We start from the raw sequence: 1153433 nt of genomic DNA, 5'->3' as shown, positions 1-1153433 counted from the left end.
TTGAAGGTAGATCTTCCTGTTTACACACATACACACGAGATGGTTCATTGTTATGTTGTGTGGTGCATGATGCAGAATACATGACTCTGAGGGCCAGCTTTACAAGGCCCCATCACCACCGGAGCTTCACTTTTAGCAATGCTCTGGTGGTGCTTCTCAGTGCTCCATTTTTACAAGGAGGAGTTTTGCCACTGTTTGTGAGATTATGCGTCCTTGTAAAAATGGGCCCCTCCAACGCAGTTTTCTGTGTCAGAGGGGTGTGCAATGGGTTTTGCAGTGGCCATTCCACCACAACCTCCAAACATATTATGCTGCCCCAGATTGACAAGAAATCCAAAATTTCTGACAGCGGCAATTACTGACCCCAACCCAGGGTTGGCTTTAACATGGCAAAATGAGGAGGTATACTTTTTTTCATCCTTGTTGTTTGCTTTTTCCATGCGTGCAGCATTCTGCAGCACACATAGGAGAGGCACAACTCCATGGATGTTTGTTCATGTACAGGAAGGTTCCCCTTCCTGCACATAAACAATCAGTCTCCTCAAAGCAGACAACTTTGCACTATGGTGCAAGGATGCCTGCCTTGGCACAAACAGCTTACTTCAGCGCCAGCACAGGAGGAACCGCAGGGGCAAGTCATATTCCTGCAAATAAGGAGCATCCCTCCCATTTCAAAAGTGGCACAGCACAGCACTGCTATTTTTGGTGCAGCCGTGTCATGAATCTGGGTCTAAGTTGCTAGGAGGATGTATGTGGAAAGTCCACCCACTTTCATCACTCTATGAACACTTGTGTGGTGAGAGGCGGGCCTGAAACATTTTGAGGCTTGTTGATGTGTGGATGCATCATGTTGGGACACCACATCGAGGGTGGCATTGTAGTCGTGGTACTGAGAACAGGCGTTGTAGTAATACTATTGTGGACTACTTTCAATGTGTACTGCAATCATCGTCAAAATTTGTAGGTGACAGACATCATCCCTGTTAGTAGATTTAGCAGGATGTGTTCCTTCATTTAGATGTGCATTAGGACAGACAAGAGGGACATCATGCAGGTTGTGTGGCAATGTTGGTAAGGTTCCTCAGATATTTGGGAATTACCAAGGTTAGTATAGGGACGCATTTACTATCTGTGAGAAGCACACATCCCTGGACATTTGAATTGATGCTGCACAGTGGAGCAAACTGAGCTGTTGCACTGCGTGTTTCTTCATCAATGGGTATAAATGTGCCGGACACAGACATCATAGTGCTGTACCCAAGCATCTAAATTTTTGACTTGTACTTGAGTGGTGCATAGTGATAGGTCATACTCAACATGCCAAGGTGAAGCACCTTGCGTTCCTTATCCTGGTGTATTTTCCATGTGTACCTCTCACACCTGGCACTGCATGTAATAGGCATTCCATGTGATCTTCCTATGCAACACATGTGACCCAGCTTATGATGCCTTTGTATAGGTCAGCACATCTGGATTAGGTTTAGTGTAGTCCAAGAACTCATGGTGGTGTGGGAATGACAAGTGGGTGTGTAACAAGTTTGTACTTTTACAGGTTGTAGTTGTTTATTATGTGTTGCATTGTGCATCACACATAGGGCAACCTTTCAAGGTATTTGGTGCATTGATCCCACACCACCATTTTCTTTGCAGGCCACAACCACTGACTCCATGGATGCACGTTATTTACATTACTGTTCACCATGGTGGACACTCCCATAGTAGTCAAATGAGTTTTGTCATTAGTTTTGTGCTTTACTGCATTGGCACCATGAATGGTGGCACTAGGGCACCAAAGCCCTGTCCGATTAATTAGGAGAGTCATTATTACCTGTTTGTAACCTGGAGGAGCAAGGCAAATTATTTTATTTCACATTGATACAGAGAGTGTTCCGTCTAACTAACGGCAAGCATCCCCCTCCTCCTTAATTCTCTGCATTGCATCTCTTAAGGTGTACCAGGTCTTGTCATTTTGTGGCCAGTCTGATTCTGTAGTATACTTATGGTTACACCACACGATTTCTAGCTGCAGTAGGGTGAGCTGTTGGTTACCCTGAAAAAGCCTAAACTGCTCCTGTATTATGGGGTCAGTGCTAAAAGTACAAAACGTAGGAGCGTCTCCTATATTTAACATTATTCCAGAGGCTCATGTGTCAAATAATCGCACTATCTATGTAAGTAATGTTTCCCCAGATCTCTGCCTAAATCTGTCTATGGTATCATTGACTTCCTGTTGTATATAATCTTCTAGGGAGTGCATCTCAACACCCAGGTTTTGTGTGGTGCCTTGTATTTTCCGTCTAAATATAGGCTGTGCACAAACCACTTTCTACGCGTCTGGCTCAAGCTGGCCCCCACCGTTTTTAACCGACCTATCACCGGAATCTAAAAAAATCTGTTGAATCCCTAATATTGGCATCCCAGACTTCGGGGTCTCAATTTAACCCCGCTTTAGCAATAACTAAATGAACTTTCTTTTGATTAACTCTACCCCTATGTTTACTGTATCTGTATTGGGCAATGCGAATGGCTGCCTTTTCTGTGACAGATTGATAAGTATCCACTTTATTATGCAATAACTTATACTCACAAGACAGCATGGTTACATTATTTTTGGCTTCAACTCGCTGCCACTCCAATTGTCAATTTTCTTGTTCTAATTGAATACACTTTTCATGCATTTTTCTATAAGCAGATAACAGGATCCAGCCCCGTTTGCCCAAAATAGATAAATCACATCCCCATTCTGCTGGCACTTTCTGTAAACAGAGTAAAACTGTTTTTGGTTCAGCATTGATAAGACATCTGGCCCAATTTTCACATAACCCTGCTCCACAAGACCATTAATTCGCAAAAAAATCATAAGGTGCCTTTTCCCACCCTGGTTTGTCATTTGGCACCTGGGAAACTGCCTTTGACTTTTTGCCAAGCATTTTCACTTTTACATCTTTCACTTCATATCCTGCAAACAACTACACCAAATGGATCTGCTTAGTTACCAAACTAAGAGGGAACAAAGCTAAAGAATGCAAATAATGCAGCACTCAGTCTGGGTAATGAATTTATTAAGGCACTTCCCAGATCTCAAACAAAAGCATACAAAAATGTTAATACAAGCATTTAACTTGAACGCACTAAAACACATGTGGATACTAAAATAATCACAGTAGTTTAACAACGATAGGCAGAAAAAGTGCAATACAGCAACAATGAATATGTATGCAGTATGTATATATATATATATGTATATATACGTACAGCAAAGCTACATAATTAAGAATTAAAATGCATCACCATGGGGACCAAATCCAACATCATCCTTGCCAACATCAAGCTGTGGAACCCTGGACAGCTGAGACAGGAGAAACACTTCCCAATGGGATTTGGTCTTGAGCACTTAGCCCACCCTAAAAAATGAGTTCCTTCTGTCTCAGCACCAAGTATTCCCACCTTTTATACCTTAAATAAACCCAAGAGGAAGTTCTGGTAACCTTCCCCCTCCCTTCCAGTAATTTGTGAAATTCAAGCGCTGGCTGTACTTGGTCTGTGTCAAAAGCACATAATAGAACTGGACAGGCCCCAATGTGCATTCCCCAGACACAGCTGCACCTTTCTTTGATGCAAACATTCTTATCCTGGTACACTCGTATCACCTCTGCATCCCCCACAACATCTTCCCTGCTCTGGTGAGAAGAGCAAACACATGTTCAGAAATAGAAAACAAGCTCTGCTTGGAAAAATACCTGCGCCAATGATGTGACAGCATTTGAAGCTAAGCTAAGCATAAAAAGTAGTCAGTGGTGAAGATGTAGTCGGTGGTTAAATACTGATAGCATTAAAAATGAATGTGTCACTTTGTCATCTCACTTTAGCAGGCCTCACACATGAGGTAATTAGATGGCACAGTGCAACCTTTATGGATTGTCAGCCTCATTAGTTCTTCCCTCCCTGCGTAAGGGATATTTCCTTGCATACAGCATATCTACCACAGGCATATAGTGGTTTAAGGATGTACCAAGTGGATCATTGCATGCATTGTGTGACTTTGTTAATGTGGCACAATGGGAATGGGCAGCTTGGATCCACATTGGCAACAATTTGTATGATGCTAATGTTGCATTACGGGCCTGTAACATTGGGCCCGTAGTGCAACATTGATGCCACTTGTGACTGTTCTTACGCATGAAGGTGTCCCTTTTTGCAGAACACCAACCATTCCCTCAACACAGGCAACCTTGTTACATAGTGAAACGGGAGCTACTTGTACAGCAGCACAAATGATGTTCACAGACATGCCCCATATGTTGTATATGTTCACTTTTGTGCCCATTCCCAAATGGTGCATGGAGGTGTTTTGAGAGTTGTTGGTGGGAGACCCTGTGCAACTAGCGTAGAACATGTTGCACACTGAGGCCCTCATTCTGACCCTGGCGGATACAATCCGCCAGGGCCAACGGGCGCGGGAGCACCGCCGACAGGCCGGCGGTGCCCCTAAGGGCATTCTGACCGCGGCGCTAACGCCGCGGTCAGACAGGGAAAACTGGCGGTCTCCCGCCAGTTTCCCGCTGCCCTGGGGAATCCTCCATGGCGGCGCAGCATGCTGCGCCGCCATGGGGATTCCGACCCCCTTCCCGCCGGCCTGGCTCTGGCGGTTCTTACCGCCAGAACCTGGCCGGCGGGAACGGGCATCTTGGGGCCCCTGGGGGCCCCTGCAGTGCCCATGCCCATGGCATGGGCACTGCAGGGGCCCCCTAACAGGGCCCAACTAGGCTTTTCAGTGTCTGCGATGCAGACACTGAAAAGCGCGACGGGTGCTGCTGCACCCGTCGCACGCCTTCCACTCCGCCGGCTCGATTCCGAGCCGGCTTCCTTGTGGAAGGCGCTTTCCCCGCTGGGCCGGCGGGCGATCTGAATCAGATCGCCCGCCGGCCCAGCGGGAAAGTCAGAATACCCCTCGCGGTCTATTGACCGCGGGGCAGTATTCAGGCGGCTTCCGACGGGCGGGCGGCAACCGCCGCCCGCCTAGGTCGGAATGACCACCTGAGTGTTACACATGGACAGCTGGATCAGTGGCAACAGTGAAGCAATTGCCGGGAGGGTTGAGAAATGTTTGGTGCATATAGGGAGGAAGGCGTGGGCGCATCTGCAGTGTTGGGCTATTATTGCCCCGGTTTCAAGGGAAATGACGGAGTGCAACGTAATGCCACACTCCGTCATTTTCAATATGCTTGGAAGCACCATTTTAAAGTATATATGGCACAACTCTGTATGGGCCCCTTCATCAGCACAGTATTTGATGCCGAGCGCCAACGCACACAACCTTGCTTCACGGAGCAAGGATGCCTCCGCTGCGGGGTAGATTGTTTTTTGGCAGGAAGGGACACCTTCCTGCAGAAAATACAATCTTCTCTGGGCATTTGCACTTTCTATGTGTGCTGCAGGATGCAGCACACATAGGAAGAGCAATAACACGAGGAGGAAGGAAACTATTTCTCCTTGTTGCGCCATTCTAACACCACCCATCTGGTGGTGTTGGATTTAGTCCCAGCCTCAGTTTTACATAAAGTCTTAAATCTGGGGCAACAGCAATATGCAATTGGTGTTAGAGGCATGGCTTGGTGCTCATGGAGTGAGCAGCCACGAGGAGGAGCTCCGGCCCGGGATCTCCGATAAAGACCCATCCTGACGACGCTGCCCGACCCGCTGGCAGCGAATCCTGCAGGAAAAGGTCTGGAGGACGGGGGCTTGACAACCGGGAGGCTCCTGTTAGCGCATCAGAGCCTTAATAAGTAAACTTCCAAGGAGACGCGTTTAGGTCGATGAACCTTTGGACCACGTTCGGGGACTTCCTGTACGAGATGTCCTTTTGGCATCACAAATCAATAGATCAGTAACCCAATCAATAATCACGATAACTAATCAACAAACTAACCAATAACATTTAATAAGAGTCAAGAAGTTGAACACACCATGACCTTTTAGCCATGAATAACCACACCAATTTAGTAAAGTGTTATGATATTTATTTCCCTATTAGTTACAATATAGTGTCATTTCTGTTAATCTCATTTGCAATTAATCTCATTAGGAACCCAACTAATTAGCAATTAGATCGCAATCAATCAATGAATAGAGAATATTCATTCAGTATTTAGGCTCATCATTAATATGAAGCAACTTAGCAAAGTCTCAGTAATACATGATTCAACAAAGCAAGAACTCAGTCATTTGTCTAATTGTGTAGGATATTTGTGAACACCTTAACTAACCTCAAATTAGCATTAGCATGTTGGGCTTCATGCAAAACATTTTAGCAAACACGAATTTGGAAAACATCTAAACTATGGCCTCTATCAAAAGAGCAGTTGGTACCTAGAAAGAAAAGGCAACAGTCAACTACAATATTTTTTTGCATCAGATAGTTACCAATCCAACGGATCAGCAAATAGCGTCAGTCTTCCTCCTCAGGACATCAGTCGGTTCACCATCAGCAGAGATAGGATGGGGCAAAGTCTCGATATAGCATAGCTAAGGAATAGGATCTTCCCTCATACGGAGGAGAAGTAAGTATCAGGGACGAATGGGTAGAGGATGGTTTAAAGTATCAGTACAAAGCAAAAGAGTGAAAAGTCTCCGTGAGTGAGTGAAGTCTCACCTTCGAGCTCCCGTTTCTCCTTGAGTCACTCCGTTAAATCAAAACTGTCTAATTAGCCCTTAACTCCTCATTGGATAATAATTGGTGCATCGTTATTTCTGTCCAATAATTTTTCATGCATCTTGCCAGAATTTTCCACAAACCACAGTTCTCATGTCGCGGATTGGTCCATGTTATTGACGTCTTCATCAGTTGGAATGTCAGGTAAGAAAAGTTACACTTTGCGCTCCAGTCAATGTCTCCATTGTTCTCTCCTACTACAGCTAACCTTGCACCTGTTACAAATTACACTGTTGCATTCAGCAAGAACGTCTCCTTGAACGGGTCAGTTCTCATGAGAAAGAATTTACTATGGCTACACACACATAACTTCTGGAAAAGTACAGCTTCCTGTCCTTCAGGACAACAGCAGATTACACGTCAGAAAAATACAGTTTAATATGAGACCAGGCAGCTAGGCCCAGACCCTCGCTAAGCTAAGGCCTTCTAACTTAATAAGCAACTCCTAATACATAACTCTAATTATGATGTGCTAATACAAATTCAAAACATTTGTACACAATTAAGTCAGAATTAACAGCTTTCATTAGTCTTCGTATACATTGTAGCCACTCCCCATGGGCACATTTCAAACGTGTGCATTATTTTCTATGTTAACACATTTTCTATGCAGCTTCATCACTCAATATTTTCAAGCTTTTCATGTTAATATTGCTTTTTAAAAGACACACTCCAACTATCCCTCCTCTGATGACTCTTGTCATCACAAAAACTTTCCCCACAAATTTTACATCCTAAAATTCTTTCAACTCAATTTCTTCCCTTATTGGCTTCCCCTTTGATTTTGCCCTATACAAGTTTTCCCTTTGTTTTTCTTCCCTCCTCTTATTATTTTTCGCCATCTTCAATTTTATTCTTTTACTAATTTTACATGCCACCCACAATCCAAATAGGCAAGCTATAACAATCAATATCCCCTGTATTAATTTAAACTATCCCCAAATAATATGTCCCATACCATCCTTTTGGAAGACGGTAATGAGCATTAAGTCCACATATGTAATAGATCCCTGGGATCGCTGGATCCTGTCCATTTAACATGAACGTCCATTTACTCTGAAACAAAAACACATACTTACATTCGCTCATTCCCACAAACACATTGTCATAATAAGATTTTGACCTAGATATGCAAAGCTTCCCTACATGTAGTGCATCTAAAGCTAGCTTCCCTTGTTCTCTAATTGCACCATAACCTTCACTACTGGCAAAAGCCCGCTGCTGCAATCCTTTCTCTAATTTACCCTTTAACGCCCTTCTCCTATCATCCGTGTGATCTAGAAAGCTTTTCTCTACAGGTGTAAGCAAGCATGTCAAATTATTACAGTGTGCATAAGATGTACTAATCATCAATGTCGACTCAAAGAACCCTTTAACTAGCTTTGTACTATAGTACCTAGCTACCCCACTCAGATCCTCTATTATAGGCACATAAGAAAACACAAGGTCATAGTTTGAGTAAAAGTATTGAATTTTTTCCTGATTATAGAATCTTGTTAGTAACAGACTACAACTTATCCCATAAGTTAGTGGCAAACTATGATAGGTAACCCCCTCTTGTACCGAAACAGGAATCTGTGTGCCCACAAAGCAATCCTTTGCATCCATTGTGTCAACATACTCACTCAGCAATCGATAGAAAACGTTAGTGGAAAGTTCCCCTTTTGCGTTAGTTCCCTCATATAAATATCTTGTATCCAACTCAAACCTCTCCCAAGCTGTTAGTGCAGTGGTAGTTTCAGGAATTGTAGCATTGTTAGCATTGTTAGTCACACTCTTATCCATTATTGTCATACCTACAACCATATTGAATATCACACACACAACACCTAAACCAACACCCAAATATTAACAATGCCTACTCCCTCTATTATCCTGTCTAGTGTTAGCCATGATCTGTGAAGAATCAGAAAGTAAAGGATGGTTATTCAAACAACAGAGGATAGTCAGAATGAATTTCTTTTTCTTTCTCTCTTTTTTTTTCTCTCGCAGCAAAGTCAAAACAAGAAAAAATCTTCCTTCGGCAATTATTTACAGCTTTCAGTTTCACTCTCAGGATCCTTGTCAATTCAGGTTAGCAGCTTGTCAAAATCGGTTTTCAAAAGTCAATTCAGGTTTTCAAAGTCTCATCCGGTAAATTCTCACTCTCCTTTTCTCAATTTTCAACTTTAATTCAATCTGTACACCAATTCAGTCTCTTCTACCAGACTCAGGTGCCAAAGTATTAACCTGGAATTTCTCGATCAAAGCAAAACGCCAAGAACTCCTGTTGCCATTCAGCTGTCGTTACATACGCCCATTCAGAACCTGCGTACCTTCTGTTTGCTACTCTTTTTCTTTTCAATTTGCGATCACCTTGCAACTCTCCTTCACTTAGGTCTTCTCTCCTTGTTGTATCAACTTCTTCCTCTATTGCATTTTCAACAACCACTTCTCCCCTTTTCACTTGCAATTCTGGCCACTTGTCTCCTTTCAGTATCTCTCCGGTCTTTGATCTTTCCTGTGGCAACCCTTCGTCCTCTCTTGGCTCTATGGTGTTTTCTCTTGATGGACCTTCAATCTGCTCAGGAGGAGTTTGGACACTCTGACTCTCTTCCACCTCAACTCCTTCGCCTTCTGGGTCTATCAAATGCTCTAGGTCATTCCCATAACCACCTGCTTCTGGGAGAACCTCCCTCTGATTAGGCTCTCCTGCTGCCTCAGTTGAGATAGGCTCACCGTCACCCCTCTGGATCTCTTCTCCCTCGTCTCTTACCGGAGTGACCAAGCCATCCTCTACGGGCTCCCCTTCTGTCTCAGTTCCCCTTCAATCACTCTCCAGCCCTGAGACTTCCTTCTCTGTTGTTGGTACTTTCAACAACTCAACTTCCTCATCAGTTGGACACGTCACCTTTTTCGTGTGACTGGCATGGATCCAGTTCGGAATTCACTTCACTTCACAGCAGTAGTAGTCGTTAGTATCACTTGATACTTGCCAACGTGGCTCCAAACACGTCTTCCTTACGTGTTTCTTGATGACAACCCAGTCACCAGCTCTCAGGTTGTGTCCTGGATCATTTATCGGTGGCAGGGTGGTAGCTTCCACCTGGTGAGAAAAAGAGCGGACCACATCAGCCAGACCCTTGCAGTAGTCCAACACCATACCATCCGTGATATTCACAAGAGCATTCGCAGGCACTGCGGGTAGTCTCATAGCTCGGCCCATGAGAACCTCATGAGGGGACAGTCCTGTTTTTGTGTTAGGTGTATTTCTCATTGACATTAACACCAAAGGTAATGCATCATGCCATTTCAAGTTCGTGGCTGCACACATTTTTGCCATTCTTGACTTCAGGGTACCATTCATCTGCTCCACTAGTCCTGATGCTTCGGGCGGTAACTACAATGCAACTTCTGTTCAATGTTCAATGCTGCACACAATAACTTAATCACCTCGTTGTTAAAGTGACTTCCCAAATCTGATTCTAAAGAGATCGGAAAACTGAAACATGGTATCAATTCCCTAAGCAGCAGCTTCGCTACTATGAGGCTGTCATTCTTGCGTGTAGGGTATGCTTCAATCCAATGACTAAAGATACACACAATCACCAACACATATCTCAAACCTCCGCACATGGGCATCTCAATAAAATCCAATTGCATTCTGCTAAATGGACCTCCAGCTCTCACAATGTGGCTCAAATTCACCACTGTTCCTTTTCCTGCATTCATCTGTTGGCAGATGACACACCTATGGCAAATTACTTCTGCAGGTTGTCTGAACTTCGGGTTAAACCAGTCAATTTTGAACAACCTGATCATGGCATCCCTTCCAATATGTGCTTGACCATGGTAAAACGTTGCAAATTGTGACAAAAGACTGTTCGGCAAGACTATTTTCCCTTCGTCTGAGACCCACGAATCATCTGGCCTTTGTACACATTGCATCCTAACCCAAGAACGCTTCTCATATTTGCTGGCACGTCCCTGCAACAATCTCAACTCTTCTAACGTAACAATCACCCTTAATGCGTAACCTGTGCATGTCTCATTTTCTTTTTCAGGCAACAATTCCCATTGATTCTTAAACGATATACAGTTCAATGCGCAAAACCTTGCGACTTGATCTGCATATCTGTTTCCCATTGAAACAAAGTCTTGTGACTTCAGGTGCGCACTGCATTTCACCACGGCAATCTCATGAGGTAACTGAATCGCGTGCAACAACTCCTTAATTCTCTCATCATTTTTCACTGGCGAACCAGAGGAGGTCAAGAAACCCCTCGGTGACCACAGTTCGCCAAAATCATGGACAATTCCGAATCCGTACCAGCTATCCGTATAAATAGTCACTCTCAGCTGGGCAGAAGCATGGTAAGCTCTAGTAAGAGCGACCAGTTCAGCTACTTGAACAGAATATACTCCTTGAAGCCAAGACGCTTCCAGTATACCAGAAATCGTACATACAGCATATCCAGCTCTCAGCACTCCTACTGAGTCTCTCAAACACGAGCCATCGACAAAGATAATTTGGTCATTTTCTTCCAATTGGGTATCTTTAATATCAGGCCTCGGTTTGGTGCACATTTCTGTTACCTCAAGACAATCATGTTCTACATCTTCTACATTTTCAACCTCTGTTTTTTCACTTGGAAGCAAAGTTGCCGGGTTCAACACTGTACATCTTTTTAGCATTACATTTGGTGACCCCAATATAATCGTTTCATATTTAGTCAGTCTTGCATTTGTCATGTGCTGCGTTTTAGTATGGGTCAACAGGATTTTAACTGAGTGAGGGACCATGACTGTTAGAGGATGTCCCATCACTATGCCTTCACACTGTGTGAGGCTTTGTCCAACTGCTGCTACTGCATGCAGACAACCCAGTAAGGCTGCTGCAACTGGTTCCATCATAGCTGAAAAATATGCTACTGGTCGGTTTACACCTCCATGGACCTGTGTCAGGACAGACAAAGAACATGCCTCACGTTCATGACAGAACAGAACAAAAGGCTTTGTGTAATCAGGCATACCTAAAGCCGGAGCCCTGCACATGCTCTCTCTTAACTCAGTAAACGCTTTCATTCCCTCCTCTCCCAATACTATGACATCCGGCCCCTCTTTGACCGTCAGTCTCACCAATGGCTTGGAGATGACTGAGAAATTTGGGATCCACTGACTACAGTAACCCACCATCCCTAGAAACATCCTAACATCTCTCCGTGTTGTTGGGGGATTCATCTGTAATAGTGCAGTTACACTTTCCCTGGATAACTTACTCGACCCTTTCTCAATTTGATGACCCAAGTACTTCACCTCTCTCTGGCAATATTGCAATTTTTTTGGGGACACCTTGTGTCTGTTCTTTCCCAGGTGATTCAGTAAGGCAATCAAATCATACTTGCTCTCGTCCCTTGTTTTAGATGCGATCAACAAATCATCAATGTACTGCACTAGAGTCGATTGGAAAGGCAGCTCCAATGAATCCAAATCCTTCTTCAGTATCTGATTGAATAAGGAAGGTGATTCCGAAAATCCCTGAGGAATTCGATACCAACTGTAAACCTTGTCCAAGAATTTAAAACTGAAGAGAAATTGGCTGTCCTCATGAAGAGGCACAGAAAAGAACGCTTGGGACAGATCAATTACTGTGAACCATTCTGCATCGCATGGAATCTGGAACATAATCACAGCTCGATTTGGCACCACGGGGCAACATTTCACCACTATGTCATTGATCTTTCTCAAATCTTGGACAATTCGAACCTTCCCACAAGGCTTTCTCAGTTCCATTATTGGTGAATTACATGGACTGCCCATCACTTCTTTCAAGACTCCCTGTTTCACAAAGTCTGCAATTAATTGCGCAACCTTTATAAGGACATCTTACGCCATATGATACTGCAGTATCTGGGGGAACACAGCATTTGGCTTCACACTGACTTTAACTGGTTCTACTCCTTTTATCAGTCCTACTTCTTTCCCTGTCAAGTCCCACACCTTCTCTTGGACTGTTCCCTGCAAGTCTGCCGGGAGATCAGCCACTGCGAACATCGGGAAGAAGTTAATCAGAGGATATTCCTCATCTGTGGTCTCAGTTTCAGGCTCTGAAACCTGTTCCACTCCTTCATCATCACTGTTTGTCTGGACCTCAATCCCCTCATTGGAACAGGTGATTAAACACCTTGTCTTGCACAGTAAGGCCCATATTTATACTTTTTAGCGCCGTATTTGCGTCATTTTTTGACGCAAAAACAGCGCAAACTTGCAAAATACAATTGTATTTTGCAAGTTTGTGCCGTTTTTGCATCAAAAAACGGCGCTAAAAAAGTATAAATATGGGCCTAAGTCTCTTCCCAGTAAGGACACAGGACTTGAATCGCAAACCACAAATTGGTGCAATCCCTGGAAATTTGCAAGCTCAACCTGAACAGGATCTGTGATCGGGTTAGTCAGGAGTTGGTTTGCTACTCCCACTACCTTAACTGTACGTCCCGAAAGGGGCAGTTAAAGAACCTCTGCACTTCTGACCGTAGAGCGCATAGCTCCTGTGTCAACCAAGGATGAAACCTTGTGACCCATTACCTTCCCCTGAACATAGGGCCCTTTCTGATCTACCTCTAAGGACGCTGCAAGCCTACACTCCTCACTATCTGAACTCTCATCCGACCATTCATAGTTTATTCCATTCTCACCACGCAATGGGTACTGTTGCACTGTGTTATTTTGACTCATCCTTTGACCTGTGACCTGTTGAGGAAGCATCACCTGTTGCTGTTCCATTGGCGCTAAAGGCACTTGCATTTGCTGTCTAGGTACCAGGGGAACCTGCTGTTGCACTTGTTGTAACTGCATCAGCTGTATACGCGGCATCTGTACCTGCTGCATAGATTGGAAACCCTGCATTTGATTCGCATTACTCTGAAAATTCATATTAGGACCTCTCAGCCTCAGTCCTTCCACATTTTGGAATGGACTGACATCATTGCTTTGTTGAACAACACCCTCCTGCACCATCATCGGGCACTCCCGCTTCCAATGTCCAACGACCCCGCAAGCATGACAAGGTAAAATCTTCTTCATTCCCTGTACATCATTTTGAACTACTACAGTGTTCAAATCTGAACTTCAGTTCACAAAACCTCCTCGACTTCTACCTCTCATTTGCACCTGAAACATCCCGTTTCCTTGCGGCTGTTCCACCATCTGCTATAGACAACCTCCCTGCATCCCTGACTGTGCTGCCTTAATTTGCATCACCATCGCTTTCTCATTCAACCTTCTCTGCTTTAACTCAATCTCGTCACTACAGTACTTCGCATATTGCAACACCTCGTCAATCGGCTTTGCTTGCCAGCAAATCAAGTGACTCTTAATCATCTGGCTAATCTCAGGTCTCAACCCTTCAACAAATCTAAACACAAGGTGATTCATGTCCTTCACCTCAACAACTTCTGTACCACTGTAGTGCTTGAACGCCTTCAAAAACCTCTCATAATAGGCATGTATCGACTCATTGGCTTCCTGAGCCATCCGATCAATCTTTTGCCAATCAATATTCTTCGGCGAAACTCTCGATTTCAGAAACTCAATCACCTTATAGTAATAAGTCATCACCTCAGGAGACAGTGCTCCTGTGATCCTGTCCCTTGCCGGTTCCTCGGTCGCCAATCCACGCACCTCTTGCACTCAAGCCACAAATCAGCTGGGACTATGATCTCAAAGAGAGTATTCAGGTTTTCCCAAAGGCATATTGCAAGCTTCACAAACCTGTCCGTCTGCTGATACGACTCTATTGGCTTCTCCCTCAGCCTGGAAAGTCATTCGTAAATGACAGAATATCACCTCTAGTCCATCCCCTCCGGCAGTCTCTCTCAATGGTAACATCTTTACCGTACCGGTATCCGGTAGGGTTTTTGCTGGCTGCTCCAAGCAGTCACTCTTCCTCTTGTCTCTTTTCTTCGTCCATCTGCCTTCCCACTTCTCCAAGGCTCCCTAAACTTGTGCACTCTGCAGTATCTCTTTGAGGTGTGCCTTCATCCCAGTAGACCTCATGTGTTCGAAATCCTTAGGCTCGAAATCTAACCTGTAACTCCTCTTCAGATGTTTGGTATTTTCTAAATCTATGCCATATTTATCTGCCAAGTTTGCCAATCTCTGGGGTACCCTGCTCACTTCTCTAGTTATCTTGGGACACAAGTATCTCAATTCTGCTTCCGTGTATGACTTTAACCTGTTCACTCCCATGCTCCCTTCAACAAGTTCATTAGCTTCCATGCCCAACCTCACAAAATGCAGGTGTTCTTCTCCTTCCACTCTCCCTGCAGCTACAGGAGCAGTCTGTGGAGTTTTAAGCTTGTCTAACCCGTCAGTCAGCTGTTGTGCTGTTAAACCTTGTAAGGAGATATTCCCAGCCTGCGCTAAAGGTGTATGCAGTATATACACACTCGAGATCTGCGGAGTCAACAGTCTCGAACCTGTCTGTCTCATGGCCTCTGGAGGAGCCCCAATCGGACTGAAGTCTAACAGGGATCTAGATCCTTCAAATGTCAGTTCCACTGGAGTCAATTCTTGGGAGCTTCCTACGAACCCTCCTCTTGTCATATCTCGTGTCATTACACCTTGATCGCATACAGTAGGCTTCGCCTGCATACAATGGTGCTGGTGGACCAAACCCTGTGGGGGACTGACTCCTGTATTCTGGTTCATCACTGGTGCCATGTTTGACTGCGGTCCCATGACCGAAGTATAATTCGGAATCATTTGCTGCTGTACCTGGGGCAGTAAAGGTAGAGTGGGATTAGTCTGAATCAACTTTGGTCCTCCATATACTCGCTCTGTCTGCACCATCAGATTCATTGTAGTCTCTAAGATTGGGACATCGGGGTAAAGTCTCTGAACCTGTGGTGGTTGCAGCTGAGATTGTTCTGAAACGGCCCTGGAGGGCCCTGGCCCCCCAATCTAAAAACAGGAGAGTGAAGGAGTAACAGTCAGCGACTAGAAGAACTGTGGGGCCACCAGGAGACATACCTTCTTCCCAACACCGAAGGGAGACGGGACTTGCAGGCTGAAGGCCCCTGGTTGTGGCCCTGTGGAGGCCTGAGTGGACGCCTGACTGGACCTAATGCCCGGTGCTGCACTGCCCAAAGGCGGCGCACAGAGGTGAGCGGCGCGGCATCACCAGGTGGTTCTGGTTGGAAACGAGGGACTACGCGGTCTCCCCAAAATAGAGATCCCTCCCACCCCTCCTTATAATGGGCAAAACTGGGAAGAAGACAAAAGCGGGGGTAAGGCGGATGCGCAGCGGACCTGCGCTCCGTCCTCCCCTACTGAGATGCCACGGATTGGCACGGACGGGTGCCCACCAGGGAACCCCTCGCTGGGTGATATCATGCAGGCCATTACATTCACCAGGGAGAGCCTAGAGACAAAGATAGACTCATTAGCGGTTGATATGGGCCTGCTCCGTGAGGACCAATGTCGCTTAGCGGAGAGAGTAACGGCAACGGAGCAGGCGCTGGAGGACCTCGGCCCGGGGCTGACAGCAGCAGAGGCCCGCTTTACCAAGCTGGAGAAGCAAACAGAAGTTCTTGTGGCCCGTGCCGTGCAGAAGATGCAGAAAACAGGTCCAGAAGAAATAATATCTGCATCATAGGCCTCCCTTAGCAGGTCGGTCAGCGCGACCTCCCTGAATTCTTGGAATTTTGGATCTCTGAAACAGTCGCACCTGAGGGCCTGTCGCGCTTTTTTGCCCTTGAGAGGGCGCACAGGGTCCCTATGAGGGCCCCTCCCCGGGGGCTGCACCCCATCCAGTGATAGCTCGCCTACTACACTACAAAGACCGGGACCACATACTGGCACCGGCCAGAAAGACTGGAGAAATAAGGTTGGAAAACTCACTGGTCGGTATCTTTCCTGACTTTTCCAGAGAGGTGTAGAGGCGAAGGACAACATACTCCGAAATCAAAAAACACCTCCAGCAACATCCCCTATGCAATGCTATTCCCGGCCACACTGAGGGTGGCGGATGGCAGGGGAGCGCGTTTCTTCCACAAGCCTCAAGAAGCGAGAGACTGGCTGAAGGAGCAGGGGGGACACAACAGGGGAGAGGGCCATTCTGGAACCCGGACCCAGTAGCGGACACCGAAATACGAGAGGACACAGGCGTGGAACCGTGGCACCCAGGAGGAAGCACAAGCGGAGAGAACACGAGCTGCGGTGGTGGTGGCCTCCTTCAGTCAGTGGGGAGGCAGCCCACGCTCAACTGGTAAGATGAGGGGAACTGAGGGATCGGACTCTGAGGTGGAGTCGGCAGGATCTGCCACGACGAGCCTGGAATTACCTGCGGTGACACCGGGAACCTCGGATTGCATCATCTGATGGATGGCCCTGGCGATCGGCAGCTATTACCCAAACTCTCGCCCGTTCTCTGGACCTTGAGGTTCACGCGCTCTACGAGGCATGTTGCACAACATTTAAATTAGACCCGGGCCACGGACCTGATCCTTCAGATGGCTCGTGAGACCTTACACCTGCCTCTCCACCTAGAATAGACTTATGTTTGGTACGGTTTGGATGGGGAACTGTTCCACCACCTTTCCTAGGGAAGGGGAGTTAAGGGGGTTCTGGTTGTTAATAGAGGGAAATGTTTTCAGCTTTACCTGTAACGAGAAAAAGCCCATGAGAAACGCTGGTCGGGATTGCATGGTTGCGTGCTGGTCACGCGGGAGGGGATGGACGGAGTGCCTCTGCTATGGGTGATCAGCAAGTGTAGGAAGTTGGCTCTGTATGTACTATTTCAAAGTAAGAAATAGTGTGCACAGAGTCCAAGGGTTCCCCTTAGAGGTAAGATAGTGGCAAAAAGAGATAATTCTAATGCTCTATTTTGTGGTAGTGTGGTCGAGCAGTAGGCTTATCAGAGGGTAGTGTTAAGCATTTGTTGTACACACACAGGCAATTCCTGGCCAATGGGTTTTTATATAGAAAAATATATCTTCTTAGTTTATTTTAAGAACCACAGGTTCAAGATTTACAAACAATACTTTAAATGAAAGGTATTTCACTCAGGTATCTTAGGAACTTTGAATCATCACAAAAGCATGTACAGTTTTGGCACAAATGGCAATAAGCTATTTTAAAATTGGACACTGCAAAAATCAACTGTTCCTGGGGGAGGTAAGTATTTGTTAGGTTCACAGGTAAGTAAAGCACTTACAGGATTCAAAGTTGGGTCCAAGGTAGCCCACCGTTGGGGGTTCAAGGCAACCCCAAAGTTACCACTTTGCAGCTCAGGGCTCGTCAGGTGCAGAGGTCAAAGTGGTGCCCAAAACGCATAGGCTTCAATGGAAATAGGGGTGCCCCGGTTCCAGTCTGCCAGCAGGTAATTCCCCCCGACTTCAGCGGGCAGACCAGGGGGGTTTTGTAGGGCACTGGGGAGGACACAAGCAGGCACAGTAAGTACACCCTCAGCGGCACAGGGGCGGCCGGGTGCAGAGTGCAAACAGGCGTCGGGTTTGCAATAGGATTCAATGGTAGACCCAGGGGCATCTGCAGCGATGCAGGCAGGCAAAGGAGGGGCTCCTCGGGTAGCCACCCCCTGGGCTAGGAAGAGGGCCACCTGGGGGTCGCTTCTGCACTGGAGTTCGGTTCCTTCAGGTCCTGGGGGCTGCGGGTGAAGTGTCTTTACCAGGCGTCGGGTTCCTTGAAGCAGGCAGTCGCGATCAGGGAGAGCCTCTGGATTCCCTCTGCAGGCGTCGCTGTGGGGGCTCAGGTGGGTCAACTCTGGCTACTCACGGGCTCGCAGTTGCCGGGGAGTCCTCCCTGTAGAGTTAGTTTTCCGCAGGTCGAACCGGGGGCATCGGGTACAGAGTAGAAAGTCTCACGCTTCCGGTGGGAAACGTGTGGTCTTTAAAAGTTGCTTCTTTGTTGCAAAGTTGCAGTTTTGGTGAACAGGGCCGCTGTCCTCGGGAGCTTCTTGGTCCTTTTAGATGCAGGGTAGTCCTCTGAGGCTTCAGAGGTTGCTGGATCCTGGGGGACGCGTCGCTGTTGCAGTTTTTCTTGAAGTGGGGAGACGGGCCGGTGGGGCTGGGGCCAAAGCAGTTGGTGTCTCCGTCTTCTCTGCAGGGCTTCAGGTCAGCAGTCCTTCTTCATTTTCAGGTTGCAGGAATCTATCTTCCTAGGTTCTGGGGGGCCCTAAATACTCAATTTAGGGGTGTGTTTAGGTCTGGGAGGTTAGTAGCCAATGGCTACTAGCCCTGAGGGTGGCTACACCCTCTTTGTGCCTCATCCCTGTGGGGAGGGGGTCACATCCCTAATTCTATTGGGGGAATCCTCCATCTGCAAGATGGAGGATTTCTAAAAGTCAGAGTCACCTCAGCTCAGGACACCTTAGGGGTTGTCCTGACTGGCCAGTGACTCCTCCTTGTTTTTCTCATTATCTCCTCCAGCCTTGCCGCCAAAAGTGGGGGCAGTGGCCGGAGGGGCGGGCATCTCCACTAGCTGGGATGCCCTGTGGCGCTGTAACAAAGGGGGTGAGCCTTTGAGGCTCACCACCAGGTGTTACAGTTCCTGCAGGGGGAGGTGAGAAGCACCTCCACCCTGTACAGGCTTTGTTACTGGTCACAGAGTGACAAAGGTACTCTCCCCATGTGGCCAGCAACATGTCTGGTGTGTGGCAGGCTGGCAAAACTAGTCAGCCCACACAGGAAGTCGGGTATGTTTTCAGGGGGCATCTCTAAGATGCCCTCTGGGTGGATTTTACAAAAAAATGTACACTGGCATCAGTGTGCATTTATTGTGCTGAGAGGTTTGATACCAAACTTCCCAGTTTTCAGTGTAGCCATTATGGTGCTGTGGAGTTTTTGTATGACAGACTCCCAGACCATATGCTCTTATGGCTACCCTGCACTTACAAGGTCTAAGGTTTTGCTTAGACACTGTAGGGGCATAGTGCTCATGCACCTATGCCCTCACCTGTGGTATAGTGCACCCTGCCTTAGGGCTGTAAGGCCTGCTAGAGGGGTGACTTATCTATGCCATAGGCAGTGTGAGGTTGGCATGGCGCTCTGAGGGGACTTTAATTGTGTGGCTAACCTAAGCATAGACAGGTCCCATCCACCGCTGTGTGAATCCCCAATTAATGCACTTGCTAGAAAATTCACAGACTGGCAGGCAGAATGGCATCTGATAGACACATGGAGAACACTTAACCCTACCTCCAGGGAATACTCTCACTACTCTGCAGTCCATGACCTCTATATCAGGCTCGATACTTTCCTGAGTACCCCAGAGGTGCATGTGCAGGCGCGAGGAGTAGAATATCTGGGGAAATCCATTTCCGACCACAACCCCTTAATGATGTACTTGCCCAGGACAAGAGCCGCCACATGCATACCCACTTTGAGACTTAATCCAGACTTGCTAACAGACCCCGCTTTTCGGGAACAGATCAGGGACCACATAACGCATTACTTTGGGACAATGAGCCCACCTTACCTTCACCACAGATACTCTGGGAGGCGTTCAAGGTAGTGGTTCAAGGCTGTTGCATGGGGCTTCCATTGGGATTAGAGGGTCCCTGCTGCGAGACATCAAGATCGCAGAAAGTGACCTTAGGTCATTGGAGAAACCGACACTGGAACACCTGGAGAGACAAGGGGAAGAGTGTGAAGCCAGGGAAAAAGTAGCAGAGCAGACTGAGACGCTCCGATGCTTCAACTATAAGCAGCACATCGCCAGGGCCCACATTGACAGAGATAAAGCAGAAGCACTGCTGGCATGGTTAGCTAACCCAGCCAAGAGAGGGACCCCTATAATGGAGATCACCACCCCACTGGGGGCCAAGCTCTATCATCAAGCCGACATAAACTCGTATTTCCACGACTATTACTCTACACTCTACACCAGCTCATCTCATGGGATGGAAGCGGAGCTGCAAAATTTCCTATCAGCACTGCCGCCCCGGGCTTTGACCGAGGAGGATCGTGGAGCCCTGGGTGGGGTTATGGAAATATCAGAGATCTGGACAGCTACAGCGGGCTTGGCTCGCGGAAAGACCCCAGGTACGGACGGGCTTCCCATTGAGTTCTATGCCACATATGCACAGACTCTCACCCCCAAGCTGGCGAAGCTATATAATGAGGCGCGCGTGACTGGTCATCTCCCGGCCTCGACGGGCAAAGCCTTAATGGTTCCACTGCTCAAACCAGGCAAACCTCCTGACGAAGGGGGGCGTACAGACCCCTATCCATGTTCAACTCAGACTACAAAATACTGAGCAGAGTACTAGCAACAAGATTATTGCCGCACATGACACAGCTGGTTCATTCGGACCAAGCGGGATTCATAACTACTAGGGGAACCGCCCAAAATGTATGCCGACTGCTGTCCCCCATGGCGTTTGCGACCCCTGATGATCCGGGATCTGCGGTCCTTGCCATAGATATAGAGAAGGCATTTGACAGCCTGGAATGGGATTACTTATAAAGGGTCCTCACTCATATGGGCCTGGGGGAAGGCTCTATTAGCTGGACAAAGCTGCTCTATGCAGACCCCACGGTGAGGGTTAGAACGGGCGCGTGCATCTTTGAGCAGTATTCATTTGGCAGGGACACCAGGCAGGGTTGTCCGTTATCACCACTACTACTTACTATTTTTCTGCGCAGTAGCAGTGGTTAGCGAGCTGGATGGGGACGGCGGCGTTGGGGAAAACATAGAGGGCCTGTTAGTTCAGTCCGCGGCTGAACTGGCCGGAATCTTTGTTAACACCACAGCGCGAGGACTAGCGGACTCCATGGAATCTGCCGTTATCTGCAGGTGCTGGAGGCTATGCCTCTGTAGGACGGGATTGACGGTGCCGTATTCTCCAGATGTACCGCTGTCTTGGCTTCGCTGTCTGCCTGGGGTGGGACTGAGAAGGGGCCTACTCACCTGGATTGAGGCGGGGATCATGCGGCTAGGCGAGTATACAGAGGGGGCAATCTTCTATCCTTTGCAGACTTTCGACATGTACACGACCTCCGCAAGATCATTTCCTACTGCACTGCGCACTCACCTGATCCGTGGGACGACACTGGGGAATGGGAGCTGCAGAACCGCCTCAACATGGCCTCAGTAACTACATGCTGACTACAGGGTGCACACATAAAGCGGTCACTAGGCTCTACAGGGTGATTGCGGAAGTGTAGGAGACCTCCCTTTCAGGATCAAAGCAGAAGTGGGAGCACGATTTGGAGACGCAGATACTGGATGCAGACTGGGCACACATCTTGGAGGGAATGCCCAAAGTATCCAGAAATGCTAGGTTTCAGCTCGTACAATTTTACATACTCCACAGAGCTTACCTAACCCCACTTAGACCACGAGATCACTTTGGAATAAGGGAAGCAAAATGCCCCCGTTGTGATATGGGGGCGGCAGACTTCCTCCACATGCTTTGGTCCTGCCCCCGACTAAAGTCTTATTGGGACTCAGTGATTGCAGAAGTGGCAAACATCACAGAGACTGAAATTACCTGCACACCCGCTAGATGCATACTTCACTGGTTCACACACACACCCATGAATAAGGCCACTAGTAGATTTCAAGACCTTGCGTACGTATTAGCCAAAAGGGAACTGACGAGGCATTGGAAGTCCCCGGGGGCCCCGCGGCTCCGGGACTGGCTAAGGGAGCCTAAGAAATGGGCCGAAAGTGAGGGGACGGCGATACACATGGAACTAAAAAGGAGTCAGGCATCCCCAGAGATGAAGGAGGCTTGGGATCAGATTGTCATAGCATTACAAGGGGAGCACTTGGACGGGGGCAGGGATGCCCCCACGCAGGCTGACACACTGGCGGACTGATGCCCTCGCAGAGGGCAAACCACGCAGTACTTAACAAGAATAGAAAGGGTCACCAGGGGAGCTAACTAAAATGCACCGCACGGCTAGCATGGCCAGGGAGGATCTAGCACGACCAGACGGGATATACCTCAACACAGGTCATAAGCTGAGAGAGGGGATTAGTTACATGTTGTTTGAGCATTTCACACTCTCCTTAAATATCAATAGTTCCAGATATCAGGCGCATTTAAATATTACAGTGTCCGATGCATCACTTTTTCGATTGGATGCCCTAGGTCACCAGGGCCCCCGCATTGGCGGAGGGGATATGATCTCTAATAGGAACCTACTGAAAAAGGACAACATAGTGTTTAAACAAAGACAATAATGCCAATTATAATTAATGTTTTGTAACGAGGTGAATAACTGCTAACACTACTACTATGCAAGTTGAGACTTTAAGATCTAAGCCACTTATTGATGTTAATATGTATCAACATTGCCTATCACGAATAATCAAATGTGTTTGGAAAAAAAAAAAATGCAATTGGTGTTGTTGTGGCACAGCCACAGCAACACTGATTGCACGCACCATTCAGACAAAGTGCTGTGTGTGAAGGGGCCATATTTACAAGGTGGTGTTAAGCCGCAAAAAGTGGCTTAACGCCATGTTGTGAATATGGCAGATTGCATAGCGTCATTAAAATTGAGGCTCCTGTGGCGATAGGGTCTTTTTGTTTCCGGCACAATGCGCCCTGCTGAGACCCTTTTGCATGCATTGTGTGTCCTATGTTCCTCCCCCTTCTGCCATTTGTAAATTTCCAGGTAGTTCCCCACTGCAACTCACCATGCATTTCTGGTACATCTTGGTAGTCTGTGCTTTTTTGTCCTGCTATTCGGGTAACCAGCTCCTCCGGGATGACTGCTGCCCCTCTGCTGCTCCCACAAACTTCCCTTGTGTGGAAAGAAGAGGAAAACACCTCCAGAGATGCTTACTGCTTTGGCTGGCTTTGAAGTATGAATTTAAAGGTAGTATATATTGGTGGTCTTGTGCTTATCGCCAGTGTGCTGAATTTAACTCATGAGCAGACTTTCGGATGCCAGGACCTCATACTCTTTAGGACTTCAGAAGAAAGATCTGCAACAGCAGGTGAGAGGGTTGACACAGCACAGAGATAAACCTAGTTAAACTGTAAGACTAAATGACAAAGTTAAAGCTACTGCCCTTTCTTAAAAGTCAAAGATTTGAACTACCCTATGAGGAGAGAATCTGCCTTAACAAAGAGACTACAGAACCAATGCACAGTTCACTGAGACGTGGAACCATGGGCATCTGCAGCCCAGCTGACCTGGACCCATAGGTGAGTTCGAAACATCACAAGAAGCCAAACATATGCCTGATTTACCAAAGAACTGTGCTCACAGGTAAACATGAATTCCTTCATAGGCCTGATCTACAGCCTGTTCATACTCCTGAAATGTATCACTGTGACACATAGGTGTTTCTGGTTCCCTGGGTGCCACTAATCCTGAAAATTGTTATGAGACATTTCTGTGCTAAAGACACCTGAAGTTTTTGAACACCTTCGGTGTGGTGGGAGTACAGAGATGTCTCTCGCAGGTGGTGGGCGATGCATTGACACTCACCCGCAGATTGGTATAACAGGGCATTTGGGGAAAGGTGACCCTTGAAAGATACACACTGACCCTTTGTAGTGCGGTCTTAGTGGTAGTGAGACGAGACATAGAGGAACAGTGGGGGAGGGCAGACACCCCAACTGTGTAGGACTTGAGATCCAACATGGAGTGCTATAGATTGGCAGAGGAATCCATTTATCGGGAGGGGCTGCCCTCAAAAGCATGGGAAACATGGGTACAGTAGTTGGAACATTTGAAGGAGTTAAGATGGGATACCCACGGCCCCAACTTTTGCTTTAACTTAATGGTGCACAGACAAAGGAGGAGCAGTTTAGCAGGGAACCCAGTGGTACTGATGGGATGGGAGTGAACTGATCCACTTAATACTGAGTAGCCTGCTGTCTTATGGTCTAGACAGGTATTTTGTATTTTCTTTTTGGGTTATAACACATACCATGGCACCTTGGGGAGGGGTGTGCAAATGTGGTTCTTTTTGATTTATTGTATTGAGTTTCACATGTGCAATAAAAGTATTTAAAAAAAATTGTGAAGTGCTATGCCATTTTCAGACACTCCATCAAGGGGAAGCTGCTTCAGGTCCCCCTTCTGGATCAGCTTCAACTGTTCATCCAAGCACCTTATATAGAGTCAAATGTACCAAGAAAGTAATAAGTGAGTCTTTCTGGGAAGTAATATTACCAAAGGCCATTGGACACCAGTGGTAAGAGCCCATCACTGATACTGCCCAGTAACCTCTAGCTGTCCACAGTCCAAGGAAATGGACTTGGATCCAGCCTAAAGTTCTAAGACCCTGTAGACCTACTGACGAAGACCCCAGACCTACAAGGATGATCGCTGCCATGCAGCCAAGACAAAGCCAAATACCTTCTAATGAGCTTGGACTCAGACTCTGCCGAGTGAGCTTCCTCACTAGTGTCAACAACGCAGATTCTCAGTACCCATCCCTACTTGATGTTGGTAGCTAACCCAGATTGTGCAATGCAGGGGTGGCCTGAGGTGAATAAGACTTTATTTTCAACTCTGCCAACCCCCTCAGGTGTTGTGTAAATCTCCATTGACTGAATGTGTCTAAATGAGCAATTTAGGGCACACCAGGAACATCAACGTTCTGCCCCTTTCACTAAGACCCCCCATTGAATGCATATCTAAGGGCAAGCTTCTTACACAACCATTAGAACCATCATCCTGCTACGTATAGTTGCAGATTTATTGACAGACATTTGTATGGTGCCACTATGACCTTAAACTATAGGTCAGTTGGTTCTCTTTACCTATGAATGACACTAGCACTGACAACTCCTGTTGTGATGTATACTTCTAACCACAGATTCCTCACCTTTAGAACATCCACAGGAGCCAGATTAGATCCAAACGTTTTTTTCAGCATAGCCCCCGGGCACCAGTTAAGATGGTGGTTGGGTCTGAGTTGACTCCGCTCCACCCCAGAAGTTATGGCTGGAGCCACATATATGTGCCAGCCCAGCACATTGATATAAATTGCTTTCTTTTCACACTTTTTTACCTGGGTCTTGAGCTAGGACCTAACTTTTTCTTCTTACTGGATGAGTTGTTTCACTAAAACACCTTTCCAGTGTGTAAGGGAAGATCTCTTATGCCTTGTAGGGACTGTCTATGATTTTGGGGCTTGGATTCAGGCAACGACTCTTAGTCATGGGAGGAGTGTGCCCTGATGCACCTGAAGATGATCCGGGAGCAGCATGTCAAGCTCTATGCTGCTGAACACCACAGGAAGACATGTAAGGGTCACTCTTGCTCGAAGTCGAGGATGCATGCTGCATTTCTACTCTCTAGGTCACTTACACAAGTTGTTGTCTCTATCCAAGTCTTTGGGTAAATCAGATCCAAAATGAATCACAAGACATCCAAGCAGGCCACATCCAAGCCTGGTCACCCTCCTTCTCGGAAGTCATGAGTGCGTAAAGGTGCCCTCTCAGCCCTGCTCCTAGTCTCCTACAGAGGAGCTGTTTCCACAGCTGCTCTTGCTGCACCCTACAATTCTGAAGCCAATGGAGTCTCGAGAACAGATTGAGACATTTAAGCAAGCCATGCTTCAAATCTTCAGCACCCTATTAGCTTCGTCTGGTGCACCTCTGGACACCAGAGATTTGAAGAGATATTCAATCAGGTTATTGCAGTGAGATTCACTGGCTGCACATCCTGGACCCACTTTGAGTTCAGCTCTGACTTCAGAGCCACCTCTACACCTGACTCACAGCCCATTGCCTGTTCCTGCCAGATCGACCTTGGCCCTGTCACTGTTGCCATTGCCGCCAGAGGACATTGGTCCCATTGTTCTATATGAGTCTGAACTGAATTCTTCTCCACCTGGGCTGGAGTTGCACCCCAGCACAGTTTTGACATGCTAGCCCCAGTACACACTGGCTCTAATAGGACAGTGTTTTTGCCTAGGAATCATCCTCCCGGACCTCAACAACATTTCAGATCGAACTACGACCAGAGTAAACCAGAGTTTGGTGATGATGGTGGGACAAATTTCCCCACAATAGGATGATAAAAGAATGTATTGGTCTTACAAGAGGCCAGTGGGCTTGACACTTCTCCTCACACGTGGATGGGGTCTCAAGTTTCACATTCCCTGAGCGATACTCTTAGGGACTCTTGGGCTAAATCCTGGTTCCGTCCACCAATGAACAGACAGGTGGCACAACATTACATACCCACTATGGGTAGCTCTGCCTTTCTTAAACATCACCCTAATCATGATAGCCTGTTATAAGGGTTGACCCCAGTGCTTCCCCCCCAACAGGTAGTCAAAAAGAAGTGAGAATTTAGAAAGAGGATGTTTTCTTCAGCTAACCGCCCTTTGGTGAATTAACACCAGCTGTTTCCTGGGTAGGTTTTCCCACACATTATGGGATATGGTCACTAAGATCATGTCTGCACGCACAGAAGAACTCTGCACCAACTTGGCCATTCAAGATGGCCATAATGCAGCCAGGCCTGGACATGACCGTCTGTTCATGTAGAGTGGTCAGCACTAGAGTGGTGATCCATTGCCCCACATGTATGAGATCCACTGGCTTTTTTTTGGTGACATTCAATCTTCACTCATGGATATGCCTTTTGATGAGTCTTGCCATTTTGGTGAGAATGCTGACTGCCCTCAAATGCTTCCAAGAAAGTAGAGCCACTGCCCACTCCCTCAGTCTCTCCACACCCACAAGACAAAAACTCCAACTATTTCACTGCTGTCGAGGCATCGCTAGGTTTTCACCTATAGGCAGCATCAAAGTCCACCACCCAAATAGCAGACACCCCAGTTCTTTCAGGGTTGAGGTAGGTGGATCCAGCAGACAATATTCAGGCTAGCAGGGAAGCCGGGACAGGGAGCCTTCCAGTCGGTAGTCCCTCCATCAGCAGCCTCCAAGTCAAATTTAGTTTGCCCTTAGCCACCCTTTGGGAGGCACAAGGCCACCCTTTGGGAGGCAGAATCAGCCATTTTCTCCATGTCTGATAGGTGAGTCCTACAGATAGATCAACAGAGCAGCTTTCAGAGGGCCATTTGTTCATTTTCCTGAAGGACGTTCAATGTCTTTTGGAGGAAGGAGCCATAGAGAGTGTCCCAAACACGTGGCTCAGAACAAGGTATTACTTGTGCCAAAAAAGGGTAAAGGCCTTCACCTTATTTTAGATCTTCAACCTCTCATTTTCTTCCTGCAGTATAGCAAATACAGTATGTTCATGCTGGCCCAGGTTCTATCTGCCTTGGATCCAGGAGGCCCAATGGTAGCACTAGACCTGCAAGATACCTATGTCCATATTCCCATTTTACAAGTACACAGGCACTACCTGTTGTTCAAGGTGGGCCACACATGTTTTCAGTTTGCCCTGCTTCCTTTTGGCCTTATCAGTGCCCCTCAGATGATCACAAGGTGATGGAAGTGATCAGAGCATACCTTCGTAGGCTGGGAGGACCAGTCTTCTGTATCAGTGAGGGTGGCTGTGAGGCTTCTTGACCCATTGGCCTCCTGCATCTGTTCAACAACCAAGAACACTGGCACATGCAGGGTCTGCAGTAGGATTTGAAGTATCAGTGGGTTCAGCACCAAGGGAACCTGTCAGATTGTATCATGGTTTCAGGGGAATCATGAGATCTGAAGTGGTGATTATCCAACTGCTGTTGGACAAGCAGCATAACCTTCTTCCCACGCCACCAAGAACTGAGGGTGGTGACAGATGAGTCACTGCTAGGTTGGGGAGGCCATCTTGGAGAGATGGAGTACTCAGGTATTCGGCGGTGAACCATCCCCACATCAATCTGCTGGTGTTGTGGGCCATTTACTTGAAGTTTAAACCCTTCCTCCTGTCCATCAAGGGGAAGCTGCTTCAGGTCCTAATGGACACCAACACTACGAGGTTGTATTACAAAAAGCAGGGCTGGGTGGGGTCTTAGGCTCTGTGCCAGGAGGCCCTACAACTCTGGAACTGCTTGAATCTTTGGGCATTTCCTTGATTGTACACTATTTGGTGGAATTTTTCAATGACAGGGCAGACAAACTCATCTGGCAACACCTAGAGGATCATGAATGCCAGCTACATCCGGAGGTGGTACATGGCATCTTCCAGCAACGGTGAGTATCTGGGCTCAATCTCTTCACCACCACAGTGAATATACAATGTCACTTTTGGACATTGGATGTCCCAAGAAGGCTGCCTCTTAGAGATGCTCTCTGCCTAGACAGGAACACAGGATTCCTGTATACCTCCCAATTGATACCTCTCCTGCACCGAGTTCTGAAGAAGATCATTAATGAGCAGGTTTGAGTCATCGTAGGAGTTCCAGATTGGACAAGAAGGGTGTAGTTCATGGAACTCCTGTGAATAAGCATCTATCCTCTGATCAGGCTGCCACTTTGTGAGTATCTTCTGCTGCAGCAGAAGGTCAGGGTTGGCACCCCAGCCTGCAAAAACAACACCTCCATGAGTGGGGAATGAAAGGCGGCAGTTGGTCACTTTCTCTCTCCCAAGGCTGTGGATGTCATCCCTGCAGCCGGGCATCCTTCTACAAAGTCTCTGTACACTGGGAAAATATAGGGCCCAGTGTAGCACCTGTAATAAGACCCCATTGCAGGTCAAACTGCTAGATGTTTTGCTGTTGTTTTGTCTTTTGCCTAGCAAGGACTTGCAGTAGGGATGGTTAAATGCTTTTTGTTGGCCTATTTGTATTTATTGAACTAACCACCCTTGTTCAAATCACCTGTTGTGATGTGATTTCTCAAAGATTTGATCCACATATTTCCTTCTAAATCCTTTTTGATACCACAGTGGGACCTTAATTTGATCCTTATGTTTCTAATTTATATCCCTTTTGAGCCACTGCATAGCTGTTCTCTAAGTCTCCTGATCGTGAAGATGTTTTTTTTCATCATGATCACTTCGGCTCAACATGAGTGAGCGTTAAGCTCTATCAATCCAGCTACCACCTTCTTCCTAGACAAACTGATACTGAGGACATGAGCAGCCTTTATACCAAAAGTTGTGATGCCCTTTCACATTGTGAGTCAATCACTCTTATGACATTACTTACCTCACCTCATCCTTTAAAAGCCGAGGAGAAACTCCATTGCTCAGACCTCAAAAGAGCACTCAGCTTTTCTATTCATCATACCAAAGATCGTCGAGTGGATGATTCGTTTTTTAGAGTTCTCCAGGGCCAAGAAAGGCAAAGCAGTGTAGAAAATGACTTTGTCCATATGGATAATCCTCATAATAGGATCTGCTATGTGATAGCCAAGAAGCAGCCTCCAGAAGAGTGACAGCCCTTCCACCAAGGCCAAGGCTAGTACCACTGTGGTGGACGCCCAGAGTGTCTCTCTTGGAAAATTGTCAGGCAGCAACGTGGGCATCATTGCAAACATTCATGAAGTACTACTGCCTCAGAAAAACAGGTCATTCTACAGACTCACAAACAGAGGGGGGTCTATTTAGTTATCTATTTTAAAGGTGAGGAATCTAAAGAACAACTTATTTACTTCCGATAAGGCTCTTTCTGGTGGATACGCTATAGAACATCAGATTCCTCACCACCCTTCCTCCTCCGACTGGAATGAACTCTTTTCCATCTAAAAATTACCCAAATTAGAGAAATGCGCATTGGCATGAACAATTGGTTTTTAGGTTGTAGGGCGAGGAACTTGTCCAAAAATAAACTTACATCAGAGCACAGGGGTGGTGCCCATATGCATCCCCCTCCATCAATTCTGTGGTGAAGTAAAGTCGACACAGAGCCACACACCACCTACTAGCATGCAGGGACTATGATGTAAACATTTCTAGATCCAGTTTAGCACTGAGAATCTGCTGTTAGAAAGATTATCCACCAGTAAGAGCATTTACAAAGGTAAGTAACTTGCTCACCTCAACAAGCAGAAACAACTGATATTTTCCAACATTTTTGGGTACCAACCATAAGGGTCTACATTGCCTACCTCTAGAACTCACATCATTTACCAGGAAGTGGAAATTTGATGTGAGCCAACATCAATTTTTACTTGTTATAATGATGATAAGCCTACTCTCTCATGTCATTTTTAAAAACTTGGTGCAGCCTTTTTTGTGTTTTTCTGTGGTAATCACATATATTAAGATGTCATCACTGGCAATGATGACACTAGGAAGGCCCACACAATATACGTGTGGTGATACGGTGCCCTTTTTTCATTATACGATTCGGGAGGCATATGTTGCTGTAGACACACACCTCTCCAGATTGTTTTATCTTGCATGATACAGCAATGGAAGGGACCCACAGGTGCTTGCTTTGGCGCTAGGCAGCAAGAGTGCGCTGTTATAAGGAGAGAACAGAAATGTTCCATACCTATGTAAATGGGGAACATTTCTGCTCATTCCCTTTCAGGTAACTCAGCACAGCAAGTTTCTTTGCTACACTACCTTACGTGAAATAATAGTAAATAGTAATAGTAAATATGACGCACTTTTTGGAACTGTTCTAGCATGCCAATTAGCTCAAAGGTCTGGACAGTGCAGGGACAGAATAACATTATTTTCCTTTCTTCATAATGGAACTTCGGGCTTGGACTGGGGAGCTCTCATTTGTAGTGATGGTGATAAATACCCCAGTGAGATCAGGATAGTCAGGAATTCTTTGGTGACATAGCGTTTAAGGAAGAACCTTTGTCACAGAGAACAGTTATTGCATTTTTACTCAAAATCTGAGCCCTGTGGTTATCCACCTCGGGCATATAAATTATATGAATCACCTCAATGGAGCTATATTTGTCTATGTCATTGGCTTATCTTCTGAATTCTTCTGGCTAGGTGGTATTTATGATAGTTTATTGTGCCAACCAATGGACAAGATGTTCTGAGGTTAAATCTTTCGTTTGCCAAATAGGAACAGCACGTGTAGCTTGGCTAACCAGTAGTCTTGGATGAACTAGGGATGTATGTTAAATAATGTGCAAAAACTGGCACAAAACCTCCGGGATCTCTAGGTACAAAACACTAATAAAATGTTTAAAACAGCACCAACAATTACTACAAGTCAACAGGAAAAGTGATATTAAGGTCGGTGCCATGCATTTGACAAAAAGGTAGGCATCGCTAAATTACGAACCAGTGTAAGGGTGAATGGATAGAGGGGTGCACAGCTGGAGAAAAAGCAAGATAATGTATTTCCTGCTTCACGCTAGAAGGGAGAGCACAGACATGCAGCAAAGGGAGGAAGAAATGAAAAAGAAGAGGTGATGGGGTAAATTTTCCTCCTGATAAAGACAAAAAAATAAAAAGAGAAGGGGGGAACATTTAAGTATAGGTGGGTGCAACAAGAAAGCACATAAGAGTGGGGCTAGGGGGCAATGGTAGTGGTGAAAAATAAAAACAACACAAGGGAAAAGGAACAGGAGTGGAGGAGGAAGAGGAGATAAGGGTCCAAATTTACTGATATTTGACTAAGGCAGTGCTGCCTTGAGCGAAAGTGAAAGAGAAAAAATGTGCCATGTCTTTTAAGATATGATGCATTCTCCCACCCCCTCCTTCTCCCCACACTCCCACCGCTCCCTACCCACCCTGTCCCCATTTACTCCCTACTTTTCACCCCATCACTTTCTTCTTCTCTTCTCTCGTCTCCGCTCTTTTACTCTGACTCATTCATCTACAACTGAGGTACCTTAATCATTCACAAAATCAAAAAATGCTCCATCACAATACATACACTGATTAACCTCACCGCGCCATTGCAAACAAATGCACTTATCTCTTCCCTCTACATTTATAAATGTGGAATGACTCCTCATGCTATACCCTAAACTACTGTTCCCGCTTGATTTAATGGTACCATACAATGTATTATTTAACTTCATTTATGTTATTCAATTTTCGTATTGTATAAAATCCCCAAAAAACATTCTTGAAAGAAAAAAAAAGATCTGATGCATTTTTTCTCTTTCTGGTTCAATCTTGGCTGCAATGCGGCAACGCATACACACTTATGCCATACTGCCAGTGTGTTTGTGTCCTCTAAAGCATATAATTTTGTACTGGAAGTGGATTCTTAGACTATAACAATTGTCCTTTAATACTATTCTCACTGAAGCACACATGCAAGGTTGGAAAAACAAGAGAAGTGAAGAATTCTCCTTGCTACACCTGCCTCAATGAGGTGTAAGGTTTTTGTACAAATCCCTGCCTTTGAATCTTAGTAGATAGGGATGTGCGTCACTACCCTTGAGTGGTTGCATGGGAATACCCATAGTGCAACTTTGCATTATTTTGGGATACTTTTCAAAGCCAATCCTGGTTTGCATTGGATAGTAAATCCCACTCCATCATTCCGTGGTGGGTTTGAATTTAGAGTAAAGCACTAGTAGATCTGACTGGAAGTGTATGGAGTTTGGGCCAGGGAAAACATAGAAAGTGGACTCACGTATATAATCAAGCAATAGTAGAAAGGGCACATAGGATTAAATTTGCCTTATCTATAGAAGAAAAAAACATATTTTGCGGATATATTTTAGAATAAAAACTGCATTCACTTTATCGGATTGGAAACTTTAGTGAACGACATTTAACTTGGAAATTTCAAGAAAACAGATTAGATTAAACGGCTACTCAAATTTTTCTTTTTTCGTTCATTATTGGCACAAATCACATAAAACCAGAAGTGCTCCTAGACACCAAACTGTGTTTCAGGATCTATCCAACTCTTCCAGCACCACTAACTCTTGGATCCTACAAAAAAAACGTTCAGATGTGCATGAAATTGGGTGAAAGACATAGCAAAGTAATGTATAAACCTAGGAGGTGGATGCCAGCATCATGTACTGATTTCCTTTCACATTAGTGTCACGAATGAAGAAAATTATTTTCTCTTGCTTCAGCTTTCACAGTCGTAGCTAACATCTCGGTGAGCAAACATCAATAAATCTAGGCCCATATATATACCTTTTTTAGCACCGCATTTGCGTCATTTTTTAACGTAAAAGCAGTGCAAACTTACAAAATACAATCGTATTTTGTAAGTTTGCTCCATTTTTGTGTCAAAAAGCGGCGCACATGCGGCACTAAAAAAGTATAAATATGGGCCCTAGTCTGTGAATTGGGAATTTGCATGCAGTCTATACTTTTTCTAGCACAGGGAAACAAAGTGTTGAGACTCAGATCCCATAAAGATAAAACAAACTTTTAGATGCTACATTTATATTGAGGTATACCAAAATCATTTTCAGTCACAGGTCCTGAAAGCCTGGTGCAATGTGTGCATGACTTGTGATGTTTTTCAAGCAGTCAAGGTATAACAACACTCTGAAAACATGCATATATATTAAAGAACTGGTACCAATAGTGTAGGAAAATGCTACTGTTGGCATGGTTACCACCTAACTTTTTGCCTTTTGTTGATGCCAGCTTTGATTGAAAGTGTGCTGGGACGCTGCTAACCAGGCCCCAGCACCAGTGTTCTTTCCCTAAAACTGTACCATTGGCTCCACAATTGGCACAGCCCTGGATAGTTAAGTCCCTTGTAAAAGGTACTCCTGATACCAAGGGCCCTGTGGCCAGGGAAGGTATCTAAGGGCTGCAGCATATATTATGCCACCCTGGGGACCCATCAGTCAGCATATGCACACTGCCCCACAGCTTGTGTGTGCTGGTGGGGAGAAAAAGACTAAGACGACATGGCACTCCCCTCAGAGTGTCATGCCCACTGCCTGCGGCATAGGTAAGTCAACCCTCTAGCAGGCCTTACAGCCCTAAGGCAGGGTGCACTATACCACAGGTGAGGGCTTAGCTGCATGAGCACTATGCCCCCAGAGTGTCTAAGTCAATTCTTAGACATTGTAAGTGCAAGGTAGCCATACTGAGTACATGGTATGGGAGTTTGTCAAAAACGAACTCCACAGTTCCATAATGGCTACACTGAATACTGATAAGTTTGGTATCAAACTTCACAGCACAATAAACCCACACTGATGTCAGTATGGGATCTATTGGGAAATGCACTCAGAGGGCATCTTAGAGATACCCACTGTATGCCAGCTCTACTGTTAGTGTGTGACTGACCGGTCTGTGCCAGCCTGCCACTTCCAGACGAGTTTCTGACCACATGGGGTAAGCGTCTTTGTGCACTCTATGGTCAGAAACAAAGCCTGTCCTGGGTGGAGGTGCTTCACTCCACCCCCTGCAGGAACTGTAACATGTGGTGCTGAGCATTAAAGGCTCAAGCCTAGTGTTACAATGCCCCAGGGCACTCCAGCTAGTGGAGATGCCCACCCCCCAGACGCCTTTGTGCACTCTATGGTCAGAAACAAAGCCTGTCCTGGGTGGAGGTGCTTCACACCTTTCCCTGCAGGAACTGTAACACATGGCGGTGAGTATCAAAGGCTCAAGCCTGGTGTTACAATGCCCCAGGGCACTCGAGCTACTGGTGATGCCCGCCCCCCATACACAGCCTCCACTTTTGGCAGCAAATCCGGGGAGATAATCAGAAAAGCACCCCTAAGGTGACCAGAGCTGAAGTAAGCCTCTCCATGGAAAATCCTCCATCTTGGTTTGGAGGATTTAGCCCAATAGGGGTAGGGATGGTGCAAAAGGAGGGTGTAGCCACCCTCAAGGACAGTAGCCATAGCTACTGCCCTGTGACCCTAACATACCCCTAAGTTCAATATTTAGGGGCAACCCTGAACCCAGGATTTCAGATTCCTGACAACCTACAAAGAAGAAGGACTGCCTAGCTGAAAAACCCCGCAGAGAAGGAAGACGACAACTGCTTTGGTCCCAGCCCTACCGGCCTGTCCCTAACTTCAGAGAACCTGCACTTGCGACGCATCCTGCGGGCCCAGCGACCTCTGCCGACTCAGAGGACTGACCTGCAACCAAAAACGATCAATAACTCCTGTGGACAGCGTACCTGTCCAACCAAGAAAGAAGAAACCATTTTTAAAGGGACTCTCACCTCACTCCAGAAGTGTGAGTCCCCACCACTTTGCACCTGACGCCCGACGCCCGTGTCCAGAGAAACCTTTGACCCAGAGAGGACCCCCAGGCGACTTAAACGACATGTCCAACCTGAGCTGACCTTTCTGCACCCCCACGATGACGGCTGCAGAGGGAATCCCGAGGACCCCTCTGACTGCGACTCCCCGACGAAGATATCTGACGCCTGGAGAAGCACTGCACCCGCAGCCTCCTGGCCCGCGAGAAACCGACCACCGGTGCAGCAGTGACCAGCAGGCGGCCCCCCTGTACTATGCCTGCAACGTCTGAGGGAACCCCGGGTCCCTCATTGAATCCTATTGCAAACCCGATGCCCTGTTTGCCCACTGCACCAGGCCGCCCCTGTGCCACTGAGGATGTGTTTTGTGTGCCTACTTGCCCCCCCCCCAGTGCTCTATTAAACCCCCCTGGTCTGCCCCCGAGGACACGGGTAATTACCTGCCAGGAGACTGGAACCGGAGCACCCCCTGTCTCCATAGGAGCCCATGTTACTTTGGCTCCTCTTTGACCCCTGCACCTGACCGGCCCTGTGTTGCTGGGTGTTTGGGATTGACTTGAACCACCAACGGTGGGCTACCTATGCCCCAGAGACTGAACTGGTAAGTGCTTTACTTACCGTATTAACTAAACCGTACTTACCTCCCCCAGGAACTGTTGAAAATTGCAATGTCCACTTTTAAAATACCTTATTGCCATTTTATGAAAAACTATGTACATTACTGTTTTGGTTCAAAGTTCTAAGTATTACTATGCAAAGTACCTTTCATTTAATGTACTTACCTGCAATCTGAATCTTGTGGTTCTATAAATAAATTAACAAAAGAAAAATTTTCTATGTAAAAACCTATTGGCCTGGAGGTAAGTCATTGAGTGTGTGTTCCACACTTACTGCCTGTGTGTGTGTGTACAACAAATGCTTAACACTACCCTCTGATAAGCCTAACTGCTCGACCACACTACCACAAATAGAGCATTCGTATTATCTATTATTGCTTCTGTCAAGCCTCTTGGGGAACCCGTGGACTCTGTGCACGCTATATCTCATTTTGATATAGTAAATACAGAGCCAGCTTCCTACAAATAGGTACATCCAACAGCTGCGCTAAATCTATCTGGCTAAAGAGCTTACATTGTTCCAGATTAGATTTGATATTTTATCCAGGGCCGCCTTTGGCTTGCAGTCAAACATTTATAATATTAAAATCACTGTGAAGTTAAAAACCGCGTACCCTTGTGTCTGGGAGGAACATTGCTGCAGAAAAAGGAGCAAAAAGTCACTGCCACACTGAGGCTACACTCACTAAAGAGGGAGGTGTGACCATGGTGACCCCTGACCACCTCACCATCACGTGAAGAAGACTCACCCCAGAATGCAGAAGTCCAGGAATAGACAAACATCCTAAAGGATCCCTTCTGCAGCTGTCCGAGTTCCTCTTTCCCATTGTGAGACTCTTTGCCCCTGTGCCACTGTGTTCAGTGCCATTTCTAATGCCCGGGCCTTCATTACACTGGCTCATAAAGCCATAACCTTACAAATCTTACATCTTAAATCTTACAATCTACGCGCAGAGACTGCCTTTGGAACAGTGTTTGTTGAGATGCTTTGAGTGCTGTTTCAAATAAGAGAAGAAAACTGCATGGGGTGTGAGAAACTCTCTAGGCTATGTCCAGGGATACAGGGAATTAGGCCAGAGTTTATCTTGTCCAAAACCTCCTTAGCCTCACCCTGCCTCCATCCCAGTGAACCAACTGAGAAGAAGCAACTCTTGAATCTGCCTCTCCCTGCCGGTCACTGAGAAGCATGGACACACAACTACAGAGGATTCAGGACCCATGTCATCTGTCCCTCCCTGGCATAGCTCACATAGAGACGAGGGGCATATTTATTAATCTTAAGCCCCTGGTTATTTACCTATCAACCAATAATCACATTAAAATAAGAACAAAAGGAATGTGTGATGGACATAAAGAAATATACTTGCTGAACATACCTGTGGCTCAATCGAGTTCTGCTACGAACTCCACCATTGGCAAAACATTTTTGAAGAACACAATTCCAGCAAGAATGGCATTGTAGGGGCTGTGTAATGACCATCTGATACCACTCCCTCAGAGTCCATTCTGTCCAGGATTCATTATATCCATGAACAGCTGAAGTCCAGAGATGTTGCACAAGGGAAACTTAAGTCAAATTGTTTTCCTAAAGCATGTCCCCGCATTAGTGCTCTGTGGTCTGCTTGATGGATTTGCCTCCGCCCGTCCACTCCAAGCAGTTCCTGCCACAGATACAGAAGCAAATTTGGGGGTCTGTCAAGCCTGCCTAAGAGGTGGACCAATCGAAGATCAGCTAGAGGTATTGTGAAGGGGACTGTAGCTGTGGTGTATCAGCCACACTGTGGACAGCCCCCCAAAATGTAATATAGGCTTCTGAGAAAGAAGGTTGATCATTTGGGAAGGGGTGACCTTAACAACTTAATAATGCACAATCTTTATGATTAACTCCACCTCTACTCAACCCTCAGATGTAAAATCACTCTTGCCCCTTTACCTCTACCCACCCCGAACCCTAAATTCACCCTCACCCATTATCATCACCTACCTTTACCTCTAACCACCCTCAAGCCCTCAAGTGACCCTCACCTGCCTTTCCCTCTGCCCACCCTTGAGCCCTAAAGTCATCCTCACCTCCCTTTACCTCTGTCCACCCCTGACCGCTCAAGTTACCCTCAGCTCCCTTAACCTTGACTCACTCCAGTCACCCTCATCTCTCTTCACCTCTACCTGCCCAGAGCACTCAAGTCATCCTCACCTCCCTTGCAGCAGGAACTGCTGGAAGCCAGGGAAGCAGGAGCTACCTAGATAGAAAAACTTTGCTGCTTCGATTATAAGCAATAAATGATATGAGCACATGTAGAAGAGGACAAGCCAGGCCCCGGCTTGCTTGGCTGGCAAATCCGGCTAAGAGAGGATCAATGATAATGGAACTGCGCAAAGAGGAATCACCACTCTAATTTTCTTGATTCTCAGCAAGTCCTGTCTTCACTTTCTCTTTGTGTACTTGTCCCTACCCTGGAGCATGGCCCAAGTAATGCTTCCCCTGTCCAGAGTCCTTCCACTGTTCACCACTTTCAAAAGCACTTAATTTCCTTTTACTTGCACCGCCTTTTTCCACTCCCCTCTGCATTGTTGCTTGCCCTGTCCATCCACTCTCCTCCTGCATTGTTACTTGTCCGGTCTGCTCCAGAGTCTTCTCAATTGTTGCTTACCCTATCTACCCACCTCCCCCTTCGCTGCTTGCCACCTCCCGTCCCATCAGAGAAAAAGCACCCACAAGTTGTGCCAACGGGTTTCCAGATGCTACAAAGATCCACACATCGCTGAGCTCCTTGCTCTGCATGGTCATTTAGGTCTTATAGGTTCTATCTTCATGCAGAGCCAACATGGCAAAATTCAGCTTGGAAGTAAGATAAGTAAACTTTTTTTGTGATGACAGAATAATTCCATAATAAGAAAACAGATCACTGTCCCTCGCGAACAGCCTGTGCCATGTCATAGCACTTTTGTTCTACCTTTCAGCCATACTACACAGCAGCTGTTCTGCTGTCCAACATAGCTAAAAGAAACTGACAAAACCAATAGCTCTCCCATAGGCAAGACCTTTTGGCTTTGCCAATGCTTGTTTTTTTTTCCTGCAGGGTAAGGCAGGATGAGGGTCAGATGCACTGTTATTGAGCTTTCGCTGACGGCTTCAGTTGTGTTGCAAAAGCTCTGAGGGGGACGAAGCTGGATTTAACAGCTGTCGAGGGTACTTAACTGCTGGGATACATTTGTTAGCTTGCCCTAGTCACAAATCCAGCATTAAGATTTGGGGCCTCATTTCGAGTTTGGATAAGTGGTAGCAACACCGTAAATTACCTATGTTCCTGTCAAGCCAAACTCACAGTGCCCCTATTCTATGTAGAGTTGCAGAAAATACTGTATTAACACCAGAGGACTCTGCTGATTCCAGCGGTGTAAATCGGTTGATCCATTTGTCATAGGGTGAGCAGATCAATGTGACAGTCATCTTGCCCTATTTAGGCTGGGTTACAGTCACTCATTTTCCATGCAAGGCATGGCTGTCCCAGGAAGGGAAAATGCACAATGGACCTACACAAAGGGAAAACATTCCATGCACATCATGTCTATTTTTAGTTTGTTTTCGAAGTATTTAGACTTTGCAAGAGGTGGTTGGTATTAATGGGCAAAATAGGCATCACCCTACCACCCGATTGGAGAGAGAAGGAGAGGATGAAAGAGAACACGGAGCAGCTAAAAATAAATAGTATTTGCTGCTCTGTTATAAACCAGTTTCATCCTGTGTTTTTTTGTCAAGGGGAGAGGAGAGGTGAGGGGTTGGAAGAGTGTCCTGAGGCCTTCCACGCAAGTGTAAGCTGGTTGAGGTCTTTCTCGCCCTGAAGTCTTAGCCCCCTCATTACGACCCTGGCGGCCGGCAGAACACTGGCGGTAACCCCGCCAATAGGCTGGCGGTGTTCCGCCAGTGTATTATGACCGTGGCACATTAGCCGCGGCCATACCGCCGGCCCCTCCACTACACACCAGACTTCTGCCAGGCGGTCATAATCCCCAGGGATTATGAGTCCTCAACCGGGGAAAGGCTGGCGGTAAGTGGGACTTGGGTGCTCCTGGGGGCCACTGCACTGCCCATGCAGCTGGCATGGGCAGTGCAGGTGTCCCCAGGCACAGCCCCATCGCGCGAATTCCGGGCAGTAAAATGCGCGACAGGTGCTGCTGCACCCGCTGCACATCAACATTGCCGCCGGCTCTATTATGAGGCGACTTCAATGTTAATGTGACTTTTCCGCTGGGCCAGCGGACGGAAATGCTGTTTCCGTCCGCTGGCCCAGCAGAAATGTAAAAATAGGGTGCCACGCATACCGTCAGCACTAGCGGTATTGTGGCACCCACGGCTTAAGCGGTCTTTTTTAAGGACCACCGAAGTCGTGATGAGGGCCTTAGTTTGCGGGCTGGTCGCATAGAGACCGTCGGGGGCCTGTGGCTAACACCACCGATGGTGGTGACCTACTGACCATGGAGGGGGTAGGTGGGGACAGGGCCAAGAAAAGGGGACATGGCGATTGGCCGGCATGTTTTAAACCAGCCAATCAGGCACAAAGATGACGGGCTTCATGGCACAAAGTCAAAGTAGCTGCCACACCATTGGAAGCCCTGCAGTTGGAGAACCACATGCCGATAGAGGACCACAGACATGCCACCCCCCCTGTTGTTTTTCCCCCACTGGAGCACACCTACTGCTGGGAGCAAAGGAAAATTACCCAAGGGCTGTAGCCCAGTTGAGGGCTACCAGCCTTGGGGGTGCACCCCCAGCCGACTCAGGGAGTTGTTCTTCAGGGCCTTGCCAGAGCGGGGGAACAGCCGGAGCTGGGCTGCTGAAGTGGCAGGGAGCGTGGGAAAGGAGGTGCAGTGGAATTTTCTGGGGCGGAGGAAGCTAAACGCGGAGCTGCCCACTCCCCACGTATTCCATCGCTCAATTTTCTGTGTCGACAGTGTGGGGGCTGTGTGCCACGCCTGAAGACCTGGTTGCATTCACTAACTTTGCCTGGGAGTCTTCTCTGGGCCCCTGCTGGAGCGGAGAGCATCCTGAGTCCAACAGCAGGAGAGCAACGATGAGGCGGTTGAGCAGTATACCTGCATGCCCCAGACCCTCACAAGGTGAGACAAGGGTTCTATGTCAGGATAGCCTGCAGAGAATTAACCGTGGCGTAGTGGTCACAGTCACACAGCCTCACACTGAGAGACGACGGTTGTGTTACATATGTGTCCAAAGAAGTGCCCCCACATTTAATTTCTTTTCATACAGTGCGAGCCAGGAGCAGAGCACGTACCGTATGCGCCAACGACATGCACAACAAGGAAATCCTTAAAGGGGCACTCCACATAACATTGAATGGTGGACACTGCTTCCCACACCCCACAGAGCTGATTTGTTTAAGTTAGAGGGACGACAGGGAACCAGATAGTTCCTATCACATTAGACCCCCACAATGGAAAACGGCATTACCCTGCACTGCCGGGGAGCATATCCAGGGCAACAGAATTCAGAGAACTCAATCAAAAGTGATTGTGACAACCCCATGAGGATGGAGAACGGGGGCAAGGCAGCAGGCAGTGCATGGACAAGGGGGCCCCCTGCCCATTTGAGGGAGAACACTAATAGCCCGGTATGACCACAGAAGCAGCACTGATGATCCATGGGGAACGGGAGTTGGATAAAGGCTTGGAAGAGCTCTTACAGAAGGCATAGGAACTATTGGCCACGCAACGCAAAGATAGGGGTAACAGCAGGAATCGGAGCCCTCCCACGCAAAGTGTGGCTAAGCAAAGGAGGCAGGCAACGAGCAAGAGAGAATCAACAGAATGGATTAAGGAGGACAAAGCTCCTCCCAAGGGCACAGAGCGAAGGGCAGTTGTGGCCAGAACAGCACCCGCTAGCAAGCGCATAGCAGTGCAGGCACCAAAAAAGGGAAAAACCACAGCAGAGGTCCTCCGGCCTACCAAGGATGTACTTCACTGAGTGAAACAAGCAGCGAGGAAAACTGGGAGTCCGAACAAGGTTGGGTGCATGAAGCCAGCACAATGGCAGCCACAGCAGCATCAGACGACCAGAGGCTAGAGGCACAGCGGGTGCGCAAACAGTGGAGCGTTAGGCACATATGCAATGCAGCATAGGTGCAGTCAGTATCAACACAGCAAACTATGGCACACAGGTGGGGGTGGTGAATGACATTCATCCTCACCCCAACAGGCAGCAGTTCAACAGCAGTTCACCACAGCATGGTCAGCCAGCACTCAAACCCGGTAGTACCTCCATAAGGGAACCAGTGGTGGCCATGGCCAGGCGTATGACCAGCTTTCTCCGCTGGCTATATGCCCTTTTACTATTTTACTGCCCAGGGATGCTCCCATGGAACAGCCAGTTACTGGGAGATGGGCCCGCCAGGTTAGCGGCAGGCGGCGTGGGGCAGAATGGGTCAAACACAGACGGATTCTAGGCCAGTGACAAAGCGAGGCCTGCAGCAGGGGAAAAGCAAAACAAGGATACAAAGGAGATCAGGATAGAAGAGTGGCCAGCCAACATGAAAGAATCCCCAGCAAAGGGCACTGATTACATGAAGGCGTGGGTGGGTGGGGGCATCACAAGAGATGGGAGTGGGGAAGCCGGCGAGCGGATACCTCAGACCATCCCAAGGGGAACCCCGGTAATGACCAAAAAGACAGGCTTGGATAGTCTTATTCCGCTGGCAGTAAAGGCAAGGATATGGCGGAAGGAGTTCATAAACATATTTTCCCTCCTAGAGGTGCAGCTAGACTTGACTGTGCATGATAAGACGGATGAAGAGAAAAGGGAGAAGTGCAAGCCGAGAGTCGAAAGAAGCGTAGAAAACTGTCTGCGCACCTTCCAAACCCTAGCATGTGTTTTTATAGAGAAATTCCAGGAAAGCGTGGCAGGGCTGTTCCTTCATGAGCAGAGGGCATATACAGCGCAGTTGAAATATAAAGGGGACTGTTAGACCTGACAGCCTTAGGGTGGTCACCGTCAACTTTTTGCCTACCTCCCTCCACTTTTTGACACTGTTTTTGCTGGTTTTAGGACTCTGCGCACTTTACCACTAGTAACCAGTGCTATACTCTCTTCCTTAAAACATGCTGACATTGGCTCATACCCAATTGGCTTATTTAATGTACTTATAAGTCCCTATTAAAGTGCACTACGTGTGCCCAGGGCTTTTAGATTAAATGCTACTAGTGGGTCTGCAGGACTGATTGTGCCACCCACGTAAGTAGCCCCTTAACCATGTCTCAGGCCTGCCATTGCAAGGCCAGTGTTTGCAGTTTCACTGCCAATTCGACATGGCATTTAAAAGTACTTGCCAAGCCTCAAACTCCACTTTTTCTACTTATAAGTCACCCCTAAGGTAGGCCTTAAGTAACCCATAGGACAGGGTGCTATGTAAGTAAAGGCAGGACATGAACATGTGTGTTCTATATGTCCTGGTAGTGTTGTCGCGTAGGCTCTCATTATTCTAATGAGACTACTGGATTTAAGTGGTGAATACGCGGTGTGGGAGACTGAGTCCTAAACGAATACAGGTGACACCTGTCACCCCAATCTGGGTTTTGCTCCGGCTAACTAGCAGTGCCTCATCTCTACCCAAGAGCAGGGATGATTGGGCTGCCCAGCGCATTACATAGTTGTTTCGTGGGAAATCGTGGTCTTTCAGGTCTCATCCGTTTCTCTCAGTTACATTAGTCTTACATACACAATGACAAAAAGAGGCAGTATACGTTTCAATAAGGTTTTAATGAAGTGACTGCATCTTGGATAATGAAGCATGTACTGCAATAACCAGGACAATACACCATGACAAGATTAGAATTGTGACAAGGAGAGTGAAGCATAGAAATAACGCTACCATATTGTCACTAGAGTCAATAGACTAATTCCTACTTAGGCTATAATAGAGCACAGCATGTTAAGCTCTAATTCTGTCCTTCAGGTTTCCCTGGGAAGACATCATCCCCCATATCTGAGCAAAGGCCTGAAGTCTGCATAAGCAGCTGTAGCGAAACGTTCAGCAATCAACATACAGTTGTGGTCCTCTGGCTGGAATCACCCTCTAACGTGTAAGGGACAATTAAGTGTTTTTATAATAAAAAAGCTGATGTTCTGAGAAAATGTCCCTATGTAAGGATGTATGTTTTTCTATGAATACCAGAGATAAAACTTTTACCACGTTCACCGGCAACTTAACTTAATGCAGCCTTGAAGGAAGCACAGAGTGAACAAGAATGTCTTGTTTGAGAACGTAGTGCTGGTCTAAGCAAAAACAGCTAGATAGAGAGAAATAAAACAAGACCGCAAAAGTGGCTATTGTTAAAATAACAAATGAAGCTGAATAAAATCTATCTAGGGTAAAGTGCACAACGGCAGTCCTAGTGTGCTAAAATAACGTGCATGAAGCTATAACTAAAATGGCTACACAACACCGTCCCCTTATCGGTTGAAGGTGGTTCAAAGCCTAAGTATATGCAAAAGCTACTAAAACTCGACCTAAGATGTATATGTAAAAAAGTGTCAATAATGACAAGTTAAAAGGACACATGAGCATATATTAAAGGACAATTTAAAAAGGTAACATGTGGCATAAAAAGGGCCGACTTTCAAGAGTCAGAGTCATTTTGAAGGTTGCCAATTGAGTCCGGAACAATAAAGGACAGGAAATCTTCCACTTCAGCAGGTGTTAAAGTTGGAAAGGCATCGCCGAGAAGGACCAAGGAGCAGTTGTGTTCCATAGCCTGAGCCTCAGCCAAGGCAGCAGCATTCCGTGGTGTGCCCAGTAATGAGTTCAAAGCCTCATCCTCCAGGAAGGGCAACTCATAAGCAGCTTCCCGTAGCAAATGCACCTTCAATGCGCATTTGCGGTAATGAACCCTCAGCGAGAACATCAACAGATCAGCGTCCAATGAAAGCAAGCGCTGCCAGAAAGACAAACTTTGAGTGCATGTTCAAACGAGCACCAGAGGCACCGAAACACAGGCTGCACACAATGCAAAACCGGTCTGTAAGACAGAGACCAGTCACACTCCAATTCCTCCAGGAGTGTTCCTCCAAAGTACTGCATCATGTGTTCACAACACATCTGCGCTGTTGAGTGCTTTCATTCCTCCTTGTTGCGGCGGGACAGCTATTGCACATGAAAAGTAGCAACAGCAAAATGCCAGCTATTATAGCCAAAGTTATTGAAAATCCCCTGAAAATATTCCTGAATATTGAGTGGATGGCTAATGGTATTAAACCGAATATGGAGGAGAAGGTGTGAACGAAACTAGAACCAACAGCCTTAAAGAAATTTGCGATTCCAGCAGTACTGTATGCATTAAATATTCGTCCCACGAGTTCACCAAAGTGTCTTGGAAAGTTAATACTTAAAAGGGACTGTATCTCTGCTGACGACCTTGCCACCTGAAGTGCGTAGGTCTAGTGTGCAGATGTAAGGGCCACATGTTTTTGGAACAATAAAGCTTTGAGTCTGCTCAACTTGTCAAAATTCACATTAGAAGTAGCAATATGGGACCAGATATCAGCTACCTCTTTTAGTCTAGTGGGAGGAAAAAGTACGTTTCAGCAGCATGTAACAATCTTAGAGACCGAAACAACATAAACTATTCCGGTTCGCATCCCACAACAGTCTTCACCACTGAGGAGAACATAGCTGCCATTTGAAAGCACCTGGAACGTAGGTCTAATCAAGGGGACTGGAACTCCCTTCAGATAAAAAGCCAAGTTCGCTGCCGAAGCGTTACAAGCCCTGTGCAAGAACAGCTGTTTACAAACCATTGAATGGCTGACAGAAGTCTCGCATCCACTACTGCTAAGAAAGACCTCTTTCATGCCACTGAGACATTTGTACGAGAAGGGCAGCTCCCACACCTCATGGATATAACTATCTCCCAGCCTTTCATATCTGCCTACCGGAATGTGTTTTAAACAAGACGTGAAATATAGTGTGGAAATAGGCATATTAATGACCACATGTATTAACCATTCAGCAGATGGTATTTCAGCCACAGTAAAAGGCAACTTTTCTAACTTTTCGATGTTTAGCATGACATACGTTGCTTCTTTCTTAGCCATTAGTTGTTGTTGTCGTGTTAAATTAAATGTCGAAAATATGTCCCTTGTACTAACATGTTGCCTGGGAACGCGACCTGCCTTCAGTGTTTGAAGTGTCCAACCCAACTGCATAATGGACCTTAATTGACTCTGTCCATGGTATAAAGAAGACATTTCAGTTTTTATTATATCTATAGCAGAAAAGACAATGTTATTTAGAGTGTAAATCTGGTCGGACAGGGTATTAATCCCATTATCTACAACAGCTAATGCCTTCTGTAAATTTTCCTGGTCTATTTGCCTTAACCGGGCAGCAACTTCTTGTTGGGAAAGCTTTCAAATTTCATTATATACCTAATATAAGAAGTGCTTTCTGCGTTGGTTTCTGGGACCCAACACAAAGTCCTGTAAATCAGTATTATTAGACAGGAGATTGAGGTGTTCTCTAACCGCATCTACTGAGGAACTCTTCAACCATTGCTTTTCCCTACACTGTATGTTATTACTATACCCGCATGTTCAGAGGATATATAGTGAGGGCCCGGCCCACTAGTTCTAACACCCCACCGTGGAGTTTATAAAACGTTTATGACACCCATTGGTATCTATTGGCCACAATAACCACCCACCAGGACGTGACAGTGAAGCATTAAACGTGCCATTCTGGACCCATTCATCAAACTGATTTTCAGTTGAATTGATATATTTTTGCCATTCATGAAATTTTGCAGGGCCAGGAATAATGGGCGCATTCAATTCCTTAATCTTAGCTAAGCCTAAACAACTTGTTTGTTGTACAGTGTCATTTAAAAATATCATTTGAACAGGTATCATGCATGCTCTAAACAAAGCTTCCTTCCCCCATATTTGCTAATGTTTAGTTCCCCACACACTTTTTAAGTCAATCGACTTCAGCCAATATTCGTAGCCTTCTATAGTCAACCGGGAAACAAATGAATCCGTAGAAGTAAATTTTGTCAATAATATTCGTACATTTTATATTGATGGCAATTTAAAATAATATGACTCAGCATTTTTAACATTGTGCCCAGAAAAATATGTAAACTTTTCAGAGTATGTTTTAGAACTCCCTTGTGGTGAAGTCGTACAATGTTCCCATTGTGTGAAATTAAAAACAGTCTTTGGGATACTTGCTCTGTGGATGAAATGGTGCCCATAATAATTATAGCAAAACATATCACCATAATTCTCTTTAGTTTGGTAAACATCTTCGTTTTCAAATACAGTGTAATACTGCAATTTAGTCATCATAGAATCAACTGTTTTCATATCCCAATCATCAGAAACAACTCCGGGTATTATTACATTGTTCAGTGAAAGTTTAAACACATAAGGTATTTGAATTACTTCTGTGGGGTCGTATATCTCAAATGTTACTTTATCCCAAACAGTCCCTTCAGGAATTGGTATAGCGGAAATGTTCACAAAAGACAGGTCTCTGTGGACCTTATGAGAAGAAAAATGTGGTTTTAGGATTTCATCCACTAGTTCAACTGTCGACTTTTCAGGAAGAAAATTACCATGTATTAATAAAAAGAATGTTATAACAAACCCAATCCAAAGCAGGAAAGCCAGTACTGTAAAATAAAGCCACAGATAGTTCCATGGAAAAATAAAGTAATTTTCTTTAAGCCAATTTATCAGCTTACGTGTTTGTGATAGTTCCGGAGTAGAAGAGGCGAATGAGTCCGAAACGCTGTTGTGGATATCGGCAAAGTATCCAGAAGCAGTCCGTGCAAAAGTTGGAGCCGTGGTTGTAGGTGGAGTGGGTGTTTCCTGTGGTGGTTCAGAATAAATTACGCCATCCGTCTGTGTTGAAGTTGTGTCAAGTTGATCAATTATTTCTGTATTATTTGTTGAAACAGATGTTAGTGGAACTAATGCAAGATCTTCCACCCTCCCCAAGCTCGGAGAGGTGTCAGTGTTGCTGCTTGCAACTTGTAAAGGAACTTCTTGACCAGTAGTGAGAGGGATTCGGGAACTACTGGCTGTTCCTCTTGGTCTGCTGTGCAGGATCGGCCACATGGTGTAACTTGATATTGTCGATAGAAACAAACCGGTTTTCTTTAGCACCAGCCAACAGTGGTAGAATGACAGCTCTGGTACTGTGTATTCCCAAAACTGGGACCGGTGCACAATAAGAAGGACCAAACTATTTTTTTCACAGCAACTATTTATCATACTAGATCCCCAAATTTTAGGAATCCAGCCTGTATGCGTTACAGGTACATCCTTAATTCCTGTGGAGGCAACACTGGCAGAAGAGTTGTTGTCACGGAACTGTTGTAATTCCTGTAAGACAGTGTCACGTTAATTTATGTCAAAGGGTGTTTCTGCCACCTCCATGCAAGGACCATCAAGATCTAAAACATACATTTGAGTTCCGAACAGGCACTCATATGAAGTACGACCCCCCAGGGACCATCTAGGCAGATTGTTAAGTGCTCTCTAGACTCCATACAGGTGATTAAGCCAACTATGACCCGTACCTAAGACTCTGGCTGTTAAGGACTGCTTTAAATCATGGTTTAGGCACTCCACTACACTATTTAATTCTGGATGAAATGGAGACGAGTACCGGAGGTGGACCCCTAACGAAGCCATGGCATCCCTGAATGCCCTTGAGGCGAAAGCAGGGCCCTGGTCTGAGTGGAAAGCCGCAACTGCATATCTACCAATAAAGACTCGCAAATCTCTAATAACAGTCCGAGCGTCAGCCGAGCGTTACGGCCACACCCATAGAAATCTAGAGCAAGAGTCAACAGCGACTCAGATGTATTTGTATGCACTGTCCAGTGTTAGGGGACCACAATGGTCCAAGTACACACATTGTAATGGTTTGTTTGAAATTAGGAGGGGGTGTCTGCGGTGGGCATTTAGCAGTGGAAACTTTCATTTGATGGCAGATGTCACAACAAGGGACATAGGCCCTTATTACAACACTGGCGGTAAAAGCCGCTTACCGCCGTGCAGAAGACCGCCAACACACCACCGCAGCCGCGGAATTCCGCCACAGCTATTATGACCCACAGCACGGAATCCGCCAAAATTCAGACACCTACACAAGTCCGCCACACCAAAGGTCAGTGATAAACTGGCGATAACAAATCCTCCACCGTCACGCCAACAGAAATACGGCCACACTATCAGGACACACAAATCCACGCGGCGGTCTTTCAACCGCGGTATTCCATTGGCGGGACACACCGCTGTGCTCAAAATACACACACTCTTACAAAACACAGCCACATTGGACAGTTCGAAATACACACACCTGATACATATACACACACCACTCCCACACACCCAATACAATATAAAACACACACCCACATCACCCACAAACCCCTACGATCACAATTACCGAGAGAAGGCCAGAGAGAGACACTACAAACTACTACCAAGCATCCACAGGCACACAATACCATCACCCACAGAACATCCACGCACCTCATACAACACACCACTAAATATCACCCCACTTATCACTACACACACCACCCCACACATCACCCACACCACCCCATGGCACGGCAAAGACACCCCAGGTCCTCTGAGGAGGAGCTCAGGGTCATGGTGGAGGAAATCACCGGGTAGAGCCACAGATATTTGGATCACAGGTGCAGCACACCTCCATAGCTAGGAAGATGGAGCTATGGCGAAGAATAGTGGACAGGGTCAACGCAGTGGGACAGCACCCAAGAAATCGGGATGACATCAGGAAGAGGTGGAACGACCTACGGGGGAAGGTGCGTTCTGTGGTCTCAAGACACCACCTTGCGGTTCAGCGGACTGGCGGCGGATCCCCACCTCTCCCCCACAACTAACAACATGGGAGGAGCAAGTCTTGGCGATTCTGCATCCTGAGGGCCTCGCAGGAGTAGATGGAGGAATGGACTCTGGTAAGTCAAATCTTAACTATTACATCCCCCACTCTACCTGCATACTATCACATACCCCCACCCTCACCCTCACCCCCATCACTCCAACTCCTCACAAATGTCCCAACATCACAACCCACCCATCCCAACACCAAGCCCTGTATGCAACAACAAAGCATGGACACCCATCACCAAAGCATGGCCACTGCGCATACCCATACACCCCCCTAAACCACCATCACACAAGGTCCCACACAGGAATGCAAGCACTGGGGTACACGGTCACCCACCCATTGCACACCATGGCACACACAGATGTAATAAACATCCTTTTATACCCCTGCTGGACCCCTACCCAACGTCACCGGACAGGAGGGTCCACAAATGTCCACACCACCAACAGAAGAGGCCCACAGTGATGACAGCAGCTCTGTCCAACTGGATCTAGATGACCAGCCCGGCCCATCTGGGACCTCGGGACAGTCGGTTCCCCTCCCACAGTCACAGGCCACTACAGAGCTTCTCCCCTCTGGAAACACCAGCACAGCACCCACCCAGCGGGCCCATACCTACGTCCCCAGGACACGTCAAGCAGCAGTGTGTCTACCACTACAGGGAACCCAGGCTAACCCACCACCCCAACAACAACAGGGACCTGTGGGCAGTGGTAGTGGGCCCAGGAGCACAGGGGAACTTGGAGGGCTGCTGTGCGACAGGGGGAGGACAGGCCAAGGGAACCCACTCTCCACGAGGCCCTCTCCTCCATCATGGGAGCCTACCACCACTCCCAGGAGACGATGGCAACGGTACTGGCCAAGTTTCAGGAGACCCAGCGCCTGCAGGAGAAACAGTATTTGGGCTTCAGGGAGGAACTCAGAGCCATCAATTCTACCCTGGGCACCATCGTAGGGGTGCTGAAGGAAGTACTCAACACCAGGAGGGACACTGTGGCACAACAAGGGGCCCCTGACACTAGCATGGACGATGAACTGCCCACCACCTCCGCCGGCGCTAGTGGACAGGACGCCCCACCACAGGACCGCCACACCAGCACCCCACCCCCTGCAGAGGGAGAACCACCCCGCAAGCGGTCCCTCAGATCCAGGACAAAGACAGAGAACGATGCCAAGATCCCCGCCAAGAAATGAGACCACCCTGAATGTCATCCTTTTGACCCACTTTGTCACCCTGTCCATCCTCAAACTGCCCCAGCTCCACTTCCTATGCCCCTTTGGGCAATGCACCTGTGAGGCTAATAGACCGGACTCTGCCATGGACATTCCTCCACCATCACCCCTCACCATTTTACAACCCCCTCCAATACTGAGCACTTAAATAAACACCCTTGAAGCACAAAACAATCTGGAGTCAGTCTGTGATTTCAAATTAGTGTATTAGCAATTACAGTGCCAAAATACTCTTTCAATTGTAATGTCAACATACCTATGTCACACAGCTCTAGTCCATGAGGAATCAAAGCAGATGTCACACAGTGGGACCCACATCTGTGAAATCGTAAGGGAATGTGACAACTCAGTGACCATACACTGGGTGAAAATGACAGACAGTAGAGAGGTAGTAGTGTTAAAGTACATGTAGTAGGCAGGTCTGTATTCTAACCTGTGTCTCACTGAAAATATTGCAGGATCACTGAGTTCCTGTTGTCCATGTCCTCTTCTTCTGCTTCCTCGTCTTCACTGTCCACAGACTTCACAGCTGCAACAACACCGCCATCTGGACCATCCTCCTGCAGAAACGGCACCTGTTGTCGCAAAGCTAAGTTGTGAAGCATACAGCAGGCCACGATGATCTGGCACACCTTCTTTGTTGAGTAGAATAGGGATCCACCTGTCATATGGAGGCACCTGAACCTGGCCTTCAGGAGGCTGAAGGTCCATTCTATAATCCTCTGAGTACGCCCATGGGCCTCACTGTAGCGTTCCTCTGCCCTTGTCCTGGGATTCCTCACTGGGGTCAGTAGCCATGACAGGTTGGGGTAACCAGAGTCACCTGCAAATGGCGAGGGACAACTGTTAGACACACAATAACCTGTAGGGATATCCTCAGACCCAGACAACCATTCCCACTGTCTTGCTTCCAGGTGCTCACCTAAGAGCAACACACGGTGCCTCTGGAGTTGACCCATCACATAAGGGATGCTGCTATTGCGCAGGATGTAGGCATCATGCACTGAGCCATGGAACTTGGCATTAACATGGGAGATGTACTGGTCTGCCAAACACACCATCTGCACATTCATGGAATGATAACTCTTCGGTTTCTGTACACCTGTTCGCTCCTGCGGGGGGGGTACCAAAGCCACCTGTGTCCCATCAATGGCACCTATGATGTTGGGGATATGTCCTAGGGCATAGAAATCACCTTTCACTGTAGGCAAATCCTCCACCCTCCAATTGCAAGGAAATGGAGTACTGACAGCACCTGCACTTGAGGGGGGATTCCTGTGGGATGGCGGATAGCTTACCTCACGTTTGGCTCCAGCTGGGTACACAGTTCCTGGATTGTGGCACGGTCAAGCCTGTAGGTGATGATCACATGTCTTTCCTCCATTGTCGACAGGTCCACCAGCGGTCTGTACACCGGAGGATGGCGCCATCGCCTCACATGTCCCAGCGGACGGTGCCTATGAAGGACAAAAGTGAGCACAGAGTCAACCAACTCAGACGTACGTACCCACAGCTTACACAGAACATGAATCATAATCCAAAAAGTGGCCTGTATGTGTGTTGAGGCTAGGCCTAGGTATGTGTGACGAAGTTAAAAATTAAGCCACGTGGGCCCCTGAAATGGCGGCTGCCTGACCTGTAAAGTGGGACAATGGGATGTGAGGTAACTGCGCTGGCTTTGTACACCGTCATGGTAGGCGGTCGAAGACCTCGGCGCAATGCTGCATTGGTTAACAATGGACCCTATGGGTCCCAGGAGCCAATGACGATGTACGCCGGCGGTGACGGTACGTACTGCCGCGGACGTGACCGCCATTTTCTATCTGTTCAATCACTCGATTCCTGAACTTTGACAGGAGAGGACCTACACTGCAAGTGCTGTTGTGACCTCGGTCTGGAAGAGACAATGGCTCGAGAGTCTGGGGAAAGGGCCACTGCCTTCACATCGGAGGAGTTGGAGAAACTCGTGGATGGGGTCCTCCCCCAGTACACGCTACTCTACGGGCCTCCAGACAAACAGGTAAGTACACTGGGAGCATGCTGTATAGGCTATGTCTGTGTGGAGAGGGGTGGATGTAAGAAGTAAGGGGGGAGAGTGTGGCGTGCATGAAACGACGGTGAGTGCATGTGCCACATGCCAAGGGTAGGGATGGGGGCCAATGACTGTGACGGTGCAGTTGGTAATAAGTTTCTCTTACCCCTGTACAAATCATGTAGGTCAGCGCCCACCAGAAAAAATATATTTGCCGTGCCATTGCCAAGGACGTCCGGACCCTGGGGGTCTACCACAGACGGAGCACACACTGCCGGAAAAGATGGGAGGACATTCGCCGCTGGAGCAAGAAGACGGTGGATGCTCAGCTGGGGATGGCCTCCCAACGTGGGAGGGGTGCCCGTCGCGCCATGACACCCCTGATGTTCAGGATCCTGGCGGTGGCGTACCCGGAGTTGGATGGGTGCTTGGGGGCATCACAGCAGCCACAACGGGGTGAGTACACCCTCATCCTGCTGATTTTGCGCGCAGTGGAGGTGTCTGGATGGGGGAGGTGGGCTGTGGGTTTCCCTAGGCCAGGGCGAGTTTAGTAGGCAAGGTCCCTCCGTAAGGCAGGCCATGTGGAACCCATCCCACCTGTGTACAGTGCCAAGTACACCTAGTCATGCTCCTGTGTCATCCATGTGTTCAGATGTCGTCCATAGCCTTGTAGGCCATGTTCCAGAGATTGAACAGTGGAGCCCAAGAGCACGGCGTAGTGCAGGGGGCTTCCATGTCTGTCGTGTCTGCCAATGGTAGCGGTAATGCATGCACTCAACATGTCTTTCTTCTGTCGTCGTCCCCCTTTTTGTGGTCTCCCTGTTCTTGTGTGCATTAGCATCATCAGGCGGAGAAGCAGTGGCACCGGAGCAGGTAGGAGCTGCATCCCACATGGCCCTGGAGGGCAACACTACAGAGTCGGATTTCACCAGTGGGACAGAGGGCGAGGGGAGCACCACGGCAGGGACAGGAGCTGACACCAGTGACACGGACTCGTCCTCTGATGGGAGCTCCCTTGTGGTGGCGGCAACATCTGTGCCCCTCGCATCTACAGGTACAGCCGCCACCCCCCATACCAGCACCGCCCTCCCAGCAGCCCCTCAGCCTTTGCCCCTTGCCCGCTCACCCAGGAGGGTGGGCATCACCTTCGCCCCGGCACCTCAGGCCCTGCCCCAGTCACCCCTGCTGCCCTCAGTGAGGAGGCCATTGACCTCCTCAGGTCCCTCACTGTTGGGCAGTCTACCATTTTGAATGCTATCCAGGGTGTAGAAAGGCAGTTGCAACAAACCAATGCATTCCTGGAGAGCATTCATTCTGGTCATGCGGCCCTTCAGCGAGCTTTTCAGACTGGCCTCAGCACTGATGGCAGCCATTGTCCCTGTGTCTAGCCTCCCCCTCCAACTTCCTCCACCCAGACCCAATCCCCTGTACCTCAGCCTATCTTCCAGCACCTGCCCTACTGCCCAAGAGGCCACCGCCATCATCCCCGCTGGGCCAGAGAGGACCGCCAGCACCAGTTCCACTGGGCCAGAGAGGACCGCCAGCATCAGCCCCGCTGGGCCAGACACGACTGCCAGAACCAGCCCCGCTGGGCCAGAGAGGACCGTCAGCACCAGCCCCGCTGGGCCAGACACAACCGCTAGCACCAGCCCCGCTGGGCCATGAGGGACCGTCAGCACCAGCCCCGCTGGGCCAGAGAGGACCACCAGCACCAGCCCCGCTGGGACAGAGAGGACCGCCAGCACCAGCCCTGCTGGGCCAGACATGACCGCCAGCACCAGCCCCGCTGGGCCAGAGAGGACCGCCAGCCCCAAGCCCCGCCTGAGGGGAGTGCCATGTCGACTTAGTCATTTTATCCCCACCAGCACACATAAGCTGGCAAGCAGTGTGTCTGTGCTGAGTGATGGGACTTCAGGGTGGCATAAGACATGCTGCAGCCCTTAGAGACCTTTCCTGGCATCAGGGCCCTTGGTACCAGGGGTACCAGTTACAAGGGACTTACCTGGATGCCAGGGTGTACCAATTGTGGAAACAAAGGTACAGGTTAGGGAAAGAACACTGGTGCTGGGGCCTGGTTAGCAGGCCTCAGCACACTTTCAAATCATCACTTGGCATCAGCAAAGGCAAAAAGTCAGGGGGTAACCATGCCAAGGAGGCATTTCCTTACACACAGTCTCTCAAGTCTATACAGTGGGTGGTTTGCCCACTGCTTTATCCTGGGGAGTGCAAAGCCACAGTCTCACAAGTCTCTACAGTGGGTGGGTTGCCCACTGTGCCATCCTGGGGAGTGCAAAGCCACAGTCTCACAAGTCTCTACAGTGGGTGGTTTGCCCACTGTGCCATCCTGGGGAGTGCAAAGCCAAAGTCTCACAAGTCGATAACATTCTCCACTGGTTCTGGGGGGGAATGGTGCCCAGACTGGATGAGTCTCCCTGTGAAAGTTCCTGTCCTGTCACTGTCCCAGCTGCACATGAGATAAGGATGCCTGATGTGGCGGTCTATTCATTCCTACCCGGTGCATGCCCTGTTCAGCGGTCTTCACCATGGCGGTCTTTGCCCTGTTCAGCGGTGCTTTGCCATGGCGGTCTTTGCCCTGTTCATCGGTGCTTTGCCATGGCGGTCTTTGCCCTGTTCAGCGGTCTTCACCATTGCAGTCTTTACCCTGTTCAGCGGTCTTCACCATGGCGGTCTTTGCCCTGTTCAGCGGTCTTCACCATGGTGGTCTTTGCCCTGTTCAGAGGTGCTTTGCCATGGCGGTCTTTGGACTGTTCAGCAGTTCTTTGCCATGGCGGTCTTTGCCCTGTTCAGCGGTGCTTTGCCATGGCGGTCTTTGCCCTGTTCAGTGGTCTTCACCATTGCGGTCTTTGCCCTGTTCAGCGGTCTTCACCATGGCGGTCTTTGCCCTGTTCAGCGGTGCTTTGCCATGGCGGTCTTTGCCCTGTTCAGCGGTACTTTCCCATGGCGGTTCTGGTACGGACATTGGTGTGTGGCATGACGTTCCCTACACTGGGCATTGGTGTGTGGCATGACGTTCCCTACACTGGGCATTGGTGTGTGGCATTATGTTCCATCATAGGCCACCTGGGCTGTGGCAGCCGTGGCCCTCCTAGGCACTGACTCCGGCGGTGGCGGTGGTCTCCTGACCAGTGACGATACTTGGGCCCTCCTGGGCTATGACTCCGGCGGTGGTCTCCTGACCAGTGACGATACCTGGGCTCTCCTGGGCTGTGACTCCGGCGGTGGTCTCCTGACCAGTGACGATACCTGGGCCCTCCTGGGCTGTGACTCCGGCGGTGGTCCCCTGACCAGTGACGATACTTGGGCCCTCCTGGGCTCTGACTCAGGCGGTGGTCTCCTGACCAGTGACGATACTTGGGCCCTCCTGGGCTGTGACTCCGGCGGTCGTCTCCTGACCAGTGACGATACATGGGCCCTCCTGGGCAATGACTCTAGCGGTGGTCTCCTGACCAGTGACGATACTTGGGCCCTCCTGGGCAATGACTCTGGCGGTGGTCTCATGACCAGTGACGATACTTGGGCCCTCCTGGGCAATGCCTGTGGTGGTGGCCTCCTGACCAGTGACGACATTGCTGGCGGTTGTGTCTCGACCGCCGGGAATGATGGCGCCCTTCTCCGCCGTGACACTCACAACAGGTTGGACAGACTTCCTCTGGCCCTTCCCCACCTTTGGGGGAGTCACAGCTGACTCTCCAATCCCCTTGGAACCCATGTGAGTTGTTTTCCCACCAGGAGTCCTCACACGGTCCCGTCGTCCAATCTCTAATTTTAGAGCCTTTACAGGGGGTGGGCTGCCAGTGCCTTGGCTCCGGGTCACACTGCCTGCCCTAGTGGCCGGTGCACTCCACAAACCTTGAACAGGCACCACTGGTATTGGAGGCTTTTTGGCTGAGGCGCTACGACGGGACTGATGAATTGGAGGGGGGGTGGAAGCAAAAAGGTCAACTTTACAGAGGGACAGTTTCTGACGTACACTGGGATGGGTAGTTGGAGGGGGTCTGGGAGTGGAGGAAGAGGAGGTGGTTGTCGGAGGTGTCACTTTAGGTGTTTTGGGTGCAGGTGCAGGTACTGGAGGCTATCGTGAGGTGGATGGATGTTGGGTGTGTGGGTGCCTGCGTTTGTGTACTTTGGGAGGGGGCGTCACAGACACACTGGGAGACGACACAGGGGACGTGTAAATGGGCGTGGAGGTGGTGAGTGCAGGTGAGCGGCTCGTGGTGCTGGGTCTCCTTGTGCGATTCATGGTGCCGGTAGATGTGGTGCATGCAGGTGTGTGTGTAGACGAGACTGGGAGGTAGGAGGGAAAAGAGGAGGAGGGGGACACAGTGGAGGCAGTGGATGTTGCTGTGTCTGTACGTGGGTGAGGCTTGCGTGAGTGCCTGTGGGTTGTGTGGTGCTTATGTTTGCTTGAGCTACTTGTGTGTGCTGACTTGTGTGCATGCTGGTCTGTAGGTGTGCTGGGATGGGCTCGGGTACAGGAGATTGGGTCTGGGTGGAGGAGGTTGGAGGGGGGAGGCTGGACACAGGGACAATGGCTGCCATCAATGCTGAGGCCAGAGATTGCAGGGTTCGCTGAAGGACAGCCTGACCAGAATGAATGCCCTCCAGGAATGCATTACCCTGTTGCAACTCTCGTTCTACACCCTGGATGGCATTCACAATGGTAGACTGCCCAACAGTGAGTGACCTGAGGAGGTCAATTGCCTCCTCACTGAGGGCAGCTGGGGTGACAGGGGCAGGGGCTGAGGTGCCTGGAGCAAAGGTGATGCCCACCCTCCTGATGGGCGGCAACTGGGCGAACGCTGAGGGGCTGCTGGGAGGGCGGTGCTGGTAGGGGAGGTGGCGGCTGTACCTGTAGAAGTGGGGCGCACAGATGATGCCGCCACCACAAGGGAGCCCCCATCGGCGAACGAGCCTGTGTCGCTGCTTGGTGAGCCGGTGGCCGACGTGAAGCTCCCCTCGCCCTCCGTCCCACTGGTGCATTCTGAGTCCGTGGTGTGGCCCTCCATGGCCATGTGGGATGCAGCTCCCTCGTGCTCCGGTGCCACTGTACCTCCACCTGATGATGCTGATGTTCAAAAGGACAAGGAGAGCAGAAAAAGGGGGGGAGACAGAAGAAAGAGAGTTTAAGTGCATGGCATACCACTACCGTTGGCGGACAAGACAGACACAGCAGCCCCCTGCATCATGCCGTGCTCCTGCCCTCTGCACATGCAATCTCTGGGATATGGCCTACATGGCTATGGTGGACATCTGCAAACATGGATGCCACAGGGGCATCTATACCTGTACTTGGCACTCTGCTGAGGTGGGGTAGAGTGCCACATGGCCTGCATTCCGGAGGGGCCTAGCCTACAAAACTCGCCCTAGCCTAGGTACACCCACAGGCCTCCTCCCCCACCCAGACCCCTCCACTGCGCGCAAAGTCCGCAGAATGAGTTTGTACTCACCCCCTTGTGTCTGCTGTGATGCCCTCAAGTGCCCATCCAACTCCGGATAGGCCACCGCCAGGATCCCGAACATCAGGGGGGTCATGGTGCGACGGGCACCCCTCCCACGTTGGGAGGCCATCCCCAGCTGAGCCTCCACCGTCTTCTTGCTGCAGCGGTGAATGTCCTCCCATCTTTTCTGGCAGTGGGTGCCCCATCTCTGGTGGGCTCCCAGGGTCCGGACCTCCTTGGCGATGGCACGCCAAATGTCCCTCTTCTGGTGGGCGCTGACCTACATGACATGCACAAGGAACGAGGAACAGTCATTACCAACTGCACCGTCGATGTGAGTGGCCCCCTCCCTACTCTGGCCATGTGGCCCATTCATTCCCATTCATAAATGTTGTATGAACTCTGCCCCCTTCCCTCATCCAACCAGCCCTCTTCACCCAGGCCTAGCCCATACAACGTGCTCCCTGTGTACTAACCTGTTGTTCTGGAGGACCGTAGAGTAGCGTGTACTGGGGGAGGACCCCGTCTACCAGTTTCTCCAACTCCTGTGCAGTGAAGGCAGGGGCCCTTTCCCCAGACGCAGCAGCCATCGTCGCTTCCAGCAGCACTTGCAGTGTAGGTCCTCTCCTGTCGAAGGTCAGGTATCTAGTGATTGAACAGATAGAAAATGGCGGTGACGTCCGCGGCGGTGCGCATCATCACCACCAGCGCACCTGTTCATTGGCTCCTGGGACCCATAGGGTCCAATGTTAACCAATGCAGCATTGCGCCGCGGTCTACGACCGCCTACCGCGACAGTGTGCAACGCCAGCGCAGTTACCCCACAATCCCATTGTCCCAGTTTAGAGGTCAGGCAGCCGCCATTTCAGGGGCCCACATTGCTTGATTTACCTCTGTGTCACACATAGCTAGGCCTACACTCAACACACATACAGGAAGGGATTTGTGAGTGGTGTAGTCTTGTGTGTAACTGTGGGTACATATCTGGAGGAATAATGACTGATTCGTCGCTGTTGTCCTTCGTAGGCACCGTCAGCTGGGAAATTTGAGAAGATGGCGGAATCCTCCGGTGTACCGACCGCTGGTGGACCTGTTGACAATGGAAGAGCGACATGTCATCGTCACCTACCGGTTTGACCGTGCCACAATCCAGGAACTATGTACCCAGTTGGAGCCAGACCTGATGTCACCAATCCGCCATCCGACTGGAATCCCCGCTGACGTGCAGGTGCTGTCAGTGCTCCATTTCCTTGCAAGTGGGTCTTTTCAGACAACAGTGGCCATGGCATCAGGGATGTCCCAGCCTATGTTTTCCAACGTGCTGTCCAGAGTGTTGTCTGCCCTGCTGAAACACGTAAGGAGATACATCATTTTCCCTGAGGTGGCAGATTTGCCTACAGTGAAAGGTGACTTCTATGCCCTTGGACATATCCCCAACGTCATAGGTGCCATTGATGGGACCCATGTAGCTCTGGTCCCCCCCACAGGAGTGAACAGGTGTACAGGAACAGGAAGAGTTATCATTCTATGAATGTTCAGATGGTCTGTTTGGCAGACCAGTACATCTCGCAGGTAAATGCTATGTTCCCTGGCTCAGTGCATGACGCCTACATCCTGCGGAATAGCAGCATCCCTGATATGATGGGTCAACTCCAGAGGCACCGTGTATGGCTATTGGGGGACTCTGGTTACCCCAAACTTTCCTGGCTATTGACCCCAGTGAGGAATCCCAGGACCAGGGCAGAGGAACGGTACAATGAGGCCCATGGGCGGACTAGGAGGGTGATCGAACGCACCTTCGGCCTCCTGAAGGCCAGGTTCAGGTGCCTCCATATGACAGGTGGATCCCTATTCTACTCACCGAAGAAGGTGTGCGAGATCATCATCGCCTGCTCCATGCTTCATAATTTGGCTTTGCGACGCCAGGTGCCTTTTCTGCAGGAGGATGATCCAGATGACGGTGTTGTAGCAGCTGTGGAGCCTGTGGAGCCTGTGGACAGTGATGAGGAGGAAGCTGAGGAAGAATACAACGACAACAGGGTCATACAGCAATATTTCCAGTGACACACAGGTGAGAACATTTTCATGTTTAACATTACATTAACTTTCACAGGTCTACCTCTATCCTGTCTGTCGGTTTCAACCACTATTTGGTAACTGAGTTGTACCTTTCAATTACTGTTTCACAGGTGTGGTTACCAACGTGTCATCTGCTTGCATCCTTCAAGGACTTGTGATGTGTGACATAGGTATGTTAGCTTTACAATAGGAAACGCATTATGACACTGTCATTGATAATACATATTTACTAAATCACAGACTGACTCCAGATTGTTTTGTGTTTCAAGGGTGTTTATTGAAGTGCTAATTATTGGAGGGGGAGGTAAAAGGGTGAGGGGTGATGGTTGAGGAATGTCCATGGCAGAGTCCAGTCTATTAGTCTCACAGGTGCACTGCCCATCTGGGCATTGGAAGTGGAGCTGGGGCAGTTTAAGTATGGACAGGGTAACAAGGTGGGACAGTGGGAGGACAAACAGGGTGGTCTCATTTCCTGGTGGGGTCTTGCCATCTTGCTCTGTCCTGTTCCTGGATCTCAGGGACCGCTTGCGTGGTGGTTTGGGGTTGTTACTGTAATGTTTGGATATGCATTGGTGTGTGTGTCTGTGTTGGGGTGGGGGTGTTACGTGTGTGTGTGTCTGACTTTTGCCTCCCCCTCCCCTATGTCGTAGGTGCAGTACTCACCGTTTTCTTCGGCGCCGGCGTTGATGATGATCGTAGAGAAGCAGGAAGACTATTGCAGGGGGTATTTGGAGTTCCGGCTCCATGGTGCCCTCGTTCCCCGTGGAGTGTGTACAGGTGAGCGTTTTCCCATTGAAAAGGCTGTTTCTGCCGTGTTTTTATCCACGGAGAATCCGCCCCGGAAAAGGTGGCGGATTGGTAGGTTGTGATACTGTGGGCGGTACTTTGTCTCCCGCCTGTCTGTTGGCGGTGACTGCTGCGCTGCTTGTCTGTACCGCCGTGGCGGTCGGAGTGTTAAAGTGGCTGTCTTTGTTGGTGGTTTCCGCCACGGTCATAATTCCCTTTTTTTTCCGCCGGCCTGTTTGCGGTATTACCGCCGCTTTAACACCGACCGCCAGGGTTGTAATGACCACCTAAGTCGGCATGGCACTCCCCTCAGGGTGCCCTGCCCACAACCCACTACCTGTGGCATAGGAAAGTCGCCCCTCTAGCAGGCCTTATAGCCCTAAGGCAGGGTGCACTATACGACAGGTGAGGGCATAGCTGCATGAGCACTATGCTCCTACAGTGTCTAAGCCAATTCTTAGACATTGTAAGTGCAGGGTACCCATAAAGAGTATATGGCCTGGGAATTTGTCAAATACGATCTACACAGTTCCATAATGGCTATACTGAATACTGGGAAGTTTGGTATCAAACTTCTCAGCACAATAAATCCACACTGATGCCAGTGTGGGATTTATTGAGAAATGCACTCAGAGGGCATCTTAGAGATGCCCCCTGCGTGCCAGCCCAACTGCTAGTGCTAGCCTGACCGGTCCCTGCCAGCCTGCCACTTCCAGACTAGTTTCTGGCCACGTGGGGTGAGTGCCTTTGTGCACTCTGTGACCTGGAACAAAGCCTGTCCTGGGAGGAGGTACTTCACACCTCCCCCTTCAGGAACTGTAACACCTGGCGGTGAGCCTCAAAGGCTCAAGCCTGGTGTTACAACACCCCAGGGCGCTCCAGCTAGTGGAGATGCCCGCCCCCCAGACATAGCCCCAACTTTTGGCGGCATGTCCGTAGGAAATAATGAGAAAAATAAGGTGGAGTCACCCTCCAGCCAGGACAGCCCCTAAGGTGTCCTTAGCTGAGGTGACCTCTTCCTTAGAAAATCCTCCATCTTGCTTTGGAGGATTTCCCCCACTAGGATTAGGTGTGTACCCCCCTCCACAAAGGGAGGAGGCACAAGGAGGATGTAGCCACCCTCAGGGACAGTAGCTATTGGCTACTGCCCTCCAGCCCTAAACATACCCCTAAATTTAATATTTAGGGGCGACCCTGAACTCAGGAAAACAGATTTCCTGATGACCTAAAGAAGAAGAAGGACTGCTGACCTGAAAGCCCCACAGAGAAGATAGAGACGACAACTGACTTGGCCCCAGCCCTACCAGCCTGTCTCCAGACTCAAAGAACCTGCAACCGCGACGCATCCGGCGGGACCAGTGACCTCTGCCGCCTCAGAGGGCTGCCCTGCAACCCAAAGGACCAAGAAACTCCTGTGGACAGTGGCTCTGTCCAAACAACAAGGAAGAAACCATCTTTAAAGGGACTCCCACCTCACTCCCGAAGCGTGAGTCCCCAACACTCTGCACCGATGCCCCCGGCTCGTGTCCAGAGAAACAAACACTGCAGCGAGGACCCCCAGGCGACTACTACGATGTGGCCACCCTGAGATGACCTCTCTGCACCCCCACGGTGAAGCCTGCAGAGAGAATCCACAGGCTTCCCCTGACCGCGACTGCCTGGTAACAAAGAACTCGACGCCTGGAAGAAGCACCACACCCGCAGCCCCAAGGCCAGAGAGGAACAAACTACCAGTGCAGGAGTGACCAGCAGGCGGCCCTCATCATTGCCCAGTCAGTGTCTGGCCCTAGAAGCCCCCCGTGCCCTGCCTGCATCACCGGAGTGACCCCCGGGTACCTCCTTTGATTTCTATTCAGAACCCTACACCTGCTTTGCACACTGCACCCGTCTGCCCCTGTGCCGCTCAGGGTGTATTTTGTGTGCCTGTTTGGGACCCCCCCAGTGCTCTACAAAACCCCACTGGTCTGCTCCCCGAGGATGCAGGTACTTACATGCAAGCAGACTGGAATCGGAGCACCCCTAGTCTCCATAGGTGCCTATGTTATTTGGGCCCTTCTTTGACCTCTGCAACTGACCGGTCATGTGTTGCTGATGCTGGGTGTTTGGGGTTGACTTGAACCCCCAACGGTGGGCTGCCTATGCCCCAGAGACTGAACTTGTAAGTGCTTTACTTATCTGCTAAACTAACTTGTACTTACCTTCCCCAGGAACTGTTGAATTTTGCAGTGTCCACTTTTAAAATAGCTTATTGCCATTTTTGACAAAACTGTGTACATTACTGTTTTCATTCAAAGTGCTATATTTACCTATGCCAAGTACATTACAATTTATATATTTACTTGAATTCTGAATCTTGTGGTTCTAAAATAAATTAGGAAAATAATATTTTTCTATATAAAAACTTATTGGCCTGGAGTTAAGTATTTGAGTGTGTGTTCCCATTTATTGCCTGTACAATAAATGCTTAACACTACCCTCTGATAAGCCTAATGCTCGACCACACTACCACAAAATGAGCATTAGTATTATCTATTATTGCCACTATCAACCCCTAAGGGTAACCCTTGGACTTTGTGCACACTATCTCTCACTTTGAGATAGTATATACAGAGCCAACTTCCTACACCAAGCGTAGGGGTTCGAGAAATTCCCAACAAAAACATAAGATCAGAGTTGATTAAAGCAGTGCATGAAAGGGCAGCATCTGACCATGCTGGTGTGGCGGCTACAATATCATTGTTACAAGCCCGTTTTTGGTGGCCAGGCCTGTACAAAGAGGTTAAACAGTAGGATGGTCATTACAACCCTGGCGGACAGTGTTAAAGTGGCGGTAAGACCGCCAACAGGCCGGCGGTAAAAAAAATGGAATTACGACCGTGGCGGAAACCACCAACAAAGACAGCCACATTAACACTCCGACTGCCACTGCGATACAAACAAACAGCGCAGTGGTCACCGCCAACAGACAGGCGGGAGACAATGTACCACCCACAGTATCACAACCTACCAATCTGCCACCTTTTCCGGGGCGGATTCACCTCGGACAAAAACACGGCGGAAACAGGACTTCGAAGGGTAAACGCTCACCTCTACACACCCCACGAGGAATCCGGACGCCATGGAACCAGAGCTGCAGATCCTGCCAGCCCTGATCTTCTTGCTCCTCTACCAGGAGCACGAACGCCGGCGGCGAAGACCATGGTGAGTACTGCACCTATGACACAGGGGAGGGAAAAAACAGGGACACACACACGCAACACCCCCACCCCCACCCTCACCCACCACAACACATACACTAATACAGCATGATACATTACAGTTACACCCCCCAACCCCCCCGGAGAGAATGCAAAGACAAAAGGAAATGAGTGTAACCATTGTAATATATGAAAATCCAGTACGCAAAAATATACATATATACACTATAAACAAAATATACACCAAGAATAGTAGTCCAGGTAGTGCTCCATTGAAGTCTGTGGAACACTGGGCCCACACGGTATGGGCGAGGCCCACACAAGATCCCCGACCATGACAGAGAGAACACTGCAGGGGCATCAGATAGAAATAAAACAGGCACCTCAGGGGGAGGGAAAGGGGGGGCACCTCAGCCGGTTGAGTGCACGATGCCAAATCCACGAGTGGGCCACATGCCCACTGTTCATGGGGAGTGCAAAGCCACAGTCTCTCAAGTCTCTACAGTAGGTGGTTTGCTCACTGCTTTATCCTGGGGAGTGCAAAGCCACAGTCTCTCAAGTCTATACAGTGCGTGGTTTGCCCACTGTTCCATCCTGGGGAGTGCAAAGCCACAGTCTCTCAAGTCTCTACAGTGGGTGGGTTGCCTACTGTTCCATCCTGGGGAGGGCAAAGCCACAGTCTCTCAAGTCTATACAGTGGGTGGGTTGCCCACTGCTTTATCTTGGGGAGTGCAAAGCCACAGTCTCTCAAGTCTCTACAGTGGGTGGTTTGCCCACTGTTCCATCCTGGGGAGTGCAAAGCCACAGTCTCTCAAGTCTCTACAGTGGGTGGGTTGCCCACTGCTTTATCCTGGGGAGTGCAAAGCCACAGTCTCTCAAGTGGATGGCAGTCTCCACTGGTTCTGGAGGGGGACTGGTGCCCAGAGTGCTTCATCCTGTGCAGGACAGACGGAGTGGATGCATGTCTCCACTGGTTCTGGAGGGGGACTGGTGCCCAGAGTGCATCACTCTCACCGTGACGGTCCCAGTTCCGTCACTGCCCCTGCCGCACATGGGCTAGCGGTGCTTGAGTTGGCAGTGCTTGCCCTGTTCAGCGGTGCTTGCCATGGCGGTCTTTGCCCTGTTCAGCGGTGCTTGTCCTGTTCAGCGGTGCTTGCCATGGCGATCTTTGCCCTGTTCAGCGTGCTTGGCCTGTTCAGCGGTGCTTGACTTTGCTGTCTATGACCTGTGCAGCGGTGCTTGCCATGGCGGTCTTTGCCCTGTTCAGCGGTGCTTGCCCTGTTCAGCAGTGCTTGCCCTGTTCAGCGGTGCTTGACTTTGTTGTCTCTGACCTGTTCAGCGGTGCTTGCCATGGCGGTCTTTGCCCTGTTCAGCGGTGCTTGACTTTGCTGTCTCTGACCTGTGCAGCGGTGCTTGACATGGCGGTCTTTGCCCTGTTCAGCGGTGCTTGCCCTGTTCAGCAGTGCTTGACTTTGCTGTCTCTGACCTGTGCAGCGGTGCTTGCCATGGCGGTCTTTGGCCTGTTCAGCGGTGCTTGACTTTGCTGTCTCTGACCTGTGCAGCGGTGTTTGCCATGGCGGTCCCTTATTGCCCAGCGGGGCAGTGGCTGCCGGGACCCTCCTGGGCACTGACTCTGGCGGTGGTCTCCTGACCAGTGACGATAGGACTGCCCTCCTGGGCACCAACTCTGGCGGTGGTCTCCTGACCAGTGACGATTGGGCTGGCGGGGATGATGGCGGCCTTCTCCGCTGTGCTGCTCTTCCCAGACTTTGGCGCTTTCTTCTGCCCATTCCCCACCTTGGGAGGAGTCACAGCTGACTCTACACTCCCCCCGGGACCCTTGTGAGCGGCTTTGCCGGCTGGAGTCTTCCCCCATCCCGTCGGGCACTGTCAAACTTCTGGTTCTTCACAGGGGGGAACTGGCTGTGCTTTGGCTCCGTGTCACATTGGCTGCCCTGGTGCCCGGTGCACTCCACATACCTCTAACAGGCACCACTGGTACCAGTGATTTTTTGGCTGAGGTGCTAGCACGGGACCTATGAATTGGAGGGGGGGTGGTGGGAAAGAGGTCAACGTTGCTCAGGAAAAGTTTCTGACGAACAATGGGATGGGTAGCTGGAGGGGGCCTGGGAGTGGAGGAAGAGGAGGTGGTTGTAGGAGGTGAAACTTTTGATGATTTGGGTGCAGGTGCATGTTCTGGAGGCTGTCGTGAGGTGGATGGATGTTGGGTGTGTGTGTGCCCGCGTTTGTGTACTTTGGGAGGGGGCATCACAGACACACTGGGAGAGGACACAGGGGACGTGTAAATGGTAGTGGGGGTGGTGAGTGCAGGTGAGCGGGGTGTGGTGGTGGGTGTGCTGGTGCGGGTCCTAATGGCTGTAGTGGTAGTGCATGCAGGTGAGTGTGTAGACGACACTGGGAGGGAGGAGGGAGATGACGAGAAGGGGGACACAGTGGAGGCAGTGGATGTTGCTGTGTCTGTATGTGGGTGATGCTTGTGTGAGTGCCTGTGGGATGTGTGGTGCCTATGTTTGCCTGAGCTTCCCTTGTGTGTTGACGTGTGTGCAGGCTGGTCTGAGGGTGTGCTTGGGATAGGCAGAGGTACAGGGGATTGGGTCTGGGTGGAGGAAGTTGGAGGGGGGAGGCTAGACACAGGACAATGGCTGCCATCAGTGCTGAGGCCAGAGATTGCAGGGTTCGATGATGGGCAGCCTGACCAAAATGAATGCCCTCCAGGATTGCATTAGTGTGTTGCAACTCCCTTTCTACACCCTGGATGGCATCACAATGGTAGACTGCCCAACAGTGAGTGACCTGAGGAGGTCAATGGCCTCCTCACTGAGGGCAGCAGAGGTGACAGGGGCAGGGGCTGAGGTGCCTGGGGCGAAGGTGATGCCCAACCTCTGGGGTGAGCGGGCACGGGGCACACGCTGAGGGGCTGCTGGGAGGGTGGTGCTGGTAGGGGGGGCGGCTGTACCTGTAGAAGTGGGGGGCACAGATTTTGCCGCCACCACAAGGGAGCTCCCATCGGAGGACGAGTCCGTGTCACTGGTTGCTGATCCGCTGACCGCCATGAAGCTCCCCTCACCCTCCGTCCCACTGGTTCATTCAGAGTCCGTGGTGTGGCCCTCCATGGCCATGTGGGATGCAGCTCCCTCGTGCTCCGGTGCCACTGTACCTCTGCCTGATGATGCTGATGCACAAAAGAACAGGGAGAGCACAAAAAAGGGTGGGGGGACGACAGAAGAAAGACAGGTTGAGTGCATGGCTTACCGCTACCGTTGGCGGACAATACAGACACAGCAGCCCCCTGCACTACGCCGCACTCCTGGGCTATACTGATGCAGTTCCTGGGATATGGCCTACATGGCTATGGTGGACATCAGCACACATAGATGACACAGGGGCATGTATACCTGTACTTGGCACTCTACAGCGGTGGGATGGAGTGCCACATGGCCTGCATTACGGAGGGGCCTAGCCTACGGAACTCGCCCTGGCCTAGGGGAACCCACAGCCCTCCTCCCCCACCCAGACACCTTCACTGCGCGCAAATTCCGCAGAATGATGTTGTACTCACCCCCTTGTGTCTGCTGTGATGCCCTCAAGCGCCCATCCAACTCGGGGTAGGCCACCGCCAGGATCCGGAATATAAGGGGGGTCATGGTGTGACGGGCACCCCTCCCACGTTGGGAGGCCATCCCTAGCTGAGCCTCTGCCGTCTTCTTGCTCCAGCAGTGAATGTCCTCCCATATTTTATGGCAGTGGGTGCTCCGTCTCTGGTGGACCCCCAGGGTCCGGACGTCCTTGGCGATGGCACGCCAAATAACCTTCATCTGGTGGGCGCTGACCTACATGACATGTACAGGGGGAGAAGAGAAGTCATTACCAACTGCACCGTCGAAGTAGGTAGCCCACATCCCTACCCTTGCCATGTGGCACATGCATTCACAGTCCTTCATGCTCGCAGAACTGTGCCCCCTTCCTTCTTACAACCAGCCCTCTCCACCCAGGCATACCCCATACAACTTGCTCCCTGTGTACTCACCCGTTGGTCTGGAGGACCGTAGAGTAGCGTGTACTGGGGGAGGACCCCGTCCACGAGCTTCCCCAACTCCTGTGCAGTGAAGGCAGGGGCCCTTTCCCCAGACGCACGAGCCATTGTCTCTTCCAGACCGAGGTCACAGAAGCACTTGCAGTATAGGTCCTCTACTGTCAAAGATCAGGTATTGAGTGATTCAACAGATAGAAAATGGCGGTCACGTCCGCGGCGGTGACGTCCGCGGCGGTGCGTATCATCACTGCCGGCGCACTTCGTCATTGGCTCCTGGGACCCATAGGGTCCAATGTTAACCAATGCAGCATTGCGCCGCCGTCTTCGACCGCCTACCGCGACTGTGTACAACGCCAGCGCAGTTACCTCACATCCCATTGTCCCAGTTTAGAGGTCAGGCAGCCGCCATTTCAGGGGCCCACATGGCTTCATTTTCAACTGCGTCACACATACCTAGGCCTGGACTCAACACACTTACAGAAAACTTTTTGGATTATGTTTCGTGTTCTGTGTGGACTGTGGGTACATACCTCTGAGTAGCTTGACTCTGTGGTCGCTGTTGTCTTTCCTAGGCACCGTCCGCTGGGACATGTGAGGAGATGGCGAAATCCTCCGGTGTACCGACCGCTGGTGGACCTGTTGACAATGGAGGAGCGACATTTAATCATCACCTACAGGTTTGCCCGTGCCACAATCCAGGAACTGTGTACCCAGTTGGAGCCTGACCTGATGTCAGCAATCAGCCATCCCACAGGAATCCCCCCTGAAGTGCAGGTGCTGTCAGTGCTCCATTTCCTTGCAAGTGGGTAATTTCAAACAACAGTGGCCATGGCATCAGGGATGCCCCAGCCTATATTTTCCAACGTGTTGTCCAGAGTGTTGTCTGCCCTGCTGAAACACATGAGGTGCTACATAGTTTTCCCTCAGGTGGAGGATTTGGCTACTGTTAAAGGTGACTTCTATGCCCTTGGACATATCCCCAACATCATAGGTGCCATTGATGGGACCCATGTGGCTTTGGTCCCCCCCGCAGGAGTGAACAGGTGTACAGAAACCGGAAGAGTTCTCATTCGATGAATGTACAGATGGTATGTTTGGCAGACCAGAGCATCTCCCAGGTAAATGCTATGTTCCCTGGCTCTGTGCATGACTCCTACATCCTGCGGAATAGCAGCATCCCTTATGTGATGGGTCAACTCCAGAGGCGCCTGGTGTGGCTATTAGGGGCCTCTGGCTACCCCAACCTGTTATGGCTACTGACCCCAGTGAGGAATCCCAGGACCAGGGCAGAGGAACGCTACAATGAGGCCCATGAGCGGACTAGGAGGGTGATCGAACGCACCTTCGGCCTCCTGAAGGCCAGGTTCAGGTGCCTCCATATGACAGGTGGTTCCCTCTTCTACTCACCAAGGAAGGTGTGCCAGATCATCATCACCTGCTGTATGCTTCACAATCTGGCTTTGCGACGCCAGGTGCCTTTTCTGCAGGAGGATGGTCCAGATGACGGTGTTGTGGCAGCTGTGGAGCCTGTGGACAGTGATGAGGAGGAAGCAGAGGAAGAAGTCATTGACAACAGGGACTCAGTCATCCAGCAATATTTCCAGTGACACACAGGTGAGAACACATTCCTGCCTACTACAAGTACTTTCACACTTCTACCTTTATCCTGTCTGAATGTTTCAAGCAGTATTTGGTAACTGAGTTGTACATATCCATTACGGTTTCACAGGTGTGATCACCAACGTGTGTCATCTGCTTGCATCCTTCATGGACTTGTGATGTGTGACATAGGTATGTTGACATTACATTTGAAAACGGTTTTTGTCACTGTCATTGCTAATACACATTTTCAAAATCACAGACTGACTCCAGATTGTTTTGTGCTTCAAGGCTGTTTATTGAAGTGCTAATTATTGGAGATGGTGGTAAAATGGTGAGGGGGGTTGGTGGAGGAATGTCCATGGCAGAGTCCATTCTATTAGTCTCACAGGTGCACTGCCCATATGGGCATAGGAAGTGGAGCTGGGGCAGTTCCAATATGGACAGGGTTACAAAGTGGGACAGTGGGATGACAATCAGGGTGGTCTCATTTCTTGGCGGGGGTCTTGCCATCGTGCTCTGTCCTGTTCCTGGTTCTCAGGGACCGCTTGCGGGGTGGTTCTCCGTCTGCAGAGGGTGGGGTGCTGGTGTGGTGGTCCTGTGGCAGGGCATCCTGTCCACTAGCGCCGGCAGAGGTGGTGGGCAGTTCTTCGTCCAAGCTAGTGTCAGGGGCCCCTTGGAGTGCCACAGTGTCCCTCATGGTATTCTGTATGTCCTTCAGCACCCCTACGATGGTGCCCAGGGTGGAGCTGATGGTTCTGAGTTCCTCCCTGAAGCCCAAATACTGTTCCTCCTGCATGCGCTGGGTCTTCTGAAACTTGGACAGAACTGTCGCCATCGTCTCCTGGGAGTGGTGGTATGCTCCCATGATGGAGGAGAGGGCCTCGTGGAGAGTAGGTTCCCTTGGCCTGTCCGCCCCCTGTCGCACAGCAGCCCTCCCAGTTCCCCTGTGTTTCTGAGTCTCCGTCCCCTGGACCGGGTGCCCACTGCCACTGCCCCCAGGTCCCTGTTGTTGTTGGGGTGGTGGGTTATCCTGGGTTCCCTGTAGTGGTAGACACACAGCTGATTGACGTGTCCTGGGGACGGAGGTATGGGCCCACTGGGTGGGTGCTGTGCTGGTGTTTCCAGAGGGTGGAAGGTCAGTGTTGGGCTGTGCCTGTGCGAGGGGAACTGACTGTCCCGAGGGCCACGATGGTCCAGGCTGGTTATCTGGATCCAGTTGGACAGAGCTGCTGTCATCACTGTGGGCCTCTTCTGTGGGTGGGGTAGAGATGTCTGGACCCTCCTGTCTGGTGACGTTGGGTAGGGGTCCTGCAGGGGTATAAAAGCATGATTATTGCATCTGTGTGTGTCATGGTGTGCAATGGGTGGGTGAGCGTGTACCCCAGTGCTAGCATTCCAGTGTGGGGGCTTGTGTGATGATGGTTGGGGGGGTGTTTTGGGTATGTGCTGTGGGTGTGCTTTAGTGAGGGGTGACCATGCTTTGTTGTGTCATGCAGGGCTTGGTGTTGGGATGGGTGGTTTGTGTTATTAGTACATTAGTGAGGAGTTGGAGTGATATGGGAGGGGGTGAGGGTGGGGGTGTGTGATAGCATGCAGGTAGGGTGGGGGATATGATAGTTAAAATTTGACTTACCAGTGTCCATTCCTCCACCGACTCCTCCGAGGCCCTCAGGATGCATGATGGTCAAGACCTGCTCCTCCCATGTTGTTAGTTGTGGAGGAGGAGGAGGGGGTCCGCACGCCAGTCCGCTGTACCACAATGTTGTGCCTGGATATCACGGAACGCACCTTCCCCCGTAGGTCGTTCCACCTCTTCCTGATGTCGTCCCGATTTCTTGGGTGCTGTCCCACTGCGTTGACCCTGTCGACTATTCTTCGCCATAGCTCCATCTTCCTAGCTATGGAGGTGTGCTGCACCTGTGATCCAAATAGCTGTGGCTCTACCCGTACGATTTCCTCCACCATGACCCTGAGCTCCTCCTCGGAGAACCTGGGGTGTCTTTTCTGTGCCATGGGGTGGTGTAGGTGATGTGTGGGGTGGTGTATGTGGGGATGAGTGTGGTGATGTGTAGTGGTGTGTGGTGTTTTGTGTGTGGATGTTGTGTGGGTGATGGTGTTGTGTGCCTCTGTGTGGTGGGGTTGTCTATGCTGTGCTCTCTCTCTGGCCTTCGTCTACATTTTTGGTCGTAGGGGTTTGTGGGTGATGTCGGTGTGTGTTTTATATTGTGTTGGGTGTGTGGGAGTGGTGTTTGTATGTGTATCAGGTATGTGTATTTGGAATTGTCCAATGTGGCGATGTTTTGGAGATGTGTGTGTATTTTGAGCGCAGCGGTGTGTACCGCCAATGGAATACCGCGGTTGAAAGACCGCTGCGTGGATTCGTGGGTCGTGATAGCATGGGTGTGTTTCTGTTGGCTTAACGGGGGAGGTTTTGTTTTCGTCAGTTTATCACTGACCTTTGGTGTGGCGGAGTTGTGTGGGTGTCTGAATTTCGGCGGATTCCGAGATGTGGGTCATAATAGCTGTGGCGGATTTCCACGGCAGCGGCGGTGTGTTAGCGGTCTTCTGCACTGCAGTAAGCGGCTTTTACCACCAATGTTGTAATGACCCCCTTAGTCTTTTTCTCGCCACCAGCACACAGAAGCTGTGAGGCAGTGTGCATGTGCTGAGTGAGGGGTCCCCAGGGTGGCATGATACATGCTGCAGCCCTTATAGACCTTCACTGGCCACAGGACCCTTGGTACCAGGGGTACCATTTACAAGGGACTTATCTGTGTGCCAGGTTTGTGCCAATTGTGGAGACAAAGGTACAGTTTTAGGGAAAGAACACTGGTGCTGGGGCCTGGTTAGCAGGGTCCTAGCACACTTTATAACTAGCGTCAACAAAACGCAAAAGGTTAGGGGCGTAACCATGCCAACGGTGGCATTTTCCTACACCAGATATCTTAACCTCAGCAGTTAGGCAGCCTCCCATTTGGTAGAAATATTTAACCGGAAATGCTTTTTGATATGGCGTACCTTCAGCAGTAGCTTTCACGGCAGCCCATATGTCTTTGTCCGGTTTCGCACCTAAGCGGGTTACTGCAGCAAAAATGGCTGTAGCTACTGCTGACTTTGTGGCTTCATCAGCAAGTGTATTCCCAGCAACGTGTATTCCAAAGCACTGGTGTCCAAGTGTATGTACAACATGAACATTTGGTAGTGTTTCCTTCAGATCTGCTACTTTTCCCCACAGAAGTCTGTGTTTGAGGGTGTTTCCTTTAGAATCTCTGAACCCATTCTGGCACCAGTAATGCAGGTATGCATTGAAGGACTGGACACAGTAGTACGAATTACAATCAATCAGTGTTAACTGTACAGGATCTGTATGTTCCAGTGCCATCACCAGAGCCTTTAGCTCTGCTAGTTGTGCTGTGCAATCCCCTAGGGTTTTCGTGAATGTATGTTGGGGACAAAATGTATTATCCTCCATACAGCCACCTACGACTGCGCAAGCAGCAGAGTATTGATGCTTTGTGCCAATTTCAGGTTGCGTTGTGCCATCGGTGTACATGACTCTTTCTTACTGATCAATAGGTAGTGTATTTGCAGGAACTGGGTATTTTTGTTGATATTGCAAAAATTCTTGAGTTTGTAATTTTGGGTCAAAAATGTAGTCTACATCAGTGGCTGTCAAAAACATTGCCCCTTGAATCCAATGGGGATGTAATGCTTGAGCGTTAGGAACGCTGGCTTTGGTAACAGCCTCAAGGGCCAGAATGGGAGAAACAACAATAATGTGTTTGCCTTGGGCCAGAGGTCTTTCTTTAATGACAGCCATCTGCACAGCAGTGAGAATTTTCTCAGTGGGAGCAAAGCGTTGTTCTACTGCTGAATACATATGTGATATGTATGCTATCGGGACTGTCTCACCCTCATTGAAAGTTACATAGGTGAAACCAATGGCACCAGCAATTACCCTGCTGACCAAATGTGTTTTGTTGTCTCATGTGTACATGTTGTGCTGCAAGCATGTCTGTTTGCAAAGCTCTGAGAATGCGTGTGCGTTCGACTGTCCAAAATTTACTTGAAAAGTCAGAACGTATCAAATCATATAATGGTTTTATTCATGATGCATAATCAGGAATTTAAGTTCTGCCAAAATTTAGGAAACCCAATAGGGATTCGAGTTTTTTAATAGTATTTGGATGTTGTAACTGTGCGTATTTTACCAAGAACTGTGGCGCTAGGCTCTTTCCTTCACTCAATAGCTCATATCCTAGAAACAGGACACAAAGGAAGGCTAATTTCTTTTTTTATTGAATTTGTAGCCGAACTCGGCAAATCCTACAACAATGCAGGCTACCCATATTAAATGTTGCAGCAATTCATCATCCGTGAGATAGATATCTTCTACATAGGACAATGCTTCATGGTCAATGTCGTGCAAGATTGAAGTCACACGAGCCGTGAACAGTCCTGGACTGTTCTTGTACCCCTGGGGTAAACAACAGAATTTTTTCTGGGAGCCTAGTGAGCGGAAACTTGTTAAGTCTCTACTCTCAGGTGCTATATGTTGGCAGAAAAAACATTGGAGATGTCCAGTGTTGTTTTATATTTTTTGCGCACTGTGTTGTTCATGAGTAATGTGCTATGTGAGTTATGTATAGCATATGTGCGTGTACGACTGTTTAAATGTCTATAGTCCAAGACTATTCTGTACAAATGGGCCGGTTTAGCTACAGGGAATAGAGGATTATTCATTGGTGAGAAGCAGGGTTCGATTACGCCCTGGTTCTCCAGTTGTGTGAGGATTCCCCTCACCGATGCTTTAACATCATGTTTGATTGGATACTGGATACTGGGGTTGAGGTTGGGGTTGATTTTTAATATGAATTACATGGAAGGGGGAATCTTTGTCCCATCCTACATGGTTGCGATATAATTTGGGTGCCTGGGCCAATGCCCAATAGATGGCGTAGGATTCTGCCGGTTCCTCGGGAACAAGGGGCGAACAAGAAGGTTTAAAAACATCTTCCCCATAAGGGCATGTATGGACAAATTCATGCAGCCAATCTTGTTCAGCCAACAAAATATCATATATGTTTACCACGTGATCCCAAAAGATTGCGTCTATTGTGCGTTCAATGTCTCCTTCTAACTATAACGTTACTTTGTACACCCTATTAGGCGAGGAGGCACGCTTGTCCGCAGTTTCTACCTGTAGGAAGTCATCAGTTGCTTTTACCTCCAGATGCGCTAGAAGATTCCGGCGAATTATTGTGACCTTTGCCGCACTGTCTAGTAACGCTAGTGCCCACTCCTTGTTCTTCAAGAGAACCCTCTTCTCGAGTGGCATATCGAACCGCAACTGCTGCCCCTTTTTTATTTTTAAATTGTGTTTTTTGTTGAGGAGGTTTTTCTTCCTTTGTAACAGAAACCAATGTTGAGCGTTGTGATTCCTGTCTCAGTTTCACGTACTCAGTTCTTCGCTCTGACCGCTAACCTCGCTCACTGCGTTTTTCCGATGAGTCCTGAAAGGAACGAGATTGGCGTGTATCAGTATATTGATATCTGTCAGGCGTTTTAATATTATCTCTATTTCTGAGATTATATCTATTCTGTTGGGTCTCCGTGTGTGGAGATTCTCCCCTTTCTTTTTTAGGAGTTTGTTGTTTTTTATCCCAGCGTTTCTTATTACCATCAGGAGCTTGCTTGGTAAAATCTTTATTAGATTTACCTTGTAATTGTGGTTTTGTTGGTCTGGCCCCCAGACTTTCTCGACCAATGCTAGAGAAGGTCTCAGCAATAATCTTAGGCAGCTCGCGTTCTTGATCCTGTGGAAGAACGTCCCGGAGCTGCATACGAACTGCTAGTGCTACTGCTTCCCCTTTAGCATTACTTAAAATAATTGAGGATGCAGTGGCAAAATTGCCCATTAATTGCATCCCCAAGTCCAGGACCGTGGCAGCCCCATATTCATCTTGAATTTGTTTCAAAACTTCAGGTAAATTGGCAAGTGTCGGTGTACCCTATGCAGTAGTATAGAACATGGCAAGTACTGTGCCCCATGTATTATAGTTATCTACTGTGGGAGCATTCCCAAATGGCAAGCACAGTTAATATTTTATGTTTATCCTGAGGTCCTGTATGGGGAAATACTGCTTCGAGCGCATTTATTTTTTGAGCTAACCAAAATGGAATTTCTTGTCGTTTGGTGGGTACTTTACCCATAATCGAATGTACAGTTGCAGGATTAATGCCTGATGTTACTGCATGTGGTTGCGCCGGAGCAGCACGTGCTGGGTTTGTGTTTAATGTTTGCATTACAAACTGTACTAATCGTCTGTACATTGCCGTCATGATCAGTATATAAGCGACGGACTTCAGCTGTAGTTAGGCTAGCTGCAGCAGGGTGAGGTGTGTAAGTGGCCAATAAAGGCCAGGTAGGACCATCATTACTTAGAGGACCTAACCTAACAGGTAATATTGTGTGGGGTAGGGCGCCATCAAGCCAGTTATTATGTTCTTGATAAGATAAAGGTATTTCTAAGAATGCGTATGCCCTGTATTGTACAGGTATGTTTGCAGGTGTATAAGCTGCATGTGCCTCAACACCAAATGTGACTGGACACCCCTGGGCCGCTAGGCCATATGCCAGTAAATGTGCAGTAAGGGGTTGTCTCATATTGACTGCAATTGCTACTTGTTGCGGATTCGCCATATGAAATGGTAACTTTGTTCAGAGATAAGCACAACAAATGGGGATTATCCTTTTAGAGTTCAAGCTTGAACAACCTCCAGCATCAGATAGGTGTTCCCTACTTAGCGGAGGAGGAAATCCTCAATACCACGGACGTCTCCGTATATAGTACTGAGGTGCCTTTGTATATAGTGAGACAGAGATAGTCAGGAGGACCCGAACATTAGAGCCTGACCAAACGTTGGCGGCGCTATGTCGCTTAGGCTCTTATTATTCTAATGAGACTACTGGATTTAAGCGGCAGAATCGCCTGCGGTGTGGGAGACTGAGTCCTAACCCACTACAGGTGACACATGTCACCCCAATCTGGGTTTTGCTCCGGCTAACTAGCAGTGCCTTATCTCTACCCAAGAGCAGGGATGATTGGACAGCCGAGCACATGACATAGTTGATTTCTCAGGGAAATCGTGGTCACTCAGGTCTCATCCGTTTCTCTCAGTTACATTAGTCTCACATACACAATGACAAACAGAGGCAGTATGTGTTTCAATAAGGTTTTAATGAAGCAACTGTATCTTGGATAACGAAGCATGTACTGCAATAACCAGGACAATACAGCATGACAAGATTAGAATTGTGACAAGGAGAGTGAAGCATAGAAATAATGCTACCATATTGTCACTAGAGTCAATGGACTAATTCCTACCTAGGCTAGGATAGAGCACAGCATGTTAAGCTCTAATTCTGCCCTTCCGGTTCCCCTGGGAAGACATCAACCCCCATACCTGAGCAAAGGCCTGAAGTCTGCATAAGCAGCTGTAGCGAAGCGTTCAGCAATCAGCATACAGTTGTGGTCCTCTGGCTGGAATCTCCCTCTAACGTGTAAGGGACAAGGACTTTTTTTTATAATAAAACAGCTGCTGCGCTGAGAAAATGTCCCTATTTAAGGATGCATGTTTTTCTTTGAATATCAGAGACAAAACCTTACTGCAGCCTTGGAGGAAGTACAGAGTGAACAAGAATGTCTAGTTTGAGAACGTAGTGCTGGCCTAAGCAAAATAAAATAACGTGCATGAAGCTACAACTAAAATGGCCATACAACAGTGTAAAAACCCTAAATTCATTTTACATTGGATAGGCTAGCGTTGGGGCGACCCTCATACTGTTTGAGACGTAGATTCTGATCTGAAAGGAGTAACAAGATCATATTAGGATGGCCAGAATGGTAATACAAAATCCTGTTGACTGGTGAAGTTGGATTTAAAATTACTATTTTAGAAATGCCACTTTTATAAAATGAGCATTTCTCTGCACTTAAATACTTCTGTGCCTTACAATCCACGTCTGGCTGGGTTAGTTGACAGCGCTTTTGGGCATTTCAATCAGACAACCCCAAACACAGGATGCTCAGTCACACCTGCACTTATCTACATACTCAATTGGTCTTCCTGGGCTGGGAGGGTGGAAGGCCTGACACTTACATGTCAAAGGACAGTGGCCTACCTTCCCACAATGGACTGCCAAACCCCTCACTGGGGCCCTGGCAAAGAGGCTGGGACTGAAAGGGGACCTTGTGCACTTCTAAGACACTCTTTGAAGTCTCCCTATTTTCAAAGGCATATTTGGGTATTTAAACCAGGTCTCTGACCCTACCAACTCAGACACTTCTGGACCTGAACCTGCAACCTGTCAAGAGGAACTGCCTGGCTGCCCAAAGGACTCACCTGACTGCTTTTCTGCAAAGGACTGCTGCCCTTCTGTTGCCCCGCTGCCTTGCTGCCCTCTGATTCTGCTGAGAAGTGCTCTCCAAGGGCATGGATTGATATTGCCTCCTGTTTCTTGAAGTCTCAGGGCCAAAAAGACTTCACTTCTGCAAAGAACTCCTTGTGCGTCGTAAATCGACGCACAGCCTGCCAGAATTGATGCACAGCCTGCACTCCAGTGAGAAAATCACCGGACTCCAAACCGGAATGATGCAGCCCGGCTCCCCGAGTGGAGATCGATGCAGTGCCAGTGTTACGACCGGAACTTTGACGCACAGCCCACTGGATCGACGCATTGCCGAGCCGGAACATAGCAGCTCTTGTGACTTCATCCTGCACGCCCAGGATTTCTCTGCATCATCCCCGGGGTGTCCAAAGACCCCACAACCCAAAGAGAATCCAAGCCTGCACACCGGAAATCAACACAAAGCCCTTGCCACGTGGAAAAGCATCAATGTCTGTGTGCGCCAAAAGAAACCGACGCACACCTCCCCGTTTTCCACACATCTCCTCCTCTGCGGTCCCTTGTGGATAATTTAGACGCAAACCAGTTACTTTGTGCTTACAAGAGACACTCATTGCTTTTTAAGAACTAAAGACTCTTTTTATCATTTTCTAAAGTGATATTTCAATGTGTACTTATCAAATCTTGATCGTTTTGACCTGCATTTAATCAGATAAATATTCTATATTTTTCTAAACCTGTGTGGTATATTTTTGTGGTGTATATACTGCATTATTGCATGATTTATTGCACAAATTCTTTACACATTGCCTTCTAAGTTAAGCCTGACTGCTCAGTGCCAAGCTACCAGAGGGTGGGCACAGGATAATTTGGATTGTGTGTGACTTACCCTGACTAGAGAGAGGGTCCTTGCTTGGACAGGGGGTAACCTGACTGCCAGCCAAAGACCCCATTTCTAACAGGGACGCTTGGCTACATTACGATGAAGGGTTCCACAAGAAGATGCAAACTCATCCCATTATGAGTTGGGCCCAACAAGACATGGAAGGGTTTGCAAAGCATATGGTGGCAGCCAGCGAAGGCGTGGGCACAGAGGAGCATAATCTTTGTACCTTCATGGGGAGAGGAAAACAGGAAGGGTTTTCACATGAATACAAAACAAAAGGTCAAGCAGGAAGCAAGCAAAGTAGGCCCGATCAACCACCTGTTAGAAGTATGACAAAAGCACGTGCAAGTGGGGGCAAGCATGTAAATTCAAGCATAACTGCGGGAACTACGGAGGGAGCCACCCAGCAGTTGAATGCAGAAGAACCAAAGGGGTTTGGGAAAGAAAAGACAGCAGCAACAAAAAATAAGAGCAAGGGGACGGAACCCTGCATCCCTCACCACCACAATTCAGGTACACAGGCTGCTAAATCTACTCAGCGCACACCCCAGGAAGACAGAGCAGCAATTATTAGTGGAAGGTTTTATGGCAGTATTTCCCATCCCTTACAGCAGCCCCCACAAACACCACAGGTGCAAAATCTGAAATCAGCCAATGATAACCGGGCGGAAGCCAGGGAGAAGGTGGCTAAAAACTAGCATTAGGAAGGGTGACAGGCCCATTTTCGAACCCCCCTCCCCTTTGAAGACTTCATAGTCTCCCCATTAGGTGTAGTGCCTGAAAAAGAGTGAGGGAAGTTCAAATTAATCCATCATCTGCCTTACCCACCTGGTGAGTCGATTAATGATGGACTGGACCCAGGCAGGTGCTCGGTATCCAATGCCATGGTGGACGATGTAGTTGATCGAATTAAAGCGCTGGGTAATGGCGCACTGCTAGCAAAAACAGATATTGAGGCCACTTTCCACCTCCTGACAGTCAACCCAGATAGCGATCACTTGCTGGGGTTCCACCTGGACGACCAATTCTATTACGACAAGTGCCTACCCATGGGCTGCGCCATATCCTGTGCATACTTTGAGGCTTTCAGCTCCTTTTTGGAATGGGCTTTGCTAGAGAGATGTTCTGGTGAAAGGCGAACGCATTATCTAGATGGCTTCATGTTCATAGGAAGGGTAGGTACTGATGAATGCAAGAAACTTCTCCAAAGGTTCAAAAGGTTAGCTGCAGAGCTGGGGGTTCCGCTGATGTAAGACAAGACAGAAGAGTCAACCACACGCTTATCCTTCCTGGGCATCGAGCTCGACACCATTGATTGCCTCAAACTAAGGTACAGGAACTGTGGAAGGGCATCATGCAGATGCTCTAAAAAAAGGGTACCCTAGGGGAGATTCAACCTTGCAAGCACAGTGATACCATTTACCAGGCAGCTAGCATGATTGAGCAGGGACCTCAAAGGGAAACACCACAGAATGTGCGTCACAGAAGGGGCCAAGAAGGATCTAGAGCAATGGCTGGACTTCCTGGGGTCCTTCAACAGAACCCTAATATAGAGGGAACCCTGAGTCTCTGCTAGACAACTCAAACTCTACACTGACATAGCAGGGGGTGAGGATTTTGGGGCGGTCTTGGGAACAGTCTGGACAGTGGCCCTTTGGCCCACAGCATGACAGTTATCTGGTTAAACCATAGCATAACAGTATTGGTGCTCTTCCCCATAGTTGTGGCTTTCACCATATGGGGTTACAGACTGACAAACAGACAGATTATCCTATCGTCGGACAATCATGCAGTGGTCCAGGCGATTAATCTTGGGACGTGGTTCTCATACTACACCACTTAACTGGTTCTCAACTAAGGAACAATATCACAGTAAGGGCTAGGTGCATTCTTGGTTGCGACAACTCTATGGCTGACACATTGTCCCGTTTCCAATGACAGAAATTCAAAGAACCAGCCCGCACGCAGATCCATGCATGACTACGATACCCGGACAGTTATGGGAGCTGGTGGGACTGGCGGACCAGTCATGAGCATGCTGGTGGACAACGCACTTGCCTCCAAGACAGCAGTGAGATACAGTAAATGCTGGGAGGTGTTTCAAGATGTGACTGGAAGAAAAGGGCATGGTAAGTTTAGCAAGGAAGAAGTGCAGAATTTTATACAATGGACATTTACAGAAGAGAGGCGTGAGTCTTGGGCACAGGATCAGACCCCACAAACACATTTTACTACAGGGCGGCCATGAAAGGATGGGGTAGACTACAGCCCAAGTGGCGTGACCAATGCCTCCCAATTAATTTCCACCTATTGAGGCAGTTAGTTACTATCTCACCACGGATAATCTGGACAGAATAGGAATGCAGGCTTTTCAAAGCAGCATTCACACTTGATTTTTTGGGGGCTTACCGGCCAAAAAAATCGTGGCCCCCTCTATGTCATCCCCAGGAAATCGCTGCCTAGAGGGGCAGGATGTGAGCATGGGGGACAGCTTCATGACCATTTATCTACACAAGTCAAACACGGACCAAGGGGGAAAAGGGAAATATTCAAGACTGTACTGCCTGGATGAAGACACACTTTGCCCAGTGCGCAACATGCAGGAATACGTCAAACTAAGCACCCCCTGAAACATACCCCTGTTTTGGCACGAGGATGGCTCATTCCTCAGCCATTTTGAATTCAATGTGGTATTACAAATGGCCATCGCAAAGGCCGGGCTCTCACTGGGGAGGTTCAGGACACACTCATTTCTCATAGGAGCATTGAACCTAGTAGGGGCCTTAGAGCAGATAGGTTTCCACTAAAGAGCAAGGGGCAGCTGCCTGTGGTCGGATAACCACAGGCAGTGTGGCAGAGCAACACAGCCGGGTGGATAACACCGTAGCCTTAAAGGCAGGAGCTGCACAAGGAGTGTCTTTGGAATGCCTCAAACAGGGACACGAGGGAGCAGCAACATGACAGAAAGGGGGTTAGCAGTGGGCGGACACAGCACTTGCGGTCCTGGCAAGGCCAAGGGACCGACCACTGCGATTCAGTAGCAAGAGAATACTAGCCTCTGGAAGGCAGTCTAAAAGGCCCTTCATTAGAATAGGCTGTGCAAGATCAATGGAAATCAGTGATGTAACAAACACAAGAGAACTGAAGGGTCACAGAAACCTGTCATGGCATTAAAGAATGTTATGGTATGATTACATGTCTGCATTTGTGATGCACGAATTAATAAACGGCAGCCGTTTATGATCCAAATAGTTTTCCCCTTTTCTTCAAATATAACAAAGGGGGGTGCATGGTTCAAGCCGGCCAGCATGGCGGCCGCGTTTCAGTAGAGCTCCGCGGCCCACCAGCCATCCAGCCTCTTCCTACCTGACAAGGGTCCTGGGGGCCACGGCAGAGGAGACAGAAGCTGAGGAGAAGAGGGGAGCTTCCAGGCGCTGCGTGGGAGGTCAGTAGAGCCAGAACGACGCGCCAGCCACTGGCCAGCCTTACCTTAAAATGGCAGGTACCGCATATGGCGTGCTAGGGCCTTGGCGGCCCCGAAAAGTGATCTGGCATGGAGTAGGGGGAGTCTGGGTCCCCCTTCCTGGCCCTGAGATGGAGGGGTGGCTGCCGGGAGGGGGGTTCTGGACCCGGCCGCTGTAGTGAACTGACAGGCGAAGAGGTGCAGCGCCTGCCCGGCCTGCCTGGCCTAGTGATGGCGGGTGCCGCCTGACCCATTCTAGGCCCCAGCAAATGCCAGGCCTGGGGCGCTTGTTGAGGGCCCCGAGGTGCGAGGAGGGCTGAAGGAGGCCACAGCAGCAGAGACGGACTGGAGGTGAGGCGGGGTGGCTGATGCAGGCATGCAAGAGGAGATGGCCCCCTCGTGATCGCAGCAGAGGAGAAGAAGGTGGGGGCGGAAGGTAACTTGGAAGAGGCCTCCCTCACCCCCAGAGCAGTGCAGGAGTGACCCAGAAGCGGGAGACCTCCCAGGCCCTGTGGACTGAGGCCCATGGATATGAGACGGTTGGGTCCGGCAGACAGAGTTGGAGGAAGTGAGGTGCTTGAGGGCTGGCTGAGGATGCAGGGGGGAGGATCCAGGTTCCTACCCTGTGTGAGGAGCGGCCCGTCTTCTGCCTCCTCCTCCCCGATTCGCGGCCCATGGATCTGGACCCCTGGGTGCCCCTTCTGTGACGCGGGGCAACATATACTTGCTGAGATGGGGGTGGCGTGGTGGAGTGGGGGACTGACGGTGGACCACGGGGTTGAGGCCTCCTCCAGCGGACAGCGGGGGCCACTGCTATGCCTGCGGCTTTCCATAACCGTGGCCCTGTGGGGCTGGATGGCCGGGCCGTGGGCAGGCATTTGCAGTGCCGCCGCCCAGGCCCAGACTATGATGGATCAGTACACGGTCTCCACCCCTGCGTCAGATGGTGCAAATGAAGTGGCTGGCCCCTCCCCAGAGCCCGTGGCATCGCAACCAGATCTTGCACGCCATCCTTAAAGCAATCCAGGACTCCCGAGAAGCTGTAGAGAACACGGTCAACAAACTCCTTCTTGACCTTTCCCTCATCTGGCAAGACCTGCAGGTGTTCATAGGGAGAGTCTCCAAAGCAGAGAAATGCATCTCTATAACAGAAGATGAGGTGGCTGTCCTCAAGCACCAGGTTTCGAGACATACCTACTCAGTGGCAGAGCTGTACACGCAGGAAGAGGATGCCAAGGACCAGGCCTGGCGCAATAACCTGCGATTGGTGGGGCTGCCGGAGGCTTTGGACGTCCCAGATCTGGCTGCGCATCTTGAGGCTTGGTTTCGTACCTGGAGGCCTGCTGAAAAATTGTCCCCCACCTGGTGGGGGACACTGGTGCACTGATCGGTAGGCGCGCCACCCTGACCAATAATCCTGAGGATCCTGAACTTCAGAGACCACAATGCAATTCTGCACAAAGCCAGGAATCAGTCAGACCTACGTTACCAGAACACCAAAATCCTGGTCTATCCGGACTACTCCAGAGCGGTGTAGCAAATGCGCAGGTCCTTCGAAGTGGTTAAACAGAAACTGCGTGCGCTGAACTTGCGTTATATGCTGCTTTTTCCCACCCGCCTAAAAGTTATTTTCCAGTCCAACACGTTCTTCTTCGACTCACCGGAGCAGGCCTGGGAGTGGGCTGCTGAAAGACCTGTCCTGAGGCCCCTGGCACGGGGTGGGGGACCAGGGGAAGGAATTGGAACCCTGGATGGATTCCCCCTCCCGGTCCGCATGTGGAGATAGCACTCCGGGAGGTCAAGTCTGGTGGCGGGGGAGTGGAAGAGCGGGCCTGGGCCCTCTCCATTGCCCGGCCATGTTTACATCGGCGGAGGACGTTCTGACTCCCTAGGGGGGATCAGGGCTGGAGGGGAAGAGGCCCAGAATCTGAGACTTAGCATGGAATGCTTGGCTGAGGATGGCCCCGGGCTGGGGATTGACAATAGCTTGAAAGCCTGGAATGGTCTTATTATGTCTTCATAGTGATGGTCAGGTTGCACATCCATGAACATGGCACTGCTACATCTTGAGGACCCTCCAAAATGTTGTTGTTGTACTTTGCTAAGTTGCAAAACTGTTGGGTAGGGGCTACAGATGCTTCAGGGATAGAAGTATGGGGTGAGGGGGATTGTGGGGAAGTGCAATGTGTTGTTACTTTTGTACTAATTTCGTTCTTTTCATGTTAGGCCCATACACAGTGAGTCGCATGCAGGCCAACCCATTACCCCAGAGCATCCACAGCAGCTCTGGTTCTTGGTAGAGAGGATCCGATGGAGGACCAGAGTTGCATTGAATGCCATTATCCCTACCTGTACTATGTCCACAATACTCCCCTGGAGCTTGAACGGTCTGTATCAAGCGAGCCACGGTCCTACATTACATTAAAGATATCGCCCAGGGGTAGTCCTCTTACAGGAGACCCGCTTGGTAGGCCCCCAGTGTTTGTCTCCCGGGCACTTTGGTTATGACCGGGTGTACCACTCTGGTTTCTCCAGGGGCTCCAGGGGGGTGGCCCACATACTTCATAAGACATTACCCATGCAGGTGGATAGGGTTCATACCGACCACCAGGGGAGATATGTTGGAGTGGAGGGCCACCTGGCAGGCTGAGAGATCAACTTCGTCTCATGCTATCTTCCTCCGCAGCTCCTTCGGCCCACTCTGGCAGGGCTGCATGCTCTGCTCCTTTCCCTACCGCAGGGATCTACTATTCAGGGAGTGGACTTTAACACGGTCCCGGACCCGATCCGAGACACTTCCGTTGTCCCAAGTACGGGGCGTCACATGGACTCTACGTGGCTGGCGAACTGGGCAGACTCCTTGGGCTTGTGCGACGCATGGCGGGCCTGGCACCCGCAGACGACGGTGTTCACCCACTGGTTGGCGACCCATCACACAGAAACTTAGATAGATCTAATATGGCTCCCGGTGGCGGCTCTCATAGCCTTGACCTCGGTGCAGATCTTGCATCATGCCCCGGTCCTCTTGAGTTGGGGCGTCCTAGCGCAGAATGTGCGACCCATGTGGCGCTTCAGTGCCTGGTATTTGAAAAACCCTGAATGCTTCAAATTCATTGACCAAGAACTATCGTACTACTTCTGAGACAACTAGGGCTCAGTGGCCTCGGCAGGAACCCTCTGAGCAGCGAGCAAAACTACCTTGAGAGGTAGTATTAAGGGGCAAGTCAGACAGCTGGAGGCCCAGCAGGCACATCAGATCACCGGGTCGATATAGCGGAGCTGTAGCGTCGCGCCGGACGGCCCGGGGTCGGGGAGGATTTGAGGCAGCAGTTGGAACTTCGACATGCGGCGTTCAGACAGGTGTCCCTTGCGGAGGCTCGACTGCATTGGCAGGCCTCAACCCAAAGAGTCTATGAGCTGGGTGAAAATACCGGAAACCTGCTCTACTGGCTGGCAACCCGCGAAGTCGCGGCCCGAGTGGTACCCCTTATCAGGGATCAGGGAGGCATAGCATAGGAGTACCTGCTGTCAAGTGCCCGCACTTTCACCTCTGAGTTCCTGTACGCCTGAGTCCCTCAGCCCATGACAGAACAGGAAAACCCTATCCTGGGTGACATTCCGCTGCCCTCTCCTGTCGTCCTTGGCGGCAGAAATGGACCTAACTCTGTCAGAGGAGGAGGTGGGGGAAGCCATCTCTGCACTTCAGTTTGTGAAACCGCAGGTCCTGGCGGATATCCGGTCGAATACTACAAGCAATTTTGATCGCACATGATATCTCCTCTGGTCAATGCACATGAGGACGCGCTCCATCGCGGTTCCTTTGCCCCAGGTCAGGATTGTGCCACGATTGTGGTCATACCCAAGGACGACCTGCCACGGGACCAATGTTCGTCGTACCGGCTCATCTCGCTAATAAACATGGACATTAAGATATTTGCAAAGGTCCTGGTGACCTGGCTGGTACCTACACTGCCCCACCTGGTGCATCCCGACCAGTGTAGCTTCATGCCAGGAAGAAGCACGCGTTCAGGTGGTGTTGTTGCAGGCGGATCGGCTGGGAGATGAGCTGGCACTCCTCCTGGTGGACTTTTGCAAGGCCTTTGACAACCTGGCTTGGAGCTTCTTGGAAGGGGTCCTAATGTGGATGGGCTTTGGCCCGAAATTCAGGAGCATGGTCCGTCTACTGTATCATAGCCCCTCAGCGCAGATGCGGGCAAATGGCATCCTTTCAGATCCCTTTCCGATCAGACGGTGACACGTCAGGGATGCCCCTTTCCCCCCTACTGTTTGCCCTAGCCATCGAGACACTGGCCTGTCTCATCCGTGGGGACACACTGATTGACAGGGGAAGGTGGACTAGCCCTGAGCGTAGGGTATCCTTATACGCCCCGGCGCTCCAGTCCTCGCTGCCTTGAGCTCCTGAAACTGTATGGTGAAGCCTCAGTGCTATGCTTAAACCCGAGGAAGTCACTGCTGGTGGAGGTGCGGGATGCTGTGGGGAGAGCGAACTGGTGCACGGACATCCCGGTAAAGCGTAACGTCTTCAAATACTTGGGGGTTCATCTATCCCCGCTCCCAGATCTGGCATGGCAGCTGAATTTCCAGCCCCAATCCCACGCACTGAGGGAGGATTTTGCACACTGGTGTTGGTTTCCCCTTGAACCCATTGGCCCTTTTCAAAATGATCTGCCTCCCCCGCTAAATGTACGTCCTGATAAACTCTACCTACTTGGTGCCCCAGGCATGGTTCCGATCCCTCACCTCCAAGCTTACCTCCTTTACATGGGGTGGAGAGTGCCACAGGGGGGCCTTTTGGGTGTGCCGGACCTCTACATATATTACTTGGTGGCTCAGTTGATCCCGATCAATGAGTGGTTTACTGGGGGATGGAACGATACAGCCCACCGCTTGGAGCTTGGTTACCTTGGCTGCCAGGGCCTGTTGGGAGTGTTCTATGGTGATCCTGTCCAGCAGGGGGCCCCTGACTACACGCGGGTGGCGGTGCGGTGTTGGCGGACGGCACTGCGGTTGACGGGCTGGGACCGACGCCTCACCAAGCTGATGCCTTTGTGGCAGGGAACAGGGTTGCAGCAGATATCCCGAATGGAGGGTTTTCGACAATGGGATGCCATTTGAATTACATATCTGGGTGATGTCTCCATGGGGATACCCTGATGTCCTTTCAGCAGGTGGGGGGAGCATTATGCCCTATCCAGCTCCCTGTTTTTCCGCTTCCTTCAGATGCACCACGCCTTGCATACCCACTTGTCATCCAGTTTCTCTCTCCCTGATCACAGCCCGCTTGAGGCGAAGCTGCTTTTGGGGCATTTGGGGAGGGGGGGCATTACCCAGATCTATCGATCTTTGCTTACTAACGAACCTGGCAGCCTTGCCCGGTTGCAGGACAGGTGGGCGGCCTGGGAGGGAGACCTGGACGAGGATGATTGGAGGGAGGCCTACCTAGCACCAAAGGAGATGGCCATTTCTGCCATGTTAAGAATGATTCAGATAAATTACTTCCTTATGTCCCATCTGTTCCCATGGAGACTCCGACATATTCGCCGGGGACCCCCTGCCTGTATGAGATGTGGTCAACTGGGGGTGTACATGTTGCATGGGAGTGTCTGCGGATACGACCGTTTTGGGAAGAGGTGGAACGGGATATCTTGGCGGTCCTTGGCTGTCCCATTGAATTGAATGTGAGGGTGGCACTGCTAGGCTTTCTGGAGGAGTTGGGGGAGGGGCTGAGAGCTGACCAAATATTCATAGGGGTCGCATGTCTGGTGGCTGCACAGCTCTGGAGAGGCCCGACGGTACCGTCACTCTCGAAGTGGCGATACAGAGTGGACTGACGCTCTCAATTAGAAAAGCCAATCTAGGAAGCACTGGACTTTCCCCCCAAATATGAAAAAATCTGGGGGAAGTGGCAGGCCTAAAGGGGGCTGCCTGTGTGGACTAAGTTATCATGCTCTGTTGGGGAGGGTTGGCGACTGCCGACGATATTGACTTGCTTTACTCAACAGGGTCATCATGTTCTCACTGGTATGTAAGTGTTTTTCTTCTGTTTTTCTGCTGCGCTTTCAGGCATATTAAAAACAATAACATTGGTTATAAAGAAAAAAAAAAGATAACAAGGTGGGGTACTGAGGCAATACGGAAACGGCCGGGAAGGGAAGGGAGGCACTTGCCTTTCTGGGTGGTGTTAAGTCAGGGCTGTGATGAAATAGTGATGGTCAGTGTTCTGTTGTAAGTGTAGGAGTGTAGGTTTCTTTTTTGGGCATTGTTGCAATAGCCCAGGGCGTGTTTACAGAAGTGCCATTGACCTAAATGGCCCGGGGTGAGGCAGGCCTGTCGAGGTAATGATAGAGTGGGTGTGTCACTGACCTTGTGAGTCAACCAAGGGAAAAGCAAGGAAGCTGTGTACTATTGTGCACACAGAAGAAGAGAAATCAGCAGGATTTAGGCCCGTATTTATACTCCGTTTGCGCCGAATTTGCGTCGTTTTTTTCGACGCAAATTCGGCGCAAAACTAACGCCATATTTATACTTTGGCGTTAGACGCGTCTAGCGCCAAAGTATGAAGAAAGAGCGTCATTTTTTTGCGTGAACGCCTTCCTTGCATTAATGAGATGCAAGGAAGGCGTTCCCGTCGAAAAAAATGACGGCGACGCAAATGCGTCGTATTTATACTCCCGGGCAAAAATCACGCCCAGGAGGTGGCGGGTCAAAAAAACCCGCATTTGCGCCTGAATTTAACGCCTGGGTCAGGGTAGGCGTTAAGGGACCTGTGGGCTCAGAATGAGCCCACAGGTGCCCTCCCCTGCCCCCAGGGACATCCCCTGCCACCCCTGCCCACCCCAGGAGGACACCCAAGGATGGAGGGACCCATCCCAGTGAAGTACAGGTAAGTTCAGGTAAGTATAATTTTTTTTAATTTTTTTATTTTTTTTGTGGCATAGGGGGGCCTTATTTGTGCCCCCCTACATGCCACTATGCCCAATGACCATGCCCAGGGGACACAAGTCCCCTGGGCATGGCCATTGGGCAAGGGGGCATGACTCCTGTCTTTACTAAGACAGGAGTCATGAAATGGCGTCTGGGCGTCGAAAAAATGGCGCAAATCGGGTTAAGACGATTTTTTAGCGTCAACCTGACTTGCGCCATTTTAAGACGCCCTAACGTCATTTTTTCCCAACGCCGGCGCTGCCTGGTCTACGTGGTTTTTTTCCACGCACACCAGGCAGCGCCGGTCTGATTGCGCCGTCTAACGCCATTCCATAAATACGGCGCCCGCATGGCGCTTCAGAATGGCGTTAGACGGCGCAAAATTTTTTGGCGCTAAACTGCGTTAGCGCAGTTTAGCGTCAAAAAGTATAAATATGGGCCTTAACCTTTTACTCGAGTTAGAAGGAACAGCAGCAAGACAGCTCGGTTTTAATTGAGCTTTGATCAGGTGCCTGGGCCAACCCTGCCCTCCTTCCAGGAGAGGAAAACCCATCAGCTTTGCTGTGTGCTGCTAACATGGACTCGGGGTTTGCAGGAGTTCGAAGCCCATGAGAAGGAAGAGAACCGAGCAGAAATTTCCTTGCCGGCTCAGAACAGCAAGCAAGTCAACTATGAATTTTGATAATTTTGGGCATTTGCTGCCCAGGACCCGGTCCATTTAAAGTGCCATCCTGAGCCAGCACAGCAACTGCAGTCACCACTGACTCCACATCCGAAACCAACCAAGTCAAGGGGCACACAGAGAAGCGGCACCACACTTTCAACCAACCTCCTCCACACTTGAAACCAAGTTTTGAATAGAAAGTTACAGTTTTGAATTCATGTTATTTTCAAAATCACCCCAACTTTGCTAGAACAGTATTGAAAATAACATGCACCAGTCTCCTCAGGAAACTTAAAACACTACCAAAATTAAGAACTACGATGCACAAAATAGCATTCAATCCACAGTAATAATTGTGTGGATTTAAAGTAAACCATGCAGCCATTAAACAAATGTAGAAAACCTATCTATGACATGCCAGATGGAGAAAACTACACACCTTGCACAACTGAACACTTTGGATAGTGCTAACTAATACTCTGAAAATTAATAAAATTAATGTGCCTCTGCTCACTGTTTTCATTCATTTAAATCACCTGCATGTTAAGGCATTCCATGTGATTTTTTTTTCATTACTGTGTTTCATTCCAGATTTCTGTGTGTATTATTGTTCCCAAAAACACTGCAACCTCAGTTGCTTCAATGCACTTTCAATAACAGTAATTATATTACACCCTGCAACAATAACAGTATATTCCACGAAAGAATGAGGGTGGGATCCAAACCTGGAACGGCCAGTTACAAACAGAACTCTCTTGCAAAACCTATACCCACTGAGCTATGTCATTCAAAGGCATCTTCTATGTTAAGTCATATTTCAGTCATTTCTAGGAGGTGAAACATTTCCAACTCTCTCAGGATGCAACCTTAAGTGTAATTTTCAATATGCCAAATGTATTCCAAAAGAAGTCAGACCAAGATATATCCAATGAAGCAGAAGAAAATGTGTAAAGGTCCCAAAGTGCATGTCACTTCACAGGTCAGTCCAGCATGGCACCAAAGACAAAGTCATGGAAGCATTCCCAACTGCAATAAAAGTCAGTCAAGGATGTCTCTGATTGCTTCCCGTCCCGTACTTAGGGCCAGATGTAGCAAACATTTTGCATGGTGCAAACTGCAAAAATAGCAGTTTGTGCCATGCAAAATGCCGATTGCGATGCTCATTCACAATTTGCGAGTCAGTACCGACTCGCAAATTGTGAATGCGACTCGCAAATAGGAAGGGGTGTCCCCTTCCTATTTGCGACTCGCATCGCTATGCTAAATTGCTTTGTGGCCACGAATGCGGTCGCAAAGCAATTCACAGTTACCACCAGTGTCACACTGGTGGTAACCCATTCGCAATAGGGAAGGGGTCCCCATGGGACCCCTTCCCCTTTGTGAATGTTGCCAAAAAGGGGGTTTCAGAGGAGGCAGTGGTAATGGACCACTGCCTACTCTGAAAAACCGAAACCAAATGGTTTCGTTATGTTTTTTATTTTGCAACTCGTTTTCCTTTAAGGAAAACGGGCTGCAAAATAAATTTAAAAACTGCTTTATTTAAAAAGCAGTCACAGACATGGAGGTCTGCTGTCTTCAGCAGGCCACCATCCCTGTGAGTGCAGGGACTCGCTATGGAGTCGCAAAATGCGACCCACCTCATTAACATTAATGAGGTGGGTCTTTGCGACCCCATAGCGGCTCGCAGACGGTGTCTGAGACACCGTTCTGCATCCGATTTTGCGAATCGGAAATCACGAGTCGCACCGACTCGCAATTTCCGATTCGCAAAATCGTAAAATGCTACATCTGGCCCTTAGTTATTTATTTAAACAATGAATGCATAACCATTTTTTAAAATGAAAAGTTGAGATTTCTGCAGTGCAGATGACATGGTACCAGTTGTTCATTCTCTACAAAATTTACTCTCTGCCTTCCAAGACCATTCTCACATGGAAAAAAATGAAAGGCAAATGTCATTTTTATGGTGGGTAAAGTGTATACAAGCCTCTACAGTGCCTTACTGGACCAGGTCAGGGAGGCCGTTCCATTCCTCCAGCTAGTCTGCACTGGGCATGAAATGGCCTTTCTAACCCTGAGGTTTGACCCCCAACTGGACATCCAGTGCCCATCCATCTGATCCTTGACTCTTGGAGTCTGGCTTGCCAAGCCCCAATGCCCTGCCCCTTCCTCCTGACTTGATTGGAATGTAGTCCTCTGCTCAGAGGTAGGTCACCATCAGGAGTCCATGTCCTTGCTGCCACCCACCACTGCATGTAGCTTGGGCTTGAGTGACTTACCTGTACACCAACCCACCACTCCAAAGACCTGCACACACAGCCAACAACCTAGTGAACTGCCGTAGGCACCTGTCTACCTGCCTAGCCAAAGTGTAATTGTAGGAGGCTGGACTGGCTTGTAGTGAGTACCAAGGGGTACTTGCACCTTGTACCAGGCCCAGTTATCCCTTATTAGTGTATAGGGTGTCTAGCAGCTTAGGCTGATAGATAATGGTAGCTTAGCAGAGCAGCTTAGGCTGAACTAGGAGACGTGTGAAGCTACTACAGTACCACTTAGTGTCATATGCACAATATCATAAGAAAACACAATACACAGTTATACTAAAAATAAAGGTACTTTATTTTTATGACAATATGCCAAAGTATCTTAGAGTGTACCCTCAGTGAGAGGATAGGAAATATACACAAGATATATATACACAATAGCAAAAATATGCAGTATAGTCTTAGAAAACAGTGCAAACAATGTATAGTTACAATAGGATGCAATGGGGAAACATAGGGATAGGGGCAACACAAACCATATACTCCAGAAGTGGAATGCGAACCACGAATGGACCCCAAACCTATGTGACCTTGAAGAGGGTCGCTGGGACTATTAGAAAATAGTGAGAGTTAGCAAAATAACCCTCCCCAAGACCCTGAAAAGTGAGTGCAAAGTGCACCAAAGTTCCCCTAAGGACAAAATAGTCGTGTTAGAGGGAAAATGCAAGGAAAACACAAATCAGCAATGCAACAACGATGGATTCCTGTCTGAGGGTACCTGTGGAACAAGGGGACCAAGTCCAAAAGTCACAAGCAGCTCGGAGATGGGCAGATGCCCAAGAAATGCCAGCGGTTGGTGCAAAGAAGCTCTTACTAGGCTGAAGAACTGTGAATACTGCAGGAACGACAAGGGCTAGAGACTTCCCCTTTGGAGGATGGATCCCCCACGCCTTGGAGAGTCGTGCAGAAGTGTTTTCCCGCCGGATGGATGCCAACAAGCCTTGCTACACGCAAGTCGTGCGTTTGGCGTTTTTGGACGCTGCTGGGGCCCAGGAGGGACCAGGAGGTCGCAAATTGGACCTGCAGAGAGAGGGGACGTCGAGCAAGACAAAGAGCCCTCACTGAAGCAGGTAGCACCCGGAGAAGTGCCAGAAACAGGCACTACGAGGATGCGTGAAACGGTGCTCGCCGAAGTTGCACAAAGGAGTCCCACGTCGCCGGAGACCAACTTAGAAAGTCGTGCAATGCAGGTTAGAGTGCCGTGGACCCAGGCTTGGCTGTGCACGAAGGATTTCTGCCGGAAGTGCACAGGGGCCGGAGTAGCTTGCAAAGTCGCGGTTCCCAGCAATGCAGCCCAGCGAGGTGAGGCAAGGACTTACCTCCACCAAACTTGGGCTCAAGAGTCACTGGACTGTGGGGGTCACTTGGACGGTGTCGCTGGATTCGAGGGACCTCGCTCGTCGTGCTGAGAGGAGACCCAAGGGACCGGTAATGCAGCTTTTTGGTGCCTGCGGTTGCAGGGGGAAGATTCCGTCGACCCACGGGAGATTTCTTCGGAGCTTCTGGTGCAGAGAGGAGGCAGACTACCCCCACAGCATGCACAAGCAGGAAAACAGTCGAGAAGGCGGCAGGATCAGCGTTACAGAGTTGCAGTAGTCGTCTTTGCTACTATGTTGCAGGTTTGCAGGCTTCCAGCGCGGTCAGCAGTCGATTCCTTATCAGAAGGTGAAGAGGGAGATGCAGAGGAACTCGGCTGAGCTCATGCATTCGTTATCTAAAGTTTCCCCAGAGACAGAGACCCTAAATAGCCAGAAAAGAGGGTTTGGCTACCTAGGAGAGAGGAAAGGCTACTAACACCTGAAGGAGCCTATCACAAGGAGTCTCTGACGTCACCTGGTGGCACTGGCCACTCAGAGCAGTCCAGTGTGCCAGCAGCACCTCTGTTTCCAAGATGGCAGAGGTCTGGAGCACACTGGAGGAGCTCTGGACACCTCCCAGGGGAGGTGCAGGTCAGGGGAGTGGTCACTCCCCTTTCCTTTGTCCAGTTTCGCGCCAGAGCAGGGGCTAAGGGGTCCCTGAACCGGTGTAGACTGGCTTATGCAGAATTGGGCACATCTGTGCCCAACAAAGCATTTCCAGAGGCTGGGGGAGGCTCCTCCTCCCCTGCCTTCACACCATTTTCCAAAGGGAGAGGGTGTCACACCCTCTCTCAGAGGAAGTTCTTTGTTCTGCCATCCTGGGCCAGGCCTGGCTGGACCCCAGGAGGGCAGCTGCCTGTCTGAGGGGTTGGCAGCAGCAGCAGCTGCAGAGAAACCCCAGGAAGGGCAGTCTGGCAGTACCAGGGTCTGTGCTACAGACCACTGGGATCATGGAATTGTACCAACAAAGCCAGGATGGCATAGAGGGGGCAATTCCATGATCATAGACATGTTACATGGCCATATTCGGAGTTACCATGGTGAAGCTACATATAGGTAGTGACCTATATGTAGTGCACGCGTGTAATGGTGTCCCCGTACTCACAAAGTTCAGTGAATTGGCTCTGAACAATGTGGGGGCACCTTGGCTAGTGCCAGGGTGCCCTCACACTAAGTAACTTTGCACCTAACCTTTACCAGGTAAAGGTTAGACATATAGGTGACTTATAAGTTACTTAAGTGCAGTGTAAAATGGCTGTGAAATAACGTGGACGTTATTTCACTCAGGCTGCAGTGGCAGGCCTGTGTAAGAATTGTCAGAGCTCCCTATGGGTGGCAAAAGAAATGCTGCAGCCCATAGGGATCTCCTGGAACCCCAATACCCTGGGTACCTCAGTACCATATACTAGGGAATTATAAGGGTGTTCCAGTAAGCCAATGTAAATTGGTAAAAATGGTCACTAGCCTGTCAGTGACAATTTGGAAAGAAATGAGAGAGCATAACCACTGAGGTTCTGATTAGCAGAGCCTCGGTGAGACAGTTAGTCACTACACAGGTAACACATTCAGGCACACTTATGAGCACTGGGGCCCTGGGTTACCAGGGTCCCAGTGACACATACAACTAAAACAACATATATACAGTGAAAAATGGGGGTAACATGCCAGGCAAGATGGTACTTTCCTACACAACCCCCCCCCAAACGAAGGACAATAAGACTAGCCATTACCTGATGAGTCTTCATTGTCTAAGTGGAAATATCTGGAGAGTCCATCTGCATTGGAGTGGCTACTCCCAGGTCTATGTTCCACTGTATAGTCCATTCCCTGTAGGGATATGGACCACCTCAACAATTTAGGATTTTCACCTTTCATTTGTTTTAGCCAAAGTAGAGGTTTGTGGTCTGTCTGAACAATGAAGTGAGTGCCAAACAGGTATGGCCTCAACTTCTTCAGAGCCCAGACCACAGCAAAGGCCTCCCTCTCAATGGCAGACCAACGCTTTTCTCTAGGGGTCAACCTTCTACTAATAAAAGCAACAGGTTGATCCTGGCCCTCAGAATTAAGTTGTGATAGGACTGCCCCTACTCCTAATTCAGATGCATAAGTTTGGACATAGAATTTTTTAGAGTAACAAGGGCTTTTCAGGACAGGTGCAGAGCACATGGCCTGCTTCAGCTCCTCAAAAGCTTTCTGACAGTTTGCTGTCCATAATACCTTTTTAGGCATTTTCTTGGATGTGAGGTCATTAAGAGGGGCTGCAATGGAGCCATAGTTCTTAATGAACCTCCTGTAATACCCAGTGAGGCCTAGGAAGGCTCTCACCTGAGTCTGAGTGGTAGGGGGAACCCAATCAATAATAGTTTGGATTTTCCCCTGAAGTGGTGCAATCTGTTCCCCACCAACAAGGTGTCCCAGATAAACCACCTTACCCTGCCCTATCTGGCACTTTGAAGCCTTGATAGTGAGGCCTGCCTTTTGCAGGGCCTCCAAAACTTTCCAAAGGTGGACCAGGTGATCATCCCAGCTGGAGCTAAAGACAGCTATATCATCCAAATATGCTGCACTGAAAGCTTCCAGCCCTTGCAGGACTGTGTTCACCAACCTCTGAAAAGTGGCAGGTGCATTTTTCAGACCAAAAGGCATTACAGTAAACTGGTAATGTCCTCCAATGGTAGAAAATGCAGTCTTAGATTTAGCATCTTCTGACAATTTGATCTGCCAATACCCTGCAGTCAAATCAAAAGTGCTTAGATACTTGGCAGATGCCAGTGTATCGATGAGCTCATCTGCCCTGGGTATAGGGTGAGCATCAGTTTTGGTTACCAAGTTGAGACCTCTATAGTCGACACAAAACCTCATTTCCTTCTTTCCATCTTTAGAATTGGGTTTTGGTACCAGTACCACAGGAGAAGCCCATGGACTGTCAGAGTGCTCAACCACTCCTAGTTCCAACATCTTCTGAACTTCTTGCTTTATGCAGTCCCTGACATGGTCAGGCTGCCTATAGATCTTACTTTTGACAGGTAAACTGTCTCCAGTATCTATAGTGTGCTCACACCAAGAAGTGGTGCCTGGCACAATGGAGAAGAGTTCTGAAAATTGTCCTAGGAGATTTATGCAATTATCTTTCTGCTCAGCAGTAAGACAATCAGCCAAAACTACACCTTCCACAAGAGCATCTTGTTCTGTGGAAGAGAAGAGATCAGGTAGAGGATCACTGTCTTCTTCCTGTCCCTCATCTGTTGCCATGAGCAGGGTGAGATCAGCCCTGTCATAGTAGGGTTTCAGGCGGTTGACATGGAGCACCCTAAGGGGACTCCTGGCAGTGCCTAAGTCAACCAAGTAGGTGACTTCACCCTTCTTTTCAACAATTGTGGGGTCCACTCCATTTATCTTGGAGTGCTCTTGGGGCCACAGGCTCCAAGACCCACACTTTCTGCCCTGGTTGGTACTGAACCAAAACAGCCTTCTGATCATGCCATTGCTTCTGGAGCTCTTGGCTGGCCTGAAGGTTTTTACTGGCCTTTTTCATGTACTCAGCCATCCTTGATCTGAGGCCAAGTACATAATCCACAATATCCTGCTTAGGAGCTTTTAAAGGTTGTTCCCAACCCTCCTTTACAAGTGTGAGTGGACCCCTAACAGGGTGTCCAAAAAGAAGTTCAAAGGGGCTGAAGCCCACTCCTTTCTGGGGTACCTCCCTGTAGGCAAAAAGGAGGCATGGTAGAAGGATATCCCATCTCCTGCGGAGTTTTTCAGGGAGTCCCATAATCATGCCTTTGAGAGTTTTATTAAATCTCTCCACCAGTCCATTTGTTTGTGGATGATAGGGTGTTGTGAACTTGTAAGTTACACCACACTCCTTCCACATGGCCTTTAAGTATGCAGACATGAAATTGCTTCCTCTGTCTGATACTACTTCCTTTGGGAAGCCCACCCTGGAAAATATTCCCAGGAGGGCCTTTGCCACTGCAGGAGCTGTAGTGGTCCTTAAAGGAATAGCTTCAGGATATCTTGTGGCATGGTCCACTACCACCAAGATAAACCTATTGCCTGAAGCAGTAGGAGGGTCAAGGGGGCCAACTATGTCAACCCCTACCCTTTCAAAGGGAACCCCAACCACAGGCAGTGGGATAAGGGGTGCCTTTGGAGTGCCACCTGTCTTGCCACTGGCTTGACAGGTTTCACAGGACTTACAAAATTCTTTTGTGTCCTCAGACATCCTAGGCCAATGAAACAATGGTACCAATCTGTCCCAAGTTTTCATTTGACCCAGGTGCCCAGCTAAGGGAATGTCGTGTGCCAGTGTTAGGAGGAACTTTCTGTACTCCTGAGGAATCACTAATCTCCTGGCAGCTCCAGGTTTAGGATCCCTATGCTCAGTGTACAAGAGGTTGTCCTCCCAGTAAACTCTGTGTGAGTCACTGACATCCCCATTAGCCTGTTTGACAGCTTGCTGTCTGAGACCCTCTAATGTGGGACAGGTTTGCTGTGCCACACTCAGCTCCTCTCTGGCAGGCCCCCCTTCACCCAAAAGCTCAGCAGTGTCTGCTTCCAGCTCCTCTGGTGTAGGTTCTGCACAGGGAGGGAATTCTTCTTCCTCAGAAGTAGAATCCACTGTAGAGGGAGGGATAGTAGGAAGTGGTTTGCTTCTACTAGCCCTAGCTTTAGGCAGCACTTGGTCCATTGTTCCAGGATCCAAGCTTCCCTGTCCTTTTTGCTTTTTGGCCTGAGCCCTTGTCAAAGCAAAAATATGCCCTGGGATGCCCAGCATTGCTGCATGGGCCTCCAACTCCACATCTGACCAAGCTGATGTCTCCAAATCGTTCCCTAATAGACAGTCTACAGGTAAATCTGAAGCTACCACAACTTTCTTTGGACCAGATACCCCCCCCCAGTTGAGATTTACAACAGCCATGGGGTGGCTTTGTGTTATGTTGTGAGCATCGGTTACTTGGTACTGGTGTCCAAGTATGTGTTGTTCAGGGTGCACCAGTTTCTCAATCACCATTGTGACACTGGCACCTGTGTCCCTGTAGGCCTGGACCTCAACACCATTTATTAGGGTTAGTTGCTTGTACTTCTCCAAGTTATGGGGGCAAGCAACCAAAGTGGCTAAGTCAATAGCCCCTTCAGAGACTAAAGTAGCCTCTGTGGTCTCCCTAATCAGACCAACCCCAACTAAATTACCAAAAGTGAGCCCAGCTACTCCCTTGGATTGGCTATTAGTAGGTTTGCTCCCACCACCACTGCTATTAGTAGGGACACTAGGTGTAGCAGTAGGGGTTGTGGTGGTAGGAGCTGTTGTGCCTTTCTTTGGACAACTGGGATCTGTTGTCCAATGGCCTTTTATTTTACATAAGTAGCACCATGGTTTCTTTTCCTTGTTCTGATTAAAGGAGGATTTGGGCCCACCACCCCCACCAGAGTGTTTTTGTGGGCCTGATGAAGACTCATTTTTAGATTTGTCCCCACCCTTGTCAGAAGACTTACCATCCTTCTTTTTGTTGCCATCTTTGTCACCCCCTGTATGAACTTTTCTGTTCACTCTTGTTCTGACCCATTTGTCTGCCTTCTTTCCCAATTCTTGGGGAGACGTCAGATCAGAGTCCACCAAGTACTGGTGCAACAAATCAGACACACAATTATTAAGAATATGCTCTCTCAGGATCAAGTTATACAGGCTGTCATAATCAGTAACTTTACTGCCATGTAACCACCCCTACAAGGCCTTCACTGCCTGGTCAATGAAATCAACCCAGTCTTGTGAAGACTCCTTTTTGGTATCTCTGAACTTTATCCTGTACTGTTCAGTGGTTAAGCCATAACCATCCAGGAGTGCATTCTTAAGAACTTGGAAATTGTTAGCATCATTTTCTTTTACAGTAAGGAGCCTATCCCTACCTTTTCCAGTAAATGATAGCCATAGGATAGCAGCCCACTGCTTTTGAGGGACATCCTGTACAGCACAGGCCCTCTCAAGTGCAGCAAACCACTTGTTAATGTCATCCCCCTCCTTGTAAGGGGGAACTATCTTATGCAGATTCCTGGAATCATGCTCTTTTGCAGGATGACTATGGGGAATACTGCTGCTGCCACCATGGGTATCTAAACCCATTTTCTGTCTTTCCCTCTCTATTTCTAAAGACTGTCTATCCAAATCCAGCTGTTGCTTCTTGAGCTTCAGTCTGGTTTGTTCCACTCTCAATCTATTGAGCTCCCTTTCTAACAATCCGTCATCAGGGTGGGTGGGAGGGACATTTCTAGATACAGAGGTATGATGGGAATGAACAGAAGGAGACCTGTCCCTTACAAGGGGCACCCTAACAGCTTGGCTACCAGTATAATGTGAGAGCACATCATCAGTATGATGTGATTCAACCTCTGTACCAACTATGCTAGACTGTCTAGTAATGGGCAGGCTGAGAAGTTTCTTTCCTGAACCTTTTCCTGGGGGAGTCCCTGGATCAGATTGAGAACCATTAGCTACTTTTTCTACAGATTGGGCACTTATGGCCTTATCCTGTACTCTAAGCATATTAATTAACAGTTCTAAAGAAGGATTCTTCCCTACACTCAAACCTCTCTCTATGCAGAGACTCCTTGCTCCTTTCCAGCTAAGGTGATCATATGCAAGTTTGGACAGTTCAACTTTTTGGCCTGTGCCAGACATTTTTAGAGAGAGTTAAAGTGATAGACAAAGAGAAAAAAGTTTTCAGAACTTTTTGGAAAGACAGAAAAAAACTTTTTAAACTTTTAAGAACTTTTTGAAAGTTTAGAAGTACTTTTCAGCACTTAGAAAAGAGTGAAAAGAGGAAATGCAAAACTTTTTGGCTATGTGTATATACACTGACCTTGTTTTGTATATTTTTCTCTTATGAAAAGTACAATGACAAGAGTGGTAAGTAGTCTCAAACCACTTATCCCACCGCTGCACAACCAATGTAGGAGGCTGGACTGGCTTGTAGTGAGTACCAAGGGGTACTTGCACCTTGTACCAGGCCCAGTTATCCCTTATTAGTGTATAGGGTGTCTAGCAGCTTAGGCTGATAGATAATGGTAGCTTAGCAGAGCAGCTTAGGCTGAACTAGGAGACGTGTGAAGCTACTACAGTACCACTTAGTGTCATATGCACAATATCATAAGAAAACACAATACACAGTTATACTAAAAATAAAGGTACTTTATTTTTATGACAATATGCCAAAGTATCTTAGAGTGTACCCTCAGTGAGAGGATAGGAAATATACACAAGATATATATACACAATAGCAAAAATATGCAGTATAGTCTTAGAAAACAGTGCAAACAATGTATAGTTACAATAGGATGCAATGGGGAAACATAGGGATAGGGGCAACACAAACCATATACTCCAGAAGTGGAATGCGAACCACGAATGGACCCCAAACCTATGTGACCTTGTAGAGGGTCGCTGGGACTATTAGAAAATAGTGAGAGTTAGCAAAATAACCCTCCCCAAGACCCTGAAAAGTGAGTGCAAAGTGCACCAAAGTTCCCCTAAGGACAAAATAGTCGTGTTAGAGGGAAAATGCAAGGAAAACACAAATCAGCAATGCAACAACGATGGATTCCTGTCTGAGGGTACCTGTGGAACAAGGGGACCAAGTCCAAAAGTCACAAGCAGCTCGGAGATGGGCAGATGCCCAAGAAATGCCAGCGGTTGGTGCAAAGAAGCTCTTACTAGGCTGAAGAACTGTGAATACTGCAGGAACGACAAGGGCTAGAGACTTCCCCTTTGGAGGATGGATCCCCCACGCCTTGGAGAGTCGTGCAGAAGTGTTTTCCCGCCGGATGGATGCCAACAAGCCTTGCTACACGCAAGTCGTGCGTTTGTGGACGCTGCTGGGGCCCAGGAGGGACCAGGAGGTCGCAAATTGGACCTGCAGAGAGAGGGGACGTCGAGCAAGACAAAGAGCCCTCACTGAAGCAGGTAGCACCCGGAGAAGTGCCAGAAACAGGCACTACGAGGATGCGTGAAACGGTGCTCGCCGAAGTTGCACAAAGGAGTCCCACGTCGCCGGAGACCAACTTAGAAAGTCGTGCAATGCAGGTTAGAGTGCCGTGGACCCAGGCTTGGCTGTGCACGAAGGATTTCCGCCGGAAGTGCACAGGGGCCGGAGTAGCTTGCAAAGTCGCGGTTCCCAGCAATGCAGCCCAGCGAGGTGAGGCAAGGACTTACCTCCACCAAACTTGGGCTGAAGAGTCACTGGACTGTGGGGGTCACTTGGACGGTGTCACTGGATTCGAGGGACCTCGCTCGTCGTGCTGAGAGGAGACCCAAGGGACCGGTAATGCAGCTTTTTGGTGCCTGCGGTTGCAGGGGGAAGATTCCGTCGACCCACGGGAGATTTCTTCGGAGCTTCTGGTGCAGAGAGGAGGCAGACTACCCCCACAGCATGCACAAGCAGGAAAACAGTCGAGAAGGCGGCAGGATCAGCGTTACAGAGTTGCAGTAGTCGTCTTTGCTACTATGTTGCAGGTTTGCAGGCTTCCAGCGCGGTCAGCGGTCGATTCCTTATCAGAAGGTGAAGAGGGAGATGCAGAGGAACTCGGCTGAGCTCATGCATTCGTTATCTAAAGTTTCCCCAGAGACAGAGACCCTAAATAGCCAGAAAAGAGGGTTTGGCTACCTAGGAGAGAGGAAAGGCTACTAACACCTGAAGGAGCCTATCACAAGGAGTCTCTGACGTCACCTGGTGGCACTGGCCACTCAGAGCAGTCCAGTGTGCCAGCAGCACCTCTGTTTCCAAGATGGCAGAGGTCTGGAGCACACTGGAGGAGCTCTGGACACCTCCCAGGGGAGGTGCAGGTCAGGGGAGTGGTCACTCCCCTTTCCTTTGTCCAGTTTCGCGCCAGAGCAGGGGCTAAGGGGTCCCTGAACCGGTGTAGACTGGCTTATGCAGAATTAGGCACATCTGTGCCCAACAAAGCATTTCCAGAGGCTGGGGGAGGCTACTCCTCCCCTGCCTTCACACCATTTTCCAAAGGGAGAGGGTGTCACACCCTCTCTCAGAGGAAGTTCTTTGTTCTGCCATCCTGGGCCAGGCCTGGCTGGACCCCAGGAGGGCAGCTGCCTGTCTGAGGGGTTGGCAGCAGCAGCAGCTGCAGAGAAACCCCAGGAAGGGCAGTCTGGCAGTACCAGGGTCTGTGCTACAGACCACTGGGATCATGGAATTGTACCAACAATGCCAGGATGGCATAGAGGGGGCAATTCCATGATCATAGACATGTTACATGGCCATATTCGGAGTTACCATGGTGAAGCTACATATAGGTAGTGACCTATATGTAGTGCACGCGTGTAATGGTGTCCCCGTACTCACAAAGTTCAGTGAATTGGCTCTGAACAATGTGGGGGCACCTTGGCTAGTTCCAGGGTGCCCTCACACTAAGTAACTTTGCACCTAACCTTTACCAGGTAAAGGTTAGACATATAGGTGACTTATAAGTTACTTAAGTGCAGTGTAAAATGGCTGTGAAATAACGTGGACGTTATTTCACTCAGGCTGCAGTGGCAGGCCTGTGTAAGAATTGTCAGAGCTCCCTATGGGTGGCAAAAGAAATGCTGCAGCCCATAGGGATCTCCTGGAACCCCAATACCCTGGGTACCTCAGTACCATATACTAGGGAATTATAAGGGTGTTCCAGTAAGCCAATGTAAATTGGTAAAAATGGTCACTAGCCTGTCAGTGACAATTTGGAAAGAAATGAGAGAGCATAACCACTGAGGTTCTGATTAGCAGAGCCTCAGTGAGACAGTTAGTCACTACACAGGTAACACATTCAGGCACACTTATGAGCACTGGGGCCCTGGGTTACCAGGGTCCCAGTGACACATACAACTAAAACAACATATATACAGTGAAAAATGGGGGTAACATGCCAGGCAAGATGGTACTTTCCTACAGTAATGATATGGCTTTGCCTCCTAATCTGTGACCATCACTCTGCAGTGCATTGACCAGCCCTGACTATATATCTCAAGGACAGCCAGCAGGGGAGGGGACCAACACCATTCCTCACACTGTGCAGTAGTCTGCTAGGGTGAGAACCAAGTGCCAGACTATGACATCAAATAGTCATTGTGAGGCTTGCCCAGTCCCCAGGAGACGTGCCTTTATCTGATTGGCAGATTTTCCAGCTAGAGATACGCAGGTGCCAAGCCAGGCTGTACTACACACACTAAGACAGTGACAGCAGTGTCACTCTCTAGCACCAAGACCATCATTTATTCAGGTATGGACAGTGTTTAGAGAGGGGAAGTGTTTGTTGTCATATTGACTGCACAATACACAACTTCTTATCAGTGGATATTTCTTTCAACAATGTTTTGTTTCTCTAGCATAACATGATGGCCCTCATTCTGACTTTGGCTGTAAATACCAAATACCACTGTGTTGCCTTCCGCCAGCATACCGCCGCGGAGGTGGACATCCGTCCGCCACATAATGACACATACTTTCAAAACTGACAGAAAACAGCCACAACCACAAATCTGCCAGACACACTGAACATGATAAACTGTCAGTACTACCACCCATACCGTTACACCACCAACACTACGCCCTCCAAATAATGACCCACCAATCACCACAGCGACATTCAACAACGGTAAACCATTGGCGGCGAACACCGCCGCCACGGATAAGGCCACCCAAAGACAAAACAAGCCAACATTAGCCAGAACAAAAAAACAACACCTGACACAAATACACACACCACACACACCCACCAACAGGACTATAAAACACACACCCACATCACCAACAATCCTTTGCAAACACGACAAGACCGCAATAGCTAGCCACGCAAATCACAGAGACAGCTTCACACACACACACACACCACAACCACCCATTCATCCGTCATGCACCACACACCCCACCACATTACTCAACACCCTCTGCACAACACACACACCACGCAAAACCCATTTCCCACAAAGGCACCCCATTTTCACTGATGAGGAGTTGCGGGTCATGGTGGAGGAAATAGTCAGGATAGAGCCACAGCTGTTTGGAGCACAGATCCAGCAGACATCCATTGCCAGGAAGAAGAAGCTATGGCAGAGGATCGTGGACAGGGTGAACGCCGTGTGACAGCATCCACGAACAAGGGACGACATCAGGAAGAGGTGGAACAACCTACGGGGGTACGTTCCATAGCAGCAAGGCACCAGCTCTCCATCCAGAGGCCTGGTGGTGGAACCCCACCTTCTCTGCTACAGCTGACAGCATGGGAGGAACAAGTTTTTGCAATCCTGCATCCCGAGGGACTCACTGGGGTTTCCGGAGGACTGGACACTGGTGAGCCAATTTTACTACCTATCCCCCCCATACCTGCATGCCACCACCACCCCTCATCCTGAAACCCATCACTCCACTCCATCCACGCAGTGAACCACCACAATTATCTCACCCAAATGCCAAGCCCTGCATGCCATACCCACTGCATGCACATCCCTTCAAGCCCTGCATATACACCCACCACCAATGCATGCACAGCATGCAGAACTAACAATCCCACAATACATCACCATACACAAACAAAGGTGGTATGGCTACAGCAATGATATGGGGGAAGCTAGGGATGCAGAATATGTAAGAAACACGCAGCATAATACACCACTGTCATCCCCACAGGTGTCCCAGTCACTCTCAGCGGCGAGGAGGTGCCATGGCTACCCAATCACCGACCATAAGATGCCCCCAGCGATGACAGCAACTCCGGAGTTCTGGATCTGGATGAACTCTTTGGCCCATCAGGAACCACTGGTCAGTCAGATACCCCAGCCCACACCCACTCCACCACAGAGCCTCCCCCCTCAGCATCCAACACCACAGCAGCCACCCAACGTTCCCTAACCTCTGTCCTCAGGACACTTCAATCAACAGTGTGCCCACCCATACAGGGACCACAGTCGACACCTCACAGGCTAGACAATGAGGGTCCAGGGGTCAGTGGCAGTGGGCACACCGTTCAGGGTACACAGGCACAGGGGACCAGGGACACTCAGAGGATGGCTGTGTGCCAGGGGGAGGACAAGACCAGGGAACGGACTGTCCAGGAGGCACTCCCTAATGTCCTGGGGGCTTACCAACAAAACCAGGACAAGCTGGGTCAGGTGATAGACATCATGCAGGAGAACCAGCGGCTGCAGGAGAAACACCACCAAGAGATCAGGAAAGAATTACAGGCCCTCAACACCACCATGGTCTCCATAGCAGGGGTGCTGGGTGATATGGCCAACATCATGAGGGATTAAACATCTCACCAGCGGGCCCCTTCCACTAGCCAGTCAACTGACCAGCCATCCACATCTGCTGCAGCTACTGGACAGGCGGCCCTGCCACAGGACCCACAGGCCAACAGCACCCCTCCCCATGCAGAAGGTGAACCACTCCACAAACATTCCCTGCGACCCAGACAGACACCAGAGACACTTGCTAAGACCAAGACCACCTCCAGGAAATTAGCCCCTCCTGAATGTCCCCCTTGTGTTCCACTGTGTCACCTTGTCCACTTTGAACTGCCATTTATCCCCTTCCTGTTGCCCCTTGGACACTGGACCTGCTCTACAAACAGACTGCACCACTACCCTGGACTATTCCCAACCATTCCCAACCGTTTTTTACAGTTTTACAGTTTAACCATCATCCCACTCTATTGCACTTCCCATTGTAGAACAATTTTTGATAAACACCCTTGGACACAACTTGTGTAATAGTGCTTTATCTACAGGTAATGTACAATGTAATAAACTGTAATGAACTGCATGATCTTGTGTAAATGTCCAGTAACATGTTGACCCATCCAACATGTGTCTCAGCAGTCTGCACACATCACAGCCGTACACTGTTGGAACAACACCAACATCTGCAATAAAGGAAGATATAAGTGAAGGTCAGGTGGGATGCAAAGGGAATCACTGGCATCATGCTGCAGTCACACAGTACAACAATAAAATGTAGTCTTGCTTAGTTCAACAGTCATTGGAAGTACTGCTGGATCAAATGTGACCTGTTGTCCACATCCTCCTTCTCTTCCTCCTCCTCACTATCCTCAGTGTCCACTGCTGCCACAGCTGCATTGTCATCCCCTCCTCCAGCAGATAGGGTACATGCCATCCTAGGGCCAAATTGTGCAAAATGCAGCACACAACAACGATTCTGCAGACCTTCTAAGGGGAGTAGCATAGGGATCCACCTGTCAGATGGAGGCAGCTGAACCTAGCCTTAAGGAGACCGAAGGTCCTTTCTACAATCCTCTTAGTATGCCCATGGGCATCAATGTACCTATTTTCAGCCCCTGTCTCGAATTCAAAACAGGGGTCATGAGCCAGGACAGGTTTGGGTACCCAGAATGACCTGCAAGAAGTAAGGGACACACATTAGCCCAACGCAATGGCATGGGCCATGACTCCTTAAGGCATCACAAACAATGGGTGGGGACGCAGGCACACCTATTAGCCACACTCTGTGCCTCTGTAGTTGTGCCATCAGTTTTATAAGGAGGTTACTGATGGCCATGTGATAGTGCCTTTTTTACCACCGCCCCATCTGCCTCCATCCTGGTTCGTCTCCCCTTTCTACCCACTCTACCGTCCTTGTTTCTTCTCCTCCCTAACACACTCCTTCCCATCCACCTTTCTTTTCCTCCACCCAGAAGTAAATAAGGCCACTTCATTGTGCTTTTTTAACTGTCCCTTTACCTACAATGCCCCTCTTAACCACCGTAATCCACCCTCTGTGTTATCCACCCCATCCGATTGCCAAAGCCAATAGCTTGCCCATAGGCGAGACCTAATGGCTTTGCCAGTACTTGTTCCAACCAGTCTGTTTTGAGAGGCCAATGCAGAACAAAAGGACAGTAAAGGGGAAGAAATGCATTACATGTGGAAAAGACTTGAGGTGTCTATTTATGTAAGCCTCTAATATTTTCTTGCAACTCGTGTTGCCAAATGTCCTATTTGGATCCCATTTAAAAAAATAGTTGTAAATGTATGCTGTAAAATCTACCTTTTTGAATATCATACTTTCCAAAATATTTCTTGTTGTGGAGAATCTCCCACCCAACCCCACCACCTTTTTCAGTTTAAACTTGCTCACTCCCTCATTATGTTTGGGGGTATAAACAGTACTTGAAATGGAAAAATAGAAATGCAGGTATTCTGTATCAGAGTACCTGCTTGTTTCTGAGAAGTGCCCGTACTCTCTAATTGAAGGTATTACGTCTTTCCCAAGAAGTGCAGGTACTCTCCCTCTCAAAATACAAATGTGCTGGTACTCATTACTGGACAGTACCGGCCCATTTAAAACACTGGGTATAAAATGTATGCCTCACCACTTTTAAGTTTCACCAGCTGCTACAGGACTTTGCATTGACCTTGTTCCAGTTCCCGCCCTACTTTCCTTCCTCTTTAAGGAGAGTTCACTTGATTCTTGTTCCTCTCTGCTTAGGACCCCTTTCTTGTCCCGATTACATCACTCATTTCCTACTGACACTCGTGTGCTTATGCTAGATTTTTACTGGTATTTAAAAAGCTGTTTGCTAAACCTCTCTTGAAGAATTTAACAGCTTGAGCACAATCACTCGATTTAATTCTGGAGGAGCAAGCACAGTTTTGTAAAGGGTTTTGATCAATGACCACTGGGTGCCTTTTGAGATGCATAAACATGCTATATGGATCAGTCACTGTTAGACCTGACAGCCTTAGGGTGGTCACCCCTAACGTTTTGCCTGCCTCCCTCCACTTTTTGGACACTGTTTTTCCTGGCTTTTCGACTCTGCGCACTTTATCACTGCTAACCAGTGCTAAAGTACATATGCTCTCTCCCTTTAAACATGGTAACCTTGGATCATACCTGATTGGACTATTTAATTTACTTATAAGTCCCTAGTAATGTGCACTATATGTGCCTAGGGCCTGTAGATTAAATGCTACTAGTGGGCCTGCAGCACTGGTTGTGCCACCCACTTAAGTAGCCCCTCTACCTTGTCTCAGGCCTGCCCTGTCACCTCGACTTGGCATTTAAAAGTATTTGCCAAGCCTAAACCTCTCCTTTCTCCACATATAAGTCACTTCTAATGTGTGCCCTAGGTAACCCCTAGAGCAGGGTGCTGTGTGGGTGAAAGGCAGGACATGTACCTGTGTAGTTTACATGTCCTGGTAGTGTAAAACTCCTAAATTCGTTTTTACACTACTGTGAGGCCTGCTCCCTTCATAGGCTAACATTGGGGCTGCCCTCATACAGTATTGAAGTGGTAGCTGCTGATCTGAAAGGAGTAGGAAGGTCATATTTAGTAAGGCCAGAATGGTAATACCGAATCCTGCTGCTGGTGAAGTTGGATTGAATATTACTATTCTAGAAATGCCACTTTTAGAAAGTGAGCATTTCTTTGCACTTAAATCTTTCTGTGCCTTACAATCCACGTCTGGCTGGGCTTTGTTGACAGCTCCTTGTGCATTCACTCAGACACACCCCAAACACAGGGTACTCAGCCTCACTTGCATACATCTGCATTTTGAATGGGTCTTCCTGGGCTGGGAGGGTGGAGGGCCTGCTCTCACACAAAGGACTGCCACACCCCCTACTGGGACCCTGGCAGACAGAATTGAACTGAAAGGGGACCTGGTGCACTTAGTAGCCACTCTTTGAAGTCTCCCCCACTTCAAAGGCACATTTGGGTATAAAACAGGGCCTCTGCCCTACTTCATCAGAAACTTGCTGGAGAAGAAACCTGAACCAGAACCTGCATCCTGCCAAGAAGAACTGCCTGGCTGCCTAAAGGACTCACCTGTCTGCTTTCTACAAAGGACTGCTGCCTTGCTGTTGCCCTGCTGCCTTGCTGAACTCTTGCCTTGCTGCTGAAGTGCTCTCCAAGGGCTTGGATAGAGCTTGCCTTCTGTTCCCTGAAGTCTCAGGACCAAAAAGACTTCTCTTTTTCATTTGGACGCCTTGTGCGCCGAAAAATTTGACGCACAGCTTGCTCCGCGGTGAAAAATTCACTGCACGCCGATCCGGAAAGACGCCGCTCAACGCAACACCTGAGGTGCGAGCGGAACTTTGACACACGACCTCGCCTGGACATACGCCGCCCGACTCCAGAAAGGAAATCGGCGCGACGCCTGCTGTGAGGGAGAAGATTCCACGCACAGCCCACCGGAATGACGCGCAGCCGGAAAACAAGCCTAGGATTCCACACACAGACCCTGGGACATCTGGTAATCCCACGAACCACAGAAAGAGACTGTCTGCGCGCCGGAAAACGACGCCCGACTTCCCCGCGTGAAAAATAACGGCGCAAGTCCGTGTGTGCAGGGGAGAAATCGACGCACACACTATTTTTCCACGTATCTCTTCTTCTGCTGCCCTTTGCGGAGATTTTCCACTTTAAACCAGGTACTTTGTGCTTGAAAGAGACTTTTTTTTGCTTTTTAAAGACTTAAGACACTTTATATCACTTTTCAGTGATATCCCTACAATTTCATATTGCATCTTTATTCGCTTTGACCTGCAATTATCCAGATAAATATTATATATTTTTCTAAACACTGTGTGGTGTATTTCTGTGGTGCTATATTGTGCTATTGTATGATTTATTGCACAAATACTTTACACATTGCCTTCTAAGTTAAGCCTGACTGCTCGTGCCAAGCTACCAGAGGGTGGGCACAGGATAATTTTGGATTGTGTGTGACTTACCCTTACTAGAGTGAGGGTTCTTGCTTGGACAGGGGGTAACCTGACAGCCAACCAAAAAACCCATTTCTAACATTGGTGATCAGCGGTGAGGATCTGACTTATATTTGTGCAGTGACATACAGTAGCTAAGTATTTCACTACCTACCCACAGTTGAAGGTCAACTTGATTTTTATCTCTTTTTTGCAAATTTGTTTTTCCTGATAATTTTCAAAAACTAAATCCTCACTCAACATGTCTCTGGCTGGATCTCAAGTAGGAGACTTTGACCTAGCCCTGTTGGATATATATACTGTCAAACAGCTAAGAGGGTTCTGCAGGGTGATGAGAGTACACACCCAAGGGGCCTCCAAAAAGGAGGACTTTCAAGTGGCGCTGAGGGCCTGGGCAGAAGCCCATTTAGAGTAGGATGATGAGGAAGAGGAGCCAGAAAATGTCCCCTCAAAGGATTTGTTGCTATCAGTGGATGATGTTACCACTGCAATTGTGCCCCCTTTCAGACCAGGAAGCAGTGTCTCTGTGCAAAGCCTGACCGCAGAGGAAAGGAGAGAAGAAAGGGAGTTCCAATTGCAAATGGCAAAACTGAAAATTGAGGCTCAACAGGAGGAAAGAAGGGCAGAGAGAGAAGCCAAGCAAGCTGAGGCTGAAAGAGCAGCCAAACAGATTGAAGCTGAAAGAGCTGAAGCTGCAGCTGAGAGAGCCTTGGCTGAAAAGAAACTTTTGTTGGTTCATGAACTGAGCCTCAAGGAGCTGGATCTCAAGGCAAAGCAGTCTGAATCCAGCAGTAATGGTGGCAGCATACAGACAGGACCTGCTGGAGAAAAGAAGGTTTGTATACCCAAAAATGCGGTGCCCAGTTTTGTGGTGGGAGATGACATAGATAAATGGTTAGCTGCTTATGAAGTTGCACTAAGGGCTCATGAGGTTCCTGAAGGGCAATGGGGGTAGCTATGTGGGGTTATGTGCCGCCTTTGGGGAGGGACACACTTCTCACATTGGACAAACCGGATCAAAACACATACCCACTCCAGAAAGCCATTTTACTTGCCGAGTTTGGGCTGACCCCTGAGAGATACCGTCAGAGGTTCAGGGACAGCACCAAACTATCCACACAAACATGGGTAGATTTCTTTGACTTTTCCAGTAAGGCACTGAATGGATGGGTGCGGGGCTGCAAATATATGATTACACAGGATTATATAATTTGATTCTGAGAGAGCATATGCTTGGTATTTGTTTTACGGAGTTGCGCCAGCACCTAGTAGACAGTAAGCTGACTGATCCCAGGAAGCTTGCTGAGGAGGCGGACCTCTGGACTAGTACCAGAGTGTCCAAGAAGGTATCTGGGGGGACACCCACAAAGGTGGTCAGGGTTCCCATCAGAAGAAAGAGGGGGGAGAAAAACTTAAAAACAAGGAGTTCTCAAAAGGCCCCCAAAATAGTTCCCAAGGGAGTAATGGTAACCACTCCCGGTCTGATTCTCAAAAGAAAGGTTTCACTGACCATAAGACAGGGAGGTATGTACAGCACTGTTCAGAGTGCAATAAGTATGGGCACTCTGAGGGCGACTCCAAGTGTCCCAAGAGGGCACAGCCCCCCCAAGGAGGGCAGACACCTGGGTTGGCTAGCGTAGCGCTCGGAGAGGAGATGGTCCCAGACAGTTTTGGGGTACAGACAGAGGTAACCCTAGTATCTCTGGGGGATGCAGAGATGGTGCCAAAAGCCCACATGCCTGCCAATACTTCCAAGTATAGACAGTGGGTCACCATCAATGGGCGAAGGGTGGAGGCTCTGCTTGACACAGGAGCCAGCATGACTACTGTCAAGGGTCAGCTGGTGTCAGCAGAGCAGGTCATCCCCAATACATTTCACCAGGTCATAGTCGCTGACAATTGTGAGAGCCACATACCGGTAGCTCTGGTTCCCTTTGAGTGGGGGGGGGGTCTCTGGTACTCTGAAAGTAGCTGTGAGTCCTGCCATGCCTGTAGATTGTCTGTTAGGCAACGACCTTGAGCACACTACCTGGAAGGAGGTAGAGCTAAGGTCACACTTGGAAATGTTAGGATTGCCTGAGTGGGTCTGCAGGACCACACGGTCCATGGCTGACCGAGAGAGAAGTCAAGGGCGTCTGGAGCCTGTAACAATGGCCCAGACAACTGCCAAGAGGAGGAGCAAGGGGCACGGGAAACCAGTCCCAGAAGTTCCCGCAGTGGTTGACGGGGTTCCTGAGGAGGAGGCCCCTGAGCCAACTGGGGAAGACATTGCCACCCTAGGTGATCTACCGGAGCTTGCTGGCTGGCAAGTTGAGGGTGGACTCACCAGGGAGGAATTCTGCAAGGCGCAGAAAGAATGTCCCACTCTAGAGGGTATGAGGAAGCAAGCCTCAGCCCAGGCAGCAGGTGAAGCCTCTGGCGATCACCACATATATTGGGAGAATGATCACCTCTACAGTGAGCCTAAGGTTCCGACCACTGGGGCAGCGCGTGCGCTGGTGGTCCCCCAGTGTTACCGAACCTTCCTACTGGGTCTGGCTCACGACATTCCCCTGGCAGGACATTTGGGGCAAGACAAGACCTTTGACAGGCTTGTAACCCACTTTTATTGGCCCAGAATAAGAACAAACTCAGATACATTCTGTAGATCTTGTCCTACCTGCCAGGCCAGTGGTAAAACAGGAAAAAGGGTTAAGGCCCCCCTGATTCCACTTCCTGTCGTTGGCACCCCCTTTGAAAGGGTGGGGATCGACATTGTTGGTCCATTGGACCCCAAAACTGCCCTAGGCAACAGGTTCATACTGGTTTTGGTGAACCATGCCACCTGTTACCCAGAGGCAATCCCTCTGAGGACCGTAACTGCACCGGTGGTGGCCAGAACTCTGATGGGAATATTTACCCATGTGGGATTCCCAAAGGAGATAGTGTCTGACAGAGGCACTAACTTCATGTCTGCATACATGAAGTCTATGTGGGATGCGTGTGGTGTAACCTACAAGTTCACCACACCCTATCACCCCCAATCTAATGGTCTTGTGGAGAGATTCAACAAGACCTTGAAAGGCATGATTGGTGGCCTCCCTGAGGCCCTGAGGTGTAAGTGGGACGTCCTCTTACCATGCCTTCTCTTTGCATACAGAGAGGTACCCCAGAAGGGGGTAGGGTTCAGTCTCTTTGAGCTTCTCTATGGGTACCCTGTCAGGGGAACCTTAAGCATTGTCAAGGAGGGGTTGGAGAAAGCTCAAAGGCACCCCCTCAGGATGTGGTCAGCTACATGTTGGCCCTCTGCAACCAGATGAACCGCTTCTGGAAAGAGGCCAAGAGTAACCTTGAGGCCAGTCAAGAGGTAATGAAACGCTGGTATGACCAGAAGGCCAACCTGGTAGAGTTTCAACCTGGAGACAAAGTGTGGGTAATGGAGCCAGTAGAGCCTAGAGCTCTCCAGGACCGCTGGTCTGGCCCATTTGAAGTAAAGGAGCGGAAAGGGGAGGCCACTTACCTAGTGGACCTCCAAACCCCTAGGAACCCCCTAAGGGTGCTCCATGTCAACCGACTGAAGCCTCATTTTGAGAGCTCTGAAGTCAACATGCTTCTGGTCACAGATGAAGGAATGGAAAAGGAGAGTGAACCTCTCCCCGACCTCCTCTCTGCCCAAGAAGGTGATGGATCAGTGAGAGGTGTCATTCTCTCTGACTCCCTGACTCTAAACCAGAGAGGAGACTGCTATGAGCTGTTGGAGCAGTTCTCCCCCCTGTTCTCCCTTACTCCTGGACTGACCCACCTCTGTGTTCATGACATTGACACAGGTGACAGCCTGTGAAGAACAAAATTTACAGGTTATCGGATAAGGTGAAGGCCAGTATCAAGGAGGAGGTCTCCAAGATGTTAGCTTTAAGGGTTATTGAGAAATCCAGTAGTCCCTGGGCTAGCCCTGTGGTGTTGGTCCCTAAGGCTACTGCCCCAGGTACGAAGCCAGAACTCAGGTTCTGTGTGGACTACCGGGGTCTCAACTCAGTCACACGGACTGATGCTCACCCCATCCCCCGAACTGATGAGCTCGTTGACAGATTAGGTGCTGCCAAATTCCTGAGTACGTTTGATCTCACTTCAGGGTACTGGTAGATCGCCCTGACTGAGGGGGCTAAAGAGAGATAAGCATTTTCCACACCTCATGGCCATTACCAGTTCCGGGTGATGCCATTTGGGTTGAAAAATGCCCCGCTACCTTCCAACGGTTGGTTAACGGGGTCCTAGCTGGCAAGGATGCCCTCTGTGCAGCCTACCTGGACGCCATAGCTGTCTACAGTTCCACCTGGGAGGAACACCTGCTCCACCTCAAGGAGGTGCTTCAGGCCCTGCAACAGGCAGGCCTGACCATCAAGCCTAGTAAGTGCCAGATTGGGCAGGGTTCCGTGGTGTACTTGGGACACCTAGTGGGTGGTGGCAAGGTGCAGCCACTCCAGGCCAAGATTGAAACTATCAAGGCCTGGCAACACAGACTGAGGTGAGAGCCTTTTTAGGCCTCACTGGATACTACCGTAGATTTGTCAAGGGCTATGATACCATTGTGTCACCCTTGACAGAACTCAATTCCAAGAAACAACCTAGGTTTGTGAATTGGACAGAGGCTTGTCAGAAAGCCTTTGACTCTCTGAAGGAAGCCATGTGCACGGCCCCCGTGCTCAAGGCCCCTGACTACTCCAAGGAATTTATCGTGCAGACAGACGGTTCAGAGCATGGCATAGGGATGGTCCTAGCACAGCTAAATGAGGAGGGCCTAGACCAACCAGTAGTCTTTATTAGCAGAAGGCTATTACCACGGGAAAAGTTGTGGAGTGCTATTGAGAGAGAAGCTTTTGCTGTGGTCTGGGCACTGAAGAAGCTGAGACCATACCTGTTTGGAACTCACTTCCGGGTTCAAACAGACCACAGGCCCCTCAGATGGCTCATGCAGATGAGGGGTGAAAATCCTAAACTCTTGAGGTGGTTCATTTCCCTACAGGGGATGGACTTTACGGTGGAGCATCGCGCAGGGCTTGACCACGCCAATGCTGATGGTCTCTCCAGATACTTCCGCCTTAGCAATCAGAGCTCCCAGGAGGTTGGGTAGCTCTCTCCACTTTCAGCTGGGGGAGACACATGTTAGACCTGGCAGCCTTAGGGTGGTCACCCCTAACTTTTTGCCTGCCTCCCTCCACTTTTTGGACACTGTTTTTGCTGGCTTTTAGACTATGCGCACTTTATCACTGCTAACCAGTGCTAAAGTGCATATGCTCTCTCCCTTTAAACATGGTAACCTTGGATCATACTTGATTGGACTATTTAATTTACTTATAAGTCCCTAGTAATGTGCACTATATGTGCCTAGGGCCTGTAGATTAAATGCTACTAGTGGGCCTGCAGCACTGGTTGTGCCACCCACTTAAGTAGCCCCTTTACCTTGTCTCAGGCCTGCCCTTGCAAGGCCTGTGTATGCAGTTTCACTGTCACCTCGACTTGGCATTTAAAAGTACTTGCCAAGCCTAAACCTCCCCTTTCTCCACATTTAAATCACCTCTAATGTGTGCCCTAGGTAACCCCTAGAGCAGGGTGCTGTGTGGGTGAAAGGCAGGACATGTACCTGTGTAGTTTAAATGTCCTGGTAGTGTAAAACTCCTAAATTCGTTTTTACACTACTGTGAGGCCTGCTCCCTTCATAGGCTAACATTGGGACTGCCCTCATACAGTATTGAAGTGGTAGCTGCTGATCTGAAAGGAGTTGGAAGGTCATATTTAGTATGGCCAGAATGGTAATACCGAATCCTGATGACTGGTGAAGTTGGATTTAATATTACTATTCTAGAAATGGCACTTTTAGAAAGTGAGCATTTCTTTGGACTTAAATCTTTCTGTGCCTTACAATCCACGTCTGGCTGGGCTTTGTTGACAGCTCCTTGTGCATTCACTCAGACACACCCCAAACACAGGGTACTCAGCCTCACTTGCATACATCTGCATTTTGAATGGGTCTTCCTGGGCTGGGAGGGCCTGCTCTCAAACAAAGGACTGCCACACCCCCTACTGGGACCCTGGCAGACAGGATTGAACTGAAAGGGGACCTGGTGCACTTCTTAGCCACTCTTTGAAGTCTTCCCCACTTCAAAGGCCCATTTGGGTATAAAACAGGGCCTCTGCCCTACCTCATCAGACACTTGCTGGAGAAGAAACCTGAACCAGAACCTGCATCCTGCCAAGAAGAACTGCCTAGCTGCCTAAAGGACTCACCTGTCTGCTTTCTACAAAGGACTGCTGCCTTGCTGTTGCCCTGCTGCCTTGCTGAACTCTTGCCTTGCTGCTGAAGTGCTCTCCATGGGCTTGGATAGAGCTTGCCTCCTGTTCCCTGAAGTCTCAGGACCAAAAAGACTTCTCTTTTTCATTTGGACGCCTTGTGCGCCGAAAAATTTGATGCACAGCTTGCTCCATGGTGAAAAATTCACTGCACGCCGATCCGGAAAGACGCCGCTCGACGCAACGCCTGAGGTGCAAGCGGAACTTTGACGCACGACCTCGCCTGGACAAACGCCGCCCGACTCCAGAAAGGAAATCAACGCGACGCCTGCTGTGAGGGAGAAGATTCCACGCACAGCCCACCGGAATGACGCGCAGCCGGAAAACAAGCCTAGGATTCCACGCACAGACCCCGGGACATCTGGTAATCCCACGAACCACAGAAAGAGACTGTCCGCGCGCCAGAAAACGACGCCCGACTTCCCCGCATGAAAAATAACGGCGCAAGTCCGTGTGTGCAGGGGAGAAATCGACGCACAAACCATTTTTCCACGTATCTCTTCTTCTGCTGCCCTTTGCGGAGATTTTCCACTTTAAACCAGGTACTTTGTGCTTGAAAGAGACTTTTTTTGCTTTTTAAAGACTTAAGACACTTTATATCACTTTTCAGTGATATCCCTACAATTTCATGTTACATCTTTATTCGCTTTGACCTGCAATTATCCAGATAAATATTATATATTTTTCTAAACACTGTGTGGTGTATTTTTGTGGTGCTATGTTGTGTTATTGTATGATTTATTGCACAAATACTTTATACATTGCCTTCTAAGTTAAGCCTGACTGCTCATGCCAAGCTACCAGAGGGTGGGCACAGGATAATTTTGGATTGTGTGTGACTTACCCTGACTAGAGTGAAGGTTCTTGCTTGGACAGGGGGTAACCTGACTGCCAACCAAAAACCCCATTTCTAACAGTCACCAATAGGGTAAACGATAGCAACGGTCTAGGTCAGCACTTTGCTCTAGTACCAATTTTGTTCATCATTTTTCTTCAATGATTTTTTAACTCATTGTCTAAATGCATTGTTTGTACCCTACAACTGTCAAATTAGTGTGGAGTGAAGATTCCACTGAAACATGCGAAATCCACCTGCGGATGATTTACACACCGGGACCAGATTTGCTGAGGGTTTGGTGAAGCTGTTCCGGCAGGAGTCTGCAGAAGTTTGTGGCTCCACTGTTTCAGAGAACATTTTTGACAGCATTTTGTGGTGTTTTGCGCCTTTTGCTAACCATCAAAAAACGCCAAAATATTCACAAAATGTTCCTTTTTGTTGTATTTCCTTGGTGCCTTTTTCACCTCTTTCGAGGAATACAGAAATATAATTCCACGAGTAGTGGTTACATTGGCAATGCTTTCCTATTATAAAAAAAATAACCTAGGCCTATACGAAAGAAGAGTTTCCTGCGCTTTTATATCTATTATGATGCAGTCATTTGTGACTGAATACAGGCAGGGCGGCAGAGTCTGCTAAATAACTAAAGCTATGTATTCAACAGAATTTAATCAAGGAGAATTATTTCAAGACTCAAATCCTGACCGTGAGCCTGAAACTTAGAAAAAGCTCTGTCCATTGTCGCTAGACGTCAGCCATCTTAAGAGAGTCTCCTATGACTGGTACCATAACTGTAAAATTGAGGAACTAACATAGGGCCAGCATAAATAGCAAAACCTCTGGAATAAACAAGTCTTGCTGTCACATGGACTTTTTCCATTGGAGCCTCTTTTGAGCACTGCCAAAGCAAAAAACAATCACTTTGTTGGATACACTCAAGTGAAGGCACATCATCCCACCAAAACACGCAAGTGGAGGATGACACCCAAATAGTGAGAACTGAGACCACACTTAGTAAACGATACCAGCCCAATCGACACGTAAGACCATACTGAAAGGACAACCCCTCCAACCCTAGTTGGAAATGGAAGGACAACCCCTCCAACCCTAGTTGGAAATGGAATACTCAAATGAGCATTTTGACCAACCCCATGAGACACTGTCACTATAAATGGTTTTATAGGACAACGACTTGTAATAATCTTTACATGGTGTATTGTTATACCACTCAATATAAGCACATGATGAGAACATAAATGCCTGTAGTTCTTAAATGCAGGAGCAGCTCACAGTGCTTTGTAGGGGCAGCATGCGGGGTGGGGGGGAATTAATTAAAAAAATTAAAAAACACTTACCTGCATCATTGACACTGCTGCTCCTACCGTGCCACTCCTCTGCTGCGGGTACAGGTTCCCAGCATGCCCTGCAGCCAATCCTGATGCTGCTCATATCAGCGTTAGGATTGGCTGGGAGTGCCCAGCCAGGGTGCTCCCAGGCAGACTGAGAGCCTGTGCCTGCACTCTCCAGCCCGGCAACACAGTGTCGGGCTGGAGAGAGCACAGTGCGCATGTGTGTTTGGCCGGCCCGAGACAGCCGGCCAAACATTCATGAGCATGGATGGGGAGTGCTGTGCACTCTCCCTCAGTGTTCATCACAGCCCGTGGCCCAGCCCCTTTTACTACAAAATGATAATAAACTTAGCTTTTTATTGTTCTGTAGTAAAAGGTTTGCAGCTGCTGCTGTCGGCGGGTGGTGACGCACCTATTTTGCTCACTACCTCCATGTGGGATGCTGAAGTGCTTGTCCACATGAGTACAAATATCATGCTACATGGTGTTGGACTGTTAGTAGCAACCTGTTGTCTTTGCTTTGGGCCTATGAAGGAAGAGTTTCCATGTTGTCCATGATCACCACTGAGGTGCAGTTATCGTGTTATAGAACGCAGCACTTAACTCTGTTAAGGGGAAGGAAGTGTAAGAGACAAACCCACAGTTTTATGCACCTGCACTGATTAGCTCTGCAGGCCCTATGCTGTGTTTGTAGTTGATCATTGACATTCTTGATCCGATTTCCTATGCTGGCTGAGGCAGGATGTCATCTACTTTGTGGTCTTATAGAGCCACAAGAGGTAACAGGTGTCAATAACGACTTAGGGAGATCAGCCCACTTATACTGTGCTACAGTCTTCCTTTATGTGATTGCCATCATAAGACATCAATTGAGGAGATTTCCTAAGGTAGACTGCATTATTTTCATCCTTTTTACCTTTGTTTAATAAATTACCTTCCTTGTTACATCGCTTGCCTTATGAACTGCTAGAAGAGACTCAATTTAATTTGATGATTTTAAAAGGAAGGGAAATTGGAACAAAATCTATCCTATTACTACAAATGCGATTTGGGGGTGATGGATTCTCACATGTTATGTAGAATTGTAAAAGAAATATGTGCACATAAGGCACAAGATTTTTTTTAAATGGGGTTACACAGGCCATGTCGACGAAGTGCGCTAGAATTGTTGGCCTTTTTTTATTATTTGCTGAAATTGCTGCATTTTGCTTCTCAGTGCTAGAAAATTGCTAAATGTTATTGCCTTATGTTGGATTTGTTCCTTTTTGCAGGGACATCACCAATCTTTTTGCCTCCTTCCTCCTAGTTTTTCTGACCTGTTTTTGTTGGCTTTAGGACTGTGGGCACTTTACCACTGCTAACCAGTGCTAAAGTGCATATGATCTTTGTGTAAATTGTATTGTTGATGGGTTTATTCCTGATTGGCCTATTTGATTTAGTAGTAAATCCCTAGTACAGTGCTTTAGAGGTGCCCAGGGCCTGTACATCAAATGCTACTAGTGGGCCTGAAGCAGTGGTTGTGCCACCCACATTAGAAGCCCTGTAAACATGGCTCAGACCTGCCACTGCAGTGTCTGTGTGTGCAGTTTAAACTGCCAATTTGACTTCCCAAGTGTACCCACTTGCCAGGCCTAAACCTTCCCTTTTTATACATGTAAGGCACCCTTAAGGTAGGCCCTATGTAGCCCCATGGGCAGGGTGCAGTGTATGTTAAAGGTGGGACATGTACTGATGTGTTTTACATGTCCTAACAGTGAAATACTGCCAAATTTGGTTTTCAATGTTGCAAGGCCTATCTCTCTCATAGGTTAACATGGGGACTGCCTTTAAATATCATTAAAGCACAGATTCTCTTTGGGAGCAGATAGAAATATGGAGTTTAGGGTCTCTGAACTCACAATGTAAACATATATCTTTTAGTGAAGTTGGTTTTTAGATTGTGTGTTTGAAAGTGCCACTTTTAGAAAGTAGGCATTTTTTTGCTTAAACCATTCTGTGAGTCTACCTGTTTGTGGATTTCCTGTCTGGGTCAGTTTGACAGTTGGGCTGTTTGCACCTCTCCTCTAGACAGTGACACAAAGGGAGCTGGGGTGTAGCCCGCTTATCCTGATGGGCCATCTAAGCTGGAGGCGAGGGGAGGAGTGGTCACTTACACCTGAAAGGGCTGTGCCTGCCTTCACACAATGCAGTCTCCAACCCCCTGGTGGGTGTCTGCGGCCTGGCCTGGACAGGATCTGACAAACAAGAGAGACTTTCCTTTGAAGTTTGCCTACTTCAAAGCCAGAAAGGAGTATAAGTAGTGGACCCAAAACCCCTGAAAAATAGATCACTTCTGGAATCAAGAGGAACCTCTGCCAAGGAGAAGAGCTGAATAGCTGAGGAGAAGTGCTGCCCCTGCCTGTGACTGTGCTTTGTTGGGCTATCCTGCAGTTGCTGCTTCTGCCTGTGAAAGGGGACAAAGACTGGACTTTGCTGTGCATTCCTGCTTGAGAAAAAACTCTAAGGGCTTGAACTGAGCTTCCCTCCTGTTGTTGAAGTCTCAGGGCCATCAACAACTTCCCCTGCCAGCACCTGGACTCTCTGCTGAGACTCCTGCCCTGCCAAGTGGTGCCGTATCCAGTTCCTGGGCCCTTGAAAGGTGAAGTTGGCAGGCAAGAACTAAAAATCCACTTACAGACGGCCGTGCGGGGAATTTTTGACGCACCTTCCGTGACGCAGCTGATGCACGACACGCCGCTGGCTCAGCAGCTGAAATCAATGCTCTACATGCATCGCAGCTGGAAGATTGATGCAACGCAGCTGGAGAAACGGCGCGCAACACCCGCTAAGGGAGGCTGATAACGATGCAAACCCCATGCAGCGCAGTTTCTTGATAATGTGCGACAGGATTTTCCACGCATCATCCCTGGGCGTCAAAGTCAACCCAACTCTTCGCGGATCCGAGGTGCCCGTCCGGAAATCGACACATCGCTCTCTTGCAGGAGAAAAACAACGCATCCCCGACCCGACTGGAGAAGGAAACGATGCACGGCCCCACTAGCGAGTAAGGAATCGATGCATCGCTACCCTTTTCCGACACACGCTTGCCTGTGTGCCTTCATTTTTTACGCTAACCAGGTACTACAACTGCATTCTCACTGTTTTCTAAGGATTAAGACTCTTATTCTTTTGAAAATTCATAACTTGACTTGAGTATGTTGTTTTTTTGTTGTTTTGGTCTTGTTTAGTTTAGATAAATATTACCTATTTTTCTAAATCTGTGTTGTGTCACTTTGTAGTGCTTTCACTGTATTACTGTATGTGTTGGTAAAAAACTTTACACATTGCTTCTGAAATTAAGCCTGCCTGCTCGTGCCAAGCTACCAAGGAAGTCAGCGGGGTTTAGGTGAGGGTGATTCTCCTTTAGCCTGACTAGAGTGTGGGTCCTTGCTTGGACAGGGGGTAACCTGACTGCCAACCAAAGACCTCATTTCTAACACCTTATTATTAGTTTTTATTCCTAATTTTAAACACAGGCTGACAATGTTGACTACCCATTGGTTAGTAGTGGTTAGATGGAATGATTCTCTAAACCGCTCTATCAATCACTTGGTTCGCTAATCCCCATTCACTAATTTAACTTTGCTTTTTATATATTTTGGTAAATTTCTGTACTTCTACCGTTCTGAGCTCACATATACTGTTAGCAATTGTGGTGGGCACCTAAGTGTTTCAATTATTTCACATATTCCATTTGCTTTACCTTTTCTTCATCACAGCTACAGTTGAAATGTATAGTTTCACTTCCATACAGTGGAAATACAAGACAATTTTAGGAATCACTGCAAGAATCCTCTTAGGCATTTCAGAAAAAACAAAGCGCACTCAGGTTGGACTTGTTAAATTGACACATACGTTCTTATTATCCTAATGTGAATACTGGATTTGGGCGGCAGAATCACCTGAATTGTGGGATAGTGAGTACAATCCCACACCATGTGACACCTGTCAGCCTAATCCGGGTTTTCTGGCCAACTAGCACTGCCTCATCTCCACCCAATAGCGGGGATGATTGTGGCAACCGGGCGCATTACGGATTGGACTCCTCAGGGGAATCGTGGTTGATCAGATCTCATCCCCTTCTCTCATTTACATTAGTCTCACACAGGCAAAGACAAACAGAAGCAGAATATAGTTCAATAAGGTTTATTGAAGTAACTGCATCTTACATAAAATGGCATGCCAATGCATTGCAATAACTAAGATGATAAAACATGCTAGAAGTAAAATTGTGACACGGAGAGTGAAACACCAAAACAGTCCCACCATACTGTCACTGGGAATAATATATTTGTTTCCTACCTTAGGTGTGTTAGAGCACAGCATGATAAACCCTAATCCGCCCTTCAGGTTTCCCTCCTGGAAAGACATCACCCCCATACCTGAGCAAGGAAGCCTGTTGTCTAAAAAGTCCCTATATAGACCAGGGATTTGGCAGTCTGAGCAAGCAGCTGTAGCGAAGACGTTCAGCAGTCAGCGTGCAGCCGTGGTCATCTGGCTGGAATCTCCCTCTAATGTGTATGGGACAGAGAAGTGTTTTTATAATAAAAACAATTGATGTTCTAAGAAAAGGTTCCCACTTAAGGATATGTATGTTTCTTTGAATGTCTGAGACACAGCGTACCACTTTTGCCGGCAACTCTATCGGACTGCAGCCTTCCAAGAAAGCACAAAGTGAGATGAATGCTATGCTAAGAACGTAATGCTTTCCTAGGCAAAAGAACAACCAGATAGAGAAAATAAAACAACACCGCAAATGTGGCTAATGCTAGAAAAACAAAGCAATGCTGTATAAAATGTAACTGGGATAAAGTGCACAACAGCAGGCCTCGTTTGTTAAAATAATGTGTCTAAAACATGGCTAGAATACCTATACAACAAAATAATTTTTCATTTTACATTTCTGAAACCCTACCACACCATATTCTACATTTTGATTATTTACTTTTAAATAGCATCTAAAGCTCTATTAGTCCAGATTATTTTGAAATTGTTCTTTTTTATTTTGAACCTATGTCCAAAACTGTGGTATTTACCCTGACATTTCTTTCCAACAAAACCAACCTATTTGAAGGAAATTTATTGTAATCAGTACTACTGTAGGGTTTCAGAGAGATACATATACAGTAATCCTGAGCACCCACTAAGTAATAGGCTATGTCTGGAGAATGATGTCAACATATTACCTGGTGGTCTACAACACAAGGTTCAAGTGACTGCCTTGCATATTGCTTTCAAACAATTGGAGTTAGGAAAGGGAAACACCAATAGCTTCTACTCCAGTACGTCTAAACTGATCATTAGGGACCAGAATAGCACTACAATTTATGGTTACAACTCCCAGGGAACTTGAATAAACTCCAGACTTCCATGGCATCTATCAGGAAATGTATTGGAGCATTCATCAAGAATCATTTCACTTCCATGTGAAAGATAAATATGGAACATGGTCCCTTTGATTCTGTTCAATTCACTCTGTCTTCAAACTCATGGCAATAAAATGGGACCAGCAACGCTTCAGGGTTCCCCGGGACACCTGGCAGACCACTCCAGCTCTGTTCTTCTAAAGTTTGCCAGTCAACATTGTTCCCCTTGTTTTTTATGAGTGCATTCTAAGAGAATGCATTACATAACTGAAGATGTGTTTGTACCATACCTCTTAATTAGTTAAACCATCAAACTGCATAGAGCATTGGTGCAGATCTAAGCACCTCTAATAGGCATAGAGTGCTGTAGTGTGGAAGAAAGTGTGAACTTGTGTTGCAGTTGGAGGGTAGGGTCTTCACACAAAAGTCTGGAACCGCTCATGCATGAGGAAAGTTATTTTTTTCAAGTTACGCCCATAAGTTACAGCCACCTCCAACTGTACGTACAGCCAGGCTTCACCCAGCACAGACACCAACATTCAGTGCATCATCACGTCACTCCACTACATCATCTGCTTTCCTTACACATAGGACAACACAATTGTGCTACATCATTACATCATCCCCTTTTCTTACACAAAGGATAATACAATCACACACTGTCACTGCATCATCTATCTCATTGCCTTACAAGCAGGCCAACACTGTCATGCTAGGTTACTACATCATCCATAGCGCTTAATTTGAAACAGTGATTGCATTTCAGGTCCACCAGCATTTAATATTGGGAACCAGCACTTAATTTTCATCATTATACTTTCACCCAGTGCAAGAGAGAGAAAAACACAAAAGGTAAAAGAAGGAGGACGGTAACAGCAGAAAAACAGTGACAAAGAAAGAAAGCAAAGATGAAAAACCCCAAGATTGTGCTACAAAGTGACTGTGAATGTCTAGTGGTGGATGAACGAGGCATGAGGTGGAATCAATACTATGCAACATTGGTATTCAAGACCCAAGACATTCAATAGCACCATCAGGAGGCTTCTGAGCAAAACATTAGAACCCAGCACTTATTTGTTTACAAATTAGGCACTGACTATCCCCTTTCCTTAGAAAAGTACAGATGTCAAACTGAAGAAACAATCATTCAGATACAGCAAGACAAATTCTCATATCTTCTCCATCTTGCACAAGCAAAGCATACATGCCCACAATGACATTACAATCCATCACAGTCTCTCACACACAAAAAGGCACAGCCCAGCACTACATCACATCCAAGACTCAATCGCACTAGCTAGCCAAACCATAATGGCCAAGTGCCACATAAAGGATAACACCTGCAACTGCCCTCAGCATCACTATGGGCCTGATTACAACTTTGGAGGACGGTATTAATCCGTCCCAAATGTGACGGATATCCTGCCCACCGTATTACGAGTTCCATAGGATATAATGGATTCGTAATACAGTAGGTGGTATATCCGTCACATTTGGGACGGATTACCACCGTCCTCCAAAGTTGTAATCAGGCCCTATGTCATTAAGCAGACTTTTGTAACAATGCTGTGACAAAGATTAGATACCATTATCCACCACTTTCCTATCTATAGTGACAGAGTATGCAGAAGAGGGGAGACTCTTGCAGTTGTCATCAGCTCAGGGGAACGTTGGAATAGGGAGACAGATACACTTAGGATGGTGCCACTAGCTCAATCTTAATTTGGTTCTCATCATTAATCTAGCACAGTAACTCATCTCCAAACTCACATTTGGCACTGGCTTCTCACATATGTGACTCATTAGAAATACAACAAAAGAATGTATGAATTGTTCATTTGCTTTGTTTGTTTTTACTGCCTTGAACCCCCTTATTCCCATACCTTATGCTCTGGTAATGGGCCACTGATAATCGCAGAGAGTTCCAGTAACCCTCCCCAGACTCAGGAGCACCAGTGATACTGCACAATTTTGTATACCTTCAGGCTCTGGTGAAATTGTCAGACGGGTTGCGCCAATGGTCATTTGGTTCCATTCCGAACTGGAGATCCAGAAGTTGTCATTAACCCTCTTTGTGATCACAACTGTTCAAAGATGTGGACCTACACACCAAAGCAATACTGACTAGCAATGTAAATGGAAACTCTGAATTGCTTAGAACCACAGCAAGCTCTCATAAGAGTGACCAATTCACTAACCCGGGCTGAGGTTATATCAGTCAACTAGGAGGCTTCCACTTCACCCTCTAAGATGCAAGAGGCAAAAGCAGAGCTCAGAGTCCCCTCTTACCTCTTAAGGAAGAGCCACCCACAAAAAATACACAATCAGGCTCTGCAAGGGGTCATCTCGGATGCCAAGCCTTGGTTTGGTGCTCAACCCAGTTACATTAAGACAGTCATGGTCAACTTACTCCCCATCCACGTCCGTTTAAGTTTCATGCAATGTTAACAATGTGGCAGGGTTAAAACACGAGCACCTCCTCAATGTGATAGTCTGCCCTGCTGTGGTTAGGCAGGTGCCCAGGCTCTGACTTACCTGGACCAGTCCTTCGACCAGTCACAGCACCTGTGGACCTGTCTCCTGCTCCTTGAGTCTCATGCCTCATACTTAATGCTCCTCACTTACTCTCTTCTGATTCTCTCTCTCTTGACTCTCTCTTTTCAGTACTTTCTGCCTCTTTGTGCTTGCTTTTTTGCCCTTTTTAGCCTCTCAACCCTCTCTCTTTGCAACCTTTTGTGCCTGTTTGTGTGCACTTTTTCACCCTTTTGAGCCTCATGTCTCTCTCTCTCACTCTTTCATGCCTCTTTGTGCTTGCCTTTCACCATTTTGAACCTCTTTAGCTAGCTCTTTCACCCTTTCTGAGTCTCTTTTGCTAGCTCTTTCACCCTTTTGTGCCTATCTTGGTGCCTCTTCTTTTTCTCTTCTTTTCCACCCTTTTATCTCGTGTACTTTGTCCAACTTCCCACCTCCTACCAGCCACGCCCCTTTATCCTCCCCCTACTCCTTACCCGCTTCTCCCATGCTTCCTATTCCTTGCTGCCACTAAGACCTATACACAGCACCCCACATCCTCTCCTAGGACCTACTAAATTGTGGCTGCTGCATGGCCACACCACTGGCACACCAAAGGGAAGCCTGTCTGCGCCTTTCCCTGACTGGACCAAGCCCTACTCTGCTGCTCTCCTGCTATCGCTCAACACTGGCCACATATTCCCCCATCTCTGCCATGCCACCCCACACAAAGTCTTCTCATGCACAAACTGCCATGTCACATGCAACACCAACCCCGCAACGCAAACACCACCTACAGTCACTCAGCCTTCCCACAGCATGCTGACCTGCCTGACCAGCAAACTAGCACCCCAAGAACAACTTTCATGCATGCTACTCAACACTCACTCACAAACATGCCATTCAGATCTTGGACCTACACAGCAACAATGCCAAGGACCTCCTATTACTGACTGAAACCAGGCCGACTCCCTCGGTTATCGCCACAGCAGTCTCTGCAGGATACAAGATTGCAAAGCAGGACCAACAACACAAACCGGTGGGGAGGAGTTTGGATCAACTTCAAGGAACCTCTCAGCTGCATCACAGCCATTGATAACACAAACTCCTCCATGGAGCATCTTCACTTCAAGCTGCAAATTATGGCCAACTGCACCTGAACTGGACCCTCGCTTACCATGAATAAACTTCACTTAAGACATCATAGACTTTGTCACCTCCCTCACCTTGGACTCCAAGGCCTACATCATCCTAGGAGGCCTCAACTTTCACCTGGAAGGCCAAACCGACCCCAGCCCTACAGCACTTCTCGAGAGCCTCTGCATCCTCAGACCCACCCAGCATGTCACCGAACCCACCCTTGCCGCTGGACACATCCTCAACCACGTCTTCGTTACCTTCAGAGTCAAATTCACAAACCTCACTCCATCCTCCACTTCCAGATAATCACCCTCTGGCTCTAGATATCTAGCAACACCAGCCAGACTACTTCACCTGAAACAGCAGCACAGAAGTAGATTGGGCCCGCACAGTACGCAAGACTAGACCCATCCCTACAGAGACATAAACTTTGACACAGATCAATTCAACAATTGGTAAACCAACTATGCCAGCTCCATGGCCCCGCTTAAAACACAGTCACTACAAAAGAGCCAAAAAGCAGGTCAACTGGTACTCAGAAGAACTCAGAGAAACCACAGAGAAACCACACAGCACTGCTGCAAACAATTAGAGAGGAAATTTAGAATCAGCCGAAAAGAGACTGACAAAGATACCTTCAGAGCTGCCAGATCAGGGAAACCAAAAAGAAGGCCCTAGCCGAACGCATAGAGAACATCATCAACAGCAATAAGGAGATCTTCGAGATTGTCAAAGACTTCATCTTACCCTCCTCCTCCTCAAAAAACATCACCCCTCACAGGGCCTCTGTGACTAACAGACTATTTCAGCAACAAAATACAAGCCATCGACAACAACTTCAGCTCTCAACTGGACACTCACAGTCTTCCTGCCAGTCAACCAACCCACCCACCAACTCAGAAGCATCCTGTCCACCTGGAAGACCATAACCACAGATGAAACAACAAGCACCATGAGAACCATCCTCTCCGTATTACCTACAGACCGTGCCTGGATCACTAGCAGAAACTGCATTAATCGCAGCCACAGACAACGTCAGGATGCTCCTCACCCAAGGATAAATAGCAGCCTTCATCCTGCTTCACCTTTCAGCCATTTTCAACATGCTCTCCCACTCCACCATAATCAAAAGACTCCACAAGTCTGGCATCCAAAGCTTCACCCTCAAGAGGATCTGCTCCTTCCTCACAGGAAGAACACAGAAATTCAGCATGGCATTCTATACGTCAGAAGTCAGAAATCTCCTTTGTCGGGTACCCCAAGGCTCATCCTTTAACTCAACCTTGTTCAACATCTACATGAACCCCATGGCTGACATCATCACATCCAACAACATCAACATCCTCTCCTATGCAGATGACAACCAACTCATACTTTCCCTTTCAGACAAGACTCCATTGAAGATGGATGACAAAACCGAAGTGGTGATCTTTGGAAGTATACCTTCCTGTGGGAATTCACCTGGTAGCTGGCAGACTTTGGACCCGCCCAAACCCCTACCACCCACGCCAGAACCTGGGAATCACACTGAACGCAAAAAGTATTCAGGAGGCTATTAGAAAACACCAGGAAAACAGTCACACAAGCCATCATAACAAACCGTCTGGATTACCGCAATGTACTCTAAGCCAGAATCAACAAACAGATCCTGAATAGACTTCAAACCATCCAGAATGCCACAGCAATACTCATCAGCAACCTCCCTCAATGCACCAACACCGCTTCACACCTCAAGGAACCCCACTGACTTCCCATGCACAAACATACTCACTTCAAACTCATCACACACAGCTACGAAGCTCTACACAACATAGGTTCGCTTATCTCAACACACACATCCACTTACACCAACCCTCCAGGCACCTCCGCCCAGCCCATCTCTAACTTATGTACAACCCCCACCACATCAGGTCCTCTGTGTCATTATTTGAATTCTGCAAGAAGCTGAAGACTAGGTTCTTTGGTTAACTCCAGGCAAGCCCCCACAGGCAAGCACCTGGATACATGTGTGGGTGATTAGCGCACTATAAAAAGCTACATAGCATTGCATATTATAGTATAGTGGTGAAGCGACTATTTGTCATATGCTTTGTTTTCGGACCACTTAAAACAACCTCCAATCTATAAAGTTTTGAGGACTATCATTTTTTTTGTACAACAGAGTTGGTCTATAATCCAAGTATTAAGATGCCCTCTCCAAGAAACTGGTCTTTTCCCACTCTGATTGAGAAGTCAGACGTATCTGATCTTATAGACTTCTTTCACACCAACCAGTCTTACATCTGCCTATTTTTTTTCATTTCTATTTACACAAAAGAAATGATTTTCGTATCCCTTGTTGGGGTATTGATTTCCACCTGACCCTGTTTATATTACTTTCTTTTATGCTTAAAAATAACAGCTTGTCTGTAGTTGAAACTTAAGCTCCATCTGGGCCCCCTATCCTATGTGTGATGACTCACATGGATACACCATAGGGGGTGTGCCCCTATTGTAACATGCTGATCGGGCTGTTTAAAAGTTTGAAAACCTCCATGGTGCAATTTATTTTTAATATGCAGGGCTTGGAGATAACTTTAGTTTGCACCACCGGGACAGCACCCTTGAGGAAGTAAGATATCACTCCTGTGGAGGGTTGGACCCTATCCTCTACTTGCTGTGGGGTAAGGATACAGTTGTCTAACTTACTATCTGTTTATTAATATCCTTGCAGTGTGTGACTACAGGGTCCACTCGCCTCCATTGCTCCCTCTGGTTCCATTGCGAGGCCTAATTAAGGTACTGACTTTTTCCCACTTTGGCCAAATTCTTTTACTTTATGCATGTACAAAATTACACCAATCTCACCTACCAGTACACTGGTTTGACCATTTTTGACAAAAATTATTTTTTCACAAGTAAATTCTGCTTGTCTTCTGTTGTCCATGCGCCATTCCCTACCAGAGAGGTGTATTCTGCAAATACATAATTATTTTTATGTTAGAAGCTTACGATGTGCACTAATGGTGGAATTGATACATCATCTGGACATGGGTTATGCATGCTTTTTTCATTGGTTATTATCTGTTTACTTTACAGGCTTTTCGGGCTAATGAACCCCAAGTCAGTGTGCTGACATGTATAATATCAATTTGTTTGTAATAAGACAAATATACAACACTCTCCTTAATTCTAGACTAGGGATCTGTTCATTAAGGTCCTGATGAATGCCACGTGACCCAGCTGGGCCAAGGTGGCTGGCACATGTAGACCATGATTGATTAGAGATCAGGGGATCTTTGTGTTACTCCCTCTTTACATCTCCTTTGATTTTAATCTTACCCTTATTCCGGAGGCAAAAAAACAAAAAAGAATCAGAGAAAATGTTATTGACATCTCGCACAGATTGCCCTGAAAACGGTGCACTTAGTAGTGCTTCCTCCTTTCCAGAGGTCAAGCCCTCTCTGACACACTTGGGCCCTCATTTTGAGTTTGGAGGTAGTGGAGGCCACCTGCCAAATTCTTTAGGATGGAAAACTGCCACTCCGGTTTTCCGCCCACTGACACTATAATGAGTTTCCCGCTGGGCCTGCGGGCGGAAAAAAGCATTTCTGCCCATCGGCCCAGCAGGAAGCAGGCCACAACATTGACGCTGGCTTGTAATTGAGTCGGTGGCAATGTTGCAGTGTGTCGGGTGCGACAGCACCTGTCGTGCTTTTCACTGTCTGTAATTTAGGCAGTGAATGGTGGGGCTATCCATGGGGACCCCTGCACTGCATATGCCAAGTGCCTGGGGAGTGCAGGGGCCCCCAAGGGGCCCCAGCACTCCGTCTCTGCCAGCTTTTGCATGGAGGTAGAACCGCCATGCAAAAGCCGGCGTAGAAGGGACTCGTAATCCCCAGGCCAGTGCTGCTTGCAGTGCTGCCCTGGTGGATTAAGACCGCTAGCAGCGGCAGGCTGTCGACTGGTGGCAACATGGAGGTTCCGGGAGTTGGACCATGGCAGCTCCACCACGGTCATAATGTGGAGGCCGCACAGCTGCTTTGTCGGCGGTCCGACTGCTACAGCGAGTCAGGCGCCAGACTCATAATAAGGGCCAAGGTGTCTAGACTGTTGACCCAATGATGAAGCATGGCACTAGTTGATTCCTGGGGTGAAGGTCTCTCAAAAAAAACTTGGAGACTCCCATATACTTCTTTCTCCTCCAATATGATTGTTATTTTTAGTTGCATTCTTGTCAATGGCTGGTTGATTACCTCTAGGCAGTTGAACTACATTATGGGGGTCATTCCAACCCCGGCGTTCAAGTACCGCCGCTGCCGCGGATGCGGGAGCACCACCAACAGGCTGGCGGTGCCCCGCAGGGCATTCTGACCGCGGCAGTTTGGCCGCGGTCAGAACAGGAAAACCGGCGGTCTCCCGCCGGTTTTCCGATGCCCTCAGGAATCCTCCATGGCGGCGCAGCTTGCTGCGCCGCCATGGGGATTCCGACACCCCATACTGCCATCCTGGTCCTGGCGGTTCGCCCGCCAGGAACAGGATGGCGGTATGGGGTGTCGTGGGGCCCCTGGGGGCCCCTGCAGTGCCCATGCCAATGGCATGGGCACTGCAGGGGCCCCCGTAAGAGGGCCCCACAAAGAATTTCAGTGTCTGCTCAGCAGACACTGAAATTCGCGACGGGTGCAACTGCACCCGTCGCACCTTCCCACTCCGCCGGCTCCATTCGGAGCCGGCTTCCTCGTGGGAAGGGGTTTCCCGCTGGGCTGGCGGGCGGCCTTCTGGCGGTCACCCGCCAGCCCAGCGGGAAAGCCAGAATGGCCTCCGCGGTTTTTCGACCGCGGAGCGGCCATATGGCGGTTCCCTCCAGGCGGGCGGCTCCTGCCGCTCGCCGGGGTCTGAATGACCCCCTTTATGTGGGTGGTCGGGAAGCCAGTAATATCTCCAAGAACTCATCACTAGAATCACTATCAATACTTGCCTCAAACTGTGAGGCTATATCACCCTCCTTTTATGCTTATTTCTTCTCCGCTTTGTTATTTATTAATACAGGCTACATCCTATTTCCTTCAATCTTCTTCATGACTATTGTTCGGCATCCCAGATTTCACCCTTCCAACTACCAACTGTTCTTTTACCTCAGGTCTGATATTTCTCTTTCTCTTATGCATGTGTGGCATGCGTCTATGCATTCACAGCCTCATACTTTGCTGGTGTAGGTGGGGGTTTCATGCCATACAGAATTTGCTTCAAATTTCTCAATATATTCAAGATAAAGGTACCATATTGAGGAAACTGCAAAGACCCTTCTTTCTCAGTGATATTGTTCCATTGTTAGGCCAAATACATTTGTGGAGTACAATATTTGTTGCCATGTAATGAACAGGCATGCCCTCAGGAGGAGCTTCCTTGCACTCACTGACACGCACTTGTACTTCACCTCTAAAGAAATCTCTCAATGTGTTACAGCATTTCATGTTTACTTTTGGTTTGGTGTATCAAAAACAACTTCAATTTAAACAAGTTGCGGTTCACAGCTAATCACAATGTAATATATATTAACATCAGTGTGTCCAGTCTCAGTGTTTCCCACTCTATGCTGACCTTTCACAGCACAGCACCTGCTGACACGATTACCAACACCAACGCAGCACATAGACCAAGTGACCAATACCTGCATGGCATCTTATGACGTGGCTTGCAGCATCTCATAGGGGCTCTCCCTTCTTCACAGTTAGCTTCGCACAAGTAATATTTTATGATGCAAAAATGTAAAATGAAAAACTCTTCTCTGTCCTACTAAATAAATTTAAAGTTATCACTCACCGTATGGGATAAATAGATAATAATGCCTTCTAGATGTTATCACATATCCAAGTGAAATCCCAACCAGCAGGAAGTCACCTTAAATAGTGAAGCTTCTCCCCCGTGTGAAAGGATTTACTGATTGCTATTGCTATTAGTACACGCTGACAACAGTAGTTTAATAATTTCCTATCTCAATTGTGCAGCTAATGGTACCTCATGGACCAACACCACAAACCTTAACAAACTAATTAAACAACAATATACTTAATATCTATCCGGGATCTATCCCAGGATCTATGAGTCCGAATACATACTTCAACTTTTCAGCAACAAGTGCATATGAATTTACATGAACTAGCAACATACACAGAGAGACACATTAATCCTCACATCCATCTTCTCACCCTTCTTGGAATCAAAAGTTGGCCCCACACCACAAAACACATGATGTCCCCACAACATCGTAAAACTTGACAGCACACAATTACACCTAGGACACCGCTTCCACTTTCAGAAAAGCTGGAACACCTTTGATACTCCGAACTGGACTGTTAACTTCAGGGACATGGGCTGGGCTGGACTTGGGTAAGTTCTGATTATTTCTGGGGTATTTCCTAGCTCTGTACAATTCAGTAATAAACCATTCCCGTTCACTATCAATTGATACAGCACAATTTTCTATACCTCCTGGCTCTGATGTAATCGTCAAACATATTGCGCCTCTAGTCATATCGACTTTTAGGTATCAACTAAAATGGTATTTTGGGAGCAAACATCAGCAAAACAAGTCAAAATACAGTGAAACACATTTGGCTCTACAAGAACAATAGAGAGGATGGTTTCCACATCATTAAGGTTTATTAGCAGCTGAATCAAAGTTACAGGCTTTATTCATTCATTAAATACATTTTAAGTTTAAGCATACAATTCAGTACAGATTAATCCAATAGTATATATCAGATGATAGTAAAATAAACCTTTCATAGAGTGAAGAATGAAAAAAACCAGAAATGGTATCAGTTCTATAAAGGAACTTCCCGAAACTAAATAAAGGATCTAAGAATATCAGGGGGACATCCTAAGCAGAAGGTGTCAGACTACAATCAACCAAATAAAGGTTCAGGGCAAAGAAGCAGAGGCATTCAAGAGCCTAACTCAAGATACCCGAATATGGAATCTCAGCAGAGTTAGGGAAAGGCCTTCCCAGAGCACAGTCAGGACACGAGCTCCTAACAACCCATCCCTCGTCGACAGTGGAACAAAATCCCCGAAGAGCAACTCTTCTCTGCACTCGCCGCCAACCAACCCACCCTCACCACCGACCCCAACGACGCAGCCCTCAGCCTCACGAACTGGATCTCCAACTGCGCAGACAACCTTGCTCCCCTCAAACGCACGCACCGACAGGCCAACACCAAAAAACCTCTCTGGTTCTCTGACACCCTCAAAGAATCGAAGAAAACTTGTCGCGCCCTCGAGAAGGCCTGGCGCAAGGACCACACCGCTGACAACATGACCGCCCTCAAGAACGCTACCCGCGAACACCACCACCTGATCCGCGCTGCCAAAAGGAACTTTTTCACCGACAGACTGGACAAAAACAGCCACAACAGCAGAGAAATTTTTAGCATCGTCAAGGAGTTCTCCAATCCCAACGCCAACGCCGTCACGCCCTCACAAGATTTGTGCAACTCCCTCGCCACCTTCTTCCATCGCAAGATCAGCGACCTCCACGACAGCTTCGGACACAGACCCAACCAAGCATCACCGAACCCGCACCCCTGGCCATCACCCTCAACGACTGGACCCACATCAACACTGAAGAAACCAAAACCATCATGAACTCTATCCACTCCGGCGCCCCATCGGACCCCTGCCCTCACTTCATCTTCAATAAAGCCGACAACATCATCGCCCGCACCTCCAGGCCGTCATCAACTCTTAATTTTCTTCTGCTACCTTCCCCGAATGCTCGAAACACGCCGAAGTCAACGCCCTACTAAAGAAATCTACGGCTGACCCGAGCGACCTGAAAAACTTCCGCCCCATCTCACTCCTGCCCTTCCCCGCCAAGGTAATAGAGAAGACCGTCAACAAACAGCTGACCACCTTCCTGGAAAACAACAACCTGCTCGACCCTTCACAAACCGGATTCCGAACCAACCACAGCACTGAAACCGCCCTCATCTCAGTCACAGACGACATCAGAACCCTGATGGACAACGGTGAAACAGTCGCCCTCATCCTCCTCGACCTCTCGGCTGCCTTCGACACCGTCTGTCACCGCACCCTAATCCCCCGCCTCCGCTCCACCGGGATCCAAGGCCAGGCCCTGGACTGGATCGCCTCCTTCCTCTCAAACCGTTCCCAAAGAGTTTACCTCCCACCGTTTCGCTCAGACCCCACCGAGATCATCTGCGGCGTACCTCAAGGCTCATCGCTCAGCCCGACACTCTTCAATGTCTACATGAGCCCCCTCGCCGACATCGTACGCAAGCACGACATCATCATCACCTCCTACGCCGACGACACCCAACTTATACTCTCCCTCACCAAGGACCCCGCCAGCGCCAAGACCAACCTACAAGAGGGCATGAAGGACGTCGCAGATTGGATGAGGCTCAGCCGCCTAAAGCTGAACTCTGACAAAACGGAAGTCCTCATCCTCGGCAACACCCCATCCGCTTGGGACGACTCCTGGTGGCCCAGGGCCCTCGGCACCGCACCGACCCCCGCAGACCACGCCCGCAACCTCGGCTTCATCTTGGACCCTCTTCTCACCATGACCAAGCAAGTCAACGCCGTGTCCTCTGCCTGCTTCCTCACCCTCCGCATGCTCCGCAAGATCTTCCGCTGGATCCCCGCCGACACTAGAAAAACCGTGACCCACGCCCTCGTCACGAGCTGCCTGGACTACGGCAACACCCTCTACGCTGGGACCACCGCCAAACTCCAAAAACGCCTGCAACGTATTCAAAACGCCTCGGCCCGCCTCATCCTCGACGTACCCCGCAACAGCCACATCTCCGCACACCTGAGACACCTGCATTGGCTCCCAGTCAGCAAAAGGATCACCTTCCGACTTCTCACCCACGCACACAAAGCCCTCCACAACAAGGGACAGGAATACCTCAACCGTCGCCTCAGCTTCTACGCCCCCACCCGTCTCCTCCGTTCCTCTGGCCTCGCGCTCGCTGCCGTCCCTCGCATCCGCCGCTCCACGGCGGGTGGGAGGTCCTTCTCCTTCCTGGCAGCCAAGACCTGGAACTCCCTCCCCACCAGCCTCAGGACCACCCAGGACCACTCCGCATTCCGGAGACTCCTAAAAACCTGGCTTTTCGAGCAGCAGTAACCCCCCCCCCTTTTCCCTAGCGCCTTGAGACCCGCACGGGTGAGTAGCGCGCTTTATAAATGTTAATGATTTGATTTGATTCTACAACACAACTAAATACATTGCATTCTTTCTTCAGGTCTTCTTTCTACCAACTCCTCTGAATTGGGACCAATATGGTTGTGCTGTCTCCTTGGAACAGGTAAACTCTCCTTGTTCCAATCATTGAACATATATATATATATATACAAAAAAGAATAGAGAACTCTGGGTAGTTCCCAAGTTTAGGTGGAGAGCAGCTCTAGTAAGGAGCACCCTGCAACACCAGCGACACTCTAGATTTGCTCACCTCAAATGTCTGTTTATCTAGCAAAGTCTTTAAGCATTGGATCAACACAGTGCTATCCTCGCCGAGCTAGATAGTGACAAAGTCATTTGTACAGCAAAGTCTTTAAGCATAGGTTTGACACAGTGTCAACCTTGCCGAGCTGTAAAATGACAAAAGCCATTTACCACTCCAGGCACAGTATTACAGCTTTGGACTGGTAAAGTACCACCCAAGCCAACCTGGAATGAGTATATATATATATATATATATATATATATATATATATATATATATATATATATGCGTTAGGTTAAATAATTATACTTCAATTACACAAAGTGTAGCTTCTTTACATGTATACAGCCATACATAAACTTTCAAATTAACATATTAATAATAAAAAATTTAAAGCATGCACCTTTGCTGTTCCACCAGTGGCTGACACTTGTGCAGAACTCCAACAGTAGCAGTAATCATCAGTGAGTCAAAATCCTTGAAGTAATGGATAACAAGAGAAAGAGGGAAAAAGAAGGAGACAGGGAAGTAAAACAAACGAAATGTGCAAGAGAGATGCCAAACGGATGCTGGAAACCCTAAAACAAAAGAACTTGCAAAGCAACTTCATATGATTTGCTGAATGTATTTATGCTTGCCTGGAAGTGTTGACCTAGATTCTCTGGTGTTTATAGTGGTCTTCAACCTGTTTCTGACCTGTCAGGCCCTGCTGCTGTTCTGCCTCCACTGTTTCCACAATCACAGACACCACCTTTACCATTCCCTCAATGACTCTGTCGTACCTTCATATTCTTCTTACTTGGATGTTATACTTAAGTTTCCTTGACTCCCTACCCACTGATAACCTTTCATCTCACATTCCTAATGCACACTCTTTGGATGCTGCACTAATCTCAAACAGAACATCTCCTGTAAACAATGTGGACAGTCTCCAGTGTGCGCAGGCTGACAAACAAAACATTCAAACAACAGTGTAGTCAAGTACTTCTACACACACCAACACATAAACAAGGCAGTCACCAATGTACTACGCCTCCAGTACTACTCACCTGTCAAATCTTTCCATTTGCACAAAGTATATATAGCTAGGTAAATGATTACTTTACCCGACACCACATTTATGTACCTACAGGATATATGTACCCTCAGGGTATGAAGGTGCAGGGTCAATAATACGAAATCTACACTTACCCATGAGCACATTCTAAATGATTTGGCCCTCGATATTTTGACCCCGATATTTTGGTAGTACAATGTTTTTGGAGGCAATATTTAAAAGTACAACCTTTTAATGACAAACACCTGACTCATTAACGTTACAGGCAGATGTTTACAGCCAATGCCTTAGTCCAAAGAGCTTACTCACTGGCTACTTTTACCCAACAGATCTGCTACTCATCATTATCAACCTTTAAAAGATTACAGGCTGTAGGCCATAGTTATGGCAAAGTGGTGTAGCACAGCAAGTCACCTTGCAGCTCTGCACTTTGTCACAGGGAAAGGGAAGGAATGAATGCAAAGTATTTAAGGCATATGGTGCATTCCTGACATTCCCCCTGTGCTGGTGCACAAGGGGATGCTTAGCACCAATGCAGGCACCCTTCCTCCAAAAACAAATAATCCTTAGAGGCTTATTTCTCTATTTGCACCACGCATAGAAAGAGGAAGTAACAGGGAGAAATAAATATATTTTTCCTCGTTATGTCTCTTCTGGGGAGGCTTATCTTTTTTGCACATTCCCAGGTTTACAAGGTCTGGAAAATCTAGGAATGCATCAAAAAGCAGGAGGGTTGCGTGGGAATACCCATGCAACACCCATGTACCGCATCCCTTGCATAAAGTAATGCAACAAAGTGATTTGTGCTGCATTGCATTACACTAGATTTTTTAAGCCATTCAAAGCCATGCTAAGTGGTTTTTTTGTGGCTACAAAAGTCTGACTTAAAGGTTTGTGCACTGCATGTACCAGGTTGCATGGTGCAAGTATGACTCAAAGCTCCCATAAATATGCCCCTGAGTCTTTAGGGTTAAACACTGGTCTACTGGGATTCCTCATTGGCAACAGGTGCCTGTCTGCTTCTTTTTAAGATAAGGCCCATATTTATGGGCATTTGTGGCGCAGGGCAGCGCAGCAAGTCACCTTGCTGCGCTGCCCTGCGTCACCGGGAAAGGGAGGAATGTGCCATATTGATCCAATACTGCACATTCTTGTTTTTCCCCCGTTCTGGTGTACTTTTGGAAGTCTAGCACCAACGCAGGCACCATGGTGCAAGGGTGCCTGCGTTGCATGCAGGATTGTTTCTGTGCAGTAAGGGACACCTTCCTTCACAAAAACAATCCTGAGAGGCTTTTTCCCGAGTTCATCTTGAGTGGCTTCAAAAATTTCACTTAAGATTTGCATCGCTCTTGACCACTTTGCGCAGTGCAAGAGCGATGCAAACCAGGTCGTAAATATGGCCCGGAGTTTCTATCAGAAATGCTTCTACTCGTATTATTTGGCACTCATGATTATCAACCTTTCAAAGAGAAAAGGCTGAGTCATTAAGATTACCCAGATTATCTCTGCAGCAATGCATTAATCCACTGAGAGGCATAATTAAGAAACAATGGCGTACGTGCAGCTCCACAAGTATTTTTGCTGTGCTGCTCTACGCCAATTTGAAAGGGCAGGAATGCACCGTATTTACGAGATGCATTTCTGCCCTTTCAGCCAGTGCACAACTTGGTGCCTAGCGCCAACACAGGCATCCTTACACCATGGTGCAAGGGTGCCTGCATTTTATGTAGGATTGATTTGTGCAGGAAGGAACACCTTCCCCCACAAAAACAATTCATGGAGGAGTTTTCCTCTTTCTGTGTGTGCTGCAAAGATATTTCTCCTGGTTACACCTCCCCTGGGAAGGCATACAGTTTTGACGCATTCCCAGGTTTACAGATCCTTGTAAATCTGTGAATGCTTCAAAACCCATGGTTGTTGCTTGCGGAAACCCACCGCATTGCCCATGGAATGCCCCCTGACGCAATGTAAGGCAACTCACTGACTTGCGCTGTGTTGCCTTACACCATATCTACAAGGCCATGAAAAGCCACACAAAGTGGCTTTGCGTGGCCTTGCATATACGGTCTGCACTCTGCTGCCAGAGCAAAAAATACAAAATAAGGCACCCATTGCGCAAGGGGCTTGTAAATATGCCCCTTAGTTTCTTCGCTGGCTTTGATGTGCAGAACTTATGTGCGGGATTCACTGTTTTACAGTTATAAATAGCGCTCTGACACTGCTGAGCACTCTGCCTGCTGCGGTTTTTGATGACAGACACACGAGCTTCCTGGAAAATATCAGCGCTTCCATTCCCTATAAACCCAGCTAGTGCGAAAGAGCATCTCAGATGAATCCCTTTTGGCCCCGAATGAAGGATGCTTCCGCTCCAGGCATTCCTGACCCTCCTGCTGCTCTCAGGTATGCATGCTGCAGACTTCCTCTGCCAGCTTGGATGGACTGTCCATGGGTGCCTGGTTCCCTGGAGGGACTAAGCGGAGGGCTAAGGAACGACTTCCTTGATAAACTGACTAAGTACATTTATATAGCGCACTCAATCCTTACAAGGGTTTTTAGGCACCGGGGATACATGCAAATGGCTTCCAGCTAGTGAGCAAGTTGGAGGATCATTTGGGGCATATAGGAGTAGCATTCACTACGGGCTTTTGTATGGATTTGTGATTCTGTGGTTGAACCTGACTTCTGACCTTTAAAACAAAGTATACTTTGAGCTTTTACTAGTTTTAATAGCGTTTTTGCGTGTCTGTTATCAATCATAGTTTATCAACACACTGCAGGCTCTCATGTTTAATAAATATTGTTTTTTAAAAAGAAACAGAAAATGGGCGCTCACTGGGTAAACGGGGTTTGAAGATCACATGGATACTTCTTGTGATGTCATTGAAGACATGTGCAGTCCAGCCCTAGAGGGGTCCGGGGTCCTGGGATTCCATGTCTATTGTGAATTTCTACTCAACTGACTGAGAGAAGATCTTTACAGAGCTCTTGCTATGGGACTAGCAGTTCTAGTCATCCATACCTTAGGTGTCCAGAACACGTCCAGGCAGACTATTATAAATAGGATTTTCTTAAGGCCTCGTCTGTGGCCTAAGAGTAAGAGGCATTAATGGGACCAGAAAAGCTACCTCACCCCATAAAAAAAAAAAAATCAAATCTTACATCCAAATTGCAAATCTGGTATTTGTAAAAATAAGAAGTTGTGCAAACTTTTGGAACTAATTTGTGGAATAATGCTATTTTGTGAAATCAACGAACTCAGCCTATTAGACATGAAAAATACCTTGGTACATTTAAGACAATATCAAAAACGTGGATTTTCGACTATTTTTGTTGTAGCCTCTATAATTTCAGGTTCCTTTTTACCCTTTATAATTTTTCAGCACTGAGGTCTTTTGTTAGGTCTGGCCTTTCAGACAGCTTTTTCCAACACTTCATATATAACATACAAACTGAGGGACTTTTAGTCAGCAAGGTTAATCTATTGATCTGTTAAATTGTTATTCACACTTGGCTTCTGCCCACCACAACATACAACACAGGGCTATGGTTCAGCCTACTTTTACCTTTTGGCTCCCTTCACTTTCAGTGGCTGTACAAAGTCTATGCACGTTCTTTACATTCATCTAAAATAGTACCTTTCTCTTTAATGATAAAGCTGCTTTAGAGAATTATCTTTTATTTCTTTTGTATATTAACTTTAACAATCAACTGTATTAACTTTAAAACTATGTATTTGTCTCCAAGTTAGGTGCCCAGTTAGGCTGTGATTTCTTTTCTGTCTCCTTTTTCTTAGGTGCCCAGTTAGGCTGTGATTTCTTTTCTGTCTCCTTTTTCAAAGTAAAAAAAATGTATAAGTAACACTTATGATTGGAGTGATTGATTGTGCAGTGATTTATTCTAGTCTCCTTGATAAATGATAACAAAAAATGCCTGGCACAACAGAAAGGGGGCGAAAAGTCCACATCAGTGAATTATTTTTAAAGGTAACCTTCTTACTGCAAGCATGACGCAGCCCAGTGGTTAATTTGTAAATATAAACGTGCCGGTACACAAAGCCCTCCTCTTAAACATGTGGCTGCTGCAATTAAATGTTGGAACACAGAATACTGAGGCAGCGTAATCCTGCAGCCATCTCGGGCCTGTCAATCCATTTACAGCCACTCCCTGCCCCTTCAGCTCACTCTCGCAGAGTTCTACTTTCTCCTTTTGTGACGCTTTTTCGTTTTTCTCTTCCTCCGTCTTTCCTAAATTGGACTTTTTCTCGCAGCAAATGCTTGAGGCAGAAGACTAAGCGCCGGCCCTCAAAAATAAGTGCTGGTGCTCCCCACCGGGAACAACATGTACAACTTAAGCACTGAGGCAGCCACGTTTTTTAGATGGCATATGCCTGCAATAAAACATACAAAGGTATTCATCTTAGCAAAGCTTGCCAAAGCCAAACTTTTTTTCTTTGCGGATACGTGTGTAGGTCTCCGAAACTAGATTATTAGTTTTTAATGTCCCCTGAGGGTACTAATGTGATTCCTGAAGTCCTTCTTCTCTCTCGCAAAGCAGTGGGGAAGTGTAGGAGGTTGTGAGGCATTATGGGGGAACAGAAGAAATAATGTTTTTGACTAGAATTAAGGGACACAAGTGCTTAATTTGTGCTTATTGTTTACGGTGCTGAGCACGGCACTTATTTTTGAGGGCCGGCACTTATGTTTTTCTGCCTCAAGCATTTACTGGGAGCAAAATACACTTATGAGAAAGACGTAGGAAGAGAAAAACGAAAAAGCATCACAATGGGAGAAAGCAGAAAGCTGCAAAGATAAATTGAAGGGGCAGGGAGTGGCTACAAATGGATCGAAGAGGCCAGTCATGATTACGCTGCCTCAGTATTCCGTGTTTGCACATGTAATTGCAGCAGCCGCGTGTTTCAGAGGAGAGCTTTGGGCACCGGCACCTTTTTAATTACAAAATAAGCACTGATCACTGTCTTGAAAATGTTTGTCATGAAAGAAGGAGATGCATGGCAGGAGCCAGTCTATGGCGAATATGCAGATTTCTGCAAACAATAAGGCATTCTGAAAGGCGGGCTGGAGATTTTGTCTCATAGAGAATTAGAGATGTAAGGTCTTTTATAAATTTGCATTGTATGTCACTACAGAACTAGATAGGATGAAGATGAAAATTAGCCTTTTCCCACCTTTTAGTAATACCTACATGCTTTTTAGGAGGAAGGAGATCAAAATAATGCATGATAAAATCCGCCTCTTTCTATTAGGATTGCGCTCTGTGAATTGTTTGAAAGGATGCCAGCAGATCATCTCTCCAATCGAAGCTGCTGGTGAAATAGCTCACTGGGCTGAGCGTTCCTTTGCATACCTTACATGTCACAGGTGTGAATCTCTGGAGGTCCATTCGTTAACTTTATGAAAATCCCAGAAATCCATAATACCTTAGAGTTTTTCAAATGAAATCAGGATTACTCTTTAATATAACAGCATATTTGGTCTTTTGGTCTTTTTGAGGCTGCTCAAATCAGAGTTTGAGACTTTAAAAGTATCCAGTAAGGAGTGGGTGAATGACCACCAGATGTGCCCGACAATTTGTTTATTAAAACATTTGAATAAAACACTCATAATTTGTAATCCAAGAACAGTCATGTAAACCACACAGAGTCCTGACAGAGCGAGTGTGGGAGGTAATGAGATGTAAGAGAGGCTAATGACACGTGACTATGAGTAAGAGTGCAAAACACAGACTTTCTGTGCTTAAAACAGTCTAACATAAGTCCATTGAACACATTTCAAAAGGGAAGACGCCACATACCCTTCATTACTCCTCCTTTAAATTAGATATGTGTTTTATAACAATCATTGCAAAAACATAGCATGCTTTGTTGTCTATTTTGGGGGTTAGGCAACTGGATAAACAAGAATAAGCAATGATTGAAAAAGGTTTGGAAAACACTGAAAACATACCACTGAAATCCATAAAAATAAACACAGAAACAAGACACCCTAGTTATTATGCAGGTAAGGCTGGGTAAATTTTACAGGAGTAACACATACTTAGCGGACTACACACGGGAAGGTAGACAGAGTGAGTCGCATTGGTAGAGGTCAGGCTGAAAGAGAGCACATCCTTGTAGCCTCGGAGGGGTGGGGCAAGAGAAAATTGAATCTGAACACTACAAAATAAAGAGAAAACCCAAACTAAAAACTCACCCTACAACCTGGACTGGGACAGTCCCAAAGAGAAATGGTGTACAGTAAACAACGATGGGGAGACCCACGCAAGGGATCCTACTTATCTCCTTGAAAGAAAATTTAAACCTGAGAGGATATAGAAATGGTAGATAGGAGAAGCGTGTCAAAACTGTGTATCAGAATAAATGAGTCATAATTATATGATACAACAGGTGGTATATTAAATCAGTGAGTAAGCATCACTACAGAAATAAAGCAATACAGTACCCGTATAAGAAAAATATCAACCAAATACACAAGTAGATTGATAATTATCCTGTTATAACATGCAAAACTATATCCCTTAAAACAAAACCCTATCTCTAAGAAAAAATGAACTACTAAGGATGTTATATATGGGCCTACTTACATTCGTAGGGTATATGGATGGATTTATATATTTCACAAAAAACAATAAAATCATACCAATCCAATTTGTTGTGGAATTTCTGGCAAAGAAACTGGTTTGTGGACAGAATGTGTGGTATAGATGATACACAAAATCAAATCTTCTGAGACAAGTACATTGTTAGGAAGAGTGCAAGTCAGTAAAGTATATACTGAACATGCAACATTTGACAGTAGATGTATATAAGGCGTTGAGAAATTAATGGGGCCAAAGGAATCCCCAATTAACAAGGTCTAAATAATTGGCACTATTACCCACTACGGAAGTATGAGGCAGTGCTTAATTTGTAAATAAAATCGTGCCGGTGCCCAAAGCCCTCCTCTTAAACACGCGGCCGCTGCAATTAAATGTAGGAACACAGAATTCTGAGGCTGCATAATCCTGAAGCCATCTCGGGCTTCTTCAATGCATATACAGCTATTCCCTGCCCCTTCAGTTCAATCTTGCAGCTTTCTACTGTATCCCTTTGTGATGCTTTTTTGTTTTTCTCTTCCTCCGTCATTCACATATGTGTCTTTTGCTCGCAGCAAATGCTTGAGGCAGAAGAATAAGCGCCGGCCCTCAAAAATAAGTGCTGGTGCTCAGCACCGGAAACAACAAGCACAAATTAAGCACTGGTGTGAGGTGAGAATAATATGAATATTTGCAGAACGTAGTGGTTTCAAATGCATTCAGAAGGTATAGGTGAGGATGTGAGTGAAGGGTGTTACCCCATTTTGGATATAGCCAAACGAGAAATCATGGGACATCCTGGATTGTGTTGGATTGCTCCTGGATTTAGGTTTCAGATTTGTTTTCTAAACAGGTCTCTAGATGGGATGGTTCTATGAAAACCATTGTCTTGCCTTTAAAGGTATTTGGAATGATTTGATATTTAGAATTTGGAAGGACAAGTATAGGAATGTGGAATCGATTTTTCAATAAGTTGCTTCCAAAGGGCAATAACATCTTTTTTCTCTAGTAAAGATTTGTCAGGCGGAGAGTCTAGAAAAGTGCCATGTGATAGTTTTGACTTTCCTCATATGAGCCAGAATGAATTAAGAATGTTGGTGTCTTAAGGGTTTGAAAATGAACAGTCTTGGCAAGCGTAAGACCCTGATTTATACTTTTTGGTGCAAAACTGCACTAACGCAGTTTTGCACCAAAATGTTTAGCACCGGCTTGAACCATTTCTGTGCACCAGCCGGGCACCATATTTATGGAATGGTGCAAGCAGGTGCAAAGGGTAGACTAGGATAAAAAAAAAATGACGTTAGTCAGATGGGACTGGCGGTATGGAAGAAGGGGGTTTTGGACCAAGAAATGACGTTAGGCAGGTTAGAGTATAAAAAAATTACTCTAACCTGCCCAGAGTCATTTTCTGACGCAAAACCATCCATACCACATGACTCCTGTCTTAGAAAAGACAGAAGTCATGCCCACCACCCTAATGGCCAGCACAGGGGACCAGGGTCCCCGGGGCATGACCATTGGGGCCCTGTGGCACTTAAAAAAAATACTTAGCTGCACTTACCTATACTTACCTGGGATGGGGTCCCCCATCCTCCGCTGTCCCTCTGGTGTGGGTGGGGATGTCCCTGGGGCTTGTGGAGGGCACCTGTGGGCTTACTCCTTGGTGTTTCACCATGGAAATAGACCCACAGGTCCCCTTACGCCTGCCCTGACCCAGGCATTAAAAAATGGTGTAAAGCAAGCTTTGCACCATTTTTGCACGGGAGGATAAATAAAGCGCCAAGGCATTAGAGTCATTTTTTGCCCGGGAACGCCTACCTTGCATCTCATTGACGCAAGGTATTTTTCCGCAGGCAAAAAATGACTTTAACTCCAATATTTTGGCGCTAGACATGTCTTGTGCCAAAATATAAATATGGAGTTAAGTTTGCGCCGGATTTGCGTAAAACAAAATTTATGCAAATCCAGCGCAAACAGAGTATAAATAGACCCCTAGGTTCAATGCTTTGAAGGAATGAACGCAAAGAGCACGTTCAAGCTCAAAGTCTTTCATGAATTGCTTTTCAGAGTAGTGTAACCAGAATTAACAGAAATCAATTGTTGAGTGAGCTCTGTTTTCGGAGCCCTTTGTTAAACCAAAAATTCTAAGGTTGTTGCTTTCGGTTACAATCTTCCAGGTCTGTGATTTCACATTATAGACCAGCCAGCAGTATATTGGACTTTTGCATGTGCTTTGTGTGTAGATTATTATGGGCCTCAAAAGCACTGATTCTGCACTCAAAATTAGTAATTCAAATGTTGAGGTGCTTAACATGTTTCCTGAATCCAGCCACCTTTACCTTTAGCAAAAACCCTGTTTTTCATAGTGATCTGGCCAAAGCAGTGCACTATGTCCAGTTTCTTTAAGAGAGCTTCCACTGTGGATGAGTTTCCGCCTTTTTTTTAACAAGTGAATCTGGTACAGGTAGTTTCTTCTTTGTTTTTTTCAGATTGCCTTTCATGTCTTTTCTTTTGTGCTCCTTGAAATCCACCATGCTAGAAAGAAGAGGTCAAGCACCCTCTTTCTCAATGCACCACAGCTGAAGGTAGGATACATATAGGTGACACGTATGAACTATAGTGTGGATATACACCCTAAATTCAATGATTGAGGGGCCCCTTAACTCTGAAACAACTTGTGTGGTTTATGTGTGTACAGATGCTGGTCTAAAACTGTGTGCTAAATCAAATGAACAACAACAAAAGGCCTGAAAAGTGAACTTGGAGAGGAGGAGATAGCATGAACAGTGTGGCCATTGAGCAAAGCACTTTAATAGTAGGTTATTTAAAGGCTTCAGGTAATAAAAAGATTAAATAATTAAAGATGATGTGCTTCACACACAAAGCAATTATAAAAAATCCAAACCATAGATTTCTAAGGGCTGCAAGACTGCAGAGCCCGATGGGGGGTGGTGGCTAGAGTTTGAAGCAGCTTGCAAGTCCAGACGGCCGACCTGTCATCACACTCACAAATAAATTATTAATAAGCGGCTTGGCTGAGTGGGTGCCTACCACCCTGATATGGGGTTGGAGCCACTAAAATACTTTGCTGACACTAGTGGGAATGCTAGCTGTTGGTGGGTTGCCTCACAGAAGCTTGTGGAAAGTAGCAGGGACACATGCACCAAGGTAGGCGCATGCACCAAGGCAGGCCCTTCAACTCTGTATACAGTAGGTCAGACTGCCAGGGAACTGCCATTGCTATTGTTTACAAAATATTGCAAGACACACATATTATTATTGTGATGTCAAAAACATTAAGGGATAGAAGGTAAGGATATGTTCAGAGTCTTTTATAGTTTGTTTTAAATATAGTTGTACAATGTGATTTTTATTCATTTAGTTAAGATTTGTTAGTTTTTGTATTACGGGTTGTTTATTATACGTACATATAATATTTTTGTGTGGTTTTGTTTTTTGGTTTGGTAATATAGTTTACTTTTTTCAAACTCTGTTAATTTGTTTTGGTGCGTTGTTGGGGTTGTAGGAGAATACGGGGGGAATTTTGTTTTACATATCTATTAAAAAAATTATTATTGTATTATAAATTTTGATTTGTTAATCTGATAATTAGTTTTGTAATATGTTTTAGTTATTTAATAGATAATTTAAAAACAGTAATATGTTTGTATTATCTTTTAGTTAATTGGATAATTAATAGCATTAACTATTTAATATTCTGAATATTAATTAATGTTATTATGTTTAAATTGTATGCATAAAGATTAACTTTATAGTGCTGTTTAAAAAAAAAACTATGTGCATTGTTTTTTTCTGTAATTAATTTAATTTATTTTTATGGCTTTTGGAATTTTAGAGTAAATGAAGTATTTTTATATGTTAATTTAATGTATTTCGTTTTTAATTGTTTATATAAAATATATATTGTTAAAAATATTTTCATGTATGTTGAAATACATCTATATTTATTTTATATGTATGTAATTTATTTTTAGATAGGAAAAGTTAAAACGGAGCTTTCTAAAGTTTAACATTTTTCCTGCTGTTGCTTATACTTGAGTGGAAATAGTAGTTCTGACCCCTCCAAAGTCCAACCCTTACTTCAATATTGCTTATGCCAGAGTAGCAATAGTAAATCTGGCCCCTCCAAAGTCAAACACTTTCCCTGTAGTTGTTCTTGCTGGAGTGGTCATAGTAAATCCAACCCTTCCAAAGTCCGACACTTTCCTGCTTTTGCATACATTGGATTGGGAATAGTAAATCCGACACCCTTTAACTTCCAACATTTTCCTTACTATTGCTCAGGTTAGACAGGGAATAGCAAATCTGACCCATCAACACTCCAACCTTTTACCTCCCATTGGTCATGTTGGAGTGAGAGCAGTGAATCTGATCGCTCCAAGTCTAATTTTCTTTTCTCTTTTTTCTATTTTTTTAAACTGTTTAAAAAAAAAAAAAATTTTTGATTTCAAAAGTTAGATTAATATATTTTATTATTTTTGGAGTAATATTTGTATTAGTTTATTTTCTATTTTAACGTTTTGCTATATTAGTTTCAAATGTTTAATAGCTAGTTTTTTAAATAATATGTTTGCAAGTTATACATTTTTCATATACTGTTAATATGAGAAGTATATTTGTTATATGTAATATTAGTTGTTTTTCAACTTCTTGGATGAGGAAGCAGTGGCAAAGACCATTGTTAGCTCCTATGCTCTTCTATGTGGACCTATCAAGGAGTACCTGTCTCCCCTGCTCCACTATAGGCGAAGCCAGCTATGTGGATCAACTCGCAGTGCTCTAAGACACATAGAGCTCCTCTCAATGCATTTAAAATAGTACCTGGAAGCACTAATGATGTGCATCTCTCTAGGATGACATATATAATGGATCTTGATTATGGAAAAATCCTATGGATCAGATGTGTCTGAATCCTCGCTAGCAGGACCTGAGAGGCTGTAAGGCTTCCTTATTACAGGGACATCTCAAAGTTGGGCATTGATGCCCTGATCCCTGGAGATGAGTGAGAGACTAATTTTTCTAAGTTTTATTCTGGCACACCTGTAATTAAAGAATTTGTCAACATAAGTGGGGATATCAGGGATAGCGATCCTGCAAGCATGGACGAAAGGAAGGCACACAGCCCTCAAGGGATATCAATAGATCTATTCAAAGATGAGATTTCTCTATCAGTCCCTCTATTCATTAATGTACTGCAGGCCATAGCCAAAAGGAAGGTACTCCAAAATCTTGGTCCCATGGGACTATTGTGCTAATTTTTGAACAAGGGCAATCATTCTTACGTGACATCAGCTAGTATCTTTGATTCAGTAGCAAAAATGATGGGATTTTACTAGATCACCTTGAGAATCATAACCTCTCAGACTTACAGTTTGGATTTTGTGGTGGCCTTGGTACAATCGATCAATTTCTTAACCATTATCTGTTAATCAATAGGCATTCCATAGCCAAACAGGGTAGTTTGTATTTGGTGTTCATTGACTTAAGTTCTGCTTTAGACCATGTTAATGGATCAAAATTGCAGAACATCATGTCCGATATGGAAGTGGATAATCACGCTGTCTGTTTTCTTACACAATGAGGTGACTGTAAGCATTAGATATGGCCCAAAGGGAGAAACCACTAAGCCAATAAAACTTGTCAGGGGAGTGCAGCAGGGCTGTGTGCTCATCCTCATCCTGTTGACATTATGGGGGTCATTCCAAGTCTGGGAACCGCTATGTGGCCGCCACGCGGCCAAAATAGCGCTGCCCCCATTCCGACATTCCCGCCGGCCCAGCGGGAATAAGGGCTGCAACACAGGAGCCGGCTCCGAATGGAGCCGGCGGTGTTGCGGCCGTGCAACGGGTGCAGTTGCACTCGTCGCGCTTTTCACTGTCTGCTAGGCAGACAGTGAAAAGCTGGCCGGGGCCCTGTAGGGGACCCCTGCACTGCCCATGCCAGCGGCATGGGCAGTGCAGGGGCCCCCAGGGGCCCCAAGACACCCGTTACCGCCAGCCTCTTCCTGGCGGTGAAAACCGCCAGAAACAGGCTGGCGGTAAGGGGGTCAGAATCCCCATGGCAGCACTGCTTGCAGCGCTGCCATGACGGATTCTCCCAGCCGGGGCAAAACCGGCGGAGAACCACCGGACCCGGCTGGGTGACTGCGGCTGTACCGCCGCGGTCAGAATGACGATTGAAGCACCGCCAGCCTGTTGGCGGTGCTTCCATCATTCGTGACCCTGGCGGTCCATGACCGCCAGGGTCAGAATGACCCCCTATATGTTAACAGCTCCAGCATAGACCTACTTCAGGTAGACACTCACCCTACACCAGAGCTACTTTCTGATGATGATGATGCAGCACTTATTGCTAGAACTCCACCTGGGCTTAAAAGGTTGTGGAACCAGTTTTCTAGGTTTATGACAGATCTAGATCTGAACATAAATCAATCTAAAACTCACAATATGGTCTATGGTTTGAAATGGGGAAATACAAGGTGTTAGGAATGGGGCCTTAAGGACCCTCACTCTAGTCAGGGTAAAAAAGAGTCACCCTCAGCTAACCCCTGCTTACCCCCTTGGTAGCTTGACAGAGCAGTAGGCTTAATTTCAGAGTGCAAGGTGTAAAGTATTTGTACCAACACACACAGTAACTTAATGAAAACACTATAAAATCACACAACACTAGTTTAGAAAAGTAGAAAATATTTATCTAAACAAAACAAGACCAAAACGACAAAAATCCAACATACACAAGTCAAGTTATGAATTTTTAAAAATTAAACTAAAAAATAGAGCTTAGAAACACAAAATACTTTGATGAGGTGTTTACACGGCGTGGTGACGGAGACGTTCCCAACAAACCGACACCAGCGATGCCGGTCACGGAGTCACGTAGAACCTCAAGTACAGTACCTTTGGTGAGGAGTGAAAACAAGCCGATGCGCGAAGTCGGGGATTGTGGCGTCTGTGCGAAACGTTGAATCCACGCACTTTCAGCGGCATCGGTCACGACGTGATGCGGCGACTTCCACGGAGTCGCGGACTTCAGTGGGGCTGCAGCGGCATTGGGTCTGCGAAGGTCGTCACGTTCCCGCAAAGATCACGGAGATGGTTGCAGGCGGCGTCACCGGATTCAGTAGCGGTGTCGGTCCAAAGTTGTCCGAAGTCGATTTCCTAGGATTTCCACCAGCTTTCCTTTCAAGGGCCCAGGGACTGGATAGGGCACCACTTGTCAGAGCAGGAATCTCTACAGAGACTCCAGGTGCTGGCAGAGAGAAGTCTTTGCTGTCCCTGAGACTTCAAACAACAGGAGGCAAGCTCTAAATCAAGCCCTTGGAGATTTCTTCACAAGATGAAAGGCACACAAAGTCCAGTCTTTACCCTCTTACTCTGGCAGAAGCAGCAACTGCAGGATAGCTCCACAAAGCACAGTCATAGGCAGGGCATCACTTCTCTTCAGCTCTTCTCCAGGCAGAGGTTCCTCTTGTTTCCAGAAGTGTTCTAAAGTCTGTGGTTTTGAGTGCCCTTCTTATACCCAATTTCTCCTTTGAAGTAGGCCTACTTCAAAGTAAAGTCTCTTTTGATTGTGAAATCCTGCCTTGCCCAGGCCAGGCCACAGACACTCACCAGGGGGTCAGAGACTGCATTGTGTGAGAATAGGCACAGCCCTTTCAGGTGTAAGTGACCACTCCTCCTCTCCCTCCTAGCACAGGTGGCTCATCAGGAAATGCAGACTATGCCCCAGCTCCCTTTGTGTCACTGTCTAGTGTGAGGTGCAACCAGCCCAACTGTCAGACTGACCCATACAGGGAATCCACAAACAGGCAGCGTCACAGAAATGGTATAAGCAAGAACATTTTCACTTTCTAAAAGTGGCATTTTCAAACACACAATCTTAAAATCAACTTTACTAAAAGATGTGTAAGGGAATGCCTCCTTGGCATGGTTACCCCCTGACATTTTGCCTTTGCTGATGCCAAGTTATGATTTGAAAGTGTGCTGAGGCCTGCTAACCAGGCCCCAGCACCAGTGTTCTCTCCCTAAACTGTACCTTTGTCTCCACAATTGGCACCACCCAGGTAAGTCCCTAACTGGTACCCCTGGTACCAAGGGCCCTGATGCCAGGGAAGGTCTCTAAGGGTTGCAGCATGTCTTATGCCACCATAGGGACCCCTCACTCAGCACAGACACACTGCTTGCCAGCTTGTGTGTGCTGGTGGGTAGAAAATGAGTAAGTCGACATGGCACTCCCCTCAGGGTGCCATGCCAACCTCACACTGCCTGTGGCATAGGTAAGTCACCCCTCTACCAGGTCTTACAGCCCTAAGGCAGGGTGCACTATACCACAGGTGAGGGCATAGTTGCATGAGCACTATGCCCCTACAGTGTCTAAGCAAAACCTTAGACATTGTAAGTGCAGGGTAGCCATAAGAGTATATGGCCTGGGAGTCTGTCAAACACGAACTCCACAGCACCATAATGGCTACACTGAAAACTGGGAAGTTTGGTATCAAACTTCTCAGCACAATAAATGCACACTGATGCCAGTGTGCACTTTATTGTAAAACTACACCCAGAGGGCATCTTAGAGATGACCCCTGAAAACATACCCGACTTCCAGTGTGGGCTGACTAGTTTTTCCAGCCTGCCACACACCAGACATGTTGCTGGCCACATGGGGAGAGTGCCTTTGTCACTCTGTGGTCAGGAACAAAGCCTGTACTGGGTGGAGGTGCTTCTCACCTCCCCCTGCAGGAACTGTAACACCCGGCGGTGAGCCTCAAAGGCTCACCCCCTTTGTTACAGCGCCACAGAGCATCCCAGCTAGTGGAGATGCCCGCCCCTCCGGCCACTGCCCCCACATTTGGCGGCAAGGCTGGAGGAGATAATGAGAAAAACAAGGAGGAGTCACTCCGCAGTCAGGACAGCTCCTAATGTGTCCTGAGCTGAGGTGACTCTGACTTTTAGAAATCCTCCAACTTGCTGATGGAGGATTCCCCCAATAGGATTAGGGATGTGACCCCCTCCCCACCGGGAGGAGGCACAAAAAGGGTGTAGCCACCCTCAGGGCTAGTAACCATTGGCTGCTATCCTCCCAGACCTAAACACACCCCTAAATTGAGTATTTAGGGGTCCCCAGAACCAAGGAAGATAGATTCCTGCAACCTAAAGAAAAAAAGAAGGACTGCTGACCTGAAGCCCTGCAGTGAAGACGGAGATGACAACTGATTTGGCCCCAGCCCCACGGGCCTGTCTCCCTACTTCGAAGAAAACTGCAACAGCGACGCATCCAACAGGGCCCAGTGACCTCTGAAGCCTCAGAGGACTACCCTGCATCTAAAGGACCAAGAAGCTCCCGAGAACAGCGTCCGTGTTCAAGAAACTGCAACTTTTTGAAACAAAGAAGCAACTTTTAAAGACCACACGTTTCCCACCGGAAGCGTGAGACTTTCCACTCTGCACCCGACGCCCCCGGCTCGAACTGCAGAAAACTAACACTACAGGGAGGACTCTCCGGTGGCTGCGAGCCCGTGAGTAGCCAGAGTTGACCCCCTGAGCCCCCACAGCACACCTGCAGAGGAAATCCAGAGGCTCCCCCTGACCTCGACTGCCTGCTTCAAGGAACCCGACGCCTGGAAACAGCACTGCACCCGCAGCCCCCAGGACCTGAAGGAACTGAACTCCAGTGCAGGAGCGACCCCCAGGTGACCCTCTGCCTAGCCCAGGTTCTGGCTACCTCGAGGAGCCCCCCGTGCTTGCCTGCATCGTTGAAGAGACCCCCGGGTCTCCCCATTGATTCCTATTGAAAACCCGACGTCTGTTTGCACTCTGCACCCGGCCGCCCCTGTGCCACTGAGGGTGTACTTTCTGTGCCTGCTTGTGTCCCCCCCGGTGCCCTACAAAACCCCCTGGTCTGCCCTCTGAAGTCGCGGGTACTTACCTGCTGGCAGACTGGAACCGGGGCACCCCTATTTCCATTGAAGCCTATGTTTTTTGGGCACCATTTTGACCTCTGCACCTGACCGGCCCTGAGCTGCTGGTGTAGTAACGTTGGGGTTGCCTTGAACCTCCAACGGTGGGCTACCTTGGACCCAACTTTGAACCCTGTAAGGGTTTTACTTACCTGTGAACTTAACATTTACTTACCTCCCCCAGGAACTGTTGATTTTTGCAGTGTCCACTTTTAAAATAGCTTATTGCCATTTTTATCAAAACTGTACATGCTATTGTGATAATTCAAAGTTCCTGAGATACCTGAGTGAGATACCTTTCATTTGAAGTATTGTTTGTAAATCTTGAACCTGTGGTTCTTAAAATAAACTAAGAAAAGTTATTTTTCTATATAAAAACCTATTGGCCTGGAATTTGTCGTTGAGTGTGTGTTCCTCATTTATTGCCCGTGTGTGTACAACAAATGCTTAACACTACCCTCTGATAAGCCTACTGCTCGACCACACTACCACAAAATAGAGCATTAGAATTATCTCTTTTTGCCACTATCTTACCTCTAAGGGGAACCCTTGGACTCTGTGCACACTATTTCTTACTTTGAAATAGTACATACAGAGCCAACTTCCTACAAGATGTATTTTAAAATTGTGAGCTCAGAGACCCCAAACTCCACATGTCCATCCGCTCCCAAAAGGAATCTACACTTCAATCAAATTTAAAGGGAGCCCCCATGTTAACCTATGAGAGGGACAGGCCTTAGAACAGTGAAAAACAGATTTAACAATATTTCACTTTTAGGACATATAAAACACATTACTATATGTCCTACCTTAACCATACACTGCACCCTGCCCTTGGGGCTACTTAGGGCCTACTTTAGGGGTGTCTGACATGTAAAAAAAGGGAAGGTTTAGGCCTGGCAAGTGGGTACACTTGCCAAGTCGAATTTACAGTTAAAACCGCACACACATGGCAGGTCTGAGACATGAGTACAGAGCTACTTATATGGGTGGCACAACTAGAAACCCAGAAGCCCACATATAAAACGTAACAAAAATATATAATCATCATACAAGTCACATAATTATTTATCAATTAAATAATTATCAATAAATTGTTATTTTGTAATTGACTTCCCACCCTTTACCCCTACAAACATAGCAACCCATACCTACAATAGAACGAAAATAAATTAGTATTGCATATTTAAAACCAATTACATAATTCATTAAAAATTATTAATTAAATAATAATTAGTTTTTGTTTCATTAACTTCATTCCCTATCCCTTTCGAAAACCAACAACCTGCTACGACACTATAAACAATTAAATAAAAAAATCTACATCACTTAAAATCACTTAAAATGACAAACTTTATTCAAAACAATTAATAACAATCACCCAAACAATAGTAACATAAAAAATTTATATATTCACTAACACACGTTAAAATAATTTAAAAACTAGATTTTTACAAATATATTATTAAAATGATATTAAAGGCAATGATATTCTTACAAATGATATCACTTACCTAAAAAAACAATATTCTTGACAACATTTTTTTTCTGACATTTGTGTGTTCCAACATTTACAACTCACTATTTTGTCCAAACACTGTGACGACATATGTCTAACACGCAATTAAATTGCGGGAAACGTTATGAATAAGGTTTAGGTGACCCCGATTGTTAATTTACGGTGTTTGGAATTGGTTTTATTTAGAGTCTCTCTTGAGGGATAATGTTTTAATTAACACTGTATTGTTTTAAGTATTGTGGATCTATGAGATGTGATGTACTATGTTTTCAAATAATCAATATTTGATGTTGGTGAAGAGTAATATTTTTCAAGTTAATATATTCTTTAAAGTTATTATAGTGTGTAGTAGTTGAAATTCAATATAGTAGCTTATTTTATGACAATACAGTGGACTTCTATATTTTTGTTGTTAATATTTTTGACTTTACATAAAAAGGACCGGATGACCCGTCCACCGAACATCCGACTGGGAGGTTGTCACACACTGGCTGCCTTCCCGCCGGGCCCATTACGACTTTCCCCCTGGGCTGACGGGTGGAAACTACATTTCCTTCCGTCAGCATAGCAGGAAAGTGGCGGCAGCATTGTCACCGGCTTGTAATCGAGCCAGCGGCAATGCTGCTGCCCACATGGTGTACCGGCACCCTCCTAATGATCACTGTCTGCAGAGAAGACAGTGAACATTGCGAGGGTGCTGGGCAGGGGTACTCTTTCCCTGCCCATGGCAAGTGCATAGGCAGTGCAGGGGCCCCTGTGGCACCCTGCACCTGTTCTCCACCAGCCTTTTCAAGGCAGTGAAACAATTGTATATCTGTTAACAATTGCACTGTTTGCACACATTCTTAAGATACAACTTCATGTACTAGTCGGAATAAGTGGTCAGGCTTAACTATGGCCCAGTGCTACATGGCCTATCCCAATGGGTAGAACTTTGGCTGCAACTCCCACTTTCTCTAGCTGGTAGAGCAGCTTTGCTAAAAATGATAATCCTGAGCATGGCGGCTACATCTTGGAAGAGCTCCGTGGCTGCCAGCCAGCCAACTGCAACCTACCTGACCGTGCAGCCCCCCTAAGAATCCTGGGGTCTGTGGTAGTACAGAAGGGGACAGAGGCACAGAGAGGAGCCTCTCGGAGCAGCGGGGAACAATGACAGAGCTGACGGGCAGCGCCTGCCATGGGCCCCCTGACCTTAAAATGGCAGGTGTGCGAGGGTGTGCTAGGGGCTTGGTGGCCCGAACAAGATCTGACACGAGGCCGAGGCATCCAAGACCACCAACCCCGGCCCCGAAAAAGGTGTAGTGGAGAGCAAGCAACAGAATTCGGACCCAGCCGCCGCAGGCTGTGAGTTGCAGACGGGGGTGCGTAGCCTGCCTAGCCTGGTTATGGCGGACACCGGGCCTAGGGTGTACAAGGAGAGCCAGAGAGGGCCAAGGCAGTGGGGCTGACGGTGAAGTGCAGGAGGGGGCCCTCCCCGTGAAAGTAGTGGAGGCGGAAAGGAGAGTGGAGAGAGCCTGGTATCGGGGGGGCCCCCCTGGAGCAGTGCAGGAACACGAGGGGGGAAGAGACCTCAAGACCCCAGTAGACTGTGGCGTGCCCGGGCCCAGCAGACAGAGTTTGAGCCAGGTGTTTGGGGGCCAGTGTGGGTTACGGGGTATGACTCCAGGATCCAGCCCAGTGTGAGGAGTGGCCCTCCTTCTGCCTTCCTCCACCCTGGTTCGTGGCCTGCAAGTCCAGACCCCCTGGGAGCCCCTCTTCAGCAAGCAAAGTGACACGGGGCCACAGGACCTGCAGAGGCGGCGAGGTGGAGTGAAAGAGTGAAGGCGGCCCATGTGGTTGAAGCCTCAACTAGCAGACAGTAGGGGTCGCCGCTGGGGCCACAGCTCTCCATACCAGTGGCCCCGCATGACTGGACAGCGGGGCCATGGGCTGGCATAGGCCGGCGCCGCCGGCCCAGTCCCATACTATGATGGATCAGTACATGGTCCCCACTCCCGCCTCAGACAGTGCAAAAGAAGCAGCTGGTCCTTCCATGGAGCCTGCGGCGTCACAACCAGACCTTGGGGCCATCCTCAAAGCAATCCAGTACTACCGAGAAGCTGTAGAGCACAAGGTCGACGAACTCTGTGTGGACCTATCCCTCATCCAGCAAGACCTGTGGGGGGTCACGGGGAGAGTCTCCGAAGCGGAGAAACATTACCACAACAGAAACTTAGGTGGCCACCCTCCGGAGCCAGGTTTCGAAGCTTACATCTTCAGTGGCGGAGTTGCACAAGCGCACTGAGGACGCCGAAAACCGGGCCCCGTGCAATAATCTGCATTTGGTGGGTCTGCCAGAGGCTTTGGGCGTTCTGTATCTGGCTGCGGTGCTCGAGGCCAGGTTTCGTACCTGGATGCCTGCTGGAAAACTTTCCCCCACCTTTATTATAGAATGGGCTCACCACTCGCTGGCCCCATGCCCGCCAGAAGGCGCACTGCCCCGACCGATAATTCTGATGATCCTGAACCTCAGAGATAGCAACACAATTCTGCATGAAGCCAGAAGTCAGTCAGATCTCCGTTATCAGAACTCCAAAATCCTGGTTTTCCCGAACTACTCCAGAGTGGTGCAGCAAAAGCGCAGGACCTTCGAAGCGGTCACATAGAAACTGCGTGCGCTGAACTTGCGTTATATGCTGCTTTTTCCCACCCACTTGAAAGTTATCGTTCAGTCCAACACATTCTTCTTTGACTCACGGGAGCAGGCCTGGGAATGGATGCCGAGAGACGTGTCCTGAGGCCCCCGGCATGGGAGGGGGAATCAGGGGAAGGAACTGGAACCCTGGGTGTAGATCCCCTCCTGGCCCGCATGCAGAGGAAACGCTCCCGCTCCTGGAGAATGAGGGCAGTGGCTGGGGAGCAGAGGAGCGGACCCGTGGCTTTCCCGTTGCCTCAGCTGCCGGCGGACGGGGTATTGGACGCCACCCTTACGGCCACCCAGGCCCTGTTTGCCGACTCCCTCTGGGTGACCAGAGCTGGAGGGGAAGGGGTCTGGAACCTGAGACTGAGGCTGGCCCTTGGGCCGGGGTTTGGCAGTAGCCTGAGAGCCTGGAAGGTCTTATTTTGTTGTGACAGTGTTGGTCAGGTTGCACATCCATGATCATGGCACTGCCACATCTTTTTTTGTTGTACTCTGCTAGGTTGCAAAAGTGTTGGGGCGACAGATGCTTCAGGGGTAGAAGTATGGGGTGGGAGGAGTTGGGGAGATTAGGGGGAATTGTAGTATGTTGTTGTTGTTTCACTAACTTTGTTCTTTGCAGGTTAGACCCTTGTACAGTGAGTCCCATGCAGACTGACTTGTTATCTCGGATTGTTCACAGTAGCCCTGGATCTTGGCAGCTTGGGCCTGATGGGGTACAAGTGATGCGTTCCATGCCTTTACCCCTACCTTTACTATGTCTACGGTACTCTCCTGGAACGTGAATGGTCTGTTAGATCATATTAAGAGAGCCACGGTCCTAAATTATATCAGGAGTTCCTGGCCGGGGTGGTCCTCCTACAGGTGACCCACTTAGTGGGAACCCAGTGTCTGTTTCTCGGTCGCTTTGGTTACGACAGGATGTACCACTCTGGATTCACTAGGGGCTCCAGGGTGGTGGCCCTCATGCTTCATAAGACACTACCCATGAAAGTGGACAAGGTCCACACGGAGCCCCAGGGGAGATATGTTGGGGCGGAGGGCCGCCTGGCTGGCCGACAGGTCAACTTCGTCTCATACTATGTTTCCCCGCAGCTTCTTCGGCCCACTCTGGCGGGGCTGCGTGCTTTGCTCCTTTCCCTACTGCAGGGAACCACTATTCTGGGAGGGGAATTTAACGAGGTCCTGAACCCGGTCTGAGATATTTCTGCTGCACCAAGTCTGGGGCAGCGTACGGACGCTACGTGCCTATCGAGCTGGTCGGACTCCTTGGGCTTGTGTGACACATGGCAGACTTGGTATCCGCAGACGATTGCATTCATCCATCGGTTGGCAGCCCATCACACAGAAGCACAGATAGATTTAATATGGTTTCAGGTGGTGGATTTCCTAGCCTTGACGTCGGTGCTGATCTTGGCTCGCGGTATCTTGGACCACGCGCCGGTCCTCCTGAGCTGGGGCCCCCAAGCACAGAGCGTGCGACATATGCGGCGTTTCAGCACCTGGTTTTTTAAAAGACCCTGAATGTGTTGAATTCATTAACTAAGAACTAGCAAACTACTTCAGAGAGAACTGTGGCTCAGTGGCCTCGGCTGAGACCCTGTGGGCAGCAAGCAAGCCAGCCTTGGAAGGTAGCATTAAGGGGTATGCCATGCGGTGGGAAGCAAACACAGCGGATCACTGAGCTGGAGATGGAGATAGCAGAGCTGGAGCACATTGCCGGACGGCCCGGGGACAAGGATGCGGGATGGCAGTTGGAACTTTGACGCGCAGAGTTCAGGCAGGTGTCCCTCACAGAGGCTCAACAGCATTGGCAGGCCTAAACCCAAAGAGTATATGAGCTGGTTGACAAGACTGGAAAACTGGCTGGCTACCCGTGAACCCTCAGCCTGACTGGTGCCCCTCATCAGGGTCCGGGCGGGAGTAGCACAAGAGGACCTGCTGGAAATTGCCCGCATTTTCATATCCTACTATAAGTGCCTGTACGCCCGACTCCCACAGCCCACAGCGGAACAGGAAAACCCTATTCTGGGTGACATTCCACTACCCTCACTTCCATTGTTCTTGGCAGCATGATTGGATCTGCCGCAGTCGGAGGAGGAGGTGGGAGGTACCATCTCTACGCTTCAATCCGGGAAAACGGCAGGGCCTGGCGGATACCCGATTGAATATTACAAGCAGCTTCAGTTGCACCTGATACCTCCCCTGGTTGGGGTGTATGAGGAGGCGCTTTGTCATGGCTCCTTCAGGCAGGGGCAGGATTGCACAACAGTTGTGGTCATACCTAAGGATGACCTGCCATGGGACCAATGTTTGTCCTATCGGCCCATCTCGCTGATTAACGCTAACAATAAGATATTTGCGAAGGTCTTGGCAACTCAGCTTGTACGGACACTGCCCCACCTGGTGCATCCTGACCAGTGTGGCTTTATGTCAGGAAGGAGAAAGCGTTGATGTCTCCATCGGGTTCAGGTGGCTCTGTCGCAGGCAGATCGACTGGGAGATTAGCTGGCACTCCTTCTGGTGGATTTTAGCAAGGCCTTCGACACCCTGGCATGGAACTTCCTGGAGGGGGTCCTTAGGCGGATATGTTTTGGACCAAAATTCAGGAATATGGTCCACCTTCTGTATCATAGCCCCTCAGCGCGGATGTGGGTGAATGGCATCCTCTCAGATCCCTTTCCGGTCAGACAGGGGACACGCCAGGGATCATCGAGCTACTGTCCTGCCTCATACGTGGGGACCCACTGATCGACAGTTGGAGGTGGGGAACTAGCCATGAGGATAGGGTGTCTTTGTATGCGATGATGTCTTGGTATTCCTGGGGTTGTCCTGATGTTCTGGCCCTCGCTGCCTTGAGCTCCTGAAACTGTACGGTGAAGCCTCAGGGCTATGCTTAAACCCAAGGAAGTCGCTGCCGGTCGAGGTGCGGGAGCCATGGGGGGAGCGAACTGGTGCCTGAACATCCTGGTAAGGCGTAACACCATCAAATACTTAGGGATTCACCTCTCCCCGCTCTGGCAGTTGAATTTCCAGCCCCTATCCCGTGCACTAGGGGATGATCTGGCCCGCTGGGCTCAATTGCCCCGGAACCCTCTGGGCCGAAATGCCCTTTTTAAAATGATCTGCCCCCCTCTGCTATTTGGACACCCTGACAAACTTTCCCTACTTGGTGCTCCGTTCCTGGTTTCGATCCCTCATTTCCAAACTCACCTCCTTCATATGGGAGGGAGGGCGCCACCCAGTGGCCTTTTGTTCCGTATGGAAATCACCCTATGAATGCGGTATGGGTGTGCCGGACCTCTATGTCTATCACTTGGTGGCTCAGCTGATCCCAATCAATGGATGGTTTGCAAGAGGATGGACTGATCCGACCATTTCTTAGAGCTCCATTTCCTTAGCTTTGAGGGACTGTTGGGAGTGTTCTATGGCAACCCACTCCCGCAGACGCCTATGTGGCAGGGAACATGGTTGCAACAGGTGTCCGGGTTGGAGGGTTTTCGACAATGGGACGCCATTGTAATCACATATCTGGGGTATGTCTGTGCCGCTGATACTCTGATGTCCTTTCAGCAGCTGAGGGAACACTATGCCCTAGCCGGCTCCCAATTTTTTCGTTTCCTTCAGATGCATCACGCTTGCGGACCCACTTGACATCCGGACTCTCTCTCCCAGATCACATCTCGCATGAGGTGAAACTGCTCTCGGGGCGCTTGGGGGAGAGCCATTACTTAGATCTATGGATCCTTGCTTACTAACTCGCCTCATGGCCTGGCCTGGTTTCGGGATAAGTGGGCGCGGCCTGGGTGGGAGAACTGGATGAGGATGACTGGAGGGAGGCCTATCTAGCACCAAGGGAATTGGCCATTTCCGCCAGGTTAAGAATGATCCAGATAAACTACTTTCATATGTCATACCTGTCCCCACGGAGACTCCGGCATATTCACCCGGAGATCCCCCCGGTTTGTATGAGATGTGGTCAACCAGAGGTGCACCTGTTGCATGTGGCATGGGAGTGTCCGGGGATATGACCTTTTTGGGGGAGGGGTGGATCGGGACATCTCAGCGGTCGTTGGTTGTCCCATTGAATTGAACACGAGGGTGGCGCTGCTGGTCCTTATGGAGGAGCTGGGGGGACTGAGGGCAGATCGAATATTCATGGGGCTCGTCTGCCTGGTGGCTAAGAGAGACATTGCATAGCTCTGGAGAGGCCCTACGGTACCGTCACTTTCGAAGTGGCGATCAGGAGTGGACTGGGGCTGTCCCCACAAATAAAAGAAAATTTGGGGGAAGTGAGGGCTTACAGGGGGCTGCCAGTGTGAAATAGGTTTATCATGCTGTGTTGGAGAAGGGAGGTGGGTCGTGGTCTGCTGAAGATATTGCCTTGATTTATTTAGCAGGATTGTCATGTACTCACTGATATGTATGTGCTTTCTTTCGTATCTCTGTTTTGTCTACACGCATTTAGAAAATAGTAAAATTGGTTATATAAAAAAAAGACAATCCTTCCCAAATTACTGCACCCTTTAGCAAATAATATGATACCTCCTAATAAACATTTCTTTGTTATGCTTCGCTTCCTTCTGATCTGGCACCTCTGGGCAGATAAATCTGATCATATTTCCTGGGGCATGCTGGTCCTACCCTACAGATGGGGAGTTTAGCTTCTAGATCCTGAATTGTATTATTATGCAGCACACTGCCACTTCGCTAAGTCCTGGTATCATCCCAATGTACGTATTCCCTACCATGTCTCGGAACATTGCCAGACAGACAGGATTCCATAGGCCTCCTCCCTACCTACATGCCTACTTAAACCCCAGAAGGAAATCCTTACTGCTGCTACAACTTGTTGGGCCTGGTGGACATTATGTTACAGAGTTAGTGGGTCCTAAATTATTCCCTAGCCCCACTTTCCCTCTAATGATCGTGCACACAGTGCAGGATACCCTGTCCAAGATGGCAATGTCAGAAATGGGACACTTGTACATAGACAGCACCTTTATATCTTTGGACCTGTTCCGATCTTGAGGTAATGCTACTGCCCTTGATATTTTTATTTACATTGATTTACACAACTTGATGAAAAACAACCTTCTGGGGTTCCCAAAGGAACCTACCAAATTTTTACAACATTAAATAAGAACCACAGCACCGAATCAAAAATTATTTTCTATATAGCAAGTTAAGTTAATCGTTAAATATATGATAGTATTTAAAAACACATTCTTAAGTGCACAGTAGAAACTGCAGCGCGATATCAATTATTTTTCCTTGTAATCTTCTTGGTTTATTTGTACCAAAAAATTTACACACAGTACATACAGTAACAGCTCGTATAAGGTTCAATAAACAACAGCCAACACGTGTTTCGTCACACAGTGACTTTTTCAAGGCTGCAAATAATGGATACAAGTACGTATAAGAAAACTATATATATGGACATGACAGCACACTGTGCAAATCAAACATGCTGTGCATTGTAAAGGTAATACTATGCACCATGCATGGATTTGTGTGGTACCAAGGGTCCCTTGTTCATGAAGAGGAAAATATAAAAGTTTGCATATAAAGCATGCCAATAGTTATTTGTGAAACCATAACCAAATTGAAGAATGAATAATATGATGCCCGAGGTAAAGGCGATAGCCAGTATGTCGGGGCTAGGTATAGCGTAGACCTAACCGATCAAGCAAAACGTAAGGTCCCTATGTACTAGGATAACGTCAAAGATGAGTAAACTGTAATAAATATTAAGGCAAAGTATTAGCAACCTCTCTTGGAAGTTGGAAGATAAAGATGCTCTGTGGTTAAATACTCTATATTAAGCCAAAAACATATATATATAAGGACACTCTGGTAAGAGAGAAAAATGAAGATCTAATGCAAATACCTGCATTTGGGTATTTTATATAAGCAGCGTGGTTCAATAGTAATGTGTTCTGTAACATTGTGTGCATAAGTAGGATCCAGTGTTCAAAATCTTTAGGTACAAGTTAGTGCAGCAGACCATGATAAGTCCCATTCTCTGTTGGAACAAAGAAAAAAGGCCATTGTGAAGATCGAGCCTTAACCCTACCAGTTATTGACAAACTTATGTTTAAGCAGGTATAAAAACGTCGTAACCTCATAAACTATGAAAGATATGAAAAGATAAATCCCTAGTGCAATGATAAACACATATCAATTGTCTGACGTAAGTACTCATGAATGCGCTTGTAAAGCTTGCATGTAATCTCGGGGAAAGGTTACCCAAGTGCAAATTATAATTAAAGTCTTGCTCCCATATACTGTGTACCAAGCACAAATAGCAGCACAGACAAGCTCAAGGAGTGGCCATGGAGGCCAAATTTTCTCCATCTTACGCAAACCTGTACATTGGACATTTTGAGAAACATCATCTGTGGACAGATTGTCCACTGAATATCTCACAACGCATACTATACTGGGGGAGATACATTGATGATATACTTATCATCTGGACAGGCACTATGTCCCACCTGCACATTCTCATCTGTCATCTAAATAAAAACAGTTACAACCTAGTGTTCACACATCATGTTGGCATAGATCGCATTGAATTTCTGGACGTTATTTTATACACAGCATACAATAAGATCCTGGCTAGAATATACAGAAAACCAACGGCATGCAATTCCATTCTACATGCCCACAGTGCACACCCCTGTGCCCAAATCAATGCCATGCCCTATGGGGAAATTACTAGAATCAGACGTAACTGTAGTGAGGATACAATCTTCATACAGGAACTACATTTATTGGAACAACGTTTTCTCAACAGAGGATATTCAGATCAAGTTATCTCCCTAGCAAAGAAACGCATAATTTCTAAAACACGCAAGACTTTGCTTATCCATAGGAAGAATACCAAGAGGGATTAACAACGAGCCTCCATGAACACCATATATCGTCCTGCCAGTATACTGGTTTTTCGTATACTTAAACAACACTGGCACTTATTACGTTTGGACACCCATTTAAGCAGAATTTTGGGTAAAAATCCATCATTAATACATAGTAGAATATATACTGAGAGAAATATACTGTGCCCCAGATATGTCACCTCACTAACACAGGTTAAACCTACGACATGGTTATCAAATAAACTTACTGGCTTCTTCAAATGTGGGTGCTGCATTTCCTGTCAGTTTGCTCCCAACAGGACGACCACTTTGTCATATAACACATGCAAGAGGCACCAGATAAAAACTTTATCAACTGCAATACGAAATACACTATCTACTGCATTATCTGTGTCTGTGGCCTGATTTATGTGGGCAGTACTATCCGCCCCTTAAACGAACGTATACAGGAACACATAGGAGCTATCAGAAATAACAATCCTAATTACCCACTGGAAATCATAAAGATCAGATTCCATGGCATTGTACAGGTTACTAATCACCCCAGGTCAAGGGACAGAAACAAAAAACTGAGGAAGCGTGAGGCAGGTTTGATCATAAAACTATGAGCTGTGGAACTTGATCTTAATGTAGATAGTGAACTACATGTGTTCCTGGAATAAGTTGATGACTAAAATCACATCATGTTAAGTTAAATACAGTAATGTAGATGATATGTTATAATGTATATTTTTAGATCTTGCACCTACAATCTTGTCACTGTACAATACATCACCTAAGAATGACATGTATGTAACAGCTGTACATTTTTATTGAGTCTGCATAAGTATATGTAGAATTATACATGCACTTATGGCTGTTCGTACGACCAGTCCTAACTCCCTTTAACTCCTCCCTTTTTCACAACTTATCACTGTTCTTCCTTCTTTATTTTTGTTTTCCCTCGTGCTGATGTTCTTCATAACTTTTTCTTTACTATATTATATATTACACATGTTAGTACATATTAGGATTTACTCCTGTGACATATAGGCCCTCATTACAACCCTGGCAGACGGTGCAATGATGGTGGTAAGACCGCAAACAGGCCGGCGGTCATTACAGCCACATTTTGAGATTGGCGGTTTGGCATATGCAAAACCGCCAATGTACCACACTGTCTGCCATGGCGGTAATGACCGCCAGGCTGGAGACAATGGTCTCCAGTCCGGCGGCCGTCACTAGTCCGCCAGTGGCATCAGGACCCCTTATACCGCCATGGATTTCGTGGGCTTGTGAACCGCCACAAAATCCATGGCGGTAGGCACTATCAGTGCCAGGGAATTCGTTCCCTGGCACTGATTGGGGTCTCCCCTTCTACTCACCCCCGAGTCCACCCCCATCACCCACGACCCCCCTACCACCCCTTAAAGGTAATAGGGCCCCCCTCCCCACCACCACCACCACTCCCCTGACCCCCATGTACCCCCACACCCCTTCACGCACACTCACACCACTCACACACATACACACATACACGCACACATACATGCACACATGCACACATACATACACATAAACCTACACACATTACACCTCCCACATACATACAGGCACTCACACACACCCTCAACACACTCATACGCACACCCCCATGCACGCACACACCACACAACACCCCGCCCCCCCCTCCCCTAACGGACAATCATCTTACCTGTTTCGGTGATCCTCCAGGAGGGAACGGGATCCAATGGGGCTGCTCCGCCGCCAGCACCCCGTCACCAGAACACCGCCACACCGGATACGGAGACGTAATTCGGTGGGCGGTGTTCTGATGACGTGGCGGTGAAGGGGGAGCAGCCTCCACTATGCCGACGACCGCCAGTATGGCTGCTGGCGGCTCTCTGTCCAAAAAAGGGCGGAGGGTCGCCAACAGTCATAATATGGTTGCCGGAAGACCGGCAACATTGGCGGTCTTCGGCCTGGCGTAACCGGTGCATAATGTTCGGTACACTTGTAGATGGCTGTCACTCTCGTAGTCCTCCCTTTGATCTCAAAGTAGTAATCCTAGGCGAGTATGACTTACCATTACTAAATAAGATTGACTGCTATACATCATGTGGCACTAGACGTACATCATACAACACTTTGTAGTCCTATACCTTTATCTTTATAGTTCATTGTTTTTTATGGACACTTAACACTCTAATATGGCCGTCAAACAGTTGGTCCTCTTTCTATGTCTGGTTGAGTACACTTAGGCTCGATACTGAATACTCTAATATGGCTACCACACGATTTGTCCTCTTTCTATTTTTTAAATGAGCATTTTCATGCTCTGTTGACACATGTTCCACGATTCTTTCCACCATTTCAACTAGCAACCCCAGGCGGGTCTAATTGACTGTTATCATATAGGATTTACTATTATACACCATGTGGCACTATCTCATACATGAACACTTCGCAGGCCGGACCCTCTAAGTTTAGAGTTCGTTGCATTTTATGGACACTCTACATTCCAATATGGCCGCCATACTTTTGGTCCTTTTTCTATGTCCAGGTGAGTATACTTAGGCTCGATACAGAACACTCCAATATGGCTGCCACACTTTTTGTCCTCTTTCTACTTCCAAATGAACATATTTATGCTTGATTGACACGTTCTCACGATTTCTTCTGCCACACCGAGAGCGTACTATGCGTGGACAACTTATCAGGTAACTGGGCGAAAGCTCACGCATATCCAATGCGGGCCTTTATTAAGCTCTATGACCCCAAATCAGAAGCTTTTTAGTACCTACACACTAACATGCTAGCGACTTTTTACATGCTTGAATATGCGGCTATTTGTGCTCTGTACACAGTATATGGGAGCAAGACTTTAATTATAATTTGAACTTGGGTAACCTTCCCCCGAGATTACATACAGGCTTTGCAAGCGCATTCATGAGTACTTACGTCAGACAATTGATACATGTTTATCATCGCACTAGGGATTTATCTTTTCATATCTTCATAGTTTATGATACTCCAATGTGTGCTCTGGTCACACTACATGCTCATTAAAACTTATTTTTAATTGGACTAGGGTACTCTATTCCCGAGGTTACTACGATTTTATACATGCTGAAACACTAGTTTCTCAATAACTGCTAGGACTAAGGCTCGATGTCACAATGGTCCTTTTTCTTTGTTCCAACAGTGAATGGGATTTATGGTCTGCTGCACTATTACTTGTACCCTAAGATTTTGAACATTGGATTCTACTTATGCAGACAATGTTACAGAAAACATTACTATTGAACCACGCTGCTTATATAAAATACCCGAATGCAGGTATTTGCATTGGATCTTCATTTTTCTCTCTTACCAGAGTGTCCTTATATATTTGTTTTTGGCTTAGTTTAGATTATTTAACCACAGAGCATCTTTGTCTTCCAACTTCCACGTGAGGTTGCTAATTCATTGCCTTAATATTTATTACAGCCTACTCATCTTTGACGTTATCCTAGTACATAGGTACCTTACATTTCGCTCGATCAGGTAGGTCTATGCTATACCTAGCCCCGACATACTGGCTATTGCCTTTGCCGCAGGCATCATATTATTCATTCTTCAATTTGGTTATGGTTTCACAAATAACTCTTGGCATGCTTTATATGCAAACATTTATATAGCTGTCATACTTAGGATTCACGTGTGGAGTTGCTATTTTTGCCTCTTCATGAACAAGGGACCCTTGGTATCACACAAATCCATGCATGGTGCATAGTATTACCTTTACAATGCACGGCATGTTTGATTTGCACTGTGTGCTGTCATCTCCATATATCCTTGAATGTGTTTTCTTATAAGTACTTGTTTCCATTATTTGCAGCCTTGAAAAAGTCATTGTGTGACGTAACACTGATGGCTGTTGTTTATTGGACCTTATACAAGCTGTTACTGTATGTACTGTGTGTACATTTTTGGATACAAATAAATCAAGAAGATTACAAGGAAAAAAAATGATATTGCGCTGCAGTTTCTATTGTGTACTTAAGAATGTGTTTTTAAATACTATCATATATTTAGTGATTTACTTAACTTGTTACATAGAAAATCATTTTTGATTGAGTGCTGTGGTTCTTATTTAATTTTGGACATGTTGTGTATCCATGTGATACATAATTTTTTTGTCTTTTGGTAGTAAAACAATTGGGCCACATTGCACCATCATATACTGATCTACGTTTACTTTCAGACACTAGTGGGAAGTGCACTGTTGTTACCATGACTACCATTTCTTATTGATATCAAATTTTCACCATTAACCCAACTCATCAAATGAGCCAACAATACACAATGGGCTTTGAGGCTCTAAAGTCAGGTGTTGCAGCTCTGAACAACTTAGACTGATTCCGCTATGTAGGTGGGAGACTTTGAGTTAGGCGTACTTATGCCTGCTGACCACTGTAAATATTGTTGTACACAAATTGGACCCACATACAACAACTACAGGCACAATCTATTACATAGCAAATTCCTTCTCAGGGCCTATGTTACACCACAGAAGCAATAAATAATTGACCCCTTGTACCATCACAGTTGCTGGCTCTGCAGGCATTATGATGCCGGTTTCCATCACATTGCCTAGAAATGTCCCCCCCATTCATTCTTGCTGTTGGGAGATCCTTATTGTGGTGATAGCCGATATTACCCAACATTCGCTACAACCAAACCCACTAATACCCCTTCTTAGTTATGTCAAGGATGTCCCCTCCTGGGTTCGAAGACTCACTTAAATTGCACTCCTACTGGCCAAAAAGTAGGGTGGCTCTGACCTGGGAGTGCACCAAAGTTCTGACTGTCACTGACTGGTTGTGTGAAATGGTGGTCCTTAACTACAGGATTGAAACATATGCGCTCTTGCAACCACCTACATCCTGTCACACTGTATCAGACGATCCTCCAGATCCACTCATTGAAGGGCTTGAGTGACTCCCACAATGTCCCTCCCCATCTCCTCCCCCCCCACGTACCACACTCCTCTTTCCTTAGGGTTTGGCGCTTGCATTCCTGTATACCCTGTGCAATTGGGGTAATTTCACAGACCACCATGTCAGTTGTTTATTTTAATGACGCTGTGCCCATTCCTGGTATTTACATGTTTAATACCTATTGTGCTGTAATTGTATGATTGTACCATGACAATAATGGAAATTCCCTTCTTCGTGACATTGTCTGTTGTTTTGTAAGTTTTAAATTTACAAATGCAGATAAAAAAAGGCTTGCTGTACTGTTGGCAATTTTCTGTGTTTGGAATTGGTTATATTTAGAGTCTCCTCTGAAGAATAATGTTTTAATTAACACTGTATTGTTTTATGTACTGTGGATCTATGAGATGTGATATACTATGTTTTCAAATGATGAATATTTGATGGTGGTGAAAGGTAATATTTTCAAGTTAATATATGCTTTAAAGTTATTATAGTGTGTAGTAGTCAAAATTCAGTATAGATACTTACTTTATGTTGATACAGTGGTCTTCTATATTTTTGCTGTGAATATCTGTGACTTTGCATAGAAAGGGTCTGATTACGAGTTTGGCGGATGGAATGACCTGTATGACAAGATTTCCTCCCGTCAGCCCAGAGGAAAAGTGGCGGCAGCATTGTCACCGGCTTGTAATGAAGCCGGCGGCAATGCTGCCACCCGCATGGTGCACCAGCACTCTCCCAATACTCACTGTCTGCAGAGCAGGCAGTGAGCATTGCAAGGGTGCTGGGCAAGGGGGCCCTTTCAGTGCCCATGCCAAGTGCATGGGCAGTGCAAGGGCCTCCTGTGGCAGCCTCCACCTGTTCTCCATCAGCATTTTCATGGCGGTGAAACTGCCATGAAAAGCCTGGCGGAGAACCAGGTTGTAATCAGCAAGGTGGCGCTAAGTTCTGCGCCGCCCTGGCTGATTCTAACCTGCACTGCCGTTAGCCTGTAGGAACATTGTTCCTGGCGGGAACAGCAGTGGTTTAGGGGTCCGATTGCAAAACTCTTCATTTGGTGGACGGACCTCCTGCCATTGCAAGTTTGGCGGTCTGTTGACTGCAAGACTTGTAATCAGGCCCAAAATATGTAAAGTACGCAAAGTCGATATTTGTGTCCTCAAAATGTTTGACAGTGTTTTTGTTGCCAGTATTTCATTATACACCGATAATTTACTTTTTACAGTATTGAACTCTACAATACCACCTCCTTTCCCACATTTGCTGAGATTACAAATACCACCTTTCCACATGAGCAATAAAACTCAAGATTTCAATCGTCTTGAGATAAATTGAATTCCCTTCAATAAAAACATCAAATGCGAGGTCATTCAAAAGTTAGTTCTCACCTCAGTTAAATTAGCAGAAACAATCCATATGCAGATTAGAATGAACATTTCGAAAACACTCCTGTTTCTCTGTCCAAAATTCTGAAAAGGAGACAGAAACAATACAAAGAAAACCTACCGGAAAACAATCTCAATTTGTAAAGAATACAATCAAGTCAACTACGAATATCATTCCCCATATTTGAAAACTTAAAACACTTTTATTACAAAATTATTTTCTGACAATGTGCAAACAATAATATAAACTGCATAAACAGCCCAACTGCAATCATCCTAATATTGTTCCTTATAATCAGGCCATCATCGCAGCTGTAAATTTCAAGGTCAGAGAAGATAAGTATAAAGGGCGATAAATATAAAGGGAATTAGAATTTGGTGGAGCGGGAGCTTTGCCATAAGTTGGTAGAGTTTCCATCCCACCACATTTACAGGAAGTAGAACTACTGGGTTTCTGATAGTGATGCCTCAGCTGTCTCTATCTTTAGAAACTCTTGACCCCTAGGTCCATATACCAGTAGGCTCCAAAATCCTAGCAGTGGTTGACCCGCCTTCTTGAGGGCGGGGTCACCATCACTGGACTTACCCTCCAAGGGATCACCATGCACAGCATGGCAATCTGGGCAGTTTAAATAAATAATGGAAGTTTGTATCAGTAAAACAATAAAGTAAATGCTGAGCAGGAGTAAAAGCATTTCGCCCACTCCGCATTGATCTGTGTCTTCAGTGCATCTCTGGCCATGTTGGATTGGACTGAAGGCACAGTTATCCACATAAGGAAGGCAAGGATCTCTAAATACGGCTGGTGCTCGTTCATCAAGGAGATAGAACTACTCCGCTGTCCGGCCTGGTTAACAGGTAGCTCACCAAACTAAAAAGTACCACCAACCTCATAATTTCTAAAACCAAATCTTAAAGATATGTACTAGCTATTTTGCAGAACATGTTAAAAGATGTTGCTCAAGGCTCTCTAATACCACACTGGAAGAACTCTACAAGTATCTCCATGATGGAAGTCAGGTCACAAGGATTTTCACCTAGAATACCGAAAGTCACCTCCAAGATGATTAGACTATTTCCATTTTTTAAATACTTGAAAACTAAAGTGAAAGAGCATTTTATTTTATATTATCTGTTAATGCACTCTTGTTATTTGTTCCTACAACAATATTAGGTAGTTACTTGCTAAAGGCCTCTAACCTACAACCTTTTGCCCCACATTTATAGCAATTGAAAGTTCCTCGTTTTATTTAGCTTCTCCTTCTCTCCTACATTGTTTCTAGCTCTTATCTTTAAAATGTGTCATTCTTTTCAAGCATATTAAAATCTTAGATGATTTCTACATTGGTTAACAAGACCCTTTTGTCTATTGATTCCACTCTCTCCCTTAACTATTTTGTAAATATTGTATCCTACATTTTGTACAGCATATGATTCCCTTTTTGTAAAGCACTTTTAAATTCCCCTGAGACTATGTGCACTCTAAACAAAAAAAACAAAATGAATAATAAAATCTTTGTAAGATGGGTGGGCGTTTTGGTCATAACTTTCTCACTAACTATCTTGTCCACATTCTGTTCCCAGCAGGATACTGCATGGTCTGTGGTGAGTTTGCTACAGTGGTATCAGCGGTGCCTGGTAGCTGGATCACCTTGCGCTGCCATTATAATCCACAGCTGCACAGCCAAGCAGAAAAAGTGTGGTGTCTGGAGACTCCCCAGGCCGGTTGCCAACGTGTGGTTGCTACATCCAGTGCTCCCATGGCTGTGCTCAACCGGGCCAGAATCCGAGATGATCCATGGAGCGGCACTGTAACAATAATAATGGATGCGCTCCGGAGCCAGGACTCAGGCAGGTACCACTGTCTAACGATTGACCCCACAAATGTCTACATCACCAGGACGATACAACTTGAGGTACAGTCGGGTAAGAGCCAGACAACAATATACCAACTTCAGCATCAGTCTACTACATGAGGCTTACAAGAAGATAAGGTTTGGGAGGGAGTGGAATTATGGAAAATCTGGAAGATGGGGACTGTACCCTATATTCTGTTATTGGTTGTATGTTACAATATCGTCAATAATAATACTGTGAAAATATAGCAAGAATATCAACAAAAATATTTTTAAGACAAATATATTTAGGTAAATGTAGATTTACTATAATGAACTCCAATATACATTTTGACAAGGGACGCAGATATTGAGTTAAGGAAAGTATATAGGAAGAATAGTAAATAGCAAGAATATCAACAAAAATATTGTGAGTGAGGCTTAGTAATTCTAGACTTACCCATCTAATTTCCTTCATAATATTTTGTTGCTATTCTTGCCACAACATTTCCAGGGTCACGGTTGCGTTGAAAGCACCAAGATCAGTCGTCATGGAGCTCCTGGCAGTCCCAATCAGCCAGGGCAGCGCTGCAAGCACTACGACCCCTCTCTCTGCTGGCGTTAACATGGCGTTTTCACCGCCATGCAAGTGCTGGTGGAGAAGGGGTGCTGTGGGGCCCCAGGGGGACCACTGCACTGCCCATGCATTTGGCATGGGCAGTGTGGGGGCCCCCTGGCCAGCCTCATTGCACAATCACTGTCTGCCTTGCAGACAGTGATTTACGTGACAGGTGCTGTTGCACCCAACGCACAAGAGCATTGCCACCAGCTCTATTATGAGCCGGCATCAATATTTTTGTGCATTTCCAGCTGGGACAGTAGGTGGAAACTGTGTCTCTGCCCGCTAGCCCAGCGGTAAACACATAATAGGTCCAGCGGGAAGGAGGCCACACTGACAGTCTCTTGTCCTGCAGGAGTTTGGCAGGCCGCCTTTTCCACCCGCCAAACTCCTAATGAGGGTATCGATGTTATGGAAATGTACCCTATTACCTTGAAGACCATTTTCGGGTGTCTCCGGTTGAATCTGACTCTATATAACTTCTGCAATGCATGTAAATATCATAGGCTGTTACTGGAATTCCCCGTAGAGATTTATATTACATTCTTTGAAACTGCATGTAAAGCTTTTGTCAAACCTTTGTATATTCTCAGGAATTGCATAGAATGTATTTGTCTTGAAACACAGTTCAGTGCACAAAGACATAGGTTTCATGCAGGGTTCCTGAGATGGAAAGGGCAACCGGTAGGACAGATCCAAGTCTAGACAAAACCCCATCTCCAAAAACAGAGGCAACTTCAACACCAACGCCAACTCCAGAGTTCACAGACAGAAGTTTAGGATTTCACAGCTGAATCTTAAGGCAGAGCACAAAGTCTCAGATAGATTCCAGTCACCAGAATAGATGCCAATACCTGAGGCTCAGGCTGACTCTCAAGACAGAGCCCGGCATCAGAGGCAAATCCCAATTACTGAGACAGAGCTAAATTTCTGAGACACAGCCCAACACCTGAGACAAACCCAGCTTTTGACATAGACCGCGTCTCCCTAAATAGAGCCAGATTATGAGAGTGTCCAACTCTCAAGACGGAGCTTATCTCCTAAGATACAGTCTGATTCCCAGGACAAAGCTTAACTCCTGAGTTTAAACCAGACTTCTAAAACAGAGCGTGATGCAAACAGAGCTTGATGCTTAGATCCCTCCACAAACACACACACACTCTGAGGGTGAGTAGGTCCATATGTAAAATGTTCCCAAAGGCAAACAGTAGGGGAGCAGGTCTTGAAGGAACCACATCACACACTGACAGTTTTACGCATGCACATGCTCCTCAAAGCTCTAGCTCATGTATGTTAATTAACTGTGAAATCTAAGGGTCTTTGACCCATAGTCCTGAGTTTCACTGTGAAGTCTTTATATTTGGGAACTCTCACTGTGTGATTAAAAGTATGATAATGTGTTGTGCTATCGCCAAATCTACAACCATTCAGCTTTTAACCCAGTCTCAGAATTTCTTGTCCCATCTAGATACCTATAAATTTTCATTGTTAGTTAAGAGTTATTTCTGAGCTGAGGTGGTGGCTTTTACTGCAGGGTTATTAATGCTCCCATCTACTCTCCATTTTCAGCTCCCAAGTGGATGCTGGTGGCTGAGGGTTCCTCAACATCCATGCAGTGCCACTACAGTGCTACAGACTACCATCTGGTGTCCAGGGTCTTTTGCCGGCTGCTGACAGGAATGGGCTGCCAGTCAATGAGAGGTACTCAGGCCTTCCCCATCTCTGGGGCTACTGAGAGATACACGATTGTTGATGACCCGATAAAGGGCATTATCAAACTTTCCATTGAAGGGCTACTAGTGGAAGACTCTGGATTGTACGAGTGTCGACTTCAGCTCCCAGGGACACCCATGGTAATGAAGAAATTCCAGCTACAAGTGAGTGAGTATGTCTGGCCTTCTACACACCTAGGACCACTCAAAACTGAAACTAGAACCTTTTATAGCAAGTTCAAAATATAAGAATGTACTTACTGGGTGTCTACAATCAGTAAACCCGAGCATACAATAAATACACATATATACAAAACAGGCAGTGCTCTAATTACAGCTAACAAACACCTCCATGCCATAGCACAAAAATAATGTGAAACATGGATTGTTTAAAAAACACAGTCAATGAACTTGTAAATAGAAGACACAAATTCAAAACATAAGACTGAATAAATATATTCAGGCAATACAGAATTTTCGTGTAACAGCACAAGGCGACCTAGGTGTTGGCTGCACAATGTATAGTGTAACAATGTGTAACACAAATTAGAGAAAAGTGAAGTGACAGATGTACAAAGATCAATAGGCCCCATGGTCTTGCTGTTACGGGTTATAAAAGTCTTGTACAGATCCTAAGTATCTCATTGAGCCACCAGTGTTAAGGCTGGGCTTTAAACTTATTGACATCATCCTCAGATGTCCTTCCAGTGATATGACCGTCCTGATGATAACCCATGGAGTAACACGCCTGACATACCACAAGAGGCTTAACAAGGTACTTAGGATCTCTACATGGACCGTTTTATGCCACACAAGACATTGTTGAACTCAGCGCCTGAGAAATGCTCATCACTACTTGCTATTTCATTGTTATGTATTAAAGTATTTCAAAGAGATACTTCTTAAGTTTTACACCATAGGGTGTATCTCTGCTTTCTGTATGGCATACTAATACTCAGGTTCCTCTTAGTTTGTTATTTCGTTCACCTCCCGGTAGCAACTGCTCTGATGTCGGTAACTATAACATTTGACCATAAAATTAAATTTTTGTAATTCTGTGCGAATGTGCCTAACATTGCGCAAACACTAGAGCACACACCCTGCGCATACTTCGTATGCCTGTGATGATATTATCACTTCCACTATGCACACCAGCAGCCTGGGCTGAAACATGTCCATTCCACTCTGGAATTGCAGATCAGACACACATTCATCAAATAATCGTGGTCACTGTCCTCACTCAGAAGAGAACTGATCCTTAGAGGTAAAGTACACAGACATACATAGGCAGTTGTGGATTGTCGGTTGGGCCAAATGTTTTGACAATACAGTAACATATCTTCCTTGTTTTGGGAAGTAGAAACCCCTTTGTAAACTACAGATGCCAAGCATGTCTAAATTATGTTCCTCATCCTTCTATATTCAATGAGGGCACGTTGTCTCACAAGAAACATTAGACCTGTGCATGCGTACGATTACACCCAAGCGAGTAGTCATTGAGATTGTGCATCAATCAATGCATCTGAGATGCTCCCATTATCATTAGTCATAGAACAGCATGCACTGGCAGTAAATGAAAGGAAGGTGGATAGGGAGCAAAAAAAGGAATGGGACTGAGAGCACTGACTGTGGACTAACAGGTACTCCTCTGCAGGAAAGCTGGAGAATTCTGGAAGGCTCCATCTCAACCCTTCTTCCAACTCCATTGATACCAACCTTCCCACAAGTGGCACCCTGGCTGAAGAGAGGTGAGGATGTGGAGGACGGGGATGGGGTGAAATTAGTGAATGTACTACTAAATTGTTTCATTGGAGGGAGATCTTTTAGTTATGGTATTTAAGATCGCATTAACATAATGCAGAATTCACAAAAACTGTTTAGGTTCTTGTGAGCAAATCATGATCTGTAATGTTTAGGTTTTCTGAGCAAAGCACAAGTGCAGTGAGTGGTCTTAGTGTGGAAGATGTGGTTTGTATGGTGGGTGCAAGAGTCTCTTCGGTGGTATTCAGAAGGGCACAGAGAATGGATCTTTGAAAATTCCTCCTAACCCAGGTGAGTGACAGCTGTGTTTTGCTGTATGGGTTATTCTATGTGGGAGGTTCTGGTCTATTGTCCTTCATCAAATGTAGTCTATCATTGCTTAAGTTTAGAAGAATTTGTCTAGCGGACCGTTCCATAAACTCTATGCGCATGTTTGTCAAAATGTTTGTTTCGCAGTGATGGCAAATGATCAGTTTCCTGTCTGGGAGTGTTTTAGTTACATTTCTAGATCCGGTCAGTGGTGATACCATCCATGATGGAAGTCAAGCCTTTGTTACATGTCTATATGTCTTTGAGCCTAATCTGTCCACCATTCTTCCTGCTCTTCGACTGATCTCATGTCCCTTGTCCAAGCATGCCTGCATTACCAGCAGGATTGTTTTTGTGCAGGAAGAACTTCCTTCCTGCACAAAAACAACCTAGAGAGCATTTTTCTCTTTCTACTCATAAAGCAGAGTGCATCATGCATAAAAGAGGACATAACAAGGACAAAAAATATTTTTCTCCTCTTCACTCCAGCCTCCTCGAGGCATACCAATTTAAGGCACCCCCAGGTTTACAATCCTTTGTAAATCTGAAATTGCATCAAATCCAGGTATGGATGCAAAGGAACTCATTCTCCACCCATAAAATGCCTACGAGCACGAAATATAATGTTACACAGCACAATCCACTGCATTATGTTACGTTTCTTTACAATGCCACGCAGAGTGGATCAGATTGCTCCTTACGTCGCTTTATAAATCTCACTCAAGACAGCAAAAAGGATTACGAAATATGGGCCCTATTGTCGGTGAGAGATTTTAGGTCTGGCTGGAAAGTGCAGATGTCAGGAGACTTTAATTGATCAACCTTAAAAAGACCTTTTGATGAGAAATCCAGAGAGGTGCTTTGGCTTTGCCTATGTGTTGGTGGACAGCAGTATGTTTTTTGATTGGGCTGAAGTTCTGTGCTTCTACAGAAAACTTGTTTTCTCTTCACACAGCTCTTATTATTTTGTCTGTTCATCCTTCTGCGTGAGCCAGCAGCAGCTTGGCTGACTCGGGGGCACACCCATAGCACTGTAATGCAGTTAAAGTTTTTAGGGTCGAGCCTGCGTTGCATGCGCTCGCGTATGTATATCACACGAGACGCTTTAGTGTTTAGAAAAGGGCTCGGAGCCCTGTCAACGTCACCTCACTGTTTTTTATTGGTTCGTGGGCTTGCCTAATAAAATCTGCTTGCTTTCATAAGTCGAAGGCACGCATACGTCATGCCTTTTCCGGTGGCTAGCCCTCCTCGGAGCGCAGCGACCAAGTACAGAAAATAGGCGAGGCTCGCTGTTTTCCATCGGGCTCGTGGACTTCTGTTTCTCTAATTTACGAGCGCGATCTCGCTTGGCAGAAGTCGGGCACTTTACATAGTTAATTTCACTCTTTCGGGTTATGTACATAAATGCACTTTTGCCTGATAGGTGAAAAGTCGGGTTAGGAGTTTACAACGCGATCAGCTCTAACATGAGCAAACGCGAGACCCGTTGCATTGCAAATGCTTGTGTTTCAAGTCACAGTCTTTCATTTTTTACTTCACTGGCTCTCATGTTTTAAGTTACACTATTTGATACATGTTCACGAAGCACACTTTAGCGCTGGGTGACTGCTATCTTTCACGCCCTGTTCCATCAGGTCCCTTTAAACTGGTGGAAGCTGCGGATTGGTTTTGGCGTCGGGACACCCCGTTACTCTTTTTAATTTCGGGGGCATGCACTATGAATATTTTCGCGGGTAGGAGCATGAATGGAGTCTTCAGGTATGGTCTACCTGGCGTCATGCTAGATCATCACACAGTAAGCGTTGCTAGTTTGGTGGCAAGTTGCTAATATCGGCACACGGCTGAGCAGACCTCCCAGAGTTTGTTTTCATCACGGGAGTATAAAAGGCACAATAACCTTTGGATTGACGCAAGTTACTACTTCCATTGTGTGAAGTAATTGGGTAATTCTGCATTAGTCACCCAGTTTTCACAGCAGTTTGAGTAGTGGTCACATGTTTTTTGACTTTTTTTTTTTTCACTTGTATATTTCAGTTTTAAACACCTAAGGGTGGTGTATGTTGGTCGCCTGGTTCCCCGAGCCTTACTTGAGCGGTGTCTCACGTATAAAATTGGCAGTCAATCAAACTCACGAGAGCATGCACTGCATGTATTTATTAAGTTAGTTCCTCAAGAAAATTACTTTCCATCACAAACCGGGGAGAATTCACCAGTCCAAAAAAAGATTTGAGCCACTTTCACATATGTTCCTATTGCCAATCTACAATGTTTAAGGCCTATTCAGGTGCTCAACTTGCCAAACTGTTAATGTGCAAGATAACATCTTTCCAAATAAAGAGCCAGCAGTGTTTGCGTCTGTTTTTTCACTTTGATGTCAGAAACCCGTTTTTCCATTACAAATTATGTGCTTACGTGTATTTTACAATTGTATATTTTATTTCTAACTTTTAAAAATGTGCTGTTTATTATTTGCTACTTTTTGTTTTATGTTAATGCTAGTTGCTAAACTTGTATAACTTCACAATGCATATGGTTGTTATTTTTTATTATAATAGATACAGCAAAAATGTCTCTGCGTTATGTACCATTTTTATTTACATAAAGCGCATCGGTGAAAGCGCTGCATTAAAATGGTTAGATAAATAAAAACAACAGGGAACAATTTATAACAGTGTTCCCGACTGTTAGAAAACATGATCTCTGGCAGTTGAAAGTGGACGAGGATAGACATAGGACGAGGTCTTGAGTTAAATTAAGCTAATTTGCAGTTGTTATCTCTCCATTGGTGGGAGATTGTGTGTAGCTTTTTGTGCTCTATGCAGTTTGGTTTTCAGCTCTTGATGTGGCATCTATGTATACCCTCAACCTTGAGTCACAGCCTTCGCCACTGCCTTACCTCACCTCATTTTTAGGGTCGAGCCTGCGTTGCATGCAAAACACTTTAGTAGATAGAAAAGTGCTTGGAGCCCCGCCCATGTTACGTCAGTGCCTTTCATTGGTTCGTGGGCTTGCCTTTCAAAATCTGCTTGCTTTCATTAGTGGAAGGCATGCATACGTCATGCCTTTTCCGGTGGTTAGCCCACCTCGAGCACAGCGACCAAGTACTGAAAACATGCGAGGCTCGCTGTTTCTCGTCAGGTTTGTGGACTACTTTTTATATTTTTTTCTCAGCGTGAACTCGCTTGGCAGAAGTCTAGCGCTTTGCATGACATCGACCCTGTTACATAGTTAATAGCACTTTTGCTGGTTGCGTACATAATTGCACTTTTGCTGATAGGGTTCACTATGAGTAAACTGTAGCAGTGCGATCGCACTCTTTTTTTGCATTTTTTTCTTTCTACCTGCATGCCGTCTTCAACTGCCCGTACGAGTGAACTGTAGCAGCGCGATCGTGCTGTTTTTTCCATTTAATGAGGCAAGAAAAGTCCTGTTGGGAGTTTCCAACTGCTAATAGCTGTAACTCGGAGAAACACGAGACCCTATTACATTGCAAATGCTTGTTTAAATTGAAGTGACTGGATAGATTATCTAATTATAACTTATTGCGTTTGTTTTACTCTGGCAAAAGCACAGATGACAGGAAGGTAGTCATGAGAAATGGATTGTTGTTTTCCAGTCCAAACACACGTCCTTTCTCTTCCCATCATTGACTTTAGGCTTCAGAATGCACTTGTGTCTTTGAGAACAGTATAGGATGCCCAGGGCTACACTAATATATATGAGTTTTGAGGTCTGGCTTGACAGCACAGCTGCCGATCACCATATGTGTTTAAAAATAAGAGCTTTGAGAGTTCTACTGAGAGAAGTGATTAAACTCCACCCACATGTTGCTTGCCTTGAATATAGTATTTGATTGGGCCATGTATGCGTTCTTCTACTAAAGAGTAAAGAGTGCTTGTATTGCTTGTGGCAAAGCGTACTCTCAAAAGAGAAGGACAGGGTTGGCCATGGTGAAAATCCAACGATCATGGCAATAGGCCTGATCTGTTTATTATGACATGCAATAACGGAAGTAGGCCTGACAAATCTATTGTGAAAGGCGTACATTAAAGTCAACAGGCATTTAAGGATAGATTTTTATTATTCTATATTAAAACCTATGATCTGCTTATCATGAATAGCTATTACAAAGTTACTAGGCACAGATTATTGTGAGAAGCATTTGTTAAGACCCACAGGCCTTTAACAGTTGATTATTATCATAATATGTTACAAGCTCTAGACAGGTATTTTATTAGCTTCCCAGAGAAAGTTAAAAGTTCCACCCCATATTGAAATTGGGGACGAACCATTGCATTAAAAGCAGAGATAACCGGCTGGAGAGAAGGACCTCCATATTTACTATTAAATTGTTTTAATCCCCAAACTGAAGATAAGGCTTTATTTGTTAAGGTTTCAGTGTGAACTTTCCATTTTAAATGTGAGTCGAACCACATGCCCAGATATGTATACTCTTTTACCTTCTATATTTTTTCTCCCCCTAGAGTGTATTTAGATGCGCTTTTCTCTTTCCCTATAGACATTATTTTCGTTTTCTCCATATTTTATTACCAATTTTTTCCTTTGACAGTAGGTATAAGTCACCTCTAATTTCCTTTGTAGCCCTAACTCTGTCAAATCCATTATCACTAAATCATCAGCATATAATAGGCAGGAAACATGCACACCATCCATTTTTGGGCTTAGCCCATTAGCCTTCCGTAACAACCCTGGCAGATCTGACAAGAATAATGAAAATAAAATTGGGGCCAACACACAACCAGACGGAGACCACTCTTCATGGGGATCCTTTTTGAAAGTGAGCCACTCATATCTAAAATTACTTGGGCCCAATTTTGTGAATGCAGGCCCTGTAGAAGAAATAGTATATCCAAGTCAATTCTTAGCTGTTTTAACATATCCCATAGCAATTTCCTGTCTACCAAATCAAATGCAGCACGAAAATCGACAAAACAGCAAAATAAACTTCCTCGCAGTTCAACAGATTTTTTTTGCTAAGGCCCACAGACTGAAGCAGTGGTCAATTGTCGAATGCCCTTCCTTAAAACCACCTTGCTCTACTGGTATCAAATCTTTATCATCTGCCCATTCTTTGATTAACCCCAGCAATAGCTTTGTGAAAACCTTTTCCCCTACATCTAAAAAAACTTATCAGCCGATAGTTTTTTGGATGAGTTGGGTCCTCCTTTTTGTAAATCGGTCTTATCATGGCACCCTTCCAACTCTCTGGAAAATGGCCATAATCAAGGATTTTACAAAATGTAACATAGAAGAATTTTGTCCACCAATCAATATTCCTTTTTATTATTATTGGTGGGAGATTGTCAGGGCCTGCTGCTTTAGTTAATTTCAAAGCTGCAATAGTTTCTTTTATTTTCTGTGGGACAAAAGCTAATCTCATCTTCTCACCAAGCTTCCTGGGAATACCATAACCTTCTTCATCCTCAGTACCTTTATATACAGAAGAAAAATATTTATACCAGTCTTCTTCTCCGACCAAACACCGCACAGCACCTACCCTTTTCTCCTCCCTTACCAACTGCCCAAAACCCCTAATATTCTGTGTTTTTATCACCTCCATCATTGTATCCCAATTTTTATTAACGTATTCTCGTTTCCTCTGTCTTATCAGCATTTTATAATCCTGTTTTGCTTGACGAAGCTTCTCTTCTTTAACAACGGAGGGTCTTTTCTTATAACCCCCTAGTAATCTTCGCATCATTTGCTTTCTACATCTACATTCCTGATTAAACCATATTTTACTATTATTGATCATATATGGTTCTCCCTTCCTCTTTCCCTCTTGAGGTATTTTTAGTTTACTTTTGAGGCAATTGACCATTAACGCAATACCCTTATTATAGCCTTTTAATATATCTTTTGGGTCTTCTTCCATATTAAGGATGGGATAGTTTATAATCAAATTATTAAGTACTTCTAGACTGCTATCTGTTAGTCGGGTCCTTCGCCTACGGGGATACTCAACCAGCGCTATCAGTGTCTTTTCTCTTTCTTTTTGAATTTTATCGGCTGAGCGTATTGTTATTTGGAGCGGCCAATGATCACTGCCCTCTGTATGCCCAACCTCAAAATTTTGCACTTCTCCAAAGAACCAGGGGCCATATGTACGAACACATTTTCCCATAGACATAGAATGGGTAAAACCCTTTGCTACATCTGGCCCTAGGTGTTTACAAAAGCAGAGTCAATAGGGCATTCCTGATTACCTGTTCGAAAGGTCTTTTTGGCCGGACGATCGTTCTTCATACGCCCATTTAGGCAAAACATGCCTAAAGATCCTAATGTTCTTACTAAGGACAAATCACGAGCGGAACATTCTACGTTTGGAAAGATACTTCTAGGGATTTGTGCTGCTGCCAGTAGCTCCTTATATAAATTGTCACTGCTATTAGGATCAAGTTTATGATTAAAGTCTCCCAACATTAAAGTCAGACAGCCAGCGTTACCAGTGCATAATAGTTCAAGATCTTCCTCAAACAGCCCACGCTGTATATTAAAATCAAACACGTTCCCCGGTTGTATATAGACATTGAGTATCAAAAGCTGTTTAACACCACCTATTACATTGTAGAGATCTACCTGGCCTGCCAATAGCCAACGACATTTAGTTTTTATTTCTGTGAACTTATTCGCTATTCTGGTAGAGGCTAGGGTTATTAGTCCCCCTGATGGGCGTTCTGACCCTTGCCGAATTGCTCCCCTAAACAGCCCCATGAAACCATCTACTGGTTCTGGATCATCGCACAGCCAAGTTTCTGGGAAACACATTACATCATACTCTTCAAACTCTCCTTTAAACCGCTCTTGTTTAGATGTTTATTATAGCCTTCCAGATTCCAGGATAAAACCAGATGGCTGTGTGCGGGGCTTAATTCCTAGTCCACATCACTCAACTCACCCCTACTATTCTCATCACGGGGATTTACAAAGAGTTCAAAACAATTCCTCCATTGTGGGTCGTTACATTCTGAAACTACAGTTACACTTAAACTACCATTGTTTCTATCCACGCGCCTACTGCGATTTTTATTATATGACAGATTACACTGGACTTGATTTGGGAGCATACCTGCATGGCACCTAAGGGCACGCCTATCATGTATCACATCCTTTGTCCCGTTTCCCTGCACTACTCTTATAACCTCTTTCATCAGCTCCACCTCTGCTTGTAATACCAATCGCCTGATGTAGTCAGAGTAAAAAAGTGCTTTAGTCAGCTCTTCCTCCTCCGGGCTTAATATAAATCCTATTTGTTTTATATCATCTAACTCAATCCCACATAGGCTTGGGCGCGAGGCCATAACTTTTAAAAGACGGGAACGATTTAATGGTTTTAACTTTGTTAGGCGTTTCCTCCCAGTTTCTCTTTTCCAAGGCGCCAAATATATCCACCTTCCTTTACTTCCACCAAAACTTTCCTGCTCTTTCTTATTCTCAGTGCCTGTAGATGAAAATAAGACCCCGATCTTCACTGGGCAAGTTGTGTTAACTACTTCTCTGCACCCCCTCCTTCTTTCTGGTCTCTTAATAACATTCTCTCCCCCAGAACCACTGCTTAGCTCTCTTACTTCTAATTCTTCTACTACTTCTGTTTCCACTTCCACTCCTTGTCTACCCTTCTTTCTTTCCCCTCGCCAGCTCACTTCTTTGATGGGTATAGTAGGCACTATCTGTAGCGTGGCCCCTTGCTTTGCAGATGCGGCTTCCCGACCTTGATCGCAGCTTGGCCTTTCCAGGCCTGGCCTTGAGAAGTTGACCTGATCTGCCTGCACTAACTTCCCCTTTCTCCTTTGTGTTGTTTTACACCCAGCATTACCTTGCTTACTTTGCTTCCTATATTTCAGTTGATAGGGTAGCCTATACAGACCATTACCCTTTCTCCTCCATCTACAATTCCTCCTTATCACTAGCATTGGATCTTTGGAAACATATACTCAAGGGTCATTTAATGTCTGTAATGTCTGCAATATGGCTGTTTCCCCTCCTTCATTATTTTGTTCGGGGTATCAAGAGTATCTGTTTCTTGATCCCTCTTTTCCGAAATAGGTCGTACTAAAGCAGGCATACTACCATTAATACATTTCAACTCCTCGGTAATCCCTTGTAATTGATTCTTGTGGGATTTCCCCAAACTATTATTTGCCGTCAGTACCTCTAGTATCACTTGCAGGGTCTTTTGCATTAGAAACATTACATCTAATAGTGACTCAGTGGGTACGGCGGTGGTATCTAACGCAAATACAGACTGTCTACCCAGGGGTGAAGATGGCAAAATGACATCCTATTTACTCCCCTCTCCGACAGGCCCACCCCACCTCTTAAGTGATCCTCCCTCTCATTAATTCTCTCAAAGCCAATGCTGGACGGGGGTCCCTCTTCTAATCTTATACTATCCATAGCAAGCAACAGGGGGCATGGGGACGAGGATTGCCTGGGCTCCAGTGAGACCTTACGCCCATCTACCTCCTCAAACCCCTCCACCATGAACAAATCCTCTATCTGCAATGAGTCTGAAACTTGAAAATCATTTCTCATAGGACAGCCTATTTCACTCTTCTTGGAATCCAACATGGTATTACCCTCTGACGCTTGTGACATATGGTGCGTCTCTTGAAAGTACTTCCCAACAAACTCTCTGATTGATACCCCGAGAGGGGTCCCTGAGGGTTGTTCACCACTGTCCCCATGGTCCCCATTGTCTCTAAAATGGTCCTCCTGGTCCAACAACTGTGGTATATTTCCTCCGCTGCCACCAGAGCCTTCTTCACAATTTCCATATGGTGTCTCCGCATGCTGGTGTTCCTCCAATGATTATTTTGATCTAAAACCGGACTTTAGACCCTTCCTTACACCGCGTACGCAGGTTTTACTCACCTGCATTTCTGAGCACTAGGTGCTATACTCAGTATCTAATAGGTAGTAAATAAGTAGTAAATGAATAAGTTTCCACAGTAGACCACAATGTTCCACACTGCAGTAACGCAATGTAACGCGAGGTTCCACTTCCGCCTCCACTTCCCTGTGACACCACGTCCTGCTAACCTCTAGCCCCGGTGCGAACCGGCCTTGGCGTGAACTGGCTCCTTACTCTGTCTCAAGTGCTGCTCCAGTGCTTCCCCCGTAGGAACTTAGAGGGGGGGCTCGCCACTTTCCCCACCTCCACTGCCACTGCCGCTGTCCACTGGTTGATTGAAGCTGTCCAAGACTGCCACAAGGGACAGCAGCGTTATTTGTAATGAGGGGAAGTACTCCTCTATTGTCTGGCTATGTGAGGCTGCCTAGGGCTTCTCCTTAAACAAGGGGAAGCGTGGAACTCCTCCTCTCATGCCTTCCATTAAACGTTAGTCCTTCTTTCCCTTGTCCAGGGCACCGCTGGACCGCCAGCATCCAAAGACACCAAGGGCCTCATTCCAACCCTGGCGGTCTATGACCGCCAGGGTGGACGGACACAGAAGCACCGCCAACAGGCTGGCGGTGCTTTAATGCCCATTCTGACCGCGACGGTAAAGCCGCGGTCAGAAAAGGGGATCCGGCGGTTTCCCGCCGGAATACCCCTGCCATGGAGATTCCGACCCCCTTCCCGCCATCCTGTTTCTGGCGGTTTTTACCGCCAGGAACAGGATGGCGGGAACGGGTGTCGTGGGGCCCCTGGGGGCCCCTGCACTGCCCATGCCAGTGGGCAGTGCAGGGGCCCTCTAACAGGGCCCCACCCTGATTTTCACTGTCTGCTTAGCAAACAGTGAAAATCGCGACGGGTGCAACTGCACCCGTCGCACCCCTGCAACTCCGCCGGGTCCATTCGGAGCCGGCTTCCTTGTTGCAGGGCCTTTCCCGCTGGGCCGGCGGGCACTCTTTTGGCGGTCGTCCGCCGGCCCAGCGGGAAAGCCAGAATGGCCTCGGAGCGGCCACGTGGCGGTTCCCGCCCTATTCTGAATTAGGCCCCAAATCATCAACAACCACTGGGGGCCTCTGCCTCTTCCCTCCTGCTACCCTCCAGCCACGCTGACCTCGGATTGGCTGCCTATGCCCAGGCTGGGGGGGGGGGGGAAGAAGCGGGGGAGAGAGTGCGCTCAGCTGCGCTGTCTCGCCGCTTCGTTTGGCACACTTGCGAGACTCCTCCTCCGGCTCCATCACTACCAGCAAATCAGAATTGGAACGGAGCAGACGGAACGGAGCAGACGCCGAGGTCTACTCGGTAAAAGGCCCAGCAGTGTCAGACACACCCACACACCCATCCGCACTGTGTAACAGGGTGCCAAGCGGGGATGCGAAGGGTGTGAAGGGTGTGGGAGGTGCACGGCCGCCTCGGCCGCGGCCTCACTTGATACGGCTAACAGATGCTGATCTCCTCTGACCTCCTCCGACTCCTCTGCTGCCCACTGGAAGTCTCGGAAGTCTTGCGTTCTCTCCTCTCTCTCGCGGCTCTCCGAATCAGCGCCCGCGGCTCTCAGTTCACTGCGTTTCTAAGCTGAGGAGGCTTCCAGCTGTTATGAGAGAGGAGGTAGGTCAGATGCGTATGTGTAATGAAAGTTGTCTGAAAAAGTAATTGAGGCCCTGGAGTATTCAGAATGGCTCTCGTCCATTGTCATTAATACAAGGGCACATAGTAAATTCTATGCTACATTGAGAAATCTCAATCATTTATTGTACTAGACAGTTTCCAGCTGCCTAATATAAATGAAATAGTGCAGATGAATGGTGTGAAGAAATTCACAAAAAATAGTTTTTTTTAAATTGCCTACCAGGTTGGTCTTCGTTATAAGGCAAAAGCACTGACAGCGTTCAGGAACTTGGAAGAGATACTATAATCTCTTAGGCAGCTTATTGTTTTGGCCACAGGGGCTTCCATATTTTAGCATATGGTATAAGTGAAGACTCTAGAAAAAACATAAGAGCTGCAACCATTTCAAAGCAAAAGGGAAAACTAAGGTCATTTATGGGACAGTGGAAAAGAATGACAAGGTTATAAAAAGTTTTGTAGGGCAGGCTATATCATCAAGGATACTTTGAGAAAAGGGTATGAGAAGACATAAAAACAAGTGAGATACTGCTTAATAATTCATCATGAAACTTTTTGGGATACCTTTCTTACTGTTACTATGGATACCAGTACACACCATGAAGATGTGTTGTTAAAGGAAATGGAGAAACTAATCGGAGAAGGATGGAAGAGCATTATAGCAAGTGTTTCTCTTAAATCTTTTTCATTAAATGGTTTTTCTGTTACAGAAACTGCAAAAATCAGTTTAACATGTTTAAGCATCACCACGCACCTACCCCTGTAATTAGACCAGCAGACCAGTACTCACTCTCTTCGCCTGTTTCCTCAGTAACCCTATGTGGGGTTGGTTGCCGGCCATGCTTGACCGGTGCTGTATAGGTATTAGTCCCATGTGATATCTGTGTGCCTGTAATGCTGGTTCTTGGTGGAATTCAAAGACCCACCCATTCACAACCTGCAGCTGAGTCACCCAGTAATACAGTCACATGACCGGGAAAGATGATTCCTGCCTCATAGGGGCCCCTAGCGAGAATTGACAAGACTATACAAGAACACCCCCCCAACCCAGATGAGCAGCCTGGTCATTGCAGCTACTTATTTAGAAATAGCTATGGCGCCTCATGTGGGTGTTTTGGGGCATATACAGAAGGTTGGGTAATCCTTTGAACAGGAAAGATCTGTTCACCAGCGAGAGCGGGATCCTTCGCCAGTGCTTTACATCTGTCTTGTAATCCTGGAGGCTACAGCCCAGATTGCACCTGTGGAATTCTGCCTGATCTAATGTTATGTATGTGCACAGGTATTTAAAGCCCCCCAGTGCCCAGCCCAGTAGGCGTGCCCCAAATGCCGGGCGCTGTCCAGGCGCATCTGAGAACACCACTAATTTCACCCAGTTAATGGGCAAACTTAAGTAGTCTCTAAAGAAACTCAGGATTTCTAAGATACATGGTATGAACTGGTCAGAGTCAGTAATGCAAAATATCGTCAGCAGAGAGTGAGATCACGTTCTCCCGATCTGAGGTCCAACAAAGTCTCCTAATTTGGGCATCAACCCTCACCCAGTTGGCCATTGTCTCTATCCTCAGTGCGAACAACAGGGATGAAAGAGGGCACCTCTGCCTAGTCCCACTGCCAATGTCAAACTATCTGGACATCTCCCAGTTGTTCGAGCACCCCGCAGCTTGGTATAGAGGACTTGGACCCAGGCCAGATATTCTAGCCCAGACCCCATCATTGTTAACACGGGCAAGAGATACCCCCATTCCCAAAAATCGAATGCCTTCTCAGCATCCAACTCTAGCTCCCCGAACACCCTTGTCTCGCTAGTCACGCAAACAGCCTTCTCAGGTTGTGTCACATGGATCTATGGGGAATAAACCTGGACTGGTCCAGGTGTATTAGTTTGTCAATGATCCAGAGCAAGCGATTTACCAACACCTTGGCTAACATCTTCACCTCCAGGTTCCACATGCAATGGGCGTATAGGAGGCACATATATCTACTGGCTTGCCCTCCTTGTGTATCCTCATGATTGTCGCTATTTGAAGATCTCTGGGTAAGCATCCTCTCTTTTTCTCTTCATAAAATATTTCCCTGAGGAGGCCAGTCAGCTTTCTCATTCGACACTTATAGAATTTTGCTTGGAACGCGGGGCAGGGGGGCTTTCCTTCCTTCAAACAGCTAATTGCCTCCTCAGTCTTGTCAACTGCTATACCCCTGTCCAGCAACTCTCTGTCATCTGCATTGGGTACAGACATCAGGATGTGAGCAATAAATCAAAGGCACTGTTCCCTTTCCGTCCCTGCCCTGGACTCACACAACATCCGCATATGCTCACCAAACGCCTCCTCTATATTTGCTGCCAGTTGGGCCATGCCTCTCTCACCTTTTACTACCTCAGGTACCCATTGATACCCTCTTTCCTGTGTGCCCGTGAGAGCAGTAACTTGCCCCCACATTGTAAAGCTTGTACTCCTTGGCCCTGTATTGAGACCATGCCTCTCACTTTACCAACCTGTTGTATTCGTCCCTGGAGAGGACAATTTTATGTGTGAGGTCCAGAGCAGGACTGTCCACGCTGTTCACTTCTCACTGGCATAAGTTTTCCTCCAGGATCAGGACTTCCTTTTCATGCTTTTTATTTTTCCCAATGATGTGCGCTATGATGTGTCTCTGAATCACTGTCTTGTGTGCCTTCCAGACTCTCATTTTGGATTCTATCAAGTGTGTGTCTTCCAGAAAGTATTACTCTGTTGCTGTCCTCATAACCTCTTTGGTATGCTAATTGTTCATCTTCCATGGGTCCAGTCTCCATCTCTGTAAGCCCCAGCTTGCCGGGGCCAGCAACTGTGTAACCAGAGGGTAATGATCCGAGACCCCTCACACCCAATGGCGTGTGCCTCCGAACTTAGACCTCTGGGGTCCTGGCATAAAGAGGTAGTCTATATGGGACATAGACCCAGTTGCACCCAATGCATAGGATATGCTCTTCCTTCCATAGGTCAACCAACCCCAGTGCCTCCATACTTGTGCTTAGGCAGGTGAGGTTGCTCATCTCTGACCGTTGCCCCTTGTGTCTTCTGCTCACTGCTCTGTGGTGTCTTGTCTCAGTTGTGATGTACAACCTCTACCCTGCTGTCCAGTCTCTAATGGTTTCCAGCATTCAGGCTACTCCCAAACCTCCTCCACGGTGTTAAAAAAAGTTAGTACTTTCATCATGCACTGTAGGTTATGTCTCTGAATCTCCCTCTGCACGTTGTTGAAGGATCTACACCTTGCCTGGACCTCCTACGTGTGGTCTGGAAAGATCACCATTGCATGGTTGTCATCTATGGGGCTCTGCTGACAGGCAACCCTGAAAACTGTGTCACAGTCCCAGTAGGTCAGGGTGCAGGCCAGGAGCCATCTCAGCCTGACTCTTGGCTTCAGAGGGGAACCAGGGACTCCTGTACTCATTCAACCGCAAAGTGGGCAGATAGATTCTTTCACCATGTGGCACATTAGGCCTTCCATGAAGTGGTCTGACTCTGTGCCCTTCGTCGGTTCAAGTATACTCCTGCCAGGCGGGCCATGTGGCACACTAAGCCATCCATGAAGCCGTCTGTGTCTGTGCCCTCCATCCACTTAAGTACTCCTGCCAGGAGATATTTTGTTATACCAAGTTTCTTACTGATGGTTTAAGTGTGGGTGGAGGCAGAATAAATTATTCTATGGCTAACACACCACATAATAGAAAGGATGGCCATAGAGGGATTGTGCATGACTACAGGAGAAATCCAGACTCAGTAGAAATGGTGGACCTGGAGTGAAAATTAATGATAATCAAAGGAGATACAAAGGATACCTCAAGGCTTAGCATATGTAGAAGTTGCATTGATTGAATTTCATATATTTTTTTCTTATTCCTATTTTAATTTTTTAAAGTTTATTATAGCATTGGCCCAGGGAAATAATGAGTGGCCGCTTCACTACTTCATTTATACTCTTATTTCTCCATGTTTATTTTATTGTCCCATTTGTATGCCAAATGCCCGCTCACAGTTCTACACATTTTATTATTCACCTTATGTAGAGTGCTCTTTGTAGGACATGACTTTGAAAGCCATTAAGACACAGTTGTTAGATAGGTTCTGCTAATGATATCGCTCATATTCACCCTTTGCTTCGACAGGTCCTCGGGGAACAACCGACACATGATCATGATCTTTGGATGCTCCCTGGCAGCTGCCTTTCTTCTCATCGGCTCAGTAGTTGGCACACTGATATTTATACGGAGAAGAAGGAAAACAGGTAAGATCCCAACATGGACTTAATCCATCTTGGAAAATATCTTTAGTGGTGTGTTTGTGAGCGAATGGAGGTGGATCACTGTGATAGATGCAAGTGCCTGACAGAAAGCACACAGAAAATATGTGACTATGCTCCTCGTACCACTCCAGCTGATCCTCAAACTGTCCGCAGAGAGAATGCTTTTTGAACACAGGGTCACCCTTCCTGTTCAGTGAGAGTTTCAGAAAAATGTACTGCTGAGGACATCATTCTACAGAAGTGGTATGAGTTGGATCATCTGGCATGGTGAGCATCCCTGCTCTCTGCAAAGAGAGCACTTCACTGACAGTTCATTGGCAGATGTTAGCAGCAGGGTGACAGGTAGCAGCTGTTGACATACAAAATCTATGTGACGAGGTATATGAACATTATTCTTAAGGGTTCGGATTAAGACCTCTAATATGGTGCCATAAATGGTCTACTTGATCACTTAAATGTTCTAGCTGGTGTTCATTAATAAAGTTGACTCTGCAGTGCTTTTAGACATATTTATATATTCAAAGAAAATCTTAAGCCCTACCCCTTTAAGTGTGTTTAAAGCCTATCTTTTCTTCACTTAGGGGACCATCTGAGCACCCATTTAAAAGTGCGGGCTTACAAGAAGTGCTCATTAAAAGATGGAAACATTATATAAATTTGCCTAAAAAGTCCAGAACTAAGGAGAGAGGTCAAGACAGGCATGGGCGTGGGTGAGGGAAATGATTTTAGGCAGCAGGGGCTTCTACCAGATCCACACTGCCATTTCCCCAAGCTACATAGGGCTTCCGGGAGCACAGCAACATTCATGCTAGAAGGAGATCCCTCCTCACATGTTGGATTCCAGGTCTTGGAATTCCGCTAGCTAAACCTGGTCTCTGGCTAAGTCTTTAGTCTTTTGTTTGTGCAGTCTTTGTAGTTGGAAGCGTTCAGGCTGCATTGAGGGAGGAGAACAAAGTCCTCAGTTCCTTTTGTGTCAGGGTATCTGAGGATGCTGAGAGTCGCAAGTTACCAAATGCAAAGCTAGAAGAGCAGAAGACACCAATCTGGTAGGAGGAGAGCAGCAGGCACACCGAGTTTCTGTACCAAGCCATTATATTTTAATGGCTAGTGATGCAAGACTGATGTGGGAGAGCCTTGTTTCAAAAGACATATGCCTAATATGCACACCTATCCCTATTCATGCACATAACGAAGCTCCCGAAAAAAGCAGCACCACTTTCCACACCAGCTCTTTGAGATAAACTTAAAATCATCAATATCGGGTCTATCTCCTCACACCTGCTAGCGACAGATTATGGGAAGCGTCTCCTGGGCTTGTAATCAGTGGCTTGTGTCTTAGCACTGGGAGAAAAGAAGGAATGTAAGCCCTTAGTGCCCCCAGGTCCCTATCGTTGAATGAGGGTCAAAAGGTGCTCTTAAATGTTCCATGTGGCACTGGGGTTACGCAACGGGCACCTGATTTGCCTCCAAGGGGGCAACCCGAGGGTGCCCACTACCAGATCCCTCTCCTTTGAAAATACTAAGACTTACACAGCTCTTTGGCATAACTGGTTTCAACTGAGACTGTGTCCAAACTGGAGACAGATTACAGGGTCTTAGGTGAGCCCATTGAACTGGGCAGTGAGGCACAGATGTGATGCATTGGAACTCAGAGTGAAAAATTGCAGAGCTACGTTGTGAGAATAAAGGAAAATTGGGCAGTGCCAAATCTGCAGTCATATGCCAATGATTCTATCAGCAACACTCGCACAAAAACTGCAAATTTTGTGTGACTGCGAACATTGCACTACGGTGCAAGGATAAGGCAGCAGTGTCTTATGTAGTATTTGTACTCGAGGTACACCATTGAGTACAAATTAATGCGTCATTATAACCACCAGAGGATAAGTGGCTTAAGTTACTTCAAGTAAATGTTACACAAAGGAATATCACACTATATTCCTCTTGCGCATTGTTCGTGTCTGGTTTAATTTCACACAAAACCAGATCACGCTATTTTCTTTGATTGGCTGTCTGTCAAATCCTAGAGCCATTTCCTTTGTCTGCCTCCCGTTATACTGCTTGCATGCAAAAGCAGTGCCCCAAAGACTTCTAAGAATACTAGAATGTCTCCAAAACCAAACACATGCTGAGAATCTTTGTTTTAACCACCAATAGGGATCAAATGTACCAACTTCTTTCTCAAGCTGTTGAGTAGGATCCTGCCACTGCCTTCATCGTCATACGGCATTGAACTAACAAGGGCATGACAGTGCGTAACCTGGCTGTACCATTACTTTTCCTAAATTATTAAATAAAGGGTAGTTGTTTTTCTGCCGAATGGAAACAAATGTTTGTTTACCATAGTGCAAGGTATAATATAGGAGTTAAGTACAGAGATGAATGCAATGTTCACGTACACCATAATTTATCATCATTTGAAAGAATGTTTATGTTACTATATTTTAGAAATATATTATTCTTTACAATCATTATATGTTTGACGTATTAGACATATAGGATTTATTTAAACTTGAAAGTGTACTCATGTTTAATTAGTTCGGCCAGACTGAAGGCCCATATAGTTTTCTGTTTTTTAACTTTCAATGTGCAGTTTGCTTTTTGAATGTGTTGTTAAAGCTGCAAGTGTCAGGATCCATGACTGAGTTAATAGGGAGCTTCTTGTTTTGGATGAGGATGTGAGTATTCTGAGCTGGCAGCTGTAACTCTTGTGAAATTCCAGAGCATGAGTGTGTACTGAGGTGAATGCTGAAAATCCAGAAGGTTGAAGTTAAAATTAAGCACCCCATAGTTTGAGTTTCTGCTTTGAACTAAGAAGGAATTTGCTTATGAGACCATTGATGGAAGAACAACATTAAATTATGGTTTAGTTAACGGGCAGACTCAGATTCTCTCTGCCCCGAACTAGTTAGATTCTTCCCATGAACTTTAATTTCTATGTGGCTTCATGCTGCCATACCTCTCTTGATGGAAACTTCTCCTGAAGTTCTGTTGTGCTGACTATCTTCCTGAAACCCTAGAATATTAGTATAGTTAGGATTTTAGATTAAATAGTTAGGCAGGAAAAACTTGGATTCGTACTCTATGAATCAATCGTTTTTCCTTATTTTCTGCATTATGGCTATTGAATTAGTGGTCTTTTAGATGTTAGTTCAAATTCATTTTGTACAACATTTTGATTTGCTTTTGGTAATTCTGTTAATTTATATGATGATTTTGAGACTCATAAATGTAAGTTTGACTTTGAGTCTAAATAAAGACCCTTGAATTATAAATTGGTCTCCCGATTTGAATGTGTGACCATCAAGTTACTCTGTAATTAATTCAAATAGTTTTGAATAATTTTCTCCTTACCCTTCGCAATGAGAAGAAAAATTCATTGGAACCCGAAATTTAGAATTAGGACTCAGAGCTCGAGCAGATGGTAGCAGAGGATGGTCCTCTTTCCGAAATGAGAAGATCTGGAATTAGCTTCTAGAATAGCTAGTCCCAATGCCTAATTTAGATGCTCGTATCTAGACTTGGAAGATCAGCGGAATCATGGTGATTCAGAGGAGGGTTTTATCGGAAGCAGACAAGTGAATATTAACAGGGTTTCAGATTGCGGAAGTTGCATTTAGGTTGCGATGAGTGTGTGAAAAGTTGTGTCTTGCAGAGATGCTTTGCATGTCTGTGAGTACGATAATTTAAAAAGAGGTGAGGAGCTTATTGGGTCAGAGGTGGCCTAAGATCCTGAGATAGTTAAAAAGTTGTAGAAGACATCATAATATAATATCTGCTCTGAGGTTGGGTCATTGTGAGACATCGTCAATGGCATTATTAAGATAGGGGCCTGCTTTGTGTGAATGTGAAGTAATTGGTATAGTGAATGTTAATGCACAGAGTGAAGCTATACTGGTCTTGGAGACACTCCACAGATCGAGGTTTCATCACACATGATTGTGAACTCGCTTGTGTGTTTGAAACTATTCATTTGAGCAGAGCAAAGGTTTTGTATTCTGTGTGTGCGTCACATGTGCAATAGAGTGGGACATTGGAAGTGGGAATGTTGTTTGAATCCAGCTAATCAAGCTCATAATGCTGGATTTGTACCTTCTTAGAATACTAATTCCAATCAGATGCAGGGTGTGCAGAGACCTAGAAGTCGGAATCAATAATGCAAGTTCTTCAACCTCCAATGCCACAGCAAAATGCTCTTGGGTCATGTCAGAATATGAATCAGGGTTTGAGAATAAATACAACTTTGGTGCAGGATAATAATCCCTTTCAACAGTTTCCCCTGTTTAATTTGGATGAAGTAAATGGCACCAATCAGACGGTGCCTGAAGGGGGAAGAAGGCTGTATACTTGGTGCAGCCTTAGAGGTGGACCAAAGCAGACCATTTATAGACAGTGACATCATGTGTCATTCCTGGTTAATACTGGTGCTACCTGTTCTACTTTGAGAAAAGTAGAAGTCCCAAACCTACCCCTCTCGGGAAAAACCAATCCAAGTTGTTGGTGTAGAAAATAAACAAATGACTGCTAAAGAAGCTGCCCCAGTTAAAGTGAAAATAGGCTCTTTTGAGGAGAAACAGAAGGTTAGCATATGTGATTGCAGTCCAGTGAATCTTTTGGGAAGAGATTTACTTACAAAACTAAATTGTGTTTTCTTTTGCACTCCAGCAGGTATAGAAGTGCAAACCCATGATGAGGATGCTGTTTCTAAGCTAATGAAAATTTAACTCTGTTGCATGATGCTGAAGTTGCTAACACTTGATGTTTTACTCCTAGATTTGAGAGAGACTGTCAATCATGAGGTGTGAGATTTTACGGGGAAGGATATGTGATTGATCCAAGGTGTAGAACCTGTCCCAATTTCAATAAAGCCTAATGATGAATTCCCAAGAACTTCACAATACAATTTGACAGCGGAAACGATTGCTGGGATAACTCCTGTGATTGAATCCATGATACAACAGGGAATTCTGAAGGAGATAATGGGAAGTCCTTGCAACTCTCCCATTATGGGCCTTCAAAAACTGAGTGGCAAATATAGGATTGTACAGGACCTGAGGAAAATAAGTAATGTTATTTTTCCTTGCTGCCCCATGGTACCAAATCTCACTTTAATACTGTTCATGATCCCATGTGAGGCTGAGTGATTCACTGTCATTGATTTGTGTCAGGCCTCCTTTTCAGTACCGTTCCATGAGGACAATCAGTTCCTTTTTGCATTCCAACTTGTGTTGTAAAGTGCCCCTTTTTGGATAGTGACCCCCCCCCCCCACCTCTTGCTGCTTGATGCTGTTGTTTTTGACCTCTTAGGGTACTGAGGACTGCTACCCTGGCCTCAGTTCTTATGCTCTTTCTCTTAAACTGTATGTTGAATTGCATAGGCCAATTGGCAAGGACTTTAAATCCCGTGTAAGTCCCTAGTAAGTGGTACCAGTGGTACCCAGGGCCAGAGTGGTAAAGGGATCACCAGGCCTGCAGCACACGGAGTGGCCCAAGTAAAAATGAGTCTGACATGTCAGCCTGCACAAGCAGCCTGCTGCTCGATTGCGACTCTGCCCACACCAAGTGCAGGCAGAGTCCCCTTTACTGTCCATTGACAGGTCAGTCACCCCTAAGGAGTTTACCTCCCCTTTAAGTCCCTAGTAATTGGTACCAGTGGTACCCAGGGCCAAAGTGGGAAAGGGGTCACCAGGGCTGACGCACTGATTGTGCCACCCTGTGTGACCCAAGAAAAAATAAGACTGACATGTCAGCCTGCACAAGCAGCCTGCTGCTCAAGTGTGACTCTGCCCACACCAAGTTCCCTATACTGTCCATAGACAGGTCAGTCACCCCTAAGGCAGGTTTCCTGTAGCCCAAGAGACAGGGCGAACTGTTCTATGATGCACCTATGACACCGTACTGGCATTCAAAACTTAATGCTGTCACTGGTAACCCATCAGTCCATAAGATAACGTGGACTGGCACCTGGACACTGCCCAGATGTCAAGCTCTGTGATGGTCAGGCCAATTACCCCATGTTTGGAATCAAACCTCTTGCTTTTTAACCCTGAGCATGATGCCCATTCTCAGGATTAACTAGCATGTGCCCTGTTTACCAAGCTCTCTGCTGTTTTGGTGTGCTCTCGCAAGCCTCTGCCACCACAAACAAGAGTCTGCCCTCCTGCTGGTTGTGCTAGCACTTCCCCAGGATGTAGCCAAAAGGCCTTGGCAGGCAAGACGTCACACCTCCTCCGTCCCAGGATGGCTAGTGTGAAAGGTAATCAAGGCAGTGAGTCTCAAAGGCTTCCTTTGCTCTTTATAGTAATTACTCATCCCACCAGTGGAGAACAAGCCCTTCCCGCCATGTCCAGCCCGACAGGTGGGAAAATTAAAAATGCAGGATGTGTACACAGTCAAAAGGCTAGCCACTCTTTTAGGGTGGGCTAGGAGGCCTGTACAGCTGAGGAAAGGTTCTGCTATCTTGGCAACCCCTAGGAGTAGTGGGTTCTGGGTAGAAAGTGACTTTATCCCACAAGAAGTTGTCCCTGCAGGGGCGGACTAGCTGCAGGGACCAGTAGCCCATTGACCACTGTCCCCCACACCCTTAACGCCCCCTAACCTAGGATTTAAGACAACAGACCCTCAAGTTGTTACTTGAAAGGAAGAAGAGGCACAAAGAAGACAATGTCACCAACAACAGGACCTGGACTCCAGCCACAGCGTGAAGGGAGGAAATTGAAGTGAAGTTAGGAGACCATCACTGGAACTGAGTGACCGACATTTGCCCGTGGTGAAAGCTCGTTGGTCCCATCAAGAGGGAACCATGTAGACACTGATAAGCCAAGAAAGACTGCCCTGACTGGTGGTACCAGTCCCCTGCAACTTGCAGGAGTAACGCCATGCTGAAGTAGAAGTGTGGCCTGAAGGGCTCTGTGTGAGTGAGCCCAAAGAAACCCGGGGTCCATAATCCAAAGAAAGGGAGTGAGTTTTCTGCCAAGTTTCAATCCTCTACTCCCTGCCGGATGACCTCCAGCTGTCAAAGTGCCAGTGGACCACCTTTGCAGCTACCAAGGCTTGTCTGTCACCAATCCGGAATCTGATGGGCACTCGGACATCACTGACTCCAGAGCAGACCCCCAGCATTGAGATCGATGCTGGCAATTACCTCTCGCCTGTGGTTCTGCATCCTGAAGAGAGGGACCTTGAGAGGAGCAGAAAAGCATTTTTGACACAACCACCTCCCGTGATTGACAGCTAGAAGCCACCTCTGAACCTGGAGCTGCTGGCAAAGTTCAAACTATTGATTCCTGGTCCTACCCCCCAAAGACCTCTACATACAAAGGGTGGAGTGCGCATCCAGTCCCAAGTACCCGTTTGTCAAGACCCGCAATTTTGGCAGGCCCGCAGATCCCGTCAGCACCAAGGACAGCCAAAGCACCTCTGCACCCAGAGTCCCTAGGCAAGGTAATAAGAAACAGACTGTTGTCCTGGTCTAGGACCCCGCAGAACCTTAACTCCAGGTGGGTTCGCCGGAGCTCACCCTGCAAAAGCCCGAGTGCACACTTTGATTTTCCCCATTGAGTTCAATGGTAACCGTTTGACTGCAAGAAATACAGTATTTTCCAAAGCTTCTAAAATTCATAACTCCAGTTATATGTAGGATAAAAAAAAAATTGTTTGGGTGTCTAATGTTATATAAAAATAAGCTTTATTTTCCAAATTGGTGCTGGATTTCTTTCGAGTTGTGTAATTTACTTATTGTCCATGTTGTATTGTGAAATGCTTTACACATCTCCCTCTATTTAGCCTGACTGCTCTCTGCCACTTTACCAGGACTGAGCTACCATTTACTAGTGTGAACTCAAGGTCCACTACTGGGTAATGTGCTAGTATTACATGGTAAGGCTCCCTAGTCATACCACATAATACTGCCATCTTGCTGTAACTCGTAAATAGGGTCTTAACTGGGTATTGGGTCCCTCAGAGATAAACTAAATCTCCATCTATTTTTGATCAGAATTTAAAGAAAAACTTGGAATCTTTAGTCATGCCTTGCAGCTCAGTCTTGATCCAGTATATCAATGACCTAATGGTGGCGTAAAATACCCAGAAGCTTGTAAACCATACACTATTGCTTTGGTGAACTACCTAGCTGAGAATGGACATAAGGTGTCACCAGGAAAGTTACAATACTGTCAAAAAACAGTCAAATATTTTGGACACCATATTGAAAAGGGAGTGAGGTAAGTGTCAAAGGAGGGTTTCAGCCATACTGAAAATGAATCTGTTAACTACATAGAGGGAAGTCAGAATGTCCTTGGGGATGGTAGGCTACTGTAGACAGTGGATACCCAACTTTTTCCTGATGGCCAAGCCTTTAAAGAGGCTGACACACAGGTATGGGCCCAATCCGGTACCGTGGGATAGCGACTGTCTTGTCACATTTCTGGAGCTGACAGAACATCTCTGTCATGCCCGGCTCAGGGGATGCCCAATTATAACAAATCTGTTGCACTTTTCTGCAGTGAGAGGGAGGGTAGTCCTTGGACAGTGCTAAATCAAAATCATTGAAATTAGCCGCAGTCAGCACAAGTATAGAGAGGTGTGAAAATATTGGTATGGGTCACCGATTAACCGTGTATGTTGCCCACTCCGTAGAGCTTTTGTTGACTAGAACCAGGAACAGTATCTCATAAGCAGTCGACTTACTAAGTACAAACAAATCATTCTAGCTGCATCCAACATAACTATCAAATGTTGTGGGATTTTGACTCCTGCCACTCTGTTGCCAGTATCGAATCAAGAAGTTAAAGACTGTGAAGAAGTCCACAAATGTCTTGATGTCACTAAACTGTGCACCAAACCAAGACCAGACATCCAAGATGGACTATTATCCGACTAGGATTATGTCCATGGTTCATGCTTAAGAGACAGTGGAGGAAGTCTGAGAGCAGCCTATGCTGTTTGTACCCTTTCTGGAGTTGTTGAAGCTTCCTGGCTTCATGGAATATTCTCTGCTCAAGTGGCCAAATTGATTGCTTTTACTAGAGCTTTTTGTGTTTCGCATCAATTGAAAGTGAAAACTTTTACTGACAGTCAATATGGCTTTGGCATCGTTCATTTACGACGTCTTGTGGATCCCCAATCTGGAATAGCAAACAAGTGAGAAACCTCCTTGATGCACTACAATTGCCCCAGGAGATTGAAGTGGTTAAGTGCCCTGCACATCATTCTTGAGATGATTATTTGACTCTGGGCAATAAGTACACTGGAAAGATTGCAAAATACTGTGCTCATAATGTTTGCACATTCAATGGTGAATTCACAAATGAAGGAATGGATGGAACTAACTTTACCCTCTTGTTGACAACAGTTGATACCTGGGAAGAGGTAAAGTGGCTTCAGGAGGAAGTGTCTGAGGAAGAACAGTAAGGATGGGGCGGAGCATGTTGTGTTAAGACAACTGATGACATTTGAGTTTCAATGGATGGGCGACCAGTGTTGCCAAATAGTCTGTTACCTCCTACGGCTAGACATTTGCATGGTCCAGATCATATTGGGAGGGATGCCATGGTAAGACTGTCTAGACAAACTTGGTTCAATCCTAATTTTAAGTTGATGGCTGAAGCATTGTGCCATAGATGTGTTGTGTGTCATCAGAACAATGTAGGAAAAAGAACTGCAGTTACCCTGAGTCATAGAAGAAGGTCAGGAGGACCTTTGAACAGGATATAAAAGGATTTTTTGAGATGCCCGTGTGCAAAGGATTATAATATGTTTTGGTTGTGGTGTGTGTCTTTTCCCATTGGGTCGAGGTTTACCCAACTAGCCTCACTGTAGCTAAACTGTTACGGAGATAACTCATTCCTAGGTTTGGCATTCCAGCCTCTTTAGAATCAGATCGAGGAACTAATTTGAACAATGAGGTCCTGAAATTGTTGTGCGCATCTTTGCAAATAGAACAGCAATTACATTGCAGTTACAGACCTGAGGTTTCTGGTTTTGTGGAGCAAGTGAATGGCACACTGAAATCCAGACTGGCAAAAGTGTGTTCTTCCACATCATTGAAATGGCCTGATGCTCTGTCTCTTGTGTTAATGAGTTTGCGGAGCGTAACTGATTGAAAGACTGAACTGTCCAGCCATGAAATCACGGGCAGGGCAGTGAGATTGCAGCAATTCCTGGGAATATACTTGTGAATATCACTGATGATATGGTCTTAGACTTTTGCTAAGGATTTGGAGATGTGGTGTGTTCTGTGCCTCATCAGGCTGGAGTAGCCACAACACTTCTACATCAAGAACAATGCCATGGCCTCAATCCAGGTGACTGGGTCTTAGTGAAGAAACATGTCAGGAAGACGTGATTAGAACCTCGCTGGTGTGGACTGTACCAGGTGATCCTAGTAACGACGACTGTAAAGTATGGAGGTCTCCCCAACTGGATACACACTTCCCATTCCTGCAGAGTTGATTGCCCTCTCAACACAACAGTGCCTATCCCAGAAGAACCAGTTGTACGAGAGAGATGACAAGAACAGGACACATAGGCTGTCAGGGACCAGACTGAGCCACATTTGAGCAAGCGGATGGGGGTCTTGAACAAGTTTTTCTGAGACCGAAAAAGAGACAAGTGAACCTCGCCCTGTGGTGAATGACTCTGACTCAGAATCAGACCCCGAAGAAGGAACTACTGCTGGGAAAAAGCGAGTGGAAGCTGGAGACCATTGGCCTAGAAAGAAGGAAAGTGAGTTTGCCCAAAGAACGTGTGCCACCAATGATTAACGAAGAAGCAGAAAGCTCTGATCTGAGTGAAAGTGCTGATGAAGGTGTGGCACTGAGGAGATCAAAGAGAACAAGGATGCCTAGTCATAAGCATTCTTCACCAGAGTGGACTTACTTTGCAAATGACACAGTCACAGATAAAGAGTTCTCGGAATGTCAGAGTGAACATACTGTTTCCACTGAACTTCCATGAACTGAACGTCATGGTTGAGCTGTATTTTGAATTTTCTTTGCCCACAATGAACTTGGTTCATGTAGATGTTAGAGACATTTTTGTTTATTGGGATAGAGAATTTGGAAGATTTACTATGCCCCAGCAAAAGAAGAAAAAGGGTTGTCATTTACAAAAAAACAGAGTAGGTTAAGGGAAGTCTCACAAAGATTTATACACTGTTGCTCAATGACCTTGCAACTTTGTTGTTGTTTGCATTGGTGAAATCAACAAAGATATATTTTGCTTCTGCAGTATTTACTGTGATAATAGATCTGATTCTAAAGGTGAAATGGAACTAAACAGGAAAAATATGAGTAGATACCTAATAGGTGATTTACGGCTTATTTCCCTTGCAATATTAGTGATGTTATTAATTGGTGTGTTTTCTTCTACACATTCTGCAACGAAGAAGTTACCTCCTAGTGTTTCCCCACAAATTTTTAGTCCTAAAGATAATAATATCTATATGTCAGATGATTAAGAATTACCCTTAGACGAATCTGGAGAAGATTACTCAGATTGTATGAGTCTGCAAATACAATGAATGCTATGTCTGTATGCAGTTACCTGCTTCAGTGTCAGAAGGCATCACAAATCACCACCTTCCATTGACATATACTATTTCTTGTAGTTTGTTGTTAAGAATATTTTACAATGAGATAAGTTTTCAATATTATTTTTCAAATTATGACTTAGTGTTGCCTGAAGTTGCTTTGTTTAAGCACCTGAATAAGAATCCATATTTAAAGGTGCGGAGATTGCAGGAAAATATTTTCTGTCATTAAAACCCTTGGACAATGCATATGCACGTAGTCACAATGTGACTGGTTCAAATTTAGTGGAGGATCAAAGGAGGGAATTAGAAACTGAATCCAAAACAGATAAAGATCTTGCAACACAACATAAATGTAAAAAGGAAGAGATAGAACAACAAGTGCAATGGAATTTGCCGACTTTGAGTTCAAACTGGCAACATAAATGGAAATTGGGTTATACGACGGAATACCGACTTCCGAAACAACGAGTGCCTGAACAACGAGGTCGGAGCACCGACCTCGTTGTTACTACTAATGCCTTTACCACGAATGCCTTAACAATGATATTTCATTGTAAAGGCATTCCTGATAAAAGCATTAGTAATAGGCACCATTGATCCTGCATCCCTCACCCCAACCCCCCCCCCAAAACCTAAAACCCCCTGACCCCCACCCCCTCCCCAAAACCTAAAACGCCCCACCCCCCAACCCAAAACCTAAAACCCCCTGACCCCCTCCCTAAAACGCCCCACCCCCCCAACCCCACCCCAAAACATAAAAACCCCTTACCCCCACCCCCTCGCCAAAACCAAAAACGCTCCACCCCCCAACCCCGCCCCCAAAACCTAAAACCCCCTGACCCCCTACCCCCTCCCCAAAACCAAAAATGCCCCACCCCCCCAACCCCACCACAAAACCTAAAACCCCTGACCCCCCACCCCCTCCCCAAAACCTAAAACGCCCCACCCCAACCCAAAACCTAAAACCCCCTGACCCCCAACCCCCTCCCCAAAACCTAAAACGCCCTACCCCCCAACCCCACCCCACAACCTAAAACCCCCTGACCCCCACCCCCTCCCCAAAACCTTAAACGCCCCACCCCCCCAACCCCACCCCAAAACCTAAAACCCCCCACTTACCTTAGTCGTCCCCTCGTCACCTGCGTCGTCCTCCTTAGCCGACTCCCTTGTTTGTACCTTAAACATGCATGTTCGTTGTTCAGGGCATTCGTAGTTAAGGCACAAAATAACGGAGTTGTGGTTAAAGAAAGCTTTGTTCCGCTTTCGTTAACCACGACTTCATTATAAAAACTTCGGCATAAAGGACGTTTCCCTGGAAATTGTGCATAAACTTTGAACAGAGCTATATAGACCCGCTGTTTATAGGGAAGAGTGACTGTGAGCATGTTTTTGATGCAAGAGGAAAGAGTGAATTCTTGCTGGGGGGAAAGGATCCTGTGATTCATGGAGTCTATTGTATTTGTAGACAGTATACATATTTTAAGTTGCCGAAAGGATGGCATGGTACGTGTTATTCAGCGATAGTATTTCTAAAGATCAATCATGTGGAAACATCTTTGAAGGTGGAACCCAGAAGCAGACGAAGAGCTAGTGCTGCAGAAATAATGGGAGATGTTTTTGGTGCATTGTTTCCATCAATAGGAGTGATTTTGAATGACCTGAAGATTAGAAAGCTGTCAACAATAGTGGATAAACTGGCTACTAGCACAGCAAATTTGCTGTTGTTGGTAAATACTGAGATGGTTGTGCTAAGATCAATGGTTTTACAACATCAGCTTGCACTAGATTTGTTACTCACAAAAGAGGGCGGAGCCTGCTGGATGCTGAAGGTTCAACAATGTTGTACTTTATTCCAATAAAAGTAAAGAACTGGGGAAGAATATTTCAGGACTAACGAAGGAATTGAAAGGGCTTGCAGTGACTGGTGCAAGGGAGGCAATTAGAAATTGATTTTCTCCTATAAGCAGGTGGTTTGGGAATTTGGGAAGTGAAATAGTAGGCTTTGTGTTTAGACCATTGTTGATAATTTCAATAGTGGGAATAGTTTTGTTGATTGGATACAAGGTCTTTCAGAGAAGAAAGATCCAGAGAGGTCAGAAGAGAAAAAGAGCAGAAGTTGAATTGGAAGGCAGTCAGTGTAAATATGTGTAGATATGAAGCATTCAGAGGAGTCATGGCGAAAACTGTTTAAAACAACCAGGTATTAGAGAGTCTCATTCAAGACTGAAAGGGAATTATGATGTCTCAAAAGTCATCAGAGGGAGGGTTGAGAGAGGGTAACCTGGCTGTGCCATTACACCTCTTAAATCATTAAATAAAGGGTGGTTGTTTTTCTACTAACCGGAAAGAAATGTTTCCTTAACATGGTGCACTGTAAAATATACGAGTTAAGTGCACAGACGAATGCAATGTTTCATGTATGCCGTATTTTATCATCATTTCACAGAATGTTCATGTTACCATATTTTAGAAATATTATTCTTTATAATCATTATATGTTTGACATAATAGACGTATAGGATGTATTTTCCCCGAAAATGTACTCATATTTAATCAGGTTGGCCAGAGTGAAGGCCCGTATTTTTTCAGTGTTTTAACTTTCAATGTGTAGTTTGCTTTTTGAATGGTTTCTTAAAAATGCAGGTGTTAGGATCCAAGACAAAGATAATAGGGTGTCACGGTTTCGGGCGGGTCTGATCGGGACTCTGGTTGGGACACCCCTTGAGGTCACAGAATATCCCGAAGAGGTAGTGTAATGGGGCAGAAGAGCAGCTAAAGGCATACACAGAAAGGACAACTATAGACAGGCACAGGAAACAGAAAAGTAAAAGCAGAGTAACCCTTGTATGAACAAACAGGAAACGGATTACTAATGGACAAACACGCTGGGGTTGTACACAGAGTAGGTCGCAGAACCTCCCACAGTGACAGAGAATGTCAATGACTCTGTGCAGTTTGCTCTTACAGATAGTCACCATGCCAGTCCCGTAGAAAGGAGGCAGCAGAAGTGATTCTGGGGGTGATTCTGACCCCGGCGGTACTAGACCGCCGGGGCCAGGGTCGGCGGGAGCACCGCCAACAGGCTGGCGGTGCCCCGCAGGGCATTCTGACCGCAGCGGTTTGGCCGCGGTCAGAAAAGGAAAACCGGTGGTCTCCCGCCGGTTTTCCGCTGCCCTTCTGAATCCTACATGGCGGCGCAGCTCGCTGCGCCGCCATGGGGATTCAGACACCCCATACCGCCATCCTGTTCCTGGCGGTTCGCCCGCCAGGAACAGGATGGCGGTATGGGGTGTCGTGGGGCCCCTGCCGGCCCCTGCAGTGCCCCCGTAAGCGGGCCCCACTTTGAATTTCACTGTCTGCTTTGCAGACAGTGAAATTTGCGACGGGTGCAACTGCACCCGTCGCACCTTCCCACTCCGCCGGCTCCATTCGGAGCCGGCTTCCTCGTGGGAAGGGAGTTTCCCACTGGGCTGGCGGGCGGCCTTTTGGCGGTCGCCCGCCAGCCCAGTGGGAAACCCAGAATCACTGCAGCAGTCTAATGACCGCGGAGCGGTGTTCTGGAGGGGGGAACTCTGGCGGACGGCCTCCACCGCCCGTCAGAGTTAGAATGACCCCCTCTGTCTCTGGACCCTTAGAGCACAAACAAGGATAGTACGTACATACACAAGACAAGCTCTTGTGCGTCCAGCTGGAAACACAGTGGCAATTCCTGGAAAAACAGCAATAGCACACTGTCACTGTTAGGCACTAAAGACAACGTATAACACTAGACAAAGGATGGGGGCTGGAATTGCTTCCTGGAAACCAGGAGCCAACCACTGTACAAAGGAAGACATTTATACACTGGTGAAGACTGTTAGAACACTTACCAGACACAAATACCCGATAGGAAACAGAAACAGAAGGAACAAACTAGGAGGCAGGGGCGGGAACTGGTAACAGGCTCAGGCTGAAGCAAAGGCAGGACTAGGGCTGGAAAACAGGGTGTAAACTTCTGGCTGGAACAAACAGAGACAGGAATGGGAAACAGAACAGGCTCTGGCTGGAACAAGCAAGGACAGGGCTGGAATACAGAGAGTAGGAATAAGCAGTAAACAGGAATGGGAAACAGAGAGCAGGTTCAGGCTGTAACAAGGCAGGAACAGGACAGAGAAACAGGGAGCAGGCTCTGGAAGAAACAAATAGGTACAAGGCTAAGAGATAGGGAGCAGACTCTGGGTGGAACCATCAGGAGCAGGGCAGAGAAACAGGAAACAGGCTCAAGCTGGAACAGAACAGGAACAAGACTGGAACACCATCCGATAAGGGGTCTGTAACACAAAGGAATCGAACTCCAATGCACAACAAAGGTTCTTGAGCAAATGGCTGCTTATATAAGCAGTTCCAAGCTGCAGAAAACCCCAGGTGGAATCACATGACTGGGCTGCACAGGAGAGGTCTCAGGTGTGTGTAGTTTTAGACACTCGCAAGTCCTGGAGGAGAGGATCCGGTAAAAAGGAGCAACTGGATTTCTTCCATAGAAAACAATGTAAAAGAGAATCCAGGCTTTCCTGACTACCAGGCTGTGCTTTATGGGATTTGCAGTCCCAGGAAGCAAATGTAATACTACAAAAGCATACCATGGCAAAAAGAGAAACAAACGGGAGTCAGCAAGGGATAAGTGTTCAAGGTGATTCCCAGGCTTCCGCAAGTCCCCTTACAGCATCGCCTAGAAATGGGACAACAGAGTCGTAACATAGGGAGCTTATTGTTTGAGATGACAAGAAAAGCCAAGTAGAGTGCTTATCGAGGATGTGAGGAGTATCCTTAGCTGGCAGCTGTAACTCTTGAGAAATTCCAGAGCCTGACGGCATACTGAGGTCAACACCAAAAACCCAGAAGCCCGAAGTTCCAATTAAGCAGGCCACAGCTTGTGTTTCAGCTTTGAACTAAGAAGGAATTTTCTTATGAGATCATCATTGGAAGAACAAGATTTAAGTGTGGTTTAGTTAGCGGTGAGATTCAGATTCCCTCTGGTGGACCTACTTAGATACTTCTCTTGAACTCTAATTTCTATGAAGCTACATGCCACCGTACATCTCTTGATGGACACTTCTTTAAAAGTTCTGTCATGCTGACTATTTTCCTGATCCCCTAGAATATTAGCATAGTTAGGATTTTAGATTAAATGGTTAGGCAGGAAAAACTTGAATTCTTACTCTATGCATTCATTGTTTATCCTTATTTTCTACTTTATCGCTATTGAATAGGTGGTCTTTTGCATGTTAGTTAAATTTCATATTGTACAGCATTTGGATTCGCCTTTGGTTATTCTGTAGATTTATACAATGATATTGAGACTCATATATGTAAGTCTGACTGAGTCTTCTTCCTTTTTCTCAGAGCCTTCTCCTATGAGACTAACTCATTCATTGGAGCATTCTGACATAGATGCCTTCAGAAACACCTATCTGCAAAGATGTCAATCACTCGCTAACACAGGCTCTTTGGAAGATCGGTCCTGTCCATGAAGAATTCTGACTACTCTCCCATAGCTAGGAGATACATATGAGTTACCTCACTAGGCCAAGAAGAGTGCCAGGGCTGGTGTATCATTAATACATCTTTAGGCAGTTGTCTTACAGTACCACCACAAAGGCCACAAGATAGTGCCACATTAAAACAAATGTCCCCAGAAATGGGTCTTACTTCCACCGGAGGTTACATATTTAAACTACAAGATTCAGCTTGCATGTGGCTCCCAAAACGTTTGCACCCAAGCTGTACAGTACTGCCACACACATTTTTCTAATAATGATGTCTGCCAATGACCAAGTTAATGATGATACCTAACTGTACTTGAAAGTTTCCTCTGCTTCAGACATCCAGTGCCACAAACACTGCCTGCATATCACTCAGAATTGGATGCTCAGTGCCTACCAACCAAGACAGAATTCCTTTTATTTATTTGCCAAGAATATTAAACTAGAAACAGTACAAACCTGGCTCGAAGCAACAGCCAACTTTCAGAAAAAGACAAGTTACTTAGAATCACCGTGGACACCAGCCTCACTCTAAAGGAACACATTGAGAAAGAAAAGATTGCCTGGCACCAGCCCTCACTTCTAGAAAAAGTAAAACTGTTTCTTCCAGAAAACAACATGAGAGCTACTGCTTAATCCTTCATTCTCCTGCATTTGGATTGTGGTAATACCCTGCTTCATGCCCTGCCAGACTTGACACTGGTACTCTTTAGGGCATTCTGCATCCTGCAATCTCATCTATGGCCTGATAAAATACGGTCAATCATCCCCAACCTGATAGAACTCCATTGGCTCCCATTGCTGTCTGCGACATCTTCAAAAGCAACTCCATCAATTACAAATCCATCACGACTATCAACCCCGCTTATCTTGCAGACAAGCTCACCATCTTTTATGGTTTTCAGCACACCTGCAGTCAGGACACCATCAAACTGCAGACTAAGAAGTGTAAGAAAGAATAAGTGAGGGAGCAGGCCTTTTCTGTCTATGCACTCAGGACCTGGAACAGCATCCCTGTATCCATCAGGACACCCAACATTCTTCCAATTTAGAATATAGTTGAAGACACATCTCTTTAAAGAACACTAAAACACAATGCATTAACCATCCACAAACTAGCTTCCTCTACTATGACTTGTTGACATTATTCTTGCCTCTGACCTTACACAGTAGTCCGCTGCCTTAGGCTTGGCTTGTGCTATAGAAATACCACATACATACATTCTCACTAAGTATGCTTACTTCCTCACTCTGTAAAAACGGGCTCACACAAAAGGAAAGCCCAAGACTGGAATCATGGCAGTCTGCCAACAGGGCATGTCAGCAACCCTGTTGGTAGCTAACTCACTATCGGATGTATTTATTCAGTGGGCCAGTGTATGTCACTCCCAGGATGAATGGCTACCAGGACAATGTATGTGGGGCAGGGATCATGCAGTGTACATCTGATGCATGGGCTCGGGAATCAATGTGTTCATCTTCAGCTGTGGTATGTGAAGCATGTGAAGGGGCCACAGATCTCATTCTTGTTTAAAGGAAGCATGTGGATTTGGTTCAAGAACCCTAAAATCTTAGAGGTGTTGTTTGAGAGAGTTCATATTTTAAGATGTGTTTTAGATATCATGAGTGAAGTTTACTTAACAGAGGACAATGATCTTATGGGTTCTACTTAATTCTATTACAATGCAAATATATATTTAGTGCAATTATATGGTCTATTATACTCCGAACGTTTCTTTCACAGAAGACCTGCACGAGGCTCCAGGATACCCTTCAAGTGTCATGATACCAACATCGGAGGTAAGGGATTAAGCAAGATCTTCAGTAAGTAATTCGTAACAAGTGGAATCTAGATATATGAAGGCACATTAATAACTGTAGATACTTTGTGGGAGGGGGAGACAGAGAGATTTGCTCTGTTTGAGGGAATAGATTGGGAAAAGTCATGATTGGAAGGGACAGGCTCACAGATGTTTTAGCGATCCATTAGCATGAATAACTGAATTCTAGATCCAGTTGTTTGCAGCTCTGAAGCAGCAACAGTGGGTGTCAGATCTTGCTAACCACTCTGCTGTGCCATAAAGGAATTCCAGGCTGCTCTGGCTTAGTTCACTGAGAGCCTGCCACAGTATCACGGGAGAACAGGAAGCAGAGCTTTTGAAGGAAAGGCACAGAGGGTAGTGAGGGTAGGTACTAAGAGGCAAGTTATATATCTTTTTTTACATTTGAGACGGGGAAGACAGTCCAAGCTATGTGTGACTCCCTGATAACTTGTTTGCCTCTGTGTATCAGTTAATCGCAAGAGCAGATGATTTTAGGGTCATAAATAACATAAAATTATAGATGGGTAAAAAAGTAAATAATGGATATATTTCACCTCAAGGTTTCGAGTAACATCACATTTGAGCTTCTCTCTCTTTGTCTATTTGATGAAACATCCCTGGTATTCACTGTTACCCATCAATAATTATATATGTTCAAGATAATTGAAAGCCAGAGAAGTGGGGAGTGTGGTCTGCAGCTCTAGAAGGCAGTCGCCATTCCCTAGCTTTTCCATGCTGGCACCTGTAATCCTACATCATTGTGCTGGTAGTGGTGGGCCACTGCCTCTAAGCATCCGTGGGACTTGGGTGAAACCTGTAGGAGGGCACGGTGCGTCGGAGTGAGCCCAGTGTGCTGACCAAGCCACTGCGAATTTCCTGTTACAGCCTGGCCCAAAAATCATTGGGCCCACTGAGAGCCTGAGTCTTTTCCCCTGATAACGCGTCCCGACCTAGGTACTTTACTTACACAGGGACTCGTTTTAGGCCAATGAACCTTTTGACCCTGATTGGAGACACCTTTAAACAAGATATCTATTTAGCATTTCAATCAATACATCGATAACCTCATCAATATTCACAATAACAAATCAATCAATTAGTTACTTGCATTAGTAAAATTGAAAATAAACCATGACCTCTCAGCCATGAATAACCTTACGAATTTGGTAAGATTATGATATTTATTCCCTATTTGTTACACTCTACTAGCAAGTTTATTAGTCTCAATACCAGAAAACACATCAACAATGTCACAATATGGCAACTTGAATAAGACTTCATCAAAGCAAAGATCAAAAACATTAGAACAAAGCACGACATCAACATGAATTAACTTTAGCTGGATATCATTGGCACGTTATTCAACAAAGCAAGGTTCAGTCACTTATCTATTTGCATCCAAATTGGTGAACTCCTTAACTATCCTCTAATTAGCATCAGCATGTTGGGCTTCATGCAAAACAATTTAGTAACACAAATTTAAAAAACATCTAAACTATGGCCCATATCAAAAGTGCAGTTGGTACCTAGAAAGGAAAGGCAAACAGACAATTACAATTCATCATCTTATAGTTACCCTCCGTAATGGGTCAGCATACAGAGTCAGTCTTCATTCTCAGGACATCAGTTGATTCGCCATCAGCCTGGGCAAGCAGCAAAGTCTCAGCAAGACAGGGCAATAACAACACTTCCCTCTTAAGGAGGGGAAGTAAGTATCAGGCAAGGTAGGAAAGGTGAGGATGGTTTAAAGTATCAGAACAGCAAACATAGAGACGGAATGTCAGAATAACAGCAGGGGTGTCCGTCTAATGGCTGATTTTTCCTTGTACCACGTTGTTAAATCGAATTTGCCAGACAAGTCTCTGATTTCCAATTGGTCAATGTTTTGGTGCATCGTAATCCCTATCCAATGATTCATTGATCACCTTACTAGAATTTTCACCTAAAACAGTTCTCATGCAGTTCATTGGTTCCTGTGATTTACGCCTTTAACGGGTAGAATGTAAGGTAGGAATAGTTACACTCCACGCTTCAGTCAGTAGCGCCATTGTCTTTACCAGTTTGGGCGACCTTGTACCTTTTGCGAATTACACTGTTGCATTCGGCAAGAATGTCTCCTTGAGCAAGTCGGGTCTCATGAGAAAGAATTTACAACGGTTACACACACATCTCTAACTTCTGGAAAAGTACAGCTTCATGTCCTTCAGGAAAATAGCAAGGTGCACGTTATAAAAACACATTTAATATGAGACCAGGCAGATAGGCCCAGACCCTCGCTAACTAAGGCCTAAAGATTAATTCAACAAAACCTTAGCATATAACTGTCAATGCTAATATAAAATCATACATTAGTACATTACTTAATTCATCATTATTCAATTTCATTAATCATCGTATACATTGAAGGCCACTCCCCGTGGGCACATTTCTAACGCATGCATTAATATTAGTCTACCACGTTTTCTATGCATCTTCATTACACATTATTTTGCAAGCAGTTCACGTTAATTTTGATTATAAAAGCTACACTCCAACAATCCCTCCTCTGATGACTCTTGTCATCACACAAATCCCTTCTTTGACAACCTTGTCATTTCTTAATCTCTTTCATTTCAATTTCTTCCCCTGATTTTGTTTTTTCATATTTTGCTCTGAACAATTTTTCCCTCTTCTTTTCTTCCTTCCTCGCATTGCGTTTTGCCAAATTTGCTTTAATCCTTTTACTAATTTTGCATGATAACCATAGCCCAAATAAACAAGCCAGAACAATCACTATTCCGTGTATTGGTTTTCCCAATATCCCATGCCAAATATTACTAAACCAGTTTCCCACATGAGCAAGTCCCTTTCCAACCTTTTCCCAAACACCAGGTTCTTTCAGTTCCTTCAAATCTGCACTATCTCTTGTTAGGTTAGTAAGCATACTTCTAATCTCATTACTATTGTCAGGTATGTAGGCACAGTAGTGATGCTCATTAAGCATCTTACAGACTCCGCCAATTTTCGCTAAAATAATGTCTAAAGCAAGCCTGTTTTGAAGAGTCATAGCCCTCTCCGCAGCAAGTTCAGTATCCATCAGGAGTATAGCTCCTGTGAAATGTGTCAGCATATTGTCCACAATAGTAGACAACTTCCGAATCTATATGGAGTTTAAGATATCCCCTACTGAAGGAATTATTGCTCCAAATATGTCCCCTACTACACCAGCAGCAGTTTCTCTCTTTTGTCTATTACGAAGTAATTCAGTCACTTTGGGGAATTTCTTCAAATCTTCTAGCTGGTAAATATTTGGAAAAACTATTCTCAAATAACGTGTCCCACACCATCCCTTTAGAAGACGGTAATAAGCATTAAGCCCACAAATATAGTAGACCCCTGGGATCGCTTGATCCATTCCATTTAACATGAATGTCCATTTACTCTGAAACAAAAACACATGCTTACATTCACTCGTTCCCACAAACACATTGGCATAATATGACTTTGGCCGTGTTATGCAAAGCTTACCTACATTTCGTGCGTCTAAAGCTAGTTTCTCTTGTTCCCTAATTCCATTGTAACTACCACTATTTATGACGGATCGTTGCTGCAAGCCTTTTTCTAATTTCCCCTTTAATACCCTTCTTCTATCTTCAGTGTGATCTAAAAGGCTTTTCTCTACCGGTGTAAGCAAACATGTCAAATTATTGCGGTGTGCATAAGATGTACTAATTGTTACTCTAGGTTCAAAGAACCCTTTAATCAGCTTTATGGCATAATATTTAGCTACACTATTCAAATCCTCTATGATAGGCATATAAGAGAACACCAAGTCATGGTTGGAGTAAAAATATTGCACTTCTTCTTGGTTATAGAAACGTGTTAGTAGCAAATTACAACTTATCCCATAAGTTAGAGGCAAACTGTGGTATGTAACTCCCTCTTGAACTGAAACAGGAATTTGTGTACACACATATCAAGCTTTCGCATCCATAGTGTCAACATACTCACTCAGCAAGCGATAGAAAACATTTGTAGACAGTTCCCCTTTTGTGTTAGTTTCCTCATGCAGATACCTTGTATCTTGCTCAAACCTCTCCCAAGGTGTTAGTGTAGCAGTCTCAGAAATTGTAGCATTGTTAGCTTCATTCTCATCCACCAATCTCATCTCCACAAACAAAGCTATAATGAATATCACGCATACAACACCCAGAGCAACACCCAAATATTTACAACGCCTACTCCCCTCTCTGTCATCTCCCATACTAGGCATGATCTGTAAAGAATCAGAAAGTAAAGTGCTATAAGTAGAAACAACCAATCGAGGATGGTTAGAGGCTCTTTCTCTTTTTTTTTTTTCTCCTTTTCTTTTTCTTCAGCGACTAAGCAAAGTCTTCCTCCAGCAAATATTTACAGCTCTCTCTCATTCACTCCCAGGATCCTTATCAATTCAGTTAGCAGCTTATCACAATCAGTTTTCGAAAGTCAATTCAGGTTAACAGTGTCACATCCGGTAATTTAACAGCCTCTTTTTCCAGGTTTCTTAATTCAATTTCAGCTTAACACAGTCTCATAGTATTGACCTGGGACTTCTCGATCAAAACAGAATGCCAAGGACTCCTGTTGCCACTCAGCTGGCGTTGCATAAGCCCATTCAGGACCTGCGTATCTTCTGTTTGCTATTCTCTTTCTTTACAACTTGCGGTCACCTTGCAATTCTCCTTCACTCAGCTCTTCTTTCCTCGTGGTATCGACCTCTTCCTCTATTGTTTCATCAACAACCACCTTTCCTTTTTCACTTGCGGTTCTGGCCACTTATCTCCTTTCAGTGTCCCTTTATTGTTTGGCCTTCCTGGTTGCTGTTCAACGCCCTCCTCTTGTGCTATGGTGTTTTCTCTTGCTGGACCTGCAAGCGGCTCTGTAGAAGTCTGGACACTCTGACTTCCTTCCGCCTCAACTCCTTCGCCTTCTGGATCTGTCAGGGGTTCAACTTCAAATCCGTATCTGTCTGCTTCTGGGAGAACCTCTCTTTGGGTCGGTCCTCCTGGTGCCTTAGTTGAAATAGGCTCCGTCACCCCTCTGGATCTCATTTACTGTTTGAGTGAGCCAGCCATCCTCAATGGGCTCTCCTCTAGTATGAGTTCCCCTTTGATTACTCTCCGGCCCGAAGACTTCCTTTGCCGTAGCTGTTATCCTCGACAACTCAATTTCCTCATCAGTTGGACATGTCACCTTCTTTGTGTGACTGGCATGGATCCAGTTTGGAATTCCCGCACATTTCACAGCAGTAGTAGTTGTCAGTATTACTTGATATCACCCCTTCCAATGTGGCTCCAAACACAACTTCCTCACATGTTTCTTGGCAACAACCCAGTCACCAGCTTTCAGGTTGTGACCTGGATCATTTATCGGTGGCAATGTGGTTGCTTCCACCTGGTGAGAGAAAGAGCGGACCACGTCAGCCAGACCCTTGCAGTAGTCCAACACCATATCATCCGTGATATTCACAAGAGCATTCACAGGCACTGCAGGCAATCTCATAGCTCGGCATATGAGTATTTCATGAGAAGACAGTCCTGTGTTCTTGTTGGGTGTGTTTCTCATTGACATTAGTACTAAGGGCAACGCATCAGGCCATTTCAAATTTGGAGCTGCACACATTTTTGCCATTCGGGACTTCAGAGTACCATTCATTTGCTACACTAGTCCTGATGCTTCAGGGCAGTAGCTACAATGCAACTTCTGCTCAATGTTTAATGCTGCACACAAGAGCTTAACCACCTCATTGTTGAAGTGAATTCCTCTAGCTGATTCTAAAGAGATCGGAAACCCGAAACGTGGTATCAGTTCCCTAAGCAGCAACTTCGCTACTGTGAGGCTGTCATTCCTACGTGTGGGGTAAGCTTCACTCCAGTGACTAAAGATACACACAATCACCAACACGTATCTCAGACCTCCACACACAGGCATTTCAATAAAATCCAATTGCATTCTGCTAAATGTCCCTTTCCCCGCATTTATCTGCTGACAGATGATGCACCGGTGACAAATCACTCCTGCGGCTTGTCTGAACTTTGGATTGAACCAATCAATTTTGAACAACCTGATCATGGCGTCTCTCCCAATATGTGCTTGGCCATGGTAGAACCTTGCAAACTGAGACGAAAGGCTGTTTGGCAAAACCATTTTCCCCTCGTCTGAAACCCACGAATCATCTGGCCTTTGCACACATTGCATCTTGAGCCAAGAGCGTTTCTCCTCCCTGCTGGCACGACCTTGCAACAATTTTAATTCCTCCAGAGTGTCAACCACCCTTAATGCGTAACCTGTACATGTCTCGTTTTCTGTTTCAGGTAACATTTCCCACTGATCCTTGAACGATATACAGTTCAAGGCACAAAACCTTGTGATTTGATCTGCATATCTGTTTCCGATTGACACAAAATCTTATGATTTCACGTTGGCGCTGCATTTCACCACGGCAATTTCAAGAGGTAACTAAATCGCGTGCAACAACTCCTTAATTCGTTCACCATTTTTCACTTGCGAACCAGAAGAGGTCATGAAACCCCGCTGGGACCATAGCTGGCCAAAATCATGGACAAGTCCAAATCCGTACCTGCTGTCAGTATAAATTGTGACTTTCAATTTGTCAGCGGCATGGCACGCCCTAGTAAGAGCAACCAATTCAGCCACTTGAGCAGAGTATACCCTTTCAAGCCAAGACGCTTCTAGGATACCAGTGATTGTACACACAGCGTATCTGGCTCTCAGCACTCCCACTGAGTCTCTCAGGCATGAACCATCAACAAAGATAATGTAATCATTTTCTTCCAATTGGGTGTCTTTAATGTCAGGTCTCGGTTTGGTGCACAGTTCTGTTACCTCAAGACAAACATGTTCTATCTCCTCAGCATCATCAACTTCTGTATTCTCATTGGGAAGCAAAGTTGCCGGGTTTAATACAGTACATCGTTTCAGTGACACATTTGGTGACCCTAATATAATTGTTTCATACTTCTTTAGTCTGGCATTTGTCATGTGCTGAGTTTTGGTTTGGGTCAGCAAAATTTCAACTGAGTGTGGGACCATAACTGTTAAAGGGTGTCCCATCACTATGCCTTCACACTGTGTGAGGCTTTGACCAACTGCTGCAACTGCACGCAAACAATCTGGTAAGGCTGCTGCAACTGGGTCCAAAGTAGCTGAAAAATATGCTACTGGTCGGTTTGCACCTCCATGGACCTGTGTCAGGACAGACAAAGAACAAGCATCACGTTCATGACAAAACAAGAGAAAAGGCTTTGTGTAATCAGGCATACCTAAAGCTGGAGCCCTGCACATGCACTCCCTCAGCTCAATGAACGCCCTCATCTCTTTCTCGGACTTAGTTAGGGTATCTGGGCAATCCTTAACCTCCTTAACGGTCAGTCTCACCAGGGGCTTGGAGATAACTGAGAAATTTGGGATCCAGTGATGACAGTAGCCCACCATTCCCAGAAACATCCTAACATCTCTCAGAGATGTCAGGGGATTCATCTGCAGTATGGCAGTCACTCTTTCCTTGGATATTTTCCTCGACCCTTTCTCAATCAGATGACCTAGATATTTCACCTCTTTCTGACAGTACTGTAGCTTCTTTGGGGACACCTTATGCCCATTCTTTCCCAAGTGGTTTTGTAGGACAATAGTATTGTACTTGCAGTCATCTCTTGTTTTGGAAGCAATCAACAAATCGTCAATGTACTGCACTAGAGCCGATTGGAAAGGCAGTTCCAACGACTCCAAATCCTTCTTCAGGATCTGATTGAAGATGGAAGGTGATTCCGAAAACCCTTGAGGGATTCGACACCAACTGTAAACCTTGTCCAGGAATTCAAAACTGAAAAGGAACTGGCTGTCCTCATGAAGCGGCACGGAAAAGAACGCTTGGGACAAATCGACAACTGAGAACCGCTCTGCGTAGCATGGAACTTGAAACATAATCACAGCTGGATTTGGCGCTATCGGGCAACACTTCACCACTATATCATTGATCTTCTGTAAGTCTTGAACAATTCTAACTTTCCCACAAGGCTTTCTCAGACCCATTATAGGTGAATTACATGGGCTGCTCATCACTTCTCTCAGGACCCCCAGTTTCACAAAGTCTGCAATTATCTGCGTCACCTGTATGAGGACATCCTGTGCCATGTGGTACTGCGGTACCTGGGGAAACACGGCATTTAGCTTTACATCGACTTTGACTGGTTCTACCCTTTTTATCAATCCCACTTCCTTTCCTGTCAAGTCCCACACTTTCTCTGTGACTGTTCCCTGCAAGTCCACAGGCAAGTCAGTCACGGTGAACATCGGGAAGAAGCTTATCAAGGGGTACTCTTCATCTGTGGTCTCTGTTTCTGGCTCAGAGATCTGACCATCATCCCCCTCATCATCACTGTTTGTCTGCACCTCAATTCCCTCATTAGAACAGGTGATAGAACGTCTGGTCTTACACAGTAAGTCTCTTCCCAGTAGGGACACGGGACTTGAATCACAGACCACAAACCTGTGCAATCCCTGAAAGGGACCAATCTCAACTTGAACCGGATCTGTGATCGGGTTAGTCAGGAGCTGGTTTGCCACTCCCACTACCTTTATTGTACGTCCTGAAAGGGGGAGCTTCGGAACCTCTGCACTTCTGACCGTAGAGTGTGTAGCTCCTGTGTCAACCAATAATGAGACCTTGTGACCTATCACCTTTCCTTGCACATAGGCTCCCCTCTGATCTTATTCTAAGGACGCTGCCATCCTGCACTCCTCACTATCCAAACTGTCATCTGACCATTCGTTTATTCCATTCTCAACAACTGTTGTACTGTGTTATTTTGACCCATTCCTTCACCTGTGACCTGTTGAGGAAGCATCACCTGTTGCTGTCCCATTGGTGCTAAGGGCAACTGCATTTGCTGTCTAGGTACCACTGGAATCTGCTGTTGCACTTGCTGCATCTGCACTGGTTGCATACTTGGCATCTGCACTTGTTGCATGGGTTGGAGACCCTGCATCTGAACCATGTTGTTCTGAAAATTTGGATTAGGACCCCTCATTCTTGGTCCTTTAACATTTTGGAATGCATTAACATCATTGCTTTGCTGAACAACACCCTCCTACAACATCATCGTACATTCCCGCTTCCAGAGTCCCCCGCAGGCATGGCATGGCAACACCTTCTTCATCCCTTGTACATCATTCTGAACCACTACTGCATTCAAATCTGGACCACGGTGCACAAAATCTCCTCGACCTCTGCCTCTCACCTGCGTCTGAAACATTCCGTTTCCTTGCAGCTGTTGCACCATCTGTTGCACTCCATTTCCCTGCATCCCTGCTTGCGCTGCCTTAATTTGCATCACCATCACCTTCTCTTTCAGCTTTCTCTGCTTCAACTCAATCTCGTCACTACAGTATTTTGCATAGTGTAACACCTCATCAATTGGCTTCGCTTGCCAACAGATCAAATGATTCTTAATCTGGCTAAACTCTGGTCTCAGCCCTTCATCGAACCTGAACACAAGGTGATTCATATCTTTCGGCTCTATGACCTCTGTACCACTGTACTGCTTGAATGCTTTCAACAACCTCTCATAGTAAGCATGTATCGACTCTTTGCCTTCTTGTGCCGTTCGATCAATCTTTTGCCAATCAATGTTTTGCGGCAACACTTTCTGCTTCAAAAACTCAATCACCTTAAAGTAGTACCTCATCACCTCAGGAGACGGAGCTCCTGTTACTCTGTCCCTTGCCGGTTCTTCCGTCGGCCAATCCACACTTCTCTTGCACTCGAGCCACAAATCAGCTGGAACTATGATCTCAAACAATGTATTCAAGTCTTCCCAAAGACACTTCGCAAGCTTCAGAAACCTGTCTGTCTGCTGATACCATTCTATCGGCTTCTCCCTCAACCTGGGAAAGTCATTTGTGAATGACAAAATGTCACCCCTCGACCAAGGTACATGAACAAGAACCCCTCCGGCTGTCTCTCCCATGGGTAGCATTTGTATTGTACCGTTATACGGCGCCAGTTTTGCCTGCTGCTGCTCCAAGCAGTCACTTTTCCTTTTCTCTCTCTTCTTTGCCCATCTGCCTTCCCACTTCTCTAAGGCTCCCCAAACCTGCGCACTCTGCAGTATCTCCTTAAGGTGTGCCTTCATTCCAGTAGACCTCCTGTGATCAAAATCTTTAGGCTCAAAGTCTAATCTGTAGCTCCTTTTCAGATGCTTGGTATTGTCTAAGTCTATGCCATATTTATCTGCTAGGTTTGCCAACTTTTGGTGCACCTTGCTCACTTCTTTAGTTCTTTTCGGGCACAGATATCTCAATTCTGCTTTAGTGTATGACTCTAGCCTGTTCACTCCCTTGCTCCCTTCAACTAACTTGGCTGCTTCCATGCCCAATCTCACAAAATTTAAGTACTCTTCCCTTTCCGACCGCTCTGCTGTTGCAGGGGTCGTCTATGGTGAAGTCAGCTTGTCTAACCACTCATTCAATTGTTGCGCAGTTAAACTTTGCAACAAGATATTTCCAGCCTGTATCGTTGGTGTTTGTGACGCATTCGCACCTAGGAACTGCTGAGTCAGTAATCCCAACCCTGAGTGTCTCACAGCATCTGGAGGAACACCTATCGGACTGAAGTCTAACAGAGACCTCGATCTTTCTACCATCTGTTCCACTGGGGTCACCCCTTGAGAGCTCCCTACGAACCCTCCTCTTGTCATGTCCTGGGTCATTACCCCCTGATCACACACGCTAGGCTTGTCCTGCGCGTACAGTGGTACTGGTGGACCGACCGTAATAGGTAAGGCTATGGCGGCTGGTGTTAGCTTGTTCCCCACAACCTGTGGAACACTGACCCCCGTATTCTGATTCATTATTTGTACCGAAGCTAACTGCGGTCCTGTGACCGAAGTGTAACTCAGAACCATCTGAGGCTGTGGCAGTAAAAGTGGAGTTGGCTCCATCTGCACTAACTTTGACCTCGCGTATGCCTGGTCAGGTGGCACCATTATGCTCGTAGTAGTTTCTAATATTGGAACATCGGGGTAGAGCCTCTGAACTGGTGGTGGCTGCAACTGCGTCTGCATCTCTGGAGCAGTGGACACACTGACACTATTCTGTATCGTGGCTGATGTGGTAACATTATTTGCCTGTGCCGTATTTGTGGTTCCCTTGTTCTGTGTTGAATTTACACGACCTGCACTAGTACTTGGTCTATTGGCATCTATGGCATATGGTGGCGGTCTATCATGCAGCAACTGGTTAAGAAACTCATCATCATCAGAGTCATCTGCATCTGCCCAGGACTTTTTTGTCTCCTTCTCTTTGCTAGAGCCCTTGTCCGTCTTACAAGTGGCCTTTCTTCCCTGCGTATCGGCTTCTTGAGTTATTGCTGGAAACATCCTAGCTTCGTCTATTATTTCTCTTCTCCACATTCTGTGCTCACTATCCCATCTAGCCTCCGCTAGTGTCTTTTCTGCCTTTCTCATCCTCCTCTCAAACGTCTGTTGCCATTGTTGTATGGCCATCAATTCCCAAATCGCTAACGCCTCAAACTGTGCTGGCCTCTGAGGCGGCTTTTGCTCATTTAATGCCTTCCGCAAATTCTCTAGAATGCCTATTTTGAACGACCCATTCTCTGGAAACGCCAAACACCCATCCTTTTAAGTCAATTTGCACCATTACTTTAGCCAAAGACATGGCGTGACTCCCTTCTCCTCCATTACGGCATTAGCCGGAGTATCCTCTGGCGGTGTAGGATCCCCCACACTCGCGGTAATGTGCACATCTCCCCTCAAAGCGCTCCTTAAAGCCTTGAAGAACTTCATTTTTGCGTCTTTTATTTAGTTTATGACTGAGTCAGGAAGTGACTTTAATTCCCAGAACACCCTTTGCTACCTTCTCAACCAATCCCCTCTCACGACGGCTGCCAATCCGTGCGCAACACTTCTCACTAACTGACCTATCCCAGCGCGGCCCCCATGACATCACACTCACACACACTGCTGCTGACAAAGTCTTGCGGCTTGTCTCCTTCACTCTCGATTCACACAAAACTAATGCAATATTGTGAGCACTAACGAACTCAAAGTTGCCGGTTTACTACAGGAAGGCTAACACAATCGCTTCAGAACTTTACAGAGATTTCACTTTAAACCTTGGCCGGTACTTTCTCCTTCTCAGATCCCGCACTCGCAAGCAGAATTCGACCCGCAAATTCTACTCTCGACTTGTCCATGGTTCGTCCTAGTGCACTTTAGAACTTACCAAATCTCCATTGAAGTTTTCATTCACACACTTTGACTCAAACTCGACTCGTCAACCACGCCCGATTGACCTATTAAACAGCGCACATTACAACACAAACTAAGTGTCTCATACACTTAGCACTATACTCCGGAGTCTTAGACCACTCAGGGTCCGTACATCACCAACAACCACGTGGACAATTTTTGAGCACAAAGCGCCACACTCACCTGAAGTTCGCCGACTTCCCTACTCTCATACCGCGGAGTATGCACACTCCTACTAAAACATCACCTGGCCTAAAATCCTCACAAACCTCACAATTCACCTGCGGTATGCATAAGCTGTGCAAGCGCAAATCTTACTTCACTCACACCATCACTAGAACGCCAAGTACAGCCCCAACTCACTTCGGCAGCCTCCGGGGTCCCGGGAAAGTAATTTGGGACTTAGGGGATCATCATCTCTCCAAATTGCATTATTCCAAAAACAATTCTAAAACAATGGTCCCTCGTCCTAGGGCCCCAAAGGGCCGAAACCGTCCTCTGCTACCAGAACTGATAACGCGTCCCGACCTAGGTACTTTACTTACACGGGGACTCGTTTTAGGCCAATGAACCTTTTGACCCTAATTGGAGACACCTTAAGACGAGATAGCTCTTTAGCATTTCAATCAATAGATCGATAACCTCATCAATATTCACAATAACAAATCAATCAAATTAGTTACTTGCATTAATAAAATTGAAAACAAACCATGCCCTTTCAGCCATGAATAACCACACAAATTTTTTTAAGATTGTGATATTTATTCCCTATTTGTTACACTCTACTAGCAAGTTTATTAGTCTCAATACCAGAAAACACATCAACAATGTCACAATATGGCAACTTGAATAAGACTTCATCAAAGCAAAGATCAAAAACATTAGAACAAAGCACGACGTCAACATGAATTAACTTTAGCAGGCTATCATTGGCACGTTATTCAACGAAGCAAGATTCAGTCACTTATCTATTTGCATCCGAATTAGTGAACTCCTTAACTATCCTCTAATTAACATCAGCATGTTGGGCTTCATGCAAAACAATTTAGTAACACAAATTTAGAAAACATCTAAACTATGGCCTCTATCAAAAGTGCAGTTGGTACCTAGAAAGGAAAGGCAAACAGACAATTACAATTCATCATCTTATAGTTACCCTCCGTAATGGGTCAGCATACAGAGTCAGTCTTCGTCCTCAGGACATTAGTTGATTCGCCATCAGCCTGGGCAAGCAGCAAAGTCCCAGCAAGACAGGGCAATAAGAACACTTCCCTCATAAGGAGGGGAAGTAAGTATCAGGCAAGGTAAGAAAGGTGAGGATGGTTTAAAGTATCAGAACAGCAAAGATAGAGACAGAATGTCAGAGTAACAGCAGGGCTGTCCCTCTAATGGCTGATTTCTCCTTGTACTACGTTGTTAAATTGAATTTGCCAGGCAAGTCTCTGATTTCCAATTGGTCAATGTTTGGTGCATCGTAATCTCTATCCAATGATCCATTGATCACCTTACTAGAATTTTCACCTAAAACAGTTCTCATGCAGTTCATTGGCTCCTGTGATTTACGTCTTTAATGGGTAGAATGTCAGGTAGGAATAGTTACACTCCTCACTTCAGTCAGTAGCTCCATTGTCTTTACCAGTTTGGGCGACCTTGTACCTGATGCGAATTACACTGTTGCATTTGGCAAGAATGTCTCCTTGAGCAAGTCGGGTCTCATGAGAAAGAATTTAGTACGGTTACACACACATCTCTAATTTCTGGAAAAGTACAGATTCATGTCCTTCAGGAAAATAGCACAGTGCACGATAGAAAAACACATTTAATATGAGACCAGGCAGATAGGCCCAGACCCTCGCTAACTAAGGCCTAAAGATTAATTCAACAAAACCTTATCATATAACTGTCAATGCTAATATAAAATCATACATTAGTATATTACTTAATTCATCATTAGTCAATTTCATTAATCATCGTATACATTGGTGGCCACTCCCCATGGGCACATTTCAAACGCGTGCATTAATATTAGTCTACCACGTTTTCTATGCAACTTCATTACACATTATTTTGCAAGCAGTTCATGTTAATTTTGATGATAAAAGCTACACTCCAACACCCCCACCTTTGGCTGTGAAGGAATGGGGATCAGAAGGCAGAGTTCTATTCTCTACGGCTCTTGAGCCCACTGTTGCAGGGGACCCACAGCCACTGGGCCCTCCATAAGGCTGCCTGCCCATAGAGAGGGTGGAGATAGCTGTGTCTGGCCCAGAAGAGGTCAAGGCTCCAAGACAAAATGCCCAATTCAAGTGGCCCGTCAACAACCACAGAGTTGAGTGTGGAGGATCGGTAAACCTGGAGAGGCAGGCGCTCCCCTCCCAAATGCCATTTTAAGAAAAAAGGGCAGTGGAGGATGAACGTCACACGTCCCTATCCTGGACTGAGATAATAATCTTTAACCACCAAGACCTTTAGGTGTGCCAGAGGATTGAATGAAGGAGACTGTGGTGCAGCAATTGGAGGGGTTAAAATTCAGGGGGCCGCATAGTGGTGTTGTACAGGAATGCATATGTCTTCATACCTAACCTAGGGCCAGATGTAGCAAGATATGCTTTTGCGAGTCTGAAATTGCGAGTCGGTGCGACTCGCAATTTCAGACTCGCAAAAGCATATGCAGAATGGTGTCTCAGACACCTTCTGCGACTCGCTATGGGGTCGCAAAGACCCACCTCATTAATATTAATGAGGTGGGTCGCTGTTTGCGACCCCATAGCGAGTCCCTGCACTCACAGGGATGGTGGCCTGCTGAAGTCAGCAGACCTCCATGTCTGTGACTGCTTTTTAAATAAAGCAGTTTTTTTTTTCATTTTGCAGCCCGTTTTCCTTAAAGGAAAACGAGTTGCAAAATGAAAAAAATACGGAAACCATTTGGTTTCGTTTTTTCAGGGTAGGCAGTGGTCCAAAGGACCACTGCCTGCTCTGAAAAAATATTTTTGACGACATTCACAAAGGGGAAGGGGTCCCATGGGGACCCCTTCCCTTTTGCGAATGAGTTACCACCAGTGTGACACTGGTGGTAACTGCGAGTTGCTTTGCAACCGCATTCGCGGTCACAAAGCAAGTCTGAATTGCGATGCGAGTCGCAAATAGGAAGGGAACACCCCTTCCTATTTGCGAGTCGCATTCCCAAATTGCGAGTCGGTACCGACTCGCAATTTGGGAATGAGCATCGCGGGAGGCCGTTTGCATGGCGCAAACTGAGTTTTTCGCAGTTTGCGCCATGCTAACGGCGTGCTACATCTGGCCCCTAGTAACATCCAGCTGAAGTGCAAGCTGTGAAACCCGGGAGCTTCCACAGCTACTTACCCTCTGGCACCGCGTGCATGAGGAAAGAAAGCACTGACACTGGCAGTTATAGGAAATCATAGACTCAGCCGCCCTTGAGCAGAGGGGGCACTGGCAATCAGAGGTGCATGGCTTACCTTTGGGCATTCTCTCTGGGCTGCTTGTGATGCCTGTGAGGTGTGGTGCAGGCACTCATGGAATTCTAATGCTCAGTGAGTGCCACAGGAACAGACACCCTGCTTAAACAGAGGAGGACTATATTTCAGGTCATTCGAGGTCCCAGAGTCCTTAGGGCACTTGGCCAAGCAGTGGTTCTTGAACTGCAGCACAGAGGTCATGAGATTCTGCGAAAAATACCACTGGACACCCCACCATCAATGGATGCCCAAATGTACAGTAATTAGATTCTTTCCTAGAAGAGGAAACTCAACAAATTCACAAAAGTTCTTCCCCCTGTTGAAAGTGTGCAACACACTGGCAATTCAGATGATGCAGACTCCTAGGGGGCGTTCACTCCCCCATCAATCTCATCATCCAGACCATTCAATCTTCTGGGCAAGCACTCAAATACAAAATAGATGAGGTTGGTGCAGATGTAGCCCTTTTAAGACAAGACTTACACAACACAGTGAGCCGTGTCTCCAAGCTGAAAATCGCATATCAGCCCTGGAAGACACAGTCAAAGACTTTAACCAGACCATTCAGAAGTCAAAAAGCTCAGCAGGTGAGTTGGTGGTACAGGTTACTCACAATGAAATAACCTATTTTAGGGGGTCCCAGAGAACCTTGAGGGCACACATCCAGAGCACTTTTTTGGGGCTCTCCCTTCGAGCTTTCTTAGATACAGACATCCTTCCTGATAGAGCTGACGTGCCACTTCCTCATGTAAAACCACCACCTAGAGCCCCATCTAGACCAATGATAGCCCGTTTCCTAAATTACGGAGACAGAGATATAATTCTTTAGATGGCAAGTGGGCTGGTGAGGTAATGCATGGCTCACATAAAATGTTAATTTTTCTGGCCAACTTTAAACTCATGCAGAAGCAAAGGAAATCCTATGAGTTGCTAAAGCAGAAGATTTGTGTGATGGAGATTAAACATATGCTTTTATATATGAAAATGAAAAGGTATTCACAAAGGCAAAACACAATAAATTGATCACGAAGAACAGGTCTGGGTGGAAGAATGTGTTCCACCATCTGCTGGATGTTGCCTGGGGTCGAGATAAGACAACACAAGAACTGAAAGATAAATGATTCCTGTATAGCCAGAGAGCAAAACGCAGACTGAACAAGCTGATAGCGACTCGGAGGCACTAGGGCAGCAAGGACCAACAAGGTGCTGAAGATGACAAGATGGCATCCTGCACCTGGTCCTAAAACCAAGATTTGTAGGTGTTGATGTGCAACCAACTACTATGCGGCCGGCCAGACAAGCTAGCGTAATTGGTGCTTCTTGTTTTGTTATAACCCAAGTCTGATGGAGCTGGGAGTGGGTGCCTTGGCTTTTCATTACTAGGGTTTAGCTAACGTTGGGGCAATAGATGTTTCTAGATAGGAAGTACAGAGTGGAGACGTTTTAGATTAATTAGAGTCAATGTAGCAGGTAAAGTTGCTAGAGGCAGAACAACCAAACAGGTTCATAGTAATCACACTGACTTCAAGTACATTCAGAGGTGTTACGGGGTTGTAACCTGGAATGTCAATGGGATCCTAAACAAAATTAAAAAGTCATGTTATACATCAAAAAGAAGTTCCAAAAGTTCTGCTGCAGGAGACACACGTCCTGGGTATGTGACAGTCCTGCTAGTGGTCTCCATAATACATTCAGATGACTTAGGAAAATTTGAAGTATAATAGGGATATTGGAAGGGTCACCCTGGTCCATCTCCAGCGTTTCTGTCTCCTCTACCCTTTTCAACATTATGCTTCAGGCAGTTTGCAATGCCTTATTTCATATAACATTGGGGATGACTGTTGCGGGAAGTGATTTTAACGCCATGACGAATGAACTCCGCACTTGATGTAGACAGCCCTTCCCCGCTGGAAGGGTGGCTACTCTTTGTGTATGAGTGGCCTTTCTGAGACTTGGAGATATATGGCAAAAATGGCATACAAGTCACACATTATTCAGTGTTTTATCACTGTTTCTCACAACCAGGCTATCTGTCTCAGCCGCTAACCTCAATACCACTCTGGGAATCTGCATATTGCTTAGCGGTTTGTATGAAAACAGTTAGGTACAGATACTACTTGCACCCAGAAGGTGACCCCATGGATATATAGCGTCTAAATGTGTGGTGGCTAAAGGATGATACCCTCAGGATTTTTTGTACGACACAAATGATTACTTTTACCTATATGCATACTCAGTATCATCACCAGCAACTGTGTTGGAGGTCTTCATGTCCTAGAAAAAGTAAGAGACAGAGAGCAGGAACTTGACGTTGAGGAACAAATCTTAGAACTATAATGGCGTTCTCTAAATGAACAGACAGAGGTGGGACACTAAAGCAAAAACTCATGGCACAGCAAAGTTGGCTTGGACAATCCCCCAATAGTAATAAAGTGGGCTAGCATATTTACTGGCTAGCAAACAAAGACACCAACTCCAGAATTATCCCCTAAATTGGTAATTCAGAGGGTCATAGACTCGCTGGCAATTGCAGAGTTAATTGCAGATTACAATCTGGAGCTATACTAGAAGTGCTCCTTCTCAAAGTTAGAAGTGCACTGATTTAGTTAGATGGGCCCCCTCCCCATGCTGCTCCCCTCCGGCAGACTAATGTGAGCTAAACCTAACACTTTTTCTTGAGGAAGTACAGTGGGCCATATTTATTGACCCTATGTAAGGAAGCCAGTCAGAGTGCCTTTCTCCCGGAGGACTGGTGCAGTTTAAAGCCCAATAAATCATTAGATTAATGGGATTCCTAGTGGCCCATGGCATTGAGTAATCTAGAAAACAAATTCTTAACAACAATTGTGGACTCTCAGTTACCTAGGTTGGTGCGTAAACTGGTCTACATGAACCAGAATGGTTGTAACCAAGCATGTGCAAAAGGCACTGACTATGTTGCTTGCATGTGGCCCTAGATAGCGTAACTGACTTACAAGGCCCGGCTGTGCTGGTTCTTATAGATTACAAAAAACACTTTTGACATGATTCATTAGCCCTTCCTAAACCAGGTGCTCTGAAAGGAGAAAATGGGCCCTCAGTTCCTTACATATGTCACTGTCCTCTACTATGCCCCCATGACACAGGTTAGGGTAAATGGCACTCCATCATCTCATTCCATCTTGAGCAAGGTACCTTCCAGGGTTGCCTCCCCTCCCTCTTCCTCTTTGGTCTACACATTGAAGGCCTAGCTGTATGGATTAGGAGATCAAATGGGAAGGAGGGCAGGTGGCATGCTGCTTTTCATCCAGAGAATACAGAGCACAATGGAGAGACTAACAGAGTTGTTAGAGGTCTAGGGGGATGCCTCAGTTTGACAGTGAACTGCCGCAAATCAACCTTCGTGCATATACGCAGCGCTCTGCCACAGTGACTTGCACACACTCACTTAAAAGTGGCTGGAGACCATTTAAATATTTAGGTATAAACTTAACCTGGAATCTGCCGAGGAACTGGAACTTAAACATTGCTCCCTTACTATAGCAGAGTAGTAGGGATCTGGGTTCATGGACCTCCTTGCCTATTTCTATCATGAGTGATATATTACTACTGGGCCTCATAGCTCATTCCGATAAACGACTGGCTGTTCAGGGACAGATAGGATTTGGTCTTGTAAATAGAACTGAATGCCCCACAGGAGACAGGTGTTATGCACTTATTGTATGGTGGTGCCCTCCTCTCACGTTAATGCCTACAATTCCAAGGCTGCTAATATTGGGCTCTTAACGGGCCCTAAAGCACATCAAATGGTTAGGTAGGCTCACAAATCAGAAACAACTTTGTTATACGTCTTGGAGCGCACAAACTGCGCAGCTCCCTGGAGTTAGAACTCGGGACCGGATTTGGATTTCATACCTGGGTGATACCTGGAACTACAACCATATCAGATCCTTCGAACAGCTATCAGCAGACTCTGAATTACTTAAGACTCAGTTCTATTTGATGCGTTTAGCTCTGCCACACCCTTATTACATACCAAGATGGTTTAGATGAAGTCACTGACTTTAGCCCCCGGGAGCCCAAGTTGATAACGGAATAACATGGCGGTAAAGGAATTTCAAGAAAACACATGGCCTTGCTCCTCAGCATCCCAGACCCATTGATAGGGTTATGAGTCATATGGGAGCAAGACTTGGGAGAACTAAATTATGCTACACCATCATGTGGAATACCAATGCATATAAGCCAATTGGAGTCAAGTACATGAATCCCCATTACTATTGATCCTAGAGTAACATTATTAGACATAATTAGGACTGGTCTGCCTCACAAGCACAGAGGGCCCTGGTGGGATTAGTCTTTCTACATTGAGCTACGCTAACAAAAGACACCCAAACTCCCCCGACTGAACTAACAGGAATGAACCATTGAACTGCACCTAAAAACGTGATTTACAAATGGAGGGAGGGTGTCAAAAAGCCTTAGGTGATCTGGGGCCCCTAGGTGTCCCAACATAACCCAACTTGATAGACATTGTTGTTTAAAGACTGCCATAACGTGATTGATCCCTATTATTTGAATGACTGCTTGAGCTGCTATGGCCTGCATTTTACAGTTTATGAACCTCCACTGTTTTGGAATTATTCGAAAAGAATAAAAAGATGTATTAAAACAAAGAGGTTGCATTGCCTTACGGATTTCAGTAAGCTACGAAATGTCCAGTCCTCCCAGTCTTTACTTGATGCAAATTCTTATTTTTTGTAAGATGACCCCATGCTTTTTTTTAACACACACATGGAGGACTCCGGGGGGTGGTCCTGAGTATAACGCAAAATCACTCTCAACCACCTCAACCCTAAAGAACTCTTATAATGACAAACATTGGCAAAGCTCTGGCATGGCATTGGCTTCCAGCCTTTTGGTTTTGGAAACGATTGTGTTTTTTCATGTAATCGGTAACAGGTTGTTGTTGGAGGAGCTGTCAGACCCTGGCGAATATAAAACAAATGAGCTTAAGGGGAAATATTTTTGGTGTGCTAAAGCACACGTTGCAATATTAGTCACTGGAACTTATAGGAACTATTTCATGTGCAAATGTGCTTCTTGAGAAAGAGCAGAGTGCCGTCACTCACAATGAAATTAGCTGATGGCTACAGTGGGCTGACCCATTAACCAATGTTCTATGTTTAATTGGGCAGAAGAAAAATGTGAATGGCAGAACAACATACCAATGAATACAGAAGGCAGGCTGAATGACCTTATAAGTATGTTATACATATACTTTTAGTACAATAAATGGTACTTGCTAATGCCAGACTTACAAAAAGGGGGCTTTGGGGTTGACAATGAACTTATTTTTCTTTTAATCTGTTATGGTCCCCAGATATTCCTCTCAAGGAATGACCAGCTGATGAGATACATCGTAACCAGTTTTTTTAGTGTTTACTTTCAGTGCAATTCTTATCAGGCCCGACATGTTCTCCAACCACCCGAATAGGTGAAAAACCTGTTAATTTTCTTACTCTGCGCAGTGACAGTGGATATTTTCATTTCAGCTCTAAAGATGGTTACTTTTACACTTGGGTTTCTGGAATACTAAAACTTGTCAGCTGTTTCCTTATCCTTTCAGGTATCAAAGGAACGTGGGAAGATCGTGCCAAACGACCTGCATGATGAGAATGACTTCATAAAGTACACCACTCTGCGCCTCGAGCCCAAATCAGGGTCACAGGAGACCACCTACGCTAACGTGAGATGCCAGCCAAGAGGACAAGAGACGCCTATATCGCCCTCAATCCTGGCCGTCTCAGGGACAGTGGAGTACGCCACGGTTTTTTTCAGGCCCTCTGGAGCACTTCTCCCAGCAGCTCAGTAACAAACTGAAGAACCTACCAGCCACTGATTAAACCTTCAGTCGCGAGTGCAGGCTGTTCAGCACATGATCAGAAAGTCTTGTGACTAGGCATCAATTAATATGTGTGCGTATCGATTTCACTGTATATGGCTTTGCTCAGGTCCTTAATTTGAGCTGACTAAAATGCTCCTAACCACAAATGACTGCGCAAACACTGGAGAGCTCTACATTGTCTTCTGTCAGTGGTATTATTTTCCTGTGTGAGTTGTTCCTTACTATCAGTTTTCAGTAAGAGCGAAGGACAGGTCAAGTAGTTGTCATCAATGTTGGCACATATCTCAGGTTTTCCTAGCCTATAGCAGTTTCACCCACATGTTTTGCACGTGAAACGTCTTGATGTAGTTTGGAAATGTTTCAGATCATCTTTAAAGCTTCAAGAACGTTTATTTTGTCCTATAAACGCCACATTACATGAACAAATATTAAACGTGTGTATGTTCTTTTCCCTAACTTGTTTTACTTACCTATGTATTTAGATCAGGTTAGGAAAACAACGTGCACACATTAGTTTTCTGCTCTGGTTTGCATATAGCACCAAACAGAACGCTGTTGACGTCAGATGAACTCAGTAGTAAAACACGTCTGCCCTATTCACACAACAATGTAGTGATTCACATCTCAGCAAAATAGTAAAGGAATCAAAATGTCCAGAAAAGCGAGGGGATAAAAGATGAGTCTGATAGGCTAAGGGTTTTATTGGGGAAAGAAAACATTAGATATTGAGATTATCAGTGGCAACGAAAACTATTGGTACTGGTTGAATGGGGATAAGTGAGTACTACTTACCTCATCCTTTGACTGCATTCTGAGTTTCTTTCCACAGAAAAAAACGATTAAACTCTGGATGACATTTGCAAAGCTATTTTAGAGGTGTGATACCGACAGTTTGATCAGATTACTATCTCCCTAAATATTGTAATCTAAATTTCGTCCACAAAAATATTTCCCCATTGGAGTTAATAGCAGAAAATCTACAATCAAAGGGATATTATTTTTGTAAACGATATTTGGCCAAAATATTTGTGTCGCTTGATGTTTCTGTATATAGCAGTTTGACATACAACCCTTCAAAGAATACTTCGAGGCGGGGCCTCATCTTCTACACTATCACACACACATTACTCTTCAAACATGAATTAACTTTGCTAGGCCTCCCAAGACACTAGGCTTCATTTAGAAACCAATAAAATGTTTAAACTCGACCATGTATTCACAGAAAATGTATAATACTGGTATTTTCAGATAAGTAAACGAGCACGACTGTTATGTTTCTTAAAATATTAAATCCATTTCATTCACCATAAATTCAAAATCATGACTTTTGGGATTCCCACAGCTACAAACTCCTTCCACGTGAGCTGTCGGGGGAGGAGCCCATACACACATCGCACAGGTATCTCATCAAACCTGTCTCTGGAGGTCTGGAACTATATAAGAGAAGATATAGAAGATACGTGGTCTCCTCAAGAGCCCCTGCCACTTTCTCTCTGGGGTGTACTGAAACAGGCATAGTGGAAGAAGGGGAGGGAACAGAGAGAGAAGTGATGGAAAGTGAATGGATGGAAATAGAGACAGAGAGCATGGGGAGATAGAGAGAGAGAAAGGGGGAGTGGTGTGGGAAAGAGAGCAGAAGAAAAGAGAGAGGGGTTGAAAATAGATCTTAAATAGATGAGGGAAGAAGGAGGAGAGGAGTAAAGAGATAGAGAATGGCGGCATAGAAAGAGAGAGACAAAGAGCAGGGGAAGGGTGCAGGGCTGGTTCGAACATTTTGTGCTACTACTGCTTTTGGTTTAAAGTCCGGTCCTGCGTACGGACTGAAACACCCCTCACTCATTCCGGGTTTTCTTACACATTCAGACAAGCTTCATATAACCCAGTTTCTTAGCATCTGTGCACTCATCATAGAGCCTTTGATATCAAAGCAAACACAATTTATCAATTTCCCTGTCTCTTTGGACATCCTGAGGCCCAGTTCGAAAACTCAGTGCAGTCTCATTTACACACTACGGCACCACTACATCCAGTCACTCAGATACTAACACAAGTTACATCCTCCGGATGAGATAAAAGTTATACTTACCTGGGTTTCCCAAAGACGGACAGTGTATTATCCTTTCATGGTAGAGACGTCCATGCAGGCTTTGTCATTGCAAGGACATTCTCCCAGACCTCTCAGCCCTCACACAAGTAAACATTAGCCTTAAAACCTTTACCTGGAAGCCAGAGTGGATGCCCTGAGAGCTGGTGTTTCAAAGGGCAAATATGGTTTAGATGACACCCCTGTCTTTAACCTTCTAGAGCCCAAGTTGATAACGGAACCATGTGGCTGTAAAGGAATTTCAAGACTATATAGGCCCTTGCTCCTGTATGGAAGGTCCTGGTGTGACTTATTAAGGTCACGAGACCTGACCAGACTTTCACAACCTCCAAGATCCCTACACTAGTAGATTTTCCTCTGTGGCTTTCACACCAATAAACAACCATCCCAGACCCTCTAACTGCTGGGCGCCCCTGGCCATCTCACTAACCAACACCCCTCACGACTCTCATTGATAGGAACTCATCCAAAGGCCTTCCAGTGCCAGCTGTCAATCTCAGGTTCTCTCACTGTCACACACCTCAGAAGGCTCTCACACCTCCAGGCACCCCTCTCGCACTTTTGACACTGATAGACACTCTTAACGGCTTCTCTCATTGCCGAGCTCTGCCCTGAGGCCCAGGACTGGGTTTGCATTTCCCAGGCTTTTACAGCCTGACACGCCTTTAACCCACTCATCCATATTCTTCTCAAGCTCTGTCATCACCAGTCAGGATTTCACATTCTTTCAATGTCAGATATTCCCTCACTCCCTCCCCCTGCCAGATGCTATTCTTAGACCCTCATTGCCAAACCCCGCCTAGACCCTCTCACTGCCAGGCGTTGGACCAGGCCCTATAATTGTCAGACACCCCACTCAGGATCTGCTACTTCTAAACAACTAGATCAAGAGCATATGGAAGACAAGTGCTCTAATGCCCCATTGTGGAGAAATGGCCACTATGGAAGGCCATATGGGCCCTAAAGAACGACAGGCGAGATGGGAATCATGGGTTATCAGATGATGTCTCCAGGATAGTTATTATGGCCCCTTGATGTATGTCTGGAAAGATGAACACCCAATAGGATGGGCAATGTGCCCCGATGGAAGGTGATATTTGACTTCATGGAAGATTATATGACCCCTCTAGATATGGCAGGTATGATTACCTCCATAAATGGAGCGATTGGGCTTCCATGGAAGGTGAGGTGCTACCAGCCGCATGGTATGTCACTGGAGATCCCCCCTACAGGAAATAAGATAGGCCACCATGGTTGCTGAGATGAGCCCTAAGAAAAACCTGGTGAAATGGCCCAAGTAAATCGTCCACTATAGATGGGTCGCAAGTGCTCGGTCACTGTTATCAGAGATGCTGGCTCATGGAATCCTAGGGGGTATCTAAACAGGTAGGAATTCAGAAGCAGATTAAAGTTTGTGCGTGGCACTGAGTCCATCCTGGAGTCTGGGTCTATTGTAGGAGTTGCAACCACAGGCTCCCCTTTACATGACTCTGCATAATGTGTGAGTGAGAGGGGCGGCATCTACCCCAAATGCACACAGAAGGGTGTGAAGTGACCCTCTTACCCACTGTGTGCCTCTGGTGTGTTTTGAGTTCATAGGACACCATAAAAGAATGAGAAAGTAAGGGTCTTTTGGCCTCATGGACTCCATCACTATTTCATGGGACTTGGAACAGAAAATGTTTAAGGTACCGATCGTGAGGGTGTTAAAGGAAGGGCAGAGGAGTCTCTTAGAGGAACTGGAGACTGGGCCAGATTCATACAAGGCCTTCTCTAGCAACATCCATGTCTGTAGGATATGGATTATTGTAAAACATCCTACAAGCTTTGTTATCCGAGCATTATTGAGAGACTGCGACTTTAGCACAATGAAGCTCTGATGTTGACAAAGTAAAGGACTGTAGTGTAGGATTTCTTTAGCAAAAATGTCAAGGGAGATTCAAAAGCAGCAAGGTTGAATGAATTGTAGAAGATGTTAAGTATAAAGTAGAGGCTTTTTTAGTTCATACACAAGAAATGCATATGTACAGTGATGAGGGAGATTCTAACCCTCCTGGCAGCAACCCCACCAGCAGACATGAAGGACCCAACACCACATAACCCAATGCAGGTGATGCAGTGATGAGAACCACAAAGGTTTGTGCTGAAAGAATGGAGTCAGCAGTTTTTAGCAAAGTATGGGGCACAGGAGGAGCTCAGTAGGTTGTGGAAGTAAATGGGCCATCAGATGACTGTTGCAACATGGCTGCATATTGTAGGTTTATAAAAAACAAACTTGGTGAAATTTAGTGCAATAAAAATTGTAGATAATTTATAGCAGAGCCCGTTTTTTGGAACTCCATATAACATGAAAGGGATGCTCAACCACCAGGCCCAAGTAGTGGGGGTGCCTGGTAAAATCATCGCACCAGACTTTAGATTAGAGCCTATGGCACTGTAAGTGAATATTAAAGACAATATGAAAGACCAAGGGACTGATTTGCTAACCTTACCCGCAACGCAGAGGCGCAACCAAAGTTGCTACACTGCACTGTGTGAAAAGGAGACGGTAGACCAGCACCATATCAGAAAAGATATGGCATGGTTTTACTCTCTCCCAGTGCTGGTGTATTTTAGGCTGGCAGCTGCCAAGGGGGCCCTTCCAATGCAAAAACTAATAATTCAACTTTGCATGTGTGCTGTACACTGCAGTGCAAATGCTAATTTTGAAATATGTGGAGAATTTTAAAACTTGCTCCAGAGGACACCAGCAGCTAATGCAAAGAAAAGTCAGTTAGCTTTATGACTGATTCGAACCCGGTGGGAGTTTACGTATCTGTGGTGAAATTACATCATCCTTTCTTCATACTGGAGTAACTCACCAGCGTTGGATGTGCCGGACGATTAGGATTAAGCAGTGCTGTTCTAGGACGTTGATGCTGAAGCAAAGCAACAATTATTGTGATTTAATCCACTTTGACATATTGTCCTGAGGATGGTCTCATGAATGGTTTGAGCCTTGTGAGACCGAAACGTGGGAGACCGAAACATCGACCTCATACTTTCCATGATGCAAGTCTTCACATGAGCTGGAGTCCATTAGGAATGATTTCTGGTTGTTTGAAAGACTGCATATAGGACTCAAACGTTTTGTGGTTGGAGAGTCAGGAGGGTTGGTGCTCTCCTTCTGTCCTGTGGATGTAAAGGGATTGTGGACTAGAGGAGTCGCCAGTGCATTTGTATAAAAACACAAAAAATTATCTTTGTTGCTTTGCTATATTGATGAATATATTATTAGTCAATATATAAAAATTCTTCATTTTTCCAGAATCAAATTACACTCTATTTGAAGACTTATGTATTTATGGAATTTATTCTATGGTTAATTATAACATAAATATTATTTAATATAATTGAAATATTTGTATGCAAATGATTCCTCCATGAACACTGTGTGCTTTACAGTTTAGATTACCCAGTTCTGTGGGGAATATTGGGTTACCCTGTTTATTTGTAACAATGACAAAAGTACGGCATATGTAATGAAAAGTCTAATGCCCTGATTTAGGAGGGCCTAGCACCTCCTTGCGCCACATTAGCGTTGTTTATTTTTACCCAAATGTGGCCCAACAAGGTCAAAATCGCTGCGTCAGATTTACAAAGTGGTGCAATGCATGCATTGCGCCACTTTGTAACCCCTTGGGCCACATTATGCCTGTGCCAGGCATAATGTATGCAAGGGGGAAATTTCCCCATTAAGGGGGCCGAAAAAATGGCGCAAAAAGATTTCTTTGCGGTATTTTTTGAAGCATTTTTAACGCCTGCACAGAGCAAGCGTCAAAAGGAGGCACACCATTATTTTTAATGAGCCTCTATGTACTAAGCAGGATTAGCGCCAACATTTTTGGCGCTAATCCTGCAAAGCGCCAAAGTAGCATCAAAACCTTTGACGCTAGTTCCCTAACTATCACCATGGTGTGCCGTATGTTAAATACCACTCACACGTAGAGGCATTAGGGGGGCACTAGGGGGCAAAAGAAAAGTGGTGCTGCATCCAAATCAGGCCCTAAGTTTTATGCACTAAGACATTTTCTTTTAAAGAGATAGCACAATAGTAACTTTAAAATTAAATTAAACCACTAGTACATGATAATGGTTTAGATATTAAGATAGGTCCTTACTAACATAAGTTATCTATACTTTTTACTGATATCGGAAGTAAATACCAGTAATAGTTATGATTATACTCAGAGAATAAGTGTTCAAGTTAAGAATACCGTTGTATTAGAAAGAGTATTCATCATTGGATTATCATTTATTACAGCACAAGAGAGCTTGATGGCAATAGAGGCTACAAAAGAGTTGGATTATTAATATCAAATCTGTATTTATATGTTAGTGTTAGCCAATACTGTTTGATCATAAAAAAAGAGTAAAGAAATTGCAAATCACAATTTGCAAGGTTTATGTTGAAGGAGTTGTGTTGGTTATAAACCCATATATTGCTTATTCATGAAACTAGATTATGATATTGCTATTTTTTCCTTTACATTTATAGAGATATAGTGTAACTTTTGCTATATGGCTGTTGATTGCACCAAAGTTGTGAGTCTGTATAAATTGTGAAACACATGTTGGCAAAGCCTTAGCATTACAACAAAAAGCAATATAAGTAAAATCATACCCACAAAACATGAACTTGAATTTGGAACTGTAAACAATAAAAATTCAGTCCATTGAGGATAAGAATAAATACAATTGCAATGGTATTTTACCTTACAAATTTGAAAACTGGTGCAAGGAAGGCCACCCTCCAACATTGAGAGTAACAAACTGCATGTAGCACTAAAGAATATTCAAAGCCTTCAAGATCTGAAGTTTGAGATGATGAAAATGATTGGTCCAAAATGGGTGTAGCTTGGGAGGTAGATTGGCCATTGGTGCTAGAAGAACTCAGATCTGAGAAACGTAGGGCCTGATTTCTTAAGAGAAGTAGAGCTGCATCCACTGCAGCCCCACGCTTTTTGTGCTCCTTAGCGCCCACTAATGACTCCATGTGTGCATTGTATTTAATATGTGGCGCACCATGGCAGTAGTTAGGGTACTAGCATCAAAATGTTTGATGCTAGTTTGGTGGTTTGCTAGATTAGCGTCAAAAATGTTGACGCCAATCCTGCAAGGCACATTGAGGCCCATTATTAATAATGGTGTGCCTCCTTTTAATGCCTGTTTTGTGCAGGCATTAAAAATGCAGCAAAAAATGGCACAACTAAAACATTTAGATTTCTCTGTGTCATTTTATTTGGCACCCTAACAGGGGAACACCAACCTTGCATATATTATGCCTGGCACAGCATTATGTGGCGCAAGGGGTCACAAAATGGCACAGTGCATGTATTGTGCCACTTTGTAAATCTGATGTGGCGATTTTGGCCTCCTTGAGCCACACTAGCGTAAAAAACAAATAACGCTATTGTGGTGCAAGGACGGATGAACACAAGGAGGAGCATTCATGCAGCAATGACATCTGAGGAAATGGAAAGTGGAAGGAAGAAAAGATCAGAGAAACTTTACTGACAAATGTATACACTGGCCACAGTTCACATGGAGGGAACTTTATGTGCAGCATCACGGCTCGCCTGTGCCGGCTGAGGGGCCACACCCCTGCACATTCTTCCCCCGACAAGATGAGTGTCTGTCAGGCTGAGCAGAGGTCAGCATGACAGACAGTCTTTGTGTTCAAGTCAGGCAGCCAAGAACTCTACAGGTGCTTAATGCACAGGGGGCTGGCTGCTTGAGCTGAACTTTGCCATGCTGAGGAGTTCACAGTCCTGTGGGTGTGCCCTCCTTATCCTGGCAAAAGTGCCTTGAGGCCCTCCCCCTCATGATGAAAGGGAGCATCACTGATTGCCTCATATCTGAGCTCTTAGCTTTTAAACCCAGAAGTACCCAAGGCCAAGTTAAAATCAGTAACACCTTATCACAGAGTGGGCTGGAGTCAGCAGTCTCAATGATCCCATCCCAGAATCTCATGAGCGGGGTGGTTGCTGGCGTTGGTCTCTATACTGGGAACTGCTCTGAAGTTGGTGGTGTCCGAGAAGCCATTGGTTAGCAGGATGGTGACTGACAAGTCTTGGCAGCGCAAAAGTAGTCCACAGTTATTCCGTCAGCTGGAGGTCGTTCGAAAGGGGGTAGTGGCTCGAAACTTGGTGAGAGATTCACTACCACTACCGGGCTGCAGGTCATAGATCTTCTTTGGGTTCACTCACAGTTCTTTGAACACAGCATGGCAATTCTTCTTCAGGTTACAGGTGACTGGTCCCACCAGCCAGGGGAATTTGTTTTGGCTTCTCGGTGCCCTCTTGTTGGGACCAACAACTTTTCACCACTGGCACACGTCGATCACACAGTTCCAGTAGTGGTCTCTTCTGGGCACTTATGTGTCCTCTCTTTGCACGGCAGCGGAGTCCTAGGTCCTGTTGTAAGTGACGGTGTCTTCTCTGTGACTCTTCTTGGTTGCAAGAAAGAACAGGGGGTCTGGTGTGAGGGGAGCCCTTAAATCCTAGTTTAAGGGGCACTAAGGATGTGAGCAACAGTGGACAATGGGCTGTTGGTCCCTGCGGCTAGTCTGCCCCTGAAGTGACGACTTCCTATGGGAGTACATCACTTTTATACCCACTATTCCTAAGGTTTGCCAAGAGGGCAGCTGTACAGACCTCCTAGCCCGACCTAAAATGTGTGGCTAGCCTTCTGAAGGTGTATGCCTCCTGCATAGCTCATTTTCCCACCTGTCGGCCTGGATAGGATGGGAAGGGCTTTGTCCTCAAGTGGGGGACAAGAAATTACATATCAAGGGTAGTGAAAGCCTTTGAGGCTCACTGGCATCCTGGGAGGGTGGAGTAAGGCGGTGAGACCTCCTTTCTGCCCAGGCCCTTTGTCTCTATACTGGGAAAGTGTTAGCACAACCAGCAGGATGGCAGACTTTTGTCTGTGGTGTAGAAGGCTTGGGAGAGCATGCCAAAGCAAGAGAAAGCTGTCAACTTGGTGGGCATCCTCCTACGATGCCACTAGGGTACTAGGGTACATGCTAGTTAATCCTGGGCACAGGAGTCATGTTCAGGGTTAAAAAGCATGGTGTTTGATACGAAAAACAGGGAGAATCAGATGGGCCATCATGTAGCTGGACATCTGGGGCCTACCCGTATGCCAGCCATGTTTTCCAATGGACCCCCGGTCACTTGCGATAGAAGTAAGTTTAAAATGCTGCAAGAGGGCCATATATGCTTATGCATATATGTCCACACACATAACACAGTGCACCCTGCCTCCTGGGCTATAAGAGGCCTGCTTTAGGGATGAGTGACCGGTGCTATGGCAGTGAGAGTCTCACTCAAAGAGGCATGCCGCTCGTGTAGGTTGACATGGCAGTTCTGCAGGTGTCCTTTTACTCGGGTCAGGCAGGGTGGCACAATCAGGGTGACTCCTTCATCACCCTTGCCTTAGGTACCACTGCTACCATTTACTAGGGCCTTACAGAAGTGATAAAATCCTTGCTAATTGGACTGGTAATTGTCTCAGTACAAGTTAGGGAGAGAACGTAAGGGTACTGAGGTCAGGTTAGCAGGCCTCAGTACACTAATAGGTCAAATTGCAACAGCATCAAGCAGCAAAAAAGGGAGAGGTGACCAGCCAAAGAGGGAACTTTACAACAGAAAGCAAGAGAGTCTGAGTTTTATATGGATGATCTGTATTACAACCACCCTTTATGTGATTATGATTCTGAGATGTCTGTATTCATTCACACACATCATGACATACTTCAGAGAACTCCACTGGCTGTTGATACACAAATGCTGCCAATTCAAACTCCTCATGCCTGGATACAAGGCGCTGCACAACATAGGATCAACATAACTTAACTGCTGCCTCCACTTCCAACAACTCACCAGACTTTTACGCTCAGGCTCACTTTCCCTCTGCAAATACAGAAAGGGTGGCGTAGCCTTCTCCTACATTGCACTCAAAACATGGAACGACTTACCCCCACACACCAGGTCCCCCTTGCGTCTTGAATTCCGCAAGAGGCTAAAGACCTGGCTTCAACTAACCCCCAGCAAGTAACCTACACACTTGCTCCAAAGCCTCAATAGCCTTTATTGATAAATTGTGCTCTACAAATCCAAATAGCATAACATAAAGTATTGTAACATAACATTAAGGGTGGTATGATGGTCAGAACCTGCAGAGATGAAGCACGGTAGACTAGGTCATGGTGCCTGTTATGTGGCAAATCTTTTTGGCCATTAACTGTTGTTCATTGTTAACTAAGTGAATTATTTAAGGTGGGTTGGTAGAGGTTTTCTTATGCTGCAGCAGTTCTAGTCTGTTCTGATTGTTTCATTAAGACCACCAGGGTGCATACGTGTTACTCAGTCTGCACTGATCGCAATCAGCTGTTATAAAATACAATTGCAATGATTCCTAGGCCGTTTGTGTGCACACTGCTGTCCAGTCTGTACCGAGTACGGTGGTATACATAACACCAATGAGCCAGAAGGCATTGGCAGGAGGAAATTATCATTAATATTCCCTTTCTACTGTACCAAAGCTTACAGGACAACAAACCTACTGCAGTTGTAATTTTTTCAACAATACAACACCGAATAAGACCTTAGGCTTGAGTTTTGCACACTGTGACAATTCAGAAGCCCACCCACTCTCCTGCTTTTTGTTTAATTTTTCAGGGGCTCTAAGCCTCTAAGGCTAGCCAGCAATGGAGATTACTTGGCAGAATGTATTTGGGTCTTGTGGGGGGGGTAATTCAGGGCCCCACTTTGGTCACTGGAAGGTGGCACGGTTGTTTTTTTTCCAGTTTCATGTTAATGACCTTTTGAGGAACCTGATATTCTCAGTTGACAAGACCAAGGCCTCTTTTAAAGCATGAGTCAGAGGAAGGAGTGGATAGGTTTTGGGAAGCTGGATGGGTGCACATGCTCCTGAGCTGGCGGTCCACCTCTGGAAAGCCAAGAAGACGAAGAAAAATAGGTTTGTTCAGCTCTGGGATGGGGTTCTGAAGAACTAGCCCCAGAGGGTAGTTTTTTCATGGGTACAAGAGTCCGGTATTAATATTTCTACAGAATGTAGGGCACATTTGGGTTTGCGGCTGATCGGATGAATAAGTTACCAAGCAGAAAGTGCTTGGAAGAACCCTGTGAGATCTGGTTCGGGCTCGGGCAATGCTGAACCCAGGAGTACTCTGCTAATAATGTGAAGCGGATTTAGCTGTGTTGTCCACATCATTCGCAAGAATGAGGTTGGATTAGTACTCCTTGTTTTTCGGTAAGCCAAGCAGCCTTGGGGACGTGCGTGTTTTTCAATAACCATGCCCTGCAGACGATTTCCTCGCCCTCCTCACTTCCTCCAAGACTTGCTGCTGATTCATGGTGACCAGCAACTTTGGCCCTATCTTTAGTGTACCACCCGCAGAGTAAGGAAGGACTTGGACAGATGCTGACTTTCTAATTATGGATATGGAAATGCTCGAGCACATTTCAAAATAAGGTTAATTCTTGTATTTATTAAATCGTCCGTTTTAGATTTGTTTCCATAATGCAACTAACAATCCTGTAAGGCCTCCTCTGAGTGCATAGCTGCTTAATGCAAGGTGGACGTTCAAACTGCGATAGGGAGAAGAAACCAAACAGAACCACGTTTTTGTCAAAAGAATGGCTGGTCATGGCAGTTTAGATCTCTCTGATGTCAAATAGATCTATTGTTTACAACATGCATGGAGTGGGGTTTGATTCAGCCCCTTTCAGCCACTGGCTTTGTTAAAATAGCTTTTTGGTTTGAGATTTTGTCAATCCTGTCTTGGAGTATCAACTTCTCATCAAATGCTATTGGCTGTTGAAATGTATCTTTCCACCTCCACTCGTGTTTTTTTATTTCACTGTAGGAAGCACTGATTTACAATTATTGTCATCTCTATTCACTCCTTCTGGCTCCCTCCCATCTACCTCGTTCTAATATTTGAAGGGCGCATGTCTTAGCATATAAAACCCAGACCCATCGACTTTGCCAAAGCTTGTTTCGTGCAGCTTTGGAAGAATCTAAGCCCACATGAAGACTGAGTAACGACGTTTATAACCCCCACCCAAAGCGTTGGCAGGCTTTTTTTTCTAGCAGAACTAAATTAAATTCCTTTCCAGTGGGTGCAGAACCATGTATATTAAATACATCTTGTTTTCCTAAAGTGTTTGGAAGATTCATTATGTTACCTAAAAGCTTACTTATCATCAAGTGTTTAAAGAGGTAGCTCCCCTAGGGCTGCGGTATTGGGAAAAGGCCTGGCAAAGACATCCGCTAATTAGTAGGGAAAACAAGCACTGTCGTCTGAGAAATTTGTAGGAGTCCCAAGAAGATTCTTATTGGACAAGTAGTACGTTGATTGCCTCAAAAGGCAATTGCGAGCCATATCAATGGTGTTTTTTTTTAACTCTGATCACTCAAACATCGTTTTTAAGAAAGTGATTTAAATTCACCTGTGCCTGGGCATAAAGTGAGGCATGAAGTGTCAAGTGACTTCCAAATTCAGGGGAATTTAATTTGTGTTTTTTCTTATGGGTCACACCATTAGAAGGGAATGATGTGTCGGTGCTCTCATATCAACAGAAAAAGCTTCTCTTTAATTTTCTGATTATTTTTGGAAGGTGGTGAATAAACCCGAGCTTAGACTCGATTTTTCAAGTTTGTTTCTGTAGAAGTGAAGGCAGTTAAAATCAGGCAATCCCCCCTGCGGCAAGCGTATTTTTACACCGGTCACTCAGGGCCTCAGCTCACAGAGGAAGCGGAGACCCTCTCACTTTCTTGTGGAGGCAGGAGGCTTCCATCAGAAGACACATCACTCCAAAGGCCCTAGCAAGTCATCTTCACATTACACAAGGCCTCCAGGATGTCATGTCTACCCATCTGTATCCTCATTCCCTTCCACAACAGATTTGTAGCAACGATGTCAATGACACTTCAGGGTCAAAAGACCACCCAGGTCTCCCCTGCAATGGAAAACAACATGGAATCTGGCGAGTGTGACACTTGGGCCCATATTTATACTTTTTTAGCGACATATTTGCGTAATTTTTTGACGCAAAAGAGGCACAAACTTGCAAAATGCAATTGTATTTTGTTCGTTTGCGCCGTTTTTGCGTCAAAAGGCGGCGCAAATGCGGCGCTAAAAAAGTATAAATATGGGCCTTGGTCTACACGTGTTAACAATTGCCCTCAGTTCCCTGTTGTTTTGATAAGGTGCTCCAGGAAAGTTCTGCCGCATGTGGATTATCGTTTCGGGCATTGCTCTAATAGCAGGAAGGATGTGGGCAGGGAGCTGCATCCTCAGCCCATCCCAGGGAGGCCAAGAAACATCCACTCACCAAGCCCTAACCCGAAAAGATGAGACGTGCCGCCTTCCTCCTTCTCATGCTCTGGGCTTCAGGTAAGAACAGGCAGGTTGGTCATAGGGAAAGTGGCCGAAAGACGAGGATGCAGAACTGTGCTGTGTTTAGCTCAAAGCTGCATGTTCTTAATTTGAGCCGGTGGCTGCCGATGGGGGGCACGGCACTCAGTTTGGGGGACCAGCAATTATTTTTTGCATCAGACATTTACCAAGAGCAAGAGAAGGAAAAATAAGCAAAGTGGAAACACTGAGGAAAAGAAAGATTTTTTAAAACTTCATAAAGGGAGAAAGTAGATAGGTAGAAAGTGAGAAAAACGGACGAGGAGTGTCTGGAAGTGGATTGAAGAGGCCCGAGGTTGATTTAGGGCTGTGCAGCCTTGTATTCAGCGTGCCCACATTCAATTGCGCCAGCCTCACCAGCACGCCTTTCTGTCGAAATTAAGCACTTGATCCCAGCATAATTTATCTGTGTTCTGAGAAACTGCAAGATGCCGGGTTCCTTTGCAGAATGGGTGTCTGTATGCAGACAGTACAGGCCACAATTGGTTCTTTTCTGCAGAAAATGTGCAGACTTAAAAAGTGACTGAGGAAAGGCAGAATTTCAGTCTCTTTCTGATTTCAACATTATTCTTCACACGATTTCTAGATGTTGTTTCACAATAACATGCATTTTTTTTTTACCGAAGTCACAACATCTGCAGCTAGAAACCACACTGAAATCCATATTTAAACTACGTGGCGTTTGCCTGATACTACTTCAGGGAGAGAGTGGAAAATGATGTATATTTTGACGTCGTGAGATGTATATTTTGACGTCGTTGTGTCACGACGTCAAAATATACATCACAGTTGAATTGCGAAAACAGTGGAATGTAACAGGTGCTGGACAAAGTGCCACAATCACGTCAGAAACAAACCAGTTTGAATTTGGGGAGGGGCCAAATGTCGCCTCCAACAGTAAAAATGATTTTTTATAAGTAGAATATTTATTTATTATCACTGAAGTAGCGTTACACTCGTTTTTCTGTACGGAAAATTATATAAAAATAATTGACAAAAATGGCTTTTTATGTTTCAGCGGTTACCATATACTAAGCTTAGTTAATAAAAGAAGAGGGGTTAAAAAAAATGACCTCCTCTTCTTCTTCCTCCTCGCATTCCTTAAGCGATGAGGAGAGGCCTGCAACCCCAGACTGGCACCCCAAACAAAAGCTCTCTTTTTAGGTCTCACCGACGACAGAGGGTTGTATGACACAACCACTTATGCCTGACCCACGCACGCCCAAACAATGCGGTCTCAACTACGATCGCATCTTTACCATTCATGCCTTTACAACAAATTTCATTGTAAAAGCATGATTGTGTGAAGAAATATGTGTGGTAAACCCCCCTGCCCTGCGTCCTAATACCCAATACCACAGCTTTGCAATCTGCTCCGGTCCAGCCCTTGAAACTGCCACTCCCCCCAACTCTGAGCCCTAAAACCAGCCCGCCCTGCCCTTAAAATGAGCCCTTCCCCACTCCCCTCCCTGAGGCCTAAAACCCTGTCCCCTGATAAAAACGACCTCGATCTCAGCCCTACAACTGCCCCAAGCCTCAAAACTGCCCCTTACCCCCACCCTGAGTCTTAAAACCCAGCCCCTACCCTTAAAACTACTCCTACCCCCACCTGAACCCTAAAACTGACCCTGCCCTGCCCTTAAAATTACCCTGCAACCCCGCCCTGAGCCCTAAAACCGACCCCACCCTGCCCTTAAAACTACCCCTTCCCTTTCCCTGTCCTGAGGCCTAAAACCCTGCCCCCTGATAAAAACGACCTCGACCCCAGCCCTAAAACTGACCCCTTACCCATGAAAACTGCCCCTCCCCCCACACTGAGCCCTAAAAACTGGCTCCAGCCATTTGCTCTGAGCCGTAAAACACTACCTCCTGCTAAAAAAACTACCCAGAGCCCCCCCCTTCCCTCCTTCCTGACCCTGGGCCCTAAAACCACCCCATCACTAAAAAGAACCTCCCCCAACCAGGCCCCAGCCCCACTTACCTTTCCCTACCCTTCTTGTTCCTGATCCGGCCATCCGCATACTAGATCACTCTCTGCCTTAACCATGCATAAGCTTGGTTAAGGCATATGCATGGTTAAGGCAGACTCCAGGCAGAGTCGTGGTTCAGGCAAGTGTTTTTCTGCTTGCGGGGAAACAGCACGAATGGCTCAGCCAGTGTTGTAAAGGCAGTTTCCCTTCATTGGCTTCATTATCACTCTTACTTGCTGCCTCTAATTGGCCTGCGTTTGCCAGTTTCCATTCCTCTTCTTTCTTGTGGAGCATGGACCAAGTACTAATTGCTTCATTTTGAATAGTGTTCTGCCGCTCTCAATTTACATGTTGCTTCTTTCCTCACACCCTACCTAATCCATGTTGCCTCTTCCGTCCCATCTGCCACCCTCCTGTTATCCCTGTTGCTTCTTCCCTCCCACTTCCTCATTGTCTGTGTTGCTTCCAACTCTTCTGCTCTGTGCTGTCTGTGTTGCTTCTAGCCCACCACCTGCCTATTGTCCGTGTTGCTTATTTCCATCCCACCTCCAGTTGTCTGTGTTGTTCCCCACCTGCCATAAATAATGAATTGCTATTAAGCGGCCAGCTCTGGATGCATTATGTTGTATTTTTTACTGTTCTATTGCCCGTTAATACTGTTGTCCGTATTGCCTGGTCCCTACCATTCTCCCTCCACTTGTCCATGTTGCCTACCCCCATCCACCATAAGATTTAAAAAAAGCACTATGACACAGCCAGCATTGGTCTCGTCTTAGCACTTTTTTCAAACTTGTGTGCGAGTGGTTTGCAAGGTGGTTTGACTTAGATTAAGCTCTCTAACTAGTCAGCCAGAATTCTGAAGGAATGAAATATTTTTTCTATGTTGTTTTCGGGGGGGGTCTCACTTCTTTCACTTAGAGGCCATTGGATAAATTCTGGAATATATTTGGATAATTAAGTTGTTTTATATTTTACTGGCATTATTCACAAACAATTTGTAGACAAGTTGGCACCTTCATGAGCTCAGTGGAAGTGCTTTCACGTTTAGTTTCCACTATAGTTTTGATGTGATTGTGGTCTGTGGGAAATGTCTTTGCCCATAGTTACTCTAATATTCTGGCTTTTTTTAAATCATGGAACACCTTTACTTACAGTAACGTAATAATAGAAGCATGGTATTGCATTACTTTAGATTCTTGTATGTCTTATGATCAGATGGGTTGACCACAACAAAGTCTTTGTGCTACGGTACACCCTCATCACTCAAGGAATGAGATGAGAAAGAAGATGAGGATGTAATTTTTAGATTTCTCACCAGTAGTCTTCATTACTCCAATTCTTCCTTCCTCACTCCAGAGCGTATGACCCACCCCTCTCCCACCCAGGTTGAGGCTTCCTTGGGGATGTTGGACCTTTTGCTTCGTATTAACAGGACGTGTTAGTGGTTGAAGGACCAGGCCCTTTTCAAGGGCCACATAAAGCACATTAAGGGAGTGTGGCAAAACTCCCCATGCAAGGGAATACTGTAAAAAGACAGTTTTTGTTTTGGGTGCTAGTCTGGGAGAGGTGGGACTCTCTTCATCAAAAGTACTGAGACTAGGAAGGAAGAATCAGAGGAATGAGGACTACCGGTAAGTGATCTAAACATTCTAAATGCTGGGAGCTGCCCTTTCTGTGACATATTGATACAAAGTACAGGAAAATGTAATGTTTCATGATATCTGCAAATGATCTTTAACTCCTTGGTAAAAGGCCTATGCCTCATTTTGGCATAGTCTGGGAAGGCTGCGCGCTAACCCTTGTGTTATGTTTCTTCTTGGCAGGCTATGGATCTAACTCTGGTGTTTATGAGCTGACAGGCACTCTAGACAGCCACATCACTGTGACAGTTGGGTACGACCCATGGTTGTACAGGAACTACATCAGCTCCTGGTGTCGACAGATGAAAGAGAATCTCTGTGATGATGTGGTGGACAGCAGAGGGGCCACGAGCCGGCGATATAAGGGGAGAGCTACCATAGTGTCCAACAACCACAAAATGGCAACAGTCAGAATCAGGGGGCTTCGAGCGTGGGACACTGGCCTATACTGCTGGAGGATATGGAATGGGAACACATATGAAGTGCTGAATAGGTAGGACCCTGCTGGTGGTGGTGATCGGTAATGTTCTTTGTGAAGATTTTCACTTTTTTTATAGTGCCATCTGGCACAAATGGCCACACTTCGTAACACATTCACCCCCTTGTAAGGCAAAAGGTGATGGCAAAAGGAGGCTGGGATTCAAACCTGATTCTTCATTATTCCCAGCCCCTTGCTATACCTCCATAAAAAAAACGTTGTCTAGAGATTTTCATTTTTGATTTGTATTTTTGGATCATTAGGGAAGTATTTTAGTTTGGGGAGACATTGCTAATCCAGGCTGAATTTTTCTGGACAACATTTTTAAAAATGGTGGATGTGTTGCAGTGATGATGTAATATTTCAGGAACCATGAAACCTATATACTTCATTTTGGTGTCAAAACATAGGTTTTGGGGGTCACGTAGTCTTATAGAGACAGAAAATAACTCCTCAGCCTAACCCTTCCACCATTTTCCAAAATGGCAGCTATAATAAAGGAAGAAGAGACATATATAGAAATGAAACAAATAATAATGCTTTTAATTCTTTCATGTATACACCAAATAATGTTTATGATCTGAATAGGAAAAAAAAAATGTTTATCACTCCTGTTTTAGACACATTTTCATAGTTCACTTTATTTGTTTCGGCAATCACTCATGGTACAGTTGCAGAATGTTCAACAATTGAGAAGAGCATGTCAACAGGAAAATCTGTTTGTAGCACAGGTTTTGCAAGTACATGTATGTGTAAGTTCTATGGGAGAGGCTTTAGAACTTTCATAGGTTTTAACAGCCCATCAATATCTTTCCAACCACATTTCTGTACATATGCATGATCCAAAACATTTACACAGCTTCTGATCAAGTAGAACACTCTTTTAATGTGTCCACACACAGAATATGATGTCAGTGGAAGGTCAATAAGCAGGACTGATCACTTGAACTCACTATACTGAAGACTAAAATTAGTGAAAGTCAGATCTCATTTTCCACATACGCATAAGGTATTTTTCTTCGTCTTCAAAGTCACATTGTTCTTCAGTCTCAGCAAATCCTTTCAGAAACTTCACTGGTTCAGCAGTCAAAGCTCCAAGCTTTGCTCCAATTTTGCTTATAGTGTCACCACCCGTAAGAATATGTGCCTTGATAAGAACAGTGGGCATCTCTAGGTCAAGTTTCTTGCAAAGAATATGAAGCGGGATTAGGTGTTTTTTCTCGCCTGTTCCATAACATATCCATAACTCTGACAATCCTTGATGAACATTGCTACAAATCTAAGAAATCTAAGTAGCACAAAAATAACATGTGTCATTTGACAGTACAGTGACTCGATTGGAACCATTTCGACCAGCCCACTCCACATGTGACACAACACTAAGGTCAGCTTCCTCCAATTTGCTATTAAGTTCTTGAACAATATAGCACATACCTTTTGAATATATCTCTGCAGGCACCAACTCCTCATTGACAATCATTCCACGTCCAATAATTGGAAATTCAGTGTTCACTGAAGCATCAGCAATGTTTTGGTGAGTTAACATCTCCAAGTTCATCTTGCTCAGTGCTGATGACAAGAATTAATCTAGTTGCACAGGTATAGGTGTCAAATTTCCGATGCAGGCAAGGTCAATTGTTCCACTTGTAGACATCCGTGTGATTCTCTCACATTCTTTGACAGATAGCTCAAGATAACTCTCAAAGACAATGTGCAGTTCTTGCAAGGTGCACTATGACTTCGATATCTATAGAACAGTCTGAACGACCTCTCCAAAGATCTGCATGAATTAAATCTTGACCATTCACAACTGTGACATATAGTCCACAGCAACAGTAGTTTTCAATAAGAACACCTTTTCAAATTCAAATTCTTCAGATTAATGTTTTTTTCGAACTCTTGTACGAGTTTATGCTTTACTAGTTTGGTTGCAGCATCTCCATGAAATATGTGTTTTTTGAAAGAAGATCATGCAACAGAGTGCCCTTGATAAACTCACCCCTTTCTTTTACTACCTACATCTTTCCATGTGGTTGCGAAAGTTGTTTTTTTGTAACCTGTTTTGTAGTGGCTGGTTAGACAAAACTCTTACTATGGCAATTAATGTGTGGAAGTTTAGCGTTAGTGATTATGTCAAACAGCGTTTGCACTTTCAATATAAATCTCTCCTGCTTTAGTTCTGTGTATAGTTTTGATCCATGTTCCAGAACATCTAGTAGATGTGTCTTCATATAATTATCCACATTTTGTTTGGTCGCCAAGTTCTGTAGTCGCTCAGGCTCAGTCATTTCAAAGGGGTGTCCTTGCTGCTGCATGGAATGAAGAAGGCTGTCAGCACGTTTATTAAAACGTTCTTCTCTCATTCCCACAAGTTCATGGTGAGGAACAGATATACAATGTTCAATTTGTCATCTCTCTGAAAACATTGCAAATAGAAAGGACTTCATGGTTATCTAGCTGCCATTGAGCAACATATTCACTTTTACATGTCTGACCAACAATTCCCTTGGAGCTTTTCTGTGATCTATGTTCCAGTTTTATATCTGGAGCAATAGCATTGAACCTTCCCTCTGGGTCTTTCACCACAAAATGTCTTTGAATGAATTTTCTGTAGAGGTATGCTTTTTTCACCTCTAGCATCTTCACTCTTTCCAAATACCAGGACCCGTATCTCAGGTAGTTTATGCAATGGAATTAGCAAAACACAGTAATCAGAGACTCCACAGTCTTCATGTGCAGCTCCAAATCACCTTCCAGATCAGCATGTACCAAGTTTTTTCACTTGAGCTATCATGTGTAAAACATTTCCCCAGTACTTGCAAAGTTCTGGTTTTTCTTCACATTTTTTGACAACTCTACAAACTTGGTTTTCAGGTTTTCTGATTTTGAACTGAGTGTATTGAACATTGCCTGGCATTGTGTTATGTCTTTTGAATGAAGTTAACCCTGTGCCTTGTTCACGTCTGAGATAAGATGTGCAAAACCTAATTTGCCATTCTTGTTCCAGAAAGCATTCCAACACAATGTTTCTATAGCCTCAGATATGATGCGAAAACCTTGTAATGAATGAACGTATGGATTTCCAATCAATACTGACTGACCAGTTTTGTTTCCTAAGATTTCAGCCTTTATAAGTGCATTGTTTATGCCTCATCCACTGAGATAACTTCCTGCACACCGCAATGCAACTTTTGTCATGTCAATAACACCCATCATTGGAAAAAGATCAACAAATTCTACTGGATTTCTCCTAAAATATCAGCTACAATACGGAAAACATCTTCATTGCAGAAAATTGGCAGGGTAGGATGGTCTTAAAGCTGAGCACACAGACTTTGGAAAGTAGTTTGTGACTGGGGATGGTACTACTTCTTCAGTGGGAACCCAACCTTCTTCAGTGGGACAGGAGTCTGGGAGATCAGAGCATAAACTCCAGCCCACGTAGGAACCTTAAGTTTGCACCAAATAAGCGATATGATAACTTCAGTTAAATCAGCTTTGAGGACCACAGCATCAGATAGAAGAAGATCCATGTCCTCAGTCACTTTGAAACTTTCTGGTAGAGTGAGACATGTTGATGGCTTACAGTGATTTTGCACATGTTGGCAAGGCAGTGGGTTATAAGTTTGCAGCTTCATTTGTTTATGAATACAGCTGACACAGCTTGTTTTCCGGCAGCTACTTCATTGGTACAGATTTGAAAAAAGCACCATGGCAGTGACATGTATGCTGAATGTTCCAGCCAAAAAGGAGGTGTCTTTAAAATCCAAATTATCAAAAGCAGCAATTATAAATCTTTTCCTGGAAAAGTGACTTGGAAGTGGTGTGCTGTCAGATTCACAAGATTTTACAGCATGAGTTGCTAACAAGTTCCTGCTCTGTACTATGTTATTATAGCTTGTTGATACACCAGTTCTATTCATTGAAGTGATTAGCTCTCCACTTTTGCATTTGTCATAGACTGCATGGGCAGTCATCATGTGTAGCAGAGTTTTCTTTTTGAAATGACGTAATTCATAAAACATGATTTGGAAAAGACAGCACATTTGCACAGCATAATCCTATTGGTTCATGTGACTGTCGTACGCTTTTTCACTTATATCTTCAAAGCCATCATCAATGTTGTCAGCTTCTGTTCTGAACTCAAGAACTTTAGTTTGTAACAGTTTTGCTCTGCTGATATTAAAAACCATGTACAAAAAGTTAAGACAACATCAGGCATTCCTGTTGACTCCCATGATTTGCGGAGCTTTGGGGCATCACAAAATTTGTAAGTAAGTCCAAAATCTATATCTTTCAGGAAGTTTCTTAAAATGATTCCTGCTGATTTTACTGCATCCTGTGATCTTATTTTGGCAACAAGAACTCCAGGAGTCAAATCAGCTGAGAACACCATAAGTGGCTCATTCTTTTTGGTAGACCGACAAAAATTAATTCTGTCATTGTGCATGCTCAGCAGAAACATCTTAATGTCATTATTATGTATCAATACAGTTTCATCCATGTTGACCATTATTTCTCTGATCTTACTGAGTGTGAACCCACAGCCAGCTCTCAAGAGTGGCTTTAAAACTTAATTTCTTTTTTCAAAGAGTGCAAACGTAACTGAATGCAACATCTACATGGCCCCCTCGCATCCATCATCAGGAACCATGGGCTAAACATTGTCTTCTATGCCAACAAGACCCAGCTGATCATCTCTCTGACCAAAAACCCCACAACTGCCAAGAAGAATTTCCACAACGGGATAGAAGTTGTTGCTACCTGGATGAAGGAGAGCTGCCTGAAGCTAAACTCTGACAAGACCAAGCTTCTCATCCTGACACCCTCCACATCAGCCTGGAAGGACTCTTGGTGGCCATCCAGCCTTGGAACCCCTTCACCCCTACAGACCACGCACGCAACCTCAGCTTCATCCTGGACTCATCGCTCACCATGACCAACCAAGTCAACTCAGTTGCATCCCTCCTGCTGCTCTGGAAGATCTACAAATGGATCCCAAAGGACTGCCGCAGAACCATGACCCACGCCCTGGTTACCAGTGGGCTCATCTATGGCAACACCCTTTATACCAGCACCACCCAGAAGAACCTGAAGAAACTACAGCACATCTAAAATGCCTCTGCCAGACTCATCCTGGACATTCCCCGCCGCAAACACATCTCCAGTCACCTAAGCGACCTCCACTGGCTTCCTATTGAGAAAAGGATTAACTTCAAACTCCTCGAACAAGTTTACAAGGCCCTCCACGATCTTGGACCTGCCTATCTCAGCCACCTCATCAACTTCTACTCCCCCATCAGACCTCTCCCGCTCGCTCAACAAGCATTAGCCACTGTACCCCGCATACGGAAGACTTCAACTGGTGGAAGATCCTTCACCTTCCTCGTTTCAAAGAGCTGGAACACCCTGCCCCTGCACCTCAGGCAGTCAGCATTGCTGCATCAGTTCAGGAAGGATCTTAAAACCTTGCTCTTCAACTGAAGCTCAGAGGACAAATCCCCTCAGCACCTTGAGACCCTTACGGTTGAGTAGTTGCACTTTATAAACATTGATTTAATTTGATTTGATTTGAAGGCTGGCGGTTACGTTGCTGATGGGAGCACTTTGAACATTCATATATTCGAAGGTATGCACACAAGCAGTTCAGGTGAGCATACAAATCTACTGCAAATACATTCACCTTGCTGTTTAAATCAGCTACTTGGCTGAAAACTTCATCTTGGAAGAAACTAGTTGTAGATAAAAACATGTTTGCCCTTTGAGACTCACATACTCTGTACTTTGTTCTTCCGTAAATCCCTTTGGCCCTTGTTCTGGCTAAACCACAGATAATTCATTGAAGATCCTCTGCTTTCTGATCAGTTGTTAGAGGTGGACGAGGGGTAGCCATCGATCTTCTAAGTGGATGGGCATTGGGTTTGGTTGTCACCGCTTACTCAGAAGACTCGGATTCTTGTTGTGATTCACTGGGGTCTGCTTTTGTTTGACAAATTGTTTCCAAGTTTTTTTCCATTGTTTAAGACTTGTAGCAGTTGCTGTTACAATGATAAAATATTTGAGCCTCTTCACTCATCAGTTTCAATCTTTTGTGAACTTCGTCTTGATGTATTTCTGCAGCATCTCAAACTCACTTCTGTCAAGCCGCAGTTGATGTTAGCTTTTCTTTCGAATTAGTTTGGCATATGACAACTTTTTCTTTGTTGAAGGAGTTCTCTGATATTGTAGTTAGCAACACTCTGTCATGAGGTAAAGATCCTCTGCTACCACTTGCTTCTCTCATGTTTACTAATTTGAATCAACTGAAAACCTGAAGCAAAAACAATATTGAAATAAATTATCAATATGATGGTTAAAACACACTAAAGAGCCGCCATTTTGGAAAATGGCGGAAAGGTTGCTCTGAGGAGTTATTTTCTGTCTCTATAAGACTACCTGACCCCCAAAATTTAAATTTTGACACCAAAATGAAGTATATAGGTCTCATGGTTCCTAAAATATTACATCATCACTGCAACATATCCACCACTTTTAAAAACGTCATCCAGAAGAATTAGGCCCGGTTTATCAATGTTTACCAAAGCTAATTACTTCTCCAATGATACAAAAACACAAAATAAAAATGAAAATATCCGGTCAACAATTGTTTTACGGCGGTATATCAAGGGGCCTGGACTACATGTTCTCAAGTCAGTAGCTCTGATCACTAGGCCACATCTCCTCTCTTGCAATCACTTGCACACAGTAATCATCTGGATGCACTAATAATGGCAGTGCACTATTCACACTGGTGTTATAGTTGTCTCAGTGCAGTAATCGCATAATAGACATAACTTCCCTGACACACTATTGAACTGGGAATACAGGTGCAAGGAGGAAAGTTACAATACTGTGGATAGCAATCAGTGGAGTAAAGGGCGATAGCAGGAGGGTGGGCTAGAAATAGAGCATTTCACAGCATGAAAGGGACACTGGGGAAGAGAGGGCCACTGAGGGGAATACAGGCTCGGGGTGATAAAGGAAAGACTGACCCAAGAAGAATGACTGGGCCAGGTTGATGGACAGGCCCAGGAAGAGAGGTAGTTCCCATGGCCTGTGATGGTGGACAGGACCATGAGAGTTCCTGCGCGAGAAGAGAAACAGTCCCATGAATAGAGACAGGCCTGGGAGCAGTGATAAGCTCAAAGACTGAGATACAGGTCCGGAGGAAATGCAAGCCCCTGGGGTCAAATAGGCTCATGGTCAGAGATAGGCCTAAGAGGAAAGCAAGACCGGGGTAGGAGTTGGAGCAAGCCCAGGGAGAGAGACAAGCCCAGGGAGAGACACAAGCTCAAGGAGAAAGGCAAGCCAGGGAAGAGACAGTTCTTGTGGAAAAACAGGTCCAGGGGGAGAAACATGTTCAGGCGGGCGAGAAAGGATTCAAACAGACAGGCAAGTCTGTAAAAAGAGACAAGCCCAGGTGGTAACCCGTCATGTCCAGGGGAGGGATAGGCCTAGGAGCAGAGACAAGTCCAGAGAAGTGGGTTGGGCAACAGACAAGTCTAGGGGGAACAACAAAACCTGGTGAAAGGCAGGCCCAAACTGTTAGGCAGGCCCATAGAGAGAGATAGGCTGAGGAGCAGAGACTGAAGTGGGGGGAATGACAATCCCAGTGCATAGAGAAGAGACAGTTACTAGGGAAAAGACACTCTAAGGTGAGTTAAGCCCATGGCATCAGGCAGGCCCAAGGGAGAGAGACGCCAAAGAGCCTAGAAGGAAAAGGAAGGTAGGCCCAGGAATAGAGACAAGTTTGATATAAGAGACAAGCCCAGAAGGAGAGCTAGCCCAGGGGAGAGAGACAGGCCCAGTGGAGAGATGGTGCTCTATACACAGTACTGAGTATTTTACATCACACTCCAAAGATATAAAGTATAGAATATCAACTACACCTAAATTGTCAGGGTAATTAATTATGGATTAACTATTCTCAACTCTTCATCTATATACCTCGACAATATATATGTGTGTGCATGTGTGTGTGTGTGTGTATACATGTATATATACATATATATGTGAGTATATTTATCTATATAAATTGAAAAAAACTAAGGTTAAAGTAACATTATAGTTAGGTGATATGTCAGTGACAGCCTTAAAGTTTTGAACCCAAAAATACACAGACATTCACCAGTTATAGTTAGCAGAGATAATTATAACGTGTGCCCTCGCCATGCACTGCTTATGACCTCACACATTACATCACTCATGACATGTTCTATGACATAATTTATAACTTCACTAATGACATTTCAAATAATATCAATGATGACATCAATCAATCAAAGAAATTTGTAGAGTGCGCTACTCACCGGTGAGGGTCTCAAGGCGCTGGGGGGAAAGCTGGGGGGGTCCAGGGAGGGTCACTGGTCGAACAGCCAAGTCTTGAGGTTCTTTCTGAAGACCAATAGGTCTTTGGTTTTGCGAAGGTCGGTTGGGAGGGAGTTCCAGGTTTTGGGGGTGAGGTAGGAGAAAAACCTGTCTCCTGTGGTGGTGTGCTGGATGCGGGGGACTGTGGCTAGGGCGAGGTCGGCTGATCGGAGGTTGTGTGTGGGAGTGTGGAAGTTTACCCTTTCATTGTGGTAGGTTGGGCCGGTGTTGTGGAGGGATTTGTGTGCATGGATGAGGATCTTGAATGTGATTCTCTTGTCTATGGGGAGCCAGTGAAGAGATTTGAGGTGTGGTGAGATTCGTTTGTGGCGGGGGAGGCCAAGGACGAGGCGCGTGGCTGTGTTCTGGATTATTTGGAGTTTGCGTTTGAGTTTGAGTGTGGTGCCGGCGTAGAGGGCGTTGCCGTAGTCCAGTCTGCTGCTGATGAGTGCGTGGGTGACTGTCTTTCTGGTTTCTGGGGGGATCCATTTGAAGGATTTTTTTAGAGTGCGGAGTGTGGAAGCAGGAGGAGGTTAGAGCATTGATTTGCTGTGTCATGGAGAGGGAGGGGTCAAGGATGATGCTGAGGTTGCGTGCGTGGGTTGCGGTGGTGGGTGCGGGACCTAGGGCGGTGGGCCACCAGGAGTCGTCCCATGTGGTTTTGTTGGGGCCGAAGATGATGATTTCGGTTTTGATTGAGTTGAGCTTGAGGTGGTTAGTGGTCATCCAGTTGGCGGTGTCTAGGAGAGCGGCGTGTAGGTTGGTTTTTGGCGTTGGTGGGGTTGTGGGTGAGGGAGAGGATGAGTTGGGTGTCATCTGCATAGGAGAGGATAGTGATTCCGTGTGCTCGGAGAATGTTAGCTAGGGGGATCATGTAGATGTTGAAGAGTGTGGGGCTGAGGGAGGACTCTTGGGGGACTCCACAGGTGATCTTGGTAGTGGTGGAGTGGAAGGGTGGAAGGCAGACTATCTGGGTTTGGTGGGTGAGGAATGAGGTGAGCCAGTCTAAGGCTTTGTGTCGGATTCCTATGTTGTGGAGGCGTGTGCGGAGTGTGTGGTGGCAGACGGTGTCAAAAGCTGCGGAGAGGTCTAGGAGGATAAGTGCGGCGGTCTTGCCTTTTTCGACTTTGGTCCTGATGTCGTCAGTGCATGCGATGAGGGCGGTTTCTGTGCTGTGGTTCTTGCGGAACCCAGATTGTGAGGGGTCAAGGGTGTTTGTTGCTTCGAGGAAGTGGGATAGGCGGGTGTTGACTAATTTCTCTGCAACCTTGGCAGGGAAATATATAAATATATTTGTTTATCTGGACAGTTGGCTCAGAAGGCTTTTTTCACTTGGGCCAATTTGTTCCCACCTGGAACACACTCCCGCAGGAGTGATCAACTCTAATTGACTGTCTGCAACATGAAGAAAAATGTTGCAGGCAGCCATTACAGGACTCAGGGACTCATCCCCATGTCATGATTTTCATGTTAAATAATAATGTGGGGGCAGGGTAGGTATACCCTGCACCCTAGGCCTGTGAGGAGGGTCCCAGAGGGAGCACCCATGGGGCCAATATACATTTTTTTTAAAAAGAAAAGAAGCGATTCCACAGGGCTTCAGTGGGGCTATGTTGTTTAAAAAAAAAGGAACAATGGCGGTGCTCCCTCCGAAAGATGGGGTTGTAGGGGAGACTAACACAACGGGTACTAGTACGGCATGGTCATTGGCTACCACAGGTGGCTACACTCGAGTATTTTCGGAAGTGGGACTTAATAGGCATCTCTACATTGGGAAACATCATGAGTGGGATGTCCTTAAATCATTTCAGACTCTGCAAGCAGACTAGCAATTCCACTGCAGTCAGTTCCACTGATATGTGCAACTCTGCCAGCCAGTAACCCCTTACATTGCAGATCTACCAAACCTCCCCAAATATAATACTTTGGAAGGTAAAATCCTTATGGACAATCTGGGTGAACGTAAGATTGCACACATTTACCAGACACTCGTCTCTGATCACACAGACACTTTTGAAGGCTCTTCAACTGGCATGGGAGGCAGATGTGGGTGTATTACAGGATGAGGATTTGACTGAGGCACAGGTGATCTTGGTAGTGGTGGAGTGGAAGGGTGGAAGGCAGACTATCTGGGTTCGGTGGGTGAGGAATGAGGTGAGCCAGTCTAAGGCTTTGTGTCGGATTCCTATGTTGTGGAGGCGTGTGCGGAGTGTGTGGTGGCAGACGGTGTCAAAAGCTGCGGAGAGGTCTAGGAGGATAAGTGCGGCGGTCTTGCCTTTTTCGACTTTGGTCCTGATGTCGTCAGTGCATGCGATGAGGGCGGTTTCTGTGCTGTGGTTCTTGCGGTACCCAGATTGTGAGGGGTCAAGGGTGTTTGTTGCTTCGAGGAAGTGGGATAGGCGGGTGTTGACTAATTTCTCTGCAACCTTGGCAGGGAAAGGGAGGAGGGAGATGGGGTGGTAGTTGGAGAGGATCATCATTGACATCATTGATTGCATCACTAATAACATCATGCAAGCTTCTTTTGTACACATTGTTCTATAAACAGGTGTGGCAATAGAGCCATGAAAGTATGTGCAAAATAGCTCAGACTAATATAAAACATACTTAATGCTATCATACATACAATACCTATAGGTGAAACAAGCTTGCTCATAACTTTGGCACCGTTTGACCAATCGTCACAAAACATTCTTAAAAAGTGTTCTTTGTTGCCTAATTTGCCCATGGAAAGTTTCGGGATGATCTGCCAAGCAGGGCAGAGAAAAAGGGGGGGCTCCCAAAACACAAAATCCCTATTCATTTTCCATACTGTTTTAGAAAGCGATATTGCAAAAACTGCTGAACGGAAGTACACCAAATTTGTTGGGAAGCAACTCTTTGTCCAGAAAGTGTGCTTTGTGTGATTTAGTGTGAATTCTGTCTTCAGTTTTTGAGATACTAAGAGATAAATATATTTGTTTATCTGGACAGTTGGCTAAGAAGGCTTTTTTCACTTGGGCCAATTTGTTCCCACCTGGAACACACTCCCGCAGGAGTGATCAACTCTAATTGACTGTCTGCAACATGAAGAAAAATGTTGCAGGCAGCCATTACAGGACTCAGGGACTCATCCCCCTGTCATGATTTTCATGGTAAATAATAATGTGGGGGCAGGGTAGGTATACACTGCACCCTAGGCCTGTGAGGAGGGTCCCAGAGGGAGCACCCATGGGGCCAATATACTTTTTTTTTTAAATGAAAAGAAGCGATTCCACAGGGCTTCAGTGGGGCTATGTTGTTTAAAAAAAAAGGAACAATGGCGGTGCTCCCTCCGAAAGATGGGGTTGTAGGGGAGACTAACACAATGGGTACCAGTACGGCATGGTCATTGGCTACCACAGGTGGCTACGCTCGAGTATTTTCGGAAGTGGGACTTAATAGGCATCTCTACATTGGGAAACATCATGAGTGGGATGTCCTTAAATCATTTCAGACTCTGCAAGCAGACTAGCAATTCCACTGCAGTCAGTTCCACTGATATGTGCAACTCTGCCAGCCAGTAACCCCTTACATTGCAGATCTACCAAACCTCCCCAAATATAATACTTTGGAAGGTAAAATCCTTATGGACAATCTGGGTGAACGTAAGATTGCACACATTTACCAGACACTCGTCTCTAATCACACAGACACTTTTGAAGGCTCTTCAACTGGCATGGGAGGCAGATGTGGGTGTATTACAGGATGAGGATTTGACTGAGGCACTGGGTGTGCGCAGGAGTGCAGCCCTCACAGTTCGGCTCCAACTGGTCCAGCTTAAGTACCTGCCCAGGGCGTACTATATGTGTCGTCCACTGTGGAGGATGTGGGTGGAAGCCTCCCCTGCTTGTCTTAGGTGTATGAAAGAGAAGAGAACCTTTCTACACACAGTGTGGGGCTGTCCTATATTAGATCGTTTTTGAAGAAGTGTAACATCATGTATGGGTGAGGTTCTGGGTTGGTCAATCCTAATCCTGATTCTTCTTCATGTCTCAGACATGCTAAGGGGCAATCAATATAAGTTATCTCTGTTGATTCGTGGCTAGACTCTGGCAAAGTGGGATATAGAGAGGGGGTGGAAGGTGGTGGCCCAGCTGTCTGTGGTAGTGTGGAAGAGTGGTCTGTACTATTGCATGGAGCTGGCAGTGTATAAAGCCCGGGCGTTCCCACAGAAACACGCCAAGGTATGGCAGGCATGAGCAGCATATAGAGGTATGGTGCTGGAACCCATCCATTGTCCATGACATAATGTGAATGATGACACATGTCAGATTGCGGGATAGGGCGGGTCATGGAGGATATGACATGGGTGAATGGGTCTTCAGGCTCTTCTGTACTGTAATTGTGAAAAAGGGGTGGGGCTAGGTCATGTTGTACAGGTGTATGCAGGTGTATGTTTCTTTTATGTATGTACGTTCTTTTTTAACTAATTTGTTGGCCGGCAGGCTTGATGTCTTTGGAAAAATCAATACACTCTGTTCAAAAAAGAAAAAAAGGAAATGGTGGCCGGGGGGGCACAGTAACAGTGAAAGAGGAGGGGGACAAGTGGCCCCCTGTTCCTGAGCCTCATCAAGACCCCGGGGACACCATCCCCCAGGGGTGAGGGGTATACACAAGGGAGGAAGCACAAGGCCCCCCTCCCTAGGACTTTTAGAGTCCCAGGGATGCGATCCCTTGTGGCCAATTATAAAAAAAACAGATGGGCACAAAGCACCGCGCCCCAGGGACCACATCCCCAGGCCAAAATGTAAGTACAGGGAAAGGGTGCATGTGCCCTTCTCTCTGAGCATTGAAAGACCCCAGTACACCATCCCCTAGGAACTGCTCTTACACTAGTTCCCAGGAAGCCAAATCCACAGGAGCGTGAGCAGTGAAAGCTAGTGTACTCCAACCCTGGGGAAGCTTTGAAAATGCTCCCACCGGGTGGGAGCAGACTCTTTCTCCTGCCTCTTGGCAAGGAACCTCAGACTGCCCCCGTCCGACGTGTTAAACAAAGGTTAAAGTGATGTTATAATTAAGTGAACATTTCACTGACAACATAATGTAAACTCAACTCATAAACTCAAAAAACACTGAAATTCATAGTTATGTCTAGTAACTATAACTTATGTGCTAAGGTAACTATAAATTGCACCCCGGCATGCAAAGTCTTGTCATCAATTATGTCATTTCAAATGTTGCAGTGATGTTATCAGTGATGTTACACAATATGTCATGAGTGATGTGATGTTATATGTGAGGGAATTAGCTGTGCATAGCAAAACTCCCGGGCAGCCAGGCCCTGTGGTAAATCTCTCACAGGCAAGCAACCCCACGCCTTTGGTTGTGCGCAACATGGACTTGGTCACAGTGCCTGGCCTGCATCCAATCCCAGAGGGCAGCCAATCCACTGCTGTGCACGGCCTTGGGCTATGCACAGCATGGGTTGGCCTCAGGACCTGGACTGCCAGCAGCTCATGCAGCCAGTCTTCCTGTACGCAGCCAACCTCTCCCAACACTGTGGGTTGGCCACAAGGTCTGGATGCACTCATGAAGACCCCATTCTCCAGGGCCAATTTGTCAAAAAAAGAGGAGGGGGCACGAGGCAGTGTCAGCAGCAGCTATTATTTATGGTTCAGCTCCACCATGTTAGCCTGGCTGATGAAGGGTGATACCCTGAAACTGGTCCCAAGATGCTTGTTTCCGGTCCAAGGAGGACCTGGCCTGGCAGTTCGGGCTGGACTGTTCCCATGGGGACCAGGGTCAAGACTGATTTGCATATGGCTGGGTCCAAACTGGAGTGGCATGCTGAGCAAAAGAATGATGGATTAAACACAGATCTGTGACTGGGGGTGAGTGGTTGGAAAGTTTCAGCACTCCGTCCATCATTCTTTTGTGTTGCATCAGCTGCACCTTTCACACACGCTGTATGTTTGGATTGCAAATAACTCAGGTACCAATCAACAAATTTGTACGACACTTTTGAATTCCATTAGCAAAAATGTTTAATGTTTGGCTGAGCCAAGCATTGACAAATGCAAGATAACACACAGTGATGTGTACATCTCCCCTGAAGAAGGGCTGGGGCGGAAATGCATCAGGATTATGTAATATATTTTCATGGTTCTGATTTACAATTCTGTAATTCAATTCACAAGGCATATTCATCTCAGCAGAAATGTTTTGATTTGGAATAAAACAGAACATAATTTGCAAAACAGAATGATGAATCTATATATAAAAGATACAAAAGGGAAATAACCCTTTAGTTCTCAGTGGAGGCATTTTAGAGTACACAGAAGAGACACAGCTACAGTCCAGGATTTTGCACATTTGTGGATAGTACTTATTTATGCCCAAGGCCAGAGGGAGATGCACCCAGAAGCGTTTCAGAAAATTGGTGAGGAATTTACAATAAATTGAGAAAAATGGACTGTGCTACCCACAAGTTGTTATAATGTTTGGCTTTCTAATTTGTCATGCATACCTGGGTAGTGAAAACAATAAAGGGTATCTAAAAATATGCATTGTCTATTTAAGTTCCCATATGAAATTTGTCTCTCCATTGTAACATAAAGTGCTGAACAGATTTACTCAAAACTAGGCTTGAAAGAAGAACTTCACTCAGAAAGTGTGATTTTTGTGATTTGGTGTTAACCCATTCCTTAAGTTTCTTGAGACATAAGCGTCAGAAAATGTGCTGGGTGGACATGAAAAGATTGAAATTTAGAGATACTGCTTCCATTGTGCCTCTAAAGATAACAACTGGCAAGTAATGTCAGTCACAGTTGAATTACAAGGAATGTGATATGCAGAACAGGGAAGTGAGCATTTTCAAGCTCACATGTTTAAATTCATTGCATGACCTTTGATGTTACAAATGTTGAGTTATGAAAGTCAGTACAAAATACGGTGAAGGTGGTATATATGTAGAGTGACCCTGATGGAAAAGAGATTTGATTTGTTTATGAAAACAAAAACATGACAATGTGCCTACAGTTGTTGGAATACAATAAACTCAAGAGTCTGCAAGAACTAGTGAGCAACTAGACACCATTTTGAGATGAGCAAACAGCAACCATTTTAGGGAACTCATGAATATAATGAAACCCATGAGTTACAAAAAAGAAATAAAAAGTTAACCCTCCCTTCCCCAGACAAACACAATCCTCTGAGTATAAAAGCAAATTAAAGAGTGAGGGATCCAGAGAACACAGTTTTAAAAACAGCTGGTTTGGAAAATGTTCTCTCATTAAATAGGAACTGTCAAATAATATTGAGATGTAATCGAAATGTGGAAGGAGGACTTGCTCATGGAGGAATGGATAACGTGAAAGGCTCCATCCTGTATTCAAATCAGGAGGCAATCAATATTCTCTCTCTTAAAATGGATTACATAGGCAAAAAACAAAAAGTAGCACATTCCAATGCAAGAGTTTTACTCTTCAAAGTAGAGTCTGTATAAGGATGTAGCAGATATCTTTATGCTTACCATCTGCTGTAACAATACATAAGAGCTAATTTTCGATATTGCTATTGTTACTATTGGCACAATGGTGTTCAAAGAAGACATTGTCTATGTGGGTTTGTCAGAGGTTAGGACACAAGATGATTTATACTTGTTGTATTTTGATGAAACAAAAATAAATAGTTGCAAAAACACTGCCAAAACCATTATGTCAGGACCTATAGGTACTATTTGGAAAAGCAAAATTAGAAACAGTGGAATGCAACGGTAAAGGTTCAGTTTGAGATGTGATAGACATTTACAATGGAAATATTAAAAATACCTTGGATCAAAGTTTATACTTGTTGGATTTTGATGAAACGAAAATATGTGCAGATAACTTAAGTCTGTCAGAATATAAAATAGTTAGACATTTAAACACCTAGTAGTAAGTTGCTATGCAAATCTAACAGCAGATCTACTGTTTGCTATAATGGAAATTAAATAAATAGTTGAAAATATGCTGCCTAAACTACTATGTCAGGTTCTATATGTACTGTTTGAAAAATCAAAAATAGAAACAGTGGAATGCCACAGTATAAGTTGAGTTTGAGATGTGATAGACATTTGCAATGGAAATAATAAAAATATCTTGAATGAACAGCAGGGCTCACAATAATGTCTCATGAATTTTCTACAGCATGGGTACTCACAAATATTTTCCCAAGGGCCAAGAATTTTGGTCTGTGATGTGACCGAGGGCTGCACTTATGCCACCAGGCAGGGGCGGTAAGGTGGGTGCAAGAGACGCTAAGCATTTACTGTGCAAGAATTGCATAGTGCGAATCCAGAAAACCTGGATCACTCTTGGCTCCCCCGATTTCCCAAATTGTGTGATCATAAGCCGTTGTTTTATTTCATTTTCTCTTCAATTTCTTTATTATCACATATAAGAGAACTTTGAAATACATGACTTCAGGATGTGCTCCGTAGAAAACCATCTCCTGTTTTTGATTTAATGAACTATAATGTTATTCATGAATATTAGCAACCCAGGCCACCAAAAAGGTGCACAAACAACCAACTTGCCTTTTAGTTCACTCTTAGCTTTGTTGTCAGGGTAGGAGGAAGCATGAATGTATCTGAAATCATGTTTGAAAACTATTACTTAAAAAAACACTTCTCAATGAATGGATATATTCAGATGTACCAAGGTGAAATAGCTCTGCATGTTAATGAAATACTCATTTTGAACAGACTTTATCATATTTTTACACTTTAGCTGAGAGATGTCTTAAAAAATGAAGGTGTCCCATAGTTAAATGGTGCAGGACATCTTCTTTTCTTTTACTTTAATTAACCTATAAATAAATGATTGCCTGTTTATTTAACATCTTTTTGAATGTTAGTGCTGAGTTGAGTAAACAGCAGCCCTGTGCTGGTGTTGCCCAGGGGGGCGCTTGTAAAGGTCAGGCATGCGACCCCTGGGCCGTACTTTGACTGTCACTGTTCTACAGATTACTGAAGAAGATGAAGTTTCAGTGACAAATCTCTCTGGTGTAAACAATACATTTGGAGCATAAATGTACTAAATGTGGGAATGTCCCACGCATGAAGACAACACTATTTGAAAGTTTAGCCAAGAAAGCAAAGGACAAAATGTATTGTGGTGCATGCAAAGGGAAATCTAATTATTTTTATGCTACTTAGATATAATGTTGATGATACAAAGAACAATACCACAGTTTTACATTTTAAATATGAACAAGTAACCTTAGCTGATAAAACATAGCTATTACATAGCATAATAGTAACATATCCATGACAAAATGCTATAATCTACAAAGTCATCAGATCACAAATAGTCTGTGGGCACATTTACTGTAGTGATACAAAAGTAACACTTATGAACATGTTACCAAAAAATCTAGATAGTTTGTAGCTCATTGTTCTAAGGAAGAATTGATTCAGCACAGTAGATAGAAGACCAATGAAGACTGAAACAAATTAACAGACTTGGTAAAAGATTGAAAGGGACTCTGCTATGAGGCGTAAAGGGGAATCAATTTTAAATGGAAGTAACGCCATATTAAAACATCACTATACCTAGGAATGGAAATTATTATTAAAGTGTAAAACATGACCAAAATAATTGTTGCTTATGAATTGTAATTAAAGCAGAAATAATTGAAAAATAGATTAAACAAGATTGATGTAATATAATCTAATTACAATGTTATATTGTATACTAAGGATTTTTCCTCTAACTGGTTCAATAAATCAAAAAGAAGGCTATGGAAGGGTGTTGTATTAAGTTTGGAGTGGACTTTTCCTTCGAATTTTGAAACAGTTCATACACAGAGCACAATCTGAGAACCATTTTAATGTTTTAAAATTAATGTATCTATAATTTATAAAGACCAAACAATGAAATGGCATTTAAAATGCCCTTGCATTAAATAGTATCAAAGCATCGTAGTTTTTTCCAAATTAAGTCTAAGTTTCAAGGTATAAAGTTGTCATGGTGATGTCAGAGGAGGAATTCACAGGCAAGAGCAAATGGATATAAAACATAATTTCAGGCTGTTATTGTGATTATTTAAATTAATGAGTAAACCTAAATACATATGTAAAATAGCTATGCAAATAAGTAAGAAAATGTTAAACTTAAAAAAAAAAGAAATTCATTCAAAAACAAAGTTACAGTACAGTGGTTCACTCTTGCTACCTAAAGTGTGATATATATATATTTTTTTAATTCACTAAAACACGGTTAAAGTAATAGTATGGTTCAAAATGAAAAACCTAAAATTAAAGAAATTCATCAGTTATGGCTTGCTGTGCAAACCATAAGTTAACTTACCCCTTTGTGCTGCATATAAACTCACAGTTGACATTACTGATGACATCACAAGTGACATCATTTATAACCTAACCATTGATGGCATTTCTGCACAATGAGAAATGTTTACAGGAAAGGGTCAAAGAAGTAAATAAAAGCATTTAAAAAATGAAAGAGAAAATGATCAAAAAGACAACAAACATGAAGAAAAAAAAATTGCCTCACAGTGAGATAGAGAATTTGACAAAGAGTGAAAGACCAAGCAAAAGTATCCAAACAAACTGAAGAAGAGGGCAAGAATGAAGAATACAAAAACACAAAAAAAAGAAAACTGGAGTATGAAAATGAATAACAAAGGAAGAGTGAGTGGAAGACAGGACAAGAGAGAATAATAGAAAAAGAGAATTAGGAAAAGTGTGACAAAGAAGAAAAGAGTAGGCTACAGACAGACAGACACATTCCTAAAAATAGAAAGAGAGAAAAAGCACACACAAATTAGATAGGCATAGACAAAATGAAACGAGACAAATAGAGGAATACACAGTAAGACAGGCACATTAAGAAAATATGAGAGAGCCACATCCAAATAGTAAAACAGACAAAAATCAGAAAGAAAATCAAAGAGAAAGTCAGACAGAGAGATTATCACTCAAGGATACATTAAGTAAAAAAAAATATTGACAGCGAGAATGGGACATAGTGAGAAACAAAGAGTCCTAGGACTACAAAAATACAATCAGGCAATGTACCCAGGCCAAGCAGAAGTTAAAAACAATTAAAGACAAGTACATGTGTGGTGCATCATGGACAACATGTAAAACGTCTAACTATGAAAAAAAAGAACAAAAGAAAGAGTAAAAACAAAATAATGTCCTCAAAAGGCAATACCATTTCATAATATGAATGAAAAAGTTAATGAACAACTTGGTTGAAATACCAAAAAAAAACATAGAATCAATTAGTAGCACTACAAACTTTGGTATGCACAAATAAATGCACATGTTGAATAAGGTTACACTAAATAGAAACAAAATGCCAGTTAAACAGAATAAAAAAGATACATACTAACATCAAAGCAAAAGATAAAAATGGCCCAAAGACATCAGAATTTGTTAAATAACAGTTACCTAAAAATACATATTTACTTAGATTGATGGGTGTTCTATCAAAGACAAAAAGGGGTGAAGACAAAGGAAAGGCTGACAAAGATCTATTAGCCCAGCAGTAGAATAATTGTGTTACTGTTGATGCAAATGTATTTTAAAACATTAGTCTCAAAAGATGATATTATCAAATTACTTTATGCCCACCTACATCAAGGATTACATGTTAAATTCTCTTTTCTTCAAATGGTTTAGCCAAAAAACTGACGTTAGGAGCCATTAACAACTGACAAAGCTCTCGGGACCATGTAATAGAGCCCAAATAACAACCTTTTAAATTATGTTGTGCCAAAGCAAAATTATTCCTCTTAAAAAAGTGAATTACTTGCCACAAATTAGAAATAACAACCTAGATTGGTGTTATCATTGGTCTCATTGGCATTGTTATAATTGATGTCATCAATAATGTCATGTATGATATCATATGCATTTAATTAGGTGCTGCTGTGCAGGTGGCTAAATGCCCATCAGCAAACATTGATGACACAGCACAAAGTCTGTGTGTTCTGATTTTGTATACCTTTCTATGTTTTGTAAACTTTTCTATGTTTATGACTTGCCTTGTGGAAAACCTTACATTCAAAACTGTAGGCCTGAATTTGTTATGGAGACAAGCGTTGGTTATGGTGAGAAGCTATAGGCCTGTCTATTGCACTGGGAAATGTTATGACTGATGCCATAGGTCTGAGACAAAAATGGTCTGGCTTATTAATTGTGAACAACATTTATAAACGCCATTAAGACGTTAATGGTTGGTTGTTATCACACTGTGTTACAGGCTATAGACAACTATTTTGTTTTGGCATTGGTCACCCCCTCTGACAATCCCTGAGGATTTTCACTGTGATTATTTTTATTAGGCCCTATTGAGACGAGTTGTATATTGTTTTGCAAGTTCTTTTTTTCTCATTATTTGTAATGTTATAACTGTATGCATAATGGTTGCCAGTTTATGTGTAGTTGAATAAGCTGGTATTAGATAAGGTGTATAGCCAATAGTAAAAAGTATAGGCCTGATCAGTTGCTTGGGAAATGTCATGCTAGATGTCATAGGTTTGATCTGTTTCTTATGAAATGTTATAACAAGGTCGGCAAGCCTGGCCTATGTATTTTGTAAAGCATGTGTTAAAGGGAATAGGAATTTAATAATAATGTTAATAAAATAATATATAGATAGATAGATAGATAGATAGATAGATAGATAGATAGATAGATAGATAGGTAGATAGACAGACCTCAAAGGTCCTGCCACCATACCTCACTTTCCTAAATCTCAGGACACATAGTAGGTTGGGCCTAAATTTATTTTCTTTGTAGCAAAATGGGTCCTGTTCCATTTATAGCCTTAGAAACCACATACATTGATTTAAAGACAATTCTTTCTTTCACTGGGAGCCAGTTTAATTCCCTGAGAGAGCCGGAGGACGAGGTGTGTCTAGATTTTTCCAGTGGAAGTTTTTCAGCTGTCAATTGTGCTCTATATACTTTTTTAATTAGATAGTCTGAGGTGCCCAATAGGAGTGCATTCCAATTCACATTGAAAGGGTAAGAAGCACTCTCACAGTCAATGTGTTTTTCCCTGAACATAGGAACTTCAACATTCAAAACAAAACTTCAGCAGCATACAATATAAAAAGTAAACACGGAGAGGAAATTATAAATATTTTTAAGATAAAAGACTGACAAGTTATCAGTCTTTTGTCTTAAAAATGTTCATAATTTGCTTTGTCCATCCTTTTAATTCTGGATACAAGCAAGAATTAAAGAAGCAACCTTTCTATGACACTTGTTCCTTGATGTTTTGAATTTACATTACTGAAATAGGTTTGATAGTAAATGTTGTTTGATGTAAGAGCGCTTCTCCCCCATTGGATGTAAATTGCTTATATTGGTAAGGTTTTGAAGATTAGCCCTGGGAGTGAGCACCTTTTGACTAACTTACACTGTGGGAATCTAACAAAGTGCAGCAATTTTGTACCATCACCATGATTTTTCAAGAAGTGCATTACAAAAGTATATTCTGCTAAGGGCGGTACACTGAATCACTAGCTTTCTTGCTGATTGAGGCAACAGTTGTTTTCCTGAGGTTGGACTGGATCGGAACACTGTGTGTTAATACCTTTAGGCATGTATTTTGGTACAAGGAATTTTACAGATTACCTTAGTAGGCAATGATTTTGGTAATGGTGATTCACCTTAACAAACAGTGGAGATAGAATATATGCACTACAATAATACTTGCTAGGCTTTTTAGGATAGGTAGTGTTTTGCTTTGCCAAATTTTAAATACATTTGTGCTTTTATGACTGGATCCAGATGGTTGATTTGTGGAAAGCTTACACTCAGTACAGGAGCTTGTGTTGGTTATGGTGATAAGCCAAAGGTAAAGGCTATTGGCCTGGCAGTTTATTATGAAATGTAATGATAAAGGCAGTAGGATTAGTATCTTGATTCTGGGGCATGCATTTTAAAGTCAATAGGCACTCATGGATGAACTGATATTACTCTGACTTAAAGCATTCATGTAGATGTTTTGTTACATGAAATCTCAGAGATTAATTTAGGAGGCAAGAGTTTTGGTGTTGGTTATCCTCTCTGACAAAACGAGAGTATAGAAGATTTGCACAGTGAAAACCTTTGTTAAGCCCTGCCAGAGTCAGGTTTATGCTTAATCAAAATAATAGCTTTGGGCTGAGGCTTGTAGGCTAAGCTTAACAGTTTAGAACACAGTGACCAACATAGATTCAGGAGAGGTAGAGCCACACCAGATTTCCAGGACACCTATGTAAGTCAATTAGCACACAATTAATATAAATGGAAATCACTTACATAGTCAATGTATTTTTCTGACAGCCCAGCATAGATCAAGCCCTCCTGGACCTACATTGCATAGCCCCTGGTGTAAGTATGAGGATGTACTAGAGGTTTAGTATTGGTTCATTAAATTTGATTTTTTAGGATTACAGTTTCAGGGTTATAGTAATAGCTACTTCAACGGAGTGATCAATTGCTGAAGTACAGACCTGCAAAGTACATACTGTGATAGGGCACCTTGCACAAACAACTAGCAATTCAACTGGCGTTTCTAGCATAGCTTTCAAGCGAAACCATGTCACCCTGAACACCCGCAGCCATTTCTGTTTTTAAGCACTAATTACATTCTGGGATTTGTAGTCTCACTTTTAACATTGTATGTTGGGGGGCATAAAAATCACCTCATGTAAAATTGTTTTATTTAAAAAGCCAGGACTGGGATGCATTACTTGGGGCTACATAGCAGCTAAGCTTCGATGCAGCTTGATTTACAATATAATTTACTGTGGGGAAACGGATGTGGCCTAGTAGCTAGAGCTGCCAACTGTGGAACCTGGGGATCCAGCTTCGAGCCTCAGCACTTAGTTCAACATTTTGTGTGATTCTGGACAAATAACATCTCTGTGCCTAAATAGAAACGAGAAGGATTAAGCAAAATGAATCTGTATAATCCCCACTTGACGTACACTATCTTGTAGATAATTTCCCACGCCCCTCTGGCCTTCCAGCCCACATGTGAAGTGTAGCACTCCATTGCTTTCAAGCATATAAATACTAGTACATGAAGGGCTGGCTTTAGGGCATTGCGACTAGTGCGGCTGCACCGGATGCTGACCTGGGGAGGGAGGCACTGACCTCAGGGGGTTGCTGTGATTGGAAATCACTTATGATATAAAAACACTTGCTGCAGAGTTCCTTGTGCATCCAGTGTTCAGGCAGCAGTAAAAATGTGAAGATAACTTTTGTAATTAATGTTCCTGCTAGAGAGAGAAATTTGTGTTTTGTCTAGTAGCAGTTTTGACTTGCCATAAAGTAGCTCAGAGGATTTATATTCCTGCTCCAAAGAGCACATACCGTGCAGATCACAGATCTGTTTCTGATGTGGATTGCTGAGCGGGTTGCTGCTTTTGTCACAGAGGTTCTTTTGTTACCATGTTAACACGTTTTTCTCATCCTTTACAGGAATCAAAATGCTTCACTGAGGTCAATAGATCCTTTGACTCGGTGAGGAGTGTGGTTAACCACATACAATCACAATAAACTTTACTCAACAAATTTAAACACCATGACCAATGTGGTCACGGAAGGAAAACTCCAATCAATGCAAGTTTCAAAGCTTTATTTTACATCAACAAAGCTAAAGTCACATAAATTGTGTGCACAATCAAATTGCAAAGTTAAATAAATACCACAGGTTGCCCAAATCGGTGAGACAAGATTAATCTACTCAGCATCAACACACTTAGACATTCAAGAAGAATAACGCATATCATTCATAACAGAATTTGAGGAACAGAAACAAATTTCAAATCAGACTGTGTAGACATTTGTCAGATTAACTAATACAGAGAACAGAAGTTGGGGTTGGGCATAGAAAGTCCCTATAGCTAACCAAATTAGGACAAGCATGGGTGGAAACTGACTAACACGTGCAGACAAAAGAGAAAAGAAAGACAAAAATAACTTGAAAAACCATCTATCTCATGCATATAAGACTATCTGAAAAAATTAAAATAGGCAGGTGTCAGCATGCTAACTTCTACTAGGGAAAAACATAGGTTAGGGGAAACACAGCATTAGCAAGAAAATATACCTCTCCTAGGTTCAGCATTCAAGAGTGTTTCTTCAGCAAAGCATGTAGATCATCAGCAAAATCCGTTAGGAGCACCACGAGGGAAAGTGCAAGCCATGGGCTCCAAAAAGAGCAGAACAAGCACAACAGCTCGGGGCAAGAACTAAAGAAAGAATAACTAAAACTAGCAAATGTCCGTACCTGACTAGAAATGCCCAACACATCTTGATTAGTCAGTATCACACAAAAGGGGCAATGTCCAGTGAAAGATTAAACGCCCATCAAAGTTGAAACATAGTGCGATTCTCCAGTGCTTAATTTGTGCTTGCTGTTTCTGGTGTGGGGCACCAGCACTTATTTTTGAGGGCCAGCAATTATTTTTCTGCCTCAAGCATTTACTGCAAGCAAAAGACACATATGGGAAAGACGGAGGAAGAGAAAAACGAAAAAAGCGTCACAATAGGAGAAACCAGAAAGCTGCAAGAGTGAGCTGGAGTGGTAGGGAGTGGCTGTAAATGGATTGAAGAGGCCCGAGATGGCTTCAGGATTACGCTGCCTCAGTATTCCGTGTTCACACATTTAATTCCAGCAGCCACATGTTTACAAGGAGAGCTTTGGGAACTGGCACATTTTTATTTACAAATTAAGCACTGCGATTCTCCCAGGTTTGATGTGTAGTCATCTACATCTCCTGTGTGAATCCAATCATCAATAATGATTTACAAAATTTTGGTAACATCTCAAATTCTTCCCATGGGTACACAAGGGTTTTATCAGTTCTGATGAGTGTTTATACTAGTTGAAACAAATTTACTTTGGTTTAGTTTATAGGCCCAAATGTTCCAGAATCAAGGTCACTGGGAAACAAGTCTTGTATATTGAACAATGGGACCTTCCACTATTCATAAGAACAACCTAATGGAAAAATTAATGTTAGAGAAAGAGGAATGATTCATCTTTTTTACATGGCCAGCAAAATACTAGGTCTACAGGCCTAGTTATGCTTAACATGGACGCATTAATATGACAATTAATTAAACATGCATATGATTCAAACTTATAAGTAAACATTAGAATATATCAGCAAAGAGAATAAAAACATTTCATTTAATATTGCAAACTTTCTACAGGCATCACATTAAGTATGACAAAGAAGAGCATTTATTTATATGCACACATCTATTTAAACTCATAAATCAGACATTAAACATAAAAATATAAAATTCATTTTTCTAGTAGCAATTAACCTAATGTTTAAAATATACATTGGCTTCATTTAAATCTTGTTAGCACATCATTAAAACCGGTAGGTACAATTGTGGCTAATCAGCAAAGGAAATCATACATTTTTAAAATGCTGTCAATGCAGATTCCTACATTAGGATTTTAATCATTAAACATTATTTATAATCCTTTGCTGACTTCTAAGTCAGTAAAAGCATTACTAAAATGTACTTTCTAAAAACTGCAGTTCATAAGATACAACCCTAATATAGAACAGTGACTGTTATGAACTGTCATCATAGAGCTGCATACAAACTGCATAAAATAGACTAGGATGTTATATTTTTTCCTCAGTCTTTCATTACCTATTCATATTGTTGCTAGTACTATTTGTTTGGGTAGAAATGCATTCTTATTAGTAAAGCCAGCCTGTACCAGTGCTTTGAAACAAATGAAATGTATGTGAAAGGGGCTATGGAGAGATGAGGGGAACGTTTGCCTGGTGGTAGTGAGGAAATCTGTGGATGAGGTCATGGGGGTAGGGTGCCAAAAATTACTGGCACTAAAAGCCACCAGAGCTAAAGCCAGTCCTGAGTACATACGTATAACATTTCCTTTACAGCGGGGTTCCATGTGCAAGACGAGGCCAGTAGGGTCAGAGCTGGCAGTTCTCAGGACTAAGTGTGTGTAGGGTAGGCCAAATGTGAACAGGGCTGGCATACAACAAAGCTGGTTGGTAGTACACACGGGGTGGTGGATCACAAGGCTGTCTCCAATGATGCCAGCACAAAAGCTTGCATAGCGCTGCTGAGAGAAGGTGTGCAAGGCTGCAAATGCAGAGCACGAGCACAGCTCAAGGTTGCTTTCAGGCCTGGCAGTGCTCAGGGCTGTTTGTGTGCTGGACTGAACGTAAAACCACGAAGCTTCCTTTAGGGATATAGGTGCTAGACGACGATTTCAGGATACTTGGCATGGAAAGCTACCCGATTAACTGTCTTTGCATAGGGCATTGTGTATTGTATTGACATGATGGCAGAAAACCAATGACATATGTCTGAGCATTCTGTGTGACATTCTGGCTATTCATGCATAATAACACCCCATTCATGTCACTTTGTGTGCACTGACTGCAACATTTTTGCTGACCATGGCATATCCCTCCCATGCACCATCCTTGATATAATATGGCCGTTCACCCATGATATACTATGGTCATTCTTGACAATGCAAGCACAACCACACGAAATCCAGAAAATATACGAAAAAAAGCACCCAGATAAACAAGCATTTGCAATGCAATGGGTTTCGCGATTCCTCGAGTTAGAGCTATTAGCATTTTAAATTCCTAACTGGACTTTTCTTGCCACATAAATTGAAAATGAAAAGTAAAACAGTCGACATAAGCGAACCAATTCAAAGTGACATAACCACCATAAGGGTGAATAAAAGACATGAAAGGAAAAAGAAGTTCGCTCGCAGTCAAACATATTGGCAATCATGCAATTATCTATGTAAGAGGGTCAGTGTGCAAGGCGGTAACAAAACCGCTCCAAGGAGGGACAAACATAAAGCATTTACCAATGATAACAAAGGATTCTTGAAAGCTAAGCCCATGAATGAGTGATAGTGATGGGCATGAGGTGGGCGTGGCCAAAAGTCCACAGAGAGATTACAACAGGTAAAAGTGCTTGTGCGCTCAACCTAAAAAAGCACTTTGGAGCCATGCTAATATTAGAATGAACCATAGGACTGCTGATAACATAACACAATGTAACAAATGCGCCTACTGTAACATTCCAACATTTGTAAAAAATTACAGTAGTCATTTAGAATCTGTCAAGGTTATCCATCTATTGTAGGTATTTTTCCACTAATTTTATCTCTCCTTCTTCAAAGGCACGTCAGTGACTCAAGGCCCTTTATCTCCCATGCACCTCCTCCTGTGGTGCGCCTTATTGCTAGTAGGCTTCTGTTAGATGCCTTTTATGTGCATTCAAGGTCCGTCGATGTTGCTTTGCATCTTTGCTGCTATTGTGATTGAGGGTGTCAGGTTGGGAAGGGCTGTTTATTATATCTGCCTATTTATTTCTTCAGTAGTTTTGTCAAGTGCGGCGGGTCGCCTTTTAGTTACTTGTGTGTGCTGAGGACGTGGACAACTAAAGAGCTTCTAGGAGGGTTGAGGTGAGTTTGAAAACAATCTGGTGAGGGGGAACGCTTGTCTGACGTTCTTTGGTGGCAGGCTCTCAGCTCCTGTACTGTGCAGACTTCGGCTAAAAGCAGATCTCATGTTGGTTTGGTTGTGGTCAGCAGTTTGGGTTTCAGGCCATTTCACTTCCTAGACTCTTGCACTCACATGGATCTCTCACATGGATCTGGCTCCTTGGTAAAGGATGATCAAGAGAGCAGTCACTGACTGCAGGTTCGTACAGTGGTGTCATGGATGCTAGTCTCTGCAGGCATTCTGGCCCTATGTCCCAGCAGGTGTTGTGACTCGTGCAAAGCACCTTGACTCCACCTCAACCAGAAACCACTGGAGCACTTATGTGTTTGCACTCATGAAGCGTAAAGCACATTGTGACCGTATGGTTCTGGAGCCTTTGCACAAGTTGTATGTCAGGATATTGATAACAAAAATATCCTCTGATATTAATATCGTGGTCTAAATATTAGTTGCAAAAATATCGTTCTTATGAGGTTAGATTTTCTAGTATTCATCTAAATGGGGTGACATTTTGAGGCACAATATTAGGGACATGATAGGTTTGTCAGGCATAGTTAGGCCACAATACTCTGGTACCATACTTTTGCAGCCTATTACTGAGTGGTATTTGTCAATCATTTGCAAATGATGTTGCAGCAGTGAAGGCATGTCATGACTAGACTCTCATTAGCGCCACCTCTTGGTTGTTTTGAAGGAGTGAGAATATTTTTCAGAGTGAGGAGTGTTGCAGGTTCACTGCCTTCACCTCTATGTATACGTTGAGAGTAAGCCAGGGTGCAAAGTTGAAAAGTACCTCCAGGTTTATTCAATTCAGTGAGGTAGATGGAGGAATTCTGAAGCTTGGGCACATTGCGGATTAAAGAGATACCGCTCTGCTCATCACAAAGAATCTCCATTTTGCCTCTTTTCATACAAAGGAAGCTCTACTTCTTCTAGTGCAACCCTTGGTCCAGGCATGTGGTGATGTGTCCCTGGATCCCTAAAAATGTTCCCGCCCGACGCAGGTGTTGGTATCATCAGTATTTGTTATCATGTTACTAATAGTGTTTAATAATCTGCACAAAGGGGTGCATGTAGCTACTGAACAGCAGATCGATGGCCCCTGAATACTGTCCCATACATTGCATGACAGTGAACATGGGGAAGGCTGCACTGACCAGATTCATAATGTTTGGCTGCAGCATGCACGAGAATATGCTGGATCCATACCTAGGGATATCTGGCTACAGCTGCCTGTTCTTGCTTTTTTCCAGTGTGATTGCATGATCCACCATGTCAAAAGCAGCAGCGAGATTAAGGAGTCGTATGGATGTTTTTCTGAGTTTATCCAGGGTCTACTTTGCTGGCCACGGTTGAGTTAACAACCCCCTGTGCAGGGCCATACCCACGGGGGTTCTGGAGGTGCCTGCCACCCCCCATAATAATACTTTTCTCCCCTCCAAAAGGTATTTTGGGCTGCCTCTTCCTGGCACAAATTGTGCTCTGCACTGCTTTGCACTACTTTGAATTGGAAGTTTTACATGGTGGCACTTGAGTGTTAAAATGCAAGCACCCATGTATTTTGACGCTAGTCCTATCTACAAAGATCGATCCCTCTGTAAAAAAATAATGTCTCCCTGAAGCAAGTGCAAAGTGAGAACATCATTTTTAATTTCTCCAAACATTTCATACATTGCATGTGTGATGTGTTCTATAGCACGTATCAAGTTTGTGGAATGTTATAAAAATTGTCTAGGCATATAAGTTTGTACTGCAGGGGTATACTTCTAGTCAAAACCTATACTAGACATCATACAGGCTCCTTTACATGATGGTGCAAAGTTTTGCGTGTAGGGCACTAGGCAACCTGTGCTTTGCACCAGCATGGAGAAAGAGAGCAGCAGCAAACCATTTTTTAATAAGCAAGGTTCTGAACTGCTTTTCCCCATATGCAACACAGTGCAGCTACTTCGGTTGCTGCAATGTGTGGCGCTAAATTCTAGTAAATCTGCCTCATTATTTTACAACGTTTTTCAAACTATACTACCCGAAACACTCTTCACCCGAGTCCACTCCTTAGAACTCTCCATCTTGATCCTCAGCCCCCAGTGCTCATCCATCCCCTTGGTGCTTTGAAGAGGACGTTTGATGGAATAAATAGTTCATAAGCAAACAATGATATCATATGGGACTCTAATGCTGGATACTGACTGACAGGGGCTCACACAGACACTAAAAACTGATCCAGCAGAACCAACAATGACACAGGGTCACGGACAAGTAGGCACCAACCCTGTAACTTACTCACTGCCGCAGGACCACCAACATAGACATGAGGTGATTGACATGGATAAAGCATCAAAGCAGTCTGACATTAGAAAGGTGACAGTGGAAATTGCAAATAGGCACTGTCACTAGGATAATGACACAGCAAATCAACATAACACTAGGTCACTGACATGGGAACAGTGACACTGAGCATTGCCATGGGCTCAGGCACTAATGCTGTGGGAGCTTCACTGGACACTGCCATAGGGATGCTAAGAAACAAGGATATTGTCACTAGGCCTGGGCAAAATTTAAAGTGTGCTGGCATAATTCATGCAATTTTAGGAATTTCATGTTACACTTGTTATGCAAAACTAACGAAATCATACCATTATGCCACGTTGCATAATTCTGCATCCTTTGCAGTAAAAATGTACCAAAAATGGCACAATTGGCAGTAATTTGTGATAAAATGTTACCACAAATGCACAGGAACAACAGCTGTTGCTTGTGGTGCTCTTCTTTAAATGCCTCCCTGCGCCAAAAATTGACACAAGCATGTATTTTGCACTAAAATAAAGTGTGAATTGATGGCTTTGCATTCTGCATAATTTCACATAATTTGATGTAATATCACATAAGCAAAAGCAAATTACGCACATTTAGCAACCCCTAACTATCACACAATACCAGTAGAGTAACACGATAGAGTAACACACACTTGGAGAATGAAACAATAGAGTACTAACGTGGCTAATGATAGCAGGGTCTAATACAAAGACACTGACATGGAGACTCTCCACTGAGACACGGACACTGAAAAACTCACAGAGGGACCACAACTCTCACAGCGGATTTTGCTATGGGGACTCTGAAACTAGAAAATTGACATGGGTCATAATCATTGACACTTGGACATTGATACAAGGGCAGTGACTTTTGTTTACTCAAGAATGTTTTAATTCGTTTTGGATGTAACTATGCATTCAGTAGATTTGTGGACACAGGTTTTCACAACATTCTACACTGAACAGCTTCTTTTTGTCATTTTGTTACCTCGTGTATCCATTGTCAGTGTGGTTTTTAGGCATTTGCAAACTGTTGAATTCTATTTAGCTGTAGGGTTGCTGGGTTGGGATCCCCCATATTGCTATTTTCAAAAGCATCTTTCACCACCATATCAGAAAGCAATCGTTATTATTTGCACTGCCCAAAGCATTCATGCTTCTTTATTATTTAACCAATGACACAGTTTGAATCCTGAACTATTTCCTCCCAAGCAGAGGAGTGGTGAGTCGAGTGTCTATTCATAATCAGTGTTTCATTGTGATTAGTCATTTATGAACTTAGTGGTATGATTCTTGCCACCGGCTCACTGAGGGATTACAGTGGAGGAGGAAGTGACACCACAGAGAAGTTCAAGAGGACCTGGGGAGACAGCGGATTTATCCTGTAAGTGTCAGAGTACATTTTGAGTCACCGTATTTCTCGTCTCAAACAGTAAAGTTCCCCTGTTTCCTATATTGCACATTATTATGTTCTTGTGGCACTTATTGTGTGAATTTAAAATGAAAGTCATCCCATGGCTGGGCTCTTTTATGGTCAATTATATCCTTCTGTTTTCTATATGTAGGGCTTTTACTTCCAATTTTGCCCACCTTATCTTCTATGTGTCCACTTGGTAACTGAGGATCCTTTAACAACTTCCCACTGTACGATTAAGCAGCATTTACCTATAAGTGTAGCCTGGTGCAGGAAGCCAGGAGTGTTTTTTGTCTTTCGAGATCCGGGCATTAAGACTACAAAGCTACGTTCTCATTTGCACAGGTTTGTTCTCTTGCAATTACCTGTAGGAAGGTTGGTATTCCTGTGCAGTAGTCTTGAATCACCACACATAGTCCGAAAAGACATACAAGATATATTTCTTGTCTTTCTTGCACCTCAGAACCCCAGGTACTTTAAGTGTGCTGGGGGTTAAGAAGGTTCCATGAAGAATATCGTACTGAAGTAACTTAAACCTATCATTTTTGGATACTTTATTGACATAGGGGCATGAGGAATAATGCGGCAATGCTCATGCAAGGACACAGACACAAGAGCATCAACAATGAAATGGGGATACTGGCATGGAAACAGTGACACTGGATTACTGACAGTCGGCACAAACATTGATGCTAGGGGAATGCGAAGTGACATTGGGAGACTGAAAGGGAGGCAGTAAGATATGCACACTAAAATACTGACTCTTGGACACAACACCAGGGCAGTGATATGGCAAAGAGGCACTAACACTTGGGGATTGATTAGGGGACACAAAACTGTGGTACTGACCTCTGCTTGTTGACATGGGTCATTGACAATGGGAAATTGACACATGGTCATTAACATGGAGATACTAACATTGGGACACAAGCATTGATACTGACACTGGGACACCAACATGGACACTGGCACTGCAACACTGCCAGTGGTTACCACCTGAGCCCACAGAGACTGGGACAAGAGGACACTGACGCAGAGACACATTGGCGCATGGATAATGACACAGAAGAACTATCATTGACCCTGGGAACCTGGAACCAGGGCATTGGCAATGCATAGATGGAGAAAGATGGCCAGTGGCCTTGACATTGGAACACTGACAGGGGAAAAGAGTGGGACGCTGGCACATATGCACTGATACTGACATGGTGACACTGGGCCTGATCTAGAGTTTTGCGGTGGGGTTACTCCGTCACAAACATGACAAATATCCCGTCTGCCATATTACAATTTCTAAAGGCTATAACAAAATTGTAATACGGCGGACAGGATGTCCATCAATTTTATGATGGAGTAACCCCCTCCGCCAAACTCTAAATCAGGCCCACTGTCCCAGGAGCATCGACAAGCCTACAAATACAAATGCTGAGACACTGACCCAAGGTCACTAGCACACTGATTAGGATGCTACAACACATGTATACTAACACTAGGAAGTGGCATCTACCAGGGCACCAGCAAAGAAGCACTGATACTGGTGGCTGGCACTAGAGCACTAACATTGACACAACAAAACTAACTGGGGAGACGCACATTGGGTCTTCAGAACATGCACATGAATACTGAAGGCGGGATCCTGAAGCTGGTACAGTGACACAAGAGCACTGATATGGATACATTGAGATAGGAACACAGGGTTGTCACTTTTGACAGCGGAACACTAGTGTGTACATTGCGAAGACCACTGGCACACAGCTTAAGTTAGTGTGAGACACTGAAAGTGGGACAGGTAAAGTTACATGGACACTGACACTGGAATTGTGACACTGGGGCAGTGTCACGGACATTGAAAAGAGCATATTGGCAATGGGACACTGACAGTGGGCACAAACTGGCAAAGGAACATATGGACATGGAGACAGTGGAACTGCTCCTGAAAGAAATGGCATTTAAACAGCGATGTAGGTACACTGACACATGGACATTGTGACTCACACTGACATTAGGAGGCATACTGCAACACTGATACTGGTGAATTCGGACAAGCACAGTTTCACTGTTAAGGGCATTGAAAGTTACACAATATCACTGGTACAGGGGCGTGAGCACACAGGGGCACTCATGTATGCACACATAGTCTAGGCCTGTGAGATAGACAAGGAGACCACAGACTCTAGGACCATGGGCCTAAGAAGACACAAGTCTATGGTCCCATCTAAAAAACACTTTTCTTTAACAGCCATTAGCATCAAGAGGGCATTAATGTTGGCAAATGTTGTTCATCAGAAATACTACTTAAACTCTATTCTAGGGACATTAAGGCAGTCTATTTGCTTCTAAATACAATGTCTCCTCAGCCATGCTTAAAAGACCCAACACACTACCTTAGCCAGTGTGCATTCCTAGAATGCACATTTTTAATTTCCAGCACTTGGAGAAGGCCACATGTTTTCTGCTGTCACAGTAAAGAACAAGCATTTGCAATGCAACGGGTCTCGCGTTTGCTCGTGTTAGAGCTGATAGCGTTGTAAACTCCTAACCAAACTTTTCACCTATCGGCAAAAGTGCATTTATGTAGGTAACCCGAAAAAGTGCAATTAACTGTGTAAAGCGCTCGGCTTCTGCCAAGCGAAATCGCGCTAGGAAAATAGAGAAAAAGTAGTCCACGAGCCGGACAGAAAACAGCGAGCCTCACATGTTTTCTGTACTTGGTCGATGCGCTCGAAGAGGGCTAGCCACCGGAAAAGGCATGACCTATGCATACCTTCAACTAATGAAAGCAAGCAGATTTAAATAGGCAAGCCCACGAACCAATGAAAAACACTGATGTGACGTCGACAGGGCTCTGAGCCCTTTTCTAATACCTAAAGTGTCTCGCTGCGATGCGCATGCGCGAGCGCATGCAACGCAGGCTCGACCCTAAAAAGGGCTTCACTCAGACTAGTCAGACTGAATTTCAGAGGAGCGAGGGTCTTCTTTTTCCTGTTGTTTGAGCATTCTTCATCATTTAAATTAAATTCCCTGTCAATTGCCTAGTCAATTTGCAATTGTGGAATCACCCTACTGGCAGCCACAGAAGGTGCCCAGTTGAGAGTGAAGGTCTGGATGCAAAATGTGTCACTGTCACTCCCTTTAAAAGAAATTTAAAAAAATTAGTGCAGGGGCCTAAGGTGTTTCTTAAGGAACCGCAGAGCAGTACAGAATTCCATGCCTGCCGAATGCCAAAGATGCCTAGTTTTGCTTCCACCTTGTGGCTCTTTCTTCCATCACTCCACATTTTCTGTGACTTTTTCTTACTCTTGCAGGTTCTTTTTCATTCCTTCTATCCACCTTTGTAACGGTGTTCCTTTCTCTTCTACCTTCGGTATTCCATCCCCTCTTTTGGTCTGGGTCAAAATGGGATGATGAGAATTAAGTCTGAGTCTTCAAAAACGAGCGCTGGTGCCCAGCATCTCCAATCACCCGCAAAAAGGAAGCACTGGGTAAGGCTCTGAACCAATGGATGGGCAGCTGCCCATCTAGTGGTAGCTCTTTTTGACTACTGTAAGGGGGCACATTGCTACACTCACTCGCTGACCTAGGCCAATGCTACCCCAACATCCTATGCCTACATTGTTTATCTGTCCTGCTGAATGCACCCCTAAGGTCAGCCTCACACGAGCCAGGTACTGTCAGTGCAGTGTTGACTGGCAGTGGGATCATATCAATGAATGCATTATGCCTATGTACTCATAAATGCCAATGTGTTTAGAACTCCCTTTAAAAAGCCATTTTATTATCAATGGTTGTTAGTAAAATGTGCCTAGGAAGTCAGGCTTTGCCGCCTATTTCATCACATGTTGCGTGATGGAGACTATGCAATACCATGGATAACTGAATTGATATTCTCTTCAGTTTTCAACAATTGTTTTGTCCAGAAGTGCTTGCAAAACTCCATTTGGCACAGATTTCTTGAAAAATTCCCAAATGTTCCTTTCTAACTGTGCTTTTAATTTCATACCACTTATCACAAATTGCTGTCAAGATAGACTACTTTAAAATACTCGTAAAAGTGTTATGTCCTTTAAAATCTCACTATATGATGGTTCAGTAGTGCACATTCGTGCAGTTATTGCATGAGCTCCTGTTCTTTTGTTTTTATAGGTATGGGTAGAGATTGTTCACTAAGTGCCTGGGGTCTTCACTTCTACTGATAGTTTTGTTGGTGGGCCTGGTAATGCCTTGTTTCAGTGCGGCACAGTTAGTCTAGTTAGCAGGGAGACATTTATTATATTTGCACTGTCCATAGTGAGGGTAGAGGCATTTATTAAGGGATGCCCCTTTAAACGGATCCACCAATAAGTTAACCTTGGTTGTCAGAAGTGATGGATGGCACCCAAGCCCAGTTGAACAAGGCACTGCAATTCCAACTGGAAAGGTGCTTGGAACTCTACACCAAAATTATATTGTTTTTTTCCTTTGCATTTCCCAGGCTTGGATCAAGGAAAAGGGCCCAGGATGTTGCGAAGGGTTGTAGGAGAGTCGGTCACACTGGAGTGTGTTTATGACCAGTCGAAGCGCTGGTCTAAAGAGTGGTGTAAACAGACAAGTGACGACTCCTGCGACTGGATCGGACATTCTGATGGAAGCACAAATCCAGACCACCAGTGGGCGAGATTGTCGGTGTCTGTTAATCCTCAGGCTGTCAGAATGGCGCTGACCATCACGGACCTGCAGCTTTGGGACAGTGGTTTCTACCTCTGCAAGGAGTCTGGTGGGTCCACACTCCTCTGCAGCACCATACTTGTGGTCTCAAATAAGGAAAGCGCAGGTGGAGGTGAGATTATTTTTCTAATAATTTAAATGAAGTCTAATTGGCATCTGTTTTAGGGTGCAAGTCATGAGCGTGCTGACCTCACTTAACTCATGGAATCTGCGTGAACCCCTTGAATATTTCTCTTTATTCGTGCCACAGACCCTTTAGTCTGCAAGTTATTCAAAGAAACATTCCTTTCAAGAGCACTATAGCAGATTGCTTTGTAAACGACGCCTATTGCGGACACTGCTTCCTGTCTGCAAAAACTAATAATGAGTGCAAAGCAACTGGGAAGAACGTCCCACGGTCTATAGATCAGGACAAGTAAGGAATTTAAAAAGTGATTCCTTTCCATTCTGAAGATGATGGTCCATACACATAACATAAAACAAATTATCTCCTTGCTGTTTCAACACGTTACAACCAGGCACTCCTCCAATGTAGCATGCTACCTGTCCGATAACGCGCAAATCTAGAACCTACTGACGGAAGCCATATGCCTGTACTGGGCCATGGTAAACCACATTTCCTTTCCCCTTTACCACGATACATGGAATCCACGGATCCATGACAGGCTTCTGGGACCCGTCATTTTACAAACCTGAGGTCAAAAGAAGCCTCTGCAGCTAAAACAACCTCATGCCGAGTTATGCCAAAGGATTTAGGGCCTGATTCGGTGTTTGGCAGATGGGATGGTCTGTCACAAATGTGACGGATATCTTGTCTGTCATATCACAAGTGCATTATATCTTATGACACTTGAGATACTGCGGACGGGATATCCCCATCCACCAACCATTAACAATCCTTTCTTATGGTCCATCTATCAAAGTTTAAATCAGGTCTGTCTTGTGGGAACCGACATTTGAACGACCTGAAGGAGATAAATCCATTATAACCATCGAAGACACTGGATTGTTCAGAACGAGGCAAAGGCACCAGGGGACATATTTTAGAAAGGGTGCAGTGTCCATGTTTGGACCATGGCACACCTTTAAACAGGTATCATATGTAACCGTTAAGCACTTGCCAGCCATGAGAGGAGGAACTACTCCGTTTTACTCTTAAAACACTTGTGTCACATGAATATCTTCCTAATTTTAACACTAGTTGTGTAATAGATCAGCAATAATATGTGCTCTAGAGAGATCTTACATATCCCGAGCATTCAATTACATAATGTTTAGCTAATATGTGGAGATGCACAGCTGGCTTTCATGTATGACACTTCGTCCAGTCTGGCTTTTAAGCTGGCAGCTCTTTACATTCTGGGACAATTACAGATTTTCAATTACATGGAGAGAAATTTGGAACCCATCCTGTACCATGTGAAAACAAATTGCTCTAAGCTAAAATCCAGAGCTGGTTAGAACTGTCATTGGTAAGGTGACATCCTGTACTATATTTGATATGCTGGGGTAGGGTGGTGACATTTGGAAACGCCCCCAGAGGCCATATGAACATATACACATTGCACAAGACTCAGCATCTCATTAAAAGAAATTAAACTTCAAAGTTGAGGAAAAATAACTGAGATTTGGAAATGTTTCTGGCTTTTCAAAGCTATGTAAGATGTAAGTATGTGTGTTCCCAGCAGGTATGTCAGGTAGTTTATGCATTTGGATAGCATATTCCCACCATTTGTTTACTCCCGAAGTTTTTTCAGTATCTCAGCCCACATTAAAGTTATGGGATTCTAGGTGACAAACGTTAAGTGTGCTGTTGACATTGTATGTGGTTGTGCTCCATGTTGGAGTAGGCCTGGCAAGGTTGGAGCTGAATGTATCGTAGAGGCAGGTTACATTTTATAGTGGTCAGCTCGATGAGCTTATAGATCCGAGTGGTACATTATGTGTGTGGATACCTGCTCGGAAGGACACTGTTGTTTGTTTCATTCTTCTATGGTGCATGGCTGTTTATTACTCAGCATCAAGCAGTTATGTTTTCAGATTTTTTTGCTAATTATTTGATTATAAAGATTCTGTGTTTAAGTGGTTTAAGATGTCATTTCAATTTTTTGTGATGGTTGGCATGGAGATTGGTGGTGAGATACAGATGTGGCAGTATAACACAAGTACCATTTATGTGCAAAATGTTTAGTCAACTAGATGTCCTGGAGCTGTGTTGTATGCATGACAGTGCCAGGAGTTATCTAATGTATACTGATGTTGTAGTAGTATTTGTCAATATGGCGCGATCTGGATGTGCTGTAAAGGTTGCAGATGCTGAGCCAGTAACATTTGAAGCTGTGTTGTGCACGTGGTGGTGGCAAGAGTTGTGTCTAATGTGCACTATTTTAGAATGAGTTAGAATATAACTTGATCTAGATGTGCTGCTGAGGAGGCAAATCCTTCTCCAAATGGATGGCTTAGATCTGTGTTGTGCACATATTGGTGGCAGGAGTGCCCAATGTGTGCTGTCATTATACACTGAGGAGTGAGTATTGTTGGTGAAGTAATGCAGGCCCCTTCAGGCCCTGTGGCGCAGAAGGGACCCCATTTTTCAGAGGGCCCTCGTTATTTTAGGGGCCCCTGATTATCTGTGAGATATGGGAGACTAAGGAGCCCCTTATATTATTTTGCAAGGGGCTCCCCCATCAATTTGAGTTAGAGTGTAAGCTTGACCTGGAGGTGCTGGGACGGTAGCAAAAGTTTAGCACGCAGGATGGCATGAAGACATTTTAATGGTACTTGGAGTTATTTCTAAAGTATAATGTTGGTATGGAATAGGTGTTATGCCAAAGAAGATTTGCTGGACACAGGGTAGTCTTGTGTAAGAGAAGCATAAGAAAAAGAAGTGCAAACTATATAGTCAAAGATGTCGCATCATTCATTTGGTAGGGTAAAGAAATTAGCGAATATTGAATGAATATATAAATTGGCACTTCTTGCCCTCCTTTGACTATGATACATCCAAGGCAAGGAAATTCAACATACAACATCACTGTTGGGGGAAGATGCACCAGACTCTTGCCTCACTGCAAGCGCAGCCATTTTGTATCTTCTCATCCCACTCATTTATGGGGCAGTGCTGGTATGATCCCATGAAATTCTAGTGATAAGAAAAACTGTAAGTGTAAAGTGTAGAGATTTGGGTTTAAAAGGGCCAGGCAGGAGCTGCTTGATCTGTGCTTGCCAGGAGAACAGATTGACGAGAGCCTGTCAACACCAGTATTTTCACTGGTGCTCAAGAACCCAAGGAGAACCACTGCCATCTAGCTGAACAAGACCGTCCTATGGGAGAGTGCCACCCGTCCTGAATACTGAGTGCACCAGGAGGTGTGGTTCAGAGATGTGCAAAGGCCAGATGTCGATGTCTTGTAAGCGGTCACATAGCTTCACCCTGACTGATTGTTGAGAGAAGGTTACTTTTCCGCACACATATTTGACAAGTTTACAGGTGAACGTGGAAGCCTTCTGCCTATTTGCAAGAAGACTAGGGGCCAGATGTATCATTTTATTATATTGCGATTCCCTAATTGTGATTCACTGCGAATCGCAACTAGGGAATCACTATTCAAATGTATGAAACTCATGGAGTTTCATTTTGCATTTCCTAATGGGTTTCAAAGCGACCTACCTCATTAATATTTATGAGGTTGGTCGCAATTTGCAACCCATTAGCAAACACTAAAGTCACAAGGATGGTGGCCTGCTGGGCTCAGCAGACCACCATGTCTGTGATTGCTTTTAAATAAAGCAACCTTTTTTTTTTTTTTAAATGCAGCCCATTTTCTTTAAAAGAAAACGGTATGCATTTGACTACTGCCTACTCTTAAAAAATGTTTTTGCATGCATTCAGAAAGGGGAAGGGGTCCTTTGGGGACACCTGTCCATTTGCGAATGGGTTATAAAATGCAAATGTTTCGCGACCGCATTTCGGTCACAAAACATTCTTGCATGCCGCTGCGATTCAGTATTAGGAATTAACACCCTTGACATGCCCCTTCCTAATACCGAATAGGTATTCAGTCGCAATTCCAATTTGCGATTCTACACCAAGTTACCAAATTGCAAATTGGAATTCATATTTACCAAAATGCATTTTTCCTGATCGCAAAATTGCATGATAGATCTTGCCCTAGGATATTTTGGGAAATGCTCTACTATTTTGAGAAAGCTGCAAACGAACCTGCTATGAAGAAACAGCAAGAACCTTACAAACAACCCACTGAAGACAGATCAATAGTTTTAAATGGATGCCTTGCTTGCCAGCTGCTGACTGCAAACATCAATGAACAGATGTTTGCAGTCAAAGGACGCTGTTAGCGAGGTTAAGGCCAACCACTGTGCTCAAAATCACTCATTTAAGCCACTTTATTTATTTCAGTTTGGATAAGTCATTTAGTCATAATCTCTGATCTTGTCAGTGACGTGATGTGATGTGAGGTTTCCGTGATTAAATGAGCAGTCCTGTGAGCATGTGATGTCGTCACAGATAATGCAATATGTTGCTAGTTGGAGTTTTTATTGCTAAAAGGAGATTCTGCCTCCCTTTGTTTCAGGACATTGAGAGGTATGAAGACATACACACATTGAAGAGAGAGACATTCTCTTTTGAACACAGATGCTCTCACCGACTTACCCAAGCCACACGTGCAGCATTTAGCCTTCCTCAACTCATCACTCACTGGCAATGGAACAGGCATGTGACGAGGAATCTCAATTTGCTATTTATAAGAGCATGCCCTGAAGAGATGTTATGGGAGGGTGTGTCAATAAGGCGGGAAGATGGGAAACACTAAGTCAAAACGAAGAATCCGTCTTATGCCTGCTGCCTGCAAAGGAGCTGATAAGGGCCCGTAGGCGGAGTGGAAAGGAGAGAGCTAATGGAGGTATAGGTCAGACCTTCGGACAGAGTCCTATTCAATCTGCAGCATGTGACAGGAGAACCGCCTCCTTAACTCTACCCCAACAGGGTACAATGCAGTGCTTAATTTGTGCTTGTTGTTTCCGGTGCTGAGCACCGGCACTTATTTTTGAGGGCCAGGGCTTATTCTTCTGCCTTAAGCATTTGCTGCGAGCAAAAGACACATATGGGAAAGACGGAGGAAGGGAAAAACGAAAAAACGTCACAATGTGAGAAAGCAGGAAGCTGCAAGAGTGAGCTGAAGGGGCAGGCAGTGGCTTTATATGGATAGAAGAGGCCCGTGATGGCTTCATGATTACGCTGCCTCAGTGTTCCGTGTTCACACATATAATTGCAGCAGCTGTGTGTTTAAGAGGAGGGCTTTGGGCACTGGCACCTTTTTATTTACAAATTAAGCACTGGTAGAATGTCAAATAAGAACAGGACCGGCCTCGCCTCTCGAATATGTAAACAAGGATTGGCTAAAGAAAGAGTAGTAGTACTGCCACCAATGCCACGGCATCTTGACTGGATGCCTCTTCCTCCTGCCAGACCAGGCAGAGGGGACCAGTGCAAAGGCTGGAGGTATGCCAGGCAAGGAGCCCAGCCTGGTTTCATCATTAGAATCGTCTATGGTATCACACTGGTAATAACCATTTATGTACTAATGACTTTTTTTGACAATTGTGCCCATGTTACAAGTGGCCTGGGAAATGGATTTGTGTTTCTCATCTGCCTGCAAAGTTACAGATAACTGGGTTGGGGAAACTCTTGCCCATTATAACTTTGACCCTGAGGAGCCACTAAGAAATGAGGAATCAGGAATACTGCATTTGATATGCTGATAGTTTCTCATTTTCTGATAATGATGAGTGGGAATTGTAAAGTGCACAGATTCTCCTAGGAGTGCCCCGGCGCTAGCCAGTTAGCAATTCAGTTAATACAGGTGAAAAGCCATTTTTAACTTCTTTTTTGATGTATGCTCAGAGCTCTCCTGTCGAAGATGGTTGACAGGGGAAGGAGCCGGTGTGGTGGTCGGCCAGACTCCTCGGGGGTACCTTTGGACACTGGTACAAGGTGATCCCCGTGCTCCTTGCCCTGGTGCACTAAGCCACACTTCGACATTGTGAAACGATGGTGAGCAACAAATGCACAGAACCAGACCTCTTTGCCAGCTGAACAGAATCATCAGCCACACCAAGCACTGCCAGCTCATCCGGTGCCAGTTAATGGCCTGGAAGCCCAAACAGCGGCAATACTTGCAGCTATTGGAGACACCAAGTGGGTGGGCACTTGAGGGGAACATAGATGCAGTAGCTGCAGCCCATGATCGCTAATCACGATAAACAACTGTTAAAGCTGCGGTGAGAGGTGGAGCTGCTCAACGACAGGGCAGAGGATGCGGAGGGCTGTTCCAACCGTAATAATCTATAGCTAGTAGGCCTCCCAGAACACAGCAAGGGGCACAGTATGAGGCTCTACATGGAACAATGACTCCTACAAGAAGTCATGGGTGCAAGACATCCACATTCTTCACTATTGAATGAGCCCACAGAATAGCAGGGAGCCCGCTGAGGCCAGAGGCAACTTCCCGGTATCTCTTTCCCATTATCCGCCTCCTGAAATAATGGGAAAGGGAGTCCAGCGCCAGAGAGAATCTTTTGTGGCCATGAAACAACAACTGCGAACTCTTTTCCCCGCTAAGCTCTGGGTGGTGGAAAAGGAGCGCAACCGTTTCTTCTCAAGTGCTGGAGAGGCCTGAAAGTGTCTGGAGAGCAAGAGCTGTGCTTGCCCATCGGACTGGGATCATCTAGCGTATGAAGAATGGGCGAAGGTCAGACGAAAAACGAAACTCTGCTGTTGGCTGAAAGCAACTGCAATGAAAGTACAGACGGAAGGGCAAAGTTGGTGACAGCTGCAGCGTACATTATCTATCGCAACCAGCTCTAGATGGGCTGAACTGGCACAATACTCCGAGGAACTGGATGACTCCTCTACTGAGTCCCTGCCTAATGGTGAGCATGAGAAAGGACCATTAGTAACTCCAGTGACTGAGGACTTACTCGGATGAAGATGCAACCTAGGTAAGACCATAGGATGAAATCTAGGCATCTTGATAGACCTTATCAGCCAGAATCTAATGGACCTTGAGAGGTAATTGATGGGGGCACCAGGAGGGCTACGCCCTCAAACGTTAATAGAAGAATTGTAACCCTGCCATACATTTACAGTCTTTAATATGAATCATAGTTGGTTTACTCAGATAGGGCGACAGGCATCTCGGGCATTGGGGTGGTGGGTAGCTTTGAGCCCGCAGCACAAGGTGATTGGGAGGGGGAGTTGGGGGTAAGGGAGTTTACCATTCAAGAACATGGGCAGGACAACAGGGGACCAGAGGGGCTTGGACATTACGATCTAATGGGGGATGACATAAGCGGAGACTTGGGCTAAACTCTAAGCCCGGGAGACAAACTAAAATGGGGTGGTGCGGAAATATCTGCTTTGGCAAGACCCAGATATTGTCCTATTACAGGAAACACACCTGCTGGGGAATAATTGTGGATTCCTGGGGAGAGGCAGATATAAGCTAGTGACACATGCAGACTTTACAAAGGGGTCCAGTGGGGTGTGACTCATGATTCATCGCATCCTACCTTTGGAGGTACTCCAGACCTGGGTGGATGACAACGAGTGTCAAGCAGTGATTCACAGCAGATGCTATGAAGGACGCGGTTATAGGTTTGTGGTACTTCCCCAAGGGCCTACAATCTAGTGGACTAGAATGTATGCGGGTGTGGTTGACACATTCCCCAAGTACACTGAGGATCATTGGGGGACCTCAACCTGACACTGCAGGGGAACATCGGCAGGGTGACGACATCAGGGGATTGAGTACAGTCAGACATTAGACTGGCTACATTTGCAGAAGCCATGAGACTCACAGACCTGTAGAGAGCGAGGAACCCTGGCATCTGCTAATATTCGTACAGCGCCACAATACAGGGTCCATGTCCTGAATGGACCATTTTCAGGTACCTACACACCAAGCTGGGTAGACATGCAGATACCACCCTCCTCCCTCAGGGTATTTCGGACCACTTGCCACTGCTCACTGAGGTCCATGTGGGCGTACCCAGTTGGACAACCCTGTGGAGACTTGATGGTTGGGAACTCCAGAATAGGGAAACCAAAACAATGGTGGCTACGGCCACAGCCAGTTATTTTACTCAGAATAAGGGCTCAGTCCAATCCATAAGCAACTTATGGGAAGCAAGACTGTCCTGCGGGGATAACGGATTGCAAAATGGGCCAGCCTCACAAGGGATAGAGAGTACGAGTGTTGGTCCCTTGAGGAGCAACTAAAGCAGCTTGAGGCAGAATATGTGGCTGCCCCTACTAGAGCAGGCCCTTAGAGTGGAGAAGATCAGGTAGGAATATACTGCCCTGGCGAGACAGGAAGCGCAAGCACAATGTCGGGCCACCCAGGCTAGGCTTTACGAAGTGGGCAACAAGGCAGGCAAGCTTCTGGCTTGAGTGGCCTAACAGGAGGAGGGAAAATGGTGGGCCAGCGGGATCCTATCGCAAACTTACATCAGAGAGAGACACCCCAAGGGATTGCAGGGGAATTTGCCCATTATTTGGAACACCAGTATCAAAGTCGAACCACTGTTGACCAGGCAGAACTAGAGACCTTTGTGGGGGACCTCCCGTCCCCTCACCTGGATTCGGACCGGGATGGGATGTTGGAGGGTAAGATCACAGTGGTGATCACCGCCATTTCCCAGTTAAACTATGAGAAACTCTGGGCCCTAATGGTATCCCAGTAGAATTCTTCAAAATTGTAACATCGAAAGTCGTGAAACCTATGCTTGCCCTGTTTAATGCCACAATTGTCCTAATCTATAAAGAGGGAAAAGTGGTTGACAATTGCGCTCCCTATAGGCTGATCTCCCTGATTAATACCGAAATGAAGATTCTAGCCAAAGTCCTAGCAAACTGCCTGACACCCTGATTAACCCTGATCAATCCAGCTTTTTGCAGTATAGAGCCACGAGGGTTAACTTTAGGAGGCTGATGGGTGCACTGGCGAGCAGTGAACGACTGCAAGAACTGGGGGTCCTATTGGCCTTAGACTCCTAGAAGGCCTTCGATTCCCTGGAGTGGCCTTACATGATGGGAGTCCTCTGGAAAATGGGCTTTGGTCCATACTTCTTATCCTGGATTAGTTTACTGTATAGGGGACCGGGCGCAAAAGTCCGGGGTAATGGAACTCTATCATACAGTTCAGGCTGGCTCGAGGCACCAGGCAGGGTTACCCACCCTTGCCCTTGCTATTTGCCATTGCTCTCGAATTATTGGCATCCTGGATTAGGGCAGACGCACAGATCAGGGGCCTTCGATGGGGCCTGGGCTGGGAGAATGTAATGCCAATTATATCCTCCTCTACCTTGCGGACTCCCCACACTCGCTGCTTAGAATTTTAGAAATACTGACAGTGTTTAGATCCTATATGGGGTTTCCTATCAACTGGTATAAGTCATTGACCTTCTCTCTGGGGTAGGAACTCTGGCAGCAGTAGGAGACAGCCTATTACGATGGGTGACACAGGGGCTCCAATATCTGGGTAGCTATGTCACACCCAACCAGGAATAATTTATGCAAGAAAACCTGGAAAAGATTTTAAGGGCCTATCACAATGATGTGAACGAACGGAGAAAGCTGCTGCTTTCTCTCCTGGGCCGAGCAGTCCTGTATAAAATGAACTATCTACCTAGGTTTTACGTGCGTTACAGAATACTCCATACCTCTTCCCGGATGCTTTCTTTCTCAGAGTGGACAGTGTTGCTCTGGGGCGGGGGGATTCCCAGAATCGCCTCCTCCCTACTGACTAGACGGCAGACAGAGGGAGGTATTGCTCTCCCGAACCTCCAGTTCTACTACTGGGTCTCACAACTTCTGACAGGCAACGACTGGCCCTTTCATCACAGCAGGAGCCCTCATGGTGTGCAGATCGCTTGGCTATGAACCCCATAGGGATACCTGCGTTGTGTATCCGAAGGTAGGCATCCCCCCTCCAATCGCAACACAGATGGTAATTACCATATGGAAGAGGGCGACAGGAACACTAGGATGGTGAGGTAGGGTGACATTGTGGACCCCCCTCTGGGACTCAGACTTACTGTATGGCCTAAGTGACATAGAGGGGCATCGGAAGTAGGATCTGTTGGGAATTTTTCAACTGGGGGATATCTAGAGAGAGGGAGAAATAATGTATTTTGAACAAGTACAGGCAGAATACAACCTCTCTGTGAGCCCATTCCTGTGATACAAACAATTAAGGTTCTTACTCACGAAGTCCGAAGCATTGCAGGGTGAGATTGAGGAAGAGTCTCCAATGGAATATAGGGTGCTAGGTTCCTCTCTGGTGAGTCATGCAGTGTCCCATATCTACTTAACATTATTGCAAAATAGTCTTCCCTCAACTGACCCAAAGGGAGGGGTTCTGAACAGACTAGGGGATCATCACTGGACTCAGGCATGTGGGTACTCTACAGACGTAGTGATTCAAGTGGGTTTCTGACTGATCCAGTTAAAAATCCTACATATGGCATATTATACCCAAACTCGCCTGTTTCGTATGGGTTGGGCACAGGATGATCAGTGTCTCAGGGGATGCCATATGATAGGCGCCCTAGTCCACGCACTATGGGACTGTCTGAAGCTGGTGACCTACTGGGAAAGGGTGAACGAATCTCAGAGATTTTGGGTGAGGCAGTGAAGTTTACGCCCCAATTGGTCTCACTGGGAATTTGGAGCAAACAAACCCTGGACCGCTGCGTCCTCCTTTTTTTAAATCTGGCTTTGATGGTGGCCCGTAGGGAGATTTTGAAGCACTGGTGGGTGGCCACTCCACCCACACTGCAGGAATGGAAGGAGGGTTTAAACTGGTGCATGGGAGCAGAAAAAATAGTATACCAGGCGAGAGGATGCCTGTGTAAATTCGAAAAAATAAGGCGCCCATGGAGAACATGGAGGGATGAGGATGGGTGGTGAAGGAGGAAGAGGCCTACCCAGTCTGGGGAAGATCTGGATACCCCCCATAGTAAAAAGGAGACAGAATCTCAGACCTCGGGCCTGACACCCTGGGAGGAACGATGTCTGACTCACCGACGCCTGGCCCTGAACGGACACATACGTTGGGAATTGTTGTAATCAACATGTGTTTTGCCTGCATGTCCTTAGATGGTGGAGGGGGTTTATGTTGTTTGGATCTTTCTAAAAATATATAAAGAGATTTTAAACAAAAAAAAAATGAAAAAGTGCTTAAAAACCTGCAGGGATCCAGAGTTCTGCTTTGCAAGTTCAATGCAACTGTTAGCAGTGGAAGTAAAACTCAGCTATCTTACCAGAATTGTGACTTATGACCCACAGGTTTCAAAAGGATTGCAGTACAAGTGTTAACCTACTGAACTACCTTAGTTATAACACAAACAATTGAACTGACTTTGCATGCAATGTTCTGGAGCAGGCACATAAACCCTCTTAGTTACTTTAGGAGGAGCCAAACCCATGGTCAGGGATTACACTATGAAATCTGACTCCACCGTAAGAAACTTGTTTACAGTGCCTCAGAACTACACTGCAGTATCAAGTACTCCTGTAAATACTAATCATAGGGCAACCAGTGAACCGTAACCTTACTTTTCTAGTTGGGATAAGGCTCATGAATGAGACATTGTCACAGCCTTTACATCACCACAAGGCAGTCCACTGACACACAATTCAGGCAAGGATTTTGACAGTGTGGGAGACCCACAGGAAAGATAGGAGGCGCATGCAGTGCGGTTCAGTGGGGTACTGTGCTGTCGAAGAAAAATGCACTGCAGTGCAGCATCTGCTTTTACACATGTGGCCAGAGTAAACCCGTACTACCATAGGGAACAAACAGTACTTAATTTGAGCCAGTGGTTGCCGGTGGGCCCATCAGCACTCATTTTTGGGGACCAGGGATAAAAAATAACCTGCAAGAATGAGATAAAAAGACATCAAGTGACTGATAGTTGATGAAAGATGCATGAGGTGGAATCAAGACTAGTCAGCATAGATATTTGGCACCCCAAACATTTTGTAGTGCCAGCCAGTGGCGGCTGGTGACCTTTAAAAGTGGTGGGGAGTAATCCTTGCCTCAAATTCCAGTTAGCTTTTTCTTGAAGGGTTCTGTCACACTTTCTTGCACTCACAAGTTTACTGTCTCACTTTGACTCACTCACTTGTTCTCACTAATTCATGCAGTCTCACTCATTCTAGTCTGACCCACTCTTTCTCACTCAGTCCGACCCATTATAATTTATTCAGAGTTACTCAGCCATACTGTGTCTCACAAACAGTAAAACTCAGTTACACTCACTGCCATTCTCCCTTACTAGCTCACATTCATTCTCATACACACTCATCCTTACTGTCACTCATTCTCACTCACTCTGACTCACTCCTTCACTGACTCTCTCTCACTTTAACTCATACACATAGTCACACCGACATGCTCACAGTGATGGAATTTTACCAGTTCTGGACAATATCTCTGATGGCTGGTGGAGGCACCTTCATGCACCTGTGTCATCAATCAAACAATGTGACTAGCTGCCTCAGTTTTTTCTGGAGCTGTATTCTATTTTTATTATGCTAAGAGTGAATAATTATTCACTCTTGATGCAATAAAATTGACCACAAAACTAAGAGGGTGTACTATGGCTCTGGAGCCCAGAAAGGAGAGCCACCATTGGTCCAGGGACACCTATCCATCAAATCTATCCATCCACTCAATCATCCATCCTTTCACTTATCCATTCCCCCTTCCATTCGTCCATCCTTTCAATTAATCATCCACCCTTTCACTTATCCATGCACCCTTTGCTTTATCTATTCATCTTTCACTTTATCTATCCATCATTCTCCCATCGGCTCATCTATCTATCCACCCTTCTACTTAGCCATCCATCCTTACACCCCTCAATCCATCCTTTGTGCCATCAATCCATCCATCCATCTGTCTATCCATCCACCCTTTCACTCAGCCATTCATCCTTTCACTCACTCATCCATCTAGCCATTTGTTCATCCATCCATCAATTCACCCTTTCATGCAGATATACATATATCCTGCCTTTCAATCATCCATCCATTGTTTTAGTCACCCATCTTTACATCCATCCTTTCAATCATCCGTCCATATTTTAATTTCACCCATCCACCCACTTATCCATCCATTTAGACTTAGACTCATCCATCCATCCTTTCACTCATTCTTCCATCCATCCATTCTTTCTCTTATCATCCATCCATCTGTTCACTCCTCCATCCATTCACCCTTTCGCTTATCCATCCATCTATCCCATCCATCCACCCACCTTTCTTTCACTCATACACCCTCTCTCCCTTTCACCCTTCCATTCTTACATCCTTTCACTCATTCATCCATGCGTCTGTCCATCCACCATTTCGTCCATCCATCTGTCTACCCATCTTTCCTTTCTCTCACTCACCCCCCCAAGTTAGTTATGAGCCTTTGTCTGTTGAGCTGCAGACAGAAGGGGCCCATCAAGCACCCCTACCCACTGTAGCTGCTAAAGGGGGGGTTTGTGGGGTTGATGATGCCCCTTAATCAGAAGCTTAACTGAACACTTACCTCTTAGACCACTAGTGTAATAGTTGTCTGCAGCAGGTTCCTTCCTTCTCTTGAGCCTTTATGTAGTCGAGATAAGGAACACTCTGTCTGCTCAGCTCCATAGTGTGTTTTTTTTCAAAGTGAAACCAAATACAGCACCTCCTACAGCCTGCCCCTCTGTCCAATCAACAAATTGTTGCCACCCACTCGTCCTCATCAGTCTGCCCACCCCCAGCCATAGAAGTGGATGGAGTTTTGTTAACTCCCACCAGGGCCACTGTTTATGCACCACAAAAGCAATTGGATCAATGGCATTCTAAATTAACACTCCCTCTCCTATGATGTCATTGCTGTACCTTGTGCCTGCAGGTCAGAGAAAACCTCGCCTGGCTGGTAGTTGGGCAGTAGGACATCTACAAAGTTCACTGGAGTTCATCCAGGAGATTCAGCACAGTCTCGGAGCAGTAATTTCTTTTCACCCGATCTGTATTTATTTTCCCTGTTCTTGACTCTCCCCCGAGGGTAGCAGAGCAACGATGCTTGTGCCTATTAACACCAGTTGCCCCTGGTGCCAGTTATGGGCTTCTGAGCCAAACTTGATGCACCAGCACTTATTCTTACAAATTATGTAATGAGCACAGGGAGCGCATGAAAAGAACTCAACTTCAGCTGGCTGAAGCAGCGTCTCTTGAGTCCCAAACTCGGTGCCAATACATCAATATTAAAGTGAATTATATTTACAAGTTTAGTTAAAAAACAATATTATTTAAAGGAAGAAAAAAAATCTTGTTTTTTTTTATTCTGTCCTATGATACTTTTGAGTTGCCAATATTTTTGGCATGATAATCTTGTATCACAATATTCTTTCCACTATATTTTGGTAATTCACCCTGCAAACTTCACCTTTTTTGAAGGATCGGTCCACTCTTGTGACCTTTAAGGTGCTTGTTGTAAACGTTAATAACCAGGAAGCCCACCTACCACACTTAAAAGTCCAGCCCATTCCATCTGAGTGGATGCCTAAGTACCTAAAAATCCTTATTTTTCATCAAATCCATTCTTATTAGCAGGTTTTAAAATATAAAAGAGATATGCAGCATTCAATAAATAGGATAGTGTGTAGCCAGATGTGGATTAGGGATGATGAATATAAGTGGGTAAATCTCTGATGCATTATAGAAGCCATTGTAATTATTTTCAGTCCCTGCACTGATTAAAAGACACAACCCCTTATTTTAGAAGCAGTGTTCAAACATGCAGTACAAACTGAACATACACTTGAAGGCCGTATTTTGTTTATTCTGTTGTTACTTCGCATAGCGCTTTGAGCCACCTTATGATGATCTCTTTGGAGGAGGACGTGTCCTGCAGCCTACAGCTTGAAGTTCATGACTCCCTGTAGTAATTGCGCAGAGTTACAAAAGATGCAGTAATTCTTTATTCTAAGTATAACGAGTAGTACAATGAGGATAACTCCCAGGTTGCTCCTTCTTCCTCTCCTCCCAAGCTTCTTCTCCCCCAACCTTCCAACCACTGGAATGTTCTTCCACCTCACATTCCACTCCATAACCACAAGCACTTTACTACACTCCCTCTTTTTGATCTCCCTTTTGTCCTGTGTTTAAGATAGAAGAGTAGATGCAGGTTCTTTATTAGAGCTTGGTTTTTCAATTCTCTGAATATTTCACATTCATGAACCCAGGCTGGGTTCTGTTTTCGAAAGTAATGGATGATTGTTTAAAGCATTATCCATCAGATTTACTAGACAAAACAATTTTAAGCTCTTCACTTGTCAAATGGCAACAGGGTAGACCAATACAGTTCTAATTTTCAGTTCCCATAAATTTGCTTTGGTTTTCCAATTGCAAATACAGGACTACAAGAAGCGGAATGCAAAGAAAAAAAATGAACTGGGCAAGCTACTCGCGCCTAACATTGGGCAATTTGGATTCCAATGTCCCATACATGGGCAATGCTGCTTGTTTTAGCAAATGGTACAATGCAATGTATGCACTGTAAGTAAATGTATGTTTACATAGCGTAAACCTAGATGGAAACTTATTGTGCACAGCACTTGGGAAATTGGAGTAGAAGGGTAGATGACCTAAGATGGGGAAAGTGAGGAAATGCTTCAATGAGTGATATGCATCCATTTCAGAATGAAATCCTTCCATTGGCACAAAGACACTGGCAGGGGGTCACTGCCATGACATCCTCCTCTGAATACTTTAAATCCCTGCAAATTAAGTACTGGATCACCGTCGGCTGGCCTGAGGCATAGATCGAGTGAAGGTAGTCAGAGAATGTCAGAAACTGAAATCCAAGTATAAGGACAGAAAACACCATGGTAGCAAGGAGCCTAGTAAGTGACCCAAATATTGTAGCAAAATGGCTAAAGGCTCTGCAATCTGTCCTCTGGTCAAAAGGGGTCTAACTGGGATAGGAACAGAGTGGCTGAAGGTAGAATGCAAGAGTGCCTTTCCATTCCACAGGGCTCTAACATCTGTTTGAAGTGTAAAAAACAAAGGTTACAGGGAAGTTTTAGTTAGGTTCGGAATTTACAAACACACAACCATAGAAATTCAACAGTTATAGTTATACATATCTCAAGAAACTATAACTCATACTCATGCATGATGTTATAGAAGGTGTCATGACTGCTGTAATATGTAGGGTAATTAGAAGTGCATGGCGAGGGAGCAAGTTATAGTTACTTGTTGGATCCAGGTCTATATACATACATAAATCTTTTTTCTTTAATAACTCCAAAACTACTGAAGAGATTTACAAAAAGCACCCTTTCTGGACCAAGATCTAGCTTTCTGTCAAATTTTGTGTAATTCCCTCCAGTGGTTCGGGCTGTAGTTGTGTCCAGATCACCCCGAAACTGTCCAGACAGCAAGTAAAGTAACTAGCAAACTAGTTTTGAAAACTTCATGAAGATTCGTCAAACTGCGCCAAAGTTATTAGCAAAACAAAAAATGCTTTTCCTATGGAACCTGGATTCTAATATATATATATATATATATATATATATATATATATATATATATATATATATATATATTCACAAAGAAAGGTTGTCTTTGGGACATATATATATATATATATCAGATGGGTTTCTTCGTCACAAAAGTGTAGGCTGTCCAGTCTGCTGTATTACAAGTGTCACTGAGTACAATGCACTCGTAATACGGCTAACAGGATATCCATCACAATTGTGAAGGCGTAACCCATCCAGAGAACTTTAAATCAGGCCCTCTGACAAATCTTCACAAAACCTTCCCAAAAAAGTTCATCCACCTCAGCCCATTCCGGGTAAGTTTTCAGGTGATCTGTCAAGTGGGGTCCGAGAAAAAGATGCCCTTTTTCATAGGAAAATTGAAAAGCAATATTGCTAAAATAGCTAAATGAAATTACACCAAATTTGCAAGAAAGCTAAATATTGGTCCAGATAGGGTGCTTTTTTGTGATTTGGTGTAAAAAAAAACATTGTATAAGAGGGCAGGGTAGGGCTACTCTGATTCCCTCGGCTTTTTTGTGGGGGTTCCAGATGGACCCCTCTGGGTTCTAAAATATATTTTTTGCACCGTTTCATGGATCTGCAGATCCATTGTGGGTCTCAGCACAATCCCATGAAGAATTGTGGTGCACTGTTTATTCTTTTGCAAACTACATCACTCACAGCATGTGAAATCATAGCATGCATAAGAACACCTACAACCTCTCAAATGACATTATTTGAAACAAAACAGTACATGGTAAAGTGGTGAGTTATAGTTAGTATTGTCTGGTTAGCGAGCTGAAAAGTGTCTGTGTAATGAGGTCCACTACTTATAATAATTTGAAGGTGGTGGATATATTGTAATTTAAAGTTATATCTAGAACTTTAGAATGTTTAAAGTTTGTGTAGTTTAATTTTGGTTTGTGTAGGGAAAATGTAATTTCCTAAATATAACTAAGCTTTAACCTTTGTTTTTTTCATTGAATTCCATTTGTTTTCACATTTTTAATAAAAATGTGTTTCAAATCGTAGAGTCCAGTGAAGCGAGTGGAGAGTTGTTACGTGGAGTGTCATACAGTACAGTGGAAGAGAGTGTTGTTAAGTGTATTGTTATAGACTAGAGTAGTGTTGGTTGGAAACAAGTGGAGTAGAGTAGAGTGTAGTAGCATGGCATACAGTGTATTAAAGTGTTAAACAGTGTAGTGGCATGGAGTCTTGTATAGTGTAGACAAGTGTCATAGACTGGATCAGTGAGTTATATAGTGGACTGGAGTGTCAAACAGTAGAGTAGGGTGTTGTAGACTGTTATAGAGTGGAGTAGAGTGGTTTAGAGTTCAGTACCGTGAAGCAGAGGGTCACCAAGTGGAGTGTTGTTAAGTAGAGTGTCAAAGAGTACCGTAGAGGAGAGTGTCGTAGAGTGGAGTGCCATGTCATATTGTGGAGTGGTGTATCATAGAGAAAAGTTAGGTTGCGTGTTGTCGAGTGTCATACAGTGTAGTACAGTGGCATGGAGTAGAGTGTTAAATAGTGGCACAAAATGTGCTACAGTATTGTAGTGTGGAGTTGCATACAGTGGAGTAGAGTGTCAGACAGTGGAGTGGTGAAGAGCAGAGTAAAGTACAATGGCGTTGAGTGGGATAATGTGCAGCAGAGTCGAGTATAGTGCAGTGGAGTACACTGGAGTGGGGTAGTGTAGAGTGGAGTAAAGTGTCATAGAGTGGAGTGACTACTAGCGTGAAGTGCAGTAGAGTGGCGTGGCATAGCATGCAGTCAAGTAAAGTGTCCTAAATTGGAGGCATGGCCACGGGAGTCAAGATGGTGGTCACACTCTAAGAGTGCTCCAGACCCCTTCATCATCCGCCTCATACTGCCCTGTCTTCCCTGAGCCCATTCAATCCCTACTTGGCCCCCGCCCGCACGAGAGTCTCCTGAGGTGGTGTGGTGGCCCAGACCCCTGGTAAAATTGCGGCAAAGCCTGGAGAGGGGCTCAGTTGAGCGGAGCCGGCACCTGCGGCCGCCTCTGGGGCCCGCTGAGAGGAGCGGACTCTCTGTGAGGCCGCAACGGCCACCTGGAGCGGTGTGCCGTGTCTGTGGCGGCGCTCCGGGGGAGAGGCGCTGCTGGCCCCGATTACGATCCTTGCCGCGATTCGTGGCGAAGAAGACGAGGAGTGCCCCGGCCTCGTGGGCCACAGCCTGGGACCCGGGTCACGGCTGGGGGGGTTTTCAGCGGCGACGAGAAGGCCAGTGACACGTGGTGCAGCCGGGCCCCGGCGTCCTTGGGGGCCCACACCCTGAGAAGTGCCAGTGGATCTGCTGAGGTGGTGTGGGGACCGAGACCCCTGGTAATATTGCGGCAAAGCCTGGAGAGGGGCTCAGTTGAGCAGAGCCAGCGCCTGCAGCCCGCCTCTTGGGCCCACTGAAAGGACCAGAATCTGTGAGGTCGCGGTGGCCACTTGGAGTGGTGCGCCGTGTATGTGACGAGGCTCCCAGGGGAGAAGCGCTGCTGGCCCGACTATGATCCTTGCCACGATCCAGTGCGAAGATTACGAGGAGTGCCCCGCCCCCGTGGGCCGCCGCCTGGGACCCGTGCCACGGCTGGGGGGTTTCTCAACGGCAACGAGGAGGCCGGTGACACGTGGAGCAGCCGGGCCCAGGCGTCCTTGGGGGCCAGCATCTTGAGAAGTGCCAGTGGATCCTGCCTGGCAGCTGGAGGCGGGGCGGCGAGTTGCACCGGTGCTGATGGCCAGCCGGTGGTGCAGCGGGGGTTGTCAGTCCCGGCTGGAGGTGCGGCGAGTCTGGGCCGTGGGCCGAGGTGACGGTACGACGCACCGAAAGAGGGGTGCTAAGAGACCCCGCGGAGCTGGGGGGACACATAGGGCCCCCGACCGTTCAGGGGCCCCACTGAGCCCAGGGCGGCCCGGGAGAGACAAGCAGAGCATGGGGGCTGGTGTGTGCGGGCCCCAGGGAGGTGACGTGGCCTGAGGCGGGGTGACCTACCCCAGGAAGAGAAGTGTGGGACAGAAAGTAGCCAAGAAGGTGGGCGGCCGGCCCAGGCGTGATCCGATCTGGTGATGTGATACAGACCGGCGGTGGATATGGGGAAAGACAAAACAAGTAAGCAGCCGCCCACATCACAGCAATGCATTGACCAATTCGCTAGGCAATCGCCTCCCACGCGGCTGACGCCCCGTTGCCTGAGCCTACCACTGCAGAAGGGGTCAATATGATCCTACAGGCTATCCAGCCCTCGCAGTTGGCAGCTGAGACTAAGGTTAGTGAGGTGCGAGAGAATGTGGGCCTGTTGTGACAGGATCTGCGGACAGCGGTGGGTCGTATTAAAGAAGTTGAGGACCGAGTCTCCCAGGCAGAGGATGAAATTGCAGACCTCAAGGCCAAAGTCGCCTAGCTTCAGACTCGCACAGGTGAGCTCCACCACAGTGCGGAAGACGCTGAAAACTGTTCCAGACGCAATAACCTGCGTTTTGTGGGTTTCCCAGAGGGGGCGGAGGCGAGCTGCGCGATCGACTTCCTGGAGCACTGGCTCAGGTCGTAGGTCCCTGATCAGCGGCTCTCCCCCTGGTTCACTATTGAGCGCGCTCATAGGGCTTTGGTGCCCCAACCCCCACCGGGTGGCCCCCAGAGGCCAATGATTGCAAGATTCCTCAACTTCAAAGACCAGATGTAATCCTTAGAGAGGCAAGAGCACAACCAAACCTCTGCTGGGACAACCACAAGATCCTCATCTTCCCAGACTACACCCGCGAGGTGCAAGCCAGGTGCCGATCGTACGAAGGGGTCAAATAGAAACTCAGAACAATGCAATTGACTTACATACTCCTCTTCCCCGCACACCTCAAGGTCCTCATGAAGAGGAAAGCCTTCTTTTTTGACTCGCCAGAGGCTGCGTGGGACTGGCTCACTGAAGATCATCAGGTGGCTCGGAAGCCGAGCACCCCCGGAGGTGAGAACACACCAGGTGGCTCTGAAGAGAAGAGACTGGCCCTGGCTCCAAAGGGGGAGCGCCTTAGCCAATCCCCTTGCTCTCCTGAAACTGACCCACGGGAACATTGTGTAGCTAGGGAGGCATGGACAGCGGCGCCCTCCCTGGTACTGGGCGCGGGGCGGAGGAGGGCCGCATTGCAGAACTCCGACTTGATGGAGGGGTCCACCACTCCACACTTGCAATTGACACCTTGTTAGCACAGTTCAGGGCGACAGATGCTTCTGGGTTGGAAGTATGTGGTGGGGTGCAGTTGGGGGGTCTTAAGGGAATGTTTACCCACAGACTTTTATGGCTGGGTTTGTGTTATGCTTTTATGTCCTTGATTAGTTGGTCACGGTGGGACGTTCGGACGGTCACACTCCACACAGTACTACTGATTCCTTACAAATGCCAGAGCAGACTAACCACTCCCAGAACGTAAATGGGCTCCTAGATAAAATTAAACGATCTGCGGTGTTCTCCTCCATCCGCCACTTTGCCCTGTCTATAGTCTTGCTCCAAGAGACACACTTGCTTCTCTCCCGGGGGAGAAGCGCCGCTGGCCCGACTATGATCCTTGCCGCGATCCGGTGCGAAGATGACGAGGAGTGCCCCGCCCCTGTGGGCCGCGGCCTGGGACCCGTGCCACGGCTGGGGGGTTTCTCAACGGCAACGAGGAGGCCGGTGACACGTGGAGCAGCCGGGCCCAGGCGTCCTTGGGGGCCAGCATCTTGAGAAGTGCCAGTGGATCCTGCCTGGCAGCTCCCAGGCGGGGCGGCGAGTTGCACCGGTGCTGATGGCCAGCCGGTGGTGCAGCGGGGGTCGTCAGTCCCGGCTGGAGGGGCGGCGAGCCTGGGCCGTGGGCCGAGGTGACGGTACGACGCACCGAAAGAGGAGTGCTAAGAGACCCCGCGGAGCTGGGGGGGGACACAGGGCCCCCGACCGTTCAGGGGCCCCACTGAGCCCAGGGCGGCCCGGGAGAGACAAGCAGAGCATGGGGGCTGGTGTGTGCGGGCCCCGGGGAGGTGACGTGGCCTGAGGCGGGGTGACCTATCCCAGGAAGAGAAGTGTGGGACAGAAAGTAGCCAAGAAGGTGGGCGGCCGGCCCAGGCGTGATCCGATCTGGTGATGTGATACAGACCGGCGGTGGATATGGGGAAAGACAAAACAAGTAAGCAGCCGCCCACATCACAGCAATGCATTGACCAATTCACTAGGCAATCGCCTCCCACGCGGCTGACGCCCCGTTGCCTGAGCCTACCACTGCAGAAGGGGTCAATATGATCCTTCAGGCTATCCAGCCCTCGCAGTTGGCAGCTGAGACTAAGGTTAGTGAGGTGCGAGAGGATGTGGGCCTGTTGTGACAGGATCTGCGGACAGCGGTGGGTCGTATTAAAGAAGTTGAGGACCGAGTCTCCCAGGCAGAGGATGAAATTGCAGACCTCAAGGCCAAAGTCGCCTAGCTTCAGACTCGCACAGGTGAGCTCCACCACAGGGCGGAAGACGCTGAAAACTGTTCCAGACGCAATAACCTGCGTTTTGTGGGTTTCCCAGAGGGGGCGGAGGCGAGCTGCGCGATCGACTTCCTGGAGCACTGGCTCAGGTCGTAGGTCCCTGATCAGCAGCTCTCCCCCTGGTTCACTATTGAGCGCGCTCATAGGGCTTTGGTGCCCCGACCCCCACCGGGTGGCCCCCAGAGGCCAATGATTGCAAGATTCCTCAACTTCAAAGACCAGATGTAATCCTTAGAGAGGCAAGAGCACAACCAAACCTCTGCTGGGACAACCACAAGATCCTCATCTTCCCAGACTACACCCGCGAGGTGCAAGCCAGGTGCCGATCGTACGAAGGGGTCAAATAGAAACTCAGAACAATGCAATTGACTTACATACTCCTCTTCCCCGCACACCTCAAGGTCCTCATGAAGAGGAAAGCCTTCTTTTTTGACTCGCCAGAGGCTGCGTGGGACTGGCTCACTGAAGATCATCAGGTGGCTCAGAAGCTGAGCACCCCCGGAGGCGAGAACACACCAGGTGGCTCTGAAGAGAAGAGACAGGCCCTGGCTCCAAAGGGGGAGCGCCTTAGCCAATCCCCCTTGCTCTCCTGAAACTGACCCACGGGAACATTGTGTAGCTAGGGAGGCATGGACAGCGGCGCCCTCCCTGGTACTGGGCGCGGGCGGAGGAGGGCCGCATTGCAGAACTCCGACTTGATGGAGGGGTCCACCACTCCACACTCGCAATTGACACCTTGTTTACACAGTTCAGGGCGACAGATGCTTCTGGGTTGGAAGTATGTGGTGGGGTGCAGTTGGGGGGTCTTGAGGGAATGTTTACTCACAGTCTTTTATGGCTGGGTTTGTGTTATGCTTTTATGTCCTTGATTAGTTGGTCACGGTGGGACGTTCGGACGGTCACACTCCACACAGTACTACTGATTCCTTACACATGCCAGAGCAGACTAACCACTCCCAGAACGTAAATGGGCTCCCAGATAAAATTAAACGATCTGCGGTGTTCCACTCCATCCGCCACTTTGCCCTGTCTATAGTCTTGCTCCAAGAGACACACTTGCTTGGTACCAGGTGTCCTATGCTCATGAGGGGGGGCTACAACAGGATTTACCATGCAGGATTCTCCAGGGGCTCTAGGGGTGTGGCTATTTTGTTGCACCATTCCTTACCTTTGGTGGTTGCTGTCTCCCAATTCGGATCCACAAGGAAGATACGTGGCAGTCTCCGGACTGCTTGGGGGGCATCCAATGAATATCCTTAGCATACATGCCCCTCGGGCGCGCACGAGCAACTTCTCACGACACTCGGGGACGTGGTGGCGGGACTTCCCCCGGGCCTAACCATATGGGGAGGGGATTTCTACTCCGTCCTAAATCCGGACATGGACATCGCTGGGCCATCGTCTTCAAGCCGAGTCACCATGGCGACAGGGTTGCATAAATGGGTGGATGGCCTTGGTCTCTGTGATGCATGGTGGACTTGGCACCCTCACTTGCGGCAATACACTCATACGTCAGCAGCGCACCACACCCACGCCAGGATAGACCTTTTCTTTGTGCCAGCCCTTGATGTTCCTCGAGTCTCAGGGGTGGAGATACTCCCTCACAGGGTATCGGACCACGCGCCACTTCTTCTTTGACTAGACGATATTGACGTGATCTGACGCCCGGTATGGCGGCTTAATGCCTGGTACTTGCAGGATAATGAATATGCTCAGGCCCTCAGGGACCGACTCTCTGAATACTTTACCTTTAATCTTGGGTCTGTGACGTCCCCAGGTACAATCTGGGCTGCTTGTAAAGCTACCCTCAGGGGGCATGCCAAACATCTCCTTCGGGTGCGGGAACACGCGCACAATCAAAAAGTGTTGGCACTCGAGGCCAGAGCTGTGCGTCTGGAGGGCCAGCTCACCGACTCCATGCATTCATCGGTCACACGGCAATTAGACTTGGTCAGAGAAGAGATTAGGCATACTACTCTCGAGACAGCGAAGCACATGTGGCAAGCCTCTGCAGCCCGTGTATACGGATGGGTAGATAAAAACGGCAAGCTCTTGCCTCGGCTTGCGATTAGACCAGTGGCAATCAGAGTCGTTCCAGAGGTCGTCGATGACTCGGGATCCATTTGCCGGACGCCTCACGAAATAGCACAGAGTTTCACCAGCTACTACAGGAAGCTCTACGAAGAGCAGCCTAGGCCCCAAGTGGAAAGTGAGGTCCCCTTGTTGGAGGAGGTGTCCCTTCCAAAGATCTCTGTGGTGGAAAAACAGGACCTTGAGGAGCCTATTGGCCTTGAAGAAGTCGAGGCTGCTATAACAGAGCTGCATGTAGGCAAGACACAGGGCCCGACGGTTTTCCGGCTGAGTTCTACACCAAGTTTCACAATATCTTAACTCCCCACCTGCTCACCATGTTCGAGGAGGCTGAGAAAACTGGGAGTTTCCCCCCCGGGTTTAGACCAAGCCACCATAGTGGTGATCCCTAAGACTAACACCCCCTCATGGCACTTGTAAGGAAATGCCTCCTTGGCATGGTTACCCCCTGACTTTTTGCCTTTGCTGATGCCAAGTTATGATTTGAAAGTGTGCTGAGGCCTGCTAATCAGGCCCCAGCACCAGTGTTCTTTCCCTAACCTGTACTTTTGTTTCCACAATTGGCATCATCCTGGCATCCAGGTAAGTCCCTTGTAACTGGTACTCCTGGTACCAAGGGCCCTGATGCCAGGGAAGGTCTCTAAGGGCTGCAGCATGTCTTATGCCACCCTGGGGACTCCTCACTCAGCACAGATACACTGCTTGCCAGCTTGTGTGTGCTAGTGGGGATAAAAAGACTAAGTCAACATGGCACTCCCCTCAGGGTGCCATGCCAACCTCACACTGCCTAGATAAGTCACCCCTCTAGCAGGCCTTACAGCCCTAAGGCAGGGTGCACTATACCATAGGTGAGGGCATAAGTGCATGACCACTATGCCCCTACAGTGTCTAAGCAAAACCTTAGACATTGTAAGTGCAGGGTAGCCATAAGAGTATATGGTCTGGGAGTCTGTAATGCACGAACTCCACAGCACCATAATGGCTACACTGAAAACTGGAAAGTTTGGTATCAAACTTCTCAGCACAATAAATGCACACTGATGCCAGTGTACATTTTATTGTAACATACACCCCAGAGGGCACCTTAGAGGTGCCCCCTGAAACCTTAACCGACTACCAGTGTAGGCTGACTAGTTTTAGCAGCCTGCCACACACCAGACATGTTGCCGGCCACATGGGGAGAGTGCCTTTGTCACTCTGTGGCTAGTAACAAAGCCTGTACTGGGTGGAGGTGCTTCTCACCTCCCCCTGCAGGAACTGTAACACCTGGCGGTGAGCCTCAAAGGCTCACCCCCTTTGTTACAGCACCCCAGGGCACTCCAGCTAGTGGAGTTGCCCACCCCCTCCGGCCACGGCCCCACTTTTGGCGGCAAGGCCGGGGGAGATAATGAGAAAAACAAGGAGGAGTCACTGGACAGTTAGGACAGCCCCTAAGGTGCCCTGAGCTGAGGTGACTCTGACGTTTAGAAATCCTCCATCTTGCAGATGGAGGATTCCCCCAATAGGGATAGGAATGTGCCCCCCTCCCCTCAGGGAGGAGGCACAAAGAGGGTGTAGCCACCCTCAGGGCTAGTAGCCATTAGCTACTAACCCCCCAGACCTAAACACACCCCTACATTGAGTATTTAGGGGCTCCCAGAACACAGCAAGATAGATTCCTGCAACCTAAGAGGAAGAAGGACTGCTGAGCTGAAAATCCTGCAGAGAAGATGGAGACACCAACTGCTTTGGCCCCAGCTCTACCGGCCTGTCTCCCCACTTCTAAAGACACTGCTCCAGCAACGCGTTCCACAGGGTCCAGCGACCTCTGAAGCCTCAGAGGACTACCCTGCATCTAGAAGGACCAAAAACTCCTGAGGACAGCGACTCTGTTCCACAAAGACTGCAACTTTGCAACAAAGAAGCAACTTTGAAACAACACACGTTTCCCGCCGCCAGGCGATGGTTCAGGGAAATGGAGACTGACGCGCTGCAGTTTCTATGGCACAATTCCCACCCCCGGCTGGCATTCCACTCCTGTCAGGGTGATGTGTACGAGGGTGGTCTGGGGATGTCTAACCTCTACCTTTACACCTTGCGATGCATCTACTGGTAATTAATGACTGGTTGGGGGGGCTGGTCAAACCCTGCCTATCAACTAGAACTCTTGACGATGGGTTTTCCCGGTTTGTTTGGGATGCTGTATGGTGACCCCCTGCCGTGTAAAGTCCCGGAGGTGACAAGGGTGGTGCTGATGAGGTGGAGGGCTGCACAGCGAGCGTCGGGGTGGTGGCGCCGCCTCACTCAATGCACTCCGCTGTGGCAAGGATCGTGGCTAGGAGATGTCGCGGCACTTGAAGGGTTTCATAAATGGGACCTCATTGGCATATCACTGCTTGGTGACATCTGGGCGGGATCCCACATGTGGTCCTTCCAGGAGCTTCAGCAGCGTTTTTCGCTCACTCGCACCCAATTCTATAAATATCTGCAACTCCATCACGCGCTGCACGTACATGTTCAGACAGGGACGGTCCTCCCTGAGTTCAGCCCTGTCGAAGCCAAGACATTGATGGGACACCTAGGTAAAGGGGGGGTGTCGCGCATATATCGTACATTGGTCACAAACACAGCACAGACACTTGACAAACTCCGAAAGCGGTGGGAACAATGGGTGGGTCCAATGGAGGCCAAGGACTGGAGAGACACTTTGATGGCCCCGAGGACACTGACCATGGCCTCCCGTCTCCGGGTGGTGCAGGCCTACTTTCTCCACATGGCTTGCCTTACTCCTGACAGGTTACATAGAATGGGCCTCCGGCCCCAAGCTGATTGTCCACAATGTGCAGGCCCTGATGCAGACTTCTTCCATATGGTGTGGACTTGCCCCCACATCGCATTTTATTGGCAGGCAGTGGTGACAGAGATCGCTAGATTACTGCAGGCGGAGGTAGAGGTTGCCCCGGTGCGAGTCCTGTTGGAAGTCCTTGAGGGGGTGGGTTCCAGCTAAGCGGACTGGGCCTTTGAGGGAATGGGCTGTTTAGTAGCCAAGAGGGACATCGCAGCGGACTGGAAAGCAGAGACAGCCCCGCAGTAGCGAAATGGCACAAGGGATTCGACTGGAGCGCCCAGCAAGAAAAACTTGTTTACAAAGCAAGGGGCTGCCCCGCTAAACACAATAGGGTGTGGGGGAAGTGGATGGGGACCTGGGAAAATGGGGCTGCCGATATGTCATTGATATAAGTTTGTCATGTGCTCTGTCCTAAACTTCAATGGCAGTTCTTGACCGTATGCTTCTGCTTTATTTTTTGACTTGTGCAGTGCTATGTGACCTGTTGGGTTCTATGTTGCTATATAAAACTAATAAAAATGCTTATAAAAAAAAAGTGTCATAAATTGGATTTCTGTGTTGTACAGTAAAGTGTGATGGGGTGTCGTACAGTATTCGAAAGTGATGTAGGCAACAGTAGAGTAGAGTGGCATACCATCTTGTTGATTTTTGTAGAGTGGAGTGATGTACAGTACAGTACAGTGTTGTAGAGAGTGGTACAGTGGATTGACATACAGTGTTATAGAGTACAATGGCATTGAGTGGGGCAGAATGGACTGGGGTACAGTGGAGTATTGGAGTACAGTGGAGTATTGTGTGAAAGTAGAGTACAGTAAAGTGGGGTGCAGTAGCATACAAGGAGTTGCGTACAAAATTTGATAGTAGACTAAAGTATTGTAGAGTGGAGTAGAGTGTTGTACAGTGACATAGAGCATAGCACAGTGTTGTATAGTGGAGTGAAGGGGTATAGACAGGAGTAAAGTGTCAGAGAGTGGCATGTAGTGTAGTAGAGTGTTGCAGAGTGGAGTTGCATAGATTACAGTAGTGTGTGAAACAGTGGAACTTCATAGAGTGGAATGTTTTAGAGTAGCTTAGAGTGAGGTAAAGTCTCGTACAATGGAGTAGAATTGAGTGGAGTGGTGTAACGTAGTGTGGAGTAAAGTACAATAGAGTGTATTGGTGTGAAGTACAGTAGAGTGGCATGGAGTGGAGTTTACTGACATAGCGTAGGTCGTAAACTGTTATAAATGGGAGTGGGGTCTCGTACAGAAGAGTGGAGTGCTGTGTAGTGTTGTACATTGGAGTATATGGAAATAGAGTGGAGTATAGAGTTGGTCAGTGGAGTGTACAGGGATAGAGTGAAGTAGAATGTCATAGAATGCCATGAAGTATGGTAGACTTTTATAGCGTGGAGTTACGCAGAGTGGAGGAGAGTGTTATACAATGGAGTGGCATAGAGTGTCATACATTGTAGTGGTGTGAAGTGGATTACTGTAACGTGGAGTAGCATACAGTGGAATAGTGTACAGTGAAATACTTTTCAGTGGAGTGTAGAGGATTGGAGTGGCACACAGTGGAATAGCATAGAGTGGAGTGGTGTATAGTGGAGTGACCTAGAGTGGAGTAGGGTACATTGGTTTGGAGTACAGTGGAGTGGCATACATTGAAGTGGTGTAGCACAGAGCTGTAGAAACTTATAAATTGGAATGGTGTCTCTTGCAGTAGGGTGGAGTGCTGTGTTGTACAGTGCTGGAAACTGTCAAAGAGTGGAGTAGTGTTATAAAATAGAGTTTAGGGAATAGAGTTGAGTGCAAATGTGGACAGTGCAGTGTATGGGGATACAGTGGAGTAGAGTAGCACAGAGTGTAGTAGAGTTTTATAGGGTAGAGTTACATAGATTGGGGGAGAGAACACTGGGGTGGCTTGGAGTGAATTGGCATGGAGTGGCTTAGAGTGTAATAGCATATAGAGTAGTAGCATACAGTGGAATGGCATACCGTAAAGTGGTTTAGACTGGAGTGGTGTATTGTGGGATGTGGTACAGGAAGAGGGTACAGTGGAGTGGGGTAGGGTGAAATACCATACAGTAGAGGGGCAAAGATTGAAGTTGTGTACAGTGTAATAGCATTGAATGGAGTGGCGTACAGTGGAATAGCATGTAGTGGAGTACAGAGGAGTAGCATAGAGTAGATTAGTGTAGAGTGGAATAATGTAGAGTAGAACAGAGTGGAGTGGCATACAGTGGAGTTGTGTGGACTGGAGTAGTGTACATTGGAGTGGAGTAGAGTGCAGTAGCATACAGTAGAGTGGCTTAGAGTGGAGTGGTGTAGAGTGGAGTGGCCTCTAAGGACTAGCATAGAATGGAGTGGCATAGAGTGGAGTGTGTACACTGAAGTGGTTTAGAGTTGAGTAGCGTGGTGTACAGTAGAGTGGTGAAGAGTAGAATAGCGTATAGCTGAGTAGCATACAGTGTAGTGGCACATAGAGAAGTGGTCTAGACTGAATAAGCATACACTGGATTGGGTAGAGTATAGTAGCATGCAGTGGAGTAGCGTAGAGTGGAGTGGTGTCCACTGGAATAGCATAGAATGGAGTGGGGTAGATTGGAGTGGTCTAGAGTGGATTAGCATGCAGTGGAGTGGCATACAGTGGAATAACATACAGTGGAGTGGCATACAGTGGAATTTTGTAGAGTGAAATACCATATACTGGGGAAGGGTATAGCAGAGTGACATACAGTACGTGATGTATACTGAAGCAGTGTAGACTGGAGCTGCATATAGTGTAAAAGCATAGAGTGGACTAACAGAGAGTGGATTTGTGTGCAGTGCAATAGCATAGATTGGAGCAGCGCAGAGCAGAGTGGCATATAATGGAGTGGTGTAGCCTGGAGTGGCATACAGTGGCTTATAGTGGCATGGGGTACAGTGTAATAGCATACAGTGGAGTGCCATACATTAGAGTGGGGTCCAATCAAATAGTGTAGAATGAAGTAGCGTAGGGTTGAGTGCCATACACTGGAGCCGCATAGACTGGAGTAGCATAGAGTGGAGTGACATACAGCGGAATAGCATACAGTGGAGTGTTGTAGAGTGGAGTGGCATACATTGGAATAGAGCAGAGTGGAGTGGTGTAAAGTAGACCAGCACAGAGTGGAATAGTATATAGTGGAGTAACGTCCAGTGGTGTGGCGTACAGTGGAGTGACATAGACTGGAGTGGCATACTATGGTGTTGAATACAGTGTAATAGCATGCAATGGAGTGACGTAGAGTGGAGTCGTGTACAGTGAAGAAGAATAAAGTGTAAAGGTGTAGAGTGGAATAGCACATAGTGGAGTGGCTATAATGGCATGGCATTCAGATGCATGTGAAATTTAGCAACAATGTAGATTATGGTGTCCAGAGTAATGCAAAACAACGAATTGCATTGCCTTGCATTTCTCCAGATTTACCAATTGTAAGGAAATGCCTCCTTGGCATGGTTACCCCCTGACTTTTTGCCTTTGCTGAAGCTAATTTTTGAGTGAAACCCTGCTAACCAGGCCCCAGCACCAGTGTTCTTTCCCTAAACTGTAACTTTGCTTCCACAATTGGCACAGCCCTGGCACTCAGATAAGCCCCTTGTAACTGGTAGCCCTGGTACCAGGGGCCCTGATGCCAGGGAAGGTCTCTAAGGGCTGCAGCATGTCTTATGCCACCCTGGGGACCCCTCTCTCAGCACCTGCACACTGCCTTACAACTTGTGTGTGCTGGTGGGGAGAAAATTACTAAGTCAACATGGCACTCCCCTCAGAGTGCCATGCCAACCTCACACTGCCTGTGGCATAGGTAAGTCACCCCTCTAGCAGACCTTACAGCCCTAAGGCAGGGTGCACTATACCACAGGTGAGGGCATATGTGCATGAGCAGTATGCCCCTACAGTGTCTAAGCAAAACATTAGACATTGTAAGTGCCGGGTAGCCATAAGAGTATATGGTCTGGGAGTTTGTCAAACACGAACTCCACAGTTCCATAATGGCTACACTGAAATCTGGGAAGTTTGGTATGAAACGTCTCAGCACAATAAATGCACACTGATGCCAGTGTGCAATTTATTGTAACATGCACCAAGAGGGCATCTTAGAGATGCCCCCTGAATACCAATCCGACTTCTAGCGTGGGGCTGACCAGTTTCTGCCAGCCTGCCACAACCAGAAGAGTTGCTGGCCCATGGGGAGAGTGCCTTTGTCACTCTGTGGCCAGGAACAAAGCCTGCACTGGGTGGAGGTGCTTCACACCTCGCCCTGCAGGAACTGTAACACCTGGCGGTGAGCCTCAAAGGCTCACCCCCTTTGTTACAGCGCCCCAAGGCATCCCAGCTAGTGGAGATGCCCGCCCCTCTGGCCACTGCCCCCACTTGTGTTGCGGCAAGGCTGGAGGAGATAATGAGAAAAACAAGGAGGAGTAACCCACCAGTCAGGACAGCCCCTAAGGTGCCCTGAGCTGAGGTGACCCCTGCCTTTAGAAATACTCCATCTTAGTTTTGGAGGATTCCCCCAATAGGATTAGGGATGTGCACCCCTCCCCACAGGGAGGAGGCACAAAGAGGGTGTAGCCACCCTCCAGGACAGTAGCCATTGGCTACTGCCCTCCCAGACCTAAACACGCCCCTGAATTTAGTATTTAGGGGCACCCCAGAACCCAGGAAATCAGATTCCTTTAACCTAAACTACAAAGAAGGACTGCTGACCTACAAGCCTGCAGAGACGACGTAGACGACAACTGCTTTGGCCCCAGCCCTACCAGCCTGTCTCCTGAGTCGAAAACCTGCAACCAGTGACGCATCCAACAGGGACCATCGACCTCTGAAACCTCAGAGGACTCTGCTCAACAACAGCTACATCTTTGCAACAAGAAGCAACTTTCCAAGAACTCACTCTTCCCGCCGGAAGTGTGAGACTTCACACTCTGCACCGGACGCCCCCGGCTCGAGATCCAGAGAACAAACCCTGCAGGGAGGACTCCCCGGCAACTGCAACCCCGTGAGTAGCCCGAGACGACCCCCCTGGTTCCCCGTAGCGACGCCTGCAGAGAGAATCCAGAGGTTTACAGCCATGTACCACAGACTAGTTTCTTAAATTTGTGTGAAATTCTGCGAAAGCACCATGGTGATAGATATCACTAAGTTTAAAGGACTTATCACTTAAAATAATCCTAACCTTACTTTTTGTTACAAAAAATGAGATCATTATTTTCTTCCTAATGACAAATTGTCAGGTCCTCCAAATAGTAGTTTGTGTGGCTCATTTTGTTGCACAGGGGTGCATAAGAAAGATGTTTTTTGTTTGGCTTGTTGGGTCACTATATTTTGTTAGCCAGAGAGTATGCAAAGAAAATGTGTATAGATTAAGATATATTCTATGTGTTCTGTATTTGTTTAGAGGTTTCCATTAACCTGTGACCATAAATGGGTCTTTCAGTTTGTGTATTAAATTGGAAACTTTGCAGCATAATTTATTTTTGGGCTTCCTTTCTGCTTTTACTAGGGTTGTGCTACATATGGAGGCCATAGTAAATGAAAGGCATGTGTGAGTGGCTGTGTGGGTCTCTTGAGTGGGTGTGTGAGTCCCTCTATGGGTCTGTGGGTGGGTGTGTGAGTGGTTGTGTGGGTGTGTAACTGGGTGTGTGAGTTGGTGTGTGAGTGGGTGTATGAGTGGCTGTGTGGGTCTGTGAGTGGGTATGTGAGTGGTGTTGTGGGTATGTGAGTGGCTGTATCGGTGTGTGAGTGGGAGTGAGTGGTTGTCTGGGTGTGCAAGTGGGTCTGTGAGTGTATGAGTGGGTATGTGAGTGTGTGGATCTGTGACTGTGTGTGGTAATGGTTTTGTGGGTCTGTGAGTGGGTGTGTGAGTGTGTGAATGGGTGTGTGAGTGGGTCTGTGAGTGGGTGTATTTAATTTTAATTATGGTCTGGATCCACAGATCTATAGTGGATTCACACGGGGGGCCATATTGAGCACCGCAGAGGATCCACTGATCCTTGCACACCCAAATAAATGCTTTGGGGCAATTTGTTGCCCATGAGGGGTCCCTCACAGACCCCTCCATCGGACCTAGGGGGTCAGGATACGGTGGATTCAGAGGGAGTTTGATGTCAAAGCTAGCAGAGCAGGAGAAATGATAGTTCAGGCGAATGATGGATGTGGTGAAAGGAAGCTTAGAAGATTGATCGATTGCAGACAGGTGATTACTGGTTTGTGAGAAGGTAGACGTTTTGTGCTACAGGTCAAAACAGGGTAATACACACAATTAAATGCAGAAACGTAAACCAGAGGGTGTGCGGCTTTATCCAGAAGTCGAAAAAGGGTACGAAGTTAAGAACAAGAGTGCAGTAGGGGAAGAAGGTCATGCAGAGCATTGTAGATATAAAATGGTCATAAATTAAAGTATTTTTTTGTTTTGTGCAGAGATTATGCAATATAGTAGAAGTAAGCTTGTTAGATTTTATTCGGTTTAGCAGCTGGAAATAGAGAAAAGCCATTTTTTGCATGTTTGATAGTACTGTTATTTTACATTTAATTTTACACTGACTGGGTGAGACCGAGATCTGTTAGCGGGTAGGATTGATTGAGTTCTTGCATACGATCTTTAGTGGCAGCTACTGAGCGTAGACAGATCATGCTTTATTCTTGTTGTGTGTGCCTTTTTGTAGAAGATGGTGCACCAGAGAATCCATGATGATCAGGGTTAGGAATAGCCAGTTCTTAACCATCTAAATTACAGTGGCTCTTATTTTCGCTGGAACAGAAGTTCATAATTTGATAGCCCTTTAAGGAGAAAGGAGCACAGCTGACTGTTTTATTTTTGTAATGAGGAATGGTTAATTGTGGGTCTAGCCTGGAACGTAAATTCCTAGGTTGGGAGCATTTGCTGATTTTCACCTGGAGGAGCGCTGGATCTTTATTGTGTATTGCCTGAGTGATACATAAAAGTTTCTTCTTGTGATCCATAACCCGTAGAAAGCCTTTATGGCAGGGGAGATGTGCATGAATGTTGATAGATGTAAAATAATTCTTGCACCTAAGTTATGACTTTGCTGGAGTCGTCTCGGAATCCCACAATAGTGACTATTTTTAAGAGGGTGAGTGATGTGTTTACTTCAATCTTTTGTGGAAATTGAAGATGGGAAATATATAACCAAGTGTATTCCTAGTGTAGAGGGCCGACTTGGTTAGTTTGTCCACTTGTGGAATCATTGAATGTGCAAAAGTCATGACAATGCCAAGGTTTCAAACGTCTTTTAGTATTTATGGCAGTGATCCTAGATTGTTAATGGATTCCAATTTCAGAAGTTAATATTTGTTTTTTAGCACACTTGGTTAAAGATAGTTCCATGTCATCTACTGATTTAAGGCTATGAGTCAGTTGTTGAGTCATGTGTCTTTGGTTTTTCCTGTTTGTGTATTATTTGCATGTCATCCACAGAACTGTAGCAGATAAGGTCAAAAACATTGATAAGCCCCATGCCTATGCATATACCAGAAGAGTGTGCTACTGAGGCGGTTATGCTCGAGGAAAGGCAACGGGAGAGTAAGGTTAGATGTTCTTAAACTCCTATAAGAAGAGGGAGGCATGCAGGTTCCAAACTTCAGAATATATTATCAAATGACACAAATACAGTATTTGGTCCCCTGGTTTCTTGCTGCGGTGACGGATCCAGTGTGTGAGATGTTGCGGCAGCTTGTGCAACGCACACAATTGCTGGCATTTCACTTGTTGACCAGGATAAGGTGTTTGGGTTTAACAGGATACCTCAGGATGGTTCTTCAGCATTGGAGCACTCTCACTAGATCTGAATGGTGTGAGTACACATATGTGCTGCAGCTGATATCTTGGTATGTAGTGCTGTGTTATTATATACCAGAATTATTGAAGAAAGAAGGCGAGAGGTGTGCACCCCAGTGCCTGGGTGATCTGTCTGAGGATGGCAAATTGTTGAGCTTCACAGCCTTATGTAATGAATGGAAGACTAATAATAGATACTTCTTGTTCTATGCCAGAATGTCAGCAGCCATATCGAAAGCATGGCCGACTTTTCTCCGGGAATTTGAAGTGCATGCTGTTAATCGGGTATTAGCAGGCATGCAGGGTGAAAGTAAACTAATTCCAATGTTAAATGCATTACTTTTGCTGCAGAGTGATAAGAAGGGGTAGCGAATATAGGCTGATATTATCAGCAATTGTCAAAAGGTCACCAGTATACAAAATTGAATCTAATAAAGTACAAGTGTGTATAGTGCCACAGCTTCTGAATAAAATGAACCTAAGTCTTACAGAGTGCCCCGAGTGTAAAAGTTGGTACCTTCAAATATGCAGTGGGAATGTCCTGGACCTTCTGGATGGAGGTGATAGAAAGTCTCAGAGGGTTGTTAGACATATAATTACAAACAACTCGATGTGTGTGTCTAGTGGGACTGGCACCTAGAACCAAACGCACCAAATAAATCTCCAAAGTGGCCGAACTGGGCTTAGTTGTGGCCAAAAAGTGTATCACAGCTCAATAGATCAGGAATCAGCTGCAAACAAAATCTCAAATGGGAAAAAGAACTGGTAAGATTGGTATCAGCTGAATGTGGGGTGATACAAAAGTTGACCTATACAGGTGAAAGTCAGAGGGAAGATGTACTCTATGCTAACTACGACTTACCGTGATATAATACTAGATCAATTACGTGGGTTTTTCTGGGAGTGTAAGGAAGGGTGAATCAGTTATATTCTACACTTGACTGACGTAAACAATAAAGATTTTTTTTAAAGTTAGCTCTGGTCATGGTTTCATGTATACATTAAAAAGGAAAGCAGAGATGATATGACCTTGGGGAACACCAATGTTTATTTTCCAAGGTGTTGATGAGAATAGGGAATATAGACATATACTTTTTTTCTCGGGGGAATGCCATCATTTGGTGGTCTTTAAGGAGAAAGTAATGCTGCCAACTATTTTCTTTGTGTGATCAAGGTAAGAGGAAATCAAGCAAGTGATCCACCAATACTGATTTCTTTGAGTCAGAGAAATAAGGTATGATGGTGAACTGAGTCTAAAGCCCTAAAAAGATCCAAGAGAAGAAGTGCTGCTACACTCTTTTTATCTATAGAGTTTTAAGTTATCCCATACGGCAATTATAGCAGATTCACTGCTTCTTCCCAGGCGGAATCTTGTTTGGTAGACTGAGAGTAAGTGGTTGTCTTCTAGGAATTGACAGATGTGTAGAAATGCTGCTCATACAACTAGTTTACCAAAGAAGTGTTCATTAGAAACTGGCCTATAGTTAATAGGGTCATCTGGCTCTAGGTTATTCTTCTAGATTAATGGTTGTATGTGTGCTCTAAGTCCTGTGGATAGAGAAGTACTGATTATATTCAATGCTTGGATAGCCGCCGATGTTGATGGAATAGCCACCAATGTTGACAGTAGAATTTTCTTGAACATTAGTGGCGCGCATGGGTCCGAAGGACAGCTAACTGGACCAGGGACTTTCACAAGGTCATTAATTCTGTCATTGTTATTTCTCAGAAGTGCAATATGTATTCATGCATTTTTTTCTGAAATGCTTATTTTAGGTAGCATTGCAGGGTGACCACTATTCTTCTTGTTTTCTAGATATGAGTCTAAGGTGTTTGCTTTGGGCGTGTAGTGAATCACCGTTTTTTGCAGAAGTCTTGAGAGGGAGAGATAGTTGTTTGAATGCTTCAGAGTTTTGGAATTCCAATATTATTCTATGGAGTTCTCATGTTGGGCACTGGTTTTATAGATCCTGCTTGAATAGTGGATTTTCTTTGGCTTTTTATGTATGCTTTATACATTCTGTTGTAACTATGTAGATACATTCTGTCAAGAAAGTTCTTTTATTTCTGCCTTGAACTGTTGAGATGTGTAATTTTTCTTTTTGATGCATTTTGATGTTTTCATTGGTTGTCAAAGGCTGTGGTGATACAGTCATGTAGCTTCATTAGAGAATTTATTATCTTGATGTGTTTGTGGTTTCGATTCATTTTAAAGTCATCCACATTCAGCCTATGGCAGAGTCTGGAGGATGCTACCAAATGGTATGAGGTTCCCCTCGATTATTAAAACTAATGGGTTGCCTAATACTGAATCTAATGTATGGTCCGCTATGTTGGTAGGCCTAGTGACAATCTGGATTGGGTTGTGTATAGTTAAGCATGATCAGAAGGCATTTGCTTTAGGCATTTCAGGTTTGCTGAACCAGATGTTTAAGTCACCAAGGATGCATACATTGGAGTGAGCTATAGACAAGTCTGATATCACATCTAAATAAATGTTGGAAAAGGCTGTATTATTCGGTGGAGGTCCTTACAGCAGAGTGAAGTTGCAGATTATTGTAGGAGTGGGGTTCCACATAAGAGCTTTGTAGCCATGCATTATAATGTCATCCATTTTTATGGCTGTTATGGTTTCCTTGAAAATGTTTGCAAGTCCTTCTCCTTTTTTACCTGCCAATTCTGATTATAGCATTGATATCCTGGTAGAATTGCTTCGTGATATATTAGAGCTGTATCCTCTCCTTGCGATATTTCTGTAATTAACAGTAGGTGTGGTTTTGAGTCAGTAGTTGAAAGATATTGTTTGTTTTGCACATTTGATCATGCATTGCCTAGTCTATGACTTAGCTGTTGTGGGATATGCATAGGCCTAGTGGGTTAGAGCCAGGTTATTTTCTATATATTCGTTTGTGTCATGATTGGCTGGTCGATCTTATTTTTATGAATAAGTGGGTAATGAAACTGAGTTGGTGGGTGAGATCTTCATGATCAGGTTCTTTGTTGCATCATAACTTTTTGGGCTGTCACTGTCCTCAAGGCGACTTAATAAATATTTAGTGGGATCATGTTTATGGGGTGAGTAGGAGTCTTTCTGTGTCTGTGAAGTCAGTGAGGTAGATAATTGTTGTTTGGTGATGTACTGTGGTAACCCTGGGACTTGTTATGTTATAGGTAAAGAGATCTGACAGTATTTGTGTTTGTGTTACATTTGTTGATGGTGGATGGTGTTTAATTCAGGGGTGGAGTAGCTATGCAACAATCTAACTTAAGATTTTGAAATTCAGAAATTGAGGATGTCTGAGACTGTGTAGCTTAAAATTATAAGTGATGTGTTGATTGCTGTGTGCACTGATAGAGACTGTGATTGTGGTTAATGGGAGGATGAGCGGTGATCTGGGTAAGAGAATTACGCATGTAATGTTTATGAAGTTTGTGTTGGAATCTCTATCCACAGCTAATGTTGAAGGAGGATATGCAGGCTGAATTTGTAGTTTTGAAGTAGTAGGTTTGAGTGATCAAGGCTTTGAGATGGTGTATTGAATTTATTTTTATTTGCAGTGTTTGTTTCAGAAATCCTTGGTGACTGAGAGGGATGTAAGAACTGCAGATAAAGTGAGGAATGCTGGCATCTATGTATGTTTAATTAGTATTAAGCATTGTTGAGGTACATGTGTATAGAGTTGGGGGAAGGGGTTGTATGGGGAAGAGTGTGCTGTACTTAAAGATTTGGGATGCAATTGATATGCAAGGACGCTAAAGGTAATTTGAAAGAGGTATGGTAGTATTGGGGGAAAGAAGGAGAGGAACAGCAGTGGGTAGCAGAGGTTGAGAGTGGTGAAGCAGAGGTAGTATAGGGCTGGGAATGGTGATAAATTGGTTGAAAGGTTGCAGTGATGGGGCATTGGTAGATTAATGTATGAGGAGAGTGATGTGTCCTCATATGACCATGTATGATGGTACTTTGGGTACTGTATTATGGTAATAGATGTGCTTGTCCTATAAATGTCGATGTCTTTGTGTTTTCATTATAGAATTCATTTGTGGTATTATTCATTAACAGTGTTGTATTGTATGTGTGACATGTTCAAAGCTGAGAAGCGTATTTGGGTGTGGGAGTTAAGGTGAAGTGAGTACAGCAGGTGTGCAAGTGAAGATAAATATTATACCCTAACCTCTGAATGTCATGGCTTTTTAGTTTTTATCCCATAGACATTATTTCCATTTCCGTTAATCTTAAATCCCTTGTAACTTTAAATGTCATTGTTTTTTAATGGATGTGCAGCTCTTCTAATGTCTGAGGCTCTCTTCATTTACATTAATGGGAGTATGTTGCCATAGCAGTTGTTATCTTTACCTTCTTCTTCTCACATTACGCATGCGTCTTGCATGCAAGACTCTGTTGGTACAGTAAAGGGCTTGGAGCCTGTCTGTCACTTACCATTTGTTGGATCGAGTAATTTGTCACTGCAGGCCAAGAATCATTTCTGTTCCTCTCTGTAGAGCAGGGACCAAGCACTGATTGATTCAACATAATCAGTGCTCCTCCGCTGTTCCCAACGTAATTGAGGTACTAATGTTTTAACTTCTAGTGCCCTGAAAACAGAAGGCTTGTGACTGGCAAAAACGTGTCCAGCAGGACAAACAAAATTGCAAGGTTTTATTTTGTATAGCTAATTTTCTTTTATATTGCCACATAGTCTTTTCTCACTTTGCACTAATGCTTTCTTTTGTTTTTGCTCGAAAGATGACAATTATCTTGTGCTAAATATTTCACAGCAACTTGTTTCTTTATTATGTGTAACTTCTGAAATCACGCTTTAACACATAATAATGCAGTATACCCCAAACCACCCCACTCCAATCGCCCCACTCCAATCCAGTCCAATCCACTGCACCTCACCCCACACCAGTCCACCCCACTCAAATCCAAACCACTCAATCCAATCCAGTCCACTCCAACCAACCCCACACCAATCTTCCCAAACCACTCCAATCTAATCTGCCCTACTCCAGATGGCCCCACTCCAATCCAAAACAATCCACACCACTCGAAAATAATCTGCCCCACTCCAATCTGGCCAACTCCAGTCCAAAACAATCTGTCCCACTCCAATCCACCCCACTCCAATCTACTACTCTCCAATCCAAAACAATATACTCCATTCCAATCCACCTCACTCCAATTCGGTCTGCCCCACTCCATTCCAACGCACCCCTCTCCACCCTACCCCACCCCCATACAATCCACCCTACACCATCAAATGCACCCCACACCTATCCCCATCCAATCCACCACACACCAACCCAATACACACCACTCCAATCCACCTGACTCAAATCCACCCTAATACAATCTGCCCCATTCCAATCGAAAACAATCTGTACCACTCTGGTCTGCCCCACTGTAGTCCAAAACAATCTGCCCTACTCCCCACTGCCTCACTACAATCCCAAACAACCCACTCTAGTCCAAAACAGTCTGTCCCACTCCAATCCAATCCACACCACTTCATCCTGATTCACCCCACTCCAGTCCACCACAATCCACCCCACTACAATTCAGTCCACCCCACACCAATCCAGTCCACTCCAATCCAGCCCAGTCCAATCTACCCCACCCCAATACAATACACTTAACCCCAATCCAACCCACTGCAAGCCACCCCACTCCAATCCAGTCCAACCCAATCCACTGCTAGCCAACCCACCTCACTCCAATCCAATCTATCCACACCACCCCAATCTACCTCACTCCATTACAATCCACTTTAATCCACCCAACCCAGTCCAAGTTAATCACACTACTCCAGTCCAGTCCATCCCACTCCAAACCACCTTAATCTACCCCACTCCAATCCATTCCACTCCTCTCCAATTAACCCACCACACACCAATCCACCCCACTCCAATCAATCCACCCTCTGCAATCCAATCTACCCCAGTCCAAAGCAACCAATCCAATCCATCCCACTCGTCCTATCCACCACAATCCACTCACTCCAATCCACCCCACTCCAATCCAATCCACTGCTCCCAATCCAATCCACCCCTCCTCAATCCAATCCATCCCACTCTAATCCACTCCACCCCAATCCAATCCACCACACTCAATCCAATCCATTCCACCCTAATCCACTCCACTCAATCCAATCCGCCCCACTCAATCAAATCAACCTCGTTCCCATTAACTACGATCCACCCAATCCACACCAATCTGATCCACCCCACTCCACCACACTCCAATCTGCCTCACACCAGACCAATCCACCTCACCTCAATGCAATTAATCCCAATCCATTCCATCCCATTCCATCCTACCTCACCACACCCCAATCCACCCCAATACAAGCCAATACACCCTTTTTAGTCCACCCACCCAACCCCATTTCAACCCACCCCACCCCACTCCAATCCGCCCCTCTACCCTAATCCAATCCACCCCATCTCATCCCAATTCAGTCCACCGCACTCCAATCCATCCAGCATACTCCATTCCAATCCAATCCACCCCACTCCAACCCAATTCACTCCAAGCCACCTCACTACAAACCACCCAACCCAATCCAATATATCCCACCTCATCCCAGTTCAGTCCACCCCACTCCAATCCACCCCACCTCAATGCAATCTACACACTCCAATCCACCCTGCTCTAATCCAACCCACTCTAATCCACTCCAGACCACCGCCCCAATCCACTCCAACACACTCCAATCCAATCCACCCCATTCCACTCTAGTCCAATCCATCCCACCCACTCCAATCCAATCCATCCCACTGCAGTCCACCACACCCCAACCCACCCCATTTCTATCCACCCCACTCCTGTCCATCTCTCATTCCAATCCACTTCAACCCACTCTATCCCAATCCACCTCACCCCATTCCAGTTCAGTCTACCCCACTCCAGCCCAATCTAATCCACCCCACCTGAATCCAACCCATCCCACCCCGCCCTATCACTCCAATCCAAACCACCCACACTAATCCAATCTAATCCACCTCATCCTATTTCAATCCACCCCACTCGAATCCAATCCACCACACTCGAATCCAATCCACCCCCACCAATCCACCCCCCTCTATCCCAATCCAGTCCTCCTCATTCTACTCCAACCCAATGCACCCCACTACCTCAATCCACTCCAACCCCCTCCACCATATTCAACCCTACCCCACTCTACAACACTCTCTGCCACTGAACCACTGAACTCTACTCCCCTCTATGACTCTCTAATCTCCCTACTCCACTCTATGACACTCCAAGAAATCCACTCTACAACACTCTACTCCCTCAGCTCACTCTGATACTCCACACCACTAACTTTTAGCCATGCTAGACAGCAGCCACACTGGAGTACAACATGGCAAAACACATTGGCAAAGTAAATAGCTTTTGTATAGGTGAGACCTATTGGCTTTGCCCATGCTTGTTCTGAGTGTGTAAGATACTTTTTGGGACAGATGACAGTGTACTAATCACCATCTGCCTTGGCTAGGGATGGGACTTGCAGGGAACAGTTTTTGCCAGTCTTGCCTAATAGCAGTGGAATTCTATGGGCCTTAAGTCCCTCACTTTGGGGAAAAAACAGTCACTGCCTCACCTACCTTCACATTAGCACAGTGAGGATGCCATGGGCCCTGGACCAAGGAAGGAAAATTGCTTCTTTGATTGCTGTTGGAATAGTAAAATCCAGTACTTTACAGGATTCACTGGGCCCCTCACTCTGGGTCCAGTGTAACTAGGCCTGCTGCACCAATGGTGGCTACAGCCCTGCTGCTTTGCTCAATAGAGTAATAGTAACCTTAAGCCCCCCGCATTGTACAGAGACTGGTGGTTTTGCTGGCCTCTCTTCGTGCCCAAGTATATTTGCCCACTATCCCACCTTACCATTTATTTTGCCCTGCCTAGAGATGAGAACGTATTTCATTGGCATTGTAAGGGGGTCATGAAGGGTATTTGTTCCATCTCACCTTGTCTATGGGTTGGGTGTATTTGCCATCCTCTCGGCTAGCCCAAAAGGGATCTTTCATCCCCCTCTCCCAACCATGTAGTGGGTGGCCTTTTTTGCACCCCATCCTGTCCAAGGGCGGGTGGTCTTTGCCATTACTTTCCTGAAGGGTCGGTGAGAATTAAGAGCCTTTCCCCTTAACTTTCCCAAATGTACGGGGATTGCATACCCATTAACTTACCCCAAGGGTGTGGGGTCTTTGAATAAATCCAGTGTGGATATTTATTGCCCCTCCACATACACTGCCTAAGCGTGAGAGATACCAGGAAATCCTTACCTTGATCAAGAGTCAGGGAAGTTCATATTTACATTTCCGCTCCACCTTACCCAGGGGTATTTAATGACCATCCTTAGGCCTTAGTACAGGATGATGGAGATCTCTGCCCTTCCACCTTGCATAAGTGAGGGGTGGATATGTTTACAACTCCCGCCCCCTTTTCAAAGGCAGGGTTGGCTTATCTTAGAATGCCACCTGCGGCACACTTTGCTTGTTATTAGCTAACCCCCGCCATGCCCCCAACCCGCACCTGACAATCTGACCCCACTCAAACTTTCCCACACTTTACAAAGAGGGAGCAAATGAAAAAAAACACATCGGTGATGCTGACCTATTCCACTTTTACAACAAAAATGGATGTCTTCAACAATATTAGAAAAAAGCATCATCTTTGGCCATGCGAGAGGGCCTTGTACTATTAATGGCTACAGCCTTGGCTACTGGTGAGCGGCATTGTGGCCCTAAACCCCCTCATCTGACCCAAAGGCAGGGGGTATATTGTCTAATACCCTTATTCCCCAACTACAAGGGGTTATTAGGATCTTCAAGCACCTGCCCTCCCCAAGAGTAGAATATTAGTGACCTCCACCCAGCACAATGGTATCAGGCCATTCGATGGCTTAACCCACACTGCCTTTACAAGGGCGGATGTGTGTTCTTTAGGCCCCTGTCTCTCACTGACCTGCCCAAGGGGGACAAAGGGTTATACTCGTTTTTTAACCTCTCCTAGCATCATGAAGGATTTTTTTTAAATGTGCCTCATTAAGGGCATACATCTCTGATTTTGTGACAGTTGTCATGCAAAGTGCAATGTACAGAGAGTGCTCAAAGGTGTCTTTGTATGATATGCCACCAGAACCTGGCGCTCAATATCCCAAGCTCTGGAAATCACCCTGACACCATAATATTTAAATATATTTTCATGACATTTTATATCAACAGCTGGACCCACGGTGAAAATGTTGCCGAAAACTGATGTGTTAACTGCACCTTCTACAACACTGCCTGGTCCAACTACACTTCCTTGGGGCAAGAGTAAGATCCCCTTCGGGACCATCGTGACAGGTAACACCAACTGGCCTCTCCTATCGCAAAAAACTAAATGTGATTGAGGCATTAAACTCAGCTCAAGTAAATGATGGTCAATCCAAACAGAAAAATCTAAATAATAGTTTTGACTGGTGTTTTACAAAACAAGAAGGCAAGTAAAATCAAGCATTGGCAAAGCCAATAGGTCTTGCCTTTGGGACCTATTGGTTTTGCCAATTGTTTTAGCCATGCTGTACAGCATCCTAATGCAGTGCAGCATGGCAAATAAACTGAAAAAAATGCCTACACAGCCTGCTGAATCATTTTGTAGGTGCGCACACCAAGCATGCACGTCTACAAGATAATGCAAGTGTTTTTTTTAATTTTCTTTACAGATTTGAGTTGAACTGGTAAACAAACACAAAAAAGTAACAGGAGTTACTCAGGTAAATCGACTGGATCTAGATTAAAGATATAATTGAATGCAAGACCATTTCCATCATCCACAAGTTACTTCTGTCACGCCCCTGGCTTCTTAACCAAGCACTATTAGTCCTCCAAACCTCCAATACAATTATTTACCTCCCTGAAGCTACTGGATACCTACTCAAATAGGCTGAATGACTGGCAGATCATGTATTGATGTACTCTATGAAATGCCCTCCCTCACTCAACAGTCATCCCCATGCCACACACTCCTTCTCCTGTACACGCCCCCTTTTCCTCACCATCACCAATTCTAGCTGTGCTACGTATAAGCAGCAATATCCCCAGGTCTTGGTGTCACTTTCTAAGATTTGGGATAATTTGTTGTGGGAAGACACTCACATCATACTGTGTTTGCCTAGATAGCCTATTGTCATTCTGCACATGACAATGATCCAGATGACTTTGTAAGGATGGCCAGACTGACTCTGTGTATGAACCCCTTTTGGGTTGCGGATCAGTCACCCAGTCAGGGGGCCCATTTTATATATAGTAATAAAAACATCATCCCACTCGCTGAAGCTGGCCATAGGACTGTTGGGCAACTGTTGACTCTTTGCTTTGCCTAACCCAAGCTTCCATTCACTTGTCCTTACAGCACTTAAGTCTTGCGGGGTGGCCTACTTTCTGTTATCACTTTGCAGGACACTTTATACACGCACAGACATTGGAAGACATTTTCTGGAGATTGTGCAACTATTAGAGAATGCATTTTTGATTTAGATTACATAACCACCTTCTCGAAATCAGACCCAATTAAATGACATAGGTAGGCTTACTGAATAAGGTGCTTACTGGATAATATTAATGTGAAATGTTGTACTTGAGTTCCAATACCTTTATCATCCCCTGGAGTAAGCCTTGACTGCTCGCTATTGCCTTTGGAGACACATGTTTCCCAAATGAAAAACCTCTATCAAAATGAAATAGTCTTAATTTCTGCAACAGCAATCATAAACAATGGTTTCCAACACAGATGCTGCTAGTTAGCCAGCTGTTGCCCTTGACCCAGGGTACAGGTCTCACAATATACTTCTGCCCTTTTCTTATTCCATAAAAATATTGGGAAAGCTTAAAAACATGCCCAATACAGATAGCAAGTGCAGTAAAAAAAAGCATGCTGAGAAATGGATAACTCAGTGGAGTGGGCAAATGCCACCAATGCATGTAGCTGAGAGGAACGGTTTGACCACGGAGCAAGGAGGCTGTACATATGATCCTGAATATACCACCTGACCCAAAATTGCTAAAAAATAAAGAACTCTTACAGATGTGAAAATAACCAACCACATGGTGACAATTCCATTGGAGTGTCGTTTCTTTGCCTTGCCACCACGATCACTGTCACCCCAATTGTGGTGAGGAGACATGGTTTGTAATCTCTGCCTGGCAACGTACCCACATTGTGTGCTGTTTTGCAAGCACTTTGAGCCTATATTTCTGCTCCTATTTTGTATCAGGAATGGGCATCCTTATAACAGTCTAAAAGCTAGTAAACGTGTGTGGTGTTAAAAAAACAAACCGGGGTGAATATTAATTTGGGGTTTCATCAGCACCCAATCTCATCACCAATTCAAGAAGAAAATGCAGTAGTGCAATAAAGTTAGAAGCATGCAGTACTGCATTGCAGTCTTAGGTTTCCTTTTTAGGGTCCAGCCTGCATCGCATGCGCTTGCGCATGTGTTTCACTAGCAAGACGCTTTAGGAATTAAAAAGGGCTCGGAGCACCGTCCACGTCACGTCAGTGTCTTTCATTGGTTCGTGGGCTTGCCTTTTAGAATCTGCTTGATTTCATTAGTGGAAGGCACGCACATGTCATGTCTTTTCCTGTGGTTAGCCCTCTTCGAGCGCATCGACCAAGTATGGAAATCATACGAGGCTCGCTGTTTTCTGTCAGGTTCGTGGACTACTATTTCTCTATTTTCGCAGCGCGATCTTGCTTGGCAGAAGTCGAGGGCTTTGCATAATATCGCACTTTTTCTGGTTATGTACATGGTTTATGTGGCAAGAAAAGTCCGGTTAGGAGTTTACAACGCTATTAGTTCTAACACAAACGAGCAAACGCGAGACCCGTTGCATTGCAAATGCTTGTTTTAATTATTTTTAAACTTTTCATAGAAACAGAAAAACATGCGGGATGTCACACCGGTATTCCCAATTGCATAAATCAACAGATATTGTACAAAGAGTTAAAATAACGTGTATCCCAAAGAGAAGTAGTGCAAGAATTACACTTCAAAAGTGCATCTAATCAGGCCATGAGCAATAAACAAGCTGTCAACAGTAAACAATGAATAGTAAACTGTTCCCTCCCCACTTCTACACCATCCCTTTGCTTCAGCGGGGATAGCACATGACACCTTCCATAGCTCCAAGCCATTCATGTGGGCAGACCAGACCCCCATTCCCACTTTCCTTGCACTGTGCTCTAGGGTCATAATGGTTAAGGCTGTCTGAGACACAGTCTCCACCCCCAGAGAGGTCAACCGGACCCTCCTTCTGACCTCTAAGTTTCAACTAAGCCCTGGCTGAGGAAAGAGTTTCCAGATCTGATTGTAAAACGCCATCTGGTCATTCATCCTATAAATGTTTTTTTCACATACATCTATTTGGACATCTCAAAGAGCCAGAGTACCTTATTTTGGAGACATTGGCTTCATCCAAAACTTCAGGATGCATAACATCACAGCTGCCAAGCCCGTTTTCGCTCACTTTTTTCTGTGTTTAGATGTGACCACATTCTCCAACATGTTATGAAGTAGAGCCAGCCTAATGGAGGGGACTAGTGTAATGTAGTCTGGTTCCGAAAGCAAAGGACACACCTTGTTCTAAATGTACACCAGCTTAGGGCAACTCCACACTATGTGGACCATGTTGCACCCAGCTCCTCCACATCTCCACAAGGGAGTGTGTTGCAACAGGCTCGCAGATTGTAGTTTAGTAGGGGACCAATACCAACTATGGAGGAGTTTAATAAAGTATGAACATTTCCATCTGGATTCCCGTAGTAATAAGTCATAAGATGACTTCAGTGCAGACCAGGCCTCTGAGGAATATTTGTGCCTTCCCAGTGCTGGTTGGAGCCTGCAAGAGTCAGCTAGGAGTACAGATAGTCTATGGGGAGTCCACCGATACCCTGATATAACCCCATGTGTCTAGGTGGGAATCGATCGAGGAGACAGTGCAATATCTGAGTATGGTTTCATAACTGCTGTTGCACTATACCATAGTCGGTGCTCAGTTCTGGGAAAGGTTCAATATTGTCCCTGGAAAAATATCTGATAAATAGTGACTTTCCCTTTTCCTTCCCAAGCTCACCACATCACTGTCCTCCTGCCCATGAATAGAATCATATTGCACCAAATGGCAGGCCTGTGCAGTAGCGAGCGTGTGAATGTTTCAACACCAAGTGTGTGTGCTTGCATGCATATAAGGTATTCAATCCTTACACCCCAGTGAATATGCCTTGTTTCATAGCTACCCTCATTAGGGGGTGCTTAATGTTGGGTAAACAACAAGCCACCTGGAACACAGGTGGTGTGCCAGGTAATAGGTGCCTATGTGCCGCATTCATAATCCTCTGGCTTTGGTATGAGCATAGAGTTTCGACATCCTAAGCCTAGGCCTATCCCAACTCCACACAAAAGACTTAGGGTCTGATTTACAGTTTGGTGGACGGGTTACTCTGTAACAACGGTGATGGATATCCTGTCTGCTGATATATAAATCCTGTTATATCCTATGGGATTTATATTTTTGCAGACGGGGTATGAGTCACCGTTGTGACTGAGTAACCCATCTGCCAAACTCTAAATGAGGCCCTTAATCTCCTAATCTATTCTAGGTAACAGGGTATGCGGTGTGAAGATGAATAACTTGCCTATAGCATAGTAGTAACGGTGAGTTGTAACCACTTTAATGACCTGTATCCATAGTGATAACAGAAGTTGTCCCCATTTTTCAAAATTCCATTTGGACTTAGCTAGGAGGGGCATTATATTGCCCTACACCATGTGTGATAGCTTCATGTTGAAAAGAATACCCATGTATTTCATCCATTTGGGGAACCCTGCATATAGACTTGGAGTCATGCATATAGTCTTCCCCTATACAGGCTGTCATTGTCACATCTGACAGGGGCATTACGTCACATTTCCCCCAATTAACTCTCTACCCTGACAACACAGAAAAGATGTCCAGTAGCTCTATCAGGGCAGTAATGGATGACTGTGGGTTTAGCAATGTCTGCATGAGGTAAGGAATGAATAACTCCTGCGTTCGTAGGGACAGCCAGGAGAACCATATGGCCCTTGCGACTGTACCTGGTTTTAGGTCGGTAGAAAGGATGTTTCAAACATACATGGGGTCCTTGGTTTCTAGGACATGTATAGGCTCTCAGAGCAAGGCCTGCTTAACCACTGCACCTGTAGGCAGGAAGGTGCAGCTGACCAGAGCCTGCCCACTCGCCCGATCGGGGACGACACTGAGCAATGTTCAGGGCCAGCGGGTTACTTGAAGGTATACGATCTCTAGACGATATCAGAGAAGGCAACCACCAAAGTCAAAGGGGTGGTAGAATTGGGAATAGCAGCAAAAACATTTGACACCTCTGCACTTTCAGCTGAGGGGAAGGCAAAGATGTGCAGCGTAATGTACTTTCTAACATTAGGTTGCCAGAGTAAGATGCAACTGTCTTCCATTAAAGATATATCCATGTCTGCCTCCCTTCTGGATACGCAGTTCCTCCATGGTATGAATTCTCACCAGAGCGTGGGGCCAGCTGTGTCTCATGCAGCAGCAATTACATCTTGGCTGGCGGGGCGCTCCCACATCGGCCCTATCATGCAGTCCAACCTCCAGCGTCCAGATAAAGGTCACAATCTCAGAGCAGGCCTCCACCAGAGACTCCACCCTCCATGCTCTCAGCCTTGTCACAGGGCAGGTAGCCAAGTCAGTTTAGGAAGCCTCAAGCAGCATGGGACCATATACGTGACAGTACTAGAGAAGGTGGAACAATCAAGTTTCTGTATTACCGCAGCTGAGGCATCTGACTTCCTTTCATACAATCCCCCTTGTGCATCCAGGTCGCCTCGCTCACAGGCCTTCCTCCAAGGTGTTGGGCCTGCACTATCTTCTGGGGCAGTATGCTTTGTCAGGCTGAGCTTACGTTTCCCCAGTGGATCTGTGGCATCCCCTCCACCATTTTTTGGGCCAGGCAGCAGGGCAGGAGCTACGATCTCAAGCTGTATCGCCAGGGTATGGTATGATAAGAAAGGATCCCACTGGGAGTTAGATGCATTGCTTTGCCTCCCGTGGCTCCACCCTCTAAGTAGAGCCCTTTCCTTGGCTCCTCTGAACTCCTGACTACTGTCAGGAGTTCGAGGCCCTTCTCCACCCGTAGGCTTCTGCCTGCACCTTATCTCTGGTGTCTAGTGGGAGAGCTCTGCTTTCCTACTAGGCTGCCTTCTGCCTCTCTCCTTCTTTTGCTTTGCTTTGCTCTCTGCTCCACTACTGTCCCTTAGTGCTTCTTTTCCTTGTTTCTCTCTCACTCCACTCTTTCTCTCTCACTTTTGCTCTCCCCTGCCGCTGCTGCCCCCGCGGCCCACCCCCTTTTTCATCTCCGCCCCTTTTCGGCTCCGCACCCTTTTTTTGCGCCATTTTTCATCTCCCTCCCGCCTCCCAGCTGTCCTCTCCTCCCCCCACCTCCCTACTTCAAGGCAGCCGCTGCGTGGTAGGCTGAGTTATACCACTGACCTGGTCAGTGCATTGCTTTGCCTCCCGTGGCTCCACCCTCTAAGTAGGGCCCTTTCCCTGGCTCCTCTGAACTCCTGACTCCTGTCAGGAGTTCAAGGCCCTACTCCACCCGCAGGCTTCTGCCTGCGCCTCATCCCTGGTGTCTGGTGGGAGAACTCTGGTTTCCTACTAGGCTACTTTCTGTCTCTCTCCTCCTTTTGCTTTGCTTTGCTCTCGGCTCCACCACTGTCCCTTAGTGCTCCTTTTCCTCGTTTCTTTCTCACTCCACTCTCTCTCTCTCACTTTTGCTCTCCCCTCTCTCTCTCTCCCTGCTGGCCCGCCCCCTTTTTCAGCTCCGCCCCCTTTTTCAAGCTGTTTTTTGTTCCCCTCCCGCTTCCCAGCTGCCCTCCCCCCCACCTCCCTACCTAATGGCGGCCGCTGCATGGTAGGCTGAGCAATACCACTGACCTGGTCAGTGCATTGCTCTGCCTCCCGTGGCTCCACCCTCTAAGTAGAGCCCTTTCCCTGGCTCCTCTGAACTCCTGACCCCTATCAGGAGTTCGAAGCCCTCCTCCACCCGCAGGCTTCTACCTGCGCCTCATCCCTCGTGTCTAGTGGGAAAGCTCTGCTTTTCTACTAGGCTACCTTCTGCCTCTCTCCTCTCTCCTCCTTTTGCTTTGCTCTCTGCTCCACTACTGTCCCTTAGTGCTCCTTTTCCTTGTTTCTCTCTCACTCTGCTCTCTCTCTCTCACTTTCGCTCTCCCCCTCTCTCTCTCCCCTGTCGCTGCTGCCCCCATGGTTCCGCCCCCTTTGTCGGCCCGCCCCCTTTTCCGTGCCGTTTTTCGTCCCGCCCACCGCCGCCACACTCGTCTTCACTACGACTACCCCACCCTCCGTGCCCTCAATACTGGCCGCTCTCCCGCCTGCCTTACAACCCTACCCGCAGACCAACCGCGAACCCTTCTCCTGCCAGAACTGCACCTTCACCAGCCTCCACGCCAATGACCTACCCACCAAAGCAGGTCGCAACCATCTCAGATGTATCCTCCTCAACACCCGCTCCATCCACAAGCACGCAGTAGAGCTTTTGAATCTACTCGACTCAGCCTCTCCAGATGTCGCATTCCTGACCGGGATCTGGATGAACCCCTCCTCAGCACCTGACATTGCCATAGCCATCCCCGGCGGCTACAAGATCCCCCACAGGGACCACTCCAACAAACCAGGAGGCGGCATTACCATCATCCACAAGAACACCCTCAGGATCACAACCAACACCGAAGACACCCCGAACTCCTGCACTTCCATATCCACACTGAACCAAACACCACCCTGCTTTGGTGGGCTCCACCCCTTCTGCATGGGAAGACTCCTGGTGGCCTGGTGGCCCCCTGGCCCATGACAGCAGTTCAGCGACTCCATTACCGACATCAACAGCACACACGCTCTCACATCCACTGACTACATACTCCTCAGAGACTTAAACTTCCACCTCGAGAACACCAATGACCACAACACCGCCACCCTGCTCGACAACCTCTCCAATCTCAGCCTCAAACAGCTCGTCACGACACCAACGCACTCCGCAGGACATACACTTGACCCTATTTTCTCCGCCAGCAATCACGTCTCTTTCCGCCACACCACCAAACTCCATTGGACAGACCACCGCTGCATCCACTTCTCCTTCAAGAAACCCACAACACACCACCACCCACAACGGATCCCCCACCGCAGTTGGAACAAGGTCACCGAAGACCAACTTATCGCAACCCTCTCCCAGAACCCACCCATCGACACCACCGACACTGATGCAGGGTCAACACCTGTGCCAATACTATCGCCCCAATCCAGAATCCCTCCAATAGACGCACCAACAGAAAGGCCTTCTGGTTTACCGCCCACCTCCACGGATTTAAGCAAAGCTGCCGAAGACTCGAAAGAAAGTGGCGCCAAGATCAGACTCTGGACAAACACACAGCCTTAAAAAATGCCATCCGCAAACACCACCAACTCATCCGAGACTCCAAAAGAACCACCTTCAAAGACCGAATCAACAACAACGCACACAGCCACAAGGAGCTCTTCAACGTTGTTAAGGAACTCTCCAACCCCAGCTCCAAAGCCAACGACATCCCGCCATCCCAAGACCTCTGCAACTCCCTAGCCTCCTACTTCAACTGCAAGATTGCAGACATCCACAACAGCTTCAGCACCCAGACCCCCCCGGCAACCACCAACACCACAGATTCACCTCCAACCAACCTCCTGCTCTCCTGGACCCCCGTCAACTACACCATCGAAATCATGAACACCATCCACTCCGGCTCTCCATCTGACCCCTGCCCTCACCACATCCTCAACAAGGCAAACTCTGTCATTGCACCCCAACTACGGAAGATCATCAACAGCTCCTTCGAGTCCGCCACCTTCCTGGAGAGCTGGAAACACGCCAAGATCAACGCCCTCCTCAAAAAACCCAAGGCGGACCCAAAGGATCTCAAGCACTTCCGGCCTATCTCCCTGCTCCCCTTCCCGGCAAAAGTCATCGAGAAGGCCGTCAACAGACAACTAACCCGCTTCCTAGAGGAGAACCACACCCTGGACCCTTCCCAATCCGGATTCCGTAGCAACCACAGCATCGAAATCACCCTCATTGCCGCCACCGACGACATCAGAACCATAGTGGACAGCGGCAAAACCACAGCCCTCATCCTCCTGGACCTCTCGGCCACGTTCGACACCGTCTGCCACCACACCCTACGCTCACCCCTCAGCAATGCTGGAATCCGCGACAGAGCCCTGGACTGGGTCACCGCCTTTCTCACTGGCAGAACCCAGAGAGTCCACCTCCCCCCATTCCGCTTGGAGGCCACCAAAATCATCTGCGGCATACCCCAGGGTTCGTCCCTCAGCCGGACCCTCTTCAACGTCTACATGGCCCCACTCGCTAACATCACCCGATCGTACAACCTCAACATCATCTCATATGCCGACGACACCCAGCTGATCCTCTACCACAAAAAGGACTCCGCCAAGACCTACCTTCACGAAGGAATGAAGGCCATCGCTGAATGGATGAAGAGAAGCTGCCTCAAACTCAATTCCGACAAGACGGAAGTCCTCAACTTTGGCTCCACCCCTTCTGCATGGGAAGACTCCTGGTGGCCTGCCAGTCTCGGAACCGCTCCGACTCCCACCGACCATGCACGCAACCTAGCATTCATCTTGGACCCCTCACTATCCATGACCCAGCAAGTCAACGCCATCTCCTCCTCCTGCTTCAATACCCTCCACATGCTCTGAAAGATCTACAAATGGATACCCACTGAAACCCAAAGAACAGTCACCCAAGCCCTCGCAAGCAGCCAACTGGACTACAGCAATGCCCTCTATGCAGGAACCTCAACCAAACTCCAGAAGAGGCTGCAACGCATCCAGAACGCCTCCGCACACCTCATCCTGGACATCACCCGCCACTGCCACATCACAGACCACCTGAAAAACCTGCACTGGCTCCCTCTCAACAAGAGAATCACCTTCAAACTCCTCAAACACGTTCACAAAGCACTGCACAACACCGGACCAGAATACCTCAACAGACGACTCTCCTTCTACACCCCGACCCGGCATCTCCACTCCGCCGACCTCGCAACTGTCCCACGCATACGCAGAACTACAACCGGCAGTAGATCATTCTCGCACCTCTCTGCCAAAATGTGGAACACTTCCCACCCACCTGCGCCAGACCAAAGACCTCCTTACCTTCAGGAAACTTCTGAAGACCTGGCTGTTCGAGCAGTAGCAGCTCCTCCCTCCCTACCTTCTCCCCCATCCCCTCCTCAGCACCTTGAGGCCCTCACGGGTGAGTAGTGCGCTTTACAAATCCCTGATTGATTGATTAAAACTGTCAAGAGGAGTGAGAGTACAAAGAGAGCAGGCACATTAAGGATGGCTCAAAATCAAAAACCTTTGTAAGACACATATCTATCTCAAAACTAAGCCAAATTGTTTACATGGAAAACACAAAAACAGTGAATTGCTGTGGCAGAACTCTGATTGTACGTAGCAGCACACGTGTCCAAAGATATTTTTACCTCTCCTCCAGCCTCTTACTGTTTTTTTATTGATTCAGCCTACTTACATCTATGCTCCACTCTAAGATTTCCTTCTCACCCCACCTCTTGCCCAGCCTATTACCCTCTCTTACAGGTTTGACCCCTCTTGCATCCACCTCACCATACACGCTAATCTCTTAATCTCTAATTTCTCCCAAAACCTCTTACATTCTTTCTGGTTCTATCACTCTTACATCCATCTGACCCTCCGTGCTCTACTCTTTACCTCTCATCATTCCACCCAGCCTCTCACCTTCTCTTTCTGTCCTACCCCTCTTACATCCACATCTCTGTTCCCTGCCCTACTCTTCATTTCCCTTTTATCACTGCCCCTGCCCCTCTTGCACCACCTTTCCCCTTCATGCTGTACTCTTCTTCTCATATCTTCCCCGGCCTTAAGCCATATCTTGTGGATTCTGCCCCTCTTACCTCCATCTCCTCCCTTTCCCCTGGCTTTGTTGCATTTCCTTTCTGACTCTGGACCATTAGCACCCACTTCTCTACTCTACACTCTACAGTTCACCATGTCTCTCTCTCACCCTCCTACCTTTCTCACGAACTATGCCCTTCTACGTTCACCTTTCATCACTCCCTCTTTTCTCTGCTTCAGCTCTCCTGATTGTTCTGCATCTTTTACATCTATATCTCCTATCCATCAACTGCCCATTACCTCTCATCTCTCCCTCCAGCCTCCTAACCTTTATTGCTGGGATATCCCCTTTACATCTACCTCTCCTGTTTGAACCTCCCCAGCCTCTTACCTTGTCTCTCTTAAATCCACCTCTCCCTTTCATTTTTCCCTCCAGACTCAACTCTTTTCACTGATTCTGCCCCCTTCACCTACCCTCACCTACACTCTCCTTTTGCTGGTTCTGCCCCTCTAATATCGACCTCTCCTCTATAAGTGTTGTTATTCACCACAGTCCTCTTACCTTGTTGTAACACAGGCCCCTGCAGATGCTGCATAGTTGGTGGGCCAGCAACACTTCAGGGGGTGGCCAGTCCACCAGGGGGCCTCCATTCATCCCAGAGAAAATAAGTATCTGTGAGATGTGGGAGACTCCGGTGTCCCTCATTCAGCTAAGGCATCCTTTTGTGTTGCACCACTGTTCTTGTGTTCCTTTTCATCAGTCTCTTCCTTTTCATTCTCCCCAAGCCTCTTACATTTCATTGTGGATTCTACCCCTCCTGTATTCCTTTCCTTTGCATGCTATTCTTTTTACTTCATCTCTCTCCCAGACTCTTCTTCCACCAACTCTCCCCTTAAAGACACATCTATGCTTCACTCTTCTCTTTTTCCTCCAGAATCTTCCTCTTTCTTGCTGTTCTGCTTCTTATGTTCACTTTTCCTACTCCTGCTGTACTATTCACCCATCATCTCCCACACCTCATACCTTCTTTAGTTTGTTTTACAGCTTTATATTCACCCCTCCCTTCCTCAATATTTCTACTGAAAGCAAACGGGGAGACCAGACCTCCTTAGTTACCCCGTGAACACTGGGAGTAGGAATATCATATGCAAACATGCATGATGCTGCGAATCAGTGCAATTTTTGCTTCTGTGCACAAAAAGGAATGGTTTGTAGCTTGATGGGTTATAGGCGTTGGGTGTTTCCTTGAAGGCTTCTTGTGCTTCTCTCGGTGTGGAAATGAAGGACGTGGGGCCAATCCCCCTTTCCTTGCCACCCCCTTCGGCTCCATCTCTACTTGCTCTGTTATTGCCCCAGCCGTGCATTATTTATTTGCGTCATGCAAGTTACACAAATGTAAAAGACACTGCTCGCTTATACCCAGCTACAGCCAGGGACATTTTAAGGATTATGGGGGCCCGGGCCCAAACGGATTTTGGGGGGCCCTGTTCAGATCAGTTTTGAATTTATGATGCAATTCCAGCTCTTTTATGGCCTCTTTGGCCAGTAGCTGAGAGTGTTCATGCACACCCCTCCAAATTTTAAATGTGTCTAAATCCATTATTCAGGGATAGTGACTTGTGTTTTCAATATTTAACACAGCAGCAGCTCCCTAATGATACTGCAAACAAACTCTGCGATGCAAATCACTCACATTAAAAATAAATGAAGGAAATGGTATTTAAATTAAAACAACTTGTTTAAGAATGACTCAAGGTCACCATGAAAGGATGGGACCCTGGTCCAAAGCACACTTTGCCCAGGACTTAAAACGTCTCTGGCTACAGCTAGGGCTTTTGTTTAGCGTTTGGATGCACAGGCTTATATGAACAAAACAATAAAAGAGAACTGTAAAAAGTGCCTCTCCCTCAGTTCTCTGCTCTTCTCCCTTTCCCTTCACACCAGGGGAGCAGTGCCTATTATGATACAAGCCATGCTTTCTTCTGTTGTGAGCCCTAGAGGGTAGCCCTGCTTTCCACTCATGCGGGCAGAGCTCACTTCGGAGCTGTAAAGAGAGAGCGGAGAGCCATGCGGGCTCTCCCTGTTTGAATAGCGTGCTCTGCGTGTCCGGGAGGGGCATGGAGCACGAGGATATAAATAAAGAAGGAACTGCGGTGACGCAGTTCCATGCGTGTTGGCAACCAAGCAAGGTCTCCGTGTACTCATTACCATGTTGCTGTTTCACAAACTACATTGGCGACGAGTGGGGATGTCGAGGCGTCACGCAATAAACACGATAAATAATATGTCGATATAGAGGTGACAGGCCCCTGCTGAAAGAAAAAAAAACGTACCGGCGAAAACGTGGTGTGGTGTTGGCCGCTGTGCGGGCGGAGACGAAGGCGACCGGTGGAGCCGGACCGCCTCGTGCCGTGCTGAGAGGAAGTGCGGGTCGGCTTCCCGATCGGGGAAGCCAGAGACGGTGAGCCACGCCCCGCCCCGAGAGGAAAAACCACTAAGCGGAGCGAAACGCTCCGTTCAGCGCTCCGCCTCCGAGCATCTCCTCGCTGCGGGAGAGCAGTGGAAACTGACGCGTGCTCTCCCAGTCGAGCGCTCCACTTCTGAGCGTCTCCATGCTGCGAGAGAGCAGCTGAAACTGACGCGCGTCTTCCCCGAGGCCGGGGATTTCCCAGAAAAGACGCAGGGAAGGCGTGTCTCCACCTCAGAACACGGAGACCGATTTTAAAGCAGGAAGTGTAGCTGGCAGGCGGAGGCCTGGTTGAAAAAAAAAGATTAAAAAAAAGAAATATTAAGCAGAGGGTGATCTGTCAATAAAAGAAAAAAAAGGAATCTGAAGGTTAAGCACTGAAGCGAAAGGAGGGTGGAGTTCAAAGGAAAATAGGCATTCAAAAAAGAAAAAACGTTATCTCTTGTAAATCACTGGAGTGAGAGAGTGCAAATATGATTGCCCCACCACAAGATAATGCCAAACCTCCACCACCACCAGGGAATCCCCAACTCCCAGCACAGTTAAACAATAGTGTTCACTCCTCAATCACTTCATTACCACCGTTTAGCCAACTGATTGACCCGGCTACTGCTGCGCCCAGATGGCGCTTATGGATAAATCGCCTAGAAAATTATTTCTGCGCTACCAGAGAAACGGATGGGGCAGTGCGTAGGTCTGTAATGCTGCTGATGGGTGGAGATGAACTACAGGAGCTCTTTGATTCTCTCCCTGATACAGGGGACAAGTCTGACTTTGACGCAGCAGTAACTGCTTTGAATAGGCATTTTGATCCTCAACTTAACTCTGATTACGAACGTTTCAAACTGAGACAGGCGCAACAGACAGAAGTCGAGTCGATGGACATGTTTTATGCTAGGTTGAGAAAACTGGTGAGCTCGTGCACAGGACTCAACAAACAAGAAGAGATCCGAGCGCAGATCATCCAAGGCTGCCGGTCCAATGCCTTGAGAAAGCTTATTCTTCGACAACAGGGTATGTCCCTTGATGACATTCTGATTCTTGCACGGTCACATGAACTGTCTGCGGTACGAGCAGATGCGATGGCGGCCGTGAGAGGCCAGTCGTTAGCTGCAGCGTCATCGACTCGTGTAGTTCAGATAAAAGAGGAACAAGTGGATGCTGTCCAGACACGTCAGGCAGCACTGCGTAAGCCGAACCCTGCCAAACCCAGTGATAGGGCCTGTGGAAGCTGTGGCTATGAACACCGATCGAACATGGGGTGCCCGGCGAAAGGACAGTCCTGCAACCGATGTGGCAAGCCAAATCATTTTGCTAAAGTGTGCAGGTCCAGGAGGAATAAGCCAGGAGAGCAGAAAGGAAGGGATACGAATGTCAGAGCTGTATCCAAAAGTACGGAAGAGGTAAGGGACCACGGGGCGAGTGGCCCGGTCTTTGAGGAAGACAAAGAAGAGGACATTTTTGTAATATCCTTCACGGGAGGGAGGCCACGAGAAAAGAGACCGCCGCCCATGAGTGTTGTTCATGTCAATGGCACGCTTGTTTCCGTACTCATTGACACAGGGGCGTCTGTCAATGTCATGGATGAAGCTCTTTTCCAAAAATTAGTACCTGCCCCGCCACTTACCCCGACGGCTACCAAGATATATAACTATGGAGGGCGAGACCCTCTTCCCCTCAAAGGAACAGTGGAGGTGGCTGTAAGCAGTGGGGACAGGTCAACAGAGGCAAAGTTCTATGTGGTGGCTGGGGATCGTGGCAGTCTGCTAGGATGTCACACGGCAGAAGAGTTGGAACTGGTGTTCTTTGCACGTCAAGTATACGACACTCAAGTGGAACGCCTTCTCAATGAGTTCCCGCAGCTCTTTGAGGGGTTGGGGCGGTTGAAAGGAAAACGCATCAAACTGCACTTAGACCACAGTGTGGTTCCTGTGGCACTAAGACATCGTCGGGTGCCATTTCATCTGCGACCTGTCGTTGAGAAAGAGTTGCAACTGTTGGAAGACCAAGGAGTCATTGAAAAGGTGGATGGGCCTACGCCATGGATGTCACCGTTGGTGATCGCGCCGAAACCCAAACAGCCGAGAGCGATTCGCCTCTGTGTTGACATGCGCCTGCCGAATAAGGCTATTCGAAGGGAGAGGCACATAACGCCCACAATGGATATCATTGCAGATCTGAATGGGGCACAGTGGTTCTCAAAACTGGATCTTAATGCGGGGTATCATCAGCTGGAACTAGACCCTGAAAGCAGGAACATCACTACCTTCTCGACACATGTGGGGCTGAGAAGATACAAGAGACTAAGCGGGTCATTCTAACCCTGGCGGTCGGCGACCGCCAGGGCTAAAATGACGGAAGCACCGCCAACAGGCTGGCGGTGCTTCCTTGGCCAATCTGACCGCGGCGGTAAAGCCGCGGTCAGAAAAGGGCAACCGGCGGTTTCCCGCCGGTTTACCCCTGGCCCAGGGAATCCTCCATGGCGGCGCTGCTTGCAGCACCGCCATGGGGATTCCGACCCCCTTACCGCCATCCTGTTCCTGGCGGTTTTCACCGCCAGGAACAGGATGGCGGTAACGGGTGTCGTGGGGCCCCCTAACAGGGCCCCACTAAGATTTTCAGTGTCTGCAAAGCAGACACTGAAAATCGCGACGGGTGCCACTGCACCCGTCGCACCCCTTCGACTCCGCTGGCTCCATTCGGAGCCGGCATCCTCGTAGAAGGGGGTTTCCCGCTGGGCCGGCGGGCGGCCTTCTGGCGGTCGCCGGCCGGCCCAGCGGGAAAGCCAGAATGGGTGCCGCGGTCTTTTGACCGCAGTGCGGTCATTCGGCGGTTCCCGCTTGGCGGGCGGCGACCGCCGCCCGCCAATGTAGGAATGACCCCCTAAGTTTTGGAGTGTCCTCGGCCGCCGAAGTATTTCAGAATGCGATTAGAGAAACGTTGTCCGGATTACCGGGAGTAATCAACTTAAGTGATGATATCTTGATACACTCCAGGACGAGAGAGGAGCATCATCGTCATCTAAGAGCAACGTTGAAACGGCTGACTGAAGCAGGGCTAACACTTCACAAGAAGAAATGTGCCTTTTATCAAACCTCGGTAGAATTTTTCGGCTATGTATTTTCGAAAGATGGGCTGCAAGTAGACCCACGGAAGGCTGAAGCAATCCGTCAAGCCCCTGTTCCGCAAAATCCCACAGAAGTTCGTAGTTTTCTAGGAATGGCCACGTATTGTGGAAGGTTCATACCACAACTTGCCACCATGTCTTAACCTCTTCGACGACTCACGAAAGGGCAACACCGTTGGGATTGGACTCCAGATGCACACCAGGCATTTGTGGATATTAAGGATGCATTGCTGGATAGGGCGAGTATGGCTTATTTCAACCCCAGCAGGAGAACAGAAGTGGTGGTAGATGCGAGCCCTGTCGGGCTTGGAGCCGTTCTCTTGCAAGAACAGAGGTATCAAGAGTGGATCCCAGTTGCATATGCCAGTCGGGCGTTGTCGGCGGTTGAAACCAGGTATGCGCAGATTGAGCGTGAGGCTCTAGCCATTCGATGGGCATGCCGCCACTTTCATTTGTACCTGTATGGACACGAGTTTCAAGTAGTGACTGACCACAAACCTTTGGTTTCATTGTTTGCCGGTAGCCCACGTCTTGCACCTCCGAGAATTAAACAATGGACTGTTCTACTGCAGCCTTATAGGTTCACGGTTGTTTATCGACCTGGTGCGAACAATCCTGCAGACTATCTGTCTCGCCACCCTTCCCCGAAGGTATTCGATGCTCATCAAGAACAAGATGAAGAAAGTACTGAAGTGTTTGTCAGCATGGTCGTGCAGTCGGCGTGTCCTAATGCTCTTCTCGTAACTGACATTGTAAGTGCTACCCAGGAGGATGTAATGTTGAGTCATGTCAAAGAAGCATTGAACCATAAAAAATGGAAATATTTTCTAGAGAAGACCCATGTGTCCTGCCCTGATCAGAAGTTGGCTATGCAAAGTATATGGAAGGTGCGTGACAAGCTGTCTACTGATAATGATGGGTTGATTCTGAGGGGAAGAAGAATCGTGCTTCCACAGTGTCTCTGGTCTAGAGTGATTGAGTTGGCTCATCAAGGACATCAAGGTGCTGCTAAAACCAAAGCGAGGTTACGTGCCAAAGTATGGTTCCCGGGTATGGATAGTCAGGTTGATGAAATGGTAGGGAGGTGTCACTCCTGTATCATCACATCGATGGAACCTCCGAGTTGCCCAGTGGTGACCGAACCGGCCACTCTGAAACCTTGGGCCAAAGTGAGCATGGACTTTGGGAGCTTTCCAGATGGAAGGTTGACTGCTGTTTTGATTGATTCCTATACAAAGTTCCCAGTGGTTGAGGTTGTATCGTCAACGGCGTTTGAAAATGTACGGCCAGTTCTGCAAAAGACGTTTGCCTTGTTTGGTCTGCCCGACGAAATTCGAACTGACAATGGTCCCCCGTTCCAGGGGCAAGAGTTTTGGTTATATCTTGATGGTTTGGCAATTCGTCATCGTAAGATAATGCCCTACTGGCCTCAGGCAAATGGGGACGTGGAAAGGTTCATGCGAACTCTGAACAGGGCCCTCAGGATTGGAGTTGAGCAAAAGGAAGACAGTGAACAGTGTTTGTACCAGTTCTTGAGTGCTTATCGTCAAACGCCCCATAGCACCACTGGTTGTGCTCCCTCCTCTTTGATGTTCAAGGTATCTCCACGTGACTGTATTCCATCAGGCCCTAAATGGAAACCTCCTGTGTTGGATGTTAAGGCCACTCAAAAACGACGAGAAGCTACTAATCAGAGGGCTAGTGTCAAGAAGGAGATCGAGTGGTAGTGAGATGTCGGCGAGGAGGAGGGAAGTTCAGAACGCCGTTTGAGCCTGAGGTATGGGAGGTCATTGGTGTAAAGGGATCAATGATAACTGCGGCCAGAGGAAGACAAAGAGTGACACGAAATGTGTCACATTTTAGAAGAGCTGGCCTGAGGGAGTCGGCTGATGAAGAAGGCGAAATAGATGACATAACCGGTGGTCCATCAATGATGGCCGGAGAGATGGAGAGTGTTTCTGGGCCAATGCTGACTGAGCAAACCCGGCATGGTTGTGCTCCTGGGCATGAAGGTTTGCGCACTAGAAGCGCGAGATATGACTTACGCCCCAATCCTGTACCGAGCAGTCAGCTGAAAGACTTTGTCTGTCAAATAGATTGCTTGTAAAATGGGTGTCGTTGTCGTCTTTTAATGATAGAACACTGTTGGAGACGGATGTTGACAGTGTGAAGAGATCTACAGACGTCTAAAGTGGACAGTGTTTGCGATGCTGGGGCTCAGGGTGTTAAGGAGTTGCAATGTTTCTTTGTTATTAGTTATTTATATTGTTTCTTTCAATTATTATTTCTGAAGGAGTCAGTATGGTAATGTTCAATCCTTTGCTTAAGTTTATCCTGTTAATCCTTGTCCATGTGGAGTAAAACATGGGGGGGATGTAAAGAGTGTGCGGAGAGCCATGCGGGCTCTCCCTGTTTGAACAGCGTGCTCTGCGTGTCCGGGAGGGGCACGGAGCACGAGGATATAAATAAAGAAGGAACTGCGGTGACGCAGTTCCATGCGTGTTGGCAACCAAGCAAGGTCTCCGTGTACTCATTACCATGTTGCCGTTTCACAAACTACAGGAGCTAAGGTAACTTCAATTGCGATGGCTACTCGCTGTCCTCATGCAGATTCAGCCATCCTGCCCAGGAGGGGTGCCAGCAAAGCGAGTATGTTGTTAAAAGGGCGATTAAACTGGCAGCTGACATGGAGTTAGGCGATCATTTGCACTTTCAGCCCATAGCTAAGGGCCACGGGGGAAGGGGTGGGTGGGGGGCTCCCTTGGGCCTTGCAGCGCTGCAACATGACTGCAAGACCTAAGGGAGAGGGCTGCCCACCTGGAACTCTTAGCAATGATACTTTGATAAAGTCAGGGAAGTGGAAAGCAACACATGGGAGCATGGGGGAATCAAAACTAAGACACAGCAATGTGGAGGGGTCGAAGCGAACAAACAAGAAAGAGAATAACATGGAGTTAAAGCACAAGGGACAGCAGATCAAATGGCAAAGCCATATTAAAGTGAAAGCATATGTAGGAGCAGCTCGAATGACAAAGTTCTGCAAAATAAAATGTTTATAATGTTACAAAAAGAAATGTTCTGGTAAAAATGGGAAACCCCAGAGAATGGGGGAAAAGCATACAATTTCATGGAGTGTTTTTAGCAAAAAAGACCCCAAAAAGCAGACACTTGTGGAAAAATAAAAGGAGCCAATCAGGGCAATGGTAAATGGGTTAGGCTCCATGGGAGTGACAAAGACTAGATGGACAGGCTCAAACAAATAAAAACATTGAATAGGAAGAAAGTAAATAAAATTGATAAAACATAAAGCCAATGGAAAGCAAAGGACAAAGTTGTTTTCCAGCTAAGCTATCAACGTGTTCCCAATACATCTTTTTGCAAAAGGACAGCTGCGCTGCCTGGCAGGCTTCAACCTAAAACATGAAATAAAATGGACACAAAAAGAATATATGATAAAGCAGCTATTGTAAAGAAGGTTCTAGAAGCTCACACTAAAAACATAATATTTAAAATGAGTAAAACTGTGCAATTTTAGAGAATTCAAGACCATTTTTTGACAAAATAGACTATGGCCCTCATTATGACCTTGGCGGGCGGCCGCACCCCGCCGCGGCCATTTGGAGATCCCCGCTGGGCCGGCGGGCGGAAACCTAGTTTCCGGCCGCCGGCCCAGCGGGGATCTCGGCCGCAACACAGGAGCCGGCTCCAAATGGAGCCGGCGGCGTTGCGGCCGTGCGACAGGTGCAGTTGCACCCGCCGCGCTTTTCACTGTCTGCTATGTGGTTCAAACCGCCAGGAAAAGGCTGGCGGTTGGGGGACTCGTAATCCTCTGGGCAGCGCTGCTAGCAGCGCTGCCCTGGCGGATTACTACCGCCGGCCCCGGCGGTGTGACCGCGGCACTTCCGCCATGGTCTTAATGACCTGAGAAGCACCGCCAGCCAGTTGGCGGTGCTTCCGTCATTACAGCCCTGGCGGTCTTGTACCGCCAGGGTTGTAATGACCCCCAATATATTTTAGAAAATTCAAGTTATATTCGATGCTGGATTTTTCTCCCTCCAACCTGCTTTATGATGTTTTACATAAAAGGTGCGAATACTGCATTTTACATCACTTCTGAACTTATTTTTTGATATTTTAAAGACAAATCTGTTGAAGGTGTTAGGGTGTTTTGAAACAAAAGATTTAGGCTTTATGCAGAGATTGGCAGTAGCAGAGCAACCACCAAAAATTCGTTCCCAGACAGCTCTTATAATTGGCCTTCACAAAAGGCACCACACAAAAACACTCCCTGGGCAGGTACCGCAAAAATCATGAAATTGTTCTCAATAGCCATATATTGCCACCAAAGTATCCCCTCAATTGCTGTATCACTTAACAGGAAATACCCTCAACAGAGCAATGTAGTTTCCCATACGACCTGTATTGAATGTCAAAAAGAACGGCCTCAGCGGTGACATGAATATCATGAAACGGCCTCTGCTTTAGCTGTTAAACTGACTCAACAAGTTGACATTGACTTAACGTCAGCTAAACAATTACGAAATATAAACCTCGAAGTTGTCACCATGAGCGATACAACTGTGATAAAATAAACAATTACAATAACAAAATGTTTGACACTCCATATACACATGTAGGGCTCAACTGACAAAGATATTTTCTGGAGTGTGTCTTACTCATCGAAATTCAAGAGTAAGTCACACAGATTTGAAGTAAGACACAACTACTCAAGCCAAACAATAAGTTTATTAGACAAATGTATCAGACATTTAAAAGAACCATCATTATTTGTCAACAACGTGGTTAAAATTAAATAAAATAACCAGCGATTTTAGCAAGCCAATTGTATTGAACGTAATTAGCTCCCCAGCTCTACAGAGTCATCCAGAAATCGCATTTCCACATCAGTCACGGAAGGGAGTGTGTGCATAAGCACCAAAATTAAAGATGCCTTTGATTTAAAAATAAGGAACAGTCAATCAAATGATGTCCCACGTTGCAACTCGTAATCAAGTCATAGACACAATTTCAAGTATTTGCACCAATTAAATTACACAATTTTGCCTAAGGCTCCGTAACCAGACACCAATCGTAAATAGATATATAAACCCTTCTATATTTCCTAGATGGTAAACAGTGACAGAACTTCTCACAAAAAAGCGTTGTGACTCAGACCTATACACTTTTTAAAAAAGTAGATATTGCCCATGCTGTGTTATTATACATAAAGCACATACATTAAAAATGCAATCATATAAGAAAAGATTAATTTTATGGCATAAACCATCGTGTAATAAGTTATGAGAAACCCCAATAGTCTATCACTGGATGGACAACTCTTATAATGTAGGAAGTTGTATGTACCAAGCATTGATAATATCATGAACTTATTGAGAATTAATAAGGGTGGTTTGCTATGTTTTAAAGCAATTTTGTGAGTTTTTGTATATAGATAGCCAGGTGACCAGGGTGCATGCACAATGGAGCGTCTGCTGCACAACAGCCAGGATGGCGCAGTGGACATCTTGGCTGACACGTGATAGGGGTTGTGATCTAAAACGCGGCATAAGGAATACCAACAAGACTGCAGTACATGTAGTTGCAAGTAAAATGATAAAATGGTTGCAATTCTTTACGAATGTCATAACACTAATGGCTAATTATTTAGTCTGTGTTATGAGTCTAGTGCTGTGCACGATTTGTTAGTTCCCCTGAAGAAGTTCCAAAACGGGAAGTGAGTGACAACGTGTCCTTGAATTAATTGTTAAAGTAATCACGGAGCTACAACTTTCAATATGTAAAGATTAAAGAAGAGACATTTGGGAATTAAATGAGGCTCTAAAGGTGTGAAAAACGATCATAAGCAGGTGCCCCTGATAGAGTTTACTATGTAAGCATTAGTAGTTTACAATACGTTTGGTGGTTCAAAAGTCAAAGGGAGCACCAATGAGTGGCATAAAACTTTAATTTTAAATATGGCGACGCTGGAAGCAAAACCAGCATCGGACAACAATACAGGTCTCGCAGTTTCAATTCCTCTTTTGCCCTGCCTTCAGAATGATAAGTCTGGTGGAATGCAATATCCCTTTTTTCTCTTCAGGACAATAAGTGCACCATTTCCCTTAAGCAAGACCAGTGTCTCCAACTTCCAAGATTCAGGGACGCTCTGTGTTGCATCGATTACTTCAAATGACTGTCTGCGAGTCACACCTACCATCTGCAGTATACTATGGTGGTCATTACAACATTGGCGGTAAAAGCCGCTTACCGCCGTGCAGAAGACCGCCAATACACCGCCGCGGCCGCGGAATTCCGCCACAGCTATTATGACACACATATCGGAATCCGCCGAAACTCAGACATCCACACAAGTCCGCCACACCAAAGGTCAGTGATAAACTGGCGAAAACAAAACCTCCACCGTCAATCCAACAGAAACACGCCCATGCTATCACGACACACGAATCCACGCGGCGGTCTTTCAACCAAGGTATTCCATTGGCGGTACACACCGCCGCGCTCAAAATACACACACATCTCGGACAATTCAAAATACACACACCTGATAGACATACAAACACCACTCCCACACACCAAACACAATATAAAACACACAACCACATCACCCACAAACCCCTACGACCAAAAATTAGAGACGAAGGCGACAGAGATAGCACAGCAATAGGCAACCCCACCACACAGAGGCACACAACACCATCACCCACACAACATCCACGCACAAAATACCACACACCACCACACATCATCACACTCATCACCACATACACCCCACACACATCACCTACACCACCCCATGGCACGCCAAAGACACCCCAGGTTTTCGGAGGAGGAGCTTAGGGTCATGGTGGAGGAAATCGTAAGGGTAGAGCCACAGGTATTTGGATCACAGGTGCAGCACACCTCTATAGCTAGGAAGACGGAGCTATGGCGGAAGATCGTCGACAGGGTCAATGCAGTGGGACAGCACCCAAGAAATCGGGAGGACATCCAGAAGAGGTGGAACGACCTACGGGGGAAGGTGCGTTCAGTGGTCTCCAGGCACAACATCGCGATTCAGCGGACTGGCGGCGGACCCCCACCTCCTCCCCCACAACTAACAACATGGGAGGAGCAGGTCTTGACCATTATGCATCCAGAGGGCCTCGGAGGAGTTGGTGGAGGAATGGGCACTGGTAAGTCTAATCTTAACTATCATATCCCCCACCCTACCTGAATGCTATCACACAACCCCACCCTCGCCCCTCCCCTATCACTCCAACTCCTCACTAATGTACTAATAACACAAACCACACATCCCAACACCAAGCCCTGCATGACACAACAAAGCATGGACACCCAACACTAAAGCATGCCCACTGCACATACCCATAACAACCCCCCAACCATCATCACACAAGCCCCCACACAGGAATGCTAGCACAGAGGTACACGCTCACCCACCCATTGCACACCATGAGACACACAGATGCAATAATCATGCTTTTACACCCCAGCAGGGCCACTACCTAACGCCACCAGACAGGAGGGTCCAGACATCTCCACCCCACCCACAGAAGAGGCCCACAGTGATGACAGCAGCTCTGGCCAACTGGATCCAGATGACCAGCCCGGACCATTGTGGGCCTCGGGACAGTCGGTTCCCCTCGCACAGGCACAGCCCAACACTGACCTTCCCCCCTCTGGTAACACCAGCACAGCACCCACCCAGCAGGCCCATACCTCTGTACCCAGGACACGCCAATCAGCTGTGTGTCCACCACTACAGGGAACCCAGGATAACCCACCACCCCAACAACAACAGGGACCTGGGGGCAGTGGCAGTGGGCACACGGTCCAGGGGACAGAGGCACAGGAACACAGGGGAACTGGGAGGGCTGCTGTGCGACAGGGGGCGGACAGGCCCAGGGAACCCACTCTCCATGAGGCCCTCTCCTCCATCATGGGAGCCTACCACCACTCCCAGGAGACGATGGCTACGGTCCTGGCCAAGTTTCAGGAGACCCAGCGCATGCAGGACGAACAGTATTTGGGGTTCAGGGAGGAGCTCAGAACCATCAGCTCCACCCTGGGCACCATCATAGGGGTGCTGAAGGACATACAGAAGACCATGAGGGACACCGTGGCACTCCAAGGGGCCCCTGACACTAGCCTGGACAATGAACTGCCCACCACCTTCGCCAGCGCTAGTGGACAGGACGCCCCGCCACAGGACCACCACACCAGCACCCCACCCCCTGCAGAAGTACAACCACCCCGCAAGCGGTCCCTGAGATCCAGGAACAGGACAGAGCACGATGGCAAGACCCCCGCCAAGAAATGAGACCACCCTGATTGACATCCCATTGTCCCACTTTGTTACCCTGTCCAGATTGGAACTGCCCCAGCTCCACTTCCTATGCCCATATGGGCAGTGCACCTGTGAGACTAATAGACTGGACTCTGCCATGGACATTCCTCCACCATCACCCATCACCATTTTGCCACCCCCTCCAATAATTAGCACTTCAATAAACACCCTTGAACCACAAAACAATCTGGAGTCAGTCTGTGATTTAGAAAATGTGTATTATCTATGACAATGACAAAATCCGTTTGAAAATGTAATGTCAACATACCTATGTAACACATCACAAGCCCATGAAGGATGCAAGCAGATGACACACGTTGGTAACCACACCTGTGAAACCGTAATGGAAATGTACCACTCAGTTAGCAAATACTGCATCAAATTGACAGACAGGATAGAGGTAGAAGTGTGAAAGTAAATATATCTTTTTAAAAAATTGTTCTCACCTGTGTGTCACTGGAAATATTGCTGTATGACAGAGTCCCTGTTATCAATGTCTTCTTCCTCTGCTTTCTCCTCATCACTGTCCACAGGCTCCACAGCTGCCACAACACTGTCATCTGGACCATCCTCCTGCAGAAAAGGCACCTGGCGTCGCAAAGCAAGATTGTGAAGCATACAGCAAGCGATGATGATCTGGCACACCTTCCTTGGTGAGTAGAAAAGGCAACCACCTGTCATATGGAGGCACCTGAACCTGGCCTTCAGGAGGCCGAAGGTGCGTTCGATCACCCTCCTAGTCCACCCATGGGCCTCATTGTAGCGTTCCTCTGCCCTGGTCCTGGGATTCCTCACTGGGGTCAATAGCCATGACAGGTTGGGGTAACCAGAGTCCCCTAATAGCCACACACGGTGCCTCTGGAGTTGACCCATCACATAAGGGATGCTGCTATTCCGCAGGATGTAGGCGTCATGCACTGAGCCAGGGAACATAGCATTTACCTGCGAGATGTACTGGTCTGCCAAACATACCATCTGTACATTCATCAAATGATAACTCTTCCGGTTCCTGTACACCTGTTCACTCCTGTGGGGGGGGGGACCAAAGCCACATGGGTCCCATCAATGGCACCTATGATGTTGGGGATGTGTCCCAGGGCATAGAAGTCACCTTTCACCGTAGCCAAATCCTCCACCTGAGGGAAAACAATGTAGCTCCTCACGTGTTTCAGCAGGGCAGACAACACTCTGGACAATACGTTAGAAAACATAGGCTGGGACATCCCTGATGCCATGGCCACTGTTGTCTGAAATGACTCACTTGCTAGGAAATGGAGTACTGGCAGCACCTGCACTTGAGGGGGGATACCTGTGGGATGGCGGATTGGTGACATCAGATCTGGCTCCAACTGGATACACAGTTCCTGGATTGTGGCACGGTCAAACCTGTGGGTGATGATTAAATGTCGCTCCTCCATTGTCAACAGGTCCACCAGCGGTCGGTACACCGGAGGATTCCGCCATCTCCTCACATGTCCCAGCTGACGGTGCCTAGGAAGGACAACAGCGACCACAGAGTCAACCAATTCAGAGGTATGTACCCACAGCTACACAGAACACGACACAAAATACAAAAATCTTCCTGTATGTGTGTTGAGTCCAGGCCTAGGTATGTGTGACGCAGTTGTAAATGAAGCTATGTGGGTCCCTGAAATGGCGGATGCCTGACCTCTAAAGTGGAACAATGGGATGTGAGGTAACTGCGGTGGCGTTGTACACCGTTGCGGTAGGTGGTCGAAGACCGCGGCTCAATGCTCATAGGCCTCAGGAGCCTATGACGAAGTGTGCCGGCGGTGATGATACGCACCGCCGCGGACATCACCGCCGCGGACATCACCGCCGCGGACGTGACCGCCATTTTCTATCTGTTCAATCACTCGACACCTGATCTTTGACAGGAGAGGACCTACACTGCAAGTGCTGCTGTGACCTCGGTCTGGAAGAGACAATGGCACGTGCGTCTGGGGAAAGGGCCCCTGCCTTCACTGCACAGGAGTTGGAGAAGCTCGTGGACGGGGTCCTCCCCCAGTACACGCTACTCTACAGTCCTCCAGACCAACAGGTGAGTACATAGGGTGCAAGTTGTATGGGCTATGCCTGGTTGGAGAGGGCTGGATGTAAGTAGGAAGGGGGCAGAGTAATGCGAGCATGAAGGACTGTGAATGCATGTGCCACATGGCAAGGGTAGGGATGTGGGCCACTCACTTCGACGGTGCAGTTGTTAATGACTTCTCTTCTTCCCCTGTACATTTCATGTAGGTCAGCGCCCACCAGAAGAAGGATATTTGGCGTGCCATCGCCAAGGAAGTCCGGACCCTGGGGGTCCACCAGAGACGGAGCACCCACTGCCGTAAAAGATGGGAGGACATTCGCCGCTGGAGCAAGAAGACGGCGGAGGCTCAGCTGGGGATGGCCTCCCAACGTGGGAGGGGTGCCCGTCGTACCATGACCCCCCTGATGTTCCGGATCCTGGCGGTGGCCTACCCTGAGTTGGATGGGCGCATGAGGGCATCACAGCAGACTCAAGGGGGGGAGTACACTCACATTATCATGACTTTGCGCGCAGTGAAGGGGTCTGGGTGTGGGAGGAGGGCTGTGGGGTTCCCCAGGCCAGGGCGAGTTCAGTAGGCTAGGCCCTTCGTAATGCAGGCAATGTGCCTCTCCACCCCACCTCTGTAGAGTGCCAAAAACAGGTATACATGCCCCTGTGTCATCTATGTGGGCAGATGACACTCATAGGCAAGTAGGCCATATCCCAGGAACTGCATCTGTAGAGGCCAAGAGCACGGCGTAGTGCAGGGGGCAGCTGTGTCTGTATTGTCCGCCAACGGTAGCGGTAAGCCATGCACTCAACCTGTCTTTCTTCTGTTTCCCCACCCCTTTTTGTGCTCTCCCTGTTCTTTTGTGCATCAGCATCATCAGGCGGAGGTACAGGGGCACCGGATCACGAGGGGGCTGCGTCCCACATGGCCATGGAGGGCCACACCACGGACTCCTAATACACCAGTGGGACGGAGGGCGAGGGGAGCTTCACGGCGGTCAGCGGATCAGCAAACAGCGACACGGACTCGTCCTCCGATGGGAGCTCCCTTGTGGTGGCGGCACCATCATTGCCCCCCACTTCTACAGGTACAGCCGCCACCCCCCCTACCAGCAACGCCCTCCCAGCAGCCCCTCAGCCTTCGGCCCGTGCCCGCTCATCCAGGAGGGTGGGCATCACCTTCGCCCCAGGCACCTCAGCCCCTGTCCCTGTCACCCCTGCTGCCCTTAGTGAGGAGGCCATTGACCTCCTCAGGTCACTCACTGTTGGGCAGTCTACCATTGTGAATGCCATCCAGGATGTAGAAAGCGAGTTGCAACACACCAATGCATTCTTGGAGGGCATTCATTCTGGTCAGGCTGCCCATCATCGAACCCTGCAATCTCTGGCCTCAGCACTGATGGCAGCCATTGTCCGTGTGTCTAGCCTCCCCCCTCCAACTTCCTCCACCCAGACCCAATCCCCTGTACCCCAGCCTATCCCAAGCACACCATCAGACCAGCCTGCACACACCTCACCACACAAGGGCAGCTCAGGCAAACATAGGCACCACACATCCCACAGGCACTCACACAAGCATCACCCACAGAAAGACACAGCAACATCCACTGCCTCCACTGTGTCCCCCTCGTCGCCGTCTCCCTCCGCCCTCCCAGTCTCGTCTACACTCTCACCTGCATGCACTACCACAACAGCCACTAGGACTCGCACCAGAACACCCAACACCACACACTGCTCACCTGCACTCACCACCCCCACTGCCATTTACACGTCCCCTGTGTCCTCTCCCAGTGTGTCTGTGACGCCCCCTCCCAAAGTACACAAACGCGGGCACACACACACCCAACATCCATCCACCTCACGACAGTCTCCAGAACATGCACCTGCACCCAAATCACCAAAAGTTACACCTCCTACAACCACCTCCTCTTCCTCCACTCCCAGACCCCCTCCAGCTACCCGTCCCAGTGTTCGTCAGAAAATTTTCCTAAGCAACCTTGACCTCTGTCCTATCACCCCCCTCCAATTCATAGGTCCTGTAGTAGCACCTCAGCCAAAAAGATTCCGGTACCAGTGGTGCCTGTTCGAGGTATGTGGAGTGCACCGGGCACCAGGGCAGCCAGTGTGACATGGAGCCAAAGCACTGCCAGTCCACCCCCTGTGAAGCACCAGAAGTTGGACAGTGCCCGACGGGAGAGGGGGAAGACACTTGCCAGCAAAACCGCCCACAAGGGTCCCGGGGGGAGTGTCGAGTCAGCTGTGACTCCTCCCAAGGTGGTGAAGGGGCAGAAGAAGTCTCCAAAGTCTGGGAAGAGCAGCACGGCGGAGAAGGCCGCCATCCTCACCGCTGCCCAAGACGCCACCGCCAGCCCAATCGTCACTGGTCAGGAGACCACCGCCGGAGTCAGTGCCCAGGAGGGCAGCACTATCGTCACTGGTCAGGAGACCACCGCCGGAGTCAGTGCCCAGGAGGGCAGCACTATCGTCACTGGTCAGGAGACCACCGCCAGAGTCAGTGCCCAGGAGGGCAGCACTTTAGTCACTGGTCAGGAGACCACCACCGGAGTCAGTGCCCAGGAGGGCAGCACTATCGTCACTGGTCAGGAGACCACCGCCGGAGTCAGTGCCCAGGAGGGCAGCACTATCGTCACTGGTCAGGAGACCACCGCCGGAGTCAGTGCCCAGGAGGGCAGCACTATCGTCACTGGTCAGGAGACCACCGCCAGAGTCAGTGCCCAGGAGGGCAGCACTTTAGTCACTGGTCAGGAGACCACCACCGGAGTCAGTGCCCAGGAGGGCAGCACTATCGTCACTGGTCAGGAGACCACCGCCGGAGTCAGTGCCCAGGAGGGCCCCGGCAGCCACAGCCCCGCTGGGCAATGAGGGACTGCCATGGCACACACCGCAGCACAGGTCAGAGACAGCAAAGTCAAGCACCGCTGAACAGGGCAAAGACCGCCATGGCAAGCACCACTGAACAGGTCAGAGACAGCAAAGTCAAGCACCGCTGAACAGGGCAAAGACCGCCATGGCAAGCACCGCTGAACAGGTCAGAGACAGCAAAGTCAAGCACCGCTGAACAGGGCAAAGACCGCCATGGCAAGCACCGCTGAACAGGGCAAGCACCGCTGAACAGGTCAGAGACAGCAAAGTCAAGCACCGCTGAACAGGGCAAAGACCGCCAACTCAAGCACCGCTAGCCCATGAGCGGCAAGGGCAGTGACGCAACAGGGACCGTCACGGGGTGAGTGATGCACTCTGGGCACCAGTCCCCCTCCAGAACCAGTGGAGACATGCATCCACTCCATCTATCCTTGGCAGGATGAAGCACTCTGGGCACCAGTCCCCCTCCAGAACCAGTGGAGAGATGCATCCACTCCATCTATCCTTGGCAGGATGAAGCACTCTGGGCACCAGTCCCCCTCCAGAACCAGTGGAGACATGCATCCACCCCATCTATCCTGCACAGGATGAAGCACTCTGGGCACCAGTCCCCCTCCAGAACCAGTGGAGACTGTTATCCACTTGAGAGACTTTGGCTTTGCACTCCCCAGGATGGTACAGTGGGCAAGCCACCCACTGTAGAGACTTGTGAGACTTTGGCTTTGCACTCCCCAGGATGGTACAGTGGGCAAACCACCCACTGTAGAGACTTGTGAGACTGTGGCTTTGCACTCCCCAGGATACAGCAGTGGGCAAACCACCCACTGAAAAGACTTGTGAGACTTTGGCTTTGCACTCCCCAGGATGGTACAGTGGGCAAACCACCCACTGTAGAGACTTTTGAGACTGTGACTTTGCACTCCCCAGGATGGTACAGTGGGCAACCCACCCACTGTAGAGACTTGTGAGACTGTGGCTTTGCACTCCCCAGGATACAGCAGTGGGCAACCCACCCACTGTAGAGACTTGAGAGACTGTGGCTTTGCACTCCCCAGGATACATCAATGGGCATGGAGCCCCGTCGTGGATCTGGCGTGGTGCAGTCATCCGGCTGAGGTGCCCCCCGTTCCCTTCCCCCTGAGGTGCCTGTTGTATTTCTATCTGATGCCCCTGCAGTGTTCTCTCTGTTCCAGGACAGGTATCGTGTGTGGGCCTCGCCCATGCATTTTGGGCCCAGTGGTCCACGGACATTGAAATGTGCATACCTGTACTACTGATCGTGATGTATATATTTGGAATGTGTATATATTGATGTATATATGAGCTAACTGTTTTTTGATACATTACAATGGTTAAACTCATTTCCTTTTGTCTTAGCATTCTTCCGGGTGGGTTGGGGGTTGTTACTGTGATGTTCGGAAATGCATTGGTGTGTGTGTTGTAGTGGGTGAGGGTCGGGTTGGGGGTGGGGTGTTGCATGTGTGTGTCCGTGACTTTTGCCTCCCCCGTCCCCTATGTCGTAGGTGCAGTACTCACCGTTGTCTTCAGCGCCGCCGTTGCTGATGTTCGTAGAGGAGCAGTAAGACAAGCGCAGGGAGTATTTGTTGTTCCGGCTCCATGGTGCCCTCCTTCCTCGTGGAGTTTGTTCAGGTGAGCGTTTTCCCATTGAAATGTCTGTTTACGCCGTGTTTTTATCCACGGTGAATCCGCCCCGGAAAAGGTGGCGGATTGGCCTGTTGTAATACTGTGGGCGGTACTTTGTCTTCCGCCTGTCTGTTGGCGGTGACCGCCGCGCTGCTTGTCTGTACCGCCGTGGCGGTCGGAGTGTTAAAGTGGCTGGCTATGTTGGCGGTTTCCGCCACGGTCATAATTCCCTTTTTTTTTCCGCCAGCCTGTTTGCGGTATTACTGCCGCTTTAACACCGTCCGCCAGGGTTGTAATGACCACCTATGAGTTTTTCATTGGACAGTCCTCCAGACAAATGACATAAGAATTACTGATATCGAAAGTCAGGTGACATCATTGAGATGGAGAAATCCATTCTAGAATTTCTCTTATCTGGAGGAATTGGGTCCACTTTATCAATCTTAGGTTTCTCAGGCAAGTCGTCAACACAACTAATTCTCCACTCTAGCTGTATACTATCCCTTTAACCCGTGGGTCCCATCCTCCAAAATGACTGGACATCCCTTCTCTTTATGATATTGAACGTCTTACCCCAAATCTCAGCACCTCTTCTGCTTCTTGAACTTAAAAAAAAAATGTAAGTACTTGCTATAGATATTCATTTCCATTTTTAAGGATCAGCTTTGGAACTGGTAAATCCCTTTTCATCAAAGAATTCCCTTTATTTACCAACCCCAGTAAATATTCTCATTGCACCATTTTTTTTTAGTTTTAAAAGAGAGATGCTTATATCCCCAGACAATGAACAGAACTATGTTTTCAGGAAACTCTCAAAGTAGGGAGAAATCTTATCCACCTTAAAATTCTCCTACATTAGTTCATAGCAATCCTCTCTTCATACCTTCCCGAGGCATTGGCTCAGCAAGTTAACCAATCAGCATTTCCTAACACTTGCATTCAGCATCCTCTCTGTCTGTGATGTCATACTTCCCTTAGCCCAACACATTAACTTTGCTGCAATGGTCACTTTCCAGCCTTGGTAGGAAAGAGAAATACATAATAAGAAAAGAAAAAAAAAGAAAAAAAAAAATATATATATATATATATATATATATATATATATATATATATATATACAGGAATTGTACTGGACTAGCGTTCATTTGTACCATTCCTAAATGGCACTTGTTTATAGGTGACTTTCCAAATTGGAGGAGCTAGTGAAGCAGGAACTTGTAGTTAAAGGTAATCCAACTCTGCAGAAACATATATAGAAAAATCTGTAAAAGCATGTTCACATTTCTTCTGGAAAAGGAACTAAAATACTGGACAATGACAGTGAAATGTAGCAATAGCTATTAAGTCAGTGAAAAAAATAATGAGAAAAGTGAAGAAAACGGCAGTCCCTGTTTACATTTTCAATATCACTGACTGTCTCAAAAACCAAAAAATAAAGGGTTTCTGTCCCCATATGCATATTTCTCTTCAGCTGCAACTTGATACCTGGTATAAAGGTGTCCATTTGACGTATCTATTCCCCCTTCACAAAATCTCAGCAGCCTTTCTGTGTTCTGATGCCAGGGAATGTGTATCCTCGCATACCTTTCCCCAGCCCCCTCTTGAATTGTTTGTACTCTGCCAGCGCACATTTGCTTACTACTCTCAGTTATAGGTCACAGGAGTCACTGAGTGACTGAGTGATTTGGGATACGTGACTCCTCAGTAATGCTGTACCAGGCAGGTAGCAATTGCTCATACCAGCCTGCAACTCAGTTGTGCTACTATAAAAAAAAATACAATAAGTACCTCAGTCACCACCTGCAGTGTTGCAAATTTATGTTTACACTATAGCTTCTTAGCCTTTCACCCAGAGATTCCTCAATATTTTCTGATATTTCTGCATACTTTCGTTCTAGCTTAAGTTCCAGTTGGAAAGAGAATACGGAGGCGTATGAAATTCTGGTTAATTTCCAAAATGTCAAAAATATGTTGAAAATTTGCAAAATAATGCAAATGTGCAGGGAGCAAAAAAAATCTGCGAGTAGCTAAGAAATCCCGCTTTTCTGAAGGGGGATCTGTACGAGAGATGTGGAATGTCCCTAAACAGAGGCCATAAGATGGCAGAGCAACAGGGGCATAGCTGTCAATAGTGCAGCAGGCGTAGGGCTCAGAGGATAGGGTGCAAGCAAAGTTTGAGCCTGATTCCAAAATCATGTGTAAAGCAGTAGTTTTACACAACCCCGTTTCTCTGCAAGCACATTTTAGTGAAATTTGCACAGCAAAAGAGGGCAGAATGAGGGGAAGGTGTGGATTTCAGGTGTGCTGCTCATGCTCTGTATGCTATCACTCATTTCAAAGTGAATGACTCAGAACTCTGTGGTAAAATCACCCCAAGGAAGATCTGGCATATTCCATTACGGGTTTTACCCTGGGCAATTTTACATCACGTTAAGTCCATCGGGTAAGAAGGAAGCCATCCCTACAAATCAGTCCTCACTGTCCATCTGACAGATTCCGTTCGGGGACCACCAAGTAAACTTGGACAACTGGGCCACAACACTGTGGTTTGGGTAAATTGCCTTTGGTTTCCATTCTATTGCTCTAATACTGGGTCAAGCTCACCCCTCAAATAGCCAAACAATCGATACAAAAATGTCCTGTTGAGTCCAGTTCTTATCTGAGTAAAAGAAATAACTAACTATCACAGCAAAATGGGATACTTCACCGAGTAATGGAGGTTCAGGTGTAGAGTCCTAGCACACTTTAGGGCTCTCGCCAAGTTCTATCATTCCCAGGCAAACTACAGCACTCTAGCACAATTTCTATAATTCCCACCCCATCCCCAATGTCCTAACACCGTTTCTACCATTCCTACACTACCACAAGGTACTAGCAGCAGTAAAAAGGCCTAGAAAGTCCTCAGGAACCCGTGAGAGTTCACTGTTAAGCCTCTGTGAGCAAATATTAGGTTTGCTAAGCTGTGGATCAGTGCAGTCCATATCTTGAATAAAAGTGCTTGAATGCTCTCTTTAAGTTATGTTTGCATCCAAGACACAGTCTAGCTGTTTTACATTCAGGCCTCATGTTCCCTGTGCATTGGGTTACAGTACAGAAGAGGGTGTGGTGCACTCTTCCCAGTCGCAGAGTCCGCATCTCGGCTAGCTGGATCACAGGCAGTGGCCTGCCTCTCAGTTCGCGCCACTGAGGTTCAACAACATGGAAGCCCTCTGCAGCAGTCGCTTATCTTTGGCGGTTGCAGCCTCCAGGGTAGTGGCAGGGTGCTAAGCTATGGTGGTGTAGCCAGGCCTAGCAGGAATCTAAGAACTTTAGGAGAGCCTCAGAACAGGTGCATCTGGTTGCACCGCTGTGAAGCCGGATGACATGATGTCACTCAGGGGTTTGTCAATTCTTCATGCAGTTCTCCACGTGAACCGCACAGAGAAACCTAGTGACCCCCTCACAGCTTGCATCGCTGCCAGTCACACTCACACGTCCACTCTTCTGGGTGCTCCACTCTTCTTTAACATGGCTGGGCTTCTCCTCCTGCAGGGCCAAGCAAACTCTTCATCTTCTTCAAAGTTAAACCAGGGACAATCCTAAATGGATACAGCTGGTCCCGGCAAAAAGACTCTCCTTACAACATGGAGTCTTGCAACTATTGATACCTTACACACATGCACCTGACACGGATTGCCAGTGCATGGATCTGGTTGTCACAAAAAAGCAGAAATGTACACAGTTGGGGCCAGCTGCACTCCATCTAAATCAGAAAAAATATGTTAGTACTATAATCTGCAAAAAGCAGTACGCTGCACACATTGTTATCCCAGGACAAAGGTTCCATTTTAGGACAGAGGACATGATTGGTGAGCCCTTCCTTGTCACAGAATACAGACAGACCGAGGCCTCAGCATATACAGGGAGTGCAGAATTATTAGGCAAGTTGTATTTTTGAGGATTAATTTTATTATTGAACAACAACCATGTTCTCAATGAACCCAAAAAACTCATTAATATCAAAGCTGAATATTTTTGGAAGTAGTTTTTAGTTTGTTTTTAGTTTTAGCTATGTTAGGGGGATATCTGTGTGTGCAGGTGACTATTACTGTGCATAATTATTAGGCAACTTAACAAAAAACAAATATATACCCATTTCAATTATTTATTATTACCAGTGAAACCAATATAACATCTCAACATTCACAAATATACATGTCTGACATTCAAAAACAAAACAAAAACAAATCAGTGACCAATATAGCCACCTTTCTTTGCAAGGACACTCAAAAGCCTGCCATCCATGGATTCTGTCGGTGTTTTGATCTGTTCACCATCAACATTGCGTGCAGCAGCAACCACAGCCTCCCAGACACTGTTCAGAGAGGTGTACTGTTTTCCCTCCTTGTAAATCTCACATTTGATGATGGACCACAGGTTCTCAATGGGGTTCAGATCAGGTGAACAAGGAGGCCATGTCATTAGATTTCCTTCTTTTATACCCTTTCTTGCCAGCCACGCTGTGGAGTACTTGGACGCGTGTGATGGAGCATTGTCCTGCATGAAAATCATGTTTTTCTTGAAGGATGCAGACTTCTTCCTGTACCACTGCTTGAAGAAGGTGTCTACCAGGAACTGGCAGTAGGACTGGGAGTTGAGCTTGACTCCATCCTCAACCCGAAAAGGCCCCACAAGCTCATCTTTGATGATACCAGCCCAAACCAGTACTCCACCTCCACCTTGCTGGCGTCTGAGTCGGACTGGAGCTCTCTGCCCTTTACCAATCCAGCCACGGGCCCATCCATCTGGCCCATCAAGACTCACTCTCATTTCATCAGTCCATAAAACCTTAGAAAATCAGTCTTGAGATATTTCTTGGCCCAGTCTTGACGTTTCAGCTTGTGTGTCTTGTTCAGTGGTGGTCGTCTTTCAGCCTTTCTTACCTTGGCCATGTCTCTGAGTATTGCACACCTTGTGCTTTTGGGCACTGCAGTGATGTTGCAGCTCTGAAATATGGCCAAACTGGTGGCAAGTGGCATCGTGGCAGCTGCACGCTTGACTTTTCTCAGTTCATGGGCAGTTATTTTGCGCCTTGGTTTTTCCACACGCTTCTTGCGACCCTGTTGACTATTTTGAATGAAACGCTTGATTGTTCGATGATCACGCTTCAGAAGCTTTGCAATTTTAAGAGTGCTGCATCCCTCTGCAAGATATCTCACTATTTTTGACTTTTCTGAGCCTGTCAAGTCCTTCTTTTGACCCATTTTGCCAAAGGAAAGGAAGTTGCCTAATAATTATGCACACCTGATATAGGGTGGTGATGTCATTAGACCACACCCCTTCTCATTACAGAGATGCACATCACCTAATATGCTTAATTGGTAGTAGGCTTTCGAGCCTATACAGCTTGGAGTAAGACAACATGCATAAAGAGGATGATGTGGTCAAAATACTCATTTGCCTAATAATTCTGCACTCCCTGTATGCTACATTAGCGAATAAGCTGGGCCAAAGAAAAATCAGGATACCAGTTTCACACGCAGGTGGGTCACTCAAGGTAGGTGTACGTGCCCCTTTACCATGCATGAGACATTCCTGCCACAACAACATCAATATAGTCAGCCCCTGGTAATTACTGTTAGTCACATCTCTCATATAATGCTAATGCTGCATTTTCTCATTGCTTCTACTAAGCATACATTCTATTGTGCAGGTAATTTTGAAACGATTGTACACCTGCAAGGTCTCATAAATAAACTGAGTAATTATGTTTGACAAAAATAGTGCATGTAATGTAATCAGAGACGGCAGGTAAGTGTATGATAATGGCACAGGGTTGCATTTCAGTACTTGGGATGATACATAAGTCCATATCCAGTTAGTCAAACTAATTTGAACTTGTTTCAGATTTCCAAATAGGTTAGAAATTGAATCGAACAGATTCAGCATTTTATTCTTGATTAAATATTGCACTCCATTACGTTCATCTAACTATTCTTGCAATGTGTGATCGAATCAGGAAATAATAAGCAAAGACACTACTCCATTTGAGCCCTTTCAGCTGTTACCTCTTGATCAGCACTGGGTTTCAAGTGCTGTGAGCCCAAATTCACTTTTTTTTTTTTTAACTTGCTTGACCTTAAAATTGGAAATAACAACTTCATAACCTACTGAAAGGATGTTTGGTACTGCCCAAATGGGACCGAATTACCTATCAGGTGCACTGTCTCAGTTTGTGAAGTGGAGCACCTTAATCTAGGTGGTTCTTTGTTGAAATAGTGGGCAAAGAAGAAATATGAATCGTTTTAGAAGAGGTGGAGCGAGGAACTATAGCTTAGAGGAGAAAACTGATGAGCTTTATTGGAGCATTCTAAACCACTGCCAAAGGGTAGGCCAAGCACTAAGGGCCCCCGCATGAGTTAAAGGCCATAGCTAGCCGCAGGCAAGGGCTATAACGAATGAGAGGGCATTTAACAATCGACATAGTTTGAGGTAGAGGTACTGTAAATCTTTTAGAAGATTCCAATCACTGTGGGTAGAATGCTTTAAAGTAAACAGAAAAAGGTGCAGCCTTGTGCTGAAAATCAGAAAAACATACATGGGCAAGTTGGAGCCAAAGGTCTATACCAGCGATTATTGATGCTCTCCAGCGTCATTGTCTTTAAGGAAGCTCCTAACTTTTCCAATGTTGTGATGTAGCACAAAAGAGGGACTAACGTCAGATGGGTGTGGGAAAAGGACTGAGCTTTAACAAAGAGCTAGCTAGTGGGACCAGTGGGTTCATATGAGGATCAAACAAGGTATTTGTCAATAGTGACAGGATGTAGCAAACTAACAGAGGTATATTAATGTAATAGGGCTTCGTCTCACTTTTGGAGCAGGGAATAGAACCATGCTTCAGTGGGGACCCTGGAAAGGGAACATATTTGTCTGCATTTGCTAGAGAGGAGTATAGTTCAATGTGTGACCCTGGAAAGGGGCCAGGCTTTATCTTGTTTGCAGAAGAGGCACTGGGTTTCACACTGGGGGGAGGGGCCTGAGCAGTAGAGGCCCTTGTTTCATTGGGTTATCCTGGCAGAGGGGCAGTCATTTTCAAGGGATAGTGGATAAAAGCAAACATGACTGCGGGGTGTGGGCAGAAAAACAATTGGACTTTTCAGGAGCTGCTGGATGTAAAAAGGTTGAGCTTCACTGTGGTTGCGAGAGGTGCATCTCAAATAATATCTCGCCTGACAATTATATTGCATCCATTGTATAGTCATAACAAAACACTGTAAGGTAAACATAGGTAAGTTTAATAAGTGAATACAATAGCTAATAACGTTAGGTCAAAGATGTAACGGTGAAAATATTAGTATACTTCCCATGACAGTGTTATGGTAGGCGATGTATTGGACGCAGTATACCTTTAGGTCAATACACTGGCCTAGTTCCGGTATCACACAACCTCGAGTGAGCTTCCCCGAGGGAGTAAGGGATACTGCTATCTTGTAAAATAACAGGGGCGACAGCCGAGTGACAAAATGTAATTCACCAATGTATCGATAGTCAAAGGCATTGGGTTCTGCACAAGGTGAAAGGCAAAGACGTATTTACTGAGAGATTGGAAGAATAGCAGGGATCAGAGAGGGAAAATTGACATTTACCGCACCTTAATTTGGTTGAAAGTAAATGGATGACTGTTACTATTGTGGCTGTGGGACAGGGTATTGGGAAAGCTTTCACTAGTGAAAGACAAGCATGACTTGTCGTTTCTTGCACTGGATTATAGAAGGGAAAGTCGCATGCTTCCCTGCTCCGGACTGTTACCTTTGGCTCAGTGACTCAAACAGAGATCAACAACTGCACATCTTCTGATGGACCACTTTGTTTCTTGTATTAGAGAAAGCGATGAAGAGAACAAGAGTCACCGCGAGCCACGGCCGATCTCTACCCCATGATGGTCATTTTAACCACAGCACGCCCAGGCCTGCGCCTTCCAGGTAATGCCCTCTCAGGCCAAATGACTGCAGCTTGCAGTCTATTCAACATCTTTCTCTCTCTTCTCCAGCACTCCTTTTCTCGTTTTGAAAATCCCTCCTTAATCTATCTAAGCAGCTCTGCACCCTTACCTCCAATTGCTAATCCTATTTTAAATTATGGGAATCGCCTTACTTATGACAATAACTGTATAAACATATGTTTAATATTAATACAGTATCATCATAGAACATAAAATGGAATATACAAATTCGTTTGTCAATTTTCTTTCTTTATGCCTTTTACTTAATTTAACCCATAAAGCTAAAAAGTCCATACCACACTGCACAACCGGAAGGCATCACAAATTGAAATAAAATCGGCATTACGGCTTTAGGAGAGGTCTGGCAGGCAGACTTGCAAACACACTTTTAACTTGTCGCAGACACAGTTTCATGCTTTGGCCACTTGTAAGACTAGCATTGTGGACTAGCCTGAACATAACTAGTTTGAGGCCGAACTGCTAATAGGCCGATTAGGAAGAGGTGGCATATCACAAAGACGTACTGCACTTTGGTTGCGACCACCCTGGAAAAAATCGTAAACCAAAGCTGGGAAAATAGCATAGGCCCCCTAGATGACCTGGACTGGCGACTAGCCCAGACGACCCCATCAGAGACTGAAATATCCTCAGATTGATTCAACGGAACTATCGTCACACGACCTACCTTACTCCCCAGCGGCTATAGCGTGCCGGCAAACTCTTCCACCTGTGTGTACTTGCCCGGATGCGGACTTCTTTTACGCAATGCCCTAAACTGCAGATATTGGAATCGAATTGAGGGGGGCCTGGTCTGTTTTTTAGGGTGGTTAATCGAGTTTTCACCCAGACGAGCTCTGCTGGGTATACTCGATGTCCTAAGGGGCACTCAAGGTTAACGCTACTCGGTGGGCGTGGCCACGGTGTTTGCTAAACCAGACTTTGCCCATAAATGGAAAGCCTCTAAGCATCCCAGATTAACAGAGTGGTGTGCGGGACTTGATTGGTGTGCTAAGCAGGAAGAACCCATATACTTGGCCAGAGGGTGTCCCCTGAAACATGCTACGATTTGGGGCAAATGGTAGGACTACCACAGACTGGGTTTAATATAATATTGTCAGGAGAGAGAAACGTTATCTGGAGTGACATTGAATATGTGGAGTGTAGGAACTAAGGGCCATATGTATGAACACATTTTCCCATTGACACAGAATGGGAAAAACCCTTTTACTACATCTGGCCCTAAATGTGTTAGTTAATTGTATCAAAAATGGAAACTTGCTTATCCAGATATCTCAAATGTAATGAGTCCAACATTTATATATTGATTTGATAGTCCATCTTCACAAACGCGCACGCTCCTTCTTATCATAATCTTGTAATCCACCTGTCTTCACATCATATTAACCATAATCCACTTTTTTTATATTTCATCGCCAACATGTGTTTCACAGAAAAACGCTTTATCAAGGCTCGACATTTCCTTAATTGCACACCAATTCGCTTTGCATGTCAAAACAGAGCTTCCTCTACTTCCATAAACGTTTAGGGATTAAGGGCCTCATTCTCACCCTGGCGGTAATTACCGCCAGGGCGGAGGTCGGCGGTAGCACCGCCAACAGGCTGGCGGTGCTCCGCCGGGCATTCTGACCGCGGCGGTACAGCCGCAGCCAGAAGCGGAAAGCCGGCGGGCTACCGCCGTCTTTCCGCTGCCCGTCTGAATCCTCCATGGCGGCGGAGCGCGCTCCGCCGCCATGGGGATTCAGACACCCCCTACCGCCATCCTGTTCATGGCGGCTCTCCCGCCATGAACAGGATGGCGGTAGGGGGTGCCGCGGGGCCCCTGGGGGCCCCTGCCGTGCCCATGCCAATGGCATGGGCACGGCAGGGGCCCCCGTAAGAGGGCCCCAAAAAGTATTTCAGTGTCTGCCCAGCAGACACTGAAATACGCGACGGGTGCAACTGCACCCGTCGCACCTTCCCACTCCGCCGGCTCAATTCTGAGCCGGCATCCTAGTGGGAAGGTTGATTTGCCCTGGGCTGGCGGGCGGCCTTTTGGCGGCCGCCCGCCAGCCCAGGGCAAATGTCAGAATCACCGCCGCGGTCTTTCGACCGCGGTGCGGTGTTCTGACGGCGGTACCTTGGCGGACGGCCTCCGCCGTCCGCCAAGGTCAGAATGACCGCCTAAGTTCCCTTGTTCCACTGTCCAAACGCAACCTTCTCACTGCAGTGAGCCTTCATCGACAACATGATTACATTATTTCGGGAATATAACTAATGTTTATACATTATTTATCTATAAAAATGATTTCCCATAATTTGAAATTGGGTCCAAGCTAATGCTGTGTAATTGAACATGGAAATGGCTTGCATTTTTGGCCCGATTTAAACATTATTAAAAAACACTAGTGCAGACCAAAAAAGGTTCCTTTTGTGTACAATGCATCTATGAAATACATAATTTAATGTGTGAGAGTTGTTGTCAACCAACCTTTACTATAAACTAACTGAGAAAGTGCTTATCCAGAAACACAAAGGCCATTGGTAAAATATTAGTGCTTTGTTCTGCAGGGTGAAATATTGAGAAATGGTGTTCTATAATGTCTACATTTTAATGTGTGGCTTGGCAGCTGCTTTCTTTACGCCTGTTACCAATTATTTATGTATATATATAGAGAGAGAGTAGGATTTGGCGCCTCTCATATGAATATGCAATGCCCTCTCACATCTTGCTTTTGGCTGGTTGGTGTATCACTACACCTTACTTGGAGTGCCGACCCTGCAAAGCATGAGAGGCTATTTTATATCTGAAATATATACACTTGTATGGTAACGATAGCAGTGTTAGTGCTTAAAATCCTCTCCTGTTACTACCAATGAGTGTATGCTACCTCCATGTGGTGAGACTGGGAACTGTTTGGCAAATTTGTTAATATGAAATTAATGACCGACCGACCATTCATTTTGAATGTGTGCTCGTCCGCCTGACCAACTCACCTGCCTTTCTTCCGTTCCTCCACAGCTACCTTAGTTGCCATATCTGGATCATTACCACAAGGCAGTGATTTTTAAACTTTTTAATGTAATACACCCCCCCAGTTGAAAAATAAAAATCATCGCCCCCCCCCCTTCAGATTTGTTCACAGTTATTTTATTAAGATAGCTATGTTCAAATATGTCTAGAACTAAGGGGAGATATCAGTGAAGAAGGGTGACGTAGGAAGCTGCACTGGGCCCGACGACAGTAACTTCCGTAAAGCCCTGTTTTAGTCTCTCTCTTGCTCGTAACCAATAGGAGCAGACAACTCCCATCTAAGGAAGGAGTCTGTCGAATGGCTTCCTCAGAGGCTGTTACTTTCGAGAGCTCGTACAGCTCTCGCAAAAGCCGCCCGGCTCAAACCAGAACATGGGGTGCGTTTAGAGGCCAGGTTCTAGCATTTCCGAATAAGTGTGAGATTTATCCTGTTGTTAGTGAGAGTTGAACTTGACCGCCAAGCGTTTGTCTCGCTAAAACGAGTGAAATGTGAGATAGCTGTGTTCATCTGGCGATCACAAATCAGGGACAGCCTGACTCAAAGACTAGCTGGGGTGACGGAAAAGAGCGCGAAGTCTGATACCAGACATGAAACATCCAAGTAAGGTGTTTTTATTTTAATCATGTTATGTAAGGTAGCCCTCCTCTGGAGCAATGCACGCGCTGATTCTGCAGAGCACGTGGACCTACAAAACCTACTGCGTACCACGGGCCCTGAGTGAGTTTCCACATTGCAGTGACATAAGTAAAACGTCACCAAATCAGCGTGCGCTTAGTGATGTCACCAGAAGAGGGCGCAGCGCCCAAGATGAGCTAACGCCCCCTTCTTCCTTCACAGCACAGCTGGCTGTTGCTGCAGCACCTGGAGCTACCAAGTGCCCGTACAATGACGGTGCAACTTGGGCGAAAAGGACCGCGTAAGCAGGGAAGTAGAGGGGTACTAAGGAGAACATAAAGAGTGAATTAAGGCTAGTATTAGCTTTTAATGAACCCTAATACGCGTGTCTTTCCTGGGTGGATGACATGGTTCAGGGGTATAACTAAAAGCCCGGGCAGGGATCGAGCACATAAAGAATAAATAACAGGAGCAAAGGAAATAAAGATAGGACATTCCTACAGCCGAGGGAATCACAGCGAGTAATACTGCGGACAGGGTGATGGCAAAGGGTGCCCTACGTCATACAAATTGGTAAACATGTACTCAAACCTTGAGAGTGGTAAAAAACCTAAGGAAGCCTTAAACATGACAATGATAGTACATGTAATCTGAACTGGATCACCCAAGTAAGCCCACGGTGACATAAACCTTTGTGTTTGTTGATGTCATCACCAGTCACATGGTAGGTTTTGTATTTTATCGCTGACCGGAGGGGAGAGCTGGTAACGCTGAAATAAACCATATATTATTCCATCATACTTGTGTATCTTCAAGTGCACAACCAGCATTAAACTCACAAAGAATCCCAAGTGTAGAAATGTCTACGCGACTACTAGCTGCGGTCCAAGAAGTGAGGTATAATTTAATGGTACCACCAATTCGAACTGTTTATCAGCCAGGTCAGTGCGACAAATATAACATGGGGGAACGAACGAATGAATCCATGACAAAGGATGCATGGCCCAAAGCTGCAGAGTGAATCGGGTTTCGGTGCTTCATGGACGAGTAAGAGGCGGTACAAAGGATAGAACGGATGCATTTTCGGCTTCTGGTGTATCAACAATGGGATTTTATTTGCATTTTAAGATGCAGATTCATTCAGTGTGGATCAAGAAGCCAAGATTGAAGAAAATCAGTGATTAATTGCAGGTTGGCAGGAAGTGCCTAAAAGACAGAGCTGCGTCACGCAAAGTGTTAGAACACAGGGGTGTGTGAAGAGGGACAAGGATAGCAAGTCGTCTGGGGAGGAATGGAGAAGGAACAAGGATAACAAGAGTTGTGTCCCGGGCAGAGACTGTGATTGGAGTGAAGAGAGGCACCAAATGGCCACAAGAGGATTCTAGATTGCAACAAGTGGCATTTAAAGGCTTACTTTCTACAGAAAAGAGAACACTCAAACATTGAATTGTCGTTTTGCTTGTATGTCCATAAGTCCTCGCCCCAGAGCCTAGAGTATCTTGTTCCTTGATATCGAGGAGTAAGCCATATCCAGGTGAGGATAAAAACACAATCATCAAAATAAAATATTAGCGAATTAAACCCACAGCGCTGTCAAGAGAGGTCAATGGGACAAGCATCCACTGCAGACTCAGTTTAAGCCGCAGGCCATGATTTTAAAAAAATCGGGACTTAGGCAGTGCTACTGTGTGCTAAAGAAAAGATAAGGGATGTAGACTACACACACTGTGTGCACTGTCTGCATATTAATAGTTGGGAAACTGGCAGTGGAGACATTAATGGACGTATTACCCTACAGCACACACGCTCATCTTCCTCCCCACGCTCCCTCCTGTACTTTTTGAAGAATGGACAACTTGAGGTCTTCCACCAGTTAAAAATGTCTGTGGCGAGTTTTAATAAAATGATACAGGCGCTTGACAGAAACCTCACCCCAATCACTGCTTGTGTTTGTTGCAGTGACACAGAGACCCCCCACCTTGCCTGGGATATCCTCCGCTGGATTCTCTGCCTGGTGTTGATTACCTGCACAGCTACGGTGAGCTGCTTGGACAAGATGAGCACTATCTTTGCAGGTGAGCATGATGGACAGATTTCAGGAGGGAGGATGGAAGTGTGTGTCTCTCTCTTGACGTTGTGAGCACCTGCTAAAACTGTACCCTGCAGAAACACCAAGTTAAATACATTTCAAAAAATGGTAAAAGAAGAAATTGGATTTCTGAGCTTTATTAGTGTCAGACCAAGCAAGTCACAGCAGTCCTAGAGATAATAGGTTAGTCTAGGCATAATGACTCGATCCCAGCTTTCAATGGGGAAGGAATGCATTTTTGCAGAGATAGGTTTGGTAATTGATAGCTACATACTATGCCTGTGAAGAGGTAGACCATCTTCAAAGCTTGTGCGTAGATCCTCCATGAAAGGCACCTGTAAAAAAAATGTATTGTCTTTCTGTTGACAAGGTACAGGTTGTATCTCCTGGTGAAATCACCACTAAGATGTCGATTTCTGTGATCCCACGTTAGGAAAAATTGTAACTTGGATTTCCATTACAGAAGTGACACGATGCAACAGAAGAATACGATGACTGCTGTACCCAAAACAACTCAAGACCCCATAGGTGCTTGGAGTGACTGCCAAGGGGGACTCCTAAACCTGCCATCTACAGCATGTACGACAGTCACCCTTCAGCAAGAACTACATACACCAGAACCTCCAGAGCTAGAACTGCTGCAGGATCGGTTAGTGTGTGGGAGTTCCAACGGATGACCTTTCTTGAGGTGAAACGCCAGAGGGCATGTCTGTGCCACAGACTCATCTACAGATTCCAACACATTCATCACTAGTGAACTCCACTGCAAAGATTCTGTGGCCTCCTCATTTTTTATTTGCACTCAAATATGACGTATGTTCGTGGCTTCTGTAGCTTAGCAGGGGCCCTACATAAACTCCCCATCTTCATCACCCTAAAGGGGCTTCTCTTGTTCATCACTTTAGGCATACTGTCACCTTGAGAAATATATGTGCTATTACCTTCACAGCTGCATGCTTCCACCGTCAATGCTTTGCACGAACCCTGCACCTTCAGTGCTCTAGGCTTGTTTCTACCTGCAGTGCTCTGCCTGTGCTCCATACCCTTCATCGCACTACAGGGGCTTCCGTTTGTCATCGCCGTAAGCATGCTTCCACCTTAAGTGCTCTACATGGGCTGACATGGCAGCGATCCATATGGGCTCCCCAGTTCTTTCTAAGCAATGGAAACTTGCTTAGAAACAACCGGGGAGCCCATGTAGAGCACTGAAACTGGGGAGAGCAGTTCATATGCTGAAGGCAGAGGTTTCCAGATGAGAATGGCCTGTCCATGGTAAGCAGGCAGGTACCCTTGCCCTGAGTGCACACAGCATGAGAAACTGGTACCCTTACTTTACTTTGATCCTGGAATCACATAGTGTGGTCACAGCATCATAGGCTTGTCACAAACAATGCAAGGAGGCAGGGCTGCCTTTACAAATTCACCAAGAGCCTTGTTAGCAAAAGGCTGCAGATTTAGGGGGTTATTCTAACTTTGGAGGAGTGTTAATCCGTCCCAAAAGTGACGGTAAAGTGACGGATATACCACCAGCCGTATTACGAGTTCCATAGGATATAATGGACTCGTAATACGGCTGGTGTTAAATCCGTCACTTTTCCGTCACTTTTGGGACGGATTAACACCTCCTCCAAAGTTAGAATAACCCCCTAAGTCCTCATGAGCACTGCCCTTTCATAGATGGTACAGGTAAAGAATGGAACTGCAGTTTGTTGTTCAAGATGAGGAAGGATATAAGCAGGGCCTGCCCTTTTATCTGTGTCACACATTAGTGTTCAAGAAGGTGATGGCAGCCAGGTGCAGAGCGTTCACAATTCATTGAGCCCATGTTTTTGATACTCCTGCGTGGATCCAGCCCACTTGCTAAGTGCTGTGCGAACCATCACTTTGCACAAAGGCTGTATCTGGAGCATAGATATGATACTTTAAGAGCTAACTCAAACCATTTCTGAAGCACGAGACAGTGGATCCAAATTCACTATCTGGAAAATGTGTCTAAAACTGGGATCCAAACCACCCCACTTTGTTTCAGTTCCAAATCCTCCATGACTTAAGAAGGGAGTGCTCCCTGTGGACATGGAGTATTGCTGTATGATCAGGACTGGTATCTGTACAATAGCCAGTCTCCCACAGGCTGATGTCTGAAACTTACTGGGGATGCTCAGTGTCTGCCTAGGTATCTAGACTTGTGTCTGCTCACAGAGGGAAGGCGGGTACCTGGTCCATGAGGGGGAGGAGAGACTGTCTAGGAGGAGAAAACCAGTGTGTTCCCAGGGAGTGTGAAACCCAGAAGTAGCTGACTGCTGAGAAGCAACAAAGCCAGTCCTGACCAAAGATTGCAGGGTACCCCATTCTCCCATTGAGCACCATCATGAGCTGTGCAGAGAAGTATTCACCAAGGTGTCTTTGTAAGGCTCAGCAATACTGTCATCAACCCCAAGGCGCAAGTGCTACCACTTCCAACAAAGGGTCCTGCCTAAGAGGAGTTGCTGCATTGGCCTCCATTGGCACAACTGCTGAAGACAAGTGTCTGCCTCTACCAGCCCCAAGGTTTGCAACATCTGAAGACAAACTACACCCATGTTGGCCCAAGGCCGCATATGCCAGCAAGCTCGCTGAGCACATTGCTCAGACTGTGATCCCGAAGGTCACCAGACTGCTTTGCTTGGTCTCCCATGCAAGCACATATTTCTAGTGTGAAGACACTCATTGCACCAGTCTGCAAGCAGTGGGAAGCTGTTGCTGCTATCTTTACCGGCACTGACTTGATGGGCCAAAAGACAATTGATCTGACCTACATGTCAGTCTTGGGCTAATCACTAGTAATGTGCACCTGTGTGTAGGCTATGCCTATACCCATATTTTTGCCTAAGTCCCACGAGAGAGATTGGGGAAGGAAGTGGACACTATATGGATATCTGCATGTCATTGGATCCCTTGGGGGTGAATACAACCCTGTAACTGAACCACTTTCTTGAATGTGTAGTATTTAATAATGTTTGAGATAAGGCCCTTTCTTTTACTTAAAAGATAAGTACTGGCTGGACATTAAGCTATTCTGTCTGTTGGTTGGCTGCTGATGAATTCCTTTAGAAGCCTCGCTACCCTGAGAATCAAGTGCAGAAAGAGTTGTTCTTGGGCCAGTGTGCAGAGCCATAGTAGAATGAACCTCAGGACAATAGTGGCAAAGGACCTCAACCACCACGGCTTGGACAATGTAGCTCCTGTCTGCCATGTGGTCCCCCAAGCAAGGTCTGATAAAAGCATGCCTAGAGCACTAAAGCAGGAGAGCCGCTGTAGAGAGCTAAGGGTGGAAGCCTGCCAAGGGGCCTGAAGCTGGGAAGCCCCATTGATTGATGGAGGTGGGGGGCCCTCAAAATGCTGAAATTGGAGAGTCCATGGACCGCACTGATGCTGGCGAGTTCCCTTAGAGCACTGAAGCTCGAAGCTTAGAGCAATGAAGCTGTAGAGTCCCCGTACAGTGCTCCTCAGATTCAGCTCTCTACATGGGCTTTCCAGTTTCAGCTCTCTATGCATGATTCCATCTTCAGCTCTCTACACTAGTTCCACAGTTTCAGCACTCCATCCGGAGTGAAGATGGAGGTATGCTTAGAACGCTCACATTAGGGAGGCCATGAAAAGCGCTGAAGCTGTAGAGCGCCTGTAAAGTGCTCCCCTGATTCAGCATTTTAGGCATGCTTCCACCTTTGGCGCTGTACACTGACTTCCTAGGTTAAGCGCAACAGGCATGCTTCCACCTTCAGCACCTAGGGGAAGAAGTGTTCACCATCCTGGGCAACACCACTAAGAAGGCTTCACGACGCGACAAGGTCACTGATCAGCAGTGAAAAGGTCTACTGCACTGCAAGCAAAGCGCAGAGATGTTTGCAAAGATGATCATACAGGTGTGTGTGATGATCTCGAGCGTGTGAATGTGAGCGTCAGTGACGGCGCGCATGCAGTGATGTACTGTGGTAGTGTTTGCTGTGTGGAATTGTGTCTTGGCTAGTCTTGGTTGATTATGGGTGTGTTAAGTGTCAGTATGACTATGGTGGCCAACGTCCTTTTTCTGTCGGTTTCTTCCAATTTTAAGGCGTCTGTCACGTTTTTCACATTAAGGGGACCCATGCCACCAAATGTCCCACTTTTTGTGGCTGAAACAGAGGGGGACCCAGCTACTACAGACGCACACAACCACAGTAATGCTCCGGCCTGAACTGGTCGAGGCAGAGGTGCAGGCATGAAAGCCATGAGCAGCCCAACAGGGTTTCTGTTCTTACACCACGGACGGCCAGTGGATTTATTATAAGATAAACAGGTGGAAGGCGCTGCTGAGCAAAGAGCAGCTTCAAAAGGACACTCCCCTGAAGAGGCTCTAAACGAGCCGCCTAGAAGGCCCAGAGCCTTTAATGGATTGCTTAAGTGCATATTCTAAAATGTAAACTTATGGACGACCAGCAAAGAGGATTTTTATTTTTGCAATACGGGTTTTGAGAACCACATTTCCTCAAAATGTATAATGCTTCAAATTAATATGGTGAAACTTTTGAAAACTGAAGATTTGCGCCAGAAATTCTATCACTGAGATTAACAATTGTGTAGCTGTTACTTTGGGACCAGTGTACAGATCTGTTGCAAGAAGTGAAATCTAGTTTGATTGTCTTTACAATAAGTGCGTTATAATTGTAACCATTTGTAGTCACTAACACACTACTGCTACTGCTTAGCATTAAACCAATGGAGTTAAAGACAAGTCAGCCCCCACAACACACACCGGATATTACACTTGAGAAGCAAATTCCAGTCACACGGTCTGTTCACCAATAATGGGAATACTGGCAAAATAGAGGGCCTTGGAGCAAGCAGTTCTGTGTTGCTGCCTCGGTTCTCCTAAGCAGCCAAATTGTTTCCAACTTTGATACATAATACCGGGCATGTAAGAACTTCAAAACAGGGTCGTCAATAAAGTATATGTGCTCCGAGGACATGTAGGCAGGGCCCAGAGACTGTTACTGCCGAAGGAAAGGCCAGTATGCAGGTAACTCTGGCCAGACTATTAAAAACGCATGTTCAAGGATTAAAGGTTAAACTCCACAGTTTCATAACTCAAACATATCCACTGGACAATCTAGTGGTGGAGTGCTGGTGTCTGCCCATGCCAGTGAATTCATCAACTTGTGCGTGGGCGTGGGTAAGGGAGCAGGGTTTTTCAAGCATCTACGCCTGGGAATTGAGCCTGTTTTAAGTGCCCCCAATGTTTGCAGGTAAAGAAATAAAGGCAGAGAGAGAGATTGTGTGGCATTTCTCTAGGTTCTGGCGCAATAGAGGTTACTGGGCAAACCATAGTAGATGAAATGTATATTGCAATTGGGTAACCAATTTATTAACTCTCCAGTGGTCACAATTGCTACCAGTTACTGCTAATGCCAGGAGATTGGACCACACTTGATAATCTCTCTCTCTGGTCAGATCAATGCATTTTTTTAAAGTCTAGGGATATTAAGGAAGGCAGGTTGCAATAAACAAGATTGGCAAAGGCATTAATTCCCACCTTTGGGGCCTATTGGCTTTTAGCCGTGCTGCTCAGTGCCTGCAAGATGCTGTAGTGCATGGAGAAAATGTAATAAGTTACTACAAAAAAAGGTGTCATGATACACCTGCATCATTTTGTAGAGGTGCACATGCTTTAGCTTTTATGCATGTGCATGTGCACCTACAAAATGATGGGGGTGCCATTTTTTAAATGAACAAATCCAAAATGGTTGATAAAAAAATAAAGAAACTGAAGTAGGGCAAGATCACTTTTTAAGTTTAATGCAGACGGGTCAGCAGCAATTTGCTGCCTGGTCCTACAAATAAAATACATTAATTAATTCATAGAAGAACGTGGGAGGAGAGAAGGGGCAGCAAAACTTGAAGAAACATACATACGAGAAAGCAGTGCAGGGGGAGAAGCACATATGGGCGAGTGCAACATAGAGGCAGTCGAGGGAGAAGCAATTCAGAGCAAGACGTAGAGGGAGAGACAAGCAGACCAGAGAGACAGCCGGAAAACACATACACTCTGGTGTAGTGCTTAACCAAAAACAGCAGTGCTTAATTTGTAAATAAAAACGTGCCGGTGCCCACAGCCCTCCTCTTACATGTGGCTGCTGCAATTAAATTTCGGAACACGGAATCCTGAGGCGGCGCAATCCTGAAGCTATCTCGGCCTCCTCAATCCATATAAAGCTACTCCCTACCCCTTCAGCTCACTCTTGTAGCTTTCTACTTTCTCCCTTTGTGATGCTTTTTCGTTTTTCCCTTCCTCCGTCTTCCCCATTAGTGTTTTTTGCTCGCATCAAATACTTGAGCCAGAAGAATAAGCCCCGGCCCTCAAAAATAAGTGCCGGTGCTCAGCAACTGAAACAACAAGCACAAATTAAGCACTGAAAAAGAGACAAGTAGTACCTTAAAATTAAGCAGTAGAAGAACACAAGTACTGAGACTATGTTCCAGGGAAGGGGCAAACACAAGACGAGGAAGGAAAGCCCACATAAGCTAACAAACCAAAAGCAAGGAAATAAGAGTGACGCTAAAGTCAAACAGTAATTAGTAATGGGGGGCTCTAAGCCGTCTGAAAGATGACAATAGGCCTTTTCACATACACGATACCTAAAAAGAACACTTAATAAAAAAATGTGTGCCAAGACTCATAGCTCTCCAAATAATCATCTTTTGATGGCTCCACTCACTCATGTCTGTGCACGTGCAGTATCCTGTAAAGTGATAATAGAACGTTTGCCAACCTAGTGTGTCTGTGTGCCATTATTTGAAGTGTGGGCTGGTTTATAATGGGTAAACCGCGCCGTTAGCGCTGCATTTTTGTGCCTCAACTTTTTCTCTGAATTGTGCAGCAGTCTCAGTTGTACAGCTCTAGACCCCCGGCTTCGAGTCCTGTGCAGAGATTTCAGCCGCACAACATGTTCCCCATCGCCCACTAGTGCACAACCTGTGAGCAATGCTGTTGGTTCGAGGCGCTGGGTTCTGACCCTGATGGAGTAACAGGAATGCTGAACAGAAGACACCATTAGGCACCATGCAGGATAAAGGGGTTGGGGGAGAGAGGGTATACATGTGACAAGTTTTAAGGGGGTGGACGTAGGAGAGATAGGATACAGTAGAGAATGGAGGCAAGAAGGGAGGTTATACAATGCCCCTAAACCCAAGAAACTAAGCAACACTGTTGCAGAACAGGCCTATACATACCTTGAAGGGGCCCTGGGCAGAGACAAGAAATCTGAGATCTAAGAAAGAGAGAAGGACATAGTTCTGAGGAAACCACAGCCTTTCTTCTGAAATGATGCCTTGCGCTGGGTAAAGGGACCTATGCACACATCAGTCCAAAAGGATAGCCTTCCTACCAGAGGGCACTCTTCCTCTGTGTGCAGGTCTTAACTCTATGCCACTGAGTAGGGGAACACATTACATGGGATAGGGGAACACATTACATGGGATAGGAGCCAGGCCCCAGCTGGTGTTGTGGAGGTGAGTGGAGAGATACAAGTGTACTAGCGCAGGGCAACATTTCTGGGGAGAAGGGATAGGGGCATATTTTACACCTATTGCAATGCACATAAGCAGGAGGCAAGCAAGAAGGGGGCAAGGGCCTAGCACCAATGGCAGTAGAATGGATCATGGAGGTGAGGGGGTAGACGAATGGGAGCCGTGTGAGGGGGAAGGGTTGAAGGGGCGGGACATGACACAAGCTGGAAGTAGGTGAATACATATATTTTAATCAGAGTTACTTGTTAATTTCTTTCAAATGGGATCTGGTCGGTTTACGGTAAATGCGTTTTTAGGTGCAATTTATCATCAGTGGAAAGGAAATTATCTGGGTATTTTCTATTTTAAGAAAGTTCTGATTCATGTTGTTAAACACTCGTTTATAGAGGAAAGAAGGCAAAGAAAACTACATATGCCTTTCTCTGTTTCCACTGATACAGCTCTGCAGGGGATTTCAAACATAAGGTGGGTATGCAGTGCTCTGTTACTGTTAAATTTCATTGCACAACTTGCTAAGGACGTGCAATCAAGTTCCACAGTTTAAGTCCTATGAAATGTTAATGAGTACCTGATATTTCAAAGATAAAAATACTTATGTGTTCTAATGCATACATATATTTGTATGTAATTGGTGTTGTCTTTACAGTAAAGGTATTTCACTATTTTTGATAGGATTATCAATTTTTTTAGTAACGTTTTCATAAACTGAACGCCAATGCACCTCACACTGGATGAACCTCACTCTATTGACTCAGGTGAAATAACCAATCAACGCAATCATAAAAGAATAAACCATATTAATAATCTTGTTCCACCTAAAATTAAGTACAAATATCCAAATGTTAGTTCACTGTTTAAACAAGGAAATTAACAGTTAGAGAACGAGCTTCTGTTCCACCTCCGAGATGGAGAAGATCCTGCATCTCTCAAAACTCACACCCCTACGTAAAGAAAAGGTAAAGAAAGAAAAACTTACAAAGCTCCCTATCCAGTCGAAGTCCTAATTTTTCAAACTAATGCTTCTGAATCCTAAATACAGGCCCAGGAAGCTTCAACAAAGCATACATGACCAGATGCAGGAAGCCACAAGCCTGCCTAGCCTAAAGCTTCTACCTAGAGGCACCTAGCCAAACACTTTACATCAAAAAATCAGATTAAAGAACAAATAGTCACCTCACACATCAACCAGAAACTGAACAATTTCCATGTCTCCTTCGTGTACTAACCACACCCAACCTCTTTTTCCACACCTGCTGCTTAATACTTATAACAAATGTTTATTTCTTACACCCCTTACTACCATACTGCTGCTCTCAATATGTTTATACAGGCTTAGTCACGACCTACCACAAATATATGTTTCTTTTAAATGCCCTCAGGTTACACAGATGGCAGAATCAAATGTAAATAGCTCTCATTTTCCTAATGCATTTATTACATATTTTCCCTTCCACTTGCACATACTGCTTCAATTTCTGCTGCAACTCAGTCAACACTAAATTAGTCTAATCTTTGCTCATATGTGGGCATACCTACATTGTGCAACCCTTTCCCTAAAATATTAGGTGAGATACTCTCCTTAACTTATTATTCACATTACTTTGGACTGCGTGTACATTGGCTACACAACAGTAAGCATTGGACTAACAACTGAGGAGATGGCATATGTGAATGGAAAACAGATGAAGAAAACATCTTGTAACACTAAGAATTGTTTACAAAATAAATAAAAAACACTGCATAGTAAAAAATAGAAGTATGAATACAAAAGAGGAAAACACTCACTGTTTAACTATGAACTTCTGAAGCTTTAGGTAAAGCGCAAAAACTTACAAGTTTAAAAATGAAAAAACAAAATATCTCACAAAATATTCATGAAGTACTACCACAGGGCCCAAAAACATAAGGAATCAGCGACTCTATAAATATTTTTAAATAGGTGTTTTGAGTACTGGTGTGTGCCAAGCAAGAAGTATAAGCTAAACAATTGCAGTGCAATACGTACCAGTCAGTCTGATGGCTAGAAGGCAACCCAAACGTTCTCATAGTGTGCGGGGAAATTAAGCTATATGATGCTAAATAAGCTCTTACACGACACTAATGTGACTAATAAAAGCAAAGATCACCTGGTCTGGGAACATTTTCAAAATGAGCACCTTCTGCCTTCCCTTTTAAGTTTAAAGAATATTTTCTATTGGACCCCAGAACGGAAGAAGCCCTTCCTTCAACTGGTGAAGATACCAAACGAGTTGGACCAGTGAATGAAGCAGGTAATTAGCAGATATCATCAGTGGGACTATAACGCAAGGATGTAAACAATGTAGATCCCCACAGTAGCTAAGGAAAAAGTTACTTCCCTTCATTGCTCATATATCTGGTCGTCCGGTAGATTATTTTTTTCATGAATATCCTCCAGGCCTCAGAGTGCGCCTGGAAACCTTTCCCTCCAGGAATAACTCTCAGCCACCAGGAGGTGGTGCCCTGCAGCCTCAGCCACGAATTCACCAACTCAGATATGAGAACACTGGAGTATAACAAGCATTTGCAATGCAACGGGTCTCGCATTTCTCCGAGTTAGAGCTCTTAGCAGTTGTAAACTACCAACCGGACTTTTCTTGCCTCATTAAATGGAAGAAAAACAAGCGCAATCGCGCTGCTAAACAAGCGAGATTGCGCTGCGAAAAAATAAAAAAAGTAGTCCACAAACCGGACAGAAAACAGCGAGCCTCGTATGTTTTCAGTACTTGGTCGGTGCGCTTGAGGAGGGCTAACCACCGGAAAAGGCATGACGTATGCATGCCTTCCACTAATGAAAGCAAGATTTTGAAAGGCAAGCCCACAAACCAATGAAAGACACTGACGTGACATGGCCGAGGCTCTGAGCCCTTTTCTAACTACTACAGCGTCTTGCAAGCAATACGCATGCGCAAGTGCATGCTATGCAGGCTCGACCCTAAAAAGTGTCAACTGGTGCACAACTGTCCGTTACTGGTCCTTTCTTCATCCACATAAATTCATGCAGAGAAGACACAAGAGATTCAAAGTCGGCCACCATACAGCAAAACAGGTTTGCATACCTCGGGATCATATTAATAAGATTACTAACGGGGTGAGGGATGCCAGTGAGAGGTATCTGCAGGAAGATATGATTTCCATCAGGAATATCATTACAAAAGGTAAGTAACTTTCTTCTGGTGGATAACTTTCACTAAGATTTCTCTCCTTATCAGTGAGTTCCAAAGCAGTACACTCCGAGTAGTGAGATTGAGTAGTGCCCACCAAAGGATTCAACACAGCCATGGCAAAGAATCAGTCACTGACTGCTTGAGCTGTCAGGCAATAATGTTTAACAATAGTATGTAAAGGGGACAAAGTTGTTGCCAACCAGATGTCAACCACCTCTGATGAGAGGAGTGGATCAATGAAATCAGCCATGCATCAAATTCAAGTTGCTATGTATTGCACATAAGGCTATTAACTCTAAGTGCCTGTCTATGATCAGAGGGCTCCTCTCCCCTTACCTAACGACTAAATTACTAAGATCTGTGCATGACCGCCTACTGAGAATACCAAGAATTAGGAAGGCTAGATGGGGAGGTAGATCATTTGCATATCTGGTTCCCAAACTCTGGAATTCTATGCCCATGAATTGAAGCGGATAGACAAGTAACCCCTCTTTTAAGAAAAGGCTTAAACCCTGGCTTTTTCTTCAGTAGACCGCCAACATCTCTTTCATTGTTATACTGTTCAGCTCATCTCATCTAGCGCTGGGAAGCCCTCAGGCCACGCGCTGTATAAACACTTAAACATAAACATGGCCTTGCAGAGGTGAGCACAAATGCCAGCCAAAAGTATTTCTTGGTCAGAGGATAAAAGATTTAAACAGGTGTGACCCAGCGCAAAATGGTGCGCTTGGTCACCACTATGTCCTTCTTGGATCTGGCACAGCCCATAAATAGCTGATCATTCACTCCACCCATATGAAAGGGAGGTACCACTTTCAGTAGGAATATGTACAGATGCGAAGAACTACTTTATCCCAGTAGAAAAACAGAAATAGTGGTTGAACCAAGGGCCAGATCTTACATGCCGATGTCAATAACTGCGTCAGCTTAAGCAATTTGATTTGGATTTATATAGCACTTACTACCCCTGACAAGGTGTTGAAGTGCTTTACAGTGAGTAGCACACTACTCCGAAACCCAATGATAGTGGTTAATCAAGTGGTTATTGTTGGTTATTGTGATTAACCATTTGCTCTCAATAAAAATTGCATGCATTTACTCCAGTTACTTTGTGATATGTTAATACCAGGTAGTTGTAGTCATTAGTAGGGGCTTTGTGGTTTCAGATGAATGTGTGGTGAGATAGATAGGCTCGTGGAGATTAGGCAATGTTAGGCTATAGGCATATGGATTTAAAGAGGAAAGATTGTGAGCTATGAAAAGTGGTATCATCCAATTGCAGAATTACAAGGATTGAGGTAGGCAAGCAGGAGACTGAGAGGAGGACGGTCTCAGAAATGGAAGTTATACAGAGAATGAAAGTTAAGAAGAATGTCACTCTGAAGAAAGAAGATGAATTCAGCATGAGAAAGCTAAGGTCAGTTTTCCATGCAGGATTTAGGAGCATAGTGGGAGATGACTTTCTGAGTTAGCAAACAATAGGAGAATGTAAGTTGTGAAAAACAGAAACAACTTTATACAGAGTGCTCCATATCTGGGCCAGAGATGCACGTCAGTTGTGTTATATATCTGGATGCAATAACAGAACAGTCAGCAAGGCACCAAAATACCAGTCCAATGGTAAGCATTGTGAATTACAGAAATTGTTTACATGTCAAAACCACGCCCTAAATATACAGACAATGCCCACTTTAGAGACTCCCATCCACCTTTTTCATTTCACTTAAAGTCCTGACCTGGCAGTTAGCGCTTCATTGCCTGTAGGTGCACAGTGGCCCCAACGTCACGTCCACCACTCTGAGCCAGGAGTAGCTACATTCTAAAAACCTATAGTTTTGCATTGCCTGGGGCTGAGGAGATGTCATGAGTAATGTTAACACAAACTTCAAATCCCAGTGAGGAACAATAAATAGAATGGGAAGAAACAAGTACACCTCTCAAGAAACGCGCCAATAGTGGCAAGATTGATTTAGCGGTGAGCGGGCATATGAAGGAGGTAGGGCAGCCAAATAACCTTTCACAGTAGCCCCTTGTGGGTAAAGTGTAGCATGTTGGAAAGGGATGACAGAAAATGGTTCAGAGAGAACAACCTCATTCCAGGAACCGGCATAACTGGATTTCGTGTCAAATTTTCTGGCAGCCAAAATAATGTTTGCAATCTCAGGCACTACTCCATGCATGCAGCTGCAGCACTCGTAGATTAAGATGAAGGACCAGGCTACTCTGCTGTAAGAAGAGAAGGCAAAGTGCTTATTTGCAATGGATAGGCATACCAAGACTTTCCTGTCCAGTCTCTTTGACAGACTTCGGATCCATCACTGAACAGGAGTCCCAGGCAGGGGAGTGTTTTTCGAATTATAGATGCCACATGCAGATGTCAGCTGGGTATAACTGGCACTGCAACAATGTTCAAATCCTGAAATCGTAGGATACAATTGACCTAGTTGATGTTGTAAGCTGAGGAACTTGATCAGCAAAGCATTTAAAAGAGCCCTGGACCAGTCAAAGTGGTGTTGAAAAACAAAAGATGAGGCCAGCTTGCCACTTGGCACCATATACTGGCATTACTTGTGTTCCAATTTAGAGGAGCCCGGGCAAAGCAGATAAAGCTGGACTGTTACCATTAGCGCAGGGCCAAGCATGATTTGTGGTTGGCTGATTCTTGTCTGACTTGGCATGGTGGGCACAAAACGAAAACAAGTATATATGAGTGGCTGCCATTAACTCAAATAATTCACCCATCACTATCTTATTAATTCAAATAATTCACCCATCACTATCTTGTTTTCCCCATAGGTACTGTGAATTGTCACATTCTAGACAGGCGCTGATGACACATGGCTGCACCTGGTGGCACTGGTGAGCCTACTAAGAGGTAAATGTTTCCAGATCTAGTCTGGCACCTGGATGGTATTAGTAAGGTGAGGAAGAAGCATCAGTGAGAAACCAGTTGTGTGTGGTATAGAGTAGGACACATTTCCCTGCAAAAGGAACACAACAAGAACACGCAAACAACACCATGCATTTAAGTAACAGAGCAGAAGAAAACGGGAATTAAGGAGAGCACAGTTTGGGGTGAATCAGTGACTGCTTAGAGCAAAAGCAAAGTATTACCCCCCCCCCCCCCCCCCCCCATCAGGAGTTCGGACTCGCCATAACTAGGAATGAATGGGGCTGAAACGTATGTACATTTGGATTCTTACTATCGTATGTGAAGTGAAGGTATTTCTGGATGCCTTCCTTGTCCTGTTGGACAGCAGGTCAGGCTTGGACGAACTATGGCAAAAGCCAAGGTTTTGAGCAGTGCCTTACTGTCTTTGTGGTTATTTAGCTTTAAGGTGTGTACATTTTAATTCTTGATCCACCTTGGGAGAAGATTGTGGACTTAATGTCTGTGCTGACAGATCTTAATTATTTCACTACTGCCCCCTACCCAAGTTGTCTTCTAGATGCTATGGAGCTAATTGGAGATTGAAGATGGCCCACTGTTTCGAGAACACTTCCGAAATATTTTAATGTGGTCCAAGAACAATGGTAGTTGAATCAGTTACTTACCAACGGTATCGCCTTATCTACTTGAGACTCTGTCTAGCTGCAGATTCCTTACCTTAGAATCAGGAGCGTCTCGCATGGTTTTGTAAGGGCAGGGGGTGCGGGGGGAGGGGTGGTAGGAAGGGGGAGCGGGGAGGGGAAGTTGGGAGGGGGAGTGGGGACAGGGGTGTGTCAGAGGGGCGCGGGAGAAAATTAATAAAACAAAAAAAAAATCATTTACCTGCTTTGCTCTCGTGCTGCTCCTCTCCCGTCGCTGCTGCAGGCACAGGCTCCCAGCCTGCCCTGCGACCAATCCTGACGCAGCTCAGAGCAGCATCAGGATTGGCTGGGAGCGCCCAGCCAGGGCGCTCCCATGCAGACTGAGAGCCTGTGCATGCTCTCTCCAGCCCAGCAACCGTTTTGCTGGGCTGGAGAGAGCCCTGTGCGCATGTGTGTTTGGCTGGCCCGAGAAGGCAGGCCAAACACACATGCGCTCTGAGGGGAGCGCACAGCGCACAATGCCCGCCCCTTTCACATGGAAAGAATAACAGAGTTTATTATCCTTTCCATGTAAAAGGATTTTCTGCGGTTGCAACGGGGTGGGGGGGGTGACGCTGCTCCACCCATACAGAGGAGCTGCGACTGCTTAGAATATTCTGCAGGTGTCAGACTGGATCCTGAAATTACTGTGCAGTACCTCTGCGCACTGGTCAGCCCTCCATTGGCCATGCAGAATGACATGCATAGTGCCTAAACAGGCACCACACAACCACACTGACATCAGTTTCTTTTTAAAACATTTCTGTGATGGAACCATGGAGGAATGTTAAAAAGACGAAGGCCAGTGTGCGGGCACTAAGGACCTAGAAGACAGAAGAAACAATTCGGAGAAGCAGGAAAGTTGGAAGGGTTGATAATGACTCTGGAGTGTCAAACCAGATAAGACATTACTGAAGGTAAGTAAGTTGTTTATCTGCTAGAGACTTCTAGCTGCAGATTCCTTCGCAGAGGAAAGTCTGTGAACAGTTTCAGACCAGGAAGTCCTGAAGGACCGAACAGGCAATGGGCTCATCACTTGGGACCAGACTGTCAAGACAGTAGTCTTTAGTACACTTATGCAGAGAAGCCCATGTAGTAGCCTGACAGATGTCCGACAAGGACTCTGTGAGCTAATGGAGTGGTCGCAGCCTGGCTATGGTAGAATGAGGTTGCAAGCCCTCAGGGGGTTGCTTCTTGGTCATTGTGTAGAACATTTTCAATGCAGAGCACAATCCATCTGGAGATGGTACTTTGTTGCATGGCCCTTCCCTTTTCTTTGCTCCGACGAAGACATGATCACCCATTTGATGTTACTTGGTGCGATCACTGTAGAACGACAAAGCTCTATTTGGCTCCAAGAGATGGAGTCTCCCATGTGGGCCATGGCACCTGCTGTGCTCAAATGCTCCATGATTCACCGGGGGAGGGGGAACCAGTGCAATGGGGAGCCCCATCTGACCACACAACAGCACATACACGATTCCACAGGACCACTTATCTGTCCATGCATATATCAGTAATCACACGAGGCTGTGTAGATGATTATTTCTATCCCTGATAGAGGAGGGGGAGAGGATCGGGGGGACCAGTGCTGCGGGCAGGGAACAGCTCAGGTCAGACGTGAAGCGGACGGTTCCGTAATTGGTTGATTCACGTACATCTGTTTGGATGAGGGGGTATATCCTACTTGTAATGGGGAGGAGGAATTCCATGGGTTCTTCTTATTTGTTTTTGAAGGGGGAATGCTGTGGTGCATCAAGAGGGTGCCAGGCTCTTACAATGAAGAGGGTGGGAAGAGAAACTAAGAGGGATTTCCACCTGCAGTGTATGAGCATGTATCACTTCTCCACCACAGTTCCATGGCGACCTCAAGACCTATAAAAGTATCAGTTGGAACATCCAAGAGATGTGCTCTATTGCTAAGAGATACAAGTTCCACTCATACCTACATCGCAGGGGTCACAGATTACACTCCTTCAAGAAACGCACCTAACTGCAGCAGAGGATCTGACTTTGCAGCGCAGGTGGAGGGGATGGTTCTATCATACAACCTATTTGACCTACGCACGTGGTGTACTGATATGGATTAGGGCGGGAATCCCATTTCAACATACTGGCCAGATTATTGACTCTGGGGGTTGATATGCGATAGTGACACTAAGACTAAATGGGTGTGATATCGTACTGGGCAGCATTTACAGCCCTGAATACCGGCCAGCTGGAGTTTTGGGTGGTGACTACAATTGTGTTGCAGACCTGGAGTTGGACCGATCCTAGCCTCCCATCAGGGAGGCGCCGGCTACACGAGTGGCCCAAACGTTTGCGAGCTGGCAGCGGGAGTGAGGACTCCTCGACTCCTTGCGACAGCAACACCAGCAGGATCGACATTATTCACTTTTGACCAGCCTCCACGATCTTCACGTCCAACCGGATGCCTTTCTCTGCACAGTAGACGTACATGTGCAAGTGACCAATACTGAGTATCTGTTCCACACCATTTCTGATCACTATCCCCTACTAATAGGGTTACTGTGGATAAGGGGGCACCCTGTGATACCGACGTGGCACCTGCACCCGGACACCTTAGACGATCCTGTCTTTAGAGAGACAATCAGAACTGGCATAAAACAATATTTCGAGGACAACACAGGCACCGCAGAGTCCTAGTTACCTAGATGGGATGCCTTCAAGGTGGTGCTTAGGGGACGGTGCATCTCAAAGGCAGTAGGAATCCAACAGGTGCTGCTCCAGGAGACCTTAGAGGCAGAGGAGGCCCTCCGATTAATTGGGAGAAGTCGCTCGGGGCTTTGATTATCACAACTATATGATACAGACACACACCAAACGAGACCGCGCTGGCTACCTCCTGGCGTGGCTCACGAACGCAGCCAAAACGTGTGTGGGTCATTTTGGAATTGATGACCAATGACAGCCGCAGGTTGTACTGTCAGGATGATATTAACAGCGAATTCCACAACTACTATACAAAATTATACAGCAGGGTTGTGGAACCCTTAATGGCCCAGCAGATGAGTTTCTGCACATTCTGTGTCTTCCGACTGTAATCCGAGAAGATGAAGTCACCCTCAGCGAGGCGATCACCATCCGAGAGGTCAAAGCTACTATAAAGGCCATGGTCTGGAATAAAACGCCTGGGACGGGTGGACTAAAAGTGGAATTTTATGCTGCATACTCAGAGATACTGGCCCCAAAATTAGTAGACATGATTAATACCGCCAAAACTATGGGCCACATGTACAAAGATCGGGTTTTGCGACTTGCAATTTGAGAGTCGCAAAACCGGATGTACAACAGTGTACTTTACACTGTTTGCGATTCCAAATGGGGGGGCAAATGACCTACCTCATGAATACCCATGAGGTAGGTCGCAATTTGCGTCTCCATTGGGAATGGCCGCCCTCACAGGGATGGTGGCATGCTGGAGACAGCAGACCACCATGTCTGTGACTGCTTTTAAAAGGAGCCGTTTTTTTTTTTTTAAATGCAGCCCGTTTTTCTTAAAGGAAAACGAGATGCATTTCAAAAACAAAAATGAAACGTTTTCTTTTCATTTTTTCAGAGCAGGCAGTGGTCCATGGGACCACTGCCTGTTCTGAAAAAATATTTTCACTGCCATTGACAAAGGGAAAGGAGTCCCAGGGGGACCCCTTACCGTTTGCGAATGGGTTAGCACCAGTTTGAAAATGGTGCTAACTGCAATTGTTTTACGACCGCGAAAACAGTCATACATACCATTTGGATTCGGTATTAGGAAGAGATGCCCTTGACATGCCCCTTCTGTAGGAGGCTGGACTGGCTTGTAGTGAGTACCAAGGGGTACTTGCACCTTGCACCAGGCCCAGTTATCCCTTATTAGTGTATAGGGTGTCTAGCAGCTTAGGCTGATAGATAATGGTAGCTTAGCAGAGCAGCTTAGGCTGAACTAGGAGACGTGTGAAGCTACTACAGTACCACTTAGTGTCATATGCACAATATCATAAGAAAACACAATACACAGTTATACTAAAAATAAAGGTACTTTATTTTTATGACAATATGCCAAAGTATCTTAGAGTGTACCCTCAGTGAGAGGATAGGAAATATACACAAGATATATATACACAATAGCAAAAATATGCAGTATAGTCTTAGAAAACAGTGCAAACAATGTATAGTTACAATAGGATGCAATGGGGAAACATAGGGATAGGGGCAACACAAACCATATACTCCAGAAGTGGAATGCGAACCACGAATGGACCCCAAACCTATGTGACCTTGTAGAGGGTCGCTGGGACTATTAGAAAATAGTGAGAGTTAGCAAAATAACCCTCCCCAAGACCCTGAAATGTGAGTGCAAAGTGCACCAAAGTTCCCCTAAGGACAAAATAGTCGTGTTAGAGGGAAAATGCAAGGAAAACACAAATCAGCAATGCAACAACGATGGATTCCTGACTGAGGGTACCTGTGGAACAAGGGGACCAAGTCCAAAAGTCACAAGCAGCTCGGAGGTGGGCAGATGCCCAAGAAATGCCAGCGGTTGGTGCAAAGAAGCTCTTACTAGGCTGAAGAACTGTGAATACTGCAGCAACGACAAGGGCTAGACACTTACCCTTTGGAGGATAGATCCCCCACGCCTTGGAGAGTCGTGCAGAAGTGTTTTCCCGCCGGATGGACGCCAACAAGCCTTGCTACACGCAAATCGTGCGTTTGGCGTTTTTGGACGCTGCTGGGGCCCAGGAGGGACCAGGAGGTCGCAAATTGGACCTGCAGAGAGAGGGGACGTCGAGCAAGACAAAGAGCCCTCACTGAAGCAGGTAGTACCCGGAGAAGTGCCAGAAACAGGCACTACGAGGATGCGTGAAACGGTGCTCGCCGAAGTTGCACAAAGGAGTCCCACGTCGCCGGAGACCAACTTAGAAAGTCGTGCAATGCAGGTTAGAGTGCCGTGGACCCAGGCTTGGCTGTGCACGAAGGATTTCCGCCGGAAGTGCACAGGGGCCGGAGTAGCTTGCAAAGTCGCGGTTCCCAGCAATGCAGCCCAGCGAGGTGAGGCAAGGACTTACCTCCACCAAACTTGGGCTGAAGAGTCACTGGACTGTGGGGGTCACTTGGACGGTGTCGCTGGATTCGAGGGACCTCGCTCGTCGTGCTGAGAGGAGACCCAAGGGACCGGTAATGCAGCTTTTTGGTGCCTGCGGTTGCAGGGGGAAGATTCCGTCGACCCACGGGAGATTTCTTCAGAGCTTCTGGTGCAGAGAGGAGGCAGACTACCCCCACAGCATGCACAAGCAGGAAAACAGTCGAGAAGGCGGCAGGATCAGCGTTACAGAGTTGCAGTAGTCGTCTTTGCTACTATGTTGCAGGTTTGCAGGCTTCCAGCGCGGTCAGCGGTCGATTCCTTATCAGAAGGTGAAGAGGGAGATGCAGAGGAACTCGGCTGAGCTCATGCATTCGTTATCTAAAGTTTCCCCAGAGACAGAGACCCTAAATAGCCAGAAAAGAGGGTTTGGCTACCTAGGAGAGAGGAAAGGCTACTAACACCTGAAGGAGCCTATCACAAGGAGTCTCTGACGTCACCTGGTGGCACTGGCCACTCAGAGCAGTCCAGTGTGCCAGCAGCACCTCTGTTTCCAAGATGGCAGAGGTCTGGAGCACACTGGAGGAGCTCTGGACACCTCCCAGGGGAGGTGCAGGTCAGGGGAGTGGTCACTCCCCTTTCCTTTGTCCAGTTTCGCGCCAGAGCAGGGGCTAAGGGGTCCCTGAACCGGTGTAGACTGGCTTATGCAGAATTGGGCACATCTGTGCCCAACAAAGCATTTCCAGAGGCTGGGGGAGGCTACTCCTCCCCTGCCTTCACACCATTTTCCAAAGGGAGAGGGTGTCACACCCTCTCTCAGAGGAAGTTCTTTGTTCTGCCATCCTGGGCCAGGCCTGGCTGGACCCCAGGAGGGCAGCTGCCTGTCTGAGGGGTTGGCAGCAGCAGCAGCTGCAGAGAAACCCCAGGAAGGGCAGTCTGGCAGTACCAGGGTCTGTGCTACAGACCACTGGGATCATGGAATTGTACCAACAATGCCAGGATGGCATAGAGGGGGCAATTCCATGATCATAGACATGTTACATGGCCATATTCGGAGTTACCATGGTGAAGCTACATATAGGTAGTGACCTATATGTAGTGCACGCGTGTAATGGTGTCCCCGCACTCACAAAGTTCAGTGAATTGGCTCTGAACAATGTGGGGGCACCTTGGCTAGTGCCAGGGTGCCATCACACTAAGTAACTTTGCACCTAACCTTTACCAGGTAAAGGTTAGACATATAGGTGACTTATAAGTTACTTAAGTGCAGTGTAAAATGGCTGTGAAATAACGTGGACGTTATTTCACTCAGGCTGCAGTGGCAGGCCTGTGTAAGAATTGTCAGAGCTCCCTATGGGTGGCAAAAGAAATGCTGCAGCCCATAGGGATCTCCTGGAACCCCAATACCCTGGGTACCTCAGTACCATATACTAGGGAATTATAAGGGTGTTCCAGTAAGCCAATGTAAATTGGTAAAAATGGTCACTAGCCTGTCAGTGACAATTTGGAAAGAAATGAGAGAGCATAACCACTGAGGTTCTGATTAGCAGAGCCTCAGTGAGACAGTTAGTCACTACACAGGTAACACATTCAGGCACACTTATGAGCACTGGGGCCCTGGGTTACCAGGGTCCCAGTGACACATACAACTAAAACAACATATATACAGTGAAAAATGGGGGTAACATGCCAGGCAAGATGGTACTTTCCTACACAACCCCCCCCCCAAACGAAGGACAATAAGACTAGCCATTACCTGATGAGTCTTCATTGTCTAAGTGGAAATATCTGGAGAGTCCATCTGCATTGGAGTGGCTACTCCCAGGTCTATGTTCCACTGTATAGTCCATTCCCTGTAGGGATATGGACCACCTCAACAATTTAGGATTTTCACCTTTCATTTGTTTTAGCCAAAGTAGAGGTTTGTGGTCTGTCTGAACAATGAAGTGAGTGCCAAACAGGTATGGCCTCAACTTCTTCAGAGCCCAGACCACAGCAAAGGCCTCCCTCTCAATGGCAGACCAACGCTTTTCTCTAGGGGTCAACCTTCTACTAATAAAAGCAACAGGTTGATCCTGGCCCTCAGAATTAAGTTGTGATAGGACTGCCCCTACTCCTAATTCAGATGCATCAGTTTGGACATAGAATTTTTTAGAGTAACAAGGGCTTTTCAGGACAGGTGCAGAGCACATGGCCTGCTTCAGCTCCTCAAAAGCTTTCTGACAGTTTGCTGTCCATAATACCTTTTTAGGCATTTTCTTGGATGTGAGGTCATTAAGAGGGGCTGCAATGGAGCCATAGTTCTTAATGAACCTCCTGTAATACCCAGTGAGGCCTAGGAAGGCTCTCACCTGAGTCTGAGTGGTAGGGGGAACCCAATCAATAATAGTTTGGATTTTCCCCTGAAGTGGTGCAATCTGTTCCCCACCAACAAGGTGTCCCAGATAAACCACCTTACCCTGCCCTATCTGGCACTTTGAAGCCTTGATAGTGAGGCCTGCCTTTTGCAGGGCCTCCAAAACTTTCCAAAGGTGGACCAGGTGATCATCCCAGCTGGAGCTAAAGACAGCTATATCATCCAAATATGCTGCACTGAAAGCTTCCAGCCCTTGCAGGACTGTGTTCACCAACCTCTGAAAAGTGGCAGGTGCATTTTTCAGACCAAAAGGCATTACAGTAAACTGGTAATGTCCTCCAATGGTAGAAAATGCAGTCTTAGATTTAGCATCTTCTGACAATTTGATCTGCCAATACCCTGCAGTCAAATCAAAAGTGCTTAGATACTTGGCAGATGCCAGTGTATCTATGAGCTCATCTGCCCTGGGTATAGGGTGAGCATCAGTTTTGGTTACCAAGTTGAGACCTCTATAGTCGACACAAAACCTCATTTCCTTCTTTCCATCTTTAGAATTGGGTTTTGGTACCAGTACCACAGGAGAAGCCCATGGACTGTCAGAGTGCTCAACCACTCCTAGTTCCAACATCTTCTGAACTTCTTGCTTTATGCAGTCCCTGACATGGTCAGGCTGCCTATAGATCTTACTTTTGACAGGTAAACTGTCTCCAGTATCTATAGTGTGCTCACACCAAGAAGTGGTGCCTGGCACAATGGAGAAGAGTTCTGAAAATTGTCCTAGGAGATTTATGCAATTATCTTTCTGCTCAGCAGTAAGACAATCAGCCAAAACTACACCTTCCACAAGAGCATCTTGTTCTGTGGAAGAGAAGAGATCAGGTAGAGGATCACTGTCTTCTTCCTGTCCCTCATCTGTTGCCATGAGCAGGGTGAGATCAGCCCTGTCATAGTAGGGTTTCAGGCGGTTGACATGGAGCACCCTAAGGGGACTCCTGGCAGTGCCTAAGTCAACCAAGTAGGTGACTTCACCCTTCTTTTCAACAATTGTGTGGGGTCCACTCCATTTATCTTGGAGTGCTCTTGGGGCCACAGGCTCCAAGACCCACACTTTCTGCCCTGGTTGGTACTGAACCAAAACAGCCTTCTGATCATGCCATTGCTTCTGGAGCTCTTGGCTGGCCTGAAGGTTTTTACTGGCCTTTTTCATGTACTCAGCCATCCTTGATCTGAGGCCAAGTACATAATCCACAATATCCTGCTTAGGAGCTTTTAAAGGTTGTTCCCAACCCTCCTTTACAAGTGTGAGTGGACCCCTAACAGGGTGTCCAAAAAGAAGTTCAAAGGGGCTGAAGCCCACTCCTTTCTGGGGTACCTCCCTGTAGGCAAAAAGGAGGCATGGTAGAAGGATATCCCATCTCCTGCGGAGTTTTTCGGGGAGTCCCATAATCATGCCTTTGAGAGTTTTATTAAATCTCTCCACCAGTCCATTTGTTTGTGGATGATAGGGTGTTGTGAACTTGTACGTTACACCACACTCCTTCCACATGGCCTTTAAGTATGCAGACATGAAATTGCTTCCTCTGTCTGATACTACTTCCTTTGGGAAGCCCACCCTGGAAAATATTCCCAGGAGGGCCTTTGCCACTGCAGGAGCTGTAGTGGTCCTTAAAGGAATAGCTTCAGGATATCTTGTGGCATGGTCCACTACCACCAAGATAAACCTATTGCCTGAAGCAGTAGGAGGGTCAAGGGGGCCAACTATGTCAACCCCTACCCTTTCAAAGGGAACCCCAACCACAGGCAGTGGGATAAGGGGTGCCTTTGGAGTGCCACCTGTCTTGCCACTGGCTTGACAGGTTTCACAGGACTTACAAAATTCCTTTGTGTCCTCAGACATCCTAGGCCAATGAAACAATGGTACCAATCTGTCCCAAGTTTTCATTTGACCCAGGTGCCCAGCTAAGGGAATGTCATGTGCCAGTGTTAGGAGGAACTTTCTGTACTCCTGAGGAATCACTAATCTCCTGGCAGCTCCAGGTTTAGGATCCCTATGCTCAGTGTACAAGAGGTTGTCCTCCCAGTAAACTCTGTGTGAGTCACTGACATCCCCATCAGCCTGTTTGACAGCTTGCTGTCTGAGACCCTCTAATGTGGGACAGGTTTGCTGTGCCACACTCAGCTCCTCTCTGGCAGGCCCCCCTTCACCCAAAAGCTCAGCAGTGTCTGCTTCCAGCTCCTCTGGTGTAGGTTCTGCACAGGGAGGGAATTCTTCTTCCTCAGAAGTAGAATCCACTGTAGAGGGAGGGATAGTAGGAAGTGGTTTGCTTCTACTAGCCCTAGCTTTAGGGAGCACTTGGTCCATTGTTCCAGGATCCAAGCTTCCCTGTCCTTTTTGCTTTTTGGCCTGAGCCCTTGTCAAAGCAAAAATATGCCCTGGGATGCCCAGCATTGCTGCATGGGCCTCCAACTCCACATCTGACCAAGCTGATGTCTCCAAATCGTTCCCTAATAGACAGTCTACAGGTAAATCTGAAGCTACCACAACTTTCTTTGGACCAGATACCCCCCCCCCAGTTGAGATTTACAACAGCCATGGGGTGGCTTTGTGTTATGTTGTGAGCATCGGTTACTTGGTACTGGTGTCCAAGTATGTGTTGTTCAGGGTGTACCAGTTTCTCAATCACCATTGTGACACTGGCACCTGTGTCCCTGTAGGCCTGGACCTCAACACCATTTATTAGGGTTAGTTGCTTGTACTTCTCCAAGTTATGGGGGCAAGCAACCAAAGTGGCTAAGTCAATAGCCCCTTCAGAGACTAAAGTAGCCTCTGTGGTCTCCCTAATCAGACCAACCCCAACTAAATTACCAAAAGTGAGCCCAGCTACTCCCTTGGATTGGCTATTAGTAGGTTTGCTCCCACCACCACTGCTATTAGTAGGGGCACTAGGTGTAGCAGTAGGGGTTGTAGTGGTAGGAGCTGTGGTGCCTTTCTTTCGACAACTGGGATCTGTTGTCCAATGGCCTTTTATTTTACATAAATAGCACCATGGTTTCTTTTCCTTGTTCTGATTAAAGGAGGATTTGGGCCCACCACCCCCACCAGAGTGTTTTTGTGGGCCTGATGAAGACTCATTTTTAGATTTGTCCCCACCCTTGTCAGAAGACTTACCATCCTTCTTTTTGTTGCCATCTTTGTCACCCCCTGTATGAACTTTTCTGTTCACTCTTGTTCTGACCCATTTGTCTGCCTTCTTTCCCAATTCTTGGGGAGAGGTCAGATCAGAGTCCACCAAGTACTGGTGCAACAAATCAGACACACAATTATTAAGAATATGCTCTCTCAGGATCAAGTTATACAGGCTGTCATAATCAGTAACTTTACTGCCATGTAACCACCCCTCCAAGGCCTTCACTGCCTAGTCAATGAAATCAACCCAGTCTTGTGAAGACTCCTTTTTGGTATCTCTGAACTTTATCCTGTACTGTTCAGTGGTTAAGCCATAACCATCCAGGAGTGCATTCTTAAGAACTTGGAAATTATTAGCATCATTTTCTTTTACAGTAAGGAGCCTATCCCTACCTTTTCCAGTGAATGATAGCCATAGGATAGCAGCCCACTGCTTTTGAGGGACATCCTGTACAGCACAGGCCCTCTCAAGTGCAGCAAACCACTTGTTAATGTCATCCCCCTCCTTGTAAGGGGGAACTATCTTGTGCAGATTCCTGGAATCATGCTCTTTCTAAAGACTGTCTATCCAAATCCAGCTGTTGCTTCTTGAGCTTCAGTCTGGTTTGCTCCACTCTCAATCTATTGAGCTCCCTTTCTAACAATCTGTCATCAGGGTGGGTGGGAGGGACATTTCTAGATACAGAGGTATGATGGGAATGAACAGAAGGAGACCTGTCCCTTACCAAGGGCACCCTAACAGCTTGGCTACCAGCATAATGTGAGAGCACATCATCAGTATGATGTGATTCAACCTCTGTACCAACTATGCTAGACTGTCTAGTAATGGGCAGGCTGAGAAGTTTCTTTCCTGAACCTTTTCCTGGGGGAGTCCCTGGATCAGATTGAGAACCATTAGCTACTTTTTCTACAGATTGGGCACTTATGGCCTTATCCTGTACTCTAAGCATATTAATTAACAGTTCTAAGGAAGGATTCTTCCCTACACTCAAACCTCTCTCTATGCAGAGACTCCTTGCTCCTTTCCAGCTAAGGTGATCATATGCAAGTTTGGACAGTTCAACTTTTTGGCCTGTGCCAGACATTTTTAGAGAGAGTTAAAGTGATAGACAAAGAGAAAAAAGTTTTCAGAACTTTTTGGAAAGACAGAAAAAACTTTTTAAACTTTTAAGAACTTTTTGAAAGTTTAGAAGTACTTTTCAGCACTTAGAAAAGAGTGAAAAGAGGAAATGCAAAACTTTTTGGCTATGTGTATATACACTGACCTTGTTTTGTATATTTTTCTCTTATGAAAAGTACAATGACAAGAGTGGTAAGTAGTCTCAAAGCACTTATCCCACCGCTGCACAACCAATGTAGGAGGCTGGACTGGCTTGTAGTGAGTACCAAGGGGTACTTGCACCTTGCACCAGGCCCAGTTATCCCTTATTAGTGTATAGGGTGTCTAGCAGCTTAGGCTGATAGATAATGGTAGCTTAGCAGAGCAGCTTAGGCTGAACTAGGAGACGTGTGAAGCTACTACAGTACCACTTAGTGTCATATGCACAATATCATAAGAAAACACAATACACAGTTATACTAAAAATAAAGGTACTTTATTTTTATGACAATATGCCAAAGTATCTTAGAGTGTACCCTCAGTGAGAGGATAGGAAATATACACAAGATATATATACACAATAGCAAAAATATGCAGTATAGTCTTAGAAAACAGTGCAAACAATGTATAGTTACAATAGGATGCAATGGGGAAACATAGGGATAGGGGCAACACAAACCATATACTCCAGAAGTGGAATGCGAACCACGAATGGACCCCAAACCTATGTGACCTTGTAGAGGGTCGCTGGGACTATTAGAAAATAGTGAGAGTTAGCAAAATAACCCTCCCCAAGACCCTGAAAAGTGAGTGCAAAGTGCACCAAAGTTCCCCTAAGGACAAAATAGTCGTGTTAGAGGGAAAATGCAAGGAAAACACAAATCAGCAATGCAACAACGATGGATTCCTGACTGAGGGTACCTGTGGAACAAGGGGACCAAGTCCAAAAGTCACAAGCAGCTCGGAGGTGGGCAGATGCCCAAGAAATGCCAGCGGTTGGTGCAAAGAAGCTCTTACTAGGCTGAAGAACTGTGAATACTGCAGGAACGACAAGGGCTAGAGACTTCCCCTTTGGAGGATGGATCCCCCACGCCTTGGAGAGTCGTGCAGAAGTGTTTTCCCGCCGGATGGACGCCAACAAGCCTTGCTACACGCAAATCGTGCGTTTGGCGTTTTTGGACGCTGCTGGGGCCCAGGAGGGACCAGGAGGTCGCAAATTGGACCTGCAGAGAGAGGGGACGTCGAGCAAGACAAAGAGCCCTCACTGAAGCAGGTAGCACCCGGAGAAGTGCCAGAAACAGGCACTACGAGGATGCGTGAAACGGTGCTCGCCGAAGTTGCACAAAGGAGTCCCATGTCGCCGGAGACCAACTTAGAAAGTCGTGCAATGCAGGTTAGAGTGCCGTGGACCCAGGCTTGGCTGTGCACGAAGGATTCCCGCCGGAAGTGCACAGGGGCCGGAGTAGCTTGCAAAGTCGCGGTTCCCAGCAATGCAGCCCAGCGAGGTGAGGCAAGGACTTACCTCCACCAAACTTGGGCTGAAGAGTCACTGGACTGTGGGGGTCACTTGGACGGTGTCGCTGGATTCGAGGGACCTCGCTCGTCGTGCTGAGAGGAGACCCAAGGGACCGGTAATGCAGCTTTTTGGTGCCTGCGGTTGCAGGGGGAAGATTCCGTCGACCCACGGGAGATTTCTTCAGAGCTTCTGGTGCAGAGAGGAGGCAGACTACCCCCACAGCATGCACAAGCAGGAAAACAGTCGAGAAGGCGGCAGGATCAGCGTTACAGAGTTGCAGTAGTCGTCTTTGCTACTATGTTGCAGGTTTGCAGGCTTCCAGCGCGGTCAGCGGTCGATTCCTTATCAGAAGGTGAAGAGGGAGATGCAGAGGAACTCGGCTGAGCTCATGCATTCGTTATCTAAAGTTTCCCCAGAGACAGAGACCCTAAATAGCCAGAAAAGAGGGTTTGGCTACCTAGGAGAGAGGAAAGGCTACTAACACCTGAAGGAGCCTATCACAAGGAGTCTCTGACGTCACCTGGTGGCACTGGCCACTCAGAGCAGTCCAGTGTGCCAGCAGCACCTCTGTTTCCAAGATGGCAGAGGTCTGGAGCACACTGGAGGAGCTCTGGACACCTCCCAGGGGAGGTGCAGGTCAGGGGAGTGGTCACTCCCCTTTCCTTTGTCCAGTTTCGCGCCAGAGCAGGGGCTAAGGGGTCCCTGAACCGGTGTAGACTGGCTTATGCAGAATTGGGCACATCTGTGCCCAACAAAGCATTTCCAGAGGCTGGGGGAGGCTACTCCTCCCCTGCCTTCACACCATTTTCCAAAGGGAGAGGGTGTCACACCCTCTCTCAGAGGAAGTTCTTTGTTCTGCCATCCTGGGCCAGGCCTGGCTGGACCCCAGGAGGGCAGCTGCCTGTCTGAGGGGTTGGCAGCAGCAGCAGCTGCAGAGAAACCCCAGGAAGGGCAGTCTGGCAGTACCAGGGTCTGTGCTACAGACCACTGGGATCATGGAATTGTACCAACAATGCCAGGATGGCATAGAGGGGGCAATTCCATGATCATAGACATGTTACATGGCCATATTCGGAGTTACCATGGTGAAGCTACATATAGGTAGTGACCTATATGTAGTGCACGCGTGTAATGGTGTCCCCGCACTCACAAAGTTCAGTGAATTGGCTCTGAACAATGTGGGGGCACCTTGGCTAGTGCCAGGGTGCCCTCACACTAAGTAACTTTGCACCTAACCTTTACCAGGTAAAGGTTAGACATATAGGTGACTTATAAGTTACTTAAGTGCAGTGTAAAATGGCTGTGAAATAACGTGGACGTTATTTCACTCAGGCTGCAGTGGCAGGCCTGTGTAAGAATTGTCAGAGCTCCCTATGGGTGGCAAAAGAAATGCTGCAGCCCATAGGGATCTCCTGGAACCCCAATACCCTGGGTACCTCAGTACCATATACTAGGGAATTATAAGGGTGTTCCAGTAAGCCAATGTAAATTGGTAAAAATGGTCACTAGCCTGTCAGTGACAATTTGGAAAGAAATGAGAGAGCATAACCACTGAGGTTCTGATTAGCAGAGCCTCAGTGAGACAGTTAGTCACTACACAGGTAACACATTCAGGCACACTTATGAGCACTGGGGCCCTGGGTTACCAGGGTCCCAGTGACACATACAACTAAAACAACATATATACAGTGAAAAATGGGGGTAACATGCCAGGCAAGATGGTACTTTCCTACACCTTCCTAATACCGTATCGCAAAACCCAAATTGCGATTCGGTAACAAGTTACCGAATCGCAGTTTAGGCTTTGTACATCCCAAAAAGCAATCGGCCCCTTTGCGACTTGAAAAATGCTTCGTACATCTGGCCTTATATGTCTTCTCCCACTATAGCACCAATAGTACCCTTATTGAAGCCCAGGAAAGAACCCCATGATAAGCAGGCCTACCAGCCGTTATCAATGTTTAATACGGACCATAAGATATTGAGCAAAATTGTAGCAACACATCTTCTGCCACACATGACAACCCTCATTCACAGGGACAAGGCCGGTTTTATCCCGGGGTGCAACACAGTCCATTACATCCAACGGCTGTGTGCGCTCCTAGGGGTTACTACCCGTGAGGGAGAAAGAGCGTCAATATTAGCGATAGATATCGAAAAAGCCTTCAATAGCCTGGAGTGGCAATTCCTCTACGGCGTCATGGAACGGAAGGGCCTTGGAGGGAGCTTTATGGAGAGTATACACCGGCTCTACGCTTGCCCGGTGGCTAGAGTCCATACTGGATGATCGATCTCGGAGAGATGGATAATAGAGAGAGGAACCAGGCTGGGCTGCCCGCTTTTACCATTGCTCTTCGCTCCGGCAATTGAGCCTCTAGCATGTTGGGCCCACGCAGGAACCATCTACAGTGGCCTTTAAGCTGGAGGGCGCACCCATCATATAGCGCTGTATGCAGACTATCTGCTCCTATTCCTCCAAAATGACTTGGATGTTCTGAGGGGAGCCTGCGATATGTTCAACCTCTATGGGTCTCTATCAGGGCTTAAAGTTGATTGTGGCAAGTCTTGCCTGTTCCCATGCACAATTCAAGACAGCCCCTGGAGGACCTGAGACCTTTACTGTGGGTACACGATTCCTACATAAGAGTCAGAATATACCATGATCCAGATGACCTGTTGGAGGGAAATATAGCAATCAGGTCCCTCAAGGCTATCATCGCTTTCTGGACAACACTGCCACTCTCGGTAGCGGGCAGGGTAGCCCCACTGAAAATACTTCTTTATGACGCATCCAGTTTGGATTCCAGCCTCCCACTTTCACGACATAAACAAGATCATAACAAGCTTTATCTGGGGATTTGGCCAATGCAGTATGGCCTTGGTCACCCTGCAGTGTCCTGTAATGGAGGGAGGGCTGGCGGTCCCACAAATTGAGGCCTATTACTTGGTGGCACAGATGCAATGGCTCAAGCATTGGGTGGCTAGAAGGTAGACATCTGTCAGAAAAATACCACCATTGACTCCAGTGGCGACTAAGTTGACTCGATCTCTGCTTGGCTTCGAATGGCCCATCGCCTGGGATGCCATTGAGTTCCAAGTAGCACAACAGTGTTGGACTCTCAGTGTCTGTAAGGTGAGAATCCAGGTTGTTTACTCCCAGGATATTCTGCTCAAATTCCTCGAGAAATTGCTGCATGGCAGAACGTTGAATGGGCTGAGAGCTTGGTGGGAGGCGGGAATGACTACGATGTGGGCCCTCTTCGAGGAGGGAGTGCTCCTTCCCTTCAAGAAGCTGCGTCTGAGGTATGACCTGCCCCATGGACACTTTCTATTACACAAGGCAATAACCGCAGCTATTCGCAAACACTGGAGCTCTGGTATTGCAGAGCCACCGGGAACAGCTTACTACCAGTACATGCTGACGGCATCAGGGGCAGACAAGGCAATCACATGTTTATAAAGACGTTATCAGAGAAATGTAACCACACTGTAGGGCAAATGGGAAGCTTATCTTGACTTAGCCATAGGCAACAGGAATTGGGAGAATATCCTCAACACTACCCTACGGCGACCAGGAAGGCCAGGTTTAAACTTATCAACCTTTGTATATTACACAGGGCATTCCTTACACATGGCAAACTCAATCGATATTTCCCACAGATAGAAACTTCACACCCACGATGAGGAGAGGTCGGAGTGGAATTCTACCATATGTTTTGGGGTTTTCCAGAGCTGGTCGCTTATTGGAGTGCATCACAGAGATACTGTCTACTACCATAGAGCATGAGGTCCCTTGTGTCCTGAGTTGGTTCCCATACACAGCAAAGAATAAAGTCACCAGCCGCTTCTAGAACCTGGTGTTCGTCCTTGCTAAGAGGGAGATCGCTGGGAACTGGAAGAAGTTGGTGTATGGAAGGTGTACAGAAGGCACCTGAAGCTTACTAACCCTCCTGGCTGATGTGATGGCCACTAAGAAGACTGTTTTGATGGTCAAGAGACACAGAGAAAAATTATACATAGGCTCAAACGACAAGCACATCAGAAATGTTAAAACTAAACTGAGGTCACATTGAGGAATAATGAAGGGTTTTGGAGGAAATGTGTTGAAGTCCTTTTAGGAAACAAGCCACAACTGGTGACTTGCACAGAGGGGGCCGAGTCAGCAACTGGCTAGTGATAAACAAACATCACCACCTTGGACAAGGGTGCAAAGAGAGGATCACCAAGCCACAAACTTGTCCCAATAGCAGGCATACACATTCTTAGTTGAGGGACGCCTAGCTGCCAGAATGACTACGCAGACTTATGCAGGGAGGTCAAAGACTATTAGCTGCCACTTCACAATCTTCAAGCATGAAGGCGGAAGGTGCGCAGGTATGGGTGCAGGACCCTACCCTGTTGCTGCAACAAGAGATTCTCTTGTTGCAGCACTGAATTGGAGGCCTGTTGCTCATGCTCAGGAGTTCGGGATACCATACCCTCCGTGCCCAATCCAGAGACACAAGAATGACTTGAGCCCAGTCGCTCCTGATGTTCCTGAGAACTCCGTTACCCCTAATATAGACATCCTAAGCCCAGGAGGTAGGGTTCAGTATATTAAGGGTGTGGACATCTAAGTGCAAGCTTATGTATCCCTATAGTCGCCTTTCCCATTTAAGGCTACTATAAGTGGCCAGCAGGCCATAAATTAAATCTAGGATCTAAGGAGCACCCTGGCACAAGAACTGCAGACTTGATTCAACTTGCAAGTGTCACCCCCTGCTGCCAGTGCAGCAGAAATGAAAAATTAAATAAATTAAAATTTTATTTTTCACTGCTCCCAGTCCAAACAGTGTTTGGTAACGAGGCATTGCTGCTGACTGGCAGCAGGGAAGTAGTGCTCACTTCCCCAGTTTACACTGCTCATGTCCGTTTGGCCAGCTGTCTTGTGACAGCCAACCTGACATGCGCAGTGTAAACCTCTTTGCCTAGCTTTCTTAAACAGCTCAGCTTTAGAGCAGGCACAGCTCCCTGTACCTGCTGGAGTGTCGGGCAGCCCCCATGCTGCTAATCTGCAGGATGAGAGCAGCATCGGGATTTGGAAAGAGGAGCTGGCTGAGGCTCTGTAGGAAAGTACAGTCTTTATTGGCATGGTTACCCCCATTTTCTGCCTGTTGTCAGTGTGTTTGACTGTGTATAGTGGGATCCTGCTAACCAGGACCCCAGTAGTTTTTATCTCTCCTCTAAATTGTACCTTTTTCTTCCCACAATTGGCATACTGGTCACCCCATGTAAGCTCCTAGTATATGGTACCTAGGTACCCAGGACATTGGGGTTCCAGGGGATCCCTATGGGCTGCAGCAGTTACTAAGCCACCCGTAGGGAGCCCATACTAAAGGTTCTGCTGTCCTGCCATTGAGTCTGCAGGTCACTGCACCAGGTCACTGTAAGTCAACCCTATGGTAGACACTCTCAGCCCAGAGGGCAGGGTGCAGGTAACTGTGTGTGAGGGCACCCCTGCACTAGCAGAGGTGCCCCCACAAACTCCAGATCGATTTTCTTGGACTTTGTGAGTGCGGGAATGACATTTTATGCGTGTACTGGACATAGGTCACTACCTATGTCCAGCTACATAATGATAACTCTGAACATGGAAATGTTTGGTATCAAACATGTCGGAATCATACCCCAATGCTGTTGTAAGTATTAGAAGTATGATTCCATGCACTCTGGGGCTCCTTAGAGGACCCCCCAGCATTGCTACCACCAGTCTTACAGGGTTTTTTGGGCAGCCCAGCTGCTGCCACCCCTTAGACAGGTTTCTACCCTCCTGCTGCTTGATCTGATCAAGCCCAGGAAGGCAGAACAAAGGATTTTCTTTGGGCAAGGGAGGTAACACCCTCTCCCTTTGGAAATAGGTGTGATTGGCTTGGGATGGGGGAGCCTCCCCAAGCCACTGGTTTGCTTTGAAGGGCACATTTGGTGCCCTCCATGCATAAACCAGTCCACACAGGTTCAGGGACCCCACTCCCTTGTCCATCACCACCCCAGGGGTGGTGCCCAGAGCTCCTCCATAGGGCTCCTGGGTTCTACCATCTTGTTTCCAAGTTTGGCAGGAACTCTGGGAGAATCTGAGTGCACAGCCCATGCAGGTGACGTCAGAGACCCCTCTTGATAGGTGCTTACCTGGTTAGATGACCAATCCCCCTTTCAGGGCTATTTAGGGTCTCTCTCTTGGGTTGGTCATCAGATTTGGCTTGCAAGATTACAGCAGGACTCCTCTGCAAACTCCACTTCTGGCCACTGGAACTGCGACTGGACCCTCCAGGAACCGACAAACACTGCTACAACAAAGAAGATTCAAAGACAACAAAGAAGACTCTTCTGCAACTTTGTTTCCACTTCTCCTGCCAGCTTTGCAACATTTCTTCAGCCATACATCCTCAGAAGACTGCAACTTTTCAGCATGCAAAAAAAGAAGAAGGAATCTCCCTTGGAGTGAAGGAGTCCACCACCAAGCAGGCACCTACAACAAGCGACGACCGGCTGCATGGATCTCCCCTCATCTTGAGCTGCGTGGATCCTGCATCAAGGGTGGTGGTCTGAAGTAGTCCTCTAGGTCCTCTCTGCCAGCTGTCCAACTTTGGTAGAGGTAAGCCTTTGCCTTCCCACACAGGACAGTACCCCGAGCACAGCATCTCTTGCAGATGCCAATGCTTGTTGCATCTCCTCCAAGGGATCTTCAGGCGACGTGCAGCTCCAGCCTCCAGCACTCCATCCTGCAAAGCACAGCCTCCTGCATGGTTCTCCTGTGGCGTGGGATCCTCTTTTGTAGTACTGCATGGGCGGCTTCTGCAAGTCCTGTGTCCCTGTCCTGTGGAACTCCTGTGGGTGCTGCCTCTACTCCTGTGGACTCTCTGCAATGCTGAGGGTCCCCTGTAAATCCCCTTTCTGGGCTGAGTCCTCCTGGACCTTGCTGGTCCCTGGCAGCACCACTTTGCCACTAATCACAAGTTCACCTCTGCCAAGGCTTGTTGGTGGAATTCCTGTACCGAAACTGCAATTTTCCTTCCAGCATGGGACATCATCTGTATCCATCAGGAACTCTTCTCCGGCTCCAGGGCTGCAGTGCTGACCTGTTGTTCATCATCGTCGACCAACTCCTGCAACTACAGCTGGGTGGGTAGTAGCTCCTACTCCTCCTGGACTCCACTGTGACTCTTGGACTTGGTCCCCTCTCTCCACAGGTCTTCTTTCTTCAGGAATCCACTGCTGGTTTTCCTGCAGTCTTGTCTGGGTGTCTTTTTCTTCTTTTCCTCCTTTTGGGTGGTTTGGGGGAAATCTGGTGATTTACTCCTGCATTCCTGGTCCCTGGTGGGTACTGTGTTACTTACCTCTGTGGTTTTCTAGTGCTCCCAGCTCCCATCTACACATTTTACTTAGTTGGGGGTTGCTTATTCACATTCCATTTTTTTAGTATATGGTTTGTGCTCCCCTAGGGTCACTATTGGTTATTGCTATTTGCACTGTTTTCAAACCTTTTCTGTGTCTGTTTCTGTGTATACTAGTGTATATATTACCTTCTATTGGCGGGTTGCCCTTCTAGTATTTTGTGTTAATTTGTTCCAAAAATAAAGTACCTTTATGTTTGTACAACTGAGTGTTTTCTTTCATGTGCGTAACTATAGTGGTATTGCATGAGCTTTGCATGTCTACTGGATAAGCATTGGCTGCTCATCCACAGCTACCTCTAGAGAGCCTGGCTTCTAGACACTGCCTACACTTCACTAAGAGGGGAAACCTGGACCTGGTATAAGTATCTTGGGTACCTACCACACACCAGGCCAGCTTCCTACATTGGTGGTGCAGCGGTGGGACAAGCACTTGCAATTGCCTTACTATTCTGTCACTTGGTACTTCCCAAAGGAAAGACCACTTACTTGCTATGGATATTCATATACACCTAGTTTCAGGACATAGGGGGTCATTACAACATTGGCGGTAAAAGCCGCTTACCGATGTGCAGAAGACCGCCAACACACCGCCGCGGAAATCTGCCACGGCCATTAAGATCCACAGTTCGGAATCCGCCAAAATTGAGACACCCACACAAGTCCGCCACACCAAAGGTCAGTGATAAACTGGCGAAAACAAAACCTCCACCGTCACGCCAACAGGAATACGCCCACACTATCACAACCCACGAATCCACGCGGCGGTCTTTCAACTGCGGTATTCCATTGGCGGTACACACCACCGCGCTCAAAATACACACACATTTACAAAACACTACCACATTGGACAATTCAAAATACACACACCTGATACACATACACACATCCAATACAATTTAAAACACACAGCCACATCACCCACAAACCCCTACGACAAAAATCCCAAAAGAAGGCTAGAGAGAGGCACTTAAATCTACAACCAAGCATCCACAGGTACATAACACCATCACCCACATAACATCCATGCACCCCACACAACACACCACTAAATATCACCCCACACATCACAACACACACCACCCCACACATCACCCACACCACCCCATGGCACGGCAAAGACACCCCAGGTTCTCTGAGGAGGAGCTCAGGATCATGGTGGAGGAAATCATCCGGGTAGAGCCACAGCTATTCGGATCACAGGTGCAGCACACCTCCATAGCTAGGAAGATGGAGCTATGGTGCAGAATAGTGGACAGGGTCAACGCAGTGGGACAGCACCCAAAAAATAGGGATGACATCAGGAAGAGGTGTAACGACCTACGGGGGAAGGTGCGTTCCGTGGTATCCAGACACCACCTTGCAGTTCAGAGGACTGGCGGTGGACCCCCCACCTCCTCCCCCACAGCTAACAACATGGGAGGAGCAAGTCTTGGCGATTCTGCTTCCTGAGGGCCTCGAAGGAGTAGCTGGAGGAATGGACTCTGGTAAGTCAAAACTTAACTACTATATCCCCCACCCTACCTGCATGCCATCACATACCCCACCCTCGCTCTCACCCCCATCACTCCTACTCCTCACAAATGTCCCAATATCACAAACCACACATCCCAACACCAAGCCCTGCATGCAACAACAAAGCATGGACACCCATCACCAATGCATGGCCACGGCACATACCCATACACCCCCCTAAACCATCATCACACAAGGTCCCACACAGGAATGCAAGCACTGGGGTACACGGACACGCACCCATTGCACACCATGGTTCACCCAGATGCAATAATCATGCTTTTACACCCCTGCACGACCCCTACCCAACGTCACCACACAGGAGGGTCCACACCACCAACAGAAGAGGCCCACAGTGATGACAGCAGCTCTGTCCAACTGGATCTAGATGACCAGCCCGGCCTATCTGGGACCTTGGGACAGTCGGTTCCTCTGACACAGTCAGAGGCCACCACAGAGCTTCCCCCCTCTGGAAACACCAGCACAGCACCCACCCAGCGGGCCCATACCTCTGTCCCCAGGACACGTCAATCAACAGTGTGTCCACCACTACAGGGAACCCAGGCTAACCCACCACCCCAACAACAACAGGGACCTGGGGGCAGTGGGCACACCGTTCAGGGGACAGAGGCCCAGAGAAACAGGGGAACTGGGAGGGCTGCTGTGCAACAGGGGGAGGACAGGTCCAGGGAACCCACTCTCCACTAGGCCCTCTCCAACATCATGGGAGCATACCATCATTCCCAGGAGACGATGGCAACGGTTCTGGCCAAGTTTCAGGAGACCCAGAGGCTGCAGGTGGAACAGTATTTGGGCTTCAGGGAGGAACTCAGATCCATCAATTCCACCCTGGGCACCATCGTAGGGGTGCTGAAGAAAGTCCTCAACACCAGGAGGGACACTGTGGCACAACAAGGGGCCCCTGACACTAGCCTAGACGATGAACTGCCCACCACCTCCGTCGGCGCCAGTGGACAGGAGGCACCGCCACAGGACCACCACACCAGCACCCCACCCCCTGCAGAGGGAGAACCACCCTGCAAACGGTCCCTGAGATCCAGGACAAAGACAGAGAACGATGCCAAGACCCCCACCAAGAAATGAGACCGCCCTGAATGTCATCCTTCTGTCCCACTTTGTCACCCTGTCCATCCTCAAACTGCCCCAGCTCCACTTCCTATGCCCCTTTGGGCAATGCACCTGTGAGACTAATACACTGGACTCTGCCATGGACATTCCTCCACCATCACCCCTCACCATGTTACAGCACCCTCCAATATTGAGCACTTAAATAAACACCCTTAAAGCACAAAACAATCTGGAGTCTGTTTGTGATTTCGAAATAGTGTATTAGCAATTACAGTGACAAAATGCTCTTTCAATTGTAATGTCAACATACCTATGTCACACAGCTCTAGTCCATGAGGAAACAAAGCAGTTGTCACACAGTGGGACCCACATCTGTGAAATCGTAAGGGAAAGTGACAACTCAGTGACCATACACTGGGTGAAAAGGACAGACAGTAGAGAGGTAGTAGTGTTAAAGTACAAGTAGTAGGCAGGTTTGTCTTCTTACCTATGTCTCACTGGAAGTATTGCAGGATAACCGAGTTCCTGTTGTCGATGTCCTCTTCTTCTGCTTCCTCGTCTTCACTGTCCACAGGCTCCACAGCTGCCACAACACCTCCATCTGGACCATCCTCCTGCAGAAAAGGCACCTGTTGTCACAAAGCTAAGTTGTGAAGCATACAGCAGGCCACGATGATCTGGCACACCTTCTTTGGTGAGTAGAATAGGGAACCATCTGCCATATGGAGGCACCTGAACCTGGCCTTCAGGAGGCCGAAGGTCCGCTCTATAATCCTCCTAGTTCACCCATGGGCCTCATTGTAGCGTTCCTCTGCCCTTGTCCTGGGATTCCTCACTGGGGTCAGTAGCCATGACAGGTTGGGGTAACCAGAGTCACCTGAAAATGGAGAGGGACAACTGTTAGACCAACACTAGCCTGTAAGGATATCCCCAGACCCAGACAACTATTCCCACTGACTTTCTTACAGGTGCTCACCTAATAGCCACACACGGTGCCTCTGGAGTTGACCCATCACATAAGGGATGCTGCTATTCCGCAGGATGTAAGCGTCATGCACTGAGCCAGGGAATTTGGCATTAACATGGGAGATGTACTGGTCTGCCAAACCCACCATCTGCACATTCATCAAATGATAACTCTTCCGGTTTCTGTACACCTGTTCAGTCCTGCGTGGGGGGACCAAGGCCACATGTGTCCCATCAATGGCACCTATGATGTTGGGGATATGTCCCAGGGCATAGAAGTTACCTTTCACTGTAGGCAAATCCTCCACCTGAGGGAAAACGATGTAGCTCCGCATGTGTTTCAGCAGGGCAGACTACACTTTGGACAACACGTTGGAAAACATAGGCTGGGACATCCCTGATGCTATGGCCACTGTAGTTTGAAAAGACCCACTTGCAAGGAAATGGAGTACTGACAGCACCTGCACTTGAGGGGGGATTCCTGTGGGATGGCGGATAGCTGACATCAGGTCTGGCTCCAACTGGGCACACAGTTCCAGGATTGTGGCACGATCAAGCCTGTAAGTGATGATCACATGTCTTTCCTCCATTGTCGACAGGTCCACCAGCGGTCTGTACACTGGAGGATGCTGCCATCTCCTCACATGTCCCAGCAGACGGTGCCTATGAAGGACAACAGCGAACACAGAGTCAACTAACTCAGAGGTACGTAAGCACAGCTTACTCAGAAAACCATTCATAACCTGAATTTTTCCTGTATGAGTGTTGAGGCAAGGCCTAGGTATGTGTGACGCAGTTAAAATAAAGCTGTGTGGCCCCCTGAAATGGCAGCTGCCTGACCTATAAAGTGGGACAATGGGATGTGAGGTAAGTGCGCTGGCGTTGTACATCGTCGCGGTAGGCGGTCGAAGACCGCAGCGCAATTCTGCACTGGTTAACATTGGACCCAATGGGTCCTAGTAGCCAATGACGATGTACGCCGGCGATGACGGTACGCACCGCCACGGACGTGACTGCCATTTTCTATCTGTTCAATCACTCGATACCTGATCTTCGACAGGAGAGGACCTACACTGCAAGTGCTGCTGTGACCTCAGTCTGGAAGAGACAATGGCTTGTGCGTCTGGGCAAAGGGCCCCTGCCTTCAGCACGGAGGAGTTGGAGAAACCCGTGGATGGGGTCCTCCCCCAGTACACGCTACTCTACGGTCCTCCAGACAAACAGGTGAGTACATAGGGTGCAAGTTGTATGGGCAATGCCTGTGTGGAGTGGTGTGGATTGGGGGCTGGGGGGAATGATGCGTGCATGAAGCGACAGAGAGTGCATGTGCCACATGGCAAGGATAGGGATGTGGGCCAATGACTGTGACGGTGCAGTTGGTAATAACTTCTCTTTTTCCCCTGTACAATTCATGTAGGTCAGCGCCCACCAGAAGAAGGATATTTGGCGTGCCATCGCCAAGGACGTCCATACCCTGGGGGTCTATCACAGATGGAGCACCCACTGCCGTAAGAGATGGGAGGACATTTGCCGCTGGAGCAAGAAGACGGCGGAGGCCCAGCTGGGGATGGTCCCCCAACATGGGAGGGGTGCCCATCGCACCATGACCCCCCTGATGTTCAGGATCCTGGCGGTGGCGTACCCGGAGTTGGATGGGCGCTTGAGGGCATCACAGCACCAACAAGGGGGTGAGTACACACTCATTCTGCTGATTCAGCACGCAGTGGAGGTGTCTGGATGGGGGAGGTGGGCTGTGTGTTTCCCTAGGCCAGGGCGAGTGTGCTAGTTAAGTCCCCTTTTTCAGGCAGACCCTGTGGCACCCCACCCCACCTGGGTACAGTGCCAACTACACCTAGTCAGGCTCCTGTGACATCCATGTGTGCAGATATCGGCCATAGCCTTGTAGGCCATGTCCCAGGGATTGTATAGTGGACCCCAAGTGTACGGTGTACTGCAGGGGGCTTCTGTGTCTGTCGTGTCCGCCAACGGTAGCGGTAATGCATGCACTGAACATGCCTTTCTTCTGTTTTCCCCCCCTTTTTGTGGTCTCCCTGTACATATGTGCATTAGCATCATCAGGCGGAGGAGCAGTGGCACCGGAGCAGGAGGGAGCTGCATCCCACATGGCCCTGGAGGGCTAGACAACGGAGTCTGAAGCCACCAGTGGGACTGAGGGCAAGGGGAGCTCCACGGCGGGGACAGGAGCTGAAACCAGCGACACAGACTCATCCTCTGATAGGAGCTCCCTTGTGGTGGCGGCCCCATCTGTGCCCCCTGCATCTACAGGTACAGCCGCCACCCCCCTCCAGCACCGCCCTCCCAGCAGCCCCTCAGCCTTTGACCCGTGCCCGCTCACCCAGGAGGGTGGGCATCTCCTTCGCCCCAGGCACCTCAGGCCCTGCCCCAGTCACCCCAGCTGTCCTCAGTGAGGAGGCCATTGACCTCCTCAGGTCCCTCACTGTTGAGCAGTCTACCATTTTGAATGCCATCCAGGTTGTAGAGAGGCAGTTGCAACAAACCAATGCATTCCTGGAGAGCATTCATTCTGGTCAGGCAGCCCTTCAGCAAGCTTTTCAGACTCTGGCCTCAGCACTGATGGCAGCCATTGTCCCTGTCTCTAGCCTCCCCCCTCTAGCTTCCTCCACCCAGACCCAATCCCCTGTTCCTTAGCCAATCCCACGCACACCATCAGACCAGCATGCACACACATCAACACACAAAGGAAGCTCAGGCACTCACGCAACCATCACACACATGCAGACATAGCAACATCCACTGTCTCCACTGTCTCCACTGTGTCCACCTCCTCCTCGTCTCCCTCCTCTCTCCCAGTCCCGTCTCCACTCACACCTGCATGCACTACATCTACAGGCACTACTTCCATCACCAGCACACCCACCACCACACCCCGCTCACGTGCAGTCACCACCCCCACTACCATTCACACATCCCCTGTGTCCTCTCCCAGTGTGTCTGTGACGCCACCTCCCAAGGTACACATACGCAGCCACACACCCACCCAACAGCCATCCACCTCACGACAGCCTCCAGCCCATGTACCTTCACCCAAAGTCACCAAACGGACACCTCCTACAACCACAACCTCTTCCTCTACTCCCAAACCCCCTCCAGCTACCTATCCCAGTGTCCCTAAGAAACTTTTCCTGGCCACCCTTGACCTCTTTCCCTCACCTCCCCCACCCCGTTAGTCTCCTAGGGCCCGACTCTCCAGGTCCCAACCTAGCACCTCAGCCACAACAGCGGGGGGACCAGTGGTGCCAGTAGTCACCGGATTCTGGAGTGCACCAGGCAGCAGGGCAGCCAGTGTGGCAAGGAGCCACAGCACGGACAGTCCCCCACCTGTCAAGCATCAAAACTTGGCCAGTGCCCGGCGGGAGAGGGGGAAGACAACAGCCAGCAAAGCCGCTCCCAGGGTTACAGGTGGGAGTGTGGAGTCAGCAGCGACACCTTCCAAGGTGGGGAAGGGGCACAAGAAACCCGGCAAGTCTGGGAAGAACAGCACGGCGGAGAAGACCGACATCAGCCCAGCTGCCCAGGATCCGGCCAGCAGCAGCCCCGCAGGCCCAGATAGGACCGACAGCACCAGCCCCGCTGGCCAGGAGGTGACCGCCAGCAGCAGCCTCGCTGGCCCAGACAGGACCGCCAGCACCAGCCCCGCTGGCCAGGAGGCGACCGCCAGCAGCAGCCCCGCAGGCCCAGACAGGACCGTCAGCACCAGCCCCGCAGGCCCAGACAGGACCGCCAGCACCAGCCCCGCTGGCCCAGATAGGACCGCCAGCAGCTGAGTCGCTTGCAAGGACACCGCCGCCACCAGCACCGCTGAACAGGACACCGCCGCCACCAACACCGCTGCCAAGGACACCGCCGCCACCAGCACCGCTGAACCGGGCACTGCCGCAACAAGCACCGCTGCCAAGGACACCACCGCAACAAGCACCACTGTCAAGGACACCGCCGCCACAAGTACCGCTGCCAAGGACACCGCCGCCACCAGCACCACTGCCAAGGACACCGGCGCCACAAGCACCGCTGACAAGGACACCGCCGCCACAAGCACCGCTGGCCCATGAGCGCCAAGAGCACTGACGCTACTGAGTCCGCCACAAGCAGGATGAAGCACTCTGGGCACAAAGCCCCCTCCAGAACCAGTGGAGATTGACATCCACTCACACAGTCCTTGACAGGATGAAGCACTCTGGGCACAAAGCCCCCTCCAGAACCAGTGGAGATTGACATCCACTACCTCTGTCCTTGGCAGGATGAAGCACTCTGGGCACAAAGCCCCCTCCAGAACCAGTGGAGTATCACATCCACTCACACAGTCCTTGGCAGGATGAAGCACTCTGGGCACAAAGCCCCCTCCAGAACCAGTGGAGACTGTTATTCACTTGAGAGACTGTGGCTTTGCACTCCCCAGGATTGAACAGTAGGCAAACCACCCACTGTAGAGACTTGTGAGACTGTGGCTTTGCACTCCCCATGATTGTACAGTGGGCAAACCACCCACTGTAGGGACTTGTGAAACTGTGGCTTTGCACTCCCCAGGATTGAACAGTGGGCATGTAGCCCCCTTGTGGATTTGGCGTTGTGCACTCAACCGGCTGAGGTGCCCCCTTTCCCTTCCCCCTGAGGTGCCTGTTTCATTTCTATCTGATGCCCCTGCAGTGTTCTCTCCGTCATGTTCGGGTACCTTGTGTGGGCCTCGCCCATGCACTGTGGGCCCAGTGTTCCACGGACTTAAATGGTGCAATACCTGGACTTCTATTCTTGGTGTATATATTTGTTTATAGTGTATATATATTTTTGCGTACTGGATTTCAATAGATAACAATGGTTACACTCATTTTCTTTTGTCTTTGCATTCTTCCGGGGGGAGGGGGTTGGTGGGTGTAACTGTAATGTATCATGCTGTATTAGTGTGTGTGTTGTCGTGGGTGAGCGTGGGGGTGTTGCGTGTGTGTGTTCCTGTTTTTTCCCTCCCCCCTCCCCTGTGTCGTAGGTGCAGTACTCACCGTGGTCTTCGCCACCGGCGTTCGTGCTACTGGTAGATGAGCAAGAAGATAAAGGCTGGAAAAATGTGAAGCTCTGGTTGCATGGCACCCTTGTTCCTCATGGGGTGTGTAGAGGTGAGCGTTTTCCTTTCGAAGTCCAGTTTCTGCCGTCTTTTTGTTTGCAGTGAATCCGCCCCGGAAAAGGTGGCGGATTGGTAGGTTGTGATAGTGTGGGCGGTCCATTGTCTCCCGCCTGTCTGTTGGCGGTGACCGCCGCAATATTTGTTTGTACCGCCGTGGCGGTCGAAGTGTTAAAGTGGCTGTCTTTGTTGGTGGTTTACGCCACGGTCGTGATTCAATTGTTTTTTCCGCCGGCCTGTTGGCAATCTTACCGCTGCTTTAACACCGCCAGGGTTGTAATGACCACCATAGTCTCTAGGGTTTGGGTAAGACAAGGGTCTAGGCATAGCCCTTGCTCCAAACTTCTCTAAGAGAGACTAGAAGTTAGGGGGCTTAGGCACACCCTACACCACTCTAACATATCTTCAGTACCTAGCACATCTTAGCCCACGGGTTCTCACTATGAGGAGCTTACCTTTCAGGAACTGAGGGAAGTGTGTAAGAGTAGGAAACTTAAGACAGGGAGGAACCTTAATAAGATTCTGCTCCTAGGACTTCTCCTCCAGGATGACCAGGATCAAGCTGGTAGCCAGGAGGAAAGGGAGGAGGATGTAGACTCTGACCCCCCCTTGTCTTAGAAAGAGAGGATCTGGACATTGAGGAGGGTCAGGAGGGTCCCTCCGAGGATCACAGGGTCTCTAGTAAACCCCCAAGTGTAGCTGAGAGCACTACAGGTAGTGCCAACGGTGGCCATGTTAGTAGCCCCCCCCCCTTTGTACCCAGAGGGTTAGTAAGACTAGGGACAGATCCTCACCCTGCCACTCTCAAGTTACCTCAGTATCTGAGGGGACAGACTGCTCAACTCCAGCAGAAGATTCTCTAGACAGGGAGCTCAGGAAACCGGGGCTAGAGGAGGCCAAGCGGAGGCTGAAACAGCAACAGCTAGCCCTAGATAGGGAGGCCGTGGCAGTAGAGAGAGGCAGGGATTGGGGTTAGCACCCCATGGTGGCAGCAGCTTTGGTTTCAGGCAACCTAGAATCAGGGAGGATTCTTTTGATTCTAGAAACCTTAGTAAACTTGTTCCCCCCTATAAGTGGTTCTCTGCTCTGGAAAGGCCCTGCAAAGTTCAGAGGGTCCCGAGAAACAGTGGGTTGCTATCCTTTGGCTGTCCTTCTCTGACAAGGGTAGGGATAGGCTTCTTACTGTCAGGGAGGAGGATGCTGACAATTACACAATTTTAAAGTCTGCTCTTTTGGATGGGTTTGGTCTTACCACTGAACAATACAGAATTAAGTTCAGGGAGACCAGGAAAGAGTCCTCCCAGGATTGGGTTGATGTTGTGGAATGCTCTGTGAAGGCCTTGGAGGGCTAGTTACATGGTAGCTGTTAGACTTGGCATCCTTGGCGTGGTCTTCCTTTAATTTTTGCCTCTGCTGCCCAGGTTGTTGATGTGTGTTGGACTCTGTTTTTGCTGTGTTTGATACTCTGGGCACTTTACCACTGCTATCCAATGCTCAAGTGCAAGTGCTCCTATGTAAAATATATGTGTAATTGGCTTACCATGGTTGGCATTTTTGATTTACTATTAAGTCCCTAGTACAGTGCACTAGAGGTGCCCAGGGCCTGTAAATCAAATGCTGCTAGTGGGCCTGCAGAACTGGTTGTGCCACCCACGAGTAGCCCTGTAAACATGGCTCAGACCTGCCAATGCAGTGTCTGTGTGTGAAGTTTTAAACTGCCAATTTGACTTGGCAAGTGTACCCACTTACCAGGCCGAAACCTTCCATTTTATTTACATGTAAGACACCCCTACAGTAGGCCCTAGGTAGCCCCATGGGCAGGGTGCAGTGTATGTTTAAGGTAGGACATATACTAATGTATTTTGTATGTCCTGACAGTGAAATACTGCCAAATTCGGTTTTCACTGTGCAAGGCATATCTCTCGCATAGGTTAACATGGGGCCCACCTTTAAATATTATTAAAGTGCAGATTCCCGTTGGGAGCAGATAGAAATATGGAGTTTATGGTCTCTGAACTAACAATTTAAAAATACATCTTTTAGTAAAGGTTGTTTTTAGATTGTGTGTTCGAAAATGCCACTTTTAGAAATTAGGCATTTTCTTGCTTAAACCATTCTGTGACTACCTGTTTGTGAATTCCCTGTCTGGGTCAGTTTGACAGTTGGGCTGTTTGCACCTCTCCTCTAGACAGTGCACAAAGGGAGCTGGGGTGTAGCCTGCATATCCTGATGAGCCATCTGTTCTAGGAGGGAGGGGAGAAGTGGTCACTCACACCTGAAAGGGCTGTGCCTGCCCTCACACAATGTAGTCTCCAACCCCCGGTGTGTGTCTAGGGCCTGGCCTGGTCAAGGCAGGACCTTACAAACAAGAGAGACTTTGCTTTGAAGTTTGCCTGCTTCAAAGGCAGAAAGGGGTATAAGTAGTAGACCCAAAACTCCTGAAAATTATAGCACTTCTGGATTCAAGAGGAACCTCTGCCAAGGAGAAGAGCTGAAGAGCTGAGGAGAAGTGCTGCCCTGCTCTATTGGGCTATCCTGCAGTTGCTGCTTCTGCCTGTGAAAGGGGACAAAGACTGGACTTTGTTGTGCATTCCTGCTTAGGAAGAATCTCCAAGGGCTTGAATTGAGCTTGCCTCCTATTGTTGAAGTCATAGAACCATCATAGACTTCCCCTGCCAGCACCTGGACTCTCTGCTGTGAATCCTGCCCTGCCAAGTGGTGCCCTACCCAGTCCCTGGGCCCTTGAGAGGTGAAGCTGGCAGCCTAGAACTGAAAATCTACGCATTGAACTTTGTGCTGGGAAATTTACAAAGCACCTTCCACGACGTGGCTGATAAACGACACGCCACAGGCTTCGTGGCTGAAATCGATGCTCCACCTGCATCGCAGCTGAATGATCGATGCAACACGGCTAGAGAAACGACACGCAACACCCACTTACACAGGCTGATAACAACGCAAACCCCAAGAAGCGTGGTTTTCTAACACTGTTTTGACCGGATTTTCCACACATCGTCCCCGAGCTTCCAAGTCAACCCGACTCTGCACGGACCCGAGGTGCCCCGTCTCTTTAACGCATCGCCGACCCGACCGGAGAAGGAAATAACGCCCATCCTCACTTGCGAGTAAGGAATCGATGCATCGCTGACTTTTCCGATGCACACTCGCCCGTGCGGCTTTATTGTTTATGCTAACCGGGTACTTTGTGTAACAACAGCATTCTCACTGTTTTCTAAGTATTAAGACTCTTATTCTTTTGAAAATGTATATCTTGACTTGTGTATGTTGGATTTTAGTCATTTTAATCATTTTGGTCTTGTTTTGTTTAGATAAATATTACCTCTTTTTCTAAACCTACGTTGTGTCATTTTGTATTGGTTTACTGTATTATTGTGTGTGTTGGTACAAATACTTTACACATTGCTTCTGAAGTTAAGCCTGTCTGCTCGTGCCAAGCTGCCAAGGGGGTGAGCAGGGTTAACTGAGTGTGATTTGTCTTTTACCCTGACTAGAATGAGGGTCCTTGTTTGGACAGGGGGTAACCTGACTGCCAACCAAAGACCCCATTTCGTTGGTTACATGGTAGCAGTCAGTGACTATGAGGGCTTATACAATCTTATTCTGAGGGAGCATATACTGAATAATTGTGTGTCTGATTTGTTGCACCAGTACTTGGTAGACTCAGATCTGACCTCTTCCCAAGTATTGGTAAAGAAGGCAGACAAATGAGTCAGAACAAGGGTGAGCAGAAAATCTCATATAGGGGGTGACAAAGATAAGAAAAAGGAAGCCGGTAAGTCTCAGGACAAGGGTAGGGACAAAAAAAAAACTAAAGAGTCTTCATCAGGCCCACAAAATTCCTCTGGGGGTGGGTCCAAATCCTCTTACCATAGCAAAAAGCCTTGCTGCTGTGCCTGTAGGAGCAAGGGCCATAGGCCAGGAGACAGCTCTTGCCCTAAGAAAAGCACCAAGCCACCTACCACTACAACACCCGCCTCTACCGCTAGCGCCCACTGTAATAGCAGTAGTGGTGGGTCAGGCAGCAATAGCCATTCTAAGGGTGTAGCTGGGCTCACTTCAGGAAGTGTGGCGGGGGCTGGCTTAGTTAGGGAAACTGCTGAGGCTGTTTTAGTCTCAGATGGGGGCACTGATTTTGACACCCTTGCTGCCTGTCCCCTTAACATGGATAAGTACAGGCAGCTGCCCTTGATAAATGGTGTTCAGGCAGAGGCCTACAGGGACCCAGGTGCCAGTGTCACTATGGGACAGGTGTCCCCTGAGCTAAACCTACTTGGTCATCAGTACCAAGTGACTGGCGCCCACAACAACACTGTGTGCCACCTCATGGCAGTTGTTGATTTCAGCTGGGAGGTGTGGGGTAACTGGCCCAAAGAAGGTTGTAGTGTCCACAGACTTACCCCTAGAGTGTCTCTTGGGGAATGACTTGGAGACTTCAGCTTGGGCTGAAGTGGAGTTGGAGGCCCATGCAGCAATGCTGGCCATCCCAAGGCATGTTTTTGCTTTGACCAGGGCTCAGGCCAAAAAGTAAAAAGGAATCTTGGAGCCTGAAACAACTGCCCAAGAGGCTCCCAAAGCCAAGTGTAGAAAGGGCAAAAAGATGCCCCCTACCCCACCCTCCATTGAGGATTCCCCCTTTGAGGAGGAGGAATCCGCTCCCCGGTAGAACCTACACCTGAAGAGTTGAAAGCTGACACAGCTGAACTTGAAGGTGCAGGGGGGCTGCCAGAATGGACTTAAGTAGGGCACAGCAAACCTGTCCCACACTGGAAGGGTTAAGACAGCAAGCTGAACTTCAGGAAGCGGAGGATACCAGTGCCACCCACAAGGTGTATTGGGAAAACAACCTCTTATACCCAGAGCTAAGGGAACCCAAACCTGGTGCTACCAGGAGGTTGGTAGTACCTCTGCAGTATAGAGAATTTTTGTTGACACTTGCACATGACATACCCCTATCAGGTCACCGGGGGCAAAGCAAGACTTGGGACAGAATTGTCCCACACTTTCACTGGCCCCATATGTCTGAAGATACAAAGGAGTTTTATCGGTCCTGTGTCACCTGCCAAGCCGCCAAGCCAGTGGCAAGACAGGTGGCACCCTTAAGGCCCCCTTAATTCCACTGACAATGGTTCCCTTTGAGAGGGTTGGGGTGGATATTGTTGGCTTCCTCGACCCACCCACTGCCTCTGGAAACAGATTTGTACTGGTGGTGGTGGACCATGCCACCAGGTATCCAGAGGCTATACCTCTAAGGACTACCACAGCCCCTGCAGTGGCAACGGCCCTCCTGGGAATCTTCTCCACTGTGGGCTTCCCAAAAGAGGTGGTATCAGACAGGGGTACAAACGTAATGTCTGCATACCTTAAGGCCATGTAGAAGGAGTGTAGTTTAACCTACAAGTTCACCACTCCTTACCACCCCCAAACCAATGGTTTGGTTGAGAGATTTAATAAAACTCTCAAAGATATGATTATGGGACTCAAAAAAACTAAAGGAGGAGATGGGATGTCCTACTGCCATGCCTCCTGTTTGCCTACAGGGAGGTTCCCCAGAAGGGGGTGGGCTATAGACCCTTTGAACTTCTGTTTGGACACCCTGTTAGTGGTCCACTTGCACTTGTACGGGACGGCTGGGAGCAACCTCTCAAGCCCCCTAAACACGACATTGTAGATTATGTACTTGGCCTCGGATCTAGGATGGCTGAGTATATGAAAAAGGCCATCAAAAACCTTCGGGACAGCCAAGAACTGCAGAAGCAGTGGCACCTAACTGTGTACCAGCTAGGGCAGAAAGTGTGAGTCCTGGAGCCTGTGGCTCCCAGGGCACTCTAAGACAAGTGGAGTGGTCCCCATACTACAGTGGAGAAGAAGGGTGAGGTCACCTAGTGGGTGGACCTTGGCACTCCTAGAAGCCCCCTGAGGGTGCTTCATGTGAACTGCCCTAAGCCCTAATACGACAGGGCTGACATGACCCTGTTCATGGCAACTGATGAGGGACTGGAAGAAAAGAGCAACCCTCTCCCTGATCTCTTCTCCACCACTGCAGCTGATGGCTCAGTGGATGGAGTTATCCTAGCAGACTACCTTTCTGAGTCTCAGAAAGAGGACTGCAGGAACCTCCTAGGCCAGTTCTCTGAATTGTTTTCTCTGACACCTGGTCAGACAACATGGTGTGAACACACCATTGACACGGGGGACTGTTTGCCTGTTAGAAGTAAAATTTACAGGCAACCTGATCATGTAAGGGACTGCATCAAAGCAGAAGTACAAAAGATGCTAGACCTATGAGTGATTGAGTACTCTGACAACCCCTGGGCTAGCCCAGTGGTGCTGGTACCAAAACCTCACTCCCAAAATGGGAAAAGGGAGGTGATATTCTGTGTTGATTACAGAGGGCTCAACACAGTGACAAAGACTGCTGCTCACCCGATTTCTAGGGCAGATGAGCTCATAGATACACTGGCATCTGCCAAGTATCTAAGCACCTTTGACTTGACTGCAGGATACTGGCAGATCAAATTGTTAGAGGATGCAAAACCAAAAACTGTATTCTCAACCATTGGAGGGCATTATCAATTTACTGTTATGCCGTTTGGTTTGAAGAATGTACCTGCCACTTTTCAGAGGCTCGTGAATACAGTCTTCCAAGGTTTGGAAGCCTATAGTGCAGCCTATCCCAATGACATAGCTGTCTTTAGTTCCACCTGGGATAACCACCTGGTCCACCACTGGAATGTTTTGGAGGCTCTGCAAAAAGCAAGCCTCATAATCAAGGCCTCTTAGTGCCAGATAGGGCAGGGGAAGGTTGTATATCTGGGCCACCTGGTAGGTGGAGGCCAGATTCAACCATTACAGGGGAAGGTACAGACTATTTTAGACTGGACTCCCCCTACTACCCAAACCCAGGTGAGAGCCTTCCTAGGCCTCACTGGGTACTATAGGAGGGTCATCAAGAATTATAGCCCCTCTTAATGACCTCACATCTAAAAGGATGCCTAAAAAGATTTTATGGACAGCTAGCTGTCAAAAAGCTTTTGAGAACCTTAAACAGGCCATGTACAAAGCACCAGTGTTAAAAAGCCCGGACTACTCCAAGAAATTAATTGTCCAAACTGATGTTTCTGAGGTAGGGGTTGGGGCAGTTCTTTCTCAGCTCAACACTGAGGGCCAGGAATAACCAGTTGCTTTTATAAGCAGAAGGTTGATTCCTAGAGAGAGGCGTTGGTCACCTATAGAAAGGGAGACCTTTGCTGTGGTCTGGGCCTTGAAGAAACTGAGGCAATATCTGTTTGGCACTCACTTCATTGTTCAAACAAACCACACGCCCCTTCTATGGCTCAAACAGATGAAGGGGGACAACCCCAAATTGTTGAGGTGGTCCATATCCCTACAGGGAATGGACTATATAGTGGAACATAGACCTGAGAGTAACCACTCCAATGCAGATGGACTCTCCAGATATTTCCACTTAGACAATGAAGACTCAGCTGGGCAAGGTTAGCCTTCTTGTCCTTCATTTGGGGGGAGGGAGGGTTGTGTAGGAAAGTACTCTCTTTCTTGGCATGGCTACCCCCATTTTCTACCTGTTGTCAGTGTGTTTGACTGTGTACTGGGATCCTGCTAATCAATTCCCCAGTAGTTTTGCTCTCTCCTCTAAATTGTACCTTTTTCTTCCCACAATTGTCATACTGGTGTCCCCATGTAAGCCCCTAGTATATGGTACCTAGGTACCCAGGGCACTTGGGTTCCAGGGGATCCCTATGGGCTGCAGCAGTTATTCTGCCACCCATAGGGAGCCCATTCAAAGGCATGCACCCGTTTTCACTACAGGTCACTGCACCAGGTCACCCCTAAGGTAGGCCCCTATGGTAGGCCCTCTCAGCCAGAGGGCAGGGTGCAAGTACCTGTGTGTGAGGGCACCCCTGCACTTGCAAACATGCCTCCACAAACTGCAGATCCATTTTCCTGGACTTTGTGAGTGTGGGGACGCCATTTTATGCGTGCACTGGACATAGGTCACTACCTATATCCAGCTACATAATGATAACTCCAAACCTGGGCATGTTTGCTATCAAACATGCTGGAATCATACCCCAATACTGCTGCAAGTATTGGAAGTATAATTCCATGCACCGTTAGGGCTCCTTAGAGGACCCCCAGCATTGCTACCACCAGTCTTACAGGGTTTTACGGGCAGTCCAGCTGCTGCCACCCCTCAGACAGGCTCTGCCCTCCTGCTGCTTGATCTGATCAAGCCCAGGAAGGCAGAACAAAGGATTTCCTTTGGGGGAAGGAGGTTAAAACCCTCTCCCTTTGGAAATAGATGTGACTGGCTTGGGAGGGGTAGCCTCTCCAAGCCACTGGTTTGCTTTGAAGGGCACATTTGGTGCCCTCCACACATAAACCAGTCCACACCGGTTCAGGGACACCCAGTCCCTGCTCTGGTTAGAAACTGGACAATGGAAAGGAATGTGACCATTCCCCTGTCCATCACCAACCCAGGGTTGGTGCCCAGAGCTCCTCCAGAGGGTCTTTGGGTTCTGCCATCTTGTTTCCAAGGTTGGCAGGGAACTCTGGGAGCATCTGAGTGCCTAGGCCATGCAGGTGACGTCAGAGCCCCCTCCTGATAGGTACCTTTCTGGTTAGGTGACCAATCCCTCTTTCAGGGCTATTTAGGGTGTCTCTCTTGGGTGGGTCCTCAGATTTGACTTGCAAGATTCCAGCAGGACTCCTCTGGAGAGGGAAGGCCATTCCTCAGAAGATGACCTTGAAGACGTTGAGGAAGCTGTCCAAGACCAAATTGAAAATGATGGGGAAGAAGGTGAAGACCAAAACTCCACACCCTTTCCCAGACCCCCTTCACCAGTGAGAAGTGACAGAAGTCACTCTAGCAAACCCCCTACTGGTAAGGTTGTATGCAGCATTGAAGAAGAGCTTGACCTCTTCTCGCTAGAGGAGAGAAACCATGAACTTGAGGAAAGGAGACTAGCTCTTGAAAAAAGAATAGTCAAGATGGCCTTAAAGCCCAAAGATAATGGTGGCAGCAATGTTTCTATGGAAAAGGAGGAACATTTGGCCCTAAAATCCCCAAAGGGGATGTCCCAAAGTTTAGTGATGATGATATCGACAAATGGTTTGTAGCCTTTGGGGACGAGGGGGGCTGCAAAATGAGAATAGGTCACCAACACTGCCGTTCTCTACTGTGAGAGTTATTCTCAGTGAAGGGCACAGATAGACTTCTGACCCTTAATGAGTATGTGTCAGCATATGAAGGAGACCTTAATAGAAGGATTTGGAATTACCACAGAGAGCTACAGAGTAAAGTTTAGGGACACCCAGAAAGGTCATGATTTTATAGACTCCCCAGGCAAAGCACTGGAGGGTTGAACAAAAGGCAATGAGGTAGGCACTTAGGATGGGCTATATAATTTACTTCTTAAAGAGCATATTTTAACTAATTGTACCACAGAGAAATTGTGCTAGCATCTGGTGGATTTAAAGTTGCCTTCTCCCAGAGAGCTGTGGACAACAGCTGAGGAGTGGGTCAGAACCAGGGTGTCCAAGAAGGCCCATGGCGAGAGTCACCACAAGAATGCTCAAACTTCCCATCAGCTGAAAGAGGTGAGCAACAACAAGCATAAAGAAAGTTCTCTAAAGGCCAACAAAATTATTTTTAGGAGGGTGAGCACAGAGCCTCTTCCCGGTCCAATAGTAAGGGGTACCACAGAAAGAACTGGAATCCAAAGGCAGCTGGGGTATGCTATGACTGTCAGCAGTCTGGGCATATGCAAGGCGATTAAGCATGCCCCAAAAAGTCCCCTAGTGGTGAACAGTCCAAGGGATTGGCTAGCATTAAAGTGTGGATGGAAGTGTGCTCTGGAAAGGTTACAATTACGCTACATCAGTTTCCCTGGGTGGGGGTGGGGGGGTTATTGAAGCCCTGGCAGTCATACCACTAAGCGTGGGGAAGTACAGCCAAAGGCCTATAATCAATGGATCTGAAGTAGAGGCTTTGAGTGATACATGTGCCAGTGTCACTATGGTGGAGCTAGACTGGTTTCCCTAGGCCAAAAAGATACTCGGTGTCAGTCACCAGGTGACCATTACTGACAACGAGACTAAGCTCCATACAATGGCCTTTGTAAGCTTAGGGTGGGGAGGGGTCACTGGCCCAAAGAAGGTGGTTGTGTCCCCTGACATCCTAGTGGAGTGTCTTTTGGGAAATGATCTGGAAACGTCTGCTTGGGCAGAAGTGGAAAGGAAGGCTCATGCAAATATGCTGGGTCTCCCTGAGTGGGTATGTGTCACAACCAGAACACACGCAGCACATCAATGAAGCCAAGGGAGGTAGGAGGCTGAAATAATGACCCAAGACTCCCAGAACAAGAGAAAATGCAAGAAGACTGCAAAAGCAGCTTGAAAGAGGTCACAGGACAAGGGGGGAGTTATCCTCAGGGAGATGCCCCTGGTACCTGAGGAGGAAGCTGAAGGAGCCTGGCATGACCTGGCAGAACTTCTTAGTGCAGGGGGACCCTCCAGAGTGGACCTATGCCAAGGCCAAAAGTCATGCTCTACTCTTGAAGGCCTTAAGCAGCATGCTGCAAGGCAAGAAAAGGGATATGTCAGTGGTACCTACAGGGTCTACTGAGAAGATGGACTCCTGTATACTGAGGTCAAGGACCCCATAACAGGGGCAGCCAAACTAATGGTGATCCCCCAAGTATACAGACTTTATTCTGATCTTAGCCTATGACATCCTCTCACTACACATCTGGAACAAACCAAAACCTGGGGCTGGTTGGTTAACCATTTTTATTGACCCCAGATGTTTGAAAAGGTGAAGAAGTTTTGTCACTCCTGTGTCACATGCCAAGCTAGTGGGAAAACCAAAGTCTCCCTTAATTCCACTTCCAGTGGTTGGGACTCCCTTTGAGGGGGCAGAGAACGACATTATTGGTCCATTTGACCCTCAAACTGCACCTTGGAACAGATTCATACTAGTGGTAGTGGACATGATACTAGGTATCCAAAGGCAATTCCCCTCAGGACTGTCACTGCTCCTGCAGTGGCAAAGGCCCTCCTAGGTATCTTCACCAGGGTAAGGTTTCCTAAAGAGGTTGTCTCGGTAGAGGGACAGATTTCATGTCTGCATATATAAAAGCTATGTGGGATGAATATAGTATGAGTTAAACGTATGCCACCCCTAAGAACCTCATAAAAATGGCTTGGTTGAAGGATTCAACAAAACCAAGAAGGGCATGATAAAGGATCTCCCTGGAGAATGAGATGTGATGTCCCGTTACCTTGCCTTTTAGTTACATACAGAGAGGTGCCTCAGAATGGGGTTGGCTTTAGCCCCTTTGAACTTCTGTTTGGCCATCCTCTAAGGCAGTGGTTCCCAAACTGCGCCGCGGCACCCCGGTGCGCCGTTACAAGTTGCCGGGGGCGCCGCGCGCATTTTGGACAACATTAAATGCCGCACTTCAAAAAAAGATTTATGCGCGCGGACGTTACCTTACGCGCGCATACATTTTTTTTTCCAGCCGGCCGAGTAAAGCATGATTAGCAGCATTTCATGTTGGGGGGATTACATGAGCCCCACCTGCCAACGCCTTGCATATGGTTTCACCCGGTCCCAGCGTGATTACGTTCTTCAAACCTTCGGCATTTACAGGCGCGGCAATTCAGAAGAGAGCACTGGGACTGGGGTGTTATTGCCCCTGCGATCCTCAGCGTTGCGCCTTTGCCGTTCCTTGTTGAATTTCGGCTCGTTAGGACAGGTAATTATTATCACCGGCAATCTTTTTTCCACAAATATAATACTTTGTGTTATTATTGTTCATGTATATTGAGTTTCATTTCTTGATGACTCCTGTCTAACATTAAATGCAGGTTAATATACAGTAAAATTAATAAATTAATGAGTGAATCGCTGATGTATATTGAGTTTCATTTCTTGATGACTCCTGTCTAACATTAAAAGCAGGTTAATATACAGTAAAATTAATAAATTAATGAGTGAATCGGTTAAGAATTCATTAAAAAAGGAAAAAAGGAAAGGAAACAGACTTTCTCCACCAATGCAAACAGAATGTGGAACAACATTCCTGTATCGGCACTAGAGCCCTCCTTCAAATTAGGAAACAGCTAAAGACACACATATTTGAAGAATTACAATGATTATATCAAGGTCACGATCTACGCCTACTCTCAGAATCCGGCCATCTCTCTAAACTCGGGCACTGTACAAATACCACATATTAGCACTAATCCTGGCCTCGGGTCAGAATATAAACAAGGTGACTGCTCCTAAGGAAACTTTGAAGATAATACATTTCACAATGAAAATGGATATCTATAATTTTCAATAGTTTCTGTTATAGGGAGGCTAAGGAAACAGAGCTCTTATTTTATTACCGAGCTGAGTGAGCTGAAGGGGAAAGATATACCAATATGTATAGCTGACTGAAATAAGGACTGCATTTGAGATACATTGTGCACCTCAATATGTGGGTGTGCTGTATGAGCACAGTGGCCTTAAGAGGCTTCCAGAGAGATCCAATATATGGCAGAAAAGCTCGATCCTCACTATATTTCTGAAACTCCAAAATGTACATTTTTTCATGAAGAAATAGCTGCACTTTTTATACTGCAGCGTAGTTTAGAATACTAAATGCCGTTCATTTAAGACTTACATTTTAAGTTAATTCTGGTGGTGGTGTTGGTGGATAAGTAGTGGAGCTGATCGAGCGGTAAACATGGTTTGTAGTTTGTAATTGGGCAGTATGCTGTGATTTTTAGTATTGTGTTTTTGTGCGTTTGTTGTTGGGTAACAACTTTGCCTTGCACCATAGTTGTTAATGCCTTCCCCGATCTGTCCTATCTTGATGTTAAGAATTGCACCCTGCAGAAACCACCCCTTTTCTCAAGAAACTGCAGAGTGGGAGTGTGAACCTCAGTGCTCAATTTGTAAATAAGAATGTGCCAGTGCCCAAGGTCCTCCTCTTAAACATGGGCTGCTGAAATTAAATGTGGGAAAACGGAATACTGAGGCAGTGTAATACTAAATCCATCTCAGGCCTCTTCAATGATTTTAAAACCACTTCCTTCCCCTTCAGCTCACTCTTGCAGCTTTCTGTTTTCTACCATTGTGACACTATTTCGTTTTTCTCTTCCTCAGTCTTTCCCTTTCTTCTCTTCTCTTCTACGTGTGAACTGATTGGCATCTTTATGATTCACAATGAAGAGATTTTTAATACTGAGTTCAAGTTCGTCTGAGCAAAGTGAAGTCTCAGGTTCTTCAGAGAAAAAAGAGGATGGGAAGCGAAAAACCAAGTACAGAAAGTATGATGACAGGTATCTAGATTATGGTTTCACATGTGTACAGGTTAATAATGAGGAGCGTCCTCAATGTGTAATCTGTTTAAAAGTTTTGGCTTTAGAATCCATGCTTCCAAGTAAACTAAAGCGTCATCTTGAAAGTCTTCACCCAAATGTGGTTGGAAAGCCAAGGGAATTTTTCCAAAGAAAACTAACAGAAGCCAAGTTACAAAAGACCACTTTCTCAAAACAAGCCAAAGTTAACAGTAACGCCCTCTTGTCTTCTTATAAAGTGGCCTATAGTGTTGCACAGTGTAAAAAACCACACACAATTGCAGAAGAGCTGATTTTGCCTGCTGCTGTTGATATGGTAACCATCATGCTTGGCGAAGATGCTGGTAAACAGCTGCTCAAAGTGCCTCTTTCTAATAATACTATCAGCCGGAGGATAAACGATATGGCTGACGATATTAACGATCAGCTCATCTGTAACTTAAAAGGCAAAGACTTTGCACTCCAACTGGACGCGGCAACAGACAACCAAAAAGACACCCATCTTATTTGCTATGTCAGGTTTGTTAATGAAAAGAAAATAGTTGAGGATTTGTTGTTCTGTAAGGAAATGAAAGGTGGAACTACCGGTCAAGATTTGTTTGCGGTTGTGGATGATTTTATGGTACAGAATCAGATTGACTGGGAGAGATGTGTTGGAGTTTGTACAGACGGGGGTCGTTCAATGGCTGGATGCTACCAAGGACTTCAAGCTCGCATACGGTCTAAAGCACCTAATGCTATTTGGACACACTGTATAATACACAGAGAAGTACTAGCAGCAGGAAACCTCAGTGAAGAACTGCATAATATTCTGAAAATAGTCACCAAAGTGATAAATTTTATTAAAACAAGACCAATGAAAGCAAGATTTTTTGCTAAGCTGTGTGAAGACATGGGTGCCGAACACTCATGCCTCTTGTTCTACAGCAGTTCTCGATGGCTGTCTCTCGGTAACTCCCTGCTTAGGGTGTATGAGCTTAGGACTGAAATATACTCATATCTACACGATGATGAACATTGTTTTGCTGACAAATTTATTGATGCAGACTTTCTAATACAAATGGCTTTTCTTTCGGATCTTTTTGAAAAACTGAACACACTGAACAAGTCCTTGCAAGGTAATAATACTAACATCTTGCAGCTCTCAGACAAAGTTTCAGGGTTTAAGAAAAAAATCATCCTTTGGAAAGGCAGTGTAAGCAAAGGTGACTATAAATGTTTTCCTTCATTGGACAAGTTTCTGCAAGACAATGAGATGGCATTAAAGGAGGAACTGAGGACAGTTTTTGTTCTGTATTTGTCACAACTGCATTTTCACCTTCAGAAATATTTCCCAGAGGATGAAGTGGAGCCAATAAAATGGGTGAGAGATCCCTTCAATGCTGAGATACCTCAGCATTTCAATAACGAGGAAGCAGAACAGCTTATTGACATTTCAAGTGACTCAACATTGAAAGTACAATTCCAGTCTCTGTCACTGCTTGAGTTTTGGTGCCAAACTCAAGATGAATACCCAGTGATTAGCAAGATTGCCCTGCGTGTTTTGATCCCGTTTGCTACTTCCTACCTTTGTGAAGCTGGTTTCTCAGCAGTTGCAGTGATAAAGTCAAAATATAGGGCAAAAATTCACCTTGAAAAAGAAATGCGTGTTGCGATCTCAAAAATAACACCAAGATTTGAGGAGCTTTGTAAAGAAAAACAAGCACATCCATCTCACTAGGATTTTCCAAACATAGGCCTTTCTATTTTGTTCACATTCAGACTCCCTGGTTTTTCTTGTTAATTAAAAAACATTTACTACAGAACTTTGTTGTGTGGTTAATCTTACATGTGTTCAAAAAAGGTTGCTAATTCGTGGAAACATTTTTGGCTCTTGATATTGTATTGTTTCTGACTTAACTGAATAAAAAAAAAAGTAAACAACTTGTATTTTTATTTTGTTACCAATATGATAATACCTTCATCGCCTACATCCCAATTATTTGCAGGGAGAAAATTTGAAGTACTCCTGAGGCTGGGCTTACATCGCCCACCCGAAAAAAAAAGTAACATAATGGGGAGCCGCGGGCAATGGCCAATGTAGGTGAAGGGAGCCGCCGGTCGAAAAAGTTTGGGAACCACTGCTCTAAGGCATCCCCTGAGTTTGGTGAGGGAGGTTGGGAGACGCCTCTCAAAGAACCCAAGCTAGACATAGTGGACTATGTACTAGGCCTGCGCGCACGCATGGCAGAGTGTATGAAGAAAGCAAACAAGAATTTGGAAGCCAGCCAAGAGCTTGCAAAACTTTGGTATGAACAGAAGTCAACACTGGTTGATTACCAACCAGTTCAGTTGGTGTGGGTGTTAGAGCCTGTGGCTCACAAGGCCCTTCAGGACAAGTGGACTGGGCTCTACTCCATTATGGAGAAGAAAGGAGAAGTAACCTACCTGGTAGATGTAGGCACCTCTAGGAGCCCTCACAGAGTTCTCCATGTAAATCGCCTAAAGCTACACCAAGACAGGGCTGGCATGAACATGCTGATGGTCACTGATGGACAGGAGGAGGAAAGTGAATCCCTCTCTGACCTGTCAACAAACCCTCAAGATGGATAGGTAGAGTGGGTTGTCTTGTCAGATACTCTCCCTGTACAGAATTAGACTGATTGCAGAGAAGTCCTTAACCGGTTTGCTGAGCTCTTTTCCTTGACCCCTGATGAGACAACCTGGTGTGTCCATGATGTGTACATAGATGACAGCATCCCTGTCAAGAACGAAATATATAGAATGCCTGAAAAAGTCAAAACATGTGCCAAAGCTGAAGTAAGCACGTTGCTAGAGCTTGGGGTGATTGAACTCTCTGACCGTCCCTGGGCTAGCCCAGTGGTATTGGTCCCCAAGCCTCACTCAAAAGTGGAAAATCAGAGATGAAGTGTGGATTACAGGGGCTTAAATGCAGTCATTGAATCTGATGCACACTCCATACCCAGGGCTGATGAGCTAATAGTTGATTGGTGCAGCTGAATTCTTTAAGTGCTTTTGATTTAACATCAGGGTACTGGCAGATTGGACTCACCAAGGGAGCAAAGATGAGGTCTGCATTTTCAACACCAGAGGGACACTTTCAGTTTAAAGTGATGCCCTTTGGTCTGAAAAATGCACCTGCCACTTTTCAAAGGTTGGTGAACAGAGTCCTTTCAGGTCTGGATAGATTTAGTGCAGCATAAATGGATGATATTCGTGTATTTAGTGCCACCTGGAAGGTTTCCTGGTCCACCTGAGACACGTTTTATAGGCTCTGCAGCAGACAGGCATAACTAACAACACCAGCAAGTGCCAGATAGGGTAGACCTCCGTTGTCTACTTGGGCCACCTTGTAGGTGGAGGCCAACCTCTCCAGGCAAAGATCCAGACAATTCTAAATTGTGAGGCGCCCAAGAGCCAGACCCAAGCTAGGCCTTTCTTTCGCTTGACTAGATATTACAGGAGGATTGTGAAAGGGTATGGTAACATGGTGGCACCTCTCACTGAGCGTACCTCTAAAAAGCAGCCTTAAAATGGCATATGGACCACAGGATGCCAAAAGGCCTTTGACACCCTGAAAGAAGCCATGGCCTCATCACCAGTCCTGTAAGCACCAGACTATGGAACATAGTCTGTTGTTCAAACAGACGCTTCTGAACATGGGGTTGAGTCAGTGCTGCCACAAACAATGAGGGCCAGGATCAACCAGTTGTCTAGATCAGCAGGTAACTTGTCCCTAGAGAGCAGCATTACAGTGCCATTGAGAGGGAAACCTTTGCTGTGGTTTGGTCCCTAAAGAAGCTGAGGCCCTACCTGTTTGTGACTCACTTCATAGTTCAAAGCAATCACAGGCCTCTCATGTGGTTGATGCTGATGAGAGAACCCCAAATTGTTGAGATGGTCCAACTCCCTACAGGGTATGGCTTTTCCGTGGAACACAGTCCTGGGTCTCACCATACTAATGCAGAAGGCCTTTACAGGTTCTTCCACTTAGATGCTGAGAACTACTAGGGTGGAGGTTAGTTGCTATACACTTTTCATCTGGCGGTGCTCTGTGGGGTCATGTAGGAAAGTGCCTTTTTTTGTATTGTCACCCCCTACACCTTTTGCCCCAATGCTGATGGTTATGACACTGAAAGTGCACTGGAATCTGCTGCCCTCTCCCTAAAACATGGTGACAGCTTTAACCATCTTACGAGTCCCTAGTAAGTGGTACCCAGGACATGGGAGTCAAAGAGGTAATCAGGTCCTGAAGCACTGTTTGTGCCACCCTGAGTGACACAAATAAACAGATGACAGCAGGCCTGCTCCAGTTCGACTTTTCCCTCACCGTGTGTCGCAAGGTCAAAGCACTACCTTTAATATATGCCAGTCACCCCTAAGGTAGACCTTCTTAGCCCGGGAGGTAGGGTGCAGTATATTAAGGGTGTGGATGAATAAGTGCAGATTATGTGCCTATAGTAGCCTTTCCCATTGAAGACTATTATAAGCGGGCCATAGGCTAACATGGACTGGCACCTGGGCACCCTAAGGTTGCCAGCTTCACAATGGCCCTGCTGAAATATGTCATGTTTGATATCAAACAACTTGTCTCATTAAACCAGACTTTATTCCAAAGTTAGGTTTAATGTGACATGCACCCAGGTGGCTCCCTTAGAGGTTGCCCCAGCTTTTTCTGTGCCCAGTCTGGAAGCCTACAGCTGCTACTGTCGAGGCAGGAATCTGACCTCATGCCAGGAAGAGTGATCACTCACAGGAGTCAGAAACAAAGGCCTGCCTGGGCAGGAGGTGCTCCCTCCCCGACAGGATGCCTAAGGAAGTGGCATATCAATGCGGTGAGCTTCAAAGCATTCACCGCCTCTAATATGCAATCAGACAGTGTAGGAAAATTCCACTGTTGGCATGGTCACCCCCACCCCCACACACGAACACACACACGTTTTGCCTAGTGTTGATGCCAGCTTTGATTGGAAGTGTGCTGGGACCCTGCTAACCAGGCCCCAGCACCAGTGTTCTTCCCTAAAACAGTACCTTTGTTTCCACAATTGGCACAGCCCTGGCACACAGTTAAGTCCCTTATAAGAGGTACCAAGGGCCCTGTGGCCAGGGAAGGTTCCTAAGGGCTGCAGCATGTATTATGTCACCCTCAGGGACCCCTCACCCAGGACATACACACTGCCTTGTAGCTTGTCTGTGCTAGTGGGGAGAAAAGACAAAGTCGACATGGCACTCCCATCAGAGTGCCATGCCCACAAACCACTGCCTGTGGCATAGGTAAGTCACCCCTCTAGCATGCCTTACAGCCCTAATGCAGGGTGCAGTATACCAAAGGTGAGGGCATAGCTGCATGAGCACTATGCCCCTACAGTGTCTAAGTCAATTCTTAGACATTGTAAGTGCAGGGTAATCATACAGAGTATATGGTCTGGGAGTCTATCATTACGAACTCCACAGCACCATAATGGCTACACTGAATACTGGGAAGTTTTGTATCAAACTTCTCAGCACAATAAACCCACACTGATTACTGATTTCAGTGTGGGATTTATTGAAAGATGCACACAGAGGACATCTTAGAGATGCCCCCTGTATGTTAGCCCAACTGCTAGTGCAAGGCTGACAGGTCTGTGCCAGCCTGCCACTTCCAGATGAGTTTCTGACCACATGGGGTGAGTGCCTTTGTGCACTCTGCGGTCAGAAAAAAAGCCTGTCCTGGGTGGAGGTGCTTCAAACCTCCCCATGCAGGAACTGTAAAACCTGGTGGTGAGCCTCAAAGGCTCAAGCCTGGTGTTACAGTGCCCCAGGTCACTCTAGCTAGTGGCGATGCCCGACCCCACTTTTGGCGGCAAGTCCAGAAGGATAATGAGAAAAACAAGGAGTCACCGCCCCCCTCCATTTCCCCTCCAGCCAGGTCCACCTCTAAGGTGACCAGAGCTGAAGTGACCTCACTCCTTGGGAAATCCTCCATCTTGCTTTGGAGGAGTAGGACCAATAGGGATAGGGATGTGATCCCTTCCCAAAGGGCTACTGCCCGCTGACCCTAACACACCCTTGAATTTAGTATTTGGAGGCGGCCCTGAACACAGCTCTGCAGATTCCTGAAGACCTCAAGAAAGAAGGACTGCTGAGCTGAAAACCCCGCAGAGAAGAGGAGACACCAACTGACTCGGGCCCAGCCCTACCAGCCCGTCTCCTGCTTCGAAAAGCTGCAGGAAAGGAAGCAACATGTTCTGCAGGACCAGCAACCCCTGAAAAGCCTCAAGGGGACTGCCTGCATCACCAAGGACCTAGAAACTCTTGTGGACAGCAGACCTGTCCAAAAAGAAGATCAAGAAACCAACTTTAAAGAGACTCTCACCTCAATCCAGAAGCGTGAGTCCAACTACTCTGCACCCGACGCCCCCGGCCCATGTCCAGAGAAACCAACTATCCAGAGAGGACCCCCAGGGGACTCCGATGATGTGTCCACCCCGGGCTGACCTCTCTACACCCCACGACGATGCCTGCAGAGGGAATCCCGAGGACCCCCCTGACCGCGACTGCCCAGGATGAAGATATCCAACACCTGGAGAAGCACTGCACCCGCAGCCCCAAGACCTGAGAGAAATTGACCACCAGTGCAGCAACAACCAGCAGGAAGCCCTCACCCTTGCCCAGTCGGTGGCTTGCCCGAAAGGGCCCCCTGTGCCCTGCCTGCAGCGCCTAAGTGACCCCCGGGTCCCTCCATAGACTTCTATTGAGAACCCAACACCCTGTTTGCACACTGCACCTGGCCGCCCCGTGCCTCTGAGGGTGTGTTTTTTGTGGCTACTGGGTGTCCCTCCAGTACTTCTCCAACCCCCCTAGTCTGCCCTCTGACAACGCGGGTACTTACCTGCCAGCAGACTGGAACCGGAGTACCCCCTGTGTCCAAAGGCGTTCACGTTATCTTGGCTCCTGTTTGACCTCTGCACCTGACCGGCCCTGTGTTGCTGGTGCTGAGTGTTTGGGGGGACCTTGAACCCCCAACGGTGGGCTACCTATGCTACGGAGACAGAACCCGTAAGTGTGGTACTTACTTCAGAAACTGTACTTCACTTACCTCCCCCAAGAACTGTTGAAAATTGCAGTGTTCACTTTTAAAATAGCTTTTTGCCATTTTAAAGAAAACTGCGTACAATATTGATTCCATTTAAAGTCCTACGTATTACTATGCAAATTACCTTTTATTTGATGTACTTACCTGCTAAATGAATCTGGTGGTTCTAGAAATAAATTAACAAAAGACATTTTTTTACAGAAAAACCTACTGGCCTGGAGTCATTGAGCGTGTGTTTTCATTTATTGCTGGAGTGTGTACAACAAATACTTAACACTACCCTCTCATAAGCCTAACTGCTCGACCACACTACCACAAATAGAGCATTAGTATTATCTATTATTTCCTCTGTCAAGCCTCTTGGAGAACCCTTGGACTCTGTACACACTATGGCCCTCATTACAACCCTGGCGGCCGGTGTTAAAGCAGCGGTAACACCGCCAACAGGCCGGTGGTAAAAACAAAATCAAATCATGACCACAACGGAAACCGCCAACACATACAGCCACTTTAACACTCCAACCGCCACAGTGGTAGCAACAAACACCGCAGCGGTAACTGCCAACATCCAGGCGGAAATCAATGTACCTCCCACTCCATTACAACCTGCCCATCCACCAGCTTTTCCGGGGCGGTACCAACGCCATCAAAAGCATGGCGGAAACAGTACTCTGAAGGGAAACGACTCACCTCTCGACACTCAAGGAAGAACCAGGACACCATGGAGCCCGAGCTGCAGGTGTTCCCCATGCTGGTGTATCTTCTCATACACTAGGAACATGAACGCCGGTGACGACGAGCACAGTGAGTACTACACCTAGCACACAGGAGAGGGGGGGAGGAAAAAGAGAGTGACACACGCAACACCCCCACACCATACACACAATCACATGCAACAACATTACATATACACCCCGTAACACTCAGGAATAACACAAGGACAAAAGGAATGGAGTCAAATGAGTGTAATATAAGTAATACTTAGAAATACGTTCATAAAGAAAAAAACAGTATGTACAATATATACAATATATAAAAAGGGTGGGAAAATGCCCACTCAAACATTGTCCGTGGCCCACTGGGCCAAAACACATAGGCCAAGGCCGCACTTGACTCCTGCCTCAATACGGAGAGAACACTGCAGGGGCATCAGGGTGAAAACACACAGGCACCTCAGGGGGACTGGGAATGGGGGGGAACCTCAATCAGAAGATGGTACAACGCCACTGCTCCTGGAGGGGGCTCCATGCCCACTGCTTGGTCCTGGGGAGTTCAAGGCCAGTCTCCCAAGTGGGTGGGTTGCCCACTGCTTGGTCCTAGGGAGTGCAAAGCCACAGTCTCTCTAGTGGGTGATTTGCCTACTGCTTGGTCCTGGGGAGTGCAAGACCACAGTCTCTCAAGTGGGTGGTTTGCCCACTGCTTGGTCCTGGGGAGTGCAAGGCCACAGTCTCTCTAGTGGGTGGTTTGCCCACTGCTTGGTCCTGGGGAGTGCAAGGCCACAGTCTCTCAAGTGGGTGGTTTGCCCACTGCTTGGTCTTGGGAGTGCAAAGCCACAGTCTCTCTAGTGGGTGGTTTTCCCACTGCTTGGTCCTGGAGAGTGTGAGGCCACAGTCTCTCAAGTGGGTGGTTTGCCCACTGTTTGGTCCTGGGGAGTGCAAAGCCACAGTCTCTCTAGTGGATGCCTTCTTCCACTGGTTCTGGAGGGGGCCTTGTGCCCAGTGTGCTTCATCCTGGCAAGGAGGGGCTGAGTGGATGCCTTCTTCCACTGGTTCTGGAGGAGACATTGTGCCCAGTGTGCTTCATCCTGGCAAAGAGGAGCTGAGTGGATGCCTTCTACCACTGGTTCTGGAGGGGGCATTGCACCCTGTGATGCAGATGTTTTGGAGTGCTAGGTCACAGTCTCTCACCTGGGTGTCACAACGACAGCTTTTGCAGGGGCCAGGACGCACTGCAGCCCATGTCGTCACCACTACACACTGCTCTCCGGTGGTGACGGCTGCTCAGTGAATCGCAGTTGTGCTGCAGGTGGCGGTGCTGGCAGTGGTGGTGGTGGCCTACAGGCCTTCATCTGCAGCCTCGGACAGCTGCCCACTGGGGCTGCTGCTGCTGGCAGTGGTGCTGCTTGCGGCAGTGCAGGTGGCGGTACTGGCTGCGGTGCAGGTGACGGTGCTAGCTGTGGTGCAGGTGGCGATACTGGCGATTGTGGTGGTAGCCTTCACCTGCAGCCTCGGATGGCTGCCCACTGGGGCTGCTGCTGCTGGTAGTGGTGCTGCTTGCGGCGGTGCTGGCGGTTGTGGTGGTAGCCTCCAGGCCTTCATCTGCAGCCTCGGACGGCTGCCCACTGGGGCTGCTGCTGCTGGCAGTGATGCTGGCTGCGGTGCAGGTGGCGGTGCTGGCCGCAGTGCAGGTGGCAATACTGGCAGTGGTGGTGGTAGCCTCCAGGCCTTCACCTGCAGCCTCGGACGGCTGAAGTGCTATGGTTGGTGTTCTGTGCCCCTTCCTGCCCTTGGCAGATGGTGGTGCCTCCTTGCTTCTGCCAGCTGGAGTCTTTGACTTGGCCTTGCTGGCTGGTTGTGCCTCCTTACCCTTGCTGGATGCGGTCCCCTTCTTGCCCTTGCCAGGTGGCAGACCCTTCTTGGTCTTGGCAGGTGTTGGTGGCACACTGGCTGGGCTGACGGGTGCCTCCTTGGAGCCTCTCACAGCTGCAGAAACCACAGCGGCCTTGGACTGGGTGGCTGAGGTGCTTGGCTTGGTTCTGGCCACACTGGCCCGAGGTGAAGGGGGTGGGGGGGAGTAGAGAAGAGGTCAGTGTTGGCGAGGAAACATTTCTTAGGGACACTGGGGCGGGAAGAGGGTGAAGGTTTGGGAGTGGAGGAAGAGGGAGTGGTTGTAGGAGGTGTCAGTCTGCTGTGTTTGGGTGCAGGTGCACGAGCTGGATGCTGTTGTCAGGTGGATGGCTGTTGGGTGAGTGTGTGCTTGCATTTGTGTACTTTGGGAGGATGGGTCACAGACACAGTGGGAGAGGACACAGGGGACATGTGCATGAATGTGGGGGTGGTGACTGCCAGTGAGGGGCGTGTAGTGATAGGCATGATTGGTGATGGAGGTAGTGGATGAGGATGTAGTGAATGCAGGTGTGAGTGGAGACGCTACTGGGAGGGGGGTGGACAAGGAGGAGGACACAGTGGAGGCATTAGATGTTGGTGTGTCTGCATGGGGATGGTGCTTGTGTCAGTGCCTGTGAGATGAAGTGTGGTGCTTGTGTTTGCCTGAGCCACTTCTGTGTGTTGATTTGGGTGATTGCTGGTCTGAAGGTGGGCTTGGAATAGGTTGGGGTTGAGGGGATTGGGATTGGGTAGAGGAAGTTGGAGGGGGAGGCTGGAGACAGGGACAATGGCTGCCATCAGTGCGGAGGCCAGAGCCTGGAATGCTCTCTGTTGGGCCGCCACGCCATAGGGAATGCCCTCCAGGTATGCATTTGTTTGTTGCAAATGCCTTTCAACACCCTGGATGGCATTCAGTAGGTTGACTGTCCAACAGTGAGGGATCTCAGGAGGTCAATAGCATCCTCACTGAGGGCAGCAGGGCTGACTGGGGCAGGGCCTGAGTGGCCTGGGGCGAAGGAGATGACCACCCTGCTGGGTGAGCTGGCACAGGAAACACGCTGAGGGGCTGCTGGGAGGGTGGTGGATTGGTATGGGGGTGGCGGCTGTACCTGTTGTTGGAGTGGGCACAGAGGTGTCTGCCACCGCCAGGGAGCTTCCATCGGAGGAGGAGCTGCTGTCTGTAGTGTCCCCTCCTGTTTCTATCGTGGTGCTCCCCTCGCCCTCCGCCCCACTGGTGCCCTCACTGTCGGTGGATTCGGCCTCCAGGCCCATGTGGGATGCAGCTCCCTCCGTCACCAGTGCCTCTGCTCCTCCGCCAGATGATGCTAATGCACACAAGGACAGGAAGACAAAACAAGAAGGGGGGAGAGACAGAAGATAAACTTGGTCAATGCCAGCAACAACACTACCGTTGGCATACATAACACACAGGGATCAGCCCTATGCACTAGGCCATGCACTACCAGTTACAAAGCTAGTCACCAGCCCATGGGGTACATTGCCTAATGCCATTAGCTGCACACCTGAAACCCACAGGACCCTACCCAGTGGTAGATGCCCACTAACACTACTGGTGTTGGAGTACTTCAGAGCCTGCCCAACAAGGGACCTACCCTGCCATGTTCGCCCTGGCCTAGGGGCACCCACAGCCCACATCCCCCACCCAGGTAAAACCTTAACACGCGCAAAGGCATGATTCTGAACCTGTACTCACCCCCTTGTGGCTGCTGTGATGCCATCAAGCACCCATCCAACTCCGGATAGGTCACTGCCAGGATGCGGAACATCAGGGGGGGTCAGGGTATGACGGGCACCCCTTCCTCATTGGGAGGTCAGCCCCAGCTGGGCCTCCGCCGTCTTCCTTGCACAGCGGCGCAGGTCCTCCCGCCGTTTGCGGCAGTGGGTGCTCTGCGCATCAAAGACCCCCAGGGTCCGCACCTCCTTGGCGATGGCACGCCAAATACAGTTTTTCTGATGGGCAATGACCTGCAGGAAAATATGCATAGGAAAAAGGATTAGTCATACCGTCTGGACTGTTAAACTCATGGCCCACAATATCCCTTCCATCCCCTTATGCACAGACATTGACCACCAGACATGCAGCACTCTGCCCAGGGCCCCTCAGCCCCCCCTACACGAGCCTTACACACACAGCAATCCATGCATTCATGGCCCACGCATCATGTTCACAGTGTACTCACCTGTTTGTCTAGAGGACCATAGAGTAAAGTGTACTGGGATAGGACCCCATCCACCAGTCTCTCCAACTTCTCCGAAGTAAAGGCAGGGGCCCTTTCCCCAGACACTGGAGCCATTGTCTCTTCCAGACACAGGTCACAGCAGCACTTGCAGTGTAGGTCCTCTCCTGTTGAAGGTCAGGTACCAAGCGAGTGAACAGAGAGAAAATGGTGGGCACGTCCGTGGCGGTGCGTACCATCACTGCAGGCGTACTTTGCCATTGGCTCCTGGAACCCATAGGGCCAAATGATAACCAATGCGAAATTGCGCGGCGGTCATTGACTGCCGACCGCAACGGCGCACAATGCCAGCGGAATTACCTAATTTTCACTTGTCTCTCCTCACAGGGGGCACAGGCCATGGCACCTAACTGCGTCACAGCAGACATTGGCACATCAACTCACATATGTGTGAATATGATCCGCTGAGGATGAATAGGAGATGGAGACATCCCCCTGTATACAGACCCCTGGTGGACCTGGCGATTATGGAGGACAGGCACATTATCCGGACCTCCAGACTTGATAGGGCCACAATCCAAGAACTGTGTGCCCAATTGGAGCCAGACCTGATTTCAGCTATACGCCACCCCACAGGTATCCCCCCTCTGGTGCAGGCTCCATTTCCTGGCAGGTGGTTCCTTCCAAGCGACAGTGGCCATGGCATCAGGGATGTCTCAGCCAATGTTCTCCAAATTGCTGACCAGAGTGTTGTCTGCCCTACTGAAACACATGCACAGCTACATCATATTCCCCCAGGTGGAGGATTTGGCCACAGTGAAGGCTGACGTTTATGCCCTGGGACATATCCCCAACATCATTGATGGTACACATATAGCATTTGCCCCTCTCCCCCCGGAGAAATGAACAAGTGTTCAGGGATAGAAAAGGCTTTCACTCTCTGAATGTGCAGATGGTGTGTTTGGCGGACCAGTACATCTCCCATGTGAATGCCAAGTGACCTGGCTCTGTGCATCTGTGGCTAACAGGATTCCCTCAATATTTACAGGTGACTCTGGGTACCCCAACCTCTCATGGCTACTAACCCCAGTGAGGAATGCCAGGACAAGGGCAGAGGAACGTTACAATGAGGCACATGGGCGAACAAGGAGGATAATTGTGAGAACCTTTGGCCTCCTGAAGGCCAGATTCCGGTGTCCTCCATCTGACAGGTGGATCCCTGTACTACTCACCCAAGAAGGTGTGCCAGATCATCGTTGCATGTTGCACAACCTGGCCTTGAGAAGCCAGGTGCCTTTTCTGCAGGAGGATGAGCCTGGAGATGGTCGTGTGGCAGCGGTGGAGCCTGTGGGCAGAGACGAAGAGTAGGCAGAGGAAGAAGATGCGGACAACAGAAGTACCCTCATTCAACAGTACTTCCAGTGACACACAGGTAAGACACTGTAACTTCACCTTCCATTGCAGTTTTGTGTTTGACATTGAACACAACAGCCTGATTTCCCTATGTCTATGGCCACTTACTGTACCCTTTGGTATCTCTATTTTCAGATCTCTGTGAACCTATGCTCATACCTATGTATATACCTATGTTAATATTACAGTAGATTAGAAATGCAATGTTTACAGTTTGTGAAAATAATATGTGTCATATAATCCACAGACTCCATACATGAATTTGTTCAAAGGGTGTTTATTTTGGTGATAATAAGTGGAGGGGATTTTGCAATGGGCTGAGTTGATGGTGGAGGAATGTCCAGGATAGAGTCCAGTCTATTTGTATCACAGGTGCATTGTCCAAGGGGGCATAGGAAGGGGAGCAATGGCAGTTCAAGGTGGACAGGGTGACAGAGTGGGACACAAGGGTGACAATCAGGAGAGTGTTATTTCCTGGTGGGGGTCTTGGCAATGTACTCTGGCTTCTGCCTGGATCGCAGAGACCGTTTGAGGGATGGTTCTCCTTCTGCAGGGGGAGGGGTGTTGGTAACCTGTGAGTCCTGTGGCGGGCCTCTTGTCCACTAGCGCTGGCGGAGGTGGAGGGCTGTTCTTCAGTGTGGCTAGTGTTAGGGGCCCGTTGGTGTGCCACTGCCTCCCTCATGGTGTTGGCCATGTCTGCCAGCAACCCTGCAATGGTGACCAGTGTGGTGTGGACGTCTTTCAGGTCCTCCCTGATCCTCAGGTACTGTCCTTCCTGCAGCCGCTGGGTCTCCTGCAACTTGTACAGTATCAGGCCCATGGTTTCCTGGGAATGGTGGTATGCTCCCAGGATCCCTGCAAGTGCCCCGTGGAGAGTGGGTTCCCTGGGCCTGTCCTCCCCCTGTCGCACAGCGGTCCTCCCAGCTTCCCTGTTGTCCTGTGCCTCTGTCCCCTGAACCGTGTGCCCACTGCCACTGACCAGGTCCCTAATCGTCCTGTGTTTGTAGGGTTGCCTGGGGTCCTTGTAGTGGTGGACACACTGCTGATTGATGTTTCCTGGGGACAAAGGTATGGGCCCGCTGGGTGGGTGCTGTGCTGGTGTTTCCTGAGGGGGGAGGCTCTGTGGTGGTTTGGGACTGTGGCAGGCCATGGACTGTCCAAAGGTCCCTGATGGGCCAGGTTGGTCATAGTGATCCAGGCGTGCAGAGGTGCTGTCATCACTGTGGGCCTCTTCTGTGGGGGGACTGGATGTGGCTGGCACCCCCTCTTTGGTGACGCTGAGTGGGGGTCCTGTGGGGATGTAAATACGGTGTTATTGTATCTGCGAGTGTCATCTTGTGCACGGATATGTTTCCCTCTATGGCTGTTATTAGCAAAGCAGCTTTGGCTTGTGTGAGTTGTGCTTGGTTTGGCTAAGTGATTGTCACTAGTGTGCATGCTGTGGTGATGGGTGTCCATGCACGTCTGTGATGGGTGTCCATGGATTGGTGTTGCATGCAGGGCTTGGTATTGGGATGGATGGGTTGTGATGGTGGGGTATATGTGAGGTGGTGGAGTGATGGGGGTGAGGGTAGGGATAGGAGTTTGTGACGGCATGCAGGTAGGGTGGGGGCTATAGTAGTAAAGGTTTGACTTACCAGAGTCCAGTCCTCCTGCTACTCCTGCGAGGCCCTCAGGATGCATGATCGCCAAGACTTGCTCATCCCATGTTGCTAGTTGTGTGTGTGGGGGGGGGGGGGGGAGAGAAGATGGGGGTCCACCACCAGTCCTCTGTACAGCTACCTGGTGTCTTGCAACCACAGAACGCACCTTCCCCTGTAGGTCGTTCCACCTCTTCCTGATGTCATCCCTTGTTCTGGGGTGCTGTCCCACGGCGTGGACCCTGTCCACAACTCTCTACCATAGCTCCATCTTCCTAGCAATGGACGTCTGCTGCACCTGTGATCTGAATAGCTGTGGTTCTACCCGGATGATTTCCTCCACCATGACCCTTAGCTCCTTCTCAGAGAACCTGGGGTGTCTTTGTGGTGCCATTGGTGTAGTGTGAGTGGTATGTGTGAGGGTGTGTGGGGTGATGTGCTGGGGTGAGTGCTGTGAGGTGCGTGGATGGTGCATGGGTGATGGTGTTATGTGGCTCCGAGTCAGTGGGTGCTCCTGGCTTGTCTCTCTCTCAGTTGGCAATATTTTTTTGTTGTTGTAAGGGGTTGTGGGTAATGTGAGTGTGTGTTTTACAGTGGTGTGGGTGTGGGGTGTGTATGTGTGTCAGGTGTGTGTAGTTTGAATTGTCCAATGTGGTGTAGTTTTGTTAGTGGGTGTGTATTTTGAGCGCAGCAGTGTGTATCGCCAATGGTTTACCGCGGTTGAATGACCGCTGCGGTGATTCGTGGGTCATGATGCTGTGGGCGTATTTCTGTTGGCATAACGGTGTGGATTTTAGAACCGCCAGTTTATCACTGACGTTTGGGCTGGCAAACTTATGTGGGTGTCTGTTTAGTGGCGGATTTCTCTGTGTGGGTCATAATACCAGTAAAGGTATACCGCTGCCGTCAGGGCGGCAGTAGGTGGCATTTACCGCCAATGTTGTATTGAGGGCCTATATCTCATTTTGATATAGTATATACAGAGCCAGCTTCCTACATACGGCCTCCCAGAGGAGGACAGTGCTGCCCCCCTCCCACCAGGCACATTTGCATCCAGGGAGGTCGGAAAATTAGGAAGTCAGAAGGCTTACACCCCTAGAAGGCAGGCCACACCTCTAGGGTAGGCTCCCTGGTCTGTGCAGCTGAGGATAGGTTCTGTCATTTTGAGAAGGGGAAAAACGAGGGCCCTGGGTAGAAAAGGAGACACCCCCAGATATGGTCACTTCAGGGATGTTAAGCCACTGAGACTAGAAGCCCATTGGTCACTAGCTCCACACCTCTAATGTCCCTAAATCTAGGATTTTTAAAGGGCACCAGAACCTCAGATCTGATTCTACTTGCAACAAAGGACAAAGAAAAGACCCAAGTCTGCAACTTCAGGACCTGCACAAAGAAACAATACAAAACTCTGCACCTGTGGCCGTCACCCAGCAACTGCATGACTGTGACTTGTCCTGGACCAGAGACCGGTTCCAAATGCAAGAGAAACTTCTCTGAGCACCAAAGGGAACTCCAGAACTCTCTTCGACTAGAGATACTACTCCCCTGCAATCCGCAGGCACCGACCACTCTTGGAGCCCAAGTATCACTGACCAGTGGGCCTGTTGAGGGCTTGCCCAAAAGGAAATGGTCTAGTGCATTGTAGGAAACGTAGTTCTGCCCTCCAACAAGTTTCAGGTGGCTATTATTTTCTACCAGACTCCAGGACGTCGAAGTGACTGTACACTGTTTGCTGCTGCCAAAGGTTATTGGTGGTTAGTCAGACTACCACTGCCTTTGGTCGATGCTGCACCTCGAGGGAACTCTGCAGCATCTTTAACTACCCAAACCAGTGGCTCAGTTTTCAAACTTTTGCATCAGTTTCCTCGCAAGGACCAGCTAAGTAGTATAACCAGTACCTGCAACTCCCACGTTCAGCACCAATGACAGCCAGCACCACTCTGCACCCAGCCCACAGGAGCCAGATAAAGTTGTACTGCCTGGTTAATCTTGGACCAGGGATCTTCAAAGCAGCTTAACCTCCAGTGGGTTACCCTGAACTTGACCTGCAAGTGACTGTCACAAGTGTGTTTTTCCAGCATCCATGGCTCCCGTCTTCAGTACCAAGGACACCCCGGACAACTCTGCACCCAGGCCGCATGAGCCATGTAAAATTGTACTGACTGCTGAACCCTGGTCCTGGGACCCGCATCAGCTTAGTCCCCCGTGGGCTCCACTGAACTCGACTTGCAAGTGACCGATTGTCACTAGCTGAATTTTCCAATGACGGCAACCAGCTGTGTATTTTCATTTTAAAATTCATAACTCCGGTTATACATATTTGTTTGTATTCATTTTGGTGTCTACATTTATATAGGAATATGCTCTATTTTTATAAATTGGTGTTGGATTTCTTTGAGTCGTGGAATTTACTTATCGTCAATGTTAGTGCTCAGTAATGCTTAACACGTTCCTATAGTAAAGCCTGACTGCTCCGTGCCACACTAACAGGACTGAGCTAGGGCTTTATTAGTGTGAATCCAAAGGAATCAGTTTGGGGTATTGTGAGAGTATTGCATATTGATACCTAACCAGCCTCACTTCATAATACTCCACTTTCCTACACTTCCCTTGTTGGTAAGAGACATGCCTTCAAAGCCAAACAGATCGCTCAACTTCAACAAGCTGATGTGGAGCGGAGACTCTGCTAGATACTAAAGTCCTCTGAGCTCCACCTCTCCCAGCTTGCCACCCCAACCTATGAATGACACATCAGTCATCATTGTGAGTTCTGGGTGGAGAAAGGAGAGGGGTCTGCCACTGACCCAACAGTGGTTGGTCAGCCACCACCACTGCAGATCTTTTTGAGTACCTTCCAACATATGAACCAGGCTGGAGAAATTTCCCTGATGTTGTGGCACTGGGGCTTTAGGGCTCGCTGCAGAGTCAGCATATGACAGCGGGCATGTGTTACCAGCAGGATGCAGGTGGTCTTGGGGCCCAGCAGAGTCAGTCTTACCGATATTCAGGATTGAGGATGAAACATCAGAATTATAGCCTGAATATCCTGGACTCACCGTTCTTCCAGATTGGCTCAAAATGACACTATGCCCAGAATTGCTCAGATGAAAGGGGACGCCTGAGACAGTTAGGTGTGACTTGGGAATGTTGACAGTGAACCCCAGTAAATCAGGAGGACCACTATAGTCTGGAAGTGGGCAATGACTGCCTGGGGTGAGTCTGCCTTCAGCTGCCAGTTGCAGTGGCAGCAGTAATCCACCACCCAATTACGACACACATTAACAAAATTGCCAGAACAATGCCAAAAATCTGACACTGTCAGGTTTAACGACAGCGGCAGAGAGGCAGTCCCACCACCCACACCGCCACAGCGGAAAAAGACAGTTCCCCAACACGACCCACAAACAGCACAGCTGTCATAGCGCAGCAGTAATCCATTGGCGGTCGGGTCTGCCTCGGCCGTAATTGAACCTCCACTACAACACACCACCACATTGGCCAATTTGAATACTCGCACCTGAAACACATCCACACACCACACCTCTCCGCTATAAAACACACACACAACCCGTGCTACGACAAACAACTGACATACATAGCACGACCACGCTGAAGATCGCACTGCACACAGACACCTGCACACCTCTCATGCATCACACTTCACTCAAAATATTTTACACAAACACACACATCACACTCACCATGTGCTGACAAAAGCACCCTCGTTTCACCGTTGACGAATTAAGGACCATGGTGGACAAAATCATCAAGGTAGAGCCACAGCTGTTCGGGGCACAAGTCCAGCAAACGTCCATGGCAAAGAAGATGGAGTTATGGCAGAGGATCATCGACAAGGTGAACTCAGTGGGAAGCCACCCATGCACAAAGGAGGACAAACTGAAGAGGTGGAACGACCTGAGGGGGAAGGTGCGCTCCATGGTGTCCAGACACTAAATCGCCTGCATGAAGACTGGCAGTAGGCCCCCACCTCCTCCCCTGGAGATCACATCATGGGAGGAGAAGGTCTTGGCGATCCTGCACCCTGGGGGTCTCACAGGAATCCTTGGAGGACTGGAAACTGGTAAGTCATCTATAAACACCTTGTATTAAGAATACCTGTAATGCATGCATCGCCAACACCTGCATGACCACCCTACCTCACTAACACCAATCCCAAAGTCTACACACCCAAATGCACCCAATGCATGTACAGCATGAAGCGCTACAACTCCCACAACGCATCACCCTTTTTCCACCTAACAATGCGCACACACCCTCGCATAACTACACCTGATTACTGAGGCATGACATATAGCACTCATCTTGCTGTCCCTGTAAAGTACATCAGGCAATTGTGAATAACAATCCCTGTCATCCACAGGACTCACAAGCAACTATTGAGCCACCCCTATAGCTGAGGAACCCCACGCAAACGTGGTCGCAGAGCCAGATATCCTGCAGGGACTGAAGCCAAGACCTACCCCACTGCCAGGAAATGAGCCTCTCCAGAACTCTCTCCCTTGGGTGCCACTGAGACACCTTGTTAACTGTCTACTGCCATAGCCCTGTTTTTAAATGCCACCTGAACACTGGACCTGTGCTACCAACTGCTTGACCTTACAGACTGATGTTTTTGAACACCATGGTTCCACTGCTTTACACCCTATTCACCCCTTCGTAAACCCAATAAATACACTTACACACGTTATGGTGTTTTGAGTTTACTCACTGTAATAGTGCAACAAATATATGACATGTCACATAAATTGAGTGTTAATACACAGTGAAGATGTGAATGTATCATCTTGGCATTCAATTCCCTGCGGCAAAGTCAGTGTCCATACATCCATACGTCCTTAGGTAGGGAAGAGTAGTCAAACATCATCCACTGCACTTCTATAATTGATAGCACAGAAGGTACATCACATATTAGTGGCACTGTTGCCAACAGTATGCACCTGCATATACGAATGGTTATACGATTTACACTGTAGATATAGACATTGATAGACAATCCAATGCTATTGCACAAATGACCACAACCCTGTTCGGGTACTAAGAGAAGTTAATTGCATCTAACAGTAATGAACTGGGTAAGACACACTCATTGTAGTTGTACTGCACAGGCACAGCTCACACCCTTGTCTGCCAGGTATTTACATAATTTGAAATCACAAGAAGGAGCAAACTATGCTAATGGACATCCGATACCAGAATGTAGAAGTCACAAATGTGTGAGGAAGTATATAGGATGTCTGAAGTATATGCAACAAAGTCAGATGAACTAGATAACCTCACAGTGGGACTGTTGACCTACTTGTTAGACCACTGTTGTATACACTCATCTCATACCCAAATGTAATGAACACCTACTCATATCAGGAATGGATAAAAATGTACACCCAACCTGTACTCCAACATGAGACATGGTAAATATAAAGATGTACCTGCCAGAATGTTAACTGAAGTACTTCTGGCTGATCTCTGTCCATGTGCCTATATCTTCCTCATCCCCATCTTCGTCACTCATATCTCCTCCCTCCTCTGCCACCACATTGCCCCCAACTCCTCCCTCCTCAAGCAATGGGATATTCCTCCTTAGTGCCAGATTACGGAGCATGCAGCAGGCCAACACAATCTGGCCCTCCTTCTGTGGTAAGTACTGCTGGGACCCCCAGAGATGTGTATACATCTGAACCTTGCCTTCCACAGACCAAATGTCCTTTTAATCACCCTTCTTGGCCTCCCATGAGCCACATTGTATTGTTCTTCAGCCCTGGTCCTAGGATTCCTCACCGGTGTCAGGTGTCAGGAGAGATTGAGATAACTTGAATCACCTGTGGATAGGGTACACTAACATTTACAACCCACTATGTCACATACAGACAGATCAGGTAGCCTGGGGTAACAGTAATCACATATGCACTAATCATACTCACCGATGAGGTAGGCCCTCACTCTTTTTGGAAGCGCCATCGGCCGTGGGACACTGCTATTCCTGAGGATGTACGAATCATGGACAGACCCTGGAAACCTTGCAGTCACTTGGGAGAATTACTGTTCAGCTAAGCAGACCATCTGCACATTAATGGAGTGAAAGCTCTTACGGTTCCTGTATACTTACTCATCAGCCGGTGGTATTAATGCAATGTGGGTGCCATCTATGGTCCCCAATCACATGTTGGATTATAAGTCCCATAACAGAAACCAGCCTTCACACTGGCCAAATCTACAGCGTGGGGAATTTGATACAGCTTTTCATGTTTCACTAAAGCGGACAAGACGTTCCTCAACACATTGCTGAACACTGGTTGAGACATTACTGTTGCCATTCCCACTATCCCCTGGAATAAGCCAGTGGTCAAGAAGTGGAGGATGGATAGTAACTGCACAGTTGGTGGAATGGCTGTAGGTTGTCGAATGGCTGGCAGCAGATCAGACTCCAACTGGGTACACAGCTCCCTGATTGTAGCAAGGTTCAGTCTATGGTGGGAGATGATGTGCCATTCTTCCATCGTTGCCAAGTTAACACAGATGCAAGCCTCACCCTCCACAGTGGTCGGCATCTACACATGGCATACAACACAAGAGTGTCAACGATTACACTTCATGCATCCTACTACATGGTCACAAATGGAGAATCAAAATAACCCTGCTACCACTTGTTGCATGCAAAGCAGACTTCAAAGTGCTGAGCTGTTGAAATGCAAGTTAGTTACACATACATCTGGGATTTACAAAGGATGACATGGGTAAGATGGTTGTCTGTCACTGCTAGTGTAGTCACCATCAATATGTCAGTTTGATTCCAATCTGTCATGATGCCATTTTCTGTATCTGTGCACACTGAAAATGTACACTGCCTGACTAAAATGCACACAGTCCCAGAGTGTAACTAATCACATGTCCAAGATGGAAATGAGTAGCGACACATTTTAAAAATGTTTTATAAACAGTAACAGTGTAAAATAGCTGCTGCCTGTCCTGCATGCAGGGACAGATGTCAGTTAGCTCATTTCGCCAGCATATGCTGTCATGGCGGTAGGAATCACTGTGCAGCTCCTCATATGGCATACAGGGACCAATGACTATTACCGCCAGCTGTGACGGTGCAGCCCATGATCACCATTTTCTACAGTGTATGTGTAAAGAAATGGCTCCCTGTTGCAGTTACCCCCCACTTTTTCCCTGATACTGATGCTGATGCTGACTTGACTGAGAAGTGTGCAGGGACCCTGATAACAAGACCCCAGCACCAGTGTTCTTTCACCTAAAATGTTCCATTGTTTCCACAATTGGCACACCCTGGCATCCAGGTAAGTCCCTTGTAACTGGTACCCGTGGTACCAAGGGCCCTGATGCCAGGGAAGGTCTCTAAGGGCTGCAGCATGTCCTATGCCACCCTAGTTACCCCTCACTCAGCACAGACACACTGCTTGCCAGCGTGTGTGTGCTGGTGGGGAGAAAATGACTAAGTTGACATGGCCCTCCCCTCAGGGTGCCATGCCAACCTCACACTGCCTATGGCATAGGTAAGTCACCCCTCTAACAGGCCTTACAGCCCTAAGGCAGGGTGCACTATACCACAGGTGAGGGCATAGGTGCATGAGCACTATGCCCCTACAGTGTCTAAGCAAAACCTTAGACATTGTAAGTGCAGGGTAGCCATAAGAGTATATGGTCTGGGAGTTTGTCAAAAACGAACTCCACAGCTCCATAATGGCTACACTGAATACTGTGAAGTTTAGTATCAAACTTCTCAGAATAATAAACCCACACTGATGCCAGTGTTGGATTTATTAAAAAATGCACAGAGAGCCCCCTGTATTTCACCCAATTGTTCAGTGCAGGACTGACTGGTCTGTGCCAGCCTGCTGCTGAGAGACGAGTTTCTGACCCCATGCAGTGAGAGCCTTTGTGCTCTCTGAGGACAGAAACAAAGCCTGCTCTGGGTGGAGGTGCTTCACACCTCCCCCCTGCAGGAACTGTAACACCTAGCAGTGAGCTTCAAAGGCTCAAGCTTCGTGTTACAATGCCCCAGGGCACTCCAGCTAGTGGAGATGCCCGCCCCCTGGACACAGCCCCCACTTTTGGCGGCAAGTCCAGGAGAGATAATGAGAAAAGCAAGGAGGAGTCACTGGCCAGTCAGGACAGCCCCTAAGGTGTCCTGAACTGAGGTAACTCTGACTTTTAGAAATCCTCCATCTTGCAGATGGAGGATTCCCCCAATAGGATTAGGGATGTGCCCCCCTCCCCTCAGGGAGGAGGCACAAAGAGGGTGTAGCCACCCTCAGGGCCAGTAGCCATTGGCTACTGCCCTCCCAGACCTAAACCCACCCCTAAATTCAGTATTTAGGGTCTCCCCAGAACCTAGGAAACTAGATTCCTGCAACCTAAGAAGAAGAGGACTGCTAAGCTGAAAAACCCTGCAGAGAAGACGGAGACACCAACTGCTTTGGCCCCAGCTCTACCGGCCTGTCTCCCTCCCTTCTAAAGACACTGCTCCAGTGACGCTTTCCCCAGGACCAGCGACCTCTGAATCCTCAGAGGACTGCCCTGCTCTAGAAGGACCAAGAAACTCCCGAGAACAGCGGCCCTGTTCATCCAAGACTGCAACTTTGTTTCCAAAGAAGCAACTTCAAGACAACTGCGTTTCCCGCCAGAAGCATGAGACTTGCTACTCTGCACCCGACGCCCCCGGCTCGACTTGTGGGAGAACAAACACTTCAGGGAGGACTCCCCGGCGGCTACGAGACAGTGAGTAGCCAGAGTCGTCCCCCCCTGAGCCCTGACAGCGATGCCTGCAGAGGGAATCCCAAGGCTCCCCCTGACTGCGACTGCCTGACTCCCAGATCCCGACACCTGGAAAAGACTCTGCACCCGCAGCCCCCAGGACCTGAAAGATCGGAACTCCAGTGAAGGAGTGACCCCCAGGAGGCCCTCTCCCTTGCCCAGGTGGTGGCTACCCAGAGGAGCCCCCCCCCCTTGCCTGCATCGCTGAAGAGACCCCTTGGTCTCCCATTGATTTACATTGGAAACCCGACGTGTGTTTGCACACTGCACCCGGCCGCCCCCGTGCTGCTGAGGGTGTACTTTCTGTGCTAACTTGTGTCCCCCCCGGTGCCCTACAAAACCCCCCTGGTCTGCCCTCCGAAGACTTGGGTACTTACCTGCTGGCAGACTGGAACCGGGGCACCCCCTTCTCCATTGAAGCCTATGCGTTTTGGGCACCTCTTTGACCTCTGCACCTGACCATCCCTGAACTGCTGGTGTGGTAACTTTGGGGTTGCTCTGAAACCCCAACGGTGGGCTACCTTGGACCCAAACTTGAACCCCGTAGTTGGTTTACTTACCTACAAAAACTAACAAACACTTACCTCCCCCAGGAACTGTTGAAAATTGCACTGTCTAGTTTTTAAAATAGCTAAATGTGATTTATTTGAAAAGTATATATGCTATTGTGATTATTCAAAGCTCCTAAAGTACTTACCTGCAATACCTTTCATTTGAAGTATTACATGTAAAATGTGAACCTGTGGTTCTTAAAATAAACTAAGAAAATATATTTTTCTATACAAAAACCTATTGGCCTGGAATTGTCTTTGAGTTTGTGTTCCTCATGTATTGCCTGTGTGTGTACAACGAATGCTTAACACTACTCCTTGATAAGCCTACTGCTCGACCACACTACCACAAAATAGAGCATTAGTATTATCTCTTTTTGCCACTATCTTACCTCTAAGGGGAACCCTTGGACTCTGTGCATACTATTCCTTACTTTGAAATAGTGCATACAGAGCCAACTTCCTACAGTATGTCACTTGACTCCTGACTCTCTAGCCCTCAAGATCTCCACTGAGTGTGCTGCTGTGTTATGATCCTGGGAGCCACAATGGCACGTGTTACAAGGGATGGGGCCCCACCTTCACAACTGAAGAACTGGAGAAACTTGTGGTTGGGGTCCTTACCCTGTACACAAAGCTCAATGGGAATCCAGAACAGCAGGAAGGTCACATTGTGGTCATTTTTGTCGCTACATGGGTATGTAAGTGTGTTGGTATGTGTATGCAGGATGTTTCAGTGGAGGGTGTACCTACGGATATAACAGCTAGGAATATTGTGGAATTGTGAAGTCATGTACGATGCTGATATGTGTACTGTTAGTAGGCCGATGAATGTCGTAGGTTGTTGGGTCTACATTGATGTGCCTTTCCAGCGTCCATCAAAAGAAGGGTTTTTGGAAAGCCATGGCCAAGGAAATGCAGACCCTGGGGGCCATTTCTGGCGAAGCACCCACTGCAGGAAGCAGTGGGAGGACCTGAGACGCTGGGCCCGGAAGACCGCAGAGGCCGAGTGGAGGACTACCTCCCAATGAGGAAGGGGTGCCAATCAGACCCTGACCCTCTGATGGCCAGCATACAGGTGGTGGCGTACACGGAGTTGGATGGGTGATTGAGGGCAACACAGCAGCCACAAAGGGGGGGCGGGGTGAAGAGAAGGGTTAGAGTACATTTACTGTACAGTTTGCAGTAGACTGGAAAGTGTGTGTTAACTATGGGATGAAGGATGTCTAGGGTAGCTATGACAGTTAATGTAGGTAGGATGCAGTTGTGCTATGAACATAAGTAGCTGTTGCCATGGCATATGTACAGTGCCAAATTGTAGGATATGACATGAACATACAGGAGCTTAAGTTGCTTCAAATACATTTCTATTCATTTCCATTATGGGTGACGTAGGTAGGACAATGTACAACGGTCACTCATGGACTGACTTCTCACAGTAATGATCCTGTATACAAGAGCCATGACAGTGTACAGTAGTACTTGAGTGTTATTGTAGAGGTTTCACGATTGTGTATGCACATCAGTGTGTATGCACAGTGGATGTAGAGAAATGTCTATTGACGTTGTAGAGTATGCATTCACAAATTTACAAAGCGTCATGTTGTTGAAATGCCCAACATGTGCAATGAAGATTGGTATTGACCCTATGCTCCCATCTTTTTCACCCCCCTCCCCTCCTTTTTGTACTATCCTGCTCTTGTATCTACTAGCATCAGCAGGCAAAGGAGTAGGGGCACCAGCGAGTGGAGGCTGCAGCCCACAGGACCCAGGAGGCAGAGACCACCGAAGCCGAGGGGACCAGTGGGTTGGATGGTGAGGGGAGCACCACGGGGAGACTGGAGCAGATACCACCGATGCAGATTCATACTCTGATGCAAGCTCCCTGGCGGAACCTTCTGGGACCACCCCAGCACCATCCTTGTCCGCCAGCCCCAATACCAGCACCATCCTCCCAGTAGCTCCCCACCCAGTTGCCCGTGCTCGCTCACCCAGGAGGGTGGGCACTCCTTCGCCACAGGCACCTCTGCCTCAGTCAGCCCTTCTGCCCTCAATGCTGAGGCTATTGACCTCCTGAGCCCATCTGTGAGACGCAGTCAACCTTTGTGAATGCCATCCAGGGACTGCCATCCCAGATGCAGCAGGGTAATGCCTACCTGGAGGGCATTCACAGTGCCTTGACTGGCCTACAGAAATCATTTCAGGCTCTGTCCTCTTCACAGATGGCAGCCAGTGTCCCTAGTACTTCAGTCCTCCCTCCTGCTACCAGTGCCCCATCCCAAATCCGTCTCCCAGCCAAGCCACACACACTCACCCAAAGCAACAGACAACCTACGCAAAGTCAAAGGCACCACAAATCTCACACACACACACAAAAGCAGACATCAGCCACTACCTACCCTTCCTCCCCCAGCACCTCATCCCTAAGTCACACCACCACTCACACCTGCCAGCACTGTATCCTCACTCCCAGTTCCTGTCACCACTTCTCACTCACCACAACAGCACACTCATACATGCACCCCATCCACACTCACAACCATCAGACACATGCAACACACCCACCTTACATGCAGACACAACCCCAACATACATCCACACGACCTCTGTCCTCTCCCAGCTTCTCTCCCCCAATTTGTCCCAAAACCCAAACACCCACACTCACTCAACATTCCTTCACCTCACATATACATCCTCTGCACACATCTGCACCCATGTCTAGCACACCTACACATCCTACAATCACTCACTCTACCTCCCACTCCCAAACCAGTTTCTTAATCCATCCCCCTTGTTCCTAAGCTTTTCCTTGCCTGCCTTGACCTGTTCCCTGAGCCTGTCCCACCCCGTGTTGCCCCTCGCCGTCATGGTTCCCTCCCCACGCCAAGTCCTCCACCTCAAAGTCCTCCTGTGACCCCCCCTCTCTGCCCCTGCACATGCAAAAAGAGCCTCCCCCCCAAAAAAAAAAACACCTGCCCTACTATATATCTCGAAAGCCCCTGCCCCTCCGTCCAGCTCAAAGGTGAAACCCTCACCCCCTCCCAGACCTAAGCCTAAGGACCCTCTCCCAAGCCAAAGCCCAAGGACCCCCTCCCAAACCCAAACACCCCCCACCAACCTCCTCCCCTCCACACACATTTGAGGTGCCTGCCTGCCCCATTGATGCCCCTAACTTGTGAAGGCCATTAGGAGTCAAGTTGGGGCCTTTGCCAGGCACTTTTATGCCTATTGGACATTGGACTGGCCTACGGGCTTTGGTGTTTTTGTTGCTCATTTGCATTGCATTTGTTTTAAATATATTTCCACAACAGGATTCCTGTTGGTTTACTTACAACACATTTGTCGAGTGTTTTTGTTTACTGGTGATTTTCCATACATCTATTAAGGGCTGTACAATGTGCATTTCTAGGTATTTTTTTTATTCTGATTCACTGTTCTTCCTTGTATTTGGGCATTTTATGCAGTGTTGTGTCTTTGTATTGGTTTGTGTGTCTCTGCTTGTTGGTGCTATTGGTGTGGTTGTGTAGTTTTGATCCGTGTGTGTGTGTCTTGGTGTAGGAAGTTGGCTCTGTATGTGCTATTTCAAAGTAAGGAATAGCATGCACAGAGTCCAAGGGTTCCCCTTAGAGGTAAAATAGTGGTAAAAATAGATAATACTAATGCTCTATTTTTGTGGTAGTGTGGTCGAGCAGTAGGCTTATCCAAGGAGTAGTGTTAAGCATTTGTTGTACATACACATAGACAATAAATGAGGTACACACACTCAGAGACAAATCCAGCCAATAGGTTTTTATATAGAAAAATATCTTTTCTTAGTTTATTTTAAGAACCACAGGTTCAAATTCTACATGTAATAGCTCATTCGAAAGGTATTGCAGGTAAGTACTTTAGGAACTTCAAATCATCAAAATTGCATGTATACTTTTCAAGTTATTGACAAATAGCTGTTTTAAAAGTGGACACAGTGCAATTTTCACAGTTCCTAGGGGAGGTAAGTTTTGATTAGTTTTACCAGGTAAGTAAGACACTTACAGGGTTCAGTTCTTGGTCCAAGGTAGCCCACCGTTGGGGGTTCAGAACAACCCCAAAGTCACCACACCAGCAGCTCAGGGCCGGTCAGGTGCAGAGTTCAAAGTGGTGCCCAAAACACATAGGCTAGAATGGAGAGAAGGGGGTGCCCCGGTTCCGGTCTGCTTGCAGGTAAGTACCCGCGTCTTCGGAGGGCAGACCAGGGGGGTTTTGTAGGGCACCGGGGGGGACACCAGTCCACACAGAAATTTCACCCTCAGCGGCGCGGGGGCGGCCGGGTGCAGTGTAGAAACAAGCGTCGGGTTCGCAATGTTAGTCTATGAGAGATCTCGGGATCTCTTCAGCGCTGCAGGCAGGCAAGGGGGGGATTCCTCGGGGAAACCTCCACTTGGGCAAGGGAGAGGGACTCCTGGGGGTCACTTCTCCAGTGAAAGTCCGGTCCTTCAGGTCCTGGGGGCTGCGGGTGCAGGGTCTCTCCCAGGCGTCGGGACTTTAGGTTCAAAGAGTCGCGGTCAGGGGAAGCCTCGGGATTCCCTCTGCAGGCGGCGCTGTGGGGGCTCAGGGGGGACAGGTTTTGGTACTCACAGTATCAGAGTAGTCCTGGGGTCCCTCCTGAGGTGTCGGATCTCCACCAGCCGAGTCGGGGTCGCCGGGTGCAGTGTTGCAAGTCTCACGCTTCTTGCGGGGAGCTTGCAGGGTTCTTTAAAGCTGCTGGAAACAAAGTTGCAGCTTTTCTTGGAGCAGGTCCGCTGTCCTCGGGAGTTTCTTGTCTTTTCGAAGCAGGGGCAGTCCTCAGAGGATGTCGAGGTCGCTGGTCCCTTCGGAAGGCGTCGCTGGAGCAGGATCTTGGGAAGGCAGGAGACAGGCCGGTGAGTTTCTGGAGCCAAGGCAGTTGTCGTCTTCTGGTCTTCCGCTGCAGGGGTTTTCAGCTGGGCAGTCCTTCTTCTTGTTGCAGGAATCTAATTTTCTAGGGTTCAGGGTAGCCCTTAAATACTAAATTTAAGGGCGTGTTTAGGTCTGGGGGGTTAGTAGCCAATGGCTACTAGCCCTGAGGGTGGGTACACCCTCTTTGTGCCTCCTCCCAAGGGGAGGGGGTCACAATCCTAACCCTATTGGGGGAATCCTCCATCTGCAAGATGGAGGATTTCTAAAAGTTAGAGTCACTTCAGCTCAGGACACCTTAGGGGCTGTCCTGACTGGCCAGTGACTCCTCCTTGTTTTTCTCATTATTTTCTCCGGCCTTGCCGCCAAAAGTGGGGCCTGGCCGGAGGGGGCGGGCAACTCCACTAGCTGGAGTGTCCTGCTGGGTTGGCACAAAGGAGGTGAGCCTTTGAGGCTCACCGCCAGGTGTGACAATTCCTGCCTGGGAGAGGTGTTAGCATCTCCACCCAGTGCAGGCTTTGTTACTGGCCTCAGAGTGACAAAGGCACTCTCCCCATGGGGCCAGCAACATGTCTCGGTTTGTGGCAGGCTGCTAAAACTAGTCAGCCTACACAGATAGTCGGTTAAGTTTCAGGGGGCACCTCTAAGGTGCCCTCTGTGGTGTATTTTACAATAAAATGTACACTGGCATCAGTGTGCATTTATTGTGCTGAGAAGTTTGATACCAAACTTCCCAGTTTTCAGTGTAGCCATTATGGTGCTGTGGAGTTCGTGTTTGACAGACTCCCAGACCATATACTCTTATGGCTACCCTGCACTTACAATGTCTAAGGTTTTGTTTAGACACTGTAGGGGCACAGTGCTCATGCACTGGTACCCTCACCTATGGTATAGTGCACCCTGCCTTAGGGCTGTAAGGCCTGCTAGAGGGGTGTCTTACCTATACTGCATAGGCAGTGAGAGGCTGGCATGGCACCCTGAGGGGAGTGCCATGTCGACTTACTCATTGTGTTCTCACTAGCACACACAGGCTTGTAAGCAGTGTGTCTGTGCTGAGTGAGGGGTCTCTAGGGTGGCATAAGACATGCTGCAGCCCTTAGAGACCTTCCTTGGCATCAGGGCCCTTGGTACTAGAAGTACCAGTTACAAGGGACTTATCTGAATGCCAGGGTGTGCCAATTGTGGATACAATGGTACATTTTAGGTGAAGGAACACTGGTGCTGGGGCCTGGTTAGCAGGGTCCCAGCACACTTCTCAGTCAAGTCAGCATCAGTATCAGGCAAAAAGTGGGGGGTAACTGCAACAGGGAGCCATTTCTTTACACAAGCCCCCCCCAGCCCACAGGCCAGGAGACTCAGCCAACGCTGGAAGAGTCTTCCTAGTCTGTCAGGCGAGGAAGAGTAGAGGAAATGGCTGGTTTGTTGCAGGGCCTACTCTGCCTTACATCCTCCTGTTCAGGTCATTCCCTCTGGGGAACTGACCCACTTCCACAGTGATAGGACCTAGTCTGAACTGCCTCTTGTCTGTGCTTTTTATGTCTTCACCCATTCTCTCTATTTTGAGGTCAGAGGTATCCACCTCTGCTAATCTTATCTTAGCCAGGGTCACCCCTAGCTTACCCAAAGAGGTTACCCAGAGCTGGAGTAACCCCACCATGACCAACAGGGTCAGGGGGCCTAACTTGTTATTTGGCATGGGGTCAGACCACCATGCCAAGGATAGTGCAGCCATAAAGGCTAACACCCAGCAGAGGCCACTGACAGCTGTCAGTGCCCAGAACCACACCTTTAGCTCTTCACCTAAAAGGGAAGGGGCTAAGTTACAGGCTTCTTTGGGTTCAGGTTGCCTGTCTGCTGTATTAGAGTGGGGGGTTACCACATCTTGTAGTAAACACCCTTCTTCCACTCTTTCTTCTGTTAGCTGAGGAGCCACCCACTCAGGTTTAACAGTTGCCGGACTAGCCAGGACTTCTTGTGGGTCAGGTTGGACTTTATCAGGGCCATTTTTGGAGTTCTCCCCTACTGGAGCAGAATCTCCTTGGCTTGCTGTAACCTTGGCTAAAGGTTGTCCACCCTTCCTACTCTGTTTTCTTTTCTTCTTCTTCTGGGGTCTGCTTGCATTTACTGCAGAGGCAGGACTTCCAGAATCCTTGGGAGAGGACTGGCACTGGACCAGTTCCTCTCTTGGGCTCTGACTAACCTCTGGGTAGTCATTTCCAAGGAGACAATCAAGGGGGAGGTCTGTACTGACTACTACCCTTCTCCAGCTAAGAGTGCCACCCACTTCTATGGGCACTAAAGCCACAGGCCTCTTAGTGACCCTGTCTAGGCTAACTCTTACCCTGGCAGTCTCACCTGGGATGTACTGGTTTGAGAGCACCAGCCTGTCATGCACAATAGTGTGACTGGCACAAGTGTCTCTCATGGCAGTGGTTGGGATTCCATTCACCAGTAGGTGGTGGAAATGTCTACTTCCCTCTGGAATCTCCAACCCACCTGTTGGGCCCTGTTTCCAGTTGAAGGCTATGAAGACCTCCTCATCTGAGGAGTCATCTCCCATGGCTACACTGGTTACCCCTGGAATCTTGTTCTGGGGTTTGTTTTTGGGACAAGAAGTGTCCTTGGTGTGGTGCCCAGACTGTTTACAGTTGTGGCACCATGCCTTAGTGGCATCCCAGTTCTTACCCTGGTACCCACCTTTGTTTTGGGTTGTGTCTTGGGGCCCACCCACCTGTTCTGGTTTTTGGGGGCCTACAGAGGACTCTTTTTCTTTGTTTCTAGTGTCACCCACTTTCTCCTGGGGAGTTTTTGTAACCCCTTTCTTTTGGTCACCCCCAGTGGAAGTTTTGGTTACCCTAGTCTTGACCCAGTGGTCTGCCTTCTTTCCCAATTCTTGGGGAGAAATTGGACCTAGGTCTACCAGATACTGATGCAACTTTTCATTGAAGCAGTTACTTAAAATGTGTTCTTTCATAAACAAATTATAAAGCCCAACATAGTCACACACTTCATTTCCAGTTAACCAACCATCTAGTGTTTTTACTGAGTAGTCTACAAAATCAACCCAGGTCTGGCTCGAGGATTTTTGAGCCCCCCTGAATCTAATTCTATACTCCTCAGTGGAGAATCCAAAGCCCTCAATCAGGGTACCCTTCATGAGGTCATAAGATTCTGCATCTTTTCCAGAGAGTGTGAGGAGTCTATCCCTACACTTTCCAGTGAACATTTCCCAAAGGAGAGCACCCCAGTGAGATCTGTTTACTTTTCTGGTTACACAAGCCCTCTCAAAAGCTGTGAACCATTTGGTGATGTCATCACCATCTTCATATTTTGTTACAATCCCTTTGGGGATTTTTAGGATGTCAGGAGAATCTCTGACCCTATTTAAGTTGCTGCCACCATTGATGGGACCTAGGCCCATCTCTTTTCTTTCCCTTTCTATGGCTAGGAGCTGCTTTTCCAAAGCCAATCTTTTGGCCATCCTGGCTAACTGGATGTCCTCTTCACTGGGGTTATCCTCAGTGATTTCAGAGGTGTTGGTCTCTCCTGTGAGGGAACCAGCATCTCTGACTATTATTTTTGGAGTCAGGGTTTGAGGGACCCTGTTCTCCCTAGATAGGACTGGTAGGGGGGAATTGTCCTCCAAGTCACTATCCTCTTCCTCTGAGTTGCCACCCTCAGAGGGGTTGGCCTTTTCAAACTCTGCCAAAAGCTCCTGGAGCTGTATTTTGGTAGGTTTGGGGCCCATTGTTATTTTCTTTATTTTACAGAGTGACCTTAGCTCCCTCATCTTAAGATGGAGGTAAGGTGTGGTGTCGAGTTCCACCACATTCACATCTGTGCTAGACATTATGCTTCTAAAAGTTGGAATACTTTTTAAGAAACTAAAACTGGTTCTAGAATCTAATTAAAACTTTTACAAACTTTTAAACTCTAAAAGAAATGCTAAACAGGATCTAACACAAGGCCCTAGCAGGTCTTTTAAGAATTTAGAAAACTTTTCAAATTGCAAAAATCAATTTCTAATGACAATTTTGGAATTTGTCGTGTGATCAGGTATTGGCTGAGTAGTCCAGCAAATGCAAAGTCTTGTACCCCACCGCTGATCCACCAATGTAGGAAGTTGGCTCTGTATGTGCTATTTCAAAGTAAGGAATAGCATGCACAGAGTCCAAGGGTTCCCCTTAGAGGTAAAATAGTGGTAAAAATAGATAATACTAATGCTCTATTTTTGTGGTAGTGTGGTCGAGCAGTAGGCTTATCCAAGGAGTAGTGTTAAGCATTTGTTGTACATACACATAGACAATAAATGAGGTACACACACTCAGAGACAAATCCAGCCAATAGGTTTTTATATAGAAAAATATCTTTTCTTAGTTTATTTTAAGAACCACAGGTTCAAATTCTACATGTAATAGCTCATTCGAAAGGTATTGCAGGTAAGTACTTTAGGAACTTCAAATCATCAAAATTGCATGTATACTTTTCAAGTTATTGACAAATAGCTGTTTTAAAAGTGGACACTTAGTGCAATTTTCACAGTTCCTAGGGGAGGTAAGTTTTGATTAGTTTTACCAGGTAAGTAAGACACTTACAGGGTTCAGTTCTTGGTCCAAGGTAGCCCACCGTTGGGGGTTCAGAACAACCCCAAAGTCACCACACCAGCAGCTCAGGGCCGGTCAGGTGCAGAGTTCAAAGTGGTGCCCAAAACACATAGGCTAGAATGGAGAGAAGGGGGTGCCCCGGTTCCGGTCTGCTTGCAGGTAAGTACCCGCGTCTTCGGAGGGCAGACCAGGGGGGTTTTGTAGGGCACCGGGGGGGACACCAGTCCACACAGAAATTTCACCCTCAGCGGCGCGGGGGCGGCCGGGTGCAGTGTAGAAACAAGCGTCGGGTTCGCAATGTTAGTCTATGAGAGATCTCGGGATCTCTTCAGCGCTGCAGGCAGGCAAGGGGGGGATTCCTCGGGGAAACCTCCACTTGGGCAAGGGAGAGGGACTCCTGGGGGTCACTTCTCCAGTGAAAGTCCGGTCCTTCAGGTCCTGGGGGCTGCGGGTGCAGGGTCTCTCCCAGGCGTCGGGACTTTAGGTTCAAAGAGTCGCGGTCAGGGGAAGCCTCGGGATTCCCTCTGCAGGCGGCGCTGTGGGGGCTCAGGGGGGACAGGTTTTGGTACTCACAGTATCAGAGTAGTCCTGGGGTCCCTCCTGAGGTGTTGGATCTCCACCAGCCGAGTCGGGGTCGCCGGGTGCAGTGTTGCAAGTCTCACGCTTCTTGCGGGGAGCTTGCAGGGTTCTTTAAAGCTGCTGGAAACAAAGTTGCAGCTTTTCTTGGAGCAGGTCCGCTGTCCTCGGGAGTTTCTTGTCTTTTCGAAGCAGGGGCAGTCCTCAGAGGATGTCGAGGTCGCTGGTCCCTTCGGAAGGCGTCGCTGGAGCAGGATCTTGGGAAGGCAGGAGACAGGCCGGTGAGTTTCTGGAGCCAAGGCAGTTGTCGTCTTCTGGTCTTCCGCTGCAGGGGTTTTCAGCTGGGCAGTCCTTCTTCTTGTTGCAGGAATCTAATTTTCTAGGGTTCAGGGTAGCCCTTAAATACTAAATTTAAGGGCGTGTTTAGGTCTGGGGGGTTAGTAGCCAATGGCTACTAGCCCTGAGGGTGGGTACACCCTCTTTGTGCCTCCTCCCAAGGGGAGGGGGTCACAATCCTAACCCTATTGGGGGAATCCTCCATCTGCAAGATGGAGGATTTCTAAAAGTTAGAGTCACTTCAGCTCAGGACACCTTAGGGGCTGTCCTGACTGGCCAGTGACTCCTCCTTGTTTTTCTCATTATTTTCTCCGGCCTTGCCGCCAAAAGTGGGGCCTGGCCGGAGGGGGCGGGCAACTCCACTAGCTGGAGTGTCCTGCTGGGTTGGCACAAAGGAGGTGAGCCTTTGAGGCTCACCGCCAGGTGTGACAATTCCTGCCTGGGAGAGGTGTTAGCATCTCCACCCAGTGCAGGCTTTGTTACTGGCCTCAGAGTGACAAAGGCACTCTCCCCATGGGGCCAGCAACATGTCTCGGTTTGTGGCAGGCTGCTAAAACTAGTCAGCCTACACAGATAGTCGGTTAAGTTTCAGGGGGCACCTCTAAGGTGCCCTCTGTGGTGTATTTTACAATAAAATGTACACTGGCATCAGTGTGCATTTATTGTGCTGAGAAGTTTGATACCAAACTTCCCAGTTTTCAGTGTAGCCATTATGGTGCTGTGGAGTTCGTGTTTGACAGACTCCCAGACCATATACTCTTATGGCTACCCTGCACTTACAATGTCTAAGGTTTTGTTTAGACACTGTAGGGGCACAGTGCTCATGCACTGGTACCCTCACCTATGGTATAGTGCACCCTGCCTTAGGGCTGTAAGGCCTGCTAGAGGGGTGTCTTACCTATACTGCATAGGCAGTGAGAGGCTGGCATGGCACCCTGAGGGGAGTGCCATGTCGACTTACTCATTGTGTTCTCACTAGCACACACAGGCTTGTAAGCAGTGTGTCTGTGCTGAGTGAGGGGTCTCTAGGGTGGCATAAGACATGCTGCAGCCCTTAGAGACCTTCCTTGGCATCAGGGCCCTTGGTACTAGAAGTACCAGTTACAAGGGACTTATCTGAATGCCAGGGTGTGCCAATTGTGGATACAATGGTACATTTTAGGTGAAGGAACACTGGTGCTGGGGCCTGGTTAGCAGGGTCCCAGCACACTTCTCAGTCAAGTCAGCATCAGTATCAGGCAAAAAGTGGGGGGTAACTGCAACAGGGAGCCATTTCTTTACACTTGGTATGAGTGTTGTGCAGTGTGTGCGCACGTTGGAGTCAGTGAATAGTGTGTATGTTGTGTGTGGGTATGACACTGTCCCTCCTTCCCCCTTGTGTGCTCTGCAGGTGTACTCACCCATGGCATCTGTGGTCAGAGGAGGAAGGATTTCAAGGTGGCAATCCATGGCTTCCTCAGACGTCTGTGTCCCTGGAGGTGAGTGGGTCCTTTTCTACTTGCTGTTTCTGCCAAGCTTTGGGGGGAGGCCGTCCAGCCCCAGAAATCGTGGATGGTCTGCAGTGTCATAATAGGGCGGGCGGTGGAGTGGCTACAGCCGGCCCGAGGATGGCAACTGCCATATTCTGCAGTCTAGCCGCACTGTCTGCAAACTGGCTTTGTTTCAGTCGGTTGACAGCAGTGGTCGTAATATTGTGGTCTGCACTGCCAGCCTGGCGGCAGTCCGACCACCATCACCAGCGTGGCGGGACCGTTACCGCCAATGTTGTACTGAGGGCCATAGTCTGGAGTATTCCAAGCTTAGTACAGGGACTGTATGCTGCACAAGGGGAGTTGGCACAGAAAAAGCAAAGGTCTTATTTGAAGATCTTCTCTAACTATTCTATAAATTAAAGGTTTTTTCACTCATTAAAATGAGTTATTTGGCAATGACTGAGTGCCTCACCAATGAGTAGTTTTTTTGTCACCTAATATCTTCCAAGTGTTTGATGTGAAGGAACTGGGTTGAGATACAAGGGACTACTTAACAGATAATGTGGGCACACTGGCTAAATTTGCTACAAACATGCACGAGTACCGAGGGCGCTGTGCAACAGTCTCCAGAAATTAGAGGCTGAAATAGCAGCGTTGGAAGCCAACTGGAATGAGGGTGGGGCAGGAGGGGGGGGGGGGAGGTCAATAGTCCAGTGCTGCATGCTATACAGGACAGGATGACCGAATTCCAGGAGGTAGCACATGCAGAGGTAATGCACATGGCTAAATATGCAGTAGCCCATTTCTATGGTGAAGGGAAACGACCTGGAGCTACACTAGCATCCACTCTTCCCCCCCCAGCCACAAAGATAATACAATATTGCTAATACTGGACGATGGTGGTGCGTGGAGCGATCCAGTCGGTGGTGCAGCAGTTCCATGATTATTATACAGGTCTATATTGATCACACTCACAGTTAGATGAGACGGCGGTTGAGGACTATCTAGCCCATATCGCCATGTCATGGCTTACAGATGAACATAGGGTTTGAGTGATGGGCCCACTGCAGCCGGAGGAAGTCAAGGTCGCTCTGGCGAGTATGCAGACAGATAAAGCACCAGGCACAGACGGACTAACGGTGCCTTTCTATAAAGCCTATCAAGGCATTCTCATTCCGCACCTGGTGACACGGTTCAAGGAGATGGCAACTGACGGCTGTATGCCTCCTACTACGCGGAAAGGCCCTGTTGGTGGTCCTATTGAAGCCTGGGAAGCCGTTGGACCGCTGCTCCTCATACAGACCACTGTCCCTTATGAATGTGGATGCTAAGCTGTATGCCAAAATCATAGCGAATAGGCTGGCACCTCTTCTTTCCCATGTGATAGGTCGGGAACAGACTGGGTTTGTTCCAGGACAAAGCCTATCGTATAACCTGCAAACTTTCTTTGGTGCAATGCAGCATCTAGATCCCAAAGTTAAGGCAGTGGCGGTGTTTCTACAGATCAAAAAAGCCTTAGACTCCGTGGAGTGGGGCTTCATGCGGGCAGTCCTGCGGTTAGTGGGAGTTGGAGAAATATTCATAAAGCTGATCAGGGTGCTGTATACTCAGCCGGTTGCCAGGCTACGGTTAAATGGTATGGTGACTCCCCCAATTCCAATAGAGAGAGGAACGAGGCAAAGTTGCCCCCTTTCGTCCCAACTCTACGCATTAGTAGCTGAGCTGCTGGCATGTGTACTGCGAGAATACCATTCCCATAGAGGGTTGCATTTTACTCATTACACTTAGGGCCAGATGTATCAAAGGGTTTTTCCCATTCTGTGTCAACGGGAAAATGTGTTTGTACATATGGCCCTTAGTATCTGCGTACGAAGACATTACTATACGTCAGGGAATCAGCGAGGAATCCTGTGCCTGTGCTCCGAGAACTGGTGTTATTTGGAGACCATGCTGAACTCGACGTAAACTGGGGAAAGTTCATGGTGTTACCTCTCATGTCTGACACCAACAGGGTACCTATGGAATACCCACTGCAGTGGTCTGAAGAGTCTGTGCGCTATCTGGGGATTAAAATTAACTCTTATCCAGCTATTATCCTCGAGATTGAACACTGGATTAAACTTCCTCTCTCTCTTGCCGGAAGAGTGGCCATCATGAAAATGGTGGTGCTGCCACACTTTCTCTTTTTGTTCCTTAACATCCCGATCATACTCACCCATTCTATTTTTGATAGGCTACTGGCTCTCGAGTAGATTGGCCGGGGCAGGTAAACATCCCAGGGTGCGATGGCGGACGCTCACTCTCCCATATGATATGGGAAGCCTAAGCGCCCCAGACCTGGAAGCATACTAGCTCACTAATGGGTGCATGGGCCCCCCAGTTGCCCCATCTCCAGCTGGAGCAGGGGATGATGACTTAGTCTACTCTACCCAGAGTCCACTTTGATAAACGAAATGATTTGGGCAACTGGATTCAATAAACGTGACTTTCTATGCCTGGCAGAAATTAATGGACAGGCAGGCGAGCTCCTTACTATATACACCTGAAGCACGGCTAGCCTGGTGCACGTGGTTTCCAATGTCAGAGGAGAGGGGGGTAACTAAGGCGCTCCAGGAGTTGGGCGGCGTCAATGTGGGAGACATGTTTGAAGAGGGCAGGCTTGGAAAAAGTACAAGATGGAAGGGCTATGGTCACACCTATCATCTGGTTTCACTACCACAGGGAATGCGCCGGGATACAGGAATTATTAGATGACCTCCAAGAGCCACATGCAGTCTATCCTCACTACTGTGGAATTCCGTGCCGGGTCATGTTATATCCAGGCTGTACGCCATTACGCAGGAAGCACAAAGACTGGAAATATCTCTAGCGCGATTAGCATGGCAAAGAGATTTGAATGTCAATATAGAAGACAAACATTGGGCATACTGCTGTTCGAGGACCAAGACACACACTCTCTCTCTCCCTCTCTCTCTCAATGGACTTCATTGACTCATACACTTTAAGTATCTTAATCAGGTCTACTATACTCTGTCCAGGTTGTGCAGGTATGGTCTTCGTGACAGTGCCAAGTGCTCTAGATGCCCGGAAGTTGGATTCCTACATATGTCGTGGGGTTGCCTGGGAATTCAAAATTTGTGGCAGGCAGTATTCGGCAGATTGAGTTCAATCGCAGATGAGTGGATAGCTCTGGACCCTCTGCTGGCCCTGCTGGGCGATGACAAGCAATTGCCCCCGACAAATAGGCGATTAATAGCAGTGGGGCTACTTATACCAAAGAGACTGTTAGCTATGTGTTGGGACAGGGGCCATTTACCAACAATAGGGGAGTGGATAAAAGATATGACATATTGTAATTTACAATCGGATAATTATGGAGCACTTCTCCCACAGTGTAGTCGCCCACAGGATATTTTGGGGCCTTTTCAAACCTACTTACAACGTCTGGGAGACAAAGAGGAAGACGGGCACGACTTACACAACACAGTGCAGCTGACCGCGACCCGTTAAGCCCTATGGTTGGCGATGGGTGCCCGGCTGTCCCCCCGTGCAGATAAGAACTATCGTTGGGGGGCTAGGGCTCACTGCTAGAAGTGCAGCTGGTCATTAAGTGCCAGCAACAGGATTGAGGGGGAAAGTTCTGTATTGAGTGGCTGAAAAGGGGCACAGGGAAATGATAACTACATTGGTGTTAGAATGGCTATTTACTTAAAAGGAAAATGTAAGAAAGGTCACTGCCTATATATACTACCATAGGATGAGTTTATGTATTGTCATATGTTGTGGGTTTTTGTATATTTCTAAAAACCTAATAAATAAAAAATAAAAAAAGTGTATGAGGTCTATGTTTGTGCATGCAGGGCCTATATGACAATCAGGCAATGCCCGATGGGCTGGTCTAAAAGATCAGTGTATGGGTCGTCTTTTAGCTGTTTGTGAGCATGTTTTGTGGCCATGTGAAGTGGTTTTTACTGTTGATTTCCCCGATATAACAACAAATGAAGACATGCAGTCTCCCATGCCTTGCAAACTACTCACTCAGCGTTTCACGGAGTTAGAAATATCCCTGATTTGCAAATGTGGGCCATTTTTTTTTTTTAGCTATGTGGTTTGATAATGAGGGCCACTTTTATTTTGTTGCATGGGCCTATTTTTTTTCCCAGTCCAACACTGTGTAGTTAACTATTGTAGTATGTGCATTGTATGCATAAGCAAAGCAGAGTGGCCATCAATTTTGGACGCCCCAGGCCTATTCCTGTGCACTTGTTGGGGCTGATGATGTTTTCCCAGGCAGTGGAAGTGTATCAGCATGCAGGAGGGAGGAGACCTAGACAATGAAGTGAGGACAAGAGAGACAAGGCTGCCACAGAATTTCAATTAGGTCCGTCCTATGGTACTGCCACTCAGTAGATGGTGAGGGTCAAGGGGAGCTGCAGTTTGTTGTTCAAAGCGAGAAGGGTCTTTTAGGAAAAGCCACCCTTTTGTCTCTTTTCTGATCCCCATCTTGTGTTTGTGCATAGCCAGGTGCAGACAGTTAACACCTCTTTTATGCCTACTGTGGGTACTCTAGGATGGAGACCACCCAGCTGGGAGAAGCATCATCCCACATTAAGGCTATGCCTTCAAAGGCCATAAAGGCATCTGAAAAAGAAAGTCACCCCAAAGCAGTTCTTATGCCTGCAAAACTCTGAAAAAATTAATCACACATTCCACACTTACTAGTGTGATGCCTTTATATAGCAGAGTACTGCTTTGTTGGCAAAGCTTGGTTGTTTACCAAGTATCTGCATGATATATATTCCTCCTAAAATAAACCATCCATTACAAAAATTGAAATAATTCCAGTCCATTTTTTCTCTCCTTTGATGGGTAGAGCAACATAACGTCACATCACAAGGTGCTACTCGCAGGCAGCCACCCAAGACCAAATGAACAGTGAGCAAGAAAATTACAACTACACGAGTAGACATTGTCCTCTACCCAAAGGGGGAGGTGGTCTTGTTTTATTTTCATACATCAGCAGGTGGTGGCAAGATGTAAATCCTGCTTGCGAAGGAAATGTCCCAAGCCCCTCTATGGATGTATTAGTTTGCATGCAAAATTTAACAATTTATGTATTATTATGAGAATATATAACCTGCAATGTGATGCAAGTGTTCAGCAAACAGGTGAGTTTACACACGCCCGAAACTACCAATAAAATCCTGCAGCCCGTAGTTGTGGAGTAAGGAAAATGTCACTTACCCAGTGTACATCTGTTCGTGGCATTAGTCGCTGCAGATTCACATGCTGTGCACAGTCCGCCATCTGGTGTTGGGCTCGGAGTGTTACAAGTTGTTTTTCTTCGAAGAAGTCTTTTCGAGTCACAAGACCGAGGGACTCCTCCCATTTCGAGTCCATTGCGCATGGGCATCGACTCCATCTTAGATTGTTTTGCCCGGAGAGGGTGAGGTAGGAGTTGTGTATGCTAGTAATAGTGCCCATGCAATGGAGTGAATGCGTATGTACATAATAAAGTTTTAAGTAATATATTTACAAATGTACAAATGTTTAAGATCTACTTCTAAACGGCTACAGGCTCCCGGGGAGGCGGGTGGGCGCATGTGAATCTGCAGCGACTAATGCCACGAACAGATGTACACTGGGTAAGTGACATTTTCCGTTCGATGGCATGTGTAGCTGCAGATACACATGCTGTGCATAGACTAGTAAGCAGTTATCTCCCCAAAAGCGGTGGTTCAGCCTGTAGGAGTTGAAGTAGTTTGAAATAATGTTCTTAATACAGCTTGACCTACTGTTGCTTGTTGTGCAGTTAGCACATTTACACAGTAGTGCTTGGTAAATGTATGAGGCGTAGACCATGTTGCTGCCTCACATATTTCGTTCATTGGAATATTTCCTAGAAAGGCCATGGTAGCACCTTTCTTTCTGGATGAGTGTGCCTTTGGTGTAATAGGCAGTTCTCTTTTAGTTTTAAGATAGCAGGTTTGAATGCACCTAACTATCCATCTAGCAATGCCTTGTTTTGAAATTGGATTTCCTGTATGAGGTTTTTGAAAGGCGACAAATAATTGTTTTGTCTTTCGAATTAGTTTTGTTCTGTCAATGTAGTACATTAGTGCTCTTTTGATGTCTAATGTATGTAGTGCTCTTTCGGCTACAGAATCTGGTTGTGGGAAGAACACTGGTAATTCTACCGTTTGATTTGGGTGGAACTGTGAAATTAATTTTGGTAAAAATGTAGGATTGGTCCGTAGAACAACTATTTTTGTGTATTTGAATAAATGGTTCTTGAATGGTAAAGGCTTGAATCTCACTCACTCTTCTTAGAGATGTGATGGCAATTAAAAATGCAACTTTCCACGTTAAGTATTGCATTTCACAAGAGTGCATGGGCTCAAAAGGTGGTCCCATGAGTCGAGTTAGGACAATGTTGAGGTTCCATGAAGGAACTGGTGGTGTTCTTGGTGGTATAATTCTCTTTAGGCCTTCCATAAACGCCTTTATGACTGGTATCCTAAACAATTAAATTGAGTGCGTAATTTGTAGGTAAGCAGAAATTGCCGTAAGATGTATTTTAATGGAAGAGAAAGCTAGGTTAGATTTTTACAAATGTAGTAAGTATCCTACTATTTCTTTTGCAGATGCGTGTAAAGGTTGAATTTGATTATTATGGCAGTAATAAACAAATCTTTTCCACTTATTTGAATAACAGTGTCTAGTGGTAGGTTTTCTAGCTTGTTTTATGACCTCCATACATTCCTGTGTGAGGTCTAAGTGCCCGAATTCTAGGATTTCAGGAGCCAAATTGCTAGATTCAACGATGCTGGATTTGGATGTCTGATCTGTTGTTTGTGTTAACAGATCTGGTCTGTTGGGTAGTTTGACATGAGGTACAACTGAAAGGTCTAGTAGTGTTGTGTACCAAGGTTGCCTTGCCCATGTTGGTGCTATTAGTATGAGTTTGAGTTTGTTTTGACTCAACCTGTTTACTAGATATGGAAGGAGAGGGAGAGGTGGAAAAGCGTACGCAAATATCCCTGACCAGTTCATCCATAGAGCATTGCCTTGGGATTGATCTTGTGGGTACCTGGATGCGAAGTTTTGGCATTTTGAGTTTTCTTTTGCTGCAAATAGATCTATTTGAGGTGTTCCCCAAATTTGAAAGTAATTGTTTAGTATTTGGGGGTGAATTTCCCATTCGTGGGTTTGTTGGTGATCTCGAGAGCGATTGTCTGCCAACTGGTTCTGAATCCCTGGAATAAATTGTGCTATTAGGCGAATGTGGTTGTGAATCGCCCAATGCCATATTTTTTGTGTTAGGAGGCACAACTGTGTCGAGTGTGTCCCTCCTTGTTTGTTTAGATAATACATTGTTGTCATGTTGTCTGTTTTGACAAGAATGTATTTTTGGGTTATTATGGGTTGAAATGCTTTCAGCGCTAGAAATACTGCTAACAGTTCTAAGTGATTTATGTGAAACTGCCTCTGATGTATGTCCCATTGTCCTTGGATGCTGTGTTGATTGAGGTGTGCTCCCCACCCTGTCATGGAAGCATCCGTCGTTATGACATATTGTGGCACTGGGTCTTGGAAAGGCCGCCCTCGGTTTAAATTTGTACTGTTCCACCATAGAAGCGAGATGTATGTTTGGCGGTCTATCAACACCAGATCTAGAAGTTGACCCTGTGCTTGTGACCATTGTGATGCTAGGCACTGTTGTAAGGGCCGCATGTGCAATCTTGCGTTTGGGACAATGGCTATGCATGAAGACATCATGCCTAGGAGTTTCATTACCATTTTGACTTGTATCTTTTGTGTTGGATACATGGCCTGTATTACCTTGTGAAATGTTTGAACCCTTTGTGGACTTGGAGTGGCAATCCCTTTTGCTGTGTTGATTGTCGCTCCTAAGTATTGCTGTGTTTGACATGGCAAAAGGTGTGACTTCGCGTAGTTGATCGAGAAACCTAGCCTGTGAAGGGTCTGTATGACGTAGTTTGTGTGCTGTGAACATTGTCTTAGCGTGTTGGTTTTGATTAACCAGTCATCTAAGTACGGGAACATGTATTTGCTGCCTTCTGATATGTGCAGCTACTACTGCCAGGCATTTTGTAAAAACTCTTGGCGCAGTTGTTATTCCGAATGGCAACACTTTGAATTGGTAATGTATTCCTTGGAATACGAACCTTAGGTATTTCCTGTGTGAAGGATGTATTGGTATATGGAAATACGCATCTTTTAGATCTAATGTTGTCATGTAGTCTTGCTGTTTGAGCAGTGGGATTACGTCTTGTAACGTGACCATGTGAAAGTGGTCTGATTTGATGTAGGTATTTAGTGTTCTGAGATCTAGTATTGGTCTCAGAGTTTTGTCCTTTTTGGGTATTAGAAAGTACAGTGAGTAAACTCCTGTGTTTTTCTGTTGAATTGGAACTAATTCTATTGCGTCCTTTTGTAGCAATGCTTGAACTTCTAGTCCTAGAAGATCTATATGTTGTTTTGACATATTGTGTGTTTTCGGTGGGACGTTTGGAGGGAATTGGCGAAATTCTATGCAATAACCATGCTGGATAATTGCTAAGACCCAAGTGTCTGTTATTTCCTCCCAAAGTTTGTAAAATTGGCTTAGTCTTCCCCCCACAGGTGTTATGTGATGGGGGTGTGTGACTTGTGAGTGACTGCTTATTTTGAGGGGTTTTGGGGCCTTGGAATTTCTCTATTTTTTGGGAATTGGCCCCCTCTAAATTGCCCCCGAAAACCTCCCCTTTGATATTGACCCTGGTAGGTAGGCCTTGTTTGTGAGGTTGTGGTTTCTGTGGGTTGACCTCGAAGCCCTCCCCAAAAAGGTGTTTTCCGAAATGTGCCTCTGCTCTGCGGGGAGTAGAGTGCGCCCATGGCTTTGGCTGTATCGGTGTCCTTTTTGAGTTTTTCGATGGCAGTGTCTACCTCCGGCCCAAACAATTGCTGTTCATTAAACGCCATATTGAGCACAGCCTGCTGGATTTCCGGTTTGAACCCAGAAGTGCGCAGCCATGCGTGCCTTCGTATTGTGACTGCAGTGTTTATTGTCCTTGCAGCTGTATCTGCTGCATCCATGGAAGACCGTATCTGATTATTTGAGATACTTTGTCCCTCTTCCACCACCTGTTGCGCTCTTTTTTGGAAGTCCTTGGGTAAGTGTAAGTGTTCGATGAAATGTTGCATTTCATCCCAGTGAGCCCTGTCGTATCTTGCCAAAAGTGCTTGTGAATTGGCAATACGCCACTGATTTGCTGCAACCCTTTTTCCCGCAGCATCAAATTTGCGGCTCTCCTTGTCTGGAGGTGGTGCGTCGCCTGAGGTATGAGAGTTGGCTCTTTTACGAGCTGCCCCCACAACTACTGAGTCCGGTGTTAGTTGTGTTGTGATATATATTGGATCTGTGGGCGGTGGCTTATATTTTTTCTCCACCCTTGGAGTTATGGCTCTGCCTTTAACTGGATCCTGAAAAATTTGTTTTGAATGTCTTAGCATTCCTGGGAGCATGGGAAGGCATTGATACTGGCTATGGGTGGAGGATAGGGTGTTAAAGAGAAAGTCATCCTCAATTGGTTCCGAATGTAAGGAGACATTGTGAAACTCGGCTTGCCTTGCGACCACCTGTGTATAGGATGTACTGTCCTCGGGTGGTGACGGTTTTGTAGGATAAGAGTCTGGGCTATTGTCAGACACTGGAGCATCGTAGAGGTCCCATGCATCGGGATCATCCTGACTCATTGTGGTATGAGCTGGTGAGTGCATCAGTGGTGGAGTTGTTGCTGGTGATGCATGTATTGATGGTGGTGGGGTTGTTTTCCTTGCCACCTTTGCTTGTGGTTGCTTGTCCTTTTGTTGAAAGGCAAGTTTCCTTTTTATTCTGATTGGGGGAAGAGTGGTTATCTTCCCTGTGTCCTCATGAATATGAAGCCTTCTTTGTGTGTAGTCAGGCTCTACAGCTTGAAGCTCCTCTCCAAATCTGTGTAATTGGGAGGTTAATCCTTGTTCCTCTGTATAGGAACTAGTTTTCGGCTCCGAGGCTGGCTGTTTCGGAACCGAAACCTTTTCGGAAGTCTTTTTAGGCCCCGAAGAAACCTTCTTTGTTTTCGGCGTGGTCTCAATGCTGAAATTCTTCGGTGCCGCTGTCTCTGTGCCGAAGTTTCTCGGAGCCGCTGTCTCGGCTCCGAGGTTGCTGTGTGGCGGTATCTCGACCGGAGTCGGATGACTTTGACACTAGCATGCCCTTTTTCGGTGCCTTGGATGGGTCACCTAGTTTTCGGGTTAAGCCATGGCCTGTTGGTGGTGGCGTCTCCTGGGCTTTTGTAGACTTCTCGTGAGTCTTCATTTTCGACGTCTTACTCACGGTTTGGTGTGTTTCTTCGGCGTTGAGTTCTTCAGAATCCGACTCGCGGATGGAGAAAGCTTCTTCTTCCTCCTCGAAGCGTTCTTGACCTGTCGGCGTGGACGCCATTTGCAGTCTCCTGGCTCTTCGGTCTCTCAGCGTCTTCTTCGACCGAAACGCTCGACAGGCTTCACAAGTATCCTCCTTGTGCTCGGGGGACAAGCACAAGTTACAGACCAGATGGTGATCCGTATACGGATACTTGTGATGGCATTTTGGGCAGAAGCGGAATGGGGTCCGTTCCATGAGCCTTGAAGTCGCACGTGGCCGGGCCGACCAGGCCCCGACGGGGGATCGAAAAAACCCCGAAGGGCCACTGGAGCTCTTCAGAATTCGGTGTCGATTTGTTCCAACTAACCCGATACCGAACGCAAACAATACCGACGTTTTTTTCCGAGATTCTAACTAACTTTCCGACCCGAAACACGGAGCGAAAAGGAACACGTCCGAACCCGATGGCGGAAAAAAAACATTCTAAGATGGAGTCGACGCCCATGCGCAATGGACTCGAAATGGGAGGAGTCCCTCGGTCTCGTGACTTGAAAAGACTTCTTTGAAGAAAAACAACTTGTAACACTCCGAGCCCAACACCAGATGGCGGACTGTGCACAGCATGTGTATCTGCAGCTACACATGCCATCGAACATGCTATTATTGTGAGGGTTGGGCCAAGTCACTGAAGTCCCTCAAACACATTACCCCCTTCCGGGAATACCACACACTACCCATGCCCACCCCCCCCCCCACCCCACACACACACAGAATATTAATACCTTGTGTGTGAAGCTCTTTCCACTATGGAGTCTGGGTGTGGGAAGATGGGCAGATCCATGGTTTGATTCATGTGAAAAGGTGAGACTACTTTTAACAGGAACTTGGAATTCGTTCCAAGGACAACCTTGTCCCTACAAACCTGATTGAAAGTCTCCTCTATAGTTAAAGCCTGCAACTCACGGAGGCGAGTGAGGTAGGCGATTGCTATTATAGCGGCTGGAAGGACGGGTGGGCCTTCTTCCTCCTCAGTGCCTAACAGATTTTCTGGGCCGGTGAGGTCAGCAGGATCCTCTTTGAAGGCTTGAAATTGCTTTTATGTTATGCCCAACGCAAGTCAATCAAAAAGATAGTAAAAAGTTGTAGTAATACGGACTAACGGTGTAGTCAAGCACATTGTGAAGGAAAGCCATCAAATAAGATGTAAGCAAATGCGACTGAGAAGAAAAACAACAAAAATTAAGCTAACTCAAAGCCTACTTTACATATTAGTATTGTACAAAATATATCTTTTACAGCATTCAAATAAAAGCGGTCTCTAGGCAACAGCTAAAAAAAAATATCCACTTCTACTAGGATCCGTTCCCTTGATACATAACGATTCTCTGGATAATACGATGGGAGGGCTGGAGATGACAATATCACAGACAGTGAATCAAGAAAACACAAGGTTAGAAACAGTTGGTTTATTAACATTAGCTGGTGGTGTACACAGTACTTAAAGATACAGCTAACTGCATGAAAAATACCTTATTAAAAAAACTATATACAAATGTTTTTGCAAATCAAACTGTAGTACCTTGTACAACCCCCATTCCTTCTCTTGGATCCCTTTCACTTCAGTAAACCAACAGATATGAGACTAGCCTTGCAAAGGTCCTGGTTTAATGCCATACAGGAAGTTCTATGAACACTCTTGTCTCAAATGGTAATGCCATCCTGCCTCCCTCACAAACTCCTTTAGGTTCCTCTTAATTCAGTAAATAGATATGCGACGAACCTTGCAACGGTCTTGGTTTTATTGGTGCAATGGGCTAGTTCCGTGGCCACCCTGTAGTGTCACCTCCATCTAACATCTTCTGTATTCCATTGTTAAACCTCACACAAAACTTTTTACAACTTTCACATTCAGCAAGTAACAGCCTGCCGCAAACAGAAAATATCCCAGGAACAGCATTTCCCCCTCCCTCCCAAAGATTAATGGTAATGCAATGATCAGCATTGGCCCAATGTCTCTACCTGAACAATCTCTCCTACAAAGAGAGGCAAAGTAGACAAATATTCTGGAAACCAAGAGCTGAAAAGATTTTAGTGCTGGGCATCCCAAAGACTGAAGCTTCTGTAGGAATGGCTATTACCCTTCAAAAAAACATTTTCCCTACTGCAAAACATTAAACTACGTTTTCATCCAGTAATTAATAGCCAATACACAACACCTCCGCCACAACTTACCTTTTTCATTCCCACAAATTACAAGCTACAGTTTCAATCCTGGGTCAGAGCAATACAGATGCAGCACAAATTTAGATCTGTATACAGCACCACTGCATGAAAATAAGGTCCTGGAAAATTAGAAGAATGACCAAGAACACCATGGTTGGCAGTTCTCTCAGACAAGCACGCAAACCTAAAAGCGATGTGGACCACCAATTGTCCAGATGGCCTATGGATACCCCAGAAACAGTGCATGAGGGGGATAACAGAAGGAAAGTCAGGAAGGTAAATGAGATTCCAGAGAAGTGCCTGAAATACACCCCGTGGCTAACGAGGCAGGATCTTTTCCTGTTTCCTGTTGCGGCCGACAAGATGTGAAACATTATAGTCATCCATGTTGGGAGCTTTCCTGTGGTGTACAGCTGGATAAGTCAGATGGCTTCAAGCTGAGAGAATGCTCTAATTTGGAGCTGTTCTGGAATCTTAAGAAGTCAAACAGTGCTCTGTGAGATAGAAGGGGCAAGCACTGAGCCTTAACGTAAGTAAATGCTTTCCACCACATCATGGCCATTTGCAGAAGGCTTCTGGGAAATCAGTGCCCACTCCTTTTTAAAAAGCCAACCACATCTCCACAGAAAATCCAAACGGCAAACAGTTGCCTATGTGTTGGAGAGACAACATGATATGCCTTTTTCCATCTGCACAAAACTAGGGAAGCTGTTTAAAGTAGGACAATGATCACTGTCAGGCGTAGAGATTGATCCTCTATCAGTCTTATGATCGGAGAGGTTAAGATACTCGGATCATCGTTGTCATTCCATCATCACTTCCGTGTGAATCCTACAGACAGGAACAAAGATATAAAATAAAGTACCAACGGCTGCAATAGACATGTCAAACACACAACAGAAACACTGCCTGGCCTTAAAAAAAGAAATCAATTACCTCCCAAGAGCAGAAAACCATCACCCTTGAGCCCAGTTGTTTCTTCTCTCGGCCATCTTAAACTGAAATACATTTTTGCACAGGTCTCATATTGTAGAATCCTTGTACGCCACCAGCCGCCCCATAGCCCAATTCAATTGGTGAAAAATCAGTGCTCAAGGAGTATTGTCAATCCTTCCCCACGCAACCGCATCTAACGGCTATACATCAGGTGCCCATCTGGCACTGATCCATTGGCCAGAATACATATAAACCCCACTTCTAACACCAACAGTGCACCCACTCCCTACACCAAAAGTGCAGATATACTGTGCTTCAATACCCATCCCTTCACCCACCGTAGTTGAGTACCTGCACAGCATGTGCCCAGTCTGTCCCTATACCTCTCCTGTGGTTCAGTATACCTGTACTCCAGGTGGCCATCTGCTCCCTGCACCCTCCCACCGTCAGAAAACACTCCTGCGACACTTCAAGCTGTCCATGAAAAACAAAAGGCTAAGGAATGTGCACCTCACAAAATGAGAAATCATTAACATACGTGTCAAGAGGCTAGCCATTTTTAATGTGAAAAAGAGTAAAACCAGCCCCCATTAATATGCTTCTTAAAACTAATTACTGGGCGATCTAATGTGCACTTAAATAATCTGCATACGCTCCAAAAGTGGGGGATGGAGGGACTTAATGGTGAATTGTTTAACAAAGCAATTAAGTGCTAAACAGTTTGCTAGGTCTCGTTCAAGGCTTTATTCTCGCGAACCTATTGTGTCATGTTCACACGTGTGCTCGACCGAGACAGTGCTGCTATGACAAGAACTGATACAGTAGAGATCGCCTTAGAACAGAAATACTGGTGGCAGATCAAACCATGTTCTACCCAGAACTGGCCCCAAATTGATCATAAAGCAAACCAGCCATATGGTTTATGACCAGACTCCTACAAACTGATTAATCTGAGATTTCCCATTTGCCTAAATAAATTTCAAATTTAAGAATTTGTTATTACATGCATATCTGAGCCATCTTTTTCCTTGGGTGAGAAGAAGCGGCCACCATCTCCTCGTTTCCTGGCCATTGCATGGCGATGGCGTGACTCATGAAGGTATTTCTGTGGGGGGAAAAGAAAATCAGAAACCAAAAGTTTAGAGGCAGAAATAGCAAATAAATAATGCACAGAAGTGACCACAAAGCAGACTCATAATGCAAAACCAACAGTGTCAGCCAGGGAAAGGAAAGAATAACCAATGACCATCCTTAGGTCATTCTTTCAGGTGGATACTCTAACAGCATATTTCTTACCTTTTGAGCTCCCTCAGATGACTCACTGGCTCCAGAATGAAAATGTCACTTACCCAGTGTACATCTGTTCGTGGCATTAGTCGCTGCAGATTCACATGTTTGGCACAGTCCGCTGCCTGGTGTTGGGCTCGGAGTATTACAAGTTGTTTTTCTTCGAAGAAGTCTTTTTGGTCACGGGACCGAAGGACTCCTCCCTCCTCGGCTCCATTGCGCATGGGCGTCGACTCCATCTTAGATTGTTTTCCCCGCAGAGGGTGAGGATGGAGTTGTTTGGTATAAATAGTGCCCATGCAATGGAGTGAATATGTATGTACGTTAAGAGTTTCTAATAATTATTTACAAATGTTCAGATGTTTAAGGTTTATGATCTACTTCTAAACGGCTACAGGCTTCCCGGGGAGGTGGGAGGGTACATGTGAATCTGCAGCGACTAATGCCACGAACAGATGTACACTGGGTAAGTGACATTTTCAGTTCGATGGCATATGTTGCTGCAGATACACATGTTTGGCATAGACTATAAAGCAGTTACCTCCCCTAAAAGCGGTGGTTTAGCCTGTAGGAGTTGAAGTAGTTTGGAATAATGTTCTTAGTACAGCTTGGCCCACTGTAGCTTGTTGTGCATTTAGTACGTCTACACAGTAGTGTTTAGTAAACGTATGAGGCGTAGACCAGGTTGCAGCCTTACATATTTCGCTCACAGGAATGTTTCCTAGAAAGGCCATTGTAGCACCTTTCTTTCTGGTTGAGTGTGCCTTTGGTGTAATAGGCAATTCTCTTTTGGCTTTAAGATAGCATGTTTGAATGCATCTGACTATCCATCTAGCAATGCCTTGTTTAGAGATTGGATTTCCTATGTGTGGTTTTTGAAAAGCTATGAACAGTTGTTTTGTTTTCCTGATTAGCTTTGTTCTGTCAATGTAATACATTAGTGCTCTTTTGATGTCTAATGTATGTAGTGCCCTTTCAGCCACAGAATTTGGGTGTGGGAAGAACACTGGCAATTCTACTGTTTGATTTAAATGGAATGGTGAGATGACTTTTGGCAGAAATTTTGGATTTGTTCTTAGAACTATTTTATTGTTGTGTATTTGAATAAATGGTTCTTGTATGGTAAATGCCTGTATTTCACTTACTCTTCTGAGGGATGTGATTGCAATGAGAAATGCGACCTTCCAGGTTAGATATTGCATTTCACAGGAATGCATGGGTTCGAAAGGTGGACCCATGAGTCTTGTTAAGACGATGTTAAGATTCCATGAAGGAACTGGTGGTGTTCTTGGTGGTATAATCCTTTTTAGCCCTTCCATGAATGCTTTAATAACTGGTATTCTAAATAGAGACGATGAATGAGTAGTTTGTAGGTAAGCAGATATTGCTGCGAGGTGTATTTTTATAGATGAAAAAGCGAGATTTGCTTTTTGCAAATGTAGTAAGTATCCTACTATGTCTTTAGTAGAGGCATGTAATGGTTGTATTTGATTGGCATGGCAGTAGTAAACAAATATTTTCCACTTAGATGCATAGCAGTGTCTAGTGGAAGGTTTTCTAGCTTGTTTTATGACCTCCATGCATTCTTGTGTGAGGTCTAAGTGTCCGAATTCTAGGATTTCAGGAGCCAAATTGCCAGATTCAATGATGCTGGGTTTGGATGCCTGATCTGTTGTTTGTGTTGTGTTAACAGATCTGGCCTGTTGGGTAGTTTGACATGCGGTACTAGTGAAAGGTCTAGTAGAGTTGTATACCAAGGTTGTCTTGCCCATGTGGGTGCTATCAGTATGAGTTTGAGTTGGTTTTGACTCAACTTGTTTACTAGATATGGAAGGAGAGGGAGAGGGGGAAAAGCGTACGCAAATATCCCTGACCAACTCATCCATAGAGCATTGCCTTGTGATTCGCGGTGTGGGTACCTGGATGCGAAGTTTTGGCATTTTGAGTTTTCTTTTGTTGCGAACAAATCTATCTGGGGTGTTCCCCAAATTTGAAAGTACTTGTTCAGAACTTGGGGGTGAATTTCCCATTCGTGGACTTGTTGGTGGTCTCGCGAAAGGTTGTCTGCTAGTTGGTTTTGTATTCCTGGAATAAATTGTGCTATTAGGCGAATGTTGTTGTGAATCGCCCACTGCCAAATTTTTTGTGTTAGGAGGCACAATTGTGTTGAGTGTGTTCCTCCTTGTTTGTTTAAATAATACATTGTTGTCATGTTGTCTGTTTTGACAAGAATGTATTTGTGTGTTATTATGGGTTGGAAGGCTTTTAACGCTAGAAATACTGCTAACAGTTCTAGGTAATTGATATGAAATTTTGTTTCGTGTATATCCCATTGTCCTTGAATGCTGTGGTGATTGAGGTGTGCTCCCCACCCTGTCATGGAAGCATCTGTTGTTATAACGTATTGAGGCACTGGGTCCTGAAATGTCCGCCCTTTGTTTAAATTTTTGCTGTTCCACCATAGAAGCGAGAGGTATGTTTGGCGGTCTACCAACACCAGATTTTGAAGTTGACCCTGTGCCTGAGACCATTGTGATGCTAGACACTGTTGTAAGGGTCGCATGTGTAGTCTTGCGTTTGGGACAATGGCTATGCATGATGACATCATGCCTAGAAGTTTTAGCACATGTTTTGCTTGTATCTTTTGGTTTGGAAACATAGCACTTATTACCTTGTGGAATGCCTGCACTCTTTGTGGACTTGGAGTGGCAATTCCTTTTGATGTGTTGATGGTTGCTCCTAGATATTGTTGTGTTTGACACGGTTCTAGGTGTGATTTTGTATAGTTGATGGAAAACCCCAGTTTGTGAAGGGTTTGTATGACAAATGTGGTGTCGTTTGCGCATTTTTTTACTGTGTTGGTCTTGATTAGCCAATCGTCTAGGTAAGGGAACACATGTATCTGTTGTCTCCTGATGTGTGCTGCTACTACTGCTAGACATTTTGTGAACACTCTTGGTGCAGTTGTTATTCCGAATGGCAACACCTTGAATTGGTAATGTATTCCTTTGAATACGAACCGTAGGTACTTTCTGTGAGAAGGGTGTATTGGTATATGAAAGTACGCATCCTTTAGGTCTAATGTGGTCATGTAATCTTGCTGCTTGAGCAGTGGAATGATGTCTTGTAGTGTGACCATGTGAAAATGGTCCGATATGATGTAGGTGTTTAGTGTCCTGAGATCTAATATTGGTCTTAATGTTTTGTCTTTTTTTGGAATTAGAAAGTACAGGGAGTAAACTCCTGTGTTTTTTTGTTGTACTGGTACTAACTCTATTGCATCCTTTTGCAGTAGTGCTTGAACTTCTAGTCCTAAAAGTTCTAAATGTTGTGGTGACATTTTGCGTGTTTTGGGGGGGATGTTTGGTGGGAAGTTGTGGAATTCTATGCAATAGCCATGTTGGATTATTGCTAATACCCAATTGTCTGTTGTAATCTGTTGCCAAGTTTGGTAGAATTGGCTTAGTCTTCCCCCCACTGGTGTTGAGTGAAGGGGTTGCGTGACTTGAAAGTCACTGTTTAGGTGGAGGTGTTTTTGGAGTCTGGAATCTTCCCCTACTCCTTGGGAATTGACCCCCCCCGATATCCCCTGAAACCTCCCCTTTGGAAGGAACCCTGATATGGTGTGGTTCTTGTTTGTTGGCTGGTGGTGTCTGTGGGTTGGCCACGAAACCCCCCTCTAAATGGAGTTTTTCTGAAAGAGCCTCTGCTCTGCGGGGAGTAGAGTGCGCCCATGGCCTTGGCCGTGTCTGTGTCCTTTTTAAGTTTTTCAATGGCTGTATCCACTTCAGAGCCAAAAAGTTGTTTCTCGTTGAAGGGCATATTAAGGACAGCCTGCTGGATTTCAGGTTTGAAGCCTGAAGTGCGTAGCCAAGCGTGTCTCCTTATGGTGACAGCAGTGTTGACTGTTCTTGCTGCAGTATCGGCTGCGTCTAGTGAAGAGCGGATTTGATTGTTTGAGATCGTTTGTCCCTCTTCCACTATTTGCTGCGCCCTTTTTTGGTATTCCTGGGGAAGATGGTCTACGAGAAGTTGCATCTCGTCCCAGTGTGCGCGGTCATATCTGGCCAGCAGCGCTTGTGAATTTGCGATGCGCCACTGGTTGGCTGCCTGTGACGCTACTCTTTTCCCTGCCGCATCAAATTTTCGGCTTTCTTTGTCCGGAGGTGGGGCGTCGCCAGATGTATGTGAATTTGCTCTCTTGCGAGCTGCCCCTACTACCACGGAGTCAGGTGGTAACTGCGAAGTAATAAACACTGGGTCTGTGGGTGGTGGTTTGTATTTCTTATCCACCCTTGGGGTGATGGCTCTTGATTTTACGGGCTCTTCAAAAATTTGTTTTGCGTGCCGTAACATCCCTGGTAGCATTGGGAGACATTGATATTGGCTGTGTGTAGCCGAGAGGGTGTTAAATAAAAAATCATCCTCTATAGGATCGGAATGCAGTTGGACATTGTGGAATTCTGCTGCCCTAGCCACCAGTTGCGAGTATGAGGTACTTTCCTCTGGCGGTGACGGCTTTGTGGGGTATGACTCGGGATCATTGTCCGGCACTGGGGTGTCATACAGGTCCCAAGCGTCTTGATCCTGATCGTCATGACTTATGTTAGTTTGCGCTGGTGAGTGCATTTGTGGCGGTGTTTGTGCCGGCGATGCCTGTGGTGGAGAGGGCGGAGGCGTGACTGTTTTAACCACTTTGGCTTGTGGTTGTGCGTCATCCTTTGGAAGTCCGATCCTTCTTTTCCTCATGATTGGGGGAAGGGTTGATATCTTCCCTGTGTCGTGCTGGATGTACAGTCTCTTTTGTGTGTAGTCCGATTCTACACTTTGGAGCTCTTGTCCAAATCTGTGCATTTGGCCACTTATTCCTTGTTCCTCTGAGTAGGATGAAGGTGTGGTATTTTTCGGCGCCGAGAGAGAATCTTTTTTTGGTTTCGGCACCGACAGAATTTTTGTTCCTTTCGGCATGGATTCTCGGTGCCGATGTTTTTCGGTGCCGGTATCTTGTTTTTGTCTCTCGGAGCCGCTTTCTCGGCTCCGAGGTTGCTCCATGGCGGTCCCTCGACCGGAGTCGGGTGTCTTCGCTATGGGCGTGCCCTTTTTCGGCGCCTTTGACGGGTCGCCAGTTTTATGGGTCGAGCCATGGCCTGTTGGCAGTGGCGTCCCCTGGGCTTTCGGTTTGTCGATGGATTTACTTTTCGACGTCTTACTCACAGTTTGTTGCTGTTGTTCGACGTCGGAGTCTCCGGATTCTGATTCCGGAACCGAGAATGTTTCCTCTTCCTCGTCGAAACGTTGTTTTGTCGACGTGGACGCCATTTGTTGACGCCTGGCTCTTCGGTCCCGGAGTGTTTTTCTGGACCGGAAGGCTCGACAGGCTTCACAGGTATCCTCCTTGTGCTCGGGGGACAAGCACAAGTTACAGACCAAGTGCTGATCTGTATAAGGATACTTACTGTGACATTTTGGGCAGAAACGAAACGGGGTCCGTTCCATCGGCTTCGATGTCGCACGCGGTCGGGCCGACCAGGCCCCGATGGGGGATCGAAACTACCCCAAAGTCTTCCGATGATCGGTGTCGATGTACCTAACTATCCCGATACCGAACGGAACAATACCGACGCTTTCTTCCGAGATTCTGACTAACTTTCCGAACCGAAACACGGAGCGAAAAGGAATACGTCCGAACCCGACAGCGGAAAAAAACAATCTAAGATGGAGTTGACGCCCATGCGCAATGGAGCCGAGGAGGGAGGAGTCCTTCGGTCCCGTGACCAAAAAGACTTCTTCGAAGAAAAACAACTTGTAATACTCCGAGCCCAACACCAGGCAGCGGACTGTGCCAAACATGTGTATCTGCAGCAACATATGCCATCGAACACTCTTTTCTTAGCAAGTGCTCCCACGTACCACTAGGTGAGACTATCAGATTCCATGGCAGCAACATCAGTATATAGGCATCACAAAAGCACGCTGACATCTGTTTACAAACATGCATTCTGCACCCATATATATAAAACGGTAGTAACAGATTGGGAACCATGATAGTATGCAAATCTAACGTAGAACCTTATTAACCCACAGAAAACCATTTTGAAGAATGAGGAAGGCACGTCGGTGAGGAATCGACTGTTAGCTAGAGAATCCACCACAAAGAGCATAGCACACAGCTGATCGACCTAAGAAAACTCCCACCGGTCCTTCACATCAGGTGCCCACCTGGGCATTGCCCAATGTCCAGAAAAGATTGCCTTTGAGGCAAACAGGCTCAGCAGATGGGAGTACCAGATCCACGAAGCCCACTCCTGGGCAATCAGAACGAGCCCTGTCCCCTCATGACAGCTTTCAAAATACGGTGGAAGCAGTGACCGAGGTGGAACATGTAAAGCGGATAGAGTCCTATGGAAGGCAAAGCATTCCTCCCAAGGAACCATGAGGTGAAAACTATAGAGCAGGAAAGCTTGACAATGAAAGTTCTCAGAGGTGGTGACAAGATCCAAAGGAAAGGCACACTGGGTGAATACACCTTATTTAGAGTTTAACCCCTTCGTTGGTCTGTTAGGAACCGTATTAGCGCCGGGAGGCCCCCAGGTAGCCATGCGCTCTACAAATACATTAAAGTAAACTAAACCTTGATAACCTTCAGAGTGGAAGCCTAAGTGGGTCGGTCAGTGCTGAGGTAGGACCCCATCTCCACCCCCCAAAAAACGAAAAAAATAAGACTGGCTGCACCGGCTCCAGCTGTGGAATGGTGTCAAAGAGTTGGACAACTGGCACGAAGTTGGCCTTTACGTTTAGAGTGCAGACTGAATGACCTCTCCCTGGAGCAGGAGCGTTGGGGAGGGCTCTAGAAAAGACATATTGTTTTTGCACTGAGATTTGTCCTTGGACTTCTAAAGACGTACCCGAGGACGAGAGCCTAAAGACTGGGATATGGAACAGGAATAGGCACCCAAATGGGAGTGCGCTCTGATATGTAGAACCTCACCTCCAAATCCTTGATGACCTTACTTCAAGTCACGATTCAACACCAGAGGCAAAGTCACAGAACAATAGGCAAAACATAAGGAGTAGAGGAGAGACATGGTATGCGACACCACAGCCAAAACAGTGCAGAAGCCAAATACAAGACTGGCTCAACACAGAAATATGGATACTTGACAGGAAACATAGAAGAGTGAAATCTCAGTCAGTGCAATAAGCAGTAAAAATAAAAATGCATACTACAAGCAGCACAAATCTTTCCATCAGTAAGAAAAATGATCGGTAGACCTCACTCCCTACACACCTCAGGCAAGTTGTAGTTTTACTAATTACCCATGTTACCTCAAAAGACCCTGCACTGTGCATTTCATCTCTGCATGCAAATCTTACCCTTCTTTCTTTCGGAATCTTGCCTTCCGCCTCGAGCTTGGCACGGGCTTGCCTCCTCTTTAGTATCCGGTGATACTGTTTTGCATTCACATAAAGTGGCTCCTCCTCCAGCAGCTCTGCCCCTGGAAGAGGGATCCTCTGTATGGCTGGCACAGAACCAGCTCCAGGTACCATCTATGACACAAGAGGACATATGTTCTAATCAGTGAGTGCCACTGTTCAAATGCACAGAAAAATACTAAAGCACTGGACGACGAGGAAAGTTCTGTTTCTAGAAGCAGACTGAAGACAACTATAGGTTATTATTAAAGAAAAGGTACAAAATGCTTCTGAGTACATAAAGCTTTGGCAATCAGTATCGTCCAGTTCAGTAGATCGCTCACTCCAATGTTTACCAAGTACCACGACAGAAAGCATAGCAGAGGTGTTACAGTAAAGGAATGATTCATCCTTCCAGTAATCCTTTAGGACACACTGGAAGTCAAAAAGCCACAAAATGCAAAAAAATGTTTAAAAGGTGCTGTTTAAACGCTAACACCAGTTGCAATGTAATTTAAGTGACTTGCAGTCTTCAAATCTGTTACACTGGGTTGAGACACCCCATGTACTCGTGCTACATAAAATACTTACCATCACCATGCCACCAGAATTCACCATGTTGCCAGAGACAGGAAGTGTGACAGTAACCGTGCCTTGCCCACTGGTGGTGGTATTGGTGTTGCCTCCAGCTTGAACAATCTGTGCTCCCGCTAAGCTGGATGCTGGTATGGTGATCATGCCTGTAACAGGGACTGTAACTTTAAGTAACAAAACAAAAGAGAAATACACAAAGAACAGGGGTAATAGCATTAATTCTGTGTCTGTTCCAGTCAACTTTCGGCCTAAATTGGCTTTTGAAAAGAACATACCACCAATACGTCTAGACAAGTTTAGTACAGAACCCCGTTTACAAAATGTCAAACTATAACAGTGTCCCCTGCCCATCTCTGCAGTACCTTGCTGTAGGATGGTGCCATCAGCATTGACTGGCTGGTATACAATGGTCTGCCCTTCTGCAGTCTGTGCCACTTGTTGGCCCTGGACAGTGATCTGCTGTTGACCCTGATGGAACACAACCAGAGTATCAACAACGAGTTCAAGGACTATTTGACAACAGACGAGTGGATGAAAAGTATTTGCCAAACCAACGTAAACACTGGCAAAGTGTCAACTTTCTACCTGGTCTGTATTGTTCTGGGAGACCTACATTCTATCTATGTCAAACATTTTTATAAGGCTACAGAGTTGTAGACATGAACAATGCAGCACTAAGCCTCCAGCAGGTACGAATGGACATACAACGGGAAACACCAACCTACCTCAATAACACACTAAGAAAAAGGAAATGTTACTTACTTGCAGGCCTAGTTACCCATCGTACAACTGTTCAAAGACATCATTAGCACTGATATCATAGCCTATAGTTATGATCCCAGAACCCCCTTGCCCAAGACAAACTGCTCTTAAGTACGTCTATCTCTTTGTGGCATTTTTAAGGTGTCAAATGAAGACCTAAATCACATTTATTTCTGCCTTTAAATAAAAATAAGCAACTATGCTGAGGGGCAGCATGGCTTCTCAAACAGAAATGAAAATGTCACTTACCCAGTGTACATCTGTTCGTGGCATCAGTCGCTGAGATTCACATGGTATGCATGAGCTCGCCATCTGGTGTTGGGTCGGAGTGTTACAAGTTGTTTTTCTTCGAAGAAGTGTTTTCGAGTCACGGGACCGAGTGACTCCTCCTTCTGTGCTCATTGCGCATGGGCGTCGACTCCATCTTCGATTGTTTTCCCCGCAGAGGGTGAGGTAGGAGTTGTACTATAGTAATAGTGCCCGCGCAATGAAAAATGTAAGTATGTACCTATTAAAGGATTAAATAATATATATACAAATGTACAAAATTGAAGGTAACTTCTGAACTGCTACAGGCTTCCGGGGAGGTGGGTGGGTCCATGTGAATCTCAGCGACTGATGCCACGAACAGATGTACACTGGGTAAGTGACATTTTCAGTTCGATGGCATCTGTCGCTGTAGATACACATGGTATGCATAGACTAGTAAGCAGTTAGTTCCCCATAAGCGGTGGTTTAGCCTGTAGGAGTAGAAGTTGTCTGAAATAGAGTTCTTAATACAGCTTGACCTACTGTAGCTTGTTGTGCGGATAGCACATCTATACAGTAGTGTTTGGTGAATGTGTGAGGCGTAGACCAAGTGGCTGCCTTACATATTTCCTGCATTGGGATGTTTCCTAAAAAGGCCATTGAAGCACCTTTTTTCCTTGTTGAATGTGCCCTGGGAGTAATGGGCAGTTGTCTTTTTGCTTTAAGGTAGCAGATTTGGATGCATTTAACTATCCATTTGGCTATACCTTGTTTTGATATTGGGTTACCTGCATGAGGTTTTTGGAATGCAATAAATAGCTGTTTAGTTTTTCTGATGTTTTATGTTCTGTCAATGTAGTACATTAATGCTCTTTTGACATCTAATGTATGTAGTGCTCTTTCAGCCACAGAATCTGGCTGTGGGAAAAAAAACTGGTAGTTCTACCGTTTGATTTAGATGGAATGGTGAAATAACTTTGGGTAAAAATTTTGGATTAGGTCGTAGGACGACCTTATTTTTATGTATTTGTATAAAAGGCTCTTGTGTTGTGAACGCTTGAATTTCACTTACTCTTCTTAGAGATGTAATGGCGATGAGAAAGGCAACTTTCCAGGTTAGGAATTGTATTCCGCAAGAGTGCATGGGTTCGAAAGGTGGGCCCATGAGTCTTGTTAGAACCACGTTTAGGTTCCATGAAGGAACAGGTGGTGTTCTTGGTGGTATAATTCTTTTAAGCCCTTCTATGAATGCTTTGATAACTGGTATCCTATACAAGGAAGTTGAATATGTAGTTTGCAGGTATGCAGATATTGCTGCAAGGTGTATTTTAATAGAAGAGAAGGCTAGCTTTGCTTTTTGTAAATGGAGCAAGTAATTTACTATATGTTTTGGAGTTGCGTCTAGTGGTTGTATCTGATTATGATGGCAGTACCAAACAAATCTTTTCCACTTACTTGCGTAGCAGTGTCTAGTGGATGGCCTTCTGGCCTGCTTTATGACTTCCATACACTCTTGGCTAAGTTGTAAGTGTCCGAATTCTAGGATTTCAGGAGCCAGATTGCTAGATTCAGCGATGCTGGGTCTGGGTGTCTGATCTGTTGGTTGTGTTGCGTTAACAGATCTGGTTTGTTGGGCAGTTTGATGTGTGGTACTACAGACAGATCTAGCAGTGTTGTGTACCAGGGTTGTCTTGCCCACGTTGGTGCTATTAAAATGAGTTTGAGTTTGTTTTGACTCAATTTGTTTACTAGGTAAGGAAGGAGAGGGAGAGGAGGAAAAGCGTAAGCAAATATTCCTGACCAGTTCATCCATAGGGCATTGCCTTGGGATTGCTTGTGTGGGTATCTGGACGCGAAGTTTTGGCATTTTGCGTTCTCTTTTGTTGCAAATAAGTCTATTTGTGGTGTTCCCCAGAGTGTGAAGTAGGTGTTCAGAATCTGTGGGTGGATTTCCCATTCGTGTACTTGCTGGTGATCTCGAGAGAGATTGTCTGCCAGCTGATTCTGGATCCCCGGAATAAACTGTGCTAGTAGACCAATTTGATGGTGGATTGCCCACTTCCATATTTTTTGAGCTAACAAGCTTAACTGCGTTGAATGTGTTCCTCCTTGTTTGTTTAGATAATACATCGTTGTCATGTTGTCTGTTTTGACAAGGATGTATTTGTGGGTTATGATTGGTTGGAAAGCTTTTAGTGCTTGAAAAACTGCTAATAATTCTAGATGATTTATATGCAGTTTTGTTTGATGTATGTTCCATTGTCCTCTTATGTTGTGTTGATTGAGATGTGCTCCCCACCCTGTCATGGAAGCATCTGTTGTTATTACGTACTGTGGCACTGGGTCTTGGAAAGGCCGCCCTATGTTTAAATTTATACTGTTCCACCATAGAAGCGAGAGGTAAGTTTGGCGGTCTAGCAACACCAGATCTAGAAGGTGACCCTGTGCTTGAGACCACTGTGAGGCTAGGCACTGTTGAAAGGGCCTCATGTGCAGTCTTGCGTTTGGGACAATGGCTATGCATGAGGACATCATGCCTAGGAGCTGTAGTATTGTTCTTGCTTGTATTGTTTTGTTTGGAGACATGTGTTGAATGACCCTGTTGAAATTGTGGATCCTTTGTGGAGTTGGCGTTGCTACTCCTTTTGTCGTGTCTATTATGGCTCCTAGATATTGCTGTACTTTGCTTGGCAGAATGTTTGATTTTGCAAAGTTGACGGTGAACCCTAGTTTGTAGAGGGTCTGTATGACTTGATTTGTGTGGTTTGAGCATTGTGTGAGCGAACTGGTTTTGATTAGCCAGTCGTCTAGATACGGGAACACATGTTTTGCTGCCTTCTGATGTGTGCAGCGACTACTGCTAGGCATTTTGTGAATACTCTTGGAGCGGTTGTTAAACCAAAAGGCAATACTTTGAATTGGTAATGTATTCCTTTGAATACAAACCTTAGATATTTCCTGTGTGATTGATGTATTGGTATATGGAAATATGCGTCCTTGAGGTCTAGGGTTGTCATGTAGTCGTGTTTTTTGAGCAATGGTAACACTTCTTGTAGTGTGACCATGTGAAAGTGGTCTGATTTGATGAATGTGTTTACTACCCTGAGGTCTAGAATTGGTCTCAGTGTTTCGTCCTTTTTTGGTATCAAGAAGTACAGTGAATAAACTCCTGTGTTTATTTGTGTGCTTGGTACTAATTCTATTGCATTTTTTTGCAGTAGTGCTTGAACTTCTATCTCTAGAAGCTGTGAATGGTATTTTGATAAATTTTGTGATTTTGGTGGTATGTCTGGAGGGAATTGCATGAATTCTATGCAATAACCATGTTGGATAATTGCTAGGACCCATGTGTCTGTAGTTATTTTGTCCCATGCTTCGTAATATTGACGTATCCTCCCCCCCACTGGTGTTGTGTGGGAGGAGTGAGTGACGTGTGAGTCACTGCTTGTTGGTAGTGGTTTTGGGGCTTTGAAATCTTCCTCTATTCCTAGGGAATTGCCCCCCTCTATACTGGCCCCGAAAACCTCCCCTGTACTGTCCCTGGTAGGTGGGCGGTGCGGACTGTGAGGTGCTAGCTTGTGTGGCCTGACCCCGAAACCCTCCTCTAAAAGGTGTTTTGCGGAAGGTGTTATAAGATCCTCTGCTCTGCGGGGAGTAGAGTGCGCCCATGGCCTTGGCAGTGTCAGTGTCCTTCTTGAGCTTTTCTATGGCTGTGTCGACCTCCGGACCGAACAGAAGTTTCTCGTTTACTGGCATGTTAAGCACTGCCTGCTGAATTTCTGGCTTGAATCCAGACGTTCTGAGCCATGCGTGCCTACGGATGGTAACCGACGTATTAATGGTCCTTGCGGCCGTGTCTGCTGCATCCATGGAGGAGCGTATTTGATTGTTGGAAATGTTTTGACCCTCCTCAACAACCTGTTTTGCTCTTTTTTGCAGATCTTTTGGGAGATGTTCAATGAGATGCTGCATCTCATCCCAGTGGGCTCTGTCGTATCGCGCTAGCAGCGCTTGTGAATTTGCGATGCGCCACTGGTTTGCTGCTTGGACAGCAACCCTCTTCCCGGCTGCATCGAACTTCCTGCTTTCTTTATCTGGGGGAGGTGCATCCCCAGAAGTGTGTGAATTTGCCCGTTTTCTGGCAGCCCCTACCACCACAGAATCTGGTGGCAGCTGAGAGGTGATGAATACAGGGTCCGTAGGAGGCGCCTTATACTTTTTGTCCACCCTAGGCGTCACTGCCCTACTTTTAACTGGCTCCTTGAAAATGTCCTTTGCATGGCGTAGCATGCCTGGGAGCATCGGCAGGCTTTGGTAGGAGCTGTGGGTTGAAGAGAGGGTGTTAAATAAAAAATCATCCTCTACTTGTTCCGAGTGTAGTTCCACATTATGGAATAGTGCTGCTCTAGCCACCACTTGTGAGTAGGCTGTGCTGTCTTCCGGTGGTGATGGCCTAGTTGGGTATGTGTCTGGGCTGTTATCAGACACTGGTGCGTCGTACAAGTCCCACGCATCCTGATCTTGGTCATCGTGGCTCATGGCGGTGTGAGCTGGCGAATGTGATGGGGTGTAAGTTGGCGAAGCCGGAGTTACAGGTGGAGGCGAGGGAGGAGGTGTTACCTTTTGTGCTGTTTGTTGCTGAGGAGTAAACTGAAGCGTTCTCTTTCGTTTGACAGGTGGAAGGGTACTGATCTTCCCAGTCCCCTGCTGGATAAAGATACGCTTTTGCGTGTGATCCACGTCAGTGGATTGCAGTTCTTGTTCAAATCTATGTTTCTTCATTTGTGAAGACATAGAATGCTCTTCAGTATAGGAGCCTGAAACAGGGTCTGATGTCGCTTTTTTCGGCTCCGAAAACCCTGTTGATTGTTTTTTCGGCTCCGAGGTAACCTTCCTCTTTTTCTGTGCCGAAAATTCTTGGCCTCTATGGTCTTCGGCGCCACTGTCTCGGCGTCGATCCGTGTCGACACCGAACTCTCGGTGTCGATGCTTCTGTTTAGCACTCTCTCGGTCCCGAGGAGGCTGCGTGCCGGTGTCTCGACCGAAGTCGGACGATCTCGACACTGAATGGGCCTTTTTCGGTGCCGATTGTTGGTCACCGAGAATTTGGGTGGAGCCATGGCCGGTTGGCAGTGGCGTCCCCTGGGCCTTCTTTCCTTTTTTAAGTTCTGATCTCGACGTCTTACTCACAGTTTTTGTAGAGTGTAGCTCGTCGGAGTCTGAATCCTGGATGGAAAAGGATTCCTCCTGTTCCTCTTCTGTCTCGAACTGTCGACGCTCCTTTGGCGTGGACGCCATCTGCAGTCTTCTCGCTCGACGGTCGCGCAGAGTTTTTCGGGACCGGAACGCCCGACAGGCCTCACAGGATTCTTCGCTGTGCTCGGGTGACAGGCACAGGTTACAGACCGAGTGTAGGTCCGTATAAGGATATTTGTTGTGGCATTCGGGGCAGAATCGAAACGGGGTCCGTTCCATCGGCGTTGTTCTCCACGCGGTCGGGCCGACTAGGCCCCGACGGGGTGCCGAAATCTACCCCGAAGGGCACCGAAGCGCTTCGATGTTCAACGCGTCGTCGTATGTGTCTATCTCGAACCGGATCGCAACGATACCGTCGAAAATCTTCTGGTTTCAGCTATCTTTCCGTTCCGAAACTCGGAGCGACAGGAACACGTCCGAACCCGATGGCGGAAAGAAAACAATCGAAGATGGAGTCGACGCCCATGGGCAATGAGCACAGAAGGAGGAGTCACTCGGTCCCGTGACTCGAAAACACTTCTTCGAAGAAAAACAACTTGTAACACTCCGACCCAACACCAGATGGCGAGCTCATGCATACCATGTGTATCTACAGCGACAGATGCCATCGAACACTACAATTTCCTTTACTGCCTCAGCTTGCTACTGCAATCCCAGAATGCACCACTTTAAAGTTGACTCCGTTCCTTTTGAAACTCAGGTAAAGGCTAAGGATCCTAAGCTCTTAAACTGTCAATGTCCACAATCCTCATTTTCTTGGGAAGCGTATCACTTCGTGATGAAATCAATGAAGATTTGTATGAAGAATAAATAGGATTTTAAGTTAGTAAGATGACTTTATCATGGCATCTTCACCAATATTCACGATCAATAAGCAGGCTCTTGCAGGACACTAATGGCACAGCTAAGAGTACATGGTTTGGTAAAGTATACTTCTTGCCCAGCTTCAGCAGGGTGGAATGCTGTACGTGTGCCTAAATTAGGAGGCTTTAGGGCCGATATGAACGTGTTGAGGACTTCCCAGGAAATTGAGACATGTGTATGAGTTAATACTTCAATTATTTACAGCTTAGACACGGCCTTTACACCAACGTTAAAAGGCCTCGTGTATCTGTCTGATTTTAATTCCTTATCAGTGAAACTACTGATGGATGATATAGAAGGCAGGAAATGACCACCCCGTTGAGAGCACTGGTGCCACTACACGGATACATTCAATAATCTCGGAGACCTTGGGAAAGGCGTTGGCGTCCTCACAATGAGGATTGCCAAGAAGACTAAATGGTGCCACTAGTCACCACTGCCACTTAATTCGGAATAATTTACGTTAAGTGCCCCTTACAGAACATCAATTAGATTTTGAAGTAGACAGCACATATGATGTAGAAACAATGCGCTGAGAATGCCATAAATGGTATGGTACAGTGTTCTACCCAAACTACATTTTTGAATCAATGATCTTTTAAACGTTTAATAAAATTGTTACCCCAGCTGTTACAAAATTAAAAAGGAACATCCTCGCTGCCCAGGTGGGCCGACCTCTCGACTACTTACCTCATTTTTCCACTGTTTCTATTACACCAACACCCCGGGCTACGGACTTGCATTCCAAGTTAGCCCGCTCCTCCCTTTTTTCCCCTAATCCCACTCCTGGTTCCAAAACTGGGCAAACTTCCTCTTTCTCCAAAGCGTACTAATGCAAAATCCATACCGCCCCCTCTCCCCCCGGTCCCCTTTTGCGAACATTTGCTAAGCGTTTATGTCAAAACAACTGCATTAGCTAAATATTCCCCTAAATAGAAGATGCTATAGACATTTCCTCGTTTTCTCCTCCTTGTAACCAGCAAACTCGAACAACATTCATGAACCCTGAGTATCGCTGTATATGCCACCTGTTAATCATGACGACCTTGCGGTTATACCCCACCTGTGTTATTTTTCTGAATCTTCTTGCAGTGCTCAGTCTTGCAATTACATTGATATATGCTGTGCCCTTCCTTTGTTTTTGGATTACATTGTATTGTATTATAAAAATACAATAAAACAGATTTTGAGGGGAAAACAAAATAGTACAATTGTTTTATGAAATAAATGCAGGCTCACCTACAACCTCAAAAGCAGAAAAACACTGTTCGGAGAGCAAAACAATAAAGGCAGCTCTGCATTTTATATTTTTTATTTAAATTACAATAATGTGTGCAATATATATGGACTGAGCTCAAACTGACCGCTATTAAGATTTCAGTAACCGGACCTTTCTGGAAGAAGAAGAAGAAAAAAAAAAAAAAAAAAAGGCTGTGGAAGTTACTCTTTCTTTAGTACAGTGGGTTCCTCACGATAACACCACATTTAGTGCTTTTTGATCAATGTTCTTCAGAATACAATACAGAACATGTTAAGTGACAATTTGCTGTTGCCATCTTTTGCTCCTGTGGAAAACAGTATAGGACTGAGAACAAGGCCTATATTTCACTCTCGGAATGGTAGCTAACCAGTATAGCTATTTTTCATGACACAAAGGCTTAATTAGATTTAGGGAGGGATTCAAACTGTCGGTGTGATGCTTTCAACAGTGTTAAGAGGGAACTGTTTTACTGACTGGAGAAAAGACACGTCCAAGCCCTTTAGGAGAGTTCTTAATTTCCAGAACAGTGAAAAAAAGTTTGAAAAGGATTGTTCTCTGTATTCTGTAATTGTAGTTATTTGCAGTTTTACACTTAAAGGGGTCAACCCATATTCAGACGCACTAAAAGCAAAATCACTGTACCTGAAATATTAAACCGACCATGTCAAAAATCAAGCCGTACATGCTCTGGCATACAGAAGGAAATTAGAAGGCAACAGCGTTAAATTCTGAGTGATCATGTCCTATGCACTGGAGAGTAAACCTAGTCTGCTCTGTAGTCCCACGAGCTTTGGTAAATAAACTGGATCTATAAACCACCAATGACAACTGCTTCAGCTTGATGGCTCTCTTTGGTATGAGAAGAATTAGTAGGAAAGCATTATTACACACACACACACCAGTCCTTGTTTAACGCAGCAACAGTTCACTTCCCTTTACTTGGCTCTTGGTATCGGATTTGAAGGAGAGGCATTCTGTATTTTTTGCTCTGCCAATAAATCTGAGGTTGTTTCGAGATGAACCTCAAGAAATTTGGGCAACTGCAGCACGAAAATCTGTATAAGTTATAAACATGGCACAGATATATGTGCCAGGAGGTACTGTTCGATGTTGTAGTTTGTGCGATCGCAATGTCTCTTATATCTTTAGGCATTACCTAGGTAAATGCATTTGCCCTGGAAATACCTGTGGCACTATATCCACAGCCTACCTAATACACAAGTATGCACTTTCTGCAATTCCTTCAGTGTGAGTGTTTGTACAGAGTGGATACTATGTTTCTAGGTGCTGTTTTCACAGCACACCACTGGCCACAATAGAGTGCATCTAGGTGTTTATTTTCTTGCCAATCTTCTACATATGAAGCGATGAGTTTGTAGCAATATGAGTGAAGCCGGTGTGGATGTTATCATTCATTTGATCATTTGAACATTTGTATACATTTAAAAACACACAAAAAAAAAAATGTTAAAAGCGTATCAGTGCAATGTAAATTAAAAAAGGCTGAGAGTACACAGCCAGGTGCCTAGAGATTGTAAATATAGGGATGTTAAAGCACATCGTATATAACTTTTCAAATTATTAAATCCGTCCACCCAAACATGCTATGTAATTAGTATAAATTAGTTTTTTTTTTTATTCAAAAAGGTCCATGTCCCTGATACCTTCCCGATCTTTTTTTATTTTTTTATAACAGACTATTTATTTTGTCACTGCAAAATGTAGCAGTGGTTGAAACGAAACTGCCAATTCCGATTACATAGCAAGCAGTAAGCAGAAAGAAGATAAAGTAGAATAAATGAGTAACCGCACCTGAGGAATGTGTCTTGCACTCACTTCTCACAGTACTCAGTCCACTCAATATTAACATAGTCCTCATTTTTCTATCCAGTGTTAGCTGATAGCTTGAATCACCAAGTTTCTCTAGGATTTCCTTTTTGAAATCCTGACTGTGACAAGTTTCACACTTCGAGGGTAATGTCCAGCTACTAGTGCTTGGGAAATGATGGGAGTTATTTCTAATAGGGCAGACAGATTTTGGCACATCATCACTGCAGGCATTTGCCTTTAAGAGAAGCTAAGCTGGCTGCTTTGGCATATAAAAGGATTTTAATTGAGTATTTAATAACACAGGAACACATGCCATGAGCATAACAAAATATATGAATCAAAACCTCAATGTCAAACATTTGCAAGAAATACCACGGCGTACACGTACAAAGGAGCAGTAGCTCAAGTACTATCTAAATTCACATATCAATCAACTTAGTTAACGAATCACATTCGCCAACACACTTTGAGTCACTCACTCGAAATTCATTTCTGCCATTAACACATGAAGGCAAAGAAAAGATTAAGGTAATTTTGATTGCCATTTTTTTCATTCTGCGCTTATAACCAATATTTAAGCCTTCCTCCCTCCAATTTTAATTTTCGCCTTAACTGAAGCTTACCACATATGAATATATAGAGTACATTTGACGAGCTCTGAACCTCACTACTAGGTAAAATATGAAAAATCCAGGAGATACCATAAAGGGACCTGCAGAGCTGATCAAAGCTGGTAGCTTACTTAAAACCATAACCTGCGTGCATAGCGCAAGACAATTCTTCACCCATCACACTCCTAAGTGCCGAGTCCCCCGAAAAGATAACCATACCTCAATGGTGTCAGGCCCAATATGAAATTACCTCCCACAAACGAACAAAACAGGCAACATCCTTTCAACAACACACCCCACACAATGTAGTGCAGTGCCCGTGAAGGCAAGTACTTCCACACCCCATACAGTAGTATAGTAAGCACGATAGACATTTTCCAGCACAATATATAAAGACAGAAAGCGGAGGCAGGGTTGAAACAATAGCAATTATTAACATACAGGCTCATCCATATAACCTTTTCCCGGATGCTGAGAGAATTACAATTTTATATATACATGTTTGGGTGTTTTATTGTACAAAAAGTAGAAATATAAAACCCAATAACTCAAAGGTTTATTCCAATCTACAGATTGGTCAGTTTATGTCCACGTATTTGTAAACTTAGTGCACTATGTCCCTGACGACTTTTGGTAACATAGGAGTTAAAGTACTAAGCACTGACCCAGACCAAAAATAGCAACATTAATCCTAAACCAGGTTAACAGTACAGAAACTCTTAACACTTAAATATAATTCTACAGCAACTCATAACACAAAATAATACACACAACTAAAAAGACCGCCACAAAATGGTACACTCCAATATAAAAACAAGACCGGATACCACAACATAGCAGTACAACACAATTATAAAACATAAAATCATAACTAAACACCACAACATGCAAACACCACATCATCTCAACACCCGGGTACTACCAAACAATTTCCCAAGGACCCAAAAGGACAGGTGTGTTACGGCTGGTAGTGTACCAAGAGGCTGTACTGATGCCAGCAGAGGAGTCTGGCTGGGGGAGAATGGAGGTTTAGGTGGCAGTAGGGGAAGTAAAGCATGTATATGGTGTGAGCTGGGAGTCGAGGGTTTCAGTCCATACTGCCTTCTAAACTGTCTCTAGAAGAGTCATACATTTGACAATACTGTGTTATACTGTGTTTAAATTGCCATCCCCAGGGATGTGGAATTTATTTACATTTCTAATCGTCAATTGGGCAGGTTGCTTCTTAAATCTATTAGTCGTGTAAAAAAAAAAAAATATATCTTCTTATCCCTTTGATGCCATGCAGTGCAGTGACAGCAATATCTACGTGAGAGCTCTGATAATAGCCTCTTTGATTATGCCAGAGCTACTACCATAGTAGGGTTTGAATACTTGCAATTTCGATCCCAACTCTTGGCAATTTTCTTATTTTACCTCCTTTCTGCAGATATACATACTGGCGTTGGAGGAAGCAGTAAGCAATAGTTCCAGGGCTGGAATGCCTTTAGTCTGCAAACCTACTAACTTGCATGTTTTAAGGATTTTCACCAGCTCTTCTCTAATCTTTTCCCATACTGAGAAAGGTTTGAAATTAACTTCTGACAATGGCATAAGTAGAAGTTCTTTCAGGGTCAAGAAAAAAGTGGTTGGACGGAAAGTGAACTTGTAAACGTTCAATAGATTTTCACATTGGCAAATCTACACATGGATATTTGCTGGGGCTAAAGTACAGTTCACAAATATTTTCTAGAAGTCCGACTTTCTGGTCTACTTGTGTAAGTTCTTGTGAATTCATGAAAGCCACTAATTAAAAGATATATAGCATGGGTGCACTTTTGTGTCTTTCTTTAAGAACAGGGTCCCTAATTAGGTCTGGCGTTAAAGACATTTTGTTTTTATTAAAATTCTATTTCTATATCATCTGGCTTTACGATGAGTGATCGCATCCGCTTTTCCACAAGGAGCATATATGCACACAAAATAGTTGTATTCAGCGCGAGGAACTACTGTGCAAATCAGTGACGTAACAAACCAGGAGGGGGGGCCCCCATGCAAAGAAGATGGAGGGCTCCCCCCTCCAGACTCACTCAACCCAGGCGCTCTGCTGGGGGGGCCCCTTTGAGGGAGGCTGTGGGGCCTTTGATAAACCACTGGTGGCAATGTGTGGTTTTTGAGACCAAAAACCTTTTTTCTTTTTGCCAGTGTTTGATACAATGGTGAAGGCCTGGCAACTCCCACAACAATAAAGTGTTACAAAAACCATGTCAAAACAAGAAACGCATTGATAAAACCAAAAGACTTGCAAAAAAAAAAAAAAAATAATAATCTTGATCGGTTGGATTTGCTAGTGCTTGTTTATTTTAATGCTTACCATATTGTTGTTGAAAACGGTTACAATGATTTTTCCATTAGGAATATTTTTGGGAAATACTAGCAGGCATAAACACATTTAACTAAGTGAAGCTTCAAAGAAATAGCACCTAAAATTTCCTACTCGCATTTTTTTCTGAACATTTTATTTTGAAAGCAAAGAATCATAACTCCTGCTTACAAGCTTCTGCAAACATTTGCATCTAATCAGAGCATTCTGGGAGCATTAAATTTAACCTCATATTGTTAAACTTTTCGAACGTGTGCACACTTTTTTTTCCCACTTGAATCACTGCCAGTAGTGCAGTGTGACCTTAAAACGTTTATTTACAGTGCTCACCCTAATGAAGGCTTTTCATTAATGAACCAAAAATACAAGTTTGAACCGCATTAACAAATGGACATACATATTACCTCAACTGCACAGTTCCCTTCTCTGTAAAATGGCAGCCAAAGGGTTTGTGCTGCAGGGGGTTGGGCCTACTTGTCGCAAGGACAAAATAAACAAGGGCGTCTGCGATAGGAATTCCACATCACTGCATCCCTCTACAGCACCTTGGGGGTAAGCCTTCTCTACTTGCTATTGCTACCATAGGAGAGTCGAGTGCAAAAAGGAAGTAACTTGAATACTGGAACGAAATATAATTGCACAATATGAAACCAGAAAACCTGGGATCAACCCCAGCTTTCCCACTTGACCAAACTGTGTGATCCTAGGCTATTGTTTTATTTCACTTTGTCTACTTTTTCTTTCTAACCTAAATCATATATGAGAGCATCTTGAAACATCCGTTCAGGATGTTAACTGTAGAAAACCTTCTCTTGTGTTTATTTTAATAAATTATAAAGTCCATGTACAATACCAACTCTGGTGATCCAGAGGGTTCCATTTTTGTAAAGCGAACATCACATTTTATGACCAGACCGGAGGCTCCTATTATGCAATAGACTTTTCTTTATTTTAATAGCAGCTCCAGTCAAGATCAACTACAAGTCCCATAAGGCAAACAACAAACAGCCTATGGGAAAATAAAAGTCGTTCGTAGTAATGCACCAATCACAGCCGTATCCATGTAATAATACCCACCTTGACTGAAAACAGCTCTCTTTTCTTGCTGCTCCTCAGTCAAGATAAGTATTTTCTTCTTGTTTAATTAATGTATTAGCGCGTTTCATTCATGCGCTGGGTGATTGCACGTTTCAAACGTTTAATATGCCTGGTTGTCGGCTCGTCAGGCGCATTCATTGAACAGAGCTTGCGTCGCGCGCGCTTGGTAAATGGTCACTTTGACCGATTTCTCTCTTCAGCGCGCGTAGGCATTTTTAGCCTTCGCGCGTTGAAAAGACACTCGCACATACCTCAGCTCGTATGCTGGAAGTCTCCTGCTGCGCTCCGGACCTCGGTCGTAGTGGTGCTCAATTGAAGCCGGTCTCCTCACTGTTTGCTCTCTGAGCTCCCGGGTCAGATTTTTCAGTAAACCCCGCCTGTAGGCGGAGCCGGACACCTCTTTTTCCTCTCTTTGAGAGAGGCTTAACCCTTGCCTGCCCTATAATAAGTTTGTTGATTTCAGCCATCACCATGGACAGCACTCATTCACACTTATCTCAAGAGGAGGAGGAGGACGTCCCGAAGGAGCATTTAAATGATTTTATTCAAACTTCGGTGGATCAGGCTATGGCTGCCTGTAGGAAGTTGGCTCTGTATGCACTATTTCAAAGTAAGGAATAGTATGCACAGAGTCCAAGGGTTCCCCTTAGAGGTAAGATAGTGGCAAAAAGAGATAATACTAATGCTTTAATTTTGTGGTAGTGTGGTCGAGCAGTAGGCTTATCAAAGGAATAGTGTTAAGCATTTGTTGTACATACACACAGGCAATAAATGAGGAACACACACTCGGAGACAATTCCAGGCCAATAGGTTTTTGTATAGAAAAATATATTTTCTTAGTTTATTTTAAGAACCACAGGTTCAAATTCTACATGTAATACTTTGCATGAAAGGTATTGCAGGTAAGTACTTTAGGAACTTTGAATAATCACAATAGCATATATACTTTTCAAATAAAACACATATAGCTATTTTAAAACTAGACAGTGCAATTTTCAACAGTTCCTGGGGGAGGTAAGTATTTGTTAGTTTTTGTAGGTAAGTAAACCACCTACGGGGTTCAAGTTTGGGTCCAAGGTAGCCCACCGTTGGGGGTTCAGAGCAACCCCAAAGTTACCACACCAGCAGCTCAGGGCCGGTCAGGTGCAGAGTTCAAAGTGGTGCCCAAAACGCATAGGCTTCAATGGAGAAGGGGGTGCCCCGGTTCCAGTCTGCCAGCAGGTAAGTACCCGCGTCTTCGGAGGGCAGACCAGGGGGGTTTTGTAGGGCACCGGGAGGGACACAAGTTAGCACAGGAAGTACACCCTCAGCAGCACGGGGGCGGCCGGGTGCAGTGTGCCAACACACGTCGGGTTTGTAATTGAAATCAATGGGAGACCAAGGGGTCTCTTCAGCGATGCAGGCAGGCAAGGGGGGGGGGGGGGGGCTCCTCGGGGTAGCCACCACCTGGGCAAGGGAGAGGGCCTCCTGGGGGTCACTCCTGCACTGGAGGTCCGATCCTTCAGGTCCTGGGGGCTGCGGGTGCAGGGTCTTTTCCAGGCGTCGGGATCTTAGAGTCAGGCAGTCGTGGTCAGGGGGAGCCTCGGGATTCCCTCTGCAGGCGTCGCTGTGGGGGCTCAGGGGGGACAACTTTGGTTACTCACAGTCTGAGTCGCCAGAGGGTCCTCCCTGAAGTGTTGTTTCTCCACCAGTCGAGTCGGGGTCGCAAGTCTCACGCTTCTGGCGGGAAACGCTGTTGCCTTTAAGTTGCTCCTTTAGAAACAAAGTTGCAGTCTTGGGTGAACAGGGCCGCTGTTCTCTGGAGTTTCTTGGTCCTTTTAGAGCAGGGCAGTCCTCTGAGGATTCAGAGGTCGCTGGTCCTGGGGAAAGCGTTGTTGGAGCAGTTTTCTTCCGAAGGGGGGAGACAGGCCGGTAGAGCTGGGGCCAAGGCAGTTGGTGTCTCCGTCTTCTCTGCAGGGTTTTTCAGCTCAGCAGTCCTCTTCTTCTTAGCTTGCAGGAATCTGAGTTCCTAGGTTCAGGGGAGCACTTAAGTACTAAATTTAAGGGCGTGTTTAGGTCTGGGGGTTAGTAGCCAATGGCTACTAGCCCTGAGGGTGGGTACACCCTCTTTGTGCCTCCTCCCAAGGGGAGGGGGTCACATTCTTATCCCTATTGGGGGAATCCTCCATCTGCAAGATGGAGGATTTCTAAAAGTTAGAGTCACCTCAGCTCAGGACACCTTAGGGGCTGTCCTGACTGGCCAGTGACGACTCCTTGTTATTCTCATTATTTGCTGCGGCCTTGCTGCCAAAAGTGGGGCCGTGGCCGGAGGGGGCGGGCAACTCCACTAGCTGGAGTGCCCTGTGGTGCTGGAACAAAGGGGGTGAGCCTTTGAGGCTCACCGCCAGGTGTTACAGCTCCTGCCTGGGGGAGGTGATAGCATCTCCACCCAGTGCAGGCTTTGTTACTAGCCACAGAGTGACAAAGGCACTCTCCCCATGTGGCCAGCAACATGTCTCAAGTGTGGCAGGCTGCTAAAACCAGTCAGCCTACACGGGTAGTTGGTTAAGGTTTCAGGGGGCACCTCTAAGGTGCCCTCTGGGGTGTATTTTGCAATAAAATGTACACTGGCATCAGTGTGCATTTATTGTGCTGAGAAGTTTGATACCAAACTTCACAGTTTTCAGTGTAGCCATTATAATGCTGTGGAGTTCGTTTTTGACAGACTCCCAGACCATATACTCTTATGGCTACCCTGCACTTACAATGTCTAAGGTTTGGCTTAGACACTGTAGGGGCACAGTGCTCATGCACTGGTGCCCTCACCTATGGTATAGTGCACCCTGCCTTAGGGCTGTAAGGCCTGCTAGAGGGGTGACTTATCTATACTGCATAGGCAGTGTGAGGTTGGCATGGCACCCTGAGGGGAGTGCCATGTCGACTTACTCGTTTTGTCCTCACCAGCACACACAAGCTGGCAAGCAGTGTGTCTGTGCTGAGTGAGGGGTCCCCAGGGTGGCATAAGATATGCTGCAGCCCTTAGAGACCTTCCCTGGCATCAGGGCCCTTGGTACCAGGGGTACCAGTTACAAGGGACTTACCTGGATGCCAGGGTGTGCCAATTGTGAAACAAAAGTACAGGTTAGGGAAAGAACACTGGTGCTGGGGCCTGGTTAGCAGGCCTCAGCACACTTTCAATTCAAAACATAGCATCAGCAAAGGCAAAAAGTCAGGGGGTAACCGTGCCAAGGAGGCATTTCCTTACACTGCTTCTTGGCAAAAAAAACTTTCAAAAAATTTAGAGAACTCTGTGGTAAATATTGTGTTCAAGACCATGCTGGCCCATTCTGCGGGGGAAAGCAGAAAGCGTCAAATCCCAGCAAAAAATGTAAAAGCGACGCTAACTGGAAGTGACAGTGTTTCACACATGGTGGAGAACGTGGTTCCTCAAGGGCCTCCTAACAAGGAGGTGTTAATATCTAAGTCTGTACGGAAATGCATGGCTAAATCTAAACACATTTCGTCCCCTATTAAAATAACAAAAATTTTGGACAAAGATGACGAAATGAACGACCCTGACTCGGATGCGGATAGTTCCGACAAGGACGTTGGAGAGTTGCTCTCCCCTCCTCCACACAAAAAAGCCAAACATTCTTCAGGGTCCAACACGATTCTTGATTCAAAAGGGGTTCCTATGTTTGACTCTTGTGATATTCAACACCCAAATTCCACAGAGTGGGTCCCCTCAGATCATGTGGCGGACTACGTGACTGCCAGACTCCGAACCCCCCTGGATAAACAGGTCCGGGCGAAACTGAAATCAGAGTGTCCCCACCCTGCTTTGTCTTAAAAAATAACAGTGACACCGGCGACTGACTCTTCACTCCTTATGTTTTTTTTTACTAAATACGGCAAAGGACCCCCGTAAAGGGGTAGATAAAGCTTGGTCCACGTGCCAAGATAAGCTTTTGGACATTGTGGGTCCCTTGACCCGCATATTTGATATGGCGGAATCAGCTCGGCTGGAACATGTGTCCATTGACCCAGAGGAACTCTCTCTATGGGCACAGCGTGCTGTTTGCCTGTTGGGGAATGCTAATTCTTCCATTACTCATGAGCGGAGGAAAGGACTCCTACTCAAGCTGGACCCAAAACTGGCTAACCTAGCTGGGTTCAGATCCGGGTGTAAAAGCGGAAGGCTTGCTGTTTGGTGATTCGTTCATCAAGGAGCTCAGCAAGTATGTGGCTACCTTCTCCTTGTTGGACAAGGCGCAGCAATCGTTAAAAAATATGTTTGCTTCTCTGGTTTTCGCCAGGGCCGACAGAGGTAGAAACCACTTTGCCGGCCGATCCTACGCCAACCAAGGTTCCCGCGGTCCCTATCATAACACCTCTCAAGACTACATGCCTCAATTCTATCCCCGAAGAAGCAGGGGCTTCAGGGCTAAGGGAGGCCGTAACACCAGATACGCTGCATAAACCGCTAAGTCAGACTACCTGTACTCCTGTGGTGGGGTGGGGGTGGGGGTGGGGGGGGGGGTCGCATTGCTCAATCTCTGTCAAAATGGGAAGATCTTACAAGAGATCCTTGGGTTTTAAATACAGAACAAGGTTATGTTATAGAACTCTTTTCAGAACCTTTTCAAGAGAATTTTCCTCCTCCTCAATTTTCGCTTCAAATGACAAATTTAATTTCGTTAGAAGTCCAGTCTCTTTTGCAAAAACAGGCGATTATTCCTTGTTCACTAGATTCTTCAGGTTTCCTCAGCTCTGTTTTTCTAGTTCAGAAAAAGAACAAAAAGGTCCGTCCAATCATCAATCTGAAACAGTTCAGTTTGTTCTATATTGTCATTTCAAAATGGAGACCATTCTTCATCTCAGAGATACTCTACTACAAGGAGATTGGTTGGTAAGGTTGGATCTTCAGGATGCTTACCTTTCGGTCCCCGTTCATCCCACCTCGCAGAAGTTTCTTCAATTCCACTGGGCAGGTCAGTACTTTTGTTTCACTTCTCTTCCCTTCGGCCTTTCCTCCGCCCCGTGGTGCTTCACGAAACTAATGAAGCCAGTGGCGGCTTTTCTCAGAGCTCAAGGCATCCGTCTGGTGATTTACTTAGACGACATTCTGATCATGAGTCAGAGTCGCACCTTGCTACTGTCTCAGGTTCGCCTTGCTTGCACTCTGTGGGAGGATCTGGGTTTTATCATCGTAAATTACGATAAATCTTCCTTGGATCCTGTTTAACAAATCGAGTTTCTAGGTTTTTTAGTAGATTCCGTATCAGCTACTCTCCTTCTACCATCAAAGATCAAATCCATAAAGCCCGAAATTCTTCTGATCCTTCGCAGTTCTTGTATATCCCTCAGATCTTGAGCAAGGATTGTGGGTCGGCTTTCTTCCTCAATTCAAGCGATCTTTCCGGGTCCTCTGCATTATCATGCGTTAGAAAGGCTAAAAATGTGTCATATCCAAACGGGTCTAGCTTATTCAGATGTTATAGCTCTAGACCAAGATTCACGTGCAGAACTCCAGTGGTGGATAGACCATTTAGACGTCTGGAACGGCAGGACTATCTTCGCATCAGCCCCAGATCTTGTATTGGAGTCAGATGCAAGTCTGTCGGGTTGGGGAGCCCGGTGTGGTGCAACCTCGACTGGAGCCTCATGGTCTCTAGAGGAGTCAAAATTGCACATACGCTGTTTAGAGATGCTTGCCGGCTCCTTTGCAATCAGGAGCCTCGCAAGAGACAAGATTTCTTGTTCGGTTCTGCTCAGAATGGACAACATTTCAGCGGTGCGCTACATCAATCGGCTAGGAGGCACAAAATCCAAACCTTTAGCGGAATTATCGAAAGGGTTTTGGGAGTTCTGTCTTCAAAACAAAATCTCTGTTCAAGCCGAATATCTTCCGGGCAACCTCAATGTAGTAACGGACTGGTACTCCCGTTTTTTTTCGGGATTCCAGCGACTGGATGCTCAACCTACAGGTGTTCAACGTCCTGCTACACAAGTGGGGACCCTTCCATATAGATCTCTTTGCATCACATCTAAACGCTCAACTTCCATGATTTTTCAGCTGGCATCCGGACCCTCTAGCTCTAGCCTTCGATGCGTTTACTCAGGATTGGTCGTCTTCCCTCAATTACGCCTTTCCTCCTTTTACCTTGATTCCCAGCGTACTGGCACAAGTCAGACGTCAACAAGCTTCTATAGTCCTCATAGTCCCTTACTGGCACTCCCAGGTGTGGTTCCCTTCCCTCCTGGAACTGTCAATCGAAACCCCGATTCTGATACCCTCCTTTCCAGACCTTCTGACCAATCCCCAAGGCCTCCGTCACAGTCTAATTCTTCAAGAGTCCCTGATCTTTTCGGATTGGAAAATTTCGGAGAATCCCGATCTAGCGTTTCTATTTCGGCAGAAGCGGCAACCTTCATTGACCGGGCTACAGCTCCTGGGACAAAGAAGGCTTATAGATCAGCTTGGTCTCTCTGGTGTTGCTGGTGTTTGGGAAGACAAGTTGATCCCTTTACAGCAGATGTGTCTTTGATGGTCAACTTTCTGGCGGCGGAAGCCAGTAAGGGTAAGTCCTTCCGTACTATTAATTTATATAGGTCGGCAATTTCTTCTGCTCACGATTACTTTCAAGGAAAGCCTATTGGTGAACACCTGTTGGTCTGCCGTCTGTTAAAGGGAGTACAATTTTCTAATCCGCCAAAACCTAAATACAGTTCTTTATGGGATGTTAATGCAGTGCTAAAATTGTTTGTTTCTTGGCCTGACAATTCTTTGTTATCTTTAAAGCAGTTGTCATCTAAGCTGGCTATGCTCTTATGTTTAGTGTCTTTCAAACGGTTATCTGATGTTAGAGCTCTCGATGTTACCGCTCGCTATTTTACCCCCTCAGAGTTCTGTTTAATGTGTTGAGAAGTACAAAAACTAACCTCTCTTCAGTTTTTTACCCCCTTTTCCACCCATCATCCCAAACTCTGTGTGGGTCAATGTTTAAAAGTTTATGAACAATGGACAGCCGATCTTAGAAACTCCTCATCTACCCAATTGTTAATCTTCTTTAGGAAACCTTACAATCCTGTGTCTTCTCCTACTTTGGCCCGCTGGATTATGTCTTTAGCTTGTATTGATACCTCTGCTTTCGGAGCGCATTCAGCTAGAGGAGCCATGGCGTCCAAAGCTTTTTGGGCCGGTTCTCGTTAAGAGGATATTCTCAGGTCGGCTGACTGGTCTAATGATAATGTGTTTAAAGTATTTTATTGTAAACCAATTCAACATGCCTCTTTAAATGTGATTGATTTGCTTTAAAATTGCATAATAGGAGCCTCCGGTCTTGTCGTAAAATGTAGATTTTCCTAGTAACTTATGAAGGAAAGTCTTAATTTTATTAAAGACACGGAGGAGAGTATTACCCCGCTTCTACAAATTCTAACTCTGTGATTTTGTAACCCTCCCTTTTAGCTTCTACTTCAACACAGCAAACCTCTTCATAGAGATTCTTTATGTACGGTGTCCTCTCCGGTGTTTCCTTTCAAGGACTGTCAAGGGACGGATCGTCAAAACCTGCCGGTCTTCCTCCAGAGACTTTTGTTCTATTTACAAGAAGTTTTATCGCTCTGTTTGGCTTTTTGTATTTGTTGTGTTATTTTACCATTGTTTAATTCTCATTGAGTTTCGCACAAGAAAAGAGGGCTGTTTTCAGTCAAGATGGGTATTATTACATGGATACGGCTGTGATTGGTGCATTACTACGAACAACTTATTTTCCCATTGGCTGTTCGTTGTTTGCCTTATGGGACTTGTAGTTGATCTTGACTGGAGCTGCTATTAAAATAAAGAAAAGACTATTGCATAATACTCGCATCCGTGTCTTTAATAAAAATTAAGACTTTCCTTCATAAGTTACTAGGAAAATCTACATTTTTGTTTATTTGTTGCAAGAGGTTCTTAAAAGCGAATGTGTTCCTAATGTTAGGTGGTGCAAGACACCTTATTTGCTTCTTTTCTTTTACTTCAGATAGCATGTAAATAAATGTGTGTTTATGTAACATCTTTCGGAATGTTGGTGCTCTCTCATGTAAGCATCAGCCTAGGGCTGTTGTTTGCAAGGGGGGGGTAAGGGGGCACATTTAAAGGGCCAGAAGGCCACAAGCAGTCCCCAGGTCATACTTAGAGTATAACTGACCTTAACAAATATCACATTGAATCATAGCACACAAAAAATATAAGAACATATAAATGCACTACTTAAAACACTGGACTAGAACAAAGCAAAGAAATTCAATACCACAAAGAACACAAGAGTGCAATCACACAAAACTTGTCTACCACTGATCCTCTGTCACCACTAGGTGATTTGCATCAAGTGGACATTTATTAACCCTGAGCAAGAGTTTTTTTTTTTTTTTTTTTTTTTTTTTTAAACATGGAAAAAGTGCATTGTGGAGCTCCATATATAAAAGAAATAAATACAGAGATCCTTTTGTGGGTTCAAGTCAACTTTTGTGTTGATCTGGCTGTGTGTGCTGTCAGGCGGACAGTGAAGTAGATGGGGCAAAAACAGTTTCCTCTAAACCTCCAACACGAAATGTTTCTCATTGCTACAGCAGAGGCTTGCCATAAAACCAAATTAAAAGATAAATCATACTGGTATAAGGGAGCATTTTATTACCATGATTCATAAAACTGGGATGCAGGAAACCTAACTGGCTGGCAACATCTGAAAACTACCCAGACCACATTACACACTTATTTTTCAGGCACAGTGAGATTAAATAATCTGACCAGAATCACAAAATTTTGAGTTGAACCAGGACTTGAATCTGGTTCCCCATTTCCAAGGTTGCCAGCCATGGCTGTTAGACCACTTCTCCTGTGGGAAATGGCAGGCCTCAAGACTAGCGCTCTGAAAAAAGAGAATCATAAGGAGGAGGGGCACGAGGAGAGTTATCTTAGAGGAGCACATACTACTTATTTTAATAAATGAAAAATAAAATAAAATCAGTGATTGCTGCAGTAGTCACAGATATGGAAACAGGTTGACGGAGTTGCTATGAGTTAATACTGAAAAAAGCCAAAGTGTACCTATTCTTGATCAAAGACCAGGTGAAGTAAACACGGTCATCACAGAGGCGAATACTGGGCCTGGCCATAGGCCAGGTTCTCATAGGTCAAGATACTCCGACAAAGGCTGTGACTCCTGGTGATGTGGCACAGGAAGAGGTCACAGATAATGTTAAAAGCAACCTCATCAATGATGCAATGTGTGAGACCAGTACATGGAGATGGTGTGAGTTTTAGATAACCATAATTGGCCTATTTCAGGAACTTTTATGGTTTGTTACCATAGCCATGTATATTTCTCCTGTAAAATTACTGCATGTTCTATCGTGACCAGAATCCCCCATGGTACATGAATATCCGTCACAATCGCAAAAATTCATGAGGCAAATGACTACATTTTTCCAGCGAGACACACACAGGTAAGCCATTCACATGCAGGTACACTCGACCATTCCTCTGGAGTGAATCCAAAGCATGAGTGTGACCATGAAGTGTGGTCAGTTTGCACTAGCTTCAACCTAAATTACCTGGTTCTGTCCTGCAGTGACAGCAGTCTGTGGCTGCTGGATTATGATCTGCTGGGTTTGCCCCTGTTGACCCTGCACCTGGACTGCCTGTCCCCCTTGGATCTGTATCTGGCCCGGCTGTACGAGCTGGATCTGAGAAAACAGAAGAGAAACAGGGAAAAAACTAGAGCCACTGCATCATCGGTTTTCTTAATGTGGACTTATACAACCCACACAACAGCAGAATTCTACTGTAGGCACTCAAATTGCAGCCAACTAATGGCTCAACTGAATGAGCATCCTGTCCACCACCAAAACCAAATAGACCACAACCTGCTGAACCTTTAACTACCAACACCACGCCAATATGTTCCAGTCAAGTTTCTACAAGGTCCTTGTTTAGTGTTCTCACCTGCTGTAGTCCCTGTGCCCCAGAAACAGGCACCTGCATGATGGTTTGGCCTTGCCCACTGGTCATTGCCTGCACCATGATGGGCTGTCCTGTAGATGTGATCAACTGGCCACCACTCACTTGTACCATGAGCGGCTGACCCTGGACCTGCAGTAGCACACAGAAAAACAATGCAACAACATTAGCAATTTCAAATGGTTGAAAAGTGTCAAATAAGGGCAAGTGCATGTGATGACAAAAGCAAAACCCAAAGTTAACCTGCTGAGAATCCTGAATTTGAAAAACTGATGTCCTAAGCTTTAAGCAGAGGGGTTAGAAACAGATATTGCTTCAACTCTAGTGCCGACCAACACAAAGAAAAACTACAATTTTTCAATGTGTTCATCTTCTCTCAAGATCTTAACTTCAGCAAGATCTGAGCTCCTCTGGCTAATGACCCCATTCTACTGATCACTTCAAAACAGGGAAGTTAAAAAACGATATGGTCTTCCTACTATCCAAGCTTCTTCACTCATGCGGAACTGCTTGAGTGTCCTGGTCTTCCTGGTAGAATCACAATTACCTACTCTCCAATCTGTAGAATAGGAGGATTCAAATTAACTCTATTCTCCTAAACCTTTACAACCAGCTCAATCCTGTTAAATCGCCACCAGCTGCAGTGACTGCTCTTTCCTCATAATGGAGATCTTCAATGAAGCACAGTCACAAAATCAATGTACACATTATTTTGGATCACTTATGACATGCCCTATAGACATCTTATAGAACTGAGATCAGCCCCACGTTGCTATTCTCCACCCCACTGATGCACTAATATTTTCACTTCTAAAAGATATGACATCCAGGCAGATCTAAGCATGTGCATGAACGTGTGTGCAGCCAATGCAACATGGAAGACTCAAACAACTTGGGAACAAATGAGGTGGTGGTGACCAAGGCACAGGTTCATGCAATGATCAGACACAGAGCAATCACCACTACCTGCAGAGTCTGGACTTGTTGGCCTGAGGTGGAAGCCACCTGCGCCTCTGTCTGTAACTGGACAGCAGTGACTGCACCCTGTTGCAGGAATAGGAAGAACAACAACTGCTAGAAGCCAAGTCTCAGCAAGAGAGCACAACATGAGTATGACAGAGTAGAAGGTAGGAGAGGAATGAGTTGGAAGATTACAGTGTAAGAACCTAGATGAATACAGGTGGCTTATGACAGATCGGACAGTGAAGCTAAACGTGAATTAAATGTTAAAAGATAACCAAAAATCTAAGTGTAAAGAGAGAAAGATGTCAAGAATAGATTGTCACTCTTTGCTAAACATCGTATACTGGTTGTATCATTATTTATTTTGGGAACTAGCCCTTAAAACTAAACAAGCAATTTAAAAAATTGCATAAAAAGTTATTATACAGTTAATATTCTCTAACACGACCAACAATAAATTATACATTTCCAGCAGTCTAATGAAAGTGCGGTTATACAATTAATAATATAGCAGCAAAAAGATAATTCACAAGAATGAAAAATAATGCACTTTGCAGAGCATAGCACCCAATTTTCCCCCCAAACTGCGAGGATATATAGCAGCAAAAGAGAAATATGTACAGTTTTCAAAACATAACACCCGACTTTTTCCTGAATAATCATACAGCATACAAGTATCGTCTGATACCCAATATTTGTAGCTGACTGGTGTCAGACCACAGAATTTGATATGCCTTCTTATACTAGCTCACGTCAATAGAGATGTACAGTGATTTAATCCACACCCACCTGTGTCTGCCGTGCACAGGACAGAAAAATAGCACGTGTTCAACATCCTCAATCCTATGGTTACAAAATGCATACACTGCCAATGTAGAGCAATGGAGTTTCCAACTATTTATGTATTTATTAAGTTATAGTGTATCCATCCTAAATTTAATAAACAAATTGCAAGCCAAGGACGGTTAGATCATGTCCATATATATTTCCTTTGCAGGTGAACGCTTTAACGAAGGGACATCATGCATCTAGCCCCCGGCTCTGGCCTTCCGGGGATATCTAATGATGTTACTATTCCAAAAGGCTTTTTTAATGTTGCCCTTGGTACCAGGATTAAATAGAAATTACTGAAATAATTGTGAATGAACGGCATTTCTCACAGTGTCAGCCTGCACTTGCCAGGTCTGACAGTGGATGAAACCTATTACAGAGTGAAACAGCAGTACTATACAGCTCACCTGTCCAGTCACAAGGAGGACCACTTCCAGCCTTTGCCCTTGAAAGAAGGGGTTTAAGACGTTTATACAAAAAATACCCCAAAAGAACAATGTTAATGCCCAGTGCCAACGCTCTCATGCTGGTTCCTGGTGCCACAGTAGATTAATCGTTGGGCAAGACCTAGATTTTTACAATACACTACTTTACAATCCCCCTTCTTATGCTTGGCCGAAGGATCAATCCACCCAACCCTTCTCTCAAACAGAATGTCCTCAAATGTATTAATATCAAGGTCTATGTTACAGGACAACCAGTGGCAAACTGTTTTTCAACTGGAGGGTTGGTTCTTCTCTGGCAGGATTTAAATGTGGTACCTAAGTCAGGTATAGCCACGTAGGGGCAGCAATCAGGGGGGAGACTGAGTAGGGATGGATTGGTAATAGATTGCTGCTTAATGCTAGGGCCTTCCGGTTGGATTTCCTAATGAAGCTCTTATACCCCCCCCCCCCCAACTCCCCAACCCTGGCACACCAACATGTGGTGCATCTCCACCCTTATATGTACAGCAAAACCTCCTGCATTGATCGAAAGGGGGTGGGCAGGATCGGGACAAAGGGAGGGCCACCGGACCAGTGTTGAACCTTAGACCGTGGTAGGAACAGAACTCAAAGCTTGTGATATTTTATCTGCCAGTTCAGGGTCCTGAGCAGTGTTCCTGCGGTCCAGCAAATTAGCAAGGGAATTTGACAAATGAAAAAATGCGACTTTCAATTTACATAGTCTAACATCGGAAACAAACTCGCAGACACCATAAGCTGGAATTCACTACAAAAACGAGATCCCAGTCCAGATTAGTTGAACCTATTTGACCACCAGTATTGTAAGGTACAGCTGCAGTAATCAGCGGTGGTAAGGTAGGCGTGTTGTCCTTAGCACAAAACACCCTAGTGGTCCTAGGCAGACCTGTTTGCTTAGCTTTCTTATTTCTCTTACCTGAAGGCCCATCCTCTCTGATGTCTTGGGGAGAAGAGTTCAGCAACGTACTGAATGTCAAGATTGGAGACTGATGGCTGAACTATCACATTCGGTTGAGGACTATGTGGTACTGAAGGAGTCTCTACTCCAGTGCTTCTTTATGACCCCATATGACCCTGCAGACACACTCGCAGCTCCAAAGACAGACACCGTTCTGCTAAAACAATTTTGATGTCTATGATCCCGACGGCTCTCACAGGAAAGAAGTAAAGGGGAGTGACGCCAGGGGTTTTAGAGGTGACAACTTTATCCCCTTGCAATTTGCGTTTCACCGTTGATGCATGACAAGGGCCCTAATGAAACGGAAGACAAGCTCAGGGCCTGAATGGAAAACTCACCTGAGTAAGTTCGACGGTTGCAAAGCCATACATCTTCCTTGCACTGATGGGCACAAATCTGGGGAGCCACATGCTAGCAGTACGTTCAGTACTCAAACCAAGCGTTTTTGCACCTTTGGGTGGGTCTAATGTAGTTGTTCAATAAAGAAGTCTGAATTCCAGGGACCATCGTTGCAGACCCCAAATTGTTGAATCCCTTGTCATTAGACCAAAGAACATCACCAACATTGTTACCTAGGTATTACAGGTCTGACTTCAAGCTTTACAAGGGAGGGCAGAGCGGGGAAACCACCTGTCCCACGAAACTAACCCTCTGCCTCTATAAAGGTGTTCCTAGCCGTGTGGAAAGGTTTCAAATTGATAGGTAAGTGTAACCTCAGCAAGCTGTGCCATGTCTTTCATTTTTCGTTTATTGCTAAAAGCACATGACGAAAGACAAAACATTACGTCCCAGGCCTCAAACACACAACCAGCAGAGCCTTTGAGCAAAGCAATATTCATACCTGCTGCTGGATCTGCCCGGCCTGCACAACAATCTGTTCAGTGGCACCATTGCTGTTAGTTGTGTACTGCTCCATGTCCTGACAATCTCAAGGGCACCCTTACGGTGTTAGCAACAGCAGAGCACCTGAGAAAAAAAAGCAAACCATTACATTATGGGGAGCTCTTAACATTCTGCAAGACAAAATACAAGCCTTTTCATGTTCTAAAACTTACTAGAATTATAAAATCATTGTAAATGACATTACATGACCTTTAGCTCAAGACCGAAAACACATGAAATGAGGCAGCAAGGGCATGTGACCCAGGTGACGCCATGAAAAATAAATGACAAACGAGACCTTGAATTAGGCTTGAGTGTACTGTAACCATTCTCAACCTTTATCAAACATACAAGTGCAACGTTGGCAAAGACTTCAGCAGCTGCAAAAGGGAATACATTTCACAACACTGTGCCTTTTTCAGGGTTTTTCCGCTACAGCTCGAGGAATTGGCGTTACCCTCTAAAACCTAACACTTCATGTTACAGCAGATGCAAGAGAGTTGTCGGTACTACCAACTCAAAAAGCAACGTTTCTTTACAGAATCCACAAAAGCAGTGGGCCTGCTCAGGAGAGTGATGCTCCTACAAAAAATACCGTAACTGAACACTTCAACTGTTAAGGCAATCACGTATTATGTACAGAGACAGAAAGAACTCTAGCAGCACTTACAAGATGCAATGGAATAGAGTCTGTACCGTAAGGACAAAATATGCATTGTGTCCAAAACACTAAGAAAGTGGATGCCACTTCCCAAGTTTGAGGCTGCTCTCTAGGACATCTGTATTCTATAAAGGGCATGTATTGGGGCTATTTTATGCTGGAGTGTGAGGCAGTGTGCTCCCTTTTTGTGTGTGTCTAATTGACGGCTCCTGTGAGCCTACGAGCTCTGGCGAGGCACCTGTTCTCCTATTGAGTTGTGCAAAAACCCGTGAAGACGTTCGGCGGCATTTCAAGCAACCCCTTCAGATATATTTTCTCTCTGCTGATGACAGCCAAAAGCCCGAAACATGTGTCCAGAGATACTGCACTTGCTGCACCTACTTAAGGTGTAAGACTTTTTGAAAAATGTCTCTATCTTTAAATCAAATGACTGCATTTACCATGATGCATTGGGGCTATTTTATGCTGGAGTGTGAGGCAGTGTGCTCCCTTTTTTTTGTGGGACATGGATAACAGTTCTACTACGAATTAAGTGGGAAGGGGTCGTCCATGAATAGTGGACTGTTGGCTTAATAAAGTCTATGTCTGAAATAGTCACACATTGTTTACTAAGAATGATTTTCAGATGTATACTGTGCCTACTACATGTGTAGGCTGCGCAAAGATTATTAATTCTAGACATGGAAAGATGGCCTAGAAAGCCATTGTTTAACTGCTGTAGAATTGCTTGCACGCCCAAGATTTTTTTTTTTTTTTATAAAACACCAAACTTGATGAGTATAAGACACCATATAACATTCAGAATAAGAACGCCTAGCTTGTGCTTAACTGGCGAAACATGAAAAGCATCAGTAAGATAACTCCGAGAAGTAACGTTGTTGCATTGGGGCAAACCTTGTTTGATGACGGGAGGAAACCGGAATGGCAGACCTATCTATTTTTGAACAAGGGATGAATCTGTTCCAATAGCTTTAATTCAGTTACCAGACGTACTGTTCACAATACACATCATTTGAAGTGGAGTCTGTGTCAGACTTTTGGTCATGACTGGATGGCTCTGTTCTCCCTTTGTTTTCTACTTTGATTTGCTAGCATCCCCCCCTTATTTTTTGCGCCTCACCCAGTAGCAACCCAGCAGCATTTCTGGTCTAACAATGGTGCGGCTGAAAGATTGATCCTTCCACTGCATTACCAGGGGGAGTTTTTCCTCCCACTCCCCTTTTCGATAACCTGATCTGCTCTCCTCAAAAGAGCAATGGCAAAGCCAATAGCTTGCTTCTTTAAAGCAAAAGACTATTGGCTTTGCTATTTCTTGTCTTCTTCTATTCGCAATCGTTCATTGCTTTGTCTATATGCACAGTTGAATAGTGTTTTAGCCAATGCTTCTCCAACTCCTGTTGATTTTTGTCTCTATGTAGTCAGTTTAATTTAGTTGAGCTAGTTACCATATTTTTGACTTCAGCTAGGCTGCAGACAGCAAAGAATGTTTGGATGAGGATTTTTTTTTGTCCCTATCAGAGGCAAGTGCATTGCAGAGACGTTTTCCAGGGGGATAAAAAAAATGATCCTGCAAACGGCACTGCGAGTAGGTCTTTCATTATACTTGACATGTTTATTGGGGCGACTCGCCATGTCACCCGCTTAGCTGTTGGTGAAGAAATTTAAATCGGTGATTGTATTTTGTGGGCAGCTGCAGTAGCCTCTTTGGCAGTGGTCACCGAATTGTGCAGAAACCGTCTTTTCAAAGGGTCCTTTGTTAGTTTGGAAAGTATTGACGGTTCAGTGGGGGTGAAGGGGAGGGGGGCCACCCATCTCTGAATAGTGACATCTAGGTGGGATGAGGGAAGGTCCAACTTACACAGTCCAAATTCCGATATGGCTCCAAGGTGAGATTTTGTGACAAAAATCTGTGGGTTTTAGGCTTAATTTACAGCTACGTTTCGCCCTCTATTCAGACTTATCAGGAGTACATCCTGGGAAAGTAAATGGGCTTGTCAATTATTAGGAGCTAAAATTATATTGGGGTGCTGCGCTTCTCTAGCTGCGCCAGTACAATGTTAGTAAATCTGTGGACTCATCTTAGGTGGTTTAAAATACCATTGTTTATTTAGGAGCCTGCAGCATGTTTAACGTTCCCCTTTTCTTCAGACTACAAAGAAGCTAAATCGTAATGTGCAAGCTATAAATCTTTTGTTTTATCCATGTGCGCACTTTTAGTTTTTGAAACTGAAATAAACTAATTGATGACGATTTCTTTAAATAAACACGCAGCTCTACAACATATGATACTGAAGCACTGATATGAAGCGTAGAGAAATTCTGCTTAAGTAACCCTTTCTAAGTGGTAATGCATTTATTTCATGTTAACTGATGCTGCACTAGGAACCAAGATTAACTATGCACTCTGAAACGAAACAATGTCATCTAATAAATACTATTGACTGAATGAACTAAATGTTTTAGCATCTACATCGGACTCCTATATGCGTTTCTTGACTGCCTTCTTTCTGTCGACTGCTCTGCCACAATTCAACCGTCAACTTTCCTTTCCTCGTACAAAACAGTGAATGCGCTGTATCACAAGGTCCAATCACTCTCTTTTTTCAACGTCTGTGGCATCTCTTCTGTGTCATTCATTTCAGATAATATGAATGTCAAATTACACACCAACAACGCAACTGGTTGCGCAAGTAGATGGTTTACAGAACCAATACAGCAATCTGTTTCTGCTTAACGAATATAGACGAATGAATTAATGTTTGGTGACTGCAACTGAACAAGCCAGAGGCCGTCATGTCTGGCTCACAGATTAATCTAATAAAACTGAATATGAAAGCTACCTGTGGGTGTTGCCAAAATGAAAGCAAAGACAAACAAGCATTTGAATGTAATAGGTCTTGCATTTACTTGAGTTGGAGCTATTGGCACTGTAAATTTATAAGTGGATTTCTTTTGCCAAATTTACTGATGAGCTTTATTTTGGTCCTGCCTGCCACATAGTTCCATTGGCCATACCTAAACGATTAGTGGGGCTACTGGAATATTTCTTTCCAACAAGGCCCTTAAAACACAAACTACTCGAAAGCAAAACAAAAGTTCCAGCCACAAGAGAGCTTACAAATATACTGAATGGTGGGATGGGTTGTTATTTTGGGGTCCCCACTAACCTAGTGTGGGCCAGGGATGATCTAGACAGAAAGAGCATGTTGTGGTGAACACATTTTGAAGGCAGTCCCATTGTCCTAGGACCACCACAGGCCGAGTTATGAGCAAAAATGTTTTGTAAAAGGAATGCCCTGCAAAACATTATGAGGCAAGTTTTTGAGTGCTACGAATATTGTAGTATGTTGACTGTAATGCTCAGCCACAAAAAGAGGGACTCTGAATTCCTAAAGGCCACAGGTAAGGGAAAGATACAATTGAAGAATTAAAAAAAGACCACCCTCCCCCTTTCAATCCAACCTGGTTAAAATAAAAATAAAAAAAATAAAAATTAATCATATCACCATACAAGGCTCAGTGGTATAGAGAAAATGTTTGATATTTTGTATTTTTATTAGTGTCACAATTTACAAAACTCATATTCATAAAAATTCCAATACTATGACAACATATTACAACTAGACAATCTCTACTTCCAAACAATCCTTACACTCACACCTTACAGACTCTTACCACCTCATTCACTTAGTACTGCTCGCTTTCAAAGTCATTCACCCAACATCTTACAAACTAACTCCCAACTGTCTAAAATACTTTCATGATTCACAAAAAGTCTTACCTCAACCTAACAAGTCAAGACTAAATATCTATACATAATGTCAATGAACAATTCTCAAGGTGATGTTAGATTCAAATTCAGCAATTGGTCCACCTAAAATACTTTTGATATGGAGTTCTTATAGTCCTGCAATAGAATGCTCAGAACAGCCCAGAAGACACCACAATGAAAACAGCATTTGTAAGAAATATGGTCATGTAACCATATAGTCAGCACCTAGAGGGCATAACCACATGAAAAGAAAATGGCATAAAGTAATGCACTGTAACCATATATTTAGCCCCTAGAGTGCATAGTGCCTTACACATGTTTTGAGCTAACAGGCCTACTGCAAAAATATTACAAACAAGACCCTTAAAACACAAACTACTCCCAGCTGTAAAACAAAAGCTCCAGCCATGCAAGCTTAAAAAGACACAATGGTGGGAGGGGTTGTTATTTTGGGGTCCCCACTAACCTAGTGTGGGAACCCAGAGATGATGTAGACAGAAAAAGCATGTTGTTGTGAACGTTTTGGTGGTGGTCCCATAGTCCTAGGATCACCACAGGCTGAGTTATAAGCAAAATATTTTCTAAAAATAACAGCCTGCAAAGCATTATAGGGTGTTTCCAGCGTGTAGTGCATACTGTAGTATAAGCACTCCTGCTGTGTCTAGAGAGCTGTTTTGAGGATTTCTGTGTTTTTTCATAAAGCATTTATCAATTACAACTGTTTCTGTGAAAACTATGCAACGTGAAGGGGCGAGCCAAAATAAATGTCTGATTCAGTAACAGTGTGAACAATGCTACCACCAATAGTTTGCAGTGTTCTGCGCTGTGAGCACTATGGAGCACGAAAGGAAGCGGCAAAATAAAATTAAAAAATAGATTGCCCACGCTGAAGTATATCAGCAACCTTGCAATAACTCATAACAGGGTCAGTCTGCAAGGGGGTAACAAAACCTCCCCAGGCAGAAGAAACAAAGCATCTATCAATAACATCAAGGAATTTTTGAAAGGCAAGCCCACAAACCAGTTAAAGTGATGGGCGTGGTTAAAACACCACAGAATACTTACAATAGGTCGAAAAAGCGCTTGCATGCTCAATGTAAGAGGATGCAGAGATGTCTATTGAAGGGCTACTTTGATAGTCAGCAGTGGCTAGTAACGGGGTGTTCACTAGAGTGAACTACAGAGATCCTCAGATACACAGGAACCCAGAGAGCCAAGACAAGGAGGCACTGATCAGTGGAGCGGATATAGAAGCCAGGCAGCATAAAGTACTAAGCCACTGAAAAAGAGACTACTCTCCCCTCTTGCAGGAACTACGAGTGAAAGGTAGTCTGGAGTAGTAACCAGATAAATGGTTAGGTGCTGTTTTTGGTGTGGCGTAAGCAACTGGAAAGGGACCAATGTGCATTAGTTTAAGGACAAGTGTAAGTGAAATCACTAGCCTTTTTAGAGGGGTAGGACCTGGGTGATTATATGCATGAAACCCCACCATGCCCAGATTCCTTTGGCTGTCATCTGCCATGTCTAATACAAAAAGGTTCCAAAGGAGGACACAACTCAGCGTGCAGGGAATGCATGCCTCTACTTTATTTGCGGAGCTGTAGAGAATGATCTCACAGGGGCCATATAGGGGGCATGGATAATCTCTTTAGTGCGGTTGATTAGTTACGAGGCCCAGCCGTCAATAAGAAGCTGAAATTAGAAGACTCCCTTTCAATTGAAGGTCTGAGTGTTTTATAACGGGTTCCACTGTCATGCTCCCAAGATGCTGCTCACTGTTGGGAACCCTGGGGTGAACACAGACAGATTGTGTTAGTAGTGATTTCGTAGTTAATCGACTGCAATACCTACGAGTGATAACGAACGATACAAAGCTCCATCGTGTAAAATACGTCAATATGTAACAAGCCATGCAACATTAAAAGTGTCAAACCACCTCAGTCCATGTCTAACTTCATATCGCCTCTACATCTCCACGTAACAGCCCTCACCGGGTGTCCGTTTTACGTCTTAATCCCCGCTTTCCCGTTATCGTTCTGCCATCTCAAACTTTTATGGGAATCTTACACAACCAAATCCCAGAACCTTCACTCCTGTCACAGATCCCCGAATTCTGCGTCTTCGTTCTCTCACTAGGTTTCTTCTCAACGTACGATAATACAATTCCTTCGACTACTTCGGCCATTCAATTCTTCAATCTGTTATGTCCCCAGCTTCGCTATGCTGTCCCTCCTGGTCTTGCTCAGCATTACTCTGACCCTAGCCAAGGCCTCTCCCCTCGGTTTCGGCATCCCAGTCTCCAGTTATGCTTTCTCCATCTCCTTTTTAAAACGTTACCGGTCATGCATGCAGCCTCAATTCCGTACCATCATTATGTCAGTTCACTGAATAGGTTTCTTCACTCCCACAGTGATCTAGCTTCAGGTACCGTCTTCCCATATGGGCCTTTTGGATCTAAGCCTCGCCACTTAAGTCTTTGTCTTTAGCAAACCTATATTACTGAAGCCACCACCTACTGGCCTCCTATGGGCCCGCAACCATGCTTTCAACCTAACTGCCCTCTGTTCCGAGACACCCATTCTGGCTCTCTGTCCACTGCTTGCTCGGTTTGCCTTCCGTGAGACCCTTCCCCGGACGGGCTCGCGCTCCCTCGGCCCCGCGCTCTCCTCCCCGGACTCTGACTGGTCTCCCAGCCCCTCCAATCCGCACCCGCGCTCCCCCACATTGGCCGCTCGCGCTCACCGCTCCCGGTTTCCTTCCCGCTCTGATTGGCTCCACAACCGGACTCCAGAACCCAATCAGAGGCCGATCACCCTGCGCAAGATGGCGCCCGGGACAAAGGAAGACAAACGAGAAACGTTGCGAAGCAGTGCGCGTGCGCAGCTAAAAGCCACGCCCACTAACGGGAGGAACTTCGCTTGCGTAGGCGGTACGTAGACACGGACTGCGGCTAGCCATTAATAATGCCCCGGTGAATGTGGTTCTCATCTTGTAATAGCGTCCCTATCTGCAGAGATACACGCATAAAAATTTCAAAACATCACAATTCCTTTTTAAATCGATTGTATTTTTTAAAATTGAGAGATAAATGTGTCTATTTCAACAATTCTTCAAAGTAACAATCGAATGTATATCTAGTATATAATACTTGCCTGTCTATAAAACGGAACATCTTTAATAATAATTCATGAATTAATGTATTAGTTCACGTGTCAGTGTTATTGTATCTTCGACAATTTGTATAACCTGTCCCTGACACACAGTTAATGTTCACTTTCAGAGGTAAAGAGACTGGATGGATTGCCAATTATCTAGGTTGGTTACTCATTGACGCAGCAGGTTTCAGTCCGTGTACAATGTAGTCTGTAGAAAGAGTTGCCCCAAAACTCAAGTGGTTTAAATTAAAAAACGTAAAATTCCTGGTCTGCTTTTGGAACAGCGACGGAAATTATACTGTTGCGAAATGGTAGCTGTTGAAAAGGTTACGTTGCTTTCTTGTCCTTCGTCTGTTTCAGTCGCGGCCGGTCTCAATAGGGACGGCTAAAGAAGAATGTTCTGGAGGTAGCTGGTGGGAGGGATCAATTGGGGTTCTTGAGCTTCAGACCGTTCCGATGAAACGTCACCTCAAGGTATACATAGTTCCACGTAAACAAATTAAGATAAAACATCTCTCTTATCGAACGACAAGTAAACCTTTGTTATTCAGTGGCTTTTGGATTGTCGCGTAGTAAATGACGAGGACCACTGTTTTTTTTTGTTCTTTTTTTTTTTTTTGTAACAATGATAAAACATCTCAAATGCATCTTTTAGACTGTTCTTAAAAGGAATTATAAACCCAGATCTCTGGGACTTGGGGGGCAAATGTTTGCATTCCTCAGCCTTCCATCCATCATCTGTTCTTTATCCTAAAAGGAATTTTAGGCAGTACTAGGGAAGATGCGTTGCTCCTACCAGCACAATAAAAACCTTTCTAGCATTCGCACCAAGAATGAAACATTTCCTATCTGACGTGATGAAAGTTTCGATTCTGTTAGGGACATGGAGGTGAGGATTATGATTTTCTTCTTTACTTTAATAAATAGCAGGTTCAAACTAAAAGAAAAAAACAGTCACTACTTTTCCGATGAGTATTCCGTCTTAGGTGAGCATGACAACCAATAAACAATTATAATGCAGTCCACAGTGTATAAAGATCCATGATATATTTTCCTCTCCCTTCTTCGTTGTAGGAAGTTAAGGTTCATGCGCCAATAGTCGTTCTCTGAATCCGTGCCTACGGAGGAAGTGATGTTTATTATACGGATTCTGATATGTCTCGAAAACCATAAGAAAGTTATTAAGTCACAACCAGAGAGCGGAAGAATCAGAGGAAGAACCGACTACTGATACTGTTCAATAACATGCTTTCTTATAACAAAGAACATCCAGGAAACTACATGTCAAATTAACAAATGATACATCTACAAAGATACAGTTCAATTCTTATTAACTCATTTCAAGAAAAAACAGTCCAAAGTTCTCATCAGTGCATCTAAACTCGGGTGGGTAAAGTTTTATTTATTTTTATTTATATATATATATATATATATATATATACATATATATATATATATATATACATATATATATATATATATACATATATATATATATATATATATATCCTGGATGGGCTAATCCTCACCTCAGTGTCCTTAATAGGATAGATACTTCACTCCTCGTTAGCTAGGAAATGTTTCTTTCTATTTCAGGACCGGAGGCGAGGATTATGCAGGTTCAAAGCTTAGTTACCACCAGAGATGCCGCTTCATAGACAGGTTTAAAGTAAAACCTTTTGAACGTAGGCTGAGAAGACCAATCGGCCACTTTCATTATATTCTCGAGTCTGCGGCCTACCTGAATGACTTTGGAGCCCATTGTTCCTCTGCGCTGGCAGAGTGAGCTCAAAACTGATGAACGTCAGTGCCTGCCTCCGACATAATCTACCTTACCAACCTGGCAATAAAAGGGGAGGAGGCCGCCTTAAAAGGTTTCTTCAGAAAAATCAAAAGGCCGTCTCTCTCCTGGAGGCCTGATAGCCGCCTTCATATGTCTTAATGCACCTTACCACACACAGTTTAGGAGAATTAGGGGGTGTGGAACTTAATTAAAAGATTCACTCGTCCATCGGACAGGTTGCGTCATAAATTTACTTGTCCTGTAACAAAATCCACTGTCCCTTTGGTGCCATATAGTGTGGCGACAAATTATGGCAGCAATCTCAATATATAATAGCCTCTCTGATTATCCGCAAGCTCCTACTATAGTAGGGTATGAATACTACCAATTCCCTTATTTTGACATCTTTTCACAGATATACATACTGGGGCTGGACGTAGCAGTAAGCAATAGTTCCACAGTTGGAATGCCCTTTTGAATCTGTACAAGCCTACTAACTTGCATGTTTTATGGGGTTTTCACCAGCTGTTCTCTAATCTTTTCCTATACTGGGAGAGCTTGGACATTTATTCATGACAAAGGCAGAAGTAAAATTTCTTCCATGGTTGGGGAAAAAGTGTTTAGAGGGAAAGTGAACTTGTAAACGCTCATCAGATTTTCACATGAGCAAATCTACACATACATATTTGCTCGTGCTAAAATGCAGTTCACAAATATTTTCTAGGAATACAATTTCCTGGCCTGCTTGTGTATATTCTTGATAATTCATGAACGCTGTAAATCTGCACTAATGCATGAACATATACTATGGGTGCAGTGCAGTTTTGTGACTTAATTTAAGAATTGGGTCCCTTATTAGGTCTGGTGTTAATCTTAGACCTTTTGTTTTTATTACAATTCTGTCTTTGTCTCCATCGCGTGGCTTCACTACGCATGACAGAATTGTGCTCTTTCACAAGGAGCATATCAGCACACAAGGTAGTTTTGTTCAGACAGGAACTTCTGTGACAATATGTGCTTTTTGAGACCAAAACATATTTTTGCTTTTTGCCAGTGTTTAATAGTGAAGGCCAAGCAGCTCCCACAATACATTTTTACAAAAAACATGTCAAAACAAGTCACACATTGACAAAGCCACCAATATCAAACCCACTGATTTTGCCAATGCTTCTTTATTTTCATGTTACCCATAATCGTCTGAAACTAGTTACAATGATTTTCCATTCTGAATATTTTTTTTAGAAATACCAGCATGCCTCAACACATTTGTCTAAATGATGCTTCACAGAAATGGTACCTAAAATTTCATAGTTCTTTAGCAAACCGTTTTTTTCCTATTTGCATTTTTTGTGTACATTTTATTTTGAAAGCAAAGAATCCACAATCTTGCTTTCAAGCTTCTGCAAATATTTGCATCTGATCTGAGAGCATTCTGGGAGCATTACATGTAGCCTCATATTGTTAAACTTTGCAAACATGTGTACTAATTTTTATACTGAACTACTATCAGTAGTGCAGTCTGAGTTTTCAACATTTACTTAGGGCGCTCACCCTAACAATAAAGGCTTTGCATGAATGAAGCATAAATACAAGTTCGAACAGCAATCACATATGACATAAATATTACCTTCGCTGCAGACAATGCCCTTCGCTGATCCATAATGTGGTAGTGTAAACTGGTACCTAGAGTGTTTGTGCTGCAGGGAGATGGGCGTACTTGTCCCAAGGACAAAAGGAATATGAAAACTTGTTGTCCTTGACCCCAAACAATATATCCTGGGTGTCAGGTTATAGGAATTTCACACCCCTGGGAAGTGATTATCCTGCCAGCTAAGCAAAAGTCTCAAGACAAGATTGACATCCCATAAGCCAGCGTACCTGGGTTCAGGAGGCTTGGATAGTCTGATACTTTTCATAAGCTTGCACACCCAAGGGTGTTCACCAGCCGGTAATTTGTTGATGGGGCAGTGTACCACCATAATCGCTGACCTGAACGAATTGCAGTTAGCCAAACCAAATTTTGCGAGCTATCATAGGAAGTTCAGATATTCCGTAATTTCTTGATCAAGATGTCTCTCCACACACCAACGCATCCATCGTGTCCAAGCTGATAGATATCTTGATGGTACTGGAGTCCCAGGCTTGTTGAATTAAACGACCAGCGTCGTTCGAAAGTCTTCCATCTTACCAATGTTACCTGAAATTTTCCAAGCCATGAGCTTGAGATGTCCCTGGAGAACAAGAGGATGTTGTTGGCTGTGGGGATCCAGAAGTGTGTCTGGGTAGGGTGTTAGTTCAATCAGAGCCACCCAGGACAGTTCTAGCAGGGAAGGGAACCATGCCTGCGACTTCCATAGTAGGGTTATCAAAATTATCAATACTTTCTGACGCTGGACTTGGGCTGCCAGTCCCGGAATCAGACGAAAAGGAGGTAAGGCATACAATTGTTCCTTTCTCCAATTTTGGAGGAATGCATCCGCTGCCATGGCTCCAGTATCTGGTCACCAGCTGTGTTGGAAATTGGGTCTTTGGTTGGCAGTCAGGTTGCCCCCTGTCCAAGCAAGGACCCTCACTCTAATCAGGGCAAAGGAGAAAAACACTTGCTTAACCCCCACCCACCCCCTTGGTAGCCTGGCACGAGCAGGCAGGCTTAACTTCAGAAGCAATGTGTAAAGTATTTGTACCGACCCACAGTAATACAGGGAAACACTATAAAATGGACACCACACAGGTTTAGAAAAAGTAGTAAATATTTATCTAAGTAATCAAGACCAAATACAATACAAATCCACAATACACAATTAAAAATATGATTTTAGCAATTAAAACCACAAAAATAGTGCCTAGAAGTACCGATGCTGCAATTTGATGTTAAGCGGCGTTGTAACAGAGTCGTTTCCCACAATGCAACGCCAATGGTGCAGTTTACGGAGTCACACGGACCCCCAGGTACAATACCTTAGCGAAAGTGTGAATAACAGGCCGGTGGACAGAGTCGAGGAGCGAGGCGTCGCTGGATCCGATGCGGTGTCGGTTCCGGTGCTGCGAGGCGAAGGAGCGGAGGCATCACAAAGAGGCAGTCGGGTCCTTGCTGCGAAGTAGTGGAGGTGAGGCAGCGTTTGAAGTGCTGGGTCTGCGCACTTCCGGCGGGGTCTCTATCCAACAGTCCTGGCGTGGTGCAACAAAGTCGGGTGTCACTGATGTCGGTTACACAGCACTTTGGGACTTACGGAGTCACAGACTTCAGCGGGGCTGGTGCAGCATCTGGCCTGCGGGGTCGTGGCACTCCAGCAAGGACCACGGCTTCAGGTGCAGACGGCGGTGCAGAATCCGGTAGCAGTGTCAGTCTGGGGTTGTCCGAAGTCGGTACACTTGTTTTTTCTGGACTTTCACCAGCTTCTTCTTTCAAGGGCCCAGGGACTGGATTAGGTACCACTTGGCAGGGCAGGAGTATCAGCAGAGAGTCCAGGTGCTGGTAGAGGAAGTCTTTGATGACCCAGAGACTTCAGAACAGGGGGGCAAGCTCAGTCCAAGCCCTTGGAGATTCTTCTGAAGCAGGAATATACCACAAAGTCCAGTCTTTATCCCCTTTCACAGGAAGAAGGAGCAACTGCAGGATAGCCCAACAAAGCACAGTCACAGGCAGGGGCAGCACTTCTGTTCAGCTCTTCTCCTTGGTAGAGGTTCCTCTTGAATCCAGAAGTGATCTAAAGTCTGGGGTTTTGTGTCCAATACTTATACCCCTTTCTGCCTTTGAAGTTGCCCAGCTTCAAAGAAAGGTCTCTCCCCAGACACACAACAGGGGGTTGGAGACTGCATTGTGTGAGTACAGGCACAGTCCATTCAGGTGTAAGTGACCACTCCTCCCTCCACTCTAGCCCAGATGGCAGGATATGCAGACTACACCCCAGCTCTCTTTGTGTCACAGTATAGAGGAGATTCACAAACAGCCCAACTGTCAGTCTGACCCAGACCAGGAATCCACAAACAGAGTCCCAGAATGGTTTAAGCAAGAAAATGCCCACTTTCTAAAAATGGCATTTTCAAACGAACAATCTAAAAACCAACTTCACTAACATGTATTTGTAAATTGGGAGTTCAGAGACCCCAAACTCCATATTTCTATCTGCTCTCAAAGGAAAACTGCACTTTAAAGATATTTAAAGGCATCCCCCATGTCAACCTATGAGAGAGATAGGCCTTGCAACAGTGAAAACTGATTTTGGCAGTATTGCACTGTTAGGACATGTAAAAACACACAAGTAAATGTCCTACCTTTAACATACACTGCACGCTGCCCATGGGGCCTACCTTAGGGGTGCCTTAAATGTTCAAAAATGGCTTGGCAAGTGGATCCACTTGCTAGGTCGAATTGACAGTTTAAAACTGCACACACAGACATTGCAGTGGCAGGTCTGAGCCAAGTTTACAGGGCCACTTATGTGGGTGGCACAATCACTGCTGCAGGCCCACTGGTAGCATTTGATTTACAGGCCCTAGGCACCTTTAGTGCACTTTACTAGGGACTTACTAGTAAATCAGATATACCAATTATAGAAAAGCAATTACACGTACAATTTCACATAAGGAGCACTTGCACTTTAGCACTGGTCAGCAATGGTAAAGTGCCCAGAGTAACAAAAACAGCAAAAACAGAGTCCAGCACACAGGAACAACCTAGAAAGTAGAGGCAAAAAGTTAGGGGAGACCACGCCAAGGATGCCAGGTCTAACAATCTGACATAGAATGGAAGCTGGGCGTTCAGTCTGGATCTGAACAGGCCCATGCTGCACAGACCCCGTCTGTCCATCAGAGCTCGGAACACTGAAGGGAGTAGTTGCCAGTCGCTAGAAACCTTGATGTAACAGGAGTTCCAGTTCGGCACTGAGTTCTGAGCTCCTGCTAAATATTCCTCCATCACCAGTATCTGGTGGTGAAGGCAGTAGTGCCATAGTCCTTTGCCAGTTCCACCAATGCTTTTGATTTCATGCCTTTCAGCCGGTTGATGTACTGTACCGCCGAAATGTTGTCCATCTTGAAAAGGAGCCTGAGGAGGATAGGGCACGACACTCTGTCCCAGGGAAGGGAGCGAATGGCAAAGAAGCCCATCAGGCAATTGATGTGGAGGTTGAGTTCTCACAACCTCCCCCCCCCCTTCAAACCATGACGACTGGCATCTAATTCTATAACCAGATCCAGGGCCGAGCTGAAAATTGCCCTGCCACTGGATCTCCGTCGTGGCTTTTGTCGTCAGGGAAATCAATTCCGAGTACATAAGGCCCCTCTGTAGGTGGGCGGCCTTCTGTCATACTATGGCCCTGTAGTGCTGAGGACTGGGAAATATCGCCTAGATTCACGATGACAATAATTCAACAATTCTGGCTAGCTGACATAGCAAAATCGTGTCTCTCCTTGGAATCTTGGTCAGTTCCTTCCTGATTTTGTGTATTTTCTGTGCCAGCAAATTCAGGGTTGCCAATCTGGAGTTGCGCAGATGTCCCATTTTGCGCAGACGTCAGCTCTACTTCTGAACATTGATCACGAATCACAGGTTCTGGAGAAGCGTAATAGTCATGGTCAAGAGTGCGAGCATTTGCAATCAAGACTGATCCATAAATAAGGAAGTCATCCAGGTAGATGATCAATTTGCCCCCTTTCGATTGCAGGACTTCCACCACCGGTCAGAGAAGTTTGGTGACGCACCATGGTGCAGAAGAAAGTCTGAACTGTAGCATCTGGAATTTGTGTATATGTTTCTTCGATGCAAATTGGAGGAAGCGTAGGTGGGGTGGAAAAATTGAGGTTCGTGTCAGTGAAGTCTACTCGAACCATCCAGTCATCCTTTAGGAGGAGGTCCCTCAATAGGTGTATCCCTTCCATTTTGAAGTGGCGGTATACTAGCCACTTGTTAAACTGTTTCAGATTTATTACTGGTTGATAACCCTTGTCCTTCCCTACAAGGATGAGGTTGCTGAGAAATCCAGGCGGGTGAAGTAGAGACCATCAAATGGCCTTTTTGTGCAACAGTTCCTGAGCCTCTGAGTTGATGAGATTTGTCTCTTCGTCTGAGAAATAGAAGGAGGAAGGTCTTTTTAGTTGCATCAGAGTCCCGTAGAACTCTATGTGGTACCCTTGTACCGTTTCTAGTACTCATGGATCTGCGGTAATCTCTGCCCATTTGTGAACAAAACATTTCAGTCTCCTCCCGAGGTTTTGAGGGAAAGAAAGGATATACCTTAATGTCGAAACATCTGAGGGCTTTGGCCTCTCCTCTTGCTGCTCGTCTGGCACTGCCTTTATCTCCAACCCAGATGGGGGAAGAAGACACCTTAACGGCCGTCGTGCCACCCATTATTCCTCCTGGATTGGCCTCTGCAGGAGCCTTGGTGGTGTGGATGGATGGAGAAGCGGCCCCTGCCTCTTCCGGCCCCAGCGAAAACCTTGTTCTGGAAAATCTTTTTGATGGAGCACTGGGCCTTATCCAGAGCCGAGATGGTGGCAGGAAATTGACCCAGCTCCTTATCAAAAGGGTCTCCAAATAAGTGCAACTGTGCCACTGCGCCTGCCTCTGATGTGGCAAGTTCACCAAGTTTGGGGTCAATTTTGATTAACAAGGACCGTCTTCTCTTAGCTGAAAGGGCACAGTTGGTGTTCCGCAGGAGGCACATCACCCTCTGCGCCCAGCCAGCAAGTTGCTCACCCATTTGTGTGGAGATTTCAGCCAATTCGATGATCTTGGTAAGGGGTACCAACAAATTGAGCAGTTCACCTTTGCAGCCCGCCAAGATCGATCAATCCCCTTCTTAGGGTCCTTTACTTAATTGGAGAAGAAAGTTAACATTTTCGGATCAGTGTCCAGGGTTGATGCAACCCTCCCGTCAAGAGAGGGTCATGGGCATTCCGCTCGTAGACAAGTGTGTACCTCTATGTCTAAGGGTTACCTGATTTTGCCAGCCATGTAGTCTGCCACTTTCAGGCCAGGGAGCCACCCTGAAGACCTGGGATGAGATATAACTTTTGGTTCAAACATATCCATGGAGCATGCCTCCCCTTCCATAGAACTGGAGCCAGCAGATCCGGGATGCCATAAGCGTCCAGATTCTTGGTCCTCATCAGAGGGGCCACCTTCGTCCATCTCACCCTCCCTTTTTGCAAGTGACCCTTTGCCCGGATCAAAGTTTGGAACGACCAGGTCGCTGTTTTCTCCGGGTGTTTCATTCCCCCGGAAGGGTGCGTGTTTTAACATATACACGCTTATGGAAAGCTTCCTGAAAATGGTCCAAGCCCTCCAGGTGTCACGTTTCTGGGCCTTATGTGTACTCTTTTAGAGTTGTTTGCTGGGCCCCTGGCCTGGGTCAAGCAGAGACCCCAACACCCCAGAAATCTGTGACATCAGCCTATCTACACTCTCCTTCAGAGGTGCAAGTGCTCTGGATATGGCCACAAAAAGAAGCTTGCCTACCTCTGTAGGGAGATGGCTTTGGACTGGCCACTTCTCTTCAGATGTAAACCCAGGGGTATATTCGTGGTCCCTCATGGGTTCCATTGATGCGAGGGTGTGAACACCTGGGTAGAAACACCTTAAAAACACTCAAACTGAGTATATTATAATGGGCAGCCAGCCCCCTCGCAGGTGCTCTGGACTGACAAAATATATGCCAAGTTTGAAATATATGAAAAACTGCTTTAACTGCTGTGAAACACACTTGTAAATCTGCGCGATAGTCAAGGGAAGAAGCAGACTGCACTCATGGTGTAAATGCGGCCGGGAACGGTTAACGTACCACGTTCACGGTGTCAGGCGAGGGTTCATAGGGCTATGAAAACTAGAAGAGATCTACTGTGTAGGCTGTCTGGATTGAGCCCTAACACGTGTCACGGGACTGAGGAGCACAAATGAAGCTGCTCTCTCAGACCGCAATGTGCTGCAGGTACGCTAGTGGCACGAAAGAGTGCCCTCTAGTGGACCCGCTCTGTATTTAGAAATAGAATGCGCTCGGGACAAAGCCTACTGCACAGCATAAGTTGTTAATATAAACAGTGGCAAATACACCGCACAACAGTGAACAAAATGCAGGCAAGCAAAGCTGTTTTATCCTGTTAGGACCGCCCTCCCCCCCCATCTGAAAAAATAGAATCATTCTAATATCGCATAGTCTTTGACTTACAAATATAATTATAGGGTGGGAAACACAATATTAACGCATTCCAAAGAGACTTGATATAGAGTTTTTGAGTTTGGGTTTATTTATAAAGTGAAAGCAAATGCCCAAAGGGCGTCTCGGCGCTGCCTTGTGGAGAAAAGCTGAGAAGAGGAAAGAAAGCGAAAATGAAATACGTAGTAGACCAGAGATCTTCATGGAAAAGAAGGGAGGGATGTAAGCCTAGATAATTCCAATGACAGCAACTAGGGCTGACTAAACTGCCAGGTTTTCAGCAATGTTTTTTAAAAAATGGACAAAGTTGGCTCACTTCTAAGGTGACCGGGCACAGAGTTCCAAAAATGAGAGGTGAAATGGGTAAACCTGCCACCCCATGAGGTTTTAAAAATTCTAGGTGTGGTTAGAAGATTGGCCGTCGAAGATTTAAGTGACCGGGTAGGAACATGCCAAGCGATTCTACTATTCAAAAGAGTTGAACAAGCTGAGTGAAGAAGTTTGCGGGCAATACCAACGGATTTAAAAGCCATTTTCTGCAGTTCACAAGGAAGGAAGGGTAGGATCTTTTTTTATCATTTTAAATGTGAAGAAACATGAAGATGTCGATTGGTTTGTGTGCTCAACAATAGTAAGCCTAGAGTCGAACAGGACACCCAGATTCCTAACTTTGCTGACAGAGGTAGGTGGTGGTCCTAAGCAATGGGGCCACCAATTTGCTCCCCATAGCTTTTCGTAAAGGCGAAAGAGTAAAATCTCAGTTTTGTCGGTGTTCAGTTTTATACAATGCTCACTCATCCACCTAACAATAGCTGACATGCAGCCGTTAAAACAGTAAGCACCTCTTCACCCAGAAGGTGGAGTTAATTAGGGCTTACGCTTTCGAGACCCCGTCACCAGCCATAGCCCCCCCACTATGTCCCCTTCTGTCTCTCCGACACCAGTCCCCCCCCTTGTCTCTCTGTTTCTACCTCATCTATCCCCCCTTTTTTCTCCTTCCGCTTCCATCTTCCCTCTCCCGGCAAGAAGGGCTGACTCACTTAACACCGCAAAGACCTTAGTAAGAATCCTTTCAGTGGCGAAGCAGAGCCACAGCATTACTTCATTATCCATTAGTTTATCCCACAAGATAGTTCGTGGTCTGGGGACGGTTCCTCCAGCATGCCTTCCCACCCTCCCATATCACTTGCATTACCTACCCCGTGACTCCCCCCCCCCCTTCCCTCATCCAGGCCTACTACTGGCTTTCACACCCCTCCCTCTTTGGAGCGCCGCCTATCCGGTACAACCAATCAATGATTTCCCAGACACCCTCTGCAGTCAACAAACTACCCCAGTCTCCCTTTGCCCTCTGCAAACCATACCTTTAACCGTGGGTCTCTTTGAAACACAGATCAATATTGAATGATGGCTCCTGCCTCCACACTGCCCATGGGTGCGTTGCAAGCACGCCAGATACACTGACCCTCAGCGACAGGGGAAGCCACGTACAGGGGTCTTACAGACGTGCGAGGCGAGCGCATCCTGGAACGCAGCTTAACATGGTACACAATGTTATTTTTGGTAGCAGAGTGCCTCATGGCCTGCGCCTCTACCCCCCCCCCCCCATTACCTGTCCCTGTTATTATTATTCATCCTTTCAATAGCCACTGTCTTTTGATAATTGTTTGTAAATGCTGTTTAATGTATTTAGTCTACCCTGTTCCACACGAGATGCAGTTTGTTCGGCTTCCGCAATGCAATGTACAGGGATCATAATCCTTCACCCATCAACACTTTATCAATCCGTGTTATTACCGATAATAAAAAATTACAACACAAAAAAAAAAAACAGTAAGCGGTCTCCTTGATGTTATCCATAACTGGAACAATGATTTGAGTATCAGCATATAAAATAGCAACAAAACCGAACTCCCTGATGAGGTTCAGAAGTGGGGCTATATAGATATTAAATAGGGTGTGGCTTAATGAATAACCCTGTGGAACTTCACAGTGAAGAGTAATAGACTTGGAGGTATAGGCTCCCATAGCAACCAACTGCTCCCTGTCATCTAAAAAGGAGCTTGATAGCATCAGGACTGGACCTGCAAGCCCAGTTTCTCTCAGTCGTTGCTTTATGATCGAGTGATTAACTGTATTGAAGGCAGCAGACAGGTCCAGCAGGACCACTGCTGCCTTCCCGCCTTTGTCTATAATGTCTCTGACTTCTTCCGACACTGAGAGAAGGGCGGTTTTCATGCTATGAGCTTTACGGCAACCAAATTGCACTTGATCTAAGATGTCGTAGAGAGACAAGGGGTGGACTGGTGTCGGAGAGACAGAAGGGGACACAGTGGGGGGGGGGGGGCTATGGCTGGTGACGGGGTCTCGAAAGTGTAAGCCCTAGTTAACTCCACCTTCTGGGTGAAGAGGTGCTTACTGTTTTAACGGCTGCATGTCAGCTATTGTTAGGTGGATGAGTGAGCATTGTATAAAACTGAACACCGACAAAACTGAGATTTTACTCTTTCGCCTTCACAAAAAGCTATGGGGAGCAAATTGGTGGCCCCATTGCTTAGGACCACCACCTACCTCTGTCAGCAAAGTTAGGAATCTGGGTGTCATGTTCGACTCTAGGCTTACTATTGTTGAGCACACAAACCAATCGGCATCTTAATGTTTCTTCACATTGAAAATGATAAAAAAAGATCCTACACTTCCTTCCTTGTGAACTGCAGAAAACGGTAGTCACCTCACTAGTTCATGTCAAATTGGACTACTGCAATGCCTTGTATCCTGGGACCCAGAGTGGGATTCTAAACAAACTTCAGAGAATTCAAACTGTGGCAGTTTGCTTGCTAAAGAAATTGAAAAAACACAAGTCTGTTTCCAAAGCATGGGAAGATCTCCAATGGCTCCCAATCCACAAAAGAGTGGCTTTTAAATCCGTTTGTATTGCCCGCAAACTTCTTCACTCAGCTTGTTCAATTCTTTTGAATAGTAGAATCGCTTGGCATGTTCCTACCCGGTCACTTAAATCTTTGACTGCCAATCTTCTAACCACACCTAGAATTTTTAAAACCTCATGGGGTGGCAGGTTTACCCATTTCACCTCTCATTTTTGGAACTCTGTGCCCGGTCACCTTAGAAGTGAGCCAAATTTGTAAATTAAAAAAAAAAAAATTGCTGAAAACCTGGCAGTTTAGTCAGCCCTAGTTGCTGTCATTGGAATTATCTAGGCCTTCCATCCCTCCCTTCTTTTTCATGAAGATCTCTGGTCTACTACGTATTTCATTTTCGCTTTCTTTCCTCTTCTCAGCTTTTCTCCACAAGGCAGCGCCGGGACGCCCTTTGGGCATTTGTTTTCACTTTGGGTACCAGAGGTACTTACACCTTGTGCCAGGTCCAGTTATCCCTTATTAGTGTAGAAGAGGTGTTTCTAGCAGCTTAGGCTGATAGAAGGTAGCTATGGCAAAGTGGCATAGGCTGAACTAGGAGACATGTAAAGCTCCTACTATACCACTGGTGTCATATGCACAATATCATAAGAAAACACAATACACAGAGTTACTAAAAATAAAGGTACTTTATTTTTATGACAATATGCCAAAAGTATCTCAGTGAGTACCCTCAGTATGAGGATAAGTTATATACACAAGATATATGTACACAAACCAAACTTAGGTAAGTAATAGCAGGAAAAGTAATGCAAACAGTGTAGAATTACAATAGATTGCAATAGGAGCACATAGGTATAGGGGCAACACAAACCATATACTCCAAAAGTGGAATGCGAACCACTAATGGACCCCAAACCTATGTGAGCTTGTAGACGGTCGCTGGGACTGTAAGAAAACAGGGAGGGTTAGAAAAATAGCCCACCCCAAGACCCTGAAAGGTAAGTGTAAAGTGCACCTACTACCCCCAGAGAGCACAGAAGTCATGATAGGGGGTTTCTCCAGGAAGAACAAACACCAGCAATGCAACAACAGTGGATTTACGGACCTGAGTACCTATAAGACAAGGGGACCAAGTCCAATAGTCGCAACAGTGTCGAGAGTGGGCAGGAGCCCAGGAAATGCCAGCTGAGGGTGGAAGGAAGCTGCCACCGGATGGAAGAAGCTTGGAGTTCTGCAAGAAAGAAGAGAGCTAGGGACTTCTCCTTTGGAAGACGGATGTCCCACGTCGCGATGAAGCTTGCAGAGGTGTTCCCACGCAGAAAGACCGCAAACAAGCCTTGCTAGCTGCAAGGGTCGCGGTAGAGGTTTTTGGGTGCTGCTGTGGCCCAGGAGGGACCAGGATGTCGCCACTTGGAGGAGGAGACAGAGGGGGCACCCAGCAACTCAGGGAGCCCTCACAGAAGCAGGCAGCACCAGCAGAAGTACCTGAACAGGCATTTGGAAGTAAAGTGAACCAGAGTCCACGCGAAGTCACAAAAGGGAGTCCCACAAAGCCGGAGGACAACTCAGAAGGTTGTGCACTGCAGGAAGGAGTGTCGGGGGACCCAGGCTTGGCTGTGCACGAAGGAAATCCTGGAAGAGTGCACAGGAGCCGGAGCAGCTGCAAATCACGCGGTACCCAGCAATGCAGTCTAGCGTGGGGAGGCAAGGACTTACCTCCACCAAACTTGGACTGAAGAGTCACGGGACTGTGGGAGTCACTTGGACAGAGTTGCTGAGTTCCAGGGACCACGCTCGTTGGGCTGAGAGGGGACCCAAAGGACCAGTGATGCAGTCTTTTGGTGCCTGAGTTAGCAGGGGGAAGATTCCGTCGACCCACGGGAGATTTCTTCAGAGCTCCTGGTGCAGGGAGGAGGCAGGCTACCCCCAGAGCATGCACCACCTGGAAACAGTCGAGAAAGCCGGCAGGATGAGGCAATACAAGGTTGCTAGTAGTCATTTCGCTACTTTGTTGCGGTTTTGCAGGCGTCCTGAGCAGTCAGCGGTCGATCCTTTGGTAGAAGGTGAAGAGGGAGATGCAGAGGAACTCTGGTGAGCTCTTGCATTCGTTATCTGAAGAATTCCCCAAAGCAGAGACCCTAAATAGCCAGAAAAGGAGGTTTGGCTACCAAGGAAGGAGGACTGGCTACCAAGAGAGGTAAGAGCCTTTCAGAAGGAGTCTCTGACGTCACCTGCTGGCACTGGCCACTCAGAGCAGTCCAGTGTGTCCCCAGCACCTCTAAATACAAGATGGCAGAGGTCTGGGACACACTGGAGGAGCTCTGGGCTCCTCCCCTGGGAGGTGCAGGTCAGAGGGGTTGTCACTCCCCTTTCCTTTATCCAGTTTCGCACCAGAGCAGGGCTGGGGGGATCCCTGAACCGGTGTAAACTGGCTTATGCAGAGGTGGGCACCATCTGTGCCCATCAAAGCATTTCCAGAGGCTGGGGGAGGCTACTCCTCCCCAGCCCTCACACCTATTTCCAAAGGGAGAGGGTGTCCTTTGTTCTGCCTTCCTGGGCCAGGGCTGCCTGGACCCCAGGAGGGCAGAAACCTGTCTGAGGGGTTGGCAGCAGCAGCAGCTGCAGTGGAGACCCCGGAAAGGCAGTTTGGCAGTACCCGGGTTCTATGCTAGAGGCCCGGGGGATCATGGAATGGCATTGGGGTGACAATTCCATGATCTTAGACATGTTACATGGCCATGTTCGGAGTTACCATTGTGACGCTATACATAGGTAGTGACCTATGTATAGTGCACACGTGTAATGGTGTCCCCGCACTCACAAAGTCCAGGGAATTTGCCCTGAACAATGTGGGGACACCTTGGCTAGTGTCAGGGTGCCCACACACAAAGTAACATTGCACCCAACCTTCACCAGGTGAAGGTTAGACATATAGGTGACTTATAAGCTACTTAAGTGCAGTGGTAAATGGCTGTGAAATAACATGGACGTTATTTCACTCAGGCTGCACTGGCAGGCCTGTATAAGAATTGTCAGAGCTCCCTATGGTTGACAAAAGAACTGCTGCAGCCCATAGGGATCTCCTGGAACCCCAATACCCTGGCTACCTCAGTACCATATACTAGGGAATTATATGGGTGTACCAGTATGCCAATGTGAATTGGTAAATTTAGTCACTAGCCTGTTAGTGACAAATTTGGAAAGCAGAGAGAGCATAACCACTGAGGTTCTGGTTAGCAGAGCCTCAGTGAGACAGTTAGGCATCACACAGGGAACACATACAGGGCACATACTTATGAGCACTGGGGCCCTGTCTGGCAGGGTCCCAGTGACACACAGACTAAAACAACATATATACAGTGAAATATGGGGGGTAACATGCCAGGCAAGATGGTACTTTCCTACACTCTCCGACACCAGTCCCCCCCCCTTGTCTCCCTGTTTCTACCTCATCTATCCCCCCCTTTTTTCTCCTTCCGCTTCCATCTTCCCTCTCTCGGCAAGAAGGGCTGACTCACTTAACACAGCAGAGACCTTAGTAAGAATCCCTTCAGCGGCAAAGCAGAGCCACAGCATTACTTCATTATCCATTAGTTTATCCCATGAGATAGTTTGTGGTCTGGGGACGGTTCCTCCAGCATGCCTTCCCACCCTCCCATATCACTTGCATTACCTGCCCCGTGACTTACCCGGCCTACTACTGGCTTTCACCCACCTCCCTCTTTGGAGCGCCGCCTATCCGGTACAACCAATCAATGATTTCCCAGACACCCTCTGCAGTCGACAAACTACCCCAGTCTCCCTTTGCCCTCTGCAAACCATACCTTTAACAGCGGGTCTCTGTGAAACACAGATCAATATTGAATGATGGCTCCTGCCTCCACACTGCCCATGGGTGCGTTGCAAGCACGCCAGATACACTGACCCTCAGCGACAGGGGAAGCCACGTACAGGGGTCTTACAGACGTGTGAGGCGAGCGCATCCTGGAACGCAGCTTAACATGGTACACGATGTTATCTTTGGTAGCAGAGTACCACATGGCCTGCGCCTCTACCCCCCCTTCCGTTACCTGTCCCCTGTTATTATTATTCATCCTTTCAATAGCCACTGTCTTTTGATAATTGTTTGTAAATGCTGTTTAATGTATTTAGTCTACCCTGTTCCACACGAGATGCAGTTTGTTCGGCTTCCGCAATGCAATGTACGGGATCATAATCCTTCGCCCATCAACACTTTATCAATCCGTGTTATTACCAATAATAAAAAATTACAACTAAAAAAAAAACAGTAAGCAGTCTCCTTGATGTTATCCATAACTGGAACAATGATTTGAGTATCAGCATATAAAATAGCAACAAAACCGAACTCCCTGATGAGGTTCAGAAGTGGGGCTATATAGATATTAAATAGGGTGTGGGTTAATGAATAACCCTGTGGAACGTCACAGGGAAGAGTAATAGACTTGGAGGTATAGGCTCCCATAGCAACCAACTGCTCCCTGTCATCTAAAAAGGAGCTTAATAGCATCCGGACTGGGCCTGCAAGCCCAGTTTCTCTCAGTCTTTGCTTTATGATCGAGTGATTAACTGTATCGAAGGCAGCGGACAGGTCCAGCAGGACCACTGCTGCCTTCCCGCCTTTGTCTATAATATCTCTGACTTCTTCCAACACTGAGAGAAGGGCAGTTTTTGTGCTATGAGCTTTACAGCAACCAAATTGCGCTTGATCTAAGATGTCGTTATGCTCCACAAATTCAGTTAAGACGTGATTAAGATGTTTTTCAAGAACTTTTGCTAGAAAAGGAAATCGGGCCAGTAGTTTATTTTCAACCCAAGGGTCTAAGACAGTGGTTCCCAACGTTTTGACTTCTATGGACCCCCACTGTATCATTACTGGAACGCGAGGATGCCCACTAAACCTTAATGGAATCCGAGGAGCCCCCACTGAGTCATTACTGAAAGCTGGAGACGTAATCAGTTAATAATATTTAATTTTCTAAGCAGTTGCGGACCCCCTGAGGAGGCTTCGGGGACCCCCAGGGATCCCTGGACCATAGGTTGGGAACCACTGGTCTAAAGTGCTTTTTTCAGTAAAGATAGACTCTTTTTTCCAATCCAAAGGAAAGGAGTCTGTGGCCAAGATGCTGTTAAAAAAAGTGGTCAAAGTATAGGCAATAAGAGTAGCTAGTTTAGAAAACAAACTTGGCAGGACATGGGTTGGCTGGGGAGCCTGATTTAGTAAAGCCTAAGAACTCTGCTGTCCATTTTGGCAAAATCTCTGGGAACTCAGTAAAGAGAGTATACCCTAACTCCAAAACCCTTGTGTAGGAAGTTGGCTCTGTATGTGCTATTTCAAAGTAAGGAATAGCATGCACAGAGTCCAAGGGTTCCCCTTAGAGGTAAAATAGTGGTAAAAATAGATAATACTAATGCTCTATTTTGTGGTAGTGTGGTCGAGCAGTAGGCTTATCCAAGGAGTAGTGTTAAGCACTTGTACATACACACAGACAATAAATGAGGTACACACACTCAGAGACAAATCCAGCCAATAGGTTTTTATATAGAAAAATATATTTTCTTAGTTTATTTTAAGAACCACAGGTTCAAATTCTACATGTAATATCTCATTCGAAAGGTATTGCAGGTAAGTACTTTAGGAACTTCAAATCATCAAAATTGCATGTATACTTTTCAAGTTATTCACAAATAGCTGTTTTAAAAGTGGACACTTAGTGCAATTTTCACAGTTCCTAGGGGAGGTAAGTATTTGTTAGGTTAACCAGGTAAGTAAGACACTTACAGGGCTTAGTTCTTGGTCCAAGGTAGCCCACCGTTGGGGGTTCAGAGCAACCCCAAAGTCACCACACCAGCAGCTCAGGGCCGGTCAGATGCAGAGTTCAAAGTGGTGCCCAAAACACATAGGCTAGAATGGAGAGAAGGGGGTGCCCCGGTTCCGGTCTGCTTGCAGGTAAGTACCCGCGTCTTCGGAGGGCAGACCAGGGGGGTTTTGTAGGGCACCGGGGGGGACACAAGTCCACACAGAAATTTCACCCTCAGCAGCGCGGGGGCGGCCGGGTGCAGTGTCGAAACAGGCGTCGGGTTCGCAATGTTAGTCTATGAGAGATCTCGGGATCTCTTCAGCGCTGCAGGCAGGCAAGGGGGGGGGGTTCCTCGGGGAAACCTCCACTTGGGCAAGGGAGAGGGACTCCTGGGGGTCACTTCTCCAGTGAAAGTCCGGTCCTTCAGGTCCTGGGGGCTGCGGGTGCAGGGTCTCTCCCAGGTGTCGGGACTTAGGATTCAAAGAGTCGCGGTCAGGGGAAGCCTCGGGATTCCCTCTGCAGGCGGCGCTGTGGGGGCTCAGGGGGGACAGGTTTTGGTACTCACAGTATCCGAGTAGTCCTGGGGTCCCTCCTGAGGCGTCGGATCTCCACCAGCCGAGTCGGGGTCGCCGGGTGCAGTGTTGCAAGTCTCACGCTTCTTGCGGGGAGCTTGCAGGGATCTTTAAAGCTGCTGGAAACAAAGTTGCAGCTTTTCTTGGAGCAGGTCCGCTGTCCTCGGGAGTTTCTTGTCTTTTCGAAGCAGGGGCAGTCCTCAGAGGATGTCGAGGTCGCTGGTCCCTTTGGAAGGCGTCGCTGGAGCAGGATCTTTGGAAGGCAGGAGACAGGCCGGTGAGTTTCTGGAGCCAAGGCAGTTGTCGTCTTCTGGTCTTCCGCTGCAGGGGTTTTCAGCTAGGCAGTCCTTCTTCTTGTTGTTGCAGGAATCTAATTTTCTAGGGTTCAGGGTAGCCCTTAAATACTAAATTTAAGGGCGTGTTTAGGTCTGGGGGGTTAGTAGCCAATGGCTACTAGCCCTGAGGGTGGGTACACCCTCTTTGTGCCTCCTCCCAAGGGGAGGGGGTCACAATCCTAACCCTATTGGGGGAATCCTCCATCTGCAAGATGGAGGATTTCTAAAAGTTAGAGTCACCTCAGCTCAGGACACCTTAGGGGCTGTCCTGACTGGCCAGTGACTCCTCCTTGTTTTTCTCATTATCTTCTCCGGCCTTGCCGCCAAAAGTGGGGGCCTGGCCGGAGGGGGCGGGCAACTCCACTAGCTGGAGTGTCCTGCTGGGTTGGCACAAAGGAGGTGAGCCTTTGAGGCTCACCGCCAGGTGTGACAATTCCTGCCTGGGGGAGGTGTTAGCATCTCCACCCAGTGCAGGCTTTGTTACTGGCCTCAGAGTGACAAAGGCACTCTCCCCATGGGGCCAGCAACATGTCTCGGTTTGTGGCAGGCTGCTAGAACTAGTCAGCCTACACAGACAGTCGGTTAAGTTTCAGGGGGCACCTCTAAGGTGCCCTCTGTGGTGTATGTTACAATAAATTGTACACTGGCATCAGTGCGCATTTATTGTGCTGAGAAGTTTGATACCAAACTTCCCAGTTTTCAGTGTAGCCATTATGGTGCTGTGGAGTTCGTGCTTGACAGACTCCCAGACCATATACTCTTATGGCTACCCTGCACTTACAATGTCTAAGGTTTTGTTTAGACACTGTAGGGGTACCATGCTCATGCACTGGTACCCTCACCTATGGTATAGTGCACCCTGCCTTAGGGCTGTAAGGCCTGCTAGAGGGGTGGCTTACCTATACTGCATAGGCAGTGAGAGGCTGGCATGGCACCCTGAGGGGAGTGCCATGTCGACTTACTCGTTTTGTCCTCACTAGCACACACAAGCTGGCAAGCAGTGTGTCTGTGCTGAGTGAGAGGTCTCCAGGGTGGCATAAGACATGCTGCAGCCCTTAGAGACCTTCCTTGGCATCAGGGCCCTTGGTACTAGAAGTACCAGTTACAAGGGACTTATCTGGATGCCAGGGTCTGCCAATTGTGGATACAAAAGTACAGGTTAGGGAAAGAACACTGGTGCTGGGGCCTGGTTAGCAGGCCTCAGCACACTTTCAATTGTAAACATAGCATCAGCAAAGGCAAAAAGTCAGGGGGCAACCATGCCAAGGAGGCATTTCCTTACACAACCCCCCCCCAAACGAAAGAGGATGAGACTAACCTTTCCCAAGAGAGTCTTCATTTTCTAAGTGGAAGAACCTGGAAAGGCCATCTGCATTGGCATGGGCAGTCCCAGGTCTGTGTTCCACTATAAAGTCCATTCCCTGTAGGGAGATGGACCACCTCAACAGTTTAGGATTTTCACCTTTCATTTGCATCAGCCATTTGAGAGGTCTGTGGTCGGTTTGAACTAGGAAGTGAGTCCCAAAGAGGTATGGTCTCAGCTTCTTCAGGGACCAAACCACAGCAAAGGCCTCCCTCTCAATGGCACTCCAACGCTGCTCCCTGGGGAGTAACCTCCTGCTAATGAAAGCAACAGGCTGGTCAAGGCCATCATCATTTGTTTGGGACAAAACTGCCCCTATCCCATGTTCAGAGGCATCAGTCTGCACAATGAACTGCTTAGAATAGTCTGGAGCTTTTAGAACTGGTGCTGAGCACATTGCTTGCTTCAGGGTGTCAAAGGCCTGTTGGCATTCCACAGTCCAGTTCACTTTCTTGGGCATTTTCTTGGAGGTGAGTTCAGTGAGGGCTGTCACAATGGATCCATATCCCTTCACAAACCTCCTGTAATACCCAGTCAAGCCAAGGAATGCCCTGACTTGAGTCTGGGTTTTTGGAGCTACCCAGTCCAGAATAGTCTGGATCTTGGGTTGGAGTGGCTGAACTTGGCCTCCACCTACAAGGTGGCCCAAGTAAACCACAGTTCCCTGCCCTATCTGGCATTTGGATGCCTTGATAGAGAGGCCTGCAGATTGCAGAGCCTTCAAAACCTTCTTCAGGTGGACCAGGTGATCCTGCCAGGTGGAGCTAAAGACAGCAATATCATCAAGATAAGCTGTGCTAAAGGACTCCAAGCCAGCAAGGACTTGATTCACCAACCTTTGGAAGGTGGCAGGGGCATTCTTTAAACCAAAGGGCATAACAGTAAACTGATAATGCCCATCAGGTGTGGAGAATGCTGTTTTCTCTTTTGCTCCAGGTGCCATTTTTATTTGCCAGTACCCTGCTGTCAAGTCAAAGGTACTTAGAAATTTGGCAGCACCTAATTTATCAATGAGCTCATCAGCTCTTGGAATTGGATGGGCATCTGTCTTGGTGACAGAATTGAGCCCTCTGTAGTCCACACAAAACCTCATCTCTTTCTTTCCATCTTTGGTGTGAGGTTTGGGGACTAAGACCACTGGGCTAGCCCAGGGGCTGTCAGAGCGCTCAATCACTCCCAATTCCAGCATCTTGTGGACTTCCACCTTGATGCTTTCCTTAACATGGTCAGACTGTCTGAAGATTTTGTTCTTGACAGGCATGCTGTCTCCTGTGTCCACATCATGGGTACACAGGTGTGTCTGACCAGGGGTTAGGGAGAAAAGCTCAGGAAACTGTTGTAGGACTCTACTACAATCAGCCTGCTGTTGGCCAGAGAGGGTGTCTGAGTAGATCACTCCATCTACTGTGCCATCTTTTGGGTCTGATGACAGAAGATCAGGGAGAGGTTCACTCTCTGCCTCCTGATCCTCATCTGTTACCATCAACAGATTCACATCAGCCCTGTCATGGAAGAGCTTAAGGCGGTTCACATGGATCACCCTCTTGGGGCTCCTGCTTGTGCCCAGGTCCACCAGGTAGGTGACCTGACTCTTCCTTTCTAGTACTGGGTAAGGGCCACTCCATTTGTCCTGGAGTGCCCTGGGAGCCACAGGCTCCAGAACCCAGACTTTCTGCCCTGGTTGGAACTCAACCAGTGCAGCCTTTTGGTCATACCAAAACTTCTGGAGTTGTTGGCTGGCCTCAAGGTTTTTGGTTGCCTTTTCCATGTACTCTGCCATTCTAGAGCGAAGGCCAAGTACATAGTCCACTATGTCCTGTTTAGGCTCATGGAGAGGTCTCTCCCAGCCTTCTTTAACAAGGGCAAGTGGTCCCCTTACAGGATGACCAAACAGAAGTTCAAAGGGTGAGAACCCTACTCCCTTCTGTGGTACCTCCCTGTAAGCGAAAAGCAGACATGGCAGGAGGACATCCCATCTCCTTTTGAGTTTTTCTGGGAGCCCCATGATCATGCCCTTTAATGTCTTGTTGAATCTCTCAACTAAGCCATTAGTTTGTGGATGGTAAGGTGTAGTGAATTTATAAGTCACTCCACACTCATTCCACATGTGCTTTAGATATGCTGACATGAAGTTGGTACCTCTGTCAGACACCACCTCCTTAGGGAAACCCACTCTGGTAAAGATACCAATGAGGGCCTTGGCTACTGCAGGGGCAGTAGTCGACCTAAGGGGAATAGCTTCAGGATACCTGGTAGCATGATCCACTACTACCAGGATATACATATTTCCTGAGGCTGTGGGAGGTTCTAGTGGACCAACTATGTCCACACCCACTCTTTCAAAGGGCACCCCCACCACTGGAAGTGGAATGAGGGGGGCCTTTGGATGCCCACCTGTCTTACCACTGGCTTGACAGGTGGGGCAGGAGAGGCAAAACTCCTTAACCATGTTGGACATATTGGGCCAGTAGAAGTGGTTGACTAACCTCTCCCACGTCTTGGTTTGTCCCAAATGTCCAGCAAGGGGAATGTCATGGGCCAATGTTAGGATGAACTCTCTGAACAGCTGAGGCACTACCACTCTCCTAGTGGCACCAGGTTTGGGGTCTCTGGCCTCAGTGTACAGGAGTCCATCTTCCCAATAGACCCTATGTGTTCCATTTTTCTTGCCTTTGGACTCTTCAGCAGCTTGCTGCCTAAGGCCTTCAAGAGAGGGACAGGTTTCTTGTCCCTTACACAGCTCCTCCCTTGAGGGTCCCCCTGGGCCTAAGAGCTCAACCTGGTAAGGTTCAAGCTCCAAAGGCTCAGTTCCCTCAGAGGGCAGAACTTCTTCCTGAGAAGAGAGGTTCCCTTTCTTTTGCTGTGTTGCAGTTGGTTTCCCAACTGACTTTCCTGTTCTCTTGGTAGGCTGGGCTATTTTTCCAGACTCCAGCTCTACTTTTTCACCCTGTGCCTTGCATTGTGCTCTTGTTTTCACACACACCAGTTCAGGGATACCCAGCATTGCTGCATGGGTTTTTAGTTCTACCTCAGCCCATGCTGAGGACTCCAGGTCATTTCCAAGCAGACAGTCCACTGGGATATTTGAGGAGACCACCACCTGTTTCAGGCCATTGACCCCTCCCCATTCTAAAGTAACCATTGCCATGGGATGCACTTTTCTCTGATTGTCAGCGTTGGTGACTGTGTAAGTTTTTCCAGTCAGGTATTGGCCAGGGGAAACCAGTTTCTCTGTCACCATGGTGACACTGGCACCTGTATCCCTCAGGCCCTCTATTCTAGTCCCATTAATTAAGAGTTGCTGTCTGTATTTTTGCATGTTAGGCGGCCAGACAGCTAGTGTGGCTAAATCCACCCCACCCTCAGAAACTAGAGTAGCTTCAGTGTGGACCCTGATTTGCTCTGGGCACACTGTTGATCCCACTTGGAGACTAGCCATACCAGTGTTACCTGGATGGGAGTTTGGAGTGGAACCTTTCTTGGGACAGGCCTTGTCTCCAGTTTGGTGTCCATGCTGTTTACAGCTATGACACCAGGCCTTTTTGGGATCAAAGTTTTTACCCTTGTACCCATTGTTTTGTGAAGAGGCTCTGGGCCCACCCTCCTGTGCAGGTTTTTGGGGGCCTGTAGAAGACTCTTGACTATTTTTAGTTTTGGTTGTCTCATCACCCTTCCCCTGGGGAGTCTTTGTGACCCCTTTCTTTTGGTCACCCCCTGTTGAAGTCTTGGACACCCTTGTCTTGACCCAATGGTCCGCCTTCTTTCCCAATTCTTGGGGAGAAATTGGTCCTAGGTCTACCAGATGCTGATGCAGTTTATCATTGAAACAATTACTTAACAGGTGTTCTTTCACAAATAAATTGTACAGCCCATCATAATTACTTACACCACTGCCTTGAATCCAACCATCTAGTGTTTTCACTGAGTAGTCTACAAAGTCAACCCAGGTCTGGCTCGAGGATTTTTGAGCCCCCCTGAATCTAATCCTATACTCCTCAGTGGAGAATCCAAAGCCCTCAATCAGGGTACCCTTCATGAGGTCATAAGATTCTGCATCTTGTCCAGAGAGTGTGAGGAGTCTATCCCTACACTTTCCTGTGAACATTTCCCAAAGGAGAGCACCCCAGTGAGATCTGTTCACTTTTCTGGTTACACAAGCCCTCTCAAAAGCTGTGAACCATTTGGTGATGTCATCACCATCTTCATATTTAGTTACAATCCCTTTAGGGATTTTCAACATGTCAGGAGAATCTCTGACCCTATTTATGTTGCTGCCACCATTGATGGGTCCTAGGCCCATCTCTTGTCTTTCCCTCTCTATGGCTAGGATCTGTCTTTCCAAAGCCAATCTTTTGGCCATCCTGGCTAACTGGATGTCCTCTTCACTGGGGCTATCCTCAGTGATTTCAGAGGTGTTGGTCTCTCCTGTGAGGGAACCAGCATCTCTGACTATTATTTTTGGAGTCAGGGTTTGAGGGACCCTGTTCTCCCTAGATAGGATTGGTAGGGGGGAATTGTCCTCCAAGTCACTATCCTCTTCCTCTGAGTTGCCACCCTCAGAGGGGTTGGCCTTTTCAAACTCTGCCAAAAGCTCCTGGAGCTGTATTTTGGTAGGTTTGGGGCCCATTGTTATTTTCTTTATCTTACAGAGTGACCTTAGCTCCCTCATCTTAAGATGGAGGTAAGGTGTGGTGTCGAGTTCCACCACAGTCACATCTGTGCTAGACATTTTGCTTCTAAAAGTTGGAATACTTTTTAAGAATCTACAACTGGTTCTAGAATCTACTTCAAACTTTTACAAACTTTTAAACTCTAAAAGAAATGCTAAACAGGATCTAACACAAGGCCCTAGCAGGTCTTTTAAGAATTTAGAAAACTTTTCAAATTGCAAAAATCAATTTCTAATGACAATTTTGGAATTTGTCGTGTGATCAGGTATTGGCTGAGTAGTCCAGCAAATGCAAAGTCTTGTACCCCACCGCTGATCCACCAATGTAGGAAGTTGGCTCTGTATGTGCTATTTCAAAGTAAGGAATAGCATGCACAGAGTCCAAGGGTTCCCCTTAGAGGTAAAATAGTGGTAAAAATAGATAATACTAATGCTCTATTTTGTGGTAGTGTGGTCGAGCAGTAGGCTTATCCAAGGAGTAGTGTTAAGCACTTGTTGTACATACACACAGACAATAAATGAGGTACACACACTCAGAGACAAATCCAGCCAATAGGTTTTTATATAGAAAAATATCTTTTCTTAGTTTATTTTAAGAACCACAGGTTCAAATTCTACATGTAATATCTCATTCGAAAGGTATTGCAGGTAAGTACTTTAGGAACTTCAAATCATCAAAATTGCATGTATACTTTTCAAGTTATTCACAAATAGCTGTTTTAAAAGTGGACACTTAGTGCAATTTTCACAGTTCCTAGGGGAGGTAAGTATTTGTTAGGTTAACCAGGTAAGTAAGACACTTACAGGGCTTAGTTCTTGGTCCAAGGTAGCCCACCGTTGGGGGTTCAGAGCAACCCCAAAGTCACCACACCAGCAGCTCAGGGCCGGTCAGGTGCAGAGTTCAAAGTGGTGCCCAAAACACATAGGCTAGAATGGAGAGAAGGGGGTGCCCCGGTTCCGGTCTGCTTGCAGGTAAGTACCCGCGTCTTCGGAGGGCAGACCAGGGGGGTTTTGTAGGGCACCGGGGGGGACACAAGTCCACACAGAAATTTCACCCTCAGCAGCGCGGGGGCGGCCGGGTGCAGTGTCGAAACAGGCGTCGGGTTCGCAATGTTAGTCTATGAGAGATCTCGGGATCTCTTCAGCGCTGCAGGCAGGCAAGGGGGGGGGTTCCTCGGGGAAACCTCCACTTGGGCAAGGGAGAGGGACTCCTGGGGGTCACTTCTCCAGTGAAAGTCCGGTCCTTCAGGTCCTGGGGGCTGCGGGTGCAGGGTCTCTCCCAGGTGTCGGGACTTAGGATTCAAAGAGTCGCGGTCAGGGGAAGCCTCGGGATTCCCTCTGCAGGCGGCGCTGTGGGGGCTCAGGGGGGACAGGTTTTGGTACTCACAGTATCCGAGTAGTCCTGGGGTCCCTCCTGAGGCGTCGGATCTCCACCAGCCGAGTCGGGGTCGCCGGGTGCAGTGTTGCAAGTCTCACGCTTCTTGCGGGGAGCTTGCAGGGATCTTTAAAGCTGCTGGAAACAAAGTTGCAGCTTTTCTTGGAGCAGGTCCGCTGTCCTCGGGAGTTTCTTGTCTTTTCGAAGCAGGGGCAGTCCTCAGAGGATGTCGAGGTCGCTGGTCCCTTTGGAAGGCGTCGCTGGAGCAGGATCTTTGGAAGGCAGGAGACAGGCCGGTGAGTTTCTGGAGCCAAGGCAGTTGTCGTCTTCTGGTCTTCCGCTGCAGGGGTTTTCAGCTAGGCAGTCCTTCTTCTTGTTGTTGCAGGAATCTAATTTTCTAGGGTTCAGGGTAGCCCTTAAATACTAAATTTAAGGGCGTGTTTAGGTCTGGGGGGTTAGTAGCCAATGGCTACTAGCCCTGAGGGTGGGTACACCCTCTTTGTGCCTCCTCCCAAGGGGAGGGGGTCACAATCCTAACCCTATTGGGGGAATCCTCCATCTGCAAGATGGAGGATTTCTAAAAGTTAGAGTCACCTCAGCTCAGGACACCTTAGGGGCTGTCCTGACTGGCCAGTGACTCCTCCTTGTTTTTCTCATTATCTTCTCCGGCCTTGCCGCCAAAAGTGGGGGCCTGGCCGGAGGGGGCGGGCAACTCCACTAGCTGGAGTGTCCTGCTGGGTTGGCACAAAGGAGGTGAGCCTTTGAGGCTCACCGCCAGGTGTGACAATTCCTGCCTGGGGGAGGTGTTAGCATCTCCACCCAGTGCAGGCTTTGTTACTGGCCTCAGAGTGACAAAGGCACTCTCCCCATGGGGCCAGCCACATGTCTCGGTTTGTGGCAGGCTGCTAGAACTAGTCAGCCTACACAGACAGTCGGTTAAGTTTCAGGGGGCACCTCTAAGGTGCCCTCTGTGGTGTATGTTACAATAAATTGTACACTGGCATCAGTGCGCATTTATTGTGCTGAGAAGTTTGATACCAAACTTCCCAGTTTTCAGTGTAGCCATTATGGTGCTGTGGAGTTCGTGCTTGACAGACTCCCAGACCATATACTCTTATGGCTACCCTGCACTTACAATGTCTAAGGTTTTGTTTAGACACTGTAGGGGTACCATGCTCATGCACTGGTACCCTCACCTATGGTATATTGCACCCTGCCTTAGGGCTGTAAGGCCTGCTAGAGGGGTGGCTTACCTATACTGCATAGGCAGTGAGAGGCTGGCATGGCACCCTGAGGGGAGTGCCATGTCGACTTACTCGTTTTGTCCTCACTAGCACACACAAGCTGGCAAGCAGTGTGTCTGTGCTGAGTGAGAGGTCTCCAGGGTGGCATAAGACATGCTGCAGCCCTTAGAGACCTTCCTTGGCATCAGGGCCCTTGGTACTAGAAGTACCAGTTACAAGGGACTTATCTGGATGCCAGGGTCTGCCAATTGTGGATACAAAAGTACAGGTTAGGGAAAGAACACTGGTGCTGGGGCCTGGTTAGCAGGCCTCAGCACACTTTCAATTGTAAACATAGCATCAGCAAAGGCAAAAAGTCAGGGGGCAACCATGCCAAGGAGGCATTTCCTTACACCTTGTATTACCACTAGACAGGCTTGGGGAGATACGCTGATCTAGATCGGTGGTAGCGTCACTGGAAAAGTCCATGGAGAGGGACTCTCCTAGAATCAATATAGACTAATTCAACTCTGGTCTTGAAAAAGGAGGCATGGCTGTCACAGGGATCTTGGGAAGGGAATACTAACTGAGATGTAGGTACAGTTGATAGCTGATGTACAATTTGAAAAGCTCAGGGGCCAAGTTTTCAGCTTCACGAATTCTGCCAGAAAAATATGCTGTTTTTCAGATTTAGGCCCTCATTATGACATTGGCGATAAATGCCACTTACCGCCATGCTGACTGCCGCCACATACCGCTGCTGCGGATATCCATTCACCATATTGTGACACACACACACACCAATCCGTCACTATTCAGCCACACACAAAAATCTGCCACACCAAAGGTCAGTGATAAATGGCGGTATCAAAACCCACACCGTTACGCCAATAGAACAACGCCCACAACATTATGACCCACGAATCACCACAGCAGACATTCAAAGGCAGTAAACCATTGGCGGTACATACCGCCACGCTCAAAATACACACACACTAAAAAACAGCACCACATTGGACAATCGAAACTACACAAACCTGACACCCGTACACACACCACACCCACACCACTATAAAACACCCACCCACATTACCCACAACCCTTTAGGATTAGAAATAATTGCCAGCAGAGAGAGACAGCAAGAGCACTCACACAACCAGAGCCACTTACCGCCATCACCTATACACCACCCACGCACCCTACATCACACACCACAACACATCACCCTACACACCAATCACACTACACTCATGGCACCACAACGACACCCCAGATTCTCTGAGGAGGAGCTGAGGGTCATGGTGGAGGACATCATCCGGGTAGTGTCACAGCTATTTGGATCACAGGTGCAGCAGATATCCGTTGATGAAGATGAAGCTATGGCGGTGAATCATGGCCAGGATCAACGTCGTGGGACAGCAGCCCAGAACAAGGGATGACAGCAGGAAAAGGTGGAACGACCTACGGGGGAAGGTGCATTCCACTGCAGCAAGACACCAGCTCGCAGTGCAGAGGACTGGCGGTGGACCCCCATCTCCTCCCCCACAACTAACAACATGGGAGAAGCAAGTCTTGGCAACCATGCATCCTGACGTCCTGGCAGGAGTAGGAGGAGGAGGACTGGACTCTGGTAGGTCAAATCTCTATTACTATCACCCCTCTACCTGCATGCCATCACATACCCCCACTCTTACCCTCACTCCCATCACTCCACCACCTCCCACACACCCCACCATCACATCCCACTCATCCCAATGCCAAGCCCTGCATGCCATACCTATGCATGGACACCACTCAGCTAGCCCACCAAATAACAACACACACGAGGCAAAGCTGCCAGGGCAATAACAACCATAGCGAGCAACCCACCCATGCACAATATGTCACACACAGAAACAATAACACTCCATTTACATCCCCACAGGTATCCCAGCCAATGTCACCGGAGAAGAGGTGCCATCAAACCAGTACCCTCACAGTAATGACAGCAGCTCTGCTCGCCTGGATCTGGATGACCAACCTGGCCCATCAGGGACCTCCGGACAGTCGGTTACCCAGGCACAGTCTCATACCACCACAGAGCCTCTCCCCTCAGGAAACACCACCACAGCACTCACCCAGCATGCCCATACCTCTTTCCCCAGGACACGTCAATCAGCAGTGTGTCCACCACTACAGGGACTCCAGGGCACCCCACAAACCGAGGACAATCAGGGACCTGGGGTCAGTGGCAGTGGGAACACGGTTCAGGGGACAGAGGCACAGGACAACAGGGAAGCTGGGAGGAATGCTGTGCGACAGGGGGAGGACAGGCTCAGGGAACCAACTCTTTAGGAGGCACTCACCGCCATCCTGGCAGCATACCAACATTCCCAGTATACACTGGGGAAAATCCTGGACAAGATGCAGGAGAACATGCGGCTGCAGAAGGGACAGTACCTGGGGTCAGGGAGGACTTGAAGTCCATTAACACCACCCTGGTCTCCATTGCTGGGGTGCTGGCAGACATGGCCAACAGTATGAGGGAGGCAGTGGCACACCAGTGAGCCCCTGCCACTAGCCAGACTACTGAACAGCCCTCCACCTCCGCTGCTGCTAGTGTACAGGAGGCCCCGCCACTGGACAAACAGGTCACCAGCACCCCTCCCCCTGCAGAAGGAGAGCCACCCAGCAAACGTTCCCTGCGATCGAGGCAGAAGCCCGAGAATATTGCCAAGACCTCCGCCAGGAAATAAGACTCTCCTGAATGTCACCCTTGTGTCCCACTCTGTCACCCTGTCCACCTTGTACTACCATTGCTCCCCTTTCTATGTCCTCTTGGACAATGCACCTGTGCTACAAATAGACTGGACTCTAACCTGGACTTCCCTCCATCACCCCAGCCCATTGCACTTCAACCTTTTCATCAAAGCACTGCAATAAACACAGTTAGAAAAAATACAAGTATGGAGTATGTCAAATGATTTCAAAATGTATTAATTTAACAAGGTTCTTAAATTGCAATTCAACTGTACAGTAATGTTTACATTCGAAAGTCCTGTAGTTGCCTGCAGTGAACACACCAGGAGCAATACTGGGGCACCAACATCTGCAAAAATAGATGCCAATGGGTACAGTGAGTGGCCATAGCAGTAGGAATTCACAGCCTGGAGGTGACAATGTCACACATCAAACTGTCAATGAATTGTGAAATAACACTGTCTTACCTGTGTTTCATTGGAAGTATTGATGAATGACTGCACTTCTGTTGTCCTCATCCTCCTCATCTTCACTGTCCACAGGGTCCACTGCTGCCACAGGGCCATCTCCAGGCTCCTCCTCCTGCAGAAAAGGCACATGGCGTCTCAAGGCAAGGTTGTGCAACACACAGCATGCCACGATGATCTGGCAGACCTTCTTGGGTGAGTAGCACAGGGCTCCACCTTTTAGATGGAGGCACCGAAACCTGGCCTTCAAGAGGCCAAATGTACGTTCAATAATCCTTCTTGTTCGCCCATGTGCCTCATTGTAACGTTCCTCTGCCCTTGTCGTCGGATTCCTTATAGGGGTCAGTAGCCATGAGCGGTTGGGGGTAACCAGAGTCACCTGCAAATATCGTGGGACAACTGTTAGCCACACACTAACCCTTATGTCCCACACCATACCCATACACCAACATCCACTGGGTGGAAACCAGGGCTCACCTATTAGCCACACATGGTGCCTCTGGAGTTGGGCAATCACATTTGGGATGCTGCTATTCCTCAGGATAAAAGCATCATGCAGCGAGCCTGGATACTTAGCATTGGCATGGGAGATGTACTGTACCGCAAAACACACCATCTGCACATTCATCGATTGATAACTTTTTTGATTTCTGAAGACCTGTTTATTTCGCCGGGGTGGGACAAATGGTATATGTGTCCCATCAATTGTACCAATGATGTTGGGGATATGTCCCATTGCATAGAAGTCAGCCTTCACTGTGGCCAAATCCTCCACCTGGGGGAAAACAATGTAGCTGCACATGTGTTTAATCAGGGCAGACAACACTCTTGTCAGCATTATTGAGAACACTGGCTGTGACATTCCTCCTGCCAAGCCCACTGTCACTTGGAAAGAACCTGTTGCCAAAAAATGGAATACAGATAGCACTTACACAAGAGGGGGGACCCCAGTGGGATGACGGATAGCTGATATCAGGTCAGGCTCAAATTGAGCACACAGCTCTGTGATTGCGGCCCTATCCAGTCTATAGGTGAGGATAATGTGCCTGTCCTCCATCAGGGGTCTGTACACGGGGATGTCTCCATCTCCCATTCATCCGCAGCGGTTGCAATCTATGGGGTAAAATATTGAGCAGCTGGTCATTACCTGTACATTGAAACCACTTCAGTTCAATGCATATTGTGATTGTTACAATATTTTGGTGAAATATGTCCAGATTGTGAAATTGTGAACTGTGACACAGTTAGGAGTCCGCCTGTCCAATATGGAGGGACAGGTGAAAATGAGGTAATCCCTCTGACGTTGTGCGGCGTTGCTGGAGGCAGTCAGGAACCGCCGTGCAAATCCTCATTGGTTGTAATTGGGCCCTATGGGGTACAGTGGCCAATAGTGATCTACGCCGGGGTTACGGTAAGCACAGCTGCGGACGTGACTGCCATTTTCTATCTGTTCACTCACTTGCTACCTGACCTTCAACAGGAGAGGACCTACACTGCATGTGCTGCTGTGACCTGTGTCTGGAACCTACCATGGCGCGTGTGACTGGGGAAAGGGCCCCTGCCTTCACCTCAGTGGAGTTGGTGCGATTAGTGGATGGGATCCTACTCCAGTACCGATTGCTGTATGGGCCTCCAGACCAACAGGTGAGTATACTGTGAGCACAATGCATGGGGCCTGAATGCATGGAGTGCTGTGTGTGAAGGCCTCGTGTGGGGGGGTTAGTGGATGGGCCCGGGGCAGCGTGCAGCATGTATGCTGGGCCATGTCTGTGCTAATGGGGATGGGAAGGGGCATGGTGGGCTATGAGTGTAACAGGCAGGACGGTCTGACTAAGACCTTTCCCTGTGTGTATTTCTCTGCAGGTCAGTGCCCATCAAAAGCAGGGTATATGGCGTGCCATCGCCAAGGACGTGCGGACCCTGGAGGTCTACAGAAGGCAGAGCACCCACTGTCGCAAACGGTGGGAGGACCTGAGACGCTGGGCACAGAAGATGGCGGAGGCCCAGCTGGGGATGGCCTCCCATCGAGGAAGGGGTGCTCGTCGAACCCTGACCCCCCTGATAGCCCGCATACTGGCGGTGGCAAATCCGGAGCTGGATGGGCGCGTGGGGGCATCACAGCAGCAACAAGGGAGTGAGTACAGTGCCCTTCATTTCGACTTACGCCTGGTGGGGTGGTATCCGGGTGGGGGATGTGTGTCTATGGGTGCCCCTAGGCCAGGCCTGACATAGCAGTGTAGGTCCCATGTTGGGCAGGGTTCTGATGTGAAATTCCTCCAACCTAGCTAGTAGGCATCCACTAGTGGGCAGGGGTGTGTGGGTCTCAGGTATGTTCCAGTTGGCGGTATGTGTCCCTACCCATGGCCTGGTGACCAGCATTGTAACTGGGAGTGCATTGTCTAGTGCATAGGGCTGTTCCCTGTGTGTGAGTGTGTTGTGTACTCCAACAGTGGTGTTGGTGCCACCATTGACTAAGGGTATCCTTTGTCTCTTCCCCGCCTTTTTGTTTTGTCACCCTGTCCTTTGGTGCATTAGCATCATCTGGCGGAGGAGCAGTGGCACCTGTGACGGAGGGAGCTGCATCCCACAGGACCCAGGAGACAGAGTCCACTGACGCTGAGGGCACTAGTGGGACGGGGGCGAGGGGAGCACCACGGCGGAGACTGGAGGGGACAGTTGGGACACAGATAACTCCTCCGATGGAAGCTCCCTGGTGGTGGTGGACACCTCTAACTATTGTGCCACACTTGTGGAGAAGTGTGGCACAATGGTTAGAGCGGCAGACCCTGATGCAGATATCTGGCCTGGGACCAGGGTTCAATTCCCACCTCGGTGGGTCTTGGGCTCAATTCCCTTGGACCAGATAATTCTCACCTCAGTGCCTAATCTAATTAATGGGTCCCACTCTGTAACTCTGGGCAATACCTTGCTTAACCTCCACAACGGCCCTCACAGCGCTTGGATGCCTGGCTTCACCCTGGGGCTGTCTAGGAGTGGGCGCCTCACAGGGAAAAGCCAGGAGGGGTTCCACAGTGGTATGTGTACAGCGCCTTGAGACCCTAACGGGTGAGTAGTGTGCTATACAAGTGCGAAGTTTACAGTTTACAGTTTTACCTCTGTGCCCACCCCAGCTACAGATACAGCAGCCACCCGGTACCAGCACCACCCTTCCAGCAGCCACTCAGCGAGTTGCCTGTGCCCGCTCACCCAGGAGGGTGGGTATCTCCTTTGCCCCAGGCACCTGAGGCCCTGCCCCAGTTAGCCCTGCTGCCCTGAGTGAGGAGGCTATTGACCTCCTGCGATCCATCTCTGTTCGGGAGTCAACCATTGTATATGCCATCCAGGGGCTGGCAGCCCAAATGCAACAGTCCAAGGCATTTCTGGAGGGCATTCACACTGGCTTGGCAGCCCAACAGAGATCAATCCAGGCTCTGGCCACCTCTCTGATGGCAGCCAATGTCTCTGTTTCCACCCTCCCCCCTCCAACTTCCTTGACCCAGTCCCATTCCCCTCAACCCCAACCTATCCCAAACACACAGGCAGACCAGCATGCACACAGGACAATACACAAGAGTGGCACAGGCAAACATGAGCACCACACTTCATCCCACAGGCACTCACACAAACACCTTCCAGATGCAGACATACCAACATCCACTGCCTCCACTGTGGCCCCCTCCTCCTCGTCCTCCACTTCCCTCCCAATTGCGTCTCCACTCAAACCTGCATACACTACATCCTCATCCACTACCCCATCACCAGCACACCTATCAGAACACACACCTCACTGGCAGTAACCACCCCCACATCCATACACACGTCCCCTGTGTCCTCTCCCACTGTGTCTGTGCCCCTCCTCCCAAAGTACACAAACGCAAGCACTCAGACACCCAACAGCCATCCACCTCACAACAGCATCCAGCCCATGCACATGCACCCAAACACAGCAGACTGACACCTCCTACAACCACTCCCAAACCTTCTCCCGCTTCCCGCCCCAATGTCACTAAGTAGCTTTTGCTCTCCACCATTGACATCTTCCCTACCCCTCCCCCACCGTCCTTCACGTCAGGCCAGGGTGGTCAACACCCGTGCAAGCACCTCAGCCAACCAGCCCACGGGCACAGTAGTGTCCCCACCAACTCCAGGTGGGAAAGGATTCCAGCCACCAGCGAGCCAGATGGAAAGGGTGCCTGCCCCAAGTGCTGGAGGAAGGAAGGGCAAGGAGCCAGCCCCAGCTGGTGCAGGAAGGAAGGGCAAGGAGCCAGCCCCAGCTGCTGCAGGAAGGAAGGGCAAGGAGCCAGCCCCAGGTGCTGCAGGAAGGAAGGGCAAGGGGCCTGCACCAGCAGGCAGTAAGTACAAGGGGCCTGGTGCTGGGACTCAGTCGGAGACCCCACCACCAACCATGGTGATGCAGCCGTCCGAGGATGGGCCGGAGCCTCCCCCCACAACCACCACCACCAGCAGCAGCACCAGTGGGCAGCCGTCCGAGGCTGCAGGGGATAGGCAAGAGCTTCCCCCCTACCACCACCAGCAGCAGCACTGCCCCCACCAGCAGTGGGCACCCGTCTCAGGCTGCAGGGAATGGGCTAGAGCCTCCCCCCACCGCCAGCAGTGGGCAGCCGTCCCAGGCTGCAGGGGATGGGCTGGATCCTCCCCCATCCACCAGCAGCACCGCTACCATCACTACCACCAGCAGCAGCAGTGGGCAGCCGTCCGAGGCTGCAGAGGATTGGCTGGAGCCTCCCCACACCACCAGCTCCACCAGTAGCACCGCCACCAGCACTACCACAAGCAGCAGCAGTGGGCAGCCGTCTGAGACTGCAGGGGATGGGCTGAAGCCTGCCCCCACCACCACCAGGAGCAGCTGCAGCAGCACCACTGCCACCACTGAACAGCTGTCACCGCCTGCGGACATTCTGTAGACCTGCGTCCATGGGCTGTTGTGCGGCCTTCCCCCTGCAAATCCAGTGGGTATGACACCCACCTGAGAGACTGTGACCTTGCACTTCACAAGATCTGCATCACAGAGCACGATGCCCCCTCCAGAACCAGTGGAGATGCCATCCACTCTCCCCATCCTCCCCAGGATGAAGATCACAGGGCACAATGCCCTCTCCAGAACGATTGGAGATGCCATCCAGTCATCCCCATCCTCCCCAGGATGAAGATCACAGGGCACGATGCCCCCTCCTGAACCAGTGGAAATGCCATCCGCTCACCCCATCCTCCCCAGGATGAAGATCACAGGGCACGATGCCCCCTCCAGAACCAGTGGAGATGCCATCCTCTCACCCCATCCTCCCCAGGATGAAGCTCACAGGGCACGATGCCCCCTCCAGTGCCATTGGGTAAGTCACCCACTTGAGAGACTGTGGCCTTGCACTGCCCAGGACAAACAGCAATGGGCATGTTGCCCCCTCCAGGACAAGTGGAGTTGTTCCATCTGCCGGCTGAGGTTCCCCCCCATTCCCCATCCCTATGAGGTGCCTGCCTATTTTCCAAATGATGCCCCTGCAGTGTACTCTCTGTGTTGGTGCAGGAGTGAAGTGGGGCCTTTGACTTTGTAATGTGTCCCTGTGGCCTACGAACATTGAGGACTAGGCAGTGTCCTTACATTTGTAAATATGTATATATATATATTGATTTGGATGCACATATTGCTACTATTTTATTTTATTACACTCTTTTTAATCTATAGTAGTTGTCCTTGCATTATTCCTGATGGGTAAGGGGTTTATACGTTATGTTACTGCAGCTGTATGTGTGTATGGTGTTGGGGGTGAGGGTGTTGCGTGTGTGTGTCGCTCTCTTTTTCCTCATCCTCTCCCCTATGTGCTAGGCAGCTGTACTCATCATGGTTGGTGTTCATAGTGGAGCAGCACGTAGAAGATCACTGAAAAGATATGCAGCTCGGGCTCCATGGCGGGGTGGTTCTTCCCAGAGTCTCCACAGCTAAGTCGTTTTCCTTCTGTGCAGTGTTTCCACCAGGCTTTTAATGTCATTGGTACTGCCCCGGAAAAGGTGGCGGATTGGACTGTCTTAATACAGTGGGTGGAACATTGTCTTCTGCCTGGCTGTAGGCGGTTGCGGTTACCGCTGTGGTGCCTGTTGCTTCTGCCCTGGCGTCGGTGAGCTGCGGTATTACCGCCACTTTATCACCACCTGCCAGGGTTGTAACAGGGATGTGGAATTCCTATCACCCGGGACACCTTGTTTGGGGTCAAGGGCAACAAGTTTTTATGTTTACTTTGTCCTTGGGACAAGTAGGCCCAACCCTCTGCAGCACAAACCCTTTGGCTGCCTGTTTACAGAGTGGGACTCTCTGCAGTTGAGGTAATGTGTTTTCAAAAGATAATGCTGTTCGAGCTTGTATTTATGGTCATTATTTGAAAGCCTTCATTATTAGGGTGAGTGCTGTAAATAAATGTTTTAAGGTCACACTTCACTACTGGCGCTGGTTCCAGTACAAAAAAAAAAACGTGTATACACATATTTGAAAAGTTTAGGCTATGAGGCTAAGTATAATGCTCCCAGAATGCTCTCTGATTAGATGCAAATTAAGTGTCATTTAGTAAAATGTGTTGATGCATGCTAGTATTTCCCAAAAAGATTTCTAATGGAAAATCAGTGTAACCATTTTCAAAACGATTATGGGAAGCATGAAAATAAACAAACACTGACAAAGCCAACTGATCTGACATATTTTTATAAGTCTTTTAGTTTCATCAATGCGTGTCTTGTTTGGACATGGCTTTTGTAACACTTTATTGTTGTGGGAGCTACCAGGCCCTCAACATTGTAACAAACACTGGCAAAAAAAACCCCAAAAGTTTTTGAACTCTAAAAGCACACGTTGCCACCAGTGGCATAACAAAGGCCCCGCAGCCGCCCTCCAGGGGGCCCCTTCAGCACAGCACCTGCCCTGAGTGAGTCTGGAGAGGGGACTACTCCATGTTCTTTGCAAAGGGGCACCCTCCAGTTTCGTTACGTCATGGATTGCCACTGTAGTTCCTGACACTGAACAAAACTACTTTGTGCGCCAATATGCTCCTTGTGGAAGAGCAGAATGCGATCACTCACAGTAAAGCCAGCCGAAATAGAGAGAAATAGAAGTTTAATAAAAACAAAATGTCTTTGTTAACACCAGACCTAATTAGGGACCAAGACCCACATGTAGGTAGCTTTTTGCATGTAGCAAACAGCGACTTCGCTGTTTGCGACGTGCAAAAAGCACATTGCGATGCACAAACCCAGTTTAGCGATTCGGTAACCTCGTTACCGAATCGCAAAAAGGGTTTGCGACTCGCAATTAGGAAGGGGTGTTCCCTTCCTAATTGCGACTCGCAGTGCAATGTAGGATTGTTGTGTGAACGCGGGTGCAAACCAATCGCAGTTTGCACCCATTTCAAATGGGTGCTAACACTTTCGCAAAAGGGAAGGGGTCACCATGGGAGCCCTTCCCCATTGTGAATGTCACTGTAAACATTTTTTCAGAGCAGGCAGTGGTCCTGCGGACCACTGCCTGCTCTGAAAAAATGAAACGAAAATATTTCATTTTTTGTTTTTGTAATGCATCTCGTTTTCCTTTAAGGAAAATGGGCTGCATTACAAAAAAAAAAAAAAAATGCTTTATTGAAAAGCAGTCACAGACATGGTGGTCTGCTGTCTCCAGCAGGCCACCATCCCTGTGAGGGCAGCCATTCGCAAGGGGGTCGCAAATTGCGACCCACCTCATGATTATTCATGAGGTGGGCATTTGGAAGCCCTTGCGAATCACAGATGGTGTCAGGGACACCATCCTACATTCGGATTTGCGACTCGCAAATTGTGAGTCGCTCTGACTTGCAATTTGCGGGTCGCAAATCTGAACCTACCTACATGTGGCCCCAAATTCTTAAAGAAAGTCACAAAAGTGCACCCATGGTATATGTCGTACCCCTATAAAATATTTGTGAACTGTATTTTAGCATGGGTAAATACCATGTGTAGATTTGCTCATGTGAAATTCTATTGAGCATTTGCAAGTTCATTTTCCCTCCAGCCACTTTCTTCCCAACCCTGGAAGAAGTTCTAATTCAGCCATTGTCAGGAGTAAATGTCCAACCTTTCTTATTATGGGAAAATATTAGAGAGAAGCAGGTGAAAATCTTTAAAACATGCAGGTTAGTAGGTTTGCAGACTCAAAGGCATTCCAGCCCTGGAACTATTGCTTACTGCTTCCTCCAGCCCCAGTATGCAGGACTGCAGAAAGGTGGCAAAATAAGGAAATTGCTACGGTAGGGATTGAAACTGCAAGTATTCAAGCCCTACTATGGTAGTAGCCCTGGCATAATCAGAGAGGCTATTATCAGAGCTCTTACATATTGAGATTGCTGCCATAATTTGTCACCACACTACATGGCACCAAAGGGACAAGTAGATCTTTTTACAGGACAAGTAGATTTGAAAAGCAACCTGTCCCCTGGACAAGTAGATATTTTAATAAATTCCACACCCCTGCTGAAAATTGCCAAAGATCTCCCTCCAGCATGAAGGCATCACTCCCTGCATCAAAGAAGCAAAGACCAGTGAAGACCAAGGAAATGGACACAGCAGCCAGACCAAATTCCACCCAACAGACCCAGAAACAAACCCTGCAAGGTTGCCATGGTTGGTGGCACTGCGACTTCCAGCAGCTGAACCGTGCAATAGCTAGGAGTACTACACACACAGAAGAAAAGTCCACTCCGGACTCTCAAAGGACCAGGAGCAAGCCCCAGTCGAGTGACTTCAGGACACGTAGCAACCAGCCCCCAGAGTGGCCCCTGCTGACCTGCAAACTACCCTCAAGGTGACCCGCCTTCTGCTTACAAGGGCACCTTTGCGCACAGTTCTTGGCTCCTCTATCTGCTCTGCATGCGGCCTCCCTGGCCCTTGCACCTTGTGTTCTAAGGGTCCCCCACCCCTTGCGACCTCTACACTCCAAGCGGACCAAACAGGCTCACCTGTGCAGTTCGCCTGTGCATTGCTTTTCCAAGTGGTCCCCGGAAGTGCTCCAGAGACTTTCAGCAGCTGCTCCCACCAAAACCGGGAACCGTCCGCACTTCTCCGGCTGGTCCACAGGACCTCTCAACGTACTCGACCTAAAAACAAAAGGAGACACTGGTTACCGCTTTGCCTGATTCCATATGCATTTTTAACATTTTCACCCATTGATTTCTATGGTGCGCAATTACGCACAGAAACAAGACATTTTCTGAACTTTGAAAAATTTGAAGTATTTTTGTAAATTGGTCTAAAGTTATTCTTTTGAGTGTATGTCCACATTTATGGATCCTGTGAGTACAACAAATGCTTAGCACTTCTCCAAGATTCGCCTAACTGCTTGACCAAGCTACCATAAAAATTAAAGCATTAGGTGGTCTAGTTTTTACCTCTGTAAACCATGGTGAGGTTGCGTGGACTTTCTGCACAGTGCTCATCATTTCTGTACACTATATATACAGACAGCCTCCTACGTATATAAAGAGGTAAAGCGGTGTGAAATCAAGAGATGGTGAGGTAATTATATTTGTTTATATATATATACACATCTATATATATATAAATACATATCTATCTATATATATATATATATTTATATAGATACATGTATAGATGGAGGCACCAAGGTGATATCAGGAAAGAGATTTAAAAATAGATATGTGTTTGTGTGAGAGAGACGGAAAAGTTGATAGAGAAAAGGAGTAATATATTTAGAGAGGAAAAGGAAAGGGAATAGAAATATAGCAAGAGAAATAGAGGAGAAAAGTGGAAAACTAATGGTGAGGTAAATTGAGAGGTTAGATAGTGAGAGGCAGAGTGGTGTGATAGAGAGAGGTAAGGCAGTGAGGGATATGTGAGGTAGAGAAATGAGAAAGGAGTGAAAGGGAGTGGTGAGTTAAAGAAAGGGCTGAGAGATAGGTAGGGAGGAATGGTAGTAGAGACATGGACGAGACTAGGAAACAATAGAGACCAGGAGGTGGAGGAGAGATACAAGGCGGTAAGATGGACAAAGGGCAATAACGTACATATAAAGGAATGAGGTACAGAGAGTTTTAATAGAAGGGGAAGGAGAGTGATGGATATAGATGTAGGCACAGAGTGATATAAAGAGGGCAAGGTCATGAGAGAGGTAAAGAAAGACAAAGTGGAGTGAGGTGTTTTGGATATAATGAGAGGTGAGGTAGACAAAGGTGAAGTAAAGAGAGCTGAAATAGAGAGGATGAAGTTATACAGGGAAGTAGAGATAGAGCGGTTAAGAGAGAAAGTTAAGGTAGAAGAGGTGAGGGAAAGTAAAGAGAAAGCAACAGCATAGAAAACATATTTTCCAATTTAATTACCACCAGCTGCCCAAGAGTGTGAGGTTTAAGGCTGGGCTGTTCCAGGCATGGGCACCAAGAGGCACATTCATATTTTTTACTGTACCGCAGCACAGCAACTAAAATTGCTGTGCTACATTGTACAAGAGGAGGAAAGCAGTGATGGGGCACAAACAAGCTGCCTTAACAACACACACAATCTTTAAACCATGGTACAAAAGAGTTTGTGTCTAGCACAGGACTTGTACTGGAAGCAAACTCCTCCAACACCAAATCTTATCCTAGACAAATTCATAAACACTCCACACATTGTTCATGGGCTGTACAGCGCGGCACACATGCAATGTGGGGGAACGTATGATAAACTAATACATTTCTCCATGTTAGTGCCTGCTTCAAGAAGGTGTTATTTTTTTCAATGCAAAGCCTGGTCTTGCTATCTTAGTAGATCAGTGTTAAAAATGGGATCTCTAGTTGGCAGAGGTATACACCCTTGCCAAATAGGGACCACAATCCTAGTCAGGGTAAGTCACACACAATCCAAATTATCATGTACCCACCCTCTGCTAGCTTGACACTGAGCAGTCAGGCTTAACTTAGAAGGCAAAATGTAAAGGATTTGTGCAATAAATCATGCAATAGCAAAGTGAAAACACTCCAAAAATACACCACACAATTTTAGAAAAATATGAGATATTTATCTGAATAAATTAATGTCAAAAAGGTCAAGATTTGATGATCACAATTTTAAATATCACTTTGATAATAATAATAAGTCTTAAGTTCTTAAAAGCAACAATTGTCTCTTGCAAGCACAAGATACCTGGTATGCATCAAAATTACACGCATGGGGACCGCAGAGGAGGAAACTTATGGAAAACGGAAGGGAAAATGGAAGGGTTTGCGTCAGATTTATGGGTACACACAGATGATGCGTCTATTCTTTTCCACAAGAGTTGGCAAGGCAAGGTCCTTGCACCAAATTCCGGCACACAGGCTTGAATCCTCTTTGCGATGCAGGGTCTTTTGACGCCCAGGGACTATGCAGGGAAATCCTGGGCATGCAGGACGAAGTCACAGGTGCTGCGTCGATTCGGCGGGCGACGCGTCGGAGTTTCTGTCGCACGGCAAGCGCTGCGTCGATTCCTCCCACAGGAAGTCAGACTGCATGTTTATGGCTTGGTAATGCGTCGATCCAGTGGGCTGTGCGTCGGAAATTCGGTCGCAACGCTGGCACTGCATCGATCTCCATTCGGGCAGCCAGGTTCGGCGATTGCAGCCATCTTTTAATTGCTAGGCAAGCTGTGAATTGATTCCGCCCGGCTGTGCGTCGATTTTCACCGCACAAGAAGTTCCTTTGCAGAAATGAAGTATTTTTGGCCCTGAAACTTCAGGAAACAGAAGGCAAGCTCAATCCAAGCCCTTGTCAGCAGAGCCAGAGGGCAGCGTGTCAACAGCAAGGCAGCAGTCCTCCACAGCAAAGCAGTCCAGGTGAGTCCTTTGGGCAGCCAGGCAGTTCCTCTTGGCAGATTACAGGTTCTGGTTCAAAGTGTCTGTCCCAGTAAGTTGGTAGGGTCAGGGACCCAGTTTCTATACCCAAAAGTGTCTTTGAAGTGGGGAAGACTTCAAACAGTGGTTTTGAAGTGCACAAGGTCCCCTTTCAGTACAGCTCTGTCTGCCAGGGTCCCAGTAGGGGGTTTGGCAGTCCATTGTGTGAGGACAGGCCACTGTCCTTTGAAATCTAAGTGTCAAGCCCTTCACCCTTCCAGCCCATGAAGACCCATTCAGTATGTAGATGTGTGCAGGTGTGACTGAGCATCCTGTGTTTGTGGTTGTCTTGGTGAAATGCACAAGGGAGCTGTCAACCAGCGCCCATCCCAGACATGGATTGGAGACAGGCTGTAAGGCACAGAATGATTTTAAGTGTAGAGAAATGCTCACTTTCTAAAAGTGCCATTTCTAAAATAGTAATATAAAATCCAACCTCAGTAGGATTTAGTATTACCATTCTGGTCATACTAAATATGACCTGCCTACCCCTTTCTGATCAGAACCTAAAACTCAAATAGCATATGAGGGTAGCCCTAATGTTAGTCTATGAAAGGAGCAGGCCTCACAGCAGTGGAAAACGAATTTAGGAGTTTTCCACTACCAGGACACATAAAACATACAGATATATGTCCTTCCTTTTACCTACATAGCACCCTGCCCTGTGGGTTATCAGTGGCCTACCTTAGGGGTGACGTGTTGAAAAAGGGGAGTTTCAGGCTTGGCAAGTTTTTTTTTAAATGCCAAGTCGAAGTGGCAGTGAAACTGCACACACAGGCCTTGCAAGGGTTGGCCTGAGACATGGTTAAGGGGCTACTTATGTGGGTGGCACAACAAGTGCTTCAGGCCCACTAGTAGCATTCAATCTTCCTGACTTGGGCACATGTGGTGGACTTTATTAGGGACTTACAAGTGGATCAAATATGCCAATTGGGTATGAACCAATGTTACCATGTTTTAAGGGAGAGAACATATGCACTTTAGTAGTGGCTAGCAGTTTTAAAGTGCACAGAGTCCTAAAGCCAGCAAAACATGAGGTCAGAAAAAGAGGAGGAAGGCAAAAAGTTTGGCGGTGACCCTGCAGAGAGGCCATTTCCAACAATCGGGCTTTGCATCAAAATCTATGGGTGCGCTTTAAGGTCAATTTTGAGAAAGCTATAAGATCAGTTTTGGGAAATCGGAAATACTAAACCTGACACTTGAAAGGGAAGAGTAGGTAGAGCTGGTGCCACAGCACCTCTTCCACTGGATCAAATATTCAACTAAATACCTGGGAGTTCCCCCTAACACGATCCATTGAGGACCTTTTTGAAGACAACTTCCTCTTCCCCCCCTCCCCCCCCCACCCCACCCCGTGGCAGCAAATACAACAGACCAACAATCATGGGAGAAACTGATGCTCTCCTGGTTGGGCAGAATAACTGCCGTTAGGATGAATGTCCTTCCCTGCCTCCTATATATTTTTCACGCCCTCCCACTTTGGCTTCATCCCACATGCCTGAAGAGTATTCCTCATCAACTAATGTCATTCATTTTGATGGGAAAGTCCCCAGATGCCAGCAGAAGTTGATGCCTCATCCCCGAGAGAGAATCTGGTGGTCTTGAGACCCCAAGTATACCTCACTATTATGCAACAGCCCAATTACGTACAGTAGTGAAGTGGTCAATTCTGAGAAGAACTGGAGAGGAATGGACCACATGCTAGTATGGAGTCTCCTTTGGGGACTTAGTGTGTTTGAATAGGCATAGTAGGCACCCCTATGCATACATTAGCACCCCACTGTCTGCAGCCCTCTAGACGTGGTATCTATATGTTGAGTCAAGGTGCAATACCCATTCTCCTATACACCAGTTCATTATAACCCAGCTTTGACTCCCGCCCTCGAGGGAGGGGCTTTTCATAATTGGTGGGGGGGGGGGGGGAGGCTGTACAACAATCTTTGATATGTATGAAAATGGTGGCCCTAAGTCCTTTGCACAGTGCAAACATTTGTTTGCACACCAAGAATCTGTGTGGTTCCGCTATGCTCAGATCCGACACTGGGTAGCATCCCTCCATCCATGTGGAAGCCACCAGAGCTAAAACAACCTTTGAAACAATTTTTCCCACGATCATAGGCATGGGGGTATGATCTCCTCATCATACAAGCTTCTTATAGGGCAGAACAGACCTGAGAAACACAAGAGGGGATGAGAATGGGAACTATCCCAAGGCTTACAGGGCACTACTAAACAATGGGATAGATTAAGCAGTGACATATAAGCATCCTTCAAGGCAACCCTGGGAGATAAAGACACTAGATGGTCTGCTGTGGCTAGCCCTACACTACACTTCCCAGACTACATCACATCTACCACAGCACTTCTCAGTGTTGGAGGGGGTGTGGAGCCCTCGGTGACGTGCTCCATATCTGATGGACCTGTCCAGTTTTCTCCCCTTTCTGGGAGGTAGTCTCTAAATTCCTGCAAAAGGTGCTGACAAGCCTGATCCCTTCTGCACCCAGGGTGATGCTGCTGGGCCTCAAGCCAACAACTCTGAAAGCAATGATGAATCATGAATGTCACATATGCCTCCAGTGCCTGGAAGCCACAAAACTGACCATAGCCTATCACTGGCTGAAAGCATAATGCCCCACACTCACCCAGTGGTATCAGACTGTGGACATAGTGGTCATAGAACGTTTGACAAATAACATGAATGGCGCCCAATCTAAGGTTTGATCTCAAATAGGAGCCACTCTATAAGCAGCTCCGTAGGGGTTCGGCCAATTCAGCCTTCCCACCACACTGAAGAACGCTGGATCTCTTCCACTAGGGTCACAGTGGGAGTCACACACCATTGCACAAGTCTTGAGTTGAGAGGCTGTGGCAAGAATACTTGGGGTCAGCTGAGTAGGCTTTAACCGCATTCTTAAGGGGAGGCACTGTAAGGAGGGTTATTCTCTGCAAGTTGGGGTAGTGCGGGGTCACTGTCTTTTGGCTTCTTGGGGAGTGCGTCGCACACTCCACACAGAAATCGTTAAGCTGGGAAAAGAATTGAGAGTCTTGGAGGTAGCGGTAGCTCAAAACAAGGCACCATTTACAACACTTCAGGCTCAGCGGATGAAGTATGAGGAGGCGGATCTACATCTCTGTCGGCATGACTATAATTACCATCTTATGCGCTTACAAACGGAAGGTGATAGATCGGGGAGACTGCTTGCATGGCTTCTTCGAGAGGACCGCCAGCAGACTCCTATAGGAGCTATACGCTCGGATGATGGAACTATGGCCACCACGCAGGAAGCGATCAATAAAGTGTTTAAAGAATATTATACGGGTTTGTACAGGGGGAAATCGACATGTAATACTCAGCAACTTAGGACCTTCCTTAAGGGGATATCTCTGGCACGGCTGTCACCATAAGATAAGGTAACTCTGGAGGCCCCCCCTTACAGTAGAGGAACTGGAGGTGGCCATGACCCAAATGTCCTGCAATAAGGCACCAGGAATAGATGGCTTGCCAATAGAGTACTATATCACTTATGCACAACACTTGAAAAGCCACTTGATGGCGGTGTTCGAGGAGGCGTGGACTTGCAGATTGCTTCCACCATAGCAAAGAGAGGTGCTGATAGTGGTCCTTCCTAAACAGGGCCGGGATCTCACAGACGTGAGGTCGTATAGACTGCTCTCTTTACTCAACCTAGACTGCAAAATCTTGGGTAAAGTACTGGCAAATAGACTCGCTCCCATGATACACACTCTAATCCATGAAGACCAGAATGGCTTTATTCCAAAACGCAACACGTTCCTGAATGTTCGTAGATTGCTTAGTGTTATTGGGGATACTCCGCCTGAGGTGCATGACAATGTGGCGATGTCACTAGACATCGAGAAGGCATTCAACACGTTAGGTTGGGACTTCCTGTTTGCTACCATGCACGATATGGGGTTTGGCCCCGGCTTTGTACGCTGGGTACAGACCCTATATGCCGAACCCAGGGCTAGAGGGAGGCATCATATCGGATAGCTTCCCCATCAGCAGAGGAACCAAACAGGGCTGCCCCCTGTCGCCCTTGCTGTTCGCCCTCGCGACGGAGCCATTGGCGACAAGGTTACGTGCAGCGGAGAGGCAATGGGGGTGTGCAGATCTGGAACATATCATTATTTCATTATATGGTGATATCCCTGCTAGACGACTATGGGGGGGGATATCGGGGTTGGGGGTCAACTGGGATAAGTTTGCTTGTTCCCTTTGACTGTTTTGCCCCTGAGTGCGAGGGAGAATACTCCTGCGGGACGTCTGAAGTGGTGCTTTGACACATTCAAATACCTGGGAGTCCATATATATCATCGTACGATGGTCAAACTAAAGTGATAACAAACCTCTACAAAGCTTTGAACAGAACTCCCGAAAATGGATTGGAGAACAGAAGAGGGCGGTGGAACGCTGTTCTCCCGAACCCGTTATCTCCGGAGGAATGGTCTCATGCTCTTGGTCAGGCCTGGCAGGTGTCACGGAATCCTAGGTTTCGCTACACACAATTTAATTTCATACATTAGACGTACCTCTTGCCGTCCCGTTTGAGGCGCATGTTTCCTGCGTCCAATCCGTTATGTCCCCGCTGTGGCTCCCCGTAGGCCCACTTCTATTATATGGTATGGGAGTGCGGTCCCCTGGGTGAGTCTTGGCGGGAAGTGGTAGCTGATATATCGGATATTACGGACCATTTGTTCTTGCCAGAACCTAGATCTTGTTTACTGGGTATTAGAACTAGAAACAAACAACACATATACATTCATAGATTTGCAGATCTAGCGCTCATAATGTACAAAAGACTGATTGCAATGAACTGGAAGGCCCCCAGGACGCCAGAGCTTAAGTAGTGGCGTGCCATGACACTACGTTTGGCGTGGACGGAGACTCGAGTATTACGCATGTTGCGAGACAGAGGTCAGACCCCCACGGGACATGACACCTGGGAAGTATTTGTCACTAGACTAGAGGTTAAAAATGACAAGCGCCCGCCGTGAATCTGACAGTGCGGAGCACACGTGTCGTGGAGGGGGTATGTCAGCTGCGCTGCCTGCCCCCACCTTCTGCTCTATTTTCTCTCTCCCTCCTTTGAATGACACACTGTATAGGGGGCCACGAGAAGGGGGGGCCCGGTCACCGCTGCGAGAATACACTGAGACAACCACACATAATACACCCAGAAAGAACACAAAGGGAGACCAATGTTTAGACAGATCAAACCATGGGCTGAATGACAAAGTCGTGATAAGAGATATTAGTCACCAGAAAATAACACAGGGTTATGTAACCATAATAACAGATATGATAGGCAACAAGACAAAAACTTGCACATTCCATGAAAACAAATAGCTGGGATGCATGTCACTGCACTACAATCCACCAGTACACGGTTGTTGGAAAGTGGGGTTAATGGCTCCCCCTCATAGACAAGATTGCAGAAACACCAGCAGTTCTTGGTGCAGTTGTTTAGTGACGAATGGAAATCCTATTATTCGGACTCAGACCTAGTTTGTTATTTTCATACTATGATATCATATAACGGCTGTTATCCTGATGTTCTGCTGCTTGTGTTCACTGTTGAATGCCTGTGCTGAAAACAATAAAATAGATATTTAAAAAAGAATTCTCTGCAAGTTGGGGTTCGCAGAGTGAGAGAGGGATCGAATGGCGATCCTGGGGGCGGAATTAATGTAATCTTATTCTGGCACTCTTACTTATAGTGTTTTCTGTAACTACAACTTGCCTGGTGCCCATGTTGGAACACATCCTTCAGTAAGGGAAGGGCTTGTTTGCTGTCCTTTTGTCTTTTTATAATGTCAATAAAAAGACTTTAAAAAACTCTGGTTGCTTGAGATAATCCACTCAAGTATTGCTCTCGACGCAAAGTAGTGTAAGTATTGCTCTCGATGCAAAGTAGTGTAAAGCAGTGAAAAGTTCTATTTGCGCAAAATATCTTTTGCTCTGGAAAGTAAATACCCTTGCTTGAGTTTGCACTGCTTTGCATTTCTTTGGTAACTTTAATTTTGCGCAGTGACAAATCCTTATTAAACCTGGCCCAAAGATTCTGTTAAGCATACCCAGCTATCAAGTTAGAAAAATAAGTTGTTTTTTATAAGGAACGTATTTATTGCAACAATTTCAACTGTCTTGATCAGTCTATCAACGGGCCTCTTGGAAGGTGGGGGCCCTGGCCAGGTGCCCCCTTTGTCCATGCCTAAAACATCTTTGAGAGAGAAATCTGTGCTTTCTTTAAGAGCTCAACAACGCCGGTTTTCCGTCACTCCTTCACAATGGCTGATGGTGAGACCAGTATGCCAGATGACAGCCAATTTATGGATTTAAATAATAGAACACATAGGGGTCATTCTGACCCTGGCGGTCATGGACCGCCAGGGCCAACGACCACGGGAGCACCGGCAACTGGCTGGCGGTGCTCCTATGGGCATTCTGACCGCGGCGGTACAGCCGCGGTCAGATACGGGAAACCGGCGGTGTCCCGCCGGTTTCCCGCTGCCCAAGGGAATCCTCCATGGCGGCGCTGCAAGCAGCGCCGCCATGGGGATTCCGACCCCCTTACCGCCAGCCTGGTTCTCGCGGTTTTGACCGCCAGAACCTGGCTGGCGGTAACGGGTGTCGTGGGGCCCCTGGGGGCCCCTGCAGTGCCCATGCCACCTAACAGGGGCCCACCAAGATTTTCAGTGTCTGCCAAGCAGACACTGAAAATCGCGACGGGTGCAACTGCACCCGTCGCACCCCTTCCACTCCGCCGGCTCCATTCGGAGCCAGCACCCTCATGGAAGGGGGTTTCCCGCTGGGCTGGCGGGCGGCCTTCTGGCGGTCGCCCGCCAGCCCAGCGAGAAACTCAGAATTACCGCGGCGGTCTTTTGACCGCGCAGCGGTATTCTGCCGGCGGGACTTTGGCGGGCGGCCTCCGCCGCCCGTCAAAGTCAGAATGACCCCCATAATGATGTACGTGAGAAGCCACACATCCTGCTCTATTTCTGCAGAGTCTCATTGTGGAGTTCCCCCTCTACCCCTGCCTTCCACAGATGACCCGCAGCATTTGTTCTCTGGAATCCCACCAACATACCTATCTACTGCGTTGAGTGAGAAACCCTTTGTGCATTTATTGTTGGTGTGCAGCTTGAGCGATGAGCCCAAACTAGCATTGCATGCACCTATCGCTGTATAACAACAGTGCTGTCTAAACTGGCACTAGGGCAGGTGGCAAGACCATAATAATGCCACATCAGTCTTGTTCATGCCGTCGACAGACCACCGTGTGGCCATGGACTTCCAACCCCGAGTAATATGTATCTACTGGTATGAGTCAACCATTCATTCCCCCGACTACGAAATGATGGGTGAGATATATCCTGTGTATTGATCTTCGGTCAGGGTAATTGTTAAAGAGAGTTTATTGTCGTATTTAGGTAGTTAGCTTGGGGACAAGAGAGAGAGCAGAAGCCAACCATAAAGAGTTACCTTGGGGACAAGCGAGAGAGCAAAAGCCAACCTTGAAGGAGCAGACATTACTCACCATGGCTTTTTAAAGAACGCACCAGGGAATGAGATTTTGTATTTAGATGAACGGTGGACAACTATTCAATTGTATGGAAATACAAAAATGTAGGCTACTCTTTTTTATGACTTTGCCTATCCCCCAGAGACATTTCTAGTCTGGCTATGAACCAAAAGCTATTGCAGCAGTTACCAGTGACACAACATTAGCACACTGGCATAATCTGAGGATTCTACTCTTAATCAGCATTACTATCAATTCATGGAAATTGAAAGCAGTTGCATCACCTTGCCGTAGAATTACGATACAATTCTGCAGTTAGATGTGTGAGAAGCTGCTATGCATTGACCAGGTACAGCACTACATCCTTCACCACAGTCCTAGGACTCTTGGATTTCCCCCACCACCAGCTGGGCTTGGATTCCTAGAGTGTACCTACCTGTACTAAAGTTCAGACCCAACAACATTGGTGTTCCAATTTCTTCTGAGATTTGAACTTTGGCAAAACGTTATGTTCATTAACGCTGTGCCTTCTTGGATCGGATTAGATGAATCACTGCTCAAGTTTGCAGCTCTTCAGTACTCGGACATAGTCATTGTACTGCAAGTTCCTGCAATATAGAAGTATTGCCTCTGTAATAGTGACCATTTTGTTTCCACTGATATTAACTTGCCTCCCAAAAATGTTGATGTCCTAAAATAGATTATTCATGCTGCGATTTGTCTCTGGAGCATCAACTATTGGACATGGGCCCTGCGGTCCATAAGTCCAGTGGCACTTCCGAGGTCACTACAACCGAGGTTTCTACAAGAGTTCAATTAGAATGCCAAAAACAGCCTAGATAGATACTGTGAAAGAGTAGCTTATGCATACCTCAAGACTTAGCAAAAGCTTTCTGAAACCCGTATAGAGTTGGAAGACGGACGAAGACAGAATAATGTATGATTTTACAGGGCCCCTGAAAGGAAAATTATTATGGACTTTACATCAAACCTACTGAAAGTAGTAGATTTCTCCCTGCCTCTGGAATTTCAAACAACACAACAAATTTACACTTGCAACGCTGCCAAGAAGACACTCCATGAAGCACCACTGATTGGCTTCCTCTGACATCAAAAAGGTCAACTTGTGAAAATCAGCAAGGACCGCAGACCATATACCTACATTGGCCATGTGAATCACATCACTGTAGATGTTTTTTCGAACACAAATCTAATGATACACAAATTGGCTCTATATTCACTGCTTAGAAAATGGGACATCCGATTTGGTCTTTTTGACCTAGCAATGACCATCCCAATAAATGGCAAGACTAATGATCCTCCGAGAACTTAACGATTCTTAAACTCAATCGAACCCTCTGAAAGGGATACCTCCTATCATCCCACTCGACATTACTGTTGAGATTCAGATACTCAGATGGGTACTGAGAATGTTCCTCAATTCTAGACATTCAGGACAAACTAACAAGCCCCCATCAGCAGGTTGACAAAAATATCTAGAATGACAACGTGGAACCTACAGACAGGTACAAATCTTATTGAAGAATAAGGGGAGACAGCAGTCACGGCCACTGCTGAATTCAGGGCTGAGAAAAAGCCCCTTCTGATCCTCACTGATATTGGATTTAATCCCGCTAATACTTCAGGGCTGATGTCTGTTACTCACCTATTTTCTCATGTAGTTTTATCAAGCCCCCACACTTCTGTCAGTTTAGTAATTCTCTACACTAGGATGCTACCTCATATTCTTTGTGGCACTACTCCACGAGCAGAATGTCTATGGATCCCCAACTTTTGTGCATTCCGTTTTTTCTGCCACCCCCTCGAAACAGATGCTCTCCGACTATCATGGGCGGTACAGAGGGTTAGTCCTTCAGCTTTTTCCTTGATGGTCCAAGGTAAAGGTGACCCCCTCTGGAAGCCGCACTATATTGTCGAGATGAAATATTGGATACAGAGAGGATGCCCCGTGGAAAGTAGTGGCAAACAACATCAAGAGGAAAAAGCCCACAGGCACAAACACCCTCCAAGGTGCTGGTTCCCAATTGTAGGACAGTTCTTGCAAGGGTGAAGTTTTGGATACAGGACAGGACAGTAGAAGAGAAGAAGCTGGAGCAGAGCATGTAATGAAGCATTACACGAGCTGAAGTTAAAGCAGGAGCTGGAGACAGGGCATGCGCTAGAGCTAGACAGAAAAATTGTGGTAAACTAGTGGATTGATCAGAGGCTCTATATAGTGGTAGAACTGGAAGAAACTAGTCTCTAAACAGCAGCCACATGACGGGCAAAGGCTGGCAGTAGGGACACTTACTGGAATGGCATTGATTTCTGAGAACCATCTTGGAATGGAGTCTCCCTAAAGAATAATTGGACTAACGTTTCCCGATTACAACTCTGCCCACTGCGGGTCCAGAACCTTAACACCATCCTTCTTTTAGTCTATACCTGTAGAACGGGAGAGGGGCACAGGTGGTACAGCAGAAGGAACATCTCATCTGTTTAAGCTTTGACAGCGCTCAGTAACAGCAGTGACATTTATTCTCCTAATAAATTCTCGCTTCCACGAGATCTTCTTAGTTCACTGCTAAACCTCTCTCACATTTTACCCCGCAGGACCTGCTGCATCTGGTTTTAGGCATACTGTACCATTGTTATTTTATGCTATGTGTCTCTTACTCATCAGGGTAAATCGCCTGGCAGAGTTTAAAGGTGATAAGAAGGAAACCTCATCAAATTATATCCTTTCAAAAACATTGAAAGCGATGTTACATAGTTACTGGAGTAAAGTCAGATTGGTTATAGCTTTGAAATAAAAAAGCAGAGTGTTCCATATTTTTAGGGCCAGAACCAAAAAACTAAATGTTTCTGCCTCGAATTCAAGCCAGCCTAAAGCAGGAGAGTGCCAAAGACTAGGGCCTGGCTTCAAATTTCTGCTGGAGGTATTCTAAGTCAGCATTTCCAAACAATATTATGAGTTAATCATAAGACTTTAATTCTTTTTTTTAACAGGGAGCCCGATAAGTCCCTTCAGCCAATGTAGTGCTACGCAGCCAAAACACCTCACTAGCAAATATGTGCTCGAGACAGCTTACTACAAGCGCTAATTAAAGAATATTTGGACTACAATGACAGATTACGGCCTATCCTCTGACTAATCACTTTGGGTAGCGGGAAAAACCTACCTGAGGTTGGCAATAATGACACAGAGACAGAAGAGATCAAGAAAGACAGTTTTTCCTTAAAAGGTCTACTCCGGACTTGGCCAAAAATTATAACAGTAAGCCATTAAAGCCGGTAGTGCATGACGTTGAGGTAGCAAAATTTAGACTCAGTACTTGTAGGAAAGTCCTCCTTTTTGCCCTGGTCACCTCCAAACTTTTTATACAGATACTGGTCATTACTGACTCTTGGCTGTGCACTGGGTACTGCTTACCAGTCCCAGGGCCAATGCTCTGTGTAAAGTGGATATGCAAATTAGGCTAATTATAATTGACAATATTAACCTAACTATAAATCCCTAGTATATGGTAGGGCATGTAGGTTTAGGGACCCCAGCATAGGTAGTGCACCCATAAGTGCACTGCTGAGGTGCCCAGTGTCATTTTAAAGGCAGGCCTGCCTTGCGGGCTGCTTTTAAACTAAAGTTATATGCAAGTAAGACTTTGGAATTAAAAGTACTTCCAAAGTCTTAAACTATCTTGTTTTTACAAATAAGTCACCCCTAAGGTGTGCCCTAATTGCCCCTAGGGTTGGGTGCCATGTAACTATAAGCAGATACCTTATAAAAATTGTTTTTTAAGCCCTGGTGAGGTAAAATAGCCAAATTCGTTTTTCCCTCACTGTAGTGAATGGCCTCAATAGGCTAAAATGGGGAGACTTTATTTTAATTAACAAAGTCCTGTAAGTGCTAGATACATCAAGTCTGGTATCAAATTAATTGTTATAATAAACAATATAACAACTTACAATTGTTGGATTTAATATAACTAGTTCAGGTAGAGAGTTTTAAACTTTACCTGAAACGTCAGCTCTGTAGTACCCTTCTCTGATTGGCCAGCCTCTAGCAGCCTGGCCATGCTGCCTTGATGAGGTGTGAAGTGGCCTGGGTTGGACACAAAGATGTGCTTGGGGGAGGAGACCTACCTCAGCAGATGGGAAAGCAGGAAGGCTGCCAAATTGGTCTTCAAAGGCAGGGAAGGACATTTGGAGCAACCCAGCACCTCCCTCAGATCCTGCAACCCCAGACAATTAGCTGCCCTCTTAATTAGATTAGGAGAGGGCAGGCAAGGGGGGTGTTTAGGATTTGCAGCCACAGCAGTAGATGGGCTCAGCTAGATGTAACCTCCAAAAATCAGTTTCAGCCATGATGGATTTTTGAAGGATTTTGTTCCCTGGGAATTGATTTTTGCCACACTACGCAGGAAGTGGTCATGACGGGGGAAGGACCCTGCATCTGATTGGAGAACCAAGACCCCCTGTTTTTCACCCAGGGGCAAGGATAAATATGGCAGGGATGCACCCACACCTCAGATCCCTACAAGGAAGAACATCAGAAGAAGAAGGACTGCCCTGCTGGACCCCTGACCTGGACACTGCACTCTAAAGGACTGCACCACCTGCACCCTTGGGCTTCAGCACAAGAAGGACTTTGCCTGGCTTCAACTGGTTTAAGGAGGGACTCCCTGTTTGATATAGGTGAGAAATTGCTAACCAGAGTCCCCTGTACCAACTCCTAAAGAAACTGACCAGCTGACCACTGCCCACTGGCCAATTTGGAGTTTGAGCCAGGTGCATTCTGGGAGATGTAGTCTGCACCGTCAAGGAGCAACTCAGAGCTTCAGTAACCTTGGGTGAGCTGTGGACTCCTAAAAGACCTTAAAAGACCTTCTGGAAGAAGATCCAGAAATTTGAAGAACTTTTGGGAAAAAGCTCCATATAGGAGCCGACCCACCGCAGCAACTCTAACCGGCTTGCCTCAACCGCGACCTGGCCTGACTTGCAGGTTTGTCCCAGTGAAGAAAATCTCTGAAAAAGTGCTCAAGTCCAAACGTAGAAAGTTGACCAGGACCTCCCGCTCTGGGTGTCCGAAGAGGGCTTCAGGGACGTCGAATCAATATTCAATTTTGCCCCGGTCAAAGGATTTTCATCTCAAAAAGTCATCTAAGTCCAAACATAGAAATCTTCACCGAGGGCTCCCACTATGCAGGACCAAGGACGGGCTCCAGGAGGTTGGATCGGACTGGCGACTTTGTCCCGCTGAAGAAAATCCTCAATAAAACTACTAAGTCCGAAGGTAAACTTTTGACTGAGGGCTCTCGCTTGCTGTAGCCGAGCAGGATTCCATCACGGTCGGCCTTAAACTTTGACTTTACCTCGGTCAAGGTGCGACAAGATAACAAGATTGGCGCTATTCATTTCTATGCACTAAAAATACACTAAGGTGGTCATTCCGAGTTTGGTGGGCTGTACCGAAGACTGCAGTGCAAGCGGCTGCCGAAAGACCGCCAGAGATGGCAGTCTGAAGACTGCCGCATTACGAGTCACCCACACAACACCACCCAAAAAATGACACCGTCAGCCTAAACGGCAGCGTGAAGGAGGGTGCTGCACCACCAGCACTGCCACGCGAGAACATTCCGCCCACCAAATAACAAATCACAAATCAGTACTGCGGTCCCAAAACGGAGGCAATCCCATTGGTGGTCTGAGCCGCCGCAGGAAAAAAAGGCACCACCACCAGGGCACTGCACCACATTGGACAATACCATTACCCCACACCTGAGACACTTATACACACCTGTCCACAGCACTACAAATTACCCCCCCACACATACCCAGAACCCTTTGCAACCAGAAACTTTGACAGAGCGAGGCAAGAGCACACTGAAAGGAGGCACTGCTCCTAGATATCAGAGGCACCATCACACTGAACACACAACACACCACTGCACACAAACACCACAGAACCCAAGCATATGCCACTACCTAAACTCATACCAACAAACAGCACACCCAGCATCCCTGCACAACATACATACACCCCCACCCACAACCCAACCACCATGGCACCACCAAAAAACCCACGTTTCACAGACTAGGAGCTGAGGGTCATGGTTGACAAAATCGTCAGAGTTTAGCTGAAACTGTCTGGAGCACAGGTCCAGGAGACATCCACTGCCCGAAGAATGACTTATGGCAGAGGATAGTCATGGGGAACCATCCACGAACAAGGGAGAACATTAGGAAGAGGTGGAATGTTCTTAGGGGGAAGGTACGGGCCATGGATTCCAGGCACCAAATCGCCATCATGAGGACTGGTGATGGGCCCCCACTGCCTCCCCCAGAATTGTCATTGTGGGAGGAGTAGGTCCTGAACATTCTACATCCAAAAGGGCTGACGGGAATACCTAGTGGACTGGACACTGGTAAGTCAACTACACTCCCGGCCAACATGTTCCCGTGCACAGCATGTACCCACACCACCCTAATGTGAACAAGCCCACCATGGACCCAATACCTAACCTTGAATGCCACAGCTCCCTACATACGCCATTCCCTCACAGGCCCACCCAAGTGCATGGATACCCCACAAGTACCACAACTACCACAATACAATATTCCCTATCCGTGCATGACTGCTACATCCCCTTCACATCCCTGCAATTGCACATTAAACCATGTTACTTCCTATCACCAATAAGTATATGGAATGCACACCAGAATATGACAATGACAGCAGCAAGACAAACACTACCTATTCCCCAAAATAGGCCCATTGCAACATTCCACTGATGGTAACACAAGCAGTGGACTAGTAACTGTCAATGACCTTACTGCCCTGCAGATCCAGTCAATGATGGAATACAACCATGTGTGTTGCTGCTACAATACCATCATCTGACACAATACCTCTCAATCCACAGGTCTCCCAAGTACTGGCACACAGCAGAGGAGGCCAGTGACAGAAAACACAGGCCCGGAAGCAGGTCCAATAGGGGAGGACTCCCTTGGAAGCCTGTATATGGACGACAGACCTGGCCCAACAGGGATGAGTGGTCAGTCCACCACCACCAGCCTCACCCTGCCCACAACTGAAACCACCTCCCCTGTGGCAGCCAATGCACAGCACAGCCCACCTTCCAATACCTGTGTCACTGTCCTTGCTTCCCAGTCAATTTTGGGATTGTGTAACTGAAGCCAGGTATCCCCAAAATGGCTCCAAATACTGGGATATCTATGAGGTCAAACTGAATTGGTTGTGTATGGTTGTTTGCACAAAGTATGGACAAGGGTGTTGTTTGATAAACAATAAGCCTGGAGGACAATTCTGAGCCATCCACGGCTCTGGCTGGTTCAGGTGCATCGTTTCTGACAGTTGTAATATTTAGGGTTTTAGCCAAACCCAAGTCTAAAAAGTTTCCGGTAGCCCCAGAGTCAAGCAATATGGGAATGACTTTATGAACCTGAGGGGACAACACTAACGTCACAATAAGAGTTAGATGTCAAAGTACTGGACTGGTGGTATTAGCCAGAAGATGTGAGACCATATTGAAAGAAGAGCTCAATAAAATGGTCTCAGAAGTTATAGAGCCAGTTAGTTTTCCGCCTGGTCAGGAAGAGAGAATTCAGGCCCTGTTATTGCTCCAATGGCTTTCTTTGGAGCAGTGGGCTTGTTAGGACATTCCTGAGCAAAATGCCCTGCCTTACTGCAGTATAAACACAGTTTACATTTTTTCCTACGTTCCTTCTCTTCCTTAGATAGTGGGCCCTCGTACACTGCCAATTTGCATGGTATAAGGAAATGCCTCCTTGGCATGGTTACCCCCTGACTTTTTGCCTTTGCTGATGCCAAGTTATGATTTGAAAGTGTGCTGAGGCCTGCTAACCAGGCCCCAGCACAAGTGTTCTTTCCCTAAACTGTACCTTTGTCTCCACAATTGGCACAACCCTGGCACCCAGGTAAGACCTTTGTAAGTGGTACCCCTGGTGCCAAGGGCCCTGATGCCAGGGAAGGTCTCTAAGGGCTGCAGCATGTCTTATGCCACCCTAGGGACCCCTCACTCAGCACAGACACACTGCTTGCCAGCTTGTGTGTGCTGGTCGGGAGAAAATGACTAAGTCGACATGGCACTCCCCTCAGGGTGCCATGCCAACCTCACACTGCCTATGGCATACGTATGTCACCCCTCTAGCAGGCCTTACAGCCCTAAGGCAGGGTGCACTATACCACAGGTGAGGGCATAGGTGCATGAGCACTATGCCCCTACAGTGTCTAAGCAAAACCTTAGACATTGTAAGTGCAGGGTAGCCATAACAGTATATGGTCTGGGAGTCTGTCAAACACGAACTCCACAGCACCATAATGGCTATACTGAAAACTGTGAAGTTTAGTATCAGACTTCTCAGCACAATAAATGCACACTGATGCCAGTGTGCACTTTATTGTAAAAATACACCCAGAGGGCATCTTAGATATGCCCCCTGAAAACATACCGACTTCCAGTGTGGGCTGACTAGTTTTGCCAGCCTGCCACACACCAGACATGTTGCTGGCCACATGGGGAGAGTGCTTTTGTCACTCTGTGGCCAGTAACAAAGCCTGTAGTGGTTGGAGGTGCTTCACACCTCCCCCTGCAGGAACTGTAACACCTGGCGGTGAGCCTCAAAGGCTCACCCCCTTTGTTACAGCGCCAAGGGCATCCCAGCTAGTGGAGATGCCCGCCCCTCCGGCCACTGCCCCCACTTTTGAGATAGATAATGAGAAAAACAAGGAGGAGCCACTGGCCAGTCAGGACAACCCCTAAGGGGTCCTGAGCTGAGGTGACTCTGACTTTTAGAAATCCTCCATCTTGCAGATGAAGGATTCCCCCAATAGGATTAGGGATGTGCCCCCCTCCCCCCAGGGAGGAGGCACAAAGAGGGTGTAGCCACCCTCAGGGATAGTAGCCATTGGCTACTATCCTCCCACACCTAAACACACCCCTAAATTGAGTATATATGGGCTCCCAGAACCGAGGAAGATAGATTCCTGCAACCTGAAGATGAAGAAGGACTGCTGACCTGAAGCCCTGCAGAGAAGACGGAGACACCAACTGCTTTGGCCCCAGCCCTACCGGCCTGTCTCCCCACTTCAAGAAAAACTGCAACAGTGACGCATCCTCCAGGGTCCGGTGACTTCTGAAGCCTCAGAGGACTACCACGCATCTAAAAGGACCAAGAAACTCCTGAGGACAGCGGCCCTGTTCAACTAAACTGCAACTTTCCAACAAAGAAGCAACTTTTAAAGACCACACGTTTCCTGCCGGAAGCGTGAGACTTTCCACTCTGCACCCAACACCCCCGGCTCGACCTGCGGAAAACTAACACCACAGGGAGGACTCCCTGGCGACTGCGAGCCCGTGAGTAGCCAGAGTTGACCCCCCCGGAGCACCCACAGCGACGCCATCAGAGGGAATCCAAAGGCTCCCCCCGACCGCGACTGCCTGCTTCAAGGTACCCGACACCTGGAAAACACAGTGCACCCGCAGCCCCCAGGACCTGAAGGAACCGAACTCCAGTGCAGGAGCGACCCCCAGGCGACCATCTTCATAACCCAGGTGGTGGCTACCCCGAGGAGCCCCCCCTGTGCCTGCCTGCATCGCTGAAGAGACCCCCGGGTCTCCCCATTGATTCCTATGGAAAACCCTCTGCCTGTTTGCACGATGCACCCGGCCGCCCCTGTGGCGCTGAGGGTGTACTTTCTGTGCCTACTTGTGTCCCCCCCGGTTCCCTACAAAACCCCCCTGGTCTGCCCTCCAAAGTCGCAGGTACTTACCTGCTGGCAGACTGGAACCGGGGCACCCCTATTTCCATTGAAGCCTATGTGTTTTGGGCACCACTTTGACCTCTGCACCTGACCGGCCCTGAGCTGCTTTTGTGGTAACTTTGGGGTTGCCTTGAACCCCCAACAGTGGGCTACCTTGGACCCAACTTTGAACCCTGTAAGTGTTTTACTTACCTGTGAACTTAACATTTACTTACCTCCCCCAGGAGCTGTTGATTTTTGCACTGTGTCCACTTTTAAAATAGCTTATTGCCATTTTTGCCAAAACTGTACATGCTATTGTGATTATTCAAAGTTCCTAAAATACCTGAGTGAAATACCTTTTATTTAAAGTATTGTTTGTAAATCTTGAACCTGTGGTTCTTAAAATAAACTAAGAAAATATATTTTATATATTATGCTCAAAACTGAGAAAAAGGAGTCTACCATTCCCACTCATGATACACCTGAGCCCATGTGTAGGAAGTTGGCTCTCAAAGTAAGAAATAGTGTGCACAGAGTCCAAGGGTTCCCCTTAGAGGTAAGACAGTGGCAAAAAGAGATAATTCTTTTTTTTTTTGATAAAGAGATTTTATTAAATTTTGCATAGAACAAATATAAATACAGTACAACATAAAGCCAACGGGCCTCAAAACAATAATGGTCCAGTCCTCGGTCCCTGCCGCTTTCATTACTAATGTTACTCACCCTCCCCTCTTAAAGGCCCGCTACATCCTCCCATTTCCCCCATATCTTCTTGTGTTTGTGTAAGCAACCTCTGACCTCGTACACAAGTTTCTCTCGCTGCGCACACCAATCCACTCCCCGTCTCCACTTATCCAGTGCCGGAGCCACCCTGGCCTTCCAGTCTGCCATTATGTCCCTTTTGGCCACCAGACATGCCACCCCTAAGAAGGACCGATCTGCTCTTTGTAGCTCTGTATCTCCCATCACCCCGAGAAGTAGGACCTCTTTACCTCCTTCTGTAGGGTCTCAGATATCTCTTGCACCACCTTTTCCCAATAGGCCACTATAATCGGGCATGTCCATACCATGTGGTAGAAATCCGCTGTATGATACCTGCAGCGGGGGCATTCCGCTGTGGGGCGGAGGCCTGCCTTATGTAACATAGCGGGTGTGAGGTATGCGGCGTGAAGGAAATAGGATTGTATTAAACGGAAGCGTGTGGCCATTGTCAGGGAGCGTGGGGCCATTAGTGCTTCTGTCCAGTCCGCCTCCTCCATGGGTCCCACCCAACTCTCCCACCTATGGCGAAGTTCTCTCAGGGGTCCCCCAGTGGCGGTGATTAAGGTGCGGTAAATCTGAGAAACCCCTCCCCTTCCCAGAACTCCCATCAGTGCCTTGGCTTCCATGGGGCTGTGCTCGGGTATGCTGTCTCCTGTCTGTAGGAGGACTAGTAGGGCATGACGTAGTTGGAGATATCGGTGAAATTGTGTTTTATTTAAGGAATATTGTTTCTGGAGGTCTTGAAAAGATCGTATATGTGTCCCTCTCCAAATATCTCCCAGTGTGGAGATCCCTATGGTGTCCCATTTCTGGAAGCCCTCCAGACCTGCTACATGTATCAGCTGCTTCCCCTGCCATAGCGGGGTTTGTTGGGTTAGGCGTCCCCACCACCCCGTCACTTTCTGGGCTGTACGCCAACCCAGAAGTACCATTTTGGTCACATCTGGAGTATCCCGGGGTATCGGGCTCCCGTAGAGCCTGTCAAGGATCTGTGGGTAGCCCATCGTCTGCAATTCTAGCTGATATGCGGGGTCTGTCCATCCACCTCCCATCCAGTCATTAATTACAAGTATGCGCATCGCTAGATAATAGTATTGAATATTCGACATACCCAGTCCACCCTCATAAACATCCCTCTGACAGGTTTTTAGCGACAGTCTTGTACGTGAGCCACTCCATATGAATTGGCGTGCTAAAGAGTCCATCTCCCTGAACCATCTCACGGGGAAGGGATGTGGAAAATTCTGCAGGAGGTATAAGAGCCTGGGAAGGATCATCATCTTGTACAGCGCTATTCTACCAAGTAGATTCAGGGGGAGGGTCCTCCAGCGCAGAAGGTCAGTTTTGATTTTCTTTGAAAGCGGCGTGACATTGAGTTCCCACGCTAGCTCAGGGAGAAGTGAGATATGTATCCCGAGATATTTAAAGCTGTTTCTTCGTATCGGGATATTCCGTTGCCAATCTATACATTCGTGCGAGCGATGAAGGGGGATCAGTAAAGATTTGGCAGGGTTCAGGGTCAGCCCTGAGGCTTCCGCGAAAAGTCTAAGGATCTCTAGAACGCGTGGGCCGCTTTTGGATGGATTGGAGATATACAGGAGCACATCATCTGCGTACAAAGCTACCCTGTCTTCCGAGCCAGAGGGCCAGTGCCAGCCCTCGATCAGTGGGTCGCCTCTCATTAGTATCGCCAGTGGCTCTATCACTAGTGCGAAGAGCAGGGGAGATAACGGGCATCCCTGTCGAGTCCCACGACCAATGGGGATTGGGTCGGAGACTACTCCGTTCACCCTGATTCGAGCCGTCGGATTAGAGTATAGGAGTTTCACCAGTCCCCGGAATTCAGGTCAGACCCAGTTTTTATATAAGACTTGATTGAGGAAGGACCAGTCTACCGTATCAAAGGCTTTTTCGAAGTCGAGTAAAAGCAGTGCCAACTGCGTATGCGATAGCACTTTGCGGTGCGCCAAAGCAAGGTGTAATCGTCTGATGCAGTGCCTTGTGCTACGAGTGGGCATAAAACCACACTGGTCAGGGTGCACCAGCGTGGGCATTACCTCCCTCAGTCTGGAAGCAAGGATCGAAGAGAGTACCTTGACTTCCACATTTAGGAGCGAGATAGGCCGGTACGCTGAACATTGTCGCGATGGGGGTTGAGTTTTGGGGATCACCACAATAGTGGCTTGATCAATCTCTGTTGGGAAGCGGCCTTGATTTTCCGCTTCTTCGTACATGCTGAGCAGGTGGGGACCCAGAATATCGCTACATTTACTATAAAATTCCGCTGGAAAGCCGTCGGGACCTGGTGTTTTGCCTGATGCCAGTCCCGATATTGCGCTGCAGACTTCCTCAAGACCGATGGCCTCGTCCAGTCTGTCTCTCGCCTCTGGAGTTACCCCGGGAAGGGTAATCTCATTTAGTAGGGGGGACTCTCTCTCAACAGCAGGGCGTGGATGCCTGGCGTATAGACGGGTGTAGTAAGAGGCGAAGCTATGTGCGATTCCCACTGCTGTTTTGACAAGGGTGCCTGAGTCATCTAAGATCTCCGGTATAATACTGTTAGCCATGGGACGGGTGGCCAGCCAATGCAGTAGTTTCCCGTTTTATCCCCCCATCCATAAATTCGGCTTGCTGAGGCTCTCCACATGTGCTTGGCCGAATCTAGCATTATATGTTTAATATCTTCTCTTACCCTGGCCAGTTTCCTCATGTTCGTGGCCGATGCCAAGTTTATATGTTGGCATTCGAGTCTCCGGGCCTTGTTCTCTAGCTCGGTGATTTGGGAATTATGATCTCGTTCACGGGACCGGAGAATGCTTCTGGCATGTCCTCTAATAGTGGCCTTGCAAGCAGCCCATAGCATTCCTGGGGATCGAACCGAGCCTACATTTAATTCGAAATATTGGTTGAGGTGCAACCTGATCTCTTGGGTGTATTCTGTATCTTGTAAGTGCCACGCGTTCAAGCGCCACATAGGCCGTCTGGTAGGGTCTGCTCTACCCAGCCGGATCCGTATTGGCGCATGATCGGAGACCCCCCGTGGAAGAATCTCAGCCCCTGCTACTTTTAAGAAATCTAGGGCGGGCATAAACACCAGGTCTATTCTGGATTGCGTCTGGTGGGCTGCCGAGGTATGTGTGTACTGGCGCTCCCTGGGATGCCAGGTGCGCCACACCTCACACAAGCCCAGGCTTTCCGCCCAACTACTTAGGGCTGAGGCCCGCTTGGATCTATGTATGGTAGCTTCCCCAGAGATGTCCAGCCTTGGGTCAAGGACCGCGTTAAAGTCGCCTCCCAGCAGGGTAGTTCCCTGGGGTAATCCTGAGGTTACTCGGTGGAGCGAAAGTAAGAAGGAGTTGTGATTTGCTGGGGGCGCGTAAGCGCACACCAAGTTTAGCGGTTGTCCGTGAAGAGTCCCCGTGACCACCATGAATCTACCTTGTGAGTCAGATTGCGTGGAAGAGATTACCATGGGCAGAGATCGGTGGAGCAGAATGGCCACTCCTCTACAGCCTCTGGAAAACCCTGCGTGATATACCCTATCGTATCCTCCTCTCGCAAGCATAGGGCATCTGGACCCAAGAAGATGGGTCTCTTGTAGTAAAACTATTGCGGGGGAATACCTGCGGAGGGTGTTAAATACTGCCGATCTTTTGATCTTGTCTAACAGGCCGTTTACATTCCAGGAGAGGACCTGGGTTACTGAGGGCCAAGCGTGAGGTATGACACTGTTGGGCATGTTTGGATGTGCGGGAGCAAGCCCAGGGATGACCGTTTTGGACATGACCATAAAATTTTAAATCTACAAACCAGGCTAACCAACTTGTCGCCTCCTAAACCTAACTTAAACTTCCCGTCCCCCCTAAACTCCCCCCCTCCCCATACTCCCCCCCCGGAAGCATCTGTCGCCCATGTGTACCCAACCAAAACCAGACAGCCAGTAAAACTGTCCTTGGGGTGGAGTGGTGGACCCCTCCTTTCTTTCGGATCAGTTGCAATTAGTAGTCACAAAACAAGCGTTCCACACCATACTCTAGAAAGCCCCCGGAGACATCAATGTTAATCTCTCTAGGGGTCGCCTGAGAGGGTCAGACGAGGCCCGAATCCCCTTACGCCTCACACAGGGGTCCCACATCTCCTGTCAGCCGAGTACAGGAGACTGACTCAATCGCCCATCCTCGGCGGGTTGGGACGGTGTCTGGGACCCCGGAAGAGTCTCAGTGTTAGATTTAGCATGAGGACCGGAGTCCCGGGCTGCTTCGTCCTCTGCAGGAGCGATCGTGTCTTTCTGTCTGCCTCTCCGGGATCTGGTGCGCCGTCTGCTCCTCCGGGGCCCCTCCGATGGCGAGGGCCCGACATATGGGGTGCTTCCAGCGGTCCCGGGGGGACCCTTTCGGGCTCCAATGCCCTCCTCCGTCAGCCAGTCCCAAGCTTCCTCCGGGGAATCAAAAAAGTAAGCTTTCCCAGCCATGAGGACTTTGAGGCGAGCGGGGAAAAGGAGCATGTACGAGAGCTGCATTGCCCTTAGTTTTTGCTTAACCTGTTCGTACGACCTACGGCGGGTCTGGACTTCTCTGGTGTAGTCCGGGAAAATTAGGATTTTGTGGTTTTCCCACTGCGTACCATCTTGCCGCCTCGCTTCCCTGAGGATATGGTCTCTGTCCTTAAAGTTAAGGAATTGCGCGATCATCGGGCGCTTCGGACCGCCCGGAGGTGGGCGAGGCGCGAGCGCCCTGTGGGCTCTTTCAATTGCAAACAAGGGCGAGAGGGATTGGTCAGGCATCCAAGATTTGATCCACGTCTCCAGGAATTCGGCGGCCTTATCCTCCTCTATGCCCTCCGGGAAACCTATGAAGCGTAGGTTGTTGCGCCTGGCCCGGTTTTCAGCATCTTCTGCACGACGGTGAAGCTCGCCGGTTCGGGACTGCAGCTGGGCTACTTTGGCTTTGAGGTCGGACAAATCGGTTTCGGTTTGGGAGACTCGGGTTTCCACTTCCGTAATTCGGGTTACAGCATTTCGAAGGTCCTGTCTGATGAGGCCCACGTCCACTCGCACCTCACCGATTTTCGTTTCCACGGCTATTTGCGATGATTGAATAGCTTGGAGAATGGCACTCACCCCATCAGGGTTTGAACCCCCTCCAGCCACTTCTCCCCCTCCTCGTTGGTCCGTTGCAGTCGTGAACTGGTCGATTTTTTGTTGGGAGGGCGGAGGTTGTTTGTTCGTTTTATCCTTCCCCATCGTGGCACTTGAGGCGGGTGTCAGGTGGGCCACCCCTTTCTTAACGCGGTTTCAAGCCTGAGAATTTAGTGCGTTGTTAAGTACCATGGACTGTGGGGGGTTCGCTGTGTCTGATCACGTAAGGACGGCCGGCGATGATACCGTTGGCCCCTTCTTTTCATCTCCCTTCCTCGCTCTCTCCACCAGTTGGGGGGGACCCGGCCGAGACCCAGACCCAGGTCTCTCCACCTTAAGGGCTCTGCGCCTCCATTGTAGGCCTCGCGCCGTCGCGATCGCGCTCTCGATCTCTCGGGTCGTTCCGACCAGGGTCTAAAGTCAACCAAGCACGACCCGGAACCCAGGATATCCACTTGCCTCAAGGTGTTGCCTTCCACCGCTCAGCTCGCAGTCCAGATGTTGCCGCAGTCCAGCTCGCTCGATTCACTTCCCTGCCCCCCCGGGGCACCCCTCTGCTTTTCAGCCGGGTCCTGGTCCTCAGCACGCCATCAAATGTAAATTCTCCCCAGCAGGGGGATCCCGGGGGCCAGGGCCTCCGCCACGGCCCCAGCCCGGCACCGCAAGCCGCCCAGGCGGTCAGGGAGGGCTCCCGGTCCTCCGGGTCACACTCGCGCCTCTCACGCCGGCGCGGCACCGCTCACCCCGCGTCCCCCTCTACGACAGGAGGGGGGGGGGCGCCGGCGCCCCCGCGGCAGGGATCCATCCCCGGGGCGCGCCCCAGCCCCCACCGGGCCTCTCGCCTCCAAATTTAAATTCCCCCCAGCAGGAGGATCTCGGGGGGCCGGGGCCTCCGCCACGGCCCCAGCCCAGCACCGCAAGCCGCCCAGGCGGTCAGGGAGGGCTCCCGGTCCCCCGGGTCACACTCGCTCTTCGCTCACCCCGCGCCCTCCTCCACCCGCGGGGCGCGCCCCAGCTCTCACCAGGCCTCTCGCCGCCCCTCGACCCGCGGCAGACGACTTCGTCGGGGCCCCAAAGCCCACCTCAGATCCGCCGGGCACAACTCGCAGCAGCCGCCATCTTGAGCTCCTCTTCACGGGAGCATCCGGGTCATCGTATGAGGGTGAGCCGCCGGCTTTTCATCAATTCGTCCCGCCAGACTTCTCTACGGGTCCCCGGGACACCGGGGCACCATGTATAGCGCTTTCCGCTCCCTTGGACCACGGTAATTAAGGGCGGATGACGGAGGGGTCCAGAGCACTCTCAAAGTGCGACCGCCATCTTGACGCCCGAAGCCACGCCCCCCAAAAGAGATAATTCTAATGCTTTATTTTGTGGCAGTGTGGTCGAGCAGTAGGCTTATCAGAGGGTAGTGTTAAGCATTTGTTGTACACACACAGGCAATAAATAAGGAACACACACTCAAAGACAATTCCAGGCCAATAGGTTTTTATATAGAAAAATATATTTTCTCAGTTTATTTTAAGAACCACAGGTTCAAGATTTACAAGTAATACTTCAAATGAAAGGTATTTCACTCGGGTATCATAGGAACTTTGAATCAACACAATATCATGTACAGTTTTAGCAAAAATGGCAATAAGCTATTTTAAAACTAGACAATGCAATTTTCAACAGTTCCTGGGGGAGTTAAGTTTTGGTTAGTTTTTGCAGGTAAGTAAGACACTTACAGGGTTCAAAGTAGCCCACCGTAGGGGTTCAGGGCAACCCCAAAGTTACCACACCAGCAGCCCAGGACCAGTCAGGTGCAGAGGTCAAAGTGGTGCCCAAAACGCATAGACTTCAATGGAGAAGGGGGTGCCCCGGTTCAAGTCTGCCAGCAGGTAAGTACCCGCGACTTCGGAGGGCAGACCAGGGGGGTTTTGGGTCCAGGCGGTGGAGTCTCTCCTCCTCATGGGAAGGATGTGAGGTGCGTAGAAGGTAGGCAAAGTGATGGACTGGCCTACATGAAACGGTGTAACCACCTTAGGAAGGAGGGCAGCTCTAGTGCGTAAGACCACTTTGTCGGGGTGTACGGACATGTACGGAGGCTTTGAAGAAAGGGCCTGAAGCTCACTCACCCTGCGAGCAGAGGTGATAGCAATAAGAAAGACGGTTTTGAATGTGAGAAGCCGTAAGGGACAATTATGCATAGGCTCAAAGGGAGTACACATCAAGAAAGTAAGCACAAGATTAAGATCCCACTGAGGCATGAAGAACGGAGTGGGAGGAAATAAGTGGGTGAGCCCCTTTAAGAACCTGCTTACAAGAGGAGATTTAAAGATTGAGGGCTGATCAGGAAGCCTAAGAAAGGCGGAAATGGCAGACAGATACCCCTGCTAAGGAAAGAATGAATAGAAGAACCTCTGAAAGAGGGGCAGATAGGGGGTTAACAGATTTGTTGGTGCACCATGCCACAAATGTATTCCAACAACAGGCGTATACAGTTTTAGTCGAGGGACGCCTGGCTGCCAAGATAACATTGCAGACTTAGGGTGGAAGGGCAAATGCCGCTTAATCTCCACGCATGAAGGCGGAAGTTGGACAGGTTCGGGTGGAGGACCGTCTCCTGCTGCTGCGACAGAAGATCCGCCCGAAGAGGCAGTCTGAGTGGAGGATCGATGGACATGCTCAGTAACTCAGGATACCACACTCTTCGAGCCCAGTCCGGAGTCACCAAGATAACTTGGGCCCGCTCATGATCTTCTTGAGAATTCTGGGCAGAAGAGGGATAGGCGGGAAGGTGTAAAGGAGGCCGGAGTTCCACTCAAGACGAAAAGCTTCTCCGAGCTAGTGCCGCCTTGGAAATTCCAACGCGCAAAATAGCTGACATTGCGCGTTCTCTGCGGAGGCGAACAGATCTAACCAAGGCTCTCCCCACATGAGAAAGAGACCTTGTGCCACCTCCGGATGGAGACGCCATTCGTGATCGACAGTGCGTCGGCTGCTGAGTTCATCTGCTCTGGCGTTGAGAGAGCCCGCCAGATGTTGAACCATCAGGCTAATGCCCTGATGTTTCAGCCATGTCCAGAGGCGTAGTGCCTCCTGACATAGGGTCCAGGACCCTACCCCGCCTTGTTTGTTGGAGTACCACATGGCGGTAGTGTTGTCCGTGAACACCTGCATCGCTTTCCCTTTGAGAGAGGGAAGGAATGCTTTCAATGCAAGTCTGATTGCTCGGAGCTCCAGCATGTTTATGTGGAGTCCCGTCTCCGCCGGAGACCAAAGGCCTTTGATCTCCGCCTCCCCCATGTGGCTGCCCCAACCCAGAAGCGACGCATCTGTCACTACTGAGAGATCTGGTTGGGGAAGGGAGAGGGATCTGCCAGTGACCCAATTGGGATTCGAAAGCCACCACTGCCGGTCTTTCACAGTCCTGTCCGAGATCTGGACCATGTCTGAGAGATTCCCCTGATGCTGCGCCCACTGGAACTTCAAGTCCCACTGCAGAGCACGCATATGCCACCTGGCATGTGTTTTCTAGCAGGATGCAGGAGGCCAAGAGGCCCAGCAGCCTCAGAGTCTGTTTCACCGAAACCCAAGACCAAGGCTGAAAGATCAGAATCATAGCCTGAATGTCTTGGACTCGCTTTTGGGGAGGATAAGCCCGAAACCACACTGTGTCCAGAACTGCCCCAATGAAAGGGAGCGTCTGAGAGGGAGTCAGGTGTGACTTCCGCACGTTGATAGTGAACCCCAGCTGGTGCAGGAGGTTCGCCGTAGACTGGAGGTGTGAGACCACTGTCTAGGGCGAAAGTGCCTTCAACAGCCAGTTGTCTAGGTAGGGGAAGACTGAGAACCCTAACCTGGGCAGATGAGCTGCAACCACCGCCATCACTTTGTGAACACCTGAGGGGCGCTGGTAAGGCCAAAAGGGAGCACGGTAAATTGAAAGTGCTCGTGACCTACCACGAATCGTAGGTAACGTCTGTGGGAAGGCAGGATGGGGATGTGGAAATAAGCGTCCTGCAAGCCCAACCCTACCATCCAGTCTTCTGGGTCTCAGGCAGACAGAACCTGAGCCAGGGTGAGCATTTTTAACTTCTCCTTCTTGAGGAGGAAGTTCAGGTCCCGAAGATCTAGGATAGGGCGCAAGCCTTTGTCCTTCTTTGGTATCAGAAAGTAGTGCGGATTCGAAAGGGAGGGAGTAGCCCTTCCGAATTATTTGCAAAATCCACCCGTCCGTGGTGATATGTTCCCAGTGGGGCAGATTATGGCGGATTCTGCCTCCTACTGGGCGGGAGTGAGGGGACGGACTAGGAAGGTTTGGAGGATGCAGCGGGGCAGGGGTGGACTGGACAGACCTCTGGTTCCCTGTCCCACGACCTCGTGGGACTCCGCATCCCCGGCCACGCATAGGCTGTCCAGCGTGCATGGCCCAGTGGCTGGTTTGAGGACGCGACAGGGCGCCCCTTCCGTGGCCATGAAAGGGATGAAAAGCAGACTGTTGGGGGCGTGTGGCGGCAGAAAGGCCAAGGGACCGAGCCGTAGCCCTGGACTCCTAGAACCTCACTAAGGCCGAGTTCGCTTGGTCTCCGAAGAGACGGGTGCCATCAAAGGGCATGTCCATGAGTGACTGTTTGACATCCCCCGAAAAACCAGAAGTACGTAACCAGGCATGGCGCGCCTAAAGGCCACTGTCATAGCAACCGATCTGCCCAGAGAGTCGGTCGTATCCAGCCCACAACGAATTGTGAACTTTGCCGCGTCTCTCCCGTCTTTGACTGCTTGGGAGACAATAGCACTGGCCTCCTCCGGTATCTGCGGCAGGACTAGCGCAACCGTATCCCACAGGGAGTGGGAATAACGGCTCAAAAGGCATGCAATGTTCACGGACTGCAGTGCGAGGCTAGAGAAAAAAAAAAACTTCTTACCAAACTGTTGCAGCCTTTTAGATTCCCTATCCGGGGGTGTGGAAGGGAACGTGCCAGAAGAAGAGGAAGCCTGAATAGCAAGACTCTCAGGCGTAGGATGTTGGGACAGGAACTTCGGGTCGTTCGGCGCAGGCTGATGGCGGCAAGCAATCGTCCTGTTCACAGGAGCCCCTGTGTTGGGTTTGGACCACGTACCCAAAAGGACGTCAGTGAGGGCTTCATTAAATGGAAGAAGGGGTTCAGAAGTAGAAGCCCCAGGCTGAAGCACCTCCGTTAGGAGGTTAGACCTGACTTCGATAGTAGGTAGCTCAAGGCCAAGGACCTCAGCCGCCCTACTAACCACCATACCATAGGTAGCTCCCTCCACCGTAGCCACGGTAGGAGGAGCCAGCATGCCAGAGTCAGAAGAAGTATCAAGACCACTGGCTTCGCCCAAGTCCTGTGTCCAGTCCATAGTAGGGTCTTCCTGGTAATCATAGGGGTCCAGGGACCCCTCCAATTCCTCCCCATATTTGTACCCATTGGAAAATGGGTCAGAATCCGACCTCAGGCGAATAGGGGCCACTGAAGCCGAAGGCGGCTTCGGCAGATGCCGCTCTGACTCCGAGTCGTCGGGATGAGAATGGGGTCGACGTCGATAGTGGGCACTACCGACGTCGAGAGCGTCGCTGAACGACCCGGCGTCGGGGAAGGTCTCGACTGTGCGACAGGCGTCGGGGTGGATCCGCGCACGGATCCGGAGGCGACCTCGGTGGCCGGGGCCGAAGCCGCAAGTGCAGAACACGAAGGTCCCTCGGCCAAGCCCCTTGGGCCTGAAGGCGCCGTATCGGGGTCGGCAAGCCCAAAGATGAGGAGCATGGCCTCGTAAAACTCTGAGTTGGGCGGGGGTCGCTCCGGCTCTGGGATACTTGGGGAAGCGCGGAGCCCACCCAGGCGTAGGCTCTGAGGACGGAGGCCTACTTCGTTGACGCTCGTCCCGCGTCGGCCGAGTGACGGGGTGAAGTCGAAGAGCGATGGGACTTCTTCGACGACTTCTTTTTCTTACCATGACCCGACGATTTCGATGACAACGAGTGGTGGTGGCTCCACGACCAATCTTGAGACCTTCCTCTCGAGCGAGATCGGAACTTGCACGACCACGATCAGCAAAATAGCATGTACAGTTTTCACCAAAATGGCAATAAGCTATTTTAAAACTAGACAGTGCAATTTTCAACAGTTTCTGGGGGAGGTAAGTGTTTGTTAGTTTTGCAGGTAAGTAAACCACCTACAGGGTTCAAAGTTGGGTCCAAGGTAGCCCATCGTTGGGGGTTCAGGGCGACCCCAAAGTTACCACACCAGCAGCTCAGGGCCGGTCAGGTGCAGAGGTCAAAGTGGTGCCCAAAACGCATAGGCTTCAATGGAGAAGGGGGTGCCCCGGTTCCAGTCTGCCAGCAGGTAAGTACCCCCGTCTTCGGAGGGCAGACCAGGGGGGTTTTGTAGGGCACCTGGGGGGACACAGGTTAGCACAAAAAGTACACCCTCAGCGGCACAGGGGCGGCCGGGTGCAGAGTGAAAACAGGCGTCGGGTTTGCAATGGAGTTCAAGGGGAGACCCAGGGGTCTCTTCAGTAAAGCAGGCAGGCAAGGGGGGGGCTCCTCGGGGTACCCACCACCTGGGCAAGGGAGAGGACCACCTGGGGGTCGCTTCTGCACTGGAGGTCGGATCCTTGGTGTCCTGGGGGTTGCGGGTGAAGTGTCTTTACCAGGCGTCGGGTTCTTAGAAGCAGGCAGTCGCGGTCAGGGGGAGCCTCTGGATTCCCTCTGCAGGCGTCGCTGGGGGGGCCCAGGGGGGTCAACTCTGGCTACTCACAGGGTCGCAGTCGCCGGGGAGTCCTCCCTGTAGTGTTGTTTCTCCGAAGGTCGAGCCGGGGGCGTCAAGGGCAGAATGCAAAGTCTCACGCTTCCGGCAGGAAACGTGTGGTCTTTAAAAGTTGTTTCTTTGTTGCAAAGATGTTTCTTCTTTGGAGCAGAGCCACTGCCCTCCGGAGTTCTTGGTCCTTTAAGATGCAGGGTAGTCCTCTGAGGCTTCAGAGGTCGCTGGACCCTGGGGGACGCATTGCTGTTTCAGTTTTTCTTGAAGTGGGGAGACAGGCTGGTAGGGCTGGGGCCAAAGCAGTTGGAATATCCGTACTCTCTGTAGGGCTTTCAGGTCAGCAGTCCTTCGTCTTCAGGTTGCAGGAATCTAGTTTCCTAGGTTCTGGGAAGCCCCTAAATACTGAATTTAGGGGTGTGTTTAGGTCTGGGAGGGCAGTAGCCAATGGCTACTGTCCTTGAGGGTGGCTACACCCTCTTTGTGCCTCCTCCCTGAGGGGAGGAGGGCACATCCCTATTACTATTGGGGGAATCCTCCAAAATCAAGATGGAGGATTTCTAAAGGCAGGGGTCACCTCAGCTCAGGACACCGTAGGGGCTGTCCTGACTGGTGGGTGACTCCTCCTTGTTTTTCTCATTATCTCCCCTGGACTTGCCACCAAATGTGGGGGCTGTGTCCAGGGGGCGGGCATCTCCACTATTTGGAGTGCCCTGGGGCATTGTAACATGAAGCCTGAGCCTTTGAGGCTCACTGCTAGGCGTTACAGTTCTTGCAGGGGGGAGGTGTGAAGCACCTCCACCCAGAGCAGGCTTTTGTTTCTGTCCCCAGGCTCTCACCACATGGGGTCAGAAACTCGTCTCTCAGCAGCAGGCTGGCACAGACCCGTCAGTCCTGCACTGAACAAATGGGTAAAATACAGGGGGAATCTCTAAGATGCCCTCTGTGTGCATTTTTTAATAAATCCAACACTGGCATCAGTGTGGGTTTATTATTCTGAGAAGTTTGATACCAAACTTCCCAGTATTCAGTGTAGCCATTATGGAGCTGTGGAGTTCGTTTTCGACAGACTCCCAGACCATATACTCTTATGGCTACCCTGCACTTACAATGTCTAAGGTTTTGCTTAGACACTGTAGGGGCATAGTGCTCATGCACCTATGCCCTCACCTGTGGTATAGTGCACCCTGCCTTGGGGCTGTAAGGCCTGCTAGAGGGGTGACTTACCTATGCCACAGGCAGCGTGAGGTTGTCATGGCACCCTGAGGGGAGTGCCATGTCGACTTAGTAATTTTCTCCCCACCAGCACACACAATCTGGCAAGCAGTGTGTCTGTGCTGAGTGAAGGGTCCTTAGGGTGGCATAAGACATGCTGCAGCCCTTAGAGACCTTCCCTGGCATCAGGGCCCTTGGTACCAGGGGTACCAGTTACAAGGGACTTACCTGGGTGCCAGGGTTGTGCCAATTGTGGAGACAATGGTACATTTTAGGTGAAAGAACACTGGTGCTGGGGCCTGGTTAGCAGGGTCCAGCACACTTCTCAGTCAAGTCAGCATCGGTATCAGGCACAAAGTGGGGGGTAATTGCAACAGGGAGCCATTTCCTTACACCTCCTATTGCAAGACTGGCTCTGGAGAGACAGCTCCTAGCCATAGAAAGGGAAAGACAAGATATGGGCTTAGGTTCCATCAATGGTGGCAGCAACATAAATAGGGTCAGAGATTCTCCTGACATGTTGAAAATCCCTAAAGGGATTGTAACTAAATATGAAGATGGTGATGACATCACCAAATGGTTCACAGCTTTTGAGAGAGCTTGTGCAACCAGAAAAGTAAACAGATCTCACTGGGGTGCTCTCCTTTGGGAAATGTTCACTGGAAAGTGTAGGGATACACTCCTCACACTCTCTGGAAAAGATGCAGAATCCTATGACCTCATGAAGGCTACCCTGATTGAGGGCTTTGGATTCTCAACTGAGGAGTACAGGATTAGGTTCAGAGGGGCTCAAAAATCCTCGAGCCAGACCTGGGTTGATTTTGTTGACTTCTCAGTCAAAACACTGGATGGTTGGATTCATGGCAGTGGTGTAAATGATTATGATGGGCTGTACAATCTGTTTATGAAAGAACACCTGTTAAGTAATTGTTTCAATGATAAACTGCATCAGCATCTGGTAGACCTAGGACCAATTTCTTCCCAAGAATTGGGAAAGAAAGCGGACCATTGGGTCAAGACTAGGGTGACCAAGACTTCCACAGGGGGTGACCAAAAGAAAGGGGTCACAAAGACTCCCCAGGGGAAGAGTGTTGAGACATCCAAGGGAAAAAGTAAAGAGTATTCTACAGGGCCCCAAAAACCTGCTCAGGAGGGAGGGCCCAGAGCCTCTTCACAATCCAATTTTGGGTACAAGGGTAAAAACTTTGATCCCAAAAAGGCCTGGTGTCGTAGCTGTAATCAGCCAGGACACCAAACTGGAGACAAGGCCTGTCCCAAGAAAGGCTCCACTTCTAACTCTACTCCAGCTAACACTGGAATGGCCAGTCTCCAAGTGGGATCAATAGTGTGCCTAGAGCAAATCAGGGTCCACACTGAAGCTACACTAGTCTCTGAGGGTGGGGTGGCCCCCCAATATGCAAAAATACAGGCAGCAACTCTTAATTAACCCCTTCGCTGCCAGGCCTTTTCCCCCTCCTGTGCCTGGCCTTTTTTTGGCTATTTGGGGTAGTTTGCGCTTAGGCCCTCATAACGTTTTGTCCACATAAGCTAGCCAAGCCAAATTTGCATCCTTTTTTTCAACATCCTAGGAATTCTAGAGGTACTCAGACTTTGTGGGTTCCCCTGAAGGAAACCAAGAAATTAGCCAAAATACAGTGAAAATTTCATTTTTTTAAAAAAACAAATGGGAAAAAGTCGCTGCAGAAGAAGGCTTGTGTTTTTTTCCCTGAAAATGGCATCAACAAAGGGTCTGCAGTGCTACAATCACCAGCTTCCCAGCTTTCAGGAACAGGCAGACTTGAATCAGAAAACCCAATGTTTCAACACAAATTTGGCATTTTACTGGGACATTCCCCATTTTTGGCAGAAAAGGCCTTCCTAAAAAATGCCCCCCATTGGGAGCGACCCTTGCCCAAGGGGTCGCTCCCTTATGCCACTTTCAAAAAAAAAAAAAAAATCTCTGGTATCTAGTGGGCGTTTCAAAAGCCGGATTGCAAGCAATCCGGCTTTTGAAACGCTTGGAGAGACTTCAAAGGGAAGGAAATACATTTCCTTCCCTTTGAAGCCTCTCCGGGCCTCCCCCATGTGATCTAAAGAGAAATGCAAAGCATTTCTCTTTCGATCGCGCTGGATGCTGAGCTTCCAGCGCGATGGGGGAGGCCCTGTGACAAATCAGCGCGCGCTCGCACGCTGACGTCAAAGGGGGGGGGGGTCGGGGGTGGAAGGGCTTCCCCTTCCATCCCTACCTTGGGGGGGGGGGGGGGGGGGAGCACAAGGGGGGAGCTCTAGCGCTCCCCCCAGTTCCTGTGGCTTGGACGAGGTGACCTCATCCAAGGCACAGTACCGGTTAATGGGCAAAGTGTAGAAGGCCTGAGGGATACAGGTGCCAGTGTCACCATGGTGACAGAGAAACTGGTTTCCCCTGGTCAATACCTGGTTGAACAAACGTATCCAGTCACCAACGCTGACAATCAGACTAAAGTACATCCCATGGCTATGGTAACTTTAGAGTGGGGAGGGGTCAATGGCCTGAAACAGGTGGTGGTCTCCTCAAATATCCCTGTAGACTGTTTGCTTGGAAATGACCTGGAGTCCTCAGCATGGGCTGAGGTAGAACTCAAAACCCATGCAGCCATGCTGGGTATCCCTGAACTGGTGTGTGTCAAGACAAGGGCACAGTGCAAGGCACAGGGTGAAAAAGTGGTGTTGGAGCCTGAAAAAAGGACCCAACCCTCCAAGAGAAAAGGAAAGAAGACTGGGGAACCAGCTTCAACACAACAAGAGAAAAAGAACCTCTCTTCCCAGGAAGAAGTTCTGCCCTCTGAGGGAACTGAGCCCATGGAGTTAGAACCTTATCAGGTTGAAGTCTTAGGCCCAGGGGGACCCACAAGGGAACAGTTATGTAAGGTGAAAGAAACCTGTCCCTCTCTTGAAGGCCTTAGGCAGCAAGCTGCTGAAGAGACCAAAGGAAAGATCATTGGAACACAGAGTCTATTGGGAAGATGGACTCCTCTACACTGAGGCAAGAGATCCCAAACCTGGTGCCACTGGGAGAGTGGTAGTGCCACAGGAGTTTAGGGAGTTCATTCTAACCTTAGCTCATGATATTCCACTTGCTGGGCATTTGGGACAAACCAAGACTTGGGAAAGGTTAGTTAACCATTTCTATTGGCCCAACATGTCCCAGAAGGTAAAGGAGTTTTGTGTCTCTTGTGCCACCTGTCAAGCCAGTGGTAAGACAGGTGGACACCCAAAGGCCCCCCTCATTCCACTTCCAGTGGTGGGGGTCCCCTTTGAAAGAGTGGGTGTGGACATAATGGGTCCACTTGAACCTCCCACAGCCTCAGGGAACCAGTATATCCTAGTGGTAGTGGATCATGCCACTAGGTACCCTGAAGCAATTCCCCTTAGGTCCACTACTGCCCCTGCAGTAGCAAAAGCACTCATTGGTATCTTTACCAGAGTGGGATTTCCTAAGAATTCATTTGCTGAAATATAAAGAGTAAAAAATAGCTATCAAGAAAACCTTTGTATTTCCAAAATGGGCACAAGATAAGGTGTTGAGGAGCAGTGGTTATTTGCTCATCTCTGAATTCCGGGGTGCCCATACGAGCATGTGAATTACAGGGCATTTCTCAAATAGACGTCTTTTTTACACACTCTCTTATATTTGGAAGGAAAAAATGTAGAGAAAGACAAGGGGCAGTAACACTTGTTTTGCTATTCTATGTTCCCCCAAGTCTCCCAATAAAAATGATTCCTCACTTGTGTAGGTAGGTGTAGGAAGTTGCCTCTGTATGTACTATTTCAAAGTAAGAAATAGCATGCACAGAGTCCAAGGGTTCCCCTTAGAGGTAAGATAGTGGCAAAAAGAGATAATTCTAATGCTCTATTTTGTGGTAGTGTGGTCGAGCAGTAGGCTTATCAGAGGGTAGTGTTAAGCATTTGTTGTACACACACAGGCAATAAATGAGGAACACACACTCAATGAGAATTCCAGGCCAATAGGTTTTTATATAGAAAAATATATTTTCTTAGTTTATTTTAAGAACCACAGGTTCAAGATTTACAAACAATACTTTAAATGAAAGGGACTTCACTTGGGAACTTTAGGAACTTTAGGAACTTTGAATTAGCAAAATAGCATATACAGTTTTCACACAAATGGCATATAGCTATTTTAAAACTAGACAGTGCAATTTTCAACAGTTCCTGGGGGAGGTAAGTGTTTGTTAGTTTTGAAGGTAAGTAAACCACCTACGGGGTTCAAGGTTGGGTCCAACGTAGCCCATGTTGGGGGTTCAGAGCAACCCCAAGGTTACCACACCAGCAGCTCAGGGCCGGTCAGGTGCAGAGGTCAAAGTGGTGCCCAAAACACATAGGCTTCAATGGAGAAGGGGGTGCCCCGGTTCCAGTCTACCAGCAGGTAAGTACCCGTGTCTTCGGAGGGCAGACCAGGGGGGTTTTGTAGGGCACCGGGGGGGGACACAAGTCAGCACAAAAAGTACACCCTCAGCGGCACGGGGGCAGCCGGGTGCAGTGTGCAAACAGGCGTCGGGTTCGCAATAGGTTTCAATGGGAGACCAAGGGGTCTCTTCAGCTATGCAGGCAGGCAAGAGGGGGGCTCCTCGGGGTAGCCACCACCTGGGCAAGGGAGAGGGCCACCTGGGGGCCGCTCCTGCACTGGAGGTCAGATCCTTCAGGTCCTGGGGGCTGCGGGTGCAGTGTCTTTACCAGGCGTCGGGTCTTTGAAGCAGGCAGTCGCGGTCAGGGGGAGCCTCTGGATTCCCTCTGCAGGCGTCGCTTTGGGGGCTCAGGGGGGTCAACTCTGGCTACTCACGGTCTCTTAGTCGCCGGGGAGTCCTCCCTGTGGTGTTTGTTCTCCACAAGTCGAGCCGGGGGCGTCGGGTGCAGAGTGCAAAGTCTCACGCTTCCGGCGGGAAACGTGTGTTGTTTCAAAGTTGCTTCTTTGTTGCAAAGTTGCAGTCTTTGGGGAACAGAGCCACTGTCCTCGGGATTTCTTGGTCCTTCTAGATGCAGGGTAGTCCTCTGAGGCTTCAGAGGTCGCTGGGCCCTGTGGAAAGCGTCGCTAGAGCAGTGTCTTTAGAAGTGGGGAGACAGGCCGGTAGAGCTGGGGCCAAAGCAGTTTGTGTCTCCGTCTTCTCTGCAGGTTTTTCAGTTCAGCAGTCCTTCGTCTTAGGTTGCAGGAATCAATCTTGCTGCGTTCTAGGAGCCCCTAAATACTCAATTTAGGGGTGTGTTTAGGTCTGGGGGTTAGTAGCCAATGGCTACTAGCCCTGAGGCAGGCTACACCCTCTTTGTGCCTCCTCCTTGAGGGGAGGGGGGCACATCCCTAATCCTATTGGGGGAATCCTCCATCTGCAAGATGGAGGATTTCTAAAAGTCAGAGTCACCTCAGCTCAGGACACCTTAGGGGCTGTCCTGACAGGCCAGTGACTACTCCTTGTTTTTCTCATTATCTCCTCCGGCCTTGCCGCCAAAAGTGGGGCCGTGGCTGGAGGGGGCGGGCAACTCCACTAGCTGGAGTGCCCTGGGGTGCTGTAACAAAGGGGGTGAGCCTTTGAGGCTCACCGCCAGGTGTTACAGTTCCTGCAGGGGGAGAAGCACCTCCACCCAGCACAGGCTTTGTTACTAGCCACAGAGTGACAAAGGCACTCTCCCCATGTGGCCAGCAACCTGTCTGGTGTGTGGCAGGCTGCTAAAACTCTGGGGTGTATGTTACAATAAAATGTACACTGGCAACAGTGTGCATTTATTGTGCTGGGAAGTTTGATACCAAACTTCACAGTTTTCAGTGTTGCCATTATGGTGCTGTGGAGTTCGTGCATGACAGACTTCCAGACCATATACTCTTATGGCTACCCTGCACTTACAATGTCTAAGGTTTTGCTTAGACACTGTAGGGGCATAGTGCTCATGCACTTATGCCCTCACCTATGGTATAGTGCACCCTGCCTTAGGGCTGTAAGGCCTGCTAGAGGGGTGACTTATCTATACCTATAGGCAGTGTGAGGTTGGCATGGCACCCTGAGGGGAGTGCCATGTCGACATAGTCTTTTTATCCCCACTAGCACACACAAGCTGGCAAGCAGTGTGTCTGTGCTGAGTGAGGGGTCCCCAGGGTGGCATAAGACATGCTGCAGCCCTTAGAGACCTTCCCTGGCATCAAGGCCCTTGATATCAGGGGTACCAGTTACAAGGGACTTACCTGGATGCCAGGGTGTGCCAATTGTGGAAACAAAAGTACAGGTTAGGGAAAGAACACTGGTGCTGGGGCCTGATTAGCAGGCCTCAGCACACTTTCAAATCATAACTTGGCATCAGCAAAGGCAAAAAGTCAGGGGGTAACCATGCCAAGGAGGCATTTCCTTACAGTAGGCCTAGCACCCGCAACAGGAAATGCCCCAAAACACAACATGGACACATCCCATTTTTTGACAATAAACAGAGGTGTTATTTGCAAAGTGCCTACCTGTAGAATTTGTCCCCTAGCTCAGCCGGCACCTAGGGAAACCTACTAAACCTGTGCGGTTTTGAAAACGAGAGACCTGGGGGAATCCAAGATGGGGTGACTTGTGGGGCTCTGACCAGGTTCTGTTACCCAGAATCCTTTACAAACCTCAAAATTTGGCTAAAAAAAACACATTTTCCTCACATTTCGGTGACATAAAGTTCTGGAATCTGAGAGGAGCCACAAATTTCCTTCCACCCAGCGCTCCCCCAAGTCTCCCGATAAAAATGATACCTCACTTGTATAGGTAGGCCTAGCGCCCACAAAAGGAAATGGCCCAAAACGCAATATGGACACATCACATTTTTTCACAGAAAACAGTGCCTACCTGTGGATTTTGGCCTCAGCCGGCACCTGGGAAAACCTAGCAAACCAGCACATTTCTGAAAAGAAAAAAGATCCTCAGTGCCTAGTAGTTTCTGATTCACCTAAAATCGGCCGATTTGCCTAAGGGGTCGCTCCCCATATCTAAAAAAACTAAACAAAAAAAAAAAATTAGCCCTGGTGCCTAGAGGTTTCTGCCCCCCCCCCGGGGGCAGATCGCCTAATAACAATAGGCCGATCTGTCCCTGGGGGGGCAGAAATGGCCTAAATACAATTTGCCCCTACAGGGGTCGACCCTTACCTAAGGGGACGCTTCCCATCTGTAAAACAACAACAAAAATCCCCGGTGCCTAGTGGTTTCTGCCCCCCATGGGGGCAGATCGGCCTAATTAAAATAGGCTGATCTACCCCCCTGGGGGGCAGAAATGGCCTAAAATAAATTTGCCCCCCAGGGGAACGACCCTTGCCTAAGGGGTCGCTCCCCTTACGTGAAATTCACAAACAACAAAAAAAAACTCCCTGGTGTCTAGTGCTTTCTGCTCCCCCTTGGGGGCAGATTGGCCTCATAAAAATAGACCAATCTGCCCCCAAGGGGGAAAGAATTGGCCTAAATATAATTTGCCCCCTATGGGAGCGACCCTTGCCTTAGGGGTCGCTCCCCACATCTAAAACAAAAAACTAAACAAAAAAAAAAATATCCCTGCTTGAAAAGCCCTTAAAAAAAATGCTCCCCCTGGGAGCGACCCTTGCCCAAGGGGTCGCTCCCTTATGCCAATTTCCTTTTTTTTTTAAACATCCCTGGTGTCTAGTGGGTGTTTTGACAGCCGGATTGCTTTCAATACGGCTTCCAAAACGCAGAGAGAGACTTCAAAGGGAAGGAAATACATTTACTTCCCTTTGAAGCCTCTCTCGGCCTCCCCCACGTGATCGGAAGAGAAATGCAAAACATTTCTCTTCCGATCGCGATGGGAGGAGGCTCTGTGACAATCAGTGCGCGCTCACGCGCTGACGTCACAAGGGGGGTGGGGGGTGGAAGGGGTGGAAGGGGAAGGGCCATCCCTGACTTGTGGGGGTGGGGGTAACCCCACAGAGGGAGCGCTAGCACTCCCTCTGGGCTGTTTGCCCAGGACGTAATGGGTATGTCCCGGGCAGAGCAGCACTGTGCCGCAGGACGTAACCATTACGTCCGCTGCACAGAAAGGATTAAGGAGAGCATCAAAGTAGAAGTCCACAAGATGCTGGAATTGGGAGTCATTGAGCACTCTGACAGCCCCTGGGCTAGCCCAGTGGTCTTAGTCCCCAAACCTCACACTAAAGATGGAAAGAGAGAGATGAGGTTTTGTGTGGACTACAGAGGACTTACTTCTGTCACCAAGACAGATGCCCATCCCATTCCAAGGGCAGATAAATTAATTGACAAACTAGGTGCTGCCAGATACTTAAGTACCTTTGACTTGACAGCAGGGTACTGGCAAATCAAAATGGCACCAGGAGCAAAAAAAAAGACAGCATTCTCCACACCTGATGGGCACTATCAGTTTACTGTTATGCCCTTTGGTTTAAAGAATGCCCCTGCCACCTTCCAAAGGTTGGTGAATCAAGTCCTTGCTGGCTTGGCGTCCTTTAGTGCAGCTTATCTTGATGATATTCCTGTCTTTAGCTCCAGCTGGCAGGATCACCTGGTCCACCTGAAGAAGGTTTTAAAGGCCCTGCAAGCAGCAGGCCTCTCTATCAAGGCATCCAAATGCCAGATAGGGCAGGGAACTGTGGTTTACTTGGGACACCTCGTAGGTGGAGGCCAAGTTCAGCCACTCCAGCCCAAGATCCAGACTATTCTGGACTGGGCAGCTCCAAAAACCCAGAATCAAGTCAGGGCATTCCTTGGCTTGACTGGGTACTACAGGAGGTTTGTGAAGGGATATGGACCCATAGTGGTACCCCTCACAGAACTTACCTCCAAGAAAATGCCCAAGAAGGTAAACTGGACTGTAGAATGCCAACAGGCCATTGACACCCTGAAACAAGCAATGTGCACAGCACCAGTTCTCAAAGCTCCAGATTACTCCAAGCAGTTCATTGTGCAGACTGATGCCTCGGAACATAGGATAGGGGAAGTTTTGTCCCAAAGAAATGATGATGGCCTTGACCAGCCTGTTGCTTTCATTAGCAGGAGGTTACTCTCCAGGGAGCAGCGTTGGAGTGCCATTGAGAGGGAGGCCTTTGCTGTGGTTTGGTCCCTGAAGAAGCTGAGACCATACCTCTTTGGTACTCACTTTGTAGTTCAGACTGACCACAGACCTCTCAGATGGCTAATGCAAATGAAAGGTGAAAATCCAAAACTGTTGAGGTGGTCCATCTCCCTACAGGGAATGGACTTTAATAGTGGAACACAGAACTGGGACTGCCCATGCCAATGCAGATGGCCTTTCCAGGTTCTTCCACTTAGAAAATGAAGATTCTCTTGGGGAAGGTTAGTCACATCCTCTTTCGTTTGGGGGGTTGGGGGGGAGGAATGCAAGGAATGTAAGGAATGTAAGGAAATGCCTCCTTGGCATGCTTACCCCCTGACTTTTTGCCTTTGCTGATGCCAAGTTATGATTTGAAAGTGTGCTGAGGCCTGCTAACCAGGCCCCAGCACCAGTGTTCTTTCCCTAACCTGTACCTTTGTTTCCACAGTTGGCACACCCTGGCATCCAAGTAAGTCCCTTGTTACTGGTACCCCTGGTACCAAGGGCCCTGATGCCAGGGAATTTCTCTAAGGGCTGCAGCATGTCTTATGCCACCCTGGGGACCCCTCACTCAGCACAGACACATTTGCTTGCCAGCTTGTGTGTGCTAGTGGGGATAAAACGACTAAGTCGACATGGCACTCCCCTCAGGGTGCCATGCCAACCTCACACTGCCTATAGGTATAGATAAGTCACCCCTCTAGCATGCCTTACATCCCTAAGGCAGGGTGCACTATACCATAGGTGAGGGCATAAGTGCATGAGCACTATGCCCCTACAGTGTCTAAGCAAAACCTTAGACATTGTAAGTGCAGGGTAGCCATAAGAGTATATGGTCTGGGAGTCTGTCATGCACGAACTCCACAGCACCATAATGGCTACACTGAAAACTGGGAAGTTTGGTATCAAACTTCTCAGCACAATAAATGCACACTGATGCCAGTGTGCATTTTATTGTAACATACACCCCAGAGGGCACCTTAGAGGTGCCCCCTGAAACCCTAACCGACTACCAGTGTGGGCTGACTAGTTGTAGCAGCCTGCCACACACCAGACATGTTGCTGGCCACATGGGGAGAGTGCCTCTGTCACTCTGTGGCTGATAACAAAGCCTGTACTGGGTGGAGGTGCTTCTCACCTCCCCCTGCAGGAACTTTAACACCTGGCGGTGAGCCTCAAAGGCTCACCCCCTTTGTTACAGCATCCCAGGGCACTCCAGCTAGTGGAGTTGCCCGCCCCCCTCCGGCCACGGCCCCACTTTTGGCGGCAAGGCCGGAGGAGATAATGAGAAAAACAAGGAGGAGTCACTGGCCAGTCAGGACAGCCCGTAAGGTGTCCTGAGCTGAGGTGACTCTGACTTTTAGAAATCCTCCATCTTGCAGATGGAGGATTCTCCCAATAGGATTAGGGATGTGCCCCCCTCCCCTCAGGGAGGAGGCACAAAGAGGGTGTAGCCACCCTCAGGGCTAGTAGCCATTGGCTACTAACCCCCCAGACCAAAACACACCCCTAAATCGAGTATTTAGGGGCTCCCAGAACACAGCAAGATAGATTCCTGCAACCTAAGACGAAGAAGGACTGCTGAGCTGAAAACCTGCAGAGAAGACGGAGACACCAACTGCTTTGGCCCCAGCTCTACCGGCCTGTCTCCCCACTTCTAAAGAAACTGCTCCAGCGACGCGTTCCACAGGGTCCAGCGACCTCTGAAGCCTCAGAGGACTACCCTGCATCTAGAAGGACCAAGAACTCCCGAGGACAGAGGCTCTGCTCCACAAAGACTGCAACTTTGCAACAAAGAAGCAACTTTGAAACAACACACGTTTCCCGCCGGAAGCGTGAGACTTTGCACTCTGCACCCGACACCCCCGGCTCGACCTGTGGAGAACAAACACCACAGGGAGGACTCCCCGGCGACTACGAGACCGTGAGTAGCCAGAGTTGACCGCCCCCTGATCCCCCACAGCGAAGCCTGCAGAGAAATCCCGAGGCTCCCCCTGACCGCGACTTCCTGCTGCAAAGACCCAATGCCTGGTAAAGACACTGCACCCGTAGCCCCCAGGACCTGAAGGATCCGACCTCCAGTGCAGGAGCGACCCCCAGGTGGCCCTCTCCCTTGCCCAGGTGGTGGCTACCCAGGAGCCCCCTCCCCCCTCTTGCCTGCTTCGCTGAACAGACCCCTGGGTCTCCCATTGAAACCTATTGCAAACCCGATTGCTGTTTGCACACTGCACCCGGCCGCCCCCGTGCCGCTGAGGGTGTACTTTTTGTGCTGACTTGTGTCCCCCCCGGTGCCCTACAAAACCCCCCTGGTCTGCCCTCCGAAGACGCGGGTACTTACCTGGTGGCAGACTGGAAACGGGGCACCCCCTTCTCCATTGAAGCCTATGTGTTTTGGGCACCACTTTGACCTCTGCACCTGACCGGCCCTGAGCTGCTGGTGTGGTAACTTTGGGGTTGCCCTGAACCCCCAACGGTGGGCTACCTTGGACCCAACTTTGAACCCTGTAGGTGGTTTACTTACCTGCAAATCTAACAAACACTTACCTCCCCCAGGAACTGTTGAAAATTTAACTGTGTCTAGTTTTAAAATAGCTATTTGCCATTTGTGTGAAAACTGTATATATGCTATTTTGCTAATTCAAAGTTCCTAAGGTTCCTAAGTGAAATACCTTTCATTTAAAGTATTGTTTGTAAATTCTGAACCTGTGGTTCTTAAAATAAACTAAGAAAATATATTTTTCTATATAAAAACCTATTGGCCTGGAATTGTCATTGAGTGTGTGTTCCTCATTTATTGCCTGTGTGTGTACAACAAATGCTTAACACTACCCTCTGATAAGCCTACTGCTTGACCACACTACCACAAAATAGAGCATTAGAATTATCTCTTTTTGCCACTATCTTATCTCTAAGGGGAACCCTTGGACTCTGTGCATGCTATTTCTTACTTTGAAATAGTACATACAGAGCCAACTTCCTACAATGGTAACTGCACTCTGACCCTGTAAGTCATGCCTAAGGTAGGCCCTTTAGCCCAAGGGCAGGGTGCATGGTTCTAAGTGTGAGGGTACTCCTGCATGAGCAGAGGTGCCCCTACAAGACCCAGACTCCATTCCATGGGCTTTTTAAGTGTGGGGAGGCCATCTTGGGATATGTAGTGGACACTGGTCAACACGAGTGGCCCAACTACATAATGGCGTCAGACATGTTGGGATCATGCAGCTACACCTATACCAGTGGTAGCTGCATGATACCATATACTCTGGGAGCTTCCCTAGGGGATCCCCCATGTCTGCTTGCACAGCCTTTTGCTGCCGACCCCAGACATTGTTCAGTCCTCCTGCTGCTGAGCCTAACTCGGGCAGGGGAAGGCAAAGGATTTTCTGTGGGACAGAGGTGTGGCCACCTCTTCTTTAGAAAGAAGTGTCTCTGAGCTGGGGGTATGTCTGAGCGGCACTAGACTGCTTTGCATAAACTCCTTGCATAAACCAGTTTGCACTCTGGTGCAAAACCACATAAAGGACAGGGGAGGGACCACCCTCCTGTCCAGCTCCTCCCCTAGGAAGGTGCACAGATCTCTGCCAGGTGGCCACTTGATTCTGCCATCTGGGAAATAAGATGAGCAGAGGCACCTGGGAGCATCTGACTGGTTAGTTCAGCTGGGTGAAGTCCCTGACGCCCCCCTCCCTGATAGGTCGGTCACTGCAGTAAGTGTCCAAACCCCTTCCTGGGTTACTTAAGGGCTCCTGTGAGGCTGGCACCCTAGATTCGTCTGCAGGACTTCAGGAACCATCTACAAGTCTCCTCTGCAACACACTTCTGCAACCTGAACAGCAGAACTGCTGCCGTTCTTTGCTGGAACCAGAAGCAAGACTGTAACCAGTAGGAGGGCTCCTTTCAGGAGATTACAACATAATTCCCTACTGCAGTTGCTTGAAGTTCTATTAAGCCTAAATGAATTCTATTCAGAAAGCCAGTAGCCAGTTGTTGGAAGAAGGAAGAAATTCATCTTCTCCAAAAGAGAAAAAAGTAGCTGGTGTGCACAACGTAACAAGAAAAATAATTAATTACTCAAAACTGGAAAAATTCCCTATGAAACTAAGCGCCTCAGGAATACTGCTCATTCTCCACAGGATGACAGTTGAACTACACAGCTCCCAGAGAGAAACAGCTGGAGGGAAGCTTCAGCACGAGACTAAGGTAGAAACGCTAGAGCGCTGACCTCACAAAGATTTGTGGCCATCATCTTTAGTGGCAGTTAAACCTGAGGAACAGTCTCCGCAAGCGCCACCAGGAGTGAGGTCGCCGCTGCAACCAACATGGGTACAAGGAAAAGGGGAATCATTTTTGCTGAGGGAAGAACCTAACACACTGGCAATAGCTTTCTTGACAATACCCCCCTCCAAAGAACTCCCTGCCACAGAAGGGGTGTTGGGAAAAGTGTTGTGAAATTGCTTTATCAACCTTGGAGAATGCACATTTTGGAAGGCTTCCCAGGACATTTCTTCTGGGCCAAAACGTTTCCAATCAATGAGGTAATATAATGTTCCTGTTTTTAAAAACTTTGAGTCTAAAATTCTATTCACTTCATATTCTTGAATGTGAATCTACGTAGATAAGATCTGGAGGGTTGGTTGTCCTAACAATGGGAGGGCTTCTTTTTAGTAGCGAGACACTGAATACTGGATGACCCCTAATCTGAGGGGGCAAGGTGAGTTTGACTGTTACTGGATTTACAATTTCTTTTTATTTTAAAGGGTCCTACATATCTAGGCTGGAATTTTTTTTGTTCCCTCTTAAATGTAAATGTTGAGTGGATAGCCAAACCTTCTCACCTTCGCAAAAACCAGGGTTGCGCCTCTTTTTGTCAGCATGTTTCTTGTAAGAGACCTTCACCTTGGTCAAGTGCTCTCTAGCATATAGGTAGGTCTTTTGAATTTTCTTACTGAATTCATTCGTAGCTGGGACCAAGCCTCCCCCTTCTTAAGATAATGTTTGGGTGCCTACCAGAGATCAAATAGAAAGGAGAATAACCAGTGGAGGCATGAATAACATTGTTGTACGCAAATTCTGCTGTCCAAATGAAATCTGGCCAATCATTATCTTGGTCCCAGAGATATAAGCGTTGGTACTGCTCTATCTCCTGGTTAACTCTTTCTGGCTGCCCATCAGTTTCCGGATGATAACTGGTAGAATAACATGAGTCTATTCCAAGTTGTTTCATAAAGGCCCTCCAGAATTGGGAAACAAATTGGGGACCTCGATCTGAGATTACCACCACCGGAATGCCATGAGCTCTCGCTATGTGCTGTGAAAATAACTGTGCTAACTGAAAGGCTCTAGGAACCTTCTTCAGAGGGATGAAATAACTCACTTTAGAAAAGGTGTCTACAAAAACTAGGATTGTGTCAAAACCTTGACTTGAACATAAATCTACAATCAAATCCATAGTAATGGTGTGCCAGAGATATGGTGCAATGGGAAGAGACTGAAGCTCACTTTCAGGAGCTAGTCATGTTGTCTTTCCCCAAAAGCATTTATCACAGGTTTGAATGTATTGTCTTATTTAAGGGATCATGGCATGCCACCAGAAATACCTCTTAATTAATTCAGTAGTCTTCAAAATTCCTTTGTGGCCAGCTAAAGGATCATCATGACATGCTTGTAGCGCTAGTTCTTGCAACTCATGAGTTGGCAAATATAATGCATTTTCAACAAAAGGAAGATTTTCTAGAACCTTTCTTCCTTCTTTTTTGTTGGCCAAATCTGAAATTTCTTGGTCAGACATGGATTCTTGACCCTTCCTTTTTATTTTGGAAAACTGTAAGGTACAAACAAACTTGTATACTAGAATAATTGGAATCTTTTCAGCTTCTCCGGCTCCCGGTATATTATTTATTCTTGATAAGGTATCTGCCTTACCATTGGCAGAACCAGGTCGATAGGTAATGGTAAAATTAAAATCTGCAAAGTACTAGGACCATCTCAATTGCCTTGGAGTTAATGTCTTTGCAAATTTTAAAAACTGAAGATTTTTATGATTGGTGAACACAGTGACTACATGACGAGCCCCTAATAAATAATGCCACCATTCCTGAAAGGCATCCTTCACTGCCAATAGCTCTTTGTCAGCAATTGGATAATTTTTTCCTGGATCGCAATGCCACTTGGTGAAGTTGACCTGTTTCTTTGTGCCTCTGAGACAATACACCCCCAATCGCTTGGTCGGAGGCAACAGCTTCCACAAAAAATGGTTCATCAGGGTTAGGATGGAGAAGGATTAGGGCTGTCGTAAAGGCTCTTTTGGGGAACTCAAAAGATTCTTCAGCATCAGTTGACCAATGGAAGGGTACTCCTTTTCTCAAAAGTTTTGTAATGGGGATCACCTTTTTAGAAACCTCTTTTATAAATCGGTAGTAGAAATTGACAAAGCCAATAAAATTTTGCACCTTCTTCACCGTTTCAGGATAAGGCTAATCCAGGATGGTTTGAATTTTAGCAGGATCCATGGAAACTACATTTTCCGATAAGACGAATCCCAAGAATTCTACTTCCTTCACATGAAAGGAACAGTTTTCCAACTTCAGTTATGTAGGTTATTTTCCAACATTTTCTTTAGAACTGTTCTCATGTGGTCTACATGGTCTCGCAAATTCTGGGAGAAGATTAAAATATCATCAATATAGACTACTAACAAATTGATCTAAAAACTCTTAGAACATCGTTCACACAGTGCTGGAAAGTGGCCGATGCATTACATAGACCATAAGGCATCACTTGGTACTCATATAGACCTAACAGGGTGCAGAAGGCCGGTTTCCATTTTTCTCCCTTAGCAACTCGAATTAAATGGTACGCTCCGCAAAGGTCTAGTTTGGTGTAGATTTTTGCGTCTTTTATCTGATCTAGCAGTACTGAAATCAAGGGGAGGGGTTATCGATTCTTCACTGTAACTTGGTTTAACTATAATCGATACAAGTTCTTAACTCTTCATTCTTCTTCTTTGGCACGAAAAAAGGGGGAGAGGGAAAGAGACTAGAGATTGAGAGGGACGATTAAAACAGTTTGCCAAATATTTTTCCAAATATTAATTTAGGAACTTGTTCTTCTTTTCAGTAAGGGCACAGATTCTACTGCAAGGAAGATTCACACCTGGCTCAAGTCTGAACCTGCAATCATAAGATCTATGGGGAGGTAGCTTCTCTGCCTCTGCTTGGTCTAACACTGCAGACAATTCTTTATATTCTGGGGGAATGACAACCTTCTCCAGAGCACAAACCACATTAAATTTAGTAGCTAAAACTTGAGCGGGAGATGGTGCACTACTTATATCTTGAGGACCATAACAATGCTTCCGACAGTAGCTTGAATTCAATTGAACAGTCCTCTTTTCCCAATTAATTCCAGGGTTGTGTTCCGTAAACCACGGTAAGCCCAAGATCAGCTGAAATTGAGGAGCATCTATGAGATTGAAAGATATCTTTTCTTGGTGTCCTAGATGATCTTTCAGAACTACCAGTTCAGTTTCTTCTGTGAAAGGGCCTGAAGACTAGTGTGTTCCATCCACCGCACGAACAGGCTCTGCTATTCTTTTTTTTTTTACAAAATGTATTCCCCTTTTTGTGTCATACTAGATGTCGCAGAAATTTCCTGTAGCTTCCGAGTCAATCAGCACTGAAACCTCCTGCAGCTTCTTTTCTCTGAAGATGAGGTCAAAGGAGATGGTTAGAGGAGGGAAAGCAGACTTTAAGGTGTTTGCCACAAACTGGGATTCAGGAGCTGGTTGGTGTTGTGAGTCAACCAGGGCTACTCTCTTGGTGGAATGAGTTTTCTCTTTGCCTGAATTCTCTTGTTTAGGCTTCTTCTGGTATTCTCTTACAAAATGCCCAGACAACCCAAAATAGAGTCAGATTCTTAGATGTTAGTTTGTCCTTTCCCCCTTTAGACAGGGGGCCTCTAACACTGCCAATCTGCATTGGCTCTTCAGAATAGTGTGTCTCGCAGGTCTTGAAACTTTCCACTTTACTCCTGTCGAAACGTGGTGGGATAGGACAAAATTCTTTCTTGCGTTCAGCTTTTCTTTCAAACAGACGCTGATCAACCTGTAAAACTAGATCAATACATTTTGACACATCAGTAGGTCGATCTGGAATTTTGGCTGCCGCATCTTTTAGTTCTTCTCATAAACCTTGGTAAAAAACAATTGCGGCCCTTTTGCTCTCGGGCCACGCAGTCTCCACAATTAATTTGTTGTACTGGGCCAGATAAGAGATCAAATCCCTATTACCTTGTTTCAAGTCTAGTATTTCATTATCTGTGGCTTGGGAATTGTTCTGCGGTCAAAGATTCAAAGGAATTTGGTTTTAAAGACTTCAAAAATCATATAATATAGGGTAATTTCATGACACCAAAGGAATGGACCATGAAACCGCATCTCCACTCAATTAAGACAAAATGAACGATGTTTTTGACTAATCTGCTGTAAAAATAACGGGATGACACAGGAAGTGTAAGGAGCACTGGGTTAAAAATATGTGCGCCTTGTAAGAACCTCCACTAAAACGTTCAGGTGGGGCCAGGGGAATGATAGGGGAGATGGAATGAATAACTTGTGTGGATATTTCTGAGGTAGAGGTAGGGAAGATTTTACCTGAAACCCCACTAGTCCCTGCGGTATTCCCAGAAGTTAAGTTATTTAATTTGTCAATGAGCTGTTAAATCTCAACATGGGATCTTTTTATTTCCTCTTTCAAGTTTTTATTTTCATCTACGGTAAGGGTTAACTGTTTTTGCATTTCAACCATAAGTGCCACCAAGGCATTAAAATCTAAACCTTCAGCCATTCTGCTCGTGTGGAAATAAGTATTTTAAGGCACCTCAATCTGTCAGGAGATTACCCATCAAATCAAACTTCAACAGGAGCAGATGCCTTTTACACAAAGCCCTCCAACAGATGTGTAATCAGACTTTAACTAATTATCTTAACTCTGCATCTAAGGGGAAAAGGGAATGGGAATAGAAAAAGAAAGACCACCTCCAGATCCAGTTCCAGCCTGTGTTTCCCACTTGAAGATAGGATATTCAGTTTGTGTCTCTGTAACCTGCACCTTTCTTCTTATTGGGATTTCTTTAAAGGAAGGACCTGCAGCCGGGTGATCTTAGATAAATACATTCCTACTGCACATTCAACAGTTCAGCCATTCACATTCACCCAATTCTATTGTTCTCCTAACCTGGATCTTTTGAGAGACTAGCCTCTCTCTCTCTCTAAGAGAACAATGTTAAATTAATATCTTCTTTTCTACAGGAGTCCGAGGTATCCAAGGTTCTTTGGAGAACAGTTCAAAAGTTCACAAATATACAATCTACTAAAGTCTTTTACAGGAAACGAAAACTCCTTCTCAAGGTTCCGTTTTCTCAATCACAGTCTCTAGGAATTAGTCTGAACACTGAGGTTTGTCTCACTGAGGTTTGTCTCTAAGTCTGACAAGTCTGCAAGAAAGCTCACGGACGACTCCTGGGATCCTCCTGCATCACCTGGACTCCACAGCTGCACTTCTTCGTCCACCATCCTTCAGGAAGCATCAGCAAAAAGGGTGGGTATTGCCCTCTTGCACCACCTGGGCACCTCTGGGTAGTCTGGACTCTGTCCCCTCTCTCCTTAGGTCCTCTCCTTCCTAATTACACACCTGGGTTCCACCGACATGGTAAAAAGGACGCGACAGGAGCTGGACAACCAAGATTCCCACTGACCTCAGCAGGAGGTTCCAACACAAATTCACCCCTATGCACCTGGGCTCCATGGTGTAGGTACTCCACTGTTTTGGGTATCCACGGGTGGGAGCACTATCCAACCTCCTTTGCCCCAATATGTTTCCTCTATGTCCTGTCGCAAGGATCCTGAAACGCAAAAACTCCAGCCGCGTCTTCCCCATGTTAAGCTATGGACACTGACCCGAGAATACTACTCTGCACAAGGGCTCCTGGGAATCCTACCTACTTACCTTTGGGGTTTTACTACTTCCCCAGTCCTTAGAATCCTTAGGTGATAGTGTGGGTTGGGAGTGATTATCGCATTCCATTTTTTTAATATATAGTTTGGCGCCCCCATAGGGGCCCGTGTTATTTCATGCCTTTACTTACCTTTAGCTAAATGTATTTTTGTATGACCATATCTCTGGTTAGGAGATATACCAAAGTTAGTTCTAGAGTGTATGTTATAATAAATATTGCATATTTTTCTAACACTGGTGTGGTTCTTTCCTGTGTGTACTTCACTGACTAACCTGTGTGGTATTTGCAACCGCCATACACCCTCTTGGATAAGTCTTAACTGCTTTCCACAGCTACCCCTATGAGAGCTCTCGTTATCTAGAGCCACCTACACTAAAGGTTGCCTGGACTGGGTACCTCAGCCTATAGGTGTACACCATATACTGAGCCAGTCTGCTACACTTGTAAACTATTGTTTGGCGCAATGTCTTACATTTTCTGTAGGAATCTATGGTGGAACAACGCATGCGAGAACCACGCATGCCTGAACAACCGTTACCACAAATGCCTTTACAAAGATTTTTCGTTGTAAAAGCATGCCTAGTAAAGGCATGTGTGGTAAATGGCATGCGTGGTTCTAGCATGCCACCCGTCCTAAGGCCCAAAGTATCCCACTCCTAATACTAAAACTACCCCAACCCCCTAACCCCTTAAAACAAAAGTACCCCAACACCCCCCACTCACCCTGAGCCCTAAAACCTTCCCGACGCCCACTCACCCTAAAAACAACCCTCTCCACCCCTAAAAACAAAACTACCGCAACCCCCACCCCTAAAAACAAAACTACCCCAATAGCCCCACCCAGAGCCCTAAAACCTTCCCTGACCAGCCCTAAAAACAACCGACCCCTCCACCCGCCCCCTAAAAACGAAACTACAGACACCCCCACCCACCCAGAGCCCTTAAACCTTACCCACCCCCCACGCACCCTTAAAACGGACTCTCCACCCCTAAAAACCAAACTACCCAGATCTCTCCACCCCACCTCTAAAAATAAAACTACTTCGACCCCCCCAACCCCACCCCTAAAAACAAAACTACCACACCACCCCTGCCCCTAAAAACCAAAACTACCCTGACCATCTGCCCCTAAAAACAAAACTACCCGACCCTCCCTCCCCGCCCTTAAAAACAAACTACCCCGACCCTCCCACCCAACCCCTAAAAACAAAACTACCCCCACCCACATGACCCATAAAACCTTCCCCGACCCACCATAAAAACAACCGCCCCCCCCCTAACAACAAAGATACCCCGATCCCCCCATCCCACTCCTAAAAACAAAACTACCCCGATCCCGCCACCCCTGCCCCTAGAAACCAAACTACCCTGATCTCCCACCGGCCCTAAAACCCAAACTACCCCAACCCCCTCACCTCTACCCCAAGCCCTTAATCCACCCCCAACCCCTAAAGACTACCCACAACCCCACTTACCCGACCGTGCCCTCTCCCGATCCACGCACATGCGTAGTTCAGCACATGAGTGGTTAAGGCAGAGAAAAAGGCAGTTGTTCCGGCGAACGTGGTTACACTTGCATTGTAGACGTAATCGTTGTTCGGGAGTTCTTGTTTAGGACCTTTCCCTTTCAGTTCCCTTCCTGGTTTGACTCCCAGGCCTACATTATGTTACAGTTGTATTTTCAGGAGTAATCTGTTTTTTCTTTGGATCGGTAGCTATCCGCTGGTAACAAACTCCATTGATCAACTAAAGGCATCATTAAATCACTTATCTGGGAGGAAACTAGGGCTAGATTAGGGTCTACCTGTAATTTCTGATTCTACTGTTTGGTCCTGCTTTGGACAAACTGGAATTCCATGCTGAGTGGCACTGATAAACAACCAAGTTTATTATCTGAAATGTGACATCGAGTACCTTAGGAGGAAGAAAACTGCCAGACCATTAGATAATGCACATTGTCTTCAGGATAAAAAGTCCCATATGTTTTATTATAGTTTGAAATACCAACGTATGAGATGAGTAAAGAAATGTACACTAACAACTTAGAATGCCTCTCATTGTGATCTTTTTTGCAGGGGGTAACACGTTTTCACTCTCTCCCCACCCCATCATCACCTCCTTGCCTTCCTTAGCCCCTCCTCACCATCCTCTGTAACCCAAGACCACCTGTCTAATAATGGTATTTAGGCGCAAATGGTGCCTTTTCTTTACCAGGTTTTTTGGCGGATGTTGGGGCGGGGGGGGGCGTTATAGAAGAAGGCAAATGTGGAGGGGTAGGGAGGAATATGAATAGGCAAAAGAGACAGGAGAAAACAAATGTCATCTCCGCACAGGCCAGTATGTGTTGCCCCCAGGGAGGCCTGGCAGCAGAAAGAGGTGGTTGTGTCTGCAGGGTGACAATGTCAACTTTTACAGAAATGGTCGGAGGAAGCTTTCAACCTAAATAGGGTGGGTTGGCAATAGTTTGTGCAACTCACTGACCCTTTTCTGGTGGTTCAAATGCACATAGGCCACTTTAAATATTTTGAAGTTATATGGTGGTTAGAGGCCTGCAAAATCCAAGTGCTGCATATCATGGATACTATTATTAAAGATGTGAACGTTCCCTTTCAATAGTCTCTCTTTTTTTACCCCTTGGCTTAGTACACCAACTTCTGTCAAAATGACTTACGTATATAGTTTATTAGGGAAATTACGTGTCATTATAAACATAACAGTAATATACAGAGAATGCTAAACAAGAGAAAACAAACGTTTTCATTACTATTTAACGGGCTCAAACATTGCATTTAGCAGCGTCACCTGACAACCGCACCTCAACTGATGAATACATGCAAATAGACGTGATCGAGGTGGGATACTCCCGATTTGTGACGCCAAAAGAGACTTTATTTTGACTGTCTCACCTATAACGGCCTCTGCTTCAAAAGAATTCAATGGAGAGAGATACATTCTCTTGATTATTTTCTTAAAATCTATGGATTTCCACTTCTAAAATACTGGAACGTAATGATATACAGAAAATAAATACATTTGAGTTCTTAAGCCATCCCCAAGCTAAAACCCATCACAAAAATACTTGTGACTTCTGCCTGCCCCTTGATCACATATAAAGCAAGATGGAGACTTTGGCCCAAATCATCTGACACAAATTTTTGTCACCCACGTTTATTCGTATTCCCATTACTGGATTTGGAAGAACAATGTTTTATAATCTAATTATAATGAGAACTCGATTCTCTTTGTCTGTATTTGCCTTTTTTTTTTTTGCTTTAGGCAAGGAGATCCCTAGAACTGCAGCGCATGTTTCTTAGAAGTAATGAAAGTCGCATTGAAATGCACAGGGGTCTCCAAAATAGCACTCTTAAATCGAAGATAGAGTCTAGTCCTGTCTCCGCCAGGTGCTGCCCGTGGATCATACCTTCTTCCATGCAGTGTCTGCCCGGGGATAATTCCAGTTTGGTTGTAAAGTACAAGTTACTTACCTTCGGTAACAATATGGCCCTCATTACAACCCTGGCGATAAATGGCACTTACTGCCGTGCAGAAGACCGCCAACATACCGCTGCGGCAGCGGAATTCTGCTACAGGTATTACGACCCACAGCTCGGAATCCGCCATAATACAGACACCCACACAAGTCCGCCACACCAAAGGTCAGTGATAAACTGGCGATAACAAAACCGACACCATCACCCCAACAGGAATACGCCCACACTATCACGACCCACGAATCAACGCAGCGGTCTTTCAACCGCGGTAAACCATTGGCGGTACACACTGCCGCGCTCAAAATACACACACATTTACAAAACACAATCACATTGGACAAATCAAAATACACACACCTGATACACATACACACACCACACCCACACAACCAATCCAATATAAAGCACACACCCACAAACCCTTAATACCAGAAATTTGAAACCACGCCAGAGAGACACTACCTTAAACAACACCAGCATCCACAGACACACAACACCATCACTTACACAACATCCACGCACCTCAAACAACACACAACATATCCCCTCACACATCACAACAGACACCACCTCACACATCACCCACACCACATCATGGCACCCCAAAGACACCCCAGGTTCTCGGAGGAGGAGCTCAGGGTCATGGTGGAGGAAATCGTCCGGGTAGAGCCACAGCTATTCGGATCACAGGTGCAGCACACCTCCATTGCAAGGAAGACGGAGCTATGGACAGCATCCAAGAACTAGAGATGACATCAGAAAGAGGTGGAACAACCTACGTGGGAAGGTGCGTTCCATGGTCCCCAGACACCAGACTGCTGTACAGAGGACCGGCGGTGGACCCCACCTCTTTCCCCACAACTAACAACATGGGAGGAGCAAGTCTTGGCAATACTGCGTCCTGAGGGCCTCGCAGGAGTAGCAGGAGGACTAAACTCTGGTAAGTCAAAGCTTTACTACTATATCCCCCACCCTACCTGCATGCCATCACATACCCACACCCTCACCCCCATCACTCCAACACCTCACATATGCCCCACTATCACAACCCACCCATCCCAATACTAAGCCCTGCATGCAACACCAAAGCATGGACACCCATCACCAAAGCATGTCCACTACAGATACCCAAACAGACCCCAAACCAAATATCACACAGGGACCAAACCAAGAATGCAAGCACTGGAGTACAGGGTCACTCACCCATTTCACACGATGGCACACACAGATGCAATAATCATGCCGTTACACCCCTGCAGGACCCCTATCCAACGTCACCGGACAGGAGGAACCAGACATATCCAGTCCCCCCTCAGAAGAGACCCACAGTGATGACAGCAGCTCTGCACAACTGGATCAAGATGACTAGCCCGGCCCATCAGGGACCTCGGGACAGTCGGTTCCCCTGACACTGGCACAAGCCACCACAGAGCCTCCCCCCTCAGGAAACACCACCACAGCACCCACCCAGCAGGCCCATACCTCTGTCCCCAGGACACGTCAATCAGCAGTGTGTCCACCACTACAGGGAACCCAGGCAACCCTACTAATACAGGACGATCAGGGACCTGGGGGCAGTGGGGCAGTGGGCACACAGTTCAGGGGACAGAGGCTCAGGAAAACAGGGAAGCTGGGAGGACTGCTGCACGACAGGGGGAGGACAGGCCCAGGGAACCCACTCTCCACGAGGCACTCTCCAACATCATGGGAGCTTACGATCATTCCCAGGAGACGATGGCAACGGTACTGGCCAAGTTTCAGGAGACCCAGCGGCTGCAGGAGGAACACTATCTGGGGAAAAGGGAGGACCTGAAGTACATTAACAACACCCTGGTCACCACTGCCGGGGTGCTGCAAGACCTTGTCAACACCAGGAGGGACACAGTGGCACAACAAGGGGCCCCTGACACTAGCCTGGACTATGAACAGCCCTCCACCTCCGCCGGCGCTAGTGGACAGGAGGCACCGCCACAGGAACACGACACCAGCACCCCACCCCCTGCAGATGGAGAACCACCCAGCAAATGGTCCTTGAGATCCAGGAACAAGACAGAGAACATTGCCAAGACCCCCGCCAGGAAATGAGACCCCCCCCTGAATGTCACCCTTCTGTCCCACTTTGTCACCCTGTCCATCCTTCAACTGCCATTGCTCCACTTCCTATGCCCCTTTGGACAATGCACCTGTGAAACAAATAGACTGGACTCCGCCACGGACATTTCTCCACCATCCCCCCAGCCCGTTTTACAACCCCCTCCACTTATTTGCACAGAAATAAACACACTTAAATCACAAAACAATCTGGAGTCATTCTGTGCTTTCACAAACGTGTAATTGCAATAACCATGGAATATAGCAATGTCAATTTACTTGTGCACATACCGATGTAACAAAGCTGTAGGCCTGGAGGAAATATAGCAGAGGGCACAAAGTGGGACCCACATCTGTGAAATGGAAAGCCAAAGTGACAAGTCAGGGTCCATACACTGAGTGAAAATGACAGACTAATGCTAACTCCAGTAATAGTATGAGATATGGGAGGCAGTGACATCTTACCTGTGTCTCACTGGAAGTATTGCATGATTATGTTGTTTTTTTGTTGATATCCTCCTCTTCTGCCTCCTCTTCTTCACTGTCCACAGGCTCCACAGCTGCCACAAGACCACCAGCTGGACCATCCTCCTGCAGAAAAGGTACCTGACGTCGCAAAGCCAGGTTGTGCAGCATACAGCAGGCCACGATGATCTGGCACACCTTCTTCGGTGAGTAGTAGAGAGATCCACCTGTCATATGGAGGCACCGGAATCTGGCCTTCAGGAGGCCGAAGGTTCGTTCAGTCACCATCCTAGTTCGCCCATGTGCCTCATTGTAGCATTCCTCTGCCCTTGTCCTGAGATTCCTCACTGGGGTCAGTAGCCATGACAGGTTGGGGTAACCAGAGTCACCTGCAAATTTCGAGGGACAACTGTTAGACACACACTAACCCTTAGGGACAACCCCATACCCAGACACCTATTCACACTGTATAGGGTCCTTGGCCTCACCTATTAGCCACACACGGTGCCTCTGGAGTTGCCCCATCACATAAGGGATGCTGTATTCCTCAAAATGTAAGTGTCATGCACTGAGCCAGGAAACTTGGCCTTGACATGGGAGATGTACTGGTCTGCCAAACACACCATCTGCACATTCATCGAATGGTAGCTCTTCCGGTTTCTGTACACCTGTTCACTCCTGCGGGGGGGGGTACCAATGCCACATGTGTCCCATCAATGGCACCAATGATGTTGGGGATATGTCCCAGGGCATAGAAGTCACCTTTCACTGTGAGCAAATCCTCCACCTGAGGGAACACGATGTAGCTGGGCATGTGTTTCAGCAGGGTAGACAACACTCTGGACAACACGTTAGAGAACATTGGCTGGGACATCCCTGATGCCATGGCCACTGTTTGAAAGGAACCACTTGCCAGGAAATGGAGTACTGACAGGACCTGCACTAGAGGGGGTATCCCTGTGGGAGGGCGGATAGCGGACATCAGGTCTGGCTCCAAGTGGGCACACAGTTCCTGGATTGTTGCACGATCAAGTCTGTCTGTGAGTATGATGTGTCTCGCTTCCATTGTCGACCGGTCCACCAGCGGTCTGTACACCGGAGGATGCCGCCATCTCATCACTTGCCCCAGCAGACGTGCCCTATGGAGGAGAACAGCGAGCAGAGAGTCAGCCAACACTGAGGTATCACAAAATGTCATTTGCACACATTTATTAATCCGCAATGTGGCTGCAACTGTGTGTATTCCAGGCCTACATTTGTGTGACGCAGTTATTATTAATGCCATGTGGCCTCCTGAAATGGCGGCTGCCTGACGTGTAAGGTGGGACAAGGGAGATATGAGGTAACTGCGCTAGCGTTCTACACCATCACGGTGGGCGGTCAAAGACCACAGCGCAATTCTGCATTGGATAACATAGTTTCGATTTCACATCTATTGCATGTACTTTAACCACCTGGGCACCTCAACAATACTTTTCTAATTAATCTGTTCTTACTGTTCTGCGTTTAGTGCTCACAAATCTTTTATTGTTTCAGAACACACAACGGTACTATACTCATTCTCTTGTTACGTTGTACTCTGATCACTTTAATGCTTGCAATACTATTTCCACATGGTGGTTTAGCATCCCTACCTTTTGGTGTTTACACTTTTTTGGTCTTGGTTTTTCACTGTCACATATATACATTGCCGATTTCCTCTGTACCAGTGTTTGCACATTATCTATCTAATTCACAGCCTTGACAAAGTCTAGGAGACAAAACACGTGTTGGCTGTTTATCTGACGACTCGTTGTACATTGGATTGTTGCCTGGACATTGGCCTTACCTATGCACATTGTAAAATAAACTCCACTTGCACCTACGTCGCTGCATTCGACTTTGAATTAACGACCACTTGGATTCATTACACAGGACTCCCTCTGGTGTGCCCTGGTATTCTGTATAATCATGTGTGGGCTTGGCCCATGCATTTTGGGCCCAGTGGTCCACGGACAATGATTGGTGCACTATCCGGACTTGTGTAGTTGGTGTACATAATTGTGTTTACTGGATTTTGAACTTTGATAATGAGATTCCACATGATTACATTAGTTCAAATCAATTCCTTTTGTCCTTGCGTTCTTCTGGGGGGCACGTATATGTAATGTTGCTGCATGTATTTGTGTGTATGTTGTTGTGGGTGAGGGTGGGGGTGCTGCGTGTTGCGTGTCACTCTCTTTTCCTTCCCCCCCTCCCCTGTGTTGTAGGTGCAGTACTCACCGTGGTCGTCGCCGCCGTCGTTGGAGCCCCTGATAGAAGAGAAGAAAGACAATCATCGGCAGTATCTGCAATTCGGGCTCCATGGCGTCCTGGTTCCTCGTGGGGTGTGGAGTGGTGAGTGTTTTCCCTTCTGTGTACTGTTTCCGCCATGTTTTTGTTTGTGTTGGTTCCGCCCCGGAAAAAGTAGCGGATAGGCCTCTTGTGATATGGTGGGCGGTACATTGTCTTCCGCTGTCTGTTGGAGGTGTCCGCCGCGCCATTTGTTTGTACCGCCATGGCGGTAGGAGTGTTAAAAGTGGCTGTCTATGTTGGCGGTTTCCGCCACAGTCGTAATTCCATTTTTTTCTCCGCCGGCCTGTTTGCAGTATTACTGCCACTTTAACACTGACCGCCAGGGTTGTAATGAGGGCCTATATCTGGTAGAGACATATTCTGGTTGCAGTTTCCTCACCTTTTGAATTCCCGCAGGTGTCAGACTGGATCTGGAGACTTTCTTCGAGCAGTACCTCTGTGTGCCATCAGGTGGCGTCTGTCGACTCTGAGGGCATCCGTGGTGTTGTGTTCGGTGTGAGGACGTTGCGGTCATATATAGGCACCACCCGGCGCACTAACGTCAATTTTTCATGACTATCCACGCCAGAAGCGAAGAGCCATGAAGAACGCCAACACTCTTTTTGGGTCCAAGCGGTGGAGTCTCTCCTCCTCATGTGAGGGATGTGGGGGTGGGTAAAAAGAAGGCAAGGTGATGGATTGACCTACATGGAAGGGTGTTACCACTTTAGGGAGAAAAGAAGCCCTAGTGCGGAGTACCACTTTGTCAGGATGTACTGCCAGAAAAGGTGGTTTAGATGACACAGCTTGGAGCTCACTTACCCTGCGAGCAGAGGTAATGGCAACCAAGAAGGCAGTTTTGATGGTTAGGAGCTGTAAAGGGCAGCTATGAAGTGGCTCGAAAGGAGTGCACATCAGATATGTGAACAATACATTTAAATCCCATTGAGGCATGATAAATGGGATAGGTGGGAAGAGATGTGTGAGGTCTTTGAGAAACCTCCCTACAATGGGAGATTTGAATAAAGAAGGTTGGTCAGGTAGTCTCATGGAGGCAGAGTTGGCAGAAAGATAGCCCTTGAGGGTGTCCAAGCCAAGGCAGAGCCTTGTTGGGCAAGAGAGAGAACAAAGAGCAGAACTTCAGAAAGAGGTGCATAGAGAGGATCAACAGATTTGTCAATTCACCATTCCACAAATTATTTCCAACAATAGGCGTATACCGTTTTGGTGGAGGGACACCTGGCTGCCAAGATTACATTACAGACTTTGGGTGGAAGGTCAAAAGTTGTAAACTGTCACCGCTCAATCTCCACACAAGGAGGCGGAGAGTGGGCAGGTTCAGGTGTATGACCCTCACCTGCGACAGAAGATCCTCCCGAATGGGCAGTCTGATCGGAGGAGCTATGGCCATGCTCAAGAGCTCGAGATATCAGACTCTTCATGCTCAGTCCACAGCCACCAGAATAACTTGGTCCCAGTCTTGCCTGATCTTCTTCAGAACTCTGGACAGACGTGGTATGGGCAGAAAGGCGTACAGGAGGCCTGAGCTCCACTTGAGACAAAAGGTGTCACAGAGCGAGTGCCGCCTTGGAAACTCCAATTGACATTGCAAGTTATCTGCAGAGGCGAAGAGATCCCACTGCGGAAAGAGACCGTGCGTCACCTCTGGATGGAGACGCCATTTGTGATCGACTATGCATTGTCTGCTGAGTTTGTCTGCTCTGGCGTTCAAAGAGCCTGCCAGATGTTGAACCACCAGGGAAATATGATGTTCCAGCCAAGTCCAGAGACAAAGGGCCTCTTGACAAAGAGTGCACAGCCCCACTCCACCTTGTTTATTGCAGTACCACATGGCGGTGGTGTTGTCCGTGAACACTTGCACTGCTTTCCCTTTGAGAGAGGGAAGAAATGCTTTCAATGCTAGTCAAATCGCACAGAGCTCCAATAGATTGATATGAAGCCCAGATTCCGCCTGAGACCAGAGGCCTCTGATTTCTGCCTCTTCCATGTGGCCGTCCCATCCCATCCCAGAACATGTCAGGGCGATCAGAAACTACAATCTCAGCTACCCGCTGGCTGTCCATTTTAACTATCAACATAATGAATCTGACATTCCTAGGATAGATTTTTCGGCATAACACATATCACTCCATCTACTAGATGGGGAGATAGGACCAAAGAATTGCGTAAGTGTAAGGCCAAATGGATACTCCAACTACGTGCTGTGGAGAAAGGTCTAAATACTGATAAGGAACTTCACGTGTTCCTCACTTAGATGGATTTCTTTCTGTATAGATCATGTTGACTCATTGACAGCGATGTTTAACTAGTTATACATTATAATAACTTGGTACCATTGACTTTACTTACTTAATACATTTTACCAAGTAAAATCGAATATCAGTGGGTATCAATCATGTGACGTAATGTTTTTCTGATCAAAATTATTTTGGTTTACTTAATATATGAATCCTCTATTCTCAAACTTTAACTCTCTTTTCTCTTGGGATTATGTATGAATATATAACATTGCTTGGTCTCATGATTACATGTGACAATGTTCATTTATACTAACATCTCCACTATACTTTTGTTAACGGCTGATCAACTATATGTGACGGACAGTTACTAATGGGTTTACTTCGTTACATTTACCTGTGGCTATCTACTTTCCTAACGGTGTGTAACATTTGTGCAACTATACTTTTTGTGAACTGTCTACTAACAATTTATTTAATGTTCAGGTTTACCTGTTGTTACTATTTTTCTATGGATCTACCTCATGATATTATACAGCAGCTAACCTTTTACCATTTATGTGTGATATTTGTGCCACTTTACTGCGGTTTACTGTCTACTTATAACTTTAGGGAGTGTTAAAGTTCTTCTTGTGACACTCCTTTCATATTTATCGCTTTATAGCTCACACTCTCACTGGGTGACAACTATACTGTCTTCCTCTTGCCCTACTATGGGTCTGTACCCCACTCTTTACCCGGTCGCAGACCGCCTCCGAGTCTCTCCGGGGCGCTAGGATGCCCATTACTATTTAACCACCATCCCTCTCACATACACCGGTTTAGATTTGAATACAACAACGAGCTCCTGTACATCTTCATTCGGTAAGTGACGGCCGTTTGGCCAGCTGTGTCCTTTTTTAAATCTTTTTACCCAACGTTTGTTTTTTTGGTTCTAGGCATACGCTTGCTGCCTTGATCGACCAGATCAGGCACTCAGTCCTCTACGGGACCACTCGTTCTTTGTACGGTGTGTACCTACTTTCCCCTGTATTGATACCCTTTGTTCCTCATCATTCTTTTACCGCGGATGACGATGTTATACTACCTTTACCTTCACTTTCTTTACACAGTAATTGGAAACATTTACATTCAATCAGCAACATACTTACTTTACCATGTTACTATCCACGGCCCTCTCTATAGTTTTACAAACACCACTCTTGGTTGGGACAGTTCTTTTCACCTGAACTTAAGTTTTGAAGCGTCCCACACTCTTTCATATTACTTCACCAGTTAAAGTCACCATTACCCCAATTTCTTGGGGTTTGTTTACACTACCACCATGCTGGTTGATTTTAGCCGCTTTACGTGGATTCTCCAAGCCACCGTCACCATACCTCACATATTACACTTTTTTTTACATGCCTCTTCACCATGCCTCCTTCTTACTTCATTTAGGACTTACCAAGGTCGCTCCACCTATCTGCGTACCTTGGATGTACTTACCTTGTACTCTTGGACGACACCACATTTAGTACAGTCATATGCGGAGCAACATACTTGTTCAGCATCCCTTTTCTACTTTTAAACACAGGTAACCGTTTCCTCTGCAAATTTTTTGATTTCTTTACCCTCTGCCAAACTACAACGGGTCATTCATTTCCTTTTCTTATTATTTCCATGCTCCTCTTTCCCTCGCCCCGTTTTTTCCCTCTTTTTAGTCCCCCAGGTACTACCATAACCTGGGCAGTCTTTGGATTTCCTTCCTCATAATACCAATTGAGTTAGGCGTTTTCACCTTTCCACTTCACCTCTTGACTTTTTTGATATTCAATTGCTCAATAGAACACTTGTTAAGACACTGGAGTGCAGGCTTACAAGTCGCTGCATCTCGTTCACATTAGAATTAGTATAGTTTAATTAGACTCAATTTACTTCATTTGCTCTTCTGGTTTCCACTCCTTTTCACCATAGGACGCAACTTCACTATCACCCTAAGATGTATATGTACCTCACGTTTTCACACTGGTTCTCTTGCCGTGTCTATGCACCTACTCCACTCCTCTTTGCGTATATTTTTATCGTTCCAGTAATTGTGTACATAGTTAAAACTTGGCACGGTATATTCCTTACAGTCTTGATAAAGTCACTGATGTGACGAAACACGTGTCGGCTGTGCCTGTTTGACTGTATTTCTGGATTTACGAAAATTAATCCTAATAAACGACCCTCTGGAACACCAAGAAGAATACCGAATCATTTATGAACTAAGCTGCTATACGCATACTTTCAGCTGTACTTTCTTATTCTGTACATTGTTGAGTGCTGTGGTCATACTTGTTCGTTATATGTTGTGTATACTCATATACACTATTTTGTGCCTTCAGGTAGTAGGGTACTTGGCTACGCGTACCTAACTACACTGTATTACTTTTTATATTCAATACTGCGGACACCTCGGAAGTGCGATACTCTGCCATTTACTACCTTTTCGTTTTGGTTTACCAAGAAATATGATTGCTCGTTGGGCACAACAAGAGAGCACCCCCGGGGAATCAAGGCCCCAGATACCTTTGCGTCTGTTGTCATGTCGACATTTAAAAAAAAAAATGTTTTTAATCAACGGGCCTGTGATATCTAGGAACTTGTCCTGGTATGACCACCAGGAGCAGTCAATGGCCTTCTTAGGGTCCTTGATATACCTGACCAGAAAAGTTGCCATATGGGCTTCTATTTCTGTCCAATGACAGGCGGGGGCATTCAGCCCTAAGGCAGTTTCTGACTTCCTGGTCAAGGGGCAGATCAGGGGAGTATCAGCTCCTCTGGCTCCAACAGATTAGAGTGTGAATCACCAGGTTGCTCAGGGGTGGGGTCTTGGAACAGGGTCTCTAGGACAGATCGTGATCGGCCTCTAATCCTGTACAAGAACCCTCAGAGCGGGGGAGAATGTGGAACAGGGTCCCTCAGGGTCGAGGAGCCCACTGGGGAAGGCAGATGTGGGAGCGTAGAAAGGGTTGGCATCCAAGAATGCGCTCTTTAATCTGTCAGAGGCATTGAGGTCCACCCCTGTGGGTTGTGGCCGATTGTGCAGGTTCTCCGAGGGGGGAGCAGAGTCTGACCCTGGAGGTTGTGGGGCCAAAGGCCCAATGAAGTCTTCCCTCTGAGCAAAGGGTTGTGGGCACCTCTGTGCCATGTCCAGGAGTCTCTTCTCCAGGGGGGCCATTGCTTCACAGACTGCGCAAATTATGGAGGAGTCCATCGTGTCACAGAACTGCTGCGTGATGGGGGGCAGTATGAAACCTCTTCATAATAGTCCCCAGAATCCTCCATGAGGCCTGCTATTTAAGCACACTCGTGGACATAAAGGTAAGTGACTATAGTGTTGGCCACTCACCAGGTAAGAGAAAATCAGCAAGTGGGGAGGTGGCTCCAGTACTGAACTATCGCCTGCTACCTTTGTAATGTGAGAGAGTAGCATAGCAGGCACAGGCTTTAAGGGCCCAGTAAGGAATGTTACAAGTCTTATAGGACCTAACAATAATTGTTGATGGGCCTAGGCGCTGGAAGACAACTTGCCCTTATATCACACGGGCATGTTATTTGGGGAAATCAACTAGCAGCCTGTGCAGTGTCTGCTCTGGAAAAGTCGCCACAGCTCCTACATGGTCCTTCTCCATAGAGTGGTCTGGCTCCAGGCTGAAAGGCTTGTGGCGGCTAGAGGCGTTCAGTCTCTATTTTTACATTGGAATTGACGTGCGCTTCGTGGGCCAACAAGAGTCAGATCATCTTTAAACTGACACGTGATGGGCATGCTCCCTCTAATGGTCGGCAGACCACCATGCGCCCCGGAGTCCTCAGATAAGGGAGATTATCTGCGAAGCAGCAGTGAAAGAAAGTCGAGACATTCCAGCGGCCACTTAAGCAAACGAGACTGAAGCGCCTTGCAAAAAAGTAGAAACAGAACCAATGTCAATCACACAGAAAACAAGCATTTGCAATGCCCTAGGGTCTCGCATTTGTCGGAGTTACAACTGTTCACAGTTGTAAACTCCCAACCGGATTTTCCCTGCATTAAAAGAAAAAAACAGCGCAATCGCGCTGTACAGTTCACAAAAAGTACAATTATGATTGTACGAAGCACTGGACTTCTGCCCAGCGAGATCGCGCTACGAAAACAGAGAAAAAGTAGTCCACAACCCCAGCGAGCCTCACATGTTTCCCGTACTTGGTTGCTGCGCTCGAGGAGGGCTAACCACGGAAAAGGCATGACCTATGCATGCCTTCCACTAATCAAAAGAAGCGGATTCTAACAGGCAAGCCAACTTGCCAATGAAAGACACTGACGTGAGGTCGACGGGGCTCCGAGCCCTTTTCTAATACCTATAGCGTCTCGCTAGCAATACGCATGCGACGCAGGTTCGACCCTAAAAACAACAAAGGGACTGGAGTTCTGACACTTAAATAGCTGTGAGCGGCGAAGAAAGAGGACTATAGAAGAGGGACGGCACCCTTTACGGATATTCACGAAGCCTGATTGGTTGATGGCTTGTTTTATTTGTGACTTTTTTTTTTTACCCTGTGGTTAAGGGGAATGAAGTCTTTGCTGACATGTTTATGTGGCCGCTGATTAAATAAACGGAGAAAGTTAGGCATAATTATTGCCTCCGGGTCCTGACACAGAATGTGTGTATATAATGTGAATATACAATAGCCATATTCTGCTAAATTGTATTTCACGCATCTATGAGGAAGTGCACCTGAGTGGAAGTGAGGCCAAAAATCCCAAAGCAGTTCCTTTCAGCCAAAAGCTATGCTGGTGGTGGCCCTGCCTACTTTGCCTGGCTTTCATCAGATTTGACTTCATTGATTGTCACCGAGCGTTTACCTAATATTAAGTATGGTCTCAGAAGCGGACTGAGTTTCTGTGAGCTGCGCAAGAGACCTAATGGCCAGACCTCGGACTTGTGGTGAGCAGTGTTGCCCGTGAAGGGGCCAAGATATGAAGGTCCAGGGCATGTTGAGCATATCGGCATCATGCAATTAATGGCGTTGGCAGCAGCCCTGAGCATCTGGTAAATACTTATTCAGTTTATCTGGGGTAAGGTAGGCCCTATGGAGAAGGAAAATTTAATTGAGTTTGAACCAAGTGTTTCTGGACCCCTGCGCAGGGTAAGCTAGAAAGTAAGTTCACTCCCTCTCCGAGAAAGCCCTGCCAACTTCTGCCTCCCACTTAGTGTTCACTTCAGGCCAGAAAGGGGAACCCAAGTGTGTTCGCAGAGGCTTCTAGCTAGCCAGCAGATGAGGGGTCTACCCTGTCCCAGAACATGTCGATATTGGAGAACTGCATGTTGCAGTGGCTTCTCCACATCTATGCCCCAGTCCAAGCAGAGCACTCGGGGCAGGGCAATGAATGTAATGAAATGACCCGCAGGTATGCTGTATTGGTCAACAATCTCTGCTAAGGGAAGATACCCCCCACTGTGAAAGATCTCTAAGGGACATCAACTCTGCTACTGTCCAGTGACATAGGTACGGAGCAGCCAGTGCAACTCCATCACAAGTCGCGCTGAAAAGAGGAACAGCTGGTGCACATGGGGTGGTTGTGGCCGTAAGCCATAGTCCTCTCCGAAAGCGCGCATACGTCACACTAAGCAAACGGGAATGGAGTGCCCGAGCCACACCACAAGGTGAGAAGAGTGCCTGTACTGTTTCAAGGGTCAGCAGAGGCCGCAGTATAGTCATGTCTGCGGGACAGAGCATGGCAGGCCAGCGACAAATCCATTTTAGCTTGGACGCTAAATATTGCTCGAAGGCTGGGAGCTCAAAGTCTCCCGTGATCATATGGGCCGCACATCTTTGCCAATGACACCTGGCGGCCATTGCCCCCAAACTAGTTCACCTTGCAGCACATGTAATGTGCGGAAAAATTCCAGGGGAGGAGTAGAGTTAAGTTAGCAAACTAGTATAAGAGAAGGGGCAGCATGGCTATTTATGAAATAACCCTACAAAAAACTGATTGGCCCTGGCCCCTAAGCACTGTGATAGCTGTGGTTATGTTGCGATCTAGCAGATTTTTATCTTTATGATAGATACTGAACCCTAAATAACATAATATGTTAGTTTGCCACAAGACAGGTCCTTCCTTGCAGTCCAGAACTGTTTAATTCTGATGAGGTGATAGCGGAAACGCGCTGGATTTGTGCCATCTGTCACTCAGGCTAGATGCATGGAGGGATGCCCCCAGCGTTTGCATTATGTCCTCTCGAAGATAAAGCAACACATTGTTGCGTAAAGGGAAACAACCTGTAGGCCGTCAAGGGGATTCTCCAAGGCCACCCCCAACAGCTCAGTCTGACGGCCATTGGCTCCACTGCTAAGACACAAATAAGGGGCTAGAGGTGACAACCCTGTCTAGCGCCATGTTGAGCAGCCACGGGGGCAGAGATGAGAAGTCCAGTTCTTCAGGCCATTCGAGGACAAAGTCAAGTGCAAATTCCAGAACCCGGTAGAGCCTACAAAGATTTAGGGATGTTCCCCCCCCATTTTTCAGTAATTGGGTAATTGAGCACCAGAGTGCCCTCCTTGGATAAGGAAGTTGGAATGTGACTGATAAAAATCTAGAAGCAGGTCGTCTGGGCCCAGCACCTTACTTGTCAACAGCGAGAAATAGGCCCCTAGTATCTCCTTGTGTGATTGGAAGTGAAGCAGGTGTTCTAATAAAAATATTAATATGTATTTAGAGTAACAGATTTGCATAGAAAATGTAATAACGTAGAAAAAATAATGCACATTTGAAAGTGTGATCGTGATGAGTAGCCACCAATGTTCACGAAGTGTACTTATTAATGGCTTATTAATATGACAAGTTGAGCATTTGTTTGATTAATGTAGTAATACACCATATTAATGGTTATACATCATGTAATTGCTTTATTAGCTGAAAGCCTTAACTTAGTGGAGGTCTTGGACTAGTTACACGGCCTCATGTCAAGCTACATTTCTTGCAAGTTTAATAAAATGACTGTTTTAGAGAAATAAACTGAGATTTTCCACGCTGCTGACCAAATGTGCTCGTAGCTAAAAGTCTTTCTCATGAGAACCGCTTGCTAGAAGATGCTAGTCTTGCTAAATGTACCAAAATGTGTGTAATGCGTGTAAAACTGACTTTCTCAGGAGAAGAACAATGGAGACACTGATTGGAGTATAAGCTGCAACAATATTTACCTGACGAGCCAGATGATGAGGACATTACAAGAGGAGCCAATCAGCAACATGTGAACTGTGTACTAGTAGAAATTACAGATTTGATATTTTAGTTCTATTGGACAAATTGTGAACATGCGATTCCCTTTACCAATGGGGATTTGGGAAGTAGTTTTAGGAAATCTAATTTAACAGGACTGCACCATGAGAAGATACCACACTTGCCTGCATTCTGCCATTGTGCCTTTTGCCTAGCGCATTTGCCCATTTTCTATGTTGCCTTAAGGCTAGTACTTTACTGAGTGTCTTGACGAGAGACATGCTTACCTTAATGCTTAAAGACTTTGCCCTTTCCGAACTTTGATACTGAATCCTGAATCCTTGCTGACCAGACTGATGTCCTGAGGACGAAGACTGACACTGCTTGCAGATCCATACTGAGGATAGGTACTATGAATTAGAATATTGATTATTATTGTCTATTTGTTTTTGTTTCTAGGTACCAACCACAGTATTTTTATAGAGCCATAGTTAGATGGTTTCCAAATTTGTGTTGACTAAATTGTTTTGCATGAAGTCCAACATGCTAATTCTAATCTGATGTTAGTTAGGGAATCAACTGATGAAGTAACAATTGAAGTCGTTCTTTGCTGAAACTAAATGTATGTGATATCGTATGCGGAGTTATTCTTGCTATTAATTTGCACTGAGTTGGATTTTGTAGTAGCTCAAGCCTTGATTAGATTGCGTTTCTTTCACAGATTCGGATAGCCAGTGATGTTTCTGTATGCTTGTCATTAGATTTTGAGATTAATTTACATGACTTTAGTACTGTTAATATAGGAAAATAAACATTCTAACCTTTACATAAAGGTGTGGTTATTCATGACTGTGAGGTCATGGTGTGTGATAATTACTGACTCCTATTGATTACTAATGTTATTGATCTGCCTGCACTGAATCTATGATGGGAACATCTTAAATGAGAGTCAAAAGGTTCATCAACCTACTCGCGTCCCCTTGTAAGTTTACGTATTAAGGTCTGACGCGCTAAAAGAAGCTCACGATCAAGCTGTTGCTCTCAAGATATGCAAGGCAGGATGAACTCACCCAAGAAAGACGCAATGTCCCCATGGGTGCACAGATGTGAGGGGGGCGTATAATACACGGTCATGGGCAATAAAGGCCTCCTGAAAGTCGCTCTGGTTGTAGACAAAGGATATTAGGAGCAAAACCAATGGAGGTAATAGGGACGCAGGTGTCAGAGAGCCTCATCAACCAAGCCCAACAGGGTTCATCTCACTCAAAGTGAGTTTCGTGGCATTTGCCACATAGTTAAAGCAATGCAGTTTATCAAGTAGTTTGGCATGTCACATACAAGCAGTGCCTAGGGCACGAACGCGGTCATCTGCAGTGGTTGCCTCACTTTCAAGGTGGAGTGAGCAAGGGGTGCTCAAAGGACTGCAGCTCTAATTCAATAGCCTTCCGCATGTCCACTGTTGCAGCGATACAATGACCCAGCATCACCACTTAGAATGCTTCCCCTTTGGAGAACGCTGTGTCAGTTTTTTTTTGGGGGGGGGGAAATGTGTCAGTGTCATACCGTAGGGAACGAAAAAGAGCATGCTCAAAACCCATCCATGTGGCCTAGTCCAGAAATGAAGCATGAGCCCTTCCTTGTTGTGGGAAATATTGGCAGCAGTTTATTAACACTGATTTATAGCAAGACCGCCCTTGTATTCTCTATAAGGGCCATAAATCATTGTGTCAAATCTCTTCCACATTTATGATAGTTACAGACCACCTGGAACTATTAGCTTGGCATAAATCACTCTTGACAAGTATGCTAATTACAGTTCATGTCATAGATCGCTTTGACATTTACGTGAATCCCAGGTCATAAATCATTGTTGACAGGTTTTACCATAAATCGTGCATCATTTGTATGTCACATGCCCATAAATCACTTAGCCATAAATGAATCAAAACGGTTAGTTCTTTGAGTACATTGCCCCTGGCGCTGGAGTTTCTCCGTTCGTGTCGGGGGTGGGGATACTCCTTTTCCTTTTGGGCTTAACTAGCTACCTTGGATTATTCCTTGCGTCCAGCCCTCCAGCAGACCCGGGTTGCAAATGCCGTGTTTTGTGTACCCCCTCCAATGACTGCCTTACCCTGCGTAAGGCATCCCAAGATAAGTATCACTGCTGCCCTGCTGTGCTGGGTATGGCCTCCCCATCTTCCTTAATGTTCTTTGCTGCTTCTTTGTCACTCTCTTCTGTTGCTGCACTCTCACTCTCCCAGCCTGCGACTTCCTGGGTAGCATTCAATTGGGGGCGGATGGGTGGGTTTCTTTGTGCCGTCACTGCCCTGCCGCCGAGGTGAATGGATGGGCTCTGGCCAGGGCAGCCCCTTTTTATGCCCCTGCGAGCCCGGAGGGCATGAGCAGTGAATTCAGATGAATACCTGGCCCCCTAATGGCCCTGGGCATCGTGCCCTTTTGCTGCACAGCACCTTGCCTCTTCATCCCTCCCGCCCTACCCCAAAACCACCATTTGAAACCCTGCAACAAAGGGGGAAAAGGTGCTGCTTTCCCGCTTCTCCTTCTCCTAATTACGTGCCCTTCCTGGTGTCCTGGCATGCTTTCTTGTGGGCCTCGGAGGGGTTTTTGTTCTGACTCCTCTAGCCCCCTTCAGGTGCAGGCCTTCCCACTAAACCCCTCCATGCAGCCTACCCCTGAAATAATAATGATACATGAGCCCTTTCTGGTAGTGGGAAATATTGACCGCAGTTAATTAACATTGATTTTTAGCAAGACCGCCCTTGTATTCTTTATAAGGGCCAGAAATCATTGTGTCAAATCTCTTCCACATTTATGATAATTACAGACCACCTGGAACTATTAGCCTGTCATAAATCACTCTTGACAAGTATGCTAATTACAGTTCATGTCATAGCTCTCTTTGACAGTTACGTGAATCCCAGGTCATAAATCATTGTTGATAGGTTTTGCCATAAATCACGCATCATTTGCATGTCACATGCCCATAAATGACTTAGCCATAAATCAATCAAAACGGTTAGTTCTTTGAATACATTGCCCTATGCGCTGGCGTTTGTCCTATCGGGTGGGTGGGGGTAACTCCTTTTCCTTTTAGGCTTAACTCACTACCTTGCATTATTCCTTGCGTCCAGCACTACGGCAGACCCAGGCTGTGAGCGCCGTGTTTAGTGTACCCCCTCCAATGACTGCCTCACCCTGCCATAAGGCATCCCTCAGCTGTGATGTGTGGACTCCCCATCTTCCTTAATGTTTTTTGCCGCCACAGCATAGGCGACTCCCACCAACTCAATCCCCTCTATTCACAACCCACTAGCTGCATAGGTGCCCAGAAAAACTCTGTCCCCTCATTGGCAGGTGCACTCTGTATCCGCTGAAATATTCCTGCCTCTGTAGGTTGATTAGGCCATGCCAGATGCTTTACCAGTCGTTAGCAATGCAGAAATTCTTCACCGCCACATTGTTTCTTTCTTGACTTGTCTATGTCCGTGGCTACTTGGCTCCCAGCCACTTAAACCTTGGGATGATCTCTGACCAGATCAGTGTTGTGTTACCGAGAAGCCTCGCTGCACAAATGAGATCCCTCCTGATGTGCTCCAGGAGCTCCCTCTTGCCTAGCTGAGCAAGGTCGTTGCCCCCCAGGTGTACAATTATAACGTCCGGCTTATGTCTCTGTGAAGCCTGAAATTCCTCAAGCGTGGGCTATAGATGCTCCCACTTCATGCCTGGCATTACGAACCATTCATTTTCTGTCTGCTGAGGGTATAGCTCCCTTCGTGGCCTCATAGCCTTCCACAAGCTGTCTTGTACCTGTATGCGAAGCAAGTGCAGTGATGTCAGGCTCTAGCTTTTGTCACCACCCACCCACCCCCCAATCTCCTCTTTGTCAAAGTTCTTCTGAGGACGCCATGGCTTGCGTGGCTCTACTACTGCCCTGGTTGTTGCCTTCTGATGTAACTTCTGTAAGTGTTGGAGCGCCATCTCCCAATTGCCTTGATGCCTGCCGCCGGTAGCCTATGCTGGGCCGCTGCTGTTGCTGCCCCTATCTGGAATGAATGCGTGCCAAAGCTGTCTGTAGGCAGTGCCCCAGTGCTTGTCGACTGTAGTTCTTCCTCCACCCTTTCTGGTGATGGGCACCCCTCACTTTACACCTCCACCCTGGCAGATGTGGCCCTCCTGCCCAGGGTTCCTGCTGCGACATTGGTTCCCTTGGGTGTCACTGCCTCGCCACCACTCATTGCGCCGACCCCCCCCCCCCCATTTGCAAATAGCAATGGCGCAAATGACTTTAAACATTCCTGTACAATAGCGCCTGCCTTGCTGCTTATATAATTTCTTCATGGTCGATCAGTTGGATGGTGCCCTGTTCCTCCATGCTGGCAGCCAGGTCGCGTCGCCTTAATGGGCTGTCCCCCTGCTGCTTGCTGTTACTCAACTCAGGTCGTGTCACCCTTTTGGGCTGTTCCTGGTTGCTTCTGCGCTGCGTCGCCCGAGGGCTGTCCCTGGCTGCTCACCCCAATTTATTTGAAGGTCCTGCTGCTCAACTTGGGTTGCGTCATGTCACTCTCATGGGCTGTCCCCGGTTGCCTCCTGTGTTGTTTCTGAAGCCAGGTCGCGTCCCCTGCGGGTTGTCCCTAGCTGCTCCTCCCCAACTTCCTACTATGATCAGGAAGGAGGGGAATGTTTATAAGCCACCTGAAAAAGCACTTCTACCTCTCAGTGTGATCATGTCCTTTAACTTTGCCCAGTGCACTTGCCTAGATTTATGTTTGTTTACTGAGGGGAAACGGTCATGGACACCTGAAGTAGAACTTTATAATTTTAGTGTGATAGGCTGTGGCCTTAGTGATTAGGCCACCAGTGACTACTATGTCTTTAAAATTATGATTGCTCCTGCCCGAGTGCTTATTCCGCCTTTGCGCGCTTAGGAGAAAATAATCAGCAATATTTAGAATGAAATGACTTGGTAGCCCCACTAGTCAAATTGCCCAGCCGCTTCGCATGCTTCAGATTCAGCTGAGCTGCTCAGTTTAAGTGTTTCCTACACTGAAGATGCAGAGGATTGAACCCAGGGCCTCATACATGCAAAGCATGCGCTCTACCACTGAGCTACGTTCCCTGCTGCTGAGCGACCGGTGGTATGGTTTAACCCGAGTGAGGGGGGCGTGGCCACTGGACTCCGTCCACGTTATCCTTCGTTCTGCCGATGGTCTGCTCGATCCCTTCCTCCAGCTCCATAAACAAATCCCACACGCAGGAGTGACTCCGTCACCCATGCCTTTTATGCTGCCTCCGCCGGCTCCCTTCTGAGACTGATACCCTGGAGGACGCAATGCCTCTTCCGTGGGTCTTTTATCACTGCGCGGCCTCCTCCCGTGCCTTGCATGAGCCTCGTGTGGTTGCGGAGTACAAAGGGGCCTGCCACCTCCCCCGGCAGCCTGCCCCGTGCCGCAGCGGCCTTCACACCGGCTTTGCATCGCGACCTGCGGTACCTTCTTGGGCTGCAGCAGTTACTCCTATGCTGTTCCTGCAGGTGGCTTGACTGCACCTTGCTCCAGCGGGCCCGGCAGTGTCTTCTATGGCGATGGAGAAGGGCAGCTGGAGTAGCACTGGGTGTCCCAGTTTCTCAGCATGCAGGTCAGGTTTTCTACCTTGCTGACCACGTAATCCTCTGGGGAGTCCTCACCCGGAAGGCCGCCAAGCTCTGCTTAAATGGTAGGAGATCTTCTTTGTTTTCTTTGCACTGTTGCTGCCCTGCCGCCCAGGAGAATAGAGGGGTCCCGACCAGGGCAGCCACTTTTCATGCAACCCAAGGGCCAGAGGGGTGAATGCAACTCAATATCTGGCCTCTTACTGGCCACGGGCTTCTTGCCCTTTTCCTGCTTGACACCTTGCCCTCGTCCCCTCCTCCACCCACAACCACAATGTTGTCGCCCTGCAACAAAGGGGTGCCGCTTCCCTGCTTCTCTTAATTGTGCACCCTTCCTCAAGTCCTGGCGTGCTTTTTTGGGGACTTCAAGAGGTTTTTGCTTCGACCCCTCCAGGTGCAGGCCTTCGCCCTACAAGAGAGGGTTGCATGTGCCAAGTCGGTACTGGGGCAGGAGTCATGGTTCAATTGGCACAGGTAATGTATATTTGTGAACGCCCTGCAAAGTAAAAGAAGAGGAGAGGATTCAGTTGAGCCAGACATGGGGATCGTGGGGTGCAGAGTAGGATTTGAAGGTGTTAGCCAGTGTGCCAAGAGCTTAGCGATGTTTACCACCAGAACTGTGGCAAGTGGGTGGGGGGGAGATAGGATCGGTCAAGAAAAACTTCCAGTTTGCAGTTGTAGTCTTCCCCCAGAACCCAAGGGACAACAGCCCAGTGTGCTAAGTGAGTGGAGAGAGCAGCAAAGAACGCAGGTTGTTCAGTGTTAGGGGTATAGATACTACTCAGAATCACCACTACTCTGTCCAATCTGCAGCGGACCAGAGCATATTGGTACTCAGGATTGAGAAGTGAAGCCTCAGGTGTGAACGAGTTTTCTGCCTACACCCAAATCCTTGCCCCGATATAAGGTAGAATAGCCAGTCGCAAACACTTGTACCCGCCAACGCCTTTGCAATCTCTGTACTTCTGGATGCTTGCAAAGGTTAGCCAGCGCCAGGTCACACAAAGGCACCTCGAGACAAAGAAGGGTCCCCACAGAAGCAGTGATGCCCCCAGGCAGGCTGCCAGGAGGGCCACGGGGTCGTGACATACAGCAAAAAGCAGAGGGAGGCCCAGTCAAGAGGTACCATCCAGACTGGCAAGGTCCCACAGCATGCCACACCGTGGCCCCGGCCCAAATCGCTCTGGGATGGCATCCCTTGTCCTGGGATGCCAGAGAGCAGCCCAATGGAGACTGGCTGGCCGAAGCAAACTGAATAAAGGGCCTTAGGTGACGGAATAAACAGATTATGCGTCCGCCATCTTAATCTGTGTGGCAACCCCTACACCACTCACCCCACGTGACTACAAATAATTGTTGCTTTCCCTGAGAAATAGTTGTGTCGAGTGCCAAGAGGAAGGCTGACAAGCAGTAATTAGTCCTTCCCTGGGCTCATATGTTCAACAAGAGTCTTTCACAACAAAAACAAATAAAACTTGCACAACAGAAAAAGTTAATTTTGTTTATTCTAAATCAAATATTGCAAATATACAGAAAAAAGTATTGGTACAAAGTTATTACACTCCTTATCTTCACACAAGATCCAGGATTATTTACAAACTGATTTAATTTTCTTGTAAGTATCTGCTTCAGCTCATACCTTTCGGGACTCAGATTTTTTTGACACACAACCAAAAAAGCTTCTTGCTGTAGGCATAATAAATTATTACGAGCATTCTTTTCCTATCCTTCGATTGAACTAGGGAGCAGCCTCTTCTGCCTAAACCTGTGCTGCACTCTCAGAGCACTCGCCTATCATAGGCAAAATCTCCAAAAAACTATCCTTCGTCCCCAACACTTGTGCTGAAATATTCACACAGACCGAACTGCCAAAACACATGCTCTTTGATGGCTACACACAGGGCTCCCTAAAACAACTTTATTTGATGGTGAAATAGTGTTTGACTGCTTCTATGGATACTTTCTCCACAACATTTCCAACTGTGTCTCCTTTACAGTTGCAACACAACAAACTATTGAACGGCATAAATGAGTGCAAAATGTACATGTTGACAACGACTCCATGACTATCCATCCCGCAATCAGATTATGATTCATACATCTTCTGATGTGGCAAATTTGCTACATTTTTGTATCATGAAGGAGTATATATTCCATTTTCTGACATCGTTCAGGCAAGCCCTGCACATTGAGGCACATACCCACAGATGAAGAAATACCAATCCATTCGCAGTGCTAGGTGAGCCAAGGTAATCCGTTCTCTCAGTTACTGCTGCTTAAAATAAACCCATACTGGAGGGGCGGGAAATGTGTTTGTCCCTCAGTAAGGGACAGGAGAAGCAAAGGATTTTTAGTTGGGAGAAAAGGAGGATAAAGGGAATTAAGTGCAACATTACGCTATTTTCCATTTAATATTTATATACAAAGAACAGGCCATCTGAACATGCTGTACAAAAGTGCATCCAATGTTTCTATGATCTGTATCATCAGCATTTGCTGAACGTAGACACGTGCCCTCCACTGTAGAAGAGTGAACACTTTGTGAGGGGACAATGAGTGATGTCTGTACAGTAATCAAAAGCAATGTTTTTTTTTCTTATTTTACCAAGAAAATGAGGTGAACTGCCAAGTTCAACAGTACTGAAGGATGTTTTCAGTAGGTTGTGCTCAGAATTAAACTCGGACTACAGTGGAAGGATTGTTGAAACATATGTAAAAGTTTAAGACTTAGGACATGATTGTACTTAGGCCTCTTAAGTTTATAAAGGACCAGCACAAGAAACCTGCCTTTTTGCTTTTGAAAAAGAGTATATAATTATTAACTTAAAGCATTACCAGATATGGCTTTGCGACCTTGTTCATAATCTCAGAGAATATCTGCATAGTTCAAGTTCTCAAAGCAAAATAACCATTAGCATCATTCTATAACCTTAATTTTCAAAGCAATTCAACTGCTCAGGTTCTCTTATGAATAGACATAGGTAAAGTTGTAATTTCAAGCTTAAATATCTTTTTGCGGGCATAATACCAATTTTACCAAAGGATGTCATGTAGCATAGACAGGAGATTAACTACAGGATCAGTGCATTCTCTATGGGCACAAACAGAAATTGGAGAGAATTAATGAAGTAAGAAAGATCTCCACAGTGGGGTCAGGTAAAGTGTTCGGCATCGGAAGTGCTACAGAGATATAGGATGGGCTTTCAAAATATGAAATAGGTAAACTTAGATTCTGCTGATTCCAAGAAATGCTGAACCTCTCAACTTTCCTTTGCCTCAGGACTGAGTACAGAATTAGGTCAATGAGTTTGCTAAGGAAGGACATATCTTATAAGAAGATCTGTAGTTATCCCATACAATTGAGGAAGGGTTGGTTTTGTCTGCTGAACTGGGTATGATCCTGTTTGGACTGTTCAATCCACCAAAATCCCTGTGTTGAGTTTTTAAAAAGAAAAGTGCCATTAAGCAGCATGCATTCCTTAAAAGTAAATTACAGAGAAAGATAGTCTGCAGGTCTGCACAGCCTAAGACACACCTTGAGACCATGTGTTGAAGTTAGTGGGGACGGCCCATCATGGCTGAAAAGGTTCAATTTCCAGATGCATTTAGCTGAAGAGTTTTGGGGCAGAGTACATCAGCTTCTGAAGCCATGTAATTTCTTGTTTGAAAAACAATCAGTTAAAACTATTCATTGTGGCTGAGTAGTCTCCCATGGCATCTACCAATTCAGATGCAGAAGGGGAAGACATGAGACCCTCTTCAGAGGAAAGCAGAATCATAACATTAGGTTTGTTTCAGTTACAGAGAGGCAGCTCTTACCTTTCCATCTACATTTTAAAGACTGTTATATTTCAACATATTTCTGTCACTAAATACTTGGATTTGAATTCCATCTTAACCACCTTACAACATTGGCAGTTTAGCACTGTTCAACTCACCAGTGCCACATTTATTGAGCAACCCAGAAGAAATAAAGTACCAATCCCCTGAACAGGATGAGGAAATGTAAAAACCAAAGACATATTATTAGAACTAAAACCATAAAAAACAATTCTCTGATGTAAAATTCACTATTACTTTAATTGAAAACATGACTATTCATGAATAAGTTAAGTAGTCATAGGTGGGAAGAAATGGGGGGGGAAAGGAAGATCTGTAGCTTTTAAAGAATATGCAGTGCCACAGAAGTTTAAATGTTTTCCGATCATCCTCCCAAGTAGCGGAGACATCTCAAGCTTGTGAACCCAAAGAACAGCCCATGCCTGTGATATGCTTCTTACAATTGGAACAAAACCCACAATGAACTTAAAGGGCCAATAAAAGAATTTTCAGTCTTGTTCTGTCACAGACCATATGAGGGACATCACACCTCGGACTTCCAATGAAGCAAGACAAGTTAAAAGTCTACACAATAGGAAGGTAAGAATATTCCAAAAGTTCTAAGTGTTAGGCGAGTGTCCTTCACAAACTCATACCACTCAATCCACCCTCGTTAGGGAGTGCAAACACTTTTTGAGAATGAGGGAGAAAAGCTTTAGTGCAAACAGAACCCTAAAAACAGAAAAAACAGACACTTTTGAAAGCCTCTGAAGATCATCAGTTAAACAAATAAACTACCATCATTGGAAATCGGCACATGTGGTGGATGGAGGGTCTTCTATCTCAAATATTAAGGTCTACTGTTATGGATTATACAATAATCGTTTAAACAATTTCTAAGTCGTAATGTTGTACCATCTGCAACCCTTGAAGCTCCAATTGTTGAGAATTTTGCACGTTGTAAATAAAACAATGAAAAGAAGACCAGTCTATCAACTGGACCAGGTCCTATGAAGTAACAATAAAAAAAGTTGACAGAATGGTAGTAAGCTTGAATTTGCACTAAGCAGTAAGGGAATGGATTCTATTAGCATCCAGATTAAACTATTATTATAGATATACAGATAAGAGGACAGAGGTGAAGGAACAAAGGCAAATCCCGATGTAGTCGGATGAGGAAGTAAGTTGAGACCTACATGACTGAATACTGCCATCAAAAAGATATCTTGTGAACTAAGACGCACATTACCTATACAGCAAGGTCAAAAAGAGACAGACTAGGAGACATACAGTCAGCCAGACGAAGAGACTTGCATGACTCAAACACAGAGTCAAACTGGCAAAATCATATGTAGGGCCGAGTACAAGGATCCAATTTATATATCAGTCTTCAATGTCAAGTTCCACATTCTCTTTTCTGTTTGCACTCACATCTTGTGCCTAAATTGGTCGAAATATTTAGGCAGTATAGATGGCGAATTAATGCTTACTTTTTTCCAGGTACTCTTTGCCTCCACGCATGACAAATTCCATGGAACGGTAGTAACATTAAGGGACTGTCCGTGCACTTCTCATTTCAATAACTAAGAGAGCCTGGTGAAAACAGAGTACGGATCAAAGGCAAAGAAGATTGCTGCTATAAGGATGAAAATTCTACTAATGCATAGTGCCTTACATAACTGCAGAATAATCACTCTCCAACCCCTACACAGCTTATTTCCACTGCGTAGCCATCTACCCATCTATTTCTGAACACTGCATCATTACCTTACGTTTTCTGTTTATGCTTAATGGGTGCTTATTGCTCCATTTGTTAACCCAACACCACACTCATGTTTAGTTATTTATATCTAGTTTAGTGTTCCATTTTGGTCAGTTAGGGTGCTCTCGACACCCAGACACATTCTTACTACCCATGTGAGGGAAGCTACATACCACAGATACCATGAAAATCAAATCAAGTTTGGTATGTGAAAACTTTCCCATTAATCAGCGCCTTTCAGAAGGTTTTTTTTTTATTTGTATCTCTAGCTTACATTGAACCTTCAAACCCCATTAACAAAAACAACAGGTGATTTAGGATAGGCATAGATTTCCCAAACTAACTGAACATTAAATAAGAACAGATACAAAGCCTGTAAGAAAAAGAAAACCGCTATTGTATTAGCAAACCTCAAATCACCATCTACCAAATTGTACCCCAAAGCTATCTTTCTCTCACACACCCACTCACCTAAAACACACAGACCAAACATTCCATCTTCATCAGTTGACAAAAGCTGTGTACATAACCATACAGATCTTAACCTCCAAATTCATGCAAGAAACTCAGATCATTGCTGAGCATTAGGTGGACCTGAGTAAACTTCTGAATGAGAGTTTGGGGTGGGTGTCAGTGCCTGAGCCTACCATACAGGTCTAAATGGACGCACTCTGAGCACTTTAAGAGACTATCAGAGCAACAACTGCTCAGTGTCTGGAAAAAAAACAGTCATGGATACTACTGAGCTCCTTCTGAAGGGTCATTGGAGGCTTCGGGTATTAAAGCATCACGAATGTCACAAGTCCCTCTACATCACCTACAAAATGTAATTCTACCTTTCTCCTTGGTTCAGTTTAATTCATGAATTTATAAAAATGAATTAAGTTAAGAAAACATCAAATATCAAAAAGTAAAACTCCAATGATTCCCTCATTGTAGTCCCAAGTCCCACAGACGCTTGCATTAGTGAGCCACCTTACTGTCAAGTGTTTCTGGATGACTATTTTTAATCTGGAGGTGGTACCTAAATCTCATCCCCCCCAAGTACTTCCCCCTTCACCTTTGCCTGTTCTGCGGCCAGGGGCAGCCAAGCTAGAAGGCATATCCGTGGGAGTAACAGGTTCCCATTTAATGCCCCTCAAAAACGGATGGCATTGAATTAGATAGGCATTTAATTTCAGAGGTTTAAAATAAAAAATATTGGATTGAGATGCTCCATTTGCTTCCAAATCGTGTTCACTGGAGTAGTCTTCAGGTCTTGCAAGCTTCCAGGCAACACTAGTCAAGGAGATCCTGTAGGACATCAGAGAGAAAGAAAGAAAGAAAAGGTAGTTGTGAGTGATACACTGATCTCAAACTAATCAGAATCTTAGTTTCTTCTCATTAAATTCTCCCACACTAGTTAAAAGAAATTCTTGCTCCCCCATGCACATGGACACAACCCCATCATCCCATGCAACAGGACTGTGAACGGACTCTTTCATGCATCCCAAGCACACTGTGTGGTTATTTAATTTATCACTTATTTCCCTGCTAACTACCATGGTCCTTCCACACACGACTTGTCAATTACTACAAATGGGGCAAGAGTAGTGCTTATAGCCTTGTGCTCATGGAGCAGCGAGTTGCTAAACCAACCCCACAAGGAAAAAGCTTTTTTATATATTATCTTCAATGAAAGGCAGCCTACTAGCCCTCTTAAGGCAACAAAACAATGGCAGAAACCAAACACTGAGCCCTCATCAGGCATGAATAGCTTTAGTGTACCTCATCCGAATCGTCGTGGTAACCAGTCTGTTTATTTACGTCAACAATACTAGTGTCCAGAGAGTCTGTTCCGGTTGCCTCTGCATGTTGCTGAAGAATTGAGTATCGATGGACCAAAAATCTAGAACACAAACCAACCACACATTCATAAGTGTACTCTGCACCTAGTGCATCAGATGCAGATCAATAGAGAAAGGCTTGCCCATCAACTAGACAGCAGGAAAACGAGAGCTATGTGAATGAGTAACTCATTTGTAACACAAGGTTTGACAGGTTATCCTCTGACATCAGGATAGGTCAAAGGAACAAGTTACCTACCTTTGGTAACGCTCTTTCTGGAGTGTACTCCAACTTCAGATTTTTCACCTTTAGAACATCCTTATGCTCAGACTAAATACAGAAGATTTGAACAGCATTGCTCTATCACACCAGTAGATGGCTTCGCGCAGAGCCACACTGACTGTTTTCATCACAGAAGTGACAAACAAAGCCACATATAACACCAGCCCTGAGAGCGGACATCAGTTTCTTGACTTGACAGGCCAAACAATAATTAGCAATACCATTGAACTGATTCCTAGGTTTGCACATAAAGATTGGGAATGAGACCATTCCACAGAACAGAGTGGAGGGAGGGTGGTGAAGAAGTCTGCAGTCAGATAGAGTATCCATCAGAAAGAGCATTACCAAAGGTAGGTATGTTGTTCTTTTGATGGATACTTCAAACAGCAGATTCAATGCCTTTAGAATAGACATCCAAAGAGTACTTCCAAAGTGGTGGATTGTGGAATGGTTCAGATCAACAAGTCCTGCAGAACCAAACAAGCATGATGCCTCTCCTGTCAGACCTGGCTGTCAAGGCATATTTCTTTGTAAACTAGTGCACAGAGGCCCATGTCGCTGATTGACAGATGTCAAGGACAGACACTCTGCATGCCAGTGTAGTGGCAGCAACATTGACCCTGAAGGAATGGGGCCACATGGTTTTCAGAAGATGCATTTGGGATGGATGCACAGCAGATTTTGATGCAGGGGACTACACACTTTGACTAAGTCCTTTTCTGCACTGCCTAGCCTTTCACTGTCCCAGAGAACCCTACAAAGAGCTAAACGTACCCCCAATGGTCCTTTGTGCAATCAATGTAGAAACTCAAACCTCTTTTAAGATCTAGTTGAAGTCTCATCTCTTTTGAGAGGTAAGGAGGGGGGATGATTGCTGGAAGAGTGATGGATTGCTCACTAGAAAACCACCAACTTCTTTAGGCAAAAAGGTTACCTTGGTCCGTAGTACTAATTTGGAAATACAGATGTGTAAGATTGCTGCACAGAGAGAGCTTGGAGTTCGCTCATGTGACAAGCCGAATTCCCAGTGACCAGAAACTTAGTCTTCAGTCAGGTGACATAACAGACAGCTGTGCGTGGGTTTGAATGACATGTACATGAGCAGAGGACCAAATTAAGATCCTACTGTGGCACTGAAAAGGGTTTAAGAGAAAACAAACAAGCCAAACCTTTTAGAAACTTCTTCACAACAGGTGATATGAACAAGGACAGCTAGTATAGTATACATAAAAAGGCCTTTAAGGATGCCAACAGCAAGTCCCTGCTGGGTGAGGGATGAACAAATTGCTTACCTCCAGTAATGCTCTTTCTAGCAATGTGTAAAGGAAAATGTCACAACCCAAGATGGTAGGTTTTAAACCCTGTAGGGATTGTCACAAGCAAATGTCTGTGCCTGGTTCTCACCATATTTGCCTGTGGTCGAGCCACAAATAAATGGTCTGCAGTGACAGTGCGTTGATGAACCCAAAGGCCAAAGGGGACTGTGAGGCAAAATTGTATATCGCTAATTTCCTCATTGAGATCGGTCCAAGCCCAAAGGTTAGCCACAGTCACATTCTCAGTCCAGTAGTCAATCCTAAGGTAGTTTGTCACTGTGTGCCAAATCTTTGGGTAAATCGAAGAAAAACAAAATCAAAGTGAGACTCTGTCCCTTCCCGCCACTCTTACTCCTGAGAAGGTGCAAGGGTGTCACCATTCTACCCGGTTCCGCTCCTGAAGGTATTCATCTTTGAAGCCAATCCTGCAACTTGTTCCAGCACAAATCGAGTTTCCCTGGCTGTCTGCGACCCCGGCAAATCCAAGAGTTCCACAAGGCTGTGCTCCAACTCCTTCAAACAGATCTAGGCAGTCCCATCCCAGACTTGTAATGTACATGTCTGTCACTTCAGGATACTGACGTCAGTCGTACTTCTGATATCTGGAACCTTTCTATGGATCTCTTGGCCAAGACAGCCATAATGTCCTCTCGTAGCAGTGATAAATTATCCTCTGCCCACCATGGGAATGTTGGTGGAATTAGAGGAGGAAAGGATTGAAAAGGCAGGGCATAGCACTTCCTGGTGATCTGTAGTACCCATGCGTCTGATGTTATAGACTTACAGTCGAGGAGATGATGGTATATTCTCCCTCCAACTGGGCAAGCATGGCCCTGCATATCCAAACTTGGAGGGCTTTGAGGCTGCAGCTGCCGGGGACTGTGTGGTAGACTACTTCTGGCCTGCAGGCCCTCTATGTCTGAAGACCCTTGCCCACGTCCTCGCAAACCCTGAGTTGGTTGCTCAGGGTGGTGGCTGGCATAGGACTGGCGCAATGGGACGAAAAGCAGATGGTGGATGAGGGGTCGCCGAGGCCCAAGGACTTAGCCATAGCCAAAGAGACCTTAAAGCATTCCAGTCTGCCTTCTCGCCAAACAAGTGAGTGCCATCGAAGGGCATGTCCATCAGATGTGCTTGGACAGGCCCCGAAAAACCAGATGTCATCAGCCAGGCATGGTGCGTAAAGCCACTGTCAACACAACCGCTCTGCCCTGCGAGTCAGTTGTATCTAAGCCACACCTGATGGCGAACTTAGCTGCATCTCTCCCGTCTTTCACTGCTTGGAAGAGTATGGCTTGGGCCTCCTCCGGGAACTGAGGCAGCACTTGTGCAACCATATCCCAAATAGTATGGGAGAAACGGCCCAATAAGCACGAAGTGTTTACTGATCTCAGCACCAGGCTGGTGGAAGAAAACAACTTCTTTCCAAGATGGTCCAGCCTCTTGGATTCCCTATCCAGGGGAGCACAAGGGAATGCACCATAGGACTTGGAGGATTGGCCAACCAGGCTCTCAGAGGTGGGGTGTTGGCAGAGAAAGCTGGGGTCGCCCAGAGCGGGTGATGGCGGCGAGCAATCTTCCTATTTACAGGAGCCCCTGTGCTGGGCTTGGCCTAAGTTCCCCGCAGGAAGTGCTTTGTTGAAGGGCAAAAGGGGCTCAGATGTAGAAGCCCAAGATGTTCGCCTTGACAGACACTGAACGCAATTCGAGGATCAAGGACCTCCACTGCCCTACGCACCACCATTGTGTAGGATGCTCCCTCCTCTGTAGCCATAGTGGGAGAAGAGAGAGCAATTCAGTATCTGCAGAGGCATATAAACCACTGCTCTCTCCCAGCTCCTCATATCAGTCCAAAGATCTTTCCAACTGGTGTTTGTAAGGTTCCAGTGATCCATCCCACTCTTTACCCATGCCTGGCTGTGAAAAATAAGGCTCAGGCAATAATCTGCCACCTGTGGGTGCCTTTGGCACCGGAATCTGCGTCAGGCGAAGCTGTTCTGGCTCTGGATCATCAGTTATAAGAATGGGGCTTGCACCACCTGGAGCATCTGTGTTGTGACCGGCACTGGCCTGGATCCAGATTCAGATCCATGAGACTTCGCTGAAGCTGAGGCCGAAGCCGCTGGTATGGGTCCGAGTGAAGTCTCATCTGACCCTGCAGGGCCCGAAGGCAGGCCAGAGGGGTCAGCCCGCTCTAATAGCGACTCATGGCCTTGAAGAATTCCTTTATTTGAGTGGGTGTCGATCCGGCTCCCAGAAAGGGCTGGAGGTGCAGTGTCAAACTGGCTAACGGCTCCGTCGGGTACGCCAATGTTCCCCGCTCGTCTCGTTTGACGGATGAGGTGAAGACGGAGTCCACTTGAACTTATTATTATTATGCCTCTTTTCCGAGTATCCTGAGGACTTCAAATGGAAAGAAGAGGACTTGAAGCTCCAAGATCAGTCCTGCGACCACCTTCTTGACCAGGACGGAGACCATCTCGGAGCTGCATGGGCTGCTCTTGCTGACTGCTGGGCCACAAGCTTCTTTAGGGACTGCACCCTCAAAACCTTTGGTGCCACTGCACAACAGTTTGAACACAACTTTGAGTCATGGTTGCGCTTGAAGCACCAGAGGCAACAAGATGGGGAAGGGGTGTCAGTGACTGACATGGAGCAGTGACATGCGTCACACGATTTAAACGTGGCCTTCCTTGAAGACATCTCAACACATGAAGAAAAAAACCTGACAAAGTCGAAAAAAGATGTGTCAAAAAGTGACAGAGCAGCTCCTCTCTCCAGATCTGCGCTAACTGGTGCAGAATGAAAAGAACTGATGCGCGAGTGCCTGGGTGGCGCCTATGAAGGTGACTGCGAGTTACATCTGGCACAACCGACGCCACTTGGAGCCGAATGGAGCCACCCAAAGGCGCAAGCAAGGGCTATTGCTCAGCAAAAGTTTCCAGATCCAGTCTGACACCTTGGGAAAATAAAAGGTAAGGAATCTGCAGCTAGAAGTCTCTATTCTCGATCAGATTTTCCCACATTTTGTCACCTAGATGAGAACCACAGCCCAATTAGGAACCATTTGTGGCTACAGTAATCTGTGAATGGATAGGACTGAATGGATGACCCACCATGAGGATGGGGGGACAAATCCACCAATCCAATTCAAGAAGTCAGAGTGGAATATCTGCACCCAAGCAGAGGCTCCCTCAAAGCCAGAGGCACTGTCATTTTAAGCACTACTGAAGTCTTGCATATACCATCCGATGTGTGGCACCAACAGGATGGCATACGTCCATGAGGCTGGGCAGGCGTAGGACTTTCAGAAAGAGGATCAGAACCTGATTCAGAAACATCAGAATCACATCCTAAATATCTGTAACCCCCCACACAGGAAGCTGAAGTGAGGAACAGTCAGAGGTTTTGGGGCAGCAGATTCAGCAGAAGACACTGGAGATGTTGCTGTTGTCATCGGTGTCTTAGGTCCACCCCAGTCCCAAAAGGAGTGATATAGGAGCTGCATGTACTGGGCCAGACGGGAAGGGTGCTGTTAGGGATGTCCCCTGGAGAAGCCCTGGAAGTGACATTACTGCTGATGGAACTGTTTCACTGGAGACTTCGAGCCTCTAATCATCTAAGGGCATGTCCATTACGGCTGTCTAGCAACCTCCTGAAAAGCCTACGTATCATCCAGAATCCAGGTCAATGTGTTTGGAAATTTTCAAACCAGCACTCATCTAGTCCGAGACTGACCTCTTGATGTGTTCATTAAAATGGATTACTGCCAATTTTTCCAATTCCCACAAAGCATGGACCGATCGCCCAAGAAGGTATGTGGCTTCTGATGGATACTTCCAACAGCATATTCCCCATCAATTAGCAACAGAAAGGTAACCAGTCAACCTTTGCGAAGGGTCTTCCAGTGCAGTAACATGCAGTGCCAAGTTTTTAGTAACATTTGATCCATTTGAGGTAAATCATTTTGTTTGTTAAAATCTGCAGATAATTCCGTCGATGGCAAATGAAGGAAATCCATAAATATATGGAAAACGTCACAGCCACAATATCACATAGCTCCAGTGGTCCTGATTACAAGGAAGGAAGAGGTTGTCAACGTCTGATTCATTTAGTTCATGAGCCAATAGTCTGTTCTGAAAAGTTCTTCCATCCAGGCAAATCTCCGGGCTGTACACAGGCTTTCTACCAGAAGTATATCAAGTAGGGGCAAACCTTTTCTTTAACCTCTTGGGTAATGACTGAACTCCAAAGGAGTGGCAACAAATCTCCACCATGGGTGGCTGTGACTGCACCAAAACCACAGGGGTGGACTTAGAAGTAGGCAAGGGCTTCCTTGGAAACAGGGAAGCAGCACCAAGGCTTAAGAGTGTGAAAGCATGGAGTCCGGAGGCATTTGGGTTGCAGCCTCTGGAACTGCAAAAACGTGCAGGCACAGGCTCACCCTCAGGGATGACTCCAGATGGTAGCAAGGCATTCCTGAAAATGTCTAGCATGGCCCACTGAAAGATCTTGACCTGAGATGGGTGAGCAGCCACAGATGCAGACTTGAGTTGTTACACAGAATGTTTTTTGGACAAAATACCTAGGAGCACAGCAAAACCTAAAGGGGGGCACCTGCAAAGTATATTGGTAGGTCCTTCCAAACCCCACAACCTAGTAGTGTCAGTACTTCATGAAATGTTCTGACATCATCTAGCGGAGATGCACCTGATGGGGAACCCGGTGGAGAAGTATGAAACTGAATAGGAATCTGTAGTGTCCAAAGAGAACCCTGAGTAAGTTTTCTTTTGATTTTTACTGGTAGAGTATTGTCTTGTGGATGGTCTCTGCCTAACAGCATTACAAATCTTCAGGCAAATGGCCTCTGTGATGCACGAGGGACAGGAGGTCTCTGAAGCTAAATGCTCCTGGTGACAATAGAGGAGCTGAACACCTCTTCTCCACTTGTATTCCTACAGATATTGTCCTGTGCCTCTACATGACTTTAAATGATGTTGGCCAGGAATCTCCAAAAGTTGCACTAGAGTTTGCAGTATTACATAGGATTATTGTTGTAAACATCATTGAATTAAACAAATAAATGCACCGGTTGATGTCTAATGTCTCAACATCAAATGGAGTAATGTCTACCGACCAAAAGCCATTGTATGCCTAGAAGTGGAAGTGGTTGTTGAAAGGATCTCTCATACCCAGGGGTAACTGATTACTTATACTGAGTTCCCTGAAACACGACTCGCAGGGAGCCCAGTTCACAGCAACTGAAAAACTTTCAAAATGAACATTCCCATACACACTGATGCATGCACATTCTGTATATGCCTCTCATACCAATCAAGCTTAGAACATAAAACAACTTCCCCCATATGCAATACATATACAAAATATTCTTAACTAAAGGGTTAAAATTCATAGGCATTCTGAATCCTAGATTTATAAATCTAACCTATACATAATTAATTAACATAAAAAAATAGTTCTATACCTTACCGTACAGACATATACAATACCTCCATGCAATAATTATTTTAATTCATCATCCTATAACTTGAAAGGAAGTGATTGCTCTCTGGACGATTTTCTTGGAACAGTCACAAAAATCTCCTTCCGGCAAGGAACATCCTACTGGAACCCATGTACTCACTGAGCCTCCATCCTTACACTGATGCTATACCCTTCTCTACTAACAACTGATATTCTCTCTCTGATTCAACACCTTTCATCATCCAAAGTTACAGAATGGGTTCCAACTCTTCTAGGGCTGGAAAAACAAGTCCTTTCCTTTTTGGAATGTGGTTTCCCGGCCCTTACCACATCACTAACTTCCACACTCAAACTTCTAGGCACATCCTTGAAATTTATCTTGAGCTGCTTTTCTTTTCTCACTCATACTCTTAAAAAATCTCTACAAATTGCATTTCCTTCCGTTTCCAAATTCTGTTAATTTTTGTACCAGGTACTCTTCTTTTCATTAAAACGAAAGGAGGAACCTTGGTTTCCGAATTCAGTGCAGTGCGATATTGCCAACAAAAGATTCTTCACTTTAAACATCCAATCTAACCCACTCACTAAGGATAACAATGCTCTCCTTAATTACCCTGTTACAACACTCAGCCAAACCATTGCTTCTGGGATGATACAGAGACGTGGTGATATGCTTAATTCTAAATTCTTTGAGAAATTCCTCAGACTCCCCAAAGACAAACTGTGGGTCATTATCAGACACAATTGTAACCGGTGCACCTTCCCTCAAACAAATTCCCTAGCATATTCTTCATAGCAAGAGATGTGATGCTGTTAACAAATGCAATTTCAAGCCACTAGAATAATACTCCTTGACCACGATTCCATAGTCCACCTGTTCATTACCTAAGCCCAAATGACTAAATATGTCCATAGCCAGTTTAGACTATGCTTTGTCCGGAACAGGAACAGCACTGGGAATGGCCACCTGTGTTATCTCTGGCCACACAAAATACACACTGTCTCACATATTGCTCAACTTCTCCGCCCACACCAGGCCCCCAAAACAGATACCTCACTCTCCGCTTTATGGCACGGATCCCAATAGGTCCTGTTTCTGCCAGGCTTTCCATCTTGGATCTCAAATACTCAGGAACAACTGGAACATTTGACCTATGTAGAAACCCTCTAACTACAGAGAGTTCAAAACCAACATTCCTATACACATCCACAGTGGCATCGGACAATTTACATCTTGGCCATCCTTTCACTAAATACTCCATCACTAGCTTAAGACTGTTATCCTGCTCCAAAGCCATTAACCACAGACTCAAACAGCTTCCTTAGCTATGCCAGACAACTCATTAACCACAATTTCATCATCATTCTTGAACGATGTGTGACTTCTGTTCATCACATCGCAATTTCAAACTCAAAAGACAGTCAGCCATTACAGTCTTAACTCCAGGTATATATACACCATCCTATAACAACAATCCTGCAATCTGTAGTGCCATTTAGCAATTCTTGGTGAGGACTTTCCTGCCCCCCTTGTAGTAAACAGATTGACTATACAGCCCACCAACACGCCAAAGCTTCACTTTCTACCACAGAATAGAATAAATCAGGACCTCTGAGACCGTGAATAGCAAAAACAACAACCTCATCCTTCCCGTTTATCCTTTGCAAAAATACTGCCCCAAAACCATACTGGCTAGCATCAGTAATCACAATGCTAGGGTCCTTGGTGTCAAAAGGTTTAATTGGTATGGCTTTAGCTACACCATCCATGATATCATCAAATTCCTTCTTGCAATTAATATTGCACACACATTTCTCACCTTTCTTTAAAAGCGCACACAAGGCATGTGTTCTTTCCGCACATCTTGGAATAAAATAGGACTAACATTCCATAAGACCCATAAAAAAAAAAGCACAACTGATCCTTGCCTTCAGGAACAGGAGCTTCAACAATGGCTTTCACCAAGTTCTCCTTTGGCTCTACAACCTGTACAGATAGTTTGTGTCCTCAATAGTCCACACTCTCCACTCCAAAACCTGCACTTCTCTACTTTCAAAGTAACACCCTTCTCCTCCAAATTGGTTAGCACTTGAGCCAACTTCCTGTCATGACTAGCTGTGTCTTCAGCATACAATAGCAAATAGTCTTGGAAACAAGCCACTCCTACCACATTATTAAATATTGTGTCCATCAAACCATAAAATACAGATGATGCTGAAACTAATCTGAACGTCAACCTCTTAAAACGAAAGGCCCCTTCAGGAGTGATAAAGGAAGTTAAATACCAAGACTTCTTATCCAAGATAATCTGATGAAACGCGGATGCCATGTCCAAAGTGGAAAATATCCTAGCTCCCTTTATTAATGACAGCATCGAGTGATGTTGGGCAAAGGGTGTCTGTCAACCCAAATTCTAGAATTCAAATCCCTTAAATCAACACATAAACAAATTGCCATTTGCCTTGCGTGCTAGCACAATCGGAGACAACAATTCACACCCCCTGAATGGGCCCTATTATGTCCTGCTCACACAACTTGTCTAATTCTTTCCGTAACTCCGGTCTAACCACCAACTGAACTCTTCTTGCCTTATGTGCCACAGGTTCTACCAATTCCTTGAGTTGTAGTCTATGTCTGAACCCCTTCAACCTTCCCAGTTCACCCATAAACACCTCAATTCCCATTCACACCCATGCAAAGTCCACACAGCCACACAATCTTTCTACAACAGAACCGGATCTGGATTATTTGGATATAGTATTATTTACAAATTCCACTGTTCTAACTATCCCTGAAGGATGAACCATACTTAGCAACGTAATCAGTGGCAAACAACGTATTTCCTTTAAATAATACTGAGATATCAAATTCACCCACAACTTCTATAGGTTTCCCTCCATGTGCCACAGGCCCAATTGCTGATTTTGTTTTTTAAGAACAATGTCCTTGGCTTCTCCAGGGGACATCCCTCCCAACATTCCTGTCTGACCCAGAACATGCAGCAGCTACATCACCTTTTTTAGGACAGGGGTGGACCCTAAGGGACACCTATGTCAACATCTCCAGTGTATTTTGCTGAATCTGCTGGTCTTAAACCTCTCTGACTGTTCCTCTCTTCATCACTGATGCTCAATTGTAGCAATACCTATTGATGCAGTGAAATAGCACTGTCCCTTACGACATCCACTCAAGGCAGTTACTTGTCACAACCAGAGCCGGAGTAGCTGCCTGTAAGTTCCCACTGCTTGCCTGTACCCACAAATACAGCCTGCCGAGACAGAACAGTGTCGAAACTGGCTCAAAATGGCCACTTCATGCGTATGTTGCGTGAACGTCGCAAAAGCTGGAATGCTACACATGTTCCATGAATGCACTTAAGATGGCCACCTATGTGACGCAGCTCCTACGTTACCTCCTGCAGGACCGCAAAGAGAAACGCAGCCTTTCTGATTATGAATGTGACCCAAAATGGCCACTCGCAGTGACACAGCAAGTAGACTAACGTCCAAGTTGTCCCACTGATACCCCCAAAATAGCCGCAGAGGAATGAGGCGACCATGCATATGTTGCTGCCAGCCCGGCAGGGGAACCTCACAGATAATCCTCGGCTATGAAACGTCCTCCCTAAAAGAACACTGGATGTGTGAAATAGTAAGAGGGAGTGCCCGCTGACACCCACAACGCCAGCGCTGAACCAGAGTCCACAGAAGCAGCCTGGCCAGGAAAGGACTCCTGAGGACATTTTCTTTGAAGTGACTGCTACACGTCAGGGAGCCTGCCAGTCAACTAATCGCTAGTGAAACGATCTCAAATACCAAGAGGCAGGTGCACAGCAAATGACACAACTCTTTCAAAATTAACATTCCAATATAAACTGCGATGTATGCACATTCTACACTCCTCAACAATTCCAACTAAGAACCTAACAGTTGCAATGCAGTTTACATTTTGACAGCAAACCATTACCGGTCCTTATTTTATAGATGTCAAAGCCATCAAAGTTGATTGGGAATGATGAATATGTCAAGAGTCTAGGTGCTTTTTAGCCTTTTTCCACAACTAATGTTTAATAACAAAAAATAAAGAATGCCAAAGTAAAATGTTTTACAAAAGGTTACATTTATGAATGCTAAGACTTGATGAAGACTAGATGAACGTCATATGTATTGATATGTAAAATGGTACAATCTTAAGAGGGAGTATGTTTTGTTCATAACACACTTCATGTGAAAAAAGTGTTTTAACATCCCACATGTAAGTTGGAATATTCAAGTGTTCAGGACTATCATTAAGTGTCCTACGATGCAGAAGAACACGTTACTTATCTTCAGTAACACTTTTCCTGTTAGAGACTAGCTAACTACAGATTCCTCACCTTGGAATATTCCCCAGGCATCAGGCTGGATCTGGAAAATCTTGATAAGTATTTCTCTGAGCCGGGTTCGAGCCAGTTCCAACATAGGCACCATCCCGTGCACTGCCATCAGTTTATTTTGTGACTAACTCTGCATCAAATGTGCATAGCCATGTAACAACCAATGTTACATTTTCAACCAGTATGCACTGTCTAAAGGGTTCTTTTGGGTAATAATCCCAGTTCGTAGAGCTGGAAGGATTGTATTGTCAGTGAGGAATCTGCCGTTAGATAGAGTCTCTATTAGAAAAAGCATTAATGAAGTAACATTTTTCTTAGACTTCTAATTGAAATTCCTCACCTTACAATAGATACCCAAGCATACCTCCCTGGAGCTGAGTCTGAGAATGAATTTGGGCCAAAAAGTCCTGGAGGACCGGATGGGTGAAATGCTCATCACAATGGACCTGACTGTCCTAGCAGGAGTGCTTCATGAACGGAGGTATGCCCACATGACAGATGTCCAGTACAGGTACCACATGCACTAACGCAATAGTAGCCGATTTGGTCCTGGTGGAGTGAGCCTACAAGCCCTTGGGGGTTGCTTCTTCGCGAGTGCCTAGCAGATGTTTATGCAGAGTACTATCCTTCTGGAGATGGTTTGTTCCTGCAGAGCTGATCATCCACCTGATAATGTTTGATGTGATCAACATAGAATAGCAGAGCTCTTTTAGGGTCCACATGATGGAATCGCTCCTCCCTCTTGGGCAGGTGAAGAGGAGCATAGAACAACCTCAGAGTAATGCTCTGGCCAATGTGAAAGGAGTGACCACTTTCAGAAGCTGGTGTATGAAGGTTGGACTGAAAGAGGCTGAAGCTCACTGAGGCTCTTGGTCAATGTAATGACCACCAAGAACACTGTTTTCTGAGTCAAGAGATGTAAAGGGTAGCTGTGCAGAGGCTCAAATGGAGAACACATGAAAAAGTATGAAAGTAAGGTCCCCATTGGGTGTCACAAAAGGAGTAGGAGGGATAAAAATGTTGTAAACCTTTCAAAACTGAGTCGCAGGGGACAAACAGGCAGGGTTGATCCAGCAGCCTCAAGAAAGCTGAAATGGCTGACAAATAACCTTTAACAGTGCCCAGAGCAAGACCTTGCCAGGCTAAAGAAGGAACAAACAATACAACCTACACAAGAGATGCAGAAAGGAGTCCGCATGGTGTGAAGAACACCAAATCACCAACTTATCCCAATGGCAGGAGCACACAGATTTAGTGGATGGACGCCTGGCTTTTAAGATGACATCACAAACTTCAGGAAGGAGATCAAAAACCCTTAACTGTCACTGCTCAATCTCCATGCCTGACAGTGGAGCGTGCGCAAGTTCAGGTATAGGACCCTGCCCTGCTGCTGTGACAGGAGATTCTCCCGAATGGGCAGCCTGACCAAGGGACAGATGTTCTGGAATTGTGGATATGATACTTTCTGTGCCCAATCTGGAGCCACTAGGATGACTTTGTCCTGGTCAGTCAATCATCTTGAGAACTCGGGCAGGAGAGATATCAGCAAAAAGGTGTACAGGAGTCCAGACTTCCACTATGAGTGGAATGTGTCAGTGAATGAGAGACTGTTTGGAAACTCCAGTGCGCAGAAGTGCGGACATTGTGCGTTCTTAGTGGTGGTGAATAAATAGAGCCAAGGTTTTTCCCATTCTTGGGAGAGACCTTGTACCACCTCTGAATGTAGATGACATTTGTTATCTGCAAGCCATCGACGGATGAGTTTGTCCGCACGGACGTTCAGAGATCCTGCCAAGTGTTGTACGACCATGAAATGTCCCGATATTCCAGCCATGCCTAGAGGGGCAGTGCCTCCTGGCACAGGGTCCATAGCTTCTGTTTGCTGCAATACCACATGGCGGTGGTGTTGTCCATGAACACTTGAATCAGCCTTCCTTTGATGGATGTAAGGAAAGCTTTAATGCCAGATGTATAGCTCTCAAACCCAACAAGTTGATGATGAGCTAGGAGTCTGCCAGAGACCAGAGCACCCCTGATCTCCACCTCTCCTAGATGGCTGCCGCAACCCAGGAGTGACCCATTTGTCACCACTGTGTGCTCTGGGTCGGGAAGAGAGAGGGGTCTGCCACTGGCCCAATCGCGGTTCATCAGTCATCACTGTTGATCTTTTGCAGTTATCCCATATCCGGATCAAGTCTGAAAGATTCCCCTGATGCGGTGCCCACTTGGTCTTAAGGTCCCACTGCTTAGCCTGCATATGCCATTGGGCACATTGTAGGAGGCCATGAGACCCGGCAGCCTCAGACTCAATTCTACTAAAATTCAGGATAAAGCCAAAACATTGGAATCATAGCTTGAATATCCTGAACTTGCCGCTCCGGAGGATAGACGCAGAACCCACTGTGTCCAGAATGGCCGAGGTGAAAAGGAGCGTCTGAAAGGGAGTCAGGTGTGACTCTGGCATGCTGAACCCCAGCGAATGCATAAGGCTAGCTGTAGCCTGGAGGTGGGCAACAACTGCCAGGGTCAAACCAGCTTTCAGCAGCCACTCATCAAGGTAAAGGGAAGACTGGAAACTCTAACCTTTGCAGATGGGCTGCATCAATTGCCATCACTTTTGTGAACACCCGAGGGACACTTTTGAGGCCAAAGGGGAGCACAGCAAACTGAATGCTGGTGGCCCGGTCAATCAATCAAAAAATTTATTAAGCGCACTACTCACCTGAAAGGGTCTCAAGGTGCTGGGGAAGTGGGGGGAGGGTGGGTGGTTTGGGGAGGCTGTTAGAGGGGATGCCGTTTACTGCTCAAAAAGCCATGTCTTGAGGTGCTTTCTGAAAGTCAGGAGGTCCTGGGTCTTGCGTAGGTTGGTGGGGAGGGAGTTCCAGGTCTTGGAGGCGAGGTAGGAGAATGATCTGCCTCCGGAGGTGGTGCGTTGGATGCGGGGGAAGTGAATCGCAGGTGACGCCTGTGAGCCGGTAGGATGGGGATGTGGAAATACACATCCTGCAGGTCCAACGCTACCATCCAGTCCACAGAGAAGACAGAAACTGAGCCACCGTGAGTATCTTGAATTTCTCTTTTTTAAGGAATGTGTTGAGAAGGCACAGATGCAGAATAGGGCAGGGGTCTCCATCGTTTTTCGGGTAACAAAGTAGCAGGAATAATAACCATTCCCTACTTTTGGTGCATGCACCATCTCAATGGCCCTTCCAGCCAAAAGAGCCTGCAATCCATCACGGAGTAAGGGGAGAAGGTCCTCCCGTCAGCCATTCTTAGGATGGTGGGAGAGGCTGAGGAATTTCTACAAATGTTAGCCCTTCTGCACAATCTGAAGCACACATTTGTCTGATGTAATCACCTACTATTGCAACAGGTGGTGTCTGATTCAGGATGACTGTGCTGGATGGAGGACACACTAGAGTGGCTTGGAACCTCGAGGGGCGGGGGACTCGGCAGCACGGTGGGACTGGCCTCTGCGTTCTCTTTGGGTTCTGTAGCTGTGTTCCTTGAAAGGACTGGGCAGTTTGTTGGACTGCGTATATCTGGTACTGAGGACACCAAGTTTCCCTTCCACATCTGTGGCAGGGGCGCAAGGACTGCTGTTGCGGCTGGGTCAAGGGGGGGGGGGAAGGTTAAGGGATCTGGTAGTGAACCTTGCTCTTGCAAAAGCCGCAACAGTCTCGTCACCAAATAAGTGGGAGCCATCAAAGGGAATACCAATGCGTGAAGACTGGACATCTCCTGAGAACCGGAGTGGACCGTAACCAGGTGTGGTGATGCTGAGCCACCATAGAAGCCATGGCTCTACCCAGGCAATCTGTGGTGTCCTGTTCACACCGAATGGCAAACTTCGCAACGTTCCTTGCTGTCGACCAAATACTGTTTGAGCATGAAGCGTCCTTCCTTGGACAACATGTTAAGCAGCTGTGCAATCGAATCCCACAATGCATGGGAATATTGATCCAAAAGGTATGCAGTGTTCATCGACCGTAGGGCAACACTTTTTGAAGAAAAAAGGAGCTTTTCAAAGGTGTCCTGGCTCTTGAACTCCCTATACAGTTGTGTGGTAGGGAACATGCTTGGGGTAGTCTTCGCTGTTGAGGCCTGCATCGCCAGGCTCTCAGGGGAGGGATACTGGGAGAGGAAGGCTGGGTTTCCCAGGGCAGGGCAGTGCCGACAGGCAATCATTCACACAGGCCCTCCAGGAGTATGTCAATGAGGGCTTTATTAAAGGGGAGCATGGATTCAGACAAGCCTGTCCCAAGGTGAAGCACCTCTGTGAAGACATTAGTCTTGACCTTGATGGCTGGCCGCTGGACATCAAGAACTCTGCCACCCTGGGCATCACGGTGGCAAAAGATGCACCTTCCTCCAAAACCTGTCCCGGATGAGACTTGGGAGGAATCTAGGCCGCTGGCATCACCCAGCTCTTAATACTAGTTGTCATAGTCATCATAATACTCCAGGGGACCATACACCTCCTGGAGCATGCCCGAAAGCACAATGTCAAGAAAGAGAAGCCGAAGAGTGCTTTGATTTTTTCTTCTTCTGTTCTTTGGACTTACCAGACTTTGACAAGAGGTCTTGGAGCGGAAGGATTATTCCACAGGAGCAGCATGGAGCATTCTTTTGCTGTGCTGCCAGGAGCTTCACTGAACGCTCTCTAATCACTTTTGGGTGCACCGACTTACACTTGACCTGGGATCATGTCCCAGGCACCAGAGACAAACCAAGTGTGGACCGCACACAGACATCTGCTGTAGCAGTCCCTGTACGGCTTGAACTCTGGGGGATTTGTAGGGGACCTGATGTACTAGCACACTGGGAGCAAAGCTAAAAATGTAGACAAAAGTTGGTCAAAAAATAACCAAGGTAGTGGTAACAATTCACAAATCAACAGAAAAAGATGTAGTAGATCCTTTATTCATGAGCACCCCAATCCATAGGTCTGACAATCTCCAGATCCAGCATCAAGTGACCAGCATGGAACATTGGTCACTTCATTACTAATCTGGAACTTACCAACACTCACCTCTCCTTCCAAAATTCTACAAGGCATCTCCTAAGCTACCACACCCCTCTGCTTTATAAACAAAGATTTAGAACAGTAAAGGATACATTTGCAAAGGTACATTTAAAAACAATAGAGAAAGCTATTGCAGTACTACAATTAAAAATTCTACACAGCCTACATATGATATTTATACAATATGGATAAACATTCATTAGCATGAAGGGTTGAGGAAAATCACTCCAGAGTGTTTCCTCTATAAGTCACAATGCTGTTGAGATTCTACTCTTCCATTTTTACAGCATTGTGGAACAATTTCACAATTTGTGGACTTGAAAACTTTGAAAAATCTTTTTACCTCATAGGTGTTTAACACAAAATCTCCTACATTAAATTTGACTGAATCAGCAGATTTCCTAATATCATATCTCAACTTCCACTCTCTACATTTCTCTTTCCCAAAGTTTCATCATTATCTCTCAAATCCCACTGTACATTACCTTCCTTATCCCATTTTACCCACACAGGAGACAATTCAGTGTTAGCTTTCCGTTCTCTAAACTGTTCAAAAGGTGCTTTCCCAGTTGCAGAGAGGCATTCAGAAATCTTCTCAAACCAGACTTTTCAGGTTTTTCCAGCACTTTGTTCCAATTGCATACACTCTTTGATTGCTCTATTCTCTCAACTGTACTATTCCACTCAGGATGATAAAGTGAGTATAATCTATGTTTTATGCCTTTCCGAATAAGAAATGTCTCCATTTCAGCAGACACTATTTGTGGACTGTTGTCTGTCAATAGTGTGTTAAGTACACCCTCCCTATGAAAAATCTCAAGGAAACTGGTGATTTTTTTTGGTTTTAATTCCATTCACCGTGCCAATTTCAGCATAGCGTGAATATGACTGACCAACACTAACAGGTAATTAGTCACTCCTCCATTATGTATTGGTCCAACAATATCAACAGCAACAACTTCCAACAGTTTCACAGACATATCACCATACCTCATATGAAGATTTCTGACTTTATAGATTTTGTCACTATTCATACAATCTATACACTCCCTGATCTTTCTTTCTATTAAGATGTCCATCCCTGGCCACCAGTAATTCATCCATAGTCTCCTTTTTTGTCTTCCTCATTCATTGATGCCCCCCGTGACCTAGTCTCACAATCTTTTCTCCCAAATTTATTGGTACCGCCAACCTCAGACCTCGCAAAAGTACACCATCTTCACAGGATAATTAATCCCTCACTTTCCAATATCTCTGCATCATGGAATCTTCTTTCATTTCTGAGCTCCATCCATTTTGTATGGCACTTACAACCTTTCCCAAAACATGATCTCATCCTGCAGCATCCAACCAATCTTCACGTAAAATATTCCCCTCTGTAATGCTGCACACCTTCACCCCTTCATCTTCATCAGTCTACCACTACCTCCACACAGTGTTTAACACGGACAATCTGCCATGTTTATATGTGCCTGGAACATAGCAAACTTGAAATTTAAATTCCTATAGCTCAACAATACACTTACTAATGCGCATAGAAATCATCTACCAAGTCTTTAGGAACAAATCCTTTGCAACTCACACTATTAGCCAAATATTCAATTAATTGTTTGGTAAATGCACACTTGGTAAGTTTCAACGTCAACCCATTCTTTTGCAAAATATCAAACACTTGTTTCACCCTGAGATTATGTATCTGCAAAGTTTCCTAAAAAAAAAACCAAACATCAGAATATCATCCTGGAAGCACCTAACCCCTTTTATGCTCCCAAACAACTTGTGCATCACTCATTGAAAAACAGCTCCTGCACAGATTAATCCGAAAGGCGTAAATATGTAGCAGTAAGTATCAAACGGGGTATGAATGTGTTGAGTTATCTTGAGTCCGGATGTAACTCTTTGTGGAATAGGCTACAGTCAAAACTAGTGTGGTAAGGAAAATGTCACTTACCCAGTGTACATCTGTTCGTGGCATTAGTCGCTGCAGATTCACATGCTGTGCACATCCCGCCATCTGGTGTTGGGCTCGGAGTGTTACAAGTTGTTTTTCTTCGAAGAAGTCTTTTCGAGTCACGAGACCGAGGGACTCCTCCCATTTCGACTCCATTGCGCATGGGCGTCGACTCCATCTTAGATTGTTTTCCCCGCAGAGGGTGAGGTAGGAGTTGTGTATGCTAGTAATAGTGCCCATGCAATGGAGTGAATGTGTATGTACATAATAAAGTTTCAAGTAATCTATTTACAAATGTACAAATGTTTAAGATCTACTTCTAAACGGCTACAGGCTCCCGGGGAGGCGGGTGGGCGCATGTGAATCTGCAGCGACTAATGGCTCGAACAGATGTACACTGGGTAAGTGACATTTTCCGTTCGATGGCATGTGTAGCTGCAGATACACATGCTGTGCATAGACTAGTAAGCAGTTATCTCCCCAAAAGCGGTGGTTCAGCCTGTAGGAGTTGAAGTAGTTTGGAATAATGTTCTTAGTACAGCTTGACCTACTGTTGCTTGTTGTGCAGTTAGCACATCTACACAGTAGTGCTTGGTAAATGTATGAGGCGTAGACCATGTTGCTGCCTTACATATTTCGTTCATTGGAATATTTCCTAGAAAGGCCATGGTAGCACCTTTCTTTCTGGTTGAGTGTGCCTTTGGTGTAATAGGCAGTTCTCTTTTAGCTTTAAGATAGCAGGTTTGAATGCACTTAACTATCCATCTAGCAATGCCTTGTTTTGAAATTGGATTTCCTGTATGAGGTTTTTGAAAGGCAATAAATAGTTGTTTTGTCTTTCGAATTAGTTTTGTTCTGTCAATGTAGTACATTAGTGCTCTCTTGATGTCTAATGTATGCAGTGCTCTTTCAGCTACAGAATCTGGCTGTGGGAAGAACACTGGTAATTCTACCGTTTGATTCAAGTGGAACGGTGAGATTACTTTTGGTAAAAATTTTGGATTTGTTCGTAGAACAACTTTATTTTTGTGTATTTGAATAAATGGTTCTTGAATGGTAAACGCTTGAATTTCACTCACTCTTCTTAGAGATGTGATGGCAATAAAAAATGCAACTTTCCACGTTAAGTATTGCATTTCACAAGAGTGCATGGGCTCAAAAGGTGGCCCCATGAGTCGTGTTAAGACAATGTTGAGGTTCCATGAAGGAACTGGTGGCGTTCTTGGTGGTATAATTCTCTTTAGGCCTTCTATAAACGCTTTTATGACTGGTATCCTAAATAATGAAGTTGAGTGCGTAATTTGCAGGTAAGCTGAAATTGCAGCAAGATGTATTTTTATGGAAGAGAAAGCTAGTTTTGCTTTTTGCAGATGTAGTAAGTATTCTACTATATCTTTTGTAGATGCGTGTAAGGGTTGAATTTGATTATTATGGCAGTAATAGACAAATCTTTTCCATTTATTTGCATAGCAGTGTCTAGTGGTAAGATTTCTAGCCTGTTTTAGGACCTCCATACATTCTTGTGTGAGGTGTAAGTGTCCGAATTCTAGGATTTCAGGAGCCAAATTGCTAGATTCAGCGATGCTGGATTTGGATGCCTGATCTGTTGTTTGTGTTGTGTTAACAGATCTGGTCTGTTTGGTAGTTTGACATGAGGTACTACTGACAGGTCTAGTAGTGTGGTGTACCAAGATTTCCTTGCCCATGTTGGTGCTATTAGTATGAGTTTGAGTTTGTTTTGACTCAACTTGTTTACTAGATATGGAAGGAGTGGGAGAGGGGGAAAAGCGTAAGCAAATATCCCTGACCAGTTCATCCATAGCGCATTGCCCTGAGACTGATGTTGTGGGTACCTGGATGCGAAGTTTTGGCATTTTGAGTTTTTCTTTGTTGCAAATAGATCTATTTGTGGTGTTCCCCAAATTTGGAAGTAAGTGTTCAGTATTTGGGGGTGAATCTCCCATTCGTGGATCTGTTGGTGATCCCGTGAGAGATTGTCTGCTAACTGATTCAGAATTCCTGGAATAAATTGTGCTATTAGGCGAATGTGGTTGTGAATCGCCCAATGCCATATTTTCTGTGTTAGGAGACACAACTGTGTTGAGTGTGTCCCTCCTTGTTTGTTTAGGTAGTACATTGTTGTCATGTTGTCTGTTTTGACAAGAATGCATTTGTGGGTTATCATGGGTTGAAATGCTTTCAGCGCTAGAAATACCGCTAACAGTTCTAGGTGATTTATGTGTAACTGTTTTTGCTGCATGTTCCATTGTCCTTGGATGCTGTGTTGATTGAGGTGTGCTCCCCACCCTGTCATGGAAGCATCTGTTGTTATCCCGTATTGTGGCACTGGGTCTTGGAAAGGCCGCCCTTGGTTTAAATTTATACTGTTCCACCATTGAAGCGAGATGTATGTTTGGCGGTCTATCAACACCAGATCTAGAAGCTGACCCTGTGCTTGTGACCATTGTGATGCTAGGCACTGTGGTAAGGGCCGCATGTGTAACCTTGCATTTGGGACAATGGCTATGCATGAGGACATCATGCCTAGTAGTTTCAGTATTATTTTGACTTGTACTTTTTGTTTTGGATACAAGGTTTGTATTACATTGTGAAATGCCTGTACTCTTTGTGGACTTGGAGTAGCAATCCCTTTTGCTGTGTTGATTGTTGCTCCCAAGTATTGCTGTGTTTGGCACGGCTGCAGGTGTGACTTTGCGTAGTTGATTGAGAAACTTAGTTTGTGTAGGGTTTCTATGACATATTTTGTGTGTTGTGAACACCGTTTTAGCGTATTGGTTTTGATTAACCAATCGTCTTGGTATGGGAACACATGTATTTGCTGCCTTCTGATATGTGCAGCTACTACTGCCAGGCATTTTGTAAAAACCCTTGGCGCAGTTGTTATTCGGAATGGCAACACTTTGAATTGGTAATGTATCCCTTGGAATACAAACCTTAGGTACTTTCTGTGTGAAGGATGTATTGGTATATGGAAATATGCATCCTTTAGGTCTAGTGTTGTCATGTAGTCTTGTTGTTTGAGCAGTGGGATTACGTCTTGTAGAGTAACCATGTGAAAATGGTCTGATTTGATGTAGGTATTTAATGTTCTGAGATCTAGTATCGGTCTCAGGCTCTTGTCCTTTTTGGGTATCAGGAAGTACAGTGAGTAAACTCCTGTGTTTAATTGATCTTTTGGTACTAATTCTATTGCTTCTTTCTGTAACAATGCCTGAACTTCTAGTCCTAGAAGATCTATATGTTGTTTTGACATATTGTGTGTTTTCGGTGGGACGTTTGGAGGGAATTTGAGAAATTCTATGCAATAACCATGCTGGATAATTGCTAAGACCCAAGTGTCTGTTGTTATTTGCTCCCAATGTGTGTAAAACTTGTTTAGTCTCCCCCCCACAGGTGTTATGTGTTGGGGATTTGTGACCTTGAAGTCACTGTTTGTTTTGAGGAGTTTTGGGACTTTGGAACTTTCCTCTGTTTCTTTGAAACTGTCCTCCTCTATATTGTCCCCGAAAACCTCCCCGCTGATACTGGCTTTGGTAAGTGGGCTTTGTTTGTGAGGTTGTGGCTTCTGTGGTTTGCCCTCGAAACCCCCCTCGAAATTGTGTTTTCCGAAATGTGCCTCTGCTCTGCGGGGAGTAGAGGGCGCCCATGGCTTTGGCCGTGTCAGTGTCTTTTTTAAGTTTTTCAATTGCAGTGTCCACTTCCGGCCCAAACAACTGCTGTCCGTTGAATGGCATATTCAGCACAGCTTGCTGTATCTCTGGTTTAAATCCTGATGTACGCAGCCATGCATGCCTCCTTATCGTTACTGCTGTGTTGACAGTTCTAGCAGCTGTGTCTGCAGCATTCATTGCTGATCGAATTTGATTATTGGAGATATTTTGTCTCTCTTCGACCACTTGCTGCGCTCTTTTTTGAAACTCCTTTGGCAAGTGTTCAATAAGGTGTTGCATCTCGTCCCAATGGGCCCTATCATATCTGGCTAGCAAAGCTTGCGAATTTGCAATACGCCACTTGTTTGCTGCCTGTGCCGCCACCCTTTTGCCTGCTGCGTCGAATTTTCTACTCTCTTTATCTGGAGGTGGCGCGTCTCCTGAGGTATGAGAGTTGGCTCTTTTGCGCGCTGCTCCAACTACAACAGAGTCTGGTGATAGCTGTTGTGTGATGTACACTGGGTCTGTTGGTGGCGGTTTATATTTTTTATCTACTCTTGGAGTAATGGCTCTCCCTTTGACAGGCTCTTCAAACACCTGTTTGGAGTGTTTTAGCATTCCGGGCAACATTGGCAGACTTTGATATTGACTGTGCGTAGACGACAGTGTATTAAAAAGGAAGTCATCTTCAATGGGTTCTGAGTGAAGGCTGACATTGTGAAATGCTGCTGCCCTTGATACCACTTGAATGTAGCCTGTACTATCCTCAGGTGGCGAGGGTCTTGCTGGATAGCACTGAGGACTATTGTCTGACACTGGTGCGTCGTAAAGGTCCCATGCGTCAGGGTCATCTTGACTCATCCCCGTATGTGTTGGGGATTGCATCATTGGTGGAGTGGCTACCGGTGATAGTTGTGGAGAGTGATGTGGGGATGGTGGTGGTGTTATTTGTTTAGCCACTTTTGCTTGTGGCTGTTTGTCCTTGTCCTTGTTTTGGAAGGCAAGTTTTCGTTTCATTCTGATTGGGGGAAGAGTGCTGATCTTCCCTGTATCTTTTTGAATAAAGAGCCGCCTTTGCGTGTGATCTGGCTCTATTGTTTGCAATTCCTCTTCAAATCTGTGTGTCTTCATTTGAGAGGACAGTCCTTGTTCCTCTGAATAGGAACTAATTTTCAGTTCGGATGCCGGATGTTTCGGCACCGAAACCTTTTCTGCTGCTTTCTTCGGCTCCGACAAAATCTTTTTTCTTTTCGGCGTCGTGCCCTCTCGGTGCCGACCAACTTCGGTGCCGCTGTCTCGGTGCCGAATCTTTTCGGAGCCACTCTCTCGGGCCCGAGATTGCTGCGTGCCTGTATCTCGACCGGAGTCGGATGACTTCGACACCAGCTCGCCCTTTTTCGGTGCCGATGGACGGTCACCTACTTTTCGGGTTAAGCCATGGCCTGTTGGCGGTGGCGTCCCCTGGGCTTTGGCAGTCTTTTCGTGAGTTTTTTGTTTCGACGTCTTACTCACGGTTTTCGGCGTTTCTTCAGGATCGACCTCCTCCGAGTCAGATTCCTGGATGGAGAATGTTTCTTCCTCCTCCTCGAAACACCCTTGTCCTGTCGGCGCTGACGCCATTTGCAGTCTTCTTGCTCTGCGGTCCCTGAGTGTCTTCCTCGACCGAAACGCTCGACAGGCCTCACAAGTATCCTCCCTGTGTTCCGGTGACAAACACAAGTTACAGACCAGGTGTTGATCTGTATATGGATACTTGCTATGGCATTTTGGACAGAAGCGGAATGGGGTCCGTTCCATCAGCCTTGAAGAGACACGTGGCCGGGCCGACCAGGCCCCGACGGGAATCGAAAAACCCCGAAGGGCCACCGGAGCTCTTCTCAATTCGGTGTCGATCTGTTGTAACTAACCCGATACCGAACGCAAACAATACCGACGATTTTTCCGAGATTCTAACTAACTTTCCGACCCGAAACACGGAGCGAAAAGGAACACGTCCGAACCCGATGGCGGAAAAAAACCAATCTAAGATGGAGTCGACGCCCATGCGCAATGGAGTCGAAATGGGAGGAGTCCCTCGGTCTCGTGACTCGAAAAGACTTCTTCGAAGAAAAACAACTTGTAACACTCCGAGCCCAACACCAGATGGCGGGATGTGCACAGCATGTGTATCTGCAGCTACACATGCCATCAAACAGAATTTTGATCCATGTAACAGAAAAATCATCTCACTGTTCGGAAGAGGGAAGATCTACAATCACACCCTTATTCAGCCCCCTCAGGCACACACAATCTTATGTCACCAGTCTGCATGCTCTCCACCGATTCTACAATCCCTTCTTAAAGTTTTTTCAATTCAAGCTCCACTGCTTCCCTCACGGATATGGGTATTGGTCTTGTCGCGTAGGCTCTCATTAGTCTAATGAGACTACTAGATTTGGGCGGCAGAATCGCTCGCACTGTGGGGGACTGAGTCTGAACCACCACGAGTGACACCTGTTGGCCGAATCCGGGTTTTGTTCCGGCTAACTAGCAGTGCCTAATCTCCACCCAAGAGCAGGGATGATTGGGCAACAGAGTGCATGACACAATTGACTCCTCAGGGAAATCATGGTCAGTCAGATCTCATCCGTTTCTCTCAGTTACATTAGTCTCACATATACAAGGACAATCAGAGGGAGAATATATTTCAATAAGGTTTTATTGAAGCAACTGCATCTTAGATAATAAAAGCATGTACTGCAATAACTAGGACGATAAAAAATGACAGGATTAAAATTGTGACAAGGAGAGTGAAGCATAAAAATAACGCTACCATATTGTCAATAGGATTTCTTAAAATAATTCCTACCTAGGCTATGTTAGAGCACAGCGTGTTAAGCTCTAATTCTGCCCTTCAGGTTCCCCCTGGGAAGACATCACCCCTCATACCTGAGCAAGAGGCCTGTAGTCTACATAAGCAGCTGCAGCAAAGCACTCAGCAATCAGCATACCGGCGTGGTCATCTGGCTGGAATCTTTCTCGAACGTACATGGGTCAACGTAGTGTTTTTATAAAAAAAACAGCTGATGTTCCAAGAAAGGATCCCCACGCAAGAGTGTGTACGTTTCTATGAACACTAGAGACAGAGCGTACCACGTTTGTCGGCAACCTATCTTACTGTAGCCTTGAGGAAAGCACAGAGTGAAAGAAATGTCTTGTATGACAACGCAGTGCTGGCCTAGGCAAAGAACAGCTTGACAGAGAAAAAACAAGACCACAAAATGTGGCTATTGTTAAAATAATAAAACAAAGCTCAATAAAATCTACCTAGATTAAAGTGCACAGCAGCAGGCCTAGTTTCCTAAATTAACGTGTACGCAGCTAAAACTAAAATGGCTACGCAACAGTCTGACCTCGGTTGCTACTAGAACCGCACCCTGCTTCAACCTTATTTCATGGACATAACCTCTCAAACGTCCCATTTCTGCCTTAAATACTGCAGAAAGGTATTGTACAAACTTCATACTGACATCATTCTTCCCAACATCCAGATTTTGTATTACATTCATTGGTGCTTCTTCAACATAGTCTTCTCACAACCGGACAGGAGTTGCCGAGTTGGGATCTAGAATTACTCCCAACTCTCTTTGGTGTATCCAACTAAGACCACTATCTCCTTTCACAGGAATGTATTTTCCCAAGAATCGTATTCATTTTTAATGCAATGTCTCCTTCAACATAACCTCTCAGGTCAATAGTTTGCCCTTTGTACCCACCAGGGATAACATCAGGGTCTTTTTAACATTATTCTTTCACTCAACTCTTCGTCATAAACTCCTTTGGACACTAAAGAAAGCCACGCATCTGAATCATTCAACTTCTCAATCTTCACACCATCAATGGATATGAAATCTTTAGCATCATAGGATTATTTTTCATCTCACTGTGAGAACATACTGACAAAATGTAATCTGATCTCCCCCCTTTTTCAGTGACTCCTGAACATTGCTTTTTACTCGAACAACACCACTTAGCAAAATGTCCTTTTTTGCTACAAATTTTACAGATCACATTCATGGTAGGGCTTGTTCTGAATGAATTCCCACATCTGTAACGTACCCCTTTAGCTTTGGATGTGAAGTGAGATACAAGTTTACTCTTACTTTCTTCATCCTTTACTTCAACTTTGCTCACAGCTGCCTTCTTATTCTGGTCTAGTTCTTCCACACAAGCAAGGAATTGGTCTACATGTTTAGCAATGATGATGTCTTCATTAAGCCACGTTTGGCAATGATGATGACTTCATTAAGCGTTGGGTCATCTTTCAACCATAACTATTGCCTTACCTTATCCGAGTTACATCGTAACAAACTGGTCTCTAATACGTTCTTCTAGTGTAGCTTCTATTCTCCAAGATGACGTTCACTTTGTGAGACTAGTAGTGTGAACTTCTACACTTTCCCCACTCCTTTGCTCCTTCATACCAAAATAGTATCTTTCAAAGACTGTACTCACCATAGGCAAATAGTGGAAATCTAGCTGTTTTTTTTATACAAGTATCAAATTCACTTAGTTCTTCATCTTCTTCTATATCAGGTACATTTTCATCTTCACACCCAAAACAATGCATTAATAAATGCGTCTTTCTTTCCGATGTGAAATTCAATTCGCAAACATTTGAATAATGCATGAACGTTTTTCTCCATTTGGACCACTTAACGGGGTTCTCCAGGCGAGGTGATGAAAGATGGTTTGCATATTTCAAGGACAACAGAAATGTTACACAAATAAATTACTTAGAGAGAGGTTATAAATATGTCCCTTATGTAGGAGGCTGGCCCTCTATGTAGTGTGCAAAGCAAAGCACAATGTGCAGAGGGTCCAGGCAACTACACGTTGGTTTACAGGGGTAAAAACGAGATCACCTAATGCTCTAATTTTTAAGGTAGCTTGGTCGAGCAGTTAGGCCAATCTTGGAGAACTGTAAAGCATTTGTTATACTCACAGTATCAATCAAGCAAACCACACATTCGAAGGAAAAAACTTGAGACCAATTTATACAATTTATAAAAACTACTTCAGATTTTTATATAATTTTTGAGACCAAGATTATCAAAATTGGTTAAGTACTTTTTGAGATATGGATTTTTTAAGTTTAATAAAAATAGTTGTTTGCTGCGTAATTATGCACCATTGAAATCAATGGAAAGTCACCTTTAAAAATACATATAAAATCGTACAGTTGACTTACCAAGTTCTTCTTCTGCAGGTTGGTCGAGGTTGTTGGTGGGCACACTGTGCCAGCTGGAGAAGTACGGGTGGCTCCTGGTTCCGGCAGGAGCAGCAATGCAAAGTCTCTGGTGCTGGTGCAGGGCCACTGCGAGGGACCACTTGAAAAAGCACTGCACAAGTAAGTGGTTCCTTGGGGTCCCCTTGGAGTGTTGCAGGACACAGGCCGGATGGAGCACAGCGAATCTGTGAGCCAGGAGCTGTGCTCAAGGGTGCCATTTGGAGCTGAAGGTAAGTCTGTTCAAGGGTCGTTTGCAGGACAACTGGGGCACTCTGGGGGGAGGACTAGGGTGTTCCTTAAGTCCCCCGACTGGGGCTTCCTCCTGGTCCTTTTTCAGCCATGGGCAGGTTCGTTTTTCAACATTAGCTGACCAATACCCAAGGTATTGGTACGGTTTGACCACTGGAGGGCGCAGTTGCACCAAACCTGGCACACTTGCAGGGTTTGTCCTCACAGTCGTCTGTGTGTCATCGGGTTCAGCTGCGACTTCCGGTTTGAGAGTTAGCAGCTGGTCAGTGAACTGACCCTCACTGATTTGCTGGTGTTGTCTTGTTACAGAGTGGTACCTTCACTCTAGTGGGAGTTTTGGGGTGATTTATGAAGCATGGAGGTCCTCTGGGGTTTTTCCAGTGTCCAGCAGCTCCTCAGTGGCGATTCTCAGGTCCTTGGTGCAGCTGGCAGGGATTGGTGCCTTTTTCTTTGTGTAGCAGGTACACAGTTCTCGTGCCTTGGGTCTTCTTTGTGCTGGTCTTCTTTTATCTATCGAATCTAATTACCTGGTCTAGGGGTGCCCACTAAATACTGAATTTAGTGTGGGTTTTAAGGGGAACCTGGTAGTGTCCAATGGGACACTTACCTTTGGGTGGCTGCACCCACTATAGTAACAACTTCCTGTGGGAAGGGTCACTTCCTTATCCCTGAGTGGCTATTTTCCTTCCATTTAAGATGGAGGAAAATGAAATGGAGTGCCCACCTAGCAGGCAACACCTTAGGGGTGGTGCATGCCAGGTGGGTCCACTCCCCATACTCTTTGTGTAGTTTCCCGCCTTTGCTTCAGCCAAAAGTGTGGGTTTTCAAGGGGTTGAGCATCTGCTGCTAGCAGCAGGCCTGGGGGTCGAGTTTCAAATGCGGTTAGCCCTTTGAAGCTCGCCCCCAGTACAGTGCACATTCCCGAGGGAGGGGATGTTAGCACCTCCACCCAGAAAGGGCATTGTTTCATAAACCAGAGAGACGGATCTCTCCTCCAAGGTTTGTAGAGTGGGTGTCTGGAGGTGGCAGGCTGGATAGAACCAGTCAGCAACCATGCCAGTTTAGTTTGCGTTTGCAGGGGGCACCTCTGAGGTGACCCCTGGGTACATTTAGGGTTAAATTCAATACTGGTACCAGTTTGGATTTATCATTCGGAGTTGTTTGATACCAAACAACCCAGGGTTGGGAGTGGCACCAAGTAGCTGGGAAACTGATGTTGACTAGTGTTCAGTACATGTATTAACATGGCTGCTCCGTTCATTCACTATGTCCCAGGTTTGGCAAACACAGTGGGGGGTATATTGCTCATGCAGCTATGCCCTCACATATAATATGGTGCACCCTGCCTTGGGGCTGAAAGGCCTGCGGAGGGGTGTCTTATCCATAGTGTATGTAGTGTATGGTGAACAGGGCACACAGGCAGTGTGCCATGTCGAGTCTGTTTTAGGTTTGTACCAGGACACTCAGCCTGCAATGGCAGTGCTGGGTGTATCTGGATGCATGGCCGTAGAGGGTGGCACAATCAGTTCTGCTGCCCTCAGGGGCCTCCCCTTAGTACCCTCTGCCATGGGTACGTTAAGTACCTTTTACTAGTTAAAGGTGTATCCAATTGTGCCAATGCATCACAACAGTCTTAGGGAAAGAGTTCTGGCCAAGGGAACCTGGTTAGCAGGGGCCCTGGGCGGTACAATTTCTAGGCTACATCACACATCAGGCAAATAGAGGGGGACAACCATGTCAAAAAGAGGCTTTTTCTCGCACCTTAAAACTACTAGCTAGCCAGCTCTTTTAAACGTCCACAATATGCGACTCAACAATTGCCAAATACATATGAATCATAATGGTGATGCAGATAGTCTTTAGGATGACCAAACAAGGAATAACTCGAAAGAAAAAGGAAACAAAGTAACCGAAAACTGGTCTAGTTTAGACTGCCTTGTTCAGACCGACAAAATTGTACCTGAAAGTAACAGATGCATGCAAAACACTACTTAAAGTACACATGGTTGCACCTCTGAACTGTCACCCTTTCCAGTTATAACATTCATATCCTGCGAGCACCAAACAGTTCCTTGCTTCCTCAGAATATAGAAAGGCGAAGCTGCGTCAGAGCATCCATGTCAAAGATGAATAGCCAATGTGGTGACGTGCAGGCGGACTCAGGTTTGAGTTGTCAGGTAACAGTGATGTGTTGGCTGTTCTGCGTTGAAACGCCGATGCTGCTCCTTCTTGATGCTTAACGTTTAAAGTTGCCAGGTAACTCAGTGATGTGTAGACTGTCCTGCATTGATCTCCAACGCTGCGCCTTCTTGATGCATAACGTTTAAAGTTGCCAGGTAACACGCTGCTTCTTTGATGACACCATTATCTTAGTGCAGCTCCTTCCACCATGAGGTTGCCTTTGAATACTGGAGATTTGCTGAGACACGCGCTGGTAATTTCAAATGCGCGTACTAACCAATCCGAATGATGTAGTTGTAAAATCAAATAAGTGAAAACAGCTCCTTGCCACAGAGAAATTTTCTCTTAGAAAGCAAGAATTTCACAGTGGAGTACATCCACATGATCCATACATGGGTAGCTGTAAAACACTCCTTTAGGTACTGCTGATTTAGATAATACTTCCAAAACTGTAGTAAAATTAGTTCCAACTGAAATAAAGTGTTGGGTACTCCACTCCAGCTCGACGCCAATGTGAAAATTCTTGAATCCATAAAAGAAAATGTAGTAGCTCTTTTATACATGAGCACCCCATCTACAGGTCTGACAGACTCCAGATCCAGCATCAACTGACCAATATGGAACATTGGTCACTTCATTACTAACCTGGAACTTACCAACATTCTACTTCCAACATTCTACCAAGTATCTTCCTAAGATACCATAGTAGCTCTCCTAAGGTGTGGAGCAGAACAAACCAAACTGATGTCAGTGTGCTGGGGTGGCACCTATATAGGCACAGCAATGCAGACGGCGTTAACATGGAGCCGAACACCACCATCTACAAGCACGCAGAGGTACTGTTCAAGTTTTCCGGATCCAGTCTGACACCTGGGGAATATTCTACGGTGAGCAATCTGTGGTTAGAAGTCTCTGTAAGGAGTAGTTACTACAGTTAGCACACTTCATAACAAAAACTCACCTTTTGGGTTTTGACTGTAAAGGATAGCAAGCCTGAGAATTCAGCCTTAATTTTGGAGCATGGTGTACGCTTAGAAACTCAAGGCAGGGGCATTCCAAACACACAATAAAAAAAATGCCCAGTCAGCGTAATGCCTTTAAAAAAATACATAATTTTACTCACTAGAAGGGTCAACTGTAGCCCACAGTTAAAGGTTTCTCCCCAGCCTGGGACACACTCCTTCTCAAACAGTTGCACATGTTTAAAAAGGGCCACAGAGAAAACGGATCCTTTGAGAATGTTATGTAGCTGTTTTAATCTCCTATGCTCTTGTAAGGTCAGACGCAGCTCTTCTGCTTATTACACAGGCCTGCAGTAGTGAACATAGAGATGGGTTTACTAAACTCACTTCTGCTTACTGGCCTTTGGTGCATCAAAACACGCAGAGATTTGGATTTACTAAATAATTATTAAAAGGCATAGGTTGATTGACAGGCACCTGTTTCAGCGGGTATGGGAGAGTAGAAGGGAAACCACAATTGCCTGTGAAAAGTCAGGAAACCTGAATTTGGCACTTATCAAAAGTGAAATTAAAAGATTAAACTTAAATTTTTTATATTATAAACAAGTCAAATGTCAAAATTTGAACTAATCAGGAGTACAATGTGGAAGCTTTGTCACTAAACTGTGGGTAGCAGATAAGTGGAACAAAGCACAATATTGGAATTTAAGCTTTTGTCCTCATGTCTTTAAGCCAAGCCATAAAGCATCTGGCAAATTCCCTTCACCACACCTATGATTTAGTCATTGTTTGCATGCTATTCTGTGGTTTTTGTCTCTCCTTACTGCTCTTTATTTAGCTCACTTTATCCACAGCGAGCCTGCTCTATTTACTCAGTCACACAACTCATCTGATGGCCTTAGCCACGTTCGTTATTATGAAATGACACTGGTCCTTTATCAGGGCAGATAATCTCTCTCCACTGCTGCCGGAATGAGACAGTTTGCGGTCAACATTGTGGAGCTGGCCCAAAGTAGAGCCGGGGTTTGGTTAGAATGCAGGTGCTACTATGTAGTGGACATGTGAAAGGCTCTTGTGATGAAATTCGGGGGCCCTGATCGGAACATAGCTTTGGTGTGGGGGGAGGAGAGTACTATAGTGGACAATGGCAGCAGTGATGCTATACTGAAGATATTTTGTGTAGGGCCGTATTTTTTTTCCTATTCTGCCAACACTGATTCGGACACACTGTTCTGGAACAATCTGATTATCTTGATCTCTCCACAGTTCTTATAAGCCAAACGCTTCATTTTATCTTGAAGCCTCCATTTTGTTGCACTGAATTCATTGAAGGATGTCTAAAAAGTTGTACGGAAGACAGACTGACTGATCATGGTCAGGGTATTTCAATCTGGCAGATTGGGCATTTGACTGGTGACGGATAGGTCTGTATCCCACCCTTTGTGATTAATCGTTGATCTATCTCTCTTTATATTTTATGTAGTTGAGAATGAATTCATTGCACATTCTTTCCTCAAAAATAGCTACTTCGTAATTTGGGATTTCCAAAGCACTTATTCCTGCAGCCCCTCTACAGTCCATTTGTAATACTTAATTTTTACCCTTCATGACTCCTCTCTTGCTTAGAGCATTGACTTAAACAGAAGACCACTTTTCCCCCTGTGCTTCCTTAAAAGGCCTTGAAGTAGCGAAGGCACAGAAGGAATTTTGGCTGGTAAGCAGGCTTTCGGACTTGTCTGCCTTTTTTATGCACTGTGGAGATCTTTTCATTAATCATTCATGGGTTCCTTGTTTGTGGTCTGAGATTCAGGACAATTCTACTGCGAGCAGATGTAATGGTGAGAACCCTGATAGAGTCTTGTCTCTCTGGGTCCTTCATGCACTGCATTTTGTGAAACAAAAGAGAAGGCAAGAGACTATTTCTGTTGGATTAACCAACTTTGTTCTTGAACTTGACTTTCAGCTCTACAAACGAACCCCTTATCAAGTCTTATGGATGTTAGACAGGAATAAGACAACCCATCCTAGCAGGGCCTCAGAAAGTGACTGAGGCAGCACAGGTGCCAATTCAAGTAGGAGGATAAAAGACCAGGCAAAGGTTTTGTCAGGCAGACTGCCAACACTGCAGCTAATGCTAGCAAGTGCAGGTAGCAAATGAGGACGACGCTAGGCGCAGCTTTAGATAGGCAAACCACTCTGGAGCGTGTACACACACCACGGATGTGTGCACGCCCTGGCACTTCCACTGCACAGAACTATTCCCAGGTGCATCAAAGTCGGACACTCACACTCTAACAGGGATGCTGGAGGTAGAGATAACAGCAGACAAGCTGGATGGGGTCTTGCACATCAATAAAATACAGCAAGGCCTGTAGTAAAAGGGTGAAACACTGGTCAGGTCAGCAACAAAGAGATGCTAGGGTAGAAGGGGGTGCCAGTGGTGATACAACATTCATGGTTGAACTGGTGGTGCCCACAAAGACCAAGGAGAGGAATAAAGGCTGGGGGAGAAATGGTACTTTGTGCAACTAACAAAAGGCAGTGTTTTCCTCCTCTCTCGAGATTTTCTTATTTACTTTTCACATTCATCTTGCTTTCAGGAATAATAGCAAGAGTTTTAAATCACAGTAGAAATGGTGAGCAAAAGAAAGGGAAAATCTTAATCTCGGTAAGATGCAGTTGGACTAGCTCCTCCTTCTGACAACAGTTTCTCAAAGGAGAGCAGCAGTCTTCAGAGTTCTTGAGGTAGATCCTCAGCAGGCTGGGAAATTCACTTCCTCAAGTCACAAGAGGCTTTCTTCCTCACTCCTAGAGTCAATAACCATATCTTATAGGATAAGATTGCTAAATCTCTAATCTCCTCAGAGTGTGACTACAAGGGGAACCCCCCCGCCCCAGGCACTAGCCAGACCAGAGGCATACCGCCCCCAACCCCGGGGTAAGTCACATTTGCATGCGCGTGTGAGTGAGTGCTTTTTTACATCATCACCTATTGCTGTGTTGTGTGCAGTGGTTTGCCACTTTTTCACTCTGAATAATTTGTGGTTTATTCACTAGCTATTATAGACCTACCCCTCCGTGAACTACTTGTTCAGGTAGGACACACTATTCACTTTGAGCACCTCACTTACTGCATGTGCTCCGATCCTGACGAATGCCCCTGACCTACCAGCACTTTATGAGGGCAGAAACATGTTGGTCATACGTATTTCTTTTTAGACTCCAAGAGACATTATTCTCTAATGAGCCTCTCCCCCCTTGTTCTTAGCCTTACCAGCATGCACCCCCATTAAAACTAACAGTAGCCACTGGTGACATGTTTGTTAATTTTTTTTTTCACCCATTCTAGATCTCTGTAATTATCCAGTCAGTTTAATTTCAGCACTCCCTCTGGTTCTTTTAACCAAGAGGTTGAGTCCGCCCAAGTAGTATCATCTTACTTGGGTGGGGCTAGGTGGTCAAATGATGAAGCAAGACACTATTATGTGTGTGAGACCACCTAGTCCGTAAGGGAAATCCCCCCTCCCCCTGTAGGACAACACAGCACCCCCTTGCTTGGACATTTTCCGAACAATGATTTCGCTGCTTCAGGATCTTAAGCGACTTAACCAATACCGGTTACTGAAGGAAGACGGACCTAGTCCCACCCTCAGTTCCCACTACCCCACACCTTTAGTGATTATACAACAAATAAGTAAACTTGTCTGATGTGGTCAGTATTAAAATGTGAATAATATTTGTAGCTCTGGATGATTTTCATAAACATAAGTGTTTTTTACTACAAAAAAGGTTGGAGACCCCAATAAAACAGTTGGCCATAGTGTAAAGTTTGAAATACATCCTTTTTTGTTCATAGACCAAAAGCATGATAAATAAGACAAGGGTCTAGGACTACATGGTTGTGGCAGACATCTCGGAATACACACATGGGATGAGATTTGGCACGGGGATGTGTGTTTGATCTAGATACAAATTGGCTCCAGACAATGTTTTGTTGATCCAAGCCAATACACACAGCAGCCCTAGGTACAATGTAGGGAGAGGACTGAGCAGTGCAGGAGGAACAAAGCGAGCGAGCAATCACAAAGGCCCCAGACTGCCTGAAAACATGTCAACCCACCTTTCAAAAAGATAATAGGACAGGCTGCAAGGATTTACCAAGAAGGACCTCAACACTGAGTTCTAAGCTTGGAGTGTTGGAAATAAGCCTGCATGTCAGGAATAACTATCAGCTGGTACCAACCCCCCGTCACAGAATATCCTACATATAGCAATGGCATATGCAAACATAACAAGCATTTGGTCCTGTTGAATTTGCCAATGCTGTTTGCCAATGTTGTGCAACAAAGGGGGGGGAAGGTGTGATGGCCAAGCCTCTGTTGCTGGTGTAGTCACATCTGTAGGTCTGTGCATGCATCACCACAAAATCACCTATAGAATGACCAGGGTGGCATTTTCTTTTTTTTTTTTTTATCTCCGATGGCCGACACTACTTAAATAGGTAAATTTAAAAAAATGAAACTGCTTTTTTTGTAGCTGAGTGCATGGCAGCAAACAACAGCTGTTGAGTATTCAAAAATGCACACAAAATTCGAACGCTCACAAGGGGTGAGGGAGGAACCGATGAGCGGGTGGTAGAAGCTACAGGGAGTAAGAAAATAAACCAAGGTGGACAGAGGAGGGGACAAGGCGCACACGAGGAGGAGGAGAGGAACATGGAGCACAAGAGAAGCAAAAGAGATAACAGCACATGATGGAGAGAACAATGCACAGCAGAGGGGACAGGCATTAGGGTGGGGAAAGTTACACTAGGGAGAAAGATAGAAAACACCTGCACGGTCATGGAGTGCTTAATTACAAAGAAATATATATTTCTCTCTCAGGGTATCGCCACAGCTAATCTTAAGCATTGAATAGTCCATGTGTGGGAACCCTGGAGCAGTTCCTTCAGTGTCACAATTTCGCAGTATTTCCGCCTTGCTTCAGAATGCCAGGAAGCACGTGTGATAGAAATGCAGAAACGTGCAACCTAAAGATGGACTATAATGTCAGTTTCATTAAATGCACTTTAAAAAATGGAAGGAAAAATCATACAGCGTTTTATAGTCACTACAAAGAGAAGCATTTTAAAACGTTCTTAACAAAGTACTCTTACATTATTTTAAATTAAATAACAGCGAAGCATAAGGTAAAGTAGGCTGCAGCATTGAAACAAAGTAAACAAACATCGCCTTTAAGGGCCTCTTGGCCCCCAGCGTCCCATCATGCCCTAAAGGTGGCAGTTTACTCATTTTTTGTTACTGGCTCTTGCTGACAGGATCCTGGAGCAGATCTCTGCCTTTTAAAGTTTTTTTTTCCTCTTTAGAAACCCTTTTTAAGTGCCCTTATCTCACCCTCCATGGACTACCGCAGGGTGAGATCTAAAAGGATTAGATCTGGTGAGAAATGGACGTCCCTGTTCAACATTGACAATGAGAAGAGGTATAGCAACTACTTGCTCACTGTCACAGGCTGGTTCAATGTCGAGGAGACACAACGTCGAGGAGAAGGATACCGTCGAGAGGTACTAGACGTCGAGAAATGTCTTTTCACAGGAGAAGACAGAGGAACGGCTTTTGCACGTGAAATCTCAGACTCCCTTCTGAATCGTATTTCAAATATTCTACAGGTTATTCTCCTTTAAGACCGGTTTCCCAGTCTTGGGCGTCTCTAGCGGATTCTTCACCTCTTCTTCCATCAATTACTCCAGCCACTCCTTCACAGTCTCTTGTAGCAGTGGCACCAACACCTAGACATACAAGATCTCGTTCACGTCATACCAGTCCTTGCTCCAACAGATCTAGGTCATCATCGCGCAAGATCTACTAGATGATCACATAACAGATGAATACAGGATTCTCCATTCCCGATCTAGATCTTCAATATCTTATCAAATGACCTTATGTTCTGGTCTGTATTTCCCTAAAATGACAGGCTCACCACCAGCGAGGTTCCCTACTGATGATATCAGTACTTTCCAGGAGGTCCTTATCAGTGGCGCTAACAAATTAAACATTGGCTTGCCGACTACCACAGCTTCTGTGTCGGTCTTATTTAAGACTCTGAACTAACGGTCAGTCTGTAGACCAGGCGTCTGAGGCAGGGCACCCGGCTCTGGCCAAAAGAATCATTATGCAGATACAGTACTTTGTTTTGAGCAGAAAATAATTTATTGCATTGTTAAAAAGGTAACAGAACTTAACTGTAATCTTTAAATAAGTCTAGACATATTTAAACATTGCAAACGTAATAGAATAATTGTGAGAACTTCTGAGGAGGCCCTATGATTTTTTTTCCACCTGGGAGTGGGGGGAAACACATTAAAAGGTTTGAAAAATACTGCTCTAGACCATTATTTGCTCTAGTCCCAGGGCTCTTAGAACTAGCCATGGACGTATTCCTAACTCTAGGATCTGTAAAGTGGCACCATCTCGCCTGTAGAAGAAATGCAGACCGGCAGATCAGGGTCCACTATTGCTTTGTATGGATCCTACATCAAACTCAGTCATTGTGTCAGCTGCCCGAAAGCAACACGCTACAGCTCCTTCTTCTACAGTGCCTCCTGACAAAGAGTAAGAAACTAGATTCCTTGTGCAGAAAAGTGTGCAGCACTTCCGCTGTCACCATGAAAGCTGAGAGGGCGTCTATCCTCCTTGGAAGACATGACAGGTCACTCTGGAATTCAGAACAAGAATTCAAAGAATACCTTACCAGAGACTGATTCCAGGATTTCCAATAGATTATCAATGAGGCCATGATGGTATTGAACCATGTCATCAGTGCTACAGCTGATCTCTACACACCAGCACATGGATACTGCCACGATCTAGCTCTGTGCCGGTCCTCTTGGCTTAGGCTCGCAGGGCTGAAACCTGAATCAGCACAATCTTAAACCTCCAGTTTTCACTGAACCCTTTACTTGACCCTCATGCTGATGAAGAAATGTTCCACATTAAGGGCCTCATTACAACTTGGGCGGTCTTTTTGCAAGACCAATGCAATGGCGGCTGACAAAAGAACGCCATGTAATCCAACCGCCAATTATGACTCGCACTGCAAAGACCGCGAAAAAACAGCCACATTTCTGAATCCGCCAGGATATTGGAGGATGGAAAAGAGGCTGTTCCACCACCAGCCAGCAAAATACCACACATCAGATTATGAGCCAAAAATCACCACAGTGGTAGTTCCATGGTGGAAAACCATTGGCGTGCAAACCATGGCGGTCCCAACTCAATTCTGTCAGAAGACCACACCACATTGGATAGTTTGAATAACCCACACCTGACACACCTACTCACTGCACTATATAACACACCCCTACACAACCCACAGGCCTTTGCAAACAGAATGCCACTCACATCCACTGAGAAGCCATATGTGAAACAAATTCTACTCGGACACAATAGGCACACATACACGTCTCACTCAGCACACACCCCAACACAAAATCCGCAACTACCGGCTCCAACTCATCGCAGCACCCACACCTCACCAATAACCCAACACTGAATTCTTACACTCAACACCCCCACACACTGTCTACACAACGACTACCATGGCCCCACAAAAACACCCACGTTTCACTGATGACGAGTTGATGGTCATGGATGATGAAATTGTCAGGGTAGAGCCACACCTGTTCGAAGCACAGGTCCAACAAACATCTATTGCCAGGAAAATGGAGCTGTGGCAAAAGATAGTTAACAGATTCAATTCTGTAGGCAATCATCCACGCACAAGGGAGGACATCAGGAAGAGGTGGAACGACCTACGGGGGAAGGTGCGTTCCATGGCATCCAAGCACCAGATAGCCATGCAGAAGACTGGTGGTGGGCCAAAAGTTAACATCTTGGGAGGAGACAGTCTTGGACATACTGCATCCTGAGGGCTTGACGTGAATACCTGGGGGACTGGAGTCTGGTAAGTACCCACAACATTCATGTCACGTCATACAACTGATTAGTCCTGCATGCTTCCTCACCACCCAAATCCTCCCTAATTAACTAATTTAGCCACTACACCTCTCACCTAATGCCCCTCTCTTGCATGCCATCTCTCCATTCAGCCCAACTGCCCTCACAGCCTTTGGAAATGGCACGTTAACTACAGGCTGATCAGATCACTACGACTCCTAGAATGCACTAACCCATTATTGTGAAAACCTGGATGGTGCACATCACATGTTATGCAAGTATAACTAAAGTACTAGATTGTTCTAGTGAGGACAAGCACATGGCAAGGACAGCAATGGAAGGGCACACCCACAACAACAACCAAATAAAAATACAGGTACAGCTCAGTGACCATTCCCAATGGCCATAGATCACCAATACCAATCCAAAAATAGCAAGACCTGGGTTGGAAAGGAAGATGGCAGAGTCGATGCACATGCACAACACCTACTTACAGAACAATTACCCCTGCATATCCACATACTGTGTTCCCACTAGGATAGGATTGTGCATTGTGCGACACCTGGCAAGCCTTTCTATACACTAGGCAAAATAGCCGAACAGTCATGTCACATATTGAAAATGTCACTTACCCAGTGTACATCTGTTCGTGGCATTAGTCGCTGCAGATTCACATGTTTGGCACAGTCCGCTGCCTGGTGTTGGGCTCGGAGTATTACAAGTTGTTTTTCTTCGAAGAAGTCTTTTTGGTCACGGGACCGAAGGACTCCTCCCTCTTTGGCTCCATTGCGCATGGGCGTCGACTCCATCTTAGATTGTTTTCCCCGCAGAGGGTGAGGATGGAGTTGTTTGGTATAAATAGTGCCCATGCAATGGAGTGAATATGTATGTATGATAAGAGTTTCTAATAATTATTTACAAATGTTCAGATGTTTAAGGTTTATGATCTACTTCTAAACGGCTACAGGCTTCCCGGGGAGGTGGGAGGGTACATGTGAATCTGCAGCGACTAATGCCACGAACAGATGTACACTGGGTAAGTGACATTTTCAGTTCGATGGCATATGTTGCTGCAGATACACATGTTTGGCATAGACTATAAAGCAGTTACCTCCCCTAAAAGCGGTGGTTTAGCCTGTAGGAGTTGAAGTAGTTTGGAATAATGTTCTTAGTACAGCTTGGCCCACTGTAGCTTGTTGTGCATTTAGTACGTCTACACAGTAGTGTTTAGTAAACGTATGAGGCGTAGACCAGGTTGCAGCCTTACATATTTCGCTCATAGGAATGTTTCCTAGAAAGGCCATTGTAGCACCTTTCTTTCTGGTTGAGTGTGCCTTTGGTGTAATAGGCAATTCTCTTTTGGCTTTAAGATAGCATGTTTGAATGCATCTGACTATCCATCTAGCAATGCCTTGTTTAGAGATTGGATTTCCTATGTGTGGTTTTTGAAAAGCTATGAACAGTTGTTTTGTTTTCCTGATTAGCTTTGTTCTGTCAATGTAATACATTAGTGCTCTTTTGATGTCTAATGTATGTAGTGCCCTTTCAGCCACAGAATTTGGTTGTGGGAAGAACACTTGCAATTCTACTGTTTGATTTAAATGGAATGGTGAGATTACTTTTGGCAGAAATTTTGGATTTGTTCTTAGAACTATTTTATTGTTGTGTATTTGAATAAATGGTTCTTGTATGGTAAATGCCTGTATTTCACTTACTCTTCTGAGGGATGTGATTGCAATGAGAAATGCGACCTTCCAGGTTAGATATTGCATTTCACAGGAATGCATGGGTTCGAAAGGGGGACCCATGAGTCTTGTTAAGACGATGTTAAGATTCCATGAAGGAACTGGTGGTGTTCTTGGTGGTATAATTCTTTTTAGCCCTTCCATGAATGCTTTAATAACTGGTATTCTAAATAGAGACGATGAATGAGTAGTTTGTAAGTAAGCAGATATAGCTGCGAGGTGTAATTTTATAGATGAAAAAGCGAGATTTGCTTTTTGCAAATGTAGTAAGTATCCTACTATGTCTTTAGTAGAGGCATGTACTGGTTGTATTTGATTGGCATGGCAGTAGTAAACAAATCTTTTCCACTTAGATGCATAGCAGTGTCTAGTGGAAGGTTTTCTAGCTTGTTTTATGACCTCCATGCATTCTTGTGTGAGGTCCAAGTGTCCGAATTCTAGGATTTCAGGAGCCAAATTGCCAGATTCAATGATGCTGGGTTTGGATGTCTGATCTGTTGTTTGTGTTGTGTTAACAGATCTGGCCTGTTGGGTAGTTTGACATGCGGTACTAGTGAAAGGTCTAGTAGAGTTGTATACCAAGGTTGTCTTGCCCATGTGGGTGCTATCAGTATGAGTTTGAGTTGGTTTTGACTTAACTTGTTTACTAGATATGGAAGGAGAGGGAGAGGGGGAAAAGCGTACGCAAATATCCCTGACCAATTCATCCATAGAGCATTGCCTTGTGATTCGCGGTGTGGGTACCTGGATGCGAAGTTTTGGCATTTTGAGTTTTCTCTTGTTGCGAACAAATCTATCTGGGGTGTTCCCCAAATTTGAAAGTACTTGTTCAGAACTTGGGGGTGAATTTCCCATTCGTGGACTTGTTGGTGGTCTCGCGAAAGGTTGTCTGCTAGTTGGTTTTGTATTCCTGGAATAAATTGTGCTATTAGGCGAATGTTGTTGTGAATCGCCCACTGCCAAATTTTTTGTGTTAGGAGGCACAATTGTGTTGAGTGTGTTCCCCCTTGTTTGTTTAGATAATACATTGTTGTCATGTTGTCTGTTTTGACAAGAATGTATTTGTGTGTTATTATGGGTTGGAAGGCTTTTAACGCTAGAAATACTGCCAACAGTTCTAGGTAATTGATATTAAATTTTGTTTCGTGTATATCCCATTGTCCTTGAATGCTGTGGTGATTGAGGTGTGCTCCCCACCCTGTCATGGAAGCATCTGTTGTTATAACGTATTGAGGCACTGGGTCCTGAAATGTCCGCCCTTTGTTTAAATTTTTGCTGTTCCACCATAGAAGCGAGAGGTATGTTTGGCGGTCTACCAACACCAGATTTTGAAGGTGACCCTGTGCCTGTGACCATTGTGATGCTAGACACTGTTGTAAGGGTCGCATGTGTAGTCTTGCGTTTGGGACAATGGCTATGCATGATGACATCATGCCTAGAAGTTTTAGCGCAAATTTTGCTTGTATCTTTTGGTTTGGAAACATAGCACTTATTAGCTTGTGGAATGCCTGCACTCTTTGTGGACTTGGAGTGGCAATTCCTTTTGATGTGTTGATGGTTGCTCCTAGATATTGTTGTGTTTGACACGGTTCTAGGTGTGATTTTGTGTAGTTGATGGAAAACCCCAGTTTGTGAAGGGTTTGTATGACAAAGGTGGTGTCGTTTGCGCATTTTTTTACTGTGTTGGTTTTGATTAGCCAGTCGTCTAGGTAAGGGAACACATGTATCTGTTGTCTCCTGATGTGTGCTGCTACTACTGCTAGACATTTTGTGAACACTCTTGGTGCAGTTGTTATTCCGAATGGCAACACCTTGAATTGGTAATGTATTCCTTTGAATACAAACCGTAGGTACTTTCTGTGAGAAGGGTGTATTGGTATATGAAAGTACGCATCCTTTAGGTCTAATGTGGTCATGTAATCTTGCTGTTTGAGCAGTGGAATGATGTCTTGTAGTGTGACCATGTGAAAATGGTCCGATATGATGTAGGTATTTAGTGTCCTGAGATCTAATATTGGTCTCAATGTTTCGTCTCTTTTTGGAATTAGAAAGTACAGGGAGTAAACTCCTGTGTTTTTTTGTTGTACTGGTACTAATTCTATTGCATCCTTTTGCAGTAGTGCTTGAACTTCTAGTCCTAAAAGTTCTAAATGATGTTGTGACATTTTGCGTGTTTTGGGGGGGATGTTCGGTGGGAAGTTGTGGAATTCTATGCAATAGCCATGTTGGATTATTGCTAATACCCAATTGTCTGTTGTAATCTGTTGCCAAGATTGGTAGAATTGGCTTAGTCTTCCCCCCACTGGTGTTGAGTGAAGGGGTTGCGTGACTTGAAAGTCACTGTTTAGGTGGAGGTGTTTTTGGAGTCTGGAATCTTCCCCTACTCCTTGGGAATTGACCCCCCCGATATCCCCTGAAACCTCCCCTTTGGAAGGAACCCTGATATGGTGTGGTTCTTGATTGTTGGCTGGTGGTGTCTGTGGGTTGGCCACGAAACCCCCCTCTAAATGGAGTTTTTCTGAAAGAGCCTCTGCTCTGCGGGGAGTAGAGTGCGCCCATGGCTTTGGCCGTGTCTGTGTCCTTTTTAAGTTTTTCAATGGCTGTATCCACTTCCGAGCCAAACAGTTGTTTCTCGTTGAAGGGCATATTAAGGACAGCCTGCTGGATTTCAGGTTTGAAGCCTGAAGTGCGTAGCCAAGCGTGTCTCCTTATGGTGACAGCAGTGTTGACTGTTCTTGCTGCAGTATCTGCTGCGTCTAGTGAAGAGCGGATTTGATTGTTTGAGATCGTTTGTCCCTCTTCCACTATTTGCTGCGCCCTTTTTTTGTATTCCTGGGGAAGATGGTCTACGAGAAGTTGCATCTCGTCCCAGTGTGCGCGGTCATATCTGGCCAGCAGCGCTTGTGAATTTGCGATGCGCCACTGGTTGGCTGCCTGTGACGCCACTCTTTTCCCTGCCGCGTCAAATTTTCGGCTTTCTTTGTCCGGAGGTGGGGCGTCGCCAGATGTATGTGAATTTGCTCTTTTGCGAGCTGCCCCTACTACCACAGAGTCGGGTGGTAACTGCGAAGTAATAAACACTGGGTCTGTGGGTGGTGGTTTGTATTTCTTATCCACCCTTGGGGTGATGGCTCTTGATTTTACGGGCTCCTCAAAAATTTGTTTTGCGTGCCGTAACATCCCTGGTAGCATTGGGAGACATTGATATTGGCTATGTGTAGCCGAGAGGGTGTTAAATAAGAAATCATCCTCTATAGGATCGGAATGCAGTTGGACATTGTGGAAGTCTGCAGCCCTAGCCACCAGTTGCGAGTATGAGGTACTGTCCTCTGGCGGTGACGGCTTTGTGGGGTATGACTCGGGATCATTGTCCGGCACTGGGGTGTCATACAGGTCCCAAGCGTCTTGATCCTGATCGTCATGACTTATGGTAGTTTGCGCTGGTGAGTGCATTTGTGGCGGTGTTTGTGCCGGCGATGCCTGTGGAGGAGAGGGCGGAGGCGTGACTTTTTTAACCACTTTGGCTTGTGGTTGTGTGTCATCCTTTGGAAGTCCGATCCTTCTTTTCCTCATGATTGGGGGAAGGGTTGATATCTTCCCTGTATCTTGCTGGATGCACAGTCTCTTTTGTGTGTAGTCCGATTCTACACTTTGGAGCTCTTGTCCAAATTTGTGCATTTGGCCACTTAGTCCTTGTTCCTCTGAGTAGGATGAAGGTGTGGTATTTTTCGGCGCCGAGAGAGAATCTTTTTTCGGTTTCGGCACCAACAGAATTTTTGTTCCTTTCGGCATGGATTCTCGGTGCCGATGTTTTTCGGTGCCGGTATCTTGTTTTTGTCTCTCGGAGCCGCTTTCTCGGCTCCGAGGTTGCTCCATGGCGGTCCCTCGACCGGAGTCGGGTGTCTTCGCTATGGGCGTGCCCTTTTTCGGCCCCTTCGACGGGTCGCCTGATTTATGGGTCGAGCCATGGCCTGTTGGCAGTGGCGTCCCCTGGGCTTTCGGTTTGTCGATGGATTTACTTTTCGACGTCTTACTCACAGTTTGTTGCTGTTGTTCGACGTCGGAGTCTCCGGATTCTGATTCCGGAACCGAGAATGTTTCCTCTTCGTCGTCGAAACGTTGTTTTGTCGACGTGGACGCCATTTGGTGACGCCTGGCTCTTCGGTCCCAGAGTGTTTTTCTGGACCGGAAGGCTCGACAGGCTTCACAGGTATCCTCCTTGTGCTCGGGGGACAAGCACAAGTTACAGACCAAGTGCTGATCTGTATAAGGATACTTACTGTGACATTTTGGGCAGAAACTAAACGGGGTCCGTTCCATCGGCTTCGATGTCGCACGCGGTCGGGCCGACCAGGCCCCGATGGGGGATCGAAACTGCCCCAAAGTCTTCCGATGATCGGTGTCGATGTACCTAACTATCCCGATACCGAACGGAACAATACCGACGCTTTCTTCCGAGATTCTGACTAACTTTCCGAACCGAAACACGGAGCGAAAAGGAATACGTCCGAACCCGACAGCGGAAAAAAACAATCTAAGATGGAGTTGACGCCCATGCGCAATGGAGCCAAAGAGGGAGGAGTCCTTCGTTCCCGTGACCAAAAAGACTTCTTCGAAGAAAAACAACTTGTAATACTCCGAGCCCAACACCAGGCAGCGGACTGTGCCAAACATGTGTATCTGCAGCAACATATGCCATCGAACCAGACATTATCAGATTGCATCTGCACTAAAATCTGTACTTAAGTAGTATGACCACTCCCAACATGGAGTAAGGGAAACAAGTCAATTAAGGTATGCTGTGCAGCAGCTGTCAATGTAATTGCAGAGAATCATGTTAAGCCACTCTCTGCATCTCACACAAAAGCAACCAACCACATATTCTAACCTGAACTCTGTATCCCCTTCCATCCACAGGTAACCTTGCCATGTCTGGACACTGAAGAAAACCTGGCCCAGCTGGTCAGTCAACGTCTCTCAGCCTCACCCTTTCCACATCAACACCTCCCAACACTGTTGCATCAACTTCACAGGCAAGCATTCGCCCCCAAACCTGTGTGCCAAGGACTGTTCAATCTGTTGGGTGCCCCACAGTACAGGTACTGAGAGTCTAACTTTGTCACCCCGACAATGACCTGCAACCACTGAGAGTGGGCACACTGTGCCAGGGGCACAGGCATGTGGGGCTAGGGTGTGTGTGAGGGATGCCGTGGGCCAGATGATGGGGCCTCAAAGGGACACAACTTACCAGTAAACCATCTACCAAGTCCTAGGAGCTTAAAGTTCCCAAGACAGGATGGGCCAAATCATAACCATGTTTGGGGAAAATCAAAGGATGCAGAGGAAACACCACCAGGAAGTCATGCAGCAGTGGCAGGTACAAAATGCCCACATGGCTACCACTGAAGGGGTGCTGAGGGCATCAGCACCACCCTGATTACCTTCTCCACACAACAGCAGGTCCCTCCCACTAGCAACGTTACATCTGTTCCTTCAACCTCTGCAACAGCTAGTGGAATGGAGGCCCTGCCAGGGGAAGGCCATGTCTCCTCCCTCTGTAGTTTAAGAACCCACAGCAAACGTGGATGTCCACCCAGACATCAAGCAGAAGCAGATGCTAAGACTAAACCCACTGCCAGGAAGTGAACCTCTCCTGATTTGTCACCCTTGTGTGCCACAGATACACCCTGCTGACTGTTCTGAAACCTAACTCCATTTTTCCATGGTACAAGGACACTGGACTTGTGTAATCAACTGGTGTAGCACCTACCCTAATGAAATTATCCACCATGACTTCACCCAACACTTATGTTAATTTATCTTGTATTTCTGTCACTGATAGTCTTTTGACAAGCACAATAAATCACACTTTAACACAGCAACTGTGTATGTGTCCTTTATAATCCATGTACAATAGCCATGCTTGCCAACTGGGGTCTGGTCATGCCCCCTGTATCAAACAGCCAGTGAAATGTTCATCATACGGAGACTCCCTCAGCAGGAGACACATTACAACAAATATGTCACCGGACAGATGTCTAAGAGGTTGAAATCCAGGATTACACTATTGTATAGTCAGTATTACAATCAGGAAATAGTGCATGACAGAGAGAACCATCTGGATGTATGTCATGGTGTAACAAAAAGCACATACACCGGTTACACAAATCAGGCACATGGTAATCTATCTACAAAGCTGGGGCACACAGATAGGTCCTCTGTATCTCCACGTATAGGCTCTTCGCATACCCATACCATAGCCACTAATTCACATATCACATGAAACACACAAAGAAAATTACAGAGGAACACAGTACTGAAAACATACACTAACATCGACCCCATACCTGTAGGATTGTCACTCACCTATCTCAGTATACAGTTACATGCACCTTGGACTGCAAAGGTAGAACACAAACACAGCTAGGTCCCATGGCCATCATAAAGTACTCCATCCACTGTGAAGCGACAGGCTGTGATCCAACATTCACACGTGCTAGAATTTTCACTTAACACGTTATACACCAGTTTACATCCTCCTGACCTCCCAGGTGTAAGAAAAGGACTAAACATTTACCACCCCACTTTTATGAAGGATGAACTATCATAAACCACACCACTGAAACTAAACTCATATTACCAGGTAGCGGTCAGGTACACCTCTCATGTCTGTCAGAAATTCCCATCGGCTTCCGACACAGTATTCCTCAAGCCTACGTTGCAGAGCCAAACAGGATCTAGGTAAATCAGTGAGTGAAAGGAAAAGAGGATAGGAGATTGCACGAAACATACCTCGCATCTGAGAAGTCTTTACCAGAAGAGTATGTTAGCATCTGCTGTAACAATACCTTGTATCTCACTACAGTCCCACAGATGAAGCACGAAAGGAGGTGTAATGACAGCCAACTACTTCTGGTTGTAAACACTCATCACAACAAAAGGTCCACTTCACATACCTGTATCTCAGATGAAGTACTGATTCTTCCCTAGAGTCACCTGCTCCTTCTTCCTCTGGCTCTTTATCACTTGCCATAACATTTCCACTCACAGGTCCAGTTGCCTCACCCTCACCTGCTATCTATGGTATATGATGTCTCAGGGCTAGATTGTAGAGCTTGCAGCTGGCAACAATTATTTAGCATACCTTGTGGGTTGAGTAAAGGAGGGCTCCTCCCAATCGATCCAGGCACCTAAATCTTGGCTCTTGCCTTCAATTGCCCAAATGTTCACTCTATTACACGCCTTGTCCTCTGGTGGGCCTCACTGTAACGGAGTTCCCCTGGCGTGGTTGGGTACCTCACTGGTGTCAACAGCCAAGAACGGTTTGGATGGCCTGAGTCACCTGTGAACACAATGGTTGAACACCACAAACATGTTTTTGGGACTAGCTGTATTGTGAGGACAGGAGAAATAAGTCGCAAATACACACTACAATGAAAACTTACCAAGCAGCCAGGCCCTCTCTGTGCAGAGTTGTGTTATTAGCTGTTCAGCATGATGAAGGAATCATGCACAGAACCTGTATACTTGGCTGTGACTTGTGAGATAATCTGGTCTGCCAGATACACCACAAGAACTTCGACCAAGTGGTAGTTTTTCCTGTTCCTATACACCTGCTCACTGGCCCTGGGCGGGTCCAAGGCTACACAGGTGCCATCAATGGCTCCTACTACATGTGGAATGTGTCCCATATCATAAAAGTCTGCCTATGCACAGGCCAAATCAGCTCTGTGGGGAAACCTGATGTAGCTGTCCAGGTGTTTTAATACACACAGTACATCCTTCAAATCCAGACTGAACATGGGCTGAGACACCCCCTACTGTTAGAGCCACTGTATTCTGAAAGGAGCCTGTGGCCAGGAAGTGCAGCACTGACAAGACTTGAATGATGGGAGGTATACCATAGGGATTGCGAATGCCAGGCATCAGATCTGGCTCCAACTGAGTACAAAGATCCATGATGGTATGAGGGAGTCCAGGTCTACTAGTGGACGGTACACTCTCTTCATGGCAGTATAACTATGTGAAGACAAGTGAACATAGTATGAGTAATGAAGTATGCACACATCATGTACACTTTGTTCATTTCCTCACACCTAACATCTATAGAGGATGCCTAGCACATCTGACATACAGTACAGCCCATAGATGTGCAACTATAACAATGGAATTGTACATATGATACTACTGTAAGAGTATGTGTGTGTAATACTTAGGTGTCCTGCACTGATCACATATTTTTGGAATCTATCCATATTTTTATGAGGACTAAGAACCTCTGAGTAACTGTACATAGCTATCACCATAATTTCGCACTCAATGCAGCTTTTGCTTCACATAGGCACAATATATGACCCAAACATGATGGCACTACATAAAGATATACAGCACTTTAGGGGAGTAAGTGAATGATGTATATTTGAAAACACTTCCATCCATTAAATGTGCCTAACATGGAAGATGCCTGACCTACTGTACTGGACAGGTGGAAGTGATCTAAGTAAACTAGCGGACGTCATCATTGTAGTAGGTGGTCACAACCGCTGTGTAATTTGCCATTGGAAGACATTGCTGCCTTTGGTACACTTGGGCCAATGGCGATGTCCGCCGGCGGTGACGGTCATATACATGGTGGCCATGACCACCATCTTTTGCACTATTGCTCACTTGACTCCTGACACTGTTGCCAGCAAGACCTCCACGATGTGAGCTGCTGTGTACTATCTCTCGGAGCTATCATGCCACATCCTGCAGGTGATAGGACCCCTGTCTTCACCCCAGAAGAGCTTGATAGGCTAGTGGAGGAGGTCATACTCCTGTATGGACAGCTATATGGGGCACCAGAGGAGCAGTGGGTCCAATGCCCTAGCTATGTGTGATAGGCGTTCTGTGTGACGTTGCACCGGGCATGTGAACTTGTGTAGGTGTAGATGCATGCAGATGGCATAATGAGAAGGCGTGTGTGCAGAGACGATGGGTATTGTGTGCCTACTCGTTGTGACTGTTGTGTACTGTCCACTCCTAATGGTATGGCACATCTGTACATGACTTTCTCCTTTTGTCTGTGTCATCCATGCAGGTCAACGCTCATCAGAAGAAGGGGATTTGGCGTGCCACTGCCAAGTAAGTGCGGACCATGGGGGTCCACAGCCGGCAGAGCACCCACTGCAGAAAGCAGTGGAAGGACCTGAGACGCTGGGCCCGCAAGACCGCTGAGGCCCCAGCTAGGGATGTCCTCCCAATGAGGGAGGGGTGCCCGTTGGACCCAGACCCCCCCCCCCCCCCCCATGGCCCGCATTTAGGTGGTGGCCTACCCTGAGGTGGATGGGCGTTTGAGGGCAGCACAGCAGCCACAAGGGGGTAAGTACTGACTGACTCCATGTACTTTCCTCTGGTAGATTAGTGTTTGCTGTCACACTTTAGTAGCTGTTAAACTGTAGTACATGCTACAGGTATGTTGACCACTGGGAATACATAGCACTCAAGATGTCTTTATAAAAGATGGAGATCGTGCCTTAGGGTTGTGCATGTGGGCGTTTAGATCACCTGTGTCAAGGAATATCTATGACTGCGTGTGGAGATGCACATTTCACAGCACCACATGTGACTCTACTACCCAGCCATATATATGTCTGTAATCTGCTGTATCATCCTACTCATCTAGTATTTCCAGGTCCATTAATCATATCCTATATTAATGTAGCTCCAAGGTGTCAGACTACTCCCATTTGTAAAGATCAGCTCTATGTGCTAGGTAGGGCCTGACATACTAGGTACAGGGCCTAATTACCCTGCATCATGGTACAGATATTGACTCCATGTGAGGCTGGCATCTCATTCAGTCAATAGGTATGGCCAGTTTTGGACTGTCCAAATGGGTTTGTGAGGTGTCTCCATTGTCCCTTCATATTCATACTATGGGGTATGTGAAGGTTGTAACGGAAGGACATCCAACTATGGGGTTCTGATTTTGTCTACCTGCCCTCACTATACATTTCCATGCCACTGACATGTGGACAGATCACTTGCCTCCCAATGCCTTTGTTGTAGAAGAGGTAAGTGAATACGCTGTCCTACCCTTAGACAATGCAAGGTCCACGCTAGATGTGCCAATTCCCTACCAATAAGAGTGCAACATATGGTATTAGTTGCCTAAATCATGTCTCGATGTTTACTTGGGGGCAGATCTCGTATAGTGGGACAATCATTGCTACCCTTAGCCTAGCTGATGTGGGCAGTTTGGACAGGAATTGGTATTGGCTCACCTCATATTTCAAGGTTTCATGGTTTAGCTGTACTACTATTTCTCATACAGGTGTTGTTGTGGGATATGTTGTCAGTGCAATGGAAGTCGTGTAGGTGCAGGTGTACCTCATGTGTACATGTATTTTCATTGGGATGTGTGTGTTGTCTAGCCCTAGGTAGTGGGAATCACATCAGGAATGCTCTGAGTGATGTAGGTGTACTCATGTCCTGTCGTGGCTCTGAATCTGCAATGCAGGTGGAATGTAATGTGCCCTCCTAGAAATTAGTAGGCTGTCCATTGTTTAGTAGTTTTAACTATGCTCTCTGTGATTATCAATGGATGTATCATGTGTGTTAGGTAGGCCACCATAGCAGTACATGCATTTATGGTGTAATAGGGAATGTCTGTGAAAAGTGACTGCAGCTAATCCTTTAAGATTTGGTACATGTATTACATAGGTGTTCTCCAGACATGGAATGTAGAATTGTGATGGCCACTGTACGGGACTGCCACATGTTGTGTCTTAATCAGAGATTGTTTCCATTGTGTCATTTATCTACAGAGGGATCAGATAGGCATGTGATTGAAGTGCCAAGTGCTGTGTCGTTTGTGAAGAGAGTTGTCTTTACTGTCATGAAGCATTACTTATGTTCATTGGTTGGGCAGGTGTGGATTAGGCATGATATGGTGTTATCAGTTAACTGCATTTCTTTAAAGTGATAAGAATATGGAAAGGGATGAGCTGGATGAAGATGATATATTATCTTTAGCCAGGGCATGATGAGCATGCTTTGAGTTACAGGTGATTTGATAGGATGCCCCAGTGGTGCTCCCTTACGTGGATTTGGATGTTGGTGAGAGAGATGAAAATGGCGTAGATTGAAGTATCATGTTTTGACATGATGTAGGACCTGTGGGTTTCAATATGGGACTACCTTGCCAAGAGAAGTATGTCTACAATTGTGCATGTTGTAATGTGTGTATGTGAAGAATGTGAAGATCCTCTCACTCCCTCCCTCCCTCTCTCTCTGTGTGTGTGCATCAGCAGGCGAGTGGGGATGCTGCCTGCCACGAGACCCGGAGTGCTGATACCGACAGCCAGGGACCAAGTGGCCCGGAGGGCGAGGGGAGTGCCACGAGGGAGACCGGGTCCAGCACATAATTTTCGGAATCCTCCTCTAGTGGACACTCCCTAGCGGTGGCGGACCCATCTGGAACCACCCCAGCATGGCTTCTCCCAGCACCTCCACACCCCTCCTCCCAAGACACAAACACCCACACTCACCCACCCACCCAACAGACACCCAGCACCCACAAGCACACCTCACACACATGCACCCAAGACATCCACCAAAACACTTAAGACAACCACTCCCTCTCCCTCCACACCCAACCCCTTTTGCCATGACCGTCCCTGTGTGTCAAATTCAGCTTTCCTCTTGGAGTTACACAAAACACTCTGTGTCCCTCCCAAAGTCCAGCCCTTCCATCTCCAAGAACTCCCCTGCAAGTAACCATACCCCTCCCTCCACCAAGTCTACCCCTCCCAAAAATTCCCAAACCTCTCCAAAAGCCTCAACTTAAGCCCTCCCTCCCAACCCTAAGCCCAAACCCTTCCCCTCAGTGCCCCTACCTTTCCCTACCTATGGAGGTTTACATGGCAATCAGGAGTCAAGTTAGGGGCACATACAAGTGCATTATGTGCATGTTGCACTTGCTGAATTTGGACTGGCCTTGACATTTTGAGGAGGGATATATATTATGTGGCATATTTTTTATGCCACCTAATAAATATCAGGGCCAACCTGTTGGTTCAAAGGTTACATCTTTGTCCTGCATTTATTTTCTTAGGGTAGGGCAGTTCTGGTCTTGGCTGATTTAGTTTGTGTGTGAGTAAGTTTTGTGTGAGTGGTGTTTGTGCTACCAGTTGTGTCTGGGCAGCAAGTGTGGTTGTGTGCATACCATTTGTCCCCAAGAAATAGGTGTGTATTGTGTGATGGGCATGTGTATGTTGGGGACATGTGTTTGTGTTGGTTTTGTGTGGTGTTCGTATTGACGTGTTATTTGCAGTGTTGTGTGTGTGTGTTGGGACTGTGTGCGTGAGTGTGTGTGGAGACTGGTATGTCAGATCCATTGTGATGTGTTTGTGGGGTATCGCGTATGCTGCGTTGTTTGGATGTGTGATTGCGTGTGTTCATTCTCAGGTGTTGGTACGCTGTGTTTTATGTATGATTTATCAAGTGATGGTGTCTATTGTGGGTGCTTGCCAATGCTTTGGTGGGGTTGCAGTTGTGGTGTATTTGTGTCTATTGGTGGTGGTGTGTGTTGTTGTATGTGACTGTGCCGGCGCTGTGTATCTGGTGGTTGGTGTGTGTTTCAGCAGTGTGTGTGATGGCTGTAGTGTGAGTACTATGTATGTGCGTGTGGGTATGTGCCTGTGTGTGAGTGTGCATGTTGGTGTGGGGTTAATGGTGTGCCGTTCCCGATTTGTATGTGGTGTGTGATTTTTTTTTTTTTTTTACAACAGTGACAGGTAAGTGTGTGTACTCATAGTTGCTGTTGTTGTCGTCCCTGGTTCCGATGTTGTTGAGCGGGCAGAAGCAGCGGGAAGACATGTAGTTCTGGTTCCATGGCGGCTCCTGATGAGTATGGCTTCCTGAAGGTGAGTGTCTCCTTTTATTCAATTAGTTTCTGCCAGGGTTTCCGTGGTGGTGATACCGCAGCAGAAACCTTGGCGGTGTGCAGCCTCATATCTGACAGGAATATGGTCTCCCCCGGCCTGCAGGTGGCTACCGTCAGCCGTGGTGGCCTGACTGCACTGGCGGTGCCGGCAGTGGTTTGGCTGTATTCTGTTGGGAATACTGCTATGGTCATAATTTGGCGGTCGTGAGACCGTCAAACTCATAATGACCCCTAAGTCTGAGCTTGGCATTCTTTGGGTAGTCGGATTGGAGAAGAGGAGACATTATATGAAACATTCCTATACACCCTACAACTGCCGCCATTTTCATCAGAGAGTTCAAGCCTCTCAATGGCCTCAAGGATAGCAACATCAGTCTCACCAGAGACAGTTACAACATAGGCATCAGTCAAGAGGCAGAGGAGGCAATGGAAGTCAGCAAATATCTGCTCAAGCCACAAAGCCAACCACAGGCGGCAAACAATAAGATAAATGACGTATGGGTTCTGAATATTGTAAAGAATTGATACTCTCTCACATTCAAGTATCCACCACCAGCCATTCCAAGAAATAAATCATCCCTATTCCAAAGGGAACAACTCCAGCCTCCTGCAAAACATGCGGTGGAAAAACCCCAACCCCTCTCAAAGGCAATGGGATTTATTTTTCTTACTTTCTTGTGAGGACAAAGGGACAGTAGAATGAGTTCAGACCCATTCTAGGCCTGAATACAAAGTTCTCCCTTTCGCTCTCAAATCTTCACTGCAGACTTTTTCAAAGTGCATGGCAGTCACTGCAGCTCACCTCAGTAAAATGAGAATTTTTGTCTATCCATACCTAGACGACTGGCTCATCAAGTCATCTTACCATCAAGAAAACCATCATCATCAGATAGCTGTTGTGACGCCCAATCAACTTGGCCTAAACCACAAGAAATCTATCTTCGTGCCAGTTCAATCCCTCCACTACCTAGGAGCAATCTTGAACACTGAGCATACAAGAGTGTAGCTTTCGGACGAGGCGATAATCTATCCTTCAGAAATGTGGCAATCTGAAGATGATAACCCAACCAATGGTGAGATAAGTAACCTCTCTTCTGGGATCAATGACATCTTACATTTTTCTGGTGCCAAAGGCATATATATACATATGAGACCTCTGCAGCAGTGTCTGCAGTATCAATGGAAGGAGCTATCGGAGAGACCAGAGGACAAAGTGATCCTAACAACTCATGCAAAATAATCTCTGAACTGGTGAGGGCGATTAGAGAACCTCCTGAAAAGGATGAATTTCCACCAAGCTATACCAACTCTGATGATTTCCACCTTTGGGGCACTCACATGGACCACTTTCATATTCAACGCAAGTGGTCTCCGAAGGAACAGTCCTACGATGTCAACCTAATGGAGTTGAGAGCAGTACACTTGGCTCTGAAAGCTTTCCTTCCACCCTTCGAGACAAACATCCATTTTGTTCAAACAGACAATATAACGACCATGAATTGCCTGAACAAGCATGGAGGAACGAGATCCAGACCTCTGTCTCTGGAAACAATTAATCTGGTAACAGTCGATATCCCACAATCTCAGGGCTACAGCGGTCCATCTACCGGGAATCCAGAATGCTCAAGCAGTAATTCAGTAGAACCATTCAGGAGAAATCCGATTGGGTTCTAAACTAGTCCGTCCTTCATGCCATCTTTAACAACTGGGGTTTTCCTCAAATAGATCTCTTCGCAGACAGAGAAAACAAAATAATGCCCAAGCTTTGCATCAAGATTTAACCAACCAGGCACTATGGAGACAGGGGACACTCCATTTAAATCATACGCAAACTTCCTTCCTCACCGATAATTTGGTTAAAAACGTTTCTGTAATTTATCACGTCAAAAAGAACAAAGTAAACTGCTACCTGCAGGGCACTGATGGGACGCTGGGAGGTCAAGATTGCCTTAAAGGTGCAGTTTCAATGCTGCAGCCTATGCATACTAAACTGTTTTATCCTTTCCCGTCATTCATTTTAAAATAGTGTTCAAAGACTTTGAGAAGGACGCTTTTAATAGCCACTATTATTTGTTTGTACTGATTTTAAAAAAGATATATGACTTTTCTTCCTCTTTTAAAAAAAATGAAAAGGAACTGGCATTATTGCCTGTTTTTTTAGGCTGCAAATTTCAACATTTTTGTCACATGTAATTCCTGGCCTTTCAGAAGTAAGTCGAAAATACTTCAATAATGTAGCACTGAAAGAAACGCTTTGGGGTCCCTGAACGTGGGTGGGACTGTTCAGTGCTTATGATTTCAACAGCAATTCCCCTGAGAGAGAACTATAATTACACAACAGAGATCATTCTTCCCTAAAAGTGAGCAGTGGAAGAAGACAAGTCAACCAGGTAAAATGATGGTAAAAAGTCTAATCTCCAGGGGAGGGAGTTCACAAAGGACAAGGCAAGCCAACAAATACGAAGCAAACAAATGAGACAAAAAAGCCAAACAATGGTAAGCAACGGTCAGACTAAGCCCACCAAGTTTTAGTAGCCTACAATAGGCCTTTCACAACCAGGGAGCTTGCTTGGTCTGGTAGGCAAGCTTGAAAAAGCAAGAAAAAATGATAAGGAGCAACAAAGACTCTCTTGTAATTCCCAGACAGTCCTTTAGGTCCCACTGCACCGCCAGCAGGCATGTGTCATCAGCAGGATGCAAAAGGCCATGAGGCCCAACAGCCTCAGAGTTAGTCTCACCATATCCTTGACTCACTGCTCAGGATAGGCCCAAAACTGCACCATGTCCAGAACAGCTCCAATGAAATGGAGCAGGTGCAACTTTGGCATGTTGATAGTGAACCCCAGTGAGTGCAGGAGGTTCACCTTGGTCTGAAGGTTTGTGACAACTGCCTCAGGCGAGTCCACCTTGAACAGCCAGTCTTCCAGGTAGGGTAAGACTGAAATCCCCGACCGCCACCCTCACATCTTGGTGAACACCTGAGGGTCACTGGTAAGGCCAAAAGGTAGCAAAGCAAACTGAAAGTGCTGTTGGCCCACCGTGAACTGCAGACAGTGTTTGTGAATCAGCAGGACAGGGATGTGAAAGTGTGCGTCTTTCAAGTCCACTGCTACCATCTAGTCTCCTGGGTCTAGTGCAGACAAAACGTGGGCGAGCATGAACATTTTGAACTTCTGCTTTTCCAAGAAGAGAAAGAGAAGGAGCAGACCCAGGATAGAATGACGTCCTCCATCCTTCTCTAGAACCAGGGAGTAGCGGGTGTATTATATGGCGTGGTAGTGCGACCTCGCTGTATGGTACACTTACCAACCCCTTAAGGTCCAGTAGTTTTGTCTGTAAAACCCTCAGCCCAATGATGGATAGCTGTGGCAATGAGCAGCAAGGCTTACATGGAGCAACAATTGTAAAGCATTTAAACAGCACCATAAATACTGAAGAAGAAATTGAAAAGGCACTTAAATAATCAGACATCAATTTATAAAAATAGACTTTGTTTTTATAAGAATTTATACACTAGAACGAAAAAGATCTACAGGATGGTTCTGGAGATGTAGATTTTACAAGCACTAATAAATAAAAGCAATTACACTCATCCGCGAACAAGCCTTGGCAAAGTCAACGAATTGGACATTTGGAAACCTTTTCAAAGCAATCTTAGTAAGTGTCAATGCATAGAAGTACTTGGGGCATCCAACTCTGGCAGGGAGCTAGTCAGGGGGACCAGCATGATCCTCAAGAACAGTTACCTTCACAGCAGAAGCAGTCACTCAGCAGTTACAGGTACTTTATCAGCATTCCAATGGATTCTTAGGAATGAATGATGCTGAAGATGCTCCAAGGATGCTGTGGATGCGATGCAGTCAACTGGGTTGTTCCTGTAGGGATTCCTTGGTCCATGAAGATCCGGAGAGGGTCCTGGATGCTGGGTCAACTTCCAACAAGGTCCTCTCGGGTCTGGCCGAAGTCCAGTTGCAACTAGACTAACAGTCCAGCGTCACAGGCCAAACCTTTCTGGGTCGATAACTCACCTTCTAGAGGTCCCAGCAACTCTCTGGACAGCACTCCTGGTGCTGCACGGCAGTGGTAGCAACTGGAAGACTTTAGGCTACCAACTTGCCCCAACAGACTTCTTCAGCTGTGAACAGGAGGACAGTGGCTGGCCCTTAGAGTCTCTTGGCTTGGGTGGGCTCAGGTGTTCATATGTCACAAAAGTCACAAAAGTCAATGATACGTTAATATAGAAGAACGAAATTGCATCGCTGTTGTCAAATTCACCCCTCATGAACTCCCCATCAACCCCGCCTCAGAAGTAGGTGGTCAAGCAGGCTCTGAGACCGAGGCCTGAGGTTACTGAATGACAGGTCACAGGTGGGGTGGCGTGTATCCAGCAGACAAACGCGCAAACAGGAATCTCAGATCAATCCCACAGACAGGCGCAGCAACATCACAACGGTCCACAGAAATTGGCCCCAATAAAACACACATGCCCGCAGGGGTGTGCACATTCCCAAAACACCATATTGGCAGATGGCACATGAATTTAGGAACACTGAGCCAATCAGAGCACAGCAACACACAGCTATCACATGCCCCTCACTCAGGACATCTGGACACGTTACCCACTGGCCCACATTGTGTCCACGCAAGATCGAGGTCCACCTGCATTTGTTATCAGAGCCTTATTTATGACTCCAACACAACAAACCAGATTTCTTACCTAAAAAGTAAGGCTGAAATTGTTTTATGGTGCTTTGAAGCCTGCCTTTTGGGGCTAACACCTAGGTGGCTTCCTGCAGGAAGGAGGTGACACCTTCCTGGCCTGCAATCCCTCAATTTTCTCCTTCCTGAGAGTCATTGGCACATCTCTCCACAAGGGCAGAAAGCGATCTCGTGGAATAGGCCCCATGTATGCTTGGGAAGGCACAGGACTTTTAAAGGCAACAAAACGTTAGCTTTGCTAAAGCTGCACACTGCAACACGTTACATTAATTTTGACTTCAGCTTAGTGTATCGAATTGTTTAATACCTTGCAGTGCCCACTTTGGTTGCAGAGTTCAGGAGTTAGCACAGCTGAGGGGTCAGCATGCAACCCTGTACTCGCCAATTGGGCAACCAAGTTATCTCACATAAAATATATTAGTTTTACATGCTTTACTGTGTGTACATGTCCTGTCTGTGTCATATGTTGCAGCCTGCCTTTAGGACTTGGTAGGCCTGCTAAAGAGGAGACTTACTTACACAAGTCCGGCTGAAGTGGTGGCTTTGCCATTGCTTTCAATGGCAAAAATCCAGCTATCAGAGTACGACTGCTCTACCAGTCTGCAGTGGCAGACTGGGAGACTTGATTTACTTGGAGGGTTTCCAGGGTGGCACAACCAGTGCGGCAAGCCCTGGTGTACTACTCTAACTTGCATGCCCTGGGTACTAGGGACTTAAATGTAAGTTAGCCATTTCCAATTGGGTGCAGTCAATTCGACACACACTTTAGGGTCAGGCACTGGCACTGAGGTCTGGCTAGTAGGCCTCAGTGCGTGCGGAGTCAGAAAACCAGCAGCTTCAGTTGAAGATCTTGGGGGTGACCATACAAAAAGAGGCATTTCCTTACGAGCAGGAATAACAACCACAACCTACTTCTGATGCCGGTCCCCTCTCTATGGCTCCCTTGGCCAAGAGAACCTGCACATCTTGACAGAGCAAGAAGAGATGGTCCTCTGTCAGCCAATCGTAAGTGGGTAGCATGAGTGAAGGTGTTGCCACAAAGGGGAGGGAGTAGCCCATTTGAACTATCGAGAGTACACAATGGCCTCATGTTACTGACTGCCAGTGGATGAGGTGATGGGCATATCCTGCCTCCCACTGGATGCCCATGATGGTCTGACAACAGACTAGTGACACTACAGAGACTTGGAGGCAGCGGCCGCTGGTCACCTGTCCAACATGGTCTGAGGAACCTGAGTCCTTGGCCACGGAAAGGCTGGGAAGCTTGCTGACTGTGATGGCTTGAAGGGTATGGGCAAAGCTGGAGACCGCTTGGGTGGCCACGAAAGAGGAGGAAGGTGGACTGGGGTTAAGAAGGAGGGGTAGACAAGCCAGAGAACCTGGGCATAGCTTTGAAGCGCTACAACGCTGAATCCGCCGTGTCTCCAAAAAGGCAAGAGCCATCAAAGCACATGTCCAAAAGGGAAGCCTGGACATCCCCTGAAAAGCCATCCGTCTCAACCAGGTGTGGCACGGCAAAGCCACTGACAATAAAATTGCTCTGCCCAGAGAGTCAGTCGTGTCAAGTCCACATTTCATAGTGAACTCAGCTGCATCCCTCCCATTGGGAGCAACCTGAGAGAGTATGGCCCGGGCCTCCTCTGGGACAATAGGCAACACTTGCTCAACCGAATTCCATAGTGTATGTGGAAAAATGGCCAATAGGCACGTGGGGTTGACCGACCGCAGTGCCAGGCTGGTGAGAACATTCTCTTACCAAGATGTCCAGCCTCTTGGATTCCCTATCTGGTGGAGTGGTAGGAAATGCAACAGGGTGGATATGGGATGAGGAGGCTTGGACCACAAAGCTCTCCAGGGTGGGGTGCTGTCTAAGGAAACTGGGGTCTCCAGGAGCAGGGCGATAGAGGTGGGTAATCGTCCTATTCACAGGAGCCCCAGGTGCAGGACTTGGACCAGGCCCCAAGTAAGACGTCCATAAGGGCTTCACTGAATGGGAGTGAAGGTTCTAAGGGGGTTGGGGGGAGGGACTCCCAGCTGAAGCACCTCTGTTAAAACATGAGGCTCGACTTCCACTGAGGGCAGGTTAAGTGTCAGAACATCAGCTGCCCCAAGCACCACCATTGCAAAGGAGGCTCCCTCCTCCGCTGCCAAAGTGGGAGGGGAAACCAGGCCAGTGTCAGGTGAGGTGTCCAACCCGCTGGCCTCACCCAGTTCCTCATACCGGTTGTCCCGTTACTCAACTAGTTCATCTTCACAAGGGTCCATAGACCCCTAATAAACATCTCTCTCACCCAGCCTAGCCATGAGGCACAGGCTCCATTCCAGGAAGAATGTCCTCAGTTGGCACCAGACAACACCCATCCGCCTCTGTGTTGAAGTCGGGAATGACGATTCAGACTTTGCTGCCTAGGGGTGTTGGCACCGGAGTGGGCGCCGAGGATCTTATTGGTCTTCTCACCGGCTCCGCTCCGGATCCAGCAAGGGATCCATGGAGCCCCAATGGCACAAAGGTGAACAAAGGCGTGGATCTAGTAGGGGCCCCTCCCGTGCCCAGGGGGTCCTGAGGGGATAGGCTGCCGAAAGATGAGGTGCATGACTTCAAAGTTCTTTTAGTTGGGCGGAGGTCGCTCTGGCAAAAATCAGGGAAGACCGGAGTGACATCAGTATGAGGCTGCGTCGACTCGCTGGGCCTGGACTGCTGACATTCCCTCTTCTCATTGGATGACTTCAAGAGATGCAGTGAAGTCGAAGAACATTTGGACTTTGACTTCTTGTGTTTGGGGGACTTCCCTGACGACTTTGGATGTGAGGATGAACATCGAGAAGGGCTCCATGAATGGTCCCGAGACGACCTATATGAACAGGACCTCACGCATCGTGGAGTCAACCGGCGTTCTAACAACAGAATCCTTACCATAGTATAGCTCCCAAGTGCCAGACTGGATCAGCAGAATTATTTAGTGCTCCCAGGAGCCGCTAGATGGCATACCATTACACATTGGCTCCGCACAACCCCAGAGAGGAGAAGCATATCATTTCCAACTGTGCACATTGATGTCTGTTTCGTCTTTTCCTTACCATCAAATGCCAAGTGCAAACAATTGTTGGCAACAGTGTGCTGAGTACTAAAGTGGGATCTTTTAGATGTTAAAAACAAACCACTCCATAGAATGGGGGAGGAGAGAGGGCAGTGAGGAATCTGCGGTTGGATAGAATATCCAACATAAGGAGTGTTCCCAAAGATAAGAAACTTGTTCTTCTGAAGGATACTTCGAACCCCAGATTCTTCAAATTAGAATAGATACCAAAGCAGCATCTCTTCAAGATGAAGGATCTGTGGAATGAGTTCAGACCAAAAAGTCTTTCAGAATCAAACAGGCTAATTGTCCTTCCTGTCGGAGCTGGCCATCAAGGCAGTAATGCTTGGTGAACACACATACTGATGCCCAAGTCGCAGCTGGGCCGATGTCAAGGACAGGCACTTCCAGTACAAATGAAATGGTAGTGGCCTTATGTAGGAAGTTGGCTCTGTATATACTATCTCAAAGTGAGAGATAGTGTGTAGAGAGTCCAAGGGTTCCCCTTCGAGGTTGATGGGGCAAAATTAGATAATACTAATGCTCTATTTTGTGGTAGTGTGGTCAAGTAGTAGGCTTATCAGAGGGTAGTGTTAAGCATTTGTTGTACACACACAGGCAACACAAAACACCCCATCAGCAGCACAGGGGCGGCCGGGTGCAGTGTGAAATGGTAGCGTCAGATTTGCTTTTGAAAGCAATCAGAGTGTGAAGTCTCACGCTTCCGGTGGGAAGAGTGAGTTCGTTAAAAGTTGCTTCTTTGTTGCAAAGATGTTGCTGTTGTTGAACAGTGCCTCTGTTCTTGGGAGTTTCTTGGTCCTTCGGGTTCAGGGCAGTCCTCTGAGTCCTCAGAGGTCGCTGGTCCCTGTCAGATGCATAGCTGTGCAGGTTCTTTGAGTCAGGAGACAGGCCAGTAGGGCTGGGGCCAAGTCAGTTGTCTCCGTCGTCTCTGCGGGGCTTTCAGGTCAGCAGGAATCGGATTTCCTGGGTTCTGGGTCGCCCCTAAATACTAAATTTAGGGGTGTGTTTGGGGCGGTAGCTAACGGCTACTGTCCTGGAGGGTGGCTACACGCTCTTTGTGCCTCCTCCCTGAGGGGAGTGGGGCATATCCCTAACACTTTTGGGGGAATCCTCCAAACTCAAGATGGAGGATTTCTAAAGTCAGGGGTCACCTCAGCTCAGGACACCTTAGGGGCTGTCCTGACTGGTGGGCGACGACTCCATGTTTTTCTCATTACCCTCTCTTGCCTTGCCCCCAAAAGTGGGGGCAGTGGCCGGAGGGGCGGGCATGTCCACTAGCTGGGATGCCCTGGGGTGCTGTAACAAAAGGCATGAGCCTGTGAGGCTCACCGCCAGGTGTTACAGTTCCTGCTGGGGGAGGTCAGAAGCACTTCCACCCAGTACAGGCTTTGTTCCTGGCCACAGAATGACAAAGGCACTCACCCCATGTGGCCAGAATCTCGTCTGGTTGTGGCTGGCTGGCAGAAACTGGTCAGCCTAGCACTAGGAGTCGGACTGGTATTCAGGGGGCATCTATAAGATGCCCTCTGGGTGTATTTTACAATAAATCCCACACTGGCATCTGTGTGAATTTATTGTGCTGAGACGTTTGATACCAAACTTCCCAGATTTCAGTGTAGCCATTATGGAACTGTGGAGTTCGTGTTTGACAAACTCCCAGACCATATACTCTTATGGTTACCCTGCACTTACGATGTCTAAGGTTTTGCTCATGCACATATGCCCTCACCTGTGGTATAGTGCACCTTGTCTTAGGGCTGTAAGGCCTGCTAGAGGGGTGACTTACCTATGTCCCAGGCAGTGTGAGGTGGGCATGGCACGCTGAGGGGAGTGCCATGTCGACTTAGTCATTTTCTCCCCACCAGCACACACAAGCTGGTAGGCAATGTGCAAGTGGTGAGTGAGGGGTCCCCAGGGTGGCATAAGACATGCTGCAGCCCTTAGAGACCTTCCCTGGCAACAGGGCCTTTGGTACCAGGGGTACCATTTACAAGGGACTTATCTCTGTGGCAGGGCTGTGCCAATTGTGGGAACAAGGGTACAGTTTAGGGAAAGAACGCTGGTGCTGCGGCCTTGATAGCAGGGTCCCAGCACACTTTTAATCATAACTGGCATCAAACAAAAGGCAAAAAGTCAGGAGGTAACCAGGCCAAGGAGGCATTTCCTTACACTTTAGCCCTGGTGGAATGAGCTCTCAAACCTTCCAGAGGCTGCCACTGTATAGCAGATTTCAATGCAGAGGACTAGCCATTTAGGCAGAGTCCTCTTCTCCACAGCCTTCGCCTACTTTGCTCCAGAAAAGACCACAAAAAGTTCACCGTCCACCTGATGTCTTTGCTATGATGATTGCAAAAAGCTTAAAGCCCTTTTGGGGTTTAACACATGAAGCCTCTCCTCCTCTTTCGAAGGGTCCAGGAGAGCACAAAACACTGGTACAGTGATGGACTGCCCAATGTGGAAATTAGTCATTTAGTAAGAAGGTTGTCTAAATCGTCAGGACTAATTTATCCAAAAAACATGGTGTAGGTTGGGTGCACCGACAGTGCTTGCAGTTCACTCACATGTAGAGCTGACAATCGCATTGAGGAAGATAGTGTTCAGCGTCAGGAGACACAGCAAGCAATTATGCATAGGCTTGAAGGGTGCACACATGAGGAATGTCAAGACCAAGCTAAGGTCCTGCTGTGGCATCACAAACTTCTTGGGACAAAATGAGCATCAAACCTTTAATAAATCACATCACAACCAGTGATTTGAACAACGGACTGTTGGTACAGCAAATGTAGAAAGACCAAGAGGGAAGAAGAGACTTTTCACCTTAGGATGCATAGGTCACTCGTGATCTGCCAGACGTCTGCTCAGTTCATGTGTTCTGGCATTCAGGGAGCCTGTCAGGTGGTTGGCAACAAGAATACCCTAATGATCAAGCCACCTCCAGAGACACAAATCCTCCTGGTGCAGGAACCTAACCCAAACCTCTTTGTTTACCGCAGTACAACATGATGGTGATGATGTCCGTGGTAACCTGCACCCGCCTCCCCTTGATAAAATTGCAGGCAAGGGTCAGGGACAGACAAATGAATGGCCTTCATCTCCAGCAGCTCTCTTACTACTGCCAGGTCTGGGTGATGGAGGGAGAGGGGCCTGCTGCTAGATAAATTCTGGTCAGTCAGTCAATACCGCATTCTTGAGCAGTCTCTTCCAAGACCTGGACAGTGTTGGAAAGGCGGCCTTGATGCTGTGCCCTCTGGAACTTTAGGTTTCACTACCTGGGGCTCATGTGCCACCCTGCATCATTGCCAAGGTTGACACACAAAGCTAAGAGGCTAAGAAGCTTCAGAGCCACACTTGCTGTGATCCAGGGTAGAGCCTGAAATATCAGGACCGTAGCCCAGTGGGCGTCGACTCGCTACTGCAGAGGAAAGCACTGAACTCCACTGTGTCCAGGAACACCCCAATGAGTGGAGGCATCTGCAAAGGAATTAGGTGGGACTCCAGCTGGTTTATGATGAAACACAAAGATATCAAAAGTATCACTGTTGTTGAAGGGTGGTCCACAACTGACTGCAGCAAGTTCTCCTTCGGCAGCCAGTCGGGGTATGGGATTACAATGAATTCCAGACCTCCAAAGATGGGGAGCGACTACAGCTATCACTTTTGTGAAGAACCAAGGGACTATGGTGAGGCTGAAGGTGAGCATGGCAAATGATAATCCTCCTAGCTCACCCTGAACCACGGGAACTCCTCGGAGACTACAGGACAAGTATATGAAAATATGCATCCTGCAAGCCCAAGGATCCATCCGCTCGTCCGGATCCACAGAAGACAGATCAGGGCCAATGAGAGGATTGTGAATTGGCCCTGGGGGGGAGAGGGGGGAGAGGGGTGTCAAAGGTCAAAGATAGGCATGAGGCCCCAGTCCTTCCTCTGGAGCGGAAAAAACTCCTGCCTTTTGGACAGTCCAGTTCCCTTCTCTATGGCACCATTTTAGAGCAAAAGGTGTACCTCCTGCAACTGGATAGACAAATGGTCTGCTGGAATCTCATCTGGTGTGGGAGAAATATTCATTAGTAAGGACAGAAAAGGTATGGCCATAGCCTTTTGAAAAAATATGCATGACCCAGCTGGGCTGCACAATACCTGTCCGTTCTGCAACCCTGAATGAACTGGTTTGACTGTTGCATCACTGACTGGGAAGGTGTTCTCGGCCTATGCACCAGCCCTCTAAAGTTGCCCCTAAATTTCCCAATTAGTGTGGAAATTGTTCAGCAAGGGTGATCACCACCAAGGAAAGCGCTGTAGATCTACTGTCTTAAAAGTGTTTCAAAGTGGAGTCCGCCTTCTCTCCGAAGAGGTAAGACCCATCAAAGGGCATTTCAATTAGACAAAGCCTCACATGGGTGGAGAAATCGGATGGCCTGATCCAGGCATGTAGGCAGAGGACAACTCTAGTAGTGACCGCTCAGCCAATGCTGTTCGTGGTATCCAGACAGGCTTGAATAACATACTTGGCTGCGTCCTGCCTATCATACATCATTTAAGGCAAAGAGGCTGAAGGTCCTCCAGGACTGCTGGCAGGATCTTGCTGGCAATGTCCCAAAGGGCTTGTTTGCAGAGGCCCAACTGTCAGACCACATTTACGGATCACAGTGCCAAACTAGCAGAGGAAATAAGGTTTTCGAAAAAGGTATCTATCCTTTGGACTTTAACTGCGGTGGATAGGTTCGAAACAAGTTAGTGTCAACCGTACTGGTCAAGGCCTGTACATTAAGACTCTTGGAGTAGGGTAGTTGATGAGAAAGTCTGGATCACCAAGTACCGGTCTATGGTGCCAGGATACCTGTCTGATATGAGGCGGGCAAAAACATGGTTTCAACCAAGTAGATATCCATTAAGGTATCTATAAGGGCATCAGTAAATGGAATTAAGGGCTCAGATGTTGCAGACCTCCAACTCCCTCGCCACTCACTTCCGTTGAAAGATCGAAGACATCCATAACAGCTTCGCACCCCAGTCCCTTCAGCCAACCACAGACAACCAAAAACCCGACGCATCAAACAACATCGACCCTCTATGCTCCTGGACCCACGTCAACAATGAAGACACCATCAACACCATGGCCTCCATCCACTCCGGCTCCCCCTCAGACCTCTGCCCGCACCAAATCTTCAACAAAGCCAGCAACATCATCACACCCCACCTCTGCACAATCATCAACAGCTCCTTCGAGACAGCCACCTTCCCGGAGAGATGGAAACATGCCGACGTCAACGCCCTGTTGAAGAAACCCAAAGCAGATCCAGAAAACCCCATTAACTACCGACCTATCTCCCTCCTCCCCTTCCCAGCGAAGGTCATTGAAAAAATCGTGAACAGCCAACTTTCCCGCTACTTGGAAGACAGCAAAGCGCTCGATGCCTCCCAATCCGGATTCCGCAAAAACCACAGCACGGAGACCGCACTCATTGCTGCCACAGATGACATCCGGACCATGCTTGACAAAGGCGAAACCGCAGCTCTCATCCTCTTGGACCTTTCCGCAGCTTTCGACCCAGTCTGTCACCACACCCTTCGAACATGCCTCCACAACACCGGGATCCATGGCAAGGTCCTCGACTGGATCTCCTCTTTCCTCTCCGGCAGAACCCAGAGAGTCCACCTTCCATCCTACCTGTCCGAATCCTCCGAAACAGTCAGTGGCGTCCCTCAAGGATCCTCCCTCAGCCCAACACTTTTCAACGTCTACATGGCTCCCCTCGCCAGCATCGCGCGATCCCACATCAACATAGTATCCTACGCAGACGACACCCAGCTGATCACCTCCCTCACGAAAGACCCCACAACAGCAAGAAACAACCTACACAAGGGACTTCACGCTATCGCCGACTGGATGGAAACAAGCCGGCTCAAGCTAAACACATACAAAACAGAGGTTCTCATCCTTGGCAGCAATCTCTCCGCCTGGAATGGCCCCTGGTGGCCTACTTCCCTCGGAGCCGCCCCCACCTCCACCGCACAAGTACAGAACCTGGGCATCATCCTCGACTCAGCACTCCGCATGAATCAGCAGGTCAACGCAGTCTCCTCTTCCTGCTACAAAACCCTCTGCATGCTCCGCAAGATTTTCAAGTGGATTCCCGTTGAAACTAGGAAAACAGTCACCCACGCCCTAGTCAGCAGCCGACTGGACTTCGGCAACACACTCTATGCAGGAACCACGGCCAAACTACAAAAGAAAATGCAACGCATCCAAAACGCCTCCGTCCGACTCATACTTGACGTCCCTTGCCGCAACCACATCTCAGCCCATCTCAGAGAACAACACTAGCTACCCGTATCGAAGAGGATCACCTTCAAACTACTCACCCACGCACACAAAGCCCTCCACAACACAGGTCCGGCCTATCTCAACGACAGACTCACCTTCCACACTCCTACCCGCCTGCTCCGCTCCACCAGCCGTATTCACCGCTTCACCATAGGAGGTAGATCCTTCTCTTACCTCGCCGCCAAGACCTGGAACTCCTTACCGCTCCAACTACGCCAGACCCAAGACCTCCTGACCTTCAGAAAACGCCTCCAGACATGGCTCTTCGACCACTAACTCCCCCCTCCCCCCCCCCGCGCCTTGAGACCCTAATGGGTGAGTAGCAGCTTTATAAATTGATTGATTGATTGACCTGGGCTGTAGAATTTCTGTCAAATGTTTGTTTTAGTCTGAATGGAAGGCAGCTGGAATTGTATTACTTCGGCTGCCCTCCATTGCACTTCTGTTGGTGGTACATAAGGGGAGTCAAGCTGTGTCTCAAATGAGGCATCAAGCACACTGCCATTTGGTAAATCATGTCACAGGGCATCAGTGTAATGAGGTAAGAAGAAGATGATGATCATCATCATTTTTCGTCATCATCAGTATCCTAGGGTGGGTCCTGCTCTGGCACATGATCAGCATGAGAGCCAAAAAAGATAATGCAGCCTCTGCTGATAGATGTGACGTGGTAGACGCAAAGGATTATGGTGTATGACAACTGGTGGCATCATTTTTAATCTCATAGTACAACACTGGTTGAAATTGAGCTGATGTTGGTTCAGGGTCAAACATGGATATCAGCACTGCATCCTAAGGTGCCAATGGCATAGGCACCAGTTTGGGGTAGCGGGAACAGGCATAGATCGTGGAGTATGCATTCTAAAATGAGGAATCTATGATTAGAAGTATCAATCAGAAAGGTGTGGACTTGCCAATGCTTTTTGAAGATGCTGTGGAGTGTAGGCAAAAAAAAAAAAAGAGACAACGGTGCAGAGAAAAAGCAGCCTGGGCCATTGCGCTGGTGCACGATAGCGTGATAACATACTCGCACATGCATCGTCATGCATAATGAAGCAGGCAGAATTTTCTATTTGTTTTTTTTATTACAGATCGAAGTTGGCACATGTCACTTAGATCAGTTAATTAAAAAAAAAAAATTGATAGTGTAAAATCGCTTTGTACATCGTGCAGAGGCTCGGCAGTAAATAGCAGTTGCCGGGAATTTCAATTCTTTTTCAAAGTTTGGGGCAAAGGATGAATGGAAAGTGTCAAGCAACAGGCGGTGGAAGCAATGGGGAATTAGTGGGAGGTTGTAAGCAACAGGGGCGGGTGACGGAAAACATAACAAAAGGGACAGAGCAACACAGAAGATAGGTGGGAAGAACGTGAGAATGCAGGCAGCACAAGAAGAAAACAGCAACACAGAGCGCGGGATGGGGCGGATATTTCTGGGGAGGAAGTACACAAGGGAGAAAGCTGGAAAACACATGCCTGAGTCAGACCAATAAAATGAGGAGCAGGACAGCACAGGGTCACTTCTACGAAGCTCAGACCCAACAGTCACATTGGTATTTGTCACGTGCTCCAGAAAGGAGGTTAGTACAATGTTGTTTTATCAGGGTGATTCCAGGTTTAATCATCATGGAGCAGAGAATATTCAAAGCCAAAAGAAACAGTGCTGGGGTTGTTCCAAGTGGCATGAACAGTGAGGCAAGGAAAATGCGAATGGCTAATACTTTAAGAGCAAATATCCTAACCTTCATCACTGTGACTCATCCTTTCATGGCTTAACATCCCCATCATCACCTATTCCCTCCCTTCCAATCGTCCCCTCCCTTATGCCTCACCTGCCACCACAGACATATTTCTTCACGATCAGCACAGCAGCAACAACTGCAACCAGCAGCACGCCGACCACAGAGAGGATGACTAGGATGTTATTCTGAGAAACCTTGAACGGTAGAAAATAAAGGATTAATACAAAGAAGGGAAGGGATAGTAGGCACCAGCAATGAAAAGTGACAGCAGAAACATGAAATGCAAAGCAAAAGAAGGAAGGGCAACAACAAGCAACTGCAGGCACTCACAGAAGCAAAACAGAAGAGGTAGTGTTGAGTGACCGCAGGCATATGCAATCACAAAGAGTAGGTACAGGGAATTAAAACCAACATGAGGCACAGCAATATCACACACTAGCAAGTAGTCAGGGTATTAGAAATTCATACCAGTAACCGGTGATGGAAATCAGATACCATTAACAAGTAATGAGCACATACATCATAAATAAATGTATAAAGGCTGCTGCATCCCAGTGCCCATGAAACAAATCATGGCCTTCCCCTAAACATTCGGCCCTGGAGCCTTAAGACTGCAAGCTATGTATTGTGCTTTGTGCTGCAAAACTTACTGCGACCTTGGACTGCGCATTAGTTACAATGGCACTGGGCTGCAGAAGATCACTACTGCATTTCGCTTTCAGGTTCTTCTCCTCCCTGCTTGGGTTAATGCCACCTGTACATTGGTCACCAGGTATTTTACGATATCTGAAATTTGAAACACACAGAGAAAAACTATCATTAGTTTGTGAACCCTAGAAGAGGAAACATGTTTGACTAGAGATTCCTCTAGGAAATCGCAAGGGAAATACAAATCAAGTACTGCTTTGGAGAAAAGCATTGACCAATGACTACTGCGGACAAATGGTTGTTAGATACAGTTAAAAGCAGCACTTTCCGAAGCCAATGAGGAGAAATACTAATCATGTGCTGTGTACGTAACTTTTATAACAGTGCTGCAAGAGGGAGGAAAGTGGGAAGAAGGCAAGGTGTACAGATTTCAACCACATATTGCAGTCCCTATGAGTAACGATTACCTGCTTTGGGTATTAGTATAGAAAGGTAACCCATGTGGTAGTGACTGTTCCCAAAAGTATTCATGATTTTGCAGCTAACCATGCAGTTTGTAGATTGACCCTTCGTAGTATGTTATTTTTACCACTCTGGTTACCCTATTCATCGTGGCCATCTTCCAGCTCCTCAAAATGCAAACCTTTGCCACTGTGACTTCAACACAGCGTATCTAGAGGCATGAAGCCTTATCAACCATAGGCAAGTCATTCATGTCAAAAACATTTATCTGAAAGTCATAATTGCTTATGTTCTTCACATTGGTCCAGATTTCTGACCAATAAGCTTAAAGAGCAAGACAGGACCACAGTACATGAATCCAGCTTTACATAGCTGATGGCCCGATCAAGAGATCAGTCGGCATAAAAGCCTAGCACTAGGGAGTACTAAGAAAAGGCAGCCATCTATCTATAAAGTGTGAGCGCCACCTCCCTCACAAGGCTAATGAGATACATATAATATATGGAGTATGTGGAGCATTAATCTGACAAAAAACTAAAAGGGTAGTCCTTGTCCTGGTACACTGAAGTCTAGGAATATCACTTAGACAAACACAGAAATAGAAACAACTCGTGTGCAAGCACTGAGCCTATTTAAAACACAGTTTGTTGAGCAGTAAAATTTGCACTTCAGCTAAGGGTAAAAGGCCAGCACGCATCTCAGGGGTGGAGCTCCTGCATGACAGACGTTGGCATTATGTGGTTTAACTCCTGTGTGTCAGGTTGAGGCTTTGCATCTATTTAAAAGTTTGTAAACTCTGTTTATTCTGCTTTCTCAGTTCCATAAAAATTGAGAGAAATAGGTAATAAAAATAAACACAAACCATTTTAGAGATACAAAGTGTATTAATATTCAACTTCTTAAGCATTATCTCCATATATAAATATAACATAATAAAAAGTTTTACAACACTTTGCACAACCTTATATAATAATTATACAAAAACATTTTGGACTCGGCAACTCGTGAATACTACTCTCCAAAATCACATTCAGTTTAAAGGGCCTAATCAACATAATCTGTATGTAAAACTTCAGTTACAGTATGGCTGAATACTACTTTAGATCTACATTCTTAGAAGTGGAAAGGAAGATTAACATATTATTTCTATTTTTGATTTAATTTTAATTTAGAAAATAATGTATTTATTTCAAAGTCAAATTACAAATTCGGGAATTTTTGGTGGGTGAAAAAAAAGGTGCAAGTAGTACCTTTCCACATTCATTTATTAAAATGATGTACATTTACAGTTTGATGTTTGAAGGACTTTTAGTATGTGAAACAGCTGTATAGAGAAAACAGTAAAAGCTTTACTACTAGCATATGTGCGCATCTTTAGCTACCTACGCTTAAATATTAAATCTCATCCTTTATTTAAATCTGCATGCGGTCATTATGCACAGCTATTAGGTCTGGATGCTATGACTGGCAGCACGTAAAGATTCTCAAATGAAGATTTAACTTTTGCATTTTTTTATATTTTTTTTTTAAGTAAATACAGCCAGGGAACGGGTTCTTTCCCATCCTTGTTTACATGTAAAAATCAGTGAAAGAAAATTCAAACCTGGATTTATAGTCATGTCTGCAAGGCCCAACGAACAGCATTATATCATACGTGACACTCAAATTACACACATTTTAAATCTTATCATGCAAAACTAGGCGAGGCTAACATTAAGTGAGGCTCTTCTTGCTCCTCTGACTACATTAAAAAACAAATCCACAGAGGAAATTTCAATCTCCCGATCAATAATGAAGTGCACTTTTACCATCTTCCAATCCTTGTAACCTCAAGTTTTACCTAATATAAATCAAAGGTATTTTAACATTTAGACTAAAGTATAAAAATATACCACAAGATATTTCAAGAATAACAACTGATTACTACTGACCATGTCTGTCCAGCGCACAATATAGTCTCTCTAAACAGTGAGCAATCCATGATCTGGAGAAGAACTAGAACATGAAGGCCATTAGATATTTCTAGAACCTGCATGATTTGGCAAGCAACAAAGTTCCAGTTGGAGATGGTCAAACTTTATCAATATGGCTGTATGTCAAGTGCACAGGAAAATGTCTTAGTTTTAACAGAAGGAGTAAGGCATGAGGTATTAAAGAAGCTAGGAGAACAAACCTATGTCAACATTCAAAAGCTAGACAGAATTAGGTAAAAAGCCAATCCTTCACTGGTATTAATGCAAATCAATTATCAAACACACCAATGTTCAAAAGTAGCTGAAGTGCTGCATTCTGGGCTAACTGAAGAATGAAAAGGGGGCCCTGGCCTTCCAGCTAAAAGCACAGCGGTTGCCTAAGTGAGCAACAAGCACCCCACGAGAATGAAGTGGCAGCATGAACCTTAATTTGTGAAATTAGGAAAAACAGCTCTTCCCTAAAGCACTACCGCAGGATCCAGACAAATGTTGTACTCCAGAAACAATTTAAGATTTATCAAACTCTCTACGGGAAATATATTTAAGTGAAATAGTGGAAATGTGAAGTATCTCTAAATGTTCTTTTGTTTCTACAGTCAGCTTGAATTGCTTACTATGCTTTTAATTGTGGATGAAGTGAGCTAATGTTAGACTTAGAGAAAAGTCTTCCTTGACTTTCATGAAAAAATGGGTGTATTTAAACTGTTGTAGTGGGGTAAAAGAAGAGATATAGAATAGACAAAACAGCAGAAGTGGATGCCATGCCACAATAGACAGTGACACGTTGGGCCTTTCCAGTCTCAAATGATAGCAAACAGACCAAGATGTATTCCATGCCCTTTGCCTGTCAATTTTAAGGCTTCATCCTAGATGCACAGGAGGACAGTTTTACATACCTGGATATAAACCCAGATAGGCAGTCCTAAGATACGGAGGGCAGTAGGCAGCTACGTTGATTTGAGATAAAATGTTTAAGAAATGTATCTAGTATAAGCAGGCTAAATTCTCCAGGTAGGTCATAAAACAGGCTTCAAGATAGATTTGTTGGACAGTATAAACTGACGGGGTTGGGAAGAAATGGCTGGTGCCAAGCAAAGATGGTGACTCGGGGGACAAGCTCCTCCAAGATGTCCTGACCCAGGAGGCAAGGTGACAAGACGCAAAGTCATGCCATGATCCAGTCACAGGTTGTGCTGGCAGCAGCCATATTGGGCCTTGCAATAGAGCGCAAGTATGAAAATGAAGTCAGGTTCAACTGCCAGATAGCCCACTGCAAGTTTACAGCTGTGGGGGACCTATAGTACTTACGACAGAGCTTATGCAGTCATCTGTCCCACAAAAGGAGCGAATGATGAGTGAGGTGCTGGCCATTAGAACTGTGCTGGTGCTCATTAGGGAAACAATGCATATGAGGATTAAAACCACTCAGCAATGATCAGATTCCATTGGGTCTCCACCATGCCTGTTTGATACAGAGTAAATTTGCATTAACGGTTCTAAAAGTGCCTTCACAACTAAAATTGGTTCACAGAGACAAATAAGCTAGGGATGATGCCTCTGCAACACATGTGGTAAAAATGCCTCACCTATATTTAAATATAACAGATGCCAAGATTGAGGGGAAGGAAACCCCAAAGAGATCTGCACAAGTATTGAGAGGAAGGTGGCAATACACCCAAACACACAACTGATACTTACATAGAATCTACATCACAGTAAAATGGCATGCAGGAAGACAGATAAATCACCCTAGTTGACCTAGGAGGGTTTTAAGCATGTTTAGCAGATCTCCACCAAGAGTTCACAAAGACTTACCACACAACTGCAGGGGATGAGAATGGAAATGGCAAGGACCTTAACAGATTTAGCCAAAAAACATCAAATCAACCGAGGAGCAGCAAATTTAGAAAATATCTCTAGTCTAGAAAGTAATATAGATGTGATCCAGTCCATGTGCTTGTGTCTGGAAGAGGAACTGAAAGACTTGAACAAAAAATGTGAGGAGGATAGGGCCAGAAAAGACATTAGACTTTGCAATGGAAAGGAAACATCAACAGGATGGAATATTGAAGATTTCTGTGCAGACTTCTTCAGGGCAATTGTTCAAGAAAAGCAAAAACAACCCTCAAACAAATTACAAGCACATCAGGCGGGCCCTCCTAGAGAAACATTGGGTGTAACAAAAGGATGTTTTATTGAAGCTTGGCTCAACGTTTCTCAAAGATACAATTGTTTGGGAAACAAAGAAATCTGATAGTCTCGATCAAAGACAGTAAGGTGGTGCTCTACCAGGATATCGCACGCCACCTTGAACAAAAGAGGCATGATCCCAATAACTAAAGAACCAAGAAGATGCCAAATCAAATATAGATGGACTTACCCATTTACTCTAAGTTCCTGATCAACTTCAGAACATTCACAATACGCACTCCACAGGAAGGCCAGAAAGCCTTAGGCAAACCTCAAAGAGGGGCCTTCACTGAGCCAAGAGAATCAAAATCGATCCCCAAGCAAGAAAGAACACTGAGTGAGAACAAGACGTTTGGGGAAGGCAAGACATAAATAAGCCCAAATGGAAAACTCAAGAGTGAACTAAGACTAAGTGTCAGAGAAAGGTACATTTTTGTAGTGGGTAACTCAGCATGGCGGGCTGGAATGGAAACATTTCTTGAGTGAGTACCCAAGAGTAGCCTGTTCTTGTTGGACTAGGTAATGCAAACACTCAGCAGGGAGTATCAAGAGGTAGGCACTTGGCCATGGTGTACTTACCCCTCCAAGATAGGGGTGTTTGCATTCCCTTCCCACTCAGGGGACAAAGGAGTTGAGTTCTATAAGAGGAGTTCACCTGGGTGGGAATGGGTGATACAGTGGGATTGGGGAGAGCGAGACATAAGAGATATCGGACAAAGGCTGAGGGATGCCGTAGAATTACAGGCCAACTATGGAGCTTTAGAGAATATACTTGAGAATCATTCATATCAGTTAAGTAGATGGTCAGATTTATTACCTGAAAAGTCAGGGGGTAGGGAGTGTATACTCCAGTCAAGTGACATAAGCTGTGGCAGGCGATCATAACTAAATCCCCAGATCATAGACTCATTCAGTAAACTCATCTCCTAAAGAAGTATTTTAAATTAATGAAGCACAAGAGATACTCCAACCAGTATGTCACAGTAACCAATATCAAGGGGTGGCCATAACCTCATTTCATAAATACTTACCATTTACAATTCCTAAAGTAATATGCGGCACCCGGGAGGGTTGACACATTATTCTAACAGGTAGTATGGAGCGACTTTCCATCAATGTGATATGAATGCTAGCAAGCCTTTGCCCACTCTCTGTGAAGGCAAATGGAGCAATTTCCCAAGGCGAAGACAATCTTCATAAGTGATTTTCCTAATCCCAGATCGATGCCTTAAAAATTAAGAGGTGCAATCAGAAAAAGGGCCTCTCTGATCTATAGAGAAATTTTCACCCACAGGACAAAACCTACAGTTGCTTCTTACATGTTCATAATTCATACTCAAGGACTGATTTGACATGAGGTATGCATCGCCTAAAGCAAGCCACAACCAGCGTAGATGTAAATTTAATACCATTATCTGACACATGATGGTGGTAAGGGATATGGAATTAAATAAAAATAAAAAGACTGAGGCTATATGAAAGAAGGATAAGTTACTTACCTGTAAATCCTAGTTCTCTTCCAGGGGTATCCTCATCAAAGTCATAAACATTGAATATTCCCGCCCTCGTGCGGGGATCCCGGAGCATACATAAAATACACACATGTATAAGTATGAAATATACACGAAAAATATATAGCATTTTTAGTAGACAATTTTCATACCAAACTCATGTACACATGTGTACAACAGCAATGCAGACTATACTGATAGACAGGCTAAAATGCTTTATTTCTATGGATTTTTATTTTTTATTTTTTTTAAAACACTCCCTTTCAAAATTACCAGAAGAAAAAACTTTCCAAAGACCCATAGCTGGGCCCAGGGAAAGAAGCAGTAGCAACACAAGTGAAAAAAGAGAAAAAACGACATTGAAAACAATGGAGCATTATTAGCCAATAGGCTGCATGCAGGTTAACACAGCAGAACCACAAAATTTGGCACTGTGCCTTTAAGACCCTGAGCACCTCCAGTATCCCACCATGCCTCAGGTGTGAAGAAGAGGTGACAGTTGGTTCACAGTTAGGTCAGTGCTTTTTTACGGTGACAACGTATCCAACAGATTAGAGAGATGGTCTGTCCTGCACTTCTAGGAGACTTGCGTCCGGGGAGGAGGGTGGGTTGTTTATAACTTTGATGAGGATACCCCTGGAAGAGAACTAGGATTTACAGGTAAGTAACTTATCCTTCTCTTCCAGGGGATCCTCATCAATAGTCATAAACATTGAATAGATTAGCAAGCATATCCCTTATCTCTGCGGACTGTCTAATAGAAGTGCAGGAAAAGATATACACTATGCAAACAAATTTCTCAGAGACGCTTGCCCAACTTGAGCGTCTGCTCTGGCATCTGAGTCCAATTAGTAATGCCTAGTAAATGCATGTACAGATTTCCATATAGCAGCCTTACAGATTTCAGAGATTGGAACATTATTAAGGAGGGCAGCAGTATGAAAATGTCACTTACCCAGTGTACATCTGTTCGTGGCATCAGTCGCTGTAGATTCGCATGTTTTGCAATAGCTCGCCATCTGGTGTTGGGCCGGAGTGTTACAAGTTGTTTTTCTTCGAAGAAGTCTTTCGAGTCACGGGACCGAGTGACTCCTCCTTTTGTGTCCATTGCGCATGGGCGTCGACTCTATCCTCGATTGTTTTTCCCCGCAGAGGGTGAGGTAGGAGTTGTATTGTAGTAATAGTGCCCATGCAATGGAGTGACTAAGTATGTACCTATATAAGGTTGAAATGATATATATACAAATAGTTGAAGGTAACTTCCGAACTGCTACAGGCTCCCGGGGAGGCGGGTGGGCACATGCGAATCTACAGCGACTGATGCCACGAACAGATGTACACTGGGTAAGTGACATTTTCAGTTCGATGGCATCTGTCGCTGTAGATACGCATGTTTTGCATAGACTAGTAAGCAGTTATCTCCCCAAAAGCGGTGGCTCAGCCTGTAGGAGTGGAAGTAGTCTGAAACAATGTTCTTAATACGGCTTGCCCTACTGTGGCTTGTTGTGCGGATAACACGTCTACACAGTAGTGCTTGGTGAATGTGTGAGGCGTAGACCATGTGGCTGCCTTACATATTTCTTGCATTGGGATGTTTCCTAGAAAGGCCATGGTAGCACCTTTCTTTCTGGTTGAGTGTGCCCTTGGTGTAATGGGCAGCTGTCGTTTAGCTTTAAGGTAGCAGATTTGGATGCATTTAACTATCCATCTGGCTATACCTTGTTTTGATATTGGGTTTCCTGCATGAGGTTTTTGGAATGCAATAAATAGTTGTTTAGTCTTTCTGATGTTTTTAGTTCTGTCAATGTAATACATTAATGCTCTTTTGACATCTAATGTATGTAGTGCCCTCTCAGCTACGGAATCTGGCTGTGGGAAGAACACTGGAAGTTCCACTGTTTGATTTAGATGGAACGGTGAAATAACCTTTGGTAAAAATTTAGGATTAGTCCTCAGGACGACCTTATTCTTGTGTAGTTGTATAAAAGGTTCTTGTATTGTAAACGCCTGAATCTCGCTTACTCTTCTTAGGGAAGTAATGGCGATGAGGAATGCAACCTTCCAGGTTAGGAACTGTATTTCGCAGGAGTGCATGGGTTCGAAAGGTGGACCCATAAGTCTAGTTAGGACAACATTTAGGTTCCATGAAGGAACAGGTGGTGTTCTTGGTGGAATAATTCTTTTAAGGCCCTCCATGAATGCTTTAATGACTGGTATCCTATAAAGGGAAGTTGAATAGGTAGTCTGCAGGTATGCAGATATTGCTGCAAGGTGTATTTTAATGGAAGAGAAAGCTAGGTTAGATTTTTGTAAGTGAAGCAAGTAACCCACTACATCTTTTGGAGTTGCGTGTAATGGTTGGATTTGATTAATATGGCAGTAGCAAACAAACCTCTTCCATTTACTTGCATAGCAGTGCCTGGTGGATGGCCTTCTGGCTTGCTTTATGACTTCCATACACTCTTGTGTAAGTTGTAAGTGTCCGAATTCTAGGATTTCAGGAGCCAGATTGCTAGATTCAGCGATGCTGGATCTGGGTGCCTGATCTGTTGGTTGTGTTGAGTTAACAGATCCGGTCTCTTGGGCAGTTTGATGTGTGGTACTACTGATAGGTCTAGCAGCGTTGTGTACCAGGGTTGCCTTGCCCAAGTTGGTGCTATTAATATGAGTTTGAGTTTGTTTTGACTGAGTTTGTTTACCAGATAAGGAAGGAGAGGGAAAGGAGGAAAAGCGTAGGCAAATATCCCTGACCAGTTCATCCATAGGGCATTGCCCTGGGACTGCCTGTGTGGGTATCTGGATGCGAAGTTTTGGCATTTTGCGTTCTCTTTTGTCGCAAACAAGTCTATCTGAGGTGTTCCCCAGATCTTGAAGTAAGTGTTCAGAGTTTGGGGGTGAATTTCCCATTCGTGGACCTGATGGTGATCTCGAGAGATTGTCTGCGAGTTGATTCTGAATCCCTGGGATAAACTGTGCTATTAGGCGAATTTGGTTGTGAATTGCCCAATGCCATATCTTTTGTGCCAACCGGCTCAACTGTGTTGAGTGTGTCCCCCCCTTGCTTGTTTAGATAATACATTGTTGTCATGTTGTCTGTTTTGACGAGAATGTATTTGTGAACTATTATTGGTTGGAAAGCCTTTAGTGCTTGAAAAACTGCTAGCAGTTCTAGGTGATTTATATGCAGTTTTGTTTGATGTACGTTCCATTGTCCTTGTATGCTGTGTTGATCGAGGTGTGCTCCCCACCCTGTCATGGAAGCATCTGTTGTTATTACGTATTGTGGCACTGGGTCTTGGAAAGGCCGCCCTTTGTTTAAATTTATATTGTCCCACCATAGAAGCGAGAGGTAAGTTTGGCGGTCTATTAACACCAGATCTAGAAGGTGACCCTGTGCTTGTGACCATTGTGATGCTAGGCACTGTTGTAAGGGCCTCATGTGCAGTCTTGCGTTTGGGACAATGGCTATGCATGAAGACATCATGCCTAGGAGTTGTAATATCATCTTTGCTTGTATCTTTTGTGTTGGATACATGCGTTGTATGATGTTGTTGAAGTTTTGAATTCTTTGTGGACTTGGAGTGGCTACTCCTTTTGTTGTGTTTATTATGGCTCCTAGGTACTGTTGTACTTTGCACGGCAGGATGTTGGATTTTGCGAAGTTGACGGTGAACCCCAGTCTGTAGAGGGTTTGTATGATTTGATTTGTGTGGTGTGAGCACTTTGATAACGAATGGGTCTTGATTAGCCAGTCGTCTAGATACGGGAATACATGTATTTGCTGCCTTCTGATGTGTGCAGCGACTACTGCTAGACATTTTGTAAAGACTCTTGGTGCTGTTGTTAAACCGAAAGGCAATACTTTGAATTGGTAATGTATTCCTTTGAATACAAACCTTAGGTATTTCCTGTGCGATGGATGTATTGGTATATGGAAATACGCTTCTTTGAGGTCTAAGGTTGTCATGTAGTCGTGTAGTTTGAGCAATGGTAGCACTTCTTGTAGTGTGACCATGTGAAAGTGGTCTGATTTGATGTATGTGTTTACTATCCTGAGGTCTAGGATTGGTCTTAGCGTTTTGTCCTTCTTTGGTATTAAGAAGTACAGTGAATAAACTCCTGTGTTTATTTGTGTGTTTGGTACTAATTCAATTGCATTCTTTTGCAATAGTGCTTGAACTTCTGTCTCCAGGAGCTCGGAATGATGTTGTGATAAATTTTGTGCTCTTGGTGGTATGTTTGGAGGGAATTGTAGAAATTCTATGCAATAACCATGTTGGATAATTGCTAGAACCCAAGTGTCTGTAGTGATTTCCTGCCATGCTTTGTAATAATGACCTATTCTTCCCCCCACTGGTGTTGTGTGGAGGGGATGAGTGACATGTGAGTCACTGCTTAGTTGCAGGGGTTTTGGTGCTTTGAAATTTTCCCCTATTCCTAGGGAATTGCCCTCCTCTGTATTGGCCCCGAAAGCCTCCCCTGTACTGTCCCTGGTAACTGGACGGTGTTGCCTGTGAGGTGCTGGCTTGTGTGGCCTGACCCCGAAACCCCCCTCTAAAGGGTGTCTTGCGGAAGGTGCCGTAGTTTCCTCTGCTCTGCGGGGAGTAGAGTGCGTCCATTGCTTTAGCAGTGTCCGTGTCCTTTTTAAGTTTTTCTATCGCTGTGTCCACTTCTGGACCGAACAGTTCTTTTTCATTGAAAGGCATATTGAGAACTGCCTGCTGTATCTCTGGTTTAAACCCAGACGTTCGTAGCCATGCATGCCTTCTGATGGTCACGGATGTATTAATTGTCCTTGCAGCTGTGTCTGCTGCGTCCATGGAGGAGCGTATCTGGTTGTTTGAAATGTTTTGACCTTCCTCAACCACTTGCTTTGCCCTTTTTTGTAGGTCTTTGGGTAGATGTTCAATGAGGTGTTGCATCTCATCCCAATGGGCTCTGTCATAGCGCGCAAGTAGTGCTTGAGAGTTGGCGATGCGCCACTGGTTTGCAGCTTGTGCTGCGACTCTCTTTCCAGCTGCATCGAACTTGCGGCTTTCTTTATCCGGGGGTGGTGCATCCCCAAATGTGTGGGAGTTGGCCCTTTTCCTAGCTGCTCCTACAACGACGGAATCTGGTGGCAGCTGTGCAGTGATGAAAACAGGGTCTGTAGGGGGCGCCTTATACTTTTTTTCCACTCTTGGTGTGATTGCCCTACTTTTGACCGGCTCCTTAAAAATTTATTTTGCGTGCCGGAGCATACCAGGGAGCATAGGCAGGCTTTGGTAGGAGCTGTGGGTGGAGGAGAGGGTGTTGAATAAAAAGTCATCCTCGACCTGTTCTGAGTGGAGGCTTACATTGTGAAATTGTGCTGCTCTAGCCACCACTTGAGAATACGCAGTGCTGTCTTCTGGTGGAGATGGCTTTGTAGGGTATGCCTCCGGGCTGTTATCTGACACTGGGGCGTCGTATAAGTCCCATGCGTCCTGATCCTGGTCACCCTGGCTCATGGTGGTGTGAGCTGGGGAATGTGATGGAGTTTGTGCTGGTGAGACGTGAATTACAGGTGGAGGAGAGGGTGGTGGAGTAACCTTTTTCACCACCTTTGTTTGTGGTGTTTGTTCAGTTTGGAACTCCAGTCTTCTCTTTCTTCTAATAGGGGGAAGGGTGCTTATTTTCCCTGTTCCCTCCTGTATGAAGATACGCTTTTGCGTATGGTCTACATCGGTAGATTGCAGCTCTTCCTCGAACCTATGCTTTCGCATTTGTGAGGTTAGTGAATGCTCCTCTGTATAAGAGCCTGAAACTGGGTCGGTTGCAGGTTGTTTTGGCGCCGAAACCCTGTCTGCATCTTTTTTCGGCTCCGAGCTGACTTTTCTTTTTTTCGGGGCCGAAACCTCTCGGCGTCGATCTTCGTCGGTGCCGCTGTCTCGGCGTCGAGCCGTGTCTACACCGCTATCTCGGTGTCGATGCTTGTCTCCAGCACTTTCTCGGTCCCGAGAAGGCTGCGTACCGGAGTCGGACTGTCTCGGCACTGTTTGGGCCTTTTTCGGTGCCGACGGTCGGTCACCGAATTTATGGGTCGAGCCATGGCCTGGTGGCAGTGGCGTCCCCTGGGCCTTGTCAATCTTCTTATGTGTTGTTTTCGACGTCTTACTCACGGTTTGTGGGTCATCGAATTCCTCGGAGTCCGATTCGTGGATCGAGAAGGTACCTTCCTCTTCTTGTTCCTCGAACTCTCGGTGGGCTGTCGGCACGGACGCCATTTGAAGTCTTCTGGCTCGACGGTCTCGGAGTGTTTTTCGGGACCGGAACGCACGACAGGCCTCGCAGGTGTCTTCACTGTGCTCAGGTGACAGGCACAGGTTACAGACCAAGTGTTGGTCTGTATAGGGGTACTTGTTGTGGCATTTGGGACAGAAACGGAACGGGGTCCGTTCCATCGGCGTTCTTCAGCACGCGGTCGGGCCGACCAGGCCCCGACGTGGGATCGAAAAACTACCCCGAAGGGCACCGGAGCTCTTCGATGCGGTGTTGAATCTAACTACGCCGATCCCGAACGCAACAATACCGACGAAAATCTTCCGAATTTAGCTATCTTTCCGTTCCGAAACTCAGAGCGACAGGAACACGTCCGAACCCGATGGCGGAAAAAAAAACAATTGAGGATAGAGTCAACGCCCATGCGCAATGGACACAAAAGGAGGAGTCACTCGGTCCCGTGACTCGAAAGACTTCTTCGAAGAAAAACAACTTGTAACACTCCGGCCCAACACCAGATGGCGAGCTATTGCAAAACATGCGTATCTACAGCGACAGATGCCATTGAACGCCGATTTTCCTCTTGTCGAATGAGCCTTAGGCCTAGCCAATAACTGTTTGTTAGCCAATTGATATGCAGTAACAATACATGAAACTATCCATCTAGATATGGTTCGTTTTGAGGCTGCATCGCCTGTTCTCATATGAACGTAATTTACAAATAGGTGGTGAGATCGTCTAATCAATTTGGCCTTATCCAAGTAAAATTTTAGCACTCTTTTCAAATCCAGAGAGTGCAAAGCTTTCTCCGCCGGAGTATCCAGATTGGGGAAAAAAGTTGGTAGTGAAATAGTCTGATTAATGTGAAAATCAGACACCACCTTCGGTAAGAATGATGGACGAGTTCTTAGAACCACTCAATTTTCATGGAAAACCGAGTAAGGTTCCTTGGAGGACAAAGCCTGAATTTCACTGACCCTCCTCGCCGAAGTAATGGCTACGAGAAAAGCTGTCTTCCACGTAAGGTGTTGTAAAGAAGCTTTGTGGATAGGCTCGAAAGGAGGGCCCATAAGTCTAGATAATACTATGTTCAGTTCCCATGGAGGAGAGGGCTTTCGAATGGGTGGAAAAACCTTCTTCAAACCTTCTAAGAAATCCTTGACTACTGGCCTTGTAAAAAAGGATTCCTGAGAAGGTGACTTACGATAGGCTGTAATGGCAGACAAATGTACCTTAATAGATGACACTTGCAGACCCGATTTCGCCAGATGGAGCAGGTAAGACAATATGACCTCCTCCTGAGCCAGAATAGGATTCTGACCCTGCTGATGACACCATATGTAGAATCTCCTCCACTTGAATGCGTAAGAGTACCGCGTGGAAGGCCGTCTGGACTCCTTTAAGATGTTCATGCATTCCTGCGAGAGCCCTAGATGTCCATACTGCAGGAATTCAGGAGCCATGCCGTCAAGCTCAGAGAGGGAAGGTTGGGGTGAAGTATCCTGCCTCCCAGCCTGCAAAGGAGATCCGGTCTGCACGGCAGCCTCTTGTGCGGTTGCTCTGATAGGTTGAGGAGATCCGTGTACCAGAACTGACGAGGCCATTGCGGGTCTATGAGAATCATTCTGGTGCTGGATCTGTAGAGTTTGTTTATCACAGATGGTATGAGGGGAATTGGTGGAAAGGCGTAGAGAAATATCCCTGGCCAATCGATCAACAGGGCATTCCCTCGAGACCCCGGACGGTAGAACCTGGACGCGAAGTCTGGGCATTTCTTGTTTACCTCGTCTGCGAAGAGATCTAACTGAGGCCGACCCCATTGAACGAAGAGGTCTTCGACGATCTCGTCGTGAAGAACCCAATCGTGGGCGTCCTCGAGGGTTCTGCTTAGGAAGACGCCTCCACGTTTTGCCGTCCTGGGAGATGAATTGCTGTCAGAGACATTCCCCTCGCTATGAGCCAATGCCAAATGGCCTGAGATTCCCGAGACAGGAGCCGGGATCTCGTCCCTCCTTGCTTGTTCAGATAATACATTGTCGTTGTATTGTCCATTTGTACCAGGAGAGATTTTCCCTGAATTGATGGAGCAAATGACTTGAGAGCCAGATGAACCGCTCTGAGCTCCAGCAGGTTGATATGGTACGCCCTTTCTTTGTTGGACCACAAGCCCTGAGCTTGAAGGGAACCCAGATGAGCTCCCCAGCCATGAAGCGACGCATCAGTTACCAGAGTGTCGGACGGGATTGGCTGATGAAAAGGAACTCCTACTGACAGGTGATGTTTATGCATCCACCATCATAATGATTGTCGCGCTCCTACCGGAAGAAGCATTCTGTCCTCCCAGTGGCCTGTGTGTTGATTCCAGTTTTCCTCCAGAGCCTCTTAAAGAGGCCTCATATGCAATCTGGCGTTCGGGACAATGAAAATACAAGAGGCCATGGAGCCCAACAGAGATGTCACCTGACGGGCCGTAGGCGAGGGGGAACCCAGAAGGTCTTGACACTTTCTCCTTATTGATAACAGTTGTTCCTCCGAAGGATACACTCTTTCGAGCTCTGTATTCAGTATTGCTCCCAGATAGTGGAGGGTTTGTGTTGGGATGAGGGTGGACTTTTGGAAGTTGACTTGTAGACCTAGAGATCGGAAAACACTGAGCACAATGTCCAGATGGTTTTTCGCCTGCTCCGGAGAGGAGGCTTTCAGTAGCCAGTCGTCTAGGTATGGATAAATGAAGATTTTCTGCTTCCTTAAATGCGCCGCTACCGTTGCTACACATTAGGAGAATGCGCAAGGGGCAGATTTTAGGCCGAAAGGAAGCACCTTGAACTGATAGTGTTGGGAGGCTATCACAAATCGTAGGAATTTCCGATGTTTGGGAATGATCGGGATATGAAAATACGCATATTGCAGATCTATGGAGCACATCCAGTCTCCTCGATGCAGTTGAGGGCAAATTTGGTGGAGAGCTAGCATCCTGAACTTTTGCTTCTTTATGTATTTGTTCAGCAGCCTCAAGTCTAGAACCGGTCTGAAAACTCCTTCCCGACCCTTCTTTGCTACTAGAAAATAGCGGGAGTACACCCCCTTTCCTCTTTGTGCGACTGGAACCTTTTCTATTGCTTTTTTCTGTAACAGAGCATGAACCTCTTTGCGTAATAAGCTCATGTGAGCACAACTGGATTTGGTTGGTGGCAAGTGAGGAGGAGGTTGCCGGAAAAGAAGAGAGTATCCACTCTCTACAATGTTCAGCACCCATTTGTCTTTTGATACTTCCCCCAACCGGAGTGGTGTACAGTATTAAGGGAAGCGAATCTTCATTGTTTTGCGGGGGCTTTGGGGGTAGACTGCTGAGGTCTGCTTGTCCCGCGGTCTCTTGTGGCTTTACGAGACTGGAAGAGGGGACGCCCTTGCTTTGTTGTGGTCTCTGGGACCAATGAGGGGTTTGAACCCTCTGTTGGAATGGGCAACTGTCGTAAGGCCTATACCTTCGCCTGAAGTCTTTCCTCCTCTCTAGGCCTACTGCCCTCATGGTGTCAACCTGCCACTTCATACGCGCCATCTCCTCATCCGTGTGGGTTCCAAATAGCGAGTTTCCATTAAACGGAAGATTCAAGATACGCTGCTGCGCTTCCTGCTTTAATCCTGTGAGTCTTAGCCAGGAAGATCTTCTCGCACAAACCCCATGCGCATAACCATGTGCTGCCAAGTCTGCACCATCTGCTGCCACACTGATGATCTGATTGGAAACCAGACTTCCCTCCTGAAGGATCTCCTGAAAATCCTGTCTGTCCTCTCTAGGCAGCTTTTCTGCAAACCTGCTCATTGAGCCCCAGAGTGATCTACTGTATCTGCCTAGGAGTGCAGAGGCGCTGGAGACCATCATTGAAGCCGCCATGCCACACATCTTCCTCCCCAGAGAGTCCAGGTGTCTACTCTCCTTGTCCGGTGGAAGCGTAGAGGATGACGCCACTGAATGTGTCTTACGGGCTGCGGCCAATATGACTGAGTCTGGTGGTGAATCAGCCCTGAGAAACAAAGGATCTTGATCAGGTGCCTTGTATTTCTTTAAGATCCTAGCGGGAGCTGAACTGAGGTTTGCTGGTGTTAAAAAAAAGTCTCAATGGTTGGTTGTAGAAGACCAGGCACCAGCGGTAACAAATTTCTTTGAAACCGCCCTGTGTTGCAGGGTTTCAAAAATTACCGACGAGGAGGTTGAAGGCTCCAGGACCTCAATATTCAGCTTTTGTGCTCCCCTGAGAAGCACCTCGTTGAAAGTTGTGATGTCGTCCACGGGGAAACTCTAGCTGGTGGAGAATCCGTTAAAGTCTGGGAGTACCCTCTTACTGAAGACCCCGACGATGTGGACCAAGAAGGAGACCTTCTGTGACGGCGCGATCTTGATCTTCTCTGGGAGCGTGACCTGCTCCTAGATCTCGTTGTAGTGCGCCGAGGCCTAGTGGCAGACTGGCGAGACGCAGAACGAGCCCGTTCTGTACGCGCTGTTGGCAATGGTGTCCTCGGGAGAGAAGCCAATGGTGAGTACATTCGCGAGTATTGAGAGTCTGGGGAAGCAGGCGTTTTATTAAGACTCTCCAACCACCTTGGCGATAGGTTTATGGGCGAGATGTGCCCAGACGATGAGTCTCTCGACCGCCTAGATGATCCACTCCTTATGGAGACCACTGGACTTGTTGGACCAATGTTCTTATCCGCCGGTGGTAGCTGACGCTCTTCTCCTTGTGAGATAGGCAGCACCTGTGACGACGTCGAAAGATGTACCGACGTCGAAGGGAGTACCACGGACTGCTCAAGTCTTGACGTCGAGCGCCTCAACTGTGACCGGTGGTCCCTTGGATGCGATCTGCTCAGCGTTGAGTGCCTTGCCGTCGAGTGATGGGCCGCTGACGACGGAAGTGTCTGCTCTCGCCGTTGAGGCGATCTCGACGTCGTCTTCCGTGCCGTCGAGGGATGCGAGGCCTTTGACGGCGAATGAGCACGTGGGTGCTGGCTCGACGTCGATCGGTGGGTTGCCGTCGACGGAGATCTGCCCTTATGATGGCTATGTACCTTCAACGTCGTATCCATCGACGTCAGTCTGGTCGCCGTTGACGTCGTCGGGGAACAGACAGGCACCTTCCTACCAGCTGACGTCGATCTAGCCTGTCTCCCGAGAATGGCTAGTTGACTACCTGGGAAGTGAAGAGGACGATGTCTTCTGCCTCTCATGAAGACCATGAAGCCTGATTTTCTCTCTGTCTTTCAGAGTCCTTTTTGACATGTTCTTGCAGTGTCTGCATGTGTCAGGGCAGTGGCTCTAAGGCAGACACACAATACAGATAGAGTGTGGATTAGACTGGGCCTTCTTCTTCCCACAGGAAGGGCACTTCACAAAAAGAGAAGTCATTTTTAAGTGAGGAAAAAATTCCTTGACTCAGACAAAGGTGAAAAACATCGAGTGAAGGTAGAAAAAATGCTGTTTTAAAATATTTTTCTGTGAAAAACTCAGAAAATTTGAGAGCTCAATGCTCCAGGATCCTCTCCGAAGAAGCCGGAAAAAAAGAACTGACCTAACTGTGAACCAACTGTCACCTCTCCTTCACCCCTGAGGCATGGTGGGATACTGGAGGTGCTCAGGGTCTTAAAGGCACAGTGCCAAATTTTGTGGTTCTGCTGTGTTAACCTGCATGCAGCCTATTGGCTAATAATGCTCCATTGTTTTCAATGTCGTTTTTTCTCTTTTTTCACTTGTGTTGCTACTGCTTCTTTCCCTGGGCCCAGCTATGGGTCTTTGGAAAGTTTTTTCTTCTGGTAGTTTTGAAAGGGAGTGTTTAAAAAAAAAAAAAAAAAAAAAAAAAAAAGAATCCATAGAAATAATGCCTGTCTATCAGTATAGTCTGCATTGCTTTTGTACACATGTATACATGAGTTTGGCATGAAAATTGTCTACTAAAAATGCTATATATTTTTCGTGTATATTTCATATACTTATACATGTGTGTATTTTATGTATGCTCCAGGGTCCCCGCACGAGGGCGGGAATATTCAATGTTTATGACTTTGATGAGGATCCCCTGGAAGAGAAAGAATCTATGCTCAAAAGATATAGGAGGGGATTAGAGAAGATTTCAAATTCAATTAGATTATTGAAATCCCACAAAATGGAATGGGATGCCTTAAACAGAGTAATAAGTGGAAGATAATTAGCTGTACAAAAACATGGTTGGAATTTAACGAAAAAGAAACGGGAATCAGAACTTAAAGAAACAGAGGTTAAATATAAAACATGTGACCTCCAGGTTTCAAAAGAAATGACATCCCTCAGGGGCAGTTTAACCTCCTTGCTATGGCAGGATCAAAGAACACACCATTCTGTATAAAAAAAAACATGGATGACCAAGCCAACAAATATTCCTGGTGCGACACCTTCAAATGGCCTCAATCAAAACAAGAACCCCCAATGTGGGAGACTCAAAAGGTGAGCTGCTGCAGAGAAAAAAGGTGAAGAGATAGATATTCCATGATTTCTGCAAAACTCTGCGTAGGGAGATCCAACTGATACTAGATGTTTTGCTAAAATCCAAACATCTTTTACTTACCAATGTTAAAGAATCCTATGAAGAAAGCAAGAGTTGCCAATTACCGAAGCAGTAGCTAACGTAATACCAAAAGGTTATAACTCAATAAAGCCTTTGCATAGATGGCTTAACAAATACATTCTACAAGCACATAGACCAAGGGCAGGAGTTGCTGGTGCACTGATATATAAACCCCTGGAGCGCTGGGTCTCTTAAAGGTCAATCTGTCTACTTAATACAGATCCTGGCTAACAGACTATAATGTCAGATATTCAATTCCTGATACTGCCTGTTCAATCCTGATTTATTCCCCAAAGGCAAACATTCGACAATATCAGACATGTCCTTCACTGGACTGACAAGGATTAGGTTAGTTAACCTGCTTAGCACTAAACATGATCGATCAAACCTGTTTTAAAACTGCTTTTAATTTTTTTCTCGCTGTTTGTACTGTTGAATTTGAATTGCTCTTTAAAAATCCCTGAACCTGCTTTGCATGTAATTCAAAAGGAGGAGGGACCAGCTAAAACCTTTTTTTGTGTCTTAGGACAACTAGAGGCGCCGTTTGTTGGTAGCGGATTATCTAGTTGTTTTTGGGCCATAGGCATTTAATGGGGCATGCTGGGCCTGAAGGTGCGCCAAAGACAAGCACGTTTGCACCCATCAGAGGCCAGCTATGCTGCCCGCCAGCCCTCAGTAAGTAATACATCTATTCAGTATAGTAAAGTCTTACTTCTGAGTCTGCACCAAAGTTAATATGTATGAGTGCAGAGCCTTTGGACTTATGATCCAGTAACCTTCCATGCCCCCACTGCAATTTTCAGTGCACACCTTCACTTGGAGGTGAGGCTGTGTCCCCTTCTCCAAGGCAGAAGAAAGCTAAGGTGCAGTTTTCAGCTGTCATGATTAATGCTTGCTCTATGCATAAACATGCCAATACTATTTACGATCTTCCAAGTGAGGTTAAGCCTGATAAACTGGATATTCTTTTTCTGACAGAGACTTGGCTTTCAGAGTCCTCTAATCCAGTGTATCCCTAATGGTTATAAAGTTTATAGGAAGGATCGCTTAGTGGGCAGGGGAGGTGGCATTGTGTAATTTGTAGGGACGATCTAGACTAGCAAATTTTCAAAAGTGAGAGTCTAAAGGGAGTGGAGGTAATGGGTTTTTATGTTACTCTGTCCCACCTGCACTCCATGTCAGGAGTGCTTTTATATAGCTCGCCTGGGCTTGCTAGCCCTTTTTTTTTTTTTTTTTTTTTTAAATCTCTCGGAAATACAACAGCAGATCTAGCACTGAGATACTCTCAATTTATTCTTCTGGGAGATTTTAATCTCCATATGAATACGATCGATCATAGTGAGGTCCCTGATTTAAAGGAATTGAAGTGATCCTTAGATGTTACTCCATATATATTCAGTCCCACACATCAAGCTGGTCATGTGATTGACCAGTTATTTTCTATTTTGTATCTGATGGTGGCAGACCCACTGCCCCAAGTTTGGTTTGATTATTTTCTGATCAAATTTTATTGGTTGGCCCTCATGATAGCCCCTATTAACACTTTGGACCCCCAGACCACTAGGAGAGATTTTCATAAAAACCAATGGGAGGAATTCAGCTGTATTTTGGGAGAATGTGCTTCTTTTGTGGGCCTAGTGGCTGTCGATTTTCTAGTAGTAGATAATTGGATCAAGGATGCTACGGAAAAACTAACACCGCCTCTTACCTCCAGATCAAAAATAGGTAAGCCCTCTAGTCCGTGGTTTTCGAGCCGCCTTAAAGCTGAGAAGAAAAACTAAAGTTTTAGAAAGGCAGTGGAGGAAAGGCAATAACCTAAAAGATAAGGAAAACAATGAACTGGCACTAAAAAAGTATCACACTGACATTAAAACTGCAAAACTTGAGTTCTTTGAAGCCAAAATTATGGGATTGGGTAACAAAATGAAAGATATTTTTACCATAGTTAAAAGGTTTCTAGCACCTAAAGCGGCTACCAACTTTCACCAACCTTCCAACACTTGGTGTGAACAGCTTGCAAGCTACTTTCTATAAAAAATATTGTCAATTCAGGCTGGTCTCTCCTTTGACCTTCCATAGAAAGCTGAGATTCTGAACATAATACAGAGGTCTAAGAGTCCACTCATTAAGGTGGCACCATGTAACTTTGAGCCTGTTGCACTGGAAAGTTCCCTGACAACACAAAGTATTCTCAAATCAGGCTCTCCATCTGACCCTTGTTCACCCTATGTGTGTGCGCTAGGTGCTTCAGTAATTAACCTTCTAGTAAATAAGGTTTAAAATTCCTCTTTAGAGTCAAGTTGTTGGAAGCAAGAAAACATCAGATCCATGGACACCCTCAAATTACAGACCGATATCTCTGCTTTCAGCTTTTTCAAAGATACTGGAGAAGCATGTTAAGCAACAACTCACCAAGTATCTGGAATCCAACAACCTGCTCCATCCCAGCCAATCAGGGTTTAGCCCTCATTACAGTTCTGAGACTGCTCTCTTGGAGGTTAGCAAATACATCAAAGGCTCTTCGGATGGAGGGGGTAAGACAGTGCTGATAATGCTAGACTTATCAGCAGCCTTTGATTTTGATTCCACACTCCAGCCTCCTTGAGTGCCTGCTGTCGGTCAGTGGGTCAGGTCCTGAACTGGCTTTCCTTTTTTTGTTTTAGAGGGACGCAGCCAGCAGATCTGGATTCCAACACATTCATCTGAGCCTCGCAAGTTGGCAGTGGGAGTGCCCCAGGGCTCTGCTCTGAGCCCTACATTTTTTATGTTTATCTCACCCCTCTTGCTCAGTTAGCGGAATCCCTAGGTGCCAAAGTTATATCATATGCTGATGACACCCTATTACTTGTTTTCTTGGGGCAGGGGTAAAGAGCTCCCTGGGAAATTTATCAAGATTTGTCTAACAGCAGTTTTTCATTGGATGGCAGTAGATCAGCTTAAGTGCAATGCTGAGAAGACAGATTCTCTTTTTTGGCGATATCCCACCAAACAGCTGGCAGGCCATTTGGCTTGAAAATACCTCTCCTTCAGGCCCTCGGAGGGTTTGGTGAGGAATTTGGGGGTGACATTTGTTGACCATCTGTCATTTAAGCCACAAATAAAAATCGGTGGTGGGTACTTTCTTCTGCGTTCTGCGCGCACTGAAAAAGTGATCTCACTACATCAAGATTAGATTACAGCAATGAACTTCACTTGGGCCTACCAGAATACCTTCTACAGAGACTGCAAGTGGAGCAGAATGAAGCAGTTTGCCTCCTTCTGAGACTGCCTGTGAGAATGCATATATCGCCACATCTGCATGAACTGCACTGACTTCTGATCAGGAAAAGAACTGTGTGTTAGGCGCTGGTGCTGACACATAGGGCCTTATATCAATCCAGGGCCGCATACTTTAGCACCAGATTCAGTTTCCATTCTCCCACCTTGATTCAGAGGCCTGACAAATTATTGGCAGGAATTCCTAGAGTGCGTAAGTCTAGAACGGGAGGGAGATTGTTGGTTTTTCTAGGTGCCAGTGCTTAGAACAAGAGATTTGCATGCTGTTTCTAATCACGCTGCTTTTTAAAGAAAAAGCGGAAACATGGCTTTTTAACCAGGTTTGAATGTTGGTTACTTAATCTTTGACCATAGGCTGTTGCGCCGGGACACTCTGATGATTAGCTGTGCGCATTATAAGTCTAATATAATTCATTCCATTCTAGGAGAACAAAAGGAAATTGCAATCATTGGAAAGGGTGGGTAGCTAAAGAAATTAGGACTACAGCCAAAGACTAGGACATTAAAAGAGGCTGCGCCCACAACAAGATTAACAGTCAACTGAGTAAATTCAAAAGTGACATGGTGGTAGCACGCTATAGAAGCAAAATGTAAGAAACAAGGCTAGGACTAATAGAATGGCCACTCATAGGGTGCGGTGGGCAATAACACAAGATTAATTTCTTATCAGAAAAGATGCCACTGACTTGGAATCCAGTAATTTTCAAAACTATTAGAGTAGATAAGTATCTAGTCTCAAAGTAAACCTAGATAAATCTGAGATCATGTGTGTGTGGCTGGACAAAAAAATACAAGAACAATTAGCAGAGACATTCCCATTGCACTAGATAAGAGACAAAATGAAATACTTGAGAGTGTGCGTTACACCTACAGTTAGACCCGACAGCCTTTGGGTGGTCTTCCTTCAAAGTTCTTGCCTACTTTAAATCACGTTTGCCAATCTGTTTTTATTGGCCTTGGGACTCTTGACACTTTTCCACTGCTAACCAATGTTAAAGTGCATGTCTTTACTCCCCTAAAATATAGTAACATTGGCGTATCCACAACTATCATATTTAATTTACTTCTAAGTCCCTAGTAAAGTGCACTATATGTGCCCAGGGCCTGTAAATTAAATGCTACTAGTGGGCATGCAGCACTGATTGTGCCACCCACTTAATTAGCCCTCTGAACATGTCTCAGGCCTGCACTGCAGAACCTGTATGTGGAGTTTCACTGTCAAACATTTGCCAAGCCTTAATCTCCGCTTTTATAACACACAAATGTAGGCCTTAGGTAGCACATAGAGCAGGGCACAGTATAAGTAAATGGTAGGACAAATACATTTTTGTTTTTTCGTATCCTGGTGGTGAAAACCTCCCAAATTCGTTTTTCACTACTGTGAGACCTACCCTTCCCATAGGATAACATTGGGGATTCCTTAATACACCTATTAAGTGTAATTCCTGATTGAGAAGGAGTAGGTGCGACTGTTGCGTTTCGTACCTATGGACTTGTAATTGTAAAGCTGGATTTATTATTACAACTTTAAAAATTCAATTTTTAAGCAATACAATTGCAAATATTCTTAACAAATTCTTATCTTGACTTCTACTTATTGGATTTTTGTCATTTTGGTCTTGTTTTGTTCATTAAAGTGTGATCTATTGTGTTACCATTGTGCAGATTATTTTTGTGTGGTGTTGTCACTGTTTTAAGTGTCACACAAATACTTTACACATTGTCTGACTGCTCTGTGCCAAGCTACCAGAGAGTGAACACCAGTTAATTTAAGGTGTGTGTATAGGACTTACCCTGAATAGGGTTGTGGTTCCTGCTTGGACAGGGTGCATACTTCAGCCAACCAGAAACCCAAATTCTGAACAACTATACTGAACTCTTTATAAGGTACACTAACCCAGATTTTTCAAGGAATTTCAAAAAAGATCTTCAACGCAGACATCCGATTTTTATGTCTTGGATGGAAAGAGTTGCTTGACTAAGAAGCACATACTACCCCCTCTTTCTGTAAATATTCTAAGCACTCCCTGTAATTCTACCTGCAAAAGAAACACATCGCTGCATACAGAAATCAATGCATTTATATGGCCAGGAAGAAAACCTGCAGTCTCTGAACCGTTCTTGGCAGAGGCGGGTGATGTTGACTTTCCTATATTAATTCAATATCATCAAGCAGCACAACTATGTATTGCGTTTGAATATGTCCCTCTGTGAGAGAGAGAACACTGGAACCAAATGGAAGCCCCCCCTTTAGAACAAGTCCAATGGGATCTAACCTGGCTACCTACAGGGTCGAGGGCCTTAGTAGGTTACGTGCCATAAGGAAATGTTGCTTTCATGTAACCTGCTTCTCTTCCAGGAGAATCCTTATCATGGTCATACGCACTGAAGAGTTCCGCCCACAGAGCACTTTAAAAAATACATGTATTCACATTACAAAGTATTTGCAGTCTCTATAAAGGCGGTCACATTTCTTTAAAAAAAGAAGCCAATTGTAAGTCACTGAAACACCTTCACAAACCCTTTTTTTAAAAGGAAAAATGAAGAGAGATTGAAGAACAAAATTAGCCAATAGTCTACAAGGGAAATCTTAGGCAACAAAACTGGCACTGTCTCCTTTAACTTCACAGCACACTCAGCATCCCATTATGCCCCAGAGGTGACAGGTCAGGTACTTTGATAAGGATTGCTTAAGACTATGATAAAGATTCCCCTGGAAAAGATCTAGGATTATAAGTAATTAACCTTTACTTCTCTTCCAGGGGATCCTCATCAATAGTTATAAGTACTGAACAGAATAACAAGCCCATCCCACAAATAAGTGGACAAGACAAATGGACAGTTTCAAAAATCTCACAGAATGATTTGTCAGAGATACCTGTCCTACTTGAGTACTTCCTTGGAGTTTGAACCCAGACAATAATGTCTAGCGAAACAGACCCCCAGGTAGAAGACTTGCAAATTTCTAATTTGGGAACATTCCTAAGGAGAGCTAACTCTGCACGCTGAAGTAATAACAACTAAAAAGAGGTCTTCAATAAAAGGTGTTGTAATGAGTCTTTATGAATGACTTCAAATGGAGGTCCCATTAATTTAGATAAAACAATGTTAGGTTCCCAAGGAGGAGAAGGAGAAAAAGACAGACTACAGGTATGTTAAAGGAGGAGCTTTGTGAAGGATATTTCCTATAAGCAATAACAGATACACCTTAAAAGACGAAAATTGTAAATTAGATCTTTCCAAATAAGGTAGGTAAAGTAATATCAAGGCTTGGCACGTGAATAGGTCATAGTTCTTTTGTGTGTACCAAATGCAGAATCTCTTCCACTCAAACATATGCAATTGTCTAGTGGAAGGACGTTTTGATTCTCTTAAAATGCTCCCCATCCTTTGAGAGAGGCATTTGTGACTAATATCTGGACTGAAAGGTCCTGATACAATGGTATGCCCACGATTACATTTTTTGACCTGGTCCACCATGGAAGAGACTGAATTGTAGATAGTGAAAGAGCTACATCTCGCTTCCCAACTGCCTGAGTACTGCCTCCACTGATCTTCCAGACATTGCTACAACAGTCTCATGAAGTCTGGCATGAGGATCTAGGAAGATACAAGATGCCCTGGACTTTGGTAGAGATGAGATCTGTTGTGCCTCACCATGAGTTTTCAATAAACAGACTCTTCATGTACGTAGTTGAGGGTAGATTTGGAGTATTGCAAGCAATCTGAATTTTTCTTATCTATTTGTTTAATATTTGCAAATCTGGAACAGCTTCAACTCTTCTTTTAGTCCTTTTTTCGAACCAGAAATTACTGGGAATAAATTCTCAATCCTTTTTGGTGAACAAAAAAAAAAACCTGCTCCAATGCATTTTTCTATCGTAATATGTTGACGTCCTACATACACAGAATTAGCACTTGTAGAACTAGAACTAGTAGATACGCTGATGTTCTAGCTGGAGAAATTGACGTATGAGGGGACTTAAAGCGAAGAGAGCATCCATTCTGAACAATATTCAAGACCCATTTATCCTTGGTTATTTTCAGCCACCTTTGAAAATTACTGGTTATGCTTCCTCCTACCAGAGTGTCTGACAGAGGAGGAAAGAGGAAGTCACTGTTTGGCAGGAGGCTTTCCTGCAGGTATAGATTATTGCTGTTACTGGCCTCCTCTACCGCTGGATGATCTTCGAGGATGATGGGATGGTCTCTGTTGTTGCTGGTGTTGATGCAACTGAGGGCTTTGAACCCTATGAGGGAAGTCACACCTACCGTAACGTCTGTATCTTCTCCTGAATTCTTTTCCAGGCAAACCGCTTTTAGAGTTTCCATCTCCGTTTTCACATGAGTTGTTTCGCCGTCCACATGTACACCAAACAGTGTAGTGCCTGAAAAGGGTAGACTTAAAATCTTCTGCTGCGTTTCTGGCTTTAACTTAATTAGCTTAAACCATGAGCTGAGTCTGTGCAGATGCCATCACAATATTCAAGTGCTGCTACATTTGAAGAATCTGCTGCTGCTCCAATGAATTGGCTAGAAACCAACATACCCTCACTGAGGACTTCCTGAAAATCCCATCTATCTTCTTTGGTTAGTTAGTCGCATTACTTCTGGAGAGACCCCCAAAGCGATTGATTGTATTTCCCAAGAAAATATGTAGTCTTGCTGCTTTCATTATGGATGCATATGTTCCGCACATTTTCCTACCCAGAGAATCCATTTGCTTGCTCTCTGTCTGGTGGTACAGAAGATGAAGGAGCTACTGTGTGTGACTTCCTTGTTGCAGAGACAATAAAAGAATCTGAATCAGGAGCCTGTCTAAAGAACAAAGGGTGTTGATCCAGTGGTTTGTATATTTTCAGAAGGTGAGGGAGAGCAGATTGTGTAGATGCAGACGTACAAAACAACTGCATAGCTGGTTCTAGTGGACCTGGGACTAACAAAATTAAGGGCCTTGAAGAGGTTTTATGATGTAAAGTTTCTAGGAAACATTAAGTCTCAATGTTTTTCTCCAGTTTCAATTAAGCCAATTACGTCAATGTTCAATGAAGCATGTTTCTTCACTTTAAATTCGACTTCTTCCAACTGCATCATTAGAACGGGCGCCTATGAGAAAAGGGCAAGCATCAGATCTAGCACCCTTGGATTTCATCATCTAGTACCCAGATACAACGAGGGAACTCCCCTACCCTGGCTCCGTTTTCCAATTAGCAGAGGGGTCTCTGATCAGTATACTAAAGGACTCTTACAGGGGGACGTAGAGGAAAGTCATCTATTATGCTTCTATGCGGATGACATTCTTTATTTAAAAGACCCTTCTGGCAATCTTTCCCCGACAGTGATGGAGCTCATATAATTTGACTGATTCCATGGGTTAACAATCAATTAGAAAAAGTTTCAGGCTATCCCCTTCACCCCAACAATGCCAAAACACATACTAGCTTGTCCTCCAGAGCAGTGTGAACATCCGGTTGCATATATGGGCAAGTAAGTGCAGAAGAATGTAGAACTAGTTCTCAGAGAGAATTATGGGCCAGTAGTAATGAAGATATATGATCTGGTCACCTGATGGAAAATGCTTCCTCTGTCAATGGCTGAATTGTATTGCATCATTGAAATAGCACTTACTACCCCCCTATGTGTGGCGCTGAAGCACTTGCCTACATGGTTAGCACGCTACACCTGTTGGGTATGCGTCTGAAAGGATGTTGCCTGTTTTGATCCTAGGTGGAACATGTTTCCATGTCATGCATGATGACCACTGAGGTGTGGCTATCGTGTTATGGGAAGTAGCACGCAGTTGTGTGATGGATGATGGAGTGTGAGAAACAGGCACACAGTTTGTTTTTTGTTATGCTAGTAGCTTTGCACAGTTCTGTAGGCCCCTTTATAGTAATTCTTATAGTCTGGTCAGCTGGTTACTGCACTGGATTGTCCAATCTGAGATTTTGTGCAAAGCTGTGGTCCTGAGCTGGCATGGTTGGGAAGAGCGAGAAGTGGAGAGATTGATTGGGCTGGGCACTTTTATTATGATACTATATCTGATTATTTTTGTGAGATGTACACAAGCGGACACATTGTATAGAGATAAGGGACCTGCAGTGGTGTACTACATTAAAGTTCTTCTCCTCCTCCTCCTCCTCCTCCTCCTCCTCCTCCTCCCAATTGTCTAGCAACGTGTGATGGATTCTTCAGTTATTCCATGCCTGTTCATTTGGTGGTATATCTGTATTTTTGCCTTATTGTGCTGGCCATGGAAAATCATCACAGCAAAGATGTCCTATGTGAATTTAAGAGGTATAATTTACAGTTTGCTGCTGATTCCTGCATATTATGGTTTTAGTATTACTGTGAAACATACCTGTTATACATGCAAGCATGTAAGTATCTAATGCTACTATGAACTATAGATCAGCCCTTTTTAGCTTACCTGCATATCAAAAGCAGTTTGCTGGTTAAGTTATTTGCAGTTCATGGGTTGTAAACTTGGGATTGCGTCCGAGTATGCAACTGTTTTCAGGGCTCTGTTGCTGTAATAGAGTAGTTATTTAAGTAATAGCCATGATTTCAACTGTTTCTGGAAGTGTATATTCTCCTAGGTGCTTCTAATGTTGGCTGGTAGCGAGTTCCAGAGGCTGGCAGCTTGTATTGAGAAAGCGGTGCCTCCTACAGACTTCTTAAGGTAAGGGGGTATGATAAGTGGTGGAATCCTAGAGCGCAGTGTTATGTTTGGTTTGTACTGCCTGAATTTTACTTGTAGGTATAGTGGTCCTTTTCAATGGGAGGCTCTGTGGACAATGCAAAGTGTCTTGAACATTGCCCTTCTATAGGTAGCTAGTGGAGTGACTGCAGGACTGGAGTCATGTGTTCTCTTGGGTGAAGGCGGAGATGCCATTGTGGTGTGTGTGAGGAGGTGATGTGAAAGGTGGTAGGTAGATTACATGACATCCGAGAGATAAGAAGCTATCCATTTTAAAGCATTTTAATGGATTCAGAGAGCCCGGAGTTTTTGCAGTAGCATGTGCTGGTGGACAGTGTCAAATGCAGCTAATAAATCAAGGACTAAACCGGCAGCTACTCCATTTTTGTCCACTGCAAGTTCTAGATCATCCCAGAAGAATTTTATGGCTGACTCTTAGCCTCTGCCTAGTCTGAAGCCGGGCTGTTGGTCTGACAATTAGCCATATTGTTCAGTAAAGTTAGAGATTTGAGCAAACAGTCTCTCAAAAATGTTTCTTAAGAATCATCCATTTGATAAGGGTCTGCAGTTTGCCGGAGTTGGATAGGGCAGTCGAATGTAAGGGGGATTAAGCTCAGGCATGAATTAACAGTTCAAGGGACTTGTTGAGCAGGCTCCTGGTTACCTTCCATGCACAGGTTGAGTGAAGGTTATCTTTAAAGTTTTTTGTCGGTGCTGGGTCTGAAGCTGATCCTGATGGTCTGGCTGCAATGATAACAGAGGAAATATTTTTGTAACAGGGTATTTAAAGTATGCAATGTTAGATAACTATGGTTACCTCTTTCTATGGTTGTTGGACCAAGTGTTGTTGTGGTGTTCTCCTTAAGGTCATTTTTCATCTTTTTAAATCAATTCATTGGAGATTTTGCTGCAGAAGTCTTGTGATTGTGGTGTTTCTGTGTTTGGGTGTGCTGCATTGTAGAATTCGGTTAGAGTTTTATGGAGTTTTAAGAAGTGCTTCAGAAGGGCTGTCTGTTTCAGTTTGTGTGTGGAGCAGTGGTGTCTGTCTGTGGTTCTGATGATCCTTTTATATGCTTGCGGTGGCATAGCATGCTTTTGTCAGTTTCATCTCCTCATTTTCTCCATTTGCCATGTGGTATGTGGAGTTGTGTTTTCATTCATTTGGTCTTCTCATTAACCTATGTGGTGTCTCTTTTTCTGGTAAACCCGGAATGTGGTTTTTGTTGGTACCTGTTTGTCCAGTGCAGTGGAGATCCAATTACAAAATGTGTTTATGTCTTTCGGCCACGTTTATTAGGGTTCTTTCATTGTGGGTGTTGAATTGCTGGGTGTCTAGTTTTTTTCCCGTTGCCTGTACGGCCCTATGTTGTTTATTTGGTCTTTGAGGTGTTGCATTTGATATGTGAGCTGATCCTGAAAGTGATGTGGGTGCTCCAACTTATGGGGGAGTTGTCTGTAACTGTGGCTTGTTGTAAGGGCTAAAATATGACATCTAGAATATGCCCTGTGCAGTGAGTTGGGACAGAAACATTTTCTTGTAGGTTGAAGTATTCAGGGCTGGTTGTGATAGCCATGGTTAGATTCTTATCAAACCGTATGTTGAGGTCTCCTAGCATGTCTAGATTTGGGAGGTCCAGATGGGTGCTGGTTACTATATCAAGCAGGACATCTTTCAAGTTGGCATTGCTGTGTGGTGTTTATTCATTAAGAGGACGGAATAAGTTATAACTGGAGTGGGGTGACATCTTATTATCAAGGATTCACAGCCATACATAGTGAGGTTTTCAGTTACTTGTATGATTTTGTATGCATGACAGCCAGGCTTCCTCCAATTTTGCCAATACGATTTTTGTTTATGTTGTGAAAATTGGGAGTGATGGTTTTGTAGCTGTTTACTGCTGGTTGCAGAATCTTTGCTGAGGCATGTTTCTGTAATGTAGGTGGGGTCTGGTGTGGTTTCGGAATGTAGGTCAAAGATGCTAAAGTGATTTTTGTTCAAAGATTTTATGTTGAATACCAGGCATTTTAGTTGTTGTGTTTCTTTCGGGACACATAGTGGTTATAAAGAGGATTTTCTTACCCAGCCTATTATTCATATTTATCAACCTCTCCTAAAAGCATACTTTGCCTGCTTGTTTTCTGTATTTTTGAGTAAATATGGATAGGTAAATGTGAGTTGGGACATGTTCATGATTCCATAGTCTGGAGTTGGAGGGGGTTGCTGTTTCCCGGTCTGGAACATTCCTATTGGGTGTCCCAAACTAAATATGCATTTAGCTAGTACTGTCCGGAATATCAGCTCCCTTCCTTCAATAATGAACAAGATCTAGAAGAGACCACCCTGCTTGATTATGGTGGTGAATTGCTGGATGCCACGCCACAGATTAACACAAGTGCCTTTACAGTGCAGGTTTACATAGTGGGATTGGAGAGACTGCATATCCCTAAATTACCTGCACTCAATAACCCGCTAATGTTGGCTACATTGGAAGCAAAAGCCTGGCAAAAGATAACTTTTTTTTTTTTTTATTACGTTTTGTCGCTTAGCACAAGACAAACATAACATGGCAACAGCTGTTGCATACTTAGTACACACGTTATACATAAAAGACAGGTACTGTATATTACGCTGCCCACCTGAAGGTCCCAACTTTCCAACCTCACCATCACACTACCCATCAGGAGGTAGAATATCTGGGTGTTCCGGTAAGTAAGCTGTTAGGGGGGCCCACATAGCCCTCCGTCATTAAGACACCGACAGCTCTTCTGTTTACAGCTCCAGGTTTTTCTGCAGGACACCATGTCCAGTAGCCAGTGATCATATTTGGGTGCAGAGCGCTGTCCCAAGTGCATGGCCGTTCTCCTTTTGGCCAGCAATAGCGCCACCGTTGTGATCTTTCGAGCCCATGGTGGTAGTTTCTGGACCAGGCCCATTAGGCACGTGTGGGGGGTGCAGTCTATTAACTCCAATACCATGGAGCGCAAGGCTCTCATCACCTGCTGCCAAAACCCCTGAATCTGTCCACTCTCCCAGGACAGGTGCATAAAGCCTGCATCCACCCTTCCACAACTGATACACTGCGTATCTCCCCTAAGTCCATATCTGAACAGTTAGGACAGTGTGTAAAACATTTGTTGTAAATACTTAAAATGGATAATGCAGAGATTGCAATTGGAAATAAGAATCCCTGTCAGTGTGCAGCAGAAACCACATTCCTCCTGTCGTCAGTGTGGAGGTGGTCTAATGAGGAGTTCCAGCGACCTAGCGCCTGGCCCGGTTGTGTCGGTCTATCAGCCTGTGCTGTATCATATATCCTGGTAACCAGGTGCCCACAGAGGGCAGGTCCCAGATGCTAGATTACTAGACTAGATTACTGGGATAACATTTTTAGCATACCCTCTATGGGTGATGCATCATCAGCTGACCCCCATCTTCACTCCTTGCCTAGCTGGACTATATTAAAGAAGTTTCAAAGGGAGTTCCATATGTATTCTGAGCTGGCTTGCCTCTTGAGCAAGAAAAGAGTGCCAATACAAAGGGGGAGGCCCCATACCTACACTGGCGGATTGGCTTTCTGATTTAACTAATCGCAACAAAACAATGTCAACGCCTCTGCCCTACCACACACTTCTAGGCCTAAGGTTACCTGGGCTGCACTCAGAGGAGCTATCTTTTGGAGGCAACTCCTGTATCTTAAGGGTACTGTGGATGTCACATATGAACTGCAAAGCGATATTTAAGTGGGGTGACAAACCCCATATGGTGCCAGATGTTTGGATTTCATCTATTGCTGATCCTTACAAGACCTTATTCAATCACAGAAAAGGGACAGATCTGGCAAAGCGCCTTAGTTGTTTCACTAATGACCTTTTGCTGGTGAGGGATCATGGATAGATGTTAGAATTAATACCAGCATCATCAAATGGACAAGATTAGAAGTAATTGTTAAGGAACATATGTTTCCATGCCCTGTGCATGTTATTTACCATGGTATGACCTTGTTAGGTGAGGATTGTGAACTATGTCGACCTAAGTGTGTTGTAATGGTTTCTTTAATAAGACAACTGAAATTAAATAGAAAACAAACAAAAGAGGAAACAGGTGAGAGGAAAGAATGGTCCTACATGACAAAAATGGAGGCAGATCCTGGTGAAAGATATCCCTCTTTCCAGATGGAAAAGACTATGGGGAGATATCCCTGATTGTAGCAGTGTACAAACTGACACCCAAACCAAAATGTATATGTAATGCAAGACAACAGATATAGGAGAGGAGAGGTTTAGGGAGAGGTCGTTGTTGGCAAGGTTGTGGCGCATATGCTGATGTGTAAAATATATGGTGACCAAATGTACCCTGAATATAACAGATTTCTTATCACTTTATTTTTTTTTTAATACTTAAATTCCTTATTATAGGAAAATACCACTGTTGGCATGGTTACCCCCTACCTTTTTGCCTTTTGTTGATGCCAGCTTTGATTGAAAGTGTGCTGGGACCCTACAACCAGGCCCCAGCTCCAGTGTTCTTTCCCTAAAACTGTACCTTTGTCTCCACAATTGGCACAGCCCTGGTACACAGTTAAGTCCCTTGTAAATGGTACCGCTGGTACCAGGGGCCCTGCGGCCAGGGAAGATCTCTAAGGGCTGCAGCATGTATTATGCCACCCTGGGGACCCCTCACTCAGCACACGCACACTGCCTCACAGCTTGTGTGTGCTGGTGGGGATAAAAAGACTAATTCGACATGGAACTCCCCTCAGAGTGCCATGCCCACAACCAGCTGCCTCTGGCATAGGTAAGTCACCCCTATAGCAGGCCTTACAGCCCTAAGGCAGGGTGCACTATTCCACAGGTGAGGGCATAGCTGCATAATCACTATGCCCCTACAGTGTTTAAGCCAAACCTTGGACATTGTAAGTGCAGGGTAGCCATAAAGAGTATATGGTCTGGGAGTTTGTCAAACACGAACGCCACAGTTCCATAATGGCAACACTGAATACTGGGAAGTTTGGTATCACACTTCTCAGCACAATAAATCCACACTGATGACAGTGTGAGATTTACTGAGAAATGCACTCAGAGGGCATCTTAGAGATGCCCCCTGCATGCCAGCCCAACTGCTAGTGCTATGCTGACCGACCCCTGCCAGCTTACCACTTCCCGACTAGTTTCTGGCCATATGGGGTGAGTGCCTTTGTGCACTCTGTGACCAGGAACAAAGCCTGTTCTGGGTGGAGGTGCTTCACACCTCCCCCTGCAGGAACTGCAACACCTGGCGGTGAGCCTCAAATGCTTAAGCCTGGTGTTACAACGCCCCAGGGCACTCCAGCTGGTTGAGATGCCCGCCCCCCAGACACAGCCACCACTTTTGGCAGCGAGTCCAGAGGAGATAATGAGAAAAACAAGGAGGAGTCACCCTCCAGCCATGACAGCCCCTAAGGTGTCCAGAGCTGAGGTGACCCCTTCCTTATAAAATCCTCCATCTTGGCATGGAGGATTTAGCCCAATAAGATTAAGGATGTGACCCCCTCCCCAAAGGGAGGAGGCACAAGGAGGGTTTAGCCACCCTCAGGGACAGTAGCCAGTGGCTACTGCCCTCCAGCCCTAAACACACCCCTAAATCTAGCATTTAGGGGTGACCCTGAACCCAGGAAATCAGACTGCTGACAACCTAACAAGAAGGATTGCTGACCTGAAAACCCTGCAGAGAAGAAGGACACAACTGCTTTGGCCTGTCTCCAGATTCTACCAGAGGCTACCGGCCTGTCTCCAGATTCAAAGAACCTGCAACAGCGACGCATCCTGCGGGCCCAGCGACCTCTGCCGAATCAGAGGCCAGCCCTGCAATTCCAAAGGACCAAGAAACTCCTGTGGGCAGTGGACTGTCCAAAGCAACAAGAAGAAACCCTCTTTAAAGGGACTCACACCTCACTCCTGAAGTGTGAGTCCCCACCACTCTGCACCGGACGCCCCCGGCCCGTGTCCAGAGAAACCAACACCACAGAGAGGTCCCCCCAGGCGACTCCAACGACGTGTCCACCCTAAGCCGACCTCTCTGCACCCCACGACGACGCCTGCAGAGAGAATCCAGAGGACCCCCCTGACCGCGACTGCCTGGTAACAAAGAACCCAACGCCTGGAAGAAGCACTGCACCCGCAGCTCCCCCCAGCCAGAGACAAACCAACTACCGGTGCAGTAGTGACCAGCAGGCGGCCCTCACCTTTGCCCAGTTGGTGGCTGGCCTGAGAAGTCTCCCCCTGTGCCTTGCCTGCATCGTCAGAGTGACACCCTGGTCCCTCCACTGATTTCAATACAAAAACTGACACCATGTTTGCACACTGCACCTGGCCGCCCCTGTGCCGCTGAGGGTGTATGTTATGTGCCTGTTTGGAACACCCCCCAATGCTCTACAAAACCCCCCTGGTCTTCTCCCCGAGGACGCAGGTACTTACCTGCTAGCAGACTGGAACCGGAGCACCCCTAGTCCCCATAGGCGCCTATGTTATTTGGGCCCCTCTTTGACCTCTGCACCTGATCGGCCCTGTGTTGCTAGTGCTGGGTGTTTGGGGTTAACTTGAACCCCCAACAGTGGGCTGCCTATGCCCCGGAGACTGAACTTGTAAGTGCTTTACTTACCCCAAAAACTAACCTGTACGTGCCTCCCCCAGGAGCTGTTGAATTTTGCAGTGTCCACTTTTAAAATAGCTTATTGCCATTTTATGCCGAACTGCGAACATCACTGTTTTTATTCAAAGTCCTATTTTACCTATGCCAAGTACCTTACATTTAATGTACCTACCTGCAAGCTGAATTTTGTGGTTCTAAAATAAATTAAGAAAAGAATATTTTTCGATATTAAAAACCTATTGGCCTGGAGTTAAGTCATTAAGTGTGTGTTCTCATTTATTGCCTGTGTGTGTACAACAAATGCTTAACACTACCCTCTGATAAGCCTAACTGCTCGACCACACTACCACAAATAGAGCATTAGTATTATCTATGATTGCCTCTGTCAAGCCTCTTGGGGAAGCCCTGGACTCTGTGCACACTATCTCTCACTTTGTGATAGTATATACAGAGCCAGCTTCCTACACTTATATTTATTGTTTTATTCAAAAAAAGGTACAAACATTCAGCATACAATAATTAGGATTGAGTCCTCTGTGTACATTGTGCAGATTCAAGAGGAATGGGTATTCGCTCCTTCGCGTTTGGTAATGGGCAGCATCCGTGTGAGAACACTGCTGCATGCTATTTTACGCACATGTACAAGATAGTGTGAGGGTGCACGATGAGCTATAGATGAGCATGCCTCAAGGGGTCAGAGAAATAGGGAGTACCAGGGAAGTCAGACTTTACTACCTTTAAATATACAGAGAGTGACCAGTACTTCGACGCCAATTGCATGTTGTCAATATGTATTTTGCGGGGGTACGAGTAGGGGGCACACTATCTAAGGGCATCTGTACCGGCTACGAGGGGGCGGTCCCCTCCCCCCCAAGAGGCGAAGGCGTATACGCTTTTATTGCGTAGCAGGGAGTGATGTCAGGGGGCCACGAAGGGAAGCGGGCGTCCCGTCTCAAAGGGTATTTTACCTCATGTTGGTCTAGTGTTGTCAGAGGGTGCTGATTGAAATGGGAGAGAATCATCGCCCAGTGGTGCGAGATGGGGTGGCGACAGAGGCCCTGCACATCCTGTACGCAGAGCCTTCTCCTCTGCCACCAATTTAGTCATGGCTCCTCTCCAGGCTTCCACCGGGGGCAGGACAGGTGATCCCCAGTGTAGAGTAATCGTGCGGATTGCTAGCAGGAGCGTTAATGTCACGAAACAGGATCGCACTTTATGCATTTTCTTACGTTTGAAAATGTCTAGGGTGCTGGCCTCCCATGTATTCAGGTCGGGTAGCTCCAACAATTCTTGCAGGGTATCATGTATTATGCACCACTAAGAGTGAAGCATTGGGCAGGCCCAGAGCATGTGTTGGAGGTCTGCCTCTTTAGGGGGCAGTGAAGGCATGTGAGGTGTGCTGTGGGGTAATGTGTGTTTAGATGGGCCGGTGTGAGGTATGCTCTATGCAGGAGGTAAAATTGTATATTCTGGAAACTGGAATTATGGGAGACTTTATTGGCGTGGGACAGCGCCATTTCCCATTCCCGGTCGCTTAGCTCCCTACCTAGATCTTTGTCCTATCGGCGTCTAAGTGAGACTAGAGTTATGAAGAGAACGTCAAATATGGCACTATATAGACAGGTTATAGGTGGCGGCCAGAGCCCATAATATATATTGTTTGTATGACGGGGTGGTGCTGTAGCTCAGTCTCGGTTTGTCCCCATGGTGTCTGCATTGTGGCGCGTAGCTGTCGATGGATGACAAATTGCCCTGACGGTATATTATTATTCACCATGAGTTGGTTGAACGTGAGCAATTGGCCATCTATGTATAGGTCCAGCACTGTACTGATGTTGTTCCCTGTCCACTCTCACTATATAGTAGCCTTGGCGTCGCGGAAGGCCCACCAGCGGGACATTAGGTGCATAGCATGGTCTGTCTTGGGACAGTTGAACAAAGTAACAAAATATCTGGTAGAGACATATTCTAGTTGCAGATTCCTTCCCTTAGAATTTCCCCCAGGCGTCAGACTGGATCCAGAGATTTTTCTTCGAGCAATACCCTTGCGTCGGTATACTCCGCGGGTGTCGTAGTCACCGTGAGGACATCAGGAGTAGTATACAGACGCCGCCCTCACGCAGTGACGCAAGTTTCTTTTAACTTAGGCACGATAAATGGAGTGGGAGGAAATAAATTGGGTGAGACCTTTCAGGAATCTACTCACAATAGGAGATTTAAAAAATAAGAGCTGATCAGGTAACCTAAGGAAGGCCGAAATAGCAGATAAATACCCTTTAAGGGTGCCCAAAGCACAGCCCTGCTGGGCCAAAGAAAGAATGAACAGAAGAACCTCGGATAGAGGGGCAGAGAGGGGATCAACAGATTTGTTGGTGCACCATGCCACAAATTTATTCCAACGACCGGTGTGTACAGTTTTGGTGGAGGGACGCCTGGCTGCCAAGATAACATCGCAGACTTCGGGTTGTAGATCATAAGTCGTCAACTGTCGCCGCTCAATCTCTACGCATGAAGGCGGAGGTTGGAAAGGTTCGGGTGAAGAACCGTCCCCTGATGCTGCGGCAGAAGATCCGCCCGAAGAGGCAGTCTAAGTGGAGGATCGATGGCCATGCTCAATAGCTCTGGATACCAGACTCTCCGTGCCCAGTCTGGGGCCACCAAGATGACTTGGGCTCGGTCGTTCCTGATCTTCTTGAGAACTCTGGGCATAAGTGGTATAGGCAGAATGGCGTAATGAAGGCCAGAGTTCCACTCGAGACGAAAAGCGTCTCCAAGCGAGTGCCGCCTTGGAAACTCCAACGCGCAAAACAGCTGACATTGCGCGTTCTCTGCGGAGGCAAACAGATCTAACTAAGGACCTCCCCACTGCTGAAAGAAACCTTGCACCACCTCCGGATGGAGACGGCATTCGTGATCGGCTGTGCATTGACGGTTGAGTTAGTCCACTCTGGCGTTGAGAGAACTTACAAGATGCTGAACCACAAAGGTAATGCCCTGATGTTCCAGCCATATCCAGAGGCATAGAGCCTCCTGACAAAGGGTCCAGGACTCTTCTCCGCCCTGTTTGTTGCAGTACCACATGGCAGTAGTATTGTCCGTGAACACCTGCACTACTTTCCCTTTGAGAGAAAGAAGAAATGCCATGTGGCCGCCCCAACCCAGAAGTGACGCATTTGTCAATATAGACAGATCTGGTTGGGGAAGGGAGAGGGATCTGTTGTGGACCCAATGCGGATTCGAAAGCCACCACTGCAGGTCTTTTGCAGTCCCCTCCAAGATCTGGACCATGTCGGAGAGATTCCCCTGATGCTGCACCCACTGGAACTTCAAGTCCCACTGCAGAGCCCGCATATGCCATCTGGCATGTGTTTCTAGCAGGATGCAGGAGGCCATGAGGCCCAGCAGCCTCAGAGTCAGTGTAGGAAGTTGGCTCTGTATATACCATTTCAAAGTAAGAAATAGTGTGCACAGAGTCCAAGGGTTCCCCTTAGAGGTAAGATAGTGGCAAAAAGAGATAATTCTAATATTTTGTGGTAGTGTGGTCGAGCAGTAGGCTTATCAGAGGGTAGTGTTAAGCATCTGTTGTACACACACTCAAAGACAAATTCCAGGCCAATAGGTTTTTATATAGAAAAATATATTTTATTAGTTTATTTTAAGAACCACACGTTCAAGATTTACAAACAATACTTTAAATAGAAGGTGTTTCACTCAGGTATTCTAGGAACTTTGAATAATCACAATAGCATGTACAGTTTTGACAAAAATGGCAATAAGCTATTTTAAAAGTGGACACTGCAAAAATCAACAGTTCCTGGGGGAGGTAAGTAAATGTTAAGTTCACAGGTAAGTAAAACACTTACAGGGTTAAAAGTTGGGTCCAAGGTAGCCCACCGTTAGGGGTTCCCAAAGTTACCACACCAGCAGTTCAGGGCTGGTCAGGTGCAGAGGTCAAAGTGGTGCCCAAAACACATAGGCTTCAATGGAAATAGGGGTGCCCCGGTTCCAGTCTGCCAGCAGGTAAGTACCCGCGTCTTCGGAGGGCAGACCAGGGGGGTTTTGTAGGGCACCGTGGTGGGGGGTGCGTGGGGGGGGGACGGACACAAACAGGCACAGAAAGTACACCCTCAGCGGCACAGGGGCGGCCGGGTGCAGAGTGCAAACAGGCGTCAGGTTTCTAATAGGAATCAATGGGGAGACCCGGGGGTCACTTCAGCGGTGCAGGCAGGCACAGGGGGGCTCCTCGGGGTAGCCACCACCTGGGCTAGGCAGAGGGTCGCTCCTGCACTGGAGTTCGGTTCCTTCAGGTCCTGGGGGCTGCGGGTGCAGTGTGGTTTCCAGGCATCAGGTTCCTTGAAGCAGGCAGTCGCGGTCAAGGGGAGCCTCTGGATTTCCTCTGCAGGTGTCGCTCTGGGGGCTCAACTCCGGCTACTCACAGGCTCACAATCGCTGGGGAGTCCTCCCTGTAGTGTTAGTTTTCTGCAGGTCGAGCAGGGGGCGTCGGTGCAGAGGGGAAAGTCTCACGCTTCCGGCGGGAAACGTGTTGTCTTTAAAAGTTGCTTCTTTGTTTCAAAAAGTTGCAGTTTCTTGAACAGGGCCGCTGTTCTCTGGAGCTTCTTGGTCTTTTAGATGCAGGGTAGTCCTCTGAGGCTTCAGAGGTTGCTAGACCCTGTTGGATGCGTCGCTGTTGCAGTTTTCTTCGAAGTAGGGAGACAGGCCGGTGGTGCTGGGGCCAAATCAGTTGTCATCTCCGTCTTCAATGCAGGACTTCAGGTCAGCAGTCCTCCTTCTTCTTTAGGTTGCAGGAATCTATCTTCCTCGGTTCTGGGAGCCACTAAATACTCAATTTAGGGGTGTGTTTCGGTCTTGGAGGGCAGTTGCCAATGGCTACTGGCCCTGAGGGTGGCTACACTCTCTTTGTGCCTCCTCCCTGTGGGGAGGGGAGCACATCCCTAATCCTATTGGGGGAATCCTCCTTCTACAAGATGGAGGATTTCTAAAAGTAAGAGTCACCTCAGCTCAGGACACCTTAGGGGCTGTCCTGACTGGGGGGTGACTCCTCCTTGTTTTTCTCATTATCTCCTCCAGCCTTGCCGCCAAAAGTGGGGGCAGTGGCCAGAGGGGTGGGCATCTCCACTAGCTGGGATGCCCTGTGGCGCTGTATCAAAGGGGGTGAGCCAGGGGTTACAGTTCCTGCAGGGGGAGGTGCAGGGTGGCTTTGTTCCTGGCCACAGAGTGACAAAGGCACTCTCCCCATGTGGCCAGCAACATGTCTGGTGTGTGGCAGGCTGGCAAAAACTAGTCGGCCCACACGGGAAGCCGGGTATGTTTTCAGGGGGCATCTCTAAGATGCCCTCTGGTTGTATTTTTACAATAAAGTGCACACTGGCATCAGTGTGCATTTATTGTACTGAGAAGTTTGATACCAAACTTCCCAGTTTTCAGTGTAGCCATTATGGTGCTGTGGAGTTCGTGTTTGACAGACTCCCAGACCATATACTCTTATGGCTACCCTGCACTTACAATGTCTAAGGTTTTGCTTAGACACTGTAGGGGCAAAGTGCTCATGCACCTATGCCCTCACCTGTGGTATAGTGCACCCTGCCTTAGGGCTGTAAGGCCTGCTAGAGGGGTGACTTATCTATGACATAGGCAGTGTGAGGTTGGCATGGCACTCTGAGGGGAGTGCCATGTCGACTTAGTCATTTTCTCCCCACCAGCACACACAAGCTGGCAAGCAGTGTGTATGTGCTGAGTGAGGGGTCCCCAGGGTGGCATAAGACATGCTGCAGCCCTTAGAGACCTTCCCTGGCATCAGGGCCCTTGGTACCAGGGGTACCAGTTACAAGGGACTTACCTGGGTGCCAGGGTTGTGCCAATTGTGGAGACAAAGGTACAGTTTAGGGAAAGAACACTGGTGCTGGGGCCTGGTTAGCAGGGTCCCAGCACACTTTCAAATCATAACTTAGCATCAGCAAAGGCAAAAAGTCAGGGGGTAACCATGCCAAGGAGGCATTTCCTTACAGTCAGTCTCACCGAAACCCAAGACCGAAGCCAAAAGATCGGAATCATTGCCTGAATGTCTTGGACTCGCTTTTCGGGAAGATAAGCCCGAAAATGCACTGTGTCCAGAACAGCTCCAATGAAGGGGAGCGTCTGAGAGGTAGTCAAGTGTGACTTCGGCACGTTTATAGTGAACCCTAGCGTGTGCAGGAGATTCGCTGTAGTCTGAAGGTGGGAGACAACTTTCTGGGGCAAATCCACCTTCAACAGTCAGTCGTCGAGGTAGGGGAAGACTGACACCTCTAACCTGCGCAGATGAGCTGCAACCACCGCAACTTTCATGAACACCTGAGGGACGCTGGTAAGGCCGAAGGGGAGCACGGTAAACTAAAAGTGCTCTTGACCTACCAGGAATTGTAGGTAACGTCTGTGGGCAAGCAGGATGGGGATGTGGAAATAAGCCTCCTGCAAGTCCAACGCTACCATCCAGTCTCCTGGGTCCAAGGCAGACAGAACCTGAGACAGGGTGACCATTTTGAATTTCTCCTTATTGAGGAAGTAGTTCAGGTCCCGAAGGTCTAGGATAGGACAAAAACCCTTGTCGTTTTTCAGAACCAGAAAGTAGCGGGAATAACAACCACGACCTATTTCGGGCAATGGGACCTTCTCAAAAGCTCCCTTGGCCAAGAGAGCTGCGACTTCCCGGCGGAGAAGTGCCAAATGATCCTCTGGAAAGTGACTGAAGGATGGAGGCATGGCTGGCGGAGCAGATTGGAAAGGGAGGCAGTAGTCTTTTCGAACGATCTGCAAAACCCACCTGTCCTTAGTGATGGATACCCAGTGGGCAGGTGATGGCGAATCCTGCCATCAACTGGATGGGAGCGAGGGGACAGACGGGGAGTGTTTGGAGGGTGCGGCAGAGGTGGACTGGGCAGACCTCTGGTTCCCTGTCCCACGCGGGATTCTGCGGCCCCAGCCACGCAGAGGCTGGACAGCATGGGTGGCACGGTGGCAGACGCGACAGGGAGCCCCTTCCATGGCCACGAAAGGGGCGACAAGTGGACTGCGGGGGTGAGGGGCAGAGACAAGACCAAGGGACTGAGCCGTAGCCCGGAAATCCTTGAATATCTCCAAGGCAGAGTCCGCTTTGTCTCCGAAGAGACAGGAGCCATCAAAGGGCATGTCCATCAGGGACTGTTGGACATCCCCAGAAAAACCAGAAGTACGCAACCAGGTGTGAGGTCTCAAGGCCACCGTCGTAGCAACCGATCTTCCCAGAGAGTCTGTCGTGTCCAGCCCACAACGGATCGTGAACTTTGCCGCATCTCTCCCATCGTTCAGAGCCTGGGAGACGATAGCCCGGGCCTCCTCCAATATCTGCTGCAGGACGTGCGCAACCGTATCCCACAAAGAGTGGGTATAGCAGCCCAAAAGGCATGCGGTTTCACAGACCGTAACGCAAGACTGGAGGAAGAAAACTTCTTGGCAAACTGTTCCAGCCTTTTTGATTCCATGTCCAGAGGTGCAGAAGGGAATGCACCTGAAGAGGAAGCCTGTCTGACACCCCTGTGGGGAGTTAGGACAGGAATTTAGGGTTGTTCGGAGAAGGCCGATGGCGGCATGCGATAGTCCTATTCACAGGAGCCCCTGTGCTGGGTTTGGACCAAGTACCCAAATGGACATCAGTGAGGGCTTCATTGAATGGCAAAAGAGGTTCTGATGTGGAACCCCCAGGATGAAGCACCTCCGTCAGGAGATTGGTCCTGACCTCTACAGTAGGAAGCTCAAGTCCAAGGACCTCAGCTGCCCTACTGACCACCATACCATAAGTTGCTCTCTCTGCCGTAGCCACAGTAGGAGGAGACAGCATACGAGTGTCTGGAGAAGTATCCAGACTACTGGGTCGCCCAATTCCTGAGCCCAGTCCAAAGATGGGTCATCCTGGTATTCATAAGGGTCCAGGGACCCCTCCAATCCCTCCCTGAATTCGTACCCATAGAAAAAAGGGTCAGAATCCGACTTGGGGCGTATAGGCCCCAACGAAGACAAAGGCAGCATCGGCCAAAGAGTCGTCGGGGATAAGGATCGGGTCGACGTCGATAGTGGGCACTACCGACGTCAGGAGTGTCGACAATCAACCCGGCGCTGGGGAAGGTCTCAAGGGTGCACCCGGCACCGGTGCGGATCCGCAAGCGAATCCGGAGGGGACATCAGAGGCCGGAGCCGGCGCGGAACCCAAAGGCCCCATAACCGAACCCCTTGGGCCCAAAGGCCCCATATCGGGGGACAGTCCTCACAAAGATGAGGCGCATGGCCTCATAGAACTCTAAGTTGGGCGGGGGTTGCTCCGGCTACGGGAAACTCTGGAAAGCGCAGAGCGGACCGAGACGCAGGCTCTGAGGACGAAGGCCTTGAGCGTCGACACTCTTCCCGCGTTGCGTCAGCCGGGCAACGGGACGAAGTCAGAGAGCGGTGGGACCTCTTGGACGACTACTACTTCTTCTTACCTGCACCCGAAGATTTAGAAGACGACGTGTGGTGATGGCTCCGCGAACGGTCTCGAGACCTTCCTCTCAATAGAGACCGGGACTTACGCTGAGTCAAGTGGCTGGCCGCCATGAGCTTGAGGAACCGCTCCCTCAAAGCCTTCGGGTGCATGGCCCAACACTCGGAGCACGACTTTGGGTTGTGATCGCGCTCGAGACACCACAGACAAACCCGATGCAGATCAGTTACCGACATTGTGCGGTGACAGTCCTTGCGCGGCTTGAAACCGGTCTTCGGGGACATCCTCAACGCACCAAAAGTGTCACAAAAACTTGACAAAACAGTCAAAATCGGTCAAAAAGAGACCAGGGTAGCTCTTCTCCAGATAAGCGTGTGGCGCAGAAAGAAAATAACTGACTTCACTATGCGAGGGCGGTGTCTATATAATACTCCTGATGTAATCACGGAGACTACAACGCTAGCAACGCCAGTGGAGTCGACCGACGCCACCCACCGACGTGCAAGGGTATTGCCCGAAGAAAAATCTTTGGATCCAGTCTGACGCCTGGGGGAAATTCTAAGGTAAGGAATCTGCAACTGGAAGTCTCTATCAGATATACAGGTGCGGGCCAGCAAGACCTGCAGGGGCCAGGGAGAGGAGGGTATCAGCTTTGGGAATAAGAGGCTGCATATGGTGAGCGACCAGCTGTCCATTGTTTTAGCCACTGGAGCTGCGCCGCTAGAAAGTAAGCCTCAAAGACAGGGGCTCCCAACCCACCCATATCCTGGGGAAGCTGCAACTTTGAAACGGCCACACTATGGCGCTGTCAGCCCCAGATGAGAGTCTTAATTAATAAACCCAGCTCCCTAAAAAAGACGCAGGGGAACAACAGGGAGGTTTGCAAAGAAATAACAGCCTAGGGAGGACAAGCATTTTAGTAAGTGCTATCCTTCTTACTGGGGCAAGGGGGAATCTTCCAGAATGCCATCTGTGCTCTGATGCCTGCCATCATTCTGCAGAGATTACGTTAATAGAGGTCCTCCAGGGTATGATATAGGTGGACTCCGAGGTAATGGACCCCCTGCGGACTCCACTGGAGGTGGGTGGGGCCCAGCTGAACAACAGGGCGTGGAGCTTTTGGGTGGAAAGAGTAGACCACAGGCTTGGCCCAGTTGATTAGGAGGCCCAAGGCGGCTGCAAAATCCTCCAGCGTGTTGTATAGCAGGGTGAGGGGCATTTGTATATTACGATGATACACCAGCATGTAATCTGCATACGAGGTCACGTGTACCCAGTCTGGTAATGGGATACCCCAATGTTCGCCCTCCTGCCACAATCGGATCGCCACTGGTTCCACTGCCAGATTAAACAGGAGGGGGGACAGTGGGAAGCCCTGGCATGTGCCCTTCTAGACAGGGAAGGAGTCGGAGACCAGGTGGCCCAACTGGACCTGGGAAAAGGAATTACTGTAGAGGAGGTGGGTGTATGCCAATAGGTGTTCCAACACCCATACGGGTCAGCACCTGAAATAAGTAGTCCCATTATAGTGTGCTGAATGCCTTCTCCACATCCAGAATGAGAGCCACAGCATGCGGGAATAAGTCACAGATCTGATCCTGGATATGGAACAGGCGGCGGAGATTTTGTGAGGTATTCCACCCCAGGACAAAGACATTTTGGTCTACATGGACCAAGGTAGGGATTACTTGTGAAAATGACTTGTAGGACTTTACCTAATATTTTGTAGTCCGCCCCCAAGATGGACAAGTAGGAACTCAAGGAAGCCAGGTCTCGGTCAGGTTTTAAAACAGAAGTGAGGAGGAATTCCCGAAAGGTTCCGGGTGGAGTACCCAGCTGCAATGCTTTGCTATAGACCGCCATTGACCATGGGACCAGTTGAGATGCAAATGTGGAGTAAAACTCCAACAGCAGGCCATCCAAGCCTGGGTATTTATTACGGGCCAGGTCTTTAATTGCATGACGGACCTCTTGATTTGTAATCGAGACATCCAGGTCTCTTTTGGTAGTCACAGGGATGCATGGGATGCTAATTTGCGACAAAAAGTAGGCAGCAGTCTGGGTAGGGGCTACGGCTGGGGCCTTGTATATTTGTGCGGAGTTGTGTGCAAATTCTAGCAGGATTGAGTCCAGGTCCCTAAGCATCGCCCCTGAATGAGAGCATATTTCTGTGATCGGAGGGGTGCTTGTGTCCAGTCGTGCTAGCCAACCAAGATGTCACCCAGCTTTGTCTCCTTCCTAATGTATTGTTGCTGCATGGGTCATGAAGTTGAAACACCATAGGCGATCCAGATGAAAGGTGAGTGTTTCGTGTGCCTGGATTTGTTGCGTTGTTTTATCTTCTTACCACCTCAATACAAGATGTTACACTAATCCAGGCGCAACTGAATAATCAACTGCCAAATGTGAGGTTGGAAAAAAAACTGTTACTTGGTTTGACTTCCCTCAGAAGGCCAAAACAGGTGCCTGCAAGAGTTCTCATTTGGGTCTCAAATGCATATAGATGATTTAGGTATAGGAGGGGGACCCAGATCTTCCGGCCACCAGTGGTCTCCCTAGATCTGGGTGTATTTTCTAAAGAACATGATCTCTGTCTTACTGGAGTTAAGTTTTAAGCAGTTTATTTTTTTTTATCTAACTGGCCATTGCAAGAAATATACTTCTGGAAATTGACAGTGTCTGTGGAAGCATCAGAGAAGGAAACAATAAGTTGAGTATTATCCGCATAAGAAATGAAAGAAACCCCAAAGGGTTTACAGTCTCTGCCAGTGGCTGACATAGATGTTAAAAAAAAAATGGGGTTGAGCGCGGATCCCTGTGGGACCTTATGCTCCAAGTGGGTCTCTGCTTGGATGAGAAAGGAGGGGATTACTTGAAATGAGTTACTGCTAAGGAAGGATACAAATGACGTCAAGGCCTTGCCATGTATGCCTATATCATAAATTCACTGAGTGCTGCCTTTTATGCCTATCAAAGGCAGCACTCGGGGTTGACTGAGACTTGTGCTACCTTTTGGGGTCCAGCCTTTCAAGGTTAGCTTTGGATGAAGGTGATGGTGTTCAGTAGTATTGGAACAGCTCAGTGGCTAATGGGGTCAATGCCCTAACCTGGAGGGTTGGCCAGCTCTGAAGGTCCTTTCTGGTGCCAAGCAGGAGGTTGGGGGGTGAGATTTGGGAGGGGGCATCTGGCCTTTTCTCTGCATACGTGCACTGTGATCGATGCTCAATTCCCTTGGGAGAAGTGCTCTGCTTCAGCTTGGGACTGCAATATAAACAGAGGAGGAGTGACACTATCTTGTGACTGAAAACACTTCTTAGAGCAAAAACAACTTTCAAATGTCCAAGCCAAACAGTAGATGGCAGGAGTATGCTCAGCATGTGTGTCGACAGCCACAGAGGCTGCAAAACAGAGTGTTACTGAAGGTAAGTAATGTTTCTAACTGCAGACTCCTCACCAAAGAATAGATGATAAAGCAATACCCCCCCTCAAGTGGAAAGTCTGTGGAGTGGGATCAGACCAAAAGGTCTTGCAGGACACATCAAGAAAAATGCTCTTCCTGCTGGTCTTAGGCAGGAGTGCTTCACAAATATGTGCTTGGCAGATGTCAAGAACAGGCACGCTTCATGCCAACGAGGTGGTATTAGCCTTAACCCTTGTGGAATAGGTTCTCAGACCTTTCTGAGGCTGCTTCTTAGCCAGTGCATAGTATATCTTAATGTAGAGGACTATTCATCTCGATATAGTCCTCTTTGTAATGGTTTACCTTTTTTTGCTCTATCAAACCCCACAAAATGTTGATTATCCACTTAAAGATCCTTGGCGCAATCAATGTAAAAGCTTAAAGGCCCTTTTGGAGTCCAGCCCCTCCTCTTGAGGACGGAGAGGAAATCAAAGAATGCTGGAAGAGTGATGGATTACCCACTGCAGAAGTATGCCAAGGCTTTTGGCAAGAATGCCACGAGTCCTCTGCACCAAATTGTCCAGGAAAAAGGTAGGTAGGTGCAAAACGTCAAGAACAGGTTTCCCACTGTGGCATCACAAAGGGTTTGTGTCAGTCTTTAAATAAATGTTACAACAAACAAAATTAAGTTTTACAGCTTTCTCAGCAAGAGGTTATTCTTGCATATACCACATCAGGCCACACATTTGCCCCAGAACCTGGCATAAACTGATTTTATGACAGGGAACATTGCAGCAAGGATGGCATCCATCACTTCAGTTGGCAGATCAAATGTAGTCAGTTGTCACTGCTCAATCTTCACAAATGTAGATGTAGATTCAAGTAGAGGACTATGCATTGTTGCTGGGACAGGAGGTCCTAGAAAAATGGTATCCTGACCGGACAACAGATGCTCCTGCCCAGAAAGTCTGGGTCGATACAACTCCTACACCAGTTCAGGGCCTCTAGGATTACTTTAGCCCATCCGTTCCGGCTCATTTTCAGTCCTCGAAGCAGGAGTCATCTATTTTATTTTCAGCAGAAAAACATCTCTTAACACATGTTTTTGTGGAAACTCGAAATAAAACTTTTGACACTGCATGTTCGACAGTTGTGAAAAGATTTAGCCAGGTGTCTGCTCACTGCTCAAAGAAACCCTGCACCACCTCGGAATGTAGACGCCACTCGTGATCTGCCAAACTCCGCCTGATCAGTTTGTCTGCTCTGGAATTCAGGGACTTTGCACGTGGTTCCCAATCAGGAAAACAGCCTGGCACTCCAACCCTTCAGAAGCAAAGAGCCTCCCAACACAAGACCCACTCTGCCCTGCTTGCTATAGGTCTCCCCAGATGACCTACACAGCGCAGCATGGATGTATCTGTTACCACTGTCAGCTTTAGTGAGAAAGGGAGAGAGGTGTAATTCTGGACCAATTGCATTCAAGCAGCCACCATACCTTGAGCCATCTCCTCTGACACCTGGATGGCACTGGACAGATTGCCTTGATGCTGGGTGTATAGGAACTTCAAACCTTTGCCAAACCTGCATGTGCCACCTGGCATAGCTGACAAGGAGGATGTCTGCAACAGCGACGCATCCAACAGGGTCCAGCAACCTCTGAAACCTCAGAGGACTACCCTGCATCTAAAGGACTAAGAAGCTCCCAAGAACAGCTGCCCTGTTCAAGAAACTGCAACTTTTTGAAACAAAGAAGCAACTTTTAAAGTCCACAGGTTTCCTGCCAGAAGCGTGAGACTTTCCACTCTGCACCCGACGCCCCTGGCTCAACCTGCGGAAAACTAACACTACAGGGAGGACTCCCCGGCGACTGAGAGCCCGTGAGTAACCAGAGTTGACCCCCCTGAGCCCCTACAGCGACACCTGCAGAGGAAATTCAGAGGCTCCCCCTGACTGCGACTGCCTGCTTCAAGGAACCAGACGCCTGGAAACCACACTGCACCCGCAGCCCCCAGGACCTGAAGGAACCGAACTCCAGTGCAGGAGCAACCCCCAGGCGACCCTCTGCCTAGCCCGAGGAGTGGATACCCCGAGGAGCCCCCCCTGTGCCTGCCTGCATCGTTGAAGAGACCCCCGGGTCTCCACATTGATTCCTATTAGAAACCCGACGCCTGTTTGCACTCTGCACCCGGCCGCCCCTGTGCCGCTGAGGGTGTACTTTCTGTGCCTGCTTGTGTCCCCCCCGGTGCCCTACAAAACCCCCCTGGTCTGCCCTCCAAAGTCGCAGGTACTTACCTGCTGGCAGACTGGAACTGGGGCACCCCTATTTCAATTGAAGCCTATGTGTTTTGGGCACCACTTTGACCTCTGCACCTGACAGGCCCTGAGCTGCTGGTGTGGTAACTTTGGGGTTGCCTTGAACACCCAACGGGGGGTTAGCTTGGACCCAACTTTGAACCCTGTAAGTGTTTTACTTACCTGTGAACTTAACATTTACTTACCTCCCCCAGGAACTGTTGATTTTTTCCACTGTGTCCACTTTTAAAATAGCTTATTGCCATTTTTGTCCACACTGTACATGCTATTGTGAGAATTCAAAGTTCCTAGAATACCTGAGTGAAATACCTTTCATTTAAAGTATTGTTTGTAAATCTTGAACCTCTGGTTCTTAAAATAAACTAAGAAAATATATGTTTCTATATAAAAACCTATTGGGGTGGAATTTGTCTTTGAGTGTGTGTACAACAAATGCTTAACCCTACCCTCTGATAAGCCTACTGCTCGACCACACTACCACAAAATAGAGTATTAGAATTATCTCTTTATGCCACTATCTTACCTCTACGGGGAACCCTTGGACTCTGTGCACACTATTTCTTACTTTGAAATAGTATATACAGAGCCAACTTCCTACATCTGGCATCAACAAAAAGCAAAAAGTCAGGGGGTAACCATGCAAAGGAGGCATTTCCTTACACCTTCATATTTCTTAGTTTCTAAAATTAATGTAATTACGCTCACAAAGTGGCATTCAAACTGCCACATGAAGCACACTTCAAACAGGGAAAATAAATGTGAAACAACTGTGTATTATTAGGAGTTCCAGAACCAGCTGTTTGTTTTTAAGTTGCTGCATACCAACTTGTGGTAGTGGCTAAATCAGGGTGAACTGCTCCAGGCATGACGCCTCCTCAAGAGGGACAAGCACTGCAAATTCAACTCTCAGACACCACATAGATACTTTGTTTTCTGGCCTAAAGGACAGCTTGGGCCAAGCCTATCATGGCAGCTGTAAAAGCACATCCTGAAGAGTGAATTATTCCCTGCATCTCCAGAGAACAAGATCTTAAAGATGAGGGGAGCACCAAAAGACAGTACAGCAAAAACAGTAAGCATGCATGAACTTAGGGATAAGTAAGCAGAAGAGATTTCTTTACCCTTTGGTTATCAGAAGCTCTTCTCGGCCAAAGAGGCAGAACTCCAAATCATGACCCTTCAGTTCTGGTTGCTCGATGCACTCAGATTGGTTCTCCACACGGAAAAAGCCAAAATCACTGAAAGCACAAAATATCAATGAATGAATGACCTTCTCCGTGAACGCAACATAATCCTAGCAAGTCCAAGATACACAGAACCAACAACAAATTACGACATGGTCTCATCTACTCACAGTCATGCATGATCGAGACTAATACTGATACAGTAAGGGGGGGACTGACAAGACCAAGAGGAGGTAGTGTGTTCTGGCCTTACACAGAGAAAGTAGGGTGAGACACAGGAGCAAGAAGAGTAGGTCCGCACTCTGCATAAAGAAAAGAGTGCAAAAAGGAAAAAAAGCTACATGCCTTTGCTAACAGTATTTCTGGAGAATACTATACCTTCACGCAGATTCCTCCCCTTTTAATTATCTTCGAGGCATCAGACTAGATCTGAATAAACCTTTCCCCCCAGAAATAGCTCTCAAACGGAGCCAGGTAGGTACGAGAATATAAATATATATTTGATCTAGATATAGATATCTCTCTTTAGCTAATATATATATATATATATATATATATATATATATATATGGAAAATGTCACTTACCCAGTGTACATCTGTTTGTGACATGTTCTGCTGCAGATTCACATGCTATGCATAGTCCCGCCATCTAGTGTTGGGCTCGGAGAGTTACAAGTTGTTTTTCTTCAAAAAAGTTTTTTCGAGTCACGGGATCAAGTGACTCCCTCTTCGGCTCCATTGCGCATGGGCATCGACTCCATGTTAGATTGTTTTCCCGCAGAGGGTAATGTAGGAGTGGTAGAGTATAAAGAAAAGAGATGTCCATGCAAATGGAATAAAGATATATATATACCTATGTACAAATGAATGTTTTAATGTAAACGGCTACAGGCTCCCGGGGAGGCCACATGTGAATCTGCAGCGGAACATGCCACGAACAGATGTACACTGGGTAAGTGACATTTTCAGTTCGATAGCATGTGTAGCTGAAGATACACATGCTATGCGTAGATTACAAAGCAGTTTTGCCTCCCATAAGCGGTGGTCAGCCTGTAGGAGTTGAAGGTGTTTGTAATAGTGTTCTTAGTACAGCCTGTCCTACTGTGGCCTGTTGTGTTGCTAACACATCTACACAGTAATGCTTGGTAAATGTATGGGGTGTTGACCAACTGGCTGCTTTACAGATTTCTGTCATTGGTATATTTCCTAAAAAAACCATTGTTACCCCTTTTTTCCTGGTGGAATGTGTTTTTGCCATTACTAATAGCTGCCTTTTAGGTTTTAGGTAACATGTTTGGATGCATTTTACTATCCATCTAGCTAGTCCTTGCTTTGAGATAGGGTTACCAGTATGTGGTTTCTGGAATGCCACAAATAACGGTTTGGTTTTCCTAAATGATTTAGTTCTATCAATGTAATACATTATAGCTCTTTTATTGTCCAATGTATGCAGTGCTCTTTCTGCTACAGAGTCTGGCTGTGGGAAGAAGACTGGGAGTTCCACTGTGAGTGATATGAAACGGTGATAACACTTTTGGTAGAAATTTTGGGTTTTTTTGAAGTACCACTTTATGTTTGTGTATTTGTATGAACGGTTCTTGAATAGTGAAAGCTTGGATTTCACTAACTCTTCTAAATGAAGTAATTGCAACTAGGAATGCAACCTTCCATGTTAGGTATTGAATCTGACATGAATGCATAGGTTCAAATGGTGGACCCATGAGTCGTGTGAGTACAATATTTAGATTCCACGAAGGCACTGGGGGTGTTCTTGGTGGTATGATGCGTTTTAGTCCTTCCATAAAGGCTTTGATAACAGGGACCCTAAATAGAGAGGTCTGTTGTATGTTTTGCTAATATGCTGAAATAGCAGTGAGATGTATTTTGATGACAAGAAGGCTAAATTTGCTTTTTGCAGATGAAGCAAGTAACCTACAATGTCTTGTATTGACACTGAAAGAGGGGCAATCTGCTTAGGATGACAGTAAAACACAAACCTTTTCCATTTGATCAAGTAACACTGCCTGGTAGTGGGTTTTGTTGCTTGTTTAATTACTTCCATACATTCTGTTGGAAGATGTAGATATCCAAACTCAAGACTTCAGGAGCCAAATCGCTAGATTGAGTATTTTGGGATCTGGATGCCTGATGAGTTGCTTGTTTTGAGTTAACAGATCTGGTCTGTTGGGGAGTTTGATGTGTGGTACTACGGACAGATCTAACAGTGTTGTGTACCAGGGTTGACGTGCGCACGTTGGTGCTATAAGTATGAGTTTGAGTTTGCTTTGACGCAGTTTGTTGACTAGAAATGGAATGAGTGGGAGAGGGGGAAAAGCGTAAGCAAATATCCCTGACCAGCTGATCCATAGAGCATTGCCCTTGGATAGAGGGTGTGGAAACCTGGATTCGAGGTTTTGGCATTTTGCGTTTTCGCTGGTGGCGAATAGGTCTATGTCTGGCGTTCCCCAGTAATGAAAGTATGTCTAAAGCACTTGGGAATTAATTTCCCACTTGTGTGTTTGTTGATGATCTCGGCTGAGAACATCTGCCAATTGGTTGTGCATCCCTGGATTGTATGGTGCTACCAGGTGAATGTTGTTGTGTATTGCCCAATGCCAAATCTTTTGTACTAGAAGGGACAGTTGCAATGAGTGGGTCCCTCCTTCTTTGTTTAGCTAATACATTGTAGTCATGTTGTCTATTTTGATAAGAATGTGTTTGTGAATGAGAAGAGGCTGAAAGGCTCTCAGTGCTAGGAATACGGCTAGCAATTCTAGGTGATTTATGTGAAGTTGTTTGTGTTTGGTGTCTCCTTGTCCTTGAATGTTGTGATTGTTGAGGTGTGCTCCCCACCCAATCATTGATGCTTCCGTCTGTTGTAAGTATGGTCTGAGGCACAGGGTCTTGAAATGGCTGCCCTTTGTTTAGAATTGTGGAATTCCACCACTGAAGTGATATGCGTGTTTGGCGGTCTATCAACACTAGATCTTGAAGTTGACCGTGTGACTGTGACCATTGTTTTGCAAGGCACTGTTGAAAAGGCTGCATGTTTAATCTTGCATTTGGGACAATGGCAATGTATGATGCCATCATGCCCAACAGTTTCATTACAAATGTGACTGTGTACTGTTCGTTTGACTGAATTTGTGCTAATACATTGTGGAATGCTTGCACTCTTTGTGGACTTGGGCTTGCAAGTGCTGTTTGCGTATTTAGTGTGGCTCCTAAATACTGTTGAATTTGTGCAGTTTGGATTTTTGGTAGTTTGTAGAGAACCCTAGAGTGTGTAGGGTTTGTATTACATAATGTGTATGGTTTTGACACCGTGTATGACTGTTGTATTTTATTAGCCAATCGCCTAGATAAGGAAAGACATGAATGTGTTGCCTTCTTAGGTATGCCGCAACTACCGCCAGGCATTTTGTAAATACTCTGGGAGCTGTTGTTATCCCGAAGGGTAACACTTTGAACTGGTAATGTTTTCCCTGTATTGCAAACCTGAGATATTTTCTGTGCGCTGGATGGATGGGTATGTGAAAATATGCATCCTTGAGGTCTAATGTTGCCATGAAATCTTGCTGTTGAAGCAGTGGGACTACATCCTGTAGTGTTACCATGTGAAAGTGTTCTGATAGGATGTAAAGATTGAGAGTTCTGAGATCTAATATTGGTCTCAAGGTTCCATCTTTTTTGTGAATAAGGAAGTACAGGGAGTAAACCCCTGTTCCGATCTGGTTTTGTGGTACAAGCTCTATGGCTTGTTTGAGTAATAGTGATTGTACTTCTTCTTGCAACATGGAGATGTGTTGGGAGGAGAGTTTGTGTGGTTTTGGAGGTATATCTGGGGGAATTAGTGACAATTCTATGCAATAACCATTGCGGATAATAGACAATACCCAGTTGTCCATTGTAATGGGTATCCAATTGTTGTGGAACGTTTGCAGTCTTCCTCCCACAGGTGAGGTGTGATTTGGGAAGAGATGGAGAGAGTCACTGTTTTGGCTGTGAGACTTGTTTTGTTGGCTGATATGTTCCCCTACCTCCAGGGGAATTGGTCTTTATAATTTCCTCTAAACCCACCTCGTTGGTATTGAGGCTGGTAAGATGATTTGGATTGTGAGGTGGATGCCTCAGGTGTTCGCGCTCTAAAACCACCCCTGTATCGAGGTTTCCGAAATGAACCTCTGTATTGCGTGGTATACAGAGCACCCATGGCTTTAGCGGTGTCTGAGTCTTTTTTCATCTTTTCAATGGCCCTATCAACTTCAGGGCCAAAAAGCTGTTTTTCATTGAATGGCATATTAAGGACAGCCTGCTGAATTACAGGCTTAAACCCTGACAACCGAAGCCATGCGAGTCTCTGAATAGTAACAGCAGTGTTAATTGTCCTAGCTGCTGTTGCTGCTGAATCTAGGGCTGATCTAATTTGGTTGTTAGTAATAGCCTGCCCTTCCTCAACTATTTGCTGTGCCCTTTTTTGTTGGTCTTTGGGGAGATGCTGGATGATATCTTTCATCTCGTCCCAGTGGGCCCTATCATACCTAGCCAATAGCGCTTGGGAGTTGGCTATCCTCCCTTGCATTGATTGGCTGCTTGCAATGCTACTCTTTTGCCAGCAGCATCAAATTTTCTGCTCTCCTTGTCCGGTGGTGGTGCATCACCAGATGACTGAGAGTTGGCCCTTTTCCTAGCTGCACTTACAACTACAGAATCAGGAGGCAGTTGTTGAGTAATGAATGCCGGGTCAGAGGGAGGTGGTTTATATTTTTTCTCCACTCTGGGAGTGATGATCCTGGCTTTGAATGGCTCTTGAAATATTTGATGTGAGGGCTTTAACATTCCTGGAAGCATGGGAAGGGACTGGTAGGTAGTGTGTGTGGAGGATAATGTATTAAAAAGAAAATCATCCTCAAAGGGCTCAGTGTGCATGGCGACATTGTGGTATGATGCCGCCCTAGTCAGAACTTGAGTGTATCCAGTGCTGTCTTCCGGTGGTGATGGTTTGGAAGGATAGCAGTCTGGGCGGTTATCCAGAATGGGACCTGGATCATAGAGATCCCACGGATCCACATTGTCCTGTTGTGAATCTACAGAATGTTCAGGAGACTGTGCAGGTGTATGAGTAGTAGGTTGAGAAACAAGCAGGTGAGGAGAATGAGGAGGAGACTGAGGAGGTGAAAATGGTAGAGGTGGAGATCTTTGCTTAGGCCTTGGCACTTTAGCCGGTGGCTGATTAGTGTCCAATTGTTCTTGAAAGGCCAGCTTCCTCTTAGGCTTCAGAGGAGGTGGAGTTATGATCTTACCAGTGTCTTTATGAATGTGAATTCTGGCCTGCCTTTCATCAATGTCCGCCATCTGGGTGAGTTCCTCTGAAAATGTATGGCTTTCTTTAAGTTGTTTCGAAAGTCCATGCTGGGTCTTTTCGGCTCCAACGCCAGTTTTCTCGGGATCGAAAGGCTGGGAGTGGATGTTGGCCTCGGCTCTGAAAGCGATTTTCGAGGCTTCGACTCAAAGGGTCGGTTTTTGCCTGTTTCGGAGCCAGTGCTTCGGCTCGAATCCGAAGGCTTCGGTGGCATGGCCTTTCTCGGTGCTGAAGTTGTTGCTTGGTCACCGGAGGTCTTATTGCGGGTCGAGCCATAGCCTTCTGGCAGTGGCGTTCCCAAGGCCTTATGTTGGGGCTTGGATTGGGCAGGCGTTCTCACATGCTGTCCTGCCGTGACCAGTCTGTCTTCCTGGGACTCCTGCTCGGAATCAGACCCTCGGACGGAGACTGCAGTGTGCATGATCTCCTTTTCCCCTAGGTCAAGAGGTTCGACGCTTTTCGGCGCCATTTCCAACCTTCGTGCTCTTCTGTCTCGTAGAGTCTTCTTCGAACGGAAGGGTCTGCAGGCCTCACAAGTATCCTCTCAATGGTCTGAAGAGAGACAGATTACAGACGAGATGTTGGTCTGTGTATTGAAACTTGGCGTGGCATCGAGGACAGAAGCGAAATGGGGTCCGGTCTATGAGGCTTCCACACGGTCGGCCCAACCAGGCCCGAGTTGGGCACGGGTGCCCCGAAGGGCGAGTAAAGAAGTTGGATCCGATGGTACCGAAGTGTCGAGAGAGATGATACGCAATCTAAACAATTCAGACGAATTAGAGAGTTTTTAGAACTTTTCCGACTCAAACTACCGGAGCGAAAAGAAACACGTCCGAACCCGATGGCGGAAAGAAAACAATCTAACATGGAGTCGATGCCCATGCGCAATGGAGCCGAAGAGGAGGAGTCACTCGATCCTGTGACTCGAAAACACTTCTTCAAAGAAAAACAACTTGTAACACTCCGAGCCCAACACTAGATGGCAGGACTATGCATAGCATGTGTATCTGCAGATACACATGCCATCGAACATATATATAAATACTCCCTCCGTTATGCTTGACGCTGCCGTGCTTCTGACTGGGTGCGCATTGGAATACGGAAGCTAGCACTTGCAGTGAACCATTACGTACAATCTTAGTCAATATCTGAACAAAAGAACTGATGTTGCTGGGTTCTAATGCTCTGCCAAAAGTACAAGTTACTTACCTTCGGTAACGATATATCTGGTAGAGACATATTCTAGTTACAGATTCCTTCCCTTATACGTCAGTAGATGGTGTCGGTCGAATCCGCGGGCGTCATTGGCATCGTAGTCGCCGTGATGACATCGGAAGTAGTACATAGATTCCGCCACAGCGCATTGGCATCAGTTTCTTTTCATGACTTTCCACGCAAAGCCAGAGTCGCGAAGAACACAGATTGGTGCACCAGAGCTAAGGCTCTGAATGGGGAATCCCTATCCCTAGAAATCAGTTTGCAAGCGGGGAGGATGGGTGGGCCGGTAAGGAATCTGCAACTAGAATATGTCTCTACCAGATATATCATTACCTAAGGTAAGTAACTTGTACATCTGATAGAGACTTTTAGTTGCAGATTCCTTACCTTAGGACAGACACCCAAGCAATGCCATCCTCAGAGGAGGGCTGGGAACAAAGATCATACTAGAAAGTCCTGCAGGACTGAACGACTAAAGTAGCCATCCAGACGGACCTGACTGTCCAGGCAGTAATGTTTAGCAAATGTGTGCAGGGATGCCCACGTAGCTGCCTGGCAGATATCCAGGACAGGAACTCAGAGTGCTAACACAGTGGAAGCAGCAGTTGCTCTGGTGGAATGAGCATGTAAGCCCTCAGGGAGTTGCTTCTTGGCCAAAGCGTACTACATCTTGATGCAAAGAAGTACCCATCAAGAGATGGTATGTTTTTGCATTGCATTCCCTTTCTTCGCACCCACATATCCAACAAAGAGTTGGTCGTCCACCTGGAAATCTGTAGTACGATTTAGATAGAACGCCAACGCTCTTTTTGGGTCCAGACGGTGGAGTTTCTCCTCCTCATGAGAAGGATGTGGGGGCGCATAAAAAGTAGGCAAGGTGATGGACTGGCCTACATGAGAAGGCGTAACAACCTTGGGAAAGAAGAAAGCCTTAGTGCGCAACACCACTTTGTCAGGGTGCACAGACAAGTATGGGGGCTTCGAAGAAAGAGCCTGAAGCTCACCTGCTCTGCGAGCAAAAGTGATGGCAACAAGAAAAACAGTCTTGAAAGTGTGGAGCCGTAAAGGGCAATTGTGCATCGCTCGAATGGAGTAGACACTAAGGGCCAGAAGTAGCAAGCAGTTTAGCCCATTCTGTGTCTATGGGAAAATGTGTTTGTACCTATGGCCCTAAGAAAGTAAGCACAAGATTGAGCTCCCACTGTGGCATGATAAATGGAGTGGGAGGAAATAAATGGATGAGATCTTTAAGGAATCGAATGACAAAGAGTGAAGGCTGATCAGGTAACCTAAGAAAGGCCGAAATAGCAGATAAATACCCTTTAAGGGAGCCCAAAGCAGAACCCTGCTGGGTTAAAGAAAGGATGAACAAAAGAACCTCAGAAAGAGGAGCAGAGAGGGAATCAACAGATTTGTTGGTACACCATGCCAAAAGTTTATGCCAACAACAGGCTGTAGGAAGTTGGCTCTGTATATACTATTTCAAAGTAAGAAATAGTGTGCACAGAGTCCAAGGGTTCCCCTTAGAGGTAAGATAGTGGCAAAAGTAGATAATTCGAATGCTCTATTTTGTGGTAGTGTGGTTGAGCAGTAGGCTTATCAGAGGGTAGTGCTAAGCATTTGTTGTACACACAGGAAATAAATGAGGAACACACACTCAAAGACTTACTCCAGGCCAATAGGTTTTTATATTGAAAAATATATTTTCTTACTTTATTTTAAGAACCACAGGTTCAAGATTTACAGTTAATACTTTAAATGTAAGGTACTTCACTTAGATACTTTAGGAACTTTGAATGAACACAATATCATGTACAGTCCTTGTAAAAATGGCAATAAGCTATTTTCAAAGTGGCCACTTAGTGCACAAATCAACAGTTCCTGGGGAAAGTAAGTAAAGGTTAGTTTTGGAGGTAAGTAAAACACTTACAAGTCTCAAGTTTGGGGCATAGGCAGCCCACCGTTGGGGGTTCAAGGCAACCCCAAAGTTACCACACCAGCAGCTCAGGGCTGGTCAGGTGCAGAGGTCAAAGAGGTGCCTAAAACACATAGGCGCCTATGGGGAACAGGGGTGCTCCGGTTCCAGTCTGCCAGCAGGTAAGTACCTGCGTCCTCGGGGGGCAAACCAGGGGGGTTTTTGTAGAGCACCGAGGGGGACACGAGAAGGCACCCGAAGTACACCCTCAGTGTCACAGGGGCGGCCGGGTGCAGTGAGCAAAGCAGGCGTCGGGTTTTAGATTGAAAACAATGGAGGGACCCGGGGGTCACTCTAGCGTTGCAGCCAGGCACAGGGGGGGCTTCTCGGGACAGCCACCACCTGGGCTAAGCAAAGGGTCACCTGGGGGTCGCTCTTGCACTGAAGTTCGGTTCCTTTAGGTCCTGGGGGCTGCGGGGGCAGTGTAGGTTCCAGGCATCGGGTCCCTTGTTACAGGCTGTCGCGGTCAGGGGGAGCCTCTGGATTCTTTCTGCAGGCGTCGCTGTAGGGGCTCAGGGGGGTCATCTCTGGTTACTCACGGGCTCGCAGTCGCCGGGGAATCCTCTCTGTGGTGTTTGTTTTCTGCAGGTTGAGCCGGGGGCGTCACTGCAGAGTGTGAAGTCTCACGCTTCTGGCGGGAAACGTGCAGCCTTTGAAAGTTGTTTCTTTGTTGCAAAGAAGTAGCTGGTTTTGAACAGGGCCAATGTTCACGCTAGTTTCTTGGTCCTTTAGTCCAGGGCAGTCCTCTAAGGCTTCAGAGGTCCCTGGTCCCTGTCAGATGCGTCGCTGGAGCAGGTTTTTGAAGTTGGAGACAGGCCGGTAGGGCTGGGGCCTAATCAGTTGTCGTCTTCCTCCTTCTCTGCAGGCTTGTAGGTCAGCAGTCCTTCTTCTTCAGGTAGTAGGAATCTGATTTCCTGGGATCTGGGAAGCCCCTAAATACTGAATTTAGGGGTGTGTTTAGGTCTGGGAGGGCAGTAGCCAATGGCTACTGTCCTTGAGGGTGGCTACACCCTCTTTGTGCCTCCTCCCTGTGGGGAGGGGGGCACATCCCTAATCCTATTGGGGGAATCCTCGAAACTCAAGATGGAGGATTTCTCAAGGCAAGGGTCACCTCAGCTCAGGACACCTTAGGGGCTGTCCTGACTGGTGGGTGACTCCTCCTTGCTTTTCTCATTATCTCTTCCAGCCTTACCACCAAAAGTGGGGGCAGTGGCCGGAGGGGCGGGCATCTCCACTAGCTGTGATGCCCTGGGGCACTGTAACAAAAGGGGTGAGCCTTTGAGGCTCACCGCCAGGTGTTACAGTTCCTGCAGGGGGAGGTGAGAAGCACCTCCACCCAGTCCAGGCTTTGTTCCTGGCCACAGAGTGACAAAGGCACTCTCCCCATGTGGCTAGCAACATGTCTGGTGTGTGACAGGTTTGCAGGAACTGGTCAGCCTACACTAGAAGTCTGGTATGTTTTCAGGGGGCATCTCTAAGATGCCCTCTGGGTGTATTTTACAATAAATTGCACACTGGCATCAGTGGGCATTTATTGTGCTGAAAAGTTTGATACCAAACTTCCCAGTTTTCAGTGTAGCCATTATGGTGCTGTGGAGTTTGTGTATGACAGACTCCCAGACCATATACTCTTATGGCTACCCTGCACTTACAATGTCTAAGGTTTTGCTTAGACACTGTAGGGGCATAGTGCTCATGCACCTATGCCCTCACCTGTGGTATAGTGCACCCTGCCTTAGGGCTGTAAGGCCTGCTAGAGGGGTGACTTATCTATGCCATAGGCAGTGTGAGGTTGGCATGGCACTCTGAGGGGAGTGCCATGTCGACTTAGTCATTTTCTCCCCACCAGCACACACAAGATGGCAAGCAGTGTGTCTGTGCTGAGTGAGGGGTCCCCAGGGTGGCAATAAGACATGCTGCAGCCCTTAGAGACCTTCCCTGGCATCAGGGCCCTCGGTACCAGTTACAAGGGACTTACCTGGATGCCAGGGTGTGCCAATTGTGGAGACAAAGGTACAGTTTTAGGGAAAGAACACTGGTGCTGGGGCCTGGTTAGCAGGCCTCAGCACATTTTCAAATCATAACTTGGCATCAGCAAAGGCAAAAAGTCAGGGGGTAACCATGCCAAGGAGGCATTTCCTTACAACCGGCACGGAAGGAAAAGAACTGACGTACGCGTGCCGGGGTGGTGCTTATATGGAAGACCGTGACATCACAGACGGCTCCAACGACACCACGCAGAGCCTGACGACGCACGTGGATCCAAATGACGCCACCCAACGGCACGAGCAGGGTATTGCTCAGCAGAAAAATTCCAGATTCGAAGCGGACGCCAGGGAATTCTAAGGTAAGGAATCTGAAGTTAGAAGTCTCTATCAGATGGCGGACTGATGGGGGTGAGGGGCAGTGGAAAAGCCGAGGGACTGAGCCATAGCCCGGGAGTCCTTAAACCTCTGCAAAGCTGTCTTGTCTCCAAAGAGACAGGAGCCATCAAAGGGCATGTCCATAAGAGTCTGCTGGGCATCCCCGAAAAACCAGATGTACGCAACCAGGCGTGGCGCTCAAGGCCACTGTCGTCGCAACTGATCTACTTAGAGAGTCAGTTGTGTCCAGCCCACATCTGATCGTGAACTTTGCTGCATCTCTACCATTGGTGACAGCTTGGGAGACGATAGCACGGGCCTCCTCTGGTATCTGCGGCAGAACCTGCGTGATCGTATCCCACAGAGAGTGGGTATAGCGGTCCAAAAGGGATGCAGTGTTCACAGACCGCAGCGGGAGACTGGAGGGAGAAAACATTTTCTTCCCAAATTGTTCCAGCCTTTTTGATTCCCTATCCGGGGGTGCAGAAGGGAATGCATCTGAGGAAGAGGATGTCTGGATGACAAGGTTCTCAGGCGTGGGGTGTTGGGATAGGAATTTAGGGTCGTTCAGGCTGGGCCGATGGCCGCGTGCCATAGTCCTGTTCACACGAGCCCCTGTGTTGAGTCAGGACCAAGTACCCAATAGGATATCGGTGAGGGCTTTATTGAATGGCATAAAGGGCTCAGACGTGGAAGCCCCTGGCTGAAGCACCTCCATCAGGAGACCTGAACTGACCTGAACAATAGGCAGCTCAAGACCGAGGACCTCAGCCGCCCTACCCACCACCTTAGAATAAGTGGCTCCCTCCGCCGCAGCCACGGTAGGAGAAGACAGCATGCCAGCGTCTGGAAAAGTGTCCAGGCCACTGGTCTCGCCCAACTCGTGTGCCCAGTCCAAATTACGGTCATCCTGGTATTCATAAGAGTCCAGGGACCCTTACAATCCTTCCCCAAATTGGTACCCATAAGAAAAAGGGTCAGAATCCGACCCGGGTGAATAGGCCCCATTGAAGACAGATGGCGCTGGCCGACGCCATTCTGACTCCGAGTCACCAGGGATGAGGATTGGGTCAAAGTCGATGGAGGGCACCGACGTCAGGAGCGTCGGCAATCAAACGGGCGCTAGGGAAGGTCTCAATGATGCAACTGGCACCGGTGTGCACCAGAGGTGGATCCAGAGGGGACCTCGGTGGTCGGAGCTGAAGCCACCGGCATGGAACCCAAAGGCCCCCCGACCAAACCCTTTGGGCCCAAAGGCGCCGGTTAGGGGTCGCTCCGGCTCCCGGAAACTTGGGGAAGCACGGAGAGGACCCAGAAGGAAGCTTCGAAGTCTGAGGCCTCAAGTGTTGACGCTCCTCCTGTGTCGCATCAGCCGAGTTACAGGGTGAAGTCGAAGGGTGACGGGATCTCTTTGACTTCTTTTTACCTTGGCCCAAAGACTTTGAGGAAGAAGAATTGTCTCAAGACCTTCCTCCTCGAGCAACACCGCCACCTACATGGAGTCAAGCGCTGGGCCACCATGAGCATGAGGGACCACTCCCTCAAGGCCTTTGGGTGCATGGCCCAGCACTCTGAGCACGACTTCGGGTCGTGGTCGCACTACAGGCACCACAAGCACAGCAGATGCGGCTCAGTCACCGACCTCATGCGGTGATAGAAATTAATATATTGGTGGTTGATGCTTAAAGTTCACACATCTGAAACAAAAGAACAATGTCCAATAATGGATGCAGCGAGTCCTTGGCAGGGTTCCAACCTGGTAAAAATACCCAACCACCAAGGGTATTGATTGCATAGATCAAAAAGAAGGAAAAACTTCCTTTGAGCTGTGCTGAAAAGTCAAATTCAAAAACAGAGATACCAGGGCACTCCAAATAATAGTCCACAGTGAATAGAAGTCCAAAATCTTTAATTCCTTATGTTGAAAACATGGAAAACATATGTATGCAGAAACAGCCAACACGTGTTTCATCCAACAGGACTTTTTCAAGGCTGAAACAATGGAAAATAGTATTGCTTTATATACATCAATACATCAGTCTCATGTAGACTGCATGAGAGTATCTCAACTTTAAGTTTTTTTGATTTTTTTCTTGAATGTTTCTACTCGTTTTTTGTTCTGTGTGCTATTTAACACTTTTGTGATGTATTGATGTATATAAAGCAATACTATTTTCCATTGTTTCAGCCTTGAAAAAGTCCTGTTGGACGAAACACGTGTTGGCTGTTTCTGCTTACATATGTTTTCCATGTTTTCAACATAAGGAATTAAAGATTTTGGACTTCTATTCACTGTGGACTATTATTTGGAGTGCCCTGGTATCTCTGTTTTTGAATTCGACCTCATACAGTGACAGTCCTCGCACGGTTTGAAACCGGTCTTCGGGGACATCCTCGACGCACCAAAAAACTCACCAAACTCAACAAAAGGCTTGAATTCGCTCAAAAAGAGAAAGCAGGGTAGCTCTCTCAGGATCAGCAAGTGGAGCAGAAAGAAAAGAACTGACGTCACAATCTGAGGCGGCGTCTATGTACTACTCCCGACGTCATCACGGCAAATATGATGCTAACGACACTCCGAGTCGACCCATGCCACCCATCAATGTGCAAGAGTATTGGAAAAAAAAAAATCTTCGGATCCAGTCTGACGCCTGGAGGAAAATTATAAGGTAAGGAATCTGCAACTATAAGTATCAGATACTTTTATTAGTTTACTGCTGCCACCATCAAACGCATTTCGTCTACCTCAGTAGCCCTGCTCACTGATGGAGAAGCGCCATTTTGTGTTTCTATTTTCATTAGTGCATCCACATACACCACAAACAAAAGGCTTGAACATACAAAATAGCAATGTTGCAACTACGAGCTATAGCAGTATATTATACTGATTACAAGATCATTCTTGGCTCATATCACTGTATATAAGTTTCACAAAAAAGCCAGCAATCATTGAGATGGTATAATAAACATATGTCAGTTCCTATTACCAATCATTTGAAATTATTGTGCAAGCGAAGACATTGAGCCCAAGTGGACAAGAAGCACCTGATTTTATCAACACCAATGCATTATACTTTAGGCAATATAAATATTCTGAATACCATTATACCAATGCATTATACTTTAGGCAATATAAATATTATGAATACCATTATATCTGATGCAGGGAGCACTGGAGGGGGGGAGCACTGTCGAGGGTTGTCGCATTTCAGTTGAGCTGGAGCGACTGGCTATTTTGCGTGTTTCCTCCTATACCCTTGATTCCTCTGGTTTCCAGGAAGATAAATAGCCTCGGATTGCCCAAGAGGGGTGTGGTTTACAGGAAGTTGGCTCTGTATATACTATTTCAAAGTAAGAAATAGTGTGCACAGAGTCTAAGGGTTCCCCTTAGAGGTAAGACAGTGGCAAAAAGAGATAATTCTAATGCTCTATTTTGTAGTAGTGTGGGCGAGCAGTAGGCTTATCAGAGGGTAGTGTTAAGCATTTGTTGTACACACACAGGCAATAAATGAGGAACACACACTCAAAAGACAATTCCAGGCCAATAGGTTTTTATATTGAAAAATATATTTTCTTAGTTTATTTTAAGAACCACAGGTTCAAGATTTACAAACAATACTTCAAATGAAAGGTATTTCACTCAGGTATCTTAGGAACTTTGAATCAACACAATAGCATGTACAGTTTTGGCAAAAATGGCAATAAGCTATTTTCAAATTGGACAGTGCAAAATTCAACAGTTCCTGGGGAGGTAAGTGTTAGTTTTTCAGGTAAGTAAAGCACTTACAGGGTTCAAAGTTGGGTCCCAGGTAGCCCACCGTTGGGGGTTCAGGGCAACCCCAAAGTTACCACACCAGCAGCTCAGGGCCGGTCAGGTGCAGAGGTCAAAGTGGTGCCCAAAACGCATAGGCTTCAATGGAGAAGGGGGTGCCCCGGTTCCAGTCTGCCAGCAGGTAAGTACCTGAGACTTTGGAGGGCAGACCAGGGGGTTTTGTAGGGCACCGGGGGGGACACAAGTCAGCACAAAAAGTACACCCTCAGCGGCACAGGGGCGGCCGGGTGCAGAGTGCAACCAGGCGTTGGGTTTGCAATAGGTTTCAATGGGAGACCCAGGGGTCTCTTCAGCGATGCAGGCAGGCAAGGGGGGGCTCCTCGGGGTAGCCACCACCTGGGCAAGTGAGAGGGCCCCCTGGGGGTCGCTCCTGCACTGGAGGTCGGATCCTTCAGGTTCTGGGGGCTGCGGGTGCAGTGTGTTTCCCAGCCGTCGGGTTCTTTGAAGCAGGCAGTCGCGGTCAGGGGGAGCCTCTGGATTCCCTCTGCAGGTGTCGCTGGGGCGGGTCAGGGGGGTCAACTCTGGCTACTCACAGGGTCGCAAGCCGGGGAGTTCTCCTAGTAGTGTTGGTTCTCCGCAGGTCGAGCCGGGGGCGTCGGGTGCAGAGTGGAAAGTCTCACGCTTCCCGCGGGAAACGTGTGGTCTTTAAAAGTTGCTTCTTTGTTGCAAAGTTGCAGTCTTTGTGGAACAGGCCGCTGTCCTCGGGAGTTCTTGGTCCTTTTAGATGCAGGGTAGTCCTCTGAGGCTTCAGAGGTCGCTGGACCCTGGGGGACGCGTCGCTGTTTTTCTCGAAGTGGGGAGACAGGCCGGTAGGGCTGGGGCCAAAGCAGTTGGTGTCTCCGTCTTCTCTGCAGGGCTTCAGGCCAGCAGTCCTCCTTCGTCTTCAGGTTGCAGGAATCTAGTTTCCTAGGTTCTGGGGAGCCCCTAAATAGTGAATTTAGGGGTGTGTTTAGGTCTGGGAGGGCAGTAGCCAATGGCTACTGTCCTTGAGGGTGGCTACACCCTCTTTGTGCCTCCTCCCTGAGGGGAGGGTGGGGCACGTCCCTATTCCTATTGGGGGAATCCTCCAAAATCAAGATGGAGGATTTCTAAATGCAGGGGTCACCTCAGCTCAGGACACCTTAGGGGCTGTCCTGACTGGAGTGTGACTCCTCCTTGTTTTTCTCATTATCTCCCCTGGACTTGCCGCCAAAAGTGGGGGCTGTGTGCAGGGGGCGGGCATCTCCACTAGCTGGAGTGCCCTGGGGCATTGTAACACGAAGCCTGAGCCTTTGAGGCTCACTGCTAGGTGTTACAGTTCCTGCAGGGGGGGGAGGTGTGAAGCACCCCCACCCAGAGCAGGCTTTTGTTTCTGTCCTCAGAGAGCACAAAGGCCCTCACCACATGGGGTCAGAAACTCGTCTCTCAGCAGCAGGCTGGCACAGACCAGTCAGTCCTGCACTGAACAATTGGGTAAAATACAGGGGGCATCTCTAAGATGCCCTCTGTGTGCATTTGTTAATAAATCCAACACTGGCATAAGTGTGGGTTTATTATTCTGAGAAGTTTGATACCAAACTTCCCAGTATTCAGTGTAGCCACTATGGAGCTGTGGAGTTCGTTTTTGACAAACTTTCAGACCCTATACTGAATATGGCCACACTGTACTTACAGTGTCTAAGAATAGACAGACACTGTAGGGGCATATTGCTCATGCAGCTATGCCCTCACCTGTGGTATAGTGCACCCTGCCTTAGGGCTGTAAGGCCTGCTAGAGGGGTGACTTACCTATGCCACAGGCAGCATTTTGTGTGCATGGCATCCTGAGGGGGATGCCATGTCGACTTTGCCTTTTTCTCCCCACCAACACAAACAATCTGCAATGGCAGTGTGCATGTGTTAGGTGAGGGGTCCCTGAGGGTGGCACAACATATGCTGCAGCCCTTAGGGACATTCCCTGGTCACAGGGCCCTTGGTACCACTGGTACCTTTTACAAGGGACTTATCTGTGTGCCAGGGGTGTGCCAATTGTGGAAACAATAGTACATTTTAGGTGAAAGAACACTGGTGCTGGGGCCTGGTTAGCAGGGCCCCAGCACACTTCTCAGTCAAGTCAGCATCAGTATCAGGCAAAAAGTGGGGGGTAACTGCAACAGGGAGCCATTTCCTTACACTACCCTATCTGTGTGTATCTGGAAGAATGGTTCTTCTAAAGTTAGAGCCGGTATTTCACTTCTTAGAGAAGGGATAGCCACTAAAAAGGCTTCTTTCCGTGGAAGAAGTTGTACAGAACAGGATTTCATATGCTCAAAAGGTGGACCCATGAGTCTAATAAGTACAACATTTAGGTTCCATGATGCGATTGGGGGGAACCCTGGGAAGAATGACTCTTTTGAGGCCTTCCATGAAGGCTTTGATAACTGAAATCCTGAATAAAGAGATATTTTGTCTATTTTAGAGGTAAGCAGCTATAGCCCCCTAAATGATGTCTGATGAGTGTGCCAGGTTTGCCTTTTGTAAATGTAGGAGATAATGTATTGAACTGAGGCTCTGAGTGTGTTAATGTGTTTAGGCTGACAGTAGCAGAATTTTTTTTCTCCATTTTGTAGCATAACCCTGTCTAGTTGTAGGTTTACGTGCCTCTCTAAGAATTTCCATACATTCGGAGGGAAGATTCAAATAACCAAACTCTATGACTTCAGGAGCCATATTGCAAGGTGTTTTGGTGTCTGGATGTCTGATTTGACCTTGCTTTTGAGTTAGAGGGTCTGGCCTGTTAAGGAGTTTTTCACTAAGAACTACAGACAGATCCAACAGTGTTGTGAATTAAGGTTGACGACCCATGTGGATGCTACAAGGATCATGGTGAGTGATGTTTTGCAAACTAGAGAGGGACTGAGTGGGAGAGGCGGAAAAGCCTAAGAAAAATATCCCTGACCAATTCATCCATAGAGCATTGCCCTTAGACTGAGGGTGTGGGAATTTGGACGCAAAGTTTGGGCATTTTGAATTTACTGCGGTGGCAAAGAGGTCTATTTGTGTTGTTTCCCTTCTTTGAAAGTATTGGTGAAGTACTGGTGGGTGAAGTTACCATTCGTGGACTTGTTGCTGCATCCTGATGAGGAGGTCTGCAAACTGATAGTCCATTCCTGGAAGATATTCTGCTGGTAAGTGAATGTGGTGGTGAATTACCCATTTCCAAATTGTCGGAGCAAAAAGGGACAATTGAGAAGAACATGTCCGCCCTGTTTTTGTAGATAATACATGGCTGTTATTTTGTCTGTGCAGACTAGAACCTCTTTGTGGGATAGTGTAGTAGAAAGGCTTTGAGTGCTAGAAAGATGGCCTTTAACTCCAAGTAGTTGATGTGAGAAGTTTGTTTAATGGGATCCCACATACCTTGTATTATGAGGTTGTTAAGGTGAGCTCCCAAACCTGTCTGGTAGTTAGAGTGACTTGAAGCAAAGGGTCTTGAAAGGGCTGCCCCTTGGAAAGGTTGGTGTGAATCCACCATTAGATAGAGCGGTGAGTCTGGCGGCTCAACAACACTAGATCTTGGAGATGACCCAATGACTGAGACCACTGACGAGATAGACACTGCTGCAAGGGACGCATGTGTAGTCTGGCATGAGGAACGGATTGCCATGTAGGACACCAAAATCCCTAGTAACTGCATCATTGTTCTCACTGTTTAAGTGTGGTTTTCTTGTAGTTGGGAGAGAAAAGTTTGAATTCGAGCTGGGCTTGGATATGCCAACTCTGACTGAGCATTGAGAAATGCCCCCAGATAGGGCTGTATCTGTAAAGGTTGGAGGTGGGATTTGAGAAAGTTGAGTGTGAATCCCAAGGTGTGGAGAAGATCTACTGTGTGCCGAGAGTGACGCTGACATTGCCGAATGGTACTGGATTTGATGAGTCAGTGGTCCAAGTAGGGGAAGACATGGATGTGTTGTCTTCCGAGGAATGCTCAACTATGGCTAGACATTTTATGAAGACCCTGGGAGCGGTTGTGACCCCGAATGGTAAAACCTTGAATTGATAATGTTTCCCCTCAAAGACAAATCTGAGGTATTTGCGGTGTGCTGAATGAATGGGAATGTGAAAGTAAGTGTCCTTCAGATCTAAAGCGGTCAGGAAGTCGACTTGCTGTGATAGAGGAATTATATCTTGGAGAGTAACCATATGGAAATGCTCTGAGAGAATGTATAAACTGAGAGTCCTGAGATCTAGAATCTGTCTTAGTGACCCATCTTTCTTTGGTATAAGAAAGTATAGGGAATATACTCCTAACCCTTGCTGTGAGATGGGAACTGGCTCTATAGCCCCTTTGAGAAGAAGGGATTGTACCTTTCTTTCTTTTTTTTTTTAAAGAGCAAGATAGGTGTGTGAAAGTTTGTGAGTGCGAGGGGAATATTTGGTGGAGTGGAGATGAGTTTCAGGCAGTAAAAATGTTGGATAATTGATAGAACCCACTGATCTGTGGTGATATTGGACCACTGTTGATAAAATGTATTTAGTCTATCCCTTACTGGAGAGGTGTGAGCTGGTGAAAGGTGTAAGTAGTCACTGGCATGCTAGAGGCAGACCCTCTAGATGTGGACGCCTTTCCTCTACCTTTATTATTTGCACCTTTGAATGATCCCCCATTATAGTAATGGGTACCTTGCTTGGTTTGGGCGGTGGAAGGCTCAGTAGATGATGATTTGAATCCTCCCCTGAATTGTGGGCGACAAAAATGACCCCTTTGTGGTGTGGTGAGTAGGGCCCCTATAGCCTTTGCTGTTCCAGAATCCTTCTTGAGCTTTTCTATGGTGATGTCAAACTCTTGACCAAACACGTGATCCCTGTCAAAAGGCATGTTGAGAACTGCCTGCTGAATTTCTGGCTTGAAGCCTGAACATCTAAGCAAAGCATGCCTTCTAATAATAATACTGGTATTAATACCACGTGCTGCTGTATCAGCTGCATCAGTGGCACACCTAAGAGTTGTTTGAAATAGTTTGGCCTTCTTAAACCATTTGCTGACCCTTTTTTCAATGCCCCTCTGGGAGGTACTGGAGGAGATCCTCCATCTCTTCCCAGTAGGCCCTATCGTAATGTCCCAAAAGCACCTGTGAAATGGCGATACGCCAGTATTTGGCAGATTGTGCAGCCACTCTTTTCCCTGCTGAATCTAGTTTTTTGCTCGTTATCAGGGGAAGGGGCATCACCGATTGATTGGCGGTTAGCATGTTTCCGTGCTGTGCTAACTTCTATAGAGTCAGGAGGTGTTTGTGATCTAATAATAGCGTCTGTAGGAGCTGCCTTATGTTTTTTTATCTACCTTTGAGGTGACAATTCTTGACCTAACAGGTTCTTTAAAAATGTCTGTGGCAAGTCTAAGCATACCTGGTAACTTAGGCAAAAACGGACTTTCTTTATTTGTGGTAGTCAGTGTGTCGAAGAGAAAATCCTCTTCAATAGGGTCAGTGTGCATTTGTACGTTGTGATATGCAGCTGCCCGTGCGATGACCTGCTGATATGAAGTTGCATCGTCAGAGGTGAAGGGCGTGCAGGGTACAGATCAGGGTCATTTGGAAGTATGAGATCTGGATCATATGAATCCCATAGGTCTGTGTCTTGTGGAATATCCCCCAGCTGTGAAGAAAACTGTGGCTCAGTAGTAGGTGGAGGAGATTGTGGAGGAGTAAGAGGAAGCACAGGAGAGTGTGGTGGAGAAGGCTAAGGGTGAACTGGAGCCTTGTCCTGATATCTCTGGAGACCTTTGTAGGTGGAGGAGCAGTATCCAAAGTCTCTTGGAAAGTAAGTGTCCTCTTAATTGGGACATGAGGAGAAGCAATAATTACTCCTGTTCCCTTTTGAATATGGAGCTGGAGCTGACAAGCGTTCATTAGTTCAAGTATTGGCTCCACTGCAAAAGCTACTTCCGAAGAATGACTCAAGTCTCTGGAAGGCAGGATGTTCGGTTCTGAAGGTTTCGGAGCAGAGGTCTTGTGTTGACTGGAAGGTGTCAGCTCCCAAGAGGATGGAGGTGGCTTCTTGCTCGGAGCCGAAGCACTCGGGTCGAAGTTTCGACTCGATCAAGAGGCTGAATGAGAAGTTGTTGAGCCAGAGACTGATGCCTAACATTTTATTCTTGGCTATTTTTGCTGACGAGCCCAAAGGTGGGGCATCCAAATGTAATTTTCAGATCTGACCATGGCCCAAAGGCAGTGGTTGTACGGCAACCTGTTTGTGGGTCTTTTTTTAACTCTTTGGATGGGAGGTCAGGGCTGATGTACTCTCAGGTTGCGCCAAGGTAAGAGGCTGACTTCAGAATCTTCTATGGAGAAAGCCTCTTCGTGTGTGTTCTCCTCCTGTGCACGCTCTTCCCAGAAGATATCAGGAGTGTCGTCCAGTGATTTTGACACCATCTCCAATCAACGCACTCTTCGGCCCCGGAGGGTCTTTATGGATCGAAAAGACCAGCAGGTGTCGCTGATTTCTTCTCTATTGGCAGGGACCAGCACAGGTTACACAGCAGGTGTTGATCGGTGTATGGGAATTTCAAATGGCATAGAGGGCAAATCCGAAATGGAGTGCGTTCCATCAGCTCTGCATTTCTCGACACCACGCGGAGCAGTAGGCCCAAGGCGGGCTATGGCGTCCCAAAAGGTGGCTAACTGACCCCAGATGTAGAAAAGCAGGTCAAGTGCGTTAGAAAGTGAAAATGCAATCAAAATACAATACTGTTGCTGAAAGAAAGACTGAAAAGAAGAGGTTTGAATAGACCAAGCCGAGGAATACAGGAGCGAGAGGAATACACATCCGAACCAGACAGCGGAGAGAAAATCTAACAAAGGACTCAATGCCCACGCGCCGTATCACCAAGAAGAGGACTCACTCGATCTCATGACTCGAAAAGATTCTTCAAACAAAAACAACTTGCAACACTCTGAGCCCAACACTAGATGGCGGATTTATGCAAAGCATATGTATCTACAGCCACACATGCCATCAAACATACTGTTACTGGAGGCAAATACTCTACTGTAGCATATTCCTTCCAGCAGATTCTTAACCTTACAAATTAGTTCAAAAGCAATACTCTCCAGTAGGCGCTATCGAGTAGTGCCAACTGACTTTATCATGCAAGTCATTCAACACAGCTTTGACAAAGTATCTTTCACTATGAGGCAGTATTTTTTTGCAAGAATATGTGAAAAAGATCAAGTGGCTGCCTGGCAAATATCCACCAGAACACCCCTAGTAAGACAAGGAAAAGTTTTTTCTTAGCCAAGGTGTAGCAGATCTTTACGCACCCAACTTGAAATTGTATGTTTAGTGACAAAGTTTGCCAGCTTCTACAAACCCTGCTAAGAATTGATTGCTCACTTGTTTAAGTTTAGAGATGTCAATGTTGGAGGATACTTCACACTTTCAGTCCAGTCTATGTGTCTTCACCTCTTCCCTGGTGGGTACGAGGAGTAAGAAATAAAGGACAGAAGGGTGGTGGACTGGTCCAATTGAAAGGCAGACAGATCGTTGTAAGAAAGAAGGGCGTGTGCTAAGTACCAGCTTCACTGGATAGAAAAACAGTAACAAATAAGTGGCTTGAAAGGGCATGCATTTTGCTCACACTATGGGCCAAAGTTAACCAACCCCCACAGCCATGGGGCCTCACAAAATAAGGTCAAAGACCCCACCTACTGCCCAAACTATGTAATGGACGGCTGTTGTGTTCATACCACTGAAATGATGATCCCTGAGATGGAAGTGAGAAAGGCCTTCAGAACAAGATGAACTGCTTCCAACTGGAGAACAATGTGCAGGTTGCTCTTAAATGAAGTAAAGGCTTTGTGCCGTCATTACACCCAACATGGAGGCACCCGTAATCATGGTGGCCTGCAGCTGCAGAGCGCAGAGGATAAACCCATCATGACAATGGAGGGGCACATCCAACAATGGAGGTATGTGAGATCAGTTGAAAATCTGCACCAAGCTGAGAGGCTGGTCCCTGATGCTGGAGACACACTTGCCTCATTTGCTTCAAGCACCACTGAAGGGCTCTCATATGTCATCGAGCAGAATGAACAAGGCCATCAGGCCCAGCAGGTGGAGGACTTGTAGATTGAGAATCAAAGTCGAATTCAGGAACATTTTATTAATTTCCCAAATCAAAGTTCTTCAACACTAAGTAGGAGAGAAAGCTTTCAAAACAGGTAGTGTCCAACACTGCAACTAAGAAGGTCAGCCTCTGCTTAGGGAGGAGATGGAACACAGTGCATTAATGGAAAAGGTCATGTCGTGCAGAAGGTTCACAGAGGGCTGAAGATGTACAGGGAATAGAGCAGTGACCCCTGCCTTAACTGACCAGTTATCCTGGTATAGAAATGCATGGACTACTGATCCTAAGCGATGTTGCCACCACTACTGCCAACACTTTGGTGAATACTCTGGAACTGGTGGTCAAATCAAATGGTAGTGTTGAGACCGCACAGTAAACTAGAGGAAACAGCAGTGGTTTGGGGAGATCAGCAAAATGTGTCCTGGAGATCCAGGGATACCAACCAATATCCAGCATTGAGGGATAGCAGATCCTGGCTCAGAGGCAGCATTTTGGACTTGTCCTGTCAACAAAATACATTTAGGAGCCATAAGCCAGAATGGGGCCAAGACCAAGAATTAAATGAAGTATAATCCTGTGCTTCTTTCCTCCCAAGGATACCTTCCCTACCAGCCCTTTGTTAAACAGGAAACAAGAACCTCTGCTTACATCAAGCGGTGTGCCCGGACGTACTTCCTGAAAGGAGGAGGTTAGGAGGAGTAAGGCGTAACCTTTACGGATAAGTAGTAACTTTACACAATCTGTCAGAATCACCTTCCAATAGGATGAAAAGTGGGTTACCACAGTGGGGATGTTGGAGGTGGAGGGTGGGACGGGTTAAAGAAGGTGTGAGGCAGCAGATCCAGCATAAGATGGAGAGAGACTGGAGCTACTACTGGTCATGTTTGCAAGCTTGGGCCCACTGCTGCCCCACAAGGAGTTATAAAGATGCAGGGAAGTTTGGTCCAGCCAGGACAGCTGCCACAGTTGTGAGGGTTGCCCCATAGAAAAGTCCCAGAAGCAACAAAACTGGAAATGTGAATGCTTCGCAGGGATAGCAAAGCCCAGACAGCACACTGTGGCTACACTTCAAGATTTGTCTGGAGGCATTCAAACCATAACTGACCAGGTTAAAGAAGGGTTTCTTCATGTGGTCAGGGAGATATGTGGTATTTGAATTGAACACAGCTAGGCTGCCTGAAGCAAAGGCTTTTCAGCCCCAAAGGGCCAAGCTTTTTGGCTCACAATTCGGAGGAGCTGTTGGGAAATTGTTAGAATTTAACTTGGTGGACTAAACGTTTACCATCAAATTCTCCAGTGATGGGTGTGTATGCAAATTTTAGGGTGAGACAATGCAACCACGGCAATACATCTGTAGACTGCAAGTCCCAAGAAGGGTTTCTCCCGGGCAGGAAGAACTGGCGCCAAGAGCATTACATCCAATGGCAATAAGGGTTCTGGAGTTACACAGGATGGCTTCAGGATTTTTTGTCAAGAGGCAGAGCTTTTTAGCAGTGAACAAGGGCAATTACGGTGCTCCTGCTGTTTTCCATACCACAGAGGTAAATAAAGTTATTTTGAAGGTGGGACTGAGAGATAACAAGTGTCCCCTTCTGGCTACATGTCAAGGTCACTTGCATTTTGTAGGTCAAGGAAAACAGGTATCTGAAGTATAAGGAAGGAGGAAGTTTACAGACTTTGGGTGGTCTTCATCCCCACGCCTATAATTTCTACTGGGCATATCCAAAGTATCAGATTCAGATCCAAAGAGTTACTACATCCAGGCGAATATATGGGCACTAGCTAAGTGCTTTTAAAGTTGTTTGTCATGAAAACATATATGAATCCTTTAATTCACCACTCGGATGTTTGCCAACTTTGGTAGAGGAAGTGGTGTAGACACTGTCAGAGGTTGGCACTGGCCCAACTGGCAGTGCTGAAGGCACAACAGCTAGCAATTTGGTAGGGAGCAGTAAGCATCATCAAGGCTGGAGGCTGTGGAAGCATGGAGACAGGTGGCATCTGGGCCAAGGTTGCAAGAATTGCCTAACGGAGAGCTCTTGTAGAGTAGCCCAGAGGTCATGAAATGCCCAAGAGTGCATGGCAAAAGACCTCAGCCTGGGGAGAGTTGGATGGAGTTGTGAACTCCAGCATCACCATCTTCAGACTCTGAATAGCTCCAAGGGTGAGGCAGAGATGGATCGGAGAATGGGAGAGGGAACGTCCATGAGGAAGAAGACCCATTCTTCCTGTGTGTTTTTCAGTGTTTCTATTGTATTATATTGCAGTATGTATGTATGTATGTATGTATGTGGTATTTCTATTGCATGAACTTACCTAAAGGGCGGCGGAGTAAACATACATGAACAAAGACAAGCCTAAAGTGAAAGAGTAAAAGGAGAGGCGAGTCCTCAAACCGTTCCTAAATCAGTACCAATGGAGACAGGGATGTTGTTCTAGATCCTGGATGCATGGTTGGAAAAGGCCTTTCTTTCATAGTTTTTTGCCTGCAGCCTGATGGTTTTGTAGCTGCAGGGGTGCAGGGCTCCAGGGATGGTGAGTTTGTCTGCAAGATAACTTGGGGTGCAAATCGTCTTAGCTTTGTAAATGATGCAACTGGGTTTTTAAGATGGTACTGGTCAGCAAGGAGAGCCAGCTGAGTTCCATCAGGATGGGATGATATAATCATATTTCTTCTGGCCCTGGATGAGACATCCTGCACTGTGTAGAATGCCCCTAAGTGGTGCCACTGTGGTGCCTAGGAGGCCATGGAGCAGGCATTACCACCAGCCAGAGGCCATAGTATGAGGACTCCAACAGGAGTTTTAAAGAAGTTCTCTAGAAGAAATGACCTGACTTTCGTGAGAAGAGAGAACTGATACCAGGGTGTGTTTGTTTTTTGCCAATGTGTTCCTTGAGGGTGAGGTTGGTATCCACAGTGAATCCAAGTAACTTGGCACTCAGTGAAAGTTGGGGGTCAAAACAGTCAAGGTTCATTTGTAGTCCTTACTACGCATGTATGGTGTGCTGAAGCACTTACCCACATGGACAGCAAGCGTCACCACGCAGGGAATGTGGCCGAAGGGTGTTTCTGTTTTGACTCTTAAGTAGGAAGCATTTTCATGCTGGGTGTGATGACGAAATAAGTGTGGTTATCATGTTATGGGATGTAGCACCTGGCAGTGTTATGGGTGAGGTTATGTGAAAGAAATACATATGTATAAATGTAATAAGGAATAAAGCATACAGGTAGCTACACAGCACCAGTCTGGCCCTAGCTTTAGCAGGATGCTCAGTATGTGTCCACCAAAAAGGTGGAAGTAATCATAGAAGGACTGGTGAGCCATATGGCAACATACACCAGGCAGAGATGATGTTGCATGAGGAAAAGGACACAAAAGGGCAAACGGACTTTGCGACAAGAGTAGTAATCATTTACTTTCTTGTATTTAATGCAATTATACTGTCTACTGCCGAACAAATACACCTTATGACAAAAGAAAGAAACTTGAATAGCAATCAAGGCTGGCAACCTGTGCAGAAATGAAAGAATCTTTACTAGGTACAGATTGCACCTATACCTTCTAGGCCCATGGGAGTGAACGTTTTGAGCAGAGTTCATGTCCCAAGCCCCATTTAGGCTCCAAAAGGCAGACCACCAGCAATCGGGGTGAACCCTAGTTGTATCATCGCTCAGAACCTAGACAGACTGGCAGCCTGCGCCAGTGAAACCAAGTGCTTGGTAGGTTGCTGCCTTGACAGAACAAAAGTGGATCGGCCCATCTCATGTCCTCCTTCTGTCCTCACCTCCGTGCTATATTACTTTATTTTTTTCCATTTATTTTTAATTCCAGAAACCCTTGCTCTTCCTAGTTTACATAAGGTGGCATCATCCAGACATTCTAAAATGCCCTCCCAGACAACTTCGACTTTCATTAGTCGTGAATTACATTTCAGGGTGAAAAAACAATGTGGTGAAAGGAGATTTACCCTGATTCCACTGCCAGCTAGGACAGCAGGATGGCACAGACTTAGCACAGCTCTCCTCTGCTCCGTGAGCCTCTCTAAAAAAAAAACACGTTCTATACATGTCTACACAAGATAACGTTCCTTTTGATGATCTTTATCTAGTCTCTTCCCATTCACCCCCCCCTCCATTAATTCTACTCTCACATCTAGCAAGATCTGAAACAGTAGTTGAGCGTTGTAACCGGCAAACCCCCCCCTCCCCCGCCCACACAGCGCCTTTCGGACCCTAACGGGTGAGTAGTGCGCTTAAGAAATTATTTGATATTTGATTCTCTCTCCTGCACAACTCCTACCTCAAAGTATCTGAATACTGGCTCTAGCCATCAAAGTGTGGTGATTCAGCCTGCTGAATACTTAAGCTCAAGTATGTGCTGAGAGCAGAGCCTTTGCTTGTCTTGTTCATCTAAGAACACTGGCCTTGGGCACTGAACCAAAATGTAGCAAGATGTTGCAAGAGGTCTTAACTGAAGGGGGGCCAAGGACTACTTTTTGGTAGTCTTGTGTGCCTATTAAATGGCTAATTTGGCTCTAAACTCACTGGTGACTGCCAGTTGTCTAAATGAGACACAGTCACAGGCTGACAGATCAACATACAGATATCATGTGGATCTGCTATGGACATCATTGTGCAACAGAGTTGAGAGGTGATACCGTATTTATCGGCGTATAACACGCACCGGCGTATAACACGCACCTCTTTTTAAGAGGAAATTTCAGAAAAAAAAACCATTAAATTTTATCGGCGTATAACACGCACACATCATTTGCCCCCTATTTTCAGGGAGAAAAAGTGCGTGTTATACGCCGATAAATACGGTATTTAACCTAGTTGCCATCAAATTTGATGAGAAATTTGTCAGTAAAACAGTGAGAAGAGCTCTGGTCCAGTATCAATAAGAAATGAGAAGAAACATAACTGACACCGGTTGTTAGTCAGTGCCATATATAAATTATGTGGTCACACCCATGGTGGAAGAATCAAACACTGGTGTGGCGTTGCGCTGCTGGGCATTTAGCGGTGGTGGAAAAACTCTTCCAGATACATTCTGGTGCCTGAAGGATAATCGGAAGGTGAGAATCTGCAGAAGATGTATCCACCAGAACTAGGATGTTATGACAGTTCCTGCACAGAGAAAAAGGGGAGGTGTCTGACTGATCACATGGATGTTTGCTCATTACTCCACCTCAAATGTATTTTTTTCTGCAGTGAAGACAATGAATCCCCTGACATGAAGCATCATTTAGTAATCTATCTGGCAACCATTCACCTCTACACCATACCATTCATGTAGGCCGTTGAGTGCAGATGTTTACATAAGTGTAAGGTTATCAGCATCTCTCTTGGTGTGCAGGCAAGTGTATCTATTTTTGATGGTCTGTGTGTATAGCTGCCATTAAGAGTTTTCCTTTATCAACACCAATGTCTGTCTATGCACATGCCTATCCATGCCAGTCTGTTTTCTGCTACTGTAAATTTTTTGTCTATGTGAACATGTATGTGGTATGTGCTTGCCTGTCCATGTGTCTATTGCTCCGTGAGTGTGGTGTATTTTTGTCAGCAGGTCTACTTGCCTGGGTACCGGTATCTCTGTGTGCCCTGTTTAATTATTTTCATGTATGTTATGTTATGTTATTGCCTTTTGTGTCACACTAACTACACCAATGCTATAGAATTGTAGTGCATTCTCTGAGTGGGTGCACTAACAAACGGTTCTGGGAAGATCATCAACTGACTGTCGGTTAGATTATGTGAGGTTAGTAAAGAGTCTGTTTAATGTTTTGTGTACAACTTGTTTGTGTAGATGACTGTTAAGGTAAATCGCATTCAATCTTAACTGACATTTGTATTGTCTTTGGTGAATGGGTGAGTGAACTGAATTACTTTTCAGTTTCCTCTCTTTGGTGGGTGGTTGGCTGACCATTGGTGTGCTGGTGTAAAGTGCTCTCCTTCTACAAGTCACAATCTAAGGAGATAATTAATTATAAGGTAATGTTAATCAAGTAAGAGTGTGGGTTTAACTGAGTGGGTCAAAGGTGTAGGCTGGTGCCTGTATCACAATGGTGATGGTTTGGAAGCATTGTCATTCATATTGCCTTGGCGCCATGTTGTAATTGAACTGTAAGTGCATTGAAATAGTGCTTACTACCCCTGATGAGGCGGTGGAGCGCTTTTCGGCGAGTAGCATGCTATTCCAGAACCCAAAAGGATTATCAGTGGATTAATTACCAGACTCTGGCCAAAAGAAGCATTATACAAATAACAGGCCTTTGTTTTAAGCAGAAGCATGTTATTGCGTTTAAAAAAAGGAAATTGTACTTAACTGCAATGATCAATTAGGTCTAGACATATTTAAATAATGCCATCTTTATAAATAAATGTGAAAAGTTATGAGGGGGGTGCAATTATTTTTATTTTTCAACTGGGGGGAGGGAGAGGGCGGCATTAAAAAGTTTGGAGACCACTGGTCTAGAACAATGGTGCATGATATTAGTGAATGGAGTAGGTCATTGCCAGAATTAATAAAACCCAGATTATATGGCACTGGACACGTTTTGGGAGCATCTAGCAAGGACTGCCTGTAGTGCACAAATTGCTACAGTGGTGTTTCCCTGGGCTGTGCATAGGTGGGCTGCTGTGCTTACACTCTACAAAAGCTTATCCTATTTACAATGCCATTTTCAAGAAAAATATAGTTCATTTCAAATAAAAAAAGAAACTTAAAAATATAAAACTGTCCAAAGCATAGAGTTTAAAAAAGACAAGAATCAAAGTTAACACATCAGCTTTAAATAAAGCAGTTACTTTGTATTGTCTTTTTATGTGGCAGTCACTGTAACATTGAACAAAGTGTAATTACAGTGTGGAGATCACGAAACGTTCACAATCGGCAGGTAAAAAAGGCCCCTTTAATACAAGGTTTTTCTTACTCTTAAGCAGATGGCTAAGTGATAAAAGGGGGTCAAAGAACTCTGTAAGCTCCAAGGATAATTATCTGTAAAAAACACAGGATTTTAACACCGACTGCATGTATCCAAAGATTAAATGCATCATGCCTTTTCTACCAGGAAATGGCATAAGCTAGTGCCTCCTCAATGCAATATACAACAAACATTGGCAAACCCAATATGACTCAGCTGTGAGACCTATTGGCTTTGTTCAAGTTTTTAGCCGTGTTGAACAGCATCAAAGATACTGTGTGCACCAGGGCAAAAAAGGATTAAGATACTTACTTACCCTGTCAGCATCTGTTTGTTGGATGTAGTGCTGTAGATTCACATGCTCTGCATACTCCTGCTATCTAGTGTTGGGCTCGGGTGGTTACAAATTGTTATTGTTCAAAGACTTCTTTTAAGTCAAGAGATCCTGACGACTCCTCTTCAAGGTAATGCATGCTCATCAATTCCATCATCAGATTGTTTTCCAAACATCAAGTGTAGGCATAGTGGAGCTAGAAATAGTCCATGGTGATGATCATGCAGAGCGAATGTAAGGAAAGTGGACATGTGAATTATGTAACTAGTTTCTGAACCAAACAATGACTTCCTGGTAGGTGGGTGAGGGCCTGTGAATTTACAGCACTATATGCAACTAATAAAAGCTTGCAGGGTAAGTAACATAATCCATTGACAGCAGTGTGGCTGTAGAGAGACATGCTCTGCACAGACTGTTAAGCAGTTCTCCTCTAGCTGTGGCTAGTCACTGGGTGTTTAAGAATGTTTTAAAGAAAGTTCAGAGTACCGCTTGCTCCACACATGCCTGTTGGCATGCATGGGTTTTCACACAATAGTGTTTGGTAAATGGTGTTCCCTATTTTGTAGGTATGCAGCAATGGCTGTAAGGTGAAGGTGCATAGATGTGTAGGCTAGACATGATCTTAGCAGGTGTAATAGGAAACCTAGTAGAAGTTGTACTGTAGGTTTGATAGGATCAATGTGCTGTGCAGTACAATAGTAAACAAATCTTTTCCAGTTAGCTGCCTTGCAAGTCCTAGTGGTAGGTCGCCTCACTTCTTTAAGGATGTCCATATACTCTGAGGGTAGGTTTAGGTGCCCAAACTCTAGGACATCAGAGGCAAGTTAGCTAGATTTAATTATCTGGGATCCAGGTGTCTAATTATGCCGTGATTTTGTGTGAGAAGCTTCTGCATGTTGGGAGAGCTTCTTGTGAAGGATTACTGTCATTCTAGTTGGGTGGTGTAGCATGGTTGTCGTGTCCGCTACTAGTATTAGGGTGAAAGGTTTGTCTGAGCTTCCTCACCACATACGGAAGCAGTGGGAGAGGCGGAATAGCATATGTAAATATCCCTGATCTATTCATCCATAGTGCATTGACCTGTGACTGTGGGTTCTGAAAACTGGAGGTGAAGTGTTGGCATTTTGCATTCTCTGCTGTTGCAAAGAGATCTATGTCTGGCCTTCCCCAAACTTGGAAGTACTGCTGAAGAACTTGCGAGTCAAGTTCCTACTAGTGAATTTATTGCTGTGTCCTGCTTAAGAGGTCCACAAAGTCGTTGCCTACTCCTGGGAGATATTCTGGCAAGTGATTACTATGATGCTGTATTGCCCTTTTCCATATGCTCTGGGCTAACTGAAATAGCAGATGACAGTGGGTGCCTCCTTGTTTCTATATGTAATACATTGCTCTAATATTGCCTGCATTTAAGAGGACTACTTTGTGGTGAATGTAAGAGATGATTACTTGAAATGCCAGCTGTATTGCTAGGAGCTCATAAATGGACTACTGTGTCCAAAATGTTTGCCCGGCAACTCGAATGAGGAGTCTGTGGTAATGGTCACCTGTGGGAATGGGTCCTTGAAAACCCTTCCCTATTGCAGGTTGTTGCTGTTCCACCATTGCAGAGTAGGATGAATTGCTGGCTGAATAAAATGTTCTAGTGTTCACATGTGATCACTGTGACACCTAGCACTATTGTATGATTCGCATTTGTAGCCTTGCATGGGGTACAGTGGCTATACAAGAGGCCATTATGCCTAGGAGACGCATTACTGCCCTGATTGACAGGCGGCAATGTGGCTCACCATGCCACCTCAGATTAGACCTAGCTATATGCCACTCAGTCTCAAGTCTGCTCCCATAGGAATAGTCTAGCCTGAACGACCAACTCCGGTCCTCTCTGAACCGTAACACAGGCAGCCCAAGACTGGTTTCGGCCTGATTGAGGCGCTTCAGTCGGGTGTAGCTTGTTTGATGTCCCACCCCAAGTTGCAAGGGTATGCGCAGACATGGGTCTCTCGTTCACTGTACTGTGCTCCTGAAACCAAGCTATACCTGGCTGATAAGCCCCTATTAGGGTGAAACCGGTCCTAGGTTGCATGTGTTTCAGCTCGGTGAGGACCTGGCCCACCAGTTCGGTTTGGACTGTTCCTATAAGGAGAATGGTCCAGGCTGATTTGCATATGGCTGGGTCCAAACTGAGGTTGTATGGTGGGCAAAAGCATAATGGGTTGGTGTCAGGCACATTGTCAAAATCACAAAAAGTGATGAGGAATGCTTGCAAACTCTTTATCAGCCAATTCTCTAGATGGGGGAAGACATGAATACCCTGTCTCTGTAGGCGAGTCCCCCTACTACTGCAAGACATTTTGTGAGTATCATTGGAGCTGTTGCGACTCCAAAGTGTAGTATTTTGAATTGATAATGACAGCCACTTACCATGAACCTCAGGTATTTCGGTGAGCAGGATGGATGGGAATATGGAACTATGTATCTTTGAGGCTGTGTTAGAAATTGGGTTACTGGTTGATGGGGGTGTATGCTCTGGTCAAGCAGCAACCACAATCTTAGTAAGGGGAAAGGCACATTAACCAGTGCTCATCCCCTGGTCACTTAACACAGAGCAGTCAGGCTTAACATACAGGCAATGAGTAAACTATATGTGCAACATTTCCAACAGTAAAACTTTGAAAACGACACACAAAAAGATCCCACAGCAGGTTGGAAAAATAGAGCTTAATTTAATAAATAAAACAAGACCAAAATGGCAAAAAATCCAATTAGAAGAACCAGAGTTCTGAATTTTTAAAGAATAAACTGTAAAACTGTGCCTAAAAGCACAGAGCGTCAACCGCGGATATCTGGTCACGCTGGACCGCACCAAATTTAAAAGCTGGTCAAGCCGACTGCGATGAAGCGCGGGTCGGATACAATCCCAGATTAGTCCCTCTGAAGGTTTACCTTCTCAAGTTTGTGCTAAGATTATCGTTCCCATGAAAAGTGTTAGTTGGGAGCAAGGAGAGCACTGCTGGTGGTTGTCGATGTGGAACGAGGAGCAGGACAGATGTCGTGGATAGGTAGGTTGAGACTCATGTTGGGGTCCAAACGGACGATCGATGCTTGCTGTGTGAAGAGACATAATTGTGGCAGATCGCAATGATTTGCCGTGTGAGCGGTGCGGTTCTGATACAAGCTCAAATTTAACAGCTTGAGAGCCATACGAAGGGCCCAGGACCTGAGAGGTGCCTCTTGGGTGGCAGAAAATCCGTGGTGGAGCCTGTTAGGTCCCTAAGGTTCAGATCAGTAGGCCAGTAGATTAACCTTTTGCGTCACTCCGAGGTCCTGGGTTGAAGATGGAGGTTGCAGGTCCAGTTCTTCTTCCCCAGGCAAGAAGGCGGCGAGGTCGCAGCTCCTTCAGAGTAGTAGTCTAACAGAGTGGCAGCCCTTGAAGTAGCACAGCAGTCCTTCCTGGCAGAGTACCCACAGGTCCAGAAGTGTACTGAAGTGGTGGTGCCTGAGGTCCTTTTATACACAGCTGTACCTTTGAAGTGCGGAGAAGCTACTAGAGGCATGCCTTTGAAGTACACAGATGCCCTGCCTTCCTGGCCCTGGCCCCAGACTCACTACAAGGGGTAGGCATCCCTCTGTGTGGAGGCAGAACACAGCCTATTCAGGCATGAGGCTGAGCCCAGCTCCTCCCTCCCATTCTGCCAGCGATGGCCCATCCAGTCACACCTAAAATCCCATTGTGTGCAACTGTCTAGGAGGAATACACAAAGCCCAACTGCCTACTACACTCATATGACCAGACACAGGCTGCCAACTTTTTAACAGTGCATTTTCAAAATTGTAATTTTAAATCCAACTTCACCATAAATTAGGATTTTAAATTAGGACTCCAGAGAGCCCCAAACATGAACCAGTTATATCGTGCCATTTGGAAATTACACTTATAAACTGTAATAGGGTAACTCCAATGTTATAATATGGGAGAGACAGGGCTTGCAGTAGTGAAAAACAAATTTAAGAGATTTTCACTACGAGGATATGTAAAACTTAAAAGTACATGTCCAACTTTTTAAAGACACTATACCCTGATTTTGGGCTGTCAGGGCCTACCTTAGGGGTGACATATGCAAGGAAGGATTCAGCCTGGCAAAAGGTTTATTTTGCGAAGTCAAAATGGCATTTTAAAACTGCATACAGACTCTGCAATGGCAGGCCTGAGACAAGTTTGAAGGGCTACTTAAGTGGGTGGCACAATCAGTGCTGCAGGCTCACTAGTAGCACTTAATTTACAGGCCCGGGGCACATACAGTGCATTTTACTAGGGGCGTATGAGCAAATTAAATATGCTAACTGGGTATAAGCCAATATTACCATGTTTTAAGTAGAGAACACAATCACTTCGCACTATTCCCTGCTAACCAGTACTAGATTCCTAAGGCCAGCAAAAACGAAGTCAGCAAAAACAGGAGGTCTGAAGGCAAAAAGTTAGGTGGAAACCACGCCAAGGATGCAAAATATCAGGCTGTCATGAGCTCGCCTTCCTGTAAAAGTGGTATGAGATCCTGTAGGATGACCATATGAAAATGTTCTGTTAGGATGTATGGCATGTGAGGCTGTCTAGTATTGGCCTTAGTGTCCCATCTTATTTTGGAATTAGGAAGTAGATGGAATATACTCCTTGCCCTGCTAATGCTTTGAACAGGCTCGGTAGTCCTCTTCCTTCAGGAGATATACATTTTGTGGGCTGAAGATGTGTCTGCATGGAGGTATGTTATGTGGGGTTGAGTTGATTTTGAGACAATAACCATGCTGTACTATTGAAAGTACCCATTGAGCGGAAGTATCTCTGCTCAATATGTCTGCAACCCTGGAAGTCTGTCCCCGACAGGTATTGTGTAGTCAGAGGGGAGCACATAAGTGGAGTCATTGCTTAGTCCTTTTAATTTTTCTTTTACCATTTCATCGGCCTCGGGCGGATAAATGTTCCCCATCAAAAGGGATATTTAGCAGATGTTGTTGCACTTCTGGTTTAAAACAAGAGATGCGCAACTATGCATGTCTTGGCAAAATAAGTGCAGAGTTGATACCTCTTGCTGAAGTGTAAGCTGAATCAAGTGCACATCTAATGGTCACATAAGATAAGAGCTTACCTTTACTTACAAGATTCCCCCCTTCCTTCCTATACTCATCCGGGAGATGCTGGAGAAGATACTATGGTAATTTGTTGTATCATCTTGTGGGGATGGTTTGATGGAAAGTGGTTCTAAATCTGGATCATCCTGTGGGTCAACGTTATGGTTTTCCCAAGGATTATCAGGGCTCTGTGGATTATCTGAAGGCTTCACCAAATCATCCTCTGGGGATAAGGATCTACACTCCCTGTAGTTGAATGTGTAGGGGACTGCAACATATGTGAAAGCATTTGTGAGCTGTGTGACAATAGTAGTAGGGGTGGTGGTGGCTTTGTTGACCACAGGTCTCTTCGATGGCAGAAACAGAAGATTTTCAAATTCTACCCTCCTCTTTTTAGGTACACTAAGTCTCACAGTTATCAAGGATATGATGCAACTTTAAGGATTCAACCGCTTCTTCCTCGATAGCATTATGTTTTGCATCCAACTTAGGTTTCAGTGATGCCCTGACCTTAGGAGGACTTTTTGAGCATCTCTTGACGCAGAGGGTTTCGATGCTGAAGGCCTTGATGCTGAGAACTTCGATGCCAACGATTCTGGTGGGGTATGCCAGTTAGAGGTCTGTGATTATGATGCGTCGGCGCTATGCTTGGACTTGTGGCTAGAAGCGCAATCCGGATTGAGTGGTTTCTCGTCATTTCTCGGCTCCAAAGTCTTATCGCTGTGCTGACCGGAACCAGTTGGCAGCTGCGCACAAAGGCCTGTGTGGTATACTGGGCTACTGGGCCAATCTGCTCTAGGGCATGGCTCTGACAAGTCTTGAAGGCGTGCCTTGTGTGTTGGGGTTGGAGGGACAACAGTACTCATGGCCCTTGGCACAGTCTTCATCTTCAGCTTCAAGGTTGTCTTCGGATTGATGTTTGGACACTTATGGAAGGAGATAGTTGGTTGCCAATTATCATCACTACTTCCAATGTCGATGTCTGAGTCTGCGGAAGCAATGTAGTGCTGTCAAATTGGCTCCCTGCTCTCCCTCCTAATCAGCACTGATGATCTCCTCTCCCTCCAATACCTCTAGCTCAGCAGTGGTCTCCATACTATGAGCAGGGATGTGGGATTCCTATAGCCTGACGCCCAGGACATATTGCTTGGGGTCAAAGGTAACACGTTTTCATGTTTTCTTTGTACTTGGGACAAGTAGGCCAACTCCCGGCAGCACAAACCCTTTAGCTGCCAGTTTACAGAGAAGGGCACTGTCTACAGTTAATACATGTGTCCATATGTTAATGCTGTTCAAACTTGTTTTTATGGTTCAATAAAGAAAAGCCTTTATTATTAGGGTGAATGATGTAAATAAACGTTTTGAGGTCACACAACACTACTGACAGTTGTTCCAGTATAAATATAAAAAATATATATATATATATATATATATATATATATATATATATATATATATATATATATATATATATATATATATATACATACACACACACACACATTTGTACACATGTTTGAGAAGTTTAACAATATGAGGCTAAGAATAATACGCCCAGAATGCTCTCTGATTAGGTGCAATGTTTGCAGAAGTTTGTAAGCAAGAGTGATGATTCTTTGCTTTCAAAATAAAATGTTCAGAAAAAAATGCAAGGAGGAAAAAAAACGGTGTGGGGGCCCCTCCAGGACCACCCCCACCCTCTTTAGCACAGCAATGAGTTTGGTCCTCCATGTTCTTTGCAGGGGGGCCCCTCCAGTTTCGTTACATCACTGATTGCCACAGTAGTTCCTGGCACTGAACAAAACTACTTTGTGTGCCCATATGCTCCTTGTGGAAGAGCAGAATGCGATCACTCACAGTAAAGACAACGATAGAGAGAGAAATGGAAGTTTAATAAAAACAAAATGTCTTTGTTAATGCTAAATCTAATTAGGGACCTGATTCTGAAAGAAAGTCACAAAAGTGCACCCATGGTATAGGTCTTTAAATAAGTGGCTTTCACAAGAACTTACATAAGTAGACCAGGAAATCGTACTCCTCGAAAATATTTGTGAACTGTGTTTTAGCATCAGCAAATATGCATGTGTAGATTTGTTCATGTGAAAATCTATTGAGCTTTTACAAGTTCATTTTCCCTCCAATCACTTTTTTTTTTTGTTTTTTTTTTTTTAAACCAACCCTTAAGGACGAGCAGATGAAAATCCTTAAAACATGCAAGTTAGTAGGTTTGCAGACTCAAAGACATTCCAGCCCTGGAACTATTGCTTATTGCTTCCCCCAGCCCCAGTCTGTACATCTGCGAAAGTTGGCAAAATTAGGACATTGCAATAGTAGGGATTGAAATTGCAAGTATTCAAGCCCTACTATAGTAGTAGCCCTGGCATAATCGGGCTATTATCAGAGCTCTTACATAATGAAATTGCTGCCATAACTTGTAGCTGCACTACATGGCACCAAAGGTACAGTTAAATATTTTTACAGGATAAGTAGATTTAAGAAGCAACCTGTCTCATGGACAAGTAGATATTTTATTAAATTCCACACCCATGTATGAGCGAGTCGTCATGCCGATATCTTAGTCTTTTTGGACCTGAACTGCTGACACGCCACTCTGTCTTGGTTGTTGTGTTCAGGGCAGAGGCACAAGTTACAGACCCAAGAGTGGATAGTTGTGCAGATATTTAGCTTTGCACTGAGCGCACCTTCGAAATAGGGCCCATTCCAACACCCCTCCCAGAACATTCTCTGCTCTGGGTGGAAGGAGCAGAGTAGACGACGAGTCAGGTCTTTGGAAACTCATCACCGATGCTTTGCACGCATTACAAGACAAATCCTCGATGACGAAGTGTGGTTCTCTGGGTCTCAAAAGGCCTTGAGAAAGGATGTAGAGGGCGAGGTTCGATGATCACATGGAAGCCCAATGGCAAAGAAAAACAATCTGAAGATGGAGCCGATGACTACCATGCTTCTTACCACAAAGAGGATGAATCACAAGATCTTGCGACTCTTAAAACGTCTTCCAACAAAAACAAGTTGTAAATGCCCAAGCCTAACACTAGATGGCAGAAGTATGCAGAGCGTGTGTATCTATAGCCACACATGATACGAATAAAGAGGACCTAAAGCTCAACTGTTGCATCATTTAGTAGGCACGCACATGCGTTCAACAAAAGTGCATGCACTTAAAATGGAAAAAACTGTGCTCTTTGTATGTACTGATCTGAAATGGACCAGCAACAAAAAAGAAATGTAGTGTGAAAGCGCAGTTTTAAGCCCTAAGCCCTTTTTTTTTTTAAATAATGGATGAGCTGGTTGTCAGAGTGGGCTGAGTGAAGCAACACAGTGGATGAGGAAAAGCAACAAGTGAGAGAACATGAGCCAATGAGAGCAATGTAGGGTGTGGGAGGGGCAGAACCACACAAAGAGCATTGTGGAGGGCAGGGGGCAGAAGCAAAGGGCAAGAGAGCAACTAAAATGTGGATGATGGCAGAGAAGTACACAGAAAGAGAGTGAGGGGGATTAAAAGCACATGAGGGAGATAGCAGGAAATCACATGCATTTCCACGGAATGCTAAACCAAAAATAAAAGTAGACGATATGACTAAAGAGGGCGTGTTTCATGGCAGGATCTTACGAAACACTGACAAAAAAATAAAAATTAATAAGAAGCAGGTAAATCATGTATTCTCCAACTAGCAGCACAGGCACGCCAAGTTAAGGTGTCCTAGGGAGATTTCAGGAATAAAGCATGAAAAAAGCAAACTGGAGTTGTATTATAGATTGTATTTACATTGGATGCTTCTTTCTTACTGTGACTGGTGCAGTGTACCCCCAAGCTCATAGCTTCCCTGATAAGACACCCTTCACACAGTGGAGTGAAACCTGGCAGTAAAGAGACACATACCAAAGGTAGTCTTCCAAAGTGCAGGCACATGTAGAGGGGTTTTTAGAAACACTGTAGTCCCGGCCGTTCTGACAGTAAGAGGTCTTGCGGAGCCTCCTGTATTGCTCCTTATAGCCCAGAAGGCAGCCATCTGAGGGATCGGCAAGGTTACTGGAGTGAGCCAACCAGGAGATATAATCAGAGTCACCACCTGAAATGAGAGGGAACAAAACTAACTAATAATGGGTAAAACTGAAAAGAGGAAAAGAATTATCACACAAACAGCCAACTCCAGCAGCACACAGACGACTGGTCCAGCCATTAAGCCCTACTTTTGAAGGGAAGGTTTTGGGGTTGCACTAGAGTTCATGTATGTAAGGAAATGCCACTTTGGCATGGTTACCCCCTGACTTTTTGCCTTTGCTGATGCCAAGTTATGATTTGAAAGTGTGCTGAGGCCTGCTAACCAGGCCCCAGCACCAGTGTTCTTTCCCTAACCTGTACCTTTGTTTCCACAATTGGCACACCCTGGCATTCAGGTAAGTCCCTTGTAACTGGTACCCCTGGTACCAAGGGCCCTGATGCCAGGGAAGGTCTCTAAGGGCTGCAGCATGTCTTATGCCACCATGGGGACCCCTCACTCAGCACAGACACACTGCTTGCCAGCTTGTGTGTGCTAGTGGGGATAAAATGACTAAGTCGACATGGCACTCCCCTCAGGGTGCCATGCCAACCTCACACTGCCTATAGGTATAGATAAGTCACCCCTCTAGCAGGCCTTACAGCCCTAAGGCAGGGTGCACTATACCATAGGTGAGGGCATAAGTGCATGAGCACTATGCCCCTACAGTGTCTAAGCAAAACCTTAGACATTGTAAGTGCAGGGTAGCCATAAGAGTATATGGTCTGGGAGTCTGTCATGCACGAACTCCACAGCACCATAATGGCTACACTGAAAACTGTGAAGTTTGGTATCAAACGTCTCAGCACAATAAATGCACACTGATGCCAGTGTACATTTTATTGTAACATACACCCCAGAGGGCACCTTAGAGGTGCCCCCTGAAACCTTAACCGACTACCAGTGTGGGCTGACTAGTTTTAGCAGCCTGCCACACACCAGACATGTTGCTGGCCACATGGGGAGAGTGCCTTTGTCACTCTGTGGCTAGTAACAAAGCCTGTACTGTGTGGAGGTGCTTCTCACCTCCCCCTGCAGGAACTGTAACACCTGGCGGTGAGCCTCAAAGGCTCACCCCCTTTGTTACAGCACCCCAGGGCACTCCAGCTAGTGGAGTTGCCCGCCCCCTCCGGCCACAGCCCCACTTTTGGTGGCAAGGAGGAGTCGCTGGCCAGTCAGGACAGCCCCTAAGGTGTCCTGAGCTGAGGTGACTCTGACTTTTAGAAATCCTGCAGATGGAGGATTCCCCCAATAGGATTAGGGATGTGCCCTCCTCCCCTCAGGGAGGAGGCACAAAGAGGGTTTGGCCCCAGCTCTACCGGCCTGTCTCCCCACTTCTAAAGACACTGCTCTAGCGACGCCTTGCACAGGGTCCAGCGACCTCCGAAGCCTCAGAGGACTAACCTTCATCTAAAAGGACCAAGAACTCCCGAGGACAGCGGCTCTGCTCCACAAAGACTGCAACTTTGCAACAAAGAAGCAACTTTGAAACAACACACATTTCCTGCCGGAAGCGTGAGACTGGGCACTCTGCACCAGACGCCCCCGGCTCGACTTGTGGAGAACAAACACTACAGGGAGGACTCCCCGGTGACTGCGAGCCCGTGAGTAGCCAGAGTTGACCCCCCCTGAGCCCCCACAGCGACGCCTGCAGAGGGAATCCCGAGGTTCCCCCTGACCGCGACTGCCTGCTTCAAAGACCCGACGCCTGGTAAAGGCACTGCACCCGCAGCCCCCAGGACCTGAAGGATCCGACCTCCAGTGCAGGAGCGACCCCCAGGTGGCCCTCTCCCTTGCCCAGGTGGTGGCTACCCCGAGGAGCCCCCCCCCCCCCCTCCCTTGCCTGCATCGCTGAAGAGACCCCTTGGTCTCCCATTGAAACCTATTGCGAACCTGACGCCTGTTTGCACACTGCACCCGGCCGCCCCCGTGCCGCTGAGGGTGTACTTTTTGTGCTGACTTGTGTCCCCCCCGGTGCCCTACAAAACCCCCCTGGTCTGCCCTCCGAAGACGCGGGTAATTACCTGCTGGCAGACTGGAACCGGGGCACCCCCTTCTCCATTGAAGCCTATGCGTTTTGGGCACCACTTTGACCTCTGCACCTGACCGGCCCTGAGCTGCTGGTGTGGTAACTTTGGGGTTGCCCTGAACCCCCAACGGTGGGCTACCTTGGACCCAACTTTGAACCCTGTAGGTGGTTTACTTACCTGCAAATCTAACAAAGACTTACCTCCCCCATGAACTGTTGAAAATTGCACTGTGTCTAGTTTTAAAATAGCTATTTGCCATTTGTGTGAAAACTGTATATGCTATTTTGCTAATTCAAAGTTCCTAAAGTTCCTAAGTGAAATATCTTTCATTTAATGTATTGTTTGTAAATCCTGAACCTCTGGTTCTTAAAATAAACTAAGAAAATATATTTTTCTATACAAAAACCTATTGGCCTGGAATTGTCTTTGAGTGTGTGTTCCTCATTTATTGCCTGTGTGTGTACAACAAATGCTTAACACTACCCTCTGATAAGCCTACTGCTCGACCACACTACCACAAAATAGAGCATTAGAATTATCTCTTTTTGCCACTATCTTACCTCTAAGGGGAACCCTTGGACTCTGTGCATGCTATTTCTTACTTTGAAATAGTACACAGAGAGCAAACTTCCTACAATGTGCACCAGTCAAGCTTTACAAACTGTCTGCACTGAATTAGCAGGTAGCTGCAGGTCAGAACTAAAAACCATCTGCAGACCTGTGTGTTTTGCAAGGCAGGATTGTGGTGCAAAGATGCTGGGCATCTGAGCTGAAATGCACTGACAGAGCTGTTGGTTTATCCTCATACTGGAAAAATAAGGAAGTGCATCAGGTAAAGCATGAGGTGCACTGGCAAAGAGAAGTACAATGAAAGAAGGCAGGAAGAACAGACACTCACAAGGTCTAGTCACTAGATCTTTGAAATCGATGGTGTAGGAGACCCACTGGCGAGAGAAAAAGGACTGGCTGTAGCCCCAGACACTAACAATCATTGCTTTTGCTCCAGGCTCGGTCGCTAGGCCAGTGAAGTAGATGGGCTCCTTAGAGAATGTGAAGTTAGACCAGCACTGACCCTCGTCTGTAGAGAACCTAAGGGTGACAAACAATTAGAATGACAGTGAATATTGGCAGCCAGTTACAGCAAAATATATATATATGTATATATATACAAGAGAACTTCAACAGTCATATCACAGCACAGCAATACACACCTCCAGAGGCAGTTTCATCACATGCCTGAGGCAGCTACTGCAGATCCTACAGAGACCTTTTTCATTCAGACAAGGTTTCAAAGCAGTGTTCGTCAAAATGGACAGGACAAACCACATACTCCGTATTAATTCAAAAGAAACCTTAAAACTAATATATAACCACAATTAAAGAATGTTTTGCCGCTTCCTTTCAAATCATGAAGTCACACTCCTACAAAATAAGAACTTTTTTAATGCATGGAGCCTTGAGAAGAAGAGTTAAAGCTACATATTTTGAGAGCAAAATTATTCAAAGAAAGACACCAGTGTTTCAAAACCTAACCTTAACATGTAGTCACCATTATTGTCAATTTAAAACTGCAGAAATTTAGAAACTCTCATGTTCCACCACTATCGGCAATGGTGGTAGTAGTTTGCAACACATATGGCATTAAGCATATAGACATATCATCTGTAGATATTCACACACTAGGAAAGGGGCACACTCTCTAACAAACTTGCAAGCGCAATTCATGGGCATCGTAGTGTGTGCTTTCTGGTCTGGTGCATAGAATTAATAGAATTGAGTACACACAATCCCAGAGGTAAAAAGACTGGCAACCATACACACAAAGAATGCATCAACAATATTGGAATATGTAAGGGCTCTTATGAAATATTCTCCAAATGAAAAACTTTTATATGTGCTTCTCCAACAAATATATACAATTAACTAATAACATGATTAGGTAACTGTGAAAGGGGGGTGGTCATGAGGTGTGCAATTCCTTATATCCATATATATTTGCACTACAATAAATATCAGAACAGTTAAACTGCAGGTATGGTTACAAATTAAAACCGAAAAACTGCTGAGATTCACAAGTTAAGGTTAGGACCAGGGTCAATAACTCACATAGCTGCAATGCAAAACATAACTTGCACACCAAACAATGCTCACAACCTTACCTTCAATGAAACAGATGCAATTACAAATGTTGTAAATGATCTTAAAGATAAAATTACATAGCACAATACAGTTACCAGTTTGATAGAGATGATTATGACTGTAGTATAATCTTTTGGTTTGAGTATGTGGTATTTAATAACATTTTGCTTTTAGGTGTGGTTATTAGTTGTTACAAATTCTGTTACATAAGCACTGCATTTGGTGAGTGAGTTATGGTTTAAATGGCTTGTGTGCAAGTTATGGGTTGTGGTTCTAAACCTAACTTGTAAATTTCAGCATTTTTTCAGATTTACGTCATAACCATGACTGCACATTAAAAAACCTCAGCAATTCACTTAAAACACATAGTTGAATGCAAGCTGAACAAAGTCAATCATAACAATTTTTACTTTTCTCTATTTCAGTGAAATTTAGTATTTCCCTGGGGTCAGCCTTCTGTGGGCAGCCAACCACCACTGTGCCTGACCTTTTGCCGTGCACAGCAGTGGCTGGCCCCAAAGCCTACACTCATCCCAACATGGGCAGCAGGGGTTGCCTTACTTATGAAAACTCTGAGTCAACTATAAGTACACTATAAGGACTTGCCACCAGTGACTGGCGGTCGCCAGTAGGTATAGTTAGGATCATGTTTCCATAGGAAAAGCATTTTTTGACTTGCCTATATCTTTGGCACCATTTGACGAATCTTCACAAAATGTTCCAATTGGACTGCCACCTCCAAAAGGCTTTCAATTTATTTTATGGGGGGGAGGGGAATCACAACCTCCCCTGGGCATCCTTTTAAAATATGCAGGGGGGGCCGTGGCCCCTCTGGCCCACAGGGACCACCACTCCCCGGGGCTTTGGTTTAAATATAAAACAGGGGTGGGGTGGGGGATTGGGGGGGGGCAGCCGTGGCCCTCCGTGCCCCACCACCCCGACAGCATTTATGAAACTATATGCGGGGGGCAAAGTGTAAAATAAAAAAAATTACAAAAAATAAGGGGGTCCCTTTGAGAGCCTCTGATGGCACTGGGGACCAACCCCCCCCCCAGGGCCGGCTGGGTTGGTTCTGTGGCCATTCGCCTTCACACACGGCCAGAGGCCGTGCGCAGTGGTGGTTGAATTAACGTATACTAATGAAAATTACTATATGTTAAAAAAAACCTAGAAATTCACTGAAAAAACAAAGGTTACAGGGACGTCATAGTTAGGTTCTGAATTTACTCGTGCAAAACTATAGAAATTCAGAATTTATAGTTAGAGTTCTTTCAAGTAACTAAAACCCGAAACCTAAGGTAATTATAACTCATGCATTCGCCAAGCACAGTAGTCTCATCAATAAGTTTACTGCATATGTTGCAGTGAGAGTATGAACGATGGCATAGAATTTATGTCATCAATGATGAAATATGTGGAGTAATTAACTGTGTATGGCAAAGGCGCGAGTTATAGTTACATTAGGACGCAAGTTTTAGTTACTTGAAAGAACCAACTATAAATGCGGAATTTCTATGGTTTTGTACAAGTAAATTCAGGACCTAACTAGAACGTCCCTGTAACCTTTGGTGGTTTCCCAGTGGAAAAAAAACAAAGGATAAATATAAGTTAGTCAGGAAAACTTTATTTTTGCTTTCTATACAAAGCCAACAAACTACACATTAGAAATTCTAAAGTTATAGTTATAACTTATATTTATAATTTACGTCCCACCTTTCAAATTACTATACGTTGCACACCTCCGTACATTGTGCTCACCCCATTCGCCACACTACATTATTTGTAACACATATATATATATATATATATATATATATCTTCTTCCAAACTAATGAGATTTCACTCATCATACGGCTGCACCATAATATGATATTGCAACTGCCACCACGTAAAGAAGCCAATCTTTCCATTCATAGATGTGAATCTGTTTATTCCAAATAAAGTCCAAATACAGTGCTGCTCCCAAACAAAACTGGAATGTCAACATGTTTCGGCTAACACCTTCTACTGGACACTCCCCCCATGATCAAAACCTCCTCAAATATCACAATAGTCCCTCATCTATTCCTACTGCTGCATGGTGCAGATCAATGCAGCCGCCATCTTGTAACGTAAATACTGTCTCATTGATAGTCATACTATATCTTATTTACTCATAATCCCCAAAAGTCACATAATAAATATATCAAATATATTGTGCACATTACTAATAACAAAATGAGTCATGATAAAATGAATACATAAATGAATAAATAAATACTATATAGTCATGTTATAGGTCACATTTAAAATGTCTTCAATTTCTGATCTATCATTTCAAGAACATGCATAAATATGAAATCATCATTTTTTCTTTTCTTTATTCCTTTTTTCCTACATGTATATTTAAATACCACAACGTATTAAAATAAAGTGGCAAATACATAATCTTGAAAATCAAAGGTATACTGACCAATCAATTGCATGGCCTATGGCATTCTATCCTCAGATGGTATACAGATCTCAATATTTTGAAATGTATAGTACATTTTTAAAGTGACATAGTGCCTTTCCTTCAGCAAAGATAATCTCATGCATATATTGCAATATTGCTGATAATACATATCATGTTTGCCTCCCCAATGTAAATAGATTGTAATGGACCAAATCCAATTGTCTGCACCAATGAGCTCTACATACCCTAATAGAAAAATTACATCTAAATTAAAAAATTTAAAAACGAAACCATACTAAATAAAGTGTATATCATAGCATTCATAACAACACTTATGACATTTGAAATTACATGATTTGTGAGAACACAGTATACTTATAGTGAACACTAACTCTAGAGTGGCTATATATTACCTACAGGCGGTCACCAATAGGCAGTTATAGTTTGGACGTAGTTCAATTAGGAAAAGCGTTTTTTATTTTGCTAATAACTTTGGCACTGTTTGACAATTCTTCACAAAATTTTCAAAACTAATTTGCCAGTCACTCAAGCTGCTGTCTGTAAAGTTTCAGGATGATTCATCAAGGCGGGTCGAGAAAAACTGGGGGTCCCAAAACATGTTTTCTCTATTCAATTTCCAATAAGTTTTTTAGACATGGGTACATGGCTGAACAGAATTACACCAAATTTGGCAGACAGCTAGAGCTTGGTCCACAAAGAGTGTTTTTTGTAATTTGTGTAAGTCTGTTCAGTGGTTTTGGAGTTATTAAAGTACAATGACTCATGCATATCTGGAGATGCGGATCCTCCGCGATCCAGGCAGAGTCTTGGATCCATGTGCCAACAGCAGTGCTGTGACTGCCTGGCCACAACCTGAGAAGAAAGTTGTGGCCACCATTTTGGTCACCAGGATTCTGTTGCCTGCTGGGAAAGTAAAATTTAAAAGGGATAGAAGGGGTTAGGGTAGAGGAACCCTGACCCCATTGGACTGATGGACGGGTCTAGTAGGGGCCCCTCATGGGCAAGAAATTGTCATGGGCAATTTTTTTGTTTGTTTAAAAGCATACGAGGATCCACCCGGATGATTCTCACAGATTTTGGTGGATCTGCGGATCATGACCCCAAATTAAAAGAAAAAAAATTAAACACACACAAATCCACTCACACAACCACACACACCGCTCACAACCATACAGCCACTCCCACTCACAGATCCACAAAACCACTCACACACCTACTTCCACACCTGCTCACACAGCCACTCCCACACCCATATACCCACTCTCAAATCCACACACAGGTAGTGATATACTTATTTAAATTGCAATAGCATATGCTTGTATTAGATGTATTATTGATTTAGTATTGAATGTGTGCAATATAATTGGCAGACCCCTTATGTGTCCAAGAATTCTTAACAGATCTGAGATCCATAAAATGAATTTAAAAAAAGGAAAGACTTGGTGCATTGCGCTTATGGAAAGACTACACCGGTCACCTAACCTTAGTTTTAAAATGTGTACTTTTAAAATATATAATAAGAATGAATGAATGTTTCAATAAAATGTATTTATGAATTTGTGAAAATGTATATTAGTAAACTGAACTACTGAACTCATGGGTCAAATCGCAGTACAATTTATAATAAAAAAAAGTTACTGATCAAAGGCACTAAAAAACTAAGGTTTCAAGGACGTTATAGTTAGGTTCATTTTTTACACACATAAAAGCACAGAAATTCAGCAGTTACAGTTCTTTCAAGTAACTGTAACTTCTGTCCTAAGCTAACTATTACGCACGCTCTCACCATGCACTGCTAATTACCCCACATTGCATCACTCATGACATCTTCTATATCGATAATATCACTGCAACATATGCAGTGAAATCATTGATGAGAAAACTGTGCATGGCGTTGGTGCGAGTTACTTGAGAGGACTATAACTGCTGAATTTCTATGGTTTTTATGTGTGTAAAATGTGAACCTAACTATAACCTTCCTGTAACCTTTGTATTTTTCAGTGAAAAGAAAAATGTTTAAAAAAAAATTACATTTGAGAGATATATATATATATATGCATATATATATATATATATAAGAGATATATATATATATATATATGCATATATATATATATATATATCTCCAAAAAAACGAAAAGCCCAGGCACCAGTCCATGTTAAAATCCAAGCATTTAATAGCATTTCTGAGCAGCAAGACAGAAAATCCTGACGCGTTTCGGCAAACAGCATGCCTTGTTCACAGGTAAGTAAGAGCAGGTGTGAGTGAGCCAGTGCTTTTTAAATACACAGTCATGTGACTTCAATAACCAAACTCCAACTCCCATAATGCACTGTTCCATATAAATAACTTCCTGAACTGGAGCGCTTAATTTCCATGTAGCTGCAATAGCGTCACAGGCACTTCAGTTCACCATATAAATGTTCTTGTGTGCATTAGGTATCCAATACTTGATAGTCCACTTGCTTTTACAGTTGCTGCCCAGCATGATAACAGCTATACAAGGAATACATGAAAAGTAAGAGGAGAGGCACTCTGTCTCCCTCCTATCCCTTGCTCACCTCCATCACAATATATTTCTCGGATAAATGCCTTGTTTGCATGAAGGAGAGCGGGTCGGGCCCCTTCCATAAAACTATCATCAACACCTCCTTCTCCGAATGGGGCCACAGACCCTAGGAGGGTTTTGGTTGAGAGGTGGATGTTTCTGATGACTGTGGTCTAAAACCTCCCCTATACTGCAGTTTTTTGAATGTCCCTCTGTATTGGGACGAGTCGAGCGCTCCCATTGCTTTGGCCGTATCCGTGTCCTTCTTCATCTTTTCAATAGCTGTGTCTACTTGTGTGCCAAATAGCTGTTGCTGATTGAATGGCATATTAAGGACAGCCTGTTGAATCTCTGGTTTGAAACCTGAGGATCTCAGCCAAGCATGGCGTCTAATTGTTACTGCAGTGCTCACTGTTCTTGCGGCAGTGTTGGCAGAATCTAATGCAGATCTTATCTGAGTATTAGATATTGCTTGTCCCTCCACTACCACTTGCTGAGCTCTTTTCTGGTATTCCTGGGGAGATGTTGGATGATATCGCTCATCTCGTCCCAATGAGCTCGGTCATTTTGTGCAAGAAGGGCCTGAGTGTTTGCTATGCGTCACTGAATGGCTACTCTCTTTCCTGGCGCGTCGAACTTCCTACTCTCCTTATCTGGAGGTGGTGCATCTCCAGATGACTGCGAGTTGGCTCTCTTTCTCGCAGCTCCAACCACTACAGAGTCCGGGGGCAGCTGTTGTGTGATGAACACTGGGTCAGACGGTGGTGGCTTGTATTTATTTTCCACCCGCGGTGTAATGGCTCTCCCTTTCACGGGTTCCTGAAAAATTTGTTCGCCATGTTTAAGCATGCCTGGGAGCATAGGAAGACTTTGATAGGAAGCATGCGTTGTGGACAAAGTATTAAAGAGAAAATCGTCCTCCAATGGCTCTGTATGCATGCTCACATTGTGGAATGCGGCAGCCCTAGCCAAGACTTGAGTGTATGAGGTGCTATCTTCGGGTGGAGAGTGTTTCGAAGGATAGCACTCAGGGCTATTGTCTGACACAGGGGGATCGTAGAGGTCCCAGAGGTCTGTATCCTCTTGCGACTGCACAGTGTGTGTGGGTGACTGTGCAGTGGGCGTTGCAATAGGTGACACTGTTCTTTGCGGAGAATGTGGAGGAGAATGTTCTGGTGAAAATTGGCGTGACGGAGATTTTTCTCTGGGCACTTTAGCCTTTGGCTGTTCAGTGTCTGACCGTCCTTGGAAAGCCAATTTCCTTTTGAATTTGAGAGGAGGTGCAGTTTGGATCTTCCCAGTATCCTTATGGATCTGTATCCTTGCCTGTGTTTCATCAAACTCCTCCACATGGCCCCTCTCCCTTCTTAAGTTACTTTACAGCCCCTAAGGATGGTGTCCCTGGGGCCTAAGGGCTCCGGGGAGGGGGCTGCATGCCCCCGCTTCATATTCTTATTGAATATGGGGGTCACAAGACATGTTGGAGCCTGTGCCTTTTTAAAAACTTGATTCAAAATCACGGCAAAATCTATTAAAAAATGTTTTTGGCCCCACTGGGCCTTGAGGGAGTGGGGGGGGGGGGGCTCCTTGGGACCAAGTACTTGAGCCAGCAGGGGGTATAAGATCCCCGGGGCCATTAGAGGCTTAGGTAGTGGGGCGGGCCCTTCTTTTTTAAGTTACTTTATAGCCCTGGGGGATGGGATCCTCCGGGGCGAATGGCTCCGGGGAGGGGGGCTGTGCCTCCTTCATTTTCTACCTCAGTCCTGGGGGATGTGGTCCCCAGGGCCTCACCGAGGCTACGGAAGGGGGTGGTCACATGCCCCCCTTGCTCTGGGCCTCCCCACGGGGGGGGGGGAACAGCGGGGGGACGACGACCCCATTGACCTAGGGCAAAAAAAAATAAGTTTTTTTGCTGTGATATTCATTTAAAATACATTTTTAAAAAAAGGAAAACAATTGGTGAGGGGGCAGCATAAGCATCAACCCCCCTCCCCACCCCATTTTGCGGTCCGAGGGACCTAACGCCCAGGGCTGGGTACATTAAGTAAGGGGAAGGGATTGCATTGCCCCCCTTCCCAAACCAATGGCCGTCCCTGGGCCACATGCCCGAGGCCGAAGTGTGGGGGGAAAATGGAGAGGAGGGATGCGCGGCATCCCCTCAGCCTTAAAAACCACAAGAGACCCCATCCCCCAGGGCCAGCTCCATTACTGTGTTCTAGGAAACCTACCCCCGGGACACATTTGTCTAGCTGACCACACCAGGGGCTACATATGTCTGCTTTTACCTGGAGCATTTTTAAACCTCCCACAAAATGGCAGCAAACATGCCATCCATGGCTGAAGGACACAGGTTGGGAAGTCAAGTATGCTCCTACCTGGTTGGAGCAGACATCTGTTTCCCTGCTCACACTCCTGTGGGCAGGGAAACAAATATTGCTCCTTCCTGTAGGATGCAAGCAGAAACAACTGCTACCTATGGCCAGGAGCAATTCCGGCTCCCCCACTAAGTGGAGAGCAAGCTGGAGCCGTGGGGCCCTAGGGCTCCCCCCTGCAGACCCAAACTTGAGGTTTGTGGGTGCCCCAGGTAGGCATTGGAACACCCATCTGTGGTTCTGGAATCCCTGGGGCTCAAGAAGTTAAGGGCCCCCTCCCCTTTAATTAAAATATGGGCCAGGGGACGGGTCCCCGGGGCCAAATAAGGCTTGGGGGGTTGGAGGTCACACTCCCCTTTTTTAATTAAAATATGGCACTGAGGGATGAGTCCCCCGAGGCCATTTGGGCTTGAGGAGGGGAGCAACTTGCTCCACTCCCCAAACAGTAAGGTATGTGGCCCAGTGGGATGTGGTCCCATGGGCCTCTTAAGGCTCAAAGAGGGGTCCATGTGACCGCACCTAACCTCTATAATTAAAATGTAGCCCTGCCAGATGTGGTCCCTGCGGCCTCTTAAGGGCTCAGGGAGGGTGGCTATGCACCCTCAAAAAAATGATAGAAAAAAGCCACAAGGGAGCCATGTGCCACTTCACCTATCATTAAAGTATAGCCCAGGGAATGGTATCTCGGGGGTCTGGGTGGCCTTGGGGGGAGGGGGGGCAAATACCCTTTTTCCCCCCTTATGTAAAGGTATTTGGCCCTGTGAGATGGGGGACACAGGCCCCTATAAGTAAAGTATGGCCCGGTGGATGGGATCCCATGGGCTCATTTGGGCTGGGAGGGGGGGGCCTAACACTCCTCCCGTAATGTAAAAGTATTTGGCCATGAGAGATGGTTTTCCCAAGGGCCACTTAAGGATTGGGGAGGTGGGACCACCTGTTGCCCTTCCTAATAAATACATTTTTTGATCCTAGAAGATGGGGACACCGGGACAATAGTGGCATAGGGAGGGGACTGAGGGACCCCCTCCCTTGGCAGGGGGTTGGCAGCTTGAGGCCAACCCCACACCGCACACAGCATAATGCCGTACAGGGTTCCATGACTGCGAGGGGTTGGCAGCAGGATTTGACATCCGGCCATGCCGTGCAGCTAAAGACATGTTTTTCTAAAGAACACTACATCACACACATTAACAGTTGCTTCTGCACCCAGTACCTTGCTACCTCTTCAATCATTTGTTGGCTGTATCTTGTGGCATGTACAGCATGCCACTGCCTTTTGACTAATTCTTCACAAATCTAACATACATCTAAAGTGATTCACAACAAACTATGCCAAGTAGCAACATATACTATTCATATAAAACATACTGTAAAATATCCAAAGAAACACTGATCTTTGCCTTTAGGTGACTCCAAAGTGACCAACAATACTGCAGGTAAGTCCTTTACAATGTTCTGTAAGAGGCCTCAAAACTGGAGATAACTTATCTAAGGTCTCCTGGATCAGACACAATACTTCAGATGGCCTCCTGAATTGCACACCATACTTTGGCAAATACTCAAGAACTGGGCTCAACACTCAATATGAGGAATTGCAGAAATGGACACAATATGTCACTTGTGGCTGCTTGGACTGGGCACAATACTCAGATGAGGCTTCCTGAACTAAACTCAGTACTAAGGACGAGACCTCCTAAATTGGAGAAAGCTTTCCAGGTGAGGCATTTCTAACTGGACACAGTACGTCAGAGGAGGCCTTCTGAACTGGAGAAACTGTTTCAGATGAGGCCGCATCATCTGGACACAACACCCCATATGCTTTCTAAACTTGGCACATTTTCATAAGCGCAGTTGCACGGTCTGCATCCTACACCCTATTATCCACTACAACTCAAAGCATATCATAGTAGTATAGTAGTATCCTCTCAATATAAGCTACTCAATCTGTAGTATTAAATCAGAGGTACCTGAGTAGGAGGTAAATGTTAAATTTCAGACAGATGCTGCTCAGGCATGTCACCCTAAATCTTCGTAGTAACAGGAAGGTATTCTGGAAATTGTGACTGTGCACAAATTAAAACCAGGAGTAAAAGGGTTTCAAAGGAAAACACAAAGAGCTAAGTATATTATTCACATTCCTCTGGAATGAGGAGGGGAGAACAAAAAATACGTGCCTTGAATTTCTGGACTAGTGGTCCCCAATTCCAAGAAAATTAGTGTCACGTTCGTTAGAGCAAAGATTTTAACACAATAAGAGTTTACAAGCATTTGCAAAGCCAGTGGATCTCACCAGAAAGACCTATTCGCTTTGCAAATGTTTTTAGCCATGCTGTGCAGCTGGGCTAAAAAAAGATGTGATGACACGGCTACAGCATCTTTATCTAGGCGTGCATACGTTCAACACACATGTGCGAGTTTACAAAAGAACACTAATTTATTTACCGATCTGACACGGGTGTTAAAACAAAAAAAAAACAAATTGCTGAAGCGCCTTTAAAAAATAAATAATAATAATTAAAAGATGAGCGGGTTAGGATGGTGAAACAACAATGCGGCCACGGGTAGGGGTGAAGCAAAGCAGTGGGTGGGAGTAGAACATAGGCAAAGGGCAATGTGGAGCTTGAGAAGGGAAGAAACACAAGAGAAAGACAGCAACACAAACACAGGTGAGCTGAGAGAAGCACATCAGCAGGAGAGAGCAACAGGGGGTGGAAAGCACACAAGGGAGACCGCTGGAAAAACCATACACTCTCGTTGAGTGTTAAATTAATAGTTCTCTAAAAGGGCACAGAGGAAACATAGAAGCGGGCCAATTAAAGAGATGGTTAAGAGGCTATGATCCATGGGAGGTACAAACAGGATGGACAGGCTGAAATAAGGATAGCCATCCAATATAAAATAAGGATATAAGAGTGACAGTAAGAAACCGTAAGCTGGTAATATTGGTATAATCGATGTTGATGCACACAGAGATATATCAATATACACAAACTAAGTTGCATCACCATTATTAGATTTCCATGTCGTGAACTCAGTCAACCCCGGCACAAAGGTAAGTAGTCAGGCAGGCGCTGAGGCCTAGGCCCGAGGATGCTGATTGACAGGTCACAGGTGGGGTAACACACAACCGACAGGCAAACACACATACAGGAAACTTAGATTAGATCCCACAGGTGCAGTGACATCACAATGGTCCCAGGATATAGGCCCCAATGACACCCACATGGCCTGAGGGGTGCGTGCATTCCCAAAAACACCATAAAGTTATCAAGGCAACTGTTCGCATTCTTGAACAAGAAAGGAACGTTTTTATTACTTTACGGTTCTCAGAGAAATGTATAAAAATCACCTCAAACTAATGTACATCAAGAGAGTCATCAGACCCCGGTTCTGTAGGTGCTCTCGCGGCCATTATGTTTAGTTAGATGAACTGTTTCTGCTTTGCCAAGATGCCTCTTGCCTTTTGTTTTTTAAAGGTAAATTCCCCACTCTAGCAACTGTCCAGGAGCTGACAGGTCCCTTGGACCTGACTGTGACCAAAGGAAAGGGACCCTGCCCAGACAGATTCACATTTGCGCAACAAGAAAGGTGAGCAGACGCTGGAAACTGAATGGAAGCTCTGCTTAAACTGCAGGGAGGATGTCTGTCTTGAAGCCGTCGTCAGAAGGGTAAGAGACTACATCAGAGCATTAGCCCTAGCATTTGGAGAATGGCAAACTAGGAAAAACCATAGCCCCACAGGAATTCACCTTTTTTTATATTGTCAGCAGCAGGAAAGGTGAATACTGTTTGAATATTGTTTGGGTTGCTGATCGCTTGAACCGCTGGGCGTGACACACATGGTACACATAAGGCTCTGGGGTTGACCCAGGATCAACACCTGTTTTAAGAGGTATCATTCACTGGGAACGTTGGGCGTGACAGATGGTACGCATCAGGTCTGGGTGTGATTTAAGACCCCACCTCGATCTTACTAGGCTAAACGGGTTTTCTCAGTGCTACAGGTTTCTTAACACTGCTAGTATCAAAAAGAAATGTGTGTTTGCTTGGACCGCTGGACAACACAGATAGTACGCATAAACCCTGGGTGTGACAAAGGGTGCAATTCGGACGCTAGGAAATAAGAACAATTGAGATCCAGATTAGACATAGCTTGTGTTTGGCCAAGAAGGGCCTATAATTGCTCAAGTTAGTCCTTTCTTTTGTTCTGATCTTTGTCCCGAGCCGATATCAACAAGATTATCAGGCTCACCTAGTCTTGAGTACTGTGCAAAGCTTCCCCTAGTCACAAAATAGCAAACTAGGGTATTTCTGACAAGGTTGTCCCTTTATTTTTTTTTTGTACTTTGTCAGCCATTTTGTGCCAGCTGAAATGGTGATGTTTTGATGTTGTGACTCTGGTAGTGTAACTTTTTATCTTAAGTGTTGTGTTCTGTGAATGACTTAATATGTTATGAAGACATTGCTGATTCTTACAAATTGCTGTTTAATACCAAGTGAGACTCGCTATTTTGATGCCAAATTTCATGCTGTTTTGAATGAACAATTGCACTTTTTCCCAGGTTGTGATACTTCATATGCATTGATGTTTGCCCTTATGTTTATTTTGACGCATCTGTAAATAACATTGAGCTCATTCGATCTAGTACACCTGTTGTATCCCCACTACCAAAGTAGAACTAGTAATCCCTGTGCACATTGCCTCATTACCAAAGTAAAACTTAAAATTGGCTAAAAAACATAAAAGATAGACGCATATAGTCTGCTAAACACTTTAAAAGCTAGAAATGTAACTGTCCCCTAAAGACTACCCAAATTTATCATGGAATCACCCCTAAAGCATATGCAAAATAAATTTCCCCACACAGGCTACAAAGCTTGACTAGTTTTGCCACGAATGCCATGCACACACCAAGGCGCACACATTCCTCTGGCCCAAAGAGGGAACCCTTGACACCAACATTAGAACAAACATACAAACAAAATACACAGGGTGAAAGAAAGGCAAAAGAAAAGCATTACTAGAATTATGGGCCACCTTTGAGGAGGCCCAGGCCGATAAGACTAACCGCAATCAGCAAGAAAGGCATTCGCACCTCCACAACCATATGTGGGAATGAAGGTGCTCAACCTGATGCCTGCTAACCCAGCATTAGGACACATCAATGCACCACTCGAGGGAGCCGAAGGGGCCCCTACTGAACAACATGCTGTTAGGTCTAGGTATGGCAGACTAAGAGGCCCAGACACTCCCTGCACCACTCCAGGCCTTAAGGAAGCAGTTCCAGAGCTCCCCTAAGTTCGATTTCCCCCCCCCCTCTGCCCCATCTGTCGTGTTCGACCCAACGAACCTCAGCAGCACAGAGAACACGCACTCCGATTGGTGCCAGGGAACCCACCCAAGTGACAGGGAGATTCATAGGAGTTCTGGACCAGGAGACAACTAGCGGGAGTGAGGAGAGGGGTCCCAGGATCCGATGATGAGGGGGAGGGCCACAGGGTAAGCTCAGGCAGCAGAAGAAATAACAGAGCGAGGTTGAGGGCAGGTCCCGACTAAGAAGAACAGCGCATAGCTCCAAACAAAGGAGGCATCCTAGGTGGGATCTAGAAAAAAAGGCATGGAGAGAGAAGAGAGAGAGAGAGAGAGAGCGAGAGAAGAGAGAGAAGAGGGAGAGAGAAAGAAGAGAGAGAGGAGAGGGAGAGAGATTGCACCCTGGAAGCCTAACAAGAGAGTAGAGCAGCGCACCCCTCCACCAGGAATTTAGAGATCAACGTAGCCTGGTGCAAGCTCAGTTTAGATATAGAACTAAGATGGCACACCTTTGCGTGCACACAAGGAGAGCAGTGACGAAGACGTCCAGTGCTCCTCCCGAACACGCAGGACAGGTAAACGAGCCCTGAGGAATATAGTAGCACGAGAGGAAGGAGATAACCTTGCATGACCCTTCTGTTACCTGCTTGCCCGCTGGACTGAAGGGAGCGACCAATATGATAGACCCTGGCTGGAGGAAGGATCCTTCAAACCATATGACATAGTGGATGCGGAAAACTGCATCTGGCACGGGGGAGGAGATCCCAAGTGGAACTTCCCTTAAATGCAGGACTGTCTGAAGATATGGGAACGCAATGTCGAGAGACAACTAGTGGAGCTGCCCAAAAATGACAATATGCCAGAATCGGTGGTACATTGATTCAAAAGAGAAAATATAATTTGACACATTTAACAATAAATAATTTCTTCTCCATTCAGTTGAAACAGGAGCTTACTTGTTCACTGCTGTGGGAGTTTAGGCTTATACTTCCCCCTTATGGGCCACAGTTTTGTATTTTTATTTACTATCCGGGTTCATGGTTACAGGGTTTTTGCCCCGTTGTGATACCTGCTACTACAGAAGGGAATGTCAGGGACCATCTACGTGCCATGGGCTTAGATGGATTATGAAGGGCTGAGAGCCAAATTGCCACGGTTGTTGGATGGGGCAGGGAAATGGATCTCAAGCTTCGAGAAAAACACAGTGGAAATAATCCTAGCAATAGGCGATGTTAAAAGTCTGCTAAGTAGCATTATCAGTGAACAGACGAACACACTGTTCCCTCAAGCCCACATCCCAGTAATCACGCTGACACAAACTGAGCATAACAGGGACGCATTCATTTCATAGAGGGACTAAATATACACCCCCCTGAGGGAAATGTTCCCTGAATGCCCAGATGAAGGAGGGTTGATGGCACAAACCATGAAACCTGGGGATACCATAACAGATTTTCTAGGCAGGATGAGAGAACGGTGGGGACCGGAGATAGGCTAGCCTACGACCAATACGGTCCACCTCTAGGTCGTATTCTTTTACAACATCCTCAAAAAGGGACTGCCCACTGAAATACAAAGTGGACTGGACAGCGTAGTAGGGCTAGACACCACACCCTGGCAGGAGATACAAGAGTGCACATTGCATTTTCACAAAAGAAAACAGGGAAAAGACAAGGAAAAATGGGAGCAAGCCTAGAGGGACACCGCTAAGTTGGTCCAACATAAACTGAGGAAGATCGCCCTCGAGGGGGCCATACTAGCCACAAGAGTGCAAATGGCACCAGTTCTGAAGGGACTTCCACCGCAAGACCCAGGGGGTTACAACATAGCTACAATGATAGAAACCAGGGAGGTTGACAACAGGCAAATCCCATACAATGCTACTATTGCCATAGAATGGGCCACATCGCTGACTGATGCAGACTAAAGGCACACCACGAGCACAAGTCAATGAGCCGAGGCCAGACCCCGCAAAATTGCCATTGGCAAAAATCAAGCCATGGGAAACCTGAATGAACCTTATATTCAGTTGCAGGGAAGTCAGTCCTCTGCTGCACCACCGCGACCGGTGTCAGGTAATTGGACCAACGCATTGCTTCAGCAATCAAAGATAGGGAACCCAGCCCAAAAAGGACTGGGGACACAGCTGCAGCAGGGAGGGGTAACTGTTTGGGGAATTAATACCTTTGTACAGATGCAGAACCCAAATGCGCAGTAAAACTAAGTATCTCCAATGCAAAGCATCCATTTTACAGATCTCAAAATTCACTGTACCCAAAGCTCAAAGAAGGACCAATAAGATAACATCAGAGATGTAAATCTTTACTTGTATTTGGGAAGCTTAGAATTACTGTGAGGCTGTTGATCGGGTATCCTCACTAGAGTTCGCCACTCTGGGTGATGATGGGAGCCTACTCCCCACTCTGCTGCTGGTCCTCCAGGGTGGGGTTGGTTGGCCACACCCCAGAGTGAAGGCAGTCTGATGAAGGGGGCCAGAGCGGCTCCCCGACAAGTGCTTAAAAAGCATGCACCCAGGTCCCTGCACTCACAAGTCAAATGGGATGAGTTCCAATGAGCAAGTCAAAAGATCTCAATTCGAGTCCCAGCCGGGACTAGAAAGCCTTCGGCGCGTTGTCCCAGCAGCAATAGTGCCCTCAGCGGCGCCCTGCCAAATGGGAGCCCAATTTAGTTCCAAAACAAAGCTGTCTTTCAGTGCCGGGATCCAGACCTCCTGTGCGCGTGGGGTAGTAAAGACCCCATAACCCTCACAGCACACGCACAAGTTCCAACAGATTGCGGAGCACCACAGGGCATTGAGTCAGAAGAGGGGGGTTCACCCGGACATCCAGGCATCCTAGTCCATTCCCATCAATCCAGACAAACTGACAAGTTCTTGGCCTTTCTTCAGACTCTCCATGCAGCAATATTTTTTGCCTCCTCCTGTCCCCCAGAGCTTTCCAATAGAAGGCGTGAACCAGAGGTCTAAAAACATATGGTCTGAGGAAAACGCGGTGCCAGGGAAGGGAGTCCAAAACACCTATCACAGCTCCGAGCAGTGTACAACACAGAAATGTGATCACCCCTGCATCAGGCCTAGCAATAGGGCAGCACGCAAGGCCTTACGCACACCGTTTGAAGGGAGCAATAATAAAAAAATCAAACACCCCAAATTAGAGGCACAGGGTGTGGCAAAACAACTTTCTGACCCCCTCCGGTTAATGGCAATGAAAACAACAGATCATGCGAAGGTCTAGGGGGAAGGGCCCAAAGACCAATAAAAAGAAGCTCAAAGGAAGCCTCTGGAAAAAGGCACAGCGAAGACACCAAGCACCACTTGGGAGGGTCACAGTGCACACCACATGCCAGGACTAGAGGGGCACACACAACACCAGGGCATGTTGTGATTGCCTATCAACGTTCAGTGCGACACACCGCCTCATTATACAACCCCCAGGCACGTGTAGGTTGAAAATACGGCCCACACTGATGGCACCTCCATGCGTACACTAAGGTACTGGAGGGCTGACCACGCCGACAGAGCACCAGTAAAAGATTTACATTGCCCAAATGCTCACATGAATCACCCCATAAAATATACACAGACGTTAGAAACGGAGAGAGGGGAGGCCAAACAATCCATAAAAAATGAAAAACGTTCATAACCAATAAGCCACTTTTCCAAACGAGGTATCCAGAGTGCAGCCACATTCCGGGGCTTTACTAAATTGACAGAAAATGCAGAAATTCCTAAGAAATAATTGGCGACATGCAAGGATATCATGTGTTTTTTTCTTTTATAACAACCAAACCTAGCTCTTATCCAACAGGTCTGCAGTCGAGCCGCTAGGAGCACCACCTCTACCCCCAACAGGCTCAAGAGCCACAAACTGCTCCAAGAACTTTCCGCACCAATACCCACAATAAGATCAACAGCTACAACCCTCTCCAAGAACTTTCAACATCCATACCCCTAATGGAATCCGGAACTACACCTTGCTCCAAAGACTTTTTTTCAAACTGTCTACAACAGAAGAACTCCCATCACCAAAGCACTTCGGACATCTCCACTTGAATTATCTCAAGACCTACAATAATCCACAGGTTATGTTTTTGCACATGAACCCATATTATGCATTTCCAAAAAGTTACCCTGTCTATTCAGAAGTCATCACAGCGATTGCGTAGGGATCTCTTCCACGTCACCTCTAACTAAACCGCACCAAACACTGGCATTCTACATGCGTTACACAGCACCCTTTTACACAACATGTGGCATCAGCACATGAATGCAGTGTGTTCCAGGACATCAGCTGGATCATGGTACGTCTTTTCGCTGATACCACATGCAGTAGGCGCAGATAGACTTTACTTATCCCAAGAGATAGCCTCTTAGAAAGCAAAATGCCTTCTCCACCTGTACCTATGTAGCATTAGGGCCAAAATACAACCTAATAGAGTACAGCCCCATAATGTAGTAGTAAGTCTGACCCGCTATGAGGTGAAACCCACAGCACTGTGCCTTCTCACTGAGCCTAGCGATTTCCAAAAGTGAGCTAGACAGGATGCGCAGGAAAGGCGCCATGGGGAGGATGCTGTTTGGCCCGAAGACTTTCCTGAAAAGAGAATCTTGGAGATAGCAAAACCGCCTAACCAGTGCACAAACACATCCACATCCATCTGAGCTCCCAGGGCGGCCCTTAGCGTATCTGGGGACGTTTCCATTAACAACAAGTGTACTCCAGACATGGATTTTCAGTGCAGGGCTATCCACCTCAATGATACAAATGGAAATGGGTGTCATGGGGGTGGGTTAAATAACCACATACATACCCTTTTTATTCCGGACATGTAATGGGGCAGATCCACGCTGATGGACACCTACTGGCAATGCAGCGAGTATGTTTACATCCAGCTCGTCCCCAGAGAGCGTGGCCTATGCTCCCTTCTCATCATATACACCCAACCCTGGTCATTACCGGAGAAGAACTGTCAGAACTGTATCAACACTCGCAAAGGAAGAAGACCACTCTGTTGAATCAGGCTTGAGAGAAAAGAACTTCAGATTATGTTATCAGGGCACAGTACAGGGACATTCCAGAGAAATTTAGACTACTCATTGACACCCAAGTATCAGCGGGAGGGTCCATACCCTTATTCACTTGCTGTAGTGAAATGTGTGTTTTGACCACTGACTTCGTGTTGCACCACTTTGCACTTGGCTTGGCTGTTCAATTTCACTAGTCATCACCAGTTACAGACTCCATTTTGTATTCAGTTTAGCCTTAGCTTCAATCTGTCTATTGACTTTATCGTAGCATTACACACTGCCATGTTAAAGGCTGCCAGTGATTTTCCACATTGTACATTGTGCGGTCTTGTTTTCGTACTTTTTTCCTCACCAAGGGCTTAGGTTGATAAGAATGTACTGAGACTGCAGCGAATAGCCTTGCTTTGACTTGACATCTTGGGATTGTGGCCAAATCCAAACATGTTATTTTCAAAGCATAGCTAAACTACCCAGCATGTTTGAATACTTCTTGCGCCAGGAGGAAGGCTTTTTCCAGAAAGCTCCTTCCTCTGGTTTTTAAGCTATAGAAGAGACCCTGATCCACAGTAGGAGATTCAGAGACCTCAACCAGGATCCAGACGTCGGATGCATGATATAGATTTCCCGTGAGGGTAGAGATCTCTCTTTCTCGCAGTCGAACGGGGTCATCTGATTGCTGGCCAGAGAAAGATGAAGCACCTGACAGGTACTAAGGTAATGCATTTTTTATTCATTATTTGCTTTGCATTATAATATAGATTCATATATTTGCTGTGTATATTGCAGTGGAGAATCATTCGTGTATGTTTTCATTTCATTGTTGTGACTATTTTTAACTGTGTGCTTTCAACATGCTAATCTCCTTTTAGGAACCTTGAGTAGTGAAATAATATATGTCTTCTTTGGACTAAGAAGTGCATTTCAGAGACTTTTTGTGAGCTCGGTCATTAGTGAAAAGTAAAACACTTGCGGACAGAAGCGAATGCCTGCTGGTTGCAAACAACCAGGAGGGAAATGCTCAAAATGATGAACAGTACTGAGCTCTGCCCTAATGCAATCAAGGAAGAACTGAGAGCCAACCACCTTATGGTGTGCAACATCGGTACGTGTTGGACATGTTGACCACTATGAAGGGTGGGGATTACATGAAGATCAGGGTGTCTGGCTGTATGGTCATACCTGGCAATTACATGGACAATGGAACTCTGACTCTCACCATTGAAACATTGCACCAACTACAGACAATGAGTGAAGAGAGAGGTGCCTATGAACAGGAGTGGTTCACAAACTGGTTATCTTGGCTCCCCCAGTGGCTGGCTGGTCTGTGCATGTCATTGTTTCCAGTTTTTATCGTGTTACTGTTTTTGTGAGTTTCCCAAAAAGTGGGATTTCTTGTTGTGAAAACGCAGTCCTCAAATTGGGTAGAATGCAAGTAGCTGGGAGAAGTGGGACAACCAACCTCAAACAATGTGACTGTCATGACGTGTGGGTTTGATGGTGTAGTTGAAAATTCAACTAGAGGGGGGAAATATTAATATTGGTAAAATCAAAGTTGATGCACACAGCGATTTATATATATCACACAGCAATATATATATATATATGGAAAATGTCACTTACCCAGTGTACATCTGTTCGTGGCATGAGATGCTGCAGATTCACATGCTGTGCATTATCCTGCCATCTAGTGTTGGGCTCGGAGTGTTACAAGTTGTTTTTCTTCAAAGAAGTCTTTTCGAGTCACAGGACCGAGTGACTCCTCCCTTTCGGCTCCATTGCGCATGGGCATCGACTCCATCTTAGATTGTTTTCCCCGCATAGGGTGAAGTAGGAGTGGTAGAATGAGGATATTAAAGATGTCCATGCAATAGAATAGATATGCATGCACCTAGTTTGTGGTAAAGGAATATTTATTTACATATATACAATTTTATTGCAACTTGAACGGCTACAGGCTCCCGGGGAGGTGGGAGGGCGCATGAGAATCTGCAGCACAACATGCCACGAACAGATGTACACTGGGTAAGTGACATTTTCCGTTCGATGGCATGTGTAGCTGCAGATACACATGCTGTGCATAGAATACAAAGCAATAATCCTCCCCAAAGCAGTGGTTAGCCTGTAGGAGTTGAAGTTGTTTGAAATAATGTTCTTAGTACAGCCTGTCCTACTGTGGCTTGTTGTGTTGCTAACACATCTACACAGTAATGTTTGGTAAACGTATGACCAAATGGCTACCTTACAGATTTCTGTCATTGGTATGTTACCTAGAAAGGCCATTGTTGCTCCTTTCTTTCTAGTGGAGTGAGCCTTTGTTGTAATGGGTAGCTCTCTTTTAGCTTTGAGGTAACAGGTCTGTATGCATTTGATTATCCATCTGGCTATGCCCTGTTTGGATATAGGGTTACCAGCATGGGGTTTTTGGAAAGCAACGAACAATTGCTTAGTTTTTCTAAATGATTTTTTTCTGTATATGTAATACATTAGCGCTCTTTTTATGTCTAATGTATGCAGTGCTCCTTCTGCTACCGAGTCTGGCTATGGGAAGAAGAGTGGGAGCTCTACTGTTCGGTTGAAAAGGTGAAATGACTTCTGGTAGAAATTATTTGTGCGAAGAACCACTTTATGTTTGTATACTTGTATAAATGGTTCTTCGATAGTGACCGCTTGTATTTCGCTAACTCTTCGTAGTGAAGTGATGGCTATTAGAAAAGCTACCTTCCAAGTCAAGAATTGGATTTGACAAGAATGCATGGGTTCAAAAGGTGGGCCCATGAGTCGTGTAAGTACAATATTAAGATTCCACGAGGGTACTAGTGGGGTTCTTGGAGGTATAATCCTTTTTAGTCCTTCCATAAAGGCTTTAATAACTGAGATTCTAAAAAGTGACTTTGTATGTTTAATCTGCCGATAAGCAGAGATTGCAGTGAGATGAATTTTGATGGAAGAAAAAGCTAGATTTGCTTTTTGTAAGTGTAGTAAGTAACTCACAATGTTTTGTATGGAAGCATCTAACGGTGTGATTTGATTTGCTTGGCAGTAGAAAACAAATCTTTTCCATTTATTAGCATAACAATGCCGTGTTGTTGGTTTCCTTGTCTGTTTAATGACTTCCATACAGTCATTTGAAAGGTTTAGGCAGCCAAGTTCTAAGACTTCAGGAGCCAGATTGCTAGGTTGAGCGATGCTGGATTGGGATGTCTGATCTGTTGTTTGTGTTGTGTTAACAGATCTGGTCTGTTTGGGAGTTTTATGTGAGGTACTACTGAGAAGTCCAATAGTGTGGTGTACCACGGTTGACGAGCCCACGTTGGTGCTAGGAGTATTAGTTTGGGTTTGTTTTGACTCAGTTTGTTGACTAGGAAAGGAATGAGTGGGAGAGGGGGAAAAGCGTAAGCAAATATCCCTGACCAATTGATCCATAGAGCATTGCCCTTGGACTGAGGGTGTGGGTATCTGGATGCGAAGTTTTGTCATTTTGCGTTTTGTTTTGTTGCAAACAGATCTATGTCTGGTGTCCCCCAGCGGTAGAAGTAATCCTGTAGAATTTGGGGGATGTATTTCCCACTCGTGAGTTTGTTGGTGATCCCGACTGAGATTGTCAGCTAACTGACTGTGAATGGCTGGTATATATTGCGCTATCAGACGAATGTTGTTGTGAATCGCCCAATGCCAAATCTTTTGTGCTAGGAGGCATAGTTGTGACGAGTGTGCCCCCCCCTGTTTGTTTAGATAGTACATTGTTGTCATATTGTCTGTTTTGACAAGAATGTGTTTGTGGACTAGAAGGGGTTAAAAAGCTTTTAGTGCTAGGGAGACCGCTAGTAGTTCTAAGTGATTTATGTGAAGTTGTTTTTGTTGATTGTCCCATTGACCTTGTATATTGTGATTGTTGAGGTGTGCTCCCCACCCAATCATGGAAGCGTCTGTTGTAATAATGGCGTGAAGCACTGGGTCTTGAAATGGCCGCCCTTTGTTTAAATTTACAGGGTTTAGCCATTGAACCGAAGAGTGTGTTTGGCGGTCTATCAACACTATGGGCCTGATTCTAACTTTGGAGGACGGTGTTAAACCGTCCCAAAAGTGGCGGATATACCACCTACCATATTACGAGTTCCATAGGATATAATGGACTCGTAATACGGTAGGTGGTATATCCGCCACTTTTGGGACGGTTTAACACCGTCCTCCAAAGTTAGAATCAGGCCCTATATCTTGAAGTTGACCCTGTGCCTGCGTCCATTGTTTTGCTAGGCACTGTTGTAAGGGCCACATGTGTAGCCGTGCATTTGGGACAATAGCGATGCATGAGGACATCATGCCTAGTAGTTTCATCACAAACCTGACTGTGTTCTGGTGGTTTGGTTGTATGCTTGACACTATACTTTGAAACAATTGAACTCTTTGTGGGCTTGGAGTGGCAATTGCTCTTTGCGTGTTGAGTGTGGCTCCCAAGTATTGTTGTATTTGGGATGGTTGCAAGTGAGATTTTTGGTAATTTATAGAAAACCCTAGTTTGTGTAGAGTATCTATTACATATTGCGTGTGACTTTGACACCGGTGTTGAGTGTTGCCTTTTATTAGCCAATCGTCGAGATATGGGAATACGTGCATGTGATGTCTCCTTATATGAGCTGCTACTACAGCAAGGCATTTTGTAAATTCTCTGGGCGCTGTTGTTATCCCGAAGGGCAATACTTTGAATTGGTAATGTTTGCCCTGTATGACAAATCTGAGGTATTTCCTGTGAGATGGATGGATGGGTATGTGGAAATACGCATCTTCTAAATCCAGTGTTGCCACGTATTCTTCCTGTTTTAGCAAGGGAACTACACCTTGTAGTGTGACCATGTGGAAATGATCTGATTTGATGAAGAGGTTTAACGTCCTGAGATCTAAAATTGGTCTTAGTGTTTTGTCTTTTTTGGGAATAAGGAAATACAGGGAGTAAATCCCTGTTCCTTTTTTATGGTGTGGTACTAGTTCTATGGCTTGTTTTGTTAATAGTGCTTGCACCTCTATTTGTAGTAGGTCTAGATGTTGTGCTGACAGTTTGTGCGTCCTTGGGGGAACATCTGGAGGGAAATGTGTGAACTCTATGCAGAAACCATGTTGGATAATTGATAGAACCATTGTGTCCGTAGTTATGTCTGACCAATGTTTGTGATATTTTGTTAATCTTCCCCCCACTGGTGATGTGTGTTGGGGAAGTGTGACATTGAAGTCACTGCTTGTTATTGGGGGGTCTGCATGGCAGGCTGACGTTTTCCCCTTGCTCTTGGGTATTGTCCCCTGACTGAACCACGAAACCCCCCTTTCTGGTATTGTGACTGGTAGGTGGGTTTTGTTTGGGAGGTGGATGGCTCTGAGGTTTGCTGTCTAAACCCTCCCCTAAACTGTGGCTTCCTAAATGTTCCCCTATACTGGGAAGAGTAGAGCGCGCCCATGGCTTTGGCCGTGTCTGTGTACTTCTTCATTTTTTCTATTGCAGTGTCCACCTCCGGCCCAAATAGTTGCTGCTGGTTGAATGGCATGTTTAACACCGCTTGATGTATTTCTGGTCTGAAACCAGAACTGTGTAGCCATGCATACCTCCTGATGGTAACTGCTGTGTTTGCCAATACAGCAGCAAGAACTGTAGAGTCCAGTGCAGAACGGATTTGGTTGTTGGAGATGGCCTGTCCCTCCTCAACCACCTGTTGAGTCCGTTTTTGATGTTCCTTTGGCAAATGCTAAATAATATCATGCATTTCGTCCCAATGGGCTCGATCGTAACAGGCGAGGAGGGCCTGTGAATTGGCAATACGCTAATGGTTGGCCGCTTGCGATGCCACTCTCTTCCCTGCCTCGTCGGATTTGCGGCTTTCTTTATCCAGAGGTGGCACATCTCCTGATTGTGAATTTGCCCGCTTTCTTGCGGCTCCCACTACTACTGAGTGCGGAGGGAGCTGCTGTGTAATGAACACAGGGTCCGATGGGGTGGTTTATATTTTTTCTCCACCCGTGGTGTAATGGCCCTTCCCTTGACCGGCTCTTGGAAGACTTGTTGTGCATGCTTAAGCATGCGTGGTAGCATGGGCAGGCTTTGATATGACGCATGCGTGGACGCCAGGGTATTGAAAAGAAAGTTATCCTCCTATGGCTCTGAGTGCATAGTGACATTATGGAATGTTGCAGCCCTGGCTAGTACTTGTGTGTAGGCTGTGCTATCCTCTGGAGGAGATGGCTTTGAGGGATAGCAGTCAGGCCTGTTGTCTGAAACCGGTGGGTCGTAGAGGTCCCAGGGATCTGCATCGTCCTGTGTTTGCACAGTATGTGTGGGTGACTGTGCAGTTGGGGTGCCAAATGGTGACCTTGCCGAATGTGGAGGCGATATTTCTGGCAAGAAATGTGGAGGTGGTGTTTTTTCTCTAGCCACCTTTTCTCTTGGCTGCTCAGTTTCAGTCTCTGTTTGAAAAGCCAATTTCCTTTTAAATTTAAGAGGATGGATAGTTTGTATTTTCCCAGTATCCTTCTCGATGTGTAATCTTGGTTGACTTTGGTCAAACTCACCCAGATCCAGCTCCTGCTCAAACCTGTGCCTCTCTAAGTTGTTGGGAGAGCCCATGTTCTTCTGTATATGAAGTTTTTTTCGGCTCCAAAGCCCTTTTTTTTTTCGGTACCGAAATACCCATGGTTACAGTTGGTCTTGGCTCCGAAACGCTCTTTCGAGGCTTATTGGATTCGACCAGTCGGTGTCGACTCTTTTCGATGCCGGTTTCTTGACCCGAATCGGAAGACTTAGGCACGATCTTGGCCTTTTTCGGTGCCGAAGATGGTACTTGGTTACCGCTTTTCTTGTGGGTTGAGCCATGGCCCTCTGGCAGTGGCATCACAGAGGCCTTTTGTTTTTTGGACTGACTTTGGGGCTGGATCGGGGCAGGCGTACTCACTTTTTGGCCCGCTGTCAGTGGTCTGTCTCCGTCGGAGTCATCCGATTCGGAACCCTGGATCGAGATAGCCATCTCTTCCTCGTCGAGTTGTGTCGATTTCGATGCCATCTGCAAGCGTCTTGCTCGTCGATCTCTTAAGGTCTTCTTCGACCGAAAAGCCTTGCAGGCCTCACAGGTATCCTCTCTGTGTTCCGGTGACAAACACAGGTTACAGACCCGATGCTGGTCTGTATAAGGGTACTTGGCATGGCACGTCGGACAGAAACGGAAGGGGGTCCGTTCCATGAGGCTTCGACGACGGGTGGGGTCGGGCCGACCAGGCCTCGGTTGGTTGCGGAAGCCCCGAAGAGCCGCCGTAGCGGTTGTCTCGTCGGTGCCGATGTAGCTATAGGAAAACCGATCCCAAACGCAACAATACAGACCGATTTTCGATGATTTATTAAACTTTCCCGATTCGAATCACGGAGCGAAGAGGAACACGTCCGAACCCAATGACGGAAAGAAAACAATCTAAGATGGAGTCAATGCCCATGCGTAATGGAGCCGAAAGGGAAGAGTCACTCGGTCCCGTGACTCGAAAAGACTTATTTGAAGAAAAACAACTTGTAACACTCCAAGCCCAACACTAGATGACAAGAACAGTGCACAGCATGTGTATCTGCAGCTACACATGCCATCGAACATATATGGAAAATGTCACTTACCCAGTGTACATCTGTTCGTGGCATTAGTCGCTGCAGATTCACATGCTGTGCACATCCCGCCATCTGGTGTTGGGCTCGGAGTGTTACAAGTTGTTTTTCTTCGAAGAAGTCTTTTCGAGTCACGAGACCGAGGGACTCCTCCCATTTCGACTCCATTGCGCATGGGCGTCGACTCCATCTTAGATTGTTTTCCCCGCAGAGGGTGAGGTAGGAGTTGTGTATGCTAGTAATAGTGCCCATGCAATGGAGTGAATGCGTATGTACATAATGAAGTTTCAAGTAATATATTTACAAATGTACAAATGTTTAAGATCTACTTCTAAACGGCTACAGGCTCCCGGGGAGGCGGGTGGGCGCATGTGAATCTGCAGCGACTAATGCCACGAACAGATGTACACTGGGTAAGTGACATTTTCCGTTCGATGGCATGTGTAGCTGCAGATACACATGCTGTGCATAGACTAGTAAGCAGTTATCTCCCCAAAAGCGGTGGTTCAGCCTGTAGGAGTTGAAGTAGTTTGAAATAATGTTCTTAGTACAGCTTGACCTACTGTTGCCTGTTGTGCAGTTAACACATCTACACAGTAGTGCTTGGTAAATGTATGAGGCGTAGACCATGTTGTTGCCTTACATATTTCGTTCATTGGAATATTTCCTAGAAAGGCCATGGTAGCACCTTTCTTTCTGGTCGAGTGTGCCTTTGGTGTAATAGGCAGTTCTCTTTTAGCTTTAAGATAGCAGGTTTGAATGCACTTAACTATCCATCTAGCAATGCCTTGTTTTGAAATTGGATTTCCTGTATGAGGTTTTTGAAAGGCGATAAATAGTTGTTTTGTCTTTCGAATTAGTTTTGTTCTGTCAATGTAGTACATTAGTGCTCTTTTGATGTCTAATGTATGTAGTGCTCTTTCAGCTACAGAATCTGGCTGTGGGAAGAACACTGGTAAATCTACCGTTTGATTCAAGTGGAACAGTGAGATTACTTTTGGTAAAAATTTAGGATTGGTCCATAGAACAACTTTATTTTTGTGTATTTGAATAAATGGTTCTTGAATGGTAAATGCTTGAATTTCACTCACTCTTCTTAGAGATGTGATGGCAATTAAAAATGCAACTTTCCACGTTAAGTATTGCATTTCACAAGAGTGCATGGGCTCAAAAGGTGGACCCATGAGTCGTGTTAAGACAATGTTGAGGTTCCATGAAGGAACTGGTGGTGTTCTTGGTGGTATAATTCTCTTTAGGCCTTCCATAAACGCTTTTATGACTGGTATCCTAAATAATGAAGTTGAGTGCGTAATTTGCAGGTAAGCTGAAATTGCCGTAAGATGTATTTTAATGGAAGAGAAAGCTAGTTTAGATTTTTGCAAATGTAGGAAGTATCCTACTATCTCTTTTACAGATGCGTGTAAAGGTTGAATTTGATTATTATGGCAGTAATAAACAAATCTTTTCCACTTATTTGCATAGCAGTGTCTAGTGGTAGGTTTTCTAGCTTGTTTTATGACCTCCATACATTCCTGTGTGAGGTCTAAATGCCCGAATTCTAGGATTTCAGGAGCCAAATTGCTAGATTCAGCGATGCTGGATTTGGATGCCTGATCTGTTGTTTGTGTTGTGTTAACAGATCTGGTCTGTTTGGCAGTTTGACATGAGGTACTACTGAAAGGTCTAGTAGTGTTGTGTACCAAGGTTGCCTTGCCCACGTTGGTGCTATTAGTATGAGTTTGAGTTTGTTTTGACTCAACTTGTTTACTAGATATGGAAGAAGTGGGAGAGGGGGAAAAGCGTACACAAATATCCCTGACCAGTTCATCCATAGTGCATTGCCCTGAGACTGATGTTGTGGGTACCTGGATGCAAAGTTTTGGCATTTTGAGTTTTCTTTTGTTGCAAATAGATCTATTTGTGGCGTTCCCCACATTCTGAAGTAAGTGTTCAGTATTTGGGGGTGAATTTCCCATTCGTGGATCTGTTGGTGATCCCGAGAGAGATTTTCTGCTAACTGATTCTGAATCCCTGGAATAAATTGTGCTATTAGGCGAATGTGGTTGTGAATCGCCCAATGCCATATTTTTTGTGTTAGGGGACACAACTGTGTCGAGTGTGTTCCTCCCTGTTTATTTAGGTAATACATTGTTGTCATGTTGTCTGTTTTGACAAGAGTGTATTTGTGGGTTATTATGGGTTGAAATGCTTTCAGCGCTAGAAACACTGCTAACAGTTCTAAGTGGTTTATATGAAACTGTTTTTGCTGAATGTCCCATTGTCCTTGGATGCTGTGCTGATTGAGGTGTGCTCCCCACCCTGTCATGGATGCATCTGTCGTTATTACGTATTGTGGCACTGGGTCTTGAAAAGGCCGCCCTTGGTTTAAATGTATACTGTTCCACCATTGAAGCGAGATGTATGTTTGGCGGTCTATCAACACCAGATCTAGAAGTTGACCCTGTGCCTGTGACCACTGTGATGCTAGGCACTGTTGTAAGGGCCGCATGTGCAACCTTGCGTTTGGGACAATGGCTATGCATGAGGACATCATGCCTAGGAGTTTCATTACTAATTTGACCTGTATCTTTTGGTTTGGATACATGGCTTGTATTACATTGTGGAATGTTTGGACTCTTTGTGGACTTGGAGTGGCAATTCCTTTTACTGTGTTGATTGTTGCTCCTAGGTATTGCTGTGTTTGACACGCCAGAAGGTGTGACTTTGAGTAATTGATTGAGAAACCTAGTTTGTGTAGGGTTTCTATGACATAATTTGTGTGTTGTGAACACTGTATTTGCGTGTTGGTTTTGATTAACCAATCGTCTAGGTACGGGAACACATGTATTTGCCGCCTTCTGATATGTGCAGCTACTACTGCTAGACATTTTGTAAAAACTCTTGGCGCAGTTGTTATTCCGAATGGCAACACTTTGAATTGGTAATGTATCCCTTGGAATACAAACCTTAGGTACTTTCTGTGTGAAGGATGTATTGGTATATGAATATATGCATCCTTTAGATCCAGTGTTGTCATGTAGTCTTGTTGTTTGAGCAGTGGGATTACTTCTTGTAATGTAACCATTTGAAAGTGGTCTGATTTGATGTATGTATTTAATATTCTGGGATCTAGTATAGGTCTTAGAGTTTTGTCTTTTTTGGGTATCAGAAAGTAGAGTGAGTAAACTCCTGTGTTTAGTTCTTGTTTCGTTACTAATTCTATTGCCTCTTTTTGGAGCAATGCTTGAACTTCTAATCCTAGAAGATTTATATGTTGTTTTGACATACTGTGTGTTTTCGGTGGGACTGTTGGAGGGAATTCGAGAAATTCTATGCAATAACCATGGTGGATAATTGCTAGTACCCAAGTATCTGTTGTTATCTCCTCCCAATGTTTGTAAAATTGGCTTAGTCTTCCCCCCACTTATGTGATGGGGATGTGCGACTTGTAAGTCACTGCTTATTTTGAGGACTTTTGGGGCTTTGGAATTTTCCTCTATTTTTTTGGAATTGTCCCCCTCTATATTGCCCCCGAAAACTTCCCCGCTGATATTGGCTTTGGTAAGTGGGCCTTGTTTGTGATGTTGTGGTTTCTGTAGGTTGTCCTCGAAACCCTCCCCTAAAAGGTGTTTTGCGAAATGTGCCTCTGCTCTGCGGGGAGTAGAGTGCGCCCATGGCTTTTGCTGTATCAGTGTCTTTCTTGAGTTTATCAATAGCAGTGTTGACTTTCGGCCCAAACAACTGCTGTTCATTAAATGGCATATTTAGCACGGCTTGTTGAATTTCCGGCTTGAAACCTGACGTGCGCAGCCATGCGTGCCTTCTTATTGTTATTGCAGTATTTACTGTCCTTGCAGCTGTATCTGCTGCATCCATTGAAGACCGTATCTGATTATTAGAGATACTTTGTCCTTCTTCTACCACTTGTTGTGCTCTTTTTTGGAACTCCTTAGGTAAGTGTTCTATCAAATGTTGCTCTGTCATATCTTGCCAAAAGTGCTTGTGAATTGGCAATGCGCCACTGGTTTGCTGCTTGTGCTGCAACCCTTTTGCCCGCAGCATCAAATTTGCGACTCTCTTTGTCTGGAGATGGTGCGTCCCCCGAGGTATGAGAGATTGCTCTCTTACGAGCTGCCCCGACAACTACTGAGTCTGGTGTTAACTGTGTTGTAATATAAACAGGATCTGTTGGCGGTGGCTTGTACTTTTTCTCCACCCTTGGAGTTATGGCTCGGCCTTTAACAGGATCCTGAAAGATTTGTTTTGAATGTTTTAGCATTCCTGGGAGAATAGGTAGTCTTTGGTATTGGCTATGAGTGGAGGATAGCGTGTTAAACAAAAAGTCATCCTCAATTGGTTCGGAATGCAAGGTGACGTTATGGAAAGCAGCTGCCCTTGCGATCACCTGTGTGTAAGATGTACTGTCCTCAGGAGGGGACGGCCTGTCAGGGTACGAGTCTGGGCTGTTGTCCGATACTGGAGCATCATAAAGGTCCCATATGCATCGGGATCATCTTGACTCATGGCAGTATGAGTCGGGGAGTGCATCAGTGGAGGAGTTTCTACTGGTGATGTGTGCACTGATGGTGGTGGAGAAGGTGGTGGAGTTGTTTTCTTTGCCACCTTTGCCTGTGGCTCCTTGTCCTTTTCTTGAAAGACAAGTTTTCTTTTTATTTTAATTGGGGGAAGAGTGGTTATCTTCCCTGTGTCTTGATGAATGTGGAGCCTCCTTTGAGTATAGTCTGGCTCTACAGCTTGAAGTTCCTCTCCAAATCTATGTTTTTGCATTTGGGAGGACAATCCTTGTTCCTCTGTATAGGAACCTGTTTTCGGCTCCGAGGCTGGATGTTTCGGAACCGAAACTTTTTCGGACGTCTTTTTAGGCTCCGAAGAAACCTTTGTAATTTTCGGCGTGGTGGTGTCTCGGTGCCGAATTTGTTCGGTGCCGCTGTCACGGTGCCGAAATTTCTCTGAGCCGATGTCTAGGGTCCGAGATTGCTGTGTGGCGGTATCTCGACCGGAGTCGGATGACTTCGACACCAGCGTGCCCTTTTTCGGTGCCTTGGCTCGGTCACCGATTTTTTGGGTTAAGCCATGGCCTGTTGGCGGTGGCGTCCCCGGGCTTTTGTTGACTTCTCGTGAGTCTTATGTTTCGACGTCTTACTCACGGTTTTCGGCATTTCTTTGGCCTCGAGCTCTTCCGAGTCCGACTCGTGGATAGAGAAAGCTTCCTCTTTGAAACGCTCTTGTTCTGTCGGCGTCGACGCCATCTGCAGTCTTCTGGCTCTTCGGTCTCTTAACGTCTTTCTTGACCGAAACGCTCGACAGGCCTCACAAGTATCTTCCTTGTGCTCTGGGGACAAGCACAAGTTACAGACCAGATGCTGATCCGTATACGGATACTTGTTATGGCATTTTGGACAGAAGCGGAATGGGGTTCGTTCCATCAGCCTTGAAGTCACACGTGGCCGGGCCGACCAGGCCCCGACGGGGGAATCGAAAAAACCCCAAAGGGCCACCGGAGCTCTTCTAAATTCGGTGTCGATCTGTTGTAACTAACCCGATCCCGAACGCAAACAATACCGACGTTTTTTACGAGATTCTAACTAACTTTCCGACCCGAAACACGGAGCGAAAAGGAACACGTCCGAACCCGATGGCGGAAAAAAAACAATCTAAGATGGAGTCGACGCCCATGCGCAATGGAGTCGAAATGGGAGGAGTCCCTCGGTCTCGTGACTCGAAAAGACTTCTTCGAAGAAAAACAACTTGTAACACTCCGAGCCCAACACCAGATGGCGGGATGTGCACAGCATGTGTATCTGCAGCTACACATGCCATCGAACATATATATATATGAACAAAGTTGCTTCAGCAGTATTATGCCCCCGCACGGAGGTACGTAGTCAGGCATGCACTAAAGCCTGAGGATGCTGAATTACAGGTCACAGGTGGGGGTAACACGTAGCGGACACGCAAATGCACATACAGGAAACTTAGATTAGATCCTACAGATAGGCGCAGCAACACCACAATCGTCCCAAGAGATTGGCCCCACTAAAGCACAAATACCCAGAGGATGCATGCGTTCCCCAAAACACCATAAAGTTGGATGCCACATGTAGTTAGGAACACACAGCCAATCAGAACACAGTACACACAGAGACCACATGCCCCTCAGACCGGGCATCTGGACACATTACCGGCTGGCTCACATTGTGTCCACGCAAGGTCGAGGACAACCTGCATTTATCAGGACCTCATTTTATGACTCCATGACAACTGTTCGCATTCTTGACCAAGATATAAATGTCTATTACTTTATGGTACTCGAAGAAATGTATAACAATCGCTCCAAACTGATGTACACCGAGAGACAGTCCTCAGACCCCGGTTCTGTAACTGCTCTCTCAGCCATAATGTTTAATTAAGCAAACTGCTTCTGTTTTGCCAAGATGCCTCGTGTTTTGTTTCCAAAGGTAAATTCCCATTCAAGCAACAAAGTAAAGGCCGGCCTTCAAGCCTCTCCATGTACTAGGTAGCTCACAATGTGTTTCACAACAAGACAGCTTGCGTGGTTCGTTAGGCTTGAACTGAAAAAAGCCTGTATGCTTTACAATTCTATATTTAAGGCAAAAATGGTAAAAATCTGGAGAAAAGTTTTCAATGATTTCCCCTGACCACCTTGACCAATATGTGTCGCATTCAGGACAAAGTATCAGGTTAAAACAGATCTGGTTATTTCCAAATATGCTTTGGATTCAAGCGTGTCATTAAGTTATTCACAAAAATCTTAACCCACCTTTTATGCAACTATGACTAAACAATAACACAACAAAACGCTCAGTCTATAATAGCAACTCTGTAATTATGGTTGAGACAACATTTAGTTTTATTGATAACAACTTTTGTCTCTTTTGAGGAATATGCACAAACCTTTCTAAAACCCCAAAAAAATGAAACTATGCCTGCATAAAGATTTGACCTACTGGTTTATTGTGCATCCATTCAGTAGTTATTTTTAAATATTAGTGAAAACGGTAGCATTATTCACAGGCAAACTGAAAGATTAATCTGACTGCTTATCAAGAACTTATAGTTTTAGTCTGTTTTCCATTTCTTGCAGTTTGTGGACCCAAAGTAGTAACAAAACTGCTAGAAGTCCTAGTCCATAAAACTATGCAACCTTAGCCCTATCCACCTTTTTTTTCCTGCATTCCTTATGTTTTTCTGTAGTTCCACAGGAGATGCACCACGATTCTGATGGTATCTAACAACAGAGCTTACATAATACAGATCAAGGAGTGGGACCAAAACACATACACTTCTTATACAGTCTCTGGAAAACCTTGGACAGAAGATAACAAAGAAATTAGATAAACTTCAACCTGATTAGATTAGGAGTCCAAATTTAAAGGCAGCTTGCGTTTTCTATGGTCACAGCAGTTGTCCCAATCTTGCCCCATTGAACCAGTAGAAATTACATACATTTGGTAACAACACTTTCTGGTTGATATTATAACCACAGATTCCTCCCCTTGAGAATCTACCTTGATGTCAAACTGAATTCAGACATTCCACGCAGTGTCTGAGGGTGTGAAAAAATAGGGATGAATAAACAACTGACATCAGAACACAGGGTGCTGCCTATCTGCAGCTCTACCCCTGCACACTGATGTCAGTTTTGTCATTGTTCTTTTCATGCTCTCAGGCACGGTGCATACCTGACAAACTGAGATGAAGTCACAGTGTGCAAATGTAACTTAGAACCTTATTAACTCCTAAAGATCCATTCTACATAATAGAGAAGAGGGTACAGGATGCAAGCCAGTATATCCACCACAAAGATAATTATTGAAGGTAACTTATTTTGCCACTGGATAATTTTAACAGATTCCTCACCTTATGAATATCAAAGCAATCCTCTCTCCAAGGAGGTGGATCTGAGAAGTGGACTTCCCACTAGGAAGCCCTGCAGAACTGAGAAGGAAAAATAGACTTTTATAGGGACTTGAGTCTATGCAGTTTTAGCGAGTAAAAGTATGAATGGACTGGATGGAAGCCCAAGTGGGCACCTGCCAGACGTTCACAAAATCAGTGAGGAGGAGTTTCAGAAATCCTCTGGCACAGCACGCAAAACTTCATTCAAAGGGTATGAATGTAGTGACCAAGAAGTGCACAGCCTCTTACCCATAACTTCTATTTCCTCTGAATCTGTCTGGTGGTGAAGTGCGAAAATAATTTGGATTGACTTTGCTCATAGAGGCTTGAATGATCCAACTCAAAGAAGAAGAATGCTATCTCATGAAGGTTGGATTCACCTAGTGCCATTCTATGTCGTAGCACATACACTGCAGGACCAAGCAAGGCCTAGACCAGGCCACTATGAAGGAATTAATCAGGATATTCATTAAATGACAGCAAGAGCTCTGCAGTCCATGGTCCAGGCTGCAAAACATGTTAAAAGGTTAGCCTTGGTCTGCACTGCAGGCAACTGTACATCTTACATCACTGCAACACTGCGTACAATCACTTCAAGAGGCACTTTCTTTTTCTGATTATGTGGCCAAGCCACTTAAATTCTGAAGTGCAAGATACAAGCCAGCATGAGTGGACTGAGGAGAATGCTCAAGGCCCAGAATCAGACCCAAAAAGGGGCTTCCAGCCCCCTGAAATACTGCCTCCCAAGAAAAGTGTACAGGGTGAGAGTCACCCTCCACCTGAGGGCGTGCCAAGGTAATTGTATACTGCATGACATGCGATGCACCCTAACCAAAGTCAGCTCCAATCTGTGATCTGAGCAGAATCTGAAACAGTGCCTCTGGAGCTAGGAATGGTTCTAATAAGTTAACATTCAGCAGAATCTACAGCAAAAAGGTCACAGCGCAGACCACAGGGACTGAACAGGGCCAATTGGCACCAGGGATGGATCCAGCGGCAGTAGACCTGATGGATCAGAGGGTCTCAAAGGCATGCCAAAGGGATCCGGAAACATCCCGTATAGTTGCAGCACTTACTCAATGAAGACCACGTCCTACCAATCAGTCAACACTGGCCCAAGGAAATCAGTGCAAATGAGTTCCAGATTCAGACCAGTTACATGTTGAAGCTCATGTAAATCCCTTTGAGCAAAGACTACACAGCAATTCCCTGGAGGCAGGGGCACTGGGGAGGCAAGGAGCCATGCCTTGACTTTTCATGTTTTCTTTCTGGCTTAATCCTGGACTTACCTGAGAATGGCAAACAATCTCATGACTTAGACAAGGATAATCCCTGTGCCTCTTGTGCTCAGTGATGTAGATCACTTCTACTCACTGATGGCCTACAGGGTGAATTTGTCGCAGGACTTGGAATCATGTTTGGTTTCGAGACACAACAGGCAGACGTTATGCGAGTCCATGACCAACATATGCTTGCGACAAGTGCAGTCTGATTTAAACCCGTAAAATGTGTGCCATCCCTGTACACTGCTAAATTTTTAAAAACTTCAGTAGTATGGACCGAAAAAGGTAATAGTAGTACTTGTCAATGAGCACAGGAAAAAACCTTAGCAGAGTTGGCACCTACATGTGGCTAAGTGTCATCATATCCAGATGAGGAATGGATCACATAGGAGGCCTATAGAACCATCTATCATCCCAGTAAGTAGGAACTACTGTAAAGAGCTTCTGGATCCAGTGTATTCACTAGAGAAACCATTCTGTTCCTACCAAGAAGACAGGAAAGGAGCAGGTGCTTGGACAAAGCCAAGACTTAACTGGCCCAGAACCCTGAAGACCTATGTGTCTCATGAGGGCATGAGCGCCAACGAGATCAAGCATCTCAGCTGGCTAATGGTGACACAAAAACAAGTTTGTTTTAATGGATGCTTAAAAAACATGGTTGCGCCATGAGGGAGGGGAGCTGGGACCCAAGAATGCCTCAGTTCTTTGGACCTCAGAGTTGGGCCCCTGTTCTTTAAGTGCCCTGCGCCTACCGATTTACTGAACGGCTGCCTCACCTGATAACCAAATATGTATGCTTGGAGCCTATTCAGCAGAGGGCATTGGCAGCAACAACTGGTGGCGGCTGCCAAAGTAATATCTCTGCTTAAACTGTGAGCTGTGTGCTACAATACGCTGATGGAGGCAACCTCCTCATGTGAGAATCATGGTGCGGCTAGGGAAGTATCAGCAGAGGTGTCACCTGGGATTCACCGGGGTGCAGAATGTGGAACTGAGAGAATTGCTGGGCTTGTTGATCTCAAACTTTTCACCAAAGATAGTGGGCCAAGGAGGACAAACCCGGGAGGTCTTTCTACCTTGGCCTCACTTCCTGACTGTCATAGGTCAAGCAACATGTTTTTGGCATCATGCCTGCAGTCCTCATGGGACACATCAAAAAGTAATCTTAAGCACCATTTCTAAACACACTGTAATTTGGATGAGAAAAACATTATTGCAGAGAGAAAGGGGAAGGATTTTTTTCAACTTTAAGGAAACAGCTTCAAGACTCTACAGACAGGACGCTAATGAGGAGCCACAAGTGGAAATTCAGCTGTCTGGAGTTGAGCAGGCCCTACAGCTCTCAATTCAGGCCCTGCATGCAGACCTGGGGGGGAAATAACCACGGTGGGCTGTGATGTGCATGAAATTGAGGTGACATTGGAGGCTCGGATGAGCAGAATGTTGACAAAGAAACACACGCTTGAATCAACAGATGGCTGGATTAAAGTTCTAGAGGGGCATAAAGTGGAGTTAGAGACCAGAGATGTCAGATCTTTCAGAGAAAGAGTCCTGGCAGTCATGACCCAGCTACAGGAAAATGTGGAATGGCTGGACATGTGTACATGAGAAAGACAAACAGAGTTAGAAATAAAAAGAAAATAAGAATAGCCAGGATGAGGGGGGAGTAAATGAAGGGAGTGAACAGAGGGAGAGGAAAGCAGTGCACACGCTCCAACATAGTGCTGACTCCCAAAACCAGGGAAACAAGCAGCAAGAAAAATAGCTTTGTGACATTAGCTGTGGAAGGTAAATTTAACCAGTCAAAAACAGGGTGAAACCTTATTGCTGCAGGGACAGAAGAAACAAGAATAGTAAGAAAAGCCTCTAGATCTGAAGCAGGGAACTGAAACAGACAAGCAAGTCATCCAATCAGAAGCAAGGGTAACACCTTATCTGGTAGAGACACTATCTAGTTGCAGATTCCTTACCTTAGACTTTCCCCTCATGTGTCAGCTTGATCGGGAGAATTTTCTAAGCAGTACCACTGCAAACCGTTACGTGGAGTCATTCGGCTCCACATCAGTCTTCTGCATCATCAGACAGGACATCACAGGTCCTATATAGGCGCCACCCCAGCGTGGTGAAGTCAGTTTTTTTTCACAACTTTCCACGTCAGAAGCGCAGTGCCATGAAGAATACCGATTATTTGTGTGTCAAAACTAAGGCCCTGAAAAGGGGGTCCCTGTCCCTAGAAATCAGTTCTCAGAGCGGGGAGGATGGGTTGGCCGGTAAGAAATCTGGAACCAGATATTGTCTCTACCAGATAAGGCGTTACCAAAGCAAAGTAACTTGTTCGTCTGATAAAGACATCTAGTATCAGATTCCTTACCTTAGAATAGATAGCCAAGCAATACCAACCCAAGAGGTGGGTCTGCAAACTAAGATCACACTAGAATGTCCTGCTGGACTGAACGGCAAAGTACCCGTCCCTACGGATCTGATTTTCCAGGAGGTAGTATTTGGCAGACATTAGCAGAGATGACCACGTTGCCGCCTGCCAATGCCAGGACTGGAATTCTGCATGCTAATGCAGCGGTCACAGTTGTAGCTCTGGTAGAACGAGCAAGCAAACCTTCCGGAGGTTGCTTCTTGGCCAGTGCATAGCAGATTTTAATGCAGCGTACAACCCATCTGGAAATGGTCCGCTTCTAAACTGCACGACCTTTCTTCACACCCTCATAATAACCGACAAAGAGTTAATTATCCACTCGGAATTCTTTTGTACAATCAAGAGAGAATGCCAATGTTCTTTTTGGGTTCAGGGGGTGGATTCTCCTCTTCCTTAGAAGGATGTGGGGGGTGTACAAAGTAGTCAAGGTGATGGATTGGCCTACACAAAAGGACCTAACCACTTAGCTTAGCAAAATGGAAGTCCTAATGCGAAGCACCACTTTGTCAAGATAGATGGAAAGGTAGGGTGGCTTAGATGACAATGCCTGCAGCTCACTCACTCTGCAGGCAGATGTAATGGACACAAGGAAGGCTGTTTTCAAGGTAAGAAGCCTGAGATGACAATTGTTGAGTGCACATTAGGAATGTTAGAACTAAATTCAAATCCCTTTGGGACATAATGAATGGGGAAGGAGGAAACATATCAGTAAGACCTTTGTGGAACCTATTAACAATAAGAGACTTAAAGAAGGTTTATCAGGCAACCTCAAAACCACAGGAATAGCAGATAAATAACCTTCGAGAGTGCCCATATAGGAGCCCTGCTGGGCCAGAGAAGGATAAACAATAGGACCTCAGAGAGAGGGGCAGAAAGGACGTCAACAGACATGTCTGTGCACCATGCCAACATTTCTTCCAACAACAGAAGTATACTGTTTTGGTGGTGGGACACCTGGCTGCCAAGATTACATTACAGACTTCAGGGAGAAGGTCAAAAGCCGTCAGCTGTTGCAGCTCAATCTTCATGCAAGAAGGTGGAGAATGGACAGGTTCGGGTGGAGAGCATTCCCTTGCTGCTGCAACTGAAGATCCTCCCTAAGGGGCAGTCTGATCGATGGTCATGCTCAGTAGCTCAGGATACCAGACTCTCTGTGCCCAGTCAGGAGGCACAAGGATTACTTCAGCTTAGTCGTTCTTGATCTTTTTGAGAACTCTGGGCAGAAGTGGTAAGGGCGGAAAGGCATACAGTAGGGACGGTGCCGTCGAAGGTTGAGGCTTGGACCACTAAGCTCTCAGGAGTAAGGTGTTGCATGAAGAAGCTTTGGTCCCCAGGTGCGGGGCGATGGAGGAGGGCAATGGCCCTATTCACAGGAATTCCTGTGTTGGGTTTGGACCAGGTACCCAAAAGGATGTCCGTGAAGGCATGACTGGACGAGAGTTGGGGTTAAGATGTGGAGACTCCAAGTTGCAGCACCTCTGCCAAGAAATTGGTCATAACTGCCATGGAGGGTAGCTGGAGGTCTAGGACCTCAGCTGCCCTCTACACCACCACTGCATTGGAAGCCCTCTCCTCCACAGCTATTGTAGGGGGAGAAAGCATACCAATATCTGGAGAGGTATCCAGTCCACTGGCTTCACCCAGATTCTCACACCAGTCCATGTATGGTTCTTCCTCAGAAGGCTGGTATTCAAAAGGGTGCATCGTCCTCTCCCAGTCTTGCCCACGGCCTAGCCCAAGGAAATAGGGCTCAGGCTCCGATCTAGGAGGCAAGGATCCTGTCCGCTTCAGAGTCGACGTCAGGGATAACAATGGGGATGGCACAGGCCGTGGGCGCCATGGCACTGGGAACAGGACTGGTGCTGGGGTTAGGTTGAGATGGTACAACTAGTGCAGGTCCACATCCTGGATTGGATCCGTGGGAGCTCATCAGCACTTGAGCCAGAATCAATGGTTCAGAATCCTATAGGGCCACGTCGGACCCCTTGGGGCCCAAAGGCGCACCTACAGAGTTGGAGTGCCCAAAAATGAGCTGCACGGCCTCATACAACTCCTTAAGTTGGGCTCGGGTCCAGGCTCTGGCTCTGAGAAACGTGGCATAGAATGCCAATACTCCCTTGTTGCATCAGTCGAGGAGTCATCGAAGACCGCTTTGACTTCTTACGCCACAACTTACCCGATCATCTTGAGGACTTTGAATGGGACAAAAATGACTTTGGACTTAGCCACCGGTCCCAGGACCTTCCCCTCGACTGGGACCTCAGCTTGTGCGGAGTCGCATGCCAGGTCAGTATCAACATTAGGGAACACTCCCTCAAAGCCTTGCAGATGCATGGTCCAGCAATCTGAGCATGATTTCCCATTATGGTTGCGCTCCAAACACCACAGACAGACGAGGTGTGGATCTGTCACCGACATTGTGTGATGTCATGCTCGACACACCCGGAGGAAAACCTCAAAAACTGTCAACACCTAGAAAAGTCCATTCAAAAACTGACTAAAGGGTAGCTCTTCTCCAGATCAGCGCTGGCTGGCACAGAAAGAAAAAGCACTGATACCAGCGTGTCTGGGTGGTGACTATATAGGTACCGAAATATCTCTTCTGGCAAGGACAACAAAGACGACTAACGCGTAGCTGAACAACGTTACCTACTGGTGCACAGGGGTACTGCTCACGCTAAATCTTTCGGATCCAGTCCGACGCCTGGGGAGAATTCTAAGGTAAGAAATCTGCAGCTAGGAGTCTCTATCAGATAGGATATATACACTATTTTGTCTTTGAAATTTTGTCAAAAAAAGTAGTCTACCTTCAGCACTCCTGATGGTTGAGTCCCTTTCCCACCCCCTCTTTTCAAAGTTTCCTCTCATTCACTAAGTCCCCATAGCTTTGGGTTTCTCACTGCATTTTGTTTCCATGAAATCAGAACCCCTTTCAGAGGTCCACAGGGAATGCAGGTGTTACTGGAACCAACCATGGTGATTGAGGCCTTTGACTCATGATGTCACAGGGCCCTGCCAACTACCGATCCTAGTATCTCTTCTGCACTTGACTCAGTGGTAGCTGTGGGCAAGCAGTCAAAGGCTCCCAGGAAGGCAGGGTAGTGTAGCTACAGATTAGTGAACATGACTAAAACAGTGCACAGCAGCATCAGTAACTGACAGCTTTCTTTGCAGTGGCCCTTCTCCTCACATGAGTGTTGCCAACTTAGATCTGCACACTGGCAGCAACCCGATCAGTGCATCAGCAGTCTATCACCTTGCACTGCGAGCCTTCTCCATAGGGCTACCCACTGGACCTTGCTCCCTCCTACACTCCCCTCTTCCTCACAGGACACACTGGTCTTGGCAAGCAGACAGGCACTGGTGCTCCAGGCTCCAGAGTGGTGGTTTTGGTTTCCCCTGGATGATGTCCCCTAGCCCAGCAGGGAGACTGGCAGACCTTGACTCACAGTCTTTTTACAGGCAAACGTCTTGCAGAACTTCCCTTCTCACAAACCCAGTATGGCTGCTTGGCAGATTACTATTTTTTGGGGTCTCAACTTCCCCCTTCTTTTAGTCCATTTCCAGACATCAAATGTGAATTAAGGTCTGAGTTTTGAACAGAGGGAGCTTTTTGCCGGAGATCTTTTTCCTGCTAGCAGGAACCACAAAAATGGAGGGAGTCCTAAAGTATGATATGGTGAGGATCTGGAGAATGTGGGGTTAAAATTGGCTGTAGTTACCGTGGATAGCTTTTACTATAAAAAAAAAAGGAACCTATGTCAAAATTAAAAACAAAGAGGGGGAAGGACCTGGAAGTAATGCCCGACCTTCTCCTAATGAACATCTGTGTATAGAATTGTAATACTACAGAGTGCTGGTCGATATGTTTCATTTCTCAGCTATCCATACGGATCAAGTGGTGTTTCTTCAGACCAGAAACAGAAAACAATGTGACCTATTCCTCCTTACAAAAGAGTAAGATTACTTTTAACTAGGGTGTCTTTACATACTTGTGTCACTTACACCATGTATGCATTCCCTATGTCAGGTAACCCCCTTAAAGTAAGAAACGGGCACCTTGGGAATTAGTGGGCTGTTCAGTTCATACACAATTCTTTACTGTGTGGCCTGAGGTCCACTGACCTACCCGCCGACCACAATCCCAGAAGTACTGGCACTCTGGAAAAAAAACTGAAAAAAAATATAAAAAAAATAATCGCCGGCAAAGAGGATCCCTCTGTAGGGCATTGCAGGGCCGGCCTAACGAGGAGCATGCCCAATGATGAAGCATGCTACCTCTAGTGGTGGGTGGGGGCTCTTGCTCCTAATTAGCTATATGGCTCAGTTGACCTTGTGACCTCACCCAATCGAGTATGAGGAACAATTTACGGAACGGCATACTTCTATATTTTGTTTGTAACTTGGGGGACCGTACACTGGACCGTTAACATCTCTCAGTCCCTCTTTCCTTTTGTGGTGCTCTGGCCTTTATACATATTCCTTAGATGAACTTGCTGGTTTATAACATTTTCCTTTTGCTTGATGGAGTCAGCGATCTATGATTCAGTTGATACAGAGGATTTAGCTAATTTATACAAGGCTACTACCTCCACAAATGACTTGTTTTTCCACTCACTCTAGGGGCTACCTCTATGTCAAGTACTTTTTTCCTCTTTTCTGCCATGATGACCTCTGATTTTTTTTTTTTTACAAAATAGGATCAAAGTTATCAACTTCAGTACAGACCACTGAAGTCTTAAGTAATGTCTTTGTTCTCTAATGTTATTCTATAAATGACCACTAAACATGGCGTTAAGCCTTGCCTTATATCTAATTACTTCCACCCCAGAGCTTGCAGTGCCAGATGTTTAAGCATACCCATGCAGCTCTGACAGAAGGGCATGGTCCCTGAATTTGGTGTGAGCATACTCCTGTAACTACATGCATCTGTGGTCAGTTCTGGGCTGTGCCCAATCCTCCAGCCCCCATATCATGTAGAGCATGCCTTTGGTCGTTCCACATGAGCTCAGGGTGCTGGGAAGCGTCATGGCTAAATTTTAAGCCCTTTCCCCTGCACTCCGTTTAAATTACAACAAATGTAATGCTAACAGATTTGTAATGCAATATGCTTCTATTAGTATGGCTCTGTAGCACATTTCGTTAGTCCCTGTGGTTTGTTCACTAATCAGTCTTGGAGTGAGGTGTGTACAGCAAGCTGTCACAGGTCCTCAGCATTTCATTTTGCTAACTGAGGTCTGATAACCTTTTTAATTAACAAGCAGACCAAAATCGTCAACTGCAGACAGCAGATTTGAATTAAATTCATGCTTTCAAAACTCTGCAAATATTCTCAAAATAAACTAGGCAAAACATATGCACTGTGATAATCACACACCTGAAATTGGGCTATATATATATATATATCTATATATATATATATATATAAAATAAAATGTGTATATATAGATAACCAAACAAACAATTGTAAAGCAATTGTAAATCCGTAGCACTCCAGGAGAGTTGATCCCTTTATTAAGTAATACAATCCCAAATCCACCACCAAAGCGTTTCAACCAGCAGGCCTTGTTCACAGTTTGTGAGTACATTTTCTATGTCTCGCTTTTATACTGTTACAAGTACCTCTGTAACAGTGCATTTTGGGAAACGTAGTAAAATACTACTGAATCTCCTTCAATTGTTTAAATCTTTCCATATATATTCTCCATAGAATCACAACTAACATTTCGTCAATAAACATTAAAAATAAAGTTTAAAAAAAGTCATTTTCAAACAATGTAATCGTCCTATCCTTATTTGTTCTCTCTACTAATTAAATGCCTTCCTTTGTTGGTAATCATACTGTTCTCATGTATCTGGACTCACTGATTTTAAGATATTATTCAATTATACTTTCAGCTAGATTGCCCCATATTATAGCGATAATTTTTTATATATAAAGGGCTCAAAATTACAGTTTATATCAATTTGTTTCATTCACTTATCTATAATAATCAAATTTTTCTTTCTTATATTATTCATAAATGACTGTAAAGTTCTTCATCCTCATTTAGACCCTTCAGGGTCTTAGTCGTAGTCATATAATCAACCGTCATTCTAAGCGTCTTAATTTCAATTCACGGTCTCCTCCTCTTTCACTTTAGCAATACTAGCAATGCTGAAAGCTCATATTCGTCCAGTCTTTTCCTTCATGTGTGGATAAATGTTTTGATATGGCATAATTGAAATCTTTATTTTGGACAGCTCGAATGTGCTCCAAAATTCGTTTCTTCAGAGAGCAGATTGTGCTGCCAACATACCATAGTCCACAAAAACATATATAAACTACATGAGTAGTGTTACATGTGATCCTTTTATTAATCACTATTTTCTTCCCTTTTCGTGTCTTTACATTCTTTATTGTTTATGCCTATGCGACATGCTTTGCATTTTCCACAACACGTAAAGCCATTTCCTTGTGTCTCCAGCCAATTCAGTGGTTTATTAGTTTGAAGATGGCTCCTTATCAGGAGATCTTGTAATGGTGGAACCTTTTTATAAGTAATAGTTGGTCTTGCTCCAAGTGATTTGCCTATGTCCGGATCTTTCTTCATTATACCCCAAAATGTGTTAAGTATATTTAGGATTAGAATATTTTGTTTACTAAATGTCATCACCATTCTTATGTTCGAATCTTCCTTCTTTTTCCTTGCTGATGATTTATTCAATATTTCAGTTCCAGTTAGAGATCTTGATTTTTGTTTACCAGACTTAATGTCTCTATATTTATATTTCCACTGGATAAACTTTTGTTTGGTCTCAGCAAATTTTGTTTCCATTTCTTGTTCCATGGAGCAATTTTGTTTCATTCTAATAAACTCCCCATAGGGGATGCTTTTCTTTAATGCTTTAGGATGGAAGCTTTCTCCATGTAGGATACTGTTCGTTGAAGTTGTTTTTCGATATAATTTAGTTTTCAATTGATTATTTTCTATACATACCAACAAATCCAAGAATTGAACCTTGTTTGTACTTATGCTGTATATAAATTGTAATCCTACTTCATTGTTATTCAGCCTATCAACATATTCCACAAACTCTTTTTCAGTTCCATTCCAAATAATGAAAAGATCATCTATAAATCTTAACCATATTACTGCCTTTTCTGCATAATTATTATTGTCTTCTCCCCAGGCTATAGGTTTATCCCACCAACCCATGGCCAGGTTAGCGTAGCTCAGTGAAAAAGAAACACCCATCGCCGTCCCACATATTTGCGCATAAATTTGCTGATTGAAGAGAAAGATATTATTTAGACACAATTCTATAATTTTTAATAGCATATGAGAGTGTTTTAGCTCTTTTATATCTCTCTGTTACAGAAAATATCGTGTTGCTGTTAGGCCCAACTCATGGTTTATCGATGTATATAAAGATACCACATCAATCGTTGCTAGTCTGTATCCTTCTTCCCATAATATTTCTGCTAGTATTATCAAAAAGTCTCCAGTGTCTTTTATAAACGAGCTGAGGTTGATTACCAAGGGAGCCAAAAAATAATCAACATACTTTGAAATGTTTTCATATAGAGATACACCGCTTGATATTATTGGACGGCCAGGAGGTTTCCTGAGACATTTGTGTATTTTGGGAAGAAAGTATATTGTAGGTATAACAGGGTAGTCATTTTTCAAGAAGGTTCTCTCATCATTATTTAGGATCCCTTCATCATACCATTTGTCCAGATATTCATTTAACTCAATTACTAAATCATTGATCCTAATAATCTTTAGTTTTGAATAATGAGTTCTCACGCAATTGGCAATATGCTTCCTCCATTTATTTTGCTTTCTCCATAATCACTATATTGCCACCTTTGTCAGCTGGTTTGATTTCCAAATTATAATTGTTCATAAGTTTCTTCAGAGCCTCTCGTTCTTGTAAAGTAATATTCTCCTCAATATCAGTCTGTTTCATATTTTCCAAATGTTCAAGTTCTTCCTCACCAAGTCATGAAATAAGTCAATCCTGTTTCCAGGTGATAACGCTGGACAAAATTTAGACGTTGGTTTAAAATTTGTGCATTTATGTCCTTGTGTATTTATTTGTAGTTCTTCCAATATTTGAGTTTCAGACATCTCATGATCCTCTAAACTATACGTCAGATCAAATACTGTCTTGATGTCGGATTTTTGTTCAATAATCAGACCAAGTGTTTGTTTGGGGATTGAAATAAGGGAAGGTCCGTCACTTCCATGTGCACTAGCTGAGAATGCGCGCCACAAGAAGGATCGCGTTGCTTTTAGTAATATACATATATATATATATATATATATGGAAACTGTCACCCAGTGTACATCTCTTCGTGCCATGTAGTGCTGCATATTCACATGCTATGCATTGCTTCCGCCATCTAGTGTTGGGCTTTGAGTGTTACACGTTGTTTTACTTTGAAGAAGTATTTTTGGAGTCACAGGATCGAGTGACTCCTCCTCTCGGTCATAGGGCACATGGGCATCTACTCCTTTGTTAGATTGTTTTCCCGCAAAAGGGTGTAGGAAGGAGTGATAGAGTGCAAGAATGTAAATGTGCTATAAAAGTAATGTTAGTTAGATGTCCAGGAAAATGTAAATGTATATACATAAGTACAAACATGAAAACAGCAACGACTACAGGCTTCTGGGGAGGTGGGAGGGTGCATGTGAATCTGCAGCACTACATGCTACAAACAGATGTACACTGGGTAAGCGTCATTTTCCGTTCGATGGCATGTGTAGCTGCAGATACACATGCTATGCATAGACTAAAAAGCAGTTGTGTTCTGCTTTCCTACATATCTCCTATCAGAGCTTACAGAACCTCTCTGGAATGCACTTCTGAGTTCAAAGAAGACCTTTATTGTTGTTAATTCTCCCCCTCCCACAAGTTCCTGAGAGACGAAATTAGTAGATTTCAAGCACACGTTTAAAAGAGTAGTCGCAGCAATGAAAGCAAAATATATCACAGTACTTCTCAGTTGCAATGTACACAGCATATATATATGATTATAGTATAATATAATTGCAAAGCATAAAAGTCCAAATCCATCACTGTATGGGCAAGTAGGGCCTATATTCAGCTTCATCTTTCTGGGGTCTGCAAGTTGATGACTCCGGTCAACTGCGAGAAAGATTTTCTACCCAAACAGGAGACTGGCAACTGACGTCTAGCTCCAGCCTGAAGTCAAGCAAATTCAAATCCCACTCACTGTAGCCCAGAGTCATCCTTAAAAGCAAACTCAGTGTGAGATCTGAACGACCTTGGAGAATGGCCAGTTCTCCTGAGCCATTCCGCTCTCAGACTGGATTGCGAGGTAAACACAAAATCTATGTGCTCTTATCAGCTAAGGTCTGGTGTGAAGAAAACAGCTTGGTTCATCTTGTGGAAAAACACAGCTTGGAAAAAACACCGACATCTCTGCAATGTCTCAACTGCAATGTCTAACTCCACGTTAAAGCCAATAGGCAGCTAACCTAAATATCAAATGTAATGTCTAATGTCATGTCAAAGCCAATAGGCAGCTAACCTAAATATCAAATGTAATGGCTAATGCCATGTCAAAGCCAACAGGCAGCTGAACTGAATACAAAATGTAATGGCTAATGCCATGTGAAAGCCAATAGGTGGCTAAACTGAACAAAACATATAGGGCCTGATTCTAACTTTGGAGGACGGTGTTAAACCGTCCCAAAAGTGGCGGATATACCACCTACCGTATTACGAGTTCCATAGGATATAATGGACTCGTAATACGGTAGGTGGTATATCCGCCACTTTTGGGACGGTTTAACACCGTCCTCCAAAGTTAGAATCAGGCCCATAATGTGCTACTGGTGAACATTGAGCAACTAATATGCGCAGTGGTGAAACACAAAGTCATTGGTCAAACACAATTAATAGCATCACAAGTTGCTCTCCCCAGAATAAGCAGTGGCTAGCCTGTGGGAATTGGAATAATATTTTTAGGACAGCCTGTTTTCAAAATACATCCACACAGTAATGCTTTGTAAATGTATGTGGCGTAGATCATGTGCAAGCTTTGCATATGTCTGCCATTGGTATGTTTCCTAAAAATGCCATAGAAGCACCTTTTTTCCTAGTGGAATGCGCTTTAGGTGTTATCAGAAGTTGTCGTTATGCCTTAATGTAACATGTTTGAATAAATTTAACAATCCGTCTATCTAATCCTTGTTTAGAAATAGGATTACCTTTATGTGGTTGTTGAAAGGCAACGAAAAGCTGTTTAGTTTTCCTAAACTCTTTTGTTCTATCGACATAATACATTAGAGCTCTTTTAAGGCAAGGAACACAGCTAATAATTCTAAATGGTTTATGTTATAATTTAACTGTTTTGAATCCCATTCCCCTTGTATGGTAAGGTTGTTGAGATGAGATCCCCAACCTATCATTGATGCATCTGTTACTGTGGTCTGAGGCACCGGGTCCTGAAATGACCACCCCTTCATTAAATTGCTGAGATTCCACCATTGAAGGGATTTGTGAGTTTGGTGGTCTAACAACACTAGATCTTGCAATTGACCCTGTGCTTGAGGCCACTGTTGTGAGAGACACTGTTGTAGTGTTCTCATATTTAGTCTTGCATGTGATACTATTGCTGTGCAGGATGCCATCATTCCCAATAGTCTCATGATAAATATTACTGTGTATTGTTGATTTGGGTGCATTTGTGGTATGAGGTTTTGGAAAGCTTGTATCCTTTGTGTATTTGGATAGGCTAAGGCTTTTTGTGTATTGAGAACAGCACCTAGGTAAGGTTGAACCTGTGCTAGCTGAAGATATGACTTTTGGTAATTGAGAGTGAATCCTAAATGTATGTAGGGTTTCTATGGTGTATTGAGTGTGTTGTTGACATTGTATAATATTGCTTGATTTTATTAGCCAATCGTCTAGATAAGGAAAGACATGTATGTGTGTTGTCTTCTTAGGTAAGCTGCTACTACCGCTAGACATTTTGTGAATACTCTTGGAGCTGCTGTTATGCCGAATGGCAGAACTTTGAAATAGTAGTGTTTTTGCAGTATCACAAACCTTAGGTATTTTCTGTGAGCTAGATGGATGGGTATATGAAAATACGCATCTTTAGGATCTAATGCTGTCATGTAATCTTGTTTTTGTAGTAGTGGAATGACGCCCTGCAGAGTTACCATGTGAAAGTGTTCTGACAGGATATATAGATTTAGTGGTCTGAGATCTAGAATGGGTCTGAGAGTGCCATCCTTTTTGGGAATGAGGAAGTATAGCGAGTATACCCCTGTTCTGTGTTGAGATTTTGGAACTAATTCTATTGCCTCTTTTAGTAGTAGCGATTGTACTTCTTCTTATAACAGAACGTTGTGTTCTGGGGACAGCCTGTGATAACGAGGAGGAATATTTGGAGGGGTAGAAATCAATTCTAGGCAATAACCATTGCAGATAATTGAAAGTACCCATTGGTCTGTGGTGATATTTTGCCATTGGGAGTGGAATTACTGCAGTCTGCCCCACACAGGTGGTGTGTGGGGTTGTGGCATGCTTATGAAGTCACTGTTTTGATGGGGTAGTGACACTTTTTGAAGCCTGGAATTTGCCTCTGAAGTGTTGGCCTCTATAAGAGCCTCTAAATCACCCTCTCTGGTATTGTTGTTGTTGACCTTGTTTAGATTGGGAGGTAGAAGCCTCTGTAGGTTGGGGCTTGAATCCTCCTCTAAATTGCTGCTTACGAGAGGAGCCTCTGTAAGGTGTTGTGTACAGGGCTCCCATTGCTTTAGCAGTGTCTGAATCTTTCCTGAGTTTCTTTATTGTGGTGTCAACCTCAGGACCAAAAAGGTGTTTCTTGTCAAAAGGCATATTTAGTACTGCCTGCTGTATTTTTGGTTTGAATCCAGAAGAGCGTAAACATGCATGTCTGCATATGTCACAGCAGTATTTATGCTTCCAGCTGCTGTATCTGCAGCATCAAGAGCAGAACTTATCTGGTTATTACTTATTGCCTGACCTTCAACAATTTGTTGAGGCCTCTTCTGATGTTCTTTTGGCAGGTGTTGTAATAGTTTGTGCATCTCGTCCCAGTGTACTCTATCATACTTTGCTAGCAAGGCTTGTGAACTGGCAATGCGCCATTGGTTAGCTGCCTATGTAGCTACCCTCTTGCCAGCAGCATCAAACTTCCTGCTTTCCTTTTCAGGGGGAGGGGCATCCCCTGATGATTGACTATTGGCCCTTTTTCTGGCAGCACTGGCAACCACTGAGTCTCGAGGTACCGGATGTGTAATGTAACCTGGATATGTAGGCTCAGGCTTATATTTCTTATCTATGCGTGGTGTTAAAATCCTAGCTTTAACAGGTTCCTTAAATATTTTGTCTACATGCTTGATCATGCCAGGCAGCATTGGTAGGTACCGTTAACGTGAGTGTGTGGCTCATAGCGTATTAAAAAGGAAATCCTCTTCTAAAGGCTCACTATGCATAAAAACCCCATGGTATGCAGCTGCCCTAGAGATGACCTGTGTGTATGCAGTTGTATCCTCTGGTGGCGAAGGTTTTGAAGGATGAAGGTCTGGGTCATTACTTGGTATGGGATCTGAATCATACAGATGCCAAGGATCAATTGTATCACCATGAAAATAAGTGTGTGAGTGAGATGGTGAAGGCAATGGTGGTGGAGAAACGGGTGGTGGTGAAAAAGAAAGTTGTGGTGAATGTGGGGGAGAAGTATGCAAGGGTAATGGCTTCTCCTTCCTTTTAAAAATCTTTGCTGGTGCAGCATCGAGATGTTCCTGAAAAGCCAACTTTTTGTTTGTGGTGGAGGTGCAGCAATGATCCTCCTAGTCTCTCTATGGATATGAATCCTTGACTGTCTTTCATTCATAATTTCCAGAATAGGGTGAATGTCAGTGTCCTCAGAAATGTATTCTGATGGTTTTGGTGACTTAGAGGACTGTTCATCATATGTCTTGGAGCTCTGCTGTAATCGGCTCGAAAGTCCTTGTTCTTCGGTGTATGAATACTTTTTTGGCTCCGAAGTTTGCAATTCTTTCGGGCCTGAAAATGCAGCATGTTTCGGCTCCGAGGCAGGACGTCGAGGATTCCACTCCTAACAGTGTGGACGCTGGCTCGGTTCGGAAGTGGAGCTTTTGGTGGATTTGCTCGACTACAGTATCAAAGTTGGTGTGGCCTTTTTCGGTGCCGAACCCGAAGGTCGGTCGCCGAGTATTTTCTTTCGGGTCGAACCATGGCTCTCTGGCAGTGGTGCACCAAAGGCCTTTGATGTTTTTTTAGGAGTGGGTGTAAGGGTAGTCGTACTCATGTGCTGACCCGCAGTGATGAGTTGGCTATCTTCTTCCGAGTCTTCTTTGGAGTCGGTGTCCTGAATGGAAACTGCCATCTGCGCCTGTTCTTCCTCAACGGTGTCGATGTATTTTGTAGTCTTCAACACCATTTCCAGTCCCCTGGCTCTCCGGTCACGCAGTGTCTTCTTGGATCGGAAAGATCGGCAGACTTCACAGTCTTCTTCTCTGTGATTGGGAGAGACACACGTGTATGGAAATTTCACATGGCATCGAGGACAGAATCGGAATGGAGTCCGATCCATCAGGCTTCGGAGCCGAAGGCCTGAACAAGCCTGAGTTGGGCGCTCGCGCCCAAAAGGGCGAAAACTGGTTTTCGACGGTACTATCAGCTCAACTATAGATGGAAACGCGATCGAAACAATACCAACAGTCAAAGAAAGTAATCTAAAGTTTCCAAATCGAAAATCTCCGAGCGAAAGGAAACCCGTCCAAACCAGACAGCGGAAAGAAAAACAATTGAACAAAAGGAGTCGATGCCCATGCGCACTATGACCGAGAGGAAGAGCCACTCGATCCAGTGACTTCGAAGAAGAACAACTTGTAACACTCCAAACCCAACACTAGATGGCGGAAGCAGTGCATAGCATGTGTACCTGCAGCTACACATGCCATCGAACACACACACATACATACATATATACATATATATATGTATGTATGTATACATATATATATGGAAAATGTCACTAACCCAGTGTACATCTGTTCGTGGCATGTTCCGCTGCAGATTCACATGCTGTGCATACGTCTGCCATCTAGTGTTGGGCTCAGAGTGTTACAAGTTGTTTTTCTTAAAAGAAGTGTTTGAGTCATGGGATCGAGTGACTCCTCCTCTTCGGCTCCATTGCGCATGGGCATCGACACCATGTTAGATTGTTTTCCCCCAGAGGGTAAGGTAGGAGTGATAGAGTATGAAGAAAAGAGATGTCCATGCAAATGGAATATATATATATATATATATATATATATATATACATACATATGTACAAGTGATTGTTTAGCTTAAACTGGTACAGGCTTCCGGGGAGGTGGGAGGGTGCATGTGAATCTGCAGCGGAACATGCCACGAACAGATGTACACTGGGTAAGTGACGCTTTCCGTTCAATGGCATGTGTAGCTACAGATACACATGCTGTGCATAGACTACAAAGCAGTTGTTCCTCCCATAAAAGCGGTGGTTAGCCTGTAGGAGCGGAAGTTGTTTGAAATTATGTTCTTAGTACAGCTTGACCTACTGTGGCTTGCTGCGCTGCTAACACACCTACACAATAATGTTTAGTAAATGTATGTGGTGTTGACCAAGTAGCTGCTTTAAATATTTCAGCCATTGGTATATTTCCTAATAAAGCCATTCTAGCCCCTTTTTCCTTGTGGAATGTGCTTTGGGTGCAACTAAGAGTTGTCTTTTAGCTTTAAGGTAACATGTTTGGATGCATTTTACTATCCACCTTGCTAAACCTTGTTTTGAAATGGGGTTACCAGTATGAGGTTTCTTGAAGGCCACAAATAACTGTTTAGTTTTTCTGAATGATTTTGTTCTATCTATATAATACATTAGGGCTCTTAATATCTAATGTATGAAGGGCTCTCTCTGCCACAGAATCTGGCTGCGGGAAGAAGACTGGTAGTTCCACTGTTTGATTGATATGAAAAGGTGATACTACTTTCAGAAGAAATTTAGGGTTAGTTCGAAGTATGACTTTATGCTTATGTACTTGTATGAACGGTTCTTGAATTGTGAAAGCTTGAATTTCACTAACTCTTCGCAATGAAGTAATTGCGACTAGGAAGGCTACTTTCCATGTTAAGAATTGTATTTGACATGTGTGCATAGGTTCAAATGGTGGGTTCATAAGTCGCGTGAGCACTATGTTTAGATTCCACAAAGGCACTGGAGGCGTTCTAGGTGAGATGATGCGTTTTAACCCTTCCATGAAGGCTTTGATAACAGGAACTCTAAATAAAGAGCTGTGCTGTGTATTTTGCAAATAAGCAGAAATTGCAGTGAGATCTATTTTTATGGATGAAAAAGCTAAATTTGATTTTTGCAAATGAAGCAAATAGCATACAATGTCTTGTATTGATGCTGAAAGAGGGGTAATTTGTTTAAACTGACAGTAATACACAAATCTTTTCCATTTGTTGGCATAGCACTGCCTGGTAGTGGGTTTTCTTACTTGCTTAATTACTTCCATACATTCAGTTGGTAGTTGTAGATACACAAATTCTATGACCTCAGGAGCCAAATTGCTAGATTGAGTATGTTGGGATTTGGATGCCTGATCTGCCGTCTGTTTTGTGTCAACAGATCTGGTCTGCTTGGGAGTTTGCAGTATGGTACTACTGACAGGTCTAATAGTGTTGTGTACCACGGTTGACATGCCCACGCTGGCGCTATGAATATCAGTTTGAGCGTGTTTTGACGCAGTTTGTTGACTAGAAATGGAATGAGTGGGAGACCAATTGATCCATAGAGCATTGCCCTTGGATAGGGGATGTGGGTATCTGGATGCAAAGTTTGCCCATTTTGCATTTTAGCTGGTGGCGAACAGATCTATGTCTGGTGTTCCCCATTGTTGAAGTACTTGAGTGTGAATCTCCCACACGTGTGTTTGTTGATGATTTCTGCATGAGAACATCTGCCAATTGGTTGTGTATCCCTGGAATGTATTGTGCTACCAGGTGAATCTTGTTGTGGACTGCCCACTGCCAAATTCTTTGGGCTAGGAGGGAGAGTAGGGACGAATGTGTCCCTCCTTGTTTGTTTAGGTAATACATTGTTGTCATGTTGTCTGTCTTGATAAGGATATTCTTTAGAGTGAGAAGAGTCTGAAAAGCTTTGAGTGCTAGGAATACAGCTAACTACTCTAAGTGATTTATGTGTAACTGTTTGTGTTTGGTCTCCCATTGTCCTTGAATGTTGTGATTGGTGAGCTCCCCAGCCAATCATTGATGCATCTGTTGTAAGTATGGTCTGAGGCACAGGGTCTTGAAATGGCCATCCTTTGTTTAGGTTTGTGGATTCCACCACTGAAGGGACATGTATGTTTGGCGGTCTATCAACACTAGATCTTGAAGTTGACCCTGTGCCTGTGACCATTGCTGTGCAAGGCACTGTTACAAGGGCCGCATGTTTAGTCTTGCATGTGGAACAATCGCAAATACAGGATGCCATCATGCCCGATACTTTCATGACGAATTTGACAGTGTACTGTTGGCCTGTCTGTATTTGTGCTAATATATTGTGAAATGCTTGTATTCTTTGCGGATTTGAGCTTGCTAGCACTCTGAGTATTTAGAGCCGCCCCTAAATACTGTTGAATTTACGCAGGTTGTAGTTGTGACTTTTGGTAGTTTATGGAGAACCCTAGGGTGTGCAGGGTTTGTATTACATAATGCGCATGGTTTTGACACTGTGTATGACTGTTTGATTTTATTAGCCAATCGTCTAGATATGGAAAGACATGAATGTGTTGCCTTCTTAGGTAGGCTGCGACTACCGCCAGGTATTTTGTGAATACTCTGGGAGCTGTTGTTATTCCGAAGGGTAACACTTTGAACTGATAATGCTTTCCTTGAATGACAAACCTGAGATATTTTCTGTGCGCTGGATGGATGAGTATGTGAAAATACGCATCCTTGAGGTCTAATGTTGCCATGAAATCGTGTTGTTGAAGTAGTGGGATAACATCCTGTAGTGTTACCATGTGAAAGTGTTCTGACAGGATGTAAAGATGGAGGGTTCTGAGATCTAATATTGGCCTTAAGGTCCTGTCCTTTTAGGGAATGAGGAAATACAGCGAGTAAACTCCTGTCCTTATTTGATTTTGTGGCACAGCTTCTATTGCTTGTTTGAGTAATAGAGATTGTACTACTTCTTGGAACAGAGCGATATGGTCTGTGGACAGCTTGTGTGGTTTTGGTGGAATATTTGGTGCCGTTTGTGTCAATTCTATGCAACAGCCATTGCGGATAATTGATAATACCCAGCTGTCTGTGGTAATGGGTAGCCAATTGTTGTGGAACCTTTGCAGTCTTCCCCCCACAGGTGAGGTGTGAATTGGGAAGGGATGGCACAAGTCACTGCTTAGTTTGTTGTGAGGCTTGATTTGCTGTTTGATATGTTCCCCTGCCTTTGGGGTACTGGCCTCTATAAGTACCTTTGAAACCATCTCGTTGATATTGAGGTTGTTAGGCCGACTTTGCCTGTGAGGTGGATGCCTCAGCAGTTTGGGCTCTAAATCCACCTCTATACTGGGGCTTACGAAAGGATCCCCTGTATTGTGTGGTATACAGAGCACCAATGGCCTTTGCAGTGTCTGAAACTTTTTTCATTTGCCGTGTCCACCTCTGGGCCAAAAAGTTGTTTCTGGTTGAACGGCATATTGAGGACTGCCGGTTGTATTTCAGGCTTGAATCCTGAAGACCTAAGCCATGCCTGTCATCTTATGGTTACAACAGTGTTGATGGTTCTGGCTGCTGTATCTGCAGAGTCTAGGGCTGACCTGATCTGATTATTGGTGATGGCTTCCCCTTCCTCTACTATTTGTTGTGCCCTCTTTTGCTGTTCCTTGGGGAGATGTTGAATTAGGTCTTTCATCTTATCCCAGTGGGCCCTGTCGTATCTAGCCAACAATGCCTGAGAGTTGATATCCTCCACTGGTTGTCTGCCTGATATGCATCACCTGATGACTGCAAACTTGCTCTTTTTCTGGCTGCACTTATGACTACAGAATCTGGAGGTAACTGTTGAGTGATAAAGACAGGATCAGAAGGAGGTGGCTCATTTTTTCTCCACCCGAGGAGTAATTATTATTGCTCTTACTGGCTCCTTGAATATTTGGTCAGCATGTTTTAACATGCCGGGGAGCATGGGAAGCTGGTAAGTTGCATATGTAGATGAGAGTGTATTAAAAAGGAAATCATCCTCTAATGGTTCAGTGTGCATGGCGACATTGTGCTAGGATGCTGCCCTAGCTATGACTTGAGTGTAGCCTGTACTACCCTCTGGTGGTGAAGGCTTAGAGGGATAGCAATCTGGGTTGTTGTCTGGAATGGGGTCTGGATCATAAAGATCCCATGGATCCACATTGTCCTGCTGTGAGTCAAATGAGTGTGCTGGTGACTGCATAGGTGTAGGACTAGTAGTGGGAGAGATATGTAAATGTAGAGAGAGGAGTAGACTGAGGAGGAAAAAATTGAGGAGGTGGAGGTTTCTCCTTTGTTCTTGGCACTTTAGCTGGAGGCTGTGCAGTGTCCAATTCCTCTTGAAAGGCTAAATTTCCTCTTTGGTTTTGGAGGTGGTGCTGTTAAAATTCTGCCAGTCTCTTTATTGATGTGAATCCTGGCTTGCCTTTCATCCATTGCCTCCATTTGTGAGTCTCTCTCAGTAGCTTTATGGCTTTAAGTGCCTGTGAAAGTCCATGCTCCTCTGTGTAAATAGGCTTTTTCGGCTCCGAAGCTGTTTTTTTTCAGTATCGAAAAAGTCAGGGATGAGGATGGTCTCAGCTCCGAAAACGATTTTCGAGATTTGGACTCGAAAGAGCGATGTTTGCTGGGCTCGGAGACAAAGCTTCAGCTCGAGTCCGATGGCTTGGGAGGAGTGGCCTTTTTCAGTGCCGAAGTTGTCGGTTGGTCACCGAAGGTCTTTTTTCGGGTCAAGCCACGGCCTTCCGGTAGTGGCGTCCCCAAGGCCTTATGTTTGGGCTTGGCTGGGACAGGGGCAGGCATACTCACGTGCTGTCCTGCCGTGACCGGTCTGTACTCCTCAGACTCCTTGATCCTCGAACGGAGACAGCAGTCTGCATGATCTCCTCCTCTTCGACGTCGAGACGTTCAGTGCTTTTGGATGCCATCTCGAGTCTCCGTGCCCTTCTGTCTCGGAGTGTTTTCTTGGAACGGAAGGATCTGCAGGCCTCGCAATTTTCTTCCTGATGGTATGGGGAAAGGCAGAGATTACAGACGAGATGTTGGTCTGTGTAAGGGAATTTAGCGTGGCACCGATGACAAAAGCGGAATGGAGTCCGGTCCATGAGGCTTCCACACGGTCGGCCCAACTAGGCCCGAGTTGGGCGCGGGCGCCTGAAGGGCGAGTAAAGATGTTTGATCCGACTGTACCGAAGTGTCGATAGAAGATGGAACGTGATCGAAACAATACCGACGAGAGAGAGAGTTTTGAAACTTTTCCGACTAGAACTATCGGAGCAAAAGGAAGCACATCCGAACCGGACGGCGGAAAGAAAACAATCTAACATGGAGTCGATGCCCATGCGCAATGGAGCCAAAGAGGAGGAGTCACTCGATCCCGAAACTCGAAAACACTTCTTCAAAGAAAAACAACTTGTAACACTCCAAGCCCAACACTAGATGACAGACTAATGCACAGCATGTGTATCTGCAGCTACACATGACATTGAATTAAAAAAATATATATATTTATAGATATATATATATATAGATATATATATATCTATATATCTATATATCTATATATAAATAAATAAATAAATAAATAAACTTTCCTGCCCAACCTTGAAACTTTCAAGGATCAAACAAAAGAGAAAAAAAAAATTCATTACCTTTGGTAATGTTATATCTGGTAGAGACTATCAAGCCGCAGATTGCTTATGTTAGAATATTCTCAGGCGTCACAGTGGATCTGAAATGTTTTGAGCAATGCCCTTTGTGCGCCGGTAGGTGGTGTGGGTCAACTCCACATAGTCATCCGCGGCGGAAGTGATAAGTGTGATGCCTTTATTTGCTTCACCCCAGCATGCTGACCTCAGTTCTTGAGTATTCTTTCTGCCCCAGAAGTACGGAGCCAAGCTGAGGAGTAATGACTAGTCTGCCTGTGAGGACCAAAAGGATTTCTGAATGTGGGAAGACAGTTCCCAGAAAGGGGAGGATGGGAGGGTCGGTAAGGAATCTGCGGCTAGACAGAGTCTCTAACAGATAAAGCGTTACCTAAGGTAAGTAACTTGGTCATCTGATAGAGAAGTCTAGCCGCAGATTCCTTACCTTAAAATAGAAACCAAGGCAATCTCTTACCGGAGGTGGGTGAGCAGACTGTTTCAAACTAAGAGGTCCTGGAGGACCGAACAGGCAAAATGCCCATTCGTCAAACCGGTCTATGGAGGCAGTGGTGTTTGGCAAACATGCAGCGATCAGATCAAATCAAATCACGTTTATAGAGCGCAACTACTCACCCATATGGGTCTCAAGGAGCTGAGGGGTTTTGTCCTCTGACCTTCAGTTGAAGATCCAGGTTTTAAGGTCCTTCCAGAATTTGAGGTAGCGATGGCGACTACCTAAGGTGCAGGGGCAGGGTGTTCCAGCTCTTTGCTGTGGTGATGTGGTGGTTGAGGTGGAGGACCTTATATGAGTGGACGAGGAGTTTGAAGTTAATTCTTTCTCAACAGAAAGCCAGTGGAGGTCTCTCAGGTGACTGGAGATGTGTTCGTGACGGGAAATGTCCAGGATGAGTCTGGCGGAGGCTGTGCTGTAGTTTCTTCAGGTTCTTCTGGGTGGTTCTGGTGTAGAGGGTGTTGCCATTGCGATGCCCAAGTAGCTGCCTGACAGATGCCCAGGAAAGGGACTCTTCTAGCCAACACACTGGCCTCAGCTGTAGCTCTGGTGGAATGAGCTCTTAAGCCCTCATGGGGCTGTTTCTTGGCTGTTGCGTATCAGATCTTAATACAGAGGATGATCCATCGAGAGATCGTTCTCTTCTGAATTGCCTTCCATTTCCCCCCGTGCAAATACAACAGAGTTGATCATCCACCAGAATTCTTTGGTACAATCAGTGTTGAACAATAACGCTCTAATTTTTAGAGTCTCTTCTCTGGTTTAAGAGGGGGGGAGGTAGGCAGGGTGATGCTCTGCCCGACATTAAAAGGTGTGACCACCTTTGGCAAAAAGGATGCTCAAGTTCTAAGAACCAGTTTGTCTGGGAAGAATAAAGTGTATTGAGGATTAACTGAAAGCACCTGCAATTTGGTAATCTTCCTAGCAGATGTTATCACCACAATAAACACAGTTCTGATCATTAGGAGCTGTAGAGGGCAGATGTTCATTGACTCAAAAGGGGAACACACGGGAAAGGTAAAACTAAATTCAAGGCTGATTGCGGCATAATAGAAGGCGTGGGAGGAAGTATATGCTGCAAACATTTAAGGAATGTAGTCACATCAAGAAAAAGACTTACCAAGCATTTTGAATCGTTAGTGCTAAAGGAAGCTTTCTCTTAGTGCGCACTGTTATAGGAGCAGTACACCTGCTCTTCCATGACTGTTCTGATGGGGGGTGCCTCTGGAAGGGAAAAATGTAGCTTTTGGGAGCAGGCGGCTGTTACCAATGCAGTCTGCTCTGCTGCAGGTGTTGAGTACATTCTTATGTAGATGCACTTAAAACCTTTACAAGCCCTTTCAACCCGGATTCCTTGACAACAAGCTTGCACATGGCTTCTGTGGCGTTCTGGTCAGAGCTGCTGACTTTTGAGCTGGTAAACCCAGTTTGATTCTTGGCAACAGGCTCAACATCCTGTGATTCTGGACAAATCACTTAATTTACACATAATTACAAAATTAAAGTGACTTTGTGCAACCTAACTGGTGCTCATGTAAAATGTGGCAATCATTTGTGCTAAACAAATACCCAGAAAAATGCTTAAAGAGGTTAAAAAAAAAAGCATTAGCATAAACAAGTAAAAACACATAGATAGACATTTAGAGGCTGATTTGCACAAAGCGAAACCATATAACCCAATAAAATGATCACTGCTTTCCTGCTTGACTTGTGCGATCTTAGGCGAACGTTTTATTTTATCAAAACTCAGTTTTCTTCATTTTCGAATATGTGATTTCAGAATACCAGTTGTACAAAGACCCATGGTGACTGATTTAATAAACTATATTGTTGCTCTATAACAATTTAGGCCACCTACAGGGTTTACATGACAACTGTTGCCTCTTACTTCACTAGTGGTTCATGTTTAAAAACTATCAATAAGTAATTCACAGTGCATTGCTATACAGCGACGTACTCATGCTTCCACATGTTAAAGATGTTTGTTGTATGATTTACATAGAAAACATTTTCAGGGCTTGGCTTGTGCATGGGCTTTAAGAGTCAAGCCAGACCCTTTGCTCAGTTCTGGTTTGGCTCGCTCTGTTAATATGTTGGCTTTCCCAACTTTACCTTAAATAGTGTGAAAAAGAGAGGGTCTGTGTAGCCCAACGGAGTTTCTGGCAATATAATTTAAAAACGTGAGTTATCTTCTCATTATTTTAATATGTTAGCCTATCCATCCTAAGAACATAAAAACACACCATGATTGTGTTGAGAAGGAACTTTACTACCGCTAGTTTCAAATAGAAATGTGTGTGCTTTACTGATAGGAAGGCTGCTTTAACTTCGGCGTAGAAAACTGAAGGGTGATGAATTTCTGAGGGCCTAAAAACTTTAGAAAACACAAGGCTCCAGCATTTTCAGAAGCCCCATTATATGTTTGCATTATTTAACCTGTATATTCTCTCATGTTGCATTAATCATGACGGTATTGCATTAATTTAGCATTACCTAAGGTGCTCAATAGTTCCCTATAGATGCTTCCAGCCATTACTTTACACTTCCAACCCCCCAGTTAAATATCTGTCCATGCTGAAGCAGTGGTCTGACAATTGCCTAGAAGTGGACTTACTGTTCACCTGATTCTAGGGTCCATCAAAGGTGCCTAATATTGAGCTATCGCACATGCAAATAATAATGTTTCTTTTTACACTTTGGCATCCTCTGAGTGCATGTTATGTCAAATGTCTACTCTATGTGCCTCAAACCATCCCTGAGAAATTTGAATTTGACTTAAAACTTGCAGTGGTCATCTCTACTTTTTTTTCATCCTAGCAACACCTAATCTGCTAGCTCTTCTACTCATACCACCAACCATCTGCATGAACTCATACTCGCCCTCCCTAATGATCACACCTACCTGATACTAATTTTAATCTGCCTCAAAGACACTGCAGTGTACATGGAGACATAGAATGGTCTCCTTGAGAGAACTAGAATAAACCCTTTACAAAAATAACCACTGGCTTAACCACTTACCTTGGCTCCTCAGCTAAGTGCTGCTTGGCATAAAGCACCTCAACACCTTGTTTAGGGCGAATAAGAGCTATATTGAAAATGTCACTTACCCAGTGTACATCTGTTCGTGGCATTAGTCGCTGCAGATTCACATGTTTGGCACAGTCCGCTGCCTGGTGTTGGGCTCGGAGTATTACAAGTTGTTTTTCTTCGAAGAAGTCTTTTTGGTCACGGGACCGAAGGACTCCTCCCTCTTTGGCTCCATTGCGCATGGGCGTCGACTCCATCTTAGATTGTTTTCCCCGCAGAGGGTGAGGATGGAGTTGTTTGGTATAAATAGTGCCCATGCAATGGAGTGAATATGTATGTATGATAAGAGTTTCTAATAATTATTTACAAATGTTCAGATGTTTAAGGTTTATGATCTACTTCTAAACGGCTACAGGCTTCCCGGGGAGGTGGGAGGGTACATGTGAATCTGCAGCGACTAATGCCACGAACAGATGTACACTGGGTAAGTGACATTTTCAGTTCGATGGCATATGTTGCTGCAGATACACATGTTTGGCATAGACTATAAAGCAGTTACCTCCCCTAAAAGCGGTGGTTTAGCCTGTAGGAGTTGAAGTAGTTTGGAATAATGTTCTTAGTACAGCTTGGCCCACTGTAGCTTGTTGTGCATTTAGTACGTCTACACAGTAGTGTTTAGTAAACGTATGAGGCGTAGACCAGGTTGCAGCCTTACATATTTCGCTCATAGGAATGTTTCCTAGAAAGGCCATTGTAGCACCTTTCTTTCTGGTTGAGTGTGCCTTTGGTGTAATAGGCAATTCTCTTTTGGCTTTAAGATAGCATGTTTGAATGCATCTGACTATCCATCTAGCAATGCCTTGTTTAGAGATTGGATTTCCTATGTGTGGTTTTTGAAAAGCTATGAACAGTTGTTTTGTTTTCCTGATTAGCTTTGTTCTGTCAATGTAATACATTAGTGCTCTTTTGATGTCTAATGTATGTAGTGCCCTTTCAGCCACAGAATTTGGTTGTGGGAAGAACACTGGCAATTCTACTGTTTGATTTAAATGGAATGGTGAGATTACTTTTGGCAGAAATTTTGGATTTGTTCTTAGAACTATTTTATTGTTGTGTATTTGAATAAATGGTTCTTGTATGGTAAATGCCTGTATTTCACTTACTCTTCTGAGGGATGTGATTGCAATGAGAAATGCGACCTTCCAGGTTAGATATTGCATTTTACAGGAATGCATGGGTTCGAAAGGGGGACCCATGAGTCTTGTTAAGACGATGTTAAGATTCCATGAAGGAACTGGTGGTGTTCTTGGTGGTATAATTCTTTTTAGCCCTTCCATGAATGCTTTAATAACTGGTATTCTAAATAGAGACGATGAATGAGTAGTTTGTAGGTAAGCAGATATAGCTGCGAGGTGTATTTTTATAGATGAAAAAGCGAGATTTGCTTTTTGCAAATGTAGTAAGTATCCTACTATGTCTTTAGTAGAGGCATGTACTGGTTGTATTTGATTGGCATGGCAGTAGTAAACAAATCTTTTCCACTTAGATGCATAGCAGTGTCTAGTGGAAGGTTTTCTAGCTTGTTTTATGACCTCCATGCATTCTTGTGTGAGGTCCAAGTGTCCGAATTCTAGGATTTCAGGAGCCAAATTGCCAGATTCAATGATGCTGGGTTTGGATGTCTGATCTGTTGTTTGTGTTGTGTTAACAGATCTGGCCTGTTGGGTAGTTTGACATGCGGTACTAGTGAAAGGTCTAGTAGAGTTGTATACCAAGGTTGTCTTGCCCATGTGGGTGCTATCAGTATGAGTTTGAGTTGGTTTTGACTTAACTTGTTTACTAGATATGGAAGGAGAGGGAGAGGGGGAAAAGCGTACGCAAATATCCCTGACCAATTCATCCATAGAGCATTGCCTTGTGATTCGCGGTGTGGGTACCTGGATGCGAAGTTTTGGCATTTTGAGTTTTCTCTTGTTGCGAACAAATCTATCTGGGGTGTTCCCCAAATTTGAAAGTACTTGTTCAGGACTTGGGGGTGAATTTCCCATTCGTGGACTTGTTGGTGGTCTCGCGAAAGGTTGTCTGCTAGTTGGTTTTGTATTCCTGGAATAAATTGTGCTATTAGGCGAATGTTGTTGTGAATCGCCCACTGCCAAATTTTTTGTGTTAGGAGGCACAATTGTGTTGAGTGTGTTCCTCCTTGTTTGTTTAGATAATACATTGTTGTCATGTTGTCTGTTTTGACAAGAATGTATTTGTGTGTTATTATGGGTTGGAAGGCTTTTAACGCTAGAAATACTGCCAACAGTTCTAGGTAATTGATATGAAATTTTGTTTCGTGTATATCCCATTGTCCTTGAATGCTGTGGTGATTGAGGTGTGCTCCCCACCCTGTCATGGAAGCATCTGTTGTTATAACGTATTGAGGCACTGGGTCCTGAAATGTCCGCCCTTTGTTTAAATTTTTGCTGTTCCACCATAGAAGCGAGAGGTATGTTTGGCGGTCTACCAACACCAGATTTTGAAGTTGACCCTGTGCCTGTGACCATTGTGATGCTAGACACTGTTGTAAGGGTCGCATGTGTAGTCTTGCGTTTGGGACAATGGCTATGCATGATGACATCATGCCTAGAAGTTTTAGCGCAAATTTTGCTTGTATCTTTTGGTTTGGAAACATAGCACTTATTAGCTTGTGGAATGCCTGCACTCTTTGTGGACTTGGAGTGGCAATTCCTTTTGATGTGTTGATGGTTGCTCCTAGATATTGTTGTGTTTGACACGGTTCTAGGTGTGATTTTGTGTAGTTGATGGAAAACCCCAGTTTGTGAAGGGTTTGTATGACAAAAGTGGTGTCGTTTGCGCATTTTTTTACTGTGTTGGTTTTAATTAGCCAGTCGTCTAGGTAAGGGAACACATGTATCTGTTGTCTCCTGATGTGTGCTGCTACTACTGCTAGACATTTTGTGAACACTCTTGGTGCAGTTGTTATTCCGAATGGCAACACCTTGAATTGGTAATGTATTCCTTTGAATACGAACCGTAGGTACTTTCTGTGAGAAGGGTGTATTGGTATATGAAAGTACGCATCCTTTAGGTCTAATGTGGTCATGTAATCTTGCTGTTTGAGCAGTGGAATGATGTCTTGTAGTGTGACCATGTGAAAATGGTCCGATATGATGTAGGTATTTAGTGTCCTGAGATCTAATATTGGTCTCAATGTTTCGTCTCTTTTTGGAATTAGAAAGTACAGGGAGTAAACTCCTGTGTTTTTTTTTGTACTGGTACTAATTCTATTGCATCCTTTTGCAGTAGTGCTTGAACTTCTAGTCCTAAAAGTTCTAAATGATGTTGTGACATTTTGCGTGTTTTGGGGGGGATGTTTGGTGGGAAGTTGTGGAATTCTATGCAATAGCCATGTTGGATTATTGCTAATACCCAATTGTCTGTTGTAATCTGTTGCCAAGATTGGTAGAATTGGCTTAGTCTTCCCCCCACTGGTGTTGAGTGAAGGGGTTGCGTGACTTGAAAGTCACTGTTTAGGTGGAGGTGTTTTTGGAGTCTGGAATCTTCCCCTACTCCTTGGGAATTGACCCCCCCCGATATCCCCTGAAACCTCCCCTTTGGAAGGAACCCTGATATGGTGTGGTTCTTGATTGTTGGCTGGTGGTGTCTGTGGGTTGGCCACGAAACCCCCCTCTAAATGGAGTTTTTCTGAAAGAGCCTCTGCTCTGCGGGGAGTAGAGTGCGCCCATGGCCTTGGCCGTGTCTGTGTCCTTTTTAAGTTTTTCAATGGCTGTATCCACTTCCGAGCCAAACAGTTGTTTCTCGTTGAAGGGCATATTAAGGACAGCCTGCTGGATTTCAGGTTTGAAGCCTGAAGTGCGTAGCCAAGCGTGTCTCCTTATGGTGACAGCAGTGTTGACTGTTCTTGCTGCAGTATCGGCTGCGTCTAGTGAAGAGCGGATTTGATTGTTTGAGATCGTTTGTCCCTCTTCCACTATTTGCTGCGCCCTTTTTTGGTATTCCTGGGGAAGATGGTCTACGAGAAGTTGCATCTCGTCCCAGTGTGCGCGGTCATATCTGGCCAGCAGCGCTTGTGAATTTGCGATGCGCCACTGGTTGGCTGCCTGTGATGCCACTCTTTTCCCTGCCGCGTCAAATTTTCGGCTTTCTTTGTCCGGAGGTGGGGCGTCGCCAGATGTATGTGAATTTGCTCTTTTGCGAGCTGCCCCTACTACCACAGAGTCGGGTGGTAACTGCGAAGTAATAAACACTGGGTCTGTGGGTGGTGGTTTGTATTTCTTATCCACCCTTGGGGTGATGGCTCTTGATTTTACGGGCTCCTCAAAAATTTGTTTTGCGTGCCGTAACATCCCTGGTAGCATTGGGAGACATTGATATTGGCTATGTGTAGCCGAGAGGGTGTTAAATAAGAAATCATCCTCTATAGGATCGGAATGCAGTTGGACATTGTGGAAGTCTGCAGCCCTAGCCACCAGTTGCGAGTATGAGGTACTGTCCTCTGGCGGTGACGGCTTTGTGGGGTATGACTCGGGATCATTGTCCGGCACTGGGGTGTCATACAGGTCCCAAGCGTCTTGATCCTGATCGTCATGACTTATGGTAGTTTGCGCTGGTGAGTGCATTTGTGGCGGTGTTTGTGCCGGCGATGCCTGTGGAGGAGAGGGCGGAGGCGTGACTTTTTTAACCACTTTGGCTTGTGGTTGTGTGTCATCCTTTGGAAGTCCGATCCTTCTTTTCCTCATGATTGGGGGAAGGGTTGATATCTTCCCTGTATCTTGCTGGATGCACAGTCTCTTTTGTGTGTAGTCCGATTCTACACTTTGGAGCTCTTGTCCAAATTTGTGCATTTGGCCACTTAGTCCTTGTTCCTCTGAGTAGGATGAAGGTGTGGTATTTTTCGGCGCCGAGAGAGAATCTTTTTTCGGTTTCGGCACAGACAGAATTTTTGTTCCTTTCGGCATGGATTCTCGGTGCCGATGTTTTTCGGTGCCGGTATCTTGTTTTTGTCTCTCGGAGCCGCTTTCTCGGCTCCGAGGTTGCTCCATGGCGGTCCCTCGACCGGAGTCGGGTGTCTTCGCTATGGGCGTGCCCTTTTTCGGCCCCTTCGACGGGTCGCCTGATTTATGGGTCGAGCCATGGCCTGTTGGCAGTGGCGTCCCCTGGGCTTTCGGTTTGTCGATGGATTTACTTTTCGACGTCTTACTCACAGTTTGTTGCTGTTGTTCGACGTCGGAGTCTCCGGATTCTGATTCCGGAACCGAGAATGTTTCCTCTTCGTCGTCGAAACGTTGTTTTGTCGACGTGGACGCCATTTGGTGACGCCTGGCTCTTCGGTCCCGGAGTGTTTTTCTGGACCGGAAGGCTCGACAGGCTTCACAGGTATCCTCCTTGTGCTCGGGGGACAAGCACAAGTTACAGACCAAGTGCTGATCTGTATAAGGATACTTACTGTGACATTTTGGGCAGAAACGAAACGGGGTCCGTTCCATCGGCTTCGATGTCGCACGCGGTCGGGCCGACCAGGCCCCGATGGGGGATCGAAACTGCCCCAAAGTCTTCCGATGATCGGTGTCGATGTACCTAACTATCCCGATACCGAACGGAACAATACCGACGCTTTCTTCCGAGATTCTGACTAACTTTCCGAACCGAAACACGGAGCGAAAAGGAATACGTCCGAACCCGACAGCGGAAAAAAACAATCTAAGATGGAGTCGACGCCCATGCGCAATGGAGCCAAAGAGGGAGGAGTCCTTCGGTCCCGTGACCAAAAAGACTTCTTCGAAGAAAAACAACTTGTAATACTCCGAGCCCAACACCAGGCAGCGGACTGTGCCAAACATGTGTATCTGCAGCAACATATGCCATCGAACAAATGTAATTGCAGTACAATACTTAAAAGTCTGTGAACTTTCCGTAGTGTCTACTCCTGTTCCTTCCATCCCTTGTCGACTTATCATTAGAAGGCAGCTGAAAGGGTCAGACAAGGGGTCAGCCCTGATGTGACCCCCTTCTTAGGTTAAAGGGTGTGTGAGCTCACTTCTGGCAAATAGCACTGATTCTGGTAGCTTACCCGCTTGCTTAGAGAGTTGCCACGTATCTCTGACACACATGGCCTTGACTGCAGTGTACAGAGACCATTCACTGCCGCACACAAGGAAAATAAGTTAGAGGGAACATTGCCCATCACTTCTGCAGATGTGCTGCAACTAGCAAACTGATAATGCTCATGGCCCACCATGAAGTGGAAGTCCTATCTGTGGGCAGGTAGGATGGGAATGTGAAAATAGGTGTCCTGCAAGCCCAACACTACCATCCAGTCTCCATGGTCGAGGGCAGATAAGACTTGAGCCAGGGTGAGCATCCTGAATTGTTCATTCTTCAAACAGTAATTGAGAGAGCGCAGATGTAAGACTGGACGGAAGCCTCCATTCTTCTTTGGCACTAGAAAGTAGCAGGAATCGCAAACATGACCTACGGATGATGCTGGCACTCTCTCAATGGCTCCTTTGGCCAGTAGGGCCAGTACTTCCCATTGCAAGAGCGTAAGGTGGCCCTCTGTCAACATATCTGCGGACGGGGGAGTGGCGATGGGGTTTGATGAAACAGGAGGGCATAACCCCAATGGACAATCTGAAGCAGCTATTTGTTATCTCCCTCCAGTGGTGCAAGATGGCATTGGATTCTGCTGTCAACAGGATGCCCATGTTGAACTGAGTATTTTAAAGGAAAAATGGCCCCTCATCAGAACACTTACTGTTAATATAATAGAAAATATTGTGAATGTGAATCTCAGCGACTGATGCCACGAACAGATGTACACTGGGTAAGTGACATTTTCAGTTCGATGGCATCTGTCGCTGTAGATACACATGGTATGCATAGACTAGTAAGCAGTTAGTTCCCCATAAGCGGTGGTTTAGCCTGTAGGAGTAGAAGTTGTGTGAAATAGAGTTCTTAATACAGCTTGACCTACTGTAGCTTGTTGTGCGGATAGCACATCTATACAGTAGTGTTTGGTGAATGTGTGAGGCGTAGACCAAGTGGCTGCCTTACATATTTCCTGCATTGGGATGTTTCCTAAAAAGGCCATTGAAGCACCTTTTTTCCTTGTTGAATGTGCCCTGGGAGTAATGGGCAGTTGTCTTTTTGCTTTAAGGTAGCAGATTTGGATGCATTTAACTATCCATCTGGCTATACCTTGTTTTGATATTGGGTTACCTACATGAGGTTTTTGGAATGCAATAAATAGCTGTTTAGTTTTTCTGATGTTTTTTGTTCTGTCAATGTAGTACATTAATGCTCTTTTGACATCTAATGTATGTAGTGCTCTTTCAGCCACAGAATCTGGCTGTGGGAAAAAAACTGGTAGTTCTACCGTTTGATTTAGATGGAATGGTGAAATAACTTTTGGTAAAAATTTTGGATTAGGTCGTAGGACGACCTTATTTTTATGTATTTGTATAAAAGGCTCTTGTGTTGTGAACGCTTGAATTTCACTTACTCTTCTTAGAGATGTAATGGCGATGAGAAAGGCAACTTTCCAGGTTAGGAATTTTATTCCGCAAGAGTGCATGGGTTCGAAAGGTGGGCCCATGAGTCTTGTTAGAACCACGTTTAGGTTCCATGAAGGAACAGGTGGTGTTCTTGGTGGTATAATTCTTTTAAGCCCTTCTATAAATGCTTTGATAACTGGTATTTTATACAAGGAAGTTGAATAGGTAGTTTGCAGGTATGCAGATATTGCTGCAAGGTGTATTTTAATAGAAGAGAAGGCTAGCTTCGCTTTTTGTAAATGGAGCAAGTAATTTACTATATGTTTTGGAGTTGCGTCTAGTGGTTGTATCTGATTATGATGGCAGTACCAAACAATTCTTTTCCACTTACTTGCGTAGCAGTGTCTAGTGGATGGCCTTCTGGCCTGCTTTATGACTTCCATACACTCTTGGCTAAGTTGTAAGTGTCCGAATTCTAGGATTTCAGGAGCCAGATTGCTAGATTCAGCGATGCTGGGTCCGGGTGTCTGATCTGTTGGTTGTGTTGCGTTAACAGATCTGGTTTGTTGGGCAGTTTGATGTGTGGTACTACAGACAGATCTAGCAGTGTTGTGTACCAGGGTTGTCTTGCCCAAGTTGGTGCTATTAAAATGAGTTTGAGTTTGTTTTGACTCAATTTGTTTACTAGGTAAGGAAGGAGAGGGAGAGGAGGAAAAGCGTAAGCAAATATTCCTGACCAGTTCATCCATAGGGCATTGCCTTGGGATTGCTTGTGTGGGTATCTGGACGCGAAGTTTTGGCATTTTGCGTTCTCTTTTGTTGCAAATAAGTCTATTTGTGGTGTTCCCCAGAGTGTGAAGTAGGTGTTCAGAATCTGTGGGTGGATTTCCCATTCGTGGACTTGCTGGTGATCTCGAGAGAGATTGTCTGCCAGCTGATTCTGGATCCCCGGAATAAACTGTGCTATTAGACCAATTTGATGGTGGATTGCCCACTTCCATATTTTTTGAGCTAACAAGCTTAACTGCGTTGAATGTGTTCCTCCTTGTTTGTTTAGATAATACATCGTTGTCATGTTGTCTGTTTTGACAAGGATGTATTTGTGGGTTATGATTGGTTGGAAAGCTTTTAGTGCTTGAAAAACTGCTAATAATTCTAGATGATTTATATGCAGTTTTGTTTGATGTATGTTCCATTGTCCTCTTATGTTGTGTTGATTGAGATGTGCTCCCCACCCTGTCATGGAAGCATCTGTTGTTATTACGTACTGTGGCACTGGGTCTTGGAAAGGCCGCCCTATGTTTAAATTTATACTGTTCCACCATAGAAGCGAGAGGTAAGTTTGGCGGTTTAGCAACACCAGATCTAGAAGGTGACCCTGTGCTTGAGACCACTGTGAGGCTAGGCACTGTTGTAAGGGCCTCATGTGCAGTCTTGCGTTTGGGACAATGGCTATGCATGAGGACATCATGCCTAGGAGCTGTAGTATTGTTCTTGCTTGTATTGTTTGGTTTGGAGACATGTGTTGAATGACTCTGTTGAAATTGTGGATCCTTTGTGGAGTTGGCGTTGCTACTCCTTTTGTCGTGTCTATTATGGCTCCTAGATATTGCTGTACTTTGCTTGGCAGAATGTTTGATTTTGCAAAGTTGACGGTGAACCCTAGTTTGTAGAGGGTTTGTATGACTTGATTTGTGTGGTTTGAGCATTGTGTGAGCGAACTGGTTTTGATTAGCCAGTCGTCTAGATACGGGAACACATGTATTTGCTGCCTTCTGATGTGTGCAGCGACTACTGCTAGGCATTTTGTGAATACTCTTGGAGCGGTTGTTAAACCAAAAGGCAATACTTTGAATTGGTAATGTATTCCTTTGAATACAAACCTTAGATATTTCCTGTGTGATTGATGTATTGGTATATGGAAATATGCGTCCTTGAGGTCTAGGGTTGTCATGTAGTTGTGTTTTTTGAGCAATGGTAACACTTCTTGTAGTGTGACCATGTGAAAGTGGTCTGATTTGATGAATGTGTTTACTACTCTGAGGTCTAGAATTGGTCTCAGTGTTTCGTCCTTTTTTGGTATCAAGAAGTACAGTGAATAAACTCCTGTGTTTATTTGTGTGCTTGGTACTAATTCTATTGCATTTTTTTGCAGTAGTGCTTGAACTTCTATCTCTAGAAGCTGTGAATGGTATTTTGATAAATTTTGTGATTTTGGTGGTATGTCTGGAGGGAATTGCAGGAATTCTATGCAATAACCATGTTGGATAATTGCTAGGACCCATGTGTCTGTAGTTATTTTGTCCCATGCTTCGTAATATTGACGTATCCTCCCCCCCACTGGTGTTGTGTGGGAGGGGTGAGTGACGTGTGAGTCACTGCTTGTTGATAGTGGTTTTGGGGCTTTGAAATCTTCCTCTATTCCTAGGGAATTGCCCCCCTCTATACTGGCCCCGAAAACCTCCCCTGTACTGTCCCTGGTAGGTGGGCGTTCTGAGCCATGCGTGCCTACGGATGGTAACCGACGTATTAATGGTCCTTGCGGCCGTGTCTGCTGCATCCATGGAGGAGCGTATTTGATTGTTGGAAATGTTTTGACCCTCCTCAACAACCTGTTTTGCTCTTTTTTGCAGATCTTTTGGGAGATGTTCAATGAGATGCTGCATCTCATCCCAGTGGGCTCTGTCGTATCGCGCTAGCAGCGCTCGTGAATTTGCGATGCGCCACTGGTTTGCTGCTTGGACAGCAACCCTCTTCCCGGCTGCATCGAACTTCCTGCTTTCTTTATCTGGGGGAGGTGCATCCCCAGAAGTGTGTGAATTTGCCCGTTTTCTGGCAGCCCCTACCACCACAGAATCTGGTGGCAACTGAGAGGTGATGAATACAGGGTCCGTAGGAGGCGCCTTATACTTTTTGTCCACCCTAGGCGTCACTGCCCTACTTTTAACTGGCTCCTTGAAAATGTCCTTTGCATGGCGTAGCATGCCTGGGAGCATCGGCAGGCTTTGGTAGGAGCTGTGGGTTGAAGAGAGGGTGTTAAATAAAAAATCATCCTCTACTTGTTCCGAGTGTAGTTCCACATTATGGAATAGTGCTGCTCTAGCCACCACTTGTGAGTAGGCTGTGCTGTCTTCCGGTGGTGATGGCCTAGTTGGGTATGTGTCTGGGCTGTTATCAGACACTGGTGCGTCGTACAAGTCCCACGCATCCTGATCTTGGTCATCGTGGCTCATGGCGGTGTGAGCTGGCGAGTGTGACGGGGTGTAAGTTGGCGAAGCAGGAGTTACAGGTGGAGGCGAGGGAGGAGGTGTTACCTTTTGTGCTGTTTGTTGCTGAGGAGTAAACTGAAGCGTTCTCTTTCGTTTGACAGGTGGAAGGGTACTGATCTTCCCAGTCCCCTGCTGAATAAAGATACGCTTTTGCGTGTGATCCACGTCAGTGGATTGCAGTTCTTGTTCAAATCTATGTTTCTTCATTTGTGAAGACATAGAATGCTCTTCAGTATAGGAGCCTGAAACAGGGTCTGATGTCGCTTTTTTCGGCTCCGAAAACCCTGTTGATTGTTTTTTCGGCTCCGAGGTAACCTTCCTCTTTTTCTGGGCCGAAAATTCTTGGCCTCTATGGTCTTCGGCGCCACTGTCTCGGCGTCGATCCGTGTCGACACCGAACTCTCGGTGTCGATGCTTCTGTTTAGCACTCTCTCGGTCCCGAGGAGGCTGCGTGCCGGTGTCTCGACCGAAGTCGGACGATCTCGACACTGAATGGGCCTTTTTCGGTGCCGATTGTTGGTCACCGAGAATTTGGGTGGAGCCATGGCCGGTTGGCAGTGGCGTCCCCTGGGCCTTCTTTCCTTTTTTAAGTTCTGATCTCGACGTCTTACTCACAGTTTTTGTAGAGTCTAGCTCGTCGGAGTCTGAATCCTGGATGGAAAAGGATTCCTCCTGTTCCTCTTCTGTCTCGAACTGTCGACGCTCCTTTGGCGTGGACGCCATCTGCAGTCTCCTCGCTCGACGGTCGCGCAGAGTTTTTCGGGACCGGAACGCCCGACAGGCCTCACAGGATTCTTCGCTGTGCTCGGGTGACAGGCACAGGTTACAGACCGAGTGTAGATCCGTATAAGGATATTTGTTGTGGCATTCGGGGCAGAATCGAAACGGGGTCCGTTCCATCGGCGTTGTTCTCCACGCGGTCGGGCCGACTAGGCCCCGACGGGGTGCCGAAATCTACCCCGAAGGGCACCGAAGCGCTTCGATGTTCAACGCGTCGTCGTATGTGTCTATCTCGAACCGGATTGCAACGATACCGTCGAAAATCTTCAGTTTTCAGCTATCTTTCCGTTCCGAAACCCGGAGCGACAGGAACACGTCCGAACCCGATGGCGGAAAGAAAACAATCGAAGATGGAGTCGACGCCCATGCGCAATGAGCACAGAAGGAGGAGTCACTCGGTCCCGTGACTCGAAAACACTTCTTCGAAGAAAAACAACTTGTAACACTCCGACCCAACACCAGATGGCGAGCTCATGCATACCATGTGTATCTACAGCGACAGATGCCATCATACTACTATTTTTATTAACACTTCAAAAATGCAAAACTTAAAGTACTGACCCAATTTTGATGATCTTGGGCCTAAATGTTTTTTTTAATAAAAAGTACTTTTGTAAATTGGTCTCTTTATTCTTTTGAGTGTGTGGTCTCATTTATTGATAATGAGAGTACTGAGGGCACTCAGGTAAGTCACTTGTAACTGGTACCCCTGGTACCAAGGGCCCTGATGCCAGGGAAGGTCTCTAAGGGCTGCAGCCACCCTGGGGACCCCTCACTCAGCACATGCACACTGCCTCACAGCTTGTGTGTGCTGGTGGGGAGAAAATGACTAAGTCGACATGGCACTCCCCTCAGAGTGCCATGCCAACCTCACACTGCCCCTATAGCAGGCCTTACAGCCCTAAGGCAGGGTGCACTATACCACAGGTGAGGTCATAAGTGCATGAGCACTATGCCCCTACAGTGTCTAAGCAAAACCTTAGACATTGTAAGTGCAGGGTAGCCATAAGAGTATTTGGTTGGGAGTTGTCAAACACAAACTCCACAGTTCCATAATGGCTACACTGAAAACAAGGAAGTTTGGTATCAAACTTCTCAGCACAATAAATGCACACTGATGCCAGTGTGCAATTTATTGTAACATACACCCAGTGGGCATCTTAGAGATGCCCCCTTAATACCTACCTGACTTCTAGTGTAGCTGACCAGTTCCTGCCAACCTGCCACACACCTGCCATGTTGCTGGCCACATGGGGAAAGTGCCTTTGTCACTCTGTGGCCAGGAACAAAGGCTGTACTGGGTGGAGGTGCTTCTCACCTCCCCCTTCAGGAACTGTAACACCTGGCGGTGAGCCTCAAGGCTCACCCCTTTTGTTACAGCACCCAAGGCATCCCAGCTAGTGGAGATGCCTGCCCCTCCGGCCACTGCCCTCACTTTTGGCGGCAGGGCTGGAGGAGATAATGAGAAAAACAAGGAGGAGTCACCCACCTGTCAGGACAGCCCCTAAGGTGTCCTGAGCTGAGGTGACCCATGCCTTGAGAAATCCTCCATCTTGAGTTTGGCGGATTTCCCCAATAGGATTAGGGATGTGCCCCCCTCCCCACAGGGAGGAGGCACAAACAGGGTGTAGCCACCCTCAAGGGCAGTAGCCATTGGCTTCTGCCCTCCCAGACCTAAACACACCCCTAAATTCAGTATTAGGGGCTCCCCAGATCCCAGGAAATCAGATTCCTGCAACCTGAAGAAAAAAGAAGGACTGCTGACCTACAAGCCTGCAGAGAAGGAGGAAGACGACAACTGATTTGGCCCCAGCCCTACCGGCCTGTCTCCAACTTCGAAAACCTGCTCCAGCGACGCATCCGACAGGAACCAGCAACCTCTGAAGCCTCAGAGGACTGCCCTGGACTACAGGACCAAGAAACCCCCGTGAACAGCAGCCCTGTTCAAAACCAGCAACTTCCAAAGACTACACGTTTCCCGCCGGACGCGTGAGACTCTCCACTCTGCACCCGACGCCCCGGCTCGACCTGCAGAAAACCAACACCTCAGGGGGACTCCCGGGGGACTGCAAGCCCGTGAGTAACCAGAGACGACCCCCCCTGAGCCCCCACAGTGACGCCTGAAGAGAGAATCCAGAGGCTCCCCCTGACCACGACTGCCTGTAACAAGGGACCCGACGCCTGGAAACAACACTGCACCCGCAGCCCCCAGGACCTGAAAGAACCGAACTTCGACGCAGGAGTGACCCCCAGGCGACCCTCTGCCTAGCCCAGGTGGTGGCTGTCCTGAGAAGCCCCCCCTGTGCCTGCCTGCACCGCTAGAGTGACCCCCGGGTCCCTCCATTGAAACCTATACAAAACCAGACACCTGCTTTGCACACTGTACCCGGCCGCTCCTGTGCCGCTGAGGGTGTGTTTTGTGTGCCTACTTGTGTCCCCTGCCCCCCCAGTGCTCTATGAAACCCCCCTGGTTTTCCCCCCCGAGGACGAAGGTACTTACCTGCTGGCAGACTGGAACCGGAGCACCCCTGTTCTCCATAGGCGCCTGTGTGTTTTGGGCACCTCTTTGACCTCTGCACCTGACCGGCCCAGAGCTGCTGGTGTGGTAACTTTGGGGTTGCCCTGAACCCCCAACGGTGGGCTGCCTATGCCCCAGGACTGAGACTTGTAAGTGTTTTACTTACCTCCTAATCTAACCTTTACTTACCTCCTCCAGGAACTGTTGATTTTTGCACTGTGTCCACTTTGAAAATAGCTTATTGCCATTTTTACAAAGACTGTACATGATATTGTTTCCATTCAAAGTTCCTAAAGTATCTAAGTGAAGTACCTTACATTTAAAGTGTTTACTGTAAATCTTGAACCTCTGGTTCTTAAAATAGACTAAGAAAATGTATTTTTCAATATAAAAACCTATTGGCCTGGAGTAAGTCTGAGTGTGTGTTCCTAATTTATTGCCTATGTGTGTACAACAAATTCTTAACACTACCCTCTGATGAGCCTACTGCTCGACCACACTACCACAAAATAGAGCATTAGAATTATCTACTTTTGCCACTATCTTACCTCTAAGGGGAACCCTTGGACTCTGTGCACACTATTTCTCACTTTGAAATAGTATATACAGAGCCAACTTCCTACACATGATTACAGATATTGCGGGAAGGAATGACAGGTTATAATATTGATGGTGTCTCGGCATTTGTTTGTAGGCTCCGATGGCTCCAAACAAGAATTAAGGCAGTTGATGGTGGCAGTTGGTCGCAAGAAGAAAGAGGAGGGACAACAGGGCCAGAGGACTTTATCGAGAAGGGACTTCTATTGGCTGTTGTCGTTATGAAATGTTTGTTTTTTCCCCCAACTGTTCATGGGAAATTACGCTCTTTGCTGTTTTGTCTTGGCTGCTGTAAAAATAAAGTGAAGAGAGATAAAAGCGTAATCCTTGCCTCCGTGTCCTTAATAGAATTGAAAATTTCCGTTATGTTAGCTAGGAAATGTTTCATTATCCTTAAACATCCTTAAATATCCATGCATTACCCTTGCATTTTATAAAGTACATGTTGAATTGAGGGCTAAACAAAATAAGCTTTGACTGTGTGGATGGTGGGGAGGATTTTGGGGGGGGGGGGGGGGGGGTGGAATACGGGGTCTGGGGCAGAGGCAAATTAAGCAGACGTCTGGTTTTGGGGATTTTGGGAGCTGCGTCCGCAGCCAAGAAAGGACTGAGCCTCCTGGCCATGGTGGTTAGGGAAGGAAAGGACATAGCTGATGGCCTCCACTGTAGCTACGGAATGGGAGCAAGGTGAAATGCGTCAGAAAGCCAAATGACCAAGCAGTGGCCATACTATCCTTAAATCTCTCCAAAGCCAAATAAGCTTGGTCTTCGAAGAGACAGGTTCCAGCAAAGGGCATGTCTATAAGCAAGACATCCTCAACCAGGTGTGACGTTCCAGGTGTGACATTGAGGTGCCACCATAGAAGCAATGCCTCTCCCCATCGAGTTAGTGGTATCTAACCCAAATCAGACTGTGAACTTTGCAGTTACTTGCCTATCAGCAATAGCTTGGGAAGGTTTGGCCTGAGGCCTCATCTGGGACTATAGCCAGCACTTGCACAAACGTGCCCCATACAGTATAGGAATAACAGCCCAATAATCATGCGGTGTTCACAGCCCAGCGTGCCAGGCTGGCTGAAGAAATCCTCTTTCCAAAAGTATCCAGCCTTTTGGAATGCCTATCCAGTGGTGTTGTAGGGAACGCGCCAGGATTGATTCTGGAAGTTAAAGCTTGGACTACCAGACTCTCAGGCATAGGGTGAAAGGAAAGGAAAGGCTGGCTCCCCAGGAGCAGGGCCATGGCGGCGAGCAAAGTTTCTATGCACAGGAGAGCTTGTGCATGGCTTGGCCCATGCCCCAAGCAGGACTTCAGGGAGGGCTTATTTAAAGGGTAGCAAGGGTTCTGATGAAGCATTCTCCTGTTGAGGCATCCCCGTCAAAGCGTTCATTCTGACTTGGACGGTTGACAGCTGTATGACTAAGGCCTCAGCTGCCCTGCAGACCACCATTGCAAAGGAATCCCCTTCCTCTGTAGCCACTGTGGGAGGAGAGAGGAGGCCAGTGGCTGGTGAGGTATCCAGACCACTGGCATCAGCCAAGTCCTCATACCAGTTGCCTTTGGCCATGGACTCTATAGGGATCCTCTCAGATTCCCTCCATCCGTGTTCCTCAGTGAGCACTTCAGTGATATAGGGCTCTGATTCCAATTCAGGCCGAGTGGGCCTTGTCGGCACTGGCCTCATGCGCCACAGGTCCAGCTCTGTATTGGAGTTGGGAATCACAATGGGTTTGGTGGCGCTGATGGGTGTCTGCTACAGTGGGAAAAGCGCCATTGGAATGGCCCCCGCAGGAGGCCGTTAAGTTGCAGCTAATCCAGATCCCCCAGTGGATCCTCATGGGCCAATTGGAGCCAAGCAAGAACCAACTGACGGAGCTCTAGTTGAAGACTTGAACCCATGGGATCTGAAGGTGCTCCAGACGGGTTTGTCTGCCAAAAAATGAAGCTCATGGCCTCATAAAACTCAGAGCTTGGTGAGGGTTGCTCTGGCTCCAAGAAATTTAGGTAAGTGCGTAGCGGATCCAGTTTCCGCTGACGCCTGCATAGAGACCTCCCTCAAGCAAGGTTGGTATTTGTGGCGTCATTCCCTCACATCATCCGAAGAATAGGCGCAACATGGAAAAGTCGAAGAACTTATTGAATGACTTCTTCTGGGACTTGCCAGAAGTCCTAGAGTGAGACTAGGACGGCATGAGCAACTTCTGGAGTGGTTCTGAGACTTCTCACATGAACGGGTCCTGGAGCGGGGCTGAGTTGAGTGACAAGTGGCCAAAGGCTCCATGGCTTGGTCTTTGGGTTCATCCTCTTGCACTCGGCACATGGTATGGACTAGTGGTCCCTCCCAAGGCACCATAGACATACCAAGTGGGGGTCTATCACTGACATCTGTCAATGACAGTTGCTGCAAGGTTTGAACCTGCTGGGTTTCTCGGAGGACATCTTGAAAAAAATACCAAAAAGGCACACAAGTTGTTGACTAAAAAGTCAAAGTCAGTCAAAAAAATGACAGAGGGAAGCTGAGCTGGAGCCACGCTGATGGCATGGAAAAGAAGGAACTGTGGTCAGTGTGTTGTGGTAGCACCCATAGAGGCACTGCGCATGTCACTTCCAGGGCAGACGAAGTAGACAACGCCAGACAAAACTGACCAAAGCCACCTTCCAGCGCACAAAGGGGACGGCTCAAAAGAGTCTGGAACCAGTTTGACACCTGGGAATCTTCTAAAGTAAGGAGTATGCAGCTAGAAGTCTTTATCACATATACGTTTTTTATTAATCAAACAATAGCTAAATAAGCTTTTTGTACAGCTGTATTAAACAGAATATAATTTGTGAAACAAAATCTGTTCACCTTATGTATAGCAAAATCATCTATAAGACAAAAGTACTATTGTCACATGTTTGGTCCAAAGGTAGGAAATGCACACATACTTTATCACACTGATGGGATCGACGCTCTTCTCAATTGCTACAATTATCCCACCAGAGTCCAAGATGGCATAGTGATGGGGTCCCCTTAGAGTCTTGCTCCATGTATAACCTCCGTCATCAGATATGTACACATCTGGGCTCAATACAGAGATGGCATCACCAACACTGCCTGCAAGACAAACCAAGACATCCAATAGATTTACACAGAAGGGATAAATAACCATTATTATCTCATCAATAAAAATATTAATTAATCCTTGGATAGAATTCTACTTTATTTAAGTTTTTTATTTTCCTTTCTTAATGTATGTCTTTTTGCATTACTCCCATATGAATACAATATGAAAACGCAACCAATACCCTTATTTACACACCATATACAAAACGAACAAGTTATTTACCTTCGGTACCGCTTTTTCTGGTGGATACAATAGCTATCTGTGGATTCCTCACCTTATGAATTCACCCTTGCGCCAGCATCTGACGGAAAATCTTCTTCCCAGTTCTCCACGTCGACAAGGACGTCACAATTGCACGGCTCCACGCGACTCCATCTGATGTCACCGTGCCAATAAGAGGTCCTCACCGGCGTGCTGACGTCAGTTTCACCCATTTTTTACGTGCCTTTGAGGCGAACAGGTGAGAACCGACCCCACAATAACTCCAATAGATATATATATACATAAAACTTCCATGATGCAATATAATCAAAACCATCATTTACATATACAAGGAAAATATCAATATATAAATACATCTATACAATCACATATCCTAGTGTAATCAGACAGGCAACGGGGAGGCAGGTGGGATCGTGAGGAATCCACAGGTAGCTATTGTATCCACCAGAAAAAGCGTTACCGAAGGTAAGTAACTTGTTCTTCTGATGGATACAACTACCTGTGGATTCTTCAACTTATGAATATGAAAGTAGTACCACACTCGGAGGTGGGTGCCTGCCTGATTACACCAAGAAATCTTGCAACACAGCTCGTGCAAAATGGCCGTCCCTCCGAACGTCAGAGTCCAAGCAGTAATGGTTTGCGAAGGTGTGGAGGGACGCCCAAGTTGCCGCCTTGCAAATATACACCACCGTAACCCCCCCTTGCCAGGGCCAAAGTAGCAGACTTAGCCCTGGTGGAGTGGGCTCTCATACCCACAGGGGGAACCTTTTTCGCTAATGAGTAGCAGATCTTAATACAAAGGATAACCAACCTGGAGATTGTTCTTTTATGGACTGCTCTGCCCTTCCTCTGTCCAATATACCCCACGAACAGCTGATCTTCCAGGCGAAAGTCTTTCGTCCATTCAATGTAAAAACTAAGCGCCCTTTTAGGGTCCAAACGGTGGAGCCTTTCTTCCTCCTTCGAGGGGTGAGGAGGAGGGCAGAAAGATGGAAGGCTAATAGTCTGCCCTATATGAAAAAGAGTGACAACTTTTGGCAGGAAAGACGCCCTGGTTTTCAACAACACTTTATTCAGGAAAAACAAGGTAAAGGGGGGTTTAGCAGAAAGAGCTTGAAGCTCACTAACCCGCCTAGCCGAGGTTATGGCAACGAGAAAAACTGTTTTTTAGCACTAAAAACCTTAACGGGCAAGAGTGCATGAGCTCAAAAGGTGACCCCATTAAAAAGGTCAAAACAAGATTTAGGTCCCACTGAGGCACATGAAAAGGAGTGGGAGGAAACTTATTAAGTAGACCCCTTAAGAAACCTAACCACACTAGGCGATTTAGGCAATGAGGGCTGATCCGGGAGGCAAAGAAAGGCTGACAGAGCAGCTAAATAACCCTTAACCATAGCCATTGCACAACCCTTCTTTGCTAAGTCCAAAGCAAAAAATAAAAATATCAGAAAGGTGGGCCTTCAAATGATCCATTTGTTTTTCTCCACACCAAGCCACGAATTTTGCCCACCTACCGGCATAAATGGTCTTAGTGGAGTGTCACCTGGCCGATAAAATAACATCCACTACATCTGGTGGGAGAGAAAAGGAACTCAGGTTGCCCCCTTCAATCTCCAGGCATAAAGGTGCAGGCTCTGGAGGTGGGCGTGTAGAACCTGCCCCTGCGACTGCGAGAGGAGGCCTGCCCTGAGAGGGCGACGGAGAGGAGGGCACAGCGAGAGTTGAAGAAGGTCCGTGTGCCACACCCTTCTTGGCCAATCCGGGGCTATTAAAATGACCTGAGCACGATCTTGGAGAATCTTCTCAGAACCAGAGGAATCAAGGGTATGGGGTGGAAACGCGTAAAGCAACTGGTTGCACCAAGAGATCTGAAGCGCATCCCCCAACGCTGCTTGGGCCGGATACTGGAGGCTGCAGAATGACGGGCAGAGCATGTTCTCCCGAGTGGCAAACAGATCTATCACTGGAGACCCACACATCCGAAAGATGTGTTGAACTAGCTCCGGATGAAGACGCCACTCGTGATCGGCCGAAAAATGTCAACAGTGTCCACACGTACGTTGAGCACTCCAGCCAGATGATTTGCTATCAAGCAAATCCGATGGTCCTGAAGCCAGGACCAGAGATACAGAGCTTCTCTGTAGAGAAGATATGACCCTACTCCAACCTGCTTGTTTCGATACCACATCGCAGTAGTGTTGTCCGTCAGGACCTGAACTGACTGGCTCTCAAGGCCTTCGTCCCGTCCCTTGGCGGTCAAACATATTGCCCGCAATTCTAACATATTTATATGAAAAGTCTGTTCCACTGGAGACCAACGACCTTTGATCTCCAGGTCCCCCAGATGAGCACCCCCCCCTAGAGTGGAAGCATCCGTCATGACCGTGGTCACCGGAGGCATCAGTGAAAACGGCCTTCCTTGAGAAAGGTTGCCGTCCACAGCCCACCATCGTAGATCCGCTGCAGCGTGTCTGGAGATCGTTATCGATTCCTCGAGATCCCCTTTGTGTTGAAACCACTGCTTGCGGAGGCACCATTGGAGAGCCCTCATGTGCCAACGTGCATGAGTGACCAACAGAATGCAAGAAGCGAACAGACCGAGCAGGCGTAAGACCTGGAGGACTGGAACAACCGCTCCATTTTGAAACATTGGCATCAACGCCTGAATATCCTGGATCCGCTGAGGCGGAGGATAGGCCAGATTCAATGTTGTATCCAGTACTGCCCAAATGAACAGGAGACGTTGAGAGGGCTCCAGGTGAGATTTGGGTACATTTATCGAAAAACCCAGCCTGAACAACAACTGAGTTGTCCTCTGCAAGTGACAACACAAGCTCTGGAGACTTGGCTTTGATCAACCAATCGTCCACGTAAGGGAATACTGATATCCCCTTCCTTCTAACACTTGCTGCCACGACTGCCATCACCTGTGTGAAGACTCGAGGTGCTGAAGACCGACCAATCTGAAGGACCGCAAATTGGTAGTGTTGCGACCCTGTTTGAGGAACCAATTCAAAATCCTGAGGTCTAGTATTGGTCTCAAATGACCGTCCTTCTTGGGGATCAGGAAGTACCTTGAATAACAATCCTGACGCCTTTCCTGCTCTGGAACCAACTCACCGCACCTTTTAACAATAGGGTCTTAACCTCCTGCTGTAACAACAGGAGACGGGGAGGGATGGGAGGAGGAAACTCCTGAAAAGGGAGAGCATATCCTTTTCTCAAAATATTCAGAACCCATGAGTCTGATGTAACTAACTCCCACTCATGGAGAAAAAGACTTAATTTTCCCCCTACAGGAGAAGTATGGTCGGTAAAGGTGAGAAAACTAGGGCTGCTTCCCTTGCTGTTGTACTCCATAGGAAGAGGATGACGTAGGGTGCTGCTGGGTGGCCCCCCCCTTGTCCTAACCCTCCCCCACCCTCTAAAGAACCGATATGGGAGGCTGGTAGGCTGCTGGACCGAGGACTGGTGTCTCCCTCGATAAACTGCCCCACGTCCAAACCCCCTGAACCTCCGAAACGACCTAAAAGGGGTAGCAGAGGAGGCTTGCAACCCTACAGACTTCGCCGTGGTCCGGCTATCTTTAAAGCACTCTAGGGCAGAGTCCGCTTTATCTCCAAACTGTTTTTCCCCATCAAAGGGCAAATCCAACAAGTTGGTCTGTACATCTGAAGAAAACCCAGAGGACCTCAACCAAGCGTGCCTCCTGGTAGCAATAGATGTACCCATTGCCCTGGCCACCGAGTCCGTAGAGTCCATGCCAGACTGTATTATTTGTTTCGCCGCAGCCTGCACATCAGACAGGAGTTCCCCAAATGGTCGCTGTACATCCTGCGGCAGATCCGGGACCATGGTCTTTGCGGTGTCCATGAGGGCGTGGACATATCTACCCAGCACACATGTAGAGTTTGCAGCCTTGAGAGCCATGCTTCAAGACGAGAAAGTATTCTTTGCGGATTGCTCCATCCGCTTGGGTTCCCTGTCTGATGGATTCACAGGGAAGGAGCCTGGAGCAGACCGTGTAGAGCAAGAGGCCTGAACCACCCATCTCTCCGGGGTAGGATGTCGTGATAAAAACCCCGGATCACCAGGCGCCACTCTGTATTTCCTTGCCACAGCTCTACACTGGCTTCAACACCTGACGTGGAACAGGAGAGGAAGGTTGACTCTGTTCGAATCCATCACTTGGATCCATCGGCGCCGGCTGACGGGGTGATAAAATCGGCGCCATAGATCTAGAAGGCGACGTCATGGGACCCACAGGGACTCGAGGCGATGTCATTGGCACCGGTCCGGTACCCTCAGCCGGATAGAATAGCATAAACGGTGCCGCCTTGTATGGAGCAGGGGAGCCCAACGAAAATGTCAATGGATCTTTGGGACTAGCCGGTGCACCAGCAGGGGCCATGGCACTGAACATAGAGAACATGGCATTCAAAAACGCCACCGGATCCGCTCCCGGAGACGGGAAGGCAGGATACCGCTGGTCTCCCTGTTACACCTGTTAAACATCGGACTCCTGAGGAGCAGGTGAAAATCGAGGACTGTCCGGAGGTGCCACAACCTCAAAGACAGACGGCGTCAGAGAAGCCTCAGGACTCTGGGGTAGAGGGGCCACCGTCAGACTCACCTCCCATGTCACACAGCGCCGACGAGATGGAGACCTCGATCGGCTCTGAGAGTCATGACTGCGCCGTTGCTTAGGCTTCTTCGATAAAAGCAAGGGAAGAGGATCTTCTATGGCTCCTATAAACCTTCTTCGCCTTGGCCAAAAAGAGCTTGGCTTCCCTTTCCTTTAACGCCTTTGGATTCATGCTCTGGGAAGACGCACACTCCTCGACGTCGTGTCTTCAGAGCTAAGGCACCAAAGACAATCGTCATGAGGGTCAGTGACCGACATGCGACGCCCGCACTCTCTGCATTGCTTGAAACCAGACTTCCTAGGGGGAGACATTGTAACTACAAAGAGCAACAATATGAAACCTCCAACAGAAGCGAGAGCTAAGAGAAAACCGTTAGCGTCGAAGGCACAGAAAAAAGGGAATTGAAGTCAGCATGCCGGCGAGGACCTCTTATTGGCACGGTGACGTCATACGGAGTTGCGAGGAGCCGTGCAATTGTGACGTCCTCGTCAACATGGAGAGCTGGTAAGAAGATTTGTCGGATGCTGGCGCAAGGGTGAATTCATAAGGTGAGGAATCCAAAGGTAGTTGTATCCATCAGAAGCTTTTACACATATACTATAACACATAATTAGTGAAATAATTAAAAACAACAATTTATTGCACCGCACTTTTCCGTTTATAGTTCATAAACAAATCCGCTGCTAAGCCCTTTCCTCAGGTAAGCAGTCTTTGGAGTGAGATAGTCCTTATTTTTAGTACTGACTTTAGTAGGATATTACTTTCTTTTGTTTTAAGTCTGGTACTGTCATATTCTTCCTTTTTATCTGATAATTAACTTGATGCTCCTCATTATTGTGGTCGAGGCGTTTCGGCCTACCATCTTAGGGCCTCCTCAAGACATCGGAAAAAGGTGCCTTTATGTACAATATTACACAAATGTACAGAAAATTACATACCCCTATTGTTTTTACAAAGCCAAGCTGACAGTGCCACCAGAATCCATAAGGACTATGTTCACTATAATCAACATGCCACCTCGAGCAAAGCCTCCCACATTTCTCCATAAGGATACTTTCTAGGGTATCCTTAAATGATGTATCTAATTTTCTTAGTAAGGTGACGTTCTTATTCTCAAACTATTTAATCACTATTCGTGAGCATGCATTAGTACTCCAAGTGCTTTAATATTGTTTTCTCTTGTGATTAATCCATATTTGTGAAAATACAGTTATATATATAACCTCTATTTTTTATGTATGTGCATGATTCTCTGGCTGACCTTATTATAGTCACGATAATCCGTTTTGTGTCACAATCCGGTTGACAACTCCTGTGGTGACTTTGTTTCCTTTATCTGTTTTCCACGGGTATTTCATACATTCACTAAACATATATGTAAAAGTACATCATAAGTTCTCTATCTTCATATCTAACATTAAAGTACACTATTGACCGTGTTTGTACTTATGGTTTCCTTCGGTGTAAATCCAAGTTTTTTTCACGCCCACATATCGCGGACTCACTACAACGCTGTCTATGTGTCTGTGTTCTATCTGGACTTCCGGATTCTAGCCTTTTCCTTAGTTACGGAGGGACGCGCTCCTCCCTTTCGATATAAATAGACTAGCTACGTTTTTTTGGGGTGGCCATCTTTGAAAGGCTACGCTTCCTATCTGCATCGTGCTACACTCATGAGCAGCCTCTACTGTTATTCAAAATCTAACAAAGACTTTAGACCATCTTTTTAATATCTGTTATTTTGTCAAACAATCTTACTCTTCAACTTTTTTTACATGTATATAGCCCATCATAACTATTAGTTATTGTCCAGCTACACACACCGTATCAATAGTCCAAATTATCAATTTCTCACTCAATGTTTGCCTTATGGCCTACAATAAATCCAATTCTACTTAACTAATGTTTCCCTTTATTCATCAGTGTTTTTACCAGCCATCTTATCCTTCATACCGGCAAATTTTAACTGCAAATTGTCTTTCTATTCAAGTTACTATGCAAAACGTAACCAACAGGAAGAAGGATCCATCCTACTCTAGGCTTATTTCACAAAGTTTATCCAAATATATATTGACTGTCATAACACAAATCACTATCCAATGTGAAGGGTCTTCAGGCATTAACTTAAAAACTGTATGAGCTTATTATTTACCAATAAGAGCCCACATCTCATTGAGATCATTTAGTCCAAAACTTGCTGTACCATATTTTTCAATAAATCTGGCCTCCATTTTGGCTAATGTATCCTTATTTGTACTTTGTGTTTTTTCCAATACATACAATATTGACCACCATATATCTTCTTCTATATGATTATTTTCTATGTTATGTTCCACCATGGGGGCACCTCGTACCTCGCATCTAATCCTAGACATAGGATGTAAAATCCTCTCTTTTATCGGATGGACTGTCTGTCCTATTTATATCAGTTGACAAGGGCACTTAACGCAATAAATTACATTCTTTGTGTTACAAATAGAGAAACATAATTGTTGGTGTATTTTCCCATTCATTTCTATATTTTTAGTATTCTCAGTATAGTTACAAGCTGTACAATTGTTACATTTGAAGTGTTCTATCAGTGGTGGGAACTCTAAAATGTCTTAGAGCATTTTGTCTCTTTTTTTCAATCAGGGATGAAGAATGTACCAAAACATCCCTTATAGTCTGTCCTCTTTTAAATGAAAAGAGAGGTTTTGGTATCCCCAGTGGATATAAAATGTTCCAATTTTTTTGCTATGATAAGCTTAACCTTATTAGCTTCTGGGTGGTATGTCAGGACACAAGTCAATGGGGCTCCCTGTTCCTTTTGTCTTGGAGTAAGTAAACATTCTCTGGGGGTATACCATGCCTTTTTGAGTGTTCCCTTCACAATCTTTTTTGGGATATCCCCTTGCTAACAATCTAGTGACCAAATTGTCTGCATTCTCAAAGTAGTCTTCCTTATTGGTACAGTTCCTACAGATCCTAAGGAACTGACCATATGGTAAATTGTCTTTCAGGTTGTGTGGATGATAGCTCAAGTAATGTAATAATGTTTTTCTATCTGTAGGTTTCTTATACAGGTTAACCGCAAGTTGGCCTTCTTTAGACTCAATCCATAAGTCTAAACAATTGATCCGCCTTGGAACTGATGTCATTGTGAAATTTAGATCTAAAGTACAATGATTCATCCATTCATGAAATCTACACAAGGACTCCACATCACCTTCCCATATCATAAAGATGTCATCAATATATCGCAACCATCTTTTTATTTTTGTGTGGAAAGGATTATATCTATGGTAGATCCATTTTCTTTCTAAAGTATCTATCACCAAATTCGCAATTTCTGGGGCAAAGCTGCAGCCCATCGCTACACCTTTAGTTTGTAAATACATCTCTTTCCCAAATACAAAAAAATAATTTTTAAGGCATATTTTTGCCAGATCGAAGATAAAATCCGATGGAACTTTATGTGGTACCTCCCAATTTTCTAGACAGATTCTCATAATTTCCAAAGCTTCATCCTGTGGGATATTTGTATATAATGCCTCAATATCTAATGTAACGAGCAACTGTGTTGGTTCTTCAAAACCATTACCCTCTAAAATGTTTATCATATGCATAGAATCTCGTACATATGCTGGAGTCTCCCACACCATAGGTTTAAAAAAAGTGCCCACATATTGGGCTAAGGGCTCCAGAATTGATCCACAGGCCGAAGTAATCGGTCTACCCGGTGGATTTACTGGATCCTTGTGAATTTGTGGAAGAATGTACATACATGGTGTCCGTACATTACTTTGATTTAAGAAATCATACTCCTTTTTACAAATCCACCCTTCTCTCAATGCCTCCTCTGTTAGATCTCTTATCTTGCCTTGTAGTCGTTTAGTGGGGTCTTTGTGATTTGTCGATAGGGTTCTCTCTTACTTAGTTGTCGTATTACCTCTTCTACATATTTTTGTTTATCCAATATTACGATACCTCCCCACTTGTCGGCTGGTTTTAGAATGATGTTTTCATTCAAAGATAAATTTTTAATAGCCGCCTTTTCTTCATTTGTGCAATTCGGCTTGTAAAACGTTTTTTTTCATTCATTATATAGAATTCTCTTAACACCAAATCTGCAAATATCTGTACTTCTGCTGGAAGAGGGGTTAAATCTGGACAAAAAGTGGATTTTACATGTAGACCACTCGCACTTTGTTCTATTATTGTGGTGCTTGCATTTTCCAATTCCTCGCAAAAAAAATTATTTTATCTAACTTTGCGTAGGAACTGTAGCAATTCTATCTTTTAATCAACTGGATCTTGCATTTTAGAATGGACAAAAGAGACCTTTGTTTAATATTGCACATTCACTTTCAGAGAGTTTATAATTGGATAGATTATAAATCGGAATCAAATCCTTCCCTTGGGTACTCATTTGATCTACCTTCTGTAGGTCTGTTTCTTTATTCGGAATTCCCCTTACACAAAAAAAAAAAAAAAAAAATTGCCCCTGTTTTGGTCCCGGAATTGAGCTCCCCCTCTAGGATATTTGCTGTTTCTAAAAGTTGTTTCACATCCTTGATTGTTTGATCTTGGGTTATTTCTAATTCTAAAAACTTAATTTCTTTAAGTTCTGCTTCGCTTATTCTTAAAGCTGTTTCTATTGACAATGCCAACCAGTCATGTGAACATTTTGTCCCTGCTCCACTGAAGTGTAGTAAATATGTTTTATCTAGGATGAAAATAACTGGTATATTCCTAACTTGTAATCCTGCAGGGATAGTGTTGTTTTTGAAGTGTTCAAGGAGTACCTGTGCATGTAACTGGGTTCTAATGTTTTTTTTCTTTAACTGTTTTAAGTTTTTCTACCTTATCTACACTCGAGGGTGTTAATATTGGCTGTTCTCCACTAAGGAGCGATGAATGTCCTAACAATCGATTAATTTGTGCTTCAGTGTAACTTACTGTAAAAGGCTCTGTCATATTTACATATGGTTTATAACAAGGAGTAATTCAAAAAGAGAACACATTCTGCTTATGTTCACCTTTGTACCACAAAAAAACAACTCTATGTTAGCTTGTTGGAGATAAACCTTGCATCAAATGATGCAAATTCAATGTTCATTTCATCTAGGAGAGCCTTTGTAACCCCGCTTCATCAGGGCCAATTCACAATACAACCAATAGATTTACACAGAGGGGATAAATAACCATTATTATCTCATCAATGAAAATATTAATCATTGGATAGAATTCTACTTCATTTATTTTCCTTTCCTAATGTATGTCTCTTTTTTTTAATTACTCCCATATAAATACAACATGAAAACACAACCAATACCCTTATTTACACTCCATATACAAAACACTTTTATACATATACTATAACATATAATTAGTGAAATAATTAAAAAACAACAATTTATTGCACAGCACTTTTCCATTTATAGTTCATAAACAAATCCGCTGCTAAGCCCTTTCCTCAGGTAAGCAGTCTTTGGAATGAGGTAGTCCTTATTTTATTACCGACTTTAGTAGGATATTACTTTCTGTTGTTTTTTGTCTGGTACTGTCATATTCTTCCTTTTTATTTGATAATTACCTTGATGCTCCTCATTATTGTGGTCAACGAGTTTCGGATTTACATTTTAGGTCCTCCTGAGGACATCGGGAAAAGGTGCTTTTATGTACAATATTACACAAATTTACAGAAAATTACATACGCATATTGGTTTTACAAAGCCATAGCTGAAAGTGCCACCAGAATCCATAAGGACTCTGTTCACCATTATCAACATGCCACTTCGAGCAAAGCCTCCCACAATTCTCCGTAAGGATACTTTCTAGGGTATCCTTAAATGATGTATGACATTTTCTTAGTAAGGTGACGTTCACATTCTCAAACTATTTAATCACCATTCATGAGCATGCATTAGTACTCCAAGTGCTTTAATATTGTTTTCTCTTGTGATGAATCAATATTTGTGAAAATTAGCACTTTTTGAAAAAGTTATATATATAACCTCTATTTTTTACGTATGTGCATGATTCTCTGGCTGACCTTATTATTGTCACGATAATTTGTTTTGTCACAATCCGGTTGACAACTCCTGTAGTGACTGTTTCCTTTATCTGTTATCCACGGGTATTTCATACATTCACTAAACATATATGTAAAAGTACATCATAAGTACTCTATCTTTATATCTAATATTAAAGTACACTATTGACAGTGTTTGTACTTACGGTTTCTTTTGTTGTAAATCCAAGTTTTTTTCACGCCCGCATATCGCGGACTCGCTACAACGCCATCTACGTGACTCTGACCAAGACCATATGACAGGAACAAGTTCAGTTCCCCAATATCCTGTAACCTGTCAATAGATGGCGACGCAGAGGAAGAGGTGGGTATCCTAGAGGGAGAGCTCAATTCCAGGACCAAAACAGGGCCAATTTTTTAGAGCAAGGGGAATTCTGAACAAGGAAACAAACCTACAGAGGTAGATCAAATGAGTACCCAAGTGAAGGATTTGATTCCGATGTATAATCTATCCAATTATAAACTCTCTGAAAGTGAATGTGCAATATTAAACAAAGGTCTCTTTTTTGTCCCTGCTAAAATACAAGATCCAGTTGATTCAAAGATAGAATTGCTACAGTTCCTACGCAAAATTAGATTAAAAGCATTTTTTTGCGAGGAATTGGAAGATGCAAGCACCACAATGATAGAACAAAGTGCGAGTGGTCTACATGTAAAATCCACTTTTTGTCCACATTTAAACCCTCTTCCAGCAGAAGTACAGATATTTGAAGATGTGGTGTTAAGAGAATTTGATATAATGAATGGAAAAAAAACGTTTTACAAGCAGAATTGCACAAATGAGGAAAAGGCGGCTATTCAAAATTTATCTTTGAATGAAAACATCATAAAACCAGCTGACAATGGGAGGGGGGGGAGCTATGGTAATATTGGATAAACAAAAATATATATAAGAGGTAATACGATAACTATGTGTAAAGAAATGGCTCCCAGTTGCAGTTACCCCCCACTTTTTGCCTGATACTGATGCTGACTTGACTGAGAAGTGTGCTGGGACCCTGCTAACCAGGCCCCATCACCAGTGTTCTTTCACCTAAAATGTACCATTGTTTCCACAATTGGCACAACCCTGGCACCTAGGTAAGTCCCTTGTAACTGATACCCCTGGTACCAAGGGCCCTGATGCCAGGGAAGGTCTCTAAGGGCTGCAGCATGTCTTATGCCACCCTAGGGACCCCTCACTCAGCACAGACACACTGCTTGCCAGCTTGTGTGTGCTGATGGGGAGAAAATGACTAAGTCGACATGGCACTCCCCTCAGGGTGCCATGCCAACCTCCCACTGCCTGTGGCATAGGTAAGTCACCCCTCTAGTAGGCCTTACAGCCCTAAGGCAGGGTGCACTATACCACAGGTGAGGGCAAATGTGCATGAGCACTATGCCCCTACAGTGTCTAAGCAAAACCTTAGACATTGTAAGTGCAGGGTAGCCATAAGAGTATATGGGCTGGGAGTCTGTCAAAAACGAACTCCACAGCTCCATAATGGCTACACTGAATACTGGGAAGTTTAGTATCAAACTTCTCAGAATAATAAACCCACACTGATGCCAGTGTTGGATTTATTAAAAAATGCACACAGAGGGCATCTTAGAGATACCCCCTGTATTTTACCCAATTGTTCAGTGCAGGACTGACTGGTCTGTGCCAGCCTGCTGCTGAGAGACGAGTGTCTGACCTCATGCGGTGAGAGCCTTTGTGCTCTCTGAGGACAGAAACAAAGCCTGCTCTGGGTGGAGGTGCTTCACACCTCCCCCCTGCAGGAACTGTAACACCTAGCAGTGAGCTTCAAAGGCTCAAGCTTTGTGTTACAATGCCCCAGGGCACTCCAGCTAGTGGAGATGCCCGCCTCCTGGACCCAGCCCCCACTTTTGGCGGCAAGTCCAGGAGAGATAATGAGAAAAACAAGGAGGAGTCACTGGCCAGTCAGGACAGCCCCTAAGGTGTCCTGAGCTGAGGTGCCTCTGACTTTTAGAAATCCTCCATCTTGAAGAAGGAGAATTCCCCCAATAGGATTAGGGATGTGACCCCCTCCCCTTGGGAGGAGGCACAAAGAGGGTGTACTCACCCTCAGGGCTAGTAGCCATTGGCTACTAACCCCCCAGACCTAAACACGCCCTTAAATTTAGTATTTGAGGGCTCTCCCTGAACCTAGAAACTAGATTCCTGCAACAACAAGAAGTAGGACTGCCTAGCTGAAAACCCCTGCAGAGGAAGACCAGAAGACAACAACTGCCTTGGCTCCAGAAACTCACCGGCCTGTCCCCTGCCTTCCAAAGAACTCTGCTCCAGCGACGCCTTCCAAAGGGACCAGCGACCTCTGAATCCTCTGAGGACTGCCCTGCTTCGACGACGACAAGAAACTCCTGAGGACAGCGGACCTGCTCCAAAAAGACTGCAACTTTATCCAAAGGAGCAGCTTTAAAGAACCCTGCAATCTCCCCGCAAGAAGCGTGAGACTTGCAACACTGCACCCGGCTACCCCGACTCGGCTGGTGGAGAACCAACACCTCAGGGAGGACCCCCGGACTACTCTACGACTGTGAGTACCAAAACCTGTCCCCCCTGAGCCCCCACAGCGCCGCCTGCAGAGGGAATCCCGAGGCTTCCCCTGACCGCGACTCTCTGAAACCTAAGTCCCGACGCCTGGAAAAGACCCTGCACCCGCAGCCCCCAGGACCTGAAGGACCGGACTTTCACTGCAGAAGTGACCCCCAGGAGTCCATCTCCCTTGCCCAAGTGGAGGTTCCCCCGAGGAAGCCCCCCCTTGCCTGCCTGCAGCGCTGAAGAGATCCCTTGATCTCTCATTGACTAACATTGCAAACCCGACGCTTGTTTCTACACTGCACCCGGCCGCCCCCGCGCTGCTGAGGGTGAAATTTCTGTGTGGGCTTGTGTCCCCCCCGGTGCCCTACAAAACCCCCCTGGTCTGCCCTCCGAAGACGCGGGTACTTACCTGTAAGCAGACCGGAACCGGGGCACCCCCTTCTCTCCATTCTAGCCTATGCGTTTTGGGCACCACTTTGAACTCTGCACCTGACCGGCCCTGAGCTGCTGGTGTGGTGACTTTGGGGTTGCTCTGAACCCCCAACGGTGGGCTACCTTGGACCAAGAACTGAACCCTGTAAGTGTCTTACTTACCTGGTAAAACTAACAAAAACTTACCTCCCCCAGGAACTGTGAAAATTGCACTGTGTCCACTTTTAAAGTAGCTATTTGTAAATAACTTGAAAAGTATACATGCAATTGAAATGATTCAAAGTTCCTAATGTACTTACCTGCAATACCTTTCAAACAAGATATTACATGTTAAATTTGAACCTGTGGTTCTTAAAATAAACTAAGAAAATATATTTTTCTATAACAAAACCTATTGGCTGGATTTGTCTCCGAGTGTGTGTACCTCAGTTATTGTCTATGTGTATGTACAACAAATGCTTAACACTACTCCTTGGATAAGCCTACTGCTCGACCACACTACCACAAAATAGAGCATTAGTATTATCTATTTTTACCACTATTTTACCTCTAAGGGGAACCCTTGGACTCTGTGCATGCTATTCCTTACTTTGAAATAGCACATACAGAGCCAACTTCCTACACTATGTAAGAGAGAACACTATCGACAAATCACCGAAGACCCCACTAAACGACTACAAGGCAAGATAAGAGATGTAACAGATGGGGCACTGAAAGAAGGGTGGATTTGTAAAAAGGAGTATGATTTCTTAAATCAAAGTAATGTACAGACACCATGTATGTACATTCTTCCACAAATTCACAAGGATCCAGTAAACCCACCGGGTAGACCGATTATATGGGCTGTGGATCAATTCTGGAGCCCTTGGCCCAATATGTGGACATTTTTATGAAACCTCTGGAGTGGGAGACTCAAGCATATGTACAAGATTCTATACATATGATAAACATTTTAGAGGGTAATGCTTTTGAAGAACAAACACAGTTGCTCGTTACATTAGATATTGAGGCATTATATACAAATATCCCCCAGGATGAAGCTTTGGAAATTATGAGAATCTGTCTAGAAAATTGGGCGGTACCACATAAAGTTCCATCGGATTTCATCCTAGATCTGGCAAAACTATGCCTTAAAAATTATTTTTTTGAATTTGGGAAAGAAATGTATTTACAAACTAAAGGTGTAGCGATGGGCTGCAGCTTTGCCACAAAATTGCAAATTTGGTCATGGATAGTTTCAAAAGAAAATGGATCTACTATAGAAATAATCCTTTCCACACAAAAATAAAAAAGATGGTTGTGATATATATCGATGACATCTTTATGATATGGGAAGGTGATGTGGAGTCCTTGTGTGGATTTCATGAATGAATGAATCATTGTACTTTAGATCTAAATTTCAAAATGACATCAGATCCAAGGCGGATTCGTTTTTTAGATTTATGGATTGAGTCTAAAGAAGGCCAACTTGCGGTTAACCTGTATAAGAAACCTACAGATAGGAAAACATTATTACATTACTTGAGCTATCATCCACACAACCTGAAAGACAATTTACCATATGGTCAGTTCCTTAGGATCCGTAGGAACTGTACCAATAAAGAAGACTACTTTGAGAATGCAGACAATTTGGTCACTAGATTGTTAGCAAGGAGATATCCCAAAAAGATTGTGAAGGGAGCACTTAAACGAGCATGGTATACACCCAGAGAATGTGTACTTACTCCAAGACAAAAGGAACAGGGAGTCCTATTGACTTGTGTCCTGACATACCACCCAAAAGCTAATAAGGTTAAGTCCATCATAGCAAAAAATTGGAAAATTGTATATATCCACTGGGGATACCAAAATATCTCTTAATTTAAAAGAGGACAGAATATAAGGGATGTTTTGGTACATTCTTCATCCCTGATTGAAAAAAGAGACAAAATGATCTAAGAGACATATTAGAGTTACCACCATTGATCGGAGACTTCAAATTAACAATTGTACAGCTTGTAAATATACTGAGATTACTAAAAATATAGAAATGAATAGGAAAATACACCAACAATTACGTTTCTCTAATTGTAACAGAAATAATGTAATTTACTGCGTTAAGTGCCCTTGTCAACTGATATATGATACATATATAGGACAGACTGTGCATCCGGTAAAAGCGAGGATTTTACAGCATATGTCTAGGATTAGATGTGAGGTACGAGGTGCCCCAATGGTGGAACATTACATAGAAAAGAATCATAAAGACGAAGATAGATGGTGGTCAATATTGTATCTATTGGAAAAAACACAAAGTACAAATAAGGATACATTAGCCAAAATGGAGGCCAGATTTATTGAAAAATATGGTACAGCAAGATCTGGGCTAAATGATCTCAATGAGATGTGGGCTCTTATTGGCAAATAATACACTCTTACAGTTTTTAAGTTAATGCTTGAAGAACTTTCCCATTGGATAGTGATTTGTGTTATGACAGTCAATATATATTTGGATAAACTTTGTGAAATAAGCCTAGAGTTCGATCTTCCTGTTGCTCATGTTTTGCATAGAATCTTGAATGGAAAGGCAATTTGCAGTTAAAATTTGCTGGTATGAAGGATAAGATGGCTGGTAAAAACACTGATAAATAAAGGGGAACATGAGTTAAGTAGAATTGGATTTATTGTAGGCCACAAGGCAAACATTGAGTGAGAAATTGATAAGTTGGACGATTGATACGGTGTGTGTAGCTGGACAATAACTAATAGTTATGATGGGCTACATACATATAAAAAAGTTGGAGAGTAAGATCGTTTGACAAAATAACAGATATGAAAAAGATGGACTGAAGTCTTTTTTAGATTTTGAATAACAATAGAGGCTGCTCATGAGTGTAGCACGATGCAGATAGGAAGCGTAGCCTTTCAAAGATGGCCGCCCCCAAAACACGTAGCTGATCTATTTATATTGAAAGAGAGGTGTGCGTCCCTTCGTAACTAAGGAAAAGGCTAGAATCCGGAAGTCCAGATAGAACACAGACATGTAGACGGTGTTGTAGCGAGTCCGTGATATGCGGGCGTGAAAAAAACTTGGATTTACAACAAAAGAAACCGTAAGTACAAACACGGTCAATAGTGTACTTTAATGTTAGATATAAAGATAGAGTACTTATGATGTACTTTTACATATATGTTTAGTGAATGTATGAAATACCCGTGGATAACAGATAAAGGAAACAAAGTCACTAAAGGAGTGGTCAACCGGATTGTGACAAAACAGATTATCATGACAATAATAAGGTCAGCCAGAGAATCATGCACATACATAAAAAATAGAGGTTATATATACAACTTTTTTTTTAAAGTGCTAATTTTCACAAATATTGACTCATCACAAGAGAAAACAATATTAAAGCACTTGGAGTACTAATGCATGCTCACGAATGGTGATTAAATAGTTTGAGAATGAGAACGTCACCTTACTAAATAAATGAGATACATCATTTAAGGATACCCCAGAAAGTATCCTTACGGAGAATTGTGGGAGGCTTTGCTCGAAGTGGCATGTTGATAATGGTGAACAGAGTCCTGATGGATTTTGGTGGCACGGTCAACTATGGCTTTGTGAAAACAATATGGGTATGTAATTTTCTGTAAATCTGTGTAATATTGTACATATAGGTACCTTTTTCCGATGTCCTGAGGAGGCCCTAAGATGGAAGGCCGAAACGCGTCGACCACAATAATGAGGAGCATCAAGTTAATTATCAAATAAAAAGGAAGAATATGACAGTACCAGACATAAAACAACAGGAAGTAATACCCTACTAAAGTCGGTACTAAAAATAAGGACTACCTCATTCCAAAGACTGCTTACCTGAGGAAAGGGCTTAGCAGCGGATTTGTTTATGAACTATAAATGGAAAAGTTTGGTGCAATAAATTGTTGTTTTAAATATTTCACTAATTATATGTTATAGTATATGTATAAAAGTTTTTTGTATATGTTGTGTAAATAAGGGTATTTCATTGATGAGATAATAATGGTTATGTATCCCCTCTGTGTAAATCTATTGGTTGTATTGTGCATTGGCCCTGATGCATCGGGGTTATAAGGGCTCCCCTAGATGATATGAACAATATGCAAGACAAACCGAGAGTCATAAACCTCTGCAGCACAAACAGATCCATGCTTAAGTGATTTAAAGCTTAACTCCTGCTTTCTGGTACACTCTTACGTTCTGCCCTGTTGAGCACAGAATTTTTTTAAATGGGCAATACTAAGTAAACACATACAATCGACTGCTTTAAGTTAACTCTAGCTCCCTTGGCTACAGCATGAAAATCACCTCCAAGACAGAGGAAGAAATAATTACCATGAGCTATGACTATCCCGACAGCTTTAGGTTCAGAGAGAGGAGGCATGGGGACATTCAGGTCCTGGGAGATGCTGTATGAAGCGTGAATGTGAAGAGAGCACTGAAAAAAAGAGCAGAAAGGTTAATTAGGCTGAGTGTTTACAGAATATTAAAGCTAAGAACACAGAATAACAGGGTCCTGAAAAAGCAGATTATCTGAAGAAAAAGAACACAGTTACAACAGAGAAGCACTGTAAGCAGGGAGTTAAAAAAGGATAAGGAGGAGCACTAAGATCACTGATAGGGAGCATGGCAGGACAAGCAAAGAGCAAAGGAATCACAATAGAAGTGTTCACTGAGGCCACGGAGAACTGAGTGTTGACAAAAGAGTATAGAAAAAAACAGCAAAGTTAAAATCATACTTTTAGTTACTAATGTAGCCAAGAAGCAGTGACTAAGGGAGGGTACAAAATACAGGCTTGTGTGGAAAAATGTCTCCAGCTTCACGATGCTGGGTCTGTCAGTGCACTCAGAATACCTTCTGGCCATTTGGGCCCTTCCCACAATTACAACATTTGCAGGCAGCATTCCACTAGGTTCACTTTTGAAAACCATCATACAACCACACCATCTGCATAGACTATTAACTGGTAACATGCCTGAAAAGAACATCTCTACAACTACTTCACCTGCAGGGAGTATCCCACAACCAAACACAGCTGCAAGTCAACAGGATTTCTGGTTAGGGTCATGTCACAACTACCATTAGCTGTGGCGCCAAACAAGAATCAGAGTATCAAAGCACAAGCACATTGCCTACAAGCACAACAATGTGTTTTGAACCACCGTCAACTACTGCCACTACAAAATATACTCCACGACCACACAGTTTAGAAGAACCGCAATCCCACCACCAATAAGCATTATCCCAGCTCCCGCCCATCTAGGACTATCATGATACATCACTCGCAATGACAATATACCAACCACAATTACCAGAAAGAAACAATGCACTATTACCATCACCATGGAGGGCCATTTTAGTGGCACCGCCTCCTGCCAGGACCATACCAGACACTCACCTCATCCTTATTCTTAGCAGTGGAATCACAGGTGCTGCGCTCTGGCTTCCTCAGTGGGCTCCACTCCCCACCCCGGTCAAACGTGATCACAGACTGAATGGAGTTATCTGGAGTTATAGGTGGAAAACGAGAATTCGCTGAGTAAGTTAGACTGGACACAGCTTACTGCACAGATAAAGACACCATCTGCGACACAGCCAAGAAGTACAGAGACCTCTTATAGCATAAATAAAGCATTTAGCACTGACCACACAGCTTCCAATATAAGCAGTATGTTCAAGACATTTTAAGGCAGGCAATGGACACGGTATTGGAAAGAACAGACCTCCTAGGAAAAAGTTAAAGCAAATGAAGGGAAAGAGTTAAACAAAAGTCACAAGAGAAAAAAAATAGCAGACAAGGCATGGAATGGAATAAAGTAAAGCAGGAGACATGACAGAGGAAGACGTGGGAAGACAGAAGGGCCAAAAATAAAGGACTGGATACACAAATGGTTTGAACAGGAAACAATAAAATAAAATAATTAGTAGGTGAAAATATACAAAAATGAAACTAGCACAGATGGAAGTCTCAGTAGGAAAACAGTTAAGTCAGAGAGCAGGCAATGTTTGATGACTCCTGTAGAATACAGCTCTCTCTATGCAGTAGCTAGAGATCCATGCAAATCACCACAGGTAGTGCCAAGTCTGTTGCTGTAAAAAAGGATATTACAGAAGGTTTCACACCCTTCAGGCAGTGGTGTGCGATCACATTACTTCACAACATACGCTTTGAGGTGATTATCTCCTGGAAAACCATACCCAGGTCATAACAAGGCCAGAGAAAGGTACCTTCTGAGAGCACACTGGTGATAAAGACCCCGCGCAAAGAAGTCACATTGGTGAAATCAGTATCTCCTCTGGTGGCCGTATACAGGTGCCGCTCCAGGGACTTCGAGTAGAGGATACCTCTTTCATCTGAGGTGTAGATCGTGCCATAACCAGACTCTAATGCAAAAGAAATGTACAAAACCTTACCATAATATGAAAAAGCTGACTAGTCACCTCTAAAAATATTTAGACAAAAATACACAAGTTGGATGAAAGGTGCCCATCACAGCATCCAAGCTACCATCCCCATGCTATTTCACAGGCCTTTATGCTGTTATAGCTCTAGCCTTTTTACCCTGATCAACCGCTAATCCTACAACAGCAGACTATTATCCCCATTCTACACCCTGCAGCTGCAGGTCTGTCATGTATCACTGTCATGGTCATTATTTCCTTCAAAGCCAAGTGCCTACACCATCCCTTTCACACCAACATATTTGAAAACCATGTACTGGTTGCATAGATGTGCATGCAGACCTTTATCCATTCACCATATTCTATTAACCCACCTGCAAATCCCCATGCATCATCACATTTCAAAGACTCTTTGCCACATGAATGAACACCTTACCCCCTTTCTCATCCACATGCATGAACACAATGTCATCATTAGCTGCAAGAATGGAGTAGAACTGTTCATGCCCCACTGCTGGCAATTGTGCCATGGTCCATGTGTCACCGTGATCCTGCGAGACGTGGATTCGTCGTGTATTTCCCTACAAAGAAAAGAAATACTCTAAATGCAATGCCTCTTTGCCTATGCCTATTAAAAAAAACTTTTGCATATGGAAACTGCTCACAGAACTCTGAGCTCCAACAATAGAAGCAGAAACATAGCCTATGTGTATGCTGCTGATGAAGGAAAATGTTACTTATCCTGTAATATTATGTTCACAGCTTATAGTGCTGTAGATTTGCATGCTCTGCAAACCCCTGCCCTATAGTGCTGGGTGCGGATGTTTGCAAGTTGTTTTCCTTTGAAGAGTGTTTTACCTCAGCAGAAAACTAATGTCAGTGGAGTGGAGTGAACTAAGACAAAGTATGTGCTGTTCACTGTAAAAGGCTAGAAAGTGGAAAACATGTTGGATCATTGTTTGCTTTGAGGAGGGGGTAGGGGGAATGTGAATCCACAGCACTACAAGCTACAAACACATGGTTACAGTGTAAGATTTTTAGTTCACAGCATATATTGCTTTAGATACACATGCTCTTAATAGACTATAAAGCAGTACCTCCCCTAAGCAGTGCCTAGAGAGTGGATGATGTAGATATTTGGAACTTCAGTTCTATAAACTGTTTTGCCAACTAAAGCCTTCTGATGTTTAGTAAACATATGGGTGTTGACTAGGTAATAGCCCTACATAGGTCTGCAATGGAATGTTCCCTAGGAAAGCCATGGTAGTTACCTTCTTTCAAATGGACGTCTCGCATACAATTGGCCGAAGCACAATAAATTTGCATGCATTTAGCAATCCGTCTTGCAAAACCACACTCGGAAATAGGGTTGCCTGTATGAGGTTTTTCAAAAGCAACAAGTTGCTTTGTCTTACGGACTGATTTAGATCTATTAATGTATTACATCAGTGCTCTACTGACAAGAGGTCTATGTGTAATTCCCACAGTCTCTGGGTGTGGAAAGAAAATGGGCAACTCAGTCATCAGGGTTACATCCAAAAATTCAACAACTTTAGAAAAAATATTTGTGTTTTTTTTTCAAAACCACTATCTCTTTGCACCAGAAAAAGGGTTCCTCCACACTCAGGACATGCAAGAAGGCTACCTTCCAAGACAAGAATTGCACGTCACAAGAATTTAGAGGTTCGAAAGGAGAACTCATCAGTCTTGTTAGGACTATGTTCAAGTTCCAGATTGGCGCTGGAGAAAATCGTAATCACCTTTAAGGTGCTTCTTGAAGGTCTTGGCTAACAGTATCTTAGAGAGACAAATGTTTGCTGTTTTGCACATAGGCTGCTGCTGCACCAAGTAGTAAGAGAATTGGCAGTACATCAATCACGCTTCTTTGCACATGTAAAAGATAGCAGGTAATGTATTACAAAGATGCATTTCTTTTGTGGGGGAGGCTCTGCTTTCACAAATAGCAATGAACAAATCGTTTCTACTTTGCTGCATAGTAGAGACGGATAAGTTACTTACCTGCAAATCCTAGTTCTCTTCCAGGGGTATCCTCATCAAAGTCATAAACATTGAATATTCCCGCCCTCGTGCGGGGACCCCGGAGCATACATAAAATACACACATATAAAGTATGAAATGTGCACGAAAAATATATATATAGCATTTTTAGTAGACAAAATTTTCATACTAAACTCATATATACGTGTGTAAAACAGCAATGCAGACTACAATCATAAACAGGCTAAAATGCTTTATTTCTATGGAGTTTTTTTTTTTTTTTTTTTTTTTTTTTTTTTTAAATCAATCCTTTTCAAAATTACGATAAGAGAAAAAACACTTTCCAAAGCCCCATAACTGGGCCTAGGGAAAGAAGCAGTAGCAACATCAGAGAAAAAAAAGAGGAAAAAAACTACATTGAAAACAATGGAGCATTCTTAGCCAATAGGCTGCATGCAGGTTAACACAGGAGAACCATAAAAATTCTGGCACCATGCCTTTAAGACCCTGAGCACCTCCAGTATCCCACCATGCCTCAGGGGTGAAGGAGAGGTGACAGTTGGTTCACAGTTAGGTCAGTATTTTTTTACGGTGGCAAGTTGTGCAGCAGATACGAAAGATAGCGTGTCCTGCACTTCTAGGAGACTTGCGTCCGGGGAGGAGGGTGGGTTGTTTATGACTTTGATGAGGATACCCCTGGAAGAGAACTAGGATTTACAGGTAAGTAACTTATCCTTCTCTTCCAGGGGATCCTCATCAATAGTCATAAACATTGAATAGATTAGCAAGCCCATCTCTTAACTCTGCGGACTGTCTAATAGAAGTGCAGGAATAGATATGTATCATGCAAACAAATTTCTCAGAGATACTTGCCCAACTTGGGCGTCTGCTCTGGCATCTGAGTCCAAACAGTAATGCCTAGTAAATGTATGTACAGACTTCCATGTAGCAGCCTTACAAATTTCAGAGATTGGAACATTATTAAGGAGGGCAGCCGTAGCGGCCTTTCCTCTTGTTGAATGCGCCCTAGGCCTAGCAAGTAGTTGTTTGTTAGCCAATTGATATGCAGTAACAATACATGAAACTATCCATCTAGATATGGTTCGTTTTGAGGCTGCCTCGCCTGTTCTCAAATGACCGTAATTTACAAATAAGTGGTTGGAATGTCTAATTAGTTTGGTTTTGTCCAAGTAAAATTTTAGCACTCTTTTCAAATCTAGGGAGTGCAAAGCTTTCTCCGCCGGAGTATCCGGATTGGGGAAAAAAGTTGGTAGTGAAATAGTCTGATTGATGTGAAAATCTGACACCACCTTCGGTAAGAATGATGGATGAGTTCGTAGAACCACTCTATTCTCGTGGAAGACTGTGTATGGTTCTTTGGAGGACAAAGCCTGAATTTCACTGACCCTCCTCGTGGAAGTAATGGCTACCAGAAAAGCTGTCTTCCACGTAAGGTGTTGCAAAGAGGCTTTGTGTATAGGTTCGAAAGGAGGGCCCATAAGTTTCGATAGTACTATGTTCAGCTCCCATGGAGGGGAGGGTTTCCGAATGGGTGGAAAAACTTTTTTCAAACCTTCTAAGAAATCCTTGACTACTGGTCTTGTAAAAAAGGATTCCTGAGAAGGTGACTTACGATAGGCTGTAATGGCAGATAAATGTACCTTAATAGATTAAACTTGCAGACCCGATTTTGCCAAATGGAGTAGGTAAGACAGTATGACCTCCTCCTGAGCCAGTATAGGATTCTGACCTTGCTGACGACACCATATGTAGAACCTCTTCCACTTGAACGCGTAAGAATGCCGCGTGGAAGGCCGTCTGGACTCCTTTAAGATGTTCATGCACTCCTGCGAGAGCCCTAGGTGCCCATACTGCAGGAATTCAGGAGCCATGCCGTCAAGCTCAGAGAGGGAAGGTTGGGGTGAAGTATCCTGCCTCCCAGCCTGCAAAGGAGATCCGGTCTGCACGGCAGCCTCTTAGGCTGTTCCGATAGGTTGAGGAGATCTGTGTACCAGAACTGACGAGGCCATTGCGGAGCTATGAGAATCATTCTGGTGCTGGATCTGTAGAGTTTGTTGATCACCGCAGGTATGAGGGGGATCGGTGGAAAAGCGTAGATATATATCCCTGGCCAGTCGATCAACAGGGCATTCCCTCGAGATCCCGGACGGTAGAACCTGGACGTGAAGTCTGGGCATTTCCTGTTTACCTCGTCTGCGAAGAGATCCAATTGAGGCCGACCCCATTGAGCGAAGATGTCTTAGGCGACCTCGTCGTGAAGGACCCAATCGTGGGCGTCCTTGAGATTTCTGCTCAGGAAGTCTGCCTCCACATTTTGTTGCCCTGGTAGGTGAACTGCTGTAAGCGACATTCCTCTCGCTAAGAGCCAATGCCAGATGGCCTAAGACTCTCGAGATAGGGGCAGGGATCTCGTTCCTCCTTGTCTGTTCAGATAATACATTGTCGTCGTATTGTCCGTTTGCACTAGAAGAGATTTCCCCTGAATCGATGAAGCAAAAGACTTGAGCCAGATGGACTGCTCTGAGCTCCAGCAGGTTGATGTGGTACTCTCTTTCGTTGTCGGACCACAGGCCCTGAGCTTGAAGGGAACCCAGATGAGCTCCCCCATCCGTTACCAAAGTGTCGGACGGGATTAACTGGTGAAACGGAGCTCCTACTGACAAGTGAGGTCTGTGCATCCACCATTGCAACGATTGTCGTGCTCCTATCGGAAGTCGCATTCTGTCCTCCCAGCAGCCTGTGCTCTGGTTCCAGTTGTTTTCCAGTGCCTCTTGAAGAGGCCTCATATGTAGCCTGGCATTCGGGACAATGAAAATGCATGAGGCCATGGAGCCCAGTAGAGATGTCACCTGACTAGTAGGTGCGTCGGACTTCAGAAGGTCTTGACACTTTCTCTTTATTGATAAGTCGTTCCTCCGAAGGATACACTCTTTCGAGCTCTGTATCCAGTATTGCTCCCAGGTAGTGGAGCTTTTGCGTTGGAATCAGGGAGGACTTTTGGTAGTTGACTTGTAGACCTAGAGACCTGAAAACACTGAGCACAATGTCCTGATGGCTTCTCGCCTGGTCCGGAGAGGAGGCTTTCAGTAGCCAGTCATCTAGGTATGGGTAAATGAAGATTTTTTGCTTCCTTAGATGCACCGCTACCGTTGCTACGCATTTTGAGAAAACGCGAGGGCAGATTTCAGGCCGAATGGAAGCACTTTGAACTGATAGTGCTGGGAGGCTATCCGGAAGCGTAGGAATTTCCGATGCTTGGGAATGATCCGGATATGAAAGTACGCGTCTTGCAGGTCTATGGAGCACATCCAGACTCCTCGATGTAGCTGAGGGAAAATCTGGTGGAGAGCCAGCATCATGAACTTTTGCTTTTTTATGTATTTGTTCAGTAGTCGTAAGTCCAGAATCGGTCTGAAAACTCCTTCTCGACCTTTTTTTGCTATCAGAAAATAGCGGGAGCATACTCCCTTCCCTCTGTGCACGACTGGGATTTTTTCTATTGCTTTTTTCCGTAAAAGGGCGTGAGCCTCTTTGCGTAATAGGCTCATGTGAGCCGGATTGCATTTGGTTGGTGGCAAGTGAGGAGGAGGTTGTCGGAAAAGAAGAGAGTACCCATTCTCTACAATGTTGAGCACCCATTTGTCTTTTGTTATGCCACGCCACTCGTGAATGAACGCTGTGATACTTCCCCCCCACCGGAGTGGTGCACGGTGTTAAGGGAAGCGAGTCCTCATTGCTTTGCCGGAGCTTTGGGTGTGGACTGCTGTGGCCTGCTTGACCCTCGGTCTCTCGTGGTCTTACGAGATTGGAAAAGTGGGCGCCCTTGTCTCTGTTGTGGCCTCTGGGACCAATGAGGGGTTTGAACCCTCTGCTGGAAAGGGCGCCTGACGTAAGGTCTATACCTTCGCCTGAAGTCCTTTTTTCTCTCCAGGCCCACTGCTCTCATGGTGTCCACTTCTGTCTTCATACTCGCCATCTCCTCATCTGTATGGGTTCCAAAAAGCGAGTTTCCGTTGAACGGAAGGTTTAGGATACGCTGCTGCGCTTCCTGCTTCAATCCTGTCAGTCTCAGCCAGGAAGACCTCCTCGCACAAACCCCATGCGCGTAACCATGTGCAGCTAAGTCTGCCCCATCTGCTGCTGCACTGATGACCTGATTGGAGACCTGGCACCCCTCCTGAAGGATCTCTTAAAAATCTTGTCTGTCCTCCCCAGGCAATTTCTCTGCGAACCTGCTCAGTGAGTCCCAGAGTGAACGGTCATATCTGCCTAGGAGTGCGGAAGCGCTGGAGACCTTCATCATGGAAGCCGCAGTGCCACACATCTTCCTCCCCAGAGAGTCCAGGTGTCTACTCTCTTTATCCGGTGGAATCGTGGAGGATGATGCCACTGAGTGCGTCTTCCGGGCTGCGGCCAATATGACTGAGTCCGGCGGTGGATCAGTCCTGAGAAACAAAGGATCTTGCTCAGGTGCCTTATATTTCTTCAAGATCCTAGCAGGAGCTGATCTGAGGGTGGCTGGTGCTAAAAAGGTGTCCATGGTTGGTTGTAAAAGACCAGGCACTAGCGGTAGCAATTTCTTTGAAACCGCTCTATGTTGCAGGGGTTCAAAGATCACGGATGAGGAGGTTGAAGGTTCCGGGACCTCTATATTTCGTTTTTGTGCTCCCCTGAGAAGCACCTCGTTAAAGGTTGCGATATCGTCCACGGGGAAACTCTAGCTGGTGGAGAATCCGTTAAGGTGGGGGTGTACTTTCTTACTGAGGACCCTGACGATGACCAAGAAGGAGACCTTCTGCGATGGCGTGACCGTGATCTAGATCGTCTCTGGGAGTGTGACCTGCTCCGAGATGCTGTAGCAGCGCGTCGAGGCCTCGTGGCCGACAGGTGAGACGCAGAACGAGCCCATCCTGCCCGCGCTGTTGGCGATGGAGTTCTCGGGAGAGAGGCCGAAGGTGAGTACATCCTCGAGTACTGCGAGTCTGGGGAGGCAGTCGTTCTATTAAGGCTCTCCAACCACCTTGGCGACAAGTTGATGGGCGAGACATGCCCAGACGATGCAGCTCTCGACCGCCCAGATGAACCACTCCTTATGGAGACCACCGGAGATGTTGGGGTGGTCTTATCCGCCGGCGGACGCCGACGCTCTTCTCCTTGCAAGACAGGCAAAACCTGTGTCGACGTCGACAGCTGCAACAACGAAGGGAGTGACGTGGGTTGCTCTGGTCTCAACATCGAGTGCCTCGACGGTGACCGGCGATCCCTTGACCGCGACCTGCTCGATGTCGTGTGCTTCGTTGTCGAGAGATGGGCCGTTGACGGCGGATGTCTTCGCTCTCGCCGTTGAGGTGATTTCGATGTCGTTTTCCTTGCCATCGAGGGGTGCGAGGCCTTCGATGGCGAATGGGCACGCCGATGCTGGCTTGACGTCGATCGGTGGGTAACCGTCGACGGAGATCTGCCCCTGTGGTGGACATGTTCCTTCGACGTCAGTCGGGTCGCCGTCGACGGCGATCTATGGCGGTGTGACGGTGGCAGCGATGACGTCGACGGGGAACAAACAGGTACCTTCCTACCTGCTGACGTCGATCTAGCCTGTCTCTCCTGAGAATGGCTTGTTGGCTGCCTGGGAAGCGAAGAGCTCGATGTCTTCTGCCTCTCATGAAGACCATGAAGTCTGATGTTCTCCCTGTCCTTCAGAGTCCTTTTTGACATGTTCTTGCAGTGTCTGCAAGTGTCAGGGCAGTGACTCTGAGGCAAGCACACAATGCAGAGAGTGCGTGGATCTGACTGGGCCTTCTTCTTCCCACAGGAAGGGCACTTCACAAAAAGAGAAGGCATTTTTCAGTCAGGAAAAAGTTTCTTGACTCAGACAAAGGTGTTAAATGTCGAGTGAAAGCAGAAAAAACGCTGTTTTGAAGTATTTTTCTGAGAAAAACTGAGAGCTCAATGCTCAAGGATCCTCTCAGAAGAAGCCGGAAAAAAGAACTGACCTAACTGTGAACCAACTGTCACCTCTCCTTCACCCCTGAGGCATGGTGGGATACTGGAGGTGCTCAGGGTCTTAAAGGCACGGTGCCAGAATTTTTATGGTTCTCCTGTGTTAACCTGCATGCAGCCTATTGGGTAAGAATGCTCCATTGTTTTCAATGTAGTTTTTTTCTCTGATGTTGCTACTGCTTCTCTCCCTAGGCCCAGTTATGGGGCTTTGGAAAGTGTTTTTTCTCTTATCGTAATTTTGAAAAGGACTGATTTAAAAAAAAAAAAAAAACTCCATAGAAATAAAGCATTTTAGCCTGTTTATGATTGTAGTCTGCATTGCTGTTTTACACACGTATATATAAGTTTAGTATGAAAATGTTGTCTACTAAAAATGCTATATACATATTTTTCGGGCATATTTCATACTTTATATGTGTGTATTTTATGTAAGCTCCGGGGTCCCCGCACGAGGGCGGGAATATTCAATGTTTATGACTATTGATGAGGATCCCCTGGAAGAGAAGTGTGGTGAACTTATGTGCCTCACTGAGGATTTGCGTACACAACTCTGGAAGTTTAGGGTAACCTAACTCTAAGGCCTCATGTACCAGATTGCCAGACTTATCTGCCTAATGTCTGGGTGTCTGAGCTAACAATGGTGCTAAGTCAATAAATCTGGTCTCGGCTGAAGGTTTTCATGAGAATGCTCAGACATTTCCAGCAACATCGAAAAAGCTGTCTCACCCAAGTGGGTGCCCCCAAAATGAGGGTCATTGATACTCTCCTCCTTTTCCTCACCACATAAGGGGTCATAAGAAATGGAGGAAAAGCATTGGCAAACATCTCTCAACAATTAATCCACAGTACACTCTCTCGACTGTGGGTCCCTTGAGGTGAAGTTCTGACATTTTGCGTGTATCACAGTAGCAAACAACTAAGAGGGTGCCCCATCCGTAAAAGTACAGCTGAAGTAGTTGGGGATTCATCTCCCATTCGTGGACTTGTTGAAGTGTCCTGCTTCAGAATGGCCCAATGCCAAATCTTTTGGACTAGTGCCAATGGATGGGATGAGTGAGTCACCTTTTGCTTCTGTATGTAAATACATGGCTGTTATGTTGTCTGTCTTTACCAAGACTGTCTTGCCGCCGATAAGACAGTAAAATGTTCTGAAAGCCAATCTGATTGCCATGAGTTACAGATACCTGACATGACAAGACAACCCAGTTGGTTGAGCTGTGCGTCCCACCTCAAGAGTGAGGCATCTGTGGTAAAGGTCATTTGAAGTGGTCGGTCCAGAAAAGGAATGCCCAAGCAACATGTTTTTGTTGTTCTCCCCAGAACAGTGTGTTGACTCCTGGGTTGCATTAAAACTTGATCTTCCCATTTACCTATCTGCCTGTGATCACTGCATCACCAGAAACCCTTGCAGTGGGAGTATGTGCAGTCATGTGTGGCACTATTGCTATGCATGAATCCAAATTTCTTTTTACCATCCACACTATCGGAGGAGGTAGTAGTTTTTTCAATGATAGAATATAATACCTCCCCTAGAAAAAGTTGTAACTACTTTGGCACAAGTGCAACTTTATAGTGTTGACTGGGAATCCTAGCCTTTATAATAGAGCCACTGCTGTCTAAGTGTGTGCTACTCTTCATCAGCCAATCGTCGAGGTAAGGAAAAATGTGAAGGGTGTGGAGCTGTAATGATACCAATGGATGGATCTTTGAATTGGTGCACCACATGTATGGGGATGTGGAAGTATGCTTCAAGGGTTATCATGTGATCACCCGTACATAGCAGCGGAATGTCATGTGGAAGTGCTCCAAAAGGGTGTGGCAGTTCACAGGCCAGAGTTAAACGACAGACACTACATTTACATCTTTTTTGGGGAAAAGGAAATACAGAGAATATTCTCCTTGGCCTAGCTGGTGAGGGGGCACCAGCTCCATGGCACCTTTGTTGAGGACCACATGTACCTCCTCCTGTAACAGATTGTCTCAACTCATTACGTGGTGACAAGGGGATAGGTTTGTTGGCATGGAGTAGAACTCTCTGCATTTGATCATGTTTTCTAGCATGGGCAAGTACTAAATAGACCTCTTGGTTCACGAAAGGGTTTCAACTAAAAAGTCGTCCTACTCCTCCTCCATCACGTTGCAATTAACCTTGTGGTGCTGCATTGATCCCCTGGATAACTGCATGGTATACACCATGTTTTTGGGAGCTTTTGTTTTGTGTGTGTGGGGGAGGGGGGGAGTGGTGTGTGTGGAGCCTTCTTCACAGAATAGGGTTCTAGGTAAGGATCCTTCTAGGGGTCCACATGATCAATTTATCCAGGGTCATCCTCGTCCACTTGTGTTCTTAGAATGTGGTACGGATCCAGAGGATCATAGGGGCTTACCTAGATAGGAATAAGAGTGGTCTGCAGGAGTAGACAAAGGTGGCGATTACGGAGGAGATGGTAGTGTGCAAGGTTGAGGAGACGCAGGAATGCATAAAATAATGGCCGAAGGGTTTAGGAGGAAGAGAGTTCCGGTGAGGGACTGTTGCCCTTGTCCCTAACATTTTTGGAAATCTCAGAACTGCATGCCCATCGATAGTTGGTCCCTGAAAGTAAGGGTTTTCCTAGTGGAGGGATGTAGGAAAATTTCCGGGAGCTTAAGGGTGAGCGGAATTTCAGTTGACTTCAATCTCGGCATTGAGGCCCATTTTGGAGCAGGGATGGGGGTGGGTGGGGGTGAGGATAGGGGGCGGGGGGTCAGGAATGTCCCAAGGCTCACCTCAGGACTCAATGCCAGACTTGCTTAGAAGCGGTGCTCAGTCTTGGTGTGAGGACACTTTACAGGAAAATCCCTAGAGGTCAGGGGGTTGTTATTCGAGTCATCATGGTGGAATGAAGGCTCCACGGGTAAAAAAATTTCACAAGGCCTGTACTCTGGCAAAATGGGAGTTTTTCATGCTCAATAAATGATGCATCAGAGGATAAAGCATCCAGTATTTGGACTCTGCACTGTCTGAATACCCAAAGGCCCAGCCGCTTCTTGTTCAGCGGCCACAATATCCTCATATCCAAACAGCTGCGGAGTCGCACTGAGATATCAGTAGCAAATTGTCATTGTGAACAGATCACATCGATTAGGTTGACTCCTCATGCTTTGAAGACAGGAAGAGGTTACAGACCTGATGCTGTTGGGACCATCGTTAACTAGACGTTGCATTTATGGCAAAACTGGAGGGCATTTTCTCCATAACACCTTCCCACAAGAGTCATCCTCAATATAACCGGAGTTGCTTCAAGCACACCATAGCTAACGGTCACCGATCTAGTGGCGTGTTCTACCGTCGCAGGAGGTGAACTCTCAGCAACTGGCAGCAGAAGTCCTGGAGAAGAGGACAATGGTTTCAGAGCTGGAAATGGAATATCCCAATCTGATAGCAGCAAAAAAAAAAAAAAAAAACAATCTGAGAAGTCACAAAGTATTTTGTGAGTTGAAACTTCTTTGAGGAAAAAACAGCCAATGTCCACATCCAACGTAACGGCAGGAGTAAAAAGAGCACATGTATGAAATTAGTTACTTACCTGTAATCCACTCCTCTAAAACTGGTATATTATATATATATATTCACATGCTTGAATCATTCCCCACCGTCTGGCTGGGAATCCCGGATACATGAAAAAATAGCAGTTATACTGTGTAAAATATACAGCATACAATACAGTGTAATATGGCCATAAGCCTTGAACACTGCATATTTTGTAGCACATCCACCTCATTTGAAAACTTCAACAGTTCAGCCAATGAGTTGGAATCTGGAGCTCTCCTACTCCTCCTAGTGGCCGCCATAGCTCGTGTGGTCATTTGCTCTTGCAAAGAAGAGGTGTAAAGTCTGCCCTTCTGCCCAATTTAATTAACACTGGCTCTCAGTTGAGAGCAGAGTTCTGCTGAAGACCCTTTTGCTTTACCCATCAGATGTTCATCTGACAGATCTAAGATACTTCCAAACCAAATTCTTCAAATATCAACTCAAGCTTGGTGCGTTCAGTCTTCAATGCTAGATTAAGTATCTCACTCTACAAAGTTGAAACAAAATGCGGACCGAACTTCTGGAGTCCTAGCAGCAAAGCATTGGAATGCACTCCCTTCTCATCTAGAAGTCTAATCACCTAGGTTTAAAATGGACTCATTCTAAAGATGTTAAATGAAGGAACTTCACACGCTGATTTAGCACAAGGACACCTACATACTTGCACTCTACATATGCCATTGCTGTATCATGCTACTGGAATGGTATGGTATGGTTAACTGTACAATGTTTACTACCTCTGAATACATGATTAACGGACAGGTAGCACTCTATCCTGTGGGGGCTCACAATATTACCGCTTTTGTCATGCAGTTATCATGTACCCTGTGGCAATCCATGCAATTTGTTAAATATGTAAGCATGATACAATTTATCATACAATTTAACTTATATTGGATGCGTCACACTACTGGACTACATTGTGCATATGGAGATCAGCCTTGTCAGCCTTTTTGCACATTGGTATGCTCTTTGAAGAACAAAAATCATTGACCCTTTAAGTTGTGTAATTTGTTGTATGGGACTTTGCAAATTGTCATTTAGAGATATATGTTTCTTACAAGCAATAATGTAGGTTTAATGCTCACTGGCATGCTGGATTTACTGAAGTGGTAAAAAGTATACTTGATTGAACAGGTGTTAAAATTGGAGATCATGATTCGGGTAGAGGAGTAGTGGGACATCAATTTCACATATGCAGTGGAAAGGGTGTAACGTATGAATAATTCATTATTAGCGACTTACAAATGATTGTATTGTTATGCATGGCTTCCACAACTAACCTCTATTGTTCACACTGGATTCGAAATCTGGTAACTCACTGCTATGATACAGCAATAGTTATTAACAAAAACTAATTACCTGCTGTTGCTACATCATAAAGGCCTTCCAGGTGAGGCTGTCAGGGTTCTCGCAGGGCCTGCACTGCTTGACTGCTTTGACAGGAAGCACAGCTGGGGTAAGGAAGGTACAGAAGCTGGTGGGGGTTTGTTAACAATGGCAGATAAGGATTTTGTTTTATATTTGGGCCAGGAAGGAGAGGCCATGTTGTGTGTGGGTCCCACATTACTCCTCTGCCCCTGTGCTAGTAGTTAAAACCAGGGGAGAAGATTTTGGGATTTGTACATAACAGAAAATTATAGATAGTTAAAAAGTGAATTATGGGGAGGTTTTTCACCTCCAGAGTAATAATCTCATTCCACTGTGCTCCTTGGCATAAAGAATAGGTTTTGTACCTTCAATAATGCTCCTTATGGTGGATTTGCAACCAATTCGTTCTTCACCTTTTCAATATATTATCAGGGGCCTGACTAGATTCAGATAGCTCCCCACGTGTCCTGGGATATGCTGCTCAAGCACTGCCTCTGCCCTCGGATGTGATAACATGAAGCCCCATAAGGCACCTCGGGGTCATTACGTCCCCGGCGGTTGGCATTAGTGTGGCGGTAAGTACCACCAGCCTGTTGGTGGTACTTACCGTCATATTATGACATTGGACGGTTGGCTGAAGCCAACCCGCCAATGTACCACTCAGACTGCCACAGCAGTAACAGCTGCCAGGCTGGAGATATCTATCTCCAGCCCGGCGGCCTCCATTGTTCCACCTGCGGGATTATGACCCCGCTTACCACCATGGTTTCCGTGGCGTTCGTAACACCACGAAAAACATGGTGGTAGGCCATATCAGTGACATTCCCGGTCACTGATAGGGGTCTCCCCCCACTCCCTCTCCAGTTACCCCCCCCTTTCCAAACCTCACACACACCCATTCCAACATGCTTACACACATGCATACATTCATTCATTCACACACACACACACCCTCACACACTCTTTTAAACATACACACAGACACGCACTCTCATAACACAACATACACGCACCCACACCTCCATACATGCACACACGCATTCAGCACGCAACACACACCCGCATCCACAGCACCCCCCTCCCCTGTCGGAGACCCGACTTAGCTGGATCCATGGGGTCCTCTGGCAGGAGACGGACGGGGCACTGCTACCGCCAGCAGAACACCACCAGGCCGTATTATTGGTCATAATACGTCTGGCTGCGGTCTACTGGCACGGCGCTGCTGGTGGCAGCAGCCCCACCTTACCACCATCCGCCGGCATGGCCACAGCTGGATCTCCGCCATTCTTGTGGGAGAAATCCGGCTGTGGTCATAATATGGTGGACGGCTGGTAGCCGCAGTGACGATCTTTTGGCGGCGGTTGCTGCAGCGGTAGGCGATTTTTACCACCATAGTTAAAATGAGGGCCTTAATGTACACACTGACATGAGTTTCCCACTTTTTTTGCAGGCTCTTCAAATGGCAAACCAATGGGAAAACCAACCAAAAAGCTTAACATAAAGCATGTTGAAATGAATCAGCCTGCGGGCACTGGAAGAAGCAGCAGAGAATTCTGGCCCCAAATTATCCAAAACCAGAATAAGAGCTCAACTCTGGTACTTGGAAGCTGCACCCCCTCCCGCCCCAGCTACTAAATATTTTCAGAGGGGAGGATATTGCCTTGTTAGAGGAAAGCAAACCTATACATCCTGTGCTGCTCTCATATTGTTTGTGGTAGGAAGATCTCAAAGGAAAAAGTTCACTCTTGAAAGATTTTACTTTAAGTTAGAGGTAAGATTCTCCTGAGGAAACTTGCGTAGGAAAAGCTTGGCCTCCCTGTCCCTGGCTACCTGGTGTGCATCAAAGCCCTTCAGGGACATTATCTGAAGTTGTGGTGGAGGCCCAGGCACCACATGCACTCACTGTGTAGCTCATAAAAAGATATCAATTTCCTAAAGGATAGGCAGGGTCTAACTCCCCCTGACCTTCTAAAAAGAAAGTCCTTAAGAGACTTGAAAAATACACTGCTGGAGAGAATAGGAAAAACATTTCAATATTTGGAAGGGAGGGCACAGTGGACATAAGTCTTAAGAGCAGAGAATAAAAATAAACTGCCAATAGGGAACTATATGTGTCTTCCAAATCACGTCTGCTTGTTGAGGTGTAGCAGAGGCTGGAACCTCTGTGGGAATGCCTAACTATGCTGGGGTGTGCATGTTGTGGAAAAAGATTCCTGATCCAGTCTGGCAATATGGAAAAGGTCAGGAAAGCTTATCCATCAAAACATGATGCTTATACTGTACGGTCGCCTGCAGAACTAGATGAAACATATAGAAAACTATTCTTACTGCTGTGAAGTCTAACACATCTAGGAAATAGATTATCAAGGGTAAAGGCTCCTACCCAGGATTCGAGGGAAGCAACAATCACCCTTAAGCACTGGTGAACCTCAGATTCCTAGAACAAAACCCTGCATCAGACTGAGCAGAGCAGAATGGATGGAAACAGAGATCCAGTTGTCACAGCTCCCCCAAAATCTGGCCTACTGCAACTGGAGGTACATTTGCAGCACTGCCATAAAGGCATGAACATGAGGAATCAAAAAGATGCAGGAAGCCACAAAAACTAAAAGAGAAAGTCTCAAGGAACATGAGCTCCCAAATCATCTTGTGAAATGCAAGGAATCTCTCTGAAGATGGGAAACAATATTACAGGAGAACCAAGACTCCCCAACCACAGAGTGAACTCGCTGCTCTGCGATCTTGCAAACTTTGGGAGACATTAATAAAATGAACATTAGTAAAGCCAATATGTTTCATGTTTCTATGGTGAACCCAGAGCTAGTGTACAGATACAAAGGCAAATAGAAACAAGAGTATCCAGAGACACACATATAAAATAACAGAAAATGCATGCAGGGACAGAAAAATGTAGTAGCATCCTAGGCAAGTACAGATCTAGAACCAATGAAGCAGACACTTCTTTAACTCTAGATCCCAGAAAGACAGGCCCATATGTACAGGCAGCCTGAAGATACAAATTATCTGGAACACAACATTCTTTCATTATTAAAACATTATTATGCTACATGATACATTTAATATCCATTGGTTTTCAGATTTTTATTGCACTTGCCCAGCAACGAAGGCCTCAGTAACCAGTCTCTGGCAAAATCTGAGACCTGCTAATGGACAGTTAATTAGGTATAGAAATCGGAGAATCTGCTTGGAGAGCTTCTCAAACAGGGCATCATTGAAGAAACAATCTTCAGAATGGATTTCACCTATGATTGTCAAAATGAGTAATGGAAGCTTGCATGTGTGTGTGTTCGTACGAGCAATAAATTCCAACGTTGTGATGGACAGGGATCCTCTCCCCAAGATAAATGAACTGACTGCTCTCCTGGATGGGGCTGTCATGTTTTCCACCCTGGACCTATGGCATGCTTATCACTCGGTCGAGCTAGCAGCAAAATCCAGACTCTTGACAGATTTGATTACTTTTTATGGGTTGTTCTAATATAGGAGGACAAAATTCAGCCTAGGATCAGCGTCATCTGTTTTACAGCAGGCAGCGTCCCATCAGTTAAAAAACCAGAATGATAAAGGAAGGTGTTTCCAGGATGACATTCTAGTTTTCAGCAAGGATTTCTAAAGACCATTTTAAGGTTTTGAGAGACGATTTGCTCCAGGTTAGAGGGAGGAGGGTCTCATTTTATCCGCTGAGAAAAGGAAACTATTCCAGACTCAAGTGGAGTAGCTAGCACATTCGATCTCAGAACCTAAAATGCCCACAAAGTCACTAATAAGAGATCGAAGATGCACTATCACCGAACAACAGAGAACAGTTGTCCCTGAGGGTTATGCAAATATTATTCAAAGTTTGTTAGGAAATCTGACACAGGCACGAGTCTTTGCGGAAACCACTTTGTAAATGGGTGGAGTTGAAATGGCACATGGACTAGGAAGAAGCCATAAATGCAGTCAAAAGGCACCAGTCATGCATTGGATGTAAATGCATTATAACAGTCGATAGTAATGCCTATAAGTTTGTGGGCAGTCCTGTCCCAGGCAGTAGGCAGGGGGACGAGTGGGGAGTTGGTTATGTGTACAGAAAAATCAATGATGCAAAAAGATGCTATACTGTTATAGGACAGGGACGGTTAGCCTGTGCTTGGGTCATTAATCACTTCAGGCATTTATTTTGAGCTGATAAGTGTGTGCTACAAACTGATCGCAAAGCAATGGTTCACATTTTGTTCCCTGCGGGGTGGGTAGGGTCTTCAGTTCCACAGCTAGCATAGCACAACTATGCTGAAAACTACAGGAGTATTGTTTTGAAGTGCTGCACGTATCAGAAAACAAATATACATGCAGACTGTGTGTCACCATTACTTTCACAAACCTCCAGGGTGGATGAGTATGTTGACTAGCCACACGAGTCACATGGACATGTTTGCTCTTAAGCACTCGTTAAGGACAGTATTGATGGCCTGATATATACAGGGATGTTGATCAGTTGGAGGAATTGTGACAAACATTTCATGAATTAAATTCCATCTGTGGAAAAAGTACCTTATCCGGAATTTGCATGGCAAATGTTGGGCAGCTTTGACAACGCCCAGGACCTTTTAAAAGGTTGCAACACATACGCAATATGCCATTATTCTCATCAACTATTTTTCCAAATGGTCAGGCGCGAAGTCAGAAGAAAGGGCCACCACGACTGAGGTACTGCAGTTTCTTATTCAAATGTTTAACAGGGAAACCGTTACTGACAATTGGGCACAGTTTACTTCCAAATAATGTCATAATTTCTAAGTGTGCATGGCATCAAACATGTTAGAACTGCACTCTACGATTCCCAAGCAAACGTTTTTCTTGAGCGTTTCAATACCTATCTTAAGTACAGTATGCATCTTGCTCTTCAGAATGGTTCATCATTACTCCAAATAAGGGAGCGAATGTGGGCTTATTAGACTTCCAATTACTCTGACAGTTCATTGGAATTGCCTAAGGGGCTTTCCTCGGATTTGTGTTCATGGTGGTTTATGAGGAAGTTCCCTGAACAGTTTAGACAAAGTGTTAATACTGAACGTAGAAACGCAAGAGCCAGAGAACAAGAACAGCTGACTAAGTCCAAATTGCACAATGACATGATCTACAACGTCAAATCTCCCTAACTCTCCATTGGTGAAGTGGTGCTGATCAGATTACCTCCTGAAGTAGAAGAGGGATGCTACACATTTTCTAGACATATATGAGTGGTAAAGGTCAAAGGAAGTGTTATCCTCCAGGACTGCATGTGCTGGAGTTTGAGTCGTCAGGAGGAGAACCTTTCACTAGGTAGGGCTTATAGTTTGGTTTACGGTTGGTGTTATCCGGAGAGTAGACCGAGTCATTTCCCTCTACTTTTCCTTTACTAAGGACCTTTCCACTTGTCTGCTTTTACAAGTTCACAGTACCAGTGAAAGCTGTGGTGACTGTGGTGGTGAAGGAGGAGGCGTGGAACGGTTTCTAAGCTAAGGAACAGGGCAGGTTTCTTCTGCTTATCTTTGTTGTTGGGAATGTATGCAATTCCTCAGCGAGAACTTCTTCAAATGTCAACTTTCTCAAGATGCATTGGTTCTGGCTCCTGCTGTGAATGGCAAACTTGGATCTTGTCCAACTGAAGATTACTGTAAATCTTCCTTTGCCCGCCAGGCTGTTCCAGGAGCACAATGGCCTATGTTGTGTTACTTGGTGCCGAGATCCGTTTCTGCACCTACATCAAGGTCAACTTCAGAGCTGCGGTTTTCATGTCGTCTCTGTGGGCCAAGAAGGTATGGCTCTGCTTCAAGGCTCAAAGTCTGTAGCTCAACATTCTAAAGTGGTTCCAAAGTGGGCTCTTGATGCAGAGCAGGCTCACAAACAGTCACCAGAGCAAACTGTCAAGGCCTCTTCAATATAGCCTCAAAGCTCGAAGGCCAACATCATAGTCTTAGGGCATTAAGCCAAGATTCCTCAAGAGTGATGCTTGCACTGGATGAGAGACTCTTGTCAAGATCGATCCTCAGACGGCATGTAAAGTGTCAGTGTCTTCAGTGCAGTCTGTGGCGTCATGTGTGGCAGAGTATTTCCATAACACATACCAGTTACATGAAACCCAGGCTTGTTTGTATGTCATCATAAAAGTACAAAGGAATTAATAAATGAATGGGTATTTCTAAAGTGCACTGTCACTCAGAAATGAGCATCCTTGTGCTATACTAAGCAGCAGTATAAACTTTGGCCACAGCCTGAACTGAACAATTAAATAAGGGCATGACAGTGTGTGTCAGAGGCTTGGATAAAGCCACGTCTTCAGAGTCTTTTAAAAAACATCTTTCGCACTTATAAATCGGAGATGAATCGGCAGTTAGTTCCATGCTTTGGTGTCTATTACTGTAAAGGAGCTTCCACTTCGAGTTTTTAGTTTGAAGGAGGGGGGCTCAGCAAATTCACACTGAAGGCTCTCAGTGTTCTCAGGCTCATAGGCTCTTGTGGTGGCTGCCTCTGGCAGATTTTGGGCCTGTGGCCTTAAGGGCTCTAAAGACTAGCAACAGTATCTTGAGCAAGATTTCTTTATGTACAGGTAACCAGTGGAGTCTTTTTAATGCAACTGATGCAGCGCTCAATTTAGGGAACTGTAATAACACTCTGGCTGCTGCGTATTGGACAAACTGAAGTTTACAGATTAGCTGCTATGCACAGCCTGCATATAAGCAGTTGCAATAGTCGAGTCTCGACGTAACGAGGGCAAATGCTACAGTTTTCCTGGCAGAGAGGAAGGAATGAAAAAATGTCTTAAGGGATTTTATCAGGTTCCGTTTTCTTAGAACTGCACTTAAGATGATGTTTTTTATCCATGAAATGACGCTGGAGAGACAGTTTTGGAAGTTCACTTCTGGACCAGTTGAGCCTTTGTCTTGAGAAAGGATCCACTGGGTGTCATCCGTATAACAGGTGGTTGAAATTTCAAAGGAGTCAATTAGAGAAATCAGAGGGTCAATATAGATGTTAAAGTGAACAGGGCTAAGGGATGATCCCTGCGGAACGGCCCCTGTGATCATTGTCTCTTTGGAAGGAAAACAGTTTTTCTATCGGTTAAGAAGGATGTAAGCCAAGATAGGGCTTTCGGGAGACCCCTACGTCTTGAAAACACTGGAGAAGAATGTCATGCAAGATGGTATTGAAAACTGCAGAGAGATCCAACAGTATCAATACAGCATCAATCCCTGTGTCCAGGGTAATTTTAATGGTCTCTGAGACCTCACGTAGGGCTGGCTCGGTGCAGTGCTAACGCCTGAAATCAGATTGGTGTACATGGAGAGAATTAGAACTATCCAGCAAGGTGACGAGTTGCTGATTCACAATTGTTTCCAGTACTTTGGTTAAAGCTGGCAACAGAGAGATAGGCCTGACAGTGGACAAAGTGGTGGGATCTACTAAAGGCTTTTTTTTTGTAACGGCCAAACAACTGCCAGTTTCCATGCCAAGGGAACTTCAACTGTAGCTAAAGAAGTATTAAGAATTTGGGTAATGACTAGATTTACCGGGTCAATGGCCTCATGAAGGATAGGTGGAGGACAAGGATTGTGGGGTAAGCCTTATTTGCAGGAAAGGATAGTTTGCCATGATAGATGCAAGGCAATATCTTAAAATGTGGTCAGAGTGCCTTATTCCCATTATATGGGTACTTGGGGGGGTGGGTGGGTGGGGGGGTGGGGATGTGGGTGGGTGGGTGGGTGGGGATGTGGGTGGGTGGGGGTGTGGGGATGTGGGTGGGTGGGTGGGTGGGGGTGTGGGGATGTGGGTGGGTGGGTGGGTGGGGGTGTGGGGGTGTGGGGATGTGGGTGGGTGGGTGGGTGGGGGTGTGGGGATGTGGGGATGTGGGTGGGTGGGTGTGGGGATGTGGGTGGGTGGGTGTGGGGATGTGGGGATGTGGGTGGGTGGGTGGGGATGTGGGGATGTGGGTGGGTGGGTGGGGGTGTGGGTGGGTGGGTGTGGGTGGGTGGGTGGGGGTGTGGGGGTGTGGGGATGTGGGTGGGTGGGGGTGTGGGGATGTGGGTGGGTGGGGGTGTGGGGGTGTGGGTGGGGGTGGGTGGGTGGGGGGGTGGGGATGGGGGTGGGTGGGGGGGTGGGGGGGTGGGGATGGGGGGGGTGGGGGATGGGGGTGGGTGGGGATGGGGGTGGGTGGGTGGGGGGATGGGGGTGGGTGGGTGGGTGGGGGGATGGGTGGGTGGGTGGGGGGGTGGGGATGGGGGTGGGTGGGTGGCGGGGTGGGGATGGGGGTGGGTGGGTGGGTGGCGGGGTGGGGATGGGGGTGGGTGGGTGGGTGGGGGGATGGTGGTGGGTGGGTGGGGGGGTGGGGATGGGGGTGGGGGGGTGGGTGGGGGGGTGGGGATGGGTGGGTGGGGATGGGGGTGGGTGGGTGGGGGGGTGGGGATGGGGGTGGGTGGGTGGGGGGGTGGGGATGGGGGTGGGGATGGGGGTGGGTGGGGGGGATGGGGGTGGGTGGGTGGGTGGGGGTGGGTGGGGGTGGGTGGGGGTGTGGGGATGGGGGTGGGGATGGGGGTGGGGGGGGGGGGGGGGTGGGGATGGGGGTGGGTGGGTGGGGGGGGGTGGGGATGTGGGTGGGTGGGTGGGGATGGCGGTGTGGGGATGTGGGTGGGTGGGTGGGGATGGCGGTGTGGGGATGTGGGTGGGTGGGTGGGGATGGCGGTGTGGGGATGTGGGTGGGTGGGTGGGGATGGCGGTGTGGGGATGTGGGTGGGTGGGTGGGGATGGCGGTGTGGGGATGTGGGTGGGTGGGTGGGGATGGCGGTGTGGGGATGTGGGTGGGTGGGGGGGATGGGGGTGTGGGGATGTGGGTGGGTGGGGGTGTGGGGATGTGGGTGGGGGTGTGGGGATGTGGGTGGGTGGGGGTGTGGGGATGTGGGTGGGTGGGGGTGTGGGGATGTGGGTGGGTGGGTGGGGGGTGTGGGGATGTGGGTGGGTGGGTGGGGGGGTGGGGATGTGGGTGGGTGGGTGGGGGGGTGGGGATGTGGGTGGGTGGGGGTGTGGGGATGTGGGTGGGTGGGTGGGGGTGTGGGGATGTGGGTGGGTGGGTGGGGGTGTGGGGATGTGGGTGGGTGGGTGGGGGTGTGGGGATGTGGGTGGGTGGGGGTGTGGGGATGTGGGTGGGTGGGTGGGGGTGTGGGGATGTGGGTGGGTGGGTGGGGATGTGGGTGGGTGGGTGTGGGGATGTGGGGATGTGGGTGGGTGGGTGTGGGGATGTGGGTGGGTGGGTGGGGGTGTGGGGATGTGGGTGGGTGGGTGGGTGGGGGTGTGGGGATGTGGGTGGGTGGGTGGGTGGGGGTGTGGGGATGTGGGTGGGTGGGTGGGTGGGGGTGTGGGGATGTGGGTGGGTGGGTGGGTGGGGGTGTGGGGATGTGGGTGGGTGGGTGGGTGGGGGTGTGGGGATGTGGGTGGGTGGGTGGGTGGGGGTGTGGGGATGTGGGTGGGTGGGTGGGTGGGGGTGTGGGGATGTGGGTGGGTGGGTGGGGGTGTGGGGATGTGGGTGGGTGGGTGGGGGTGTGGGGATGTGGGTGGGTGGGTGGGTGGGTGGGGGTGTGGGGATGTGGGTGGGTGGGTGGGGGTGTGGGGATGTGGGTGGGTGGGTGGGTGGGGGTGTGGGGATGTGGGTGGGTGGGTGGGTGGGGGTGTGGGGATGTGGGTGGGTGGGTGCTTGGGGATGTGGGTGGGTGGGTGGGTGGGGGTGTGGGGATGTGGGTGGGTGGGTGGGGGTGTGGGGATGTGGGTGGGTGGGTGGGTGGGGGTGTGGGGATGTGGGTGGGTGGGTGGGTGGGGGTGTGGGGATGTGGGTGGGTGGGTGGGTGGGGGTGTGGGGATGTGGGTGGGTGGGTGGGTGGGGATGTGGGTGGGTGGGTGGGTGGGGGTGTGGGGATGTGGGTGGGTGGGTGGGTGGGGGTGTGGGGATGTGGGTGGGTGGGTGGGTGGGTGGGGGTGTGGGGATGTGGGTGGGTGGGTGGGTGGGTGGGGGTGTGGGGATGTGGGTGGGTGGGTGGGTGGGTGGGGGTGTGGGGATGTGGGTGGGTGGGTGGGTGGGGGTGTGGGGATGTGGGTGGGTGGGTGGGTGGGGGTGTGGGGATGTGGGTGGGTGGGTGGGTGGGGGTGTGGGGATGTGGGTGGGTGGGTGGGTGGGTGGGTGGGGATGTGGGTGGGTGGGTGGGTGGGTGGGTGGGTGGGTGGGGGTGTGGGGATGTGGGTGGGTGGGTGGGTGGGGGTGTGGGGATGTGGGTGGGTGGGTGGGTGGGGATGTGGGTGGGTGGGTGGGTGGGGGTGTGGGGATGTGGGTGGGTGGGTGGGTGGGGGTGTGGGGATGTGGGTGGGTGGGTGGGTGGGGGTGTGGGGATGTGGGTGGGTGGGTGGGTGGGGGTGTGGGGATGTGGGTGGGTGGGTGGGTGGGGGTGTGGGGATGTGGGTGGGTGGGTGGGTGGGGGTGTGGGGATGTGGGTGGGTGGGTGGGTGGGGGTGTGGGGATGTGGGTGGGTGGGTGGGTGGGGGTGTGGGGATGTGGGTGGGGGTGTGGGGATGTGGGGGTGTGGGGATGTGGGTGGGGGTGTGGGGATGTGGGGGTGTGGGGATGTGGGTGGGGGTGTGGGGATGTGGGTGGGTGGGTGGGGGTGTGGGGATGTGGGTGGGTGGGTGGGGGGTGTGGGGATGTGGGTGGGTGGGTGGGTGGGGGTGTGGGGATGTGGGTGGGTGGGTGGGTGGGGGTGTGGGGATGTGGGTGGGTGGGTGGGTGGGGGTGTGGGGATGTGGGTGGGTGGGTGGGTGGGGGTGTGGGGATGTGGGTGGGTGGGTGGGGGTGTGGGGATGTGGGTGGGTGGGTGGGGGTGTGGGGATGTGGGTGGGTGGGTGGGTGGGGATGTGGGTGGGTGGGTGGGTGGGGGTGTGGGGATGTGGGTGGGTGGGTGGGTGGGGGTGTGGGGATGTGGGTGGGTGGGTGGGTGGGGGTGTGGGGAGGTGGGTGGGTGGGGGTGTGGGGATGTGGGTGGGTGGGTGGGTGGGGGTGTGGGGATGTGGGTGGGTGGGTGGGTGGGGGGGTGGGGATGTGGGTGGGTGGGGGGGTGGGGGGGTGGGGATGTGGGTGGGTGGGGATGTGGGTGGGTGGGTGGGGATGTGGGTGGGTGGGTGGGGGTGGGGGGGTGGGGATGGGGGTGGGTGGGTGGGGGTGGGGGGGTGGGGATGTGGGTGGGTGGGTGGGGGTGTGGGGATGTGGGTGGGGATGTGGGTGGGTGGGTGTGGGGATGTGTGTGTGGGTGGGTGGGGGTGGGGATGTGTGTGTGTGGAGATGTGTGGGGGGTGTGTATGTGTGTGTATGTATATATGTGGAAAATGTCACTTACCCAGTGTACATCTGTTCGTGGCATTAGTCGCTGCAGATTCACATGCTGTGCACATCCCGCCATCTGGTGTTGGGCTCGGAGTGTTACAAGTTGTTTTTCTTCGAAGAAGTCTTTTTTCGAGTCACGAGACCGAGGGACTCCTCCCATTTCGACTCCATTGCGCATGGGCGTCGACTCCATCTTAGATTGTTTTCCCCGCAGAGGGTGAGGTAGGAGGTGTGTATGCTAGTAATAGTGCCCATGCAATGGAGTGAATACGTATGTACATAATGAAGTTTAAAGTAATATATTTACAAATTTACAAATGTTAAAGATCAACTTCTAAACGGCTACAGGCTCCCGGGGAGGCGGGTGGGCGCATGTGAATCTGCAGCGACTAATGCCACGAACAGATGTACACTGGGTAAGTGACATTTTCCGTTCGATGGCATGTGTAGCTGCAGATACACATGCTGTGCATAGACTAGTAAGCAGTTATCTCCCCAAAAGCGGTGGTTCAGCCTGTAGGAGTTGAAGTTGTTTAAAATAATGTTCGTAGTACAGCTTGACCTACTGTGGCTTGTTGTGCCGTTAACACATCTACACAGTAGTGTTTGGTAAATGTATGAGGCGTAGACCATGTTGCTGCCTTACATATTTCGTTCATTGGAATATTTCCTAGAAAGGCCATGGTAGCACCTTTTTTCTGGTTGAGTGTGCCTTTGGTGTAATAGGCAGCTCTCTCTTTGCTTTAAGATAGCAGGTTTGAATACACTTAACTATCCATCTAACAATGCCTTGTTTAGAAATTGGATTCCCTGTATGAGGTTTTTGGAAAGCAATAAATAGTTGTTTTGTTTTTCGAATTAGTTTTGTTCTGTCAATGTAGTACATTAGTGCTCTTTTGATGTCTAATGTATGCAGTGCTCTTTCAGCTACAGAATCTGGCTGTGGGAAGAACACGGGTAATTCTACCGTTTGATTCAAGTGGAACGGTGAGATCACTTTTGGTAAAAAAAAAATGATTTTTCCGTACAACTACTTTATTCTTGTGTATTTGAATAAATGGTTCTTGTATGGTAAATGCTTGAATTTCACTCACTCTTCTTAGAGATGTGATGGCACTCAAAAATGCAACTTTCCATGTTAAGTATTGCATTTCACAAGAGTGCATGGGCTCAAAAGGTGGACCCATGAGTCGTGTTAAGACAATGTTGAGGTTCCATGAAGGAACTGGTGGTGTTCGTGGTGGTATAATTCTCTTTAGGCCTTCCATAAATGCTTTTATGACTGGTATCCTAAATAATGAAGTTGAGTGCGTAATTTGCAGGTAGGCTGAAATTGCGTTAAGATGTATCTTTATTGAAGAGAAAGCTAGCTTTGACTTTTGCAATTGTAGTAAGTATCTTACTATATCTTTGGCAGATGCATGTAAGGGTTGAATTTGATTATTATGGCAGTAATAAACAAATCTTTTCCACTTATTTGCATAGCAGTGTCTAGTGGTAGGTTTCCTAGCTTGTCTTATGACCTCCATACATTCTTGTGTGAGGTCTAAGTGTCCGAATTCTAGGATTTCAGGAGCCAAATTGCTAGATTCAGCGATGCTGGATTTGGATGTCTGATCTGTTGTTTGTGTTGTGTTAACAGATCTGGTCTGTTTGGTAGTTTGACATGAGGTACTACTGAGAGGTCTAGTAGTGTTGTGTACCAAGGTTGTCTTGCCCATGTCGGTGCTATTAGTATGAGTTTGAGTTTGTTTTGACTCAATTTGTTTACTAGATATGGAAGGAGTGGGAGAGTGGGAAAAGCGTAAGCAAATATCCCTGACCAGCTCATCCATAACGCATTGCCCTGAGACTGATCTTGTGGGTACCTGGATGCAAAGTTTTGGCATTTTGAGTTTTCCTTTGTTGCAAATAGATCTAATTGTGGTGTTCCCCACATTTGGAAGTAAGTGTTTAGTATTTGGGGGTGAATCTCCCATTCGTGGATCTGTTGGTGATCCCGAGAGAGATTGTCTGCTAACTGGTTCTGAATTCCTGGAATAAATTGTGCTATTAGGCGAATGTGGTTGTGAATCGCCCAATGCCATATTTTCTGTGTTAGGAGACACAACTGTGTCGAGTGTGTGCCTCCCTGTTTGTTTAGGTAATACATTATTGTCATGTTGTCTGTTTTGACAAGAATGTGTTTGTGGCTTAATATGGGTTGAAATGCTTTGAGCACTAGAAATACCGCTAACAGTTCTAAGTGATTTATGTGAAACTGTTTTTGCTGGATGTCCCATTGTCCTTGGATGCTGTGTTGATTGAGGTGTGCTCCCCACCCTATCATGGAAGCATCTGTTGTTATTACGTATTGTGGCACTGGGTCTTGGAAAGGCCGCCCTTGGTTTAAATTTATACTGTTCCACCATTGAAGCGAGATGTATGTTTGGCGGTCTATCAACACCAGATCTAGAAGCTGACCCTGTGCTTGTGACCATTGTGATGCTAGGCAATGTTGTAAGGGGCGCATGTGCAACCTTGCGTTTGGGACAATGGCTATGCATGAAGACATCATGCCTAGTAGTTTCATCACCAGTTTGACTTGTATCTTTTGATTTGGATACATGGTCTGTATCACATTGTGAAATGTGTGAACTCTTTGTGGACTTGGAGTGGCAATCCCTTTTGCTGTGTTGATTGTTGCTCCTAAGTATTGCTGTGTTTGACACGGCAGAAGGTGTGACTGTGTAGTTGATTGAGAAACCTAGTTTGTGGAGGATTTCTATGACATATTTTGTGTGTTGTGAACACCGTCTTAGCGTGTTGGTTTTGATTAGCCAATCGTCTAGGTACGGGAACACATGTATTTGCTGCCTTCTGATATGTGCAGCTACTACTGCTAGGCATTTTGTAAAAACTCTTGGTGCAGTTGTTATTCCGAATGGCAACACTTTGAATTGATAATGTATCCCTTGGAATACAAACCTTAGGTACTTTCTGTGTGAAGGATGTATTGGTGTATGGAAATATGCATCCTTTAGGTCTAGTGTTGTCATGTAGTCTTGTTGTTTGAGCAGTGGGATTACGTCTTGTAATGTAACCATGTGAAAGTGATCTGATTTGATGTAGGTATTTAATGTTCTGATATCTAGTATAGGTCTCAGACTCTTGTCTTTTTTGGGTATCAGAAAGTACAGGGAGTAAACTCCTGTGTTTATTTGTTGTTTTGGTACTAACTCTATTGCTTCTTTCTGTAGCAATGCCTGAACTTCTAGTCCTAGAAGATCTATATGTTGTTTTGACATATTGTGTGTTTTCGGTGGGATGTTTGGAGGGAATTTGAGAAATTCTATACAATAACCATGCTGGATAATTGCTAAGACCCAAGTGTCTGTTGTTATTTCCTCCCAATGTTTGTAAAACTTGGTTAGTCTCCCCCCCACAGGTGTTATGTGTTGGGGATTTGTGACCTTGAAGTCACTGCTTGTTTGGAGGAGTTTTGGGACTTTGGAACTTTCCTCTATTCCTTTGAAATTGTCCCCCTCTATATTGTCCCCGAAAACCTCCCCGCTGATACTGGCTCTGGTAAGTGGGCTTTGTTTGTGAGGTTGTGGCTTCTGTGGTTAGCCCTCGAAACCCCCCTCGAAATTGTGTCTTTCGAAATGTGCCTCTGCTCTGTGGGGAGTAGAGTGCGCCCATGGCTTTGGCCGTGTCAGTGTCTTTCTTAAGTTTTTCGATCGCAGTGTCCACCTCCGGCTCAAACAACTGCTGTCCGTTGAATGGCATATTCAGCACAGCTTGCTGTATCTCTGGTTTAAATCCTGATGTATGCAGCCATGCATGTCTCCTTATTGTTACTGCTGTGTTGACAGTTATAGCAGCTGTGTCTGCAGCATCCATTGCTGACCGTATCTGATTATTGGAGATACCCTGTCCTTCTTCTACTACTTGCTGCGCTCTTTTTTGGAACTCCTTGGGTAAATGTTCAATAAGGTGTTGCATCTCATCCCAATGGGCCCTATCATATCTGGCTAGCAAAGCTTGCGAATTTGCAATATGCCACTGGTTTGCTGCCTGTGCCGCCACCCTTTTGCCTGCAGCATCGAATTTTCGAATTTCTTTATCTGGAGGTGGTGCATCTCCTGAAGTATGAGAGTTGGCTCTTTTGCGCGCTGCTCCCACTACAACAGAGTCTGGTGTGAGCTGTTGTGTAATGTACACTGGGTCTGTTGGTGGCGGTTTATATTTTTTATCTACTTTTGGAGTAATGGCTCTCCCTTTAACAGGCTCCTCAAACACTTGTTTGGAGTGTTTTAGCATTCCGGGTAGCATAGGAAGACTCTGATATTGGCTGTGTGTGGACGACAGTGTATTAAAAAGAAAGTCGTCTTCAATGGGCTCTGAATGAAGGCTGACATTATGAAATGCCGCTGCTCTCGACACCACCTGTGCGCAGCCTGTACTATCCTCTGGTGGCGATGGTTTAGCTGGATAGCATTCTGGACTATTATCTGACACTGGTGCGTCATAAAGGTCCCAATGGTCAGGGTCATCTTGACTCATTCCTGTATGAGTTGGGGATTGCATCATTGGTGGAGTGGCTACCGGTGATGGTTGCGGAGAGTGATGTGGGGATGGTGGCGGTGTTATTTGTTTAGCCACCTTTGCGTGTGGCTGTTTGTCCTTGTCTTGTAAGGCAAGCTTGCGTTTCATTTTGACTGGAGGAAGAGTGCTGATCTTCCCTGTATCTTTTTGAATAAAGAGCCGTCTTTGTGTGTGATCTGGCTCTATTGCCTGTAATTCCTGTCCAAATCTATGTGTCTTCCTTTGTGTTGACAGTCCTTGTTCCTCGGTGTAGGAACTTGTTTTCGGTTCCGAGGCCAGATATTTCGGTACCGAAACCTTTTCGGCTGCTTTTTTCGGCTCCGACGAAACTTTTTTTACTTTCGGCGTCGTGCTCTCTCGGTGCCGACCCATTTCGGTGCCGCTGTCTCGGTGCCAAATCTTCTCTGAGCCACTATCTCGGGCCCGAGATTGCTGTGTGCCGGTATCTCGACCAGAGTCGGATGACTTCGACACCAGCTCGCCCTTTTTTTGGTGCCGATGAACGGTCACCTACTTTTCGGGTTAAGCCATGGACGGTTGGCGGTGGCGTCCCCTGGGCTTTAGCGCTTTTCTCCTGAGTTCTTGGTTTCGACGTCTTACTCACGGTTTTAGGCGTTTCCTCAGGATCGATCTCCTCAGAGTCCGACTCCTAGGTGGAGAATGTTTCTTCCTCCTCTTCGAAACGCTCTTGTCCTGTCGGCGCCGACGCCATTTGCAGTCTTCTTTCTCTTCGTTCCCTGAGTGTCTTCCTGGACCGAAACGCTCGACAGGCCTCACAAGTATCCTCCTTGTGTTCTAGTGACAAACACAAGTTACAGACCAGATGTTGATCTGTATATGGATACTTGTTATGGCATTTTGGACAGAAGCGGAATGGGGTCCGTTCCATCAGCCTTGAAGAGACACGTGGCCGGGCCGACCAGGCCCCAACGGGGATGGAAAAAAAAACCCAAAGGGCCACCGGAGCTCTTCTTAATTCGGTGTCGATCTGTTGTAACTAACCCGATACCGAACGCAAACAATACCGACGATTTTTCCGAGATTCTAACTAACTTTCCGAACCGAAACACGGAGCGAAAAGGAACACGTCCGAACCCGGTGGCGGAAAAAAAACAATCTAAGATGGAGTCGACGCCCATGCGCAATGGAGTCGAAATGGGAGGAGTCCCTCGGTCTTTCTTCGAAGAAAAACAACTTGTAACACTCCGAGCCCAACACTAGATGGCGGGATGTGCACAGCATGTGTATCTGCAGCTACACATGCCATCGAACATATATATATATATAACAACGTGTGGGAGATGGCCATATTTTCAGATACTAATTTCAGAGCTTTAAAAGTTGACTGAATTACCCCCCTTTCAGTAAACTGGCAGGTAGGGCAGCAACGAAAGGACTCCACCTCAGTCTGTCTCTGGCAGGTTTCTGTGCTGTGTCCTATTTGTGGTTGAGTGCCTTCATTTCTGTTTCCACAGATCATCTCTAGGTGTCCTTTGGCCTGCCTCCTTTCTGCTTGCCTTCCAGAGTCCACTGGAGAGCTGTTCTTGTAATGGAGTATTGTTCTCCTCTGAATGTGTGTCCTATTCTGGTCAATCTTTTTCTCAAATTGATGGTGTCCATGCTCTCTTGCTTACAACTAAGGGGCAGTTATCTGCTGCAGACAGTCTGCTGCCAGAAATTGTGCATGATTTGTTTCAGGTTACAAACTGACATTAATAGAGCTAACAAAATAGAGATAGGTTTTGGCTGTCTGAAATGTGCTCAACTACATGCAGTGATTAGAGCTACAAGCTGATCCTGATTCGAACAAACCAGGCTAGATGGAAATAAAATAGCTACATTTACATGCCTTCTGTGTGCTTGTGCAACAGAAGTCCTGTTTGTGTTGCCGAGAAATAAGAGAAACTGCACAGGATATCCTCCACTTCCCTCTCCATATAGGATAATTGGAGGAGAAACTAAAAAGAAATATGAGGATTTGGGAGGGGCACACACAAGGAGTGATTGCGTAGGTGTAGGAGGCTAGCCTGGTTTGTAGTGGGTACCTATGGTACTTACACCTTATACCAGGTCCAGTTATCCCTTATTAGTGAAATGTATGCAGTGTCTATAAGTCAGGCTCTCTAGAGGTAGCTGTAGCTAAGCAGCTAAGGCTTATCTAGGAGACATACAAAGCTCATGCAATACCACTGTACTTACACACATGAAAGAAGACACTTAGTGTTACAAAAATAAAGGTACTTTATTTTGGTGACACAAATACCCCCCCCAAAAAAAATCAGTCAAATAATAGTAACTGTGAAAGGCTAGACAGACTACTACTTGTTAGCCTTCCCCTCTGCATCCCATTCCAGGAATATCTGAGTTATCTTTCAGAGCATTATCCTACAAGTTGCTAAGGCCCGGAAAGAGCAGTAGGGCACATACCCCATTAGACAGATGTTGCCCAGAATCTTCAAATATTTATTTTATTTATTTGCAGTTTTCCATAGCAAATACACGATCCAAGAGGGTAGCTGAGCTCTTAAGATTAAAGTCAACATTTCCCCGAAAAATACAGGACATTTTAACAATTGCGAGGCTATAGCTTGCTTTAAACCAATTGCCCGACACTCCTGTTCTTCCCTTGTCCAACAGCTGGTAGATACAGGTGGAAACTATAATAAAATCAGCCTACGTCTTCCAGATTGCTGGTAAGAATGGGGTACAATTAGTTTTACATGAGGTCAATGCGACTTGGAGCTCAAAAGAACTTGCGCATGTTAAGTCCACGTTTTTAAACACAAGCAGAGATGGGAAAGTATGCGACATCTTTGCTAAATGATTCTGGAGTGACAGGTGAGGATGTGGTGTTGTTAACTAACGTGGTAGAACAGCGGCTCTGGGAACAAGGGTCAAGCCTGGGCAGAGCCAGTGACTTGCCTGAGTGACAACTCAAAGTGATCAGCAGTGCTAGGCAAAATAAGTCGCCTGTCTTGTCTTTGATTAATAAAGGTTGATGTGGCTGAATGGGGTTTGTTCCTCATGAAGCCAATATTTTTGGTAATCAACAGCAAGGACTATTCATGGTTACTCAAGTTAAGTCAATGCTCTCTGGGTTGGTTCTAGAGTATAGTCCGATTCATGTCACATTAGTGCATCTGAAAGGCAGAAGGCTTGGTGGAGTTAGTTGCTTGCAAAATAGATGACTTTACAAATCAATGTCTGGTCCCTGGCTCACCAGCCTAAGCAGAAAATCACATCAGACAGTGCCTCAGAGAGGAAAGTGAGAGGCATCAAGCAGAATGTTATGACCTGTGCATCTCTGAAGGTGGATAGGAGGGGATGAAAGTGACTCAAGAGGCAGCTGCATGTTTTAAAACCACCTTTAAGTATAAAACACTTGCAGGCACCTGTAAGACTTTCATTTCCTGTAGGTCTTGAAGTTATCTATAAGTATTGCAATCTATAGATTTTGGGCTGTGGATGTGTCCCTAAAATGTTCACTCCCTGTTCTTCTGATTTCCTCAACCAATGCTGATAGAGTTTCCTGTGCTCAGGTAACAAGAGAGGGTTTTCCTATTCCTCCCCAGTCTTGGTATAGTGGCCCCTTAGCTGCAGCCAACTGCTTGATTGTTTAACTGCCTGAACTGCCTCTATAGCCCTAGCACCAAACCATTCCACGGTTATGCAAAATTAAGTTTGTGATTAACCCTCAATTCCAGTTCCAACAACATGTATGTAATATATATGTAATATAATGGGCTCCCACAGACCAATCAGTGCTTCACCAACCTAGGGGCTAGACCACGTCTAGTATGTGTTGCCCCAGATGCACCTGTGTGGGCGCAGAGCCCATTCCAGCAGCTTGTAACTTTTTTTTAAAGCAGAAGAAGTTGATTTCTTAACAAATCTCCACCACCCAGTGCAACGGACCCCCCCTCACCCTCTACTGAAGGATGTGAGGTAGCAATTATAACTGAAAAGGAGAACTATTATAGAAAGTGTGTTAGGCATCCTGCACAACCTTACACAAGGGAGTAGAAGCTGTGTTCTAGTTTTAGGAGCTAGGATTATGAAGCTTACTATTTTTTATTTTTAGCATCAACAGCTACTAGGGTATGCTGTTTGCACTGAGGGAAGACATATCACTCTGAATTTGATACACCTTATTTCATAGTAAAACACCATACCAAATTGACTAGCATGCCCTAAATAAAAAGTAGTGAACCTAAAATTCCCCAAAAGCTGCCAAGAACAACCCAATCTTACTCAATCTAGTGCAATGATTGGGGTTTTTATCTCTGCCGAAGATTATGCCCCTTTTTGTATGCATAATAATGAAAATGTCACTTACCCAGTGTACATCTGTTCGTGGCATCAGTCGCAGTAGATTCGCATGTTCTGCAATAGCTCGCCATCTGGTGTTGGGCCGGAGTGTTACAAGTTGTTTTTCTTCTAAGAAGTCTTTCGAGTCACGGGACCGAGTGACTCCTCCTTTTGTCTCCATTGCGCATGGGCGTCGACTCCATCTTCGATTGTTTTTCCCCCGCAGAGGGTGAGGTAGGAGTTGAATTGTAGTAATAGTGCCCATGCAATGGAGTGACTAAGTATGCACCTATTTAAGGTTGAGATGATACATATATAAATAATTGAAGGTAACTTCCAAACTGCTACAGGCTCCCGGGGAGGCGGGTGGGCACATGCGAATCTACTGCGACTGATGCCACGAACAGATGTACACTGGGTAAGTGACATTTTCAGTTCGATGGCATCTGTCGCTGTAGATACGCATGTTCTGCATAGACTAGTAAGCAGTTATTTCCCCAAAAGCGGTGGATCAGCCTGTAGGAGTGGAAGTAGTCTGAAATAATGTCCTTAATACGGCTTGACCTACTGTGGCTTGTTGTGCGGATAACACGTCTACACAGTAGTGCTTGGTGAATGTGTGAGGCGTAGACCATGTGGCTGCCTTACATATTTCTTGCATTGGGATGTTTCCTAGAAAGGCCATGGTAGCACCTTTCTTTCTGGTTGAGTGTGCCCTTGGTGTAATGGGCAGCTGTCGTTTAGCTTTAAGGTAGCAGATTTGGATGCATTTAACTATCCATCTGGCTATACCTTGTTTTGAAATTGGGTTTCCTGCGTGAGGTTTTTGAAATGCAATAAAGAGTTGTTTAGTCTTTCTGATGTTTTTTGTTCTGTCAATGTAATACATTAATGCTCTTTTGACATCTAATGTATGTAGTGCCCTTTCAGCTACGGTATCTGGCTGTGGAAAGAACACTGGAAGTTCCACTGTTTGATTTAGATGGAACGGTGAAATAACCTTTGGCAAAAATTTAGGATTGGTCCTTAGGACGACTTTATTTTTGTGTAGTTGTATAAAAGGTTCCTGTATAGTAAACGCCTGAATCTCGCTTACTCTTCTTAGGGAAGTAATGGCGATGAGAAATGCCACCTTCCAGGTTAGGAACTGTATGTCGCAGGAGTGCATGGGTTCAAAAGGTGGACCCATAAGTCTAGTTAGGACAACATTTAGGTTCCATGAAGGAACAGGTAGTGTTCTTGGTGGTATAATTCTCCTAAGGCCCTCCATGAATGCTTTAATGACTGGTATTTTATATAGGGAAGTTGAATAGGTAGTTTGCAGGTATGCAGATATTGCTGCAAGGTGAATCTTAATGGAAGAGAAAGCTAGGTTAGATTTTTGTAAGTGAAGCAAGTAACCCACTACATGTTCTGGAGTTGTGTGTAATGGTTGTATTTGATTAATATGGCAGTAGCAAACAAACCTCTTCCATTTACTTGCATAGCAGTGCCTGGTGGATGGCCTTCTTGCTTGTTTTATGACTTCCATACATTCTTGGGTAAGTTGTAAGTGCCCGAATTCTAGGATTTCAGGAGCCAGATTGCTAGATTCAGCTATGCTGGATCTGGGTGTCTGATCTTTTGGTTGTGCTGTGTCAACAGATCTGGCCTGTTGGGCAATTTGATGCAGGGTACCACTGATAGGTCTAGCAGCGTTGTGTACCAGGGTTGCCTTGCCCAAGTTGGTGCTATCAATATGAGTTTGAGTTTGCTTTGACTGAGTTTGTTTACCAGGTAAGGAAGGAGAGGGAGAGGAGGAAAAGCGTAAGCAAATATCCCTGACCAGTTCATCCATAGGGCATTGCCTTGGGATTGTTTGTGTGGGTATCTGGATGCGAAGTTTTGGCATTTTGCATTCTCCCTTGTTGCAAACAAGTCTATCTGAGGTGTTCCCCAGAGTTTGAAATAAGTGTTCAGAATTTGGGGGTGAATTTCCCATTCGTGGACCTGTTGGTGATCTCGAGAGAGATTGTCTGCGAGTTGATTTTGTATCCCTGGTATAAACTGTGCAATTAGGCGAATTTGGTTGTGAATTGCCCAATGCCAAATTTTTTGTGCTAGCAGGCTTAACTGCGTGGAGTGCGTCCCCCCCTGCTTGTTTAGATAATACATTGTTGTCATGTTGTCTGTTTTGACGAGAATGTATTTGTGAACTATTATTGGTTGGAAAGCTTTTAGTGCTTGAAAAACTGCTAGAAGTTCTAGGTGATTGATATGCAGTTTTGTTTGATGTACGTTCCATTGTCCTTGTATGCTGTGTTGATCGAGGTGTGCTCCCCACCCTGTCATGGAAGCATCTGTTGTTATTACGTATTGTGGCACTGGGTCTTGGAAAGGCCGCCCCTTGTTTAAATTTATGTTGTTCCACCACAGAAGCGAGAGGTAAGTTTGGCGGTCTATTAACACCAGATCTAGAAGGTGACCCTGTGCTTGAGACCACTGTGATGCTAGGCATTGTTGTAAGGGCCTCATGTGCAGTCTTGCGTTTGGGACAATGGCTATGCATGATGACATCATGCCTAGGAGTTGTAATACCATCTTTGCTTGTATCTTTTGTGTTGGATACATGCGTTGTATGATGGTGTTGAAATTTTGAATTCTTTGTGGACTTGGAGTGGCTACTCCTTTTAATGTGTCTATTATGGCTCCCAGGTATTGTTGTACCTTGCGTGGCAGAATTTTGGATTTTGTGAAATTGACGGTGAACCCTAGTTTGAAGAGGGTTTGTATGATATGATTTGTGTGATTTGAGCACTCTATTAACGAATGGGCCTTGATTAGCCAGTCGTCTAGATATGGGATCACATGTATCTGCTGCCTTCTTATGTGTGCTGCGACTACCGCTAGACATTTGGTAAAGACTCTTGGTGCGGTTGTTAATCCGAAAGGCAGTACCTTGAATTGGTAATGTATTCCTTTGAATACAAACCTTAGGTATTTCCTGTGCGATGGGTGTATTGGTATATGGAAATAAGCATCCTTGAGGTCTAAAGTTGCCATGTAGTCGTGCAGTTTTAGCAATGGCAATACTTCTTGTAGTGTGACCATGTGGAAGTGGTCTGATTTGATGAAAGTGTTCACTACTCTGAGGTCTAGGATTGGTCTCAGTGTTTTGTCCTTCTTTGGTATCAGAAAGTACAGTGAGTAAACTCCTGTGTTTATTTGTGTGTTTGGCACTAATTCGATTGCATTCTTTTGCAATAGTGCCTGCACTTCTATCTCCAGGAGATTGGAATGGTGTGTTGTTAAATTTTGTGCTTTTGGTGGTATGTTTGGAGGGAATTGTAGAAATTCTATGCAATAACCATGTTGGATAATTGCTAGAACCCAAGTGTCTGTAGTGATTTCCTCCCATGCTTTGTAATAATGACCTATTCTTCCCCCCACTGGTGTTGTGTGGAGAGGGTGAGTGACCTGTGAGTCACTGTTTAGTAGTAGGGGCTTTGGGGCTTTTAAATTTTCCTCTATTTCTAGGGAATTGCCCTCCTCTATATTGTCCCCGAAAACCTCCTCTATACTGTCCCTGGTAACTGGACGGTGTGGCTTGTGAGGTGCTGGCTTGTGTGCTTTGACCTCGAAACCCCCCTCGAAAGGGCGTTTTACGGAATGTGCTGTAATTCCCTCTGCTCTGCGGGGAGTAGAGTGCGCCCATGGCTTTGGCAGTGTCCGTATCTTTTTTGAGTTTCTCAATCGCTGTGTCCACTTCTGGACCGAACAGTTCTTTTTCATTAAAAGGCATATTGAGAACTGCTTGTTGAATCTCTGGTTTAAATCCAGACGTTCGGAGCCATGCATGCCTTCTGATAGTTACAGATGTATTAATTGTCCGTGCAGCTGTATCTGCAGCGTCCATGGAGGAGCGGATCTGGTTGTTGGAAATGGTCTGTCCTTCCTCGACCACTTGCTTTGCCCTATTTTGTAAGTCCTTGGGCAGATGTTCAATGAGATGTTGCATCTCGTCCCAGTGGGCTCTGTCATAGCGCGCAAGTAGTGCCTGGGAGTTCGCGATGCGCCACTGGTTTGCAGCTTGTGCTGCGACTCTCTTACCAGCTGCATCGAACTTGCGGCTTTCTTTATCTGGGGGTGGTGCATCTCCAGATGTGTGGGAGTTGGCCCTTTTCCTAGCTGCTCCTACAACAACAGAGTCTGGTGGCAGCTGTGTAGTGATGAAAACCGGGTCCGTAGGAGGCGGCTTATACTTTTTTTCCACCCTTGGTGTGATTGCCCTACTTTTGACCGGCTCCTTAAATATGTCTTTTGCGTGCCGGAGCATACCAGGGAGCATAGGCAGGCTTTGGTATGAGCTGTGGGTGGAGGAGAGTGTGTTGAACAAGAAATCATCCTCGACCTGTTCTGAGTGGAGGCTTACATTGTGATATTGTGCTGCTCTAGCCACCACCTGAGAGTACGCGGTGCTGTCTTCTGGTGGAGATGGCTTTGTAGGGTATGCCTCCGGGCTGTTATCTGACACTGGGGCGTCGTATAGGTCCCATGCGTCCTGATCTTGGTCACCCTGGCTCATGGTGGTGTGAGCTGGGGAGTGTGATGGAGTTTGTGCTGGTGAAACGTCAATCACGGGCGGAGGAGAGGGTGGTGGTGTAACTCTTTTCACCACTTTTGGTTGTGGTGTTTGTTCCGTCTGGAACTCCAACCTCCTCTTTCTCCTAATGGGGGGAAGGGTGCTTATTTTTCCTGTCCCCTGCTGAATGAAGATACGCTTTTGCGTATGGTCCACATCAGTTGCTTGTAGCTCTTCCTCAAACCTATGCTTCTGCATTTGGGAGGTTAGCGAGTGCTCTTCTGTATAAGAGCCTGAAGCTGGGTCGCTTGCAGTTTGTTTCGGCATCGAAACTTTGTCTGCGTGTTTTTTCGGCTCCGAGTTGACTTTTTTCCTTTTCGGGGCCGAAACCTCTCGGCGTCGATCTGTTTCGGTGCCGCTGTCTCGGCGTCGAGCCGTGTCCACACCGGCATCTCGGTGTCGAGGCTTGTCTCCAGCACTTTCTCGGTCCCGAGAAGGCTGCGTGCCGGTGTCTCGATCGGAGTCGGACGATCTCGGCACTGTTTGGGCCTTTTTCGGTGCCGACGGTCGGTCACCGAATTTATGGGTCGAGCCATGGCCTGGTGGCAGTGGCGTCCCCTGGGCCTTGTAAATGTTTCTCTGTGTGGTTTTCGACATCTTACTCACGGTTTGTGTATCGTCGAATCCTTCGGAGTCTGAGTCTTGGATCGAGAAGGTACCTTCCTCTTCCTGTTCCTCGAACTCCCGTTGGGCTGTCGGTGCGGACGCCATCTGAAGTCTTCTGGCTCGACGGTCTCGGAGTGTTTTTCGGGACCGGAACGCACGACAGGCCTCGCAGGTGTCTTCGCTGTGCTCAGGTGACAGGCACAGGTTGCAGACCAAGTGTTGGTCTGTGTAGGGGTATTTATTGTGGCATTTGGGGCACAAACGAAACGGGGTCCGTTCCATCGGCGTTCTTCAGCACGCGGTCGGGCCGACCAGGCCCCGACGGAGGATCGAAAAACTACCCCGAAGGGCACCGGAGCTCTTCGATCTTCGATGCGGTGTTGAATGTAAGTACGCCGATCCCGAACGCAACAATACCGACGAAAATCTTCAGAAATTAGCTAATTTTCCGTTCCGAAACTTGGAGCGACAGGAACACGTCCGAACCCGATGGCGGAAAAAAAACAATCGAAGATGGAGTCGACGCCCATGCGCAATGGAGACAAAAGGAGGAGTCACTCGGTCCCGTGACTCGAAAGACTTCTTCGAAGAAAAACAACTTGTAACACTCCGGCCCAACACCAGATGGCGAGCTATTGCAGAACATGCGTATCTACAGCGACAGATGCCATCGAACTTTTAAGTACCGAATTTTATTTCTGTGACCATAAAGGCCCTTTTTACTTGGAGGCAATTGCCAAGACTGAACTGAATTAATTTTGGTGTTATTTTCTGTGTAATGCTCTATTTGATCCTAGGCCCTTCATGTTCTTAAATAATCCTTGACTTCTCAAATTGGTCAGTTGTCAAACTGGCCAATTGTCAAATGCCTAAAAGGAATAATCGGAGTATCTCCACAGCATACAGCACAACTCTTGATCCTAAGACACCAGTGGTAAATTCTACCCACCATGTACACTCTCTTTTAACCACCCAAAGTTATAGGAGTCAACGACACTGTCTTACAATCACTCCCAATGTTCTTGTGAACCAAAAGACAGTCACTCTTCGTTTATTTGTAGTTTCCCACTTTCAGTCCATTAGGGTTACTATATGTATTCCGATAACGTGGTCTGTAATTGTTCTACCAAGTCGTGATTCGGCTGTCTCGAGCCAATTTAATTTGGTTTTTGATTGATTTTAGGCTTACATTGTTGAAATCCAGGAGACAAAAAATAAAACTAAGTGTGACAAACAAACACGGAATGGTGTGCAAGGATCTGACTGAGGGAGATAAATGTGTTTCTCAATATACTGCACGTTTTTATACATTCCGTGCAAAGTTTTTTTTTTTTTTCAGTCCAATATTCATAAATGAGCAGATATGCACTTGAGGCTGAATTGTTAAAAATATTATTGGTGTCTTTCCAAACACAAATAAAAGGAGCTTTTACACTGCTACTAAAAGGCATTAACTTACTTTCAGAAACAATCTGAAAGAATATGCAAAGACATTCTGAAATCCTTACTAAGCACTTTGAGGAACGGGTACACCTACTTTCAAAAAAGGATGAAAAGAAAATGTAACTTACCTTGTAAGTATCTGTTCCTGATATGTAGTGGTGTAGATTCACATGCTGTGCATATTCTTGTCATCTAGTGTTAGGTCCAGATGTGTGCAAGTTGTTTTTCCATCGAAGAAGTCTTTCAAGTCACGAAATAATGGGATTCCTTCTCTTGCTGGTAATGCACATGGTCATCAGCGCCATTGTTAGATTGTTTTCTGCATGGCAGGTCAGGATGAAATGTGAAGCCAAGTGATGTATAGAGAGATGTCCAAGCAAAAGAGAGAAAAGAAATAGTAAGAGACACTGCAAAGGCCATAGGTGTCCAGGGAGGAGGTTATGGTGCATGTGAATCTACACCACTATATGCAACAGACAGATATTTACAAGGTAACATTTTCTGTTAGAGGCATGTGTGGCTGTAGATACACATGCTGTGCATAGACTGTAAAGTAGTCATCCCAAAAAGCAATGGGTAGCCTGTGAGTGTTTCAGAAGACAGAAAGAGTGTATGGGGCACTGCCTGACAATCATTAGCTTTTTGGCAGGCTAGCACATCCACACAGTAATGTCTTAAGACAGTTTGTGGTGTGGACCAAGTAGCTGCTTTCTATATCTCAGCTATTGGGATGTTCCACAGGAAGGCCATAGAGTCTTCTTTCTTCAGAGTGGAGTGGGCTCTAGGAGAAGTGGGCAGAGTCATCTTAGATGTATCCAGACATGCTATGCTAAAGCTAACGATCCACCTGACAATGCCTGAACTTGGATAGAGCCTTCACTTTATGGGGTTTAGATAAGCAACAAAATGTTTGGTCTTCCTAAATGGCTTGGTTCCTCAATGTAGTACATGAGGACTAGATTTCCTTCTAAAGTATGGAAAAGCCTATTCCACAACTGAATCAGGTTGTGAGAGAAAAAAGACAAAGTTCCACTGGTTGTGGTGGAAGTGAGAGACCACCTGAGGGAAGAATCTGAGGTTGGTGCCGAGAACAACCCTATTCCTATGCACTTCGAAGAAGGGTTCTTCCACAGTTAATGCTTGAAGCTCACGGACATGCATGAGTGAAATGACAGAACCAGAAATACCACCTGCCAAGAGAGGAATTGAAGGGGGGCAGGAGTGGAGGAGCCTAAACAGAGGGCCCATGAGTCTTGTGAGTACAATGTTGAGATTCTAAGCCAACGTAACCTGGGGCAGAATGACCTTTTTGAGACTCTCCATGAAAGCTTCAATGACTGGAATCCTAAAGAGACAAATGCGTTGTGTATTCTGAACGTAAGCAGCCACTGCGGCCAGGTGTAGTTGTATGAAGGCTTAACCAGAAACCTGTAAGAGGAGTAAGTAGCAGACAGTGTCCTGTCTCTCCTGCCTGTACTGTGCACACAAATCTCTTCTACATGGCTGCATAGCAGGCCCGGGTGGAAGGTCTGCCCGCTTTCTTGAGAATACTCATGCATTCAGGTGGAAGATTAGGGTACCCACACTCTATGACCTCAGAAGGAAGATCACAAAGTTGAGACTTGGGGTCTTGGTGCCAGATTTCCTCATGGTTCTGCTTGAGAAGGCCTGGCCTGTTGGAAAGCCTCTTGTACAGAACTAGTGAGATATCGAGCAGAGTCGTGAATCAGGACTGGCGGGCCCATGTGAGAGCCACCAGGATGATAATGAGGACATCTGCCAAAGCCTCCAAACCACAAACAGAAGGAGATGGAGAGCGAAAACACACAGGCAAATATCCCTGACCAGTTCATCCATAGTGCATTGCCACTGGACTGTGGTAATCTGAAGTCAAAGTATGTGCATTTGAAGTGTCCGCTGTTGCAAACATATCTATATGTGGGTAACCCATCTTTTGAAGTACCAGAGGAGGACTTGCGGGTGGAGATCCCACTCATGAAGTTGTTGCTGCATTCTGCTGAGGTCAGCATAATCTTTGCCCATCCCTGGAAATTAATCCACTAGCAAATGGATTTTGTGGAGGAGAGCCCACTGCCAAAGGTTCTGGGACAGCTGTGAGAGTTGTGAAGAGCATGTGCCCCCCCGTTTCTCACAATAATGTACGGCTGTCCAATTGTCTGTCTGAAGAAGAGTAACCTTGCCTATCAGGTGAGGAAGGAAAGCCTTCAACTCTAGGTGAATAGCTAGAAGTTCCAGGTAGATCATGTGGACACCCTGGTGTTTGGCTTCCCACTGTCCCTGGACAGTCACATCCTGTAAGTGGCGCCCCAACCCGTAAGGGAGGTGCCTGCTGTAAAGGTTGTCTGTGGAACTGGGTCGAGGAAAGGTCGCCCCGGCAACAGGTTGTTTGTGTTCCACCACTGCAGAGAGTAACAAGTGCTGCAGCCGATCAATACTAGATCATCCCAACGACCCTCCGCCTAAGACCACGGTTGCACTAGGAGTTCCTGCAACAGAAGCATGTGTAACTTTGCATGGTGTACTGTGGCAATGCAGGAGCCATCGTGCCTAGGAGGCGCATGACTGTCCTGACCACGACTTGTTGATTTCACTTAAAAAAGAGGGAGCATTACCTGAAAAGACTGTATCCTGGCAGGGCTGGAATAGGCAATGCCTACCTCAGAGTTGAGAATAGCCCCCAGGTAGAGTTGGATCTGGAGGGTTTTGAGGTGGGATTTTGTGGTGTTGATGGTAAAATCTAACTGCTGAAGGTCTATTGTGATCTGGGAGTGAAAGCAGTATTGTTGGCAAGTGACACTCTTGATCAGCCAGTTGTCCAGAGAAGGGAAGATGTGGATGCCCTGTCTGCACAGGTGTGCAGTTACCACAGCGAGGCACTTGGTGAACACCAGAGGTGCTGTAGTAACCCTGGAGGAGAGCAATTTAAGTTGGTAATGTTTTCCACTGACCATAACCCTGAGATATCAGCGATGAGCCAGATGTATTGGTATGTGGAAATGTGCGTTCTTCAGGTCAGGCCTGGTCATGAAGTTCCCTTGCTAGAGAAGTGGAATGACATCCTGGAGAATGACCATATCAAAGTGTCCCAAAAGGATATATCCATTTAGGGGCCTGGTCTGAGTCCCCTTGTGGGTCTGGCTCATAGGAGTCCCCATCGGTCACCCTGGGAAGGGATGTCAAATATGTCATCCCATGCCTACTCGGGTCAGTGTGAGAAGACACTAAGGTGTGATGTTAACAGGGAAGCAGATGGGGAAGGTGAAGGTTGACGAACAGGGTGAGGAGATGGTTGTGCATGAAGTGAGGGGATGGTTGTGCATTGGGTAAGGGGTGGTAGGCTTACCCGCTTTCTTGTGTTGCTTTGGTGAAATCACAATGTCCAAGGCTTTCTTGAAGGAAGACTGACGTTTCGAGAGTGAACAGCAGCATGCCCCGAAGGGGAGGCAAGGATTCGGCCCTTATGGGGGTGGACAACCAGGTGCTTCTGCCTTAAATCGATTTTCTCCTGCAGTTTTTGGAGAATCCGTTTAACTGCACCAGTGCCGAAGCCAGTCTTGTTGGTCGATGCTGAAGTCTTCGGTTCCGAGGGTTGCTTCGGTTTTGGTGCAGAGGTTCTGGCCGGCGCCGAGCCAGATGTAGTCTGAGTCGAGGGTCGGCTTGGTACCGGCGTCTGAGTAGCTGGTGCAGAAGTATCAGGTCCAAAAGGCTTCTTCGGCGCCGATCTGGAGCTGGGCAGAGCAGCCAACGTGGTCTGTCGATGCTCACAATCGCTCGAAGGCAGTGGTGGTCCGAAAGCGTGTCTCTGCTGCTCCAGAGTGGCTGAGTGCCCTCTGAGAGCAGTATCAAGAGGTAGGGGGTGCTGTACTCATGGAGTCCTGGGCTGGTGGAAGTTCCTCAATTCCTAGATCCAAGCCAGAGCTGTCTTCTGAGGAGAAAGCCTCATCTGCAGCTGATAGTTGTGGATGATGTTCCCCCCTCGATTTCCTCAGTACCAGAGAGGTCTGGGTCATTGTCCCCACTCTCACGCAATACCCTGAGTCAACATGTTTTGCAAAGAGTACTCTTGAAACGGAAGGAGTGAAAGGCGTTGCTAGGGGCTTCACTGTGTTCGGGTGACAAAGTGCAGAACTGATGGGAGATCGTCCAAGGCTATTTTGCGGGGCAGCAAGGACAATATCAGAATGGCGTCCATTCCATCACCATCGAGGCATGGTGGAGAGATGCAATGGAGAGACAGGAGTAGGCCTTACTGACGAGGCTGAAAAACCATGGTTGACCCGGACCCCACACGAGTGAAGTAATCAAACGTCGACTCGAGACGGAGAGTAAGGGAGATGCAGTCAAATGGAGGGAAGGAAACCGTGTGAATTGAAAAAGAGCACTGAGACTGTGTCGACCCAGAGCACACATCTGAAACCAATGGCGGAAAGAAAACTATTGAGCCGACAACCTCATGCATTACCAGCAAGAGAAGTTACACTACCTCATGACTCTAAAGACTTCTTCGATATCAACTTGCACACATCCGAGCCCAACATTAGATGGCAGGAATATCTACAGACACATGCCTCAAACATATTTTTACCTGCTTAACTGATTTCAGAAAAGACTTGACCGGAGACTGCTTTGGCTTATCTGTACAGCCACATTATAAGCAAACATCCAGATAAGCATGGCAAATATCAGACCCTCACTACCAAAGATTGCATCCAAATGCGGTAACTGCTGGACAAAGGAGCAGCCTTGGGGAACAAAGCAGCACATAGTAAAACAGAGTGTAAGCGCAACTGAGAAATACTAAATCAAGAAAAGGGGAAATAATTGCATCAAGTCCTGGAAGAGAAGGATAGAAAAAAGATATAGCTGGATACTTTGTGCATGTTCATTGATGAGATCACTGCTATTTCTAAAATAAACTTAGTTGAACAGCATCTACACCTTAGCATTCGCCAGTGTAAAACTATCACTGTATCACTACTTTGGGTAGCTTCCCTGTGAATCTTTGCTCACCAGAGCCATTACAGAAAAGTGCTACCCATATTAAATATGCCTAGTGTTTTTAGTTTCACGTATACAATTTTACTTGAATTTTAAGGCCGCACATGTACAATAACTATAACCAACAATGTCAACTGACATAATAAATGAATATAAATCAATGAAATTAAAGATTAAAACATCAACTACAAAGAAAGAATTACAATTGTCGCTACAGCGAGGAAAATAACATAAATACACACATTAACTAAAGAGGAGAAGCAAAAAGAAACATTTAGGAAGTCCCATTATATTATTAATAGTCATCAAAGCTGACCCAAACAGTATCACAAATACAACACTGCCTAGAGCTACATGTTTATTTTGTGTTCATCTTTGTGCTTCTCTGCTCACTCAACCTAAGCCAGCAAGGTCATATGGACTGTTAACAGTATGAGTAAGATGGAGTAAGATAGTGTGTCTGTGTGCATATGTGTGAGAGTGTGCAGATAAAAAGGGGGCTGAACAAGGTGATTGCTATCTCTAATATAATGTTTAACCTGTCTTGCTAAATAAAGCATCTGGTCTTTTTGTGCATGTACCCATCTGAAATCCTGCTGGTTTGATAGACTGTCTAGTTCTCCATGTTCAATTCTTCCCTTCCAAGCATAGCCCACAGGACTTTTTATTTCTAGCTTTCCTACTCATGCACAAGAGCAATTCTACACCACCATGGGAGATACCTGTTCCGTCATCACTGATGCAAAGAGGAAGCGTCCACCTAGACCAAAGGAGTAAACCTGCGATCGAATAGACTTGAAGGTTTTACCCAGGTCTTTGGTTCGTTTCAATTCAAGAGCACCAAGGTCTGCTTCTAAAAGAAAGAACAGGAGCATATTATTGCAGTCTGCCATGAAAACCTAGCATCCTCTGCACTAGGTTTCTCCACTCACACCAAATATGGTCTTATATCCACCTCTGAACCCTACCTACTAGATCGCTGGGCTGCTCAGACATTCCCAATGCCACACCTGCCTGTGACTTCGCCACACCACTCCATCCTGCACCTTCTCCAGCCCACTGTCACTGATCCCTTCTCAAATCTACACCATCTCTGTTCCCCGCGCTTCACTGGTGCTTATACATCCTCAAATTACATTAGAAACACTTTCAATCTTTGGTCATTAGGTCTTATATTAGAGTCTCCAAAATAGCGTCCACTGGGTAAGCATAGGCTGTGAATCCCACCAAATCGGTCAAATACAACACACGTGGATGTGGGTTGAATGACTACTGGGTGAAAAAAATACTAAGTCCATGATAGCAAAAGATTCATGCATTGGAGTTAAAGTACTCCCAAAACATTGTTTTAAACAGCAAAGCGGCAGAGCAAAAAAAAAAAAAAAAAAAAAAAAAAAAACTCCGACATCTTACAGGCATACACATGCCAAATAGTAAAATTAATGAGTATTAAAAATCAGTTCAAGAGAAAGTGTGATGAGTGGCAAATGAATGCTCTCCGCAATAAACGAAAAGAGCCTCCTTCAAATCAGTTCCCAATATAATGTCACAGCGCACAGTCCTCCCTCTAGCATGGATAAGGGGGGGGAGGGGGGGGGACACCTGCTTCAGAGAAAATAGCTACTTATATGCAAATTACCCTAGTATTTTTATGAAGAGAATTTTAGCAGAGTTTCGAAAGTGCTCATTACCACGTGCACAATATGTTTTAACCAAAACATGTCAATTTAATACACTGACAAATGGATTAAGCTGAAAATCAAAAATTGTCACATACGCTGAATTGCAACTGCAGTAGAGAAAGCAAAACAAAAAGAATATGCTGTGCAAAAGGGGGGTGGATATAAGAAAACACCAACTTACTGCAGGAACTGTTCACTGATGTTGTAAAGAAAATGGAATCATCAAGCCCCCTATAAAGAAATGTAGAGAAAACAACTTAACTTAAAATCATGGGTATCGGAGGTGTGCACACAATACAGAATAAAAATACACAACATATGACTGCTTATGTTAAGCAAGCAGCATACCCCGATTACATCATATTGACATAAAAACAGTGTGATTTGACTGCTGGTATATCATTGGTACATCACAGTTAAGACACATCTGGGAGGTCATTTCTAAACTCACACAAAGTTTTCTTCACAGAATTCAATTTGTTAGATTATAACAAGTCAGACAATCCATAAACATTTACAGTTCAAAATTAGACACTTTCTGAATATAATCCCAGGAAGTGTAACTCATTGTTGAGCCCCATTGTTAAAAGCATTTGCAATGCAATATGCCTCGCATTTGTGAGAGTTAGAGCTATTGACATTGTAAATGGTAATGTCTTTTACCAATGTGTTTTGGTTTGAAGTGTGGTGGATGTATGTGATGTGGAGTGGAATTATGTGGGTTGAACTGGAATTGTTAACTGTGGAATTGTGTGTGCTGGAATTGTGTGGTGTGTAGTGTATTTGTGAAGTGGAATTATGTAGCATGATGAATAGACAGGGGGTGAGTCTTGCACAGACTAGTGAGAAAGGAAGATAGAGAGAAATAGGTTGTTTGTGCACAAAGTGGTGAATGAACTCCAGACAGAGGAGCATACAGGGTGTGAGTGAGAGAGAAAGAAGGGGAGAGCAGGCCACAGATGCATAAAGAGGGAGCACCTGTGTAGCAGCAGACACCCCAAGAAGAGGAGGACGGGTGGGTTTGAGGGATGGAAACCTTGAAAAGGCACGGGAATTAAACTGTACTCGAAGACCTGAAGTGAACCACATGACAGAGGCAGGACAGGTTTGTGAGAAAGCGAGAGAGAGGGGTAAGAGATGGTACGATATGAAAAGGGGTGAGTGGGAGGGGCACCTATTGGTAGGGGGAGAGGGGGGTAGAGGTGGACCAGTGCATAGCACGAAGAGGTACAGGAAGGTAGCAATTCATTGAACCCAACATTGTGAAACATTCAAAAGAGTGTTGGGAATTTCCCACCAAAAACTAACCAATTAAAGAAATATGTCATTATCCAGGGCATCCTTTTGAAAAAGTTTGCTTCACACACCTGTCTGCAGAACGTGTGCAGTACAGCAGTACGATCTTTGAGGGCTACGACTGAGCAAGGGAGTGATTACTGGTTGCCACAACCAGCACCCAACCCTGGAACACACCTCGCTAGACATGGGAAGCAGTAGCGAGCTGACCAGGCTGGATCAAAGAACCATGCACCAAACTATGCCTGGAAGGGGTTTCACGCAGTTAGAAAATGGCTTATTTCTTTACAGCTCTTCAAGCCTGCAGCTCAGCATGCGGTCCCTAAACACTTATAGTTATTAAGACCGACAAAGCGTGCACACACAGAGATCAATGTCCTCCCCTCTGAGGGCAGAATTAACAAGCACTTAAGGCTGGTGGGGGCCGGAGGCGAGAGACAATGTCAAAAATATTAAGTACGGGCACTAGTGGCAGGTAAAAGCACTATCTTCCATCAGTTCATCCAAGCTAAGTACGTCAGGCTCAGAAATCGGATAATACGAACTCTTCTGTAAAGCGACCCAACTTTGGAATACTCTTCTGCTGAAGATCACACCAGGTGTAGAGGAGCGCTAGAAGCAAGATGCTTTGGTACCATTCAAACTGATATATAGGCCGTCATTTACAAAAGGTTGACAAAGGTACAAATTCATACTAGATTAGCAGAAACTAGATCTTCGTGCATTTAATATGATTTTTAATTACATGGAAAAGTGGCATAAGAAATGTGATAGGTAATGCCACTACTCTGGCAAAGTTGCACCTATTAGCATCAGTAAATAAAGGTATTAACTGCGCACCACTGAATGTGTAAGTGCTTTAATCTAAATATGCATTTGATTACCACAAACAGCACAATATCCACTAAAGGAGGATCACGTTGTCGTAATAGCCTTTTGGATTTTTTTCTTGGCATTGCCAATATGCCACTATGGTGGAACCCGTTGTACCCAGCAAAAAATGACAACATACAGTGTAGATGCAGAGCTCATATCTTTAGGAAGCTTATGTTCAAAGCTACTTTTCAACTCCTAGATCTTTTTTTCTTTTTTCAATATTTTAATTTCAAGGAGTGCACAAAAGCAGACAGCATAACATTCTAAGAAAAAAGCAATGCATATCTTATCTGACATTAATAAATGAAATGGAATTCCAGAAATATAAACATATCATTCACACTTACCTCTTGTTTCAACTCAGTGGCTTATAAAAAAGAAAAAGCCTCCTCTCATATTACTCTTCATTTATATTTCTGAACGTTTTGTAAAAGGTGAAGTGCTGTGATTAGGGCAGGCAGAAATATGCAGCACTTCACTGGACAGTCTCGCTTTTTGTCCAATGGATGTGGTAATCAACACATGAAACAGGGAATGACGTGATCAATTTTACTAGAGACATTCTGTGTAAAAAATGTGGGAACATTACTGTGTGGTTTCTGTGACACTGTACTTCGCTATTGAATTTTTACTTCACATCCCAGAGTTTTCTGGGAGTTGTAGTCCTGGCTCTTTACAATTGAACTAAAGTTCTGGATTCCCTATCATACAGATACATCATGATGATCTCTAGAGTAATACAGTGCTAGGACAACAAATCAGGGCACTAACAAGTGAAGCCATGTGTTAGAAATGGGGTCTTTGGTTGGCAGTTAGGTTACCCCCTGTCCAAGCAAGGACCCTCACTTTATGGGGAAAACGAGAATCACCCTCAGCTAACCACCGCTCACCCCCTTGGTAGCTTGGCACGAGCAGGCAGGCTTAATTTCGGAGTGCTAGGTGTAAAGTATTTGTACCAACACACACAGTAACTTAATGAAAACACTACAAAATGACAACACAGGTTTAGAAAAATAGAAAATATTTACCTAAACAAAACAAGACCAAAACGACAAAAATCCAACATACACAAGTCAAAGTTATTCATTAAAAAGCAAAAGGAGTCTTACATCCTTTTGTAAACAGGTAAAACACTGTTAGCGCAAAAAAGTACCTGGGTAGCATCAAAATAACACGCACTGGTGAGTGTGCGTCGAAAAAGGTAAGCGGTGTGTCGATTTCTCACCCACAAGCGAGATCGTGCGTCGTTTCTCCTTCTCCGATCGGGCCGGCGTGCGTTGTTTTTCCTCCCCGCAGCGGAGCAATGCGTCTATCAAGGCAGCACTCGGGTCCGTCCAGGTGTTGCGTCGTTTGCAGTGCCAAACAAGGTTTGCGTCAAAAATCCTGCCTCAAGGTGAAAGCAAAACCGCGCTGTGTGGGTTACGACGTTACCAGCCTCCATCAGCAATGTGGCATGTAGTTTCTCTAGCAGCGTGCGTCAATCTCCAAGCCGCGCTGCATCGATTTCAGCCGCGGAGTTGGCGGCATGTCGTTTCTTCAGCCGCTCTTGGAGGTTGCATAGAAAATTTCCCCACAGGGCGGTCTGTGCGTGGATTTTCAAGCTTGGTCTGCCAGCATCAAGGCCCCAGGAGCTGGATAGGGCACCACTTGGCAGGGCAGGATCTCAGCAGAGTGTGCAGGTGCTGGCAGGGTAAGACTTCAACAACAGGAGGCAAGCTCAGGACAAGCCCTTGGAGATTTCTTCACAAGCAGGAATGCACAACAAAATCCAGTCTTTGTCCCCTTTCACCAGGCAGAAGCAGCAACTGCAGGATAGCTCCACAAAGCACAGTCACAGGCAGAGCAGCACTTTTCCTCAGCTCTTCTCCAGGCAGAGGTTCCTCTTGATGTCCAGAAGTGATCTAAAGTCTGTGGTTTTGGGTGCCCTTCTTATACCCATTTTGCCCTTTGAAGTAGGCTTACTTCAAAGGAAAGTCTCTCTTGTTTGTGAACTCCTGCCTTGCCCAGGCCAGGCCCAAGACACACACCAGGGGGTTGGAGACTGCATTGTGTGAGGGCACTCCTTCCCTCCCTCCTAGCACAGGTAGGCTCATAAGGATTTGCAGGTTACACCCCAGCTCCCTTTGTGTCACTGTCTAGAGAGAGGTGCAAACAGCCCAACTGTCAAACTGACCCAGACAACGAATCCACAAACAGGCAGAGTCACAGAATGGCTTAAGCAAGAAAATGCCTACTTTCTAAAAGTGGCATTTTCAAACACACAATCTTAAAATCAACTTTACTAAAAGATGTATTTTTAAATTATGAGCTCAGAGACCCCAAAACCCACGCTTTAATCATATTTAAAGGCAGCCTCCATGTTAACCTATGAGAGAGATAGGCCTCTCTCATAGGTGAATAACGAATTTGGCAGTATTTTACCGTTAGGACATATGAAACACATTAGTATATGTCCTATCTTAAACATACACTGCAGTCTGCCCATGGGGCTACATAGGGCCTACCTTAGGGGTGTCTTACATGTAAGGAAAGAGAAGGTACAGGCCTGGCAAGTGGGTACACTTGCCAAGTCGAACTGGCAGTTAAAATCTGTACACACAGATTCTGCATTGGCAGGTCTGAGACATCATTACAGAGCTATTAATGTGGGTGGCACAACCAGTGCTGCAGGCCCACGAGCAGCATTTGATTTACATGCCCTGGGCACCTCTAGTGCACTGTACTAGGGACTTACCAGTAAATCAAATATGTCAATCAAGGATAAACCAATTACATACACATTTTGTATAGGAGCACTTGCACTTTGGCACTGGTTAGCAGTGGTAAAGTGCCCAGAGTAACAAAAACAGCAAAAACAGAGTCCAGCACACATCAACACCCTGGGAAACGTAGGCAAAAAGTTAGGGGAGACCATGACAAAGATGGCAAGTCTAACACATGCCATCCTGACAATTTACTTTTTCTGGTCTGTCTTGCATACTTTCTTCCATTTAACAGAAAAGCAACCGGCCCTCTGCGTCGGATGCACCATGAATTTTTGTATTCCATCACTAGAGCACTCTTCCCAGGGTGTAGCTGTACTCTAAGTAAAGTGTGGCTCTTGGCACTTCAAACCAGGATATGGGGAGACTGATGGTTGGTGGCAGCTGACATTCCAGTGGGTGGTAGAGGCCAGTTTTCCTGTACACAATCTGATTTCACTAAGTGAAATCAGTTTAGTGCCCCTGGGGTCTTTGTCTGTTGTGTGTTTAGGTTCATTTGTGGTTTGCATGGGTATCACACACACATTAAAAATTATGCCCTCTGCATGGGCAATTTCCATACAGATCAAGATCATGTTTTTATGTGCCAGGTAGTAATTTTCTGCCTTGAAGTAGAAGCTGCAGAGACCACACAACATTTTAATCTTTGTCTAGTTTTGAATTGCAATATAAATGCTGTCAAGAGCCCTGCCTACACACAAATACCAACAGTAACCAGTTGGAGATAACATACCCTACTGAGGCTTAATCCACATCCTGTGGCAAGCAGCTGTACCCCTTTATCCTTCCTTTGGAGAGCGCATGAAAATCAGACCCCAATCAGGTACTCCAAACAGTACCCAGAGCAAAACGTTTCTTTCATCAGTGCTTGCTTTTCCTATGGAAAGCCCCGAAAAGAAGCCTGTGAAGGGTCAGGCTGAAACAGAAAATAGATCCGATTTCCAAATTAAAGGTGGTCCGCATTAGCTAATAATGTGGTCTCCATTAGCACCTAAAAATGTGGCACACATTTGCAAATCAGGGTAATTGTAAATTTGTAATGCACAAACCATTTGGGGCACCCAGCCTGACATCCCAGCATTTAATCAGCCCCACTGCATCATGATAAATGTAGTTCATTAAAATATTGTACTTCATTACTTTTTAAATATTTCACCTCAAATAGGAACAAGGGAAGTATTTGTGTTTTTTTCTATTCCTTAGTGAAAGCTATGACCCGGTCATTTATCTGCTTTGTTTGGGAAAAGTATTATTTCCTTTTCACTTAAGACAGGAAGACACCTCAGTATTTTTCTCACCAGGAGCACACACACAAAATGTAGTCAGACAGTACAAATCTAAAAGTCAGGTTTCCTTAAACAGTACACCATACAAAATACAACTTAAACATTGATTTAAAAAAAAAAGAAGAAAAGAGGCTATAAAGTCCTATTATATTAAAACAAAATAATCTAAACTTCATTAATTGTGTCACGTTCAAACATCCATTCAAAAAGTATGCCCGCATTCAGAAAAGGAATGCCTTTTGATCTGCGCATACTCTGGTCCTTTCTGCCACATAATTCCAGTGGCGCTGTATAGAACTAAAGGGCTAGCAGGACTACCAGAATATTTTTTCAAAGAAGGCCCTTAAAACAACTACTCCTGGGTGCAAAACAAAAGTTCCATCCATAAGAGAGCTTGAAAATACACTGAATGGTGGGATGGGTTATTATTTTGGGATCCCAACTAACAAAGTATGGGGACCCAGAGATGATCTAGACAGAAGGAACATGTTGTGGTGAACGTTTTGAAGGTGGTCCCATTGTACTAGGACCACCACAGGCTGAGTTATGAGCAAAAATGTTTTGTAAAAGGAATGCTCTGCAAAAACATTGAGGCAAGTTTCCGAGTTCCACAAATATTGTAGTATGTTGATTGTAATACTTAAAACAGACCCTAGAGGACACCACAATAAAAATAGCATTTGTAAGAAATAGTCACTTAACTATACAGTTAACCCCTATGGACCATAACCACATGAAAACAGAATGGCAAAAATTAATGCAGTGCAACCATATATTTAGCCCCTAGAGAGTGTAATGCATTGCACATTTTCAGGCCTAGCAGCCCTACTGTAATAATATTACAAACAAGGCCCTTAAAATACAAACTATTTCCAGCTGAAAAAAACATAGGTTCCAGCCAGGAGAGAGCTTAACAAGACACTGAATGGTGGGAGGGTTATTATTTTTGGGGCCCCACTAACCTAGTGTGGGGACCCAGACATGACCTAGACGGAAAGAGTGTCGTGCAGAACGTTTTGGTGGTGGTCTCATTTTCCTAGGACCACCTCAGGCTGAGTTATGGGCAAAAATGTTTTGAAAAAGAAATGTCTGAAAAGCATTATGGGGAGAGTTTCTCAGAGTGCAGTGAATACTGTAGTATTAGCTCTCCCGGAGAACCTCTTTGATGATTTCTGTGTTTTTATTTAGGTAAAGCATTTACCAATTACAAGGTTTTTTTTAAAGCCATGACGCACAAAGGGGAGAGACAATAGCAAAACTGAAATTACTTGGATTAGGTAACAATGGCAACAATGTGATGAGCCCTCCAATACAGCTGATCGAGTACGCACCGTTCTCGCTTAAAGCGCCATAGAGCACGAAGGGGAGGGACAAAAGAAAAGAATGATTCATCCTCCCTAAAGTATATCAGCAATCGTGCAATAATCCATAGAATAGGGTTAGTCTGCAAGGTGTAACAAAAGAGCCTCAAGGCGGGTCAAACAAAGCATTTACCAATGACATCAAGTGAGTGTTCAAAGGCAAGCCCAGGAACTAATGAAAGTGATTGGCGTGAGATGGGCGTGGTTAAAGCCCACAGAATAGATGACAACAGTTCGAAAAGCAGTGCTTGCCCGCTGCTATGCTCGGCCTAAAAAGTGGTGCTTCTAGAAAACTGGCGACTTCTAGTCCTTCCCAGTTTGCAATGATGGCATTGATGACATCAAGTAGGGAACGGTGGTAAAGGCATGTAAAGTCTCCATGGGATTTCTAGATAACTGCAAGGTTGAACATGGAAGTAAGAAATTTCTTGGACAGTCCGAGCCGTGATAAAGGTTGACTTTCCATAGCTGCAGGTTCAAAAGGTGCATATGTGACATTGGTCGCCCTCCTGGGAAGAGTGGGTATAAGGGATGCTTGCCCAGGAGGGTAGGGCGCGGGAGTGGAGGTTAAGGGAGATACTTATATAGAGCAATTTAATTGTTCTAATTTATTTTATTTTAGCCTCCCTTTAATGCTATGACTACAAAGCCACATATCTTTAATGAGGTTATTCCTGGTGAAAGGATTACTTGAAGATGGTATTATTCTAAAATTTATGGGACTTGTACCACTGGCCAAGATGGTGGTAGGCAGAAACGTGTGCAGTTTTTTTTTACCCCTAATAATGAAAATGTCACTTACCCAGTGTACATCTGTTCGTGGCATCAGTCGCAGTAGATTCGCATGTTCTGCAATAGCTCGCCATCTGGTGTTGGGCCGGAGTGTTACAAGTTGTTTTTCTTCTAAGAAGTCTTTCGAGTCACGGGACCGAGTGACTCCTCCTTTTGTCTCCATTGCGCATGGGCGTCGACTCTATCCTCGATTGTTTTTCCCCGCAGAGGGTGAGGTAGGAGTTGAATTGTAGTAATAGTGCCCATGCAATGGAGTGACTAAGTATGCACCTATTTAAGGTTGAGGTGATACATATATAAATAATTGAAGGTAACTTCCAAACTGCTACAGGCTCCCGGGGAGGCGGGTGGGCACATGCGAATCTACTGCGACTGATGCCACGAACAGATGTACACTGGGTAAGTGACATTTTCAGTTCGATGGCATCTGTCGCTGTAGATACGCATGTTCTGCATAGACTAGTAAGCAGTTATTTCCCCAAAAGCGGTGGATCAGCCTGTAGGAGTGGAAGTAGTCTGAAATAATGTCCTTAATACGGCTTGACCTACTGTGGCTTGTTGTGCGGATAACACGTCTACACAGTAGTGCTTGGTGAATGTGTGAGGCGTAGACCATGTGGCTGCCTTACATATTTCTTGCATTGGGATGTTTCCTAGAAAGGCCATGGTAGCACCTTTCTTTCTGGTTGAGTGTGCCCTTGGTGTAATGGGCAGCTGTCGTTTAGCTTTAAGGTAGCAGATTTGGATGCATTTAACTATCCATCTGGCTATACCTTGTTTTGAAATTGGGTTTCCTGCGTGAGGTTTTTGAAATGCAATAAAGAGTTGTTTAGTCTTTCTGATGTTTTTTGTTCTGTCAATGTAATACATTAATGCTCTTTTGACATCTAATGTATGTAGTGCCCTTTCAGCTACGGTATCTGGCTGTGGAAAGAACACTGGAAGTTCCACTGTTTGATTTAGATGGAACGGTGAAATAACCTTTGGCAAAAATTTAGGATTGGTCCTTAGGACGACTTTATTTTTGTGTAGTTGTATAAAAGGTTCCTGTATAGTAAACGCCTGAATCTCGCTTACTCTTCTTAGGGAAGTAATGGCGATGAGAAATGCCACCTTCCAGGTTAGGAACTGTATGTCGCAGGAGTGCATGGGTTCAAAAGGTGGACCCATAAGTCTAGTTAGGACAACATTTAGGTTCCATGAAGGAACAGGTAGTGTTCTTGGTGGTATAATTCTCCTAAGGCCCTCCATGAATGCTTTAATGACTGGTATTTTATATAGGGAAGTTGAATAGGTAGTTTGCAGGTATGCAGATATTGCTGCAAGGTGAATCTTAATGGAAGAGAAAGCTAGGTTAGATTTTTGTAAGTGAAGCAAGTAACCCACTACCTGTTCTGGAGTTGTGTGTAATGGTTGTATTTGATTAATATGGCAGTAGCAAACAAACCTCTTCCATTTACTTGCATAGCAGTGCCTGGTGGATGGCCTTCTTGCTTGTTTTATGACTTCCATACATTCTTGGGTAAGTTGTAAGTGCCCGAATTCTAGGATTTCAGGAGCCAGATTGCTAGATTCAGTGATGCTGGATCTGGGTGTCTGATCTTTTGGTTGTGCTGTGTCAACAGATCTGGCCTGTTGGGCAATTTGATGCAGGGTACCACTGATAGGTCTAGCAGCGTTGTGTACCAGGGTTGCCTTGCCCAAGTTGGTGCTATCAATATGAGTTTGAGTTTGCTTTGACTGAGTTTGTTTACCAGGTAAGGAAGGAGAGGGAGAGGAGGAAAAGCGTAAGCAAATATCCCTGACCAGTTCATCCATAGGGCATTGCCTTGGGATTGTTTGTGTGGGTATCTGGATGCGAAGTTTTGGCATTTTGCGTTCTCCCTTGTCGCAAACAAGTCTATCTGAGGTGTTCCCCAGAGTTTGAAATAAGTGTTCAGAATTTGGGGGTGAATTTCCCATTCGTGGACCTGTTGGTGATCTCGAGAGAGATTGTCTGCGAGTTGATTTTGTATCCCTGGTATAAACTGTGCAATTAGGCGAATTTGGTTGTGAATTGCCCAATGCCAAATTTTTTGTGCTAGCAGGCTTAACTGCGTGGAGTGCGTCCCCCCCTGCTTGTTTAGATAATACATTGTTGTCATGTTGTCTGTTTTGACGAGAATGTATTTGTGAACTATTATTGGTTGGAAAGCTTTTAGTGCTTGAAAAACTGCTAGAAGTTCTAGGTGATTGATATGCAGTTTTGTTTGATGTACGTTCCATTGTCCTTGTATGCTGTGTTGATCGAGGTGTGCTCCCCACCCTGTCATGGAAGCATCTGTTGTTATTACGTATTGTGGCACTGGGTCTTGGAAAGGCCGCCCCTTGTTTAAATTTATGTTGTTCCACCACAGAAGCGAGAGGTAAGTTTGGCGGTCTATTAACACCAGATCTAGAAGGTGACCCTGTGCTTGAGACCACTGTGATGCTAGGCATTGTTGTAAGGGCCTCATGTGCAGTCTTGCGTTTGGGACAATGGCTATGCATGATGACATCATGCCTAGGAGTTGTAATACCATCTTTGCTTGTATCTTTTGTGTTGGATTCATGCGTTGTATGATGGTGTTGAAATTTTGAATTCTTTGTGGACTTGGAGTGGCTACTCCTTTTGATGTGTCTATTATGGCTCCCAGGTATTGTTGTACCTTGCGTGGCAGAATTTTGGATTTTGTGAAATTGACGGTGAACCCTAGTTTGAAGAGGGTTTGTATGATATGATTTGTGTGATTTGAGCACTCTATTAACGAATGGGCCTTGATTAGCCAGTCGTCTAGATATGGGAACACATGTATCTGCTGCCTTCTTATGTGTGCTGCGACTACCGCTAGACATTTGGTAAAGACTCTTGGTGCGGTTGTTAATCCGAAAGGCAGTACCTTGAATTGGTAATGTATTCCTTTGAATACAAACCTTAGGTATTTCCTGTGCGATGGGTGTATTGGTATATGGAAATAAGCATCCTTGAGGTCTAAAGTTGCCATGTAGTCGTGCAGCTTTAGCAATGGCAATACTTCTTGTAGTGTGACCATGTGGAAGTGGTCTGATTTGATGAAAGTGTTCACTACTCTGAGGTCTAGAATTGGTCTCAGTGTTTTGTCCTTCTTTGGTATCAGAAAGTACAGTGAGTAAATTCCTGTGTTTATTTGTGTGTTTGGCACTAATTCGATTGCATTCTTTTGCAATAGTGCCTGCACTTCTATCTCCAGGAGATTGGAATGGTGTGTTAAATTTTGTGCTTTTGGTGGTATGTTTGGAGGGAATTGTAGAAATTCTATGCAATAACCATGTTGGATAATTGCTAGAACCCAAGTGTCTGTAGTGATTTTCTCCCATGCTTTGTAATAATGACCTATTCGTCCCCCCACTGGTGTTGTGTGGAGGGGGTGAGTGACATGTGAGTCACTGTTTAGTAGTAGGGGTTTTGTGGCTTTGGAATCTTCCTCTATTTCTAGGGAATTGCCCTCCTCTATATTGTCCCCGAAAACCTCCTCTATACTGTCCCTGGTAACTGGACGGTGTGGCTTGTGAGGTGCTGGCTTGTGTGCTTTGACCCCGAAACCCCCCTCGAAAGGGCGTTTTACGGAATGTGCTGTAATTCCCTCTGCTCTGCGGGGAATAGAGTGCGCCCATGGCTTTGGCAGTGTCCGTATCTTTTTTGAGTTTCTCAATCGCTGTGTCCACTTCTGGACCGAACAGTTCTTTTTCATTAAAAGGCATATTGAGAACTGCTTGTTGAATCTCTGGTTTAAATCCAGACGTTCGGAGCCATGCATGCCTTCTGATAGTTACAGATGTATTAATTGTCCGTGCAGCTGTATCTGCAGCGTCCATGGAGGAGCGGATCTGGTTGTTGGAGATGGCCTGTCCCTCCTCAACCACTTGTTTTGCCCTATTTTGTAAGTCCTTGGGCAGATGTTCAATGAGATGTTGCATCTCGTCCCAGTGGGCTCTGTCATAGCGCGCAAGTAGTGCCTGGGAGTTCGCGATGCGCCACTGGTTTGCAGCTTGTGCTGCGACTCTTTTACCAGCTGCATCAAACTTGCGGCTTTCTTTATCTGGGGGTGGTGCATCTCCAGATGTGTGAGAGTTGGCCCTTTTCCTAGCTGCTCCTACAACGACAGAGTCTGGTGGCAGCTGTGTAGTGATGAAAACCGGGTCCGTAGGAGGCGGCTTATACTTTTTTTCTACCCTTGGTGTGATTGCCCTACTTTTAACCGGCTCCTTAAAGATGTCTTTTGCGTGCCGGAGCATACCAGGGAGCATAGGCAGGCTTTGGTATGAGCTGTGGGTGGAGGAGAGTGTGTTGAATAAGAAATCATCCTCGACCTGTTCTGAGTGGAGGCTTACGTGGTGAAATTGTGCTGCTCTAGCCACCACTTGAGAGTACGCGGTGCTGTCTTCTGGTGGAGATGGCTTCGTAGGGTATGCCTCCGGACTGTTATCTGACACTGGGGCGTCGTATAGGTCCCATGCATCCTGATCTTGGTCACCCTGGCTTATGGTGGTGTGAGCTGGGGAGTGTGATGGAGTTTGTGCTGGTGAAACGTCAATCACGGGCGGAGGAGAGGGTGGTGGTGTAACTCTTTTCACCACTTTTGGTTGTGGTGTTTGTTCCGTCTGGAACTCCAACCTCCTCTTTCTCCTAATGGGGGGAAGGGTGCTTATTCTTCCTGTCCCCTGCTGAATGAAGATACGCTTTTGCGTATGGTCCACATCAGTTGCTTGTAGCTCTTCCTCAAACCTATGCTTCTGCATTTGGGAGGTTAGCGAGTGCTCTTCTGTATAAGAGCCTGAAGCTGGGTCGCTTGCAGTTTGTTTCGGCATAGAAACTTTGTCTGCGTGTTTTTTTGGCTCCGAGGTGACTTTTTTCCTTTTCGGGGCCGAAACCTCTCGGCGTCGATCTGTTTCGGTGCCGCTGTCTCGGCGTCGAGCCGTGTCCACACCGGCATCACGGTGTCGAGGCTTGTCTCCAGCACTTTCTCGGTCCCGAGAAGGCTGCGTGCCGGTGTCTCGACCGGAGTCGGACGATCTCGGCACTGTTTGGGCCTTTTTCGGTGCCGACGGTCGGTCACCGAATTTATGGGTCGAGCCATGGCCTGGTGGCAGTGGCGTCCCCTGGGCCTTGTAAATGTTTCTCTGTGTGGTTTTCGACGTCTTACTCACGGTTTGTGTATCGTCGAATCCTTCGGAGTCTGAGTCTTGGATGGAGAAGGTACCTTCCTCTTCCTGTTCCTCGAACTCCCGTTGGGCTGTCGGTGCGGACGCCATCTGAAGTCTTCTGGCTCGACGGTCTCGGAGTGTTTTTCGGGACCGGAACGCACGACAGGCCTCGCAGGTGTCTTCGCTGTGCTCAGGTGACAGGCACAGGTTGCAGACCAAGTGTTGGTCTGTGTAGGGGTATTTATTGTGGCATTTGGGGCAGAAACGAAACGGGGTCCGTTCCATCGGCGTTCTTCAGCACGCGGTCGGGCCGACCAGGCCCCGACGGAGGATCGAAAAAACTACCCCGAAGGGCACCGGAGCTCTTCGATCTTCGATGCGGTGTTGAATGTAAGTACGCCGATCCCGAACGCAACAATACCGACGAAAATCTTCCGAAATTAGCTAATTTTCCGTTCCGAAACTCGGAGCGACAGGAACACGTCCGAACCCGATGGCGGAAAAAAAACAATCGAGGATAGAGTCGACGCCCATGCGCAATGGAGACAAAAGGAGGAGTCACTCGGTCCCGTGACTCGAAAGACTTCTTCGAAGAAAAACAACTTGTAACACTCCGGCCCAACACCAGATGGCGAGCTATTGCAGAACATGCGTATCTACAGCGACAGATGCCATCGAACATATAATTAAACCATAGATAAAAGTGAAGGTCATTTAGACTTCAGTGGAAGTTCTGGCCTCCACCCTCCTGGCAAAAGTCCAGCCATCATATTTAGAAATCCCCAGGAGGAGCAGTAGGTACACTTTCATTACTGTTGAATGTTGGGCAGGTAGACATATTAAAATGGCCCACTCAGCATCATCTATTGCTTTGCAGCACCAAGGTCCCAAAAGCAGAGGGTTTTTGCAGTAATAGATGCCCCTCATTAGACGACTTAGCAAAAGCAAAAGACAAATGTCCATCGCATCCAGGAAATATTCTCCCTGTATGCGCAGGATATTTCAATATTTCCTTCCCAAGACCACAACACCTAGAATAAATGTCCCAATAAGGAAAAACCAGTAGTGGTCGCTCCACCCACATTAGGGATCTGGCAGTTCAGTGGTGGATAGACTGTCAGTTCAAAGGTTTCAGCCAGTGAGGCAGCAGAGGCTCTGCTGATGGAGTACCAGCAGTTCCCCTACACCTAAATGCGATGGAGTAAGCACAAGTTTGGTAGAGAGGTGATAACTAAGTTTAGCAGGAAGGGAGCACCACCATTCTTCAAAGTATAAGTGATCCCAACAGGGGATAGCGTGAAGGAGAACAGAGGCTGGTAGCAGTGGCTACCTAGACCATACATCTCATTGCATATGACAGAGTGAATATGAAAAGTATAAAAATATGCTAGAAAATGAAACACGCAGCTGCCTAACATGTCAAAAAACTGAAACCTGGGTTACATTCAGATGATAATATTCACTATACACAATATTTTTAGGCACTTAGGTGTTTGAGATTTAGTAATACTCGATGTGGAACCCAATATTTACCAATTCTTTGCTCTTTGTTTTGTGCTTAAGATATGGGTGCATAACATCAGACAGCCTTCCCTATGACTAGTCAACCAGACTTAAGTGATTCACCTACTTCACCTGCCACTTAGGTTATCCAAAGTAGAGCTGAGGCTCAAGCCTCTCGCTAGAAATTTAAATGTTCAAAGATGCTCTAAGTACTGCTGGGAGACCTATTCAACAATAAATGACAATAACAGCATGAGAAGATCTAGCAACTCTAATAGGGAGAGATGGAATTGTTGGGAAGCAGAAGAAAATTTAAAATAAGCACATGCAGTAACACTTAACCTAAGGCTGGAAAAGAGGCAATGCGTGCACACCTTTATGAACAAAAAAAATTCAGTATGTTTTCCTTACTGTGTTGCTTGAATGAGAATTTACCTTAAAAAACAAAAGAGGCGTCTGGCAGAACAGGAACGATTTGTTTAATTAAACAATACAGACGAGAGAGTAGTTACAAAACCAGGGTCTGAGGACTCTCTTGATGTACAACAGTTTGGAGTGATTTTTATACACTTCTCCGAGTACCATAAAGTAAAAAAAAAAAAAACATTCCTTTCTTAGTTAAGAATACGAGCAGTTGTCAGTGTCATAAATAAGGTCCTGATGACAAATGCAGGTAGGCCTCGACCTTGCGTGGACACAATATGGGCCAGCCGGTAATGTGTCAAGATGTCCACCCTGAGGGGTGCGTGGTCGCTGTGGGTGCTGTGTTCTCATTGGTGAAGTGTTCCTAACTACATGTGGCATCTAACTTTATGGTGGTTTTGGGAACACACGCACCTCTCTTGCCATATGGGTTTTATTGGGGCCAATCTCCTGGGACTATTATGGTGTTGGTGCACCTATCTGTGGGATCAGATCTAAGTTTCGTGTTTGCCTGTCAGCACGTCTTACCCCACCTGTGACGTGCAGGCAGCATCCTCAGGCCTAGGTCTCAGTGCCTGCCTGACCACGTACCTTCATGCCAGGGTTGACGGAGAGTTCACAACGAGGGAATCTAACAATGGTGATTCGACTTAGTTTGAGTATGTGAATGTATCGTGCATCAACATTGATTATTCCATTATTTACATTCCCCTACCCTAGTTGAATTTTGAACTACACCATCAAACCCGAATGTCGCGACAGTCACATTGTTGGGGTCTGGTTGTCCCACTATCCTAGCAACTTGCATTGTACCCAATATGATGACAGCGTTTTTACAGCAGGAAACACCCACTTGCAGGAAACCACACAAAAACAGTGACACAATGAAAACGGGCAACAATGACATGCATAGACCGGTCAGCCACTGTGGAAGCCAGGAGGACCAGTTTGTGAACCACTCCTGCTCAGGGGCACCTTCCTCTTCACACATGTCTTTCTGTAGTTGGTGCAATGGTTGAATGGCAAGAGTCAGAGTTCCATTGTCCATGTCATTGCCAGGTATAAAAGCACAGCAAGATGCATCTAACTTCATGCAAATCCCACACTCCATTGTGGTCATCAAGTCCAACACGTACCAATGTTGCCTCGCCAAGAGATGGATGGCTCTCAGTACTTCCTTGATTACATTAAGGCCGAGCTCAGTACTGTTCATCATTTTGAGCATTTCCCACCTGGTTATTTGCAACCAGCAGCAATTTGCTTTTGTTTGCAAGTTGAAGGGTATGGACCCTCCCGCTAATACTTTGGACATCAGTGAACAGTCTAAATTCCTATTGAATGTCCCTGTACTGAGTCCAGCCAAAATAATCAGTAGTTATTTTATCTCACGCCTGCTGCAACAGAATTGTCTTCTTCCTTAGCAGGTGTTGGTACAGTTCAGACAGATCTTATTCGGGAATGACCAGGGTCGGAGTATGTATGATTACGAGGCAGCAGAGGCCACGCTTTCTGGGGATGAGTTGGGTGTAAGCATACTCGCCGTATTGCCAGTAGGTGTCCATCAGTGTGGAGGTGCTTCATTGCATGTCTGGAATGTGCAGGATTGTGCCTCAATTTTCATTTGTGCCGAGCAGAATGGTTCCTTTGCCTATGAAACATAAGGAATATGGTGTGAGTTTCTGTATAATTAGGGGTTGCCACTTCCCTTCTATCCAAGTACACGTATCTATCTCAGTGTCCCATATTTCCTGACACAGGCTATCTACAGTGTTATTTAACCCACCCCTACGAGACCTATTTCCCAACATATCATCAAGGTGGATGGCCCTACACTGAAACTCCATATTTGGGGTACAACTGTTGTTAATGAACAGAGTCTCAAATAAGCTCAGGGCCAATCTGGGACCACAGATGGAAGCGGGAGTGGATATGTTTGTGTACTTGTTAGGCGGTTTTGCTATCTCCAAGAATCTTTTTTCAGAAAAGTCTCATAGTCAAACACTATCCTCCCCTATGGTGCCTTTCCTGCGCATACTAGCTAGCTCGGTTTGGATATCGCTAGGCTTGGTGAGAAGGAACAATGCTGTGGGATTGGTCTCGTAGGTCAGATTTTCTACTACCCAGCTGGGCTGTACTCCATTAGGTTGTATCTTGACCCTAATCCTATAGGTAGAAAATGCATTTTGCTTTTTCAAGGGCTATCTCTTGGGATGAGTAAAGCTTCTCTGCGCCTACTGCATGTAGTATTTGTGAATAGACTTAACATGATCCAACTGATGTCCTGGAACCCATCATGGTCATGTGCTGATAACACGTGTTGTGTAAAAAGGCACTGTGTAGTGCATGTGGAATGCGGTGTAAATAGAGAGGACGTGAGAGGGGTCTTACACGAGCACTGTGGTGATTTCTGAATAGGCTCCATTAGACAATGCAGCTTTTTAGAAATGCGTAGACGGGATAGCACCTTATGACAATCTGATAATTTTCACATATGCATTAATACACAACTTTTGGACACTGTGGGATGAATCCAGGGGAGATGTCTGCAACCCACTGGTAATGGGAGTTTGAAAGTTTCAACAGTTCAAAAAAGTTTGTGGTGCAGTTCGTGGACGGTTTGTTATAGAAGGGTTCAGCCACACGTCTGGACTCATGTATCTCTCTCTCCCTTCCACCTTGAGGCCAATAGGTGTGGCGAAGATTACTCGGTAGGATCCTTCAAATTTGGTTTGCTTCCATTTTCTTACAAAGTTTTAAATGCAAACTTCTTGTCCAGGTTGAGGTGTTTGCTATGGTAGCTTGGTGGTGGTGGTGGTAGTGCACTGGGCAATCCGATGGGTGAGTTGGGATTGGTTAGTTCTGACATATAATATGCAATTCATCCCCTAATGCTTTACAGCTAGTCTCAGTGCTTAATTTGGTCCATGCTTTGGATGAGTGTCCTCATCAGCCTACCAGTTACGATCTGGTCTGGTGTGAGATGGTTATCGCAGCTGGGTGTGTTCCTCAGTGCAAAGCAAGCTAGGGGCAAACAATGAAGCCACTTCTTGTTAAGACTGGCACAAAGTTTACTTATTTTATTTTTCACTAGGCCTTTGAGTCTTTCAACTACACCGTTGCTTTGGGGGTGATACACGGAGGTTAGTTTATGTGTAATTCCTAAAAGGGTGCAGATGTAATCGAATATGGAGTTGACAAAATGCTTTGCCATCTGACTGGATGATGTCTAGTAGCCCTCACCTGGGTATTACCTCTGACAAGGAGCATGGCCGCTGCGTTGCCATCGCAGTGCACACAAGGACCAGCATCGACCCACCTGCATCACTCAATCATGTTAATGAAGTCATTGTGTAACGCCCTGAAAGGCCCATAGTCTGGTGATAGCTGAGGACATGACCTTGAGAGTAGGGTTTGGTGAGTATAGCTGACAATCAGACCATCTGTTTAAATACACTGTCACTGTTTCAATAAGGTTGGGAATAAAAGTCGCTCTGAAGTTCTGCTATCATGTTGTCTTTGTGTGTGCTGGTAAGTGTAACTGGGGCAAAGCTATGTAGACTAAGCTCTGCAGCATGACGTGTTTTCCTGTGGATGTGTGCCTGTAAACGAGGTTGTGTGCCGTCTGTGTGCAGCCCCTTGCTACCCATCACTCCTTTTCTTCAGGCAATGCAGTTTCCTGTAACTCCCTCAAGTACAATCCTGTGGTTTTTGTGTAAGGCTTGCCCTGATGGAGTTCCGTCTTTGATGCCTGCTGTAGGGGAGTACCCGTGCTTCCACAACTGTACCATAAGCTTCCTTTTTGCAGATTGGTCAGCTAATGCACAGCCCCAGGATACAAATTCAGGGCCACATGTTTAGGCAGGGCCAGCGTATTGATTAGTAACCCTTAAAGGTCCCAGTGAGCACAGGTGTACCGTCTGACATCAGAAACTCTAGCCTTTTCCACCTTCCTATGCTTGAGTGTACAGTGGTGGTGACATAGGTCGAGTCCAAATAAACTATTACCGTCTTACCTGAGCTTTCGGTGAGAGCTTTGATTAGTGCTGTTAAGTTCTGCTGCCTGTACTGAGAGGTGGGGGAGGAGAGTTAGCTGCGCGGTGACTTGCAGTTTTTCTGAGGGCACATGGCCACAAGCCTTTACTACCACTGCCCCCGTATGCCTCACCGCAGTCCCTTGATTGATCATGGAGGAGGGAACAATGAGCAGTGCTTTACTGTCTAGGATGGGACCATCATATGCCTAGCTGATCCTTGCTTTTTTGGATAACCGCGAACACTTAGGTGTTCTGCATATACTGTCACCTGTGCCCCCATCACAATGAAGGTGCTTTTTTTCCAACAGCAAAGGCGGCTGCTGCCAGTGACTGCTCGCCTAGGAAATTACCCTGCATGACTGAATCTAAGAGTCCGCTGTAGAATGCAAGGGGTTAGTGCCCCAGGGGATATTTTTGTGTCAGGACCGCTGACATGACTCGCCCGTTGCTGTGGCTGAATAAGAAGAATTCCTTCTTACAACTGGGCGTTCGTAACACATGGGAGTGCATGATCTCTGTTTTGAGTTTGCAGAAGGAGGCATGCCTCTCGGGCATCCAGGCTAATTCCTCGTGGCCAGCTTACACCTTTTTCATGACCTTGAGTAAGCAGGCAATGAGCGTGCAGTAGTCAAAGACCCACTGCCCGATGTAGCTGCACAGGCCGAAAAAAACTTTGCGTGCCCTTTCTTAGTTTTGAGGGCGGCATAGCCCTGATGGTATCTACACGCGCCGACGTGATCCGCCGATTGGCCACTGATATCAGCTGACCGAGGTAGCTGACCTCCTGCTGTACATACTGCATCATCCCCTTCTCTACTTTGTACCCTCTATCTGCAAGTGCAGTTAGGAGGGCTATTGTGTCCTGATGCCATAGGTCCTCAGAGGGATTGCATATCAAGATGTCATCAGCATTCTGTATCAGGGTGCTATTTGATTGGAAGTTAGCGAGGTCCTTCATCAGTATTCAATTAAAGATACTGAGGGACTCACAGTACCCTTGTGGTAGTCTCCAGTATAGCAGCTGAACCCCTCGGAAAGTAAACGCGGTCAGGTACTGACCGTCGGTGTGCAGCAGAATGCTAAAGAATGTATTCTTGTTGTTTACCTCAGAGAACTATCAGGCTTCTGTGAGTATGTTGGTTAGTATGATGAGGAGTCTGTCACCACAGGGAATTCCTGGTACACAATATCATTTGGGGGGGGGGGGGATGGGGGGTTAGGTCCTACATCAGCCACTAGAACCCTCTCTTAGTCTTTTTCATTGGGAAGATCGGTGTATTTCAAGGGGAAACCCTCATGTGGAGGACCCCCTGTTTGACTAGTGCTTGGATTGTGGTGGCTATACCCTCATTAGCTTCCTTTGTAGAGCGGGTACTGACGCACCCAGGGTAGGACAGCCCCTTCTTGCAAGGTTATCCTTATTGGTTTGGCAGTACTGATGAGCCCCACATCATAAGGACGCTTTGCCCATAACAGTGGTGGTACTGCTGACAAGTCGTGTTCCTGCCCTGTTATCAATGCCGCTATGATCAACAGAGCCCGGTTCCACAGTTCCACCCTAACCTTATCCAAATTGGCAACGACGATCTGTGAGGCTACTGGACACTCAATGAACAGTTGATTAGTCACCTCCTGTACACTGAAACTGGGCGTGATGAAGATGATACATTGCTACATTGAGTCTGCTTGGTCAGGGGCCAGGAGCACCCCGCATTCGGACAACACCTGAACTGCCTCTAAGCAAAGCAGCACCTCCTCTTGGGTTTTCACATCATGGTGACCTTCTCAGCAGAACTCAAATTCAAGGAGCAGCTATAGCCTATGACCCAGAAGTCCCAGTGCATTAACGAGGATTGTGAAGACTGTTAGTGTAGGCAGTCAGGTTGGTGGGTGCTGCGCTTATTTTTCAGACTGTGCAGTGTTGGTGGGTTAAAGACATGTGTCTTGATGTGGTAACTCCGGGGATTGATCAGGTCATTGTCCCATCTTTTGAAAAATTAATGATCATGTTTAGCTTGGCCATTAAGCCTCTTCCTAAGAGATTAGTCTGGGATATAGCAGCCGACCTTTCACGCAGCTGCCACTTATGTCTAACTCCAGGGGTTTTCTGAAAGGGACCCTCCTAACCATTCCAGAGAATTCCTGCACGTCCATTGAGTCTTTGGATAAGGACATGATCCCTTCTTTTGAACATGATTTTGTTTCCCCTGTGTCTAATAGGAAGCGTTAGGGTGTGTTATTTACCAGCGCTGTCACAATAGGTTCCTCAATGGACCGCTGAGTCCCTGACAGTACGGGACACATGGGTGTATGTGTGTGGGTGTATGTGTGAGGTGTGTGTGTGTGAGGTGTGTGTGTGTGTGTGTGTGAGGTGTGTGTGTGTGAGGTGTGTGTGTGGTGTGTGTGTGAGGTGTGAGGTGTGTGTGGTGTGTGTGAGTGTCTGGTGAGTGTGTGGTGTGTGTGTGTGTGAGTGTGTGGTGTGAGTGTGTGGTGTGAGAGGTGTGTGTGAGAGGTGTGTGTGAGAGGTGTGTGTGAGAGGTGTGTGTGAGAGGTGTGTGTGAGAGGTGTGTGTGAGAGGTGTGTGTGAGAGGTGTGTGTGAGAGGTGTGTGTGGTGTGTCAGTCATCCACTGGTCACGCCTTACCTCGTTCTGTGAGCAAAAGTGGGACTGTGACCCAGTCCTGGCTACCATAGTTCCCTGTACTACTTCCTCGAACCCTGCTCCTATGTGCTTTATTCTTTATGAACCGCTGCGGTGGTACCATCATTGGTGCTGCTAACTTCTGTGTCACTGCAGCCACAGCTGTTCAGAACCGTCTGCCCTCAACTCGAGGATTTTACAGTAACGTCCTGGTCCCATCCCAACCACTTCTTTCCCTCTCTCTCTCTCTCTCTCTCTCTCTCTCTCTTCCCTTCCTGCCATAACTTGCCTTCTTTCCCACCTTCTGAGGCACTGCTGCATGTAGCGGAAATTCCAGTCACAATTTCCCCTCCCCTATCTGATGCAGTCCACTGACATAGCCCTATCGCCTTGCTCAAATGAACCACCCCTAGGCCAGGACCAGACAAATTGGTTCCCCTCTCTAGTCCAATCGGCCACCAAGTTGCAGAATGGGCATGTAAATAATTCCCCCTCGTTTCGCACCACTATCTCCTATGGGGTCAGGCTTTAATTGTCATGCCCTCGGACCAGCGGTACCCACACTCGTTGCCGGGTCCTGGAAGACTAGGAACCCTTTTCTCACCCAGGTTAGTTGTCTCATTGTCCAGAAGTGCTATAAATCTCCCTGTCACTCAGGTGTGTTACCTGGCAATCAGTCTGAGTGCATGTTCTCCACGCCGGTGGGGCAAACGCGACTGGGGGTGGGATATAGGGTCGAACTTCGGGGAATCCTAGCGCTGGACTGGGGTGGTGCTGGGAGAGTCTGAGACGGTTAGTCTGTTATGCCTAGATCTAACTGCTTGTTGTTGAGTAGGGGCTCAGTGTTTGTCAGCGTGATTACTGGGATGCAGGCTCGGGTGAAAAGTGTTTTAGACTGCTCACCGATAATGCTATGTAGCAGAGTTTTAACATTGGCAATTGCTAGGGTTATTCCCGCGGTGTTCTTCTCGAAGCACAAAATCCATTTCCCTGCCCCATACAACAACAGCGGCAATTTGGCTCTTAGCCCTTCCTCATCCATCTAAGCCCATGGCACATAGATGGTCCCTGACGTGCATTTCTGTAGTAGCAAAAATCACAACGGGGCAAAAACCATGTACCCGTGGACTCGGGTAAAAAATAAAAATACAAAACAATGGTCCATACAGGGGAAGAATAAGTGTAAACTCCCACAGCAATGAAGTAAGATCCTATTTCAACTGAATAGAGAAGAAATTCTTTATTGTTAAATAGGTCAAATTATATTTTCTCTTTTGAATCAATGTACCACCGATTCTGTAGTAGTAGTAGCATATTCTTGTTTTTCGGCAACTCCACTGGTTGTCTCTCAACATAGCATTCCCATCGCCTCGGACAATCCTGCATGAAAGGGAAAGGGAAGTTCCACTTGGGATCTCCTCTCCCATGCCGGCTGCAGTCTTCTGCAACCACTATGTCCTAATGTTCGAAGGATCCCTCCTCCAGCCAGGGTCTATCATACTGGACACTGCATGACCCTTAAGTCACCTGCTGGCCCGCTGGACTGAATGGAAAGATCTTCCCTTCCTCTCGAGCTACTATATCCCTCGGGGTTCGTTTACCTGTCCTGCGCTTCTGGGAGGAGCAGCGGACGTCTTTGTTGCTGCTCTCCTCGAGTGCATGCAACGGTTTCATCTTAGTTCTCCTATGGCTAAACTCAGTTTGCACCAGGCTACCTTGATCTCCAATTTCCTGGTCAGCCCTTTCCTTTGTTGGTGCTCTGGTGAGGCTCAGATTGCAGTCAAAAGCCTCTGCCCTAAATCTACCTCGGATTCATCCTCAACTAGCACTCTATACCTATCCCCTGCTCTCCTCAGGTGGAAGGTGTGCTGCTCTACTCGATTGTTGGGCTTCCAGGGTGCACTCTCTCTCCTCTTCTCTCCTCTCTCTCACTTTTCATGCCTTTCTTTTAGATCCCTCAACCTCGCTCTCTGTTGTTTTTCCGGATACCTGAGCGTACCCTGTGGCTCTCCCCTACATCATCGGATCCCAGAGGACTGGGACCCCTCTCCTCACCCCTGCTAGTTTTCTGACGGTCCAGAACTCCTATGAATCTCTCAGTCACTCAGGTGGGCTCCCTGGCACTAGTTGGAGTGCATGTTCTTTGTGCCGCTGAGGCTCTGTGGGCTGAACACGACAGGTGGGGCAAGGGGGTGGGGGGGTCGAAATTCAGGGAGCTCTAGGGCTGGACTGTAGTGGTGCAGGGAGTGTCTGGACCTGTTAGTCTGCCATGTCTAGACCTAACAGCCTGTTGTTCAATAGGGGCCACTTGGGCTCCCTCAACTGGTGCATTGTTGTGTCAATGTGGGGATAGCTGGCATCGGGGAAAGCACCTTCATTCCTGCATATGGTGGTGGAGGTGCAAACGCCTTACTTGCTGATTGCGGGTTAGTGTTATCAGTCTGGACCTCCACACAGATGGCCCAGAATTTGAGTAAAGCTTCTACTCTGTCCTCCTTTTGCCCTGTGTATTTTGTTTGTGTATGTGTTCTTGTGTGTCCAATTATATTGGTGTCAAAGGTTCCCTCTTTTGGCCAGGGGAACGTGTGTGCCTTGGTGTGCGCGTGCCATTCGTGACAAAACTGGTCAAGCTTTTTAGCCTGTGTGGGGAACTTATTTTGCATATGCTTTAGGGGCGATTCCATGATAAATTTGGGCAGTCTTTAGGGGACAGTTACACTTCTAGCTTTTTATGTTTTAGGGGATTATAAGCGTCTATCTTTTCTGTTTTAGATCATTTTATATGTTACCCTGGTAGTGGGGAAATATGTACACAGGATCACTAGTTCTACTCTGCTAGTGGGAAATCTATACAAGGAGATCACCAGATCTAATGAGCTCAACATTATTTACGGATGCATCAGAATAAACATAAGCACAACCATCAATGAATATGAAGGATCACAAACTAGGAAAAAGTGCAATTGTTAATTCAAAACAGTATGAAATTTAGCATCAAAATAGCAAGACTTACTTTGGTATCAAATAGCAATTTGTAACAATCAGCAACGTCTTCATAGCACAATAAGTCAGACCAAACACAACACTTGAACACAATAGCATTAATTTATCAGCATCACAATATCAAAACACCACCATTTCAACTAGCAGGAAAAGGCTGACAAGGTATAGAAAAAAAAAAAGGACAACCTTGTTCAGAAACACCTAGCCCGCTCCCAGCGCTTGCTGGACTAGGTCAGCCTGATAATCTTTTTATCATCTCTGGGCAAAGATAACAATTTATGCTGAGAAAGAAAGGAATAACTTCAACAACCATAGACCCTTCTTGGCCAAACAAGCTATGCCTAACCTCCTTGATCCCAACCGTTCTTATTTCCTAACGTCCAACTTGCACCCTATGTCACACCCAGGGGTTATCCGTACCATCTGTGTCACACCCATCAGTCCAAGCAAACACATTTCTAACTTCTTTCCGATACTAGCAGTGTTAAGAAACCGGTAGCACTGAGAAAACCCATTTAGCCTAGGAAGACCGAGATGTCCTCAGAGCCTATGAGTACAATCTGTGTCACACCCAGTAGTACAAGCGAGACGCACCCCTTAAAACAGAGATGTTGGCTCTATGTCAAACCCAGAGCCTTATACGTACCATCTGTGTCACTCCCAGCGGTCCAAGCGATCAGCAACTCAAACAATATTCACATTTCCTGACAATTAAAAAAAAAAAAGGTGACTTTCGTGGGCTTACATTTTTTCCTAGTTTGCAGTGCACCAAATGTTAGGGGCAAAGGCTCTGATGCAGTCTCTTACCCTTCTGAAGGCAGCATCAGGATGGACCTCCGACTGCAGATTGAGCAGAACTTCCAATCAATTGTGGCATCTGCTCACCTTTCTTGTTCGCATATGTGAATCCGTCCAGGCAGGGTCCCCTTTTGTGGCTGCGGTAGGGTCCAAGGTATCAATCAGCTCCAATATGGCTTGCCAAAATGTTGCTCGAATGAGAATTTACCTTAAAAAGAACAAAAGACAAGAGGCATCTGGCAAAGCAGGAACAGTTTGTTTGATTAAACATTATGGCCGGGAGAGAAGTTACAGAACTGGGGTCTGAGGACTATCTCTCAACTACATTAGTTTGGAGTGATTTTTATACATTTCTCTGAGTAACATTAAGAAATAAAAATAAAAATAAAACATTTCTTTCTTGGTTAATAATGCTAACAGTTGTCATGAAGTCATAAATAAAGGTCCTGATAACAAATACAGGTGGGCGTTTACCTTGCATGGACACAATGTGGGCCTGCCGGTAATGTGTCCAGATGTCCAACCTGAGGGGTGCGTTGTCGCTGCATGTGCGGTGCTCTGACTGGTTACGTGTTCCTAACTACATGTGGCATCTAACTTTATGGTGTTTTTGGGAATGCAGGCACCTCTCTGACCATGTGGGTTTTATTGAGGCCAATCTCCTGGGACTATTGTGGTGTCGCTGCTCCTATCTGTAGAATCTGATCCAAGTTTCCTGTTTGTGTGTTTGCCTGTCAGCTATAGGTTACCCGATCTGTGACCTGTCAGTCAGCATCTTCAGGCCTAGGTCTTAGTGCCTGCCTGATTATGTGCCTTCGTGCCAGGGTTGACGGACAGTTCAAGACATCAGACTTACCAACTGGTCCCAGGACCTTCCTCTCAACCGAGACCTCAACCTGGAGTTGCGTGCCGAGCCGCCATCAACTTTAGGTAACATTCCCTCAAAGCCTTCGGATGCACGGTTCTGCACTCTGAGCACGACTTCGGGTCATGGTTGCGCTCCAAACACCACAAACACACGAGATGCAGATGTGTCACGGATATCGTCCAATGAAAATGCTGTCTTCCTAGAAGAAATCCCTTGACACACCAGAATAAATATATATAAAAAAAAAAAAAAACACTCTACAAGACTAAAAAAAAAAAAAAGACCAGTAAAAAAAAAAAACGGGGGTATTTCTCTTCAGATCAGCGCTCGCTGGCATTGAAAGAAAATGACAGCACACCTGGGTCCTCCATTAAGATTAAACTACCTAATTTCAAATCAGACTGGTTAGTCTGGTTTTTCAGTATGAGGTTATAGCTGCTAGATTTACATGTGTTAAAGTGTAGGCCTGGCCTAACTTTTGTAAATGTAGTAACAAATTATATTTTGTACTGTGACAGCTAAGGCCTGTACATTTAAATTGTTGCTCACCCCCTTGGTAGCTTGGCACGAGCAGTCAGGCTCATCTCAGAAGCAATATGTAAAGCATTTGCACATAACACACAGTAATAAGTGAAAACACTACAAAATGACACCACACCAGTTTTAGAAAAATAGCCAATATTTATCTATATAAAACAAGACCAAATACGATAAAAATCCAACATACAGTAAGAAAAATATGAATTCTGCAAGATTTACTCAAAACTACAGTGCCTTGAAAATCAATAGCTCCACCGGGGGCTATAACGGCGTCGTGATCAACAAAACCAACAGTTCAGGCCGGCCGCGGCGTTGCGGGCCAGCTGCGGTGTCAGGAAGACCCGCAAGCAGTACCTTGGATTTGCAGGGCGTCGTGATCCTCGCGGTGAGCTTCGGAGAGCAACGTCGCTGGCGTCGGTTCCGGAGTTGGTGCAGGAGTCGACAGGCCCTTGAAGTCACGCACCTCGGGGATCGAACTCAGAGCTGATGAAATCGGGTGCGCTGGCGTCGGTGAGACCAGTGCTGCGGTGTGAAGCGGGGCAGTGCAATGTGCGTTGTCCACAGGTCATGGTGCAGGCAGCGTCGTCGTTGTTGCTGAAACGCTGTTGTTGGTAGGCCCAAGCCAGCTGTGCGGGACGGTGCTTCGTGACCCTCACAAGCGGTGTCCACAGGCCACCGTGCAGGCAGGATGCCTGGTGATGACACAGGAGTCGATGATGCTGGCGTCGGTGGACCTGGGCTGCAGTCAGGACGGGACGGTGCTTCGTGTACCTCACGAGCGGTATCCACAGGCCACGGTGCAGGCAGCGGCGCCGGTGTCAGCAGGTGCGGCGGCGCCGGGGATGCCCAGGCTGCGGTGTGAGCAGGCGATGCCAGAGTGCGGGCCCACAGGTCGCGGTGCGAGCAGCGGCTCTGTGAAGTCGTCAGATGACGGCGTCCGTGAGACCAGGGTCGCAGTGCGAAGCGGGGCAATGCAACTCTGTGCAGCGGCGGCAGGTCACAGTGCAGGCCAGCAACGTCATTGGTGGCGTCGCAGTGGTTTCTCCTCTTGAACAGCACAAAACACACAGCTCCCCGTGATGCAGGTCGAGGAACCTGAAGTCTTTGGTGTCCCTGAGACTTCCAACAGGAGGCAAGCTCTACTCCAAGCCCTTGGAGAACTTTCTCAAGCAGGACACACAGCAAAGTTCACCCTTTGCACTCTTTTCAGGCAGAAGTAGCAACTGCAGGCCAGTCCACCAAAGCAACACAGCAAAGGGACAGTACTCCTCCTCCAGCTCTTCAGCTCTTCTCCTTGGCAGAGGTTCCTCTTGATTCCAGAAAGATTCTAAAAATCTGGGTTTTTATTTTGGTCTTCTTCTTATACCCAGTTCTGCCTTTGAAGTTGCAAACTTCAAAGCAAAGTCTCAAGTGTTTGTAAGATCCTTCCTTGTCCAGGACAGGCCCCAGACACTCACCAGGGGGTTGGAGACGGCATTGTGTGAGGGCAGGCACAGTCCTTTCAGGTGTGAGTGACCACTCCTCCACTCCCCTCCAGCACAGATGGCTAATCAAGATATGCAGGCTACACCCCAGCCCCCTTTTGTGTCACTGTCCAGTGGAGGTGTGAACAGCCCAACTGTCAAACTGACCCAGACAGACAATCCACAAACAGGCAGAGTCACAGAATGATATAAGCAAGAAAATGCCTACTTTCTAAAAGTGGTATTTTCAAACAGACAATTTAAAAACCAACTTCACTAAAAGATGAATTTTCAAATTGTGAGTTCAGAGACCCTAAACTCCACATTTGTATCTACTCTCAAAGGGAATCTGCGCTTTAAGGATATTTAAAGGCAGCCCCCATGTTAACCTAAGAGAGAGATAGGCCTTGCACAGTGAAAACCGAATTTGGCAGTATTTCACTGTTAGGACATATAAAACACACTAGTATATGTCCTACCTTAAACATACAAGGCACCCTGCCCATAGGGCTACCTAGGGCCTAACTTAGCGGTGCCTTACATGTAGTAAGAGGGAAGGTTGAGGCCTTGCAAGTGGGTACACTTGCCAAGTCGAATTGGCAGTTTAAAACTGCACACAAGGACACTGCGATGGCAGGTCTGAGTCATGTTTACAGGGCTACTAATGTGAGAGGCACAAGCAGTGCTGCAGGCCCACTAGTAGCATTTGATTTACAGGCCCTGGGCACCTCTAGTGCACTTTACTAGTAAATCAAATATGCCAATCATGGATAAACCAATCAACAGTACAATTTCCATAGGGAGAACTTGCACTTTAGCACTGATTAGCAGTGGTAAAGTGCACAGAGACAATAAACCAGCAAAAACAGACCTAAAAAAATAGGAGGAAGAAGGCAAAATGTTTGGGGGTAACCCTGCAAAAAGGGCCATTTCCAACAATATACATAAAAAATATTTTCAGAAACTGTTTAGGTGCCAAGTCACAAGATTGAACTACTTGTAGGTAAGGGTCAAAGAACTACCTGCTGAGTTATAAGTTATTTTGATTCTACCACTTGAGCTCATGCTGACCACTAGCCTTCACCCACATTTGATCTTCCCATTACCAGTCACCTGTGACGTGTGTCTTAAAAGAAACACCGTAGCAGGCACATGTGTAAACTTGCGTTTGATGATAGTGCAGTACATGCTGCCAACAGTTTCATTATGTTGCTCACTATCACTCTCTCAATGAATTGGTATGTTTTGCCTATTACCACTTTCAAGGTGGCTTCTAAGAACGTATCAGTCTGCTGAAGGCAGAGATAGGATATTTTCACCTTTATCTATCTCAAATTTATGGAGGAGGCAAATGATTTCTCATGTGTTCTAGGCAATGTCTATTGAACTTCCTTTTACTAGCCAGTGTAAGTACCAAAACACAAATGTGACTAAACTCAATGTGTTGTTAATACCCTTGAGGCCGTTATAACCTTAAGTTAATGATCTTTGAATTGATACTGAACCCCAGGGTTCTGAGCAGGTAATGACGCTGAGCAGGGTGTTTAGGTAAATAGAAATAGGTGTCCTTGAGAGTAAATCATGTAGTACCCTCTGAAGCAGTGATATGACATTCGGTAGTGTGTTTATTTTGAAGCTATGTCATGAATTGTTTGAGAGGGCAAAAGTCTAGTACTTGGAGTAACATTTTGTTCATCAAGAAGTGGAAATCGTTCACCTGTCCAAACTTGTGGTAGAGCTTCAACATCATCCGCCAAGGAACTGCAATGCCCTCTGATGATGCTGTGTAGATGGGGTGGAATGCTGGGCGGGGTGATGTGAAATTCTAAGCAGTACCCACTGATCGGAGGTTATATCCTGTCACTCAGGAAGGTATAACCTCAGTTGTCCTCAACAAGTATTTTCAATTGGCATATTTATTAAAACAAAGACTGTCTGCCCAATTCCTGGTTAGCTATTCACCTAAACCCCTAACCTTATCCAGGTGAAAGGTGACTGTGCAAACGGAACGTTCCACTCTGACTACAAAGGAAATAGTTGACACATATATCACTTTTTCATTGTATTACTCATACATGACTAGCCAAAACACAAGAGAAGTACGACATATGTTTTCAATACATTTATTGATACAATCGTAGTCTTGCATAGAGAGAATAAGCTGCAATAATTAGGCAGATGAAACAAAGCAAAATAACAAACATTAGGAACATGGAGAAAAGAATGAACAATACAACTGTGGTGAATGATTTCTAGCTATTCCTCCATGACCCTAAGCCTATACTGAGAGCATAGAGAGTGTACCCTCTGCCTTTGCCTGATCTAAGGGATCAGCCTTAGGCCCCTTATCTGGAGAACAGTCAGGAGTCAGCTGTAGTATGAATGACAATCCATTCAGGAAGCAGGAATATTAGTGAAAGCAGAGCTGCATGTCAAACACAGCATTCGTCCCAAGACGGTTGCGGCTGGAGTGGCCCTTTCAGTTCAGTGCATCGTTTTGTAATCAAAGTGACACTGTGGTAGAGGCACAGCTCTAATGTAATGATATGTCTAAGTGCTGGAAGCTGTCTCCGAACGGGCAACGCAAGCACTAGGATATCATGTACTGTTTTCTATCCTTGGACAGAACATACTGATTACATGCAGAGAAAGGCTAATTAAAACAAGCAACTCATATATTCCTAGAATAATTTCATGCAAACAAAGTGTGTAAAATGTTACTGCTAAAAAGACAATGCAGCTGAAACATGTAACATGTAAAATATGAAACAAAGCTGAAATGGGGAACCAATTTAGGTCCACGAGGGCCTCACTACAAGAGGCGTCTCTTCTGTACTTTCTATGCATCAACCTATTCCACAACTGCTGCCATTAAAGCCCTCTAGTGTATAGTGTCCTGCAGCTGCTGCCATTAAAGCCCCCTCTTGTATAGTGTCCTTGCTTAGAAATTTGTCAAACTACCTTGAAAAGCTGCTGTGGTTGTAAGTGCTGTCTATTTGAGGTCAATGCCCCCCTTGCTGCAGCACTTGTGTAAGGTCACTCAAAGCCCTGCTTCTGGTGATGCTGTGAGATCATCATTGCGCTTATAGTGTCTTTATTTTGTTTGATTTTTTCAAGCATTTCATTTATCGGCAAGCCAAAAAGGATGCCTACAAGATGCTGCTGCACTTTGGGGCGAAAGTCCAACACTCAAAGCCATGCATGATGAACAAGAAGAATACTAGTGTTAACTTTCTAGACCCTGTGTTCACCACATCTACAGTGCATGGTAAAACAGCAACGGAGAGGACATTTCCCTCCCCCAAACGATCTTCAAGGCAATTTATTGGACTGTTTCTAGCAGGTGTTGCAACAAAGTTTCCATCACCTACTAATTTCTGTTATATCTTAATAAGAGTATAAAGTACATGAGGCACTCATTATAACATGAAAAATAATAGTACTCATAAGTCAGTATACATAGGTAATGTTTTGTCATATATTTCTGAAAATTAATAGGATTATTTCCAACATAATCCCCAATTACAGTATCACTGTCCAAATCCAAATAGTAGAATTAATTGATCTGTTGTTCCAAGATTGCTATGATCCAAAGTCCAAGTCCAGATTTCTCTAATCAAAGTTCAATCATATTCTTCAAAAGGTGATATAGCTTATTATTTAAACTTTAGCAGCCACATACAAATTGATAGCCAGTCCAGATTTTCTCAAATCAAGGTTCAATCATATTCTTCAAAGGATGATATAGCTTATTATTTAAATTTTAGCAGCCGCATCCAAATTGATAGCCAACACGTGTTTCGTCCGGGAGTTTCCCAATGACTTCATAGGGCTAAACATATATGTAGATGTGTCCTATATCATAAGTATTCCTTACAAGCAAATCCCAGAATAATTCCGTTAAGCAACTTATCTGCTGATATCAGTTATATCAATCCACCTTCCAATGAGTCAAAACGTGAAGCGCGAGTACGCGTGTGTATCGATGAAGTATTTTTGATATTTTTGTATACTTCATCGATACACACGCGTACTCGCGCTTCACGTTTTGACTCATTGGAAGGTGGATTACTTACATTATCTGATGGTGTTGAGTCACTAGTACTTTGGATGAGCGCCCTCTGTGATGCAGTGTGGTTTAAAAGTAAGTCAGGGGAACCATGCCTTGGAATGGATGATGAATCTTGCAGTGCAGGCTTGAATTTCTTTTTAATTCTCAGTGTCACTAACCGAGAATCCGCTACATCTTTAAAGCTCTAATTTGAGCAAACTAACAAACCTTAACCCCTCAGGGGCCCTCAGCTGCTGTGGCACTCAGGCACCAGGAATGTAACCACCTCGTCCACATACAGGCCCTCGCGGGAAGTGCTAGCGCTCCACATGAGGGTTTCGCACCCACTTCCCATGGGCAGAGATGGACGGAGAATCGCTTCCCCTTACACCCCAACACCCCCCAGTGGTGTCCGATGACGTCAGCGCGCGACCTCATCAGAGGCTGGCCCAACCTCGCTGGAAGCTCAGCTTCCAGCGCGGATGGGAAGAGAAATGCAAATCCCCCGGGATGGGGGTAGGACAAATTGTCTTTAGGCCATTTCTTTCCCCCTGGGGGGAGATAGGCCTATTTTTCTTAGGGCAATCTGTCCCCAAGGGGGGCAGAAACCACTAGACACCCGGGATTTTTCTTTAGGTCAATTTCACTCTAGGGGAGCGACCACTTAAATAAATTGGCTCCCCAGGGGAGCAACCCTTGCCTAAGGCCATTTCTGCTCCCTTGGGGCCAGATTGCCCTATTGCCCTCAAAAGGGGCAGAAACCACTAGGCAACAGGGATTGTTTTTTATTTAAAAAAAAAATTTTTTTACAGAAGGTGAGCGCCCCCTTAGGCAACGATAGCTTCCCTGGGGGGCATATTTATTTTAGGCCATTTCTGCCGCCCTTGGGGGCAGATCGGCCTATTTCTTTTAGGCCGATCTGCCCCCTGGGAGGGGGTCAGAAACCACTTAGGCACCAGGGATTGGTGTGTGTGTGTGTTTTGTTTGTGGGGGGGGGGAGGGCAGCCACTTGGGCAAGGGTTGCTCCCCATGGGGGGCAATTTTAGTAAGGCCCATCAGACAATTTAAAAAAAAAAAGTAAAAACAGGGTGGGGGTACCCACCGCCCCAAATAAATGGGGACAAAGTTGTTCTGCCCACCAGTGGGTAGATGGGGCAATTACCAGGAGAGGGAGTGATGGAGGGGTTTGTGGCAGAGAGCCTACTAGATGCCAGGGCAAAAAAAAATAGTGGGGTGGGGTCTACTAACTAGTATGGCCATGGTTATGCCCCCAACCCCAACTGAAGCGGGTAACAGTCTTTCAGCTCCCCCCCCACACACTATAACATCTTATCCCACAGCAAGCAGGAGGCCATTTGATTATTTTGGGTTTTGGTTTTACATTTGGGCCGTGAGAGCTTGTCTAACTCTCAAAATCCTCCCACTTGGAATGGTGAGGGCTGCACTTTTTGGACTTTGGGATGCTGCCATGTAGAAAAATCTACGAGACCTAGACATCTGAAAACTAAACATCTGGGTGAATCCAGGGTGGTGTGCTTCACATGCACCCCACACCATTTTCTTACCGACAATGCCCTGCAACCCTCCAATTTTGCTTGTAATCACACATTGTTCCCGCATTTTTGTGAAGGAATCTGCAGGAATCCAAAAAATTCCGCATTGCCCAACATGGTCATATCTATAACGATAAAAATTATGCCCACTTGTCAGCTTTAAAGTATATATTTTTTTTTCTCCAAACTGCCCTTTTAGACCCACTTTGGTTCCCCCTCAATTTCAACATGTTTTTGGCTCTTCTCTGTCACAGGCACTTGGCCTTGGCATTTCCTGTCGCGGACACAAGTGAGGTACCATCTGTATCGGGAGACCTGGGTGAATGCAGGGTGGAAAGACATTTGTGGCTCCTATCAGATTCCAGAACTTTCTGTCACAGAAATGTGAGGGAAAGGTGTTCTCTGCCAAATTGAGGTTTGGAAAGGATTCTGGGTAACAGAACCTGGTGAGAGCCCCACAAGGCACCCCATTCTGAATTCCCCTAGGGGTCTAGTTTTAAAAAAAATGTATAAGTTTGCGAGGTTTCCCTAGATGCCGACTGAGCCAAAATCCACAGCTAGACACTTTCCAGAAAACACGTCAGATTTCAATGTAAAAATGTGATGTGTCTATGTTGCGTTTCCTGGCGTGGGCATTAGGCCTACCCACACAAGTAAGGTACCATTTGTATCAGGAGACTTGGGAGAATACAGAATAGAAGAACAAGTGTCATTGCTCCTTGTCTTTCTCTACATTTTTTCCTTCCAAATGTAAGACAGTGTGTGAAAAAAGATGACTATTTGAGAAATGCCCTGTAATTCACATGCTAGTATGGGGACCCCGGAATTCAGAGATGTGCAAATAATCACTGCTTCTCAACACCTTATCTTGTGCCCATTTCGGAAATACAAAGGTTTCCTTGATACCTCTTTTTCACTCTTTAAATGTCACCAAATTAATTGCTGTATACCCAGTATACAATGAAAACCCATCGCAAGGTGCAGCCCTTTATTGGCTCTGGGGACCTAAGGGTCTAGATGAACCTACAAGCCCTATATATATCCCCACAACCAGAAGAGTCCAGCAGACTTAACTAATGGTATACTGCTTTTGAAAATCTGACATCGCTGGAAAAAGTAAAACGTGGAGAGAAATGGCTGTTTTTTCACCTCAATTTCATTTTTTTATATTTTATTTCAGCTGTTATTTTCTGTAGGAAAACCTTGTAGGGTCTACACAATGACCCCATGCTGAATTGAGAATTGTGTCTACTTTTCAGAAATCTTTAGCTGTCCGGGATCCAGCATTGGTTTCACACTCATTTCTGTCACTAACTGGAAGGAGGCTGAAAGCACAAAAAGTAGTAAAAATGGGGTATGTCTCAGTGAAATGTCAGAATTGTGTTGAAAAATTGGGTTTTCTGATTCAAGTCTGCCTGTTCCTGAAAGCTGGGAAGATGGTGATTTTAGCACAGTAAACCCTTTGTTTATGTATGTTTATGACTGTTCTCTGCAGCCCTTTTCCCCCATTTTTCTTTTTAACAAATTTTTTGCTGTATTTTGGCTAATTTCTTGGTCATCTCCAGGGGAACCCACAAACTCTGGGTACCTCTAGAATCCCTAGGATGTTGGGGGAAAAAAGGACATAAATTTGGCGTGGGTAGCTTATGTGGACTAAAAGTTATGAGAGCCTAAGCGTGGGGGGAGGGGGGCAACCTGGCAGCGAAGGGGTTAACATTTTAAGGAACTGTTGAATGTGTTTGTCTTCAATAGTTTTTCAGTAAGAAATCCTTTTCCTCTTTATCCTCATGTGCTGGTAAACTGATGTTGTACTGTCCTATGACTGCATGAAATGCAGATGTGCCATTTGGAGGTGACACATACTGGACATGGCCCTAATGTAGGTTTGTCTTATGGATCAGCTCTATAATTATGTCAGGCATCATCCTGCTGTTCTGTGATGTCTGGATCTTCATAAAACTAGTGGCTAGGTCTTAAAATGTTTGAGTGGATAGACTCTGCTGGTGACATTTGTGGTGGTAAGCTGGGTGGTGGTGTTTTCATTATTTGTGTCCTTGGACAGGCTGTATTTACCCTTTCCTTCCTAGGTTAGGGTATTCCCCAATATCCTCACATATATGTTAATCTAAGTTTTTCATGGGTAGGCTTTGTAGAGGAAAGAAGATGTGCTAATATAAGCCCTATTGCTGGACCAAAGTATATGGCTCTTTGCCTATGGTCTGGTGAGTCACACTTCTCTTACATATGTAAAGTGTTTTTGGTGCTGATTTTGGCACTAAGGCTGGTTTAGTGCCCTATCTTTTTCAATCACTCAGGTTCTCTGTGCCGAAACTCTTCCAACATCAAGGGGCATCTTAAAGGTTGAATAGTTATTACTATGGGTAGTTCCAACTACTGTTTTTTTAAGAGGATCCTTCGGAGATCCTGTGGGCTGATTCTAATGTCCATGACAAGGTCTTCACAAGACCTTCACTTCAAGGTGTTGCCCTGTGTACCGGTTTCTGTGGGGGCCTGGAGACTGATCGTCAGAGTCATGGGAGGATACATCAAAGGGACTTCTCCACTGAAGATCATTCGGACAACTGAATGCACACATGCACCCTTCCTTTTGTCGTCGGAATGGAGCCCTTCAATATCCTTGGCGACCACAGCAGATATACACTCAGAGTCTTGGTGCTAAACAGTGGAATGATAACCCCAGCTAAAGTCTTTAGATGCTATCCATTTTATTTAAAAGTGTTACAGGGTTAACAGGCAGCCTCATTGTAGTCCTTCGGTGAGCAAAATTTACAGACCCAAAGCTAGTCTGACCATCAAATTCACTTTTACAGGAAGGGAAAAATTTAAATAGTGTATTCTCCATACTCTCCACCCCACATCAACCAGGCCCCAGGATTGTCAAATGCTTTGAACTTGGCAATTAATAAAGGGATGCTTTCTTGACTTTTTCTCAATCTGTTTAAATTGAGATGTGCCTGTTATCTGGCGCAGAGAGTACTGTCTGTGGTGAACAGCAGTTGCAGACCTGAGGAAACAAGTCCAAACCTGATGGAAAGAAAGGACCTAAAGTGGAGTATGCATTCTGGTGCATTGTGGGTTTCCTGGGCGGATCATAAAAACCAACACTCCTCCTTCAAAAAAAAAAAAATACTACTTACAATGTCAGAGCCCTCTACTAGATGGCAAATGTATGCACATGATGAAAACATAAGTTTACTGATTGCAATTAATGGTAAAAGTGGAACTTATATTCCATAAACCACCCAAACCCTCCCCTTTAGCATGGTACAAACTCCATAAAGCTGCTAATAAATCAATCAATCAGCTCCTTAAAGGCAGACATTTTTCAGAAAATACAAGTACATTCCCACAAAACTAAACTGCACAATCATAATTTCAACTCCATGTCATACATTCCAGAATCATTCAAACTTTAAATATAATTCCCACCTCATAATCACATCTCGTTTTAACAAGTGATGGCAGCGACTGGAGTGAAGGTTCACTTAGTAGAGTGAACCTTAAATTGTGACCGTCTTGCTCTATTCATCGTTGTTTGTGCTGTAGCCACTATTAACATCCAAATCAGTTTTTACATTTAATCTTTTCAGGGAAAGCATCTGGGCAAACACATTAGGATGTGTATGATGATTGGGTTCAAAGAAAATGTATTTTGCACTAAAAGCTCTCACTGAACATCAGTAACATTTTGAACAACTGGACCTAGCTTTTTGGTTATTGTTTAAGTGTTTGTTCCTATATAGGTCTATTTCAGTTCTCGTATTTTGTGGTTTCCAACTTCATATAAGATTTTAGGAACTATTTCACGCCTATGACTTATGTTTCAATGCAAGATTAAGATCAAGCACTTGGAGGGACACTGCATTATCAAACAAAAAGGTAAAGAATAGGTAGACCATGCATTTTATCCTAAATTTCACTACAAGCATCCGCAGCCCCTAAAAGGCCCCTAAAAAAAATAAAAAATAAAACATTGCTCACCAGAATCCCAACAAGCATTTGCAATGTAATGGGTTTGCTAGAGTTAGAGTTGTTAACGTAAATTCATAACTGGACTTTTCTTGGCACATAAATTGAAAACGAAAAGTAAAGCAGTTGACGCAAGCAAGCAGATTGAAAGTGCCACCATGAGCATGAGCGCGAAGGAGAAAGACAAAAGGAAAAAAGTTTGCTCGCAGTCAAACATCTATTTAACACTGTCATTGTCCAAGGAGGTAACCAAATCGCTCCAAGGAAGGACAAACGTAAAGCATTTACCAAGGATAACAAAGGATTTTTGAAAGGCAAGCCTACGAACCAATGATAGTGATGGGGGGGGTGGTGGGAGTGGGTAAAAGCACACAGTTAGATTCCAGCAGGTCAGAGCGCTTCCGCGCTCAACCTAAAAACCACCTAATCACTTCCACCCCTAATGAATTTCCAAGCATGTATTGCCATTTAACATTATCAACAGTGCCCTTTGCTGTCCTTGGTGCAAGAGAAACCAATATGCCCCAGCACAAAGACACTTGCTTTACGGTCTCACCATTTGGCCAGACAGACGTTCTTGTGGATTTCTTTCCACTCCGCCCCAAAGTCCTGAGAGATCCAGAGACTGTACTGAAAAAAAGGATAAAGACAGACATTATTGTCATAATCAAGATCAGGTTTGAGTTGATTGGATGCAGAAAATAAATCTCAGTCTTTTTCCAATTAATCTCCCCCTCCAAATCCTTGAAAAGTACCAATACAAATAATTGTAAAGGCTTTAAAAGGGGAACGCCGCATCAATGCAAAACTATTCAGAAATAAGGAAATGTTCTTACAGTGGTGCTTAGGACAAGCAGGTAATCTTTCTTGGAGTGATGAAACAAGATCTGGGTTAGAGGGTAGAAAGGAAGGTTGGTCGAGGCAAATGATTTTGCAAAATTGTTAGATCTGAAGATCCGCCCATTCAGACTCCCTCCTGAGACATCTGCTGTTAGGATTACCTGTGAAGGAGAAGAGGTTGGCACAGTAAGAAAGGATTGCTTAATACTTGCAACACAATAGTAATCACAACTTAACAATGGCTGTTACGCACGGTGTAAGAAACGGCAAGGAGTCAACAGGTGCAGTCACTCAACCTCTAATGCTACTGGGTGATCTGAACTCCTCACAGCTTGTTCAAGTGATAGCTTTATAGACAGCCTGCAGACCATTTTGTTGTAATTTTAGAGAGCTTTAACAGTGGTTTACTGCCTGGTGAGGGACTCTCCAGAAGGTTAACACAAGCAACCCTGGACCAAGTTTCATTATTAGTCCTCATCAGTGAGATATACCTTGGATCCTGTGGCACAGACAGCAAGGGAATGTCTGTGCACACACTTGGTCACTTAGGGCAATACATCAAACACATGTTTATTTGGTGGTTGTTCCATCTGTCCGTATGGAACTGCCCCAAATCTTCTGTAATTCAGAAAGGGGCTGAAAGTCGACCTCTCCAGACACCGGTAAATCTCCCCACATCAGTATTCACCAAGCACGAAATCACCTGCTCCATTGTAAAATATCCTAAATCATAACCCAGGGCTACTGCCTTGTCCAGGGCTCCAATCAACTCCTCCCTAGCTAGGTTTCACTCTACAAGTATTTAAACATGCATACACACCGTGACACAGTCTAAGTAGAGTGACCTCCGAACTGTTCCTTCTGTGCTTTTCTTGAAGTATGCAAAGAATCAAGATGCATTTTCTCATGAGTGGAGCAAAAATATGAATTTCAAAGAAAAGTGGAATTTTCATTAGCTAAGTGTTCTGTGCCCCGAGGTTTAAAAAAAAACAAAAAAAAAAACACTGGCCCTCCAGGACAAGGACTTTGGCCTTCATTTATCTCCAAGGAAGAGACCATAGACAACTAAGTTCTGGACTTATGACAGATCTTTGTAGCCATCACCTAATTAGAATATAAGTTTAATTACAGAATGAGAACACGAGCAGGACCATGAAAAGAAGAAAATCCTGTACAAGGCCCATCAGACTAATGTGGAGTGTTGATGTAGCCACATGAAAGTGATCTGCCAAGCAATCATGAAAACCTTGTAGCCTAGCAGATCAAAAGCAGCACATCACAACTAAAAAATGACCAAGCATCACCTCGGTTTGAAGAGGTGTCATGCTGGAGTAACACACCTGTGGGCAAGTCTTTATTAGTGCCAGTTCACTTCAAATTTAAATTATGGTAAACCTGAAGTATCCCTGTTAATCTATGTCAGCAAGACTAAGTATAACTGGCCTCTGCACAACTCTGGCCCAGAGTTCATACTTGCGTGGGACATTTTGGTGTTGTGAGAATTCGGCCATATCTCTGCTAGAAAATACCAGCAACATGTTCTCAATCTACTCGACCAACAGAAGCAAAAGTACTACAGTAGAAAGAATACTTAACACAGTCAGATTCGTTGTGCCTCTTCATACATCAACTCTGTCATTCTTCCCCACTCTGAGATAAACACTGTAGTAAACTCCCTCAAACAAGACTGCAAGCCAACAGCTATATAATGTGCCATTTCGGTTTAAGAATTCACTCATTCATTAATTAATAGGGGACAAAGACCTCAAGTTATTTGGTTTAATAGTGCCTAGTACTTACAAGCTGTACATTTGTGTGGTCTTGCATATTCACCCTAAAAGGCGCTGGCATCTTCCAGTTATCTCTGTGTATAGTTTGAACTGCCCAATTATACCCAACTAAAAAAAGTCCTAATCTTCACACAGCATTGAATTGTCATTACATCTCTGTGTAATTTATTGTATGTTCCTCTAGCTGGGTTTCTGTATCATACCACTGCCTACAATGGGTATGACAGGCCTTGATGTAGGGAACCCTCAGCAACATTTCCAATATAAGTGGTGCTAATCAGGCCCTAATGATTATGTTCTTATGCCAGTACCTTAAGTTAAAAAAGTGCACAAGGGGGCCAGAGTACAAGTATATGCAAAAAGCATAATTTACATTTTTAGCAAATAGAAAATAACCATATCAAAATCAAATGAACAAAGTAGAAATAATGCATGCTTTCTTAGCAATATCGTTTAAATTAGTGTATGGAGACATTCTGTTGCAGTGACTACTTTTATTTTTTCATCTTTTAATACAGAGGAGTTGTAACAGCAGATGTTTCAAACTCTGGTGCACAATACCCTTGTGTCTGTCTCAAGACTTATGTCTAGTATCTTTATATTTATTGTTCATCAGAAGGTATGTCCTCAGGACCTCTACATAGGGATGCAGACCATTTGATCATACAGATACATCACACAGGACTCCAGAAGACTGACCAGTAAACATCTTTGTTTCCCACCAGCCAGACCTGAGATTCAGCTCTACCAATTTTGCCAGCAACAATACTTCAATGGTGAAACTGTTACCACAACATTTTCCTCCCACTACAACTTGGTGCATTTCACTTTCTTAATGTTCCAAACACTACCATGTGACATCAAATCTTTCCACTCTGCAAAGGACTGGACTATTGTGACATGCCTTTTTTTTGCAAAGCATTCTAACTTAGCAACTACAAAGAAAAGTTCGTAAAACTAATGAGTGGTAGCCCTTCTTCTCATAAATTTTTCTTAACCGGTTTCCAACGTAAAATTAAACATCCAGCCTACTTCTTGGCAGTTTATAGGGAGTCTCACCTATGATACTGGTTGGTGCTGTCCTATGAGCGCAAATCTTCTCACAGCTGCGCACCAATTACACCCATCACCAAGGGTCAACTGCAAGCCTTCTTTCAAAACCGCTCCATAACAGCATTACTTTGTGGATGTCCTTGTGTGTCGCACTGCTTGAAAACTTTACTGTATCCTTCAACATTAACTGTACCATGTTGTCCATAACAATTTCTGTGAGAATGCCCTCTCTCATGAAGGTCTCCTGAACATGAGTTCCGATCACATCCAGAAAAACATCCACAGCTACTGGCACATACATGCCTCTAGGACTCAAAGTTGCAAAGGGGTCTATAATAACTACAGGTATTTTTTTCAGGGTCCAACTGTTTAATAAACTGTGGCGAATATTACATTACATTTTGAGACTTACTGCTCCAGCCGCAACTCATATCTAACCATTACTTCCACTTCACAATCGCATCAATGCCACCAAAAACCTTGCCTTACGCGTTTTTCATGGCAGTCATTCTGATGTGTCCTTTGTGAGCCAGTTCCAAAACATATTGTCTTAACTTTGCGGGCACCACCAACACATCTCCCCTTCTGATTACTCAAACTAGCCAAAACAATCTCTCATAGAAACATAAGCTTTTATCTCAACATCCAGAACTCTTTTGTGGAATTACCCTATTTTTACATACTGTCCCACTTTTCTTATGTTATTGGCAACTTTAGCATCCATAGCCCAATCATCTTGTGAACCATATGTTTCTATTGTATCAACCACATTAGCAACAGCACAGTCATTACTGGCATCAATCGGATTCTTCTCTAGCAGAGGAAAACGTGACAAATATGCCATCACATTTTTTATCCTGGGCACTTGCACCACATTAAAAACAAATTCCTACAACCTAAACAACCAATGTGCAAAGCACCGAGTGGCCTTGCCCCTCCATTTTGTTGTGAAAACATCCACCGAAGCTTGTGGTCTGATCATACTGAAAACCTTTTGCCCCAAACATGCTGCCTTAAAGTGCGCAATGCTGCACTAACATGCCAGTAACTCTTCCTCAATATCAGACTGTGTTCAGTTTGCCTCAAAACTATTGATGCGTTATGCTATGACAATTTTCTTGCTATCTTTTACCCTGTGACAGCACTGCACCAAATTTATACCTACTCGCATCTGTCTTTATAATAATGGTTAACCGGATATCAAATAGTTTAAGACATGGAGCAGAAGAAACCTCACTCTTTAATCTCTTACTTTCACAACTGATACCATGTAAATCTGACCTTTTTTTTTTCCAGCAACCCTCTCATAGCAGAAAAATGTCAATGAATTTGGCATAGTATCCCACCATTCTTAAGAATGAACAAAGGTGCTCTTTATTTTCAGGGCTCGGTATCTCCTGAATTTCTCTTACCAGGCTTTCCTTGGGCCTTACTCCATTACAATCCATGAGATGGAACAAGTAATCAACCCCACTCATCAAGACTAACCTTAGCGTACAATTGTGTTCCTCCCAGTTTTTTTTTCTTTCATAAATTGATATGTCATCTTGGAATTTTTTTACGTCTTTTACTTCTCCCAAAAACTGATGCATAACCCTTTGGAACACAGCAGACACTGAAGCAAGTCCAAAGGATATGCAACAAAATCTGTAGCCCCCTTCTGATGTTACAAACGCAGCCAAGGGCTTGAATTCCTCATCAAGTGCCAACTGATTATAGGCGGAGGCTAAGTCTAATGATGAAACAGCTGAGGTCTACTTGGTGTGTTCGGCAATTTGTTTAATTTGGGCAGAGGATGGTGATCAATCCACATATTTTTATTTAAATCCCTACAATCAATAAACATTCTTAATCCTCCAACAGCATTCTGAGCTAGGACTTCTGGAGTAAACCACTCAGATGCCTAAATGGGTTCTATCATGCTAGTCTTTCAGAGTTTATCTAATTACATTTTCAATTCCTCTCACTGTCACTGGTCGCACTCAGTTGCTTTGGCACCCCTGAACAATTTTATTTTTTTATGTAATCTTATTAACTATTCAAGTTAATCTTTAATTTCATTACATGAGTTTGTTCTTCTCAGCATTCATTCCTATACAAAATACTTGATCGGGATGGTTGGGATCTAAAGTAATCCACAACTCTCTTCGCTCTGGACCTTACGCAAACATACCTTCCTTTGCCACGTACTTTGGTGCATGTGCTTCTATCCTTGAAAGGTATAGCAGTATCATAATGTTCAATTAGTTAAATTCTTTCCCCCACACCATTGCACATCTATTGCATTAACACTTTATCATGCGTCATATGTTCTCGACCAGGGTAGAGCTTGCTCGTGAACCTACCACAATTTTTACCATTGACCTTCAAATGTACTAATCTTCTGCAGACTTGCAGTCTACCCCAGACATACCTACTTCAGTCCATTCTACATTGACAATTTTCAACGTAACATTAGTCTTATAAACCATTATGCACATCTGTGCAAGGTGTCCTCTTTGCTTGCATTTTCTACACCATCAGCCAACGACTGGATACATCTTCTCATTATCTGAATTTCCCTTGATGCTGCATCGGGTACATCTAGTAACCTTTTTACTTGTGTTCCAATCATGATCACCCTTGCACTTGTAACTAAGATGTGTCATTAGTCCAGATTTCCAGTCTTCTCTGCCTCTTTCTGCGTGTATGTACGTAACATGCTTTGTTTTATTCCAGTTGCTTTATGTCCTCTGACACGCATTCAAATTTCTTGGCTATCTCCACAGCCTTGTCCATTGTAACATACGTCACCATTAACAACTTTTCTTGCATTCTCTAAATGGTTGTCCGTAGCACCAACGGATCACTAAGTATTTTGAAATAGAATGCTTTGCAGTTGCAAGCTGCCAACTGCTCAGAGCGGCTGTGAAATCATCCAATGTATCTCCAGATAATTGTTCATGCATCATGAATTCGATGCCTCTCTATTACCTCATTTCTGTTCTCATATTTAATGTCCAATTTCTTTATAACCCATTCATATTCATCTAGGTCTTTTTCTGCTTCTTCCTCTATTGGTGTTCAAAGGCGTTTCAATATTTCCTACCTTTTGTACTTAAGCAATGTTTGAGAACGGAAAACTTTCTCTTTCCAGCGAAAGTATCCCCTCCTTTGTTTCTAGGTAGTATTGGGCATCCTTCTTTCCACGCCCACATCTAACTCGATGCTAGTCTTTTCATAACTTTAAATTATAATTGAAAAGAAGATACAGCAATTATTTAAATTTTAATTCTCTGCTATAAAAAAAAAAGGAAATGAATTTAGAAAGGCAACAGGAAAATGACACTGTCACTTGAAATCAGAAGGTTGCTCTCCCACTCGCCAGAATGTAGCAACAGTGACCTTTTAGAGCCTGTTCTTTTTCCGCTCTATGAAGCGAGGACTCCAAACGCTGGGCTTAGAAATTCATATACTTAATATGTCATAAAAATATTTTTTTCCCTTTTTAGAAACAATTCTTGCACTGCCGTTCTATGTCCTTAACTTTAAAATAAAGCTATTTTCCATCAAGTATAAACCATGCTTATTTCTTTTCTGTAATTTCAATCATTCCAGGCCTATTTTCAGCAGGATCGGTCACTAGTTGAAAATGATTAAGTAGTGTAAAATGTGCTTCTACTGGGTTATCCGAGTACTGATCAATCTTTTTGCCACAAAATGTGTCATTTTTGGGAACTTTACATCAGTGAGAGAAATTCAATTTTGTTATAATGTACTTTAAAAAAATATATGGGATTTGCCTATAGATAGCAGTGCCTGATTGTATTCACTTGTGCTCTCTGGGCACAGTATGCTGGCTCTGGTCATGACCTGCAAAATCAATCTACCCCAATATCCATGGACAAAGCCTTTTGTCATGGAGATCAGACTTGTGTGCAGTTCCATGGTACAAGCGCACAGGGCACGGCCAGGGACATGCCCTGAAGATCTGACCACATGGTGTTACTTTTCACAATCAAGATCATCATGCAAGGTCCTTCTGAATAGCTGTTTACCAATGCCAAATGTGAGATATTGTAGTAAGGTGCAAACAAAGCAGATGAGAAGTTTCAAGGGATTATTTAGGATCAATACAATAAGTAGACCCCATCCATAAAAAGCAACCGCTTCTCCAAATTGCACCCTTCGACTCACCTCAAACATTCCAAGCAGGCTTGAAGCAACACATACTAGAGTTCTAGAATGCACTGACCACCTAGGATACCGCAAGTATCTTCACTGAGTCCTGTGGTAGGTGGTGGTTCATGGCCAGTGTCCAACGTGTATATTTTTATCTACCACTGGTATTCTAGGTTCACTAATTGCATTGTAGTCTAACTGGATTGTCACATTACTTCCTTTGTCTGACTTAGTCCTGTGACAGTCGAGTCTGTCACTCAACTCGATGGTAAGGGCTAGAAAAACAGGTGCTGGATCAAACAGCAAATAACACATCTTTAACTTATTCAGCAATTCTTCCCAAGCAGTGGTTGCACAGCCTTAAACAAAAGGTTGCTACCTCATGTAAGGAGAGCTTGGCTGAGCTATTGCAGGGTGAGATTAGACCGTCATGTAAACAACTCACCTCAATGGGCTTTCCTTATGTGAAAGGGCCGGTAACATGTTTTGATCTTAGTTCAATTACTTTTTGTGGGCTGTGCATCTATAACTAAATTTGCCGTCAAGCACCACTCAATCTTCCACAGATCATAGAAGACAGATCTCAGGTACATTAAAGGCTGAAGAGTTACGCCTAACTGGACACATTGACAGCAGTCTGGTCAGCCTTGACTCTGGTCAATGAGAACTCCTAGAACTAAGGACTCAGGATAGGCTCTATCAGGCAATAAACAAAATGAACTATTTGAGACCAAATGAATAACCCCAGTGCTTAATCTGAGCTGGTGTACACTGCTGCTCAGCATGGGCATTTATTTTTAAACACCGGAACTAATGAGATTACACTACAAGGTGGTGCTCTCTCACCGTTTTTTTTAACAATGCTCATCAGCATGTTTAACAATTCAATATACTAAAAACAAAACATGTAGAGAACGAGCACTTTAAGGCCCTTGCTGAAGCTTGGGTGACCTGAAATTGTCCAAAATGTTATACTGGTTTAAGCATAAGGATTAATAAGTAAGGTTGGCCCTGCATTTAGCTGCAGTGGCAAGAACTGTGGGCGTTCTCAGCTGAAAAGAAAACCCTTGGGCCATGGCACTTACATTTCCACAAACTAGGCACTGGATTAACCACTTCTCTCTATCTGACCACTACCCAGTAGTGAGCACTGGCAAAGACAATAGGTCTACCCTTGTAGGCCTATTCTCTATGTCAATGATCTTTGTCGTTGCACAGCTTTGGCAAAAAGAAGACAATGTCCAAGTTTAGTCATTCTGTAGGCGTGCATGTGCCTTATAAAAGTATGAATCACTATTCACCATTTTATTATTTTTTCATACACTTATCTAAGATGGTGGATGCCACAGATAGGTAAATTAAAAAAAAATAGAGAGAGAAAAGTTTTAGCGTGTGAAAGAGCTAGGTGCTAAAAAAACAAAAACAAAAAAACTTGAAAAACAATTCAAATGCCCAAGAGAAGTGAGAAGGAAAGCAGCACATAAGGGAGACATAAGGGAGAGAGTAAAATATGGAGAGAGCAACATGGAGCACATGGGATGTGCGGTATGGCAGGGGGAAGAGGTTGCACCCAAGGGAAATAGCAACACCAAGCGCAGATGGTATTTGGCAGGAGAGATGCACTAGAGAGAGAAAGCTAGAAAAATGCATGCACTCGCTCAGACTGCTTAACAAAGAAGGAAGAAAGTAATTCTCGAAAAGAGAGCAGTGGAAAGATACAAATCAGCCAGTTTAAAGGATGGTAAAGAGACTATGCTCCAAGGGTGGAACAAACAAGATGAGGAAGTAAAGTCACTGACTAAGAAGCATATGAGAGTGACAAAGCCAACTAGTGAAATCAATGGGCAGGCTCTAAGCCGGCTGTACAAAAGGTCTTTGGCAATGTGACAGTTACAAGCTGTCTGGTAGGACCTAAAAACCCTAACTGGGGAGTTAACAAAACAAAACGTATCAATGGTAAGACATGCCCTTTATTTAAGTCACCATCCAACCACAAACATCTCACAGCAGGCCAGGCTAACTGAAATCACTGGAACATCCGCAAGTGACTGTTTAAAGTTCCACAATAAAAAGAAAATACCAAAAACAAAACCCCACATGTATTCCCATTATAAACACTTTAACTACTGTAACAAAATGAATAAAAAAATACAAATGTAAAGAAATCGAATACAAAAAAAATAATCTCAAAACAATAACCTTTCAAGCTCAGAATGATGCATAAATTATGCAAAAAAGAGCAGAAAACCCTGGATAGTTCACAAGCTTTAGGCTGAAAGCACTTCCTTTATATGGAATACTCTACAACACCAACAACACTCCAAATCTGCTCATCTCAAATGTATTTTTCTAGCAGAGTTTTTCTGAATAGGATTAGCACAATCCCTAATCCTATACTTACAAACTCCGTTACAAAAACAGGCATTTGAGGTGAGCAGATATGGAGTGCTGTTGGTGTTGCACAGTGTCAAATGAATTGCTCTCTGCCTAACGCAGGGGAACTACCCAGGATTCCCTGCTCTCTTGTATTTGTGAATACATTTTTTATTTAATTTGTATTTTTTAGTCAAAATATGGAAAATGTTACTTACCCTGTAAGCATCGGCTAATGACTTAGTACTGTAGATTCACATGCTGGGCATACTCCTGCCCCCTAGTTTTGGGCCCGGTGTGTGTACTTTTTTTTTTTCTTTGAAGAATTCTTCAAGTCATGAGGAACTGGGATTCCACCTCTCGCATGCAATGCGCAAGGTTATCGTCTCCAGGTTTAGACTGTTTTATTTTTGCTGTCCGGTTTGGATGTGTGCTCTCGTGCTCCAGATCAACACCTTCGCAGTGTGTTTTTTCAGTCTTCATGGTTCCTCTCCCTCTGTCTGTATTGTATTCAATCTCATTTTCCCCTACTCTAGTATTAGGTTGATGCCTTCAGTCTTGTCCGGTACAGTTCTCCTGTCGACTCTGGCACGAGTGGGGCTTTGACCATCGGAGTTTCTTTCCCTTCCACACGGCTCTCAACCATGCCTCGCCTGTGATGCAATGGACACCTTTTCGATATTGCCCTTGGTGTCGCGCAATATCCCCCCTGGGTCAACCTCCACCAGGTATGTAATGTTTGCCTCGCATCCAAGCACAATGAGGAATGTTCCAACGTGTGCCGGTTCTTCCGGTCAACGAAGACTTCCTGAGACCGCAGGGCTCGTTGACCCTAAATGTCGCACAAGAGCAATGGTAGATACACAAGACCTTTTCAGCATCCACAAACTTGAGGGGGATCATCATCCTGAGCCTCCAGCCACCAAAGAAGAATTGTTCACCTGAAAAGAGTTCTAGCTCCAACTTCGAGATCCAAGACCTCCCACTGGCTCAACAGATTAGGAGTACAGCTCCCCCTCGACATCACTCTGATCTTCCACCCTACAAGGGGTGTTCAGCCACTCGGACCATGGTCGGCACCAACCATCAACTTTGGTCACTACGCCCAGCTTCGCTGCCGAAGAAAATATTGAAGCAGTCTCCCTTGGTGCTGTCTATTCCCACCTCAACGCCAACCTGACTGTCAGATCCAAAGGTGTTTCTGTGCACATCGCTTGTGATGTCAACCACTGCCCAGCGTGCCCTCATCACGCCCTGTCATATAAAATAGATTTAATTTTCAGGGACAAGACTTACTCTCTCTGTTCCACCATTCTCAAGGACTACTGCCTACTCTTAAAAAATGAAAAGAAAACTTTTCATTTTTCTTTTTTAAACGCATCCCGTTTTCCTTAAAGGAAAATGGGCTGCATAAAAAGGAAAAAAAGATTGCTTAATTGAAAACCAATCACAGACATGGTAGTCTGCTGAGCCCAGCAGGCCACCATCCCTGTGATTGTAGCCATTCGGAATGGGTCGCAAATTGCTACCTACCTCATGAATATTACTGAGGTAGGTCCATTTGCGAGCCCTTGGAGTTTCATACATTCCAGTAGCGATTAGTTAATAGCGATTCGCAAAAAAACGCAATTTAGTAATTGCTATTGAAAAGAATGATACATCTGGCCCTAAGTTTAGTGTGTCATCAGCTGCAGAGATTTTTCATGATGTCATTAGATGTATCATACATCCAATAGTGAATGCTTTCAACTATAGCGATGACATTAGTTTTTGGAGCTACACAGAAGGAGCAAGATAAAGCTCTCAGGCAAGTGTGTTTACTTATTGATGCAGATTTAATGTTGCGAAGTGGGAATTCAATAAGAAAAAGCTAAAATTCTTTGGCCATGTCTTTTCTGATGGGGGCATGACACCACATCCAGCTAAGGTACAAGCATTGACAACTGCCAGTTCGCAATAAGATGCCATCTTCATCTACACACAACATAATTCTATTGTCCAATTGTTCTGTTTTTCTCCCCATAAGATGTTTCCATGCTATGCTCATTCCTTGGCATGGCCAGTTACTGTTCCAGATACATACAAGACTTTGCCACTATGAGTGTCCCATTGAGAGAGTTGACAAAAAAGAATGTTTAATTTTACTGGTCATGTAAATGTTGTCCCGAGATGTTCGTTTTTGTATCATTAGAGGAGTAATTTAGCTTGGGTAGACATTGCTGATCTGGGCTAATTTGTTCTGTTTCTGGATGACATTTTTAAAAATGACAGATGTGTTGAGGAGATGATGTAATATTTCAGGAACCATGATACTTATATCCTTCAATTTGGTGTCAAAACATAGGTAGGTTTTGGCGGGGTCACATAGTCTTATAGAGACAGAAAATAACTCAGCAACCCTCCCACCATTTTCCAAAATGGTTGCTCTGTAATGATGTGTTTTAGCCATCATATTGGTTATTTTTTTAATATTGTTTTGGTTTCAGTTTTTCCATGGATTCAAATTCGTAAACCTGAGCAAAGAAAGAGGTAGCAGAGGATCTTTACCTCCTGGCAGAGTGTTGCTAACTACAAAGTCTTAGGACTCCTTCAACAAAGAAAAATGTGTCATGTGCCAAACTAATCCAAAAGAAAAGCTAACATCAACTGCGGCTGGAAAGAAAAGTTTGAGATGCTGCAGAAATACGGCAAGACAAAGTTCACAAAAGAATGAAACTGATGGGTGAAGAGGATCAAAAATGTTATCATAGTAACAAGTGCTACAAGTTGTACACAATGGGAAAAACCTGGAAAAACGTAAGCAAAAAAACAGCAGAAACCAGCGTCGACAAACAAACTCAACGCCCATCCACTTAGATCCATGGCTACCCCTTGTCCACCTCCAACAACTGATCTGAAAGTAGATGATATTCAATGTGTTATCTGCAGTTTAGCTAGAACAAGGGCCAAAGGGATAGACGAAAGAACCAAGTACAGAAAATGTGAGTCTCAAAGAGCACACATGCTTTTATCTGGAGCTAGTTTCTCCCAAGATTAAATTTTCAGCCGCATACCTGATCTAAACAGAGAAGTTAATGTATTTGCAGCGGATTAGCATGCTCACCCTTAACTGCATGAGTGCATACATTTGAAAATATGAATGGACAATGAGCATCCAGCAGCAAACCAACTGCCAGCCTTCAGTTAGGTTTGAACTCTTTGAAAAAGCAAATTAAGTTTTAAAGCCACTCAAGTGCTAGCTACTCGTTCAAACTTAGTGAGATCAGAGAAATAATGGTCTCCATTGATGAAACTGTAATGATCCATAATAATGAAATTAAGATTTCTCTGGTAGGAATGTACAATACAATTAATTTTTCCAGTCTTAAAAAAAAAAAAAAGAAAAGAAAAGAAAGAGCCACTTATGGTTTTCTCAGCTGATTTGACTCTTTAAATTCTTGCTGCCAAAATAAGATCACAGGATGCAGTAGAATCAGCAGGATCCATTTTAAGAGAAGTCCTGAAAAATTTAAACTTTGGACTAAATGACAAATTTTGTGATACCCCAGAGCTCTGCAATTCATGGGAGTCAACAAGAATGGCTGATGTTGTCTTAACATTTTTTACATCATTGTTTAATATCAACAAAGCAAAACTGTTACAAACTAAAGTTCTTGAGTTCGGAACAGAAGCAGACAACATTGATGATGGCTTTGAAGATGTAAGTGAAGAAGTGGAAGACAGTCAAATGAACCGACAGACTTATGCTGTGCAAATGTACTGTCTTTTCCAAATGATGTTTTATGACTTAAATCACATGAGAACTGCCCATGCAATCTATGGCAAGTGCAAAAGTAGAGAGCTAATCACTTCAATGAATAGGATTGGTGTATCAACAAGTTACAATGACATAGTACGGATCAGTAACTTGTTAGCAGCTCATGCTGTACAATTTTGTGAATCTGACAATACACTACTTCCAAGTCACTTTACCAGGAAAGGTTTTGCAATTGCTGCACTTGATAATTTTGAAGACAGCTCTTCTTAGTCTGGAACATCCAGCACACCTGATACTGCCATGGTGCTTTTTCCAAGACTGACCCAATGAAGAGACTGCTGGAAAACCAGCTGTGTCAGCTGTAGGCATAAACGAAACTGCAAACTAATAACCCAACTGTTTTACCAACGTGTGCAAAATCACTACAAGCCAGCAACACCTCCCAGTCTACCAGAAAGTTTCAACATGGCTGAGGACATGGATCTTGTTCTACCTGATGCTGCGGTCCGCGAAGCTGATTTTGCTGAATTTATCATATTGCTTATTCGGTCCGGACTGAAGATGAAGAAAAGTCAGATCCTCTGTGAGCTGGAATCATGCTTTAATCTCCCAGAACACCGTCCCAATGAAGAAGGTTGGGTTTTTACCAGTAATAACATCTCCAGTCACAAACTACCTAACAGTATACACAGCTCTAAAAACTTTTCAAAATGTGCGTGCTCAGCTTAAAGACCAGCCTATCCTGCCAATTTTCTGAGAGGAAGGTGTTTTCTGTATTGTAGCTGATATTTGTATAAGCAATCCAGTAGAATAATGATTTTTATCCAATGATGAGTGTTTTCCACATTGGAAAAGTTGTGCTGCGCTGTGCAGAAGTTCTCAGTGGATGTGGCATAGACAATGCAATATCGAGGCTGAAATCTTTGGAAGCAAAACTGTCCAGTCAGTATTGAGTGCAACTCATTATGTTAGTTCATTACAAGGTATGCTCATCATACCAGAGGCCACAGAAAAATTTCGTCAGAATGCTTTCTGAAACAATGACAAATTAGGTTTTGCATATCCTATCTCAGAAGTGCATAAGGCACAGGGTGCACTTTCATTCAAAAGACATAATTGAAAGCCAGTCAATATCCAATACACTCAGTTCTAAATCAGAAAACCAAGTACGTAGAGTTTGTCAAAGAATGTCAAGAAAAATCACAACTTTACAAGTACTGGGAAAATGTTTTACACATGATAGCTCTAGTGAAAAACTTGGCACATTTTAATCAGGAAGGTGATTGGGAGCTGCATGTGAAGACTGTGGAGTCACCGATTACTGTGTTTCGCGAATTCAATTGCATAAACTACCTGATATATAGGTCCTGGTATTTGAAAATAGTGAAGAAGCTAGAGGTGGAAAAACCATACCACTACAGAAAATGTATTCAAATAAATTTTGTGGTGAAAGACAGAGAGGGAAGGTTGATGTTGTGGCTTCAGATATGAAACTGGAACGGACTATCCAGATATCACAGAAAAGCTACCAGGGAATTGTTGGTCAGACACGTAAAAGATAATATGTTACTCAATGGCAGCTAGTTTACCATGAAGTAATTTCTGTTCACAATGTTTTCAGAGAAATGACAAATTAAAAAATAATGGACCATCATGAAACCATTCCTCACCGCAAACTTGTGGGAAAGAGAAGGGAACGTTTTAATAAACATGTTGACAGCCTTCTTCATTTCATGCAGCAGCAAGGTGACTGAGCCTGCGTGACTGCACAACTTCATGACCAAACATCTGGATAATGATAAAGATACAAAGACACGTCTACTAGATCTCCAGGAACATGGATCAAAACTATCCGCAGAACTGAAGCAGGAGAGATTTGTATTGATAAAGAAAAAGCTGTTGACATAATCACTAAAGCTAAACTTCCATGCATCAATTGCCATAGTAAGAGTTTCATCCAACCACCCACCACAAAACAGATTACAAGAAAACAACTTTTGCAAGCACACAGAGATGGATGTAGCAAAAGAATGGGGTGAATTTATCAAGGACATCGTGTTGCATGATCTTCTTCCAATAAACGCATTATTTGATAGAGATGCTGCAACAAAACCAGTGAAACACAAACTCGTACAAGAACTTGAAAAAAACTTTCACCTGAGGAATTTCAATTCGAAAAGGTCTCCTCATTGAAAACTGCTGTTGTTGTGGACTATATGCCACAATTGCAAATGGTCAAGATTTCATCCATGCAAAACTTCGGAGAGGTTGTGCACACTGTTCTACAGATATCAAATTCAGTGTGCACCCTGCAAGAGCTGCACATTGTCTTTGACAGTTATCTTGAACTTTCTGTCAAAGAATGTGAGAGAACCAGACAAATGTCTACAAGTGGAACAACTGACCTTGCCTGTATCAAAAATTCGACATCTATACATATGCAACTTGATAAATTCCAGTCATCAACATCGAACCAGATGAACTTGCAGATGTTAACTCGCCAAAACATTGCTGATGCTTTAGTGAACACTAAATTTCCAATTATTGCAAGTGGAATGATTTTCAATGAGAAGTTGGTGCCTGCAGAGATATATTCGAAAGGTATGGGCAACATTGTGCAAGAACTTAACAGCAAAGTGAAGGAAGCTGACCTTTGTGTTGTGCCACATGTTGAGTGGGCTGCTCGAACTGGTTCCAATCGATTTAAATGAGTCATTGTACTGTCAAATGATGCAAATATTATTGTGCTACTTAGATTTGTAGCAATGTTCATAAGTCAAGGATTGTCAGAGTTATGGATACGCTGTGGAACAGGTGAGAAAAGACGCTTAATCCCGCTTCATATTCTGTACAAGAAACTTGAGGTTAGGTGCAATCCTTGCACAGCACAACAGACAACTAAATGCTCTAAGACATATTGTGGCACATGCAAGCAAACGTTTGAACCATACTGAACAGGCTTTTTCACAACCTGAAAAGTTTAGCAGTGGTGTTGGCTTGCGAACATTTCCATGTTTTCTTTTACAGAAAGCCTTTCGCACTTGTGACAGATCATCAAGCATTACTGACCATCTTTGGCAAGCCAAAAGCCAAGATGCACCCATGCACTGAACTTTAGGGTCTACGATTACAAGAGTACACAATTGTGCACTGTCCAGGGAAAGATCAAACCCTGCTGACTACTGTTCCAGGGTGCGTATACAGTGTCATGGTAACACTAAGACAGCTGAAGCCTACATAAACTTCACTGTGAAATCAAACACACCATCTGCAATTTCCTTGGAACAAATTGTCACTGCCATGAGTCAAGATAGTGACATGTTAAAAGTGAAAGGCTATTACACATCAGTCATGGAATCAACATACTCGACCTCTTACCAGTGACAGTGAATACCAGAAGCATAAAAATTTCAAATACGAACTGTCCGTGACACAAGAAGGTATTAGCCTGAGGAATTCGAGAATGGTCATTCCAGAGAATCTGCAGCAATGGATAATTAAAGTGGCCAATAAAGGACATCCTGGAATCATTGCACAAAACTACTTCTCCGATATAGAGTATGATTTCCTCATCTTGTTGAAAGAGCTGAAAGAGTTAAAGGCCTCTCATCTATGCAACTGCCTGTTATCGAAAACCACTCAACACCCATGAGGCATGCATGGGAAAGAATTGCTGTTGACTTTTTCAGTCCACTTGACAATGGACATCACCTGATGATGATCGTGGACAAATAGTCTTACTTCTTATTAATTGAAGAACTCTCATCTAGGAAGAAGTCATTGAGAGATCAGAAGGCATCTTTGTGATGTGGGGCATTCCTGCAATTAAAAATCTGACAATGTCTCACCTTTCAATAGTCGAGAATTCTGAGACTCTCAATCTGCTTAATCTAAAGCATCAAGAGAGCACACGTCTTGGCCACAGGCTAAAGGCCTTGTTGAACGTTTCATAAGTAGATTAAAGAATGCTGTTCATTGTGCTGCATTAAAAAAGCTCTACCTCAAGACAGTCTTGAATTCTACCCTACAAGCTTACTGTTCAACTCTTCACTCGACCACAGGTGAAAGCCCTGCAACACTGATGCTTGAGGATGACCAAGTTACCTCAATGGACAAAAGACTTGGATCATAAAAAGAAAATGAAGGCCTATGCAGACAAGAGACGACATGCCAAAGACATTGTCTTCACAAGAGGAAACCAAGAGGAAAACCAATTGCTAGTACGTCAGCCGAGAAAATGTAAATCTGATGCTCCATTTGATGCCGAGCCATACCATGTTGTTACCAGCAAAGGACACATGGCGACTGCCCACATGGATCACCCTACTTGAGAGGAACCTTAAATCACAAATCCAAGCTGGAAAGGTTGGCCTTATGCTACCTTCTTCTCGAACCCGACTAAGAAGCATCCAATGGTGGCACAGTTGTTTACCACAGATATCCCATGTCCTCCAAAAGTACTGCATTCCAGCTTAACAGCCAAGTTATATCTTATGTTATTTTGTAAGCTATTTTATAATGTGCTACATGTCATTTAGGTCACTTCACAGCGGTGTTACAAAAAACACGAAAGGACCAACCAGATAAGATTTCGGAAAATATAATAGCTTAAGTCCTGGACCTGGATCTGACATTTTTTGGAGTCAATTTTATTTTATTTTGTAATAAGTTGTTTGCAAGTTTTTGGTTAACAGGTTTCAACACAGATTAGAGTATTGTCAGAATCATAAATATGTCACAGTACACAATTAATCTGCATACACAGCGATGGAGATGGATATTTAACAAATTGTTTAGCCAGTGCATTAATCAGAACCAGCATCACCAGACAGCAACAGTGTTGTTAAACGTCCTAGAAAGTAAACAGATAACAAAAACTACCTGGAAGAAAAGGAAACACAGAAAACAATAGAGGCAAGTCTGGTAAAAGTGGCTTTATGAAGGTGAACAGCGTGAGAGAGTATGAAAATGCTATTCATTGTGTCAAGTTTCAAACTCCTCACAGCCAGCCCATAAGGTGCATCTAGGGCTCAGCATGGCATATATAAAAGGCTGTGTGTGTGCGCAAGTGAGGGGCAGAAATGAAACAGTGACCTGTTCACTCCAGATGGTTTATGGTTACAAATGCCCTTCTCACATGCTTCAGTACTACCTGTATCTGTGTGGGTGAGGTCAGTGTTTGCTAACGCCCCATTTGACTTCCCTGGACACTCCAAATGATGGTTAAAACTGTAAATGTGGAACGTAAATTGTCTGAACTCTCTAGTTAAGGTGTGAAGAGAAGTGAGAGGGGTTGCTCCTGACATCCTGTGTCCACAGGGGAGACACCCAATGAAATATAGCATGTACCCCACACACCCTTTTGAGGCCATGAGTCTTAAGGAAGGCAGAGTTGTGTTTACTCTCCATAAGGATTTTCCCCCTTGAGATACTTAGGTGGTTAGGGACAGCACCGAGGACATTTTATTGAGGGCTGCTATCAGGAGCAATTGTGCAATATATTCAATGTCTATGACCCCAATCAGCATCACAACCACTATTTGGCACAATTTCTGAAGAAGCATGAAAGTTGGGATCTGATTAGTTCGATATGGGCTCTAGATTTTAATTTAGTGCTGGACCTTCTGCTAGATAGACATTTACACGATAGGTAGCTCCAGGGCACTGTCTTACTGTCTTTGTTGCAGGGAATGAGAGACTTTGATCTAGCAGATTTAAGAAGAAGTAACTACACAGATAAACAGGAATTCACCGTTCTTTTTGCATGTGCACAGATGCCTCTCTCTGACTAAGCTTCTATGGGGTACCCTAGATATCCTAATAGCAGAGCCAGTCATGCACAATGCAATAACAATATTGGATCATGCTATGGTTATAATGGGGGAAAGGTGGAGCAGGTGCCCTTGTTGGAACTTTAACAAATCTCAACTCACAGATAGCCTATCCTGTCAAAGGCTGAGGCAGAATCATGCACTATTTTAAGAGGAACAACATAGGAGAGGTTAGCCATAATGTAGTCAGATGTATTGAAGGCCATTTTTTGAGGGTGGTGTATTGTTAAAAGAGTGAGGCAATGCCAGATCTTGGGGATTAGAGAGCATCCTTCAAAACGGAGCCTATGACCAGCCACTGACTACTACAGAGAAACTGGCTCCCTGAAGGACTTGCCTGAGGCTATTTCCCTTAAAAGGAAGATCAATGATCTCACCACAGAGAAATCTTAGAAAGCTCTACATTGCCTAAGGCAGAAACTTTACAAACAGGTCAACAAGACTGGCTCACTCCTGGAGAGAAGATGCCAGGTGCAGACGATCTCTAGGCAAATTCCCTGCTTGTGGGAAAGCTGAGGGGGTGGGAGGTTGGGGGGGTCATCTTGGTGAGAAAGAAGATAAAATGAGGGCCTTCTGAAACATCTTTGTGGCCTCATATCGGGAGGACAATGTTCCTTCGGACAACAGGATGTTTCTTTTCAATGGGGCAGGACTCCTGAAACTCATTAAAACTAATAGTGACAGACTAAAGAAATGAATAACTGAGGAGGTGGTTTCTGCTGCAATTCTAGACTGCCATCTGGATAAGTCCCTGGTTCAGATAGATTTACAAATCGATTTTATAAGCAGTTTGAGGATGCATTGGTTCCCAATTTGACGAGTATGGCTCTTACTGGCCCATTGTTCTGTTAAACTTTGATGCACAAATCTTTACAAAGGTCCTGGCGAAGAGACTTATGCCCCATTTACCTACCTAATCGTTCCAGGCCAATCAGGTTTTCTCCCACAAAAGCATGCGTCAGATATCAGAAGTGTTCTACATCTTATAGGGAAGGCCAAAAATAGAGCTATCCACATGGCGGTCTTGTCACTGAACATCAAAAAAGAATTGAACAGGGTTAAATGGGTCCCCCATGGACTGTCCTGGATAGCAGCTGCTTATAAATTCCCAATAGCACAGGATCTTTTCAACAGGAATAGGTCTGGGGTGATTCCTCTGCTTAGGGGAACACGACAAGGCTGCCCACTGCTTTCTGTATTTGTGCTCGCTGTTGAATAATTGGCTGCAGCTACCAGATGGCATGTGGCTTTAGTGGATATGTCTTTTTGGAGGTGACCAATACACCATATATTTGTTTGCCAACTATATCCCTCTTAAGTTGAGACCCACTGCACTCAATCCCTATGGTGATGGAACTCCTAGAGGCCTATAACAGGATATCGGGGTTCAAGGTGAACCTAGATAAATCGGTAATGCTCAGTGACGGTTTGCCTCCCAAAACCAAGCTGGCCTCTATGCATCCACTCCTATGTGCTGTGAATAATAAAAAATAAAAAAAATAAAAATTAAAAAAAAAGTACCTGTGGCTGTACATCACTCCACAGCATCACTCGCTTTATGTAGCAAATTACCACCGCCTACTTTATACTATGAAAGACGACAAGGCTCCTTAGGTGGAAACCTTTATACACTTTATGGTTACGGAGGGTGGTGGTAATTCAACATAATATTTTACCCAGACCACTATCTTTTTCTCGGCGCTCCCCATCAAGTTTCCAGAGAGTGAAATAAAGGTCATATAGAAGCCCATAGATCACTTTATCTAAGGTGGGAAGAGAGCTCAAGTTTACAGGAACATACTGAGGGCTTGTAAGAGGTCAGAGTGCAGGCTCTTACGGACATTCGAAAATATTATCAGGCAGCTCAGCTCAGAATTCCCCTCGAATGGTTACCGAACGTCACTTGGTACATATGGATGCTGCCATGATAGGCCAGGCACCCTAGGGTATACTGTAGCGTCCAAAATATAGGAGGCTTTCATTTACTACTACTCTGAAATTCTCAAATCTACTTTAGACTTCAACCCAACAGAAATCACAAGTTTTCCACTTTCATCCCAGTTTACCCCTACAGGGAAACAAGGATTTCTCCCTGGGCACTGTAAAGAATGAGATTTTTTCATGTTGGTCTGAAGGTGGTTGTAGGATGTTGCGTGTCTTCTTTCAGAGGGGAAGCATTAAAGAAATTAAACAATGCAAACATGGCTTTGGGGTCCCTGAGGCTGATAGTATGCATTACCTCTAGTTAAGACACTGGATTCTCGCACCTGAGAACAAACTGGCAGTCAACAGATCTCTAACGGCTTGGGAAAAACGGTTTACCACCTATGCTGGTCTTAAAGATCTCAATTTCAACATCTATGGTCTTTTAGCTGAATCTGCATCGGATGAGGAAGGGACTTAGATGAGATGTTGGTCCCAGGCTCAGATTTATTCTATTCCCATGGCGCAGGGGTAAAATCTTTCGGTTGACATTCTCTAAATCTATAAAAGTTTCAACACATGGAATCACTGTATAAGATTATGATGTTGTGGCAAGTCACACCTGCCCTTATTACAAATAATACATGGAACGGCAATAGGCTGTATTGGAGGGGCTGTGGTCAAGACAGAGATGTACTGCATGTGTGAGGGTCATGGCCCGAGTTCACACTTTTCTGGGAAGAGACCCTTAGTCAGATTTGGGGGTAACAGGATATCCACTACTGCCTGACCCAACAAATGTCATCCTGGCTCTTCGACTCGTCGACTATGATCTTATGTCTTAGGGGAAGTGGAGACTTAACATGCTCCTAGATGCAAAGCAGCTATTAGGGCTGAGATAAAGTACACAATTATTCCATCATTTCAAGAATAAGCGGGCAAGCCATGGACACTGCTGTGGAGAAGCTAACATGGGGGCTCCATGTCTGACAGCCAATGGCAAGTTCTGGTTGAAGGACAATGGGGAGGGTCTGGTTGTCCTGGGTCTGTAAGATCTCATAAATTGACAGCTTAATGACAGGGGACCACTTGTAAGTATTATGATGATCTGTTAAAAGCGAAAAAATACATACCTTTGTAATACTGATGTCCGTTGCACCGGATGTTCATTTCTCCTGCGTAATCTTTAAGCAGAGGGATAGGAGGGGAGAAACTTCAAGTTTTTTTTTTCTTCTTTAAAGAATATTGTTCATTTGTCAGTTGATTGCATTAGTTTATGCTAATTATTGGAAGCCCCTTAGGATTTTTCTGCCTAGTGAGTACTCAATAGTACCTTTGGAAAAAAAGGTAACCGCAGCAGCATCACCATCTTAGTGAGGGGAAACCCTGCCTGATACCTTCAGACGTTGCGACCTCCAAAAAGTCATTTGGGCCCTTAGGCAGTAAACAACACACAACAAACACCCCCATAGGAGATGTTTATTAGTGTAATAGATGATAATACCAAGATATCAGAAAGGCGAACTTTCTCAGCTGACTTTATGCCTGTCCACTAGGACTGTTCGTGCAGGGCAATTGGGATTTAGTGGAAATAGGCAAGATTTTGGCCAACTGACCACAAGGTCACTTTAAAGGCAGGAAGTACCCTTGCTAGTTCTGCTGCTTCCTTACTTATGTTGGAGGCACACAAGGACGTCATCAGCATATAAGGATATCAAAGGGCCAAGGGCTCTACCGCCAATGATAATAGCAAGGATGACATTGGGCATTCATGTCTGGTGCCTCTTTTTATAGGAAAGGTGCCCCATATAAGCTCCCCAGTATTTACCCTGACTGAAGGGTCGCATGTACAATGTACAGTAATTTGATTACTCTAATCATCCTGCAGCCAGGTCCCAGGCCCTGTAGTACAGCAAAGATACAGTCCAAATCAAGCATGTGAGTGCCTTTTCCAAATCTAAAAAGAGGCATGCAGCATAGAGTGGGTACCACCATTTGTATTCTAGTTGCTAGTATTTTGCTCAATATCTTATAATTATCATTGAGAATGGCTTACGGTCTATAGAAGAAAACATCCAGGTGATCGCAGCCCGGTTTTGGGAGGGGGGACCAGGTGGACCTCACACATGGAGGGAGACAGTAGGCCTGCTTGAAGAGCAGAGTTATATCATTAATTCAGTCTCAGGAGCAAAAGAGGCAAAACTCAATTGGAATGGCCAACACAGCCCAGAGATTTATAGATGGCATATTCCCAGTTGGAGCCCTAATCTACTGTTCCATGACAGGGATTTTGACTGGTATCTTCACAAGGACGAATACCTCCAGAAACTAAGTAATGTGTGCCTTCGCATTGGAAGGATCAGGACTGTAGAATGAGCGATAATGGGGGGGGGGGAAAGGCAGTGTGGATGGCTGACTGCAAGTGCATAATGCTATCTGGGAAAAGATTAATAGCGGAGATAGTGATCCTGTCTGTGTCTTGTTTGACCAGGCAGGACAGGAATTTCAGCATGTGTACTGTCCGTGTGGACTTTGTAATCAATACATCTCAGAGCTTCAATCAACTGAGCATGCTGCTCCTTAGCAGTAAGTAGTGCATCTTTAGAGGTGGCTGCAGTCAGTGATGCTCTCTCCAAGTCTATGAGGGAGTGTTTCCAATTCAACCTGCAGAGTCTTAAGAGGCCATCATCAATGCTTGAACATAAGGATCTCTCAGTACAGTTTGAAAAGCATACCATTCAACAAGATGAGAAGTTGAGCCACTGTTCTCTGCAAAGTGTTTACTAATGTCCTTTCAAAGTTGCCCCTAAAAGGCAGAGTCATCCAGGACCAAATGTTAGAGTCGCCAGGTAGTAACTGGAGAGGTATATCCACCCAAAGTAAATGCATTATCAGTGAGTTGTGGACTGAGATAGTCTTGCAGAGATGCTCTGTGAACCAGTAGTTGTATAAATATGGGATAGAGGAAACAGTGCAGACAAATGTGGAGATTGGGGGGGAAAAGGTAGGGGGGGGGGGGCTCGGGGTAGTAAGAATTATCCAATATGTGGAGGTAAAGATGTATTTCAGAGACATTTTAATTAGAAGCTGAGTTTTCATGAGGTCTCCAAACCTGAACTGAAGATAACAGTATTATGACTGAGAGGAAGACAGATGCTTTGCATAGTTTCAGACCCTGGGCCCAAAGAGAATTTCCTCCACACAATGGTATTTTTGAGGAAACTTGCTGAATCAAATAAAACTAAGATACAAGCAGATTCAAGACTACCACATAGAAGTGTCCCAATTCCTACTATATAGACAAGACACAAACTCAACGTCTGCTCTGTACTATGACTATTTTTATTTACTTAAAACAGCAATAATACATACAGTAGAGAGAAAACGAGCAGGTGTGGGCCACCTTCTGGGGCAGAGACAGGAAAACATTTTATAGTGATTACCTGTTAGTTACTATAACATTGGTTCTAATGTCACTGGCACTGAATGGGGCTGTGCTTCGTTGAGCTTGGATGAATTCCAGACTTTTCCATTCTTTTTCTACACTGTTCACAATCAGTCAGTTTAGTCCATTTGGCAGGTGAGGGACAAAAATGATGGACTGAACAGGCATGCTATGATAGGTCTCACTCGGTGTCTGGTTTAGAGTATAAGACTGGACAAAGCAATGGGCTGAATACAAGCTGCTTTGTTTTCAGCCACCCACAAAGAAAAGGTAGTTAAAAGCCCGCCATTCAAACAGCAAGGGTCTGATCTAATGCAGTCAATTGAACATTTTACAGTCCGTGTCCAGAGGCATGATAACTTTGCGTCCCGGCTAAAAGTTTTAAAAAAAAATAAAAAATAAAAGTTAAGGTCGATCTGGTTTATAGCCTTTAAAAAGTGACAAACATAACACTTAATCAGCATCCACTAGGAAGTTCTCCGGAGATGCATATCATAAAGGGCTCAGATCTGCAATTACCAATTGTGATCATTTCTTTGTAGCAACCAGGACCCCCCGTAGGACCACCTTCACCAGTTGTCACTTCAAACAAGGATACCCTTGGAAATGTAATGGCTGGCCTGGAACTGAAATGGCTTGAGAAACTGTTAAAATGTTTGCAGAAACTGGATGGTTTACTCTGGCCAAACAGGACCACTCATCCTGGCCCAGGAAATGAAGGAATGGAAGCATGGGGATTCCTTGGCACTTAACATAGAAGGAAAAGAGTGGGTTCACTAGTAGGGATTCAGGAAGGTCTCTAAAGCTTCACGAGTCAGGAAGAGCAGGTCCTTTTCTTTGCTTCAACCAGACCAGCTGGGCTACAGTGATCTTGTGGCTGCTGGGAGATTTGCTTTGATTGCCAGTGTGATTTTTCCAGTCAGCTAGAACTGGTTTAGACCTTCCCAGATCAGGACAGCTTCTCTCTGTATGAGAGCTGTTTTAGCTACTCTTTTTGTAGAGCAGTTCAGCTTCTCTTTTCCCTGAATCATTAAAAACAAGAAATATTAAAGGAGTTGAGACTCACTGATCTGCGTAAGATGTGAAATGCTGCAGCACTCCAGATGCACAAAGTCTCCTTGATGTCCAAATAATGTACAAAATACTGGTTGGCCAAAACACTGGGCAGTATGTATCCCTCTTCTGTGGGCCCAAGGATCCAGCCTTATCCACAAAAGCGCTTGCAGTTTCAAAAGTTCCAAGTGCCTTCCCTCCTGTATAAGTGCATATTCCTCTTTGAATTCTGCATGTTTCAGGAGCAGACAGGTCAGATTAGTCAGCACTGGTCAAGGTGTAACATGGAAAGTCATCAGATGGAGACCTGAGGAATACCAACATTGCTAGCCAATAGTTATTAACATGGGAAAGGGTCAGATATCACCTGACCAGGAGAAAGCTGGGCCTAACTGTTGGTCAGAAAGACTTTCCAACCCCTTCCTTTCATAAGACTTGTTTTGGGGTGGGAGCTCCATGCACCCAAAAAGGCTGATTAGCTTGTTCACCATCTCATGCCACCAAGCACACAGTGTTCCAAATGCACCATGTCCACTTTTACCTGGTGAAAAACAAACACAAAGATAGGCAATGGACCCCATAAGCCATTACGTAGTCTCCTTCCAGGGTACAGGCAGAAATTATTGACCCTGTGAATTAAATTCACTCTGGGTGTCTGACTTGTCTCATGCCTCCCCACCTCACTTTCTCCAGCAGTCGAGCTGTTATCTGCTAATGAACAACACATTATAAACATGGGACATCCGCACTGCACTCAAAGACTTTCAAATTCACTGGAAGTAAAAACACAGGGCAAGGCATGACTAAAAACATACTGGGCAAGATGACGCAATGGTTTTGAGACATGCAGTGGACTTTCTTCTCAAAGCCAGATCTGCATTGAACCAGGCATTCTGTCTCTGATGTGTTCATAACAATGGAGGTCTTAAATCTCTAACATCACAAAAGAGGCCCAGCTAAAAGAATTAGCACAGGATGAAGAGGAGAAATGATTTTTCTGTTAGAAAAACCCTCACCCACCAGGGTTACCCCTTGGTGGCATGCTTCATCCTTGGCTTTCCTCCCTTTCTGCTACAGAGCGGGGCGTGCTACGACCTACGGGATATGTGGGAGCACTGATGTAGTCTCGTCAATGTGAATCATAGGAGGGATAGGAGTGGTGGGGTCTTGGGTTAGTTAAAAATACCTGTCTCTTAGTCACCGGAGGTGAGTATTAGTTAGAGAGCGTGGTTGGTCTCCAGGGGTTGAAGCGAGCACTGGGGGTGCTGGGCCCACAAGGCAGCACCAAACGTACACCCTCAGCAGCATAGGGGTGGCCAGGTGCAGTGTGCCAACACAGCATCTGGCACCCAATGCTATCCAATGGAGACCAGGGGTATCCGCTGCAGCGCTACTTACTGGCAAGTAGAGTGGGATTGGGTAGGATCTCCTGGGGCTGAAACAAGGACAAGGAGGGGCATCAAACTTACAGCCTTAGCAGCATAGGGACGGCCGGGTGCAGACTGCCAACACAGTGTCTGGCTCCCAATTTTAGTCAATGCAGATGATACTTTCAGAAACGAGCTTGGAGAGGTCAACACATAGCTGCCCAGGTAAGTTAAGATGCCAGAGGTCATAGGGACACCAAAAGGTCTACCTCCCCAAGGCCCAGGGACTCTGGGGGTAGGGGTGTTTTTTGGCATCTGAAACAGCTTACCAGGCAAGTCGGGGTCAGGGGGAAGACCTCGACCGCGATCTGCGGCTGCAGGCGTTGCTGTGGAGTCCGGAAGAGGTCAGTTCACGATGGACTAGGTCGGCAGTGCTGGGGAACCTTCACTGGACTAGTGGGCCACTTGGACTTGGGCCGTGGGTGTCGGGTGCAGAGGTGGTTCCAAGCGGCGGTTTTGCGGTTCTTCAGATAGACTTCTTTTGTCTTTGGAGAGGTTTCTTTTGGACAGGTCCGCTGTCCACAGAAGTTCTTGTTCTTTATTGAAGGCAGGCAGTCCTCCCAAGGCTTTGGAGGTCGCTGGGCTGCAGGACAGTCATCTCCGGGGTCCATCTTTCTTAGAAAGCTGCAGACAGGCTGGTAGGGCTGGGGCCTAGTCTGTTGGTGTCTTCAGTCTTCTCTGCTGGGTGACTTCTGTTTTGGCCAGCTCTTCTTAGGTCGACAGGAATCGGATTCTAGGGTTCCAGGGTGCCACCTAAATACTGAATTTAGGGGTGTTACAGGGAGTGCCAGGTGGTAGCCAATGGGCTACTCACCTTTAGGGTGACTATACCCTTCCTATGAGCACTTCCTTTGGGAAGTGGCATAGCCCTAACCCTATTGGCCTAATTCCTTCCGTGCAAGATGGAGGAATTTGGAAAGTAGTGTCCACTTCAGCTCGTTCACCCTAGGGGTGGGACTGGCATGAAGTGGGCACTCCTCCTAATTCACCTAATTTTTCCAGCCATTCCTGCCACCAAAAGTGGGGTCAGGAACTGAGGGTCGGCCTCCTATACCATTTGGAGAGCCCTGAGTCACATTTCAAAGATGGCAAGGCCTTTGAAGCTCCCCGACCTGGAATGTCCATCCTCCCTGTGAGAGGAGGTCACACCTCTGTCCAGAGCAGGCCTTTGTTCTGAGCCCTCAAGACAATTGGCTTGCACCTCAGAGGGCCAGAACTATGTCTAAAGTGGCTGCACTGGTTCTGACCAGTTAGTGCCCACTCTAGGAGTTGGCAGGTTTCGAGGGGGCATCCCTATGGTGTCCTCTCATTGTGTGTATTAATAAATCCATACCTGGATTTAGTGACGGTTTATTAATATGAGATGTTTGATATCAAACATCCCTATTATCATGTAGCTGGGGAACTCCTAATGACTAGTGTCCAACACATGTACTTAAAATGGCTGCACTGTTCACTTACTATATCTGAGAATCGACAGAGGCATAGCAGAGGCATATCTGCTGATGCAGGCATGCCCTCACATGTAAAATAATGGACCCTGCGTTGAGGGCTGGAAGGCCTGCCAGAGGGATGATTTACAAATATTGCATGCAGTGTGCAGGTGATAGGGCACACAGGCTGTGTGCCATGTCGCGTTTTCATTTTAGGTCTGCACCAAGACTCACAGCCTGCGAAGGCAGCACTGTGTGCACTTAGGTGAGAGGGTCTTTGAGGGTGGCACAATCTGTACTGCAGCCCTCAGCAGCCTTTCCTTAGTACTTCATGCCCTAGGTACAAGGGGTACCATTTACTAAAGACTTAGTGGCAAATAAAGGTTTGCCGATTGGGAAAAACAACTGTCAGTTTTAGGGAAAGAGATCAGGCACTGGGGACCTGTTTAGCAGGGACCCAGTGCACTTTCAGTCAAAATTGCACCAGAAACCAATCAAAAAGTGTGTGGGGGGTGGTGACCATGTCAAAAGAGGCACTTTAATACAATGATGAAGGAGGAAACAAATGGGTAAGACCCTTCAGAAATCTACCAACAATAGGAGATTTAAACAAAGAGTTGGTTTAGTAATCTCGGGAAAGCAGAAATGGCAGACAAGTAACCCTTGAGGGTGCCCACTGCAGAGCCCTGCTGCACCAGAGGATCCTCCTGAAGGGGCAGTCTGATTGGAGGATCGATGGCCATGCTCAAAAGCTGGGGATACCAGACTGTGCCCAGTCCAGAGCCACAAGAATTGCTTGGTCCTACATGTTCTTGATTTTCGTGAGAACTCTGGCCAGAAATGTTATTGGCGGAAAGGAGGCCTGAATACCACTCAAAATTAAAAGCGTTACCATCTTGGAAACTTCAACACGCAAAACAGCTGACATTGCGCATTCACTGTGGTGGCGAACAGATCTAACCAAGGCTCTCCCCACTGCTGAAAGAGACCTTGCGTCACCTCCGGATGGAGATGACATTTGTGATTGACTATGCATCGTCTGCAGAGTTCATCTGCTCTGGCATTCAAAGAGTCCGCCAGATGTTGAACAACCAGGGAAATGCCCTAATGTTCCAGCCAAGTCCAGAGACGAAGCGCCTCTTGACAAAGAGTCCACGACCCCACTCAGTCTTGTTTGTTGCAGTACCACATGGCGGTGGTGTTGTCCGTTAACACTTGCACTGCTTTCCCTTTGAGAGAGTGAAGAAATGCTTTCAATGCTAGTCGAATCACTCGGAGCTCCAATAGATTGATATGAAGACCGGATTCCACCGAAGACCAGAGGCCTCTGATCTCTGCCTCCCCATCCCAGAAGTCTCGCATCTGTCACTACTGTGAGGTCTGGTTGGGGAAAGGAAAGGGATCTGCCCTTAACCCAATCTTCATTCGTTAGCCACCACTCAAGATCTTTTGCAGTTCCTTCTGAGATCTGGACTTTGTCGGAGATTCTCCCCTGACGCTGTGGCCACTGGAACTTCAGGTCCCACTGCAGAGCCCTCATATGCTATCTGGCCTTTTGAGCCAGCAGGATGCAGGAGGCCATGGCCCAGCAGCCTCAGAGTCATTCTCACCGAAATCCAGGACAGAGGCTGAAACATTGGTAACACTGAATATCATGGACTCGCTTTTCGGGAGGATAAGCCTAAAACTGCACTGTATCCGGAACAGCTCCTATGAAAGGGAGAATCTGAAAAGGAGTCAGGTGTGGCATGTTTATAGTGAACCCCAGCGAATAAAAAAGGTTTTCAGTAGTCTGGAGGTGGGAGAGGACTTTCTGGGAAGTATCCGCCTTCAACAGCCAGTCGTCGAGGTAGGGGAAGACTGGGACCCCTAATCTGCGCATATGAGCTGCAACCACTACCAACACCTTCGTGAACACCCAAGGGGCGCTGGTAAGGCCAAAAGGGAACGCGGTGAAAGTGCTCATGGCCTACCACAAATCTTAGGTAACGTCAGTGGGCCGGCAAAATGGGGATGTGGAAATACGCGTCCTGCAAGTCCAACGATACCATCCAGCCTCCCAGGTCGAGGGCAGATAAGACCTGAGCCAATGTTAGCATCCTGAACTTCTTTTTGAGGAAGCGATTGAGGGACCAAAGGTCTAATATAGGACGATGGCCCTTGTCCTTCTTTGGCACCAGAAAGTAGCAGGAATAACAATCACGACCTACTTCTTACGCAGGGACCCTCTCTATAGCTCCATTGGCCAAAACAGCTTTGACTTCCTCACGGAAAAGTGACCTCTGATATGTGGTTGAAAGAAGGGGGCATGGCTGGAGGAGAAGACTCGAAAGAGAGGGAGTAGCCCTTCCAAACAATCTGGAGGACCCACCTGTCCGTGGTAATGGATTTCCAGTGGGGCAGATGATGGCGAATCCTGCCGCCAACTGGTTTCCAGGTGTTCCAACGGACTTGGAAGGTTTGGAGGCCGAAGAGGGGGGGGCGGGGAGGGGTCTGGGTGACCCTCTAGTTCCTTGATCACCGAGATCATGGGATCCCACGTCCGCACAGGGGCCGTACAGCAATGCCTGGTTGATGGCTCGGTGGAAAAGGACACGTTTGGTGCCCCTTCCGAAGCCTTGAAAGGGGCGAGAGACGGACTGGTGGGGTATAGGGGCAGGTTCAAGGCCAAGGGACCAGGCTGTGGCTCGGGAATCCTTGAGGCGCTCGAGGGCCAAGTCTGCCTTGGTTCCGAAGAGACAGGTGCCATCAAAGGGCATGTCCATCAGCGTTTGCTGGACATCCCCAGAGAAGCCTTATGTTCTCAGCCAGGTGTGACTTCTTAATGCCACCTTCGATACAACTGATCTGCCTAGAGAGTCGGTTGTATCTAGTCCACAGAGATTGATGAACTTGGCTGCATCTCTCCCATCTGCGAGCGCTTGGGAGAGGACAGTCCTTGTCTCTTCTGGAACTGTAGGCAGCATCTGCGCAACCGTATCCAAGAGAGTATGGGAATAGTGGCCCAAAAGGCATGCAGTGTTCACGGACCGTAGCGCTAGACTGCCAGAAGAAAACATTTTCTTCCCCAAACTATCCAGTCTTTTTGATTCCCTTTCTGGGGAGGTGGTAGGGAATGTGCCAGAGGAAGAAGAAGAGGAAGCCTGGATCACAAGGCTCTCAGATGTGGGGTGTTGGGTGAGGAATCTTGGGTCTGTTGGCACAGGCCGATGGCGGCAGGCAATCGTCCTATTCACAGGAGCCCCTGTGCTGGGTATGGGCTAAGGAGCCAAAAGGTCGTCGTTCAGTGCCTCATTAAAAAGTAGAAGGGGTTTGATGTGGAAGACCCCAGCTGAAGCACGTTGGTTAGGATATTAGGCCTAACCTCCACAAAAGGTAGCTCGAGGTCCAAGACCTCAACAGTCCTTCTCACCACCATGGAGTATGTGGCACCCTCCTCCGTAGCCACGGTAGGGGGAGAGAGGATACCAGTGTCAGGGGAGGTGTCTCGATCACTGGCATCACCCAAATCCTGCACCCAGTCCATCTGGGGGTCAAGCTGGTATTCTAAAGGGTCCAGCAGCCCCTCTGAAGTCTCCCCGTATCCATACCTGTTGGTATAAGGGTCTGGATCAACCTTGGGCCTAGGAGAGTCCATACAGAACTGAATTGGCGCCAATCGATGTCGTTCCGGCTCCGGGTCGTCGAGTATGAGAATAGGGTCGATGTCTATTGTGGCCCAACCGATGTCAGGAACGTCTACATCTGACCCGACGCCAGGGAAGGTCGCAGTGGCAAGACCGGCGTCGGGCAGATCCGAGACTGGATCCGGAAAAGCCCTCCAGAGTCGTGACCGAAGCAGACCACTTCGAACCAGAGGGGGCCCTCACCCATTCACCTGTGCCCGAGGGTGCAGAGAGTGGGTCGGTTTGCCCACAAATGAGGCGCATTGTCTCATAAAACTCTTTCAGCTGGGCAGGGGTGGCTCCGGCTCCCGGGAAGTCGAGGAAGCGCGGGCGGACCCAGATGGAGGCTCCGAGGACGGAGGCCTAGGTTCATGGCCCGACACTCTGAGCATGACTTCAGGTCGTGATCGCACTCCAGGCACCAAAGATACACGAGGTGCAGATCCATCAAAGACATAATTTGGTGACAGGAGTCACAGGGCTTGAAACTGGTCTTGCGGGACATCCCTTGACGCAACCACGACCTCGTCAAAAATAGTTGACGAAAATGTCATAGTAGTCAAAAAGTGACTGAGGTAGCTCTTCTCCGGATCTGCGCGTAGGCTGGCGCTGAAATAAAAACTGATGTCAGCGCGCCGGGGTGGCACCTATATATATGACCACGACGTCATCATGGCGAACACAATGCCACCAACGCCCACAGAGTCGACCAACACCACCTAACCTCCTGCAGAGGTACTGCTCGAAGAAAAAGTCTCTGAATCCAGTCTGACACCTGGAGGAATTCAAAAGGTAAGGAATCTGCAACTAGAAGTCTCTTTCAGATATATTGTTTAACAATTAGGATAGGCTAGGAGGCAGTGGCACTTCTCAAATCTACAGCTTGCTCCAGTACTTATTAGCCAAATGAGTATCTTGCCTTCTACATCTCTTTCCTCCTCCTCTTCGGCAATCCTTGCTCTCTGTAGAGCAAACTGTCTTCCATGGTAAACATTTCCCTCAAGACTTATTTTCAGGGCACAATACTGAAGGTTAAACAGATATCTTACATCTCAAGACATTTTTTTTTGGGGGGGGGGGGAGAACGGGACACACACACACACACCTCACCCCACCCCACCCTTACCTATCTTATAACATTCTGATCAGAGACAATTGTTCAGAGGTTGCAATGTCCAACCACCCTTTCAAAGCACCAGTTTCACTACCTTCTCCCGCTCCTTAATCCCCACCCCTTGCAAGATATTACCTCATAGATCAGATATACACAAGGTAACTGAGGACAGCACAGGATTTCAACTGCCATTCACTAGGGCTGAGCATAAAGTTACAAAGACCACCACACTCCATTTTGGAGCAACCTTCTATCAGGCTACGCACAACAGGCGCCCCAAAAAAATAGAAACAATAATGAATATATAATATGAAACCCATGCCCGCACAGCAAAATGAGTAGTGAATACTGCACTGTACAAAAACTGTGTAATATAACATGAGATTCTGACAACTGGAAAAAAGTTTCACAATAAGCACTATCTCATCTCAACTGTATTAAAATTATGTTTGCAGAGCACTGGGGTAGATCTTACTGCCATTAAAAGAAGTATTTTAAATAAAACTATTGGAGGAAGAGACAAGGAGAGGGTTGTATATTTTAACAGTGTTTTTTTTGTATTGCAAGCCTAATACAATTTTAAACTGCTTGGCGGATACAAAAACTCCACATGGTGGTTGGTTTTAATTTTGGAGTACAACTTTACTAGAAACTAGGTGCCTTTGTGCTAATTAATCTAAGGGAGTACTGGCTGTGGGACCACTTTATATGCAAAAAAGCTAAGTTCTGAAATGCTAATGGAGCACCAACAGATTATTCAATTGTTGCAGATTAACAGGAAGTTCAATTCTAAGGCAGCACTAAATAATCAAATGATCCCCTACCAATATGACCAGGATGAAATTTGAATGCTTGAAGAAAATTACTAGCAGAGGATCTTTGTGAGTGGTGTCATTATTCAAGATAGTGGCCCACAGTTCCTTGAACCTTGACTTACTAATAGTGCTCAAATCAACCAGGACACTTTTTCTTAACTTACTTTTGGAGAATAGCTCTAAAACAGTAAAATGAAGCTCCATACTCAAACTATACAAGTGAAATAAAGGCTTAAGAGAAGAACTGCAGTAGATTTGAAAGAGCAGAACACTACATCTGCCACCTAGAATTAAAACATAATGAAGTTGGTCAACAGGGAGAACGAAGAGTAAAGTGTATTAGAAATGGGCACCAACAGAGTGGGGAGAAAGGACAGAGAAGCCAAAGCACACTGTGTTTTAAGGGTTTTCCCATCCTACGTCACCCACCCTATTAAGACCCTTAGGTAATGCTGATTTCCTACCGTGCCAGAGTTCTCAGGGCCAACAGCAATTCCAAACTCGGTGCGGATAAAAGTGTTGTTGATAAGGGGAGTGATTTCATCAAAAGTCTTCCCAAAATCATTGCTAGAAATTAAACGAATGCAAGCACAAAATGGGTCAATCATCACTGTTGTTTGTGAATGTCAATACCACATCTGTCCTGCCCATTACCACTAGTAGCAATGGTCTCTCCATGCACCAAGTACCATTAACCTTCTCAAACCAGCCTTGACCCACAACATTCATATAGCCCAATGAGTTCCTGCATGGCTACCCAAAATGGGTTTTGGACACAATTCACCTTATCAACAGTTCTCTTCGCACAATGAAATCCAAAACAGAACTTTAACGCATTAATCATCAACCCCTCCCTTCTCAAATGGAAGAAGCCTCTCTCTTACCTGCGGTAGAGTTTGGACTGTGCGAAGCTCATTATCAAGAACGGCACCTGGAATGTGGTCAATACAAGAATTACCTAAAGAAAAAAAGAAAAGAGTCAGAAGCAAAGCACGCATGGAGTACATTAGAATTCAAGACCTCTCAATGTCCCAGTAAATAGGAGTTCAGGGTTTCCTTTACACAAACAATGTAACTTTGTGAACAAAAGTTGTTTTCGGGCATTTGAACTCAACATTTTCAATAAGACTTGCCTGTAAGAAGGGGGGTGTCTGTGTCTGTCCGTAGGGGCCAGGGAGAGGCCTCCCCACTAATTACTCCGCCCACAAATTAATGTTGGGGGGTGATGCTTATCCCCCTTAAAACCTTAATTTTCAGCGACACTCATTTTCTGCACTAACTGGCTTAATGCACCACGGGAAAAGATTAAAAAACAGATTAAAGAAAAGCTTATATACCAGATGAAGGAAAGATGGAAGTTTAAGCTACTGTCAAATGGTAGCATGGGCTCACAAACAAACAGCTTGGAATGACAGAACTGTCTCAACTACTTTAACATAGCATCCAGTGTTAGAGATCTCTAGTTTTACTCACCAAACGTACAGTTCACTCTAGTTGGCACGAATGCAGGTGCATGGTGACACTACTACCTTCCCCTCCAGACTTGCAGGTTAGCAGCAGCTAACCAGGACTATCTTCCTATACTCCAAGCAAGTAAGCTTCAGTGGTCAGGTTCCCTTAGCCTCTGTTCAAGGCCTGTATTTTCTAGTAGACATTTACAGATTCCAGTGCCGTGTATGACGCTTCTTATCATCAAAATCAATCTTCATTAGGCAGGCTGGCACTGGTATGCTGCCATGAGGCTGAGTAAGACCTTCTTCCTTTATGCAATCTGAAGGTTCCCGAAGGGAGTGACCAGTTCAGGCTGACCAGTCCCTTGCTCCTTGCCTATAAGTGTCAGTATAGTACCGCCAGTTTGTTTTGACTGCCCAAGCTGAAATGCCTAATTCACTCGGTGAAAGGTACAACAGGTTAATGAGCCAATTCAGGGGTCTGGTTGGCTGGGAACAATCTGCAGCAAGCTATTCTTACTTTCTCTTCACATAGGGGATAACTTGTAGGCTTAGCTTTCTTGAACACACTAAAAGATTGCCTAATACAAGTGGTCCGAGTCCTGTGCAGCTTGGGCCAAGTCACTAATGCTGTACATGGAAGACTGACATATTTCAAGTGCCCGCCTTTTTATCTTTACGGATTCATTTCCTGTTGAAAAAGGGTTAAAGATCAGCACCTCTGGACCATCACTCTTGACTTTGTAGTAAGAGCAAGCATCGTTCAAAACAATGTTATTTGCCAAGAGCAGTGCAATCTCCTTCACAAAGTCAGACCTCACATCTGAATTTCTTGTAAGGGCAAGATGTTTTGCTTCTCTGCTTCCCCAATAGAGGCTTCAAGACTATAAGCTTCCCTTTTTATAGGGTACTTCATGAATGAATTGACAAAACCTCAGCACTTTTGCATTCCCTTCCCTACTACCCGAGCAGATTCTGATGAAGTTATTTCCTGGATTTTCTTATTGCATGTGGTGATTATTAAGAGGAAGAAGGTATCAATCTTACCCCGACATGAATCTTGCCTGATGAAATGTCTATCCAGTCTAATGCTGCTGTAGCTTTTGGCTGAAATTCCACTGGTGCTCCCTTGTGCACATCTGCCTGCTCATACTGCTTCAGGGCCTCCGGTCTTTCGATTGCAATTCTGTGCCCCCTCTATAGATAATCCAAGGGCCGGTGACCATATGATATGCCCCTGTAACGCCTCTCTTTCCAAGTTGTACCTCTGGCTTTCTCTGCCTTTGTCAACATCAGGGCAGTATGCGCTCTACGGGCGACCAGAATGCAAAAACCTAATGATTTCAAGCTAACATAATTTATGCATTGTGCCAATGTAATGTTGTTTAACTTTTTGCATTGCAGAGGTTCATCCTGAAGACTTATGTTCAGCATGCATATAAATACTGTTCACATGTAATGTACTGTTGCAGGCATTCAGACTGTGTCAGGGTGTGGTCCCCTTCCAGGGCCTTCTAGAAGCTTCCCTGCAGCATGCCTAGGTGTGGTTGGTGGGCTGGGCTAAGACTCTAAAAAAGGGAGCCAGCCCAGTTCCAAGTGCTCACTATTCAGAGGTCCCAGTGCATAGCACCAGCAACTTCCTGAGCTCCTGTTCCGGAGGCCTACTTTGATCTTCCAGGCCTTGCCCTTTCACTCCGTTTGGTGATTCTTGATCAGGGCAGTAAGACAGAGGTCGGGCTGGGCCCTGACCCCGTTCTCGAAGGATTTAGAGTTCTTGGGCCTAATTACTATGAAAAAATCTTTTAACTCTTGTGCGTGTGAAAGTGCTTTTATGTTTGTTGGGCATTTACATGCTGGCATTAGAATCGGCTAGACGCGCGATTCTTTGTTTGTGCTCAATTCATGTTATTCATTGTGCGTTACCATTTCCAGGCATTTATATGGTGACATTCGAATCGGCAAGACGCGCGATTCTTTCCTCGTGCCTTAACCCTTGATATTCAATGTATGTTACCATTTCCAGGCATTTACATTGTGACATTCAAATCGGCAAGACGCGTGATTCGATCCTAATGCTTTAACCCATGATGTTCATTGTACGCTACCATTTCCAGGCATTTATATGGTGACATTCGAATCGGAAAGACGCGCGATTCTTTCCTCGTGCCTTAACCCTTGATATTCAATGTATATTACCATTTCCAGGCATTTACATTGCGACATTCAAATCGGCAAGACGCGTGATTCGATCCTAATGCTTTAACCCATGATGTTCATTGTACACTACCATTTCCTGGCATTTACATGGTGGCATTCTAATCGGCGAAACGTGCGATTCACTTCTTGTGTGTAATTCATGCTGTTCATTGTATGCTACCATTTTCTGGCATTTACATGGTGGCATTCGAATCGGCGAGACGCGCGATTTCACTCTCGTGTGTAATTCATGTTATTCATTGTGCACTATCTGTTTCTGGCATTTTTTATGGTGATATTTGAATCTACAGACAGCACGATTCTTTTCTTGTGTTTAATATCACGGTGTTTATGAGGTGCTACCTCTTGATGGCATTTACGAGGGGGTTTTCTAGTCAGCAGGACGCGTGACTTATTTCTCGAATCTAAACTTATGTTATTCATTGTGCATGATCATTCTATGGTATTTACAACCTTTGTGAAGGTATACAACGTGCACAATTCATGTTCCGACAATTTAAGAAAACAAAATGCTAGAGTTCTAGGTGTGATGTAGTATGTATATAATAATTTCCGATACATATGATGTTTTTCCTGATCCTCATGCAAAAGATAATGTTTGAATCTGAAAGTGCATTTAACCTTCCTTGATTCCTTCTCAGGTATCTAGTAATCTTGAAGCCTAGTTATTAAGTTCATTTTTAGGAGGCCTATGATTTCAGAATGACAATGCTTAGAGTTCTAATCTAGTAATGATTAATGTGATATAATCTTGATATTGTGTGTTTTAACCTTTTGCTCCCTACAGGTCTCCTTCCCAGCTGTTCCCTTCCTAATCCCCTTTTCCCCACTTGGACTCTCTTAGACTCTGTGATAATTCTAATCAGAGTATTGGAGCTGTCTTGTGGTGGAAGTGTTGGAAACGTTCACAGACCCCGAGGATCTGGTGACTCTGTCAGCCTTCTCCCAAAAATCTTTAGAACACAAGTGTCCCCAAGCCAAAAGACCAATCATGTGAGCTTACACATAATGCTTCAATCATCAAATTTACAGATGCACCTTACAGCTTCAGAACTTACAGGTGCAGCTTTCCATTCTGTGAGTTTACACAAACAGTTTATGCCTACAAATTCTTTACTGAAAATGTACATCCAGCTTTCTTAACAACAAAGACAGCTTCCTTCTTGTGATTAGGCACCTTTCTGCTTGTGAAGCTGCACTGTCAACATGTTCATACACCTTCCTTCATGTAACCTTACACGCATGGCTTGCTTTTTGAGATTCTACAGGCAGTTATCTTCTTGAGAACTTATAGATAAGGCTTTAATATATGGAGAGGACCCTTCATACAAACTTTTACACAATGTTCTAATTGTAAATTTTATAGTACCCCTTCAATGTTCATGTGCTTTACTCAAAGCATATACACAACAAGTACCCATAAAAAGTGTGGAACATTAATGAGTCAAGTATGACATTACAGCAGTGGGGATGTTCAGTTAGTACTGGATGCAGAGTCCAGTATATTTAGTAACAGTGGGGTAGAATGAGCTCAGTGAATTCAAGAGCTTAAACAGTTTCAGGTGCCTTAAACAATTTAAATTAGTTTAAACTTTGTTTGTTCAGTGATAGCTGGAAGAGGTCTTTTTAATTATTTCCTGAATGCCATGAGGGTCAAATTAGGTTGAAGATCAACACTGAGGGAGTTCCAGAAGAATGCTTCTGCACCAGAGGAGATGATTACTTTTTGTACTTGAAAGGTGTTACATTTAGGTGTTTCAATGAGCAATGAGGATCCCCTCCTCAGACCTGGTTAGCCTCCTGGGATGCTGAAGAGGGCCACCAATGTATGGAGATGATTTAGGAGGGTCACTGTGTAGGTAAGACATACACTTTTGAATATGATCCTTGTAGGGATAAGCAGCCAACAAAGCTACTCGAGGAAGATTACAATATGGATGAATTTACCCATGCAGCATAGAGAACGAGTGGTTAGGTGAAACACTTCCTTGGTAGGGAGCATTGTGAATTATTGAGTACTAGTGAACACTCTTCCTAGAATTAAGGCAGTACACATAAATATGTGCTGCAGTTTTCACATGAGCCATGTATAAGCGCTTTCATTTTTTCTGTTTGGTGGAGAACATGGAGATTTACTGATTAATTGATTGTTCATTTTAAGAAGCGTTAGAGAAGGGTCAAGAGTAAATGCCAAAATATTTTTACTTAGGAACTGGTGAGATGCAGCAGTAGTCTTCTTTGACTATGTCAGTCAGACTTTCATGAAATGTGTTTGTGTGAAAAAGTAGAAAATACATCTTTCCTGGAGCAGTTTAGAGGCCGACTTTTGTGACATCCAGAATTAAAATTTGATTAGAGCATGGCAGACTGTGAAGATGGCATGCATGAAAGGATCTGCTACAGCGCTGCATATCATTAGCAGACATCTGAATGGATACACCCGACCCCTTACAGAGAGGGTCAGAATACAAATTGAAGAGGGTAAGGGAAAGTAAAGGAGCCTTCTGGTAGTCTTGAGGACACTACAATCCTATTTTAGGAGTGTTTCACTAGCTTCACACTTATAAATAAATAAAATAGAACAAACCATATAACGACCTGGCCATAAAGGACCATGAGATGTTCCAGTGTGTGTGTTAGTCTACTATAGTTGAACAAAAAAAAAAACGTCAAAGGCCACAAAGAGCTTTAGTTGAGTGAGGAAGCAGGTGTCTATCACCCAGCATGCTGTGTACATCATCTAGGATATTTGAGGTTCCTTTTTCTGAACTATTCTGAGCGGACACCTTCTCAGCCTTCTGCCTCCAGGTGTTTGTTTTTACTGTAGATATTGGCTGCCAACTGGTTGGGGACTCTTCTTGCTCTCCTAAGTCAGGTAACATGGCGGGTGGGGGTCTAAACCTTAAAAGAGCATTGGGGTTTAGGCTGGGTTTCTCAAATATTGGAGTGATTAACACGTTAGAGAAAGTGCCTTGTGCTACAGAGTAGCTTATTACTGTGTTCCTCTGACCTTTGACTCCTACGTTGTTTTTTCATCATACCAGGAAGCAGGAATAATATCTTGGTAAATATAGGCAAGGATAAGAGCTTTTACGAGTGTCAACTTTGTGTCAACACAGAACATTTCACGGGGCATGTTAATTTATTTTTTGCAATCTTATAAATTCTTGCAGTCTTAACTAGGTAAAAAACGTTCTTCTTTTGGGGGAGGGGGGACGCAGAAGGGTGTTGAGGAGATGAAAAGAAGTCCTCACTGAGGTGAGTTAGAAATTCACTATCAATATCATTGCAGTAAGAGGACCAACTGGTTTTAGACAGTGTGCTTGTGCTGCTGACGACAATAAAGAGCTTCAGCCACCTTTATGATAATTCACACAAGGCACAGCTGCTCCAGTTCAACAACTCTGGGTTCACCACTGTCCGCGAGGTTAGAGAGCTAATCGTCTTCTTATCCAGAGAACAGAGACCTTGGCAAATTCATAGTAACTTTTCATAAAATAAGCCCTCTTCTGAACCATTTTAGTATGAATGAACAAACAACGTTTTGTATAGCACTGTGTGGTGGCGATGAGGCATATATCCTCTGTAGGCAGATTTTGCCAGTGAGCCTTTTGTTTCACAATGGTATTGCGGAATCTGCTTTGAATTTTAATAGGGGTGTAGAGGTCGAAGGCAATCATCACACCATAAAAGCACGGATGAGGACTGGTGTAAGGACGGAGTTAGATGGGGGAATCAAGAGTTGAGAATGCTTGAAGGACCTTGTCTGAAACAAAAAGGTAGCTTTCTCTGTCACAGACTGAAAATACAAGCCTGATGGAGATGGAGGCTCATCATGGGTAAGAAAATGAGTCGACCAATTTAGATTGTCAGAGGGATTTGTGATGTTAGAGACCGATGAGATACTTAATGTTAAAACAAATTCTTCACCTTTTGTCACGTTCATAAACTTGAAATATACTCAGTATGTGTGGGATCATGCAACACCTTTCTTAAAAGGAAATATCCATTTAAAAATATTTTAAACAATGCACATCTTAAGAAAACATTTTAATAACCACTACATCAACCAAAAAAAGCTTAACATATAACTGAAATTAAAAGTATATTTTTCTGTTTCAGGTGTTACCATTACCCAACGTAATGATACTCAAATAACACACAGGAATCGCAGCAGGCTCTTAATTTACTAAGCTATCTGCAAAGTGGATAGGCATCAGCCTCAATGGAGGAGGCCATGACAGTGGCAAATTAAGTGAGCAGGCAATGCAAAGTCAGCCCCCGTTCTTTAAGACAGCCAAGAGAGGAAGATTCTTGCTCCCCAATGCCTCATTCATTAGTTCTCTAGCATTACTACCCATTCAAATATTAATTTACTGACGACCCCCATTATGGAGACGATTACAATTGTTTAACGTTACCTTCTCTATCAAGGGATCTTCGATAATAACAGAACGTCACACGTATTCCATTTCTATGCTGGATAGGAAGGAGACAAGGATGGAAAATGGTCTACTAAATAAACTTCAATAGAATGCTAACCTAATTCAGTGTACGTTCACTAACGCGAATCTCAGACGCAGCATCTGCCAGTGACACATGCGGACTTCCAAGTGAAAGCTAAGCAAGTTTCAGCAATAAGAACATTCCATGATAACAGCTAGAGCAGACTTCCTTTTGATTATGGGGTTCAGCGTCTATTTGGAAGGGGTTTGTTAGCCTTTGACAAACCTGACTTTATTGTGCTTTGATGAACCCACGCCAGCACGGACATCTACTTTATCAATAAAGACTTGTTGAGCTTCCTTCATGCCTTTGTCAAGGTACTGTTGAAGAGTCCTTATCAGATTTTAACAACTAGATAGATGTTTCTGCTGGAGACGAAATATAAGTAAAATAGATGAAGGAAAAAAAAGTCATTGGATTATATGAAATTACAAAATAATCTCCATAAAGAAAGAAGAGTGACTTATCAGCAAAGCAATATGTACCTTGCTAATTTTTCAGACACATAAAATGGCCACTAATTCCACTTCCTTCTAAAATAGGTATGGAAGACTATATTTTTTCATCAGTTTATGTGTAGTGACCATCAGCTTTAAAACAAGTTGGTTTCTTTCCCAGAAGAGAGCTAGTCTTTTCACTGCTAGCCAGGCACTTTAGTCTCTCTAACTCCTTAATCACCAAAATGGTAAAAATAGAGGTCTCAGAACGACAGATCCTTTAAGGCGGCCATATGAAACTTAAAATGGAATGATTTTAACCCATAAGGAGGCAGTTATGCCAAGGCAATATCACTTGTAGCTGATGATAAAAACAACAAACACAAAACTAACTTTCCACTGAACATTTGTCCCCTTTCAGAATATTAATGCAGCTCAGCCATGGAAGAGTGATAGGACAGATTGTGCAGGCCAACACAGAAAGGCGATCTAGTCTACATGGAATTCTCTTGTAGTCTGACAGAAGGAGGTGATCTTGGTATCAAAAGTACCTAGCAGTAAGACAATATTAGTAGTTGTATTGCAGCCAATGCAGGGTAAGGAGCATCCTGATCCTGGGTTGTTTGCAGTAGAGGAACATGATATGCATGATGGCTTTGAGCCCGTTAGTGAGATCCTTTTTTGATACGGTTTTATTCTCTTTCGACACCAAGTCCTGAGGATGGTCTAGACCCCCCCTTTGGCCAAGAGAGACCGAAACATCGGCAAAGTGTCCTGTTTGACAGAACTCTTACATATGTTGGCTTAGTCCTTTACAAACTTTTTAAATAAGGATGAAAATCGCTGAATTTATCAATATGTTAGGTCAAGAGGATAGGACACCTCTAACGCCTACAAGATTATATCCATATAGGGATCGTGGGAGGTGCTAGTGCGATTGTATGGATATGTTACCGTAAATTCTGATTGTCTGGCTTAAAAAAAGTGTCTTTAAAATGTATTCTGATATATATATAAAAGAAATTGTTTTTTGTCTATAACAATATGCTGCCTTTTGTATTATCTGTATAATTTACTGATGGTTTGCTGCTGGATTTGTATGTTGACCATTAGACAAAAACATCATTTAGAATATAAATAATCCCTCCAAGGGCCAGTTTATCTTGTATAATATAGTACCCAGTTTCTGGGGGAATATTGGGTTGCCCTGTTCACAGTAGTGAGTGGAGCAACAGCGGTTTCACACTCAAGATATTTCTCGAGCAAAGAGATTTGCGAGTCTGTGTGGAAGGAGCGAACAAAGGAGACAGTCTGATTTCTGGTGGCTGCTAACTCTAGGCATTTTTCCTGGGGAGCATTCTTTCCAATACGAGAAATCCCTGGTATTTACTCCCGACTGGGCCACTTAAGATGAGCATTTGACCATGGAGTTTGGGGGCTGCTGTGGTGGACTGCCTTGTAACTAGGAATACTTTCAAGAGAGCTATTTGAAAACATTCAGGACTGAGGTAATGCAGTTGAGTTTGCTAGGGTGCCATTGAGGGGGGTATTGTGAATTTAAGCACACTGAACAGATCATGTTCCTGTCATGTTTGGAACCTGTGTCTAGGTGGGGCTTGATGTTATGAAGAAGTCTAAGCTGGAGTTTGGTATTGTTGGTCAATTTCTTGAAGTACAAGCCCAGACACCTGTTTTTAAAACGTGTACTGTACAACAGTTATTTTGCTCAGTGTATTTGAAGGGTTGTCAGAGTAAGTTCAGAGGCAAGCTACCACCTCCTGCACATCATGATACCCCGCTGATGGGTCACCTTACACAGACAACCTCTCTCTGGCATGTGCTGTGGAGCCATTGTCGGTGTAGGGTGAAACATTCGAGAGGGAGAGAGTACCTCTTTGTAACTGCAGAGACCTCAGATGGCCTTTACTTGGAGGGGGAGGGAGAATGAATTGTGTAATACATTTTGTGGGTTTCACTCGATGACGCCTCAATTTTTTTATTTGTTTCAATCGGGACTCTTTTAAAGGATATCTTGGACAGTTATTAGCCTTATTGAGTGTGATTATTAAGTCATACTACATTTGTGTTCCAATCGCTTTACCATCTCCTGAAATAAGCCTCGACTTCTAGCTTTTGCCACCTTGGAAGAGACAAGGGTGCAGTCAATAGCTCTCTTATACGGCTGGATGAAAATGGGGTCAGAGGCCTTGGAACACTAATGGTAAACCAAATTGTTCACCATAGACAGTGCCTAGTAACCACCTACTGCCCTAGTACCCAAATGACCAGTTACTTCCAGATAAGTGACAGTCACAGCATTGCATTGATATGCAGCATTATTGTATTTTTTTTGTATCATTTGACCAAGAAAAATTTGGCTGAAATGTGCTGGACCCTGCTTCACCCATGGCAAGCGTAGCAAACTCAAATGTATAAACAAAGTGCTGCGACGCTGACTCAGTCCAGTGGCCCTGAGCACATTAAGTGGATTGGAAGAAGAGTAAAGTGGGTGGCTGAGCTTAAAAAACAAACACAAGAATACACACTTCTGAATACACTTACACTCATCCCTTTGAGAATAGGACAGAGAGACTAGCTCAAAAGATCCCCAAACGACAGCATAAAATGCTTCGTTCGCTATAAGTTGTAAAATTCAAACAGAGTGCCCGGTACATCCTCCAGCCCCCTTAAACAATATGCCACATACTCACCCCGGTGCCATCTCCAACCCACGACAGCGAGACTGAGCCACCCAAATCATCAAAGGTGCACTGTAAAAACACAAACAACAAATTACATTAAAACAATTAGTGTGAATTTGCACAAAGACAAGGAAGCAGTGCTAAAATAGCCGGGGTGCAGTAGTTGTGAAATACTGGCAAGAATCAAGTGGTGCGTGTCGGCCCCTTCGCCAGCGCTGACACAGGAGTGAGCAGGATTACGGTGCATTGCCAGAGTTGTGATCCCACTAGTACAGCAATAACACTTTTTTTCAGGGTTTGCCAATTGACCTAACCCACTCGCAAAGGCGTGGCCTATTTACAGGGAGGGAGCATTTTCGAGGCTCCTGGTCCTCGACAGCGAGTAGTTTACAACCGAGACACGGATCACGTATTCGATTTGGCTTCAGTTTCAGCAGGTGGGAGCTGGTGACAGGCACACGCCCTCTTCTGGGAAAGTGGCCGGTCTGCACAGCTTCAGTCACTCTTCAGGCAGCCACACAATTTGCACTCGGAATAAAGATGGCCGCGCTTGACAATGCATAACGTGCTGTGCGCCTAAAGTTCTCGTTGTTGGGGGTGGGGCGGAGTTTGGCAATTTGTACACCGCCACCCGTGCCCCCACTGCCTCACCATGCCGCTGTTTGAAAGGTATGAATAAGCACACTGTTGAAAAATATATCCTAGCATTTTCATTTGGGGAGGTGGACAAGAGAAGGGAGAGAGCAAACTAGGCAGGACGGCAGCGAAAGTGAAAACAGAAACAGGGGAGAGATGAAGGTGCAGAGAAAAGAAATGGTAGAGAAAGAAACCACCACATCATGTTACAATACTAATGAAGCTCAAGGGTCAAGTACATTCGTCACAGATCGAGTACATACGTTAAGGTACTACGTAGAGACGGCGAGGCCTGTCGTAAGAGTCAAGCTGGAGTGCGCAGGCAATCCAGTATGGTCATGGAACCGTGCCGGCCAGCAGTGCTGTGCATTTGCAGAGCTGCTTACACAGTACTAAAACAGCAAGGTGTGATGCTAATAAAGTTTGAAGTGTTTTGGCAAAGCCGTAAGTGGTTCCCATTACTGTTAGATGTTTTATAGGTCAAAGACAGACACATATATGGGCCTGCAGGCTCCAGAATGAAGTAGTGTGACAAAGTAATGAGGAGTGCCAGTGCTGACATGGCGTGGGGTGCTATAGGCTTGTGGTTAAGGTTCATTGACAGTTCTGAATGGGTCTCAGCGCTGAAACAGAAAACGGTGCTGCAGGGCAGGAATGAGGTGTGTAGGCAGCTGTGAAAGAGTTGCTTACTGGCATGGTTTTTTGGAGTGCTGACCCCTCTGTTCGTCCTACACTCAGATCATCCATCCGTAACCGACTCGGATTACTATTTCTACAATATATTTGGCTAATGTTTTAGACAGCGAGTCCTACACTGTGGCAAGGTCTGGATGGTCAGTGGCAACTGATCACAGCAACGCCTTCTGGAAGAAGAGCATAGATTAAAAAGGCAAATATGTGGAATGTGGCACACAAGAGGAGACATAAAAGGAAAAGGAGGATCACATCATAAAGGAGCACACAACATACAGCAAGTTAAAAACCAAGCATTTGTAATGGTCTTGCATTCGCTTGAGTTCGAGCTATTGGCTTGTAAATGCATAACTGGACTTCTCTTGCCACATAAATTAGTCATCACTGCTGCATAATTTGGTCCTCTGTGTTACATAATTCCAGTGGTCCTACATATAGCTAAAGCACTTCCATTTAATGCAGAGAGCCTTGCCCTGATGACCTTGAACATTTCTTATGTTGTTTTTCGTACCTTTTTTTGTAATTTATTTTTAATGTGGGTGATGTGTGAGGGACTGTTACTGACATTTTCAGACAAAATGCTGTGTTTGTTTCGTGCAGCACCCATAAAAACAGGTTAAGATCAAATCAGGACCTCACAAGAGAAATGAGAGGGTGTCTCAAAATGTTATTTTGCAGCAATATTAGGGAGCTGCTGCATGTTACAAGTATTAAAAACACACATCACTAACCTTGAATATTAGATGTAAACACATTAATAATCTGGACGGCTGTCAATGTGCATTGTCACCTGGCCAAAGAAGGTGAAAAATTGCTGGTACTGGATCATTAATTCAAATCGGTTACGAACAGAGATACCCCAAAATACGTTTGGCACAGATCCCCCAAATTCTTTAAGATGCCCGAGGGGAGAACTAGGGCAAAAGTAGGATAAATGTGGTTGCAAAAGTAGGGAAGTGGATTAGGCTGCAATTGTCAGTAGCTGGGAGACTATATCTTATGAAGATGGTGTTCTCCTGAAAAGTGTTCGCTAAAGAGTTTACAACAGCTTTACATGGGGCAAAATTGAGGTATGACAGCTGATATCTCCTCGCTGCTGTTACTAAGAAGAAGTTGGAACTGGAGGGGTGAATTTTAATCAATGTGACAAACACTGATTTGTGTAAACACACATTTTAATCCCACGCTTTCAGTGGCTGAAACATACTATTATATGGTAAACAGGGCACACGAGAGGGGCTTAAGGAGCAATAGAAAGAGGAATGCAGATTTGTAGGTTTAGTATGTAGGATAAAGCACATTACTTTGTGAAATGACCAACATTTTTGAAGTATTTCCAAACAGAGAGGGAGAGCGCGTGGACGCTTTTTTGCATGAGTGTAAAAAATTCCTGGTGAAATCCGACAGACACCGCACCATACCTGACTGAAAGCACCTTTCCATCCCACAAAGGATGACAGCGTATACATTTTAAAGCGACTTCAAGATTGGCATCTATTTGAATTCTTGGTGCTGGACAATTTATGGCTTAAAATCTTCTCTAAAATCACTGCAGTTACTTTGCAGTTTTAAATATTGCAAACTCGACCAGCAGACATCGAAGCGCTTTACAGAAGGGCCAATTATATTACACAAATGCAGATTAATTTTTTGAGGGGCACGGGGAGATTAAGTGAATTGCCCCTAATAACGGGATGGTGAACTGACCTTGTTCCCCAGTTACAAAGGAAGCAGCTTTGGTGCTAGGCCACATTTGAGACCTCTGTTGATGGAGTGTTAAATACAGTGAGAACGCTTTGGATAGCATGGGCCCCAAAAAAAAAAACAAAAAAAAAAAAAAACAAACACACCATTAAGTAAAGAATGCAAAACATAATCAGGAAGAACATGGTTATGTTAACGCTTTTACACTTATAATATCCTGGCTGGAAAAAACCTGCAACTTTTACGGTTCTAATGTGTACGAAGCAAGGAAAGGGTGCAATGTCATAGGTTGTCCCTAGGTGTCCACTGGGACCTCTTTTGGCCAGATAAGGTACTGCATCCTGCAATCTTGAATTCCACACATCCTCAATGACTTTCAGGCACTGTGCTGAAAAATGAAGTGCAGCACCCGTTTTGAGAAAAGTTTTACCCTATGCACTCAGGTTATGAGGAAGGGGAGACAAGAGTAATATACTGGCTGTAAAAAATATATAGCAACATCCCAGAAAAATCAAACACTTAGAGAATACTAGATTAAGTAAACCATGTGAAAGGTAAGCAGGAACAACACAGTTACATTAGCTGAGAGCAAGAATATGCTATAAAGAAAAGTACCCTCTTTTTGGCATGGTCACCCTCCCACTTTTTGCCTGCTGCCATTGTGTTTTTGTCTGTGTTTGCTGGGATCCTGCTAACCAGAACCCCGGTGACTGTGCGCTCTCTCTCTCTAAATTTGGTTGCTCAGGACTCAGCACACCCCACAACTGGCATACTGGTACCCCCATATAAGTCCCTAGTATATGGTACTTAGGTACCCAGGGCATTGGGGCACCAGGGGTCCCCCATGGGCTGCAGCATGTAGTATGCCACCCATGGGAGCCCGTGCAAAATATGTCTGAAGGCCTGCCATTGCAGCCTGTGTGAAAAGGTGCATGCATTCCTTCACTACAGGTCACTGCACCAGGTGGTGGTGGTTCAGAGTGCTCCCCTTGGTCCTCTACCTGTGTCCAGCTACATAAAGGCAACTCCAAACCTGGGAATGCTTGGTATCAATCAAGTCGGAATCCATGTCCCAATACTTTTGCCAGTATTGGCTGTATGATTCCATGCACTTCGGGGGCTCTTAGAGGACCCCCAGCACTGCTCTTACTAGTCTTCTGGGGTTTTCCGCCAGACAGGTTTTTGCCCTCCTGCTGCTTGACCAGCTCAAGCAAAGGAAAGCAGAACAAAGGATTTCCTTTGGGAGAATGTGATAACACCCTCTCTCTTTGGAAATAGGTGTTACATGGCTAGGGAGGGGCAGCCTTCCTGAGCCACGGGTATGCTTTGAAGGGCACATTTGGTGCCCTCCTTGCATAAACCCATTTGCACCAGTCCAGGGACCCCGGGTCTCTGCTCTGGAGCAAAACTGGACAATTGAAAGGGGAGTGACCACTTCCCTGTCCATCATCACCCCATGGGCGGTGCCCAGAGCTGCTCCTAGAGGCCACTTGATTCTGCCATCTTGAATCCAAAGTGGGCAAAAGTCCCTGGAGCATCTGAATGGCCGGGACAGGCAGGTGACGTCACAGCCCCCTCCTGATAGGTGGTTTCCCTGCTAGGTGACCAATCTCCCTTCCTGGACTATTTAGGGTCTCCCTCATGGATGGGTCTTGATATTCGACATGCAAAATTCCAGCAGGACTCCACTGCATCATTGACTTCATCTTTTGGCCACCGGGACTGCAACTGTACCCTCCAGGAACTGAATCTGCAACTCCAGTGACGACTCCGCTTTGAAACAGTTTCTCCGGCTCCTTCCAGCAACTGCAACATTTCCCCGGCAGTGCATCCTCTGTGGGCGATGAGTCTTCAGCCTGCACAAGGAATCTCCCTTGGAGTGAAGAGTCACTTCCCTGCATCCGCAGGCACCAACTGCAACGCCGACTGGCTGCATGGATCCTCTCTCCTCTGGAACTGCGTGGATCCTGCATCACAAGTGGTGGTCTGGAGTGCTCCCCTTGGTCCTCTCTACCAGCTGTCCAACTTGGGAGATGGAAAGCCCTTGCCTTTCCCTGCAGGATAGTACCCTGTGCACCGCGACTCTTGCAGCTACCAGGACTTATTTGTTCCTCCTCCAAGTGATCTTCAGGCTCCATGTAACCTGAGCCTCCAGCACTCTTCCCTGCAAAGCACAGTCTCCTAGCTGCTGCTCCAGTGACGTGGGACTCCTCTCCACGTGTGCTAAGTGGGCCTCACTGCAACTCCTGTGACTGTTGCCTGTGGGGGCTGCCTCCTCTTCTTGTGACTCTCTCAGCTGCTGAGGGTCACCTCAGACTCCCTTCCTTCAGTCGAGTCCCCTGGGTCTTGCTGGTCCTCTTCAGCCTTGCAAAACCTTCTTCACGGATTCTTGCATTTGCCAAGGCTTTTTGGTGGTTTTCCAGCATCACTGACTGCCTGCCTGCATCACGACCACCGACGTGCGACATCACTTATATCACTTGTGGAACTTCTCTTCTGCTCCTGTGCTGCACTGCTGACTTTCTTCATCCACCGTCGACCAGGTCCTGCATCCACAGACGGGTGGGTAGTAGCTTCTGCCACAGCTGGACATTCCAACTCAAACTGGACTGGGTCCCCTTCTTTTGCAGGTCTTCTTCTGTCAGGATCCACCTTTGGTTTCTTCCAATCTTGTCTGGGTCTTGCACAGTCGTTTTCCAAAGTTCTCCTGTGGGTTTGGGGAAAAACTAGGTACTTACCTCTTCTCTTGTTGTCGTTGAGGGGGCAACATGGTACTTACCTTTTGGGGCTCCTAGTTCCTCCTGCTCCCCCTAATGATTCCACTTCCTTGGGTGGGGGACTGCCTTTCACATTCCACTTACTTAGCATATGGTTTGGTCTCCCCTAGGGCCTTCACTATTTGCTATTGGTTTTTCTATTTGCTATTGCTTCCTATGCTAATCACTGACTTCTAATGTGTACATAATAGTGCGTATACTCACCTCCTAGTGGAGTATTGCCTATACAATATTTTAGTATTTGTGTTACTATAATAAAGTACCTTTATTTTTGTAACACTGGGTGGTTCTTTCATGTGTGTAAGTGCTGTGCGACTATAGAGGTATTGCATAAGCTTTGAATGTCTCCTAGATAAGTCTTGGCTGCTTATCCACAGCTACTTCTAGAGAGTCCTGGCATCCTAGACACAACCTACACTTCATTAATATGAGATACCTGGACCTAGTATAAGGTGATAACACCATAGGTGCTCACCACACCAGGCCAGCTTCCTACACTCTGCAAATGAAAAGGGAAGCTTCACCGAACACAAGCAGGAAACTAAGAAAAGAAAAGTCCCCCAAAGGACAGATAAACACAACAAATCCTAATTATACAGTAGTTAGTCCCTGCTCCCAAAAAGAAAAAAGGAGGGACAATTAGGCATGACTGACAACTAGCAAGCAAGGGTTTTTAAATGACACTGAAATGAACAAATGAAATGGCTTTAAGCCCCCAGAAGTGAGGTACACTAGAAGTATACAAGAGACCGTACGCTTATGCTCGACCTAATAAACCTAGACTGGATGCTGGTTTGAAATCTGAGTTTACAGATGCGGAAGAGTGTTGTATATTTTTCTTACAAATGTGCTGTGCAATGGCAGTACTACCGTGATCAAGTGGATTACTCTGTGCTTATCTTACACCCTGTGCCTGTCCTGTGCGCCACAGCATGTTCTATAAAGGCCCATGCACCCATTATACTTGCAGGAAATCATGTCAGAATCAGTGTTGTGAATGCCAGTGATTAATGTATCCCAACGCAATGTGCACTTGAGCTCACCCACAGGGAAAAAAGAAAAAAAACATAAAAGGAGAAGTTTTCATTTTTTACACTGATCGGCATATAAACAAGCAAGGGAGATTCTAAACTTGTGTGTCGCAGTTTCAGAATCCCAAACATATCTTTTGAAGAGTCAGATTGTCCACAACTCCTATTCTAAGTGTTCGTTGATGGCAATAAACACACTGGAACTCACCAAACACACAGCGACATGGCCGATACAGAGAACACGGGGCATAGCGGGCAGACTCTTGCATAAACAAGGGTACCCACCGGGGTTGGGTGTGTAGACTGGTGTCCACCTTTACCCTAGAGCCCTAGAGGAATGAGATAGGCAGTTTTGCAACACTGGCAGAGACAAGCGATGTGCGGGCAGTGCGGCAATTTACACTGGTGGCCCCTAACAAAATTGCCTCCTGGTGCCCCACTTTAGAAAGGAAACTCACAAGGTGACTAACAACATACCCCACTTCCCAATCTTGGCATAGAGATATCCTTTCTGTTGAGCGAGGACGGGCAGCCCCCAGCACGTGCCATCATTTACCCAAGTACTGAGCACAAGGCAGATGAAGCAGTCGCTTGCCAGGTCTGCGGGGCCGGTTGCCAGTTTTTGGTGTTAGACATTGTGTGCCACCCAGACTGGGCCAAGTATAAGATAACCCTTGTTTCATGACAAACAACCAAATATTCTGGATGCGAGATTTTACGAACCATTATTTTAAGGTGGATTATTCCAATGGATTCTACTGAAGCAATCTAATGCTACATCTCCCAGAAGGCTTAAAGGTGTTAAACACCAGCTGAGCTCCGAGCTGGAGCACGTGCTCTCTTCCAGCACAGAGCAATCAGAACTAACACCAGCTGTGTGAGAAGGCTTGGTCTTGCTTGCCTCATGCGGAGGACGGACAACGCGTGAACATGCGTGGTCAGCAGCCATCTGACTTCTGCAACACGTGTGAGACTTAGGGCTGCGAAAACACGTTCATAACCACGGCCTCCCGGTGACACGAGAGTGGACGAGGCAGGCATCACGACAGGCCTGAACGCGGACACCACACATAAACAGGTCTGAGGAGCCAGCCAGGCTCTGTCATGGAGGTAATTAATGGAGCAAGACATAACATAACCGACATAAACACAAACAATATATATCGCCAAGAAGAGCGCGGCGGGATAACAAGCAGCTATTTGTTTCCAGCATGCAAGACACACACTATAAATTAAACCGGAAAGCATGGCACCCCCACCCAGCAAAAGCAAAAAGCACACTATGTAAACGCAACAGCACTGCAGGAAGGGCGAAGAACTTCCAAAACCAACATGCGAACTCACTCCAATTTCCCTTGCTGGCCTCCTGAACCTATCAAAACTAATGTAGAACGTAAATAAACTACCTTAACATCTTGGACTGATGATCCTCAAGCCTGCCGTGTAAATATTGGGCAGTGGTTCCCAAGTACTCATTTATAGCGAATATTTCTCAAATGTTTAGACTCCTGATGCGGTCATCCAGAGAAATTATTATATAGCTATATATACCTTGAAGTTTAGCAACCCAAGTACAAACATAGGCAAATAAATGAAACTGTCAGTGCAAATTATTGCCAGTAACGTCAAGTGTATATACAGTAACACTTTAAAATCTGTTTCCAGTGTGCGTAACGTGGATGCCGCTGTACACAGTAAAGAGCTGAACAAGTGAAAAATTACAGAAGTACAGAAATATACTGCTGGCTGAATCGAAGTATCTGTCGGAGCATGGATTAGGGAGGCTCCAAGACTTCCAGCGTTTTCTCTTTATTCAGCCTGGCTTATCATAGTTAACTTTTCGACCAAAAGTGGCAGAACAAAACGCAGGTCTCTTCGGGACCAAGCTCATCAGTCCACTTTCAAGATACAAAGAGGACAGGAAAGTTGGTGACTGAAAGGGCATTCGAAGATGGAAAATGGGAGCTCGCATGCAATTGCAGATAGCTACTTACCTACTGACTATAGCTTACCTAGGAATTCTGGAAAGACAGTAGATCGGTGTAAAGATGTTTGGTCCCCTTCTTTGCCTATGGATCGAGTTGCTATCTTTTTACCATGTATTTTGTTAGGGGTCTACTATCTTTTGAGAACGCATTCACTTCTCTGGCTGATAAATTAAATTTAGCAAGGATAATCAAATATTACCTGCATGAGCTCCCAAAAACTACAATTCGTATCCTTAAAATAAGTCAAACCTTGAAAGACTTACACCAGCTATAATCATCACACTCAAGCTTATCATCATCAAAAGAAAAGTGAAATACACAAGAAGATGGAAGAACAAATGTTTTTCTAAAAAAAAAAAAAAAAAAAGCTGGCAAATGAGTTGCTCCTTCCAGGAAACAGAACTGCATGCTCTATCCATGCCCACAGCTATAAATTGCCTCATCATAGCAAAAGCAGCTTATTTTCAAATTATTTTCAGGGATTCAGTGACAAAACGGATAAAACTAATGTTTTAAAAAAAAAAAAACCTGTTCCTGGTCCATCAAGCAATTATAGCATCACCTCATGTAGCACCACAAAAAAAGACAACTAAAACAACTATGCTGTGACGGAGTCATTAGTGATCAAACTGCTTTACTCCAAACCGATCCTTTTCCAGGCCACAGTCGGTCCACAGGTCCCCAGGCATCCAGTGCCAGGTCCTCCCATCATAGTCAGGTTCTTTCCAGTGTCAGAGGACACTATTATCATGACCATCAACAAGGTAATACACTTTGAATCACCTATGGGTCAGTATTCTTTAATTCTTTATCAGGCAGCACAGCGGGAGAGGTTGTGGGGATCCTCCTTTGCCAAAAGGTGCTCTGTCTTTGCATACATTGAAATGCGTCTGCAGATTTCTTATGACCTCCACACATCTGTGCTGTATTTCCTTCAAACAACATTGAGTGAGGGAGAACATTTTTTTTGTTGCATTAAAACCTTCATTGTTCTATCAAATGTAGCCCTCGCTCAGTCAGCAAGAGCATTGGGCATAATTACTCTGCATATCCATGATGTGATATTTGGAACTCTGTATGATGCACAGAAGTTTTACTGCTCCACATCTGATGATGAGAAAAGATACAGTTGAATCATCCATGCTCCATTCTCCCCTGGTAGTTGATTTGGGTATACATGTGTGTGAACATTTTTTATACCTTTGTGGAATGAATGACACTTTAGAATTAGCATTTGGGCCACAACTTTACCTAAATCATACTTCATACTGGGCTGGTATGCGTTGCAAATACCACATTCAGATCACTTTAGTGACTGATCCTTTGACTTATGGGCCGAGAATGGGTTCACTGGGTACCCTTAGTACACAAGGGAACAGCATTAAAATAAAATCACTATTAATTGCTTTGAATATCGACCCAATATCAAACTTGTACACTTAGTCTGCTCTGTGGTGGAAAACTGCCAGCAAAGAAACTCCTGCTTATGATAGAAACAGGAATTCAGTACTTTAAATGCCAGTGATAAGCTTGGTGCCAGATCACACACCGCTCAAATTTAAGTTGCAGTCTACCAGACAGCGCAGATGTCTGGTCTGGTCAAGACATCTAGGGGACTTTCAGAAAGTTCACCTAGGAGTGCAGTCCGCCCGTCGATTATCATTGGGTTTGTAAATCAAATTTTCTGGCTTTCTATTTGCTGGTTTCATTTGCTTTAGGCTCTCCGGGTTCAGTTTGTTCCTCCCGTTGCCTAAACCATGATTAATGTATCCTTCAATGAACTACCGTTCTGTAACAGGCATTTACATCTTCTTCCAAATTTGTCACATTTGCTGTTAATTCAGAAACAGAGGTCAAACGTCAGGCACGATCTTCCACGGCACTTGTTTACTTTTCTTTCTCCGAGTTCAAAGTGGGAGGATTAATGTAACAATCTTGCTGGATAATGAGGATACAAAGAGGTTTTTTTCTAGCACACAGCTTTTAAATGAACTCTAACATTTCAGAATATAACAGAATTAGTTACACAAATGAAGCACATTTTTTGTTATTACAGAAGTGTGTTGGGAACAAAGACTATTGAGATCAAAACAAATCATTACACTAGGCGATGCAATTTCCACACATTTTCCTTTGTGCACTGTGTAGTCATTAGTAACACTATATGCCTGTGCAAATGTAATGGTCTTTTCAACTAAAAATGTGTTGTCTATAATGGCCATGCACAACCATACCATGCTACTCTACTCTGCACCACACCAGTCCATGCCACTCACTCTACTTCACTGCAATTTATGCCACTTCATGCTATGCCTCACTGCTCTACCTTATACCACGGTACTCTATATCAATGCACTCTTTGCCACTCTACACCAGTACACTCTTCGCCACTGCACTCTACACCACACTGGCCTAGGCCACACCAATTTACTCTGCCTAACTCCACTCTACACTACTCTGCAACACTGCACTCTGTGCCAGTGCACTATGTCAATACACTCAACGAGAATGCACTTTACTTTGTAATGCTCAACTCTATGCCCCTGACCTCTACGCCTATCCATTATATGCTACTCTAATCTACTCTGCACCATTGCACTCTACACCATTACACTCTTTGCCACTCTACACAACTGCACTCTATCCTGCACCACTCCGTTCTATGCCAGTTCACTCTACTGAGCCACTTCACACTACACTCTACCCTGCACTACTGCACTCTGCCCTGTGGCACTCTATGCTACTCTACAACCCTGCACTCTATGCCATTCAACTCTACTCTGAGCCGTTCCACTTTAATATACCAAACTCGACTTTACTCTATGCTACTCCAGTGTATTATGCTCTATTCAACTCCACACTATGCCACTCTAATACAGGACACTCTCTGCCACTCCACTCTAACACTTTATTCCAAGAAACTCCACAAGACCCTCCTCTACGCCATTAACCTTTAGCCATGCTGAACAGCAGTAATGCTGGTGAACAAGACGGCTAAAACATATTGGCAAAGTCATTCTTTTGCATAGGCAAGACCTATTGGCTTTGACAATGCTTATCTTACTTGTGGTATACGGCAATGAAGAACCAGTGGCCATGTGCGCACAGAGAATACAGGTGTTTCTTGCATTTACTTGAGGCACTGGTTAAGTTGCTTTATTGGCACATACTCACCTCACTATGAATGTTAATGCTTATTCTATCATGTACAGAATGCACCCACTTCTGTAAGAAACGTCACGTCTAGCATTGATGCAGGATGGGTAGTGTCAAATGAACGGCACCTGGCCAAAACTGGACAATGTGTGCTAGTAAGAGCGTGCAGTATTCAGCACAGTGCTGTTAATAGGACACATACTAGCTATCATTGGTGCATCTGTTAGGAAGTACACAATGGCATAGCAAAAGCGCCAAGGGTCCTAGTGAAACGAGGGGAACCATCCCCAAATACCCAAAAATGAGCAGCACCTTACCTTACATTACGTATTTGTCCAATGCCTTGCCTCACATCCTCCTTTTCCCTCTATCTTCTCCCTATCCATATTACTGCTTGCTACTCCCACTTTCTTTTTTACGTCTCATCTCTAATCTCCCCTCTTAAATACCTGCTGTTAGAATACATTAGCTAGACACTGTAATGTAATGGTAAACATGGAACAATCATTGTATGGCTGTCTGCAGTACTTTGCTTGTGACACTACTGCCCAGTCTTAGATAACCTTAAACCCTGCTTGAGCCACTACCACACTGCTTCTAATTTTCAAGGGTCCTTGACCAGTGAACATCCAGCCCAGCACACCCCTAAGATGGATACCATCTTCAAGAGGTAAGGCGGCCACAGGCCAAGCCACTTATTTCCACGTCCCCGCTAGCTTGTTCAATATCTTGTTACGTTCAAACAACCCCAGAGCATACCATCCACTGGTTGGTCAAGGTTACCTACTTTGCCCCATCTGGCCATTTTTCAGGAGCCTCAAATTGAGAAAAGCAATGATGGCATCCACTCCGTCTTCAGTCAAGACAGTCAGTCCAAATAAATAAGTCACAAAATTACACCAGATGCATGTTCATTGTGCCCACCTTTTCCAACTTTGTGTTTTTGAATTAACTTACTTTAGAAATTATCACAGGTCGGATTCTAGACAGAAGCGGTGAAAGGAACTGTGCTAGTCCCAATAGTTCACCTGCCCCACTTCCAAACTCCTAAAACGGTGGCAGTGATCCACGGCTACCATTTTAGACTACAGAAAACAACAGCACTTACCAGGACCTTGTTGCAGACTTTTCAAGCTTAGCCAATAAGCACGTTTACCAAGAGAAGGGTTGCTATCTTTGCGTTCATATTTACTAAAACATTTTATCTCTTTTTTTATTTTACAAGTACTGTTCGCTGTCACACACGTTGTACCATTTACTATTGAACACTGTACGTAACTCTTTCCCACTTATCCCACCCTCTCCAGTTTAGTTGTAAGACAGGTTACAACTCAAGGTAATGGCGTATAACATTCATGGACCACAAAATTAATCCTGCATCTCTCCCAACTAAGGCCTGCCACCCACCAACAGGGAGCCTACATTTCCTTGTAGTAACTCATGCATCTCCCGGCTTCGTAAACAGTTTTCTCCGCCGTTTCAAGACTGTCCATTTCTCTATGCTATTATTTCAGTGTGGGAGAAACTGTACTCCTCTACTCCATTTCTGCGCTCTTGCTTAGCCACTAGGAGTCTTACTTCTACAAGAATCGAGGAGCTCACAGTGCCCTCCCAGTTAGTCATACACGAATATTGCTACTTTAGGGACTGATGTCACTGGGAATCCCACAGCTCCCTCTACTTCGTGATATATTTGATGCCAGTAGCAGTGATCAGCAGGTAATCTCTCATGATGGGTAGAAAAGTGCCCTGTGGGGTCTTCCATCGTAGGTAATTGTGGGATGTGTCCAACCTATCTGCCATAATCCAGTTAGATGAAGGTAAACCTTATGAAGATATTTCAATGAATTTAGCGTAAGACGCGAAAAAAATGGTCCATTTGTGCTGAGCCATTCTTGCGCCAAGAACAACTGTGTGCTGTCCCAGGCCTTAAAAAATAAAAACAAATGAAAAAAAAACTGGCTGGAATGTGTCTACCTTTCACCACTAAAAAAATATCCAGACACCATGTCACAACGTTTCTAGCTGCCATAATTTGCAAAAGAGAAACTTTTTTTTTTTTTTTATATACAGGAACCAATTTCCAAATGACTCCATACTTTGGTGCCTGGGCACATTGTCTGTCTCGTCTATATCGACAATGTTGGCTAACAGGATCTCAACCGCCATATCAGGACACCCAAAGAACTGGATAACAACTTTTCAGTGAAAGTATACCTCACCCACGTTCAACAATAGATGATGTTTAATTCGTTCTTTCTCAATGTAACCATGCAGAGATAATTGTATGCAGATGTGCAGTTCGGCTGGCCTACTACCAAGAGTGCCTTTAACTCTTCCAAACTCCTAAAAGTTTTGTCTGAAACCTGGGGGGTCTTATTCAATACAGATAAGCATTTGCCTCTCAAGCAATGTGAACAAAAGTATGTTCCATCAGCTACGGTACCTCACTGGAATCTTCTAATTTCTCCAGCTCTCTCCCTGTCAAGCATCAACTACAGTAATGAAGCCTTCGGGGTTCCATGGCTAAAAAAAATAAAAAAATGTCAAGTTCTAGAAGCACTACAATATGCTATCAGCATCATTCTCAGCTTAATAAGAAGTTATCACATCTCTTTTCATTTCGCTGGCTACTGGTAAAGGAGAACGTGTCATTCAAAATTCTTTCAAACCATTTCCTCCTCACCTTGAGATAGATGTCAACAAGTACTATAAATGCTTAAAGATCTACTTCATCCGCCAGGGAAAAATCACCTGTTTGTACTTTCTACACTACTTTCTCCCACCCCCTGTAGTATAAGCAGACTCAAGGAACCAACCACTATAGAAAAATGTAATTACAATAAAAGCAAGACAGGTAGCGCAACCATATTGGCTTGACGAACAATGCAGGTTTTAGTCTAGGTATGTGTGTGGATTTGGATACATATCCATGTTTATGTACATCGCCACCCGCTCACCCCCGCCGCAAGCACACATACACACACAACTGGTGACCCTCCAGACCCAAACTGCACTAGTGTGACCAATAGCATTGATATTTGGGCTTAAGTAATAAGCTTGGTTCAACAGAGCCATCAGACAATTAAATATGAACAAGGCATTTATACTCTCTACAGCGGAATCCTGTTGGTTTTTAATTGGGATGAGAATTTCATGCCCAAGCCAAAGCTAGCTGCAGTCATCAGTGAACTCAAGCCTCTTCCTATCCATGTATCGCAAAGGTTCTGGGCTGCAAATCAGCGTGTGACCCACAGCATACTGACTTGTAGCACAGCCACTATAAAACTAACGACCGAATTCCCTCCTCCGCCTTCCTTCCCAAAAGAGGAAGGACCACCACCGCAAAGCTCAACCAGATGTCCTCCACCAACCAATAAAAGAACTGAAGTACAATCCAACCGCAAAATACAGAGTGCCCTCCCAGTATAAAGCAAGACTGCCTGCACTAGTCCATTTTGCTGGAAACACACCAACCATAGGCATCAGTAAGACATGGACAGGTATATAATAGGCACGGGTACCGGAATTGCTTGGCATCACCTCAAGGCTTTATGGGGAAGAGAATCCACCCATTCTTGGTACAGCACTACTGGCGTGTGTTAGGTGCACTGGTAGGCAAACAGCAAGGCCTCTTTGGCAAAGAGACATAACGCAAACCACAAAGACTTGGCAATACCTCTGTGTCTAACAGGATAGGGCTCAGGTAACAGTACCTGCATGTGAGCTAATGGAGGACTCTATCAGTGTGTAAGATCGCCTGAGAAAGAGTTGTTCTCTGTCAGCAGAAGTCAGCCATTTCCCACGACCAAATGGAAAATGGAAAGAAAAAACCTCTTCCATGGATTGGATAACGTTAAAAGCAGCATACAGACAGACCCAGCTCTGTGCAACCATCTGAATCAGCTTCTTTTCGAGGCAAACTCTGGAGTCCAAGCCCACTCTTCAATACAGTTTTACATATACCTGGGAATCAGAGTCAGTCAAACACAAAGCTACAAATCGAAATATCATCCTCACACTGGAATGACGACGAACAAGCATCTCATTCTCTATATTACTGCATGGCAAGTCAAGAATCCAGAATCCCCATGCCCTTACACACATTGCTGTAGACACAGAAACTGAAAAGACATATTACTTAACACAGCAGTTGATTACATTCTCCAGGACTCTATCGTTAATTGAGGTCAACTTGAATTCTCATAAAAAACATTTTTTTCATTACTGCTCTGCATTTTTCTTCTCAGACAACTTCAAACTTCACCTACAGTCCATTGAGGCCACTCTTCGCTTCCTTCCACATACTGAAAACTACTCTCACGCAATGTCCAACCTACCATTTTTTTTTCAATTAACGTTACTTGGATTTATTTATCTCATCAGCCAAACTGATACATCTACTTGTCTTATCATTTCGAGTGTAGGCCACCACATTTTCCCATTTTTTCTGCAACCCCACCCATCTGCACTGTCCTTCTACCCACTGATCTCCTATACTTTTGTCATGAACGTTGCAGTATTTTTCACTCAGCACATCTTAGATATCCTGGCATATTCCCAGGCTAATGCCACTCTGTTTGCAAAACTAGTGCCCGTTTTCGTTTCTTTTTTCAGTCATCATCAAACATGCTTCAGAATGGGGGAGGGAGGCTAGTGGCCAAGTCTGCAATGGAGTAAAACATTTAATCCGGAGCTCCCTCCCAGCCAGAGAATGTATGGGGCAAGAAACCTGACTAAGAGCGGTACAGAGTACTCCATCTGTGGCCTCCAAGTCAGAGCACCTACCTTCAAGGAGGAGCCCTCTGGATGACCCAATCTTTTGCTGTTCTGGTGGGTTGGTCGGGCTGCGGCTGTGCAAGCTCTTGCGACTCAAGCTGGAAGCTGCTCGGTGTCTCTTCAGCGGCCGCTGAGAAGGACCCAGGCTCGGTGCACTGAGTAGTGCTGGCTCTGGCCATGCTGGCCACCCAGGGTCTCAGGGCTGGGATTTTTGGAGATCGATGGCATTCAGGGCTACCTGGTGTTGCTCCGGCACCTGCAGCAGCCCCAGAGGCTGAGGGAGCCCCAGATGACTGGTGCTGTCCCTTTGTGGTGTGCTCCTCGACATACCGTTGCATCGGCCGCGTGGTGCGCTGGATTGCAAAGTGCAGTTTGCTGCGGTTGGAGGTGAAGGGGGGGTCCTCAGAGAGGTCCAAAGGAAGCTTGCTGATCGAGTCAAGGAGACTGAAGGCATCTAGGAGATAATGGTGCTACAAGTGAAAGACCTTAAGCAGAGACTAAGACACAGAAAAAGAATGGAGATCTCTGGCTACTAAACTTGAAGATGCAAAGGGAAGATCTTGTCGACATAATGTGCACCTGGTGGGGGTTCCAGAAAAAGTGGAGGGTCCATCATTGGAATTCTATGTGGAGGACTGGCTTGAATGGTTTTGCGGGGAGCCCTCTCGAAATTCTTTTCCACGAATATGCTCACAGAATCCCAGTGAGTCCCACTCCACCGGCGGAGAACCCTCATCCAATTATAGCACAGTTGATGAACTTCTGGAATACGGACGTGATTCTCCAGGCAGCGAGGAAAAACTGGCTCTGGACAACTGATGGCCGCGAGACCATACCACCTTGGTTCAAAAACAGATTGATATATGTCTGGGTAAAAATGGTTATGCGTTGGCTAAACTTGAAATAGGTCCTCCTCTATCCAGTGAAATTGAGGGTAGAACACGGTGGGAAAGCGCACTTCATGGCTACACCCAAGGAAGCCTGGGACTAGCTTTAAAAGCAGGGACTGCGCCACAGCCTATTGCTGAGCGCTGAGTTAGGGGACAGCTGGGGATAACCTGTGGAATAAGCGCAGGAACAACAGGAGATGTAACAAGACGCTCTGACTCCGAACCAGATGAAAGCTGCGTAGGTCTAAATAGTGTTAGAAATTAAATATAATAGAGGCATCTTGAGCAGTAAAAAGTGGCGCGCCCTGGCACTCGAGGGAAGCGGTAGTGGATCGACCAAACAAGGGCCGATCGAGGCTCTGATGATAAACAGTTGCCGGTTGTGACACCTATGGTGGTGGACCAGTTGGGCTAGGCCAGGTCAGCAAGCGAACAGGACCACCGCAAGTAATTTTGAACCAGACGTGGTCTCCGGCATGGAGGGAATTTGTTGCCCACTCCAGCCTGGGGGACCTGCCTTAAACAGCCCGACGATAATGGCTGCTGGCCACGCCCCAGTGATGGACTCATACACTGCTAGTTTGCTTATTCGGTTTGGGGACTATGCATACCATGTTTTTTTTGGGGGGTGCTTATGGGTTAATGTTACTTTTCTTGTTTTTTGCAGGTCTTCACCATGGTATAAGAATGTGCTTTGTTCAATCGCTCACTAGGTCCAGCGGAAGGGGAGGCTAGAGAATAGAGACATCCAATGGAACAACCCAAACAGTTGTCGATAGTGACATGGAATGTTAATAGGTTGGGCAATCAATCAATCAGTCATTTGTTAAGCGCGCTACTCACCCTGTAGGGTCTCAAGGTACTGGGGGGAGGGGGATTTGCTACTGCTCGAAAAGCCAGGTCTTGAGATGCTTCTTCAAGGTCCTGGGTCAGACGTAGGTTGACGGGGAGAGAGTTCCAGGTCTTGCTGGCGAGGTGGGAGAAGGATCTGCTGCCAGCTGTGGTACGGTGGATGCGGGGGACGGTAGCGAGGGAGGGAGAGGCTGGCGGAGCGAAGATGGCGTGTCGCGACGTGGAAGTTGAGACGCTCGTTGAGGTAGGCAGGGCCGGCATCATGGAGAGTCTTGTGAGCGTGGATCAGGAGTTTGAAGATGATCCTTTTGTTGACGGGGAGCCAGTGGAGGTCTCTGAGGTGGGCTGATATGTGTTCGTGGTGAGGGAGGTTAAGAAGGAGTCGTGCTGAGGCGTTCTGAATGCGCTGAAGTTTTCTCTGGAGCTTGGCCATTGTTCCCGCGTAGACTGCGTTGCCGTAGTCCAGTCTACTGCTAACAAGGGCGTGTGTGACCGTTCTTCTGGTTTCAATGGATATCCATCTGAAGGTCTTGAAAAGCATGCTGAGGGTGTTAAAACATGAGGATGAGATGGCATTGACTTGCTGGGTCATAGTGAGCGATGAGTCCAGTATGAAGCCGAGGTTGCTTGCGTGGGTGGCGGAAGTTAGAGCGGCTCCTAGAGTGGCAGGCCACCAGGAGTCGTCCCATTCTGATTTGTTGGGGCCAAAGACGATGATCTCGGTCTTATCGGAGCTCAGTTTGAGGCAGCTTGCTTCCATCCATTTGGCGATGGCACAAAGTCCGTTGTGGAGGTTGGTCTTTGCAGTGGCGTGGTCCTTCGTGAGTGAGAGGGTCAGTTGTGTGTCGTCCGCATAGGATACGATGTTAAGGCTGTGGGAATGGACGATGTTGGCGAGCGGTGCCATGCAGACGTTGAAAAGGGTGGGGCTGAGGGAGGATCCTTGGGGTACTCCGCAGATGGTCTTGGTGGCTTTTGACAGGAACTGAGGGAGGCAGACTCTGAGTTCTGTCGGAGAGAAAGGATGTGATCCAGTCCAGGGCCTTGTGGCGGATTCCAGCGTAGTGGAGGCGTGTGCGAAGTGTGTGGTGAAGGACAGTGTTGAAGGCTGCCGAAAGGCCAAGGAGGATGAGGGCCACGGTTTCATCTTTGTCGAGCATGATCCTGATGTCGCCGGTAGCAGCGATGGCTCGGAGCGGTCTCGGTGCTGTGGTTCTTGTGGAAGCCGGATTGGGAGATGTCAAGTAGGCTGTTGTTCTCCAGGAAGCAAGATAGTTGGCTGTTGACTATCTTCTCGATGACCTTCGCTGGGAAGTGGTGTAGGGAGATGGGTCGGTAATTTTTTAGGTCGGCCTTGGGATTTTTGAGCAGGGTGTTGTCTTGGGCGTGTTTCCAGCTCTCCGGGAAGGTGGCGGTCTCGAAGGAGCTGTTGATGATGGCACGGAGCTGGGGGGGCGATGATTTGGCTGGCTTTATTGAAGACATGGTGAGAGCAGGAGTCGGCTGGTGAACCGGAGTGGATGGTGCTCATGGTCTTGGCAGTTTGCCTGGACGTTGGTGTGGGTCCAGGCACTCAGGAGGTTGGTCTGGTTGGGTGCGTTGGGGTTGGCGTTGGTTGTGGGGATCGGAGGGCGAATCTGCCGTGGATGTCCGTGATCTTGCAGTCAGCTGAGCAGGACCGGAGGTTGGCGAGTTCCTTGAAGATGCTGAAGAGCTCCTTGCTGTTGTGTACAACAAGGTTAAAAGAGGGCTGGCCCATAAAGCTTTATCTCTACACCAATCTGACATTGTATACCTGCAGGGGATCTTGTGGATGCACAAGTATGGGAAGGGGCAGGTACAATTTAATAAGTCATGCGCAAGACACATCCGGGTCTAGAGCTGCCTTGATACTTATCCATAGATCCCTCCCTTTCCATACACTCCACTCATGGGTTAATACACAATGGAGCTATATAGCGATTTTGGGTGAATATGATAGTGCACCTCTGCTGCTATTTAATGTTTATGTACATCTTGGGCTACAGAGAATTACACTTCAGCAAGTGGGGGGCTGTCCTGGCTGAAGAGGGGTAGGGAGGGCTTCATTTTAGTACTGGACACACACCTGGATAAGACTAGTACAAAAGTGGAAGGGGGGACAACGAGGGGGCAGACTGGAAGGCTTCGTGCAGACACTTGGCTATGTCTGGAAAGCTCTACACGGGCTGGAAAGGGGACATTCCTAACTCTGGCTCCCATGGGGTTCATTCCTAGTTGGACTATTTTTTCACAACAACTGATTTATTGCCCAGCTTTGGGGAGGCAGAGTATCTAGTTCGAGGCATTAGTGACCACTCCCCACTAAAAGTATGGTTGAACCTGGGGGGGGGCGTGCATCCCGGGATGGATGGAGGATAGAGACATGGCATGTCACGAATGAGGAGACTGTTGGGAGCCTGGAGCAGGCCTCTCATCATTACTTTGTGGAAAATGGGGAGTTAGTGCAAAGCTGCACAGTCTTATGGGAGGCATAAAAGGCCACTATTAAAGGGGTCCTCATCGCAGGGGAGGCTGGGTATCGCAGGAAACAGCAATGGAGGCTGACTATGCTGGAAGATGATCTGTTAACACTAGAGAGGGCCTAAGCAGCTTCCCAATCAATCAATCAATCAATCACAATATTTATAAAGCGCGCTATGTACCCGTCAGGGTTTCGAGGCGCTGGGGGGAGGGGGGGGGCGTGGAGCGCTGCTGTTTAGCGGTCGAAGAGCCAGGTCTTGAGGAGCCTTCTGAATGCGAGGAGGTCCTGGGTCTGGCGTAGAGGTGTGGGGAGAGAGTTCCAGGTCTTGGCGGCGAGGAAGGAGAAGGATCTGCCGCCGGAGGTCTTGCGCTGGATTCGGGGTACGAGGGCGAGGTTGGCGGATCGGAGTTGACGTGTTGGAGTGTAGAAGTTAAGTCTGGTGTTGAGGTAGGAGGGTCCGGTGTTGTGAAGCGCCTTGTGAGCGTGGGTGAGGAGTTTGAAGGTGATCCTCTTGTCTACCGGGAGCCAGTGGAGTTCCTTCAGGTGAGGGGAGATGTGACATCGGCGGGGTATGTCGAGAATCAGTCGGGCGGAGGCATTTTGGATACGTTGGAGTCGTTTGATGTCTTTGGTTGGGATGCCTGTGTAGAGTGCGTTGCCGTAGTCAAGTCTGCTGCTGACGAGGGCCTGGGTCACCGTCTTTCTGGTTTCTGTTGGAATCCACTTGAAGATTCTGCGGAGCATTCGAAGGATGTTGAAACAGGAGGAGGAGACGGCGCTGACCTGTTTGGACATGGTGAGGGCGGAGTCCAGGATGAAGCCGAGGTTTCTTGCGTGGTTGGCAGGGGTGGGCGGGGGTCCGAGGTCGGAGGGCCACCATGAGTCGTTCCAGGCCGAGGGAGTGCGCCCGAGGATGAGGACTTCCGTCTTGTCGGAGTTGAGTTTCAGGCGACTGTTGTTCATCCAATCGGCGATGGCTTTTAGTCCCTCGTAGAGGTTTGTTTTGGCGGTGAGCGGGTCTTTGGTCAGGGAGAGGACGAGCTGGGTGTCGTCGGCGTAGGAGATGATGCTGAGATGATGTTGGCGGGCCAGTTTAGCGAGGGGGGCCATGTAGACGTTGAACAACGTAGGGCTGAGGGAGGATCCTTGGGGGACGCCGCAGATGAGGTTGGTCGCTTTGGAGCGGAAAGGGGAGAGACGGACTCTCTGAGTTCTGTCGGAGAGGAAGGATGAGATCCAGTGGAGGGCTTTATCTTGGATGCCGGCTTCCTGGAGGCGGGTCAGTTGGGTGCGGTGGCAGACTGTGTCAAAAGCGGCTGATAGGTCGAGGAGGATGAGGGCTGAGGTTTCGCCGTTGTCCATTTGATGTCTGATGTCATCTGTGGCGGCGAGGAGAGCAGTCTCAGTGCTGTGGTTTCGTCTGAATCCGGATTGTGAGGGGTCCAGGATGGAATTGTCTTCGAGGAAGTGGGTGAGTTGAGTGTTGACGATCTTCTCGATGACTTTAGCTGGAAAAGGGAGGAGAGAGATCGGACGGAAGTTTTTGAGATCGTTGGGGTCGGCTTTGGGTTTCTTGAGGAGGGGTTGGATTTCTGCGTGTTTCCAGCTGTCCGGGAAAGTGGCGGAAGTGAAGGAGAGGTTGATGAACTTGCGGAGTTCGGGGGCGATGGTGGCGTTGGCTGAGTTGAATACGTGATGAGGGCAAGGGTCCGTAGGGGAGCCTGAGTGGATGGTGTTCATGGTTGTTATGGTTTCTGCATCATCCACGTGGGTCCAGGCGGTGAGGCGGCAGTCGTGGGAGGAGACGTCGGGGGTGGGGTCTGGCGGTGGACCGGTGTTGAAGCTGTTGTGGATGGTGGCGATTTTCTGGTGGAAGAAGGTGGAGAGGTCGTCGCAGAGTTTCTGGGAGGGCGGGATGTCGTTGGAGTTGGCTTTTGGGTTGGAGAGTTCCTTCACGATGCCGAAGAGTTCTTTGCAGTCGTGGGCGTTGTTGTTGATGCGTTCGGTGAAGTGGGCGCGCTTGGCGAGGCGGATCCGTTGGTGGTGTTCATGGTTGGCGTTTTTGAGGGTGGCCAGGTTGTCGGGTGTGCGTTATTGGATCCATTTCTTTTTGAGCTTCTGGCAGATGCTTTTGGAGGTGGTTAGATCGTCTGTGAACCAGGCTGGTTTTTTCTTTCCTTGGATTGCAGTGGGTTTCTTGAGTGGGGCAAGGGTGTTGGCGCAGTCGAGGATCCATTGATGGAGATTGATGGCGGCTGTGCTCGGATCGGTTGCGTCGGGTGGAGGGTTGTTGATGAGGGTGCTGGTCAGTTGGTCTTGGGTGACTTTGCCCCAGCGGCGGTGAGGAGGTAGCTGGATGCGGTGTTGCTCTGTGATTTTCTTATAGGTGAAATGGACGCAGTGATGGTCGGTCCAGTGGAGTTCGGAGGTGTGGCTGAAAGAGATGTGGTTGCTTGAGGTGAAGAGGGGGTCAAGGGTGTGTCCGGCGATGTGGGTGGGAGTGTTGACTAGCTGGTGGAGTCCAAGGTTGAGGAGGTTGGAGGTCAGTGATGCGGTGTTGGCGTCGTTGGCGTTTTCCAGATGGTAGTTTAGATCTCCCAGGAGGATGTAATCAGTGGAGGCGAGGGCATGGGTGCTTGCGAGGTCGGCGATGGTGTCGCTGAAGGGGGCTCTTGGTCCTTGAGGGCGGTATATGAGGGTTCCTCTGAGGGTCGTGTTGGGGTCCGTGTGGATCTGGAAGTGGAGGTGTTCGGCTGTCTTGAGGGTGTCGTCCGAGTGGGTGTGGATTTTGAGGGTAGCTTTGTGAGCGATGGCTATTCCGCCTCCGATTCCGTTGGTTCGATCTCTTCTGATGAGTAGCGGATACTGGGGGCGCGGGGGCCATGGAGGGTGGCGCTGGGCGCGGTCCAGGCGCGGACGGGCGCAGACGGGCTTGCCTCTGGCGCGCCTCCGGCGCGGACACGCAGTGCCAGCCATTAAGAAGGGAGGGGGGAGGGAGGAGCAGCTGGGAGGCGGGAGGGAGCGGCAAATGGGGGCGTGAGGGGGGCGGGGCCGCAGGGAGGCAGCGGCAGGGAACGGCGAGCGCACAAGGGGCAAAAACACTGAAAACGAGCAAAAATACAAGCAGTTACAGTAAGAAAAGCACACAATCAGAAATACAATAATGGCACAATACACAATCGGGGAGACAGCAATTCAGGGGGGCACAAAGGGGGCAGAAGCGCCGGCGGCGAGGCGCTGAAAAAGCGAAAAAGCCAAAAAACAACTTACAGGACGGCGGAAGCGGCACACGGGTCAAGTGAGCCCACTAGCCACCAGGGATGAGGCGCAGGAGGATGCCTGCGGGTGGAGGAGGGCCTCGAACACGCAAACGGCAGCGTGCTCGTGGGACAGAGGCAGAGGGCAGCAGGTTGGTGCTGCGGTCGTGGGGGGCGAGCTCAGGACCTGAAACAGGTCAGAGTTCGCTCACTCGCGACGCGCAGCGCCAGACCCTCAAAGAGTAGAGGGTGGTAGCCAAAAAAAACGGTCTCACTCAAACTTGGTCTATTCCCACCTGGGTAAGTCTGTCCTTCTCTTTAGCAATTAACGCTACCTTTACCTTCTCTGGAATATTGATTTATTGCCCTCCTGGTCCTGATAGGAAGTTTCTTCAGGCTTTACAGAAGTGATAGCAGATTTTGCCTGTAGGAATTCTAATTTCACCCTTCTGGGTGACTTCAATATTTATGTAGACGACAAACACAATAATTCTGCTAAAACCCTGCTCATGGATCTAGCAGCCTTAGACTTGACACAGTTAATTATAGGCCCCACTCACATTAAAGGCCACACTATTGATTTGGTGTTCAGTAACCTTTTAAATCTATCAGCCCTGGCCCCGTTCCCCTTGGTCAGGTCTGATAATTCATTTTTTTTTTTAATAAACTTTCGCTCACACTTCCCACAATCTCTGCACCTACACAACCACTATCTAGCAATTCAACTCTGGACCAGTGGTCCAAGTTAAGTTGTAAAGGCTGGACAGACACTTTAGAACACAAGCTCCCTTCTTTTTCTACCAATGAGCTTTGGTCAGCAGATTTATTTAACAAATGTATTTCTAACTCTCGACACCATACTCCCGACTAAGACTGTCCATAAGAATGCCCACACTAAGAAATCTCCTTGGTTCTCTCCCCAGTTGCGGCAGCTAAAAAAGGAATGCAAGCAGCTAGAAAGAAATTGGAGGAAAACCTATGATGATGCCTCCAAACGTGAATAAAGAAGAGCGATTAGATCCTACCATGCGGAAATCAAATCTGCACAGGGAACGTTCTATTCCTCTAGAATAGAACAATCTTCCAACTCCCCTAAAGAGATCTTTTTAATTTTTTAAAAACTGACCCAAGATCCCTCGCTTAGTTTATTTCAAGCCTTTATGGAGCACAGAAACAATTTAGCAAGTTTCTTCCAAGAAAATAATTCTCGATATACAAGGAACTTTCCTTCATAATCTTCCCCCAATAGGCCAAATTGGCAAATCAAGAGGAATTCCATCCTCTGAGAGCCACTTTTTCAGTCTTTCAGCTTGTGACGGAAGTTCTAGTGGGGAACTATCTGTGTACTATAAAAATCAGGTTCTCCTCTGGACCATTCCCCACCATATATATTAGCCTTAGGTTCGGACGCCATAGTGCCTGTCCTAATCAAGGTTCTCAATAACTCTTACATCTGGTAAGTTTCCACAACATTGGAAGCATGCTGTTATCAAACCCCTACTAAAGAAACCTAGGCTTGATCCAACTCTATTGAGTGATTATAGACCAATCACTCTTCTTCCGAAAGAATCCAAAATCATTGAAAAACACGTCAATAAACAAGTTACAGACTTCCTTGAGGAATATTATCTTCTTCATCACACCCAAATGGGTTTTAGACCTTTACACAGTACTGAAACTGCCCTTTTGGTCATCACAGAAGATACTTGTCAACACAGGTGGGTATACAGCAATCATTTTATTAAACCTGAGCGCCGCATTTGATACTGTGGGTCACAAGATATTACTGCATAGAATATCTCAGATGGGATTTGAAGGGACCTCCTTCAAGTGGCTTTCCTCTTTCCTGAAAGAAAAGACCTTTCAAGCCCTGGACCAGTCTTTTCCCCCCAATTCTCTGCCCCTCAGTTGTGGGGTGCCACAGGGCTCTTCCCTGAGCCCCACTCTTTTTAATATTTATATGTCCCCTTTGACAAAAATCATTGAATCCCTGGTATCTTATGCTGATGAGCCGTTTTTTGCTTTTTCCACCAAAGTTAACTCAGAACATGCCACCTTACCTTCCTGTCTTCTAGATGTTGGCAGGTGGATGGCAGTTAGCAAACTCAAGCTTAACTACGAGAAAACAGAGGTAATGATGGTTGGGAATCCTTCCTTACTCAAGTCCCCTCTTCCAACTATGGAATGGTTAAAAGACCTTCCCATGCCAAAAGAAACTATAAAGAGTCTACGTTTTTGGTTAGACTCACTCCTCACGATGGAATGCCATTCCAAGGAACTTGCAGCCACTTGCTTTAGCTTTTTAAGAATTCTCAGGAAAATCTTTAAGCTTCTTCCTTTCCCTGCCAAAAGACTCCTCATCCAGGACCTTATATTGTCATGTCTGGACTAAGGGAATGTTTTGTTCCTGAGCTCGCTCTCTTATGTCCTAAACAGACTACATGTGGTGCAAAACGCTGCCGCCCGCCTACTTACAGACACTCCCAGACTAACTGCCAAGCCAGCCTTAGTTTCTCTTCACTGGCTTCCTACTGAACAACGTACCATCTGTAAAGCCATGTGTTTTGCACACCGAGCCCTTCAAAATAAGGGTCCGGCTTTTCTTAGACAAATGATTACACCCTACATCCTTCGGAGAACACTTAGATCTTCATCAGCTTTTCTAATCAACTCTTTCCGTGCTAAGAAAACCCGACTGGGTAGCAGATCCTTTGCTTGCAGAGCAGCTAACTTTTAGAATTCCCTCCTCTTAGAGTTTCGCCAAGATACTTTCGAAGTCTCTTTTCGTAGAAAATTGAAAACTGCACTATTTTCAGTATAGTCCTATTCTTATCTTTTTGCGGTCCTCTGTCAGCACTAGGAAGCCTTCTGGTAGCCATGTGCTCTATAAATACCATAAACTAAACTAAACATGGCAACAGTTCACAGTTCTACCAGAGCACAGTGGAATGTTCAGCTAGATGTTTACAACCCTGGCAAAGCAACGAGTTCAATGAAAAAAAATTAAAAATACTTTCATAGGTGCAAAATTCTTCCACCAGAACAACAGGCTGCAGAGGTACATATTGCGCTTCAACTCATGGAGACAAATATCAAAATTGTTGCTATTCATGCTGAACAATCCACTTTCAATACACTTGTGGGCCACAGAATCCAATCACGTCCTACCCAAAAATATAAAATGGAAGTAAATGCGTCACTAGACATATTTTTCTCCAGGAATTAGGGCTTGACTGGTAAACGTGCAATACGTTATTGCACATTGCTCTCTATAGCTACTTTGCCTGACTGTACGCACTGTTGCATGTAGAGCTGAAGCATCCACAGCATGCACGCAGGGCTTCCCATGCAGCTTGCATGCATGCATGGCCAGCTGAGGAAGCCAGAGCATGCACAGTTTCCCACACAGCTGACGCTCAAGTAACGGTATGTCTTTGAATCACAGAACCAACTAGCAACTGTTTCCATAATCCTTTAAAACTTAGAGCTTCTTCAAATCACAAAACTTGTAGTTTCTTTAGAGGGCAAGATACCCTTTACCCAACGGGGTGAATAAGATCGAATGAAAGGTAATGTTACCTTTAGTAGAGAGTTCTTACACGTGAGCACCAGGATGTACTTACTGCCAGTTGGCTACAAATGTTGCTCACCAAGTACATCAAGAAAACTGAATTTCAGCCCTCAAATAGCTGACTCCACACACTGCCGGTTTGCTCACATCACGATTGCTGCATTCCTTGTTCATCTGTGCTACTGGTTCATTCCCCACTGGCATATCTTTGCCAAGTGATGAAATTCCCTTTGTACACATAGGTTAGTTTCCATTGTTGCAATCAAACATAAATCCTAGGTAGGCAGGTAACATATGTTTTATGATTAAGTTTAACTGAAGAATAAAGTCTTAGTTTCAGGTGTCAACTCAATGCTATATCAATGCCCCACCAGGAGCTACTGCATAAACATTCCATGACTCCACACACACACCCTGGCTAAGCAGCAGGTATCTGGGAAACTAGGGAGAAAGAATGCATTATACCGAGTTCAGGATGTAATAAGCACTAAGGAGTTAGTGGGCAGTGTCAAGGATGGTGGGTACAGTCCGTTACAACAGCTGTTCAGGGACCACTAACTAAAGTATGCCCACTGGATAAACAACTTATTTCCTTGTGCACTTCACTCACATGGGGCAGCCAAGAAAACGATGCTCACTGCAGGAGGTGCTAGAGATCAGACACTCGGACTCATCATGACCCAGTAAATCTAATGTGTAGTCTTTGTTATAACTTCAAAGAGGAATGGTACTTTTATTGACAGATAAATACGAAATATACAAAAAGACTAGAAAGTGCTTACATCCACAATTGCGTTTATATCATTTAAGCTCTATGCACTACAAAAAAAATTAACATTGGGGTCTTATGGTCAATGCTATCCTATGGGCCAACCCTCAAGGTAGTTGACCACAATGGGACAAAGCCAAATTCCGTAGTATGCACAAATGGCATAATTAGCTATAGAGATTATGGCAGTCCTGCTCAGAAGTGCCTAGAACCACAAAAACAATGCTGATAATTGTCATGTGTTCAGAGACTGATGCCATAAACATATAGACCACTTAGTCAGCCGTTGTAATAGAGCAACACGCACCCAGGAAATGGGATAAAGTATGTCATTTTGTTTAAAAAAGTATCTAGGAAAACCCATTATAACTAGTAAAGTACATTTATCTACATGTGACATAGTTACTGCCACTGAAGCTAAGTAGGGCCTACCCGTGGCACATGCCTGACTGTGCCCACGGTGTTAGGTCTCAGCAGACTTCCTACATCTGATATGGGTTTGACCAGTAAACCAATATTAACACGTACAATTTATCACTGTATGGGAGGACCAAAATTAACTAATGTATATGGACTGCTTACCGAAAAAGAAACTACAGTTAAAATGTGACAAACAAATTCACAAATCAAGGACACCATTAGCTAAGAGGCACATTTTTGTTCTCCACTGTCTAAGCCCACACTCACCTACACAAAAGCTGGGTCAGTGGTAGAAGACAGCCACAAGAAGAAAAAAAAAAGTAAAACAACAAAAATCTTGGAGATGACTGGGCAAAAATGCTCCAAAAACTCATCTACCAACTACATACTGTGACAACATGATCACAGTATGAAAATGTAAACAAACCCCAGAAAAATGAAAATAAAGAGAGAACTACAATAAAATGAAAAAAGGAAAAGACAATGTATTGCAAAGAGATACAGCACAAAGTAGGAAATGACAAGTAGGGCGGATAACCCTGTAGGAAACAACAACACAAACAAAACCAGTGACAATAAGTACACTGCTATAAAAACCTGCAAGCTAAAGTAAAATGTAAATTCATCCAAAAAAACATCCCCTGCAGAGTACAGTGGATCATACAACAAAAATGTACAAAAGAACGAACACTGACATAAAAGAATGTGAAAATAAAACATATTAAACAAGCTTGTAGAAGAAAAGGTTTGTGTAGTAAGAAAATTGTGAATAGGTCGCTGTGCTAAAATGGGACAATATGAATTGCGTATGATGTTACAATTAAATAAAAAAGGTATGGAAAAAAGATAGTTCACCACAATATAATGGCTAAAGGCTTTGGGGGCCTCGTTCGAAGAATTATACTAGGTTTGTAAATATATATTGCCAATGGGGCAGAAGTGCAGGCATAGCAAGCCAAAGTTTCACCTTCCATACAGTGGTGGTCAATGTTTTTAACATTTGTATGCATCAGCAGTTACAAGTAAGTTCAACTATACAGACAAAGATGCTTACATTCAGGCACCAGTACACAAAGGAGAGGCCAAAAAAATGTTAAAATTGGTTATTCATCACACAATCTACATCATCATTTTAATCAGTATAACAAGAATGAAGACCAAGATTAAAACCAAAAATTGAAAGTCACAAATTGAGTGTAATGCTCAAATACTTAAAAAAAACAATTAAATCTCAGAGGACTCCAGGTATTAAAGGACCTCTAAGTTCAGGTCGACATGTTTCACGTCTAGAGGTCCAGCCGGATCCATTGACGCTTCATCAGGACCAAACACTTACAAAAATTAAATCACCTCTTCATCAAAAAAAGAAACAACCACAAATTAGGGTAGATAGAACCGGTCACTTACATTTAAGTAAACTGGCTAAGTCAGGCCCCATCCCCAAGTCGAGAACAGGTTCCTTGGAAGGCACGTTCCAAGGACTCAAATTGACAATATTAGTCACTGGTCCACTGCTATGGATCTACCCTCTGAAACGGCGTACTTTTGTACAATGTTGGTTTCCCCTGGATCAGTAGAGCTCACTTCTGCCGCTCATCTTAGGTTTCCGGCTGTCACCTAGCGACTGCGGACTTTTCTTAGGCTCTGACCTATTTCCACACTGTGATCAAAATGACATCACTTTGAACTGCCTGCTGCAGACATAAAGAAGAAATATGCAAATAAAAAAACCTGAATAAAGTATAACCTGTGGCAAGGGCGCAAAATCCAAGCCAACTGAAACTAAAAAAAATACTGACCTGCTTGAACAATTAACTTGTACATCATCTGGAAATTGAGGAGAGTCAGAGATCGAACTTCTGCTGGGTTGCGATCTTGCCAATAGGCTGCAGAAGCATAGGTGAACTCAAGCAAGCTGTGGGAGAAACTAAAAATGACAGTCAGACTCTAAGAACTGTCAATGTATGGCAGACGTTAGCACTCAAAGTTGCTCCATACAGAAATAAGTCATGACAGGAGCTAAAAAAAAAAAAAGGGTGATGCACCGGTTCTGTTAGAAAAGCGGATGCTAAATTTAGAGATAAAAGAATTAGTGGAGCAGATCTGGAGGACTACCGACATATACAGCTTTATATATTGAGCAGGACAGATACGCCTATATCCAAAATCTTGTGTTTATGGGGCCTGGGTTTCTAAGCTAAGTTTGAAAGCAGAGTCCTCTGAGAGCCATTTAAGATTGTGCAAGAACCGAGGGCCTGCTGGTTGTTGAGATACCCTCACATGAGTTCTATTGTGAGAAGGCCAGAACATTTTTAATAACAAGGTCACAAACACATTTACTCTGGCCTACAAGGTAATAGTCGGGAGAAGCAAAAAAGATCTGTTATCAATATACCCAAACTTAATAGGATACTGGTTCCTCGCAGAAAGGGAACTGTAAAATGAACACCTTTCACTCTCTTAAGATGGAGGGCTAAGTCAATGTAGTCAATGTGTAAAATTGCAGTATCAGTGCTGGACATTTGTTCCTGATTTTTTCCTTTGTATGATATCCACTGAACTGGGGAAGTATATGCCAATTTCTAAATATGCTTTTCTAGCTAGGCTGTTAAAGATGGCTGAAAGCAACAAGTCGTAAACATATCTCAAATTAAATGATTTTGTGGATTGCCAGCAACCAGGTCTTGGAACGGTGAAGGTGACTGGACCAATTACTATGACAGGCTTGAACAACACGAAGCTTGAGGTGGATAACCATTACATGTTGATAAATCGGCTTGCTATGGGAGAAGTGGTGCAGGTGGTAATGAACTGGTGCTATTCTTTTCTCAACTAGAGGCAGTCAGATGTGAAACTTGCACCTCTAATATCCACAGGGATCCTCGTGGTCATCACTACTTTTTATTGTCTACCTACATCTCTCGATTCAGTCAATCAAGTATCTTGGGCTTATTTATGATGCACACGGTTTAAGGAGGGGAGATACAAAGATAAGACCTTCAAAAAAGAAGAGTAAACAACATGAAGCAACTCAAGTTGTAAACCCACAAAGAAAGAAAACTGGTCAAAGTAATGATCCAATCAGACTAATCATGGATTATAATTTGGACACAAAGCAAATAAGATGCTCAACTAAACAGTAGAAGGTTCTATGTATGGACAATATAATTCAAAACCTAATAGTCCACTGAGCAAATATAACATAAAAGAGCTGTAAACCTTAGAAAAAAAAAACATTTGTACATAGTTATACAGGTATCAAAAATAACCACGCTTATCAGGGACAAAAAAAGTTACGATTTCTTTCTGTGTATATAAAAAAAAGAAAGAAAAAGAAGAAATGAAATTACAATATTTTAATACAACATAACTTAATAAAGTCATTATGACTGAGAAACCACTTGCAGAATCAAGCCAGGACGGCATGATAAGAAAAATAATAAGCCAACAGTTGTATGATGCTGTTCAAGAAAAAGTTAAACGTGTTGAGCTGGAAAAGAGAATTTAGGAAATGTAGATAAGGAAGAATATTTCTAAATATCTGAGGATCTGGATAAAAGCATCCGGACAAAAAGCATAAAGAAAAAGCAGCATATGATGGAATATTCAGTTAGAGAGAAGCCCAAAGCAGCTCAATAAGAGTTGGTGTCCAAAGCGACACACAAAAAAAAGTCAGTTTTGATCTGAGAGCGAGTTTACTCGAGGGATAAGGTTGAGATGACAGGATAAACAGTCCATATTCATGAATATATTCTAGATTTGGACTAAAAAGATGGTCTAAAAGAGAAATCTGATGACAGTAATACAAATAAACATAGGGAGTTAAGTAGAGTAGTAGATCAATTGAGTGAAAAGTTATTTGACCCTAAAGATATGAGGAATCCAAGAGGTAAGTACTAGTGGCCTTTAGACCATGTGTCTAATTATGTAAAAACAAGAATAAGGAGACCCCTGGAGGTTGATGAGGAACATTAGGCGAGTAGGGTGCCTTTGTCCAGCGATGGAAGAAAAGGTAACACTGACACCCAAATCTAGACCCTGAGGTGATCATGTATCTCTTTAAGATGGGGAAAGACCCAAAGAAGGGTTTGGGAAAATCACCTAATGCCAGGAAGGCTTCTAGATATCCATCCTGGGTTTATTGTCTACAATTTGCGATACAATAGAAGATGCTTAATTGAAAGAGTAATTAAAATGTTTATTTACTGGGAGGATGGGGTCAGCGTGTCATTTGCTTTTTAGGCAATGCCAATGCAGGCCTTCTTGCAGAAAGACACAGAACAGTGTTTTCGCATATTAACGCTAAACTGAGTGATATAGCCAGAAAGGAGTCTGGTGACGAGACTAAGGGATGGTTAAATCCATGAGTAAATGCATTCAGACATTCACAAGTTTAGATAAGGTGCAATTTTCAATGTGCAGAGTATTTACACGGAACAGTTTATGGGAGGGCTGAAAGGAGAGAGCAACCTTTAAGTCGGGCAAATGATAAGTCCCAATATGAAAATACTGGATACCAGAGTTATCGAAACTGCAGAAGGGCTACAAGTTGCGCCCAATTTCTATCACCAAAGCTTGAGAGTAGGAATAGGTTGATCCAACAGAGGAAGAGGATACAATTCCAATCAGACCCAAGGTAAGAATGAGGGCGGTTTCTGGTTTATCCCAAAAAGGTGGGAGGAAGTTTAAGATTTTTCTAAAAACAATGGAGAGAATTAACAAGGGATACATGGGTGTTACAATCAATAGGTTATCAAATAAAGTTCTATTCAGAACCATACCCGTTGAAAGAACCAAACAAATTAGTCTTTCAAAAAGGTTTAGAACAGATTATACAAGAGGAACTATTCCAAATGACCGAGAAAGAGGCAATAATAAAGATAAGAAAGGAAGAGAAAAAAATGTTAAGTCCATTGTTTCTGGTGGAGAAAAAGGACAAAGGCTGGAGACCTGTGATATACACAGGAAATCTAAATCAGTTTGTCAAATACTGTCACTTCAAAATAGAAGGGATACATTTATTGAGAGACATGTTTCAGGATTTGGATTGGATGGTGAAAATGGATAGCAAAGATGTTTATTTTACAATTCCAATTGTGAACCAAGGTTAGTTACAGATGGGAAGAACAGTTACACCAATTCCAATGTCTATCAGCAGCACCATGGTGTTTTACAAAGGTGTGAAGTCCAATTGAGGGGGGGGGGGAGAAAGGGAAGAGAGAGAGAGAAAGGGAAGAGAGAGAGAGAGAGAGAGAGAGAGAGAGAAAGGGAAGAGAGAGAGAGAGAAAGGGAAGAGAGAGAGAGAGAAAGGGAAGAGAGAAAGGGAAGAGAGAGAGAGAGAGAAAGGGAAGAGAGAGAGAGAGAGAGAGAGAGAGAGAGAGAGAGAGAGAAAGGGAAGAGAGAGAGAGAGAAAGGGAAGAGAGAAAGGGAAGAGAGAGAGAGAGAGAAAGGGAAGAGAGAGAGAAAGAGAGAGAGAGAGAGAGAGAGAGAGAGAGAGAGAGAGAGAGAGAGAGAGAGAGAGAGAATGAGAATGATTATTTAGATAATAGTCTGATAAAGAATCAAAACACGGAAGAGCTGCAGGGACAGTTGATCTTGCAAAGATCTTATTGGAGACATTGGGTTTTGTGAAAAACCCAGAAAAATTAATACTAATACCATCACAAAAGTTGGAATTTCTAGGATTTGTAGTAGACACAGTAGTAAGTCTATGACAATTACAAGAGAAGAAAGATAAAAAGAAAAAACAAACAAAAAAAAACCTCAGGAAGTGAGATTATTATCAAAGAAGGGGGAAGTGAAGTTGAGAGAATTGCACAGATAATCTGGCTGTTTTCATTAATACAAGCTGTATTTCCTGGACCTCTACATTACAGGGCCCTTTAGCATTTAAAGACTTTGGGTCTGACGAAACGTTTGTGGTACGAAGATAAGATACCTCTGAGCAAGCCTGGAACAGATGGGCTATTTTGGGACAAAACCAGATTTCACCCTAGAGTCAGATGCAAACAAATTGGGATGGAGAGCCATATGCTCAGGCCAGAAGACAGGTGGAGTCTGAAATATGGTAAAGAAAGAGGAGCATATACAGGGAGTGCAGAATTATTAGGCAAGTAGTATTTTTGAGGATTAATTTTATTATTGAACAACAACCATGTTCTCAATGAACCCAAAAAACTCATTAATATCAAAGCTGAATATTTTTGGAAGTAGTTTGTAGTTTGTTTTTAGTTTTAGCTATGTTAGGGGGATATCTGTGTGTGCAGGTGACTATTACTGTGCATAATTATTAGGCAACTTAACAAAAAAAAAAATATACCCATTTCAATTATTTATTATTACCAGTGAAACCAATATAACATCTCAACATTCACAAATATACATTTCTGACATTCAAAAACAAAACAAAAACAAATCAGTGACCAATATAGCCACCTTTCTTTGCAAGGACACTCAAAAGCCTGCCATCCATGGATTCTGTCAGTGTTTTGATCTGTTCACCATCAACATTGCGTGCAGCAGCAACCACAGCCTCCCAGACACTGTTCAGAGAGGTGTACTGTTGTCCCTCCTTGTAAATCTCACATTTGATGATGGACCACAGGTTCTCAATGGGGTTCAGATCAGGTGAACAAGGAGGCCATGTCATTAGATTTCCTTCTTTTATACCCTTTCTTGCCAGCCACGCTGTGGAGTACTTGGACGCGTGTGATGGAGCATTGTCCTGCATGAAAATCATGTTTTTCTTGAAGGATGCAGACTTCTTCCTGTACCACTGCTTGAAGAAGGTGTCTTCCAGGAACTGGCAGTAGGACTGGGAGTTGAGCTTGACTCCATCCTCAACCCGAAAAGGCCCCACAAGCTCATCTTTGATGATACCAGCCCAAACCAGTACTCCACCTCCACCTTGCTGGCGTCTGAGTCGGACTGGAGCTCTCTGCCCTTTACCAATCCAGCCACGGGCCCATCCATCTGGCCCATCAAGACTCACTCTCATTTCATCAGTCCATAAAACCTTAGAAAAATCAGTCTTGAGATATTTCTTGGCCCAGTCTTGACGTTTCAGCTTGTGTGTCTTGTTCAGTGGTGGTCGTCTTTCAGCCTTTCTTACCTTGGCCATGTCTCTGAGTATTGCACACCTTGTGCTTTTGGGCACTCCAGTGATGTTGCAGCTCTGAAATATGGCCAAACTGGTGGCAAGTGGCATCGTGGCAGCTGCACGCTTGACGTTTCTCTGTTCATGGGCAGTTATTTTGCGCCTTGGTTTTTCCACACGCTTCTTGCGACCCTGTTGACTATTTTGAATGAAACGCTTGATTGTTCGATGATCACGCTTCAGAAGCTTTGCAATTTTAAGAGTGCTGCATCCCTCTGCAAGATATCTCACTATTTTTGACTTTTCTGAGCTTGTCAAGTCCTTCTTTTGACCCATTTTGCCAAAGGAAAGGAAGTTGCCTAATAATTATGCACACCTGATATAGGGTGTTGATGTCATTAGACCACACCCCTTCTCATTACAGAGATGCACATCACCTAATATGCTTAATTGGTAGTAGGCTTTCGAGCCTATACAGCTTGGAGTAAGACAACATGCATAAAGAGGATGATGTGGTCAAAATACTAATTTGCCTAATAATTCTGCACTCCCTGTAAATTATCTTGAGATGAAAGCAGGTTTGTTTGCTCTCTGCACTGTCAAGAAATAATGAAAGGGAAATTTAGTTTTATTAAAGATGGACAACATAACAGCGGTCACATATAAACAAATTGGGAGGAAGCAGGTCAAAGAGTCTCTCTGATGTAGAAAAAGAAAAGTGGGAGTTGTGTTTGAAACAAAATAGAATTGAAAGCAGAATATGTACCAGGAATGCACAACGTGATAGAGGACTGGAACTCGTAGAATTTGACAGATTACAGCGATTGGAAATTAAGGGAACATATTTTTCAGAAGATTCATGAAATAATGGGACCTTTAGTGGTGGATATTTTTGCCTCCAGATTGACTTTTCAGTTACCACATTATATCAGATGGAGACCAGATCCAGGAGCAACAGTAGTGGATGCATTTACACAGCACTGGAAAGAAACAAACAAAAGGGTATGCATTTCACCCCGTTCTTTATGATTCAGAGAGTTTTAGTGCAGGTAAGGAGAAAGATGTCACATAGTGCTAGTCACACCTTTTTGAAAAACACAAGTGTGGTTTCCAACCGTTTTGGAAATGGCAATAGAAATACCCTATTTGATAAAGTCATGAAAAGGTCTTTTACTACGGGTAGAGAAGAAACAGTATCCTTTAGTCGAGTCAGATTTAATCAACCTTCTAGTATGGAGGATATCAGGTGTTCAGGTATGGGGGGGCGTCGCTGGAGAGGCAACATGACTAACTCGTTTTGAAACTGCTCCACATTGCCAACCCGTTATCCGCCAAAATTATGGTCAGAGTCTGCCATCAAGTAAGCATAATCCTTTTTCTGGTGTGCCTGTGCGGACTGCGCTGTGGTGCGCTACTCATCGCCTAGGGTGGCGGACACAGCTACTGCGGACGTAGAAATGCCAAACAAACAATAGTGACTGCTGAGGACCTGGGAGGCCGCTGATGGTGAGGTCCACACCCGGGAACTACTGCTGTTGAACCCAGAGGTGAGGCGTGCCTGCTGCAGTCTCAGGGGACTTACTGCTGGCGAGCAGAGACTGCTCAGTGAGCACAGGGGTCAGATTCGCACCCAACCCACCTGCCCTTGGTGCTGAAGCGCTGCTGCCCGGGCGAAGTAAGTCAGGCATGTACTGCGTTGGGGGCAGGGCAGCACAACTAACTGGACGTGCCTGTGCCTGCCACTGATTTCAGGCCCTAACTGTAACTATTATGGCGCTGATCGGTCAGCCCTCATTCTCCTGACTGTGCCTGGGCCTCTAGTCCTTTTCACACACTGGGGATTTCAATGCATGGCATAAACAACCGGGTAGGGCCGGACTAAGAATCACTGTAGCGTCTGACCTATCATAAACATTTGCTCATAATATAAGAGAGTCCTGTTCCATAGTACTCCAGTGAAAACTCTTTATCCGTGAAATAAGTGCAGACACCACACTAACGCTATATTGGTCAGACACACACACACACCACATTTACCCGCTGGTTCAGCCTTTTGTTGCAGGAAACTCTTATGTTGCTTGCACAGCTGCCACCAGAAACTCAGACAAGGTAATGGCAGCAGAGCACATCCTTTACACAATACGACCAAAACCCCACACTATGAACTCGTCCCTGCAAAGCCTTTCGGAGCCTGAACACATTCTGGAAAAACATATTGAGGATGCGGAGGCGGGGCCCCACAGAAATAATATTTGTGTAATGGGCCTCCCAGAGGGAGTGGAGCTTTGTGACGCATTAAAATTTGCGGAATCTTGGCTTCGTGAGCTTCAGTCCACAGCCGCATTGTCACAATTATTCGAATTTGAAAGAGCACATCAAGTCCAGTGTGAAGACCCCCACTGGATAATGTCTTTCCCAGACTGTACAATAGTGGTACAACACCTGCGGAACTCCTTCCTAACTGCGAAACGTCATATACAGGAACCGGACTTCAAGTACTCAACTCCTCTTTCCAGCACGTCTGCGTGGTGGTTGTGAAGGGCACTATGCACTTCTTCACTACTCCAGATGACACATGGAAGCGGCTTGAGGCGTCTGGGCTCGATAGAAAAGTCCCCTGACTTTAAGCAACCAACAAAGACATAGTGGAACCCGACCAAAATATCGCCTTTCTTCTCAAACAGCAAATTACTGCAGAACGCCCACAGGCGCTTAAAGAAACTGCTCCCATCACGGACACGCTCCACCGTTCCAGCCCGGAGTTTGAGAGACACCAATAGCAGACGATGAAAGCTGTCATGCTACCTGGCCCTCTAGATGCGACTCAATTCCCCCACCGGAGGTCACCTCACAAGCAGCATATTTTGTCAATTCATCACTCCTTATCTGTGACTCCCCGAATAGTGCCATGTCCCAGCATACGTCCTAAGATAAACTACTCCACTCTAATTAGCCCTGTACTCTCCATACTCTTGTCATAAAGTAGACATTCCATTTGTCTGGACAAGGGCGATAACACGCTCGTTAGACATTGAAGGAGACTGGCCTGGCTTACAGTGGGTACCTAATGGTACTTACACCTTGTGCCAGGTCCAATTATCCCTTATTAGTAGATTAGTAGTGTTCTAGCAGCTTAGGCTGATAGAGGTAGCTATAGCAGAGCAGCTTAGGCTGAACTACGAGACATGCAAAGCTCCTACTATACCACTTATATCATACATGTACGATATCATAAGAAACACAATACTCAGAAGTACTAAAAATAAAAGGTACTTTATTTTGGTGACAATGTGCCAAAAATATCTCAGAGGATATACTCCCTTAGGAGGTAAGTAAAATACACAAAATACACACACAAACCAAAATCAGCTAAGTAAAACAGTCAGAAAGTAGTGCAAACAGTGTAGAATACAATAGGATGCAATAGGCCTAGGGGCAACACAAACCATATACTAAGAAAGTGGAATGTGAACCACGAATGGACCCTTAGGCTAGTGTTGTGTGTAGAGGATCGCTGGGAGTATAAGAAAACACTAAGGGTGTCCAAGATACCCCACCCCAAGACCCTGGAAAGTAGGAGTAAAGTACTACTATTTCCCCAGAAACACACTAAACTTGTGATAGAGAATTCTGCAAAGTCCACAACAGACTGCAAAGCACTGAAGACGGATTCCTGGACCTGAGGACCTGCAAAGGAAGGGGACCAAGAGTCGTGAAAATGTCCAGGGGGGGCAGGAGCTCACTAAACCCCGGATGAAGGTGCAAAATGGCTGCCTCCGGGTGGAAGAAGCTGAAGATTCTGCAACAACGAAAGGAGCTAGGAACTTCTCCTTCGTGCAGAAGATGTCCCACGGAGCGCTGGAGGATGCCGAGTTGTTTCTTTGGAGAAAGTCCGCAAACAAGCCTTGCTAGCTGGAAAGGTCGCGGTTGAAGAAAAAGGGTGCTGCTCAGGCCCAGGAACGACCAGGATGTCGCCACTTGGGAGAGGAGACAGAGGGGGCCCTCAGCAACACAGAGAGCCCACGCACAAGAAGGCACCACCCGCAGAAGTCCTTAAACACAGGTTCAAGAAGACTGAGCACGGCAGTCGTCTCAACACTACAAAAGAGGGTCCCACGAAGTCAGAGGTCAATTCAGGGAGCTGAGCAATGCAGGACGGAGTGTTGGGGACGTGGCCTAGGCTGTGCAAGAAGGATTCCTTGCAAAAGTGCACAGAGGCCCAAGCAGCTGCTGTTCACGCGGTGCACAGGATTACTGTCTGGAGAAGGAAGGCAAGGACTTACCTCCTCCAAATTTGGACAGTTGGACCACTGGACAGTCTGGGTCACTTGGGTCCACCACCTGTGTTCCAAGGGCCAGGCTCGTCAGGATGAGGGGGTCCCAGAGTACCGGTGACGCTGAAGTTTGGTGCCTGCTGGAGCAGAGGGAAGATTCCGTTAACCCACAGGAGATTTTTTCATGGCTTCCAGTGCAGGATGAAGGCAGGCAGCCCCCAAAGCATGCACCACCAGGAAACATTTGAGAAAGCCGTCAGGATTAGGCGCTACAATGTCGCTGGTAGTCTCCTTGCTACTTTGTTGCAGTTTTCCAGGAGTCCTGGAGCAGTCAGCGGTCGATCCTTGGCAGAAGTCGAAGAGAGAGGTGCAGAGGAACTCTGGTGAATTCTTGCAAGTTGTTATCTGAGGAAAAGCCCACAGGAGAGACCCTAAATAGCCCTCAAGGGAGGATTGGCCACCTAGTCAGGTCAGCACCTATCAGGAGGGGTCTCTGATGTCACCTGGTGGCAGTGGCCACTCAGAGGTCTCCATTGTGCCCTCACACCTCTGGATTCAAGATGGCAGAGGTCTGGGACACACTGGAGGAGCTCTGGGCACCACCCCTGGGGTGGTGATGGACAGGGGAGTGGTCACTCCCCTTTCATTTGTCCAGTTTCGCGCCAGAGCAGGGACTGGGGGTTCCCTGAACTGGTGTAGACAGGCTTATGCAAGGAGGGCACCATCTGTGCTCTTCAAAGCATTTCCAGAGGCTGGGGGAGGCTACTCCACCCCAGCCCTTAATACCCATTTCCAAAGGGAGAGGGTGTAACACCCTCCCTCAGAGGAAATTCTTTGTTCTGCCTTCCTGGGACTGGGCTGCCCAGACCCCAGGAGGGCAGACCCTGTCTGTGGGTTGGCAGCAGCGGTAGCTGCAAAGAAAATCCCAGACAGCTGGTTTGGCAGTGCCCGGGGTCCATAGTGGAGCCCCGGGGATGCACGGGATTGGCACCCCAATTCCAGATTTGGCATGGGGAGACAATTCCATGATCTTAGACATGTTACATGGCCATATTCGGAGTTACCATTGTGAAGCTACAAATAGGTATTGACCTATATGTAGTGCACACGTGTAATGGTGTCCCCGCTCTCGCAAAGTCCGAGGAAATTGCCCTGAACTATGTGGGGGCACCTTGGCTAGTGCCAGGGTGCCCTCACACTTAGTAACTTTGCACCTAACCTTCACTAAGTGAAGGTTAGACATATAGGTGACTTATAAGTTACTTAAGTGCAGTGTAATATGGCTGTGAAATAACGTGTGCGTTATTTCACTCAGGCTGCAGTGGCAGTCCTGTTTAAGAGTTGTCTGAGCTCCCTATGGGTGGCAAAAGAAATGCTGCAGCCCATAGGGATCTCCTGGAACCCCAATACCCTGGGTACCTAGGGACCATTTACTAGGGAATTATAAGGGTGTTCCAGAGTGCCAATTAGAATTGTTAAAAATGGTCACTAGCCTATAGTGACAATTTTAAAGGCAGAGCGTGCATAATCACTGAGGTTCTGATTAGCAGAGCCTCAGTGACACAGTTAGTCACTACACAGGTACACACATTCAGGCCACAAACTATGAACACTGGGGTCCTGGCTAGCAGGATCCTAGTGAGACAGGCAAAAACAAACTAACATACATGTAAAAATGGGGGGGGCATACCAGACAAGATGGTACTTTCCTACAGACATGTGGCCACCTTTGGTGACACCAGATAGCAACCGAGCCACTTCTGGCCACACAGATTCCACTTGATGACCAGGCACCTGAACATCTGCAAAGAGCAGTGGTGGGGAGGTGCCTAGCAGGCATCCGCTCCCCCTCAACATCACCTTTACACTTGGTTTGGGCAGCCACTTATTCTAGTGCGCTGCCCTTTTGGTATTATTCATGTTAATGATTGTATATATTGTTATATGTTTGATTTCTTACATATTGCTATTTTGAAGGCAACTCGAATATGTTATCACTTATACTGCTCACACATCTGACAACCTTGTTCTCTTACACCCTGTGGGGCAAATAGATATCCTCTGGACCATCATGGACAAAAATCATGACCTGCCCTGAAATAATTACTTGGAAAGTGCATGGCATTCATAACCCCGCTCAGCATGCTATAAATTCCTACCTCCAATGCCAAGCCATACACATTGCCCTACTACAAGAATCCCACTAGACAACTTTGGAAGCTGACCAACTTAAACAACGCTGGTGTGGCTAGATATACTCCACTAGCTATTCCTTCTATGCCCGTGGGACTCTGATATGGATCCGGCCTGAGGTCTCGTTTGCAATGGAGGAAGAGGTGATAGATCCTGAGGGTCGATATGTGCTAGTAAAGGGATGGCTAAAAAGTAGGCAAATACTCACTGGTAGAATATATGCCCCAATATTGATAAGGCTCTCTTCTTATGTGGATTGTCTTCACTTGGCTCCTGGGAGGCGATTTTAATAACGTTTTAGATTTAACACTTGATTGCGCTCATTCCCTCCTCTACCTTGCACAGCGGCAATTTCAAACGCTCAATCTCTCACAAATTGGCTAGGCAACTGGAACCTACATGATGTTTGGCACTCTTGCAATGTCACCACTAAGGTCTATTCATTTTACTGAGCCACAAACAGTCTACATGTCTGAATGGACAGATTGCTTTGCACCACTTACCTTGCCCAATACATAACACAAACTGACTATCTAGGCCACTCTCATTCAGACCATAACCCACAGTATTTGCAGCTGGATTGGGACACTGGTCCTCCTCCGGTCCCCAAGTGGTGGATACAGTTGGCAGCGATTGAGGACCCTGCGTTTTGGGATCCTGTTAATCACATGATCACTGAATATTTCAAACTTAATGAAAGTTCTGTGAGCCCACTTTCCACTGGATGGGATGCCTTTAAGGTGACCCTTCGCTGTCACTGCATGGGACTTACCTAGATTATACATAGGGAGCTGGATGGGGCAGTTTCGGCGATAGAATGTCTGCTGCATCTTGAAAAAGCATCAATACGAGGACCAGATAGCCCACTGCAGCTCTAAAAGAACAGTCTGAACTCCTAGAAAGGTTACGTTGCCTGAACTATGCAGCAAACTCAGCCAGGATGCACACACAGCAGACCGGGATGGCGTGGCTGATACAACAGGACAGACCTCAGCTCCCCATAGAGGCAATGAGAACAGAGACTGGCCCGTTACTTTATACACAGTGTGAAATACACGACAAATTAGATCGTCATTATAGCACTCTAAATCAATCTGCTACAAAAACCTCCATAGACACCATTGCCACATTTCAGTCCACGCTGTCACTGCATCAGGCTACATCGGACCAAAGGCTAGAACTTAACAAACCTATTACCCTAATGGAAGATCAAAATGCCATTAAAACCCTTGCTACCGGGAATATCCTGGCCCTGACGGACTCCCATCAGAATTTTATAAGGCATATGCACCACTAATCACACCTAGAATATATGCACTTTGTGTAGAGGTGCTGTACATTGCATGCCTCCCAGGCACGCTATGAGACGCATTCCTCAGCTCATTACCCAAACTATATAAAGACCGGACACATCTTCATTGTTGTAGACTACGGGCGCTGTTCTACTCAGACTATAAAATATTGGCCATAATTATAGCAGACCTCATAGGGCCCTTGGTCCCCACTCTGGTCTATAAGGACCAGAATGGATTTGTGCCTGCCGGCATCAAATATGGTATTTTTTCAGTATCCTAAAGTATGCCCTGTTGCAATGGCCTCAGGCCGGCTGCATGGTGCTTAACCAGGAGAGGACATTTAATCTGTTAAAATGGGCTTTCCTGCTCCAGGTCCTCACACAATTTGGACTAGGCCCCCAATTTACACAAATGGTACAACTACTGTATAACTCACCCATAGCTAAAGTAAAAACAGTGCCCTTATATCTACCCCCATCAATATAGAGGAGGCACAAGGCAGGGATGTCCACTCTTCACTTTGCCCTAGCTGTAGATCCCTTGGCGATCGCTTTGTGAGCAGAGCCAAGATTGGGGCATACCTTTGGGTGATGGTGCACATGCACTGTCTTTCTATGCGGACGACCTCCTTATTGATCTATGCAACCTACCCCACCTCCCCATATCCATAATCACCACGCTCTCCACCTTAGCATCAAGGTTGGGCCTTCGAGTCAAATGGTCTAAATCTTGTATTTTCCAGTTTACAGCCTTCGTGCCTAACCCTGACCCGCTCCCTGCCGTTCCCTCCCCACTCTAGCGACCAGACACTTTCAGATATCTTGGGATCCAGATTTATCACTCAGACCTCGATCTACTTGAGGGGACCCTAGTCCAAGCCACAACATTTCTCAAATGGTCTTCTGGACACTACCCTAATCGGTGACAGGTTATGGGGCCCTCCAAAAAATGGTTGCCCTACCTCATCTGTTCTACTGTTTTGCTTCTGCCAATATAGAACCCTGTCACCTTTTTTCATTCACTCAAATGCACTAGCCGTGAATTTATTTGGAACAACCCTCATTGTAGAGTAGCACCTACTAAATTATATAGAGCTGCAGATCAGGGTGTTCTGGCACTTCAAAACTTTGAAAGCTACTACCTTGCGGCCCAGCTACAGTAGGCACTTCGTTGGTTAGCTTCCCAAAAGCTAGCTGACATGGCCACGTTATCCTCACCCTAGAGCCTCTCCAATATTCTTGGAATACTCCACCCTTGTAATAAACCTCCCGTGCCTCAGAGCCAGTTTCTCTACGTAGCACACTGCTGCTTTAACAGAAGCCTACACCTCACAATACCTTACCGTGGCACTCCTGGGGACTCCACATGGCCCTTGCACTCTGTCACTAGCAGAACTGATACCATGGCATGCTGCTGGAGTCCATACTTTGGGCGACTTATATGATAACCATAATCTCCTCACATATGACGCCTTGATGAAAGAGACCCGGGCTACCCCCGGCAGTTTCCTCCTTCACCGTTCACTTATAGAAGCACTGGGACAATCATGAGGTGAAATTACCCAGTAGCCCCACACACATCTTACATTACAATATCTGCATATGTCTGGCACAGGCAGGCACTTAGTGCACTGGCTGGCAGAATCACTGAGACTTCACACCTCCCCATTACTCTGCGACTGTTGGGAGGCCACTTGTAGCACACCGTATACGGGTAAGGAATGGTCTAGACTGCTAGAAAACCAAAACCGGGTGCCAGGCAATGCCAGATTCCAACTAATTCAATACTATATAACACAGTCATTTTTTGTTATAGTAAATTAATAATTTACCAAAGAGAGATGTGATTTTGATTTATTTTGAAGATAACTAAGGGTGGCTAAAGAATATGGTAAAGATAAATAAAGGTGGTTACAGAAGAGAATCAAAAAAAAAAAGAATATGGAGGACAAAAAGTATTTAGGTGACTGAAGATTCAATGTCCCACTGTGATGTGAGAAAATTATCGTTAGGACAATTTTTCATAGAAAAGGCATTTTCTTTTTTACTTGCCTATATCTTTGCCACCGTTTGACAAATCTGCATGAAATTGTCCCGAAAAAGTGTGCTGATGATTTTTGTCGCACATGAAACGTTTTGGGGTGATAAGTCAAGAGGGGGCTTTAAAAAAGTGTGCTTCCCATTTGAATTCCCATAGGGGTTTTGAACACGACTACAGGCCAAAACGTTGGGCGAAATTACACAAAGTTTGGCTAAATGGTAGCTGTTGGTCCGCAGGTTACGCTTTTTGTTATTTGGTGTAAATCTGTTCAGTAATCCAAGAGAAATTAAAGGACACCAAATTTTTTACATCAAGGGCCGTGGTTCACCCCGAATGACTTTGCGAATTACAACAGCGTGCACTCGTGCAAAGATCTGCAGAGCTCTGACTGGCTGCTAACAGTTCAACCAAGTGTTGCCAGCCATCTTGGGACTCTGCTTCAGCCGAGTCCCAGAAAAAAAAAAAAAAAAAAGAGTGGGGAAAAAAAAGAAAAGGGCCAGGGTAGGGACACCCGGACTCCTTAGCTCTGGTGCTGGTGTCACAGAGGGACCGCGCCGGGGCAAAAAAAGCACCCTTGTTTTAAAATGTTTTGACACTCTTTCTGCAGCAAAAATGTTTTAATCAATCCCGAAGGTGGGCCAGGACCCCAGGGCATGTAAAAAAAAAAAAAAAAAAAAAAATATAGGAGGAGCCCATCCTGGGCTTATTTATGCCCTGGGACCACCGCCTCCCCAGGGTTTAATTCAATAATAGTTATAGTTAGGTTCTGCATTTCCTCACACAAAACTAGCGAAATTCAGCAGTTATAGTTAGCTACTTCAAGTAACTATAACTAGTGAAATAAGGTAACTATAACTCACACCCCCACCATCTACAGTTTTGTTTTTCTTCAATGATTTGACTTCTAATGTTTCATTGATATTTTAATTGACGTTATAAAAGTTGTCATCAGTGCTGTAATATCTGGGCTAATTAGCAGTGCATGACGAGGGGGCAAGTTATAGTTTCTTGAAATAAACTAGAACTGCAGAATTTTTCTGGTTTTGTACGAGTAAATTCAGAACCTAATCATAACGTCCCTGTAACCTTTGGTTTTTCTAAGTGGGAGAAATATATATACACATAACAGTTTTTTATATAGAAGCTTTAGAAATTCTCAAATTATAGTTATAACTTAAATTTCTCATGTACACATGACCAGTTAGAACTTAAATGTATAATTTACGCACCACACTCAATTATAAGTCACGCACCTCAATACGCATTCTTGTGGCATCACTCACCACACTACATTAACTATAACCACACTACAATAATTATAACTCGCCACTCTTAACATGCACTGTGTTCTCAGAAATTATGTGATTTGAGATGCAACAAGTGCAATTATGATTCCTAAGATTTTACATGCTTTAAATCATATAATAGGCAGTGTATGGCTAAAGTCTGAAAAGGCCTTAAAAACACTATGGCTGCCTCTAACTTTTGTAAAGGCAGACATTAGCCAATCACATAATGCCTCATCATCCCTTCATTGAAATTTGTGCAGTAATTTTCGCGCTATGCTGAAGTACAAAGTGTATGGAAAAGGCATTGGTGCCAAAACGTGTTTTGGGACACACAACCTTTTTTCTTTCTACCCTCTTGACGAATCTCCATGAAACTTTGCATGTTCCACCAATGTAGAAAAAGAAAAAGGTCTGCAAAGTTTGGCAGAGATTTGTCAAATGGGCACAAAGTTATTAATGGTGAAAAATCCAAGGGATTCCTTTCTCAGATAAGCTTACCTATAACCACATAGAAGAAACACTGAAGTTCACCTGTGATAATTATTTTAAGTAACTACCGCCAGCCCCCGCAAAGCACAGTGTTGTCCCAATGCATCATTTAAGATGTTATCAATTATGTTATAGAATATGTCATGAGTGATGTAATCTGGGAGGTAATTAGAAGTGCATTGCTAGGATGGCTTCTGCCACTCATTTATTATTCTTTTCTTTTTTATTTTGTGGGTGTCCTGGTGCCCATCTGGACACCCACACATTTTTGTTAGGGGCCGCAGGGGAGCTCCAAGACCCTTCCAGCTCCGCTGGCTCCTTTGCCATCCTCTGTGCAGTGGGAGCAGCATTCCTTTTGCTTCTGCAGTTGTGAAGCAATTATAAGGGAGAATCTTTTGTGCTCCAACCAAGTGGGAGCAGCTATCTGCACATAACACTTCCTTGCCTGCATTCTCCTGTCTCCGAGATACAGTAAAGGAGCTGACCCTGGGGGAGTGGGGTTGCGGGCCATACAATGTATCAGGGAGGAGGCATGCATGCCCTCTCCCCTTTGACTATGCACATCCCATCACTTAACTCTCACCACAAGACAGAGGCCAGTAAACTAAGCTTTCATGATGATCCTCCTAGTCTTAATCGGACATAACTTGTGCCACTATACAATATATATTAGTTTGCTACGTGATTCATCATCAGCGGGACATGCAAATAATTTATGAAAGGACTTGGAGAACCTAAATGGCAATTTGGTGTGCTATTGCAGCCCAAATAACATCTCAATACTAACTAGACTGGTCTGTGCAGGCCAGAGTGATCTGTTACACATTGCTGGTTACTGGAGGACTCTAACATAGATCGCCATGCAGGTGCCAAACGATCACGTACTCTTGATCATTAGCATTACGCTCTCAGAATGGCAGCATAAGTCAGTGCATCTCAGCAAATCTACTTACCTAACATCTCATAATGGCAGCTATATAAAGGAGTACTTTAATGCAGTCTATCTGGGCACATCGCAGATTCCACTAACTATTTCTTTACACTTGTTATCTCCTTCCAATCCAATCAATTTGTAATCAATTAATTTTTCGTAAAGTGCGGCTACTCACATGTGATGGTCTCAAGGCACTCGGGGTGGGATAGAGGGGATTGGGGGCCTCATCCGAAGAGCCACGTCTTGAGGTTCTTCCTGAAGATGGTGAGCGATGGGCTTTGTCTGAGGTGCCGGGGGGAGGCTGTTCCGGCTCTTCCCTGCAATGTAGGTGAAGGATTGTCCTCCGGCTGTGGTTTTGCAGATGCAAGGGATGGTGGCCAGGGCCATCTGGGCAGAGCGGAGTGATCTGGTGAGGGTGTAGAAGGAGACACGGTGGTTCAGGTAGGCTGGTCCTGCGTTGTTTATGACCTTGTACGTGTGGATGAGTAGCTTGAAGGTGATTTGCTACTCCACCGGGAGCCAGCGGAGGGTCCTCAGGTGATTGGAGATGTGTTCTCGGTGAGGAAGGTCCAGAATGAGTCTGGTGGAGGCTTTCTGGATGAGTTGTCATTTTTTGATGTTTTTAGTTGAGGTGCCGGCGTAGAGAGTGTTGCCGTAGTCAAGCTCGCCAGTGACTAAGGCGTGGGTGACTATCCTGTGACAGTCTGCTGGGCTCCATCTGAAGATCTTCCTAAGTTTGCGGAGTGTGTGCCAGCAGGAAGAGGTGACTGAGTTTATCTGGCGGGCCATGGATAGGGAGGGGTCGAGGATGATTCCTAAGCTGCAGGCGTGCTCACTCGGTGCAGGGGGGCGTTGAGAGATGTGGGCAATGAGGAGTCATCCCAATCTGAGGTGGCTTTTCCGAAGATGATGAGCTCAGTCTTGTCAGAGTTAAGTTTGAGGCAACTTTCTCTCATCCAGGTGACGATGGCTTCTACTCTGAGTGTAAGTTCCTTTTGGGAGTGTCCGGGTCTTCGGTGAGGGAATGATGAGTTGTGTGTCATCGGCATATGACATGATGTCATACCGTGGCTTTCGACGATGACAGCGAGAGGGGCCATGTATACGTTGAACTGTGTGGAGCTCAGTGAGAGACCTTGGGGGACTCCGCAGTTGACTCCTGTGGGTCTGGAAGTGCAGTGCAAGAGTCTGACCCTCTGCGCCCTCCCAGAGGGGAAGGAGGGGAACCATTACGTGGATTACTATGTTGTGGAGTCTGGTGCGCAGAGTCCTGTGGGAGACTGTTGAATGCTGCTGAGAGGTCGAGGAGTACGAGCGCTGCAGTGTGGCCGCGGTCTAGGAGTAATCAGATGTCATTGGTGGCTGTCAGGAGGACTGTCTTTGTGCTGTGGTTGCTGCAAAAGCTGGACTTGGATCTGTCCAGGGAGTTGTTGGCCTCGATGAAATTCCATAGTTGTGCGTTGATTGCTTTTTCCAGTACTTCGGCGGGGTAGGGTAGCAGCGAGATGGGCCTTGAAATTCTTTAGTTCTGATGGGTCAGCCAAAGGTTTCTTCAGAAGAGGGGGTATTTCAGCGTGTTTCCAGTCCTCGGGGAAGATGTCAGTGTTGACTGAGCAGTTGATTGTGTTTCGGAGTTCTGGGGTGATGGATGTGCTGGCTCGGATGTATTTGTGGTGCGGGCAGAGGTCCGTGGGGGCTCCGGTGCCAGGATTTTCAGGGAGTAAGCCGTTGTAGAGGTCCTGTATCTTGTGGTGGAAAAAAGGTGGCAAGTTTGTCACAGAGGTCCTGTGACGGGGGGATGCCGGTGGCTTTGGAGGTGAGGGGGGAGAAATCTGAACTCATTGATGACAGAGAAGAGTTCCTTAGAGTTGTGTGCGGAGGAGTTGATGCACTCCCAGAGTGCGTCCTTCCTTGTGTTCTTCACTGGTTTGGCTGTTCCTCCATTTTTTCCTCTAAATGTCTGTGGGTACGCTTTGATTCTTGGAGTTCGATGGTGAACTAGCTGGCTTTCTTAGGTATGCGTTTGGCCGATGTCAGCTGGAGGGGGGGTTACAGTGTCGGCACATTCGGTGATCATATGCACTGAGATTGCGCGCTGCTGTGTTGGCGTCGGAGGGAGGGATTTGGGTCACAATGAGGCGAGTTGCTTGTTGGTGATTTTGTTCCATTTCCTGTGGGAGTGTCCTGGGGGTGCAGGTGCGGTGACTGTGAAGCGTATGCAGTGGTGGTCGGTCCAGTCTGGGGGTGGAGATGGTCTCGATGGTGATCCAGTGGCTTGAGGTGAAGATGGGGTCCAGTGTGTGTCCTGCGATGTGTGTGGGTGCAGAGACCAGCTGTCTGAGGCAGAGGGTGGCGAGGCTGTAGTGGTGTTTGGGTCGGCGCATTCCTAAAAGTGTAAATTTAGGTCACCGAGGAGGAGGTAGTCGTCTGACGCCAGGACCTGGGGGGTAGGAATGTCTACAACGTCTATGAAAGCTAGGCGGGGCCTGGTAGCCTGTACACCAGGGTGCCACCAATGGAGGAGTTGTGGTTGGAGTAGACCAGGAAGTGAAGGTGTTACATGGTGGTGCATTGTTCTTCTGGGACAGCCTTGACACGTAGTGAGGACTTGTGTACGATGGTGAGTCCTCTGCCCAGGCGAGAGGGCGATCCCTCCTTAGGATGCTGTATCCGTCTGGAATGGCAATGGCGATGTCTGGTCCCGAGGTGGGGTTGTTCTAGGTTGCAGTAAGGAAGACGATGTCCGGTCGGGCAGTGTCGATCAAATCCCAGAGTTCGGTAGCGTGTTTGTGGAGGCAGCTGATGTACAAGAGCAGGCAGCTGATGGAGTTGTGGAGGTTGTTGGTATCTTTGAGTGCGGGGAGTACCTTCAGCTCGTTGAGGCTGGCGCTGAAGTTCCAGATCCATAATATCTCAGAGTAGACAAAACATTTTCAACTGTGCACCCACATGGTGTAGCATGGTATATGTGTGGATAAGCACTCCATTGCCCTAAAAAGGGGGTAGGAATAATAAAAGCTTCACAAATGCTACAATACAAACATTGCAGTCACTGAGCAATAGCTGGAGTCCTCTGACTTTAGTAGTCTGCACCTCAAAACAATATGATCTGTGTCAAGTGCCTTCCACTAAATCCAAAGGCTTAATATTTCAGTTAGGAAGCAATATAGCTGGAATCATACATGTGAAAGAGATGGTTGTATCAGTTCTGGAACCAGCTGAAAACCACCTCTACTCCACAGAAAGGCATTAAAGAAACTCTGTGTCCCTCTGGAATTGTATGAGAACAGATACTATCTGCTCTGGAAGCAGTTCTGTATGTTCTCACCCACTTGTGAAGATATGCTGGGATGCAGGGATCTTGTGGCTCCTGCGCGATTCCATGCTTGGGTGCCACCTCCATGCAGGTTCTCAACTATGCATTCTGCCACTTTTCTTAGCATTCAGAGTTCAGCTACCATTCTGGCAAAGTCATAGCATTAAGATGCCTTAAAAATGTTTGCATTTCCAGCCCTTCAGTGGTGCATGCGACCAGTAAACTTTACATCGACATGCTGAATGACATTAAAAACAGGCTTTTTTCAGGTTCCAGGCTCCCCTCCCACCCAACACACCTTTGGGGCAAATATCTGGACTTCTAGCAGCCGGATTTTGAGCCTGAAAGTGCACTGGAGTCTGCTAATCAGGCCCCAGTGCCAGTGCTCTCTCCCTAAGTATGACAAATGTGAATTTGTATCCCCAATTGGCCGGGACGCTAACCCCCTTATATGTCACTAGTAAGTGGTACCAGTGGTATCCATGGCATGGGAGCTAAATGGCTCACCAGGGACTGAAGCACTGATTGTGCATCCCTAAATGACCCAAGTAAACAGATGACAGCAGTCCTGCCATTGCAGACTGCAACAGCAGTGCAAAATGCTTAAACTCAACTTAGCCCCCACCAGGTGCAGCAAGGTCAAAGCACTATTTTTAATATATGCCAGTCACCCCTAAGGTAGGCCTCCTGAGCCCAGGAGGCAGGGTGCATTACCTTCAGGACATGACAATGGATCACACCCTGCTCCGACACACCTTGGCAGACTTTGACTCTCAGCTCTGGGTTAACTGGCAGGGCTCGAAAAATCATAAAAAGGTTACTAGACCTGCAGGTCGAGTAACTTAAATAATCTACTCGACCTGACTGGAATGTACTTGACCCGTAAACAGGTCTCAAATTGTGTGATCCTAGGCAAATAGTTTACAGAGTCACAGTTTTCTTCATTCTTAAATATGATGGCACCTTCAAATATGTGAGCTCAGCATTTCTGCAGTACAGAAAAAAAACTCTTTTGTTTGAATAAATAGACTAAAGTTTGCTGCATGCATCACAAGAATCTAGCCCACATACCCATGAGGTCTAGCCCGCATAACCTAAGACTTTTCAGTTTACTATGAAACATTGCCATCAGGGCAGGAGTGTTTCTCTGTTTGTTTAAAAACAAAATTTTAATAAATATTATTACTAATGCATTATGTGGTAACATATTGTCATCTACACACAGTAACTTTCCAAGAAATGTCTAAAACCCTCTCCACTAACTTGCAGCTTTACAGATAAAACTATATAGTGTATTAACAGTCTTTGAAAATTGGGTCCCAGGAAACATATCCTTTGCACATCAACATGAAAAGTATTCTGATGTGTTTTCATCCTATTAAAATATTTTTTTCATCACACAGAAATATATTTTTTTTAAAGGGCTTTCACAACTACTGAAATATATTTTGAAATGCTTGCTCAGTTGACTTAGCTATTTAAATGTTGTTTGTTAGGAACAACCCGACACCCTATATCCTTTTATTTTACATTCTAAGCAGCATGTCACACAGTTCACCTTACAAAGTGCTGGAACTCTGCAGTCAGAAGGAAAATTAATTGTAAGAAAAACGGACTTTGACCTCTGTCTGTGAACACAGAGCAAACCTGACATAAAAACAAGATGTAAAGGCATCTTTTATTGCCCCTCCACTTTTCAACTGAACAGAACACCTGTTCAGTGTCAACTCACCAGAAGGGAGGAGTTAGTATTAAAAATAGCTCGACCTGATCAAATAAGACTCACCAATGCGAGTGGATTTTTCGAACCCTGGCTGGTCAAAATTAGCTGCATATCTACTGTGTCCAGGCCAACAGCCAAGCAAACCGAGTTTAGGTGACACTCAGCTCAACTGCAGCCCACAAGCAGGCCAATATCTCAGAATTTATCTATACCACACGCCAGCTGATCTCTTTGACAGTAATTATTGAAGAGCTTTGATTGGGATCAGGGCCCAAGAACGCTTTTGGAAGACTTTCTCACTGCCACCCATTGACAAGATAGCCCTGGCAAAAATTATCCCCCTACCCAGTCTTCTCTATTATTTTGTAAACCTCCCAATAATGCCGCTGCGCTGCTTTTCTGCAGAACTGGACATTCTCTTAACCACGCTTATCTGGAATAGTGGCAGACACCAGGTCAGCCTTGCTATATTGCAACTGCCGACAGAACTGGGGGCGGGAGGTTCCTAGGGGCTCCATCATTCGAAGGCTACATCTTGGTAGCACAACTCCAATGGCTATCATGCTGTACTGCAGGCCTAAGGAAGCCACCAATGCACAGGGACCTATCCTGATTTTGCCGCTGCGGGGCCTCCCCCTGCCAAAACCTCAACCCTCCTACACACGGCCATTACAGGAGATTTTGGCCTGAATGTGCATGGCCAAAGCACACCACCTGTACCGCAAACCAACTTTACAGCCAGACACCTAAGAACATGGACTGACAACTCAGTACACAATGCAGGTAACCTATTCCTGGATGGACATCTCCTTCCGTTCTCACAGCTGGTTGGCATACCCCCCCTGACAACACTGCGACATGAGTGGGAAGACGATTCTGGACAGGTGCTGCCAGACAAGGAGTGGGACACAGCGCTCCCATTCCCTAAGCTCGTGTACCAACACTCATGCTTTAAGAACATTCAGTTCCTCATAAATAACAGGGCATACGTTACCACAACGCAATCGCAACGCCTTCTCCCGGACACACAGCCAAGTTGCCCTCGCTGCCCGACTCAGGAGGCTGATCTCACACACATGCTCTGGTCCTGCCCAGCTCTCCAAAGCTATTGGCAGTCGGTGCACTCCACACTGCAAAGCATCACAGAGCCCACAGACCTCCACATGTGGGAAGCCAGTTCCCTGGTATTTTTAAATGCACAAAGTGGCAGAAGGTGCGAGCCCACTTTGCATCCTTGACGTTCCTCCTCACAAAGAGAACCCAGACAGTGCATTGGTGCTCACCCGCAGCCCCTCCAATAACCGCCTGACACTGAGCTGCACACAAGTGTGGTGCAGCAGAAGAATGTGCCCTTTGATATGAGGAGGTGTGATGCCCGAGCAGGTGCCCAGTATCCCCCAATGGGCTGCGTTACTAGCACACTTCCAACGGGAGATGAATGACACTGCTCCCACGTCATAACTCCAAGCACATAACACACTGCTTTGCTCCATCACAAAACACTGCGGCTGGAAATACTGCAACACTATCTCACACAAGCACAGCAACCCAACGACTGCTTGCTCCACATGCCGTACTAGTACCACAACCTTACATAAATGACTACTCGCCCCCCATTACCTCACCCATCCATTCCAGTTCATTTTTTTCTCTTTTCTATTCTCCAACTGTCATATCAAAATGCACAATGTTCACCAATAATCTGACACATGCCAAAGTAATTGTAGACCTATCAGCGAGATGCTATTACACCTCCTTCATACATTTAATATTGTTATTGCCTGAACCAGTCTGTATGATATTGTTTTGTTGATTTCTCATTCTCTATTTTCTTTCTCTTTTCTAGGATTGTAAATCGCATTTGAAAACTCAAAAATATTTGCAAGAAAAAAAAAAATCCAGACTATGCCCAGGACAGAAATCCAGCACACGCTAAGAGATAATTGGGTTCAAGACATGGGGTTGACCTTGGAGATAACACCTGGTCCTATTGCTGTATATAAACAGCATGGATATCTGCAAACGACAGGCACCAGCTGGTGCAATTTAAATACATGTACAGGAAACATCAAACTTAGCTTAGTCTGTACAAGAGAGGACTCAAAATGTCAGAGATGTAATGCCCCCAAGGTGTTTTTTTTTACCCACCTGGAATGGGAGTGCGTGGTGGTGAAGTGATATTGGGCCGATGTTTTTGAAAAATTTAGTGATATGACTGGTACTTGGCTGGACCGAACGCTGCTAATGACCATGTTAGACTATATATGGGAGATTTCTAAAACACGCAGAAGATTCACGGCATTGGCACTATTATTGACTAAAAGAAGAGGGGAAATATTCTGGGGTTGGGGCAGATCACTCAGAAGTGAAGACCGGGTACATGATCTCTGTTACACATGTCAGCCTTAGGGTGGTCTTTCCCCAAATGTTTTGCCTTACTCCTTCCTTTTTGCTGATCTTATTTTTGTTGGCCTTAGGGCTCTGTGCACTTTACCACTGCTAAACTGCATGTGCTCACTCCCTAAAATATGGTAAGCTTTGCTTGCACCCACTTGACACATCTAATTTAATTACAAGTCCCTAGTAAAAAGGCTCAGGGCCTGTAAATTGAATGCTTATTGAGCCACCCACTTACGTAGCCTGACAAACATGTCTCAGTCCTGCCACTGCAGTCTATGCATGCAATTTAAACCTTCCTTTTTAATACATATAAGTTATCCGTAAGTTAGGGTCTAAAAAGGCCATAGTGCAGGGTGCAATGAATTTAAAAAGATGGACATGTACTTTTAAGTCTTGCACGTCCTAGTCATGAAAAACTCATTAATGTTTCACTACTGCAAGGCCTACCTCTCCCATAGGATAACCTGGGCTCAACTTATTACATTTAAAAAGTGATTACATTCCTACTTGCTCCCAACTGAAACTTGAGTTTGTAAGTAAAGACCTTCTTTAAATGGTAAAGTCAGATTTTAAGTCACATTTCTGAAACTGCCGCCATTCTCTTGCCTCAACCATTAGGTGCCTGCAGTCTTTATCCTGGGCCATCACCTATCACTAGGTGTAGTTGGCAGCTGGTCTTTGTATGTTACTCCCAGACAGTGAGACAAAGGGGATAGGGTGCTGTCAGAATGGACCTTCTCAGGCTTAGTGGGAGGGGGTCTGTCACCTACCACACTTACACATTACAAAGGCTCTGCCTTGGCACACTCACAAGGGGTTTCACACTAGCCTAGTGTGTTCCAGACAAGCTGGGACCAGGGCAGAGAGGCAGGAAATTCCTAACATCTCTGGGAGTGGGAAGCTCCAGAACCGTTTCAAACTTCAAAGCCTTCACCAAGTCTAAATTTCGGACCCTCAGACCAAACTTCACTCCACCTCTCAACCTGTGGAAGACTCAGGACTGCTATGCTGCAAGACGAACTGCTGCTCTGCTACTCTGCTGCCTGGCTGAAAAGGACTTGACCTCCATCTTGAACCCAGGACCATCAGAGTGACTAAGGGCTAGCTGTCTGGCCTCCTGATCATAGTCTTAAGGACAGAAAAGGTTCCAATCACCTTGCACCAACACCAGGACTCTGCGAGTCTGCCCCTCCTTCCCCTTCCAAGTAGTGCCAACCCAATGCTGAAACATTGGAATTGGGCCTGAAGGTACTCTGCTAGTCCAGCTGTGGTCTCTTGGGCAGAATCAACGCAGCGCAACACTTCACTGGCACCGCTGCTGTGCTACGCAGGACCTCCCACCACAGCTCACAGCTCCTCAGAACCGTGGCTACATCACACATCCTCGATACACGACTTGGCATGGCAAGTCTTTCTCAACTGCACCTGATGACGCAGGACGTGGATTCTCAAGCCCCATCGACAGCTTCATCAGAACCACTGCTGCACAACGCTTCACCAATGCAAGACCTCGTATCGCGGCTCACAGCTGCTTCGGAATCACCGCTGTGTGACAACTTCCACGTGGGATATCACAATGCTCTGCAACCAGGATTTCTTTTTGTTCAGCAGACTTAACTTGGTCCCTGTACCCAATCCACGTGCCATCATGATTGGTCTAGACTTGCAACTTTGTCCCGGTCCGAGCAGACCAGATAACCATATTTGCTGCTTTGTGCTTTTAGACACTATTTTTACCTACATCCTTAAAATTGCACATCTAGGTTCTACTCAGACACCTATGGTATGCTACTGCCATACTAATCCTGACCTAAGGACATCTAAGTTCCTGAATCAATACCAGATAGCAAGAGATGGGAGCTTGAATACTGCTAGCTAGTAATTGCTGACAAACAAGAGATGTTCCATGAAACACTGTCTCTATGGTGTCCTCATATCCAGCTGTATGATTCAATAAGAATCTAGATACGTGGCATGGCACCGACTTTCACTTATGACCACTCTGCTGATGCTATTATTCATGAGTGTGTACGTGGCTGAAAGTGACCGGTATGTCTTAAAAGCATAAATAAAACATTACAAAAGTAACAAAAACAATTTTTTTTAAACTTCAAGAAATGCACAATTGCACTTTGCATTTTGATGCACTGCTTTGTTCATTGTGCCCGGAGATGTAAAAAGGGACATGTGAATTTCTTATACAACAATTAACTTTGTCAAGAAAATTTGGTATTGGAAGAAATGTCAGAAATGTGTTTATATCTATTCTCAGAGATTGAGTTTGACAAGGAGTTGGAATGATTTAGTTAAATTCAATGGAAACAAGAATTTAGGAAAACACTTGAATTGTTTTGTTTGGGTTTATAGCTCTCTGAAAACAAAACGATTCTGCTTAACCACCTGTGTACTTGTGCTGGAAAAATCTACACATTTGCGGATGATTATGTTGAATTACATACACTTCTTTTAACTCAGGTATCAGAATACAGACACCTTCCTCCTACAACAGAATGACCTTCTGTAATAGCTGGTTATTTGAAACCTATTGTCATGCCATCTCTGTTTCAAGGATGCAACTCCAGTATAGACCTTACAGTTCCATCTAACTAGTATCAGAAGTACTCAGTGTTTATAAAATTTGTCCTTCCTCCACTGGCTGCATATTTGATAAATCACTTGACAATGCTTATACTTCATCTAATACATGGACTTCAATGCCCATTCGGGTTATCATTTTCAGTTTGAGAAGGAGTAACATCACTGTTTGGCTGAGGTGTCTTCTTTGGTGAAGAGACATCCTATTGTTAGTAGGGTACTATGAAAAATGACATCTCTAAAGGTGCTGGTAATTGCTGTAATAATATGGAATGACAAAAAAAAAAAAAAAAAAAAAAAAAAACTTATGACTGAGTACAGCATTGTGGGTCTGTTCAGCTATACAAAACTGGTTTTAAAGGCATTTTTAGTATCATGCCTGAACCTTAAGCCAGCAACCTGACATGCTGGCATGAGTAAAACATTAGCAAACACAAAAGCAGCTACCTGCCTGCAGGTTATGCTCGTCACATTTCTAGGTGCTTTCATAAGTTCCTTAAAAATGATTTCCCGTCTTATATAAAACATGCCAGCAACCCTGTAGTTTACATTCAGGCCCAGCACAGCAGCTACTTTAGTGCTGTGTGGTACAGTTAATGTTGTACAGTTGTTAGGTTGAGTATAGCAGGGAACAAGCGCTGCTTTTCCAATGTGTTAGTATCTCTGTGGGCTTTTAGCCACACCCATGTCACACCTATCACTTCCATTCATTTGTAAGCGTGCCTTTTAAAATCATCTGGATTTAATTTGCAAAAGGCATGCAAACATCATGCCTTTTCCTGTGTTTCGCCATCCGAGAGCACCGGCCAACTACTGAAAACCTACGAAGTTCCATGTTTTCCGTATGGGTTCTGAACTGCTTTTTCTTTTTATCCCCTACACAGCACGATCACGAGCAGCAATATTGGAGCAATTTGCATGCCAACCAGTTTACTCCCATTGTTTATTCCTGATTTTTGTTGTTTCTGTCACAGATGAACGTAACGTACGTACGAACGTAAATGCATTTTTAAATGCATATGATTGCTTGTGTTTGTTGTTTTTACACTGTTTTTAGGTAGTGTTTAGTTTTTTTGTTTATGTCACAGTTGTGTGTAAATGTATTTTAAAAACCAACTTTTTGTATGGTTATATGGTAAACAGAGCTGCATAGTGACAAAATAAGCAGTTAAACACACAAAAGGATTCTTTTAAAAACAGCCACTTTAAACCTCTATAGCGGAGTGCTTAATTTGTAAATAACCACATGCGGCTGCCTAGAGCTTTCCTTTACAATGTGAGACTTTTGCAGTTCAATGTGAATACTAAGGTACCATTATTCTAAAGCATCTTGGACATTTATAATATATGTACAGCCACTTTTAACCCCTCTAGCTCGCAGTGCTTAATTCGTAAACAATCACATGCCGGTGCATAAAGTTTTCCTTTGCAACATGTGGCTGTTGCAGTTCACTGAATACTTAGGCACCATTATTCTAAAGCCATCTCAGACATTTTTCATATAGTTACTATCACTTAACCCCCTTAGCTTGCAATGCTTAATTTATAATTGCAGTCCAATGCCAAAGGTTTATTTCTGAAAATGGTTTTTATTGGGTTTATATGGCAATTGTATATGTTTTATTAATCTCTCCTTATAGCAATTATGGCCATGATTCGGCCAACTTAACATCCTTATTACACTCTGACTGTTTGAACACTCAATATGTTTGGGCAACTCTTTTAGTTTATTTCCCTTGTTACTCCTCAGTGGGTGTTTTTGTGTCTTTTTGGGGGGTGAATTATGTTAGCCAGCCAGCAACTCTGATGGTGGGGTGGTGAAAATGGTTTTCTATTTGAATAAGCAGGGCAGACTTAAATTAGGATCCAAAATGACAACATTTTAATGTTTTTCTGCAGATAGAGGAAGAAAGTAAATGGAAGTGCTTTAGTTATATGCAGGGCCATTATGTGGCAGGAAAAGGCCAGTTATTCATTTACAATGCCAACAGCTCTAACTCAAGCAAATGCGAGACCTATTGTATTGCAAATGCTTGTTTTTACTAATACATTGAGCAGCTTTTGTATCAGATACATTTCAGATTTACTCGTGTGTGTATAAATTAGTGCCTTTGAAATATGTCTAAACCAAGGACTTGAATTATAATTCATGCTAAGTTAGCAGGACATTTTTAAAAACATTTTTATGACACTGCCGAAGGTATCCCTAATCTCACATGCAGTGGAATTGGACATGGGGTGGCCACATATTCATTCTTGTCTAATATGGGAACTGTAGTAAAAGTATTAATATTTGTGAGCAGCTCAGGAAGCTTTTCATTGTTCAGATGTAGGTCTTCACCATAGAAAAGGCTGGAAACCCTGGTACAGTGAGCAATGTTTTGCTTCCATTACTCAAGTCTTCATACATGGCTGTATTAGTTTTCCTCACACTGTGCTCTCTACCTCTAACCCCACCTAAACAGATATCTTCTGGCTATATCACCACTGACATTTCCATGAGAAAGCTGATCTTGTGCCTTACCATCAACTACAGGCAAGATGAGGGATGGGTTTTGTATCATTACATTCATCACTGAGGTACGATTCCTTGATAGTGACATTATGACTACTGTGCAGTCTTGAGTGGTCACGAATGAGCCCAATGACCCCAGCTGAGTCCCACAAGTGTACCTCCCCATTATGTACCAGGCAGTATCACTATCGTAGCATGGTCCAAGTCATGAGGAAAGGCACCCCTCTCCAGAGCCTGTGTAGAGACTATAGAGCTGAGACAAAATTATGTCCCGGAATTTACAGTAATATTCTGCTGGGTAGCCATCTTGGCCGGGGGTTTTGCCTGGTCTCAGTTTCGTGATGGCTTCCCCAATTTCCTCTAGGGTTATGGGGACATCAAGATTTTTACTAACTGTGGCCGAAAGGGCCATCTTATCTATTTCATTTAACAGTGGCATCTGCTGTTCAATGATGGGTCTGGGCGCTGCAGTGTACAGGGCAAATCTGTCAGCTATGTCCTGGGGGGCCATATGGGCTGCCCCCAGGTCGTCATTATTTCGGGGATCACCCGCCCCACCATTGGTCTAGTTGGCAGCCAGTAAAGACGCTTGCTGTTCTTGTCCCCCAGCCATAGATCCGGGCCTAGGAGCCCCACCAAATCTGCTTTGCCTCCTCTAGGGAATAGGTTTGGATTTCTTGTCTCACCATCTCTAGGGCTCGCCTGTGTTCCTCCCCCTCAGCACTTCGTGTTCCAACTGGAGTGCCCCAGCCTCAAGAGACAACGTGGGACTGTTGCTACCGCTCCAGCCGCAGTAAAAGGCCTTTGGCATGTCCACAAATTGTGGCCTTGCCCACAGCCCAGAGGGGGCAGAGAACTGTTGGCCTTTTCTGCCCCCCTTGGGGGCAGATCGGCCTATTTTTTTTAGGTCCATCTGCCCCCAAGGGGGGCAGAAGCCACTTAGGCACCAGGGATTGTGTGTGTAGTGGATGGGGGGGCGCCCCCTTGGGCAAGGGTCGCTCCCCTTTGGGGGGCATGTCTTTTAGGGCCATTTCTGCCCCCCTTGAGGGCAGATCAGCCTATTATTTTTAGGCTGATCTGCCCCCAAGGGGGGCAGAAACCACTAGAACGCCAGGGATGTTTTTTTATGTGTTTATTTTTGTGGGGGGGCGTCCCCTTGGGCACGGGGCGCCCCCCCAAGGGGGGCATTGACCTGTTGGCCATTTCTGCCCCCCCTGGGGGCAGATGGGCCTATTTTTCTAGACCCACCTGCCCCCAAGGGGGGCAGAAGCCACGTAGACACCAGGGATAGTGTGTGTGTGTGTGTGTGTGTTAGTGGATGGGGGGGGGGGGCTTGGGCAAGGGTCGCCCCCCACTTTGGGGGCACATGTACCCAGGCCATTTCTGCACCCCTTGGAGACAGATCAGCCTATTATTTTTAGGCTGATCTGCCCCCAAGGGGGGCAGAAACCACTAGAACGCCAGGGAATTTTTTTTATGTGTTTATTTTTGTGTGGGGGCGTCCCCTTGGGCACGGGCGCCCCCCCAAGGGGGGCATTGACCTGTTGGCCATTTCTGCCCCCCCTGGGGGCAGATGGGCCTATTTTTCTAGACCCACCTGCCCCCAAGGGGGGCAGAAGCCACGTAGACACCAGGGATAGTGTGTGTGTGTGTGTGTGTGTTAGTGGATGGGGGGGGGCTTGGGCAAGGGTCGCCCCCCACTTTGGGGGCACATGTACCCAGGCCATTTCTGCACCCCTTGGAGACAGATCAGCCTATTATTTTTAGGCTGATCTGCCCCCAAGGGGGGCAGAAACCACTAGAACGCCAGGGAATTTTTTTTATGTGTTTATTTTTGTGGGGGGGCGTCCCCTTGGGCACGGGGCGCCCTCCCAAGGGGGGCATTGACCTGTTGGCCATTTCTGCCCCCCATGGGGGCAGATGGGCCTATTTTTCTAGACCCACCTGCCCCCAAGGGGGGCAGAAGCCACGTAGACACCAGGGATAGTGTGTGTGTGTGTGTGTGTGTTAGTGGATGGGGGGGGGGCTTGGGCAAGGGTCGCCCCCCACTTTGGGGGCACATGTACCCAGGCCATTTCTGCACCCCTTGGAGACAGATCAGCCTATTATTTTTAGGCTGATCTGCCCCCAAGGGGGGCAGAAACCACTAGAACGCCAGGGATTTTTTTTTTTATTTTTTATTTTTGTGGGGGGGCGTCCCCTTGGTCACGGGGCGCCCCCCCAAGGGGGGCATTGACCTGTTGGCCATTTCTACACCCCCTGGGGGCAGATGGGCCTATTTTCTTAGGCCCACCTGCCCCCAAGGGGGCAGAAGCCACTTAGGCACCAGGGATAGTGTTGTGTGTGTTTTTTTTGTTTTTTTTTTGTTTGAGGGCTGTCCCCTTTGGCAAGGGTCGCTCTCCATGGGGACACAGTACTAAAGGTATTTTTTGGCTTCCTTGGGGCAGATAGGCCTATTTTTTTAGTAGGCCCATCTGCCCCTATGGCAGAATCCACTTAGGCACCAATTTCTAAAATGTTTGATGGTGGGGTGTTTGTCAACTGAAGAAGTCTTTGCATTTGTGATAAAAAATGTTTTCCTCCTTTTTGTTCTAGTTCAAAGCTTTTGCTTTATTTGCTGTGGCTCCTTGCGGTTTTGGCGGTGGTTGACCTGCAGTTTGCACAGTTGCATGTTTTAGGTAAGTAAAAACAATTTACTCCAAAGGAGTATTGTTGCCATGCATGAATGACATGTTTGTAGGGGGTGTACTAAATGCAGGATTGTGTGTGAAATTGTCCTTAGGTTTGTGCACAATGATATTTGTTTTGTCTTATTTCTAATTTGCCTTTCTTTCTTTCTTTTTAGTGGGATATCATTGGTGATTGCTGTGTAGTTGCTGGTGAATCAAGCTTTTTCAGGCAAGTGAGCGGTATAGTTTTTGAGTTTGTAACTCTTACTAACAAAGCTACACTTTGTTACTTGTCTTACACAGTGCTGGTTGTTGGTGGTGAATTTGTCCAGTTAATTTTAGCAGGAGAGATCATGGCTAGCCGCAGGATGACCGCTCAGCAGGTGGTTGGTATGCTTTTTGAGTCACAGTCTGATCATGACTATGAGACGGACTCTGCATCTGAGGCAGAGGAGGAAGTCAGAGATTCTGGCAGTGATGTTTCTGTTGGAGGGGAATCTTCTGATGATGAAGCCACACTCAGTGCAGATGAAGGTTCTGTTTTAGAGGAAGACATTGATGTGCCAATAGTGCAGCAACCTGGGGCTGAAAGGTTTCCCGTTAGAAGACCTGATGTCTGGGTTGCCCCAAACATGGAGCATCTAGAGTTGCCTGCCTTTACTGGTCTACCGGGGTGTAACGCCAATACAGAGAACTTTATGCCTATCAATTTCTTTGAGTTATTCATGGATGATGTGTTTTTGGAAGAGATTGTTGAGCAGACTAATTTGTATGCGGAGCAGCATTTGAGGGACAACGCTGCTAGACTTAGGCCACACTCTAGAGCTGCCCAGTGGATTCCCACAAATTTGGAGGAGATAAAAAAGTTTTTGGGTTTGACTTTTTTGATGGGGTTGATAAGGAAGCCGTCACTGGCTTCTTATTGGTCTACTAGTCCCTTGATGGCAACAGCTATATTTCCAGCTACCATGAGTCGTAATCGGTATTTGCTTCTTCTTAGGATGCTGCATTTTGTTGACAATGCATTAGCCTTGCCACGAGATCACCCAGATTCTGACCGTCTTATTAAGATTAGGCCTGTCCTTGATCATTTTGTAGATCGGTTTTCGGAGGTCTATGTTCCAGGCCAAGAGATAAGTGAGGTTGAGTCTTTGGTCCTCTTCAAGGGTCGTTTGGTTTTTAGGCAGTACATTCCTAGCAAAAGGGCACGATATGGAATTAAATTGTATATGCTGTCTGAAAGTAGGACAGGATATGTGTATAGTTTCCGTGTGTACACTGGTAGGGATTCCAATATTGACCCCCCTGGTTGTCCTCCCACTTTTGGAGTTACTGAGAAAATAGTGTGGGATCTTGGTAGACGACTGTTCAACAAAGGTCACCATTTGTATGTAGATAACTTCTACACTGGTGTGCAGTTGTTCAAGGAATTGTTTAGAGTGGACACAGTTGCTTGTGGCACAATCCGTTCTAACCGGAAAGGCTATCCAAGGGAGCTTGTCTGTAAAAAACTTGAGAGGGGACAGTGCTGTGCCTTGCGGAACGAGGAGCTGCTAGCTTTGAAATTTTCAGACAAGAGGGATGTCTACATGCTAAGTACCATCCATGATGAGAGTACTTCCCCTGTGACTGTTTGGGGCCAGGTTGCTGAAGTGCGCAAACCTGTGTGCATTTTAGATTATAATAAGCACATGGGAGGTGTAGATAGAGTTGACCAGAGGTTGGAACCTTATACTGCTATTCGTAAGTCTTATGTTTGGTATAAGAAGTTAGCACTTCACCTCTTCCACTTAGCAACCTTCAATGCTTTTATTGTGTTTAGGGATAGGTCTCCAGACTCAAAGATGACATTTGTGAAATTTCAGGAGTCAGTGATAGAGAGCCTTATTGTGGTGGAACAGGCCAGAGTTCCTAGAGAAGCAGTGGTGGAGGATGTGGCTAGATTGAAAGATCGCCACTTTGCTGAGCACATTCCTCCCACACCCAAAAAAGACTTTCCAGTTAAGAAATGTAGAGTGTGTTTTCGAAGAGGTATCCGGAGGGAGTCTCGAATGTACTGCCCAGATTGTCCTTCAAAGCCTGGGCTGTGTGTCGGTGCTTGTTTTAAGAATTATCACACCCAGAAGAATTTCTGGGAACAACCATGAGTGTAAACTCATGTCTGTTTTGTATTTTCATGTGTTTAATTTCATGGTTAGCATTTCTGTCATGTTCTTAGTTAGAGCTTTTGTGTTTGTTGTTTTGTAATTCTTTCTACTTAGTTAGGGGTTCCTCTGTTTAAAAAAAAAAAAAATATATGATGCCATTGTGTGTGGAGTGGGGCTTGGCTGAGACTGTACATATTGACTTGCTGTTGGCTACTGCAACACACTGCCAGCCAAACACCAGTCCACACACTCCCATCAGCTGGTGTGATTGTTGTATCAGGCATGTGGGCGTATGTAAGTGATGGGCCCTTGAGTGGCGCTGTCTGTCGATGTGAGTGTTGTAATGTGCTGGGCCCGTGGCTGGCGGTGTGAATGGCCTTGTGTGTGTCATGTATGAAAGTTGTGTGAATGGACTGTAAAGCGGTTGGTGCCTTGTCGCGGCTTTACAGCTCACGAGCTGTGAGTCATTGGTTCAGTTTTTTGCCTTTCAGTTACTAACAGTGCTTTTCATTTTTGTGAAAGCTCTTGTTAGTAAAATTTGATCCACTGAACCATCACTCACCCTCGTGCCAAATCCAACCAGTATGTGTGGTAAAAATGACCAAACCTGCTCCGCTGTAATCAGGCGTCGCAGCACACCTATGACACGCTAGGTGCCTCAGGTGGGACCCCGATGATGAAGCATGCCACCAACTTGGTTGGTGGGTGAGGGGTCTTTTTCACATAACCTAAGTGTGTTTCTTTTCAAAATTTTAGTGTTTGGCACATCACGGACGTATGTGGGCACATCAAAACGATATATTACAAAACTACCTGTGTTTGGGGGGGGGGGAGGGCACCTATGTTTTTGGTCCTGTGTGCGGCCTTCATCTAGGGAAACCTACCAAACCCAGACATTTTTTAAAACTAGACACCCCAAGGAGTCCAGGGAGGAGTGGCTTGCGTGGATCCCCCAACATTTTCTTACCCAGACTCCTCTGTAAACCTCAAAATGTGCTTAAAAAAAGCATATTTTCCTGACTTTTCTTCGTACGATCACCACTCCAGCACAAAATTCCTACTCCCCAGTGTTCCCCTCAGTCTCCCAAATAAAATGACACCTCACGTATGTGGGTCCCCAAAGCAGAGTCAGTCTAAAGATGTATAAAAGAATATGTCCTTATAAACTCGCAGTACTATCCCCTGTATCTCTACAAGTTTTGGGCCTTATTCTGTTGGAGGCACCTGGCCCACCCACACAACTGAGGTATCATTTTTATCGGGAGACTTGGGGGAACGCTGGGTGGAAGGAAATTTGTGGCTCCACTCAGATTCCAGAACTTTCTGTCACCGAAATGTGTGAAAAAAGCGTTTTTTTAGCCAAAATTTGAGGTTTGGAAAGGATTCTGGGTAACAGAACCTGGTCAGAGCCCCTCAAGTCACCCCATCTTGGATTCCCCTCGGTCTCTAGTTTTCAGAAATGCACAGGTTTGGTAGGTTTCCCTAGGTGCTGGCTGAGCTACAGGCCAAAAACTACAGGTAGGCACTGTTTTCAATGAAAAAATGTGATGTGTCCACCCTGCGCTTTGGGGCGTTTCCTGTCGCGGGTGCTAGGCCTACCCACCCAAGTGAGGTATCATTTTTATCGGGAGACGTGGGGGAACGCTGGGTGGAAGGAAATTTGTGGCCCCTCTCAGATTCCAGAACTTTCTGCCACAGAAATGTGAGGAACATGTGTTTTTTTAGCCAAATTTTGAGGTTTGCAAAGGATTCTGGGTAACAGAACCTGGTCCGAGCCCCGCCAGTCACCCCTCCTTGCATTCCCCTAGGTCTCTAGTTTTCAGAAATGTACAGGTTTGGTAGGTTTCCCTAGGTGCCGGCTGAGCTAGAGGCCAAAATCTACAGGTAGTCACTTCGCAAAAAACACCTCTGTTTTCTTCCAAAATTTTGGTGGTGTCCACGTTGCGCTTTGGGGCGTTTCCTGTCGCGGGCGCTAGGCCTACCCACGCAAGTGAGGTATCATTTTTATCGGGAGACTTGGGGGAACGCTGGGTGGAAGGAAATTTGTGGCTCCTCCCAGATTCCAGAACTTTCTGCCACAGAAATGTGAGGAACATGTGTTTTTTTTAGCCAATTTTTGAGCTTTGCAAAGGATTCTGGGTAACAGAACCTGGTCCGAGCCCCGCCAGTCACCCCTCCTTGGATTCCCCTAGGTCTCTAGTTTTCAGAAATGCACAGGTTTGGTAGGTTTCCCTAGGTGGCGGCTGAGCTAGAGGCCAAAATCTACAGGTAGGCACTTTGCTAAAAACAGGTCTGTTTTCTGTGATGTGTCCACGTTGCGCTTTGGGGCGTTTCCTGTCGCGGGCACTAGGCCTACCCACACAAGTGAGGTATCATTTTTATCGGGAGACGTGGGGGAACGCTGGGTGGAAGGAAATTTGTGGCTCCTCTCAGATTCCAGAACTTTCTGCCACAGAAATGTGAGGAACATGTGTTTTTTTAGCCAAATTTTGAGGTTTGCAAAGGATTCTGGGTAACAGAACCTGGTCCGAGCCACACAAATCACCCCATCTTGGATTCCCCTAGGTCTCTAGTTTTCAGAAATGCACAGGTTTGGTAGGTTTCCCTAGGTGGCGGCTGAGCTAGAGGCCAAAATCTACAGGTAGGCACTTTGCTAAAAACAGGTCTGTTTTCTGTGATGTGTCCACATTGCGCTTTGGGGTGTTTCCTGTCGCGGGCGCTAGGCCTACCCACACAAGTGAGGTATCATTTTTATCGGGAGACGTGGGGGAACGCTGGGTGGAAGGAAATTTGTGGCTCCTCTCAGATTCCAGAACTTTCTGCCACAGAAATGTGAGTAACGTGTTTTTTTAGCCAAATTTTGAGGTTTGCAAAGGATTCTGGGTAACAGAACCTGGTCCGAGCCACACAAATCACCCCATCTTGGATTCCCCTAGGTCTCTAGTTTTCAGAAATGCACAGGTTTGGTAGGTTTCCCTAGGTGGCGGCTGAGCTAGAGGCCAAAATCTACAGGTAGGCACTTTGCTAAAAACAGGTCTGTTTTCTGTGATGTGTCCACGTTGCGCTTTGGGGCGTTTCCTGTCGCGGGCGCTAGGCCTACCCACACAAGTGAGGTATCATTTTTATCGGGAGACTTGGGGGAACATAGAATAGCAAAACAAGTGTTATTGCCCCTTGTCTTTCTCTACATTTTTCCCTTCCAAATGTAAGACAGTGTGTAAAAAAGACGTCTATTTGAGAAATGCCCTGTAATTCACATGCTAGTATGGGCACCCCGGAATTCAGAGATGTGCAAATAACCACTGCTTCTCAACACCTTATCTTGTGCCCATTTTGGAAATACAAAGGTTTTCTTGATAGCTATTTTTTACTCTTTATATTTCAGCAAATGAATTGCTGTATACCCGGCATAGAATGAAAACCCACTGCAGGGTGCAGGTCATTTATTGGCTCTGGGTACCTAGAGTTCTTGATGAACCTACAAGCCCTATATATCCCCGCAACCAGAAGAGTCCAGCAGACGTAACGGTATATTGCTTTCGAAAATCTGACATTGCAGGAAAAAGTTACAGAGTAAAACTTAGAGAAAAATTGATGTTTTTTTCACCTCAATTTGAATATTTTTCTTTTTCAGTTGTTATTTTCTGTAGGAAACCCTTGTAGGATCTACACAAATTACCCCTTGCTGAATTCAGAATTTTGTCTACTTTTCAGAAATGTTGCGGTTTATGGGATCCAGCGTTGGTTTCATGCCCATTTCTGTCACTGACTGGAAGAAGGCTGAAAGCACAAAAAATCGTAAAAATGGGGTATGTCCCAGTAAAATGCCAAAATTGGGTTGAAAAATTGGGTTTTCTGATTCACGTCTGCCTGTTCCTGAAAGCTGGGAAGCTGGTGATTTTATCACCGCAAACCCTTTGTTGATGCCCTTTTCAGGGAAAAAACCACAAGCCTTCTTCTGCAGCCCATTTTTCCAATTTTTTTTAAAAAAATGAAATTTTCACTGTTTTTTGGCTAATTTCTTGGCCTCCTTCTGGGGAACCCACAAAGTCTGGGTACCTCTAGAATCCCTAGGATGTTGGAAAAAAAGGACGCAAATTTGGCGTGGGTAGCTTACGTGAACAAAAAGTTATGAGGGCCTAAGCGCGAACTGCTCCAAATAGCCAAAAAAAGGCTCGGCACAGGAGGGGGAAAAGGCCTGGCAGCGAAGGGGTTAAGGGATAAAGAACGCCTGCGGCGTGCATCGGACAGGAGCCCTGTGATTTCAAGGGTCGGGTCTAAGACCGCATTCATATCTCTGCCTATGACAGCAAACCCCATGGGCATCTGGGCTAGCAGAGTGGTAAGAGTATGGAGAAACTTGTTGAGATCCGTGGGGGGGGGGGGGGGGGGGGGGGGGGAGTAATATATACTGAGTATATTGATATTGTGTCCATCTACCCTGCCCGTCACGGCTACGAACCTCCCTTGTTGGTCCAACCATGCCTGTTGTAGCACGAGGGGGTTGTCACGGTATAAAAGTATTGCCACCCCTCTCCCCGTGCGTACTCTGAGTGATATACCGGGTCAAAGCCATAACGGGCCAGGAAAGGGCATGTGGACCCAATCAGGTGTGTCTCCTGGAGGAATAGAATAGAGGGGCAGATGCGTTGCGCCTGGCACAGCACAGCCATTCTTTTCATTTTGTCAAGGAGTCCATTAACGTTCCAGGAGACTACAGTAGTAGGTGCAATATGGTGTTGAGGAAAGATGTGCTTCCCAACGCCACTTATGAGCTGGAGGGGGTGGGGACACAGGACACTTGGGTGGGCCATTGTGAGGGTTGGAACCTACGAATGTGTAGTGTCTAAGAGACCCAAGTGTATCTTCCCACCCGTGACATCAATGTGTAAAAGGGCATAAAAACAAACAGTATAACAATTCAGTCTTACACTAGTAAATTCCTCCCAACTCCCCACTCCGTATACTTCCCCTCCCAACTTGAAGAAGCATCTGTGGCCCCATAGAGGGGCAATAAAACCAAGAGAAGGGTAGGGTAAATCCCTGTTGGTGTTGAGTGGTAGACCTCTCCAGTGAGTTGGATCTCATGAGCACGTTACTGGTGGACCCATGCACAGCCCGCTGCCATCTTGCAGGATAGTCATGTAGGTGGGGTTTGGCATAGTCTCTCACTCTCCTCTGGAGGCATCTGCCCCCGAGGCGGCGACTCATAGGAGGACTCCCTCTGTTGCGAGAGATCATGAAGCCCTCCAGGACCGGCGCCTTCTGCGTCGAGAGCCAGCAAGGGAGGGCCGCCGGACTCCCCCATGGCCATCCTAGATGCACTGGCTGGTGCCCGCTCAGAGGGAAGGGAGGTCCTGCAGCACCTCCTTGGGAGTGGTCGCTCCTCCGTTACCGATTCCCAGGCCACCTCCGGTCTGTCAAAAAAGTGTGTTTTAACGCCATGCAGTACCTTAAGGTGAGCCGGGAAGAGGAGCATATATTTCACATGCAGCACCTTCAGTTTTTGTTTCACCTGTTTGTAAAAGCGTTGTTTGGCCTGAACCTCCCAAGAGTAGCCCGGAAAGATCAAGATCTACACATTTTGAATGCAGAGCTCTGACTGAGCTCTGGCCTCACGCATAATGGCGTCTTGGTCTCGGTAGTTGAGGAAGCGGGCAATAAAAGCACTTGGTGGTGCCCCGGGCGGGGGTCTAGCAGAAAGAGCTCTATGTGCACGCTAAATGGCAAACCATGTGGACAGTGTGTCAGGGGCATCCATGATTTAAGCCACGTCTCCAGAAACTTGACAGGGCCAGAGCCGTCGGTCACCTCCAGGAATCCCACAAAGCGCAGGTTATTTCGTCTTGAGCGGTTCTCAGCATCAACAGCATGCTGCTGTTGCTCGTGGGTGCGAGTTAGGAGACAGGACACCTTGGTCTTAAGATCGCAAACCTTGTCTTCCACTGTGGATATGTGTGTTTCTCTCCCAGTGAGCCGTACCGAGGCATTTTAAAGGTCCTGTCACAGCAGCGCCATGTCTACACTCATCTCTCCGATTTTGTTCTCGACCACTTCCTGAGAGGACTGCATGGCTCATAGGATCTGGTCCGTGTCCCCATTGTTCTCGTCTGCCTGGGATGGAGCCCCGGTGGCGTCACCCCCCCGGGGGTCCAGCCTGAGTGGTAAATTTATCGATGTGAGTTTGGGAGGAGGATGGCTTCGCTCGTTTGTCTTTCCCCATGGTGCAGGGAAGATTTGCAACAGGTATATTATGTTCTGTGGAGAACGTCCGGGGCCCCAGCGAGTTTCAGTTCAGTAGGATTATAGACCCTTAAGGTAGTACTTCTATCGATACCTGAAGAGTGTGGTCGCCAGCGAGCAAGGTCCAGCGGGTAAGCCCAGCAGTCTTCCTCTTGTGTTTGTTTGGGCCCTGGAGTATCCTGTCAGATACAGGACCGGTGCGCCTCCCAACATCAGGACCAGAGGCTGCCAGGAAGTCTCCCACTGCCCCGGGATCCGTTTGTGCGTCTTGGCACCAGCCAAGCAGCTAACCTGTGCCCCGTGTCCGCACTGGGTTTCTGCCTCAGGCGGTCCGTCCCATTAAAAGCCTCTGTCCCATATGAAGTCCAGGCGGAGGGCTCAGGACCATGCCTATGTTGTGGGCCTCCATCGTGGCCCGAGTCCTGCCCTCACCAACAGACCTCTGCCATTCACAGGCTTCAACCTCGGTGCCTCCACACCATCCAAGGTGCCAAGGGAAATCGGCAGCACCCCATGCCAGGCCATCCAGGGTGGCTGCCACCTCTCAGTGTCGCCATTGGGCAGTGGACTATCAAGTTCAAGCAAGGGGTTACGCCCCTCCAGGAGCCGGTGGCTGGCAGAGCACCCCAGGTCAAGAGGATTCACCTCACCGCCCCGGACAGGTGCACCTCTCAGGCTGATGCCATCAAAGCCTTTGTGGCCGACCGGCCTCTCCTCGTTGCAGGATGGGGCAGTGTCGCTGCACCAGGCCATGTCGGCAGTCAGCCCAGCAAATGGGGGCCAGGCCGACACCAGGGTCACCACAGCTCTTGGGCCCCTCAGCAGCCAGTCGTCGTGCGTGGGGGTATCCGGGTAGCGCCACCCAGCGCCAGCCGGAGCCTATGGGGTGTCCGCCATCTTGCTCGCTCAGCGTCCGGATTCTGCGACGGTCCAGGTCTTTATGGGGAGTTTGCGACATCTTCCGTTAGGTCCACGGTTCTCCTGCACCGGGGCAAGGCTTCCAATGCCAGTCCAGTGGGCCCCCATGCAGCGTGGATGGTGGCGGAGGGATCCGGAGCACTCTCAGAATGTGACCGCCATCTTGACGCCCTGAGCCACACTTCCAATTAAGTATTTTTTTTTTTAGTACTGGGTGCAAGTGGTCACTTTTTTCAATGAATGACTAGACTGACCTAGGAATAAAGAAACTCTGAAAGAGTTTCTTTATTCCAGACGCAAATGTGTCAATCCAGCTAAAAGGAAATTTCCGACGTTGAGCATGAGATCATCAAAGCATGGCTGAGGCTGTCAACTGACTGGTGGAGCGCAACAACCTCATTAAGAGTGCCAAAGTAATGCTGAACAGGTTGGCACGAAAGTTACCCACCCAATCAGGAATTTTTCACTCAGGATCTTCACCTATTAAAAGCAGTCAAAATCTCTAGTTAAAAAAAAAAGAAAAAACACACAACAACACAAGGGTGGGCTTGCAGTATATCAGGATTTTCCATGTAAACAATTTCTGAGGGTGTCCTCATTTGTAATTACTGTTTGTTTGCAACTTAAGTTAGATTTCATTAATTACAACTTGTGGTCCATTCCTTTAAACAGTAAATGTATCTCAAATTATAGGTGGAACGACACTGTGTAGTTTTCCCACATTCATTACTGGTAATTAATTCATCCTGATGTGGAATGAATTTTGCACTCTTGCATTCAGACTAGAGACTGAGGATTTCTGTAATTCAACTTCTTAGGAGGAATTTGTACTGTATTAAGTACCTCTTAGGATACCTCGCTCTTACTGAAAAAACTGTTGCTCGCCTTAGGATTTTCAGCATCACAGTATTCACAGCGTTAGAGGGCCATAAGAATATTTTTCACTAAAGCCATATGGGAGACTTTCTGGGTCAATGGCAACAATTTTGCCAAATGCCTCAAGGCAGTGTGAATATAGAACAGGGAGAGGTGGTGGGAACTTGTTTATAGTGATTGCATAAGTGTTACAAATCTGTTTGGTGCTTTTTTCTTTGAAGCTGCTTTGAGGAGGCAGAGTTATACTGGGGTGGCTACTCCAATATAAAAGTGTAGTCACAGAAGTTCTCACTCATTTGCACAGCAAGCATGGATTGGGGCAGTGAGGACTATCTCCCATTATCTGTCCAGAAAGCCTGCCTGGTCTTAACTCTTTTCTCTCTACGGTGCTCTAAGATCGTTTTTTCAAACAAGTGTCAGTTTAGTACTATGTGCAGATCGATTCAGTGTGCATTAAGAGATACCTGCAAGTTCGCTGGAAAAGTTTACCACAGCCACGCAGCTCTCGCTACCTCTTGTGGATAAAGGCAGTTTGTTTACTTGGAGGCCAGTTTCCTGGTGCTTCAGCTGTTAGCCATCTTTGTTTCTCTTTTACAATTAATACAAGGAAGTGACTTGCCGTTTTAAAGTGCAAACCAAAGCCATTTTCTTCCTTTATGGTGATGCACATGTGTACATGGTCTGTTCTCAAGGTTCTCGGTGAAATCTATAAACCTGAAGGCGTCTATTAAAAGAAGAAGGGTGTGGCAATCCGGGTTTTCGTTGTCACCCGACACCTTTACTTAAAAATGCATCATAACTTTAACACATGGGTGTCCAAGGTACATCTAGGGCGATTGAAGGCATAGCAGAATTTAAACAAACTAACTTGAAATGAATCATATCCAGATTCTCTGCATGCACATTTATTTTATGTGCTACCTACACAAGTTGATCCTTACCAACAAAAGGTATCCCATATCTGCAGCTGCTGTATATTGTGGCTAAATAACATTGACAAAGCCTTGCATAGGCGAGATCTATTGGTTTTGAAAATGCTTGGTATGGAATGCCATATGGTAAGTTATAAGTGTTTATATAGTGTTTACAAAGGCTAAAGTGCTAATGTTATAGAATGCCCTTGCCAAGGTGTTACCGTACCCAGATTCAGAAGCATTTTAGGACCATACAAAACTGTCAAAATGTGCTGTATAAATGTGCAGAATGTAACATGTAGGTAGACAGAAAAGTTCACTAAGCTACAGCTTTTGTTACAGTCATGCTTTAGGCTATTACTTTAGATGTTACTTTGGGTGTAATGGTTACAAAAGAATCAAAAAAAGCACTCCTGATTGCTTGTTTAGTAGTAAAATATAGAAATAATCAGTGTTAAGTGAGTTTTCTAGTGCTTTTGGCCTCTGTGCCTCTGCATCTGCTGCACCATTCAAATTGTGCACTCCTAGAGCATGCAAGGTAACTTCGCTTTTGACTGCTTGTTTAGTGGTAACATCTAGTAATAATCAGTGCTCAATGGGTTTCGGTGCTTAATGGGTTTCCCAGAGCTTTTGTCCCCTGTGCCACTGCACCCGCTGCACCATCCAGAGTGCCTGCAAGGTAACTGCACTCGTGACTGCTTTTTCCAGTAGTAACATGTAGCAATAACAAATACTCGGTGGGTTTCCTGCAGCTTCTGGCACCTGCGCCACTGCACCATCAAAATCATGGCCTTGATGCCTGCAAGTTACCAGCGCTTGTGACTGCTTACTTAGAGGTAACCTCTAGCAATAATCAGAGTTTGGTGGGTTTCCTAGAGCTTTTTGGCCCCTGTGCCACTCCACCTGCTGCACCATCCAAATCACAACCCTAGCGTCTGTAAGGTAACATGAGGAAATTGTGTATATCTAGTAATAATGTACGTGTTCTGAAAAATGCACAGTTGCAGATGGAATACATAATTATTTTGTAGGTAAGCAAACACAAGTTTTCATTAAAAGTGCCTTTAAACGTATCCAGCTCTCCACAGATGTCATAAATAAAGGATATGCTTTACACATCAAAGTGACAACCAAGCATTGTTAGTTTGTGTTATAATGTGGCTTGCTCTTTTCGGTGAAAAGATCTTATCCTATGCTTGTAAGTGAATGAATGGGCCATAAACAGTGTATATTCCTCAACATCACCATATGTTAAGCTGATGCTGAGACCGCAATTCTATTTTGTACTTTGTTCCTAAAAATGCAGTTTCACAAATCAAGTGGACTCAAAGAAGAATTTTGCAAAAAACATTCAAATGTTTTGTGCAGATGAAGGAAAATATACCTTTTGAGATGGGTCTGTTTAAAATTAAATTAAAAAAGGGCACAGGCAGGCTCCATGGAGAAAGGCTGTCACTTTGAAGTCAACAGAAAGCAAACAAAAATAACCAGGCTTCCACAACTACACAGTCTGCCCAGAAAATGTGATAAATAAGAAAAAGATTTAAAGGCCTGTTGACAGAAAAGAAGTGTGTGTAAGTATTTGGTGAACACAGCCTTCGCATTGTGCGGGACAAACTGAACCTGGAGAGCCTAAACAAATACAGCCAGCAAATGGGAAGGAAGAAAACACGTGTTACAAACCACAAAGCCAATGGCAAAATGCACTTCTAGGTCAGTTTTCTGAACGTCTTCAAGATGTCTTTAGCAAATTAGACAGCTCTGCTACAATGCAGGAGACTTGAGGCTTTCAGAGAAGTCTGACAGCCCTTAATCTTTCTCTTTTGAGTGGGTTACTGAAATCAGTTTCCTTTGATCGTGGTTGGTGAGACTAGTGTGCTTCTTTAAGAAAAGAGGACAAACATTCCCATCACCTGGGAGCACAATAACCTCCTCCCAGGTTTGAGGATACAAGATGGGACTTTGCAAGAGGCTAGGTGCTGGTGTGCTCTTAGTGGAGACAAATGCTCGTTGCTGGGGAGGGCGAGAGAATTAAGCACTAATAAATATGCAACACCTAGATCAATCATTGGCTAGTTCTTGTTTTTTGTTCTTTTTTTGCAAGAGACTGAGTTCAAAGACTCAACGTGCTAGGCACTGGTGGACTGCATGCATCTGGTGTGTTAGACATCCTCCTGAAAAGTATTTTGGGAATTGTGGGGAAATGACATATGCAGAAGGGAGATAGCATAAAGGTGTAGTAAGAAAGGGGACCTAAGAGCATCACAGAGTTAAATATTGCAGAAGAAAGTGGTGTGAAAGGGAGAACTATAGTGTCTGAAAAACTCGGAAGGCCGCTACCCCTTCCACAGAGCTTAGTAAACTTTAATTGATCTCATATGTCAAAAATTGAATCATTTTAAGTTATTCGCAACAATATTACTGATGTTCCTGTATCCCATACAGCTAAAAAAAAAAAAAAAAAAAAAAAATCACTGGCAAAGCCAAAAGGTCTAGCTTGTTTTAGGTACAAGTGTTAGTTGTAGACATGTTTGGATTCAATTTAGAACACTTATTGGAAGGATGGCAACAGATACACTATATAATAGTTTGTAGCAATGTTAATTACTATAAATGCCAGCCTCCTTCTCAACAATTCACTTATAATACCAGTGTTCTACTGATACTGCAGAACATCAAAGTACAACTACTGCAGTTCCCTTTAGTGCTCACTCACACAGTGGTCAAGGTGCTGTTAAATAACATAGCACACCATACTTGTATCATAGTAAAGGAAACAGCCTTTAAAGGGTTGGTTGTAAAACTACTGTGCACTAGAGGGAGCTTGGACCAAAAAAAATAAACGAATCTCTCTGGCTCTTTGCGTTTCCAGAGCCATAGGGCTCCAGCACATGGGTAATCTCGCCTCACGCCCGCAGGAAGACAAAAATGTTGCAAGAGAGTTCCAAAGCTTCAGTTCACACTGGTAACTGCAACAAACTCTTGCAAGCCAGCAGAGATCTGCTTGTGTATGAACTCAGCTACAGGCACCATTAAGGCTGTGTGTTAAAGAGACCACTAACAGGACCGAGGCTCACACGAACGAAAGCTATTAACTCATAAGATCTTTATCGGTTGGCTTGCATTATTCTGAACCATAATTACAGGCCCTGGCTGTTTCTGCACCAACAAAAGAGGGCTAAATAATTCCATCGTGTTGACGGTGGGAACCTGCCTTCGCTACTACTCAATGACACAAAAACCTACAAGATATCTGTACCTACCAGGCAGTATATACTGCATATAACAAATATTTGACAGTTCTGGGCCGCTAAGGCGGCTAGCATTGAACAAAGGAGCCAGTTACATGATTACGGGAGACTGCAGCCATTTAAAGGATGCAGTTCAAATACCACCAATATAATCTCGGTTTCCCATCCTTCCGAGCCTGGTAAACAGAGTAAGATTAAACTGGGTAATGGCTACAACTGCTATTTGCCAACACAGAAAAGTAAGCAGGGTGGTGTTGTGATCATCTATAAAAAATAAAAAAACAGCATATTTAAGTCTATACTGTCACAATACATCGCCTCACTTAAATGTGAGGATTAATTTATATCATGGATCAAAGAAACGCTGTTTTTCAGGATGTAATCATATGTCAACAGGCACCTGCTCAGCGCCAGGATACCCTCGCAGGTAATAGTGCGCTTTACAAACACACAACACCTGCAGCGCACTTCCTCTCCCCCTGCCCATGCCGATAAATCCCGATATTTGTGGCAGTTTGTGGTTGAGTTTCTTGGCCCTGCAGTTTAACCCTTGCTTCTTGTTGATCCTGCAGTAGAATGTTTACCTTCACCCTGCTACACTGCGATAAACAACCATTGCTTAGGTTCTCTTGTCCATTTGCTGAACATTTGTTTTGAACGGTGGCTTGTCTTCAATAAAAAATATTTTTCTGCCGCTCTAATAGTAACGTTGTAACTGTCTAAACTGACGTTCATATACAATTTTTATTGATTCCGAATAGACTTTTCTCCATCCAATTTCTACGAAACGGAGAGCGTCATTTTTCAAAGCTGGTATGACCAGATACAATAGTTTAATTTAGACTCACTTGGAATGCTCTCTATAACAGCAACAGCATTCAGAGTTGTGGTCAGCCTGTTCTTAAAGCTTTCATGAACAAAGACTGATTATGTGTCATTTTTTCAGCTGTCACTAGTTGCAAATCAGAGAAATTTGATGGGCAAGGTCAGTAGAGGCGTTTTTCGTTCTCAGTGAGCTTTTACTTACACTTGACAGACCTGGTTTTAAGGTTATTAATGATTTCCATAACTTTAAATGGGATATAAAAATGGTCAGACCAGAGTGAAAGTAATGGCAAGTCTAGCTGCAATCTTGAAGAAGAGCTAGAAACAAACTCCATAAAACAGGTAAGCTTCCTAGAAAGAACACTTAGACCCTCATTACGACCCTGGCGGTTTGTAACCGCCAGGGCCGCGGGACGCGGTGGCACCGCCGACAGGCCGGCGGTGCCCCGCGGGGCATTCTGACCGCGGCGGCTTAGCCGCGGTCAGAGAAGGGAAACCGGCGGTCTCCCGCCGGTTTCCCGCTGCCCCCAAGGAATCCTCCAAGCCGGCGCAGCTTGCTGCGCCGGCTTGGGGATTCCGACTCCCCCTCCCGCCATCCAGTTCCTGGCGGTTCTCCTGCCGGGAACCGGATAGCGGGAGGGGGAGTCGCGGGGCCCCTGGGGGCCCCTGCAGTGCCCATGCCAATGGCATGGGCACTGCAGGGGCCCCCGTAAGAGGGCCCCGCTTGTATTTCACTGTCTGCATTGCAGACAGTGAAATACGCGACGGGTGCAGTAGCACCCGTCGCACCTTCCCACTCCGCCGGCTCGATTACGAGCCGGCTTCATGGTGGGAAGGTCGTTTTCCCCTGGGCTGGCGGACGGCCTTTGCCAGCCCAGGGGAAAACTTGGAATGCCGGCCGCGGTCTTCAGACCGCGGTGCGATATTCCTGCGGCGCAACTTTGGCGGGCGGCCTCCGCCGCCCGTCAAAGTTGTAATGAGGGCCTTAGTCCCTTAGAACCAAATTAAAAGTGGACATACTGTCCAAGATAAAACAGTGTTTTTCACCATAAATTTCATCCACCTAGAGATTAGTCTCCAAATATGAAAAGTACCAAACCAGTGAAGACATGTGATTCACAAATTTCTCTTACCAAACGAAAAATCAGCAAGATTAAGAGGGTGATATAATAAAAATCACTCTCCCTGATAACCCAAAGGCAACCTGAGCTGTAAACAGTAAAACACCAGCAGACTTACTGCCAACCTGCCCCTCTACTACTTCTTGCATGCATCTCGAAACTCTGGTTGGGCATATCCCTAATTTACTGCAAAAAAAAGTCCTGAGTAGTTCACAAGTGTCCCGTGCTACATGACTCAAACATAGGCCTTTTAAAAATGTATTCATGCTGAGCTGGAGTCCTAGCCAACAAAGTAATCATTTTAAAGCTGCTTTTCATGAACTGAGACCACTCACAACTGTAAGTACACATCAAACATACTTTCAAATGTGACAGTACGTTTATTGCACTCATAACTCTGGAGTTCTGTAGCATATAACAGAGGAAGCTCCCAGCATCGTATACACTTAAGGGCTCTCTTCATTACTGGCCCTGCAAACCTGTAAAATTCTGATATCCTCCCCTCTGCTTCAGTGTTGCTTTTGCCTCGTCAATCCAAGGCTCACACAAATCTGATTCAGACACCCACCCATCAAGGTAGTTACAGGTCTTAACTTCCACTATTTTTAACCCTGAGACCTGCCATGAAAAGAACGATGGCTGAAACATGTAGACCACATTTGTGAGACGTGATGGTTGTCTAATTTGCCCCTTGCATGTCCACCTATTTTTAAACCTTTTTTCTTATAATTAAAATTGCACTTGTTAGGGATAGGAGGTAATTTTAACTAATCTGACCGATCCCACCACATTCCATAACCACAGACTCTTCCCCCTGGTGGAGGTTATACCTATGTGGATTACCCCATATCCAGGTAGGAGGACCGATGATGATGCTATCTGCTACAAGTACACCAGTGGATATCATATACACTTTTGAAAGAAACTATTGGATGAGAGTCTCCAAAACAATTTTCTTGAGACTCTAGAGCTCATAATTGTTTGGGTTTACGCCCCTTTTGATTTTCTAGCATCACGTTTGGGAGCTGATTCTTTGAGATATAAAACGAACCTTAAAAAGTTAAATATGTATGTAAATGTACTGTGGATTTACAAAGTGCAAACAGGAAGGGAAACTGCAGGACACAGAGGCACTGCTACAAATAACATAAGGTTTTACTGGCTCTTATTTGTGAGTATTTGTTGGGAGCTTCAATCCCTACATACATATTTAACACCATGTTCCTTCAAATAATTGAAAACAACACGAACTGCAAAAATGAGCCACACAGTGCCTCAAAATTTAAAGTACAGTCTATCACCAGGTATCTAATTCAAAAGTTGCAGATACTGGAATAAGATATGGGTTACGGAGGCAGATACGAGTTTACATAAATATTTTAACCATAGGGTTCTGTAACTGATGACACTGGAGCAAGCTCATTCAGTAATCCCAACCAATTACAGCACATTTCCCATGTTAATATCGGACAGAAGATTATTTTCTCAGCACCACCTGTCAATCATTCTGAATGAGCCGATCAACTACCATGTCTGTGACAATCACAGGCCCTCGATGTCTCCTTTTTATGGAAGTCATTTTCCATTACAATATGAGAAGATAGGAGGCTCTTCTTACCAAAGTGGGCTGCTGGTGTAGAGTTGGAAATAGCAACATATGTGACATCAACTTGGACCTACACTAGAAGGAAGTGCACTATGTAGGAGGAAGGGCCATGACAATCTCTCCAGAAGCTCACCAAGAGCAGATATAAGTGGGGCACCATTGAAGGATATAAGTGGGTGAGCCACTGAAAGCCCAAGCCTGACTGGCTCAGATCTGGGTCCTCTTGGAACCACGAGTTGAAAAGGAGCAGAATGTTTTCGCCTAGTGACCTAATGGCTACAGCTGTCGATCATACTATGGAAACCTGGTTCAGATCTAGCCTCAGCTCAGCATCCTGTGAATCATACCTGTGATGAAAAAATGTGTAATATAGCCTGTGTCTGTTTTGAAGCCCTTGTATGTCCTTTGGAAAGGTCTGACCTATGATAAACTGCTAAATTTGAAATGTGGATTCTGTCTGTAACCGTGCACCGGTCTCATTCTCCAAGAATTAAGGACAACGTGCTAACCTTTCATCTCAGAAAAAGAAACCCATTAAGTGGCTCAATTGCAGAATGTGAAACTGGAAAATCTGGGACTTTCCATGACTTACCTAGATTTACAATATTAGGCAAATACATCATTTCACCGAGCCTCATTTTAGTTCCTGGTCACATATGTGAGCACCTTCAAATATCTGAGTTCAGGGTGTGCCCTGTACGAAAAAAACGTGTGTTTTATTTAATAAACTATAACGTTGCTCTATCTACATTACGAATCTATGTCACATCTACAGTGCACAAATGATTTACATCTGTGTTCACTTTATGGTATTGTTGTCAAGCCTAGGTAGGAATGTTCCTCGTTTAATGTTTAAACACTCACTATTAATAAATACTTAATGTAGATACAATCTGGCGTACTAATGTATAACTCTATCACGTGTTCATGAAATTAAGTATCTTTACATTTTTAAAAGTACTATCATATTGTAATATGACGCGTGTTGTATGATTTAAATAGCAAATATTTTCAAGGTTCGGCTCGTGCTCGGTGTTGACACTCAGAGCCAACCCTTGGCTTGGCTCTCCTTGATTAGTTGTTGGCTCACCCCCCTCTATTGAGGGACAACCGTCACAAAACAAAGGCGACCTCAAATGTAAAAAGATGTATTTAAAAAGTAGTACTTGACGGGGGGAAACAGAAGTGCAGCAGCTAATTGCCTCAAAGTACCCGTCTGCTGTTAAGAAGCACCAGTACTCTCTCACCAAAAGTACAGCACTCGTTCTGGGGAGTGCTAGTACTCTGCCGTTCACGTTAAAGTGCAGAGACTTCGCGGTGACAGTAGTACCTGTCCATGTAAAGCACTGAATTCAAGTTAGCAAAGGATGTTCAAGCGAACAAAGGTTTGAAGTCCTAGAACTAAAGGCTTGGTTGTCACGGGAAGCGTTGTGTAGAGCAGCACTTAAAATTAGACCAAAGCCAGTAAAAAATGTCATGCATGACACACAAACAAGCTCTTGCTGTTATGTACATGCAGATGAAAGCTTGACGATCTCTTTGAAATTTGCATCTTTTCAAAGTACTTGCGAGTCCGGTGACACTGTGGCCAATTCGTCTCCACATTTCAGGTGTAAATTCCACGGCTTCTGCTCGCTGATTTAACAGTTGAGACCAAAAAAGAAATAACCGTGCGGGGAACAATGATCCTAAGCATGTAGCACCAAGTAGGAGCACAGAAGGTCAGCATGACTGATGTTTAAATATTACAGCACGTCGATGACATAATGGGATAGTTTCTTACAGAACATTAATTTCAGAGACGGGGTGCAAAAAAAAACATCTTTAGCACAGGATGTCAAGCAGGGAGGAACTGGCTTTAAAGTAAGTCCATCTGAGAAGGCACGCAAACTTAGAAGTGGAAAGTGTACGTTGAGGGCGAATGGGGTGACAACTAAAAATTGTACTCGCAGTCAGTGGGGAAGTTAACTAAAAGACGAATTAAACTAGCTGGAGGAATATGGCGAGGCCTCGCGATTACGGGGTTCCAGGACGTTTATGGAAGAGGTTGGAGAATGACGGGTATGGAGCCACGCCACACAAAAACACGATAGTTGCACCTGATCACGTGTCACAGTCAGACCTAAAGGGTCGGATTGGGACAGAAAATAGGTCAGGCAACCAAATAAAAGCACAACCCATTAGTGAATTAGAAAGCTAAAAACAATGGTCCATGTTTGCAAATTGGGGGACGTTTTGTACGTACAAAGGCACGCTGTAAAAGTGTTTAGGAAGGTACGGAAGACAGCCTGGATTTAAGCTTGCTACAAGCATTGTTTGTTTTAATATCAGGAAAATCAACAGCAAAAGCTGACCCAGCAAGATCATAAACCAAGGCCACAAACAACCAAAAAAAACAGACCCACACGCTGACCCGTCAGCCCACACAGATCGATTCCCTACATGCCAGTCTGGCCCTGCTCAAAGATCTGGCCCTGCTAAAAGATATGCCTCTCTCGAACCAGCTCACCAGGAACTATACCTTAAGTACTGGTCCTCCACCTCTCCCATGTTCAGGTGTCAGTTCTTCGTTGTGTTCTCTGTACTGGATGCTCGCAACACCCTCCAGAGGCGGAGGGTCCTGAGACCAACCCTTTGACGTACTGTCATTTAGACTGCTTTCACGTGAAATACCCTCATCACTCACGACATTCCCCCAACATCACTTTACATCCTGAAACGTATAGCTACGTCTTTATGCAACTGACCTGCAGCACTGGGTGAAGCTGGGGAAAGGGACACAAACTGGAAACTATGTCATGGTTCTTAAGTGGCCCGTAAAACACATTGCCCCCCTCTCCCCCTCTCAGCCTGCCTCACCCTGTGGGTGTTGTCCTTCAATTTTGCCACCTCGGTCTCCTGGACATCCAAATTCTCGTTGCAGAAATCACCGCTTTCTTGAGCTATGGCGACTCCTAACTGCAGCACAAGTAGAAATGCCCCCCAGACACAAAGTCTCGGGGGGTCCGATAACAGACTTATCGCAGCCGACCGCATCCCTGCGTTCCTTACAACTCTACACATAGGGCGCCCACCCCCTGCCGCTACCATCGGCAACACAGTATGAGAATGAGCATGTTGATTAGAGCAATCACCGGTCACTCATCCCGGTTCGTTCGCGCTATTGGCTAAAGCTCCCTTCCTCACAGCTTTGGAACGGGAGCTGTGGCGTATGAAATCACTAGAATTTATGACACATCAGGCGCTCTGCCATCTCATTGGTCATCACTGGGAGATGCTCCTTTCTGATTGGATAAAATCTTAGGTTTACACGTTACGTCCTCGAAAAAGACGAATCCAAAATAGACTTCAGATGAAGTACCTGCCCATAGCACCTGCTCAACCATCCAACCCGGAAACTGATAAGACACTTTAACAAGACAAGTGCCTAATATAAATCACATAATGAAACGCATCAATACTGTGCAATGTCGCCCAGAAATAACAAAAAGCAGAATTCAAGAATCCAGCAACCAATCCCCCCTCACCACCACCACCGTGCAAAGGCTTTTTTTTGTTGGCTATTCGTGGTAGTTCGCAATAAGGCCCCATAACTTTTTGTCCACAGAAGATATTCTCACGAAATTTGCGTCACGTTTCCAACAACCTGGAGATTGTAAAGGTACCCAGAGATTGTGGAATGCCCTGGAGGGGACCGAGAAATTGGCCAAAATACAACTAAATTATGTTTTTTAGGGGGAGAAATGGGGAAAAAGTGCTGCACAAGAAGGCGTCTGTTTTTTTCTCTGCAAATGGCATCAAGGAAAGATTTGCAGGGCTAAAATCACCATGTGCCCAGCTTCCAGGAACCAGCAGACGAGAATCAGAAAACCACATTTTTCAACACAGTTTTGGCATTTTACTGGGACATAGCCCATTTTTCTTATTTTTTTGTGCTTTCAACCTTCTTTCAGTGGTAGAAACTGATGTGAAACCAATGGTGGATCTCGGAAAGCTATACATTTCTGAAAAGAAGACAAAATTCTGAATTCGGCAAGCGGTCATTTGTGTAAACCCTTTAAGGTTTCTCTAAAGAAAGTAACAGTTGAAATAAAAAATATTGGAATTGAGTTAAAGAACAGCCCTTTGTGTCTACATATTCATCTGTACCTTCTTCTAACTATGGAAGATTTTCAAAAACAATTTACTATTATATCCACTTTCTGGTTGAGGGGATATTTAGCGCTTGTAGGTTCACCAAAACTCCTAGGTACCCAGAGCCAATAACTGAGATGCACCTTGCAATGGTGTTTTATTCTGTACCAAGTATAGAGTAATTAATTTAGTAAAATATAAAGAATGAAACATAGATAATAAGGAAACCTATGTATTTCCGAAAGGGCAAAGATGTGGAGTTTAAAAGCAGTGGTTATTTGCGCATCTCTGAATTTGAGGTTACCCTTACCAGCATGTAAATTAGAGGGTATTTTCAAAATGACTTCTTGCTTACACACTGTGTTACATTCAGAAGGTGCAAATGCAGAGAAAGACAATTGGTAATAAGACTTGTCCTAATATTCTGTGTTCCTCTAAGTCTCTCAATTAAAATGGTACCTCACTTATGTGCGTAGGCCTAGTGTCGCAACAGGAAGCAGCCCAAAACACAACCATGGATACATCAAATTTTTCCATGCAAAGCTGACCCATTTTTTTGTAAAGTGGGTAGCTGTGTTTTTTAGAGCTCTACCTCAGGTGGTACCCAGGGAAACCAAGCATACCTGTACATTTTTCTAAACTAGACACCTAGGGAAATCCAGGATGGGGTGACTTCTGTGGCTGTCACTAGTTTTTTTTTTACCCAGAATTCCTTGCAAACCTCAAACTTTAAAAAATCCCATTTTCCTCACATTTCTGTGATGGAAACTTATGGAATCTACACAGAGCCACAAACTTCCTTCCAACCCAGCATTCTTCGAAGTCTTCTGGCGAAAATGGTACCTAACTTGTGTGGGTAGGCTTAGTGCCCGCAACAAAAAATGGCCCAAAACGCAATATGCATACATCACATTTTTCTACGCAAAACTGACCAATTTTTTGCAAAGTGGGTAGCTTTAGTTTTTGAGCCCTACTTCAGCCGGCACCTAGGGAAACCTAGCAAACCTGTACTTTTTTGAAAATTAGATGCCCAGGGGATTCCAGGAAAGGGTGACATATGGCTCTCACCAGGTTATATTATCCAGAATCTCATACAAACCTCAAAATGTATCTAAAAAAACACATTTACCTCACATTTCTGTGATGGGAAATTCTGGAATCTAAGGGGAGCCACAAATTTCCTACTACCTAGCCTTTCTGCAGGTCTCCCGATAAAAATGCAACCTCACTTGTGTGGGTGGGCCAAGTGCCTGTGACACGGAAGGGCCCAAAACATATTGTGGACACATCAACAGGATCTATCAGTAAACAACCTATTTTTGCAAGGGGGGCACCTGTGTTATTGGTTTTGTCCTCAGCGGCCATACACAGAAACCTACCAAGGCCAGACATTTCTGAAAACTAGACACCGAGGGGAGTCCAGGGAGGTGTGTCTTGCATAGATCCCACTATGTTTTCTTACCCAGAATCCCATGCAAACCTCAAATGTAGCTAATAAATCACATTTCCCTCAAATTTCTGTATGGGATCAATGCACCCGCACACATTTCCTACCACCTAGCGTTCCTCTCGGTCTCCTGATTAAAATGACATGCCACTTTTGTAGGGGGGGAGGTGGCTGTGACAGAGAAAGGCCAAAAACTTGCAGAAATTGGGGTGAACCACATCTGGTCCAAAAGGGTAGTTTTTTCACATGTTTTTAGGCGTATTCTGCTTTGGGCACCCACATAATTGGGACAGAGTTTTTATCGGTACAGATGGGGCAATGCTGGGTAGAATAAATTTTGTGGATTCCTGCAGATTCCATACGTTTCTATCACAGAAATGTAGGGAAAATGCGTGATTTCAGGCAAAGGTGGATGTTTGAAGGCATTGTGGGTATGAAAATAGTGTGGGGTGCATGTGAAGATGACCAACCTGGACATCCGCAGATGTTTAGTTTTCAGAAGTGTCTGGTAGGTGCAGCCACTCATCATTGCAAGTGGGATGATACTGGGAGCTCTCTTGACCCATGTGTAAAATCAAAACCCAAAAGAGTCAAATATCCTCTAGCTTGCTATTAGGAAGAGATGCTTTAGTCCACATGGGGGGGTGGGGAGAGGGGGAGAAAGACTGTTGCCCCCTTCAGTTGGGGTGAAGGGGCATAACCATGACCATGGTGGTGGCCAGCCCCCACCCCTCTATGTTTTTTTAAAAGAATGCTTCCCTGGTGTCTTGTGGGCTTTATGCCCACCCTGGGGGGCAGATCGAAGGTAATAATCCTCATCTGCCCCAGGGAGGCAGAGAGACTGTGCTGATTTGTTTTGGGAGGGGTGGGGGGCACTGCAATGCCCATTCTGGGTTACACCCACCCTAAGATGACTAAAACAAATCCTGGTGCCTAAAGGGTTTTCTGTTCCCCTGGGGGGCAGATATGTGGCTATTGCCCCCACCTGCCCCCAGGGGGCAGAAAAACTGAATATGCCCAAATTAATGAGAGGGAGCAAAAGCTCTTGCCCAATCAGAAAGACTGTGCCACCTTTTGGGAGGGGTGGGGGCATTAAAATGCCCATTCAGGGCAGCCCCCACCCCTAGAAGTATTTAAGAAATAATATCATGGTTCCTAGTGGGCTTTCTGCCCTTCCTGGATGGTCAGCGGGGGGGAAGATCAGGGACTACCCCCCTATGGGGGGTATAAAGACTGAATATGCTCAAATTAATAAGGAGGGAACAAAAGCTCTTTCACAGGGGGCCGCTCCACCCATCCCTGATATCTAGTGTGTAGATCCCTGCTTGGGGATTGCCCTCCTGCAGCGATCTCCAAGCAGGGATTCATTTGGGAGGAGTATAATGGCAAAGGGGAGAGTCTCTCCTTTCCAATGATACCTCTTCCATCTGCCTCGGTGCTCAGGGGGCTGAGATAGCCCACTGGGCACAGAGGCAGTGAAAGTGAAATTAGCCAATTGGCTCATTTCACTTTCGGTTTCAGTGAAATGACATCAGCGTGCCACATGCACTGATCAACCTTTCACTGAAACAAAAGAAATAGCCCTTTGAGATGGGGAAGCTTTTCCCCATCTCGCAAGGCTATTTCTTTCATAAGAGAATCCTTCTGGGGCCCACACGTCCTGCACAGACAGCACCAGGCCCACCCACTGACTGTATTACAAGTCCAAAGGCACAGTGGCAGACACCAATGACGGTTCAATCCACCGCAGTCCGCCTTCACCAAAGTAATACACAACACCACATTGGATGGATTGGAAAACAACACCGCTGACACACATTGCCCCACTGGACACAACTGCAATGCACACTATTAACATACCCCTTCACACAACACAATCCTTTGCATTCACACAGCAAGACCCAGCAAGACAGAGCAACTCTTTTGCCACACTGCACAGATACTAAGCACCATTTTTTCACCATCCCATACAACACCCTGCACACACATTTGGCCAGTCACACCCTTTTGCACTACCTCACTTAGGAAGTCACCGTCACTCCTCTACATTTTTGTTTTTGCCCACCATGTCACATTTAAAAAATACCCGTTTCACAGATGAAGAGTTAAGAGTCATGGTGGATGAAATCATAAGAGTAGCGCCACAACTGTTTGGAGCACAAGTCCAGCATACTACTCTCAGTAGGAAAATGGAAATATGGGGCTGGATAGTCAACAGAGTGAATGATGCAGGCACCACCCTGCTCACAAGTGAGGACATCTGGAAGAAGTGGAAGGACATCAGGGGCAAGGTCCGTTCGCTGGTCTCCACGCACTATCTGCTGGCCAAGAAGACTGGCAGTGGCCCTCCCAGTGCCCCATTGCAACTCTTTCCATGGAAGGAGAAGATCTTAGCCATCCTGCATCCTGAGGGCTTGACAGGAATACCTGGGGACATGGAGTCTAGTAAGTCTCAACAATAAAAATGTCACAACAATGTACTGTAATACATGCATGCTGCACACCTTGTGTCACCTTCACTGTCCCTCCTCTCACCACCCCAGTGTCCCCTGCCCCAAAGACCCCTGTTTGGCAACTCCCTATTGAAGTGTACTCACCTGGGAGGCTAACATTAGCACAGTGGGTGTAGTACAGGGACTGACAGGACTAAACTTGCAACAAGCATTGTTCCTAGAAAAACAAACACCAACACACTGTCCTCTTGTCCATAGACCCCTGTGTCTCAACTCTCTGTGGGGAAGTGTACTCACCTGGGAGCTTAACATTTGTACAGTGGGTGTAGGACAGGGACTGACAGGACTGCTAAGGCAAGGAGCCTCTGTCACTGTTACTCCACTCAGCCAGCCCAGTGACTTCTGCGCCACAGACTCCTGGTTGTCAACTCCCAATTGAAGTGGACTCACCTGGCGGGATAACATTAATAAAGTGGGGGTAGGACAGGGACTGACAGGACTGCCATGGCTAGGAGACTCTGGCCCTCATTAAAACTGTGGCGGTTGGTGTTAAAGCGGCAGTAATACCGCCATTAGGCCGGTGGTAAAAAAAACAGGATCACGACTACCAGTGGAAACCACCAACACAGACAGCCACTTTAGCACTCCGACCGCCACAGCGGTAGCAATAAACACTGCAGCGGTAACCGGCAACAGCCATGCGGAAGACAATGTACCGCCCACCCCATCACAACCCGCCAATCCGTCAGCTTTTCCGGGGTGGTACCAACGCCATCAAAAGCATGGCAGAACCAGTGTTTCGAAGGGAAACCACTCACCTCTCGACACTCAACGAAGAACCAGGACGCCATGGAGCCCGAGTTACAGGTCCTGTCCATGCTGGTCTACCTCCTCATCTACCAGGAACACCAAAGACGGCGGTGATGACCACGGTGAGTACTGCACCTAGTACACAGGGGTGAGGGGAGGAAAAAGAGAGTGACACACACACACAACACCCCCACTCTCACTCACAACACCATACACACAAACACATGCATCAACATTACATTTACACCCCGCAACCCCCTGGAAGAACGCAAGGACAAGAGGAATGGAGTCAAATCAGTGATATTTTAGAAATAGGCAGATATATGTAATAAATAGAAAAACAGTATTTACAAAAATATACAATATGTACAGAAGGCAGTACATTGTCCTTCACAAATGTTCATGGGCCACTGGGCCAAAAATCATGGGTCAAGCCCACACCTGACTCCTGCCTCAATACGGAGACAACACTGCAGGGGCATCGGGTCGAAAAAACACTGGCACCTCAGGGGGATGGGCACCTCAGCCGGAAGATGGTACTACGCCACTGCTCCTGGCAGGGGGCTCCATGCCCACAGCAATGTCCTGGGGAGTGCAAAGCCACAGTCTCTCTAGTGGATGGTTTGGCCACTGCTTGGTGCTGGGGTGTGCAAAGCTACAGTCTCTCAAGTGGGTGGTTTTCCCACTGCTTGGTCCTGGGGAGTGCAAAGCCACAGTCTCTCAAGTGGGTGGTTTGCCCACTGCTTGGTCCTCGGGAGTGCAAGGCCACAGTCTCTCAAGTGGGTGGTTTGCCCACTGCTTGGTCCTGGGGAGTGCAAAGCCACAGTCTCTCAAGTGGATGCCTTCTTCCACCGGTTCTGGAGAGGGCTTTGTGCCCAGAGTGCTTCATCCTGCCAAGGATAGGGTGAGTGGATGCATTTCTCCACTGGTTCTGGAGGGGGCTTTGTGCCCAGTCTGCTTCATCCTGCCAAGGATAGGGTGAGTGGATGCATTTCTCCACTAGTTCTGGAGGGGGCTTTGTGCCCAGAGTGCTTCATCCTGCCAAGGATAGGGTGAGTGGATGCATTTCTCCACTGGTTCTGGAGGAGGCCTTGTGCCCAGTGTGCTTCAGCTAGCCAAGGATAGGGTGAGTGGATGCATTTCTCCACTGGTTCTGGAGGGGGCTTTGTGCCCAGTCTGCTTCATCCTGCCAAGGACAGGGTGAGTGGATGCATTTCTCCACTGGTTCTGGAGGGGGCTTTGTGCCCAGAGTGCTTCATCCTGCTAAGGATAGGGTGAGTGGATGCATTTCTCCACTGGTTCTGGAGGGGGCCTTGTGCCCAGTGTGCTTCATCCTGCCAAGGATAGGGTGAGTGGATGCATTTCTCCACTGGTTCTGGAGGGGGCTTTGTGACCAGTCTGCTTCATCCTGCCAAGGTTAGGGTGAGTGGATGCATTTCTCCAATGGTTCTGGAGGGGGCTTTGTGCTCAGTGATGCAGCACTTGGGGTGTGCCAGTTCACATTCCCTCACCTGGGTATCTGAGGCACAAGATTTGCAGGGAACAGGTAGCACGATAGTTCATGGACGCAGGGCTAGACTCCATCCTGCGGCGCCTAAGGCTGCTAAGTGGTGGTAGTGCCGGTGCTGGTGCTGCCAGTGGTGGAGGGAGGCTCCAGCCCTTCTCCTGCAGCCTCAGACGACTGCCCACTGGGAATGCGGCTGCTGACAGTAGTGGTGGCAGCGGCGGTGCAGGTGGCGGTGCTTGCGGCGGTGCCAGCGGCGGGGATGCTGGCGGTGCTGCACGCGGTGCAGGTGGCGGGACTGGTGGTTCTACTAGTGGGCACCAGTCCTTCACCTCCAGCCTCCGTCGGCTGAAGTGCCTTGCCTTCGGTTTTCTGCCCCTTCCTCACCTTGGCAGGTGCTGTTGTGACCTTGGCTCTGTCAGCTGGAGTTTGGGAGGAGGCCTTACTGGGTGGGTCGTGCTCCTTGCCCTTGCTGCATGCTGTCCCCTTCTTCACCTTGGCAGGTGGCGGAATGGTTTGGTCCTTTGCAGGTAGGGTTGGTGGCACACTGGCTGTCCTGACGGTTGCCCCATTTGAGCCTCTGGGAGTTGCAGGTACCACAGCGGGCGCCGACTTTGTGGCTGAGGTGCTGGCCTGGGTTCTGGACACCCTGGCCAGAGGGGAATGACGGGGTGGGGGAGAGGGGTAGGGAACAGGTCAATGTTTGCCAGGAAAAGCTTCTTAGACACACTGGGGTGGGAAAATGGAGAGGGTTTGGGAGTGGAGTAAAATGGAGTGGTTGTAGGAGGTGTCTGTCTGTTGAGTTTGGGTGAAGGTGCATGGGCTGGATGCTGTTGTGAGGTGGATGGCTGTTGGGTGGGTGGGTGCTTGCATTTGTGTACTTAGGGAGGAGGGGTCACAGACACACTGGGAGAGGACACAGGGGACGTGTGCATGGTTGTGGGGGTGGTGACTGCCAGTGAGGGGTGAGTAGTGATGGGAGTGCTGGTGATGGAGGTAGTGGATGAGGATGTAGTGCATGTAGGTGTGAGTGGTGATGATCTGGGAGGGAGGTGGACGAGAAGGAGGAAGGGGACACAGTGGAGGCAGTAGATGTTGGTGTGTCTGCCTGGGGATGGGGCTTGTGTGAGTGCCTGTGGGATGATATATGGTGCTTGTAATTGCCTGAGCCACTTCTGTGTGTTGATTTGGGTGAATGCTGGTCTGAAGGTGTGCTTGGGATAGGCTGGGGTTGAGGGGATTGGGACTGGGTACAGGAAGTTGGAGAGGGAAGGCTAGACACAGGGACAAGGGCTGCCATCAGTGCTGAGGCCAGAGCCTGAAATGCTCTCTGTTGGGCTGCCACGCCAGAGTGAATGCCCTCCAGGTATGCATTTGTTTGTTGCAAATGCCTCTCTACACCCTGGATGGCATTCAGAATGGTTGACTGCCCGACAGTGAGGGATCTCAGGAGGTCAATAGCCTCCTCACTGAGGGCAGCAGGGCTGACTGGGGCAGGGCCTGAGGTGCCTGGGGCGAAGGAGATGCCGACCCTTCTGGGTGAGCGGGCACGGAAAACACGCTGAGGGGCTGCTGGGAGGGCGGTGCTGGTAGGAGGGGTGACGGCTGTACCTGTTGATGGGGTGGGCACAGAGGTGTCCGCCTCCGCCAGGGAGCTTCCATCAGAGGAGGAGTCGCTGTCTGTGGTCTCCCCTCCCGTCTCCGTCATGGTGCTCCCCTCGCCCTCCGTCCCACTGGTGCCCTCACCCTCTGTGGATTCTGCCTCAAGGCCCATGTGGGATGCAGCTCCCTCCGTCGCCGGTGCCTCTGCTCCTCCGCTAGATGATGCTAATGCACATAAGGACAGGGTGACAAAACAAACAGGGGTGGAGAGACAGAGGATACACTTGGTCAATACCAGCAACACCACTACCGTTGGCGTACACAACACACAAGGAGCAGCCCTATGCACTAGGCCATGCCCAACCAGTTCCTAAGATAGTCACCAGCCCATCAAGTACAATGCCTAACGCCATCAACTGCACCCCGGAAACCCACAAGTCCCTGCCCCGTAGTAGATGCCCACTAACACTATTGGGGTAGGTTTGCTTCAGAGCCTGCCCAACAAGGGACCTACCCTGCCATCTTCGCCCTGGCCTAGGGGCACCCATAGCCCCTACCCCCCACCCAGGTAACTCTTAACGCACGCAAAGCAAGGAGTAAGATTCTGTACTCACCCCCTTGTGGCTGCTGTGATGCCTTCAAGCGCCCATCTAACTCCAGATAAGCCACCACCAGGATGCAGAACAGCAGGGGGGGAGGCCAGCTGGGCCTCCGCCATCTTTTTTGCCCAGCGGCGCAGGTCCCCCCACCTCTTGTGGCAGTGGGTGCTCCGCCTGTCAAAGACCCCCAGGTCCGCACCTCCTTGGCGATGGCACGCCAAATTCCCTTTTTATGGTGGGTGCTGACCTGCAGGGAAAAGACAGCAGAAAAGAGAATTAGTAAACCATCCTGACCGTCACACTCATGGCCCAACAGATCCCTCCCATCCCCTGACGCACATACATTGACCGTAGCAACACAAAAGGATGATGGACGGAGTGCTGAACAATGCAAACACTCACCCCCAGTCACAGATCTGGGTTTAATCCACTGTTCTTCTGCTCACCATGCCAACCCAGTTTGGACCCAGCCATATGCAAATCAGTCTTGACCCTGTCCCTCATAGGAACAGTCCAGCCCGAACTGCCAAGCCAGGTCCTCCCTGGACCAGAAACAAGCATCCTGGGACCGGTTTCAGGGTTTCACCCTTCATCAGCCAGGCTAGCTTGAATCCAGTGGCACAGTGAGCAAGGGACCCACGTCTGGGCATACCCTTCCCACTCGGTGCAACTTTAGCAACACAAAAGGATGATGGACGGAGTGCTGAACAGTGCAAACACTCACCCCCAGTCACAGATCTGGGTTTAATCCACTGTTCTTCTGCTCTCTCATGCAGATACATTGACCACCTTCCATGCTGCACTCTGGCCCGGACGCCTCTGCCCCCCCCCACATGTGGCTTACATACACAGCACTCCCTACATTCATGGCCCAAGCATCATGCTCACAGTGTACTCACCTGTTTGTCTGGAGGACCGTAGAGTAATGTGTACTGGGGTAGGACCCCTTCCACCAGTTTCTCCAACTCCTCCGCAGTGAAAGCAGGGGCCCTTTCCCCAGACTGGTAGCAAGTGAGTGGATAGATAGAAAATGACGGTGACATCCACGGCGGTGCGTACCGTCACTGCCGGCGTACATCATCATTGGCTCCTGGAACCCATAAGGCCCAATGATAACCAATACGAAGTTGCGCAGCGTTCATCAACCACCTACCGCAATGGCGCACAACGCCAGCGCTTTTACTTCATTTCCACTTGTCCCTCCTCACAGGTCAGGCATTCGCCATTTCAGGGGGGCACAGGGCATGGCACCTAACTGCGTCACAGCAGACATTGGCACAGAAACTGATTCTCTGATTCACATTTTGTTTCTGTAATGTAAAGAAATCAACATTAGTGCAATAAATGTGGGAAAGTGACCCTCTGCTCACCGTTCTCTTCCATAGGCATCAACCGCTGAGGCTGAATATGAGATGGCGGCATCCTCCGGTGTACAGACCCCTGGTGGACCTTGCGACAATGGAGGACAGACACGTTATCATTACCTACAGACTTGATCGTGCCACAATCCAGGAACTGTGTGCCCAATTGGAGCCAGACCTGATGTCTGCTATCCACCAATCTACAGGTATCCCCCCTCTAGTGCAGGTCCTGTCAGTGCTCCATTTCCTGGCAAGTGGTTCCTTCCAAACAACAGTGGCCATGGCATCAGGGATGTCTCAGCCAGTGTTCTCTAACTTGTTGACCAGAGTGTTGTCTGCCCTGCTGAAACACATGCGCAGCTACATCGTGTTCCCCCAGGTGGAGGATTTGGCCACAGTGAAAGCTGAATTTATGCTCTGGGACATATCCCCAACATCATAGGTGCCATTGATGGTACACATGTGGCATTTGTCCCCCCCCGGAGAAATGAGCAAGTTTTCAGGAATAGAAAAAGCTATCACTCTATGAATGTGCAGATGCTGTGTTTGGCGGACCAGTACATCTCCAATGTGATTGCCAAATACCCTGGATGTGCATGACGCCTTTATCTTGAGGATGCCAGAGGCACCGAGTGTGGCTAATAGGTGAGCCCAAGGTCCCCACCCAGTATATGTTGGTGTCTGGGTATAGGGTTGTCCCTAAGGGTTAGTGTGTGTCTAACAGTTGTCCCTCAATACTTGCAGGTGACTCTGGTTACCCCAATCTCTCATGGCTACTGACCCCAGTGAGGAATGCCAGGACAAGGAATGTTACAATGAGGCACTTGGGCGTACAAGAAGGGTTATAGAAAGGACCTTTGGCCTCCTGAAGTCCTGGTTCCGGTGCCTACATCTGACAGGTGGCTCCCTGTACTGCTCACCCAAGAAGGTGTGCCAGATCATCGTTGCATGTTGCATGTTGAACAACCTGGCCTTGAGACGCCAGGTGCCTTTTCTGCAGGAGGATGTGCCTGGAGATGGTCTTGTGGCAGCGGTGGAGCCTGTGGACAGTGAGGAAGAGGAGGCAGAGGAAGAAGATGTTGACATTAGAAGCAACATAATTCAGCATTACTTCCAGTGACACACAGGTAAGACATTGTGGGGGTGATTCTCACCCTGGCGGGCGGCGTAGGCCGCCCGCCAGAGTTCCCCCCTCCAAAATACCGCTCCGCGGTCGAAAGACCGCTGAGGGTATTTTGGGTTTTGCACTGGGCTGGCGGGCTACCGCCAAAAGGCCGCCCGCCAGCCCAGTGCAAAACGGCCTTCCCACGAGGACGCCGGCTCAGAATTGAGCCGGCGGAGTGGGAAGGTGCTACGGGTGCAGTGGCACCCGTCGCGTATTTCAGTGTCTGCAAAGCAGACACTGAAATACAAAGTGGGGCCCTCTTACGGGGGCTCCTGCAGTGCCCATGCCATTGGCATGGGCACTGCAGGGGCCCCCAGGGGCCCCACGACACCCCATACCGCCATCCTGTTAGCCGCCAGGAACAGGATGGTGGTATTGGGTGTCAGAATCCCCATGGCGGCGCAGCGAGCTGTGCCGCCATGGAGGATTCTACAGGGCAGCGGAAAACCGGCGGGAGACCGCCGGTTTTCCCTTTCTGGCCGCGGCTGAACCGCCGCGATCAGAATACCCTGTGGAGCACCGCCAGCCTGTTGGCGGTGCTCCCTCCAACCCTGGCCCCGGTGGTCCATGACCGCCGGGGTCAGAATGACCCCCTGTATGTTCACTTTACATTTCTGTTATCTGTTGGACATTGTACAAGGCAGCCTCTTAGCCTATGATTATGGCCACTGACTGTACCCTTTGGCATCTCTATTTTCAGATCCCTGTGCCCCACTCCGGCTCCTGCTATGTGTACTGCTGCCCATCCAAAGATCATTCAAAAGTATATTTCTCTGTACATTTGAGTTGCAATGCTTTGATAAAGTTTTACTAATACATTTGTGAATCATTTGACTGACTCCAGATTTGTATTTGTTCCAAGGGTGTTCATTTAAGTGCTCATAAGTAGGAGGGATGTGCAATGGGCTGGGGCGATGGTGGAGGAAAGTCCAGGGTAGAGTCCAGTCTCTAGGTATCACAGGTGCATTGTCCAAGGAGGCATGGGAAGTGGAGCAATGGCAGTTCAAGGGGGACAGTGTGACAGAGTGAGACACAAGGGATGACAATCAGGAGAGTCTTATTTCCGGGCTGGGTCTTGGCAATGTTCTCTGGCTTCTGCCTGGATCTCATGGACCGTTTACGGGGTGGTTCCCCTTCTGCAGGGGGTGGGGTGCTGGTGGCCTGTTGTTCCTGTGGCGGGGCCTCCTGTCCACTAGCGCCAGCGGAGGTGGAAGGCTGTATATCGGTTTGGCTAGTGTCAGGGGCCCGTTGTTGTGCCACTGCTTCCCTCATGGTTTTGGCCATGTCAGCCAGCACCCCTGAAATGGTGACCAGGATGGTGTAGATGTTTGTTAGATCATCCCTGATCCCCAGGTACTGTCCCTCCTGCAGCCACTGGGTCTCCTGCAGCTTGGCCAGTATCTGGCCCATGGTCTCCTGGGAATGGTGAATGCTCCCAGGATGTTGGAGAGTGCCTCGTGGAGAGTGGGTTCCCTAGTCCTGTCCTCCTCCTGTCGCACAGCAGTCCTCCCAGCTTCCCTGTTGTCCTGTGCCTCTGTCCCCTGAACCGTGTGCCTACTGCCACTGAACCCAGGTCCCTGATCGTCCTGTGTTTGTGGGGTTGCCTTGGGTCCCTGTAGTGGTGGACACACTGCTTATTGACGTGTCCTGGGGACAGAGGAATGAGCCCGCTAGGTGGGTGCTGTGCTGGTGTTTCCTGAGGGGTGAGGCTCTGTGGTTGGTTGGGACTGTGTCAGGGGAATAGACTGTCCAGAGGTCCCTGATGGGCCAGGTTGGTAATCCTGATCCAGGCGTCCAGAGCTTCTGTCGTCACTGTGGGCCTCTTCGGGGGGGAGTGGATGTAGCTGGCACCTCCTCTCCGGTGACGTTGAGTAGGAGTCCTGTGGGGATGCTAATGTATCTGCGTTCCATCTTGTGCATGGGTGTGTTTCACTGTACGGTTGTGATTTCCCTGTCAGCTTGGCCTTGTGTGAGTGGTGATTTGGTTGGCTAAGTGATTGTCACTAGTGTGCATGCTGTGGTTATGGGTGTCCATGCAGGTCTGTGATGGGGGTCAATGCATTGGTGTAGCATGCAGGGCTTGGTACTGGGATGGGTGGGTTGTGATGGTGGCGTATATGTGAGGTGTTGGAGTGATGAGTGTGAGGGTCGGGGTAGGAGTTTGTGATAGCATGCAAGTAGGTTGGGGGATATAGTAGTAAAGATTTGACTTACCAGAGTCCAGTCCTCCTGTTACTCCTGCTAGGCCCTCAGGATGCATGATCGCCGAGACTTGCTCCTCCCATGTTGTTAGTTGTGCAGTAGGAGGTAGGGGTCCACCGCCAGTCCTCTGTACTGCTACCTGGTGTCTTGCAACCACGGAACGCACCTTCCCCCGTAGGTCATTCCACCTCTTCCTGATGTCATCCCTTGTTCTGGGATTCTGTCCCACGGCGTTGACCCTGTCCACGAATCTCCGCCATAGCTCCATCATCCTTGCAATGGACATCTGCTGCACCTGTGATCCGAATAGCTGTGGCTCTACCCAGATGATTTCCTCCACCATGACCCTTAGCTCCTCCTCTGAAAACCTGGGGTGTCTTTGGGGTGCCATGGTTGTGGTGTGAGTATATGTGTGAGGGTGTGTGGGTGATGTGTTGGGCTGTGTGGTGTGAGGTGCGTGGATCGTGTATGGGTGATGGTGTTCTGTGCCTTTGAGTGGGTGGGTGCTCCTGCCTTGTGTCTCTCTCAGTTAGCAATCTTTTTTTATTTTTCGTGGAAACGGTTGTGGGTAATGTGGGTGTGTGTTTTATAGTGGTGTGGGTGTGTGGGTATGGTGTGTGTAGTTTGAATTGTTCAATGTGGTGTAGTTTTATTAATGTGTGTGTATTTTGAGCGCAGCGGTGTTGCCGGCAGCAGTGTCAAGCTGCTGTGTACCTCCTCAGGGAGCAATCATGCCATACCAGCAGGTGATCGGGCCCCTGCCTTCTCACCAGAGGAGTTGGAGAGATTAGTGACCGAGGTCCTGCTCCTGTATGGACAGCTCTATGGTGCACCGGAGGAGCAGGTAAGTACCTTGTGTGCAGAGTTGACTCTGTACTTCACCATCCTTTACCTCCTCACAGGCTAGATTGTGCCCATATGTGCCAGACTGAACATTTTTGTGACCTAGGTGCAGTCTGTGTGGCATCAATGGTAGAGTCAATGTGCACGTATTGGTGGCCAGTGCCATATGTTGAGTTCATTCACATTGTGGTATGTGTGGTATTTTGTTTTCCCTGATGCACCTTTTGTTGGATGCACATAACTAGGGGCAAGATGTAGGAAAATCCAATTTTGCGACTTGCAAATTGCGAGTCTGACCGACTCGCAATTCGCAAGTCGCAAAATTGGATGCAGAATGGTGGCTCAGACACCTTCTGCGACTCGCTATAGGGTCGCAAAGACCCACCTCATCAATATTCATGAGCTGGGTCGCATTTTGCGACCCCACAGCGAGTCCCTGCACTCACAGAGATGGTGGCCTGCTGTAGTCAGCAGACCTCCATGTCTGTGACTTCTTTATAAATGAAGCAGTTTTTTTTTTCATTTTGCAGCACGTTTTCCTTAAAGGAAAACGAGTTGCAAAATGAAAAATAAACCGAAACCATTTGGTTTAGTTTTTTTCAGAGGAGGCAGTGGCCCATAGGACCAATGCCTGCTCTGAAAAAATATTTTTGCCGACATTCACAAAGGGGAAGGGGTCCCATTCATTTTGCGAATGAGTTACCACCAGTGTGACACTGGTGGTAACTGCGAGTTGGTTTGCGACCGCATTCGTGGTCACAAAGCAACTCTGAATTGCAATGCGAGTCGCAAATAGGAAGGGAACACCCCGTCCTATTTGCGAGTCGCATTCCCAAATTGCAAGTCGGTACCGACTCGCAATTTGGGAATGAGCATCGCGTTCGGACGTTTGCATGCCGCAAACTGCGATTTTTGCAGTTTGCGACATGCAAACGGCTTACTACATCTGGCCCTTAGTGAGGTGATATCACCACCATCCACTGACATCTCTTTCCTCATGAATGTTTCATATGTGAGACGACATGAATGTGCACAACTGCATGAGCTAAGCATGCATTTTTTATGTGTCAATTGTGAGTAATGTGACCTATGTGTATGTTGCCACAGAGATTTCTTAGCAATCTGCCCTTGCTAGATTGTTGTTTGTAAGGCATGTCATCACTGTATATGCCCTCCAGTTTGCCATACACACCAAATGCCAATTTGCTGGTGCCTACATAATGTAGTTTTATGTATGGAGGTGATTGAATCGGGATGTCATGGATGTTCTGACTGCTCAGCCTGCAGAGACCAGGGCCTGTCGCATGTATCTCCGAGCATGGGTCATAGTCTAGGCTGGGGTGGGGTCTCTGTGGCTATGCAACTGTGGCACTGTTCCCACTCCCTGTACACCAGCAGATCCTGTGATATGGCAAAATGAGGCTCTGTTGTAAAATGCTGTCCAGAATGCCTCATTCCTTTGCTCAGATTGGGAATGGGTCCAGAGGTAACTTACTGATCTACTCCACATGTGCACTTGGTATCATTGTCAATGTATGTCCTTGGCTCCTGACAGGTCCCTTACTCCCACAGCCCTGTTGTCAACTTTACACAGTTCATATGTTTCCTGTGCAGGCTTATAGAATAAATGACAATCACACAGTGCAGACACTGTGTTGATTCCAGGGAGATCACAATGTGTGACACAGTAGCTTGGTCCCATATCAGACAATAGTCAATTCATTCCTTAGGTTTTTGGATCCTATCGCTTTAGGATAGACACAAATGTCCGAAAGTATGTTCTGTGGTACAGGTAGATATCACAGAACCACACTCACTGAAGTGTCATGAGTCTGCGTTGTATATTGCAAAAGTCCACACATGGACAGGTTAAACACTTTCTGTGCCCACCATGCTGGTCCTTTCATTGTTACCCATTTGTGATTTGTGAGTTTGTACTCTGACAGTAGCCTGTAGGGACTATATGGAGAGAGTCATTATCACAGAGTGTGAATGTATTTGTCCATTCATGCCTAAGGAGTCTACCTTGCAGTAGTCACAGAGGTGTGATGTGTCTCATAGTGGCTCACATTTCCATCAGGTTGCTAGGGCTCATCCCACAAAATGTCATTAACCCAGCCTATTTGTTGTAGGGCATGAGCAGGGTAGTGGGTTGATATGTAGATTGGGAAATGTATGCCTTGAGTCATGTTCATGTACTTTCTGGCTTGTATGTGTCACAGTTGGGGAGTGTTGACAATGTGGGAAAGTTATATCTTGATATAACTGACATGTATGCGACTGAACCATTTGAGATTATATTCGTGATCATGATCTCTTGATTTGTCTTTTGCATCCATGCAGGTCTACGCCCAACAAAAGAAAGGAATATGGAGGGCTATCGCCAAGAATGTGTGGACCCTAGGGGTCCACAGCCGGCAGAGCGCCCACTGCAGAACGAGCCCAGAAGATTGCAGAGGCCCAGTTGGGGTTGTCCTCCCAACGTGGGCAAGGGGCCTGTCGGACCGTGACCTCCCTAATGGCCTGCACTCTGGCGGTGGCCTATCCGGAGCTTGATGAGCATTTGAGGGCAGCACAGCAGCCACATGGGGGTGAGTACAAGGCATTTTTGTGTCTTTCACATTGCCAAGTGATTGAGTGAAGGTCTGACTGCTCCCCCTGACCATTATGGATGAGCCACGTGTCACACAGTAGAGGAGAGATTGTGTTAACATTTCATGTGTTTTATACTGCTGTGCCTTGCCTAGTGGAGCAAGGACCTAGTGGAATCCTCACACCACTTACTCTATAAAGACCACCTAAGGCTGTGTGCATTCATCAATCAAGTACTGATTGTTGTTGTTTAGTATGTAATTTGTAAGCAACAGACCACTACTCCTCAGTGTTTCAGTCCACAGGTAAGAAGGTGATGGATCACTGTCCTCAGCCATGTGTCTGTGTAAAATGTGTAGGTTGCGATATGCCACCCATAATCTTGTTTTCTCACTGTATGATAGTTGCTTTTGCCTCACTGCAGTCTGTAACATGGAGGTGTCCAACAGACATGTGACAGGGCTTACATTAATCTTTGTGTACATATATGGATTGATACTTTCCCTTGGTAAGTGGGGAATTTCCATTGACATGATTTATGTGCCATCACTGTTGTCAGCATTCCTTGTGCCTACATGTCAGCATGGGTCCCTTTATCTTTAGGAAACATTTATAAGCTGAAGTTTCATGGATGGTCTACCTATGTCGATTGGATGATGTGTATCTCTCTCCTATCTGTGTATGTCAAACTGTTTATGTAATAGTACATTTCAATGGGTTTACATTTCATGGTGTGCCACACACAGGAGTATGTCACCACTGTTCATTGGCTGACACATTCCCTCATGCGTCATAGCATGTTATTTGGCATGTGCTAGTGCAAAAGCAATGAGGGACATGACAGGTAGGCCTGGAGTTCAGGGCCACAATGTGAATTTCGTGAGCTTCATGTGGCATCATGCTTGAAAATGCACTGCACATGTGTGAAGGATAAGGTATGTGCCCTGACTAATGCCATGCATCACGGAGTAACTTGCAGTTATGTTTTAGACACATATGTTTGGGTACAGGCATACATCTACAAACATATATCTGTGTTTGCATCACCATGATGGGGAAGATGATGTGTCTTCCCATTGGGCAATATGTTGTGGGCCTCCTAGAAGTCCTTGCTACTTCTGTGTGTCTCCAACATGCAAAGGACTGATGGCTTCTACGGAAGCACTCAGGGTATGTCATTGTAAGGGGTGCCAGACATTTGTCATTTGGGAACAAATTTCCCTGACATATTGGACATGATGTCTGCAGTGTTCATTTCCATGCCACATGTGTGGCCTGTCTGTATGACACTGATAATATCTCCTTGTCTCTATTGGGATGGTAATCACTTGGGGCCAGATGTAGAAAGCTTTTTGCATGACGCAAACTGTGAAAATCTCAGTTTGCGCCATGCAAAAAGCCTTTTGCGATGCTCATTCACAAATTGCGAGTCGCTACCGACTCGCAATTTGTGAATGCGACTCGCAAATAGGAAGGGGTGTTCCCTTCCTATTTGCGACTCGCATCGCAATTCATAGTTGCTTTGTGACCGCGAATGCAAATGGTTTCGGTATTATTTTCATTTTGCAACTCATTTTCCTTTAAGGAAAACGGGCTGCAAAATGAAAAAAAAAACTGCTTTATTTACAAAGCAGTCACAGACATGGAGGTCTGCTGACTACAGCAGGCCACCATCCCTGTGAGTGCAGGGACTCGCTTTGGGGTCGCAAAATGCGACCCACCTCATGAATATTGATGAGGTGGGTCTTTGCGACCCCATAGCGAGTCGCAGAAGGTGTCTGAGACACCATTCTGCATCCGTTTTTGCAACTTGCAAATTGCGAGTCGCTCAGTCTTGCAATTTGCAAGTCGCAAAAACGGATTTTGCTACATCTGGCCCTTGGTGAGGTGTAAAATGTTGATAATTTCCCAGTGTGACATGGATATTTCCATGTCACCTTCTCCAGGCTATTGTACTTTCGCCATCAACATGGCTAAAGTTTGGACCATCACTTCTTATTGTTGGGTCATGATGTATGTGACAAATGGATGTGTGCATGGCCTTGTGTGGGATCTGTGGGAATAGACTTTGCTTTGTCCTACATTTATA

The 1153433-nt window shown here is 46.2% G+C and overlaps 5 protein-coding genes and 1 long non-coding RNA gene across 27 annotated transcripts; 3 read left to right on the top strand and 3 right to left on the bottom strand.

Moving 5' to 3' along the window:
• The first annotated feature begins 141854 nt into the window (after window positions 1-141854).
• Window positions 141855-235584, top strand: LOC138299812 (trem-like transcript 1 protein). The gene is made up of 7 exons (XM_069238397.1): window positions 141855-141917; window positions 175098-175436; window positions 177534-177845; window positions 179331-179424; window positions 194440-194558; window positions 213376-213431; window positions 234850-235584. The coding sequence occupies exons 1-7, from the start codon at window positions 141875-141877 to the stop codon at window positions 235093-235095; spliced, it is 1209 nt and encodes a 402-aa protein (XP_069094498.1). The 5' UTR covers window positions 141855-141874; the 3' UTR covers window positions 235096-235584.
• A 53339-nt stretch (window positions 235585-288923) lies between these two features.
• Window positions 288924-379194, top strand: LOC138299811 (uncharacterized). 2 transcript variants are annotated; one of them, XM_069238395.1, is made up of 5 exons: window positions 288924-289262; window positions 333205-333327; window positions 372391-372490; window positions 378117-378232; window positions 378710-379194. In XM_069238395.1, the coding sequence occupies exons 1-5, from the start codon at window positions 288944-288946 to the stop codon at window positions 378739-378741; spliced, it is 690 nt and encodes a 229-aa protein (XP_069094496.1). In that variant the 5' UTR covers window positions 288924-288943; the 3' UTR covers window positions 378742-379194. The 2 variants fall into 2 exon arrangements, 1 of the variants encoding a protein (XP_069094496.1); XR_011204838.1 differs by lacking the exons at window positions 288924-289262; window positions 333205-333327; window positions 372391-372490 and adding an exon at window positions 375799-375918.
• A 55997-nt stretch (window positions 379195-435191) lies between these two features.
• LOC138301604 (zinc finger BED domain-containing protein 5-like) lies at window positions 435192-436669 on the top strand. Its single transcript, XM_069242121.1, has 2 exons — window positions 435192-436443; window positions 436650-436669. The coding sequence occupies exons 1-2, from the start codon at window positions 435192-435194 to the stop codon at window positions 436667-436669; spliced, it is 1272 nt and encodes a 423-aa protein (XP_069098222.1).
• A 46696-nt stretch (window positions 436670-483365) lies between these two features.
• NFYA (nuclear transcription factor Y subunit alpha) lies at window positions 483366-530027 on the bottom strand. Of its 20 annotated transcripts, none has more exons than XM_069238379.1 (11): window positions 529919-530027; window positions 522703-522827; window positions 519612-519689; window positions 518631-518777; window positions 518240-518371; window positions 494730-494835; window positions 494365-494531; window positions 493735-493908; window positions 486077-486178; window positions 485478-485547; window positions 484814-484968 (listed from the first exon to the last, which is right to left on the bottom strand). In XM_069238379.1, exons 2-11 carry the CDS (start codon window positions 522775-522777, stop codon window positions 484952-484954), a joined length of 1068 nt encoding a protein of 355 aa, XP_069094480.1. In that variant the 5' UTR covers window positions 522778-522827; window positions 529919-530027; the 3' UTR covers window positions 484814-484951. The 20 variants fall into 20 exon arrangements, with proteins under 20 accessions (XP_069094484.1, XP_069094483.1, XP_069094487.1 ...); XM_069238381.1 differs by having other exon boundaries at window positions 494365-494513; XM_069238375.1 differs by having other exon boundaries at window positions 518240-518381; window positions 518632-518777.
• Window positions 530028-648907: 118880 nt separating this feature from the next.
• On the bottom strand, window positions 648908-1133758 carry SORT1 (sortilin 1). Of its 2 annotated transcripts, none has more exons than XM_069238373.1 (20): window positions 1133492-1133758; window positions 1048887-1048946; window positions 1038449-1038522; window positions 1038029-1038131; window positions 1003721-1003885; window positions 1003441-1003514; window positions 964625-964674; window positions 963484-963614; window positions 918258-918402; window positions 917648-917803; window positions 916818-916924; window positions 915754-915856; window positions 897297-897465; window positions 817952-818142; window positions 814864-815053; window positions 775675-775791; window positions 724758-724893; window positions 724198-724301; window positions 654769-654889; window positions 648908-654294 (listed from the first exon to the last, which is right to left on the bottom strand). In XM_069238373.1, exons 1-20 carry the CDS (start codon window positions 1133720-1133722, stop codon window positions 654280-654282), a joined length of 2442 nt encoding a protein of 813 aa, XP_069094474.1. In that variant the 5' UTR covers window positions 1133723-1133758; the 3' UTR covers window positions 648908-654279. The 2 variants fall into 2 exon arrangements, with proteins under 2 accessions (XP_069094474.1, XP_069094475.1); XM_069238374.1 differs by lacking the exon at window positions 1133492-1133758 and adding an exon at window positions 1049052-1049069.
• Window positions 981509-990552, bottom strand: LOC138299807 (uncharacterized). Its single transcript, XR_011204836.1, has 3 exons — window positions 990429-990552; window positions 990268-990325; window positions 981509-981592 (listed from the first exon to the last, which is right to left on the bottom strand). It is a non-coding gene; the product is annotated as an uncharacterized lncRNA (long non-coding RNA).
• Window positions 1133759-1153433: the final 19675 nt, after the last annotated feature.

This window comes from Pleurodeles waltl, chromosome 6 (assembly GCF_031143425.1).
Source record: "Pleurodeles waltl isolate 20211129_DDA chromosome 6, aPleWal1.hap1.20221129, whole genome shotgun sequence".
Classification (NCBI taxonomy): Eukaryota; Metazoa; Chordata; class Amphibia; order Caudata; family Salamandridae; genus Pleurodeles; species Pleurodeles waltl.
The sequence above is the reverse complement of the archived record's forward strand: the minus strand, read 5'-3'. Positions and strand labels throughout refer to the sequence as shown.

What these genes read in the sequence shown, in the direction of transcription:
- LOC138299812 (XM_069238397.1), top strand. Translation starts at nt 141,875, where the DNA reads ATGCTTCCGCTCCAGGCATTCCTGACCCTCCTGCTGCTCTCAG. An exon ending in GACCCTCCTGCTGCTCTCAG is followed by an intron (nt 141,918 to 175,097) that starts GTATGCATGCTG and finishes TGTTCCCAGCAG; the next exon opens with GATACTGCATGGTCTGTGGT. An exon ending in TCATGATACCAACATCGGAG is followed by an intron (nt 213,432 to 234,849) that starts GTAAGGGATTAA and finishes TTATCCTTTCAG; the next exon opens with GTATCAAAGGAACGTGGGAA.
- LOC138299811 (XM_069238395.1), top strand. Translation starts at nt 288,944, where the DNA reads ATGTTGCGAAGGGTTGTAGGAGAGTCGGTCACACTGGAGTGTGTTTAT. An exon ending in CTTCGGGACCATCGTGACAG is followed by an intron (nt 333,328 to 372,390) that starts GTAACACCAACT and finishes TTCTTGTATTAG; the next exon opens with AGAAAGCGATGAAGAGAACA. An exon ending in GATGAGCACTATCTTTGCAG is followed by an intron (nt 378,233 to 378,709) that starts GTGAGCATGATG and finishes TTTCCATTACAG; the next exon opens with AAGTGACACGATGCAACAGA.
- LOC138301604 (XM_069242121.1), top strand. Translation starts at nt 435,192, where the DNA reads ATGAAGAGATTTTTAATACTGAGTTCAAGTTCGTCTGAGCAAAGTGAA. An exon ending in ACTGAACAAGTCCTTGCAAG is followed by an intron (nt 436,444 to 436,649) that starts GTAATAATACTA and finishes TTTCACCTTCAG; the next exon opens with AAATATTTCCCAGAGGATGA.
- NFYA (XM_069238375.1), bottom strand. Translation starts at nt 522,777, where the DNA reads ATGGAGCAGTACACAACTAACAGCAATGGTGCCACTGAACAGATTGTT. An exon ending in CCGGGCAGATCCAGCAGCAG is followed by an intron (nt 519,690 to 522,702) that starts GTATGAATATTG and finishes TTCCTGCAACAG; the next exon opens with GGTGCAGTCACTGCTGTCCA. An exon ending in GGGGCACAGGGACTACAGCA is followed by an intron (nt 518,382 to 518,631) that starts GGTGAGAACACT and finishes TGTTTCTCTTCT; the next exon opens with GTTTTCTCAGATCCAGCTCG.
- SORT1 (XM_069238373.1), bottom strand. Translation starts at nt 1,133,722, where the DNA reads ATGGTAGCGGCAGGGGGTGGGCGCCCTATGTGTAGAGTTGTAAGGAAC. An exon ending in GGGTTGGAGATGGCACCGGG is followed by an intron (nt 1,038,523 to 1,048,886) that starts GTGAGTATGTGG and finishes TTTTTTCTTTAG; the next exon opens with GTAATTCTTGTATTGACCAC. An exon ending in AGATCTAGTGACTAGACCTT is followed by an intron (nt 815,054 to 817,951) that starts GTGAGTGTCTGT and finishes CTCTCATTTCAG; the next exon opens with GTGGTGACTCTGATTATATC.